General features: G+C 39.5%; 2 protein-coding genes across 7 annotated transcripts; one reads left to right on the plus strand and one right to left on the minus strand.

The window, feature by feature from the left end:
- Positions 1–127,771: 127,771 nt before the first annotated feature.
- Positions 127,772–190,395, minus strand: ELAVL4 (ELAV like RNA binding protein 4). Of its 2 annotated transcripts, none has more exons than XM_062580988.1 (7): positions 190,336–190,395; positions 170,457–170,697; positions 146,663–146,766; positions 134,586–134,739; positions 133,934–134,159; positions 132,526–132,564; positions 127,772–128,099 (listed from the first exon to the last, which is right to left on the minus strand). In XM_062580988.1, exons 1-7 carry the CDS (start codon positions 190,342–190,344, stop codon positions 127,772–127,774), a joined length of 1,101 nt encoding a protein of 366 aa, XP_062436972.1. In that variant the 5' UTR covers positions 190,345–190,395. The 2 variants fall into 2 exon arrangements, with proteins under 2 accessions (XP_062436972.1, XP_062436971.1); XM_062580987.1 differs by lacking the exon at positions 190,336–190,395 and adding an exon at positions 189,482–189,525.
- Positions 190,396–233,451: 43,056 nt separating this feature from the next.
- Positions 233,452–825,805, plus strand: BEND5 (BEN domain containing 5). 5 transcript variants are annotated; one of them, XM_062581158.1, is made up of 11 exons: positions 233,452–233,523; positions 252,429–252,551; positions 281,986–282,110; positions 470,758–470,852; positions 606,915–607,131; positions 730,278–730,317; positions 808,334–808,467; positions 810,125–810,500; positions 816,862–817,010; positions 821,453–821,666; positions 825,607–825,805. In XM_062581158.1, the coding sequence occupies exons 1-11, from the start codon at positions 233,481–233,483 to the stop codon at positions 825,765–825,767; spliced, it is 1,677 nt and encodes a 558-aa protein (XP_062437142.1). In that variant the 5' UTR covers positions 233,452–233,480; the 3' UTR covers positions 825,768–825,805. The 5 variants fall into 5 exon arrangements, with proteins under 5 accessions (XP_062437142.1, XP_062437143.1, XP_062437144.1 ...); XM_062581159.1 differs by having other exon boundaries at positions 810,125–810,494; XM_062581160.1 differs by lacking the exons at positions 233,452–233,523; positions 252,429–252,551; positions 281,986–282,110; ... (1 more) ...; positions 606,915–607,131; positions 730,278–730,317 and adding an exon at positions 793,437–793,725.
- Positions 825,806–1,153,433: the final 327,628 nt, after the last annotated feature.

The raw sequence follows: 1,153,433 nt of genomic DNA on the forward strand, positions 1-1,153,433 counted from the left end.
TCTATTTTCTTTTTTTTTTTGTCAAAAGTGAAATTGCCTTTTATGAAATATAACAAATATAAATTGACAACAAGCAGGAAATTAAACAAGTTATCTCTCAGTAGTGTGTATAACATATTCTAAAATAAAGGAAGCAAACAAACTAAATCACAGCATGACATCGAACCTTCTGAACCTACAGAAGATATTATTTTAAATAAACCTAACATGAGACAGTTTTTGTCTATGATAAATCAAGTCACAGTCTTCATTAATTTAGTTGCCTGTAGATCAAGGACTAAAAGGTCCAAATTTATACTTTCCCATTGTCATGTTTGCTGTATGAAACACTAAAATCCTCTACGTTTTCTGTTTTTACATAATGAACTGAATGCCTTTTGTACTTGTAGAAAGTTTTATAAATATTATCAAGACATCAATGATAATTAATGCATGTTATCTCTGGAAATTAGGTATAATATATATAGGCTTACTACACATGGCTGACATGAATCTGTAAATGTGAAGTGGACAAGGACGACTCAGTGTTAAGGACAAAGTCACATAACTTGTACAGGCAGTGACAGAACTAGGAATAGAACAAGTAGAATGGCATTCTCAGTCCTTTACTTTAACACTTGGAACAAACTGTTCTACTTAAAGGTGTGGGGGGGATGTTTGCCACTTAAGTGGCTTATTAGCTGTATTACAGGTGATGCTTAACACAATTCTGATAACAACAAAAAATCAGTATTTTATTTTATGTGTGAAGGGGTTTTATTTAGGTAGACTTTTCTGTGATTTCATCTATGTATCACTCCAGTGATGGAAAGTAAAGGTGGGAATGATACGTCTGATAGCTGCCATGGAATAAAATTCATTTATTTAGGGGACCAGGTACCTAGTGAAAGCTCTGTTAAGTACAGAAATAGAGAAAATACATTTCCATCAAATTTCAGGGATGTCAGTTGATATTTATTAATGACTTTAAAAAATTGCTTCCTCTTCTTTGTGTGATTTAAAATGTTTACACATTTGAAGTTTTAAAATGTATTTTAAATCTTCTGTAAATTATGGCTCCATCAGCAAATTTGTTTTCAATTTGACCTGTAATGTCAGATATCATTGCACTGAGTCATGTCCTGCATCCAAGCAAGAAGGCAAATTTTGGCTTCTTATTTTTCACTGACATTGTTTAAATGTAATAGTTTTCAACAGCCCAGTGCTGCTGTTTGTAATAGTGAATGATACTTGAAAGATAATTCAGCTTGCTATCTCACATCCTGTTAGATCCCAAATGAATTAAACAGTTTCACACTGTAGTCAAAAGAAATATAAAACTAACATGCTGTACTGTACAAAAATCCAAGAGAAAACACCAGCTTCAGTCCTGTGGTGAAAATGCTAATGTGAAGGAGTAGATGCAGATAGCCGTGTTTTACAGAGTGATAAACCAAGGCACACTGCAATTATTTGTCAATGATCACAGTAAGTCTGAGTCCAAGGTCAGAAAAGAACCTGCATCTCCTAAAGCTCCCTCAGCACACTGATACCTGTAGCTCTTTCTAATGCTTTGGATAAGCAAATGACCATCTATGATCTAGTCATGGATTAAGCATCAACCTTGGACAGGAATTCAGCCTGATTTGTTCACAGAAAAAAGCAAATGGAAAAGGTTCATTCACATTAAAATGTGTATCACCAAAATGATATGGTAGCCTACTTGAAGAAGGAAGCATATTATTAGTACTGCTCATGGAGGATGTTATGTATGTGTATATGATTATTACAATGTTATGGAAACCTTGGATTTCATATGATCAACATATGATCTGCTATTGAAATGAAAATGAGACTAAGATAGAAAAAAATACTGATTTCCTGGAATTCAAAATGCAAGAAAACTGAGCCAATGGCAAGAGCTGCAAAACCTGTTGCATAATATCAGTTACATCATATAATATTGAAGAGATTAGAGAACAGAGAAAAATGGTTCATTGCTGAAGGGTAAATAGACTTTTGATCTGCCAAGAGAGTGCTTGAGCAGCTTTTCAGCCTTAGGAAGTGACCCTTAATAGGTAAAATAATTTTTTTAAAATCCATTCCCACATGACGGACTGTGCCCTGTATATGATCTATTGTATTAGTGATTAAGCTGATCAGCCTGCTCACATAAGTGGTAGAAGTAAGTGAGTAAGGCCTGTGCTAAGTGAGGCCACGAATGCTGAGGTCCGTTCAATAGCATGCCTAGATCCACACGATAAGGGTCAGGGTGCTATTCGTAAGAACCTAGCTGCTCTGGGACAGGCAGCGACTTCCTTGTGTGAAAGAAAAGACATGTGCACGAGTTAGTTAACTCAGAGAAAGTGCATCCCACTGTCTCCATTGATTTGAATACAGTTCATTAGCTTGTTAGCACAGAGATCTACTCTTGGTCTTTTAAAGGTGCTGCATAAGTTAAGTGAAATGCTCTTTGTATAGTTCTTTGAGAAACTGAAAATTATATTCACTCATACGCAGGAACCAATTTGTTGCATCAAAGAGGTAAATCGTAGTGATACTTTATCTGAGTAGTTTCTGGAGTGAGGAGAAACAGAGTTTCTCGGCTTTCTAGAGGAACCTGCCTTTTTCATTGTGTTGTTGTGCTTTTTAGACTAAAGAGGACCCTGAGTCCTCTAATGGAAGTTTTGCTAGAGTAAGTTGTTCAGAATCAGAAAACAGGCTACCGGTGGACTTATTTGCTTTCCTTGGTGAGCATAAACAGACATGAACCCTTGGCAGTAATTTGAAAGCAATAGTTAATGTCTCTGATAGTGGTGTGAGGCAGAACCTAACCAGTGCTGTAACTGTGTGACTCTGACTTATTTCCGGATTATTTTCTAAACATTGTTAAAGAATAAGTGGAGTGTTGTACTGTGCCTACGTTCTACTGGGAGCCTCTGCAATATGCTTTCTTGCTGAAAACTTGAATTTCTTTAGGTATTTTGTTATTGTCCAGAACACTGGTTGTCTACATGTGGGACATGCACAAATGTAAAAGTAGTGTCTCAGAAAAGAAAAGGTGCCTAGGTGAGAGCAGCAATTCTTACCAAGCAGAATGTGGAATAGCCAAAAGGAGAGGTGGAAAAGGAATGGCAGGCAAGCTGGTCAAATATGAGATGACCTGAACAGAAAGGTCTCAGTCTGAGCTTTGAAGATGGTCAAAGAGGGGCTCTACTGAACACAGGAAGTTTCGTAGACAGGGACCTGAACTGAAAAGACCCTGCTCTCAGCTTTAACTTAACCAATCTTAATTTCCTTTGAGATAGCTGACAAGATAGAAATATACCTGAAGAGATGACAGCAGTGACCTGTGTCTGGTATTTGGTGCCAGAGTCCCAGTGCTATCAAGGTCAGCGTCTGCATAAGTTTTCAGTCCCATAAGTTCAGACTTCCTGAAGGAACTGTAGCTTGCACGTCGGCCATGCATACATACATGTATGTGTGTGTATATATGTACATATATATACATGTGTGTATATAGGTATGTGAGTATATATGTATATTCATTCACCAAAATACACACACCCATATGAACACATACACATTTATTTTTAATGTTTTTTTTCTGAACAATGTAGATGCGTCCTTTCTCTCTTTTCTTCCCTTTTCTTTTTTCTTTTCCTTTTTTTTCTTTTTTTCCTTTTCCTCACCACCTTATTTTGTACCATCTTACAGTTTGGGGTCCTTCAGCAAGCTCCTCTGTGTGGTGAAGAACTTCTCATATTTGTTGTTTCTTGTGCTTGGGTTGAAGTCCACTAGGCAAAGTTCTACTTGACTTGGAGACAATCTTCCAAGAGGCCTACTCTGTTACCAGTGACACATTGTCACTTTAGTTTACCAGGTTTGTGGTAGAATGTACCGGTTGGGGGCAAAATGGGGAAAGTGGTTGATATGCAGTTTATTCCAAAATTGACTCCCCCTTTGTTTAAAATTGCTTTTGCTGTGGTTGATGGTAGTGTTTTAAAAGCAGTAGTTTGTGGCTAAATTGAAGAAAAGCAACAGTGAATTAGAGAAGATTTAGAGAGATAAAAATGGTAATTTATAGGTGAGAAAGCAGAGTTTAGTCTGATTGGAAATGTTGCTACTCTTTACTTAATGAAATGACCTATCTCGTCAAATTGGATAATTCCTGTAGTCAGACATTTTTTCTTTATTGTCAGTTTAGCCGAATCTCTCTCTCTTTCCTTAGTGAAAATGGAATGGCAATTTTAGCATTCTTAATTGGTTTGGTTCTTTTCCACAGAAGCAAGTGAACTGAAAAAATAGTGTTTATGAACAGGTTATGAACTTTAAGTCTAAAAACCGTGCACTGTCTGCATCAAATAAAAAAGTGGCTAATGAAACAGTCTCCAGTTTCTAATTTCACACAGAACTGATGTTGCTTTAAGGTGTAGTTCCCACATGGAATGCATGCAGTGAATGAATATTAGTAATGAGAAGCAGAGATAATTTGTAGTTGAATGGTGTCTCTGTACTCAGAGTGATAGAATGCATACCCAAAAATGTATATTATACCAAATTCCACTTGAAAGCAATAGTACTACTATAGGAAAATCTTAAAATGATTTCTTTTAGGTATTTGTATAATTTGTTCCCAGATAAATCTGTAGGCTAATTGTAGGCAATGCATAGCACATTTGCAGTGATTCATGAGGAAGTTATACACTCTAGAAGAATAGAAAGTATTAACAGTAAATTTTTATGACAGTGACTTAACTGATGGGAAGACAGGTGAATTAAGTAAATTAAGCTGTAGATACTCAAGTGGATATTACTTAAGAAAAATTAAGTTTGTCTAAAATGAAAAACAAAGATTTTTGTAGTCCAGCTGTTCTTCCTGGTGACATGTACAGGTGACTAAGGCTAGACTTCTACAAATTTCTTTCTGGCCATCTTGGTACATAACTCATTTCTCTTTGCTGTATTCAAAAATTCATGGCAGAAATGTTCTCCTCTATATTTGAGAATACTTCGCTCCTGATGGGCCCATCCTCTTTGCACATGATACTCAAGTTAAAAGCACTTATCTTCTCCTGTCACCCTGATAGCTCTGCCTCTACCTGTTATGTAACTTTTTATCTGCAAAAAGGTCCCCAGAGCTTTATGTTAGAATATCTCTCCCTGTTACATCCCCACACCTCTTTTATCAAATCCCTTTCAGTGAAATTCCCATCTCATCCAAAAATATGATTTTTCTAGTAATTAAGTCGTCCTTATAGTTTTATTTCCTGGAGTCTAAAAATGTAAGCAAGTGATTAAAAACTGTACTGAGAGTGACTCTGGGAACCCTGGAGGATGGCTATCTAGTTGATGCCTATATAGCAGACAATGCTCTTTGGAGACCATCAATTTTACTTTTTTTTTTTTTCCTTGGAAACTGTGTGTTTGAGTGTGGGATGCTTTGATTGCATAATGTCTCTCCTTTCAATGGTTAGTCCTCAAACTGTGCACTTTACTGTAGTTGGACAGTTCTCTGTTAGCTCAGGTTGTATGAAGGTATGTTGTGGATTTTGAAAAATGGATTCAATTTCTGTCAATAGCGAGCATAAATATGTATCTATGCAGCTAGTCATGGATTACTGCATTGTCCTAAGCCGTTATGGGAATGAGGATATGGTAAACTGAGAGAGCGGGCTGTCACCATGAGGTGGAGAAGATCAGATTCAGACCGGGAGTAGGTAGTCAGATACTCATCTGTTGTCTGCAGTGCTCTGACAGGCTGGCACATCTTGTTTGTGGAAGAAAACTACACTTTCCTATCCTTCACCACGCTTATCTAACCTCAAAATGCTGGAAGGCCGACTAAGAAGGTAGATTGTTTCCTCCCTAGCTGTAGTGTCAGCTGCATATTTCTGTCCTGATTCTCCCAGTCCCTGACAATAAGACTCAACGTCATTGTTTTTATCACTCTTTGTTTTGATATAAGAAGATTAGGTGGATAATGCTACTTATTCTGAAATGTGCCACTTGCAGTTTTAAAGGGTGTTAATTCAACCTTCTTGTTGCCTAAAATGTCAATATAAACATGAGAAGTGAAAAGAAAGTATTATTTGTATCAACTCTGTCTTTGTGTAAATAGATTTGGTTTTTGCTCTGGTTTGGCAGAAAGGTGTTGTCAAGATGGGTTTTAGTAACCTAGGGAAGACACATCACTTTCCTAATTTAGCTAATTGAGTAAAAGTTCTGTCTGCGCAAGAGTGTTTTTGGGCATGAATTCCAGGTAGCACAGCAGCTTTTCTAGACTGGCTGATAAACTATTCTGTATGGAGTGGTAATGACAGAGAGAAAGAAAGGAAATGCATGCATCCTTTAAAATATAGTTGTTCTTACTTTCATTCTGAGTCTCTTTTGGCTATACATACAAGGCCCAGCTGCTTTCCTGGAAAGCTGATTTACCTGATCTATATAAAAATAACCCCTTTGGATGATACTGGTACTATAATTCCTACCTACCATCCTTTTTTTTTTTTTTTTTTTTTTTTTTTTAATATCAGAAATCAAATTAAAATTGATGAAAATAGAGGGTGAAAGTGTCTCTCTATATTATGGGATGCTCCAGTGCTACATCAGCCCCCACATCAGATATATAATTAAGAGTTGTGCTTGTACTGCTGCAAATTACACAAGCCAAAACAGACTTGGGGCACACAGTATTTTCTGCTTCTGTGTGCTCAATATATTTCCTGACCTCAGTTATCACTGCGGATCTTAGTAAATAATAATTTTTTTTGTATTGCAGAACTTCCCAGAAATATAACAGTATTTGAAATATTTGAAAAGATACCTGCATGTTTTGTCATATCTGAGAACTGAGTTTTACAAGCCTCAAGGAAATCTTTGCAAACCAGCTTAATGAGAACAAAAGTCCATCTGTCTCAGGGCCAAACTGAAACCCACAGAATAAATGATTTTCCTAGAGTCATGTTTTGACAAACATGTAGGGTTTTTGGAAATCCTTGAGTACTACTCAGTTGTTTCTTGTGGGTATCCCTCTCCCCTAAATATAATAATAAATAATAATTCAAATAGTGTTAAATGTAACAAGAAGAACTGACACTTAGTATTTGTCTGCTGTTATTTTATTCACATCAGTGCACAATGCTCTGGCAAGCCTTCTCTTCCCTATTTTTTTCTTATGTTTTTAGATTACCTGTTCTTTTGAGATATGCTGTTTCCACCTCTGTTTGAACAGCAGCTAGCAAAATGGAGTGAGAGCCCTGAATGAGGCGTTTGTGGACTACTGTAACACATAAGCTGATACGACTGATAACAAATATAGAGAGATTCATCCTATGACAACCGGTGTATGTTCTCTCAGATTTCCTTCTAACTATGATTTATAGCGCTAGACTATCACCTCCTGCCTACAGTTCGGATGGGATTGGGGATACACTGATAAGACAAGATCGGCAGCAGTAGCGCTGCTCTCCCCGTGCAGTACCTGCTATGAACAGAGGACTTGAGGGCTGTCAGTTGGCACCATTTGCCTGCGCTAAATTTGCTGCTGAAAGAATGAACTCACTATTGATCCATATAGATCTGTGCTGCAGCTAGAGAGCTATACATTCAACATATGAACTTTTCTCACAGTTTCCTCACTTTGGTAATGATTAGTGATGAGGGGCAAAAAAAGAACAGTGTGAAGGATGCCTGTGTCTCAAAAGAATCTAACTGAATCAACATTAGTTTTCCTCCTGTTGTCTCACCTGACCTGTAGGCCTGTTATACTAGTGACTGATGCCGATGAACTTGAATTTTTAGCTAAGTCATGGAGTCTGTTAAGTGTGAGGGATTAAATCATGGCCCTACAAGGTAGAATGGGCTCAGTAGTTTACAGTGCTTTTCTGACCCTGTAGGTGTGGTGCAGTAATGTGCGTTGTTAGGCATCTTAATCAAGCATGGTCCACTTCAGACGCATTAAATTAGCCTTAGAGTATTTCTGTTCTGAATAATAAGTAAAATGGTTTGTTTCTTACAATAGTTTGCGAACAAAAACCCTCAGCAACCTGCAACAATTGGGCAAGAAAATCAATGACTAAGACTTCATGGGGAGAAAACAAGTCAAGACCTCACCTTGTTGCTTTTGACATTCCTGTTGAAAATAGAGAGAATCAGTGAGCAGTGTGCAGGACTAGACAAATTACAATTATCTTGAGTTAAATAAGCATGGATGCTACTGTGGTAAGGTTTGAAGTCTTTTGAAGTTTTTTTTTTATTTGCTGCCTTACACTTTAATAATTTTTTTTGGCTTGGGTGGGAAGAGGGTTGCTATGAATATTTATAACAAATCACTTCTACCAGAGGACACATTAAGTCTTGCAGCATAACAAAACTGAATTACCATGAAATAAACTTTCTTAATTAAACCAATTAAATTTCTTCCCAGTATGTAATTTAAAAACTCTGATAAGCCCTTGTTGAAAAGGTTTGTTCTAGCCTTAAGCTGGCCTAAGAAAGAGTGAACATCTGGCCTGTATATGAAAGGCCGATTTAGGCCTTAGGCAGTGTGCAAAATATTAACTGCTGTCCATGGTATTGAATACTTTGTGTGGCCCCAGGGCTTTGCTAAAGGACAGTGCTATCATTAGGGCACAATCATGTTTATGGAATATGCTGTAACTAAGATAAGTGAGTTCTCAGACTTCTACCACAGTGCTTATAGCTGAATGAGAAATGTTTTACTTCTTCACGTTTTAGTTGTAATTCTACCAAAACTTTTTTTTTTTTTTTTTAATTTATTTAACACTTTCTAAATGCTGATATTGGCAAGGGTAGTAAGGTTTTATGAAGTAGTTTTTCACATTATATTTTCTTTTCAGGTTTCAATGTTTTCCCAGGTACCAGCATCTTTAGGGAACATTCCTAGCAATCCTAAGAGACAATTTTTAAGGCTAACATAGAAACGATCCTTACACCCCACTTTGTGACTGCTGTTTCAGGATCTATCTAAAATAATAATGATAATCAATAAAAGGAAATTAATCAAGGAAAAATAATGGAAAATATAATGTAGTAAAACTATGAAAACTACATGCCAAAATATTTTGATAATCCAAGGTCAAGGCTCTAACTTCAGAGAGTTTGCAAGTTTGCCCAAGTTTTAGTCTTGTAGCAAGACACATAGGCCCTGCAGGTGCCATCTGTACTGCTATGTTTCTCATGAGTCCATTCTCCAAATGGTAGGGCTTGGAAAATGATGTTGAGGAGGCAGCCCTTTCCTCTTCTGGTGTTTCAACAAGTGTGGGTTGATGTCTGCAGCACTGGTACCATATTTTATATTTATAACTATATCAGTACTTCAGAAACATAGTGCTCAGGTAACTGACATCTCTGATGGCCCACGCAAAGCCAGAGGCAGTGGAATTAAGAGTATATAGGTACTGAGTCAGCGAGAGGCTCTAAGGGGAGCTTCCACTTATATTCTAAGTGCATAACTTACATGGGTACTGAATTATAAGAGTTGTTTTGTTTTAGCAACAAATAACATCCTGTTAGGCATGTGAAAGTGTTAACAACTTCTTGTTTACATCTGGATATACAGTCATAATTTTTGGCCATGCCTATGTCTAAGGGCTTTATTGTTGCCTCTCATCTTCTGCCTGCTGCAACAGTGAAGATCAAACAGGCAGTCAGTAAAGTGAAGCCATCAAGAGACAAGAGTAGGACGTTGTTATTCGAGGACTTCTGCTCTGAAGGCATGTCCTTGGTCTCTTTGCCAGAGTCCTAAATCCGTCTTATTTAAGAACATGATGAGAAGCGTGTTCTATTCAGTTTGTCCCCTATCCCTTTTCGTTTGAGCTTTCTATATTTAAACGTAAGTAAAACCTGCAAGGTTAGGACACTGTTTCTCTATTTAAATAAACAGAGCAGCATGAAGGAAACCAAGCAGGGAGAAGGAGCCCAGTCAATAAAGATGTGCAGGAGAACACATATTGGGGGGCTTTTTGAGGTGTGTGTGTGGGGGGGATGGGGGGGGGAGTAAGAGAGAAAAAGAGATCTGATACGGGCTTTTGAAAGAACAGTAGGCTATCATCCCTTAGCTGACATTTTCATGCTTGTTTAGGAACAACTTTGTCAAGAGAGAGGAAACTTTAAGGCAAATTCAGGGACACTTGAAAAATATGCTGTCAGCTAAGATTGAAACATAATGTGACAACCAGTAGCCTGCTGCCTTAGGAAGTATCTGGATGCTTCCACTGAGAAGATGCAGGGCCTCAAAGATGAAGTACTTATTCATGGAAAATGCAGTATGCACAATTTACTCTTGGAAGAGTCACATACATGTGCCCAAAACCTTGCCTGCTAAGTGAGAGAAACAGCTCTTACAGCAGTCTCAATTCGTGCTCATTAGGATGCTGGAAAAGAGTCTGTCAGCATGCCAGAAACATTTCAGAGGAGAATTGCACAATGGTCTGGTCTTTGCTAATCAGGAGATGGAAGGGATGAATATCCTTCTCTCAGTAAATCTGTCATACATTTGATGAGGAATTAGTCTAGTTTCTACAAACTCACCTTCTGCTGGTCTTATAACCATGTAGGTATTGAAATGCATAATGCCTGGACTCGCCAAGGCAGTCAAATGATTTACATGTATCTTTCATTAATTTCTGCCTCCTATCTTGCCTTGAAAAAATCCTGGCTTTTTTACTGTTTCTCAGCAAACGAAAATCATCTTATTGCTCACAAACAAACAAACAAACAAACAAACAAAAAAACCAACAACAACAAAAAAAAAAAAAACCCCAAAACAAAACACTAAAACCATGTTTTGAACAAAATCATAAACCTTAACAACTCTACTGTTGTCTCTTCCAGACTGTCGAGCTAAGACAGAATACAGTTACATAGTCCAAAACTATGCTTGATGTAACTTGACATGTCTTAATATAAAAAGAATTTGTATTTCACCGATCTCTCTTTTCCTCACCGAAATCTTGTCAATGATTTCCTTCAGCAAAAAAAGGTTCAGTTTTTTGTTTGTTTGTTTTAAGAAAGGCTACTCCTAGTTTGAGGCAAGCTGAAGTAAATATGTCATGAACCATTCTGTGGTTTATGCTTTGGTTTATGCTTTGTGTTTGAAAGTCTTGTATTCATATATTACTGTTGTGCTATAATCCTGTTTAAACAGTATGAAAGAATTGCTTTCTCATGGAAAGAAATCCTCTAACATGCACTTTGTTTCTCTGACCAAATTATTATAGGCAATCTCATGGATCATAAAATAATTGGGTATGCATTAGTATAAGTATGCATTATTGGTTATGACAGCTTTTGATTATCATTTCTGATCTTTTGCCTCAGATTTTGCTGTGAAACACCTTTCATAGATGAGTTAAGGAAGATGGCATGCAGACCTTTTCAGATAGAGGCAGGTATCTGAAATGATAGTAACAATAATTTTGATGGAGCATATCTTGAAGTGCACAGAAAATGTTTAAGAAAAACTCCAAAAAACAAAGGGAGGAGGAAGGAGGAAAGGGATAAGGGATGCACAGATAATCCAAAAAGACTTATGATAACCTGACTTGTTCAGGCCAGTAACACTCCTTATCTATGCTGGATGTTTCTAACAATTCTCTCTATCGTCTTCTCACCCATTACCTCTTGCCTATCTTTCTTTCTCCCCTCTTCCTGATCTCTATTTCTTGCTAACCATTCTATTTTCTTTAAGAAGTTTAACAGATCTGATTTCTTGATACAGCTCCATTACTTACTGCCTCTTGTTGCCGTTCATTCAGAACTACCACATAGGAAAGAACTACTGTTTCAATCTTGTAATTTGGGAGTTCGGACAGAGAATACTGAATCCTCAGACTTAGTAACCTAATTCCTATCAAAGTATCTTTTGAGAAGTATGAGCTACTTCCATACTTCCAATATAGTAGAGTCAGGTACTCTTGTTCTGAGTTTCTCTTCTGTAGTTACTTCCTGACTCAGAACGGAGTTCGGATGGACTTCTACCAAGGCTTCAGGCAACCACTGCTTGTCCAGACTTTCATATCCAGCCATCTTAATCTTTCTGCTGGGCTCTTAACAACTTTCTCCTTAATGTCTCAGTTTCCCTTGGCTCTTAATGTTGATTTCTCCGGATCTAGCAATCTCTTTTCTTTAGTGCTCTTCTTCCCATATTTCTTTTTGAATTATTTTACCACTTTTTAAAAATTTTGTCTACATTCTTTCTGGACGATCTTGTCCAGTCATATAATTTCACCTGCTGTCTTCACAGAAGTGAGACACATCTCTTTCTCCACTATGGACTGGTCTCCATCCAGTCCCATGTTCTTGTTTCTCTCTCCCTGACAATTGCTTCTGGGTCTCTTGCCATTAGCTTAAATTTAATTCTATGTCTGTCTTTCCCACTCTTCTCCTCACCTGTCACTGCCAACAACGACTCCATCATGGTAGCCTGCAACCTCATGCAGGGTTTTTTAGGATTCTCCTTTCTTCTATGCTCCAACAGGCAAGCCCTATATGGAAACAATTACAGTTAATGAGTGAAAACAGAAGACTATAGGAAACTATATGGTGACATAATGTGAGAGAAAACAGTGCTGTCATACCATTTAAATTTCAGGACATTATGCCTGTGGCAACCGTGGTCATAGAGAATATTGAAAATGTGTTAAGTTTGAGGACTTCAGCCACATTCATTATTTAATTTAAGACTCTGGGAGGGCTAAGTCAAGTGGTTTGATATTGCACACAGTGTTGTTCTAAATTAAGCAACATGTAATAGTGAAAGATCAGGTATAAATTTGATTCCAGTAGTTCTTGTCCTTGCTAATTGATTCTGAGCATGACATTAGAAGTGTTGGAGAGCTGTTTTCTTTTCTTTTCAATCCTATCTTCATTTTATGAACACGATCTATTTTCAGATTATTTGTCTTCTAAACCAAACTGTACTCTGGAATATACCACTTCAGCCTCTCTAAGCTGGAGTGTGTGTGGAAAACAAGAATTGAATTTGTCTTGACATCTTGTTTCTAATCAAATATTAACATTAGCACTGCCACATGTCTCTGTTATTTCCTCTATCTTTTCACTTAGTCCCACAAGTCTGCTCTAGATAAGAATAACACTAATGCATTACTTAAGAGTTCTTTTTATTCTTTTACTGGAAGGCCTAAATAATATAGAGCAAAGCATGAGTAGCAGTTATGGATTCCTGTGGAAAAAGCACATTTAAAATTCTCCCAAAAGAGACAGACCCGGTGGAGACTGACTTCATCCTCTGGCTTGCGTATTTCTGTGTCAGTAATGATACAGGAAGGACTCAACAGTGACAAATAACTTTAACAGATATGGCTAAATCACTGTTTTATTGGGATTATGTGACAAAATTGAAAGTAAAACAGAATGTTTGATGTTGTTATAAATCTTTAATGAATGCTCCATGTTTCTGTGATATGTCAGTTAGTCAAATGCAGGCCTTCTTTCCTTAAACTAATAGGGAAGCAGAGGTAAATCTTGCATTTTTATTGTGGGCAAAGAGGACAAAAATAGTGGTTAAATGGTACTATGAATTTGCCTTTCATGCATAAAAACAGAGCTTGACATGGTGAAAATACAGATGGAGGGGGGTGAGGGTAGGGAGTCCGTGGAGCTAACGAGGAGCCTCTCGCCGGAGCGCGTGCCCGAAGCGCGTGTGGGGCAGCCGGGGCGGGTGGGGAAGCCGCGTGCCCCCACCGCCGCCCTGGCCTCCTCCGGGGAGCGCTGTGTGCGAGGCTGAGTTAACAGTTTTGCCTGTTCTTAGATTCTCCCTTCTTCCTTACCTGAATCAACGTATTATACTGCGTTATTTACTGTTTGAATGCCTGCTTTTGAAGCGCACAGCTCTGAGTCTGCCTTTGTATAAGAGACTCTGCTGATCTACGCTGGATCCCGTTTTCTCTCTTCTGAAGCAGCAGTGGTCAGAACAGTCCGTTGCATCTTGTCGGTTTAACAGGTTCGCTGATAAATCTAACCCGATGCTAATGGATGTGCTCTCATACAAAGTGGAACAGACGCTAGGACCCTGTGGCCTGTCGTGGACCATGTAATTTATGACTGAAGTGTCTCAGATATTTATGCTGACAAGAGAAATACTTGGCACTTCCTGCTTGTGTGCTGGCCCGCTCCTTCGGTCTACTGATTCTAGATGCATTTTTGGCCTGTTTTTTCCCATCTCTCCCCCTCTACCTTCCTGCCACCCACCCTGTCACTCAGAGCTGCCTGAGCTGTTCTTCTGCTTCTGCTGCCCCATTTATTTTAACGGTGAGAGTAACTGAATGACTGCAAGAATTTGCCTGGGAATAAAATAGATTCTCTAATCATTTAAAGCTCACGTTAGTATCCTTCTAAAAGTGATGATATAGTCCAGTCTCACATGACTGGACATGATTTACAAATTACTGAGTGAAATTCTGTGGCCTACATTATGTGGAAACTGGACTGGAGAATTAATGTAGTCCCCCAAATCTATGAAAACGTGTCATTCTCTTCTTCAGACGTGATCACTTTTGCTCTCTCCTGCATGTGGTTTTAGAACCTGCATATTCCTTTCTCCCCAGTCTTGCATTTTTCCAATTTACATTAATCTTTAGCAACCTCTGTAAAAATATTTATTTGCAATTTCTTTTCAGTATAGACTGTAAGTACTAACCTTTCTTTTTCATTTATGATTGTTCAAAAGGGGCCCTTTTGTATTTTTCTATCAACATATAGATGGAAAGGCTTGAATTGATGAAGAGGCAGTTTTCACTGGATTTTTATTTTATTCTTCTAAACAATGCCTAATAACATGTCACTTTTTCAAGATGAAAATATTATATGATTTTAAGCTTTGTAATGCACTGTTCTAAGAATGAAAGAAACCAGGATATGTCACAATATGTAAAGGAAAACAGTTAAGCGATATACAAATGTTTGACAGTGTTTTCTTAGAGCAAATTCTGCTTTTCTTTTAAATGAACAGAAGGATGACAGCATGTGAGGGTTGGTTGTGCAGACATCTTTATTTCCTTTTCTTTTAAGGTGTGTGCTATTAGTATCACCCAAAGTTCTGCTATTTTTTTTTGTTTGTATTCATCAATGCTTTAATGATTTCATAAATTACAAATTTTCACTGCAGTTTAACCGTCAGGCATATGTACAATAATCCTGAAAGAAAAAGAAGAAATTTTAGGCCTTTAATTTTACCTCACATGGATGCTAAAATAGAAGAAATTGAATATTTAAAAGCAGAATAAGACAACAGAATTCAAAATTGCATCAGCCTCCATTTGTTTAAATGAGCATGAAAGGGAAGAAGAGGAGACAGTTGTCCTATGGGACTGTAAATGGCACCTCCTGCTGTGGTATTAAATTTACCATTTGCAACCTCCTGTGCTCCTCTGAGCGTAGAGGGTGGCGCCTGACTTCTTGGCGCCAGAGAGTCAGCAAAGGTGTCTAATAGCTGCAGACACGGAGATGGGGACTGCTTACTTAACCTTGCTATACGCACAGCCCCACTGGGGACAGGGACAGCCAGCTGATCCCCCCGAGCTGACCCAGGAGAGTGAGGGAGCCTCCAGAAGCAGCTTATAGCTTTAATAATTTACATACCCTCTGTTAATCTCCCTTACAAGCAGCCAATTAGTAGGGGAATATTCATAGTGCCTTGATATATATTTTTTATACACTGATCAATTAGTGGGAAAGTAATGAGGTCATAGAAAAGCGAGTGTGATTACTAATCTTTGTCCTTCTCAGAAAAAATGAATGTGTAAATATTTCTCAATAAAGAGAAATACAGAACAGAAAATGTTTTTTGGTATTTTCTGATGCTGTTCTGCACTTACTTACAAAGACTTTTAGCCAAATATCTGATGCTGAGTTTGGTCATCGACAATATGACCCTACAAGCTTGTGTTTAAGAGGCTTGAAACAGGATTGCTCATGTGAGTAAACTTATTCATATACATAAATCTTTGTGGGATTGGGGTCCTTAATGATTCAGGACAAAGCACCACTGGAAAAAAATGTTTATTCTGTTGCACCTGCATGATGCAGCAGATATTATGAGAGCACCATTAGCTACTTAACGTACCAGCTAGTGACTGGCAGACTTAAAGGAATGTAGTGGAATAGCGGGCAGCCTGGTCCATGAGGGTTAATGATACCAAATGGCTTAAACAGTCTGTGGGAATAGTGAGGACAGCTTTGCACTTGGGCAGAGGTTAGGTAGCACCATGTCATAATCTCATAGGCGTAGGAATGACATGAAGAGAATTCTTGACTTGCTTTTGAATTGATATCAATATGAAGGAAGAAAAAAATCTAGCATGTGAAGTTTCTTCTTTCTTCTTTAAGCACGTGGCCACAGTGAATCTGCATGTGTTCTGGGGGTTAATAGTGATATATTTCTACTGTCCATCTAACCCTCCTTTGCATAATTATATTCCCTCTCCCAAATGAGGAGAGAAAACCTATGAAATCTATCACTATGTCACCTACTAGTATGTAAGAGAATCTAGATAAGAGTGGCTGGAAGAAACTGCAGCTGTGGCAAATTTTTCTTTTGGGTGTAGCCATACTAAAACAGAGTGAGAGAAGAAAAGCAAAGGAAGAGAAAGCAAAACTGATCCTGGAATATATCAAAGAGGGAGCAGAAAAATACACAACAGGAAAAAAAACACTTAAAAATTAAGATCAAATGCCAAGTCTAGTTTTTACCACAGAGCACCAAGCTGATTTTTCATAAAATAAAAGAAGTCCCTGAATTGAGAAATATGTGTCTCTCTCAGATTGGATTGTGCAGTGAACAGTATCAAGAACTAAGCAATAATAAATCATCAGGCTGTATGTCAGAGTGAGCGCTACAAGATAAACCCCTGTTGGAATTGTCATGAAGGTGACCTTATGAGCAACTACAGAAATACTAAAAAATAAAATAATAAAAAAAATCAATGTTCTCTTTAAAACTCTGAAGCAAATCTATTCATGCTTTATTTGCTATTTTAATTTGCTGTTTATTAAATGAAATATTGCTCTATCTGAGGAACACTGCATGATAAAATTATTGAAGATGCTGCTGGTGCAAAGCTATTTGTAGCAAATGAAATCCTGCTGTGTGCAATTCAGAGCATCATATTGAACAGTCCGGATAGGAGCATCTGTGGATAGCTCTTAAGACTTTAGACTTGCCTTAGTTAGCTTGTTTGTTTTTATCCTATGTTATTGATCTGGGTTTCATCATATGTTTGTGTGGGGAATGGCTTTTCAGATGCTGGGAACATATTTAGAGGCAGGTCAAGTGAATTGAACAGAGGCATAAAATCTGCTGATTCCTAGAAGATGTCAACAGATGACAGAAAGAGCCTACAGAGTGGGAGACCTCTTAAACTGATATTGACATTGCCCAGAAATTTGCAGCATAAAAGGGGGAAGAGTGTTCTGTCTCATAAACAAAGCTTGCACTATCAGCAATGCCTTTGCGAGCTTTGACAAATAACATGCTACCCTTGCATGTGCTCTGAAAGGTGCAGTCAGTGTTAGTTTTTGAACACTGCAGTTAAGGCTAGAGGATAAATAATGCTACAAATACAGAATGTTTTACTCATTGCATATGTCAAAGCTATATATAAAAAAAAAATTCCCTATGCTGCTAGGATAAAACATCATTCAAATTGATTCAATACCCTCTGGACTATGTTGAAAAGGAAATGTAAGAAAGGACTATTTGGGCTATTTAGGGAAAAAAAAAAAGGAACACTGAGCAATACCCTATTCTCTGCTACAGGCGTCTTGTGTGACCTTGGGCAAATCATTTTTCTCCCTACACCTCAGTCACTCACCTATGATAAAATAGAAGTAGTAGTCATTTTCCTCTAATAGGAGTTCGAATGTCTAGGATAAATGGACAAATGTGGATAGTACATTTACCATGGGACATACTGAAAAGGGTGTTTCAGATGCTAAAGTGGCTCCCATCCACTTAGCAGAGCCTGTTCTTGGCTCTGTGCAGAGCAAATTTGGGTATTTCTGCACTTGTGCCATGCCTTATCTATAAACTGGCTAAACTACGTATGGCTTAATTGATCACTGACTGCAGTATTTTAGCATCTCCAGGGTGGCCCAAAGGCTTCATTAATATTTAAAAAGCTCTTTGAGATCCTGAGAGGGAAGCTTTTATTGAAGTAGAAAGAAGAACTTATTGCTACCACTGCTCGAAGGTATTGTTTTCAAGGTTTGTTTTGATATAGTCTGCAACTAGAATGTCTCATCAGAAGTCTTGCATTATTGTAGGGTAGACTATTGTCTAAAATCTTTTAACTATGATTTTTTTTCCATCCTTGTGTTCAGTAATAAATGGTTACATCTCAAAAATCTCCTAATCAGGACAAAATAAACTTTGCGGTTTTACTGTAGAAGCTACTGGAGTGAGTTGCTCTGGCACAAACAGGTGTGTAGTTTATCCAGGCAGGATCTTGAGGGAAGTCCATGTTATTGCAGTCTGTAGCGCACCACATCTGCGGTAACATTACATTGTCAAGGACTGTTGATTTGACAATTTCTATGGATTCCTTTGCTCACCTATCCGAAATACCTTATTGACTGATATCACAAAATGAGTGTGCAGCTTTTCCACTAGGCCAAAAAATGAGTCATTTGCTTGAAAGGAAGTGAGGAATTCTAACTATTTGTCACATCCTGTGCATTTCTTTTAAGAATGAAGTGTTCTCAAAGCATTTGAATACATGTCTTAAACGGTGGATTCCTCGGTCTAAATCAGTGCAACTGAGATTTTGCAGGCTTTACAAGTATAGTCAATACATTATGAGATTTTCTATTTGAACAGTAAATGACTGACAATTTTTGAAAATGAAGTGCTTTTTACTTCGTTCCAGCTGTAGCAGTATAGACAGTGTTTCTGCAGGACTTCTCCCCCAGTAGCACTATTGGTCTCATTGCTAATAGTGTCAGAGTGTTTTCTTTCTAGCTCTGCCCCAGACCACAAGGCAGATGCTGGTATGTTCCAGCTCACTGAAATAAGACCTCCTCAGGACCAATTCATTTCACACTGGCACCACAGAAAATGCCTTTACTAGAGCAGGACAGTTGTTCATTGAGCTAGTTGTCATTCCTTCCTTCTGTTCTGTTCTTTTTCTTTCTTTTTTTTCCCCTTTTTTGCTCTCTGCAGTGGCAACCAACTGGAATAAAACTACTAAGGTTGATTTAGATTCACTGTAGATAATTGATGAGAACTTGGGCATAGAGACCATCTGAGTGATGGATTAAGTAGCTTACTTGAACATAGTGGTGCATCACCAAATCGATTCCAGAGTCTTCTACAAAAACACCATAGCCTGACCTAGAGAGAGCCCCGATTTTGAAAAGTCGGGTATTACTTGTTATGTATTGACTATCTCTCTATTTAGCTTGTGCCTAGGACAGGATCTAGTTTCTCCCTAGCCTGTATGCCTGGATTCCTTTCCAGTGGAGAGCATGACACTTACAGGGTGAGGAAACATCTCCCACTTGGTTTGTTTTCTGTTCTGGAGCCAGGAGGTGAATGAAACATTGAGTCAGACTGAAGAGTTAGGAAGTGATCCTGAGTCCTGCAGTTGAGGCATAGCCATGTATCTACAAGCAGTAACCCTACCCATTTTTGTCCTTATCTCATTGATATTTTATCTTGTATTATTCCCTAGTTCAGAAATTCCATTGTAAAAGCACATTCAGGAAGGAGAAGGTCAATGCAAGGCAGGGAAAGACCATAAATATACTTAATAGAAAGGATCTACACAGTTGTCATCTTTTTGCTAGGTGGTGAATTCTTACAGAACTCTACAGAATCTGAGAAGAGCTTCAACTCACCCCACAGCCCCATTACACCATTCTTGGCAGAGCTGTGTTTAGGCACAGACCTCTCTGGTGATGGAAACTCATAGCTTGCACTGAGCAACCTATTCCAGTGCAGCATTGTCCTTTCTATTAGAGTATTCTTCCTAGGTCCAACTTGGCTGTATTTTGCTCCAAAAGCTCAGTGTGCTTTGTTCTGTTCTCTAGAACGTGGGACAAGAATTGTTTCTTTTCTATTTACATGGGTTTTTTCATACATGTCTTTTGACTATTTGCATCCCTCCTTAGACATCTCTTCTTTTGCCTTAACAACCATAATTCTTTCCATCTTTTCTAATGGCTCACAATGTTAAGTTTGCTTTTTGACATTATGACCCAGTGGGAACTCCTATGGATTCTCCATTTTGTTTGCATCTTCCTGAAGCGTAGTGCCCACAAATGGAGACAACATATCAGCTGAGAAAACGGCAGGACTGTGTGATGTGCTTTACAGGCCTGACTTTGTACAGTCCTATATGATGACAGCATTTTCTGCAGCAAAATGATATTGCTAATTCCTCTTCAGCTCAGAAATGATTTTAAACCCCCACTATTTTTTTGAACTGGGACTTAGTTTTTCTTCTAACCAGCAGTTTTATATTACATGCTTCTGCAGCAGATTGTTCCTAAGTGTAGTATCTTGCACTATTCATCCCACTTCTCTGATCAGTTCTGCAGTTTGTCATGATCATTTTGAATTCTGTTTCTCTTTTCCAATAAACTGGAAGCCCCTCCAAGTTTCTGGTCATCTGTGGGTGAAAGCTACACAGCTGTCCTGTCCTGTATTCTGTTACCATTAAAGAAAGTACTGAGCAGAGCAACATTCATAACAGATCTTTTGCAAAGCCTGTTCAGTGATTCACCTAAGTGTGGAAATTATATTGATAATTTCTGTTGAAGTGTGGTGATCCAAACAGTTGTATGCCCAACCTACAGCAGTTTCATCCATGCTGTGTTTTCCTAGCCCTTTATTAGACTATCATATGAGATAATTTTACAAAACTTATTAGATTCAAGATATGATCTTAATTGTTCTTCCTTTATCCAGAATACCTGTTACCCGATTAACAAATTATGTGTTCTTGGCAGGAATACTTCCTGGCAAAATCTTATTGGGTGTAACCCATTCCTTATTATCTTGCAGGCACTTAAAATAAGTTTGATTATTTAATTCCAGAATTTTTCTACGAAATGAAGTTGACTAATCAAGAATTTCCCAACTCCGTTTCAAAAATGGAAAATCTAATAAAAATATAATACTTTCTTCTACTGTAAGCCTTCTACTTTGCTTCAGCCTGTGGGAATGAAAGAAGGTGACCCAAGGGTAGAATTTTTTAACCTCCTTCCTAAATGAGCTCAGGGGCCTTCTCGTGTCAGGGGTTCCTTCTCCCCACCACAGACTTGCAGGCACTGAGGTGGACACTGATTTTTCTGGAAAATACCTCCCAGTGGCACTGCTGGCTTCAGACTCTGAGTGCTAGGAACTGAACTGGTTCAGCTGGTTTGATACCATAACTCATGCCCGAGTTTACTGATAGCAAACATTCCCTTCTTCACAACTTACTTTTCACTTCTAACTTTTCCAATGAATTTTATCTTCAGAAAAACAATGCAGGGGTCTGTCTTGGACTGAATACTATTAACAGTACTTTCTCTGAATTTTAATAACTTTCATCCGCTATCTCTCTGCCAGTAACTGAGCATCTCCTGATCTGTTTCTATTCACCGTGGTATAAACATAGTAATGATGCCCATGCATCTTCTTAGTCAAGAGCTTTATATACCTTTTACATACATAGAAAACAAATTTTCCAGAAAGGCAGTGATAAGGGTCGTTTTGTGCTGTATGCTATTTAATCTTCCCAGTGTCAGCTCTGACCCTTGCTGAGGAATTGAAAAGATGTAAAACAGCAAAAAGTAATTTACCTTCCATTGTTTAGTCCATTCAGCTTTCAGAATCAGATCTAAATGGTTTGCATTAATTACTGTGAAACCTCATGAGATTTAGAGATCTATCTTTACGAGGTTGGAAAAGATAGAGGCTGTCTCAGCAGAATAAGGTTTGAATTTTTTTTGTCTTTTGGCTACAAACCTTTTCTGTTAAAAGTATCTTTTTCCTCATCAATAAAAAAAATGTGTTAACATACCCTGGAAAAAATTAGAAATATATTTGAGATTTTAGTGAACTTGGAGAGTGTTAGTAGTTAAAAATACAGAATTTCTGTGTGTGTAGCTGAATAAGCCAGTCTTTTTGCCAGAGCAGAAGTCATAGACAGAATATTGATTTCTGTTTCTAAGCAATACTCAATATTTTTGTGTATAGCTTTGTATTTTGGGAAAGTTTTCTGGTGAATAAAGAAACTGGTTGGCGTTTCAACATGGGCAAAAGTAGCTACATTTTAAATGAAATGGGCTTTCAATGACATACTACTCAAAGTTAGTGGAGACAACTGGCAAATTGAGGGTGGGAGAGGATCAATACACAGAATCTACAGGACTTTGCTTCTGCTATCCGAATTATTGACTGAGTAGAGAATTAAAGCAGAGATGCAGAGAGTTTAATTCTGCTGTGTGACAGGTGGAAAATGGGTACATTAATTAGGGAGCCCCAGCAGGAACGTTCCCAGCAGGACTCGTGGCTGCTCCAGGGAATCCTTTAGTAATTCTGCCTGGTTTTGTGCTGTGTCTGCTGATGTCATTCCCAAGTCTTGTTTTTCTGTGCACTGTACTTTTTAATCTTTAAACACTCTGTTTTGCAGGGCCAGACAATAATTGTGCGTCGTGAACATAAGCAGAGAATGCAGACAGAACATTTCTGGATGTTTTAGGATGACTCTTGTCAGACTTCATTGTTCAAAACCCGTGTATTTTGATAAAAGCAAACTGTTACTATTTGCTGCACTTTAACAAGCAACAGGCAATCTCCTCTGTCAGCCCTTTGCGCTGCATTTCAGAGTTCTCTGGCTACTCTTCTTACATGGTCCTTGAGCGCTCACTTACAAAACCTTACTCTCTTGATTGATTGTTTTCTTAATCTGAGATAAATGTAACCTGACTTAAAATAGCCTGTTGCTTTTGGGGGTAAGGCAAAACATAGCAGTTTGCGTGACCAGCTATAGAACGCAAGACGTGCGCCCCCCGACGAGCAGTAGCTCGCAGATCCGTACACGGTGTCTGTGACCGGGCTCTCCTCTGGTACGTATTCCCTAGAGATTCTGACATGAAACGTGCCATCTGGATCTCTGTCAAGTGCTGTGCTCGAAGCTGTGTCTTTTCATGAAATAGAGAGAAACATCCTGTCCAGCACCAATTGCCGATGGTTTCCAACAGATCTGAGGCAAGCTGCCAATAAGGCTCTGGCTTAGGGAGAGTCTGGTCCTAACTGTGACAAGTTTTTTTGCAAACAAAAATGAAAATTAACACCCAAAACTGTCATATAATACAAAACTGTCAGAACCAATTCTAAACCCATCAGACTCTACATTCACTTGGACTATTTTGAGCACTTTGCAGATATTTTTCCCTTGACTACATTCCTGGTTTCAGTCAGTAAGATTGGTGTCCCAGTTAGGAGACAGGGAGAGGTAAACATAGAGACCTTTGAAGTAAATTACTTCCCTGATTTATTTCTGTCTCACCTCTACAGGAGGTAACGTTGCTGCTATTTTTCATCATGATGTTTGAAACATTAAAGTCTTAAAGTAGGCATTTAGTACTCTGTTTTCAAAATATTTACTCACAGAGGACTGGAAATTCATGTGTGCTGCCTGAACAAACCAGGCCTCTTTCACTAGGTTCAAAAAGCGAGGAGGAGAAAATTCCCCAGCGTACTCAGTACAACTCTCAAGGTGAAGTGTCCCAACAGCCATGCCTACTGCAAACACTTTATTTTTGATATATAAATAGTGGGCTGCCTAGGTCCCCAGATGCTTTCATGATCCGTAGCTCCAGGCCTGATATCTATACCAGGAATTCCAGACTTGCTGTGCTGAAGTTGTGAAAGTCTTGGCAGCTGCAGCTCAAACCAACCCTCTTGAGGATTTTGGACTCCCTTGTGCAGAGCAGGGATTCAAAGCCTACAGGTCTGTGCTATAAGTCTTGAGTTCTCCTAGAGCCGGGTACTCTGGAAAAATTATACCTTTTGGGGTTGACCTCAGCAGCTCTCACAGCAGTGGCGTTGCTACAAGGCTAGAGATCCCAGCTCCTGCAGGGTCTGTGGCTCTTGAGCAGCCAGCAGCACGGCTTCTAGGCTCCCTCCTGCAGCCTGGGCAATATGCATGTCCTGGAGCCCTCTGCTTACCTCAGACCCCACAGCACAGAATTTGAAAGCCCTGATTAAGAAGGCAAGGTAGTGCAGACATGAGCTGCAACTTGGGGCCTTTGAGATGCTTCCAGAGGCTGCAGCTGCAAGGCTGCTTTTTCACATAGGTCATTTCACTTTGGATTTTGGATTTCTGGGCTAAGCAAAGAATGTGGACAGCACAGAGCCCTGGAAGCCCAGACAAACTGTGCCAAAGCAATGACTGACACTGAATATGGCCTTCCATACAGCACCTGTGGGATCCTGGGGGTGTTTCCTGGTTCATATGGGAAGTATTGGTTTTCAGTCCTCTCAGAATGCGATTATTTTTGAATGTCTGATGTCTTCGTTTCAGTCCAGCTTGGGACAAAACCTTAAAAATGTATTTTTGCCAATTGTACTTCCTTTACTTTGGCCAGGTCTATTAATTGTGTCAAATGATCCATAGCACTGCAGTATATCCAGGTAGCTACCATATGCTGTCTAAATGGAAACCACCCTGGTGTGTCTGTTATTTTAAGTACATAAACAACGTATTCCTACAGACTTATAAAATGCAGGTGATCTTTAACAAAAGCTTTGTGAAGTATGGTTATAAATATAAAATGCTGAGTAGAGGAAATAACTGTTTTTCAGAATGCAACACAAACCTTTGAGAGACAGTCACAAACAAACTTTGTATCAGCAACATCTCTAAACAAAAAATACGGAGTAGTGTTCCTGCAAGAAAGGAGAGGAGCCCATAATGAAAAATATTAGTCCCATTCGTTCCGCATAGTATATTCATATCAATGCCTGCTGCTTTGTACAATATAGATTGACATTTATTCCATTACAATGGTGAAGATACTTTAACTGATCACAAATGAGTCTGAGTGATCATGTGAGTTCATACATGGCAAAGTTATGTAGCTGATGGGCAAAGTACAGCAGAAGTCAACCAGAAAGTCAGAGGTACTATAAGTTTCAAAGATTTTCTTAAACGTCTGCTAAGGAAGGCCAGCTACATGCTTTCAAAGACATCTGAGTAGAAGCAATTAACTGCTTTAGAAAAACAGTTAACAGTGCCTCCAGTATTGCCCCCACAGCGGTATGATTTGGTCATGATTAAATGCTATAATCTAGTCCTACAAAATTTCAAATTTTTACATCCAATTAGGTAATATGGCGTTATGTTATGATTAGTTACCCTATCCATTTGGTTTAAGTGGTTTTGTTGAAAAGTTATTTTCCCTTTGAAACAGGGTGTGTTCCTCCATGTGTTATATTTTTGTGTGAGATAGTTTCATATATGAATCACACTAAGCAGAGTCAAGCTGAATTACATTATGTGTGACCCAAGTACAAAGGTTCAGATCAGATTTTTCTTAAATATCCTACTTGTGATTATGTTCATGATTATACAGTCTTTTAATAAAAGGAAATGACTGAGATATGACATATTCAAAGCAGAGGTCAGATAATTAATTCACATATCAAACTGTTTTCTCTTGCAGCTTTCTAAAATTCCTCTGAATTTGGTCTCTCTTTAATTCAGTGAAATCTGTACATTCGTGAAATGGTATTTATTATGTCTGAAATCTTGCATCCTGACACAGAGATTATTTTTCAGGCTGTATGCACTATACAGTACATATTTTAGCCACGGTTGGTTACCTTAGTAGCATATGGACTGATGTTTCTTTACGGTATGCATAGTTCAGGGGGTGAACCTCCAGACTTGTGAAAGCTGTTAAAACTTTGCATAGAAATTATCCAGAGTCTTTATTCAAGTTCCGATTACGGAGTCATCTGAAGAAACTTATCCTGGGGATCAGGAAAGAATGAGCAAAAAACTGACGTGATTAAAAATTTGAAAAGTCTGTAGCTGATAAATGAAGATACAGAGTTGAAGCAAATGGATCCAACAGTTAGCTCTCTACTGCAATATCATATCTATTTGCAGCCCCTTATTTAAACATGAGGGCAATTTAATCTTTAAGTAATCAACAAACAACAGCAACAAATCCAAGTCCAAACAGAAGTGTGCTTCTCTGATTAGGGCCATCATGAACAGGGCCCCAAAGCATTATGGTATTATGCATGATACAGACTTAATAATTTTATCCAGCTAGAGCTATTAGGTAAGATTTTATTAGGAAAAAGAAAGACTTCATTTAAGCGATGTTGATTGTAAGAGGTAGAAAGATCATATGTTTTTAGTGATCTGTTCTGCTCTGAATATTTTCAATATAGAGGAATAATTTTATAAAAGTCTATGGGTCAGTATAGCATTGAGGACTATTCTTAAAAATGGTCCTCTGTGTAAATCAGTCCTCATTACAGCTCAAATAGGAAAAAGAGTAAAAAAAAGAACTAAAATATGCAAAGAATTCACCGACTTTTGACCTTCCCAATTCTGTAGATTAATACTCTCAATTGTCATTTGAAAAACCTTCAGTGTAGTCTGTCGTGTGATTAGGAACACAGTGTATTCTCTGGGAACTGGCATTTTCCACTATCTAAGTAAGGGCTTATATCAACAGAGCAATGAAGTGCACATTCACATGTTATTCCGATGGTATTTTTATTTCCTGTGTGGTAGGTAGTATATCGGTCTCTTCTCTCTTACTCTTAGTAATAGCCTTCTGGTCTCTATATTTCTGCAACTACCTATCCATGCTTACTTTCTTTATAATGGTTAAAATCCTTGCAAAGGCCTATTCATAACCTACTTGAGCCATTCTTGATAGGTGCATCAAGGTCTTCTGTTCTTACACTGCGTTTTTGCTTTAATGTTACCTTTGATGATGTGCATATAAAAATTTCCATGACATTTCTTTGTCCTATGTTAAAACTCAATGAAATCATTCCCTCTGGTCCATGAACCAAGTTACTATGAGTAGACTCAATGCCAGCAATGAAAATTGAAACCTTTATCTCTAATGCTTCAATGTTAAACTTTTTCTATCTGGAAGTGTTTTGTGTTCCTTTCAGCTAACTATTCACCAGCTATTACTTTTTCTAATACATTAGACATGGTTTTGAGAAGGCTTAGACTATCTCCTTCTCTTGTTCTGTTGCAGCACATTCATTTGGTAATTTTCTCTGCAGAAATCGTGACATAAATGGACTTCACTTAAAACCTGGCTTACTTGTAGCCTCCTGTGTATCAGTAGAATTGTTTTCTGATAGCCATAACTGTGTCTTCTCCTCCTTCCTTTCCTCCACCCATTTATTTCTTTGACTTTGTTGCCTTTCTACTGTGTGTAATTTTCAGGAAAAGACTTTTATAAATAAGTGCAAAAATAACACTTCCAGTATTTTATGGGAGCTGAGGATGAAAAGAAACTTCCTCATAAGACATAATCTTTTTTTTTTTTTTTTTTTTTTTTATTATTGCCTGGTTTGTTCTGAAATTTCAGAGCGTGAGATGAAGTAAACTTATAAGCAATAACATTTGGGAAAACACAGGGGTATGATGCCAAACCCTTCTTAGCTTGCAGCCACTTAAATACAACTCAAAGGAAGACATTTTGGTTCAGGAGTTCCTGTTTTAAGCTAACTTGTGTTTAAATATATATATGTTTTCTATGGTACTTGATTGGTGTAACATTTGCATTGTTATTAGAATAATGTCCTGTTTGGTTTTATGAGACATGAAATAATGATTTTATCATCCAAACAAAAATCAAAGATTCAATCATCATCTTATACATTAGTTTGCTTTAAGACTCCCTTGCCTCTAAAATGAAGAGTACAAGAGAAATACAGCTTGATATGTCTGTCTGTCTTGCTAGTGCATTTGAGTTGCTTGTCTTTGGCATCCAGGTTCTCAGAGGAACGTTTAGGTAATTGCTAACAAAAATCAAGTAAACAGGACATCAAGTTGGTACAGAGTGAGTAGAGGCAATGTAGGAATTTCTGCCATTTCAAGCAACAAGCATGAGATGGGGTCATGTTTTACAGCAGAGATGACTACAATTAGGAAGCCAATAGGCATCTTCTCGACAGAGAGCAGTGAGTTCCGTCGGTAAAATACACCGGGATTATCACACGGTTAAATGACTGCAAAGTGCCTGATGGCCATACAGTTTACCGTTACAGTTATTTATGGCCACGTTTATTTTAGGTGGAATTGTACCTATTTAAATGAGGTTAAAGTGATTTTATTTTTGACTTGGAGAACTCCATGAAATTGAACCTGCCTGCCTGGTAATATGATTCAGAGAATCTGATCTGATGGAGCGCTTTCTAAGATAATTGCTAATGACTGTTCTCTGCCTACCACAGATGCCCTCCCCAGGCTGTATTTTATAAGGTCTAAACTAAAGCAAAAAGGTTTCCTGGGGTAGCTATAGCACTAGGCCCTCCTGGTGGATACGCTGCCCATAATACATTCAGCAAAATCATAGTTTTGTCAGTAGAAGCTAATCTATGTTAGGTCTTTAACTTTCTCAAAAATGTGAAAAAAAAAAAAGGAGAAAAAAAGAAAAGAAAGAGTCATGGACTTGACTGGTAAAGGTTTCTAGCCCAGACCTGGCCTGAGGGAAGATGCAGGCTTCATTGCTGGCCCTGGGTAAATTGCAGTGGAAACAGAAATTCCTCTTTGTGTTTCTCAAAGAATTAACCTAGACATTCTCTGTCTTCTCTCATCGCGTCCCTACCAGGCCAGCTCTTCCTTCCTTCTGCTTCACACTTTTTGGCTCCTTTGTTTTTACCCAAATGTATGCAGAGTAAAGTGCTCTTCTAGGGCAGTAGAGGCAGTAAAATTTGGTCTGAGAAACTCCCAAAGGCATGTTGTGATTTCACTTTCCTCAGTTGCACAGCTGTAAATTCTAAGTATCTTTGCTGATGCTGAGGAAGAACAGAATTTGACCCTACTTAATACTTTCCTTATCAGCATTTCCCTCCTTTATTGGCCACTGTTAGTTTCTTCACTTCTTTGTTATGGACACCCTTTCTGAAATGTCCCAGCTTCCCAGCTTCCTTCCTAAGCTTTAGGAGGCAGCTGCAGTTAGGTTTTCCAGGGATCAGGACAGTAATTTAGAGACCCGTCCTCATTCTGAACCCTGTTCTGCTGCAAGCTCTGTAATCATGGACAAAAAATTTGGACACTCTGTGCCATTTCTTATCTCCAAGGGGTACAGATGTGCTAAAGATGCTCTGAGACTGTAGGATGGCAAAACTATAAGGTGCAGCGAAGATATGAGGTTCAAGGGGTATTACAAAAAAGGAAATTATCAAAGCTCTGAAATGCATCTGTGGTCAACAAGCAGTAGTTAATACATTTGCTGAAAGCTAACATGATGAACTTTAAACTTTTGTCTTTGGACAACGACATATCTAGCTTTTTTCCTTTCCCTGCCATTTTAATTCTGTGGTACAGCCTGGGTGAAAATCAAGAAATTGCAGAATTTATGAGGAAAAGTAAACAATGCTTGGTAATTACTTGGATTAATTTTTCTCTTACAGGCATGACTTCTCTTGTGTACAGGATTTTTAAAAAAAGCAAAAGTCACAACATATACTGATCATCCATGCAATTAAAGAGTATTCTACACCATGAGATAGACTTTCCTTTGTGATATTTTTATATAGCTGAAGTTAATGCTGAATATAATCTACATCCAATCAATGGTATTGTGCATCATCAGATGAAAAACATATTCAACATAACTGCTGTTAGTTCCTGTTTAAAGCCCTAATCAGAGTCTATGCCAACATGTAATCACATTGCAGAATAAATTGTTATAATATAAAGTATGTGGAATAGATACTAAGACATGCTAGAAGATTGCTTTCCATCTCCAGAAATAATTGCTGAGAGGTTTCCTTGGAAATGCCTCTAACCACATGACCAAGCAACTCTAACAGATACCACAGTAAAGAGAGCAGGGTAAGAATCCGTCCAGCATAGGAGACTGTAAATACAGGGAGGGAGAAGGTGCCCAGGAGGTCAGTATCATGTAATTCCCCTCTGTGCATAGGTCACAATAAGACCCAGGTAACACTGATATCACTATAAATTTAAGAAAGACTAAGTGATGCAGAGATTTCCAGCTAGGTTCTCTACATGGAGATGAATGGCATCATTTTAAGAGCCTTTTCACTGATGTTAATGGTTGTTTGTGCTTTTAAGCACATCCGTGAGCATGAATGGTTTGTTCCAGGAAACCTTTCTGGTCAGAGACCTCTTTGATGCACAGTCCACTCCTTCCTTCCCTCTTGTTCTGCATAGACATTTGCTGGTGATGTTGCTATCCTTCTTGGCTCAGCATGGTGCTCCAAATCTCTTCCATCCCCCTCATAGGCAGGAGGTAAGCAGCAGAGCAGCCCGTTTACAGCATTTTGTTCCTCCTGTGCTTGCTTGTCCAACTTCTGGATAGCCCAGGCAGGTTTATAAGAAATTTGCCTGTGTTCACATGTGCTCTTTTGGTTGAAGGTATGCCATTCTGGAAAGTTTCTTTTTTACCCTACTACCTAGTTTGGTTTAACTGGGTAAACAATACCTCTTTGCTAGCCTGGTCCTTTTGGGTTGAAACAGCGCTGAGTGTTACCAAGCTGACAAGCTAGAGGAGGAAATCTCTGGCAGGGGTCAGTGTGGAGAGGCTATGAGCTCAGCCTGTTAGAAGAGGTGTACAGCCCAACTTGGGCTATTCATGTGGGCAAGGAGATCAGATGGTGGTTAGGTCCTACAGCACTAAAGTGGAAACAGTGGAGTTTTGTTCTTGTGCACAGGTTTGTGAAGTGCAGTGATAGCTGCTGGACAAGGAGGTGATTTACAAAAGGCCTGAGTTACTGTTATGTGTTCCTAAGGTGTTCCCTTTCTCTTGTGCCTCTCCTAAATCTCTTTTGCTTCAAAAGCTCATTCTGGCCAGACCTTTGTTAAAGCCCAGAAGGCATAAAACCTTGTGAGGAGCAAGAGACAGTATGTGCTACATACTGTTTCCTAAGACCTGACAGTCTGTAAGTCATACATGCAAACATCTGCATCCAGCATTTGAGGTGTCTGTGAATGATATTGCTAAGTAGAACTATTGATGTGGTAGTTCCTTGGTGATTTTCCTTGTCGCTTGCTGGCACATGATTGCCAGGGGCTCAGTACCCACGGAGGATCTCTGCTGGGTAGCCCTATATCAGACCTGTGTCCCTGCTCTGCTCAGAGCCTGGTGACAGTAGAAGGCCTATGATTCCTCTCTGAATGCCCAGAGCCTTAAGGCCAGCATGCTGGTGTCCTGGTAAGGCATAGAATGTCTTAGGACAGATATCACCCAGCTCACAGACTGCAGAGGGTCTTTTACTCCCCTCCTTCTAGTCCTTTCCTATCATGTTCTGGTTGGCTTAGCTCTCCAAAACTGGAGATGTATGGATCTGCCTTGCTTTTCCCAGAAAGCCTCTGCACTACTTTAGAGAGAGCTATCAAGCATGTCCAGGGACTGTCACTCTCCCTCATCTGCTGGTGCCTCTAGACCCATCTAATTAAGATGCTGTGCTTTCCTCTTGGTGTGTGTGCAGAGGCACAGAGGATTCAACACAAAAAAATCTGTCTCCTCTGCACTGCTTCTCTCCTGTTTGGACAAAATGGAAATCAAATGCTGCATTATAAACATGAGAGTTAGAAAAGTGTTTCTAGTTTCTTTGAATGTTGTTACTATGGAATATATAGGTCACTAGCAGAATTGTGATTTAAGCATTCTCCCCACCATGAATCTGCTATTGCACAGTTTTTAATGAAATAATTTGCAGCCGCTCCCAATCAGTTGTGTCAGCAGATTTAGTTCATCTTTGAGGCCCAGCAGGGATGACAGTCTATTTGTTATTACAGTAATAAATAAACAAGGAACATGTCAGAGGCAAAACTGGTATGTGTGCCTTTGTAAGATAAATGCTGTCTTTGAATAGACAAATATTTACGGTCGTACAGACCAAAATTGTCATACTAGCTAAAGGCCTTGTATTGTGAAATTAAAGAAAAAAATCCTGAGATTTCTGGATCTTCCTAGTAAGGGCAGAGATAGTACTACCTACTGAAACTGTATCAACAGATTTCGTGATAACAAACGACCATTTTAGAAAAGCTATAGCCCTATAAACCTATATCATTCTACAGAGAAATTTATGTTGAGCCTTAATGTCAGCATGTCTTTGGTATAGCAAATATTTAAAAATTTTAACATCATCTCCAGTTTTATGTCCCTAAGTGTGCACTACATATGGTCTCTAAAGCTTGTGGCAGGGAGTTTTCTGAAATACTTTAGAGGAATTAAGAGAAAGGGTTTACTGAAAAATCGATGTGATTCCTCATTCTAGTCCTGGAGAGCCCTTGAAAATCTTCAGAGGAGAATGCAGGTGGTTGATTTGTTTGTTCCAGTCTAGCCAATATGAAGTTCTACATTTTGGAAATAACTGTATTCTATATAGAATTGGAAGAAATGCTAAATTTTGAAGGTGTTTATTATTTGGCAAGAGATCTCTTACATGGCAGTTATTCTGTTGTGGCAAGCTAGTCACTGCATCAACAGATAGAGAGAAGTATAGACTTGAAGGGACAAAAGATTGACAAGATGCTTAAGAATGGAAAGATGCTAAACTGTGAAGGCAGAAGGATGCTGGCTGCTATTAACTTTTAGGAGTTAGATTTCTTTCATTACATTAAAAAATGAGGAGAAAAAAAAGATTGATTGAAGTAAAAATTCTCCTTTCCCTGAAGAACTCCCAGAAATTCTCAGCAGCTCCCAAAAGGAATTAACAGCTCTCAGCCGATGCAGCGTTGCTCACTTATTAGGAACAGAATGCTCCTTACGTCGTTGACCCACCAAATCAATGTGTTTATTTACTTGAGTAAAATGCAACAATTATGGACAAATGGCGGTACGTGTAGCAGTTTGTGCAGTTCCAATATGAAGTGTAGCAACAGCTTCCAATTCATTGGTACAAATGGTGGATTTAATGGGAAGCAGGACTCTAAAGGATAAATGGCATCACCAGTCATAAATGCTCTTACTTTCTGGCATGAAGTGTATTACAGAGGAGATGTTGAGGGATGAAGGGAGCTTGGTCATCATACCACTACTACCTCTCTTCGTAATTTGCTATGAAGAAGCTGTAACTCTAGATAGCAAACTTCAGAAAATTCTAGTATAATTCATGCCACCTTTATGATCCTCATGTTGTAATTATATATTTTAAAAGAAATATTCAGAGGAAAATCACAGCTGGGGGTTGGCTTTAAGTTACTTTGCAAGCTGAATCAAATCTCATTTAGTAGCAGGTAAGACTTATTGGGGGCTATCTTGGAGTTTCTCTTCAGGCAAACCTTTGATTTGTGTCCTGTGTTTTGATGGTGTGATGACAGCGTACGTGTAAGGCTAGTCCTGATCTCACTTGCCTTAATTTGTTAGTCTTCTGTGACTATTGAATTTACCTGGTTTATACCTATGTAAGGGAAATGAGAATCATTCCTTTTGCATTTCACAGGAAACACAATACAGAACTTGCTGCTATTACATTGGTAGTATTTTTATAAGCTGGATCCATCTTTTGGTGCTGTCGTTATAACAGAGTTTATTATGATCTGGAAGCTAAATAGTCTAAGCAGCAATAAGAAGCAAATTAAAAACCCCAGAGCAGTATGATTTCATTCTTCTTCGCTGTGGTCTGACTGTAATGTAAACCTTGTTCTTTTTTTTTCAAGGGGAAATAAAATTTGCTCTTCCGTCACCTCATTTCTCTTTTAAGAAACTACCTCGTTGCCCAATTCACCAAACATAATTTCCTAAGCCCATTTCTCATGCTGTATCCTGATGTACACACAATTTGCTGAGATCATTTTTTCTGACTGTCATCCAGCAAACCACACTACAACTGTGCTTGTGCCCCACATGGGACTCAGAGAAGCAAGATTAACCACCATCTAATTTCTACTTTTGTCATAAATGTTGCCCATAACACATGGCAGACAAAGTGTGCTCTCTGAGGAGTTTGACACAGCCACTGTCTGGCAGTCTGGGTGGTAGAGAATATATTATTTATCATACTTGATGGGATGAGGCGGGCACTGAAGCTACTTATTGGAGCAGCTGTGAACCCCCAATCTTAATTTTCAAACCAGGTAATTAACTGGAAAGTCATTTATAATAACTAGTGACATCTCCAGGAATCACAGAATGGATTGTTAACTTTGCAGCTTTATTGTACTGATATTTTTGTTGACAGTTCAGTACTGAAATCTGTCAGGAAATTGTATATTCTTTGTATTGAAGAAGAAATATATTTTAACATCTCTGACGTCAATATTAGCTTCGGACAACAAAAGAAACGCTAGGAAGCTGGGTGTTTTGGAGGACAGAGCAGTAGAACATTATTGGTTTGTGTTTGTTTTTAACCATTGTGTCAAAGGGAGCAATCCAGAGTCTAAACTGCTAACATTTCATATAGAAAGAGTTTTGCCACTTAGGGTATTTTGGATGCTGAATTGGATCCTAAAGTAGGAACGTACATCTACTTAAAGGCTGATACATTGGAGATGGCAGTGTATTGAAGTCTTTGTGGACATGAGACTTGCAAACAAAAATCTGCTCTGTTTTCACTCTCAGCTTAAGGAAAGGGCCAAGGTTCAGGTAACTACGAAGAATGAGTTGGTTCTAAGAGGGCTGTCATCCAAGATAAGCAGTCAGATATTTAAAGTGGTAATGTGGAAAATCATATTATGAGTCCATGTATCAAAACTGACTAGTAAATGGAGTCACTTGTGGCATCTAGGTGCAGTGATAAGAGTCTGGCAAATGCATTAGACAGATTAAATGCATCAGATAGGTGTCCTTACTTTGTACTCTCCTTGCCTACTATAAAACCTTCCATCTTCAAATGACTGTGAGGGAATCATAGGCTGAATTTTCTGCTCATTTCAAGAAGGTTGTTTAGGGTGAAAGACAGCTGATTTAAGCACGTTTCTATGGAACATTTCTGACCTGTGGAGTGTCTTTATTATACAAGTTGCTTGTGAACAGAAAGCTAGGTCCAATTCAGCAGAAGCTTGTTCTTTGGTAAGTGAATATCATTTGTCAGAATATGCTTGATACTAATAAATGAACCCCTGAATATTTGGTAATAAGCAGCATCACAGAATTGTTTTTCTTTAATACTTGGTAATATTATAGTGGAGTCTGGATTTACCTCAGAAGATTACTGTCTATGTTTCTTGGACAATGTCAGAAGTTCTTTGTACCCTTACAAACCACAGACCTCCGACCCTTGTAGTAAGAGCAGTTGCTTGGTAAGAGAGGCAATAGAAAGTACTGGGCAGGATCTTCAAAATCACTCAGCAATCATTAATTCTGTATCCACTGAAAGACGGGATCGTTTACCGTAGTGGGAAGAGAATTAGGCCAAGGAGGAATGCTTTGAAAATCCATCCCATTGCATAAGACATAGATATGAAGCATGCGTATTGAGATATTGTCTTTTGAGCAGTATTCTCCAAATGCTAGTTTTTGTCTTAATTTTAAAACTTTCAAGGTTGAAAAAAAAGGAAGAAATAGTGAGTCAGGGAGAAAGAAATACAAATCTATCTGAAAACTTGAATCTTTGAAACAGATTCTCCTGTTGACTGCCCCCGTTCTTCATACTCATCGAAGCTCATACCAGCTCATGGTTCTCCTGCTCATTTTGTGAGGGTTATGAATACAGAATGGACATCAGAATTCAGCTCTGAGATTTTATTTACTAAATTAAATTTTGTTTCTGTGTTTTTACGTTTGCCTAATTTAATTGGATTTTGTCTATTGTAGTGGGAAGCACATCTTCCTTCTTTGCTGAACATAAAATTAGCTTTCATTGGTGATTTGGGTTTGTTTGGATCTATATAAGCTTTTCCTCTAAATGAGTTTGTTCTTTCTAAAGCAAATATCACTCTCATATTTTGGAGGTGCAGAAAATTTGTAATCTTGTTTCTTCGTTTTCCTTATTATGTTGTGTTAATTTATGTATGCATTAACATGTATTTGCATGATTTATTCATTTAAAGCTGTACATGTTTATTTGAAAAGAAGCTCAAAGAGCTTTATCACAAAAATGCTAAATTCAACACCATTGACAGAGAATGTGTTTTTGGATGTTAGCCACAATAGTAAAAAACGGGTGTATAGTTTCGTTATTTGATTAAAAAAACTTTCTGAAGAAAGTATTTCTGCTATTTTAGTAATAGAGGATGAAATTCTGCATGCCGTATGTGGATTAGAGAGAGAGTCTTTAGCCCAAAGCCTCTGCTGCATAAGACATCGTCTAGAGTATTTTCGTCTGGTTCTTGTGTAAGTCAGTGCAGAGGAGGCAACGGTAGGTCAGGGTGGAGCTAATGATTGTAAAGTATCAGCAGCCACTAACTGTCATGGAGAAGAATATACAAAATTCATCTACAGCAAAGTGGGAAGATATATTTTTCCTTTAAAAAGTTCATAAAAATGAAGATGTCTTCATTTTCATCTGCAAAACGAAAACCCAGTATTTGTTCATGTTCAAAAAAACAGAAATTCCTTTCTATTAAACGTAACAATGAAATGTTTTATTGAAAAAACAAATTGTAAACAACATTGATAGAAAATTTTCAGTGGGTTTGATTTCTGTTCTTCCTCAGCCATTAGTAAGTTGGACCAGAGCTAAGTCAAAGCAAGGCATTAACGCTTTCTGAAATCACTGCCTTGATCCTTCACTGCACATCAGAGCTCTGACCCTGGGCTTGCAACCAAGCAATCTTTAAGGCCTGGCATTTACTACCATCAGGAAGTAGTGCTGGGGGGGTCTCAGATTTGCCACCTTCTTACAGATAGAGAGCTATGTATGAGGCTTGTATTTTGTAGCATAAAAAAGGCATATATGCACTTCTGTATAATACAACATTGTCTTGGATTTTCAGTTAAGAGTATTGACCTTCCTTAAGTTAAAATCAAAACTAGCAAGACAATGATGCATCCTTCTTATTCTCTTTGTGATATAGTCCCTGTTGCTGTGATAGTTGGATATTTTCCTTTTTTTTTTTTTTTTTTTGCCAGAAATGATAAATTCACCACTAGGATCTCTTGTTTCAAATAGTTACAGAAATCAACTAAAAAATAAAAATTATATGGAGAAGCTAAGTGGAAAATTGAAAAATCTGTAGCAGTGTGTGGTGCTGCGTAAAATATTTGGCATTAATTGCTGTTTGGAGCAGGAAATAAGTGATTTTCAGTTGATGTTAAGTAGAAAATCACTTAACGACAATTGCTATTAAATGGGTACAATTGTACAAAAGTAGTTAATGAGAAGTATGGGGCACAAAAAATTTTTCTATTAAGGAAAATTTTCATTAAATGCCTTAGTATTCAGCAGTATGGACCATTTATCCACAGTCATCTCACATTTTCTGATAGGTCTGCTCAATCTTATTAAAGAGCACTATTAGGAAATCCCTGGACTTCAGAATTATACTAACATGCCTTCACCTTGGAAGAATCCCTCAGGCTGTAGTCCATGCTCTTAGTTAATTGTAGTACATGCCATGAGTTTCGAAACTCACCCAGTATCCACGCTGTAAATCCTCAAGCTTGCACTCAAGAGGCTGCCTTAGCTCCAGCTCCAGAACTCACTGGAGGAAAGATGGGGAAGAGCTTGACCTTGTTCGCTCTCATAGCATATGACTAAATTCTTATTCACGTCACCAGAGCAGAGGGCCTCAGAGAAAGCTGACCTTGAGGGCTGGACTGAAACATCCAGTCCTCCTGCATATGTTTTCCAGCTCTTCTTCCACACAGTAGTAGCTTCTAGCTTGGCCTATTGCCATCAGGGTGGCAAGCAAAGGTTGAGGGCTTGCTTTCCCACTTTGGCTGGTGGGCTTTCCAAGCTGTGCTTCACCTGTCAATGGAGATTCTTTCTTGTAACAGTGTACTTTGAGATACCACATTTATCATTCACTGTGAAGCTAATATAGTCCTTTGCTGGGAAGAAAGAGCATTTAAAATCTTTATAGCTTTTGTTTTCAAACCACAGTGGTTCTCTGACCACCCATTATTCCAAGGAAGCATTAGATGAGAAGCTTCAAATCCCAGGGCTTGTAGAAGCCACCAGGGCTAGCCTGGATCAGCTGCATGGGGCTGTCTTCTTTGGAGATGTTTTCCTGATAGATGCTTGCAATGCTTCCTGCAGAGTTGTGTTCCAGTACAGTCCTCACCACATGTGGTGAAATAGAGGGTGGACAAGAAATTCAGCAAGTCAGTATCTGGCTAACTATGGATAATGCAGGTACAGTGGCCACTCGAACAGCTATAGGACTGCAGTGCAGAATGATGTTTCTAGTGCCCTTAAAGTTGAGAAGGGAGAATCTGTTCCTATAACCAGCTGAAGATCCCCTCCTCTTCAAATCCAGTTTTCTCTGCTTTACCTTGAGGTCAGGATTCAGTCCTGAATAATTTCAAACAGGAAAGAGTGTTTTTTTTTGCTCAAGCAATCCAATTTTAAGCTGCTCAGTCTGCAGTTCTTTTCACACATACCCACTCTTCACATGCTCTTGATGATCTGCAAATAAACAAACAAAAAAATCAACAGCCACCAGTTGTGAGTTGGCCAGCCCACTCTGTTGGATTGCACTGGAATTGTGTAGGCACAGGGATATTAAAAGAACTGTGCTGAAAAGGTTTTGTGTATGAGGCTGAACCTAGTACAGAAAACGTATGTGATTGTTATTGCACAGAACTGGATTACACAATTAGCTTAGATAGGAATAACAGAGCCTTTTAAAAATTTACTTTACTCTCATTTACTTTATTCTATGAATCAGAGAGATCCAAGGCCAAATAATCAAAATGGGAAGGAAGTACCCTGGTCCTGTGATGCACACCAGGCAGGCAGAATTGTTGCCCTCACACAAAACACCTTAAAGGCTCATAGACAAAATATACACCTGTAATCTGGAGATTTAAAATATGAGGCAAAAATTATAGGGCAGATCTCAATTCCGTATGTAATCTTGATTTACATGCCATGTCTTTGGAAATCTTGGTTGCTACTTACAGTGTTGTAGCATGAGGCTTCAGTAAGGGCTGCAGCACAGACGTTGATGCACTGAGGTGAATTCAGATTATATTTGGACTGAGATCAAAATTCAAACTTCTTGAAGCTGAGGTATAGAAGGATCCATAACTGCTTTACCCTTCTTTACTCATGAAGCTAATATTGTTGGAACACAACTTGTCTGCATAAGTATCTAAATCTACATGTAGACATTAGTGATCTATAAAATATGAAAGATAGGTTTTCTAAATTGTTCAAAAGTCATATTGTGAAAGGCATTAATATGTCAGTAGCTGCCTACCTAGAATTTCAGAAGTGGCTACCTACCTTCTTCTGACTGAGTTCCACTGATATTTTTGAGTGTCACTAGGTGATAACTTTCTTGTTTAAGTTCCTAAAGAACTTTAAAAACCTGGCTCTGCATGACTTGTGTGTGCAAGGTTCACCCATCTGCACTGGGGCTGAATTTATAAGTCAGATATTTTTGAAAATCCGATATGTGGAATTCCTTGAGACATATATCTGCACAGCATTTGTAGAAACACTTGAGCTGGCCTTGACGCAGTCTAGGGTAAAATGGAAAACAGTACGGTTCAGTGCACGGGTCTCTCCTGGCTGGGTCACATATTGGCTTGGGTCAAGGCTAGCCTTGGGATCTCAGATACAAATTCGATGATGAGTAGTGTGTGTGTATACATATCTCTTTGGGAGCGTGATGATTAAGAACCTGACAGAATGTTGCTCAAGAAGGCTCTTGCTCCCTATGTTTTGAGCAGGGCAGAAATTCTGAGAAATAAGTCTTGCAACATTTCTGTTTTCCAGCTGCTCCTTTCAAGGCCAGGTAGACTATGATTTTATTGGAGGCCATTCACCTAGGAGTTGTTGCCTATTAATTTGAATGTAGTTTGGATAACGAACTGACTAAAAACTATGCTTTCTTTTCTATTTAATTTTCTCTGTATTTTCTTGTGGTGCAGTATCACTATAATTCACATGTGAGTGTTGGTTTGAATGGTGTTATTGTTACAAAAAAGTTTAATAGGAGCCTTAGGGTGAATAATATTATTGAAATGAAAGTTTTTTTGAAACTCGTATTTCAGAGCTCATTAACTTACACAGTTCTGTGGGGGGTAAGGATCAGTAAATGAACAGCAATTATCTATAATCTGCTGTACATGTGTTTGGGTCTTCCTTAGCCTCGTATCTAGGTCTATATCTAAATAGATACCCATATCTATACTTATACATGTGATACAGGCAGGGAATTTATCTTTTGAACCAATGATTTAACACTATACAAAAACACAAGGTCAAAAGGTTACTGCAAGCTTTGACTTGAACTCAAAGTCAAGTCAGAGTCAGAACAAGGAATCTCAACGTTCAAGAGCTGGGCTACACAGGAGCCCTTAACTCTGCCCCACCGGAGGCTACCCGTGCGGGAACAGCTAACACCATGTCTGCACTGGCACTGCTGAGCTTCAGCCAGAAGTTTGTTCAAACCTGCAAGCATGTTTAACAGTGGCAGCGCAGACCGTAGCATCACTTGTGAAACCTGTCCAAGGAGTCAGGCAGCTTGTCAGGCCTGTGCTGCACCATGTGTTGCTGAGGTTTCACTGTCAGCAATATTCACGTCAACTAATTTAGAGCTATTTCAGGACTGTGACATATGTCACTCTTTGGCTGCTATCCTAAGTTAGCCAGCTGTGGTAAAATGGATTCTGCCTTAGCAGCTAGTTTTAAAGAGTTACTACATAGTTAGAGAGAATATGCTTTATATAGGTTTATAACTTTATAATCTAGGCTTATAATTTGGTGAAATTGAAACCAGTGTTGGCATGAATACTTGAAGATACCTTTCCTTAGCAAAGTCAATTTTCAGTTCAGATTTCATCTGTCTTTTGTGATCAATTTGTTTCTGCATCTGTTTAAATATACTAAAGGCTGGGTTTGTTTTCCCCATAAAGACTCATATATACATTTCTCTCTGCTTTTTCTTGGTAGAATTTTAATTGTTTTTACTGAAGCTTCCAAAAACAATAACCTTTAACTAGAGACAAGCTTTAGAAAGCAGCAGCTCAGAACAGGAAATTTTGGAGGAAAACAGAGGGTGAATTAGGAATCTTTACTGCTCTGACCCAGGAGTAGCTGCAGCTTGTCAGTTTAGATCTGACTCGTGATGGCCCAGATACTAGTGATGAGTGCAAGAACTTGGTGAAGATTACATATAGAAGATTACAGATATAATAGACCGTGGCTGTCAACCCCAAGAATGAACCTCAAGGACTTTGTGATGGTATGGCAGCTCTGAGATATGGCCAGGCTTGTCTTAGAGACTTTTCCTGGTTGTAAACTTCATTTTATAACTTAGCAGATATAACCTTCCCTCAGATTCACTGCCTTTATATTTGTCTCCTCCTGGCCCTTTTACTGCAATTCTATTTCTAAGATTGCAAGAGCTATCTACACATTTGTCCCTATGGCTCTGCCACTCTGCGATTTTCCTCTGCTGTGCCCTACCTCTCTTGCTATGCTATTTTCCCACAAGACTTCCCCTTCTGCAGCAGTTCTGCTTCCTTAATCCAGAATCTCTTCCTCTGATGTTTTGCCCTTCTTGCTTCCTTGGAATTTATCGTCGTCTTGTCCTACAAGACCTCTGCTCCCGTTGTTTTACCCCAGAGGTTTCCTTGCCCCTACTCCAACTCCTGGAAGGATTAGGAAGCGCTGTCTGTAAGAATGCCTTCCATCTGCAAATTTCAGCAGTATATGCCAAAGGCAGCTTAGAGGGGATGGTTTTTTATTTTAAAACACTATTTGGGAGTAATAAAAATTCCCGATTAAGTTTTTCAAATAAAAAGTAAGAGTTGTTAAAGGGATAACTCTGGGGTTTCATTATTTCTCTTTTCTTAATGTATAGTATTTTGCAGCTGTTTTACTCATTTGAACTTCACATCCCCACACAGCCACTCCCAGAACAGGTAATTCCATCCCCTCCTGCAGGCATCTGCGGCACACAGCACAGATCACTCCACCCACGGTGCTTTCTAAGAGCCACTGGGCAGGGCGGGAACGAAAAGAGCAAGCCTGATCCTGGTATCAGGCGGGAATTTCCTCCTTCAGCTGAGATCCCACTTGCAGTGTTGATAGAGGGTGTCTTTGTGGTTTTCCCATGGTATTGGAATTGGGACAGTTTGTATACCTGGAGGGTATAAGGCCTGCCAGAATTTGAGTGTACTGATGTTAAAAGGATTACTGTATATCCAAGTGGCATTCAAAGTGCTGGTAATTATGCATGTCCTCTAACAACAACAAATTGAACCAGTCCCTATTTTTTTCTTTTTGACACGTTGCCCCCTTTTTTTCTTTTCTTTTTTTTTTTGCGTTTTCTTCCCACCACTGTCAGAAATTTAACAAGAAAATTTCCTTTCTCCAGACTTGTAGCCAACTGTAGCTCTTTCAATTGCTTTTACTCAGGGCTATGACAGCTCTTCACTTTGAATTTTTATTAAAAAAGCTTAAAGCAGGATGAGGAGTTTATACTCCTGATCTAACTTTAAACAGAACTGTTGCAGTTCAAAGCCAGGACAGCTACTGGTAACTGCCTTTCAGAGTGCTAGCTGTCAGTCTGATTTGTAAAATGACTGATTCCCTCTTCCCCACCCACTGTAATAACTTCCACATTCAACACTGAACCTCAAAGCTGTGATGTCACCCGAGGGCTGTATGTACAGCAGGTGCCGACTTAAACATTACGAGGCTTTTGAAACCAAATAATTGAAAAATCAGTTCCTTCTTACTTTCCTGTCAGTAAGACAGAAACCCCAGTGCTGAAAAAGATCTGCCTGTTGTCAAATCAGTGCCAGCGATGTGAAATCAGGGCCTTCTGTTTCTTTTGCTATAGTTTTTTGTCTGCTTAAAACAGTGTAATAAATTCAGATCCAATCTGAGTCAAGTGTTAGAGCTGGTGCCAGCTCATCAACTGCTGTAGGAAGGATACTGAGCTCTGGCACCAGGCAGAAGCAACTTTTCTAGCCTTTGTGTAGGTATGTATGCACTATTTGCATACTTACACCAAATAGATCAGGTGCTCAAAGCTGCCAAATGTTATAAATTCCAGGTTTTCTTTCTTACTTATGAGCTTAACTGTTTTTTGAAGTAGTTTGAATAAACTGCTTTGTATATAGCTTATTCAGTAGATTTGGACTGGAATACCAGCCTCAGATCAATCTCAAACTTCCCCAGAAATGGAGGCATGAGGGAGGCAATGATTAAAGATGATACAGGATGCTTGCTGTGAAATTTTGGTCCGCAGTAATTTGTAATGCTCATGATCTTGGGATGTGGCAACTGAACTGGATAAAGTATCGTTCCAGCAAGCTTCCACCCTCGCAGAGTCAAGTCTTGCTTGTAGGCAATTCTGTTATTCTACTCGTACATGCAGCAATGAACAAACAATAGTTGAGTATTATTTAAACAAGTTTCTCACCCCAAATACTGGAAGAAAGAAGGGAGTTTTCTTCCTCTGAGATAGTGAAAGGGTTAAGATTGTTTCATGAGTTCCTGCTGTAGCTGCTGTAGCAATTACAAAAACCAAGTAGTCTCCTTTTGGAGAATTATTAGCATTGGCAACGACATCAAGCACCAATTTATCATGAGCCACAGTGTCAACTTCAGTTTGGTAGTGCAAAACAAACAGAAGCCTGAGATGCTGTTCTGGGGAGAGGACAGAACTGCTCTGGGGAAGGCATCACATTATGGGCACCTTTTTCTTTTAACAATAACATTTAATAGCCTTTTAAAGAGCATTTTCCCCATTCCCCCAAGTAATTTCTTGGCAGGCAGTTAAGAGAAAGGAAGTTTTTTTTTTCTTTTTTTTAAGAGCTTTTATACGATACTAAATAAATCTAGCAGCTTTCTGAACAACAAACCCCGCCCCTGCCTGCGCCTGTTGTGCTGCCCAGAGTGTCTGATACCAGCAGCCCTGGAGTGGCCTGATGGTGTCTGATTGGTGAGTGCACGCCTGATAGCATCACCGAACCACGCTGAGGGCTGAGCTCTGCAGCGCCTGCCAGATGGAACCAGCATCCAGTTATTATTATTATTTATTAATTGTGCACCTGACTAATGCGCAGAGCAATTTACAGCTGTTAAAATGCACATTGCAAACAGAAAAGAAGAGGCCTCTACTTAAAGAACGTAGCTGTTCTTCAGAGGTAGACACCTCCTTCTAAACAGAGAAGTTTTGCCTAAGTAACAACAGAATTGATTGGACTCTTAGTCACCTCACCAGTCTTGTCTCTCCTGGCCTCCTCTTTTCACAGTAGCATAAAAACCCTGGCCTTCAATGATGCCACATGGTAGAGGGTGGGAGGACTGCTGAATTTGCCCTGCTCTTTTACAAATCATGTCCTGCATATACAAGAGGAACCATGTTGCCCTTTTTTCTGGATTCCCTTTGGGCCTGCAGAGGAGCAGGCAGAATTCATCCCTAAATAAGGAATCAGGCTCTACAGGTAAAAGAAGGTAGTAGATCCTAGAGCGGCAGACTGCCATCATCCACACGAGCCTGTAAGAGTGTGTCCCTCCAGAAAGGGAAGAAACGTGAGCAGCAGTTCATGGAGTGACCAGGAGGTGATGGAGAAAGAGAAAAGGCCTATTCCTGCAACCAGAGGTAGCACTAAACTTGTGGGAGTCGTGGGCTAAGATGAGGATCATTACCTCTTCCCACTACCATGTGGCTTGCGTGGCAAGTATTTGCCCTTAGAGTCAGCTCTCCCAGCAAGCTTGGAGTACTCATGTGAGCAAGGAATTAAGAGTGGTTATGGGGAAAGTTGGGATGGGGGACAAGATATGCTGGGAGTAAGAAGAAATAAGACTGGAAAAATGAGGAAGGCAAAAAATGTGGAAACTCTCCTCCTCCTCCATAACATTTTTTCCTGACAATACCTGTTCTGTTTTTTTTCCTCCCTGAGCCTATATGTGGGCAGGAATGCAATTGCTGAGGGATTTGAAAGGATCTGAGGTGTCCTGTAGATAGCTGAAAAAGTGCAGAGGTTTGGGAAGCTGCTAGCAGAAGCACATGTTGAGTGGACAGAAGGTGGTGGTGACCTTGTGGGGTAAGCTGGGAAGAAGTTTACTGTAATGGAGGAAAGACAAAAGCACAGTTAGTGGTTGAGGGGAGGGAACACATTACAATGAATCTGGGAAAATGTCAGCTTTTGGGAAACGTGGGTAAGAGGTCAGAAAGGAGGAGGTGAATCTCCTTGTCTGCTGAATGTCAGTGTTGGTGGTGAGACAGATGGCGTTATACTAGAGCCCAGATTCCTTGGCCCAGCCTGGACTGACTCAGGTTTGGCTCCTGAAGTCATGGGCATTTCTCAGTATTTTGACCTTAACTGCTAACTTGCCTAGGGGACATTTGTGATATTGAATGAAGAAAAATAAAGAACAGTACCTAGTACTATATCCAGCCTACGAACTGGGCTGAATATTGTGCTGACGATCCAGTTCTTGACATTTGCATGCTATGGAGCTATATAGCGCAATGTGATATACATTATTCATGCCTTCATGTACCTCATTTTCACTCTGTGTGACAGCACTTCCAGGATCAAGGTTCAGCACACTTCAGTGGATCTGGAGGCTTTATGGTTCTGATGCCTGGAAGCAAAACAGAAGAGAAGCAGTAGGGATGTGAAGGGTCTTTTGCCCACTGGATTTACTCTGGATCATGCTGGCTTACCAGTAACTTTGGTCAACACACAAATAGACAATATCCTTGGCTCAAACATGCACCTTAATTAAGGAGATTCAATTAATGCAGATTAATTTAACATTTAATTTAAAAACAGCTTAGTTAAAGCAATGCAGATAGCTGTGTAGACAATTTTTTTTAAACTGGACTTTTTTAGCCGAGTTTAAGACATTTAGGCCAAACTGAAACAAGGTGCTATTCAATTAGTAACAGGGGCTTAGCTCAGCCTAGATAAACTGCTTTAAGTAAATCAGAGTAAGCTTGTGGGCAGATAAGGACTAAATAGGTCACAGACAACTGGTGTTGACTTAATAGATTTGCATTTCCCTCTGAGTTGGTTTAGAGCTGATGCCCTCACGCTGTAGGGTGCATTTGCTGATAGTGCTGTTTTTCAAGGAAACTATAAAGCTGAGTTCCTGACCAGCTATAAAATCACACACGATACTTTTCCTTCTTTATGTTTATGTTTTGTTGTTCTGGCCTGTTTCCATTATGAATAAAATTTGTGTTCTGGATGTCTAAATTTTAAATCAATAGAGTGAATCTGCCTTGTGTTTGTGGATCAACAAGTGCACATCACAAATCAAGAGGGTGTTGCAAGAAGATCTGTGGTTTTGAGCCACTTCTGTGGTGCTGTGGCCCAGGCTCGGATAGTAGCGTGTTGACTCCCTGCATAACCTACATCCAGACTGCTCTCAATTACACAGGCTACCAAAAGCCCTTTGCAGCTGGGGACCGTGAGCCTCATCCACTCGTCCTTTTTAGCAAGCTGAGTCCGCTTTGGGAGAGGACAGTGTGTAATGGTGCTGGGCTCACGCCGTGCCCGGTCAGCCCTTCTCCGGTGGACGACTCCTTCCTGGGCTGGCTGCGGGGCTGCCCGAACCGCGGCTCGCTGAAGCCCGTGCCCAGCAAAGTCCTGTACGGCTGGCTGGTCGCAGTGAGTATCACCTGGGTGTGACACACTGACAGCAGCAAGCTGGGAGTACTTTGGTGGGGTGAATGGGCACTGGGGAACAGAGAATCAGCCCCCATGATTTTCCCTTTCTTCTTTTGTCTATAAAGTATTGCTATTCTCTGCTAAGCAGACTCCAGAATGGCTGTGTTGGTGATGGTGATAAATATGCGCTCAGCAGTTATTTAGCACCTTGTTTTTTAAAAGTGCGTGTCAAAGAAACTAAGTGGATGCAACCTCCCCTCCTGCCCCGGACACTCTCTTAAAGAAACAGACCACGGTGTCACACTGCTGCCTGGATATCAACTAATCATTGATAAGGCTCCTGAAATGCTACTGTATATCATTATTCTCATTATATACATGAGAAAATTGAGCCAGAGGGAAGCTAGGTCATTTGCCTAAGTCTGTACATTAAGCAAGTGTCAGACAGGGTGAACTCAGAGCTGCTGGAGTAGGAACCTCTGACCTGTCTGTTAGACCATTTTCCTTCTGTTGAAAAGGTTACTTGAAGCCCACATACAGTTTGAAAAATGCTTTGGTTCTTGATGGATTAAAAGCAATATGTAAAATAACAAGTTGAAATGTAAACAAGAGAAATCAACCCCCTAAGCCGCAGGCCAGCGTAGACCGATCTGGGTGGACAAAATCACGCACTGTGAGCAACGGAAACAAACTCTTGGCTTTTGGAAGCATGGACTTTTTATGATGCTGACAGAGCAAAGAGCATGAGGCTCTCTGAATTTCTGTCTCTGGGAGGCTAGATACTTAGTGAGATTTGGGTTTATTCCTCTTTTTCTTTTCTCTTTTCTAATCACCCAGAAATGGAACTGACCATCCTGTGGTTCTTTGTAGGCTGCTGTGATGATGGAAAGCTACACCCAGTGATCTCTTTTAATTAAGAATAGTTGCTATTATTTAGCATAATGATATGGACAGTGTATTAGAGGAATTTCTAACTTTGAAAGATGGACAGAACTGGTGACAGAAGTCTTTCTAGAAAGCTAATTGTTTCAAGCATATCCAAACTTGTGCTTGCTTTGTCTAGGCTGTCAATCAGAGAACAGCAGCTGGTGAAGGGAGAAACACTGGGGGCAGTGGGCTGAGATTTGGGGGCAGGGGCTTTAGCCTTCCTTTTTTTTTTTGTTCTTTGTTTTTGTTTCCAAATTGGGGGAAAATTGAAATATAGCACAAGATTTCTCTCTGTTCAGGAGCAGCTATCATTAATATCCCCGAGATGAGGAATTAGGGTCCTGAGACGAGGATCTGCCAGATCCCCTTCCTTTTTTGCCCAGACTTCTCTGAGCATCCACAACATCGTGGATGTGCCATTTGGCATTTCAGTGAGGGACGCTCCACTCAGCACCTGGGTAAAAGGGGCTGTCTCGTGCAGAAGACGGCAAACTGCAGGTCGCTTCATACTAACGGTGATTCAGTGTCTTTGGGGGGGAAGCACCATTGGGTGTTTTGGCATCTTTAAGGTCATTTATCATTGCTAGGAGTTCAGTTCCAGAGAGGCATGAGGTGTGGTTTATCGCTGCCTGTCCCAGCTCCTGGTGAACCATTTGGCTTTCAGAGTGAGACATGGCACTGTGCTGTGTAATTGTGCTCTTACGGCTGCATTTGCCATGACTATTCCTGGTTCTGCAGCCTTGCTGCATGTCAGGTTGAGGGCTCAGTGCTCCCTAATCCGCTTTGCAGGCTGTGGATGCTCCACTGAAGTGCCCAGGATAGTTTTGTGACCATAAGTAGTCTTGCTGCATCCTCTGTGACTGTGTGACTAAAATTATCCTCAGATGTTACCATTCGCAAGTAAAAATTCAGCTACCATTTCCATACTGAATCTTGTCACCTACTCCAGACCTTGTCCCTTTCCATCTACCCGTCCCTTTAAAATGTCCCAACATACTGACATCTCCTTCTGACATCAAAATTTCCAGCAACAAGGCTGCTACCATGCTGGGACTTTTAGTCTCATGAGCCAACACCTCTCCATCTTCTTTTATCTATTGCAGTATTTTCTTATATATAAGTTTTGAGTTCTCTGTAACAATTCTGCATTTCTACCATGCTTAGGAATAAGGGATTCAGATTTATGAATAGGACTTATAAGTTGTAAAATAATAATAGTAAAAAACAAGGCTTGTAAGAATCTGGGCCATGCTGAGAACTGTGTCGTGGGATGCAACTGAAGTTCTCTTTTTTTCATTGGCATGAGTAATACTGGAGTATTTCTAGGAATAATATATATGAAAAAAAGCATATCGATGAGGGGGTTAAACATATTGACTTTTGGTACTTATAATAGGAAGACTTTTCTTAGTTCTGCAGGCAGGCTTGTATCAACTTTGAATTCAATTTAGGGATTGAATTTAACATGCGTAACCCACTGGGTTTGAAACTATAAAGGGACTTAAAAATGTACAACAGATAGGACCTTGGAAGTCTAAAGGATCCTTCACAAGATGAAAAGTATTTTATGTTGTTTGAGATACCGCAGTCTCTGAATTACACTTCAAAAAGCTTAACACATCCTTAAAATACATTTACACGGGAAGATAATAATGTACAGTTTTAAATTTAGGCAGTGCATGTTCACCAATAAGGTTTCATCATCTTGAATAATTTAAGCTAGCATGGATATTATCACTGAACTTAGAGAGAAAGCTGAAAAATGTGGAGACCCCTGCGTGGTGCTGATGACTGTGTGATACTGTGGATGCTTCTAAGTTCTTTGGGGAATCCACTGATGCATTCTTCTTGTGTATTTATAAGGAAACTGTGTATTAAAGTTTCATTTTCTTCTGTCTTAAACCTAAGCAAAACCAGGAGTCTAAAAGCCATCAAGGAATGCAGAAGTATTACTAATGTTTCAGAAAATGGAATTATTAACCATAACACAATAACGCTCAGGGCCTGCTAGACGTTGCCTACTGATCCGCCCGCCTTGAAATTATGTTTATTTGCTTAAGTGAGTTTTTGTTTTATATTCTGCGAGAACATTTTTTTTTGTCTTTCCTTCTGCGCTCGAGCCCCAAATTGCTTAGTCTGTGTCCTTCCCACTCGGCTGCGGTGCCGTAGCAGCAGCAGCAGCAGCAGCAGCAGCAGCACACGCAGTCTCTAGCTAGGTAGCTTATTATTATGGTCACACTCCAGCACACAGCATACTTGTTGGAAGTTTCCAGAAATATTGCACTGCAGTCATTTTCCTTGCCGTTATGCTAATGGAATCAGGAAAATCAATTGTCCTTAAGGAACAGGGGAATGAGATGTGCTGTAAATGCCACAGGATGAGTGATTGGTTGATTGCAGGGATGGTGATTCAAACGCGCCTCATCTCTACATTATCCTGATGAATTTTTATGGCCCTGCCTTTTTTTCTTCTATAGCTGTGGAGGAAGGTTTATGGCTTGCAGCTTTTTAGTTGATTGAATGCAGCTGGCATTGTTGCAGTGCAGAACAAATAGGTACTTTTTCTTTACAGCCCTAAAAGTAGATTGAAGAAATTGCACACCAACATTTTTGCAACAAAAGCATTCTTAAAAATGCAGATATTTTATGAAATTACTTTGCTCTCCTTCTCTTCTGTCAGTAATCTTTCTATCAGAATAAAGGACAAAAATTGCTTGAGATTCTAGAGGAACATAGCTCCAATTTTTTATTCTTATCACAAAGAAAGCTAACTAAGGAGTTTCATTAGTATTCATTTTAGCCCAATGTAATTTTCTCCTTCCTAGTAACAAAAAAGGAAAAAAAAAAAACCCTGCGCCTGTAACACTACTGAACCAAAGAAGGTCATCCTAAGTATATCAGCATTTTCTGTGACTCTGTCAGATTGTATTCACAAGGTAGTAAAGATAACTGCTTCAGCTCAAATTATAATAGTTCTAGTTACAGAATATAGAACACTATATAATATAAAGGCTCTTATTTGATTGAATAAAACAACGCTGATGATCAGCCCTGAGTGCTGAGTTTGCTGACAGCTAAAACCAAACACGTAAGAGCGTTCTATTTATGTCCAATTAATTTGCTGATAATTTATTCTTCCACTAAACAGTTTACACATTATAGACAGCATTCATGTCACACAGGGAATCTTTTTATGAAGTGTGTTTTTCAGAGTTGAAAACTCAGGCTATTTTTCTCCTTGAATTATCAACCTTTAAGATTAATTTTTTAAGATTAATTCTTTAAGATTAAAACTTGGGGTTATACTATTTCCTTACCGAGTTATATAGTTACACTGTCATGACTCAGGACTTTTTGAATATTTTTCCATTACATTTTGCATATTTTTAAGATTTTTCAAAATGAGAGATTAATAATAGCTATGCACTGTGACATTTTCCTGAAACAGCCATGTCTGTGCATTTCTATCCTGATTTCTATTCTGATTTATAACAACTTCGTTATTCTTGGATTCCTCCTAAACAGTGCCTTCCAGCCACATGATTACTTGCTAATAGTTACAGGAATCCATGAGAATTTAACATGAGCTCAACACATTATTTCCATTTATGCCTAAATCTGGTGATGGTATCTGCAGGTGAAGGAGTGTGCTATTTTTTTTAAATACAGAAGGCTTGATTCAGCACTGTACTTAATCTCATAATAAATTGCATCTGTGCCAAGCGGACCACCACTGATGTGATTGGGGAATTCTGATCTGATAGCATTTTACACTCAGTTTGCACAGGTGTTAATATCAGCATGAGTGTAAGGAAAGGGGGAACGCATCCTAAAATTAAAAGAAAACCTGCTATAGAAAATTAAACTCAAATTTATGATGTTTGTAAGGAGTCACTTTTATGCATACATCGCTGAAATCATAACGTACCTCTAAGATCTGGAGAAAAAACAGGTTTAACAGAAAAGCCTATGTTCTAAAGAATCGTTTATGGGTAACATTATAGTACGCACCCTGGGTAAATGTAGGCTTAAGTAGAACATAAGTAACACACAGTCCTTGAATTTCACCCACTGACAACACTCTAACGAGAAACAGAGGTGCCAGATCTTAGGGCTTACCTTAACGGAGAAAATGAGATACGAGTGTTTCAGCATTGTGACGACTCTTTCCACAGATGTCATGGATATTGATGACACTGTGTTTTCGTTTTTGCCATCAGGTTACTGGAAGAAATTTTATTTTTATTATCTTCATCCTTTTACCCTCTGTTATCAACACTTTCCTACAAAACCTTCACTTATGTTTTCTTGCTGTTTCAGATACATTCCCAGATAAAATTATTGTGAATTGCAAATGCCTGCTATTGGAAATACATACTTCTTGAGCTTATTGTCTGTCAGATAGATTTTCTTGAATTTAATTCTCTATACGTAATGTTGTTCTTTCCAGTGTCCTGGTTTCACAATGAAGCTATTTTCTCAAAACAATTTATGGGTAATTCATTAATGTGAAGTGGTAATGACCTTCTTAGCTTATTTGTTAGTGATGATTCTTTTTTAATCTGAAGCACATACCCATAGTTTCATTAACACATTTTATAGTTGAAATTGCAAGTTTTGTGTGTTCTGTTCTGACCGATCGGACGTGGTCTGTATTAGCCACAAAGAAGCAGAAGCGCAGTAGCTGCGTCACGAGGGTTTACCGGAACAGAATCATGTCTTCCGAAGAGCGCGTGCGTTCCCGGACGACTAACACGGACAACGCTCTGAGAATGTCTTATTATCGTCGTTATACAGGCAGCGAGCCAGAGTCAGCCTTCTCTGACGGATGGTCTTTCTTGTTTATGTTTCGGTCAACCATCTAAAGGGGATGCAAAGAAGTACCCCTCCCCATTTTGAATATTAATGAATGAGAGAAAATCACTACTCATCAGATCACAAAGCCCACGCTTGTGCTGGTGAGTGGTAACAGTAAGGTGTTCGTATGTCTTCTTAGTCAGTAGGTAGATACTCACAGCCCTATCATCTGTGGATGCTCACAGGCTCAGTGCATTTGTTTACATTAGGGTTGTTTGTGCTGTATTATGCCTGATTGAACCAAAGTCTCTTGGAGAGCAAAGCGCTTTTATTTTGACATTTTCACGTGGAAGTCAGCCATCACCTCTATAAGGAGAGTAAGCAAGATTTATGATGGGAATATTGATTTCCTTTATATTCTATTATAAGATACATCTAAGCACAGAAGATAAGCTGGACCTCTTTGTTTGCTCCTTCTTGCCATCTAATGTCAGGACTTGCTGGAAATGCTTTGGTATTCTAAATCATAATACAGTGTGGAAGACAATTTGGGTTTGTCTGTATGTCCTTATACGTATTTTTAAAAACCTTCCCGGGTGAGAGCGGCAGGAAGACTGAACGGAGCCGATGGCCTATGGGCAGGGGCAGCCGCCCCGCAGAGCTGTGCGTTCGCTGAGAGCCTTTGGGGACTGCCCTAGCCGCTCCTCCACACCAGTGCCTTAGCCTGCCTTGAACACCTGGTCAAGGCCAGGGCCTGCAGAGGGGTCTCAAGAGAAGAGGAGTGCAGCTGTGCTGCTCAACCCACCGCTGGGAGACTTCCCCGGCTGGGGCTGGGGCTTTCGGGACACTTTTATGCCTCGCTACTTCTGCATCAGGCGGAAGAAAGCTGGAGCAAGGGGGAAGCTCTCAGCTGTTGTTACCAGCCCTGAACTCCAGCAAGCGGCAGCTGCTCTGAGCTCCTAACTGGGCCTGGTCTCGCAAGAGATGGGGTTCGTGTGAAGCGTTAGGAGAGGTCTCACTGAACGTGCGAGCCGTAGCCGGCTCCTGTTAATAGCACTGACAAATATCTCTTTGCAGTGAGAACAGGATCAGCCCAACAGCCAAAGGTGAGTATGGGTTTAAAGCTTTTCAGGATGTGAGTCCTGGTAACTGTGTTTGCTCACCTTTTGCTTCATTTACTGTGGGTCTGATCTTTTCCAGAAGAAGTCCTTTGAGGTAGGAGCCACATGGACACTAAGTCAAATAATGATGTTAACGGTACTGTGACTTTTTGCCATTTTCCAATATGCAAAAACTTACTGAACACATCTAGGATAGTTAGGATTAATAACGTGCAAAACCCGCATTTTCTCCTCCTCGGTTTGGAGCCCTCCTTATTACACGTATGGCTTGACCTTAAAGGAAAGAATGAATAATTTTTTCTTGGAATGGAAAATCCTTATACTCTGAATTTAAACTGAAAATAGGACCTAGCTCAAAAATCAGGACCTCAAATTCATGATTGTTTCAAATATGTACATATCAAAAAATGCTACATGCCTTAATATTCACTATTAGAAACCATCATCGAAAGAGAGAAATGCCAATTAACCTTAAGGAAATTTAATCTGGGGACTTCATGATCTTTTGTGACTCTCCATATTTAACAGGTGTACTATGAATAGAAAAATAACAAAATAGGGAGAATCTGATTACTATGAAGTAATCCCACTAGGGGGTGCAACAGAGTAAATTATTTCTTGCATGAAAATATGTTAAACTTGCTGAGAATCAGAATTATTCTTTGTAACTCAGCCAGCTCCAGGAGTGACTGAAGCTCAAAATGTGAAGTATTGTCTGCCTGCTACTCCTTGGTCAGCAAGGCTAAACTACACGCTACCTGAAGTACAGTTTTATTCTGAATTGTTCACTTAAAGTCATTCTAGAGCAGTCTGTTTTGTGCGACAGGAGAAAAATGGAATTATCCATGTTTGCTTTGGAAATTAGATATGTGTATAATTTTAATATGGAAACGCCTGATACATATTCTTTTCTGGAACAGACACAGCTCTTTTAGTCTATTTTAAATTTGAAGGTGCTGTAAGTGGCAGAGACATATCGAGTAAGAGGTATTTGATGTTTCAGTTTCTTCTGTTCTGTTTTTATCATGCTTAATTTCCATGCTATGCTTTGATGCTGTGCACCCATTTTTTAGCTGTAAATGCAGATTGCACATATTATGTGTAGTCCAACAGAGAAAGAATGATTTACTGGTATCTTATAAAAAAAACAGAAAAAAGAAAGAAATGCAAATATAATTACGCAGTGGCATTCTATTTTAATGAAAGTTACAGATGGATACAGCTTCTGCTATCCAATAACAGCTGATGTGCAGCCAAGGTGTATACTGTACAAACATGTTAACAGTGCTGAACCATTTATGTAAAAATTAGCTTTTTTTCCTGCAGTAGTTATCTGTAAAATAAGCCTTTATATTATTTCTTCTGTTATTATTTTGTGCTTAGACAAAGTCAGTCTCATAACTACATCAGGAGTCATATACTATTCAGCCAATATTTTCTGTATGTTTGTTGAACAGAGCTATTTGGAAAATAGTGCATTAAGAATGCGCGCACACACACACACACACAAATAAAAAAAAAATCATTTGTGAGCAAAGTGACCTCGAATTACTTGCTGGATTTACAGAATTATTGACTCCTCCTAATGGTGCAGCGTCAGCCCAGTCCAGGTGTTTTGGCCGTGTGTTTGCTGCTTGGATTCTCTGCACAAGGGCTGCGAAGGGATGCTGCATGAGGAGCAGCCATTCTGTCTGTCTTCCTGAAAACAAATGTTTAATGAGAGACCATGCAGATAATCTTATAATGCAGTAATTGACTGATGTCTGTATGTGCATATGCAAGTTTATGTGTTTGCATATGAATAAGTTTCTGAACATCTAGCTGTGTATGTGGTCAGAGAAAAGATAAGTTAACCTAAGGGTCTGGCGTAAACTGAAGAAATGTGGGAAATTCATTTAAAGGCTGAAATGCCATCTTCAAATCACCGCTGCTGTACTTAGTTATTGCAGTACACTTGGTACATAAGGTCACCCCCTGTTCAGAGTCTCGTCTGAGAAAAGGCACTATTATCTGTGATGTGCAGGTACAAGAGGATAAGTGAAAGATGATGTTTCGGCTGAACTTCGGAGTTTTCCTGACTTCAGTCATTTTAAATGAGCCCTTTAATGGTCCTTTGACACGTCTGTCCTATAAGTGTCTCCATTCTGAAGTGTTTTTTTAACATTAGTTTGCAAAGTTTGCGTTTCATTTGTTTATTATATCTGTGTATTTATTTTTTGAGTCTGGGTTATCAGGGTCATTCTGATGAGCAGCTGTGAGTGCTAGAGAGGTGCTTTCCCTGAAGCACCTTAGTGAAGATTTGGAAGGATTATGGACTAGGGTTAAACATGCAGCTGGGACTGCATTGTCATTTGAGCAAGTATTTATCAAGTTTTCAGAAGGATTCTTTTAACACGCCGGGCTCGATCCATACGTTATTAGTTTCCCTGGGGTTTGGTCTGTGAAAGCTCCTTGGAGTCAGCTCTGTTCAGCAGCTGCAAAGCCAAGTGTTAGCATAGGCCGGAGGGAGATTTGCTGTCACATACAACTGCATAATGTCTGGTCAGGCCAAGACCCTCTGACAAGGTTCTTAGAATGGAGTTGCCAGAATCAGTTAACATACTTGAGAATCCCTGTTCCAGCCCCTATTTTAACATTGGGATATACAAATTCCTTCCTTATTTTATTGGAGAAGACTTTAAAGAACCGTTGTCCTACCAGTCTGGAGGATCTGTGAGATGGGCGTTGTGCGTTAAAGGCCAGATGAAGGTGGCTGACCTTGTTTCCCTGAATTGATGAGAAGGGAAAGGCCACTGGCTGAGATAAATGTCTTGCTCTTGCTTATAGCAGTAATGATCTGAGAAGCCAGGAGCAGCAGTAGAGAGCCCAGCATAAGCACATCCGACATGCATGCAGAACATCTGTCCTCAACATTAAGACTGTTAAATAGAGTCTGGTTTATCATTTATCAATTTCACAAGTGATAATTAGTTTATCTTTTTATTTTTGTTTTAAGAAAGCCTTGACTCCCACATTCCTGGCTGCTTGTGTTCATTCATGCTCTTCCCTGCCCTCTTGCCCGTTACTGTCCTTCGGTTAGAGCAAGGTCATGGCGGCATATTTGATGTGCCACGTAGCTGGGCAGATAGACGAGTATAAGAGCAGGAGTGGAATGAAAATGTCCTAAAATAGATCTGCTGCCAATGAAACACAGACTTTCTCCATTGTAACATTCACTTTGGGGCGTCTTGCTCCCTCTGAGTTTTTTAACTCCTTAAGCTTTGTTAGTTTAACTGCACGTGAAAGGTGCCGAACAGGGAAAGAAGCAAAGCAAACCCAAACAAATTTATAATTGCCATTTTTCCATTCCTGGTCACAGGTTATGCTAACAACACAAAATTAACACATCTGCTCTGTGTTATAAATAGTGATCTGCTAGGCCTGTCATTTTTGCATGTTGTGATCAAGCCAAGGAGTGATTTCAGGGGAAGTCATAGAAAAGTATGATCTTGAACTACCTGGCATTCTTGATTTTCAGGCAACTAGAACTTCAGGTGGCATGTTTTATATACAGCTATCATGGTCTGAGCTAAAAAAATCAGCTTGGAAGCTTTTCCAGCTTTTGGCACCTAAATACTTTGGCAAGTGTATTCATTTAGAATAAATTGACAGTCGGATCAGCAGACCCAATATGTGCTTCATTAAATGTTTTAACAAAGATATGTTAGGCACTAATCGGTGTATAAGGCTACTGATATTTTCCTAGTAGTGATACAGTGTGATACACGATATGGTGTTATTGGGCGTCTCAAAAGGTTAATATCCATGACCAGAACTGCTATACAGCGTTTCCTGTGGTATGGGCTGGAGAGGCAACTGCATTATCTCGGATGCTGCTGCGCAGTAACCAAAGGCATAAGCTTAGTAGAGATCACTGAAACAGAATGGTATGGCATGGAGTCAGCATGTTTGGTTTTCACAGGGCTGTGTTACCGCTATGGTGGTACTCTGGGGTTATGTAGAAGGTTAACACTAAAGCATAGTGGATCATATCTCGAGTTGCTTTACTTGGCCGTAACTGAATTTTTCCTTAGCACATCCCTGTTGAGGTCACAGGGAGCTTGTGTGCATTTGGCCTGGTTACATACTCTGAGGATTTGAGTTTTTTACCTAGGTTACCATTGAAATATAGGCATTTCTAGAGGAGAGAGGCCAACAACCTGCTCTGAAATTTCTCATTTCACAGTGGAAATGCAGGAGGATTCAGAACATCTTTCAGTGCATAGGCAAATCCCACCCTAACTAGAGGCAGAAAGGGATTAGTGGTCTATACTCCCTTGCCAGGAGCTCAGAATAGCCATATTTGGAAAATAATGTCTGGACAAGTGTTTATTCAATAATTTTTATTGAAATAAAAAGATGGGAGGGGATTGAGTTTTGACTGTATGTGAGCTGTATGGGCTATATCATACGTCTGCTGCAACGTTGTCCAGCTCTGACCTCAGCTTTGGGGGACTTGACTGTAACTCTCCCAGGTAGTTTGCTCACCTAATAAGGAAGACAGTCTGAACTGAGTGTTTAGTAAGGTATTCTGTAAGCACTTTAAATACATGAAAATAAAGCGGGTACGTTGATAGGCCACTGTCTAGATATATTCCTGATTTTTCCATTTCTGTACTGAAGCTGCACACTATCACTGAAAGACAAGGAAGGGCTATTTATTAGATATGTAGCATCTAAATAAGAAAACATTGCAGTTCTGAAATTCAGTGCATCACACTGCCTATGATTTGTAGGACAAAGCCAAGGCACAGATGGAGGATAGACTTGTAGAAAAATTTTCAAGATGGAGAAGCCAGCTTTGTCTTGAATAAACTCTGTGGAATGCTGTTTCCTCTGAGATAATATCTGGGGTTGAACTGCTACTTTGCACCTATGAGAACTCCTAATTTACTTACATTGCAAAATTCTGATATTTATTATTATTATTATTATTATTTTTAAATAAAGAATTCTAGAAGATTTTTTGTAGGTAAAGAACTCAGCTGTAGTAATTGGCAGTGGAAGCTCTTCATTAATTAGCAGATTTTTTTTTTTTAAATTCTTGTGTTCCTAAGTATAGCATCAATTTTCAGGGAACACATGGCAATCACTTTTATGTTGACATTTCCTAGAAAAATTGGTTGAATACAGTGTAAAAGGAACATTCTCTAATATACAGAAAATTATTTATGATTCTCTAAATTTTTAGCTTACTCTCCTACTGCCCAATGCTTTTTCCCATCTTTTTTTTTTTTCTTTTTTTTTTCTTTATAAAACACTATTTAAACTACTTTTATGGTACAGGGTTTATAGAGACCATGACAGTGTGCGATACAAATTTGACCATTGCATCCATTTTTATAGGGATTTATATTTTTATATTCTGGGAGAATCACAGATGATTTGTTATCTTCACGATGCAAAGGACATTTGGCTGAGGTTCCTGAGACATTTGTAACAAGTGAAGAGAACCTTATGGCACACCTGTGTGCAAACAGTTGTGTGAAGAGCTGTTCAATAGTATCTAAATATCAACTTGGTTTGCCAGAAGTGCAGCATGAATTGGCAGGTTGAGATAAGTAGGGAATGATTGCGTATCTGGATAGGAACACACTGATTGACTTAGTAAAGCTGACTTAGTTCAGGGAAATAATTGGTAGATGTTTTGCCCTTGAGAGACTATGGGATACCTATAAAAAAAATGTACATCACCGACTGCATGACTAGCACTCAATTCAAAGGTAAACAAGTAAATGGCTTAGCTTGAGGACCCTGTGCGAGTTAAAGGGATGTTAAGGAGGAAAAGTAGTTTGTGATGGGAGGGAGAAACTGAAGAAGGAGGAGCAAGGCTGTGCTTGCGTATCCAAAGATGAAATCAGGTCTGCCACACGTGAACATTTGCAGGGTGACTGAAGGAAGTCCCATTCAGTCAGTAGAGGCAAGCAGGCTTTATTCAGTGCCAAATTCACTTGTTGAAAACTTATGCTGTGTGAAAATGAATATGAAGAAGAGATGAAGAGACATTTTGGCCTTGTGATGACCATATGCACATTTCAGCTGTTTGGCAAATCACATGTAAATGAAGAGAGGTGAAAGGCATATAGGCTCAGTTTCAAAAATGATCAGCCTCTTCAAATTAGGCCTTTACATCAAGAACTAAGCACCCAAAAATAGAAATCTAAGGCAGAGCCCATCAAAGCCAGAACAGAGGCTGTCAGCCCCTTCGTTCCAGTCGGAACATACTTGAAAATTGGAAAATTATGGTAGGGTAGCAGTAAAGAGCTCAGTTATCTGCTGCCTTTCACTTTGTGTTGTTGCCTACAATGATGCAGAATGCCAACTCAGAGTTCTGCTGTTTTTGTAGTGATAGCTTGCGTGGGTATGCCCGTGGCTTCCTTTTGCTAAGGAGTGTAGGGGACAGAGCAGAAGTAGGCCCAAGACCGCTTTTGGGGTGTGCTGTACACAGAGAGCGGCGCATAGCCAACGGGGACGGTGGGATGCCAGGGACGGGTCATGTCTGGTGTTCTGTAAAAGGAGACAGTGTAGCAAAGAAGACCTCGTCAAATCAAGGATTTTGTTAAGCAAGAATGTTACGTGAGCCAAAAGCTACAAGAACGTTGCTGTGGGCCCCATCTGGGAAAATGCCACAGATGAGATATTGTGGGAGTATGTAAGAGGATAAATGGTAGGAAAAATGATATCTCAACATATATAAATCCTCAAAAATACATGAGGGTATAAAGTCTTAATATTAATTTCAGTGATATTCAGGGAATTTTTTTAAAGTGGTACCTCTAGGGACTGAAGTAAATAGTCCCTCTTAGTATAAATGTTTGATTGAATTCCCTGTACACCAAAGTCACTGAGTATCACTAGTAGTCTGGAGTTACATGAACTGAAGTAATGTTTGGTGTAATCCAATCCAGTCCAGTGCTTCAAGGCAGAAGCTGATCGTCTGTCAAGATTAGGAAGAAAAACTTCCATCCCTGCACAGAATTGCTTGGTGGGTGAGGTACATCATGAAAACTGTTTTGTTTTGCTTTTAAGTTCTTTCATAGATCACTCAGTGGTGACTACCAATTCATGGACCCGCCTGTTGGGAGGAGTCATTACAAATAATCCTCAGGAGATCTTACTAACAGTAGAGAAAGAAGGTGAGAAAGATCTCACCTTTGTTGGTGTCCTAAAAACTAAGGCTCTGTTGTAACTCAGCCTATTATATAGTCAAAGGAATATCAGTGTGCTTGCATCTCTCTTACACCTCTGCGTGAAATCTTTGTACACCATCATATGGGTGTAATGTGAGTTGTTTAGAGCAATATGTTTACCCTCCTTGGAGGACTAGAGAGCATCCTGGCTGAAATCTCTTCCAAATTTGTACTGTTCTACCATACACAGGGACTTAACATTGATATAGGCCAGCAATAAACATTCAAGGGAAAAGACAGAAGGAGCTATGGCTCTCTGTTTTGGCAGCTTTTAAATAATAATAAAGACCTTTTTGGTCAGGGAAGCAAAAGTGCAGTGAGTTTGTGGTGCACCACTCACACTATAGTGTGACTTTTTACTGCTCTGTGCAACTTCTTGCACTAGGACTAGCCATGGGAGGAAGATAGTAGGATGTGGCTAGTTAGTGTACGTTCACATTGAGCTTCTCTTTCTACTGATTTTCTTAGAGGCAAAACCTTGGAAACTAGTCTTGAAAATACTCTAGACAGCTCAAGATGCTGACCCAACATGAGTGGTATTTCCTCAGGGTATTATAAAGAAAAAAATAAAACCCACTCTGAAAGCCTTGGCAAAGAGCAGGAGAAAGATCTGAGAGAAATGTATTTCAAATAAGCCCCTAATTTTAACACTGGAGTGTCATGTGCATAATCCAGAAGGACATTTCTTCTACCCAAAAGGGCTTCACATTACTTCTTTTTTTTAAGTCACATTCTTAAGTGGGTTATTTACATCATTTGCCTCTAGGAATGACATTATTGATAAACTCCATAGCCACTTCCATGAAGGAAATACATAAGTCAAGAGAAACATTTCCCATTGAGCCATGAAGCCCTTAAATATCAAGCCTACTTTCTGCCTTTTTTTTTTCCTAAACAGAAATACAGAGTCCATCAGGTCTTCACTGGCAATTGTCCAGCCTGATCCTCATTATATGGACCATTACTGCATTACTGTAAAATCTTCTACTGATTTCGACTGTTGTGATGTGCCAGGAAGAATACCCTATTCAAGGTTTTAATCACATCTTTAACCTCCCAGTGTACCAGAAAGGGACACGGAGCCAATGAAGGGCACAGATCATTCACCTAAAATGATCTTATTAGTTCACTGTAGTAGGAGGGTGGACAGCTCTGCTTTCACCTTAGAAGGCTTTTGAGGCAGGAGGGAGAGGGGGTTATAACGCATGTTCCTGAGGCAGCTAGTGATTGGAGATTCAGGAGAACTGCAGTTTGCTAACACAAGAGGATTGCTGTTCTGGCTATTCTTAAATGAGTGTCAGGAAGTGTGTTAGTACGGTGGATACATTTTAAGAAATGACTTGCACTCTTTCCTCAGCCTGTAATGAGGGCAATCAGGAAAGTGAGATGACTCGTCAGAAAACATGAACTGCTAGATACTGAAGGAACAAATCTAAGCCTTACATTTAATAATATCAGTTACATGAGATAGACTAATGAATTAAATGTATTTTTAACGTTGTTGCCAGTTAAGTTTTTCACTGAGTCTGAAGATGTTTGGGAATTTTCCAAACACCCTCCAAATCTCCTTTGCTTAAATGTACGTTTAAACCAAAAAGGACATTTTAGAGCATATGAAGTGATGGACTGGGGACAGATCTGTCTTTGTGTATCGTTTCTCAATACGCAATTGTTGAAGAGTTCCTCAGCCATGAAATGTATTGGATGGATGGTAGCCGTGAGCACCCTCGCCGTGGAACATGCAGAGCGCAGGGCAGAGATGGTGCATCCAACCAATTATCGACCGAGGTAGCTCTTGGCAAGTGCTTTCCTCAAGCAGTTTTGGCACCTCGTTCACAGACTGCACACGGATGCAACACACACCACAAAGCCGTGTACTGTGGATGTAGCTGTCTCTGAACTTGAAGCACAGGAGAAGTGCAAAGATAAACTCGGTCCTCCTCCCATGATGAAAAGGATGGCTTTCTAAATGCATGCTAGACAGATCTCAGGCATGCAAGCCACAGGTACAACTCCTCAGTTGCTCGGCAGTGCACAGCCCCTGGTGAAAGGTGTGCTGCCTTGGCCTCTGCACTGGCTCATCTGGAAAATCTTGGAGTCATATTGCAGCCCTTTCCCCAATCTGTTTTGACTGCAAAGATGATAAGCTGTGAAGAAGTGGGGCTTTAATAAGTGGGTAGAGGAATGGACGTTGTTCCCCTGTCTCTGTTTTTCAAACAATGTGAAAATAAAATTTAAGACACTTCTGATGTATTTAGGGCACCCGGCATGTGTGAATGATTCCAGAAGCCAAGACCAACCTGCAATCAGCCTTCTACTAATGCAGCCTGCTAATGCAGACTTAGCTTGAGTGCTCTGTGATTGAAAGTACCAGCCTGAGCAGATCTGGGAGCAAAGGTGTGAAGAGCACTAATATATCTGCAGAAAACAGCACTTAATTAGCTGACTGTGGTTTTTGCAATTTCTGGTTATTCTTAACCTGTAGCAGCCTTATGAGCCTTTCTCTTATTAAGGAGTGACAAGGCCATTGCCCTCACAGGTATTTAGATGCCTTGATTTCTGTAGGAGTTAGGTGGCTAAACACTTCTGAGGGTCTGAGTCATAGCACCTTCAGCTAATGGATTTTAGCTGCAAAACTTCTAGTCAGTTGTGAATCAGATGGTTATGTTGATATTGGTTATAAATGAAACACCTCATGCTGGTCATAAACTGTGTTTTTTCTTGATACACAGTATCTTTAAAATCTATCCATAGCTTGTTCCAGTCCTCTTTAAGTTACTTCTTCTCTACTGCAGGGCCTATTACATAGGGAGACATCCCTGTCTATATTAGTCATAATGAGAAGTAATTCAGATTGTAGCACAGACTGACACCATTTTTGTGTGATTTTCTTCTACGTCTGGGAAAATGGTGAAATATTTTCTCCATTTTAGGCTCAGAACAGGGATGAGAAATTTGGTATACTCTCAGATTAAACGCCAGATGAGATGTCAACTTTAACAATGCACTTACAGACCTAAAATGACAGTAACATTACTGTGATTGTTGGTTTTTGTTTAAATCTCTGTGGAATCACTCAACTGCCAAAAGATTCCCATATAGTAAAGGACATGTCAAACATCATTCTGGTTTGTGAAAATCTGAAAGGGGTATTGACTAGAACCTATATAGGATAACAACGGTGAACCTGTCTAATCAGCTCCTTTTCAAGCCAAAAGAAAAACAAAAAGAAGATGGCTAATAGCTTTGTATTTTATTTTTAACATTAGAATGTTGTTCAGAACTGATTTGATAATAGAAATACATATATCACTTTAAACTGGAAATCCTTTACTTTTCTGTGGTAGATTCACCATTTGTAGTTGAGATTATTTTTCTTCTTTGCTTGTATGGCAAAAATATGATGAAATGTGAGTCCATGATTGAGACTGTTAGTTATTATGATAATACAAATAACAACATCCACCTATTCCTCATAGAGGAAAGTATATACAATACAGTGGATATTGCTACATGCTCTGTCATGTTAATAAAAGTAGAAAAAACAACTTTTCATTCCCAAATCTTAGTGAAGCTATCTTTAAAGCAGAAGCAAACACAGATGTGAGATTTTCCTTATAATCACAGGGTTTATTTAAATGCCAGGAAACTTGATGTTTAATACTTGTTCAAAGCCTTCAGTAGTAATTTCTACCAGCTAAAGCAACAAAATTGACAAAGAGCAAAACTGAACTCAGCCAACGGGCTATTTTTGACTCCGTTCTGTGTTCCTGCTCTCCAAGGATAGCTGCAAACGTCAGCACGGATACAATCGGGAAACCGTCACTTGACACCAGAAAGAAAGGCGACCTGCCCCGTAATCAAAACACTCTTCTTGCTGGTGAGAAGTGGTTCAAGGAGTTGCTGGACTTCATCTTGGCATTTCATAAACCGTTTGCTCAAACTACGCCAGAGTGGAGGGCCCAGTTGCCCTAAGTAACTACATACCGCCCTGCCTAAAATGTTTGAAGAGGGTGGTATGGTTTGTTCTTTGGGTAAGGAAGAGTAAAAACTCCTATGGCATCGGAGGAGATGAGGCTGAAAGTTGTATGAGCAGCTTACCAGCTCGCAAGGCAGGATCAAAATGAAGTGACTTTGGGAGGTCAAGTGCACACACTGCTCTCCTAAAGTGACGCTCTTTGCCACCATTAGCTCATCCTGCGTGCCGGAGCTATTGGGCCCGAAGCAAGAAGTATGTTCATAGAAGAGTGTAAATTGGATCTCTCAGTATATGCAAGTATTTATCTCACAGCCTGTGCTGGTCAAAGGCCTAGGCTTGGGCAAAGACTGCTGGGGCTGCTGCTTGAAAACACTTTTGTATAAGAACACCATAGTAAGGGAGTGCTTTTGCTGAGAACTTGGGTCTTGGCTGCATCTGCTGTTTGCAGGGCACTAGGCATGGTGAACATCACCATGGCCTTGAGCAATGTCCCAGGGGGGCTGAGGACCCAGGGCTGGGGGCAGGTTTTAAGAGAGCTGGAGAGCATTATTTGTGAGCAGAAGTGAACTCCTGCTTTAGGGAGCTGTAAGGAGTTCAAGGAAGGGTTAATGTCGGCATACACAAAGCTAGAGACAAGAAAACATACTTCTTGAAGGACTCGCTTGATCAGCAGAGCTTTCCTCTCATATTCCTTTGTTTGTCTTTTCAGTGAACAGAACAAAATACTTTATAAATATTTGCTTAATATTCCTTAAAACATTTTTAACTTGGTCTTTTTTAATATTTAAACTTAAAATAAGTGCACTAAATTATCATTTGGTTATAAACTTGACTGTATCACTTCTCAACTATGAGAAAATACTCCTTACACATGAATACCAATTAGTCCACTGTTGTTTATAAAGTGCATGATGGCTGGAGTATGTTAATACATTTAACAAATAAATGAAGCACAAGACAACCTGGCAAATATGGGATAAAGAAAATGTGATAGTCTAAATTCTTTTATATAGGCATAAACCCAACTCCCTCCAAGATAATCATAAATAATAAACTTCTCATTTTAATAAAAATGTGTTTTTGCCGAGATAAGAAAATATATGAATTTATGTTAATGCTGCTTGTAGCAGACATCACTATGAATATTAAGAAAGTGCAGCCTATATTTTAATCACAGTTGTAATTTATATTCACAACATATTTTGTTCCCTATGGTCAATTAGAAGGGTGAAGATTTTACTTTAATTTTTCTAAATAAATAACAGAAATCAAATGTGTTTGTAAATTGCTCTGTTGTTGATCTTCCTCTAGGAAGTATTACGGTTTTCAGGTAATTTGCAGAGTCTTGTCTGGAATAATTATTTAGACACTGACGTTTTTCTTGTGCCTGGCCCTGCCTTAATCTCAGGGAATATTTCAGATTATGACTCTCTGGGTGCTCTGCTGCAAGGCGGCACCTCTCACTCCAATCCTTACTTCTCACAGAACATTGCTTGCTTCATGAAGGGAGGAGGGGAGATGGGGAAAACCTTGTAAAACCTAATATCTGAATCTTTGCTGTATCCACATAGAAATTTTTTTTGGCAGGCAGTTTCTTGGCATTGACTGGCTGTCAGCAGGAGCATCGTATCTCGTAAGAACGTGAGAGTCCGGGTCCTCACACTGAGTGGAGGAAACTGTACTCTTTGCGTGCCATTTTACCCAAATAGCTATGGATTCATTTTATACCTGTTTATAGGCAAAAAGGCCAAGTCTTGTAAGGGGAGAAGCAGAGTTCCAGTCCAGCTAAGGATGGAGCAGTGCACTAGGTCCATTAAGTACTTGTTAATCAAATATTTTTTTGTGCATGCAGCTAAATCCTAATGAAATTGATAACTGGTCCTCCTCGCAGAAGATGAGAGCCTATACTCTGTTTAGCTTCCTGCTTATGATTCCAGAATCTTATTTTGATTTTTTCTTAAAAAAAAATCTTTCCAATCTACTGTATACATTCTCATATTCTTTTTTGAAGTCCACTTCATCTTTTCCTGCAATATTTCTGACCCATGGAAACAAACTAAAAATAACATGCCAAGAGTTACAAAACTTTTAACTGCAAACAAGAAGAAAGTAGGCACTCCACATTTTGACTGTAAAGTCTGCATAATTTAAGCATGTACTTAGGCACCTTGCTGAATTGTATCTTATTTATTGTTCTAAATATATACTTTAATGACTATACTGTAGGCCTAGGCTGAACAATATGTTATTATTTTATGTTATGATGGATTAAGATTTTCCCTTGTTCTTTCTAAATATCCCATAGGTTGAATAGGCTATTAAGAGAAGGGAGATATGTTTTTTGTTTAACTGCTGTTCTAAGGAAACAATAGGTCCTCTGCCCGGATATTTTATGAAAGTAGCTTGAATTTACGAGTCTATTCTGAGAATTCCCTCTACAGGCCTGGGTCCCCAGGCAGTTTAGGCAGAGACCTGCTTCTTTGGGAGTAGTGGTGTGTCTTGGAAAGGACATAGGTGGTTCTCAGGTTGTCCAGAAACAGATTTAGGGGTCGAGGAAAATAACTGCCCAAACGTGTGAGCTAGGTCCCAAAGGGGTCTAGAGTTCTTGATGCTTAGTATTGCACTGCCTAAAATTAGGTTCTTAGTTCTGAGAATGCAGTTTACAAGCCAAAGATGGATGCTTGAGTTTTCTGTACATTGATTAAAAAGCGTTAAAACAACAAACATAGTAATGGGAGGAAACTTATCTAGATAATACATAATGCTAGTGGGAATGTCCAGAAACCCATCTCTTTTCTGTATTAAATGGATTTTTGAGGCCTGCAGTCAGTATTCACTATGAAACAAGGTACCAAAGATCAAAATCCTTTCAGTACTGAAGATGTAGAAGGGACAAGGGAGGGAAGAGGACAAAGCCACACAGAAGACTAGTGATGAGAATGTTCTCAGAAAGAAGGGATTTAGGTTAAAGTTTCCTCCAGCTGAGGAGATTCAAACATCCGTCTCCAACATTTAGTGAGAATATTCTTCCTATCAGCAAATTGGCTATTTTACAATGGTGGCAAGGGATACCTTTGACATCTCCAGTTGAAAATGGGCCAATGTGCAGCCAATTATGCAAGAGTCATAGGGGCAGAGAGAGAACAAGCGAGAGGAAGTCTATAACCTAATAGTTAGAACAGAAAAAGCAGGGGTGTAAGAACACCCTGTTAGTGTTTGAAGAAATGTTAGAACAAATGTTAGTGTTTGAAGGGGGGACCACAGACATATACCTCCTTCACAGACATATACCTCATTCACCACATGACACACAGATGTCTAATGCTTTGCATTGCATAGTCAAATAAAATTGAAAGTGTATCAGGATGTGAGGATGCAATAAATGAAGTCATCCAGGCATAGTAAAGTTATATTATTATAGTGATTATTTTTCTGGACATCAAAAGAAACAACAGTGAAGCATAACCAAGGGGACTTTATTAATACAGATCTGCAAACATCTCCGTAGGAGGGCTATGCTCCAGAGTTCTCAACTACCCTAAATATGTATCAGGTAAGTCAAACCGATGCTTTCTGTGTGCCAGGGGAAGTCCAAAAGTTCCTGACCTCATTGCTGAAGCAAGAACAAATAGGCACTGATTAGGCTCAAGTTAAGGATATTTCACCTGAGGGCTCATTAACTATAAGAGAAAGGGAATTGGGATGCCTTTTGAATGTAATAAAACACAGTGCTTGTACTATAAAAAAATACTGCCTTAGTGGCAAAAATGTATATGAGCTTTGTGCTAAAATTACAAAGATGCCATTTAAGAAACCATTTTCCAACAAATAATAAATAACAACTATAAGAGTTAATATTAAGAAACTTTGCAGTTACAAATATGGCTACCGAAAGATATAGTAGAAAGCAAAAATATAGCATATTTCAAATGTATGCTTTAAAGTTACACTATAATTTTATATGTAATCGTAAGACAGCTGATTAGCAAATGTGGAGCTGTAAAAAACCCCATCAGGATAGGGGGAAGATACTACTAGGTGAAGAAAATGCTTATTCTGAGCATGTATGTAGAAAAAGAGTAAAAAAAGGAAAAAAAAAGGGCACACCAAAGTTGAACTGTGGAGCAAAAGCAAGCTAACAAAAGATTGCCTTTATTTAAAAATTAAAAAAAGGAACCTGGGGGCAGTGATTCATCATGAAACTCATCTGAAGTAAAAAATTTAATGATTACAAAAGGCCATTGGGAACTCTCTATAAGGAGTGTTCAGCTCCCAATAAAAAGTATGTGTTTATTAACACCTAAACAAGTAGTACAAAACTGCAAAAGGATTAAAACCAATCCAGAAGGAAGATGACTTTGTCCGAGATGTTTAACAATATAAAACTTTTACAGAAATGAAGAGGATCTCATCATTTTTAGTGTTTGGGTAGTCCCTGCAATGGCCTCAAATTCACAAACGATAGCCGGCACCTCAGCCCAATACAGTATACATGAACAAGTAACCAGAAGCTTCACAGGAAAAGCTTAAATGTTGGAATCAGTTTATAAAATGCAGAGGTGATGGACATTTGGAGATTCATACATTTTAAGGAAAGATACTTCATTTATTTCTGTGAATCTCTCAAAACACATACTCCAGCTGATTTAATTTTGATATCAGTAAGTCTATTACATGAAATCCTTAATGTTAGAATTAGAACATTATCTCTGACTGTGCACCTGTCTTCATAAAAATAAGGTCCATGTTAGAAGAAAAGGTAGTAGTGCTGAAAGAGAGACTTTGTGAATAAAGCGGAAAATCACATAGTAATTATATGAAGGGCAATCCCTTACAAAATGTATCCCCATAAACCTAAGATCAAGGCCTTTAAGCAATTATGAAGGGATATATTTTGACTCATATGATGGTTATAGGAAAAAATGATGTAGGCATAACCATGTTGACTCAGAGCAACAAGTTTTCGCTGTGCAGAAGCAATAATGAGATAGACTTGCATGAGAGAATAAAAGTGGAAGGTCCATTCTCAGATAGTACCATTACTAGCAAAAGCAAAACCCAAACCCCAAAAGATCTTCCAAAAAGGTAGTCTTTGCGGCTTCTTTTGCCAATGGGGAAGAAATTAGGCACATTAGCAGTCAGACTAATTTTTAATAGGTGATCCAAGATAGTCGTATGAACAGGAAAGGAGTGCTCAAAAAGAAAGCCAAGAGATTCATAAAATGCAGCTGGCATATCTCTGAGAAATGCATATTAACAAATATATAAACCTAGAAGATTTGCTGATACGTTGCAGGGTTTCAAAATGTCTGGCTGTGAAAAGGGGTACTTAGTCCAGTGACACAGGAATAGAAATCACAGTTTTAGCATTAAAATTAAGAGAAGAGCATCCTGTGGCTGCTTCTGTGAACTCTCTGAAATCTTTGGGACCTAAGTATCTTCCTTCTGCAGGAGTGCTGTTCTGTGGTGGGAAACCGTGGTATAAGAAGTATAAGAAAACTCCTCTGTGAGGTTCAGCACATCACAAGGTCTAAAAAAAGAGGCTTATTCCCAACATATAGGTGCAATAAAAGTATTTCTCTTGGTAGAATCCCTATGTTTATTTGGGATATTAGAGAAATAAGGAAAATCCTGTCAGAATTGAGTAAGAAAGTGAAACATCTTTCCTCATGCACCCAGTGCAGGGTTCCACTGTTTGAAAAACAACAAGACAAGGCTGTTCATTATAGTTTGTTTAATTATCGAACCATTAGTGCCAAAGATTAGGGACACTGAAAAAGTTTATTATGTAAATGTACTCTCAGTAGACATTATATGCTGATTACTTCATGTTGGCTTTACAAAATACCGATTTATGTAATGGGAACCATTTCATTTAGGAACCAGTTTAGAGACAATGACTAAGTTTAAAAAGATAACTGCCTACTGAAAGCAGTGGCAAAAGGGTTGGAGGTGTAGGTAGAAATACCTTCTCTGAAATAGAAGATTGATATAAACTAGCTTATAAAGTTTATGTTATAAAAATTATCTGCAATAACATAAATAGATGGATGTTACCATAGATATAATTCATGCATTCTGCCTGAAGGCCTGTTTCCTTTTTCAGTGATTACTTTCACAGTCCTCCAAATTTTACCTGCCAAGGTAATCAAGGCATCAATACATACTTTTTTTCCTGTGGTCAGCATGAAAAACAGAAGGCACGAGAGAATGGCATAGCTCATTCATTTGTGAAGTGAATTATCGGTCTGGAGCAATCGTGCATCTTTACTACAGAGAATCTATTATGGATTAAAGCAGACCAGAGATGGGTGTATATCTCGTGACAGAATTGTGTGTCAGGCTGTATTCCAAAATTACAGTCCCAAGAAAGTGCATTTATTAATTAGACCTTTGTGAAGTTTAAAGAAAAAAAAATTCTTGGGCCGAATAAAGAGCACTTAGACTACCAAAGCAAAGAGAAAGATCTCTTCAGGGGTGAATAATGCTGAAAATAAGGTATAGTATATTAAAGTTTTACCCCAAAAGTTAATACAGATGACCCACTTTATTGAAACACTTCTGGAATATAAGAAAACAGGAAAAGTGACTGCGTAAAAGTATTTTTAAAAAAGGATAGAGTTTTGATAATTAAGATTATGTCTACAATATCTAGATATGATTGGCCTTTCAGAGGCAAGCCACATTAAGATGTGTAGTTACAAAGTGCAGGTTGTAAATATGGAACAACAGGAAAAGAATAAAATAGTAAGAATGAAATAAGCAGAGGGAGGTGATGAATATTGACCTCGATATTAATCAGGTAGTCTTAAGTTCAATACTGCTTGGCTCACAGAATATTTTCCTCTCTATATGATAAAGTATATTGTGTTGAGTTGGGTACCTGTTTAAAATGCCTAACAGTATTTCTGAAAAATCATATGCCACTGTTGCATTTCAATGTGTATTAGAAATCTGACAGAAATTAAAAAAAAAACCTAAGACAGGGAACTCAGCTGGATCTTAGAGGTATGAAGTGGGAATTGGTGTGCTAACAAGATTTCAGTTGCCCTTTTTATGTAAGCTCTTTTAAGCCTGAACCTGTGCCCTCTGTCAATAGTTTTTACAAACCACTTAGAAAAATTAGTAAGAGAGACTCCCTTTAGTTTTTGTATTAAAAAGAAGCGTAAAAGTAGTATTAGGTCTTGCCCAGGAAAACAAGACATCAACAAAACAGGAAATCATGAAGATATGATAGTCCTGTATTTAGAAGAAAAATAGTAGTAACAATTGTACTTGTAAAAGAAGATAATTTGAATGTCTTTTTAATTGTCCATATTTATCCTGTCCCAAAAGCCCTGCTCCCTGCCTTGCTGAAAGGTTTTCTTTGAAATTTGAATACCATGTTAAAAGTGAAAGATTAACTGTACAATTAAGCTATATTTTTAATTTATTAAAAAAATTAGTGGTCTTCTGTGGATGTATCTGATCCATTTTTTTTTTCTCCAGGCTACATCATAGTTCACTGAAGTGTCAGCATGAGAGACTCTTTATCTAAATCTGCCAACCTAGGCAAAGGATCAGCATCAAGAGCAAAGGGAAAACAAAAGTTTCACGCAAGCAAGTATTAATTCAGACCATATGTATACTAATTCTGTGTAGGTCAAAATTTGATTCCTGCCTACCTTCGCAGTATCTTTTTAATATCCAGCTGCAAGTGTCTTCTCAGCACTAAAATTATTCTTAATGTAATGTTTCCTGCCCTGGATGAAAATAGTTTTTATAATCTAAAATGGGACTTGAGCCCAGTATCCCAATATATAAAACCATTACATTAACCAGCTGAGATGCTCCATCATAAAAAGATAACTACCCTTACATAAATAACTCCTGACAATGCGAGCAGGGCTTGCCTTTGAAGGTGAGAGAGAACATTGTAGTTTATTGTATTATGTGAATGATAAAAATGATATTTATAGATCAGATTACAATGACCCTAGTGATGAGCACTGAGAGATTTACACTTTAAGAGGAAAAAAACTTTTTAAGAACTGACATCATCATCAAACAATTTGTGTTTCTCGGTGAATCCATGAGCTGAGCCTGGTGTTTTAATGACTAGAAATCATGAATATTAAACTGGAGAAAAGTTGACAGTATTTAAATGAGCATCATTAAGAGACACATAAATTAACAGGATTTTTAGTTCTTGTGGAACCGCCGTTTCAATGTTAATTAAACAACTGGAGTGCTCTTGTGCATTCCCAACAAACTGTCCCTAATGTGTTCTGCTGAATATCATTATGGGTGGCTGCCTTGCTGTTTAATTATTTTCAAGCTGATTTTTTTTTCTATTGCTGCAGTGGTTTTATGCTTGTCTTGCATTCAGAAGGTGATGGGGCTTAATCCCAAAGGAGTCTGTCAGTTTGATCTACATGTGGTGCTTATACTGAAATACCCATTTTTGTAACTAATAAAACATGCACATATAGTGTTGCTGCCTAACCCTGCTGAAAAAGCACCACTATTGACTGCATTATCTTTGTACGTAACAGCCATTTGATGACTTACTGCGATTTTAGCGGTAGTTCTCTATCACAGTGGTAATCATTATTTATTCCATTCCACACACGCAGGTGGTAAAGAATATGAATTTAGATATAGAGAAGGGAAGCAAAATAAGCATGAGATCTAGTGATTTTATAAATGTGAAGAGAAATGCTACATAGAACAGTGTGAGCTGTATCTGTTTAGCAAATTTGCTGTTCAGCTGTTCCTTTACTTGCATCTGCATTATATATGTGTAAATCGGGAATTAAACTGGTTTTTCTTTTCAATCATAGACATTCACCTAGCTCTTTCAGCATCAGGTCTGTAGGGAGAACAGACTTTGTTTGATGCTCCTTTAATAGGCCTTGCTTGGCCATATACATGGATCCGCATCCTTCTCTTCACATGGCAGCAGGTGCTCCACCTGCCTCATAGAAGTCCCCCATGCTATGTTTGAAGGAGCTGCTCCCATAGACTGTCCTTCACGTTTATCCAGACTCTGCGTTAGGCTGCTTCTCCACATAGGAGGCCAGCCCAGGGCTGTGGACTCTTGGGATCCAAGACCATCTCTGCATCTTAGGTGCTTGCCCATCTTACCTCTGTTCTTGGTAGATATTGACCCCAGTCTGTAGCGAAAGCCCTTCTCCATGCAGAGGATGGTGATCACTCACATTGTCTGTCCTCTCCAAGCCAGGCAGATTTCTAGATGTAGCCTGTAGATACAGGTAAATGTCTTGAATGTCCCAGCTAAGCTTGTCAGAGATCTTACAGTGCTGCAGTCTGAAAGTACTGCTAATGCAATGTCAAGCATCTACATAGGCTTCACATTAAACGGCCACTTGTGGATTGCTACAACTCTAGTTTACACAGCGAAGAGGACGTGGCCTTTTATGTGCTACCTAGGTAGAACAGAGCAAAGGCTCTAAATATTGAATAGATATCTATTAAATTATATGCTGCTGCTGTGCTACACTCCCTGCTACACTGTACTCCTTTCTTGCTACCCTCTGGCATCATTAGGACCAGACGATATTGCCCTCAAGTTATGGCTACCTATTATTGAAACCTGTCAAACTGAAATGTTTCCTTTGGGGCTGTAACTACATTCCTAAATCATTTAACCTCAATTGACTGACAGCCTGGCCTGCAGAGTAAAAGCTTGAATGGCAAAATAACAAATTGCCGGCTGGCCCGCCTGAGAAACCGAAAAGATCTTTTTAAGTTTGTGACTTAAGGGAATAAAGAATCATGGGTTTTTGTCTTGGAGAAGTCATACTCAGTAGTTAGCAATACTATTATCTTACTCTGTTTTACTACTCTGTAACTAAGTGAGGCCAAGGCATGCAGATGTTAGAAAAGCTCAGTGATTGCACACAGTTGTAATGTCTGTAATTGTGGGTCTGCTGGCCCCTGTGCACATACACACCTCTTACTGGTAGCAACAGTGGCTTTCTGAATGAAGTGTGGCAATCCGTAGTGATGATGTACTTCCTGTCACTGTGCTGAAGCTATGAGAAATAAAATAGATGGAAATTAAAAACCTGATATGATCCTCAGTTCTGGGATTATCTTTCACTCTGGAAAAAAAAAACTTTTTAGCCAATTGTCTGGGAAATGTGACTGAGCATTTGTTAATGGGGGAAAAGTATTTTGCATTCAGACTTCAATTTAATTAACTAAAAGTTGTTTCTGAATGTTTTTCCTTCCTACCTACTCACAGTTGCCTGTATTAATAGAAACAGTTGATAGATGTCTTCAGGGGAACTTCCTATCTAATTAGTAGATTTTTCGTACTGCATCTTGCCAATAAAAACAAAATTAAAATAACCAAACAAAGCTAATTATGTGATAGTTTGAAATACCTATCATATAGTTGAATATACATTTCTTCCTCCTCACATTGTACATAAGTTAATAGGTATTTATACATAATGTATTCCACTGTTTGTGGAATGCTGTTGTGACGTGCTTGTTCATAAGGCAATATCCAGTTCCTGTAAGAGCCATTCCTGACTGGAGCAACAAGAAATGTGGCAGTGCTCGTTCACAGAGTAAGCAATCAGGTTATCCAAACAAGTTCCTAGTTTTATACATTTAGACTCATATCCTTGGAGATCCTTTCTGAAAGAAAACCTCAAATCTCCAGCTACACAGTGAGCAGAGATGTCAGTACTGACTTGGATCTGAAATATCCTAGAATTCTGGGTGTCTGGATGCAAGGTTGTAACTTGAGTTAGATTTGGTGCATGATTTAGCCTCACTTTGGTTTGAGACAGTGAGAAATGGTGCTGCTCACATGCTGTCTCTTAGAGGGTGGTATGAGACTTCAGTGCAAACTTAATAAAACCTATTCCCTATATTCTCTTCAGATTTATTCCAGATTTAATCAGAATTTAATACAACATTATATTGTCTGAGTTTTGCTCAAGTTAATAATGGAGTTTATTTGGTAGTAGACCAGCTAACTTCTATGAGTCACCTGCTTGATGAACTTTTTACTAACTTTGGCAATTCACCCAGGATTCCTTTACATCAGGGAGCTTGTCATGGGCAAAAGTATGTGCAGATAGATTCTGTTTTGCATAGGGTAATGTCCAGCTCTTTGAATGTATCCTGGACATAGCTGCCATAGTTGGTGATTATATTTAAGTAGTTGTCCTGGTTTCAGATTATATACTACAAAAAGCTGGCAGAGTTGCAACACCACTGTGGTTTATTTTTTTAAAAGGTCTGTTCAAGGACATGTGTGTCAATTCCTATGGATGTTTAGACCAGTAGGAAGTTGTAAATACCATCAGAAAATATAGTTATATGATGTTACTAGCACAAAGGAAAATGAACCGTATCAAATCAAATTCTGGGCTACAGGTTGCAGGAAGGAGAATTGCAAACCTAACCCAGAAACAAAGATGCTCAACAGGTTAGCCATTCAGCAACACCCACAATGATTTAATAATCAAAGTAGGAGGCAGGTTTTCCTTTTACACTGAAATTTGTAGGAGCAACAATTTAAAGTTCTTAAGCTGAGAACAGTGCCTCAAGGGTCATGCCAAATCAGTATTCCTAGCACTGTTGAAGTCTGCAACTTACACCGTATCTTAAAAGTGCAACGCTCATCCTCACTTACATATTTTACATATTCACTTACTGGTATGATTCTGATTCTTTAAACGAACTTCTTAACCTTTGCCTCATTTGAAATTTTTGAATTTCTTGAATTCCGGAAACGTCCGGTACAGTCTACAGATTCCAGCCTTTCCTTTGAATGAAAGAAGAAATGAGAACCTCCAAAAATTCATTTTCGTAATGAAGACAACTGTGTTATTACTTACTCCTCCTCACTAACTCCCTTGTGTTTAACTTCCCTGCTAAGAGCCCCAGAGCACAAACTGTTAGTCCTGAACACAAGGCAGTCTACAAAACAGGTACTTAATTTTGCTGGGCCTGTAGCCTAGATCAAACACTGATGGTTAGGTGATAAGTGAGATTTTTGGTGTTTTTCTGTGTCGTTTAAGCACTGCAGATTGCAACCAGCGTCTTGTCAATACGGCATGATATAGGTGAATGGCTTTGTGGAAGTCATGACGGTAATGAAAGCGTTTGCATGCTTGTGTTTCCCTGTTTTGGATTTTCTTCTTTGCTATCTTTGAAGCTTTAATTTACCACCTGCACCTGAAGATTGTTCTGAAGATGCCTGCAGGTTTTCCAGTAGAATCCTGTATTCTAATTCATGCATCTTCAAAGCTAAGCCCACGTGTGCTTTTATTCTTTCTGTTCAGTCAATGATATCCCTGCCATCTGTAATCTCTCTGAGATAAAAAGTATGGATAGATTATGGATGGATTTTTAATATAATTTCACTATAGATATTTCAAAAAATAGCTCATAAACTTTCTAGTTAAGATACCACAGATCTGCTTCTCAACTTGTGTTTATGGCTCTATAATTAAAGTAGGGCTGTAATGAATCCTCTGTTCATGGATTCATTAGGCCTTTGGAAGTATAAAGTCTTGTTGCATGCAGTGGTGTGGGGATACGTTCAGCACACGAATCCTTCTCTGTATGGCTCTTAAGACCAGTCTGCTTGAACCAGCTGCTGATGTAAGTGTTGTTTACCGACCAGGGAAAATCTGGACCAGATTCTGTCAGCCCTGCAGAGTACACGTTTATTTATATCTATACAAATTCTGATTCTGTGTTGTATTTTAGCCTCTTCATACAGTCATGTAACATGATGTTAGGAACCTGGCCCATACTCACAATCACTGTGTTTTGTGTGTTCCCAAGCAGACTTTTACAAGTTAATGACATTGGATTTTGGTGTCATTGCTGCTTACGGTTCCTAAAGGATCTGCAGTAGTGTACTCCAGGTGAACTGGTCGTGGCATATCACCCGTTGCTGCTCTGTGCAGTTTATGATGCAAAGGTACAAGGCAGAAATACCAGCACTACCTCTGGAGTACTTGGCAAGCCAGATCAATTTGCTAAATGTGTAGAAGGAAAGGAGAAGGTTGCATTTCCATTATTTGGAAAGTTGTTGCAAGCCTCTTGGGCATGGAAGGCATGGAGGGCATGAAAGAGAAAAGCTGGCAAGCAATAAAGGTGCTTGAAGATGGCCTAATGAATAGGAAATAGCCTAAGGACCGGAAAACAGAGACACAGGCTTCCTTCAGTGCCTGATTTTGCGGACTGTGCCTCTGGACGCCCAGATGCTGTAACTAAATGCAAATTGCTAGCACACTCAAATCAAACCAGTCTGAGGACTTTTCCTTTGATATCTCACCTCTGAACTTCTAGCACTGACATGCTAATGACCTTACTCAGGAGATGGTGCTACCCAGGTGCACTTCTGCATGGAATTAGCCAGCGGAGCCTGCAGTCCCCAGGGGCAGCCGGGCTTTGGGGGCAGTGTCAGATGCCCAGCCACACTGCGTATTGCAGAGCCAGTGGAGCTCTGGTTATTTCCAGGAGGTTTGTAATTGCAGTGTTTGAGACAAAAGGCTCCTGAGCAGCAGTGTTCAGCCGTTCTCTATCAATTGAAATTCAGGATTTCAACCAGCAGTAATCTGATACTCTCTGCTACTGCAATTCTGAGCTGCTCCAGCATGCACATCAGAGCTGTACACACAAAAATCAGATAGAAAACAGCTTTTAAAAAATCTTTCTTTGTTCAGAGCTTTTTATGTTTATTTTTCCTGCACATAATGACGATTCTAGTTAAAATAACATTGCATCATTTGGCTCAGGTTACTGGATAATTGGGGAGTCTTTAAAGCGGATTTTCAAGTTGAGAGTAATGGAGACAATTTATAGTAGAACAGATGGTTGGCCTTCATTTGCCTGTTGACAGGTAGCGTGTTGTCAGCACTTCAGGTTGTTATCATACAGAGAACAGCAGTTCAGAATCTTAATTGGGACCCAAAAGGATATACTATACAGCTTTTTCTGGGCATTTACAGGCACAGGAAGATGTACAAAAGAAAATTAGGGGGAGGAAAGTAAGCTGATACCTAAATATGATTGAAATGTAAAAGTGTTGAGCTCATTCATGATGATTTCAGTATACCAATCTTTTGATATGAGGAATATAAAAATTGAGAGGATTAAAGAACAGGTCAAAAGAATGCCTCTTTCAATGCATGAGACATAGCCGGGGTGTCTGTGTCCTCACATGAGAGGTTCCCGTTGTAGCAAGAGCAAACAGTTTGTTGCAGCAGGCAAAATAAACTGTGTGAGCAGCTATGCAGGGGGCCTAGAGGAAATTTAGGAAAATTGTGAGATTTCTGATTGAAATTTTTCCAGTGTGGTTTGGATATCCACTGTATCAAACAGGAGGCTGCCAAAATCATGTTCTCTAAGGCACCATCATCGTTACTACTTATAAGGCAGCGTCATGGACTGCACTTGTCCTGTCAGGAAGAATGCGTAATAAAAATGTGTAACACTCCGCAAAAAGCCGTAACATTTTCTAAATAGCAAGGTTTGCAGAAAGTATTACAAATCAATCTCTAGCTTTGTTAGCCTCATAGTTTTTGTAATTATATTTAATTATTTTATTTGATTTGGGATTTTAAACTCCTTCTGGGAAGTTGTGTTATAGAAAAGTGAATGTTCCAAAGAGTTTGAAGAGAAATGCTTCTCTGTGTAACTGGTGGGAACCTAATGTACGTAGTGGCAGCAAGAAAGCTGTCGGTGTGGTCTGTGGGAGACAAATTCCTCTCTCGCGTGAGCCACTTAGAGAGATGTCCCTGAAATAATATCCCCTAAAATTTTTACCAATCTTTGCCCTTCAAAGTATTCTGTGCCTCACACATCTAGTTATGAGCTCCTTTCACAACTCGTTTTTATCGTATGTAAAAAACCAGTGTGCTTGGCCTGCTCAGTAACAGGCAATTCCTGCCTAAAGGGGTGAGAACCTATGGTGGACTGCTCTCTCCCAGAAAGCAGAGTCTCGAAGTGGCTCACATCCTAGTTGTGAGGTTTTCCCAAGGAAAGCAGTGCATAGCGTATAGCCAAAGAGAGATCTCTACCTGAGAGGCACGTGATGCTGTATTATTTAGGAATGGAGTGTGCTAAAAAGATGAAATCAATCTCTAGCAAGCTGCTTTTTTAAATCTTGAGAAAAAAGAAAAAAGGAAAGATAGAAAACACCTCTAGCACATCTTTATTTTAAGACATCAGAATAGACACTGTTCTAAAACTATTTGAGATTACGTAGAGCAATACAACAAACACCTATTGCCATAGAAATTTCAGGAACATGTGGGACATGCACAAAAGCTGGATTAGAAACAGAATGTCCTCTAGCAAGCTTCATTTTTTTGTAGCAAGCTGCAAATGCTGCTTTCATCCTCAAAAAAAAAAAAAAAAAAAAAAGGGAGAGCAGACTTTACATTGGCTGACAAGTGTGAGAAATTCACACCGCTATACCTTGCTTTGGGGATAAATAGCTGACTTCTGCTTTCACCACACTCTGCTTCCCTGGCTGGTCAAAACGACTGGACTCTTTTACATACTCATTCTGCAGCAAGGTTTTAACACTCACTATTTTACCCTTGCAGAAGGTTGTTTCGGCCAAATTACGAGTGAAAGGAGACTTTTAAACTGGCGTCTACAGACAAAATGTCAGAGGATTTGTTTCTGTGTGAGTCAAAGATACAGCGCTCTGTTCATTTCTGGAGCACTTCTGAATCCCTATGGTCTTCAAATGCAGTGTTACTGTGTTTACCATTTTGTGCAAAATTAAGTGAATGCTAAATATTGGACTGAGAGCCATAGTACCCCATGAATGAGATCAATGATACACACTTAGCTTTAGGCAGATGAGATGTACCATGAAATTAAGAGGCTTCCTCATGCTTACAGCTGTGCATGCTTTAGTATTTTGCAAGATTGGAACCAACACTGCCTTTCGATGCACAGTACAGGTGCACACCAACTGGTGCTGGTCTGCACCTCCACACTGCTGCATCCTTGTGAACACCTGAAAGATCACTAATAGGACAAAGCACATTTATTCACTCTGCTTGCTCACTCAAATCTTGGAAACTGCTGAACCTGAGCTGAAACTCAGGTGATACAAACACCTACTCATCAGGGAGCAAATGGAGGCCTTCTGGCCACGTCTGTCTGAAATTGGGCGGTGATGAATTTCAAAAGTGCTGTTGGCTTTAGGGGCTTTATTGGCCTTCATGCCACTACCCTTCTTATTGGTGCGTCTGATACTTACTTCCTACATAGTCTTCCTCCCAGCCTGACAGAAAACTGTGTACCTTGCAACATTTGCCAAAAACTTGTATTATCATAGGCACCTCTAACAACTGTACGCATGATATGATGAGGTGAACAGCTATAGAAGTGAGATATAAATGGGGGAAAAAAACCTATTTTCCTCTTTATGGCCAATAATGGGATTAAGAATCCATGCTAATGCTAAGTATAGCTATACTAAGCCTCTGCCTGCTCTGGCTACTCTTAACCATTTCTTCTCTTTCTGGTGTTTTCTCCTCTGCCTCAGCTGCAGAGATATGGGCAGATGCTTGAAGACTATCTTGCCGAGAGTGATAAAAACTCAGTAATGGTGAGATTTGATGGATTTATCACATTTAGTGGGGCAAGACGGTGCCATATTCCTTTGCTGCTGATCCTCAGAGAGAAGACAGAGCTCACAAGCATACAAGCTGTGCCCAGCCAGTGCACAAGGGTCAGTGGCTCCCAGGTTGTTTGTGGAGCAACGTATGGGATTTGCCAGGGATTTGTGAGATCGGAGAGCCATGAGGAGTGCTTTTTATGCCCTAGGTTCTCATCCTGTGCTCCAAGCAAGCCAGGCACATTCTGCCCCTAATTATTCTCAATTAATAATTAAGAAGTTCTGTTTGTTTCTTTTTTCTTTTTTTTTTAAAAAAAGGTTTCTCTTTCCCTTCCATTTTCTTTCCTTACTGTAGCATTTTCTTTTAATACTGGAAAGCATTTCTTCATTGTTTGGACTAATTTCTAAACAGATTAAAAACTGTTGTAGCAGTCAAGCTTCAGTTCCTTCGTTTATTAGATTCAGAAGACAGCAAATTCCTTAAAACACAGATATAAACAATTATGGTAATGCATTCTGATTTTATAATTAGTTTTCATCACATGAAACATATAAGTTTGGGCTTCAGATTTTTTTATATCATTCTCTTCTCCCAGTTCTGATTTTGGAGTTCACATATTTCCATTCCTGGCATTGCTCACAGTCCCTGGTGGGCCATGTGGTGAGAGAGAGACACCTACCTCTCAGAGACACTGAAATATGAGAGAAAAGGTCACAAATGCTGAAATGGGAACATTTTACTGTAAAATAAATGTGGCATCTCTAGCCATTGTTTTCATTAAGAAAAAGAAAGGAAAATTGCATGAGCTTTAGCTACATTCTGAAAATTTCCATTCCCATTTCACAGTGAGATCAGAATAGGAATGAAATAACTCTCACAAGCATTCAAAGTCCAGGTAAAATAACTCACAAATGATGCTAATATCTGGAATAGGAGAGTTACTCTTTTCACACCAAGTGCTAGAGGGGAAGATTCTGCCTACAGATATAAATATGAAACTACTTCATGATGAACCTGACCTTGCCCTTCTAGAGTCAGTAAGATCTCTACTAGTGACTTTTTTGGACACAGAATCAAGCTGTTGGAGCTTTGCTGAAAGCTGAATTTAGACTCTTGTTGTTGTTATATACAGCAAGAGCTTCTTAATTTTTGTTATAATTACTTCTGTCTTGCATGTCCAGAAGGATAGGAAATGAGTTTTATTAATATATTGAGAATGTAATGATCATTAAAGAATAAAGAAGGGATTACAGTAGTTGTCTGGTGCAGTCCTCCCACATGGAACCCCAAAACCTAATTGTAGCACTTGAGGGTTTGAGCATTGCCCTGCTTAATGATAATTTGTGTGACTGCTCCAGAAAGGAAGCGACTGTTAGGGCAGAAAACAAGCACTAATGAACAATAGGAGAGATGAAATTAGCAGGAAAACAGGAAGAAGCCCCAGATGTGATCATAGGATCCATTAAGAGAGGTATTTCTAGTAGAAAGAGGGAAATATTAATGCTATTGTACAACACACTGATGAGTTTTGAACCGTCTCATCTGTGTAATTCTCATCACTTACCTTCAAGGAAAACTAATTCAAGCTGAAACAGGTGCTAGAAAGGACAGCAGGGTGACCAAGGGGACTGGAGAGCATGCCTAACAAGTGGAGATGTATCTATTCTGTGTAATGAAGTACAGCAAAGAAAGCCTTGAGCTAGCACCTGCCCAAGCTAATACATCCAGATGGGGCACTTAAATGTGGAAACAGCAGCATCAGTGTAGCCTTGAACCTCAACTGAAGTACCCTGCAATGCAGCAGTGCTTATTTGCTTAGGTGAAATGCTATGCTGAAGCACATTTACAGCTTCCTACAACTGGAGGTGGCTCATGGTGAGGCCAGCTTGCACAGTTCTTCTCCTTGGGTTGTAACATATGTTAAAAGAGCTTGCTGAACCTACTCAAGTAGATACTATTTCACTCTCACAATATATGTATATTGAACTGCACGCACACACACAGCCCTGGGAAGGGCTGGAGGAAAAGGGAGAGAGAGAAGGAGCTAGTTAAATCTAGGGCAAGAATAAACGTATTTAAAGTGGTCATGAAAACAGATTGAGCTCCACTGGCAGAAGAGCAAAGCTTTGCAGTGGCTTTCCATTAAGAGCATTGAAGCTAGTTCTAAGTTGATGCTTGTTACCTACATTAGCAGGTTAAAGGATGCTGTGACCTATGACTAAAGGTGCATGGACTCAGCAACCTTTGAGTTCTGCATCCTGTATACTGACGTTTGCTGAACAAAGCATTTATGACTTAGAGGCATTATATAAAAGTTATCACATTTCCTGGGTAAGCTGAGTTCCAGGGTGCTCAGTGAATTCCTTGGGGCCACGAATTTATAGAGTTCTAAGGGCTGGATACTGGGGTCTAACTTAAAGCTGCTAGCTGAGGTGGCTGTGGTTGCAGAGCAGGATGGGAACAAAGCTGGAAGTGGAATCCAAGTTTCCCACACTTCAGCTATGAGGGGCCAACTGAAGCCAGAAGGTGATTTACATCAACTGATGCTTGAGAGGGTAAATAAAGGCCTCACATTTCAGTGCCTTTTAAATGTGTTTCTACATGCATAGAAGATGACTTTACCCACTACAGCTGGGCAGCTACATCTGGGTCAGAACTCTGAGGTGGCAGCTGCTTTACAGCACATGGTGACTTCTTGCAAAGGTTGAATATTGAAGGAAAGATTTGCCTAGAACTACAGGGTGGTTTGTCGACCAAGTTCCAATCACACAGATTTTGGTTTGTCTGTGATAGAAAGATTGCTTTACACAATCAAAGTTTCTGGCAAAAAAGTACAGTGTGAAATTTCAAAAGCTTGGTTGAACTTATCTACTACGTGATGTCACCTCTGGCTGATGTCCACTGACACTCCCAAGATCTGTGCTAGAGCACTGCTTCAGTAGGAGTTAAATATCTCCTGTAAGAGTATGAACTGAACTTGCATCTTCCAAATTCTTACTGGTCCTACAACTGACCTTGATTCATTTGTGATGGATCTGACTGAAAGTATGGAATATGATAACTCCTCAGCTATGGTAGTAGATAATTTTGCACAAAAGGCTGTTCGTATAACACTGAAAAGAACTAAAGCTCAGCTTAAACAAGGACCTTTCTATGTGTGTGTAGGGCATGACTTACAAGGTGAGTCACTGTGGTGCTGATGTGCACGGAGCAATGATCAGTCCTGGAGTGCAAGACCCATCTGAGATCAGCACAAGGGTATGCTGACGATATACTGTGTATGCTTAAACACTCCGCCGAAGTCAGTATAGACCCATTTGTCTATACTCTTCAAGGCAATTTGTACAGACTAGAAGAGACAGAGACAGTGGAGGTTAAATATTCAGGGTGGGGATTTAGCTGTATGAATCCTATTAAGGTTAATGGAAGTTGCACCACTAAGTCCCTTTGCATCAGTCAGCGTATAGTCAGTCACCCTTGTACTGTGTGCCTTGACAAGAGTTTAGTCATAAACAGAAACAGCACCAGAAATAAAATTCATTTGACGAGCTAAATTAACTGATTATTTTAAAGACAGCAAGTTCTGTTGTGGTTGCTGTTGTAGTCAGACACTGAGATATACCAAGAGTTAAGGAAGAGATTAAGATTTTGTAGGAAGTAAAGATATTTACCTATCTGAGATCCTTTTATAAGCCTTATGATGCATCAGTTTTGAGTATTACCCCCATGAAGATGTCATCAAAATCTCATGCTGTCATGTTCCAAATATCCCCTGAGAAAGTTAACCTGCTTTATCTGCGCAGAGAGCAAAGCCTGCTGACTTGGCAAAAACTGAGCTGTAGTCAAAGGGCAATCAAGGTACTTAAACTCAGTCAATGAGATGCTGTTTCCATAAGACCTGAATGCAAAGTATTCTGTCATAACATGAGTAGCTTTATACAGTGTGTGTATATGTATGTATATACGTATACACACTTCCTTCTGGTATATTACAATAGAAAACAGGATGGCAGGGGAAAGATGCTTTTTATGCAATAAATTGTATCTCACTAAGGTGCAATGAAGTTGCAGTGGTTCTTGATTGGGCAAATTTGAATCCTCCAACAGCAGAGCACTGGTAATTCACCCTTTCCCAGCAACTCTGTTCACCTGTGACAAGATAAGTGTTAAAAAGCCTTTCTACCTCTAGGAGAAAACAGTAGATTATCAGCCTTATTCTCCTCAGGAAGCATCCAGGATTCAGGTCAGCTGAACCTTTATGTGAGTTCAGGACTCATTTTCTCTAATGTAATCATATGTTTGGTGATAGATTAAAAGAAAATTGCCCAGTACTTGCAGAGTTAAATCACTAATAATGATATTAGTAGTGATCTGGCTGGTGAAGTATAATTCCCCTGAGATCGCTTTCTCCCAGAAACACAGCAGTTTGCTGTGGTGCTTTTTGTGATGAAGGAATTATCACAGAATCAGTAAGGTTGGAAGGGACCTCTGGAGGTCATCTAGTCCAACCTCCCAAAGATTTCTTGGTGCTAGTTCCGCTGGGGCTTGAGCCCAGGACCTTCAGCATGTAAAGCAGATGTGATAACCACTACTCTGTCCAGATCCCCCCAAATTATACCCTGGTTCCGTGTGTATTAGGTGATCGCTTTCACATCTAACCCTTTTTTGCCACTTAAAGTTCATATGGACTATCAGTGATGTGATCAGAGGGTGACATTCACTGTTTTCTGGCAATCTTTGTCTTTATTTGTCTTCATTACCAGTTTTGGGTAACCTTGGAGAAACAAGTTACAGGAACTATCAGCCTAGAGGACAAATTTGCAAGCAGGCTAGAGTGAGAGCAGAAGAATCTGATCCGCAGTGAGTGCCTGTTCCCATTGAGTAATGCACCTTCATAGACTTCACTCTTCAGGATGATTTGGTGTAGCAAAAAGGTGTGAAACAGGGAAATCCAGACCCAGGTAATTCAGCTCACGTTTAAGAGGAGGTTTTGCTTGTTGATTAGGTAATCCTTCTCTAGGAAATGCACGGCACCAACTGCTTTTCATGCTAGATTAGTGCTCCTGTGGTCAATTTGCTTTTACTAATGTCAGGGCCCCACGGAGCAGGTTCATCTGTCGCATAGCAACTGCTTCAGCAGCAGTGGAGGTAGCCATGCATAAAAGATTACACATGATGGCAGGGCACAAGTGTGAAGATTTTCAAAATTAGATACAATCTCAGCATGAATATGAACTGCAGAATTGACATGGAAGGATTTTTTCAAGTCATCAAGTTTCCATATTTATCAGAAAAACTGGTTTAACTGCAGTGCATGTAAACCCAAGAAAATGCAGAGGGCAGTAATTTAGAAAAAGCAGCAAACAAGCCAGTGTCTGTATACAAATAAATGTAAACAGAAAACCCCACACATTTTCTGCCAACTGTGAGGCCACCTTTAGTCTCGTGCTACAGATGCCCTCAGGAGCTGAGAAGGGTTGCAATAGCTTATGACCATTTCAAAAGGTCACACTCTAAAATGTCCTGCAATCACTAGTAAGAGATAACTTACCTGACTTCATTTACAGTGGGCTTCTGAGCATCCTATAAAGCACCTTTCTGCACACTGCTCTGCTGATACTGAGACTCTGTATTGCTTGCTGCTTTGTTCAGGGGAGTAATGACGTTTCCAGCTATTTGCTTTAGGTCTGGCTTCTGCTTTGTCACACAGTCAAGCTTTCTTGGACTTTTCTTTTCAAACTATGTACAATCTTTTCTCTGAAAAGATGGAAAGAGGGAGAGCTAGATTGATCGATTAGTTATTTTAAAAGCAGTATGTCAGGGACTCTGTTTTGTTGCTAAAAGCAGGGTTTTTTTGTCTGTCTCTAGAGTGAAAGTGAGAATTTGAAGATCTTTGTATTTGAAGTGCTTGGCTACTTTGACAGGCTAATTTTGCAGGGAGGATTTGTTTCTATTTTGTACTGGTCTGTTTTCCCTCTTATTGGGAGGACAAAAGACTCGGCTAACACTGCAGATTGCTGTGGCTGATCCTTTTGTATGCAAGACTAGCAGACTTGCCTGAAAAAGGAACCTGGGAGGTAAATCAGGCTAATGAAACAGCTCAGGTAGGCAATGTGCATTATTTTGTATCCCACAATGATTTCAAAGTCAACACACATACAGTACCAAGTATTTTGAAGCCTTAGATATCTGTAGGAGATCCAAGAGAAAGCTGTTCATCCAGTCTCCTTGATGCTTCTGTTTAACTGATAGCAATTAACTCTCTTTTCATAGTGAGGAGTGTAGGAACCATTTCACTCTCTGGATAAATTTCATCTAGGCAAGAAATTATATTATGACAGTTGCTATCCGTGATACTAAAATGCTTTTATTAGGACAATTACAGCTCTTTTTACTCTAGGCTGAAAGAGAAAGCGAAGCGATAGCTTTGCTGGAAAGAAAGCAGTTTGTTAGGAATGGCCTTTTGCTGCAAAGAGATCAGGGTCTTCTGGATTAATCTTTGGATTATATAGATTTTCCAGGGATAAGACAGCTAAGTCATCTTCCGTCTCTAAGGAAGACAGCGCTATAGATGCTTTGGTTAATCTAAGACAACAGCTTTTCCCTTGGAGGGTGTCAGTAATCCGAAAGATTGGTAGATAAAATAATTGAAGTTCTCAGGGGTTAAGTTTAGCGACTGCAGCCATTTTTGCAAGAGTAGCGGCTTATTAAACTGACAAAGCCACACTTCAGTGCCCACCGGCCCTCCTCCGGCTGCCATTGCAGTGTGATTTCCCCTGCACGTGTTTGGGGCATTCTGAAGGGGAAGGCAATGCAGGAGGAAAAGATTCAAGGCATTGTAACAACAAAAATTCTTCCTTTCCGTGTGTGAGGTTGGTAAGATTGTGCAGTTCAGCTGGACTTAGCAGTTTACGAGATCAACACACACTGTACATTGTAATGATGAGGGTCATCCTGCTTTACACAATTTCTGTTATACCTGTTTGTAAGTGGGAGACTGAGGCACGAACTGCTTAGCTGACGTACTTTCTGTCACGCTATGCTTTAGCAGCATAGGATGAAGGAGAATCCTAGAACCTCATGTTCCATTTTGTACTTTAACCAGCCATGGCATGTTCTCTTGGACCCAGCACAGGACCTCCAAGCCATGTCGCTGCTATCATGTCATAGGCAAGAACACTGTAATAGAGATGAATAAAAGGAGTTGGTTGTGCCTGAGGCCTGATCCACAAGATAAAGCATGCTGAGCCCATGGACCCAAGGGCCCTCCATGTGGTGGCTGAGAAGCCTTTGCCCTGCATTTGTTGTGGATGAACATGCACAGCCTTGTAAGCAACAGCAGCTTTTCACATGATGTCTCCATTCTTGACCATGACCACTTTTCAAAAAGGGCATGGTGCAGTTTGACTAGGGAATATAAAACTATTATTAAATCAAGACTTTATTCAGGTTTGGCCCTGTGAGAGAGAGAGACCCACCTCCCAGAGGCCATCCAACCAGGAGAACTTTTGTGTTTGAAGGGCCCCATCATTACGCTCTGTCGTTTGCAGACCTCTAACCCACACTCAGATAGATAATATCTCTCATAAAGCACATAGAATAATTTTCAGCCTCTCCTTAAATGATATTGCCAAGGCCTGTTTTCCTCTTGCACTTGGATGCCCAACCTTAGAAGACCAGCCCTGACTTTACTAGGGTTGTATGTTTGGCAACCCATATTTTTTCAAATGTGCGCAGAAATGTACTGCTATTTTCCTGGAGTTATTAATAGGAGATAAGGTCATCTTCCTTCTCTGACAGGAAGGCCTATACAAGGATAGAAGTCATGGCTTTCTGTCTAGATATATTGAAGTTCACAATAAATATGTTTCCAAAAGGAAAAAAAAAAAGCAAGTGTTTCTGAAATGTATATACATTCTACAAATATACACACATGCATACAAATTTTAGTAATTAGGCTGTGCGTGGGTTATTTCATTCTTCTTTAAATTATACCATCCTTTATTCCCTTTAAAAAACAAACATGGCAGAAAAATGGGAACTGTCCACTTTGGCAGGGATTCATGTTGTCCAGTCCTGCCTCATAAAGCAATCAGTGCCAGCTACTGTGGCTGAAGCTGCAGATATCCTAGAGCTCTGGGATAAGAGAAGCCAGGCATCTTTCCTACAAAATCCTGGTGGGTAAAGGTTGGTGCAGGCTCTGAAGGAAGGCACTTCAAAACTGTTTTTTTCTTTTTTTTCTTTTTTTTTTTTGGTATATATTTACTGCTATCACTCTGCTTATGCTGTCTATCTATTGCAGTGCATTTTAAGAGTCTTGGTTAGCTAGCAGTACCAATGAAAGCAAAATTATTAAAGTAATGCTTTTGATTTTGCAAGTGTTCAGTTCTGTTGTGTTTCCTTTGTACTTGCATGGCATGGAAGGACAAACATATTCCCAAAGAACTGAGTACGAATGTTAAGCTGCTTTTTCAACTTTTATCATAACCTCTCTATCTCATCTTTTTAAAATGTAAATAGTCCCAATAACTGCAGTCTCTCTTCCAATCAATGTATGTTTCCACGCAGTAAAAAATCAAACTATTTTATGTTACCTTAAAAACCCCAAAAGATTAGGTATGACATAGAGACCAGCATTAATTTTCTTCAAGTATAAATTGCATTTGGGGCTATTTCTGCATATCTGTCATTTTATGCTTCAGCAAAACTGTATTCAGCTTCCAAAGTCTTCAGCTGAAATCTGATGGGCTCTGATGGAATTAATTTTGATTTTATCATCTTTATCTGTTCTTAAATATTTACTAGTACAGCACGATCTCTTTTCTGTGAAATACTGTATTCTAGATGCATTTTTAAACTCATTCTACATTCTCTAAATGTCTGACAGTAGTAAGAGCAATACATGATGCTACTGCCTTTTCCTTACAAATATTTCAGATCTAATGATATGATCTCTGAATTCTAATTATGCAGCAAGTTGTGTTTTATTGATCAGCCTCAGGTTCATTTTTTTTTAAAACAAAGTCAAGGGGAGAATTATGATCTTGTTGATGCTATCACACAACTGATACAGAAAACCACTGTGTTCTGAAGGAGAATGAGTTCATCAGGAAGTACTTTATTCACTATTAAAATTATTTCAGCATTAATTGGAAAAAATAAAAGTGTAAAACATGATCATTCTGTCTGATACATTTTTTATTATCTACATATGCATTGGCATATTTATCTTCTTGTTCTGTTCTGCACATCTAATTCTATAAATCTTTCTTTCTCATTTTCCTGTCCCTTTTCCTTTTTCTATTTTCTCTCATCTTGCTTAGGTCACTGCTGTGGAATCCATCCCTTTTCTGAAGATTTTTTTTGCTTTACTGCCTTACTGAATTTAATCAAATCTATATTATTTTGGAAAATTAATATTGTTCATTTTTAGGCCTCTCAATGCAAAAAAATATAATTCAAGCAGTCTTATACTGTATAAAAATTGTATCAGTACAGAGAAAAACAGGCTCCACTTTATTTTTTTTATTGATAATAACATTTTCTTGCTTGAAGGAACAATCAGCCTTTCCATTTTCTCTCGCTTTGTTTTCCTCATTATACCTTTTCAGATTAATAGTATTTTGCTATCACCTGCTTTCACCTGAGATTTGATTCTTCCATTCCACTGTATATCCAGTCCTACAATTAGCATTTGCTAATTAAAAACATCATATTTCACTGTTAATAGCCACTGTATCCTCTTCCTTTCTTTGTTCAGGCACAGTTTATTTTTCTTAGTCTGCATGGTTTAAGCACCACGTCAGGACTGTCTCGATGCAGATTCACAGCTTTCATCCATCAGTGACAAACTGAACTGTTACTTCATCAAAAAATTTTGCTTAACTCGAGATTCCCGAATGACTGTAAGTGAGCTTGAACTCTTTACCTTTTCTCATCATCTCGCTCACTTTACCCTGGGGACTGAAATCTTGTCTTCAATATCATCTACCTATTCAAAAATCTGGCCCCAGTTTGTGTTCTCCCTGCGTGCTCACGGAGTCTGGCATTCATTTCACAACGGAGAGGCCCTGTGGCTGTGGTTGCCAAAGAGGTCCCTAGCGCTGGGATTCATGCCTAGTTAGGAGCCAGGCTGCCAGCAGAGACGATGGAAAGAGAAAGGTTCCTCCAGAGAGCAATTATTTTCACCTGTCTTTGGCACTCTCCTTCGGATGGGCATGAACCGCGTTTAGGCAGTGTCTTTCCTCTCCCCGTGACTGCGGTGGGGGCTGAAGTGACTAGCTTAAAGGTGGTGCCTTCCCTTTAGAAGGCTAAAGCTAGGTGAGATGAAGCCCACCCTCAGATTCAGAGCAAAACATCCAGAGAGGATGCTGAACATGTTACTTCATCATTCAGTCCCACTGGCCCAGGATGAGCCTCTCCGTTTGGGAGCTGGGCATTTGTCCATTAGGTAGATATGAAGCGATGAGCTCCGTTTCCGAGCGGAGCTGATGGGGGTGAGCAAAGAGGCCACTCTGCTCAGAAGAGTTTTGCGGTGTGGGAGTTTGCTGCTGGTGCTGTAGGTGAATGAGCCTTTAACTCCTACCAGTTATGTCAGGTTATTCAAAGGCGCTGCGTACCTACAGGTTGGAGCACAAGCCGTACTGCCATTTCCAAATGCAGCCGCTTCCTGCAGCTGACTTGTGTACCACGGTGACTTGTGAGAATAGTGTATTTAATCCTGCATATCTTATTTCTGGTCTGTCAAGAAACTTCAGATTGATCTTCAAGCTTAATTGTATACTAACCCATAGGTAGTTTAAATATTTCAGTCAGTTCACCTCCTAATCACCTTTCCTTGAGGCTAAATAATTCCCATTTCATCATTCTCTCTGCTACTGTGTTAGCCTTCTCCAGTACATTAATCATTCTGGTTGCCCTCTCCTGTACTTTCTCCATTTTATCTATGTCTGTCTTCCACTCTCACGACCAAAATTGGATGTTATATTCCTAATTTGGTCTGCCCACCACAGGGCCTTACAAAGTAAAAATGTAATTTGATTGACTTTGTTACAAATATGCCTCCTTCTTAATACATACTAGCATCCTGCTAACTTTCTTCACTGCTGCTGCCTGTTGAACTGAGAGTGCACAAACTGGATTAGTCAATACACTCAGGGCTTTTTCCTCTCCCATGTTAACTACTTCATTACCAACTCACTGACTTTTACAGCATCTTTTTATTCTAATCAGGATTATTTACCATGTGTATGCTAGTATTTTGCAAATAGGAGAGAAGAGGAGGAACTCGCAGTGTGAACTGATAAGTCTTAAAAGGGACAGTCCGAGGATAACACAGTAGTGATACAGTGAATGTTAAAAATCCTGACCAAGTTGCTGTTCTGGTTTTCTCAGAGACAAAAACTCATCTTTTTCCTGAAAAACAAAACAAAAAGACTTCCCCAAACAAACAAACCCAAGCCACCAGTCCATGACTAATCTGACAGGAAATTATGTTCAGGAAAAATTTGTATGATCTTATTTTCTGGACAAAGCTTTTACCCTCTTTTATTTTTCTCAAATATTTGTCATATAATCTTCCTAGGACTTCATGGAACCTCGTATTTAGACAGATTTAGAATTATGAACCTTATCAAAATCAAGAGAAAGCCTCTCTTGGATCAGTATCTGTGCATTTTTATTAACAGAGGGAAAACAACAGAATCAAATATTATCCTAGATAAATATAAGGAAGGATGGGTATAGCATATAATTTTCTTCTAAATTTCTCATTATTTTAGTGACAGATGGTTCCAGTAGTTAGGATATCAAGTTGGGACTTAGGAAAATTGAGTTCAATTCCTTCCTCCACTACACTCTCCTCATACAGCCTTGGGCAAGTCACTTAATTTATCTTTGCCTCGGTTTCTCATCGGTCAATCAAGTGCTATGGAAATGCTGAATGTACTGCGTACTATGGGTCAAAGACACCATATAACAAAATAAAGGTCTCAGATGACATGCATATCTTAATCCCATTTTACCAGAAGGAAAAGCAGTGTCTTTATGAACTAACTAGCCTTAGAGAAAAATCTAATGGTTTAGGCATTGGACCTGGCTGATTTCTGATTGACTTTTAGTACGCTGAGGTTCCCTTCAGCGACAGAGGTGATTTTCAGAGCAGCAGCACATTGCTAAACTAGTTTGACTTCAGCAGTTAGAAGTAAGAAAAACGTGGCATCCAGATCTTGCCGGTGACCTTTCAAACCAGTGCAACCAGAGCGCTACAAAGAGAAGTGACAAGGACTAAAAATGTGGGTCAGAAATCCCAAAGGTGTTATACTGCAACCAGAACCTGTCTGCTGAAAGAAAATCCCCCCCCCCATCCCCTGAGAACACAACTACTACTAAGATTTTCAGGAAAAAAATATGCCTTCCATCTTGAAATATTCTAAATTGTTTGGACAATTTGGCCACTTACTTATAAGAAGTTGGAAAGATTCAGGAGGGAAAAAAAAAGATGATCCTAGAACAAGTAAAGTTTTGTACTGTTTGTCTCAGGTCCTCTGTTGTTCTGTTATGCTGCTCAGACTGCGTGCGGCTCTCATTTCAAACAGAGAATCACCCTGGTGTCACTGAGACCTGTATTTACGCATGACATTTAATAGTTATTTGTCCAGTTCGTGCAATTATGCTCAGTTTAGAAAATACCGGAGAATTTCTGAAATTTAGTCTCCCAAAATATTAGCCAATGTCTCAATGGATGTAAACTAAAAAATGGATGAAACACTATGTCTCAGAGAAAGTAATACTCATTTACCACAGATCAGGCCTTGGCTCCAGTGTTACATTGATGGTATTTATTTTTTGCCCATTAGGAAATCAGAGGTAGGATTTTCCAAGCGAAATTTTACTGGCATAATCCATTTAGCCAGGATTTAAGGATTAAAAAAAGAGTAAGAGAATAACTTGAATGTCCATGATCTAAATAAGATTAGATAATGAATCATTTTCTAATGCTTTGAGAAAATAAGATTTTATTGTTCTTTGTCATGTGAACAGTTTTAACTGATAAGCAAATCTATGTCTCTGAAAATAATGCTTTTTTCCCCTCGTCCCTAACGTAGTATCCAGAATATGACCTTAGAGATAATTATTTAGATGTCAAGTGTGAATATTTCAGTTCTATGTGATTTCGGGATGTAAGATGGCAGAGACATCGTGGTCCACAGTTTACCTCAATTTCTGCCATTCAAGTTTTGTTATCAAAGTTAATTTATGAAGGTTAGAAGCAAGCTGAGACCCCAGAAAATATTGGATCTCTGTCACCAGTTTCAATGCAGCCAGAATTTACTCAGGAGATTTCATATAGTGTCTGTCCACCATATAAAGAGCTCAACTTGAACTATTTGTTATGTGATAATAAATAATAGTCGTGGAAAACGGCATTGATGCTAGCCATCCGCTAAACCGGGAGAGCAAGAGAAGAAATGCTTTATTCATTGAGCCTCCATCTTTTATCCTTTCTCAGGGTTCAGCTGTCATTAAACCTTTTTTACCAAAGTAGTTCTAAATTACCACATTAATTTCAAAATCAAGCTAAGTTCCTCAGTAAGTGAACCATTTTCATCAGAATCTGAAAGAATTCATTATAAAGTTGATTCAGTAAGAGCTCTCAACTTACTACATCAAAAGAATGGCACAATTTTCACAACTGAATGTGTTCGTAGGGTGGATGTTCAAAATATTTATTGAGCTGCATTTTGGGATCCATGTAAAACATTATAAAAGTATTTCAGAAATTTTTGTAGTAATTTTTCTTGCCAAATGTACATATGGGGCAAATATGTCATAGGAGACATAGATCCAGCTGTTGTAAATCAGTATAGCTCTATTGACCTCCTCCAAGGTACTCTAATTCATAGAGATTTGACCTATTAAAAATCTTTATTTCTACTTCTGCATGTTTCTATCCTAGTCAATCTTCAGTGATGGGAGAGGTTGAGGTGAAGGAATAGATCAATATGACACCAATTGTTAAAATTTCACAATTATTCCTACACCACTGTGTTCATTGCTTGAAATAATGTGGCATTACTGCATGGTTTGTATAACACACAACTCAGTGGGATCTGTTTATGAGATAAGCTGTTATGTACTAACACAACACAAGTAAAACACTTGCTTTTCCCACCTGGCAGGGAGTAAAGGTGAAAGAAAAACTGCCCAGGAAAGATGGGAAACCAAAAGAGCTTGGACGGTTGTTTGCCTGAATCCCTGAAGGCTGGCGTGATGTCTTTGCATCAGCCCTTTTTGTTGATTACTTTGTATTATTCTTATTTGTAAGGAAGTTTTGGATGTAGTTTGAATGAACTGTATTTGGCAAAAACAAAAAGTGTATTCTACTGCATAAACAGGGGGAAAATCCCTATATAGTCTTGTTGGATAAATGAAATGAAGCAATTGCCTTCAAGGCGGTTGGTGCTTTCTGCTGCTTTATCATCAAGCCTTTTTATTTTTACTGAAAGATAGCAAATTAGGCTTAGATCTAGTGAGCAGTTTTCAGGAAAAATTGACTTTCTCTGACATGGCAAAATGTCTTCACCAAAACTATAAAAACCGTGCTACTGTCTGTCTCACCCATAGTCTAATAAATCTTTGCTATTAGAGAACAAGTGGGAGATACAGGGTCCCAGAGACAGCCCAGCGCTCTAGAGATTTTGGTTTAGACCTCTTTTTCCTGTCTTTTGTAGGAGGAGCTGTTGCTTGTTCCAGTCTTTATTAGCAACATGTTCCATATGAATCATATCTTTGCCTCTGAAAAATGTGGCTTGAGGGAAGATTGTCAGAGAAAATTTTTTGGAGTTTTTCATTCCTGCAGAATTTTTTTTTCTGGCCATTTTCGTGGAAAGAGATGTTTGGATTCAACAACTCCAAAAATAGATCAGTACAAAAACAGTAAAAGACCACAGCAAAAAGAACAGCGAATACAATTCCAGAGTGTTTTGCCCCTGCTGGGAGGGTGGACAGCGACAGAAATCTTGGTGAGGAGCAGTGGGTCAGAGCAGCGCTCAACAGCCACAAAGCTCAAAGGACCAGAGAAAAGGGTGCAAGGGATGGCAAGCAAGGGGCCTGATTGGCAAAGAGAGGCCAGGTCTAGAGCTGTAAACACCTTGCCAAGGTGTTAAAACAAGAGTTAGTGACTCACAGAAATAGTATGCTTCCTTCTGGATAACTGTCGCTCGTGTTCTCTGGAGCAGCATTTGATACTGGCAAAGGGAAGGCTGCGAAGGCAGGTGCTCATGGAGAGGGTAGATGTTACTTCACCAAGCCAGTCTCTCCGGATCACCACCATAACTAAGAATGTATTTTATCTTCCAGAAAAAGAAATGTCCAAGCTCTGGCAATGCTGTAGAACAAGAACTCTTAGGTCATATCTAATCCTCCCTGACATCAGTGGTGTACAGGAGTCGGAATGTTGAAATCTTTTTCAGTAATGTAATAATGCGCTTTTGGATAGGGTATCTATATGCAAGCACTGTATCAATGTGTTAATATTCTGTGGAAGAGGACACTTCTGGGAATTTGTTTAACTACTTTGGTGCCTTTGGGTGCATCACATATCATTTGGGTGCATTGCATATTGTGGCAGTGGGATATAAACTTATAAAAACTTAGAGCTACGAGAGCAACCTTTGCTACTTTGCCTCAGTGAAGAGCTGAAAGAAAACTTGCTAAAGATGCCATGAGCCGTGGTGTCGGAGCCTGCTTTAAAGAAGTTTAAAGTTACAGAGGTGAGTTCTGTCATAGCGTTTTCTCTGGGGACGTCGCATTGTGCAGCAGGTACATGGCTATCGTTATGATATATTTTTGTGATTATCCAGAGTTAAGTTACTATGGCCAATGTAGGGATTCATCAAAATGAGCTTGTACCTTCCATAAAGGTTAACTTTGACTTGTACAAAATGAATTAAAGATGAACAGTCTTCAGTATTATGCTCTTCAGGATTTTACAGTGAATGAGCTACATGTCATTGATTATTTACGGAGCACTCCACACCATAGTAATTCCAAAGTAATATCAAGATATATGTATCCTGAAGCTTGTTGGAATGGAAAAAATGTTACCAGTGATATTTTGTAAAAGAAGTACAGTATAAAGGTCATTGCGAGGAGGTGTAAAATTACAGGATATCTTGGCCATGAAATTCAGTTGAAATAAGTTCAGAAATTATTAATCTGTCCTTAGAGTGAAATGATGCATTGGCAAATCTGCAGTGAACTGAATTTCACTTAGGTTTTTGTTTTAAGTGGAAAACTGAAGGGAAGAGAAACCCCAGCTGCACAAAGATTTTCAATTTCACCATGTTCCCACAGTAGAACTGCAGTTTTGACAGGGCTTCAGCTTCAACTGGCAGCATGTCCCATAAGAGATTTTTTCCTCTCCTTTCTTATACAAAGACAGTGTTTAGTATTGTATTTCTGTGTGTTTGCCTGGAGCAGTCTGAGGTACTATGGCTTTTCTAATGGCAATTCACATTTGATTTTCATATTATGGCTGCTCAAGGTTTCCAGTAATGTTTTAGTTTTAATATGACAGATATTAATAAGTATAAGAAGAAAGATATCATAAATCAGCACTGTACAGAGGTATTGTCACACTTCCTAATTTGTTAGACAATAAGAATAATCTACCACTTCCAATTTAGACTCAGTAAAATAAACACATGTATATTAATGATTTTAAAATATTTCTGTTCAGTCGAGCATGTCTCCTTTATGCAGAATAGCATCAGATCAATAATTAGTTGCCGTGCATTTTAATAGCAAGAGTTTTTGCTTAAGATTGTTTTTCATAATTTTGCATTTATGTTTGACAAGTTCAGGAACTTGTCTTATTTGAAAGAGAAAATATTAATTCAGAAATTACTTCTCATTGTATTATTGCTTGCCAAATCTAATATGTAAATACCCAGTAGAACTCATGCTTATGTTAATGGAGAGAGGATCATAGAAATCTTGTAGACAGAGTCTATTTGTCCCACTTTGTTCCACACATTAGTATTCTCTATGGTACTTAATTATTCAATGTTTTAATTTTAAATTAAAAATAAATACTGTACATGAATGATAATTTGAATGAAATGATAGGAAAACATTGTCACAATGAAATACAAGATAAGTTCTCTTATGGTGTTCTTTTGGTCAAAAAGAATATCGTGAAGAAATACTCCTTACATTTCTTAAATTTAACTCCCTCCCATCATTATAGATCTGAAGAGTACACATTAGTGATTGGTTGTAATGTGGGAACGAAAGGCAGCTGAAACTATGGTATAGCCAAAGGAATACTGAACTGGATTTATTACTTCTGTGCACATTTTGCAGAGTGTTAAGACTGTCACTTCTAGTTACAAAATTTATATATGGATTTTTTGTCCTGGTGGCTTCTCTCAAAACAATTTAATAAACATGAGCTTATAGCTGACTATTTTACCAAGAAGACTGCTCCGACTGTAGCTGTTGGGCATTTTGGATGGACTATTTTAGCTCTCTGAAACGAGAAAAGCCTGAATGGCTCCTTTAGTTTATTACCAGGGTGGAAAAGAAGTCTGAGCACAGGGGTACGGAGTCAGAGCACAGGGGTACGGAGTCAGGAACATCTGGTTTCCAATGCGCTTTTGCCTCTCTGGCTGCTCCCTGGTGGGAACTGGTGCTGATCATTGCCATGAGGTACTTACACCAGTACAACTCTCCTAATTATGCTACTACTGCAATTACAACTGGGGCTCAATCACTCCTTTTCCATACCTGGACAGTGAGAGAGGAGGTGCCTTTTCACCCTCTCTCATGAGGCTGTTTCGAACGCAGGCATTTGTGTCTGCTATGTCACACTGACAGGAAGATCCGTTTGGATCACCTTTTGCTTAGAAATTGTATTTTAAAAAAATGATCACAAATTATTTGATATAGAAGTATGTAGGTATATATAAAAGTATGATAGGCAGGGATGTAGGTGATTGTAAACCAGAAGTTTAATTCTACTGAGATATTTTTAATGACTTGCAAGCAGTTTAGCAGAATCTGGGCATAGAATAGATGAAGAGCTAGAAGGGTCTGTACAGGTCACTGTCAGGTTTTCAAATAATTCAGCTGTTAATTTAGTAACTAAAACCAGGTGCTGATTCCTTTTCAGAGTTGCTACACGTTTATCCTATAAAGCCACACTGGTGTTCAGGTGATGGTAGTTAACCAAGATATGTGCATACCACACAGAGCTGCAAATCAAGATCTGTACGTTGCGTTAAACAGTGTCTTCCCTCGGACTCCGTTGGGCTGCAAACTTGCATTCATTTGTAAGGACTAGAGGCAGAGCATATCTCAACTCCTTTTATCTATCTCCCTCTCTGACCCCTGATGTCCATTGCAGGCTCAACCTGCAGATAGCTGTTCATTGACCAAACACCTCCCTGCTTCTTAGCACCCTTCTGCAATGCTTGCAGGAGAAGGCTTCCCACATTCCTTCTCTGTTAGGTCCAAAGATACTTTTCTTTGCTCTCTTTAAGTTAGGAGCCACCTCTTCTCCTTCCATGAGAACATTTTGATTCCCTGTGGTTGCTCTCCCTTGCTTTCCCAGGGTAGCTTGGACCTGCTGCAGACTAGCCTGGTTTGAACTGTGGTTCAGCCTCTTTCCAGCTCCTTCCTCTTAACACATTCCACTTTAACCACATTTTAAAACTCATCAGCTTGTTAGCGCCTTTTCTGCTCGTTGCATTTACTTGGGGAGTTTGGAAGAGGCTCTCAGCTAAAGCGATACATAATCCACATAAAATTACACATCGTTATTGATAATATAGTTCAAGTAAAAGTCTGATTGTTGCATTGTTAATTCACAATAAAAACACGCAGGAAGTCCAATCCCCTAGTGTTCCTGGTTCTCAATCATGCAATCCTGTACATTTATATTAAGCTCCATCTTGTAAGCGATTGGACTGAAAGGCAGTCCTAGAACATCTCTGCTCTGATGATTTGAAACCTGTTTTCTAGCCTAAGTTTATCTCATTTATGCTTTTTGTGTTAATGCCAAAGTTGACCTCTTTTTGTGTCTCTGTGGTTTTTCGCAGGTTCAGCTGCTCACAGATAGCCGTGATTTCCCCTCGCTGTCTTCCTCCCCTCTGATTATCTTAGTTGTCTTTCTTTGCACCTGGCTGAGGTTTTTCTTTCTTGAATCTGAGAAGCAGAATTATTCAGGCTATTCTGGAGGAGGTGAGATGATTTCCTTGTTCCCTGGTGTTAGTTCTTTGCATCCCTATTTGGAAATACCTTCCTGGACACATCCTAAAGTTGCAGTTGTCCTTGTGACAAGTGCATTACACTGATGCCTCACTGTATACTCAGTCATGGGGGAGCATGGACTGGTAAATTCAGCAGCTACTCTGAGTAACCTGAGCAGGTGTTGGGTACATGGGAAGGCTTAGGGATGTGAATATTTTTTTGTAATAAATCAACACTTCACTCTTCATTTTGAAAAAGTATCTGCCAGTTCTAGTTGGTACATTTTGATAGTTTGCAGGCTGTTGTTTAATAATGAGGGTCTGGGAATTTTAAATAAAAGAGAAAACAAGAATCAAAGAAAAAAAGAAAAAAAAAGTGTTATTGCCAAAAGTTGCATTTCCAAGCATTATTATATAGCTGAATAAATATTATTCATTTATTATATGAGACATTGTGATGAATAAATGTTCAACTTTCTGAGTCCATAAACAAGAAGAACAGGTTTAGCTGAAATGTTGAAAAAGGAAATACTGTATTATTTTATGCCATTTCATTAATAGAAACAAGATATTTCTCAGTACAGGACAGCCACATTTCTTAACCTAGTGAACACTTCAGTAAAGAAGGAGATGAAAATAAGTCACTTATATTACTAACATATTCTTGTTAACTGGGGTGGCAAATCAATACTGCAGGACCAGGGAGACAGGACATTGATAATCTTTTTTAGACATTAAGACAAGAATAGGCTTTTCAGTGGTACCGAAGCAGGGATATAACTGCGTATTACTTGTAAGATACCTAAAATTAAGTTTGGAGCTATGTTTGCACAGGGAAACTACAATGTGAATTATCAAGCAGGGTAGCTCTTGGTTAAAGCTTTTAACCAAGTTACTGAAATAAGTCATGTTTAAGTGAGCTGACCATATATATGTGTGAGGCTCAAATGGTATAGAATTCAGCTCTGACTTGGCAGCTATATTTTGATCATGTAATGAAATAAATCATTTATCCTGTAAATTTCAATTCCTGTATTTGAAAACAGAGGATAATGCCCATAAGGGATTACCAGGCCTCATCCACATGTAAGAAATTGAATTGCACAGGTATTCAAGTATACTAGATGCATATGAAAATGCTACAGCAAAATAGTCTAGTTATAGCAATATGACTTTATTCTGATATCAGTACTCATACAAAATCTACAAGGGGAGATAATTTTGAGTAGCTGTTACATAACACTACAGAGCACAACAGCTCTGCTGGTTAGTTTTGCTGTGGAGGCTTGATCTTACTATTTACGTAGCACCTCAGAGGTTTAGACCTTGATTTGTTAAAACATTTAATCATGGGCTTAACATGTGATAGATTTCAGTGGTGGATTTGCATTTAAGCATAGGCTTACATCAAGTGCTTTGCCTCAGTTGAAACCTTGGAATCAGTCCTGCTTTCATTACTCTTATGAGGAATACTGGCATGTGAATACAGTTAATGGGCCCTCTAGGATGGATGCAATATGGATTTTGTTCATATATAAATAGTCCGGAAGAATGAATGGCAAATGATGCATCACCCCAGAGCTTATCTAGCACACCCAGTACTACGAATAGAATAGAATGCATTGATACTACAAATAATATATTGGAAATACATCTGTTTTCCTTTGAAACAAACTCAGTGCTATGATTGGCACCACTTGAATTTTTTTAGTCTAGCCTTTGGGATGATACAAATACATGCTTGGAATTCATGAGCTTGCGACGCAGGTTGAACTGTGGGGCAGGAACAACAGGGTCGTTCTTTGTACAGTGCGGAGTCGTTTCCGCTCCAAAAAGCTGTAAAGCTCCAGAATTTTACACCTTTCGAGGGATGACTGTGTTCAAAGAAATTGCTATGCAGATGTGCAGCCTCATGGCTTAACTTGTATGCTTGACAAGTGTGTATTTTAGAGAACTGTTTTTCCTTCTGTGAACAAAATCCCTATCAAACCCCGCAACAAACTTTTACACTCCAGGCCCTTCAAAATCAGAATCACTATGGAGAAGGGGCAGGATTGCTGTGTCCCTTCTGCAATTTCAATTAAAAGACCTGATCCTCAAATGAACTCAGGGCTTTGCAGTGGGTCCTGAATTGTCATTAATTTGCTAATTATGCAGTCTATGTTACTGGTGATTAAGGAAGAGGAAATAAAGGCCGAGTCTCACTGCAGATCTCAAAGTGAGCTTTCAAAGATGCCAATTAGGTGAACCCTCTTTTGTCTTGCAAACTTGATATAGACTCACAGAAAGATTAAATCTGGAGCCAGTAGTGTTGTTTTGATTGAGGGACACTTCCAGCTGCAGCTACACTTTGCATGGTGCATTTTAGCCCAATCAATTTGCATAGCAGGTGGGCCATACCGAATCCACAACATCAACTGTTTACAGGGTTAGAAGTTTGTTTTCCAGTCAGACAGGCAGCTTAGGTTTCAGTAAATCTGCTGTACTGAATCGCTGAAGCAATGGTTTTCAAATACAAGGCACTATTGTCAATAAAAATAAGTCATGATCTAAGTCAATAATCTTTGTCACTAAGTCAGTAAACATAAAGAAATTGTGTTACACTGCATAATGGATTATAACAATTTTTAGCAATGTTTTAGAGTAAATGTTCTTCTGATATTGTTGCATTGCAGGTATTTTTCCTGAAAGAAAATTCTGAAGTTTCAAAATTATAAAGTCTTCCAGAAGTGGAAATAGATCCATCAACAGGAAGCCTAAGATCCAAAAGGCAAAGGTAAAATGAAGATTGAAGTCAAGTCAGAAGTTGCAAAGGAAGTTAAAACAAATGATATGTTATTTCAGCCATCTAAATTAGATGAGAGCAAGGAAAGAAATAGTGAGGTTAACTTGGGCCGTATGGGTTTAAAGTTAGCATAGATGCTATCCAAAAATTAAATGATTTTGTGCCTGCATTGTCAGTTTGGACAATGACTCTGAACTTGGACAGAAGAAATCAGCTTTTGGGGAGTGAATTTTGAAAGACAAAAATGACGCCTTTGAAGTAGAAATAAAAATCAGTTTGTGCTGTTGCAGGGGATCTACGTTGCAGTAGACTGAAGGAGTTGGCATTTGAAACTGCATTTCTACCTGCAAGGAATATAGGAGTATGTTGAAGTGGGAGTACTATAAGAAATTTCAGATATGATTCCTGTATTTAAGATAGGAAAAAAGCTGTGATCTAGTTAAGTGTAGGCATATTAGCATGACATCAGTAGGCATTACAGTACACTTGGAAAAAAAGAGTAATAGATGATATAGTAAATGGAAGAATGAGATAAAATGCAGAATGGGTTTACCAAAAGCAGATTTACTAGATTAACCTGATAATCTTTCTTAGATTATCCTGATCTTTTTAGACAAGGAAAATAGCAATAGATGTAATGCATATAAATTATGAGAAAAGCATTTGATACAGAGCTACGTTGAGAACTGTTTGACTGGAGAAAATGAGGATTAGCACCAAAATCTTAAAATGGGTAGGAACTAACTAAAGGAGATAATAATGAATGATGCTGAAAGAGGAAATACTAGGTTAGAGGGAGCTAAAAGTGAAGTTTCTGAAGGCACAATCTGGGGACCAATATCACTTAACATTTTCATTAATCGAATAGGCACAAAAGAGTAGGACCTGCTAGAGAAATGTGCTGGTGGCTGAAGGTTAGGAGGGACTGTCAATGGCAAGGAGGCCAAGAGCACACAGACAAAACGGAATATCCTCAGGGATTGCTGAGGTACAAATGGGATTACATTCAATAGTTCAGGTTTGGGTAGCTGGGGACTAATGGCAATTTCTAATATAAGTTAAAGCTTGTCAGTTGGAATGATACAGGGGAACTGGGCATATGTTTTAGCACTACATCAGAGGAAGTATTTCTAGTTGAAATAGGAAAGAATTAATGCCCTGTATAGGGCTCTGGCAAGACTTTTTCAGGAAAGTGGTGAACAATTGTGGCCACCTCTGACTGAAAGAGAGAAGAAATTCAGCCTGAAGCAAAAGCAGAGAAAGGTGAATAGTTTGGTGGGGGAGTAGGGATTGTGCTGTAACATACAGAGGGCTGCAACGAATCAGCCAAAAACACGCTGGGAATGAAGAGAAAACCTTTAAAGCTTGGACAGTGTTGTTACATAAACAAGTAAGTGTAAACCGTTCATGAATAATTTAGCCTATGTTTTAGAAGAAGTTTTATAGTGAAAGATACGAGTTTTTTGAAATGTTTTCAGTAACAGTGGTGCGGGAATGCAGTGACGGGGTTGTATACATTCCTGTTGGCATTCAGCAATACGTTTGCACACTGTAGCAGCAGACTGGGCTCTGTGACCCAGGAAGTTCCCCACGTCCTATCATCCAATTCTCCTTTCTTCTGTCCCCACCTTCATAAAAGCACATTTCAGCTTTTAGCCCTGAGGTCCCCTCAGGTGACCCCACAGCACCACTGAGCAGGATTATGACACTTGGCCAGCCTGGGCAGATAAGGCTGGCAAGGAGTTCCTCCACCCTTAGGAAACTTTGGGTAAGGGGAATAGTCTGCCTATAGCCACTCCCTTGATGATGAGAAGTGGGGTGGAAGCACTCGGCTGAGCTCACAGAGCTGAATTGGAGCTGCTCAGAAACAGAGGTGGGTTTCCCCAGGTATTCTTTTAACTAATCAAACCATCATTGCTTTCATCCAAAACGTTCAGTTGAAATTATCAGCTTCTCAATGACAAAATGAATATCTTCCCCTCCTCCAACCATCAGGCTTTTCTGAGTTCCTGCTGATATTTTTTCCATTTTTCATATTAAATATTTGTAGCAGAGTGAAATAAAAACATTCTAACTTTTTCAAAGAAATTGCGTACTTCCCATGAAAGTTTGGATGGAAGAATTTCAGGCAGCCCTGAGGCTCAGGAGCTGATTGCATCAGGGTGTGTTCAGCCAAAGCTGCTGGCTGAATCAGTAGGGGCAATGCTTTAGCGTTTCTCAGACCCTCTGGACTTCCTGGTGATTTTCTTCTAAGAGGGAAGCATCTTTATAGCAAGCCACGTGCGCTGGGTGTGCACAGACTTTGCACTTGCAGCAATTCTGGCTGACCTTGATGCGAGCGGTGCAGAACGCAGAAATGCTGCTGCCTCCATCCTCCCTCCTCCCCGTTGTGCTGCAGAGATGCATGAGAACTGACCATAGTGTAGTCCTAAATGTTTTATTTTTAACTTTTGCCAGACAACACGTGTATCTAAGGCCAAAGAAAAAGAGCCAGAGAATCGGGTATAAGTGCTTGTCAATGTCAGACCCAATTACTGTCAAATAGGGGCTGGATTCTGCAGCTACGCTGCATGCAGAACTCCTGTTTACTTCAGCGGTGCGCTGAAGCCACGGCGATAAATGCCTAGAGAGATGGATAAAGGCAGACAGACATAGATACAGACTGACAGAATCAACCCCCAGATGGAGGTTGCTTGAATTTACCAGAAATTAAGATGCTGTATTGCTTAAGAAAGAGTTCCATGATCTCATTAAGTCTCTTTTATGTCTCCCTCTTCATTTTGTCCTCCACCCTCCTACAAAAAATAGTTTGTGTCATTTGCAGATTGAATTAAAAGAAAATTGTCTGCAGACTAAATAAAATGTTTGGATTCTTTTCTACTAGCAAAATCCTTCAGTGAAGGCTTGTGTTTTTTAAGGGAGAAGAAAATGCAGGAGGACATAATAATGTCATATATTCTTGTTCTTGCAAATCAGAACTTCATAATATTTTCCTTTCAATAAAAATACCACTTATCATTATCAAATGAAGTGTTAATGGAATCAGCTCACAAACTTATATATGTGTATATTTTTATATATAAATATAATATACACATAAAAAATCCTTACTGCACAGAATGATCAAGCACCTTGTCAGCAATCCATATTATATCCGTTAATTTGATTCCTGCCAAAAAATCACTTAAGTGAGACCTTCTGATTTCTTTCTTTAACGCTTGAGGCTCCTTTCATCTAAGCAGTGTTTATTAACCTATTTCTAGAAATCAGCATAAGCACAAGCTGTATTTAATCTGTTCTTTTCATGTGCTTTAGGATTTTTTTGTTTTTAGTTCCAGTATAAGAAATATAAATTGACCATTGGTCAGTATTAAAAATAATTAAATTCAAATAGTGACAGCTGAAATACTGAACACCAAGGTTTGCTACATTCTTTGGGGAAGTTTATATTCTTTGGGGAGATTCTGATCCTCATTTAATTCCAGGACTAATGCTAATGATAGCAAGAAAAGTATACTCACTGGAGGAATAATAATGCGATCTAGCAGACTGAGCTTTGGGGTACAACTTCAGAACTCTAGAGGCTGCTGCCAATTTTCCTGGTACCCCGCTCCATGAACTTGAATAACAGTCTTTTGCCTGAATGTCTCTGTGTCCTCATCTATAAAGTGGATGTAAAAATAGTGAACTCCTTTGCTAATTTGAAATCTGCGCATTAAAATGTTAAATGAGTAGATATTCTTATTAATCCTTTCACATCAAAAGTTGACTTAAAACTCCAGTAACCAACAGACACTGTGTATCCCAGAAACCAGATCCACTTTGAAGATGAACAATGAGCATAATTTCTGTGGTGAGAGGAGATATCTCTACAGTCATGTAGAAGAAATTCTGGTCCCATTTATATGAATGGGAGATTGCCCCAGAGATGAACTTCACCAGGATTTCATTCATGCTCATATTAGGCCTAGAAAAAGGCATGCTCTAACAAGGGAAATTTGGTATTGTGTTCAGCACAAGGAATTTGCTGTGCTTCAATTTCAGCAAGGTTCTGCGTGGACACAGGAACCTGCCTTGAGCTGACCAGACAGTGGACTAGAACTTAAATCAGTAAGTCCCCATATATGCTCTGTCCTCTAGGATATCCATTTTTTCTCCTCTAAGTTTGTGTCTTGCTGCAGTGGCCATGCCATACATACAAAAACTTAACCTGGAGTTTTAGGATGACTTATTGACAAACATCTATATGCAGAATAACCTGGCTTTATAATAACTAAGCCCACAAAGCTGTGTAATGGATGTTCTACCAGGAGTGGAAACTCAGACAATACCTAGCTCTTCCAAAACAACTGAAGGTTTATCTTGCTGTTAGCAAGGGAAGCAGGAGTCCTTTAACATAAGAATAAAAGTGGTGAAAGAGGTGTCCAGCTTCTCAAGGGGACTTGGCAGCCCACACTTAGAGCTAGTGCTGCAGTGACACCCCTCTTAGCTAATTTAAGGTTAGCTCAGGAACACCTATATGAATACTTTCATTGCACTGTGGACACAGAATAAATACGGTTTGCTCCAGCCACTCAATTGAAACACATTCCTGAAAGATGTCATGCCTCACGAGTGCCATTTGGATTTGTATATACTGGGAAATAGAGCAGGTAATAAATCTTCATACTATTTATTGCTCTGCCAATATGTATCATGGCAATATTAAAATATATGCATGCATGCTTATGAATTTTATTTCTCTTCAAAGGAGTCAGCCCCCTGTACTAACAACCACAGCTTTGACTTGATAAACTCCTTTTTACCTGTTATGCCTATAGAAATCTCTTGAGAATTAGAATTCTCATTAAGTTTACTGGAAAGAATTTAATCAAATGTATGCCAAAGCTCACTGTTAAAAATATGCAACTATAAATTGCATTTCTGTAGAAGTTGTTGCAATCCTACAGTGACCACTGAAGTCTTTTTTATTTATTGTACTATGAATACAGAATAGATAAAATTAAATCCTCCATTATCAATGGTTCCAATTTACATGCATTACATGTCAAAGAGACTTTCTTTGGTCCCCACAAAATGCTATATAACGTGACATCTTGCAAGTCTTCAGGAACATCCTGAGATGAAACTGAAAGCTAAATATTGCAGTTATGAGTCTTTCTGTCATGACTCAAATAATTTTAAAATTGCTGAGATGTATTCCTCTAACAACGTTAAAATTGTTCTAATGCAGGATAAAATGGTAGTTTTAGTCTCTGTAATTTTTATAGCAGCTTGTAATTTCCATGCACTCGTTACAGCTCTTGGATCTGGAAAGATTACAGGAGAAAATGCTTTCACTAGAAAATCTGACTCTGCTGCTCGTCTTTACTGTGAAGAATATATCTAATGTTTAGAATCTGGGAAGGCTTTTATGAGCTGTTTGATGCTGTAAGTGTCAAAGTTGAACCATTTGATTTGGATTAGCGTCATTTTTGGATTCCGTTAAAGGGGTAAATACAAGCCCACCTCCTGGTTTCTCCCCAAAACACACAGATGAGTGCGTCAGTCTTGGTAAGAGCGTCTAGTCTGTTTGGGGCCACTCACCAGCAAGCTGGGTGATTTTTGAGAAACATGAAATGTTACAGTACAAAATTTGTGTCCTCTGGTTCTGCCTTAAATTGGTTTTAAGACCCCAAATTAGAAGAGCTATGATTACCACAGAAGGGATTTTAGAAGAAATTTTGAACAGTAAAAACCTTCAAAATGCAGGTATCTTAAGTATAGCAAGATCTGACAGAGTGCTCTCGATGCGTATCACTGTCATTAAATACGCACTGCGCTGAATCGGGGCTTATTTGGTGTTAGGCCACCTTAGTGATCCTTTCAGGCTGTGTTTGGATTATGGTACTGTTGTGACTGTAGCTGTGGTGATACAGCAGAAAGGAAGAGCAGGCATTTGCTAGACAAGTTGATGAAGGCGGAGAAAGAGGACGGGCTTTTGGGCTCATGCCCAGGCTGGAAGAGGAGAAGAACAACATAGTGTACAGATACCTCTGTGAAGTTGGTGCAACAAGTCGGGTAGGCAGTGAGGGGGTAGTTGTGCTGCATGTCAGTGTTTGATAAGGAGTTGCCCGCACCCTTTCCTATCTTATAAATCCCCAGAGTATTCAGGAAAGTAACCGGGCAGAGAGGACAAGGGAATTAGCCAGCAAGCCAAAATAGCATATTCTCCTGCACCCTTCAGGCTTGATTTAAGGGGAGGTATGTCCTTGAGTGACAGTATCACTGCCTGTACCTGTCTGGAGGGATCCGAAATGGGAGAAGGAGGATGCTCTTCAGATCAGCAAGAGGATGAATAATTAACACTAATTACTTATGGTTGGCATTGAGAGATGTTTTGCAGCTGCGAAGCAGATTTTGAGCGGGTTTTTTTTTTTTTTTTTTTTTTTTTTTTTGAGAGAGAGAGGTTTTTCTCCTCTTTTAGTTCAGTAAGTGTCCTGTGTGCCAAGCACTGGTCCAGGTGCTGAGCGAGCTTGGCGGGTCGTAGTGTTAAGACCAGACTCTCCGTGCAGTCACTAGCATTTTTTCATTCTGTAGCTGCCAGGGCTGGCTCTGAGACACAGGCCCTAAATCACAAAGCTAGAGAGGAAAAATCTGGCTTAAAGCTGCCTGTGCCTTTATATCCTCGACCCTGTTTGAGGCAGAGCCCAAACACCTTCATTTTTCAAAGGCAAATTGCTGGCGCTCAAGCACTATAGTACCCCAGAGGCCAGCTGGACTGAGTGCTCAGAGCGAAAATCGGCCTCTCTGTATGAGATCACGTCTTTTTAACTCATCCTCCCTATTCTTAATTTCTGAAATTCTATTGTTCAAAATTAAGACAAGTGGATAACATAGACTTTTGATCTAGAAACTGAGAGATAAGCCTCCCTCCTCCCTTTAAAATTGCAATATATATTTTGTTCTCATAAAGAGCTGTTGGATACAGTATCACCTCAATTATAATGAAACAGCAAAGAAATTCCACATTGGGAAAGGTTTTCTAAGGGTATATTCTCAGTTACTGCTGAAGATTAAAAATAACCTTCTCAAGCAATAAATTGGTTGAGACAGTAACAGGACCAAAATCATAGTGAAATCTAGTAATGAAATATTAATGCAACCATGTTCAGCTGGGAAAATCATAAAAATTCATTTTGCAGAGCTGTGTAGATCATATTACTGGTGTCCTGAGCTAGCTAGATTTTAATGTGCAGTGCTTTCTACTTGTGTCCTGCTCCTATATCCAATTCCTATTAGCAGAAAAGATGACCAAGCTCTTAAGTCATGTAACTGCTTCAGGAAAGCAAAGCAACTCTGTTGGAATACATGGCAGTCGCTCTCCCGAACGAGAACGCATGTTGAGCGTGACACAAAGAGAGCTGTCAAGTGCCTAGTGCTTTGCTTTACTGCTCCACTAAATGGCCATTGTAGAGCTGCGGCAGACATGTGGGGAAATTTTATTTCTAGGGCAACATTATTTTGCGTGAAACTGAAATTAGATAAAAACTAGGCGTAAGGGTATGTTTGAATTTCAGCTAGTGCTTGATCTTTGTATGCCAAAAGGGACCTCCCTTGGATACTCAGTCTAGCTGCAGGCTTTCTTTCAGGTCTTGGTACCTGCAGCTTTCAGAAGTCAGGCCAATTTAAATTGTGTAAATTTTGCTGCTTTACATAACCTATTTGAATTCTGTATGTTTAAAAACCTGCAAGGTAAATAGCTACATTTTGCATACTCCTGTGCTGCTGGCTTAGGCTGTGACTTTAATGTTACACAATTAAACTAAGTGGAGAGAGGAAGTCTTGCAAGATGTAGCCACTTACCATTAGCCATGCGGCAGTGCTTTCTAGAAAAAGGAAGGCTGGTTCGCTGTCCAGCTGAGGTAACCCTGCGATGTCGCTCGCAGTCACCCTATAGCTCAGCTCAGCTCCAGCCTGTTTCTGAAATACCGCATTAGCAGCCGCCGTTCCTCAGCGAGAGGTGGCTGCCTTAAGCTCGTAGGTGTAAGAAGCCCTGTATACGCTGTAGTTCACGCGGCAGTTTGGAGGAGGGTTGTTATCCTTGTAGTCCGACTGGCTTCCTGTGCCCAAGAAATATCGCTCCCGGACTCCCACTTGCATTTAGACACTGAGCAGAAGAGCACAGGGAGCTTCCCTGGGGAAGAGATGGGCCCCCCAGGGGTGCCTGCAGCAGGCTCAGCGTCTGCGTAAAAGCAGCGAGAGGAGGTCAGGCGCAGAGTCCGCAGCCTCGTGCGTGGCGGTGGAGAGGCAGAGAGCATGGCGCCTCCGGAAGGTCGAGACCTGAAACCGGAGGCTGAGATGGAGACTTCAGAGGGGCAACCAAACCTCCAGTGACTGACCGTGTGCCCAGGGCAGACATGAAGGCCTGCAACCAAGCGGCTTTTAGAGGGGGAAGGCATGTAAGTACAAACTGCTTGTTCCATGTGGCCTGCAGAAATCCTGCTCCTCTCTCCAGGCCGAGGTCATTCCTGGTGCCTGGCAGCGGCTGAATTTCTAGACTGAATTACCTCTGGGCATTGCTGCAGTGCAGTTTCTTTCTCCAGGGGTGAAGCCACAGGGACTGAATACTGTCAGGTTTGCTCCCCTTAAAGTCTCAGAGGAAGGCTCAGGCAAATGTAGCTGCAAGAGCCACGTTGCTGCCTCTGGGCCAGGGGTGAGAAAGCTAAAAACCTACAACAGCGTTCTGATACATCCTGCCTCTAAGCATCACCTTATCAGCTGAGGCCCTCGGCTGCAGCCAACTGGATTCAGGCTGGCCTGAATTTTGCTTGGCCCTTTGCGGTAGGTGCCAGCCTTGCAGACGCGCTGAGCAGACACGGCCGAGTAGCTGCCCAGCACTGGGCAGACTGGGTGTGTGTGGGGGCCTGGGCAGCCCAATCCTGTAATATGAGTACTGAAAGGGAGCAGAGAGCATAATCTGTTTTAATGGGTCCTTCTGCTGCTGCTGAATAACCCCTGGTTTGGATTACTTTTGCTGCAGGCACGATTAGTCAGCAATTGATAGGGCAGGGGGTCTCGGTGGGGAGTCCATCGCTTGCTAAGAATATGAGCGAAACAAACATTATTTTCTGGCTTATTGGGAGAAAAACCTGCCGAGAGCGGAAAGCTTCTCCCTTGCTGTTTTCCTGGGTGGGGATGCAGTCTCTAAGCCAATGAGACAGAAGCTTCAGGACGGCTGATCAGCCCTGAGTACAGAATAAACACAGAAATGATCCTGGATCCCAAGGCGTGGAAAAAAGGGCCGTGTTAAAGATAGTTCTACCTCAGACACATTTCAGAAGGAAAGCTTCCTGAAACCACGTGAAATCACTACAACAAGCATCAGAAAGGACACACAGACGGTTCTCACCTCCTTTCATCTGAAGGAGCTGGCCATGTTCACGAAATGCTTGTTCAGTGTTTGTCTTTGAATAATGAAACAAAATCTAAAGGTCAGTAAAGTTAAGCCATTACAAATAAATCAGTTTTGTTTCCATCAGAAAGGAGCCTAGATTACCTTATAGCACTGAAGCCATCTGTGGTTCCCACATCGATTTTCTTCTCCACGGCACCAAACATACAAAATCAGCAGGCATCTTTGAGTGCTTTCTCAGCCACGTGGAGAAAATAGATAAAAGCCCCCTGGGCTTCCTGTATGTCTATGTGCAACCTCACCTGTGTGACACCTGCCTGTGCCCGGCACAGAAATAAGCACAAGCAAGCTAGGAAGCCTGCTGAATTGGCATATTTGCCATGGAGGAGAAAATATTGCCAGGAAGCAGTGACCTGCCTCTTTTCTGCTACGCACTGTTGTGCAGCGTCTCAACAGGAGCAGCCTTGTTTTTAGCCAAACACCTTTGAGACAGAGGAGACTGTTCCCGATTTGGTGGAAATGAAAAAAAAGGGCAACTTCCTCTTTTTGTTATTTGCTGTTCTAGTGGAAACTCTGCTTGCTCTGATCTGCTACAAAATGCTGCTTTAGCTTTTCAGGCAGCTACGATTTTGACCTTTTCTGGAGAAAATACCTGTTTAAGTGCCTTTGAAGGCATGTCAGCTCCTTCACTGTGCCTGATGTTTTGCTGCATCTGACCTTGCGTTGACCAAGCAAAAACAACCGTTTTGGTTACATCAGAGACGTGGTCGATGGCACTTCCAGCTGCCGGAAAACACCTCTGACTCCATTTTCTCAATCAAGACAAGTGGCTCAGCAGCACATGGCAGTTGCTGTATCCCTCCTTAATTAGACACTCTAAGAAGTGAGAATAGCATCAAATAAGGTGAGACCTCACTATTAATAACTAGCGAGTGACTATATATTTAGATACTTAAAAAAATCCAAATAAACTGTGAGCTTAAGATCAGAGACAAAAGGAGCCTTTTATGTTTCTGAGCTCATCTGAACTCTCAGGTCATGGAATAAGTCCACTTCAGAAGAGCTTGGGGTCATGACAGAGCTCTCTCGAGCCTTTGCGTTCATCACTCTGAGATGGGTTCACAGCATAAACGGCAGAGACCGTGACTGTTGTGAGCGGCCCACCCCACAGTGCCACGATGTGCCCTAGAAAAGGCTTTTGTAAGCTGTACAGGACCAGGCGCTTGTCGGCAAAGCGGTCTGCGGAAAACCGGGTGCCTCCTTCTCTCCCAGTGTGTTCGCCACTTTGAATAGCGGAGGAAGAAAGCCAACGTTGCTGCTGCCTCTGACCCCCTGGGACTGCCAACCCGAGCTGCAGACCCCAGTGGCATGCGGAAAGCCACTGATGCCAGTGGAAGAAATACGAATTCGAAGGTTAGCCTGTTTTTTTCGCCTAAGCTCTAAAGGAGGGAATCACCATTCTCTGAGATGGATACTATCATTAATCAGCCACTGAGAGTTCAGTCCCCAATAATCTGGACTTTCGTCTTCCTGGCCCAGCATGGATGATAAATCCAGGCCTGCTAATTCTTGGGAGGTGGAGGTGGGGAAGAAATGATTGGGGGGGGGATTTTTGAAGCATAAACAAAATTTCAGCAGAAGGTTGTTCCTGCCATGGAATGATTATAAATGAGATGATCAACCACAGAGAACTTTTTGGGGGGCTTTAGCAAAACGATGCTTCTGTGCTAGTGTTAGAAGTAACAAATTAAAAGGGAGAGGGAGGGGGATCCTTTAAAAATTCCAGATATTTTAATTAATACCAATGATATTAAAATACTACGGCTTCAAGATGCTTATGAAAAGTCTCTTTTATTCATTAAATTTCCCAGACCCGACATAATTAGAATTCTTAACATTCATGATCTCTCCAGCATTGGTTTCCAAAATTAATGGTCTGAGTAATTTCTTACAGCAGATGAACTCAGTTTCAAAATAAATGTATTGCAGTAGTAAACATCAGCTTTTTGTAAAGGCAGGATGAGCCATTTGAAGATAACTTTCAAGAAGGAAAACACCCTCCACTTTCTGTCTCCCAGCTTTCCATATTCAAGGTGCACAATTAAGGGTTGTAAATTCCCATACTTAATTTTAAGGAAATCCTTGAACGAAAGTTGCCTGAGAAATCACTTACTTATACATACACATAATATTGAGATCTTTAAACAGTTTCACCTGTTGTTTTTCTTGCAGGACTCCTGCCACACTCGGTACATGGGAGAGGCTGGCATGGAGGATGAATTCGGTCTGGTTAATAGGGGATGCTGTTCTCTGCAAGTCCCTGCTTCGTTTGCCATGGAAGTGGTGGCGTAGGTGATGAATGCTGTTGTGAACGGGACGGTGTTGCAGCTAGACAACTGAGCGGTGCCCTGCAGCACATGAGGTCTGCCAAAAGCCTTCTCTGCAAGCCTGGGAAGGTTGTTTAACGCAGACGTTTCACGTGGGGTTGCTAAATGTATGTTGTTCATTTTGGTGCCTGATTTCAAGGATGCAGAGCACTTCCAGCTGCAACTCGTGCTGGTAGGACGGGAACGTAGGAAAAGCCATGCGGTACTAGGAGCTGTAAACCCTGCCATTTCCAACTGGGCATGGCGGGATCATGCAGAGCCTTTTGACAGCCCCCCAGAGGGTGGGATTCAGGATTCTGGATCCTGTTCCTGCTTCTGGAAAGCCAGCAGCTCTGATGGATGCAAATTGCTTTGCCCGTTCCCCTTATCCTGTTCTTGCTCTGGGTCTGTCTCTTCTCACCCTATCTCTTTGCTGGGCTAGTCCCAATCCTCGTTCGTGTTCATTTTCCTCCACTCAGCCTCCTTCCCTGTTCAGCACCAGCCTTCCCCACATTTGTGCTGTTGCTCAGTTTTCACCCAACCCATCAGCCTTGTCAAACTGCCCCTACCAGTTCTTTCAGCTGCGATTCCACCCAGATCCTGGCCCAAATTTGCTCTCTCCTCACTTCCATGCCAGTCTGGCTTAATTCTTTCCCCTCATGGTCTGGATACCAGAATACAAGTCATCCAACACCAGGGCTCTTTGCACCCATAGCATAGCAATGAAGATCTGTGACCGTAGGGAGTATCTTGCTTTGATCCTTTAGCCTGGAGTTAACACCCAGTAACTCCTGGCGGACACTGTGTGAGCAGTCTGCTCTGCAGTGAGCACTGCACAGGGGATTAGATGCTCAGTGCTTTGTCGGGGACGGAGCTACCCCATTCTGGGGCTGGGAGCAGGACAAGATGAGCCGAACTGGGACAGGATCCTCAGAGTTTTTAGCTATTCCCATTCAAGAAAGTCTCTGCTGAGGAGGTTCGATTGGATTTTTTTTCAGATATGTTCACTTGGCCACACTTGCTTGGATTTTCATAGCAGTAATGAAAGGGACATCCCTAATGCAAAGGTCAGCAGTCTACTAAATTTCTACTCCCCTATCGAAAGCGTGAGGAGCCGCGATGCATCTTAAAGAAGAGGATGTCAGTTCTTTTTCTTTTTTACCATTACAAAACAGTGCATTGTTCCCTGGCCTTGCCCTTGGGAATAGCTATATTGTTTTGGCTGAAGCTTTCCAAAAAAATTCAGCCTGAGGCAGATGCCCAGGATGGAAAATGACAAGTTACTGGTCAAAATATGACAGTTATAAGCAGCTGAAAGTAGAGTCTTGTAATTGGAAATGTCAGACGGTCTTGACAATAGGCAGTGCTACCAGCCCACCAACCTCGGGAAGTCTGCTCAGGCTTTTACGTGTAGGTAGAGGCATTGCGTGTGCCTCCTGGTAGTCTCGGAAGTTTTATACGTGGCACAAAAAGGAGTAGCAAAATTTTCTGGGTGTTAAAGTGTGGCAAGAACTGCACTTCTGCTCCCTGCAATTACATCATCTATTTGGACACAAGCTAGAGAGCTGCTGTGCAGGCTTAGCACAGCTCCTGTGGTACCTCTGCCTCAGAGCCCCGAGGGACTGGGGCAATGACTCTGAATGTCCATTCACACCTGAGCTTCCCTGCAATAATTACATTTTAAGCTAGTTGGATTGACTGGCACTTGATAAATCAAGGACTTCTGGAGCAGTTTTGCAGAGAAAGATGGCAGATGTATGCCCCATAGCCTCTGTGAGCATTGCTCACACTCTCAGCATCTCTCCTGTGTGGGGTGTGTTGGAAGGGGGCTCCATTTATATTCATTTCTTGGGTCTGATACATGTATAGTGACTGGGTTTGCTCTACAACTTTCTACAAACTTTTTGTTACCCAGCCACTTAACTTTTTATTTCAGGAAAACTTCATGCGCTCCAGTCACTGCTTGCGCTTGAGTCAACTGGTCACTACTTGCCTTTTAGATTCCCCCCCTAGGAGAGAAATTCACCTCTCCCTGGTGCAGGGGTAACCATCCAGCTGTGTAGTCAGTCACTGCAGTTTCATTAAGTTTTATATTTAACTTTCCCTCAGCACCTGGGACCAGAAGTAGTATGTTAGTGTCTCGGAGCTGGAACACTACATGGAATTACCTTGTTGGTTTATCTGGTCATAATAGCAAGAGAGATCCCAGTGCTATAGTTAAGAGTCTGTCAGCATTTCCATTATAAACCTCTTATTCTCAAGAGCTTTTAACTTAGCTGTAAAAATCTGTTCCACTGCACAAACTTAGTTCATAACATGGTATAGAACTATATTTTATCTTTTAATACTGAAAATACGCATACAGTCAGTTCACTGAAGTGTATGCGTGTGTATCCAGAGATGTACTGGTTTTAGGCAGTGAACAACCTATTTGGCATCTCTTCAGTTTAGCTGAGAAGATACTACTACTTTGGGTATTTTAATAGATAAACTGTGGTTTGACAATCTCTTTGTTACTAGCACATGAACTCCTCTAATATATGATAATATGATCATTCACAAGTGCAGCACAGTCACCTTGTGGAGGAAACACAAGAGGTTTGGCACAAAAGCTGCTTGCTCTCCTTTTCCCGTTATTCTAGACAATATGATTCAAGGACACTTCACTCACCCTCTGAAAAAGCGAAAGGAAATCTTTGACCAGCTGACTTAGCAGGGAGAATTTGGCAGATCTGTCATCACGGTTTTCTCTGCTATGGTCTGTCAGGCAAAGACGCACTGAGCAAGCTCCCACAGGCTACCGAGGCAGTCTGGACTCTGCGTTTTGAGCCATTTCCTCAGCGCTTCGCAGAAACACCCCACCCCTGCTTGCCCCAGCTTTGCCGTGCAGGCGCCCGTGTCCGTACCCAGCCTAGCGCGGCAGTGCTGCCGGTATGGCTGCCGCACGTGGCAGTGACTCCCCTGGTGTGGCAGCAAAGGGCCGATGGGGTGAGGGGAGGAGAACAGACATTGCCGGGTTTGGTAGACAGGACAGTGAGCTGGCTGTCCTGCAAACTAGGACTCGGCTCTTTTGCAGGACAGGAGGACGCCACCGATGAGAAGACCAGCTTCCTCCAGGGACGATTTTCCTGACTGAACCAATCTTCTAAGACCTTTCCTCCTTCCTGCTCTCTTTGCTCTGCCCGACAGTCCAGGCTAGGAGTAAAAAGGTGCTGGAGAAGACAGCACCTATGAGTGCTGCGTCTTCAGCTCTTAGCAGGGCTCCATTGGCTGTATGTTTGGTTTCTTTAACCAAACTTCTCTTTGTTTCCTAACAGAAAGCAACTGCTGGGTGAGTATCCTTCAAAGGAGCAGTGGCAGTTTATGTCAGCTAAAGAACCAGCCGAGGGATTAGATATTTGCGTGGATGTTTGTGGGTGTTGAACTTGGTGACAAAAAGCACCGGTCCCATCTGGCACGCATGGCCAGATAGCAGAGTTATGGGGAGGATCACTGCCCAATGTCTTGAATTAACTTGGAGGTTTTTTTCTCCAGACACAGGCTGGCCACAGGAAGCAAGAGCCTTCTCCCAGTGCCTCCCAGACCTCCTGTGAAGAGGTGCCAGTTGCAAGACCGATGGACAGGATGTTGCGTGCAGTGAGCTGCCCTCAGTGAGTGTCAAATTAAAAAAAAAAAAAAAAAAAGTTCTTTTTTTTTCCTCAACAAATTGCACATTATGTGTTCAGGAAGAGCTTTTTGCTTCCTTCCCCTCTGGCTTTTGAAAACTTACAGCAAGCTAGTTCATGTCCTGGCGACGCAGAAGTGCTCCTGTTTTCCTCTTGTGGCTGCGCTGGTGCTAAAGCAACTTTGAGAATACACCTTTCTGCTAGATAGACTGCCTGGCTTCTTTTGCTTGCCATCCCCGGCCATATCGGATGTGTTCCTGCTCTTTCCTCAGTGCTAATGTTGAATTTTGGACATGAATTGCTGAAGCTGAGAGCTATCTAACTTCAGCTGCTGCTCAGTGTGGCCAGGCAGCTTGGTGCTTCCAGCTGGAGTTAGGGCATTTTTGCTCACAGCTTTCCTGGTTTGTCTAAGAACCACTGCCCTTGTGACACTTATGTTTGGCCTCCTTTCATATATGCACACTTCCACCCCCTCTGACAAGGCTCATTTTTCAGGACAGAGATAATATTCCTCATAAAAATGCTGGCAATGGCTATATGTGTATGGTTTTCTGATTAGCTGGTGGTATCAAGTAGTCTTTAGTGGCATTCATTCAGCGGATAGGCTTCTTTCTGCAAATTTACATGCAAGTTGTACCTCTGATGCTGCATTTCTTAATTACTGATACACTTTATCTGGGTTAAACATGTAACAGGCCCCTCAGCATAAATTAGACTCTATATGTGTAAACTGAGAATACTTCCCAGGTGTGTGAGGGGATAAATGTATGTTAAAAAGAACATGCATCTCAGAAAGGATTTAGCAAATATAAAGAAAGAGTCTGAAATGTCTTACTTTCAAAAAAAACCAAAAAAACCAAAAAAACCAAAAACTGCTAAAACCTAGAGGAACACCAACCTAGAGCATTTTTGGCTGGGGCAAGGAGCTACTGTCATGCAAGTATCTTACATGTCATAGATAATCTCATGGTGTGGAGATGTGTATGTAGACATCCAGATCCTATTGACCTTTATAGCATCATACGTGTGTTTTGAGGCAGAGTATTTATAGGTCTTTTGTATGGCTAAAATGAAGCAATAGCCACAGAAAAAAACGGCATGTTTTGCTATTTAAAAATAAAATGGGAAGGATTTCTGTACTTCAGGGTCCATTGGTATAGCTTCCATCATCATACAGCTGCCAAAAGTGACTCTTTTGAGGTACACACCTGGTGAGCATTTATAAGGAGCGGATGCTGGGCTCATCCAAAGCCTGGTGCTTCTGGCTGGCCCGTAGTGGTCTCTTGCAGTTTGACATTAAGCACTCTGAAAAGGTAGCGGCTCAAATTGTACAAAGATATCTGCTTTCAGTCTGCTCTAGCCTCCCCATACATACCCTTGCATTTCACTGGGCCATATTAGACCAAGGGAAAAAGGGCTTTCTTGGCAATGCATGAAGGAACATTCTTTGTGTTGTATCAAGATAAGTAGTGTTAGTGCAGGAGATGAGGGTACAGAGTGTCGTGTGCTACTGCTAGGTGTAAAATTATGAGCTCATTTTAAATGAATGTCTTAAAAAAGATGAGGAGGCAAGATTAGAAAAAAGAAAGCTTGGCTTCACTAAAGTCAAAAAAAAATACAGATATTTGTGTTTGTTAGAGTGAGTTCTTTCATGGCAGCAGTAGTTGTTGATGTTTATTTTTCCTCATTGCAGTAGAACAGTGTTGGTTAACAATTCTAATAACACAACATCCAAAACAATTGCCATATTTGCCAATTTTTCAAAATTGTGGCTAAATCCAACATTAAAAGAGTGGAATTTCTGTCATTTTTTTTCCCTCCAAGACTTAGAACACCTGGTCTAGAGTAGTGGAGCCTGCTCAGAGCGCCTGCCTGAATGCTGTCTTGTTCTGTTCATAAGAAGAGCTGAAATATGTGTTATATGGAATGTGCATTGTAAGCTGCAACAATTATTGCAAATATACCAATATTAAAAACAAAACAATCCACCCCCCCACCCTGCTAGAACTGACTCGCAGATGGACAAATTTGTTATTGTTTTCATGATCTTTTGCAATGTGTTTGCAGGTTTCCACAGCCTTGTTTAAATTCAAGCAAGGACCTTTTTGCACCAACTTTGCAGGATTTCATTTGTGAGTTGTACATTTAATTCTCCACAGCAGATGGTGATGTGTGGGTGTACTGCTGTATATTTGCAACAGATTCCATATCCTACAAAATTAATTAAGTGTCTCATGTGCTGATTTAAAAATCAGAATTGTATTGTTTGTAAAAAGCTAATTCTTGCATATCGTTTTGATAGATCCCCCCCCCCCATGCAATTCAAACAAAATGCAAGTGAAGAAAAGTCTAAATACTTCTTTAAAGCAAATGGATAGTGGCAGCTCTAGTCAGTCGTGATGCTCAGACTGAAGAGCTAATGATCGTGTGCGTTTAAAATTCTCTTAAATAAAAATAAGTATTTTGGGCCTCAGTGTCAGTTTCCCCAGATGTTGCTATGAAAAAGGTTGCTAAGGCAGTTAATCAGTGCGCATTTATACCCGGTACAGAAGAGGCCTCGGATTTAAGCCCCTTTTCCTTTGGTGGGTTCCTTTCCTTATCAAGGAGTTATTTTTAAATGATTGCGCTTTCATTGGCATTGCTTGCATTCGTTTGCAAAGGTTTTTTTTTTTTTTGGGGGGGGGAATTTCATTTCATTTTCTTTTTCTTTTTTCTTTTTTTTTTTTTTTTGCTTCCTGCTAATTTGATAAAAGGCTTCAAGAGCCGTGCAACTGCGCCGCGGCCCATCCCGCGCGCCTGGCCCGCGGGGCCGGCGGCTCAGGACTGCTCCCGCGAGGGTGCAGGCGGCCGCGGCGCGTGCCGGGAGGGGACAGAGCGTCCGCGGGGCTTTGCTGAGCGCTGGTGTTGTGGCTACAGTAACTCTGCAACACGGGGAGCCCGGGTCGGCGGCCTGTCTCGAGGGGTGAGGGGGCCTCAAGAGCGGTGCCCAGTGGGGACCCCTCGGCAACGTCCTCAGACCGCCTGAGCGGTGGCCGGGTCCAACGGGCCATCGGGGCGCCGAACTGGGGCTGCAGGCGCTGGTCTGGCTGCAGCTCTTGCCCGAGGAAGGGCTCCTGTGCAGGGCCGGGGCAAGCAGACGCGAAGTGGCGGGCGTTTGGCTCCGTCCGGGCAGACCTCCCTGCCCAGCGCAAGGCTCCCGCCGCGCTGGCAGCTGGGCGCCCGGGGACGAGGCACTCGCCTTGGGGTCAGCTGCGCTGAGGCTGAGCCCCACGTGTGGCACCACGCTGCTGGCTGCGGGCCTTGCACACAGAGCGTGTTGGCTCTAGGGTGGTTTGCCCGTCGCAGTAGTAGTAACCTGGGCAAAAAAAGTTAGTTTTTTTTGTTGTTACTATACAAGAAATAAATAACTTGCAGCCCTATAACATCTGAAAGTTGAATGAAATTAAAAAGCTTGAACTATTTCGTATTCAAAAATATGCTGGACCAGTGTTTAAAATATCAGTGATATCTTAGGTATGTGTGATAAACAACATTTCAAGCCTTGTCTGAGACGTGGCTCTGGGAGCCAGAGCGGTCTTCCCAGCTATTTCTACTGACAGATTATTTCAGGAGCTTGCTAATCTGATAGTCAGGGAACAAGCAACCATCTGATTTTGTGCCGTAAATTGTGGGCAAGTGAAATTAATTTGCCTTTGTGTGAACTGTCCTTTTTTTTTTTTTTTTTTTTTTTTTTTGGTTGCTTTTCTTCTGGCTTCCCTTTCTAGTGCGTGTCCCTGATACAGTTACAGAGAATAGGCTTTTGGAAATGCAGTTTTGGCATTGTGGGAACAACGCAATGGGAGCGCAGCGGCGCTTTCTGCACAGGCTGGTTCCTGTCACTTGAGCGCCCGGTCGTCTCACTGCGCTGCAGCCTGGTTGCAGGCTTTTCTCAAGCAGGCCTCGGACGTGCCGGTCGCACTGCACTGCAGGCGTTGAAAATACCACTGTGCTACACCAGGGATGAAGGGACTTTGTTTAGCTTTTTTTTTTTTTTTTTTTTTTTTTTTTTTTTTTTTTTTTGGAGTGTGAGAACTGCACTACACCAGCGTCCAAGATGCCTGATGTGACCATGCACCACCTCGGGGTGCTGCTTTTAGGGCCATCTTCCAGCTGAAGTCAGGTCTGTTCCCGAGACTGACGTTCAGCTGGACGGGACCCGTTACGGCTCCTGGGTTTAGCAAGTCTGTTGGAGTTAAAGGGCGATACCCGACTAGCCGGCGATGTCAACGCTTCTGGGAGGTTTTGCTGGCTCTGCTCTGTCATTTAGCGCTGGCTGTACCATGCCCGGCTTTGGTCCAGCCAGGCTGTGAGCGCTTCAGGGCGGGGAGCAGGTTTTATGTATACGACCCCCATGTTGATCTGAGTTTTACATCATTGGCCTGCGGTCACTTAACGGAGCAGTGCAAGGCGGCAGCTTCTCCTGGCTGCTTCACAGCACCCTCTGTGGGTGCCTCTCCCACCCAGGCCTCCATGGGCTGAGAGCCCCGAGCAGGAGCCCAGCGTCCAGGCCACCCGCACGGGCGAACGGGGCTGCTGGCCTGCGCTCGGCCGGCACGAGTCCAGCGGCACGAGGTAAGCTGACTTCCCCCAGCGAAAATTTAAAGGTAGCTCCCTGCTGGCTTGGATGTGCCAAATGTAATTTTCAACACAACCGGGTCCTTGCATCGCGGGGCCCTCCCCTCACTGCGACTGAGGCGCCCCGAAGCGCAATCGAAAGCGGGCGCGCTGGGACCTCCCTCCCCGGCGGATTTTCCATTTGTGCACCAGGCTTCTTATGGGGGGGACCAAACAAAACAGCGACTACCCTCTCGCAAAAGATATATAAAACATGATTATTTGGCCTCAGCGTTAGCAAAATTTGCTCCTTGTCACAGCTGTGCAGGCCATGCGTTTTGGTCAGAAGTTTTAGACCCGCAGCTGGGCTCGGCCTAGCGGGCAGGGGACCCGCTCGCCCGCGACGGCTTTTCCCGAGCCTGAGCGCGCCCGCAAGCCGCCCTCCCCACCCGCCGCGCGCGAGCTCTCACCCGGCTCGCGTAATCCCGCCTCGGTGACCTGGTCCTCCTTCCCCTACAGCGCTCGCACGTCCTGGGGACGGTGGAGGCAAGTAACTAAGCTTTGATTAAGTGGAAGTGGGTTGGGGGGGGGTCGTGGTGGAAATAATCTGAAGCAAATTTCTGTCCTGTCTGAAGGCAGCAGCAAAACTCCGCTGCGTTCGGTGCCGCCACGTTCCTGCCTTTAAAGCAGCCGGGCTGCCCGGGGATTTTCAGCTCGTTACTCTTCCGACAGGGTAAGGTGCACGTGCACGTGTGTGCATACTCGTGTAAGAAAGAAGTACACACATATACGCGCACACACATACGCCTTCTGACGATAGATGGATGGAAGGTATTTAGCAGGGCCCAGTCTTTGGACAAAGCAAAATTAACTTTCATGTTTTGCTACTGAATGGTCAAGTTGATTTAAGGATGAATTAAGCAAGCTGAGATTTAAGAACAAACTCATTCTGTGGCCTGAAATTAATTATTATAACCAACATGGGAACTTAATCTCACAAAAACACGAGTTTATTAATAGGTGAAGGAGCTGAAGAACCGCACAGTCCATCCAGTCCTCTGATATATTTTTCCTAGTCTCAATTATGAAATTCAATGTCGCAGTTTTACAAGGTACATATTTTCAATTAGTGAATGTTACAGAACATAAACATGAAGTGAATATTTGTATTAATGGGATTCAAACAAATCAACTGAAAGAGATACCAACGCTACTTATAATACATGGTGAAAAGAATCAAATTTGGAAGGTGATCATATATAGTGTTGTACAGCAGATAATATGTAAACTGTTTCATATTGCATGACATTCATAGCATATTCATAGAAAAGTCAATCAAACTAAATGATGGCTTAAAAACTGTATAATGCCAGAGTTTGCTACTTTTGTTTAATCTCCATATTGACCGAGTCAATATTTTCACTGCGTAGAAATACTGTATATAATAGAAATCCCTCAGCATCTTCCACATTAAAATAAGTAAGTCGTTTGGTTACAGTTTGGTATTTGGCGTTCAACATCTTAAATGTCCGATTCTTTCTGACCTTCAAAAGGAAAAATAAATAATGAATATGCTTAAATCTGGTTTGACTAATACCTTCATCTCTCTTTAAGACCTTGCTTCTGAAACCAGACTATAACATCTACCACATTTGAGGTGTGGCTGGGATTACTAAAACATCTGAACACGGTTAAAAAGGTGGAAAGTCCATAGCCATTCTACACACTTTCATTTATTGTCTGGACAATTAAAGTACAAATAATTCAAACACAACAAGGTTATGAAAAAAACATTTACAATACTTTCCCTCAGAAATGATCTAAACTAGCAAGGTTAACATGAAGTCATTCATTATAACTAAAGTATACAACTGCCTGGTCCTAAGAAAGATTTTTTTAAATTATTATTATTATTCAGATAGTAAAACACATCGTAGAGAAAAGATTCTGACATGCCTTCCCCACTAATGCTTAGCAAATGCATCAAAACTTTCCCAGCAAACTGCGCTCATTCATAGCAGATGATGTATAAAGGTTTCCCTGAACATTGAATGAGTGTTCCTTTAAACTAAAATCTAACATTGTTAAAGTAAAAAACTGATAAAATTATGATGCAGCCTTTGCTTTAGTTATTTGTCTACTACAAAAGTTTGCCTCTTCAGTGTGAAAAAACAATACTTAGTCTACATGCAGTTAGTGGGTATAGCATGGAAAAAATGCACAAAATAAGCACAAGTTATAAATAACCATAACGTTTTATTACCATTAAGACTAAACTTGTATTGAAAAGATTTTATATAACAAGACAAGAAAAGCAATAGCAAATTTAACTATCAACTAGATTATGCATAGCGAGTAACTGTTTCTAGTACTCAGGGAAGAGCATGACCCTTTTTTGTTTTAAATATATAACCGTACAAAGCACAAACATACTAAAATGATCAGTGCACTGGACATGGGAGAGCACCCCCTCAGTCATTTTGTTCCCTTAGCTCTGTTTTCCCCAATCTGAATTACATTAAAATAAAGACCCAGTTGTTTTCTTTTCTACTGTGCAGTAAGAAAAAATATTCACAACAAACATGACAATATATCAAACAATATTTCTACACAAGTTACCTTGATACCTCTGTCACTTAAGTATCATAAGAAAACATTTTAAGACATATACAAACAAAACTAGCAAAGTGTTACAACTTATAATAAATTAACCAAAAGAAAAAATAACTTTATATATATATATATTTATATTATATATACACATACACACACAACAAAATGACACAATAATATGCTTCTTCCCATAGTTTAAGTAAACAAATAAGTAGACTAGCCAAACTAGCTATATTTGATTTTGGCCATATGCATCACATCGGCAATTAAATAAATAAGTGTTTCAAGCAACATAAACAGTGTTCCAAATGTGCCAACACAGCCCAATTATATTAGCATGGGCTATAAAGTGAATTTGAAAATTCTTAACAAATTTAAAGCAAATGTATTTTTTCTAAACACATTACATTTAACTATGATACTAAGATATGTAAATAATTTTGTAGCACCTACTGCTCAAACCAAGGAAGTTTTTGATCAAAAAATTAATTTTTTAACTTTTGTTCTGCTGATATCCCATACTGATGACTTAAAGAAAAACCGTCTTGCAACTCATCTCCTTGCTTTTGGGTTTTGACTGTGGGTAACTGCGTGCCTGGGAAGAACACTCTCCCGTACTGTATTTAATATTTTTATTACATGCTATGAAAAGATACGAAGATCATCTGTTTGTAGCCCATCCTTCAAAAAACAATCTACTAATCCAGTTTAAAACACACATCTTGATCTCTAAAAAGTTACCAGTGCAGTATGAACATGACAAAGTTGTCAATTTCCCCTAAATTAGCCAGTCAAAATATTTTTTTCTCAAATCCAGATTCTCTTGTAAAAATTCTTTATATTTTATAAAAATAGATTTTTCTTGAAACCCATTTTCAGCAAAGAGACCACCTCTTTGGCAACATTGTTAATGTTATTTAAATTGTTATGTCATCAGGTATCCCCCTTTACCCCATTCCCTAACAGAAGACTGTTTAGTTCACATGATATAAAAGAAAAAAGGAAAAATAAAAAAAGTTGCAAAATTATGTTCTTCTTTTTGCAATTTTTATTGTTCCTCTTTAATTTATGTGGGGGGTTTACCAATCTGATTGGATCAATGTTTTGAAAAGAACAAAAGAAAAGAAAAATCTTTTTTCTTGCTTTTAATCCCATTAGTTTGTAAAAATTGTTTTTGTTTTATTTTTTTTTCAAATGAGTGAATGGTCATCTTAAAAAGACCCACCTTCAAGGAAGGTAGTAAAACTAGCTGGCCGGGTAAAAATCCCTGCACATTGTTATCTATGTATATTATATTCAACAACGACAGCTATGAAAGAACATTCAATGCATCAAAGGTTTTTTTTTTTCTTTTTTTTTCTAAGCATTATAAAATCCTTTCCTGTTCATCACAGGATATCCAATGTTTTAATACTTAGGCAACACTGGCTTATAAAGTCCATGGTTGAATATAAGCCTTGAAGAGTTTTTTTTTTTTGTTTTGTTTTGTTCGTATATATATTTATATATATATATATTTTAGTAAGTAAGGATATGAAATTCAGGATTTGTGGGTTTTATTGGTTTTAAAGGAAACTTGCAATACTCTGTCTCCTAAACGGTATCCATTAAGGCTGGCAATCGCCATGGCAGCTTCATCGTAGTTGGTCATGGTGACAAAGCCAAATCCCTTGCACTTGTTGGTGTTGAAATCGCGGATCACCTTGACGTTATTGACCGCTCCAAAGGGACCGAACAACTGCCACAGCACGCTTTCATCCGAGTCGGGAGACAAGTTGTAGACGAAGATACACCATCCAGTCCCAGTGTGACCAGGGATATTCATTCCCACCAGGCTCGTCATACCATCGATTGTGATCGGAGAGAACCTACCAAGTAAAAAGAGGGGTCTATTCTAAATATATCTCTTGGCACAAAGTACACGGAACCAAGACTTTAAAATAAACAGTCAATCCAACGTTAATTAAGGTTCGTGATCCAGTCCCTGGAAGATCACTTCATAGCCACCTTTGGTCTCTAACTCCTACGTAAGTGGAGGAGAGCTGTACTAAATATAAAGACCAAATCTGGGCATTAAGGCCTTTCCCTCAAGCGCAAACCTAGACGTATACGCTGATCTAATAAAAGAAATGCTTAAGCACAATCTAGGTCAAAAAGGGCCTGCTCATGCTGTCATAAATATGAGTTCATGTAAAAAGGCCTCTAGCAATTTACCACATATTTCCATTACTAAAATAATGTAGTTTCAGGGCCATAGAGATCTAATGCTTTACTTTTTACTAGTTTGTGGTGAAAAAACAGACCCCTTTAAGATTTATTTTAAAGATTATTATAGCTGAATCTTGACAGCGGTGTTTCATAATAGTAGCCTCTTTGGCTAAAAATACCACTAGGTTTAGTGAGAGCTCTGTACGTGGTAAATTCTGATTCTCTTCCTGACATAATTCTTAACAGACACACACTGCACTGCTCACAAAGAAGTCCCAAAGCCGGCCACATATATTAAAGATTTATGCAGCAATCGGAGGGTGAAAGACCGCATAACTGATCAGTGAACGTTTGCCAACTAATACCTTCACACCGGGAGCCTTCCTCGTCCACGGCAGGATCCTAGGCTCTTCGAATAGCCAGCGGAGACAGATATGCTCCTGGAACATCTATTTTAGCGTTCTAACTTCCTCATTGCCTTTTGGGGCCTAGTTTCCGAATTCAAGCACTGGATTGGGTACCCCAGGCCGGGCAGTGCGGTTATAACGGCAGAGGCACCACGGGAGGAGGCGGAGGTCGTCTGACCAGCCTCCGGCTCAGAGCAAGGCCAGCTCTTGAGAGGCAGCGCCGGAGTCGGAGCGGGCTGCTCAGGCGCCTTGGCCAGGCAGGCTTTGAGAATCTCCACAGGCGGGACCACGCGACCCCTCCAAGCCCCCGCTCTGGGATCGCGCTCGCTGAGAACGGTTTTCCCTCGTCTCCAGCTGAATTTCCCCCGCTGCAGCCCCGGCTGCTTGCAGCGCGCCTCTGAGAAGAGCTCGGCTCCATCTTCCAGCGCTTCCTCTAGGTGGCTGAAAACAGCAGCCAGGTGCCCAACGCCAGATTCGCTTTTCCCCAGCTCCAGGAGGCTCCTGCGAGCCCGTTCCTCCTCCGGCCGGGCCGGGCCGGGCAGCAGCCCTGGCCTGCGGCACGCCGACTGCCCCTGCCCGGGCCGCGCGCCCGCAGCGAGCGCGCCGCGGCCCGTCAGCCCCGCTCCCGGCGCGGCCCGGGCAGCAGCAGTCCGCAGGTCCAGCAGAATTTTCCTCTCACCGCTTTGATTAAAAGGAGACGCTTTCTGAAGCTACAGTTTGTGATACGTTTTAAAATAACAACTAAATAACGGAAAAGCCTTAATAAAAATTCAGTTTCACCTCTAACTTAGAGGTGATGAATTTTAATATCCAAAATGAGTAATAATTCAGGGCTTTTTGAGCGAGGACTGAGGAAATGGCGGGGGGGGGGGGAACCCCTCACAACACAGCTGAGGTAGGAAGTTGGCTCTCATGTTCTCCAAAATTCCTGCTTTGGCATTTCTAATATTTTCACATGCTTTTAGCAAGCTGTATTACATACTGTCTATTAAGTAACTATAAAAGAAGCTACACACTTTGATGACTGCTCCCTATTCTGTTGACTCCTGACGGCGCTTTATATGTATATTTGAGGAAACGAGACACTTTGGAATATATATCTTAAGCTGAGGAACACCACTTGGGTGTACCTATGCTGTAAATGAGCAGTTCGCAAACGCTCACAGCACTGGGCCCTCAGACACACACAGGGGTTTGCAAAAACCATTTGTAAGAAAATAAATGGCAATTTTCCTACTGAACATCTCTTCACGCAACATCCTTTAATTTCTCTCTTGGATACTGAAACTAGCAATATTATCGCAACGGTTCAGCACGGCTCTACTATCCTGCCGTACTTCCTCAGCCGCTGAAAACCAAGCAAGCTCGAAAAGGCAAATTTATACTAATTCTCTTCACCATAAGACAAGGTGAAATTTTAAAGGCGGCCAGGACTGAGAGCATGTAAATGATCTGCAAGCCAACAGCTTAAATTTCCTTTGAAATTTGGAGATGGGACTTTAAGCCCAATGCTGACAAGTGGAAACTCTGCTAGTAATACATGTAAAGCCAGCAAAACCTTGTTTCCTGCAATGTCTAAATTTAACATGAAGCACAATGCTAACGTATATACCAGTAAGTGATGTTATTGTAAAATCTGTACAACGCACAAAGCCGTGCGTGTCACACTATGCTATGTTTTAAGGTTTTGCATTTTTAAGGTATGTTTCACTGATATAAAGGATTAAAGTTTCATATAGTCCACTGGTGAGGCCATGCAGCTTTCAACTATTTCTGGACCCTGAGCATAGAAGCTGCTGTAACTCCCAAACAAATATACATGAAACTACTACGGGTTTATTGACACAAATATAAGATAGGCTGTTGCTAACAGCAAAGCCATCAGCTATGCAGGTGATCTGAATTTAGTGTCAATAAAACCTTTTGCCACATCAGCACATCTCATATGCTATCAGTACTACATGGTTTACACGCCAAAACACAAAACCAGAAAAACTACACTGAAGATGTTTTAGAGGCAGTCTCAGATTTTTTTTTTTTTTTTTTTTTTTTTTTTTAACTGCTACTGTATTTTTGCAGCCCTTGCCTGTAAACACAGGGTTTGCCAGGGCAGTGAGTACAACTGTTCAGGATTTGCTGGGAAGGGAAAATAACTAATTTAAAGTCACCTAAGAACCACTGCTGAAAAAAGCTAATGTGATTTTTAAGACTAACACGGCAGGAGCTGTCAGTAAACTCTGAACATTAAGAAAGTAGACACCCAGTTTCAAAAAGGCAGGTGACTATTTTTTTTCCCCCACTGTCTGTACATCCCGTGAAATCAGAAATCAAATTCTCACTTGTTAGGACTAAGTAGCATCTGCCCCGCACCAAAGGCCAGTGAAATTCTGCAGTCGTTACCTATTCAGGTAAAAAATCCCTGAACAAAACCATCTTTCCGACAGGTACTTGAGCCCAAGAGCTCTAGAAGGTTTCTGGCAACATATCAAGGAAAAAATGAGAGGAGAGAACTCATGGCAAGCAGCGTGTGGTAAAATCAGGTGGTAATTTCTGACTCACCGTATCACTACCACCACTAACTATATAGTTAATAAAACATACGTACTAGTAAATTCATGAGATAGAGCTTCTGGAAAGATACTGAGGCTCTGTTTTCAGCATTATTTTCACTTTCAGAAGCAGTCTTAAGATTTGCGATTTATCTGCATGATAGCTACTGCAGCAGTAGTTAAAATGTGTCCACACTACTAACTACATTAAAGATATACTTACCATACCATTTACAGGATGAGCTTTAAAAACAAAGCTCAAATAATTTTCATATGTAGCGAGTAGACCATTTCAGAATGTTTTCTCATCTTAATTGTGGGGGGATGGCTGGACATCTTTGGGTAACATCAGGAATAAGACTACGCCTTTATTTTGCTGTGAGGTTGGCTTGCGTTGATGTGTGCCATTAGAAAAAACACTAACAGTATGTCAACTCATTTCAGCTATCAGGTCAAACATGGAACATATTCACGAAACAGCACAGATGTTTACAGATCCGCTGAACTTTAACACACGCGTGACACACACACACATATACACAGTCCTATTTTAAACAAATGGGGGAAAAAAAAAAACTCAAGCACCAAGAAATATTTGCAACAAATTATCAAACCTGTAACAAAAGAAACTTAGGGCTGATTAAGGTGCACACAGCTATAGATTAGAGTCAACTTGTGACGAAGGTAGATTTAGGAGAATGAAGATCTTACTGTGAGATTTAGATAACAGCAGTATAATTCCATTTTCAGCTGGTAGGCTTTACATTATCAGATCGGAGATTAGTTAAAGACTCAAGTTTATAGCTCTGATTCTGGACAAAGTGCCATTTAGCTGGACGACTGGAGTTAGAAAGCTTGTAGCTGTTGCACCTAAACCATTTCAGAAGCCCACCTGTAAATAATAAAAAAAAAGGCTAGAACCCCCACCTCCCCCCCACCCCCCGAATTTGTGTGTGGCCTTTAAAGTAACAAAACCAACTGAAGTCCAAACTTAAAAAGAATTTGACATGCTGGTGGAAGAAAAGAAGGAATTAAAAGAAAAAAAATAAAGTTAGTGAATTAAAAAAAATAAATTGTAGCACCAATCTGTGCCAACATGGACATCTGGCAATCTGTGGAATTCTAATTACCTCTTTACGCCATAGGCCATATTAAGCAAATTGTCCAGCCTGAAAAGAGAAGGAGGGTCTTTGGGTTAATGTCTCACAGATGGCAAGATCGCTCAATGGAACTATTATTAATAGCGTTCCATTTTCAAAGAAGAAACGTTCAACAAGTTTCCCACACATCTACGGAGTTTAACAACTAGTGACCTGCTCTGTTAAGTTGCAGGTTGTGTTCGAGTTTCCAGCACAGCATACACGGTAATTTTTAACTTGTCCACATTCTGAATGAGAAATTTTAATTTTCAAGATTTTATTTGGTTAAAAAACACTTTTGATTTGTCTTTTCTTAGACTATATTAGTATAAAATTTTTGCAAATAATTCATGGTTAACTGGAACTGGAAAATATCTTCTTTTAACTGCTTTAACATAAAACTTTCTTCCCTTTAGGATAGATTGACATATCCTGAGGGATTATTAAATGTAAGTGACCACCAAGTTTCACAGATTGAGTATAAGCGTTTGCTTTACAGTGGCATGCACCACAGTAAGTCCTTTATCCAATGAAGGACTCAGTGATAACCTTAATGGACACAGTTAGCATGCCAAAGATGTATTAAATTTTTATTTGGTTTTATATCAGTTGGTTAATGATTGACTTTTTCTATACTCTTTAATTCATTAGCACTTTTCTACACTGAAAAATTCACATTGCTTTTCTATCATTTTCTATAGCCAATATGCAAACCAGTTATGTCAATATGTCCAAATATCTCTTTTCCTACCTTTTTTTTATTAAAAACTTTTTATTTAAATGCTAAGTTGCCTGAAACTAATTCTAAAGCACAAAAGGAGCAACAAGAGAATGTGTTACTAATACTGGCTTATGTATCAGATGGAAACAGTATATTCAGAATGAAAAGCATAAAACATCCCTGAAAATATCTGAGGAATTATACTGAAGACTAATACAAGGTCTCTTTATTCTAAGAGCAGGTATCTCAGGCTAATAAATTTAATGACACCACTACTGAGTGGAAGAGACTCAGCTTTCTTCCTGCTACCAATCCACTGTCATTAACATCAAAGTGTAAGCTGCATCAAAACTGTAATAATACAGCAGAAAATAAAAGCATTACCAAAAAAATCAAAAAGAACAGGATAGTAACTGTTCATTTGATTATCAGTGTAACTCTATTCTGTCCTCCCTTTTTCTATGAGACTTCATGAGATTGTACAGTACTTCAGCAGTTTTAGTAAATACAACATGACTACTGCTGTCAGCAGATTTTCCTCCTCATTCTCCAGGAAAGAATATTTAATTTTACAAAGAAAATCAGGTCAGCCTATGCAACTAAAGCAAATTTTCCTGCACAGCACCTGCCCCACACCTTCAGCCCTGGTAGAACTTCAGCTCTTTTCCAGGTAATTACCTGAACCTCTGAGCCTGGTGGTGAAGTGGTCCAGGGTAGCGTCTGTTGGGAGACTGATACAGCTGTGAAAGGAGTGCCTGGCTTGTTTTCTGGCTGGGGTTATTGGCAAACTTCACAGTAATTGGTTCTGTAGCACCGCTAGGCTTCTGGCCATTTAGTCCCTTTATGGCTTCTTCCGCCTCTATTCTCTTATCAAAACGGATAAATCCCACACCTCGAGAAACACCTGGGAAGTAAAGACAAGGGAACAAATAAATCTATACAGAACAGCCTCATCTACGTAACGAAACATAAAACTGAATGTTAATTTTAACTTAAGAACAGAATACATGGCTTGCAAATTAAAGGAAAAAAAATATAAAGAAAAATGGCATTCCTCAGCTATGTTCTTCTCCATCAGGCCCTACCATATTTAATATAATGATTTTACACAAACAATATTCTGCATTTTGAGACTCCTCTCCCCTCCCCCCGAATAAAGAAAAGCAAGATAGGCCTCCAGTTACATTTACAGACAGGTAGATATGGCATTTTACATGTTCAGTGTGTTCACACACGTTCAATCATTTTGCCTTAAAATGCAACAGTCAGTAGGCATTTGGTCTTTGCCATTTTCAGAAAAATATGAGTGTATCAAGAAAATATTCTTAACCTGTGACTTGATCAACCAGAATCCGTGAGGTGATGATGCGCCCATATTGTGAGAATAACTGCTCTAATTCTTTCTGGGTCATTGTTTTTGGAAGGCCGCTGACATACAAGTTCGCATCTCTGATTGATGCTGAACTTGGACGGGCATATGACACCTAGGGATTTAAGAAAAGGAAAGGTACATTAGTTAGCTCACTCTACCCTTCACATTTTAAATGGCTGGATTATTTTCTACCCTTTGACAAGCTTTAATGTTAGCTTGAATAACCCTACAGTCCGGAGGCTACCTGTTCTGCCAAACCAACAAACCCAGGAAACATTGGAAGAACAAAGGAAAAGCTTGAGATAGCTTAAAAACAAATGTAAGGGTTCCTTAAGTGCAGGCACAAAATAACTATTGTTCAGAGGTAGATTAATGTGCAACTTCCTACGCACAGCTTCGTAAATTTACCCCTCTGGGCTGTGGGTGTACAGATGATTTACTGTATCCAACATATAACAACCTCAGGCTATACGTAGCATTCCCAAGTTCCAGGATAAAAAAAAAAAAAAAAGGAAAAGAAAAAAGAAAAAAAGGTGTTAGATCAGGTTATTTGCAGAGTGATCTTTTGTGCTCTCGGTGCTTTCATCCTGCGCTGGTAAGATCTGTTTCGGATGAACTATGAAGCTATCAAGTGCTGGTGAAATTAGACTAAATGAACCGCTGCTTGGGGAACTGTATGCTGACACTCATTGTCATATCGGCAATTTATCAGAAGTTCCCTTGCACTATAAGCCCAAAATCAGACCATAATATTAGGGACAAATAGACAACAAAATCTAGCTGAGACACTGCACATATATTGTTGGAAAATTATTAAATGAACCCTTTCCGAATTGCTGTTCTATTTATGGAAATAGAAAACCAGAGTTATGAAAAAAATAAGATTTATAACTACAATATGTGCATAAAAACGCTTCTGCACTTTTAAAATGATATATACACTTAGAATAATACATACATTTAAAGTAGTAAAAGTACTTTCTGGATAAAGCCTAATGGCAAAGAGTCAGCATGGATCACGAAGAATTACTTTGCAGCACATCTGAAATCATGTTGGATCTAACACTGAATATTCTGCACTTCATTTTGATTTATTTAAATATGAACAGATCAGTACTTTTCTGCATTATGTCTTAAAACATGTCTTGGGAGGAAACGGGGGGCTCCTGTCATGCATACAAAGCCTTCAGCAATCGTCTTCCCCTCTTCTCCAGCCTTAGCCCAAACACAAGCGATGTCAAATGGATGTCTGTGTTTTGTGTGTCAAAGAGTTGTCTTTATCTGCTCCACACCTAAAAATAGATGTTGACTCAACACAGAAAATGATGTGAATGACTAATATTCGCTTCTACAATCCTCTGTACATAACAGGAGACAAACTCTGAAGATTTTACATTTTAAGGTTTTTGGCAACTTCTTTATAACTTGCATGTTTGCATATAACCTTTTAAAACATTTAGAGAGAAGGCTAAAGAGAGGAGGTGGGAAATTCAGGGAAAGAAACGTGAAAAGGAGGTTAGATAAAACATCTACATCAACTGAGGCAAGCTCAGGCGGCAACGCATAACGGCACACATAGAAGTAACAAGCTGAGAAGTGTCCAGAAACAGAGATTAGTGTTTAAAAGAAAAGAAAATTTGGGGTTGAAACTGTTGTGTGCCCTAGTGACTTAGGGCCTTGTGGCCCATGAACTCTCCCTGAGGCAGGTGCATTTGAGCCGTGTAGTCACAGTTCCCAAACTTCCTGCGACGCACCAAGACCAACAGTTTTTAGGAAACTAAAGACCATGCTGGATGTTTGGGGCAGAGGGAAGCAGGGAAAACTAGGCTGTGCTTTCACCTGGATACCACGCATAAAAAATACTGTTTGAGGCTGGTGGTTTGGTGGTGTCTTATTTTGGCGTCTTCTCATTTTATTCCCCAAGCATGTGCCGCTGCAAAACTATGATATGATTTGGAGCAGGCTCTGAGAAGACCAGCAAGTTCTGTTCAGAAGCGGTCCAAGATTAGAGCAACCTGCCCGCAGCGTGAGGGCTGGGGTACAAAACCTGCACCCAGTCTGGGAGATTCAAGGTATGTTGTCCAACATACGCCAGGCCCAAACCAGTACGATTAACCCTCAAGTCCTCAAGAGCACTGCCACCCTGGAGCTAAGGCCCCTGCGAGTCCTCAAGAGCACTGCCACCCTGGAGCTAAAGCCCCCCGCGAGTCCTCAAGAGCACTGCCACCCTGGAGCTAAGGCCCCCGCGAGTCCTCAAGAGCACTGCCACCCTGGAGCTAAGGCCCCCCGCGAGTCCTCAAGAGCACTGCCACCCTGGAGCTAAGGCCCCCCCCCCGAGTCCTCAAGAGCACTGCCACCCTGGAGCTAAGGCCCCCCCGAGTCCTCAAGAGCACTGCCACCCTGGAGCTAAGGCCCCCCCCCGAGTCCTCAAGAGCACTGCCACCCTGGAGCTAAGGCCCCCGCGAGTCCTCAAGAGCACTGCCACCCTGGAGCTAAGGCCCCCGCGAGTCCTCAAGAGCACTGCCACCCTGGAGCTAAGGCCCCCCGCGAGTCCTCAAGAGCACTGCCACCCTGGAGCTAAGGCCCCCGCGAGTCCTCAAGAGCACTGCCACCCTGGAGCTAAGGCCCCCGCGAGTCCTCAAGAGCACTGCCATCCTGGAGCTAAGGCCCCCCCCCCGAGTCCTCAAGAGCACTGCCACCCTGGAGCTAAAGCCCTCCGCGAGTCCTCAAGAGCACTGCCACCCTGGAGCTAAGGTCCTCCCGAGTCCTCAAGAGCACTGCCACCCTGGAGCTAAGGCCCTCCCGAGTCCTCAAGAGCACTGCCACCCTGGAGCTAAGGTCCCCCCCGAGTCCTCAAGAGCACTGCCACCCTGGAGCTAAAGCCCCCCGCGAGTCCTCAAGAGCACTGCCACCCTGGAGCTAAGGCCCCCGCGAGTCCTCAAGAGCACTGCCACCCTGGAGCTAAGGCCCCTCTCTTTGGCCCTTCCTCTTCAGAGGAAGTTCTGCCGTTGACTTCACTGCGGCCAAGACGGCACCGGAGCATTCAGAGAAGCTGTACATGTCTCTGCAAAAATATACTCTGCAAACATCTTACCTTGAGAAGGGCACTGTCAGGTTTCAGACACCTAGAGTTTAACCTGCTCGAGGGATAATAGTTTAAAAAACACTTAAGAGACTTGGGTGGGGGCTAGAGATTTTACCTACTCCTCAAAACCGAGAGCTGCAAAATTAGTAAAGTTCCTGGGAAAAGAGCCAGGGGGTTCCTTTGGGTTTTCTCACACTGGCACGTTTATTAACCAAATGCCACATCACTGGGAACATGAAAAGTACGGGGATATGCAAAACCACTCATTCCAGAGCACTAAGCACCTGACCTGACATGTATACACACATATACACACGCATATCTATCTATCTATAAACACACACACGCATATATGCATACATATACGCATCCCTATATCAAAAATATTCTATCCCGTTCTTGCGAATGTCATTCAGACACACTGGACAGATATGCTGTGTACTTTCTCACCAATTCATCTACTCAGAGCACATATAAACACGTATCACTGCTCAGATCTATTTTAATTCCTCCTGCAATCAATCATTCAGGTTGCAGGGGAGCCTGGGCCACAAGCTGCCAAAAGCAGATCAGCTGTCTTTAATATCAAGGAGGAAAGGTTGCGAGCTGAATGGATGCAAGGCTAGCAATGTCAATTATTTATCAGCTTTTGAATCTTTTTCATCTTCCCTTGCGGGTCAGCCAATGACAATCGATTGGTTAGACCATGTCATCCTGCTTTCAAGCTATCGCTCAGTTATCACTGTGGACTAGGTGCATTCTGGATATATTAACTATCAAAGGAAGAACATACCCACCCTGGCCCTCCACCACAGCAGAAGTTCCCTGTGATGTAAAGTTATTATGGACATGAGCCAAAACATTTTGTCACTGAAGCTTGTGAAGCATTCAGTAAGGATGATGCACTCCTTACATTCACACTTTTCTCCCATTAAAGAATTGTTTTTTGCTCACAGCAGTGTTAGGGCCCTATAACGAAATACTGTGTTAAAAAAGGAAAGAATATGGAAATCTGAACCACCACAAGAAATCCAAATAAATGAGCTGGGTTATACCTAGCTACTGTTTGGCTAAGGCCTTTCTCAGCATGGAAGTATTTGTCTGCTCATACGGCGGTTGCAGGTCTAATGATGGTGTTATATTTCACTGCATAAGATCATTCTGGAGTTCTTAGGTCAAATTTGCAAGGAAGATAATAAAATATTATCTAATTCATTTTATGGCTCACTAGCCTCCAATGTTCATTTCTATAAATATACACATAGTAACAGTGGGAAAAAAAACACATTTGCAAGGATATTTCTCATCTGACATTGAACACCAGTTAGCTTGTGTAAGTACTTCTCTTCAGTAGTTCTCTCTTAAGAGACTGTGCTGCTCTCTCTAAACGCTATTGGAGACAGGTAGGGGCCAGCATTTCGTAACTTCCATGAAAATGCACAATTATTCAGTTTGTGAGCATGGAAAAAATCTGCAAGTTAGGGCAGTTATTTTCCCCATTGATTCCTACCCATTTTCCTGACTAGAAAACTTCTTGAAAAATTTCTAACCTCCAGACTCTTAAGAACATGAGTTGATGCAGCCTGGCCTTTGCGAGCCAGCAAAAGCACCTAGAGGCATGAAAACATCCCACACGTCTTGAAGAGGAAAGGCTCGACACTTATTGACAGCCATTTAAACGCTGACACTCAACCATTTCACTACTGCTCATCTTAAAAGATGCCTTCAGCTCCTATACTAATCCTGCGCTTCTCAAACCCGAAGTTCATCTTCAAGACTCCTCCCAAAAGTAGGTCTAAATAGAGCAAGTTGGAAAGACCTCAGAGCCTTCCGCCTACTCCAAAGCGGAGCAGCACCAGCACCACCTTCCACTGACGTGATGTGCTCTGCTGGCAGAGGTGCCCTGCCTCGGTCACAGCACCTGCTGACAAGCAACCTCGCAGCTCCTGTCCTTTAAAAACAGGACTTTTCTTCTTCGAGAAGAAATCTGCATCCCACTCTGCACCTAGTGTTGCTAATCTGGGGAATGCGAGACCAGGCAGGAGCCTTTAATCAGAGCGTGCTGCATGGCAGCGCAGGTGTCCCCAGGCCACCAAACCAACCAGCTGGCAGCACTTCTAATCCCCGAGATGCATCTCCAGCCTCTCGCAGGTAAGGTGCAGCCGCTGTTAAATGACTCCCTGGGCACCTTTCACAACTCACTTGTATAACCTGCTCCAGCGTCAAAGGAAACAAACAACTTCATAACGACCGTAATAGTTCTGAAAGGCTCCACTTTGTCTCTTGGCATGACAAGCCCACTGATGTAGGATTTCTTGCATGATCTTGCATGAGTCACTTAATTTTTTTTTTGCCCAAGGTCCAAATATGTAAGATGGGGAGCTGCAGCCTCTCCTCTTGCTTGTTCCACCGTAAAACCCTGGAAGCACTTAACGATGGGCCAAAGAGCTCCACACAGGTAGGCAAGTACAATCCTACTCGTGTCACCTACACATAAAACCAGGGAACACAAAATAAATTTTGCCTAAAGCCAGAAAATATAGTAAGGACAGAGAAGAAACAGATTGCTTACAGCCACTTCAGGGCCCTTGTCCATGCCCCTTCTGTGCAAAAATTCAGGTTTGAGAAACCCTCCTTTAAAAGCTACGCACTTCGTCCAAACACACAGAGAAAAGCCTCTGGTCCAGATGCCGAAGACCAAAATCTAGTGTATCTTCATGCCTGCAAAATGCACTACTTTCTCCTTCCTCTTCTCCAAGTCCCTGGGATGGGGGATGGCAGGGAGGTGACAATGCACTTTACTGTTGAGTGATTCAATGCCATTTTACTAGGATTAATTATGATTGCAGGTAAGATACAATGGTCTATCCCACCATTTCAGGAAAGACATCCATAGATAATAACCCAGAAGCACTCTGGCTGTATCGAGAGCAAGGCTAAGAGAAATAATTGCTCTGCTCTGTGGAATGAAAAGGACTCATTGGCAAAACTGAAGCAGTTAAATAGAAATCTCGATTAAGAACAGAAGCACAAGACTAATAAGCACAGGCGCTCTGGTGCATGCTGAAAGCAGTCAAGCCAAATTGGAATTTGCACAAAACGTAGCAGTGAAAAGTCCCGTACATTAGAGCGGCCAAATCAGTACGGACACTAGGGTGAAGAAGAATTTGTTAACAAGCACTACAAAGTCCAAAAGGTTACACAGACAGAGCCTCCTCCTCCTAAAGAGCAAAAATATGGCAAACTTAGTTGAGTCTTTCCAGATCTGTAGCATCTTTAAAGCGTCCTGTCCAAGGCTTTATTCTGGGGATCTGCAGTCTTAACAGACAACCCCTCTTTTATGGTTAATGGGCTACCACACAACAGACCAAAATGATTATCTTAATTTTAAAAGGAACTAAGAGGAAGGAATACATCCCAATCTACAGCTTGCAGATGGCTGTAATCTAAGTTTTCAGGGAAGGAAAGGTGTGCATGCTCTTTTACACCTCTACCCATTACAAGACTTTACTGGAGCTTAAGAAAACCAAATGCAGCTGAGAGATCAGCAGTAAGAGCATGCTGGGTGCTGCACCTGCCCAACTGGAAACGTGATGCTGCACCGCTGTACCCGAGGGTGCCCAACGCAGCCATTTCGCTCTCGTCTTCACCACAACACAGTATGCCCAGCTCCTCCCAGCATCTCCCACTGTAAACACGGCCAACCTCCCAGACCCTGCACATCCGCTTAGCCATAACGGCTCAACCTCCCTAAATCTCCGTATCTCCATATGCCCTCCCCACGCTGCCCGGCCTTTCACAATATCCCACTTCATTATCAGGAGGAGAAGCTGCATACGGTGGCCGGCCACGCGACCAGCGAGCCCCTGGGCAGCACGTGGTGCTGGAGGCTCTCGCGGGCCAGGGCAGCAGCAGCATCCGCAGCCTCATCTGCCTGATGGACCAGGCAGGTGGTCCATTGGGCATCTGACGCTCTCACGCTATGTGCCCCCGCGCTCGTCCACGTGCCCATCAGCCGCGCGTGGCACCACGTGCGAGGGTGGAAACCAGAGCACACTGCCGAAAAACGCAGGGGGGCAGCTCTTCAGCAGAGCACCACGCTGCTGGCATGCGACACGGGAGCTTCGCGTTGGGCTCTCCCAGCCTGCCAATAGCTTTCTGGCCAGAATTCAAATAGTTGGTTTTAACTTTTCAAGCCCTAAGCGGTGTGGGGCTGGACGAGGAAGGCGCAGCATCCCTCTCCGCCACGCGCTGCTGCGGCGAGGGCTAGCGGCCTGGCTCCTGGTTCGAGCAGCGGAGGGTGGCGGGGCCGTAACAGCTTCGGCCTCCTTCCCGGCCTCGTACTGCCAGCGTCTGATGCAACCGCTGATCGTGATTCGAAGGCGATCTTTTCTCTTGGGTATGACTTTGCAAGACAGATGCAATCTGAGATGGCTATTATTTGGTTATCCTGCAGCAACTGTCTGTAATTCTGCAAATAACTACAAGAATTAACATGGGCAGATTTAGAGACTGAATTTTATAATATTTGACTATTGGTCAGTGAGAATAATGCCCGAGAAATAAAAATAAATAGCAAAAGCTGGGAGCAATAATGTTACTAATTTCTATTTCCAAAAAAAAATCCAAGAATATTTCCCCCTAGTCTTACTCACTACATTTTAAACTAGCACCATCTTGCACTATTGATCCAAACAAATGACAGTAAGGCAAAAGTAAACATTTTGAACTAACAATAGGAAATGTTAAATACCAGTAGTTACATTCCACATTAATTATTCATTTAACCGGAAATGTATAATAATTTGAGATGCAGAGAAAACCTCTGGCCATAGTGGAACGATCATATTTGTTTGGTATTTAATCATCTAACAGATCTAATAAATTTAAAAATTGGAAGAAATCAAGGGCTTATTAGACCAAATTGGACTCTTTCTCTTCTCACTGCAGACGCTTCTTTCTGGTCTGACAGTTTTCACAGCATGCTGCCCACTTCTGCTAGAGAAAAAACAAACCAACCTATTTCTCCAGCGACAGAGAAAAGGAAGGAGAAGGGGGATCCAACACTGCACGTTAGGTGGTCATTCGCTCTCTTTTTAATTTCAAGCCTCCTTTCAAAATCCTATTCTGTCCTTGCTCTAACGTCCTCCAACATGAAGTCAGATCACCTGAATCACCACGTAAACGGTAAAATGCTTCCTTCGCATCCTTTCAGATGCTGCTGTTTTTCCAGTGCAAAGCAGCACAGTTTAAAGTCTGTACCCCATGCATCACACATCTTGTTTTCTTTCTGATATTTGATGCAACTGAATTGCTAGGCAATCTTCAACAGCAGCAGTGACCTTTCATGTGCTTTTATGGCTGGGCAAATTTAATTTCTAAAAATAGATTCAATTTCTGGAATATGCATTTACTTCAACGCATGCTGTATCTTCTCTCGTTTTAAACTATTTTGTAGAATTATGTAAAGCTTTAGCTGTAAAAATAAAGTGAGGTTCTCTTCCCTCACAAAACAATGATGATGATGCCACGAAATGGCGTGAATAAAATATGCACTATGATCAGCTGAGGGGGAACATAGCATGTATAACCTATTACCACCAAGCGCATAACACTCCCTTCAATGCTTTCCCCAAACAGATATTCTGTAAATAGTCACCTCTCGACTTTGACTTGAAAGGGCATCATTGACTTAAATAAAATGCACATAAATATTTTAGCTGCTACAGTGAAAAGGGATTATTTATTGTAACACAATAATAAAAGAACATTTCTTCAGTTATTTTAGTCTGCACATCTGAGTGCAGACTGTGCCTAGCTGTTTTGCTGATCCTGCTATAAAACCAGTTCCTCCTGTGAATGCACGGCTATTTTGCAAGGCATCAGGAAAGAGAGAGCACATTAAGCTGCCACAAAAATGTTACAGAAAGTAAAAGGACGGGATTTGGAGGCACATGCTGAACTTGGAGCTTTTTAAAATCTTGCTCCTTTTGAACTGGAATTAAACCTTATAGGGTCAAAAAACGAGTGCCAATATGCCCCCAGAGCTACCTCCCGTTCAGCCTAGGCGCCAGGAGAGCAGAGCGCAGGCAGGGCCCGTGTGAGCAAGCAGAGCCAGCAGCCGGGCCAAGGGGACCGCGGCAGCGGAGGTCCCCTGCCCCTGCCAAACGGCTTCCACAGATTACCGCTTCCGCACCCTTCCAGTGAAAACAGCTTCCCAGCAGAAGGCAACCAAAGAAACTCTACTTGCAGAGGCACCGCTACGCAGCGTGCGGCACATGGTCAGAGGCCAAGGGCTCAACCTAGCCATCGGCATCACACTGCAGATTCATTCTTGGGCTTACAAGCAAAAAGAATGCATTCAAGAAGCCAACAGAATAACGTACTCGGTGCTTTTTCAGCTCAGCGTTATTCCAGCACTTAATCAAACGTTTTCCAGCCTAAAAAAATGACTAGGTACTACCAAATCAATTTCTATATGCTCTTTATGAGAAGCTTTTTTTTTTTTTTTCATGCTTAGAAACTGCACTTTTTAATAAAGTGTAAAGGGCACCTAGCTCAAAAAAAAGCAATGGGCTCTGATAATTTAATATAGTAAATCCATGAATTAAAATATTTCAGCCTTACAATGAATCACAGTGAAATGCTGGAAGGGTAGGGGCAACAGACAAGCTAGCAGAATTTAGCAGCGCTGGGTATGATTTCTTAGTCCTTTGCAAGACTTTTGAATTTAAGTGTAGTCTCCTCCAACGACCCAGGTGCTGCTGGGAATGTTGAAAATGTGATTCATAACTTCGTTAACGTGAACATTGGGAGACCTCCATGCACACCACACAGTACCCAGGGAAGCAGACCTAATTCTAATTCTAAAAGCAATATTATGATTAAAACAATGGAAAAAAAACATTAGGATAAGGTGAGGTAGCAAGATGCTGTTCTGCAATTTGTGTTTGTGTTGGAAACTGCTGATTAAACATCCACGTGCACAAAGCCCGGCTATTTAAAGCAAAAAGTGCTTTGGGTTAGTTTTAGACGACCTTGTAAATACTTGTTTAAATAAGCTGTTTTACATACTATGCATTTCTTCCCAATCACTGAAGAAATTATGCAACTCCTGTGTACGTAAAGTCAGATCAATCTCTCGCTTGTTAAATTTTAATAGCTTTCAAGAGCCCAACAAAATTTCATGTACTCTATAAAAGTCTACTAGTTATTAATAAGCATAAAATAAACCCAAACCTAATAAACTACCTGCCATATTATATAAAGTGAATTAAAAAAGTCACAGAAAAAACATTCTTCAAGGATGTTTTAGCATGCCAAGTTCCTAACGAATACAAAACTTTCACTGTAAAAGATAAAGCTATGCTGAAAGGTGTAATAGCTTATTTTGTTTTATTCAATGTGCACAAGAGAAATCTAAAATAATGATTTTTGGCTTTGGATTTAGTTTGGTTTGGTTTTTATGTTTGTTTGTTTTTTGTAGCTTACATGTCTCCTGTAGCCTTGGAGTATCACAAATACAACAGCACTGTTTTCGCTCACAAAGCAAAAAAAACTGAGATGTGAAAACACAGATATTTTAAACAACTTTCTTGCTGCTCAGCTTTCCACTGCAAGTGGAAACTGCAGAGGCTAGGCATTACATTTCCACCTGCAGCAGCTGATAAGACGGTAGACATTGCTGCTTTACCTTATGTATTCTTAAATTTTTTCTGTGTATTAAACTGCATAAAATCCTGCTGTGAGCATTTTGATATATGGCACACACACACATGCACATATATATACGGCATGGACCTGTTCAGATATTTGAAAACACCGTTCGCTATATAATCCATACAATTAGTTTATCTTCATTACATTCAGCTCAACTGTCACTCAATTTTTGACTAATCAACCAATTCAATCAGGAAAAATTTGCCTGAAACAATCCTTAGAGGTGCACAAGAATTCAACAAATATTTTTGCCTTAGGAAACAACACTTGGCCCAAACCACAACTTTTAGTGAGAAAGGGCAAGTACAACTAAATTATCAGCCATACAGTATCTTTTACAAGATATAAAACTACCAACATTATTGCACAGATATTTTCAGAAGTAAAAATTCTATTTATATCCAACTTTTTTGGCTTTGAAATAGAAATTAAATACAGAAAAAAAATTAAGAAAATAGCACAAATCAAAAGCCAGCATTCTAAAACAACTGAAGCTATTTCAGTTAATCTAAATCAGATTTGCTATTTGTTCCTTTAAAGCCTGAATATTTGTCAGAGTTTGGGATGGGGAAATTTTCTGTAAGCTATTTTAAAAAAGCTTCATCAGCCATGCAGCAAAAAATGTGACAGTGTAGAAATTTGCTTTTCTTGTGAGACCACTAAAGAAGGTCATTGAATAACTAATGGTCTATTACGACAATGAAGTGAGAGACTTCAGTGGGATCACTAATCCCTCTTGCTTTTAAAAGAATAAATCAAACTAAGCATGGGAAAATTGAAAAAAAATACTGTTTTTTGAAAATGGTACACTTTAACTCAAGAGAAACAGGCTTTCAATACCTGACAATAAAATGAGTGTCACTGAAGAAGAATTTATGTCAAACTATTTGTCATTAAAACCACCCCAAGAAAATGTGTAATTGTTATTTATGAACAATCGCGTATGTCACCTCTGTTTATGTAACAGTATCACTATTGTGTTTTATTCTACATTTAAATCCCACTGCAACATGTCAAAGATCTCCCTGTTACTTTTTGCCCCCTAACAAATACTAGCAATTAGGAAGAAGAGAAGTGTTATCTTCTGCTCATCCTTCCATTGCTCTCAGGATGAGCTGTTAGCTGTGCCCCTTGCAATGGGAGATTAAAATAGTCATGACACTGCCAGAAACTGTTTCAACTGTTTTCTCCTCTTTGTGAATTTAGCAAAAGGCTCTTTGTATTGTCTTACCTTTATGGTTTTGGTCTGGAGTCTGAGTCCATTTAAAGTGTTAATGGCTTTCTCTGCATCCTTTGGATCAATATAGTTAACAAATCCATACCCTAAACTCTGCCCTGTTGAAACACAAGAAACAAAAAGAAAAAAAAAAGGACTTAGTATCTTTTTAGTGTATGAACAATTTCCAAAAGTGGGATCAAAATTGTTTTCCATTGTTCATTTTCAGCTGCTTTCACCTATACTCTCTATGCCATTCTTAACCATTTCATTACCTTCTTAATACAGCAGAAGCCAATATACAAATTTTAAAGTTGCTCTGTAGTTCTACTTCAAAACCCCTCTGCTCCCTACTCAACCCACTCTTCTCCAATAGTTTACTGAAAAGTGTGTAACCCAAGGGTTGACATCAGCAGAATTATATAGAGTTTGGTGCTGAGTTCATAATAAACATAACTGGTTGACCGGCTAGAACAAAGAATGAGGCTATCACTAAAAAAGGGTAAGAAGAACGCATATAATTTTGCTACTGTTTATAAATAACATTATCAGTTTAAAAAAAATGCGAAAATTAAGAAATAGTGCTATAACATTAGCCTTAAAGCAGCTGATTAAGACATTCACAAAACCAGTTACCTACTATCATTTTATTGTTTGGCACGCAGTCAGTAAATAAGAGGAGAAAGGACAGATCACATTGCACTAGGATAAGAAATTGTGTTAAATCTTTCCTCAGTGTATTGGTGATGATGGCAAAACCGAAACAGTACAACAACTGCTGCTGCACACGGGGTGGCAGGAGCCCACTTTAACCGCCCAAATCATTTCAACAGCTCTTGTTATACTAGCATGATTTGTGTTTATGTCTGTAGTAGAAAGAGAAGACCTAGTTAATAACTCGGGCAAGCATCATGGAACTGGCGAGGCAGCGCTGTTAACACCGGAGATGAGCATTCCCACCAGGTAGGGACAAAGCCGCGTGCTTGTATGGGACAAGGAAAACCTGTACCAAAACGATGATTTTCTCCAATTCCCAAGCACCAATTTTGCAAGATCAACAGCTTCCAGATTCCCTCCTCTTACGCATCCTACTGAGGACATTTGGAAAAGACAGTAATTCTTGTGTTTTTTCTTCACGTACGTATGCTTAAGAGCATATAAACACAGATAATCAGATTTCAAAAACAAGCCAAGTCCAAGCAGGCAGGGAATCGTTTGTGTTTCAGCTACCCCATTCCCCATATACTTCTACAGTGTGTCTGGAGACTACCCGGGCAAAACACAACCTGCCTCTGGGCTCTGCTGTACGCAGGGATCGAAGTGATTCTGCTCACAAGCAATGGAAAAAGAGAGCACGTGAAAAACCCTCCCAAGAAGAACAGAAGCGCTTGTGAAAGTGGCTTGACAGAACATTTCTGTCTATCTGCGGCAGTGCTGAGTGGCAACCCAGCACCTTCTTGCATGGAGAAAGCGGAGGTTGTGAAAGCAGCTGCCTACGAAGTGCCTGGATGAACCTGGGAGGCCCAGACTCTGCCACCGAAGCACAGAGCTTTGGTACTTTCTCTCCTGGACTACAAGGAAGCCTCTGATCTTCTCAAAAATCAGACGCCACCAGAAGTACAGCATTTGCTGAAACACAAATACTGGAGGTGCTTCTGTCTTACAAAATGAGATCAACACACTAAAAGCTCCTAACCGTGTTATGGAATACCTTAAAAATCCACAGAAACAGTGTAGCTCATTCCTAAAATGCCCACATGCAGAATGACGGAAAAGAAATGACTGTTTTAAACTACTCCAAGGCACAATTTCCTCCAATCAATTTAACTTGAGGAAAAGCAGTATAGTATACCCATTCTTCCTGGAGAGCTCAATCACAACAAAAATATTTTTACCCAAGTTACATGACATGACCAAGAAAAGATTAAAGTCTGAGCACGAAGCCAGCAGCAGAAATACTGTAAAGATACTTTTCATACTGTGCCTTCCTCATGTTCTTGCTTAACTAAGACAATTCACATACTCTGGTTATAGTGCATCTGAACACCTCAAATCCTTAATATATTTAATCCTCAGCATTCTCAGGAATAAGGAAACCATTCTATAGGGAATGAATCTCATTTTATGGAAGAGTAAGGGAGGTGAAGACATCAGGGCTTGGATAACTGGAGTTTACATGCCTACCTTTCCCATTAATTGCCCATCAGCCTTCGGAGATGTGCAGCTAATACAAGGAGCTAACTCAAGGCCCCGGGACTTGCATCAGTCTGCCTGAACATGAGCTTAAATGTCCTGATCACTGTTACCACTGAGGCACACGGCATGACCAGCTTCTAAACTACATAAAATGATTTTTAATAATCTCTCAGAGGAACATCCCCACTTCTGTAAATAATACTGCAAGAAAGAGCCTATAGATTAAAAAAAGAAAACATTTATAGATAACAAACTACAGGGAAGGGAAATAATGACTATACAATAAAAGAATGATACAAAAATTTCACAGATCATTCGCTCCCTTCCTTGGAGTTCTCTAGTAACATTACCGAAGTTATTTAGATATCAGCATCTCCAATCTTCATTACAAACTGGAAATATAAATATTTTCTCCAAGGTGGAGCATAAAGGGTACTAAAATGAACAGTCATTTGTATGCATGGCTGCAGAACTTGGCTTAAAGAAAACAATTACATTGTCATAAAGTTTTGCTTAGAATAACAGATATACAGAAATATGATTTCCTCTCACTAGCATATACTCTTGAATATCATGAAATATACAAAACTTAACAGAATTTAAAGTTTGCTATTCATATGTTATTGGTTGTGATTTTTGTATCAAGTACAGTAACTACTATATTATCTGCATTATATTCTCACACTGTAATTTATCACTTCAAAAAGTTAGCAATGGTCTACTCAGCGTTCTGAAAGCTGAATTTAATTCAAAAAAAGCTCTAACATTAATCATAAAAAAAAAAAAATCCACCTTTGCAGCCCACTGAAATGTTGGTGCAGTTGTTTCAATTAGCAAATTCCTATTGGCTGTACTCTGCCGTATGCTTCATTGCATATTAGTGATACCGGAAGGAGAAATTTCTTCCAGCTAATAGCATGCCATTTCAGAAATATCTTTTTTTTGATTTTGTATTTTGAAGTGGTCACCTATGAACAGCCTCTCCCCAAAACACTACCATGAAATGCACAAAGAATCCTCCCTCTCTAATAGCTCAAAAATCGAAAAGAAATTTCCCAAAAAGACATTTTATGAAAAGCTTTATGACTGCTGGCAGACATCATAAAGTTTTAGTGTACTAAACATTTACAGCTAAGAAACAAACAAGAAAGATATATCCAGCTAAAAATACTACTTTCAAATTATCCTCAAGAGCAATACACCTTATGTCAGACAAAAGGCAGACTATAGATATGAAAGAACTAAAAATTGTTACTGGGAGAGAAACAAGAGAAAGATTTGTTCCAGAACATGGTGAAGCAACACGAATTTTCATATTTTTTTAAATTATGTACTTTCATTGCATGCACTCAAGAAGAGCAACATTTCTTAGGACGCAATCTGGCAATATGAAGCAAGCAGCTGGACCTCTCAGTAGGATGCCACACAGACACTGAAGTTCATTCCCATGCTACACTTCCCAGGAGCAGGACCGTAAATAGTAAATATTTTCTGTGACTTGGAATCCACCACTTCATTGCACGCTGTGATTCAGTAGGGCAAGCACAAGTATTTCTACATGATCCTAAAACAATACCTTTTTATATCACCCTTACTGCAGCTCTTACAGAATCTTTTACTCGACCTGGGGAAAGTCAGTAGAAGACCTCCTATGATCTGGTAAAGAATTGGTCTAAAGTTAGCAATAACACGGGTAAAAATGATCATGACTTGACATATTTAAAAACATGCATGCAAAACAAACTGCAAGCTAATGTTCGTACTTCATTCTTTAGAAGGCTCCATTTTACAGACCTGAAAACCACTGAGATTAAAACGAACTGAGAGAAGGTCTCGTTTAATAACATCCAACCGTACACCCAAAAAGCTATAAATATAAAAAAGGCCATGCCAGTTAAAAACCTTAGATCCTCTATAAGCCAGTCTGCTTAAGCCAATTCCACAGATAAATTACAAGAGATTAAAGGAGAAACAGAGAGAAGCCAATATAAGCTAGAAGAGAAAATCATAGGAAGTTGATGAGAGAAATGAAAACCAGAAAAATCTCTGGCTAGTAAAGGTCAGGATAACAAAGAATTTTTTTGGACTATGGAAAAGATGTCTTAAAATTCATGCCGATTCATTAGTGGGTGATAATATCAGCAACAATGCAGAGAAAACAGATGTGTTATATATACACCTAAAGCAGCTAGATGCAGTATTAACTAGTAACTTAGGGGGATGTTAAACAGCAGCTCCTAAAATTGTACACATTTGAGTTAAAAGACATGGGTTACTTGCACAGAACAGCTTTCAAAACGATGGGCAAATGGCTCTTTTGTGATTTTCAATAGTTCTTAAAACACTGAACAAAATTCCAAGAGCCTAGATGAAAGACAATTTTGTAGTGAAATGTGAACAGGGAGGACTGGGCGACCCAAGTAATCACAGGTCCATCAGTCTAATGCTGAGCAAGGCAAAACTACAGAATACTCGATAACTGGACTCTAATAATAAAGAATTAGAGAAAGGTAATAAAATCAATGTCAATCAAATTAGGTCTAAGGAAAATAGATTCTGTCGAACTGAACTGACATCCTTCTTGATGAGATTACAAGTTTGACTTACAAATTTTAAGAGTATCAGTGTAATAGCACTGATATACTTAGTCTTCTACAAAGCACTTCACTTGGTACTGCTTATTACTAGATCAAAACAAAATTAACATGGCACACATTAAATGGATTAAAAATTGGCTGACAGATCTCTAACTGGAAATGTGAACAGGAAGTCATCAGAAAGACGTTTTCCTACTTGTCTCTTTTAGGAAACAGCTCTTGGCCCTAACTTAAGCTGTTCAACATTTTCCATCAATGGGTGGAAAAAACAAACTCCTCAGTCATGAAGACTGCAGACAGCACAAAGACTGGAGGAAAGAAAATCAGCAAAGAGGACAGAGCAAGGATACAAAACAATCTAAAATCCTCAGTAAACTGCTTCACAAATGCAAGATTATTTCCCTACAAACCAAGAATCCTGGTATATTTTTCAAATGGGGATCCTACATAGGAAAACAGAAATAGAGGGTGGCAGATAATCAACCACATCTTGGTTCTGCAGTGCTACCAAAAGGGTTAGAACAATCCCTCCTGGCATGAAACCCACACACTTAAAAAGGGGCAGAAAATCTTTGCTTCTGGTTTTGGCAGCATGCTTAGCTACTGAAGCATCATACCTAGTTCTGGTGTATGTATTTCAGGAAAAATCCTGATGCCTTCAAGACAGTGAAGAGAAGAGCCACGAGAATGCCTAAGGGGTTGAAAAACATGCCTTCGATTGCAAGATGATGAAGATCAAACTGTTCACCTGAACAGAAAGGGCTAAAGGTACCTCCACAGTACTACATTAACACTCACCAAAAGTACAATTTTTCCCAGTAGAATAAATGTACAGTTACGTATCCATACAGTTACGTAAATGATGTTTTCGTGGGGAAGGTATTTGTCCCATTTTTGATCCTGGAGGTAACGGATTAAGTTAACAATCTACGAAGCACTCTGTCAGCTCTTTCACCACTAGAAATTCTGAAACCAAAGTTCAGGTTGTCTCTGAAAGCTACACTGTAGTTCAAGCAAGAATGAATTCAGGGAAGTTTTTGGTTAACTGTGTTAATTGCACAACAGTATCTTCTATTTTGAAGCTTGGTGAATAAGCTGTTCCTGCCGGTTGTTCTCCATACAGCTAATGCAATCGTTCCCGCAAGGAAAATAAAAACAAACCCAATCTTCTCAGACAAGTCTAAAGCCTTCCTATTGCTGGATACTCTTCTATAAGCAACATATAAAAGAGTTAGACTTTCTTCTGATTTGCTTACCTGTGAGCAGATGAATACTAAGATAAAAAACAGTTTTTATATTTGTTCTTAAAATAAATCACACCGGCAGTCATGTTAAAAGACTGCGGTCATCACTACAAACAGTTATTTATGAAAACAAGTACAGAATGGGACAGCAGCAATGCTAGCTTCCTTAAATCATGTTTTTTTTATCTCTTGCCCAAATGTAAAAACTGATTAAAAGTTGTCCATCTGACAACCATTACATGAATGCCACAGAGCACTGATGCTTTTCCTTGCGACACAGTATCTGCCTTTCAGAACTAGGCCAAGTCTGACACCTCATCTTGTATTAGCCATGCAAAAGCCGTCAGATTGTAACAGCCTTCAGTCACGTTGGGTTTGGAAACAAAAGATAAAATAATGCTTACCATGATTTCCCTGCATCTCTCAGCTCAGACTTTTGCCTGTTCCAAATCTTAGCGGACATCCAGGGAAGGATCTACCAGATTGAACTTCTTTCTCTATCAAACAGTTGAGCTCAAATTCCACTATGTACCTGAGACTTCGAAGTAGAAACACAACACATGCACACACTCTTGAGCTTTCCCCAAAAGTAATTCTCAAGAATTGGGCATGTTCCTAATGAATACTATTTAAGGAAATCTGCCAAGAAAACAAGAAAGCAAAAAAGACTTGAGCACTAGGAAAGAGTCATCATTCTCTCTATCCTCTAAATAACAGTAATGTAAGAGACTTGACTACATTTGGGTTAAGTCCTACCACAGTTGGCAATCCTGTTTCAGAACACTACCATGTAAGACGCCAAACCATTTCAAAAGTGTTTAAAAAACCCCCACGCATTCCTGAAAGGACAAAGAATGTCTACAACTCATACGAAAAGCCGTATGGAGTATGGGCTTTCGGAGAAGGTTATATAAACACCACTGAGAAGATGCATTCAAAATGTACAAAGAGGGTCAAGTGAATTGCCTACTTCACTTTTTTTCTTGTTGTTGTTTCTATGACAGTAACCAACCAATAAAGCTGTCTACCTTAAAAAGGAGGTATATCATGGAGAGAAAATTCAGACCACAGAAAAATGAGACCGAGTCATAGATGGCTCAGTCCAGCTCAAACTCTGCTCCCTATCTGATGCTTTTTGTAACATTAACGTAAGTCTCATTCATTTTCCACCCCTTTGTCAAGGGGAAGAACCCGCTGCCACTGCAGCGATACACAATGCAATTACAAGAGAAATAAAACAAGAGGCAAGTGGGTTTGGTACACAGTACTCATTCAACCAAAGGATTAAACTAAGGCTCTCGGTGTCAAAGCCCCCTATAACCCGAGCACGAACGTAACTTCTGTGCTTAGTGCAGCTCTTTATCGCAGCATCCATCTAGTCTACAGTTTACTTAATATAAGTACAAACACTTTATAGTCCTACAGACTAGAATTTATTCTAGAAATTTTGTCCATGAGCAGTGAGTAAGGAAACATCTTTTTCCTATCACAATACACCTGTCACTTTTGCAAGAATCTAGGGGAAAAAATATGCAGTCTTTTTCAAAGCAAAAAAAAAAAAAAAAAAAAAAAGACAGAGGGGCGAGGAGTAAAATGGTGTGGGTTTTTTGACTAAAATTAGGTAATTTTTGACTGGCTGACATCCCAATCCCAGCGCCCCTCTATGGTCCAAAATGTGCTTTGATGTTGGAATACACCTACAGTTAAGGAGCAATACTTAATTTCTGGTTAAAAACTAGATACCGTTCAAGCATTGGATCCTTTTTCTAACGATGCTACTGGAGAGGAATGCTAGGTTCCAGATTCAAACGGGGACACCTTTCAACAGAATCCCCCCAAGCCCCTGCTGGTAGTTTATGTACTTAACAAGTCAGCAAAATGAAATCTAAATACATATCCCTCCGTGCACGGCACAGATGAAGCCTAGATTGAGCTCAAGCATCTGTAAAAATGCATATGCTGATGTAAAACCTGCCCAGACTGGACAAGATCCCTCAAGCAAATTTTTTCCCCAGAAGACATAGACACCTCGACTCCCAGATAGCAAAGGTGAGACTCTCCCCATAAGAAATCTTGCAGGGAGATGATGCCTATCACTGCCTTCATCCTGCCAATGCCAGAAAGACCCTGATAAAAGCTGGTCTGCGCTGGTGACGGGCCTTTATAAGGAGGCAGTGAGGAGTTGCCCAACAAACTCCTACCGGAGCTACACACTGTCTCAGGACCTAACACCTTCACAGCCAAGGGGGGCTGCTTTCCACCAGGCCTTCTCGAACAGATGCACTGATACAAGATGAAAATGCCCCAAAGGAAACCCTTGCAAACAGAGTACTACATCCCGCACAAAACTCTCCCTGAGAGAGAGGATAAAGGAGGTAAAACGAACCAGACATACAGCCAGCTACTCACGCAGTTTTAATATCTGAATGGAAATTGCTGAGGTACCACGACAACAAGCCTAGAGTATAAAGGGGGAAAAAAAAGGTTTTACCTAAAACATGAAACAGATTCTTATAAATGTACATAAGACAATCAAATCTTTAGTACTAGCGCGATAACTGTGATGTCCAAATCTCAATCTTTATTTGGAAGAGAATCACCAGGCCCTGGATACGGTGATCTCAAAAACAAAATTAAAAAAAAAAATCTCTGATCCCAAACTTCCCTCAACAAAAAAGCAAGGTCATTCAAGAACTACTTTTCCAAATTAGAAAGCCTTTTCTACAGCCTATACCAGAGAAGGTTAAAACAGCATCAGTTTTGTTGTTCTCAGCATTTTTGACAAATCTCTTAACGCAAGATACAGTAACTTAATGGTCTGATTCTCAGAGATGTTGAAACACTATCAGCTCTCAGGGAAAATAAATACCAATTGACATTACCTGCTATCCCTCAAAATTAGACACAGTAATGTTTTTTATTCTGAAGTAGCCCCACACATCAATCTGGAAAGCAAATTAACAAAACGGAGCACACCTCGACCGAGCCCGCCACTGTCCAAAAGCACAACAGCACCTCTGAAAATCCCACTCCCACTGATTATTCTTCCTCTTGAAACACATTCAGTCCAAGGAATTTCATTATGGGGGGGGGGGGGGGGGGGGGAGAGGGGAAGAAATCTAAACATTGGCTATAACACCCTGAGCTTGAAGCATCTGACACATTTCAAGAGGAGTTTCCAAAACATGCAGTTACTCCATTTTAAACTTGACCATGACAGTGGCATTAAACATGCATACTCTTGCAAATGTCCAAGACTCTTGCCTCAGAGACTTTTAAAGGCTTCCAGTGTTTGAAATGTACTGTTTCTCATCTGAAATAAGACTTTTGTCTTAACTGCACACTATACAGACTTCTAACAAAGTCAGCTGTGTAATTACTGTACTTTACCACTTGGACTAATCTGCATGCAAAGCCTAGGCACCAGTTTGAGACAGATGCTGCCGACTTGGCTGGAGTCTTCTGTAGTCCCCATTACCAAAGCATAGAAGCATTTTATCTCTTTAATGCACCTTTCCTCACAAACACCACTTTGAGGAAAGCACTTTTATTCCTATTTTGAAGGACAGAAACTGAAATGCATTGAGATTTCTAGGCTGAACTTAGACAGAGTAACACAATTACCAGACCAGGAAACTAAAACTGCATCTCCCCCACCTTATGCTAGCTACCTTATTATTGGACCACAGTGCTTGTGAGAGTTGTGCTGGACTGGAGATATCTTGCGAACAACAAGCACGTTTCATGCTGCAGAATATATTATCCTTGTTTTTCTTTTTTGTTGTTCTTGCTTCCTTTTCAAGTTTCTTTAAATGTAAAACTGGATTTTAAGCATGGGTGCATTCATACTACTGCAAGCAACTGATTAAGTATGTTTTTAGAAGCTATTGCTCTTGACATATATAAGACAACTGGAGTTCAGTTTCTGAGCAAATATTTGGATTTTTTTTCCCCAGTTGACATCTCCTGCTTTAGTTCTTTTCATCTTCTCCTCCCCCTCCCTTTAAGAGGCATGCAGCCTCTGAATTAGCAGCTGTTCTGAGAAGAACAAGGCTGCACTCCTCCCCTCTTTGTCCCAGAACAGAACAGGAACTGTACTATAAAAATCCAGTGTTCTGCAGACAGGCATGAATGGAAAAGAAATAGCCATGACTTATCATCTATCCAGACCAGCAAATCCAAAGCAGAAGAGGAGAAAAATGAAACAAAGGAAGACATAGATTAGACAGATACAGGCTAAGAAATTGTGAAAACAAACCCATCCAGGAAAAATGACAAACATACCAACACAAAAAAACCCTGTAAGCAGCAGTGTAGGAAAATAAATAAATAAAATCTACAACACGAATTAAAAAGACATCAATGCATCAGATAGAATTGTGCAATGTGTGGTAGAAAGCCTTTCACATCTAAAATAGGTTGTATTACATCTAAAATAGGCTGCATCACCTCGTGGAAAGAGGACACAACACTGCTGGACCAGTAGCACATAAGAAAGCCATACCCTGCTACAGTAAAAAATATATAAGAAAGCAAGCAACAAAACTGGAGACAAATTTAAAATAACAGATATAATCAAAAATGACTTGAGGCTTGAGAATGACTTGAGAATGTCCAGTATTAAAATATGCCATCCCTTGGTTAAGCAGTGATTAAAAGGAGACGCAAAAGCCTAAATATTTCAAATGTGTGAGCATTATGACTGGAGAGGAAATACTGAAACAGGCTACTTAAATGCTACACATAAAAGAGAGGATAAAATTAAGAAAGGATAAAGAAATTATATATTCTGAAACCAAGGAGAAAAAGCACTCAACAGTGAAAACCAGCAGGTTATGGAAGAGGTACCTGCTTCATTACAGCAGACCTGTCCTCCTCTCCTGCATCACATTCCCAAAGCTGGCATTCTCAAACAAATTTAAATCACCAAAGTGAAAAGCAAATGAAAAACACAGTATTACACAACAGAGCAGAAACTATAAAGTAGCACAGAAAAAGCAAGCTTGATTCTCATTTTGCATTGATCAGGCTGTAATCAAGTGGACAATAAGTGTACAATATAGAGATCAAATACTGTATTGTGCATGGAATTTGGTCAAATGCACCGTATTTTTCCACTAAAAAGTGACTTTGGGCATCCAGAGGCAAAGTCTCTAAAAAGCCCACTACCCTAAAAGACTAAGGCAGCATATGGAGGGACAAGGGGCAGACGAAAGGCAGAAGGAGAGAACAGTAACAGAGCCCACGCACTGATCTAGGTTCCGGCTTTCATGATGGATTCGAGAATCAAACTAGCAGATTGCAAAAGAAATCCTGCCTTAACAAAAAGTAACTTGGTTTACAGGAGAGGTATTTTTGTCAGAAGGCCAAGAACGTGCTCTCTCATTCAGAGGAACCTGTAAGCAGAGGGATCAGTAAAGGAGAGCACAGCTCAAAGATGAAAGCCTGATGAATCCTCAAATCTTGAAGCATCTTATGCAAAAACAGTGGCAGTAACACACTCAGCCTAAAGGAAATAGCAAAAGCACATAGAACTGGCAGAAAATAAGAATACGTTTTACAAAACAAAAATATTATGTTGAACATAATATGCTGCAGGAAGAATATCTGAAACCTGGCCGACTGCAAATCTAAAAAGCCTTGGTAATTTTGTCATTAAATGATTTATTTCAGGCACATTTAGGGTCTTGTACCTAAACAGACTTTGTCAAACAACAGAAAACAAAAAGCCACCAAAACACTAAGAAATGTCACAGTAATTCTGAACAATGACTCAGAATACCTATTCTGTCTCACAAACAGCCTACTAATTAAACTCTCTTTGAGCTCTACTAACCAGTTTTTCCAATGCACAGAGGAAAGTCATTTATTACAGACCGGAATACAAAATTTAATATTAACAACACAACCTGTGTCTGCAGCATTTTTAATCTGATCAGTGAAAACATAAATAAAAGCTGCAACCTGACATCTAAGAAGGTTAATCTGTAATAGTTAGATTTATGTATATTACTTTACACAGCATCTGGAAAGATACTGAAAAAAAAAACAATGCCACTTTATCGTGTTCCAAAAAGCATTACCTATAAAATTTTGCTATCCAGACAGACTGTCATGAGCCTATATAAAAATTTGCTTCAACTTTAAAGTAGAAATGTTTTCAACCTTCAAGAATTTTTAAGCAAGAACAGGAATTTTGAAGATGCTTCAAATGTTTGCAGTATTCCTGTTAGGTAAGGTAAGGAAAAGGAAAACTGCTTAGAGTAAAATATGCTATGTCTTTGGTTGGTGCATGTACTAACCAGTTCTATCACTTAAATTTATTGGTAATTTCACTAGAAAGACAAGTAGCTCTCAGAAATTTCTTTTTTGTCTGAAACATAGGTTTAGACATTATATTCTCTGAAGAATATTAGAATGAATATTCTCTTGATTTAAAAAGAACAAATTTGTTTTTCAGTCTGGAGGAAAATTCAATGTTGCACATTCCATCTGTATTAGCAATAACTTTTCTTATGATGATACCCACACACATCACCAGATCTACCATGTCTTGATGTCATGACTATCAGCTATTCGTGGTGGCTGACCACCACAGAAACAGCGAAGATTCGGCACTTGATTTTGGTTAAAATACACTCCTTTTCACAATATTAAACATGTAGATGGGAAACAAAGGGGAGGAAAATACATACATTTCTTTCCTTCTTTTGTTTCTGGTTTGTCAAAGCACCTGAACATACCTAACTTTGAGTAAGTATGTATTACAATCCTACCAACAGGAAAAATCAAGGTAACAAAGCAGTTATTTCGACGTACTAGAAAGGATAATGACAAAGAAGGTATCAGACAAGCATTATACAATGAAATTCCCAAGCTGCTCAGGTTTGGGATTGTGTGTTTTTTTTTTTTTTTTTTTCCTGATTAAAGACAGAAAGGCTACCAGAGCAGGAAAAATGTTAAAGAACAAGTAGAGAAACGGAAGAAAGAAATGCACTGGTAAACAGAAATGACACAGATACAGCATATAGGAGAACAGAGGAGTCTAAAAGAGGAATTGCTAGGGAATACTTCCTCCTTGTTACACGTCCTACCTACCATCCTCACAACAGGGCAAGTCAAAACACTCCCTACATCTAACCGACAACATCCTAAGGAAAAGCAGGATGGCCTCATTTTGAGGATCCTAGAATCCTGTAGTGCTAGGAAACCTGTTGGTATTAAATTTATCATGTTTTAAAATACATGTGAGGATAGACTTTTTCTGTACAGGGCAGCAGACACATCAGACCTTTCCTCCCAGAAAAGCAGCCCCTCTAGTACAGCAACAATTAATTATACTGGGGATGTTGCCATTTGTTTGCTTGTAGGTGAGCATGATGTAGCTTTTTGTCCATCTGTTTTTGCAACAGCCCTTAAAAAAAATCAAATAATTGAAAAAAAAAATCTTGGCTCTTGTGAGAAAAATAATGAAAAGAGCTCTTTTTTTCCCCTCTCGCTGTTATTCCACTGACTAAATGGACGCTGTGAGAGCATAAGAACAACAGTGCTGGGTCAGACTAGAGGTCTGCTTAGACCAATATCCTGTCTTTAGCAGTGCCTGTAAGTCAGTAACTTGTACTAAAATTCCTAGTGGACAACTGAGACACCTAGAAACATTTGTGAAATCAGGGATGGATCTTCCTCAAGATTGGAGGATGGCATTCATGTTCAACAGACCAAACCAGTGAGTGAGCTATGGCAGAGATGGTCAGCAGAGTCAAAGAGACAGACCCAATGGCATAATGCTTGAGTTCTCTCTTTTTGTGCTTCTTTTAGAATCAAAATCTCACAAAAAGAAAAGGCCCCCAAAATTTTGGCATCTATAATCACAGAAACAGGAAACATGGAATCTGGGCAAAATCTGAAACAAAGTTCAATGGAGTATAAAAGTCTGTATTTTCCAGCCAAGTAGAGAAAATACAGATGCAGAAAATTCTAAACTAAACTCAGGCTGTACCATAAACAGTTAAAAAGTCAGATACTGAAATACTCTGTCAATGTCCATTCCAGGAAAGAAGTAGAGGATCTAAATTAGGATGTTACTGCAACCCAAAGGTATATGGTTGTCTGTCAGCAATGGCTGAGCCTCCCAAGAACCAATAGATTACCAAGAAAGTTATTAGTGCTGACTATAGAATTGCCAGTGAACCACTTACAAGTTGATATCAAGTTTGGTGGATACCCAATTCAGCTAGCAAAATCAACTGTCCTTCAAAAGGAAGAAAATAATAGATTGTGACAGTTGTAAAGGATGTGTAGGTGTAGAAAATGGTGGTAAATCCCCCACTCTACATATGCTGGCGTAAAATGACATAACCTAACCAGAAATTAACCCCTCTCAACTATGAGTCAAATTACATTCTAAGCTTCAAAGTACTGGGTTTGAACCTCTGAAGTCTTCTGGAGGCAAAGGAGAAGGAGAAAGATTTAAGGCCTGAAAGACCTCCATGCAGTAGATAACCCAACAGGAACTCTGCCCGGTCTAGATGATCTCTTAGTTGAGAAGCAGATGGAAAACAGGGTGGCTTGATCATATGAATGGGTCCTTGCTCAAGTCAGACACAGTTAGAATAACCCCAAAGATAAATTTGGGGAGTGAGGTGTGAGCAGACTGAACCTGCAGAAGCATTTTTTTTCCCCCATTAGTGTAAAAGCTGCCTATAAACTGAGCTAGCAGAAGACCTTGAGAGGATAAAGATGGAGTGCACTCCCAAGGGCAACAGACTCCATTACTGACCTGAAAGTCTTAGCTTGACTGTTCTCAGAGGTCCAGGTGAAGGACATCTTGTAGGGCAGTTCTAGCTGTGGGGAAAAGTGCCTGCACTCTACAAAGCTGAGCAAAGATGGAACAGCTGTGGAATAAAGTGGTAAGACCTTCCTAGCTCACAAAATATGAGATATAGTTAGTGCAGATGGATCAAATAATCCTGTTCACAAACTAAAATCTATCTTAAAGCTAACATAGTGTTGGCAGAAAGCACAGTCTTGTGAGAAGGGAGAGCAGGAAATGAACCAATTTCAAACCATTAAGACTGGTTTTGCATAGGTTACTTTTGTTCTTGGACAAGTTGTCTACAAAGAGTGCTGGAGAGATGGCAAGGATGACAGCTGCAGTGTGCCTGTGCTGCTTGTTGGTACAGCTGAAGGGTGGAAAGTCACAAGTCAAACAAGAAGTTCTCTTGCACTTAGAAAGAAACAGATGAATGGTGGGGAAGGCATCCTTGGAGCCCTGAAAGATGAGATCTCTCTTGGTGTGCTGTCTACTGCTGCCCCAAAAGGCCCTGTCTCAGATGGAAGCTAGTGCATCACTGCTGCCAAATCTCCCAATGCTTTTCTGGAACTCTTTCTTGTTCCTTTCCTCCCCTTTGTCCTTGTCCTCCTTGGGCTAAAGAAAAAAAAAAGGGGGTTAGGGACAGAAGAAGCTGGGCGTGAGGGCTGAAGAATAAGCTTGTGCTTTTAGAGAAAAAGGGACAATGGGGAGAGAGGCAGGGAAAAAGGCACACAAGTCAGTGCAGGTAAGGATGGACTGCCATGAAATATAGGGCTCTACCAACAGAGCCGTTTTGTCTAGTCGTTTCCTGGTAGATGGCATATCTTCCTGCAGACAACATGAAGTGTGGAGAGAAAGTCACAGACTAAGGTCAACACACACTGAAAAACATCAGAAAAAGCCTTATGCCTAGAAGGGACGATTTCAAAGGTATAGGTTAAGGAGAACTGTATTTCTAATCCTTCCTCATTAAGGTTTATAGGAAGGTGATGTTTACACAAAACAGGCAGTTAAACATGAAGAATAAACTATATATGAATTATAGGCATTTAATACACTTCAGAACAGTCTCAGGATTGAGACTGCTGAAGTTAATTAGAAAGATTTTTCACTGCACAAAGGTCATGCCTTCTTGCTTTCTGCCTATTTGCCCTAATGCTCATTTCGATGGCTTTTTTCCAATAATCAAGAAATCAAAATTCTTTTGTTCGCCTGTGCAAAATATGCACCAGATGACTGTAGAGACGGATGCAAATCTGACTGTTTTCCTCGGCATTTAGAAGAGACATCAAATCATACCAAATACACTTCAGAATTCCAACAGTAGGATACTCATTACTATTTCTACATTCCCTCTCCCACAGTGCTAATGAATTTAGTTCAGATACTTAATGTAAATACTTATTTAGATAATCAATACTAGGGGATTTTCTTGAATCTGCAGCTCTGAGAACAGGATATGCAACACTGAAATTAGATTTATCTCTGCTAAAGAACAGAATACATTTCAGGAAATAAGAAGCTATAAAAATAAAATAACTAATGCCACCAAATTAAGATCAACCTATCAAAGGTCTTTAATGACATTCAGAAGCATGTATTTAGTCTTTAAAAAATAATTATAGATTTTAGGCTTAACAGACCCTGAAATACGTCCATTTTTAATGTCTCGTAAGATTTTAGTCCCTGCATTCTATTGAGGGTACTGCAACATTATTTCCAGAGAAAGAGATAATCACCAAAAATTAAAGCATGCTCTGCATTTCATCTAATTTACAGAAATAATTTTCCTTTTTCAGACCTCAAATATAGTATTTTAGACTTCTGCACTTCCTCTTGAGCTTCTGCATACTTGATCATTGTTTCCTCACTGTATTTTGACCACTAACTAAAACAGAGAAACAGTTCCCAACCTCCCCTTAACAACCTCCATGGACATTTCCTACATTTATTGAAATAATCATGACTAGTCCAGTCTACAAGTCAACATATGAAGAAACTGAGAAAATTCATTGAATTTTTGATTACTTTCCAGATAAATGGTCTTCAGCAGAGTACTCGATCCTTGTTGAAACAAGGAAAAATAATACATGCAGCAGGCTAAATCTCACAACTTCAAGGAAGATCCATGCACAAAAATTAAATGTTACCTCTTAAGAGAGTAACTATAATGCAAATTCCAGAATCAAATTCACTTTAAAATGGTGACCACCGCAGTATATAAATTTCTTCTAGTTTAAAGGATTCTGGTCTACCACTGGTGCAAAGTAGACTAGTCTAATAAGGTCAGTACAAAGTAACTGACCAGGGATCAGTAACCAATTCTGCTTCACAAAGAATTTATTTTATATATATACATACATATTTATCTCCAGATATGTATGCATACATATATATATAGATGTATACATAAAAAAACATCTAAGTCAACAATAGAATCAACTACTTCTACAAGGCATTTTTCTCCTAAACCATGTTATTAGGTGGGCTTACGCCATGAGGCATGAGTGTTTACATACTTTCTAAACAGTTCACAAATCTTATCTAACATAATCCCTACATTCTATAATCCTGTTTAATGTATTTTACGTGGGCAAAACTGCTGGAACCACTAATATCTCAAAACTCACAATCAGTGAATAGGACATCAAATCGCAAAAGTAGTTTATGTCCAGATTAGCATTTCAATCACTTAGGATCAGGTAATTTAATGCTGGGTTTCACCGAGCTATATTTATCTGCATATAGGTCATATCTTTCTCCTCCAGTAGGAAACACTTAGAGTATATTCTTTCTCAAGGGATTTTGTAAAAACGTATATAAAGTGCTGATAGCCTTTGTATGTGAAATTTTCTGTGAATTCACATTCAGTCTGCAGTTTCTAAACATAAATAACTATGATCTATTTCCTTTCAATGAAAATAAATATTTTTTCCCATGACAAAGAAGCACAATTTTACTAATATCTCAGCAGTTTCCAGCCTAGGTCTTTCAAATGCAGACTTAACCATGCAACTCCTTCTATTGTCATGAACTGTATTACCAAAAGGCCTCTTCCATACAGTTAAACTTAACCATTAATCCTGGTTTTGCTTTGTATCTTTGCAGTATGATTTTGATTTTGTTTTCTGAGCTTTCAGATTCTCCTCTTGATCCCAAGATGGTCCATGTGTCCATCTATTCTATCGAGTGCCAAAACCTCCCAATTAAAATAATCAAAGCTTCGCTGTTGCAGGTAGCAGACAATGGGGCAATATGAGAAGATGTCGGTTTACTAGAAAAAGTTTAAACAGTGTTTTCTTGCTACCGTGCACTTGCTAAAAGATTCAAACGCTTCTTTCCTGAAGAAGCCTTATTGTAAGGCAACATCATTATACCTATATCTGGCTTCCTCCCTTCCATCTTTCTGCAGGTTTGCTGTCACAGTTCAGAATACCGATAAACGGCTTCCGATCCCGAGGATACAGACCTGCTCCAGCTGCGGCTCTCAGAAACAGTTATTGATTCTAAATGCTGAAATTCAGACTCCTTAAATGTGCCCCAAATTTTAGGAAGCTCCAAGTATCTAATCTCTGTACTGAATATCTCATCACCAGTTCAGTGCTAAGAATAGAAACAGAAAACAAAGCCACCCCGTTCTCCCCCCTAAACCCATTATTCACTATCTACTCTTGGTTAAGTAAAGTCTTGGTCATTGCATTTTACAGCAATACCTTTTTGGTATTTGCTGGTAAGCCACTAGTTATACAGGGTGCTAGGGAGAAATATTTTTTTATACAGAGGGGCAGACAGTCCTACCTTAACCCAAGCATGGAAATACTTTTGGTTCAGAACTGATTCACATCTGCATCCCCCATTGCAGGCAAGGAATTTAATGGTGTGAAGAGGAAAAAGTGAGCATGTGAAATACTGCTCACAAAGATTTTTCTTGCTCTCTGTCATAATGCTGTGCTATTTCTGATTCTGTCATTTTGTTACTTTTGGTTCTTGGATCAAATGGTTAAAGATACAAAGAGTAAGGACTTGATAATCCATAACTTATGGGCAGAACTACGGATAATACAGCCAATATTTTTTTCTCTCCTAGCATGTGACAACACACAGATGTTAATGCTTCGAGTCAGTGGTTCATCCATACCTCATTTTCACTGGAATCATCTATGTTTATATTACACTTATAATGCCATCTTCAGTTCTGAACTGCAATCTTAATCTAAGTCTGTACCGGTCCCATTACAATTACCTGAAATAATAAATTACAGATGTAAATCTTTGTACATTAATCTTAAAGGAATTGCAAATTCAAAAGGAACAATTTAAAATAGGGTTGTTTTTTGGGCAGAGGAGCATTGAAGTTCCTGATTATGCACGTAAAGAACCTCAGATTGCACCACACGGCAGGAATATGCAAACGCTGTCATATGTTAAGTGATGCACAGAAATCCTGTATCAATAAATGTTCTCCTTCACAATGTGCCTGAATCATTAGAAGATATGAAAGATTATCTGAGATCCAAAGAGTTGAGATACTGATCATCTGAAGATTAAGAGACACAAATTCCTGTGTAGATTACAGACACACATAAATATAATTCTTAAGAGCTCAGCTCAGGCCACCAAGTCAGTTAAAAAAAAAAATAAAATCAAACACCTCTGTTCCACCCCCAAATTAAGTCAACAACGACAACTCACTTGGCCAGCAGCAATTACAATGTCTCTCACAGACACAGTGCTGACTGGACCTTTTGTTTTCAAAACATGGGGCAAAATAAATTCAGTGTTTCTTCTCTTAAAATTCTCTGATGAATTTAAATCCTTCCCTTCTCCTGGTTAAGTCAATAGGAGATTTATCACTAGCTCTTTGGGGACAGAACAAATAACAGCTTGCATCTGCAATGCTACATAGTCACTTACATGCACGGGGCCTTGCATCCATCTAAAGCTGTAGTCTTCCTCCGTATAGTCATCTCCTGTCATCTTACACTTACAAAATGTTTACGCCATTTAGTTTTTTTAACTCAAGTTCCTTCTTCTCATTTTTTGAGAGCAGCTGATTAAACCTGAGCAACTGGGTTGTTGGACGAAATATGCTGTAGCTATGAAATAGTACAGCAGGGACCAGTTTCACTGTTAATTTAAAATGCTAGAATTAATTAGGTAGTGTAAATGAAGAATTTAATAAGCACACTTTACAACCACAAGTTCTGCTTTTATTAAACACCCCTGCCAAATGAAGGCAAGTATTTTCAGTCACTCTGTTTTTCCTTGTCTCATTCCCTTAAAATTTCTGCAGTGCAAAAAACATTTTTGCTATTTCAACCCCTCCCCCACAATTAAAATGTATGCCTGAGTTGTAGCTTCTCTTTCAAGTCATTAGCATCTTTTAAAAATGCTACTGTATATCCTGCCTGTTCTGAGAAGCTACCAAACAAAACCGAAGTTTACAATTTTGGTTTTGAATACCAAATTAAAGGCTGTCTTAGAAACTGTCACTCCTATTCAACTCAGTACGGTGTGCTAACCAAATTAGCATTTTTTTTTTTTTTTTTTTTTTTAAGTAAAGGAGTATGCTTGTTTAAACATGTGTCTTTCCAAAGCGAGGGGTAACATCACGAAACAATTTTATTAAAAAAAAAAAAAAAAAAAACACCACTGTTCTAAAAGACCTGCAAAAACACTTGGAGCAAGTATTATTGTTGATAAATTAACTATTTAATTCATTTAAAAAATAATGATAAAACAGTCCAGATCATAAATTCTCTCATAGGGATCTTGCATGTTTAACAGACTTTTAGCTCGAAACTCCTTGGAAAAAGTATTTTTGGAACCTAAACATTATTTCACAAGATCTGTGCACTTCCTAGGAGGACAGGGGAAACAATCTTTTACATCAACCAACTAAATCCCATCTAGCCTTGGAAATGCATTTGAGATTTTTTAATACGGTTTTGCCAGGCTAACTATTTTATATGCTCATTTGACATATAACCTTTTCTATTTTTTTTGAAGCAACTTCTCTTTGCAGTTAACTTTCTAATTTGGTTTCCTTGTTTTATCTAATGTTTTATCTTATCAAGAGAAAGGAGAAACCAACTTACTGTCTATGAAGAGTCACGTTTTTAATGGAAAGTGCTGTAGTGTTTATTTAAATAGATACTACAGCAGTGTACACTCAGCCGAGATTTAATAAAACTGCACGGAAATTTTGAACCAAAACAATGAAAAATCCAAAAGAAACCAAATTGTTTCAGACATCTCCATCAGTTCAGGAAGAATATCTTGAGAATTTACTATTTATTCTGCAATACAGCTTCACTGTCCAAAAAAAAAAAAAAAAAAAAAAAAGAAAGAAACAAACCCCATACACCATACATTGGATCTTAAAAATAAAAAAGCCCATCGCTGAAAAGATAGTTGTTCCTACAAGAGCTTACTAGTTTAAAAAAACAAAGAAACCAAAGGAACCAAAACCCAAAAAACAACAACAAAACTCACCCCCAAAATCCCCACAACGTAAAACCACATACACAAAATGATCCTGCAAGATGATTAGGTATGACCTCAGTACATTTCTATTTGCTAAGAATGTGCTAAGAACCTTCAAAAAGCATTCACTTGTTCTGGCTGAGGACAACATTTAATTCACATAACTCTGAATTCAATGTGAGGCATGAAAATGTACCCTAGAAGTTAGCAGTGATGCAGAATACCTTGATAATGCTCCTGAAGCGTTAGAAGATTAAATTCTGTTTTCAAAAATGGAACAGAGACTTTCGACAGCAATTCAATTTTACCGAGAACTTGCTGCTTATGTACCTGTATCTCTTAAAGAAACAACATGTAGGTTCCTAAGTCATTTGGGGCTGATGTTCTCAAAGCATCTGTGTAATTTTTTCTTAAAAGAGTGGTTGCTATGAAGCATTTTATTGATCATAAAGATTTAGGCATTTTATACAGGAAAAGAAAGAAAATACACAGAGGCAGAAAACTACCCAAGAACACGTCAAAGGCCACATAGCCAATTTCTCGATTCCTCAAATAGAGACAAAAGCCTTGAGACAGAATGAAACAAAGAGAATACTGTTTATAACAGATGAAGTAACAGTTTTCCTTCCAAAGGCTGCCAGCTCTCTATAAAAACAACAGATACAATAACCAAAATTTTAAGATTATATTGCAAGGAAACCACCACAAATTTGAGGCGTATAGGAAGCCAAAAACACCATTTCTAAAACATGGAACCTATCATGACCAAAATTCAAGCTAGGTACTCTAGACTCCTGAATACCCTGATTTAAAAGCTATCTTAGTTACTCAGTTCTGTTTAAAATAACTGAAGTAACCTGTAATTTAATTTCTCAAGATTATTTTCAACTGAAAAGAAAAACAGCAATCTGGAGCTGACTATTTGGTAGCAGATATCAAGGGAGGTATGTCATACTGGGATACTGGGCCAGTCACGCTTGCAAAAGCAGAGGACTCAAGTTCTTTGGATGGAGATTTCTGGGGTTAGAGGAGGGCATGAGTGATTTTTTCTTTTAAGGTAAAAATAAATAAATAGATAAATAAAAATCAAACTTTCAATCTTTTTTATTTCATACCTCTGAAATCCAAATTGGAAGATATGCTGAAATAGACACATCGTAGTCAATGTGCAAAAGGAAATTCAGCTGAACTACATTTCTGAGGACTTGAACTGCCCTGGGACTTCTGTCATTTGTTATGTGCCTCATGCTAAACTTGAGCATTGCTGTTTGTAAATAAAAAAAAGAAAGATTGAATGTTTAAAAGCACTATATAGATCTTCCTAATGCTGCCCATACAATGGCTGTCAAACTGTTACAGAACTAGGTACAATGATTTATGTTTTAAATTCCTCATTTTTACATAGTGTCTCTTTTCACAGAATGCACACCCAACTTGCCAAGAGTGCATTTGACAGAAAAGACAGCTCCTGTTTTGGAACCCTTTCCTTCCCGAGGCTGCTGCACTGTGCTAAACATAACATTGGTGATGCACAAAACAGCAGTGAAATTTCAGCTGTTCCCCACCTACAGTGTGAGTAGACACACAACCTATAAAACTAACCTATAAAACAAGCAATAAAAACTGATTGTTCATCCCATTGTCTTTTTTTCATTCTGTGCATCAGTGAATTCCTGGCTACAGCAGCAAGGATACAGAGCAGGTAGGTATATCTGTATCTGTCCACACCTCCTTTAGCAATGGTGCAGACACGCATCTCTCCTTTCTGAGGTATCATCTCTAATAGTTTTTTTTTATTTATTTATTTTGAAGGCACAGTTCTATCAGCAAGTGCTGTGAGGAAAAGGATAATGGCAATGTAAAGAGTTTTCTGGGAGCAAAGCTAAAGTCTTCAGCCAAGAAGCACAAATCTCTAAATAAAATTCAGATCAGTGGCTCCTGACTACAGATCATTGCTGCTCCAGAAAGACATGGTAAATAAACTGTGATGGTCACGCAGAGCTACTTTGATTTTGAAGTATTGTTTATAGTCAAAAATTGATGAAGGTATGGTAGGGTGTGAAAGAAATGGTCTGAACCAAGAGTGGTCAGTTATCTCAAGAAATTTAGGCGATCCTCCTACAAATAAGTCAATGTTAAATACCATAAAAAGGAATGATCAGGAAAAGAATGTCATCATCTGAGCTCTATTATAAGAAGTTGCATACCAAATGTGTTACACACACATGCAGACTGGTAACGTTCGTTCTTCCCCTTAGATCTGTACGTAGGCTGAAAGACAAGCGGCTCCTCCTACAGCTGTTCTAGATCCAACGTGTATCGCTAAAAGCTAAAGATTTACCATCAGAAGTTTATCACTGTAATCGTGGTATCCCCCATGCTAAGTACCTACAATATGAGCATAAAGGTTTATCTGTTCCTAAATGTAAAGTAACCCTGATGTATGTAAGAGTTAACAATACGCAAGAGCTTACCTGTAATTTTGTCTCTCACGAGTTTGCAGGATTCTATTTCACCAATGCTCCCAAAGAGACTCCTGAACTCCTCCTGTGTCATATTCTGGGGTAAGTAGTTGACTATGAGGTTGGTTTTGCTGTCATCTGTAGCAGCCCCTGTCTGCATAGGGGAAGGGCAGTTTCTACTGTTGCTGGAGGGTCCATTGGTTGTATTGGAAGTAGGGCCATTCGACACCTGAGGCTCCATGGTGCTAATTATCTAAATAAAAAATAAGAGGAGGGAAAAAAAACCCTTAAGTTTCATAGATACAACTGCTATTTTTAAAGATACTTACAAACGAATGAGTAGGTAGCATTCACGGCCAATTTAGATACTTCAACAAAAAAACCCAGCTTGATTCCTCTGTTATTGTTGCAAAGTAGGTCATGCTAGTCTTTAGCTGTGAGCATATACGAAGATGCAGTTAAAAAAAAAACACCTCCTTTTTTTGTTAATGCAAAGCTGATTTCTGCTTTCATCACACAACCATTTTCACAAATGTATATTTAAAGCACATAAATTTAATTATAATTTAAGGTAATAATCATAATTAAAATTACAGTTCCATTAAAACAGATGAAATAAGTGTATGGCTCTATATGAAAAGGTAAAATATTTTACCTATTTAATAACTGTATCACAGAGTGCAATGACAACAACATTAACCAGACACAGTCAATCTGCAAAGTGTTGTCATTTGAATTCCCTTAAATTAATAAACTCCTGGTGTCCCAAGACATACCATTTACTGGTTCCGGTGATGATGACCTATATTCTCCAGTTATATTTTTCACTAATGCACTGACATCTCTTTAAATAATAAAGCCCTGGATTTGCAAACTTCAGAGATACAAAGATCTTTAGGTATTTACCAGAATCAAGAAGGTTTAATTAAAGAATGGCATATCAGGCAAAGGTGCAGATTGGAATTTTAAGCAGTGGACCTATCTTGAAATGTGAAACTCTTAATTGTCACAGAACAGATTCAAACAGACTTTTTAAAAATGTCAAATCCAGTTTAACAAGGTACATGCATGACAGTCTCCCCACTGCTGCCAGCACAACTAATCACGCGAGTAAACCTGTCTGCATGTTTATCGATAAGGATTGAAAAATGCAAGTTTTCATTTGAAAATTGCACAAATTTAGACAAAGAAAGCATAAAAACCTGGGTATTTCAGACCTTTCCTATAAAGGTATTTGCCTCAACTACTGCTTCCAGTTTCACTGTCACTAGTGCTGACAAGGGAAGGGCAATCGGGATAAACCCAAGCAAACGGCAGCTTCTGTAGTCCACTGCACGGCTTGTGATGGTGCAGCTACACCGACACCCGTTCTCCAAGAACATCCCCAGGATGGGCAGAGTCTTCCTCGATGGAAGACCGCAACAGAGTCAGGGATACAAAACGCTGTCAGGGACAAGAGAATCTTACTGTGTACGATGAGGAAATACAAATCCGGAGGAGAATTAAAGGACTAAGATACCATACAGCCTGAACCTTGTGTTCATCTGATCTTGTAATTATTATAATTACTCAAGACTTAATTTGCTTTCTTTTTTAAAGCCAGGGAGGTACATATTGTGACAAACTAAGCTTGTTTTTTTTGTGTGCTTTCCCCCCACCATGAAATTACAACCCCTTTCCCCCCCAACAAGAAAGTTTATTTTAAATTAAATACATCAGAGTGCTGAAGTCTTTAAATGGCTTTTATTTTAGTCGATTCTTTTTTTTTTTTTTTTTTTTTTAATTGAAGTCTTTCACTGTTGGCTTTGATACTTCACATATGAATTAAACCTCCTTTTTCATCAATGGAAATAAGAGTTCTGGGTTATTACTATTTTTTTGATTATCAAGCCTAGTAATAGCTACCTGGTTTAACATTTTTCATATAAAAAGAAACCTTGCTACCCTGTGTTTAACAGGGAGACCTTTCGAATATAAAGCATAATTCTCTTGAAAATAAATTTCACAAAGACAGTAACCACTTGAAAAAAAAAAAAAACAGCAGATCCAAATCAGAATCCTATTGCCAATTTTATCTATCACGTGACATCAAATACTGCCGCTGTATTAAGTGAAGTCTTATCAACCACCTTCCTTGCTCAGGACATTCACTGTATCCAGTGTTAACCATATTTCCTCTTTTAAACTACTGATTTCCTATATATCTTTACTCATACATTTTATTGCGTGCTTCAGATGCTACTAAATCTGTTTAATTCAAAAGCCCTGCTGGAAAATAACCTTTTGATCTCTGCAGCTCTGTAACCTTACAGCAAATACTTACTCCAGTTCTAAGTATTGCTATTAACCTACTGCAGGTAAAGGTATCTCTCACCCTAAGGATAACGTGCATTCTGCGAGGCATGGTTCAACTGATCATACGAACTGTATCTGCACAACTGCACCAACCTGAATAAAAATAGAAAAAAAAAAATCCAATTCAGGTTTTCACTAAGCACAGTGCTTATGCTGATAAAGCCTTAAATCTCCCCTGAAACCAAGGAAAATAATGGAGGCCACTAACACGTAAGGCCAGAGCTGCACTAGAACTTAAATTTGCCTTGCCATGTTGAACAATATTAACAAACAGTCGTCATCTTTCGGTTAAAGGTGATCGTTTCATATACTGCTAGTGAACCATTCCTCCATTTTTCTATACTAACTTGCCCACTTCTCACTCCAGTAGTGACAATATTAACACTCTTGCATATTTTCATTTAAGATCATATGACTCAAAAACCATTCTTTTAGCCAGCAAATAACTAACCATTAACATGATACAGTGCAAAGATGAGAGTAATGCAGCTGACAGTTAACTGTAACCTTCTGTGGGAATTTAACCACATAACCATAGCCTTTCTAATATAAAGAGCCACAAGGCAAACTGCTATTTTAGGGACTGATCCTGGCCTTCCAAAATAAACAGGAATACCACCATCCATTCTGGTTCCTGCAGTAGCAGGACTTCGGCTCAATGCACCGAGAAAGGCACATCAGCTATTATTAGCAACAGAAACAACAGCTATGTATAGTTTCCATAACAAACAATAACCCTGGATCTTTAAAAATCTATAAAAGATGACAAAATTCAAAACTGGCTGCTGCCCTACTTAGGTGTTGTGCAAACTCCTTTTAGTCGCATTTTCAGCGTGCCTGCCTTCCACGCCAAGCAAATAAATATAATTCAACTACGATAGTTAGCAAATCCAAAATACAAGAATAAGCTGCTGTATAACAATCTGTTCCTGAGCAAATAGATTTCCTCATATAAAATTTCTCATCAAAATATCTTGGCATAAACTACTGTTGCACCAGGTGCCAGGTTTTTTCCTAGTTACTCACTCCAAATTAAGCTTCCCATATTTTTCCATAGTGGAAAAGGAAATCGAGACACTTATTTGCCCTTTAAATTATTACAAAGTTATAGGTTATTAATTGCTTTGCTCTGTAAGGAATGAGATGATGGATATAGCAAAATGCTGAGAATCTAAGGAATTACCAGAAACACTTATCATAAAACACTTGATAAACTGTGATTTTTTTTCACTGCATAATTTTAAGTTTCTGTGCACAGAGTGCTTTCTGTGTAAAAGAGTTAAAGTACCAGAGCGGGCATTCAAGTCCTTATGGACACAAAGGAGTAATGCTTATTTTAGACAAACACACTGATTCACATAATTAGTAAAGATTTAAGCTATTAATGCTAACAAAAAGGTATGTTCCCAGTTCTCCTTTTCAGACATTTTTTCTCTCCCCCTAACACATCTAAAACTCAAATACACTGTTAAGAATTTAATATGAATGTAGTAAGACATTTACTGTTGATGATTGTTTTAATATCAAGAAGTTGATCCTGCATAAGTCAGCACATTGTGTAACAACTACATTATTTATTCAAAGAACATACTTCAACATGCAACTCACCATATCTTCTATTCAGAACACTAAGATTTAAATCTCCAATTCAATACCTACACCAAAATATGACTGTTTTTAAAAAGGCTGCTATAGTTTCCTGGGTACACAGTTTCATTATGTTTTAATTACCAGTAATAATATTTTTATTATTTTACAAAAGAGCACCTTTGTTATTAAGTAGAATACTTAATAAGATTCAATTCATTTCCATGAAAGCATTAAAGGCAGCTATAATCTCTCTAACTTGTTTAGGGCTTGTTTGGATGTAAGCAAAATAAACGTGGAAAAATCCAACAGTCACTTAACCCGAACAGTAGATTTTTTTTTAACATAAAATATACTACAGTTCCTTAAAACATTACTGTTATACTTCCATACATGCAACTTAAAATTTGCATCTTCATGCTTTTGTAGACTTTCTCTAATCTAACTTAGGCAGCTATGCCCATTTCAGGCAGCCCCTGAAATATTACGTTGCAAAAGCCATGTGCCATGACATTTATATGTTACTGGTATACAGAGATATAGAAGGGGGTTTTGTTTTGGAACAATTTTCCTGACTTCCAATACTGCAATATTATCTGCATATAAATTAATGGTATCTTTAAAGAAAACATAAATTGTAGTAACTATTTATAGATGTCAGTAATTTAGGCACCCATACTTAATTTGAATAGTCCATCTTTAAACTGTTCAAACTTCCCTCCCCACTATCTGTGGCTTAAAACAGAATTTGAAGATTGCAATTTTGTAAATTAAAAAAAAGCAACCCGTATGACAAATTCCGTATGTATTTCATCAGACAGCTGCTTTTAAAAATTGCTTCTTTGTGCACTACCTTTCTTTGTATGGTAATGTATAAGCAAAGTGCAAGGTATTTTAGCTTGACAGATTTCATAAGGAAATGGTTTGCTGTTTTGGAAGACAGCATAAGCTCTGCCAGTGCTTTACAAAACACAGCTAATCAAAATGCTTGGTAGAACCCCTCCTACAAAACATCGGCACCAAATATCTATTATAGACACTCCTCCATTCCAAATAATGTTTCAGAAGTATTTCTCTATCAAATTTACATATAAATTTTTCAAATTAATTTAATTAATTTCAATTTATTCCTGCTGAAATAGTAGCTTCAGCAATAATACAAAGAATACCTGTATGTATAAACAGAACTATTACAATGCTTAAACAACAGTAACTGACATTAATCTTCAGTTGTTATTACAGTAAATGTTACATCCATCTACCATTACAAAGCACAGTTAATGAATCATTTAGAAAACTACCCACAGACTGATTAAGATGGTCTTATCTGCCTATTGCATGCATAAAGAATAGCCAGTGGCTCAATAAATGTAAATATACGTGTTTTATATTTACAAAATTTGTTCTTAGCAGTCTGAAGGGCTGCATGCTGAATTGAAATGCTGTCACATACATACACTGAAAACCAGTATATATTCAGCAAATAGTTTCTTTAATTCTTGTTATCTAAGTTTTAATTACTCTGCTATTTTCCACTGATAAAGATAAATGAATCTGAGATACATGACAGAAAACATAGTTACGATTACGAATCTCAAAAATACGTATTATTTATAGGTGATGAAGAGAATCGTTTTAAAAGTACCACAAGCATTCCTAAGAACCCAAAATTTGAATTAAATTCTAACAACTAGGGAGCATTCATGTGGGCAGCTCATTTTGAGGACTCAGAAGTCAGAAGTGTTGTCTATGCAGGATAAACTCTTCGCAGCACCTAAATGCTAGGAAAAATGATCATGGTAAATTATGCCTTATGAAGAATTCATGAGGTCTAATTTTATATTATTTCTAAATTGTTCATTAATGAACAAACTCAGAACATTCTCCCATAAAAAAGAATTTAGATAAATAATGCAAAGATCATACTTTATCTAAAAAAGCTCTTTAATTAGCATTGCAAGATGTTTGCTTTTACGCGTGAAAACAAATGGTGCCATGGCAGAGGTCCCATAGCCATCTTCTGAATAATGATGACAAAAGGAAAAACAAACAAAACCTCTCAAACAAAATAAATGTGGATTCACAAAGGTTTTCTTTCTGTAACAGGAAACAGGTTTTAACTCCTAAGATATCTGTTCTTCTGAATGCAAAGAAGTCAGCATGGCTTAAGTTAGCGTCCCACAAGGACTTTTCTACAGATAAAAAAAAATAAATAAAATCTATCCATAGGCCTCTCATCTGCTAATACGTATGTGAATAGCCACATCAAAGCCAAAAGACAGAGCCATAAGTAGAACACAAATATATCTTCAAGATCAGGTCTCTCAGCCCTGAACCAGCAAGCGTACCTCCCCCGCGCCCCCTCCACTTTAATACACAGTCAGGAGCAGAGACGTTCACTTCAGTGGGATTAAGCATATCTCTACCTTTTTTTGTAGGATAAGGTAAAGGATTGTAAAGTGTTCAGGACAGATCGTGTCTTCTTCCCCCAGGAGAGTGTTAATAAAGAGAAATTATAAGCATTTGGTGATTCAAAGACATAATTCTAGCAAGAGTTAGAAATAGGTGCTCCTGAACCTTGCATACGCATCACGTTCACTTCTTGCAAAATTGACCTTAGTAACAGAGGCAAATGATGCTGTGTGCAGCTCCAACACATATTTCCTTCTCTATAACACCACTGTCAAATGTCACTGTCAATTATATTTTTATTAAAGCTTATGAACTGCACAACTAGACTTTGCTATTATTTACCTAATAAATACATCATGAACATGAAATAAAGGAGGGAAACGAAGCTTTTGAGCAAATCTGCCTGGAGGCAAATCCAATATCCCAGAAATGAATCATTATCTAACACTCCGTATTTTGACATACTCCCCACTCACATACAGTTTCACACGTTTTTTCCCCCTCCCTTCCAGTAAAAGTCGTATTTAATATTTTAAATATAGATAGAGCTGGAAGTCTCAACTCAGAGAGCCCACTAAACTAGCAGTCACTGTGACATACACCGGCTCTAGTGGCATGGCTATAGTCTTCCCATTAAAGCTTGGTTTTAGAATTCACTATAATCGTGCTGAAACAATGTTCAAATGTTTTCAGTAATTTCACATTTATTGGGCACCGCAATAATTGTACAGAGCATACAAATGATTCAAGTGGAGAAGACAACAAATTTCTTCATTTTAAGAGGGAAGCTTTGGCCCTAAAAAGAAGGAAATCATCTTCTTAAATAGCCAAACTTACTAGTCCATTATATACTTTTGCCTGAATGTACTAGAACAAAATTTTTTTTGTCTGCAATCTGCAATGCAAGAAATGTAAAGATCACCGGCAACATTACTTGTGATCGCAGCAATGCCTAAAGGATCTACTGATACCAAGTTGTGCTAGACACTGTGCAAACAGATAGTAAGAGCAGCAACTGCCTCTGAACCAACACAAGAAAAACAAAGGCAAGAACTGTTACTTTTATTCCAAGTTTTGCAGAAGGGAAAGATCAAAGTGAAGGAAAGTATCTAAGGCAATTTGCTTCAGTCATATGGTAAGTTGTGACAGTTCTAGAAATGGAGCACAATATCCCTAGACCTGGCCTAGTCACCTTTCCTCACTTTTTTTTCCCCCCCTCAAAACACAGAAAATATTTCCCTTCCCCATGGGGCACGGGCTCTAAAGCTTTGTGTTTGATTTTGCAGGCAGAAAGGAATGGAAGGAGAAAAAAAAAAAAACACCTAAAAAGAGACCAATGACAGTCACACAATCATTTTAACGTCAATAACCAGTAAGGCATCTGTAGAAGCAGCCATACCCAAGACTACATGGCCAACAGCCACATAAAAGCTCCTAGCAAATGCATCACACCACACACTTCATATGGTCTCACTCTCACTGCAGGTACTCTGGGGATGAGAAGTGAGAGGGGGAAGGACTATACTTAGCGTACGTAGAGCTCAGCACTCCCCAAAGCCTAGAGGAAACGGGTGCGAACGGAGAGTAGATGCATGGTCAAGAACTACATGTGCAGTAATTTCTGAAAGAAACACAGTAAAATGCTGCATTGCACATCAGCGAGGACAAAAACATTGTATTTCTCCAGAAGCAGAATACAGTTACAGCTCTAACATATCTGTTACTTCAATTCACTGTATTTATTTTATTGCTCTTTATAAACTTCTTCCATACTTCATTTCAGCAGCTGTTACCATCCTTTTCACTTCTTGAGATGACTGGAAAGAAACTATGCATCTCTGAAACCTCAAAGCTGCTGGGTTCAATTTTTCAGTATTCTCCAAACACGTACAACAGATGTGCTCAAGAGCTCTATGGAAAGAGTCTGTGAAAAATCAAGTATAACAGGTGACAGTCACAAAAGTCACCTACCATCCTTGCCTCAGGTCACACCTCCCTCACCGAGGCAAGCTGACTTCTGACTGACTGACTTCTGGAAAGTCAGCCTCTGACACCTTCTTCGTTTACTGTGGTTTCACTGGAATTTGCTTGTAATCATTTCTGTCATTAATTTACATATGAAGATATGGGAGAATACAGCCTTGATTTTACAGTATTCAAAATGAGCTCTGGAACACAGCTTTGGAAAAAGCAAGCATAGAAAACACCCAAAAAGGAAAATGGATGTATTCCCAGTCTATTGTAAGGGTTACACAATTAGCTGCGGTGAAAAGCTCGCACGGTTCCTCGTGTCCGACCCCTGTGGACGGGGACAAAGGCCGGTGGCAGGGAACTGTCCCACTTCCGTGCCCGACACCTCCAACAACAGCTCCTGCCTACCTGCTTCGCCCAGCGGGCCGTGTGCCGCAGCCGCTCCGAGGTCTGTACGTTTGCTAAGCCAGAACAAAGGCGACGTGGTCAGGCTCTGCCTTCTGAAGGAACATCTATTTCCTTTTCACCCTTCTATTTTTGCCAAATCTGTATCAGACAACTCAGTACTTCTGTATTGCTCCTTACTTCCTGCTGGCTTTTTATTTGGATCTACTACCTGTTCTTCCAAGATGCACATGAAGGCAAAAGGAGTTTGAAAAACAATCTCAGTACCGAGATGAGATGTTTCTTTGGTGCTCTAAAACAAAATTGGATGAAAATATCCTCTGTTCCCCTATGGATTCCATTTGATTAGGCAGTAGATACCATGAAGGCAACAGGGGTCTCCCAGGGACTGCCATGTCTATCTTGGGGATGGAGGGGGGGAGGGAAGAAGGTGACACTAAAAAAAAAAAAGGGTATTTAAATTCCATGCTAACAGGGTGCTTAAAAAAAAAAAAAAAACAAACCACAATGACTGTATGAGGCAAACCTTGAAAGATTGAAGAGGGTTTCCCAAATATCTGGATACTAGGTAACAATAGCAATAAAAGAGCATGCTAGAGACAAAGATCTAAGATAGTTCCTTAGTCTAACCTAAAAAAATACGCTGAAATAAAAGGAAAGGAAATTAAGAAAATCTTTGCATGTTTTTGGTTAGTTTCTGAGCTTTGTTCTTAGTTCAGAATTTTATTTCCTAATCACAACCTATTTGTTTAGTTTACTGCTGAATTATATTACCAACTTGGGAAGATGTATGTTGCATTGTGTATTCAGGCACAGATTCCCATGGGGATGTACATGTTAGTGTAAGAAGCAGACAGCTGCAAGTCTTCAGCTACCACAGACCTGTCACAATTCCACTTTATGTTTTTTCCTTTAAGAAAATAATCTAGAACTATTTGCAACCCAAAAGTTTAGACAGCGGAAGCTGTATCACATGCCATCTTGTAAAACCATGCTATTGATCAAGATGTAAAAACCTGCAAACTGTCTACTAACCAGAAGCTAAAGCCAAAGTACGGATAGAGCAGGCGACCCAGGCACCCTTGGACCATCTAAACACTTCACTGCTGTTAGTGCTATCAAAGTTCTGGAAATAACAGCTACAATTTTCAAAAGACTGCGAGTGATTTAATTTTCATTAATGTACACTGCAAGAGGGTTTCAGTTCCTAAGTCATATGCTGCTCTTTGAAAATGTTACCCATATATTTTTCATGCAAATAGAGGCTTACATTATGCAGAAATTAATGGCTTTGCAAAATGCGCACCACAACCACGGTATTTTAGGTGTTGTCCTCAACAGGACCTTAATGAAGGCACACTGGTAGACGCAATTAGGAAGCACTAATCAACATGTGTACATCTTGACTGCTTGCAATATCATCTCTCTGGATACTGCTGCTTGCTGGTCTAGGAGATACAGACCCCAAACCAGGATTTAGTCAAACATTAGAATCTGCATCTCCTTCATTAGAAATGTCAGCTTACTGCAAATTAAGAGTATATTTCCTTGTCCAATCTTAAACTCAACTGGATTAGTAATAAAGAAGAAATTCACAGCTCTGCTATGATTTGCCTGTAAGTCAGAAAGCCTTGTTCCAAACTAATACCGCTTATGAAAATATTTTCACGGAAAAAAATTATTTGTGTGGATTCTCACTTCCACACAAAGTTGCAACAAATTACTTCAAAGTAATATGGCCATTGCCATCTTGAGGGTCATGAAGGGAAAACAAAAGTTGAGGATTTGATAAATTTCTGGTGGAAAAATACTCATGTGACCTTTAAGTGTGCAGGAGTAGCTATTTACTCTGATAGTATCTCAAAAGTGGTATCTATATGATGGCATAAACAAGAGTAAGTTTTAATATACTTCACAGGATAAACATCTCAATATTTATTTATTTATTTAGATTGGAAAGATCTCATGCATGGAAGCAGCTATGTTGAGATCAAAGGCCATTACCACAGATTAATAACACCTTAATCATCATTATAGGGCAAAATAGAAAGCACATACACATTTATCTGCCACAGGACAGGCTAAAAGATTCCAATGGCTTATCCTGGATATAAACTATTAATCCCTGTACTAAGAGAAGGAATCATGCCAGAGGCCAGATCAAACACCCTCCTTACTGCAATTCCTACAGAAAATTTCTTCGTCAAATTTCTGAACAAATTCCTATTAAAATTCACAAAATTCTTACTCAAATAACCAAGTATAACTTGAATTCCAATAAATTCAAAATCTTCCAAAATTTCTCTAGAAAAAAATAATGCTATCCTCACGGAAAACATACTCCTAGTTAACATGCAGCTCCACTAACGCATCCTAGGAGCGGCCCTGCCGAACTCGGCTCGGCCCCCGCTCAGATGCAGAGCGGGTCCCACGTTTGATTAGGACGTTTCTGCCTGTTAATCTCTGACAGCCTAGCCACATCAGAAGAGCTTACTGGATTACTAAAAAAGAAGTCAAAATAATCAAACTAGTGCCCCCTCTTTTGGTTAGTTTTCCTTTATAATACTCATCACTAAGATAAGACTTTTTAGACTTGTTTAGAGCTGGATCCAGCCCATCAGCGTGTTTCACCTCAAAGAAATCCTGGCAATGTCACAGGAAGTGACACTGTGTCATTATTAAAGATATCATCACCGAAGCACTTCCAAATTCAGTCTAGGCACCATAGCCTAATCTGGTATCAAATCACTGCAGAAGACCACTGGCTCTTCCAATGGCTACATACTACTGTAAAACTTCCCGATAATCACAAAGAACATCACATAAATAATGTTTGTTTTTGTATACAGCAAAGATAAATGATGGGAATTAAACTCAACAGTTTCTATCCCACTGAGCATCTACATTTATCAACGCTTCTTTCAGTAGCTGGGTAATGACAAGCACAGGAAAAATAAAGGAAAAAAATGGATTCTAAAAATATACTACTCTTTTTCCTGGATTAGCATGTCTACAGTTAAATATAAACTGTGCTCTATAAATTATCAAACACAATGTCAAATTCTGAAGTGCACTCTGCAATCTCTCTCAGAGTACACGAAACACAGAAAATGATAATTTTGTCCTGGCCCAGTTAGTCAAAAGAACAATATGCTACTGTGCTAGACTACGGAGTTAGTTCCCATCAATGGTCACATCAAAAATGGCCACAACCACTACAGTAGTTGCGCACTGAAATTTTCAGGACCCTGCATCAAGCAAAGAGATAATTCCCTGAACAGCTGCTCTTACAGGAAGAGAATTAACAGCAATATTGCCACATTATAGCTGGCACACGCATATTAGGAAGAATTTCCAGCGTTCACGCTTTGTGCTAAAAATCAACTTCCCCCTACTCATCTACTGCCAGTAACTTCATTTGGAACAAAGATATACAGTACAATACAGGAACAGTATTAGAACTATTTTTATTTAAGTAGTATTTGTTTACATGCATTATTTCTTCTATGGTGTCATGAACGTGCTTTCTCCTCTACAGAAATAAAAAGACGAATCTTTGCCCACCAATTCTCAGTCTCTTTTGCATACAGCAAAAAGACACTGACCACCATTTGAAAAGCAGATTGCCACCAGGAAAGGACGAATACTAGTTGCATTTAGGAACATTTAGATCACAAAAATCCCCTTACCCCCAAACACCTCTGGTTTCAAATGCAGAAGGTGTTAATGCTTCACTACAATGTAATTACCTTAAACAGGGGTTGTTTAATGCTGTTGAATTGGGAATTTTATATAACCTAATACCAAATCGCTGAAGATAACAGGGGGCTACAAGCCAGTTTAAGAGGACCTAGAAAAGCTAGGGTCTTCTCTCCACAATTAACATTTGAATCAGTACGGAAGTTCACCAGTATTTTGCCTGTGTGATTTACTATGATTCTTTCAAACCACAACTACTATGAAAAGGATCATTTCCACATACCATAAGCGTATGACGGACATAAGAATTCAAATCAAACCATATATTGAAAAAAAAAATAATAAAGTGAAGTCTTCCAAGAAAGTTTAGTCAAACAATAATTCTCACAGTCATAAATATCACTTTTGCTTTTAAGAGCAATGTGAAAATGTGGACTTTGGGCAACTGTACTGCAATAGATAATATAATAGAGTCAGTTCCTAGAATTCTACCTTCTCGCTGGGCGACTATAACGGAATACTACAAGATGAGTCAGACCCATTTTAAATTATAAATTGTAAGTATTGTTGTCTTTGCTAGTTTTTAAGTTTGCAACAACGAAAGACTCTAAGGAAAAAGAACGACAAAACCTCCTTTATCCCTGCAAAGGCTTCTAGAAGCTCTCAGCCTAGGACCCAATACCTCAAAGCACACAGAGAAAACCCGGATGGCGACTCCAAACCAGGATGCACGCAATCACATGCTAACCCACGGGGCCCGAGCACAGTGCAGTTACCTGCTCCAGTAGCAGTTTCTGGTCTCTACATGGAGGGTCAGATGGGACAAAGTTCTCATCAAACATCCCCGAGTGAGCTGAAGGCAGAGGGAGCTGTTTGGGTCTCCTCCCACACCTCAGCCAATGCACTCAGATACGCAGTGGAAGGACTGGATTTGAAGGACATACGCTACTGGAAAGCCTCCAGTGGTATCACTGACCTCCGCCAACACAGCCCCTCACTTAAGCGAACAGAAGAGCATTCTGCGGGGAACTTTCTTGAAGCATTACAAATTACAGAACAACTTCCGATATTTGTTTGCATCTGTTTTAAAGCAAACATTTATTATAGTATTTCCTTTACCTCCAAGACTTCAAAAGCGGTCAAATATACTACCACCCTGCTTCTGAAAAAATACCAGTGCACAACTCCAGATTGGGAAAAATACCAGCCGTAATGTATGGAAGGTTGTCTAGTAATAAAAAGGAGTTTAATGTTAAAAAAAGATAAAGTAAGTGAACCTAACAAAAAGTATATTTTAGATTTCAAGGACATATAATTTCCCATCACAACAGCATCTCTGACGCAATTGCGTGTGCCTTAGCAACAAAGGCGTACTACAGAATTTTATATACATCACGACTAAATATTGTCAAAGGCAGGCTTATATTTTATTGTGCGACTACACCGTTTCCAGAAAGCCTGCACAACGTTTTAGATATCCTATTTTTTTAAAAAAATACTGTCTTTTCATCCCATTTAATTAAGGATTCCTTGCTGGTTCGCAGCATTTCCTGACTCTTACAGATCATTTTCTTCACTAGGGAGAGAAGTCTCCACGTAAGACACAATCAAGGGTAGAACAATGGGTAAGAATGACTCTCAGCTTGTTCTCTACTTTATAAGGCCCTAAAGAAAAGATAATGTATTAAGAGCTCCAAAACGGTTAGGGAAAACATGGATTATCATTACAGAAAAATAAAAATAACCCTAACATTGGTGCTACTGAGCTAATTCTTAATGAATACGCGCAAATGCTGTAAAAAGACAATGTCAGATAGTTAGGAAAATTAATTGTATTCTTATTATAATCTCATCTGAAAGTATTTGATTTCTAACACTGATGTTCCAATGCTACTGCAAACTCTGCCTGCATATTTAAATAAGTAAACAACAAACAAAAGGTCTCATCTTCAGGGCCCCAAGCTATCATCCAAAACTGGCTATAATTAAAGGTGTGAACAACAAAGTAACAAACCTGCAAAGTCAAGGTTCTGAGAAATTAATGGGCATCACACTACTGCACCAGTTCAAATTTATCACTCATTATCTCCCCGACTAGCACAGTGCAGTTTCACATATTTGTGCCCTCACTCTCCTTCCTCCAAGCCTTTCCTTCCTTTTCTAGATGGCTAATTTTAGACAATTACTGCCTCTGACATGTTGAGACCTTTTCTCCCTCCTTTCTTCTTCTTGCTGTAAAGCTAGTGACCTACAAAAGCCCCCTGTATCTAAAATATTCCGGGATTTTAGAAAGTAAAGATGGATCATTTGAAGTAAGAGGAAAAAAGCAAGCAAGCAAACAGTATCTGAACAACCCTTTCTTCAACATCTTCACTTTGCATTATCTCAAATGGTTAAACGTACTCAAATGCAAAGGCTAAGTCTAAGTACGTGTCCACATTAAAACTGATTTTATTAGGACGAAATTTATTGTACTTGTTGAATAGAAATGTTACCCTCATCTTTGCAAAATTCTTTAGCAAATGAAAAACGCATCTGCCTTTTAAAGTTCCTTGGAAGTCCTACGCTTTTGGTAACTGGACATTTATAGGAACGATTGAAAAGTGTTATATTACGTGAATGCCCTTTCTGTTCTCATAGAAACCCCAACAATTTCTTTAACAACCATACAAATGAAAGGGGAAGATAAACATTCATGAACACATGCATAAAAATACATGCATACGCATCTCCTCCTCCATCCTACTCGAAAGAAAAAGAGAAAGAGAAAGACGGAGGGAGAAAGGAGGGGGGGAAGAGAGAGAGAGAGAGAGAGAGAGAGAGAGAGAGAGAGAGAGAGAGGAGTGTAATGGGGGAGGGGTGACTTTCCATCACAGATTAGCAAATTTTGCAAAATCTGGCCCATCATCTACAGAGGTACCATGCTTTTTAACACGGTCTCACTTGCAAAAAGACTGTTTGCGCCCACTTCTCCCCCAAAACCCCAATGACATTGAAAAAAAATACTGCATTGCAGTATTTGCCAGTGCATCAGAGTGTATCCAGTCAGCTGTCCCACAGACAAACAAATGTACATTTTATTGTGTCCAGGCATGTAAATTAGTTGTCTAGTGGACACAGATTGCTCAAACAGACAAGCGGATTTGTCAAGTTATGTGCATCTCTCTCTCTCTCTCTCACTACAATATTCTCTACTACTGCCCATTTCTTGCCTGGGGTGTTTGCTGAAATATTTCGAAAGTGCAAGTTACCAAAGAAAACAAATTCCCCTGATAGAACATGGGATGCAATAATACTTTATTTCTCTTAAAAAAAAACCCAAAACAAAAAAAACCCTTGACGTGGAGAACGGCTCTAGGTCATGTACCAAGAGTATGACAATTACATGCAGAAAATAACCTGCATTTAACTAACACACTCACAGCATACCAAGCAGTAAGGTTGAGGGAAAATTTCACTGTAACCTAGAAGATATTATTTTTTTAAAAATTAATACATTAAATATATGCAAGATTAACGCAACTGGATTTTCTTCAATAGAGTCAAAATATTTAACAGGACCAAATAAAGATGATGAAGACTATTCCAAACCCATTCAAATGGGATTTTTAAATATACCCCTTCTAATTCATTGTAACCATCCTTTGTCACAACAGCTCGGGCTCACTTTGAGAGAGCTCAAAAAGGTAAAATTAATAAAGGGAGAGAAAGCAAAGGAGGCTACCAAGCCAGTCAACAGTGGAGGAGCATCTCTGCATCTAACATGGGAACTTGATTAGCAAAGTACACGGGAAGAGAATTTTAAACTGATGGCTGCTATTGATGTTGCATCAATAGCTAAACGTAAAATTTCAGTCTTTCTGACTAGTTGGTCATAAAGACATTTTTTTTTCAAAAAAATACCACATCTAAAGACAAATACATTTTCTCCGCCTTTTTGTCTGAACAGAAAGAGGCTTTATCTTTTAATCTTTCTTTAGCAAAAATGGCAATCTCTTAATTAAATTTCACTACCTTAACTATTTTTCTTTATGAGGATCTACAATGCAATCTTTTATATGCAAAAAAGAATGTCACTATGTACGTGCAGGCTGTGTTCATTAATATAATCTTAAAACAAAGAAAAGAGGAAGATCGGGGCAGGAACACGTGCACCACAAACCAAGAAATACATTATTCGGAAATCTTGGTAGAAATACCAAATTGAATGCAAAATAAAAATGTAACTACTAGCTGATGACTCTTAAAACAAACAATGCAGCTGTGTACAATAAAAGCCCCCCTTATTTATTCTCGTGACTGAGTTAACAGATTTAGAACACAGTATCTCTGTTTTGGGTAGAAGAACAATTTTTTTTTTTTTTTTTAACTCTCATGTACAGCTATATAATACATGTCAGAATACAGCTGTGCGCACATGCACAAACTGTAAGAAACACAATTTTACACACGCGCACACACCCTCCAGATTTTTTTTCCCCCTTTGCAGGGTAAAGCAGTGTAGTTTTCAGAGGGCCATTCAATTACTTCTCTACAGAAAGCATTGCAGCAGAGGCAATTCTTAAAACAAAGCAAATTAAAAGGGGGATTTGATTTCTTTTTGTTCATTCTTGAACTTAGCCCAAGCATTCCCATTTGCATTTGCATTCAAAGCAATCCTGCCTGAGAGAAAGAAAGAAAGTAAAAATATCTGAAATTCTGGAGAGAGAAAGAAAGGCGTGTTCCCCCAGCCTTGCTGTGCTTCTCTTGTGCCTCCTGATGTGTGATAGATGAGCATTTTCTGGGCAACCACATTTTTATATCTTTTACGCTACTGTCTATCACTTACTAGTCTACTACGCTTTTCAACACTTCTAGCACCAATAGCCTTGTTTAAAGATGCACTCCTGCTATTTCTCATTATTGCTAGCCACCATAATAAGAGACCATCACAATTAGCAAAATATTCAGCTGCAGTTTTGGAAAGTAAAGTTGCCACAAGAAGCCTGAGACTGAAAGTGGATATTGCGGGCTAAAGGTGGGGCTGGAGACGAAGAGAATAATCTCATTATTTTCGTTAATTCTGCTCAGTGCATAAACTGTAGGATATGATGAACTCCCCTGAACTGATTATTCTGCCATATAACCATCTGATTTTGTAAAAATACCAATATCACTTAACACAAAATCACTGCTTAGGGTAAATTCATTCTACCTGCTGTTCTCATAGGGACATTTGCTGGAAAATTCTAAGAAATGATTTGCAGAAGCTATCAGCTGTGGGAGTTCACTATTATACCTCTGTCAACTTCATTCAATATAATTTACATTTTTTTTTATACTGCCTCACAGGATTCCTTGCAATTTTTTGCACGTACAATTTCACAGCAGGAGGGAAAAAAAAAAAGGGAGGAGAAAAAAAAAAAAGAGAGAGATAACCCTTTCTTGCAGAGGAGAAAGAACAGATGCTTAAAAACAGATTTCTAGAAATCACTGCAAGCCTGAGCCAGAAATGTAATTAACACCTATTTATAAAGAATAATTAAAGTTGTGACTGCCACAAAGAACAGCAAAGATAATCGAGGTAGCCCCTGTATTTTTTTTTTTTTACACTGTTTGCAGTATTCCCACATGATTGCCACCTGCTCCCCCACTCAGCTTCCCCTATGCTCGTTTCCCCGGCAACCTTTCATTGGCTTTTCCTCCCAGCTATCGCTTTCAGTTCGGCTGCTCAGTCTAATCTTATTTGTTTTACACCCATCAAAACAAGCAGCTAGACAAAGACAATCCTGTAAGAATGGGAAAAGACCGTCGCTTTGTTTCCCAGTTATAATAAATATCCACGGCAAAAAGTCTGCAAAACGTGAAATTAAGAGGAGAAAAAGCAGCAGCCCCCTTTGCAGGAGCGCGGCGTATTGTGAAGGGCTCCGCGCCCCCGCCCCCACCCCCCGATTGCACTGCTCTGTAAAATCCAAAGTCGCCAATAGTTGTATTTGATCATGCCATTTTGCACAATCTGTAAGGAAAGCATAAAAGAGAAACGAGACGAGCCCATTCGGATTTCTCTGCCAGGAGAATATTCTAAAAATAGAAATACTATTTTCACATAAATGGCTTTGACTTCTCCCAGTATTAAAAAAAAAAAAAAAAAAAAAAAAAAACCCACAAAACAACCCCCCCCCAACAGACACACACCCCAACACAAAAAAAACACACCCTTCTATTCACCATAGCACCGGCTCCACAGGAATCGCAATACCTAAATTTTAGAGGTGATTATTAGATTCGTATTTAACACTCGTGTAATACAAACGAAGATTAAAAGGCATCATCTGCTGCCTGATCCGGTAGGCATATGCAGTACAATGACATTGTGCCTGTCAGCAGAGACCATCCTTGCTTCACTGAAATGTAACGTTCAATGCAAACAGCGTGAAGTGCCATCGCAGCTAGATATGTTAAATATATATATATATATATTATATATATATATATATATATCCCGTAAAAATAAACAAGGATCTGCAATTTTATTTATGACTCGCAATCTGCTATCCGAAACAAAAGAAATTCATGAGGCACACAGAAGCTATACAAAACCTGCAAGCAGCCTCTCGGCATTCACTTACCATTTTCAAGCCATTCCACTCCATCTGTGATCACAAAGATGGACCCTTACAGCCCCTCACAGAGTCAAAAGCAAAAAGAACGTTATGTAAAAGCTGACATTCCTTCTTACAGTACTGCTGCCCAACGATGCAACAAAATCGACATATACTAGGCGCTGCAACACATACAAGCCTCCTCCTCTTTTTATGAGGTCATGACAGGAAACTCTTTGAAATACAATATGCAGCATTTACTGAAGCTCATATAAATCACTCGCTTTAAAATTACCATACCTATTGCGCAGTCCACCAAAAGAAAATTACCAATCTCGAGGCTTTTTTTCCCAAGGATTTTGCTCTGCATTTGTATCTCCAAAATGTCAATGTGGAAATTAACTCCCCCCCTCCCCGCCACTTAGAGAGAGAGAGAGAGAGAGAGAGAGAGAGAGAGGGAGAGACAGGGAGAGAGAGAGGGAGAGAAAGAGAGAGAGGGAGAGAGAGGGAGGAAAAAAAGCCTCTTCTTCCTTCTGCATTTCAGTTAGCCACATACCAGCCTTGCATTAGAAATGAGCTATTTCTTTATTCTGCGAGAAATCACAATTACCTTAAAATGACAAAGTACGTCCTTTATTAAAGGATATGCACACATTAAATATGAAAGAGAGAGACAGAGAAAGACAGAGAAAGCAGGCGAGAGAGAAAGGGAGAGGAAAAAAGGGAGAGATAATGTACAAACAAATCAGTAGCAGAAAACTAAATTCATGTGAAAACACAGACTGAGAATGATGCAGATTTGGGGAAATCTATATGTTAGATTCTATATCTATCTATATATAAAATTGCTATAAGCAGATTTTAAATCTACTAATACCTACCATAACCATTCTTAATGGCAAATATTGGGTCTTGAAAGGCTTCAACTCTTCTAAAGATTTGCTAAGGTTTCAGGGAATTATTTTTATTATTATTTTTTAAAGATCCACAAAGCACAGTGCAGATGTTTGTGCAGCAAAAGAATTAAAAAAAAAAAAAAAAAAAAAGAAAAAAAAGAAAAAAAAGCAGCGCACTGTGCTGAAGCCCCCCGATTCTAGGATGTAGATAAGAACAACTGAACAGAGCCTTGCTGAAATTGGCTTGCAGCGTCTCCTTTTTACATCCATTTATGGGACCATCTGTCAGCAGAAGGCGGGCGCCGATTGGCCGGGCAGGCGAAGGGAGGCGTTGCAACATCAGGTGCTATTGAAATTAGCTACCGCCAGATTGACAATGTTAATGATTTGGTGACCTCTACAACAACAGAGACCAGATTTCTGAACTGCTGCTTGTGTCTAGTAATTAAGGCCCAGTTGAAGAAACAACACACATACATGTATTTTTACCTCTTCCCACCCCACAAGTACAGTAACAGTTGCAGGCCACATCCACAGTTTTTAAGCCTCCGCTGTGGCGATGTCATACCTCAGCCATGCTCCAGTGACTACATCTTCTTACCTCTTGCACGCATGGCTTGGAGGTCCAGAGTATTTTAACCACCTTATCTTTTTCGACAGTTGCTTTCCGGAGAAATGCATATTTAATGATCTGCCTCTAGGCTTAAAGATACGACAAAAGCACTTCAATGTGCATTTAAGCTGCATTTATTTTCAGGTACTATCGATTTTATTAATCAACTACTCTCTCTTTTCTTTAGCTGTAAGAGTTTTTAAAATTATATATATTTTTGGAACCAGATTTGGTACTACTGTCATTTGACTTTGTCTAAAGCATAGCAGATACCTATTTATCAGAACATTCTCGCAGAATGAAAGTAGTATTTTAGAATTATTTTGCTACCTCACTTCATTATCCTTCAGCCTTACAGGAAATAAAATGATGACTAACTCTGGGCATTTAAAAGATTTTTTTTCCCAGCTTTAGAGAGGAACGTGCTTAACTTAACAATGAACACTCATTAATCCTCCACTTGCTTCCACCGACAAACTAACAAAACTTCCATTTCAAACAGTAATATTTTACCATCTCCCAGCCACAGCAAGTTTATTAAAAATTCGTTTAATTACGACGCATTCATTTCTTTCTCTGACTTCAGGAACTATTTTTCTAATAGCGTGTATTGGCCAAACTAACAAGGCATGGCATCCTATAATTGCAACTAACCTTGAATTAACGCTCATCTAAACTAAAGCGACCGCGTATTAATCCATAAACATATATAGAAATCATTTAATTTTATCATTCAAGTCAACAGCTAAATATGGTTTTTAAAGATTCAATATCACTGCAAGCGTTTTTAAACGTAAGAGCTAGAAACGGAGAAAGCTAGGATGGGCCACGATATAAGCTCACTTAGCTCTTCTGGAGAAACAAAATCTGGCTACAAAACACCAAAAACCTTTCTGATAATATTTAATCAGATCATCATTGTTCTAGAAGTTTTTCTTTTTTCTTTTTTAAAGGATAAATATGCTCTCAGAACTGTTAAGCTCAAAACTGACATCCTGTACGTTTTAAATTTCTTTAAACCATAAACATGCTCAAAATCACACACAAACACACCAGTAAAATATATGAAATACAGTAAGCTAGTAAAATCTAGTACAAACAGACCAAGCAAGAAAAATAAATCACATTTAAAAGCATCATGCAACCTATTTGTGGAATGAGCACTGAATTCAATTTAAATATGCACAATTTAAAAGGCTACAGAGGATTTTTCTTACCGTGCATCTTTTTGAGCACATTTGTAGCTTAGTAAAAACCAGAAAAGATTAAACTAGTTCATAAGACAAATTTCCTAACTCAAATACTAAGTGACCTATTAGAGTGAATACACTGGCAGCAAAATGCTACAGAGCTAGTATATTACCATATATTCTCGTGCAAATATACATTGAATATTAAAGTTAAATTTGTAATGCAAATTTTTACTTAAGGTCTCTTCAGGGGTTAACAACATTGCAGAAGGAATCGAGAAATTATTATTTTTTTTTTTTTAAGTCTTTTCAACTTCAACCTACTTTGTTGCTATAAATTTCTTATACATATCAAAAGAATCAGCCATTTTTCTCAAACAATAATTGCACCCTCTGCTTCTAAACAATTAGCTATTTTAACAGTCTATAAATCCAGGTACTTTGCACACTGACCACTTTTTCAAAAAACACCCCACACATTCAGTCTTTCCGAGGAACACTAAAACAAACGCTCAAACGTCCTCAGAGGCCTCTCTCTGTAAAGACAAAGGCAGAATCCTATTGTTGAAAAAGTCAATCTTATTCTCCTGTTTCCAATACTACCATTTATCTTTCAGGGTAAAGTGAGTGACCACTGCATCGCAGTTGTGACACATTTGTAAAGCAGCAAATTCTCAATATAGCCTCTCCAGAATCAGCCAGTAAGCCCCTGAGCAAAGCATATTTTTAATGCAATCTTCCATCCCCACAAAAAGAAACTTGTCTTAAACAGCTAATCCAGTATCAAAATGAAATCACAGGGTTGTTTTCCCAACCCCCCCTCCCTCTCCTTACCATAAATGAGCAGTTTCTTGACTCATTAATGACAGTTTCCCTTAAAAGAAGTGATCTCATATCACTGAGCCCCTCTCCACCACGCATACATCCCAAAGGTTGCGGGTATCTTAGCATCAGTAGCCGCTAGCAAGCTCTCTCATACAGAGCCCAGATGGACTATACCAGAAGCCAATTCAGCGTTAATAACTACCTACTCTGTGCAGTTTAGAAGCCTTACGTGGCATAATGTCCTAGGCAACAGCAGCCGATTGAAACCGCAAATAAAAGCCAACCCAATTCTCCAAAAGCATCAAAAGGAAAAAAAAATAATAAATTGAAGAATGATTTTTTTAATCTCTTACTTTCATAAGATTAAACTGAATCCTTCATAAACATATGAAAAAGGAGAAAAACAGATGCTGCCCAGAAAAAGTGACAAAATATTACCTCATTATTTAACAAAGCAGCATTAAGCGTCCTGCTGATTTCAAACATCTTGCCACAGATTTTGGTTAAGAGAAACAGAAAGAATCCTTTGCAAGCCCTCTGTCTGCAAAGGGTTCTTCAATTTTCTTGCGCACAACAGAATAGTCAATATGTTATTTCCCTAGAGTTCGCACATTAAAACATCTAGTCAGTGAGCTGAATTTTCCCCTTATCTCACAGTAGACTCCTGTTATATGTACTGCTCTCTTTGCAAGATTAGCCTGCCCCAAACATGGCTGTTGTTTAAACTATTCTTTAAAGTAACAGTTCACTCCATAACCACCAGGTGGGCAGTGTACACAGATTCAAGTAACCATCTTAAAGATTTTTCTTGGAATAGCTGTTGGTTGTGATATACAGCACAATTCCCACCCCTCACCCCCCCCACTCATCAAGCAGATTTTTTTTTCCCCCTCGCTGCTTTGTGCCCTTTCCTTCCCCAAAGTGAGGCCAAACAAAAATCCTAAATCACTGAACTTTTACTGGTGATTTTTTTTTTAAAGGGACCTTAAAATTTACACAGGAGCATTTCATTCAGCAAAAATGAACTAAATGATAAAAGCCAATCAATTCCGAGAATAAAATGTAATTAAAAGGGAAAGTACACCCATAGAAAAATGCTCTCTATTGCAGAAGAAATATCATTAAATTCAGCATGACAATATTGTTTCAAAAAACGCAAAATTCAGCATGTAAACAATTCACATGTGAGTAGACTTTGTTAGAAAATATGAACTATATCTTCAAGCAAAATTGAAGACAACTTAATAAGATATTGCTATTGATGTATTTTGGTTTAAATTCATTTATGAAATCACTGTTACAAGCATTAGAGCACAAGAGTAAAATACATAAAAAGGATACAGTTTTCAAGAGCCCCTAAGTCTTCTAAGTTATCAAACTCTTTTCATCACATGTCTGCAAGCTATTCGGAAATGGGTTTTGCCTTATTTAAGGTCAAACCTATCAATGAATACTTCTATTACTACCCCCCCCACCCACCCACACTTAACGCTCCACAGCAACACCCAGAGGCTCGAATTAGATCAGGATACTTTGTGTTAGGTGCTGTACAAACACAGCAGAAAAAGGCCACCTTGCATAGGAGAATTTAAAAACATTTACCAGAAAAAAGCACAAAACAGAGGTGGGAGGAGAAACAATGAACAAAGAGGATCACAAAAGACTGTCTTCACTGGCTGGGATGAATCGCGGTGAGAATTAAGGGACCTTTTTCAAATACCTGTACTAAGGCAGAACCCAAGAGGTTTTTTAGTGAGGTTAAGGAATAAAAGCATTATATGAATAGGGGTTTCTTAAAGTTTATCACCTACAAAGTACCATCACCCACTTCTTTCATATATAGCAATCCTTGCTGAATAAGTATATGCACAATAGTGATTTTCTTTGTTGGCCTTTAACTAATATTAAAGTGATGCAGTAATGACTTAACCTTCTTGAATATGTATTGAGTTTCAAGTCATCCTTTTTTATATGAGGAGAAGGTTATTTGCATCGATTTCTGTTTGCATGAAATAAGCTTATTTCCTCAATCACCATATGCCTTGAACACTAATTAAAAGTGTCACTTTCTTCTAATGTAAAAACGTAATCATTTAGTAAATAAGTATCCTTGGCTTTCTGGTCTTTGTGATAATCTATTTAAGGACTTCTTATTTCCAGGTAACTTCAGTGCTTTGATTACCATACATTCCACTGATTTAAAAGAGAAATATTTTATAAATATATATTTTTTTTTCAAAAAAGGAAAAAAGGCTGGAAGTACATCTTTAAGGACCCACACTCCTCTTACCCCGAGGCAAATCCATCCAATCAATATGAAACCATTCACATGCCACCATCTGCCAAGCTGTAGAGCAATGTGGCTAGAACAGACCTCTTATAAAGCAGCAGTAGTCTCATTTTCAGTCTATTAGGAAAGCACCAGAGCTCTCATGCGCAAGGACACAAAACTCCAACTCAGACTCTTTCACACCAGTTTCTCTAAGCACTGCTGCAGAACTCCCGTAATTTTTGCTGCTTGAGTTTTCACACTAATCATAACAGCAAGAGGGAGGAGAAAATGATCAGTAACAGTCCTGCTTCACTGCAGTACAAAATAAAGAATTCAGTTTAATTCTATCCTAATATGATTACAGCAAACCATTTAAATGCTGCTGCCCATGAACTACAACCTGGCATTTTCCATCACTTCATTTTCACTCTTCCAGCGGATTAAACATTTATGCTTAAAACTATGTTTACTCTTTTTACTCTAAGACATTTCTATCATAAAGTTAGCATTTAATTCTGAGCAAAGACTATTTTGTTGTTGGCAAAGGGGAAGGTGCAGGCGGATGAGGAACAAAGGAGACAGGCGCGACAAAGAGATGGATTTGAACTATAAAATGATTTAAAAGAACACAATGGGCTAGGAAAGGACATTACACAATGCAAGCACTAGGGTTTGCCCTATGCAGTAATTCAAGAACCTCTGTAGAAACAGTCTCCAGTTCGAGATATCACATCTACGCTATCTTTAATAATGCTGAGCTCACGTATAGCATTTTCATCAGCAGATCTCATAGTAATTTAAAATGTCATCATCCACCACTTACACCACTGCCAAACCTACTGCATGAATTTAGCTAAAAAAGAGTACTAGAAGACAGAGTGAATATAATAGGATGGAAACTCTTTATGAATGTACACAGAGAGAACTGACTCTTTCAAAGTCATCCATGAAAACACAAGAAAATTTGAAAAGCTTAATGCACAATTTAGTGATGCTGGAAGTTCTCAATTTCATTAAAAAAAAAAAGAAACAAAACAAAATCAAACCAAAAACCACTAGGGTCAAATTGTCCATGGTGCCTAACCAAAAGTGAGGCTTCAGGAAAGATTAAAAACTGAAAAATCAGCCCTATTAAACAAACTGCATATGTATGCATAGGAGATGAGATGGTCCAGCCGGGTAGGGGGTGGGGAAAGGACACCAGCAATGATTATACCCATACAGTAAGATTTTACCTGCTAGTTGAACAGCTTACTGTATACTGCCTATAAATAGTAACAGTTTATTTCACTACTGAACGTTTAAAGAAAAAAAAAAAATCCTACCAACTGGCCTGTGTCAACGAAGCAGGAGTAGGTGACTGAGACTATAACACTGCATGACACTGAAAATGTTCTTCAGGCAACTGCTCTTTGAGATTAGAGGATTCATGTATTTGAGGAGAAGAGCAGGTTAAAATTTTTAAGGTTGGTCTATTTTTGACTACATTATACATAAAATAGTAGCAATAATAAATGCTTAAAAAAAGGTTTAGAAAGATCCACAAACATAGGAAAAACTATGATTTTTGAGCGAATGGTAGGTGAAAGAAAAGATGACTGATGTGGTTTGGAGCTTTTATTTATTTGTTTCTATTTTTTGATGATTCTCTCAGGAATGTAGGAACCCACTCCTGCCTCTTGTTCTGTCCCTGCTGTGGACCCCACTGCCCGGCTGTACAAGCTCTGCTGCTGATGTAACGCACTATCTTGTACACTGAGGTTCCTCTTGCTGCTGGGCAAGCTGAATGTGCCATGAATGCACCTGAAAATCCTGTCACGTTTTTGATCTGTGCCCCAGAAGAAAAATTCAAGACTAGTCAGAGAGCTAGCTAAGGAGGTCTGGAATGAAAGGACACTTGATGCAAAACCAGACCAACCTGTTCCCCCTATATGTACATATAATCCTTGAATCAGATACATGAAACGTGAATTTTGAATTTAGATACATGAAACTTAGGGATGTTGTTACAGCTCCCACAGAAATCACAATTCAGCTGCCTTTATACATACATGCTATTTAATGTTGTTTGCTTAATTTTCGTTCCATGCCTTATGAGGTGTGCAGTTTGGATGCTGCATAGTTGCTGTATCACACCGATTTTCCAAAGACGTGGGTATCTTCAGATCCCACTGTGGATACTTATGTGTGAACGCTGGGAAATTGGCACAAAATTCTCTAGGGTGCAACAGAGCACAGAGGTAACAAAACAAATAGATGTAAATAGCTCTGATTGTGAGAGAAGTCTCAGTGATATGAACCACGAGCTCATCTTCAAAACTATAAACTGGGCTTCCAAAGCACATTCAAGCATGCATGTATGTCAGCGAAACAGGCATGCGCCCATCTAGGAAGCCAGTGAAAACCTGGAAAAACTCTATTCTGTAATTGTGTGGGCACAAGAAAGCACAAGACCTTCAACAACCATCCCCCCTACCACATACATTTTGCAAAATGCATAAAATTGAGCAAGAGAAAACGAACGGAGCTCAGAGAATGAAGCAGAGCAGGTAATGTTGAGGAAGGAGACAACACACAAGCTGAGAAGGAGGTGGAAATTTTGCAATAACATTAGGCCTACCTATTAGAAGGAGAATATAGAGGAGGAAAACAGAACTTTATTCTTCACATAAGAGTACCGTCTGCCATCTCAGCAAGGGTTTCCTGTGAATGTCAGAGTACAGACCAATCAAGGAGGGGGGCCAACATCTCTATTACAATGCTAGAAAGGTTTGGAGAGCATGATTCAGCACCGGTACTTCTGAAGGCCAGTGCCGTCCTTGGAACCTCGGCTCCACGCTCGCCTCCCAGCTCCCAACTAATGCTTTGCAGAGCACAGCATCCACTCAGTCACACGGTATGTACTGTCTGGCCAGTTTTCAATACATTTTAAAGAACCCACATTAAGTATTGCCAAGCTAAAAAGAAAAATGCAGAAAAATGCAGCATATATTTTAATGTTAATAAAACAAGATACGAGTAATTCTTTTCTCCGCTTTCTGTTTATTTTACTTTTGCTTCAGAATATATATTTTAATGCTTTACATCCCCTGACTTTGTTTTCTTCCTTTTAAATTTAGAGCTATTAAAACTTGGATTCAACATCGGACATCATAAATCCCCCAGCCTGCTTTTCTATAAGTAGGATCCAAACCTGCCTACAGAGAGTTAAAACATTTCTACATTGATGCAGTTTCATATAATACTGTTAGCAAAGTTTCAGCTGAGCACAAATGAAGAAGTTTTCAAAGATTTATGACTGCATTTTTAAAATGTATTTACTTGTAAATAATGAAAGGACCTAGACACTGAAGAAGTCTAGACATACCAGCAAGATTTACATGAGTTCAGCCATTTTTAATGTACCTATGCGTCAGCACAGAAACCCTCATAAAAAAAATGTGAACATGGTCCTTCAACCAATATTGCCTAATTTTAGAAAAGTTGATGGATTTGGTTTAAACTGATCTCTGTTCTGAGAACACGTATGAGAATTTCTATCTTCTGTGGTAACGTACTGTAATACAGTGCACTATATTGCCTTACACTCAGGCCAAATAATAGGAATAACAACAACAAAGAAAAAACCCAAAAGGGGGATTAATGTGATGCTTACAAGCTTTGAGACGATGATCAGAAACAGAATCTTAGGAAAAATATCAGGTGGTTGGTAGGAGAACACATCAGAAAAGAGGTACAACAGAAATCCAAGGAGACTGACAAGCAGCGTGCAAACGGATTACACTGCCAGTAACTCTCAATTACACAGGAAGCATACAGAATTAGGAAAGATGCAAAAGAAAGTAAAATGTCTCAGGAGTTAATTGTCCCAATTACTTCTGATCAGAACAGTTGGCACTTACATACTGTATTTTAGTAACAGCAGGCAGAATGTAAATAAGTCTTACAATTTCATATACAAAAAAACCCTCACAATCACATCTGGGTCAACCCTATCATGCAGCTAGTAGAAATCATCATACGGTCCAAACCCAAGCTGCTCAAAAGGTGAAAAGAAAGCTAAAATGGCCTAGATAAATAGATCAAGCTTGCCTCATGCCCCTAAAGCTTACACTTGTACATACAAGTCCCTCTACATGAAGCTTCTCAAATGCCTTTCCCCTCCACCCTCCTCACTCCTTTCCATTTTACAGATGGAGAAGTAAAAATTGAATAAGCTGCTGAAGGATACCCCCAAAACCACAACTGAAAACCAGGTCCCTCCTGAACGTGACTCATAGACCTCTTGTTATTTTATAATTTAGTTTACAAAACTATAATTTTATAGTAATGAAGACAAAAAAAGAAGGTACAACACAGGAAAGGAAAAGGGTGGAGAAAAGAATGCAGACACAAAATTTAAGAAAGGATCAATGTTATTTCTGAACTCTCCATACTAACTATCTTATCACAGATGTAGGAAGGGGTTAGAGAATGGCAATTAAAAGTAAAAAAAATGTCTGGGGCTCCTTTTCTTGCTCTCTGCACAGTTTGTGAAGCCTAGTGTCTTAGGATCTGGACACATCTGACTGATTGGAAAGCCCTAAGCTTTTCTTACCAATTCTCACAGATTTTCAAGTGCCTTTATGGTTTTCCTTGAACTACTGTCTGCAATGTCAGCCATATCTTAAGGAATCATTTTTAGCTTCCTTTAAAGTAGGGCAGATAAAGAACAGTGCATATTTTATTACACTTTTTTTAAAAAAACAAAAACTATTTAAAATAGCTACAACAACTTGTTTGAAGGCTAAACTTCACAGTAAAATTACTTGTTAAATTACTAAGCAGTATGTAGCTGGTGCTTGGTTTAAAAAGTTCTGTTCAGCTGAGTGGAAGAAGCTAGGAGGTTAGCACCTAGGAGCTAATTTACTTACACCCTAAACAGCCGCTTCTGTGGCTGCAGAAGCATGTTTTTTGCGCTACTTCAGGCTGACTTTGAATTCAATAGCCAGTTTAAAGAAAGATGTAGTAGTAGCTAGGCTTCTTCCACCCTTTCAGTCTATGCATTAAAAAAAAAAAAAAAAAAAAAAAAAAAAACCCAAAACATATCTGTGAGGACAAGTTCTACCTATTCTGGGGCAACGTGGAAGGATTTACCTCACCTAACATACATCAACAGCTGAACTAGTCTCTCAAAACTTCTTTGTACACACAATTATGAAAAATGAATGATTTTAAGGCACAATTCATTTGACCTGTCCTAAACACGCCTTCTAGAAAAATCATGCCCTTGAATTCACTCACAATTTATTAACTTGTTAACTATCAAATTATTAAGCAGATCTCCAGTGGCTATAAAACAAGCCTAGCTCAGATAAAAAGGTCCGTCTTTGGTCAGATCAATCCTACCACTGGTTGCCCACCTGACTGAAGCAGATGGTTTCCAGTAGTCAGTCATCCTGATAGCACATTGCCTGAACTTTGGCCTCCTATGCAGCCCTTAACATTACAGTGAAATCTTTGGTCTAATGCAGTACAGTTCTTAATGACAAGCAATGATTCAAGCAAGGCAAGTCCCAGATATATTTAGTGAGATTTTGTGATCAGTAGACTGAAGCTTAAGTGTCCAAAATTCTACCATGTTGACTAACTTGATCAGATTTAGACATTTAATCCCTAATGCTGTTCTTCCCTGCTCTCTTATAACTGATGTTTACTGATGAGAGTAAAAATATCTTTTACTGCCTCATAAACCAAGAGTTTGCAAGAGAACGAAGAACTCTTTCAGAAACAGTCATTCACTACCTAGCTGTGCAGATCTGGTGGATCATTTTCAGTATCTGATGGAAGAAGTATCCTTTGAAGTCACCGAAGTGGAAATGGTAAGGACTTAATTTGAATAGGGATTTATCAAATCAAAGTATGCCCTAAGAGTTCCTGACAGATAGGATTTGGTTCGCAGCATTTGCCACAGAGTTGCTAATTTAGATACACCTACGGGGATACTTGAGGGAGATATTCTTAAAGAGAAAATAGTGAATTATATTGGACCAAAACTTTCCAGACCAGGGATGCATATAATAGGAAAGAACAAGCTATAAACTTAGCACTTAACTCTTATTCTCTGTGCATTGGTTTCCAACTTTTTCAATACCCTCTTGGGACTTCACCAGTACTGATTTCTAAATAGCACATATTTTCGCAGTCACTTTTCACAGGCCACTTCAGATAGTCCAGATCACAGGTTAAGAAACAATGCCTACATTAACAATGCCCATTGCAACTAAATAAAATAAGTGTTGTAAGATTGTGTGTGTACTTGATTGTAAGTGTATGTACTTGAAAAAGTGTAACTTCTTTGGAAGGATGTAAGCTACAGAACCCATCTTATAATGGGGGAAAAGAATTATGTTCTGTTATGATTCTTTACTAAGGTTTATTTCACAAGCTGTAAGCTAGAAACCTACTTTTCTTTCAAAAAGAGAAGCTTAGATTCTGGACCATAATTCTGAAAAAAATTGCAAAGCTCCAAATAGCAGAAGTCTCAAAAAAAAATAAAATAAAAAAAAAAGGTTCCAGTACATCCCATTTATGACTGTTGGGAAAAGCAACAATCATATCAGAACAGCTACTTAGAAAACCTATCCAGCTACAGGCCATCACTCTGCAGTTTAAGAGTATTTCACTCCATTGCTTGAACACATTTATATTCTTCCCGGCAGTTTTCCTGATGTTTTATAAGGATTCCCCAATGCAACAACAAACAATCTTTCTTTTAATAGTATCACTAGATGCGTTGTAACCTGTGTCTAGGGACGCCCTGCTCTGCTCAGATAAAACTTAATTGTTCTTCTGACATCGAAAAATGAAGAAACTTTAAACTCACCTAATAAACTAAACAGGCCTCTGTTTTTAACATTTTCCAAAACCCCAAAGCTAACAGAACCACTTATCAAGTAAAATTCATTTAAAGAAAAAAAGAAGAAGTGTTCTATGAGAGTATGGCCAACCAACTTAAACCTAGTGAGCAAAGAATATGCCTACTTTTTAAAACTGTGTCAATTAATAGATTAGATTTTATCCCGCCGTGGTAGGTACCATGCTCCTGTAGGCAAAGGAAAGGCTTACAGAGACAGAGATAAGGTGATGCTGTGGAACATTTTTCAAAGAAATATTTTCAACTGTTGAATCTTGGCAAAATTCCTATGCTATGTATTTTCTCTTTCCCCAGATTCTTTCCTTCAATTTCAACTGCCTAGATTATTTTTTGCTTTCTGTCAAAGTGTCAGATAGTATGAATGAACACCATAAAATGGTGTGGCTAGGTAGCTGAGCAAGTGAAAATTTCAGCTTGTGACCTTTTAGGTTAACAGCACTATTTAAATGTGAGATGCAATGAAACTATGAACTAATAACTCTCACTGACATCAGCGGTAACTGAATGGTGCTCAATGTTGAAAATGAGGCCAATTATTTAGGTGCTATCATGTGCTCAGGAAGCTATCCTCTTCAGCTGGCTAACAGACTCTATCCTAGGCTGGTGGATGAAGACGTATCTTTATTTATTCCTGCCTTTGCCAGTTCTCAGCTGCCATACGCTAGAGCACGAAGACTTCAATACTTAGGCAACTCCTCCTACTACTGAAACCTGCAGCGTCTCTTCAGCAATCCATATTACTCTAAGCACATCAAACCTTTTCCTTTATTCTTTCCATTGGTATTAATCAGAGCTTAAGCTCAAATTCATGATCTCAACCTTCACTTCATATGCACAGCCCATGCCCACAATAGGACAGACTATGAAAACTTCCCTCCTACAGTACTCCTACAATACTCCTGCACACATTGCTGACAGATGTAAAATCTCCTAAAGTAACCAACTCCCTGAATCTCATTGCTTGCTGTTCCATGTTGAAAGCAGGGCCAACCCTTCCTTCTGTATCATAACAGCAATTCATTTTAAAAGTCTGTCAAAACTAGACCTTATTAAACATATTTCGTAAGTTTCTGAGTAGTGAATGAAGAAAAAGATCTCAGATAAGTCACATCAACTATGCTAACCAAAATAAGACTAGATACTAAAAATGAATGTTGGGGAGGAGGGAAGGCAGCAAGAAACAATGTACAAGTGGAAACAGTACTATCTAGCAGCAAATGCTTCCACAAGACTCTGACACACACACACTATCTTTAAAACATTTCAGTGAAGCTTAATGAACGCTTTATTCTACTCAGCTATTTAAGAACCGATAAAAACTTCATAGTTTCTACACAACAGACTGCTTGTAAGGCTGAGATTAAGACAGACAGGCCAGATCCTCCACTATATCTACTTTGCCCATCACCACCGAGCTGTCTTGTCCATAAACTCAACTTAACCACTCTGTTAAACTGTGACTGCTGAGCTTCAAGACTGATGGGTTAACAGAAAGAAAAAGAAAAGCATTTCAGCTGATAACAGTCCCGTACCATACGAGGATCCCAAATACAGCATTCAACGCTACATAACCAACTTAAACTGCCAAAATTTCAAACAGGTTTCCAGAAGAACAATCTGCAGAGAGTAGCATTAGATTCAGGGAGTCAAGTAAGAATGCAACCTAACTTCGAGCAGTGCCACTGTCAGGGCCTCACCTTGCCTGAGACTGCTGATGGCACCTATCACCAGTGCTACTCGCATCCTGCAGGACACTAGTTGGTGAAGGCACTACCTGAGACCACCTTTGGCTTCTGGCTTGTCCCTCCCATGATCCTGTTTTGGGTGAGGATTCTTTCCAATATTTTATATTTCTTTCTAGTGTCTATGATGATTGCCAATTTGTCCTTATTAAAAGGCATTAAAAGAAGAAAATTTGAGAATTATTTAACAGATAAAACTTACGTAGTAAAGAAACACTGACCACAGAATCATCCGTCACATGCATGCAGGGCGTTATACCCATGTTTTAAAGAGAACATTTGAAATTTCTCTCCATCTCAATGGTAAAGATGGAAGAGGAATATGGAAAACAAGGTGCAAATAATAATAATAATAAAAAAAGTAAAGACTTAAGTAAGGCATAAAGGAAAAACAACTTTTCACTTTATAAAAAGACCACCCTATCCTAGACAAAGCAGATGGAAAGACAACAGCCTGCGTACCTCCACCTGTAACCTCTGACAATACACCTACCATGGACATAGAGTTGGCATTTTTGATAATTTGTCTTGTAAACTGCTGTAAGAAAAGATCACTTAGAGGCACTGATATACACACAAACCCAAAACCTAAGTGTGGGTGCTATGTGTAGGCTGTATTATAGATGATTTTTAACTATGTCACTTCCTAAAGGGTGATTAGTTATGGGTGTTAATAACCCCAATTCAAAACTCTATTCAGCAATGTCCTCTCATTAGCAAGACCATCTGTGTAAAGGGAACAACCTACGCCGTCACAGCACGCAGAGCCTGGGGCTGACCGTAACATCTTCCCCCACACATCAGCAGAGGACAAGAGGAGAGAGAAAAGTCTGGCATCAGCTTCTTCCCTTTGTGCTGCCAGAGGAAGATATCTGGGATAGAAAACAAGTTTCTCACCCCTTCAGTCACACTGCCAGCTGTGGGAAACACAGAGCAGCCAGTTCTCTTCCTCTAAGGTGCCACGAGTGAAGTGGGAAATTTGGCTGTCCTGTTAATGTTGAAGAGATGAAAAACGCTTCACAAACTACGTAAAAGAATAAACCTCCTAACACTATCCGCAGCCAGTGTAAATTACTTGATTGACTAGAAACTGCCCAGTATGGTATGGAATTGCATTACAAATATACAGTACTTACTGCTTTTGACTTTCTTGCTCCTTCTGTGTCACTTATTTATCTGGTAAGACAAGTTACTGCATGATGGACTTCCTTGTAAGTTCTTACTACCTTCATGGAAGTCCTGCTCAGGACTGAGATCCCTTAGCTCACTACAGGAATGATCTACAGTGCAGATCTATGCAGATCAGAAGGACTACAGGACAGTAAGACTGCATCTTAGTACTGAGTAAAGCATGCAAACATGTCCCAGGACTTCTTTCTGTGAGTTAAGTCCTCCTTTATTTTTTGTCTTATTTTACTTTTCTGGTCAACAAATACCATACCTTTTGAGAATGGAAAAGGCAAAACAAACCGCCTAAAAATCAATCTGCTTAATTTCCCCACTGAATTCAAAAAATGTTTAGAGAAGAATTACATCTTTTTTTTTTTTTGATTCCTCTGCCACTTTCATCTATTGCACTTATTAAATTCATCTAGTTGCCAGCACGTCAAACTACAGATACAGTCTTTGTGCTGCCATGAGCTCTCAGCTTACATAAAAACCTGAGAAGGGCTCCCTGAGAAGGGCTCCAATGAGCCAAATACAAAATGTAGTGTGGCACACAAAGCAAAGGAAAAAAAAAAAGATCACAGGGAGAGGGATTTGAAATTTAATTAAAAAGGTGACATTTTCCTTAAAGCTGTTAACTTTATGTGCACTAACCAGCACATTAAATAGAAGGACTATTATTCAAAAAAAACAAACAAACAAACAAGAACACCCACAAACTACAGACAAAAGACATCTCAGTTTAACTGAAAAGTAAATTGCCTGGATTACAGAAAACTATCTATGCACTTTCTTTTAGCAAACAGATACAAAGTACTCTCATCTCTTTACAATACAGAAATACTCTCATTCATATTAGCGCTACTAGTTACAACGTTGTCCAGGTGAAACACCAGTTCTTTAAGATTTCCATGCTCAGTTTTGCTACTGTGTAAATTCTCTTATGTCTAAAAGGATGAGCTCAAATTGAGGCTTCTCTCAGATGTCTGGTTTCACATTGCCTGTAGAAGTTCAGCATCTTTGAAACTCCCACCTTCCTGTCATTCATTCAAGAGTGGCCAATAAGCCAGAGAGCAGTTAAGTGGGGAATAAATGACTGATAGACAAACACGATAGGATAAGTGCTTAGAAAACTAGGAACAAAAACAAACAAAAGCTATCAAAACCACAGTTATTTGAATGAGGAGTCATGATTAAAAAATCAACAATAATAACAACTATTGGCAAATGACAGAACTGGAAACAGAAAACAGGTCCCCGAGTGTCAAAACAGCTTTAGATCAAAACTTCTGTGAGTGAAGCTTAGTAATCTCAGATCTAGAAACAGTAATAACCTCGCTAGCAAAGCCACAGGTGCTTAATATAGCTCTACAGTACAACTTGATCTGGAGCAACCAAACCCTATGAGCAACGTTCCCCTCAGCAGCACAGAAGCAAATGTTCTGCAGACAGACAGGAAATTGCAAGCAACCAGCCACTGAGTAACTCATGATATCCTTTAACAAGCTGAAGCAGATTAGCTGGTAGTATTATCACTTCTATAAAATAGCACACATGAGGAGGTGAGAAAATCTTCTGTAATCTACAGCTAGGCCTAGAGCAGAGGGTAGGCCTCAGGATCCTGCAGCTGGTAAAAGAATCCTTCCAGGAAGATGAGATTTGTAATCCAGGCAGGCAAGCCACAATGGAGATGAGAAAGTCCTCTTTGCCCTAAAGATGCCAGGCCTTCTCTTTTGACCTAGAAAGCTCATCCAATAATAAATAAATAAATAAAACCCACCACTTCTACTAAATGATAACTGCTTTCATCTACCTTAGAAGATTAGGGGTTCTGCATAAGCAATGAGCAACAGCTTAGCCAAATGGAGCTTGGCAAGGGTTACTGCCACTAAAGAAACAAGCACAGATATCAAAATGCGTGAATTAGGATGTAGAAACACTGACTTGAAGAAATTTGGAATTATGCAGGTTTAAGAGAAAGAAAACATAAAAAGGATGCAGTAAATATACTTGTTGGGAAGGTTAAAAAATCCACTATTTATATGCCACCTAGAAAAAAGCATCAGCAGGCAGAAGATTTTTTCTTTTACAGGAAGCAACCAAAAAAAGGCCTAAAAAAATACAGGCAGGCAAAAACTTGAATAGTAACAAGCCACAATGCCTCTTTAGCTATACATTGCATGGAAGTATGGAGGACAGTGGTTCAAAGTCAACTGTGCTGGAAATAGTGCATGAAATTGCAGAAGTGACAAAACTAGTAGTCAGTGAAGATAATGAAAGGAACCAAGTGGAAGAAATCAATCAAGAAGAAAAAGCAAGTTTTTCTTTCTTTCTTAAAAAAAAAAAAAAAAAAAAAAAAAAAAGCATGGAAGGGGCCAGATGACATAGATGGACATATATGAAAAAAAGGGGGGGGGGGCAGAAAAGCAGCATCTCGCATCTAAAGTATAGCGAGCGACAAATCTGATAATAACACAGGAAGGGAAGGAGATATTTCCTCCAAACGAAGGAATGACAGCAAGTGGTGAGGAGTGCAAACAAGTTTACTTGCGCTGCAGGGAAAAAAAATGCAAATAGATAAGCTGAATAACAAAGCTCGCAAGACTGTTGCGAAAGCCCAGTGAATGGAGAGAACCCGAGGGAGACACTAAGAGCTTGTAGACCAAATCAGGGAGCAGCTGACTGCATTCAGAAGGAAGTGGCTACAGAAGTACTTAAAATATGAAAACAAGAAAAGGACCTATGCTCTGTAAAGCATCAGTAAACACGCTGAAGTAGTTGGGAACAGAAGGCATCTATTCAGTGTCTTCTTAAATTGGAGAAATATCAGGACAGTTCTACAAAAAACACCATTTATTATCACTGCCTTTGATAATCAGAAGAGGAAGGTACAAGAACAGCTATTTTTACCAAAGACTTATAAAAATCACATAATATGTATTTTTTTTTCCAGGATCAAAACTAACTGTTGAAAGCTGGGGAAAAACTCTCTAAACAAATCTGTGGAAACCCCAAATCATTTTTTTTAAACCTATACACTAACTTCAAATCATTATGGAACAAAATTCTGCATATTTTCTTTCTTCCAAGGAAATAAAAGTACTCTAATTTTTAAAAGAAGTTTACTCTGTCAACGAAATTGCAGATGCTTCTGTGCACTTTAGGGACTTCAAACACTGCATCAATTATCTGAATAAGTAATGATGAAAAGACATTATGAATAAAATGGTTTGCCAAGCCTAGTTCACGAGTCAATTGTTTTTTGAATCAAACAACACACTGTGATATTTCACATAGTATTTGTTTTTGCAAGAGGTTAAGAGTTTTCTATGTTTTTATGCTACACCTGCTACAAACAGTTTGGGGAGAAAAAAAACCAAACTGACAAATATAAAAAGCTACAAGAAATATAACAAATGTTTAGATCTTCCACTATAATCCTCTTTTCACAGCAAGGAAAAACCAAAAGAAAATGCTGAAGCCCAAACAAAGGGAAATCTGAGAATCTTGCTAGCATTTCAGGCTAGTTTTTGGCACTCAATGCTTTAAAATTCAGTCTTTGACAAACTGTATTAGGTCACGGTAAAACACAAAATATCTGTTTGTTGAGCTATCATTTCCAAAGTCTCTCTCTTACTGGCACCTGGAAACAGACCTAGCATAAGGCTGATTATCATTTCCCTAACCCCAAAGGAAAACTACCGTGCAAGATGTTTGAGTAAGAGCAATGCTGTTCAAAGGCAGCATTCATAAACAGAACAAAGACAAAACAAAAGGCTGAACAAGTATATCATAATTAACAACTACAACCAAACTTTTAATTAAGATATGTAAGAAAATCAGTGAGAGTCTATTCAAAAAAAAGAAAAAAACTACAAGCACATATACTTTCTTAAAAAAATGTGAATTGGATTGGTCCTGTGAAATAAACAGGCTAATTGTAAGTGACCACAATTATTTTGTCACTCTGACAGAGTTTTATCATGACCGTTCTGCTTGCAGTTTAACCCTAGATTTTCCTTGTACTCCTTTACTCTTTTAATGTAGAAGTTCCTCCTCCTGAAAATTCTTCAAAAAACTTAGCAAAACTGAAGCAGAAAACACAAAAATTTAACTTTGCGTGATAGCCATACATTGTCATTAGTGTTGAGACATACTTTCCTTTCTGCCTAGGACAGAATTATTCTTATAAGGCTCAGAATTATGATACATTTCCCCCAGTCATCCTGAACAAATCCACAGTTACTACAAATTGATCCTGATACACTGCTCTATCAATGATGCTACACTTTGCTTGTTTTTCTTTTATCCAGGCAGTTCAACCTGTACAAAAATATCATATAATTTCACACAGATTTCACCGTTAGGTATGAACTTCCCTTAAGGCCAAAAAGCAGTTACAGATAATAGGAATCTAACTGGCAATATTAAGGTTTCGCTTCTTTCCTCTTATCCTTCCATGAAGATACATCTACTCTGATTACTTCTGCTATTCTTCAAAACTGTTACCAGGCTGATTCAAATAGTAACAGTTGGTTAATACTGACGGAAACAAGCAAAGAAAAACACTGAAACAACGTAAGAGTTATTTTAAAACTTACTTGCTACACATCTATTTCTAGAAAATTTATAACAAATTGCCATTTCCCGGCCCTAATAATCCCAAGTATATAGCCAGGCAAAATATCAATAGATATAAATATACTGATCAGGAAAAAAAAAAAGAGGTTAAAAAAGGAAGCCCTCAATCCCAGAACCCAAACATCAAAAACATTAGCAATGAAATTAACAATTTCCATCTCTCCTCCAAACACTGTTGACATGAAACCCAATGCCTTACTGAGATAAACATCAACTGTTTCTGTCTAGCAAAATAGCAACTATCTTTTGGAAAGTTTTTCTGCAGCTATGTGGATCCAAAATGTTTTCTTTTCTTTTTCCCTCCAAATATGCTCTTACATTTAATAGAAATTGACAGGCTTTTAAGCAAAGTTCTGTTTGGTATATCACAACATATTAGCCCAATGTAACCCTTAAACTATCCAGGAAGAGTTAGCAGCCCCAAGCTGCTGCTGTTCTTCCCATGACTTATTTCAAAAGTTACAGAGACTGCAGGGCCTCCACTGCATTGCTGACCCGCCCAGAGCTTTCAGATCATTATGAATGAAGGACATGGTATTTCTTCTTCTGTGAATACAGGGAATCTTGGATCTGGATCTTCATAAAGCAGTCTGTCTTGACAAATGCTATATAGCACATATTCTACTGTTACATTTATTCAGTTTTTAACCTCTACATTAGACATATTTCTCTCCTAGTACTGGGACAGAAATACATAAATGTCCTTTCTACATCTGATTAAAGAAGAACCCCCCCCCCCACCTTATTAACAATCATGTTTGAAAATCCCTTTAAAACCTGGATAAAAAAGCTTCCCTCTCTGTGCTATGTATCTTACTACTGATGCCAAAGTAGAATGGTTGAGGAATCTCTGCCTCTCCTCATAGGCCATCCTGAGGCTTCTCTACTCCACAACCTAGACAGGCATTTTCTCTCTAGTCTGGGTTTTTCCTCTCCAATATGTGGAGTAAAGTAAAAGGCTTATTTCTGTGCAAAGAGTTCTTCCTCTGCATAGCAATAAACCTCACACTGTAATTGATTTTTTTAATGTCATTTAAATTATTTTGGTATGATTTATCTTTCCTTACCTTTTCCTGAAACATCTCAGAATATTAACAATAAAATAAATGTAATAATACCCTAACATCTTCAAACATTACCTAATTTAAAAATCTAATTTACTTTTCATCATTTAGGCCTCCTTACCATTTTGTATGTCACTCAGTGAGGATAGTAAAATTAGACTATCAGTTTCATTTTTGCTTTGAATATGTTGCAGGTTCTGTTTCTCAACCCTAGAATAGTGTTCTTGTTTAAGGTTTCCAATATTGTTCAAGAGCTTTTAAATTTTAAAAAAAGACACTTTAATTTTATTAAAAAAATTCCTCAGCTGCTCTCCCTGGCCCTTTTTAAAACAAAAGGCCAAGTGTTGGCACAAAACTAAACCTCCAATGTACCTGTTAAATAGTATTATGTGGCCTTCTACTAATTCAAAGAGACAATAGAAACTATAAACGGTGTTAAGGGTGCAATTCTCTACAATGACCTTCCAATGAAGTCAGTGGGAGAGCTGCTTAAGAACCGATAAACAAATTGAACACGTAATGTAATACGAATTATGCTATTTGTGCTTTGGCGGAATTTAAAACGTGATTTATCACCATACACAGCTCTCCTTTCAAGTCCCTTAGACAGCAGACAAACAGTACAAGTCTAAACCTCATATTCAACATGTACTGTCACATTTAAAAAACGCTCAGAGGAAGTATTTATAGAAATACATATACATTCCTGCAACACACACGTTCGTAGGTAACATTTGTTTCAGTGATATCATTTTATATTACATGGAATAAAAAGCAAACATAAGTTTCATTATATTCAAATTTTACCCTTTTCATAGTTTGGAATACTTAATATTTCAGTCCACTGCAGGAAAAATTACTACTTGCACAAAATCAGTGCTACTAACTTCCACAGTAAGTATTATGCAATTAAAAACATACTATCATGGGTAAAAATTTTGATTAAAAACATACCTTAATTGTGCTAATCATGGTAAACTAGACTGAGACAGAAGTACTCTTAAAATTGCTTTTTGCCATCACTTACATGCATACCAAAATAAAAACAATTTGGACAGTATCATTAAGCTAGTAAATTCAGCCAGTTCTTCGTGGTTCTTCGAAGTCATTAATTAAACGTAGCTAAATGCAGAAGCGGCTTGCACCTTTTCGCCGCCCTCTGTTCGCCTCCCTGTACTCGCTCTACGGCGACTCTCCCCGTCTGCTAAAGATCAAACCTGGCCCCCAAAGCAGGGCAAAGACGGGGGGGGGGGGGGGGGAATCCAAAAAGCTGTACTGTCTTACAAACTGGGAGCATTTTGAAAAATAAAGCAAACAATGGGCGCTACTGAAGTCAGAATATATCAGAGCAGAAATCAAGAGCAAAAGATAACACCCTCCCCCCGGCAACCTTTTACTTAGGAATAGTTTGGGAAATCCCATATAGAAGTATTAGTGCTTAAAAAAAATAAGTTATTAAAAAAAAGTTATTAAAAAATAAGTTATTTAAAAATGGAAGAAATCCACCCGACACACCGTGGCTCTGCCGTGCCGTAAGGCCACGGCGCCGTTTCAATCCCACCTCCATCTCGGCGCAAGGGCAGGCAACGACTCCACGTCCAAGCTAAACCCGCGCTAAACTTCCCACGGAGCCAAGAGGAAAGCGCCGCCCCAGCCCAGGCCGAGTAACAGCGACATAAATCACCGCCTCTGAGCGCCCGTCCTGCAAACACTTACGGGCGGGCTCCACTCTGAGCCCTCGGGCTCAGAGGATTTACTCGGCTGCGCAGTGTTTGCGGGATGAGGGGCAACGTTAATGACCACGACGAGCTTCCGACGGACGGAGAGGGGAGAGGCGCCCCGCCCGCTCCCTCCGCGCAGGCCTCTGCCTCACGCAGGGCCGCGCCGCGCCGGGCCGCGCTTCCCGCCCCGTCCGGCGACCCGCGGGGCCTCGCGGGCCCGAGGCGCCGGAGCCTCGCCCGCCCGCGCTGCGGGGCCGGGGCAGAGCCGGGCGGCCCCAGCCCGACCGCGGGGGAGGGGGAAGGCGGCGGCCGGGCCTCACCGCGGCTCGGACGCGCATCTTCCCCGGCGGCGCGGCGCGACCGCGCGGCGCTCGACGGCGGCACGTGGCGCTGGCGGCGCCCGCGCGCTCTCCCGCGCCGGCAGGGCGGGGCGCCGCCATCTTGGCAGAGGCAGCGGCGCTGCGGGGGCGGTGCGGCAGTATCGGGGCGCGGGGGAGGGGCTCCTCCCCTCCCCCCGCCATTTTCTAACCGTCGCGTAACGCGGGCGGCCGTGGGGCTGACAGCGGCGGTCTGTTGGGCGTCTGGGGGCGGAAAAGAGGGGCCGTGGGGCTCAGTGAGTGCCCGAGTGGGGTAGCTGGGAGCGCCGCTCCCTCCCAGAGCCCTGATTTGCGCAGGTGCCTCACAGTGGGGAAACGAAAATTGCTAAAATACAACACACAAGATGGGATCTGCTCTAACCCCTTGTTTTTATTTGTTTCTTCCCCCTCCTTGTTTTTGGCCAGATCTGTGATCCTTTCCAATAAAGATGCACTAAGAAGAATTTGAGCCAGTTAAAAAGCCTCTTTTTCAATCAATGCTCAAGGGAAAGATAAGGATGATGCGACACCAATGTATGATCGTGTGCCACAAATAGAACATTGTGGGAAGCTTTCCCTTAAACATAAGCTTTGTCCTATATTTTTTCAAACAGTTTATTTCCTTGCTGTGTAGGTCATTCTTAACATTAGGCTAAATTTAGCTGAAGATACACCAGCAGTGAAGACAGAATATCTCAAAAAAGCTGAATTAGGCCCACAGTCTTGACTACACGGCCTGGGCAGGAGGCTGGATGCAAAACTATTTACCCTTTTTTTGACTTTTTCTCGGCTTGATTAAAGCTAATAAAAGACATTTAAAATATTCTGTGTGTAGAAAATTAGAAGTTTATAGTGCGGTTTGCCTGGTATACTCTCATGCTTCAAGCCATGTGCACAATGTGCATTAATTTCAAGGGTATTTCTAACACAAAGTGAGGAAACTCTGTAGTCCTAACATCTCAGGCCTTTTGAAGATCTGTACCTGAAACTTCAAAACAGTGGCCTAATCTCTGCTTTCGGTAAGGATAGCAGAATTTGTACTTGTTTATGCACTTTGATTTTCATTTTTTGTGTGTATAAATTTAGCTGTGGGTGGAGTATCTTGAGCCAGATTTTTCACTATATGCAGAAAAGATTTTTCCCTATATGCATACAGAACGGCAGAAAGACATACATGATTCTATGTTAGATTGGCAATGAATTACATTCACTACCAAATAGTGGATCAAATCCATCTGTTTCAGAAATTAACATAAAAGCAATTTGTTTGTTTGGCTTCATCTATCTCTTAGTTTGGTCAAAATCCTCTGTTTTAGAGATACTTTGTCACATACAGAGAAAACCTGTGATATACTCTGTGCAGGCATCCCCTAAGATACATAAATTATTCTTAGAAGCAGAGATACAAAGTGTGATTGTCAGAAATTCAGAAAAAGATAAGTCAAGTTTGTTTTTTTCCTTCTCCTCTCTGGAAACAAGTTTAACTTCTTCAGTGCACTATAGCGATTTTATTATTTCAAAAATCTTACACCTTTAAAACGTACTGATTTTAAAATTCTTCTCTGAGCCAAAGTTGTGTTGCTGTACTTGTAGGTGCATTGAATCCTTTCTTTCTGTTTATTTTAACAGCTAGAATTACGGAAATCCATCCTGATTTACAACCTCTATAACTTTCTTTTGAGGAGGTATTGATATTCTTAAAAATTGAGAAGTCTAGCTCAAAACAGCGGTCAAAATAGGGCATCAGTCCATTAAATGCTAAGGTGTCACACCGTTAGGCAACAGCTTTTCTAAGATCAGTTCAATCTGAAGTCATGTATATCTATGGAAAAAAACTCCCACAGAGTTTTTTATTTGCAGTGTAGTGAGTCTGCACTATTCAAAATTGTACTTACTTGCCTAGATTTATAAGGTCTCTGAAAAAAAAGATTTAAAAAATGTACTTAATACTGCAGAAGCTTGAATCTGCCATTTTGCAGTTCCTGCTAAATCTGTTTGCAATACAAATATCTCTCCACAAGCACAGCAAAAGGTCTGCGTTGTTGTACAACTAATGATCATTCTGTGGTGTTCGGTTGATGATACCAGTTTAGATACATATGATATTCCTAACTGCCTTTTAAAAATATACTAAAACATAGTCATAGAAAAGTCTTCTGTATTCTTGACAAAGGTACAGCCTAACATTGTTATTCTGAAAAGAGAATTCTAGGTAGATCTGTTCAGCTATGAAGAAATGTGAATTGTAATCCGTATATTTCTTACAACAGAATACTGCTAATGAATGATTTAGATATGTACTGTGCAGGGTAAAAGATTCAGCTCATTTTCATGTTACTTCATATCTTAGTTGTATGACAAAACCACCAACAAAACAGCTTCTAAAATAAGAAACGAAGTGAGAACTTACGTTTCTCCTTCAGAAAAATAAATCCTATATTGTAGGCAATGATAATGATGTGAAGTCTCAACTCAAAGGGTGTGGGTGCTCATTCTACACATGAATTAGAAAAGCACCTGTGTTGCTTTGTCTACGTGCATCTGTCTACCTGAGCATCTAATTCATATTACTCCTCCCACAACCCGCCCCATTTCTTTGTCTAATCTGAGCAACCGAACAATACGATCTGTAAAAGTTCAGAAACCTGGACTGAACAGAGTGGATGTGATTTGCTAGTGGGAAATAGCTCACCCAGTCCACTGTACTCTGTAACACCAAACGTAGAATTTTGCTTATATTACTTTATGATGAAACAGCAAGACTAGATAAAGTCAGATGGTGACTAAGTCTAAGGGTTTCACAGTGCTATTAGAGCACAGTGATGAAATAACCGATTCAAAACGTAACATTCTAAATCAATACATTGTCAATGCATTTAAAACAAATAGCAAATGCAATCTGAAGTAACTATTTATGTATTTTAAGCAGTGGAAAGAAAGTACAAGTGATTTTTCAAGGTAAATGTAGAAACCTATTACAAAGCTTATCTTTGTGAATGACATATAAGAACTATGAACAAAGGCCTTGAGGACATCAGATATGAACCTTAATGCTTTCTACAGTCAAAACTCCCATGAAGTCACTGTCCCAAGATCACAACTCTGAGTATGATCTGTAATACTAATGGAACTCAGACTTACATGACCATTCATTTTCATTTAATTAATGTTACGATTTATTGCATAGTGTTTTTTCTTTTAAAGCAGATAATGTAATGCTCTGCAGTTTTTTAGAAAAGGATTTCTTGTGTATTTGTTATTACAGGGTAAAATATTTGTAAAAAATATAGCTGAAATATATCTTTCTGCATCAGGGCGGTAGCTTATTGTTTATAGCTGGCAGGTTAAGAGGTTATACTAGTGTCACAAGTACGGAGGGCTGAAATTTCTTCCAGGTAAGGAGCTAGACTTAAAACTTCATAGCAATCTCACATTTTAGTGGAAAACATTTTTCCTCATCTTGTCCATCTCTAACCATAAGAATGGTTACAATCATAATTATTTTAGTTAATGTCTTTTTATTTTGTACAATATTATGCAAAGAATTAATATGTCATCCAATATCATATGCTAGCAAATACAGAGGGGATGAAAATGCCAGTGGATCTCATTGAATGATTTAGCCTTAAGGCTTCTGCTAGTTTTGTTCCTATTCAGAGTAGTACGAATGGGGAGGAAGAGAGAAATGAAACATTTGTTTCGGAAAGTAGGTGACTTTGTCAGAGCACAGATTTAAACCATGAAGATTCAGTCCTTAGCAGTCCCTAGCTGATACAGAAAATATTGTTAAGTAGGGAGGCTGCTTAAGAACACTCAACACCGGTCCCCTGAGTAGTGCTTATCAGTAAATTTCTGCTTTTTGAAAAAATATTGTATCTTTTCTGAAGTTCTGTACATATTTTAGTCAGTGACTCCTACTGATTTAATCACAGTCACTCAAACATGTTTTTACATCATTCATTGAATATTTCAGTAAAAACCTAATCTCATTTGGATTTATTACGATTTATCTTGGATTAAGCATTTATCTGCCAAGGATTATGACCTATACCATGAGGTACTGATCAGCCATAGGAGTTCAGGAACTTCTAAGCACATTAGAATGAATTGGCTATCAGACCTCAGATCAGATCAGATCAGACCTCAGAGCATCATGACTTTGTATTTACTCTGCCTTCAGTAGCTGGTATAACATTGTTCTCGAATTTCTTATACCACTTTCCTTCTTTATGAAATATATTTTGGTGAGTTTTCCACTGCTGCTGCAACTTCTGACTTTCTCTGATTTGCACAGACAGAAGTGGAAAAATAAAAATGATAAATAATTGTTTATTTATTTCCCTTCTGGATTTTTAAGATGTTTTCATGTTCAAGCAAGTTAGAACTGCTTTCCCCATTGATATATGTGCTACTGCATCTCAGCTAGGGTGTTAGATTTCTCATGTGGTTAAAAGAAGATGGTCTTTGGCTATAATTTGTGTAAAAGCCACCAACATAGACAGTAGTTGCTCAAAATGTGGTCAAAATGTGCTCCAAGCTACTCTGATGCTTAATAACTTCGCATATTTATCGTTCTTCAGAAATTCTATTTTATGCCATATTAATTGCACAAAAATTAGAGAATTCCAGTGGCCACTTTAATTCTGCATGCTTGTGAATTTGCATTACGGTTTGGGTTTTTACTTCATGATCGTATGACATACACAATGTTTAAATGCTTTCATAGTACTGGAAATAAGACCTTGGGCATAAAATTGCATAACTGAACATGTTTACACACTCTTACTAAAGGAATTAGGATGAAAATACATGCTTCATTTCCAGTATACTTTTTTACTGTTTGCTGAATACTGTCACATTTAGAATGTGCATTCATGTAACAAATAACTATACTATATTATTGTTGTTCATTTTGAGGACTGCCTGCAATGTCTTACTAGCTTACAAGGGAGTTTACAATATAAATGTAAGCATAAAGAGATGAAACCTAAGGCTGTAAGAGGATGCTAGTTCTAGTATGTCTGACTTCGGTGTAATTGAATTTTATATTTGCAGATCATTTCAAAATTCACATTTCCTCATGGTGCTGGGTTATAACATGTTTTGTTACCAATTTGCATCACAGTTTCTTATCCAATAAGTATGCAAGAACTGTGGACTTACGGACACAATGTGCATGAAATCATAACTCACATTTCAGTTATGCAAGGAAAAGATGCCACTAATGAAAGATTAGACAAAACAGAAGACTGAGAAATGGATAAGCATAAAAGAGAATTCATCCACCATTCCTAGAAATATTGATGAATAAGCTGTAAAGAGAAATAATGAAAGATAGCATTTTTTCAGTAGCCTTTCTGTAAATTTTCAAATAGAAAAGTATCTGGATTCTTAGAAAAGAAAAGTTCCATGATACAAAGAACTTCTTTCTTACTTTTGTATGGAAGAAATATTGTTAAAAGTTATCTGGATGTGCTTTTCAGATTAAATTAGCACTTGGTTACTTATGTTGCAATAGTGAGATACCACATACTGTTAGCTATTGGTGTCTAGTTTGTAGTAAATCAAAATTAGCATCTTTGTATTCCACAGCTGCAGAATGTGTTGAAGAATTCCCCTTTACTGCAGCGCTTTTCTCCAGAAAGTAGTTCTAATCTCCCCCCCCCCCCAAAAAAACATAACTAAAAATGTTCTTTACCTTTGAAGTGTAAAAGAAGACAAAATGAGCAAGAGAGCCTGGTAGAGCCTGCAAGAAAGTTTAAAACCACAGCCATGAGAAGTCCGATATCCCTCCTTAATTACAGTTTGGGTAGATTTTGCAGCCGTGGAACTTGTTTTTTTCTGCAGGTACTATAGAATGTTGCCTTTTGCCTTCAGCGAGGTGCTTTACATTTCCCTGTCTTACCTGGGTGCTTTCTTCTTGCTTCCCGTAAGTGGAATACAACATGTCGCTTCTCGTAGTGCTTCTTTGAATCCAGACTGCTACGTTACCAGTTGCCAGAAGTAAACTTCAACCAACGAGGTGGGGGATGAAAGCAATCACAGGATAAACTACATGCAGAATTTTTGGCTACCAGAGTGCTTGTTGCCAGGAGGATTGATTGCTGAGACCACCAATGAACACACCCCTGGATAGCTGGATAGAAAGCCAGAGACAAAGTTATCTGTAGAGAATACTGGATAAAGATCACATCGAATTATTGTTAAGTTGCAAGTACATGTGCAAGGAAGGAAAAAAATGTGGATTAAAAGTTCTGATAATGGGGTATATTAAAGTTGCTGTGAAATTCAGGATCACCATGTACAGGGCATTGATCTTAAAGCTGCTGCTGAGATACATGAATCAGAAGGTCATGCTAATTTACTTTTTTATGGCATCAGCCCAGAACGGGACACGTAGAGTGACAACTCTAAGGATGGGATGGATGGCAAAGTCTAAATTTGCAAAGACTGTATTATGTGTACTCAGAATCACAGAATCCTTCAGCTGGAAGGGACCTGGTGGCTCATCTAGTCCAAAATCTTGTTCAAATCAGGGTGTCAAATCAGGAACTCAACACTGAATTCACATCAGATTGTTCAGGACTTTATCCAGTTAGCTTTTGAAAGCCTCCAAATGGAGATGCTACAAGCCTCTGGGCAACCTGTTTCAATGCTTAAATATGCTTATATTTAAAAATCTTTTTCTTATAAGTGCTGGAACCTCCCCTATTTCAATTTATAACCATTGCCACTGGTTCTCCTGCAGTGCTCCTTAGAAATAAGCCTGGCTCCATCTTTTTGGTAACCTCTTCCCAGGTACTGGCAGATTGCTTTTAGGTACCCCCCCCCAAAGCCATCTCTTCTCCAGGCTAAACAAGCCCTTTTCTCTCAGTCCCTGCTCATAGAGCAAGTGCTCCAATCTCCTAACCATCTTGGTGACTGTCTGCTGAACTTGCTGAAGTTTATCAACACATTTCTTGTATGAGGGGCCTCCAAACTGGACACACTATTCTAGATGCAGTCTAAAGCATTCTGAGTAAAGGGGAATATTTTATTTCCCTGGATCTTTTGTCTGTGCTCCTGTTGACACACTCCAATATGCGATTAGCCTTCATTGCTGCGAGGGTGCTCTGCCAGCTCATGTTTAGCCTATATGGACCACCCTAGCACCCCCATGTCTTTTTCTGCACAGTTGTTACCCAGCCAGTCAGTCCCATCCCACACCATTGCAGCAGGCTAGTCTGTCCCAGGTGCAAGTCTTTGCATATTCCTTGTTGAATTTCATGAGATTCCTGTCGGCCTATTTCTGCAGCCCATCAAGATCCCTCTAAATGGCAGCCCTTGCTCTTGAGTGTGCTGATGGCATCCTCTAATTTGTTGTGTTCTCCAGACCTGATGAATTTCATTTCTGTCTTCTCCTCTAAGCTGTTGATAAAGATATTAAAGGGGATAGGTCTGAGGGTAGACTCGTAAGACTACTTGTAACCAGCTGTCAGGTAGAGTATGCACCATTAACAACTACCCTTGGAGCCAAAGAATCCAGTCAGATTTTCACCTATCTAGCTGTCTGCCCATCGGCACTGTAATGTTCACACTTGGATACAAGTGTGCCGGGGGAGACTTTATTGCTAAAGTCAAGGTAGGTGATATCTACTGCTTTCCCCATGTCCACAGATCCTGCCACTTCAGCATAGAAAGCAATTTGAGTAGTCAAATATGGTAAACTGGGGTAATTCCATGCTGGCTACTATTTCTGATAATCTTTTCCTTTTTCTCCAGAAATGGCTTCTGAGGACTTGTACCACTATTTTCCCAGAAAACAAAGAGATGCTGACTGGCCTGTACTTCTCTGGATTATCTTTCTCGACCTTCTTTAGCTTTATAAGTTTGTGAGATTTAAGTATGAAATCAGGATTTCACTTCATGGATAAGAGATTTGACATAGTCCATAGTAATATGCTTCCAATAAACTAGGACTTGACGTAGTCCATAATAGTATGCTCCCAATAAACTGGGACTGAAAAATCTATAAACAGTTATTGATCTCCACATGCTACTGGGAAAATTTTCCAAGATCAGTGACAGCTTGGAAATCACTGGCATTTTAAAATTATAGATTGCTGCTCCACTTTTTTGGCATTTACAATGTTGCATTATGGCAATGAACACTTTAGAGGTATATTAAAAAACAAAATGCTTTTAGCATTTTAGTATTTTTTGTTTAAGCAATAATGAAGATGGAAATTTCCTGATACAATTCAAAATAATGGTTTTGTTTATTAAAGATACATACCCATTAAGATGAAGTTAGGATGAGAAAAATGCTTGTTTGTGTGAAAATAATATCTGCTTTCTCAACAACAGCATCTCCTGAGGTTTCTTTGATTCATACCTGATTACTTTAATGACTAAACCAAGTTTTTACTCCTTGTAAAACTGCAGAATGCATATTGTTATAGAAGAATAAAAGGTATCTTACTCTCCCAAGGCATTGTCAACACAAGTCTCAGTTATTTTTTTTATGCTGGAAATATTTACAATGAAGATGGTTGGTATCAAGTCATTGTCCTGTGTAGAGATTGTCAAAGCCTCACTTAGTCAGCTACTTAATTTTAATTATATGTCAGGGGGGTCTGGTTCCTTACCTCCAACAGGACACATGTACGTGACAGGAAAAGGTGTATTTATAAGGTGTTAGTTAATACATGCTAAAATCACCCGTTTGCTGGTGAAGACAAAGCATTTGGAAATCTCAGGCTTATCTTTTTGCTGCCTGGGGCATGAAGGACTTCATGTTGTGAACATAGTGATTCCTCCAGCTGATTAAGACCCTACTCTGATGCATTCTGAAGGATGTTACACATGCCTTCGTGTTTTCTGTATATATTGACTGAGGATAGAAAAGAAAGGCAAATGGTAGAAGTGGTGACCTGAATGAACCTTAGAGAAAAAAAAATGTTAATATGAATTGAAGATGAGCTACTTATACTTTACAAGTGTAAAACTAAATTAGAAATCACAGAGTTCATAATTTACTATCAGATTTGTTCATCACAAAAATACACATTTAAAAAAAGCAACAAAATTTACTAATAAGTTTAGCTGGCTAATGTTTTAATGCAAAAAGCATGCCATAGAAAAATTGTTGAACCCAAATCTGAAAAAAAGTATAACGAACAGTAGGCTGATTTGAAGTAAGAACTTTGAACACAGACATAAATTGTTTAACATACAACAGGATTTACTTTACTTCTCTGAAAGCATCAATTCATCCACAGTCTCATGACATGAGATACATAAAGGTGTCTTTATTTTGCCTCCTCAGCTTCTTTTAGGGAATAGTTTGTGATGACTTATCTAGAATTAGGAGTACAGAGACTATTTCAAATGTCTCTTAAAATATGTGTTATTGCAAACAACGGACATAAAATGAAATTCACACACATAGCTTTGCTGGTGGCCAAGAGCTGCATTGCAATATGCCGGAAATCCAAACATCCTCCTACTCCCAGAGCCTTGCTGACAGATCTACAACAACTTCTTTCTCTTGAAAAAGCTAAATACAAAAATCAGAACAAGAAACAGAGAATCCTGCTTATTGTGAGAAACCAAATAATTTATAAAATGGAAGGTTAAATATTCCTCATCCCTATTAAAAATACATTTCTTTCTGAAAACGTTAGTTTCAGGCAGTACCTAGAGCATCTAAAATCTCCCCCAATACAGTAAGAGAAAATCTTGCCATTCTTGAAAAAGCAACAGCTATCAACCCTTAAGATTAGTTTCATTGTTTTCTGATATAGCTATTTAGACCTACAAATTGTTGGGCTTTGTGTAAGTATAGGGGTGTGCATTAATGGAACTTGATATAAAATAGAACCTTAGTTCAGCAGATCCTCCTTTGTTGAAAAAAGAGTTAAAAAAAAAGGAACACAAGGGAATAGAAAAACAAGTAACTTTTATAGGAATGTATTTTTTAAACAAAGTACTCATTGCAAGAAGCGCTCTATTAGATGCTAAATATTTTAATTAGCTGTTTAGAAAATCAGGCTGACAGTGTCCTTTAATTAGTAGACATTGACTTGTTCCACATGTATTATGGCAGAGTGAATCTTATTAAGATAAATGTTTCTCTCTGAAGATATGAAAAAAAAATCCACTATCATTTGTTTGCCTACCAAACTGCCCACCATCAATACAGCTGCTTTTTAAAATGATGAATTTTAGTCACATATTTAATTAGCTAATAGCTGATCTCACTGTAAGGTCTTGATCCTTTTTACATGTATTCTTTCATCCTGAAATAGTCTTTGGTTGTATCTTGTATTTGAAGTTTTCTTTTGAAATTGTCCTTGTACTTTGGAACCTAAGATGCAGTAAATCAAATTATTAAAAGTTAAAATTATTGTGGAATCATTTAAGGTTTTGAGTATAGTTCTACTATTCATTATAAAATATTCCTAAAGGTTACAGATTTAATAAACATTAACATTTTTTTAAAGTTAGTTTTTCTGCTTGGATTTGTGCAGATATTTGGTCAGTGAAAAAATTATGTACCGTTTAAAAGGCTATTATCTAGTTTAGGATTTGTGTACCACTGCTCAGTATGCAGCCTGCTCACAGAATTGTAGTTGTTTGATGGCCATAGTTGGAGAGTACAGCAAAAGCACTTTAGCATACACTGTATCAGGATAATTATTTAAAAAATTGATATCTTAGTAGCTTTCACACTAAAGACAATAAAGCTCTCACCAACATCACTGGTTTGTGAGAGGAGTTTTTGGGAGATATGCCATTATTAGTTGTTCATGGTATAGGGCAAATGATACTTCTCAATCCCAGTGCTTAGATTGACAGTCTAGGGAAAATACCTCCTTTCTTAATAGAACACAGAGAATATGCTTGGCCTTGAAATATCTTCTCCTTTTCCCTATAATTTGCAGAGGCATATCATTCCCCACCAAGAAGATAAGCAAAACAGAAAGTTAATAAAGCAGAAACTTCTTTGTTATGGGGAGTGCATTTGAATGGATTCTTAGTGGCAGGTATGGTGCTGCCAAGAAGTTTATCCAGGAGGTAGAGCCAGAGATGCTGAAGAAATCTGAGGCTTTCCCATGAGTAGTCCTGTAGCCCTGGCTAACTTGAGAGACAGTATGTGGGGTACTTTGTAGCTACATGGATGAGTATGCACCTGTCATTTAATTTGCATTAGTTCAACAAAATACATCTAGAAATGTCGATGCTGCTTGTAAATGAACTTTATTTAAAGGGAAACGTTGAAATAAAATAAGGCCAATAATATGAGTTCCCTGAAAACTTCTATAGACCAGATGGTTCAAAATTAGAGAATTTGCTCAGTGAAAGTAAAGGGCATGAGGGTGCCTAGAGCTTCACAGTGATGTACTAATAATGTACAGCAGAATAGGGTTGAATATCCATCAAGCTGGTTTTGCTGCTTTCAGCTTCCTCATAAACACTGAACAGTAATCAAGCTTCAATCTCTATAGAAAAGTAGCTGTATTACTTAAATAAAAAGTATTCTCTGACCTCTAGAGCATGTTATTACGAAAAGTAGGGTATAATTGACTTTTGGGATAGATGATTATTTGTTCTTGCTGTTGTTGTCCCATAACAGCATGGATTATAAACCTTATATCTCAGTCATGCAGGCAAAACTCTGTTACCTTAGCCCTGCTGTTTAATTAGCTTTTACAATTGGACATTGTTTATATCCCAATAAATGTTGCCTGAGTAAAGACTTCCCCTTAACCAATTATACCAGATGTTTTTCTGTGAAGGTCCTAATTAAATAGCATCTATTCTTGTGTTTGTTCTAAATCCTGCCTATTGTGTAAATCTCTGTAAGAGTGTAATGCTACACTGGGATATTTTATGGACATTTCTGTCACTTGCTGGTTCACTGGCTGGTTGTAGCTTCTCCCTTTAAAAGTTGTTGCTCACTTATAGCAGGAAGGTCCTAGTGGTTAGGGTAAGCTTGAGACTTGGAAAGCCAAGTCCGTTCTTTGTACAAAGGATGTCTCAAATGATGCTAAGTCATGTACGATCCCTGTCAGGACAGTATAACTTAGGGCTGATGAGGTTGCTACTCTGTCCAATCCTGCATTTTACAGTGTGGAATTTTAAGGCAAAGGTGAAGTTTAGTTGAAAATACTCCTCTGTGTCACTTTGTGATATAGAGGCACTTTGTCACTACATCATAGAGTGACAGCCTATGTCACTTTGCAGAGACTGGGTCTGATTCATAAGCAACTCTGCCATCAATACTAGTTTTGGAACAGTTTCAGGGATGGTCATTGTGAGCAGTCCTAAGCAGTGCTGTCTCCACTTCTTAATCAGACCCTCAGAGTATTTGAACTTCAGTTCTACTGTATAATGGAATATTATTTTCTAGCAGGCAAGATTTTAAGAGATTTTACATTCCAGGTGCTATTTCTAAGAGCTAGTTTCTAAGGACCATCATTTTTAAGGCCTAAATTATGCGTTTTTAAAATATGAAAGAGAAATCAGCTTTCTTTCTCTGATATAGCTGTGAGCGTTAGGCAAACTTCATCCTAGGTAAGTCAAGGGGTTCCCAAAAGTAATATTTCAATACCATATAAAAAAGTAAAGTAGAAGCTTATTAACGGGCACACTGTCTCACTGCCAATTCTTATCGGTTAGAGGATTAGAAAAATACAATAGCCCATCTGTGCTTCACCAAATATCTCCATTTAGAAGTTACACATCATCTGAAACTGCACTTTCACTGAGTTCTTCTACCATTCAAACTTCAACAAAGTCATTTTAATTTCATATTAATGTCCTCATTTTGAAATTATCCTTGATTTCAAGATGTATCAGGTAAGAATTAAATAATTTCTGCAACTTCTGATCAGAAAAATATGCATAGTAGTTTCTTTAAGATCTTAATTTTAGGATTTTTTTTCTTTACTAGGGCCACTGACTCTTGCAGGGAAAGCTTGCATGCTGTGAAAGTCTCTGAAGCTCTCGACTGTAGAAGATATCATTAATATACATATGTATTTTTTTCTGTAGACTCTATATTCAAGATTGGGGACAGATAATTGGGTGTGATTATGCCTTACCAAATATCCACTTTCAACGTGGCTTGTTATAATGGGGGAAACAACTTTGATAATCAGAGTGTCCAGGGATGCCTATAATTTGACATTACCTTGACAAAAGATAGAGAAATTAACCCTGTGTGTTTTATGTCTGGAAACATACAAAATTGTGATTTTAAAGTGATATTACAAATTTTGTCTTGGTGTAACAAATCTCTAAAGATACTAAAGACAGATCTCTGCCTATAGCAAAATGGTCAGGCTGCAATTTACATGAGGGCACTAATCTTTGACCATCTGGCTAGCCACCATCAGCTAGCATGCTCTTCTGAGAGGCACAACGGCCAAGCATTCAACAACTGCCTCACAAGAACTGAGACCCTGGTTCAGACATATGTGAGGACTGGTGTTATCTGGGGAGATGTTGTCTCAGGCAGCAATACAGTCCACGGTGCAGGGTGCTACTTCAGCATCTCTGATATTCCTCCAAGTTGGAAGAGGATGCCGTCCCCATGCAGGACAAAAAGACCTAAAGGTGTCATGCAGTTGCCCAAGAGCCCATGCTTCCAAGAAGTGGCTAGGGTAGCTCGCCAATGTAGCCTTGTCTGGGTGAACCAAGCCTGAACATATAAATGCAGGTCAAGAGCCTTTAAAGTTCTGAAAACTATCAGTGAAAGCTGCTAATGGTCTTGGCAACACCCTTGATGCTCACTCTGCCAGGACAAAAGTTGTGCCAAATGGTGTTTTTTCCTCCTTTTGAATTGGTTTTGATAGTGAATGCGAATGGAGCAATAGAAGCTTTGGAGGCAGACCCTACAGGAAGATGGCACTGAGGTAAATGAGGCTCAGGACATGCAATATTTTGCAGCCAGTATTGGTTGTCTGAGATTAGAAGGTGAAATTGTCCTGCCAGTAGATGCTGATAATTCTGTACAATCATAATTGCACAGAGGATGGAGACAGAGCCTATCTGCGGCCACAGCTCTGTGCCATCGTATGATCACAGGCAATCTTCTGCCTTGGGAACTTTCTCTACCAAAAGTTAAATTCAAAGAATTCAAGTTTTATTCAAATGCCTGTTTAGCATGGAGGAGGAGGATGACCACGAGTTATCTGGGCTTTTTGTGTGTTTCAATGGCAGCTGCTGCAGGCTGTATGCTTATGCAGCAGCTTGAGTGGGGGTGCTGGGGCCCTGAAACAGGCTGTGTTGGAGGCTCACTGAATGTACATATAAAACAGTCAGATAAAGTGTGCCCTGGAAGGCCTTCTCTTGGTGGTACTGCATTGTTTAAGGAATAACTGGTAAGCCAAGTTTGTTTCTGCAAAAGTGCACTGTGGAAATAACAGGCACAAGTCATAGGTGAACGAGGTCTTCAATGGCTGACATGGTATCCAACCACTTAGTGCACTGAGTTCAAGCCCACATGTGAACTCATCTACCAAAGACAGTCATCTACATGGGCCCTTTGAATTCATTCTTTGGTTTCTTTTAAATGAAAAAAAAAGATCATTCTGTCCACGTAGCTTACATTGGCATGGATCTATTTCATTCAGATCTGAGCACTCATAGCCCTTGTATACGACAGGAGAAAAAAATACTTCCTTGCCACTTAGCATGTGAAAAAAATCCTAGGGAAGACAAGTGCATATTAGGGTGAGCCAACTGTTTACCATGATCTGCTAACAAATGTGAAAAAATAAAAATGGCCTTTCTGCACTAGGATTTTATTATGTATTAGTTACCATGTGTTAGCTAACATAAGCTTATTGCAATCTAAAGTAAATCCTGCAATTTCAGTTTACCTCCTCTCTCCCAGCTGCTACATGCAGTGATTGTCTCACAGTGATTTACTGCTCCTTTTTCCATGCCACTGGAACCTTGAGAAATGCTAACTGAAAACAAAAATATGAACTTGTTTAAAAAAGGATGCAACTTAGCATGATTCTTAAATACATTATGAACTGTTCTTATATCTAAATAATTAAATTTCAGTTGGGGGCCCAGTAATCACTGTTTCAGAGCAACAAACAATTGTTCAGTTCACCCCAAATTAGGGCCTGATTTTACCTCTGTCATCCTTTCAGACATTCACTCATTACATTAAAAAAAAATTTACCAACAAAGTAGATGCTAAAAAGAATTAAAAGATAAGAGAGGGCTAGAGTTCATGGATTTTTTTAAATACAATGCATAAAATAATATATCCGCACATATAGATATAAGACATAAGGTCTGGCAAATGTTCACAAAGATACAGAAAGATTCATGATAAACTAATATTTTGATATTAAATATCTTACAATAAACATATGGAAAGATCACACAGGCATATATTTTATAATTTCTAAACATTGGTGTATTAATCGCTGCCAGCAGGACTGTATCAGGATCATGAAAAGCCTTTGGAAACATCTGAGTAAAAGTTCTGGGGCCATCCACAAGGTAACAGAGAATATTTAGTAGCTACATGATTAGAAACTATTTGAAAGTGCTTTCACTACTGAAGCATTTCAGTGAATTGCAGGTTTCCAGTGCAGAAGGGATCTTTTGGCCCCTTACAGCAGCCTCTGAATGGTACAGAATACTTTTTCCTAGCTTAGCATTAAGTTTCAGGTTTGGTGTTCCTAAACTGTCTTGACCCATATGTTCAAATCCCAGGAAAACTGACTCAGCCCTTCATCTTTCCTAGGTAGAAAAAACTCAGCTTTACTGTGATGTTTATCCCTCTCTTTAACAGGAACTTTAAAAATGAAGGTTATTTCCTGCAAATAATAATAATAATAAAAAAATCTCTGTTTGCTCCTTTCCTTGGGTAACACTCCTGTTTTCCATTCTGCACCTAGTTGGCTAACACTGACCTTTCCCTTGGAGGTTTGTCCTTTTCTAGTTAAATGCAGTACCTAAGTGCAGGTTGACAACCAAACCCTTGTCAAAGCTCTGCACTGCTTGGAGGAATACTAAAAGACTAGAAGAGTGTGCTTAACAAAGTGATACATGTTGGTGATCTGGTTTTACAAGCTCAGAAGTGTTTGTGGAAGAGTAGAAGAGGAAGGTAGTGCTCAGAGTCCTGGAGTCACAAACTGCTCATCTTCCATATTCAGTATGGCTGTAATTTATAGATTGGGTTCCTTCAGGCTAACAGGTTCTCTGTGCAATTACACAATATTGATGCAAATCCCCAAGGTCAATCCTCATTAATAGCAAATAATTCAAAATATTCACAAAATGTAAAATTAAGAAATATTTTCAGGATTGAAATGAGACGGTGTATTGCCTGCATGGGTACAAATTGATCCAGATTTTGTGATCACAGTCTCTCAGGTTTCATATCAGTTATCTCAGCATAACTTTTTGATTATTTCTGAAGTCATGCACAGAACGAGCATAGACAGTCTGACCTTTCCAGACTTCCTGCAGTTTAATTTTTCCTATGCTTAGAAATCACAGAGAAAAACCCAAGAGGTAACATTATTTCTGTATAGAACATCTAAAGATATACTAGGCATGTTCAGAATACATTAAAGATACTGTCCTGACACAAAAAAAATTACAATCTACTTTTAGATATTACATAACTAATGAGAGCAATAAATGCTAGAGGAACAGAAAGAATGTATTGAATTTACAGTAATAAGATTATATCATTCCTCCCGTATGTATGCATGTTTTAAAATTCACTTCAATTTTCCTACCTCAGTCTAGGCTTTGATTTTTCATTTTGACTCTCTTTTTCTCTTTATCAGATTAAATTTCCTCTCTGAAGCCACAAGACCATAACATCCCAGCATCCAGGCCAGCCTGTTTTTTGGACTCCACCTCCTCTGCTCTGCTTGCACAGCCAACACGGATGGCCTATTTCTAGTAGAAGCATCATTTTCAAGACCTTTTTTTTCTGACAGTACTCAAAGCTGAGGTACTGATACGACATATACTTGAATGCACGCACTCCCTTATTCTACACAGGCAAAATGATACAAAAAGAACTCATAGTATTTCTGCATAATCACACTTGGATTTTTAAATTCCCATTTTGAAGAACATTTACCATACCTTATCTGTGGTGTGCAAAATTCCTGTTTTCTATCTTCCTCTCACCTAGCCTTAACGGTCACTTACAAACAATTTGTGAAAAATCAATAATGCACCTTACTGGCTTTTTTATAATGTATAGAATTTTTTTCCCCATTTTTTTAAAACACTCTGAAAATATCAGGATTGTGAAATTGGATTTTCATTGATTTTCCTGGAAGATCTTTGGGATCTTGATAGATATGTATTGACAGCAGCCACTCTATTGAATTCAAAGTATTGAATCTGTAATGCAAATCATTCTACTTTAACATATTTGAGTTATATTCAACATAAAAAAAAATTGAAAATGTAATCAGAATTTTTTTTTTTCATTCAGTCTTTCCTCTTGTGGTATTATGCTCACTCATGTTCTTTAGTTTCTGTTTAGTCTTGCAGGCTGTAGACAAAAGATAAACAAAATGGAATATCTAATGTTTAAAATGTAAGCAGGGATAAAAAAAGTAAAATGTCTTCAGAGACTCTTATAGATTATAAATAAATAGGAAGATGGCACAAATCCACACTCAGAAAAATAATTTCTTCCTCAATATTTGTAATGAAGGGAGTTGTCAGTCACATTAATTTTTATGTAAATTTGCCTAAGCTGATGAATCATAACTGAATAATTGCCTAATCTTCCTGGTTTTGGCCAACATTTCCATTTGTTTTTCCATTACCTCAATTTATTTTTATTTGTTCATATAATAGTTTTTAAGGGTCCACTCTGGAACCCATTACCCACACAGTGGAAAGAGGGGACTTATCCTGAATGATTTTCAGTCTAAGACATTAAGTGGATGCAAGAGACAGACAGGGATCAGAATAGGACAACACTAGTCACCATGGTAGACAGCAATCTTGGCACACAGCTGACTATTCATTATCATTCCTTTAGTAGACATCACAGCATAGGAGACTTTTTAGGGAGGGATTTGAAGGAGGAAAATTATGTGAGTAGGAGTGAGAAGCAGCAGTGAGGGAAAGCATGAAGGTGCTGGTTTGAAAATGTAACAAGTAGAGAGTTATTACTGAATGAAATGTGTAGGGGGAAGACTTTGATTCCTCTATAGGATATTAAAAGATGATAGGGTGGGAATAAGCTGTAAAGAGCCTTAAAAGTGAAGTATTTTTTGCTTGCTAAGATGTTCAAGGAAGAGGGATAAACTGAAATAAGGAATATGGCTGAAATAACAAATGTGGAAGATAGCCAGTACAGCAGTGTTTTGTAATGGTGTTAAGAGTACCCTAACGTATTTTCAGGTGCTCTAAAAATGCATAAATAAAAATATGCAACTGCTTCTCCTGATTACTATTTCTCCTCGTTCTTCAGTCCTTATTCGGCAGTTACACCATTCAGATACCTTTCCCTTTTCAAAAGAACTTTCTATAAGAAGTTTCCATTTTTTTCCCTTAGTCAGATTAGCTTATTGTTATCAGAAAGACTACATTTCATCTATATTTAATACCATTTCAGCTTGGTGAGGTGACTATACCATAGCACTAAATTCAGATTAAAAAAAAAAAAAGTGTTGCATTTCTATTTTTTTCAGCTGCGTTAATTCAGGAGTTAATTTCACAGAATCACAGAATTTGACTGAAAAAAGTAAAAGTGCTTTCCTCCAGATGTCTTTGATTTCAATACACCTTCTTGCAGGTATCTGAGTTAACAGAACGGCAGATTGATGCAAAAGGCCTTTGGATCAGTATTTGTGATCACCATAGAGTGACTTTCTCAGAGAAACGTGTGAATAAAGAGAAGGTCACCTCAAGAACTGATATGGAAGGTTTCTCCACAGGCACTTAATTCTTAGAAATTTACAGTTGAAAAATGCAATACGAATATTAATAGATAGGAATGAAATATGGATGAAGGGACACTAAAGCTGGAATAGTAAGTAGAACAAAGAGAATGAGGGGACTTGGGGACATGATAAGAAACCAGACTGGAGCTGCAAACTTGGGCAGAATTGTGTAAGATCTAGAGAAAAAGGGAAGTTTAGATAAAGGAATGAAGAGGTGAGTAATACTAGACATTAAGGAGAAATGGAGTGTGGGATCAGGGAACTGAAGAGAAGGGTTGCAGCAGACATTTTAAAAGACTGTCTTAACTACTGATACGGATATGGTCATGTTTTTGTAGAGAAAGAGAAAGCAAGACCTGATAACAGGCTAGACAAGTCAAGAAGAGACAAAGCAATCCGGTAAGGTCCGAGTTTTTCGTGACAGACAGGTTGGAGGTGTTGTAATGAACATACACAGTCTCTAGGAGAGAACACAAAGATGTTTTTGTCTTGATTAAGCTTGCATTGCTCCTGATGATGTTTCTCAGTGGATATACAGGAACATTTACTACAAACAATCAGACCTCAGGTCTAGATGGATAGCGGAAAAATATCAGAGTGCACGCAGTGTGTTCTGAAGAGACGTCTCCCAGGATCTTCTGCACAGCAACAGCAAGGACGAACACAGGTCCAGGGCCATTTGCTGGCTTGGAGAAACAATCTAAGGGACAAGATACGGAAGTACTTACTGTAGCTCACTGTCAGCAGTGAGACAAATCAGGGAAAAGACTAGAAAATATTTTTCAGAGCTGGAATCTAGATGGCTCTTGGTGACTTCAAGTTCTGGTACAACGCAAAGCACAGCATCCATGCACGGGTGTTTCTGCCCAGAGGTAAATGTTCTAACCCCATCACCAGGTGCCCTTGATACACCACCTCAGACAGGTATTTCATCAATTTATTGGCCCAGGAATGTGACTACGTTTGAAAACCGGTGACTGTGGCTATAGTAAAGTAAAGAAAGGGAACAGCTGAGGAAGAGGGTCTATGAAAACAGATGCTGCAAAAATAACCCAAGAACTACAAACGGAAGAGCGGGCAAGGCCGCAAAAGCCAGGGAGAAAGATAAATGAAAAGTAAATAAATCAGTAAGTACGTAAACAAACGTCCTCCGGCCTGTTTGCGCTGCCCGGCGCCGCACACGCACTTCCAGGCCTGCGCGACGGCGGATCCCTGCCGCCCCGCCTGGGACGCGTTCAGCCCCGCACACCGCGGCCCGCCAGAGCGGGCGGCGGCGGCGGCGGCGGCGGCAGTTCCCTCCCCTCTCCCCGCCGCCGCCGCCGCCGCTTCCTTCCCCTCACAGGCGGCCGCCGCCCGCCCCTCACGCAGCGCCGCGCCGCGCCGCGCCCGCCCCTCACGCAGCGCGGCTCCGTGCTCCGCGCACACGGCGGGCTCCTGCGCTGCGCTGCGCTGCGCTGCGGCCGGGCGCCCCGGGGCTGGGGCGGGCGCGGAGCCCGCGCCCCCCGCGCCCCGGCTCGGCGGCGGGGAGGGGGGGAGGGAGGGAGCGAGCGGGGCGGGGGGCGCGGCGGGGCGCTGCGGGGGCGGCGCCGCGGCGGGAGCTTGGGATCCCCTGGCGGTGACGTGTGTTGCTATGGCGACGCCCCGGCAGCGTCTCCCTCCGTTGGGGGGGCGGCGGGGGGGGGATGACAACAAATATGGCGGAGAGGAGCCGGACGGCAGAGACGGGTCAGTGCCAGCCGCAGCGGCCCGGGGCGGGGGGCGGCGGGCGGGGGGCGAGACCCCCTTCTCCCGCGGGGGGCGGCTGGCAGCGGAGGGATTTAGTACCCCCCGTGCGGGGCCGGGGCCCTGCGCCCCGCGGGGGGCTGGCGGCGCCGAGGCGGGTGCCGGTGCCGAGGTGGGGCGCTGCCCCGGCGCCGCCGCGGGGGTCGCCGCCGCGGGGGTCGCCGCTGCGGCCCCGGCCCTGGGGAGACAGGGAGCATCTTCCTTGGGGGGGGGGAGAGGAGGCAAGGAGCCGGGGGGGAGCTAGGGGAGAGGGGGGAGAGTGCCCAGGCGCGTGGGGCCTGGCGGAAGGGGCGGGTGGGCCCGTGGCGGGGAGGCAGGAGGGAGCGGGAGCCCCTCTGCGCACCGGGGCGGGTGGCGAGAAGCCAGGCAAAACCGTGGCGGGCAGGAATCCCCCTCGCGCAAGAGCCCGGGATCAGCTGGTGGCTGGAGGGTTGACCCGCAGGTGTTCCCCGGCCCCGTGCCCAGCGCCTGGATGCGCCGGAGAGGCCTTGTGCTCCCCTCACGAGCGTTGCTCTGTGAGGGTCTCCTTAGTGCGGATCCCGCATGCTGCTCCCCCTGTCCACGAGGCGCTGACCACGACTCTGACTGTGCACCATGAAGAAAAGTTGGCGGGCGAAACTGAAATTCAGTATTTCCTCATGAATGACGAGCTACGGGCGTCTTTCCTGTTGTAATAAAACAAAATCGAGGTCTTTTCCACCCCACATGGAAACAAGAGCCCCTCAACAAATTTATGAAAATTAGAGACACTAACATCTTGAGGAAGAAGCTAAGATAATGACGGTCTTTGGGAAGATTTAGTATCTCGTAGCACCACACACAAACTATCCGAGTCCTTGACCAAAAGTTCCTTTCTCTAGCCCACTGGGTTGGCTGCTGTGCCTGTGCTGTCCTCTGCCTCAGAAGTGGCTGCATGTATAATCAAGATGCATTTTGTATAGAGCTGATTTTGTTTTTTTGCACCATTGAAGTTTAAAAAATGGTGATAAATACGTAAAATGCAGTTGTGCTCTGGAAATCAATACCGCAGGCTATATCTAAATGGATCAGCCATGAGGCTCTTGACTTCCCTGTTTTGATGTGTGCTGTGTATGAAGCCCTGAAATCACACTATGTAGCTTATTATATACTTGCCCATGAAATAGACGGTGTTTTCATCTGTTCTTTGGTGCAACACTATGCTAAACACATCAGCTAAAAATATCAGCTCTGACTGTCCCATGAAGCAGGAAATGAACTCTGGTGGCCATTTGACTTTGTCAGCTTTCCTACCTACTTCATCCACCTATTCCTATGTCTTTGTCAAAACTTTCTTCAACACAAACCTTTCTACGATTTCTGGTTTAGAGAAAAACTTATCTAGACTTAGTTTAAAAATATTTTTATACTGTATTTCCTGCCATATTGTTTAAACCTGTAGTGTTACAGTGTTGACATTTTATTTTTAACCTTGTCCTGAACTTTTTCACATTTACTTGTTACAGCTAGCAGTTCTGGTGATTTCTTCGTAAATGTGTTGGTTCCTTGAGCTTGTGGTGAAGTCACGTTTTGTTGCATGTTCCTGATACACTTCTATTTAAATGTTGCAATGCCTGTCTGGCCATTTTGCAACTTTAATTTGTGGGTCCTTTTACTCTGGAGAAACCAAATGAGAAACAAAAAATGCAAAGAGCCAAAATGATAGGGAAAAGACACAAACATTTCAGAGATCAGTAAGGCTTGTGAAAACTGGGGGAAGCAAACCTGGAATTTTGGTCCACTTTTAGGAAAGGGGTTGGAAAGTTGACTCTTGAAAAAAGATTTTTTTTCCCCTAAAATTTGGTTTCTGACACTGTTTTACATGCACATAGTGAGATTAGGGAATGTTCTTGTTCATGGTGTATTCTGGCTACTTATTATGTCTTTACAATATATCAGTCTTGGATCTGTCTTCAGGACATCCAGTAATCTGTTGCTGGAACCCATATGTCACACAAGTTAAATCTTTTATGTATGGATGCAGGGAGAATAAATACTTTACAGTGGGACTGAACATTATCAAACTATATAAATTGATTTAGCCAATATGACTATATTATGACTTACTGTTTTTATTCCTAGATCAGAGCACACAAATAATGTCTAAATCTTATGTTCCCATCTTGAAATATTGATTTTTATCTCTAATTTTCAAATGAGAAAACTGAGGTACAGGGATTAAAAGTCACTTATCCAAGTTTCATGGCAACACTGAGATTATCATTATAGACCATTCTTTACTGGTTTAATTCAGTATCCTGTCTTTGAGAGGGTCAGTGTCAGGGAAAGATGTCAGAAAAACTGTAATATGCAGGTATAAAAAGATGATTCTAAGAGCGTTTCTTCCTAAGTTTCTTCCTAAATCTTGTTTGATACTGAATAATATTTTTTTTCAACAAATTTAAGTGCCATTCTTCTCCGTGTTTACATATATACATCTCAGTTGTTTTCAGTCCTTCTAAATTCTTAGAATTTGTATTAGCTTGTTGTACTCAGCATTATTTTCTATATCATGGTTTAAGCCAATCTATGTTTTGCAATGAGATTGAGGCTTAGTGTGGAAGGTGGATTATCTCACATCTGTCTACTGCAGAGTTCATTTTCTGCTACTATCTGCTCTGGCCTAGGCAGACATCTGGGCTGACAAATTAAGCCAGTTTATATGTTCTAATGTTTGGTAAGAGTCTGCAAAGTCAACTTGCTTTGCCCTGGATTAATGAATTTCCCATTACAGTTGGCTCCTTAGTCTTCCTGGTTTCTCTAAATTATTAGGACCAGCTTTCTGTGATACGCAGTAGCTTTGAATACTTCCTTTTTTGGGTTCCCAGACTGAGAGCTATATTTCTCAAACTGGGCATCCAGGTTAAAGGCATCCTAATCTTCACAAATGGAGTTTACAGGAGAATGAAAGTGATTAAGATTTTTTAGTTACTTTTAGGAGCTTCTTAGCTTGAATTCTTGCTGATCTGCTCATCTGATCTTGATGTCTGACACTTCTACAAGATATAGTAAGATGTCTGATTTAGTAAAAGTTTCTTCAGAACTGATTCAACTTGCTTCTAAAGGCCTGACAGATCAAAAGGTGCAGGTTATCCCCTGAGTTCTGTAATAGTTTTCTGTCTGGGGTAGCTGTATATCAGTCTGGATTGACAATTCTAATAGGTATTATTCCACAATTGCCAGTCATTTTGTGCATATTAATATTTCTTTTGTTTCACTGACTGAAATGCTAGTGAAAGCAAAAAGCGCATTTCCTCCCAGTACTGAGTGGTATATAAATAAATATCTTTAAGCCAAAGATCCTTGGTATCGAGATGAAGTGTTCTCAGCTGAATAAGTATTTTTTTCATATTTGTTTGCATGTCATGATAGGTACAATGCATTGCCATGTTAAGTCACATTTCTTTTCATATAAAATGGTTAGAATTTTGAAAAGTTTAGAGTTTTCAAAAGAGTTGATTTAGAGTTGATCTAACTTGGCTTTAGTGAGCACAGCTTTAAACCACTGCTGAATGCTGAAATCTCACTCCAAAATTTAGTAGTAATTAAAACTGTAAAATACTTATGGATCCAGATCATTCTTTCAGATATCTGCATGTGGACGACTGAATGATTAATTATGTAAATTCTGCAATGTTTTCTAATTGATTTTAATGTGATAGTGCTGAACTTAAACTATTTTGAAAAGGTAATTTCTGATTATTCTTTCTAAAACAATCATTATTCTTTTAAAAATATTTAATTACATGTAGCATGAACACATTCTAATGTCAAGAATATGCTGCTTTCTTTCCTGTGGCGTATTAAAAGCCTGACTAAGTAAGACAATCGGTTCTGTAGTCACCAACTGATTTTTCTTTAAGCCTTTTTGAAAACTGGAATTTCTCATTCACTTGCTTTTATCATGAGGAAATATAACATTGGAGAAACCAGCTAATTACAGTAAAATATTATTTAATCTTGTCTTCTTTAAAATAATATTTAACATCATTGATATTTCTGATCCTCTAGGCAAATTTAATTTCTTCAAATGAATTGTTTTTTCTTGAATTCTTTTTGGATTTCAAATGTATAAAAACAATATTGTTTTCCTAAACTACACAAATATGTAGCCTTGCCATTTGCTGTCCTATAAGCATGGTGGACTTCCAGTGTCTGGGAAAAGGGGCTGCAGTATTTGTGATGAATGGGATCTGCCTACTACATCCTCCTACCACCTTACAGAGATTAAAAAAGTCAGTGGAAAACTCTGAGGGTACTGAACCTGGGCTTGTAGATGTTCATGCATCATGAAGAGCTACTTACTTGTTTATAAAATGCTGCAAGATGTATTTTTAAATTTAAAAGGTTTTGTTCAACAAATGTATTTGCCAGAACTGACTGACAGCATGGATACATTTTAAACTTAAGTAATTCAAATAAAAGTCCGTGGGGTACTAGGGAAAAATTTGTTAGTAAATTTGAAGTACTCTGTAACACTGTTAACTACTTCAGTTTTTACTGCTTAAGTTGAAGTATTCATTGAAATGATTTACAGAAGGAAGTTAACTGCAGTTGCTGCAGAAAAATAATCATTATACTCTGTTACCATTAGACTGATATTCAACTTATTTCCAACTTTTTCAATTATGTAATGGAAACAATCTCCACTAGAAGAATTCACTGAAGAAGAGCTACTAGTATATTTTTGGTGCTTGTAGCTTTGATCGCATTTCTGTTACATAATTTGCCATATAAGGAGACCTGAGAAATACTAATGAAGGCTTTATTCAGCCAGAAGATATAATTTCAGAAAAAGAAAAAGAAACAGGAATGTATTGGAAATTCCGGTTGCCACTTCTTAATGGTTTACCATTTCCTAGCTGTATTTCAAAGAGTTCTTTCCTTGACAAATAATCAAAGCTTTTGAAAGCTACTTACCGCAAGCCTCCCAACATTTTTTCTTTCACTGAAGTTCAAAGCACCCTATTAATTATTATCACTTATGAGAGGAGGTTTTTGAATTTGTAAAAAGTAAAATGAGACATAGTGAGAACTGTAATAGGTTTTGTACTGAAATTTATAAAACAGAAGTTTCTGCAAGTTTATTTAAGTGGTACTATCACTGTACTTAGTTGGCAGAAGTCTCATGCAAAAATCCAAACCAACCTCAGGATGCACTCAAATGGCTTAAGTAGCATTTTTAGCTACTTTACTCATTTAGCAAATGAGATTCCAACAGTTGTTATCTTTTACAGCAGAAATGGACAACTTGTCTACGCAATATACTGAAATGAACCTATGGTCAAATTTCCATTTGAAAAATAAAGAGCTAGGATACCCTGATAATAGAAAACACCAAACCACTGATAAATGAGGTGCTATAGGATATAGAGAGGAATTTGGTACAGAAATTTACTCCTGATGTCACTTAGGTCTAGCACTGCTTCATCTACTCAGCAGTGATGCTGCTGGATGCAGACTATCTCCAGCAGATCCATGTAGGTGTTTGCATCACGATACATCACTTTTGTTTCTGGCGAATTAATTGTGCTGCCCATTTCTAGAACTGTGTGGCTCTTTAGAAACCAGCTTAGATTCCTCAAGTAATCCCTCGAATCAGTTGGCATGAAGAGCCTTGATACAGAATTGCCATGTTTAGATTGCATTGCCCCTCAGCTAGTAAGTCCTTCCAGACTCTAACTGTCTTTACACTTAATCTACAATAGAGGTAACCCAAATCAAACCTAACTGATAGCTGGTTGTCAGTACACATCTTTTGTGTTCCATGCCCTAACTTCTGTGGCACATTGTTCCCACAACTCATCATTTTCTTGTCATTGCCACAGAAGATAAATTTGCCACTTTATAACTCTGGAGTGCTATATTTTTAAATCTTAACTTTTTAAGTATATTTTTTGAAGTGATTTTACTATTCATATTTTGGAATGGTTTGAAAAACTCTGCCCTACCAAAATAATAATCATAATTCCATTTTCATTTTGCCATAGGCTGTGCAAATTCAGAGATGTGGACTTTAATATTAAATCTAGGGTCCTGAAGCTGCAAATGCCAATGAGTATGAAATTGCATTGAATTTGATGTGACTACTTACATAAGTAAAGCTATTCAGGTGTCTATGTGTGTAGTAAAGTGATTTCATGATTGGCTCTGATTTAAGACGAGTAGTGTACGAAGATTAGAGAATAAAAGTTATATAGTCTGGTACATATGTTTTCAAATATACCTATATGCCCCTGGTCTCACAGTATGGTTAACTGACTAATTTTGTGGAGATGTTTGGCAAAAATCAGTCCTGCAAAAGGGAGTGGGAGGAGAAAATTGTTGTCTTAAAGAATTATTATTAAACAAATAAGCTATATAGATAGTTATCTTGATGTATTTCATTAGCTTCCTAATTCATAAAGCTATTTACTCAGCAGTGAATCTCCCAACCACTAGTGAAAACTGGCAGGATTTTGCTCTTACATATTGTGTCATAATCAGCTTGAAAAATTTGTTGAATCTGAACATGCACCAAAGCAAGTGCAGCATAAATTCCTATGAAACCCCTGATCAGAACAGCAGGAATCAGTCTTCAAAATCCATTCAAAGAAAGCCTAACTGGATTCATTACCGTTCTAGTGATATGTCTTTATTTGGAATAATCAGTAATGTTACTGTGTGATTATAGTAAACTTCAGAGCTAGGTAACACCTATCATGTGACCATCATATTTTCATGCATATAAACTGTGTATCAGATAACATGCATTTGATTAATGAAATACTCTAAAATAGCCTATACAAATCCAGAGCCAGTGGGGTTATTTCAGAGGAACTGTCTGTGTAAGATAGGATTGTGAGGTTGGCTTCCCGCTGCACTACTTACCTGCACCCACAATCTGCAGTACTGCTCAATCACAGATGTTTTGTAACTACACAAAATATGGCTATATCTGCTGCTTATTTTATTTCTAAGCAGTAGAAGTAATCAGTAGTTTGATCTCAGAGCTTTCTCTCTATAGGTCTTATAGACAGAATTTTGACTTGTGTTCTGAAAACTAGAAATACTTCATATACCTTTCACATTCCTTCAAATAAATTACCAACTGAACACTTCCTTAGTTAAAAAAATGCTGTATACGGTATAGTAGTTAGTAGTGTTTTCTGTAGCTAAATTCCCATTACTACAATTCTGATGCAAGAGTGTTAATAGATTGTTTGCTTTGCTGGCATTTTTACTTTAGAAAATAGGGTCTGAAACAACTCTGTTGTTCTATAGTACTCATACTTTGTGAGTAAAATGAACTGTCCCAGTGCTCTAATGATTTGATACAAAATACTAGATTCTGTTGAAATGTTTCTTAAATACAGGGCAAATTTAGCTATTTGAGAAGGTAATACTTGGTAGAAGAAATTATCAATGTCTTAAAGTACTACTTTTTGGAATGGACTGTTTCGGAGAGTAGAGGGAAAGACACTTCTCAGCTAAGTTACAGGAGTTGTTTCAATAAGTAATTAAAATTATGCCAATAATTAAGAGTGTAATTAATTTCAACAACCTCAGGGAACAAATTATTTCCAAAACTAGTACTAAAATCCCCAAATTATTTTAAATGTACATTAGTCAAAAAAGATTCACTCCAAAGTGAAGAAATTAACTTCTTTCATGCTGTGTCTGAGGGTACTGTTCATTGACTTAATTTGACTGACAGAAGACATGCATACCTCTAAACTAAAAGTAAATAGCAAGCAAGGAAAAAAAAGTTTAAAATGTATGTATTCAAGAGCAAATGAAAAATAAATATTCAATCTAAAGAAGGATACATGAAATATGGTGCACAATACACAAGAATGACTATCAAGTGAACTTATATTGCCTAATTTTCACTTATCTGGCTTCCTCTTCACATTCATCAATGATAACAGTAGCAGTTGCAGCACCGTATCACTCTCTTTCTTCAATTTTCTGATTAATCATTTCTGAAATTTGGGGTCTTGAAGAGAAAAGTGCCATGGCGCTGTGCAAAGTCACTGACATGCTTCCCCACAGACTTCACTACTCCATGGAGCCCTCATGGAAGACCCTCTCTTCCATGGCACTAGGACTCATTACTGCCATGAAGATGACAGTGGCTGAGTGAGGAATTGAAATCAAGTCTCCTGAATGCTAGACTTAATGATAACCAAATATATTTTTTATTTGGACAGATACATCCACAGCAAACAGTACAGTACCAGCAACCAGTATAGCATCCACTCTTCAGAGAGCAAAAAATCAAAATACCTCTGAATAATGGGTTTGCTGGGTACCATGTCTATGCTGCGTCCAGTGTCACCAGGCTGATTGCTTCTGGGAAATATGTGAGAATGAGAACAAAGCCAGACCAAAACAGAATCCACAGCTGTATTATGTCAATGTTGAACCTGAATATGCATAATATAGCTTATTTTCACAGGCACAGCATCACAGCTATAGCTGTTTTCCTTCAGCCTTGTTTGGATCATAGCAGATAAGCTCTTGTCTTGCAAAATATGGTATACACATCTGGAAAGCTCTGCTCAGTGAGCAAACATATTAAGAAATTAGAGGTGTTTCATACAGAGAAAAAACACTCTTTACATGTTTCTTACCTGACCTCTCCAGTACTCTTGAAAGACTTCTGTAGTACTTTAGTACTTACTGTGGGATAGCTTTTGTGAGCAAGTGGTTTGAAAATGATGATCAGGACTGAGAGGTGTGAAACCTAGGACAACTAAAATAGATTAAGCCTTGGCCTTTTGGGAAAGCTGAAATAAACCTACTCCTCTGTTATATCAGGATCATCTGTTGAATCTTTTAGTTTCCCAGGATCGGTTGGTTGTCTTAAGAGAAACTTGACTTGTAGAGATTTCAACTTTATTAGTCACTAAGGCTATATAGTCATGGGTCAGGGTTACTACAGTTGTTGCTATATATCAGGTGCTTTTGTTACATTTAACTTGCCTCAGTATGAGTTATTCAAAGATTCATTTTGTTATGGCTTCTTTCGGTTATTCTATCATTAAAACAATTCTAATTATGCTGTTCTTGAAGGACAAAGACCACCTGCTTGGTATGGTGCGCACTCCTGGTTAGGCTATCATGATCTGACTGTTGTCATATATATGACGTATCTTTCTTGTGCTCTTAAATTGGAAAAAATATTTGTTCTAGAATATATAGTGTAGATAAAATATCCATGAAGGAAGTAATGCTCTTGTATTAAAAAATAGAATTTACAGTAAAATGTGATTTTACTGCATAGGAAGGAATGGTCAGAATGGTACCTAGGCCAGATCTACTGTTGTTTCATCACTGTAGATATGGGTTAAGTTCATCTGTATAACATCTTCTATATGAAACCTGAGGTACTATGCATTGAAATTAAAGTTTGAGCTACATCAGCTAGAACTATTTGAATTGGTATCCTTTGGCTTGCTGTTTCTGGAGGTTCAGAAATACCTTTCGGTAAGCATTTTGCATGAAATCATCGTGTGTTAAAAAACCTTGCTAAGGAAAGATTTCTGAAAATATCTGGTATAGACAAGTGTCTGATTGTACTGTCATATACTTGTATATGTATAAGTATACTTGACAGTTTCAGCGATATGTCCTGCTTTTGTTAAGTCAATGCTCCATACTTATGGCAACCACTGCAGCTATAGTGTGTAATGATGGGTCTTTCCATTCTTTTCCACCCACTTTCTACTGCTACAAAAAACAGGTGTATAAAGCTGTTTTGGTTCAGGATTATGCAGCATAAGAAATACTTACAGCATTTTAGGATGCTACCAATGAATATTAGTGTGTGACTCAGCCACTAACCTCTTTTCTCAAATTTTCAGGTGAGTTTTTCCCCTCATCTGACATCTACCAACTACACTTCCAAACCCCACAACTGTCTGCCTGTTTGACTCAGTCTTTTTAGCAGATCACATGCAGTGCTAATCTTTGGGAAGTTAGTTACTTAAAGAATTCACTCACACACAAGCCTAAGAAAAAAGTTTTGCCCACTGATGTTTGGTAGTACTACAGAAGGGATTGAGTTTAACTCTTCAGTTCCTCTTTTGCCTCAGAATCCCGAGACCTAGAATTTTCTCTTGCTCAGTAAGAAACATCCCCCAAATCTGACCTAGAACTTGAATTCTTAGGCACTCCTGGACTTATTTTCAACATCTTCTATTCTTCTTATGCAGATCTCCTTCTCTGAGCTGTATCTTATCTCCTAGATAGGTTATATTGGTGATACAATTACCTTTTTTTCAGATGCAGCTATGAGGAATAGCTGAGCTCCCTATCTATTTTTTACTCCTTTCTCTGCTATTGGGGATGTATATGATGCATCACATCTATGTTTACTATTTATATGTTTTATGTCTTTGTTTTATCTGATTTTTGTTTAAAGAAGTATTGCTACTATAGCAACTATTGCATCATGTGATATCTTTGATATTATCAAGATACCAAATACTTGTTAAAGAATAAATCTGTATATTAGATGGAATTCACTGCTTCTTACAATGATTTTAAATAAACGTTTTCAATTAACTTATTTGGCACTATCAACATTTCAGTAATTTTTCCTCTCTGATGATGAGTGTTTTAGTGGAGAGATCAGAGATTATGGAGTACAGTAGAAAGAGTAATGGATATTCTTTTTTCTTGCTTACTGGCTTTGAAGAACCCTTTGTTACTTTTTCCTTTTATGAGAAAAAAGTGTTCACACTTTCTGGGACATTTTGGGGTTCACTACAGTGATATAAAAATTCTACTGCCAGATACCTCTGACAAGAAGGCATTGCCTTTTGAGAGACTATTTCCAGAGGCATCAAGTGGCAACAAAGCCCTCTTGACATTATTTTGAAAGTTGATATTGTCATTGATAACTGTCTAGATCAAGTTTTTTTGAATGGGCTGCATAGTGGAGATTTTTCATCATCTTTTCATACTTAATCAGCTGGTCAGCTAATGATTTTGTCTTGGACTAAGCACCTTACATACTTTTTTGCTCCTACTCATCCCTGGACTGCCTGCTATCTGCTTGCTATGAGCTTTTAAGCAAAATGTTCTCTGCAGTACTACCAAGCCTTATGTAGGGACCTCGTATGATATCTTCTAGATAAAGGTGATGGATTTGGTTATTGGTTACTTGCTTTTCTTTGACATGTTTGCATAGAAGAACAAGATTTTTTTCACTCTCAGCTTTGATTGGACACTATGCCATACCTTCTGCTTGAGCAAATCAGTTTGGACATGTATATTTGAAGATATGAGGTACTTAGGTGTGATTATGTCTGCTAACCTGAAAGAAAAAGTTAATGGTGCATTACCCAAGAAATTGCATTAAGATAAAAAGATTTGTTGTCTGGTAACCTCTGTAGAAACAGTAACCTATGTAGTAAAATTAAAAAAAAAAAAAAAAAAAAAAAAAAAAAGAAATGACAGTGTTTCCTTCTTCTTTATATAACCTGCCATAAGCTTTTTAAAATCCATAGCAGTGAGCTTTCAGTTTATTTTTCCTGAGTAGTTTCAGAACCTTTGTGAAGCTCAGAATTTACCTGCTCATCTTGGCTAAAATTCTTCTTGCCTTTTATTCTGCCTGTTTTCTTGGCATTGGGTATCTTCTTACAGTTTTGAGGCAGATGTTTGGCAACCAGTCTGTTGGTCAAGCTGTGGGAGGCAAATAAATGAAGAGACAAATACTGCAAAGATGCTATATCTCAAATTGGGTTTTAAATAATAATACAATATGCTATGAATTTGTAAAGTTAGATTAGGCAGTGTGAGAATGCTGTTTTGCTGTTCATGAAGAAGTTTCCTGGTTCTGCTCGACCTCTGAAAGAGGCGATAGTGACAATATGGGCATAGTAAGGGAATGTGAAGCAGCAAGTGTGTTTGGTACCATGTTGGATATTCTTCCAAGACCTAACAAGTCCTAGTCCAAGTCTTAATGTAATTTTTTCCATTTCTTTTCAGATCACAGAGACTGTAATTTCAGACTGACATTACTCTCTGCTGTGTGTTTAGATTCTCAGGATCATGCCAAAAACTTGCTGTAGAATAAATGGTTGTGAAATTACAAGTGATAGTTATTTTTTCTTCTTTTCCTTAGCTTTTTTGAAGCCTGTGGAATTGGAATTCCAAGTTCCTGACTGCTGCTTACTGCAGGATTTTTAAATTGTCTGTAGAGCATTCAGAACAGATGCCATGCATAACAAGTCTTCCTGATTATCTGCATTGCTGCAGCCCTGGTTCTTGATATAACAAATTAAATTATTAAAAAAATAAAGAACAGCAGAACATAACCAGCTATTAGGAGCGTAGAGATTTCTTGGAGTTTTCTCTACAAATGCAGGTATCTAAGAATTTTGCTAAAATTACATAGACGTATAGATAAGGGCTTTGCAGTTTTCTTGTTGGTGGAAGATACCATTATTGGCATATCGCCCATCCAAAAGATGAGCTGACGAATGTTCATACACAGACTTGTGATATATAGGAGCTAATAGAGTTCCCAGTCTGACTGTATCCCTATCTGAATTTACCCTGATTGTGTTTCTGTTTGTTGCAAACTACGGTGAGAGTTCAGATTCACTGCTGTATGTGGGTTTATAATAACTGTACTACTCCAGGTGGATAAGTCTCTTTGCTAGAGTATTTGAGAACTCCTCTTTGCCCCTGGATGATAATAAGATGGATATTAGATCCTTAAACAATGGAAATTTTCTGTCTTAGTTGGCCAACATATGTCAAGGAAAATTAAAGCTGCTGGCATGGTTGTATTTTAAAATCTGTAACACTTTTATTGCATTGAGGCTGGTTTAACCTTAAGGAAAATACACTCCTTTCCAAAGCATTTTGTAGATCCAATGACTTGATCGTGATGTACTTGTCTGAGTTCATTTCCTGTTCTGAACAGTTTGACCCAAAGTAGAATATTCAGGTTGATCAAAACCAATCAGAAGCGCCATCCTCTACCAGATTCATGATCAAAGCTGGAGCAAAGTTGCTTGTTTTCTGTGAAGTATTCTTCTGAGTACTGCAGAAGTACTTGTCTGACCATACAGAAGAGGTGACATTAAAATTACCAAAATTGAGGAACTGTATTTCCTGTTTGTTCATCCTGATGCAATAAATGGTAACTTGTTAACAGCAGTAGGAGTTCTCTTTTGCTAATGATAGAAAAATCAGTAGTAAAAATATGTATCCTAATTTTGTTCTTAAATTAGGATCTAATAAGAGTAAGTTGAGAGGCTTCTTGCAGACATTTGTAATCTTTAGAGAAGACTTCTTCAAAGTTGAGTTGCAGTTATCCTGTCTTCCTCCCTTTCTACTCGGCTTGCTTCGTTAGGCAGAAAGTCCGATTATAAGAATGATGTGGGGTTTCCAGGAAATTCAGTCTGTATTTTTCTATGTCTGTTTTAATGAGTCTGTGCTTTCCTTCCAGCATATGCATGAGCGTAGCTGCCGGCTGGTATCTCCATGGATTTGGAAGTTTGTCACAACTGGAAGTGGGCTTTTTTACCCAAGTCAGAGAATAACCACTACTTGCTAAAGAGACAGATTCCTCTAGAAACTCTGCAGCTTTTAGAAAATATACTCCTACCTAAATTTGCATATTTAATGTCTGTAGGAAATACTATGCTTTCATCTTTTCCTAAATGGAAAAAAAAGTTGGCTTTATTCTTTCAATTTTGGAGAGAAGTAAGAAGTTCTGGAACTTTCCAAAGTCTTCCTCCCAAGAATCCTCGTTCCTTAGATTTGACTTTGTTCATTTTCACTACGCTGATGTGAAATAGAGCCAAGATGATAACACAGTGATGAATACAGATACCAGAAAACTCTGTCCAGGTCTTATTTTAAAACCTCATATAGTTCCTTATGTAGATTTCAGACAACTGCAGATTTTATACTTGATAGAAAGTTGCCGTTAACTTTTAATACTGTCCTAAAAGTAAATCCAAGGGATTTGCTGGGTACTCCAGGAGTTTAAGCTATGAAGAATTAGAATAAAATAGCCGTGTGATTTACAACCTCTAAAAAAAAATGGACAAAATGAGAAGTACAGTCTGAGGAAATTTCTTTGCTAAGTTATTTTTGCTTTTACTTGTCTTATCTAGCCCTTTCTCAAAGAAGAATCCGATCTCCTTAAGCAGCATGTGCTGCCGTGGATTCTCTTCCTGCCCGTTAATTTTGTTTCTGATTGAAGTGCTGTTTCCCTTCCCCACAAGGTTCTGTGGGGCCTTCAGTCAAGAAAGTCTACGTAGGGCTCCCCGGTTGTGAGGACAACCTCTCTCCATTAGCCCGAGCGCTGAGCCGGAGCCGTAAGGCAACGTGCTCACTTCTGTCCGCGTGGAGACGGCCGTGCGTTCCCAGCGACGCTCGCCGCCCCTGCGGGACAGACGAGCCCGAAGCCCCGTCCGATAAGCTGCGTGCTTGTCACGCAGGGCGGCACAGGCTGCGCTTAGGCCAGTCGCCTGGCCTGGCCTTCGTGCCCCCGGCAGAGCTTGCCAGAGGACCGCTGGGGACGTAACGCTCTTGTGCTATATAATAACATGAAGCTCAAAGACGACTCTGTAGTTTCACATCTTTAGAGATTAATTAAAGTTAATATGCTACAAAATACTACAATATGTTCTGAATAGTCAAAGTACTGTGTAATAAAGAACATATGAGGGGAGATGAATGTTATTAAATGACTTTGAATTAATGGCCATTTGATGATTTTATTCTCACTCCTGAATATAAGACTGGCTGCATGAGGCCAGGGAGGAGCAGGTGGAAACACTTTGCTGAGACAGTTACTTGACAGCTTCCTTCTGCATCACATAAAAACTCCAGGGGCAGTCAGTCAGATGGACAGGGAGATGTGGAGAGACTCTTCTGCCCACTGTCTGGTGGTGGCAGCATTATGAATATTGCCTTTCTTCAGCTTTATCTAAAAAGTGTTTCCCAGCTAACTTTTAGGAATTACAAGAAGCCTACCGTTTTCAGCTGGCCCTTAGAAGTGAGTATTTAGCAGCAGGAGGAGGTTGGTCGTCTCACTCCTCTGCCCTCAGTCAGCTCCCCTGTCTCCCACGCTTTCACTGTGGCCCCTGGCAAGTCATCTGTTCTTGGGGCAGATCTGCAGCTTCTCCCTAACTTCTCTCTGTACCCTTGAGTCTGCATATTGAGTTTGAAATGGTTAATGTGACTAGCTGCAGTCAGAGTATGGGTCCCGCGAAAAGCGGCCCTGAACAGAAACTGAGGAAAGCGTTTTCTGTGGCTGCTGTTCTGACTGAAGGGTTGCACGGAGCAGAGAGATGCATCGTATCAAGTGACATGACTGTGGTCATACAGAGATTCCCTATTCAGGCCTAATTTTGCCTGCAGTGTCACTGAACTTAAAGAAATTGTATCAGCAGCCCTGCCAAACTCTGTAGGGTAGAAACAGCTGAAAATATCATGAGTAAGTAGCAATTTTACATTTGAAGAAAACAGTTTCAACGACTTAGGTAGCTACCTATGGGTAATTATTCAATCTAAAACAAGCATCTTGAAATTGCAAATAATAATTTTGTTAAGAAACTAATGGCACACAATTTATAATTTCTTTTTGGATGGTGAAAAAGAAGTGGTATAAATTCTCTCTGTTACATTACTCCTCGAAGAGAATAAAGTTTCAAATTTCTTCCCTGACTGGGAATTTATATGCCAAGTGTTAACCTGGCTATACATATTTTTAATTCAGGATTTATATATCTCTGGAAATATGGGTATATAATAGAAAGTCTGACAGACCCTTTAGCTGTGGTGTCAGTAATACATTGATATAATTTGTTACCTCAGCTAAGGTGTTTTGCCTCAAGAGGTGGAATACATTTATGTATAGAAAGGTCAGTTTTAATTAATAAGCTGTTTTCATCATTCAGGGCCAATATGAATTGCTTGTAACATTTGTGTGAAATAGTTTTCAATATAAAAATAAAACAAATTGAGCTTTATGTCACATTCATCATCCCCTGTAACCCATTTAAATGTCAAAAAATCAGTACTGACCAAAAGTCTATTTCTAAGGGCCTCAGTAGCCCTATTTATCAGAGTGAAATAAGATATTATCACCCCATTATTCCATCATATGCCTTCTACACATTCCTTTTCATTTTCTCTAACACCAAAGATAGTTTTTCTATTGTTAAATATTTGTTTTCCAAAGAGTACACAGTGAAGAAAGTGTTGAACCAATGTCAGAAGAATGAATAGCTAGTTATGTTTATACAGTTATTCCATTATTTCATATTCATGTATAATATGTAAATGCTAACTTGTTTTCTTTTTTCCCCCCATATTTAAAGCCCCATATTACTGTGTTTTTCCATCCCTATTTGGAAACAAATGTTTTGGATACTGCAATTTGTTAGTGTAATTTGACAGAGAGGACACAGTTTTCAATATGCATACTACAGACATATTTTGGCAGATATCATGAAGTAGTATAGAAAATTTCTGTTTTTATATATTTTTATTATGAAATAAAAAAACCACATTTTTTTGTGTTTCTTTATTACTGTATATTTTTTCCTGAGTTTCATTTTCTAAGGAGGCAAGGCTCAGGTAATCACTCCATTGCATACCGCTACGAATGTACGTCTCTCTCTTGTAATAACTTTTGATTTCCAAATATGAGGGGGAGTTACAGTCTAAAAAGTTCTAAATTTGTTTAAGGTTCATGAAAACAGGCAGCTAGATAGAACAGAAAAATCCAATTAGTGCCCATCCTGAGGAATAGGCTACAATAGGGATCCAGCTCTTGAAATACTAGAAAATCTGTGTAGAATATATATAGTAGAGTGCTCCTGTGAAAGAAGTAAATCCAACTGAAGATCACACTTGATTACATATACTTGTATGCAGCAACTTTTTTTTTTTTTTTTTTTTTTTAAGAAAAGAGCAAAAGAAAATTGCAAAGATATTCAAAAGTATCAGTAAAACTTCAAAATTACAGAAGTTAAAACATTTAATTTCAGGAGGCAAGAAGCTGACAAATTGCATCATGCTGACTGTTCAATGAGCACCTGAAACAATTAATGAGGAACAGTAGCATACACTGTATTTCCAATAACTTAAAAATCAGGCCTTTGTGCTTTTACATCTATATTTTCTGGTTAGCATGAAATCTAGTGCTCTTTTACCATGCATATGTGATACAGACACAGTATGTAGTGGGGACTCAACATCCTTTTTATATTTTGCTGTCTGTCTCATTAGATACAATTTGATTTCATCTTATATTTTTAAAGAAAAAACTATCTGTGTGTGTGTGTGTATGTATATATATATATATATATAGATATAGATATAGATATATATGTGTATGAAATACCAGATTTAAGAAGGATATGATTTAGTTCTACTTGAAAAAAATCATTTAGTATTGTCTAGTATAATATCAACTTGAATTCATGTGATTTCCTGCAAAGAAAATTTTAAAATTTTGTTTTCACTAGATTTATTGGCATCTTTATTGCAGTTTGGAATATTGCACTGATACAGATTCAGTTATGCCAACCCCAAACATTAGAACACAGAGAGTCAAGTCTCAAAAAGTCATTTGAGACTGATGTAAAAATCTTTGTAATTTTGAAAATAATTATGGTTTCTGAGGTCTTAGAGCTCATCTGCATAACACTGTATTTTTTTTTTTTTACAACTGGGCAGGTTGGAAACTTTTTGTTAAAAAAAAGAAAGCAGATCCTCACAAGGTCATAGACATCAAAGGGTTGGAGCTTTAAGAAAAAGAGTGGCTGCTGTAGAATATATAATCAAGTTATTATTGTTAGCAACTACATTACAGAATAGGTTAAAATATTTCAATTTTGTTGTATATATTTTCATGAATGTGCAGGTTCCTTGCTGGGTATTTTATGGATGGCCAATAAAACCTCTGCCCAGTAACCTCTGCTGGAGGACTTCATAATTTCTCCAGCAGCAGCAGGAAAGATATTACTACAAGTCAGAAGAGAACAGGTTCATGAAAGACTCTGGAGACTGTGTTAGAGCATCAGTCCTGGGCATTGGCTTGGAAAGAAGTGAAAGAGTGTTTGCTGTGTGCAGGATCCTCAACTTTACTGAGGTGCAATCCAAAAGACAGACTTGTGCTTGGTGGCTCTGAAGACTTCCCTGAGATGTGTTAAGGAAAGAGCAGCTTGGGCTTGAGTGGGAATCCTTGGCACTAGGGAGTCCTGTTTTCAGACCTCTATACGAGGCTACTCCGGAATCTGTTTTACATGATCTCATTCATATCGCTTTTTGTGTTGTATTCAAACCACCTCATGTTGCTTCAATAAAGGATTCCTATTTTCTTTTTGAATAGAGATAGAGCTGATGAGAACACACTGAAAACTAGAGTGAGGGTTCTGGTGTGTGGAGACTTTGTCTCTGCTTGATATATCACTCACTTCTCCAAAGAGATCAGTATACCTCAGCACTCGGCAACATGGTGGTGGGGGACTGGCTACAGAATGCTTTCCAAACTTCTCCTTTTTGGAGAAGTTCTCTGGATAGTATCACTTACCTTACTAAAAGAAGAACTTAAGTGGAATATTTGTGTGGTTTGCTACTTATAGAAGATTTAATGCATGATACCATTAATATACAGAAATTGGTGAGTAAATGTTAAAAACAAAGTGCATTTGGCTGTGTCTGTGTTAAATGGTGCAAATTCCATGTTATGTGGAAAAGCATGGGGGGAATATCTGTTCAGTGTTTTTTAGAGTTTTTTTTTGTTTCATACTCATGATTATCTACCTATTTATTTTCTGTTTGTTTGTTTGCTTTTATTGTAACAGGTAGTGACATAGGAAGTGAAGATATTATAGCAGGGAATGTGAGCAAGTACACTGTTCTCCCAGCTGGTTACTGTGGACAGCCTAAAAAAGGACATCTTACATTTGATGCCTGTTTTGAAAGTGGTAAGTATTTTCAGCATTTTACATTTTATTTTGGAAGTATATTGGGGAGGTTAACCTGATAATGTGCCAAGTCCATCCTTGAACAGTTAGAAGATTTTACAAATATATACTTACTGTCTTTAAACATATGCCTTATTTGCATTTCTGGTGGCCTCTTTCTGTGCTGCTGAGGTTATTGGAAGTTCTGCCTCTGATGTCAATGGGAGCAGAATTAGATTTTGGGAAGCTACTGCAAACTGAAAGAAACTGTTTTTGCAAAAGTTATAGTTAGTATATTAATCTAAAGAATATTTTGAATCATGTATGTTTATATCTTGTATGAGTATGTAAGTAAATATATATATGCATATGTAGCACAATCAAAATTTTTGTATTACATATATGTGTGTCTCCAGATTTTAGCTTAAATCTATTATTATTGGCTTACAGACCTACCAAGCACTGTTAAACACCATATGTACAAAAGGAATTTGGCAGGATAAACTATAGTTTCCAGCCTGGTTTATGTGAAAGGTGCTGGTAATGCCAAAACTACAGTGCCTTGTAAAATGAGCTTTTTATGAAGAAATACATCCCTCAGGGTGGAATACTAGCTGCCAGTTCCTGGATACATATTAAATTGAGTTATTTAAATCCTTTGATTACATTATGTAAAGGTGTAAATGATGCAGTGAGTAATAAATAGTATCTTAATTTTAGGCTGTTTCTGAAAGATCAGGCAGTCCTTATGTATTTCTAAAAAATATTTGGGATGCTATTTTACAATAGTTATGATTTTATGATTTTTTTTATCAGAAAATAGCTTATAAAATTAATCAGTTGGCCAAGCTGAGAAATTTATTTTATTGTGTTAAGCTGGTATGCCATGAAGAAGATCAGTAGTACCCATCTGATTATTCATGAAGTAATATGCATCACTGCAGGATGGTTTAATACCAATTTTGAACAATAGAATTAATTCTGTTTTAAAAAATCTAAGGTAAATTTCATACCGTATGTATTTTGACAATAATATATCTGTGTTTGTTTACATTGTAGCATGATGAGGCTCTGATGTTGCTTTGTGTATTCAGACATCTCCAAAATACAAATATGGATAAAATTAATAACTGCATTTTCTTTCCCATTCTAATAATATATTGGCAAGAATGGTAATAATATTGTGTACTCTTCATTTGTAAATTCACTCTCTTTTGCTATGTGTCAGCCAAGTGATTGTTTAGAGCACCTTAACTGGTCAAAGCAATTTGACTAATTATTAGATATATTATCAAATTATTATTACTGCTGAAATCTACCCCTTTGTGTCAGCCAAAAGTAGTATACAGCGTATATACAATAGTATATTGCTATACTTTTGAGTACCACCTTACAATTTATATTAGATCTACATAGTATATCCTAGTGAACTTTCCTTTCTCAAAGAACAGACTATAAAACAAATCTTGTTAACTTTATAATAATTCCGAAATTTTTGTCATCTTGTTGACTTAAATGGGGAACCGGGATATTTCCTTTTTTTTTTTTTTTTTTTTTTTTTTTAGCTAAGTCATGTTTCCTCTGTTATGATAATGTTATTGCTAAGCGAAAGTGTGTCATTCAAATCTAAGACCCCTGCTACTTCAGAGGTACTACAAGTCCTTAATAGTTATGATTTTGTAAGGATTTACAAACCTTTAAAAGTAAACACTATGTAATTTTAAAAAGTGCAACAGTTATACTACTTAGTCATTATAGCCTCAGTGTAACATCAATAGAACTTCTGACATTGATTTAAATAGTATTTTCATTGCATGTAATCATTGTTATGATGAAACTAATGTAGGATAGATGCAAAACTGACTGAACAATTATATTTGTTAATAGTTGCCTTTCAAAATAATATAGTGTTGAATGTGATTCCACAAGTGTTGTTCCTGTCCCTGACCATGTTCTATATTTTCATGAAAGACCTGGCAAGTGAAACTGAAAGTTTCCTTCCAGCCTTATTTTTCAGAGGGTCTGTGGTTTTATATTACACAAATGGAAGTAAAAATCTCTCAGAAAAGAGAAAAAGTATTAAACTTGTAGATAAAAGAAAACAGGCTAACATGTATAGAAGACATGCTATTTAATTTGTTTTCATTTTTGTAATGGCTATCATTATTGTGTTAAATAATATTTACAAGCTTGAATTTTTTTGAGATAGAGAGCTGTGTTCTGAAAACTGTTCTGAAAAAACTATGTTGAGTTTTCTGTTGTGTATTGCATTGTGTTTTTGTGAAATTATTAAAAAGTGGAGCTGAAATGGACATTGAGATGTCTTTTTAGTTCACTCGTCTGTTGAAAAGCAAAATAGACTATACCTTAGTCATTCCTGAGAGATGTTTATCTATCCTGCTATTGCAGATTTTCAGTGAGAAATATTTCAATGAGGAAACAGCAGTCTATTCTAATTTTTTTACTTTACTTACTGTAAGAAACTTTTCCCTTCTGTGTAGAAATATTCTTAACAAAAAGGTGTTACTTCTTTTTCAGTCCTCTGGCACAGAAAGCAGACTATTTCTTTCTTCTTTTACTTAATGGAAAACTGTTATTGTATCTTCCGTTGGCGTTTCCCTCCCTAGGTTAAAGAACTACTATTTTTTTTTTCAGTAGTTCCTTGCTGGTCATATTTTCCAAATTTCCATTCATTCTTCTCACTTTCTTCTAGCCTCTCTCCAACTGCTGCATGCTTTGTTTGACGTACAGTGATCCTAGCTGAACATGGTACTCAGGTGTTCTGGTGACAATACGTTGTAGAGTTTATTACATAACATGCTTTACAATCTATTTACTCCTACTGTGGACACTGTAATCACAATATTTTGTGTTTCACAACATAGCATGGCATTGTTCACTTCTGTTCAGTTTATGACCCCTTATACACTCTAGATCCTTTTTAGAAGAACTGCTACCTAACCAGTGTGTAACTTGCACCTAGCTTTCCCTTAATGAATTTAATACTAGTGAAAGAATCTTTGCTGTAAAATTATTGAAAATTAAGAATGCTCGTTGAACCCTTTATCCCACAAAAGTGATCTTATCCTATATAGCAGAAGAAAGAGCAAAGAAGAGAGAATATAATTAGCTTGCAAGTATCTCAGGAAATTCATGTCTCCCATAATCCAAGCTAATGTTCTAACAACTGGAACCTTCTTTGTTATCTGTATTAATATTTAAGAATATTTAAGAATTTCTAATATTTAAGAATATGTAAGGACAATAGAAACTTTTTATGTCTGGTAGCTATTAGCATAAAAGAAACAGATGAAAATTCAGATTTCTTGCATATGACAACATGATTTTGGATAATGTCATTTTTCCTAGGAAACCATGAGATAGTTTCAGGGGAAAGTGGAGCACTGTTATCTGTGCATAGAATCAGTTAGAAGGAAATAAATGTCATATTTGAAATACATAAATTTGGGTCAGTTATAATTCCTTTTTCCTATTATTCATTAATGCATTAAATTATCAATTCAGAGTGAGCTTAGCAGCAATGCAGTGCTCTACAAATATTCATCTCTCATTCTATCCGGCCTGGCCTGGGAGTTTTGCAAAGGATAGTGATCCTGGGAAATGGATGTATTTACTCCTGCTGTACAAACAAGCCCTTCCTGATTGTGTCAGGTCCAGACTTGGATGTATTGATGTTCTTTAGGGAATCTGGTGTCTTTACACACTCAAGGCGAATTGGTATTTCAAGCATTTTATTTTGTGTGGGTCTAAATGACTTTAAAGTTCAGTCTGGGCAGTTACCCCTGCTTTCTTTTGCTGGCTTAGTACATGATATTTCTAATGGCCTCAGTTTAATCAGCAGGCTCTTCTGTGTTGTGTCTAAGGTTTCTTTTTACTTGCTTAACCACTTATTTTTTCTGCACCAGCATCTTTTTTAGATGATTCCCATTGAAAAACATTTTTTTCTGTGAGTTTGTATAACTGAAGTAGCTTACATTCTGTGTGAGGAAATAATTATTTAATTTATTAATTTCCATTGAAGCCTTCATGCCTGTTTTGCAAGGTGGAAGAAGAAACTGTAAAGCAGAAGATGTCTCAATCCTTAAAAAGAAAACCATATGTTTATGGTGCCTCTGCTGGTACAACCTCTTGCGCAGAGTGCCATTCCAATCTCTGAGCTCTGCAAAGGGAGGATGAATTTTGGCAATAACCCCAAAGTGTGGCAACTAAGTATTTGTCTACAGGATATGCAAGCTGCAACGATGTCCTTTATGTTAGAACTCAGAAAAGGAAGGACCTACAGCTGACTGTGATATCACTACTTTGTTTCCAAGCCCAATATGCTACTGAATAACGTGGGGAGCAATAAGTTCTGAGTGACCAGCTCTGAAACTCACCACAAACCATGAAAAGGTCATGGATATTTTTCTTTGTTTTCATGGAAAGATTGGGGTCTACATATTTGAGTTTATACTGTCCTGTGACAGAGCTGCTGCTGGTGGTTGACTAGATTTTCTAAGAGTTCAAACAGTTTGACTTCAGATTTCCTGCCTATGTCTCTGGTATGTGTCAGGAGAAACCTTGAGCATGCTGTATTCTCAGAGAACTCTACAAGGTCCCAGAGACAACATGGATGACTTGTTCTTTGAAATATCTTGTTTTGGACTTTCTAGGGTCTGCCAACACCTGTTCTAGCTAGAGACAAGGCATGGCTCACACTGTCATGAATTCAGGCTATGTCTTTACAACTGCTAGAGGAGTACACCTTGAGATATCCGTAAGAGGTGCCATGCACTCAACAGCCTGTTCTTCACAGGGACGCTCTGACAGAGCTGTAAGTTCTTCCCAGCTGACAGTACGCGACACCTACAGAGGCATCCAAACCTTTTTTCTCATTGTGCAAGAACTATGTTTGCAGGAGTGTAGCCACAGCTTGCCTTATTGTTTCTATCGAGCTGGACTCAAAAATAGCAATAGCATTTGCCTTCTAGTGGCTCTTGTTGTAGAGAACCCGCATATCAAGAACCTCTGTTGACACTACTAGCTGTGGCTTCCCCGAAGAAAAAGCAGAGGGAATTCAAATATTGTTACCTTTCTTTGTAGCACTTAGTTTTCCAGTCCCCATGGGTGTATCGGCTGGTCTGTCTGGTCTGTATATACTTCTGGATTAACCACACCACCTTCAGTCTTGTCAGATAGGATGCCACAGGGAACATGGGAGTTAGGCTGTGATATTGATATGTGGAATTATGATAATGATTATGGTGACAGAATGAAGAACAGAAAACAAAAGCCTCAAAACCCAAGCTTGATGGTTTCTGCTGCTTGTGGCTCAAATTGCTTGTTTTGTTATGTTTTCTGAGGTTTGAGGAAACAGGGTTCACTCACAGAATGAAAAATCTCAGCATTCATAAGTTAAATACAGGGGCTTTTTATAAGGTCTTGAAAATGTATATTTTGGCTTGTTAGTCAAATATAATGCTGTTTAAATGTTAAAAAATACTGTTTCTTGAAATTAAAAATGAAGCTGCCGTCTGCTTTTATTCTCATTTCAACCAAGAAGTGGAACTCTGCCAAGAGTCATTAAATCTTCTATCCTTTGGATGAATTCTTATTTTTTATGAAAAAAATGTTATGATTGTGTAATTTGTGTGTTGTGGATTATGTTCAAGAGGTTGTAATTAAAGTTTTGTAAAATTTTAAATTCAACCTCAATTACTGTAAACCTGATATTATTGTCGTGACTGGTGTACCACCACCTTAAAGTGAAAATGACTGACAAACATTAGTGAGTCTCTTCCTACAGCAAGTTTATCAAATAGGACATTTCATATTAGAAACCTGATAAAAAATTCCATGCTGATAGAGTGCAAATGATATTAATCAGTTGGACTAAGTTATGATCTACATTGTATTAAGAGATCTCATGTGACTAATATGTACCCTCATATCATTTTTGTTAAACTTTGAAATATCTTTCTGTATTTCAAAAATAGGATAATGCACTTACAGAACACTTTATACAACACTCAGACTTGCAGTAAGTAATTGTAATTCCACTGATCTCGTTGTAAGCTCTTACAGGCGTGAAATAGGCCATCGAGCTTTACCATGAAAGATACCTTTCGAACAAAAGTGAAGATAGTATAGGATGAGTTGCCCTTTGGGGATACCTAAGTCCCGGTTGCTAAGATGAGACTAGCTTTAGACAACTAAAAGTAGGTAAGATTAATCTTACTTGTGATTACTAAAATATTGTAAATTTTGAATTACAGAAATTTCTGAAATGGACACATCATGATGCAAAATTTAAGAATGGAAGTTAAGATAACACTGAAAGCAATATTGTTAGCAGTATGCTCAAAGAAATACTGAAACTCACTCTAGAAAATGGTTGCATTTTGGCATATAATTGATACACTATTGCAATATGCTTCCAAAATTTTTAAATAATATGATTCTGACTGTGTTTCCATTTAGGTGAATAGAAATACCCTTCTTCACCTTGATTTCAGTAGTACTGCTATAATATCCTAGAATAGGAATAAAACAATACAAGCAGAGATAGTAATGGCAGAGTAATAGAAATAGCAAACATCCGGTGTTTAAAGTTATTTTCTGTCAATTGTATTTAAACCCTTTTCAGTAGTATACTAAACTGCTCCTTGAAGTCAAATGTAATTTTTGTTCTAGATTTCCTATAATAGGTGATTTTTAGCTAGAATCACTAAGTCAAGTAGACTGTTTTGGCCTTCACTTGTTTAAGAATACTTATATACAATGTAGAAACAAAATAAATGAAAGTTCTTGAAATATTTCTGTAGTGATGTCTGTTTTCACCCTACTTTTGTGGCAGCAATGTGTGTCTGATTAATGAAACACTTTATTTTAGTTATTTTCTTATTGCTGGAAGTAATTTATACCATATTTCGCATAAAGATGTTAAGCGGTTATTGCTACCACTAGGGATAATTTAACAAATGTTTCCCTTTTCTGAAAATGTCTATTCCCTGTTCAGATCAGTGTTATTCTGTGCAAAAGTATCTATACCTTTGGACTACTGCAGGTTAGAAATCACAAAAAAATTAAGAAGTAAAGATTGATTTTTTTTTTAATGATGACCCCAGGCATAGATTAATGGATGTAGCATGCACAAAGTGATATCAGTTAACATATGTGACATTACTCAGATGTCTCAAACTCCGGAAAAAGCATGTGAATGATTTATGGAATTGATATTAATCTCTTTCCAGTAAATGCATTACTAAAGTTACATGGGAAATTGATGTTACTGCTGTAATGCCAAATTAATTTTTTTCTTGCTAGGTCAGCATTGCAAATGGAACTAAATATTAACCTTTTAAATATCTAAACAGAATACAGTATGGTAGACATTTTTACAAATGGAGGAGTGCTTAGTGTTGATGTGATATCAACTAACAAATACAGCATTAGTCAAGTATCTTAACTTGTGGGAAATGGATATTAATGACTTATAGAGCTAACAACAATGTGAAAGGAATTAATATAATAGCATCAGTCCAGAATTAGAGTGTTAACTGTACCCTGTACCCCCAGGTAGTGTGCAAACTACTGCACAAAAATTGATTTGCCATTTGACTGACCTGAAGAGGAACAGGAATAAGCAACTGGAAATCGAAGCAGAAGTTTCTTAGTTTGGATAATTGTACTTTCAGAGCAGAGTTTTAACAGTCTTGTGTGAGGAACAACCAAACAGAGTAGGACTCCTCATCCTGGAAAAGAGACAGCTGAGGGATAATATATTAGAGGTCTATAAAACCATGATTCACATTCAAAATGCTAATGAATAGGGAACAGTTGTTCACTGTCTCTTCCTATGCAAAAACTAACACCCATCAAGTGAAACTAACTGTTAACATGTTCAAAGCAAACAAAAAGGGAATAGTTCCTCTCAAATCATTTAATTAAGTTGTAGAGCTTCTTCCTGCAGGATGCTGTGGATGCTAGAAGTTTATATGTGCTGTGCTTTCAAAAGAAAAAACAGCTGACAAACTTAGAGAAGAAAAATCAGTTGAGAGCTACCAGACACACATGCCATCTCTGTTTCAGAAAGTTCATAAATTGTACATTGTAAATTGGGGGCTTATTCTGGGAAGGTATCTCTACATGCTTTCTTTGTTCCTGTGCTCTTCTCTAGGGATCCATTTCTGGCACAGTTACTGGGCTAGACTTTGATTTCACCTGATAAATCTTGTTTTATGTTATCCTTTGGTTAAATGATTAATCATTTTTAGTTGATATGATAATATTTTTTATTCTACTATTTTCTAAAAATAGGTTACAGGTTATCCTTTCAAGTCAAAATTAACATCATGCAAAGCTATAATTTGATCAGATAATAGGACAGAAAATTCTACATTAATGTTCCCATTCAAAGTAGTTTTCGTGTGAAGCTAGTGGGTGAAGATACTCTGCTGACATTAGGAGCAGTTGTCCAGAAACACACCCCATGCAGATCCATTCTTAAGATTTAGCACTAAACATTCTTCATAGTTACTTACAACTGTGTCAGACTTTCAGCTTTTGGTGTGATTTTATCTAGTTTGCTCTTTGATAGACAATGAATTAATACAGCAACAACAAAAAAGATACTTTATACAAAGATGATTAAGTCATTTTTGAGAATAATCCGAATGATGTATGCAAGGTCCTGTGATAAATTTTCCAGTTCCCATTTTTCTGTCTCTGCTCAAATTTTTCCATCTCGAAAAAGGAAGGGAGGGAAGTATAAGAAAGAATAGCAATGTCCCTGCCAATAAGAAGGAACATTACATTACATTGAACAAATATCCTTATCTGAATGTACAATCACTGAAATAAATGCAGCTGTGTTTATTTCAGCATAATCAGATATATTTGAATATAAAATCATTGACATAAATGCAGCTGTGTTTATTCCAAACTGCACATGTTAATATGAACATGAATATGACATCAGTTAATCAGTCAGGAATGTACAGAGGTGAGTATATATAGCGGCACAATAAACACCTGTGACAGTTAAAAGTAGGAAGAAGACAGTCTAACTGAGTTTGTGGTTCACCCAAAAACTTTTATAATAGCATTGGAAATCACTCGTGAGAAGATTCAAAATTCTTGTCATATAAAATCTTTGGACTTGAATAAATCTATAGCTTCTCTATAGAGAAAAAAAAACGACCTATTCTGCAGTTACTGACCAAAGAAATAATTGCTTTGAATATTTACTTCTTAAAATCATGTTAGTTTTCAGTGATTGGTTGGTCCAGGTCAGTCTCTTCTGATGCAATTAGTAGCATTGCAGACCTAACTTTATCTTAGGTTTCTGTCTGTCTGTGAGCCTTGAAACGAGCTGCCAGCTACCCTTCCAGAATTTCATCCTCCTGGTTACTCAGATCCACTCTAGTGGTGACAATGGAGAAATTTTAACATCATTCATTCTGTTAGGGATACCTCTCCTTGCTCTTGCTCCACGGTAGTTCTCTGGCTTCCCTATCTTGTTTATATTCTTAAACTCTGTCTGCTTTGAATTAGAGTTATCCAAAACTAGAGGAAATTATATTCTTTACTCTACTTGTTCAAATGATGCTATGTAGCTCAGAAGGAATGGCTGGGCTCAAATATTTTGGAGCTAAGAGGTATTGGAAAGGCTTTATTTTCACCTAGGAGAAAGCTGAAATTTTCTGCTAGACTAAATGGTGGTATTTTGTTTGGTTAGTTCAACTATGCTTATAATAACCTATATTATTATCCTTATTTTGTAGAAGACAGCAGCACAAAAGACAGAGTTCTTGACTGCAGAGCACCTTTTGTAGTAAATTTCAGCAGGGTGAAATGAGTGCAGAATGGCTGAGAAATGTTTAGTGTGCCTGGCATCGATTTCAAATGAATCAAACCATGTATGAAATTTAGAAGATTTTGACTCTTGTGTTGTGTCTACTAAGATTTGATCAGCTAGGGATGATGTAGGGGATAAGAGAACGGGAGGGAAGAGGCTGAAGCAGTAAAAATGCAGGATGAGTTGAAACATTTGCATCAGGTCCTGCTCATCGCACTCAAAGCAGGATGCCACCGCGGTGTGTGCTGCCATTTCTGTTAACGTGTGACATGCAACATGTGGTGCTGCTGGTTTGGTCAGTACATGGCTCGAGCAGTCAAATATAGTGCTGAGAGAGAGAACAATTGCTCTTCTATTTGCTTCTCAGCTCCAGATAAATATCTTTGCTTGATCCTGTACATTTTTTAATGAGACAAAAGCACTGGAACAAGTTGCTCAGAGGGCAAGTGGAGTCTCTGTCCTTGGAGATACTCAAAACCTGACTGGACACAGCACTGAGTAACCTGCTTTAGCTGACCCTGGCCTGAGCCGAGGGCTTGAACTAGAGAATCTCCAGGGCTCTGTTAGAACTTCCTTAGAAGTTACCATTTTTTTTCCTAAAATTAAAATATGCTTCAAATAGATTCACTTCGTTTTTTCTCTAAAAATTCTTAACTACCTACAGTTCCAAAATTAACAAGCCAAATGAAGATCTTTGCTTGCTTGTGCTGCCACTGTACTGCAGGGCAGGGAGAGACAAGATGCTCTGAAATACATAATGGCCTGTACTTTTGAAAGAATCCTAGTTGAAAAACAGACTTTGAAAGATACATTTCTGCATACACTATCAACATTTTTATTTTCAGAGTGATATTATCTGATTTTTAGGAGAAGATATTGTAGAAACACCTTTCCTGTTCAGCTTAAAAGTAATTTGGATACCAATTATTTTCATGGAAACATACATTATTTGGGTTACACGTATAGCTTTGTTTTGCATTTGTTGATTCTGCTTAGTAACCTAATTGCCTTCTAGGTTCAGCCTTTAGCATGCTAATTTTGATTTAGTGTTTGTATTTCTAAAAACAAACTGGGAATAGACTATATATTATCACTATATGTTCTTTAGAAAGCTACTGGAATTCCAGAATCTACTACAATAGCATAACGTGAAAGTAAATTACCATAATATATTAAGTGGATATTATTACATTCTAACAGTTTCTGGTAGAATCATACCTCTGTTTCTCTCATCTGAAGCTATAAGTTAACTTCTTGTTTGTAAGATTTGCTCTGTTTTTTAAAAAATATTTTTGAATATTTATTGTTACTCTAGTGCATTATGAATAATTCATTTTTAGTAGCCTTTTCTAAGATTGTAAATGAATGTCAGATTTCTGATGTAAAAAATACTTAAGCCTTTTCCATGAATACAATTTAAAAATATGCAGAGCCACAGAATAATTCATCTAGATTTTTTTTTCTTTCAGCATTTTGATGGTCAGCTTAAGAATTTGTGTTCACAGAATTTGTGTTTTGAAATGATTGGCTAATAATATTGTGGACATTTGTTTCCCTTTTTTTGTCTTTTTTCGTATTTTTTTACTTAATTATATTTATTTATACTTTTTTATACTTAACTATATTCTTTTTTTTTCATAATGCTTTACATATACTTTTACTGTTCCCACCATATGATGAAGCATTTCCCATGCTTTAAAAATCATGTAATCCCACATGTGCCTGCACTGAGTTGACTGCTACTTGTGTAGACACGCTCAAATTAGATTGCGTAGCAATGGTAGCATAGCCCTAAATGTCTTGAGACTCTGGATAAATAGTCAAGTGGTTAGTTTATGCTGAACTTCACACTGTGACAGGTACATTGCTGCCAGTACACCTGAGCTAGCTGATCTGAGTCTGGGATGAGTAAGGTGAAATATAATGCAATCATATGTCTAAAAAGCGTTGTAGACACCCTTCTTACTAAGCAGTGAGGGGAAGATGAGGAACAGAAAAGTATTGTTATAATTAGTTTGTGCTTTCATCTGAAAAATAAAAGATGCTAGCAAGTTGAAAACTCAATTTTTGATTATTACCATACGTATTTCCTATGTTTTTTCTGTTTCAGTAGCTTTAGGATTTACTCTCACTTATCCAAACCCTTGTCATTCTTTTACCTGATTATCACAACCTTATTCAATCTCTTATTTCTCTTTCCTCTATACATTTTTCTAAATCTGTTGCAGAAGTATCTCCTTTTCTATGTCGAGAGAATATAGAGCTCCACTTCCTGAATCTGTACATTGAATACTATATAATATTAGAGCTTGTTATCCTCATCTCCAGGACTCTATGTTATCTTCCTTCCATTAGCATCTGTTTTGTTTTTTGTTATTCCCATCTGTGTGCTCTTCTTTATCCTTCGGATTTAGTGATCCATTTATTTCCTTCCCTCATATTTGCATTTGCATTTTCATCAGTAAATATTATTGTCCCTTTTATTTCAGTCATGGTTCCCCATATTCACATGGTTTCCTCTGCAAAGATCCTTACTATAGCTCTTTGAAAGGCTTGCTTAAACCCAGCTTTGCAAAATTCTCTTTAAATATTCCTTAACTTTTGTTGTTTTGAATTAACTAGGATCTGGAACTGTTGTCCTTAATTTTGGTGGTTATTTGTTCTTAATCTGACTGCATATCCTTTTGGACTGGAAACATTTCTTACCCAAGACTTCAGCTGTGCACTGTAAATCTTTTCTCAAGTACAGGGATCTATGGTAGCAGCCGTGATGCCTAATCTCCAGGGCCTGATCCAGGTCATAAATCAATGGAAAAAATTCAGCAAAACTACATTCCTGTTAGTTTTGGTTCAGAGATCCAAAACTAACGTGAAACTTTCTCTGAATTAACAGTCATGTGACAATCGGGAAAATGTTATGTTGTTCATTGAGTCAGACATCAATAAGAACAAGTCCTAGAAGAATGATAACTGATTAGATGACGTGAGAACATGAACATTTGGTGTGATCACAGTCAAGTTCAATTACAAGCGTCTGTCTGATCTGTCTGTAGCGTAACGATCATTATGACATCTAGATACTTCTTAGGATGTGAATATAACTTTTCCAAGACCTCTAATTTAATTTTCTCTTTAGACTATTACCTTGTTAATAATAATGCCTTATACTTGCAATCTCTTATGTCAGGAGATCGCCATGCACTTTTCATGGCACCTTCATTTTCATTTTGTAGTTTGGAAAACTGAGGCTCAGTGTTAAACAGTAGAATCACCAATTGAAGCATTTTGACATTATCTTCTTTGAAGTACACTAATTGGATTTAAGCCCACACACCTCTGATTACTCTTTAAAATTGAACTAAGTATGTGTCATTCTGAATCACAAGGATAAGATGGACTTCCCTTTGTAGGCTTGCTAATTTAGTCTTCCATGCTTCAACAGATATTATTACGAATAATAGATATTATTTCAGATATAACAGATAAAAATAACAAATATTATTTCAGCAGTACATGAATACCTCCATCCTGTTGGAGAAATTGTGTTAGATTATTTCCATTGACTCAGGCTAATGAAGAATGAACCAGCTCAGTAAAGAAAGAGTAGGGAGAATAAGCATTATGTTCTAAAACCTGTTCACTTTTGACTGATTTAAACTAGATGAGGCGATAAGCAATGTTGTGGTGTTTTGGGATGACTGTAATAAGCTTTGTTAAGTGATAATCATAACTGGAAGACCTATGCTGAATCACTGATTCATATGAAAAAGGAAGAATAATGAAGACAAAAAGTTATATTACTATAATTTGTTAATTGTAATTTAATCTTTATTCTCTATGTGGCTTCATAGGTAACTAGCAAATATAGGGTAACATATTTTTGCAGAATAATAGACTGTATTTAGATAATGTAGAGAAAATTGAAGAATAGGTTGATTAATACAACATAAAGTGATTTTAGTCTGGATGATATAACTGAAGTGCACAATTTTGTGAACTATTTCTAAACTTGTAGAAAGATTTCAGGAAAGAGAAAATCCATCCAATTGAAATAAACTTATTTATAAATATCAATATTCTTAAATGACATTTTTTACTTGTATAAAAATAATCTTGGCTCACATTAATAGAGTCTAGAAAAATTATTAGCCAGTTGCTAGCCCATTATTAGCATTACTTGCCAGATGATAACAGAAAAAAGTCCTAACATGATTTGGCTATCATTGAGGCAAGTGCTTTACATAGGAATGGGGAGACTCAATTCATTATCTAGCCAGTGTAGTTGTCCTGTTGTAGGAACGAAGACACAGAGATGGAGCCTGCTGCCTTGAACTGCACATGAATTTGTTCAGGCTGAGATCTGTTTATCTGGAGTCTGTTTCAGGTTGGGTTCCAGGCCTTATTGGTGGTAAGATACAAAAAGCAAGTGCAAAAATAATAAGAGAAAAAGGGGAAAAAAAGAAAAATACTGTTATCCATATGGCTGAATAAGCATGTATTGAATTGTTTTTTAGGAATGAAGCTATGCTCATATTTCAACAAATTTGCTGATTACATAAAATTAGTTTCATTTTTTAAATTAAAATATGTCTGATAATCCTTCAGGTTTCATGAATATTTTTATTGAAAAAATTATATTTATAAATTAGTATTTATAGCACTCCATCCATGCCAGTGAACTACGGCAAGACACCCTCTTGTTCCGAATTATGCCTTTTTAACATTAATTACAATTTCTATATTATAACTATTTCCATCCTTAGAGTGACAGTGAGTCTACCATTTTTCTTGTGAGTCTGAGGTATTCAAAGACAACAGTCCTGCTGCCTAGGACTTCTTTGCACATCTCCTGCAGTATGGCAGAAAGGTTATCTCTAAGTTACAGAGTTAGTGTTTTGATGTCAGTATAGTAAGAACATGAAAATGACAGAAAAGACTTTGTAAGTTCCTGTTTTTGAAAATTAGCCTCTGAAAACAATGTATTTTTTTCCTTTTCTATTTGGTTAAAGCTAGAGCCATATGTTAATATATTTTTCATTTTTTCACTATTGACAGTATCGCTTAAAAAACGTAGTATTAATACATTGCAAATTAATACAAATTTTTATTTTTGAGTAAATAAACAAAAGAAGTACAGATTTAAAGAATTAAAGAGTAGACTATTATTAAAATTAGGAACTAGGAATAATTAATTAATTACTTCCTGAGGTGATAATTGTTTTGTTAGGCAACTGCTTGCACAATGTTTCTTAATGTAATAAATGCTTCTAATACATTTAATGGAGAAAGATATTTTTGTATATCACAATGAATATGTTGTAAAGTGCTTGCATACAGATTCAAACTCAAAATTGAAATTAACCTTGGATTTATTTAAACAAGTAATTTTAATTAACCCTTTTATCTTGTGGTTAATACGCTTTATGTGCCAAAGGACTTATATTAATGCCCCAGCAGCTTCTTTTATGAGAACAAAGAATTATTTTAAGATTAAATTTTACTATAGAATGACCTTGTTATGGATTCACTGAGAGGGTGGACTATCAGAAGTACAATACAGTATATAACAGAAGTTGCAGGATTTTTTAATTTTTTTTTAATTTAAAAGGTTTGATTCTTAGATAAATAGAGGTAAACTGGCACCTCTCTTTAGAAATGAAGAAAGACGAGTTTTGAATAGAAATATTGCTGCTAAATGTGTGTAGGTCACTGCTTTTGAAGACTGAAAAGCAACATCTGAGCTGTAATTGACAAAGGTCACTTTATTTCCATGAGAAATAACAATACAACCCAACAATCACTGTATGGTGATTTTCTTCTGTTAAAAATATTTATTTAATTTCAGTTGTACTCAGGTGTCTTGTAAGAAAATTTGTCCGTTTTGAAAATCCACATCTTTCATTTTTTATTTTGCTGCTTTTCAGAATACTCTATTCCTAGCAAACACAAACCAAAAAAGAACAGATTAGGAGATATGATCCACTAGAAGAAAAATGCATTTGAATAAAAAGTTTTTGGATATATCCACTTGATTCTAATTAAGAATCCTAAACCTAGCTCAACCGATAACCTGATAGTCTGGAAACCTCTGGATATCAAAGAATTACCAGAAGAGCAGAAAAATTCAATATCTGATGTGATTGACTTTGTTTATGAATATAGGAGCATCCCTGCAGACCATGCCCTTGTATAGCTCAAACCTCCCCCTTAGCTCTCCATCCAAGGTTTCTCAAATAGTTTATCGACTCAGATATGCCTCTGACTGTACCCTGCACTTCAGGCTACACACAGACATGGGTAGTATGAGAATGATTTCTCTATCCATGTCTTTCTTACTACTTCTTTCTTACTACAGAATAAAAATTTCAAGGATCAAGGCATCATCTCAGCTGAAGACTTACTGAAGAGTTAAGCGTACGTGCCTCCTTATGAGGATAAAACTGACAGGTGTGAGACCAGGTACTATCTGTATTTCGTAGTGGTGATGACTGGACCTACATGGTGATGTAAAGACTCAGAAAGAGAAGCTGAGAACATGCCTATGAATAGTGACGCCACTTTCTCTTCTAGAAGCTGTGGGTTTCCTATTAACCTGGCTAGAAGGAGAAGGAGTTGATTTGCCGCTATTTCACTAATATAATTCTCTTGTCTCTGCATCGTGTTCCTTTCTGCCCACCTCTGGGGCTCTAGCTCCCATTAGTTGCCTGCAATTCCACTTTATAGCTGTAATATAAAGAGATGTTTCTTCAGGATGTTTCAGTGGTAGTAATTCTTTGTTTTGACAGTCAGAAAGGCACTAGTTGTTTTGAGATTCAGGTAGCAGAGATACATATTTTTTTTTTCACTGTAGTGGCAGTATTTGGTTAAGGATTTGGTTAGGAAGGAATAGGACTGTATAGTCACAGTAATTGAATAGGACTTTTCAAGTCATAATTTCCTGTGGCTTTTATATAGTGCAGATAAAGGTTAAAAGGAATAGCAAAAACAAAAAGAAAGATCTGAAACTTTGTGGGCATCGCTCTACCTCTGGGAATAGGAAAGACCTGGAATCCTTGATAACAAAGGCTCTCCTTTGGCACCCTCACTCCCTATAATGAGCAGGTTTGAAGCAGCTGGATGCTAAAGGCGGGCTGCGATGATACCTGGCCCTATGAGTTCTTTGCTGACTGTCACAATTGCATTGTACCCCTATGTATGCACAGTATGCGAATCAGGAGGTGTTCAGGACAATCGGGGAGGAAGTTTGAGGGTGTCTTTTACAATGTTGAATTGATGAAATTTATGGTTTAAATACATTTAAATGGACAGTAGTTATTTCACTTGTGAATTTTAGGTTCCTTCAAAAGGGGAATGACAGAGCAAGATGGAACCGTCTGGAGGGAGGGGAGCTGAGAGCAGCTGAGCCTCCTCGGTGGTGAGCACAGCACAGAGGGGTTGCAGAGTGCAGAGGAGGGTGCAGCAAGCAGGGATGTTGGAGCACTTGGAGACTGGGAAGCTGTTGAGAAGCCCAACAGTAAACTGTTGTCTGCTAAGAGGACAGAGAGCACCTTCCTAGAGATCCAGAGGAGACTACCTGGAATTTGTTGTAATTCCTGAGTCCACTGTGTAGGAACTCAAAGCCAGTTGTGGGAACTGAATCTGCCTGCAAGGTCACAGTGGGCAGAGGAGATTTCTTTATAAACCTGTTTTGGTTTTTATTCTTTCTTAGTTTTGAGTTTTCTCTATTTAAAAGCCAAGTAATCTAGTTATTATAAGTAAAAAAACCCCTTGCTGTTTGTTTAAAATCTTTATTGTCTTTTTGGAGTACTTACTTATAGGAAAGTATTAGGCAGTGTAATTTCAAAAATACGTCTGGATTCTCATCCCATCCATCTTAAATCCATTTTCTTTCTTTAATCACCTGCATGCCCTGGTCACAGTTTCCAGGCCTGGTTTGGTTGTACAGTAGTTTTCAATTTTCACTTCTTAGATATCTGTATGTCTGATAGTCAAGGCAGATTTTTTTCTGAGCTCAGGTGGCTGTATCCAAGAGGACTCTCACTTGTAGAACTGCTTTTTATCTAACTTGGGAAGTTTCCTGCCACTTTCCTGAAATGTGACACTCTATAACAATGGAGAAAATGTGTTGCTGTTCTTCTTCTTCTTCTTCTTCTTCTTTTTTTTTTTTTTTTAATTTTTTTTCTCCACACTGTTGCTGCTTCAATCCAGTGCTCAGCAGACCAATCCTCTTATGTCTCGTAAATATGTGGAATCCAATTGCTTATACCTATTAATGTAAGCTGAAATTTTGGGAACATAGGACATAAATGTAACCCCTCCAAACCCAGCCTTTACTTTAATAGTAATTTGATGTCTACATGCCCAGAGACATGACTTTAATGGCTTGTTTCTTCAGAGAAAATATTATTAGAAAACAGAAAGTTATAAAGGGAAGTGTCACATTTTTAACGTATTTGACTACCTATTTGAAGATATAGCTATATATATGTATGTTTTGGCTATAAATATCTATATTCAGGAAAACTCTTGTTTGTATGGAGGTAGCTATTTTACAAACAAATCTCAGCTGATTAATATTCAAAATCAGCCTTTAACTTTAACATAACACCTTGGTTGTAAAAGCACAGCTTTTCTAGAACGCATATTTTTGTTGCTAGCTCCCTTTCCCTAAGTCTTCCCCTCCACGTCCTACCTTATCCCTTCCTTTCCTTCCAATCTCCCCAAGCTTTTAACATTGTTGCTGATAAAATCCTTGCTTTGGAGAGTAAAATACTATGCTGATATTTGGATTCCTGTTGGTACTCTGATATCCTGAGTACAGGAAGTGGTGTGTCACCACTCTCACCATAACAGTCCAAGGTTGAAAATTGTATTACATCTTTCAAAAATATCTTTTTCCTTTCATCTGAAGATGAAAACAAGTTGAATAAAATGCAGTTTATATTTGAGCTGGGCTCAAATATAAGTACACACTTATGGATATAGAACTAAACTTAGTTTCCTACAGAATTTTATCTGTTAATACTTTTTTGTTCCTACTTTATGACAATTATCATATATATATATATTTTACTGCCACAGTTTGAAGTGAGAGCATTAAGTTAAATTAATTTGACTTTGGTTGGCAAATGGTAATAGTACTACTTTAACAGCTGTTTGCTTTCCTGAATTGTCCTTGGTGCTGAAATTGCTTTTGTGTCTAAACAGCAAAATGTGTTTATAGGGCTTCAGAATATGGAGATAAATTTAGCCTGTCAAATAGTAGACATTATTGGGGCTTTTTTTTTTTTTTTTTTTTTTTTTTGTGCTGTATTTCTGGGAGTGGATCCTGACTACAGTGCTTCAATTCTAAGCTGTGTGTGCCTTTGGACATCTTACAGAACTGTTCGTGGAGCCTTTCTGTTTGATTTATGACCTTGCGTGTATGGACTTCTGATCAGATTTTATTCTCATTTAGTGCAAGAGGGGCTAATTATGAAAGTGACAAAGACTCTTTCATTGTGCTAAAGCTTTTTGAATGACAAAAAGAGGGCTTTAAATTAAAATGAACTTTAACAAGGCATTTTCACATTGAAGTGATACACACTCTACCACTGATAGAGTAATTCATTTTCAACCCTTTCTGATTCTATAAACACATTGTCTCACAAGATCAGTAATTTTTTACCTCTCAGGCTAATGAAGAGTGGATAGTAGACCAATGAATTCTCTTTTTGCAGAGCTGTTTTGACATTCTTAATTTTTTCTTAAATATCAAAGAAAGGACAAAGAGCTGTGATTTTATTGCATTAATATTAATAATCATTTATCTGCCAGAAAAACATTTAAATATCACTTGACATTTGCAGAGAAAGATTAATGTTTAATTTACTACAAACATAGAAATACTTTGAAATAAAAGGAAAATGCTTCTGGATTTGGCAAAGTGAAAAAACCAAAAAATTAAGACAGACATCAAATATAATGCAATATTCTAACCATAACAGAAGACAAAAAATATGTTGGTGCCATCTAAAATGTCAATATTTAAATTATCACTTCTGATTGAAAATTAGCTTCAAGTAGATAGGTTTTAAGGCCTAATTTAAGCTGTAAATAAAAAAAGATAAATGGGGGTAACAGTTGTTTTCTGTATACATTCATGTGGATACAGTTAAAAAGGCCTGCTGTAAATTTGGTCAGTAGTATAAAAACATACCAACATAATGCAGTTCCTTCGTCCTACATAACTATATTTAGTGCATTGCAATAAAACTAGGATATAAACAGTATTGACATTTCATAAGTAGTGGTAAGATCGGAAATCAGGGGGGCTTCTAGAACAGGTTAATGGCTGGAGGAAAGGAGAGTAGCAAGGCACAGGAGTCTGAAAATTATACAACACTGAAAATACAGGAACAAGTTCCACTGCCTATGGAAGGATCAAAATATGGTATAATAAAAAGAAAAGTACAGAAGTCACCTTGTTTTACAAAGGCACTTCAGCCTGCAAACTACAGCAGAGGAGTAGGTGATCTGTGAAGTTCTGTATCAGTCTAATCTGATGAAATGGCTAAAAATATAAATGAAAGTCTATCTCTAAATTTTATCGTAAAGATTCCAGCAGAAGATTTCACTTCATGGGAACGGAATAATGGGACTAATTCATTGGATGAGTTTAACTTTTATATTCCCTGAAGTGTTTTTGTGGATTGCTGGATAATGGCATAGAGAAGCAAATTCAGATATATAATAAACTAAAATAAGATCGTTTCTTCTGCAAAGCTATATACAGGATTTCCTGAAATTATTCAGATCCATTATTTGTAATGAAAATCCATCCTTATATTGGGCTGTTGGATAAGGAATTTTTTTGTTTATGATACAGAAGGAAAGTTTTAGTTATAAAATCAATGACCTCTTAGTTAAAGAAAGTTTATCTGGGATCAATCTCAAAATGCAAGATTCTTACATATGAGAGAATACCTTGGCCCTTTCTATTAATATATATTTTTTAAAGTACATTTATTTACAGCTATGGAGACTTTGGAGAGGTCCTTGAGAATATAATTTAAATATAGGTCTCTAGACTGATTGAGGTTTCTATCAATTAATTTTCCTCAAGTGGCAGTTTGTAATTATACTATGGAAGGATTCCCCTGGAAAAATGGTGATTCTATGTGTCAAGCACCAAACTAGGCCAAATACAGAATTACATTATTACCGCCTCGTAGTAAATCAGCTGAAATATCCTCACATGTAGGATGAAAGAACTGTGTTGCACTGTAGAAATTCCTAAGGTCTTTGCAAGATGATGACTATATTGAATAGTAAGGATTAAGTGGGGCTACTATGGTGTACTTAAGTACACTATACAATTTTTGCGTACAGTGTACAATTTTTGTCTTTTTTTTTTACCATTTGTAATATGTTGCTTGCATGCCTGTGATGTTGGGGCTGCAAATAAATATAAGAATGTTTTATGTTAGAGATAGTAGGTAGCAACAGCCTACAATGAGGTGTGTTGAGTATCAGACCCTAGAAAAGTAAGTGTTTTGCAGTATGACTCACACTGATAGATGGTACGTTCCCATTGTGGTACAGTAGCTCATATTCTCTGATTTGCCATGGTGGTTGCTTTCTTGGTAAAGACAGCAGACATCACTGTTATAATTTATTTATTAACTTATTAATTTTTTATTTTGGATAGCACCCATTATATGCTAATTGATTTCCAAACAGAAATTTCCCCAAATGTCTTTCCTTGAAGAGCTTTCCTTTGAAAGCTGTGTACATAATGAGGTACCAGTTTTGGGTGCATAAACTAGGTTAAAGAAAGCTGAGTTCTGTGACACTAATACAAAACCTCTTTGTATTCTGATTTTCCATTAACAAAGGTTCAGTGCTATGGATAAATAACTGCCCATCTGTCATCGGAGGCCTTTGGGGGATTGATAAGGAGAGAATAGAGTAGCACACTCTTTTCCTGGGAACCTGGTATTTTTGACGTCCTGAATATGGAATGGCCATCTTAGGACACTGGCCTGTGATTTTTAAGCATTCTTGATGATCTCTAGTAAGTTGATGCATTGCTTCACTAGTGCTGCCAGTTTCTGTATTTACATTTTTTTGTGACATTTTTTGAGTGTTTATGCAGCAGTCCTGGGTTCTACTGATATTTTTGTAGTTCTTAAGAACCTCACAGATGGTGGAGAAGGAGTCAGGAGACTGATCATGCTCCTTTTTTTTATAATTTCTCTATACAGAGAGCATTGGCACTTTGCAACTCCAGATTTTAAGTCCTTTGTCTGAAAGCATCAGTATTTATTGGTAAGGGCAATTTTGAAATAAGATTTTTTGGCTGCAAATGATTAAATATAAGTCTGATTTGATCAAAATATAAAATTCTATTTCAGTAATGTTTAATTATATAATTTCTTTGTACATATATAAGCCTGCTGTTTACAAAACAATGTTTGTAGTTTATTGGAATATCTATTGCTAACAGCATTTCTATTTTGCTGTTTCCCTAATGATGGTTTTTGAGTCATGATAATCAGTAAATATTTAGGACTGCTTGTTGCCATTTTTCATCATGCTCTAAACTGGCATTAAGACTGATCCTCTTAAAGAATATAAAAAGACAGAAAATATTCTAATATTTAACCTCATTTGAGATTTCCTGAAAAAAACATATGGTAAAAACATAGACCGTTTGTGTTTTACACCTTTATAAAAGAGATATACTCATTATAGATCTTTTCTGTATTTACTTCCTGCCTATATATTATTCTAATTGGCTTTCACTAAATTCATATGAAACACTCCTGCTTGTCTTATCTTTCTAAATACTATAGTTTACACTGCTGGATTATCTATAAAGCAAAGTTGCAAGAAATGTAATCAGGTAGCCTATTAACACATTTCATAATTTTAAAATTATTTGTATTGTAATCTGTAATGGTATTCCCATTGCAATAGGAGCCTTACTGCACAATAAACCTCAACACCTATCTCTTGCGGCCACCCCCAACCCCTGACATTGCTGAAATACTAGTGACCAAGATAATATACATTTTTTCTGGAAGGAAGAACTCATCCTAAAACCACCAACTGTTGACACTACTCAGATTGCTAGTGTATGAGAATCTTTTTGTAACTGTTTTTAGTATTAAAAAATCCAACCAAACAATCCTCCATATAGATTTCATATCTGATGGAATACCACTCTCGTCTTCTGTGTTAGCCTAATAAAGTAAATTTAAGTTTGTTTGTACCTCTTTACTTTTTCAATTCGTTCTTTTCTCTTTAAAGCCTTCCAGTTCCCTAAATTTTCCTGGGGCTAAGACAGTTCTTTGGCATGCTTGAAAATGGCCTTGTACCTTTTTCACTTCATTCAGAGGCTAGTCGCACAGTCTTCTAATCTAATGATTCATATTCGCTGCTACTGGTGATAAATGCTGAATCCTACTTCAACTCAGAGAAAGGTTTTAATTTATAAAACTTCCATGAACATGAACTTTAAGCCAAACTGTTCATTAATAAATGGAAAGGAGATGAACATTGGTAAGCTCTGGCTGCCCCACTCTTTCTCCCTGTTGTTCCTGAATCATTTAGTGATGAAACAAGCAGGAAGCAAACATAATTATTGTCTGCTCAAAAGACCAGTTAGTTTAAAAGCTGGAATTTTTATGTCTCTTCAGTTACAACTGATTTTATCACATTTTCTGAATGCTATCAAAGCCCAACCAGGATGTTTTTAACTTCTGTAAGTTACAAATTAATGTGTACCCCTTGATTTACACTTTGCAGTGATGGGAGCCGGCCTTTTACCAAAGGATTGTCCCTATTCCTATACAGTCTGAATTCCTGTACAAGTCTGAAACATCCAGCTTCTCAAACCATATGCTTTTAAGATGATTTTTCTCTTTGATAAGGTATTTTTGATAACATATTTCTAAGGCAGTATGGATTTTGATTGAAAGCTGAGTCATGAGCATTACTACTCCCTTATGTGAAACATCAGGTTTTTCAGAGTACTACACAGTTGAAGAGTATTGTGTTCTTTTACAGCATTGATTTAACTGCAGTAATATAGATACTACTTTGTACTGCAGAGCTTAATATATGCAACTCTAACAATTTAAAGTAAACTTAAGCTTGCAAGGTGTTGGATCTGTGTTTTTATTTTTTTATTCAAATCATATGTTTTGCAGTTTCAGGAATCTTGATTTGACATATGCTTTGGGCAGCAGTCCAGGAAATGATGCAAAAACAATCATGCATTTTCAGAAATCATCACTTTTTTTTGTTTTTTTCCTGTTTACAAATCAAATGCTATTTAGAAGTTGTTTAGAACGTCTCACCACCATGATTTTTTGTGAATTGTTTTCACAGGCAAACATTATAAAACCAATGGGAATTTGCAAACTGATGTTTTTAGATGTACTCCTTTCAGAAGATAGCTACTCTTTCACTCAAGTAAAGTTTTTACAGATCATGGTCCCTGAAGTTACTCTTCCTTTTAGAATGTATCAATAAAATTTCTTTATGTTATCTTCTCAATGTGTTTTGTACTCTTTTAAAGATGAATTTCACTGAGGATATTCTATATTCTACATTTCACATTATGTTGTAAAGCACAGAGCTGCATGAAAATATAGATTAATACTATTTGGTTATCTTGGACCTGATTCCAGGTCCAACTGGTGAAAACGATGTATACGCCAATCTATTCTTTGGTTGCTTTTGTTTAAGGAATTTGTATAGATTGAAATGCAGCTGCAAGTGTATTAGTGATTTTCTATTGCTTACTTGTCAAGATTTTTATTGTGTGGATGAAAAATAGTATTTCAAAACCTGGCAGCATATTGACAAAAACAGAAGAGCACTTTGTGTAATTCTCTTTTGAAAAACTACCTCTTTTAGAGACAGAGATTGCCTCAGCTACTTCCATTCATGTGTATCTTGATCAATAGATTTATTGATAGCTTTTAGCCAAGGTTTAATTCTTTTTTTTCCCCTCAGTTCACTGTGGTGCTCACTTTTCTGAATTAAGAAACTGGAATTAGGCTCCTATAAGCAAAGCATACAATATGCAAGTACTCTAGGTGTAAAAGGAGGCATTTGACCTTTTGTTGCTAATCTGTGACAGGTGCAGGCTATTTTCTTCCAAATGGTGCTAATTTTCATGTGCAAATCCATCCCCTGAAACCTGCCTTCTATATATCCACCACAGGGGAATTGGTGGTCATCATGAGTACTGTAATGGACAGCTGAGAGGGATAATCACTGATATTTCAGCACATTGGTGCTTGCAACTCAGTTGTTTTTAGTGCACTTCTGTTTTCACTGCTTATTAGGGAGGCTGAAGTTAGTTATTCATTGCTGGCCAAAAAAAAAGTGTCTGAGAAAGTTCATGTGCAGGGAACAGCACGTTGTTACAAATTAGTTTCCTTTACCATTTCTGGCAAACTCATTACAAAGTAATCGCGCCCTGCACTGAAGTGCACTTCCTCTGGGACCAATAACTGTAAATAAGCAGGGCTGCAAGCTGGCTGATAAGTTGTTGTTCTGAAGATAACGGTCCTTTTTAGCAGAGTGTTTGACCTTTTTCTTTATATTGCCTCAGGCTTGTCTAAGACCCTCAAGGTCTATTTTTCATCTTAAAATTCTCGGTAGGAAAGCACAATGTGTGGTTTAAGAAGATTTTGGGATTGCTTAACATATCTATATTTTATTTTCTTGCATTTTTACGATAATTGTTAGGATGCTTAGTAACTTTAGCTAGCATTTTCTTCAGCAGGTTTTCTTTCTTCATGTAAAGTACACTTTATATTGATGTAGGAAGCAATATACGTAAATATTTTATGAGGAGTAAGTGTGTGTTGAATGATTAATAAAATAGTAATGTTTTTTTTGCCGACTTTTAAAGAAACTTGAAACATACTATTGACTCCTTCTACTATGTGCATTTTGAAAGTATTGCACTATACATTACCATGTAAAACAATTTAATCAAATATAATTAATTTCAGGTTGAATGATTGAAGAAAAGCATGTCTCCTCTTTTCTCAGTATGCTAAGAGTATTCAGTAGAACTGTGACTGAAAACTGAGCATGTCTTAAAAATAAACCCCAAGGCTAAGGGAAAGTCAGTTTATAGACATTTGAGAATCTGATTTGTTCACATCTTCCCATTAGTTTAAAAAGATCTATGCCAGTATTTCTGTAGAGTAAAATAATAATAGGGAAAAAGAATTCAGAGTGCATATGAAAACAAATCCATAATGTTGTGTAAAGTGCTGTCTACCCTACAAAATTGTTTATTTTACTTTCAAGAAATACTCAGAAAGCCATTTTACAACTAGGAGTGTACCCAAACTGTAAATAAATAAATAAATAGATAGAAAAATAAAACCAAGAAATGTCTTAGAATGCTTGGAAGTTTAGATGCTGCTGCTTGTCATGTTGTTGGTCTTTTTCCCTTGAAGATCTCATTACTTGATCAATTCATTAATTTTACATGTATTTTAAATAACATTATTAATATCTTATGTTTTGCAGTGTTAAATGAAAAAGATAAGCAAATCACAAATTATGGAGTGAAGATACTTAAAATAAATATTCTATCATTATAACACAGATCTCTTGCATTTGTTGAATTGAGTGGTGATGCTGTCCTACAGGTGTGAACCCTAAATAAAGTAATTGCTGCTGTTTTGGTAATGTGAGAGCTTTTTAATTTGATTTTAAAAGGAAGCAGTTAAACAAAACGGTTATGAACAGACTCTCCTGCTCTCTTTATAACCGTTTTGGTTAACAAACTATTAGACTAACAGTGTAAATAGAATGAAAACTATGAATGCGAATTCTTTGTGTAGTTGTATTGAAACTAAAATGTGTTGATAAAGCACACAGAAGTGATCTTATCTAGCTGTCTCTTAAATCCACCATCATTCCAGTACAGAAACTGTCCACCTCAGTTTACCGTAAAGCAGAGTGTATATATTCTAACCATTAGTTTTCTGTTTTGCTATACTTCTAACAAAAAAGGAGAAGGCAAATTTTAGGAAACCTTTTTCAAATATGTAAAAAGTAAAAGCAGTTCAGAAGTTGCTTTTACCTAAGAAAAAACTTTATTTTCAATGATAAAATATTGAAATGTGAGATGGATAAGTAGAACAGTGTAATCAACATTTAACACCTGTTTAATAGTTTCTAATGCATTTCACTGTGCTACCTGTAGTATTGGAATATGTCTCACACATTAGAATAAAACTATCTCCTGTGATTGCAGCAGTGTGAAGGCACCACTCTAAAACTGTTAACTTTTATTATGAGATTAAAATTGTGAGGTTGATTATTTCTCCTTTACACTAAAAAATGTTCTTTAGTGGCATTATCTGATTTCTATAAAGTAGCTCTTAAGGTGAGGAAGTGTTTTCTTCTTACAGTTTTAGGCTTTTTTGAACCAAAAACTGTTGTCTTGTTTAATGACATTGCTAAGTGGGTTGAAATTAGGTTGACAGATTGTGAGCAAAGGCTGTGATATTACAAACAATAGTCTATTGAGTGTGAGGAACTTGTTGAATGGTTACCAAAGGCATTAGCATTAGGTGCAGCCTATTTAGCATCTGGAAGAAAGAGAAGAAATAGTGCATTAATGAAATGTCCAAATGATACTAAGCAGAAAATGGTTGCAGGTGACTATGGCAGCTGAGACATGCTATAAAGGAGCCTAGCTGGAAGCAGTTCCATAGGCAAAAAGTAATAAAATTCAATTCACACTTGAAATACAATTCACAAGAGGAAAAACAAATGCATCTAGAAGAAGGGAAGTATTCAAATCAGCTATTACAGATGAAGAGAGAAAAACTCTTGTGACTCCTAGGGAATCCTGCATCCCATGATTAAATTGCTAAAGGTTCTGCTGGGTTTGCAATAGGTATATAGCTTTTGTAGAGCAGACTGACTTGCAGTGGTTTCAGTGTCCCAGCTCTTCACCAGCACTGAATTCACCATCAGTAGACTCCTCAAGTGCTAATTTAAGGATCTTATGGACTTTCTGAGGTAATTCTGAACAGACCTTCTGTCCCCCTTACTGCTTTTGTTTATGTTAAGTAGCAATCTGTAAGAAGTAATAGTTTGCATGAAGATTCTAGTTCTCTCATTGTGAGTAACAATGATAGAACTGACCCATATGGCAGAAAGTGTACTTTGATGAGTACACTTTGATAACATTTGATAACCAAAGTGTACTTTGATAACCTAGACTTAGGCAGATTACATTATTCATTTTTGGCAAAGGTATTCTAGCTGTAAATATTTCAAATTTTTCAAATGTTTTGTATTCCAAATGTGTCTTTTAGGCAGGTGTTTAGGAACAGATTGTTAGCATGAAATGGTTTTCTGCAGAGGGAATCGGTTAAGAGAATTTTGTTCCGAAAAGAAGAATGTCAGTAGGAAAATAAAGAGGATAACATTAAAAAAAGGAAAGACTAAAAATGTTCACTGTGCAATTAGTAAAGCCAGACACATTTTACAATAAGCAAGAAATCTGAAAACCTTGATGAATAGAGCTGGAAATTTTTTTTTCCTGCCTCTTTTCCATCCTAAGCAGCCAATCAGCCAGATTTTGCTAGTGTTGCTCACACAGAGCAGCCAATGAAGAATCCTGCTGACTTGAAGGGGACTTGCTGAAGAGGGAGTTTAGCTCAAGTACAATTATAAAAAACTATTTGGACCCAAATATATATTCAACCCAAAATATATACTGAATTAAAAATATATATCTCAATCCATAAAAAACAGTCACTGTGCAGTGATAATCTTGTTTATAAGTATAGTTTAGCATTTAGGATAAAGCACAGATCAGTCTTTGTATTATAATATCTAATTAGATGGTTTTGTGTTGGATCAGGAAAATGTAAAGTCCTATTTTTGTAGGATATAAATAAAATTGATAGTCTAACCCTTATCTTTAAAAATCTTGGGCTACTTCAAAGGAAACATGCCAATTTAAAAGCACTTAGCAAGTTTTCCCAGTGTTGAACTTCATTTATATAACCAGCGTGGTTGCTTGTTTAGAAATGCCATCGAGGACAATGTACTGTGTTTAAAAATATTATTCCAATCCAGCAGAGAAAAATTAAGCTTAATCTTAGAGCATCATATGTTACTGTGGAAAGAGATGATAGTGGCACCAAATGATAAAGAGAAAATATTAAGACGGCTCTTGAATCACAAAGGAGACCTGGCCCATCTGTAGGGTGAGGGGTGCTGTCAGCACCAGCAAGAGGGGCAGAACTCTGGGACTCGGGCACTTACGGAAGGAGATGGACTAGACAAGTCAAACAGTTGGATAATAGATACCTCTGTTGTCTTATTGGGTGTATTCATATGTACATGGCTTACTGGTGTGTACTTGGTGGTAATGATTGAGTCATTTAAAAGTGATTCTGAACTGTTGAAAAACTAACGATATGCATGTCATATGTTTTAACCATTTTTTTCACTAGAAGTAAAAAAAAATATATTTTTTTCTCTGGGTAGTTACTGTTAGAGAGTTTACCAGCGTTTCATTAAAAGGCATTCCTTTTCCTATGTTTTTGGTAGGTAACCTTGGACGGGTGGACCACATCACAGAGTTTGAGTATGACCTGTTCATTAGACCAGACACCTGTAACCCACGCTTTCGAGTTTGGTTCAACTTCACTGTTGAAAATGTAAAAGAATCTCAGGTAAGTTCATATTAAATTAAACAATATGATGACTTTAAAAATTGCTTACTCCAGCATATAAGGTGTTTTCCTTCATAAAGAAAAAGTAAGCCATACAGAGTTTGTAGCTAACAGTTTGCTATAAAACATGATTTTGTCCTTTGAATTTTATTAAATAAAAATTTATTAAATAAAAACAGGTATCACTATGACTAAACGTCATCGTGTTCTTCAGCTACCCAAGATGAAAATATTTACGAAGAATATAACAGTTGCCACTTAGCATGATTTGGATTAGTACCAACTGATATGTATATTTGTGTTTATATATATATATATATATATACAACCCAAATATATGTATTAATATATAACCACTCAAATGTTATGACTCAAATTTTCATTTAGTATACCTGAAACAGAGAGGTGGTGTCAGCAGACATTATTCTAGTACCTTGCAGTAGAAGAGAAGTATCTTACCAGTCTGACCCTTGTGAAAGATGAGTTTTATCTTTAAATATGAAGCAACTTGATAAGCAACTGCTTCACCCACTTTTAAGTATCGTTTCTTTGATTTAAAAACACTTTTCTCTCCATTTCTTAACTTAAACTAAAAAAAAATTCTGTGTATCAACTTGCACATTGAAAGATCAACAAAGATTTAATTCCATTTCTCACATGTACTTTGTGTATTATTTTGCCATTCTGTGTTAATTTATCCTAATCAGATTGTCATTTTTGCTTAATGGAAAAATGTATTTAGTAAGAGAAAAAAAAATGCAGAAGCTTGATATTTGTATTCCTGTGAGACTAATATCTTTATATCCACCAGTATACCATTCCTGTTACAACTAGAAATCATGAAATTGTTTATCTATTTTCCTGGCGCCTGATGCTTTATCAGACAGAGTCTTCCCCCGCTGTGCTTTAGTCAACTGTGATCAAATTATATAGTCATGAGATGAATGAGAATCTGTCTCAAGGAGGCAAATAGATCTGGTAGAAAGATACAATATATATCTAATGTTTACAGGATATTTGTTTTCATGGTTGTCTACATGAAAGAGAATGGTTTCACTATTAAGTTTGACTTGTGAGGTCTGTTTTTATAACATGTCTTCCTATAATCTTTTTTTCATCTCTCCAATTTCCTTTAAAGTGAGACCTGCGTGAATGTAATCTAGTCTGGAACCTTATTTAGGTCTTTGTACTAGCGGACATGGGCAGTATTAGTCATTGCAGCTCAGCTATATTAAATGAATGTTAAAAATTGCTACATCAAACACACTGTATAACCTAGTTTGTGCATTTTGATTGTTTTCTTTTATGTTTTACCAAGAAAATAATAAAATCAAAAACCATACTGTTCAGTATAGCATAAGAATGTTACCCTGATGCACAAGTATTTTTTACCGGTTTGTGAAAGTACATATCTAACTAACTCTATATAAAGGTAATTATCTGTATAATATGATATTTATTTTTGATGTAGCTTATAGAAGATGTGGAAGGAAAGCAAGTCTATCCATTTATACATTCTGGGTCCAGTTTCAGCCATTTAGGTGAGGAATCAACAGGAGTAGTTACAATTAGTATTTTTATATATTATATATATTACATTTCCTTCTTATTGGTCCTCTTTAAACTTCAAATTCTTAAATAATTTACATAGATGTGAAAAGGTATTGAAGATTTATTCTTATTATTAGAATCTCTCTAGTCGTGCTTGATATTTCACACTAAAGCCTCTACTCACAAAGAAATTAACTTTAAAGTACTACGAGAAAACAAGAAACATTCTTTATCCGACTCATACTTACAAATCATCAATTCTTTCTTCCTTCCCTTGCATCAGACCAATTGTTGACACACAACAGTAGATAAATGGATAAAAATGTGAAAAAGTAAGACATAATGTTTGAATGCTTGTTGTCTTTATATTAGAAACTTAATTTACTGTATATACTTTTGATTTACATTTTCAGATCTATTACCAAGTAGTAGTGCAGTTTTGACAATGTTATTTAGTGTGCTATTCTGTACTATGAATCAAAGGGTGAGAAATGAGAAGAGACCTATTAGATTTTCCTGTCAATCTCACTATTGATGCATTCCAGTCCAATTTTAATTGTCTCAAGCAATAGGGCTTCCACAATTTACATCCAGAAACTCTTCCGTAGACTCTGATCTCGCTGATGGTGTTGCTTGATATTTAGCCTAAAGCCTTCCTATATTTAATTCCATTATTCCTAGTTATAATTCTGCTTAACAGTAACTCCTTTTGATATAAATAAATCCTCTTCATCCCTGGTTAACATTTATATTTCTGTGGATCATCACATTCCTCATCATTTGTCTCTCAAACTAGCTATCATGTTTAGTTCCTTTAGTCCTCTATCCAGTAAAGCACTTTAGCTTTAAGTGTTTAAGTATTTTTCTGCTTTGGGGCCTTTGGACTTTCATCATAAGTGAATCTTTCAAGGCCTTTGATAATTAGCCAAGTTTCCTAGGGAAACAAGGTTTATATGATCACAGTGTCTATGTTATACTTGTCTGCCTAGATTTATGTGTGGCTGCCAATCTATTCCCTTTCCTTTATTCCTCAATAACTCTTGGGCAGTTTCAACCCCAGCGGGCAGAAATTCCTGTAACTTTCAGGAAAGCTGGCTGCCAGATGGGCAGGAGACCCCATTAGTGCTCCCACTGGCAGAAAGGCTGTAGTATGAGATCATTTCTTATTAAACATCAGAGAATCCACAAAGGAGATGCACAAGAAAAAGTACTGCTTGGAATCTGCATTTTTAAAATAGTGAAGAATCCAGCCATGAAATCCAAATCCATAGGACTTAATAGTTTTGCATCTTGCAGAACTTGTTTTTATTCCTCTTCCAGTTCCTTCAATATTTTCTTCAAAATGTGTAACCAAAATTTAATGATGAATTCTGACTATGCTAACATCCTAACTTAAGGAAAAGGAACTCTAGCCTCTTTACTCCACTACTGTCTCATTACAGACAACTGAATATTGCAGCAGCTTTTTGTTGCTTTATTGCTATGGAAACTCATGCCTAATTTGTTGTTCACTGTGATACATAAGTCTTTTTCAGAAGGAATACTTCCTTCCTTCTGTTGTGTATGTGTTGGGTTACTGTTGTGCTACAGTAAGAAGGTCATGGAGTAGAACTCCTTTCTGTTGAATAGCAGAGAGAGCTCTAATATTTTTAGAATCATTTTAACAATTTTGTGATGAATGTGTTTTATTTGGTATGCACCTTTCCCCCCTACATTCCAGTAGAACTTTTATTCTTTTTCCATGGCAGCTAGTAAATAAACTTCTGCTTCCTTGCAATCTGAACTTCGTGCAACATTCATTTTATGTTGTCATTTTAATTTTGCACTTTCTTAGCCAGGAGATATTGAAAGAAATAGCTAATAGTTTATATTTCTGGGAAGAAAGAGCCAGCATATAGAATGCCTGTATCATGTAGAATTTTGCCTTTTGGTCTCCTTATATGGTCTGAGACTTGCAAGTCAGTTGGCTTGATAAGATCTGAGCTGTGGATTTCTTTAGTCATTTGTTCAGTGAATTCAATTAACACCAATATTGGAAAGAACAAAAAGAAACTGATATGTTATACGTAAGGGCTATAATCACGCAATGATTACTCTTACAATAACCATGAAAGAGAGAATGACGGAAATAGGATTTGCTGTGGAACACATGGTCTCATGGGCAAAGCCTCCAATTTCTCTAATTATATACATGTCACAGGCTGCTGTCTATTTCTAGATAATGCTCTTTATTGGGCAGGGTTTGTTTCCTATTAACTTCAACTATGGCGCTTACAACACCCTCTACAATTTTGCTAAATTCCATCTCTGTAGAACCGGAAATTGGATGGTCAAGTGTCACATCCAGATTGCATTTCAAGTATTTTAAATAGACAGTGCTTCAGGTGCCCAATTACTTCTGGGCTAAAATGTCCTTAATGGTGTTAGCAGCAGCAGTAATCCATTTGAGAATTGGGGGATGAGGGAGAGAAAAGAAATGTGTATATGTATAATAAATTATAAAAATTTGCTAATATAGCAGAATTGAGGGATTTTACAATTGAAAGTAATTGTTATTTCATATCTCTTGGAGACCCCATCCAGAAATTCTGCTTAAGTAGCAGGTGCTCATGGTGTCTGCTGTAGACACACTAGAAAAAGATTATATTGGATCTGGAAAATTTACTCTTGAGGAATTTGAGAAAAGATATCAGTTGTACACAACAAACTGATGACAGTATTAGAAATATCTCTAGGAGGATTGTAATTACATGAAAACCAGCAACCATGCTATATCAGTAGGTAGTGCACATCTAGGCTGCACAAAATATTCTGTATGTATATATATTCTGAACAGCTCTGCTGTCTGATGAATGATGTTCAGAAATAGTATTTTCACTGAAATTAAAAAAAGATTTTTCAAGAGAAGGGGTTTCCTAATACTGAAAAATTGGATTCTGTGAGTGTTGATAAACACATTTGGAATTTGTCATCTCAAAGGAACAAAATATATCAAGCAGGATAGAGAGGAAGAATGGATATTTGGCAACTAGGATTTGATCTTTACTTACAGTTACTGTTATCAGTTCAGGTCAAGGTTAATATCAAGGAACCAAATATTATTTACTTCAAAGGGATTCTTTCAACAGCTTCAGCTGCAGTTGGGTTGAGACTACAATTTTGATTTAAGAATAGTTTTAGGTGGTTGTATTATGTATATGTATAGGTCAGGAAAATGGATAGCATATTCTTTAGAAAATTAGAAAGGATCCAAAGGTAAGAGGTAATATTTTATGTGAACATTACTATGAATGCACAGGGCTATCATTGATAGAGTTTTACAAAACAGTAGATGATAAAAAAGAGAAAATAAAAAGGTTGCACAATCTCTGGAGTCTTTGTCTGATTGTATTTTGAGGAAATAATGATTACAGGAATTGGATTTTGCAGTGTACTCAGGCCTCTTATTAATGTCCTCACACAACCAAGAGAGCCTTAGCAGAGAGCTAACCAAGCCAACCAAGAGAGCTCCCCTTTTCTTTTTGAGAAATAGTAATGATATCATTGCAACTGTGACTGTTTAAAGACACTGAAATGATAAGGTGTATAGGGAGAGATAATGGCTTTTACTAGACCAACAGATACATTTTGAGCTGGGGAAAAAAGAAAGAAAAACAGGCAAGATTTGAGAGGCATAAGTACTTTCTTGGTCTCTTTAAGAACTCAGCTGGCATAGTAATTCCTGTAGAAACTGCCTCTGACAGTAAGGTGGAATAAGGATCACATCAAAAGGGGTCTAAAGTTGGAAACAAGGCACGTTTATATCTTCTTTTTCCCAGGCAGAGATTTTTCACCTTACTGTCATTTGTTGATTCAGGTTTCTAGTTTCAAGGCGCATTATAATATTTATATTCTTTCCAGCCTCTCATTTTAGATAAATATTTTCTTTATTGTGTTTTTTAAAAGCCATATTGCGTTTACCTAGCTTTATGAGATGTGCAATGAATTTTTCTATGAAGGAGTACAGTTCTGAAATTTTGAGACTTTTGAGACAATTTTTGATGTATTTCAGATTGGTTAGGAAATATTGCACATTTTTTTTTTTTTTTTTTTTGGTGTGTGTTCCATCCCACATACCTTCTTACTAAATTACATGCAATTCATTCATTGTAGAATGGTTTGCATTAATATTCTATTAATCCTGCTCTGGTTAGCTCCTATAATCTCTCTAAATATCTCTTTATAATAATTTTTGAGGAGAATCTCTGGATTGTTTTAATTCCGCTTGTTTAGGAACCTCCCAGATGCTACCCATAGCAGTCTTGCTATGCTAATCTTGACTATGCTGTTAAGATATCTCCACCCATTCATGTGTTAGGTATTTTAATCATTTGCATGGATTGATATGCACTAATCTTTTTCATGGTCTCATTTTGTTCCGTTATATTAATTTATTTTGATTCATCTCCTCTAACACTTTTCTTGAAAATCACCTAATTTTAACAGGCTAAAGATGGATAAACCTGTCTGCTATCCAAGCACATTTTACAAGTTAAAATTTAAAAATTTGAAATGTGGAAATTTATCACAAATTATCACATAGGCCTAATAAAGACTATGAACAAAGCCAGTATCTTAGATGTTTTCACTGACGTGTTTGAATGTATTAAGAATAGGAACTTGATTCCTGGGACTGTTTATGTTGAACTGATTTTTATACTACATAAAACCATTCTAGAGTAACAAAGCAGAATTTTAATGGAACTCAGATTAAGAGATAGGGCATGCAGTGAGAAATGCAAAATGAGATATTTGCTTCCAGAGCAGAATCTGTAAGCAAAACACAAGATCTCTGTTGTTTAAAAGGTATTTTAAATTTATATTGCTTTTATAAAGTCAACTTTAAAAAAAGTTTTTGGGTAGCTTTTAAAATGTGCTTAGTATCTTGGATACTATGTTGTGTATTTTACAAAAAAAGATAAATTCGCTCTTTACATTTGCTCTTTATAGAAAATGCATATATCTACCTAATCCTTTTCCTCTCCCTTTTCTATGCTCTTGTTAAGTAGCAAACAATTAAAATGAAATCCAATTTTGTATGAAAACTTTGTAATACAAATTTTTTATCTATTACTGTTATTGCCAGTAATGTAAAACATAGATAAAAGAAACATAAAAGAAAAACTTCATGCAAATAAACTTTGGGTAATAGAAATGTAACAACATATCAGGATGGGTGAGTTTTAAAGCTGTCTGTGCTGCTTGGTTGATCTACTACCAAAGAAAATTAAATACTGATATTCAAATTTCATGCAAGATTTTATGGGTAGTTTTGAGCTTTCTCTGTCAGGAATAAAAATCACCAATGCTAAAAAGGAAATGGGTCTGAAACAAGATTAGAAATCTTTATATTTGAGCATCTGAGTTCTTGAAGCTTCTTTCTAAGAGACTAGAATTACTGTTTTTATCCTGTCAAAAGACAAGAACAGTTGCAAAACAAACATCAGGTGCCTACTGACACAGGCAAAATTGTCAGTGATTCCTCCTTGTTTTACCATATTCTCCAGAATTAGTACTTATAAGCAACCTGAGAAGAATTATTTTTATTTTCCTAGCACAGATGAAATGGAAAGACCAAGAAATTCCTGTGGGGCCTAAAAGACAGTGATTTGGGGAATTATTTTCTGAATCACGCCATGTATCTGACCAATGTAATACTGAATCTGTTTTTTCTTCCCTCTTCCTCCCTAGATTTTCTGCTTCCCTAAATAAAAATTATGAATTCATATTTATCAATGCATAAAAATAAGTATCTTTTTATCTATGTTTGTTTAGGTGCCTGTTTAAGTAGCGTGTTTCTCAGTGATATTGTAAAGTGTCCGATATCTCTGAGAAACATTATGGATATTCTTCTGTTTTACCTCTGTTGACTTAATGTACAGCAACTGGAATGGAGATATTGAATGTCAATTTTCCAAGAAATCTGATCTCGTTCTGCTGATGCCAAAGTCTAACGTAACTATCTAATCATCTTAGCTTAAATGATCAGGGTCTGCCTTTATGCTGTTATCCATCTATTTGATTGAGTAGAATGAATTAATTAGCATTTGTTTCTTAACTCTGAGTCATGAAACATCTCAATTTTTGTTTCTTCAAGTACATGTCTGTGTGTATTCTTTGCTAGCTTGTGTTTGAAATTGGTATCGTTCAGTCAATAGTGACTTTTTAGTTTGCACCTATGTCTTGAGAACAACTTGGCCATTCCCACAAAGCCATAAGGCATTAAGTTGTTCTTGTCATCTCATATTTCCAGCTCATATTGCCATCTTTGAATTTGAGATGAAACTGTGAGTAGCTTTTGTTCTTCACTTACTGTAATTTTAGTATTGATTTATTTAGATCAGTGTCAACTTTTTATGCAATTCCCGTTAGAGTGATGTTTTTCTTTTGTTTTTTAGTTACTCAATAGTGGGCTCCAGTTCTTATTGGATGAACTTAATCAGGATTTAAATTCTGACATTCATCTAAGACAGCTATGTTCCTGTCATTATCATCCAGTGTTTTATTTTGCCTTGGAGAAGGGCATATACTGCAAAAGTGTTGAAGTTACATTTCTTTCTCTAAGGAATATTAAAAAGGAAGGGAAGCTCTCTTGAAACATTTTCTTGTGGACAAATTGGTTTCCTGTCCAGGGAAATAAAGTTAATCTGGATCAGAGAAGGCTTTCACTGGAAATTCCCTTGTATTTTCTAGCTAGCAAAACTGACAACAGGTGATGCCAATTGAGGGAATTATATGCGTGCATCCTTTGGATGTGTATTTCACAATCTAGAAGCGGCAAAAATCTGGACTTTCTGTTAGGTTTTTGGTTAGTTTCTGTCCAGAAAACATGAGATTGGACAACGTATTTCAAGTAACTGCAGTTACCAGAACGTAAGTAGATTATTTTTTATATAGCACAAGCCATTCTAAGCCTACTTATAAACCCCAAATGTATCATTGATTTACCTCTGAAAGCAACCTCCTCAGGGTTTGAGTGCAGTGGTTGTTTAGGGGAACATAGTATGTATCATTTAAAGACTGACACTGAGAATACTATGCCCAACAGAAACTGCTGAGAAGATTTAGGTAGACAAAATGTGGAAAGTGGCAGTGGATTGAACTACCCTCTAATATACTTAGTGGCCGTGGTATATGAATGCATGCGATTAAAACTGATCTTTTTTTTCTCAACTGTAAGATGGCATCTCTCTCTGTTCATTGTTCCTAAATGTCAGAAATAGGTAAATTTTCAGCAGCTGAGAATGAAGGAGAAGGATTCTGCCTACTAAATCAAAACACTCTGGTGCCACTTACTTGAGATTTGTTCAGTAAGGTCCTACGTTCCATATGCTGGATATGCTAATGACCCCGCAGCCTCACTAACTTCTACACAGGCTTTATATCTGCTGAACAGAAGCTGTGAAAAATAAACCCATAAGTCTGATAAGTTACATTATTTTCTTAGTGCTAACAACTAAGATTGAAAATAAAAAGGAGTGGCATGACCCTCAGGTTGGCCACAGCTGGCCTAATAATGCCATAGTACTTCATACTATCAAACTAAATTGGTGAATCCAAAAGATTCAGTATGGATAATTACTTGATAAAAACATATGTAATGCCTAGAACGTGGAATACTTGAAAGAAATTGGAAGAAAGAATCTTTGAGCCAGACTCATGACTGCACGATTTGTAAGATCTTATGAGATCCTAGCATGTGGTAACACAGATCCTTTGCTTTTGGTAAGGGAAGGGCTTGCATTATCTGATATGCATATTAAAAAATGTAACGGACTACTTCAAAGGAGCTTTTGAACTTAAATAGCTTGGCTGATCTCTATGTTGAAAAGTGATATAATTTTGTTGTAAGTTAAAAGTGCATAGGGTTATAAGATATGTATAGTGACTGAACTAATTATTTATTTACTGAAGAAGCCATATGAAATGTTAATTAAATAAGAAACAAAGTGATGACATTTAAAATAGATTGCATGTTTGTCTCAACATTTTAAAAAAAGAAAAATCAATTGAACGTGCTGCAGTTTTGAAGAAAAATAATGTTGCCATTTTGGAAACGTGTGCCTATATTGGTCATGTATAAAATTAGATTTATAAATGATGATTTTTCTGAGTCGGAAGCATTTCAAGTACATATAATTTTATTTTGGATCAATAATTTTGTCGTGCTTGGAATAGATTGAAGGTACACGTGAACCTGTGGTAAGTGCGATGTAGTGTGCATCTCCATGAAATTATCCAAAGCTGTCATGACATGTATCTTCCTTTAAAAAGTAATGAATACAGATAGGTTAGTAGATATAGACAATATTCAGTGTTAGTAAAGCAACTGTTGTCCTAATCAAATCGTCTTGGCAAGACAGTGTTAAATTCATAAACTTTTTATTCCAGGTGTCCCCAAGAACATTTTAAATGCCAGTATTTTGTAATTACTGCAAGCATACTGTAAGCTTCAGGCTTAACATTGGTTTTTGCTTATAGGAATGTAATGACCAGGTGTGTTTAATTTCCTATTATGGTGGCATCTGTCACTCAGACTGTCAAAAATACATTATAAATGCCATAAACAAAATCAGCACTGCCTGTGATGATGTTGATGTCAGTGATGTGACATGCTTTTCTTTCAGTTTAAGAACTTTTTAATTTATGATTAAACACCTCTCTCCCCCTTACTCTCCTTAGTGCCAGTGTTGTCTTCTACTAAAATTTGGAGTCATTCTGCTTTTATTATTGAAAAGTATTTACACTGGAATGTGGAAGCATAGACCAAAAGTAAAAGAAAAAACTGTTTATATTACAGGAATGAACATGACACCTTTTAACGTTTCCTACATCATTTAGATTTTTTTCTATATATATTTTGCGTGCAGAATATCCTATATTTGAACTGTGGCAGGCTGAAATACTGTGCAGAGATTGGTGAAGAAGCCTGAAGAGTAAAACAACCCAAAATATGCATAAATTAATTTGTGTTATTGGGGAGGGGATATCATTTGCTCTTTAAATCACAAGAGAGAAAAAAGAAGCTATTGTGGAATAGAAAATTGTCTTTTTCTTCCTGCTGAGGAAGTCTGAGAATTGAAGTGGTAGTGGTATTCCACAGCAGCTAATTAGTTTGTACTTTTTCCTCTTTGGAAAGAGCAGTGAAGAATCCAGTATTTTGGCTGCTGATTGTGGTTGTCTGTATTAAGCCTCTAATATTTTTTGTCTCCTGTTCTGCTCTTCACAGTTGGGGGTGGAACTATAGATATTGTAGCACATTTGCTTCATCATTCTTTTTGTATGCAATCTCTGAGTTAAATATTTTGAGTTCACTGTGCACAAAGTTTCTTTACATTTCTCATAACTTAAAATTAGTGAATGAAAAGGGGAAGAAACTTGGATTCTGATGGTGAAAAAGTTAATACAGACAGGATAAAGATAAATTCCTGAAAGTTGGTGTTGTGCTATATTATAAGCAACGAGAACCTTCCACTTCGACTCTATGGCAGCTATTAGATGGAGTCAAGGAGCTGTGTGAAAAGTGATAAAACTTTAATTGATCTTGATGTCAGATTCTGGAGGTTTTACGTACTCAAGTGCCACAAAGAACTAGCATTATTTTACTTTTTTGAAAAGACTGTGCATATTTGAGGAAACTTTTTCAGACAATGAGGATTAATTCTTGTGCACACCAGCTAGCAACTCTTTTTTTAATCCCAGGGTCCAGCACATTGTCTATCAAGTTTCTTTCACACCCAAAAGTGACTCAGGGTTTCTGAATCGAACCAATATTTCTCTTGGGTCACATGAGAGAACCACGAGTAACAGCTTCTGCCCTTTACTGAACTAGCCTGCTTCACTGAAAGATGGGAGCTTCCTTCTTCAAAGTGTATGGTATCAACACTGTTTATTCCAGGAGAGCTAGCCAGAGGCTCTAGACGTGGAGCTGGAATGGTCCTGTGACACCACGGGTACTCGTCTAATAAAGAAAAGATGAGGAAAAAGCAATCCACTGTCATTCTTGCCGTGACTTGCCTGCCTCTCTGATTCTCTTCCTGTCCTCCTAGCAGCCACTAGAACTGAATCCTATCTTCTCATTTATATCACTTGCTTGTCTTTGACTTTCCTGCAAAAATAAAAAAAATGGCATAACAGCTCACCCTAAGGATTTGTCTAATTTGGTGTCCTGTTCTGGACAGTGACCAGCAGGCGTTGCTTAAAAAAGATAGTATTTAAAACCCAGGAAAATATAGAATAAACCATTCTTTCATCTCCTGGTATTAGCAATATAAGAAAAACCGATGCATGTGGGCTTCACAAATCACAGGACAATCCTGGTGCCTTGCAGGCTGGTCTGACACTTTCTTCTCACACCAGGCACACTGGCACACCATTCACACGGCTCCTACCTCTCAAAATTACGTACAGGCTGTTAGAAGTCACTGGATTCACTGGAGCAGCTGCCTCCAGTTTGACACATTTAACAGGCATAGGTGGACCCTATGTATTGTCTCACCCTTTTCTAATCTGATTATACTTTTTGCTCTCTCATAGCAATGAATGCTGCAGCTTACTTATGCAGTTTGTGTAAAAATAATTTCCTTTGTTCTGTTTTAAATATGCTGGTTAATATTTAATATCATTTTTTGTATTATAAAAAAGAGTAGATTTTTTTATCTGCTCAGTTTCTGAATGCATTTGTAATTTTATAAACTCCTATCATTTTTCTGCTTACTCATCCAGTTCATCCAAGTTGGAGAATGTTAGTCTATTTATTCTTCTCATCTATTTTTACCAGTAATTTTGAGGGCAGATGAAAAGAACATTATATAGAACAAAAAACAGATATAAAATGGCCCATCAAATTTAACTCTGTATAAAAAGTTTTTTAACTTTTATTTTTGTCATTAGGATTTCAAATTAGCTCTTGTCTCTTCTATGATAGAGTGACATAGTAAATCTCCCACTTATTTGGGAGCCAAATTCATATATTGTTAAATGCTCCTGAAAATCAAACACATCTTATTTTGTCACTATTTTGTCCTGTTGCTATACTAATAAATATATGTGTAAAATGTTGGAGGAACCGAGCTTTAAATTATGAAGGAAGGAAAGAAAAATTCAGCCATGGTTTATAGCTATTTTTCTTTTTAAACCAATAATGGAAAATGGAAGATTTTTCTGCACTGTATAGGTGACCTGAGGTACAACAATAGGTATAGTTAAATGATTCTTTCCTGCAGCCAAAATCCTTTAACCTTCCAATTGAAAAGGCTATGAAACCCTATGTAAAGCAAGAGAATGAGCAATTTTTCACATTAGAAGTTAAGAAAAATAACACTGGGTTTCTATATTAATGCTCAAAATAGAGCTACTGGGTTTTTAATACACAATACCATATCATTAGCTGATTATAATTTAGCAGTGCTTAACTGAGTGCCATTTGCCTTTTATACCAGTTTAGTCTCTGGCGTCTAAGCCCTAGAAAGTGCCCGGTGCTACACCACTGCTCGTGATGGTTCTGATAGTTTTTTTGCAAATTGAGAAGCTCAATGGAAGCTCCTAATTTTCATAGTAGCACTACCATGATGAACTGCAGCTCATTACTGTAAACTGATGGCAGCTGTTAATACTGTTACAGGCAGAGACTTTTTATTTAAGGGAAACATTAGCCAGTAACTGGTAGATTTCTGACACAGTATTACATAAAGCTTCCTGTTAGCAAGGAGAGCAAAGAGAAATGGATTTGAACCCATTAGTATCAGAATTAAGTGTCAAATAGCTAGAGCAGAGTTCAATTTATTTCTGCAATAAAGTGTAAGCTAGAGATTGACTTGACAATTATTTTACCTTACATTGCTCTGGTTGTTCTGAGATGACTATTCCAACATCAAATCATCTTGTTTAGACATCTTTTACTAAATAACATGCTAGTCTAAGTATGTATTATGTTATGTAGGAGCTAAAACTTGAAGGTTTCTCAAATAGAAATGAGTTTTTTATTACTATTTTTACTAAAGGATGTATATACAGTGAAACCTATTCAGTGTAGGTTTAAAACAATTGCATACATTTCTGCTAGAGCTAGTGTATGGTGTTGAATATAGTTTATGTTGCCATTGAAGGGATAATCTTTCTGAAGCTTTTAGTAGCTTTGAATAAGCAATATAAATAATCTGCCCCAAAATATTTGTCTTTTCTAAGCCAATAACCAAGCAGTGTTCTTGTTTCGGTCTCCATTTTTCTAATAAATTTCCAAACTAAGTGACAAAAAATTATATAACTATTTTCTTATGGTTTTAAACTGCTTTTAAATGCTTTTATCAACATTTTTGTGCATTTTATGTATTTTACCTCCAACTGAACACTGATGCTCATAAGTTCAGATCCTTAACCTTGAGAATTGTACTTTGGAATGGCAAATCTGACTGCACGTTTCCTTTCTTAAAATGGTGACCTTCTAGAGCATACCTATTGCACTTTCCAGTTTGTGTAGCATAATATTTTTGGAAGACGGTTGCATCCACTGTTCTCATATACACTGAATTCTTGCATGAAATATTCTACAAAAAACTTTTATTTATTACAGCTTTTTTCAAAAATAATATATATGCTGGGATGCAGATTCTCATAGCAGATTGACTTCCATACACTTCTGCACGCTTGACTGCGAGATTGTTAGCTCTGGAAGAGATTGCCCAGAGAGGTTGTGGAGTCTCCTTCTCTGGAGATACTCAAAGCCTGCCTGGATGCAACCCTGTCTAACATACTCTAGGTGACCCTGCTTGAGCAGGGGGGTTGGATTAGATGATCTCCAGAGGTCCCTTCCAACCTTACTGATTCTGTGACTCTGTGATTCTGTGATTGTTTCGCAGGAATATTGCAAGCAGCTGAATGCTATTTGTGTTGCCTTTTTTTTTTTTTTTTTTGGCATGTCCATATTCCAATCTTCTGTGAACCCTGTGGGCAGAACTAGTCCAAACTTAAGAGGACTACACAGTATCATGAGATTCATGGTAGTTCATGGTAGGACATGCTTGCCCCAGAAAGCTTAAGTCCTGCCCCAGAATGAAGATACTGCTGCTGAGTACCTCCACTGTTAGATTTAGAATTGCCTTAATAGCTGGATTAAACAGAATATCCTTCCTGGAAGGCTCATGGAATGGCTGTTCCATGGGGTTGGAATAGCCTGGATCCAACAAAAATAGCCGTTTGCTGTGGACCTTCTCTTCCCTTTCGCTACAGAGGGGCCAAACAAACTTGGGTGAATCAGAGGTTAATACAGTTACCTGTCAAAGTAGATGATAATTTTACATGAATTCCACTTTTTTTACTAACTAATTTGAGTAATATATAATTTATTTCACTCACTTAAAGCCTGCTCATTATAAAAATCAGCCTATATAAAAAGAGATTGTATGCATGCAAGAAGAGAATTTATTTTTGTGAGGAATTTCTCATGCATAAATACAAATGAATATTCTAAATGTAAATGTTTGGTTAGATTATTCTTCAGAGACGCATATTGATTTCCGTTGTCACTCTTCAGTGAAATTTAGTGCAGATTACTAGGAAATCCTTTCCAAGTGCCGACTAAAAAAAAAAAGTAAAATATGGTTTCCTTGACAGTCAGTGAAAAGAGACAGAGTGAACGTTAAAAAAGTTAATTGTATTTGCTCTATCTTCACCAATATACGAGTCAAATTTTAGCTTTTAGAAAATAACTCTTTTCATGCATATGGTATACAGGTCCATCTTGAGCTTGATGTAGAAAGTATGTTTTCAAATTCATAGCGGAGCGTAGGACAAAGCTTTGCACTTCCTGATTTTCTTTTGTTGTTTTAAATGTAGAGTTGTGGCTCTTTCACTGTGTCAAGTACTGTGTAATTTTGCAGCTCATACTATTCTAACACGCTAGTAATATGAGAGTTGTGGTATGCTGTATGTAATGGCAAAGTCTGATCCTAAAATATATTCCACCTAGCTTTCTAGTAGAACTGAAATGCATGAATTCTTGAATATTATAGTGAGTTTGATAATTGTACATTATATTAATTTTAAACTGTAGCTGTTAAACAAATACTTTGTTCTAGAAATATAATACTATTTCCATAAAGGTGGTTTCTCTTCCTTGTTATTTAGAGGGGATAAAATGTATTTTGATAATTCAGTCAGAATTATCAAGATTTAAATACATATGTATACAATTTTACAGCTAACTAGGAAAACGTTAAGATTGTTAGGCCTTAGCCAATATATTTTGGGGGGTTTACTAGAAGATTATACAATAAAAGAACAGTTATAAATTAATTTGAAATTAAAAACCCTTTAAAAGATTTTCCAAAAGGCTTTGGAAACCTTGAATATCTGATAAAGCAGATTTTTTTCCTAAATATTCATTAGAAGTTTTAGATAAGTTTATTTTAATTAAAAACAAAGAAAATGAAGTCACTTGTAAATAATTTGATTATTGATTATTTGATTATTATCTCTGTTTTGCTAGTTACAGTCACCTGTGTATAGAGTTTTATATAAGAAATTGAATAAATAAAATGCAATCATTCCTATGCAAAAGTAAGATTAAAAAATATGTGACACAACCAGCTCAAGGCACAAAATCATACATCGTGAAATAAAGGAAGAAAACAGCTATAATATCCTGGAAAGAATGCTGGTCTTTTGTATGTTAATTATATTTTTAACTGGTACTGATTGTATGAGTAGTCATTAAAAAAGTTATTTTAAAACTTACATAATTATTTTATGTCTTGCATGTGTTAAGTATCAAACTACTTGGTACTGGTGAATGATAATAAATATCAAGATTATCTAAGAATTCATAACAAATTGCATTTGACAGCTACAAAATCTGAACAGTTTTAAAAATCTTGACAATGGTGTTGTTAACCTGCTTTAATTTGTTTTGTAAATGGTTTAAAAACTATTAACGTCATGTCACTTAAAGTACTGCCAATAACTATCTGATTTAACAAATATATTTTAATATATAGGAGATGACACTGCAACATTACTCTGCATTACTGTAGCAACATTACTCTGCATTACGGTATTGTAATCACACTTAAATCACAATTTCTATCTATTGCTCTGCTTCTTCTGTAGAAAATAATAAGCATACAGATTTGTAAGCAAAACTCTTTGCTTCTGAACTTTCAAGGGAACAATGATGCTTGTGCTTGTTTATGGTTAGTAGTAGAATTACAAATATTAAAATTATACATCTATGTATTTATATTTTCTCGGAATGCTTGGGAGCATTTGGAGTTTGGCTTTTTTATGATCTCTCTCTGATGTACTTCAGGGAAACACTACAGAAAAACTTTTGGGGAAAAAATATCAATCTTTGTGGTAAAACTAGCTTTATAAAAAGCCAAACAAGCACAGACATTTTAATGTAATTTTCTCCTGTCTTAAACAATCTTAATTTTATCACTTTGCCAAACTGTATTCCTTTGCATGAAGTATGTGCGGGAATTCAGAATTTGCATTTTCATTAGGTTTAGCATTCAGCACCTAATGCCATAAATTTGTTTTTGAAACTCTTTAATTCCCCTGAGTGTTCCAACATATTGAATGCTATTTGCTTTGTATTATGTTGGCAGCAAATCTGCAGTGAAAATGCTGTCAATATATATTCATAGCTAACATTGTTAACTAAAAGCAATATTGTTTTTCTATTGTAAGCTGTCACAAATGTTTGGCACCCTGTTGTGTAAGCCAAAAAAATGTCAAGGAAAGGAATGAACATTTTTGAAGAAAACTACAGTGATAGTGTCAAGTTTTCTACATTAAAATGTAGTCCTGTTTGAGCAGATCTTTACAATTTACAAAAATTGTGTTTTTGTAGTAATGTAAAGTTAGAGCATTGTGAGAACTTGCATGCTGCTACACATATTATATTAAATGATAGAGCATGGTAAATGATACAGCCATTTTGCTTTCCAATAAAATGAAATGCTTATCTAGCTGTAGAATGTTTCCTACTATAACCAAGGATTATTTTACTAAAAGATGTACTATATATGGGGAAAATGAAGTATTTTGTATTTTACTTTTTTTTACAGATGAAGTATATAATTAACAAGAACAACTGCAAAGATTTTAGCATTTTCCCTCGGACTATGCTTATATTTGTGTATACACTGATTTTGTTTATTTAAGTTGGTGTTTCCTTTTTCCAGTTATTCTTTTTTACAGAAATTATTATACATTTTTTGCATGTACGTTGTAAGAATGGGTCAGAATAAAATACTTCAGAGAACTTCTGTGGGGAGAAATGAATGTAAGAATAATACTAAAAAAAGTCTACCACAAGAATAGCCATGTTGGTGCTAATGAATAATAAATGCCCATAAGTTAAAACAAGACATATGGAAATTTTTTGTGCTACTTTTGCAAATATGTTAAGCCAGAGAGCTTGTGACCTGAGCAATTTAAATAGAAACTTCTAGCTGAGGCAGTCAAATGGGCACAGTGTGATGTTCCATTGCCACAAGCTAACCCACGCTGGTATCAATACCAAATTTAGCTGATATCTATAGAGAGCAGTGCAAAAATGAACTCCAGCCCTGTGCATGGCTCAGACTGAAGTATTGCAGCCGTACAAAGATGCAGGTTTTCTAGTACTCTCGTCTGTCCAAAGGTAACATTTTTCTGTAATCGCTTAGAAAAGATTAATCCAAAATCAGGATAGTGAATTATTGGAAAACTCACAAATGTTCTCATTCATGACGGCTCATGTCAGTCCTTAGAAAACTACATCCTGTTTTCTGAACTTACTGAATCATAACGTGTTAAATTTAGAAAACTTTGAGGAAAGCCTTAGTGCAGAGTATTCAGTGTAAGGTCCAAAAAGAAACCTGAATAATGTAATCCATCGTACGAATACAATCACTGGTAGGACTGGATGACCACTTTATTTCCTCCAGCAATATACTAGTGATAGGTGATAATACATACTATCTTCTATGATATTGGCACATATCTCAAATACATACCAGCTGATCGCACTACATAATACTTAAGCTATTCCTTGCAGCTGATTTCTCCCCTTTGATTTATGATAATCTTCTCTGTTTTCTGTACTGATGTCTACTACTGATAGTCTGTTAGGGGAATTCAGGTTCCACTATTGATTTCACATGGTCCCTCTTATGGACTTGGCCTTTTTGAGCGTTTTCTGAGAAGTGCAAAACAACCCCTGTTTCCACTGACTTAAGTGAGATTTCAGTACAATTAGCACCTTGGAAAATTACCCCTTGTATTCACTTGCACCAGTTTCTCTATATGTTTGCTAATGTACTACTAAATGAGATTGCATAAACCTTCAGAGCTCCCTGCAGTGATAATGGAACAATATATGGCAGCAGCATAATTGAAGTCTATGCTGCAAATATCTGACCATCATAAGGCATTTCAAAGTAACTTTAACATTATTATTCTTTTTATCTCCAGTAAAGAAAGTAGGAGAGAGTTTATGTTCCTGTTTAGAGCCCTGCTCCCTGGGATTGTGTTCTTATATCCATTCTGAAACGACATAAGGGAGATACCATCCATAAATGCAGTACTTTTCTTCTGTGATCCTCCCAAGAGAGGAGCAACTGTCAATAATTACTTTTCTCTCAGCAACTGTAAATATGATGGATGCCTTAAAACAAGTAATCCGAGGCACAATGAACAGAAATATCAAAGCATAAAGGCTCATACTGATGGTTCCCTTATCACTGATGTTCACTTTTTCCTACAAACTGTTTTGAATTTGTGCTAAATACTTAAAATGCTTTTCTAATGGAGAAGATGGTATTCACTTTATATGGAAAATCATAAGATCCTTATGTTGGAAAGACACACTTGAACCTGACTATATCCGTTTTCCACAAATGTAATCTTTCGTATTATGGAATACTTAATTCCTGCACAGTTTTGACATGGCAGTGCCTTCTCCCGGCTCATCCTGTGGGAAAGCTTCTGCTTTCTCAGCACGGTTGAGGAATGCACCTTTGAGAATTTTCAGAGGCATTTGTGAAGCTTCTTTTAGAAAGCCTTGTGCTATATTATCTGGTTGTTGGATTTCTATCATTTTCTGCTATTGTTAAAGTTACTTTTTATTATTGCCTTTTATATGTATTGTGCCGATCCTCCTCCTTCACCTCTTCACTTTTTCACTCTTGATCTGTTAGATATGAATGTGATGCTGAAGCAAGAATGAAACATGTAAGCAGAGTTATTAATCATGGACAGATCTTTGTTTCTTTGGCTTTTCCACTTGTTTTCCTTCCTTATGCCACATCGTTACGTAGAATAAAACTGTGTCTTTCTTTTTATGCTTGACAATTTAGAACTTTAAATCAGATAACTTTTTTTCTGGTACCTAAAATTATGCTTACCCCTGTTGAGGAATTTATACTTGGGAAAGGTTTAAAGACCTCCATGATGAGGTTTTTCTACTGGAAGAAATGACTCAGAGTTCTCGTGCTGGTGGCTACTGCAACAGTGGACCAGGAAGACTGAGAAATTAATAAAGTAAATAAGAACAACAGTAAATACAGACCAAAACATCCTCATTTACTGTAGGAAATAAGAGAGGAACAGTATTAAGGCACACAGATGAAACAAACCAGCACTTATCCACGGTGAAATCTATAAAATGTCTTCGATTGCTCAAGGGATCTTTAGATATAGCATTATTTTCTCTATCTTATGGATGACTTGACCACCTCTGCTATGAATTTTTCATGATTTTCCTGACCCAGCAGCTCTTGCCTGTGGAGAGAGTAATACAGTATTGATTTGGGCGTTAGGTTTCTGCCTTTTTTGCCACAACAGGATTTTTGTAGCCTAGAAACCTCAATCCCTGATTACTCATTAGAGACTTGAACAACTTTTCTTAGATCTGGAATGTAAAAGGAGAATCACTTGGTTACTTTTGTCATAGGTAGCCTTTGTAGCGGAATTTCGGCTCATCTCGATAATGAGCATCGGAGTTATTAAACTTTCCTAATTGAATGGGCACTGCGAGGCCTTCGGATTGTAAAGATACAGTCGTCTGTTTAAGAATTGCTGTGTTTGCCGCAGAATTACGTTGGTGAATGTGCTTATTTAGGAGGAAACCACAGAACGGTAGAATAACGAGGGGCCTGTCCTCCTGCTTTCATCCTGGCACCGATGTCTTAGTGACTTATTTGCTGTGCCTCTCAGGCACATTAGAAAATTGAAAAGAGGCCATGATGTTGCTATTTCTCATTTAAACTGTTGGGTTTTTTTTAAATAAAAAATCCATATCTTACATCCTCTGAAAACTTATTCTCAGCATCGCCATGGAAACAAGATTTTAAAAAGGGACTTAACTGAAATTTAGAAGCAGTTTTTATTTCTTTGTGATTCATACTTCATAAAAATGCAAATGTCACACTAATACATGTTTTACCTTAATATTTTATACTACCGTTTAGTCTTAATTGGTCTAATGTTTTTCTTAATTAAATTTTGAGCTTCTTTGAATGACTTTAAAATTGTACTGTGGACCTCTCAAGCTTTAAATTTTGACTGTGTGACACACAATTTAAGATACTGTCATAGAGGAAAATCAATCATTTCAACTTGTAATCACAAGCACAACAAAAGATTTAAAAGATTTTAAAAGCCTTTTGTCCTGACTGAAAATTTCTTGGCCTCTATAATCTTCATTTATGGTGAAGTATCACAGCAAAGAGCATTTTATCATTTCTATTTCTTTGTTTTTCGCTTTATTCCATCCAACTATGTAAAGTTGTTTAGGGGATAAATTATTCTGTTCTGCTAAACACAGCTTTCCTTCACTGATCTTTTAAGAGGGATATTTTGCTTCTCCAAAGCCATAGTGTGTGTTTTGATGTATACATATACTTACCTCAACATGTGTAAATAAACTACATCAATTAAACCTTATACGTGGGTATAAATGTGCAGCTGTTGTTAATATGAGTTTGCAAATGAAAAGATAATTGGCGTTCTCCTCTGAGTACCTATTTACTCAGACCCCACATAACAAATGGCATTTTGCTGTTTTAGAATGAAGATTAAAACCGTTGGAATAGAGATCTCATTGATCGAGCTGAAAAGCAATGGCAATGCAGAAAGGCAAGCCTACATGGCTTTTGCTCGCAGTGTGCTTGGCTGAAGGGACGCTAAGGTACAGCCTGAATATACCTTTATGCTTGTTGAACTTTGACTGGTTTAAAAAGGTAATTTAGCTAAACCAGTATGCAGCTTTGATTTAAAAACCTGAATTTCATTAATTTAATTTAACTTATATCAGGCATTCATTCAATTAAAAATTTCTACATCTGTTTTAGTATTTTTTAAATTGTTTTGTAGCCATGCTTTTATATAAGCCACTGCAGTCTTCAGTAAAAACAAGGCCCATCTTTGTGGAAATCATGTAATTCTGCCAAGACAATCTGAGCCTTTGATACAATGTTCTTGTGTTTTAGGAGCTGAACCAAAACACTTGAACTACCTTGCATGTTTTTTTGCATCAGTCTAAACATGTTGGAAAAAAGGTAGATGTTTATTTAGAATTCATTGTTGTATTAAGTTGATTTCTTTCTTTCTTTCTTTCTTTCTTTCTTTTTTTTTATTTTTATTTTTTTATTACCAAGAATAAATGGAAAAATATTTGGTATGAATACTGTTTGGAGTAAAGAGTGTAATCAAAAAGTACATGCTGTCAGAATGGTGATTTCCCTTTGATTATTTCACATTCATTTTCATTTTTTCATGATTAACCTAATCATAATCCTTAGTTTTGCAAACAAATTCTTCCTTCTGCAAAGAAGAAAATGTATTGTATTAGAAGATGGTCAAAGCTGTATCAGCTGTTCTTAAAGAAATATACTGTTCCTTTTGAGGAAATTTGTATAATCCTTAAAAATAGTGCCACAAAGATGTTTTGAATTTAATCTTTATATTGAAAGTATAGTTATCACAAGTTTTACCACACAATTTCTTTTTTAATTGAATAGAGTTTTGGACCAGTGGTTAATGATTCTGCCTGACATTTCTCTGCCAACATCTTATTTGAGAAAAGTTAGGAAGCCAACTATTTTCTATACTCTATACTGATTTTTAAAGAAAAAATGAATTCTGTATTAGAGCCTTATACAATGAACACAGTCCTTTAATTTTTTTTAAACATCAATTTATTTATTTATTATTATTTATTTATTATTCATTTATGTTATCTATTTATTACATACTTATAATATAATATATAAAATATATAAATATATTTATACTGTTTATTTATATTATTTATTTATATTATTTATTTATTATTACGGAAGGTGAAAATCAATGCCTATATTTTTTTATTCTATATTATCTTCTATTGTTCACACAAACTTCTGCTGCATTGGAGCTATCCTGATTCTATACTGGTGTAATCAGAATCAGTCCGCAACTCTGTGTTTTTATGAAGTGCTAAATGAGTATCAGTAGCAAAATATATTGTTATTGACACTCACTTTCAATGCTTATCTCTACATTTGTTCTTTTAGGCAATGAAACATTAGAAAGATACCCAGTTAAAGCCAGTGCCATTTTTACGGTTGTACTCTCACTGGAAATTGTGTCAGTGACATTAGAAAGAAAATATGCCGTATACACTGACGGCCTCACTTCAGAAATGAGCGCTTACTTCTCCAGGGGTACTTACAGGGGAAAAGTCCCTCAGCTGAGCTCTACATGAACTGCGTTTCCCTTTTTTATTACATTTTTTAATGCACATTTTGAATCTGTAAGCCAAACAGAAGGAGAATCATATAAAATTATGCTTTTCTTTACTGTAGAAAAAAAAAAAGTAGCTTTGTAGAAAATGCGGGAATACAGGAAGGCTTCCACTATGATGACTTTTTTTTAAATTAAGAAAATACCAAATATTTTTGCACCTTTTATCTTACTTAGATTTGCCCTATACATGCTCCAGACTTACAGACACATTTATTTTCCACTTCCTGCATACACCTAATTCTGATTCTGAAGGTAATAGACATATATTGAATGATAAAAAGACTCTCAAACTATATCTGAAACTAAACTTTATGCAAATTTTCATTGAGATTAAACAGCATTAAATATTTAATAATAAAGTTCTGAATGAGAGGTTATTTTTCACATCAGACAATGATTGCATGAATTTGGCTACTCCATGGAAAAGTGTTTTAGATGTATTTGTAATGCTTAGTACAAATGAAAAATAAATACGTTTATTGCTGAAATTTTCAATCATTTAAATATATGAACCTATTAAATAAATGTATCATCATTGTCTATACTACAAATGCATTTAAAAGCTTAGAAACATGTTGGTCAGGTTCCCAGGGCTGCCCACTCAGATTTAGATGAGTGTATATAAAAGCTTTCTTTTGTAAACATAGCAAGGCCTGCAGTTTGAGCAGTGTGTTTGCCCATTTTTGCATGCTCAGCTTATGTGCATCTTTCTGAACATTAATGCTTGACATTCTGGTTACGTTGTACTTAACAAGAGGGAAAGAAAAATTTTTCAAAATATTGTAACATTCAGTAGCATGCACACATTTCAGGACTTACAAAAATATATTTGAAATTTAATTGAATCTGATTTTTTCACCAAAACAAAGGAATAAATAGCATTATTCAACAATGTCTGTATCTGCAGATGCTGTTGCTAGTGATAGAATAATCCCAACTAACCGACAGTATCCCTATGTATGTTATCTCTATTGGTGCTACTTGCAATGTTAGCTTTCTCCTTTTAGCAATAAGTCATTGTTATTTCAGGCTTTCTGTAAAAATGCGGAATATTTTATTTTTTCCAAGATAATATGATTCTTATTTCACTTAAATAAGATATATATTTGACATCTAACTATTGTTTTAAGATGAAATTAATATGGAGACGTTTAACACTTGAGTTATATATAACTCATCCTCTTTCTCTTTCTCATCCTCTCTGGCTGAGTGAATTAATTAAAAAAAAAGTGTTTGCCCAAATAAAGAGCGTATGATCAGATTCTGTGCTTGAAGTTGCAAAGAAAAGCATAAATGAACATGAATTATGTTTCATCTTCCTATTTACTCATTTGTGTAGGCATAGGGATTCAGTTGGTTGTATGCAATGTAATGTCTTAAAAGGTTTCATTTACACTTTGCCTTTTAAGAAAAGAGAAAAGGTAAAAGAAAAGTTAATGATTAGATAACGATCTTGAACTGGAAGGCTGAGCATCAATTCTAGTATTCAATTTGCAGAACATCAGGGTAGAAAACACATTTCTAATAGTTTTTTTGTAACTGTACTTTTTTCAGAAATAAAATTTTCAACACAGAGAAGCAGAGATCATTTCATCTGTAGATGCTGGAGTGTTATTCCCACATATATTTATTGTATAATATAACTGCTGTAAGCATAATGATATACAAAGTTTTTTCAAAATATACAAAATTTTTCTATAGGTGTTGTGGAATATACTTTAAAAACAGTGAAGACTGATGATTGCTATCATTTTATTTACAATAATCCTTAATAAGCCAAAATATCATGCTTAGTGTCCTGAAACTTATGTAACCAACACAATGTTTTGTTTCTATTTTGACTGCTAACTATATGGAAAACTAAATGCACTTCAAATGCAAAACAAACATCAATCCTTTGTTTTTGTTGTTGTTTAGCTAGACAACCAACATATTACTTGTTTAGATAGACAGCCAACACATTACTTGTCATAATTTTGTTTTTTGCAAGATTGTTTTTCTTTTCCCTTGAGAAACTCAACATTATATTCATGGTTTGGATAGGTTTAGTGAACCATCAGCATTTGCTTTGTCTCAATGAGAGATTCTACCACTCAACAGCAAAGTCAGATAGGAGAATAATTCTGTATTTCTATGCAGGAACCTTGTACCACTACTGAATCAAAAAAAAAAATCGATATGATTATAGACAGTAAATATCAAAGAAAAAGAGAGTTAACTGTAGAAAAGGGAAAGTAGAGGAAGTAGGCCATAATGAGAACTTTCTTGGTTGTTAGCAGCTGAACATCTCTCTGCTATCCAGCCCTCCATGCCAAATATATGGAAGTAATAAAATGCCAGATTAGAAGAGAGCTTCTATCTCATAGAGTTGAATTTGTTGCTATCACCAATGACTATTCCAAAATTGAGTTAGTTAATCATTAAAATAAAAATATCATTTTGCTCTGCAGTGCTCCTTTAAGAAGGCTGTTCCACATGTTAGTCAACTGAAAATTAGAGTCTTCTCAAATTTCTTAGCTAAATGTATTTGTAAACACTTAATATCTATTTCTTCTTTTGTCAATTCTTAGGATTTCTTCCTAGGATTAACTGACTTTTAAGATTCCCTAGTGTTTCCCTCTCTTATGTATTTATGGACAAAAGTCATGGCCTTTTCCAGATTTCCTTCTTCCCTGCAAGTCAGAATCTTGGATCTCCTCCAGAAATAGATGCTCTCTTCTTACCTGGGCATGACAGTTGTTCATCATTTCTTGTTCCTATTTGAATTCCCCTTCTTGAGCCTGTAAGATCAGAAATGAAAGAATTATTTCTTCTATTTGATCTAAGTCTCTCGCAATTTTTTCTGCTTGCTTCAGTTTCTGGTATTGTTTATTCTACACCTAAGTAATAGATATTACAAGTCTTTTCTGCATTTAAATTTCTAAGGTCTTCAGGAAAGCTGATTTTCCATAATTTCTCAAAATATACCCCTTTGAAATAAAGATGATGGTAGCTAATCTGTTTTCACATCTTTTTGTTTACTTCAAATAGAATCAATTTATGATTACTTTCTTAAGCTATTTTTATGACCAGCTCTTCTGTAATACGTCCCCATCATTTACAAGGTGCATTTTATTAACTATATAGATTACCTGCTTCTGCTTGCTTCAGAGCTGTTATTCATACTTCTGCTACACATTCAGTGCTTATTTTATCCATGTTTACATAGTTTTCCTATGCATTTGAATTGCAATATTCTATCCTTCACTTTAAACGATAGCTCTTTTAATCAGATATTCGATCTCAAAAAGTTACTACTTCTAGAGCTCAGGTAGTGTCATTACCACTGAGAATACCCTGTTTATGAGTACCTCACAGTAACTGAAAATCTCTAGTCTTTCCTCAAAACACCAGTCTTTGAATCCTCTTTAATATTTTGTCACCCTTCTTTTGGTGGCCAACATAATTCCATTGAGGATCACTTTTGGATCTACTTCCTCAACTGTTTTTCTTATCTGGTGGATTTTTCAGTAATGTGTTCTTGCGTGAAGGAAGCAATGGTGTTTGCCCTTTGCCCTGACGTGAAGAATAATCAGTAGAATTTTCCCTGCAATCATCAGGGTTTTCTTCACACTTGAGTATATGACATGCCATCGCTGCTCCTGGCACACAGACAACCTTTCACATAATCACAACCATTCACAGAATTATTTTTGCCCTCTTGCTCCACTTTGAGGGCAGAACTGTTCATTCTTTCCAATATAAATGCCTATTTCCATAGTATTTCCTCATTCCAGGAAATTCTTGTCATTCTCAAGATCTGACCTGTCTGCTTTTAGGTCTTTATTTTACACCTAGTTTATTAATGAAAGCTGTGAATAAACTTATTATGACTATTACTTTTAAAAGTTGTAGGAATTAAAGGAAGTCTCAGAATACTGAAAACAAGAAATATTACATCAGAAAAGACTATATTTGAAAGTGAGTAGAACTATTTCAAGGGTATCCATATAGTCACACAACTCTGCTGGTTCAGGTTTGTGTGTATGTATATACTGTCTCACATAAAATAGCAGGTGCAAATTTTCAACTTCTTAAATGAGGTTAAAGCACTAGGATGCTATTTTAAGGATGAAGCACAATATCAGGGCTGTAACAAAGAACCGTCTATGCCAAAGCTTTACTTTAATTCCATCAAGACGTTAATTCATTACTTCCATTAATATGAACTACGATCTCAATGTCATAAGATATAAATAAAAAATAAATGTACATGAATTATGACCTCAAAATTTCCTTGGATATCCCTTGAACATTGGAGGAGTGAAAGCTGTAGGGCTGTAAGGGTGACTGCTGCAACGTATTACGTCAGGACGGTACTTAGCAGGAATTTTATCAAATAAGAGAAATCTGTGGAATATATTTCTTCCTCCTAATACTAAATTTCAATTGACATTTTGTATATGAGCCAACACAGACGAATTTAAGAAAATTTTAATTGTTAACAATTTGTCTTTTATTAAAATTCCTGAAATTCTCTTTCTTTTTACACAGTAGTGCAATACAGAATGGCGATTTGAATAACTCTTAAAAGAGTGAACATGATAAATGTTATAACAAAACTGCCAGCATTTTCCATCTAGTCATTGACAACTAGTCAAGGATTGATATGCAGCATATAGTCAAAAGTGAATACCGTATTAGGTGCATGATAGAACATATAAATAGATAGAGGAGTGCTTGTTTAGCTGCCTGATACGACCAATGAAAAGTTATTTCTTAATGACATAAGCTAATGAAAAAGTGAGAAACACTGTTTAAGAGGCTAAGAAAATATATGATACAAAAAAGAAACTCATTAAATTTTAAATCACTGTAATTTAGGGTAAGTTTTATATCCATTATTGTTGCTCTTTTAAACAGCATAATAATCATTCCAAACTGATATTTAGGGAAAAAAAAACAGCCCAAACTTTGAAAGTGTAAAAATGCTACACTGATTCAAATGGTGTTTTGCATTTGTTTATCTGCCACAAAAAATTTATTCTAAACAACAAGGAAAGCGAGTTATAAATTAATCAGGTGCAACATAATTGCTCAACATTTTTTTTTAATTTCTGATTTTCAACTTTTTCCTCTAAAATAAAATGAATATTTATATTACAAACACTTCAATAGTCCACATGCTTTTTGCTTTCTTATATGTATCTGGCATTGTATTGGTATGAATTTTAAACTCATTAAGTATTTGGCTGAAAACAGACTTTGATTTGCAATAAGCAAATTCTGCCTACTCTACCTGATATTTCTGCCTGCCCTGCAATCTTGAAGTCTCTATGACTCAAGATTTTCAATCCTAAAGATTATTTAAAGAGAGTTAGAACACAGATACACTGTGAATGTGTGTACTGTTGCCTGAGGATAAAATACAATACTTAACGTGTCTGCTATGCGGTCAAGAAAGGGCGTGAAAAAAGGCACCAAAGGGAAAACTTGGCAGCCCAAAAGAATTGGTTAAGTTTCACTGGTGTTCTTTTAGTAGAGTAGAAATAAAAATGTTGGTATAAATGTGGCTATTATTTACATGATGACCTTTAAGATTTCTTACAATAGTAATGACCAAAGGTACAAAAGATGTATTAGGTGATTTTGTCAGTACTCCCAGAGCAAATGGAAATTATCACCTCTACGCTGAGCTAAGCACATGTATAACATAGTAGAATCAAAAAAAGAAAGAAAACTCCAAGTTGTGCAGTAGCAACTCTAAATTTCATAGTAACATGTAGTTTATTATACCACTCTGAAATACTATATATTACTGGTCTCACCCATCCTTTTTCCACCAAGACTGAAACTCAGTTTCAGCGATATATTGATGGCTATTTTACCAGGTTTGTTTTTACAGTGGTTATTTGGCTTTTAGGCTAATGGTCTGAAATTGTACAATTCTGCCCTGCTAAGGAAGATATTTGTAATTTGAGCTATAACTTTTGTGACAAAAAATAAATGTTCTGCAATAACCAATTGTACTGAGACAACCTGAAATTTTCATTTTTCTTCATTTGAAATAATGAATTCCTTCAATATTATATTTATTTTAAGTCACGTTTAATGATGTAAATGTAAAATACATATCTTCTATAAGAGCAGAAGCAAATATTGCATCATACGACTTTTATAACTTTAACACACAGCATCTCCGCTTGTGCGTGGCAGATCTAGTTTTGCCTTGTGAACAGAGTGGAAGACCCTCTGTAAGGGTTATAGACTTTAGCAAAAAGGAATTGTTCAGGAAAACTCAAGCAGATTTACTGCAGCTTATTATTTCTTCAGGAAAATCATGTTATTTCTGGATAAGCAGATTTCCAGCGCAAAAGACAATCAAAATCCAGACCAGTGAAATTCAGTGTCATAGCTGAATGTATAGATAAGAATCTGATATTCGTAATAAAAGAAAGCTAAAGCCAGTGCTTACGCAAGCACGTTTTTGGAGCAATTGCCAGGGGTCACACGCGAGAGGTGCTCCCCGCGGGAGCGTGCCGAGGCAGGCGGCGCCGCAGACCCCGCCGCCGAGGGCCGCGGTCCTGCCCGGCGAGCGGGACGGGTCCGGCGGCAGCCGGGTCCCGCCGAGGATCTGCACCGCACGAGGGGAAGTCGAGGCTGCGGGCAAAAGTCCGGGTCGGCGAGGTGCCTGGCCGGGATGGGCAGCGTGCAACGCAGCTCCGGCAAAAAACGCGAGTGGAGCCGGAGCCGGACCGCAGCGCAGCTCCCCGCGTCTCGCAGCCCTTACCCGAGCCGTCCCGAGCAGCCCCGCAACGCGCGGGGCTCCGGCTCGGGCGGCAAAGCCCCCGCAGGAGCAAGGGAGTGCGCGTAGGACCCCGGCAGTAACGTGGGAAAAATGTGGGAAGAATGTCGGGGGGATACACCACGCTGGGGGAACGTGGGAAAAACGCCACAAAAGTTAGAAAGTCAGATTAGCAGCAGTACATTTTTTTTCTACGTCTTTTCCCGGCTTTGAAAAGAGTATTCAGAATCTTAATGTTTGGGACTGAATAGTCCAGATTAATCATTATTCGTAAGAGTTAACTGTCTTTGTAGCATCAGAGCTTGTAATTCTTATTTTCTCTGATGCAGGAAGATTTTTAGTCTCATGTATTAAGAGGCCTTTATAATTATATCATTAGAAAAAAAACAACCCTATTATTGAGGAAATAAGGAAATGAAATACATTTCCTTAAAATGGCTGACTTTTTTCTTTCTGTTCTCGACCAGCTGAAAGTACAAAAAGAGCATGTGCAAACGAGAAGTAATGAAGACGTGTTTGTGGTAAAACAGTGCAGAGTCTTTGGAAAGATGTATTTCAGTCCAGAAGTGTATATTAACTGCATGGCGTGGTTTTAATGGCAATTACTAAATATAGTCATGAAAATTGGATCATTTCTTTTTCTAAATGAAAGAAGAAAAGTCAGGAAAGTACCAGAAAATATGAAAAAGCAAACTCAGTAAACAAAATAACAGAATGAGGGTAAGAGAATAACCTTGGCAAGTGTTCTGGAAAGCCTTATAAAATAACGGAACTAAGATAACAGAGACAGTACAGGTAACAGGAAGGAAACATGGAGCAGTAAGCAACAGTGATTTATATGCAGCTTAGTGAACAAGTATAACAACCATTTAGTTCTAGTTGTAATAATTGGCAGATAAAAGGGACAGTAATAATAACAGAACATCTAAGAAAATATTTAAATAGAGAATTTTCGTAAGTGCTTTCCTAACATTAATTATTGCTATAATTTTTAATGTAAATATAAAACAATGTATACAATGTAGTAGATAGAAATTCCGAAATGAAAACAGAGAACATTCAAGATTTCCAATGGTTAGAATGTAAAAAGTGAAAATACTTTGGAGGCCAGACATAGAATGAAAAATTACTGAACATACACAAACAAAAAATAATTACAACCAAGATGAAACTGTTCATTAAAGCGCTGCCAGGTTTGGTGATAAGTCTAATTTTATTTGGCAATTTTATAAATGATGTGGAGGTGCAATAGTCCTTGAATTACATTCTTATATTGTACTAAATTGGAAAGTGCTGTATATTAATGAGGACAATAATACTTCAAAAGTGCTGAAAGATTTTAGAAATGTGAGTATAAGGTAATAACATTATTTCAGTTTGGATAGACTATGAGAGCATGAAAACAAGAATCACCTAAAAGAAAATTAAACCATAAACAAAATGTTGACCATATATTTTAAAAATGAAAAAAATGTAGATTTGAGAACAAAAAACAAATCGTATGTTATTACTGGAATTATGCTATTAGATTAGGAAAATAAATTCATGTAAAGAGGCCTTGAAAAAGAGCGGTATGTTATTTTTCAAAATTGCATTCCTTTTGGAATTCTTCATCCATTTTAACAATATTTCCTGCAACATAAAACATATTTGCTTAGATAGCTGTCATTGTGTTTTATGGTGCAAATTTCCATAGCAGAAAAGACAGTACAGAGAGAATTTTTCCCCAAATTCGAAGGGCTGTTTATATCTGCAAAAATGTAATCCCAAAGTGTGTTGCTATTCTAGCCTTGATTCTATAGAGATTTATACCTTGATTAATTTAAAAATCAGTAAGTCCACTTTAAGGAAATAGTAAAAGGTGAGAAAGTATATATGTCTTTGTAGGATTGGCTTTGCAGACTAATGTATTAAAAATATATATGCACTTAATACCTGCGGATATATTAATGCACTAAGTTTTGTGGAGTACAGGCTGACTTTGCAGAATTTTAAATAATAATCTTCATGCATGAACATATCCAATTTTTCTTTTAGAAAGTCTTGAAAGAATAGGCAGATTATAGGATGGCATTGTATAATCTTGTAAGATTCTTGTAATGAGCAATAAGGTGACTAGCTTTTAATATGAAATGAATTGATTTATGAAGCTTGAATTTCAGTCCAAAATTAACTAAGTAAATATGTAAAGAATATTTATTAATTAAAAGATTTTTTAAAATATTAGCTGCAAGATGAAATAATAGCAAATTATATATTGTAGGGCTGTAAAAGAAATTAAAATATCACATTTTAATTTATTTAATTAAAATATACTATCACATTCTGCTTTCAATAAATGAACGTGTATGTTGTTCATTTACTCCTCTTTACTGTTCTATACCTTTACTTCTCTAATTATCTTACCAAAAGAGAATTTTTTCATACTTCTGTTTCTCATTTTCTTGTATTTTATTGCTTTTGCTTGGCATAGTTGTCACTGGCAAACAGTGGCATATTTTAAAATTCAACATTCTACATTGCGGTTGATTGTAAAATTATATGAATTTTATCCAATGACCCTGATACTGCAACAAACTCCTAATATATGTGCATGACTCAGGTATGAGAGATTCTTATTTAACAGTATATCTAGTGTACCAGGTTGCCTTAATCGAGATCCAAAGAGTCAATTTTGAAATCCCAGCCTTTACTGTCTACCTTTCAGTAGACTATTTGCTTCCTTTCCTCACCTCACTTGTGTGGAGCCATCTCAGTATGTGTTTTTCTGTCTGTCTCACTTAAACGCAGGTGCAGGTACCCTTTTTTATGAAGGAATGGTGAGGAGAAGTGCCCTGTCAATGCACAGTGACAGAACAACAGAGAACTCTATTTCTTGTTCAGTGAAAAAAAAATTTCAAGCATGGGCAACCATTCAAGAAGATGTGTGATTCACATCCCAGGTCTTCCTCTATTCCTCTGAATACAAATGTTGTGGTATTACTGTCTTCTCATGCTTGTTTGGGGGTATTTTAGGGTTCCTTTTAACAGAGGTAGGAAGAATTTCAGACCAATAATTCAGCTGTTTCCTCAGTGAAACACAGTCCTTGTTTGGTTCTGGTCTATTTTGGTATCTTCATTAGTAGCTTTGTCGCAATTGCATTGCACCAGTGAAAATTCGGCGATAATACAAAGTTAGGAAGCATTGTCATTCAGGAGGAGAATCTGAGCAGATACAGATAGAGGACCTTGTGGGACTTAAGCAATATAATTTAAATAAGGTATAATGGTGTGGACTGCAGGTTCATGCATTTAGGGGCTAATAACATGAAATTTTGTCATAAAATGAAAGTTCTTAATTGCAAAAGAGAAAGGAGGAGAGATGACTGAATATATTAGCTGATTGTGTATTGTGACTGTAAGGCATCAATATGATGTGTTCATAAACATGTTCTTGTATATATTAGGTGAAGTAGTATTAATGTAATTTTAAGAGACATCAGTAAGACCTAACTGTCTCCAGTTCTGGTTACCAGCGTTAAAAGAGAAGTTCAGGCAGGAAGCAGTGCAGAGCTGCTTGCAAGGGTAAGAGGAGGTGTGACTGCATTAATCATTTTAATTCCTTTATCAACTCTTTTAGTTGCTGTTTGATTAGTACAGGAAGATGGAAAACTTGGTACCGATATTGTTCAAAAGAATTGCAGTTCATACAAAAGAATTATGGCTGTATAGGTATGCTTCTGACTTTTGAAAATAGAAATAATTGTTCCTTTTCATATAGCTGGGCATCTTTACTGACCTGTTAATCTCTCTGAAGGATAGCATACTGCGTTCTTATAACATTATAAAAAATTCTCATTTCCTCAAAGTTTTGGACAATGTTTATATTACATGACCTAAAATTTAAGGAAACATCTTAAAACATAATTATAATGCCATTTGCATATTACAGATATCTATATTGTGTTTTCCACCAAATGGTACTAAAGTTATCATGGCTTAGTGAACTGGGATTTTAGAATTGCAAGGCTATTTATTCCAAAGCAGTTTTGTGTGAATTCTTTTATATTCCAGCTCATGTTGGTAAATCAGTAGATGATTCTTTAATTAGGAATGCCAGAAGGACTGCAGATGGAGATATTATTGTCTGAAGGTGCAGAGGAAGTTAGCATTCTGATCACTGGTGAACATTAAAGCTTCTGGGACTCTTTTCAAAGATAAAAGTATTGACTAAATATATTGACTAGATTGTGTTTTGGTCTGCGTTTCTCATCTTATAATTTCCTACTGTTGCAGTTAGATAAGGTAGGCTGTATTTGGTCTGTTAAACACGTATATTAGTGATGGAGTACAACTACAGTTTTAATGGTAAGCTCACAATGTATGTCAATAAAGCACATTTTTTTATAAAAACAAGTGTAGCTTGATTTTGTGAGGCCTAATTAGGCTCCTGTATTTCCTGTGTTTCACAGTGTTGTAAGTACAGCATTTTAGCCAGAAGAAAGCTTTGACCAGGACTGTGGAAGATGAAAAACCCGTCCAACCACATCTTTGCAATACTCTCCTACTTGCCTGTCTGTCTAGCCTCAATATTCTCCTACAATACTATCGCTCACATCAGCTTCACAGGACAGTGGCTTTCTGTTTGAGAGTCCCTGTGTTTCTACCCTCTTCTATTATGTAAACCTTATATATATAGAATGTAAAATTGCAGAAGTTTGGTTCTAAGTGAAAAAAGAAGAATAAGTTTGAATTCGCAAAAGCACAGGATTCTCATTTTGTACTATGTAATGGAATTCAGAGTATATACATGCTTATAAATATTTAGGAGTTGAGAACTACACCTTTATCAATAATCAATGTATATAACAAATAATGAAAGAGTAGAAAATTCTCTCTTGAAAGAGGTTTTATTTCATGACTTTAACTTCCTTGACAGCAACTTCTTATTAAATCCTGTATATTTGCTGGTGATTGCTACAGAACTTTGTCACTCCCTAACAAAATTTGTAGAAAATCTCCCATATAAGGGTAATATTTCCAAAATGGCGAGTTCCTTGCCACCACCAGAGATTGGTCTGATATCCAAGAATGTGCTGAAAATACTGAGGAAATGATCATTAAAGAGCTGTGGACTGAGATACTTGATGAAAAGCTTATTGGCAGAATAAGTGCTATTTCTATTTGTTTATACATAGCAGTCATAAAAATGTCAACTGTAAAAAGGCAGCTGCTTAGAATATGTAACCAATCTACGTATTGTAGGCAGTTGACATAATTACTACCTCAATTATAAATAGACGTACTTAGGGATCTAGGAATAGAATCTGCTTTCTTAACTCCATTAAATGTGTTCAACACTGGAGCTGAAAACAATTCCTTTAATTAGCAGAAGTAGCAGGTCACATATCCTCTTCTCTGTAGGCCAGTGCCTGATAGAAGAAACCAAATAATATTCAGTCATAGACATAAAGCCAATGCTAGGCTTTCCATCATTCACAGGATAGAAAATTCCATAATTCAGATATATTTTTTTCTCTCTAGATTTTATTGTTTCTGTTCTCCTGTCCTGTTTCTGTGGGTATCTAGTTCTGAAGATAACTTGAAACAAATGCCAAAAAAGAGAGTGGACAAAGTACTTATATTGCATGTCTCTGTCTTTCCTCTGCCTGCTAGGAAGTCTGATGGCCATGTGAATTAACATCCTCTCTGTATGGTGATCAGGCTTGATCAGCCTTAGATGATAGAAAATTTATAATACCTGGAATCTCCATCCTTCTGTATATACCAACTAAAGTATGCTGGAAATATTCACAAACCTCAGCTTCTCAAAAAAAAAAAAAAAAAAAAAAAAAAAAAAAAAAAAGAGAGAGAGAGAGAGAGAAAACTTAAGAACTTAAATAATTATACCTGTGGCACACAAAATTAATCATTATAGCCATTACAAGACAAGCTTTCTGCGCTGCAGGGTCAGCATAGGATACCATATACAGTTCAGTAAAACTGGCCAAAACAGTGGGTTGATTTTGAGGATGCTGGTTTATTCATAACCTGAATTCTAAAAAAACTGTTTTTTTCCCAACCTGGATATTCTGGTTTCATCAACCTGAGTAATGCAGAAGTTACTGAATAGAAATTCTGAATCAAGGACAAGCCATGCCATCCTTAAGCATGCTGGAAAAAATTAAGGAGATCAAAAGTGATCAAAAAAAAAGATAGTTTTTTTTGCTTGGCTTGAAACACTGGAAGAAGACTTAAAAATTTCTTTAAATAGTGTTTTACTGACAATATATACAAAAGAATGAAGGTTGCATATATTGGCCATGGTAATCTCTTAAAGGAAAGGAAAAAAGATTTCTCCCAGCTGACAATTTGTAAGATTCCTTAGCAATGACATATCTTTAACTTTAGATATGGAGGAAGTCATAAGACTTGTCATGCAAGAGCTAGCATATATTACTTCTTTATACTACGGAATTCATCATGTTTGGGGTGGGGGGTGTTTTCAGGACATACTTTTGAAAAATAAGCTTTTGCAAAGATTTGTGCATGTACTTTACATACTGTGAACAGTCCCATTGAAGTCAATATAATGAGACTCTGTATCATGTGCAGTTAATCAAACATATAAAACAGTGAAATACTCATATGAGCACTAAATACACAAAAGAAAAGAGATCAGCATGCAACAGATAGTTGTATAGTTTTAGTTGCTTAGTTTTTAATGTTACTCCTCTTGTTCCTATCTCAAATTCTTTTATTCTTTTTTCTTTTTCTTTTTAAATAATCCTTTCCTGTTTGCTCTTTTCTGTTTACAGTTTAATTCATTTCTTTCTCACTTTTTTTCCCCTCAAGCACTTTTGAGCTCTCTTCTACTTTTTCCCTCTTTGACCCAGTGTAACAACCATGGCCCAGGCTACTTCCCAAATAAACAAGGCTCAAAGGTATTTGAATTCAATTTGGACCCACCTCCACTCCAACAGCAATGTGCTAAATTAATGTCATTATACCTCACTAAGATACTGTGTAAGGCAACAGAACATGGCTAATAAATGTTATTTCTTTTCCGGGCAAATTAACGGGTGCATTGTTGTGATGGATGCTCAAGGAAAGGACTGGGTCATACTGCAAATTCCAATACAGTGGCATATGTTGCAGGACCCTCATCTGACTGCTCTTTTTCAAAAAGTGATTCCCTCAAAGGGCAGAAGTTTATTTATTTATTTATTTATTTATTTATTATGATTCATTTAAACTTGACATGTCTTAGTGAATGCTGAAGCATTGGGGATAATATCTTTTCCCCGTGTAAACTCTTAGCAGACCTCTGTTTGTCTCTTAAGAGGAAAGATTCCCCTCAGTAAACTGTAAAAGTGATATGATTCTTTTTGTCTACCAAGAGCAACAAAAAGTCAATGTCAGAGTACATTTTAAGTTTTTCTTATAGTTAGGAAGTAGACAGGTTCAGTTTACTTTTTATATAAAACAGTCCTAAAGTGAAACAACTGTGTGAAATCCAATAGAAGCTCAGGTACAAATTCAATAGGAAAGTCTGTACAGTTTAAAAAATAATATTTTAAGTCTTACGGATGAAGCATTTCTTATGGAGAAGAAATAGTGGCTGCAATATAATCTTGATTTAGCAGGACTTTGTCCCCATTACTAATAACAGTGTCATTAACAAATTGTGGAAATAAGGTCTAGGTGAAAATATTATAGTATATATAATACAGCATTGCTTGGAAAGCTATTCAGACAGCAGTTAATGGTTCACTAAAGAGACTGAATACTGAAGAAAGCACTGGATGAGACTCTGCGGGGTTCTGTTCCTTGTATGAGAGCTCCTCATTACATTTAGATGATAGAATTACATCTGTAGGTGATGACACCATTCGGGGAAAGATTATCAGTATATTGAAAGTCAAATGTGGGATTCAAAATGATTTTGGCAATCAGGAAGTGTCTTTTTTTTAAAAAAAAGGTGATGGTGTTTAATAAATAAAAATGCAAGGAACTGCACTGATAAAGAAATAAACAGGGAGACAAACACAGCGTAGGAAGTTTGTAGATAAGGATTTAGAAGTTATTGTTTATCACATGAAATATAAATCAGTAGCGTTACAGTAAGTGTGCTGGGATGTGTATACAGAATTATAGCCGCAAAGACATGTGGAGTACTTTTTTAGCTCTTCACAGCATGGGTAAGGCCAAATTGTCCTGTTTTGCTTCACTTCAGAGAAGCTGTGGTCTGCCTGGAGAAAACTGAGAGAAGAGCAAAGAGAATGATCAGAAATCTAGCAGGTGATCTGCAAGGAAACAGGGAAGAAATCAAGTTCTTTAGCCTGCAGGAGAGAATGCTGAGATAAAACACAACAGTTTTCAGGTACGTGTTGTCACTAGTGTACTCAAGCTGTTGCAGCAAGGAAGATTGAGGATAAATGGGTAAACCAGGTAAACTCTCTAATGGTAAAGCCGGTGAATTACTAAACGGTCTGCCTGGGGAAGTTCCACAGTCTCCATGATCAGATAGCTTTAAAATTGGCTTGCATGTAGAACAATGTAAATTCACAATGAAATATGTAAAAGCTGTATAGCACAACCATACTTGCATTCGGATCAGCACCATTTCACACACTCGTGGTTATGTATGGTAATCATAGGGATTATTTTATAATACTTAATTCACATATAGAAACCTGATTTACTCAAGTGGCTGAGTATTACTACTTGCTCATAGAGTAACTACTAACTTCCAGATTTAGGACATATTTGGGATCAGTCCTGCAAAACTGTGTAAGTTAGGGCCTACTCAGTAGTGAACTTAAGCATAGCCTTAACTAAGTGACCCTGGCAGCCGTGAAAACCTGCTTGTGTAAAACGAGGAGCATGCTTTGCCGGATGAAGGCCTGGGTATGCATCATCCTGGTTGCCTTGGTCATATTTAATCAAAATCTTCCTGTGTTATTTTCTAAATTTGAAAGTCATCATGTGTGAGATGATCTGAGATAATCAAAGCATGTCAGTACCTTGAAAAAACATACTATGGCATGTGAGCCCAAACATTTTCCTGTAGAGAGAAGCAAGTCAGGAATAAGAAAATTCTGTGCTCAGATCAGGGTTATTCACATCTCTACCTCAGTTTCACTGAGGGTATGAAGATGACAAGAATACATAGTGTATTCTGGAAATACTGTATACATGCGTGTAAAATACTACATGAATCATAGAGATTGCTATTAATATGCTAACTCATAACTTGTTGCTATTTATTGACCATTATTCCTTTCACACAAATAAACACTTCCAGTTTAGAACAGTTAGTGCTTCTTCTCCTTCCTGATTGGATTTGAGATAAAAACTAAAACAAACCTGTAATGTACCTAGATTCTAGTTGTTTCTTTTTTTGGTTGAAATATGATAGTAACCTAAGAAAGGTCAATTGAAGAAATATTTACATTTGTTGAATAGAACCTAAAAGGAAAAAAATTTATAAAACTCAGGACTGTGGGCATCTAAATTAAACCTGTTGGCAGAAAGATAAAGTTTGCGTACATACATGTATATCTATTGATTTAAATGGGTCGTACTGCCAAGGCATTACAAATGAGACTGTCACTGTAGTAGCAGAGCACATCAGCAATATCAGGCAGACCAAGGAGACTGGGACAGAATTATTAATGGACAAATCTTATTTAAGAGCTAATGTAACTCAGTTTTCTTTCTCTGTTAAATATGGAAAACGTACAAGCTCAGATTGTGAGGCAAACATAGGATAATATATTTTAACTGTCATTAAAAATGGATCAGATTTTGGAAATACAGTTTCTTGAGTAGAAATGTTTCTATCTCATAGGCTTTTTAAAAAATGTATTTGGGGGGTCCTCTTTACCAAATAAATATTTTCTACTTCACTTAAAATGAATCAGAAATGTGCTTGTCCAACTTAAGAGTAAAATCTATCCATTTGCACTTTTTTTTTTTCGATGCCCATCTATTTCTTTCTCTCTGCTTTCAGGACTCATCTTTCCTCAAACAATCCCTCTAGATTTTGTCTTTCCCACCTTCCCCTTTATCCCTCTCTTTCTCTTTGCTTTTAGATCTTTCTGGTTTTCTCTTTTTCTTTTCCTCCACTGCTACAAGGTTATATAGCTTTTTAAACAGCAATGGCATGAAATCTAATTGCTTTCTATTTAAAAATAAAATGAGAAAAGAGAAAATCCTAAAAAAAATCCACTAGCATTGGAATATTTTTATTTTGGGGGAAAACACAAACTGTTATGTTTTTAGCCATATAGCAATAGGCATACTTTCATTATGGATGATGCTAAATTCTCAGGGCTGTACTTGAACCATTTTTGTGAACCATGTTTTGTCTTTAGATTTTTTTTTCCTTTAAAAATGGGATTTTGTTCTCAGCTCATGAGATTGGAAGTATTATACTACACTTGTCCTTGATTCAGTTTGCTGCTTCTTCATGGTCCAAATTGCCCTTCATGCAGAGCTGAGCTTGTAATATGTACTCTAGATGCTGAGTAAATGCTTTCACTGGCTGTCCCTGGCTTACTTACTCAGCCAGTCTTGAGTCACCTTCAAAACATCAAGATTATGTGTATATACACTGTAATAAATAACCACATGTGCTGGGCTAATGCAAATTGAATTTGTTGAAATATAGCCTATTATATTAAAATTTATGTTTCTATTATAATTTTTATTGTATGAAACAAATTTGTCCTGTACAAAATTACTGAGAAATAAGATCTGTATCCATATATAGGGAAGCTTATCTTTCTTCTTGTGAAATATTTAACAATAGATTCTCACCATGCACATATCTTCTAAGCATCTATTTTTTTTCTGCACCCTCTTAAAAATTCATAGCTGGATTTTGTCATTCTTAAAACAGGTCAAATACCTTAATCATAAATGCACTCATGTTCATTTCCTAAATATAGACAAAGAGTAAATATCTTTTCGTACTTGAACTAGTTATTTTCTAAATAACATCAACAAATTAGAAATAGACCTAAAGCATATTTGTTAAAAGGATTTCAAGACAAAATTCAGCTGTAGGAGTATTTTAATTCTGAGTCCGTATGACTAACAAAGATGTGATGGGAATAGGGGCCTTTGTACTACAGAGTTCTGAAGCTTCCTCACCTCTAGTCCTTTTACTGGACTGAAAAAAAGAAACTTAGCAAACTGTATAACAAAGAGTTATTTTACTGAATGAAAGAAACAAACATTAAAGAAGAAAATCTGAAATCAATTGGTAAATGTGCAGGCACTAAATTAGCCTTATTTCATGCTAATTCAACTTTATTGAATTCATATCACCATCTATAAAACCTGTCTCTGCTGCTCAAAGTAATATCTAGTATATCTCAATTAGCAATGTGTTAACCTTTCATCCAAGTTGGATAGCAAGTGAAGCTAAACAGATTTAACTATTGAAAAAGGGAAATAAAAATCTAAGAACAAAAAAGAGAAGTTAAAAATATTGTTATTTCTGATAGTCATTCAAAAATGTCCGTAAAATAGAAAAAATAGCATTAAACCATGAGCATTCCTAAACCTGATCATATATATATATGTATATATACACACTATACATATGTACACACACACAAGCATATATATGTATATATACGTGTGTGTGTGTGTGTATATATACATGTATACACACATATATATTTGTTTTCAGATGTTGGAACCAGCTTAAAAAATTATTGTTACAATTTAAAATACATTTGCAGTAACAGTAGGCCAGACCTAATCTTACCTAGTCTAATACAGTTAGGCTTAGCAGAGAAACCATGTATGTGCGGAGGATCAAATTCTGTTCCAGCAAACAAAGGGCAATTTTGACAGATTTTATTCTGGCCAGAATTTCAACCTGAGTTACATAACGCATCAGTGAATTGCAGTGATGGGTCATATGGTCTGTCATTTTTTTTAATTAATAGAAAATAGCTGTTTATTAATTTTGCATGTCATACCATATTGGTACTGTGTTAATTTTATATTCCGCAGTAGTTACCTGAAGAGGATAGAAAATATCCTCCCCTCTATGATTCATAAATTGCCTTCTGCCTTGTTGTTTTCCCTCTCCTGTTGTCTTCCCTCTTCCCTCTTTCCCTCTCAGCTAGGCTCGGGATGTTGGCAGGGTTGCTGTGATGTATTGAAACCCTTTGATTTTTGGGCAGGGGGCAGGAAGTAGTTTCTCCTCGGGTTATACTGGCAAGGATGAGTGTTTTTTGAGGTTTTAACTTCTGTCTAGTTAATATGTGCACTTGCTAACATCATTTGGGCATTTTCACCTAACAAATCCCATGCTATTAGACAGAGCCCTAAAATGCCACCTTTAAGCTCTTGTTCTCTGTTCCCGCGGCTGGCTGCAGCACGTGGCCTTGGGGCTTTCAGACTGCAGGCCCTGAGATTTCTACGGGGTGTGGAGAAGTGGTTTGAGACCCGTGTGATGTGCTAAATGCTTGTTTTGAGGGCTGTTTGGCATTAAATGTCAATGGTTGCTGCAAGGAGTTAGAATCTATGGTTTGAACCTTTATTTCTGTGATTGTAGCAACATCTTTTTTATTTAATTAAAAACAAGTCAAAATCGTCTGTTTATAAAATGCATCCTTCTGCTAACATAGTTCATAAAATCTAGAGCTAAAGATAACTATCACTAATATTTTCAGACTTTTAATTGTTATTTTTAATGTTTTTGGGTGGGGATGGGACAACAGTCTGTGGATTTGAACTCTTTATTCCTTTTCTCTGACTTATGAGTTAACCAGTTTAGTTCTGTGGATTTTTTGTGTTAAGGTATCTTGGCTAGATTTAAATCTAAGGTACTGTGTGGCATTATTTTGTTAGCAAATGTAATAGCACAAGTAAGGAAAGACAATTTTTAAGCTACCAACAGCATATCCAACAGATGCATATTATAGTATATTCACACCTGAATTTATTTTTCAATACAACTTAATAGCTGTATTAAAATTTTAGTACTCTATGTACTAAAATGTACTATAAATCATACAAGATGGGTGATGTTCTTGAGTGAGTGTCACTATTGACACCTTTACTCTTGAATCCCAGATTTCGTTTCAGGCTGTTCTGGTGCAATCTTAATATGACATCATTAACATTTTCTTCTCCTTTACTCACTAATAGAAATTGTCGCTGTCCTGAATGGGGAGACCATATGCTGCTTTGAAAAAGCAGCGGGGGTCACGGAGGCAGTTTATAAATGATCTGAGTAAGAAATGAACAGACACCAATTAAGCTAGTTGGGAGGCAGAAGGTTTTGGACAGTGAGGATACTTCAAGAATAAAGGTAGAATTAAAAAAAAATTTAAAAAGCTTTCTATCTTTTCCCCTAATAATTCTTTCTTCAGTTAAAACAGCCAAGTAAAGTACGGTTTGTTTTTAATTTTTTAATGTGGAACGAGGTTTTCGACACTGGAAGTTGTTGGACGTCAGTGAAATTGCCAGGAAGGGACCAGTGGCCGATCACAATATGGCTTTTGTCACCGAGGAAAGTCTGTGCACTAAATAATGCATGTGCAATTACTGCACTAATCAGGCTGGTCAAAACAGGTGATCCGGTGAATATCTTTGTGCCCACTGTCATTTAATGCTATTCACCCATGTGTCTGTTATAACTATTCATTTAACACCACAGGTGTGCTAAGTGCTTTGCAGATAATGCGAAGATGAAGGTTCCTTTCTTGGACAACTTAAATTCAGAATATTCAGAATAAAGATGTAAGATATTAACATGCATAATACAGTTACAAAATGCAGGAAAATCTGAATGATTTTTTTTTACCATACTTCTGTTAATTTCATGGTCCTTGTTTAGCTTTTGAAAGCTATTTTGGGAATATTTTAGGCTTTTTCAGGTCCCTGAAAAGTATCCAATTAGTGAGAGAAGAGGATGTAACCAGGAAAGGTTTCCAGATGTAAAAGGCAAAATGAAAAAGTACCACAGAAGAGAGGGAAGGGACAATTTAAATACGAAAAACAGGCAGATGAAGACACAAATGGCTAATTATAGTTACTATTATTTCTTTTGTAAGTGTGCCCCCCAAAAAGGTAATTCAGTACTAGGAAAGAATGGGGAAGACCTAGCACTCACTAAAACGCAAAAGGAAATATCATATTTACAGTCAGGAGGAAAGTTATTTTAAAATAAAGTGATTCCAGGAAAAAAAAAAAAATCAGTTTCCACCAGGGAATGTTAGATTTCTCTTAAAGAACCTCAGAGGTTTAAACATGGCAAATGGCTTTAAAATTAGAGGGAAATCGTGATTCCACAGGTAAGTACCTCACGCTTCTTAGCGCAGCGTGTGGATGCCGGTTGCGTTGACTGACTGTCGGGTGGTACCGCTCGCAGAGCGCACCCGTTACTCTCTTTTCTCTCCCTTTCCCGTAGAACTGTTCCCCCACCGCTGCGGGGGTTATCGAACACCGTGACAAGGCCTCGAGCGCGGCTGTGCGGGGCCCGCACCGCCGCTCCGGCCGACCGGTGCTGTCCCGTTGTTTCCCTGTGCTTCCCCACGTGTCTGCGTCTATCTGCTGCCTCGCCGCTCGTCCTCAGTGCTGAAAGCTCCTTTGACAGGGAGATTTTTTTTCCCCTCCTGTTTGTGGGCAGCACCCAGGAAAAAAAAAAAAAAAAAGAGATGCTGATCAATGTCTGGGTCTCCGAGACGTTAGGTTAATAGCAGTGATACACAGCAGCAGTAAAATAATGTGAAGAATGTAGATTTCTGCTTTGCTCAGATAAATGAAACAACAGAACATGGTGTATCTGAAGTGTTTTGCATATCTAAGTATCTCAAAACACTTCACAGATTATTGTGATTCATTGTAATTGCATCATGATATTGCTATTGTATTGCAGTCATGTTATCGTTTCCGTAATAAACATTTATCTTAGGGTGTTTGTGTACACCACATAATTAGCTCTAGAATAAAGCGTATTAAACAGGAGGTGTGATTCATTAGAAGAATGATAAAATTTGATTTTTAAATTCTAACTATTTATTTTAACTACTACTTCTTAAAAGTGAAAATAAATAAGCAGTGAAGTTCTGTTAATTGCAAAACATATTTATAGAAAACAAGCTTAAGTAGTGATTGAAAGCTGGTATATGCTTAGATATTAGCACAATTAGTTATTGTTGAGTTTTTCATTTCCTGTCACTGTAAAATCTAATTAGTAGGTCTAGATTTTCCGTATTCATGGTATAAAGTAGGCCTATTTTGGTCTAAAGTCTTAAATAAAAAAGCCCTTTATTTAGCAAAAAATAGACCAAATGAACAACTTAAGGCAATATCCTTTTTACTGTATATGACCTTTAGTATCACTCCAAAAGTAATTTTGTTTTAAAGTATTTATAAAATTATAAAGCTTAATTCAATTATCAAAATGCCAACCATAAAAAGTGAAGCTGAAAAACTCCGTAACAAATTACATAGGTTAAATGCAAAATGTACAGTCTTGTAAGCTAATCACTTAAATATTCTACTCTGCACAACTTTTACCTTTTGAGGTTTGTCTGCGTAAGCCAGTTAACTAACATTAACTTAATTAGCCTGGTTACTAGAAGAAATACAGTCATACTAGCTCAAAAGCTATAGGTGCCCTAAGTAGTACCTTGGAAGAGGTGTACCTCAGGCACCTCCTTTCTGGCTGCGTGTTTTATTTAGCAGGTATCATATGAAGAACTGTTGACATTATGCATAGCTTAATGCGTAGCTATAGTTTAAAGATAAGGCAGATCTAACAAAAACCTGATCCTCTCTCTGTCTGCTGTGAGGAAGTTACTGGGTCGGGCTACTTAGAGGTCTTAGGTACTGCTCCACCCGGTTTCTGATCCCAGGTTGCTTGGAAATGGGCTGGTTGACCCAAAGCTCTGGCAAAGCCGTCCTGGGAATCTGTATGCTGGAAATGTACAGCTGCCTAAAGAACTTTTCAGTAAGAAAGTAGGGTTTAGCAACCTTAAGGGTTTCTCTGAACTGAATTTTGGATCAAAATTTTGATTTAGTCACCAAATTTTGCCTAAGCTCATTTTACATGTTTCTGGGACCTAAATGCTACTCTTATAAACTAGCTTAAATAAGCATGTATGTTTTCACAAAAATGCATTGTTGATGATTCCCTGAATAATTGAAAAATTATTAAGATAACACAGCACCTCCAGATTTTATTTCTGAGGCTCGACCATTTTTATACAGACCCAAATTACTTCTTCACAGACATATACCTATGGCAAGATCCACCATCAGGATTAGCTCCACAATACTCATAATGCCATCCCCTAAAGTAAGAGTTGTAAAACACCTAGAACTTTTGAATGTTTTGGACCAGCTATATGTAATATATGTCCTACATATTATTACTATTATCTTTTCATCTATATATTATTATTATCTATACTAACACAATAGAACCAGTTATTCTTAACTCATCACATAAATTTCTTCTTTGGGAAGATGGAATTGTTAAAAGCGACATTTTTGTAACATCTAGTAGTTTTTGAGATCAGTGCAGTTGACTATATACTGAACAAATTAATTTTCATGCTTTTTTTCACTGCTGCTTTTGAGAGTCTACTTCTGAGCAGTGTGAAAGTTGCAATGTACTTAGTATCATAACCTGTGCAATGTCCTATCATCTGGTGCATTACTGCTGAGCTGCCTGAAATTATCAATTTCGTGGCAGTTGCAAATTTAGGTGTAATTACATCATGTTTTCCATCAATGAGAATCTTTTAAAACAACAGGAAAAAATAGAAAATGTAAGTACACATACTATATTATATGATATCACATCTTATATATTTGTGAAATTATCTGTATATTTTTTCATTACGTGAATTTTTTCTGATGATGATTGGACAGAAAAAAGCATACTACTTGCAGGTTTTAAAGTTATGCAGACAAAAATATTTAATTTTTAAGATATTTTGATATGGAAATAAATTTTAAGGTTAAATTCTGAGTTCAAGGTTATTTTGAAGGAGATTTACTCTCATTATCAATGTTTTTTTTGTGACTGAAATGTGTACAAATGATGAATTCCCAAGAGAGTTAATTAGAAAGAGGCTTGGCTCAATACAACTGCAGTATCTGGACTGATAGATTCTGAGAAATGTTTAAATATATGAGATCACAGATATACATTAAAAATGATTCCTGCAATCATAAATTAGTATATGCATATTCATATATATTTATGTATTTATATGTATATGTATAAAATACTTAGATTTGTTTGCTCTAGGGAGATAATTTTTATAGATAGTGAATCACAACCAAGTTTCATTCTACTTTTGTTGGGTCAAAATATAGCATTCATAATGAGTCCATTTCCAGATCTCAGTATGCATAGCAAAAATGGTTGCTTTTGCTTACAAAGACTTTTAAGGACAGAGAGGATCTGCAGGGAATGTAAGAAAATGACCCAGTTCTTTTCAACACCTACAAAAGGCACCAAATAATCGCCAGCTTCTTGCAAGGAAAGTTCTTATCAAAATTATCACCAATCATCAGTTATGTTTCAGTATTGTGCTTTTAGTCATTATAATATTTGTCTGCAGGTTTTAAAATTGCTAGTCAGTTTGAATACTCTGTGCATTTATAGGAAAAATAATTACCAACTTTTTAACCAAAGTTATTATAGGTTTGTTACCAGGAGACTTAATAGAATTGAATAATCATTAGAAATCTGATCAGCAAGTAACCTATCATCCAAATCATTTTGTCTGAATCCAAGATTATCCTGTGTTTAAGTTAAAACTCTATCCACTTTTTGGAGAGGATCAGATCATATATTCTTCAAAGTGATACATAATTGTTTACTATAGGTAATAGGTTTTATTTCTTAGCATAGTCTCTTAGCATGAAATGACATGTGGTCAAATGTCAGCTACCTTACTTCTTCATAATTTTGCAATTTTATGTTCTCTTAGGTAAATGACTAAACTATTAGAAACCCAAACTACTGTTACTAGTTCTTTAGTTTTTATCTTTATGTTTTTCAAAAGTTTCCTACACTTAAGCCAAAATTCTCCGTAGTGTTTAGGTGCTTAAGTACCACAGAAATCTTGGTTTTAGTTTAATCTTATCTTAAGCTAGTTCCAGGAGTAGCAGTTTGCAATGTGTTGCAGTGCACTGAGTTGAGGTGCTGGTCTTTGTATGACAATGTTTGCTATAGCCTGTGACTGTTATCATTTATACTCTCTGGAATTAACTTAAAAATTCTTTTGCTATTAGTTCAAATAATCCCTTTAGTCATGATCTTCTGTCCTTGACAGAGGAGAATATTCTTACAACTGTCTGCACTTGGTTTAGTGTGATTCCTGTACATTTAAAATGGAAGGACAGACTGTGTGCAAGAGAAGTTTTATCTTGTTTCCTGTGGTTCATATAAATTGCATTTCCTATATAATTGTTATGTCCTTAATGCAGTATCTGCTTTAAGGTATGCAGGAGAAAATAAGGAGCAAGGATATGAAAACTCTATATTACATGAGCCAAAATAAACAGATTTGGTTAAAAGGACTGAGAATGCCACAACACCTTCAAGATGATCTCCTATTTTACTTGAATTAAGTCCAGAGAATGGAAACAATGTGAAAAAAGGTATCTGAATCATCAAGCTGACATGATATAAGAAATAATAGTGAATGTCCACAACGTATTTCTCAAAATCTATCCAGAAAGCCCAGGGTCAGAATTGTATCTTAAGCTTACCAAATTTCAGGCTAAAAAGAAAATAAAATCAAAATAATTTTATGTGTTTAGACTTTATATCAGACTGGCAAATATTTTGGTTTGTTTGAAAAATAATATTAATATAATCTCAATAAAGCTACTGTTATTATTACATATTGTATCATAGAACTCACACAGGTGATCAAATAACACTTGGAAGGTTTGGAATAAAAAGTAGTATTGCTCAGTTTGAATTTTATTTCATAAAAAGAAAAAATCTTCCATCTCTTTTGGAATTGGCCTCTGAATTAGAACATATTTTTATCTGAGGAAATTTTCTTGAGATGTGAGTTACTCATTCAAAGGAATACTCAAAGCTTTGGATATAAACTGTGCATCAGGTCTTTTTAAAAATATCCTATAACTTTATGTCTGCATGACCACACCAAGGAACAGCTTCCTCCAGTGGTAGGTAGTTTTTGAGTACTTAGATCCATAGTGTTTAGCACTGTTTTCATGATCTGAAAGAAAACATAAAACACTCCCTGATAAAGATCACAGTGACAAATAACTGGGCAAGCGATAAATAGTAAAAAAGATAGGCATGCCTGTGCAACTTGGATGGGGAAGCTTTGTTGTAGGAAGAAAGACCTTGAAAAAAACCCAGAAATCAGGGTGAATTATGAGTTGAATATGAAGTCAAGAAGGGTCTGGATAAATTGCAAAGTCTTTATGGAAGAGCCACAAGAAGGAGTAAAAGATTAGAAAACAAAGCTTTGATAATGAGCTCCTGCTCAATAAATGAAAGTATAAAGAGAATGACTGGTATTTGAAGTTCAGGTTAATTCAGTCTGGAAATTATTTATAACCATCAGGTTAATTACCATTGGAATGATTTACCATAGATAGTAGCTCTTTCTTCATCACTAGCAATCGATGGATGTTTTCCCCTAAAATATATACTTTAATTCAAAAAAGAATAAGTACGTGCCTGTATTCTACAGAGGGTTAGATTAGATGATCACAATGATCCCCTCAGGCTTTTAATCTATGAATTTATGAAATTCTCCAGCTGCTTAGGTTGTTCCATTGCGCTAGGCCCCTGCTGTTGGTCACTGCATCTAAATGTACTGCAGTCTGTCTCAGCTGTGTGTAGCTGCCAAGAATGTGAATCTATTGAAATATATGTCTAGAGCTTGTCTCTATTACAAACACTTATTTAAATTGTTTTTCTGCTAGGAAAATAAACAAAATTCATCTTCCAGGAAAGAAACCCATAACTACATACACATCAAGAGTTTTCTAGATAAATCTGCAGCATTCTGAGAAGTTTTCACGGAATCCAGGCTGGCATGATAATTAGAAAAGGGACCATCCTGAGATAAAATATATGAGTGAATAGAAAGCCTATCTCAGCCAAATGCCAAAAATCAAAATTTATTTTCATATGACTAGAATGGAAGTGAATTTTGCAGGACCATAAGCTCCCAAATTTGTGAATAAACTAATATTTAATTGGTGGCAAATTCTTGTATTAGGTTCTGCATCCAGAGTTTTGCATACCTTTGGAGCAGCTTGCATGAGCCCCTGCTTGGAGGTGTTGTGCTAGATGGACTGAAAAAGGAATTAATTTTCCTAAAGTGAAGTGTCAGGTTGCCAGGTTGCCAAGTATCATCTTTGTTTAATACTGTAGCAATAGCCCCACTGCTGTGGGTATAAGATACTATATTTGTCATAGAGCTATTAGTAAGACCTTGACTACGTGCTTGTGTTTTTCTTTGAAGTCAGGTCTATCTCATTAATATCAAGCTATATCTTGATGGGCAGTGCAAATAGGCAGTTTCCACAGAGTAACCAATGTGACTGAGGTAACTTGGCCTGTACAATTAAGTGATCTTTAAAATTCTTGTGAGCAGATCAACCTCCCACCAGACTGACTCAGCTCTTCCGGAGTTCACAAGGAGAAGGTTCATGCATCTAATTTTCCAAGACTCCTGTCAGTCTTGAAAATTTTGTTGATGCATCCATTAATGGCAAACTGGAATTGGAAAGTGCCTCTCCTATTCAGCAAAGACACTGACCAGAATACTTTGGTGATATTTTTTTTCTAATGAAGAGCCTGAACTTATAATTTGAGTGTTATCAAAGTGCTTGGACAGACAAAAAGAAACTAAACAATTTCCTTCTCATAGACCCAGCTGAAAAAGATGATTTGTATAACAAATTGGATGAGAGATATCACTAGTTTCTTAACACAAAACTGACAGCAAATTTATACCATTGTGACTAAAAATGAAGTTAGGATCTCCTGGATTTTTTCATCAACTCTCTCAGCTTTTGAAATGGCTGTTTAATGGCCAGTCCTCTAGGTCTTTTCAACCTTCTTTATACACTGTGGTACTAAAAGCATTTTCCTCTAATTTCTTACCACCATGTTTTCTTTCAAGACAACTGAGGTATTAACTTAAAGGTTTGCATAAACTTTTCAAAATGCACTAACTTTAGTCAGACAGCTGATATTTAGACACAATATTTAAAGTTTGCTAGAGCTGTAAGCAGCTCCAAGGTTGACTGAAGAAGGAGAACCAGAACTCAGTAATCGACAGCATTGCATGCTCCACCAGTATATGTGCACACTTCTAGAAATTTTTTATTCTCCAGTTGAGAAGATTGCTGAAATTATTCAGAAGAAAAAGATTTTCTTTTTAGCTAACTAAGAGCAACTCAAGTGAGATTCTGCTTACCTTGCAATGGTGATTGATTATTGTTAACAGTTGCTTTCAGAAACAGCATACATTTCCTTAAATTTAGGAGTTCTTTGCAAGAGCAGTCCTACTGTATGGACTCTTCAGTCCTTATTTGTTGCCAGGAATTTGTTCAGCCAAGGAATAAGTTAGCTCCAATAGCAGTGGAACTCTTCTTTCAGAGGTTTGTTCAACTCCTTTACCCGAATTGTGCTTTGAAAGGTTATTCAGCAGAGACTGTAGTATTTAAAAGTATCTTTCCAGGAATGGAAGTGAAGTCCAGCCATGCTACATGGATCTTTTTGGTTAAATTGTTGCATATAGATCTTATGACACACAGGCATTTTTATTATACCAACAAGCACTTGGAAGACTTGCTTCCTATTACATAATAGGGTGTAAGGATCATATGTTTCAGCATGCAGATGAAGAAATGCAGGCAGTTGTTTTTGACTTCTTTTCTGTCCTGACTTGTAATGTAATTTGAACCTGCATTGTAAACTTTATATGCAGATGTACCAGTTGAGGCATAAATTCATGCATCAGCATTTTACCATAATGATTTATGATAATGGACAAGACTAATGATAATTTACTTGCCCGTCAAAAGAATTTCTCATCCCTGGCAAGCGGGCAATTAGAACTTTGCAAGGCTGACTTAAGGTTGGTTAATTGTGAAGTGCTTCTCTTTTTAATATTCTAGGAGCTTTTGCAAGCAAAATGCTTGTCTTCTGATTTCTAAACAACCTATGTTTGCAACAATTGCTGTACTTGAAAATTGCTTTTCTGTGTAGTTATTTTTACCATTTGAATGAGATCTATTGATTTCTGTATTAATGCTCTGCTGCATATACCTTAAAAATATTTTGCAAGACTCTAAAAACTGCTAGCAAAAATATTCATAGAAAATGGGCGTTCTTTTTCTTTTCAACATCCCCTGTTGTGAGCATCATATTTAGGAAAAATTCTGTTTTGCAGGTAGTCATTTTATACAACAAATAATGGCACTAAAACATGGAGAACCTGTAGAACCTGTTATCTGGTATATCTGATCTATTGGTAATGAATACAATAAAATAATTATCACTAGCAAGCTGTCATTAGTATAAGTGTTACATTAGCATTTCTTCTACTAAGATGTCACTTTCACAAATTTATATCATAACCAATGGTGTTCTTAAATATGGATAAAATATTTAAAACTACCAACACTAGCCAAAGTTTTTTGGTTCTTTCCAAGATATGTCCTTGTTGATCCTGAGGTTCATCTCACTTAACCGGTGCAGTCTGAAGTTTAGGTTTCCTGTCTAGATTAGCTGACCAACCTCCCTGTAAGCCACACATAAAAAGCAACGTCCTTCTGAAAACCTATTCACCCTATTTCAGAACAGTTTCTAAAAGGGGGTGATCAACTGCTCTAAGGACTTGCCTGTCTCACTCCATTCTCCGGACTTGTGCTTTTGATTACACCTTTGACTTCGACTCTTTGTTCAGAATATGTTCAAATCTTGACAGTTCTTCATCTGTCACAGCTGTGGGTCCCTCTCTCTGTATGCTCCTAAAACTCTTCTTCCACACTCTTGGCGACTGAACTGCTGTGGTTCTAGTGTACGGGAGAAAAGGGTTAAATTCAAGAACCCACACTGTTGGGTACCCACTTCATATGGCTTTATAAGGCCAAGCGTCACGCTGAACAGAATCCTGGTGGTTCTCCTGTGGAGCCTCATCTTCCCCAGAAGGGACCGCGACTGTGTTCTGCTTTGTCTTCTGTCACTTGTTTGTATGTAGCCACAGCGAGGACTTAAACTCCTCTTCCCTTACCTGAGCTTGCAAGTATCCGGCCGCCTCTTAGCCAATAAGAGCACATTTTTATTTATATGCCTGATGTCAGAGTCTGCATGCCTTGAAAGGACTAAAATACCTCCTCAAGCCCTGAGATACAAATCTAGCATTCATACTTTGGGGAATTTTTATTGTTGCAAGGGAAAGGAAGTTAGTCATTTTGCTATTAAGTGCTATATGTTAAGGACAGAAGATTGACTTTCCAGAAGGACTAACATCTTCTTGACAGATACAATTGCCCGATTTTGTCTACTCCCTACCTTAATGGATGACACCTGTAAAAAAAGTAAATCTATTTTTAATGGGATAGTCTGCCTAAATGACCCAATTTCAGGAAGAGTGCACTTTCATGAATATTTATTTAATATAAAAACACTAAAGTAAACTAGAAACCACATTCTATAAATAAAAACAGCCCAGAGGGTCAAATGATGATAGACTGTATGATATGAAAGCTAATTTAGTACAGCTTTATGCTCTAGGTTAGCAAAACAGATCCCAGCACATAGCTGTTCCTCAGAACCGTGGTCAGTAATTCTTTCATTGCCTTCGCACAGGCAGGAGGCAGCTTGTGCGTACTTAGGTACTGAGAGCCTAAACCAATGAGTGCTTGAAAGAGGTAGCGTGTTTTAAGCATGTCTTCTCATAGCTTGCTATAAAAACAAAAAGAAACAATTTTCTTTTATCCATCTGTGCAATTCCTAACATTCATTATTAGCCTATGTTGACATTCCAGTTTAAAATATGTTTAGACAGGAGGTGCTTTTTGAGAGGACATATTGAGAGACGTCTACAGTTATCTCCTATATTCTTTTTAGTTGGTTTAATTTCATCAAGATGTTCCTATTTAGTACAGACGGGTACCTCATTTTTTTTTGTAGCAAAACTACAACCAATGTTATGGGGTGTCCTTATAAGGTGAAATTAATACTGTTAGACAGCATTTGGGGACGTGCAATTATTATGTACTACACACCTAAAATTGTATTCACAAGATAACTGGCATACTGACTCTAGTCTTCTTCCACTCCCTGCACAGTTAAATGAAAATATATAGGCCTACCATATATTTTCTTAGACTGGTTAGTTTTGCACGTAGTTTATTTAGTTTTCAAATATATGATAGCAGTAGAATTTGAATGTGAAACAAATCTAGGCCTGAGCTGTGTAAAATGGTCATAATATGCTTTAGAACTACATACTCTTGTGTCAGTTTTACTTAAACAGGAAAGGAAGTGATCTAGATAATGAGGAGAGATGTATTAGAGCAGAGCAAAGACTCCTACTCAGATATTTGTCTCTCTTTCAATCTAAAGTACATAATCATTTTAAATATTTATTTTAATTATTTTATCATAAAGTTACATTGTAGCCAGAAAAACAGTATATCTAATACTATTGATCTTTGTTCAAAATATAAGCAATTCTATTTATACCAAAGTGATTCCTATAAAATGCTGTTATTTTTTAATGTAACTTTAGCTCTTTATGTATAGGTGCTAACAAACATCACATATGACCAATGTTGAATTTGATGCTTTATCCATGCAATCGCACATAATTAATATTAAGATATATCTCAGTTGGCTTTCAATACAGTAGTATACCTTCATTTTATTTATGGAATACTCAGCACTTTAAGCTCCACAACATATGATAAGACCTCTTTTTTATTTAAGAAACCTGAAATCATCACTTTTTTGGATTAAAAAAGTATCAATTTGAGTAACAACAGTTATAGGAACTGAGTGAAAACTGATTTCCCACATAGAGACAAGCTTCAGCCAAACCGTCTGGTTCCAGTGAGGCAACAACTTCCGATCCCACTAAGTTCTTGCAGGTCTGTGCATCGGGCTGGCCTGGGAGCCAGCAAGTTTTTCCTTGCAAAAAAACCAAGATATTGTCCATTAGGTTGTCATCGATAACTTACTCTATGCAGAATAAACTTCTCCATAGCATCTGTGGGAGCTCAAGCCACTGCTCCGTGAGAAACTGCTGACTGGTGGTCAGGTACCAGTTCCCAGCTCACATTACACTAGCATCACCTAAAGTAGCGAATTTCTACATTTTTTTCTCTTGCTGTGAGCATGGAGAATACAGTATACACTGTTCTCCACATGTAAAAAATTGTAGGAGGTACAGAAAGAAGCCACAAACATTTCAAGAGCCGGAGAAAATGCTTTATAGTGGGAGATTTAAATAGCTCAATCTGTTTATCTTATCAAAAGAGGATTGATAGGTAACATGATTACAGTGTGCAAGTAAATTCATGGGAAGAAAATACTGGGTATTAAAGAGCTTTTTCATTCAAGCACAGAAGCACAGTAGAAATTAATGCTGGAATCTTAAATGAGATAAATCAACTTGGAGCTGATCAACAAATTCTACCTAGTGAGGATCATTACCCACTGGAACAAACTCTTAAATTGGGATTCTCTGCCTTGTGATATCTTTGCAATTAGACTGTATATGCACTACTGAAAAACACGTCACTGTACTAAATATGAAGGAGAGTGGCTAGTGTAATGACCTGTGAGCTGCAGGAAGCTAGCCTAAAAATCTTATGAATACTTCTGGCCTTATAACTTTATGAAATCTATGAAATGCCAAAATTCTCCTCTGTTGGAGACATATTGAGTCCACATGCTGAGTCTATAAAAACACTTGTGCACCTTAGTGGGTTCCAAGATACTTTAAATCCAAGAATATGAATTTATTATTTACCAGGACTTTTTAATATCATTTTGCGTGACATTTTACAGCAAAGTTTCTCATGCTGATGCTCACTGACAGTCTGCTCACCTCTTGCAGGTGGTCATTTGCAGGTAAGTCTTGTTTCTTTGTTTCCTCTTAACAAAATGTATTAAAAGAAAGCATAAAATACTGTTTGACTCTGCTGAAGTTAAAGGCAAAACTCCAACAAGCTGTAGTAGGACCAAGTTTTCACCCTAATATTTAAGTAATATTTTTATTTTGATATACACAACTAATGTACTTATCACAAAGATTTTTATAAGTTTACAAATGGAAGCCAGTGGATTGCAAAGCTGTGAAAGAAAGGAGGGATAGATCTTTGTGAATACAAGATGAATAACTAGGAAAAGTATCATGGGGTTTTATTTTATAGTATGTGAGATCCTTTACTTATTGCTGTATTTTGTTATTATAAGGTCATGATGCACATTAGAATGTAGAACTGCGTTAGAATAAACTGTAAGTAGAACGTCTGTATGCGCAATACATATTTTTACTTTTAAAAATCAGTAAGAGAATGACTCTTTCTTATTTTACCAGTGTACAACTTTTTCCTAGATTGCTGCCAGTTTTTCATTTTCAAATCCCTATTCTGCATCCTTTCTGTCGTACATCCTAATCTCCCTTTTTATAACACTGTCTCAGAGTGATTCATTTGTGACAGTCACAGAAGCATGCACTCCAACACCCACACGCAGGTAAATCTGCTGCGGTGATATATTTTAATTACAGATTTAGTCAGAAGTAATTAAGGTTTTATGTCACAAGGATAGTGGAGAGTTTTAAAAATTCATGCGGTTTCAGTCTTTGTGAGCGCGCAGTTTGTGACACAATGGCTTGCAAAACAAGAACGACCCCTTAGTGCTGTTAGATTAATTAATAGAAAGAGAATAAACTTAATGGAGCTAGAAAAGTGCAAAAAATTGTGTTTTTTCCACTGTATATCACACAGATGGAATGGTCGTCCTGGGATTGCGGCGGGGGACAGTAATTGCATTTTAATTACAGTGCTGATGGCTTCTGCTTCCTACCAGATGGAAGGCCCTTTTAAAATAGAGGCACAATAGCAAGCCTCTGCTTATTTTCTCTTCTGATGCTGGCTAACATAAAGTGACACAAGACAAAAGCTATTAGGGTACGGTTTGATCAGAAAGACTTTATTCAGTGCTCTAATACTTTTTAGTATGAAGAAAATCCATTCTCTGCCAATATTAAAAAGGCACTTCTTCAGTCTAGGAACTGAAACGAAAATATGCGGGGAACTACCTACTACTTTTATTAGTAACAATCACAGTTAATCACGTTGTTGCTAGGCTGATAATATTTATAGAAGGAAAGATTGATAACTGAGTCTTCCTTTGTTTGGAATGCTTAGCAAAGATGGTTCTCAGGATGGCACTATACCGAACAAGGTATGGCTGAGATTAAAGTTAACAGATGTGAAATCTACTGCATGTCCTTTATTCTACAAATATTATTGTAAGTTAGCAAACACAAAAGTGCTGATTACTGGGAAACTGATGCAGTAGAGAGGGGTCAGATCTGTAAATAATGTGAAAATTACATTCAAAGCTATTAAATTGCATTAAGAAGCATACCTTTGTGGACACGCATACAGTATTCATAAGGGAGTAAATGAATTATATTTAATACTATTTCACCTTTTTGTCATACTTTAAGTGCTTTATACTTTAGTTTTCTTCAGCAAGATGCCCTTCTATTGTCATTGTATCTTCTAGACTATCGCCTTTGCTATGTTCTAGTGTATATGTAGGAAAATCTTTTATCTTGCTTTGAGTCTTAAAAAAGTGCAGGTAACAATAAATAAATTTGCTTCACAGTTAATATACAACTGTCTTATTAAGCTACTTCTCTGTGCCAAGGGTCACTTTCTTCAATTTGTATATAAGAAGTGCAGTGGATACCCAGCAATAATAGTAGTAATATTTAGTACTTGTGATAATTAATAAAAATTAGTGCATTGTGGCTCAGGAAAATAAGACTTTTAGCGCTATGTTGCCAACAACTCAGCTGTCTCCCAGGCAGTTTCCAATTAACCCGCTGAAGTCATCGCTGTGTTGTCTAGGATTTATGCTCAGAAAAGAGTCACTGAGCAGGTTGCCCAAGGTGCCTGCTTTAGACAAGGCGAAGATGAAGTGAATTGGGGGAAGACTGGAAAGGTCCAGCCAAAGAAGGAGTTCATGTTGCTTCTTCTCTAGCTCTGTGAAATTTGAATACTGGCAATGGTGGAACATTGCTAGTCTGATTATTTTTGGAAAAAAAAAAGTATTTACATAAGCATTTATACAACTACTATTTTTACAGCCCAGCAATACATTCACTGTTTTCTTCCATAACAAATTTGTGTCTCACTTTTTACTACTACAGCCCAAACTTCACTTCAAGTACTACGGTATGTGTTCAAAAATGAATTAAAAAAAGGCAGGTGAAATATTCAGTGCTTTCCTCTCTTTGATCTGTACCATGTTGCTTTTGTAATACAGTTAATTTTAAGAAGGGTTTGCTGGCCAAGTAGGAAAAGGATCGGTTGAAGACAGGCAAAATTCCTGTCCTTAGAAAGGCAAATGGAGAAGAAATGGGGAATACTAGTGAAATCAGCCTAACTGGCATCTGCAGAGAAACTAGGACAAACTATTAAAGTTTCAATTTACATGCTGTTGTGAAAATAATACATTATACAGCCAAGGTAATTTTCTCAAGAACAAACAAATCATCTTGCTTTCTTTCTTTTAGATGACAAAAGATCTATTTATATCACTAAGACCTGCAGGTGGGATATGTCTTGATTTTTGATGGGTTTTGACATTGTTCCACAGAACATGCTCATAACTAGCTAGTGACATATGGTCAAGAGAAAAATCATCATTCTGTGTGCAATTCATTGTAAGACCTTATTCAGAGAATATTATTTCACTGCTGACCTGGGAGGATGCTTGGTGTGGAGCTTTTCTGAGCTGGATTCCATGCAATGTTCCTGAGCTGATGGAGATGCTGTGACAGAGCGTGGCCTCCTAAAATCCGTGGAGGAAGTGGAAGGGCTTGCAAGCACATTGGAAGAAAGTGTCAGGATTGTGAATGGTCTTGACAAAACTGCAGGAATAATTCAGGGAAGGCAAGACCAAAGCATTACGTTCAGGAGGGAGAAGTAAAAGTCTTGAGTACAAAATGTAAAGTCACTGGCTAGGGAGCTGTCCTATCTGAAGAGAGAGACAGAGAATTAAAAATTGAATTTGATTTACTATAATTCAATGGCAAAAAAGCAGATATTCTGTTTAGACAGATGAGATAACTATTTCAATTTACCCAAGGCTGCTGATATTAATATGGTTAAAGTGTCTTGCTTTAGAGTTTACTTCAGGAAAGATACAGGTAACTTGATGAAATTGTAGAGGAAGGTAGCAAGTGTTTTAAGAGTTTTAGAAAACGTGACAGTACAAGACACTGAATGAATTGAGGCTTTTATTTATAAAAGTCTGAGGGGTGGAGAATACCAGTTTTCCGTATGTATAAGGTTGTTCTAAAGAGACAGTTAGTAATCAATGGTTCTTCGTGCCTTCATGCCATAGGACTTAACTCACAGCAAAGAATTTAAATTAGTATAGGAGTTTTCTAACTACAGATTATCTAGGTTGTGAAGCCTCTTTCATCGGACACTTCAAGGATATTTTCATAATCATACTGGGGATGTGTGGTAAAGACGAAATCACAGTTATACGAGTGTACTGGATAAGTATCTGTGAATTTTGATAATTTTGGTCCAGGTCTGTGTATGGTGTGTGAGTATGAGCTGATGAACCAAATCATCTCTTACAGTTCCTTACACCTCTCCATTACTTGCGGTTTTTGCTCATTTGGACTTCTGTTCTAACTCCAGTTAACTCCCTTTTCTTATTTGTGTAAAAATGTAAAACAACATTAGCCAAAGCCTGCTTCATATGAAATACAAATTTTTCTATTATTGAGAACAGTGTTTCCATTGGGAATTGTGAAAGTGGAATAGAAATATGAGTTTCATTTTGGAGCTGCTTAGAATGTGGCCGCAAATGTTTTACTCTTCACACTCAATACCAGAAAAAAACACTGGTATTTTGAAGAAGTCAAGAGAAAAACTACAAAGTCATAACAAAATGGCAAATAATTATTTGCTTCAACAGACTGCAAGATTTACAGTCACGGTCTAGAAAAAGCGAACATATGCTTAGAGGTATAAATTGTCACACAGACATCAGGGTTAGTTCATACTTTGGTTAAATGCTCTCCTGGATCAGAAATGATCATATAATATCTAAATCTGGAAAAAGTACATGAAAATCCCCTGTAAACATTTAAAAGTAAAAAAAGCACACAAAGGTAGAGAATTTTGAAGGATAATAATATCAGATAATAATCCCAGTATAAGGGACTATTAAAAGCTAATGGAGTGAAAGAAAATACTGTTTTGTGCAATATTAAGAAGTTAAAAACATTCAATTATGTTGGAGGAAGTAGTTTTATTATGATATCAATAGACTATAGAATAGTTGTCCAAGAGTAGTAATAGTACATAAGAACATAAATGTGGCGGTACTGGGTCAGAAGAAATGTCTGTCTGTAACTATTTCTTGCCTAAGTGGCCAACAGCAGAATACAAAAATTGGACAAGCTACATTACTCAACGTTTAAAAATCAGAAATAAACATTATAAAAAATTGTAAAAATAATGCTGCACTAATTGTTGGAATAGTGTACATGACCAATTTTTTTCTTTCATTCTTCAATTTAAATCATAGGAAATGTGATCGCATTATAAAATTAATTGAGTGAAAAAATTTTTCTAGACTTTAAGATTTTTTTTTTTTTGTAGTTGTCATGTTAGTATTGGGTCATGCTCTGTTGCAGTAGAACACAAAGGTTATTCGCTACTGTTCCAGTATCTACACATTTTCTTGTTTTTTGCTAATAAATACAGGTACTAGAAAGGAGACATGCTGACTCTCGCTTTTCTGGGAAAACTAGGAAAAAGTATTTGTTAAGCAGAAATTAGGTTTGGACATTTTTCCAAAGAACAAACAACAGCAACTAGTAGCATGAGATGAAACTTAGAGTAACCCCATAAAGAAATAATTCAGTAAAAGACATAGTGGTTATAATATTGTTTCATTGTGAAATTGAAGTTTATAACATAATTTGCAAAGGTCTGGAACTGCTAAGACCTTCCTAGTATCAAGTTCCTTATTTAAAGATATTTATATAGGTACAATATTTCTAGCATTAAAATTATCACATTTTCTCATACATTATGTACAGAGTAGAGGATGAAGATAGCTTTATAGTTGTAAGTATTAATATGCAGTTCTTTATGTGAAAATTTTAACTAATCCTCACAACACTTAGAAGAATTCATATGATGTCTTATAAATGTCTTATGTTTTGTCTGTATTTCAAAATTTCAAAATATAAAATCAAATTTGCTTTCATGTGAAGATACATTGCAATTACACAAAAAAGATTTAGATCCCAAAGAACTATGAAAACATTGGCAGAGATGATGGAAATTTCTATTAAATATATATTTAAACTGTTTACATTATGCTTCTAATAATAAATAATAGAAGATCCATCTAGATACCATGGTAATAGGTGCTATAGAGTTTGGTAAAAAGAAACAAATATTTGACATGTGTATATCCATATTTAGGCAAATTGATGATTTCTGGCACTGTTATAAATTTCTACATTGTAGAGAAAGTTTGCCAGCAAGGAACAGAAGGAGTATTGACTTTTTACTATAATGACATTTCTATCAAATTAATTATAAACTCAGAAAATATTAATCTAATTGAAATAATACTGCTAAAAGAAAAATACAGTTAGATTTTTTATTCTGACAGTTTAATGGCTGACAAAAAGTAAAGGACTTGAAACATCAGTGAGAATTAGAGAAAATAATCTTTAATGTTATAATAATGCACCGAAATATTATTGAAAGCTATTGAAAATAATCCATTTACCTTCTCACAACTGTGGAAGTAGTTTATTTCTTATTAGTAACAATTAAAATAGTATAAATAAATAATAAAGAACAACCTATAAAGTTTTTATTAATCGATTATCAAGATATGCACCCATCAACAATCTATCACATTGGCACTACACTACAAAAATGTCAATAACCAAATTAAAATGAGATTCACCTTCCTGTCACATTTGTATTTGCTAAATTAAAGAAAGAACATTCTAAACTAGATTACACTGCTTAAATTACAAAAATAAGATATCGTAAGTTTGTAATGACGTGTCTCTGAATGACGGAAAGTGACTATTTGCCAGGTCTGTAGGAGCCTTGGGCTGATGTCTAAGGCTAGGCTTGGTGCTCAGCTAGGTGCTGCCGAATCCAGGGTGATGGCCAGAGCCTGCGAGAAGGTGCACATTCACAGCTCTGGGAGCTGAGGGCTGAGGGGATGCCCAGCGTCTGCTAGGCACGGGATTTAGACACAGACTGGTTTAACTGAGGGCTTCCATTAAAACCCGGTGCACAAATACAGATCTGGAACATCAGCTTGTGCAAGGCAAACGTTGACAAAAAGGCAGCGGCACGCACGTTGTGCGCGTCTTCAGATGTGTACAGCCGGGGAAAGAACACCTTTGAGACTTTAAGCTTGGTATGTGGATGATTCTCAGATCAGGTAGATTACTTGGGGGTGCACCACTTAGATCTTTAAAGGCGTTGCCGTGTAACTCTGAAGACATTGGATGACCGACATATTTCTGCTCAGCATAACCTAATGTGAAGACTGGTGCACTGAAGAGCTCTTGGGGAATGAAGTGGGAGTTTTCTTTCTCTGCACCATGAGAAAATCAAGGAGCTCCTTACTGGTTCTCACTGCATATTCATTGCTGTACTAGCCATACATATGTTAAATAGCGTTTTTGTGAGACATTTGTCTTCTGTGCTGCAGCACTCATACAGGTCCAGTCCCAGCACTGCTCTCCATGAAGCTTATTTTTCTTCCTGGACACTTGCGAAAAAAAGGGAAGAGTGTAAGAAGGATATCTCCGTGCAGCACCGTTCCCTAAGGTCCGCACAACAGACCTCCAAACTCTGATACTTCTCCTGCGTCAGGGTACCTTTGAATTCATGAGAGGGGACAAAAATTTTATTTTAAACAGCCACTGAAGGTGGTAAGCAGGAACAGTTCATACTTTTTTTTTTTTTGGATAAATGATCCAGAAATCGGTGGAAGTGTAATGCCTCAAAAGTGTCTAAACAATACGAAACAATTTTGACTTTTGCTCAGGGCTGCTTGAATAAACTGAGAAACTAATTATCTGATTCTTGAATATCAGGATGGGCTTTCCATGCTGTAGCTGTATTATTTGAGGTATCTAGAACTTGATTAATCTCTCTGCAGCTTCTGGTTCTGACTGTGAAAAAAATAACACCACCAGCAAAAACAGCATGAAGCTTGTTTTTTTGTTAGATTTAGAAAGAGTAAACTAATTGGTGTTGTTTTGTTATTAAAACTTTCTCTTGAAGCACAGGCAGTATTCAGTCAAAAATTGCTTTTTGTGTTTATGTAGATGGGTAAAACTGAGGAAATTTGGTTTTGGTTGGTAACTATAAAATAAAATGAACGCCACTCTAAATTCTTTGCCATACTCCAAAGACGGTTCTTTGAAACAGAGCTCTTCTGGGCTTTTGGCATGCTGTGGTAAGGTCTGCACATGCCATTTCCCAGGAGCCTTGTCTTTTATCTGGGTTTTCTAAAAATATACACACACTTGATTATCTATCCCTGTGCAGGAGTTAGCTTTCTGCAGGTTTTTCTAAACACCAGTTCTTATGTTGTGCTCTGTAAGAATTTTGTCTGTGTAAGGATGGAAAATTGTTAGAAGAATATTTTTTAAAGCAAATTATAGTCCTATAAAGATATGTTGCAGAGAACTGTATTACACCTGTGACGGCAGTGTTAACTCCTCCCTTACCTCAACCCTCATGCATATGGTGCGCAAGTATTCCATTTCGTTTGTCCATTGTTTTTGTAAAATCTATTGTATGATTAAATATACTCAGGCTAAATGTTCTTTGTTTTTTTGATCTTTATCACATGGTAAAGATAGTGTGAGATTTGCATTGAAATGTATCTCTTTTCCAGAAATGTCTATTTATTTAGAGTCCTCTGCAAACTCTGTGTATGTTGATCTGTCATGGAAGCAGGCAACCCTTGTCTAAAGGAGCCCACATACTTAATACTGCAGAAGTACAGCAGACATCTATCAGAGAGTAGCTGAATGAACCCTGCATAATGAGAGAATGATAAACTCTTTCCTATTAATTACTGGAAGCAGTGATTCTATTTGACAGAGCACTGAATGGAGACTCAAAAGATCATACTCACTGGCTAGAGCAAATTTACTTATCTTTATGCCTCAGTTTCTACATCTATAAAGTGGGGAAAATGCTATTTACTTCCTTTGTAAAATACTTTTGTGATTTAATGTTGAATAATGCCGTGTTTGAGGTAAGTATTTATAATCTACTGAACATGGAAATACAAGCCCAAAGTGAGACTTTTTGTCTAACAGCTTTCCAGAGTCAGGGATTTGTGAGTCTTTTGGAAAGCACAAGTTCCAGATTTGTGGCCTTTCTAAAAAAAACACTGATAGAAGTTTAGACAAGTTAAATTGGGGAATCTTTGGTAACGGGAACCAACACAACTATGACGTTGATGATGGGACAAAGGGAGAAGACTGAAGCTATCCAGATTGCAGCCCAAACTTTATCAGTGCGATGAATTGCTTCCAATTTATTCTTAAATCTGTACATCGACTACATATTAATTTGACTTATTTATGGAATGAATTAATGTATGCATGTCTGTATTGTAAGCACAGTAGTTGCATTACCCTATTGAGAAATAAAGCAGTTTGTACTGTAGGTAAAAACAACTTCAGAAAATATCCATTGTTCTTCCTTTGTCATTTAGTCTTGGCATGCGTATCCATCACTACATCAAACAGGATAGGTAGGATTGTGTACGAATCCTCTTACAAGTGTTCTTCACCAGCATGATGGGCACAATATATCATTCTCTTTTCCAACAAATTCTACATAGATTTAGTTCTAAAAATAGATATTCCCCAGACAGAAAATCAGTTCCACACTACTCATTCCCATGTCTTAGCCCAGTCAGTCAGAATGGTTATTTAGAACATCTTCCACAGCAGATCTCACAAACTCGATGAGCTTGACAAGCACAGACAAAATAGAAATTATGACATATGAAAAGCCATGGAAGGTTACGTTGCTGCTCACAACAGCTTCCCTATGTTTTACTGTTTTCCGTTTGATTTCTGTCTTTCCTTAGTTTCCAGTGTTGCTAGGCAGGCCAATCTATCATCAATAGTTTTCTGCCTTGATTGCCTAAAAATAGGTTCATGTAGGTCAGCCTCCATTCTTACATATATCAAAATCTTATCATTAAGTAATATATATTACCTTGAATGCTTAGAGAGGACCTATTCAACTGCGGTATGTATCTAATGGAAGAGTAGAAAAAAAATCACTGTAGTTATAGTGATCCACATTCAACAATTCTTTGCTAAATATCCACAACAAAATGTGTAGGAAGAGATGGTAATTGTTTCCTAAAGGAGTGGTCTACAAACTTTGCCTTGATTAGACTACTGTGTTTATAACGATGCTACAGTAAGACCTTCATTTAGCATTTGTACAGAAATATATTTGCTTATCAGTTAAGTTGTAGTTAATGGCATTGAGATGGAAGAAGAATGTGCATCAGAGAGTGGTGCTTAGTATGAAATATAGCTGGTAAGGTTATATTTCATTTCTCCCTCTAATTTTTGGAGTAATACATTATTTGAAGCCAAATATTTTGGTTAAAATCAGAAATATGTAAAATTTCCCTGGCTTTTGATATAGTTCTAGAATCAAAGACTGAACTTCTGTATGCAAGCATTTATTAGGGATTACTGTTTAGGTGTGGTGAATTTTATCTGGTTGGATAGAATGTTGAATATCTGTGTCAATATGCATACCAGCTAGATTATTCATATGTGCTAGTTTATATGCAGAATGATAATGTCACATTCATTTCTTGGCTTCACTGCATTAAAATTCTCAACCACAGTGTTTCATTAATGAGTTTATTGCCCTAATAGATTTCAGTGAACCCCAGTAAAAGGATGTTAACTGCCATAAGTAGATTTTTAAAGTTTAGCCATAATAATGCCTGTTTAAAATAATTAATTATTTTAATATTGTGTGCCTTCTAGAACCTGTAAGGGACATGGGGGGAATGAATTTAAGGTAGTGACATATAAATCAAGACTAGTATTCTCTTCTTGGAGATTCGGTCAAAATGATACATCCATTACTATTAGAAATGGATTAGAGTCAACTTTCCAGAGAAACCTAGCTTGTCAAGGGCTGAGAGAAAAAATTCCTTCATATCTCATCTCTGAATAAAATTAACTCTTCCATCTTCATTTCTCCCACCGCTGTCAAAGCGAAGTCCAGTAAAAAGAGGACAACATGATGCAACCTCCTGAGAGGAGGGAACAAAGTAAGAAAAGTAGGATCACAACCTAGACCATAGGAGAGCAGACTTTCTTCTGTTCGGAGACCTGCCTGGAATAATTGCATGGGATATAGCCCTTGGGAGAAGTGGAGTCCAGGAAAACTGGTTGATTTTCAAGGATCACTCCTCCAAGCTCAAGAATAGCCCATCCTGACCAGCAGGAAATCAAGCAGAGGCAGCAGGAAGCCTGCATGGATGAACAAGGAGCTCCTGACAAAACTCAAACATAAAAAAGGAAGCATGATAGAGATGGAAATAGGGACAAGTGATCTGGGAGAACTACAGAGACATTGTCCAAGCATGCAGGGATGGGTTTAGGAAAGCCAGAGCTCACCCAGATTTGAATCTGGCAAGGAATACAAAGGACGACAAGAAAGGCTTCTACAAGTACATCAGCAGCAAAAGGAATGCTAGATAAAATGAGGGCCTACTGCAGAACGTGGCATGGGATCTGATAACAAAGGACATGGAGAAGGCCGAGGAGCTCAATGTCTTCTCAGTTGTTACTGGTAAGACTCATATTCAGGAATCCCTGGTGCCTGAAACCAGTGGGAAACTCTGGAGCAGGGAAGACTTACCCTTGGAGGAGAATCAGGTTAGGGATCATTTAAACAAACTGGATATGCACAAGTCCATGGGACCCGATAGATGCAACCATATGTGCTGAGGGAGCTGGTGGATGTCATTGGAAGGCCACTCTTGATTATATTTGAAAGTCATGGTGATTGGGACAATTTCCTGAGCACTAGAAGAAAGAAAAGGTCACTCCTGTCTTCAAGAAGCACAAGAAGACAGATCTGGGGAACTACAAGCCAATCAGCTAGCCTCACCTCAATCACTGGGAAGATGATGGAGCAAATCCTCCTGGAAATCATTTCCAGACACATGAAGGACATTATGGTGATTGGGAGTAGTCAGCATTGAATTATGAGGGGGAAATCTTGCTTAACAAACCTGATAATCTTCTACAAGGAGATGACTGGCTTTGTGGCTAAGGGAAGAGCTTAGTAAGGTTTTTGAGACAGTCTCTCATGACATCTTCATAGACAAAGTGATGAAGTATAGGTGGTAAAAGTAAAGAAATTGCATTCCATTGCATAATGGAAAAGTCTTCACAAAATTTAGTTCAGAAAGAATATATCAGTTGATGAAAACCATGCAGAAAAACCCACTGCAGAGTCATATTAGAAATGATAGAATTCTGGGTCTTGTGCTCAAAATAATAGGTCATATTGCCTCATTTAACTTATGAAGGTACTAGGATTAATTAAAATCAATTACTTTGCATCTCAGTCTAAAGGCTGAAAATGAGGATGTCTAGACTGCCTCTGGACTCTATCAATGAATGCCATAAATTTGTTCAGTTTGAGCTTTTTGAGGCCTAATAAGTTAATGCTTCCAGTCTCTTGAAAAAATGTAAACAATAATGTGCTAATATTTTAGTCTCTAAATACCATGTATAGGAGGTATGTGTGTTTGTTTGAATTAGTATATACAGACTGGATATGCCAGGAGTGGTGAGCAGAGCAGTACAAAAATTTAAAATCTCAGGACAGCTATCCACGACGACGTTTGGAGTCGTGAGATATCCTCTCCGTTTAGCATGCACCAGCTTGCAATCAGCTGCGGGGACGACGACGCTTAGTTATTCATGGTGCATCCTCCCTGTGCATCAGGGCAGTTATAGGGAGGGCAGGTGGAGCTCTAGAGCCGTATATACATCAGTGACCTCTTCAGTTTTCAGGGATTCTTTGGGAATGTCTCTCTGCAACAGGCCAAAGGGCTGTTGAAGGAACAGATCTAAAGGTCTTCAAAAGGTTTTGAAGTCTAGTCCTCAAAATCCCACAATGTTTATGGTCTCTCTAGAGCATGAGAGGCATGTAATGACCTTCCTCCTGCCTCCCAGTAGATTATTATATAGATTACTGTTGGTACCACAAGGAAAGGAAGCCAAGTACTTAGTGCACATGATTTATTCATGTGTATCTTAAGTATTAATTGTTAAAGAGGCAAGAGGAATGAGCTAATAGACAGCAGTCAATATGAAGCCATTTCCTTGATTTTAGAAAACAGATAACTTGGGTGGTTTATGCCACCAAATGTGTATCACAGTGGGGCCTTTGCAACCTTGTTAATGTGGCACCGATGTGCAGAAATATTACCTATAAAATTGTGGATTTCTCTATTATTAACAAAAATTATTTTATTTCCTCCTTGATAGCACTACCGAGTCTCTACATATATGGGAAAGTCAACTAGACTGTATTTCTGCATGGTGCATTATCAACAAAAACATTTAGTAAATTCAACTGCAAAAATTTTTTGGCTGGTTAACGTGCACGAGCCAGAAAAAGCCCAGCTTGTCTTTCAGATACCAGGTTGTGTTTATGTGGCTGGCAGTTAGAATAATTATCTCTCCAGTTGTAATTTAAGCAGTTAGATATGGACATTGAAAGATAATAAATGTGGAAATCTACAACATTATATTTGCTTTTCACTATGTGGCTTTACTGTCAAAGCCACCAGAAAACTGTTTGTGACAATCAAGAGCTACTCTTCATATTGCTAAACATCAGAGGAAAGTTTTAAAGCAAAGTTTCTTTCTTGAAACAAAAAGGGAACGAAAAGAAAGAAACTTTGTGCTGCTTCTTTGAGATGCTGCCAAAATATACCATCTTTTTTATATTTTACATCCACCAAACTTACTGAGAAAAGAACATCACTAAAGTTGCAATGTCTCACATTCCAAAGTTAGGTTTGCCTGCAGTTTTGATTTAACCTTGTGATGGGATAGACTCGTATGTTCCACCAGAGACGAAAGGGTCAAACAGTCATTTTTGAGAACCATGTTTCTGAGCATCTTAATGAGACTCATGTAGTAGAGGCGGTATAAAGTGGTGTGTGTGGGAGAAGACTGAGGACTGGGTATGTAGGTTATTTTACTTTTTCTGTCCTTAAGAGTAAAGGGTTAGCTATGTTTTTGAGACTATGAGGGCTTCACAACAGTGGGAGCTCTTGTAAACGTATGAGAATTTTCTCTCCTGTTAATTGTAAATCAGTTTAGGTTTATGCTAAAGGCCCATAATTCATAAAAGGAAAAAGATAAGCAAAACTGAGGTAGGACAAATGTGGCTAGGATCTGCACCTCTGAAAAATGTGAGACTAATTGTGAAATGGTGTGCAGCTGGAGTCTTTGCTGTGCTGTGGGTTGCCCATGTCAGAGTCCTTGTACAATCTTTAAACACATAATCTCATATTGTTTTCAAGTACAAGATAATAATTTAATGAGTAGTGATCCAGTATTTTGTTTTATCACGTTCAATGTGTGGTCCCATGCCGCACTATGCACTATTTTCTATACACTATTTAAACGCTGTGCTGAAGGCAGAATAATCAAGTTTCTCATGGGCTTTGCTGTAGTGTTTATTGCTGTAGGATTGGAGTGCCTTACAGTGTGAAATAAATTGCCCCCTTAATGCACATATATTGAGGAGAGAGTGTCTCTGTTCTCAAGCATACAAAAATGTCTGGCACATTGTGTATGGCCAGTCTGAAATATCTGAGACTGGATTTCTTTTAAATACTTACCAGTATGCAGTCCTTTCTGTTTGATATTTAGCTCTCATTTTCTTCAGCTGCAGCTGAGAGTACTCAGCTGTCCTGCTAATCTCAAACCTGAAAGACGATATAAACAGGTTCACCTGTGAGAATCCACCGCTTAGGTTGCTTCCACCCTGACCGAGCTTTATAACAGAGAAAAGGATTATGTGTGGCAGTAATTATATAAACTGGATTTTGCATGCTCTTGCTGTCATGTTTAGGCTTTGATTTACAATGCTCTGAGAAGGTGAATGTTTGGAATTATGTATGATCTTTGCCCAGTTGATGCAGGTGGGTAAAATTATAGAAGAAAATACTTTCCAAACTTCTTGATGTGGGAGCTCAACTCTCTCTTCCAAAGGCTTATAAGTTGTCTATGGACCTAGGTGTTTCTAGAAAATTACTTTTTTTTTTTTTATTCTGCAGTAAAAATGATGAAATATTATCTATATCAGTGTTGAAGGATGAAAATTCTAATTTGAAAGTTATCTGCATGTAATTTCTAACAATACTTCAGAATTTAGTTGAAAGCTATTAAAGAAACATAGCTGAATTAAACAAATGCAATATATCTGTCCTGTGTTCAATGTATAATGATACTTAATTTTTTTGTCTATTATATAGCAAAACTGAATCCTAGAGAAAGTGAATAATTTTAGAGGCAACATCTCATTAACTTTACTGCTGCTAACATTGCCAGAAAGTTTCAGTTTTATATTTTTATTTGAAACACTAAAGTGAATCAGATTGTCTGAGAGAGAAAAATGTTTATTGGACTTGGAACAATAACTTTCTAACTTGTAAGTGAATGTCTCATAACCATTCCAGAATACTTTAAAAATCTATATTAAATGTATTGCAGACAAAGATATACCTGTTGAACTACCTTATACTACAGGCTGCCATGAGTATAACAACACAGCAGAGTTTAAAACTGATTATTTGTAAGTTGCTGCATGTAATTCAGTATATTAACGTAGGTTACTGCTGATATTAAAAAAAAAAAAAAAAAAAAAACCCATAAACTGCTTCTCAAGACTGCATAGTAAAGGCTGAAATGGCACAGGCAATATCACTCTTGAAATCCAAGAATGCTTTCATAATTAGTAACTAATTCATATGATGTAGAAAGTAAAAAATGTGCTTGATTTTTTTTTTTTAATTCTCTCTTTCTATTCCAGATTTCATGTGCTTCTCATTGCTTTTAAATACTTTATTTGTTGTAAGGTTCCTCTGAGGTATTTGTGAGGAATGCTAATACAGAGTAAAAGCATAATGTTATCCCATGAGACTAAAGAAACTATATTTGCATAATGCTCAGTTTAAACTAGCTTTTTGACCCTGAACCCACCTGAGATCTCTGAACTCAGTCTTTGTGTCTTCCAGAGCTTGTGGCATTGATAGGACTACCTTTGTTTTCAGTCTGTTTAAAGTTTCGAAATACAATCAGTAAATCAAATGCACGATGTACTTGCTACTAAAGCTTTTCAGGAAATTCTTTCTTCTTTTGACTAAAAATGTCCCCCAAAATACTTAGTAAAGCAACAGAGCTTAATTCATCTAGTTTGCCACCTTACATGTCTCCAATGCTCTATTTTCTCTATTAATGGTAAGTTGTCTCTTTGGGACATACTTTTTTTTTTTTTTTTTTTTTTTTTTTTTTTTTTTTTTTTTTGGTTAAATACATTTGATTTTGAAGATATCAGTTTTCAGAATTCAGATATCAGAATTCAGATGAGAGAATTAAATTTGGTGATTTCTTCCAACTTTTGGTTGTTAAATTCAAAATGAATGTCCAAATTCTTTAATAAGTCTGGCTTCATTTTCCAGATACTTCTTTTTTTTTTTTTTTTTTTTTTTCTACCAATCCTTTAGAACAAAATATTTTCTTTTGGGGAAAGATTTTTACATGTGGTATTTAAGTCACTTCTCTGCCTTTGGCTACCCTGGCACGGGTGTGTGTGATGAGCTCGAGTGTGAGTTTATAATAAAGGCAGCAACAGCACTAACTCCCTGTAAGAATCATGCTCTAAGCTGAGGTACCTTGTGTGGGTTCTACAGCTACTCTGGATAAAGGCCAGGGTATTATATGAGACTGTGTTTAAAGTTAATGCACTATAATTCGTGCTCTGTTAAATCACACTTTAACTTCTTGGGGTAGGCTAGGCATTAGTTTCATGGGTTTTCTGTGTGTTTTTTTTTTTTGATTAAACTAGAAGTACTGAGCTTGAGGAGCCTTGCATTAAGGTGACTCCAGCTTTCAAATCAATTTGAGAACTCAGCTTTACCCCCTGTTTTCAACAGCCACTTTAAAATGGGAACACTCCAATTGTATGCACAGTCCAAACATTAGGATTTCTGATGTCTTACGTAAAATTCACGTGGGCTTTCTCCTATTCGTTGCATCGTTGTTTATGCATTCAAGGGTCAAACTGGCCCCTTTGTTGCAGTACTGTATGGAGATTCAGTGTTAAACTGCTTCTCTCACAGGAACCCTCGGTGTCTCCTAGGTCTCTGATTTAAGACGTGTGATTCCTACTGTAGAACTTGTCTGTGTCTTACAATTTTTGCCTGTGTAAAAGTTTATATTGCTTAATATGTGCACTACAGCTAGAAGAGGTGATTCAGTTCACCTCTGTAGCTGTCCTGTCCTCTGCATTATTTACTTGTGTTATCTGCAAATTTTATTACATCTGAATGTGGGAGTTCAGTTTGCTATGGGGAATATGCTCATCATCAGGCTCTATGTCAGTCTTTGCAGAACTGTCAGAAACTGTTGATGGGTTTCACAGTAGTTATCAACAGGGAATCACCATTGAGTTAGCTGGTTCTAGACCATCTAATATATGCTTTGTTGGTATTCTGTAAAGCTAATTTTTAAGTTTTATGCAATATGAATTGAAATGGATTATGGAAGTGCAGATATTAAATCTGTGAGAGTAACATTATCAACCACACTTTTAGACTAAGAGAATAATCATTTTTGACAAGTCTCATTTTCCATAAAATCATTTTGACTGGCATTATTTATGTTCCCTCTCTTAATTCTTTATCAATTGAATCCCTCATCAGCTTCTTCCTTTAACCTACTTAGGACTGATAGTTACCTGGGTCTTCCTCCTTGCCCTTTATGAATATTTGATTTTTTTTTTTTTTTTTAAAAAGGGCTTACTAAAATCAACACCCATTGGCAGACGACTCCAACTTACCCTTAAGGCTGCACTCCATAAGCTGTGAAGAGTTATTGACTGAAAATGTTTATTCCTAGTAATTATAGTTTAACATTCTGAAGCACAGGAGGTAAAACATTCAGTTAGACATAGGCACAACTATACAAAACTCAAGAATGACTTCTGGTGGTGGCTGTTGCTTTTGACCATTGTGGGTTATACTGTGCTTTTCTCAGCTGTATATTCTGCAACATTCAGGACTGATTCCAACCCTGAAATTCCTTATGGTTCTATTTACTACAAGAAAGTAGAGTGCTTCCCAGCAACTCCATCTAAGATAACAATTGCCTGTCATGTGTTCTCCTATCTGTAAATTTGCATTTACAAGATTTATAACAGGCATTTTTAATTTTGTTTGCTGCAGCCATCTCTGAAAAGAAGTGAGGAAGAAGGGAAATAAATCCACTCTTTGTTGCAGAGTGGAAAAAAGTGCAGGAAAGTACACACCTAATAATCTTTCATCACTGAGTTTGCTGTGCTCTGACCTTAGCATCATTCATTTCTGTCCTGACAGTGAGCAACTCTTCTCGTAGGGTGAGGTTAGATTCATCGCATCTTTTAACATTTCCTTGCAGCATACTAATTCCCAATTAGGGAATTGGTATAGAAATACAGTATAGTGCTAATTATACATGCAATAGTTATCTTCATATATTGCGTGACCATCTTGACTCTGAGTTAAATGAAATGATTTTGTCGTTTATTAGGGAAAGGATTTTGCCTTAAATCTTATTTCATTGTTAGGCTCTTTAGGTACCAAGAAAGAAATGAAGACAGCCCTTAATAAAAATGAACTGACGTTTTTCTTCAGCACCAGTCTGTAATTGCCACTGTCCACTCTTGAAAATATTTGTTTTTCTAGGCTGTTCAAAGTGCTACTAGGAAGAAGGGGTTACTGCAGCACTCAATACAAGGAATGTTATGTCTCCATAGGTGTGGGTTAGGGGGCCCAACCTGTGAAGGAAGCAGGAGTAAGAACTCCAGCCCTAACTATTGTCTTTCCCTTCTGTGCCTTCTTCTTTTGTGCTTAATTCCCAAGTCCTGACTGAACGCTGTGGCCATCTGTTAGCCTATAGCAGTAGGCTGCTTTCATTCAAAAGCACAACACACAATAAAAAAAAGTGTCAGAGCTTTGATAGCTTGTAGTATAGTAAAGCATAAATATCCATAGGTCACAATTGAGATATTCTCCTTGGAATGAAATTAAACTTATTAATTTGCTTTAGGTATTGTCACTGAATTTTCATTACTGCATGGCATATTGCTCTCACGGGGATGAAACTTAGTCCTTCATCTTTCCCTGAAAAGACTATTTTGAGGGGAGGGGAAAAAAGAAAAGGCATGTGAAATACAGCATTAAGTGCTGGAGATATAGTACACTTATATTTGGATAGATCTGAATTTTCTTTTGAAAAAGAAAGGCACTATTTAAGATTTTTAAAAAATAGAGCTTTTTAATGAGTTAAGTATTGGAGTTAGATACTGCACAAGCTATCTGAGTCACTTGTGTGCTCTTGACAAGAGCTTAGGCAAGATGTTGATTATCAGATTTATTGCATCGCAAAAAAGATGTTTTTCAGTGCTAAGAAACAATTTTAATCTTTATTTCTTTTAAAAAATGTTGAAATGTCTTTAAACACACCTGAGGAGTCACCTTTGGAAGGTATAATCCAAACTGCACTGTGGCCAACTCTGGATTTGCTTATATGAGGTGCATATGTCCTTTTTCTCAGGGCTTTTTTTCCCCCTCACTATGCATGTTTCTGTTTTATTTTGGCATTGATTCTGCAGTACTACTCAGACATGCTCATATGAGCCCACACAATGTGAGGTAGGTGCAGCAAATTGTACCATCAGGTCTATTAAATAGAATTGCACTTCCATAACAAAATATGACAGCTGTCACTTAAAATGGAGAATTCCTTTTTCCCCCAAAGCATACTGTATTTTGAGAGAACATCAAAGGAGATCTTTTCCTTTCAAAAAAGCTGGAAAAATAGAGACTATAATGGAGGTTATTTTAATCTAGTTTAAGCATCTGAACATGAAATATCTTAGACAAGAATTTGTTTGTATGCTTGGTGTCACAAATGGGGGGGGGAAATTCCAGCAACTGACCGATACTTCTGTGGCAGTAAAATTGAAAAGTAAAATGGGCTTGAGAATTTTAATTATTCCATCTGGTTCTTACAGAAACTCTTCTAGACCAGAAACTCTAAGCAGCAGAGGCTTAAAGTTCTACATAACTATTTGTGCTATGTTTGGATTATTGGGACATATTCCAGCATGGAGTGTGTGCCTGAGTATCTGCCAGAAAAATCTGAGATAATCATAGGTGGAACACAGAAAGCAAATTTTTTTCCTGCATTTTGGCCTTTTCATACAGTCAATAAATAGAAAGCTTCAGCTTTACAGAAAGTCCTCTTGTAAGTTTTGCTGTAAAGCAATGCTTTTATTCCTTCCTGTGTCTTTGAATGCCTATCATGAAGTGCAGATTATACTGATATTCTACTTGCAGAATATCTCCATGGAACAGAAAGGCTGTGTTTGGCCCCAGGCCTTTCTCTTTGTATGTACACATGCTCTTGATTGAGGGCAAGAGCCCCAAATTTGGCCAGCAAGATAAAATTTCTAGTAGTTAGATGCTTTGTCTTCTGTCTTTTACCACATTCAAATTTTAATTATATATGTATATGAGTTTCTTTTGCATCTTTGCATTTTATATAACTGATTGGAATGATAGTACAGCTGGCCAAAAGGATATTTGGGAGCAACTTGTTAAAGTGTAAAAAAATTTAAAAGTAGAACAACTTCAAACATATCAGAAGCAGAAAACTCGTCAGACAGTCTGTAGGACTGACAAATATTTGATGAATAAAGGGATAAAACTGTAACAGAAGCCCCCAAAAATGCGTTTTCATTTTGGAGACGGTTAGGGAGGTTATTACACCGCAATCCGTGGCACTCTCAAGCTGAAGTATATATAAGCTAAGCTATAAAGATCCATATGTTGCCAAGAGAAGATAGAAAGGGATGTGTTAGATGTCGATTAAATTGTGAGTGGTGTCAATAATTTTCCTGGATACTGCCAGTTCTTATGTTACCAGGCAGTAGGTTTCCCAGGGCAAATAAACATTGCTACAACATGTTTTGAAAGTAGGTTCTGGAAGCGATCAGACAAATGAATGGAGGAAGATGCTACCAAGGCTATTAAATAAGGTCATCTAGATTCAACTGCTTGCTCATGAAGTTAAGATGCTGACTACTGAAAAGATATGGAGAGAAATACTATTCTGTAATTGCCCTGAAATACCACTTCCCTAATAGCTGCTGGCAGAGACAGGATGACGAGCTAGATGGGCATCCAGTCTGAATCACTCCTGCTTCTGTTATATGTACAAAGGAGATTTAATACATACATGCATGCAAAGGAGAAAAGGTGAGTTTGGGAGACTGTAAATGCTGAGTAATGAGCTACTGAGTTTGGTGAGATTTCTGATGGGCTATTACTAGTGTTACTGAGAGTTAAGATACTTGATGAGACTATGTGTAAAGATCTGAAAGGAGGAGGAAATCTAAAGCAAATAAAACATGCTGATGATAATAAATTATGAGAAACTGAAATTGCCAATGAGGACAACAGCTTATTCCAAGGACTTTGAGATATATTCTGAATTTCTTACGTCTTCAGGCAAAGCTCTCACTGGATTAATTTTTTTAAAAAGGTATTCTACAAATAAATGACAATATTCCTTTAGCTCTTCAAAACTTGTATTAACTTCAGTGGGAGATTTGCCTGCGTGAGGACTGTGCTGCACAAAGGTTGCCTCTCTTAATAGAACACAATTATTTATGCCTATGGACACTTTCAGAATCATAATGAACTGGAATGTCTGTTTTCATCTGCCTGCATGACATATAAAATACATGTGTCGCCACTACAACTTAACCCATCTAAGAGCTCTGTTTTTTACTGGGACTGAAGTAATTTTTCCCTGAATGTATGGAGAAGAAAAAGCTTGTAGGCTGTACATACATAGGACTGGGTCATAATAGCAGAGACCATACCCTTGGAGGCCAGCTCCTCATATTAAAAATTGGAATATGAATTGACAAGTAGTTGGAGAACAATATTCAAGTTACAGGATATATAGACCCTTTAGCCTTGGTAAATATTATATATATTTAATAATCAAATACTGACTGCCTGAGATTAGGAAGAACCATTTTGATGTAGCTTACCTTTTAAGATATATATTTCACTTCATATAGCTGTGTATTTTCCTGTCACTCCTTAATATTAAATTTCATGTCTCTAAATGATGCAAGTTGGCTTTATTCAGTCAGAGCCTTAAATATTTATGTTATTGATTCATGCTAAAAAAGGGAAATGATGAAAGGCTTCTTCAGAATACTTGAAATCTGATCAATTTTCTTCTTTTTAAATCGGAAATACAATATACCTAGTACTCTAGGATATGTGTCTCTAAGTGCAAGTGGTTGGTGCATACATAATAATTTCCTGTTTTATTTGAAGGTACAGGCTCTGCATCTATATTTTATAAATACTGATGCTGTAAGTTAAGTAGGTTAACATGGCAGTTCTGAAGTAGTAAATTATATTGCCAGTAAGACATTATTAAAATTAAATAAGTATTTCACAACTAACTTTTATCATGTACATATTTCAAATGCTTACTATGATACTCGTATGCAGTTCTGGCAGCAATACCTGACAGGAGCTTTTAGAGTATGTTCTGAATTCTTATCACTTTCCTTCCAATATTAATTTTATCCTTGCGCATAGGATCATATCATAGCTATTGGATGAGTGAAAATACACCAGGGAGAAGGTAAACAAAATGGGTTTCTTCAGTCACTGTCTTAGGACTGTTAGAGCATGTTTCTACCTTTGCTTTAATTCAGCTCTAACCATGAGGGGAAAGAACATTTAACAAAAAAATCTTTATTCTGTGTCACATAACATAATCAGGTAGGTAGAAGTATGTAGTCAATACAGAAATATTCAACTCTATTTCTGCTTTCAGTCATAATCTTATAAGCACTCCTGCAAGGTGAAACGAGCTATGCTTATTTTCATTCTAAAGTGAATAGTTGTATAAAAAAGCTTACAGTGAAACATAAATCAATGTTTCTATGGTTTAAAAAGATACTTAGGCTTCAGTTTTTTCTTAAGTAAAATCTTGATCATCTAATAACTTAAAATATTTTTGGTTTGGAAGCTTGTTCTGATTATTGCCATTGTACATACAACTCTAATCACTATAGATGTGCAAAATTCTGTACATAAATCAGAGTATTTTAGTGATCCTCGCTAAAAGTTCTCTTCTAATTGCTTTGTCCTCTGGTTTAATTCTGTACTGGCTATATGGGGACTTTTGCTTGTCCCATGGTTCCTAATAAGGGTCCTGAAGCAGCAGTGAGCTTTGAAAGGTCTGAGAAGCGTGCTAGCTGCGGGAGGCGCACAGGCTCAGACGCCCTGTCTCTGAAGGGCATTGGCGTATTTCAAGCTATTCCCTTCTGTATGTTGTTTTCCTCTTCTATTTCCTCCTTGTTCCTGAGCACGCCTTCATAATTCTGAAAATGCTGGGGAGGGTGGTTTCCTCTGCCCTGTGACGGACTGGAAGTACAGGTGGAGCTAGCAGTCCCTGATGGCAACAGGGAAGGGGAAAAATGAGGTGTATCCAAGTGTCAAAATGTGTAGTCTCCCTCTAAGTTCCTGTATTACTATGATCCTTTTTGAACTCGAATGCAGGCCCTGGGACTTTACTGCTTGGCAAATATTATTGCATAACAGTAAATCTCCACTGTTTTCATTTTTGGGGACTCTTACATAAGAGAGATTATTTCATGCTTTGGCTTTCCTTCCGATAGTCTACGTCTTGGTTCTCAGCATACAATGATTTATAGATTGCTACTGCAGGCATATTTCATTCTAAAAAATTCATAGTTTGTCGTATAATGTAAACAAATAACATGTCCCTTTCATTGTATAACATGGATAGAATACACTTCACTGCATATTTCCACATACTCGATAAATTCCTGACAGTTTTTTAGTGGCTTCCTTTATCATTTCCACTCAGTTTCACTCCTCCTTTCATTCTGCTCTCTGTGCTTGTTTCTTACTCCTGCTCTCCCTGTTAACTCCCTTCTGTAACAGCTTTTGTAGCGTTCCTCCCAGCGAAGATGAGCCCTGCACGTGCAGGCCTCCGCTGAGGCCCGGCACTGCTCGAGCAATCCGGACACCCGTGCTGGCTTTGTTATTAAAAGCCTTGTACGTTTGCATAATGGCTTTACTGATACAGAGGAATTCTAGTTTTTTTCTTTAATTATTTATGGTTGTCATATTTTAAAGGTCAAGTCAAGAAATTATAAGTAGTTTTAGACAAATTTGTCATCAGGCAAGACACAGTATTAAGACCTAAAAAGAAGTGTAAAGAATACAGCATCCTGCTCGGTTTCAGGGTCTAATAAAGTGGTGTCATCCAGCTATTGCAAGATGAACAGACTTGAATGACTAAAATTCAATTTGCCTTAAAGCGCTTCTCTTATTAAAAGTTTAATAAGAGCATTAGTAATTTGCACTAATGACTTCTATTTGTATTGGAGATGACCAAACTGTGTAAATTAGGAAGTAAATGAGTAAATGCAATAAATAACTCAGATGCTGCGTTCTGCCACGTACTTTATTCCTTAATTTAAAAGGGTATTTTAGTTTAATTAATGATGATGATAGCGTACCAGAAAGTGTTTTGGAATACACCTTGTAAAAGAAAGGAAATCCAAGCAACGGGAGAGCACCCTTGCTTCAACACAACTATCTTTCCTGGAAAGGGGCAGAGATTCTTTTTGATCTTTGCACCTTTGGATATAAATTATGAAATCTTAAAAATGATTCTCTTAACTGAAGTTTTGTTCTGCTCTTCTGCAGTTCACATCTTACTTGTCTTCTGTCAAATCTACTAAAAATCTTCTCTCCGATTTACTGTGCCTTTGTTTCTATTATCAATACTTTGGCAATGATTTGGTTGGAATAACTACTGGCTTCAGCAGTGCAGGCTTCTGCTAAGGTGTTTGTATGCCCAAGTGTAATTTAATGAAGGCTTATCCTAACAGTATTTGTTTTTATGCTACTGCTTGTTGAATTTATCATTCTTAAAGCTTTATTTTTGCATCTGAGGGTTTATAACATTTGTCAGCAACCTCAGAGTGTTTTGGCACTGCTGCGTGGAGCTCATTGTGTCCCAGAGAGAGGAAGCTATGAGTACCCAGGAAGTATAACTGCAAAAAGATGCAGAATCTGTCAATGCAAAAATTCTGTTCGCAAGCCATTTTTATATGTAAGCAAGAGTTCTGGTAAATGAAGCATTTGTTGTCTTCTACTTTCACACTTTGCACAATTTCTTTTTTCTTCCACTGTTTTTTTTTTTTTGTTGTTGTTTGTTTTCACCAGAGGAGAGACAAACTCTAATGGAATTACAGCTGATAGCTGTGTGTACATTGGCAAGGATAGTAAAGTCAGGATAAACTTTACACTTTCCAAACTTTCCTTCCTAGAGAAATAATGTGTCTAAATCCCACAATACAATTTCATCTTCTTACCATGTGACTGATGCAATGAGTTTTATCTAAGAATAAGAAAAGCTGTAAGAAACACTGGAGGGTTTTCTTTGTTTTGTTTTTGTATTTTGAATAATAGGTAGCAGGACATGTTTGACATGAGACCACAGAACAATTAGATTAAGGATTTGGAGTGCAGCTGCACTGATGATATTTGGCAGCCTTATTGACACAGCATATTGCCGTGGGCCAATGGTTCTTTGTAGTTTTTCACTCATTTCTTGAAGTCTGTTTAGGGAGAAAGTGCTTAATTATATCTACTTTTGTGCTGGGTTTGTCTGCAGCCTCTGTATTTCTTAACTTGTGGTGGCAATAGTAGCAAACCAAAGCAAGTGACTGGGTAGTTGACTAATCTGTTTCTGGCAGCTAGGAAGGATATCTTACAGAGCAAAGAGCCCTTTATTAGGTACCCAAGACTACATAGAAGAATTTTTTTTTCTTATTGGTTGATCACTAGCTGCTTTTTTCCCCCCTCATTTGGTTCTAGTCATTCAAGAATATGCTCTACTTGTGGTGTTACACCAACAGCTATTTCTTATGTCCAAGAATGCAGAGTTGTGAAATATTGGCATATCCTACAGTACCAAATTCTAAAGATAGTTACTTTCTTCCCCCTCTTAGCTAGTGAGTTTCTTCCCCCTCTTCTGTGGCTTCAGTCATACTTCAGCTAAGCTAAGGTGATTTCTTTATTGCTTTGCTTTTCTAAACTGTGATAAACTGCCTCTTCTCCCATATACTGAAAAAGTAATTCAGGCAACTACTATCTCAGAAAGGCAACTATCTCAGGCAACTACTATACAAGATCTCACACTGGGCCTCTCTTTACCACTTTCTGTTACGACAAGTCACCATCATGTCAAATATCCCCTTTCTAACAGATAGTCAGATCTTCATTTCAGTGACGGAATCTCCTTCACAATCATTCTCCAGATCCCATGCGGACTCCAGTGAAGTGAAGAAAAAACACATCTGAGGTGTACTAACAGCACTGTTCTGCCCAGACACATTCAGGTGACTGTCTCAAAGTGTCTGTAGAATTTGCAGAGCAGTCCAGTGTGGTCCATTAAAGATATCTTTTACCGAGGACAGTTTCAGGAAGCTGCATGCCCTGCCTCCATCCTGCTCCTCCCTGTTGGTACGACCTAACACAGCACATGCATGGTTCTCCGTCCCGTTTGGGTCATCTGGACCCTACCCCATGAACAAGAAGTGATATTCATAGGAGTAATTGCTGCTGGATAAATTGTTAATTGAGTCAATTACTTTCTCCAGTTTAAATTTCTGGCTGTCTGATGTGTGGTGTCCATGTGAATTTTATATCCTTTTTACCTGAGATTCTTATGGAGCAGGAACGAAGCTCCCAGCTGGATTCATGACACCTGTGGCTGGGCCAGGTATGAGGCCACTACTGAACTGCAGTGAGTCCTCTTAAAAGTGCCTCAGGTCCTTAGGCCGTGAGCCATGTGACGTGGACAGTAGAAATCACAACTTGAAAAACTATTATTGCTAGGAGGTAGGGAACAGTTCCTGAGGTAAATTTGTATCATTAGATATGTAATTTATATTAAATATCTCATCACTGCTGTTCTGTAAAATGGTTTTTGCTCAGTGATTGCTAATAAAAGTGTCAGCCTTGTAGGAGTCTGAATCTTTTTCACACGCTTTGCACCGCTTCAACTTAACGTCTGGTCTGATGTCCTGACTTTATGAGCAGTTTTGAGGCTATTTGGTCTAATCTGAATTTTAGAGAGGCAGCTGTGCACTGTTGTGTGACAGTTGTCACTGAGCTTTTCTGTCTTCTTGAAATGTTTGTGGTCTTCAATGTCTATAACGGTGCAGTCATCTGCGACTGAATCTTCACTTGTCCCTCTTCAACGACATGCGGGTTATCCTTTAGCTTGTGAATAATTACACTGGGGGTGACTTTGGTTTTCTGCATGTAGCCTTAAGTATTTGAATATTCTCTTACAGAATTTTTGGAAGCTCTGACTTTTGAAATGAGGTGAATTCAAACAAACTTGTTTTGATTAAAACAAAACACTTCCTGTAGTGTAGTCAAAGTATTAAATTATCTTTCAAAAACCTTTCAAAACCACAAAATCAGGGTTCAAGATGTGAATTAATCTGTAAAGTAACTACAGGAAAATTGCAGGAACAAGAATCTTTGTTTTTTCTAACAACTATTATTTCTCTTAAATGGCTTCTAGAGAGGATTGAAAATAGTAATATTTTTATACATCAGCTTTTACTATATTGAAACAAAAATCTTGATTGTTGTGAAGCACTGAAAGACACCTGTATATCACTAAATTACGTGGATCTTTTTGTGATTGAAGAGAAGTTAAGACATGGCAAGCGGTGACTCTACTGTGTACTAGCAATGTTGGCTTTTGAGACTCTTGGAAGTTTAAAACCTGGTGTGGCTTCCAGTTTGAAATAAATTAAGATGGAACAGTAAACCAGCAACTCTGTGTATAGCAACTACGTTGTGGTTAGTTTGCCTATTTATAGCAAAAAAATAGCAGTATGACAACAGACACTACCCACTGCTCAGCTCTCAGAAAACAACTACAGCCAAAACCTTTTTCCTCCTTGTGACTGTTGTTTGGAGGAGCAAGAGGGCTGAAGGGCGCCCTTGAGGGTTAAGGCCCTAGAGGGAAGGGGGGGGGTCCAGGAGAGCTGGCTAGTGTTCAAACATCACTTCCTCCAAGCTCAAGAGCAGTGCATCCGTATGAGTAAGAAGTGCAGCAAAAGGGGCAGGAGACCTGCATGGGTGAGCCAGGAGCTCCTGGCCAAATTCAGACAGAAGAAGAAAGTACACAGAATGTGGAAGAGGGGGGCAGGCTACTTGGGAGGATTACAGGAATGCAGTCAGAGCATGTAGAGATGCTGTGAGGAAGGCTAAGGCCCTGCTGGAATTGGGCCTTGCAAGGGATGTCAAGGACAACAGGAAGGGCTTCTTCAAATACATCAGCAGCAAGAGGAGGAGTAGGAAAATGTGGGCCCGCTACTGAATGGGGTGGGGGCCCTGGTCACAAGGGATACAGAGAAGGCAGAATTACTGGATGCCTTCTTTGCTTCAGTCTTCACTGCTGAGGGCAGCCCTCATGAACCCCGTAGCCTGGATGTGAGGGAGAGAGTCTGGAGAAGGGAAGACTTTCCTTTGGTTGAGGAGGATGGGATTAGGGACCTTCTGGGCAGGCCAGACATCCACAAATCCATGGGCCCGGATGGGATGCACCCACGGGTACTGAGGGAGCTGGCGGATGTTGTTGCCAGGCTGCTCTCCATCATCTTTGAAAGGTCCTGGAGAACCGGAGAGGTGCCTGAGGACTGGAAGAAAGCCAGTGTCACTCCAGTCTTCAAGAAGGGCAAGAAAGAGGACCCAGGCAACTACAGGCCAGTCCGCCTCACCTCCATCCCTGAAAAGGTGGTGGAACAGGTCCTTCTGGATGTCATCTCCAGGCGTATGGAGGAAAAGGTGATCAGGAGCAGCCAGCGTGGATTCACCAAGGGGAAATCCTGCTTAACCAATCTGATAGCCTTCTATGATGGAATGACTGGCTGGGGAGATAAGGGGAGAAATTGAAGCACAGGAAGTTCTGCCTGAACGTGAGGGGGAATTTCTTCTCTGAGAGAGTGACGGAGCACTGGTGCAGGTTGCCCAGAGAGGTTGTGGAGTCTCCTTCTCTGGAGATCCTCAAGGCCTGCATGGATGCAACCCTGTCTTAACACGCTCTGGGTGACCCTGCTGAGCAGGGAGGTTGGACTAGATGATCTCCAGAGGTCCCTGCCAACCTTACTGATTCTATGGTCCTGCTTCCTCCTTTATAGTCATGAGAGAATGAATCAGAGGGTGGTGCACAGAAATAGTAATTAGAGATAATTATTGAGGCTTATAGCTTTATAGAGAAATAGAGGTGATGAGCTTTGTCTTTAGATGAAGTCATTTCACTCTACTCTTGTTTATGGAGTAGGCCTTTGGTACCACCAGAAGACTTGGAAATTAAAAAAAAAAAAAGCCACAAAGAAAGTGCAAGCATACCCTGCACTGATATCCTGATATCTGTGGAAGCCGGCAACTTCTTTGTTTTGTTTCACTGTAAAGCTTGTCTGCTGGCTTGGAAGGTGATCAAAATGATTAGTGCACCTTGCAAGTGGAGACTTGGCTGAAGAGTCAGACTGACCAAGAAGTAAAATAATTTTCTTTACAAGAGAGTGCATTTATGACCTTTGTGCAATCCTCCAAACTTTCAATTACTAAGGATGAAATGTGGAGGAAACATATAGGAAAAGCATAGGAAACAAGGTACAAGGAAATATGTTGGTGTTTCAGAGCTGGAGGTGTATTGTGTAGGGTTTGCAAGAACATATACAAAAATTACTTGTAACAGTACTTGGATTAAATAGCCTCTCAGGATCCTGGTTAAATATTATTGTATTAAACTTTCTTTTTTTTAAAATGACAAATATCTTTATAGAGGCCAATCCTGTGAAAAACTTAGGTTTCTGAAGCCTTTTTATTAGTTTATTTAGACATCAGAGACTTACGTTATCTACAGGTATAGGAATCTAGGCAACGATAGACTGATTGAAAATCTGGTCACACCATGCACACTTTGAAGTCATCTTGTGTGTTTTTTTTTCCTAATGAAAGAACCTGTTCGCTCATCAATAAATGCTACCAAGAGCCATGCATAAGCCAGACCTCATAATATTCTTCATGTAAAGTGTCTGTTACAGCAACAGTATTACAGTTCATTCATTTATAAAGAATCTAAAAGTGTAGATATGTCACACGCACCAAAAAACATGCATGTAACTGAGTATTACACCTACCTTTGAAAGAGCAGCCTGCATCTTTTGTTTTCAATCTTCATTTGCTTGTTCAGAAGTATCTGACAACATGCATTACAAATTCTGAAATGTCAAATATTTAAAGAATTGCTACCTGGTTCTAGATATGGCTGTTAATTGCTGCTAAATAGCATAAGATCAGTTTTGCAAATTCGATGTTTGTTCGTTTCTGCAGCAAAGCTTGATCTTAATAAATGAGATTGGTATCTAAATAATGAGAAATACTCTTCCATTGCAGTGTTTTCTTCACTGTAATCAGTCAGCAAAGAAAATGTAGTGAAACAAATAAAGGTGAGACTTTGTTGTTATTTGATATCAGCCAAAATTACCTTGGCTGAAGCCACGGCTGGATTTACTTTGATGTGCTTTTACTGATGTCAGGGGGCAGTCTGTTTGTTAGTAGTGATGTTATCCGAGGTTTGAAACATGTTTTAAGTTTACTTGCACAAAAATTATATTGGACAGAAGCCTAAACTTAACTTTCATGACAACTTTTTAAAGATATCTCACTGTTTTCATACTTTAATTGAAAGGTTTTGGTGGTTCCAGTATCTTCTGGATTTTTTTTTTTTTTTTTTTTTGGCATTGTAACCTAGTCCACAGTTAACTATTTAAGACTTGGAAGTTCTTATCTCCAAAGCATCCCCTACTGTGTGTTATGTTAACTTCTATATAGCTAATTTTAGCACGCAAAGAAAGTTTAATTGTGACCTTTTCCCAAGATATATCTCTCAGATTGCAAATAAACAGCACATACTATAAGTATCTCCTACATAGAAACATATAGGAGGAGAAAAGAAGAGAGAGAAAAAAAAAGCTAAAATAGTGTAAATAAATGCACACTAAAACCCCATTTCCTAATCACAGAAATCAGCTTTTTGGTCAAACAGCATGTATTGTCGTATGCTATATTAAAAGATTAAAAACCCTGCTTTATGTTCTTCCTTATCTGAATGAAGACTAAGTTAGTAGTAGTACCCTTGCTGTGAATGCTATTTTATTCTGCTTTGAGGAATTAGAGTTAAGATTACTTAGACTTAAGATTAAGAAACCACCTAGTACAGGACTCTCCCAGACCAGAAGCCTGCCATGTTATAAAACAAACTCAGCCACATGCAGCTTATTAAGTAGAATAAAGATAATCTCAGTACACTTTAGAATAAATTTCTTTTAGGATTGGAAGAAATGAGAATTATTCAGTCTTAAAATCATGAGATGTTATAACTCAATTGAAAAGATTTTCTTATGTAATAGAATCACGTAGGGACTGAAATGTAATTGCTATTTTTTTATTTCTAATACTCCTTATCTTTATTTAACATCTGTGACCTTTAACATCAAGTGACATGTCCTTGGTGTGTGTGATTTTTTTTATTACAAAATGAAATCTTATGCCATGATATTTTCTGTAGCTATAGCGTGTCATTTATTGAGTTTGTACTTAAGGTTTGAGGAAATTTTCACCAAATGGATAGCTTCAAATAAGCAGCTAACCACTAAATCCCACTAAGCAGAATGAAAAGAATATCCTTGCAATGCAACACAAATGATTAATCAATTCCAAAGTAATGATCGGAACAAAGCATATGACGTTGAGCAAACTGAGAAGATTATATGTACAAATTTTTTTCCCCCTCCTTGTTTAAAGAATGAAGAATAGTGCCAAAACAGCTGTTTGACCTGCATGGCAATTATATGTTGAAACTAAAGCTGTAATGAGGTTCAAAACCACATCTCTAGTTATGTTTGGCTATAAAGAAAAAGCTGGTATGAACTCTAGTGTACTCTGGCAGTAGTGCTGGCTTCAAAACTATGCTGATGGAACACCTCGCGGATGAGCACTTTCCGCGGCAGAGTCTAATGTTGCTGGAGTTTTGACCGGTTAATTTTTCTTGCATCTATCTTTGTATAAATAAGCATTTCAGATGTTTGGTTAAGATAAATACCCTTAATTTAAAATCCACAGTGCTATGATCATTCGGAGGACTGTATGCGATATGTCTCATAATTACTTTCCTGCACTTACACAGTGAAATTGTTGGTAATTTCTGGTTTCGTATTTCTTTAATGGGACAAAGCAGAATGTTACGAACCTGCTTTTTAAGAGATTAAGGATTTTACTTGGTAATGTCCATATCCTAGTGAGGCCTCAGTAGCTGAGAAAGAAAAAAAGGCAGAGTGTGAGAAACATGTTTGCTATGTGAAGATGCATAATTATTGTGTGACTAATGGGAAGAACAGGGCTCTGCAGTACTCGCTTCACCAGAACGAGACTATTGTACAGTTTATTTACTCAAACTGAGTCAACTTTCCCTGATTTAATGTTTACCTGAAAAAAAGCTATCATTCTTCCCCTCGGTTTGTGCACTATGGCTGATGCAATGCCTGCCTTACACATTTCTGGTGGAAGCGAACAACATTAAAGTTTTGCAGAAAGGTTTTTTTTTTTTTTTTTCCCCTATATTGCCTCCAGCGCCCTGCCCGCGGGACTGCAGGACGGCCGCTGATGGCGATCTCTTTGGAAGGCCATTAAGAGGATTTCAAGGATTAAAGTCACTCTTTTTGTCCGCGTGGAGATTAGGAGGGGCGCCCGCACCGGCGGGCGTTTGGCGCAAGGAGGGCGGACGGAGGCGACCGCTTTGTGCGGCGGAGGCAGCCGGACAAAAGGGAGCTTAATGCCCGGCCGGCACGGCGGCCCTGCGCTGATCGCTCCTGGGGGCAAAAAGGGGGCTCGAGGGTGAAAGTGTAAGGTCAAGCAGGAGACAAAAGAAGTCGTTGTTCTAGGTGCATATAGAAGCTGAAGCTCGTAAGACAGATGAACGCATCTAGGGATTAAAAATAAGAGTGATTTAGTTGGTTTTTTCTCACGTGCTATTGCTCATTTATAGCTTTTCCAGGTTTAATGTCAACAGGACAGTACATCTTGCAAATGCATGAACAGCACAAAAGAAACTACTGTGGTGTTTTGTGTTTGTTTTTTTTTTCTTTTTTTTTCTTTTAATTCTGGTTTCTCAAGTCTTCTTAAAGAAAAAGTGGAGATCTTGAGGGATGTACTAGAAACCTATGGAAGTGTCTCCTAAAACAGAATTCTCTGGAAATAAAAATGTCAATTAAGGTAGCAAAGGTGATGGCTGATCATGGTTGTAGCCAATCTCCAGCGGCAGCGGGTAAACAGGGAAGTGGGACTCTTTAGGACGCCGCACGTGGTCAGGTGCTCCCGGAGACAAGTGTCACAGGTGGGCTCACCCTTCTGGTGTGTCTCTGGCTGTTAGTGAACTTGCCTACAGGAGAGAAAAGGGAGAAGACCTCTTCCTTCCAGGACAGTCTTTCAAGGGAGAGGTTTTATTCAAATTTTACGCCAAATTTTAATGCTTGTGCACCAGTTTTTGCCCCCCCCCGATGTACCTGTCTTATCACTTGCACAGTGACATAACTGTCTGTGTATGCTGATTCATTTGTTGATATATTTTGTGTGCATGTTGCTGCTGAAATTTTAGATAAAGCTTATACCGGTCCATAAAAGGACAAAACTTTTAAATGGAGCTTGAGTTCTTGTTTCTCTTTAAGCTGGACGACGGAAATTAGAGCACTGACCGTTTAGCTGATGGTTACGTTGCAGAGCATGAACTGCACAAGACTGTAGGCCCTGATCTAAATATTGCAAGTATTAGACGATATAGTTTATCAGCCTGTTTTTTAGGCTATCCAGAAAAAGCTATCCTAGTTGGTGGTCTTTGGACATGGAGAGATAACTTTATAGAAATCCACATGTGATTTGCTAGGCTTTGTTACCGTGAAGGAATTCTTAAATACATTTCACCTGGAGATAGTTTTAAAAACATGTTGTAAAAACCTTCTGCAAATTCTTTTCTGAAAATACTGAAAATATAATTGACACTGATAATACTTAACACTATTACAAATCTAACTATTCCTTTTTTTTCCCCTAGTTATACACTTACAGTTCATATTGCAACAATCAAAGTTACCTTGAGAGGCTATCAAAGGTGGTGGATCTAGTCACATGCTTGTCTAATTGAAATCAATATAATCTTTTTGTATGCTATATTGGTGGTGATCACTGAAAAATATCCTTGGTCTTACGTTGGACAAGTAAATAACCAAAAGATTTTCAAACATTCCTACTTCAGAGTATGAAATTTTCTTTGCTTGCTTAATACTGAAATCTGTCTGCTGAATAATCCTTGCAAGAAAGTACTGTGTATTTGTTCTGTTTTTATATACTGTTTCCCTACAAAGTTTGTCCTAGAAACGTATGTTTCTTTATGTATAAGAAAGGGTATTGCTATCAAACTCATAATTTACAAAACTGTTGAGAATTTAAAAATTCTCATGGGACAGAAAAAGGCTTCTATAGGAGAAATAACATTATATTTTGGAATTTGGCATCCAAATTCACTACCACCATATCCCTGTTTTATGCTTTTAAGTAAAAGTGGATTTGATATAAAATGTGAAATCTGTTAATTGGTATTTTCACAGTAAGGATTTACCGTTTATGATATAGTGAACTTTTTGATCTTCTTTCTCTTCAACTCTAATTTAAAACGGGTGAAGACATTAAACTGTGAACAGTTTCTTCTTCACATATCACAAACTATTTTTCTAAAGGAATATGTAGCAATAGGTTATTGAAAAAGCTTTTTATGAAGCATAGGAACATTGAACATAAAAGTGTGAAGGACCTATTGATTCATCTATACTTGTATTATTGTAGGTAGCTTTATCTTATAACAGCAGTAAGTTTTTAAACTTCATTGTAAAACTGGTTTGATTTTTTTTTTTTTTTGCCCCAATACTTCTACTGGGAGACTGTTCTAAAACTTGACTTTTTTGAAAATTAGAACTTTTGAACTTTATGAGCAGTTTAGAGTTATATATTCTTAAGTAGTTCTTGATGATGACTTCTGTGATGTCAGACTCATAAGTTGAATTGTAGAAAAATTAAGGTGCCTCTGGAGGTCAGGTAGTCCAGCTCCTGCTCAGAGGAGGCCTAACTTCAAAGTTGGGTCAGGTTGTTCAGGGCCTTCTCCCAGAGAGCTCTGCAGATCTCCAGAGATGGGGACTCCCCAAGTGTAACCTGTGCTGGTGCTTAGCTGCTCTCATTGTTGCAGAGGTTTTTTTTTTTTCCTTCTACCCAGTTGGAGTTTCCTTTGGTGCAACTTGTGACTGCTGTCTTTTGTCACTTCGCTGTATCTCTAAAAAGAGCCTGGCTCTTCCTTCTCTATGCTTTCCCCTTTAGATGTTGGAAGACTGCAATTACATCGCTCTTTAGCCTTCTTTTCTCCAGCATGCTAACTGCTTCCCTTCAACTCTTCTGTGTCAAGTGCTCCAGCCCCCAACCACCTTAATGGCTCTCTGTGAAGTTCTCTGCACTTTTTAGTCTCCTTGTAATGAACGGCTCCGAATGGGATACGTTATTTCAAATGAGCGCCAAGTGGAGGAGAATATTCACCTCCCTTTAGTCCATCCAGTCCGTAGATGCACACTATATGTGTCCAGTTTAGATAACCAGGAAAGATGGTTGTTTGTTATGACTACTTTACTTGGATTTTTAGTAACCTCTCGAAGATAAATGCTTTCCATCACTGCATGGGATTGTGTATAACGTTTCAAAGAGGATCTTAGCAGATTTATTATTTTTTTTTTCCTTAGAATTACTTCCCCTAATATATCTCAGCATCATGTTCCCTTGAAGATATTGTAGCTATGAATGATGCTCATTTTCTGGTTAACTAATGCAAACAAATCTCTTCCTTTTCTTTGTGATTTTTTTCAATTGATCATTTCCCTATTTTATAAGAGAGATTGCTAGTATCACAGTATGTGATTTTCCACATTATCCTACATTAGTTCTCAAGATATATCATACAACAAGAATTTTATTCCAATGCTCCTCTTTGCTGATACTGCAGACCCGGAAGGCATTGTCAATAAACGTCTCTGTTCCTCCTCTTTCATGCTAAAGTCTGATATGAAAAGAATATATTAGATCAGACCTTACTCTGATAATTCCCTTTTCAACATAAGTTGTTACATCTCTTTCAGCCAGTTCCTCATCCACTATTCACTAGAAAATGGGGAACAATATATCAGGGAGCAGCACGGGCCAGCTGCTCCTCAAGGGTCTGATACCGGTGCCGTTGATACAGTGGTATTGCCAAGGGCGATACCACGGCCGGGGCCCATCCCACTGTCCTGAGTGAGGGAGCGGGTCGGGGGCAGCCCTGAGTCGCATCCCCCAGGGCCCTGACACAACACGTAGAGTGAATAGTTTCCTTTTTGACATCTTATTGCGTATTTATTGATGCCTATGGGGATGACTTCTACATTTCGCTTGTCTAAAAGTAATGGTTAGTAGAGCTAAAGTAGGTTCAGGGTTAGTTTGGTCTAGGCATAACTATCTTTCTGAGGATTTGATATCTACATATCTAAATAATCTATCTAAAATAGATAGATTTAGTCATATTTAATGGTGACAATGTATTTATATAGTCTAACCCACCTATTCAAAAGTGGTATTTTAAGACTATCCAGAAGTTCTATACCTTCAATATTCCCAGCATAAAAATAGCAAGCTAGATAAACCTTCAAAAGCTGTCTCTTATTTTGTGCTACTGGAAGACAAAATGCCCTACCCACCCATTTCCAAAAAAAAGTTCACTGTATCTTTCTTTACAGTGAAGAGCAATCACTTTTCTCACAACTGAAAGCTGAAATCTGAAAAGAATCAGTATATCATAATTTTAATTGAGAATTCTCCTTATGCAATCTCTTTCATGAATCCTCTTGAGTCTTGATACTTGCAGGATGTGATACCAAACTCTGTTATATACTGATCAGCCAGGTTTTTAAGGAACATTGCCTCTGCATTATGACTCTTTCTGTATAGTTCTACAGGAAGGCAATTACTTTTTTTGTGTGATTGGCTGATTAAAATGCTTTAAGTTTTTCTTTGTTTCAATTAGTAAAGAAGTAGAATCACCTTAAGCATTTAGGAAGGCAGTTTGACTTTCAACTATCTCACAAATTTAGAAAATAAATATTTTAACACAAACTATGCAGAAGTATGCTGAACTAACTTTTTTTTCTGTTACATCTGTAAACTGGATAAGAATTTCAGACAGAATTGATGTTCTAAAATAGCAGTGATGCTTTCACATGCACCCTAGAAAACCTAATGGATTATAAATAACTGCAGTCTAGTGACATTGATTTTTTATTATTATTTTTAAGGTCGTGTAATTTACATATTGAATGGAAATAAAGTAGTCTTGAAATTAATTTTAATTTTTTCTTTTCCCAAGTAATAGGTAAAAATAATGTAAAGCAAAATAAATATTAGGGAAACGGAAGTCTTTCAGGAAGTAGGATTACACCGAATTGCCTGCTAGAAAAATGAAAGGGTCGCAGACATAATTAAAAAATAAAAATGAAAGACACTTTCTGTAGTATAGTTAGGAAATAACGTTCATGACTTCGGAGTGTACGAAGCAATAAACGGCTTTCACGGGTGATTAAATGCTGAAACGAAGCTAAGATGTTTGATCACCGTGCAAGTAATTTATTTCAACGCTATGAAACATGATTCCTATTATAAGACAAGATAAAAGAAGATACAACAATATTTTTCTTCCCTTGTGAAGGTCGGTCGGAACAATTAATAACGGGGACTCCACATGGCTCAAGGGACAGGCAGTGGGCTCTAGACTGCTCCTTTAAATATGGAACGTATCGATAGTAAATAACCATTAGTTTCCTCTGTTTTTCTGCCGTGTGCAAAGTCAGTCAGTTCTATCAGTCCGTTTCTCATGGAAAGTGTTTGCAGAAACAAAGGTCGCCATCGTACTTGGCACATTTGATCCTGCCTCAGCAAAAAGACTAAAGAATACATTGACAGTGTCAACTGGGAGCGAAGTAAACGAATTTATAAACTCAGATTTGTGGAATTAGGTGTGCACAGTTGCCCACATACATTTGCAGACTAACAGACCATGTGTAAACACAGATGTATTCCAGGCTTCGGTTCATCTCACTTAAAAATTTTGGCTCATATCCTGTTCTCTTTTGGGGATTTAACTGGCTGAAAACACTCTTTCATACAGTTGAGTATCCAGCTATCTCAGTAGTGAAATAGAACAATTTCATGAAACTTTAGCACCATAAACTCCACAGCTTACGATTAATGGAAAGATATATAGCTTTATAAAGAAACCTGTCAGGGGGTTTGTAAATCACACAGTAAAAAGGTTAAACTTAAAATTCCCAAGCCTTTAGTCGTTATAAACTCTGACAATCGTTTAAGAAATATTTTAATATTGCCTATTTTACACAGGTTTTTATTACTAAAGAACTCTTATGTTGAACTTTCCAAATTGCAAGAATCTCTCCCATGTAAGTAATTGGGGCTGTGCACAGAATCTTAATGGGCATTTTTGTACACATTCACGTTACTGCTCTCTACTGCTAATTGTTCTACCATAGCTGCATGCACTAATCTCGCCAGCCGGGATAGAGTCTGCTACAGGAAACGGTACTAGTGTGGCTAACAGGTTTTCTCCTCTTAGTACTTACCTGGGACAAAGAAGCAGTTTTCCTTGCTTTTTTGTGTGGGTTGTTGCCTTATAGTTTGCATATATTTTAATCACGAAATTTCTTTATGCCTCCTCTCCTTGTTTGGTAGCGACCGGCATCCCAAGGTTATTTGTGTGGTGTGTTACATTTATTGCTGTGACTTGACTTCCTAGCTGAAGAGGGACTAGAACTGTGTACAGCAAATCTTTTTATATATATTTTTTTATATACAAATTCCTTAGCCCAGAGATCCTTTTGCTCTATAGATGAGGTCTCCTGTATTACAATGGAAAAGACTTTTTTTTCCTCCCCCCCCCCCCCCCCCCACCAATGTGCAAGTCTGTATTTGGAGCAATTTCTGCTGTGTGCACCTACCTTAACCTTACAGGAATTAGAGCTGAAACTTTTGGAAACAATTTCTTAGTTATCATCTACTTCATTACTTCAAGAGTTGCTAAAACTTCACCAAGCAGATAATAAAGCAGATAATAAAGTTACAGATGAGTCCTTTAGTAAGGACCTATGAGATGGAAGAGACTGCTGCCATGAACAGCATATAACCTCTCCTCAAGTAGAAGAGGACTAAACATGATAAAGTCAATAAAAGCAGAAATAACTTTTTTTTTTTTTTTTTTAAAAAAAACAACTCAGTAAAGTTTTCCTCTCATCATCTAATCACTTCTGTAAAATTCTAAATATAAACAAATATGTGGTTCAATCTTAATGTCAGCAGGCTGAAGAGATTTATTTTGCACCTCTTTTAGGTATGCTTAGTGCTTTTAGTTGTGTTATATTAATTTTGTGTTACTTCTAGCTTTGACAACTTATCTGTACATTTTGTTGCACTAGCACATTCTTTTGTTAGGTGACTACTGGATTTTGCACCTCTTTTAGGTATGCTTAGTGCTTTTAGTTGTGTTCTTATATTAATTTTGTGTTACTTCTAGCCTTGACAACTTATCTGTACATTTTGTTGCACTAGCACATTCTTTTGTTAGGTGACTACTGGATTTTAGTTTCTCAGTGATTTTATTTTTTTTTCCCTAGATTAAATGACATTAAATGGATAATGGCAGAATAAAGCATAAGAATAATTTTATGCTTACCTACACATCATATGGCAATATTAATAAATTCTAGGAGTGTGCTTCTACCATCATTTTTTAATTGTGAAACTCCAGCATGTGCTGCTATAAAATTTACAGAATATTGAATAAACTTAAGTGGATGATTTTATTCAAAGTACTTGCAATAATTTTAATGAAAGCTTTGAGACCATCTTTAATCCAGCTCTGTCTTCTCCTGAAGACTGAGATCAAAAAGCAGAAGGGGCAGTTTGGGGGATTTTGTTCACATGGCAACATTATTTATAAGCACTTGTTTCTGAACAGACACAATTATATTTGGGGTAAAAAAATTGTATTTTATTGTTGTGTGCTCACTTTGAAAAATCTGTTTGCTGCTGAATAGTCAGTAGCATAATTTTCTTGGATAAAAATAGGAAAAAAAGCAGTGTCAAAGAATGCATTGTGGTGAATAATCTTACAGCCAATGTAGTATTACCTGAAGGGCAACCTGGATAATAGAATGGACGTTTCCTTGCCACCACTTTTGATGAGATGTACTTGGTCATCTAAGATGTCTGTAACAACTTGCCAGACTGGAAGACAAGTTTATATGCAGGCAATTTGTTTTTGGTTTGATTGTGAAGGTACACTTGCATCCTGTCCAGAGAGATGTGCACTGTGCACAAAAGCCTTAGGAAGAGCAGTGCTGCTCTTCGACCCTGGTGCTAGTTGTTTCAAGTTCACACTCTTACAAGGTTCAGCAGAGAAGGTATTTTAACCTATGAGAATCCTCATAGGCAAAATTTGCTGGTAAAACGCAAAAGCTTAAGCTGTATGTAGTATTTGGCGGTTTCACTATGTTGAATTTGCAACTGCTTGATACCCTTTCCTACTAGGAATTGCAGCATTGCCACACTCAGCGCATGGCTTTCGGTGAGGCCGTGAGTCTTGTGACACTGTTTTGCAGCAATTCTGATTTGGGCAGATTTGGGTCTAGTGCCGTGATCAGGATCCTACTGTACATTAGTATCTCGGCCAGTTTTAGTGCTCAGGGACATCTTGGCTTTTGATTCTTCCCTCTAGCCTCCAAACAAAGATGACATTCATACTTGGGGAGTTCTGACATTCAGATTTATTATGAAATTATAACTGGAAAGGACTATTCTTTACAAAAAAGTAAAATTCACAAAAGTAATAAGAAAAGAGATAATACTGCAGTACTGCAGTGGTTTAATTAATGTGTTAGGCTAACCTTAGGATGTTGCAAATGTCATTTTCTGTTGGCTGTGTTTGGGCTGAGCTGGGGTTTTAGCCCACAGACACGTGCAGCTGGTGGGTGGGCAGAGCACTAAGGCTGTCCTGCCCGAGGTTCCTATTGCAGTACTTTAGAGCCCCTTCTTTTCCCAACACCCCATGGCTCAACAGACATTTTATTTTCCTCCTTTTCTAAACCCACCATTCCTATTTCCCAGTAATTGCCTATGGCTAATGCAGAGGCTGACAGATAGGCATGCCAACAAGTTTGACTGCCTGATATAAGTAGGTATTTTGACTAAAATATCTGGGTTAGCTGGGCTTTTTTGGTCCTACAGAGATCTTTGCATGCATTCAATACCTAATAATAATAGTACTTAGCACTGTTACAGCAGTTAAAATTTTAACAACGCTGTACAAACATTGTCTAATTTATCCTATCTGTCTCCTACAATACACGCTCTAGAAGAGTTGACGTGGCAGTAGGTATGAAAGCTTGGGTCCTCAGGGCCTTCCCTAATGCTTTGCCACTTGCCTCAGAGACCTACATTTACCACACTCCCACACAAACCTCGTATTTCTTCCCTCTGAAAAATGCTGAGACAGAAAACTGAGATAATACAAATCTTATTTTCCCACCCTTATCCCCTTGTTTTAAATGCCCTGCAACAGTCTTTCTCTTCAGTCTTCATGTGCTTTCCTACATGAAACCCGCGCCTGGATCTGTAGCCTTGCTAGTCAGTCCTGCAGCTGTCAGAGCAGTCCTAACCCAGGTGAGCCTGTAATGAAAAGATCAAAATTTGAGCCAGTGCAGGAACCAGCACAACGCTTCCCCTGGTGTAGCACTGCTAGTAAGAAAAGAGGAGGATGACAAAGCACTCTTCTCTGGATGAAGGCAAGCTGCCATAAGGATCCCTGTGGATCAATAAAACATGGTTTATGTAAATCATAACAGCTGTCTCCCTTAAATTAAACAAACTTAAGCTCAGTACTTTGGTGCCCCTTCTGCTTTTAAGGTCTACAGAAAGTTTCTCTAGGAGCATCTGGGAACTATACTCATTGTGCTTCACCTTGGGATGCTGGCAGGTTAAGAAATGCATTCGTGTGTGTGTATGTGTTTTTTTTTATTATTATTATTATTATTATCTGTGGCTTAGATGGGAGAAACCTCTACTGCAAGTCACTTTGATTAATTCATTCACATTTTCCAGGGCTGTTTTGTCATCTTATCCGTAAAATCAGAACTCCAAATTACAGTAAAAGTAGATACAACATGCATGTCACTTCAATCTCATTGCTCTTAGGGATGATACTAGACAATCACATTGTATGAGCAGCTCTCATGTGTTCAGCTTGAAATTTCCAATTTGATTTAAAAATAATCTTCAATTCCACTCTCTCAATGGTGTCCATTGATAAGAAGCAACAGATGCAAGCTGAAACACAGGAAATTTCACCTGAACACGAGAAAGGATGACTTTACTGTGAGAGTGGTTGAACATTGGCATGAGGTTGCAGAATCTCAAAACCCAACTGGACATGGTGCTGAGCAACCGGCTGTAGGTGACTGCCTGAGCAGGGAGGTTTGGACTGCTGGTCTCCAGAGGACCCTTCCAAACCCAGCTATTCTGTGATTCTCTAATCTTTCCTCAGTAAAATTGTTTTTATATTCTTCCTGGAATAGGATTTATTGGAATGGCACTACAAATGTCCCAGCTACAAAACAGTAAATCTTTGTGTTATCCAGTAGTTTTATTGTAAATAAGAGGCCAGGTTAAATTTATGTAGCCTTTCTTGAAAGTTGTAGTAGTTTTCTGATTATTTCCTACTGAATTACCAACGTATGTGAGAATAAGAATTTTTCATGAAATAGCATAAGTAATGCTGAAACTTTACAAATTTTTAAGATCCTGATCTCCTTGTTTTACTTTGCCTGTTCTTGGATAAGTAAATGGAATGCAAAGATTTCTTTTTTTTTCCCCAACCTGAAGAAAAACAGGTTAAATCACTACTGAGATGAAAACTCAATAAAAAATAGAAGGCACAGAATAAGATGATTGTTCTTCGTTCTGATTTGGTTAACAATTTTCGATATACTTTTTAATATGTAATTGCTAAATATGAATTCAAAAATAAATCAAAGTTTTCTTCTGCAGATGTTGAGCTGATGCTACTTGGAATTGTCAAATTTATCTTCTCTTTTATGAATATCATTAGGAACAAAAGCTATTGTAGATGTTTTTCACTAATTAAATAACTCATGTATGTTTTATTTTTAGTTAACATATTATACAAGATCTTTGTTTTCTGTAGTCTGGCACTGGGAGATAGTATGGTTTAGTGGATCCTAGTATTGACTCATAAGTTTGATTCAACCTCTGGACTGTAGTATTGTCCTGGAAAGTTGTGCTCTTTCAGAGGCAATTTTTCTGCTTCCCCCTTGTGAAGTGCCCTACCTTCTGTTGATGAAAGGCATGGAATTAGGCTGAGGTATATAAATCATGACCACCAAAGAAAAGTTGTCTAGATAACTCAGTTTTCCAAAGCAGCCTAGGATGGAACACAGTAATTACCTTAAAGGGTTGGCAAAACCAATACCAGCATTTTTGTTTTCTCTGCTTAAGTATGGAGTGCTTATGTCATCTGACAGGGCTGCAAAATAAAATTAATAGGTAATTGGCTCTACTGAGGTTTGACCCCAAAACTTATGGGCTTCTCTTTGGATTTTTCTGATGCCTTGCTTCTGTATCAGATTGCACATAGCTCAGGGGTTCAGGTTTAGCTCAGTTGGTTGGAGTATGGTGCTAATAATGCTGAGGTTGCAGGTTTGATCCCTGTATGGGCTACTCACTTGAGGGTTGGACTAGATCTCCAGAGGTCCCTTCCAACCTTACCAGTGTTATGCTATGAACAGCATTTAGTTTACTATATCTTACACAAGAAGTTATTTTTGGTCTCTTTGGACTGCTGCGCACTCAGTAATGTTAATTTCTGGCAAAAGAAGGTATTAAGAATATATGTAAAAGCATACCTAAGGCTGACCTTGTGGCCTTTCTGAGCTGGCACTCCTCAACTACACATCTTGCTCTGTGTAACCGTCTCCTAGTAACAGCTTGTTCTGAACTCAGGTTTGCTGAATTCAGGATCTGAGATCAATCCTTTCTCCTAGCCTCCTCTTTTCTGTCATGTATATAAAACTTTGCTGTCTGCTATGAGTCTTGAGCCTTGGAAGTCTGCCAGTCCTGGTTTCTTGTCCTTTGCACTCTGCTTTCTAGTTCTGTTGCCCATAATTAGAAATGCACAGAGAAGCAGACATGAGTTTTCCTCTCCTCCCTGAGGCAGACCACTTCTAGGAAGCAATGTGGATATCTTTCTGTAGATATCAATAAAGACACAGATAAGGAGGGATGACTTGTTTCTAAGCTTGAGTGAGGGTGACCTTCAAGTCAGCCTTAAATGACACTGCAGACATATATTAAAATAACTCAAATGAATATGTTAGAGAGCATGAAAAGCCTAATATGTCTTGAAAACAACCTTCAGAAAATCTAAGAATATATGACAAAGGACAGACAGGGAATGGCGTAAGTCAGAATCTAGGTCCCTGCTATTGCAGAAAACAATTCTTTCATTGTAAATTCAAAGTAAACTAGGATTTTTGAAATAATTGCTATGGGTATGTTTTCCTGTTTTTCAGCATTTGTATTTGATATAAAAATATATAGCCAGTAAACAAAGACACTGATTAGTCTTGCACAATCTTAAATAGTTACTAAAGTACCGAACCTTTTAATAAAGAACTAGATATTTTTAGAGCTAATGCAAAGTAACAAAACAGCTTTAACAAATTATCCTTAGGAGATTGTTAGAGTTTTAATCGGTTTCTTGTACTTAAACTCATTTTCCCAGCATGATGTACACTATCTGTGGGAGCTTTTCATAAGAAATTCACACTATGATTACAGCACCAGCTATTTCAAGTAAAAACATTGTGAAATGTTACTATTGTTTGGGCAGTTGCAACTGAAATGATTGAGTGAAGGATGATAGTTATGCTGCAGGCTAATTATATGGCTAATGTCTTCACTTTACATATCAATAGATGCTTCTAGAGATGAGCAATAACTGAGACTCCATTATCAGTCCAATACAATGCACTTAAATTAGGCACCATTTATGAATACTGTTAAAATAAGAGCTGGCTAGTGCTTAGTGATGTTGCACTTGACATGTTTTTTGTTGTTGTCAGTCTGTAGATACCGCATATGGGATACGAAAGAGTTTTGACGTAGTTGGAGAAGATGTTTTAAAAATATTTTGCTATTAGGTACATATTGATTAAAATCATAGAATTTTTCAATAATGTGTGAGATCAAAAAAGGCCAGCAGAACCATAGAAAAAAGGCATTCTAGCTGAATAACTAATGTGACCTTTGGTACTGCAGTAACCACGTGCTATATCAGTGAGAAGCTTCATAGTAAGCCACATGCTGAAGTTGACTGAAGCAATGCTAATTGGTGATCCGTTTCAATTTTTGACTTGGAGGTGCTTGGGTTGCCCAAATTTTTATTTTAAATGTAAAAGATCCTCCGATATCTGAAACTGCTTGCCATAGATCTTCATAGAATTTTAAGGAGCAATTTGACACCTTCCATCATATAGTTAAGGTAAACATTGACTTGAGTGAATGGCTTAACACAGATTTTATGTTAAGCAAGATACTTTCTCTTTGGCATTGCTGCTGATTTCACTGTGTGGGGGGGGGGGGAAATGCGTGTGTATTTCATAAAGGCAGCACATGGATTTGAAAGAATTAGGAGTTACTGACAATATGCCTTTTCTAAGCAGCAGCATAACTATTTAACAGAAAAGATTAAAAAGGTGGCATTAATTAGTAATCTCTATTAATCACAGAGTTCTCATTAGACTGTTGTCTCTTCCCCCTCCCCTCTGCCCCCACTTTACTCCACTTGGACAGCAGTGCTCGTTGTATGGGATACTTCACATATTTTGACAGTAATATTGAACAAATGATAATATCCAGAAGTCATTAATGTCTGATGACAGCAAGCTTTTTTTCACCTACTTTCAAAACATCTGGTCTCTGAGAACGTGAAATTTATAGACCAAAGTCAATATAAGTATAATTTCCTTCTGCTGAGCTATATAGCTATGTAAGCTATATAGAAAACATGAAGTGTTTCTGTCATCTTTAAAATCACTGGGGATTTTTTGCTCACAAAATCAGAGTGAGAGTATGACCTGCAGAGTCCCCTGTATTTGGAAGTTGCTAGCACTAGTTAAATGTGCTTATTGCTTGTCTTCCTCTATGAATCTACGGATATTAAACCCAGTGCTTCAGCAGCTCCTTCGTAAGACAGAGGTGTCCTATGGTTTGTTCAGCTGCATGTTGAACTATTTCCAGAAAGTATCTATTAAGTGTCTATTTTTCCTTTGAGCAAGATTTGCATTTTGGATTTGCCTCTTCATTTCCCTGGGGAATCAGGGAAGTGCTTATTCTGAAAATCTTGGTTTTTAGGTTTGGCTTGGAAATTTTTTTTTGTATCTTGACTGCTAGGTGACTGGCTTAAATGATCCAGTTCTTTGCAAGGAGCTGTGTAATGCTGCAGTGGAGGGTAAAACTAAACATGTGCCAAAGACCTCACCAGTCCTCAGAAAAATCCTCTGCAAGGAGAACAGAAACTTGCTGTATAATGTATGGGAAGAAAAGGAGGGGAATTTAATGCAGCTTTCTTGATAGTCAGCTGAGACCTTGAGGCCTATAGTTTGATTGTATTATTTTAATATGTAGGTAAATAAATGTTACTGTAGCTATTATACAATATAAAAGACCTTTTTAAAAGTCTGCTCATAATATTTAATTATTTGACAGGTGGATGCAGTCCAGTTTATGGCTTGCTCATTACAGACAGGTATTTCATATTGTTTACATTATGGGACACTCAATTCACCTAACTAGTTGCTTCACAGTCTGTTGTTTACGTTCAGGTCTTTTAAAACAATTTTCCTAGTAAAAGTAAATAATTTTATTCCCAGAATCCCTCCTTAGGTGCAAATACTTACAATTTTTACTTCTTCTTTGGTACACTAGTGTATTAGTGTATTATACTGAAATATGTAAAAAAAAGTTTCAAAGTATTTCAAAGCCAGTTGCCAGCACAGAGTCAGGACAATTGAGCAAAAATATATCTGTGTGGTTATCTAATGCAACTCAATATATTATCATTTCCCCCCTCCACCCCACCCTGTGCCTCTTTACATTTGCAAATGCAATTCTATCTATTCCTTCTTACACCTAGAAGATAATCACTCTCCACATCTTATACAGCTATGAGGTAAATTCCTGGCATGGATAAGTGTTTTGGATTATTTGAAATATTTTGAAAAGTAATGAATTTAATATGAGGCTTGAATTTGTCTGAATTGATTTTTCTGACAACATAACCTATTGGTAATGTATTGTATATATTATACATTATTATTTTTTATTGTCCTTTCCATGTGAGCCATATCTGGAGAGTGCTATTATTGCTGCTCTGTTAGGCAGTAGTTGGTGCATTTTCCTTCTCTAAAGAGAGTGATACTTTAAATTCCAGAACAGATGAAATTTTGTGCATAAAAATATTTGTATGCCATATTTAAGTCTTCAGGTATTTCAATCAAATCTATCAAGAACAAATAGCCTCACTGACAGTGATATCTATTTTTCCTTGTTCTACACACACAGCAAAAATCTTTAGATTCATGGAGGAAAAAGTGATGTTGTTCCAAAAGAGAAGTGACTGGAGCAAGCAGTTGACCTCTGCCTTGTCTGGTAGACAGTTTGGTGGTTTTATGAAGAGCTGCTCCAATATTAGATTTTTTTTTTTTAATACTTCGTCTACCAGCTTTGAGGATCACTTCTATTCTTTTCCAGCTCAACTGTCACTGAACAAGGGATACTAGAAAAAATACAACATTACCTTAACCAGTCACACAGAATATCAATCCCTTCTGTGAAACACTTTCATCATCCCATTTCAAGGGATTTTCTCTGAACAGTTTATTGCAATAAGAAATTCAATCTCTGTGTTTCAGGGCAATAGAGAAAGCTTCTGGCCAGTTTCTGGTTAAAGTATCCATTTAATGACTGACAAGAATATAGGAGTATTTTGCATGACTAAGCAAGGAAGTGTCAGATCAACCCCTTAATGCAAAGGGGTGATTTGTCTAGAGAAATAGTGTATTTTCTCAATAGAATAAAAATATCAGTGATTTATGTCCTGTACTTTAAAAATACATTGGCAAACCACACTGGCAAACACTTCTCACAAAGTCAAAAATGGACAATTGAGGGTTTGATCTTTGTCTGCATTTGATCAATGGAATTGGCTGTTTAAATGCCATAAAGACCTTTCTGGCATTTCTTAAATTGTGTACTGCTCCAGAGCAAAGCAAAGTATAGGTCTTTAGGAACATACTTTTTCTGCTTCACATATAGCCTTAAATTTCTCTGATTTGGGTAGAGTTGAGATCCAATAAGGGATGGCTCTTGTCAATCTGTTAGCTGCAGCTTTGATGAGACAGTGTTGGTGCTCATTGCTCTGAGCCCTCTATGCCTTTGACCTTTCTTCATATGTTAAGTTCTCCAGCCAGTTTTTCACCCATGCTGTAGTTTGTGCACCCAATCCATCTCTTACCAACACATAAACAAAAATGTTGTGGGGAACTCTGGTCAAATGCCTTGCTAAATTCAAGGTAGAGGAGGTCCACAGCTCTCCTCTCATCCACTGATCAAGTTGTTTTATCGTAGAAGGCAACCACCTTGGTCAAGCGTAATTTACACTTGGTAAATCTTCTGGCTTTTTCAGTCACCTACTTGTCCTTCTTGTGCTTGGAAATAGCTTCCATGAGGATCTGTCCCTTAATTTTCCTCAAGGACTGATGTGACTGCTCTGTAGTTTTCTGGGTCTTTTTTACTCCTCTGGAAGATGGGCATAAAGCTCTTGTCCATGATATTTCAGAGATGAGGCAGTGACTCTGCAATGATGTGAATCAACGTGCTTAGTCCTCAGATATCTCCAATCTTTAGTGTCTGTGTTTTCATCCAGTTCATACAGATGGTCCCTAATTTGAGTCTCCTCTACTTTTAGTGGTTTGCCATTTGCTCTGTTGTTGCTTCTTGGCATAGAAACCTTTGGGCTAACCTTGCCTATGAAGATTGATTTACTACTTGTGTTTCACTTAGAGGCTCATAATCCATGTAGCTGCCAAGCTTTCGTATTTAGGTGAAAGTAATGCAGCTGTGTAAAGCTCCTTGATATCTGTAGCTGCTATCTTCATCTTTCTGTGGTAAGTGCAAAAGGATTTAAAGCATATGTGGGAATGCTGATCGCTTGACGCGGCTGGTACTGCTGTTTCTCTTATCAAGGTGTGTTTGTACGCCAGAAATGGAACTCCCACTGCCAACTCATTTCTAAGATTTCTGATTGTAAACAGACTAGTGAGTTATGTCTAATTTCTCAAATAATTACACACTATTAATAATATGTTTGGTTGCTAAAACTGTATATTCTATCTAGCTCTGTTAGCTAGACTTCTCATGTTAATATGGAAGAAACAAGATACATTATAGGAATGTACATACATTATAAGAAACATCCTGCAGGTGGGTCTGGGAAGAATCTAGGTATTGGGTCCATCTAGGGATGCACACAGAGAGATTGTTAAACTATATGAAAAATCCACTAGTCTTCTGAACTTTGTAAACAGAATTACTTTAAACTCTGACACATATTCACTAGAGAATAGCCTGAAATGACAAGTTGATCCTTTCTTCTTGTGCAAGTTACTATATGAGTTCATACCACATAATTTCTACTTTATTTTGTCCCTGTACTTATAAACTCAATATTTTAAAAATTTTAACATACTAAGTATCATCTTTCTGAAAACATCTTATTCTAATATCTAAGAAATCATTTTTGATGATTTAACTAAGTTTGCCTCTAGTCTGCCTGTGTCTTTAGGATGTATACAGTCTCTTCTATAAACTGCATTGATTCAAGATTAAATTTTCTTTTTTTTTTTCTATTTTATTACATTATAAAAGTAAGTATCCATTCACAGTACTTCATATGATTGACTGTAAAACTTTACTTTGAGTCATCAGTGTCAGTTTGGTGAATTACTTCACTTAAAATAGAAACAGGTCACATGGATTATAATAAGATTCTAAATGCTTTAGAGACAAGTACTGAATGGAGCTTCACCCTACAGAAATATACTTGTCTACCAAGAAATAATTAGTTTCTGATTGACCAGAATTCAGCCTGCTTGACTTCAGTGCCATGCAGCATGTGGAAATGAGTGTGGAACATGCAGAAAACCTCGGGCAGAACTCGACAGTACACTTAATTCACTGTCACTTATTTTCATGGATTACTGTAAGTCCCATCCTATTGCTCCTGATAAACATATAAACATCAAAAACAGTGTTGGTGAGTTTTTTGCTCTGCCCTGCCTCTCCATATTGTGTTAGTCCCAGTGAAACATAAATGATTTATACTGGTAATTTGGAGGAGTGGATGTGATTTACAATCCTCCTTCAGAAGTCCATCCCAAGGTCTTCACTTTGTGGGTTTTGGCCCCTCTCCAGGCTCTGATGGACAGGAGGCATAAAATTTCCACTCGGCTCCATCTTTAATTTGAGCCATCTTTTCGGATGTACGCTTAATAGTAGTCATGGTCATTTCTGAGGGGTTCTTGTTCTTGCCGAAGTGGTTTAATTGAAACGCAGGGCTGAGAGACGATGACCGTTTTACACAGAGCTCCAAATGACTGTGTGCTCGAGCACCGTGAACAAAATTGCTAAGCAACTTAGCTTAAGGAGAGAAGAATAAGAACAGAAAATTACTATTGGTGGTGATCAGGTGTGAAAAAATACTTCATTTAGTGAAAAATATTCTCATTAAATATAAATGTGTCAGAGTCAATAAGATATGTATAACATCCCAGAAATGAAGTCAGCTTGCAATGGCTGAACCAAATACATATACATTAGTATGCTTTTCCTATTAATTTAATTTAATGCAAACTAAGTAGGCATAAATGTGATTTTTTTTTTTCCATCTCCATTGTTAAGGAATGTTTTATCTGAACAGGAAGGTTACTTTCAAAATACATCATTATTTGAGGCATTTCAAATTTATTAGAACTGATTCCTAGAGGAAACTTTTTGTTTCATTGTTCTCTGTTCTCTCTCTCTATAAAATAATCATCTTTTTCAGAGCATAAAGAATAATACAATTTGTCAATAGCATTTCATGTGCCTGTACTTTGCCTAGTTTCAAGGCGGAGGCTGTGGGGAAAAGACTGACTGGGCCAGAAGATTGCTATCGTAAGGTCTTTTAAACATTCACCTATCTTTACAGGAGATGAAACTGCTGTCATTTTAAATAGCACACAGTAAAAATGGGTCTGCTATAATCTTTTGCCACAGAAGATGGAAGGGGAGTATTAATTTTTTTTTTTTAAGAAAATACTTAGGGTATGATATGGGACGTGCTGCATTATCGTGTTGTAGGGTACTGTTTAAAGTCTGGATGGAGAATCCATCTTCTAAGCAGGTTAGGGATTGTAAGAAGAAATTTATTCAATTTTTTCAACAGATGAACTGGTATGGTTGGCATAGGCAGGAATAAATGAATTAAGCATGAGAAGCTTTGGGAATTCAAATGCTTGTCTTTGTTCCTCCATATATCCCATTTGACTTAGTAAAAGCCATCATCTCTTTCTTCAGAGGGTCTTGATTTCTTAGACCATCACAGCCACAGCAGTCCTAGGACTAGATTTCCTTTGTGCTCTCTCCCTTAGTTTGAATTATGGAATCTTGGTAAGACATTAACTTAATTTAGTTGTGTAAAATACAGGATTCATGTGATAGACCCTGTCAACACTTCTCTGTTGTGGGAAACATCCTTGATCAACTATTTGGCTTTTAAGGGAAGTGATCTTCCATCTCACAGAAGTATTGCCTTCATTCTGAGATCTTTCTCTGCTGTCTCTCAAGGCCACACTTTTTACACCCTCCGTGCTTTCTGTGCCCTTCAGAGCTGCAGCAGAACTTTATTAACCTATTTGCAGTGTAATATTAAAAGAACTATAATGCTTCAGGAGGCAAGAGGCTTTCCCCAATGTGGAAGAGACTCTCATGGTATCTGTTACGCTCTGCCTTGGTACCTTCAGTGCTGGCTTAGGGTAGAGGCTGCAATAGCCATCTCCTGTTGAAATGGCATGTGGTAACTGGTATTTTAATGATGTTCTCCAAAATCTCCAGTTTCTTTAAAAATATTTAAAAATACGCTGAGCACAAGCATCACATGTGTCCAGCAGCAACTATTCTTGGGAATCTATTATAATAATTATATTCAATAATGACTCTCTTGAATCATGCCCACAAGCTCGGGTCCTGTGTATGATACTGCAGCTTTCTAGACCCTAGAAAGCAAACTGCCCTCGCTTATTCAAGGAAATAATTGGATTCAAGGAAAGTCCTAGTCCCCTGACTTACTAGCTCTTTGGCTGCCAGAGGCAGCCCTGAAGCCTGCCCTACCTCCCCAAACAGATTGCGCTCACCTGTAGTCTGGGGCTTTAGCCTGAATGTCAGGCTTGGTGATCTCGGGACATTGGTAGAGTTTCAAGTGCAGGGGCTTCCTCTGAAGAAATGATGTTAAATAGATGAAAGGAGAGCTATGGAGACAGGTTTTGCGTAGGCAGGTTGTAAAATGACTGTATCATTGACAGAATGTGCCAAAGGTGGTATTTTCCTCATTAGAAAAAAAAAATCAGACCAATACTGTCTTCAAAAAGAAGTATGGAGATTAAAGGGAAAAGAATAAGGCTTTTCATTTTGCCATTACAGAGATATATGCAACAAACTTTTGTCAGAAAACCTATATTGTATTTCTGTGTTAGGTTACATGTCTGTACTTTATAAACAGAAGATAGTTGTGTGTGGCTTTTCCATACTCAAAACAGGGATAAAATTATCAGTCTGTAGTCGTATTTCTACACTCTAAAGGTGTCTGAAAAATCTCACGGATGTTTTTAGACCAGATGAAATTGTAATATAATTATTGATTGGTCTATTTACAGCTATTTATATCACATTTTCTTTTAACTTGAAAAGCTAACCTGAGTTTCAGGGAGTTTAGGTCTTCAGGGATGTCAGCTGGGGCAGAAGAATGAGGTTTAAGGAGAGATTTGTGTTTAATTATTGCCAGGCCTTAGTATATGAGTACTGCAGGACTGGACACTAACTGGAGACCTAGCTATTTCTTTGAATAAATAAAAAAGGCGAAGCATTTTGATGTTTTTTGAGCTTTTTGACCAAATAGGATAGGAAAGGTGAAGTTTGGAATAAAGCAATGCATAAAAGACTAAGCCGAAGGAAAAGGGAAGGATGTCATACTGGCACAGTACTTGGTAACAGTGTTCAAAGTTATTTCCTTAGCAAACAGCATGCTCCATAATTACTTAAATTGTATCTCATTTTTTTTCCCCTAGGACTAGCAATATTTTGTACTAAGAATGTTTTTCATCCAGTATTTCAAGGTGCTTTACAAAAGTAGGTAACTTGTTCCCTTCTCACAGATGGTGTATTCAAAGCAAAGGGCTCAGTTTACTCAAGGTTATGCAGATAATGAGTAGTAAATTATGAAGCGAAGTCATATCCCTTGATTCCCACTTACCTATTCTTTTTATTGGATGAAGATGCCTTCTTAAATCTATGTGTTCAGTAACATGCAATGACCTACTTTTAAGGTATACTGTAACTTCAAAGCCCATACAAAATGATGAGAGCACTTAAAAGGCATTTCTTTAATTCTGTTTTTGGCTGATCTTTACCAATGTTTCTAGGAAGGGGAAGTAGATTTCTCTATCTTGTCTTTTGTAACATTATGACATAAGGCCAAAAAGATTTTCCTGATAAAAATACTTTTTCTGATTGTTGCAATAAATACTGAAATATGCTATGTTCAGAGCAAATATATTCAATTATAGAGTACATTTATTGCTTTTCTGCAGTCTTCATGCACGTATGCAGCAGTATATATAGACTGGTTGCATTTATGGTACTTTCTGTGGCACAAAGGGATTATATAAGAGGAAAGATAATTTTGTAATGAAAAGCATAACTCCTGAACACTTGAAACCTTCCCATGTTTAATGTTGGAACTGAAGTGCATGTGTAAAATTAATAATTGCCTGAATTTTGAACAATGAAAATACAGAGAAAATTACAACATAACAATGGAAAACTATGCAAGTGAAAGTATCAGCTGGAAGAATAATAGCTTTATTTGACAGTGTTTTGACATCGTTGATGTATTGTTGTCACTGGAGACCTTCCTTTCTGTGTTTGTGATATACTATTTCAATCCATATTATCCCAATAGAATCACAAACACTGAGAAGATCTGATGTGTGATAGTCTCTTACTAATGTGCGAGTTGACATGTTGATTGTTCTTTCATATCTGGGATTTGTGAGAATCCTGTCTGAACGGCGTTCTCCAATACTAATAAAGGAGGCACGCTTGACAGAGGGCATACAGGTGGTCTAGAAGTGATTAGCATATAAAGAAACAAAGTGGTATTTCTACTCTACTTTTGTAGAAAGTGAAGAAATAGAACTGCAGGATAAAATATACCTGGTTGTTCTTGTGCTCAACCAACGAGAAGCTTTTCCTCCTCATCCCTTACTAGACTAATAATAAAATAACTGTATCCAAGAAACTTTTTACAAACAAAATTTTTAAGGTTATATTTTGAGAAATGCGTATAATGGTTATAATTGTTTCTAACTTTATTATAGAGTTATATCAATTGATTTCCCCCCCCCCCAAAAAAAAAAAAAAAAAAAAGATAAAATCTCATCTGGACATGCAGGTCTGGGGAAAAGAGACAGGAAAGCAGGGGAAAAATATTCCTTGGGGAGAAGGTAAAAGATTTATGGTCACTACCACTGTCAGCTAAATGGGCCTGGGAAATCTATCTTCGGGCAAGCCTAGAGCTCCAAGAAGTCAGTGGTATTTGGTGATATGCAGTTCATGAGTGATAATACTTAGGAAAAGGAAACTTCTCTTTGCTGTGTTCCTGTGCTGCCCTTGTTTTGCTTCGAGCCATACAGAGCATATTTTTTGTAGTCATGCTTAAGCAGATTGAGGCAAGATTTAACAGTTACATCAGGCTTTAAACTGCTTATTCAGATTTTTCATGTCATCAAATTAGTGTCTTTAGATGCTTAGGCCTGGGAACACTGCAGTGCAGTAAAGCCATCGGTTACCTAGGCTGAGCAGCATGGAAACTGCCAAGAATAGGTCAGTTCTCACTCAGGTGCCACTTAAGAAAGCAGTGAGTAGCAGGAGATATTGGTGAAACAATTCACTGTAGAGTAGCCCCAAAGAGAGACTGTTAGTCTTTTGCTGATCTCTTCTACTGTCACCTGTAATGTCATCACAGGAGCCCAAAGGTGCTGTGACGTGGGAAAACAGGAAAGACAAAGTGCTCCTGTTTTCCCACAAAGCCTAACGAGTAAGGTCTCTTTGAGTTTATTATGCATCACTTGGCTGAATGTGACAGAACAAGGTTTTGAGTTTGAGAACAACACATTGATTGAAATTTCCATATGCACCAATAAAATTTGCAGGAAATTCTTTCTTTCAATAAATGTATATCTCTAGTTCATAAATAGTCGTTGCCTTAAAGCTACTATATCTTTATTTTAGAGATTTTTTTTTCTTCATACCTGCCAAATGTTTACTGTTTAGCTTACCAATATGGACTGAAGGTAGCAGTATATCTGAAGAAGAACAAGAGTCTTTGATTTCCCATCTACATATTGTCTCTGGAAAATGGGCTCCATTTCTTCATTTAGTTCACTAGTTGTTATGTTTCTGGTAAATATTTCAATCTGGGGATAAAGCAGCAGATGGGAATAAAAATTGTGGGCGCCAGGATGTGTGGGAGAAGAGGAAAGGACTGAAATTATGAACGAGAATACAGAACTGGAAGAGAAGAGTCTTTGTGGGGAGACATGGGTAGACTGGACAAAGCTAAGGACATGAGTTAGGGTGCGTAATGTGAGGAAAGAAAGAGAAAAGAGGGAAGAAAGAGGAAACAGCAGAATCCAAAAATAAAGTTCTCCATAACACACTGGAGAAAAGAGAAAACCAAAGCAGAGACGAAAAAACTAGCAGTGGGTGGAGAGCTGTGCTAATGCTCCTAATCTGCTTCTCGTGTCCCCGTTTGTTCTCAGCTAGCTTGTATCTTTGGCACGGCACCATGGAGACATAGGGGTGTGTGTGTGTGTATATACATATATATATTTACTTTTTTTCAGAGACTGAGCCCATAGTGTTTTCTTTTTGTGTGTTTTTTTATGGTTTAAGTTATTAATCTAGCCATAGCAAGACATGTTTCTACAACTTCACTTCTCAGATGGTTAGAAATAGTCATCTAATTCTCAGTCTAAATTTATTCATGCTTGTTTTCTCCCTATTGTGCTGAGATTTTTCATAGTAGAAACATGCCTGGAGGCTTAAATCCCCTGATATATCTATATATGCAGACTTTAACTCTTCTGAACCTTCAATTTCCTGGATGAAGTAAGCCCCACCGAACCCCATGTGAGGGTAGTCAGGTGTCTCTTTGGCCCGAGTTCCAGTGCTGCAATGACCCCACATTTCCTGGTAGTTCTTCATCATGCTGCCTTCACATGGCCTGTCCCTTGGTAAAGCTCTTGCTCTTGACAGTTCCTGACATCCTATATATAATAGAAATAAAACACCAGCTGACAGTTTGCAACATTATAAATAAATACCCCATGCTGTGAGTGATACACAAATGTTGTATTTCTTTAAATTGTAGAAGATGAGGCTTTCAGAGTATGTTACCACTGGCACTTTTTCTGTAACAAGAGGCTTGGACTGTGGTCTAGAGAATGTTAAATAATTTTCTCAAGCTTTAATGGCATCTATATATATATTTTTTTTAAGCAATGTTGAATTGGAGCTGGTGACCTTGTCATTGCAGACGTTGCAAAATTGATTTTACAGTTTCCGCTACCAACATTAGTACAGAGTATGCTGTGAGGACAGGCAGAAAAATGTGACCATCAACACGTTAATTTAAATGTATATATTTTTATATCCTGTCTAATGAAGATAACTCCAGCACTCAAGAACAATTTAAATGATGATAAACAAAACAGTATCTCATAATACCCTTTTCTAGTCATTGACATAAGTAAAGTTCAAGCAAAAAACAAAAAAAAAAACCACACAATTACCTATACAGAATAATTTTAGATTGTAATCCCCAAATTTTCCTCTCTTTTTAATGACAATCTTTATTCTTCTCAGAATAATTCTGCAAGCTGCTTTAAGCACCCTATCATTAATGCTGAGATATGTATATATCTTGCTGTATTGTTAGTCAGATGAATGTGCTGAAGCTCTTATGATCACCTGAAGAAAATTACAACTTTGAGAGAAATATTTACATTGTAAATTTGCAAAATATAATGAGATCAAGTACAAATACGTAACTGCCTCCCATTATACATAAAAAGATAAGATATGTAAAAGTACTTCAGGGAACTTGGGAAAAAAAGGTGTCTAGATTTGGATTTACGTATGTAGATGATGTATGAATTACATACGTGACTTGCTCTGTCCTCCACGTGGTAGCTCACATGTTGGCTCCTCAGGGCTTGCGAGCTGTCGTCTCACGCCACCAAAACCCCTTGGTGGTTCTGCGCTTTGGGGGTCTTCTGAATTTCGGGGAAATGCAGTGCCCAGCTTTTTTAGGTGTTCTCCAGGATCCCAGGCGTTATAACAGAAGTTCCCAGAGAGTGGTGGTTTTCTGTTTCCAGATAACATGCATATAGCTAAATGAAACATCTTTTGTTTTTTCTCTTGCTAAATTGAATTAGAAAAGACCCCTAAAATTGTGTTCAGTCCTCTCCAGAGAGAGTTTTTCCACATAGGCAGGTGCTAAAATTGTTCTGTGAGTATCTTGTAAGCCATTCTTCTACATCTCTCTTGCAAATGATAAAAAAAAAAACCCTGTACTAGAATATTATCCTCTTTCTTAAAAAAAAAAAAAAAAAAAAAAAGAAAATCCAAAATGCATAACCATGATTTAAGCAAATAAATACTCTGACACTTATTCTGCTATATATTTCAGTATTACAAAAGGTAGTGATGCTATTTTTAGTAATTCAGCAAAGAACACTAGTAATTTGGTAGGAAAAAAAAGAAGATGTATTAGAGTTTTTAGCTTTTCTCTGCGATGTAATAGATCTGTTCAACTCTAGGAGGCTTTATACTTCTTGTTGAGACAAATCCTAAAATCCTTAATTCTTTTCTTCCTCAGGACAATCTCCTTTCAACTTTAATGAGATAATAAGGCTTACACAGCTTTGTAAAGCACTTTGAGATCTATTGTGAAAAAGATTTAAATATTATTGGAAGGAAAACTTGATTGAGTTCAAATTAAATCAGGAACATTAGGACCCAGTTTACAGAGATGGCTAGTTTTTATCACGTGCTTCTTTACACACACAAACTCTTCATACTTTTGTTTTAGAGCGTGGTGAAGTGCTCTGCCTTCATGTAAAAGAGCATAAGAGGGAGTTGTATCTGGCCCTGCAACAGGGGCCATCCCTCTGCTCTTGCACAGAGTCTGGCACTTAATGGATGCATTTGCTTGCAGAATTGCTTGCTTAAATAATTTACTTTGACATGTGGCTGCAGCATTGCAAGTAAAATAGGATTTCTTTATTTCATCTTAAGTTAAAAGCTGCTTTGGATAGTAGTTCGTTCTATTAGCTAAGGCCAGCTAGGACAGAACCTTAATGGAGAAGCCCAATAAAGTAGATTACAAGTCATTTTCAGTATATAAACCTGGTCAAACTCATGAAGTATGAATAATGTTGCTTATACAAATGTAATAGTTTCATAGAGGATACAGACATGTATTTTGAGAGAAAATGGTAGAAGAAATGGAAATAAAGATGGAAAACATGATCATATCAGTATCCTGTTGATTTTTATTGAATTAGTCATATCCACCACTTAAGCATTTTGTAATCTACTAAAAATGCTTTTATAGTATAGAAATTTCATTTTAGGAGGCTGATATAATGCAATCAAAACATTTAGGCTAAAGCCTTCATATTAGGAAATTTCATCCATGTATTATTTTATAATTGTTTTTCATTAAAAGTAATACTTATAATGTAGCCATCTAGTTACGTATAAGTATCTGGTCAGAAATTATCAAAATTATGTAATAACAGAGTATTTATTTTTTTACTGGTGTTCTGAGCACTAGAAAATAAGCAGGAGAAAGAATATATTAAATTTAAGTAGGCATTGGAATATATGTTGACACAAAGAGGACCCGTCCTTTGAAGCACATAGAAATCTTATTGACTTTGAGTAAAATCAGATCAGCCTCGAAATAACTGAAATGCGTTATTCAAGATTATCTTTAGATAAAAACATTTTAAGTCTAAAGTAGGTAATTAGAGTATTAGGGCCACAATTAGGAGACAAGAGGATGCATTAGATTACATAAACCAAGGTGGAAGACAACTGAGAAAGCTATTTGCATCCACCTACCTGTTGGTAGAAATCTCCCTTTTCTTCACAGCCCCTTTAGGGAGTGAGGATATCAAGACCTATAATTTTTAGTAGAATAATTCTTGAAAATGTGCATTTGAAAATTTCCGGACACATAATGTGTTTGACATTTCAAACTGTACATTTGCAATATTTGTGGAGACTGCAATTCAAGCTATATTGGATTCCTGTATCCGTATTTGCAAGAATTTGATTAAGGTTTGCTGGAAAGTCTAATTTGCAGGCCAGTAAATTATATAAGGCACTTTATTTCTATCTGTTACTGTAGCTCTCAGGGATATGGCTGAGTGGGTCAGAATTCCTACTCTAGGTGTAGGCAGAGGCGTTTGCTTCTCTGACTACAGCAGATCTGTGTACTGACCATTAAAGATTATTCTCTCCTGGTTGTGACTTTCATGTTGGAAAACACTTCAGGTTTCCTAATACGTTGTGGACACTGCTGCTGTGTAATGGCTCTTGGGAGGTTAGACATAAGTATCAGATTTTTTCTTCTTTTTTCTTTCTTGTATATCTGCTTTGGATAAAACAAAAGGTGCAAGATGTCAGAATTTAAAGAGAAATAAAAAAACTGTATAAGTTCTTAACCATTTGTAAGAGGACAAATAAGGAAACAGCTTCACAGGGCTAAACTACGTTTATACATTGGTGGATCTTTGTGACAGTGGGAATTTTGCATGGAGATACTTAACGTTTGCATGGCAGGAATTTTGATTCTGTAAAGCTCTATGCGTGACTCTAGTTGCTTGGGAGCAATATAGGAAAGACATCATTTGACATACTTATTAGAATGATCCTAAAGCTCATCTTTTTGTGAGGAGGAATGGAGACAAAGATCTTCTTCCAGAACTAAGACTAAATTTCCCAAGGGGTGTTTCACACTGTGTTCAAAAGTAATGCTTTTCCTTCCTTTAACTAATATCTATTTAGATACTATATTTAAATATTTATTTAAACAAATTTAAATATTTAAGATATTTAAATAATTTTAAATTTAAATGTTTAAGATAGCTAGATGCTATCTTCATTTCCTCAAACCAGCTTTTCATCTCAATTTTTAGGGAGGCTATCTAGTTGTTAACGGACAAATTCCCTCTTTCTTAAAGTCTTCTGTCTGAAATGATTGTAAATAGAAAGTCAGCCTGAACTGAGAGAAGGTTTACTATTATTCATGTATCCAGAGCAGTAAGAACTTTATGCTCAAATAGAATATTTGCATCAACAAAGCAGGTAACTGAGTGTGCAGATTAGCACTTTGACAGGCATCTAACCAGTTGATGCGTCTAACTCCTAGACCTTGAGATTTTAATAGGTCAGCAGACACAAACTAAATACAACTTTAAAAATTCATTTTAGTGTTTCAGCTGACAGCTGTAGGGCTGGGGTACAATACTGGTTCTGCATGTAAGGCCACTTTAACTTTATTTTAGGACTTTAAATCAGGGCGAATCTTTCCATTGACTTGAATGGACTTTGGATTGAGCTCAGAATGGGAATTTTTGTTTAAATAAACATGAAACATATGGTACACAGCAGATTTTCTCTCTGTTGTTTGCTCAGTTAACAGCTTCTTTAGAATCACTACAGTTGTTGTTGGAGTATATAGATTAGGAGTCAAATTAAATAGTCTTCAGATTCCCCATCCAAATCTGTTGGACTGTTGGAAGCAGACTAAATTAATCCTCAAGATTGATGACCAAGATATCTTCATTCACAATGTTTATTTTTCCATATCAGGGCTCCCTTCCAGACTGGGGCATTTTTTTCTTTAGTAAACTCAGCTACTGAATCATTAGAGACATTTAAAAAGAACTATTGAAAATTCAAAAATCTAAGTACGTATGATGTGTTATTCAGCAAATATTTATTTAGCTCCTACCAGCACAATTCCTTCTTCCTGCAGTTTGCTGCAGGTGTAACATATCTCTTTTTCTTAAGAAAGAAAAAAACCCATTAAAGACTTTTTCTTTCTGAATAGTGCTTATTTCTTACTCTTTTCTTGCCCGTGGCTCGTATTACAATATGGCATTGGTCGCTGATTGTCGTCATCTAAAATATATTCTCGTTTGCTCACGTATTTCCGTGCCAACCAGAACGTTTAATCGCCCCGCGTGTCTCCAGTGACAGTGGCCGCAGGCGAGGGCGTACCGCGGCGTGACCGAATGTTGCGCGACGTAGGTGTCCTCCTACTTTCGGAAGGCGGCAGCTGTTATCTCCCTTCGACCTGGTACAGCTTATTAATGATGCTGGTAGTAAACTGGAGCCCACTCGTAACCATTTTTATTCCCTATTTGTTCCCCATTTTATGTTTATGCTGCTGGGGAAATTTTTGTTTTGCTTTTACAACCGTTTGCGTATCTCAGTCAGCTTTGCTTTCTTTTTATTGGTGTTCCTGTCTGTTAATGTTGTTCATCGTTTCGTTCTCCATTTCTTTGCTGCTGTCGCTGCAGCCTGAGATGACGTGAGGGGCCTAGACTGACGGAAGAAAACATAAATGCATCTAAAGTGAGTTTATGGTTCTCAGTTTGTTTGTGGATGTGTTACTGGTGGAATTTAGCACATGCGTCGAGCAGAAATGAAGACGCCTGCACGTAGATTCTTCCCTACAGCCACGGACTGCACTCGTGTCTGCAAAGTGTACATCCCCAGCTCGGACCAGTAATCCGATATTTTTTCCCCTTTGCTGAATCTCAGAGTTGAAATGCGCGTGCTAATCTAAATACTTGCGCCCTTCCGTTCGCCTGGTACCTGACCGTAAATTGTACCCACTTAGAGAGGCGCTGGGCTTTGTTGGGAACCTGCTCTATCAGGCAGTGTAAACAAACTTCTTCAAATATATATTCCTTTTCTAAAGGGTGCAGAAGCTTTGTCTTTCATTAACAAGTGCAAATTAACAGATTTACGGGAATGCATTACACTGAAGAGATGTGGGGGCTTTATTTCTCTCCCCCTCCCATATGTGGTAGCTGAGTGGTTTTTCTTTGATAAAACCCTTGAATATCCCTATTTATTATAGGAGGTTACACAGAGGCAAAGCGCTCGTAGCTCGGCAGGAGTCAAAGCAAAACCGGCCAGAAAAATGGGGCAGCTCCCGGCGCTCGCCAGCGAGCGGAGCCCCCGGGCAGCCCGCGAGGCAGGCGCTGCCCGGCGGGGGATGCCTCTGCCCGGCTCCCGCGGGGCGCCCGGGCTGCGCGCCCCGCTTTGGTGGGAGAGCGGGTAGGAAAAGAAACTTTGCAGCTGTTTCTGTACGAATGCGTAAAGCGCTCGGACAGTTTAACTTTATAACGCTCTATGGCGAGAGGATCTCCGTTTTGGCTATGCACAGTGTCAAAGAGACCATAAAAGTCAGTCTCCAGCAGTTCTGTGCATGCTGGGTTGGGACTCAGAAATTTAGTAAATTAAAAAAGCCTGATGAGCGGGCACATACTACAGCAAAGTAAACCTTGATGCTCATACCACCATCAACTTTCACCTTTCTTTCTTTTCTACCAGACTGCTTTGGGTCTGAATTTCAAACTGTTTGTTAAAAACATTAGTATGAGTATAATAAATCTTGGGCTCATACGAATTAATGCACCTGTATACATTGTATCATTTTCTAGCATGTTTGTAAAGATTTAAGTGTGCATTTAAATGAGATTATGGGAGTTTATCAGCAAGCGGAACTTCTGCAAGAGAAGGTAGTGGTTGCTCTGCAGGAGCTTATTACGAGCTTTTTCTGAGAGGAAAGAGCTGAAAAGGACAGTCCAGGTTTGAATGTCAATATAAAAGGTAAATCACCGCTGCGGCTTAGGAGAGTTATATCTCCTTAAAACTTTTTGTGTGGTGTGTATAGAGATTTTGACAACAGCGTTTTCGTGTGCTCAGACTACTGCCTACCACAGTGATCACAATCATGTTGTCACCTTCTATACTTCTCCATCTGTCTTTATTCCTCTGTTGTCTTGCACATGGTAAGCTGTCTAGGGCAGGAGCTCTGTTCTGCACTTGTATAGTGTCTAGTAGCTAGGACTTGGCACAGTGGAGTCCTGCTTGGTGACAGAGTTATCAGGTTTTATGATGCTAAAACAAGCACTGCTGTAAGCTTCACTTCTGTTAGAAAGTTTAGTTATGTAAATAACTATTTCCCCATGAGTTTTATCAAAGATTTTATGTTGTTAAATTATTTACGCTAAACACATTGTCTGTCTTACTGCTCAGCATAAATTTAGAAGATAATTTTAGCAAGGCAAGAAAATATTTATGAGGAAAATCAGAGGTAGAAATAAGTAGAGAACAAAAGTAGAGGTAGAAATAATAGAGAATATCCTCGCAATACCCGCAGTCCAGATGATAATTCTTATCTCTAATCTGAGCTCGTTTTAGGTTGTTGGAAGATTTGCTTCTGTGTTGTTGTGTGCTAGTTTTGCCTGTCTTTGTGAGCCATGATATAGCTAGGGAATAGTGGAGGATAAGAGCGTTCTGCAAAGACTTTGAGCAAAAATTACCTTGGAAGTACAACAGCCAGGGAGGAGCAAGAACATAGCAGTGCTGCTGGGAGGTGCGAGTACAGTTTGAAATTGCACTGGGGGCTGTAAGAGCAAGCGGGTAGAAAATAGGGGCATTTGGGATGGGATAACGATGAATAACCTTTAAAGAATTGCTAGGAGATCCAGGTGGCATTTTTGGCTGCGGAGAGCTGTAACTGTGCCTCAGGGAGAGGTCCCTCTTGAGACAGGAGAAGATTGTAGCAAGTTCTTTCTATACTGTAAATATCATATGTCAGCTCCACACTGGGTCTATCTTTTGCTAGTTTACATAGACTAAAATGTCAACAGCACACTTCCACTCAGTTTTATGTCACTTTACAAAAGCAACTATTTATGATAGCTAGATTGGTAAGAAACTGAATTATAAGTGTTTGGCTAGAAATGATCCAGAAGATTTTGATGTCATAGCCCTGGAATCAGTTATTAATGCAAATATTTTATTCAGACATTATGGAAAATACAAGGAGCTTCTGTACTTTACAAAAGAGATATATGACAAATTGTGTCTCTACTTTTATGTTATAGTGTATTGGGACTTAGTATTTCTTCCTACAGAGCTGGAGAGAAGGAAACTGGTATTGGCCAGGTAGAAAATGTAGGGAACACAGGAAATGTGTTTAATTATCAGGAACTGTCAGTAAGTAGAGTTACTTTGGAAATACTGTCAGCATGGACACATAGGTAAGCTTTGCTGTTCCATTTTGTATAACCTCCGAATCCTGCATCTTTGTGGTCTATTGGAAGTGGTCTTGCTTTAATATGACTGTCTCAGACTTTTGCATGGATCTTTGGCTTGTTTTAGCTTAACAGTAATTATAATAAAATGATAAGAGAAGGCAGCATTGATTACGGCCTTCTCTGCCTTTGGTTCAGAAGGATGTTGTCCAAAAGGCAGGATCATCTTTCGTCTTTGTATCTGTACCCAGCACCTTTCTTGTAGTAACAACAGCTGTTCCAGACAGTGTTGCTCCTGGGAAATGCAAGACTTCAGAGAACTGATGGCCTCATGACATCATTCTCACGTGATTTGCAAATCTAGCTACATCCAGTTGATCTGGCATCCTAAGTATTTATTTTTGAGTGTGCTTTTTGTTCTGCCATTTCTGCTTTGATCCTTTACACACTGTGGCAAACATCTACAGACAAAACGCATTCAAAAACATTCAGTGACTATATACTTACAGTAGCAGACACCAAGAAGAAATTGGATAGTGTACTTGGGATCGCTATATTTCAGTTAGGAAAACAATTTAAAGATGGCAAATAGGTGTAAAAGTCTTAGGGGTGGTGTAGAAGGCCCTTGCAGAGTTCTAAGGCTTTTGCCAAATGCAGGCATCAAGGCTATGCTGAAGGAAAGTGATGATTCCATCAAATTCTGCACAGTATATATAGCGCACATTGCACAAGATTTGAAAAAAGAATTGGCAAACCCCAAATCTGCTTACCACAGAGATAAACATAAAGCAGAAGCAAATGTTCATATTATAGCAGATAACTGGTCAAAAAAGTTGGAAAAACTTCAACATGCTTCTGCTCGGAAAAATTCCGAAAGCTTCTAAGACAACTTGAGAACAGTCTCTGGCTGTAAAATTAGTGGTGTTATGCCATTCTGTAGTGAAGACGGTCAAATGCTGTCAAACTGAATGAAAGGAAAATCCTCCGTCACTGGCACAAACATATCAACCGTTTAATAAACTGTCTGCCTGAAGCTCCAGATGAATGAAGTTCTGCTGTTCCCCACATAGGAGCAGCACTAACTTCTACAGCAGGTTTTTGAAGTTATCGTGTAGTTTCTGCTTGTCAGGGCATCAGGCCTCAGCAATATCTTCCTGAAACATTCAAATGTAGAGGACAGTGCCTTGTTTAAAAAAAAAAAAAAAAAAAAAAAAAGAAGAGGGATAAGGAGAAAATTCCTAAAAGAGTACAAAGACACAGAGAAAGCATTTGCCTCTGCAAACAAATAAAAAAGATCACCTGCACTATGTTAATCATAAATAGCTTTTTCTTTCTTTTTAAGCTGCTGGACAAAATCCTTTCTTGATCGATGCCAAGCATACTAGTGAGTTTGCTGAATTTCCAGAAAGTCAAATTGTCTTTTGATCTAGGTGAGGCACAGTCCAGATGATTTTTTGTAATCAAATATACATCAAAATAAGTGCAATGAACATACTACAGCTTTGCATAAAATGTTTTGGGAAGTTTCTGCACAAATTCAACTATCGAGATAAGTGTGTAAATACAGTTTTCTTCTTACATGCTTATTTCACAGTGGAATGGCAGCAAAGGTTTTTACGCAAGGTGGAATGACAGGAATTTTCACTGTCAAAACCAGCGAGCACTGCTGTGTCTTGGCATGACTCTTGCCTAACAACTTCCACGCTGCAGTGGCTGCTTGATGCACTTAGAGACAGCAGAAAGCAGCAGCTGGTGGGATTTTTCCCTTGCAGAGCCGTGTATCGAAGGCAGTGCGTTTGCCAGCCCGCGTCCTGCTCGCCGCAGTGACCGCGCACAGGGTGTTGGTTGCATAAACGCTGGAGAATGTGCTGTGTGTTACTGACTGCTTCAGTTATCTTAGGCTGTGTTGCAGTCAGTGTCACTGCCAGTGTCGTGACAACATTTCCAGGTTGAGTAAGCTCTGGTAAACAAGCTTCAGACCTTGTGGTTCTAGCTGTTCATCCAACAAAATCCTTGCCTGACCTGCTAGGTTTACTATCTTGATGAACTTCTGAATTCAGCTGCCCTCATCCTCAGTCTGAATACTGGCTGGATGGAGATATAGAGACACCATGTTCCTCTGAGGTTCAAAATATTGTCTCTCAAAGTAAAAAGAGTCCTCTAAACAGAGCTGTGGTGATAGTGAACTAGATTCTAGGCTGTGAAGTATCCACTGCAACCATCTAACTCCAGGTTCCTGATGATTTCTTCCCCTGAAAAGCTCCAGAGTACCCTTTCTATATTTGTTAAAACATATTTAATATCCATGTTGCATATTCTCTTCCTGGCAGAAGGGAAAACACTTTGTTTTATTTTGTTTAAATTCTTGTAAGGACCTGAATCATGCTTTTTCACTAGAAAAGGAATTCCACTCTGCAAAACCTCAGTCTAGTTTTACCAGCATAAGTAGGCATAAACTCTAATTAAAGGAACATTCAACTACATAGTCCAGGAGTGAGTTGCACTTATCAGCTTATTTACAGAGGATCATATTCTAGATTTTCCCTTACGCTGTTTTATTGAGACGTCAGGTAATGCAATCCAGAGAGTAACTGGATGGACTTTGGTTGTGATAAGTCGGCTAAGCCTGGTCGGCACTGTTGAACCTGTGTGCCGATAGGCAGACCAACAGAGTTGTACAAACGTCTCGTGTAGATGTGGCAACGGCCAAATAATGTTTTGCTACATCTCTCAATGACAAGAGCTTAGCTGTGTCTACTGCAGTAGCTTTTCCAGCACAGTGATATCAACTGGAATGAAATTTCGAGAACTGAAATGATTTTCATACCTAAGCTAAGAAAACTCTGCAAGTAAAACTCTGCAGTTCAGTTGTGGCCCTTGTCTAGCCTAATGGCTTAGATCAGGGCTTACTACATGCTAATGCTAAAGCAGCTTGGGTCTCTTCCTTGCAAAGCGGTTAGTTCAGTTAAAGCTAGTTCTTGATAAATTCTCCTGCTAGCACTGTACTCTATCTAGGTAGACTAATTTAGTCACCAGCTAAATTCACAGTCAATTGCTGGCTGTGAACCACAAGAAGGAGTTATGTATGCAACAGCCCTCAAAGTGGAAAAGAAAAATTTTTATTTCTAAAGCCATTTATGGATTTGTTGTGGATATGAAGGGCAAAAAATATCTCAACTCAGAAACTGAAGAACTCCTTTTACTGTATAGTTGGTAACTAATCTCTCCCAAAACACATGAAAGTGACTCCAGAGAAGATGCCGTGTGGATCTCTTGAGTATATTTATTCTCTCACTCTCCTCCCTCCCTGCCTCAGATCAAAACTCAACATAGAAGTTACCAAATGAAAGCTGTATCCTGCTCACGTGGCATGAAGTCAGCACCTCAGGAAATCAGAAAAATACATGTTACTTTCAAGTTATTAGTCCCCGGTGATTTCTTCCGTGTGCAAACTCTGCATACAACACAAAATAACTTGTCAACTTTTGAAAAGTAAAAGGAGAAATCCCTGATCGCGTGCGAGTGCGCTCGGAGAGGCAGCCCCTGTACCACGCTGCTGCTTGTTTTTCCTGAAGCTCACCGGCACTTGGACTTCACCTTCAAAACGGGGTAGCAGGGTCTTTCCGAAAGTGATGGGGTGATTAAATTTCAAAAATATTTTTTCTATCCCTAGCAAGCGCTAATGAGAAACAGCTATTAATGAGAAACATGACTCCAGACTGGGACCACAGATGACTACTCTCTCTTGCTTGCATTACATTGCTAGCTAAAGTAAATGCTTAGAGTATTTAAGAAGTTATTTAATTGGTTCCTAAGCACCTAATTTTTATGAGTAGGGCTTAAGTGCTGAAATAGAGGAAAGCAGAAATTTCCCTATGCTTGCCAGCAGCACAGTACTATATAAATGTAGTTTAGAGAAAATCTTAGGAAACTTTCTAAATTCTTCCTCCTTTAGAAAAATAGAAGAAATTATTCTGTAGTCTTTATCAATGAACAAAATTTTGAGGGGAAAAAAACCCAGCACCTAACTGCTGTTATTTCTAGTGGGTGTTTCATGCAAATTTGAAGGAACAAAATGTGATTCTTTTTGTTTTTGGTAAGGCTTTGAGAATAATGCTTTATATCTGAGGGGATAAAAGCATCACAGTGTATTAAGACCACAGCACTCCTAACAGAGGAGTGGGACAAACTGAACTGACATTGTATCACTGTCACTGCTTCTAATCTTTAGATACATAATATTGATTGACTAACTATACTAAAAGATGAAATGCCTCTGTAAGGTAAGAGCAGAGCAGTGTTTCCCATTTTCTAAACACTCTTAAAAAAACAGAAACAAGAATGTTAAATAATAACACCATATATTTATTATTCAGGCCAGTTCTATAATCTTTACAAGTTTATTCTGATGAGTCCTTTTTTCCCTCTGCATTAAATGTTGAAATAATATTTTCATACCAGCTTATTTTCTTTAAGAAGCAACATAATATAAACTAAGTCACTGATTGCTTTCTCTTAAAATGCAATATACTTGTATGAAGTCTTCATACTCGTCCGCCTTGTTTGTATCTTATTTTCCTAAAAAGAATAGCCTGCAAAATAGTCACAACGACATTAAAGCAAAGGGACTTTATTAAAGCTCAGTATTACTAAGAGCCAAATTGCACCAGATTGATGTGGATAAAGTTTACCAAACACCACATATCAGTTTAATGAGCAAAGTGTCATTACAGTTTTTATTTCTTAGAAAGAAAAAAAAGGAATTTGGAGTATCTAGATACAGAATTATATTAGTTTTTGTTTTTATTTATTATAGATATTCTCAAAAAATCTCTATCCATATAGATGTAATTTACTGATTATAAAGGTTTAACACAATATGCTGAACACCTTTTTTTTCTCAAAAGGGCAGAGCTTATTAGAGGAAAGAAACATTCTGTTATTTTAACACTGGTAACTATTATGAACTTTGGAGAATGTAGAATTGAAGATGGTTTTATAACATAGTACCCAGTACCAAGAGATGAGAGCTCTCTTCCTGGCAGCTGCCTTCCTGGGGGGAATCTCTTGGGTATTTAACTTGACTTCCTCTCTCTGTGTAACATCCTAGCCTAGAAGTAATCCTTTCTCTTTCATAATTATTCTCTGAGTTTATTTAGGAAAAAATTAACTTATAGAGTCAGAGAGCCAACCATCTACTTAAGGCTTGGCCAGCTTGGGCAGCAGTGGCCGTACTTGTCCTTTGCTTTCCCCAGTGCTCTGGAAACCTAGTGGGGCTACCCACAGCGTGGACCAGTACCCCTACTATGGGATACCTCGAAGCGCCTTTCAACCTTCGCGTCTTTGTATGGTTGGTGCTGGTAGTGTTGCTGACTGAGATGGTCTAAGGACATAAAGGGAGCAAGGTTTAGAGGGAGTGGTGATAAGGAACAACAATATAACTGAAGAAAAGCAGACAAGTTTTCTGACATACAACTGTCTTGCTTTTAAAATTAAATATAAAAATAACTGATTTTACATAATAGAGTTAAGATGGAGAAGCTGCCAAAAGCCAGGAAATTCAAAGTGAAGGCTGACATTCTATCATTAACTCATCCGCGTTTCAGCTTCCTTTTCACCACTGTGTAAGCGAAGTATTAAGTGTCATCCTCCAATTTTAATTTTTTGGCTTTTGTCAGATTCTGTCATAACTCTACCATATCAGGTGTTCTTGTTGCGGGAACACAGGCACAAAAAATGGTAGATGATCTGTATATTAATCCCCAAACACACCTGTATGAATAGTACGATGACACTTACGCTTGACAAAGGGAGTAAAGAGATTAGGCTGTAGCATAGAGCTAGATAAATCAAAATTATTCTGTCTAAGCACTTCCTCCTTTGTGAAGATCTTGAGGAATTTTAAGTCGGAAGAAAGAGAACTGATTCCTATAGGGAGGATATGGGGTCTTACATTCTTTAAGAAATTGTAATCATCATTTTATTATGAACTGGCCTATCATGATAGGCCATAGGTCCTAACCCATGGTTTGGGCTTGGTGGTATCACATCAGCACAGACATTTCTAGTAACAATAACCAAATTTGCACAAGGCGCTACTGTATGAAAAAACTCCTCCTCAGAAAGAAGGTGGAATAAATGATAAAAATAGAACATCTAACACAGGAAAAATAAGGGATTTGAACCACCCACCCACCCAAACAAACAAACGAAAAGAGCAGAAATAGGAATTGTGAAGCCAGTGAGACTTTGGCCTTTGTTACCTAGATTTTGTACCAATGCGGTTTTACTGACTTCAGGATAGCTTTTTGTGCTTGTGTGATTCTGAGAATATAAAAGAAGCCTTGACCTTTGCTTTCCAAGGGTTTCAGTTTAGGATTTGTATTTTGTAATATAGCGGACATAATCTGATTTTCACATGTGGCTTTGTTAATGACAAAGCCTTTAAAATGCTAGAAGCTTGCATTTAAAGTGCCAAGTAGTTTTGTCCAATGGGAGATGTTTCCATCTACCACTGATGGAAGATGAGATATAGATGTCACCATTCATAACATGAAATAAAAAAGATACTATGGTTTATAATAAAAGCTTATGCTGTCAGATGAACTTCAGTACTCTGAGGTGCTAAATCTACTTGCCAAAGAAGATGGCATAAAACTCCTCTGCTTCAACTGAAATGAAAAAACAACTGAAAATTAACGATGATATTCTAAATGCAGTTTATCTCCATGCACATCACATAAAAATCACAGCACAGATCAGTTGGATATTGTATCTTTTAAATGCCTGTGTGTTTATGGCACAATTTTCTTTCCAAAGAGTACAAAAACTCCACAGCCTTTTGCAAGCTCTTTTAGCTCTTGATTCTCTGTCATCCATACCTAGCTTAATCTGTCTCAAAGGTCTTGTTCATCTAAGTATATACTGGGAATTATTCTCTTCCCATGGCCTATATGCATACCATGTTTGGCCCACCCGATGAAAGACAAAAAGGTTTCTTGAAGCACCAATATTTTCTTCCAAATGGTAGTTTTCGTATTTTATACTCTAACAGGCCATAATCCCTTCTTATTAACAAAGTAAAACATGTTATTTTAAAATAAAAGGGAAAATAAAGTAGAAACTGTGAGTGCCACCTGATAGGATGAAGGAGCTGCAGGCAACCACACTGATAACACTTGATGCTGATATAACAGGCTGTGTTTTCAGCACTGTAGACATCAAGTGATGAACTCTCAGAGCATTTCTAGGCTCTAGGTAAATGTTGTTAATCTTTTTATGGAACCTGCTTGGTCTTGCTGAGAATGATCCCTGGATGCCTGCAAGCCTTGGAACCCATAAAATCTGCTTAACCCTGCATCTCCTTAAGTTTGCTCTTTTTCCTGCCCTTTTCACCAGTTCAGACTTGTGACACCCACAGTCAAAAAAAGTCAAGTTGGCATTTAGTTTTTTGGAGAGATCTAGGTGAGAACATGGAAATAATGAGCACCCATTGAGGTATGAGGGGAGGCAGTTGTCCTTACAGCTGCTTAGCTGTTGCCCCATAGAAATAGTAAATACGGTTCTGTGCAGTTTGTTATTGCAGTAAATATGCACACGTATTGCCAAGCTGCAATTCCTGCACGTTGCTAAGTTCTTATTAGCCAAAAGATACAGCCAGCAGAAAGCGTAATGTATTGTTATAGTTAATGTTCTAGGCTGTAACCATGTTTAATTAATTATTTGTATCACACCAGCACTATGTTTAGTGCATAATGAATTAGCCTGGAAGCAGAAGAGTGAAGAAGAATAACTTGAAAACTGATGGTGAGAGGTTTCTGGTGTGTAATAGTTAGGCTGGTTCATTCCATCTTACTTAAGTTGTGGAAGCTATTACAGTACTTTTGATGAAAAAAAAAAAACCCAAACAAAAAAGCAGCAAAACCCTATATGTTTGCTAAAGAAATTCAGTGCATCTTCTGCTGTGTGGGACATTAGCCCAAGTTAGTGTAAGACATGTAATACAAGTGCATGAATTTTTGTGATGTCTGTGTTACCTCTTAGGCAGGAAAAACATCAGCTTCTCTTCAGGGTCTGTCAGTGCTCCAAGTGGATGTGTTACATTTTTCTCACTTCCCAACGTGACAGACACTGGAACTGCGGCTGTATCTTGGTCTTTCTCGTTCTGGCAGCTGAACGCTGCTGCTTGCTTGGGGCTCTCTCCGACGAATCTGCTCTCTAGTAGGGACGCGGGGGTCTTCTTCTGCCGCTGCGCAGGGATGCGCTGCAGGGGCAGCTCTGCCCCGCGCCCCGGGGTGCTGCGGAGCGGGCACCAAGGAAGGCAGGCCATGCCCCTGGGTCGCTCCCTTGGGTCCCCTGGAAGTCGCTGGAAAGAGGGGAGCAGCTACACCTCTGCAGGGGTGTAGGACAGCGCATGGGTGGTAGAAACACCTGCGCAGAAAACGGGCGCACCGCTGCGTTGGGGTTTCCTCCCGGCAATACCAAACGGGCACCGCGCCGCCCCGAAGGCTTGGACCTGTCACCTGGTGCATGTGCTGAGGCGCTGTGAGCACAAGCGTGGGAAACCAGACCCTTGTGGAAAGGTATGTAGCACCCTTAGGTTGGGACTGGAAAAAAAGGACTGCATCATCCCCTGCTCAGTGCAGACCACTTGGACTGCCGGAGTCAAAGAACATCACTTTATGACATGCAATTAAAGTTTTTGCTCTATTAACAAGAGCATTCAGATAAGTTAAGTGCTCATTTTGCTTACCCCGTTGTTTTTACCTGTACTTATATAGTAAATCGGTATCACAACTGAGTGAGCGAGTCTGTGGTGATGACAAATAGCTGCACACACGCAGCCACATAACGACAACATGGTCCGTAAGATTCCTGAGGGCAAATGCTGCGCGGTTCTGCAGCATGCTCGACGCCTCTGAAATCAGAGCAATAGCATTAACTATTCAAGTCAGGCATAGTTTTCCTCTCTCTGAGTAGAGATCCTACAATGCTTATGGTCCCTAAATATGGATAGTTAGAGACTGGCATAATTCTCATCTCCCTTGACCTAAAAGCAGTCATGAGTAAAGCTACTGAAGGAATTAGTTACTGTAGAAGGAATTAGTTACTGTAGCATAAAAATTAACATGAGAAAAAGTGTGTTGGGCCTACATTGAAATTCTTATCTTGAATATGCTTGCATATATTTATATATTTGGGTGGTAGCATCTTCACATTAGTTTATTTTTATTATTTATTTATTTATTTATTTATTTAAAGTTAAATAGTATAAGCTGTGACAGATCTCATTTGGAGATGAACAACAGTAGGTCAGGGGAATAGTTCTAACAGTGGTAATGCCTAAAGAGTAGGCAGAAGTGGGACAGAAATGTCAAATTTTATGTTTTTTTTTTCTTTTTTTATTGTTTGGGGAATAAAAGAATCTATGCGATCTGCTTTGCTTATAATTCACTAAAATGGGTCAACGCTTGAGCTAGCAGTTCCTCTGAAATTACAGTGACTGACTGTAATTAAGAACTAATTTGTAGTCATAAAAAAGCCAGATAAGGGGCTAGCCACTTCATGAAAGATGAATATAATCAGGATAACTGGCACAGCTGGTGGCTGTAGTCTGTCTTCAGTGAGCGCATACAACTACCATAATTCCTAGGAGGAGTTATGTATCTGCCTCAAAAGGTGAATACTTAAGAAAATTTCCATTAGATCAATGATTTGAAGTTGTAAGGCTTATTACAGTGATGGGACTTCGGCTTGGGGAACATAATGCAGCCATTTATTACGGATACGTTATTAGCATTCTGATGGATGCTGTGTAAATGAGTCAGTAGATGTGTTCTGGTTTGCTAGTCAAGTCTGTTTCAGAGGAAAATATCAGTGCTGAAAGTGCCGGTGCATAAATGCGAGAAGGAGTTGACTTCAACTCAAGCCATTCTCTTGCTGTATTTAAATCTCTGGACTTATTTTCCTTGATACCACAGACAGACCTACCAGCAACACCCAGTAACCTTTTCACCTGTGATATTCAACTACCTTCTGTATGAAAACAGTCAGGTCTAATTCTACTGCAGAAAATATATCTATAAAACCCTGTTAACTGTTTTCCTTATGCAAAACAGCAATTATGACCTCTTTGACTTAGCACTTACTCTACAGAAATAAGCAATTGCCATTTGGCTCTATTCATTTTGTACTTTGTTTCACACTTTCTTAAGATGTATCAGCAGACTTTTAATTATCCTGCAAATGATTCTATTAAGCATTCTCCTTGCATATTAAATGCAGAAGACATTGTTTTGAGCTTCCTTTGCCTCCTGTGAATAGAATGTGGGTAGACATAGAAAAATCAAATTATTTTACTAAATGAAAACAACCTGAGCAGAAGAAATCATTTTGAATAATGACAGCTTGGGTGAGAGTGTCACCATTTTCTATCAGTTTGCTCTGCATCACATAGGAGCTCACTTGATGGAATGTTAAAAAAAAAAATGTGTCTAGTAAAAATAAGCTGTGACAGTCTCTAAGTAAATGTAATAAATCAGGAGGATTTTCAAAGGGAATAAAAAGTGTCATTTATGATGGTTACAGCTTATACGCCCACTGTGATTCCTGTACTGGTACAGTTTATACTCTCCCATGGTAGATAAAATTATTACTTGATCTGTCAAAATGGAGTGACAAAATTTTTGTGGGTAGACAGCTTATTTAAGAATTATAAAATTCTATTGTGTGTTTGCTATCCTAGCTCAAAGTACTGAAGAAAACAAGAAATGAGGGAAAGCAATCATTGTTCAAAAAGTTGATATAAAATTGGGGAAAAAAAGGTTAATAGCAAAAATCATACTGTTTTACCCATAGGATTCTAAAGGAATAGCAAACACATATTTTCATCTGAAAAGTTATTATTTCAGTATCCCGTGAGACCTAAATTCTTGTAATTTTCCTGATGAATTTGTTAATTCTCAGAGAAAATTTTTCACTCAGCAGTAAATGGGGTGGATTAATCTCTCAGATCCAGGTGTTCACAACTGGATTAAATCCAAGAACTGACTGTGAATTCATAGTGCTAGATGAGATTACTGCTTAGGTTTGCCAGACACCTGTGTTTGACCTGGACTTTCTGGGCTGGGGAATATTTATGCAACCTCAAGCACTAAATTACGGGCAGGTCCACTTTATCGCAAAGGCAGTTTAACTTGTATAAAGGCAGAAAACTCTGCTCTGAAACCTGGAAGAGCATACTGGTTCCCAGAGCACATATAGACACTGCACTGGTGGGAGACGGCTTGCCGGACACCGAGGAGACGTATCTCAGGAGCAGGCTGGCAGAAGCTCCTTGTGTGTCTTTTTCAATGGTGAGTGTGAGCATAAAATGGGCTTCACACCATTTCTTTAAAGACCGATGCTTGATTTTCTTCTAAGTGTATTTAGAGAGGTAATATATTAGATTTACAAATTACTGACAGTAATAGAAGAAGTTCTGTTTCTCTGCTTTTTGAACGTATGATTAAGGAGCAACCAAGTCCTCTATAATTACGCAGGTAAAGGCATCTGATACCAGCAGGCTTTTAAAACTAGTTAGAAAGATCCCATGGCTAGAATTAAAGTCAGCAAAGTATCAGCAGTAAATGAAGTGCAAATGTTGTGACAACAGGAATACTTTGGGCTGGGTTATGAAGGAATGTAATGAATTTTCCATGATTTGGAGCCTTTAAATTTTGATTAGAAGTCCTTCTCACTGCTTAAGCCCACCGCAGGCTACGGCTGAAACCTGACCGAAGGCTGGACGTAGTCTTCTGCACCCTCTTTGCTGCGTTGCACGTTTCAAAAGCAATGTTGAGGAGTTACACTTCCTGTGCTAAATATGGAGTTGCCACTCTGCACGGCTAGGAAAGGCATCTAGAAGATGAATACATTTGCATATTTTCTGAGGAAATCATCACAGTGTAAAGGAAAGGAAGATTCCAACATGAGGAATAAGTCGCAGACTTCGGACTTGTTACTAGTTCCCAATTACCAGTCCCCACTAGTTCCCAGTGGTCAGTTTAAACCACAAGTGCTCTGGAAGAAACATTTTTGTAATGAATGATTTATGCTGACTAGATGTATCACTTGCAAAACAGCTCATTTCATTCTCCTTCCTATCCACTTTCTGATATGGCTATTTATTACTAGTGTCTATTTGCACAGCTCTGAAAAGGAAAGAGGGGAGTCAAGAAAGATAAAATAATCCAAATTCTGAAACACTTTGCTTCTTTTCAGAAGAAAATAAAGCTATATAGTTGGTATTTGAATCTTCTAAAACGCCCACTGAGATGTTGCTCTGGGTCTATCTATAGCAGAGAGAAACCGGTTTTTATGGACTTCAGCTTGGTTCTTTCTCTTGTTTAGCTGTAAGAATATTTGTTACAGTGCTTATTGCAAGTATAGTCGAATTGGACTTCTCTCTATGAAAAAAAGAGCATTCTACAAAAAAGAAAATGTTCCTTTGTACCAACAGAAAAGTCAGCATAATGTGGTTTCACTAGGCGAACAGCAAAATTCATGACAAAAGTAAGCAGAGGACATCAAACACACCATAGATTTTTTTTTCCAACAGCAGAGTCTTCTAAATATAGATTATAGCAATTTACTTTCAAACAACTCATTTTCAGCATCTGACATGTTCATTAACCCCAGGTAGAAAAATTATTGTGGTGCATTAATTTTTCACCAATGAAGACATTAGTCATATTTGCAAGTATCATTAGTGTCTGCCACCGAGGTGGAAAAGTCTTACAGTCTCTCTCCGAATGGAGGATGCATTAGAATGTTAACTAGGGTCTGCTGAGTTCTCTGGGTTATCAACCCTTGCACACTTCTACGCGTTGAATTTTAATTAGACTTTTCTAAAAGTACATCATTAAAAGACATGTTTTATAAGCGAGTAGAACAGACATGTAATCCTTTAGTAAAATAAGGTAAAATGTACAAGAGTTTAGTGTAAGTATTCTGATAGTTCTTCTGACAATATGAAGGGTACAAGTTCATATATTAAAATGTATGTGTGCTCAGCAATTATGAAAAGGAAATGAGATCAGAGGCATTGTAGTCCACTGAGAAGGGGAGGGAAGAGGATTTCAAACGATGCTAACAGCAGTGGATATTTAACTGTAAGTTAGAGAGATCTGGGTATTTCTCTTCCTGTAGAGTTGGGAGAAATCACTTAAAAAAATACTTTAATGTTCCTAATGTAAAGATTAAGTCTTGGAAAATATCTTGAAACATTTATTGAAGATGGGCTCCTATGCTTCTTAGATGCTTTTTTTGCTTCTGCATGTTCCCTCTATTGGAAGCCAATGAAATTTTGTTTCTTTTATTTTATCAAATTTTTATTTCAATGGTTTTGTTTCTTATTTGTCTATGATCAATATTTTAATTCTTGTTGGAATAAAAAATGTCCGTCTTATAGCTTCTGTTAAAAGCATGACGAAAAGAGAGCAAGTAGCAGCAATAATGCTCCTATGTTTCTCCAGTTATGTTTTTTCACATTAAAAAACGCTTAGATTTGATTTGTTGGAGTATAAAACCATACACCAGTGTGACAGGTTGGTCTTTCAGAAGTTATTCTGTAGGTAGAATGGAAAAGCTTGTCATACTGTTAAATTGGACTAACTCTTAATCAGGAAGCAAGGGCTACTGACATTAGCTTTGATAACGCTTGCAGAACTTTGAATCGATTATTCCCCGTTTTCCTAGTTCCCTCCATTTTTATTGGCTCTGTCCAATTTCCGCTCTAATAAAAGAAGTGTGAAGAAGCTGTGTGCAGAACAGCGCTGCGGACAGGCAGCAGGTTCTCCAGCTGGAGTCAACATAGTGTGATGGAAACCATGGCCCAATCCTTTCTCTCCTCAGACTGCTCCAGTTTGGTTTTGCAGCTCTCCTGACAATTTCTCAGCACGCGGCTGGGAAATGAGGCCAGGAATGGCCTTTGGGTTTCATATATCAGAATAAGAATAATCCTTTTAGGGCTCCATTGCTTTACTCTGGGGCTTGCATTGATTGTAAAAACTCACTTTAATTGATATTTAATTCAGTCTTTCCATATTCAGTTTTTTGATAATAGTAATAAATCTTACTATTGATTATTCTTAAAAAATTGAGACTTTGGCCCAAGCGTGTTTGGCCCAAACACCCACTCTTTTTTGTAGACATGGATGATTATTCGATCACATAATTACATGATGCTCATATATAACGAACATAGTTTCAGAAGTTGCATGTGCAATTTCAGCGATACAATTTGGCTGTTCTGTTATTAAGTCCATATATGAAGCTTATTGTATAACCAGTTTTCAAAATGTTTTGTCCTATGAAGAAAAGTTTGTAGAAACTAGAAAGCTAGCTGAATGCTTAACTATCATATTATTTAGTTACACATAATGTTCTTTTCCTGGCTTTTACACAACATAAAAGCTATGTATTTCATTTTCATTTGTTTGTCTTTGAGCTCAGCCATAGAAAGTTATTCTCATCTCTAGATAGTTGTATTATTTAAGCACTTTTTGTTTTGATGGAAATTACTTTTGTAGGAAGAAATTTACCGCTTTGACTGCGATCAGGGCCACAGCTCAGTCCGTAACATTCACTGCTGACATGCCTATTTCCTACCTGTCAGAATGAAATACTAATGGTAGGTCCTATCAATTCTGACATTGCTTTCTTATTTTTTATAAGCAAGGTCACTTTGCTTCAAGTTTACATTTGCCATGCAAATAGAAATGAAACTATAAAAAGGATTAGTATTTTTTGCAGGAAATTTGTGCTGGTCGTGTCTTAGTTTTTCATTTCAAGGAATAAAATGTTTGGAAGATTTAAGGTGCTGGATAAGACATTTACCGGTTGGAAAACAACAACAAAGTGCTTTTTCATAATTATTAAATACCCATGCTATATCAGACTGGCTAATCAGCTGCTTCTTTTCTCAGTGTCTATCTTATTGCATTCATGTTTAAATGAAACATTTGAAAGGTGTTTAAGGACTATTGTCTAGCCCTTACAAAATGCCTGTTCACAAAGAGTCCAAGGGAAGCTTTAGTCTCTGTAGGAAAGGGAAGTCCTGGTCTTTTTAGGGTAAAAGACATTGCATTTTTCTTGAACACACCAAGAGAGGCTTGCGTTTCAATTCCCAAGACCTATTTTTCCTTGAGTCTCTGTTCTTTAATCATAATTTTCATTATCGTCTGCTGAGTATCATATCCTCTTTTATATACTCAGAAGTGAGAAGCCTTGTTTACGCTTCTGAAGACTGGAGGAACAGCACCGCAGGAAAGCAGTGTCCTTGTTTGATCTGCATGCTCTGGTGTAGCGCGGGGAAAGCTTCTAACGTTGCACTGCCAATGGCCTCTATCGTGTTTTCAGTGGGCTCTCCCTCTGGGTAGCTTGAGAGAAGTAATTTAGTGTGCCTAAAGCTGATATTTTGGGGGAGAACTTTGTCTCTTTCATGATTCCAACTGCAGTTCTCATGATCTTGTGCAAAGATTAATCTGATTTAAAGGATTTTGTGTGTGCTTTATTTTTAATTTTGTTTTTATTTTTTTATTTTGTTTTGTTTTGTTTCTAAAACAAATTAAAATCCTGAATCTTTAGCTGACTGCAATAAGGCTATTGTAGCACTGCCCTGACAAAAGCAGTCTTTTCATAAATTCAGACAAAAATGTTTTTATAGCAAACTGGTTATGCATTGCAAAACTATGAAACATTGCTATATGTCTTTTGTTGAGAAATGCCAATAAAAGTAGTAGTTATGGTATTAAACAATGCACTCTTGGGATGGAAACTCAAGACCGCAGCATGTGGAATCTGAGTTTCTGGGACACCAGACTAGACCTTAATTAGTCGACTCTCCTCTGCAGTTTTTGCAAGGGAAGGGAATGCTTCTCTAGACCTCTCAATGTGGATCTGTTCTAGTTTTGAGATAGTAAATTGGTAGCATGCCATATTAATCTGTTGGGATACTTGGAAAGAAATATTAGATTTTGTAAAATGGTTGTCTTTCATATTGGATAGGACCATACCTAAGTGTACCTGACTTATGTTCTTTGCAAAGCCAGCCCAATCCTTATCATCTTTTCATAGAAAGTAGAGATATTTTAAAACTTTTTAAAAGATACATAGCAAGTTTGGCCTGCCGGTCACCTCTCTTTTCATTGTTCTTCTATTTCTCTTTCATCATGCTGCTAATTCAGGCACTATTTAATACTGATAATATTTCCTATTGCATTAATTTAATTTAAATTTGTTATATTTGCTGGCCTCCTTCCTCTTTGCTACTAGATAAAGTATATTTCAAAGTAGGACTATGTTTCAGAGGGGGTTAAAAATCATTTGCATTCTGCCAGTAAGTATATAACCCATCAGCATAGGCAAAACTGTTCAGTTCAACCCTTGCTTGAGTAAAATGTGAAGGAAGTTGCAGATTTTTCAGTAGCACTGAACTCTTTTAGGCCTGTATCATCCCTGACTTTGCCTATTTCATGGACAAAAATAGAACCCCCATTTTTTTGGCTATATTTGTTATTGTCAAGATGATCATCTAATGTGGCATCATTTCCACAACTTCATCCTTAATTGTGAACTTCCTTTATTAAATTTTGCCTTGTTGTGCTTTATTTATTTATTTATTTATTTATTTTACCATCAAATAAAATTTCATGGGCTGGAGAAGGCAGAACAAGAAGGACCTGTTATTCTCATCACTTTTCCTTTGGCAGCCAGTGGGACTTTGTACGGCTCCTTGTAAGAAGCTGTGCAATGCTGTAACAGTCTGGATACTGAAGTAGACAGGCTGTTTTGGCAGACATTTGGGTCTAGAAAAAGGCAGGATTTTCTCTGGTATGTTGGGGTTTCACTTATCTCAGGAGTAGGAGAAAGCAAGTGCTTACAGTGAAAGATCAGAATGGTAGAAGGGCTCCAAATCTGAGACCTGCGCCTGGCGTTGCACCCAATATTTCAGCAGACTTGAGCAAGGTGTTAGTGCATCTCTCCTTCAGTTCCCCAGGTCAGAAAGGTGTAGGTATCTTTCATAACGTTGGAAGACATTGAAGCCCTATGATAGGGGATACCAAAAAATATCTAGCTTCTAGGAAAGACTAATAGAGCCCATGGTGTTTTCTATGTTATTTCTTTATGCAATAGCAATTTTTTCTTATTGTTTACATTTCTATTTACCTTGCTTTAATTCCTGTATCCAGCTAAAACAAAAAATAAGCAAGTATATAAAGATAAAATGAAAATAAAATTTCTGGTCAGTGTTTATCTTTGTTATGGAGCCAGAAGTGTATTGATTAGATTTGTTTTCGTGTCTTCTGTATGATGTGTTTAAGTCTAGCTATTGTAGGTCTATAATCTTAAAATGCCGTCTCGCCTAAAGGAAAGGAGTGTCTTTTCTATTTTCTTTCTCTTTTTTGGGATAGGTGCTCAGTGTTATTCAATGGCAGGAGCCTTGCAGGGTTAGAAAATCCATGGAGGGGCACATAAAGGACCATTTTCCACTTTGTTGCCAAAGAAAAAGTCTCAAATTACTCCTGTCTCAAGCAGGAAGCCAAAAGCTTCTATAGTAATGCATGTACTGAGCATTGTATCATTTCCCTTTCAGACGGAGAGGAATAGACTTATTTATCTAATCTGTCAATCTAACCTATGCATTTCTGATGCGCACATTTACCAGAGGTCTGAGCACTGTTTGCGTTGCTCTGATTTATAGAGTTCTAGCTGATATATGGCCTTGATGTTCCTCCTCTTCTGCATTTTAGCTGTCAGTGGCTTTTGACTGTTATTTGTTAAGTCTTGTTACTACGAGGCTCTAATTATAGCATCCATTATTTTTAAGAAAATGATGAAATATAAGCTCAAAAGGGGCTTTAGAAGTACACAAATGAGAATTAGAGATGTGATAAGCACACATCAGTAGGCAACGGGAGCTTTTCACTTACCATCGTTCAAATAATAATTAGAATATTTAGATACTAAGTACAGACCTGAGAGAGAAAATCAAATGGAAACTTTTTTTTCTTTCTTTTCTTTCTTTCTTTTTTTTTTTTTTAATAAATAGAAGATAATAAAGATCTTTACTGGTATGAGTTCACACACAGTGCTGAGTTATGAATATTTTATCTTTGTTTTGTAGAGTTGCTCTTTACTAGGAAGTATTGTGTGCTTTTTCTAGTAAATGAAACTGCTAAATATAGAATATATAGGAGCTGAATTGGTAAACGACCATCAGGATGACTGTATATTTAAATAAAGAAATGAAACGTTATGGTAGGAACCATCTAAATCCTTATTTCAGTCTGATTTTGACCACAGATTGCTGTCAGAGCAAAATTTTAGAAACAAACAGCTTAAAAGAAAGGAAATTTGGTAATGAAAATAGAACAGAGCATAGTGGTAAATAAACAGTAAGCAGAATGGTAAATAAACATTACCTGGAAATGTCTTGCCAAGTCACCATAATGCACATCATCCTGGTGGTGTGAAAGCACTGCCATGTGCCCGTGTTTCAAGATCAGGGAGGTAGCAGGAAATTAAAAGTTAGCTGTGATTGCAAAAATTCTAGCTTTGCAAGGATAAGTCTAATTCCCTTGCCATTTCTGCACAAACATTGGTAAGCAGCAGACAGGTCACAGCTGCACTGATAGTAAGACCAGCAGTTCACTATAATGTCTTAAATTCCCATCTTATGAAGCATTTAATTTTTATAACTGAAACCTTGCTCTCTCTTGACTATTGACTCTTCAAGAGGCTAATTTTGCAGTAAATATTTTTTCCTTTACCAATGTAAACTTTTCTAATTTCTTATGCATCTCACCCCCCTCTCTCTACTCTTTGTGGTCTTCTCTATAGACCCCTTCTGTCTGGATAACTGTGTGCATCAGATGGCAAATAGTTGGCTGCTGGTTTGCATGTTGCAGGGATCAATCCTTCACTGATGGGGCAATGGACTGGATGACCTAAGATATGTCTTTCATCTTTATTTTATCACAGCAAAATGCAAGTGGGCGTGCAAATCCTAGCTCTTTGCCAAAGCCATCTGCTCAGAAATATTATACAAACAGATGAGGAAGGCTTAAACTAATTACAACTTTTGGCTGTTTATGAAAATTATTCTTTGCTAGTGCAACCATATATCTGGGCTTCCCCTAGCTGTGTTGTCATTTAAATTAAAAAATCTTATCTGGACACCATCTGAAGTCTTTAGCTATTTTCAGTGATTTGTGGATGTCCCAGAGTCCAGCAGGAGCCACAGCAGAATCCCTGATGGCCAACCACTTCAGCACGCTCGTTGCACCAAGACGGAGCTTACATTTTTGCTTAGAAGAGCATAGATAGCGATGTGGAAGCCCTGCACTTGGCTTTAAATTATATTATTGCCCTTGCCTGGATTTTGCTGAATTTTGCCTGTGACCGAAGACCTCTTCACTCCACATGGGTGAAGAAACTGGACTCAGCGTTACCCCGCTTCCAGAGGCTGCCAAGACATGGGAGCAGAATGGTCCTTCTGAACTTCGGTGCTCTGCTCTTGCTTGCAGTGCTTTCTCCTTCCTGAGCGCTGCCGGATCTCCTGGCCTGAACCACAGCCGCTGAGGGGCCAAGCGGGCAGTTCCCCTTGCCGGGGCAAGCTGGCCCCTTCCTGGGCTTGCTGGGCTGTGCTGGGCAGGCGCTCTCGAGCCCCGGCTTCGCCACGGGCGGCCACCGAGCCCCCAGCCCAGGAGGTCGCTGAGCTCTGGCGGTGGGTTGTACACTGTTGCTGGTGTTCCCCGTGCTTTCAGCTTTCTGCCGCAGCCAGTAACGGTTGTATGTGCTGTTTAGGTGTTCATGTGGTTGAAAAAGTTTTATTTGTATGTTTTTGTGGTGTGGAAGAAAAAGAAAGCTGTTTAAATTGTACATTTTGTTGAGAGTATAGTTTCCGCTTTGTTTTTTTTTTCCACAAGCTTTTGACTAATTCCTTGTGGCTTTCATGTGTGCACGTGGTGGTTACGAAAATATTTTTAGCCTTGTATTATTTTAGAGGTTCCAGCTCAAGTAAAACTGTCCCCGTATCCGTAAAAGGTGATTTGTTTGCTAACTGTATTATATATGCAGAGAATTTGATCACGCTTTTAACATTCTCTAAAGTAATTACATTAGTTTTCTGTTCCACCACTATGAAAGAGCAGGCAGAAAGCTTTTGCTTTCAGAAATTTTATAGAATGGTTAAAATGTGTATTCTGATTATTTAAAAGTATGATGGCATTTACTTAGTCCTTAATCTCATAGTAGCAAAACCGCAGATCAGCGTGAAAAGCTTAGTTTAGTCCAGGATGTTGTTTAGAATTTGTGAGGTTAGTTCATTAAAAAGACAAAAACAAAAACCAACCACCATGTTCAACTAATTTTTGGAAGCTTTTTAGCGTTGTAATAGTAAATAATTAACAATTTTACAATTGACTTAATAAACAAATAACAATTAAACTTCCACATATGGCTTACTTTACAAAGTTACCCTGCCATGCATAACTAACAGGTTTGCTACCACATGCTAGGAATAATACTATTACAAGTTTAATGAATCTCATGGTTTGTCTGTGGCAAGAATAACATAAAATTCACAATAAATATCAAATACAGTATTGGCTCCAGATTGTCCTGTACCGTGCTCCGTGCGGCGAGGGCGGTCGCGCTGTCCTGGGACGAAAGGCGTTTGCAACTCCTGCCTCGCTCTCCGAACCTGCGGCGCGGGCCGGGGCTCGGTGCCGCGCGGGGGGAAGCCGGGGCAGGGAAGCCCCCGAGCCGGCCGGGAGCAGCCGCCGCGAGGAAACGCCGCCCTAAGGACCCCGAAATCACGGAGTTTCTGGGTCTTTTTTTTCCCTTTTTTTAATTGTAACTAAATAAAATCAGAAGCCCTTGCAGAAATTTGCGCTGGCTAATGCACGATGTGAACTTGTATATATTCAAAATGCGTTTTGATGGCTGTTTCCTAAATAAGCTGATGATAATCGCTTTCTTATCTGACGGCAGTTTTTTCTCCCCCTTGCTGTTCTTAAAAAAAGGTTGAATTATTTTGAAAAGGGAAACTTGTCATAAGGGGAGATTTTCAACCCAAATTGTCTATATTGTTTCATGTGAAAACTTCAGCTTTACCTTTTCAACTTCCCTGTGCTGTTTTATGCCTTATGACATTTGTGTCAGATCTATTTTTGTTTCACAATGCAGGCTATACTCTTGTACACTTCAAACTGTATGTCATCTTTCTACTGCTAAGAGAACCAGGCAGAGGTTAGGATGCTATCTTTTTCAGGCTAATTAAGTTCTAGCATAATCATTATACAGAGCTTATATTTGCTTATTAAATACAAAACTTGCTTTCAGCAGGAGTTTGAGTGAGATAACCTCCCAGGGTTCCTACTGACCTGAATTAGTCTATGATTCTATGAAAACAAAAGTCTAAGGTACGTGTTTGATGTCGAACGAAACATTTCATTGCCTAAAATTCTGTACCTGAGAAGTCAGAGTTCACTGTAGGACATTTTGACTCATGGTAATAGTGCAACAGAAATGGAAAAAAAAATGAGATTTCCTACAAGAAAACCAGAGCGCTAACATGAGCACAACATGCTTAAAATTCCCATCCTCCAGCCTTTAGGACCTCCGTCCTGCAGAAAATACCTGCTCTCTTTAAGGCCATAGAGTCCACAGAAGGCAAAGTTGTTTTTCTCTAAGCAGTCATATTCTTTTTAAAAAAGATTTAATTGAAGTGGAAGACTATAACTTAAAAATAAAAGTCCTCGTAGTCGCAGGTTGTGCAGAACTCATGCTGTATAAATTTTTTAGGACACAAATATTTCAGTGGCTGAGTTGATGGATGAACTTGGCAGCCTGTCCTCAAATGATCTGGGATTTTTAGAAAAACAAAAAACAACACTCTTAATGCCAGACTCTAAACTGTATTTAATAAAAAATAGAGCTGTGTGCAATGTGCTTATTTTGCTTTTTTGCTACGAGGCCTGTTGCTGCATCCAGCCATTAGCTTCTCCCTCATTCTGTCAGTAGCCAGCGCAGGAGAGCCAGGAAGCTGTCCGGGCTGCCTCCACGGGGGCTCGCGCCGAGGAGAGGAAAACACGGCTACAACTTAGCCATGACTGCGTGGTTATTCTCTGGTATGAGCTTGAGACCCTTTGGATACACCTCTGACAGGCTAAATCAGTGCATAAACTAAAGCCACGTTGAGGAACTAAAAAAAAAAAGAAAAAGAATAAACCGAACTCGATGAGGACTCCCCTGCAGGACAAGACGGCAGTTCCTGTGAACTCTGTATTCCTGTCCGGCCACGAGGAAAGAAGTGTGAGCTTGTGCTTGATGTGGATGAAAGATCTGCTGTCTTTCATGGTTAACACTCTCTGCAAGGAATCAAAATAGACCAGCCGGCCTGAGCTGGCGAGAAGGCAAGTCCACGGGACTGGGTCGAGAAGAGCTCAAAGGCTCCATGCTACTTCGAATCATTTCAGGGCAGTTTTCTAAAGCCTCCCCAGTCTCCCTAGGAGCGTAGGTCATCCAGCATCTACATATGACAGATCTATAGAGCATCTGCCTCCGCGTCCAAGTCCCTGGTTGATAACGAGATTTATTGCTTTCTGTGCATGAGATTTCACAGAACCTCCTATATGCAAATTTTTAAAGATCTGTCTAAAAACATATAATGCAATTTAGGATAAAATTGTAACTATTGAACTTCAGAGTTTCTACCCCTGCAGTTTCTATTGCCTTTAAGATTGTGAGCTAGAAGAGAAAAGTGCACGAAGCAATACTTTAGTAAATATGCAGGAAATTTAAAGCCAGGAGACTAGTCTTTGATTGTGTATCCAACTGTGCAATAGTTTACTCACTTGGTTTCTTCCTTTCTTAAATTGGTCTGTGTCACAGGCAGTTTCAGTACAAAAATACACACAGCTGGCAATAAATCCACACGCTTTCTTCACTGCACCAGTTATAATATGTCAGATTTTGTGCAGTCAATCAAATAATGTAAGTTACTTAGCTTTATTTACCGGAGAGTACTACGAACTAGTGCTCCATGTCATTACTTCAAATAATTAGAAAATATAGTTTGGCAGGGGGTTGGGATTGGAAGAAAGCAATTTAATTTCTGTACAGCTTAGGGTTCATGCTCAGTTAATTATAGAAGCATGGAATCACAGAATAATTCAGGTTGGAAGGACCTTGGGAGGTCTCTAGTCCAACCTCCTCCTTGAAGCAGAGCCAGCTGTGAGATCAGATCAGGTTGCTCAGGGTTTTATGCATCGCTTCTTGATGGTCCTATGGGGAAGAGGCTTTTCCTTATATCCCGGTCATTTCCTCTCCTTTCAATTTATGGCAGCTGTCGCTCATCCTCCCTCCATGCACCACTGTGAAGAGTCTGGCTTTTCTGGATAACCCCTTCGTCGGTACTGGGGGGCTGCTCTTGGGTCCCCCAAACCTTGCTGTCTGCCCAGGCTCCAGGGCCTTTCCAGCAGAAAGGTCCTCCGCAGCTGGTGTCACTGCAAGGGCTCAGTCCTTCCCAGTTACAGGGCTTTGCATTTCTTGCTGAGTTTCAGAAGGCTCCTGTCTGCCTGAAAGGCAACCCTGCCCTTGAGTATACGGACTGCCTCCCTCTCCCCCTTCGGCATCACCAGCAAAATATTGCTACGTATTGCTAATATAGCAGTATCTGCTGTATTTATTACAGTACGAATAAAGTAAATACAGTTCAAACCTAGCGTTTTGACTGTATAAATTTTTGTTTATATTGTAGCTGTAAAGATATGGAGCAGAAAGCCTAAAAAGCTCAACTTAATCATGTTCACATTTAAAATACGTTAAAATACCTTTGCGGGTCAAATACCAATTTTCTTTGGGTCATATTTTAACCCTTACATCATACCGTCCTCATTCAATAACATTAGGACCTTCTGTGCCAGATATCCTATTTATTGAAAAAAATGAAGATATGTTACTATCTGTTTCCTGAATCAGTTACTAAATCAGTACATAGGGTGTAAAATGTATGATGATGTTCATTTTACAAATGAGTATGGAAACCCCAAAAAATAATGGCTTGGTGCAGTGTCCCGTGGGGCTGGAAAGTGAAACCAAATTGCAAGTCTCATTCCACTGCCCAGGCGTTAGATTAATCTTCTTTCTGGCAGCTATTTAATTTAGAATAGATTTAGATCAGAACTTTTGTTTGAACACAGTGGCCATTTAATCATGCCAAAATGTTTCCACTGTTCCTACTTTTTCTTTCATTACATTGTGTGCTAAAGAAATTATAATCAGCAAAGCACTAGAACTATCACCTGGCTATTCTGAATCATAATGAAGGACTACGTGGCATTTTACTATTCTAATTCCTGATTTGTGTTTAAATTTGCTATGCAGCATACTGAATTCGCATTATTGTGCGAATATTCTCATTATAAGCTATAATTTGCTTTTGATCTGCAAAGGTCATAAACATGCTCTCAGTTATTTCGTAGTAGTATATAACACTTCATTATTTTTACTTCACTTAGCATGGGAGGTATCTGCAGTAACTGTGTGGTAATGGCAAATGTTGACTTTTATCAATGGCTTATGTTCGCTTCATGCCTTCCACTCCTGCATTTTACAGCAGTGATTGTTGTTTCTGTTTTATTCTATGGTGGTTTAGTATTATGCTAGGTATGCTACTTTGCATAATGCTATCAAATTCCTACTATTAGCCTTGGAAAATATTCAGCTCAGATTCCAAACTATTCTGAAATAATAATAAGTTTAAATCTAACTTGCAGTCATTCAAGGTCTATAAATGATTGTCAACCATCACATTCTTACATCTTTTATTCTCTTCTGAAAAACAGATATTTAAATTTATCCCTTTCCTGTCTTGCCCCGCAGTCTATTTTGCACTCGTTCTTGGTTTGCTGTTCCTCTCTGGTCCTCTCTCTCTGAAACTGTGTCCCAGAAGCTTTTATGGGAAAGCTCTTTTGCGTCTTATGAGGCTGAGAGGAGGAATCTGTACTCCTACTGAAGCAGGAAGTGAAAGAAGTAACAAGTAACAATACTCCTTTCTCAGGTAATAGCTTGCTGGCAGGGAAGGTGCAGAGATGGCAAGGACAGAAAATAACATCTTTGCTATTTTAGTTGCAATTCTTTCAAATTGTAGGTAGTTAATGCTTGGAATTGTCCCAAATTCAAATGAGTTATTTATAATAAAGTGGAGATGCAGAACAGGTTAACTGTTTAATATGCGGGATCTCTAGGGGCTTGGCAGAAACACGGATCCTTTATATTGACTATATAATTCAGTTTAGCCCCCGACAGGGGAGGTCTACCCTGAATCTTGTGAGATTAAGAAAACTTTGCCACTAGCATTGCCAAAACCAACCTACAGTTCAGTGGTTTGCAATACAGCAAGCAGCACGTATCTCACCATTTCTGGCTGGCACAGAGGAGGTACTTTTATTTTGGGTTCTTCCTCTGAACCATGACGAAAATTGAAATGCCAAGCAGTGTAGAGCAGAAGCCTACACTTGAGCTCTCAGCAGAGAGCAGGGAAGAGGTAAGCAGTGACACTTCCCACCAGCGAGCTATAATGTGGATCCCCACATGGTGGAGAGAGGAGTACATGTTCATTTACTGGATTATGAGAGAGTGCACTGAGAGTGATACCTCTGAGTCAAACTTGTAATTGAAGCCGTATAACTTGTTGATTCATGGCTTTTTTAGAAGTGTCTCTTTGGGCTGTGTGTTAGCTGACAACCTTTTCATTTCAGTGCTGTTGCTAGTACTTTATGGGAACAATTTACAGGAACAAGTGCACTATACAATCCAGGATTAAGAGGCTTGCCAATTAACTTCCAATTTTATTTTGTGCCTTTGCTGTCCTACTGGTGAAGTACATCCTCTGTATTTAAGGGATATCTCTGAAGACCATCATATAACACAGCCTTTGTTATTTGCATTATAGAAAGATTAATAGACCCAAACTATAGAGGAGGAATGGCCACACTGCTCTCTGAAACTGATGTCTCAAATCCAGTTGAGTAGTCACATTGGTTGAATATATTGGCTCTATCTTACAAATCTGCTGCTCAGACAGAAGAGTTGTCATATGCTCCTCAAAACACATAGCAAGCTGATGAGCAAAGCTTTTGGTGTTATCTGACCTCTTTCATATACAGCAGCGATCAGTGATACTCATTTTCTGCCTGTATACCTAGAGAGGAACAACACTCAACTTTGCTTTCGAAGGGTATGTTGAAAAATAGTTTCTGTGGCTGAAGACAGTGGCTTTTATGCAAGTTGCTTCGGAATATTGATGGAATCTGAAGAGGTGTGTTGTGGATTTAGTCCTACAGATACTGAATTTACTCTGGCTAAAATGTGTTTTAAAATGAAAAGTAGATATATAGCTAGGTTACAAGTACTACAAGTAGTACTACTTGTGGGCAGTAAAGTAGCTGAGATTCCTAATCTGTTCACTGTGTGCTGTCCAGGATTCTAACAGTATTGGAGATCAAGCAGAGAAAGCCCAATTTTTTTTGGCAGACTACTCTTGGCATCAGCCTGTCTGGACAATCTTCATATGGCTCATAAAAATCCATTTATTTCCACTGGTGACTCATGAGATAGAAGAGCTCATATCCTCATGAACATCCTCATCCTCAAATATTCCTTACAGCTCTAGATTAGGAAATTTCTTAACTGCTTGTGGTTGTTGCTTGTGATTTCTACCCAGAAGACAGCAAAGAGCATTTGTTTTTATACTTACTTTTCTTCAGAAGAAGAAAGAAATTATCTCCCTCATTTACATTTATATTTAATTGGTGAGAGATCTTTTCTCTGTTCTTAGGACCAGGGAACTGATTTGTGTCCAGATAGATAGTTTACTGGTATCTTCCTTTGAAGGCCTATTAATTAAAATGTGTGTATATGACTTCCTGGGTCTGTTTAAATACGTTTTAAATATGTCTTAATCTGAGGAGTTAAATTTTTGCTTTTAGGCCAACAGCGTACAAGAATGATGAAAAAGGTCGTTTGTAAGACTATTTTTGTAGAAAAGGATATTATTTTGTATAATTAACAAAGAATGTAGAAACCATCAATTTTAAAAACTTTTGCCTGTGAATGTTTCCTAGTAATTGCATAATACCCAAGAGAAGTATATTAGTAAAATGTACTGCTATTGGTTTTGCTATTTATTGTTAGTGATGGATCTGTATGCAGCCATCCTTTATATGCCAGACTTTTTCCAAAACAAGTATTTGCTTTCGCTGAAAAAGCACGTTGATACCAACAGCTGAGAAGCAGGATAACAGTAAAATATCTAAAAGCCAGCATGAAATTTCTTTCTGGTTAGAGGGGTCTGTACAAATCTCAACATTTCAATAGTGCCTTATGTAATTCAGGACCCAAAGGGGGTAAAATAGTGCCCAGGACTACCCATAGGGTTTGCCAAGTCCAAGGAGAAGGAAAAAAAACAATAAAAAGAGGTTTTGTTTCAGCATAAAATGGAAGTCGAGAATAAGTTCCCAAATACACAGGATCAAAGAAGACGGTAAATTTTTTTAAAAGAATTATCTTTTTTATGCTTAAGCACTCTGGTTAAAATTCTAGCCTCACTGAAATCAGGAACAAGCTCCCACTGACATCAGTGGAGCGGGGATTTCACACGCTGGCGGAGGGAAGCAGTATATCTTCTTTATTTCTGTCTTTCTTTAGAACTCTGACTCCAAGGAGCTATTTGCTTTGCATTTGACTTTGCCCACGGGAGATCTGCTTTTCACTTCAATAGGTGTAGATCAGTCTCTCCCTGCCACAGATTGGCATCAAGCAAGGCGGTTTCTCCTGGGTGCGTGTGTGGAGGTGCACACGATGAATGGCAATTTTCCCTTCTATTCTTTAAGATTATGTCAAGGGGAGATGTTTATAAAGGTGTTATTTTTATTTGTGGTTTTGTTAAGGATGTGGTGTTCTGAATCAATATGCCTATTTTAATATTAGTTGCTATACTACAGATAATACTGCCAAGTGACTAGAGACAACAGCCCAACCCATCAGAAACCATAGGTCTTGAGAGTCCGTGGCTGCTGATCTTTGTGCTCAAGAGCTGCAGAAAAAGATAGTATGGGAACATAATGCTTTAAATTTTGGTCAATTGATTATATTAAGAATTTTTTTTTTCATGTTTGTTCTTGGAGGGTACTCCTTGAAAATATTAAAAGAACTGTCTGTCTTTCAGGGCAATTTTCACCCTAGCAATGGATTATTTTAAAAATCCTCTGAGTTTTTCAAAGTTTCCTTCTCCTGACTTTTCTCTTCAGCTTCCCTCCTACTCTTCGCCTTTCCTCATCTACCTGTTTTTTTCTATTTCCTCAATTAACATTTTGTTTTCACATGATGTCGTCTTTCTTTTTAGGAAATACCAAACAGTCAATATTCCACAGCTGCAAAGTTACTGCTGTCTTGAGGCTGACACAGAAACCGACACAGAGCTATAGTCTGTTTAAATGGAGATTAAAATTTTATGTAGCAATTAATGGTTAACTGGGGGTAAATGATCCAAAATTACCCAGCAGGGTCTTTGTTGAGCAGAAACACTGCTTAATGTCCCTTGTTTACTAACAATTGGATGATGAGTGAGAAGACATTTGTTCTTGCAAACTGTCAGGTCCACATAGAAGTTAGGATGTGCTATGTTGGTATAATGGCAAGAAGACGAGGGGTGTTGTAAGCTACCCTGGACATAGATATGCTCTCCTTAAAATACCGTGTTACAGTTCAGGATCTACGACCACCCAGTGCTTATGGTGCTCCACGGGAAAGTGCTTTGACTACCAGTTTAACAGGGACCTAGTAAAAGTATGGTATTTATAACAGCGGAGCCTGCACGAAGGTGGCTCCCCAGCTCCTTGACGCTACGTGGAGGATGTAACAGCCCAAGCAGTTGTTTGCCTGTTTGATCGTTCAGGAAAACTACTTTCCAGTCCAAGACTTGATGTTCACCCACATTCTGCACATCACAAGCAACCCAGGTACTGGTTTAATGCTGGGAGGTTGGGAAAGAAGTCCTTATTTGGGGAGAAAAGCTCCCTTTTCCCCTCCCTCCATGGCTTCAGAGTGACTAGAATAAGTGCAGAAGTGAGGGGCTGGCACTGCATGGGACCCCTTTGGGCATGCAGCTGTGGGAAGGAAAGGAGAGGTTGGGAGAGGCTTGGGAAGGAGGGGCAGCAGAGTGCTGCTCGTAACTTTAGGCTATTGTAGGTACGTAACCATGCTACAATTCGGACACCTTTCGGGGGAACTTTTCCCCACATAGCCAATGGAGGTAGGTATTGGTACTGTAAATACTGGGAAGCATTTCCAGAAGGTGGTCTAGTGCATCTAAGTCCAATGATTAAAATTAGAGATGGTGTGACCTGATTGTCATTTACTATTTCCTTTAAAGGAGAGTGTTTTTCTCCCCTCTTAGGATTAAATACAATCTTGAGACCAGAGTGCAGAGTATGAAACAATGAGTATTTTGTCCTCCTTTCCACAGGGTTGCTGTGGAAAATTAAGACTCAAGTAAACAAGAGTAGCAGTTAAATCATTTGCTATGCATTAAATGTACAAACACCGAAAATTAAAATCCTGCTTACAGTTTGCATCCCAAAGGTTTAAGGATTTTTCTATAGTGAAGAGTGGGAAGGCAAGTGTCTGCCAATGCATTTTGTATATGCTACCTGTGACAAATGTTTCACAGACTTGAGGAATAGAAGGAAAAAGAATCCAGGGGAGTGAAAGAAAGTGCTGCTTGATTTTTAATACTTATGGATCAATTTAAAAATTAAAATGGAAGATATCTGATAAGTGCTTTGTTTTATGTGATAACAATTATGAGAAATTTTCTGCAAAATTAGATTCATAATGTACACAAGTATCCTGAATAAAAAATTACAAATAGCCACTGATACAAAATTCAAGCGTGGGCAGATTACATTTCAAAGCGACAAGCCATTTTGCATTTGCTGGCAGGAGCTGGCATCTGTTTTTAGATGTAACATCCTCAGTGTAGCTGAAGAGCCTCTCAGAAAGAACGTTGCTGGGAAGAGCTCCAAGCGAAGACAAAGCCAGGTTTGCAAGATGTGGAAGTGAGCTAGCATTAGACTTCCACCATTCAGCAAGACCTACGCTGTGCATAGTGAGCTCAGTGACGTATAGAACTGGTTCGTATTTGGCAGAAACGATAGTCACTTGAGCTTGAGATTGTCATTATCTTTTCTAAATAGCTCATTACATTTGCAGCTTCCAGGTGGGCTGGATGATGCTCTTTGGTCTTTATTACTGCTTCTCAGATGACTGGGATTTTCCCGTGATGTTCCCCAGCTTGACTGTGTGTGACAGTTCTGGCATTGTCTTGGTGAAATCAAGAACTGGCAGAGAAGTACTCGAGCTAAGGAATCAGAATTCATGCTACACGGTGTCTTTACTGGCACCACACTGTTAAACTGCTCAGAGAGACAAGATAACACTTTCTCTTTCTTGGCCTTGTTGCCTTGATCCAGCACTCGCATGCTGAGGTGGGACTGTCAGAGCCCTGACAGCTGGTATGATGACACACATACAAGCATCTCTTGAGCTTATTTTTCAAGCTAACTCCTCAAAGGGGTTGAGAATGTGAATGACAGTGTCTGCCAGGCTACACTGTACCTGAATCAGCACCAGCTGTCTCCAGCCAGAAAACTATCAAAGACTGTTTGTTCTTCACCAGGCTTTTCAACATGCAATATGTGGCATTCCACCTTGTGGCAATGCCTTGGGAGAGCTAGTTCATGAAGAGATGTAGTGTGGAAATAAAAGTGTGAGTGTATTTATAGTTGCCAAGTATCCAACTGATCATAAACCTGTCTCGGTCCTTTAGAGATACTGCAGTTAGAAGACTCTGGAATGGTTTTGTTTAAATAATGTATCACTCATGCAAATGCAAAGGATATGTAGAAGGCATCTGTCTAATCATCTTATAGTTAGCAGCCAGTTACAGTAACAGCATGATATAGATGCTGTCCTCTCCGACAACTGTGTACAATTATCTCACCTGGCAAATTTCTGTTATTTGAGCATGTTTAGAAAAGCATGTCCCAACCATGTATCAGCTGCTAAAAATCATAGAATCATAGAATTGGTAAGGTTGGAAGGGACCTCTGAAGATCATCTAGTCCAACCTACTCCAGCAAGGTCACCTAGAGCATGTTAGACAGGGTTGCAGCAACAAGGACCCGCCTCCTCCCCCCTTGCTGAAGCCTGGGCTTGAACCAGGAACCTTTAGATTGTCCGTCTAATGCTCTTCTAGCTACATTGTGCACAGCCAAGGACATGAAACCTTTAATGAGTGAGTGGAAAGTGAGACTGAGCTGTGATATTCAGAGACTTCGTTGTTTTCTGTTTTTAACATGACTACTGCTCACAGGCAACCTTGTCAATGTGCCTAGGATCATAGTATTTAAAAGCAGAAGATGCTGGGGGAGTATTTACTGTTAAATTCTAGCAATCACATTATTTACCAGAAGTTCAGATACTCTGTTGCAGGTATTCATTGTTTCTCAGCTGCTGTTATTTCTTTTTGGAGAGGAGCTTTGTGATAATCCCTGTTGTATCTAACATTCATAGTCCTCATACTCCTGCAGAGCTCTCAACGTGCCTGGTGTGAAATTCTGCGTGTGCCCTGACCTTTTATTTGGTGCATCTATAAGCTTCTATATTTGCAGTTTCAGCATGCTTTTTTGGCTCATATACAGTAACAAAATACAACAATCCCTTAAGGGATGTTGACTTTCTGTTTTCTTACAGTCATTTCTAACTCACTAAGAAGTCCCCTTATTGTATATCTTTTTTTCTTCTTGGGCTTGACCTATCAAGGTCCAAAGGGAGGCTGTCTCACACATAACTAAGACTTCTGTCATTACGGTAATTAATAGGGAGAGTATGATTAAAGAAAACATTTATCATTTGTTTCATCTAAATGATAGACAGGTGGCTATCTGAGACTCCTACACTCCGCAGCTTCAGTGTCCAAACAATGAAAATATGCTTCAGAATGACAGGCTTTACAGACAAACCAAATTTAGGTCAAGTTTTTTTCACATCCTTGTGAAGCATTGGTATCTGTTCTTATAAAAATAACTTGTTGAAAATAATTTCTCATTTATATCCTATAGTGTGTGAGGAAGGCAATTTGTTAGTTGTTGTACAGTGGGACTCTACTTAAATAAATCCACTATATCATGTATCCCAATTACTTTCACTCTAAATCCATTTCCAAGGAGCACTTTTAAAAGAAAGTCATTTAAAAGCATGCGAGTGATCAATGTTTCTTTTATTCCAACTGCCAGATAGTGAGTTAGGTAGTTATTTTTATCTAAAAGTTTTCAATCTGCCCATACAACCTAGAAAAATGGTGTTTGTGATCAGAGAGTTTCACCTTGGAAAATAAAAAGGAGTCTACAATAATACTGGAAACACATTTGCTGAGTTGTAAGAATTTTTTCCTGGCTATAGACTGTCCATAAAGAAAGTATCTAATTGTACTAGACACACTTTGGAAACTTTCCCAGAGGAATAATAGATAAGTTAACGGAGCACTTTTTAATTTTGCAAAGTGCACTCTTCCTTATAATTTACTTAATATAGAAATTTAATGTACTGCAGTTTACTGAACAAATTACATTTAAAGTATTTTAGAGTTAGCTTGAAAGCTCTGCTTTGGTAGCCAGTTGGACTTTATTATTTGATTATCCAGATAAGGACAAGCAGTAACAAAGTTCTGTGTCTTAAGTGGTTCTAGGGATTATCTCTCAACCATTACCACTGTTAAATGCAGAATTTAAATTCCTTGAAAAAAATATAGTAATACAGTAGTGCTTTCCCATGTTTGCAGTAGTTAATACTTAGTTTTCATTTGACCCAAGTCTGAGACAATTTCTGGTTTGTTCCTTAACAGCTTTCATAAATGAACTGTACCTTAATATAATATTAAATAAATATATAGGAAAACATAAGAATGCTAGAAATTAGTGTGGTCAGAACTAAATGTCCTATCTGCATGTGCTGTAGTTCAAGTAACTATGTGTTAGGCTCTTTTTCCATTTAGTTGAACAAAACTTCACAAAAAGCACAATTCTGAATTAGAAATAGCAGCAATATAACCTATTGTTTTCATTAAAGCATTGTCATAGACACGAGATTCATCATCAGTGATGCACACCTCTGTCCTGTAGGGAAATCATGATTTTTTTTAAAAAAATATAAATTTGTTTTTAAAACTGCATTATGGTTTCGTTACCAGACAAAAGGTCAAATGAGAAAGTATCATAGCCTCCAAATTATCATAGCCTCCAAAATTAGCTCGTTTAAAAGTTCTATCCCTTTTATAAAGGATCTTCACGCTTTACCCTTCTTCTGCCTCAGAAGTAGACTGTTGGCAAAAATCCTTATTATGGAGGTTTTGGCTGTCTTTTGGATACCCTGAGATGAGTGCACAGAGCCCTTGGAGGACCACAACGTATTGAAACTTATGAGAAACCAATGTAGGAACCAGAGTTTTGGTGTGTTCTTGGAAATCTGTGTTGCTAGGAAGTCATGGCTGCATTCTGCACAGCTGGAAGTTTCCTATGAATGGTGTCTCCGTCAGGAGGAACCACAGAAAAGACACAGCATCAAAGAAAGGGAAGTATGCCTGAACCTAGTGTCTCCTACTGTTGCCTTCTTCAGGTGAGAGGCTGAAGTTGTGCAGTGGTAACAGCAGATGGGAAGGATCTCATGGGATGTGGGAGAGGAAGGCAGTAGAGGGAAGCAGCATGGTGAGACCACAGTAGTAGGTCATCAAATTAAGGATGGCATAGTCTTCTAGTCAAAATTGCAGGTAGATGGCAGATTCTGTGGTGAAGTGTCTTGCGAGTCTGTGAATCATCAGACTGAAGACTGGCTCGGACAGTTGCAGATGGGTACTTCCAGCTAAAAAAGACTGCACTGCAATAGCAATTTCTCAAAGTATCATCTGCTCTCAGTGGGTCTGACCACTATTGTTCCTGAATTTAATTTCAACAGCCCACTGATTGTTCTTCAAATGGTCTTGGCTAAACACTGAGCCAATTTTGATGACAGGAATTTTTTTGTAGCTGAAGTCTGGAGGAGGTTGTGTAGTCCGCGTTGCTGCATATGTCCTTCCGGGATAGACTTGCATTCTCTTAAAGCATTTCGATAGACTTTCCTTCTGGTGTGGGTCAGAAGAGTCTGGTGATCAAATATTTTCAAAGCTGCTGTGGTCCATGAATGTAAGAGTAAACAAGTGCCTCCAGTCATCAAGGATCGAAGACTGTCTGGCAACGATACTAGAGCTTTCTCTAGTCCCAGTCTCTGTTGTAATCCAGACTGTGCTAATTTAAGATGTTAAACTCAGACAGCTGAATTTCTGTGTGGCCGCTGATGAACTTCTCTGTGAATCTATTCAGAAAACAAAGTTTAATACTGAAAGTTGTTTGACTCTCAGTATTATCATGAAAGAAGAAGAAGGCGAAGGATTCAGTATTAGGCAATCTACTGTATTTTTGAAGAAGAAAGGCAATTTTGCTGAATTTGAACATGGAGGGGTTTGTTACTCCTACAGCTCTTTTACTAACTAGAAGTGTGGAGATGAACTAAAGAAAAACTCAACTAATACTATTTCCATGCTTAATATTTTCTGTGATGTAAAGGTGCTGAATCTTAGAGGGAAAGCAAGCTGTTTGCTGGCAGATAGAAGGGCATTGCTAGTGTACTAGCAAATGTAAATGATCACTGAAGTAGGTAGATGGGGTTTTTTAGCGCTCAGAGCTGGGCAGTGCTGTTGCCGGCAGATAAATTGATGATATGCTCCACAGCTCGAATAGCTCTTTTGTGTGAGACTTGATGGCTGGAGATGAAGAATTAAGTTTTCTTCATTTGGAATATAGCCTCAAGATAATCTCAGAAAAGTATTTTATGCTTCTGCATCTTTGAAACACATATATATATTGTTTGCTTTTAACAGAAACATATAAATGGATAAATTAGTAAATGGCCTCATGAGATTAACTTTCAATTAATGGATAATTTGCTCTATACAAAGATTTTTATTACCATTATGATTACTGAGAGTAATTAGTCATAGAAGTCTATACTATCATCAACTTGAAGTACATGACTGTATCTAATTAAAGTTAATAAGAGGAATTGAGTATTGCATTTTGACTAGGATGGCAATGCAAAATCCCATGCTCTTGTGAAGTATGAGCTTCAGTGACATCATGTGGTCAGGACACAGTTTGTTTTATCTGAAAGAAGGCATTTTGAAAACCTGAGAATTAAGACACACTACTTTCTGAAAACCATACATCTGAAGCATGAGCATATAACCTTAGGCTTTATCATACCATTTGCATACATCAAGGATCACACTAATGACATGGTCCTCCTGGTAACGTTATGATGAAAAAATGGAGAGAGCTTGAAGAAAATCAAATTTTCTCAATCTCATAATGTAGTTTATCAGTTCTAGGCAGAACCAAAACTATTCTTCCAGAGTTGAGGATGGCCAACTAGAGAAAAGCAGCAAGCCATTTTCACATAGTTGCTCTGAAGTGTAATTTTATCATTGGAATACTGGAAGTCATTTCTGCCTATGACTGTGGAATGAATTAAAACCATAGTTTAGATATAGGAAGTTGTTATTATTCACAGTCACGAAGAGGATATTTAAGGTAAAGACATGATCATTAATTTTCCTCTAATGACTAGTGCTTCTCTATTCTCAGGCCTACCCTTTCTTTGATGAAGTACATGCAATGCTTTGGCTCACTCATGGTTTTCTGCTGTCTTGATGAAGCTATATTTCTTGTACTTCTCTCAGGGAAATAGTTCTTGATAATGTTGATATGATAAAAATGAAGTTCTTTTGTGTATCTTTATTTTTTATTACATAAAATGAGGTGACATGCGCAGGTACTTAAAATAGTTAAGATAAAGTTGTCCGTAGTCATTGTCCATAGCTTAAATTAGACTTGTTCTTGGAGGTTTGAAAGGCTTAGGTCAATGTTTTACTTTTGTACCTCCATTTTCACTCTTCAATTAGAACCAAAAGACAGCAAAATGACAGACAGTTTTCAACTTGTCCAGAAGTAACAAGTAAAATTCACAGAGGAAAATCTCACAAATAATCTAGTACGAAGTTTAACTGGGCAGACTGACTTCCTGTTTAGCGGCTTGTATTCCAGGCTGGGATTTTATTCCCATTATGCCCACTCATTTTCTTTGTAAGGATTACAATGGAGATTGGATGGGGAAGATTAAAAGCCCCCAAATAATTCAGTAATTTTTCATAGATAATCACATATACATACACATCCAAAGAAGGCTGACTTTTGCCTTTAACTTATGCATTAACATTTTGTCTGTAATATTTGTGGTGTTAGGACTAGTAATTTGAATGTAGCTTGGTATCATTTTTGTGTAGGATGCTACTGCTGCTGGGTATTAGCAAGTGCATCGCTAATATACACTTGGAAATTTTTAGAAATTGTTTTTTTAAAACATTTTGTCTCTTTTCTGAACAACAATTGTTGCCATCAGCTATATTTCCCCCATACTTTTCTCACAAATCTCCAGAGGAAAATTAACATTTTTCAACTTGTGTGTATCAAGACAGAAAGGTTTGAAAGAAAGACTTGGATGTCTAGAAACACCACTCATCTCATGAGTATTTGGTATTAAAATCTACGTGAAAGTGGTGGAGTGAAGGATGAACATATTTGAAAGCTCACAACCCAAATTCTAAAAATCTGCTCTTTCTTTGTTTAGATAGAAATTTCAGAGACTTGATAGCACATCAACTGCAAGAAAAGCTGGAGGTGTGAAACAGCTCAGTCTCTCTCTCTCTCTTCCCCCCCCCTTTTTTTTTGAACTCCTCCTTATTTTATTCAGGTGCATTTGCAGTCAGAAGCCTCTTATCAAATGTGTGCTTATAGTTGCAAATGACACACCTGCCCAGTATCTATGGTAACAAAGGCTCTCTTCAATCTCACACTTCTTAGTGCTCTTTTCTGCCTTTTTATCCCCTGAAAGAATAGATAATAACAAGTATTTTTAACAGTTTGTTTTAATTTCTGTTGCCGTTCCAGTCATCATCAGAGCATCTTGCCACTGTAAGCTCTCCTCCACTGATTGGAGTGGATTGGTGTTTTGCGATGATGCGGGACTTATTTTTTCACTTGCAAATATAAGCTAAACATGCAAGATAGAAATGGTAAAATAAACACGTATTTTTGGAAAAGATGAACTCCAGCCCAGTGAGAGTTACGTATAATACCTATAACTGCATCAAAGACTGCCTGCTTCTATGCAGTCTGATATAGGAAACAGCAGATGTATGGGGAAATTGTCTCTAATCAAAATGATAAATAATCTCTAGTCATTCTTTTATTATGAAGAACTGATCTTCTCTTCCAAAAAGCTACTGAGCTCTTCCCTCCTGTAGAAATTGATGAAAAGGGAGAGCTTAGTATCTCACAGTATCAGTTAGCCTGGCTGACTCCGCAGTGAGCCAACACACTGTGGAAAATAATCAGAATAATAACTTACTGTTTGTTCATAAACCCTGACGATTAAAAAATAAAGGAAGGCCTGTTTTTCCTCTTAAAACCGTTCTCACTCGTTTCAGAGTTGTAGGTACAGTCAGTATCAGCTAAAGAAAAGGGCTTCGTTACCATCTGTTTTGCCTGGTTTTGAGTTTCTTTCAGGGAAATCAGAAGAGAGCCTGGGCATATTTTGAGTTTAAGTGGTATTGTGTGTATGTTCTTTTAAATCAAGGTGAAGAGACAAGTCCCCCTGTGGAGTTCAAGAATCACTTAGCAAACCAGATCCTTGTCAGAAAACATAACAATATTCTTTCTTTATAGTGCACTCTATTCAAGGCTTCTTTTCATAAGGCTACCCATGACATAAGACTGCTTGCTATTCTTCAGTTCCTCCTTTTCTCCTATTTCTCATTTGACAAGCACCTTCCAACAAGTGCAAAATCCTTCACTTCTAAGAACAGTCTTTTTACTTAAAATGTGATATATTCCTAGCCTATGTCCTACTTACAAAACCTCATAGACCTAATCTACTTCTCAAAGGTCTATGGGTCAGATTTTGTCCCCAGGGACAGCCATATAAATCTCAGTAAGTTCACTGAAGTTACTATAGATTTATCTTCATCTAGCAGAGCAGTGGCTTGCTCTGTTCATTAAATAATTCTTTAATCACTGCAACTTTATTATTTTGTTCTCATTATTGCTCATCACATTTTGATATACAATACACTAGGATTTATTTTATGCTTTAGGGAGTGAAGAATTTCTGAAACAAAACTACTTAAATACATGGTTTAGCTTCAGCCTATAGTGGGTTCTGTAGTGTGAAGGTGAATAACTTGAATGCAAAAATGAAAAGAAAACCTATAAAGGGTTTCAAAGAGTAATGTGGTCCAAGTAGCTGGCTATCAGAGAACAAACATTGTAGCAGTTTCTTGAATATCTATGAGCTGAGCAAGACTGCATAAGGGATGTTGTGACATTAGAAATGGAAAAATACTGCTGAGTAGATTTACCTCCATGGCTTAGATACTCAAGTGAGGTGGAAGGAAAATTTGGAATCTGTTCTTTCTCTGATTTCAGTGCAGTAGGGACATCTCAATGGGATATCTCCCATGGAGGTTTTCCTGAAATTTCCTGACTTTTAGGGCCATGATCTAATAGACTTTAATTAGTTGTTTCTTCAGGCTAAATAAAACGACTTTAAAAACGGGCTTCCATGTTCTTTCCCAATCCTAACTCACTTTTTGTTCAGCTGTCAGATTGGGAAATCAATTATTTGCACATCTCTGCTGCACATATTGCATGCTTATATTGCTGTTTCATTTGCTGAATCCAGGCCCTCTCCTCTGCACTGCAGTGGTGATGGGGAAAAGGATAGGGCTGGCCAGCGCTGCAAAGGAGTCGGGCATGCTTGCACACCGCTCAGCTGGACCTCCCTGGGGCAAATCTGTAGCTGACAGGGAAAAAATGTGACTTCATGGGGTCAAGATTGGTGAAGGCTGTACCACTGTCTTAGATAATGTTGCTTCTCTCTTCCTGGTGAGCAGTTTGGCTATTGCAGGCAGAACAGGTCAGGCATGAGCCATGAGCACAGGGACGCTGTTACTGGCTATTTTGCTTGGCCTCCTGTGAAGGAACCTCTCTGTTCTTCAATCCAGCCTGTTCCTTTTCGGACTTCAACAAGTTTAATTACAGCCTGATGCTGAAATTCTGGAATTTGCTGGCCTTTGAATGGTTGAACGAGTTTGAAGACTGATCTTCACAACTGCATGCTAGAGGTAGTTTATGCATGTGTGTGTAGGGGAACATGCATGCGTACACATGTAGAAATACATGTATATTAAGCATCTCTATGTATTTGTGTAAATATATTTATATACATATTACATACATATATATAATATGTAAATATATATTTTTATATATGCACTTTATCGCTCTCATTTAGTATCTACTTCTGTACTATGAACTCTGTGAAGGTTAGTGTGAACAGGGAGCAGAGGTCAAAATATTAATAGGATTGTTTAGTGTTATAAAAGAATTATGTTTTTCAAGGTTATTCTAATATCCTAGTCAATAGAAATACCATCACAGTGTCTTCATGTAATCAGATTATGCTTAATAAAATATAGTGCTGAATACTTAAAATGAAGATAGAACGGGAGAAGAAGATTGCGATAAAGAAAATAAAGCTGTCATCATCTTCATTTTATCAAATAAGTTCTACTGAACAATAGTGAGGCTCCGCACAGGCTCAGTTGCCTTGTGCACAGAGGTCATTCAGAGATAACTCATCCCTTTCCATCACCTTTTAAGTTATCTGGATGTTTTTAATTTTCTCACAGAGCTGGCATCAGTTTTGGAAGCCCTGGAGCTTATTGTCTGGAGAAAGGCAAATTCTCTTCATTCAAAATATGATATTAAACATGAGGAGCTGACCAGCTTTCCCCAGATCTGGAGAGTGGGTGTAAACACTCTTTCTTTCTTGAAAAAGCTGCTTGGAATAAACTCCTCCTCTCTCACTTAGCTACTTTCTATAGCCAAACAAGGCTGTAAATCCTCAAGGAAATTTGTAAAGAAGACAAAAATGAGTGGGGATGAAGTTTAAGGCTGTGAGAACAAAGGAAATGATATTTCTAAGGGGAAGAGAATGTGATCATTCAGGAAATAATTAGACTTGTTACTTAATAAATAGCGTTTCTTCTATGTATTATGCAGTTGGAGCTTGTTTAGTGTCTATGAAGAAATAATTGATTTGACTTTTAACAGACACTTAATGAGTTACAGAATAGCTTAGAAATCTACTTCACACTTTGAATGGAATTGTTTTCACAGCTGATTTGTGAAATTTGTGGAGACAAGCCCAGAGTTCAAAACCGAAAGTGAACTCCTCCTACGTGGAAGGTTTATTTGGATCATCCTTCATGCGCAGCCCACTTGTAGCAATTGGATTAAGCCTTCAAGACGAAATCTTTCTTCCCAAGCTTAAGGGTGTTCGAGCCTGAGGTGCTGTTGTGAGGTGGCTTTGAATTTTGTTTAACAAGTAGTTTCATGCTGACTGACAATATTATATCCCGTCGCAGGGAAGAAAACAAGGGCAGGCTAACTGCGTTTTGGTGCACAGTAAATTTCTGATGGATGTTCTCAGAACCATCAATTTAAGCTTCACTATATGCTTTTATCTCGTATTCTTAACATGTTAATAGCACACAGAGATTCTTTTATTGCACAGGGATTACAACATGTAGTGAGTTATCTCTCTTGCTGCATTTCTATTCTGCTTTTAGCCTTTTTACTTTCAATGGAAGGGTGATATATCTCCTTTACAAGCCTGAGAGTCTGAAATCCAGTAGGGAAAAATGTGACTATGGTCAATAAGCAGACAGTGAGCAAATGCTGATTCATTTCAAAATGAAACAAAAAAATCATGTACTACTAACTCCAATTACAAAGGAAAAAAATGGACACACAGTCTTTAAAGTAAAGGCAGGTATCTGTATTCCTCTCCCCTTTTCCTCGAGGCTGATTTGTGAGTGGTAGGATGTACATTTTGGGAAATATCTATGAAGACTGAGGCTGCTTTTGCAGCATTTGAGAAGAGCCTCTGTGGTGAATAGATACATGAGAAAAAATCTTTCTACTGTTATCCAACGTTAATATGTTGCACATGATTTGGTAGATGTTACAAATCTCTGCAGGTAACTATATATTTGTAAACATGAGATCGGATTTTGCCAACAAAAGGAAATCACTTTCTAAAGGAACTTACGGATTGAAATGGGCTTTTCTGCTGCCTCCGATTTAAAGGAGAGCAAACATAATGCAAGCAAGGGGTACAGAAGAGAGCTGAAGAGACTGACCGGAGGAACCAGCACTTTCAGCACACCTAAGGCAACCATAGGTAATATAAATGCCGTTTTTAGTCACTTACTGCGGTCTATTACTTGTGTTGCTGCAGTATCCAAGGGCTCCAAGGCCGTCGCACCAAGCACTGCTCAGACTCGCTACGCGTGCTTACACAGGCCGGGGGGCAGCCAGTCTTCGGCCTTTAGCGACCAAAAGCGTAAGACCAAAAGCTTTTGTTGCCAGTAAATGGGAACAAATCCAGACTGTAGACACGAAGCGTACATTTTCAGCGGTGAGACACATTTAACATTTGGAGCAGCTGACTGAAGAGCCTAATGGACTTCTCCATCTTCTGGAGCCTGTAAACAACCAGATATCATTCTTGAAGATATGTTGTTCAACCGAAACTTTCAGATTTGATCAGAAATTATGGGGTGGCGGTATGTGCACTACAGAAGGCTAAGTAATATTTTTTGTGGAAAAACAAGGCACACAACTTCTATCGTGTTTACAGTCTGAATATGTCATCTAGTCAACTTTTGTAGCTGCTTGTTTCTTTAGAATAATCATATTTTTCTTTTAGGTAAGATGAGAGCCAGAAGTGAATGTAGTTGTCCAGCTAGTGGGTTACACATAACACAATCATGAAAATTAAAGTTTTACTTCAGGTAATTTGGAAGTTTACTTATTCCATCATTAATTGTGCAGCTATTTAATTTAAGTATAATCTGATTCAAAGTGTTAAAGTTTACTCCTAGCTGAATGCTACTGTTTTCCCTGCAGTCTGCAGCATTTTGTCAGGAAAATATAAAATCTGGAAATAAAAGGAAAACACTATTTTTTGTTTGCAAAATTATATGTTATGCCTATCTGTAATTTTTTTTTAATAAAAGGAACTTGAAGTAATGCAATTATTTCTACAGGGAAAACCCCTCAGGAGCAAGTTGTACACAGTAATTATGATTTTAGACTGAGCTGACATCCTTACTAAGTTCTGCGTTATCTTACCCTATATTAAATATGTTCAGTTTTTGAAGTGGGTGTTTCAAATGTCTTCTCTTAATTATCACTGTGTAACTGAAGAAAAGTACAAACTCACAGCCCCATAAATGTGAAGACTATTTTGATTTGGTTTGTTTTGATATTTTTTTTTCACATATAAATCATGTAGACACATCTGCGACTGGAACAGGGATGAGCCTCCCGGTGTTATCTTATTTCTTAATTGTAGGCTCTCATTTTCCGAGGCGTGTGTTGACTTGGTCCTTTCCTTATCGTGCCCTCCTCTCCTGTTTACTTGCTTATTTACTGGAAAATCTGCTTATATTTTAAACCTATCTAGGCAGAGCAAGCTTTCAAAATACACGTCAGATTTGTTTTAATTCTGACACCATTTTCTTTAGCAGCACGAGTAGGCTTGCTCAATTCCCCCCCCCCCTTTTTCACACTAGAGCCATAGAAATGCCTCCTCCGGATAACAGGAGGAGGCAGGTGTTACTGAGAATAGTCTTTGTAAAAAGTGGAACCGTTATTAAAAATACTTTCAGATAAATGTCAGTCTTTGTACTGGCTGAACTGCTTCTGCTGTTATGCTGCTAGTCCTGCAGTGGCGACTGAGAATGCCTTGCAGAATTTTGGACCTAAGCAACATCTTTTTCACCTGGCTGTAGTATTACTAGGAGCTAGATCGGGTTGCACTGTGTTCAGCGGGATGCTGTTTCACCTTAGCAGCACCTGGTAGTTCTTCAGTGCCTTCCACTTGATCTCTGCGTATATTTTCTGTCACTTCATTTGCAAATATACTTCCAGCTTAAGGAGCAGATCTTTTTTTTTTTTTTTTTTTTTTTTTTGAAAAACCAGAAGAACAAACTGGGGAAAGCAGGACTGTAGGACTAATGAGAGCCATGGCAGAAAGCTGATGCATTGGCAATGAAGCTGGTCTTCCCTCTCTTTGGACTTCCCTGTTTATCCACTATCAGTGATATAATAATAATTGCATTTATAAATAATGTTTCATTTGATAATCCTATTACTTTACAAATATTAATTAGTTAAGATGCATAACAACCTGGGGAGCCTGGTTGGTACTACTGTTCCTGTTTTGCAGACGAAAAATGAGGTTCACAGAGGTCATATGATTTTCAACAAGGTTATGAAATGTATCAGTGCCAGAGCCAAGGCTGAAATATGATAGAAAACTGGTTTTTTAATAGTGCCCCATGACAAACGAGCCTCAGCTCTGTGTCAAAAATTTGAGAAAACATTTTTCCTGCCACAATATCTTGATTAATTGACTCTTGCTTGGCAGTACATGTGGTAGCACAGTCTCAGACTCCCAGTATCCTGTTTTGTGAACCTTTTAAAGGTCTTCTTCTCCATTTTGCACAGCTGTCATATCCTGTCACAGTTATTTCATGACTAAGTAGAAAACCTATTTTGAATCTAGTTTAAGTGTGCCAAATAAAACAGGAAAATGTGAAATACAGCTGGATGAAAAAGTGAAGGTTGCATCTTATAGTCAATCCTGAAGAGAATTTTGCAGAGGTGACAAATCCATGTCCTTAAATACTTTATGTTACAGCTAGCTATGCATCCAGGGGGAGGAAAAATAAGAGAACCTGCAAGATGAAGAAAACAAACAGCTGATAAAAAGTATTCTGAAACATAGACACTGTTTTCCATCGCAATAGGATTATTAAATGATTTAAGCCTGGTAAGAAAAAATATGCTGAGCATAGAAAGAAAATTCAGAAGATGCTTGACCTAAAGAAGCAAGGATCCACAGAGGTTTAAAAAGAGCCGCCCTCTCCAAACAGTTCTGAATACATTTCTAGATAAACATATGATAACAAATTTTGCATTTTGCTGAATTTTATCTAAGTTGATACACAGGAGGAGAGGAAGACCCAAGAAAAAACAATATGGTCTGTGAGTTTCTGAATAACCTAAAAACATCCTGTTAAAGAATAAATGGAAATTTTAGAAATCAAATTTTTAAAGCATGTTTCTGAAATTGGCACTGAATTTGGAGATCTATTCTGCCTGATTTCAGTGACAGTTAGAAGCATTATGTTGTGTGCTGTTTGCTCTTACTATGTGTCTCCTAGACCACCTATAGCAAATAAGTAATGAAGAGTTTTGAGGCATGTTGAATACTGTGAATTTTCACATTGGGCAAAGTCAGAATCATTTAGGGCATATTTTTCTGTATTTTTGATACACCTGGAAACCCCACTTTATTTAGAATGACTTGTATTTGTGTTTTTCTCCAGTTTTGATTTTTGAATGGTTTAAGAAACAAGAGGACTGGACAATGTGCAATGAACATCCTAGTCTACTGACTAGTTGAAGAGAAATGAGATAATTTTTTTCCCCCCCTAATCATTTCCTCTTCCATGTAGCTACTTATTTTTTGACATTTGTCTTTTTAATTAATGTAGATAAAAATGAGAAGCAACATTTCCCTTATGGATAGAAATGATAGGCTCACATACTCAATTTTGTACACTGTAGTGCATTTAGATACATTCCTTTCACAGAATCTCCTCTGGAGACTGCAAGTAATATTGTGGACACTCCGTGTGATTTACATTCTGAGGACTGCACTTTAAAAATGATCTAATATAATCCCATTTCAATGGCATATATTTTCAGTAATTGGTATTTTTAATGTGCTCTCAAGAAAGCCAGTTTACTTTGAAATTTTAGTGCTATTTTGAATTTTGTACAAAAAGGCAAAACTGTTCCATTGGCAACTGGGTGGCTAACCTCAGAATTGACAAGAAGAATGGTCTGATAGCCCACGAATGCTTGTTGCTTTGATGCTGTATGCAGCATTTGTAGGCAGAAATCTCTATGGACAGTTGGGTTTCACAGTTTCTCCTCTTGGTCTTCAGAAATGCTCCACTTTTCTTGTCCACACAGAATTTTAGCCTGGCTTTATTCAAAGAGCTTTTCCTCAGGCCTCCTGATACTTATAGCAATGATACTCCCGCGCCTGCAGCCATACAGAGTCTGTAATAAAAAGAATGAGACACTAGGTATGGCCCTGGGAGTTTTCCACACTATAAACCAATACATACAGATAGGTGTAAACCCTTGAGAAAACACTTGCAGAACCTTCTGAAATGAGTCCTAGAGGCTTTGTGCTGCTCCACTTAAAATGCCTTACAGCTGGGAATACCACTGACTGGAAGTCACCATTTAAAGCATCATTGTACTACATTTGCTTAGCGGCACCTTGAGCTGTTTATATTTTGTTGAATTTAATGGTCTGTTTTCATGCTGCTGCAGATTTGCCAAGCAGTTCATTAAATTAGTATTAGAAAAAGTTGCCAGATTTTGCCAGATGGGTTGTAGAAACTGGATTCCTTATGACTTGAAAGATGTTAGGTGTTTTTTTTTTTGACTGTAAGGTTAACAAATTTGCTGGATGTTTATGCTAACATTATCCACAGTGAAATAGTTAATAATAGTAATATCAGTGAGATAAAAAAGTGCAATTCACACAGCTTAGAGTTATCACCTCTACCTGTTTGCAGACCTGGGAGGATATAATGGTGTGCTGAATTATATTCTGTTCATGTGGTCAAGTTGTTAAAAGTCGTAAAGGAGGAATACTTTACAATGATCATGTTGATTTTGTAGCAGAGGGGAGGACACCAAGGTTAAGGCAAGAACAGCAGACTGAATTAACTAGAGCAAAAAAAGAGACTGGAATGCAGGGACATCTATAATTACAGCAGGTCCCTTTCAGATGTTTCCCTCCTCTCTGCTTCTGGGTGGTTAAAGGAGACTGTATTGAAGAAGATGATTTAAGAATATGCCCAATTCCTGATTTTTTGGAATAAAAGTTCTGCAATGTTTCGTACTATTGCTGGACCGTTCACTGTGGGACTCCTATTTACAACTTTACACTGTTTTACAGCTAAGAGTAAACCTATTTTTTTCATTAATTCGCTTGCAATCTTTTTGTGGTGGGCACCAACTTGTCATGTCCTTGTACAATGCTTAGTCCAAGGGGATCATTGCTTATTATCTGTGTCAGAGCCAGCTTAATTCTTCTCAGCAGTGTAGGCAAAATTGAATTTTATTGCCCCTGAGAGAGCTGGCAGGGTCAGCAAGGTTTCCAAGGGGGTATGGAGTAGGGAACTTGAAGGGTTTTCAGTTTGGGTGTGCCAGTATATTTTAAACGACTGTGAGATATTTGGGGATACAGCAGAATAAGGCTGGATTATTTTACCTAACTAATTCCACACCTCCCTTGGGCTTGCCTGCTCTTGCAGGGAAGCGGGGGCCTCACCTGATGGATGTCACCTTACAGGGGCAATTCCAGCCCAGAGCCAGTGATGCTGAATGCTGGACAGCCTCGTTCTGCCAAGTAATTGAGATGAAGACACCTTGTGTGGGATGTGAAAGGCACAAAGCTGATGCTCACCAAACACAGTAATGTATGCAAGGCAAAGAAATACGTTGCACACATGGTGGTACACAAACATTAAAAACCTATACAAAAGTCAGCATAGGTATTGTTACCACCCCTTTTCTGGATGAATTTGTCTGGGCATCTTTAGCTTTGCACAAAAAGTCTTTGCAAGTAGAGTGTGCACAGCATAAAGTATAGAGCAACTGTCCTTGTCCAACACGCACAAAAGAGAACTTGGGTTTAATGAGCTACTAACCTGAGTGTTAGTGTGCTCCCCACCTAGAAAGGCCTTTGCTGGCTGTCAGCCAGGAGGAGAACATCTGGCCTCTGTGGCTGTGAGAGCCTGTCCTCAGTGTTGCTGAGTCTCCTTCTTCCACCTAACCTACTGACATTGACACCAAAACATGGAGGATATGGCCAATGTCACCAGATTATGACTCTCAGCTGAATCCAAAGACCTGAGGATTCCTAATTAAATTCATTGTTTTTTTTTCCTGAGCATTTTATACCTTTCCATGTTGGTGTCTTTCTCTGTAATTTTACCTCTCTACAGACTTTCTCATGGCTCTTTCTCGTGATTGTAGCAATTTCCTAGAAATCTGAGCCGCAGTTACACAGCTGGGCTGTGTCAGAGCCTGGCCAGGGATCCTTGGAGCATGAGCAGCCGAGCCCTGGGGAGAAGCGGCGCGTAGGGAGGTCATGGCACAGGTGTTACCCGAGCTCTGCTGGTCTCCAGCGCGTGCTGCATCACAGTGTCATGTTGCATTGAGGAAGGGTACAAATGAGGGCTGGTGTCATGTGGGCTAGTGGATTGTGCCATGAAACAAAGATGAAGAAGGAAAAGGAGAAGGAGAAGGACCATGATGAGTTTGGGTTGCTCTGTTCTGCAGACTTGTGGAAACGCCAGCGAGTTTGGCATCTGCTCCTTGTTGCTTAAGCCATAGTCGCGCTACTTGATAGTATTATGGCAAGCAGTGACTGTCAGACTGAAGACAAAATATAAACAGAGCAGATCTTAAATATAATTCTAGCTGAGCTTCCAAAACCAGACTACTTAAAACTTTTTTTGTTGCTAAGAAGTGTGAAAGGCTGACAAATGATAAGGTGACTGCAGCAAACTGTGTTATCTGCAGTCATTCAGATAAGCTACTTGATTGTGAAAGAAAATAGTGTTGTCTTTCAAGATTTAACCTAGCTAAAATAATGCGTCTTGTAGGAAACATTTATTGCCAAAAATATGCTAGTTTCTTTTTCCATTTGGGCAAAAAATAAAGGCTTGGTTCAAAATTGTACTCTTCACTATGGCTACTGATATTTCAAGGAAACCACTATCAAAATATTTAAAATACGTGTTCATCCCTCCATAGTTGAAAGAGTAATAATCTATTTTGAAATTACTTTCAAGATAGGAATGAAAGTGTCTTGGAGATATTCAGAAATGTAAAAGGTAGAGTGTGACCATATGGTTTGAACTTTGATGGTGTGTTATCCTTTGCAGGTGGTAATGCTAGCATTAACTTAGGCACCAGTCTGCCTGCAGTTTAACAGAAAATAGGAATAAATATTTGCTTTCAGTTATTATCCTTTTTGTAATAGTCTGCATAAGATAGAAAAGTAATCATTTTTTATAGACGTGTGACAGAAGTCCTAATCACTTTTTCTTCCTTGAAAAGATTGCAGTGTTAGTGATACCTCATCTGGTCAGTCTTGAATGCATGGAAATCGTGAGGCATATCTCTGGAAAAATTATCTTTATATCTTGTAGTGGAAAGGATCTTAAAAAACATTGCAACTACAAGTGGTTGTAGTCAAGTGATGATCGCCCAATTTATTGTTTAATTCTTTAAGGATAACAAAAAAGGGGCACGATTCAGAGTTGGTTGAATGCAACTTAAGTCACTTTAAGGCATTTGTATTCAGAAAGCAACCTTTTCCCGATGCTGTCTACAGTCTCATCCTTGCTGAGCTGTGATATAATGCCTTAATTAAAGGATAGGTTACAACAAAATATTTGTGACGTTCTTCTGTCAAAAATCTAACTCATCTGAAAATAAATCTTGATAGAGCAGAAAGGAAGAAAAAGGATTGTAGTCTGTAACATGTATTTGATTTCAGAAAAGATTACCATAGCCTGTAGAATTTCCATGCATATTTTTAGAATCTTCAGCTAGGAAAAGTTCCATCTTTAAATCCTTTTTTCTCAATTTCTTGAAATTTGTGGAATTTATATCTGTTTTTACCTTCAAATACATTGCAAATGGTTTTATGGATTTATAAAAAACAAATGATGGATTGGGAATTTTTAAAAATTATAATATATCTACTTTAAATAACACATTTAAGCTTCAGGTAGCTGATTTAATACATGACAGAGAAGAAATGCAGACTTTAGAGAAAAACATGACATGACAAGTAAACTGCCATTTCCCTGAATTATTACATATAAAATAAAGATGATTATGTACAAAATAAAACTGTTATAAAGTGCTCTTCTTGTGGCTCCTCCAGAGAGCTGCCCAACAGGGTAACCTGTTTGCCCAAAATAGGGACCTCCCTTTCTACTAATATGGCATTGCTCTTCATATAGTAATATTCTAGCTGTCCTCATTATTTTAGCTGTCACTCCATATTTGCTTGTTTTTATGACCGTGTGTTAAAAAGGCCCAAGCAACGTGCTTTTGAAAATAGGTGCCAAATGATGAGAATTGAAACATTTTAGAGCACTGTAACAGAACAACACAGCCTCCGAGACATTATAATTAACTTTGACATGCTGATACTTATTTTACATTGAAAATGTTCTCTTTTTGTTATCAAAAATAATCTGGGGGAGGGCTGGAGCATGACACAGAAAAGATGACCTTTTCTAAAGGCGGCTACTCTCATCCTTTGTCAACTCTAAACCACAGTAAGTTGCAAATGTTTCCTGCTTGCGAGGAAGAAGCATTAATTTCTACCTCACATATGAGCTACGTATATTAGATACTGTATGATCAAGAAAATTTTGGTGAAATGTAAGCTTTTTGTCTGACTGGAGTATACTAGTATGTGAGAGGGAAAATGTTTATGTTGTCCTTAAGATTTTGGGGAAATTGCGGTTACTGTGGCTTTGTCTGTGTTTCACTTGGCTTCCTTGGAAGACTCATTTGGAGGCATTTTGTGCATGTATGTCTTGTGAAGTGGCAGGGGTTTTCATTTTGTTTTTGGTAATACCTTGTACAGTCTTGTTGCAGATTCAAATTTTCAGTATTTAATGGTATCCATTACATTCATGAAGGAGACTATATTTTCATTTGTTTTTTCTCTCTCCCTCCCTCCCATTTTTTATACAATAAGCAGATATGCAAACGCAAGATCTTTCTTTTTTTCAAAAATGGGCATTTTTAGGATAGCACAGTTACGAATTCTACATTACTACAAGTTGTAAGATTATAGTACCTAATATCATATTATATAGTGATATAAAGGTTTTCTGCAAGGTTTATTTATACACATATCTGGTTATTACTACTGGTATAACAAAATTGAATGAAGACATTGGAAGTAAAGGAATATTTAATTAAATAGTGTTCTAAGTTCTCTGGTAAGAGGTAACTTTCTTGATAATGGGATTTAAACACTTATCTCTGCTCTATGATGGGACAATGCCTTCTAGTTGGCAAAAAATGGGAAATTTCAGAGTAAAAAGCTACAAGCAGGCAAATACTGTAGACGAGCTCAGCTGCTGCAACAGTTCTTCTGCGTGAAAGCTTCTGCGATATGATTGAAGTTGAAACCTAAATGGACATAAAACAAATAGGACTAAGCTAAGTCTGAAAGGTAAAGCAGAAGGGGTTTATTTATTTTTAGGTAATGAGATTACTGTTTAAATTACATTTCGTCTCATTATGGGACTGTTAGGTCTGTTACCTCTCGTTCTGACATTAAGTTACTATATACTGCAGATTCCAGCTAATGACTTTTTGAGGGAGACATTTAGGACATTTCCTAGGAGAGGCTATATTCATTTTTCTACTGCAGGAAAAGATGGAAATTCTTTTTGAACATACCAGTGAGTGAATTTATCTGATTAAGGATTAATTATGATGATATGGTTCCAATGATTAGCTACCTTAAATGTAAAATTTGACTTGATATATTACAGATCTCTAGATTAAACAGCTTGATAGTCTTTGACCTGGTTTGAAATGTAAATTTTTTGACTAAGCTGGTGGTAATTTTATTTAGGACCAAGTTCTGCAACCCCTATTCATGCTGAGATGTACTTTTTCAGTCAATTATTTCTACAGAGTGAATACAACTGTTAATGTGCAAAGATATCATTCACCATTAAAGCAGCCAAGTCCCTGCATGCAAATGTTGTGTTAAAGAGCACGTTTTGCCCACAGATGCATTTTTTTTCTCTAAGAGAGATAATCTTTTATATTCAGAAGTTCATAAAAATCAAACTGACCTTCTTGTCTTTTTTGTGGTAGTGAACTGTGAAGCTTAAACACTTATTAAGCCCTCTGTAAGCAATATGACTGTCACAACAGTTCAAAGCATGAAAGTAAATTAATGTTTATACCAGCTGAAACTGTCCCTAGTTTCCTGATGAGCACGTCACTACATCAAACAGCTTACTTTTTATATAAATAAAAATACATATCAAATGATAGCACCTTCACAATAGTCGGAGACATCCGCTGGTTGTGGCAGAATGTCATGTGAAGGCACCGAGTGGAATTTTGACATTATAGCTCAGATTTTTCTTTTTCTACAAAGCAGAGGCTTCTAATTTTTCTGTACTTTATTTCTTTTCCTTTCAATTTTCTTGTAATCATCCCATAATCAAATGATTATCCATTAGAAAAGCTGAGGAAGCAGTTGACGGTGAGAATGCTGAGACAACTGCAAATTAGTTAACAGCCTCAGAAAATGCATATTAGGAGTCTAGTGAGTTAAACTCTTTCTATTTAAATCAAATACAATGTGACTCTAAAAGTGCATTTAAAGAAAAAAAAAAGGTTGAGGAGGATGTTAATATAACCTTATTCAAACACATCCACTCTCATCTTTTGTAAATTCTATCTCGCAGCAAGTTGCAAATGTTTCCTGCTTCGTAATGGGAACTTATGAGGGAGCTCTAACAAGATCGAGAAAAATTCCTGGTAAATGTGAGCCTTTCGTCTGGCTGGAGCACGTTAATGGATTAGAAGGAAAATGTTTAGGCTGTATTTAAGGTTTTGAAGCAAGTGCAGTTGTTCTGGTTTTATTTGAGTTTTTGGTTAATGGCAGTGGTGATGATATCTGATAGTGATTTTTTGGGAAGTATTGTATCTGGATTTTTCAATCTAGATTCCTAGATTTCTCAAGATGTCTGAGATGGAATAGACTTTTGTTTAACCGTGTATATGTAACCGTGTGTACTGAGCTGAGCAGATATGATATCTAATTGAAAAGAACAGCTATGTGGCTGAGAGTAATGAAGATTAATTAATGTACTGGTACTGCTAGAGAAGTGTTTGCGAAAAATTTTGCAGTTATTTTGTATACAATGGGAAGATGAGAGACTGGATTATAATTGGCATGGGCTTGAAGAATGTCCCAGTTTATGCTCGCTCACTATAGCATTTTTCCTCCCTAAATTGCTTTTTTTCCCAGACCAGATGTTTTTTCCTGTACTTAGTTTTAGTAAACGGTTTATATACTTGACATCAAATTCTGTCATTGTGTAAAGAGGTTTAATGCCTTCAGTAAAATTTTTCCTATATATAGCACGGCTGCATTTGGCTGGACAAACAGGATTTGTTCGAGTAAGGATTTTGACCTGGAACAATAATGCAGCTTTTGCATCTTTAGCAAAATCCTATTTAATATCCTTAACTTATTCTCTTACGTCAGTTTTGATTATGTTAAAAGTACTATACAGTGTGAAACGCTGACATAATAATAATATGCTGTGTTCATAACGTATTAAAATTTTTTTTGTAATTAGTTCAATTTGTAATTTTGAAATAGCAAGAGATAGACAAACAGTGGGTTTTTTTTGAGAAAATTGCGTGTAAAGGATGACTGGAGCAATATTAGTAAAAGGCAGGAAGCTATATCATTGCTAATCAATCTAGAGAGCTCTGTCTCTTACAGATGTCAATACAAAGTTAAGTGCTAAAATAATTGTGGTGTAGGCTTTCTCATAATTACTGTTGTTCATTTGGTATGTTGTGCAAAAAAGAAAAGGGGAATTTGCTTTGCAGTCAGCAGCCGCAAATCTCTAAGGAGAAGGAAAGAAGATAGCAGAAGGCTGATAGTCATCCATCATTCCTGACAATTTCACAGCCTAGAATAACTTGACAGAGACCCAGAACAAAATGTTGTCGAGAATTGAATGCTGCTAAGCTGAGTGAATTGACTTTCTGATGTCAAAGCAGGACCTGCTTGAAGTGGCTGATGATTTGCCTTTTCTGATTTCAGAAACACTGATGTTTAAATTGCCTTGTGGTATAAATACTCCGGGAAGATTTGGAAATTGGGGAACTGTTTAAAAACTCTGTCTCTTAGATCTTTTTTTGAGGACGTAGTAAAATAATATGATCCTGGGCAGGAAGCGTGAGGGTTTGCACGTCGCATCCTCTTGCTCCAGACGGTCAGACGCAGGCAGGAGGAATCAGGGTTGCTCCTGACGGGCGCCAAAACAAGACGTTTTCCGGGGCGAGGGCTGAGCCAGCCCCACCTGCGCGCCAGGCTGTGCTGTCTGCTCCGGCCCAGGCCCGGCAGAGGCGGGCGCTTTGCGGTCAGCGCCTCGCTACCCACCAGCTCCGACCCTCCACGCGACGTGGCAGCGACTCGGCTGCCTTTGAGCCGTTTTCAGGACGGAGGCAAAACCTTTGCATTAGAATGATGCAAACTGTTACACAGTTTTAATTTAAGTAGCCTTTGGTATACAAAGGAGATCATTTTCCAGCTATTTATTTAGGAAAAAAAAACATGAGATTGGAAATGTTCCTAAATTATGATAATTAGACATTTATTTGCCAATAAATATTGCCAGTTTTATCTACTTTTCAAAGACTAACCTTCTAAATTGCTAAAAACCATTAAAACGTATAAAGGCCACACACTGCAGGATTTAAATGGAAAGAGCTCTTGTTTTGTAAAAGACGTTTTATTTCTTAGGAGTGTAAAAGAAATGGAATATAGATAGGACATGTGGGCGAAGTATGCTGCCATTGATCAATAATGTAAAAGGTTTAGCAGGTTTATTTGTAAACCTAACTGTATAGATTTAGGCAGAATGGGGCCTCGTACTGTGCACACAGGTATTTAAAGGTTAGGAACGAGGAATTTCGTTAGTCCTGCAAATCTTCTGCTGTCATTCTTGAATCTCTTTGAATTGTTTCCAAGTGTATTCTCACATTTCTGCTGTGCATTTTTTTGATTAATGGATGTATTACTAGCGCGGTGCTTCACCGCTAATTTAACTGCACTATAAATTGGCACAAGGAATAGACATTTTCAAAGTGCTTTGATTCTCAGTAATGATATTGTGGCAACTATCTGTATGTTAATGTAGTTATAGCCAGTGTGAAAAGGTTATGTTATCAAGCCTGCTAGTCTACAGTATTTTATCTCTGTTTTCAGTTTGTTTAAAAAAGTAGCATATGATTCCTAATAGACTGAGGCATAGAGCTAGGATTTTATGGCATCCATTGCAACCTTAAAGCAGCCATGAGAGATATAAAACTGAAAATTGGCAAGCCAGTTTTATTGTATCTTGGTGCTAAAATAAAATAATACAAAAAACGTTAGGTACCATGGTGTCATCCTTTCCTTCTCCTTTACTCTTCTTTCTCTTCCCTTCATCTTAAGAAATAAAAAAGCTAAGCTTTCAGAAGTTGAAAATAACTCTAAGAGTTTCAGGAGTCAAATAATAGCTTCATAACAAAGAAAAAAGCTAAACTTCTTCACATTTGAAATTTTGGACAATTGTATTCTGCATTTGTCTAGAGGTCTTACCTAATCAGTATAGTCTCTCCAAGAAGAGGATTCGAAGGGTAAAGTAACTGTCATTGTCATATACTCATCAAAAGTCATTTTTTCAAATGATATCAAGTATTTTGTGTATCTCTATTATTTATTCTATTCTTTTCCAATAAAATGGATATGAGAGCTTCATTGCAAACAAATCTCTATGTAGCTAGGTAGTTACATGCATTTCTGTGATGCAGGAGCATGTAGGAATTCTTTTTAAGGGACTGAACATTTAAGGAATGGATATACTTGAGTATTTTTATGAATATCTAAAAAAGAATACTTGAAGTTTTAATAATTCATTATTTTCATTTACATTTTCAGTTTTATCTTGTAAACCAAAATTTTGTTTACAGATTGCACAGCTTCTACAAATGCCTTTCAAGTGATCTGAAGTTGTCATTCATCTGACAAAGATATTTTGTTTGAGATATTCATCATTTTGTGACGCTTGTGTTTTGTTTACACTGCTTCAGTAATTCACTTCTGGGACTAAAAGTTGCTTTTGAGGTTTAGGCACACTGCAGGATGCCAAAAAAGCATCAGATTCGTCTGTATTTGAAAGCTTTTGAGCCATCAAGAGATCAAAAGCTGCCAGAATCAAACCTGAGATCTGCCATTATAAATAAGGCACTGACAATTCTTATTGTGAAAGGTTGTCCCGGGGGTGAAAGAAGCAAAGAAAACCGGATTGCCCTGGCATTTTCATAAGAAAAATGTGTATATGCCTTGGTATATTTCTTATATATAATACAACGAAGTCTGCCATAACAGGCTCTGGTGCTGAAGTAACTATTTTGGCTCACTTAAACAGCTATCAGGATAAAAACATCTTAAAACCCCGTTGTGATCAACAATGGCAGTTTCTTGGGACAACAGCTGGCCTCGTTTTGAACTACAAGTTACTCAGCTAATTAGGCATTTATATATGGAAATTTTTTAAATGTCAAGAAAATATTTGTCTAAACATTGGAACCGCTCTTTTAACTTTACCACATCATTTTAAGACTGTTTCTCAGACTTATATATCATGAAGATATAATTAAAAAAAAATTCCAATAAGTAACACAAGTCTTCTCAACAAAAGTGCACTAACTGACTATAGTTACCTACTGGTTCTGTTTGTAATAAGAAACTCTTTCTTTCCTCAGCTGTATTTTAGCTGAGTTTTTAAAGTGAGAAACATGTTGTTAATATGATTAAAACCCTTGAAGCTATTTACGGAACTCTTTGGAGATATTTATATCTAAATTCTTTGATTTTTTTTGCTTATTTGCTGTTGAAAGGGCAATAATGCAAAACTACGATATTTATCATGTTAAAACTTAGCAATAAGATCATCCAAGCAAATATCTACAAGCCTGTTGTTTCAAAACAATCTATAAGAACTGTTCAATAAGAACGTTCCTTGTATATATAATTCAGCTTTATCTCTATTGATTTGTTCATATTTTCAATAGGCTTTATAATTGTCAGTGTTCTAGTAAAATACCATGTAATCTGGTTTATGGTTAGGGTAATAGAGTTACAAACGTTGACAAAATTTCAATCTGTCTTGTAAGTTATTTTTTCCTACTGGCGTGCTATTTTTCGGTCAATTATTTAAGAAAAAGAATCGTGTGAAAACTTTAGCTGTGACGAGCGGTGTGAGAGAAGAAACCTTTCTCTCCCAAAGAGGGTACCTGACCATCACCCATTTTTGGAAGACAAACAACTTTGAGTAGGGAACAAACTTTATGGCCCTCTTTTTATGTCAGTATTTCATAAAAATTGCCATGACACAGACAAATAAACCTAAGCATAAAAAAATAAACCCAACACCTCCTTTTAAACTACCTCTTATGCAAAGAAAGCGCAAAGGCTACGTGGCGCGGCTGCATTATTTACGCGCAGGTGCTGGTCTGCCTTTGCGGTGTGCGCGGGCAGAGCGTCTTTGGCGGCCGAGCTGGCTGTCGGCGGGGAGCGAGCGACTCGCGTGTCCCACTCGAGGCACGGCTGCAGCTGGGCAGGCAGCGTGCTCGTGAGACTGCTTTGATTTCTGCAAAGGAAATCCGTAATAATTCTGGACTGGGGCAGTGCTAAGCCACATATTTTACCCCTCTGTCCTATTTCTTACCATTACAGTTACAGCTTGAGTCTTCATTTCTGGCTCACCTAAAATGCTTGTTGACTTTGGTGTGTAAGGAGCACAGTGGAGACATTTTTCCCATGTAATGGCTATTTGTGTTTTGATAGACTACTGGGACAGTTTTCTGGAAACTCCTAGGTAGTTCTGGAGTCTTCTGCTCAGGCCACTGTATACACTTCTTTTTATCCATATTTTTCTGCCTCCCTTGTTATAAGTGGATCCCTGGCACACTTGACCACCAAAGTAATTTTGCAGATTTTTGGTTTTGTGATACATGGTTATAGGCTGCCTTTTGAGACGTGATAACTCTGGATTTAAGTAAGATCAAAGGAAGATTTGTCATATATATTGTATTAAGAAAAAGAGGAGTAAATTGTGTTAGTGTTTTGGGAAGGTGCTCTTAGAATTCAAATGATACCCTGGAAAAATAAATAAAGGTAATCAGCTGCGATTACTTCATAGGCAACTGAGAAATGTCTCAGATCTTTGCTCAAAAAAATTCTGTTGCTGCAATGCTCGAAGTCCCTATCTTCTGCTGTTCGGACCATATACTTCTTGGAAACTTCCAAGGAATGCTACTTAAATATCATTTCCAAAAAACCTCATCCGAGTCTTTTTTAACAAGAGAATCCTGAACAACATAAAGTGTGGTAGATCTTTTGCAGCATTATGGATAATATTGAGGTGTTCTGTTTAAATACTGTATTATGAAGCAATAGTACCAATTTTCACATCTCTCCAAAAGAGATTTCAGCAACTTTGAGTATTCCATCAAACAGGCATATTAACGAATGCAGATTTCACCTGTTAAAATGCATGGAGCATTTGTGTTAGCTGATAGCTATATTCTGCCGTTATTGCTGCTTTGCAGAAGAATAAATAATCATTTAGAAATGCTGCTTTCTCTACCAAGAGGGCACTTTGAAACAAATTTCTACACTAGCTTTTGGAAGTGAGCTCAAGTAAAATCAAATCTGTAAGATATTGAAAGTGGCTGTGGTCATATATGATATGATTTCTTTAGATAACATGTACAGCCCTGTACCATGTTTATCTTTTTTTGGAGACTCGTTTCTGGTGGAAAATTACCAGAATTTTTGCTGAGACTTGCTCAGTATATAAGCAATGTTTATGATAACTTAATATAATAAAATAGTTTAAGCAAAGTACTGTATACTGAGTACTTCAAAGCCAATAAAGATGAGCAATCCATTCTCAAATTATTTTTATTCACATAGCATTTCAGATTGATTTACATAAACTAACAAAACAATATTACATTTAAAGTTGATCTGTAACAGTAATAAAAATGTTCCTGCATCCCAAAGCTGCAGAAATGTCACTTCCAATCTACAGTGATAGCTGCTAAGTACAAATTGTGCCTATGGGATTATGGCATTTTTCTCCATATTGCTACACTGTCTGAGATCTTGGATCAGAAATCTACCCTTATTCAGGAAGGAAGTGAGAGTATTTGCTTAACTTGAAGTCTTGAGGGACACTTAAAAGTGGCTCAATGTATATACATTTGAGGGCTTTTCTGAATCCAAATGTTCTTTTATCCATGTTTAAATTCTGATCAGGAAAGGACTTAAGTTTTACCTATGACATTAAAAAAAAAGAAAAAGTCTTATCTGTCTGGACTGCAGCTATACTGCATGCCCCAGCAATATTGCATGGTTAGGAAATTTTTTTTCTTCCAGTGGGAGTTAGAGCCAGGGAGGAATGACACTAGTAATGCAGAAATGCAGCCCAATGCACATTGCTTTAATATACTTAACTCTCCTGTTCAACTGCTACTAGTTCTTTTGTTTAGCTGTTCTGCTGTTCATGACATTGCCAGAATGCATCTATTAACAAATTGCGAATCACCTTTGAAAACAGACGGAGATCATTGTTTGAGTCTAACATTCCCCATTTCAGCTTCAGAATGGGGTTTTCCAAGCTCTGAGGACAGTTCAGCTTCCAGGTACTATTCTAGTTAGTTAAGGTGGTTCCGAGATCTTATTTTAAAAGCCAAATAGACAGGTACACGAAAATAGCGGGATCTAGATCGGATTTCCTTCTACTCACCCTGGGTTTTCTTTTGAAGGACAAAGCAGTCTTTTGAATAATCTGTCATTACAAGATTTGGACACTTAGAGTGGAATGTAAGGTAATGAAAGTTGAAAGTGTAAAAATAACGTCGATGTACTTTAGAAATCATAAGCAGCTTTTTCAAATCAATACGCAGGCTACTTGTCAATGTTAAGATTCCGATATAGACTAACATATTGATTATATTTCCGTGTAGAAGTAGGTGAATTGTGTAAATGTTGCAGCATTGAAAATGGATTCAGCTAGAAAGTGTGGTAAAATATTTTAACTTTAGGGTAAAAAATAAAAAGCAGAGGTGATTAGTTTGACAAGAGAAGACAAGGGGGTACATGCTGTAGCATTATCCCCTAGTTTTAACAAATTTGATAACATACAGTCTGTATTTTTTCAAAAAAAAACCCTTTTTGGTGGTATTTCAGTGAAGCTGCCGTTACCCCAGTGAGGATTCAATTTCAGTTCTGTCTAAATACTTGGGAACCCACAATCTGAGAAGACTTTTATTCCTTTCCCGTTCAGAACTGCGCGTGTCCGAACATAGACAGTTCAAGGGTTTCATTGTAACAGCAATCAAAACATTTGCAGAAAAAAATGAGTGAAAACCAAGGAATAACATGGACACAAAGCCCATCTGTGCCTACTTACTGGACAAGCAAATAGAGAGCTTTGATACGGTTGCAAGGCTGTGATTGCAATAACCTAACTGAGACCGCTGGTAGCAATAAGTACTGGTTGTACACATCAAAGATTCTTTGTTTTTGCAGCCCATCAGAGAATACTGAGGTAAATATATTAACTATCGGTGCTGTTTTTGAGCTCTCCCATATACTCTGTCTTTCATGTTTCTTTGTGTTACAATGTCTTCTTTTCCCCCATAGGTTTTTCCTAGGCAAACGATAGCTTTTAACTGTGAAAAATGCCAGCTGCAAAACTCCTAAATAAACAAGTGCTGGAAAAGCTTCGTCTAAATCTGTCTTTTAACAGGGCTTTCTTTATCTCCCTTCTGCTTCTTGCAAGGACCCACACATGAAAAGACTTTTTCATTTCCATTTTCCAGCCTGGGTGTCAGATGGATTGCTGCCCTTGCGCTTGCATCCTATTTAAATTGTGATTATTGCTTTCTGTGTTTTTCAAGGGTTCAGCAAAATCATGATCCATACAAATATCACTGCCACTCTCTCGTTAGTGCCATTCTCACCTACTGTCTTTCATTACTTCTCTGAGAGTGTCAGTTGTCAGCACTCGGCTTGCATGCGTTAAGCTTGAGTAATTATGGCTACATATCAGATTGGGTATCTGTCATAAATGGCTAATTTGTTGATAAGTGTATCTCTTCCTGGTAAGACAGGCTTTGATTCTGGATCATAGGCCAAGTGCTGCACTTTATGAAGGCCCCAGAAAATAGACTTTATAGAGAAGAAAGGATGAGTGAAGAGAAAGCTCACCATCATCCACACGAATTACTCAGTCCTTGCTACTTTACTCTCCAGCCGGCAGCAGCACACCTCATGCCTGTGCTCCTAATTACGGGATCCTTTTTACAGTGGTTCTCTATAACCATGATAAAGGGGCTATTCTTGCGCCTTTTCCCTTTTTCCAGATTTGTCTCACTGATTTGAGGCCTGCTGTGGCCCCTATATGATGAACGGGATTTGGGCCAGAAAACATTTCATTGATAGCATCACCTTTTTTGCATTACTAAGAATATGCAGTATTTTTTAAATTGTGCTAAACTTCACAGCATTTCTTCTCACTATGGAATAATAATTTCTATTAGGAAAAGGAAAACTGGAGTCTTTTCAGCTGCTTCCTCTTGAGACGTGCAAGATACCAGCAAATTTTGCAAACATGTTCTAAACCAGCCAGCTGTTACTATCCACCTGCAGCCATAATATTGTTTGAAAAGAATATAGAACCTAAACTTGGATAGTTTCTGTAATTATGTAGAAAGAGTTTAATACTTGACTGTGCTTCAAATGTCACATTGCAATGGCTGTTATATGACATGAAATACATTAGAAAACAATTTAGCGAGTTTAGAAAGTCTTCGTAAAATCATGCAAAAAAATCAGGCACTGTTTCCTTATTTTATATTTCAGCTGATTCCTGAAAACATTACTCATGTATACTGAGAAAGTCAATGACAAGACCAGACATCCAGTCAAATATCAGATCAAAAGTTGCTCACACCTTCCTGTAGGTCTGCAATTTGTTAGCAATGTAACTAGAGGCAGTTCTTTTTTTGTCAAAGATTGAGCGTATATGAAAGGCTAGGAAACGGAAAATAAGATAGAATTACATTTTTTTCAGGCACAGTTTAGAAAAAGATGTTCTTTTCTGTATATATTTTAACCTTTTTCTAAAATGAAAATATTTTGGCAAAAAGTTTTCAGCTTCAAAACTTTTTTAAGTACCTCAGTAGCCTGGTTATAAGCCTGTTTATAAGCCCTGTCAGGGCCTTTCGTATTTTATTTTTGATGAGTCAACACAGTAGAACATCTACCTTGCCTCAGAGTTGTCCTTCCATCGGAGACTTTAGCCAAAGGGAGCAAGGAACATGAGCCAGTCCAGTTACACCACTGCTGGATTTCTAAATGGACATTTCTGAGCTTTCAGCTGAAAGTTTCGGATTTTGAGGTTCAGATGACAAGCAGAAATTTTTGCGAAAGTTAACTTCTGCGGGCATGCGAGGGGTTCACTAATAAATTTGCCATTTTCTCAGGGAAAGTTTGGTGGGAAAACTCTGAGTGATTCATGACTTTTCTGAGTGTTTAGGTCTGATACGTCATGCAGAGAAGTCAGATTGGCAGTCAGTTCAGGGCATGACACCAAACATGGAATAGTGATTCCTCCTGCGATCCTCTAGGAAGCTTTCTGCTAGGACCTTTGAGCTGGCATGCTCAAAAAATGGTTTTCTCTGTAGTATCCCCCTTCCCTAGGCCTTATGTGAGATAAGACTGATGGTGACAATGAGATCCTAGGCGAAAATGCCCAGTGTACACAAGTGTTGCATTTCCAGTGGGCTGTATTTAAGTGTAGTAGTATGGAGACAATGAAAGGACAGATAAGCAGGATTCATGCTTAAATGGGTAATTATTTAAAAGAATGTTTTTTGTCATTAGAATAAAGTTATGCTCCGTTAAGTGAAAGACACAGATAAAGCTTATAGGTGGCGAGCTATCATGAACACCAAGAACAACTGAAATATTCAGATACAATGATAAATGATATGCTCACTTTGTACTTGGTATAGTAGTACATCAGATATCTCACTATATTACATTACTTTGAGTCTTATTTTAATACTGCTCCTTGTAACATGCTAGACTTTAGCATGTCTCTCTTTCAAGTAACTAAATGAGGAACTCTGCCAAGGGGGAAAAAAAATCCTATAATTCACAATCTGTAAACCATTTTCTGCATCACTTTGGTAAGACTTCAGCACCTTGGAAGGACTTGACAATTTCCAGTTAACAAGACACAGGTGCATCTGATTAGCAGCTCTGGTGGGGCTCTGGATGGTTCCTACCATCCTCCCTCACTAGGTGAGTGTTTAGTTTCCCCTTCTCACACACAGCAGCTTTTGAATGCTCCTTAAACTGAAGAAGGAAAAAGGCTAAATGTCATCAATGTTTAAAACCTTTTCTGTTTTGAGGTATGTGTTTCCTATAAGGGGAGAAAGTAAGTATGGGTTATTTTAAATGTTAACAGTAATGAATGAATTAAATTTTAAAAGGTCAGAAAAATAACCTTTACAAATCATCTTTGGGGATTTTGCACAAACCTGATTGTTGTATTATTTGTTTTCTTTATCATTAATGGCAATTTCAGGGAATGCTTTTTTCTTTTTTTTTTTTTTTGGTATGAAGTTCCTACAATGTAATTAATATAACTTATAATTTTATAGTTTTGTGTAAGGTGTTTCTCACAAAAAATTCCAAAGACCTTCAGGTACAAACATAGGCATATAACAGGTTTTTGGTGGGACGGAAGCAATTCCAGGTTTTCTGTTTTTCATGTTCAGATCTGATGACTCTCAAATCATGAGGTAAGTTCAAGAAACATGACCAAAAAAGAAGTTTCGTTTGCTTTATTTTTTTTTATGGTCGTAATTCCAAAGTGGGCCTGCCTTTAAAGGGGATGAAAGCTTAGATTTATAAAGGAAAAGAAAGATGAACAGTAAGGGGGGGAAAGAGGGGTAGAAAGCAAAGGATAACCGAGGCAAGACCCCAGCTCACAAAGGCAGGTTTAAGGAATTCGCAAAACACTATAAAATCTAAAGAACTGGCAGGAGAGGAACTAAATTCCCCACAGTAGCCGGGACTTTTGGATCTTTAATGTTCGCTCAAAGAACAAGAGCTCAGCCTCAAAACCGCGGCGGAAAGGCGTCCGTTTTACGGCGCGGAGCCCGAGCCCGGCTCGCTCGCCGCGGCTGGCTGGCCGGAGGAGCGGTGCCCGCCAGGTGCCTTGCTCCTGGCTTCCGGCTGAGGCTGCGTCACGCCTGTGCAGCGTTGTCCGCTGAACTGGCATCGTTATGTTGTCAATAATAAATACATCATCCATAATACTGAGTTTGTAGGCGTTATATAAATATTAAGAATGCCCAAGACTTTCTATTACAAACCCTGTTTTCAGTCACTTATAACTTTTCATACTTCTAATGATTTGAAAGACGTTTTCTGTGCCAGGTGTCTGCCTCAGGCTGCATTTTGTGTTTTTTGGTTTGTTTGTTTTCTTCTTTTAATGTCAGCCAAAGCAGCTCAGCTATTCTGGAGAGGTAGGCTGGGGAAAACCAAGCAAAATGAACCTAGCAATCTTTTTGAAGGGACTTAGCACCTCTCTGCCAGAAGAAGGCACTTAACCTTTTGCAAAGGGCTGACTTTTCCGTTAGAAACCCACCTCAGTTGGTAGGTTCAGATGGAAAACCTGCCAGAATGTTGGGTGACTTAAAACGAACCTTAAAAAAAAAAAAAAAAAAAAAAAATCCTTCTAGGAGGAATAGAGGAATATAAGGTCTGATATGCCCATGCTCAATTCCTTCAGCTCCAGTCCAAAGACATACTCATATGGGGGGCTTGAATGGCCCCCCCCAAAACTAGCAGCTCCTTCCAGGCCCAGACTGGAAACTGTTAGTGCAGCTCCGGTAATGGGGTAAAATGTGCGGCGCATTTAGCCCATCTTCTTGCCTTGTATTCCACATTCATTTTAATATTACTCACTCCGAAACCATTAGGCCACCCTTAACAGCAATTTATCTTTTTAATTCCTGGAATAAGTCTGCAAAGGACATTTAGGAAAAGCAAATTCAATTGAACAGTAAATTTTAGGGCTGAAGGCAGGGCTGAGCCTCTCCCCACTTTCCTGTCTTACTGAGTTCAGCAACAAGGTACCCATAAATGTGTACTTAGGACACGCTGGATGGAGAGAGGAGCTTTTTCATGTCATTTCACTACCTGCATTGTCTCATGCTGTCCAACATCTCACTCAGACCTGTTGGTCTCGCATACAGAGGCTGGGCCTTGTCTTTTCTCGCTGTTGTGCAGCCTGATGTATCCACCAAGATGCCAGAGTTGGACCTGGCGTCCTGTAATGTCCTGTAACGTGCCTGTTCCACCTACCCATAAATCACGGATCGCTTTCTCAGGAAGATGCAAAGTAGCTGACTGAAAAAAAATCATAATTGAAAGTGACAGAAATCACATAATTATAATTTTTGATATGGCATCAGTCAGAATATTGCTTCTTGTAGTGTTATTAATGCCCCCAAAATGAATACAAATGGAAATATTTTTTATTAAGAATTCTGTTGCTTTTTCTCTGGATTGATACTCTGGAGACCAGAGTGGTCTCTAGGGAATTTACAAGTGTATTTCGTCAAGTTTTATTTTCTTAGTTTCATGGTTTTTTTTTTTTTTAACCATTGCTAATAAATTTTTTCATTTTTGAGTATGTAAATTATATTACTTACAAAATACGACCTATTTTAAGTCTCTATAATTCATAAAAAATATGCAGAATAGTGATAAGACAGTGTTTAATGTGTGTACTGTATATCTAGTCTTGTAGCTCTCTATAGTTTAGAATTGGTGTATAGAAGAATGTCAATATAGACAAAAGCTATATCAATAGCCAGTTCTCTTGTTCAGCAAATTTTTGCTTGCTGTATCACACACTTTTATAATAGCATTTTGTTCAAAGATGTTTGCATACCTATTGAGTAAGTTGCATGTTTTTCTGGTTAAGGGGGGTATTTTATAGTTATTACGTTTTCATACCCTTCACTGACTGAGCTGTGTGGACTACCTTAACTACCACCAAGAATACGTGACTGAGTTCAGCTGCTTGAGTGCTTCAGTTTGTGTATTTTATTACTTTAGCAGTGCTCTTTGATAAAGTTCTGCTCTGCATTGATAAATTTTTGGTGCTGCCAATCATGTCGTATATCATGCTGGGAGAACTGCGTGCATTGCTAACCGCTCACCCTGCGGTGAGCACGAGTGGTTGAAATGTTATAATCTGCAGTGTTTTGTTAAATGAGCTGCATATTTTTGTTTTTATATACATTGCTTACCCAGTTGTGTACATTTGCCCAACTCATTATACAAAATAAGCTTGATTGGAATAAGAACATTCTCTACCAGCTGTCTGCTCTGAGTCAGTGTGCAACCAAATTAGCAACTTTTTCTTTCCAACAGTGGCGTGATTGCATCCAAAGTTTAAGGCAATTGGTTTGGAGATCTTGTTTGTTTCATTCACTCTGTGCAAACATCAAGATTAACAAACCAATTTGTCGCAACTTAATTTGTTTTCACAAATATGAACAGAGTTAAGTAACAGAGAAAAACTCGGCATCCTAATACAGGAAAAATGCTTCCATGCGTAGTATGAAATGTATTCACTTATATATAGAACTAAGTGTCATTATTCAACTTAGAGCCGTACACTGTAAGCATGAAAGGATGAAAAATAACTAGAGACCTCCCAAGAGGGATAGTGCTTCAAATAAGCAACACCCTAAATGTTTAAAAAGACAAGTATAAGGTGTGGTAAATTGTGTGCCTTCATCAGGAGGTTATGAAAATAAGCTCATATCATGACCTTTAGAAAAACTCAAAACACTGTAATAGACAAAATATGTGGAAAACTCATGTACATAGATATGTAGTTTGCTCATTATCATTGGTATAAAATTAACAGCTTTAAAAAAGTGTTATTCTCAACTTGCTATTTTTTTGAATCACTTCCAGTAAAAACCTACAGGCTATTCTTAGACGTTGTTTGACTAATTTTCAGAGTTTCCATACATAGCAGCTTGTGCTTCCATTTACAAAATCTTCAGCACTACTCTGCCTCAAAAAAAAAAAAAAAAATCTTTCTTGATTATAGAGGTGCTTAATTAGGGCTATCTGGTTTACCTGGATTCCTGTCTGCCCCGTTTACCCATACAAGTGTGCCTGGCAGATGTTGGCTATGTCCCACTGCTCATTGCTTTTGCTTTAATGTTATAATTCATTGCTGTTAGAACAGGCTGCCTGGAAGGTAATTTTTTGCTTTTGTGAAATTTCGTGAAAATTGTGAAATTTTACATATGAAAGCATAATGAGTCTTCCTGATTTAGTCAAAAATGTTTGATTTCAAGCACTGGCCATTTAATACTCGCGCTTTTCATTAGCTATTGTTTAGGAGCATAAGCTTTGGAATGGTTTGTTCTAAAAATAAATACATCACAGGGACAAATCACATTTTCAGCAGCACCTCTTCGCTGATATCAAGAGAAAAGAAATTTAGAGAGAAAAATACAAATGGAGTTCTATTAATATATCCTGAAACATTATATCAAAATGAATACCATGTAAATTGGATTTGATATCTGAGAAGTAAATATAATGCATTGCATGAACTAGGTCTAACCTAGACTTTCTTAACAAGTAATTTTGCATAAAGTATGATTTACAGCAGACAGAGGGTAAGGAAGAAGGTTTTGTCTTTGAGGTTTCTTGTTTTGGCTTTTCACCCCAGAAGGAATTTACTTTCAGAATCAGTCCGTTACCAGTCAGGATCTAGAATTTGTGCTGCCTTTGAACTATTTAATATCAGCTGCAGCTTACTCAAAGTTACTGATGTATAATAGGATCAGAGTTAGACTCTTATTCTTCTTCCCTATCATGTTCAAACAAGTGATGGTTATGTGCAGTTTCTGCTGTATTAATACAGCTACACTGTGCAGTTTTTGCAGAGGAAAATTCTCCCTTTAGCCAAGGGGACTGAAGAGAAATATTCCTTCCTTTGATGAAAGGAAATTGGAAGCCTTTATTCCTTCCTATTCCTCCATCAGGCCTAAGCAGGTAGAAAGAAGCAACTAGAAAGCTTTAAGAAATGAAGGTTTTCTCAAGGCCTGCTTTTCCATCCCTTAGCTTTCCACCACCCTCTCTGACACTGACTGCAGCAAACCAGACATGCTTTTCTGGTTTGAGATCCAAGTAGACTATTTCATAACTTATGCCTGAGCTCTTCTCTTTACTGTTTTTCAGAGGGTGATTTTCAATGTTGTCAACTTCAGTAAAACAAAAAGTCTCTATCGGGATGGGATGGCTCCAATGGTGAAATCCACAAGCAGACCGAAATGGTAAGTTATCCTTCCAAAGACGGGCTTGAAAGGAGAAAAAAAGTGTGTTTCATCTGGTGTGTTTTTTGTAGCCAAGACGTAGTTCAGGTGCTGCTTCTGTTAACAGTGGACTAATACTTCCATGCCAGAGTTCTGTGGTGAGGATAGATTCTCTTTGGGACAGGAGGTGGACAAGATGAATTCTGGAGGTCCTTTCCAGCCTTCTTGTGCCAGTGTGTTGTAGTGCCTTGTTTCAAGCAGTGTGACCAAAGTGATGTCCATGTAGCTGAGCAGTCGGAGCGTGGGCCAAAGCGCTGTGTGGTGACCTTCCCTGTCTGAGTGTTGTGCAGGCAACCAGTGGCCCAGGTTTGCCCTGTGTCAGCTGGCTGATGACTGGAAGTGACACGGATGATAGAGCGGGACAGGGCCTATTTCCACAAGGGTATTTGAGTTTGGTCCCTCTGTTTTGGTGAGGTCAGAGTCTGGTGGTGGTGAAGTGAGCTGTGCCGTGAGAGCTGACCTTGTGTGATGAGCAGTCTCGGGTCTATTTGATCCACTAGTACAGATGGAGCCTGAGAGGCCAGAAGGCCAAATGACGGTTGTAGGCAGCACAGTATAGACGACACACGCGTATGAAACACACGTGAATGTCCATATAGATGGTATATTTCTCAAAGAAAATGCAATGAAATGTCTACTGTGAATAATAATATGTAAATCTAATGAGTCCTAATTCATGCAAGATGCCCAAGAATTATATGACTTGCCTTTAGCTAGGAGATTTGTTTGAATATAGATCATGAGGTTAGGCCATAAGTGTACAGTAATGTATTCTTGTAAGCCTTTGCAGCCACTAGTCTTTATTAGTTAATTACACATTTGATCAATCTGCACATTATCTGAATCTTGAAAATTTATCATTCTTAAATATTTCAACTGTCACAAAATTTCCACCCACATTTTAAATTTTGGCGGTGATAAGATTATAATATCTGTATTTCTTCCTCTTTATGTGACCAACCAATATGGCTATTAGTTTTTTTTAACTAGATGGTAAGGTCATATGGACCGAAGAGTTGTCTTAAAATCCAGTTAGTGGATGGAATCAATCCCAGCTCAATAAGAGCATGTAATAACATTGAAAATTAATTAAAAAATCCATTCTGTAGTGTTTTTGTAGCAAAAGTCATGTTAATTGTGCTTACTGTTTAACTTCAGAAAAATCTTTTGAGGGCAATTCAGGGCCATGTTTCTTGGGCCTGCTTTCACCATCTTTCAAATGCTTTTCTTTCTCTCACAGTGGTCTGGTACTTGCAGCTAAGTAAATTGTGTGTTAAGTTTATGTATAAATCAGATATTGCTTTCATACAAATTTTATACCTTACTTTGGTTTCAAATTAAAGTATAAATCTTATAAAGCAATGCAAAATTGGCTTTTTTTTTCTGGTGCATATAGGTTCCTTCGCTATTTTTTGAAAACAAGTTTCTGTTCCACTTCTCAGGAGATCTATTTATTTTTGTGTTTTATATTTTTTGGGGGTGTATTGTGCTCCCATGAAAGTGAGGAATGAATAGCACTGCCTGGAGCCAGGCATAGTGTAGGCAGCAGGTGCTGAGCAGCTTCCTCATGCAGAGCTACTGTTATACCTTAACCGTGTTTAAGAAATCCTAGTTGTAATGACATTTTCTTTAAAACATATCATTATTTTATTAATTTTTACATTTGTACATAGACTATGATGAATCTTGAGACTGTACTTTGAACATTCATGTTAATTCATAGTGTTACCAGGGACTTTAGTGATACTGGGGTCTATACAGTATAACTTTCTGTCTTAATGTTAATAGGAGTTATATGCATGTTTCAAGTGGGAAAACACATACGTTATTTTTGGATATATACTTTCTATTAGAGCAGTCTTCCTTTTCGATTATGCCTTTTGCGATTACCTCTGTATCTGTTTCCATGGCATTGTAGTGAAACCTGTAAACAAAATTATTCTCTGCTTTCCTGTTTGGTAAAACAGGATTTACTAGTACTTGCAGTTGCTAATGCAGCATTCAGCTAGTTGTGGTCCTTGAATACGAATAGGGCACCATCCAGTCGTAAGAATTTGATCCTGCTTGATGCTTTGTGTAAGTACCGTTAGTCTAGGAAGCAATACTGAGTCATTCTGCTGCAAAAATGCTGAGATTTACACAAGTGTACTCAAGATTCAGAATCGTGGATGGAACCTGACACTTGGAACTCTCCACGTTATATTTAAATCAGCATAGCAGTTTAGCAGACATAATGTAATTAAATTAGAAAATGCTATATTAATTATAAAATGGTGAAGCAACACAAAAGCATTTAAAATCAAGTTAAAAGAAGTAAGACTACCAGAAACCAAGCTCTGCAAATATTTTGTAAAGGGCTCGATCCTTCATCTCTGAATTGCTCTGTGCCAAATATTGTTATTGTGCCCACCTGCAGGAGGTGCGTAATACACGCAGAAATTCTCCCAACTTTCCCCGGCTGCACTGATTAAAAGTGGTGCTGTGTCACACACAATTATTCCACTTCCTTTTTTTGTATAGACAGGCTTGAGTTTTAGGATAATAAAGTGTCTCTTTTCCTTTTTGCATCTGAGAAATGTAGGTATATTACTTCTCTTCATAGAGGTTCAGGCCTGAGTTATGTCCTTCTGGTTTAAATGTGAAACTTCCCATTTTATGCAAGATAGAATTTGACCATATACATTGCAAAATCCTGCATATCAAAAGTAGATTGGCCTCCAGAGACTGTGAATTTTAATATTTGTTTTGAATGCAGTTATGCGAACATGGCTCCAAGCTTTGCAACATTTTGTGAGTTTGATTCTTGACTCTGGAACAAATCACTGCCAAGTGCTCTTGAAGTATGGAGTGTGTCAAACACAAATCAACATTTTTGACCTGTATTCTCTTGCCCTGTGGGGTAAGATCTTTAAATGTAGTCAGCATCAAGGTTCAGTTCAGTGTTACTGATGTAAATGGAGTATATCACTGTCATCAAAGCACTCTGTGTGGACACAGATGTTCTGGTGTTGACATATTCTTCTCTTTTGAAGTAAGGCCAAACACTTCCAGTAATGAGCTACTTAAAAAGAGGAAGCAGTGTGTTGAAGGATGAGGGGAAAAAAACAGATTTCATGGTAAAGAAAGATTATATTTTATAAAGAAAAACCAGAAAAAGAAATTCTGATTAAAATCTGTTTCTCTAAACACAGTGAATAATTTACTGAATGTTGATATTTTTCATTCCTGGAGGGATAGAGGGTACCCCCTCCCCACCCCCCCCAAAAAAAAAAAAAGAAAAGAAATAAAAATGAAAACTAAGTAGGTTAAGTCCAGAGTCCCTCTTTCTGTTATTCTGTGGTTTTGGGGATGTGCTATGTTGATGCTCAGTACTGTGGGGTTGTGTTAGTTGCATCAGTCAAATCTCACTGCAGTGAACTGCAGCTTATGTGCAGCAACATAGCTTTGTCACATCGTGTTAAGTCATCGTGTAAGTTGGCAGATTGGACAAGATCAAACTCAGGATTTTATTTCAAGCCAGTAGAATGTGCTGCGACTAGTCATACAGCATTTTTGCTTAAAATTACCTGGTCATTCAGAAATATTTCACTACTATTTTAGTGAATGAGTGTTTTCTTGATAATCAGTACTACAAATAGAAAAAAAAAAAAAAAAGTGACCGCTTTTGGGTCTTTTTGCTTTGTTTTGTGGAGAGGAAAAGTTTGAGAGAAGATGATTTTGAGGAATTTAAGTTTCTGTTATGCTAGTACAGCCCTACTGTAATCTTATCTTTTCTTTGCTGGTTTTGTTTGACTGCAGCCTAATGCTGCTACAGTTTGTTAATCATGACTTCACACTAAAATCTCTGTCCTTGCGAGCTATTGGCAAAGTTTGCCGTGTGGGCATAGCAGTGGAAGATCATTTCAGCGCGTATACTGTACCATTATATTGATTCCACAAAGTTTTACAACTTTCTCAAAGTGAAATAGAAGAGTGACTTGTTTGAGAGGCAGCAGATTTTCCAAATGATGAAGTGAGCAAATATTCCCTTTGGGCAGAGAACAGCTATAACTCTTGATTATTCAGTGTGAGCATTGCTTCATTGGGGACATTAGTTTTTCAAATTGCGCTAATCTTTTAAAAGTAACAACTGGCCACTCATCACCTTAGGTATTTCAACAAGATCATGTGCAAAACTCCTAATTAGTATTTATAGAACAGCAGCTCCTCCCTGCAGAATAGTAGCGGTAGCTGGCAAATATCTGGTTGACACCTGTTAAGTCTTCAGACGTCCGTTGTGTTTTATTCTGCATTTCAGATGAGCAGAGAGCAGTAGGTGAAGCCCTCATAATTAAGGGATAAAGGATAATAAATAACGTGGTTCTTGAGTGGATGAACACAAGGTTAAAGGCAATTCTCCACTTGTGATGCAGTATTTCAGGAAATGGTTTTGTAAGTAATAATGCTAGGTAAAATATTATGAAGCCTTCAGCATAAAGAGAAGGTTTATGTCTAGATTTACATGTGTTTTGTTTATAATGTCAGATTTCAAACTACTACTTGGCAAAGCCTTCAATTTCTTTCCTCTCTTATTTCACTCAGCACTGATGGCTTTTATCTGGATAGCTGCCTTCCCAGACAAGTACTCCACTACCTCTGTTGCTATAACATCGCCCTTTAAATACTAACAACACATTGCTTCTGAAGCGTTTTTTTTTCCCAGTAAACCTGGAAGTACAGAAGTACTTCTAGGTAATTAATTCAAATTTGAATCTATATCTATCTTGGTAAATATTGTCATGATGAGGAATTTTGGTAGACATCTAGAAAAGCAATGCAAGTTTTATGAACAATACTTCCATATGTTCCATTCATCAGAAGGACAAGACTGAGAAAATCTGAATTTTGAGTAGCTAAAATGTGTTGATTCTTGCCAAGTTTCTTTAACATTTGTGTCTACAATGCAGTGTTACAATCACTACCATGTCTACCAGGCTGCTTTATACATTCGGAGACTTTCAGCAACATTTTTAGTATGTATTTATATATCTTTAGCCATAAGATAAGCTGTTTGTGAAGTGAGCTGTCATTTGTGGTGAAACAGTTTGAGAATAAAGCACTGAATATATATGTGTGTGTATATATACATTTTTATATATATATATATATATATAGAGAGAGAGAGAGAGAGAGAGAGTTTGCTGATCTATGACTAGTGGTGCTTACTGTAAAATGTATAGTCGGGTAGGGTTAGTGATAACATCACCTGAATATGGGTAAGGATGAACAAGCTGTCGTCATTACCTGATTCTTCCTTGGGCCCTCTGCCAATTTTATAATTTAAAGCATGTTTGCTCCTGTTTTTCTGAGGGATCTGGTACTAATGCCTTTGGAGCACCAGTAATATTTCTCCCAAGGCGGGTGTTGGCTGATGCAGTTTCTCCCGGGACAGAGCTGGCTTCTCAGGGCTGCTCCCTCTGCCGTGCTAGCGTGACTCTTTGTAGGGTCACACCGGGACTGGGTCAGGAACCGACCCCGGTTAGAAGTAAACTTGCAAAGAAAAGAAAGGGGGGATTTCATTTTCATCTGGTTTGTCTCACAGATCTCAAACCAGCTGTAGCTGCAGCTGAAGGAGCAGTGAGGGAGAAGGGAACAAGTGGCTGGGGTGGGAATGAGGGTAGCAGTCACTTTAAAAATGCCTAGAGAAATTTGTGTGGAATGACAGTTTCCCTTTCAATAACTTGTAGCGTTTTATTTGAAGAAAATAGGGGAAAAAAATTGCGTTATTGACCTTTTAGAATCCCACATTGATGAGCAGAAGGAGTTTTGTCTTGGTTTCACAGTAGCTCTTTGGAATGAAAACAAGACATTTTTAAATATTTTTGAAGTTGGTGTGTATATGAGAGCAAAATAATCATAACTGCAGTACATCCCTGACTAAATTTTATGTTCATAGGAATTTTGTGAAAAACAAAACAGACCCGAAAAATCCAGTAACCCCATTAAAAAAAAAAAAAAAAAAATGCACTCCCTTCACCTCTACCAATCCAGCAAAGGTGGTTGTTCCTGGGAATATAAAGGAGGTTACGTATCAATTTTATCAGTCCCAGCTTTCATGGAAATACATGAGAGGTTATATTCTGCTGACACAACGTACAAATTGGATCCCCAAATTAATGTGTTTTTTGTGCAAATAGAATGAGAATGGTTTGTGATAAGAAAGAAGGTTGAATTTTATTGACTGGACACTTCATTAGAAATTTAAGATTCATGGAATTATATTGGAGAAAAATTAGTAAGAGGGAAATTAGACTAATATAAAAGAAGGCAAATGAATTCTAGCACTCAAAGAGAAAATAATAGATATGTATTCTGAAGTGCTGAATGACTACTAAGCCATCATCTAAAATCCCTGGCTATTTTATGTGTGTGTGTGTGTGTTTCCTCATTATTTATCTGAGTGATCTCCTATAAATCAATTTATTTAGATTACAGCAGAGTCCAAAGGCCCCAGTCAGGATCAAGACTCATAGTGCTTAGTGCTGTGGAAACACATAAACAGACAAAGCACTCTTCCAAAGTTGTGAAAATTTTATGATTGATTTCAGTAAGAGCACAGTTAGGCCAATACTGAGCACTTCGGAAAATTCCATCCTTAAAGATTTATTCCGAGCAGTAACTGTTTAAAAAATGACATACTGCTTACATAAGAGTCTAAATATTTGATGGTTATAGTATTTACATCTAAAACACCAGAGGCTATGTGCTTTAATACCTCAATCTGTTTCCCATATATTCTGTCAACACGAGTCCCATGCATTGATTGAGGGCACTCTGTGATCCCCAAGGTTGTATTCACGAAAGGTTACCCTTGGCACTACTTTATTCATGCAAGGTTTGAAGCACATAGGAAACTGGTCCAGTCCTGCTCAGTGCATTTTTGTCGTCTATAAACACATAATTACTGTGATACTGATGAGAAATCCAAAATCTTAAAAAGGTGCAGTTACCTGACAAGGTCTCCCCTAATGTTACCCCAAATCACAGAGATATTTGCTGTGGGAAGTTTGGTGACATTTTTAAAATAACTCGGTGGTAGGCTTATCTGACCGCAGTCAGTGGCATTGAGTTTAATGTCTGCAAAAAATGGCCAGAGCTGTGCATTGCATCCCATCCTGAAACAGGTCATTCTCCTTCCCCAGGTGATGGGCGTTTGGTGAAACTGGCTGCTTGAAAGGTGTGCCCAGAACTGGGTCCCTAACCTTGGCAGGCTTAAAAAGATGTATAAAATCAAGGCTTCCCCCTCCTCCTCGAAATGAGTCTGTAAGTTAGACAAATGTGGGCAGTAGGGAACTCAAAGCAGAGTCAAACCACCAAGGGGACGTTGCACCTTTTCGTTGCAATTTTGTACTTTGAACTAATGGAGTGAAGCAGAATGAAAATCACCTCAGTTAAGAATGGCATTTATCAGCTGTAAGTACTTACTACTAAGAGCCCTACACAGACAAAGCTGAGTGTCACCAAGCAATGTACTTGAAAATCAAACTGTTAACACAAGACTACACAAATAAGAGCCAAAAACTGTAATCAGAAAATGCAGCATCTCTCTAAGAATGTTTTAATGGTCTGAAGAGTACCAGACGAGCTGAATTTAATGAAATATAATAACCTATGACATAATATAATTAAACATATATTGAGACTGAACCAGGACACAGCATAGTTAGGTAAAATTTTGCCTTTCCTTGACTTTTTAATCACTTAGCGTTGCAAGTTTAAGGAACTTTAAACAGTATTATGTATTTTTAAAAATTCTATGTTAAAACTTACATGTGACACAAAAGCATAGGATGCACAATGTGTCAGTATACAGTTTTAGGAAAAGTTAAGATTTGAGTTAAGATTTTAAAATATTTATTTGAAACAGTAATATCAACTTTTTGGAATTGTTTTCTGTGAAGAAACAATATCATTTGGTGCACGGGAAAAGTTAATAGAAACTATCCATTCAGAATTTTGATAAAGGCAAGATGTTTGTCAGGTGGATTTATATTGGAAGTGCCATGGTAAAAGCCAAAACAAGCAGTCTTATTTTACATTATATTAAAAGAGAAATCAAAGACAAACATTCTGCTGTACTATGGAAATTGAGAAACGTAGGGAGAAAAAGCAGTAAATTACTATGTTAGGTGATAATGCAAGAACAGAACACTAAAATAATAGGTGCAGTATCTTGAACTTTGTCTCATCGGGTTTGGCAGTTATGTCTGTAAAACCAAAATATAAAAAACTAATTTTTATGCAGTGATTATTAGGGTTAGTATATGAATTAAATTTTGTATGATAGCTTACTGGTTTAAGAGAATTAAAATTTAATGATAGTAGACTAGAGGTATTTCTTGCATCTTTAGATGTTCAGATGCAATGGTAAAAGTTTTTTTTTTGAACTGCTTCAAGTGAAGCTTTGTCATCCTGTTTTATTATATTAAGAATTTCTGAGGTTGAAAGCCTACCCAGAGTTCTTCTAGTGTGATTAAAAAGTATCCAATACTTGTTGGCAGCAGATACTAATTCCAATCTTTCTCTCTTGTACCGCTTAGGCAGCTGTACAAGGCTAACTGGCTGTCAGATGCTTTGGCTAACGGAAAGGTGAGGCTTCAGGCTCTCCGTGGAAAGCTGGCTTCATTGCTGACGGTTCCCGTCTCTAGAAAATGAGTCATGCTGGGGAGAGGAAGGGGTTGTACCAGGCAAGGGAGCGGGTCGGTGCTCGTTCTTGGCTGGAGTGCGATCCCTTTGGAAACTGAACTGTTCGCGTGAAGTTTGAAGAGAAAGCAGCCCCCTTCATAGGGTTTTTGTATGTTCAGGTTTCTCTTCCACTTGGAAGAGCTGCTCATTTGGAGACTTATTTATTAGTCCAGGATCTCAGGACATACGGCAGCCAGGCTGGACAATCTATAGGTGCCTCTAATGGAGTAGTGTCCCAGATCTGGGACTTACCCAGTGTATGCAGATTGGCTGCAGGTGACCTATACAGCTGAAGTGCATGTGTGCATCTTCATAATATTTTATTTGCTATAGGTGTGCAGACTGTTGAAACACTAGCCTTTCTAGCCTTTCTGCCTATGTGCTGTGCAGGGCACCCATCTTCTAAGCATGAAGCCACGGCTTTGATAGCAAAGCTGATTCCTCATCTCTTCCCCTCTCCTGCCCTGTTCCTTAGTTATAGGGGCAAGTCTAGTCCATTGATTTGACTAGACACATTTGTTATAAAACTCTCCCTTCTCTCAAGCTCAAATTAGTGCAGATTGTATTGAATTTGTATGCGAAAGTAATTTAAAGCTTGCAAACCTTCATCCCTTCCTCTAATGCCATGGTGCCAATCATTCACACTTCTGGATGCCGTGCAGTTCCCTGATGCTGGATGAGGTTGCAGCACTGTGCAGCAGGCAGGAGTTGGGGTGCAGAGTGCGTCGCACGGTGCACTGCATGCAAGCACGCGTGAAGAGCAGCTCCCATAGCCTCATGCGAAAGGGAGGCATCCTCCAGTCACAGGGCCTGATATGTGAGAATAATTTTATATTTAAGTATTTCATAAGACGCTAAGTCATGCTGGCGCGTTTAATTTGGGAGATCTGTTTCTGCATATTCTGATGGACACTGCGGGATGTATATGTATGTTTCTGGCAAACTGCAAGTGCCAGTTTCTATGCAAATCTCGGGTGTCGTCTTTGCATTTTTACTTTTGATTACAAACAACACTCCTGCAGTTGGTGATTCAACATTGCTAAGAAAAAGCACTTTCAAACCTGACATTTTAATCCAGTGGGAAAACTCTAAGACAAGAAGAGGGTCCAATCAGGAAAATTGACCTCCCAAGTAATTTAACAGACAACAGATTACTTGGTCACCTGCTAAGGCTGGAAACTGTGACTCCAGAGCTGCTGTAACCATCCCTTTTGGACAGAACAGGTCTGGATGCAGTGTCATGCAAGCAGGAGTACAAGGGTCCTGGGTTTCTTAAAGAGACTGTTAAATGACATCAAAAGTGTCCACAAGTCTTTGCCGTAATAAAACAGTCACGCACAAAGATGCTTGCATCTTTGACCCTCTCCTTGAGCTGCAGAGAGGAGATGTTTGCACAGGAAATAAGTTTTGCACAGACTGCTAGGTACCCTAAGGGCGTTTTTTCCCCCAATTCCTTTCCCTCAGTAATAACTCCTGGACTATTTAAATGATAACATCTTTCAGTAATGAGGTATGCACAGCAGTTATTAAAACCAACAACAACCTAAAAAGCTCTAAAACAGTTTTGGCTAGTATGCTTATGCTGGAACGATTCACCGCGGTTTTTTTCCGGCACAGAGACGGTCTGGCTGGGATGGCTTGAGCGGCGCCCGCGGCTGGTGGGGCCTGGGGAGGCTGGACACCTTCAAAATAGCTAAAATTTATTATGGAATTACTCGCTAGCTGGACTTTCAGTGGAGTGATTTCAAACAGTGAAATTAGCAGCGTCCAAAGTTAAGTGGAAATTGCTATCGAGATTGAGGGAGAAAATGGTGTTTATATTAGTTTTTATTGGAAGGCTTCACTGTTATTCAGGCTTCTCAGGTGCTGTTGTAAAAATGACTACTTGTGGTATGAAGAATTTTGCACAATAGTTTGTTGGAGATGTGTGATACCCTTTAGCAAATTTATAGGAAAGGCCATTTTAGCTCGAGATAAAAAAGATTCAACTTGAAAGGATAGATTTGCAATAAAAAGAAATTGAGGAATATTCAAGTTAAAATAATTTACCACACGTTTTAATATTTGATAAAAAACCTTTGCTAATATTTTTTCTCAACATAGTTAAAAAGCACTGGCACCTCATGGCTTAGAGACCAGCAGTGATATAATTTAGCTTTGATAAGGAAAAGATAATTTTTTTCCCTTCCATCTGCTGCTCTACTGGATAGTTTAATGCTCTTATGGTTGTCTTTTAAATGTCATTCTGTCAGTGAAGCACAGACCATATGTATGTTCGTATGCAGTTCTTTTATTAAGGCACAAATGTAACTCTGTGGGCCTGTGGTAGGGGCTGTGGTAGGTCCAAAGGGTGCTGGCGTGAGGGGTCTGTGCGGGGCGAATCCTTCTCCAAAACGTTGGCTCGTTTGGGCTTTGCTGGCTCGAGGAGTGACTCTCCAAGGGGAGCAGGAGAGCACCTCGAGGTGCCCGCGCGAGGGCTTTACCTTAAGGATAAAAACAACTTAAAAGCAAATCAACTCAAGATGAGCAGGGAAGGAAATATGTTCAGATGCGCTGGGTGTTCACCCCTGTGGGCAGAATCTGGTTCTTGTTTTAAAAGGAGCAGTGGGTGAAGGAAAATATTCTTTGCGTGCATGGTAAAACGAACATCTCTTCGCTTGGGTGAGAGTCATGGAAATGAACAGGCAGGTGATTCTTCAGCAATATAGGTTTTCATTAAATAAGGTCTTGCCATGCTACTTAAATGCCTTGCTCCTTAAACATACACGGTTGTGTTAACCATTGCACTTATGTTTGCGAAGCGGACAGATTTGATTCCAGTAAAACATGCAGTGTTGGCTCAAATCACGTTGTACCGAGAACAGTCACCGAAAGCAGTGGAGAAGGCTGTGTCTGTGGCCTCTGCTCCTGTGCAATCGCAGACTCGATGTCTTCTGCAGAGCATGGAGACCAAGGAGGGTGCAAACCTGAGGCATCACTTATGCGGAAGAAAGCAAGAGTAGCTTTCCTTTTTAAATAGGCGTGTTCAGCAGATCGAACTGTGCTCCGCTGCTGCAGTCAGCAGGCATGGGTCTGGAGGATATCTGCATTATTTAGGAAGATCGCTGAGCTGTAGATCTGCCAACAGAGAAGCCAGATCCAAAGGGCAGCGGGCATGTCAGTATTCAAAAGATGCCTTAAGGCAGCGTGTAGCAGTCACGGTCATCATATTTTTCTATTTTTGTGACTGGAGGGGATCTACCAAGAATTCTTTCAGAATTATTCTGCAGTATTAACATACCTGTTTAGTTCTTTTTCTCCACCTCTGTTCAATTTGAGGTGTCCATGCAACAGAAGTAGGTATCTGTGACCTGTGTAGCTGGTGGTATTTAACAGCCGTCTCCCAGTGTAGTGAAAATAAGCCAAACATTCTGTATTTGTAATATTTTATACCCATCATTTGTATCTGTGTACAATGGAAGTATAGAACCTAGTAACCGAGCTGAATCATAAATATGATGTGTGTGTGTGTGCTTGCGCGTGGGGGACGCTTCCGTTTGTTTTCCTTTCATTTTGGCAAAGAATTCCAGGTTTACGCTAAGAGGCTGTTCAAAAACATACCTGAACAGAAGTGAAAGAGGATACAAATGGAGAGCAAATAGCAGCCCGGAGTGAAACGTGTGACTAACTCTGTGTCTGAGGCCTTCTTGATGCTAAAATTACAGAAGGGAATAAATTACATGTTGACTGCATGTTTTTCTTCCACTCGTAGAGCAATAGAAACCAGGATATCTTCTATATAAAGCAACAGTGAACTTAACTGTGACCAAACACGGGAAGCTGTATTTTAGTTCTCAAAAGACTCTTATCTTGCTGCACAATAGAGCACAGCATTTATATTCACAGCACTGCCACTGTGTGGTTTCCCCCGAAATTCTGAGGCGAAGGAAAACCGTTCTCGACCGAACCAGCAAGACGTTCAAAGCAGTTTGTGCGTCGGGGAGGGAGAGGTGGCAGTAAAAACTGCATGATTGCATTTCAAAAGATTTTTTGTTTTTTTTATTTTGATTTTGTTTACCTGAGGGAGGGGGAAATTATGCTAGTAAAATTTATGCCCTACAAATACGTATGTTGTCAACATAAACTAACATTTCCATACCTTAATATTCACACTTGAAAGTCAGGCTTGTTATGTTTCAAAAGTTGCTACACAATTTTAGGTGGAAGTTACTGATGTAGTTTCTCTTCAATATTTTATTTCTTTAAAATTACAGTGCAATGAGATAAAAAGATATATCCAGTGACAGAATCTTCTAACATAAAGAAGGCTGTTTATAGCTCAAATTTAACACATAATTAATAAAAGCAATTTCTCTTCAAGCCACAGAAAACGAGGATTAAGGCTTAGAAAACCTTCTGGTAAGTGAAGCTGGGATGCGTGATGGCAGATGCACAAGCGGTGTGTATGCCCACAGACAGCATTTACAAGTATCACTGATACATTCTGCCTGGCAGCATGAGCCACATGCATGAGAACTTAATAATGTTCACTGATGTCTCAAAAGCTGCTTTTTGTTTTTAAGATTCACCTTTAATACTGATATTTCGAGTTCTACTTTCAAACTGCAGTTCCAGGCTCACTTTTTATGTTAGTATCCGAAAGTTTTGTTTTTTTTAAGTAATTTTATAATTTATAAATAGGACACTTAGTTACACAATACACTTGTGAGACTGAAGTCAAGCATAAAAAGCTGTTTAAAAAAAAGCTTAATCAAGGTTAATAAAAATATAGTATCATTTTACTCTATTATGGGTGGTAAATGTGACTCCAGCCTCAGGATGTATTGAACAGCATTTCTGCAAGGCTGTCCTGGATATCTTCCAAATTGGTTTCAAACTTAATAGCTGGATTTTCAAAATGATAGTCCATTAGTCCTTTTTTTTGCAAAATATGAAACTGAAAAATTGTGAAACATACAGGCAGGCTACTTCTACATTTTTATGGAAGATTTAAATATGCATAGGTAGGTTAGAGCTAGAACACCTAGATTCTAGTAAGAACTGTTGCAGCTTTGGCATTTTGACCTCTATTCCTCTCCTGTCTCATACTGTATTTTCTTAAATGCAACATATAAGCATCAGAAAATGATGCTTTGAAAACAATTATAGTATATTGCAGACATGAAGTTTTAGCTGTATTCAGAAACTGAAGTTGCATATTCTGTCACACAGCAATGATAAGCCAACTGTGATGTTCACAATTGTGAAGGAGGAAACTATTTTTTTCAGTGAAGAAACTTCTATAAGAAAAGAATGAAAAAAAATGCTTCAAATGGTGATACTACTCCTAGATTGTGCAACAGTGCTGAAGGAATGCCTCAAAGTGTTATCCAGTCAAATAGCTAACTGCAGCCTTGGATGTGTATATGGATGGAAACCACTGCCTGGGCAGAGTGAAATGGAAGTCAGCTGAGGCAGAATGGGGGCTTTATAAAACAAGGAACCGGAGGGCTTTTGAACAGCAGGGTATCTGTGTGTGTGTGTGTGTGTGTGTATATATATATATATATATTTTTTTTTTTTTTTTTTGGGGGGGGGGGGGGGGTGGGACGTGGAGTACAAGAAGGCTGATTTTAGGATTTTGGCCAGCCCAAGCAAGGCAGGTATAAAAGTTTATTGTCTTTGGCTCTTGGTGTCATCCTGGTGGACAGCATAAAAATACAGTGCTTAACCCATATATATGTATATAGAACCCAGGTATAGAAATATAATACTTTCTGGTGTCTCTTACTGCATTTTACAGGAGGAGGGATAAAGGCAAAGGACAACAGATTTCTTGAAGGTCATTGTAAGAATCAGCTTAGGAACAAACTCAGATTTTTTTTTTTTTGTTTGCTGCTCAGTTCACTGATCTGAAAGCAACAGAAATTTACTATGAAATTGAGTACATTACTACATTATTACCTTAAAATTTCATTGAATGGATATATTACAGCCTAGTTGTAAGCAGCTCCAACTTGATTTTGGATATTTACTTATTTTGATTTTTTCAGAGATTTAATTTTTTTAAACTGTTAGAAAAAGATGAAAATTTCCAGGCCTTCAGAGAACTGTTTGCTGTTTTTGAGAAGCAAATTACTGCCCCTATTATGATTTAGCACATCTTTCCAGTTATAAATGAATATTTATATTCTATTAATTTGAGAGCTGGAATTTGCCTCCCATAGTATTTGCATAGATGTTATCTACCAGTAGATTACTGTAAAAAAAATCACCCCCTACCACCTGAAAATACTTGTGAGAGTTTTAAAAATTATTTTTAAGATGTCTAAAAATATGACCAAACACTCCAAACAAAGCAAGAAAAAGGTTTCCCAGAAGCTCCAGCTAAGCTCAGGACTTGCTTCTAAAACAGCCACGTGTTGGGTCAGCAGAGCTCACGAGGGACGAGCCTCTTTAGACCCTCCGTTTGCAAGGCCTGCTGCTTCTGCGCAGGTTTAGCAGCCTGTCGCTGCTGTCGCTGCCTAGAAAATCTGCACGTCATGTTGGATTCAGCTTTCAGAAGTTTTCCAACTAAGTTTGAACCAGTGAAATGAAGGTTTATAATAAAACGGTTGTCATACCCTTTGCTGAAATGGTGCCACTATAATGTAGCATATTAAATATTTAACATAGTTTGCAGCAGATAAAAAGCAATTTTGTTTAATTTTTCCTAAATATTAATGCTATCATGCACCTTAATCCTTTCATTATAATAAAAATTTGTTCAAGCTCATTCTTATTAAACATTTTCTAATTTATAAGGATAGGGATGTTATAAGGATATGGATGTTTTGCTTCTGATCCTAGTAAGTAATAAGGCCAAAATGCCATTGTAAAGAGAAAGGGTGAGAGGTGGGAGGGAGTCTTCACTGGTATATAGGAAATAATTACAGGCTACAAAATACCCTTTTATTTTTTTTTTTTTGTTAATCCAAGGACACCAAAGATGATACCTATTTTCCAAAGTACCAGGCTCACAAAGTTTTGGGTCAGTTGTCAAGGAGTGAAATGAAATAGCTGCAAAACATTCGGTGAAATGAGCTAGAAAGTAATTTATAAAGAGGTTGCCACTCATTTCTGCGTGAGGAGTATTCTTCCATCTGTATCTCTGAACTGCAGAAATTTTGGAAAAATATTCTTTTATTGAAATTAGTTTCAACTCAACTTTTATGCAAGCCCTAGAACAAAAATGTGTGCAGCAATTATAAATAATACTAATTAAAAAGACCTGTTCCTCCAAACACTTGCAGTTAATAGGGTTACTGAAGGCAGCGAATGCTTGACACAATACTGAATGTTTTCCATAACCCATCCATCTGCATACAAAGACAGTAGCAAGGTGTGTTGTACATATGAATATTAACAATCAAAAAGACTTTAAGGCATTATTGTTTAGAATTTGAAGTAATTTGGGTAATATTATACTCAGTCCAAGTATATTGATATTGCTCCATTGACTGCTGTGAAAATACTCGGAGCTGGCGCCAGGGGAGGGTCTGGTTCATTTGTTGTGCTGTGTCTTATGTCTCAGGTTTGTTTTAAAAATCTTTTGTTTACTTATTTTCTTCTCTTATCCAATTCTAATTAAAACACAAAAACAGATATGGAAATGCATATGCTTTTTTTTTTAAAACCAGATTCTTCTCAGTATGCAGCTTTTCTTTCCTTATAGAATGACTGTATTTAATTTCCAATATCCACAGCCCTTCAGTTGCACAGAAAAAATATTGCTAATTTGCTTGTATACAGACCCTTATTGCACGTGGTAGATTCACTTTTTTTAAATGAAATTGAGTTTCTCTTAAATATTAAGCTGATTAAAACAGTCTTTGCATAATTTTTAGGCCTGCTGAATCCCATGTTACTTGATTTTGTGAGCCAATAAAAGTCATGCACAGAATAATTATACAGATATTTCTGTTGAGAAAGCAAAGAGTGAGCTAGCAATATAAAAAACTGAGTATAGTAGCTGCGGGGATTGTGAATACAACAGGTCAGTGCTTGTTCTCACATCAGTGTAAATCTGGAGAAACCTTTGAATTTAGCTGGAGTTATTTTAGATTTACATCACTGTTAGACAGGCTACTTACCTCTACTCTGTTATATTATAGGATATTGCAGTCTCAATCCAGTGAAGCGCTTGCTTAATCTTGAAAATGTGAGCAGTTTACTGGAGTCAAAGTTAAGCACACATTTAAGTGCCTTGCTGGATATAGGCTTCTCCTTTCAGATACTGGCAATGCACAGATTGTAATCAGCTGTGGATCCTACTTCCTTCTAATCCAGGTAGCTCTGTTTACCAGATATCCCCTGCCAGATGAGACTGGCATCCATGTGAAGAGCAGCCCGCTGAGGCCAAACTCAAGGAGGATAGAGACGGGATTGTAGGTAAAATCGATGGCAAAGCAGTTTCATTTTGGTGAGCATTTCTAGATGCTGTTTTGCTTCTGGAAACATGATAGCACGTAAGAAGCCCCCTCAGAACGCTGCTAGTACGCTTGCAGCAGTCTACCTCTTCGGCCGCGCCAGCTGCTGAAGGCTAGCTCCTTACTGCTCCTATCCTCGCGTCCGCTCGGGAAATGCAAGGATTTGCATTTTCTCAAATTCTAAATAGGTTTAATCTCACGGGCCAAATAAAAACCACTGATACTAGTCGTAAAGGTTGCCCTGTGTCTTGGCCTAAGATACTGATCCCATCTTTTGCAATTGTCCAGGTAGCAGTTCTGTTCTCAGCTCTTGTTGCCGTATGTAGCAAAGCTCAAGCTCATGGGAGACACGGTTTCTCAGCAGGGTTTGTGGTTGTGTTCTCCTCCACTGCACCACATTAGGAGAGTGAAGAATCCCACTGTCCTCATCATGATGTGGAGAACTTCTGCCAGCAGCTGTGACCAAACCCAGCAAAAACAGATAGAGCAGGAAGAAAGGAGGAAGGGGGAGGCTTATAATAGTAGGAGAAGCTTTAGGAGAAAGAAGAAAATATACTAACAGAACTATCAGTTCTAACAGAAGCAAGATGCAAAATAAGGCTCCTACCTTTATGGGATTCACGCCTGAGTCTTATGATGATGGATAGTCATATTCACTCCCTCAAATCAAGAGGGAGATTGTCTTTTTACTGGTTTCTGAGTAAAGGAAAATTCCTTCATTTAAATGGGAAAATGCAAAGAGCAACTTGCAGTACCTATAGATTAGGTTTATAGAGGTAATTAAATAGTGATTTAATTACACTTTGTGATTTAGTCACAAAGATGTGAGGGCCTTCCTCAGGTACCTACCTCATTTAATGGAAGGACTTCAAATAAGAAATTAGTAGGAAGCATATACAGGGGCAAATATTTTAACAAAATTGTTTTGGGTAATATTTTAGTAATGAAGATGTGAACAGAATTAATTTGAGGTTCTTACTATGCAAAATTTGTGTTGACTTAAAGGAGTTTGATCTATAAGCATAAAATAAACATTTAAAATAAACTCAGTAGGAACCTACCTGCTACTGAGGTAGACTGTTTTCTTTTTAGTAAAAGGGTGGTGCAGGAAAAGGTGCTCTGCTGTTGTAGAGTCATTACTTGTAGTACTTACTATGGTACCATGGCAACATCAGAATTAGACACAGAAAATGGAGCAAGCAGCCTAGTACAACGTAATAAAGAGTACACATACAGAGAGTTACAAGGATTTTGCAGAAGAAATTACTAACAAGCAAATATAGGAGGGTACTAGGGAGGAATTGGGAAAAATGTAGAACTGCTAAGGAAATATCTTCAGTATGTGGTTTATTACCAGGAAATGCAGAAACAGTTGAGGAAAGAGTATTTTATCTTAGTGGTAAGAGAAGTGGGAACATGAAATTCTGTGCTAGTAGAGGTGTAAGTGACAGTGCCAGGATGGGAAGAATTAGAGGCCAGTTAGCTTTTGGAACCCCTGAAGGCTGCAATTTATTTTAAGTATAGAGAAACAGTAATTTACTGTTGTTCTTTATGCTCAGGCAACAGTGTCCTAATTAAGTCCTTCCCGTGGTTCTTATGCAACTGTTTTAAAGAAGAATGTGTTATAAGAGTTGCTTAGGATAATCTACTGTCCAGATTTACTCTGCAGTCTTAATAGAAGGCAGTTATTCACGAGCATTGTTTGCACTGGAGAAAGGCACAGATATCTCAGTTTTGACAGACTGCCATTATGAAAAATAAAAGTACAGAAATACAATGAGTATATGATTCCAAGTCCAAAATAAATGATGATCATGGTGTAGCATGGTGTTGTTGTATGAGAATTCAGCAGGCACAGATTATAAACCCATTATGGGAAATGAGATTAGTGCAAAATCATAGACATGGTTGCATATTGGAAAAATTAAATTGCCATACAACATTGCGGACTGTGTTTTAGTTTGAGTCCTTCCGCTTCTCACATGAAGCGTTGATGTGCCTTACTTCAAAGTAGCTTGTGTACATACTGCAGATTTACCACAACAGTGTCATAGGTCCTTGCTCCCCAAGTGCTGTGGTTAGCGTAGGTGTCCTTGCACTGCTAGTGCAGCCAGAGGTTCTCACATCGGCCCACAGCAGATTACAGCTTTGGATACTCTCAAATCAACCTTACGGAATGATGCTTAACGAACCTTATTGCATTCTGTGATAAAATGTCTGGATTTGTGGATTATAGGGAAGTGGTGGACATCATTTACCTCAAATTTAACAAGGTTTTTAACCCTGTCTTTCACAATATTCTTGGAAATTTAGATCCTGAGGTCTGAGTGGGTAGTCAATTAGACTTCAGACATTAACACAGGTCTCAGTTTGGAACAAAGACTTCTGAAATAGCTGAGGGAATTCAGTTAACAGTCTTCAGAGAATGACTCAAAATTGCCCAGAATGTGCTCAAGTGATAGAGCAAGCTAGTCTCTGCAAGGTTACGACCTAAACATAAAGAGTATCTGATTTTTTTACTAGAAAAAAAGGCTATACAATTTCATTTTTACAAATAATGTTCAACCAAAGATAAGAGTATGCATTAAAACTACAGTAACTGTATTTAATATTGTAATGTTATAATTCCTACTTATTTCTCATATAATAATTACTATTGGTGTTCATTTGTGGTAGTAACTACTATATGCTAGTAGATCATTGAAAGCAAGCATTGAAAATGACGGTTTCTTCTGTCCACAAAGAAATTCGGAGCGACAGCTGAGACTCTGCTATGCTCTGTTACGTCACTCCTAACATCATATTTCTCAGTCTGCTAATATTATAAACATAAGTATGTATTAAAATGCTATGCAATATATTAAGATACTAAAGATTGAATGAAACTTCTAGATTCTTAACCTGTGCTGTGGTTGTGACCTTTTGTCCTTATTTTGTAGCCATTAATGCCTTCCCGGGGTTTCTTCCCCAGTCTCTTTGAGGGGAAGGCCCTGAAAGCCAGAAAACTGTTTTATTTGCAGCTGTGAGACTATGGCTAAACTGTAGCAAAGAATTGAAAATGAGACTTTTAAAAAATTGTTTTGCTTTTAATCGGCTTTATCGATAAGTGATTGGGTCACAAGCTGGGAGGTCTGCAGGACTCGACGGAGGAATCCGTCCTGAGAGTTGGAGGCTGTCCTCTGCTCCCGCTGAAGAAGTGGGCAGTGGCGTCCTGGGAAGGCGCAAGGAGCTTCTGTTCTTTCCCGACTTCCTCTCTCCCTGTGCAATGCTCATTGAATACGCTTGTGGAAATAACTTTCTACACAGGCTTTCATTCGTATCAGTCCGCTGCAGACTGTTGCTTCTGAGAAACTTCATAGCATGTGGATGAAGATCAAATCAGTCAAGGACCAAAACAACTTTTCTCACCTTTTCCTGGATTTTATGGATGCAGTGCATCCTTAAATGGTAGCTGTGCAGTTAGCAACTCTTTCTCTTCTCTAAAGCGGAGATACTAGCATGTGTGCAGTAACAGTCTAGCAGAAGATAGAGCTTTCGAACGGGTTTAGAAACAACACAGTCTTAATGGCTTTGGTTTCAGCTCTGGGAATTTGAGGATTTGTTTACTTTTTCTTTCAGGATTTCCTCTTACTTATCAGAGCACTGCTGATCATGAGGAGCATTTTGCAATGATTTTACTCCTGCATTTTGCCTTGCAAGTGGTTGCACTTCAGTAACAGGGGATGCAATAGTAAACAGTGCTCATGGGGGGGGGGGGGAAGACCTGGTTTAAGATTTTAAGTTTCTGGAGTGTTACACTGAGAGCAGATTCATATAAATGATGACATGTGGATCTAGTTAGAAAATAATTGTTTGGTAACTGATTACAAATACTAGATGAATGCAAAATTCCTGATTGCTGGGATTGGAAAAAAATGAAATGGTGAAAATTGTACTCTCTCGCCTCAAAAGACAAAGGCAGAGGAATAAAACTATGAGAAGAGCAGGCAGTGGTTTAAATGATTTTAAAGTCTGGCAAGGATTACACTGGAACTATACAGGAAAAAAAGTGTATGTGTGCTGAGTCACTGGCTGAGCATTTGATTTATAGCGATTCACACCCTCTTCTGGGGTTGCTTCAGCCACGTTTAGAGCTGCCCCAGCTCTGGGAGCGTCGGTGGGTTGAGCCGCTGAGCCCCCACACTGCTCACTACTCGTGTGGTTCCCAGCTGCTTAGAGCAGCCCGAAGAATCGGTACCCGAGTGCAAACGCTCGTGCTCAGAGGGTAGGGCCTGGGCTTGTTACGGGAGATTGTATCCTCGCTATGTAAATATTTCTCTTTTTGCACACACCAAATATTTTGAGATTTCTGACTATTTGTTTCTGGCTGTATGCATTGCTACAGCCTAGTGTCTACGGCCTGTGTACAAGTTTGCGGGTATTTTGAGATGTTTTAGCGTGAAGGAATCTGCACAAATGTAAAACATTGTTTGAGCAGTCTTTCATGAGAAATATTAATATTATAATTGAATTGTTGAAATAGACTAAGAGAAAAGGTATGATACAGGCAAAGCATGTGGCATGAACGAAAATGTAATTCCTATCTCTGCGTTTGTATGTGAGCTGTTACAGTTTGATTTTTTTTCTTTTTCCTTTTCCTTTTTTAAATTGCATTAGTAATTCCGGATAGACAGAGTCTCCAAAAGAAAGGCCCTTGACATTAAGTGTACTGAAAGGGCATTGAACAGCCATAGCTTTCTCAACTTTTAAGTGCGTTTATCCAGGAAAACTCAGCACTGATGCAACATCTGCTTTTCGAAAGGCCTTGGTCTTCTAGCTGAGCTGACTGAGGTTTGCGGAGATCAGTTGAAATGCCTGAGGTCACCCGGAGTATCAGAGAGTAAGGGGTGGGTATCCTGAAAACCTGCGGAAGAGGGGACATGCTTTTCTCCAAAAACTTTAAAAGATTCTCTTTAAACTTTTAGGTAAACACCAATGTCACCAATACCATTAAAAAGACAGAAATCTTGCAGATCGCAACTCCTGCTGTGTTGATTGCTATTGATACTGTGAATTATTTGTAGAGGCTTCTAAAAAATTCTTGGTCAGAAAAAAGTGAGTTAATATTGCAAAAGCAGCAAATACTGTTAAGGCAGAAGATAGTTCACTGCATTGTTCCTACACACCACTTTCTCAAATTTGTTTGTATATTAATTCTTTTTCAGAGATTGACTTCAGCTAAATTACACTAGCTAAGGAGCCCTCTTATAAAATCATAGCTATTTTAGGAATAAAAGATCCTTTACCTCGTCATTCAGCAGTGAAGTTGTATGCAGTGACGACAATGATTAGCAGGATACATGCATTCTCACAAGGTAAAAATGTTACACTGAGAATGAAGTACAATTTTAGATTTTGAAAGCTGTGCAAAAATGTTTGTAAAATTGTGGCAATATTTTCCACTTTTTGCCGTGTTTTGAACCCCTATCCCCACTGTAAAATTCTGTAAGGGTTCACCTAATTCAACAAATACTACTGTGAAGGAGATGAAGAAAATACAAATGATTATTGTTTTAGATGATGCATGTTTTGCAGAAGCAGGTTCTGCTGAGGAAGTACATACACTGTGTAGTACGTTTGTGGCAAAGAACTTGAAAGAAAAATTGCTGCAGATTAAAAATAATCAATGCATTTAATTCTGCATTCTGCGCATACCTCAATCTCCCATTGACTTCCATTGACATAGAAATTTGAGATGTGCAGGCAACACAAGTTATAAAATTTGCAGTGTCAGAAATGAATGAAGTTGACAGTAAGTTATAAGATGCCATTTTAATGATTAGCAAATCAGGATTGCCAAAGGTAAAAGCAAGGAACTATGTTGCGAAGAGTGGAGGCACATGTCCCTCTTTCACCTTCATTGCTGACAAAAGAGAGCAGGACTGTACTCTGATAGCAAAATCAGAATGTATAGAAGATATCTTTGTAAGGTCATAGGGAGGGAGAAAGCGTGAGGAAGAGAAATACATGGGAAGTACTGGTATGCTTCTCTCATTACAGCATACCAAAGAATGATCAAAAGAAATGTGACCTTTTCTGAAGGTGACTGATATATTCATTGCTGGTTTTAGCTTATTCTGCCAATATTCCGATGTTTCATTTGCCATCCACTCCCCGAAAGACTTAATTTGTCACAGAAAATAGAACAGGCATTAGAATTCCTGTGACTTTTCCTGTGAAACTTATTTTAGCATACAACCTTCGGTACTAGCGAAGAAAAACGTTATTTCTCAGAAACAGTCTCATGTTATTTAGTGGGATATTTTACAATCTTGTTAAACATCACGATTCACTGTCTGCACTTTATTGCCTCTGCACTGTCCAATAAATGGCCTGGCTCAAACGTTTTCCTTCTACTTTTAAACTGCATATATGTGTTTGAAAAATGATTTTTGCTGAAGTAAAATACGAGCTGATCAATCGTGCAAACAAGACAAAACTCCCACAGAGCACATGGGGGAAAAGAACAAAGATTATTTTTGTCTGTCTAGTTAGAATTTTGCATATGCTTGAATATATCTGACAGGTTGTTTGTGCCTTTTAGAAGATGAAAAAAATGATGTATAAAGAGAGAGAAAGAGAAAGAAAAAGATAGGTGCTGATAAAGAGCACAATAGCACTGTTGATTTTCATACACTTGGGGTGCTGGCACAATTCACAAGTGGCAAAGCAAAGCAGACTGATGAGTAAGTTGTGTTATGTCATTGCCTGCAAATGAAGATGAATGCCTTGTTCTTTATCACTCTGGGTTATATTCCTGAGAGGAGGATTTTAAAAACAGATTTTTAACTTTATAGTCCTTTTTTATTTATACATACTTTTTTTAATAAAATATATTGCAGCTGGAATCTGTAATACTCAGGAATGTGTGGGTTCCAGGTATATAAAACTCTGAAATTCTGTGACTATCCCGGATAAGACAAAAAAAAAAAAAAAAAAAAAAAAAAAAAAAAAAAAAAAAAAAAAAGTGCTATTCACTGTACAGAAGTACAGCTCCAGGGAATGTAAAGCTTCTGTAGAATGGGAACATAACATGTTTATAGGAACAAAAACTCAGACCATGAAATGATCTGTCTTGCTTTGCTGAAGTTAAGAGCTGTTGAGAAGATAGAAAGTTTCATCGCCTGATTTACAGTACAGAAATATACTGCTGATGATTCCAGAAAAGCCAAAAGAAAATATGTCTTTAACATGGTTTAAGTAGCATTGAACCATTTCTGTTATATTTGGTTCTTATGTTCTTTAAAAGCCTTTATATGACATGGTTACATCTTTGAACAGTTCATCCAGTTAAAATCAAAGACATCTCCAGATTTCAAAAAAAAAAAAAAAAAAAAAAAGTTTGAGTGAGTGGACTTGCTAGGAAAAACTAAAATACTATGAATTTTCTGGAATAGTTATGAAAACCCCTCCTGAGTCCTTACCCAAAGCTTGAGGCCACTCATTAAAAGTACTTAGACAAGGGTCTACATCTTTGAACCTTCTACCTCTGTCTGGATCCATGAAATAGCATTTCACACTATAGCCTAAACCTCAAAGTAAATAAAGTTTAAAGAAGAAAGGAATTCTGATGCAAAGTGGAAATTGAGGGAATTCGATGCTCCTTATCAAGATGTGTTCAGCGAGCAAACTGAATGAGTTGGAATTTACTATGGGGACATATCCAGAGACCAGAAAAATTAAGGGACTGACTAGGTGGTCTCTGGAAAAGGAGATCAGATCCACTTAGTCTGGCTCCACAGAGCAGATCTGAAATGGGAAGGAGGAGATGGCTGGCCCTACTGTCAGGGGTGGAAGGATGAAGGGAAAGACAGTGGTATGGACTGAGAAACATCAGTATGTTTTACGGTGTTAGAGCTTTAGGAGACTCGTGTCAGTGTTTGAACTCCTGGGTTCAAACCTTTTGATATATGCCTAATGAAATGAGTTTTGTGGTCAAAACATGTTTTTTCAGTCTTGATACTATTTAGTGGTAGAAATCCTTCTTTGTCAAAATTCATGCGACCTACTTCATATACTTTTGGGGAATATATGTTGTAATACCAAGAAATTGCACGTGGTTCTACTCATTAGCATGTGCGCTGAATTCGTGCAGCTTGGGAGAATGTTTTTGCCTCTCTCCAGTATAAAACTCTTGGGATACAGCCTTTATACCTTTCTGCTTCGCTGAGACTTGTGTAGATCCTCAACATTCAACAAGGTCAGTAAGCATCCCTGTGGCCCCGTTGTAGCTGTGGAAGTTCTGCCTCTCCTGGCCTCTCTCTCCAAGCCCCTGGGGAGACTCACAGCATCAGACACTTCCCAGCTGGTATATGTCTCCAGGGTGCTCTTCAAAGAGAATTTGCCAGTGCAGATGAAAAACAAATACTACTTGTGGTAGTTTTCATTGTCCTCTGGCTTTAGGAGGGAACATTTGGCAGCATACCTGCCCTGTGCCCAGGGCCAAACTCCTCCCAATTGCAGATCTTCAGACCTGCAGAGAACCTTCTGCACAGTCCAGATGCCTGAGCTACGGGCAGCTATCTCTGTATCTCTGCATAGGAAGGAGATCTGGGTGCAGGGAGTCCTTGTCTTGTACGGATCAGTATGGTTTAAAACTAGCACATCTGTGGAAAGAAGTTACTGTATATGCAGTAATCTTTGGTTTTGCAGAACTGGCTAAAACACAATCAACTGATCTGAAAATCTAAATTAAGAAATAGTAGTCCAAAGTAGTCGTCATTATATTTTCTTCGACTTCAGTGAGGTTATTGCATGGGTGAGTTTTACTGAAATTCTTGTCCTTAATGCAGAAAGTATGTGTAAAGCTAGAAGTTTGGAAGTCAAAGCTGTATTTCACCTGGGAGTATTGTCTAGGATTTTCACAGAATCCTAAAAGAGTCGAATGTAAAGTGTCTACTGTATTTCTGTTGCATTTGAGTGCCTATCCTCCTTGAACTTATTTAAATATCCTATCTAGTCAAGTCAGCCAGTCACTCAGCTTTTGAGAAGAGGGAGTTCCCAGAGTGCTGGGTCATCTGCTGAGGAAGCTCTTGTCTTGCATTAGTGTTTTGCTCAACACAAGTAGTCTGTGTTCTCAGTCAGAAAAAGATGGAGGAAGCTGCTTTGTGTGGCTGTTTCTATTCCTGCATCTTATATTTAAGTGAGGCTGGAGATTTAATACCTTACACTGAGAAGGCAGGGTCCTCCTTTTCAGGCTAATTGGCTTGCCTGTCCTTTCATTTTCCATCTAATTGAATTTGTTTATTGGGTTCTAGAATCATATTTTGCAAGTGCCCCACAAAGAGCATTAAACTCTGCAGACACTAGACTTGCAGTATGGCCACTAGCCACATGAATGCTTCTACTCTGCTGTGAGTCTGACGGGCACGTTGGCTTCTCAGACGTCTGGTTTAATTGAGGGGAGCCCATCCAGGGCACTGAACAGATATATCCCTGCCGTAGCCTTAACAAAAAATAAGACTCCCATAATGACATGTAAAGGGATGGATAGGACAGACTAGATGTTTTTCAGATGGCACAGTCAGATTTAGCAAATTTATTTAGGGCTTAGATCCAGTTAGGTTTAGAAACCTGAATGCCACTGAAATCCTTGGAAATTTGGGGTTTAACGGTTTCTGGTGATCTGGACTCAAGTGATCTGTGGAAGGTCACAAATGGAATTGAAACAGGAACTGAACAGAGAATTCTCAAATCCCAGTCCAGTATCTTTACCATTAATCCTTGACTAATCTAGTATCTTGTGATCTAGGTTTCACTTCAGCCAGCTGCTTTCATCAAGTTGTTAATGTCATCCTAGACTGGTCCAGCTGGCCAGAATTTAATGTATAAGTGAGTGTCATCTGCATGCTTCTCTTATACCCATGGCATTATGTGATACCCACTAGCAGCACAACATAAATATTGAATAGAAAGTGGGGAAGAACAGGTCTGTGGACCTCAGGGCAGGGGAGAGGGGGCTGGAGAGAGAGAGGGAAGAGAAGAAGAAAGCTTCTGATTAAAGGTCTCAGTCTGAAAGACAGAATTAAATTGTTAGAATTAAGTCCCACTTGAGTAATAGCAAAGGTAGGAGCAAGGGGGTTTCATCTCATACAAAACATCTGCATTTCAGTATCATGAATGTGATGGAGAGATCTAGCAGATGGAATAAAGATATATGTAAGGACCATCGCTATCATATTGACCTGTGTGATTTCTGTCCCATTCCTCAGTTTTCTTTGCTTGGCTATGGAAAGCTCAAGATGATTTGCAAGGAAATGATTTTAAAGTGATGTTATGAATAATGAGATGTAAACAAATCAGAACTATCAGAGTTTTTTATGATTAAAAGACAGAAAAAAACAACACTGATATTTGAAAAGAAAATGCTGAGCAATAACGGCAATGAATTTCTATGCCACGTATTGCAGAGGAAATTTGCACGCACAACCTTTTATTTGTTTAATGGATTTTCTGTGAACATCTTGCTTTAAATGTTTGTAAAACTTCAGCTCAAGAAATTTTGCTGTGGAAGGGAAAGCATTTATATTCATTAGATGAGGGCAGACTTTTTGCTCATGATTTGGGTGGAATTTAAAGTGATTAATGCAGCTTAGAGTAGTTAGGTGATAGGCATTTTCTAAAACATCTTATCTGAATCTAATAAGTCCTCTTGGGGATACAACAGCTTTTGATACATATAGGGAAATTTTAAGCCTGTTTATTAAAAACACCTTTCCACTTACTTTAATTGTGTTCTTCCACTGTTTCTTAAGGCTGCTAAGTATTTTACCACCTACTACAGCTGGTTTGCAGAGATTAGAACCATACGAACCCTTATTCTGAAAGGCCTCTCCCTTTCGTTGTAGAGACTGGAGTTGGCAGTTGGTAAGGGATGAAATGAATTCAAGCATAGATTGCAGCCAAAGTACAGGAAGTCTTTCGCAGAAACTTAAAGTCATAAAATTGATCTGTCCAATCAGGAGCACTTTTTCTTAAGAAATATTCTAGAAAATTTGGAATGAACATTGAAAACAAAAATGTTTCAGATAAAATGTAGCCTCAATTAAGTATTTTATGTGGTTTGGTGGGAGGGTAACTATAAGAATGCTAAAGCGAGCTGTTTAGTCAAATTTTATATAAAAGAGAAATTCAGAGAGCTCAGAATTGCCTAAAATTAAATCAAGGATTTTTCCAAGTTTACCTTCTACTTTATAGTAGTAGAACTATCAGTGTAGATGACTATAATAAATCCTTTACTGTGTTTATAGTGGAAATTAAAGTGGTGCACTCGCTTCTTTAGATCATTGGTAAATCAGCCTTTGCAAAATTGCTATCGCAGCATTCAAAGCCAAACTAACTCGTAGATGGAAAAATAGTACAGTAGTGTCTCAATTACCCAGGGAGAGATTGTCCAGGTGATGAATGGGAAATAGGCTGCAGGTACGGAGACGCTCTGAACTGACTCTTCTGAATGAGTCAGTTTAGCACTGCAGTGTCGGATGATAATACCGGCTCGTACGCTAGTTCAGGCAGGTCTGCACTTCAGCATCACCACTGACCTCTCTTCTCACCATTTTACTCCTCCTGTGTCCTTTTGCAGCCTAATTTACAAGAGAAAATTGACTACAGGCAGTAAGGTGGCAAGTTAAGCTTTCATTAATCCAAACTATTTTGTTGCACATCCTTGTGTCATGTCTGCTGTATATTTCTGACCCACCGGGTACGATTTTCATTGAAGAATAAATTTTATTGAGTTAAAGAGAAGCCAGAATTTAAAATTAGAAGACAGAAAGCATAAATAACCATGAAAATCATGAATAACTATTCCACAGAAGTTATACAATAAATCAGTCTGCAGTTCAGTGTAGCGTGCTGGCTGTGTGTACAGTAGAAACTCTTTCCCAGGATAACATGACAACTGAGTTGCTGCACTTTATAGTGGTCTGTAAAATTTAGATTGCAAATATACTAGGTAACTCTTCCCAGCACGCTTATTTTTGTCAGGGATTGAAAGAGTTCGCACCCACGACCGCCGCAGCTGTGCCGGCAGAAATCCGTAGCCTTGACACAGCCTTAAACTGTGTTCACCTCCGTTCTTCTTCCACGCAATCTCCTTCGCCTCACAAGGACTCGCTTTAATGTGCCTATAAATTTTCCGAAGGAACATTCTGCACCAAATACCACAGAAAATAAACCGCTGTGATATAATCCAGCGATGCTTTGTTTCCCAAACAATATGCTTTAGATCAAAAGCTGGAATAACTTGCTCTTTCTTAATATTTGCTCCCCGGTCAAGGCAGGAAAGAGGGGGGAAAAAATGGAATTTTGAGATTTAAATGGAAGCGACTGCCAGTCGCTTGAGAAAAGAAGAGGAAGGAATTGGCGGAGTGGGCCCACCGTAACCAGGGTGGGCGTTTTGAGATCGAATGCGCAGGGGATTTATACTGCTCTTTTGGGGGGCGGAGGAGGGCTCGATATCTACTCAGGGAAGTGCTCCTGCGCTTAGCTGCAAGGCAAAAATGACAGTTTTCAGGTAAATTTTTAGCTGTGTTTTGTATGGTTTTGAGTGGCCTGGTTTAGGTATAGTATTTGTTTAACAGCTAATCACATGCGGAGGAGAAATCTTCTACAACTTAAAATCAAGGGTTTCTTGTTTGTTTACTTTTAAGATTTACTAAAATGCCACCCAGTCTTTAGGTGGAGAGATTTCTACCCACTTTTCTGCTGTCAAACTGTGATTCTAAATGCCTCCTTGAAATACACGCTCAGTATTTCTTCATAGGTGCGGATGCTTTTAAAAATTTGTCTTAAAATAAATGCAGAATGAAAAATTGTCTGCCACCGGATGAGTGAGAGTTGGCTGGGCTTCTCTCTTCCTTTCATCTACATATGCACACCTCTACGCTGATGTAAAAATATCATTTGTATAGACTGCAAGTACCTATTGCCCCTTGTAAAAATACTTTGCTCTTGTGGGGCTGCTTGTGGCACTTCATAGCCACGCAGGATACGCTCTGCTTGGAGCTGCTTCTGGCGGAGCTAACTACGCAGAGGGGCTGAAGGGTAGAGGCCAAGCCAAAAATAATCTCCTGTCACGCTAGACAAAAAACCCAAATGTTGCAAAAACTATTGACTAGGAGGCAGAAGAAAAGGTCTGTTTGTTCTTGGATGTTTGAGGAAATGAACTGTATTCGGGAACTGGCAAAGCCTGCCCTTAGGTAAGGGTTGGTAATTTAAAGCAATTGTATAGCACAATAACAAATTACAGAAAAAAAATCCGGAAAAGGTTTAGTTGATGATTCTTGATCCTTGCCATATGAACTTAGAGGCTTGGCTTGAAGAACAGTGATGAATCCATAGAAGCAGAAACAATATGCGCCACAACCAGATCCATATTCACAACAACTCCAAATGCTCCTTTTCTTAGCTTTCCAGGATCCCAGATGGCTCATCCACTTAGTTTAAAATTTTCTGCATACTTCTGAACTGGTTTATATATACATATATATATATATGTATATTTGTCTTTCACCATCCCTACCCACTTAGACCCCTTCATTTAATGAGTATCCAGAAGGCTGCAGTGGAGAATGAGCCCACGGGATGAATGACAGTGTTTTATGTACAGGGTGAGATGCAACTCCAGTTTCAACCTCGTTGGCACAGAGTCCATAGCATCTCTAACAAATACTCATTCAATAAAAACTCTCCAGGCTTTTCAATTATTATTTTATTTTCTTTGCTCTGTTTATTGCAACAGGGGATGTTGCTCTCAGATTATCCTTATTGTAGCATATTTAATAGTACAAAACAATGCCTTATATTTGCATTCTGTAGAACAGTTAAATAGCCAGAGGGGGGAAAAAAAAATGCCTGTTGTGGACTTTGGCTAAGAGAAGTCCTAGTCATCTTGAGTCAAAAAAAAAAAAAGCATGGGTCAGTTCAACTGTTTTTCCCAGATAGCACGTTTAAGCTGCTACAGATTATTATAGAGTTCATCGAATCTAATCAGAAGACTTTTATTTTAACTGAGCAAGGATTTAGCTTTTTCCTACAGACATAAGCATAACTATAGCAATTTACTTTCAGGTGTACTTGACACTAGGGTCTTTGGTGTCTCACATGGTTTCTTGGAAAGTCAGCAATGTGTACAACTTTTTAACTTTAATAACTCAAGATTCATTTCTCACAAGTAAGAGTTATTTAGTCCTTGTTCTCTGGCCATGTTCCAAGCCAGATAATTATATTCTTCCAAAAATTCCCCTCAAAGTTCTCGTTAATTATCTTCTTCATTTCCTCTTCTGAGGCAGTGTCATGTCATGTTGTTTCTATGAAATGCTTGATACTGTCTTGTATCTGAAGTGGTTGTGTTTCAATTATGAATGAAGTGCTGCTGTAGATAAAGGTTGTATCCACCACTAGCATGTGACAGTGTGATACAGTGATTATAGGGAAAGTATATCTAAATACAGTAATAGTGAAGCTGAGTCTAAATATTAATGTTTAGAAATTGCATAAAATGCACTGCGAGTTGTCTCCTGCTTTCAACAGGTTATTATACATACTTACCTGCACATTGAGAGTTGTGTTTTGATACCGTACTCATTGTGACTAGTCTCTTCAATAACAGTTTAAAAAAAAAAAAGAAAAACAAAACAGGGAAAATCCCTTTCTTATAAGGTAATTGCTACCAGCGCATTTATTGCTTACACAGTTAAAAATGGATTTTTGATAGAACACTAAAACACTGCATATCTGTTAAGTCAGACAATCTCATGTTGCTGGGATTTTTATTCTTCTTGGCTACTGTTGAATTACAGCTGGTATAAACTTTTAAAAGTATGGTAGTAAGAGAAGTGTGTTCTTTTCTCTGTCCAGGAAAATGGTTAAAACCCTTCTGATGAAAATTGTTCAGAAGTTTGATATATGTAACTATTTAAACATCCTTCAAAATAGGACTTCGAAGGAAATATCAGGAGGCTCTTAAGTAATAGCACTAGAATTTGCAGATTACAATAATTTCCTGGATATTTGGTCTATGCTCATAGCTGTTTTCAAAGGAGTACAGAATATGGGTGATTGAGATCATCAAAATACTTGGATGCTGGAAACTGTATGGTATGTAGCATTGGAAAATTATTTCACAGAATCAATATTATACTGCTTTGAAAATGGACTGGCAGGGGTGTGAGTCACCTTCTTTTAAATATTTTAAATATAAGAAAATTTTAAATACAAGAAAATAAATGATAAAAGCCGAATATAGTGTAGAGGTATGTTTTTTCTGCATGCCAGAGCTCAAGAAGTGTAACAACATGAGGTGCATATCATTCCAAGGTGCTGATATATTAAACAGGTATCGCTTCTTATTGTATCTGACTTACATTAGTGCAATCCTGAGCAATACTTTGTGACACTAGTCTACATTTAGTTGAAAGAATGAGTGGAAAAGAGAGGTTGTTGATGGGAGAGACTCTTTTCACTGTCTTTCACCTGCATATTGGTAAGCTGGCTTTGAGGTATCTTTCTTGTTTGTTTGCAATTGCAAATTCTTACTAAATTGTTAAATTGCAGAAGAACATCTTGTCTGCATTTTATAGATTCACAGCCACTCTACTTAAATACAGTTCTCACCCACACAGAGTTTCATTTGCACAAAAGTCATAGCAGCAGAATATCAGCAGTTCCCACGGAAATGACAGCCCAAGCCTTTAGTTCATAATATTGAAAAAATTCCCTAACTTGCAACGTTTCCTGAGGGAATGTCAGAGTTGGCATACATTTCTGCTGCATTTTCTCTAATTTTTAACCTCTTATTACAAATGAAAGCTTGTAGGGCTTTTTAACAGGTGGTTTTTGCCTGGGAGTACATGACAGAGGTAGAAAGATAGAGAACTGTGATAAAAATTAAACTCAGCAAATCTAACCATTCCTAGTGAGAATGCAGCAGGGAATAACAAATCCTCCGTGAAAAGAGCTAAGGATTACTTAATTAAACAGGGTTATAGAATTAGATTTAACTTCAAACTTCAAATTTAAGTGAATTTCTTTGATGAGGAAACTATGATGACTTCTTGAATGTCATCATAAATTTTTTTCTCTTCTCAGAGCTGGCATGAAATGTAATTACATTTTGTCTTAAACCAAAGAAATAGTTGCTTTTTTGTTTTAGCACAGTGTGTTTTTTTTTTTTTTTTCACTTCAGAAGACACAATATTTTTCTTAATATTTCTGGCTAGAAAGATGTAACCAATTTAATCCAACTTGAGTTCTTCTGGAAGGGAAGATGAGCTCCTCAAGGATGAAAAATGAAACCTGTAGTGTTCCTGAGTTTGTTGTTTTTCTCCTTTTTTTTTTTTTTTTTTTTGGTTTTTAAATCAAAACTTTTTCTGATGGCAAATGTCGTTGCAAATATCTTCTTAGTACCTCTTTTCTTCCTCATTTTCAAGAAACTGCTTTTAACTATGTTTTCTGAGATGATGTGGAATACTCTGAAACCTAGCCTTTGTACAGATTAGGAATGTAACACTAAGGGTTAAATACTACTAAACAGTGTAGAAGAATAGTGTATTTATCTCTTATGGAATAGCTTGACTTGCAGTGTTCTTACTGGCATATGAAATACACCCCAGGGATGTGTGTCACCGTTATCAGAAGCGTTTGTGACTGTTATGGAGGAAAACTGTAATTTGCTATTAAGGAAAAGTTTAAAATTCAAACAACTGCAGCTGAAAAATATTAAAATAGTTTCGATCTGCAGGTAGCGATTGTGTCAAATTAATTCAGAAGATTTCAAAATCTTGGGGATGTACTTTTATATAGTTTCAAAATAAGGGGGTAAAAAAGAAACTACTGATTGGTGATTATATGCTCTAGACTGTGATCCAGGATAAAAACACATGACAGACGAGGAACTACCATCTTTGTGGGCTGTGAGCGCTCCGTTGCTGTGCTGATTTGAGCTGGCAATATTTTATGTAATCGGTTTTCCAAAGGTGGTGTGGTAGCAAATTTCACAGCAGATCTTGAAGAGTATTACCCTTCAAACAAAGGAAGAAGTATTAGGTGAGCAGATTACGAGATAGGTACTGATTTTGAAGAAAGATTAGAAGCAAATATCTGAGAATGTCTGTTGCTTCTTGTCCAAAGTTTTCCTTTAGCATTCCTTGTTCCCTTTGCAATTTGGGAACTACGGTTTCCCTTTACAAATTGTAATCCTCCCAGTTTCTTTTTAACCTACCTAGGTTAAACCTAAGCTACATAGGAAGGTTTTGATACGGATCAAATTGAGTTAATTCAATTCTCATGAATAACCCAATGGTTTTATGATGGATGTTCAGAACATATGCTGTGAGCAGGATTAAGTCAAATGTATGTCAGCATTTAATATCTTGTCCCCATCCACTGGACATGCTTGATAACTGTCACCTATGCAAATTTTTGCAAACTTAAATCTCTGTTTACCTTGTGTCAAAGACGGTGACAAAAAGTTTTAAGGCATTGGACTTCATGGGTTTGGAGGTCCTTGGAGCAGATCCTCCAGCAAAGGGCCCTGAGGCACTTTATCTGAAAACGCAAAAGTGATGCTGACTGGGGACATAGCAAGGCCAAGATGCCTTAGGGAAATGATGGTTCAGTGCTTCTGCAGGACAGCTTCCCTTGGATGACGCCAATTAAGCTGTAGCTGTCATTTAAAGTTGCTGTCTTCTAGAATGCATCTCCTGTGCACAAGTAGGAATCAATCAGTCTTTTGTTCTGCGTTATAAATAAAAACGAAGGTCCTGCAAATGTACGTGAAAACACACACAGACAAGTGTTGTTCACTTCCAACCATGGCAATTATTTCTTGGACTATTTTGCGAAATGTTTGTCTGTCATCTCAGAGAAATTTCATATATAGATGAATTAAACTAAATTTACTACTTTAAAACCTTTAAAAGGTTGTGAATTATTTTTAAATGAAGGCAATATCGTATCAATAAACAAGCACATAAAAAGCTATAGTGTAATGAGTTTTATTGTTTCATAATAGGTTTATACAAATTATGAGTATGAGTGCTTTATTAATGGGACTTTTAATTATCTACTATAGTGAAGAGTGATGTAAAATATCTAACAGCTCTGCTAATTAATATGGGGATTCAATGGTTGTTAATTAAGGGCAAATGGGACAGGGCTCACACAATCCACTTTTGACTATGATGAATAAAAAGTCAAACCAATAGCTTATTTCCAAATTAACATGATTGATAAAAAGTCAACTCAGAGCACAAGTCATTCTTCCTGAGGGAATAGAAATTTTCATGTTTAGACAATAGAAAACAAAGAACATGTCTATAGGCCTTGACATAAAAATAAAGGCTGCAAAAAACCTCTGTGGACTAAAATACAGATCTGTAAAACTTGCTTTTAAATATATAACTGTGTGCACAGCAAGTCTTTTCAGATCACTTTCATTTCTTGCAGATTTAAATAATGCTGATATATGAATGAATTACAATCTCTAGTATATTCCATGGAAACATATCCATTATTTGACTTTCTCTGTTTATCGGATATTCTGAACAGCAATTTACATACGGGACAAAAACAAGCAGCAGAGTGGGGAGAAGCGACTTGCCGGCAAGGTGTTTATTGGTCTCCGTCTCTGCAAAAATCGGAGTCTATCCTCTTTCCATCTGATCGGCGCCTGCTCGTTCCTTGCTCTCCTGCATGTGGCTAAATGTTTGAAAATTACATTTAAAATCATCGGAAAGTTAAATCCGGCTATATTCATCCAAGCTGGAATCCAGGCCGTGTGTGGTGAGGTGCTTACGCGCCGCAGAGGGCACACGAGGAGGAGGCTCGGGCAATCCGGAGCAGGGAGCGAAGGAGCCTGTTCGGGGAGCGCCGGGGGCGGAAATCCCGAGGCTGGCTCTGGGGCTTGCAGCTCGCTCTCCCCGGCCACCTTGCCGGGCGTGCGAGGAGCCGTTCCCAGCCGCGCGGTTACGCAGCCCGGAGCTGTCTCCGCGTGTCTTATGCCCTCCTTTGAGCTCACACCTTCGAAGAAATCTGTTTTTCTTCTATGTATATTGACTTAGTTATATTCACGAGAGATCTATCAAGGGTTTTCATGTGCTAGATAAGGTCTCAAGTTCAATCCCTCCCCCCCCTTTTTTTTTAAGTGAGGGTGAACACTTCAAACTCCTTTTTTCCGTGAGGAATACCTTACGACCAGAGTAAAAGCCTCTCTGTTTTGGGACTCTCTGGGACTGTTCCTAGCTGTGCTGTTGCAGCCGTGGCACGGAACAGGAGCAGCGAGTACCTCGTACAGCTGACAGCTGGCTGTCAAAACGTGGTTTCAGAAGCAAAGATTTAAGCCTATGAGTCTGCAAATTTGGCCCTATTGGGGGAAAAATACAAAAGCATTCAATATTGTAATTGAACCACGCAGAAAAACAAAGAAACTACAGGAAAAAGTAGTTGTAGGAAAAAACGTTCTGTATTGATGAGAAGGAGAGAGGGATGTGTGAGTATGCTGTTTGACACAGAGTGAGCATAATTTGCATAGCTGAATATGAATTTAGGAATTTGGGATTGGAAGGAATCTCCTGAAACATATTGCCTGGTCCCCTTCTATCACAGGCAGCTATTTTGCATAACCTTTTCACAAATCTACTGCACTCCAGATTAAAGGAAGGCAGGTTTTTGCAACCATGAGTATTCTTGGGGTACTGTTCCTGTGCTTTGATCCTCTGACGTTTAGAAATCTTTGAATTTCCAGGCTAAACTTACTTATTCGTGGCCAATTTTTTTTGGTTTTGATGATGGCCTTTTGTTTCTGTTCCAACGCTTTTAGCTTTTTTTTCCTCCCTTGATTTATATTTATCAGTAAAGAACCAACATTTCTATTTTCAACCTTTTTTTTTCCATTTTTTAAGCAAGCCATTTCTTACAGCTTCCTTTTATTTGATAGGATCTCCTTTCCTAATTATTTTAATGTACTTCCCTGCATCTGTTCCAATTCATTTTTGTACACAGGAATCTGGATAGGACTTACCAGTGCTTTTTACAATCCTGAACCTCTCCTAAACCTCTGCTGGAAATATACTAATAGATGCATCCTATTTGTGATCATATTTGCCATTTTTGGAGCTCATCAATGTCTTTTTTCTTCCTCACCCTTTTCAGTTCATCATGTTTCTGACTTAGTAAAATTTACTATTGGTCTCCAGCCACATCACTTTGTATTGAATTTCATCCTACCTCTACTTGCTCCTCAAGATTTTCTGGTTCTTTATATGGAGCATCCTAATCTTCCTATGTGTTGGCAATGTCTCCTTTTAGTTCTCTAGGACATTCTGCTGTATTCCTGCTTTTTTGTACTGAATGTCATTATGAAAGGGTTGATCACTTTAGTAATTTTCATTTTGGCAAAAGCTCAACAGACTTTTTTGTATTTATCATTTGGTAATAAATATGTAACTGAGGGGGGGGGCGCCATCCACCATGCTTTGTATTTCAACAGAATCATAATTAGTGTACATTTCTTAAGTTAATATTTGCTGAGGTACCATGAAAAGATATTGTTCGTGATAGAGGCCAGAAAGTATGTCACGAGCACTTTAGTTTCAGAAATGTTTAACTTTTACTATTGCCAGTACATAACAGTACATATATGAAAAACTGTATTAGCAATAACATTCTCTTTAATTAATTTTTCCACGAATGGATTCCTATTAGAAATTCATTCTTACAACATTGTATTATGTTGTGATGCACTTTGGTGAAATTAACTCGAAGAGCTGCTCTTTGCAATTTTAATATTCCACTGGGTTTTCCATTCTAGAAAACTCATTATTATACATGTACAAAGCTGAAAAGAAACAAGAGAGAGGCATATTGTGTGAATAACAGTCAGGGAAAAGAGACAGCTGGCATGATAATTTTCTAATAAAGCTTAGAAAAGGCTGCTGTGTCTTGAAAAAATGAAAGAGTTTTAATTTGAGTATTCCTTTTGTTTGGATTTGCTTTGTACTAAAAAGTTCTGAATCTTATTCACACCTTTTATGAATATTAACTGAAAAACAAATATATCTTGTCAAGTCCTTCTACTTGGTAGGTGCAAAAGAATCAGTGGTGTGTATCCAGAGGGGGATGGTATTTCTTGTTCTTCTTATCCACTTTTGTTCTCCTCCAACCAGACTGTACAGTTTGGATCTTGATAAATAGAGATCTTCTGAATTGCAGACATCTTATTAACACATTGAGCCTTTAACCGTGTAAGTGCCAGACTCGAGCCTCCTATAGGTGTCTGTATAATTCTTTATTTCTACCGCATCTAAGATCGTGAACTCTGTAGCGTGTGCCTAAAAGCCCTCAGTCAGGAGGCTTTGTTCAAAGGGGCTATTCTACAGCAGTCATCAGAATTAAACGTTTCACCTGTGACCTTCAAAGTCAGGCAAATCTTGTTACTTGTAAGTAAAACTAATTTCATGTTTTGGAGATGTATGACATACCTTTAAGACTAGATGTTGCCCTCTTACAGTCTGTGAAACAAAGTATTTACATCTAATCGCAAAATTCAAACACATTCCCAGTTTAGAGTGGCAATTTAAGGTGAAATTTTAAATTAATATGGAGGGAGAAAAGTTAATACATTAAAGTGAAATTTGGAGCACTAAATTCTGCACACACTGCTGCCTTTCAGCAGTGGATTGCCAAGACGTTAGGTAGTATTCACTAAACTACACATTTCTGGCTCGTCTAGCATTTTGTAAGGCTTTTAGGAAGGTAATGAATATAGTTTTGAACATTTCACTTTAATAACAGTATTTTAAAATATATTTATCCAATAAAATATCTTTTCCATTATTCCTTGCCTTGATAAATTGTTGTACTATGTTGCTCTAATATTAGACAGTCCAAACTCCTCTGTTTTCATCCATTCATCCTTTTTACACAATGTAATGCTATTGACATTAATGAAGTTACTGCTAATTTATGCCACAGTGAGAGAGAAAGGAATCAGGCTCATTATATCTGGTATCACAGTTCATATGAGAATCAGTTAATTGCATTCCATTAGTAATTAACATAAAGGAATATGAAATACTAATATGTTTTGTAAACTGCACATTAAATAGCCCTCATGCTCAATAATTATTGGGCTGTTGGTGACGTAGAAAAACAGAGGTCTCCACCTATGGGTGGAATTTTTTGCTATTATTGAAAGAAAAATATACTGATAGAATTTTGAAAACCAGTGTAGTTAATTGTGAAATATATGGCATTGATACCAAACTCCAGATATTTATCTGACATTCAGTTTAATGATTAAAACTGAATTATTAATTGTCCTATTTTTCTGTTGCATTAAAACATTAGTTGGAGTTGGCTATTTTAATTTTTTTTATTTTAATCAGTTTTTTGCAGTACTTGAACTGCTTTTCAACTCATTTTTCTGTTCAGCCTCACCAGACGAACTGCGTGTATCGCAGCGGGTTGTGGTCGCTGGGTTGAGGTTCTCAGGACCCCAGGTGGACCTAGGGTTGCTCCAGCTGATTCTGTGCTACAGGTGACTGTATATAGCAAGGGCCTGAATTATAACTACTAGCCTACTCTACTGGAGGTAGAGATTGAGTGACCCAGCAGGAAGAAATCCCAGTGATGAAGTCAACAGAGTTCAGGTTGAGAAGTCTTTCAATTTAAACCAAACAGTGTGTGCTTTGCTCTGTTAGCGGTGGGTTGAAAGCTCCACGGTGAGAGGTGGCGCATGGGAAACACGGGCACGTAAGGTAAACGAGCAGCGGTACTCTATTTCCTCCTCTTGGTCTACGGGACTAGCACACGTGGCTTCCCCAAGTAAAGAAAGAACTTCTCCTTACATTAAAAAAATGCCATTCACGTACCTATTACGTTCGTCTAGTCATGCATATTCCCATATTTAATACTCTCTGCTGGCACAGACAGTTTAATAGGGCTGTTACACTCCTGAATTTTATGGTGCTGTGGAAGACTTGGGGTTCGTCGGGGAGGAGAACGTGCAGTTCAAACACGAGTTTGCTAATGCGGCTGCTTTGCTCTTTAGAAAGCCGTGTCTCAGGGGCCTGCTTTGGCTCTGAGAAAGTCTTTTTTGTTTTGCGTGCTGAGTGATGAATTCCCAATAAATTTCATCTGAGAATATGGCTGCTTTTGAACAGGCATGTGTGTCCTGTTCATTTGATGCTGTGATGTATTCATCAAGTCTACAACCATTCCCATATCCATAGGTTTCTTAGCCTAAGTAGTTTACTTCTTTCCGCACGAGAGAGAAAACTAGACATTTAATGTACATTGAAGTCATTCTCCCCTCAATAGGTGATTGAGTTTAAAAATACACTGTATAATCTGTAAAATGAAAATTGTTTTATGAAATTAGTGAGCATTTTAATTTCAGCTATTTCTTAATTGTGACTCTATACAGGTCTTTTGAGTCTCAGAGAATGTATTAAAAAAAGCAGCAGCCCGTAGAAGGAACCAGGCCGCTCAATCAAGAGAAAATAAATTAACCCGTTAGTCCTAGTTTGATTTCCTGGAGAGTGTATTTGAGTAAAATACAGTGGACCTCACATTACCTCTATGTCATCTCCCAGTGATTAGTCTAATGAACTGTCTTACGCAGGACAGTAGAAAACACAGTGGGTATCAAACCGTCTGCCACAATATCTAGTTTTGGGGTCATTTGGTTATTACAACTGGTTTTATGAGCTTGCAGAGGTGATGGATCATGGCTTTGACATGTTTGAAACACGAGGGACCCTTAGCTTGGAGAATTCTAAATTGGGAAATGTTTTTTAGCTTATGCTAAGTGTAAGGCCATCTCCAGTGTCCCACTTCAATGGCAACGTGTGGGGCTGGGCCAGAAAAGAAAAACGATGGCTAAATATTGAATTGAGCTTCACGCTTCCCAAAAAACACTTGTAGCTGAAGCGAGAGCGCGCCCAATATATGTCCTTCCGACTTCATGGCTTCGCTTTTTACTTATACCCTGCAGTCAAGCATGAGGCATGTATTTAAACAGTTCTGATTTTTTTCCCAACTAATTTTAATCTCTGATTTTGAATGACAGTTTATTTGTAAATTAAGAATAACTGTGAGGAAGAAGGAGCGGATAGCCCAGGTGATAGGTAACAGATCCTTAGTCTTTCGTTTGTAGCTTGCCAGTTCAAATTTGGCTCGAGTCTGTATTGACAGAAATTCATTATCGTCTGATGGCTGTTTGGGAGTCTGTGTGAAAGGAACTGATGGTATTCACATTCAAAGAAAAAACAACAACAAAAAACAAAACCTGTCGCAGTTGCATTCTTCTTGGCAGCCTCAGTGAGCATGAGGACCAACTTCCCCCTGACATCTTAAAGCAGTCGTTCCAGATTAGGCCTGAGGCGGATTGGCAGGGCGACGTGGAAATTTGCAGGCGCTCTCCAAGTTTTATCCATCCTTTGGCTAATCAAAGGACTTTAAGCACGTAAACGATGAGGAGCAGAAGCAGCTTCTGCACGGCCTCCACCTCTTCCTGTTCCAGGCGCCCCGTGCGCAGCAGCTGCCCCCGGCTGCCGGCGAACGCCAAGCGCCCGCAGCCGATGTCGTGGGTGAGCTGCTCTGGCTTTAAAAACGTTCATCCGAGCGACTTGCCCTCGGGCGCCCGCAAGTCTGCCAGGCAGGACTGGCGTGGAGTCATTTTTTGTCCCTTAGCCTTGTCAGCCGTTTGGTAAAATGAACTGCCAAACGCCGACAAACTGCCAAAATCCTGCAGCAAAGGTACAGACCAAAGCTCTCAAACTTCTCAGCAAAGCACTTTCTGAGTGTGGTGATATTTAACTTGATTGGGAAAATGCAGTATGTCAATACGAACTTTTTCCGCCCCCTATTCTTTCTCTGAGGCGGTTGTACCGTTTCCTTTTAGCAACATAGAAACCTTCAACCACTAAAGGATGTGCCAGCCAAAAACCATCACTGCCAACAATTATATGCTAGATGTGTGTGGGCAATAACATATGCACTTAAAAGGACGGAAGAAGAAGGTATATGTGGTTCTTAGCGTTTTATCTTGTCTTTAGTTGCAGTGTCTCCCTAAAATTAGAATTAATTTCAAACAGCAAAAAATTCCCTGGGAACAGAACACGTACGAGCCCTCTGATGAGATTTTTAGACAACAGTTTCATCCTGTTACAAGGGAATGCATAAGCAGAACTGTCTTCATTGCTCCTTTAAATAATTAATGCTTCCAGTATAGTTCAGACATTGATTAGTTGACCAGTTGTTAATGGACAAGGCTAGAGTGCCTTATGGTGTTTTTCTTTCATTTGTGCTTGAAATCTCTAATAACCTGACCATATGTTGATACACATAGGTGCAAGAAGTAGGATTTTGGTGTCAACTGGAGCATATACATGACTCATCTCCAATGTGTAAGAAACAGAAAAGCTGTATTATAAAAGAAGACTTAATGCAAGAAAAACTTAAGAAACAGTGGACAGGATGCTTTTGTGCTTCTGTAAGAACAGAAGAGATTCAAAGGGTTTTTTGTTTTTGATGTTTCGAGGCATTGAATGCTTTCCATCTTCAGCACTGTAGGTCCCAAGGGGCTGATATGTAGAGTGCCGGAGGAGCTATCGAGCATTTATTTATTATGGAGAGCTAGGTGTAGACGTGGCCATTAAGGTGTCTCCCTCTGCTCTCCTGGGTAATCAAATAAATAGTGGGATATTTTTATAGAACAGATACTTAGTTGGTTTTAGCTCTGGTTTTAATGCTAAAGTCATTTTTAGTCGTGTGTATAGGAAAGGATTCAAAGTAATAATCAATTAATAGTCAGCATGTAATTATCTATAATGTTCAGAGATTTAGGATGTGCTGTAGATGTTTTTACATTTTAAATGTGAATGTTTTTTCATGTGAAATATCTCTGCTTCCTCAAATTTTTTGATATTGCTGCTATGTACAGAGTAGATTTTGTATCTTATATTTGTTTTTGTTTTTATTCTACAACTGTGCCAGATGTTTGCAGAAGTAAAATCTACCTTTCTTTCAACTGATAAAATTTATTTCTCTCTATTATACTTCTATATGTGGCTTGCTATTACATCTATAAACTAAAAGCAAAATATATTCAGATTGCATCTATGTATTACTGTTGTTTGAAGGAATCACAATTTTTACAGATTAAGCAATTTGCTCTATTACCAGTAACGCTACAGCTACATTCCTTGAGCATTAGACTTTGCAAATAGTGAACTAAGTTTTGTTCTTGTCATTCATGAGTAACACTGAGCATCAGTCACATCACTGAAAGTTATTGATAAAAATCTAAAGCTAGGAATAGAGCACAACCGCTATTCTACTCTGCTGGGTTTGATCGGAGGCACAGCATCTCTCCAATATATTACGGACGTGATTTTACACTACCAGAGCAGTTGCTTCAGTCACTTGTAGGCTCACTAGTGTTCCTTTGGGGCAAGCAAACAAGAAATGTTTGAAAGTAGCTCTGGTGAAACAGCAAAGCTGTATCAATTTCATCTTGGTATTCCTCAGGAAACCCACGTTTACATGTCTCTCATTTTATGCTGAAGTCACTTTTGATGGTGGAGTGCAATCAGTTGGGTGTATTAGATCTTTGTTTTCAAACCCTGCAAGCGCTACGGATAGCATGGAAATGTCCCAGCATTTCCCCCCCCACCTCCAGGAGCGTGGTGCTCTGTGCACTAAGAGGAGCAGAGTGGGAGTGTTAGTTTGCTGGTGAGGCCTTTCGGGGGTTTGCTGCCCCTTGGGGACCTTGGCGGGAGGAACATCCCCGGCTGCAGCTGGAGCCCCTGGGCCTCCGCTCGGGTCAGGGCGCCTGGGTGCCAGCGTGCGTCGTCGCTTGCTGTCGGAGGTAGGCGACCGGTTGGACTCCAGGGCAGAAGATGGCTGTGAAGAGTCACGTTGGCTTGCCATGGTTCGTGTATTCTTAATTATGTATTCTAGTCTGATAAAATCCTGTCATTCTTGTAGTCGAATATAGATAGCTAAAAGCGGTGAATTCATTTTGTCCTGGTTTATTCTGACCACAGGGTCACGGACAGTTAGGTGTTAGCAAAGCTGATTCTTCCCAGTCACAGCCAAATATTACACAATTTTGTAGTTAAAGAAATCTGAGTACAGAGAAAGGGGCGCTCATTGCAATACTTCCATTCCACAGGGAACCTTTAGTCCTTTGTCCTGCTGATTTCTATTTTGAAAATAAATTGGAAAAATCTGTTAGAGGAAAGACTTTAGAATATGAAGCCTTTGGGACTCTCCAGTTTGAGAGAGAAGCATGGTTTTATTTGCCTTTAAATAATAAAGTTTATTTTTTTCTGTTTAAGTATTTATGACAAGTGAGACTGGGGTTTACAGGATGTAGCAGAATTCCATTTTCTAGTAGGTCCTATTACTTTTTAATTACTTTATACTTTTAGAGAATGATAATATAGAATGCTTAATCATTCAAATTAATGAAACAATATTTGTAGAACAGGCAACCACTTTCTTCGAGAGGTTGATTTAATGTGTTAAGTATCTAACTAAAAGCTGTGCATTTCATAGCTATCCCTTTATCTTGCAAATTGAGGAGGAAGATAAGAATTAGAGTTACTAAATAAGGAAATATACTATCCTTCTTCCTCTGAATTTTCACAATGCAGCTTTTTTCCTTGTCTGTTAATTTTTTTGAACTTTTCAGTTTAAAATACATTTTTTTTCACTGACTGTATTTTTTGTCTTAATCTGGCAGTCTCAAAGCACTTTAGTAACTTTAATTAAATTTTTATATTACCTTAAAAAGTGACTTTTGAAAAATGGTATTTGGGGAATACTGTAACCAAGAGGTCATTTCACAAGATTATTACCACTTTGAAGTGCTTCTGAGATTTGGCTTTAAGTTTGTCTACCCTTGGTTGAAATGCAAGAGAGGAAATGTGATTTGAAATGTCAGAAATCAAAATAAGTTACTAGGACTAGCAAAGTTCAAAAATACAATAATATATTTGCAATCTCACTGTATATTGTAATGAGTCACTTTTTAAAGCAGTATTTATACTCTAAGGCCAAAGCACTTGAATTAGGTTTTTTTCAGTGTCAGTACAAGAGTGTGCTTTGCTGCTACACTTGTGTAAAACCTGCCAATTGTTGATTTAAAAACAAACAAAAAACCCCCAAACCTTAAGACCCAAATCCTGGGGAAAATAGATGAATCCAATTAGCATAGCTTCTGATGGTATTTACTTTTTCTGGGGAGAGCGGCTGTGTGGGAGGAACCAGGAGTCTCGGTGCAGAGTGCTCTATTAACTTCTTCTTCTTCTTCTTCTTCTTCCTTTTTTTTTTTTTTTTTTTTTTTTTTTTCTCACTAGTCCCTTATTCCAGCTTGAACTCAATCTTTTTCCTGATCTGTATATCATTTCTCAAGTAGTGAACCGGCAGTCACAGTTACGATTTCTCCACAAAGCCAATGTCTGTGCAGTGAGCACTAACTTTGGATAATCAGATAATTCACTTGTGCCTCATCAGTATTTTAATGCAATGGTGATTATTGATGAAATGCTCTTAGCACTCTCGGCTAGTCGTTTCATTGAGCCATAGTGGTTATGTGCAGATTCATCATCCTGACCGTGCCCACAAAATATATTTGTATTTCTATTGGCATCTTGAACCAAATTCTGATCTTATATTGTGCTGATGCTGTGTGAGAGGGTTAATTTTAAAATAGGTTTTGCATGATTAATGATACAATGGAAACCAAAACAGTGTCTGGTTGACTTAATGCACTGCATTACCTGATCCTGCTCCTCAGAGTCCAGGTTTATCACCATTATTTTTTGAGCTAAGAAATAATAAAGGGATACTTTTGTTGTAGTTTTAACTGAGGGCTTCATCCTTTCGGAGGCGGAGTGCCCAGCTGCGTTTCCCTTCCCCAGATGAGAAGTGAGGTGGTGAATTGTGCTGGGAGGCACTCAGCTTGATGTTGCCCATCAGCCTAGTGGCTGGTGTCCTACCTTTGTGGGAGTCGCAGGGTGGGAGCTGTTACCGCTCGTAGAGGCTCCCTGCCCTGCTGACGCTCCGGATCTGCCCGTGCACTGCCGTGCAGGACGCAGGTGGCTTGCCCCGGATTTAAAACCCAGTACAGCTTGCGTTTGCCCGGTGTGGTTCAGCCAAAACGCCTCGAAGATTTCTAGACCTTATCCCAAGGTCACAAAAGAAACGCTTTTCTGAAAGTCTAATCCTAATTTTGCCGATGTTTGTCCTTTATCAAAAAATACCACCTTCATTATCATTCGGCTCAAAAGGGACCTGGGACTTGAAAGTAATGTGAACAGTGTGATTCAGGCGGCACACTGCGAATGCTGCGTGTGGAGGCTTTCGCAGCGCCTGCCTGCAGTCGGGAGAAGAGCCTCGCTGCAGAGAGAACAGATGCATTTCAGAGTCGCCCGCCAAAGGGAGTATATTATGCTCCCTTTTTAAACTTTCCCAAACACACACCATCTGTTTCACACTAGATACTTACAGGGTTTGATCAAATTAGAAGTCATGCTGAAAGGGAAAACTAAGGTTAGCATGGACAGCTTTCTTAAAGCTGCAGAAGTCACGGCTGTTGCATTAAGCCTTGAGTATTATCCTCACTAAACTGAATGAAACATTGCAGCCTAGTGAGGCTGCTGATTGCATGTGTTCACCAATAGTCTCAATCCGAGTAATATTTCTAAAAGCAAAATTGAACTATATTCTATAAAATGACAGCAGGAGAAAACCAGAGTGGTGGACAACATAAATGGCTGATATAAATGAGACAAAAATAGCGAAGCAGATGCTGACTGGTTTAGAATAGCTACCATTAGATACGCCTGACTGCAGAAACAACCCCTGAAAACACTGCACTTCTAAATTTTCCTTCTGGCGTGGGATGCAAGCGCCTATTCCCAAAATCGGAGCTAAGGAAGTCACCTAGCAATGATGTGACATTGCACGCATGAAGCTGAGACAAGCAGGAGGACTTCGGATTGATGCAGCTGAAAAATTGTCACAGTCAGAAAGGAAGGGCGGGAGAAGGGAAGAACGCTTACTCGGAGCTTCCGAGTTTCAGCCAGGCAGCCGTCTTGCGCCCGTGTAAGTCCTGAGGCCCTGGTTTGGAAAGGTGGTTGGTCCCTGCTTTGTTCAGCACTGCAAAGTGTGATCTGCGCGGCAAGTCCCCTCGCAGCGGGACTCCGGGAAGAATCTGTCGCTTCTGAATACATGGGGAGTGAGTTGCCTTGAAAATCAAGGCCTGAACTGTCAGTAGCCTAAAGGATACGGTACTCCGTGAGCTCCTCCTTAAAAGTCATCTCCTTTTCCAGGCGCGCTCTATACAGTGGAAAACCTGAAATATAACCAAAGAAAGCATTATCAAAAACTTTGTTTTTATCTGTTAAGGTTGTTTTAGTTAAATCTCAGGCATAATCACAAAGAACATATGTCACAAATTATCTTGTTTTGAAGTGTTGTTTGGTTTATTTGAGACAATTCTAAAATAGAACTATAGATATAAAACACTTCTAAAATAATGCCAAAACACCGTGGAAAAGGCTGTTTAAGATATGTTCAAGCAATCTAACAGCAAGAAGTAGAAGAATTCCTTCTTTTTTTGAGCATCCGCCATCCAGTTATCTCAAAAAGCATTTATCTTGCATCAAGATAGTCTTGTCTTGTATACTGGTCCTATAGTGGAGTAAATGTAGGTATTTATTTAAACTAAACCTGAAAACACTGTAAAGCTTATCCATTACTATTCATAATATCCATTCATTTAATGCTTATTCCAGTAAAGAAAAAATAATAAAAAAATGTTAAAATATACTTTTAAATCATGACTGTTATAGTGATCACTTGGACACAAGTGTGACACCGTTGGTAGGACAAATTTGGAATAGTATTTTGATTTTTGATACTGTATTGGATTTTTCCTGCTTCTTTCTTTTCCCCCCAAAATGGACAGACACAAGACACTGCATTTTTTTTTCTTTTATAATTACCTATATATATGATCTTTTAATATAAAAAAGGGAGGAACTCTGATGCAAAGAAAGTTGTTCCTCTATCCACTGCACTTTTTACATCAGGAGATACCATAATTTTCCATGCAACATCTTGATTACGTTCCTTCAGAAGATAACATTTTTCTAAAAATCAATTTGCTTTTTAAAGATCATTTCACAAGCCTACACTGACATTCCACATAAATGGAACATGATATTGTGAAACTAGATAATCTGTATCATGAATCTCCAGAATATCTGCTCAGAGGATTTTCAAAGTGGAGCTGCTGCAGTTATTCGTGGCCTATGGGATGTGGGGATTCAGACTAGCAATGTTGCCAGCATATTTTTTGCTGATTAGAAATTAATTTCAGATCCTCACTCCCATGATAAATTTTGTACAGTTTCACATAGGTATGATCTAGAACATATAAATGCTATTGTGACATGATGGAAAAAGGAATTGGTGAAAGAACTGCACACATCTGTCAAATTTTTATCTTTACCTTGAATTATTTTTGTATTAACCTTTCTTTTAATCTACAAGCTTCTTGCTTGAGGCAAAACAGTCTTTACTTTACAAAACCATCTGCCTGGTTTCAAGACTTTCATATCAATGGACAGACCTAGAATAAGGCACCATATAGCGATAGGCAGTTTGACAGGAGTTTTGACAAATTAAAGATAAATTACATGAACATAAAGAACATACCATTGAGTCCTGAGTGATATACTAATAATATTTTTATGCTTTATAAGTAAGAGACAGAGCTGGGAAAGATGACAAAAAGTCACCAGTTAGTCACAGAAGTTGGGAGATGCATTGAGGACATTTCATCCTCCATCATGCATTCTGGAAGTTTATGAACTTTAAAGCTCATAAAAAAGACAAGAAATGAGTTTACTAAGCTAAAACACTGCCTTTACCTTTTGTATACCCTTTAGACGAAGCAAATGTATGGAGTGTAAAGTAGGTTCTCTAATATGCAGTAGTACCTGCATAATAAATCAAGTCTAGTCCCATTTTTGTTACCATCGGTCATCCTTTATTTATTTTTTTACTCTAATAAAAGCAAAATCAACTAGCTTGTGCATAATAGCAATTTGACCTTCAATCAAATGCAGAATACTGCAGTTCTCCTAACTTTCTTGTAGTATCTTAGACATAAATGTGTGCGCTACTCTCCATTTCTGAAAGGTTGAGAAGAAAATATTCATGGTATTTGCAATGTGCATGGGTTGTCACTTGACCTCAACAAGAGATAAAAATAAATAAATAAATAAATAAATAAATAAAAGGCTCATTCCCTAGAACAGGCCCAGCTTTAGTGGCATCACACACACACACAGCGGGGCGATGTGGGCCCTTCTGGCACCTCCAGTGAATTCCATGAGACATTAGGAATAGCTGATACCAGACAAGAAGTGTCTGAACTGAGAAATGTTAAAATAAAGATGACAAATGTGGACGCAGCTTGTCTACAAAATTCAGCTTATCTGTCCTTTGTCACTGGGAAAGTCTTTTGCTGTGTTCGTACAGCACCTAGCACAGAGGGGCCCTCGTCTATGCTAGGAGTTTCTAGGTACACGTAAATACAGTAAGTATTTCTATTCCTAGTTGAGCAAATTTAATAAAAATGCTTTCTTTGGAAATGCAATATTGAATGAACAAACCATGAAATCTGTCACTGGGCTTTTCTTTTAATCTATCAGCTTTTATGTGCTGTTACTATAGTACTGGGCTTAGTTGTAATGTCTCACAGGGGCGCTTTTCAAAGATACACCCTGTTTTTATGTGCAATTAGAGCTGTGGTAACTCTCCTTAAATAATATATTTCATAATTTAAAACAGACATAGAAAACTAGGCAGTCATGAACTTATATGTATCTCTACAACACTCCTGCTTGGCAGTTTAAAAATAATATTGACATTATTTTCATCTCTAAGTCACTGTACCAAATGTAGTAATCAAATTTTAGACATAGTTACCAAAATACTTTTTACTGAAAATTGGCTAGTGTTCGATGCTATGGGTTTGTGGTTATCCTATCAAACAGCAAAATATTAGAAATATGCTTATTTTTACAATGCCTTCCCAGTATAACTTTTTATTAGATCAGTGAATTTGGCAAGCCATTTCCATTAATTTAGGAGAAAAGTCAGTGATGGAGTGGAACGGAAAGAGGACAAGGACTTGTAAGTATATCTGCACTCAAAATGGTATATAGGTCTTATCCAAAGATTGTTAGAGACATGAAGAAAACTTCCACTGTTTTCATGGAGATTTGGATTTTGTCTACTGAGACATATTAAAAGTTTTTGCTTCATAAATGGTGCAAAGTCCTGCAAAGGATAAACGGAAGCAAGCCTAAGTTGGGATCCTGTCAGAGTGTCCTGGGCACAACGAGGACTTTTAACAAAAAGCCAGGTTACAATGCCAAAGGTTTTCGAGAAAGTTCAGCTCTGGATGTAAACATTCAAGTGCTGCTTACCTGTATTGGTGGTAATTTCTCAGGTATAAGTTTCTCTTTGAGGAAATGGAATAAAACCAGCAGCATTATTAAAATATAAATAAAATATCAAGAGGCTAGAATCTTTTGATCTGATTAAGAATCTCATTTTTGGAAAAAAAATGTTTAAGTATATATTTTATTATACAGAGAATCAGGTCTAATTCTGTAATGCTTACCTGAATGTCATTTCTGCACTCAGTGTTTAATGATGTTAAACAGTTATTTTTGCTCGAAAAAGTATTCAACATTTGGCATGAAACTTGCTTTTTGAGGTTTTATGAAATATATTGAACGGATGAGGGTTCCCTTAAGATTACATTCCAAGTATTGTTTTGAAAAGCACTCATAACAGCAGGCAGACTGCACACAGTCTGCATAATTTGCTAGTTTCCTTCCTTATTAATTGCCTCTTGGATCTTACAGCTTCAGGCAGTGTAAACTCCACTCTAAGACCTTCTAGCAGAGGTCAGCATCAGTGTTTTCCGTAGACCTTAGCTGGAGTTGGGTTAGGCTGCATTTATCTGTTTTGCAAACAAGTTACACACTGCTCAGTGTATACGTATCTGGTATGCAATCCACTTACATAAATGGATCAGCTGATAGAGTAGAAACTCCCAGAATTCCTGTTCCTCAAGAAAATGTATCCTCACTTGCTGAAACATATTCTCACCTTTTCACCAACCAAAGCAGTTTAATGAGTCAAGTGAGCCTAAGTGCATTCAAGAGTAAGAAGAAAATTTTTCTTTCTGAGAGCCTGAGCCAGCATTTGAGCAAACTTAATACTGAAGTCATAAAGAACTTGACTCGAATAAGGGCTAAGTAACAGGGATCTGGGTAAGGACCTTGGAATTCAGTTCTGTAAGTGATAGGAAAGTGTGTGTTTAATTATCATGCGTGCATTGCTGACAAACCCAGATTGTGTTATATGGGACAAATAAACATCTGTCTGGTAGTCCAGCTTTTTTAATGTCCTTTCATTCTTTTTAAACCAATATGATCACAGTATTTTTATCTGTTCTAGCAATAGCATTCCCAGGTAGACCTGCAGTTTGCTCTTGTGGATTGTACTCAGGTATCAGCCTATTTCCATTGCCCTTCATTCTGTCACAGTGTTGCTAACTGCTGTGGCCACTCATTAGGCAAACCTGGCATCTGCAGATCCCAGATGCCGATCTCTGGGAAGAATTTTTCTTCTGATAACATATGGACTTTAGCATTCCTGTCTGGTTTCTTTCCTCCCTCTTGTGTCTGTCTGTATTGCTCACAGCATTCTGATACAGTATTGGCTTTATTTTCCCAGTGATATCACAGAATCACAGAATCTGTAAGGTTGGAAGGGACCTCTGGAGATCATCTAGCCCAACCTCCCTGCTCAAGGAGGATCACCTAGAGCATGTTAGACAGGGTTGCATCCAGGCAGGCCTTGAAGATCTCAAGAGAAGGAGACTCCACAACCTCTCTGGGCAACCTGTTCCAGTGCTCTGCCACCCTCACAGTTGAGTTCTTCCTCATATTCAGGTGGAACTTCCTGTATTTCAGTTTGTGCTGTTGCCTGCTTTCCTGTCGCATGGTACTGCTGAAAAGACCACACATAGTGCAGCGTGTCACTCCTCTCCTGGCATTCTAGGATATCTAATGTGACATAACAGTGCTCTTCCTTTACTTTCCTTTGCTGTGACTCTATATCAATTCATGCTGTATGTTATCTAAAAGTAAAAGCAACCTAAAGAAAGCAGACACCAGTGGCTTCTGAAAATAGCTAGGTAGTCTTATAGGTAATGTATAACAACAAAAGCAGATGCAAAAGTTGTCCCACTGATCTGAGTATTGAAGAATAATGGTGCAATTAAAGTGCCACTATGTTAGTGGGGTTGTAATAGAAGAATACAGAATGTGTGTGTGAAAGATATCGCTCCAATTTATGCTCAAAGATGTTAGAGTAATTTTTCTGGAATAGTTTGTTTTATGAAAAGTTTTTGCTGGTATTCACACTAACTCCTTTGTAACTGCCATCATTACCACTACGGTGCTGTATTTTAACAACTCTCGGTTTTGTTAAGGCTGTGAACCTTTCATAGTTTCTTTGTCCTTAGGATGTCAGACAGGAAAGCGGGACAGTGTCATGCTGTTCGTGAATTCTAGGTGCCTTGATCCTTGATCACTTTGTTAAATCATTAGAGGGAGGTCCCTCTGGGAATTATCAAAAATCTCTGGAGAGTCATTTATGAAAATGAATGTACCTCTCCCATAACATACATCACTTCCAATCCCATCTAGAGTCAGGCTTCTCTCTGAAATGTTTCTGAACATTAATCAGTAATCAGAGCACAGATTGGCACATGCTGCTGGGCTTTGAAGCTATTGCTATTGTATGATTTGTCACATCCTTAGTAACACTTTGCATGATTTTCATACATACCCTATTAAGCTTTCTTGCTTAAAGACTTTAGATTTCAGCAAAATACTTGACAGCATCCAACTGTTGGACATTCTTGAGAGTTTCACATCAGCAAAGTACAAGGTGCCACTTGACAGCACCAATTGACTAGAGAATTGAGAAGTAGGTTATACTACTTGTCTCTGTTGCAGTGGCACTGTCGGGTAGCTTTTGCAAATGTCGACATATATTTGTATTTCCCAACCTGGAGGCTTGTTAGATCGTACCCCGGCTATTCTTTTCATTAGTTTGACAGGCAAGATCCCGATACCTTGTCCTATGCCGTGTATTATTAGAGAGGGGCTGCCCTGGAGTGGGCAGCTAGTTTCATTATGGCATGGTAAATTTGCTTCTCTGAAAGACATAATGATGTAAATCATGAGAATGGTGTATTATTAGAACTAGATGCTGTTTCTTGATTAAGTGTTTTTTCTTGCAAAAGAGTAGGCATTTTTTATTGAATGTATTTCCGCCTTTTTCTTCACCATCTTTTTCAAGAAAAAGATATGAAATTTTAGATGAAATTTGAATTGAGAGTCTTGTAAAATTGGTTGTCTGGAAAAATAAATTTATAATACTTTCATTTCTGAGTTCATTTTGTAGAGAATGATGAGTATATTTAAAAGTGCTTAAGGAAAACCTTTAAAATACATTTCACCAGATCTAGATATAGTCATTCATTATGGATAGATTCTATACAGTTTTGTTGCTCTCATCTCTAATTTAGAAAAAAATCTTAATAAGTTACAAATTAGTCTGATGGCAAGTCCAGTGCTTCTATAGGATTAGTTTTGGAATGAACCTCATTTCTCATCCTCATCCCTGAGGATGATAAAAGAATACAGTGAGCAGAGAATCTAGTATCTAACTATTGGGCAGAATCTTTACTCTTTCGACTGGGTATAGTGAATGAAGAGGGGAACCTCTCTGAAAACTATAATTAAAGAACTAGTTTGTTAAACATGATACAGGAAGCAGAATGGATGAGCAAATATAAAATGACCATAAAATGACTCTATATTAATATCCTTCTGCCCCCCCCCCCCCAATTAACAGAGAGAGGAGGGATCATTTGTTTTGGATTCTTAAACTCACAAATAGAAATGCAACTAAGAAAGGTGAAGTGAAAAGTAACACAGCATGAGTATAAAAAGTTGGTGGGGGTAGATAGGCATAGATCCTCTTCCAGAACCAATTTTGGTATATGTTAACAGTAAAAAAAACAGTAGAATGGGATGCAGATTAACAGTGTACCATTTATTTTAGAAATTGGTTCTGACTCAAGTATAATTAAACTTACTTTCAGATTTTCCAGTCATACTGGTTTTATGTTGGCGAATAAAGTTTTACAGATATCTATTTTGAAATTTAAACTTCCAATAAAATTTCCAACACTTTTGTTTTGGACTTTTCTACCCATCTTTAATAACATACCACTGAAGAAACAGATGAGACTACCAGCTGTAAATTAGTGTGTTTGTGACGGTTCTAATAGAACTGAGAAATCAAATTAGACTTTTTAGCAAAGTCTGAATTTTAACAGTTTGTCACTGCATTTACAGCAATTACTCTTACTTCCTGTTTGTATATATGTATGGTGTTTCATGATATTTTTAGCAACAGAAATAGGAATTTTTATTATTAATTCACCTGATTGCCTGAAGTGTATTACAAATACACTTACCAGTTGCTAGTAAAAATATTAAGTGTTAAATAAATAGGGTTTGTAGAGTTAGGATAAAATAAAAAAGAAGCCATAAATAATTTTATTTGAATGAAAATGCCTGAATCTTATGGAAAAATTATTTAGAACGAATAATTGGATCTGCTCTAACATCTATAATCTATCACAGGTTTATACCCACTGTCAAAGCATCTGAAGAATTTCTTAAAATATTCTAAAATTATTCATAACTAGATCTGAGTTTACTGGTCACTAAACTGATCTGTACAGGATAGACTACATTATTCTGCTTCTGTTTCCCCCTTGATAGGAATAGCCTTTTTATAGGTTCCTCTCTGGTTAACCCCCTGCAGGAATGGGAAAGAATACTATCGAAAGAGAAATTATAGCAGCATCTGCAGTGGGGTTAGCTGAGCTCCTATCGAGGAGCAAAGTCGCTTCATTTTTGTGCCAGGATAGCCATAAGCTGGAAAGGGAACGTGTGCTACCATTTCCTATCACACTCAGATAAGGCGATTGCCTTCCACAGTTGGGTAAGAGGCATTTACTGAAGAAATTATTCTGTAAGGAAATAACTAATGGGAAACAGATCTGCAGTGGACATAAGAAATATCTAAAGATGCTCTTGGGAAGAACTTTCATCTATGCAACGCTAGCAGATACAATTATAGAGGACTGTGAAACCACATCTGCCAACTGAAATAACTGACAGTGAACAAAAGATGATGCGTGAAAGAAAATAACCGTTGGCATGGTTGTTAAATGCATTATCTAGTCATTTCCATCATCTGTAACAGCAAGAGCATTCCTGTTTTATCTGTGGAAATACATGTGAGGTTCAAATCTGGTGGTACAGCAGTGAATGAATTTTAAAGTTACAGTATTTTCCTTTACCAATTTGAGTGACAGCTCCTAACTGTGAGGAGATCTTAGTGGATTTTGAGTGTGTTGGTTGCTATCTGAAATCACAACTGAAGATGATTTGCACACTCTGGAACACAGTTTTTTTTTTTTCCTCTTTCCTTTCCTGGAGTATATTAAAGGATGATGACTGGTGCATAATTCTATGTCACTGGTTTAATCTGACCAGACCTTTTAAAACTATCGGGGTCACTTTCTTTGTTTAAAGCACCAGCTCCGTCATGGTAGTAATAACTTCCAGTAAGACCTTACCTGTGAGCACACTAGTTTTCTTTCCATCTTAAATGATAGTTACTATAGCCTGAGATGAGCAAGACACTAGTAGTATAACGCATTTTAGAAATGTGCATGGATAGGTAGACCAGCGAGAAATATGAAAGATGAGGAAAACAACCTAAATTGCTCACAAGCATGGTGACCTCCACAAGACTGGGAAAGGCCAAATCAATTCATTCATAGAGCAGCTGGTATCTGTGAGTATCTCCAAGTATCCTACCTGCAAGTGAGTCTGTCTTATGTGAGTCTAGCTACTTGCCACAGGGAAGCCAGGTAAGCTGGAATTTTAATGTGATTTACAACATCGGAAGTGGATATGTGCTGGAAAAACAGGTTCCCTTCCAGGCTAGAGCTTTAATCTGATGAGTGTGTCTGTCTTTCACAGAGACATGAAAAACACAAGCAAGCTTTCTTAAATTACAGACCAATCTACTTTCCAGTGACTCTAAAATTTATTACTGAAAGTACAAATAGCTGTCAGCTCTGAACTAATTAAAATGTTAGGATTAATCTTAGATGTACTGTTGCTCAAGCTTTCAGCAAGTGAGAAAGGCACAGAAGGCATAAAATGGACATTTGACTGGTACTGGCCTAGAATGGTATTTTCAGTTGATGCAAAATCCCTGAAGACTGTATGTGACACATTTAACTTCTGAAAGCTTCCAACTATTGTATAAGAAGGCCATTCCTTCACTAGAGGTAAGTGTAACGTGCCACGTAACCTGAAGTAATGACGTACTTAGCAGGTAGAGCAGGAATCTGGCACTTCGGATTTATAAAAGTAAGTGTATTTTATATTATAGCATTTTCCACTAGCTGTGATAGGTGAGGATTGCTTCACCCCTACCTGATAGATATGGGGTAGGTATTTAATAGCTTATGTGTTTATGTAAAAATATAACTACACATCAATCTATACAAAGAGAGCATGATTACTATATGTTTTGCTATAGCAAAATCACTTCAGTGCAAATGGTGAGGGTTAAGTATGCTTGGGCAAACTTGATTTTGATACTTTTGTGTGTATATATATATATATATGTAAGTATGTATATATATATATAAATATATATAAAGCTGGACCATGGTCAGTCAGTGGCTCTTGATCTGTACATGCCTCATGAACAGATCAGAGGCACTTTCCTCTGACTAGCAGCATAGCATTTCTGAGTCAGGGCTTATTGGGTAGTCTGAATGCCCACCTATGAGACAAAGGTATGCAGAGGCTGAAATTGCTTGAAATCCTGGTATCTAGCTACGTGTCCAACTTGGCTGCTTCTCACAGGGGAGTGGAAGGGCCCTCAGAGACAATTTCCTCTCTTTAAACTACTACTTGGCCAGTTGCCGTCGTTCCCCTTTTCTTTCTCTCCTTGAATTGCTTAGGTCTCAATCTTGTCTTCAGAAGGGTTCCTCCTCCAATTTGTTTGATCAGAAAGAGGGAAGTCAACAGCATGGGAGGAAAAGCTTCTAGCTTATTTTCGAGGTCATCTCTGCCACCGATAAGAACATGAGTCTTTGGGGAGCTACACTAAGCAGTTTTGCCGAACTTATACTGAGATATGCAAACTGATTTTGCGAGTTTGAAACTTGTCCAGAATTTATATGGGCAGTCAAAGGATCATCTCAGAGTCAGAGCATCCATTGCGGGAAAGTTTGGCTTAAATTGTTAAACTTCATCATAATTTGAACAACTGAAAACTGCCCTTAGTAGCTGAAGATTCAAGAAGCTTGAAAAGAAAGGTGCTGTCAACCCCAGCTATAACTCAGCTAGCTTTGCAGGCAGGAACAAACTGGCATAGTTCTTTTAAAATCAATTATTTTGTCATTTGATGGTCTGGTCCATTACTTGTTCAGTATATTTACCCCTGCAATAAGTAGCTATAACAGTTTGCCTATATTAAAGCAAAATGTTTGTACAGAAATCTTGAGAAGTTGAAATATTTCTATTCTTTATTTCTTCCTTTAAGCCATCATGCTTCGTTGATAATGTAATTCATTTCTATGGAGAGTAACAAGCAAAACATAATGTTATCAAATGAAGACAAAAGCACAGGAACATTTGAAATTCCTAAAAGTGAAGAGCTTACAAAAAAAAAAAAAAAAAAAATCTTATGCAAGCAAATTCCAACATCTAGATTGTATAAACACAATCACTCTAACTAAAATGTTTCCCAAACTTTCCCATTAAGGGTAAGTGAGTCTTTAAATTCAGTGTGCTATCTGATATGCCTGGATGCATATGGCACATTAGTAATTGGCTAATAACTTATTAGAATCTGCAATGCATTTGGGAAAACTGGCAGTCATTTATTGTTGGTCTGAGGGGCATTGTAAAGCAAAGTGAAAATTCTACATTATTTCTAGAAAGATGGGCAATTGAACTTCACTTTAAACTATTGTATTATTACCACAATGGAACTATCAGTCAGCTGGACAGACATATTAACCAAGCAAGCCGTAAATTCCACAAGATCTAGCAATTGTACTTTTCATTTTTTTTTTAACTTGTAGCTTTCTTGAAAGTTATTGCTCTTTCACTGGCATCTTCCCATGTTTATAAAGGTTCTGTCAGTTTTGACCTTCAAAGTGGACTTTTTCCAGGTGCTTTCCATCACTTTCTGAAGTTGCTGTGCTTATCATATGCGCAGAGCAGCCACCATCAATCAAAGACGTGTCACTAAGAATTCTTCTCATCTGCTGCCCAGCATTATCCTGGCACTGAAAGTTTCAAAATATGCACATTTGACTTCCAGCAATTTGTGTTTCAAATCTGTATTTAGAAAAAGCCCTGGTTTGTGTTAGCCACTATGATAGCTAGAATTTCCATAGTATGAAATTTTTGTCATCACTAGCCACTCTCTCTGCTGTGTTGGGAGCGGTGAGCCTGTCTATCAGATAGACCACATAGCATATTAGGAAGACAACCTCTGCACACCCCTTCATCATCTAACAATTCAAACACCTGCTACCACTGTATGGGTGGGCTCTATTACATGACTAGTAAAAGGGATCGCTGAAGGCCTTTAGAATATACCAAACAAGTGATCTCCTGTAACATGTTATGTGACTACCACCTCCAAAAAGCTTCCTGTAAGAAGGAAATAGGATAGATTAATGCTAATCTAGCAATACTGTTGTTGCCGGTTCTGGTGTACACAAATTCAGTCAGCTCATCAAAAATCACAATGACTGAAAAATCATGATATTTAAATCCTAATAAATCTGAGATGAGAAAGGCCCTGTGCTAATGGGAAAGTAGGGATAAGCATAGCTTCCAGAAAGAGAGATTGCACCGTGGGGTATCATTACAGCTGTGTCTTCCCACCAGCTCCCAGCAACCAAGGTTCTTCCTTGATCCTGGGTTTCTCTTCAAAGTCTCATAAGCTCCCGTTCTTAATTCCTTACTCTCTGAAAGGTGAGAGGTGAGAGGGGAGTAGCAGCACATCAGAAAGTCGCCACAAGACTGTGGGCTCAGTCACTCCTGTGTTATATCTCTTTGTCCCACGTCAGCTGAGAAGTATTTAGCCAGCTCTGTACTGAGAACTGGCAGAAGAGGTGTCTTGCCTTGCCACAACCATGCTAATGGGCAGGAGGTCCTTGCAGCAGGGGCTTCTTGCAGTGGCTTACAGGGGTAGGGAGGCAACAGAGAGATTGTTTCCAAGAGTGTTACAGTTCACAGTGCAGCAGTGACTTGACTGACTTTTGGGGGAGATCTTTGGGAAGGCGGATGAAGGCCTGGGAGAGTTACTTTTTGAAAACGACATCCTGGGGTTTTTGTAAGAAGTTGTGAATGAAATACTGACTCAGAAATTTAAATACAGTCACTGAAAATATTAAGTGTGAGATAGCAGTAAATTTGCAAGGAGATTTGAATGCCAGATAGAGCACCAGTCTTCTAGGTGGTTGGTCCCCACAGGACAGAGTTAGGTCTTTTAGCTCTGTAGAAGGGAAGTATGGGATGATTGCCCTCTAAACATAGAAAGTTATGACCCTGAAAGTGAGATCTGCAACAGCCAGCTGTCCTGAGCAGGTATCTGCCTAGAGTAACTGTTAGAAAATGCACACAGTCAGTAACTTAAATCCAGATAATGCTAACTGCTTAGCTAGCACCTAACTCAGTGCTTCTGGAGTGCATATGCCTCCACTATAACCTCAAATACTTGAAACCACAATGAGTTTGTGCACTAAATACCTTTTTTTCCACTCACAAAACTGCTGAGCTGCTGTTGTGTTTCCTCCCCCACTACTGCTATACAGTAGCTTAGTGTTTAGAGCACTTGCTATAAATTTGAGAGACTTGGCTTTAGTTCCCATCGTTTTTTAAAAGGAGTCAAGATCTCATTCCTGGATGAAGTCTCTAATCTATTGGCTATTTTGGAAGAAAGGTGAGAATAACCATCTTTCTACCTCTTAGATCTTCTCACTTAACATAAAAAGTGCTGTGCAGTGAGAGTGCATGTATTCCCAAGTGTGTAGCTTTGTGGTTCATGTTGCTACTGGGCTGTAGGATGACTGGGTTCAAGTGATTTTGTCTTACCTTGTTTAGTGATAGTTCGGTGTAAAATGCAATACAGTTCTTGGGAGCATATAGCGGATCATGGATCACCATCCGAGTTCAGTGCTGTCCTGAGGACTAGCACTGAGAAACACTGTCTTTCTCTTCCCTTCTCCCTTCTTTCTGCTAAATCCATTGCAATAGAACAAATCGAGTCTCTTTGACTTACATGCTACCCTATAACAAAAATGGCTAATGTAGTTTGTGATGTGTGGGTTGCAGTCTTCTCAGAGAGGTAGGACTAGGGGGCGAGTCTTATACATCCTGAGTGAATACTCTAGCTGCAATGTTTTTCCTTCTGATTAATTTAGTGAGAAAGAGCTTGTTTGGGGCTCACAGGAGAGCTGACCAGCGAAGAACATTCCCAGCGAAGGAGGCTGGGAATATTCGTGGTGACTTTGGGCCTGTAGGGGCTTTGGGTCTGACCCCTTGGCTTGGGCCTTTGCCACCCCTCTGCGTTCAGCATTGGCAGTGAGGTGGTTTCACCCAGTGTGCTGGCTGTTGGCGATGCTGTTCTTGGGCACCTCAAGCCTGAGATATGGCTGAGGCTTCCCATAGGTTTTGCTGCAGGTCTATGACACCTACTGCTTATTTTTTTTTCCTCTGGACCCATCCTTATAACAGATTTTGCTGCCAAAGGAAAAGTCTTCTGCAGCTGTGCTTTGTTAACCAGGCACTCATTTGAGCCTTTCGGTAGCAGAGGGTAAATTTGTAACACACATGCATAAGCAATAATGAATTAGTAATTGCTTAATAACTTATTAGAGTCTAGCTTCTGTTGAGACACTAGGGAAAAGCTACAGCCAATTAGTTGTAAGAGGGCGGTGGAACAAAGTTAAAGTTTAAATTATTGCTGGAAAGGTGAGCTGATAAACTTTAGACTAAACTAGTGTATTAGCACTACAATGGAACTATCAGCTCTGTATAAAACATTAGTATGACAAATTAGTGCTTTGATCATGCTAGATATAACCATATTCATTTGTTTAATTAAACAATCTAGGCTTCTCTTGGTGTGGGTCATTTTAAAAAATGTTAAAAATAAAATTAAACACATAATTAGGCTGACAAGAGATAAAGACCCTTGTGCAGCAAGTTGAAGGCAGTTAATTTATAAGGAGCGTGGTCCCTGAAGGCTGTGTAGTTTATTAAAGTTACTGAGGCAGAGATGTGATAAAATATTTTATGTAGTTCTTTAAAGGCTAAATTGCTCTGACACTTTTAAAGTCCATGGGATACAGTCAATTAGGATATCTTGTTATCATGTTTTTTCCTCATGCAGTAATCTAAACAAAATCCATGGTTATACTGATAATTTCTTACACAGTTTGCAGAGTAATCCTTTTCAAACATTTTACTGTGATGCACGTAATGGCACTCGTTGGATGCTCTGGTGGTGAGAAAGATTATCTGTCCTGAAAAGCAAAAGTAAAGAAGGCTGGCTGACAACAGGAGGGTGATAACTTAGAAAACTAGTGAACCTTTGAAAGCCACTTGGTCCTGCAGATTTCCAGGTTTAAGTCTACAGAGATCTCATGAAGGCAAAGGGCCTTTAAAGGAGGTCCTTCACGTGTGAGGGGAGAATATCAGTCTTCCCTTGGATGGCTGGAGCTGGAAGAATCTTGGCTGAGGCATTTTCCAAGTCTTTTTGTTCAAGAAAAAAAAAAAAGCCTGTTAACATGCCTATGAGGCAGTTTAACGTGTATTAAATGTGGAATGTGCATTAGGTAATTTAGATTCTTCTCACAGGCTGATGAGTCTACTCACCAATTTACAATCTGCTTTCTTGTAGGATTAGGAATATGTTTTAAAAGGTAGTTGCAGAATGGATATTGTTGCTTTTTATATTTGAGAGTAGGCAAATGTGTCAGTTTTAGCTCTGATATTTCTGAGAATTGAAGGGGTTATTTTTCCTTTCTAACGGGATACTTCCAATTTCTGTTCCTATTGCCTTTGAGCAGTTTTGCTAGACTTCAGAGACTTTTTCTTATAACCTTCAGCTTCTAAAACAAACAGGAAGAGTAAAAAGGATAACAAGCTGTATACAGGAGAAAGGTAAGGGCAAACATAATAATAGAACTAACGGAAAGGTATTTAAACCAAAGCAGTTCCCGATAAAATTGTCTGATTTTATATAGTCAAAGATTTCCGGAATATGTGCTACTTCATGTAAGAGAAGTCATGTGAAATAAATCCCCAGCTTTCCCACTCCAGGTCATCTCACCTCTGCAAAACATTTCTTTTTCATCTGCAAAAGTTGCTCTGAATTCCAAATCCCGTATTTGTCATGCAGTGTAGTGTGACGGAGGTGGGTTGGATGGTGTCCTCTCTTATAATTTACTGAAGCATGGGGCATGCTTCAGTGCCCCGTGCTTTTATATGCACATGAATAGCTAAAACCATCCTTAATATAAACAATTGTATGCATCTTTATAGAAAACTCTTGAATAAATGGAAATTTTTGCTCTGGATTTTGCAACAGAAAACAGTCACTGTGTGTGTTCTGAAAGCATCATTTAGATCAAAGTTATAAATTCCTGGAGGTTTAACCACTCATCTGTAGCAGTAAGTTTTGGAACTGTCAAAGCCATGTTGAAGAACTGCAGCCAAATGCTCCGTTATAAAATATCCCTATACAGAGGGACAGAGATTGAGGGAAGTCGACTACTCAGAGGTAGCGTCCTGTTTGTTCTGTAACCAATGAACCAAAGCAATATATAACTTCATATATATATATTTTAAACTTTAATGACAGATCAACTGTGACTCAAATTCGCTATTGCATGGCGGCTCAAGACTTGCTTCTTTCAGGTGTTTTAAAGCATGCCTCTCCAAGACTGAGGAGAGAAGGGGATACGCAGATTTTGTGCTAGTCTTATGGGAAAGAATTGACACTATTAATACAGAGTTCTTGCCTGGCCTTACAGCTTGTCTTACTCCAGATTCTGGAGATCTGCATTGCAGATCTGAGGGCCAGCCCTAGATCATAGAAAAAGAACTAGCGATAAGTGATTCCCAAATGAATTTTTGCTGTGTCTGCACATTCTTCAGCTTTCTAAACTTCTATTACTTTTGACTGTAGGTCAGTTTTGATTTATCATTTCTACCATAGTTTCTATATGAATATGAAAAATTCTTCTGTGTTGTTTCATCCTATAATGAAAAAACTCTTTTTGACCTAACATTTCTTACTAGTTCTTACTATATTCAAATGTTCTATGATGTTGTATCCACTAACCCATAAACACAATATTTATGAGAAAGATTATTATACCATACTGCATAAAGATGTATGCAGGACAAACAAATTGTTATAAGATGAGTAAATTTTCCTTTTGTTTAGCATATGAATTTTGAGAGCATTGAAAGTTCATGCTTGAATGCTTCTGCTTTTTCATAAAAATTACTATTGCAGATGAAGCTAAATATTCAGTATTTGAAAGTAAAGGGAGAGATTTGGTTCACTGTGGGATAATGAAAACTGAAAAACAATTATGCTGCTGCAATCAGAATCTCAGCTACAAATAACTAATTTCACTCCTCTTCCACTGCTCCAAAATGTACTGCTTATTTTTCTTAAAATATTTATATGTCTTTGAATTATTTACTGAGAAGGATGCTTGCACTCTTTTAACATAGAAGGAGATGAAAGATTATTTTGTGTCAACATAACAGAAGACAATAATAAATCCATAATGTAAATAATATGCCTCAGAAAAGAGCCATGTATTATTAGTACGTGACTAGATTGCAACTGGGCTCTACTTCTAGAAATGTTTTTTTCTAGCAGTAGGGAGATACTTTGAGTGAGCAAAATAATCGGAAAATCCTTTCCTCAGCTTCTTTCATAGAGATACTTGAGATAGTCACTTTGTAACTAGTTCTGGATTTGATGACAGAAAAGATTTGAGAATATGAAACAGCAAGCAATGAATTATTTTCAATTTTCCTTTTCTGCGATGTTGGATGTACAGTATTAATGGGAATTACGTGGATTCTCTTTTTCCTTTGAGTCATTGCTCTAGCTTTGTCCTGGCCTATGGTACACGTTTCCAGAATGGAAGGAGTTCAGCATGCAGGGAGCCCCAGGCTCATCTACGTAGAACAATTTTTAGTATCAGGATGTTGAGACTGAAAGTTTTGTCTTGTTTGCTTGCTGCAATGTGCCTGAAGGTTGTTAAACACTGTGCTGCATGCGCCTTGAAAATTCCTGCAGAATTTTGGAGGCCATTTGGAATCAACTTTTTGAGAATGGGGGAATTAGTAAATTTAGTAAATTAGTAAAGCCAAAGACAGCTGGCACCACTCACCTACAACTTGGCCCTGATTTTGCGAACCCTTAAGTTGCAGCTGTAAGGCAGCTGTAAAGCCTAAATCTCTGATTTAATTTCAGGGCAAGTTTGGATGGCCATGCCATCTTCAGATATACTTGCTTGCAAGGCTGGAGATGCGCAGGACTATTTTTGTGATGGAATAACCCAGAATGCTGCAACAGACTTGAGTTTAGCAGGTGGGGAATATGACTTGGACGTATGAATTTGCCTTCCAACACTTCCTTCCATGAAAATCTAACCCAGTTAATCTAACATGTTGCCTCTTCAGACTCCTGTATAAAAATTAGCTCTATTTTTAATGTTGAAGCTAAAGATAATTCAGTACATCCTTCCAAAAATGAACAATATCCAACATAGAAACTGACATTGTGGAACAGAGCAGAAGTTTAATCTCTGAGAGCTAGCAGTTTAAAATTATTCACAGGCATCTATGGAATACATTTCCTGCATGGCAGTTTCTTTCTAGCCCCAGCAATGATGACTGACTATTTTAAAAATTTGAAATATGAGGCAAAACAAAAAGAAAAGATAATGTTCATAGAGAGAGAATAATGGTCACATATTTTCCTCATGTTTCCTCCAGAAAGAGCCATGAACGCAGCCTCAGACTATATCCTGCTGTCATTGAAACCAATTAGATTTTTTGCATTAACTTCAGTAAGAGCAAATGCAGGCCCCTGGAGATGAAGATTTCTGTCAATATAGTATAAAAACTGTTTCATTTCAGGTCATAATGGAGACAGAGATATGATTCTGTCTTCTAATCTGGTGTAAGATTTATATAATGGAAGCAGAAAGACACTTTAATCTGTGGGTTACAATGATTATATTTTGTCTTCTGAAAAATCACACGGGAATTGTTCTATTATAAAAACTATTGAGAGTTTTTCCTTTACTAAAAGAACAATCATATGATCTTTGCTATTACTGATTTGTGTAGTCAGAGTAGCTGAAGCATATTCCTCCTTTTCTATTTTAAGGAGAACAGATACTTTAATGATGCTGCCAAAATTTTTTTGGCAATTTTTTGGATTTGAAATTTGAAATGCAGTAGGCCTGTACTGCAGCCCTTCATCATTCAGGTTGCCCTTTTAAATCAGTGGGAGTAAAGATCATCTGCATGAATTAGAGTAGCAAGATAGGGAAGAACTATGAGAAAAGATCTATATGGGAATTGTAGGAAACTTAAATGGTCTGGGATTTTTTCTTGTGTTTCTTGCCCATAAAATTATATACTTTTGAATTTTTTAAAAATACTAACAAAATATTCACAGGCTGCACTGAAAACAGGCATTCCGGAACTTCAGTATTGCTGAAGTTCTTCGGGCAATCAATATATGCAAGGCAGTTTTAAATTTAAATATGCCCTAGGATTGTTTGAATTTACGATATTCTTATAGGAGTCTAAACTATGTTTGCATTGTAGATTTAATTTTTTTTATGGGAGGCCATCAAGCAGTTGATTATTCAAATACAAAATTCTTCAATGGCAATGAAAGAATTCATTAGGGAATTTAAAGCACTATACAGATACTCATATTTTCCTTATGAAGAAATAGTTATCAATGGGAACATATAAATAAGTTTTGCACTGCTGAAATAAATCTGAAGTCTTTATTCTGTCCATTGACAATTTAACGGATGTGGTTTTAGATATCCTCCTAATCATGTGATTTATTAAACAGTGTACAGGTCTATAAAATTAATAACTATGAAATTGAAGAAAAATATCAACTATATACAGATAACAAGAAGTAAAACAAAAGTGTTTCCTTGCTTTTAGTGCACAGCCTTGGCTGTGGGTAGAGTTCACATAGAAAGCTAATTTTAGTTCTGCAAAAGTTTTGAGTCTTTCTTGCTTATTTTTCATCTCAAATTGAACCCAAAATTTAAAACAAAAATCAAATATTTATGTTCAATAAAAATCCTACATTGTTTTGCATTTCCAAACCAATCACTCCTGTTTCAGAAATGAAAAACGTACTCTGCAGCAAAGCCTATGCCCTTGGGAATTCCCGTAACTGAAGGCTGAAGGTAGCACACTTCTTGACAGTTGTGGTTGCCCACTATTAAATATTATCAGAACAACTGGCTAGCCTGGTAAAACCATTCCTTAAAATAAGAAACTGCAAATAGTTTCCTCGGCACAGCAGCCGAAGGGGCTGTGGAGGCCTCGAGACCTTGGGCTGCGAGTGGCTGCCAGGAAGCCCCAGGGAACACCGGAGCGCTGCTGGCCTGGCACGGACCGGCCCTGGGGCAAAAAAGTGGCAAAAAAAAGCGAGACTGGTCTTTAGAGCTGGTGGACAGGCAAGAGTCCATCCGAATTCCACCTGAATGTTGTAGAAAGTTTTGAAATCAAGCTGTTTCTGCAGAATGTGTTTATTTCAATATTCACCGAAAAAAATCGGTGAAAAAAAATGGCACCAGGTTTTCTGGCCGGGCTGTATTTGTGCGTTCCAAAGTGGGCATGTAGTGCAGTGCAGCCTCCATGAATAGTGTTACTTTTATGAAGTGAGCTGTGATAGATCCCTTATGGAACCCCTGTGGACGGATGGTGCAAACACCTTCACCTTGACACGTCCAGGAGTAGAGTCTGTCATCCGATGTTGATGGGATAAACTGAATCCATTTTGAATAATGTGTCTGTCAGAGGATGCTGATATCATGTCCTGATCATCTGCCTTATTTTGCTTACTAAATGAAAAACAGATACAGCGAGTAACCGTGAAATAAAATAGCAGATGAAATTCAATACAGATAAATGATGCACACGAGGAAAAAGAAAAAACCTAACCTGATACATAAATAATGATGGTTTCTGACCTTAACCTGAACAATTTGGGAGCAAGCTATTCCAGTTACAATAGGTAAGTCCATGAGGGTGTTGGTGGTGGTCAGAAGGCATATGAGATGTTAGAAATCATTAGAAAATGAACACATACCAAAATTGAGACTATCATTATACTACTATATAAATCCATGATCTGCCTGCATCTTGATTACTTTGAGCAGTTATTTCCGCCCTCCTCCCCCCAAGAGGGTATAGTAGAATTAAAAAAGGGTCCATAGAAGGTCCAAAAAATAAGCAAAGATGTGGAACGGTATCTGTATTAGGAAAGACCAAATAAAATAGGATTTTTCAGTCTGGAAAAGAAAGGACGGCTAGAAGCTATGATAGTCTATAAAATCATAGAGAGTAAAAATAAGACTCGGTTGCTCACATTCTCCTCACACTGTCTTGTCCAAGAGCCAAGGGAAATCAAATGAAGCTAGTAGGAGACAGATTCAAAACAAATAAAAATCTGTAGTGGGTAGTTGATCCTGCCAAAAGGGTGATGGATGCTAAAATTCTGTATTGGTCTGAGGGGAGACAGGGCAAGTTCATGGAGGGGAAATTCCCTAAAGGTTATCTTAAACATGAAGACACCATATCTAGCTCAAGAAGATCCTAAGCTGAAAGTAAGTGGAGCCTGGGTGAATGTTAGGGGGAAATAACACTTACACTTGTCCTGTTCTTATACTTTTCCTTAGTTACCTGCTTATGAACATTGTTGGAGACATAATACTGCACTAGAAGTATCTTTGATCTTATTCAGTATGGTTGTTTTTATGTTCTTAATTGCTTTTTAAATTTACCTGAATTTTAGGAATCACATACTCTGTATCTTGAAAAATACTATTAGTCACTTCAGACATGAAATGCTAAGTTTAAATCCAAAATGCAATTTCTGACCTTGACGTGAACCTGTTAAAATGTGGATGGAAACAGAAATTCCCCAGTGTTATAGATATTGTTACTGAATAAAAACCAGGCCTGAAGGATCAGGAAATAAGAATATAACCCCAAAACAATTCAACCCTGATTTCCATCTGCAAGTTCTCCCAAGCTTGTATGCAATCCATCTTCAAGAAGATTTTAATATATAACTGTAGTAATTTACTGAAACTGGTAACTATAGACAGAACAAATTAAAGGGATGTTTTTGGTTTGTGTCAGGAAGTTCCAGAAAGGAATGGGAGGTTAATAAGCATTCCGTCTGCAATTTTATCCCAACTATGTGTTGAACCAGGTGTACATCAAAAGGCACGTATGGGCAGACATATACTTCCCTATATCCTGTGGGCCAGGTACCTACAGAATAACTTTACTGAACCCTTTGAATGGAGTATTGTTTCCATTAGCTTTATTGCTTTCTTCCAAGGCATGTTTGTTTATATTTTTAGATCGAAAATCTTTAGCAAATGGACACAAAATGCTTACAAAAGTAAACAGGGATCTTTGAATTATTCTTATGGATTTGACTCGGGCAAAATGTGGATCCTGGGAAAGGGGAAATGTGGGTAATAATCTTTGTGGCATGTTTTATGAATTGTTTATGTTTGTTTTGTAATTGCATTATACAAAGTTTTGAAATGACTTTTACAACTATTTGAGAACTGAGAATTATTCACAGTGAAGGATGTCTGAATGCTAAACAGCATTTGTAAGCGTAAACAAGGAAAGACAAATCCCAAATAAAATTGAAGGACAAAAGAAAGCCTTCCCAAAGCTGTTTTATTCTCAGAACTAAATAACTGAGGAGCAGCATATTGATCTTTGACTCCTTTAGTGCGCACCGTGCTGGTGGTATCCCGGATGTAGCCCCTGTGTGAACGCAGAGCTGGTCGGGCAGCCGAGCTCTGTCCTGAGCTGGCCCCGCCGGAGGTTCTCCTTGCGTCCAGTCCTCCAGCCTGCATGTGACTTGCTAGTGATCTGGAGAGGAGGGTCGTGGTCCCTCCCATCTGCGTCTGTCTTCTGCCCACTAAATCCTCTTAAGAACACCGTTTTAGAACCAAGTACTTGTATGGCGTTGTTTTCCTTTGAAAGGAAACACTGGATGTTCCAAAGGAATGATGGGGACTGTGGAGAGGAGAAAGGGAAAATCTTGGTGATCATTGATGGGACGGGCTGCGGATGAGACAACCCCTATTAACCCGGTGACGTTTCTCTCTTAAGGCATCAAGCTCCAACTCATAAAACAAGCGCCGCCACTTTGCGGTGCGTCCTGGGCAGACACCACACAGCCTGTCTGCTCGTGCGTGGAAAGTCAGGTGAGACCAGGCTCTCTGTTAAGACAGACCCGTGTGGTAGCCATCAGACTAGATTTGTGGGAGCATTACATGCAGGAAGGGGTGACACAGTCTATTGCTCATGTTGTAGATCCATGTAGAAAGTGCTACGGGAGGAAATGCTACAAATATTTTGCATGTCTTTAATTGTTAGCATGCGACTGATTTTCCTATCATCCCATGAAGCTGGATGATCATAAGGTAAATAACAACAATGTTACCCTATTATGTATGCAGCTGCTTTCAATATTCACTGTTTTAGATGATTGTGTAATTAGTTTTCATTCATTTCTACCACTTAAATAATTATGGAATCCTTTTCTTCTGATGTCTCTGAAGCATTGCATCCCATAGGTAGGATGGCATATCTTGTGCTAAGAATGATTTCCTCCTGTTAAGCTTTTGAAGCTTTATAGAATCTCATATTTTCTAATCAGCACTCTGGTTTCTCGTGGGCTAAAATTAGGCTTCCTGTCTCTGGCATGCGAGGCGTCAGTATGTGTGACCTTCAAGCTGCCATCCGGCCTTGAAGTGCAATTTTTGCATCGGGAAATCTCAAGGCAGCAGCTTTACCCTTTTTGCAGCAGCAGCAAGATCATCAGAAACAGTCAACTGAGCAGCAACCGCAGGCGTATCACTCACAGGAAGCCATGTTAGCGTGGTGCACGGAAAGCTCTCCCGCGCTGAAGTGCCTCCGTGAAACAGGGCTGATTCTCCTCTACGCCGGCGTTTTTACAAGGTGACCAGCCCAGAGTGTTTGCATGAATATTAATGGCTAAACTATGGGATGATGAAGAATCAATACTTTAATCTGCATAAGGACAATATGCATTCCTTGTGCGTTGTAAACCTGCTGCTCTGCAGTGTGTCTGAATTTCACTTACACGCTAAACTCATCTACAAGCTTTCTCCTTTTGAATTATGCATATATTACACAGCCTGTTGCCTACAACCGATTTATGACAATCTCATTGCACCTATGCAAATCTTCTTGAGTTTTAAGAATCAAGCATTTAATGTCTTTTCTCTATTGAGGGAGAAAAATCATTGTGCAGAAGTGGATACAAAAAGGTTTTATTACTCACGGTTATATGCTGCTTTTACTAACTTTTCATATTAGTTCCGCATAGTATCTGGTCAGTTAAATGGCCGTATTTGTGATGCTCTCAGCACTTTATGTCCACTGCAGCTACAGAAAAATATTCTTTGTCCTCTCCTCCTTTCACATACCAAGTGCAGCAGCTGCAAATAACAGAACTGAAGTTACAGCTTGGTAATCAGCATTTTAGGTGATTTTAATTATGATGGATGAAGAAGAAAAATGGCAAAAACATGCTTTCAGTAGTACCAAGCAAATATGACATGGAACTGATACACAGAGCCTATATTACAGATCTGTCAAATTACCCAAGGATAATTTGGGTAGCTGGCAGATTCCCAGCTCATCAGTTCAGTAGCACAGACAACACATGCCAGTTAGTTTTACTTGGGCTTGACATCGAAATGTCTGACCGTCACCAGAGCAGCTTAATTGATAATGGACATATGATTTGGAAATAGGTGTGTTCCCCTTCGAACGGCCGGTGTCACGTCGCATCGCGTCACGTCGCATATGTCGCGTCATGTTCCATTAGATCACATTACGCGCCGGCGTGACGCACGATAGCACGACGAGGGGCTAATGCGACGTGGCAGCTAATACCTGCTGACGGTTCGAGAGGGGGCATCGGGCCCGAGCCGAGCGCGGGGGGACGGAGCCGTCGCCCCAGGACAGAGGGTTTCTTCCAAGGGTGACTTCGGCAGCTGCCCACCTCCGCGCCCGGCGGCGGTGCGCGGTATGGAGTGACTTATGGCACCTTAAGGGGCGTGCTAAGGGGGAAGATTAAGGGCTGTCAGAAACATGCACGAGTGTGACACATATGGCTTTAGTTATCAGCTCCTGGCTCGTTTTAGGTGCCGAAGCATTTTGGTAGTTTGCCTAATATGAAAACTTAATTTGTAAATCGGTTGAAGCCTTAGTTGAACTTTTCCGCTTTAAACGACCTGCTGGAAAATTTTCGGTAGTCTGCAAAACACGCTATACCGTTTTAATGATGGGGTTAAGTTTTCACACAACATTTATACAGCACCCTCTGGGATCTCCACAGGTTAAAGTACAGAATACGCAAGGGTGAGTTACGACCTGGGCAAAGGCAGCGGGGAAAGCGCAGCACGCGCAGCCTCCGTTCCTCACTGCTCGCGCAGCATTCGCTGTGGTGTCAGTAACGTAGACCTTGGGGAATCAGGGTCGTCGTTACATCCCAAGGGAAATTTCTCGCCTCGCTCTTCCCAAATATTGATCGTTAGTGATCTTTGAGACCTGCTACGCAAAGAATTTTTTTTTTTCCTTGTAAGCTGCAGGGATGCAGAGGTTTCCAAGTTAAACATAATGCAAGATAAAAAAGTCTCCTAATTGGTGAAGATTTGCCTTATGCTTACTGTTGTCGCTTTCTGCTCTAAGTCTCGTTAGAGCTCTGAATAACTCCTGTGTCTTGTATCATCTCTTAAAGAACTGATCAGGTTGTGTTTTTTTGTCCCTAGTCTATTATTTTTGGGCCTTAATTTAATGGGAAAAAGACCAGTCATTTTCTGGAATTGCCATGACACTATCATTCACAGTATAATTTGAAAACCTGGAAAAGTCCGCATCAATCAAGCGTGTTCAGTAATTGCTGTGATAATTGTTTCTGGGTACTTAATTATTATGAAACATTAGGACTGTATGTCCTTTTTGTAACCGTGCTGATAGCCTTTCAGCGTGCGCCGTGTCTATGTTGTAGCCTCCATTTCATGGGGCATATCAGTCTCTGAGTAGGTGAGCACTTTTGAATGCTCTTAAATTCCGGCTACCTTGGTACTTTAGGATCCGTTAGAGTGGTCATTATACAGAGAATGACCATTTTTTCAAGTAATTAAATTGATTCTGATAACACTCAAAATGTCGGGACTTCAGCTCTCCGGAATCGCTTGTGGGAGGCACTAAATTGACGGTGATCATTAAGTATAGATTTTCACCCCTTGCTGGAGTTTATTGTGATGGGATCTATTTAGGGTTATCTTTGGAGAGCGACTTGGAGGCTGCAGCTCGTGCAGAGTCCAGCAAGCCCTGCTGGATGCCATAGGTTAGGCTGAACATATGCTTCAGTCTCGAGCAGCCTGCCAGCAACCTCTGTGTCAAATCTGAGAGACGTTGCCCGTACGCTCCTTTCCATCCTGGCTATGTAAGATCAGCTTCTCGAGTTACTGTTACATAGCTCAGGAATTGCACTGATTTTCAGAGCTGCTGATCTCACATCGCCTCTCTCAAAATCAACGCAACTCGACGGAGGAGCATGAGGAGGGGATTTGTGCTTTCCAGGTGCTTGCCTTTTGGGCAAGAGGATGATTCTGTGAAAGTGGCAGTTTTAGGAAGAAGCCAAGTCTTTCCTCCTGTACCATCGCATGAGGGAAATCAATTGAGGTGCTTATCTTGATAGTTGCTCTATAAGTTCCACTTACGTCTCCAGGCGTTGTGTTTGCAGTTGACTTGGTGGCTTTGGAAGCCTAGATGTGGTGAAGAGGGAACCCCGTGTGCTGTGATGGAGATGGGGTTTGGGCTACCTGTGGGTGGCACCACATGAAGGTGCCTGAGATGGCCAAGCGTTTTTGGTGAAGCCTGGAGACTCTCACCAAAGTCTGCATAGTGCAGAGTACATCATTTTGGTTGGACACGTTTCCTGTGGTGCATTACTTCAATGTCTTCCCTCTATTGAGTGTGGCTGGTATAGTTTGTTAATTTAATCACATTTTTTTTTTATTTTCACTTTTAATTTGTTGTGTTCCGAGACACTACGGTTTGTGGATGCATCACATAACTGAAAATATGTTATCACAGCTGCTGTGTTACAGTGTAAACAAAGAATGAGGGAACAGTAGCTTGCTGCTTTAAATATATAACAATTTTTAAATATATTGGATTTTATATATTCAATTAACAAATACTAATAAATCCTTTTCAGACTGTAATGCAGACATGCAGGGTGAATAATATTTGAGTTTACCAGTGGAAATAATAGCATAGTGTTCTGGTTCATATCATCAGCTATGTATTATCTGTCCAGGCTCCAGTATATAATTTTTCTGAGTCTCTACAACTCCAGAAAACTTGCTATTCCCCATCTCCACTCTTATCTACTGCTGTATGACTAGATCCTGATCCTTGCTGTGTATCGGATTGGTCTGTCCCATCATCCTCTTTCTTCAGGTCCTCTGAAAAAAACTGTGTTTATGATTTTTACTTCAGTTCTGGCTTTTATTCATTCCGTATTTGGATGGACCTCTTTTTCTCGATCTATGCATTCTAATTCTGTCCCTTAAAATAGGGGGATCTCATCCGAGTATCTTATTTTCTTTCAAACCCTATGAGGCCCTCCACAATTCCTAGTTTCTCTTTCTCCACAAACCAGTGCACGTTGTGTACAGACAGTGACACAAAATGTGCAGTAATATATGCGACTCTGTACTGAACGAATAATCTGCAGGGAGCTTTTTCTATGGTATGGTATTTTAAAAACATGGAAAGTGATGTACCAAGCTAAATTTTACTGCCGGTGGCACTCTTGAAATGCAAAATAATTCCCTTAACTTCCGTGGAGTTGCAGTACCCTCTGGATAGGGAGGGCTGGAGCTGCCCCACCGCATCATGTTTTACGTAATTCTTTTTGGAGGCGGTTTCTTCTACCGCAGAGTCAGCTGCGGCGAGGCCCCTCTGCGCGGGTGCCGATTCGGCGTGGCGCCTGCCTCGCGCGGGCCGCGCTCCCGCAGCGGGCCGAGCCGCGGTTCGGAAAGGCGCCTGCTTCGTCAGCGCGCGTGCCGGGAGGAGCGTTCGGGAAGCGAGTCCGCTCGGCCAAGTGGCCTTCTCCTGCTCTGATGCTGTTCCACGGTCTTCTCCCTCGGTTCCCTGGGCGCCTATGGGGACAGCTGTGTGCAGCAGCAGTGGGATATCGATGGACGGGAACCGCTGCCTATATTAAACGCCCTAGGTGACAGGGCTCTGCGCGGCGTGCAGGTGTTTCTAGATGGTGACGCTTACGTCCGCGGTTACTAGCACGCCGAAGCTTTGCTGTGACTAGTTGTGACCCAAAAAATCAGTAGCAAACAAATGCAATATCTAAGCTACATTCTAATTTTTGTACTTGAGGCTTAACATATGAAATTATTAGTGTCAATGTTTTCTTTCCACTACAGTTTGCAATTATCATTCTTCTTATTTTTCTGTGCGAGACGTAGGGGGCCGTGAAGTTGTTGTTCCAACTTGAAGGGGCAGATGTGGTGGAGGTCCCGCAACATCAGTTGGAGGGGGTGGAAACGTGACGGCAGGATTTTTCATGAGCTGTGTCACTTCGTCATAAGCAATCTCACTGCGGGGGGCAATACGGCTTTCGCTGTGGATTTCTCCTAACACTGCAAAAGTGCAGGAAAGAAGAAAAACCCACATCAAATTACAACATAGTTAAATGAAAGTGGAGTCATGCAATATATTCCATTTTATATCATCTCAGTAATGTTGCTGCTTTTAGCTGTGGAGAGCATCAGCCAAAATGTTATTTTTTCCTTAAAAATGAGGCTTTTTGTTAGGGCCATGTTAGCAAACGTAAGTGATCTGTGATAGTCCTAGTACTTTATTTTTCTGGCCTAAAGCCTTAAAATTCACCAGCGGGGGCATGACGATTTGCCTTTTGTCATCCTCATGGGAGCTAGCCTAGGCTTTATCTATTTATCCATTTTTTAAAACTGTAGTTGTTACATTCTCTAGGTGCCCAAACCGAGCGCTCCTGCCTCGCACCTCTTCCTGCCCTTGCTGTGGATGGACGCGGGCCACCTCCGCTCTCAGCCCAGGGAGGGTCCCCGTCCCTCCTGGGGGAACAGCTGCCGGGGCGAGGGGGGGTCCCTGCCCGGCAGTGCCGGCGAGGAACCCCTGCTCGGCTTCCTCATCGTCCCTTCCGCGCTGCAGGCGACGGAGAAGTCAGGGCGCCAAGCATTAAGCAGTAAGGAGAAGGCGAAGTGTAGAGTAGCTGATCATGCAGTCCCCTGTCCTGCCTTTTTTTTTTTTTTCTTTTTTTTCCCCTCAAAGGTGCTAGAATCCCCCGGAGAAAACAAACAGATGCCAGTAGTTTGCACGTGCAGAAAGATGACATTTAACGTTCAAGTATTTCATTTTGGCATGCCCTGTACGCTTTGGCATGCCCTGTATTTTTCTCCGCACTGTGCTGATCTGTGATTTCCCACGGGCTGTGCACGGTGCATGTGCTGTCCAGTATGTTGCCGGGCATGTGCACGAACAAACCTGCAAAGACATGAGCACAGCTGCCGGAGTTTGGCCAGCTTCTGTTCATGGTCACAGGCAGGGAACGGCAGTAGCAGACAAAGCACCTGACCTAATCTTTCATCGATTCATACGTTTGTGTGTTAAATGCTTCTCTTCAAACGCTAACTTTTTGTTGACTGCAACAAACGTGCTCCTAGAATTATGTATCAGTAGTCAAAAGATCTGTAAAGATCTGTAAAATATGCATTTTGTGATTTATTTTTGTACTCCTTTTATGTTTCAGCTATAACGCTGGCTGCGATGCTAATGCTTGTACACATGCTGTGGTACAACATGAAATTGCTCTAAGATATTCTGTCAGTTTAAGTTGTTTAAATTAGCTAGTGATAGTGATTGGGTAATGAACTGATCCCAGAAAAACTGAAAGCGTATGCACGGTTAAATTAAAAACCCTTTCTTACATTGCATACTCAGTGACGCAGACACAGCATATATATGAGCATGCATTCACACACACGCAAAACTTTTGATAGAAAGTGATTAAGCACCTTAGTCCACAATGAGACTTGAGATTTGTTCCTTCACTAGGAATGTCAAGAAAATGGTATCTGCTATTAAAATGAAGCAAATAAAACATATGTGTATGGAGGATTACTTGACAATTACGCTGCCACCTTTTGATTGTATCCTGCATTTACAAGTAATAGTTGCAAGTTATTTAATCCAAATTATCAATATTGAAAAAGGTACATATATCTCTGTATGGGGAATAATTATTTAATGTATTGATGCTAGAATTTTAACTGAGCTGTAGCTATTGCAGGCACTGTACTTGATAAAGTTTTATGAAGCAGTTTTATTCAAACTGTGTAATAACTTATACATTTAAAATGAGAGGACTGGTAAAAATGATGAATAAGTAATGAATTGCAGCTAAGTTCTGTTCATTTTCTGAACTTATCAGGTCTTTATAATAATGTATTTTTATTAAATGTAGCTTAAATCAGGGTTGCCTATGTACTCTATTATAAACAGAGCCTGCTTTCCTAGAGGTCTTTGGGAGCTAAACGCAACTCCTTCCTCAAGTGGCTGCAAGGCCTCTGTCAGGACTGAAATACCTGCCCAGCATCCCATATTACATGTGGATGAGGACATCCACATGTGTGCCATGATGGCATGTGCTGGTGATGGGGCTCCTTCTGGGATGGACACACATCGCAGGTGGCAGAAACACCTCGGTTTTAATCAGGTAGCATATGCATGTCCAGGCACGTGGTGGTGTGTAGCCCTCATGTGCCATGGTAAAGTGGCCCATCTGGATCAGAAATTTGAGCACTCAGTGGCTTCACCAGTTTATAAGGGCATGTGATGAGGTTGGGTGTAGCACTCACTGAAGTATTATTTTAGGGCTTCTGAATAACAGGTTCCGAACCTGAACTCAGAAAGCAGGCATACATTTTAGATCTGGCCCTTACTTCTTGGTTGACTGTCAGCGTTTTTTGAAATTGCAGATCCAGAGTGCTCTGTGCTAGAAAGGTGAATTTAGTCTTCAGTGTATAAATAGCGTAACACTGCAGTGACAGAGGCCATAGAAATAACCAGCTGTATTAGAAAATATTATTTTAAAAATGTCCCATCTAGGAATGACTTGAATGTTTGAATCTCTTGTCAATCAGAAGGTATTAAACTATTATGCTCTAAAGATCATTTTGTAATGAACGAACGATCTTCTTCACAGTGAGAGTCCTTGATGTAAGAATATGGATACGTGCTTCACCGACTCATTGCCGAAGTCAGCACTGCCACCGAGGACAATGCTCTCCTGGCAGTATAGATGCTTGAACTTGCCAGAGAGCTAGCGTGTCTTTTTCAAGTTGAAACTTGCATGGGATTGAGCCAAAGAAAGGGTTAACTTTGAGCTTTATCATCTCCTTGGGCCTAGATTGGTGTTTAGACTAGAGGGTTGCGAGGAGCCGCAGCTGATGCAGAGTGGTAGGGTTGCAGGAGATGTTGGGGGGGCTGCCAGCAAGGGGGGCTGTGGCAGGAACAGCAAATTGAAACGAATGTTAGTTTGTTAACGGGCAGAAATGTGCATTTTCCAGTTGCCAAGAAGGGGAAATAATCTGGGAGCGGTGGAAGTTGCTTGCCAGGCGCGATTAAGAAGAGCCGTGACTTTGCAGGGAGGTGGTTTGAGAGGGCAGCGGTGGCCCCCTTGCAGACAGGCCCTGTGTGGACCACCGCCACAGCAGCCGGGATGCGTCGCGGGCTGAGCGTTACGGGAAAGCAGCGTCGGTACTAACGGTTGTAAAACTCTCGTCAAAACTAAGCATTGCCAGCAGGGGGGAAACACAGGGAGGGAGCTCTGGGAAAAACGGAGTCGTCTGAGGAGCAGAGGCAGACTCTCGTTCGTACGGCCCTGTGCTTCCAAGGTGTATTTTCTGCACAATACGTGAGGGATTGGTTTTGTGATTCCTGATAACGGGTGGTGCATCTCATTTCTGACAGTCGATGCTAAAGCATAATGCACAGCAGTGCTCAATTATTCCGTAAGACTTCCTCAAGAACAGATTTTGCTCTTTTGCAGTTGAGTTCTTTGTGTTTCTGTTTATCTAAGATACCCGATACACTTGCATTTACACTGTGACAGTATTTGGCTGTATCTGATTCTCACCAACTCAAGGCAATTAAAAGTGCTTGCCCAGTGTCACTTGTCTCAAAACATGCTGAAGCATGGGATGATTACTACATCCTTGCTCTTAAGACTGAAATGTGTATTTAATGGCTTCAGCTACGGTGTGGAACAGGCTGATTATAAAAGGACTAGAGAAGTGCTGTTGTTGAGAATAAGATGAAAAATTAACTGGGGTGTTATCATCTTTACAATGATACCTGCACAGAGACTTCCTGAGCAGAAATAATCTTAAACACTTCGTGGTAAATTGTTGACCCAAGCGATGAGCACGCAGCCAGTTCCAGCATCCCATCTTCACCCCCCCCCCCCCCCCCAGTATTTGTCCAAACTCTTTAAAAGGCAGCAAGGTAAGCGACTAAAATTCACCACTGCCAGGCACCAGGCTGAAAATGCACAGCAATCCGCTGTTTGTCAGAAAGGGAAGAGGAGCTGGAATTTAAATAACGAAGCAGAGACACAAATGCACAGAACCTGACTTTTTTATTTTTGTTGAAAATTATTGTGTCTCGGAGTGAGAAGTGAACGATTCAGCGCAAAAAAAAATTTGACTGCTACAAGATGAAGAAAGCCAGCTGAGAGAAACGTGGATCGTGAGCAAGTCTGTCAGCTCTGGGGAGGCACCTTTCCCCATCTCCTGTTTCTGTACTCCTTCTTATGTTTTTGCTTATGCCACAATACTCTTTATTATTATTATTATTATTATTATTATTTTATTTGTCAACCCACTGCTTATGCATTACTTTGCTCCTTGTGGCAAACTTGAATGGCAAGCTCAAACCCGTTTTTGCCATGCCACCGCTGGGGAAGGTTGCAGCATGTCTTGATGCACTTGAATGATGTGTAGTGTCCAGAGGGCAAAGACCTAGAGAGATCTTTTTCTAAAAAAAACCCCCAAAAATAACAACAAAAAACCCCATATGTTTTTACTGCTTAGATGTTTATCTTTTTCATCTACCTCAAAATAACGACTGATTGTTCAAAAAAATGCATCGTTTTTATTGAGTGTGGTAGTGATGAACCTTTTTGACGTCTAGCGCCAAATTTGTTGATAAAGTTATTTCTAACTGACTGTTGCTGGTGCTGGTCCAAACTTGACTCCTGCACCAATGGCTTTGCTATCAATTACAGAAGTAAAAGTTGATGACCTGCTATAGCAAAAGTGAGAGGATGTAAGATAATTGTGGATGTCTAATTTTACAGGCACAAATATGAATAAATTGGACTGCCCAGAATCTTTCCTTGAAGTTCTTCTTCAGCAAAACTTGCAACAGCATGGTTAACTTTATAAGCATGCATTTAAATACTGGTATGATTTAAAAATATTTGTGTTCTACTCTGCAGAGTTGGATTTAAGCATGCGCTGAAAAGTGACTATGTCTTTTGTTGGGCAGGCTTAATTTAGCAGTACACTGAAACAGGCCAGAGAGCAATGCTTGCATTTCTCTAATAGCAGCCCCAAAAGAATGATTTTTGGCTTTCCAAATTTCAGGCATTTGATCCAAACCTTAGATATCAGTGGTACTAGATTGCATGGACTTACAAGATTAGGTGGATTCTAATTGCTATTTTTAATGGAACAACCTGAGTTCTTTCACTTAGGGCAGACAAATGTTTTCTACTTCTATCTAACAAAGAATGAAAATGTCCATTAAAGTATCTCAGTCATGATGTTGTTTAGTTGCAACCCTCAATTCTTTCAGTGTCCTGCCTTGTAAAGGTGACCTGGACAGGGGTAAAAGCCCTGCCTGAACCAACTTTCTTACTAAAATCTTTGATGTTTTCTTGTCCATTCTATCTGTATATTTAATACTGTCATTTATTTCTTATTATTTAATGTTATTACATATGACTTGTTTTTCCTATAGCCAATTTTTGCCTTACCTGTCTTTATGGGCTGACATTGGGAATGCCTCTCCCACATGTTTGTTAATGAAAGCTCTCACAACACTCACATTCAAATGATTTAGTTCAGTAGACAATGACTCAAATGTATAAACCACTTGTTTCCTTTCTTGCAATTACCCAGCTGCCAGGCCATAATAGGATCATTCCCTTGGATGTTTCATCTTAGCTTATACTGGACATTGGCAAAATAGCCATATCACTTACACTGTACTTCATTTCTGAGAATGCAGCAAGTAGGTGAGTCATTATAAACCGAAAATCTTGCTTTAGGACATCTATAATTGTTGCCTTTTTGGGGGTATGAGTGTGTGTGTATGCAAGACAGTGAGCCAGTCTGTCAGCTGCTTCAGATGATGCAACTATTCAAGGTTAAATCTGAGCTCTTGATTCATTTTTTCAATATGGAATTTTATTATTATTATGGAGTATTAGAAAAAGCTCACAGTAGAAACCTATTCTGACTGCGCTGTAGTTGAGGGTAGGGCAGCCCAGCCTCACCACATCAGATGTTCCTGATCGTGTATGTCACTGTCATACTCCACAAACTCCTCCACAAACTCCTGGTGCTAAGCAGTAACAAGCTTTTAGGAACAGAGGCATCTTGCTCAACTTGGGAAAAAGTTGAGAGGTGCGTCTGCCTGCTCTGTGTCACGCCTTTCAAGAGGCTTCTCCCACTCAGTCCTACTCAGTCTCTCTGCTCCAATACCAAGAAAGCAGGCAGTCCCAGCTGAATTTTGGAAATTGCAGGCTTGTTCCCAAGGGCCTGATCTCCTGCTACATAGCCTCGCTGTAAAGTGTCGGAGACTAAAGCAGGTGTTCTGTGAGAGAGGCAGCTACATCCCAAAGCCTGGTGCCTCATTAAGTGATGGCAGAAATATGTGTAGGTAGCTGCCTCTCTAATATCGCCATATAGTGTAATATAATTCTGCTGAAGCTTTGACTTGTCACTTTTTCGAGATGAGATCTGATAGATTTGTTGGACGAGTTGCGATCAAAATATTTTGTTTCTCTTACTCTTGTAATCTAATTGTCCAAATGCACCATGACCCCCTTTTCTGGAGCATAACATCCAAATTGGCATAATTTGCCTGCACAGGAGCTATCAGCTGTTTCGCATAAAGAACAAAGAACTTATAACTCCAATTGTATTGACTAACTGTATTGAGAAATCTCTCCTTTAATATGTCCTTGGAAGTTTTCTTTGTTTAAATTATATGTTTAGCTAACTAGTGCTTTACTGCTACTGTTTTAAACCACTCATTAACCCAGAGAAAAGTGTGGAGGTACTTAGTCTGTGTACTACTTCTCAAGCGTCCCTCTGAATTTTCATGTTAAAAAAGGTCAGAGATTCTTAAATTACAAATCTATACGATTTGCCTGGTGTTTTCTTAATGAAAAACATGATAAATGACAATCTCCTGGATTCTTTAATTTTGTGTTTTAGATTACATGAAGAATATATTTAAATGTAGAAATATGAGAGAAAGGATGAATGATTTTAATAGCTTTAAAGTGAGTACAGTGGCAGTAGTTGTGCACAATGTCTATTTAATCAGATATGGCAAAGGCCATGTATAATGTATAACCTGTTGGGAATTTTCTTGTACAGATGACTAGTTCTCAAAAGTGATCTAGTTTCTTTATTTTTCTTGCATCAAACCTGTTGGCATCTGTCCTCTGGCTTGGCAGGCTTCTGTTCTCATTTGTTCGTCCCCGTCGTGCCATCCCTGCTCTTCTTGGAGTGGAGCATGTAGAGCACTGCAGAAGTATTTGCTGGGTTTTCGCTGTTTCTCTTTCATTTGGGCACACCGTCAAGGTTAAAACTATTACTTCAGTAGGGCCAGAATAGTGTTTTTACGATGTATGGTTTAGCACGGTGGACATGATCTCTAGACAGGTGTACGTTAAACTAACAGCAGTTACTGTGGTTTTGTGTCCCTTTACCCTAGCTAGTTCAGGAACTAGTTATTAGACTGGCTGGAGAGGGAGAGAGCATAGCACAGGCCGCTTCTCCGGCAGATCTCACTGTGTCTGCTGTGTAAGTAAACACTAATCGTGGCTTTACGTGTGTAATCATGTCAGTAAAGGCTACAGCATGATGAGTGGATATAAAGGAGCTAAAGAGATTTCTTTACTTTTCAGTGTTTAACTTTCCAAGCTGAGGATGCTTTCTGGAGGGGGTTGGAGGCACGCAATATGTAATTGGCAGATATGAAGCCTGGTCCTACTTCTGCTTGCAGTACACTGATTTGAGGTACGAAGGTATGAAAATATGATTTTGTGTCTTTACATCAGAGAGATTGCGATGCCAATAGTAGCTTGTAGATGCCAACAGAGAGCTCACTGAAGCTAACGGCTATATTATCCACGTGCCTTTCGGGCCCCACGAGCAGGAATAAAGTGTTCCCTCGTTTAGCTATAGCAGAACGAGCAGCAGCGGTATTCCGCTGCAGGGAACAGCCTGCGGAGGCCGAATCTTTCAGGTTTGAGTCAATACAGTACAGCGGGTTTTTGCGGGGGACTGGTGGAAGCCAGGGCTCACTGTTAGAGCTGTGCGTGCAGGGAACTAGAAACAAATAGCTACTTGGAGAAGGGAGAACATCATGCTGCGGACTCGGAGTGAACTGTAGTGGCTCCAGCTTGTCTGCCTGCAAAGGGGACCTAAATTCTGCTGAATGTGAAGAAGTAGCACTGACTTTAGATGCAGGAGGTGGCATCGGTCATGGAAACAGGTAGCTGGGATCTGGCTTCTCCTGGTCCGTTATGCACAGTTTTGGTATTAACAAATAAATTATCCATGCTATGTTGATGGAAGTCTATGAGCAGTCAGCATCACTATTTAGCGGCATGTTCAGAGCATAAATACATGCCAGAAATAAAAGGTGGCTTCCAGAGAGTAGGACATCCAGATTGGGTTGGGCACCAGTGACACCCTTGCATTCACAGTTTGTTTACAGCAAGCAGTAGAAGAAATCAGAACTGACCATATATCAGCAAAAGGTAAAATGCTGACCAGCTGTGTCTTTGTTAGTAGGGGTGAATTCTGATTAAGGAATGAGTAGTAAAATCAGTAGTTAGTTGGGCTGGACGTACAAGTAAAAGAACTGTGGGAAAGCACTGGAGAACTACGTTTGTATGGGCAGTGCAGGTGCAAGAACACGTACTTTGGTTTTTACTATTCGTTCAAGGTGCACCATATGCTTTCCCGGCATCCTTAGCCAAGTATGCTGGCACGGCTTTCAAAAGTGCATGACTATGTGGATAGGGGTTCATGCTTTAGGTTGTGGAGGGGACTGGAGACAGTGACACTGGTGACATCGTGCTGCTAGCGTGCACGTCAAACATCTGAAGAGTCACTGACATGAAGACGGCCACCCGCTTAAGAAGTGGTGGATGCCTCTGGGCAGGAAACTGTTTTGACCTCAACCTTGCTGCTTGTTGACCAGCTCTAACACGTGGGATTTAAAGCAGTGTGGATCTGCTCCTGCCTGCTCCTTGCATCTCTGGTGGATTTCCCCTTGCCTACGTGTCTAGTCATTTTATGTTCTCATAATACAGCAGCATCTGCCCTTTTGGATGCAATACAAATATGGTAAAGTAGGAAGTGTGCTGTGAAAGAAAAGAAACTCTTCCTCATAGCAGCAGCACTAACGGGCATTGCTGTAATTAAGAAAATGAGATAGAAAGTATTGTACAATAATAATCTCCTGCTGCTGCATAAGTGTTGAAGAATTTATTTTCCAAGCAGGAGACATTGATTCTGTGGCAATGTTCTGTTGCCATAAATTTGTTTACATCGTAAAGGAGAAATGATAGATGTAATCATTTAATTTATGGCACTAAGAAGTGTCAATTGCTCACTCTAGTGGTATTGATTGAAGGCAGTCTGATTGGCTTATGCATCAGAGCTGTGTTAAAGTTTCAGATAACTGGAGACCAAATTAAAAGTAGAGTTTGGTAAGCATGATGCTTCCCAAATACAATTGTTTCATTAGTTACACTTTAAAAAAAAAAAGTATGACCAATGAAGTTAGACGTTTTCAGCAGACATCACATTGTGTAGTAAATCAGCTTTAAAAAGAAATATTAATGATAACATTGTGCTGTTTGATCCCAATTCTGCCCAAGACTTTCTTTAAATTAGGTGTACTTGCATTCTGTTCAGGTGCAAATGTTCACCTGGGAAGATTCATTTTCAGAAATAGGATCTTGAGTTCGCTTATTTTCATTTTAGTTTACACATGTATATATTTATATATAAACAAGAGTTTCTCTGAGGATACATGAATATTTCTGATCCATCAAGAAGGGAAAATAATTAACACTAAAAGAATATGCACTCTTACAATGAGCAAGAGTTATAAAGCATGAAAAAAGAAAGCGTAAACCTTTTCAAGGATTTCAAAGCTTAGTATTCATAAATTTAAATTAGTAGGATCTAAAATTAGTGAAAACACTGTTTAGATAAAGTTTGCTTAAATGCAGCAGTGTGGGAGCATTACCCTTCACTAAGTTTTAAATTTGAAAAGAAAACCCACCCAAACTAATTATACACCATTTTACTTCCCACCAGCTTCATTGAAGAATGAAGAAATAGCCCTCTTTAGGTCCTTTTCTACAGTTTATTCCCTTAAAAATAGATCTTTCTCCTGCACAACAGGAAACACTGAAAGCCTGTTTTAAATTTTCAGGAAACTCCCTTTATTTTCAATCCTTTGAAATTATAATGGTAATACATTTTCAATTAAATATGAACAACTCTCTGTGCATCTCAGCATGAAATACAAAGGGATTTTGGGACCCTTCCAATTACTAAAGGTTGATGATTTTTCTTAATTATTTAACTTTTACAATATTTCTATTTATTTAAAGTAAAAATTGAACTGTGATGCTCCTTCTAACATGGAGATGAACATGACAGTATTCTTTTTGCCTTTCTGTAATTTATCAGTGTGGACTGAATTTTTAGACATATCTTTTTTACTATAACGTTCTTTTGCTATTGCTTTTAGTGTCCAAGATAAAAGCTTTCTGTCTGTTCCGGAGCAAAGGATGAGGGCTGAATCAAAACTATAATAAATGTATGTTCATTTATTTCATCTGTACATAAATATGTTTGTTTGATTTCCACAAAATGACACTGACATTTCGCCAGCAATTTGGGTAGTCAGGATCCTTTGTACAGTACCCTGTCCAGACCCGACTCTGCACTACAAAGTGCTGATGAGTGAGAAAAAGGTATTTTATGTGCTGCACCGTGTAAATGTGACTTTGGGTGACAACAGTTCAGAGAGAACCTCCGAATGACAGACGCCGGCTGTGCGCGCCCCAGCTGTGAACAGCAGAGCACGGGGAGAGCAGCTAACACCTAAGCGCAGGTGACAGCGTCAGTGACACATCATTACATCTGACTGATGCTATTTAGCAGTTATTGCTTCCCATCAGTCATACGGAAGCTAATAACATCCAGCATGGAAGTTTTTACTTTGTGGTCTTAAAATGCTGTTTCATTAGGTAGCTGGCACCTGCACAGCTGAGTAAAGCCAAAAGTTCAGGGTGCTGCTCCCACCTCACTGCCCGCACAGCAGCCAGCGGTGGGTGGATTGGACATGTTTCTTCCTCCATCTTTCGAATTACTTTCCTAGAAACTGGAAAACAAAATGCTTTTTTTTTTTTTTTCACCTTGTTTTCTTCCCTCCTCTTAACAAACATATTCTGCCGTGCTACAGAGATTATCAGAATCCAGGTCTGTTCATAATGGTGATGTGCGTGTCAATATCTCTGAAAATTGAACTGGTTGCTGCAGCCTCCATGCAAGAAAGAATACAAATCAGTTTTGGTGTCCCATACCAAAGTGTCTGAGAGGTTTTATTTGTCTTTTATTCGTCAGTTGATTAGAAAAAAATGTTGACATTTGAAAAATAACACATAGGCATACATCAGTGGTATCGAATGTTGTAACTGATAGTATTCACGCCCACGTTGTTTTTATAATGTTATACCCAAGGCGGTGATGGGAATAGTGTTATGTCCACGGTGGAGGTGGGACTGTGCCATTTTGTTAACCACCGTATTGTTGGGAATATAGGGTATTGTTTCCAAACTTGTATTTCTAAACTGTTGCTTTAGGGCTACATCTGTGGCCAGTAGCAAGAAGTTTGAATTTTGGTCAGAAAGCCTCATTGCTTACAGCAGATTTAGTATTCAAAATCTTTGGGTGTTTATAATGGATTTATGTTTCTGACCTTAGACAACTAGATGTGAAAATCATGATAGCAGTGTTGGAGCTTTGACATTTTTCAAACTATATTTACATTGCTGGCATCTGTTGTTTTAGGGAGTCTCAATATGGAAGTCAACATTTATCACATTCAGTAGTAAACTTTATCACTGTGTATATCCCATTCTCTATTCAGAGCACTGCAAATATTGTAGATATTTTCCCAAAGACAAATTGTACTAGTATTTTAATATAGCTATATTTTTTTCCGCTCAATGGAATATATGTGGAGCTGATGACCTACGCAAAGTGGAATTCAGAGCATTTTTTTCCTGATTCAGGAGCATCTTTCACAATATCTTATTAACTTTCAAGTAAATAAAAATTAGAGTTTCTGAATTATGGGTTGGCAGCTTCTGGAGTATGTGGATTTTGTGGTCAGATATTCTGTCCTGTCCAGGTTTGTAAACTGCTCCTGTTATCAAGCATTTAAGGTTTTTGCCAAGTATGAAAGCTTGTTAAGTGAGTTATATAGTCAAAGTAATATTTATATCATGCCTATTTGCTTACTCTGTTTCAGCTTGTGGGAATAAAAATCTAGTTTTCTTCCTTCTTTTACAAAGCTGTGTTACGTTAAACAGGATTGAATAACTTTGTTCTTGCACGGGAAAGATACTCAGTCTTGTGTTCCTTCCTAGCCGTGTGGCAAACAGCTGAGCCATGCCGCCGCAGCGGCGAGAAAGCGGCGGTGCCCGTGCGTGCGGTGCGGGGTTCGTTCCGTGCGCCTCACCGCTCTGCGGGAACGCAGCTCTCGGAGGCGGAGAGCAGAGAGGGGCAGTGGTTCCTCGGTGGAGCCCACCAAGGGCTGTGGGAATAAACAGCCCTATTTAATATTTTATAACGGGCTTGTGGAGCAAGCACCATGAAGATAAGATGCGCTTATGTTGAACTGTGCTACTGGGGAAACGCAACAGGTGCAGTCTGCATCATTACGCTTTTTATGGTGCTTTCAAAGAAGAGTTTATTCTGCTTTCCAGTAGCCCAGTCTTCAAGCAATGATTTTGTGGGCATGACTCAAGTCACGTAGTTTCTGGAAAAGATGCATCTTATAGCCAGAAGTGGGCTGTAAATATATTGCTGCTGTTTTGGCCTGATAGGTCTGTGAGGAGTCTGGAAGGACATAGAGCCCCAGTCTTGAAAACTCTTACATATGCGTCATTTGAATGGGCTTGTGGGAATGGGAGCACGCACGTTAAGAAAAGTAATCTGATGTATATATTTACATAGATGTAAATGCAGTGAAGCTAATGGTATGGAAATATGATTTGTGGTATTTGTGTTTCATATTATGTTCGACTTGGCAACAGTTTATGTTCTGAAAATTTTTGTTTCACACACTTTTATTTCTTTGCCTGTGAAGCAGTACTCTGATTGCTGTAGTTAAACTTCAGATAAACTGTTCTAAAAACATTTTAGAGACCAAAACAGACAAAAATAAATATGGAATAAAAATATCCTGTGAAGATTGGGATCTTTAATCAAACATTTTGCCTTAAATGGTGTCTTTTAAAGATTGGCTACTGTACTTTTATAGATCACATGTGCCGAATATCCTTGAGTTACTTTGAGAGCTTTCATTGATGACAGTTTGGTTTAATTTAGCTACTTCTACAAAGAGATTAGGTTGTCAGAAAGATACCATTGGAGGCTTAGGGATTGCTGAAATCCTTCTGAAATGAAATGTAATATACACTGTAACTTTCTTTGATAGGTCTTTCATGAAGAAACTGGGTGAAAATCAACCACAAGGGAACTTTTTTCTTTTTTTCTGGACAAAAGAGAGAGAAAAATTCTCATGTTTAGCTGTTAATAAAAATTAGAAAAAAAAAAAAAGAGGAAAGCTACCGCTACTAATTTTTTAATGGCAAAAGCTAAAACTTCTGGTACGATAAGTAGACTGATAGTTTTGCATATCTTGCTATTTAAATACCATTTTGCTTATTTCTGTCTACACAGATGTGACCACTCAGGTCTTTGTTCAGTTAATTTGTGCTAACTGTTGTTTAGTACCTGATGCAGCTAGAGTCATTATTATAAAGTCAAGTCTAAACGATAAGTATATTGCTTAAGAAATAATATAATTATATTGTACTTTTCTGTCCTGTTTCAAGAATTCTACATTTTGCCAAAGATGAGAAAATACGAAGCTTATACAAATATTTTTGCACGTTTGCTTTGTCAGCACATCCGTAAACTAAATCTCGTCAATAGTCAGTTTACCAGGCTCAGGCGAAATCTGCCTCTTTGCTGTCTTTGAAAATGCTGCTGGTTTGATTCCTTATTTAAATGTAATGTAAGTTCAGATGAGGAATAGGTAGATTGAGAAATGCTGTTTTAAGTAGAAATGCAAGTGCTTTCCAAAGTGTCCTGTCAGGTTGTATTTCTTCTCTGGTGGGGAAAGACCCTTCCCAGAAGTTAGAGTTTGTCCTTCAAGACCGTTCAGTGCAGAGATGTGCAGAAAGCCGTCCACGTTGCCACCGACTAATGTTTGAGATTTAGATTTTTGTTTCCCAATTTGACTTAAACAAGGAACCCACACTAAAATGCTCAATATGATTTATTTTTCTAGCTCTTCTTTTAATAAACATAGTTCCTGGGATAGATCAATACATGTAACTGTTTGAGAGTGCTATAATGTGTACAGTCACTCCACTTTATTTGAGCGTTCTGAATTTCTAATGGAAATATGCTAGGAAAACTGTGAAACTTAAAAAAAAAATATTGTTTTTAGACAGATCCTGTCACTGGTATAGTTCTGTGTTATGTAGCCATTATATTAAATTTTTTTTTTAAAGTTGATGTCATGTTTTCAAGCCAAAAGTTTTTATTTTGATTAGCATTAGGTGCAATTAAATCATAAGATAGATACAGCTGGAGTTCTCCTTTTGGGTTTGATTTTGCTGCTTGTATTTGTCTGAAGAAATCTGACTTGTTTTCCCAGTGCTAAGATAAACTTAATCGTTTGCCTCCCGCAAGGAGACTTGGATTCAAAGTCATCTGCTGTACTTTGTTTGAGAATAACTAATCCTCCACAAAACAGTTCACTCTCTTTTTCCACTTCAGACCACACGTTACTGTGCTGTGTATGAGTTCAGAGCAGCTAGTTTCCCAGTGTAGACACCGTAATAAGATGCAGGCGTAATTAATTTGACCTCTCAGATTGACCTTGTGCTGTGCTCAAACCAACAGTCCTTCAAAGTCACACACATGAAAACTGAGCTCCTTGCCCGCAAAAATGGAATGATTTTTAAAATGCAATAGTAGAAGGATATTGGCCAGCGGATGGGAAGGTTACTGAAACTATGAACTCCCAGCTTCTGACAAATTTTTTATAATCTCTAGCAGTTTTATCTGTCTTGAGCAGCATTTCAGACACAGCTTCATAGAAAATTGTTTGTTCCACTTTGTATTTTTTTCCTAATAGCTGTGAATCTTTACTTATATGAACAAGCCATCATGTGCAGGGAACTGCATTACCTTGTAAACATTTTGGTTTATCCTGTGAGTTTCAGCAGACTGGTACCAAACAGCCATAATTCGGTAGGCATCGTTTCAAGCCAGCTGAATCAGAAATGGCCGTGGAGAGTTTTCCCCTTACGTAGGAAGGAGTGGAATTTGCCCACATAATCCCTGCTAACCTAGTAGCCTCCTGCCGTAGTCATTTCTGCTCCTCCATTTCAAATGGCGTTTATATGCTGGGAAGAGCACCAAAAAAGGACAGTCTTCCTCATAATTGTTCCTGGTGATATAAAAATGCCAATGTTTTAGCCATCTAAAGAGGGGAAGCCCAGCTGTACACTTGCACTTGACAGTTCTCTTCTTAGGACTAATCCTGAGCATTTTTTATTTTGGTCCTGTTCAGAAACCAGCTTGGATGGGAACCTCTTGCCTGGGCATGGTAAAAAGAGCCAAATGAATACTGGTTTGTTCCTAATATTCCTCGCAGTGAGGAAGGGCATTTCATATTTCTTTGCCGATCAGAGAGAAGCATGAGAATGCGGATTTGCCTAGAGGCATCGGTAGACAGCGCAGGGCTTGGAGGAGTAAGCGTGACCCATCGCAGAGCTGCCTTCCCGGCGTCCTGGCTGACCCTACCTCGTCGCAGAACGGAGCAGGCTGTCGGTTCGCGTAACCTTTGAAACGGCACGGGGAGGTTTGCGAGCCTGCGATTTCCAGCACAATTCTTGATTTTGATCTATTGAGCCTGCGCAGCGGACTTTGAAGTCTTTGCTGGCTGCAGTTTATATTAAAATGTACGGGGGATTGGAGGAAACATTGCAGGGTTCAGCGGTCGGTGCGCTAGCTGTCTCTGATTTAAACCCCTGAACAGCGCAGGAGATGCTTGAGAAATTCTTTATTGTCACTGGAACACAAAATGAGCTTTCTTCCTACATAAGGCAAATCCCAAATCTCCCTGGAACTGTAATTGACTCGGAATGTGATTAATGTAACTTAATTGTCTTGACTGTACATACATCAGGCACATCACCGCCATCTGAGGCCAGGGTGCATTGAATTGCTGTCTAATTTCCAAAGGCACTTTAAAGGATGTCATCCTCTTTGTCTAGACACTGACACCTTTTAAGATGAGGAATACCACGCTCGGCAGGAAGACTGAAGCCCGTGTTGCACCTTGTTTATACCGGAGATCTGATCGCTGCCTACAACGCACGCGGCACATCAGAATGGCATTTTCATTCATCGGCTCCTATCTAAACTGTCACTTGCAGAGAAACTGAAGAGACTGACAAAACCTTCTCCCTTTTTAACCCGAAATGAAAAAAAAACACGTTAAAAATATTGTCCATTAATAGACAGCAGCATGTGGTAATAAATTGCAAAGCTGCTGTCTGATATAATCTTAAAGAATGAAGCAAAAGTGCAATTGATTCAATTAAAATTTCTCTCTGTGTAAGTTTAGCCATAAAGTTTGAAAGTGAAATTCATTCTTCCATTACTAGTGCTCTAGCTCCAGGTTCCCTCCCACCCCCTTTCAGTCCATTTAGTAGGTGATGATGTATTTTTATTTTTTGTTTTTAATATGTTGGGTAATAAGAATGTAATACATTTCACTCTTTATCAGCTTCCCACTGAAATGGAGTATTAACTACATTGCACCATGAGGTACAGTCTGTTATGAGGTTCAGCTAAGTGCAAAAGCAGCATAAAAATGCATACATATATACATGTATGCATTTAAAAAGATATTTGATTTTTGACAGAAAACATTAAAGACATGCAGTTCATAGTTACAAGTGAAAAGTACCATATGTCCTGCAGCACTTAGACACAAAGAGCACATTAACAGAGTAATTAAAGGGCACCCTGTTGTGACTAGGTGGTGGAGGACATATGGTGTAGCATGACTAACCATGAATTTTGAGGTTCATATTGTTTGCAGTCATAACCTTGTCCTTTGTTTTTAATATTATGTAATTTCCTTGTGTTAGTATATGTTGCAGTTACTACAGTGATTTGTTGCATGTTTTAATTTTAGCATATAGGTCCCTTGAAATTATCGGTCTGACAAATTCATATTATTTGATCATCTCCTTTATTAATCTAAAATGATGTGAAACATTAGGGCTGCAGAACACTGGTAATGGGGCAATACATGTGTTTGTGGCTCTCCTCCTTTGTGAATTTATAATTCCTTATTCGTAGTGCGGAGTACAACCTGAGACACAATGTGGGCAATGGAGATACTTGGAAATTGCCAGTTGTTGCGAACAGATTCTGCAGATTCTACCTGCTGTTGAAAATCAAATAACTCTGTTTTTTTTCTCACCTTGTCCTCTCTCTTTTTTCACTAATAGCAAAAATTATGCAGTCAAAATTCAGCTGAGAATTTTGCTGATGATATACAAAGCAAAATAGGATCTACTTTACACAACTTCAGGTGAAAGTTATCCAGCTGGAGCATTACAAAAGCATTGATTTATCTGTAAACATGTGTTATTCAGAGAGCCAGACAGAGTGGTTTAAGGCACTATTTACATAGTTGGATTTCTAAACATAGCCATCCCTTGTAAATGCAAATATCTGTTAGAGACAGAAAATCTGTGTATAGATGAGCCTTTTGTCTTTAAGCAAACAGAACAACTCTGAAAGTTTTTTTCTAAGACATCAAATTCAAGTAGCTGTGTCAGCATAAACTAAACTAGAAGTTGAATCCAGGCATTGCCAGTCTTTTCCTTCTGGATGTAGCTAGTCTAGGCGAACCCTGAGGCTGACCTGGGTAAGCTACAATGAGGTCTAAAGTAGCTGGGTAGATTTAGGTCTACTAAGACTTAGGTCTTAGGGACCTACCTGCAACTGAGATCCTTGAAACTCCTTGGTAACCATGTAGGAGCTGATCTACATCAAGATCCCTAAATCCCATGTTTCTGTTGCTGACACTGAACCACTCGGTGCCAATTGGACAACAAATTCCTATTGGGAGTTAATTTGGCAGATGTTCTCAAACCACTTCTAATTAAAGCTGTTACTTATGACACAGGGAATTGAAATTCATTTTTTTTTCCTCAGGGGTCTTTGAACTCCTTAATAAAATGCCCAACTGAACTCTGGTGATACTGTCACCTCCTATTTTAAAAACAATTCCACTTTGTATCAAATACTTAAACATTTAAAGTAAAGTCAGGCGCATCAGCTGATCCACAGTATTTCTTTTTATCCAATGAACATCTTTAGTTATGTGGTGCCAAATAGGTTACAGGTGCCAAAAGCAGAGTTCTGATTTCCTGCAGGGCCAGAAACTACAAAGTAGGAATCATAATTTTGACACTGTGTCTGCATTAGGATGTAAAATTCCAGATGGATGTTTCTGGGTAAACACACCTCTCTCAAAGAGAAAATAAGAGATACCAGTGTTGCTAAGTTCCGATTCAGTTTTTCAAACGAACTATTTCAGTGTTACATTAGCTGTTCAGAAACAAAAACAAGATAGAAAAAAGTCCTGTATTTCCCCCTTTTTAAAAATTATTTTTAATTCTCTGTGCTAAGTACTCCAGGCTTTGGTAGTACTGTCTGTTTTGTGCTATGTGTCATGGTGGGAATTGAACTAGCAGAAGCTTTCAAGGTGTTATGTTACAATTCATCCAGTTACCTTTTCTGTTTTCTCCTTTGGTTTGAGTGGGTGTTGAGCCCAGTATCTTAAATAGAAAAATGTTTAATTTAGCTGTGGGATGTATTTTGCAGAAATGAAGCATTTGCCTGGGCCTAGAACAATTATAGGCTGTAATATTGGGATAATGCAACATAGCCAACTGTAACCTTTAATTAGATTTGCCTTCAGAACATTGCCAAGTGAGAAGCTGAATTCGAACAAGTGTCCAGATCTCCTTCTTGGCATGTTTTTTAATATCTGTGAGAGCTTATTTTCAGCTTGTTGTGTTGTTAGCCTACATGCTCCGTTACTGTTGGTGGAAGTTGTACAGGAAGAATTTTATTTTTGAAGGCTTGTTTTACAAACTAACTTTGCTGGAATCCAAATTTCCTCAGTGGCAAAGTTCTGTTGATTTCATCTTAAAGGGCAATAAAAAGAAGTGTGCCTATAAGAAAGAGTTGTAATTAGTTAGCCTCCCAAATGAGGGGAGACGTCTCACTTTTCTGAGCCTTTCTTCATGATGTCTCGTTCTTCTTGGACTTTCATATGCAGCACTTAGATTGTAACCTCTTCTGGAGGTTCTTCATAAGTAAGTGCAAATTTTTGTTTTCTTACTGCCTGTTGTTATATTGCATTGAGCATTTATGGAGGGAAGGAATACATCTTCCTTCATAACCCACGCTTTTCTGATTCAGGAGCTGACTAGGAGGTAATCTCTGTTGCGTACCTCCCATCTAGGCTATACCTCAACATAAACAGTCTGGCATCAGTGCTACTTTCTTTTCCTTTGTATTCCTTCCCTTCCTCCTCCTCCCCATCCCTCCCCAATTATTTGCACGAACTTTTGGGAAAGATTTATGCTGATTTTTGTTTTTCTGTAGAAAATTAGGAGTAAAATGTAGCTTTCTTCAGCAAACCGGGAGTGGTATACTTGTAAATTATTTGTCTAGTTAATATTCTAAATACACATAAATATGGAAAAACTGACACAGATAACTTCAGGGAAAACGCTATGTAAAAAACTCCCTGTTGAATGTGCAAGGCAGTGGTCAAGGTTATGCAATTTGCATATTTTGCTGATCCTAGAGTCTACCCAAGGAGAAATAAAATATAAGGATATATTCGGATGTCCCTTTGGCTTAGCAAAGAAATATGCTGATGCTCCATAATAAGTTTCTTCTTTGGGATTTAATCAAGGACATAAAATCTGAAAAACAAATAATTTTTTGTTCAGGGAAGCATACTTTAGAAGCTACCTGTTTGGTTTGAAAGGTCCCAGTGTTTTTTTTCCTTCTACTTTCCTCCCTCCACCATGGAGGTAAATGCAAAATCTTATGGGTAAAAAGGGAACGTACTAAGAACTGTGTCATCAGATTAATATTGTCATTTTGGCAAACAGGTCACGGTGGAATTATGATATGGAGTCTACTTCTGTCCATCTGCTAGCAATGGCTAACAGGAAGTATGGAAAATTTTATCATTAATGAGTTCTGATGCTGACTTTGCTGTTTCACTAATGTCTATTTAAGAACGTATAAAGGAGTATTTTCATTTAATAATGAGATGTGATTGAAAAAAAATAACTTTGTTAGATTATCTCTGGAAGATGGTTACCACAAAATTAATGAAAGTGCTCAAAACTTTTATTATTTTCTATGCACTAATTCAGTTGCAGTGTTCAACCTATTTGCAAATGCAAGGAAATGTATGTCAGAAGACTCAAACCTTTCACATACAAGTTCATGTTCTTCCAGTGCTGTTCCATTTAAATCAATGCCTGAAAGTTACTTTTAAGTCCTTTGTATCCTTTGGAGTATTTGTGTAGGCTGTCAAGGAACCACCAACATTAAAGTGAAATAATACCGCTTTGAACAGAATCCTAAAAATCCAACAGAAACTTTACAATTGCTGTTAAGTATTCAAATACAATTGTTTAATGAAGATGTTAGCAAGTTTTTTTTTTTTATTTTTTTTTTTTTTTGAAGCAGCATGTCACTTCAATGTCACTGTCCTCAAGGCAGCTATTTTTATAGAAAACAACAACAACAAAAAACAAAAAAGGCACTGTAAACCTAAGAATATTTGGCAACTTTCAGGTCAGTAGGAATTGAGGACATAGAGATATAAATTTTGTAATTTGGATGCCTGGGCTCTTCTTTAGGGATGTGGTCTGATAAAAGAAAGGATCCAAGTGCAAACATGACCCTGCAGCTGCATCAAGAGTGTCTTGAAAGGAACTTAGCAAAATACAGGGTAATTTACCCAAACCTGGCTGTGCATGTGTTCTCATTCACTGTTTGGTGGTCAGACACCTTGTGCACTGATATCCAGCTTCTCCCCACCCTAGGATTTGCCAAATCACCTGCTTTTAGAAGTGGGGCTGTGCAGTGAGGACCATGTGCACAACCACGCTGCACTGGCTGAGGCTGATGGTTACTCACCTCATTTTTTCCTATCCTGACATCCCCAGCTTAGTCTAAACCTGCATTTTTGTAACTCCCATGTCTGTCCCAGGTATCTTACTACAGCAATCAAAGCTAGAACTCGGAGTATGTTATCAGTAGGACTTTGATAGGTTACTTGTGCAGCTGATCAGAGAAAGGATTTGGAAATGGTTTGTATTGACCACCTGGAGACGTACGCTGTATTTAAGAACGCTTTGACTAGTTCCCGCCAGCTTAATTGCAAGTTAACATTAAATATTTTTCTCATTCAAGTCAGCTCTGAATATTAACTTTATTGCATGTATTTAGGAAGCAAGTCAGATACCATAAGTGAGCAATGATAGTAAAATATTTTGGAATAACATTGATATACTATTTTTTTGTAAGTCTATTTATACTACGTTTTCTTCTCTAAGGATTGAGTGGATGGAAGCTGACTTTTTTTTTTCTTTCGATGAGTGTTAGTGACGCATATTTGCTAACACAGTTTGACATACAATATATTTCAGTGTTTATGGTACCTTATGGTATGGTACTCCTGGTACAGTACCTTATGGCATTTTATTTAATGCTTGTAGAGTTTTCTGATTGCTTCCCAGATAATTTATTTTTACTGGCAGCTAGCTTTATTCACTTACTTGGAAATGAAGCTGAAGCAGGATGATTCTCTACATTTGTAGAATTTCCAAAGTGTTTAAAAATTATATGTTGTTCCACTGCTCTTTGATTAAAAAAAAAAAGAGAGAAAAGCTTTTAATCTGTTACAAAGTGAGAAATTCTTATCTAGAATAGTTTACCTATTATTAAATAGATAAAAACCAGTAAGGTACCATAGAAATTTCTTAGCTAGAAATTTTAAGAGCCTAATGTTTCTGTAGTCATCTTCAGTCCATCTGCCCAGGTCCAAAATAACTTATTTTCTATTACACTAGGGTGAACCCTGCACTAAGGATAAAAGTTTTTTCTTACTGTCCATTGTATACATATTATCCTTCTCTAATGTGCTTTTGCCTGGGTTCTCACTCTTCTCTTTCTGCACTTCTAGTAAAATTGCAAGTCCTATAACCATCAGCAGCTCTGGCTTCGCAGAACCTCATTTAGATCACAGTAAAAATCGAATTGGAAGCAACAGTGGTATTTTGTTCTTATGGTATTACTTTTGCTTGATGATAAAAAGAGTCCTTTTAAGCATATAAAACACACCACAGTTTTCCCTTTTTTAATTTAGAAAATACTTACAGCTTAATAAGTCAGATTATTAGGACAGAAATTCCTCTAACCCAAAACATCCTACGAAGGTGGAAAGCGTAACACAGGCTTTTTCTTCAGCAGATGTTTTACTCTTCTATCACTCATGTTAATTAAGAAGCATGTGCTTAGCTGTTGTATTTTATATGGTCCAGTCACGTATAAGGTCACTTTTCAAACTCCTTTGCCCCTGAGGAGCGGAGAGTTTGAAAAGCCAGCTTTTGGGAGAAAAACTCCACCATCTCTCTGCTTCCTTGCTCCATGCGCCCTGCTCTGCTCTGCTCTGCTCTGCCCAGTCCGCTTGTCGTTTGCCCAGTGAAGTCCTTCCTGTCGCTTGGCTTGGGAAACCATGCTGGAAACCATATTGAGCTAGTTTGCAGAAGCAACAAAATGTTTCCCCCTCCCCGCCCAGGATTGCTTTGTACTTCTTAATATCACTCATTATATTCCCAGTTATTGCTAAGATACACAGTGAGTTGCAAGAGAGATGGAAGAAGGGAAATAACAGACATGAAGGAGACAGGAAAGGCAAAAATGAAAGGGGAACAGCAACCAGAGGTCCCAGAAATAACAAAATGGGGCTCTTGGAGAGTGTGGGCTCAAATGCTGGAACAAAAAGAGGTATTGTATATGCTTTCTTTATCCCAAATATACTTTAAATGCCAAAATAATCTCCTCCTTATACCATTGATGGTTTGATAGTAAAAGATTGTGATTAAATGGCTCAAAGAAACCATAATCTTCTACCAGGCAGTTTGCTACAGTACCTTTTTATTAAGTATATTCAGCCTACAAGGACTGTCAGGAATGTTAAAATTCTGAAGGATAGTTTGCCGACATCTATCACTGGATTAGAAACAGCTCTGCAAAACCTTCAGCAAAGTAGATAATATTCCATCATAAAATCAATAAAACTAAGCATTGTCAGCATAGTGCTGACAGTTCCAGCTAAAACAATTTATAATTTTTAAAGAAGATGTATCGTAAATAGTAGATAAGAGGCTATCTTGGTCCATGTTGAAAGATACAGCCAGTAAACAGAACCCAGATGTAAATATTTTGCTACTGGTTTGAGTTCGTCTTTGGTCTCTGCTGGCTTTTTCCAGCTGAAGTTTTATAGCTAGAAATTCTGCCATCTTGTAAGCCTGGTAATATAACTCCTGCCTTCCCTTTTGATAAGCTTAATAGATGGAGCTTTTGCACGTGGCTCTGACAGCAGCTCCTGCGGGCCAGGTAAGACGTACCTGTGTGCTGGCTGGTACAAGCTAGCCTGGGTGATACCAGCACCTTGGCAGCCAGGGCAGGTGGTGAGAGCTGCTGGGCCCAGCCACAAAGCTGGGGGCTGCTTGGGTGCTTACCGCTGCCTGAGCGCGACCACCCTATTTACCAGCATGCAGTTACGGCCGGTTTGCGTATACCATAGTTCTCTTTCATCCTGTTCAGTGTCTCTCTGTTCCAGAATAAATTATTTTCTACATGATTGATTGTTTCTTCTTAGGTCTAGGATCTAGCATTTCACATTGAAAAGCACAATTCTGTTCTGCAGAACTGGTATTTGCTGAATCCAGAGACAGAAAATTGAGCTAGATGATCCACCGATCCTACCCAGTGTGGCATATCTTATGTTCAAATATGCGTATCACTGATTTTTCCACAATTTTTTTGTGAAGATTGATGCCATCTGCAAATGTTACCAGATATATTACCACTTTTCTGTGTACTTCATTGGTAAATCTGTGAACTAAGAGTAAATTTCATTGGGCTCTACACTAGAAATATTTCACAGAATGATTCTTCATGTACAGTATCTTCTCAGGCTCCATCAACGTAGCTGGTTTAGTTAAAGAACATGGAGATTCATGATATTTGTATAGGACTGTTTTCATCTAAATATTATGCAAATACTTTGTGAAAGCTAAAGAACTTTATGTTGGTAGAGTATGTGTCTTTATCTTGTGAGGGATAGATCCTCATATCAGCACATGCACCAGAACTGAATATAGATGCTTCCATGGGGTGCTGTGCCTAAGCTTTTTTAGTCTTTCTGAGAATTAGGGTTTATTCTTTTTGAACTCAGTATTTTACTAAGGCACTTACACTGCTTGCAGAGCCCAAGTTAGGATCTCCATAGCCTCAGAGTTACTTCAGGGATCTCTGAGATGGTATTGCTTTTTTTGTGTAGATCACTGTTATCATTATCAACCAAACTGTAATCTCATTTCTTGGAAATGACCCATCTTCTGCTTATCGTATTGCTCACTGGTAATCGTGGCATGATCTTCTTCCTTCCTGATTTTTTTTTCCATCTCCTGTATGTTTATTTGGGGATTGTATGTGAGAAGTAAAGGTCAGTCTTGAATCTTTTTGCACTTTGTCACTTACCATAATGCAGGAATTGATATTGTTATGTATAGACCTGATTCCTGTTCAGTATTAGTGACTGGGTACCAAGTTAGATGAACCCTTGATCTGACCCAATGCCAAAGCTGTCACAAACGCATACCTGCACAGTATCATATATTCTGTAACTCATGCTGTCGGGTATTTGGCCCAGCTAACAGGGTAAATCTATTGTACCTGTAAGACTCATCCAGATTCTAGAAAGTAGAGTGATGAGGCATGCAGAAATCCATGCTTTTATTTGGATTTTGACTGTACTGTGTGCAGTTGTTGAAATAATTTTCTTCTGAAACTTAAGGGCTTATTTTTCATAGCATCTTTTGAACAAACAGTTGGGAGCAATGATTTGCCAAACTGTAATTAAAAGGAAATAGACTCATTCTGAGAAGTGTAAACAATGTTCTAAAGATAATAAAAATAGGGTTCTTAAACTGATCAGTCTTGAACTCAGAATAAGACTTGAGTTTGTGAAGAACTGAATTTCTGAGGTGAGACTCAGCACCTCACAGGACTGTGCATTTAGTATCCTGCAATAACGCGTGCAGTTCCTATGGGTTTGCCAACAAATTCATGGAATTTTTGTCCTCAGCTGTATCAGCTCCCCGTTGCTCGTTAGCATACTTTGCCAGCAAATTCACAGCATTTTTAAGCCTTCAGCTGTGTATTAATCAACTCCCTGTTGCTTGTTAACATACCTTTATTTTCTTTTCTCTGATCACATTTTTTTTTTTGTTGCATGAATAAAATTTGAAAGTAAAATCTTGGCCCCCTGAAATTAATATCAAAATTTCTTTTTTTCTTATGACAAAACAATAATGGAAGCCCATGACTAATAATGCCATGGATACTGTATAACAGTGTCCTTGGAAAAACTTTGTAGAAACTGTTGTTATCCAGAAACTGTTGTTATCATGAACATGAGAACTGTGGGTCCATATTTTCTTACCAGCAAATACCAAAAATCATCTCATGATTTTTAGTTATATCCTCTGGTCTTAAATTATTTGTTCACATAACCGAGAGGAGTATAAAGACACTTTGAAATGTTGTGGTGATCAAGTAAAGTTCCTGAGTACTGGAAGAGAGCAAATGTCAGTCCTATCTCCAAGAAGGAAGATGCGGAGAACTTCAGGCCAGTCAGCTTCACCTTGATTGTTGGGAAGCTGGTGGAGCAAATCCTCCTAGAAACCATTCCCAGATACATGAAGGGCATTAAGGTGATTGGTATTAGTCAGCATAGAATTATGAAGGGGAAATCATGCTTGACCAGCCTAATGGCTTTCTCTGATGACATGACTATCTCTGTGGAGGAGGGCAGAGAAGGGGATGTTGTTTATCTTTTCAAGCCTTAGCAAGGCTTTTGAAAATAGTTTCCCATAACATCCTCATAGACAAAATTATGAATTGCAGGCTAGATAAGTGAACAGTGAGGTGATTTGAAACCTAGCAGAACTACCAGGCTCAAAGAGTTGTGATCAGCAGCAGAAAGTCCATCTGGAGGCTGTTGCTAGTGGTTTATCCCAAGGCTTGATACTGAGTCCAATACCGTTTAATGTCTTCATAAATGTCCTGGATGATGGGACAGAGTGCATCCTCAATAAGTTAGCAGATGATTCCAAAATGGGGTGAGCTGTTGATAGACCAGATGGTTTTGCAGCCATTTAGAGAGACCTCAACAGGCTGGAAAAATGAGCAGAGAAGGATTCCTCTCATGCAATTCAGCAAAGAGAAGTGCAAAGTCCAGTACATGGAGAGGAATAGCCCCATGCCCAGTATAGGTTGGGGTCCAACCAACTAGAAAGCAGTTTTTCAGAAACGGACTTGGGGGTCCTGGTGGACACCAAGTTGACCATGAACCAACGGTATGCCTCTGTGGCAAAGAAGGCCAACAGCATCCTGGGCTGCGTTAGGAAGAGTATTGCCCGCAGGTTGAGGGAGGTGATCCTTCCCGTCTGCTCAGCACTGGTGAGGCACCTCTAGAGTGCTGTGTCCAGTGCTGAGCTCCCCAGGAAAAGGAGGACAAGGATATACTAGAGCGAGTCCAGTAAAAGGCCATAAAGATGACTAAGGGATTAGAGCATCTTTTGTAGGGGTGGCTGAGAGTGCTGGGGTTTAGCCTGGAGAGGAGAAGGCTTGGGGGGATCTTATTAATGTGTGTAAATACCCGATGGGATGTGACAGGACAAGAGGTAACGGGCACAAATTGTAATACAAGAAATTCCATTTAACCATAAGAAAAAGCCTTTTTATGGTGAAGGTGGTCAAACGCTGGAAGGGGTTGCCTGGAGAGGTTGTGATGTCTGCATCTTTGGAGATATTTAGATCTGACTGCACACGGTCCTGAGCAATGTGCTGTAGCTGGCCATGCTTAGAGCAGGAGTTTGCACTAGACGGTCTCCAGAGGGCCCCTCTAACCCCAATTATTCTGTGAAATCCTTGAAGAAAATGAATTATAAGTGGCAGGTTTTCTTGGTTAAACTAACAGCTTGCTGTTTAACTTAAAATATGTACAGTCATTTTTCTCTGAATCACTTTTATAATTATTTTGATATATTTTGTCACGTATTATCAGTTTGAAATATTGTTGTATTTCAGAGACAACTTTTTGTTTAAAAAATGTGTCTTTTTGTTGTATTTCCAAGATGTGTAATGAAAACATGAGAGAGAAAATTTGCCTATGCAGTTTCTAAGTATCTTTTATATTTCCTTCCACTATGAAAGAAATCTAATTCTTTTACAGAGAAATTTCTATCAGTAAACTATTTTCGGAGTAAAATTGTCATGAAGTGTTTTTCATAACATGTCATCTACAGTATTCTATATTTAATTTTTATTTTATTTTATGCCTTTGTTCAAAATGAATGTTGATTTTGTAGGATTTTTTCATTCTAATTTTCTAATGCCAGGTATATCAGAAATAGAAACATTTTTCCAAGTAGACTTTCAGCATAAAGTTTATAGGATTGTATAAAAGGGGAAAAGTTCCTCCAGTTAGTTTAGAAAAGTATAACCTTTGGACTGGAAATGTAATTATTGTTGTCTATTGCTGTATAGACCCAGGAGGTTTCATGTTAGGTTTCTCTGTAGGCAAAACCTGTTTGAGAGGTTTTTCTAGCCATTCCCCCACATCCCTGCCAATTGTTTTCTCCTGTCTCTGTTTCTGCAACTGTTTTTGAGATCAGGTTCCAAACTATTTTTTTGAAGACTTTAAATTTTTTTTCTAAAATTGTTTTGATCTCTAATTACTTCATTGATTAGCTTTGAGCCCAGCCCACAGAGAGATTGAGGAGGAATGTGGTTGGAACCCCTTAAATTAGCCTTACTGCCTGAAAATTTATACATCACACTTTTATACTAGCATGTTTCTGTATACCCCATAAATGTGTGCATGTATTCTTTTTGCTTTAGTGAGAATCTTCTTTTTTTTTATGCTGCCCAGAAAACCTGTAATGAAAAACACACTCTCTCTTTTGTATCTATTCAAAATAATTTTTTCTACAACCTCCCACTTTAATAGAGAGTACCACAATTTTTCCCTTTGACATTTCTGATTTAGAATTTGTTTTTTTTCTTCATATTTTACCATATTTTTATTTTTCAATTTTATTTCTTTCAAAATAAGAACAGAAACCTGTCAAGATATTGACCTTGTTGGTTCATAAATATTTTCTATAGAGTTATTACTGACTGATTGTACAACTAGAGCAGTGTCAAAAGCCAGCAAGAAACAACAGAAAATTCTGTAACAGGAGACCGTGATTAGGCTGTTGAAGAAACAGTCACAAAGGTAATTCATCAGATCGAGTTTTGGGGAGGAGAAAGAGCTGGTAGAAATACTTTTGGTTCCCAGCTGCTATCTAGAAAGCATCAGACTATACTAGCGGGGTCTTGGGCCGTTGGGTGTAAGTTAGCACCATCATTGTAGTTCATCTGAATTTTACCAATAACTTCCGTGAGATAAGTATTTTACCCTTTCTGTTTTTTCAGTAATTAATCTAAGTTGAGTTGGCAGTGAGTTGTGGTGCATATTCTTAATGGCAGTTTCCAGTTCAGCTGTGGGATAGGACAGAAATGAGAGAAGGATTTGCAGAGGGAAACACCTGTATCTCCTTGGCCAACCATCTGCCTCCTGAAAAGTGGCTGTTCTGGGCGATCCTTCTCTTTTTGCAGTTTATTTCTGTATTTATAAATTTTAAATGTTGTTGCTTGGAGGCTAATTTTCAGATTTGGCTTATAAACCTTGAAACTTTGAAATTCTCATTACTGTGGTAGGGGACAAGTGTTTGACAAGATTGATGAAAACTGTTTGATAGCAACATCACAGGTTTCCAAATTCTTTTGCTTATCTTGCAGCAATTGCTTACCTTGCTACGAAACACTGTGGTGCTATTTGTCTCTGTGTTTTATGAGACTGTACCATGAAAGGAATCCTTGGAGAGGAAGCTATATAAGCAGCAGGAGAACTTGCTTTCTCTCTTAGACTGTGTTAGGTAATGTTTCATTATGGGAATGAGTTGCTTTTTGTGATCTTGGTGCGAAGATAAGATTTCTGAAAGTATTCTCCTATAGTCCGTTTCTTATTTCAGGCCTCCAGAAATGTGTAAAAATAAGAGAGTACGTCCCGCACGTACACGTATCCTAACCCTGTAGAACCACCTTCTCCAAGTTGAATAAAGCTGTAAGGCCCACCGTATCTGTCTCCGGGAAGGTGCTGGTAAAAAGAATGAGCAGCAACATCTGCCATTATTCCTGATTATTGTTATTCACACCTGCAAGTCTTCCGGGGTTGTGAAGGTGACCTAGGCGGGACGGTAGTAATTTTTGGAGCATGTTAATGTGCCGTATTGCTATCTGTATTCTTTTTCCAGGTCACTGTCTAAGCCATTCCAAACACCTTCTGAATGTCTGGATTTGCGTACTAATTAGCCTGAATCAAGTATTCATCACATCTGTGTTGATGGTATTGGTTGAAGATTTGATTAACCTTTAAGTGACTCAATCATTAAACACAGACTCTTGTCTCACTGATGGGATAATTTCCCTGCTATATATTTTTCTTGCTCCTCAAATCTAGAATTATTTCAATAAGATGCCCAATTCCTATCTGAGCCTTGTCTGACCTTAGTTTTGTACAGTATAAAAATCTAAAATACTAAAAAATATGTATTTTTTTTAGATAGAAGAGCCTTATTATTAAACAAAAGGAAGACTTGTGTGCTTGTAGGGGGAAAGATGACACTGCTAAAGTGCTGAAGGGTTTTTTGATGTCATAGTTTTATAAATCTATTACTATAGTTCACTAACATTCATCTATGAAGGTTATGGTGATGTTATAGTAGCAAGAAAGACACATGGAGATAAAAATGAATTTCTACGTGGACGGGAGGGAAAAGCATATCACCTGCATAAAGCATACTGAGACCTGTAAACATAATTTCCTAGAATTTATATCCACTGTAAGGCTCCTTTTATGCAGCTCAGATACAAAGGGATTATTTTCTGTGTAGCTTTTACTTTGAGTCTCAGCACACTTGGTGTAGCAGAGAATGAGAGCATATAATTCCAGTTGGTGCATATAACAGAATCTGTATTCTTTGAATTTATTTCCTGCTAATCTTAGTATGCAGTGACTATTGCCCATACTAGGTGTGAGTATGAGTGGTATTTTACCATGATGTTGTCTTTCTCGTTGCCAGGACATATGAACACCTTCATATGGCCGTATTATTTCTGCCTACTCCTAGAGACCCACAGAGGAAGGTTTCCACAACTTAGTCTTTCTCATAAGAGCTCTTTACCACGTAGCCTACCAAAGATTGAGTCTACATCAGCATGCAAGTGTGCTTTGGAGGTGAATTTCTTGGTCACCCTCACTTACTTGCCTTGTTTTGCATTGCAGAATGATCCTGGAGCATGAAAGCGGGATTCAGTTTCAATGAAACGGTCTGACCTTGCACCCAGTGCACTCTAACCTCTAACGGAGGTTAGGGCATGCACTTAGACTAGCCCTTGTCTGAAGAAAAGCTCCCCAGATGCCTCCTCTGTCAGTCTTAGGTCTTTGGTACCAATGTCTTCTCCCAACAGATTTGCTCCTATTGGGCATATTTTATGATGTGGATATTGCCGATGTAACATGGAACTTCCTGGGTTTTCACTTGTCGTCGATACCGAAGGGACAGTCGCTGCACTACAGCTGGACCTTTCGGTCAGATCTGTGGTTAAGGTTATTGGAGTGCACTATTCAAATATTCAAAATTGGCAAAATGAGTAAAGGTGAGCATAAGTTCTCATGTATATTCCTAAGCAGACAAATACGAGTCCTATAATGCTTAAAAAGAACTAAGCGGCGATGCAAAATTTGTTCAATGAAATCATTAAAAATATTGTAGCAGTATAGCATTAACATGCACTTATCAAGAAAATGTACCTAAAACAATAAGCTTCTTTCAATAAACGAGTCTTTAATATCTCTAAGCATTAGAATATTTAATTTCAATTTTGGTGTTGTGATGGGGAGAGTAAATTAACTTGTGAAATTAATCATTTTATTTTTAATGAAAAAATATAAATACAGAAGCAATTCTCTATCTATAATATGACTTGAGGGGATGATGATTTATATTAAAAATATCGTTCTGCTGGAATTTGTGCTACTATTTGAGATAATTTAATTTGTGTCATTTGCATATGAAAATATGCAGTGAACTAGCAGCAAAATAACCTTTGCACAAATCTATAATAGCATAAAATACAGTACATTACACTTTCAGTTATTAAGAATAAACATGCTCATCTAATTTCACAAAGAAAATACTTTATATATTTCAAAAATTTGAAGTCAAAATACCCGAGAAGAACTTGTATCAGATCTTCGCAATTTGTTTTACTTTGTTATCAGTCAGAGATCTGGATTAAAGGTATTTTCAGGTATTTTATTCTGTAGCATTTTTTTCTTTTTTTAGTCAGTTTTCCTGGTACGTAGATGCATTCCGAACTCTGCGTGGTTTCCAGGAAGGTTGTCTCACAATCACAATAGCACAGATAGACTCCTAGAGATGGACAAGATAGGCTGACTTGAACCTATGTGTTAATGGCTGTTACACATGGTCATGCTCCTCTGGAATAGACATTTTCTCTACCAACAGTTCTTCATGGCCATGGGAATATCATTGCTAATAAATCAACATGCTTTATTAACGCTTGCTTTGTTACTGCTGATGTTGGGGACTCTCGTTGGTAGCTGATTAGTGCCATTAGATGCAGAAAGAGTGGGCTCTGTTCCTTTTTCATCTTTATTTTGTATCTGCCAGGGAGACAAAATCCTGTGTGATAACAGGTGAATGTGGAGTGTAAGATTTCCACCGGATTATCCCAAGATAAGGAGGTTATTTTCAGCAATCTAGTTTTGGTGGTAAGGAGTGGCCTTTGCTGTCTGATCTTAATATGATTTGGGCATGTTTTGTAGACCTCTGAATGAAGGTTAGTTGTTCTAAAGCTTCTCCAGAATTTATCCCTAATTAAATGTATTACATTATCTAGTTAGGTATTTTTTTTTAAATGTAGTTCGGTCTACCTACTGCCTCCAATGGGTTAAGGGAATGATCCCAGGCCTGGTTCAGGTTCAGCGTGAACCTGAAGTGCACACTGGTATCCTAACCACAGAGCCGTTTTTCTTCTTAATTTTAAAAATGTTTCTGAAAAAATAGTTTCTGCTTTTTGTTAGCCAAATTCTCTGATCATTCTAAAATTATATTTCTCATTTTCTCTAGCATCTACCCTGGTAAGAGAACTCAGACCTACTGTAGTGACTCATGCCATATGCTGGGTCCATCTCACCTTCTCTTCCGAAAGTCACATAGTTTTCTGACTCCTCACAGCAGCCTGTTACACAGTTCTCCCCCATCGTGTTTATTAAAAACAGTATCTTTCAAAAAAGTTGGCACTCTCCTTCTGTGTTTACAGAGAATTTCCCTAAGCATTTGGCCTACATTTTAATTGGCTTCTGGAAGTTTGCTTTTTTTATATAGCTTTCTGAGGTAGTATAGCAGCATCTCTTCCCTAGTGACAGCAGTGAAATTTTGGTGAAAGCCAAGAAGAAGCAGTGTGAGATGAGGAATTACTTCCTCCTCCTCTAGCTCTTTGTGTGTGACTCTTCCTCTAGACATGTAGCCCAAAACAACAGAGGAAAGCTGCTTCTTTAGCTGATCCTGCTGTCTTCTGTCCTCTGGAGCTGGCACACAGCCCAGTTTGTGGAGAGAGAATCAGCTAAACCCATGGAGTGAGAATCAGCTGCCATCACCGACTTCCTGAAAGGGCCCCCTTCCCTCCCTTTGGCAGTAATGTATTTTATTCTATTAAAAATCAAAGGGAATAACGATCCTTTCCTTACACATTTCTCTTTTCCCCCTCTGCACATTTTATAGTCTTAAAGTGGCTCCATCTCTCCTTTTGAAATTGCTCCAGTTCTCTTGCAATATGCAGCATATGCAATTTCCTTCTCCAAAAAAGACAAGTGTTTATGGTCTTCTCAAAGGGCCAGCTACTCTTTATTTTCTCCTAGGGCTGCCCGTCACCATGTTTGTAAGTATAGCTCTTGCAATAATTATTCTCGTTGTGCTTACTTCTTAGATATTTTCTCTTTAGAGACTTAGGAAAAACGTAAGAGGAGATAGGCTAGTCCTATTCCGATGTTGATTCTTCATCTTCTCATTTTATCCTACAAGAGGATTTCATTCTAATCATGACACAAGTAGTTTACCTCTGCGAAGGGAAATGGATCAAGAAACCTTCTCATTTCTCATCTTTTGACAAATAAGAAATCAAATCAGAAGATGAATTGCCTTAATTTTCCAGTACTTTCTCAGAATAGACACGCACAACAAAAATGCATTATCTGTTCAAAAAATGATGAAATATGTTAGTCTTTTAAAAATAACCTTAAAATGCCATTTTCTGTACTTAATTTGTAGAAGGTACTGGAATTTTAAGTGTACGAGTAGTGCATGTCTGTGTGTATTTACCATACATTATCTGCCATAAAGAAGGAAGCCCGTGTTACAAAATATATATATTTTACAGCAAGAGAATGTTTTAATTGGTCAGTAAACCCAGAGATGGAAATATCTGTAAAACACTCCCCCTCAACTGTAATTTTTATCATTTTTAAAGATTAATCTGGAGTGAAATAGGGGAAAGAGATTTTCCTTGAAGGGGACTAGAGGAGACAAAACTCTGACTGGTATTTTCTGGTATATCTCTAATGAAGCCCAAACTAGCCTCAAGAGTTCAGATTAGAAATCTGAAGAGTCTTCTGGGAAGAACTGAATACTTTTGCTGTCAGTCGCAAAGTTACCACCTCTTGAGAAAGCTCACAGGACCCAGCTGCTCCTTGCAGTAGCACCTTGTCGTTTTAGTGAGGTCCTAGATAGACTTCTCATGCACTCTAGGCAGGTGGTCTTCAGGGTGCGTGTACTGTCCTCAGGTTTCCTCTCTAGAGAGATTGATAAACAGATCGCTGTTTTTTCTCTGAGATGTCCCCACCTCCACGTTCATTGCCTTAGAGGCCAGTACTGTATTTTCATGAATTTCATGGTCAAAGTGTGTAAGATGGGGTGTGTGTGTGTGTATGTGTGATTGCCACATCCAGTCCCATTTCTTATAACGAAAACTAATCCATTCCTCCTTCACCTCTCAGGTGTAACATTTCCTTCTCTTCTCATTCTTACAGAATTCTATAAAAAAATGTATGTTTTGCTTTCATACATGTTATGACTATTTCTTTTGTGAACTAATCTTTATATCCTTATGTATATGGTTTAGAATTATTATGACAGATTTCTTGAAGGGGGAAAAGGCGAGATCCAGGTTTAGGCACCAGGTCCTGGCCTCCAAAGTGTAACTAGAGACAAATCTTTTATCTGAACTGAAAACAGGTCCCTGAAATCTCACTGAAGAACAGGCCAGCTTTTTGTAAGATCATGCACGATCACATGAGAAAAAGTGGGTCCTTTTTTGGAAAATACGCAGAATGGTAAGATATGACTTCTTTAGAGGGAACATCAGCAGATGAATGCATTTTGTTATCCTTGTTTCCTTCAAGAATGGCATTAAGCAGAGCCATTCTATAAGGTTGCCAATAGCTCTGGAATAATTTCCATCTGTGGCACTTCTTTAGTGGCCTGATGCTTGTAACCGAAGCAATGTGGTTGTGAACACTGAACGTTCGCTGTGTTTTTAGTGACAGTGGAGCTCTTTGAGCAGAGATGACAAAACATGACTGCTGTAGACTGAAAGACTTGCATCAGACAGATACTTTCAGTGTCACATATCTGGCATTTACTGCAATCCCTGTCCTAATGGATGTCACTCACCATCAAGCGCATGTGTCACTGTGGGACTCTGCGCCAGTTCTGTGCCAAAGAGCTGCTGCTCGTTGCTCAATTCTGGGTACTCGTAGGAAACAGAATATTTTAATGCTGCTAAAAAGGACCTACAATTATTTGTTTTGCTGTAGGATGGTGTATACATATATATATATACACGTTACCTAGGGACTTCTTGCCCCTTGCAGAATGTGGCACAAGGCTACACTTCACTTTCTCCATGGCACTGGAAGGAGGAGCAGGCCAGATGAAGGTACTCTGTTGGCTCAGTTCAGCAGTTAGCTCAACTCATATTCATGGACCAGAAACCGAGAGCGTGGCTGTCCTTCCTGATGGATGTACAACACAATATTTCATGTACTGTCTGTAGCACTTAAGGCATACTACACATAGGTGCTGGCAAGCCCAGATTACAAGATAAAAGCAGCTTTCCACTCCCCGGGGTGTGTGTGGGGGAGTGATGGTGACCATGTTCCTGCTTTGAAGCTGTTGAGGAGAGTCACTAAATGAGCAGGTCAGGCCCTGCCATCCTCCTGCCCGGTGATGCCGTCTTTCTGCAGCCTCCGTCTGTCGAGCAGAATAAGTCAATCTGGCCATCTGCATTTTTGCCCATTCTCCCTCCCTGGTTCCCAGAAAGCTCTTATATTGCTTATACATACAGTACTTTAATTATATGGAAATTCACCAGTCACAACTTTAATGAACAACTTTTCTTGTATTCAAATGAATAAGATGCTGATGGCTGTTTCTTTGTACACAGCAAATGCTACTTATATAAAAGGCACAGTAAATCAAGACCATAAGCTGATTGAATTACTAATTTATTGCAATGGATATTTCCATACCTATCGTAATATTGTGTATTTAATTATCTTTTACCCTAACGTAGGTATGTTTTGGGGTTATATCTCTAAATAGGAAAAGTGGTTTTGAATTTTTCTGTTTGTTTTTTGTTGTTTCTGTTGTTTGGGGGTTTTCTTTATTCTTTTCTTTTTCCTTTGCAGCTGGTAAAACTAGCAGCAACTAGCATGTGTCTAGTGATTAAGACTTTTTCTCTTTGTAATTGTCAGATTGATTGGGACAATTGAATGATAATGAAAAACAGCTTGTTCCCTCATTTCCAGAGGTGACACTTTCTGCATAATACTGCAAAATATAACAAAAGGGTTTTCTTGGACGCTGCTTAAAGTTAATTGACAGCATCTGTTGTTTGGAACAACGGAGAGAAATAGCATTCCCTCGGCTCTTGGGCGCGTTACTCAGGATTAGCCACTGTCACGCCAGCTGATATCTGAATACACTGTATCTATCCACAGGGTCTTAGCTGGCCTTTCTCTTAGGTTAGGGTTCCCCTTTACACATACATGAGTTGAAAATATTGCATCCGTAATACTTACAGTTCAGTAAATTAATGATGTAAGCACTGAAAAATACAGAGTTTTCATAAAAAGTGGGATAGGGCAAACTGCGATATACAATGTGATAAATATGAAAATAATGTAATGGTTATTAACTGTCTTTTTAGAAGCACCTTTTAGTTCCAAAGTTTTAACAACAGACTTCCACTACTATTATATAACTACTTAAGATCTGTCTGTTTACAGCAGTATGATTGTTGTGTGCGCAGCGTTTATTTGTTCTGGCAAATAAAATTCTAAATAGGCTTGAAAGCATGTGAAAAATTTTCATTTTGAGTTTTTTGTGAAGCAGGAAGATAAAGGCTTAATTTTGCTCTTATGCTGGCTGTACGTGTTCTGAGAGCCTGAAAATCATTAAATATGTAGGCCCTTTTATCTTTTGGCTAACTTTTACTTTCATTGCAGCTCTTTAATCAGATGTGCATTTTTCTTTATGGAATTTAATATTTCTCTTTTAAAACATTGATCAGTGTCCAAAGTCACTTAAGACCAGCGGAAAAATCAATGGAGAACGGCGATTGGCTGACTGGGTGGCTGCTCCTGCAGCTGATCACCCAGAAAGCAATGATTTGATTTGATTTTGCATTTTCAAGGCATTCCCTTTCTGTGTACTCTGCTGGTATACTTTGAAAATGCCAATTTGAAAATAAATGAGCGCCTGGTCCTGTTTGAATCTGTTTCTTTTACTTCTTTTGGTAATTAACACAAAATGGCATACACAAATATTAGCATTGTTATTGCTTAGATGGCTGCAGGTGCGTGGCGAACTCCAAGCCGAACGCAAGGTCAGATATTTTATGATGTGAACTCGTGAAGTCAAGGTTTGTGTTTACATAGAGGTGTCATCAATCAGTGTATATTAATGAGGCATTTTTTTCCTGTAATTCTGGCAAGTAATTTGACATTTTGCTGAATTACTCCTATGTTGAGCTCAGCACCTTTGACAGATATTAAACTGGTTGTAATCAGTACCAGGAGCAGGTTGTATGCTGTAACATACAATGTACTGTAATGTAAGCTGTGTTCTTTTGGGTAAAATATAACATTGTACCTTTTTAGTTAATCTGGTACCGTTAGATGTCAGTACAATAACTGAACTGAAATAGAAATAGCTTTTCACTGGGTTTTGTTCTTCTGGTGTATTTAGGTTTGACTACGCATTGTATTTTATGTGTATGCGTGTGTGTGTGCAATGCTTTGGAGAGGAAAAGAACTAACAGTTCTAAACATTACAATAAAATATGGACTTGTGATGTACTGTGGTTAATTATTTGACTTTATGCCTATGCCTTTGAAATATGCCTGCTTTTATGTATTTATATGTGTACACATGTGGCTGTTACTCCATAGCATATATAATAACCTCTCTATTTATGCTTATTGGATATCTGTGATTAGGAGTAGCTATACCAAAATCGTGCTGTGTTCCGTTTCATAATTAAGCCAAACTACACATGCAAGGATTGTTTTCTTTTTGACAACAACTGAATTTTTTAGCACTTGTTGTAATATAGATGATGCGATGTGCACATCCCTGTATTCACACCTCAGCAATAGATCCAAGTGATATTTTAAAGAGTAACTATAAAGATTTTAAATATTCATACGACGTTAGCTATGCTATTACAATATTGAGAAACACAGATTTAAAATTATGTGATTTGAAAGTCCTTAACGCAATTGAAGACTATCTTAACGCTATAAATACTAATACGAAAGTTCAGGAAATGCATTCCTCCCCTAACACTTTCTCTTCCCGTTTGGACTGGTGAGGGCTGATCTCAGCAGTGTCAGTAATTATTATTCTGATGACTTGCCCCTGAAAGGCATTCGCGTGTACCTGTGGGGACACAGAATCCATTTGCCTGGCGCCGGGGAGTCGGAGGCACAGGCTGGCGCCAGTGAAGAGAAGGGAAAGATGATTAATATGTCTTATAGATTCACTGCCTCTTCACTTGTCCTAGACCTGCCAGTAATTCCACTCCCCTGTGGTTCCACCTTGATCACAGATAATGGAGGCAGATTGAAAGTTTGAAGACACAAGCCTTTCTCTCCTCCTGAACTGACATTACTCACCCAGGCTAAATGAGCTGTACAGCCACCGGCACCTGCCTATGGGAAGGCATCTCAGTGCACTTAGCGGTAATGCTGCAATAAAGCAGCAACTGTACTCTAATTAACCAGGCTTCTCTTCTTCCCTTTTTTTCTTTCTTTTTTTCTTTCCTTTCCCCCCCCCCCCCCTCTGCGCAGCAGACTGCCATTAGCGAAGCTATGATATTGCAATGGAAACAGTAACCTAAGTGTTCCTTCACCTTTGCAATTTATTATAACGTACCTTTTTCATTTTTTTCCCGATACAGAAATACTATAATACAAGGTTATTTTGCAGCACTGTGCTAGCTGTAGCATACTAAGAAGCCAATTGCTGAATGTCAATGAAAACACAACCCTGTAAGAAATTCTGATTAAAATATTCTTACATAGGTATGTCTTTTTAAAGATAAGCTCCTTTGTATTTATTTCATTTTTTTAAACTAAGCTGGACTTTGTAAACCAAATGTCAAAGTAAAATAATCTCAGGAGACCATCTTTGTAAAACAGCTTCTAACAGAAGGGTTTATATAAATATATATTAGTAAGAAAATGAGTATTAATTTAGTGACAATTCAGCCACCACAGCAAACAGGGCGGTTACTTGTTAGTTTTGTTAGGTGATGTAACAGTATAGTGTAAACTAACACATATACCTGTGTATATGTTCCCTTTGCATCTCTTAGATAAAGGCCTTATTCTGGGTTGCAGTATTAAAAATAAAATGGCCTTTTTTCTTCCTGGAACTAGATTGAACAGAACATATAAAAGCTTTTGCAGTAGGAAAAGACATTGTCTTATACAGTCTCCAGAGAGAGAAGTCATGATGAGAACCTCTGAACATAAGCTTTTTTATTTTTGTGTCCGTGAAGTATTTTGCTCTGAACTTCTGTATGCATTTGAGGGATGGAGTATTTTACAAAAGATACTGGGTATTTTAAAAGGTCTTTGATGTTTTGGGAGAAAGTCTGACAATCCTTAATGAAGTAGTAATTTTTATGTATACCTTTGGCTTGGTTTGGTTTTGAAGGTTTGTAACAGCAAATCTGTATTGAGTAATGCTTAACTGTTTAAGTCAAGTTAAGCAGTATGTTATATGTAACTGTACTACCACCACGGACACTTTAGGAATATATAGTATTTAGTATATAGTGAAAAATGTCCTGTTAAAATAACAGATTCAGATCTTCTAAATCATAAAGAAGACCAGAAGGTCAAGTTAGAGATCTAAATTCAAGCAATTGGCAGAAAGCCCACTTTCATATATGAAAAGTGATACCATTTCTAAGTATCTAGGGTATTATTATGAGGAAGGAAGAGGAGAGGAATATATAAAGTAGTCCAATGTATTTTTAAATGCAGTACCACCAGCAATATAAATCTTAAAAAACAAGTTTTCTAGCAGAATGTCTACCAGATACTGTATAAAATAGGAAGTATTTACCTGCTACAAGGTCATAAAGAGTAATTTTATCAGCAGCAGAGAAGACTAAATGTGTAAAATTTACTTTTTTTTTTTTTTAATGTCATTGCTCATCCCATGTTGTCACTGGGGAGATGTTGGTTTGGGGGTGACCTTTGAACCTCTGGTCCCCGGTCCTGCTAGCTGGCTTCTGAAAAGGATTAACTATTGTGGCAGCAGGGGCAACCATATTAACAAGGAGAGAGAATTGGGATTATTGTGAGAAAAAACATGGCCCATTCATATGGAAATTCTGGGCTCACAAGTTGTAAAGGTCACCAAGTTGGTTATGGGTAAAGGTTGATTTATCATAATGGATAATGGGGAAAAATCGTATTTTCAGTTAGAAATGCCTTTCTTTGGCAACCTGTATTAGAATTTTGTTTTTAGTTCATGTCATACTAAGAACTTCACAGTCATTATCTGTCTGACTAATTGTCAGACAGATCTAATACAGCTTTCACTAATCTCCTGAGGTTAATATCTCTGTGTCCTAAAGATCCACTTAAGAGCCTTCAGTAAATTACAGGACCTTAAAAAAAGAATGCAGTTATCTTTTAGAAAACATCATCGCCCCTTTTAAAATCAGGAGGTTTTTCTTACAGAAATAGTGTCTATGACAAACTTGCTGTTTTAAAGACTATAGATGAGATAATATATCTGCTTAAGGTATTTTAAAAGATGGGGACGTTATCCTTACTTAAAAAGGGGAAATGAAGGCAGGGGAAGACGAAATTTCTTTCAAAAGGTCATGAAACAGCACATTAGGAGAAACCAAGACAAAACGCAGCTCTCCTAAATCCCAGTCTTCCACAGGGGCGCCAGAACTGTGTTCCCTTCTTGGTGAGGTTTCCTGGGTTTGAGGCATGCCCAGGGAGGGTCAACCTGCAGCTACCTGAGTGAGGGCTGCTGAGAAATGACACGTGCTTTGCTTGTTGTGTTAGGTATCGATTCTTGTGAGGAGATTTTTTTTCCTTCTGGTGTGAATTCCATCTGGATGGGGTGGGAGATAGGTTAATCAGCTATTTGGATTGCAGGGAGACCCTTCCTTGGCTACATGCTTTAGCTGCCCCCAAAAGCAAAGATTCATCTCTGTTTTAGAACAATGGACAAGTGTCATTTCTCTGTTTAGGCAAACATATAGATTCTTGGACTGAAAAGAGAATGAAATAATATACATACTTGAGTATGAATTTTTTCATAATTTTATTATTTCCTAACTTTTCTTGATAATAAAGTATTATTTCGGTGTTTTTAGCTGATCCTTTATTGCTGAGAAAAAGGAATGGCTGATGGTCATGTTTGCAACTGGAAGGACTGACCTAGAGGGGGATGGTAAGGCCTGGAAAGCATGTAGGAGAGCAGGCTTCATAACTGCATACTAATTAATAATCACTTACAGTAGTCAAAAAAATAATCTGCAGCATGGAACGATATGCTATTCACCACATCAGTACATCTAATTTATTTCTTACAGAGCTGGAGGGAACAGACATCCATTTCCTCATTGGATCTATATACAGCATACATGTAAAAAGGGAAAATGCCAAATACTTTTTCAGAATCTACATAAATTTTTCGCAGTATAGCTTGGCATTTTATTACCGATACAGTTAGAAAACCCTAGTATGTAATTTTTTGTGCTGGCATCTATAAACTCTTACTTCCAGGCATAATGCTTACTGCCATGAGCAGTCTCTCTGATTTAGTATGGCAAGCAGTTCTCTTAGATCAGTGCTGCTAATGATTGCAAGCATTACACTTGGTGGTAAACATTTTCAGATTTGGGGTTTTTAATAATACTGGGTATTGGAAGACTAGACGTTAAGTTTAGATGTATAATTTTGTACACAGTGCCACCTGGAGAATTTGGGAATAAGGTTTTGAATATTGGATCATTTTTGCTTCTTTTTTGTCTCATATTTATTTAAGCTTTTCAGGACAGTCAATGAGCCTGCTCCAAGTCCACTGTGTTTTAGTACTGGGAAGACCATTGGGTACGTTAGGCATTATTTTGTCAATCGTCTGATCTAGAAGCTGGATCTTCACAGTGACCTGGGTGCATATGCCCTGCCTGAGCCCTGTTCCTGAAACCCAAGTATGGAAGTGAAATTCTCAAAATCCTTTCTTAGCTGCTGTCTAGCCTTGGAAGCATTTCTCTTTCCTATTGCCGTGTGTGTTGACTGTGGTGGATCCCATCTGGAGGTGCCTAACTCCTGTAATTTTTTTTTTTAAGCTTTATGAATTTCTTTAAAATGATCCAGCATCCAAGCCTGTTGTGTAGACTTAGCCCTAAACAACCAGCTCAGTGCTCTGAGCTCAAGTCTCTCTCATATAAAACCTCTTTGATCTTATAGCTGTACAAAGCATCGTGGAAGAAATTCAAAATAACTAAGCTTTCCTGCCTCATTACAACTGAGCAGATTTATGGAAAGCTTCAGGTAAATATGTCCCTTCCTTGAGCATACCCAGGGCTAAATTTTGGGGGAAGACTTCTTCATTTTATGGCTTACATCAAGGCGAAGATAAACGTTTGTGCTATGCATGCTTTCAGCATGAATCGTTACAGTTTTGAATGAACGTTGTTTTGAGAGTTTGACTTTAGTTGTACTTATGCAGGTTCTTCGTAGTAGTGAGATTCAAAGGTTAAAACATCTAATTTTGGAGGGATGTTATGGTAAACATCAAAACCACAATAAACAAATACAAAACATCATGAAAAATTAATGCTTTTGATATTTTTCAATTTTTTTTGCTAATTCAAAAGAGTTTTGAAAGGTTCTGGGAAAGATGATCTTGCATGCAGCAAACAATATACTCAGAGAATACTCATGTTTTTAGCAGTTATCATCTCAATATTCTTACGCTTAGTCTAAAGCTCTTGTTATTTTTCAAGAATGCTCTGTAACTGAGTAACGTTGGATACACACAATCTTTTGAGCCTGGGAAAAATCTGGCTTATTCGTTGTGGAAGACTATGGCGCTCAGTTCTTCATGGGTATCTTCTACCTGTGAGTACTATGCAGCCCTTTCTCTACATCCAGTTCTCTGCAAATACTAGGACTGCACTATTTTGAGAGTTATAATCCGACTTTTGGTACAGTTAGCAAGCTAAAGTTGAGAGCCCAGCATAACAGGATTCTGTGGAGTTGGGGTCACAGGAAAAAAGAGAGAATGGAAGAAACTTGTTCATAGTAAGCATACGGTGACTAAGCTAACCCTCTTGTAAAGTCGGACATCTACCAAAACTATCATGAACTGGTATGCACATATTGAAGTTATCTCCTCTTTTTAGTGTTTAATATCCTGAGAAAAGAAGTTTTCATGTATTTATGCACACGGTTTCCAAACTATGGAAAGAGCCATCTCTTACACCGAGAGACGTGGCAGGATATTCTCCAGCCCTACTGTGCCTATCTGGCTGTCTTACAGAATAACGACTGGAGAGCGTGCTGCTTGGGTAGCTGGGCTGGGCTACTACCCGAGAAGTGAGCTTCCTTCACCGTCTGGTGTTGGTCAGCATAATGTTCCTGGAAACAATATCCTTTCTGATGTCTGTAGAATCCTCTAAATAAGTGCTTTTCTGGGCATAATACTGTCTCTTGATTTCTCTAATATAGGGCAAGGAGGAAGAAGGCAGAGAAGAGAAAGCAGAAAAATTCTGGTTTTCCATATAAATTAATGCTCCCTTTTCCTCATCATACAATTGGATTATAGGGGCAAGGTAGAATTTACTTTAACTGCAGCTGTAATAGCTGTATAGTTCTAAGACTCATTTGTTTCTGTCCATGAATTTTTTATGCAGAAGGGGAACATATGGTCCTAACTCCCTCACTTATTTGGAGAGGAATGGTAAAGCAGAAAATCTAAACTGCTTCAAGTAAAACCCTTTCGTAATTTAAAGCTTTTATATTCTACTTCTCTTCTGACTGGCACAGCATTTTTCCTTCTATATGTTGTTTTGGTGTGTTTAGTGGCTACATGTGAGAACAGTGACATTTATATGAAGTGAATCTATTAAATTCTTTATAATGAATAGCATGTAACTGTAAAGCATATACAGTTTTCTCATTTTGCCCTCCTCTGGGAGACTACGACAACATTTTGGCAAGTAGGAGTAAACAGCTTTGTGTTGGCATGCAGTAAATTAAACTGAGTAATTAAAATCAATAGCAAAACACTAGCTACGCAGAAAGGTCATATAACACAACAGAAAACTGTTGGGTAGCATATTGCAGGAAATCAAAATAAATTTCTGAACTTTTCATTATTCTTTACATGCCTGAAACTGGTCTGAAAAGGCTTGTGAGATCCAGCAAGGTATTGATAAAAGACAGGATCGTTTTCGGAGATGGAGCAAAAATATTTAAATTCTAATGTACAAGTATTTCCAGTGAACAAGGCTGTCAGGCATAGTGAAAAATATAAAAGATTTAGTCTGGCTTATATATTACTTAGTAATACCTGCAAGAACTGAAGTCACATATGCCAGTCACTGTTGTAGCAGTACAGGTGTCAATTATAAGTTTTATGTTCCTGTTCAGGTGGCTGTCCAGTAATGTTCTGCCTTAAAAGGAGAACTGCACTAAAGATTTTCTGAGATATTTCAAGTACTTCTTTTGCAGCTTAGGAGAGGAAAGAGAGAGAAGAAATCTTTAGAAGATCAAAAAGGAGTAATAAGCCTGAAGGGAATGATGGCTGAGAATATGACCTAACAGTTTAGGAGACAGGTCAGATTTTAAGGGTACACATAAGGTCTCTTCTCTGAATATGAGGTTCCTGTAAATAGAAAACACTTCTGTTCATGAGATGCTGTTCTAAATCACAACATTTTTCTTATGGTCATGGCTTCCAGAAGGAAGTCTGTTGTAGGGCTTTACATCCTTAATCTTGCCGAAGAAAGGCGGTAGCGAAGAGAGATGCTGCATTTTTGGAACCTGGTGGAAGCGAGAGAAGATCATGAGACACAACTGTGGGGAAAAAAGGAGCTGTAAGACAAGTCATTTGGTAGTGCTCTCTTGGGAGAGACTGAGCGGGAATCAAAGCTAACCTGTAATGTGTCTGCCCAGTTACGAAGTTACCGCAGCAGTATTGTTGCAACTATGATGATGAAAGGATATAGGAAAGTGGATATGAGTTGAAGGTAATATATTTTATATGACCAACTGATAGATCTGGGAAAAGCAGAAAAGCTTTAAGGCACTTGAGCTGTTCAGGCTCAACTTGTTTGCTTTCTCTCAGTTCTTTGCTCTAATAAATGAGGTTACTCCACCTCTCTTACCTCTCTTAAGTTTCTCAACTCCGCTAGATCTACCTCAGGCAGTTGTCAGAGAGAAGAGATCTTGCTGAGTCGAGGCTTTCTTTGTTTTTTTTTGCTGTCGGGTTTGCAGCATTTCTCTTATGTACCTTTGAGAGCTTGCCCTCTTATACAAATCCTGTATAGCTATAACAACTCCCAGGTGATCGGTGTTTATTTTAGGGTAAATGCTGAGTTACAGTGCATTCATCTGACAAACTAGAGCCTTTGGCCAGTCATTAGACAATTGCGAAACAAAAGCGCTGGGTTATTGTTGGCGCGCACTATTTCCACCTTTTCCTGAGATCATTTAATTTCCCTTCCAGTGCTTGTAATTTCAGTTTAAAACAATATTTTTGTTCTTCTGCATCCGTTCATATTGCCTGTTTTGAATTTAATCCTAGTAATTGTAAAATAATAATGGTAACAGGCGGTTCCGTATTGGCTGTCCCGTCCCTTAAAAGCCGTGCTGGATCCTGATAAACCCGTGCCGGAGACCGGCTGAGAGCAGCAGTGGTGCCACTGACCTGCCGTTTAGATCTGCGTTCAGAGCGGGTTTGCCTGAGTTACGGAGGTGGCTCGGCCTTTCCGCCTGCTCGCTGGAGAGCCTGCGCCGGGCTCCTGCGGGGGGCCCGGGGCTGGACCCGCTCGCTGCTCCCGCGGAGGCGCCCGGCGCTCGGGCGGCAGCGATGCGGCAGCTTCCCGCCGCGCTCGCAGCGCTGCGTGTGGAGCGTGGGTTGCGTCCGCCCGCTACGGTTTAACTAGCCAGGCCCTCGTGCTTAGTGAGCGCCAAGTTCAATGCTTCTTCTCCGAGACAGAGAATCAAAAAGGAATATGACCATGATCAGATCTGGTTGAAAATGCTATAAGATCTAACATTTATCATATAATTTTTTTCCAGTTCTAATTCAGGTAAATATATTTAAAGAGCTTTTGTTTTCTTTAGATTTTCATTTTTAGAGGAATGCGATTTTATGTGAATATAATGTATGGATATACTTTAATATGGAAATAATATTTGCTCTTTTGTTTCCAAGTTATTTTGTGTTTTAAAATAGTATGTAGGTTTCCTTTTCAAAAAATTGACTGTTAACTTTTAAGACCATTCGGTATATTTTTTTCCTGTCCTTGAATTTTTATGGTGGAATGGTGGAATAGCAAATGACATCCACCTTCCTGTCGGTTAATACTTAACCTTAATTAAAGAATGCTATTTAAAATTGAGGCTCACATTCAGTTGGACTGTACATCTGCTTAAAGCTAGGCTAATGCGCAACCATATGCAAAAGGAGATTGATGCAAATAGTCGGTCTTCTACAAACATTTCAAGTTATTGTTTTACGGTACACTAAACATTAGCTTGATGCCATTTTTTTAATTCAGTATGTGGGCATCCAGTTTTCCCTATTATCACAGTGAAAATATCCTATTTTTAATCTTACTTTAGATTAAAGCATTGCTGGATTACTGAAGTGCCAAACATAATAGGTAGCAAACACTTATGTATGTGTGTATCTGTGTGTATTCATACATATATACATATATATGCATAGACATAAACTCTCAATGCTTTTCTGTCACATGTAAAGACCAGACGGACAGTCTTTTACACGATGTAGCCTGAAAAAGCAACAGATATAAAATTGTGACTCCTACTGAAAGCTTTTAAATATTTAAAGTTACTACAACCTACATTTTCACCATTTGTGTGTTTAACTTGATAGCTGTATAAATTACATGTCAAGTATCCTTACAAACATTTGCTTTAAGTGTACTGACAAATGTCCTGCCATCCTGCGGGAAAAACATAGTACATGCAGCATTTTGTAGACTATTTGCTTATAAAACTTTTTGTATCACATATATTGCTTTCTCTTATTTGCATCTGCCTTTTTATTTATCTAAACATAAATATTACATAAGAATCTTTTATGAGGTGCTTCTTGATACTGTTAGGAAGGATAGTTCAAAAACTGAGCCTCATTGCAATATAATTTATTATTTTTAACAGAAGTGCCAGTGCTACAAAACCTTACTTGCTTAAACTGGTGTTAATATTTGGGCCAAACCTTTAGAAATATAGAGCAGATAAATTCCTGAGACAAATCTAAAATGGAGTTTGGAAACCTCACCCCAAATAAATGCTGTGAGAGTCCTATTGGCTTTTTCTATACATGGTTATTTTCTATGCAAAGTGGGCTAACACGCTGATAGTAGTAGTAGTAGCGGTGGTAGTGGAAAATCCTAAATTAAACTGAGCAATATTCCTGCTACTTTTCGGCAAAACAGAAACACAAAGCTGATTGAATCAATGGTATTTTGGGCTAAAGAGTTTTCACTGAAGTCTGGAATGTGTGGCTTGATATTAGAATTATATTTTGAAGTTCCTAGTGCTTATTGGTACCAGAAACATTGATAAGCATAGAAGACTGTCCTAATGTCTCAGATCTTTTCTCTATTTCCTTCTCTTAATTTTCTAGTTGGAGACTGTGACATAAGAATTGCCTCTAGGATGTTATCTGCCCACTTTTTCTCATCTGAAATCTTCTGTCCTCTTCATGGCATCACACTTCTCCCAGCAAGCCACCACAGCGTTAGGAATAGGTGATTATAGGCCTGGGTTAGCCACTTTCGAAGCATCAGCTTAGATCATCTCATTGATTAGGCTTTGGAAATGCAAACATTTGAACAGTGATTTTATAAGTAACCTCTCTGGAGCTTTACAGTGTGTGCCTAGAAATCACTGAAGGCATAGTTTTTGCAGGTGCATATATATCACTTGGAGCTCAAACTAGCTGCTCTAAATCACCATAGCACTACTGACTCCCACCAGCTTGCTGAGGATTTGCCTCCAAGAATCACTGGGGGGTGATGGGGAGTGAGGGAGGGAGTCTCCTCTGGCTTCAACTGATTACGCTTCCTTCAGGAATGGAGAGCACAAAAAAAAAAAAAAAACAAAAAACAAAAAACAAAAAAATTTTGAAGCATGGCAAAATTTTATTAAGTAAGGTTCCGCATTGGACTGGTGATTGCCGACTTGTATATTGTGAGTCACTTCATACCGTTGCCCCACGGTACTTCCACCTCGCAGCCTCCTTACCCACCTGCGAGCAGCGTTTACCTTCTCTCTCTCTGTTTCTAACAATGTAAAGTGGAAGAGAAGTGCCTGGAGCTTTGTCATTTATTATCTGTTAAGAGTCTTTCAAGGCTAAATAAAACTTTGTGTAGTTTTACAGAATATGGCCTACATTTCCTTTCTCCTCACCGTTATGTTTGGTTATACTGCAGAAGAGGGTGAGGGACATAACACTTTCCTATAGTGAACAGACTCATCACGGTGAAATGGGACGGTACCTTTAAAATATGCATTAGGATTGCAGTTGCTCCATTTTGTGACACTGTTCAGGTAGGAAAAAAAAAAAAGAATTTTCCTGAAATGAATGTATGTTTAAACAACATATCAAGAAAAATGATGCTGGAACTGTTTTTGTGAAAGATTGGAGTGACCTGGTTGGTATCACGCACACAATTTGGAAAAACAAGATTTGTGCTACACATACCATTTTTCATTTTCTCCTGTCTTCAATAGCATCAGCCATTGCAACATCTCATTTTTTAGCTTTGTGTTGAGGATGAGAAATCCCAAGAGTGTACAATTGCTTCTGGCCACCTCATTTCTATGCTTCTAACTTTCCCGCTGCTTGCATGTTTCTGTGTGTACTGTAAATAAGAAGTGACCGAGAGGGCAGGATACTTAGTCTCTTCTTAGATCAATACTACTCTGTTGGTCAGCAACTAGGAATGCTTGAAAAGAGAGGAGGAGGGAACTGAGCTTTATTTCCCCTGTAGAGCGAGGCCAACACCTCTGCAGTGGGTTCATCTTTATCACCTAGGGAAGAAAGCCTGCTGAGGTTTTGTCTGGCAAAAAGAGCACCGTAAAAGAGCTTGCAAAGAATTTAATAAGAAAATTTTACTTTTGTTTTTCCTTATTGAAATGAGATTTGGTGACCAAAATGTCTGGCTGGCCATTTTTGAGTTTTCTTCTTGGAGCCATGCTCAGTGAGGGAAAGGAATTGAGATCAGGATGTGTTGGAGATGGTGGGGGCCTGGATGTCTGCAAAGCAGTAGCTCTTGGTCTGAGAGTCAGTGTGTTGATGTGCTATCGCAAGACATGTGTGTCCACTTTTGTCTTTGAAGAGAAGGGCTTGCCGTGTTTGCTGCCCTCTATGTCTTTTCAGCTAAGAATAAATGAGACACTTCATTTAAGCTTTTTCTTTTTTTCCCCACCTCTGTGTTTAATATGATAGCTGTGAATGCTGTATCTAAGTGGGAGAAACGAAGGATAGAAAAGGTAGGTCTGCCCAGCACAGTGCTAGTGTAGTCTGTCAACCCAGTATTGCCATTGCTAATAACAGGCCACGTGCTGGTGCAGGGAAGAAATGGGAGATATGCAGACTCTCTGTAGCAGAAGCGGAAACGTAAGCATGCTTGGGGATAGTTACTGTGTGACAGCCTCAAGAATGGAGATGTCGTAAAATAGTTCTTTAACAGAAGAAATGGAAGGAGGGAATATAAAGGAGCTCATGGAGGAGAATGGAGAATAAAATTTGCGTATGTGCAAGATGTGTAGCCTGGGGAAAAAACGAAGTTTGGAATGCTGAATTTAAATTGTTTGCCCTCACGTTGTCACGTTTTGTACATGTTTTAAAATGATGAGGGTTTGCGCAAAGAAATCAGGTGGTTCTACATCATAAATCCATCGTTATAGCGAGTAAGGTTTTGGAGGTACCTGCCGTAGACCTGTTCTTTTCTGGGAATAAAGGTGAGACACTATCAGAGATTGAGAGGATGGGGCAAACTGATTAATTAAGAAGCGGTAAATCATCAGCCCCACATGATTTATGTATAAAAGAATTTTGAAGAATCTTAGGAAGGAATTAGCTGAACTGCTAACAAAGGTATGCAGTCTCATTAAAAGTGAGTTCTGTTCCAGAGGGCTGGTGAGTATCTGGGGTGTATCCTATATTTAGACCGGTAAGCATTACATCTGCACATTGCAAATGGTCGAAACAGTAATTTAAAAGAGAATAATAAAACACCTGGAAGATCATGCTATGAGAGACTTTAATGAGCACGGCTTCAGGAAAGAAAAATCGCGTCCCACTACATCACTTAGAACTCGGTGAATGTGCCCGTGAAAAGAAACGCGAGTGGCCATACTGGATCAGACCAAAAGTCCATCCAGCCCAGTGTCCTTCCTCTGACAATAACCAGTCCTAGCTGCGCGGGAAAGAGAGGAGAGTAAAAAGGGTGAGATAACCTTTTTCTCCGGACCTGATAGACAGCAGCAAGAGCCAGGTTTAAAATTAAGGGATGAGGGTGTCATTTCAAATACACTGACATCAATCATCCCATGCCCAGAAAACTGAGAAAGCAGTACTGAGCTTACTGGTGGTCAAAGAGAGATTTTTTTTCCGCCTCACAGACAAGAATTAGATGACTTACTAAAGAATACTTTTATAAAACGGAGGAAAGAGAAGTCTGACAAAGTAGATGTGGACTAGCAATAACTAATTCCTGAAGTATAATTGTAACAATAATCTGTCCATCTAGCAAGGCAATGCAAGGCCAGCTGGTTGCGTTCACCTGCCTTCATTCAACATTTGGGATTAGCAGGTACTGCTGGGTAGGAAAGCTAAACTGAGGATGCATTAAGCTGTGATGGGTTTTTATTAGCTGCTCTTCACTCCTGTAGCCATACCTTTCCTGCTAGCCGTGTGCAGTGCTGCCAGGCCCTCCTGCTGGCCGTGACTCCTGTTGAAACAAGAAAACCTCTGCAGGTTTTCTTGTTTCAACCCTTGGAAGAGCCTGAGAGCAAGCCTAGCGTTGAGAACCAGATGCAAGCTCTCAGCTTATAGGAGGGACTTAAGTAGCTTCTTCTACCCTGTACATCTTGCAAAAGGCTAACTCAATTCTCTTTTTCTTCTTTTTTATACTATAACCTTTGTACACTGATGTTGAATGCTTTTACCTGAGTTCACGTGCTTGGACAGGTAGTTGACCTAGACTTGTGTGTACTATTAGCAATATGAAATTTCCCACGTAATAAAGCAACACCCTGTATAACAGCAGACTTTTAAAAATTATAATTGTAGCACTTGCAAAATAAATGTGTTTCTGGCTTGCTCATCAATCTTTTCTATTTATCTCCCTTTCACTCCATGAGATACCAAGATTCCCTTTGCCCTTGGGAATTCTTGGGAAGATTTGCCTCACCTTTAGGTCTCAGCCCAGGCTTATGAAAAGAGCTGCCTGACATAATGTATTTTGACTTTTTAAAAGCTTACGACAAAGTCTGTCACAAGACACTGCTAAAAAGGCTAAGTAGTCACATATGGTGACAGGGCAAGTATCATCATAGATCAAAAACCGACAAGGAAACAAAAAGACAGAGGGCGAAAGTGGTCAGTTTTCATCACAGTAAAAGGCTAGCAGCTGCGTTCTTTAAAGTTACCTATCAGGTCATGTGCTTAATATATTTATTGATGATCTAGGGAGGAGAGGTGAAGAATTAGGTGGTAGCACTTACAAATGATGTAATTACTTAAGTAATTTAAGCCTGTAGTTGACTGTGAGAAACTTCTGAGTGATCTAAACAGGCTGCTCAGATGAATAAACAAGTTTAGTCCTGATAAATGAAAAGTTAATATAAGGAGGAAACCACCCAAAAATCTTCTCCTTTAACTGAAAGGGGAAAAATCTGAGCATCACTGTTGACAGAACAGAAGCCGTTTGAAACGATGATGTGGTGGAAAAAGTGAACAAGATGCTAGAACGCGTAGGAAATGGGATTTTAAAAATAGATGACCAAATTCAGATTTCGTTGTGTGGAGACTGAAGTTGGGGTAAAGTACAGTATTAAAGAGAAGTTTGCTCACCTAATCAGGTCCGACCTGTCATGACAGTTTCTGTTTTCTTTTCTCTTTATCCTGTTCATCAATTTTCTACTATCAGAGATGCTCTGATACTTATGAGGAATAAAACTGAAAAGGCTCAGGCTTCCAGAGGGTTTCAGAACTTCCTAAGAGCAGCTCAGGATCAACCAAAGTGCAGCTGGCAAAAAGTATCTCATACCTATTCTCCTTCTTTCTTTAGCAGTTAGTTAAATTTCACATCCAAGTGACATGGTAAGTTAAAAACCTCGGCTTTGTATGTAGAGTGTGTGAAATCATCAACGTTTTTTACATGGATTTTAGAATTCAGACATTACTGAAATACTTCCTCAAGTTGGAGCTCTTATGAGACTTATAAATTATTCTTGCATACAAGGGAAGTCACCTGAGAATAACCTAAATGAAGTTAACATAGATTTTTAAAATTACTCTTGCAGAAGAACAGGGAGTGGTGGGAATAGATGAACAGATGGGAAAGGGAGAAGAGGAAAGTGAAGAAAAGGCTAATTAGGTAATTGAGGCTAAGAGGCTATTAGGGATGACCCAGTGGTCTACTGGTAGCGCAGTTCAGGGACTTGAATTTGGGATTGAGGTGGTCCCTCGTTCCCAGGCCAACATGTACTCCAGACTTTGTAAAGACTTGATTTTATAGTCTGTATGATACTGTAAGTGTGTTTTCCAGTCAACATAATCTGGAAGGATTAAATATCAGACTGTAGTGGAGTCAGGAAAGAATAATGGGCTGAGATGCTGCATTTGGATACGAAGGGAGTAAAATTCTACACCAGTGGGTAAAATGTTTAGTGAAACTCTTTGGAACATCTTTGACTTCGTTATCTGAGTAAAATCTAATTGACACTTTTTTTTTTTTTGAAGGGGTTGTGAATAGGAAATAACTATCCTTTATCAAACAACCTTTTCTAAAATTTGTCCAGTACATGCGATGCTCTCAAGCACCTGTCTTGCATGGATGGTATATAAAGGTCATTTATTCAAAGTTATTCCATTACCTGGTTTCTGGCCAGCTTGAAGCTGATATGCTTGATGTTCCGGTCTTGTTTCTTCCTTCAGTCTTCTGACCTGACTTCCTTTCTAGTCTACTTAGTGACATACTTTCCTCTGTTGGAAGCTTACTGTCTTGTGAAGTTCTTGGTAAGCTTTTTCTTTTATGGCCAGAGAGTCTGGTGTAGGTCAAAGCTAGGACAGCCATTGCCATGTGGTTTTCAGATTTATGTGCTGAGGTGGATTATTTCTTGTCCTCACCTTTACTGATGCATCACTCTTCATGCTGAATTAATTCTTTTTCTCCACTTTAACAATTTTCATGACTACTCTTTCTGAATTGCTTCCAGAAAAACTTGTTTATCCCTTCTACATGTTCTAAGCTTAGACCTGTAGTGATGCCTCATTCAAATACATTGTTTTCTCCCTCTTTCCAGTGCTTCTTACCACAAATTTTTAACATTTTCCATCTTAAATCTTTTTTTTTTTCTTTTTTTCCTATTTCAGTAGCTGCATTTCAGGAGAGGAATGGCTCCATATCTTCCATTCGTGACCTCTTAAAAGGATAACAGTCCCTGTAGGGTACGCTCTACTGTGTCATTCTCTTCTCGTTCTGGTACTTTTGTGGAAAGTCAGCTTTTCTCACTTTCTTTCTTCTTTCCTTTATAAGTGTTGCATAGAAATATTGCTTATAGAAGCAATATATGGCTAGAGCATTTGTGGTCAGTAGGCAAATCAGATTTCTACAGCAGAAAAAATCAGCACTGTTCATTATCCCTGCAGTTTAACCAGAGTTTCTGTAGAATAATTGCAGTGTTGGAGCAGCTGTTTCAGAGGGAAGTCACTGCAGTATGAGCTTCAGCAACCGGACGGGATAAACATAAGACGGAGGAGAGAGCACAGCTTTGATTGTAATCGTAGGCGGAGGGGAGCAAAGAGGAGAAACCTGCTGCTTGTCCGCTAGAGAGGCCACTTGTATGTGCTGCTGGCAAAAGATTTTGGAAGTCTCTGCCGGCTGACAGCTCCCCTAAGACATACGCTGAATTGTTTTGCCGAAAGAGGGCACTGCGCCAAACGTGGACCTCGCTGAGCGTGCCTCGTGCTTCAGGGAGATGGGCAGCACTGAAAAAAACTCCTTCCACAAGACCCTGCTGAGGTTTGGAAAACCTAAAACGCTTCCGATCACTTTATCGGGGCATGCAGAGTGGCCCCGTTCGAAAATCGAGGGATGTTTTCGTTTCTGCAGAATCCAGTAACAAGTTTTTAATGCTGTTTTATGTCCCGTAGTCGCGACCTGCGGGCCGGTTGCTCCCTGACCCTTGCACGCTGCTTCGTCTTGCGTCTCCCCCAGGATGCGCTTTCCTTGGCGTTTCCGGCTGCCGTAGGGAATAACGCCTGCTACCGGTTCCCTCTGCTTTCGCGGAGAGGGGGTTCGTTACGCTTTGGTGGTCGGCGTTATCGCAGGGCGCAGAAGTCTGGCCCGCGGGCGGGGACCGTGTGTCTTTGAGGTATTCTGCAACCACAGAACAGAGGAAGTTTCTCATTGCTGTTTGCTATTTATTGTTTCTCCTTACTACTGAATTTTCCTTGTCACAACATTGTGCTACGTCGAAGATCGGGTTTTGTTAAAAACCTTTCTTAACAAGTTCCCACAGAATGTGTCCTCGCGTGTGTGAAGTGTGGGGAATTATTCTCACAACATTTGTTCATGCAATTATATGGTGGTGTTAGAAGAATCTGTTTCTAGGTTTTGGCTTTCAGGCTGTGCAGCAGTGGAAGGAATGTGCTTTTAGGATATTTCCCCTACATTGATATCAGTTTATGAGACTGAATTCTTCCCATGTGCATGGAGCAGAATCAGGTCCCATAAAAAACATGCCAGGTTAGATTATCTCTTAGTGTTGATGGAGCTTTCCCATATTTATTACAAACATTTAAAATGTAGAGTTTGTCAAAATAATGAAATGCACCTTTTCATTACTTATTTAGATTTAAATATGTTTTAAGAAAAAGTAGTAAAGAACTCAATGTTTTTCTCTTGGAGTTGTAAAGAATGCACAGAGCTTAGAAGCAGTCTTTGTACAGTTCATTTAATTATTTGAATTAGCAAGCAATCTTTGTGGAGTTCACTTAATTATTTCAATTAACATTAACCATTGAAAGCTGTATGCTTTGTAATATACTCCTGATTTTAAGAAAACTATCGATTTAAAGAAAACTTTGATTTTTGTACTCAGTAAGAGGAAACCAGAAAGTTTGTACAGATGGAAAATCTTGAGTTGCATAGTGGGCTATTAAAAATGAGAAAGATATTCAGAGAACGTTTTAATAAATATTAACAAGAATAGAAGGAGGCCTTATTCTGCAGTATCTGAAATTGAGTTGGCTGTGCCAAAACCCATTCTGTTGTCTGCAAAAAATATTTAACACCACCTGACATACTCATTGTCACTCCATGCTCTGTGAATCAAATATAAAATTCTGTGCAAAAAAAAAAAAAAAAAAAAAAAAAAAAAAAAAAAAAAAAAGCCTACAAAGTTATTTTGTCACTTGTAAGCTTGGGATTTTGAAGATGGTCAGCTCCACTTGTCAACAAGAATAAGCAAGAAAAAAAGTAATGGCTTAGACTAACAGAGAAAAGTCAGTAAGGCCTTCAGTTTGAAAGGGTTGCCTCCCAGTAGAGCGAGAGTTTGCAATGCATGATTAACTTGCTTATATTTTCTGCAGACTTTGTTGGATTTCTTGCAGGTAATAAGTAGGGACATCTAGCTCTAAGAATAAAATCTGAACACTCAGAAGGAACAGTTAGATCTCGTATTTTGGGTGCAGTCAATGAATACCCCCACTCTGAATCACCTAAGCAAGCTTGGAAATTTGTACGATTGTTAAAGGGTCTCTCGACATCCACAAATTGAGGGAAATTGAAAATGATCACCACAGTGTGCCCCCACAGCTAGCGCTACATTGCAATCAGATCCACTTGAGCATTTCTCTATGAGTCAGATCACTTAATTTTTCTTTTGGCCACTGATCTTCTACAGCACCTGCAGCTTTTTGTTTTTCCTCCAAAGATCATCATTTTACTTTGAAGTCTACTGACTGTGGTATGTAAAACCCAGTCCTGTAGAGGCAAGGAACTGAATAATTACTTTGTGAGTGCCATATTAAATGCAGTCCAAGGACTGTTTAGGCTGCTCGTTAAAGTCATTGGGAATTTGGCTGGGCAAAAGTTCCCTGCTTTGGTCATGCATTAGGGGAGAGAAAGCCCTCTAAAAATTGTGATTTTCTAATTATTTACGTTGTGGTACCACCTGAGGGCCCTAGTCTTTGATCAGCACTAGATGTTTAAAGCCTAAAGAAGAACAAACTCTCCTACCCCCATGCCGCCTTCTGGTTCTTGTTTCCCCAAGCCTTGATTAACTCAGTTTTCAGAGGGAAACAAAGCAGCAAAGGAATAAAACACAATAAGTTTGTCTTTGAGCTCAAAATTATGGTTAAGAAAGAGCTCACTATAATTACAATTGTATTAAAAACAGAAGTATGGTTGGGATAAAATTTTCAAAGCTCAGTTACGAGGAACACCACTCACTGCCTCTTGTAGTAGCAAAAAGTAAAATCCTGGGGCCACTGAAGTTGATCAGAGTTTTGACATTGACTGAGGAGTCAAATTTTTTGGTAAACTGACGGATTTGTCCTTATTACACAGAACCAAAGCAGGGTATAGGGCCAGACTCCAGAGAGCAATGTAGCAAATACACAGGCACCTACAAGCAAATGTACCTTCACGCTTAGTGGAACAAATCTGGTGGGTTAGGAGCCCTCCCACATGAGGTGGGAGGAGAAGATGCTCCAGCCCTGTGGCTTGGGATACCCCTGTCTGACTGGCACTGCACTGTAAAACGAATCAAAAATGGAGGGGAAATCTTCCTTTCAATGCTTCCTTCTCCTTTTGAAAGAAAAAAAAATAGTATTTATCTTTAAGAACGGACAATCTGAATTTATTTCAAAACCATGTAAAATGTTAAGCTTCATTTCCTTAATATATTTTTCAAACAGATTGGAAATTAGTTGCTTGCGTCTTGTACTCTGTGGCTGTGCTTAGAATCGGTGTGGTGGTTCTTTAAATAACCGTTCAGAAGTGATGAAATTCAGGCAGTGGTGTATCAATTAGTAGGGTGCATTTCTTAGTGTTAGCTGCCTGGAAATGCAAAATGGCAAGTCTGAGGCTGAAGGGTTCTCCCGTAATTTTGCTTTCCTACTCCTAACTACAAATCAGCTTCATTCTGGCTTACAGTATAGAAAGTTGATGCATTTCTGCAGATCTGTGATAAGATATTTGTCTCTACTCAGAAATGCAGTTAAAGTCGGGGGCTGAATCTGTCCCTGCCAGGCCCTTGATGCATTAGTATTCCACTGGCAGCTGCCTGTAGGTAGGAATATTGTTTTTGTCCATAACCAGAGGGAACAATCAGACTAAGCCGTTCCCCGGCTATAAACCAGCCAAAGTAATTGGGTTTAATTTTAATTTTTGTAATAGCTTTAAATTAATAGGAGCAGCTGCTGCCACAGTGTGTGGGTGTCCTTTTCCAGAAGGCATAGAACAAAAAAGGGAAAGAGTAAACAATAATGCGTCTAGGACACAAAGGTTAATTCAAGAACTGAGCAATGTCTTTTCGTTATCAAAAACTCAGTTGGTGATAGCTAGCGCTGTGTCGCTCTTCTTTCTTTTTCTTTCCTTTTTTTTTCTTTTTTCTTTAATTCTCTGATAAGATCTGAATCTGATTAGGCTCCTGTGTGTAAAGATGTGTTGTTGGTATCTAAACACTAACTCTCTTTCTCTATATGACTCACAAATAGATTAGCAGTGACAAAGTGCTAGGAGAGATAAAAATAGATTAGCAGTGACAGGAGTACTATTATAATTATTTTTGGAAGATATGGTTTGAATTAAGAGTTTGGGCACTTTCTGCCCTAAGAGGGTGAATTTCAGCTTAGGAACTGAGGATGGTTTCTGCTGTTGTGTCAGACACCAGATAGTGAAATGTCAATACCAGATGTCCTAGACATCAAGATTAGCCATAATAGCCAAATGCAGCCATAAAGTGATGTGTCAAAGTGGATAATAAAACAGATGCTTAGCTTCTATAATGAAGGGGAAAGGGAACAAAATATCAAAAGTGCCTTTAATATATTAACAAAAGTTGTCTTCAACTTGCTTAAAAGTACAAAGTTATTGAACCAAGGAGAACTATGTGTCGTTTAAACATTAACTATCAGCAAATGAATTTCAATTACCATTACCCTTTCTAATAACTTGAATTTCTTCCTACTGGCCTCATTTTACATGAAATTTTTGTTGCAGAAAGTAAGGCTTGTCCTTTGTTATTTCTCCCATGCTAATTTGGAAACAAATAAAGTACAACAACTCAGCAACATACTGTTTAAACTTGCATTACGGTTTGAGGACTGGGAGCTAGAATACATTTACCCACTGCCATATCATCTGCTTGATTTGAGATTAAATGAGGGGTGTCCTATAGCGCTCCAGAGTGAGGGTGAGTGATAGAAATACGTTAAGAAACTGGAGAAACCTATTAGGTTAGAATACTGCATGCAACCGGCAGGCGGCCCTCCCCGCCCCCGCTGATACTTTTGAAAATTTCAGAAGTACTTTTTTTTCCCCTATTCTTCACATTAGTGGCTTAAAAATCAGCTTTAGATCTTTGTGATGAGCAAGTGTTGTGTTTACCCCCGAAATGCTGAAATAAATTCTTGAAGCCCTGAGTGCTCAATAACCAGGGCAAGAAGAAAAAGGGTAAATTATTCTTATTTGAAATTTAATTAATTGCATTGCTGGCTTTTTGTTGTACTCTTTCAAGAACATCTCAGTTCCTTTCTGTTTCTCTTTGTAGCTCGTGAGTCTTGCTGATCAGACTCATCAACTGCTGCTAATTGGCAAACATGTCCTTCTGCATAATTGGAGGGTTTTGTCCTCTATTTCATGTTAGCACTGCAAGGCCAAAACACCGAAAGCTCTGCAGTCGGCCAACTTCTCGGAACCGTTACGGAGAGGCACATTACTACTGCCATGGCTGTAAATCTTATTATGTTTTCCCTCACCATGATCCTAGTTTAGCTGAGATCTGCTCCAATCATTAGATGAGACCTGTTTATAATGTTGCGTAATTGAGTTAGAGTCTGCAGGACCATAGTGTTTTGTTGCCAAATGACTGGTAACTTAGTTACATCAAATTACAAGTACATGGCATGACTAGAGAATCTCATATCTACCTAAAGGTAGAAAATCCATGTACAAAATGCAGAAGAGGCACAAACAAAAATGTCGAACATCTATAGAACAAAGGTTTGATCTCTCTCACTTCTGTTGAGAAATAAAAGAATAATTGAAGTTGGATGAAAGACGTCAGGCAGACATTTGTTATTCCTTAAATAGATACCATCTTACTAACAATGATATTAATATCTCTACTATAATTATTTACTATCAAGTATCTTCATTTTTGTGATGTCAGCAGAAAAAGCCAGAAATCTTGAGAAGGGCAGCAGTCCATTTTGGAAGAGGACCAAACACCTGTTTCTCCCTCGCTTTCTAATTTAGCAGTAGGTTATTTACCATAGCTGAAGGTTTGGGGTTTCGTCTTTCCCCCTCCTCAATAATTTATCTTCTTCCTCTGTTCTTGGGCTACGTGTTGATACAACTCCAGACCATTAAGGGCAATATGAAGGACCAGTCTATTGGTGTAGCCTCATACCGACCTGCCTTCGTTAACGATGCCTTACGTTGGGGCTCGAGAACCAGGGCCGTGTCAAAGGCAGACTGACGCTCATGGGTCATGCTTGCTGGAGGAGATGGCAGATTTATATGTACATTTATATGTTTTTCAATGTATGTATATTGTTTTTTGTTTTTCAGGCAAAGAATACCCCCTAAAAACGTGTATTACTACCGCTGTCCGGACCACAGGAAGAACTATGTCATGTCATTTGCTTTTTGCTTTGACCGTGAGGATGACGTTTACCAATTTGCCTACTGCTACCCCTACACCTATACTCGCCTTCAGCACTATCTTGACAACCTGCAAAGGAGAAATATGGACTACTTTTGCAGAGAATTGCTCGGACTTAGTGTGGTAAGTAGTAGGCATGTTTGCCAACTAGCATACTTCTGTAGGAATGCCTACTCTTAAATGCTTATAGTGTATAATTGGTCATCGCTGCTAAAATACACACACATACTTGTTTTACTGCGATCAGTGATACAAGAGGTAGCTTACTTGTGTAGTGAATTATAGACAAATGCTAATTTAATTTCACTTAAAATAATTCCTTTGTGATTTGCAAAGCAATGCTATAATTCCTATTTAGGATCGGTTCACCTCTAAAGATCCTAAAGGAAGAAACTGAAATACCTTTATTGATTTTTAGAGTACGTTGTCTATCTGTCTTTCTGAAAGAGCTTTCCTTTTCCAGAGGAAATAAGCATCTTTGGAATCAAACTGTAACTTTTCCAGATAAAATAAGGCAAAACATTTAATCTACCTTTTTATTTTATTCTTAAAAATGGCTGCTTTGGTGGTTTGAATAATAGAGGTTTAGTGATCTCAATTTAGATGCTAGTGGCCACAGCAAAATGAAATATGATAGTTCTTCCTGGTGCTGGAAGTAGGCATAATAAGTGAGGTTGAACTTCTGCTCCCTTTGCCACAACCTTTCTCTGAAGTGTTGCCTGTCCTGAGGACTCTGAAAACATGGCTCGACCACTCCCATATCATCTTAGAAATCATCAGACTGAAAATAATTGCCCAACTCTTGGTTTTTTGCCTTTTGCTTTCTTAGACTTTGTAGTGCACTTGTTTCACATTTTTAATCTTTTCTCTGAACTTATATTTGGCCTGTGCTTGTAGTGTGTGTGTGTGTGTGTGGTGGTGGGGAATAGAAGAAGAAATGGCTTCAGCACCTGAGGCTTTAAAAACAATCCTGTACTATATCATGAAAATCAGAATAAAATTATATGAATAATCAGCATTGGAATAAAGAGCTTGCACTATTGGAGTACTCTATTGAGTTCCCTATACTGGTATTAAATCTGGAGAAAATACCAACTCTATTAGAAGAGTAAGCAAAGAATGAACAAAAGAAAGCACGATGTTAACCCTTTTGTCAGTTAAATACAGTTCCTGGTTGACCGTGACATATTCCTGACTTATTAATTATTAATCACACCAATTAGGGGGCCAGACAGTTATAAGGGAAAGGAAAGGATTAAAAAAAAAAAAAAAAAAAAAGAGGTAAAATCTTCAGAGGGTGGGAGTAAGAAGCACTGTCATTTTAATATTTGTAGAGTTTTAATTATTAATCTTAGAGGACAGAACTGTCATTAATTCTATGGAACTGAATTTGTTTCCTTTCACTCTGAAAATAGTGTATAAACAGTCACATTTGCATATTCATCAGAACCATGATCTGCCTGATTAAAATACAGAGATAGACGGATTTGTCTTTTATCTGCATTTTGACAGACAGAGCTATACTCTTAAATCCTGTTAACATTGTGTTACCCGTTGCTAAATATTATTTTTCATATTTCAGCAAACTAAACAAACAGATGCCATTCAAAATATGGCAGGAAATGTGCTGGGTATAAGTCCTGATTTTATATCTATATGTACACACACAGTATGTTTTGCAGAAATTGATGTGGTAACATTTTGCAGCTCACCATGCTGATCTGTATAAAAAGCTTCTGAATCAGGCTCACAGTCTAATCTTTCTAAGTAACATTACAATCTGGGAGCATTTTTGGCTTTTCTCCACACACAACTGTCCTAGAACAGCTTGGTAATTTAATGTCTTTGCTGAGCTTGAATAGACAATTTCCATAAGTTCTCTGTGAGTTAAATATTTTAACATAGAGCTTTGTTGCTATCATACATCTTTAAATGGTGAAAAACAGGATCCGTCAGTCCTCGCTGCACAGTGCTTCATCAAAGCAGGAGCTGGCTGCACTTTAGAGGATTGCGTGCCGTATCGGGTAGATATAGAGCTACGAACCAGAGCTCCGTCCCTGCTCTGGCCCCCCTAAAAGCTCTATTCCTGGCCAAGGGATGATGCCCCCGGTAGACATGGTGAAGGGACACGTAACGGTGCCTTCTGAGGACACGCACTGGAGTCCTCGTGCAGGGAGGGGGCTGGAGTGGGGCAGCGTGTTGGGGGGGCTGCTGTGTAGCCGCTATTTTCCTCTTTTGTGCCAGGAGGATTTTACGGCTCCCCGCAGCAGTTTAAGATTGTGAGGATGGAGAATGGTTTGATGCAATTTCAGTTTTCCTGAATTATAAAGTTTTGCCCCATGCCTCTTGGAGACAACAGAATCTCACCACACATCTTTGGGTTTTTTTTTTCTCTGTAGCGGAACTGTAAAATGCAAGTCACAAGAAACCATGCTTAGATGATTGCTCCTGAAGGCTTTCTGAGCGCACATTTTGCTGCATGTAATGTTTTCAAGGCAATCTAATTTCTAATCTAATTTCATATTTTCTCTAAAGAAAGTACTATGCCTCCATTAACTCCTTAAATGCTTTCACTAATTCTATGAAAATTGAAAGTGAAATATCAGTGTGGGACATGTAATTGCCATTACGATGCAGACTGGAAAAGTGGTTCAGAGCCAAATGGCAAAGATCCCCATTGCCAGTGCGAATGGATAACTTAGCTGTCTATTTCTGACCTTTTAATGTTTATATTCTTTTCTTCAGAGAGCTATCCCACATTCTAGATGTGCCAAATGATCTTGAAAATAGTCTCTCCTGCAAGCTAGCTATCATGGCCGCGTAGGTATCATTTATGCTGCCATTTTCATTCTGCCGTTGTTGGCCTTGGAGAACTTCAGGCCTCGTACAGCCTGTCCCAACAGATCTTAAGTTCAAAATCTGTGGGCATGTTTTTAAATTGTACCATTAGTTTTTTGCATATTATGTATGTATCTGTCATCTTGGCGTGTACTATACAATATCGAACACCATAATGTAATGAAAAATAGTTTCTATGTTTCTGTGAAAGTAGAAGCATTGGCTCAATTTATATTTACAGCACCTATTTTATGATGTTTGTACGGTCTTACATATAGTAACAGTCATGTGTAACACTTAAAAATATTTCAGAGTTGGCAAAATTTTTGTGTGTGTAACCATTCGAAATTGGTAGTCTACATTAGACGTACGTACTAGAAGTGTGTGGACAATTGATGAGACCCGTACAGCTCTACCAGTATTGCACTATCACGTATACTATATTAAATGACTTTTGGAGAGCCTGGCACAGCTTCTCCAGTCCACTTTACAAATCGCCTCTGCCTTGGCAATATTTTCAGCGTTCACTCGAAAGAGAACCAAGATTAATTGGAGATAGACACTTCCTTTCACTCCATTAGGCAATGGTGCTTCCAAACTACACTTGAGGAGTATTGAGACTGCACGTACAAACCACAAGCCTCCAAGGGACTTGCACAGTACGCGGAGATGGGAATATGGAATTCTGTTAAATTAAATATTAAACATACATATTTTAAAACAAGAAGGCAATATGTCTAATGCAGAGCTCTGTAAGTGAGCCAATATCTTAAGTCAGACATGAGATACTGAGTGAAACAGATTGGAACCCAAGGTGCTTCATTCCGATCCCATACCAGTTTGGGGTACGCTTTTTAATTTTTTAACTTACTCATGATTTATACTGATCTCAGAGAGATCAGAACCAGGACCTATGACTGAAATGGCACACCAGATATCGCATTGCTGGTTCATTGATCAAATAGCCCTGATTTGCTGTCTAAATGACTGGATACCCTGGTAAAAAGAACTAATCAGTTCTATTGACGTCTACTGGTCCATTTTCAGCTGCTCAGTTATGACTGTTTTAAAGCATGAAGCGAAGAAAATAGACTATTTTTCTAAGGTTAAATTTCCCATTTCTATGTTCATTGTTAGGTTATGTAATAACAGTTCTGTAAAAGAAAAGTATACTCTTCTTTGAAAAAATAGAAGTTACAGGCTTCAGTGTGATGTATGATACCTTTGAAATCTTATTGGCATCAGATTTTGTACTTTGCAATGGATGTAACTGCAGCTAGGTTGAAATGTCATCTAAATGCAATTTGTGGCAATTTGCTTGGTCTGAAAAAGGCCATAGAAATAATGCTTTTTTTTTTTTTTTTTTTTTTAAAAAAAAAAAAAAAGCTTCTCTTTTCTCTAGGATGTAAAAGTGCATCTACATATACGGTCATGTCATGTTCTCGTTATTCAATGGGGCATTGGGGTATCTATTTACTCATACAGTACTGCTGTTCCTGTACCATTCCTAGTAGATGGCATTCCAAAACTATCTACTAGATTTTAAATGCTTCTACAGATATTTTCTTAGTTGGGTTAGATATCAGAAGAAGCGGAGTTGGACTTAAAAATAATGTATACTAGAAATCATTTTCTTTCCGAAAGAACTGTTAGTGTAAATAGCACATTATGTGTTCATGCGTGCGTATATATGAGAGGGGGATATCCTGGGAAAAAACAGCAGGGATCTATTTTATGCTATCAGTTTTAAGGAAATTTTCTCCATTAGAATTAAAATTCTGAGAGATAAACTGATACGTAAAAATCATAGAGAACCTAAGATATGTGAAACTATGTTACTATTGCAAGTTGCTGTCTGTCTTTAGGGTACATGCAACTGTTGATAATAAAAACAAGAATACTTTGGTTTAAGATGGCACAATATTTAGTTTTAGAAAAAAACAAACTTCATAAAATCACCCAGTTAATATTGTGCAAGGACACAGGATATTTCAAGTTTTGGTATAAGCTGGATATTTCTTAAGTACCAGAAAGAACACTATTCCATACAGTAAAATTGTTACTAGGAGGGTTTGCAGGAATTGTTTATCTAACTATGAGAGTAACAAATCATAAACAAGGACGAAGGGACTCAAATCTTCAGTCAACTTAGTAGCATACATTTTATAGCTACCCTTGTCCATTTTAGAACTTTTTTAAAAAAATATATAGAACATCACAAGAAAGAAGCTTTGAGCATAATGGCTCTGTTGGAGTAAGAAATCAACTGCAGCAAAACTGTTATGATCCACTTTATAACATGAAAACCGCCTGAGAAGAATGACAGTAAGTGAATTATGTGTGTTATTATTAGTCTTACAAGCTGTTTTCATCCAGAGGCCTCAAGTGGTATCTCTTCATCCTATAGCAATAAGGAGAAACCTTTGGAAAGTCAATGACCTTTCTACAGCTTTCACTGGGCTTTCCTGTAGCTGTGCTGGTTGGCCTCTGGCTTCATGGCCCTTCTGCTTCCACCTTAGGCTCTTCTCCTCACCTCAACTCCACACTTGTGCTTCTTCTGATTTGTTCTTTCGCTGTCTCCATTCCTCGCTTCCTGCACAGTCATTCCCCATCCCAATGCCACATGGTGCAACTTCATGTCCTATCCTATGACCTGTTTCATTTATTCTTATGTCTCTTGTGCTCCTTACGTGCTCCATCCTCTAATACCTACCTCCACATTTCTGGAAAAGCGGGTGCAATGTGCAGTTCTTTTGGCCTGTGATTAGAAAAATTACAGGGCTTCAGTGTCAGAGGAAACATGTTGGCTGCCTGAATAGCTAGACACGTTGCTAGTGCACCTTCCCTCTCATTGCCTTTCTTCCTATGGGACAAGTAGATTGGTTAGGGTATTTATGTTATGCAACTGTGTTGTGAACTTTTCCAGAAAAAAGGTAAAATTGCCTCTACGGTTATTTTTATCTTATGGACATAAAGGTAATCTCATGCACTTTGCTTCTGCCTAAGGTTATTTGTTTATAGAAACTTCCCTGAAGAACTAGTTTCATTTATGTGCCCTAAGCATATGTAGGACATGTTGACAACATTGAGTTCTGCTCAAGATTTTCTCAGAAGAGTGCTTAAGAGAAGTGATGATCTAGTCGGTCATCTTGACATACCTGAACTAACAACCAAGTGCAGAAAGGCGTTTCATGATGATGCCAAATTTCAGCTGAGAAACAGAATATCATACCCATTCCTGTCCTCCGCACTTTCTATTCTCGGCTGGGTGCCGCATTACTCAGTGGCTGTTTTGATCCTGTTGGGAACCAAACTGTGTTTGTCCACACAGTCGGCTCCACCTGCAGAGCTGGACAGCTATCTTGAATTATTGCACTTCAAGCTTTTCAAACCAGTGACCATTTATTTCACTTTACTCCTATTTTGGTTGGTGCTCTGGAAGTAGCAAAATAAATCCAATTAATATCATTCCATCAAAATAGGAAGTCAGAGGTCACATATATACGTGAATGTAAGGCATTTTATGGTTTTAATATTTACTTAATTGTCCTCAGGACATGCACATATTTTGAACATACCTACAACTCTAGAAATCATTGCAACCCCTAGATTACATTTGTTCTTCCTCCACTTTCGTTTGCATAAATTTGTTTCCCCTCTTTTGTAGCACAGCATTAAGTAATAATTACTGTGTTGATAGCGATGCCGAATGTACTTGCATGTAGGGGAAATAGCGCTATGTGGAGCTATTAGCTACGTTTACCCAATAGCACTTTACTGCATTGACTCTGTTGGGATTTTGACAGTGTTTGAGTTGGTTTCTATTTAGATCTCTTGAGTGGTGGCTGTGTGATACATTTGCAAGGCTGAAGTTGTATTTTAGTCTTTAATCTTTGATTGTAAGCCCAGAAGATGGTTAGCCTGGCCATGTTACCTGTGGGGCTGAGCCCTTTGGATTGAAGGCTTATCGAAAAATGTTAGTCTGCTCAAGCCAAAAGATTTGGATTTATGCCTTTTAATTTAACCAAAGAAAGGGCTATTTATTGACTTAGCTTTATACTAACCATATAATGTAACGGTTATTATATCCATGAGTACCTTAGGCAAAATCTTGTTCATATAATTTGTGTAAACTGAACATTGCTACTCTGATCCAGAAAAACACTTAAGCGCAGGTTTAAACATAAGCGTGCTCAATAGTGCTATTGAAGTCACTGGCACAGTTCATGGGATTGAAATTAAATGTATAAAGCAGTACCTCTAGATTCAAGGTCAGAACGATCAACACCTTGCAGGATCAAGGCCATGTGCCCTAATATTTTGCCATTATCCTATGATAACACTATAACAATATGTGTAAAGCAAAAAATGTAGATCCTAGATTTTAAGTTCAGATTCTTGGTATCTCTGGCCAAACATATTTCTTACAAAACAAGGAGGAATGATGGGGGGATTCAGTGGGATCTGCAGGTAGATGGATTTGTTTGTCACTTGATTATAATTCCTTTTAATTTTTTTTTCCTATAAACTCTTGGGGTCTTGCTTATCTAGTATTTCGCCTTTACCTGCTGTATGCTGACATCACTGAGGCTAAGAACTGAATTAGAGCTTTGGTGGTATCCAGAGAGAATACACTTGCCAGTCACTAATAGCAAATGGTTTGGCCAGCGACTTCATTCACCCCTTGTAGTAAGAACAAAGCACATTTGCAATCTTGCAGATGTGGTTTCAGGTAACTTTCCGTCATTACAAAATGCCTAGTGGGCAGGTATTTTTAAGACTTGTGTGTAACACTATGAGCCATTTACTTCTCCCTTAAAAATAATGGAAAGCTACTAAAGAAAAACATGTCTGTGAAATTCAGTCAGGATTTGAACCTTTCCACCAGGCTGCTTCTACCTTCCCCTCGGCTTTCCTCTTGTCACAGTTTAAGCACAGGTACTGTAATGGTAGAATGGATAATACCTAACTAAATGAAGAATTAGCTAGTTCTCAAATTTGATTTAAGGAAGCATTCATTTGTCTAAACACCTAGTTTAGGGATGTAGTTTCATACTTCATGTTTTGTGAGTTTCTCTATCCGAAGAAGCTGGTTCTGGTAATGTATTCCACAACTCTTTCTACAGTTCCCTATAAATACGCTAAATGCCCATGTGTAAAATGAATCCCACCATTGCTCACCGGTCCTTTTTGTAGTGTGCTTGGAAGCTGTGCACTTGAAACCTTGCGTGCAAGAGTTTTGTCAGTGCTAATCCTGAGTTCTGAACTTTTCTGAATTGTTATGAAAGTATTTTTGCATCAAAGAATAGAGCAATGAAGAAGAACATCAAACTTGCACACAAGGGAGGCTAATGTTCTTTTTATTTTAAGACATCAGTTTATATTCAAATGTATTTTATTTTAGAATAATCATATTTCAGGAAAAAAGAGCACGTTTCTAGAAAATGCTTGGTGCTGTTGAAATGCTGCTACCATCCACAAATACTTAAAGCAATATTTGCCTTTATTTTGAAGACAAAATAATGTACAAATAGTATAGCGACACAGACACTTTTTAAGCTAAAGCTGTATGTATGTAATTGAAAAGTGCTTTTAACTTCCTAAAAAATACAATATGCAGTTTAAAACCTTTTAACAATCTTTAAAAGAGGTCTTACCTGGCAACCAGTCATATTGGTACATGAAAAGGACTGAATTCTTTAATAAAGATCCTCTTTTTCATGTTTTCAAACAGCGGCTGAGCACCATACTGTGGCAGCAAAGAACAATCTGAGAAAAACGAACGTAGATTGAAAAGGTCTCAGTTACATGACATTTTCAATGGAAAAAAGTCAGCCCTAGGCCAACAGTCAAAAGTTTTCACTCAGAATTCCTTAGAATTATGGACATAGCTTTCTAGAGAAAGTGCTTTTTTGTTCTGAACTATTTTATTGGATAGTCTAAGAAATGTGTAACTTGAAGGAAGATAGGGGAGGGAAGTAGTCCATTTAAGGAATTTTCATAAGTACGTACCAAAGCAAAATTGGTTTCAGAAAAGAGATTTTTCTCATTTCTTACAAAATTACTTTGAATTCCATATTAATTACATCTAATTTTCACAGTCTTAATTACTTAAATTGTAGGTGGACTGTTAGCTTCTAAAAATTAGCTATAAAGATTTTTTTGTGTGTTTGTTATACGTTTTTTTTCATTTAGTATTTCTGCAATGTGGATTATAGTTATATATTAATACCCATCATGGTATTTTTTAATCAGCTTCTTAGTTCATTAGTAACAGATGTGCATCGTTAAAGATTTTTTAAGTTGCTCAGAATTAAAGTATTAACTAGTCTTCTCCATATTTATGAAAGCTGCAGAGTTCTGCAGCATGGAAGGAGGGAAAGTCTTCTACCTACCATCAAAGAAGAACTTTCGCTCTGAGAACCTCTAAAATGCAGTGTAAATGTCACTGATTTAAAGTTTGTAACGTTCTTCTGAGGATAGTGTCATTGCACCTACTTTATAGAGCAGGTTTGTTGCACCCGTGTAGATCCGATCAGACAGCAGCAGTCTGTGATAAGACTTTGGGATTCGTCCTCTGAGTGCATCCATGGCAAACGGAGGGAGTTTGCCCAGGGTTTTGCTGTGGAGTGGACTCCCGAAGCCCGGCAGTGCTGCCAGGACCACGGACAGTGCACCGGGGCCTCCCCGGGCGGCCGGCTCACGCCTTGTCCCACTCAGCTCTCAGGAGCAAAAAACACCAGCTTGCTCTTTCGGAAGTCTTGTTCTGCAAAACTGAGCTGAACTTTTGGTAGTTAAACACCTAAAAGAAGTTTAATGTTTTGGAAGCCAGGCCTCATTTGTGACTGCTGAGCTCTTCGAAGTGTTGTTCATAGTGTTTGAGGAAATAATTGGGAATGGAATCTGCCATTTTACACTGTTTGTGTGATTTAAGACTTCAGGTCTGTCTTTCTGATTTGCCTTCCTGAGAATGAAAAACGACCAGCAGGGACTTATGTCTGATGGAAAATTTATAGGAATGTCAGAGATGACTGATTAAAAGCACTTTACAGGTTAACAGATGAAGACTAAAACAGAGGTTGATAGTACAGTGTTGGTAAAATAGAAGACATTTTGGCACTGACTCATCAAGATTTTTACTAGACCTAGACATTGATTCTAATCCAAGCTATGAATATTTCAAAATCTCGAAGGTAGCGAGTAAAACAAGAATGGTGCTTCTACTCCCATCAGGGTGCTCAAAGTCATTGCATCCACAATGAACGGAAATGCATCATGTCCTTATTGCCACATAACCTGTTCTCTCTAAAGCTCAAAGAAACAGTGGAGATGTTTAACATGGCTCCGACAATCCGTTTACCAACATGAAGTGCTTTGGTATCTTCATGAAGTGCTTTGGTATCTTCTGCTTGAGGACTCTCTCTTCTTTCTTATAGTAATAATATTATGGGGTCCCAGGCAACTTGTAGAAGGTTCACTAATTGGGATGGCCTCATTAGGAAGAGTCCAGATAGTGTATGTCTTCACTCTCAAGAGAAAAAACTGCTCCGCATGTGAACTCCAGGAAGAAGAACATGTATTTCAGAAGAGTGCTATTCTGCTGTTGTCATCATCCTCACAAGATAATGTGGCAACACTGGATATGCCTTCAGCTCCAACTGATTTGGAAACCCTTCAGAGCTTAAGGAATAAAAATGCACATATCCTCTGGATTATATTATATAAATAAATAAGATTTTATAACAATAAATGACACTGCGGTGCTGAACGGAATTGTTCTCTTGTAAATGAGTTTTGGATGCAACAAGACCAAGTAACATGGCAGACTCATATTACACAGGATTGTAGAAAGGCAAAGAAAAAGATATTACATTCCTCACGATCAACAAAATTCCTATATGTCCATCTTGGCCCAAATTTCCATTAGCCATGGCAACCAGTGAGAGAAATACACTGCAACAGATAACATCTAATTTGATGCTGACAAAGAGGTGGGATGCATTGATCTTTCTGGCAGAAAACTTTATTCTTTTTCATTGCTATAATTCAGATTTTCTCATTACTGGACACAGATGGCAAAATATAATTTTATTAACTATAACCATTTGTGTTGCAGTTCATCATTTAAATTCCAAAGAGTATAGAGACTAGTTTATGCTGGTCATTAACGAAAACAAGTTAGCAGCTAGAGCTATACTACAAATGGCTGTAGATGCTGCATACGGTGCTCGCAGATCATTTGTTTCTGTGACAGTAATGAAATAGAATAACCACAGACTCTGAAATCTCAGATTTCTCATGTTTCCAGAGAGTTGCAGGTATTTAGCTGCAATACAAAAAGTCTTTTGTTAGAAAGTTGGATTTCATTTCCTCAAAACCACAGTGAATCTATATATATGTTACAAAATAAGCTACTCTCTGCTCATTGGCAAGTTGCATCAGAAAAAAAGGAAAATGAGTAGACAGCAAAACTCCTGGATAAAAACCACCTTTCCTGTTATTTACTGTCATCATCAATACAAACCTTCATGTAAGTACCAAAGAAAGTAAACTGATGGTTCCTGCGTACCTAGCATCTCTGAAATCTCCAGTGTCAGCCAAGTACTCTCTTATAGAAGTGAATGAGGACTGCGTGTTAGTATCCTTTCCTGATCTGATGTATCCTTTTCATTCCTTTACCCAAGGATAAATGTGCCTGCATTGATTTTTGAACATCTGGGGGAACAAATTGAATTCTGGAAACTATTTTGAGCCTATTTTTACGTGCTTCCAAATATGGCACAACTTTCCTGACCTTTTCCAGTTATGTTCCCACTGCCAGCTTACTCTGAAAGGAAAGGAATTTTCTCCTGAAACTGGTGACCACAGAGTAGTTTTTCCATAATCCCTTTTCCTAAACAGAAAAAATGTTTCTTAGCTTTTGACCTAGGGAATGTTTATTTTGTATACTTATATATTCAGCAAATGCAGATAAGCTCTTTTCTTCAGACTGGCATAAATGTCTAACAGTACCTGCGGATATCCTGCGTTACCGCAAGAGATTTACAAAGATCATGGAGTGGCGGTGGCTAGTATGCAGGGGAATAGTCCTTTCTGTAAACTGCTAGCTCACAAAAGATATCTTCTTTGACTAGTTTCAAAGGTTGCTGCAAATAATTTGAAATCTAGTCCAAGTGCTAGGATTTAGGATAGTCCATATTCTAACACCAGTCTCCACTATATAAGCTATTGAAAAACATCAATGACAGACATATTTTTAACGGAATAGGGAGCCCACATGCAGGAACAGACAATTCAGTACATTTGGATTCTCCAGGCGTTGTTACTACACAACAATTTACTAGAAATAACAAAGGTGTTTGGAATTTGAACATTTTTCTTTGATTCAAAAATGCTCTGTAATGATTATAAGATAATGATGTCTACTTTGTGAACAGCCTAGGTCTTCTCAGTTATGTATTATGATATTAAACCTCTGGAATTGATCATATGTCATCAGATTTCCCTGACCACACTTAACTTACTAATATACCAGGATAATCTTCTAATGGCCTTACATATTTTTACAGTCATCATAGATAGAATTCCTCAGAGCAGATTCATACTATATTCTTTATGCTGGGGGCTATCCATCTGTACCCCTATTTACAGCCAACATGAATACGAAATTTTACAGCTTTTTTTCCAGGGGCAGTCTGAGTCAAATCTCTCTAGGAGACACCTTCACCGTGTCACAGTTGAGTAAGCTGATAGTATGTTGTTTACTGCCAGTGATCATGAATGCCAAAAGAATAAAACAATTCTCACATTAATAGATAAGATATAGCCAACATTTTCCTTCTCTGATGCCTGTTGTATATTTACTATAATTCTAACACAGAAGGAAATTGTTTCATGCCAATTTTACTCTTTTGCATCTTAGAGCATTACATATGGATGTACTGTGAATTTGGAAGGTCAAACTCCTTTCAAGTTTAAACATACTGTCTAACAATAGACAAGAACCTAATGGAAAGATGCTAACATCTATAACAAAAAAGAAACCTTGCGATAATTTTTACATTTTTCTCTCTGCCAGTAAATACTATTGGGACTATTTATTGTTGCTAATTTTGGAAAACCTTTCCCTCACTTTTCTTGCATTTTTTAAAAAAACATATAGCATCTGAAAGTGTATCTCACACCCAAGCTAATCTTTCTTGATGTTATTGCCTTCAATTTCTATAAAATTTACAAACGCTTTAGAAGAGTTTTGCGTTATTGTCAAAACTACTTCCACTGTTTCTTTCATTTCTCTTCACACCCTACACTGAAGCATTGGGTACATTCTCATTACTCTTTCTCTGTCAAAGTTGCCTGCCTTCTGAATGTAATGTTTGTTACAGAGGCAGTAGTGCAGGGAGATCTGATATTTGACCTCTCCTGTGCTGTGTTTCATTAGAAAAAAGGTTATCCTGGATTGCATCCAAAAAGTTTTCTCAAAGTTGTTTCAGAATTGACCAAATTGTTAGATTATCTATGTCCTTCTCAAAGCTTCCTGCTAGTTTTGAGAACATCATTTGCTTCTCCAGATTCCAGAAAGGCTACTTCTGCTTACACAGACCTGAATTCTTCAGGTGCTGCCTTGATTTATCATCTCCTTATGTGGTTTCTCCACAAGTCTCTGCTCATAAAAATGTCGAAGAATTTCAGAAAGCAAAACCCAAACTCCTTCAGTGGCCCCCTGTAGAATATCCTTATTATCTGTAGGGATCTGTAGGGAAGATCAGTGTTGGAGTGTTTTACAGGCCTTATGTGTTTAGTATTGGTTTCTGTTCTGGATGTCTTCTTTCTGCTTGGGAGTCTCCCACAATGGCATGCATACAGAGGCAACCACGCACAAGAAATTTTAAGGTTATGTACATAGAAACGTCTATTCTCTGTACATTCACCGTGCACTTTCTTGTGCCTCAATTGCCTTACATTAATGTTCATGTTTTCATAGCACCAGAGCTATGGCCAGGAGTAAAAGTATAGAAGAACTGGATATAAGTCTCTGGGAAGAATAGATGAAGTCATCTAGTTACTATAAGACACATTCAGAACTTTTGAGTGGCTGTTTGTCTTTCAGTGATCCTGATGAGTCCATGATGACATACAGCCTTTGCACTTGCTTGACATTCAGAAGATGCTTGTGGCAAATAGGGTAATGTGATGACAGTTACCTGACTTGAAAATGCACAGTGCTGCTAACACTATTTCAGAGGTCAGTTTTAGCCTCTGTGAACTTCAAATTAGGGTCCAGTCATCTTCGGTTCCACTGTGAGTTTTGGACAAATGTCCATGGTGAATGAAGAGTATGCAGACCTGAGTTTCTTACATATATTGGTACTGCTGGGGTTAAGGCTATTCCCTTTCTTTATAGATCCTGAATGACTGTGAAATACAGGAACCTTAGATGGACCATGCGTTTCAAATAACTGCAACATGAGGACCACATTTGTGTAAAAGAGGATTGAAATAAGCAGTGCTCTGCTCAATAAGCCCTTGATTGTGAAGCTTGATATTTAGACAGGTCAACGATATTTCATGACCAATAGCTTCAAAGGCAATTTATAATGTTTTTTTTTACCCTGTCCATGACCACTAGCAGCTAAGTGGAGCAGTGTGCTCAAGAGTGCCTTCATTGTGCTTGGAGCCATTTGCAGAAGCTAGGGCTCGTGTGTTCCTACTACACTTAGTGAACTGTCACAAGAAAGGGGATGCTTGAAAACTTGCAGAATTTTTAAATAGTACTGCATTCTCAGAATGCATTTCCAGGCCCTAACAATTTGTAGTTTATGAGTTCCTGAGAAAGCTATTTTAATAAGCTTCCAAACAGAATTATTTCTTTCATCCTGATCTTTATCAAAGACTTCTGAATACAGAGGAATGAGCATGTCCCTTGGAAGATGTGAAGAGAACAATGAGTGACTGTTGGAAGGCAAGGATGCTAGAAAGGAAAAATGTCTTATAGTAGTATGAAAAATCCAAATATATAAGAAAACCTTACTTAAATATAGTCGCTGCTGATAAATTTCTGTGCTCCTTACAAGTGTCTAGTCTGTTCTGGAGGAAGTAGTGTGTGTATTTGGTCTTGTCCGTCAGAGAGCTCAAAAACAGAATAATGTTCAATCGTGATGTTAATCACAGCAAAACATTTTCTACTGAAATGACTCTATAGAGGATTTATTCCCCAATCTATGCAGGTGCATAAAGAACTCTCTTAATGGGTGGTACATATATTGCAGTAAGAGAATAAACCCTTTTGTATTAAAATTACATGTCTGAGACTTTAACATAAAACTGAAAATCCCATAGTGCAAAACTGACTTAAACTCAATTTCCCGTTCCCCCTTTTACAATGTCAAGATTCCTGAGTGCTCAAGTGACTGAATAAGTACTAAATATTTAATGCATGGAGGTTACATTAACTGAGTCTTTGATCTGAAAGTTCTTAAAAACATCTTAAAAGCTCTTCAAAAATGGGTTAGTATTTCATTACAGTCACTTAAAATAGATTTATTTTATCAAAACATCCTGTCAGAAACCCCAAAGATGTGTTTAATAACCTACAGCATTTTGACTAAAGCATCTCCTAATACTAGTTTCTCAATGTATCAACAGATTTCCCATTGCGGGAAAGAAGTAGCTGGCCCTGTCACCTCTGCCTGGCACTTGCGCATACGCAGAGTTTCTCCACTATGAGTTTGAGCAAGGGCATACATTAAAAGCCACTGTCTAATTCTGCCTATGTGGCAGTGCTCAAATAAAACTTCTTTTATTTAATTTTAAGATTAAATTAACTTTTTTTTCCCTTCAGCATGGAAGTATGTTAGTAGAACAGTTTTCTATAGGTGTTTTTGTATAGTAATATTTGCAAGTGTTTGAACAACATGGACAATGAGATAGATCATTAATTAAGATCATCTGGGAAAAGTCTGTTTTTCTTTAATCTGTAGAGAGTAATTTGAGAGTAACTCTGGCTCTGTCTCCTAGACTTTCTTTTAACATTCAAGGGCAATATTCCATAGTATGATACACTGTGAGGTTCTGCCAGACCTCTAGATGAGGTAAGCATACACAGAGCCAGGTTTCGGTCTGATGAATTTCCATAGCATCCAGCAGACCTACGTCATGAGAGAACTTGGCCCACCCAAAGCCACCCTTCCTCCTTGCTACAGATTTGTTTCTCGTTAGCATGGCTGTGTGCACCTGCAGATCCCACTCTGAAATTCCCACTGTTGTTTTCCTCCTCACTGGATTTTCCTCCTGGTCCTGGATTTTGAAATATAGTCTGAATTTTTCACCTCATGCCCATCTTTTCTATTTCTTAACTCATACCAGCTTAACCTGCGGGAAAGAAGCTGAAAAGATCAGTTTAGGAAATCCTGGGCTCCTTTTCTTTCCTTAAGAATTAGTAGATTAAAGCAAAATATTGAAGGTATTCTAGGCTAATAAAGGAAACTAAGCACTAAATTCTAGGCTAACGGTCGAATCGTGTCTGGTGATAGGTGGGTGCTTTCTCAAGGCAAAGGTTGGGATTTCTTCTCAAGTCTCCTGCAGTACGAGGGAAAGGCACACGGCTAAACCCTCATGAATCGCTTTGAAAATATATCCCTTCTTTCTTAAGGGAAATGCACCTTTGTCAGTGTATAGCTTTTGTCAAAGATGTTTTGCATATAAAAACCGTGTGTAGATTGAATCCTGTTATATAAAGCAAGGCTGATTTTCTGTGGAGTTCTTTTGTAGTACCAACATTAAAAGGGTTGTTATAAATAAAAGTGGAATATAATTATAAATGCCCTTCTGAGGGAAAAAAAATCCTTGATTACCTTTGAATTCTTTTGCCCTTTAAAAAGGTTATATTTAACTGGTTCAGTTTCTTGATGTTTCAGTTCCCAAGGGAAATCAACCTCCAGTACGAACTGTTTCAATTGGGTTACATGACTTTACTTTGTGTCTTGCATTTGTTAACAGACAGGTTATATAACACTGCAGGCTAAATATACATTGCTCTGTTTTTAGTTACTATTGTTACTCTGTGTTTGGAGGGATGACCAGAGAGTGAAGGAAACGGTTTTCAAAAAATTCAGAAATTAACCCTTCTCATTAAGAGCATAAGCTACTTGAAAGCGGAGACCAGGAATAGTGTGTGGCTATAAACCTTGAACTATAAAATACATTTAATATTTTGACCGGCCTATCATCATCACGGGGATGTAAATGACCATCGGGATCGTTTACAACCCAAGGAAGTGGGCCAAATTCTGCCCTTATTCCCAATGGCTTAAAATCTGTGATACTGCTACTGGCTGGAGCAGAATTTCCTCGAGTTCCCGGAGTTATAGCTGAAAAGCGATCGGCACGTGCGAGCCACCCCGCTGAAACGCAGGAGGCCGAGTTCCGGGGGGGTATTTTCCATTCCTAGCTAGTTTGGAGTTGAATGCTTTTAGATTCATTATTCTTATATTACTATAATGTAATATAATTTCTTGGTAGTGGAGAAGATGAAAGGACCTTTTAAAAAAAAATATCAATAACGAAGGAGAAAAGAGAGAAAAAGGGGTTTTCATCCAGGTTGCTTTTTTTTTTTTTAGTCACTGATCAATAGCCCCACGGGAGTGCCGTATTTAGAGAAGAAAGGCAAGCAAGCAAGCAAGCATTTTAACTAACTATCAGGAAGTCCCTTGTAACATGCTAGTGTTCAGACAACTGATAAGAGAGGAGGAAACATTTATACTGAGAAACAAGCAAAAACTTACCACGCCGGCTATTTCACTTCACAAGTCCAGCGTAGAGCACCGCAGCTCTGGGGGCAAATTTAGACTCGTTTTCTAAATTGCCTGGCGTAAAATGTGGGCTGGGATGGAAAATGAGATACGTCGAATGATAATTTCATTCAGAGTGCGATAACATTTGTATTAGAGAAGCCACGTTGACGGTAGAAATTAGAGTAAATTAGAGGCAGGAGTCGCCGTGTCCCTCGTGCAGGAAGGCAGCACCCGAAGTTGTTCCGGCGGCTGGTTCCGTGCAGAGGGCAAAGACGTGTGTGAGACCGTCACTTTTACCTGTATAAATTCAGAGAGCTCAACTGACATGTGTGAGCGAGAAAGGACTTGGCTAAGACCATGTGCCTGTGCTTCCAAGCTGGAGAAACTTTAGAGCTTTGTTTCTGTGTTGAAATTACTTTTTTTAACTATTTAAAAAGAATGCAAATTCCATCTAGAATGTTTCCTTCCTAGAGTTTTTTGGAGCACTGCTAAATTAAGCTAAGCTGCCCCTACCTTCTTTTATAGTCCACTAGCCAGGCCCCCTTATTTTCGTATGTATTTGCTGATTGTATTTTTTAAATACAATTTATATGTTTTTTTAGAGTGTGATATTTTTTAGAAAAGGGCATTAAAAACAACCACAAAAGGATTACTTCAAATTTTCAATAGCTTTGAAAGTTGGTTTTTCCTCATGCTTTTTTGCATTTGACTATCTACCATACAGTAAATTGAATTTCCTGTGTGCTATTCCCATCTTCTAAAGATTTCACGTATCTGTAGAGTCGATCCTACTCTTTCTCCTAAAAGAGCAGTATTTTTTCAAAAAAACCCCTCTAGAACACTTTTTTTCTGTTTTTTTCTTCTTTTTTTCTTTTGCCAGCTTTCTCCTTTTATTCAGTTTAAGCATGTCTTTTCTTGTCTTCAGGCTGCATAATCTGCTGTACCACATCTCCTGTGTGAAACCCACACAGTGACAGATTTATTTGTTACATGAACTTTCAAAGTCTTTTTTAATTACTAGTGTAAGTTGTTTGCATTAAAAGTTTGCAGGCCTTTTTCTGTAACTTAAGTTTACTTACTTTTTCTTTAAATTCCTGTTTCCACTATTCTCAAGGCAGAAATAAATCCAACTTTATCTCCTCCAGTCTGGTTTACATCTACGTTTGGGGAAAAAGCATTATGTAATGATTAGACATCTGCGAATCAAGAATTTTGAATTTTATTTGCAGTTTTGGACTTGCTTCATGGTTTTCCACACAACACTGGCATACTTTGCAGCATCATTTTGGTGTTCTGTTAGTATTTGCAAGAGAAGTTTAAGTTCTTGACATTGTAGAATTATGAAAAACTCACTCTGACGCATAATGGTGCTATCATCTCCTTCAAAGCTTTGAAAGTTGGTTTTTCCTCATGCTTTTTGGCATTTGACTATCTACCATACAGTAAATTGAATTTCCTGTGTGCTATTCCCATCTTCTAAAGAATTCATGTATCTGTAGAGTTGATCCTACTCTTTCTTACTTTTACTGTGTCTATTTTTTTTTTTTTGTCACAAGTAACTTCAGGTATAATGCATTTTTTAATTGCTTGCTGAATGTTACATTTTAAAAGGATGGCTCAAAATGTTCTTTCCGGGTAAGCTACTGATTTTTTTTTTTTCTTTTGGGAAATTATTTTAGTTTTTTAGGTTCTGAGCCATTTTTCATCCAGCAAACTATTATATCAACTCTCTCTGTCCAAGGAACTGTTCTACATTTCTAAGATAATCCAGTAATCTTTCATGTGGAAACAGTTTATCAAAATACAGTATAATTCAGACATATAAAACAATCACAACAGGCAGGGTAGTCTCACTTTGAGTGGGAGGGTGAACTAGATGACCTCCAGAAGTCCCTTTCAGTCCACATATCTTTGCAGGAAACTGGCTTTCATTTGATTTGCGCAGCACAATGTCCATCTAAATAGAAGGCAGGATCATTGTCTTTCATCTATATTTTTACCTGTTAACTTTTAAATTCATGTATTGGTGGTTACTGACTCAATTACTCTTTTAGCCGTGTTTTTTTTTTTTTGTGAAAAATAATTTCTGGTAATTTGGCTATATCTAGATGATAGTACTGTTTTGTGTCATTTGGTTCCTTAAGCATGTTAACTGTACTAGCGAATTTCTGATAGTAGCTAATAAAACAGAAATACTTTCCACAGTTGGATGTGTATGCTATCTAATTGCTCAAATATTACTGTTTTTAATGCAAGTATTAAAGATGACTGATAGCTAACTTTCTTGTAGAAATCTCCATTAACATTTACCATTTGCAAACAGGAAAAAGCTCTATAGCAGTAATATTTCTTCTTACTCTGCAGAGAGAAGTCTTTAATTGCATATTTCTCTTTCTTCTCTAATGTTTTAAGTACTATAATACAATTTCGAGAGGTCAGAGTTTTTCTGAGTCCTGCAGTAAGTAAGCATGAGTGAGCAAAGGCATTTCTGGAGTCCGACCTGCTCACTGGAGACCATGTACCCACATGGCGATGGGCAGAGCAGAGGACTTGGCAGCTGCCCCGGTGTACCTGGGACCCCTATGGCGCAGCACCCGTATGAGCGAGACTGAGCCACTTTTTCCTCGTGGGCACTGCCCGTCTCTCCCCTCGGCATCCCTCCAGTGTGCTCTGAATGCTACTATGAAATCTTAGCTGAAAATTAGCTGCAGTCTGTCTGAATTTATTGTAAGTGGCATCTTGGTGTGGCTTATGTGCTGGATTGCTTTTGACTGTGCAGCTTGTTCGGCTAACTAGGGAAGAATGGAAACCTGCCTCGAGAAAAATGTCCCGCTGCCAAGCTTTGTCATAGGTATTGTTTTAATCAATATCTGAGTAGTAAAGATCCCGGACGATCAAAGTCCCGGCTTCCTCACAAGCTCCTCCGCTCTGTGAAGACACTTTCTGGTCTGCTTTCAGTAAGTGCCCTGAAGGTCTGCAGCAGCATCCAGGCTCTTCCTTGCCTTTAACTTCTCGCTGAGCTCTTTCTGCTCTCACAGCCAAAGTGTTTACAATTTACCCCTTCTGCTACTCAGCATCACCCAAAATTGATCTCACCCACCTTTTCCCTACTTTGACCTGCTGTCTTACCAGTAAATTATGTATCCTGATATGCAACCTGCTAGATGATTTTCTCCAAAAGTTTGATATTTTAGGCAAATTTCTGTAATCTTATTGCAGAATTAAGTAATATGATTAGTTTTTGCTCTACTTTGCTTAAATTTATGACTGTGCTAGTCGTGGTAGTGTCTTGCGTACAGAAACTCTTAACCATTCTGATTCTTCACCATCTTTGTTACTATTGCTCAAGTATTCAACCTGTAACTGGAATAGCAGCATAGAGACTGTGGTTTTAATGCTCTTTGCAGCAATGTTAACTGTGTGTGTGTGTGAAAATTCCCTAAACCTCTTACTGCAAAATAATTTTATTTGCAGATATGAGGGAGCTAAACTTTCTTTCCTTTACAGTTTTCATTAGAGAAAGGCTTACTTGTACCATGTCAGAATGCTCAAATAAGCATTTTAATGTTGGATAAAGGTCAACGCACCGGAATTTGAAACCATTAATCCTTTTGCTCTTAAAGCAGCCAGAACTTTAACAGACTAAATAACACATTAAATAATAGATTCTTAAAATTCAGAAGAAGAAAAACATACTCTCAAATTCTCAATTAAGATTTCTTAGAACTTTAAACTTCTACTGATTTAAGAAACTTTTCTTCTTCTTCTTCTTCTTCTTCTTTTTTTTTCTTTTCTTTTTTTTCTTTCTTTTTTTTTTTTTTTTCCTGTAGTTGTGATGGGATAGGATGATTCTGAGTTCATGGAGCTCTGGAAGATGCATCCCCTATGTATGAAAAGACCATCTGCAAGGGAGATATTACTACTGCTTTCAGGCCACAATAATTGTATCAGTCTGTGGATGTTGAGGTCCTTCTGTTCACAGGAAAAGAAATTCACGCTCATTCTAAATTAATTTCTGGACTTTGAGCTGTTCTGACAGCTGTCTAGAACATCGTAAATGGTTAAATTAAACCTCTTGTTGCCTTGTGTTGAACTTTTAACCTATGTAAGACTGAAGCCTGTCTTTTGGGAAGGCATTCAGTCTTGATTTCAAGGCATCAGGAAACAGAGTATCTACTGCTTCCTGTGGTAATTTGTTCCAGTGGCTGATTACTCTCACTGTTAGAAATGTAAATCTAATTTTTGGGTTGAATTAGTCCTGAATTATTTATTTATTTGTTTTCCTTTGAGAACCGTTTTTTTTACTTCCAAGTTACCAAATCATTTCCGGTGTTGGGGAGGTTTTAGAGGGTACAGGTGGTAGGAGAGTGTTTGATGATAACAACAAATTCAGGTAGTTGGCTCTCATTCCAAGGCGTTTTCTCCAGTCCTCTCATAATTTCTATGGCTTTTTGCTGCATCCGCTTGAATTTCTCAACATCTTTTTAGAAATACAGGTTCAAGGCTTTCGTTGTTTTCTTCAGCTTCACAAATGCCATATTTGGAAAAATCATCTTTTTAATCCTTTTCACTGCACCTGGACAGTACATACAAGGATCTCCTTGCTGTGCCATTTCAATGGGACTTACGGAGTCATAGGATGGGGAAGGACTTTTGAGTAGTTTTGCTCACCCTTTTAACACGGCAAGATTTGCAGTTATTGTTATTCCTGACAGATTTCTGTGTTATTTATCTAATGTATTCCTGAAATTTTCCAGGAGTATTCCAGAACTTCCCTAAGTGATCTGACTTCTCTATACTTCATTGTTTCTTAATTTTTGAGATTTTTCTTGGTAAAATCTAACCTGAATTTTCCTGGTTGCTCTTTAAGTCCCTTGTGTCTTGCCTTATCTAACATCAACATAAAGACCAAATTACTTTTTCTTTGCAGGAACCCTTTATTTATTTAGCGTTTCTTTTACTATGTCCATGTATCCTTTTCTTCTTTAGCAATGCCAATTCATTCATTTCTTACTTATAGTAATGCTTTCTAGGCTTAGATTATTCTCCCTGATTTCTTCTGGACCCTTTCCAGCTGATCCTCATGTTTTGGAGGTGCAGTCTCTCAGGCCATATGAAATAATGCAACTGTAGCTTTATCAGTGATGAGCTGAGCAGAAGGATTATTCTGTGACTTGCAAATTATATTTGATTTATGCATTGCAGTAGGATATTTGTCTTTTTTGGAACAGCATGATATTGTTGATTGATTATTCAGCCTGTGATCCACAGCAACTTCTTGTTTTCTGTGGAATGGCCACCAAGCCAGTTGTTCCTCGTCCGGAGCAGTTAATTATTCTTGGCTAAATACAGTACTTTGCATTTATCTCTACTGAACAAGCCTTGTGGTTCCAAATCATATCTTTAAATTCACCAAGAATATTCTGGATTCTTGTCTGTTGCCCAAGGTATTTATAATGCCTTGAAGGAGAATGTTTTCTTAACAAGTATATACTTTAATGCTATTTTCTAGGTCATTAATTAAAATGCTAAATACTACCAGACCTGAGAGAAACTCATACAGATCCTCACTTTGAGATATCAGACAACAGTGATCCACTGATAACCGCTCCCTGAGTATGTTTTTTTTAATCAGCGTTGCACCCACTTTGTGCTATTTTCATCTGTACCATACTTCCCAGATTTGCTTAAGAGAATATTAGGTGGAAGAGGGTCAAACATGCACAAATGCTCCTAAACACATTTGACATTGTTGCTTTTTCTCTGTCTGTCCACAAGGCCTGTTACTCTATCAGGGAAGAAAATTAGATTGCTTTGACATAATTGTACTTGACAAATGCATGTGGGATGTTATACATGTCCTCTTTATCTTCCAGGTTCTTACAAACAGTTTGGCTATTTGTTTCAGTATTTTTCCATAAATTTAAGTTAGCTGATTGAGCTACAATTTTAAGGCTTTGTTTTTTATTCCTCGTTTTTAGAGACAGACATTACATTTGCCCCTTTCCAGTCTTTCAGCACCTCCATTTTAAGTTCTCAGCTCTAATAGCTTTCAGATTCTTAGCTAGCTGTTTAAGCACCCTTGGATGAAGTTCATCAGATTTATCCAGTTTAAAAACATTTGCCTTAGCTAAGTACACCAAAAATTGTACCCTCACTGTTTGAAGCTTAAATCTGGCCCTGTGTCAGCAACATTAACTGTGATAGCTACATGACTGCAGTGGCCCTTTAATATAAGACTGAGGTGAAAAAAGATATTCATTATACTAGTCTTTTTGGCATCATCTGTCATGTTCCAATCCTCTCTTAAGGAGTGTCCCAACCTTTTCCTTGATCTTCCTCTTACTAATGTATCTATAGAGTGATTTTATTACCGCTCACGTTTCTTGCTGTTTGCATCTGACCTTATATGTACTCACTTGATTTTTTTTCTTTTTTCCCTGCTACAATGGGTAGTTTCTTCTCTGCTTCTGTGAGTCCTTGCTTTGTACGCACAGACTGCATTTTTATTTCTAAGTTAAGCATTTCCTATTTACTTGCATCTAAATCATACAGAGTTTGAACTGGCTCAATTATCACGAGGTCTCAGTTTGTATGATTAACCTGCCCTCATCACCATTTAACACATCAGCTCTCTGTCTCACCAGATAAGACAGCTTTATGTCCACCTTTTCTTCTAGATCCTCAGCTAAAAGATTGGACAGTGTTAAGGTAATGCCTATTTTTGTAGATCTCCACTGAAAACATCAGATTTACATGATAACTGTTTAATTACTAGTTCTGAGGAATTTCCTTTAATTAGTTCTTCATCCATTCAACATATGCTTTATCAAAATTAAGGAAATCACCACATTTTAAATCCTAGTGACATTTTGGAGTAAGTCAAAAGCTTCGTGATGTCATTTCAGCAGAAATCAGTTGAATTTGTTGACCAAACAGAGTTTTTAATTTCATAGGAAAAAAAAATCAGCTTTCCAGAAGCAGAAAAAAGAAGGTAGGGCTGAGAGTCTGGATTAGGATGAGTAGATGACTAAAGCTATAGTGCTATACAAAGCCTATAGTGATATACGTTCTTTCATCTAGAACAGAGCATTGGACTTTATTTGTGACATGGGGAATGGGGTAGGGGAAGAGAGGACCCCCCTACACACATACAAGTGCAGCTTTCTTTCAGATTTAGGTTTTCTTAAGATCTCTTCTGGCTTTCTCGTTCTTTTCAGCTTCTCTGATACACTCTGATGCATAGAAAACTCCACCAAATTAATATCCTCACTCTCACATTCACAGCTTGTCCCAGGAAAGCCCTGAGCCCTCCAAGCTCCACTTACTCCTGGCCTTTGAATCTGCTCAGTGCTTTGGATGGTGACTTCCATTGTTTCAGTCTATAAAGCGATACTATTGCTTTTGACTTTTATATCGAACGAAGGGTGGCTTTGGTGAGGTCTGTGATTGTCCATAGATCAAAGACAGATTTGCTAGCAGTCACCGGCCCTTTCCAATATAATGATATGCACTGACAATTATGATGTTAAGTGTATTGTGATTGTATGTAGATCATTTCTTGATTTAACCAATTGAGGTGGCTGTAATATTACTGGCTGTACAACAAATATAAAGAGGGAATAAAACACTTGATTATTATTGTGGACTAATGAGATAGGCCATTTGTTTACAAGGAAATTTGAAGGTTAATCATTCATGCTTTAACAAAAAATCAGACTTGGTGAGATCATATTACAGTTAATTGAAGAATGCAGATTCTAAGTATGAGAGTCATCCATTACTTATGTGTAGTTGTGTTTATTACATGACTAGATCTGACTTGCTATGTAGAAATGTATTTCTTTCCATATTTGGTGGATGACAGTGAATGTGGCTCTGTCACATTTCATTACTTTAGACTTTACTCTGTTTCATTTCTCTCTGCACTAGGAGTGCTTCTGAAATGGGATTATTGACCCCTACCATTGATCATGCTGCCCCTGTGTTTGTGTGTGTGTGCGCTTGTGTGCGTGTGTGCAGTTAATGCTGTGATCAAAATGTGAGCGTCTGAAGGCAAAAATAATACATGATCTGCAGTGTAAATAGTATCTGTGGATCTTTCCTTTTTTCTTTTCTTTTCTTTTTCTTTTTTTTTTTACCCCCTCCCCCTTTTTTTTTCCGAGGCTGACTTAGTCCGTCAGTAGGATGAAAGGAAAAATTGCTACACTTGTGCTAAATTTCCCCTGGGAAAGTAAATTATGGACAAGCCTCCAAGGACAACCCAGAAAGAAAGGGATAAGATATTGATGCTCACTGTACCTCTCAGTCTTTCTTCCTTGTCCCACAATTGAGCACTCCTTCAATGAAAAGTTACGAGTTCCTTGTTAAATTGAATTTCTCTCCTCTGTGTCTCACTATTTATTGTGATGCTGAAAATTTTATAACTTGGTAAAAACTGGCAGCAGCCTCATTTGTCCCCACAAAAGGCTCTCCAGGTTTGAATAGGTTTTGAAACAGTTATGAATGCCCACACTTAAAGACAGATAGTTGTGTCACCTCCCAGTTTATAGGAACTTTTTTAGTTACTGTATTTTTTCATCCGTTTTAACTATAATGTGCTTTTGAGGGTGGAAGGAAGATTGGTGGGCAGGAAGAAAATTCTAACAGATGAGCATTGCACCAGGTCTCTCTAAATACTGCCTACTGTTTTGTTTGAAGAGCTACCAATAAACCTTCCCTCTTAAATTTCATGCAGCAACATTTTGGTGAACACCAGAACCTCCTGGGACAATTTCAAAGAGAGCTCTTGTGGATCTAATTTTAAATGTGTTCATGAATGCTTTGGTTGCTGGTTCCCATGCTGGTAAAGGTCCTTTTTCCTTTTTTTTTTTTTTTTTTTTTTTTTTTTTTTTTTTTTGGCTAATGGCATCTCAAGTAAGAGGTGTTAGATTTTAATCTTTTTGGATTTGATATTGGTCTCTTTCTGATTGCATTAATGTGAGAAGGAAGAGGAGATAAACAGTCAAAGAAATAAACTGGAGTCACTAAACGTGAAATGCTGGAATTGTTCCACTTCAAAAGATAGTGAGAGAAGGGAAGGAGGGACCTGGTTTCTATCCGCAGATACTGTGATCTGCCAATATTTGACTCCTTGATGTCCTGCAGCTCCCATAACCTCCCTTGTATCATGGCTCTTGCTCTCCCAAGGGCTGCTGAAGTTGATATTGCTTTCAGATTTCTATATGGTTCACAGATTTTTGTTGGGGTTTACAGGTGAGCTAATGCGAACTCTCTCTGTGTTAGCTGCCCACTACATTTTCTATCTGTCTTTAAAAGATTTGCTTGTGATCCTGATGTGTTGCAGCTTTTGTGGTCCTCTGATGGTATGGTAGGCTCTATCTGCATTTTGGAAGATGGTACCAAGTCTCTGTCTGTTGGCTGCTCTCTTCATTATGCAAGAAGAGGAACAGGAAGAGATTTCCTCATGCTGATGAGACTTGATACCATGAGTAACCAGGAAACATCATTAGTAGACTAATTGCTCATTAGAAACAATTTCTGGTCTCTCAGAATGGACAGATCTTTTGAGATTGACATCTGATAGCCCTTCATGTGGTTCCTACTGTGTTGCCATCCAAGTCACAGTAGAGGTTTGAGTGGTAAAAGATCTGATATAACAAATATAATACTTGTTAATATGCACAGTGAATGCCACCTGTTGTGTCAAATCTAAATATTGTAAAGAAATTGCATTATAAAGGATATGTTTTCCACAGAAATACAAGCTTTAACTCTAAAGCCACTCTTTTTTCTTCCTTTCTTTCTTTTTCTTGTTTTCTCTGGTGGTTCCCTCTCCTGTCACGCAGGTTGGTTAATTCCAGTGAAAGGAAAAGCAGAAAGATTGACATGCCACATGACATTCCAGTTACGAAAGAAGAAAGATGTGGCAGATTGACAGGCCAATAAAAATACACAGAAGGTTTTTCTCCATTCCAAGGATATGTGTGTGGGAATGTGGGAGAGGGAAAGTCTAGGGAGGGTGAAATATATTTTTGATTGCATACATACATACATACATATATATATATAAAAAAGTATATATTTTTTATATATATATATAAATGTACACATGTATAGGTATATATCTGTGTGCACAAACATTAATTCAGCAGGTTAAATGTATGTTCAGAAAGGTCATTTTTGTTAGTGTTAGCGAAGATGGCGAGTTTTTCACTGTTCATCGTCAAGCCTTAAGCTGGGCCTGGCATCGATGTGACAAGGGGAGCAGAATTTCTTGTACGTGAGTTGCTGTGAAGAAGAGAAGTCGAAGCTGCATGAGCAGGAATGGTTTCCTTCCTGGTGTTCCACTAACTCAGAAATACAACTGACACTGCTTCTGCTCAGCTGCGGCTGTAGGTTGGTAAAGGCTGGGAATGGGAGGAAACACGAGTTGTAAATTATGCAGAGAGTAAAGCTCTCTAAATGTTTAAGGTAGAGCTTTGTGTATTAATGGAAAGGATTGTATAGCATGGCAGAAGTCATCTTGACTTTGACAATTAGATGATAGGATATCTTATATTGTATTTTGGATTTGCTGTGTTGGTTTGAAGGAAGTTTACTCTTTACATGAGAAAGGCAATGGTCATGTGGACTACTTGACCCTCCTTAGGATGCTTCCTAGTCTGAGGTTGCAGAGATTTAAGTCTCCAGTTAAGCTGTGGTTTCCTTTCATGAGACAAGAGATTGAGGAGTTCATCCATTTTTTTGCCATGGAGATAGTGCTACCATTTTTAAGGCCCTTGAGGAGCATTTGATGTTTCTACAAGACCACATTATAGCCTGGCCTGTAAGGAACTGTGTGCAAATAAGCACGTTCAAATCAGGTATTTCTGATGGCCTCTTTTTTCGGTAAAGTTGTTTTTCTGATTTTCCATGTTGTTGGACGTTAAGCAAATATTTATGACAGTCAGGATGAAGCACCCTGATCAGGATGCAGGTGCTGTGGTGGTGTTCTCTGTTGCTTACAGAGCCTTGTCACGCTCCTCAGTCTCCCTACCGTCTTCTTATCCTTATTACTACCAAACTTGCTCTCCCTTTCCCTCTCTGCATCCTCAGGGCTTCTTGGTTGCTGTAGCGCTGGTCTCTTTTGCTGCCTCTACCTGGCTTATTTTCCACTGTTGTTCTCATGGTGAAGCCAAGGCAGGGCTGAAAGAGGTGGCAGCTTTGCCAGTGGTACATAGCATCGACAGAGAATTTTGAGAATCAATGCCTTAAAATATTATAAGTAACTCTTCTAGCTGGGTCTTCTCTAGCACAACTTTCAAAATTGCTGAATACCTTGTCCAAACACTCCTTCCAAATATACATGGAAATGGTGGACTACCAATAACATAGTAAACAGTCTATTTTCTATTTCTATAATAAATAGTCCTAATAGACTATATGCCTTACAATTGCTTCTTCCAGTTAAAGAGTATGTTCATTTACATTAACAAGATGACAGGTTCACCTATTACAATATAAAACTATATATATATTAAGTATTTGGTATATTAGAAATTACATTGTAACTTCTATGTTTATAAAGGTATACTATGGCTAAAGAGAAAAAAATACTTAGCTTCTACTACCAGCTGTTTAATTTTTTTAAAAGATGTGATATTGGGAATACTTTTCAAACGATGCATTACATTACTAATAAATAAAGATATCTCTGTATGTTTTCTGTCTCCTGTGAGGAAGAAAGGAGATGTCAAAGAACAGGCATCTGCCTTGGGATTGTATGGCTATAATATATACATAAATGGCTTATGCCCTCTGTATGTCAAAGCTTCTCTTGCCCATCAGTTAAGTCATCTGTATTTTTCTCCTAAAAAGGAAAGCACTTGCACTTTCTGTTTTCCACTGTTCTTCTCTATTATTGGTTAGCCAGAGAGTCTTTATATGCAACAAGAATTACTTATTACTAGTTTTGAGATAAAATGTGTGTGAGAAAAACAATACCTCACGCATGGCCATGAATAAAGTTTTGTTTATTAGCTAAGCTTGTTTTTAAATACTTTGAAATATTTCATGCTTTTCTTACAAGCATTTTGTTGAGGGCATCAAGCAGCTCTGTGAAGATGGTGTGTTACCCGTCCGTCCGTACAGTCACGCGTTGTGCATATTTGTACGTGTGCAGCCAAGCACAGGAGGCTGGAGAGTCCCCGGGCCTGGCGGAGAGCTGGTCGCCAGAGCCTGCCCACTTCTCAGCTCCTTGCCTGGGCCTGGGAGAACCTTTAATTACTCTCCCCACTTTGCTGCTTCCAGGAGAGCAACGCGTTCAGTCTTTACTCAGCTTAGGTCAGCCGTACCACGTGCCAAGGAATGACATTTAGCAGATGGTGCAGTGTGAGTGTGCATACATGAAAAAGCTTGAAGGAGAAAGAAACACAACAGTTCCTGCTCAAAACGTATTGTCCATCCCTACCGTCCAAGCCCTTTCTCCTAGTCCTTCTCCCTCAGAATCCCTGAGGATTTTCCAGGGAGGTGGATGTTGAGAGGAAATGTAAGATGTGCTCTTTTTCTTTACGGTAATACGAATTGGTTATGTCAAGGTAAAACAAGGTAAACTTGTATGGCCTGTGGCTATTACTGAGGTCAAAGATTAGCTGCTTTCCAGTGCTTGAGCATATGCACACTTGTAGAATCATGTTTATGTGAATGCTACACCTCAGTGAAGAGCAGTTAAGATAAACAACCCTTCTTCTTTCAACTTTCTTGCACCATTGAAAGGAATAAAATTTTGTCATTGACTTCTGAAGGAGAAAGATAGGATGGTAGGTAGGAATTTCAAGGCTTGTGCATGGATGTTGATGATGTAATTTATTTTTCTTTGTTTGCTTTTTGGTTTGTCTACAGAATTTAGAGTCAAACAAGTGATAGCACCCTGTGAAAAAGGTATAGTGGGGCAGCAGATGTCAGTTGTCCCAATTTTATTCAGTTGACACCCAGTCCGAACTCCTGTGATATAGCTGGCTAGACTGACAGGCATTCTCGACTCTCTTGGATTGTCACGAGAACTGCAGATATTTAACATCATCACAATGGCGTCTGACCAGCTCCTGAAAAGGGAGAAAATAGTGGCAAAGTTTGAATTCTTTGAGACTGACAGTTTTGTGTTTACTTTTTAATTCATATCCTAATTTGTTATATCTGAAAAGAAATATGTACATGCAAACACTTCTTTAGATTTCTTGCATTGCATCAGTGTGTTGCAGGAAGTGGAGAGATATATCACAGTACAGGTATCATGTCATCCTGGACTGCTTTAGTGTAGCCGCCACTGTCTGGTACCATTGTGCGCATGGAAAAGCCAAAATCTTTAATGCAACAGTCAAGCCATTTTGTACCTCTACTGATTAATAGAATTAATCTACCTCAGCAAATCAAAAAATGTGTTTTATTCTCCCCAAACTATTTTCTTTGTCATCACCAAGCCTCCTTTTGCCTGATTGGGTTAAGAGCCAAGCTGCTCAGCTTTGTCAAAACTGAGGCAATTCCATGTGGGTGCCAAAGCAGCACTTGCTAGTCTGCAGTCAGCTTTGCAGCCACAAAACGCAGAACAAGCAGGATACAAGTGCAGCTGAGGTTCACAAAGCAGGATCGCAGCTCTGAGCTTATGTACCAAAATTCCTCCTGATTTCAATTTTATGCATTTAAATCCTTTTTTAGTCCCAAGCAACGTAGCAGGCAGTGCTGTTAGGATATAAGTTATATGGAGGCAAGATTGTTTCTTTCCATACTTCAAACGGCATGTCCATACATGACCGCATGGTCCGAACAGATTATTTCTGTGAGGGCATACTTGGGGTCCTGTATGATCATTCTGTTTTTCATCAATGTAATTATATGAATATTTGTTCTCAAAGTCTGTCTGTGCTGTGCAACATGCTGTGCAACATGTATCTGAGCAAGTTCTGAGGCAGGTTGTATACAACATGCATCATGGTTGTTGTACTGCAGTTAAATCTAGTATCCAACTGAGCATGAGTTTGGGCATCTCTGTGCTTTGCTGTCCTGTGGCACATATGCCCTGCCAAGCCTTTTGGTTGGGCTGCAGTCTCTCTCCAGCTTGCACAATCTGGTAAACTGGAAATACCTAATACAAGGGAATATCTCAGTGGTTTAACTGGCTTGCGCCTCCACATTCCCTGCTGCTGTGTGGAGTTGAGGAAAAGGGAGCCTGATGAAAGCCTGATTTACACACTAAATATTTCCAGTGCTTACAGTGGCTTGCGCTCTAATATATGCCCAAAGTTGAGCCAGACCCATGGCATACCCCAGGGTTATGGTTGTAAGACCTAAGGAGAAACCAGGAGAAAGAATTATCGTTTTCCTTCTATTGTCAGGTGAATCGTTCATGGCACTACCAGCATCTCGAAAACAGTCCGTTCAAATCCTGGTTGCCAAGTCAAGTGGGTGTCACCGTAATCAGCTCCTAAACAGCGTGTGTCCCTATTAGCGCCTTTTCAGCCCCCTCAGACATGCTGATGTTGATTGAATAACCACGAGCGATAATCTCCGTCAGCAGCAGGACACGGCGTGCACGCACGGCCCGACCTCGGCGTTACCGTCCACAGCACTGGGGGGATTTCGCCCGCCCTTGGTTTTGGCCTCGGTGTAAACACCGCCGCGTCGTGCTCGCCCACCGCGTCCGCACCTCCGCGAGCGCTGTGCGTGGCCCGACCGGCTCCAGCGTGCAACACGCGTGTGTCTGTCCTGCGCGTGTCTGTCGTCCGTTTCGCAGAAGTCTCCCACAGGAATTTGTAAAACGCTGGCGAAGGGAGCAGCCGCCTCAGCCGCGCTGCGCTGCCGAGGACGGGGCGGGCGCTATACGCGGCGTCCACACGCAACCGCAGAGGAAGGGGTTGAGGTAGGCAGAAAGTAGGAACCTGGCCAGGACGTTTTCCTGGCCCCAAAGCAGACGGGGCATCTTTCATTACTGGAATTAGGAATGGTCACGACCATGATTCTTGCGTTGCGGATGAAAGGTGTCTTGTATTTTCTAACACCATTTCAGAAACTCAGTTCTGACTCATAAAAGCGATTGGAAAACTGTGACCCGCTGAGTCATAAGTGTCTTAAAAGAAACATTTATTTACTTCTATTTTCAATTCCATGAGGTTTGTATTACAGTATCAATAAGCAGCATGCAAATGAATAAGAGGATTTCAGATTTAGTCAAAAGATGTTAGAAGCTAAGGGAAAGGCTCAAATAAAACACCTGCATATTTATTTTACTTAAAATGTCTTTTTTGCTGGAATGGCACACAAACTACACACGCTTGAAAATCTGAACTATATTAGAGCATGTGAGCTATGTTCACTTCTTTCCTACATAGGAAGCATTCCTATGCACATATGACCAACTGTATAATAAAAGCAGAAAGACACTGCAAACACGATCTGTTTTCTTTGACTGTAGTGTTTACTATCTGCCTGCCTTTCATGGTTTCTTTATGCAAGTAAAAATATTTTGTGAAGCATGAAGCCCTGTGGCAAATGCTAATCTAACCAACAATCAGGAGAATAATTGTTTTGCAGGGAATATTCTCATTCTGTAATAGAGAAGAAAAGCATTGCAATTAAGACAACAGAACATTAATAACACACATTTATCATTCTATATGAGCTTATTATTTCCAGTCTTTTGCAAATAGTTCTAATTTATATACCATTCCTTACAAAGCTGTATGTTAATGTGATGTGCATTGCTGTGTTAGTATCTAGAAATATTTTCGGCATTTTGCTCTGGAAACTTTTCTTTTTTTGATTCTTTGAAGGGCAGAACATAACCTTGAAGTCCGTGCAGCATACTCCTAAATTAGTCTTTGTAGCTTGGTACTCTGTATCATCCTCTTCCTTGAGTCTACGCAGCGGACTCCGGCTGCCTTTCAAAACAAATCAAATCCTTCCGTCCATGCCTAGCCCCATGCTCCTGTGGGGGAATCTGCCCCTTTTCCCACACTGCCCTATATACCTGCATTGTGTTTTTCTTCTTGGTCAATGCGGCTGAGTTTCCTCGCTTGGTTCTCGCGCCCAGTGCTGCTTTCCCCTCTGCTCCCCGAGCCAGCCAAAGCTACCACGGACGGAGCTGCGGCTTCATCCTGCTGTCTCACGGCTAAAGAGCCACTGGCTGAATTCAGAAGGGAGAACAAATTGCATACGTTAAAATGCTGTTACTACTAGTTTGCAGATGTGGGTACTTAATGCAGAATTCTTACCAAAAAAACGGTGTATTTTTCCATTTTAGCTACACTCAGTAATCGGTACTTGAGTATAAATGCTTGTGCAGTTGTTGCAGCTCCCCGATACGTAGTCTCTGCATAGAGAGCTGAAAGGCAGTGGAACGGTTCAAATGCTGAGAGATTATTCTCCTTACTAACCTCTTTAGCAGTATATCATTTTTGTTTTGTAAATATTGAGAGTTTGGGTGTCAAGGGAGTATTTGAAAATATTGTAAATCAAATATATTAATGTGGCTAGCTTGTTACTAATTTTTGTCTCACTTTGGCTCTTGCAGTCTGATGCAACTTTTTGGCTGAGATTAAGGGAATGAGCCTGTGAATAAATTACTGATATTTAAACAGAGGTGTTAATTTGCAATGCATGAGCTGCTCCATAGCAGCTACCCACGTGCTTGCTCTGACCTCATGATAAATGGAAGATATTGACGGTTAGTTTACCTCAGTTAAAGTTTGCACGTCCAAAGAGAACAGCAGTTCTTTGGAATGACTTGTTTTTTCCCCTTAGAGAGTGTTTGCATTGAACTACCTGTGTTGTAATACTGTTAGGAAAAATACAAAAGTAATCACAGAGAAAAAAAATGGAATTAGAAGTTCGAGAAAAATATTTGCTTATTGGATACAGAATTATAATCTTTATAAACTGAATGAGATAACTTGCCTAAAGTGGTTATATTTTCAGAGCAAAAAGAGTGCAGCATCTCTGAGCTCAAGCCCTTCTACTGGATCTTCTTCCACTTGGGTAACTCCAGGCTGATGAGGTTGTTTGAGATAAGACTCAATCGCCCCCAAGTGTTCTCTATTGCTACTTTGGATACCCTTGAGCACCTGAGGCATTCACACACTGGGTTAGGAGATTCACACTCTTCCCAAACAGCAAGGGGAGGCACTCGCAGTAATACCAAATTCCAGTGTCAGGGCATTTAAATTCATCCTGGCCAGAAAAGAGGATAATTTCCTCCTTATCTCCCTTAATCTTTTAAGTTCAGTGAGAAACATAGACAGTTCTGCAGCTTTGACATCTGTTGTTCTTTCATACCAAAACAGAAAAAAAAAAAAAAAAAAAAAAAAAGGAAAGAGTTGATTTGAAATAGATGAACTTGTCAGAAAATTGGGAAAGTTTGCTCCACTTTTACTCAATCTATTTATCAGTGAATCCGAAAAATTTACTTCTCCTTTTAACCAGTATGTGTCAGCTCTGTACAGACATAGTGTTGATAAAGGTAACAACCTTTAAGAAACAGTCACTGATGTGAAAAGGATCTTTTAGCAATCACTAATAACCACTTTTTGAAGATTTAGTGTTCTAACAGATTTGCAGACCAGTTTTATCTAATTTTAGTCTCTATGGAAACCCCTTTATCTTTGCCTGGGGGCAGGGTGAATTATAGGTGGGTCACCAGCCCTTCCTTCACAATTAGTATTATTTATCCAGGTGTCCTGCCCTGGTTTTTATCACTCATCACCAAATGTGCACGTATTCATTATTTCACACGTTCTTGTGGTAAAAGAATGGGCAGGTTAGATACGGTCCCACAACAGAAATTGTAAAGAATGAAGATTTGCAAGAGAAAGTCAAGGGCTTCAGAACATGGTATGAAATTTTTATCAGCATGGCCACTAGCAGGAAAAAATCTAACTCAAAGAATAACGGGCAGTGCCGCTAGCGACACAAGTGCTACAGCAACATGGAAAATGAAGGAGTAGGAAAGGAGAGAAGGGTGTATATAGTTTTGTTTCATTTAGTTTTGTTTTTGCACCTTGGAAGCCCACGTTCAAATTTGGATTTGACAGTGGGATAAATATAGCAAACACATTTTCCACTCTTCTTTTCCTGAACCAAACCAAATGTTTTGCTTCAGGGTATGCTTGTATGTACAATAAATTAGTTATAAAAAGAAAAAAAAACTTAAACACTACAGAAGTGTTCTTAAACATCTCTTGCTGTTGTATAATGGTATTCTAACGTGGGCACATGATGCGGAAGGAAAACAGGGCACTTAGAGAAAGTAGCTTCAGAGATAAATTTGACATATTTATTTTTGTGGGAAGAGAGAGGGTCTAAAGAGATGGCTTTGCTGATTTAAGTCATGATATCAAATATGAAACTGCTATTTTTTGTGCCTCTGTGAGGTGCACAGTGAAATTTGTGTGCAGCCAGATCCTTCTTCCACTGAAGCAATGGGATTTTTGCCATTAATTTTTTATTAGAGCTGCTTCGAGGGGCTTACTAGACAACTGTATGTCATTGCATTCAATCCAAGGCCAGTCGAACCAAAATGCATGACAGAAGTCACTTTGGACTGTGTGTTTATCCATTCATCTTTCATCTGAGCGGTTGGAGATTTGATGATATTGCAGGCACATCCCTAATTAGGTCTATTTTCATCACTACCACATTTCTGGCTAAGGAAAACAGAATAGGCTTCTGTAGGAGCTCACCATACTGGTGGGATCTGGAATCACTGCAAATTAAATGGCGCGATATAAGTTTGCCCTTCAGAAATTTGCTTTGGGAATTTCTAAATCCGAATAAAAGAGTGTTTTGTTGCCAGTTAATGGAAGAGTTGCCACCAAATGATAGAAAGTACATGCTGTTAGGTATTAGTGCACAGGCTCCGCAGTGTTACTGGGGGCTCAGAAAGCTGGATTAGCTATCTTTGGGGAATTAATTTGTTTATATCACTAAATACGTGGTCAACCATACAGCCGTGCGATTAGCTGCCATGGATTTCTGTTGGCACAGTATTGCTTTTAGTCTGTTATGTAATTATTGTATTTTAGACAGGTTAGCAAAGAAAAAAGAATTCTTAGCCTGTAGTTGCTTATTCTCTGCTATCTTTTAGAAAAATAATACCTCTCAACACTTTATATAATCTCCTATTACTGCAAGTGTTCTCTATCTCAGAAAATACATAAAGACCAGATTTTGCCCTCTGGACACCTGCAACTTAGTGGTCAATCTGTAAAGCTTCAGTTAAGTAACAGAGTGACTTCTCAGTATTTCTTTGTCCTTCATCTCTGTTCCATTTTAAGGAGCATAAATATCTGAGTAGAAGCAAAATGAACTACAAAATGAGCCATTGCTGATACTTTTGTTCTCTGAAGTCTGCATTAATATAACTTTGTTTGGTTTTCTCACATATTACGGGCAATTTATCAAGTAGATAACATTAGTGGAATTGTAGTTTTAAAACACTTCTGATCGCAATCTATTTGGCTGCAGTAGGAATATGAAAAAAATGTAAATTGGTTATTACCCTGAGTGCAATTTCAATGTAAAAAATTCCTTTTAAAGTGAGACAGAAAGATGAGAACTTAAATCAATGAGAAGGTGTGTGCTGACTGTACAAACATGAGGTCTCATTCGTTTCTGTGATATTTTCTGTGGAGGGTATAAAGGATCATAGCCCATTGTCTTGCAAAATAATTTGCTCCAAATTACAGGAATTGCTCTGTCCCAGCATATGCACTTTCTGCAGTTGACTGAGGCTTGTTTCTTGGGGTAGGAGGAGGGAAAGAAAGGGCAAAATGCCTTTTTTTTTTTTTTTTTTCCTGTTCTGGGAGTGGCCAAACTCCGATCCCTAATGGTGCAGCGTCAGGAAGACAACGGTGGAGGCTCGAGATTTATATATATCTCTTTTGACCTTGCCACCTGTTTTGCCCAGAGCAACGTCCTCCTGAGGGGGGATCGTAGCCCTCTTTACAAGAACAAGGCGGCATTACGCTTCCAGCCTTTTGCTAACCTCGTTGGAGGCGGAGGCGTAGCCAGGACCGGTGGTGTCCAGGAGCGCGGGAGTGCGGAGCATGTTGTGCGTACAGCGCTGTGCACAGCCCGGCAAACGGCAGTGAGTTCAGCAGCACTTCTGCAGCAGCAGTGCCGTGCAGCCACCTGTGATTTCGCACCTGCAGAAGCCCGTGTCAGCTGCTGAGGTTCAGCAGCCCCGGCTTTGCGCGAACCTGTCGCCAAATAACTGCCCGGTTACTAGCCGTGGAATTCAGGAAACGCTTTCAGTGAGCTCAGAGGCCTCAGGTAGTGTCCAACTCTAAGTGCTCCGGAGAGAATACCTCTCAACCAGGATGCCTTTCTCATTAAATGCTGTTTGTATACTGCGGCGCTCTCACAGAGTAAATACGAGGCTGATGTAAAAGCAGGAGCACTGCTAGGAGAGGCTGGGACACTCGGCAGCGCTCCGACGGGCACGGGGCCCTTGCCTGTTAGGCATGATCCGAATGCGCACCGGGAAACAGGCTTTCCTCCAAAACGTAGGACAGGTAAAGAGAGCCCCAGGCTGAACCGCAGCGCTGCAGGGAATCCAGGAGTAAAAACCCTCCCTTGAGTTTCCCACCAGCGCCTTAAACACCGTTTTGTACCATCTATGCTGAAAATGAACAGGAATGACTTGCTTTCTCTTGCTTCAGACTCCACTAGCAGGCACTGCAATTGAATGATTTCATATAACTAACCTCAGAATAAACACAAACTTTGTTTATTCTGCTAACAAGAGAAGTAATTCTATTAAATAGGAACAGATCTCAGCTGTTCCTTGCCAGAATGTGTGCTGAGCTTGGTGTTTCTCACATGACCACTCTGATTCATCACAGATGTCCTTGCATTGTTTTCTATATCCTTTCACAAGAGTTTTTTTTTTGCTTTTCAGTTAAGTCCTACTGGACAGGCAAAACATGCTTATAAGGAAATGAAAAGGGCTGTGGGATGCTGTAACATGGTCTAGCAATCATTCAGTCTCTACAGTGTAAATGCTTGGTATCATAAAGCTGCTCTCTGTAGACAGACACGTATTTTTTATTTTCCAATAAAGACTATGACCATATTGATCACTCATTAAGTTCTAGCTCACAAGTCAAGTGCTTTATATTTTAAGTTGATCAAAGAAGCAAAAATGTTTTGAAGACCTTGCTAACGTTTTCAGTCTTCAAAACTCTTGCAAAGTGTAAGAAAAATTATCTAAGAAATAAGAGGTAATTTTAAACCAAAATTTTCCATATTGTCGCAAGCTGTCTCAACATGTTAATAAAGTCACATCAGATACAATCCAAAGCGTTTTTTTTTTCACCATTTGTTTTTCTTTTCAGTGGGACAATTAGAAAAGTTCAAAGATAGTTATTTTTTTTTGTGTAGTGAATGAATCAAAAAACATTAGTTCAAAAATTGATCTAGTGTAATCGCAGCTTCTACACAATGAGGACATGACAAATGTGATAGTTTTGCTCAGCTTACTGACATCAGATAAGTGATGGCTTTTCCTTATTCTTATGATGACGTGATATAAAGAAGCAGCATACAGTGCCAAGAACAAACAGAATGAATGATTTCCTTTTATTCGTACAGACTGGGGGAAATCTATTTATTTAATAATAATTTGGTTTAAAAAATGGTAATGGTTTAAATGATGGTAGTAGCAGGCTTCGAAGCAGTGCTCTTTCAGAGCTGGAGATGACCTCCAGCCTTTGGAGGGGCAACCAATGTGAAAAGGAAGAGAGGTGGAGAAAGCCACTTCTCGTGCTGTCAAAATCCAAGCAGGTTTCTGAAGGATGTTAATTATAAAGAATTCACACTAACTTACTTAAATCTCTGCCTGTTCCTTTAGCCCTGGTTGAGTTCTTTGTAGTGCAAGATATTAGATGTAGAGCTACAAAATATAAGAAGAACTTATATTATTTTTCACTGACAAAAAGTGAATAACCTCTTAATCTTTAGAGTAGGGACAATTAGTCCTTATTTTTGTGTGCTGAATTATCGGTGCAATTGTATAAAGTAGACATACAGACTCACTGGGTTTGAGGCTTAATTAGTAGTTAACCAAAGTGATGAGAAAAACTACTAGCTCTGAAGAATTAGATTCTAATGATGGCTTGTTTCTAGTACCGTAATTCATAACAGAAACATTTTTGTATATTTATTAGACAGCTCCTTCCCTGGCTTCTATAAACTCATTCAAACCAAAGATCCTAATGGATGTAATGAATATTTATAGCTTAAACAATAACAGTCCATAACCTCTAAGATCAATGTAATTAGGGAAAATCAATGACAACTGCAAAATCCCAATATGTCAGCGTTCAGATGGAAGGGCCAGTGTCTACCACACGTAATGTCTTTAAGCTCAAATAGATTTTTATTTTTTATGCTTATGGTATGTGTGCCACTTACTGACAAGTGCTTACAGGATAAAATGAAAATCATACTATGGTATTGTGAATGTATTTTTTGGCAAGAATAACATTATGACTTTAGATACTGTCTTGATCCAGGATGTCTTATGCTGAATTTAGCTTATTAAAACTGTGTGCAAGAGCATAAGAAGGGCAATACTGAGTGAGGGAAGCCAAAAATCTTTCTAACCCCAATTAAGTTACCGCAGTTTCTTTCTAAGGAAGGCTGCAACAAGATGGTATTCAACACTTGCGCATTCTTGGTGTTTGCTACTCGTTGTTGTTCCACATGTGATAATGCAGCAGGGTTTTCTTAATCTTTTTTTTTTTTACTGTTAGGGAAGTTAGAGAATGCTTTTTTAAAGCTTTCTGGACTTGCCTTGCTGTATCTTACTTGGTGCCTTTGCTTTTTTGCTTGTTTGTTTTCCTCCCCCATGCCACGCTTTAATAATTGCCTTTTGTAATCTGATGCACTTTCCATGTTCCATATCGTTTCTTACTGTGCTTCAAGTCATTGAAGAGCTTGTTATTTAGCCAAGTTTGTCTCTTACTAAAATGAATATATATCTTTCATGCTGGGAAAAATTGTGCTTGTGTCCTTAATGTTTTTTCAGCTCCCTTGAATGTCTTTTCTCTTTACACTTTTTTCCTGTGGTATCTAGTCTTGATGTCCACTGACTTTATTGGCCTGCAGGTTAGGTCTTTGTCTTTATTTTACTGTTCTCTACCTTTCCTTTCTTAAAACCGGCTAAGGGATTGCTGCCTCCTTTCCTTGCCCTCTTCCTTCTTGTTGGTCATAACAGGATCCCGGGCAGCCTTTCCATGAGTAACTTCTCCAAGTCTCCCTGCTTGGCAGGAGGCAGTTTGGTGATGTTTGGACTTTCCCGGTGACAAAAGCTCTCCCAGTCTTTCCTTTTGCCCTTAGCTGGCTAGGGTTCCTGGTTCCTCCTCCTCGTTTCCTGCACCTCTTGTACCAGTACACAGATTTCTAAGGTGCTACTTAGACTGCCCTGTGGTTTTCTGTTCTGGCCGTGATTTGCTTATGTGATTATAGGGAAGAATATTGCCCGAGTGCCCGGCGCCTCTCTGCTGGCTCCGAGAGCTTGGCATCACTCGGCACTGTTACACCATTTCCATAGACTAGGAAAAAGGGTAGATTTGAAGGGGGGGGGTGTTTTTCGTCATGATTGCACGCAATAATTGGAACAAACTTAGTGAAATGGATAAAAAAAAGAGAATGCTTGTTATTTTTTTTAGTGGCAGGAAAAGCTTAGTCTCTGCCACCAGTCAAAGCATTATAATCCTGGGGTAACTCTGTTCTAGGTGACAATTTCATCCCTTCTTCCTCTTGCATCTCCTGCAGTCGCTTTTGTGTAACAACAAACAGGGTCAAGTTGAATCAATTATCACCCATTTTTTGTCACTTCCTTAAATACTACTTAGTGACTTGCTCTGCAAAGGAAGTCAAGAGGCAAATAGCTGAATTTATTCCTAGATGCCATGTAACGGTTGAAGGGTAAATCCTTTGCTCATATTTTAAGCTTTCCTCAGTCCCTCACCACAAGATAGCATTATGGTTATTCTCTGAGTCATAGTTATTTTAGATGAATAGTGCTCAAATAGGATATAAAAATAACACTCTAGTAGATAATGAGGTAATCGGAAAAAGTTAATGTAATGCAGTTGAAACAAGTGATCCACAAAATTTCAACAGAATTGCTTTTTGACATGAGTTGCGTAACTCATCAAACTGCTTAATATCTAGGTTTCCTTTAAAACATTTTTAGTATTTACTAAAACAAAATTATTGTACATTTAACCAATACATGTGCATCATTACCTAATATGAATCCGGCAAAATATATTCTGCTGACCAGTTGGAGGGTAGAAACATAAAGTAGCTTGTATTTGTTGCTTCTACAGTTTTTTAGCATATCTACTACATACTGTTGTCTCAAGTTTTCAACAAGAAGATTTGATTAGAAGAGGCTGAGAGATATGCTCTAGAAAAATGCTTTCTTCTGTAGCACTGTCAATGTGCACTCCCAATGAACACCAAAATAAATAGTTTTATGAAACCTTTCAATTTTTTAATAAGTCAAAATACACTTTTCTGACAGCATAATTGCTTTTCATAGTGGGCCTTAAATCTGCACCACTATAAAAGAATAATGCTACAGTAGATCATTTGTGAAAACTTAATGAAAACTGAGTTAGTGAACCTCGGAGTCAGTAGACCTTGAAATTCACTTTCAAAAACTAATTTGCAGTAAATGTATGAGAAACATATTTAGACATGATAAACTTTCAGTCCTCTGTTAGCTAGGTGCAGAAGTTTATCTTGATTAACTATTTTTTTGTTTAATTAATCATTCATGTAGGTAGTCAAGATGTTGCGAGTTACACTTCCATTAGTGCCATTCATCCAACAAGAGCAAAATTATTTATTTTTTCATTGCTTACACAAATAATGTAATATGCCAGATTATAGTATTTCTTTTTGTAGCCTTCACTTTGTGTGTCTTATCTATCACTGAAGATCCATTGACTACTCTGAATATAATTAGGGCAAGCAAAAAAAAATGCAGATTGTGTTGGCAAACAATAACTTCTTTTAGAAGCACTGAACATTAATTTTATGTGAACATAAATGCCTCACATAACTATCATTTAGTGTATATATGAAATTGTAACACAGTAAAGAGATTTCTGCTAGTCTCGCTTCACCCTCCTGCTTCCTGGGTGTAACTCATGCGGATACACGCTTGCAGCCGCAGCACTGGTCGGAAAGGAGGAGCGAGTTGCTCCCGTCACAGTGAGAGAGCCGTGATGAAGAAGAGCATACGACTTGAAGGGATCTATTTTCTATTAAATAGAAAACGCTCAGAAACGTTTGGGCTCGTGAATTCTGCAACCTCTTAAATGAGCTTTCTACCTCAGAAAGTGAAAGACATTTTATTTGAAGGCCCCGTAAAATTTACAGTTTTGGTTCTTTGATCTCAGCTTTCCAGAGCACAGGCTGAAATGCTCTAGTCTTGAGGTACTTAGCCCTCTGATTAGTTGGCAACTGGGCACTAGTCTTCTGTGTTTTCTTCTAACTGCTAATTCTGCATTTTTTTCCCCAGGACTTGCATCAGTTGCCCTTGCAAATTGCAAAGGATTGAAGGAAGAGTTTGCTGTTGTCAGTGTGATTTAGCTCGAGTTCACTGTGAATGAGTTTCAGATGGGTTATATGGGTTTTAACACCATAAAGTCTCTGTTCTTGAAATGAGGATGATGTGTAAAATGTACCAGGTTGGTTGGCTATTTATTTCAGCGTTCAAAATCTCTTTTGCAATACATGTGAGAGATTTAAGCTCATGGTATGCTGGAAATTCACGTTTACAGTCCAGTAGATTGCCCTGGCAAACTTTCTATGCATGCTTTTTCTCAACAGCTTTTTTAAATGTAGGTGGGTACAATTATTGGATTACCCAAGAGAGGAAGGGAGGGAAGGTACAGATATGCTAGTTCTGTTACAAGAAAATCAAGTTCAGTTTAGCTTGGCTCAGTGATAAAAAGAAATGATTAGATTTTGTTTTATTATCTGATCCATTGCAAAGCTTTCACTTCAGATAATAATAAATAATGGTGAACAGTTACATAGCCATTGTCATCAATAACTCTGAGCTCTGCTCAAAGATGAGTAATATATTTAGCCTGATTTTAAAGATGGAGTAAATAAGATGAATGCCTTTACCATGGTCACAAAGGAAGATAGTATAAAGACTAGGTTGTTTCTCAAACCTATCCTTCATCCACAAAGTCTTCATGGATTTCCTGGAAAAAATTGAAATAGGTTCTATGGTGCTCTGGTATATCCAGACACAACAGACAGTTTTCTGTTCTGCTTTCATTCCCTGTATTTGGACCAGTTCAGCTGACAAGACCCAAACTTTTGAGAACCGTCTTTCACTTAATTTTGTCTCTTAAATATCCATTGAGAAATTTATTCTTGAGAACATCTGGGATGGCATTCCTCTTGGACGGTGGGTTGTAGGCTCAGTCCTATTCCCCCTGAATTTGCTGACAAAATTCCCTGGTAGCGACGGGCAGCAAGACTAGACTGCTGGGTCCAGGCCTGCAGAGCATATGCAAGTGCTTATCTTTAAGGAAGTGGACAGCAGCTAGTTTCCTGAAAGGAGATTGAGCCATCACCGAGTCCTTTAATATTTACGCAGGTAAAGTGTTGCACGTGCAGTTTGTAATAATAAAGAAAAACCACATACACATTACGGGCTGAATTATTCAAGAGTGGAATGTCCTTTTCTCTTTCTTGTGAATTTGATGGATAATGCTCTAATCTGTTTGGTATTGTCTCACTTCTCTCTATCTGTCCCTTAAAAATACGGAAATAAGGTTATCGCAGAACTGCAGATTTGCCCAGCTTTGTAGCCCCACTGTAAATCATTTAATGAGAGCGCTTTTCTAGTCATTGTGCTTTAATTGGCTCAAGTGGAAATAAATGACGCATGTCAGTGGCAGTCATTGTAAAACTTTCCAGCGTAAGGTATGACAGAGTGATAAAACACTTATTATTGAGCCAGATATGTTTTAAATATTAGGTTGCTGTAGAAGACTACAGATGGCATCCCTTCGATACTCTTCGCGGGCTGCCATGCAACTCTCCTAACAGCCTTCGCCCACTGTTGCTTACTATTACCAGGATGAACCAAAAATACTTTTCCTGTGGACTTCTTTTGAGGAATATTAAAGCTTTTTAATTTTCTTAAGAACTCTAGTAAATTAAAAGAAAACTGGTAAAGTTTTTTTTCTTATGAGTAAGCTAATCTTAGAAAAAGAGTGGCTTAATAACCATTCTCAAAACTGGAGGTAACAGAAAGAAATCCTCTTCCCTTTCGATGGAATGAGAAAAGCAAAGAAAGTTTATTATGGAGTACTGATCTAACTAGAAGCACTTTTCAGTAATGCTTCAATATTACAAGTAATTCTCAATATCTGCATAAGAATATAGAAAAGGAGGTTAGCACAGTCTATCACTAGCTTCCTGGATCGACTTACATGAGACAACCGTGACTATACGTATCAATCACTGAAACATCTAGAATGCTTCAAGTTTTGCAGAGCCGAAGCCATGCCAGCGGGCTTGTACGGCCCATCCCTCGCGCGTAGCGGGGGTTGCCGCTGCATTCAGCGGGAGCTGCCGGGGGAACCCCGGGAGGGCACCGGCCCTCGACACTGGCAGCCTCTGCCCCTAGAAGTGCTTGGGAGGAAACGCCTGCCCAGCATGCACACGATAAAATAAATTCCAACAACAACAGATGAAAAACATGTATCTTAGCAATTTTTATCTGTTCAAGCATAGATTCAAAATAAAAGATAAAATTTAAAGTAGTTCAATTATTTGGTCACCAGTACGTCACAGCAGAGAAGTGGGATTGTGTGCTTAATTGTAGTGCTGTTTGCTGACATGGGCAGGGTAAGTTGCAGAACGTGAGGTGAAGAAGGAATTTCTTCCTGTGAGGCATATTGGCTGGCACCTTTCTTGATGGAATAGGGGAGGCAGAATACAACATATATTGATTTTTAATCTTTCTATTAAAAGAGCAAAAATTCTGGGATTTATACAGAACCATTAATCGCAGTTGCAGAACTTACGAAACAGTTGAATATCCAAAGCATCCTTTTGCTGCCACCTGCTTCTCCTGCTGTCCCAGGTTTTTGAGTGGTTGCACGGACTCCTGCAGCACAGGGCATTTTTCTTGGGTTCTTTGACACATGTAATACTGACACATCCTTAAATTCCTTCCCGACTGCGTCAGTCACAAAATGCAAAGCTGGCCTTTAGCTGGTTTCTCTTGCTATTTGACTTGGGATTTGAAGCCTTTACAAGTGGTGTGTATTAGATCTAGAGTGAGAGAACAAGGTAGCACTCAGCGGGACTGGCAGCAGGGAGCAAAGCAGAGGTAACCGAGAACCAGCACGCGCACTGGGATCCAAATTATGCCACTGTGCTTCTGGATTAAAAAAAAAAAAAAAAAAAAAAAAAAAAAAAAAACTTTCAGGCCTAACTTAAGCTGTCTGATTCATCCGTCTAGATCCAGGAGCCTAGTTTGCAGGTGTGGAAATTAAGAAGCTTCGGTCTTAAAATAGGATGTGTGAATACGGCCTAAGTGCCTTAAAGGCAACTCATTTTTGTTCATCACTGCTAATTGCTAAGTGAATTTTAAGGTTCTTCATTGTGTTAATTACAGGATACTAAGAAATCCCAGAACGAACCTCCGTGAATTCAGAGAGCATTGCTATCAGTGTGTGCCTCAGTCTCTAATTACCATAAAATTACAATGGGATTGCCTAATTTTAAAACTGTAATTTTTAAAGGGGGGAAAAAGTAGAGCCAGCTCCCACCCCTTACGCAGCACTGAAGAAAGCTGTTGCTGTAGGCCAGCATTACTGCAGCCTGACTCATCCTTCAGATGATCAGCTTCGTTACAGATGAGGACAGATGAACGCAGTGCGGAGGCGGTGTTTGGCTCATGCAATATTCCCACACCTCTGTAAATCTTCCTCTTTCCGTGGCCTAGATCCACTGGTGTGCACAAATAGATGGCTAGCTCTTATTTTAGGATGAGTTTCATTGAAGTTGAGGAACACAAAAGTCCTCAGCTTTCTCTGCTGTAAGAACGAGACGCTGCAGAAGAGAGCTTTGCAAGAGGGTCTGCTCTGCCCCAGGGCAGAGGGTAGCAGGCATTTTGGTTGCTGTGTGGCACTGTCATTTCCAGGAATTCACAGAAATGGTCTGTGGCCATCAGTTCTTACAGGAACATGTACAAATAGAATTAATTAGGGCAAATAAAATGGTGACTAGCCGTATTACTGACCTTGCAAATTTTCTTCCAAGTAGTGCAGGGACCTTTCATATACAGAAGTTCCCGGCTATATTTCTCAGTAAGTCTGTAGCCCTGTGGGTCAATTAAAATCATGTCATTAAGTTAATGTGGCAAAGATAAAGGATCACTGCAAAATATAGCAGATTCTAGCATATTCCGTGATAATAATGAGGCCTGATCTTTCTTCCCTGTTTTGAACAGCTGAGTAATAAACCTTGTTGAAACTTCGCTTGATTGATAGATGGCTTCTATCCAGTGACTCCAGATAAGGCAGTAGGGAAAAAGCAGCACAAAAGCGAAAGAGAAAAAAAAAATAAAACTGATCTCAGGCTGTTATGGTCTGATGGCTCAACGTGCTGCTCTGTGTCTGCCAGCATATTGATTCTTTGCATTTGATAGCATGAAGCTGGCACTTCTACCAACTGGAAGGATAGGATCAGGAATGACAGAGCAGAGGGAGTCAGTGCCTAGTGTCTGTAGCTTCAAGGCAGACAAATAGCATACCAGTGATTTACTTTTAATAGAGAGAGAAAAAAAAAAAGAACTTGTGAAGTTGACCATTGGCTACTAACCTCAAGTTTTACAGGAAAATCTTTGAATGATTTTCTGCTTATTGCTATTCAGCGCCGCAGAGGCACTGTAATGAGGAATGAGCTCACAGATCTCTGTGTGAGTATTATGAACAAGTTTACCAAAGGCGTGGTGTGAGGGCAGGCGAAAGTGCTGTGAATTAATACTTTTGTGTAAAAATAAAATGCAATTAACAATATATTCTGTGCAAATTAGTGACTATGTTTGAAAGGACAAAGACTAGGATACAAATGCTTAATGATATACTGAGTTAAGCTCACATAATTTACAGGCAGAGTTTTGTTCCAAGTTCTGCGTGATTAATTTGGGTTCAGCCTCCCAATGTGTACAAACTCCTCGTCATACCTCTAGGTGTCCTATGCATAGACAGAGAACAGAATATTTCTGAAAGCATCTGCCATGCAAATGGCAGAGTGTTTTATGTTCACGAGCTATAGTAGAAATGAGTAACGTAGGTCAGTTTGTTTTGATTTGTGTTGTGTTTTGTGTGGTTTTTTTGGACTGGATGAGTGTTGCCTGGAAAATTTGCTAGGATGACTTATATTACAAACAAAGCTATATAATTTGCAAGGGGTCACTCCCATTTTTTTAATCTGGATTTGATAAGATGTCTTTATCCTTCAATTACATATAAGGATCAACGTTCACTATACAGATCTTTGAATTTTTCCCAGCTTTTGCCATAAATAGCTTAGTTTGGTGTTTAGAAATGCATTATGCTGTTGGACGTACAGCTGTGGAAGATGCAGTCAGAGCAGAGGTGCGTGTATGTGTCTGAAAATCACCATTCAGACAACGTTCCTCAGATGTTGCATAGTCAGATTTTACTATAAATGAACAATACCTAGCAATGTGCAGGGAGTAATGTGGGAACATTACAGAAGGCTGTATTTCCTATGTGGGGGTTAGTTAAAGATTTAATCCTTTATGTAAGATGAAAGGCACTGTAGGTTTCTGAAAGGGTGTATGTGTTCACTGAGCCAGGGAATAATTATAGCACAGTGAGTTATAAAATTGATGTTTCTATGTTCGGTTTCATTGTCTTGTTGTAGCCTGTGTCTTAATGGATTAATTAGCCCTCCATTAGTGTGTTTACTCTGGGAGGTTGAGTAGTACCTGCTTTCATTTTTCTGACTTTTTTTTTTTTTTTAACTATTTTATGAAACTGAATGCAATCATTTGATTGCAGAACTCATTCCTAAATAGAGAAAAAGGTGAGGGGAGAGGGAACAAGTGTGTCATGGTATTTTAAATTAGGTTTTGTATCCCGTCTGCATCAGATCCAGTGAGAAGTCAGATTTTTGTAGAAGTGCGGATGCAGATATTTAGAGATTAGCTTGTATTTTATCACAAAGAATCAATATATGTAGATTGGTTTATATTTTTGTTACAAATACTACTTTGGTTACTCTTTATCTTGCAACATTCATTCCCTTACTGACTCCAAAGTCACCTTGTGTTGATCAAGTGAAAAGACTACCCACTGCCGGCTGCCGTGGCATTGATCTCAGCACGTCGGTGTCTGTTGTTTCGGGCGCTTCTTCCACAGAAACCTTTGAGGACTTTGGACTTTGTTGAGATGCTTGTTTTTTCCCCTTCGTCAGTCCTGCCAGGAGAAATGCCAGCAGAGTAAAATTGTCAAAACAGCTGCCTGAGTATTGATTCAACGAACATAACCAAGGCTTCAAATGAGCTGTAAAGAGCAGGAGAGCTAAAAGGCCTGAGCGTCAGTCTGCTTATCCGGCACCATCCACGCTCCTTTCACTCTGTAGATAAGCTTGGTAAAGAGATTCAAAGAGTTATAATTCTATTCCAGTTTCTTCCCGCTGTTTTCCTCCGTTTCTTTGTACCCGCTCTTTCTGTTCCATATTTCTGGTAGTTGATTATATTTAGCATTGATGCCAAAGCCAGTGTGTGAATCATACAGCAGCTAAACCTCTCTTCCTTCCCTGCACAGGATGAAAATAGGACTTGCAATGAGCTCTCACTGAAAGTTACTCTGAACGAACTCTAGGTTTTCCAACATGCTGAGCTGACAACTTCAATAATATTGGCATTAATTTTATAGATTTTGAATGCATGCTGAAATGGGAGTCTTCCTGTGAGGCCGGATCCTGAAAGGGCTGATTACAGAAGGGGGAGCACTGATTGCTCTCACGAGCAGTAAGAAGTCTCCTGTACTTGCAATATATCAACGGCAGCAGGACCTGTCTTGTGGGTCAGCTACGGCCACAACGTGGCTTTACCACACGACTGGCAGAGGTATGGGTGAGGCCTCTCGCACTTTTCAGAGCACTCCTTGGAGCTAACTCCAGAGTTAGTTGGACTTCTTCCTGGGACTGCAGCGTCTCTCCTCTGCTTCTTTGCACCATTTTGCAGACATAGCTAGCGCACAGGGTGAAATGGGTAGTAATACTGCATTCGTTTTAATCATATATCAATATTCCTCCTTTAAAACAGGTAGGCTGTTGATAAAGAAAGACGCATACATTCCATTATTTCTTTAAATAACAAGAATGAACTCTTCAGCGCAAGCGAAAGCAGACCATATGCCTTCCCGTTGGGTATCCCTTGGCACTGAGGTTCTGGCATCACACTCCTCCGTGTAGAAGCCAGCAAAAGATGTTTAATGGCTTTCAGACTCTGAAATGAGTTCTGCGGCCATGTGTGTCCCTCTCCAGTTGTCTGAGGAGATGAGCTTGAATTACAGCTCAGCCACTGCTGCCAAGCACTCTCCATTATTCCAGCAGACCAGGTTGCCAAGCAGGATTTATGGTCCTTTTAACTCAATATCGGGCGACGGAGTAGCATTGTGTGATACAGACTGTATACCAGAGATCCTTATCAATGGAACAGGACTCTCTAAAATCGGGGAGATAATCAAGTCTGCAGCTATCACATTGGTAATTGGCACCACTCAGAACATAGTTAAACATAAAAATGTAACTAGGAATGCAGAAGAAATGACTTTGTTTTCAGTGTCGATTAATGCACCTTGCGGATCATACAAATTGCTTGCACATTAAGATTTTTTAACCTCCTTCCCAGCCCTCTGTCCATGAGGTTTTAAATATGCCTGCAATACAGTAGCTCTGGTGATTGCGTACAATCTTGATAATTACAATTGAATATTATTTTTAATCAGTTGCTATCTGAGGCAAAGCAGGCTTGTCTGTTGCTAATAGCAATGAAGCTCTGAATATATTAAGCTTTATTTTTCATTCCTATGAACAAAGAGGTAGTTATGTTATAGAAGTAAACATTGTCATTCCGATATAAAAGAACAATTGGTTTGCTTTGTGGCATTCATAGTTTAAAACTCAGTTTTAATGTGAACCAGAAGTGTATGTTTCCAATTATTTATAGCCAGGAAATTAAGGCAAATCATTGTAGAGTAGTATAAATACATATATTTGCAAGAAAGATAAGATACATAACTGCCTTTGCTGTTGTATCGCTACTAATTTGGATATAATGAGCACACTCTCACCTTGGAAAGATTGGGTCCTGGGGGTTAACATATTAGCTCTTTATCTACAGTGCTGTAAAAATGTCATTGCTATTCAGCTAATTATATTACATAGCTACACATATAAAATACAAGGAAATAGTTGTTTAATAGGCAGGCAAAAATAAATGGCATAGCTATAATCTTTGTGATTCTGTTTTTCAAAAATATTACCAATTTTTAAGATGCTTTTGAACGCCCTTGCCAGTGAACTAGTATCGTTGACCTTCAGTGTAAGAACAAAAACAACGGTTGTAAAATACAGGTAAATTAGAACATGGCTTATGTCAGTACAATTACAGTATATTTGTACAACCTAATAAAAATAAAAAAAACAATAAAGCACAGAATAACATTTGTTCTTTACTAGTCACCATAAAGTACTCAAGTATTAAAGCAAATTATTCTTCTGTGATAAATAACTGCGGTGGATTTTCCTGGGTGTTTGACTGCGCTTCAGAAACCAGTTTATCCAGTGATTCCTTTAAAAATGGGCTGCTTTTCCTGTGACTTTGCTAGTCCCAAGTACTGGATACCTTTAATGCTGCACATAAATATGCGCACATTTTTGGTAAAACTTCCCTTCAGCTCCATTTCTAGTCCTGGCTATCAGGAATACATGTGGTTTTTTTCCTCTTCTTCTATTTCATTTTGCTGCTTGAGAACAAAGGCATTGCATTTAAGTTACGAGGCAATCTAACTAATGGCTAAATTAGTGGTATTCCAAGGATACCAACTAAAGCTAAATTTGTATTGATGTTTACAGTTTCCATTAGATTTCTGGATGACTAAAGAAACCAATTATTAAGCTGAAATAATGAGTCCTGATATTCTCATGACATTCTACCAGCCAAGACTGTGCTGAGAGAAGCACTATAAAAGTCATCTCAGATTATTAAAATCAAACAGCAAAAAGAATAATGCTTCAAGCCTATATACCTCCGTATATATGGGGGTAAAATAAACGCCCAACTGTACTAACGTCTTAGATAATTAAAACATGACTTGAGCAAACCTATGTTTGAAGCTCAACTGCTCTCTCACAGTGGTGTCAGTCAGTGTTCATAGGGTGTTCATAATTTGCTAGTAACTCCATTATTAAATCAGTTTCTTTGGTTAGTTTTAGTTGGCTTTATCCTTAAACCCTAAAAGAACCTGAAAGGAAAAACATGTTTTCTTCAATTTGTTAGAAAGGGTCTCAAAGTTGCTCCTTTCTCTCAGCGTCATTCTCAGAGTCACTGATTAGTTAGCATCTGTTAGGCTCAATTAGGTCTCTCCCACTGTGTCTGTAGGGAGTAGGGGACTTGGACATTTTCATTGAAGAGTCTTTGTCCTTCCTAAATTGGATCCATTTGAATTATTTGTTGGTATTTTTATTTGAAGGAATGTAAAAAATGAGGCTCTAGCAGCGTATTCTTTGGCTCAAAATGAATGCTTCCCCCCAGGAAGTCTTTTTGAAATTTTCCTCTTGCAAGGAAGCAGGATTTGTGCCAGTACAGACATTATAAGTGACATATGCATTACACATTGTAGGTAAACAGGCTGAGATTATGTCACCTGTCCACAGATTTTGGAAAGGGGATGCACGAATTCCCATCAGGTGGTTTTCCTTCTGCTCCTCATCCCACCCTCCAGCATGCGGAGCGTGAAGTGGAGGGCGGGTGTCCCGCGTGGGCAACCACGGCAGAGGGGAGCGGTGATCCAGCGGGAGATCTCGCGTCCATTCCCTGGCGGAGAGCCTCGCCGGGGAGGATTCCCAACCCTGCCACGGGCCCGTCTCTGGGAACAATTAGGCCTGCGAAATCTCCGGCTTTGTGCACACTATTCATTGTGCTCTTTTGACTTAACGGCTGCTTTGGTTTGTGTAATTTTACAAGCTACTGAACCAGGACCTATTGATATTTAAAAAATAATTAAAACAGTCAGAGTATTGAGTATTAAAATGCTGCCTTTATGCAGTATCTACTTTTCATATTACAGTGTAAGATTTTCACTCTACTTTTGCTATTATGAATCCATTACGTGTAAATGAATGAATACTATTGTTAATAACCATTTACAGCATACAGTGTAACAGCTCCAAAGGAGCTATTAGAGTTTACTGTATGCTGTGAATATATATGAAGAACAATACACAGACCTCAGCTAAACTGTAATGAGTGCATTGACATAACGTCAGCTCCGAACGGAGCTCAGGCTCCATAGCATGTGAATGGCAGAACAAAGAAATTCCAAGTCCAGGCTCTTCTCCTTTAAATCACCCAGCTACCGCGTTGTGTGATGGGCATCATTACTGTTAACAGTTCTGCAGTGTTGCTTGTAATGGAGCAGGCAACGATTACCTCCCTACTGCAGAGGAGGACGGCGTTTAGCATACAGGGTCACCTACCGTAGTGCTGGGATGGCCCGAGCGTTTGGGTTATCTTGTGTATGTGGTTCCCCTGCAGAAAAAGGAAAAAAAATGGTTATGGACAGAATTATAACTTTACACATTCGATTTAATGTACATTAGGTAGGCCAGAGCCTAGGCTTTGTATAAGTAGGTGCATTTCTGCCAGAATGGTATTAGGTGAAAATGTTTGCTATGTATGTGTGCCTGTCAATACCTTAATGTTAGCAACACCCTCAACACTGATGTAGTTCTGAATAAATGTAAAGATGCAGTAGGTTTAATCCAAGCCACTGTGGTGTAAATTTCTGTTTGCTCCTAATATGCACCCAGAGATAATTTCTTCAGAGGTAAGATACATTTTGTCTCCTTGCTAATTTGATTCTAACACTCCTGTGACAAACTTCATGGTCTACTGCTTAGTCATCAGTGTGGCAGCGGACTGTTCAGAAGGAACTCAACAAGTGCTCAGAAATTGCTTCACTTGCTACATCCATTAGGCTGACCGAGAACTTACAGTTCCTACTCTTTCAATTATATTTTGTGTTTTAGTTTATTGCCTTTGGTTGTAGCCTTAATCTGTTCTGGAAGAGATGTACTGAAATTCTTCATATTCATTAACTACACTTAGGAATTAGTGGAAATTGAAAATGAAACGGCTGTCCAAACTGGGTGCTGGCCTTTTATTTTCATTTTTAGGGCACTTATTCCTGGCGATGATCCCAAACACAACCTCTATTATTGCTAGTTGCCACAAAGCTGCCTGAGCAAGGTCACCAAGTATGTCCTCCCCCCTTAAGTTTTCTCGGAGCCAGCTGTAGCTCCTGAAGCATTGCTGGCTCCGAGGTGCGCTCCCTAGCAAGCAGCCCTTGCGGTGCTTGCTTTCTTGAAATGCAGGCAGAAAGCAAGGTTTTGATCTTGGAGATAAGACATACTTCTCAAAAATGGAGTCATCTCCAGAGGGATAATGCTTCCCAGAGTTTTCATACTATCTGGAGCTGTATATGCTCCAGAAGACAGTCCTCAGCTGGCAACTCATTGAATTGCTCGGCAAAATAACATTTAGAATTTTATGTAGAGATAGAAAGGGTAAAATTGTCATGAAATCACAACATGAATTAAACTGCTTAAGTCAAAGAAAAGAATATACAAAGCAAATATGAAGTTTATCTTATGAGAAAGTGTCAGAAGTTAGACTGAACTGCCTCCTGTTGCGATTTACATTCCTGCCTCCTGGCATTAAATAACCAGGCATTGAATGGAGGATTGGTGAAGGCACTAAAAAGAGGAGATCCTTTTCTGCTTTTGAGCTAGTGTGAGGAACAGCGCTACTTCTTTTGAAGGTGGCCTGCGTTTCCTTCCTTCCTGCCCCCGTTGCCCTCTCCCCGAGGGATGCCCTTCTGCAGCACACAGGCGAGTGCACAAACCGTGCTAGACCCTGTATAGCACAGGACTGTTATCTTTTTGATATGTTATCTCTAATGATAAGCAAAGTTGCATATGTAAGAAGAACTGGTATATAAATTAATATTAGTGAAGAACCCCAAATTAATGGGGAATTGGTAGCCAAAACATGTTACTGCTGTTTCCTCAGTTGTTCTGTTTCAAAAGTTGGGCATGAACTAGACAGATGTCTTTGGTCCTCAAGCTGGTATCTCAAAGAATAAATTTACCTGTTCATCCAAACAATGCTGGCTTCAAACAGTGAACAGCCCTGTAGACTCTTATTTTCTCCTGTTGCAAGGCAGCTTCACACCTGCATATTTTTGCTGAAGATGTGCCTCTGGTGCCAGGGATTAACATCTCCAGGCCAGAGTGCGAGAGAAGTGGAACAGCCGTGTGCCCAAGGTCCTTAGACACCAATATGAAAAACAAACAAAACATACCTTTTGAAATGGGTGTTGGTGGAATATGAAAGATAATAAATGTGCAAACATAAACTTGTCATTTTGAGCTTTGATTTTTCTATTCCCGAGAGGTACCAAGAAAAGATCTAAATAGTTAAATTCTCAGTAAATCTGTGTCTTTTGCTCAGATTTGTTGAAGGTGATAAATTAAAGGTTCTTGTCTTTTTAGCAGGTATTTCTGGTGGGAAGGTGTGAGCTCATACCTTCATGCAGTGTTTGTAAAGTTTACTTTTTGACATATGCTTAAGGCTCATCAAATAAGCATACTGTTGAAGACCAAAGGCTAAACACCCAGCTTTTCGAGACGGCAGTATTGTCCTTGTGGCCCCTTAACCAGTGCTAGTGTTTTACTGTGCTGGCATCAAGCGAGTTTTAACGAAGTGGGCTATCTGGCAGCATGAGGCAATCAACATCCTAAAACTTACGCTTTGCCTTCAGTATTTTTCATCTCTAATCCAAAACGAGTGAATTGTCATTTTAATATCTATTTTCTAAGCACGTCTCCTTTAATTAAGTCCTGTATACTTCTTAGATTTGTTTTTTTGCCAATATTAAACTGTTTTCTGTATAGCAAGCAGATTCCAAGGCAGATGTCCAATCCTTTTGAATTTTGCTTACTGATTGTAACAAATTTATTACTTCTTTCATGTAAACATAGAGCTAAATTCTTTTGTTGAGCCACAGACCTATGCTAAGTATCTGTAAAACCACATTAGCACAGCAGGAGCTCAGAAGAAGCATTAGTTGTTATAATTTCCTCTGTATGGTATTTCCATGCATTTTACTTCAGGCTTCTAATTCTTGATCTCTTGCATTCCTTTGGCCCAGAATCTGGATCAAGCATAAACTTCACTCTTTTTTATATGCATCTCATTCAGGAGGAAAATTGGTCTGGAGGCTTCTCATATGAACCAAACACCCAAGCCACTCACAGTTTAGACTGTAAGTTAAATATATATCAACAGAGAATTAGAACTAGTAAAAGGGAGAGGTAGTGTATGGGAGTACTGGATTTCCTTAGAGAGGAATCTTTCAATAAATTTACCATTAGATACGGGAAAAATATAAATACTTAAATATATTCGGATCTGGGATAAACTTCTGGCCTAGAGGCTGATGTAAAGAATTATATCAGATACTTGTACTAGCCAGTCCCAGCTGTTGTCTGCTGTGGCTCTCAAACATCTTAATTACGCTTAGTAGATGAGTGGAACGAGCGTAGGCAGGTAGAATAGGACTCTTGATTATTATTCTGCTGTCTCTAAGTAAGAACTTGAAAAAGCAATATCCTGAGAATGAGTTTCCAATTCTTTTTGAAGCTGGAGTAATCTGAAGAGATGAGTTCCTGAGGTCCAGGTCTTACTTCCACAGTTTGAAAAAGTCTCCAAAGACCCATCAGCCAATGCTGTAATTGTCATCTGTCTGTATTATATTAGGTTTTCCATATTATAATGTCAAATTCCACGTCCTTTATAAAAGGCATATGAGAGACCCTTTTTGAACTATTTTTGGAGCAGGCTGCTACTTTTCTAAATTCCTAGGACCACTGTGAAAATTGCCTGCAGTTTATCCATGGCATATCTAATAGTTCTATAGTGACTGTGTCAGACTAACTGCATATGCAAAGAGTATTTTACAATATATGTGCAGGTTTTGACCGAATTTGTTCAGAGCTGGAGAGACCCCCCATGCACAGCCATTCCTAGGGCCTCCCAACTCCTGGAGGCCACCCATGCTTGAAGCACTCAGTGTCCACTTACACACACATGAATTCAAGGAACCCGCTTGAGTGTTTAAAGTTACACATAGGGTGAGTGTTCGCTATGTTAGGACCATACCGGGCCCAGCCAGGTTGTGTTGCTGTCAGACACTTAAATCTTCAAAAGAAAAGAAGAAGAAGAAGAAGAAGAAGAAGAAGAAGAAGAAGAAAAAAAGCAATGTGCCATATAGGCCATTCTGTGTGTTGTGGGACAAAGCACGTGCTCTTTACAATTATCAGGAAGCGTATTTGTTTATTTTCTCAACTGTTCCTATTAAGACTTTCTCAACATGCCGGAGCTGAGAACCTTTAAATTATCACACTCCTGTGCTTGGGGCTTTATTGCGCTCATTGCGTAAGCTAATGCGGGTGCCTTCCTTTGCAGCTGAGTGTGCTCTTACTGATGGCTGGAGCTTACGTTTTTGAGCTCTACTCTTATTTCTTGGACCTGTAAATTGTTGCTTTAGTTTATTTCATTTGCATTTATTAGTTCTGTATCATTTTATTGCTGCTTCTCTGCTGGGGCTCTAAAGGAAGAAAGATGTTTTATTCCTTTTGCCCAGCGAGCTTTAAAGCTGATTGTCAGCATTACAGTTGTTCTTTGTTTCTTTATAACGCGACATCATCTGTTGTTTACAGTCTGTTTATGAGCAGCAGAGACTTGATGCCTTTCAGCATGAAACGCCTTCACTCTTTCCAAAACTCTGCTTATGTATCTATGAAACACTCAGTTCTGAACACTGGTGATGTCCAGAAAGAGGAACGTGATTACGACAGCACAACGGAGAAGAAGAAAACCGTCAATCTGAAAATGGTTCCTCTTACTCAGCAAATCCTCTCCATATCCTGAATCTGATGGTAGTGGCACAGGAAGCTTATAGTAATCTTTATTATATCTGTTAGTACTGCAGAGTCAATACAACTCTGAGAGTATAAGCTAGATTTTACTTTGACTCCGACATTTTGATATTTAGAGCTTAAATCTGGAAAAAACTTAGGCATGAAGAGTGGAATTTTAAGTATCAACTGAGTGATTTAGGGCCTATGTTCTATTTTCAGGCGAGACTTAGATACGTTAGGAACCACTGTTTCTTGGCTTTTTAAATCTGTAGGACTTTACAGAACTTTTCCTTTGAAGACAGTTGTCATAAAGCAGTATGGTGAATGTACGCTGTTTAACACCTGCAGTGTTGGGGCCAGGAGTTGGGACCTCACAGAGTTTGTGTGGTGGACATTAGCAGGAATATGGTGTAGATTCATGTTAAATTGTATTGAATAAAGTAATACCGAATTCCAGCCATTCTCATACAAATACATGGAGGAGAAAATTAAAATTTTACTGCAAACAGTATGCTAATATGGAAATTAAAGTCATAAAAGGAAAGGGAGTATGAAGAAACAAAACAATCAACTTGATATTAATTTTTTTAATACTAAAAGTTACAGCTTGAAGACTCAAAGGGCCTTTCAGAGCTGGAATGTGAGCTGCTTGCATTTTCATGAGGCCAACTTTAAAATAATGTCCTTCCTGATTAGCACAGTGAGCATCATTGCATTTAATTGGGTAATGACCTCTGCTTAGTGAATGTTACAAACTAGAGTGAAATTTGAAAAGAAGTACAAAAGCAAGCTGCAGTAATCATGTTTCTATTGGTATTGCCAATTGAAGATCATGAATGATAAACATTAAACCACAACATGTAAACAGTTTTTTCCCTGCAGAATTTAGGCTCAGACTGATCACTTGTCTCTGTTAATATGATTTGTCCTGGCTATTGAAAACAAGGACTCCTCCCTCCCCCGATATCTCTTCTAATGTAATTAGCATCTAGTCAATAATGTTCAGCATTTCATTTTACCGCTTTAATTAACAAATCCAATTTGTTCAAACCGCTGTGAAAACAAATTAAAAGCCAAGTGAATAAAAACCTCTAGCGCCAGAGATATGTCTAAGGTGTTCACCAACTCTTCCACTATTAAAAGATCTTCCTTTGTAATTTCTTCCCCCCTTGAAAATGTCTGAGATTTTCCAAACTCACTCTGATTTTTGCTACACTGCAGGAAGCCTGGATTAGATATTGTAGGGTTTGTCTAAATTTGCAATGTTTGAAGAGATGGTTACACAGCTGAAACCCAAGTCCTGTGAGCAAAGCCAGGTGTTCCTCTCGTGCTGCACAAGCTCTCAATGTTGAACAGGGGGTTTTAAGCCTTCCCAAAGTTCTTCATTTCTCTTCAGATTTCTGTGCCTCTCACAGTCTGCACCAGCAAGTTGCATCAGGGTTTTGGTGTAAACACCACAGAGTCTGTACCGCCGTGGCCACCTCCAGACTCCTCTGAGCGATGAGCAGCCGGGATGGAGCAACCACCCTCGGCTCCGGCTCTGAGTGGGCAAAGGCTTGGTGGGCTGCAGCCCTCTGAACGCCGGGCTGCTGGTGTTTCACGAGAGAGGCGCTCCGGGAGGTGTAGGGGCTGCCTGCGTGGGGCCACGTGCCTGGGGCCTCTCTCCCACGCGTCTCCTGCCGGTGGCTAGGTGTACACCTCCTGCGCCTCCAACACTGTCACTCTGAGGTTTTTATTTTTTTCCTCCTTTTCTTTTGTAGATGAGAGCATTTACTGTACAAACATTGGCAGAGCTCTGGAAAGGTTGAAACAATACAGATCGGGTTTAATAACTACTGTAAATGTCCTGCAAACTCAGTCAACAGAGCAGAGTTTATTTATATGCACGATAAACACAAACACGCGCGACCCCCCGTATGGCTGTTTGGAGGTCGGCCTTCGCTTCCTGGAGAAGGTCGCTGGCAACTGTGGGCTTTCTGCCAACCTGCAGCATTTAGCTTTGCAATATTCATGTGATGGGTTTTTAATATTTACAGCTTTAGATTTGACACAGCTCTCCTTACGTATTCTGATTGCTTTGGCTTTTTCTGAGACCTTCCTGAGGTGGCTGCTGGAGGAACACATTTAAGAGAGTAAATGTTAGCTACTGAGCAGACCCGGGGTTGGCAGTCGAGGCTGCTGGGGCTACCTTCATGCCCCCACCAGCAAGGGGACCTCCAGCAAGGTAGCTGGTTCGGACTGGTGTGCAAATAGTTGTGTAAGATGCACACCGGTTCCCTGTGGCGTTGCTTGGTTTGGAAGCTGCGGTGTCTGCCAACACCGTCAAGTTCACGCTGAGAGTTTGCCCTCAGCCGGGAACTAGGCTGAATCTCTCTCCTTTCCTGTATAACCTGTATAACTAATATCAGGGAGATTTCTTCAACAAATTTGATTAAAATTGACTGGTGGTTGCAGTGGTATGGAGATTGACAGACTGGAAAGGGTTTTTACACTAATCACCTTCCTGGGCCGCCAGGCTAACAGGGGCCTCTAATCTGGGGGCTTCCACTTGCAGTGCCCAGTAGGAGACTTGCTGTGACCAGGTCGGTGAATATGTCGAGCATTTGCTTCTCCACTGAGTTCACTTTCATTGTTAGATGTTCTGAAATTCATGAAACGACATTTGAGCATCTCATTCGGAAAATCTGTGATATGATCACTTACAGGACTGTTTGCTAGAACTTCACCTCTTTCTTCACTGCACGAGACAAATAGTAACATTTACTTCAAGCAGAAGTGCTGGAGAAGCTAAAGTCACTGAAAACTAAAATCCTATGATGAAAGAGAATATGAGATGAAAAGCACGATCGTGTATTAATGTAAACAAATGGCTGCAAGAGCTTTCTGAGCTCCTCAAATGGAGGTGTTTATAAAATGAGTGCTCTCATTGTCCACTTTAATTTTTCTGCAGAGGAATCACCAATCCCTATCTTTCATCTAAAATTACCATTATAATGTTTAGTGACACATACTGGTGGCGTTGCCTGAGCAAATCTGTGTCTAAAATCGTTGCAGCGCTACTCAGATATGTATAGCTCATGTCTGTCTGTCTCTCTTGGTTTCTTTTCTTTTTTTCTCCCCCCCCCAAAATGTAACCACATGCCAAATGGTATAAATTATCCAACCATCTGTCCCCCTTCTTCAAAACCCTGAGGGAAAATAGATCTGAAGTGTAGCTCATTTTCACCAAAAATGCCAGTTGTAATAGATCCCCGCTTTTGCATCCACTAAGCTTGTAACTGGTGGGAAATCCCATAGCCTTAAAATCCTGGGATATCTACTCAGAGCCTTTAATTAGCAGTGGCCAGTTTTACCTCTGTTCAGTGATGGTAGCAGCTCTTGGACCTTCTGACAATTTTTTTCTCACCTCTGACCAGTAGTGGAGCTCCCCCTGGCTGTTACCTCTGCACCACTTTTGAAAAGCGACAATTACTCACATTTTCCTGATTTTTTTTGAGATGCAAATAATTTTATCAAATTATATGCCCCCCAATTTTATGTCCGATAAAATAATAATAAGGAAATTTATTTTGTTGCATAAGTCAATCTGCAGATCAAACAATCTTTATGTTATTTCACTGTCGGTTGAGTATCTGAGTATCACTGCCTTGTGTCCATGTGTCCCCCACTCTGTCTTTCTGACTTGTCAGCTGAAGCTGAAATGCTGATTGAAATCGAATCACCTTGTCAGCATGTTGCCACTGTGCTGCTCTCCCTCTGGTGTACTTGGCTGGTGCGATCGCTAGCTGGGAGTTAGGAGCCTTTACATTGAGGGATCAAAAGTGCAGGTGAGATACTCTCCCTTCTTACTACTGTTATCAGATTACACAAGGAGCAAAACTTGTTGTACCTTGTGCTCCTATATAGACTTGTGCTGGAGGCATTCTCCACAGTCATGTCTATAAATCAGTCTTCTGCTTTACTGCTTCCAAATGTGAAGGATCAGCATGAATGAAGCCACCTGACTCTCAAACAGTACTGAAATCCTGGAAATTTTATCTTTTTAGCTCTTGTTATTCTTAAACGGGGAACTCATCGGCTATACTTCCAGATTGCTCTCCAAAATATTGCATGCTCTTCAGATTTGAAGAGATCAGTAGAATCAGATTGGAGATAGAAGAACTTCAAATGCAAAGATTCTTCAAAGATGTCTAGCCCTGGTGGCATGGTCGTATATATATTGTATCCCTAGAGCTTTACAGCTGAGGTGAAATGAATTAGGTCTTATACCTTATATAAATGTTATCTTTTAAAGGAATCCACAGGACTCTCACAATAGTCTTTAAAATCTACAGAAAGTTGAAAACTTTAAGTGTTATATTTGGGAATCTCATTATACTTCTTGTCTCCCTTCAGTAAGAAGGTCTTTCTTCATTGTTGTGTTAATTTTTTGTGGCATTACATGAATAATATACCTATAACAGTACACTCTGAGAATTTGCTCTGGTCAGTAAGATCTACTCTGGCTGGATACAGGAGTCTTAATGAACCACATAATTCTGTCTTGCCCAGGACCTGAATCCAGCTGGATTCTTCATCCATATGAAGCTCACCTACTCACATTCCTGCATGGCTACATTTATACTTATAGTCATTGAGTGTGAGTGAAGTATTATTGTAGTGGTGCACAGGCATGTATACTTAGATTTTTAAATTTCATTTCAGCTAAACTAGCACAGTGATAGGATCCCGGTCATTAAAAAGACAAGTATATAAGTAGGTGTAGAGAAATTCTTATGCATCTGGGTATGTCAACCTCTGGTTTTCTTTGAAAAATATTTCCATTGGCTCTGTAGAAAGTAGGTTAGCTGGCACTGTTTACCTTGCTACAGAAAGAATTTCTAGACAGTATTTTCTAGTAAAATTGTGGTCTTCTAGCTTATCTCAGTGTGACAGCTTTTCCAGTTCAGACAGATTAAGATCTTTCCAAAGTACACTGGATTGGTGACTATCCAAACACATATCATTAGGGAGAAATGAAGGACAGATGTTGAAAGATTTATTTTGACACTCAGATTTTTGGTATTTTTTTCTAGGGGACTGATCCTGAAATAAATTTTAGCTATTAACTAAGCGTACATAATTATTCTATGACTAGATCTTTTTACCTCTGATATCTTGTAGATCTATGTTTGATGTCCACTAATCCCACCAGGATAACCCTGATTCTGTCCCCTCTTCCCCAGACAAGCTCCATGAGATCCACAGGGCAGAAGAAAACAAATGATGGCTTGTCCTGAGCCCTGTGCAGTAACATGATGGTTATTCAGGCATCGTCACCAAGCAGAAAATATGGAAGATGTAAAATTTGTTGTCGGAGGAATACTGAGTTAGATCTTTGCCTTCTATAGCCTCCAGTTTTCAATAGGAAAGTAATAGTTCTTGAGACATTTTTCCTTCAAATGTCATTGACCATCAGTTTTAAAAGTTATTTGGTGGGCTGTAGCTGACACTGACAGAGGAATGGGTCGTCCATGCCTTGCTTTCTCAGAAGGATGGCATTTGCTGCAAAGACAGTATTTGAAGCTTTTTTCCTAGTGTTAGTCTGGCAAGAAATGTACAGTCTGTTTGCCTTAGGTCTGCTATCTGTAAAACAAAGATAATAGTACACCTCCAAGGTGTATTGTCAGGCTTAATCCATTAATTTTTATAAAGTTACTTTGAGCTCCCAAGATAGAAGGCACTAAAACAATGCAAAGTATTATTCATACTATTATTATTTTATGAGTCATGCCAAGACTTTCCTTCCTCTTCATAAGAATTCCAATAAGATCTCATTTCTCTGTCGCACAGAGATGTTTTAAGTTTTCATATTTCCTCAGGAGCATGCTACAGTTGTTGGCGTGGCCAGTTCATTTTTCAGAGACTGATTCAATGTCCAATTTCATTTTATTCTTCACCGTGTTGATATATAACTCTCTAATTTGACAGATGCACAAAAGATTGATACCTTCCAATTACCTGCGGTTTATAATGTTAACTTGGTAATTTTGCATTTCTACAAGCACAGGTTAATAACCGCTGTGCTGAAGCTGAATAATTTATGAATTTTTGGGGTTTCCAAATTTGGAGAGAACCTTAATAATACATTTTTAAAAAAGGAGAACTGATTACTTGTAATTGCTGTTTTATGGATGTATCCGTTCCAATAACTTCAATCTGGGTAGGAAACAAGACACAACAGGTGTGTTAAATAGATAAACAGCGATGGATGTGGAGTTGTACAGGCAAGATGATAATTCTAAAACAAATGCGTTAGCATAAAAGTAGAAATCTTAGCTTGCCACTTGCCTAACCAGTGCCAGATTGGAGTGACTTGTAGCTATCACTCAGAGGCAGAGGAAGGTGTTAAGAACATGTTTAAATGAGAAGACGGTGGCAGCTCTACAAATTTTGACAGTCGGTTTATCCTAGGCACAAGTTTCTTGCTCTTTGTTCTTCACCAGCTCCCTAAGGGCTCGATTTTCAGAAGTGCTGAGCACTTTCAGCTTCTATTGACTTCATGTGGGGTTTTAAGTGTTCTGCACTTGTGAAAATCATGCCCAACTGCATTAGCACAAAGAGGTTTTTCTTTCAACATCTGCCAGAAATCTCTTTATTCCTACCTGTCTTTTTTTTCAGCAAAACATAGTTACAGTTTCCCAACACAGGCAAAATTGTGCTCTTCTATTAAGTATTTCACTTCCTTGGTGTCTTAGTCAGTGACTGTGGGTTGGACTTTATTATGTACATCTACCGTTTCTCATACAGTCAGTGAAATGAGAGAAAGAAAATACCTGCTAGGTCATCTTGTCCATCTCTCTGGTAGTACAGCATTTTTCCTTTCAATAAGTTGTATTTTGTCCCTCCTGGATACTGGACACGTTCTCTTTTGAGGTTGTGGTGACAAAGGCTGCATGATAGTTTATTTTTATTTCAAAAAGAATGCACATATTTGGAAAAAAAAGAGAGTAGTAAGAATATTTTTAATCCTCCCTCCAAATTGAAAAAAGTATACTTTTTGCTCTACAAATGGTACTTCTTCCTTTCCTAGCATCATCAGAGGTCCTGGAGGCAGCAGCTGCCAGTAGAAATAGGGGTGTAAAGGCACAGTTCTTTGCAGAATATATTTTGATCTGAAAAATAGAAAGGCATGATAAGGTGATCTTTTTCTTTCTTTCTGTTTTTTTTTGCTGTTTCATGGCCTCTCTTTCTCGTGATTTCTGGACAATTCTGCAGTTTGGCATGTGACCAGGGATGCGAAATACCCTAAAGAATACGTCCAACAATGTGTTTTAGTTCCACATCCAAATATAGCTTTGGCCACCGTGTTCCGGAGAAGTCATTGCAATAAACATAATGGGCCATAATTCTGCCATTAAATCTAGGCTGATGATAGGAAGAAGTGTAGTCATTCCAGTAATAAAACTGACTGCCCAGTACAATACAGGCTTTCTCCTTCCCCCAACTGTATTAAATATAATTATTGGAAGAATGATCTCTGGATATATTTCAATAAAATACTTTCCCATAGTACCAGCTTTTGGGGCAAAATAATTTGTTGTCTGTTCAAAAGCCCTTATAGCAACAGCTGTCCTTTGAAATCTGTATTACTTACATGATGAATCTCTCTAAAATTTTCTCATAGAAAATTAATATTCATTTTCTTAAAATTTTCATTGTTACATCTATTAAAGATGTAGTACCTGATGATTTTTGCTTTTATTATTATTAAAATGACTGACTAAAAACTGGAGGAGGAAGATAACCTTTAATTTATAATCTCCTGCTCAAGAAGAGGTCTTTTTATAGTTACATTCAGGTCATTCTTTTTTTTTCGTGTGGATCATCTATACTATTAAGTGGGTTTTTATTCCAATTTAGGAGACACTTCGTCTTTAAACCTGTACTTACATTAACTTTTGTACATGGTTGCCCAGGCAACAATGTAATTGCATGAAACAATGGCATTCTCCTATGTACCATTTATGGCAAGTTTGCATTTGAAAAAACTTCTTGTCTTATCATCAAAGCAGAATTTGTAACCTTCTGACAGCTAAAGGAATGTTCAGGGGCCTTGATTCATATTCATTTTCCCTTGTAATTTTAATGGGTACCGTCACCTTTCATTTTCAGGGTATTTATTTTTTTCCCCCATGATAGTTACTGTTTTACATGAAAATTCTAGAGCAGGGAGAAGAAACTGATTAAAAAATAGCTCCAAGGAAGGGCTGCGAGCACCATTCTTTTCGCTCGCAGCCTGTGAAATTGCCACTGTTTAATTGATCTTCTATAAGCTTATCTTTCCGGCGAGATGTACCATTATTGTACATTAATCAGTGCCTCCAGACATTATCACTGAGGTAACCAAGAGCTAATCAAGCAAGAAGGGAGCTGGCAGACACCAAGATGTCACGGACGCCGTGCTGGGTACGAAGTCTGTCGGCGCTTCGGCTTCGCCGGGAACCCGTTTGCGCGGGGCCAGCGCCCTGCGTGCCGAGCGGGCGGGCGTCCTCGCGGCCCCCGGATGGCATGCAGCAAGTGGCACCGCAATGACAGTAATAAATGACGCTGCTTAAGAAGAAACAAAATGTTGACATGTTGATTAGTTTTCGCTAAACAGCGGTTTCCAAGGGAAGAGAATCCAGCAAGGCAAATGTGCACGGGAAAATATTCAAAATATATTAATCAGTCATTGCAGAGTGCCACTAGAAATTGCATTTCCCCTTTCTAATTGATTTTACACACACACACAGACATATATATACACATACACAAAAAAAAAAAAAAAAACAAAAAAAAAAACCCAAAAAACTCACCTCTGAATTTTCCTCAAGGTTATTTCTAGCAGCTAGATACCATCTCAGGAAAGAAAAAAAGGACTAGAAAAACAGTAAAGAAGTGTATGCAATTCATTTAATCATTTAAGTAAAACCACACTTGCTCTTGGAAGGAAAAAACCTACGTGACACTTTACTGTCAATTGACAGAATCTGTAATTCGGGACAGAACGGAGCCTAAATTGTGAAAGGAAGCAGCTGAGGCTTTGTGCAGTAGGTCTGCCATGTGAGACTAGTTTCGACTGCTGGCATGTCTGGTCTGCTTCTTGCTCGTTGGCATGTCGATGCCTCAGTGGCATTCTTTAAATATTTCCTCCTACCACCTTGCTGGTGTAGCAGAGAAGCAGCTCAGCGCTGGCACCAGCGAGGTGAAGCTGTACCAGGGCAGGCCCTTGGCCAGCCCGCCAGCGCCGCGCGCGCGCGCGGGTGGCCCCAAAGACCCCAGAGACCTCGGGACCTGCACGCGGACCTTCAATGTGCCCTTTCTTAAACCCACACTGTGCAGTGGATCGAGAACTAGAATGTGCCCCTTAAGCAGGGGGTCAAAAAGCAGCTGGAGGTTGGGACCACAGCTCAGGTCAGCCAGCGGCACGAGGTCCAACGTTCCTGAGCTCACTCGCGCGCCTTCTTTGCTACTCGCAGGACCCGCCGTGCCGTGCGCTCTCCCCACTCGCCTGGAAGTCACTGATTTCCATCTAAGTTCCAGGTGCACTTGAAGGAGAGCGTTACTTCTGGCAGACATAGCAGGCAAATTCACTGACACAGAGTTTGACTTCAGAGGCTTTTTTCTTCGGACTTTTGTTCCCGTTTACCAAGAAGTTATAAATTGAAAAAATAAACTGCGAAAGCATTCATAAGCAGATTCTGCTCATAGTTTTCACTTCGTACTCCGCTGGCTTCTGTCAACCTGTTTCAGGTATAAGCAGGTAACAGGTCAGAATTTGCCTGCTGAATATATGTACAGTGAGTGTAAAACACAGAATGAAATTGCCTACTGGCTTACGTCCATGAACGGAAAGGTGTTTTGCCAGAAGGTAATTTGACTCATTACAGCTAGTAATTTAATTACTAATAAGTGGAAAAATATTAGTAATCATTGCTAAGCTTTATTGATCACATTCTCAAAACTCTGTTACTTCCATCTCGTGGATTTTGTCATACTCTTTTAAAACACTCTTTTTTGATTTCAGTGAGGATTGTACATTCACGATGGTTTGCGAGACCAAAGGCATGAATGAAGGTGTTTTTTGTTTCGGTGGGAGGGAAGGTTTGGTTTTATTTATTAAAAACAACCCCATGAAACAGAAATACTGCAGCGGGATAAATGTTTCCCTTTCTGAATATAAACATCTTGGCATCACCTCACTGTTTATTTTCAAAAACTGCCTAAGTTTTGCTTCTATATTTATGTAACAGCAGGGGATCGTTATCCTGTGACAAAGTTCTACTCCACTGACACTATCTCTTAATTGGGATTCATCCTTTCCTAGCTTCGCATGGGCAGCCCCTGGTTCCCCCGTGTCCCGCGAAACATCGTCCTGGTCTGGAGGGAAGGGAAACAGGGAAGGCTTCTCAGGCTATTAAGAGCGTTTTGATAAGGTGCCTGGTGTGGAAAAGGCTGTTTTTATTCTAAATAGGCATATCTTGCAGACTTGCTAATGAAGGCCAGCCTCTGCCTTCTTCTGTGTCATGCCAATGGACTTGAAGTGATGTGCCAGGCCAGGAGGAAGGACAGGGAGGGGAGGAAATAAATTAGTTGTCTTCCTTAGGAGGTGAAGAAAGGAGCCAGCTTTTGGCTATGTAGGTAGTGGGGCAGGCAGAGGTAAGGAGCCACCAGGGAAGATGCTCTGCTGTGCGCAGCAAACGTCTCTGGGAACATACTCCTGCCAGGCACCGTTTCTGTTGCTGCAGTTGGTCATTATTTTTCCACAATTCTGACTTTAGAGATGAAGGCACTTCACAGCTGCTGATACGTATTTCCCTTCTCTCGGGAACCGTGAGTAGCAATTGTTTGAGTCCTCTCACAGCTGCAGATAAGCGGCCTGACCTGGGAAGAGTTTTGTATGTTTTGGGGTATGTTAAACAAAAAATAGTTTACATCAGTAAAGTTAAGGCCAGTCCTCTGGACCTGCGTCATGACTTTTGGTGATCTATTGAGAGTTATAGGGTCATATTGAGAGTCATATATTTGAATGTCTGAGCAGCCAGTTCTAAGTGCAAATATTGATGTAGGAATCTCAGATTGATAGTAGTAGCTCCATTTCCACGTGCTGTGTTTTGGTGGGTAGAAAGGTGAGTAGTCCTTCCTGTTGGTGCGGAGACCTGTATCCTGAGACCCGTATCCTGAGAACTTTTTGGCATCCCTTACCCACACTCTGCCAGCACTAATAAGTTCTTGGCCAGGGCAGTGCCATGTGCAGCAGCTGCTATAAAGCGTCTTATCCTTTACTTAGTTCATTACAGCAAACATCACAGCAAATAATCAGCCATGGTATGGCAAGAATACTCCCTGCTGCTTTAGCAGAGACTAGTGCACAAATAGAGAATCCCCCATGAAACTCCTAGCCACCAGGTGTGACTGAGTACAAAAATACAGAAGCATTTCCTGTATGATTGAATCCTTGTGTGAGTATCAAGAACACCTAGATAGTCTAACAAGTGTCAGATAACATTAAACCATATGCTTCAGCATTAAAATATTTCATTTTAGGAATTAGAAAGAGCCAATGGGGAGGAACGTTACCTGAACAGTTGTCTAAAGTAAGGCTTTGGGGCTTTTCTGCATTTTCTTCCAAAATACATGCTCTTAGACATTGTTAAGGAAAGAACAATGGAAGAGATTGGTCCATGGGATTCATTTACTGTGGCAATTCCTATGCTAGCATGGTTTTTTGAAATGGTTTCCTGATAATGTTTTGCTATGAAGTTCCACAAGAGGATAAAAGAAAATTCCTTTACAAGCCCCTAGTCTGCAAATTAGCCCATATATAATTTCACTTACTGTTTTAAAGTGATGTTCCCAGGGCTGCTTTTCACACTCTTATCATCTCCACTTATACCCTGTGAATTTGCACATGTGTTCGAACCCTTCCTCTGTCCAGAGATGCAAAGAAGAAAAACCACAAAAGGTACAAAAGCAAACTATTAGCAAGTTTATTAAATCCAGAAAGTGGTGTTTAATTGAAAAGTTTGCCAAATTTATTTAATGATGTGGTGCTACTGAGCGCTGTTACAACTTTATTGTATTGAATTATGCAATATCATATGCCATTGTAGAATGTTTCCCTGGTTCTCATTAACAAGATGATTCATGCTAATATTATGTCATTTAGACAGGTTCCTCAAGCAGTGTTTTATTATTATTTGTTAATTTATGAAGCGCAGTTGCAGTGTATTGTGGTACTTTGCAATATTAAGGAAAGATAGAATATTAAACAAGCAAACGCATACAGATACTCAGGGATAAGCCAGCTTCTGGGGGATGGTGTGCATAAGGAGACAAAGAAGATAAATTACATGCCCCTCAGGAACATTTGACAGTTTTTCTAAATGGTGTCTTCCCTTTTACAGTTTTAGCTTACATTTCAGTGGCAACTGTTGAATTTTAGCTCCTTTCTTTAACAAAACTATGTTAAACAGGCATTTTGGCTAAACTTATGTTGTTCAAACGATTCTTCTGAGCTCTGAGCTTTTGATGTCCCAACCTTGAAATTTCCAAATTTCCTTTTCTATTATTTCTGCATTCAATATATTTATTTTTTAATTGCCTGCTATTACAAGCCATTCTTGGAACCCACATGTTTTACTACATGGATATGACCATATATTTACAGTGAAAGTTCAACTCAAACGTTTTGACGCCTTGGCTAGGTGTAAGCCTGCACACAATTGTCCACGTGTATCCAGTTTGGCATTTGGGACTTGCACACAGTATTCATTTCACAGACTGAATGCAGAAACGTTCTGTTGGCCTCTCCTTTATCTGCTTCCCGTTCCCTGCCTCTGTTTCGCTGCTGCTGCAGCTTTCTTCCTTCTGCTTCTCACGCGGTGTGTCCAAAGCAGTGCACTGGTTTCCATTCTTCTCTCTGTTCATCTGATCTTGATGTACAAAGAGAGACCAAAAACCACCTGCAGCATGTAAATACTATTAATACAGTTAATATCCACATCCTGAAAATACTGTTAATACAATTAATATCCAAATTCTGGCATAACTGTCATCAGAGTCATTCTCCTTTTGTTCCCTCTGATTGCTGTCTTTGTGACTACAGAAGGCATTTCTATACTGATTTTTTTCCAGAAGGCCTTGGTGTTGCTGGTGCTTGATATTTAAAGTGCGGAGTTTTGTTTCCGTTATGATATTTCACCACAGCCTGCTGACAGTGTGTGAGATGCTGGCTCCTCCACTGGAAGACTACGAGGCTGCTCTCCGAGGAGGGGAATCCTGCGATCCTGCTGACTTTGAGGAATCTTTCAGATAGCCCGGGTCTTCGCGTTGCTTCACACCACCAAATAAATTTACTGAGCCATCAACTGCTGTGACTCCATGCTGGACCATTCAAATTTATCCAGCTCTGGATCTGGCCTTTTGCATTTATTTGCAGAAAGAGCACCTAGGAGTGCAAGGGCAGGCCTGGGCCCAGCATGACAGAGAGAGAAGGTTGGATGCCGAGACACGTGAAGCAGCTGGGCTCCATGACAGAGGAACATGCTTCTCCTCTTCTGGTGCTACTGAAATGGTGGGAAAGAGCAAGGCCCTCCTGGTCCCTGCTAGAGATGCCCATGGCAACCCTGAAATTCCTCAGCCAATTGTTCATTATTTCTACTGTTCTATGGTTGAGAAGGCACCTGGGAGTGCAAAGCTATGCAGATAAATTATGCTTTGGTGCATTTTCAGTGGTATTTGAAGAAAGATACGAATTTCCAGATTTCAAACCCATGGGAAGTTATTTGCTCACTTCTTCACATCTTTCTCTACTTTCTTACTGAATATAAATCAAGATGTATTTTTGAAGAAGCATAATTACAGAACAACATATAACTTGTTCAGGTTTTGGGAAGAAAATAAAATCTGATGAGTACGTTGATTTGCAACCCAACCACCTCAGTGTCCTAGAACTCTTGCTATTAGGTTCATAAATTCAAAATATTTATTAAAATAATAAATGTGCTAGTGTAGCAGAGAAATGATTTTCACATAGAGAAACTTAATGCATCTTCCAAGAGAAGCCCTGTACTAACTTTGTTCTTGTATGGTGCATTTTGCTTTCGTCTAAGGAGGGGAAAGCGAAGCAGGTATCTGAGATCTTTGTGTATTCATCACATAATGCCAAACAGTAAAGTGCTTACACAAAGTATTGCACTGAACATAGCAATGTTTGTATCCTTTCAAACACTAGCTGTTCCTAAATTCTTCCAATTCCATTTGCTATGAAAGAGAAGTATTAAAAGCACAGATTTTTTTTTCCTCTTTTCAAGTTCCCCATTAGTGGTCATTATTTTTCTGCTTTTGTCCTTTTTTTTTTCCCCTTGCAATTTTGCTGTGAGTGATTCTCTCTGTCATCTTGCCGTAAATTGATTAATACTGCCCACTGATGCAGTGCACCACATGGCTAATATATCAGTTAAATGGAAACAGCAAACACCACCTGCTCCTTCAGGCAAATGGCACTTTGGAAAATGGAATGTGTAATCAATAGAATTAAACCTTAAGCAAAGCACTGCAAACAAATCCAGGGGCAAGGTCTTTTTAACTCAGTGATAGGAAAGATTTTTCCTTTTTTTTTTTTTTTTTAATTATTTTATTTTAAATGATCTATTTGGTTTTCTTTCAGTATATCAATTATTTTGCTTGTGATATACTGTATTCTCGCTATAACAGTTCACAGTACAAGCCTGAACTGCTTTGATCAAAACTCTGTTTTTTACTTGAAAAGTTTTAGTTGGGTCTGATTCCCTTTATATCCTGGAGATTTATAGGACCAATTCCTGTCAATAGCAACGATAGGTAATAGGATAAATCCTTCCCATTGATGTGGAGATAAGTGCTGCTTGAATTTAACTTCCAAATCTGCTAGAGAATAGTTAGCATTGAGACATTTGCCTTGTTCATGAGTGCTTTTAAAGATTAAGGCTTTGGAGAGCAGATGCAAAAGCCACACAGAACTTTTCAGCTGGCGTCAGAAGGATCTTCCGCCAGTAAATATTTTTTAGAAATAACAAAGCTGGCCAGCTTTATAGTTCCCCAGTGAAAGAGTGAAATTCTAAAACAGGTTTTTATGGGGAAGGACATCAAATGCAAAACAGCAGAGAACTCCTCTTGGAACTTGCATATAAGAAGAGAAAAAGAATATCTCTGTCAAAGATCATTTGAAAGTAACGTTGAGATCGGGCAGAAAGGCAAGTCATCGCTGGGGAGGCTCCGGCCGCCTAGCACAGAATGTCTCCTAACTATTTTGGTTCAGCAAGTAGTTAAGGAATATGAGCTCTGTGCCTATAAGCAGGCTCCTGGGCGTTAGAGAAGGCTCTCGGAAACCTTCCACAGTGAAACAGCGCTGAGGGCTCCGGACACCTCGGAAACCTGGAGATGAAAGCTCAGGCAAAGCTCTTCCTTCTTACACCACGTTCCAAACTTGGAAGCTATTAAGAAGCACTGCTCTCTTTGACACATCGGTGAGTTTGTTTAGGCATATATTTTGTCTCAGACAAAGCTTGTAAAAAAAAAAATAAAAAGAAGAAGAAGAAGAAGACGAATCATTAGTACATACCAACTGACAAACAAGTAGTCAGCTACAGTTACATGAAAATAGCCGAGGTCTATCTCGCTGCTGCTTCTAACAACTCACAGCAGACTCCAGTCTCTGTTTGTGGTGTGCTAGTAATTACGTTCTCGCTGGCAGGATTTAGAGTTTGGTTGCCAGGGCCCGAGCGCCGTGTAGCAAGTGTTTTGGTAATGAATAAAGACGGCAATCAGCAGCAACCTGAGAGCTAGCTGAATGAGACAATCTGGCGGGCACGGAGGGGGTCCTGCTGGCTGGCTCAGATGGGCAGCAGGCAGGGATGAGATAATTGATAGGAAAGGGTAATGAAAGGAAAGGAAGTGTGTGTGTGGGGGGGGGGGACGGGAGAACAGATTTAGAAAATAGACAAAGATTTTGACCTTAAAGCTAATAGGCTACTTAGGATATTATTTTATAAAGACCAGCAGAAAACGAGCTGGCAGCTGAACGGCAGTATAAAACAACCCTGTGTGTGTGTGTGTGTGTGCGTGTGTGCGTGTGGCTGGGTGTGTGCGCACGCACGCTCGTGCAGTGGGCTGCGCAGGGAGGGAATCCCCGTGCACAGAGCTTAGGTGATTTCTAGGAAATGACACAAAAGACAAAAATGGTTATTTGTAGGTTCTGTAGAGTAGCAATTTTCCCATACTTGCAGAGCTTTCTAAAACACATCAACCAAGACTGGAAGGCTGGTACTTAGGGAGGAGAAATTCAAAGACGTGGCAAAGGTATGACCTAGACAAACTATGGTAGATATAGAGGAGTTTTGTGTTCTGGAAAACTGAATCCTGATGTGAGACTTACGGAATTCAGTAAACCCACTGACTTTTAAATTATGCTAAATTGACTATTCAGACTTTGAAAAACTAAGCTGATATTTGTTTTACCGTCACCAAAATTAGGAAAATCCCTATTAAAACAGTGAATTTTCCTTTGTATGACCTGAAAAGGGGGAGATTTTAAGGATTTCAAGCGAAACTGTGTATACTTTTCTTTGCAGATGCATCATTTTCTTAGCCTGAACTCTTGCAACATAAATACTCCTTTAGCCTTCAGGCATGGCAAACAAGGGGATGAAATGCTTAGTCACAGAGCGCAAACTCCTCCCCAGACACAAGAGTTGGATTTAGTGGAAGGGAGCACTTTCCCTATAGCTTTGCATCCTGCTAACACCAGGTGTGCTTTCTCACATGCTTTCCTTGAGGTCAAAGGAAAGGATTAATGTTGCTTTGCTGTTTCATTCGCTATATTTTTTTTTTTTAAGAAAGACCACAGGGGTCAAGGCACATATATAGGAAGGTGGCAATATGAACCAAGTGGAGATATTTTATGGTTAGTGACAGGGCTTTGTTTAGATCCTCGTGCATATTTTTAAGATACATTTTTGATTAACATTTATTAGCCCTTAGAGCTAAGTCCATAAAGATTTCTCTTTTGCAGTCCATCTATTTCCTTGTCTATTGTTTTATATTTTAAAGCACATTATCCCTTTTACTACCAGTCATCTTCCTCAGAATTTCAGGTATCAGGAAGATTTCAAGAGACTCTTTGATAGATTACTAACTTTTTGGTAAGAGAAGTAGGAGGGTGTGGAGTTTGCTATGCCAACAGGGCTGGGATCTTCTCAGGTTTCATAAGCAAAATAATCTTGATCTGAGATAGTACTTGCATAGGAAACCTCAATACAGCACATGGATTTTGGGGAGCGTACCCCTAGTGATTATATAATTAATACTCTGCTTCTGAGCTAATATGAATTAAGTTGTTATAAAGTTGCGCAGTAGTGCTAGAAGTTCTTGGGTTTGGGCTGAGGCAAATCAGAACTACTGAATATTTGCTATTGAAAATGTACTGTGCTATCTTAGCCACAAACACAGTTTTTCTGCCCAAATTTCAATGAGAAAAAGTATTCTTTGCTTTCTGAGATTTTGACAAAAATTCATGCCGTGCTACTGTGTAGAGTTCATTAGTGCAGTGCTTTCCCAGAAATACAGAAACGCATTAGTGATAAAAGAAAAAATCCATGTAGGGTTTACAAAGAGCCTTAGAATCCTTTGAAATAAAAGATGCTATACAAGACATTATGATTGGCAGTAATTATTAATTAATTAATATTGTGACATTCTCAATCACTTTCATTTTGCTTGGAGCTGTCTCAGGAAACTCTCTTTCACCCAATTTACCATAATGCTAATGTGACCCATATCATACCATCCTTCTTTCCAAGACCTTTGATACATACTATAGATGCTCTCCAAGCCCTTTTTCCTAAAAGCTTTTTAATTTAAATGTGGTCACGCGGGTTGTGTATTTAAGATCATTTTTTACTTTGATGGCTTTCAAACACAAGTTGAAAGTGTGTTACAAATAGGGAGGAGATAACCGGTCTGATTTTGACATGGGCCTCTTCGAGAAGCAGCAGAAAGTGCTCCATCTAGTGCTTTTCTAGATGTGTCTGGATGCTGGATGCTCTAAACATGTTCCAGTTTCATCTCCATCTTTCAGTATTACAAAATAAATACTGGGGTGGTAATGACTTCCTACAAGTGTTATTGCCCAAATTATACGCAGAGAAGGGATGACTTGTTAACATAAAATATTACCTTAGCTTCTGCAATGCGCTTGGGTGGCATGCTACACTCTGCTCTCGGGAGCATAGCAGGGGCTGTGGCTTGAATTATTACTTGGATCATTACTTTTTTTGGGAGGGGACTGTTGCCTTGTCTGCGCTTGTACAGTGCTTAGCGCCACGGAGTCCTATATTCTTGTTAGTGCAGTACAGTACTATGAATTATTATTATTAAAAATAGTAATATTTGTGGCTTGGTAAAATGATTTCTACAACTTAATTAAAACTATTTTCCAAATGTTTTTATCTCATTCACTGGATGCCTGTGTAGAGAATTTGTGGCTTTTGACTTCCAGAAATACTTACGTTAAAAGCTCATAAGCTGTAAGATAGTTCAAATATATTTTCTTGGGAATGTGGTTCCAGATATATTAGTCAGGACTCCAAACTGTATAATTCAGATTCAGACATGAGGAGAGAAAGATACATACTTAATAGTGACTTCTTCTCAGAATAAATGTTCAAGCTATTTCCTTTTGCATATATCTCAGAGGACTGTAAAATTCAGCTCAGTAAGTAGGAGAGTTGCAAAACCGATCATCCCCTCTCTACTGATTTGTAAGTAAAAGCTTGTAACATAGTAAATTACAATATTTAAGACAGTATAAAAGCTTCTTAATGACAAAAATCCAAACCACTGAACTTGGAAGAGAAAGTTATTTATTATGCTAGGGCAAAATGCTGTATTGCAGTCCAGAAGTGGATTTATTCATGCTACAGCTTTCTGTTGTATATTCTTTGCAGAGGGTTTCCACCAATTTCATCTTTTGACCTTCCGCATGTGAAGCACAGGATATGCAGCAAAGTTCAGCCACTGCAGATAAAAAGTCTGCAATGTTGATTAGACAAGAGAATTATTCATTGGGCCAGATTCTCTATGGTGTAATTTGACTTAGCTGTATCGAGTTCATTGACAGGTCTTTATTGACCTTATTTCTTTGACTTCATCAGCGTATTCTGATTTACATCAGCTGAGGATCTGGCTCTCAGTATTTAATTTGCACAATAAATGATAGAAAGTCTTTAGAAATGGTATCTGCAGTGTAATTAATGAGAACTGATGCTTAACATTGGATCCTTTCCCAATAGCCTATTATGCGGCACTAAACATTATGGGCCAAGTACTGATTTCACATTTTTACGCCAAACTCCTATTGACCTCAACAGGAGTTTCATGTGAGGACTAATGGCAGGATATATGCTATTATTTCTTGGAAAGGTCACTGTTCAGATAAAAGTGGATGAAGCTGTCTTTTTCATAGCTGTCAAGCAACTTGGCTTAATATAGTAATGAAATCTCTCCATGATAATAGAAATCTGGCATGCTTGCCTTGGTATCCACATTGTAGCTAACCATGAGTCCTTATCCTTGCTTATATAATGGCTGAAATTCAGACTTTCTGAATTGGATATTAGCAACTGAAAATGCAAGTAGCTCCAGTTGGACTAAAGTGTATGCATCTCTCACCAACACATACTAAAGGTTTGCATTAATTTGGTGCTGAGTTCTTACTCCTGTATTTCATGTTCTGTGCATGAAGAAATGGGGAAATCCTTTAGCAGATTTTTGGCTCTCAGATAGCAGCAGAGGAACAACTACAATCCTAATGCTGAACAACATTGGCTCGCAGAGAAAAATTGTTCTGTTGGTCACTCAATATAACTTCCACCTCTAGCAAAGCCTAATCAAGATATTCTCTGAATTTGTTGCAGCTGATATTTAGAATTACTCTAGCTCTGTGGCACCTCCATCCTCTCTATTTTTGTCTGCCTCTTGATCTCCCAAGCTCTTTTGATATATACTCACTTAAAGCTTCTTTGGTTGTTTTCCGGAGTCCAGCAAGAAGGAGAACGCTTGTCCCTGTAATCCACCAGAGAAGGATAGAAGACTATAACATCAGAGCCACAGAAAGATATTTTGGGGCCCTTATGCACCTTCAGAGTAGTTAGATGCGCCTGGACTCAAGCCAAAAGAGCACTAGCCCTTCCTACCCCAGCCCTATAGATACCTCTGTGAGGAATAGCCTGCCTGGATAGTGGGAACTAGTTGTACGCAGTCATATATTCAGGGGTCCACAGATGAGATTTAATGGTCAGGTAAAGGTAAAGGACCTGGATACATTGGTCCCTGTTTGGCATACTCTTGGCCCAGACCTTGCAGTGACTCTAGATAAAAGCCCAAACATGGACTGATGGATGATACGTCGTGTGTTCCTTTCCAAGCTTGGTCTTGCTTGCGGCTGAAGTCAGTTTGTCCTTTGCTCCTTTCTTCTGCACCTTAAAAAGGAGAGAGATTTTTCACTGACTTCATAACATTCCCAGCAGCTTCCCAAATCCTGTTTTAGGGAGAAGCTTTGGGTACTGCAGTCCTGACAGCTCCTGGTCTCCTTTAGTCTGTATCTCGGCTTCAAAGCTTCTGTGTCAAAAAAACCTCTCCACATGAGATCTTGGGAGAATCATACAGATATGGGGAAAAGACTGCAGGATACCCTCTTATCTATGGCATTTAGAATCCTTGTCTTTCCTAGGCAAAATTCAAAAAACAAAAAAGAAAAAAGAAAAATGTTTGTTTCACCATTTGACATTATGCAGAAAGACTGGAAAGATCAGATACCTACTAATTTTGAAGGCATGCCTGTTGGTTAGTTTTTGTTGTTTGTTTATTTGTTTAAAAGTGCATTGTGAGATGCAACAGATCACTTTGGGGGGGGGGGGCGGAAAAAAGACAACTAATTTGTCTGAGCCTTGTCAGTATTCATAGCCATTAATGCTCACATGCGTCTCTGAGAATTAGAGAAGGTGATGACCAATTTTATGTTTTGTCTTACTGAATAGACACTATGCCTTTTTGTCAGATGTTTGGCAGCAGATGTACTCTACAGGCACAGACAGGGAAGGTCACTGTTTTCCCAGCTTAAATTCTTGGTTGATGAGGAAACCCATCGCAGGTTCGTTTAGCTCACATCACCACCAGAATACTGGGGTCACCAACTTGCATAACACACGTCCCAAAACATCACAGTTTACCGTTCAGAGATGAACAAATGTGTATGGAAGCGGCTAAATTGGAATCTTTCCTGTATTATTTTCATTTGGGAAGGGAAGAAGGGAGATGAGTTTAGGTCTTTTTTGTCTTATGTTGTCACGGAGGGTCTTAAGTGCTTTGCACAGTTTGACTTTCTTTAGAGAACTGGCATTGGTGGAAAATGGGAGTACATGGGATTAGTGATCTGTGATATCTGCTAGCTTTCTGGTTTGGATTACGGCATCGGTCTGCCTCTGTAAATGTCTACTACCCTAACTTGGAGCTTGGTAAAGGGCTTTCTTAATGATCAGGGAAGGAGAAGGCATTTCTAGAATGAATCTGGCCCTATATTGGCTCAAACGCTTTCTGGAGGTGTCTGTCTCTTCTCATTAACTGAACAGAGAGCTTACGGTGACTAAACTCCTAAATAAGATGCATCAGTTAAGTGTCCTACGTTAAGTAAGCTGAATGTGGGCTTGAAAAACTAAAATTTGCCTACCTCAGCTACAAAAGACTGTGTCCTCCTTAGCCTTATCTTGGGATGAGTGGATCTAAAGCAGCTTAAGAGACAGAGAACTGTTGGCCAGATGTCATCTGGAAAGGAACCCTGACTTCTGTCATCTGAAGTAGCCTGGCACTTATTTATTTATTATTTATCTTCCTTTAAGGGATGTCGCATAAGGCTGTATATATCCCCAGGCTTTCTTAGGAAGTCTGGAAAAATGAGGGATAGAATATGTGTTTGAGGAGTGATATTGTTTGGGTTAGTCTCAAATTCTGGCAAGCCACTGCACTTAAGAAGTTTGTATATCTTTACTATTATAAAAATAGCTTGTTGCAGTGAATAGCACAGAGGCTTCCATATGGACATCCTTTCTGGGAAACAATGATGCCATCAAACTGCCAGTATGACTCACGTTAGCATGTTTGAATCATTTTTATTACTCTGCTGATGATGGCTTGGAAAAGCCAAGTTTTGGTCATCAGTTTATTCTGCATCTTTTATATTGACTGACTCTTGTATATCAGAAACATGGCCAGTTAGGCATTTTTATGAGTCCAAGGAAAGATATTCTGTGTAAATAACATCTAGTCAAGAACAAAAAGCAAAATATGCGCATATAACCTGATAACGTATAAGTGTGATGGCTTTAAAGCTGTATTTGTTTTGTAGTATACTGAATCAAAGAACAGGACAAAGACTTTTCTCAGCTGACAGAAATACATCTTAAGAAGCAAAAACTGAAAAATTTTGTTTTTATACAAAGCTAGAGCTAGCTAGGTCCTGAAGCACAACTGAGAACTAACTTTTTCAGGCAAAAAAAAAAAAAAAAAAAAAAAAAAAGGAAACAAACTTGCCACACCCCTTTTCTGTATTTTTTCTTTTGTGAGTTTGTTTTACAAACATTTCCTTTTGGTTATACAAAAGCTTAGAAAAGAAAAAATATTCAATTAGATTATTTAAAAGTAAGTTATTAATAGCCTGGCAGTGGTTATATGCACAATGCATTGATAGAACAGTTTTCCAGGGATAATTTTTTACTTTTATAGTTCATTCTTTGCCTGATATTGCAAATATTTCACACATCTCTCTGAAAGTCTACTTTCTGGGCTCTCTGAGACAGAACTTTTTTTACTAGTCTTCAGTTACGCCTTACAGCGTAGACCATTTCTTGAAGCCTCAACTCGGAAGGTTCAAGAATATTAAGCAAATATAGGTTGCGAAGCAGAGAAAGAACTGTGATTTTTTCCCTCAATACTTTGTTTTGCAGCCTCTGGTGTGAGCCAGGTGCAGGTCAGAGAGGCCTTGGCGTGGGCTGAGCCCTTCTTCATGGGTGCTAGCACTAAACAAAAGGAGGGACTAAAGACTGATTAAAGTGATTTCACGTACACCCCATCATGATCATCATTCTGATTTACAAATAATCCTGTTAAAAAGCATAAAGTGGCAAAATCTGTGGGTTTAGACCTAAAAGTCCACAGGCTTCTTTTGCCAAACTATCCTAAAATATATTATGTTCAAACATTTAAAGTACTGATATATAAATACTAACTTCTCAATAGCTAGAAGCAGTTGGGCCTTTTAATCCTTGCATAAGCTAAATATCATATTGCCTGCACTTTCCAATGAAGAAGTTTTTTTTTTTTTTTTTTTTTTTTTTTACTCTAGCTGTAATTTAACCACTACATTAAACTGTGTTTGAAAAAATTAAATAATATGCCTCTTGAAAAGCTCAAAGAAAATAGTAGAATCTGAATATATTTATCTTCTTTCATATTAGCTAAAGGGAACACTTGTATGTAGCCCTGTTATAAGCAGTGGGACTACTCCCATTAGTATGGCAAGCAGAATTTGGCCCTTTGTTAGTGATTACATGTTCTCTGCCTGGTCTGCTAGAATGAAGGGTATAATAAAATTAAACTATTGGATTAGAATGGTAATTTCCAAACACAAATCAGCAAGGGAACATGATTATATTTGCTGTTGGGGGATAAAGAAAAACATTCCTATTTCTCTCTTGGCATATCTAGGCTGCTTAAGGGGGGGGGAAAGGTGTGTATCTGGACAAAAATCTCAAAGAATGCAGAAATATGGACAGAACAAATGTATTCTTAAAAAGAAGGGAAACCCCTCTCTTAGATTTCTCTGATTCTTTCTGACATTTAGATTCATAACCATGTTTAAGCTACCAAAATCCATTAAGGCCTCCTCATGAACAGATTTTCTACAGAACTAGCCATAGTTATTCAGCTATGAATAGCTGTTTTTATCCTCCTTCCCCCCAAAGCAAACCTTTTTTTTTCTTTTTTGATGAACCAAGGTTTTTATTTTGGCAAAGTGTGCTCTGGAAGGTAAAATGACTTCCAGTTCAAATTAGGCTAAAGCTGTAGGAATTTAAAAGTTCATTCAACCCTCTATACTTTCAAGTGATGATGAGACCGTGGTTTACAGAACAAATGCTATTATTAAGTGTATCACTACTAAAGTCAGCATTCAATAATAAGAGCTAGCTTTAGAGGGCGTGAAGCAAACTTGTAGAAATTATTGAAAACTATCATACTGAGTTATGCACATTTTGGATCCATCTTACAGCAATTTGCATTTCAGCTTCTCAAAGATCCTTTTAAACATAACAAATTAAGCTTCTGTGTTTTCTGCCAGGGTAAATAGCATAAACCTCATTTAACAGACAAGCAGAACTGAGGCAACAAATGATTCATTCACGTCCATCTGCAGTTGGGTATCTACCACCCTTTCAGACCTTTGAAAACCGTTTCCCCACAGTATTTCAGTTTCTATTTTTCTTACTGCTGTTCTCTGACATTGAAAGGCCTTTTGCACCAAAATAGACTTCAGTATATTGTTTTGTAACCCCTAGAAACATGTCATATGACATTTCTTGCTCAACTTTTTCTTCTTCATTTTTTTTAAATACCATGTAAAGGTCCGTTTTGCACATCTTTCAGAGCATACTCATATTCAAATGCTCTTTTCCAGAGCCTTGTAAGAACATCAGAAATGCCCTATGGAGTCAGGCTGCGGTCTGCCCAGCCTAGCAGACTGTCCCCACCAGTGCCAGAGGAGATGCTGTTTAGCAGCAGCGGATGAACCTGGCCGTTATCTGCAGTCCATTCCCCTCACAACCCCTTGGCATCCACACATGCTGGGTTAGTGATGCTAAAGGATACATTCCTGCCTGTTCCCTATTGAATCTGTTTATGGACCTCTTGTTCATGAATTTCTCTAATCTCTTTTCTGAGCCTACCTTGCCTCCACAAGCTCCTGTGGCAACCAATGCTGGAAGTTCAAGACCTGCTATTTAAAAAAGATACTTTTGTCTGGTTTAAGCTTGTATCCCACCAGTTTCAATAAGAACAATGGCTCCTAGTTTAATATTGTGCAAGTTGGTGAGTAACAGTTCTGTTATTCAGAATTTGGACTAAGAATTCATCTTACATATTGCCTTCAGGGTTTTGTAAGCCTCAAGCACATCCTCCTGCAGCCACCTCCTCTCCAAATGGAAAGGTCCTAGCATTTTCAAGATCTCCTCATCAGGCAGCTTATCCATCATCTTAATCGTTGCAAAGCCTCCTCTATGCCTTTTCTAATTCTGCTGTGTCCCTCTTGGGACGCAGGGACCAAACTTAGTACTCGACATGCATGTTCACACGGGTGTGCATAGCAGCAAAATCAGTTTGCCTTGATTGCAATGGCTTTTCTCATGGTTCCCAACATCCTGTTGGGGTTTTTTTAGCTGCCATTGTCACCAGTACAAGAGGGGAGTGAATGTTTTAACAGTTTTTCTTAACACGGATGGGGAGGAGTGGGGAGAAGGAGTTGACTTAAGCTGTAAATTTTTCAAGATGGAGTCATTAAATAATCATTTGAACACAAGCTGCAAACTGAGCTGACATTTTTCTTATTTTTTACAGGTCAGAGATTTTCTCTGTTCACAGTTTAAGCAAGCAACAGAAGTGTAGTGCCAGGGGTGATTAGGATGGTTTATGCTTAATGCCGGTGGTTTATGGTTAGGAATGAACAATAGGGTAGATTATCCTAAAGAAGTCTGCTTAAAGTAACTTCTATGTGGGATGTTTGTTGTTGTCTGTTTTGCAAATTAATTGCTCCTGAAACTGGACCAAGATTTAGGAAAGGGAATATAGAGCAGACAAAATGTATACTCAGTTAAAACGCTACCCAAGCCTGTTAATCACTCCCTCTTTCTAGCTGCCTGTGGCGGGCATGTCAAACTCTGGAAGATGGAAGCAAGTTGCATGGCTCTTTGGGATTAGGTGCAGTACAGACCCGCAAACACAGACTGAAAAGACAGTCCCTGCTTCTCAGTAGTGTACAGTGTGTGTTAAATGGGATGACAGTATTTTTCAACCTCTAAAATGACTGTGAAACAAGAATTATTGCCTGGGGACTCAGATACTATTTTAACAGAGCTGTGTATGTACGGAAAAGGATGGATAACTAGGTAGAAATGACTGTTCTAACCTCCATTCAAAAATGAGTGAGCTAACTTTTATGGACATGAAGAATACAAAAAGTAGGCTTTAATAATCTAATACGTTACTAAGAAAACAAGGGAGGACTATTCAGAAATAGATTTATTTTCATGGCATTCCTTTTTAGATCATCAAGTGTCTTTTGGTGAAGCTGTATAATAAAGGCATACAATTTTCTCCTGTACTTGTTAATGACTCTCAGTGATATTCATCCTTCAATTTCTTTGTCATTAAAAGAAGTAGGTAGCTAGTAATTAAATACTTCTTTTTTAAAAAAGGAAAGAAAAAACAGGCAAATATTAATTAAGGATTAGATGAAGCTTGTTTAAACGAACACTTGAGTAATACTGTGGGAAGGAAGTAGGGCACATTTCCTGTACTTGCTGTGCAGGAAAGCACTTACAGTGTTTGCTGTGCAAAGACCCAACCTAATACAAGAGACGGGAAAGAAGTTAACTGATATGCTATATCTAACAAGAACATGACTGAGAGCCTACAGAAATCAGCAGATTTCAGTGGGTTTCGTTTCTGTTAGGTCTTTGGAGTTTGCATCCTTTCAAACACAGACTGGTGACACACACTTGTCCATATTTCCATATTTCCATATGCTCTGTTATGTAATTACACGCAGGAAATGGAAGAGATGGCTTGAATGTCTTTTAAAAATAGATCAGGATGATATTTTGGTGTGGTATGTATCAGCAATTTAAGTAAAGGCAACTGCTTCAGACAGGATACAGACGAATCCTCTTTGCTTGCTGAAACCCACAGCATGCCTTAGGTTCTTCTGGGAAGGGAACCGCCGGTACTGCAGGAAACCTTTACTATTATTATTATTTTTTTAATAAAAAGGGGCATTTGGTATAGAAAAGAACTGAAATCTCACCAAACAAAGCTTGTCTGCAACGTTTGCAAATGGCATGGCAATAAAGTTTGAAGGAAGGGAAGTACCCGCTGTTTGCCATGTACAGGTGTGTAATAGCACGATGGAGCATTTTATTACGCTTGTCCACAGAAAAAGAGTATTTGCACTGCTCTACCTAACAAGCAGGTGTAGAAATGACAAGTACGTGGTCTTTCAGTTCAGCAAGGCACCAGTGGAGTTAATGTGTTTCAGCTGCAGCAATAAAGTGCATATATATATATATATTTATATATATAAAAAAACATGGTATGTGTAGAAAGGCCACTGAATCTTTAAAGGGAAACATGCAGAGCTAATATGTTTCTTTGAATATAAACATCAGTATATATTTTTGTGACTCAACTCAGCATATTCTATACGGGTTGTAATTTTAAAATTAGTGGTTGGAGGGAGAGATAAGCACCATCAATAAATTAAACTATAACCCAGCGGTTTAGTCATGAAAGGTTAAAATAAACTTGCTTGATTGATTATGAATTTTAAACAGTTTTTCTTCAATGTAATCAGTGCTCTACCAATGTCATTGCTCATTAAAGAAAAGATTTTCATTCCAACATTTGATTGAGGATGTTTTTTCTCATTTGCATTTTGCTTTCTACCGAGTAAGCATCTTGCCTTCAGAATTATTAGATTTTTTCCCCCCCTCCTCTGTCCATAAAAGCCGTAAAGTGGGATGGAGCAGTGATTTAGAGGGATACTACATAAAGATTGAATGAAGATATTGACTGCCAGGCCCTAATGCAAACAGGACGGTCTGATGGACTGCCTTTGACAGGATGATGGAAGGGGGCCTTGTGGCCTACTTAGCTGCCCTTCTAATTGGCCTTTATGAATATTTAATGAAATCAAGATGAAATTCAATCAGAGCTTTTACCTGCTGAATCTTAGGGAAAAAAGCAGGATATTATTAGATTTTCCAAGCGCTTGTATACAATAAAACTGTACTGAAATGTCTGCATGTTAGTCAAGTGGCTGAGATGTGCTTTTTTACCCAGGGACTTGGTTTCTTCCAAAGGAATTAACCTTTTTACCACAAAAAGCAGCACGATTTTCCATTTGCATGCATCACTGGTATTTTATTACTGGCATAGTATAATGTTTAAGCCATAAACAAGCAACAGCTATTCCCTTTGAAAACATACCCTTAGCAAATTCTTAGTATATGCCAATTTGAAGCCTTTTAGGGAACTTTAAGGTCATATAATAGTTTCAGAACTACATAATGTTGTAGCCTAATATTTTGTGCCACATTGGTTGATGTATGAGAGAGAATTTGCACAATCTCATTTCTCAAACATAATCTAGGTTGCATCAATAACATTACATTATAGCAATGAGGTATAAAACAGTCTGACAGGCTCCTGCTGTAGTACACTCTTACATTCATTTAAATGTAGATTTTGTTTTTCTGAGTGGAATGCCAGAAAAGCTTTTCACGGAAGCACAATGGACAGATTAATCTATAAATGGTAAATTCAGCAGTGAAGAAGGTTTTCCCCATTTTTAGTATTGTGAATTTTATCTTTCTCCCCCAAGATAAGCTGTTTATTCACAGTATGTTGCTTTTATGCATTTTCAATATCATTTTTTGGACAGAAAGGAGTTTGGTACTCAGAGATAAATGCAGCATGCTAATACTAAGCAATGCATGAGTGAAAGCCCTTACAGTTGTGACTAAATAAGAAGAGTTCAATATCATTATTTAAAGACTTGATTTCTTTAAAAAAATTACTTACATGGGCATCGGTAATTCTCCCGGGGGTCTCTAACACTGATGTTGCAGTATGTATAATACTTGATTAACAGACAGGTGCTTGCCATTACTTAGATGGGGCTTGGATGAGTACCTGCTTTACCTCAGTTTTTAGATATCTGCAAATACTCCTTCCTTAACACAAATATTAAATGTACTGTTATTAAAATTATTTATACAGTGCCATGTGTGAACACTGTAATAAGCTCCCTGATTCTGTAAGAAGCCATTAGCCTGGTATTCTTACTTCTACGTCTCTGGGCAAATATCAGCAGTCAAATAATGTAGAAAGGTCCATTCTGGGTGAAACCACAGGTCTGGTTGTCCCAGTGTTTCGTGGCAGCAGTGCCCAGGAGCAAATACTCAGGGGAAAGGTTATCTTTCACCTGGTGCAGCACTGCCTCGGCGAGTCTGCGTGCCATCACCGGCCCAGCTGGTGGTACCTGTGAACGGACGGCTGTAGCTCCTCGGGGAGGGCTCCCTAGCTGCAGATAGGTCCGTGCCAGTGGTCTCTTTGTACATTTTTTAAGAGCAGGATTGGTGACGTAGCTGTCTGTCTGTCATTTCCTTACCACCTGTGGGCAAATACATCATCACACCAGCGCTGGGAGTCGTGCAGAGAAAGGGATGTGAATAGAAGAGAAGAAAGGCTGCCCCGGATCTAGGATGTGCCAGGGGCTAGCTGGGTGCCCACTTTGTGGGCAAGTCACCTGGGCAAGTTGTTCCTGTCCCCAGCACTGCACACAGCCTTTGCAGGGCCTCCATGGGTTACTGGAGTATCTAGAAATGGCCAGAACGTAAAAGAAAAAAAAGCAAGTAAATGCACAAAACGTGATGAATGTTATGGTAAAGCTGGAAGAACTGGCAGTGCTGAGGCTGGTGCTGGTATTTCACTGAGCTGTGCCTACGGGCACTGATGAGTGGCTCTCGTTATGCTGTGAAAGCCCAGGACGACTTAACGCCAAATGTGCTCAGGCACAAAGAGCCACAGGGCAGTGAGGAAGTTAAAGCACAAATTTAGAAGAAGTTGCCTGCATTTTCTTGTTTGGCTGCATGCTCGATTTTCTAATTGTATTTTTTCTTCTCAGCTCCTTTTGTCATGTGCCATTTGGGAGTTGGGATTTCAAAGACTGCTTTTGCCCAGGAAAAGCAGTTCTCCCAAAAGCTCCATTCCTTTAGGTACCTCTCTACCCAAGGGACAGTCATGTAATGTAAATAGCAGCCTATTCCCTGTTCACTGAAACCATTTTAGAAGCAAACTAAATGGGGTTATTTCAGCATATTTTAATTCTTTATCTTCTCCATGTATATGCAAAATGGAAGGACGGGTAAGAGAGCGAAGGGGTGTGCATGTATGTGCATGCATAAGCACTGAACTAAGAAAATTAAACATCTGGCAGTCTTTTAGAGGTTAAAGACTTTACACAAAGTTAGGTGCAAAACTGGCAGGGAAAGCATAAAGCTGACAATGTTGACCTTAATCTGGGCTTGCATCAAGTATATATATGGATGAGATATTTCAGCTTCTCTACCCACTGGTAGCAGTAGTGTGTTCTCTGGATATTGTTACCCAAAGTCCTTTCATAGTCTGTCCACATGGAAAGCACAAGTAACACATTTCTTTTTATATATCTCAGAAAATAATATGCAGTAGACATCTTCTGAAACTCGGAAGTACCTGCTGCAGCATTTCTCGCTAAGATACTGATGGTATTTTATGAAACTTTGTTTAAATGGATAGTGAATATTAACATCACAGATCTGAGCAGATTGCATGAATGCATCAGTATGTCTTCAGATCAAATAGATGTCCAGTGGACTGCCACGTACAGATTGGTGTGCTTGTTTAAATACAAGCTTCAGAGATGATAACTGAAAAAAAAATTCTGAGTTTTCCATAAATGTGGTCAAAACAAAGTAAATATTGATGCATATACCAGACAATTCTTAGAAGTGTATCTGTGATGACTTAGAATCTACATAAAAGATACTAGTAGGATTTGTACAATGAAAGCTATATAATAGTGAATAATGTATTTTTTGAATGTTTAATAACTCATTTTGTTCACCAGTCTGTTAACTATCAAAATTTATTTGACATTCCATTTTGGTGTCTTTTCTGGTCTGTACTGATGTCGTGGAATTTAATCCAACTTTCAGTCTTACCTGAACCCCTAACACTGACCTCGGTAGTACTAAGGCGGAATAATTTACCAAGTGAATGATGTGGTAAGAGAGAATATAAGGCTGATAATGAAGCTTAACTTCAAGCCAGACTCAGCTATTTATGGGGTTTGCATTCCTTTCTGATGCTGATCAGAAGTGAAAGCACACGCTTTAGAGTCGGAGGGTATCGCTAACAGTGCTAGAGGTGATGTGAAGGTGGTAAAATATGCTAGTGACTCTTTTAATACTCTGAAATGTTTGAGATGAGGGGAACGTGTCCTAATTCAGTCTTAACCTGTTTCAGATGGGCAATCTATTTGTTGTGTACCTGTACGTATTTATTCTCTGGTTACTTGTTGGTGGAAAATTCTGTAACTTGAGAATGAGAAGCCCAATGATTTTAAATAGGTATGTTCTATTCAAAATGATATAAGCGTTTGCTTTAAATATAGAAGATACTGTTTAGCTTCTTATGTCAGTGAATGAAGACATTTCTCTAAGACATTGATCCACCTTGGATCTAACAGCCAGTTATATTTTAGTAAGAAGTCTTACTTTTTAGTAGGAATATGTAAATGCTTTATTGGGGAATAGGAAGTCAGCGGTAACTAGAAATCGTGGACTTGATCCGAATCTCTGTTCATCCTGGGCAGAAGATCAAGTGGCAGATCATTTCATGGCCAGTTACCAGTGTGTGAACAGGGAATAGAAGTCAGAAGAGGTATTAGCTCATATTCTAGAAATTGTTGAGAGTATTGAGGAGCAGCTCAGTAGAGCAGTAGAAGCACACAATAGGAACATGCATATCTTGATAACAATACTTCTAAATTTATGTCATTTAAAAAGAAACTAGTATTATTTTCTTCTTCATTTATAGATTTATAGACTGAATGGTGCCAGGGAATTACTTTATAGGCCTTGGCAAGGCTGGGAGTGAGGCTTGGGGGAAGAAGCTGTTGCGACTTTCCTCCTTCTCTCCTTTCATCACGGGGTTGGGAGAAGATGTTTTAGGTTCCAGAAAAGAAGAATGGAGTAGATGGAGCTGCGAGATAAACAAGGGCATTTATTTCCTAGGACACAAAGTAGCAACAGAAGGTGCAGAGGTTGCAGAATGGCTTTTAACAGCTTGTTTTACTGAACCAGCCTGAGCCACTTGCAGCACAGCTTTGTCTGCAAAGCAGTTACCATAACTAACTTGTTTCAACCTATACTGCAGTATCCTGTCATTTTAGGTAAATCACTCTTACCTCATTCTACCCGTTTGTAAACAGTAACCACACTAAACCAGATCAGTTATTAACGTAGTCCAATATCCTGTAACTAGTAATGAGCTGCAACAGATACTTCAGTGGGAACAGTTATGGAATAGCATATCTGTAGCGAGATTTCTTCTTAGCATCAGAGAATAGTTAAAGGCTTACTTGAAGCACAAGAGCTGCTTCTTCCTTTCTGTTCAAAAGTAAATGTGAATTTTTTCAATAGATGTATAAAAATAAAATCATCCTTAAAACATACTAAGCTTGTGCCAGTGAGTTCTGGAGATTAGCTATGCATGTTATAAAAATTATTTATGTATCTTTTAAATGTTGAGCCCTTCCATTCTAGAGAAATGCCTTTTTCTTTAACAATTTAATAAAGGTAAATGGCAATTAACTTCATTCCTTTACACCATTACTTATTTTCTATATCCTTCTCTCCCTCTAAATTAGGAGGCCCCAGTCTTTGACACGTGCTCTGCAGATACACAGCTTCCTTTATGTCCACAGTACTTCTTTCATGTTTCATCCAAATGAACGCTTGGAGATACCATGACCAGAACTGAATACAGCATTCCCCGTGAAGAAATGCTTGTTATGTCTTCAGTATTATTCCTGTCTGCTAATCAGCTCCTATCCTTATGCTTTACAGAGCTGCTATGAAGTTCACTGTATGTAATACATTTTCAGATCATCAGAGGATAAATATTACCTAGAAGCAAAGTACTGTGACAGTATTATCCTGTGCTTCATATGCCTAAGAAGTGAATTCCATTTCCTGGATAAGACAGAAATGAAACCAATATCTGAGCCTGTGTATTATCTATATATAAATCCCTAATACTCTGATCTCTCACTCCCAGAACATTGCAAATGGGCTGTCTTCAACTGATGTGGTATTAGGTTGATTTGAGCTACCTTATCTAAGCATCTCTCTGGACTCTGTAGCTTGGCCTTCTAGCTTCTAGCAAATTTGATTTAGTTAATTCCGTTGCTTTAGTGGAACTTCACCAGAGGTTCTGTTCTTCTTCCCCTTCTAGAAACCAGAGCTGTAAGAAGACATGAAACAAAAGTTAGTGGTTCAGTCCCAAATCCAAATTAATTTGATTCCAGTCAGAATTGTATTTGACAACGACTTACAAACATTTCTTAAAACAAAACGGTAAGTGGCAAATATGCCATGATCCAAATAAAGAATATGCTTGTACTGTGCATCAGATCATATATATATATAATTAATTATATATATAAAATTAATTTTATATATATATAAAATTAAGCTTCCCAGATAAACTATATATTTACCTACCTTAGCAAATACCTATCTGCACAAATGGAAGTGATGAAGTTAACAAATTATCTCAAGAGCCTGCTAGCTGAAGTTAAATACAGTTAGAAAAGAGAGATGAGAGCTTCAGCTGGTATATATCAGCTACTTTTATAACACCTGAAGAGCTGGCCCAATATCCTCGGAGTGGAATAGGACAAAAAAAATTTTGCGGGATTTCCAGCAAACTGGATTCTTTCACAGTAGTTATCATTATGTAGAGAAAAAGACAATTAAAGGGGTGGAGTGGCATGTTAATATTAATAATGTAATAATATAATATGAAACAACCAATATAAATTAATCCCAGAATATAGGGTGTACATTTTTCATTGTCATTGATCTAAGAAGCAGGATGCATTTCAGCTACAATGCATAGGAAAAACAATTATACAGATGCATGTACATTATTGCGTTGCAGAGAAATAAATGAAAACCTTAAATTATTACTAAATAGCTACAATTCTTTCCCCCTTTCTTCTGTTTTGTCAGGAATAATTGCTATGTTTATGTGCCAAAGGAAGGCAAATATGTATTAGTCAAACTGCTGGTTCAAGACTGAAGCCTATGACAGTATCTTTAATAATATACAGTCTATTTAATATCCGTTTTTTTGTGTCCTGCAGAACTTATAATTATTGCCAGCAGGCAAAAAAAGGAACAGTAGGGGAAAAGAATACAGTGCAAAAATCTTTCCCGATCGCTAACAAATGTTATGAAAAAGATAGAGCATATTAGAGACAGTATTTGGATTCAAGTGAGTGGAATGAATTGTACATGTACTGTGAGACAGTTAAACCTTGAAAAGATCTTACAAAACCTCTATTACATCACATGAGATGGAGCATTTATAAGATCTAAAAACTTAAAGAAAAACCAGCTTCAGCCTGCAGGGCCCCTTTGGAGTCTGGACTGTGCAATTACAGGTGCTGCAGATGGTGGAAAGCTGAAGGCTCTATTTATTTTTTGGTGGCAGACCAAAAGTATTCACAGAGATTTTTTAAAAAAATGCTTCTTATTTGCTTTACTCTCTGTGTGCCCTCAGCAGTGCATTCTGTGGTTGCTTGGAAATGGACAGGTTTTTAGAAGACTCCAAGTTCAAGGGCCAAATTTTCTGCTGGCACTACTCCATCAACATGAGTGGTGTTAAGCCAGCAGAAAATGTGGATCCAAATGCTGTCAGATTGGATAGTCTGTCCACAGATTCCAAGAAGTCCAGAGATGGTCAGTACCATTTAGCTCAGAGCAGTTAGTGTCTGAGCAGGGGCTCTGCTTTGCGTAGTCAAATCAGAAACGGAGATGCTCTGGAGTATGGAGCAGAAATGCAACTTTCATCTGTGATACTGACCTGTCACTTTTGGAGAAGCTGACTCAGATTTGTAGGAGGTATGGAGTTAGGGGTTTGAAAGCCAAGTTTTCTTCCTGCTCCTTCAATGCAGACCTCAGGAAATCACCATACCACTCGACACACAGACTCACAATTCCACTATCGCTATCTTCTCAGCTGACATCCTCAGCTGGACAAAAACAAGGTATATTGATTGTGCTGGAGTGGGGAGGGCAATCTGTCCATTCCTGATTATATACCCAGACCTATTTTTTTCAGAAAGGTAACTCCTCTCTGCTCTGGGATTTTTGGTCTGTGAATAAGAACTATGTATGTTGGCTTTCCATACAGTTAGATGCTTCGACAGCAGATGTTCATAATTTTTGTGTGCATTTTGTTTCCTTTTTGAATGCCAGATGTTTGTAGGAATTAAGACTAATGTTTCTAAAATGCCCAACTGAGTTAAGGAACTGAAATCTGACTTAATAAAGGTCCAAGTCTTTATAAAGACTTGGGCCTCTGTGCCAGGTCAATATTATTTTTAAAGTTTGTTAGACTTCTTTTTAATTTGATGGCCTTAAAATGTGATTCTTGCAGACCTAAAAAAAAAATTGACGAAGAGATTCAAATATAACCGTTTGCACATTTATGTACAGTAGCTAGAACCAGTCTCACTGGCTGTCATTGCCTATTTTAGTTTGCAGCATGCAAGTGGATGTGAATCTCTTTAATGCAGAGCTAATGTGTCCTCTAATACAACTGACACTGGATATTTACTTAATGTCAAGAGAGACATTTTGATTCCAAAATTAATCTCTACAAATACAGTTGCATCTACATGACTGAAGCCGGGAATCACAACCAGTAAAGTGCGTGCTGTCATGGCTAGCAGTACCACATTAAAGAATGTCGCCCAACCTAGACTGATAGTCTAGGACCAGAACATTTAGTGAAACCCTGTTTCTTTCCCTTGTCTTTGTGTTGTACAGCTTTTCAGTTCTGTGAACTACTTGTATGAAATCACTGAAAAATAGCGAGTTTTTGTTACTGCTCTTTGTCTCTTCACTGCTAGAGCAGCAGGCCCAAAAAACAATTGACAGAAACATGGTAACCCTCTCTCCAAACCAAAACAGTCCCCACTTCTCTGTCCGTGCTCATTACCGATGCGGATGTAAGCTCCAAAGGCCTCCTTAGCGAAAGGACTGAAGTGAGAAAAGAGAACTCAGTGGTTTGCAGAAACAAGCCAGGACTCACTGACGTGCTTCCAGCAGATGCTTTCACTGGCACTGATGCCCCGCACGCACCAAGTTCATTTTCTGATACCAGGCTACTTATGTTTCTCAAGTGGGGCATGACCAGCATTCATCTTTCCCACAGGACAAGCAAACAGGCCAAGACCGGTCTAACACTGAGCATGCTTTTACCATTACTCAGTACTACATTTATTGGCATCATATCTTTTAGAGTACCAGGAGGTAGCTCAAAGCCATACGCTATAACAGCTGTTTAATAAGACTTCTCTTCTTACTTTCATATTTTAATAACGAATCAATTAGATTAGGGAGAAAGAGGAGAAGGAGCACTACAGGGAACAGAAGATTGCATAGACAGCAACGATGTGTAGAGCTGATTTAATACCTTTCAGTTATAGCCAATGTTATTGACCCTCTGTCTAGCGCTATAGGGTTCCAATTCTCCCTACCCTTCGCCAGCCAAGTCTGCTCTTCATTTTTCAAACATACCGTGACTCAAGGAGAACAAGCTATTCTGTTGTCTTACTGGGAAGAATTCTTCTCATCTAACTTTATTATTTAGAAGTTAGGCATCTAATCCAAGCTTATTGTCTAGATCTCCTGAGTAATAGATGGAGGGAGAAAAGCGCATCTGCAGGACAATTTATTCCATCCTGACGTAGGTGTCTAGGATAGATAAGATTAATTGTCCTCTGGAGGTGCTTGTTTCTCTTCTTTTAAAAGAAGCCTAGTGGACCAGCTTAGCTTTGATGCCTGCCCTTTAAAGTTAAGTGAGATGAATCCCTTCTACTGTTACTTGAAAGACATTTTCAAAACATGTCTACAAAGAGAAAGTTCTCCTACAAACTTACTGTTGGAGAGACTGCAGATGGCCCAGTAATGCTGGAATCCTAGGGACTTCATCAGAGCACAAACTGTCAATTTATATGATTTTCCGTAATGTATTTATCTACCTATACTGCTATCTACATAAATTGTAGTTAGTTTTGTTCTACTATTTCTATTTTATAATATCTAATATTTCTTAATGTACATTCTTAGTATTTCCTCTTCACCTAATTTGATAGAAGTTAATACCAATTCTTACCTAAAACTGCATGATGCAGCTACACAACTTTTCGCTGAAAATGAAGGAATGCTTTTTCAAGCAATTATTTGAAGATCAGACTCTTGTTCAGAATAACATAGTTACTTCAACCCTTCCATTTCTTGCAGGAGCTTCATTATCAAAGGGTCTTTCCCCATCCCAACAATTAATGGGTATAATTAACATTGTCACTGGTATTTGTCATATTAGCTACTTCCATGTAGATGGGCTTTTCATGCGTATATGCAAGTCTAACCTGAGGCACAGCTGATTCTATTACAGTCTAGTAACATTTTTGCTTTTACTTGTCTCTAGAAACTTTATATATATATATATATACACATATACTTACCCATACATATATATGTGGTGTAGTTGTCTATGAAGGGTCAGTTATGTCTGGTTGAGTATGATGTAGCTATTTACTTTCACTCTCTATGTACCTGTTCCTTTGAAATCAGAACAGATATAATAACAAGCTGGGCATGCATGCACCTGATGACTAGTTTATAGCTCGTTCTCTTAGAGCTTACTTCTCTCTTTCTTGTCCTCCAGCTTGGCTGTGTGTTTTAACTCCAGAGCTGCAAAAGTGTCATGAAAAATTTGCCTGCATTCATCTTTGTCAGAAGTTTTCTCAATTACTGTCCTGACAAACTTTTGGGAAGGATGTTCTTGAAACAGCTACATTCAAATACAGCTGGGTTTTGTTTCCTCTTGTTTTGGATACTTTTATCTTGGCTGTTCAAGACTTGTTCATGCAGCTCATCCTTTCTGCTTGACTACACAACCAGTCCATTGCAACCCTCAGTGATGAGCAGATTGCTACAAGATAGAAACTCAGCAATTTTTAGATGGCCCTGCTAATGAATACAGGTATTTGGCACAAACAGCAGTGATGGTTTTCAAGCTGCTGGAGGTGATGACTTTAGAGACTCAAACTTGGGCACAGAGGAAAGATCAGAAGTTACAAACGAAAAAAAAAAATCTATTCCAGGCTTTTGGGCAGGAATCTATTTCTTTCAAGCCTAATTCAAAGAATTTGCCCTATTGGATGTGTGGCAGGGGGAAAAAAAAAAAAAAAAAGTTCTTCCTGTTCCCTCTTGAGTCTAGATCACTTACATTTCCTCAGATGTGTTCTTCAGGCTTTGTCTTCTCAAATAGCTAAAGTTAATTGGATTTCAGAGAATAAACAGAATGAAATGTGCTCAACCCTTAACCTCCTTTCCCTTTGCTATCTCTCATATAGGTTATGCCCATTATTGCTAACCGGCTTTCAGAGAAGCATCCTCCTAGAAATGGTATTACTTACCAGGTTGTATTCAGTGTCACTTGAAATTCAACTGTCTTGTTTTGCTTGTTATTTATGCTTATGTAATGTGATTTAAGTATTTCAAAACTCCTTTCCCCATTTTTATATTTTTCTTACTCTATAACATCTCAGAAAGACTTAAATTCAAAATAAAAGTTTCTGCCCCCCTCTCTTTATTCTCTATTCTCTCCTTGTTTTTTCCTAGCAAGTTTAAGCTTAAAATACCTAAGCCAGAAAGAAACATTACCCACCAGAGACCTCAGCCGTGATGGCAAGTACCTCCTTCCACTGTTCACAGATTTTAGGGTCTTTTCACCTGGTGCTAAGCCAAAGTCAAGGCCCTGTTGAAGCTGGTTCTCTCATTTTGGTTCTCCTTTTAATGCAGAGTGCAAGGCAGCTCTGGAAGATGATTCATTCCCTTCCAAAACATTTATTTGAGAGAAGTCAAGTGATTTACTCCATGGAATTAAGTGCTTTTCTCCTTCCATTGATAATAAAGAGAGCTGAGATGTCTAGCTTAACACCGGATGACTAGCTTTTAAATATCCAAAGCTGTGAAATCAGTTGCAGTCTTATATTACATGGAATATATACTTACAGCCTTACAAACTTACATTCACCCTCCTCCAAACTGCTGCGCTAAATGATTTCTGAGCAAGATATATTGCTAAACTCGATCTGGGCTGCATCAATAATACTTTAAATTGTCAGCAGCTCTGGTACGGCAGCAGCTGTTTGAGTGAAAAGTCCAAGTGATACCCTCATCCCAAGCTTAGGAGTTTTAGCCCCTAAAGAACATTTATCACTTGTTCAACATAACCTTCCAGATATATTGTAATGTGCTCACTATAAGGATTCAGAAAAATAAAGTTTTTGTTCCTGAACCAAGCTCGAACACGTGGGCTGTTTTCGTTGTCAGACCGAGGCATGTAAGCGAAGGGGCTGATCTCCGGAGGATTACTGAGTCGTGCAGGGAGAGGGAGAGAGGGTTGTCCACAGCAGGAGCCTCACGTGTGTGTCTGAATTGCCCTCTGGATCAGTCTCGCTCTACACTACTAAAAACGGAGACTAGCTAGCTAATAAAAGCCCCTAAATTGAGTGCCTAAATTTAGATATTGTCAATACAGCAGCACAGCTGAACTTATGTTTCAACGGTGAATGGATTCATCAATTTGTATTTCCTTTCCGAAATTGCTTCTGATTTATGATCTGGGGATACAAACATTGTGATTATGTGGGCCTTGCTTCTGATCCCTGCTTGCCTGAAGATGCTGATCTAGAACCATTTACGTCAAGCGAGAATTTTGCCTGCAGTCTTTAAAGAAGCATAAAAACTATTTATGAAAGATTTATTTAAAATAGTCTTTTCTTTTCCATTTTATGCCTAAGAAAATTCTTACTGTTCAAGCACTTTGAGTGAGTATTTTAAAATAGCCTGGTGGTAATATATTCCATGTGTACTTGGGATCAAATGCAATTTCTTCTCAGAGATTTAGAAGCAATTATTTTATCCAGGCTCTTTCCCCCTTTAGCCGTCTTAACAATGCCCAAGGTTACTTTAGACCAACACTGATAAAATTCATTCTATGATTAAAAAATAAAATCTGATATCAAAACTCTATGTACACTGTAGACTTCCATTGTTATAGAGTCCTTATTGTCTTGGGTTCATAGGCTGGGGTCTCTGCAATATTAAATTACACTACAGCTCGGTATACTCTTCCTCTCTGCATTTTAAAAAGTGTTCGTATATGATCATTTTAGGGATGCCATTTGAATACCAACACATTTCCAGTTTCTGTAAGAGAAGTGGATGGCAGGTATACAATTATTGATCAAAGATTTCTTTTAAAGATTTTGGCTGTTAGGAAAGACAGACAGTAATTGTTGTGGAATCATCACTACTTTAAAATATCTAGAAATACGCCACAATCAGTTGTTGTCATTATATTTATAAAGGAAACTATATAATGTCTAGGAGCAGCTAGACGTTTTGTAGAGAGAGAGACGCATACACACACAGCACAGCAGCCTCAGTGTAAAGCTGATTTTTACAGGTGGGAAACAAAGACTGCACTTTGCTGAAGATTATACAGGAAGTTTATGGCAAAACTGGTAACAGAGCTCTGATATTTTAGACATGCTATCGTCTACTTCTGACATAACAGGCCGGCCTAAAGTATACTGCAGCAAATACATGTAATTCTTGTGCACCGCAGGTAAGGTTCTTTTTACTGGTATTTCATGTGTGAGTGCACCAAAGTCTGAATACACGAAAGAGTAATTTCTGGCCCAAAGAAAAGGACCAGACAAAAATTAACAAATAGCTGTTGGGTGGATCACACAAGGTTCCCTTTCTCAGACAGCGCTGCTACTCAGGGAATTGAAAACTTGCAGCAAAGTGTTTTCCAGCTGCTGGACAGGCTCGGGGAGGAGGAATTAGGGGCCGAATTCGGGGAGGAAGGGTCTGACGTCGGCCGCCAGGGTGCCCTGCTGCCCGCCGGGCCAGCGCAGCTTGTCTGGTTGTAGGCAGGGCCCTGCGCAGAGCCCGGGGACCGACGCGGTCCTTAGGGCACGGGGACGTGCGCGGGGTGAGGCGGATGCTGGAGAAACACGAGAAGCAGTTTTCGCCACGCGGAAGAGCAGAGGGAAGCAAGCAACCATCGTCAGAGAAAGGAGCAGCGACAGCAGGAGCCTGAGAAGCACTAATCACTGCTAAATCACTGGAAGCTCTCCCCACCAAGCAGAATTGCCACCCCTGCTAACCAGCAGCCATTGACATTAAATATTGTAGAGCTGAGCTCGGTTCTCTCGGAGGCGTGCTGATTAAAAACGCCCTGATGAAATGGCGCGTTCTGCAAGACGTCGTACTTGGTATTTTGTCTTCATAATGCTCTAAATTGCACTGTATACCCACAAGGTATATTGCCATTCTGCATTAAAAACAGGCAGCTGACTTTCAGAAGTGCAGAGCAGCTGCAATACTCGACTGGCTTCAGTTTGCATTTGTGAATGTGTAGAAATTCAGAAAAGAGGCCCTGAGTTTTCATTGCTCGCTGGGTAATAACAAATTGTTTTTCCTTACTCTACCTGTTTTTGAACCCTGTCAGCATCACTAAGTCACACTTAATACTTCTTGCCCAACAAACATTAAAATTACATGATAGGCTGGAAGCTGTTCCTCTCTCATCAGTGTGGGATATTATGGTTCATTTTTTTTACCATTCTGATTTATGATTTCATAGCAGTAGCTCCATTAAAGTCTGGAATGGGATTCAACATCATAAAAGCACAGTGTTTACAATTCCTTTTACTTTAGGACAGTTTTATAAAGTAGTTAAAAAATATTCTGGACTGAAAATGTGTTCTGCAGTCAAGGAAAAATACCTGGTCAAATATTGGAAGGCAGTGAAAAAATTGCATCAAAAGAACTCATTGGTAATCTTAGAAAGATGTTTCTGAAGATGGGAGAAGAGTAGAAGAGTTTTCCTTTTTCTTCTCTACTGCCAAAAATGATCATGGTATGCCCTATGCTAACATTGTTGTCATGAAAAGTTGGAAGATATTTTAGGGGAAAGGGAAAAATATATATAAATGACTCTCTCTCTATTGCTGTGTAAAGTCATATTCTGATTTTTTTCACAAGAATTCAGTAGAATCTTACCCAGCCAAGTGAGACTTACTACAGTTACAGAAAAAATAAATCTTATTCTTTATATCATGTGTCAAAATTAGCTAAACAAATCCCTAGCCACATACAGATATCTGCAGGACAAGGTATCAGATACGCCATGCTGTTTTGATCTATTCAGGCAGTACTGGTACAGCATCCATTATCCAGTCATTAAATACTTACAGCTACGAGAATAATCCCCCAAACTAGAAAAGAAATTCTCAGATAACTGGCTTTTCTTCTAGACTTGCTTATACTGGTTAGGTTGAAGGGTTGTCCTCAATGCTCCCTGCAAACATTGCTTAGTCAGGGTGGTCGAGGAGCCTTTTGTAGCAGATAAGGAAGGTCCCAGGAAGGTGACAGGGAGGAACACATGGACTTAGGGATAGTCAGGTGGATAATATTCTTGATGAAGAAGTTTCAACGTTCAGTGCATTATCCTCTATCTAGGGCAGTGGTGGAACACAGGTTTCCCCATGGAGAAGGGACTCTAGCATGAACAGAGGAGATCCTCTCTGCTTGTGGTGTCCTCTGCTGCTCATGTGGAGTGACTATATCTTCCTGTATGTCCTCTCCACTGGGAAGACACTAATAGTAGCTATACAGGTGGCTGATGCTTCACCCTTCTGAGTTTTTATCCTGTCTTATCCCAGCCTTTATTTTAAGCTGCAGCTCTTTGGAATAGAAATATGTGTTTGTCTTGTGCAGCCTCAGAGATGTTCTCCTTTCTTACCAATTCAGATGAGGTTTAAATAGTGTACTGTCAGCAAAACGAATGAGACACACCAGCCGCTCTTGCTCTTGAGGAATTCCTAGAGATGAGAGGAATTTCGCCCTGCTCTCACCTTGCTATCTTCTCTGATGTGTAGGAGGGAAAAGATAAGTGGGTGAAAGGAAGAAAAATTTATGAGGGGGTTAGGCAGCATTTACCCATGGAACAGGCTATGAAATCACTGACAGGGACATTTGGGCTGTTAATGCTACTCAGATGGCACAAAATTCTTCTCTTAAATAGGCAAGAGAAACCTCACAAACCCAGAGCCATATTAGTAGTCCTAAGAAAGAGCTTTCTCCAAAGCCGTGTGTTTTGTTCCTCTTGCATCCGTAGAGATTCCTCTGAGGCTACAAAAAAGAGACGGCACTGGCACGGTAGTGGAAAATATCCTGCATCCTCTCCGTCACTTGCTGCTGCTTGACTAAATCACAGAGAAAGAAGGCTACTGCAAGAAGAGGAGTGCTGGAAATCAATATTTGATCAGATCTATTTGTGTTTATTGACATAAAAGAATATTTCATAGAATCATTGAGATTGGAACAGACCTTGGGAGATCATCTAATGGAAGCTTAATGTCAGTAAGTGTTTTCTAATCCGATTGGCCCTTTTTCATATACAGAGATGGTCAAAAGGTACTTCTGCCTCCAGGCGATGATGCCAGCTACAGAGGAACTCATGAAAGCTGCTTTTAGTGGCGGCTGACTAAGAAGCTCCCTGGTGCAACTAAACCCTGCTGGCTGACTGACTGGCATACAGTATCCAGACTGATTTTAGAGCTCCACTTCTGGGATGTTACATGATATTCCTATATGGTGCATAGCAAAATTCTCCTGCCTTAATTCTGGGGTTTGTCCTAATGGTGGAATAATTGCTTGTCCAATGAATCAAAATAAAATTAGAGATTTTATTGGTGATACTGATAAAATAGGCACTAATTTTAGGGTGGTTGTTATTGCATTAATTTAGTAAGACTTTTCTTCTTCTATACAGTCAATGTTCACAGGTTACAAACACTCGGTTCAGTTCCTGGGTGTTTGATAAACATATTCTACTCTTGCAAGGAATGATTTTCATTATTTATTTATCCTTGTCAGCTGGAGATCCTGCTCCACAAGAGAGATACGCACATGCCCCCCCCTCCCACCATGCTTTTGCTATTTTGAGGATTTATTGATATGCAGAGTTTGCAGGTGGCTAAGAAGGTGACTCATGTGAAATATTTCTTGTATCTTAAGCAAACACTAGTGGCTCCTAAACTGTCTTTGATTGTGTCCTATCATATGGCTGCTAGTCCCCGTTGTTGTTGCATTGTGACCTTGAATACTAGCATGACCACTGGAATTTCTGTTGGTCTTGCAAACCCATTCATAACTACTGAGCTCCTGGTTGCAGTGATGATCTCTATTTTGAGATGTGATACTCGAGATCGGACATTTGAAAAAAATATCATTAGATAATTTGTTCTTTTTAGGGATGCATAGTGTTTCTCATCACTGTGATACGTATTTGCTTATAAGTAAAAGAAAATAATAGTAGACAGTAAGAGATAGTCCTTCTGTAATATCTAGTTATATTCTAGATATATTTCTCTGTAAATATATTATACATTATTCTCTGAATATATCTTTTCTGCAGTCAAAGCGGCACTGCCAAATTGGATAAAATATCCAATCTAGTTTTAAATTTTTTGGAGTACCTAGTAACAGGAGATTAGGTGCGACACAGCGGATCTCAGAGTGGGCTGGAAAACTTGCTTATGCCATTTCCTCCTGCATGTTATGAATTATACTGTTCTTACGCTGTTGAAAAAGGGGAAGAATGCCTCTGTGCTTGCCAGCACTGTGTATTTGTTGTCAAGTATTGCTATGGTTAGGTAATTTACATAACCCCACTCAGACCCTATGGAGCTGAAAACTCGTTTATCCTTGCGTCCGTAATGGCTGCGTGAATGCTGCGGGAGAGGGGGAAATGGGACAGTGCTGAAAACAAAGGGAAAGACAGCAAATAGTTTAAGTTTTGAATGGTAAAACGCCAAATGATAACAGAATATTGTGTGTTTTGTTAACAGTGCTTTTATATCGGTTATTTAATTTTGGGGACTGTAATAGATAAGCATATGTGACAGAGCAGAGATGAGAAATAAAAAAGTGGGAAGAGAAAAAGAGCAGGTAAGAGCAGGTCTGAGGAAGCAGAAGGTTGAGAACTGGCTGTATGACATAGAGCCACGCTTTAAAACATCTCCACGGTTACTGGAATCTGCGCTGTAGAGAGGATCCTTTAAGAGAGGATTTCTGCGTGCCCAGAGCTTCGTGACCGTTTTCTTTCTCATTTCTGTGCCGTTGCTCTGAGCAGGCTGCTGGGTGTGCGGGTGCTCAGACGTGGCTGCTGTGCGTGCACAGTGAATCCAAAATGTCTGACAGGCATCGCTCTTCCTGCACAGGGATAACTGTACGGCACAGGCTGCTTTGGAGGAGGGGGTTGCATTTTTTTTTTTTTTTTTTTTTTCCAATTCATGGAACAAATTTGTTAAAGAACCAGAATGTGACGCTTTTGTGTTTCACCTAAACTGCAGGGAGGGAAACCGTATTTTTTCCCTTTCATGTCATCAGCACGTTTTCTTTATTCGTGTAACAGTAGGTGTCATTTTTCTTTAATTATGCCCAGCTATCATATGTTGCTTTTATTTGTTGAGGATGTGAGTTTCAGGGAAAATAATTTAGACAGTTCCATTTTTCAGGCAACAATACACTAAATCCTGTGCTTACAAATTGCAATTAGATAAGAATTCTTCTTTCCACAATCAAATGTGGCAGTTTCTTACTGGAAAGTAATGATGAATCAAACTTATAGTGTAAAATGGGAAGATCAACACATTCAAAGAAAATGTAATGAAGAAAATACACTTTTATGGCTTGGCATTTTAAACATCCTCAGTTATATATCACTGAGGCAGCATACAAGAGTGTAAGTCTTTCTTTGGGGATGAATACAGATTAATGCAGCCTCATTTCTGTGTCAGAATTTACTTCTTACTGTGTGGATATTTCTTCCCACACCCCCTACATATCCCTGTCTTCTCACCCCCAGAACTTAAAAGTACTTTAAACATGTTTAGCCTGTCAACAAGCTTTTGCTAAAGAGTTTTGTAGCCTTTAGTAATGACTTCTAATTTACGTGACTAATTATCCCGGGATAAATAGAGATGAGGTGCTTTAGGATAAGGCTAATCTACATGTCTGCTGGAAGCTTGAACGATGCATTTTATAAAGATACAAAACTCAGCAATTCAATGAAATTACGGTTGTGACAAAAGGCAGGCACATTCGAAATGAAGGCAAAGACTTCTCTTCCTAAGCTGCTGCAGTTGGACGCGAGAAAGACGCTGATGGCACAGCATGGAAAGAAGTATCAGCCCCAACTCTGGAGTGTGTTTGGATCTATATTGAAGCTTGAATAGATTTCATCCGTTTCATTTGCATAGGTATATTTAAATATAGAATTGCACAATGATTTGCCCATCTTCATCATCCATCTTTTCCCAGTTGTGTTGTCCTGTTTGTTAGAACATAGCAGTTACCCATCTCTCACCACCTTACCCCTTTCCAGGCTACGGGATAAATGAACAGTAATGTATGTAATTATATATATATACCTACAGCAAAGGATGGTCTCAACACAGCGGACTTGCAGTCTGAGGTCTCAACTCAGCAACACATTACCCTGCATGGAATAAACTTAAACCTCTGACACAGAGAAAGAATGAAAGAAAGGAAGGGAAATGCCCATTTTGCAGAGCTGAGGGGGTCAGTTTTCAGAAGAGCTCTTCACTTAGAGCTTGATCTCTACAACTCTTTGCAGAGGAATAGATAGGTAATTTAGGAAGTTTAGCCTCATATTCAAAAGTGATTTAAGGCGTCATACTTAAGGAGGTTTCTTTTGTGAAGTTTTTTTGTAAAGTCAGTTGCAGATAGGTCTATTGTTGCTCTAAGCCAGAAAGACTCTTTTCAGCTCTTCTCTGTAAATTTTGTGGCTCTGCTAGTAATTACATCCCACACTAACTTTTTTGAATGATCTTACAACCACAGTTGGGTCTCACCTGCCAGCTCAGAGGTGGGCAACGCTAGCTTGTCTGCACTGCATCTGGTCATGTGGACATGCTTTTAATTCTTCCTGATGTGGCCGCTAAAGTCAGCGTCTTCAAAAGTGATCAGCTCTCTTAAGCGTCTCATTTCTCAGTCTGAGGTGCTCAGAAAGGCTAGACTTTCAGGATCTGCAAAATGGAAAATTAGACTTGTGTTTAGATATGTACCCAAAACACTGTGTTGCTTGCATGAATTGCTTTTGAAAATATGATGTCTAACTCTTTTAGGAGCCTACAGTGCAATGTTTAAGACATCCAGAGCTAACTTGCCCAGAGCAGGGAGAATGACAGATTACTCAATTCCCATTTCAATTACTTAACCACAGGATCATCATTCTACTTCAGTCAAATTGTGGTATATTGATTTCTGTTATGACTCAAAAGATTTTAATTTTTAATAAAAAGTTAGCGTGATATTCTCTTTATGTATATAAATCCAGAATAAGCTGCCTTTTGTAGACAGGGTGGTTAAATTGAAGGACTCCATAACACCTATAATGTTTATAAAGAGCGCTCCCTGAGTTCATGTACCTCCTTGCTTAACTTCCCCACAGGACAGCAGTAATGCAAAAGCCTTTGAGGCATAGATGAGAGAATTGTAACGTAATGAACTTTTAAATTTCAATAACCGTCAACAAAAACTGCTAAAAAGCTCCCACGGTACAGAGTCAGAGCTTCTGAATATCAGCTGGTGTAAATTAATTGTAAGGAAGTAAAGGGAACAAGTAAACTAAAGCCTTTTGCTCTTTCCTATCCCAGCAGATTAACATTAATAGTTTTTTATACTGATAAGTACTAAGGACCTTGCCTTAAATAGCTTGTAGGGTCAGCTAATTGGCCCCAAACTTCATTTTTCTGAGATACCCAGCAACAACAACGAGGTAAAAAAAGTTGCCCTTGCAAATCCCAGCTCTGGCATCAGCGGAGATGCCCCGTGTAGTGAGTTTGCTCATGCAATCAGTGCTCGGGGCAGCGCTGCTTGCCAGGTGATCAGCATCTCTTAGAATCCCTGGGTCCAGGCACAAAATTTTACACCAGCAACCCCAACAGTGAAACAATTTTCTCGGTGCTTTTCTGTCCCATGGCTTAACTCTAATCCTGAGCTTCCATTAAGAGCTACAAAATCTAACCTGGTCTTTGTATTAAAGGGAAATTTCTTGGGGACCCTCTGTACTTTCTGATATGCTTCCTAAGGGACTGACAGTGAAAAAAACCCACTCTCCATGTTTGTACTTTGGCCAGTCCTCTGTCACCTATTTTCTTAACTAATCCTGTGGTTTTTGTTCCAGCCCATTACAAGTTGCCTCTATTTCTGGCTGCTCTTAGCCAGTCTTGTAACTCTCAGCCCACAGCAAGCTCTTGGGGAACTTTGGAGATCTGAGTTGTTCCTCTTGCTCCAAGATCCCCGCAGAAGCAAAAAATAGTGTAAGTAGCACCAAAATGCAAGAGCAGCAGCCTGCTGTATATCAGTAAATTAAGACTTTTGTGCAAACAGATTCTTCCTTAAAATAAAATAAAATAAGACCAGTCTGCGTTACTAATGTCGCGGTTTGCAGTCATGAAAGCAAAGAACCCTTACGACAAGCTTTACGATGGTGATCTGTGATGCTTATTTTTGTTGCCAAAAGAGGGAGCCCTCACAGAATTATAGATGCTCTTAGCTGCATTATTGCTTCTGTCATCTGCTCTTAAAAAAAATTGGAATTTAGGAGAGTGTGCTTTTCTTACAAACTTTAGGGCCTCTTTGGTTTAGCAAAAAAGAAGTTTTTGGCCCAAACAATGTGACCTGTGAGATTTTCAATACATTGCCCTCCTTGGGGTAATGATGATCTCAGATAACAGGGAAATAGAGTAAGCTTTTCATTTTCGGAGTTATAAACCTGGCTGATAGTACTGAGCACATGATGTAGTTTCATTAAAAAGCATATTTTAGCCTTTAGTTCTAGAAATAACAATCCTGACAAATTGGACACTGGTTGGGTACTGAACTCATTTTAAAAAACACACGATTTTGTCCATTATATTTATTATCTAATTTGGGTTCCTTGCTGCCTTCTGTTTATGTAAGCAGTAAGTAGCAAAACCTTGTATATTTGTAGTATCCAGTTCAACTCTTAGCCATCCCAGAGCTGTTTTTTCAGAAAGACAATGTTTGAGAAGGGTGAGTAGGATCGCCAGCTGGTCTGGCACTGTGAAGGAAGATTAGTGCTGATCTGATCTGTGATCACTTGTATGGAGTCCTTCAATGAATGTTATGGGGACCTGGAAAATTACGCAGCTTTTGACTGATTTTTTAGTACCACTGGATTAGGTTCAAAGCAGTGAGAAAATGGAGCCACTTCTATTCCTGCTTATCTCTAGGGGAAAGCCTTTGAAATGGTTCTTTTCCAGAAGAAACTGCCACAAATAATAAGTTTACTGAAGAGGCTTGGTAAGTGTTGATTCATCGTTTACCCTTACTCCTTTCTGGGCTTGAACTGGCTAAAGAAAATTCTGGCCAAGAGAAATTGCAGCTATTTTAGCTGATCCCTGCCATCTTTTCTGAACTTGTACAGTTTCCTAGACTTGTAGTTACCTTCTGATGTATTTCAGCCTAATGGTCTCTATTACTCTATGGCTTAAATACTCTATTTCGTATTTTCTTTGTTTTGCGCTGTAGCTCTCTTTTCCATTGGGAAGTTGTGTGAGTGGCTATGACAGTCTGGCATTTCTTATCTCCCCCAAATCAAAGCCAAACTTACAAAATAGCTTAACTTCATGGGAGTTCAAAGCCAGTAATTGGGCAGGGGGATTTAAAAAACTTCTTCTATTTGATCATTTGAAATCTTTCTTTTGCCTTAATATTTTAGATGTAAATTCAGAAGCTCTGGCATGACTTGCTGTGGAAGGACCTCGGTGCCTTGGACCAGATCCTCAAAAATACGTTAGCACTTAACAGGCAGCTGGGTGCCTAATTCACTCCTGGGTCGGCTGTTCTTGAGAATGTCACTTCATATTCATAGCTCTTGGCAAGACTGAAGCTTTATATAGCAGAATTGTTATATCAGAGTGAAATCCAGCTTAGAAGCACACATTGATGATTCGCTGTTAATAGGTGTTGTGTGAAGATTGCTGTGTGATTATTGTATCATCATAGCATAGCAATAGTGAAATTCAGAATATATGCAAGGAGTAGACTGGCTAAGACAGGAAAGATCACATTTAGATGATAAATTTTTTCTCTCTTTTCCATTATGTTCTTGTTGTCTTTTTGAGTGCTATTAGTATTCTTAGTGCTCTGCAGAAACATAAGGGAGACTTAGGGCAAGAGCTAAGTCAGCTGCAATCAAAGTGAGAGATAAAAAAGAAAAAATCAACCCTAAAACAATTCTCTTCATTTTATTTAAAAGAAGAAAATTCAGAGTTAAGACTGAAATGGCCAAAATGGGTGTTTCTGACATTTTATAGATATGCTGCATAGGTAGTGTGCCTCCAAATACTGGATGCTCCTATATACCATATGTGCTGCAATTCCTAAGCAATACAGCAGATGTTTTAGGTGATCAATTCAGAACTCACTGGCTTTGTTTAGTTCTCTCTATTCCCAATTTTATATGATGTGAATGTGCTTGTCATCATAAGTAGAGGAATAGTTCCATATTTAAAAATCTGTGCATAATTCAGAGTTGACACAGTAGCAATTCTAAAACACTCCTCAATCTAGAAAATATAATGCTCCTCAGAGCTCAAAATGCTTAATTAGAGAAAGTCATGGCCAGTAAAAATTAGCTTTGTGTGGCGTGAATCAAAACCTGCCCATTTTTGGGAGCCTAGGTTTGTTGTAGAAGGTGGATGAAAGCTGACAGTTCTGATTTCTTTGGTGAACAGAGGGCCAGGCAAGCTGGAGTTTTTTATTTATTTGTTTTTAAGAAAAGTTTCATCGAATTTCTGTGCAATCTCCTCCAAATTTAACTTCCTAATAGCACCTTTTTATCATCAGTTCTTCTCTTAACACGTTCTTCTTTGATACCTCTTATGCAGAAAATGCTTTCCCAGCTCCTGGTATGCAGAGGGCCTTTTCTGCCCCCAAGATCATCTTTAAACCACCTTTTTTCCCCCCCCCAAGGAACCTTTTAAGAGTAATCCTCAATGATTTTACTTAGTCTTGTGGGTCACCTGGGCTGGAGAACTTAACAAGCTCCTTTTGGAAACACTAGTTGTATTATAGTGCATGAACTGGATTATCTATTTATTTCAGGGATATAAAATGGCTTAAGCTCTCATTCTTTTTACATTTGTGACATAGCATGAGTAGGTGTCTGATGCCATGACTAAGGCCATAGAGAGACCTATCTTCTAGAGCAACCCCTGAAGCATAACCTGGCCATCTCCTGATGCCCGGTGGCCTGTGCAGAGGCTGCTGGGACTCACGAGGGCAGCGGTGGCTGTGCTGGCCCATGGCTCAGCTCCGAGTTCGCAAAGCACAGGGCTGCAGCTGAGCTACATTTCAAAAGAAAAAACCTTGTCTGCCTTCGGTGCTCGAAAGAAAAATTTAAAGTCACCGGGAACAGGAGTGAATCTGACATCTAATTTTACCACTATAAATTGGAACATTTACATTTGTGTTGGTCTTAAAAAAAAAATCCTGAAATATAGCTGTCTGACATAAGAGAGTTCAGGGAAAGAACAAGGATAAATTTTCCTCATATACTCACCTATGGAAACTTTGTTGACTTTTCCTGCAACTGTGAAAGTGCTTTGAAATGATGGACTGGTAGTTCCTCATGAGTTACTCTTGATACACCAGAGCTGTTTTGCTAACTACGAAATATGCACTCTTGGGGGAAACAAAATACTTTTCCAAACATCAATCCGTACACTTTGTTGCTGTTAATGTCTAGCAAATTAAATTTTTAAGGCTAATATTCAGTGAATGTTGGGACTGCATTGAATTGGATGTCTGGAATTCTTTTAGTAAGTAAAGATTGTAAATAACAGCGGTGGAAACAGTTTGAATATGGAATTGTATTTTTCTGAAAAGCTGAGGTTTAAGAGTGACTCACAAATCATAAGTAAGCAGCGCATTTGAAGTTATCCAGATAAACGTATTTTCTGTTTAACTCAAAGAAAAACTGCTTAGCAGTAGATTCATGGCACATATATTTACTACTTTCTCAGTGTTAGTGTTTGTTACATGTACATGAATAAATCTCAACTTTTGTCTTTCAAAGCTGTGATTCTGCGAGACATTGCGTGCTTTCAATAACTGCCTCGGCAAGAAGCGTTGAGCTGGGCTGAACCCTGAAGCAACAGCACACTGAGAAGCAAAATCCGCAAAGTTTCAGTATAAAAACTGATTAATGTGGCATTTGGGTCCCTCCTCTGCTCCTCAGAAGGTGCTGAGCAGCGCTTCTGGTCGCGTTGAAGAGGGTCTACCGGCTCGCTGGCAGAAATGACCCATCTTGAAAAACTAAAATAATGGGGTGCTTTGTGTGCTTTCCAAAACAGACTTAATTACTAGTCATGATGCAGATTTTTTTTCATAAGCTTTTGTTCTGTGTTTTTTAACCTTTAGATATATCAGATAGATAGGACGTCCCTGATGAATTGCTTACAGAGCAACTGTAAAAAGTGATAATTGGAAACAGTTAGCAATGAGAAGACGATTTTAGACCTCTTATCTCTGTTCACTGTACAAGACAAATGTTACTCCCTATTTTATTAGTCAGAATAACCTGACACCTGATTAAAGAGAGGAGCAAAACAGTAATACATATGAGCAGCCTCATTCTCTTAAGCAGCTCTCCATTCAAGTCTGCTCTTGGCTAAACTAACTCAGTAATTTTGATGAACCAAAGTTTTATTTTCCCCTTGAATGTAATATTAATATGACAACAGCTATCTTCAACAGTAAAACAATAAAAATGCCTCTGGAATAGTTTTTCTAGTTTAAAGCATCCAGAAGACAGGTTTGGGCTAACATGCCAAATTTCAAAAGTGAGACCAAAATGTTCAAATCTGAATGTATAAAGCTGGACGATGCCTGGGCACCAACACCCTCAATTTTTTTGTTTTTACTAACGATCCTAGGGTGACAACCGTGGGATTAAAACGGACTGATGCGAGGTAGTGTACCGGGGCAGCATGACCCTGTAAGGGCTGTCGGGAGAGTCTCAGCACTGCATGGGGAATGTCTTTGGGAATTCTCGTAGAGGTGGCACCTGAGTGGACCCTGCTCCAGATAGTGTGGTTCAATATGTTTGGATACAGGGATTTAGCAATAATCTGAGTGTATGCAGTAGAAAACTGTGAACAAGTTGCTTTTGAAATTGTGAGTGAGAAACTGTTGGGTCTGTTTGGAAAGTGAGATTGTTCTTTTACCCCTAGGATAGCTCATCCTCACTGCCTCCATTTCACTTCTCCAGACAGTGCTTTCAATGTCAGCAATTAAATATGCAGTTTTTATAAGAATGGCAACTGGAATCTCCTAAACCATTTGTTAGTTAAATTTGACAAGCCTGTTTTGAAAAAAAAAAAATAGCGCTAGGAAAACTAACTCACTGTTGTAGATTGTGAAAGGAATGAGACCCAAACTGAAATTAGATGAAAAGCTTGAAATTCGATGAGACCATGGTAGTGGGACATATAAATGTATATATTTGTTCACGCATAATAGATTCTAATTTAACTTTTCGCTGTTATTTTGGTCATGTTATCTTGACTTACATACAATAAACTAGGAACTTTACACAGTACGCAGGGAAAGGTTATCAAAGTAATCTTCCGAAACTACAATGTGGAAACACACAGTTTTCTCTGCCCTTCCTCCTGCCAGTCCCCCGTTGCGGTGTGAGTCTCCGTCTGTAACGCTGCCTTGACAGCAGCAGCAGGACTTGGAGGGATGGAGTTAGCTGCCCCCTTGCTGCAAAGGGAAAAATACTGATTTTGTCCATCAGTTGTGCACATTTTTGGAACTGGATGTTTTCAATCTATTGACTTGCATTGCAATAATATTAGTAGCTTGAAAATGTGGATGAAAATGAGCTACAGCCCTTCAGCTGAATGGATGAAATGAGGGAAGAAGGAAGGATGGAGGGAAAGGGAGTGTGACTGGAGTGGAGGGCCTGTGAATTTATTGCTGAAGATTAGAAAGTGAAATCCTCCTGCAAGGGGTATTGGAAATCGGTTGCATTGACTCCCCTCGTGCTGATTTCCTTTGGTTCCTCAAAGCGGTGCTTCCTTAACTAGGAAACATGTATTCTGCCATGTTTCTATTAGTGACACAATGGTGGCTTGGTCCAGGGGGGCAATATTTCCACGGGCTACGATGGGTGTGACAGCTCAGAGCATTTCCCAGGTTTTTCTTCAATATCTACATCACATAGCTTATATTGATTCCTCAGCTATAAGTGTAACGTGTATGCGGTTTTCTAAATATTTACTTTGCTCTGTACAACACAGGAGTGTATAGACACACCTAGGGACGTACATGCCTGCACATATGCAGATGAGTGTTTGCATGTGTCGATCTGTGATTGTTTGTGTGTATGTATTTAAAAATTTAGTTGTTGTAACTGCAAAAATAACTTTCAAAAAAAAAAAAAAAAGAATAAGTTCTTTCTTTTCCTTTCGAATCCTTGTAGCTTGGAGCTGCAGGTGTGTGATTACTATTTGTTTTGGGGTGTAATGGTGATGGCTCACTTGGAAGAAATCACTGAAGAAGGATCAGTTCTTGAAGATGATACAGACAGTAGATCTCATGTACAACATTTTCCATATATACAGTTCTCTCAATATTTACTCTACTTTGTGTTATACAGAAAGCCTGACTATTCAGGGCTTATAGGCAAAAGTTTGGATTACTTTTAGAGCCAAAGGATGCTCTGCTGAATGTTAACTTTCTGAGATATTTGAATGGGAGATACCAGAAATACAACGTACTGTTGAGGCTTTCTTCTAAATAAAACAGCATGCACTGCCACTGAATACAAGTCACTTAGTTGCCTTTTAACATTGTCATCTTTGAGTAGAAAGAAAATATATTTTGAGTGTTTGCAGAATACCATCAACCACTAAAGCTGTGATCTGGAAATTCCTGTGCTGTGTTCTCCCACATCTCGCCTGCGTCTCTGGCAGACTCCAATACGTTAGCAGAAAATAAGTCCTAAGGTAACAAACACAATCAAATAATTCACACAAAATCAGAAGCTGAGGCAGGGAGCTCTTGGAGGGGAAGGAAAGAGGGAGAGAGGCTCTGGGGAATCAGAGAAAACAGCAGCTGAGAGAAGTTGTCTTCTCTCATGTTTATTTCCATGCTGCTGCTGGATCAGAGGGCCTTTTTAACACATAATTCATAGGTTTTATGCATGAAAATGCAATCATTTGGAGAAATTTTATATTCAGAAGCAATGCTACTCTTGCACTGCATCTTTTATATATTTTTTTCTTCCTTCCATTTGTATTGCCCTGCTTATGGTGTGAAACCACAGGAGTCCTGTTCCTTAAAAGTTTATCAAAGATGCGTTTCCTTTGACTGGACCCAGGTGTATTAGGAAGCGGATCCTGTCAGTGCTGTAATTCAGAGCTTTGTTTTCAACTTAAGCTGCGATCCTGATCAGAATGCTAATGCAGGAGAGCCAAACCGAGCGCCAACGAGAGCTGCTCCCCAGTCAGAGAGTATTAAACTTCTTCAGAAGAGCGAATCTTCTAGAGAAAATATCTCATGTTGTGGAAAACTCGTCCCCCTACTGTCCTTCCCAGTGACTCCCTCAGAGTTCTCTTTTTTTTCTCTTTTCATAGGATTTTTTTTAAATGATTGGTAATTTTTTTGAACCTGTCGGTGGTCTTACCAACTATGCTGGCTATTTGAGAACTGTGCCATTTTGTATAGTTAAGTATCAATTTTATGGAGAGAGCAGGACAAATGCTACAAGCTGACGGTTGGGCTACTCATGTAGGATATGGGAGTTGGAGCTTAAGTCCCAGCTTCAGTAAATATTTAGTTATTTATACATAGCAAAAGAAGGAACAGCAGAAATGATCCGTTCCTCAGAGCACTCAGCTGGGATGAAAGCAGCTGAAGTTGAAGCTCCGGGACCAGACTACTTGAGCATGGACTTGAACCTCTTGATTTTTGCCTCCTTCAGTATGTGATCACAGTCTGCCTGCAACTACAAGTTTGGTTTTAAAATTGTATATGTTGGAGTTAATCTGTCTTGTCTGTTATCTAAAACAACCTATAAACAGTGGCTAGTTAGTCGATATCCTATTACTGGTATAGGTAGATATGCTTTGTTTCTAATTAAACATTCATTGAACACTGTTCCTTACCTCCCCAACAAATGGTGGACTCTCAAAGTTCATAATTACTTTCACTAAGCTGTCCCTTTTTTCTGCCCAAATGCCTCTCCTTTCCTTAATAATACTTAAAGTAAGACAGAAATTCACAGCTAAAGAATAGCTGTGCAATCACTTTTGAGCTGTGCTCAGAAGCAATCTGCATCTGGTATAGATTTTTGTTGTTAATGGCACTGTGTGGGGTCTGTATAGTTTTTCCTGCCCTTGTTTACTCTTTTTTTTTCAAAATAAATAAAATGTAAAGAGACGAGTTTATTAGCTCCTGCTGCTTACTGTGTACTTTAAGACATAATCCTCTGTTTGTGGCATTACAGTAATCTGTATAGGCACTAAGTAATTGATGTCACAAGCACAGGATTATAACCAGAGCTGTACAATTTACATAATAATACGCCCAGCTATGAAAAACCTGCATGGTGTTTTGTTACCAAAACAAACCCTTTAAAACGCTGAGCGCCAATGTGGAATGACTGGATCATGAACCCTTGCAGTATTTATGCGTGCAGCCACCTTTAGGTTAGCGGAGCTGCAAAGAGGCTTGATTGAAACCTGGACGTAGGATCAGGCTGCCCCCTGACCACAGAGAAATTGGCCTTATCCTCTTCTTTTGCTTCCTGTAGGCCCAACACTCCTGCAGAGAGCGTATTAGGCTATGGCTGTTTTACTCCTTTTTTTCTGAGCCTTTATTGAGGCAGAAATAGGCGTCTGCATGCTCATGTACTCTGGCTTCAGGGTGACTTTAGAGTATTAATTTGTCTCAGCATTTCACAGAATCACAGAATAGCTGAAGTTGGAAGGGACCTCTGGAGATCATCTAGTCCAACCCCCCTGCTCATGCAGGGTGCCCTAAAGCACGTTGCACAGGATTGTGCCCAGATGGATTTTGAATATCTCCAGAGAAGGAGACTCCACAACCTCTCTGGGCAACCTGTTCCAGGTCTGAAATAACTGGGAAGATACGAGCCTATGAAATTGGGAGCTCTGAGTCAAGTTGGTCAAGTTATGGTACGATGAAGTGATGGGGTTTCCTTGCCATATGTTGACAGGTGAAAAACAGAGAGCATTATTAGCTACTCAAGCACGCCCACTTAGGCACATCCCTCATAGTATGCACTGTATACGCGTGGTATGTTATAGTAGAATATCATTAAAGCATGCTGTTACTCTGAAGCTATCTTTATGTCTTCCCTGAACCAGACAAGGACGCTTACTATTTTACAGATGGAGAACCAGAAGTGCAAAAAACCTAAGAGGCTTTCTGTCCTCCTAACTCTCACTGGTGAAGTTAAGGATCACTTCATTCCAAAGCTCTTCATTTCTCCTCTCCTTCCTTCCAGACACAAGGGAGTCTAAGGACTTCTTGTTATGATTGCAAATATTTATAGAGAATGTGAAATGGTGGATTTTTTGGCGTGTTTCGGAGTGGTTCAGTGAGAATTTGGCTACCATCTTTATAAATGCTGTATATGTAAACAAGGCAACTTATAGATAAAGCACCAGCAGATGTCACTCAAGAGTATGTGGAACAGATTGTGAGCTTGTGTGACCAGGCTGGTCCAAGCGCTTGGCCTCCCATGGCTGTTGCTTTGGGCAGAGATCTACTGCTTTCGGGAGTCGTCTGCTCACCAGCTGCTCTATGCACCTACCACAGGTATTAGAGAGTATGTGTTTATGGTGGCCCAAAGATGCCTTGCATGGTTTTTCAGTTTTTCCATAGCTTTCATTGTGGTAATGATCTTTCTAAATAGACTTTTCAGCACAATGAGACTTTAAGAATTAGGAAGGAGCTTTGTAGAAAATAATATATTATGCACGAGTGTTGCGCTCTTGAGACAGATATTTAAAGGGGAGAAGAAATGTTTTAACTACTCATTTGGTAGCATTTCTGAAGAAAAAGAAGGTAGCAACTGTTCTTTGTACCTAGGTTTTGTGAAGCAAACACAGGTGTCAGATACGAAGTAGCAGAATACGTGAACTGGAAGGATGAGTAATGCAGCTTAATGGATCCACACTGTCTTTTATCATTTGGATGCAGTTTTGATTCTAAACCAGAATCGAATTACCAAATATTGCAAAGATCAAATGTCTGTAGAGGTCACTGTTAAAATGGTTTAAAATGTTCATTATGGCTCTTAGTGTGAGTGATAACATATCCCAAACCACTTTATAAATGTTCCCCCACACCTATATTATCAATAATTGATTCCACAGCATAGGCTACAGCAGATGCAATTTACTGAGATCCTAGTCAAGTGTCAACAAGCTGAGGGCTTCGTTTTATCATGATACCATGAAACAGCAGCAGCTAATAACAGAGGAAGTGGAAAATGTGAGATTTTGCTTCATTATACAAACAAAAGCCTGTGATTTCAGGATGGAAAGAAAAGGTTATTGCTTGGCATCATAACATGATTAAAAAAAAAAAAACAAACTTAAATCATCGGATTATCCATTTTAACTGGATTTGACTTATTGGCTTATTGAGGTCATCACTAAAATCGAGATTCACTCTTTGGAGATGAGTGATGCTGTCTGAATGTAGGGAGCATACAAGCAGAGAAACCTGCATTTCAGAAAATAAACAGATATGAAATGTGCACCTAATTATATCTACTCTTTTCTAATACTCTTCCTTTACCTAGAGGTAGAAAATTTATTAGCTTATTGATTAATCATAAAATATTTCTTAAATTAAACTGTCCAACAATCTTTGCGAGTACAAACCACCAAAAGGAATCACAAAACAATTTGTAAATCCCAAGACTGAGCCCATTTTAAATTCTGCAAAACAAAAATCATGGGCTTAGCTGACTCCCTTCACCTCTGCATTTCTCACGCATCCTATTGACCTTTTCTCCCTGTGCAGGAAGGTGGCAGCTTCCTCCCTCACCTTGTCCATGGTAGGGAGATTGGGGCTAAATTCTCCGTTTGATGCTGCCAGGGCACAGAGCATCAGCACCCCAGCCTGCCTCTGATGCTCAAATATTTTGCATCCCAGCATCTTGTGAAACAAAACTAGGGCTGGAAAAGATCCAAGGACTCTCAGCATTCATCTTCATTCCGCACCACGTCAAGTAAAATGTGTTGGATATTTACATCTTCATCTTCCTGACATGTCATTGTGCTGAAGTTTTGTGGTGTTTAAACCCCTGTATTACAAGATATTATGTTGGAAGTGCAAGTAGTAGCGTTTCTTGGCTTTTATTAAGTGTCGCTTAGTCCATCCTCCCCTTCAAAGGGTCCTTTACCACTTGTCAGCTCAATTTTGAAGGCTTTCCATTAGTGCAAGAAGCAATATCATTATGATTTGCTACATGTGAAAATTACATTTCTCTTCTACTAGAGATAATTATGCGTATGAGGCAATATTTAGCTGAGGAAGATTTTCTTTAAATATAAATTAAAAAGAGTTTACGCTCCTCTCTCCCAGAAGTCTTTTGCACACGAGCAGAGCGCACCGAGGTGCACAGCTTGTTCACCTATCATGTAGCAAAGCGAATGGGTGGGATGGAAGCTTTTTTATCCTCTCCCTCCCTGCACCTTCGTCCTCATCCCTCCCTTCTTCTGTAAATCCCTCCCTGTGCAAAACAGAGGAGTCTCACGGTGCTGCTTGTGAGCAGCAGCGTTGTGCCATCCACGCTGCACCAAGTCTCGGAGTTGGGATCAGTTTGATCCTTTGTCTGAACTTTTGGGTTCTGCTGTGATATAGTGTCAGATGATAGCTTGCAAAGGTATTGGTACTACTGTGCGTGGGACTAATGAAGGCTGTAGAAATGTGGAATTCAGCTTGGCAGACGCTTTGGTATGTACCCAGCTTTGTTTTGTGAGTAGATGCGTGGGTTTCAATTACTCTCGTGTCAACTCAAACAGTTGGTTTATAGAAGAGGAATGCTGCTTTAGAAGAAGTTAAAAGGAAGGGGCAAAATTAGCAACAAGTTGTTACAAAGCTCCCAGGACAGGGGGAAAAATCATGCACTTGATTTTGATTTTAAACTCTCTGCATTGCACAGCAGATTGAAGGTGATAGGGAGAGGCGCCTAGTCCAACCACATGCAAACCAGAGGAGAGGGATCAGTAGGAGAGACTGGGTGGGACAAAATGCAGTAGGGAGAGTCCCAGGCTGCTGGCGAGGCGGTCCTCGCGGTCGGCTGCCACCGCTGGCTCTGCCCCACGTCTCTGCACAACACTGGGGCTTGTAGACACAGTGCTGGAGGGAAGGACACCTTTTGGATCCTGCCTGGAGGAGGAGTGTAGGAGGAAGAAGATGACTTTATAATTGCTTTTTTTTATCACTCTTTTTGGCTATATTGACTTTATACTTGACACAGCTTTGGCTGGCAAGTGAGGCCCAGATACATTCAGAATTAGATATGACTAGGCTCATTCTTACATGAGAAGAAAATCATCGGTTGCTACAGAAACAGCTCCATATCAGTCTCGTGGGGCATCTTAGCATCTGGCTTTCTTTCCTTCTCTTTTGCTAATCTGTAGATAAGAGTCAAAGCAAGTGCAGCACATCCCACATCTATATAAAAGGTTGGAGGAACTCTGCAGAGAGCAAAGTGTGAAAGAACATCTTGTAGATAAGCTAAACTTAAATGAATGAGTTAATTTACACCACCCCAACATTTTTTCTAGTTTTGTATCTCTCCCTAAATTACTTGAGGAGATGAAAATTAAATGACACCAATCAGTAATTATTTTGAAGGTCATCAATATCAAGGAAGAGAAGGAGATTGCTTGAAAAGAGAGTTACTAGGAGAAATTTAGGAAACAACCTGAAATGAGGTGAGTTTGAATCTGTGTCAAAAAAATTGCATACCACAATTGAATAATCTTCCAGACTTGGTTTTAGGCAAGTTGTTTATCTTGATAAATTAAGGAACAATTTAAAAATAAGTAAGTGTGTATTATGGGTGAACAGGGACCATTCTGCACACTTAGACTTTAGCTGGGCTTTTTAACTGGTTTTCTGAAAGTAATGAATTCTTGATGCTTAATAGATTAATATTTATTAAATGAATCAATGCTTAATTTATTAAAAATTTGCCTTCCTTATATTTTAATATGATTTATTACTCATCAGTGCTTATTGCATTAATTAAAGATCATGTTAATTCTGTGGAAGTGAACACAATCCACTGCAGGTTTGCTGCTGAGCCCTAATGCCCTGTAGGGACTGTGCCTCTGGATAGCACCAGCGATGATAGAAAAATGCACGCAGTAGGAAGCTGGTATGAATCACTGACGGTCTGTGTTTGCCTTTGGGCCTTTGCATAGCCAGCAAAGTGAAAATAAGGCTACTGCCCCTTATGGGTAGGATGAGATTATAGCGATGGAGATACTGTGATGATGCAGGGAATCTTGGTTTGCTGCTTATAAGTTATGGTTGATGCTGTGGAAATCATTTTAATGTTTAGCATGGCATGCCTTTTTGCCAATGTAGCTGAAATCCAGTGTTACTGATACGGGAAACTGTCACCTCTCCCCAGACCAGGGGTGATAGTCATCACATTTCAATGATCAGGTGGGAATTCTTGGGACAGTAGCTTGCCTGAAGACTGAGACAGTCCCAAGCATTTCTGCAGGGGCAGGTGTTTGAGGAGTGGAAAATTACTAAAGGCAGAACAGAAAAGCCAGACATCTTGTGGAGCTGAGTCTTTCAAGAAATCTGTCAAAACAGGGAGAGGGTGATCGTGCTGGAGGGGGGGGGCAACAGCTGCAATTTGCATCTTTCAGCACTGAAGGGAGAAGAGAATATACAAAGCCCCACAGCCATGATATTTCTGACGCAATTATTTTATTAATCTTTGTGACACTTGTAATGTCTCTCTTTTCAAATTCAAATTCTGTTTTTATAACTACTCATAAGTGTGCCTGTATGTTAAAAAAAAAAAAAATCTCTGCAGTTACTAGGCTGCTTGCATCCAGCTGTGCCCTGGAAACTGCAGAGAGCTGGCCTCTGAGATCTGAGAGCAGGGCTGAACTTCTGGAGATTCAGAATGCATAATTAGTGCATTTCTGCATGCTTCATTGCATGATTCTCGATTGCACTTTAGTGTGTCCTCCTCCCTGGATTCGAGTGAGTATTCACACACGTCCCTTGCAGAGCTAAATTACAAGAACCTCCTCAAGGTCTGTTGAAGGTGAAAGCAGAAGAAGCTTAGCTCTGTCACTGCCCCCGTCGGGTAGTGACCGTCCTCTTCCAGCTGGGTGAATTTGAGTGGAGCCAGTGCCAAGGACGCGGTAGCATTTCAAATCTCTTGCAGCAGTTAGGTGTTAGATGCCAAAGACGCTGATCAGGTGGATCAGTGCTGATCCACCTGAAGTCAGAGAAATAACTTGTGCTTGAAGTTTAACATATGCACAGAGATTTCCAGGATCTGGAATTAGTTTGTTTTTTCAGGGCCAATTTGAAGACAGTAGGCAAATGTGGAAAAAATTATAAACTGTACATCTCATCTGGCCTATAATAAATTCATTCTGTTTCCTATTTTTCATACTATGTGCTTTTCTTCCCCTATCAAATTCGGCTATTTGTGTTTTTATTTTATGTTTATTCTAGCACCAGTTAATAAACTAAGTCAGCACTGGGGCCCAGTTGAGCTATATGCCTTTCTTTCTATTCCTGCACTCTACAGTTTGTCACCTTCTTTGATATAGGATGTTTATATTCCACCTTTTTCCCCAACAGAGTAGCTTTCCGGCAGCATAGATTTTGGACGTATACTTTTTAAAATTTAGCTGTTTTGTTGATACACAGCCTTTGGGGTTCCAGTTGTGCTGAGAAATACAAGCAAAGCTCTTGGCCCAGTGGGTGCTAAGCCTTGGCATTTTGTAGCTTTGTACGCATGGATTAGGACTAAGGCACAGTATCTGTTCAAAACTTAACTCATTAGGAGCAGTTTCTTCGTATGGCTTCTGCTGGGGAGGAGAGTGCTTTGTTCCTGCTATTTTGCTTTCTCTCTCCCTGGGAAAGGAGTCTGAGGTGGGCGACCCTATGAGGGTAGGGACAGCATTTATGTCTGGCTCTTGTGGAGGTGGCACTTCTGCTCCCTTTTACCATTAATATGGCACACCTGGCCAGAGGCTAGGTGTATGCTGTAATACGACAGTATTTTATAATAAAGTAAACATGATCTACTACACTGCTAATGTCATACTCAAAATGACTTGTCAGAGGCTCAAGAACAAGGAATAACCATGAAATCAGACTGGAATGAGGTTTCTCAGAAGTATTATTTGCATTGTACATGAGTTAAGGTACTGAAGACCAGAAAGTTTCAGAAAAGGTGTTTTTCGTCCTGACAACCCTGACAACAGCAGGCCACATTCTCTGTTGGGTATACAGCTCAGGTAAATTCAGTGGATGATGAACTGTGTCCATGGACTTCAGCCAGGGTTACTTTACTTATAGAGAAATAATGGATTTGGAAAGGAGTTTCATCAGTCATAATTTCTAAGGAAGAGTGTTCACTGTGGGGAATACCAAGTCAATGTTTCCTCCTCAAGGACTTTCAGCTGTCACCCAGGGAATACAGTGAATGCAATGATGAGAATTAGATTAGAAAAAGATCAATAGGGCTGACAATAAATGAAAGTAACACAGACGTTATTGAGCAGATTAGGAGAGAGAAATTAAAGTGGACAGTATAATCTGCAATGCCAGCTAGACATTTTAACGTTGGGCAAAGATAGTTTTAGGGAGAACAAAGTAGTTAGAAAGTGCTTGGAGGAGTAGGCAGTATCAATATGTCTGCAAGATGGAGAAAGCCCTATTGGTGGTGGCATGCTCTCATGGCCTACAGAAAAGTTGAAAAGGATGATAATGGTCAAGGAACACATGGATTTCCGTGACAAACCACTGAAGGGTAAAGGTGGGGCAAGTCTACTAGGTTAGGAACATGTATTACAGGGGAAACTGAACCTCACCTACAGCCCTCCTCCACCAAGCTGTTGGTGGGATAACTTGCTTCCAGGCAAAAAATTGTCCTAACCTCCCTCTAACTACAGGTTGGCTTACCTTGCGAAGGTTTATGGCCCTTCCAGAAGCCACTCTTGTGCTTCAACTTAATATCTGCTGTTATAACTCTCTGTATTTTGCTGTCTGTAAAAATACTCAGCATTGATCAAGTCTGGTGAGCTTTTGGTGCGGGAGGTATCTGGTGGCAGAGTGTCATGGGCTGACTGTGCTTGGCATGAAAAGAAATTTCCTTTCATCAGTTTTGACTTTGTCTAGATCCCCTTACATGGCTTTGAAAGGTTCACCCCAAGGCAATATAATTGTGTTTGATCACATGCAGACTATGAGTCAGTGATTGACATGAATAAAAAACTTGGAGTTTCTTGTCTTGGTTCCTTGTCCTCTTCCCTATGGAATCAAAAATTACTTTTATAAATATCCCCATCCATCCATGCTTCTAGCTATCTATTTCAAGTATATGTACCAATAAAAAAGTAGAAACACTTTATAAGTGCAAATAAAAACACATTAAAGGGACTGAGCTAATTTTTTTTCTCCCTCATAAAGTACATGTGGATCCCATCCAAAAGAATTACTGAGAGCCATGTAACTGGTAATTAATTCTGCTATAAATGTCAGAACACTTACTTTGCAGGTCTAAGCTGACCCACTAAAATCAGTCCCCTTTTAACAATTCCTTTTATAATTTGTTTTTCAGCAGAAACGGCAGCTTGACCTCCTGACAATAACCAGCCCCGGTAAGTGAGCTCCGCCGCGCAGCTCTCTTCTCTTTTCTTAAAGAGATGGTTGTCTAAATGTGTTTTTTCCTGTCTCTGACATGCAAAATGAAAAACACTGTTCCCCAGAAAATCTTTCACATAATAACAAGTGACAGCTATATTGTGCTTGGCAAAGCCCCGGGCAGTTATCCGTTCACAGAGCTGCCTCTTCAGACCTTTACTCTATGAATTTGAGTGCTGATATTTCTTTAAGCCTCCTGGGGTTACAGTTAGCGGTATGTCTGCAGGGCAGATGCCCTAGAATTCACAGTGTGTGTTCAAGTATCACAGAAATCTAAGTTTGACTCTCTTCAGTGGCAAACTGCAACAGTTAGGGGAGCAAGGGAAGGGTGGCAGTCAGCCTGCATGGTGGGAGTCAGGATGTACGGGCTAAGTTCTGGAGAACCTCAAAGAGAGTCAGAAAGAATTTAAGTGAAAGTAAAATGCTTTAAGCAGACTTCTCCATATCGGCTTTTGTTATTTGTCTGTGGAGGAAATAAACCAAAATGTGCCATACTGAGTTTCTGGTCACTGGTTGTGAAAATGTTGGTCTTTCTGGCATAGCGAGTTGCGAAGGTCTCAGTACTGTGACTGAAGCGCAGATCGTTTGAATGATGCTTCTCTTTGATCTCCTTTCTGAAGGCTGGGTGGCTTTTTATTATTGCTGTTTGGGTTCTGACTCGGTTTCTTTTTATTTTTTTTTCATTCATTTCATATATTTCTTTTCACTTCTTTTCACTGTTGCAGAAATTGGTTGTTCACCAGCTTTAGACATTCACTGTGCCTGATGGTGCTACCTTTTGGTTAACTTTTTCAGTTTTTCGGCTGTATATACTTATTAAGCTTTCAGTTTGGCTTTAACTGGGACTAATGAGTTCTGGCTTTAAGTGAGAATAATGTGTTAGAGAAATGAACAGGTGTTATGGGAAGTGAACAAAATATGACACATATTTGCTTAGATAACAATTTTGCATCAATAATTGTTCTGACACTCTAAATGTAGATATCATCTGTGACATGGTTTCTCCTTCACTAACCTTGTTAGAATAATAAGAATTAAAATAAGGAGGAGGAACACTTTGTTGGGACAGATGTTTGAGGCTATTGGCAATTGCATCACATTTCTGCATGTTCACTTTTCATGCAGTTTGCAATTATGTTAATGTATGCTCAGGGCACTTGCTGATAAAAGCAACAATACAGTATGATACAACCATTGTCACTATTCTGACTATAACTTCAAGGGCAAACATGGCACATTTTTCATTTTTTTGTATCTTAAACTTTCTCTATTACAGAGGAAAAAAGAAAAGGAAAATATCTTTGAAGGTCTTCATCATAATAAACACTTAGATCTTGGATAAGGATACCAACGTCCACAGACTTTTTACAGTTTTTAAATAAGAGAAAAGGATGGTTGGGCAACAGAATAACTAAATATGAGACATTTCTGTAAAATGATTTTGAAATTGTAAAATGAAATTGTAAAATGAATGGAGCTACTGGAGAGAGTCCAGCGTAGGACTACAAAGATGATCAGAGGGCTGGAGCACCTGCCCTATGGGGAACAGCTGTGAGAGCTGGGCCTCTTCAGCCTGGGGAACAGAAGACTGAGGGGGGATCATACCAATGTGTACAAGTACCTGAAGGGAGGGTGTCAAGGGGATGGGAACAAACTCTTTTCAGTTGTCCTGTGTGACAGGCCAAGAGGCAACAGGCAGAAATTGAAGCACAGGAAGTTCCGCCTGACCGTGAGGGGGAATTTCTTCCCTGTGAGAGTGACAGAGCACTGGAACAGGTTGCCCAGAGAGGTTGTGGAGTCTCCTTCTCTGGAGATCTTCAAGGCCCGCCTGGATGCAACCCTGTCTAACGTGCTCTAGATGACCCTGCTGAGCAGGCAGGTTGGACTAGATGATCTCCAGAGGTCCCTGCCAACCTTACTGATTATATGATTCTATGAATTTATGATGCTCCCCTCATTGTAATTTCTGATGTGGTCAGTATTCACTGGAGCAATGAAAGGGTTGACTAAGTTGAATCTGTGTGTAGATGTGATCACAGTAAGTAGCTATCTCTTCAGATCTTTTAGTACAGCAATCTACGAAATGAATACAGCAGTTAGTTGGAGGGATCAAAACAGCCAAATACTAACAGAGCTTCCAATGACTAGGTACACATACTGCATTAAAAGGGGGAAAAAATGCTTTCCATATCTTACCTTTTTTCTGAAATATATTTTCACTCTGACATTTAGCCAGAAATCTACAATAATTGCTTATGTAGGAAAATATGTATACTTTTGCCAAGATGATACAATTGCGTGCCTACAGTTTTGTTCTCAGTAAAAGTGTTTTCCAAAGAAGCCTGATGCTGAATGAGGTCAAACTTGCTTAAGAGCCTAAAGCTGAGATTTTTGAAAGAGGCTAACAGAGTTAGGCACATAATTCCTAGTAGGATTGGAAAATTTCAGCCTGTGGATTAAAAAGTCTAGTTTTGGTTATACAAATGCAAAAAAACATAGCCTTGAGCCCTTTATATGTCTTCAGAGATTGCCACTTTTTAATATTTCATTGTTTGAGTTCTATCTCTAAGATCTAATGTCAACAGGCTGCTTTTACAAAGCTGTGATATCGTTTTTGACTGCTGAGGTTAGCCATAATCACAGTGGTCCCTCATTTCCGTGACTCAGATTAGGAGCTGGGCTACGTGTTTGCAGCTGTGGATCCTTAGGGACTTGCTTGTGTGCTCCCCCTCGCCGCAGGCAGGTAACCCGTGTTTCTGATGAGGGTCAGTCAGTTTTACAGGATGAGAGTCCTCTGTGTCTGACAAGCAGTCTCAGTCACCAAAGCCTTATTTTTTAATTGTGAGAATAGACAGAATGACTTCAAAAGTGAAGGTGACTCTTGTGAAATGCACATCTGTCATGGGAGAGCATCATCTTTCTTTTGCAAAATTCCCAAACCAAGAATTGTTTAGCCAAAAATTGAGTGGTGATCCCTTACAGGTCTTACAACAGTTCTTCTCCAGATGCTGCTAATGGGTAATTTTCCAAAAGCTGATCAGCCAATTAATGAGATTTATTGCAAGGTAAAATAATGCCATTAATGTCGGTAAAAGGGGCAGTGAGACATGAGTGACTAAACATAGAAATAAGAGTTTGTAAGCCCTTGACCACACAGGATGGTGGTGGGGATGGCAAGGAGCTCTTGTCCTGGACATGGGGAAAAGCTGTGTGTATCAGCTTCAGGTGATCTGACTTAAAAGCATATTTGTATGGTAAACTGAACAGGTATAGATCATTAACTTCTAACCTGGACTGAGCTGAAGGCACTCTGGGGAAGGAGGGTGAGATGCAATGTGCCCAACTGATCTGTTTCAGCGCTCCCGAGAAAGCTGCTACGGAAGGTTCCCCGGAGTGTCGGAAACTGGAGGAAGCCTTTCCTTTGCTGCGGGTCTCCAGAAACTGCCAGACACAAATGATGCATAAGCTGGGAGCAAGCCAGACTCCCTCATGCTCAAATATATTCCTTTGAAGTAGCTGACACCCATGTAAAATGGGGAAGGGAGTTCACTGTTCTGCCGCGCTGCCAAGTAGCTGGAGGAACGTTAAGTTAAATTTATCAATGCTCTTGCCATACTCCTTTCTTCTTGCCCCTTGACACGTGAGTTACAATTAGACTCGAATGCGCTGCACGGTTCAGGGTGCCAGAGTCAGAGCTGATGTGTGCAGTGGGGTGGGGGAAAAGATGTTAAAAATTCATTAGTAGCTGGCAGGGACATGCTGGCAGGGAGTGGGACATAATGAGGTTTAAGTTTTGGTATTTTGAATTTTCTTTAAACTTAGTTTTACCTCTGAATTTGATCCAAAACATTTCTGCCACACTTCTTTTTGTGGTCTTGAGTTTTAGGGCCAAATCTTCAGGTGGTTTAGTTTGGCTTTGCAGCACAAAACAGCTGAGCATCTGTCCTTAATTTCCACATGATCATGTTCTAGTAACTCTTTGTACATGCACATGCAGTTGCCTCCCATTTTGTGGTAACCACTCAATAGTTGGAAATAAGGTATTCCTGTTTCCATAGCTTTTCCACAGAGACAAAGCATTTTGCATCTCCTGTATTAATGATAATAATATAGCTTTCCAGTTTCTCTTCTCTGTAAGGTAAGTTCATCTCCCACTGAAGTATTTTTTAATTATTGATACCATAAATGGAAGTGTGTTGGAAACTATTGGCTTTGAAAATAGCTAACATGTGATATTATCCAAGAACCATCAGGAAAATTCTTTAGAAATTCTCTTTGATTCAGCCGTCCTCAGGGCTTTATCCTTCCCTACCAGTCTCTCTACTGCCAATTTAAAACAACATTCTCTTGAAATCAGTGCAATGTCAGGAGAAATTCATCAGCACCGTAGGTGCATGTTTCCCAGATGTATATAAACCCACTACATTTGGCAGCAGCAAATTGATTGCATTTAAAAAACCTGGGGTAGTTGAATATTCTGTTGTGCCCAGCTTGGCTACAGCGTGGAATATAAAGTATATGAAGTTTCTCTCCATTCCATCTTAGGAGAAATAAAGTAAGAGCTGACTCCATAATTCCTTCCTCTTGATTTGCTCGGATTTTGCTCTGACCACATTAAAGGCTTACATGCAATGAGGGAGTAAGGTATTCCAAATCTCTATGGAGTGGCTTTGAGATTTGATCAGAAATGTTAATGTCTGTGTGTGTGTTTCCCCCCTCCTATTCGAATTCTTATGCTTTCAAACAGAGAAGAAAGCTTGATTTTAAAAGTATTTACCAGACTGATCTATGCGGTGAAATATTTCCCCCCTTTAATATCTTCAGAGCTGCATGCTCTAAAAATGTCTCCATTTCATTAATTTGTGATACACTGCTACACTGAATTCTTTAAAGGTGGCTTTAGTTTCTGCCATACATATTTTACTGCTTTAAATTATAGATATAGGACTGTTGCCTAGTTAATTTCCTCTGGTTAGGAAAATATATTTCTACTCTCCTGCCACTGCATGAAGTGATATGTGGGATTTGCTGTATTTTTTAGCTGATTAAGTTTTGCATTTCTACATATTACTTCTTAGAAGACCTCAAGTAAAACTAGGCAAAGGAAGGAGAAAAAGTTTCACAGTGTATCGGAAAGTTTCATTTAAGTATAATTTCCACCACTAAGCCCCCCTACAAGACTTTTCCATTACCTTCCTGGATAGTCTGGCTATCTACCTCTTTCTAATTGAAGCATGAAAATAATATGAACTCAAAGTCATGAAGCTATGAGACACGTATTAGTAAAAATGATACAGGGTAATAAAATGTGACAGAAAGTTGTTTGCTGTTAAAACTCGGTTACTATTTTTGATAGTCCTTATTAATTAATACTATATTGATTTGGGTCTAAGTATGTGCCAGGGGATACTCTCTGAGTTTTTAAACAGCCTAACGTAATTACTGTTAGTGAAGCTTCACACACTTTTTTTTTTTTTTTTTGAAAGAAGGTCAAGAAAAGAAATTGCTTATCTTTCCAGTAACAGTTTGAGTCTTTTAATACTCAGTGACAGATAGCAGTGAAACTACTTCTCATATCCCTAAGATGCTAGATATTAATTCACCCTTCTGCCCGCAATAGTGTAAAATAATTTGAGAAGCAGTAACTCACTGCTCAGCAAGGCAATGGACCCCAAATGTTGTGTTTGAATCCACAGCACCAGAATTTGTCTTGCAAATAAAATGTAAATGCTGAAGCCTAAGCCCGAAAAAAGGGACAGTGTTGTTGACCTGTCTGCCTCCAGCTGAACCCTAGAGCTGTAGGAAGAAGTTTGTTCTCATCTTGAAACTTTAGCAAGATAATGTACTAACAGCGAGTACAGAGAAAACGGATCTTTTTTCGGCATCATTAAGTCCAAGGCTGTCCTGAGGTTAATTGGGAAGCTTGATGGTATCCAATTCCTTATCTTCACTGTATCAGTACAGCTGTACGAACTGCCATTTGCTGTGATAAGGAGAAGTAATACTGTTCTCTATAATTACGTATTCATGCACATCAGTACCTGCCCATTTCTTGCGTTTGCCTCTCCCTTTGCTAAAGTGATGGTTGCACAGATGCTGCATATTCACTGCACAGTGTTGCTGTTCCTGCCGTCTCCTCCCTGCACAGGCAGACCTCCCTCACCGCTTGTCTGAGTGGAGTAGGTCCGTCCAGATCCTCAGATCTCCATCTGCCTCCCAAAATACCATCTATATCCATCTCAAATACAGCAGGTTTGAAGTCTATTGAAATGACACTTTTTTTTGGATCCAGTAATGAAACCGGAGGTTTTTACATTTAGTTGCTAAACATTTACCTTCAGTAAGACTGTTTTATCTCCCCTTTTGCATTTTTTTAAATGACCTTTTTTGGATACTTGTAGAATAAGTGATATTTGCTAAGTCAAAATAAGACTGCAGAGAGGGTATTCTAAAGGCTAATCCATTACTTTTGAAGAAAAATACCAAGCTTTTCCACAATACCTTATTATTATTCTGGGTCACCATGATGTTTCCATGCACCTTGGCATGTCCCTTTAATTGGACCCGTACATAGGAAGGTCCGGCATGGTTGCATTGAAAGCTGACATTTCTAACCAACTGACCTTTTCAGGCCCAGTGATACTCCTATAATGATTATCCCCTAGCATTGTTTGGACACAATACCACATACTTCACAGCACATAAAGGATATGTTCTTTGAGAACTATTCAAAACGCCCAATCTCAAGTTAGCAAAATGAGAAAATTGGGTGCAAACATTCATCAGAGTGTTATTGTGCAGGTATCGATTTGAATGCCCTTTCATTTCTCTGGGAAAAAGTGTTGTATTATAGAGCTCTAAATTAACTTCTGTTCTGTTTTTTTCTCCCAGTAAGTATAAAAAGGTCAAATTCATTCATAAGGCTGAATAGATTTGCAGGATATAAGCAATAAGATAGCAATCAACCTTCAAATAACCTTTAAAGAGACAGTATCTTTTCTTATGAACAATAATTGATCTGCTCATTAAGCCACTGCATGCTCTTTGGGGCTCACCTAGGCAAAAATGTGTAAGACCCATGACAAAAGGATGTCAGCTAGAGCAATATGGGAATAAATCCTCATGTAGAAATGTAAATATTTTGCATGGTTGGGGCATGTGCACTTGATGAAAGGCTTGATGCGGTGATGTGAATTTCTTGACTTAACGGTCATAAAGATCATAGAATCATAGAATCAGCAAGGTTGAAAGGGACCTCTGGAGATCATCTAGTCCAACCCCCCTACTCAGCATGTTAGACAGGGTTGCATCCAGGAGGGCCTTGAGTATCTCCAGAGAAGGAGACTCCACAACCTCTCTGGGCAACCTGGTCCAGGGCTCTGTCACTCTCACAGGGAAGAAATTCCCCCTCACGGTCAGGTGGAACTTCCTGTGCTTCAATTTCTGCCCGTTGCCTCTTGTCCTGTCACACGGGACAACTGAAAAGAGTTTGTCCCCATCCCCATACCCTCCCTTCAGGTACTTATGCACATTGATAGGATCCCCCCTCAGTCTTCTCTTCCCCAGGCTGAAGAGGCCCAGCTCTCGCAGCCGTTCCTCATGGGGCAGATGCTCCCACCCTCTGATCATCCTCATAGCCCTACGCTGGACTCTCTCCAGTAGCTCCACGTCTTTCTTGTACTGGGAGCCCAGAACAGGACGCAGTACTTGAGATGACGCCTCCCCAGGGCTGAGTACAGGGGCAGGATCACCTCCCTTGACCTGCAGGCAACACTCTTCCTAATGCACCCCAGGGGACCATTGGCCTTCTTGGCCACAGGGGCACATTGCTGGCTCATGGTCAATTTGTCATCCACCAGCACTCCCAGTTCCTTCTCCACAAAGCTGCTCTCCAGAGGGTCAGCCCCCAGCTTGTACTGGTGCCTAGGGTTATTTCTGCCTAGGTGCAGGACTCTGCACTTGCCCTTGTTGAACCTCAGGAGGTTCCTCTCCACCCAGCTCTCCAGCCTGTCCAGGTCTCTCTGAATGGCAGCACAGCCCTCAGGTGTGTCAGCCACTCCTCACAGCTTGGTATCATCGGCAGACTTGCTGAGGAGGCACTCTGTCCCCTCATCCAGGTCATTGATGAAGAAGTTGAACAGGATGGGACCCAGTACTGAGCCCTGGGGGATGCCACTAACCACAGGCTCCAACTAGACTCCACCCCACCGATGACGACCCTCTGAGCTCTGCCTTTCAGCCAGTTCTCAATCCACCTCACTGTCCACTCATCTAACCTACACTTCCTGAGCTTATCTAGGAGGGTGTTATGGGAGACAGTGTCAAAAGCCTTGCCGAAGTCAAGGTGCACAACGTCCGCTGCTCTCCCCTCATCTACCCAGCCAGTCATTCCATGATAGAAGGCTATCAGATTGGTTAAGCAGGGTTTCCCCTTGGTGAATCCACGCTGGCTACTCCTGATCACCTTCTTTTCCTCCATATATCTGGAGATGACAGATGGGTGAACAAGACACAGACAAAAGCAGGAAGTGTAAATTTGGCATTAGTGAGGACAGTGGTGCTGATGACATGTTCATACATGCCAGGAATCTGAACACCTCCTTAACTTCTGTTCTGAATTTAGTGACCAAGGTAGGGTAATGATCTTGCAGGTCACCTCTTGCTGGTGTACGTACAGGGGACCTTCCACAAACGAGCCTGTTACGCATCCTTTCTGACTTGACAAAATGTATTTTAGTTTCACTTTGGAAAAAAGTCAGCCTGTTGAGTGATGGCTTGCTTTGCATCTTGAGTGTTTTTTGGCTGTATAGTGAGGTTAATCATCTCTGCCTACGCAGAAAGAAAACCTGCGTCCAGCTCATTGTACTGCTGATTCCCCGGCTGCAGTCTGCTTTAACCTTCACGCTGTCCTGGGCTCTGCAGGTTAGCACGTCCTAGCTCCGCTTGGGGAAGTGAGAGCGGTTAAAGGGGCCCTGGAAATGGTTTCAAGGAAGCAATATTTAGCCAGAGATTCCCTCAAAGAACTGGGATTGTCTATTTAAGATACCAATCGGAAGATTAGCGTTCTGTCCATGTCCATATTTCATTTCTGCATGTAAATCCATGTTATGTTTTTAGTATTATTTTTATGAATTGTACATACACTGTGGACTATCTGTGCATAATTGATTACAAGGAGTTGTCTTGGTATTTATCTTTGATCAGAATTTTCAGAAGCAGCAAGTATCCCAGGTGACAAGGCTTTTTATGCTGGAAATGTTTGCATATAATGCTTTCTATTCTACTAACAATGTGCAGATGAGCTGATGGTTCATTTTGAGAGAGTGAAAATGAGCAATCTTGTGCACAGGTGTATTGTGCTCCTTCTCTTCTTGGGTAGGCTTGAGGAAAACTTAAAATATTTCCTCCACACAGGAAAAAAAAAACCCTCAAGCATTAGATGTTTTTAGAGAGCATGAAAAGCTTCCCTTTTAAAGAAATTTTAATTAGTAAGGGCATTTGTATGGATGCAGTCTCTTCATGTAGGAATTTTTTTGTTTGTTTAATTACCTACTGAGTGACCTGAACAAGATTTAGTGAAAAAAGTGTATTCTAAATATCTGGAAGACAGCATGGGCTATATTGATGCTACAAAATGGAGAGCAGTGTAGAAATGCACGAGCTAGCAGCAACCTGAGTAGTTGGGCTGCACAGCTTGCGGCAGAGGTGCTGCCTTGGGTCCTCCTGCCAGCCAGGCAGGTTACCTGCAGGCACTGCTGGGGATAAATGAGCCCTGACTTCTTGCTGGATTTTGCTAGCTCTGGTGTCCTGTCATTCCAGTGCTGCTAAATGGCAACCAGACCCGAGATTTTGCTGTTTTTTTTTTTTTTTTTTTTTTTTTTTTTAACTTGTCAGGGCACTGACAGTCGGTTATGTTACATTTCTGTGCTAACAGCACCTCTGTGTCCTGGTCCACAAGTATGTTGTCGTGCTAGGTGCTGCTTAAAGATGTGCTAGGTCATGGAGCTGCTCCCGAAGAGCTAATAACTTAAACGGACAACGCAAGGGATAGTAATCAGGAAACGTGGAAAGAAAATAACAAAAGTAAAAGCCAATTTTAACAGAACTGTGTTTTATTTTGGAGAAGCCACCCATGACTGTCTTCATCCTGTTCTAGACTCCTGGGCCTTCTTGCTACACCTTCCCCCCAGTTCCTAGAATAACAGAAAATGGCAAAGCAGTGATGATTTTACAGCTGAAGGGTGCTGGAACTATTACTTAGCTCTTTCATTTTGAAGAGGTGCCAGTGGGTTCATTTTTTAATATGCACAACATTTTCTGTTAAAGCAGCCAGCGAAGGTTGCTGGGAAACCCACAAGAAAGGATAACCTAGAGCCTTTATGATTATTTTGAGCTTGTAACTTGAAGGCGCAAAGTATTTTTTTACGGTTGGTATCAATGGGAAAGGTGTGATGGGTTTGTGAATACAGACGGAAAGTGCAGGATAACTTGTAGTGGAAGAGTGGCTTCTTTGTCACCAGGCTCAGTGCAGTACTGTGGAGAGTTATCTGAGATGCCGCTAAATGGCAGATAGCCTGGGTACTGTTAGGCAGTAGTATAGCAGTGTCCTTAAAGAGCAGGTCAAAGGAAAGTGAGATACTGTTTTTACACCATGGTGTGCTTCTGATTTCACAGCCAGCTGGGGTGGCTGTGCAGGGTGCTGTGCCGGACCGTGTAGGTGCTCTGGGCGCCAGGACCAAGGATGCTGGCAGAACAGCAAGTCGTGGGAGGGGAAAGGACACAGGGAGTGGGGGATAAAGGGTGCATGGGGGGACACCTGGAAGAGGGCACATAGTCATGTTTGCTAGCCCATATGACATTTATCCGCCCAGTTGCTCAGCTGCGTCCATGGTCCTTATCCCCTGGGGACTGCCAGAAGAAAGATTCATCTGAGATGGTCCTGATCTTGTTCATCCTCAGGGCAGCTCGTGGTGCTGCTCAGTTCTGCCTGGCTACCGATGCCTCCTGCGATAAACCCGCTTGCTCACGATTCCTGCCCAGGACAGGGAGCAAGCCTGCCCGATGGACTGGGGCAAAAGGCACCCTCAACTGGTCGCTTAAAGCACCTGCAAACCTGCTTTGGGATCTGAGCCAGAGCACTTAATTGGACCAAACCTCTAACCGTTGTCAAAGACATAACAAACCTGCCACCATGAACGTGGGCACGCGCCACGCTTGCGTATGACCCTGGGCTCAACCCCCCTGAAATTTTTAATATTCTAGTACAAAAGCGTTCCTAAATAATCTGAGTTTGAGCACCAGACGGATGCATCTGCCTTTGGCTCTGTGCTAGGCCCTTGGCAGGAACAGGAAGAAGCAAGACCTTCCTTCTACGTCCCCACCAGTGCCACGTCCCCGGGAGCGCCGCGGCGCTGGGATGCGGCTCTGCCTCCCGCCGTGGCTGGCCCCGACGTCGGGCCCCGCGGCAGCCCGCGGTGGCCCCTTGGCCGCCGCTTGCAGCAGCTCAGCCAGCGCCTCCCGAAGCAGGAGACGTGGCGTGCTCGAGCACAAATAGAGGTGCTATACAACAGCGCTGCTGCTAATAAATATAAACCGTATAGGTGTCAGGTCGCCCTGCGAATGTATTCTCCCCGCAAACCGAGCGGCTATACTGCGGTGTTCGGGAATTAACTGCAGGAGTATTACTCTCTTAAGGCTTTGTGTTATAGTTCTGTTTTCTTCACCTTTAACCCAACAATGGATTATGACCATACTTTCTCTTATAACTAAATGCTCTTCTGTCCTTTGACAAAACAGATTTGTGTCTTTTCATAGCTTTCTGTAGAGGGCTAATAATACATGGGAAAGCTTTACTGCCCACAGGAGACTTTGCCTGGCTGTAATAATAAGAAATGCTGTTGAAAAGTCATGATCAATGTTAATTCAGTTATTTTTCATTTTCTTTTTTTTATAATGAAATCTTACACTTTGTACGTTTTAGCCAGTGCTACCTTATGAATTGCTTGTTGGAGAGATGGGTCATCGGTTATAAAAAACGAATTCTTGTTGTTTGTCCTGATACAAAAATAACTGCAATATTTTGAAATGATGAATTTATGGGAGGAAAAAAAGTGGAATCTGGGATGTACAAAAGATGTAAATGTTGTTTTCCAGGTTTTATGGTTCCCAGATGCCTCCTCTAATTGCATAGCTAACCCTGAGTTTATTAAGTTATTTTCCAGAGTCAAGCTCATTTATATACATGTCAGAATAAAAACTGAATTTAAAGAAACAAAACCTTTGGATTAGAATTCCAGGGTGATAAACAAACTAATTTTGAAAGTATTTGCATGTAATTTACATGTGCCAAAATGGGATTGCATGTGGTTTGTAAACACAGGTCTTGAATCTATTTAACATTATGGAATAGCACAGAAGAAATTAATTGTAGCTTAAAAAAAAGGCTAAAATAATAAAAAAGATGACTTAAAATGGCCCGTGTTTGAATGTGATTCAATGCACAGAAACTGGTGAGGAGAGATAAGCGTGCAGAGAAAGCTGTAAATTCTAGCAGCAACATCTGTAGTAGTTAGAATACTATGTTTTATAGCAACCCCTTACCTCCCCCCATGGACATTGCTATGGCATGCAGTATATTTATTATTCACGTTCTGCAAGAGATGTTTTACTAGCACAGCCTTAAAAATAAGGTCTGTTTACTTTCTTTAATGTATGAACTTGTTCAAAGATGTCATCAGCTTCCATTTGCAATATCTTGGCCAGGCTGGCTTACATGCTTTGGCACAAGGTAACAATTTATAATTTTCCTGTTTATACAGTGGTACCAAAGGGCCAAACAGCTAGTAAATACTCCAATCTGCTAAGTGTGATCTTCATCTGGAGAAGACAAGTCATTGCTATCTGTATGGACTTCCAACCAGAATACACAAGACAACTTTAAAGGGGGAGGAGGAAGTCATACAACCTAATGAGCAGTGGTGGGAATTGTAGAGTGAAGCCAAGATGAGGCGATAATGAGGGAAGAAGAGGCTTGGAGCAATGGCCCAGTCCACAGAGCTGGTAAAGTCTTGTCAAGAGTGTCATGGGTCCTCAGGCTGCAAGAAGATTCGTGTGCTGATTGCTGTTGCCGTTCCTCCTGCCAGCAGGAAGCCCTAACTGAATCCTCTGCTTTTTCTCCCCCAAATACTATACGTCTAGAGGAAGGTGCCATCTGTTGCTTGAGAAATGCAGGAGAGAAAGAAACATCTTTAGAGAGCTGAGGTAGGAGGAGAGACATCAGCCTCAGTGGGTAACAGTTCTTGGTTTGGTCCTCAGCTGCTGCTCCTGTTGTCAAAGATAAACATGTATTCTGTGCCGAGGGATTAAAGGACCCGTAGTTTTGAGGGAAGAGGTAACACCCTTTGGAAACAAAGGGATTGAGTGAACCCAAATGTAAGGACTGAACTTAGTACTATGGAAGCGCATTGATGGAGTTACAGGAAAGGATGTTTTATTTGTTTTAAAAAAGATTGCAATGCACATTTTCAAGTTTGCCTTCAAATATCAAGGAATATCCATGTCTATTTTCATGGCCTAGCAGCTCAGAGAAACAAGGCTAAAAATGGCAGTGATGTGCCCCTGCAAAACCTGACGTAACAGGACCCATAGAGCTCCTCTGTGTTGAACCTTGCTTATCTTGTGCTTTGCCAAGCATACGTAAAGATATAAGGGTTTCCCTGCTGGAATTTGCCATTGGTTCTAAGCTGGTTTCACTGTATATGTTTTCTTTACTTTTCAGACATGGAGGAAAAAAAAAGAAAAGATAGGCTACTTGGAGGCAAAAAAGATGGAGAGTAAAAAGCAAAAACTTCTTGGAGTAGAGGACAGTTCTGTTGTGTACTTGCTGTGTATCATTTCACCTGAATTCTATGGCAGGAAATTTATCATCGAGGAGGAGCAGATGCCAGGAACCTTTTTCTAATTTTCTCAGGTCAAAATACTTCTATTTGAATGTGTGGGTAAATGTCTCTAAATATTTTCTTGTACTTCTTGTCGTTTCATCTCTAGAAATTTTATTTCCTATTTGGATATGAGCCATTTTATATATCTGGTTTAAATGTCAATTATTAATTAGGATATAATCTATTTAAGCTTCTTCAACTCTTTGTTCTGCCTAAGAAGGCAGCGGGATGAAACAAGGAAGATGCATCATTATGTAGATGATAGATTAGCCTGTTACCCCATGAGAAGATGATTTCTCAACACCAAGGTTGAGACTTTCCAGTGGCTGGAATAAGAGAGGAAGCTGCTGACTATCTGTCCACTTGGTGTTTGATACACAATGTGATTCTACTCAAATGGCTTTTATAATTAAATCATTGGTAGTAGTGGAAAAGGAGGATCATTCCTGTAACTTCCATTCTATCAGAGTTACGGTTGCTGGTGAATGGATTTAGTGAGTGAAAGGCTGGACGTATAGTAATTTATGTTGCATTTGAAAGTAAGGTGTTTGAAAGCTAGTTAGTAAAAACAATAGCAGGTCATACCAAAAAAAAAAAAAAAAAAAAAAGGAAAGAATAGGAAGCTATTGCACATATCCCAAGTGAAGCAAATCCCTCATATCTGTGAAGCGGCAGCACTAGTATGCCTTGCAAATCTGTTGGCTAAATTTGCTGTTTTCTTTTTATGTATCCTCATACAACTGAATGGCTTCTTGACAACAAATATGTCATGGCTGCCTCTAAGAACAGAGTCCTGAAGATGAAATGCTAATGGCAATTAGTACCAATGACCAACTATGAAAACAGGAGTTTCTCTCATTTACTTTAATTATATTTTTGTTCAAATATTTGCATATTTTATCTCTTATTCATTGGAAACTTTATTATCATTTTCAATAGCAAAAGGGACACTTAGGATTTAAATTTTTTTCAGAGTGTATTTAGTTCTTTTCTTATTTGCCATTTTAAATGCAAAAACCATCCCTTCTTTATATGAACAGTGTATGTATGGACTTATCTATATGAACTTGTCTGTATTAGAAAGCTGAACATTAGATTGCAAAGTTCATCAAATTAGCCTCAGACCTTATCCAGCAAACAGTAGAATGATTTTGGAAATCTGTAGTGTGTTCCCAAAACCTTAAATGATACCATTATTTTGCATTATGCACTTCAGTGGTCCAGAGACCAATGGCTGGTGAAGCTAGACGATTTTCTATCATATGTTAGCTGTACCCATCGCTCTTAGATGATCAGTTCCAGAAAGAAACACTACGTCTGTGCTAATACCGTCCACCAAATATTCACTCCCTGGAGGACAGGAACCCATGTGAATGCAGTAAAATTCAATTGCAGTTGTATTTGCAATATTGGCCAATAACTTGGCCTGATTTCTTTTACTATAGCTGAAACTTTATCCTGTGCTGTTGTGGCCCATTAGATACGTACGATGGCTGCTTAGGACAGTAAGCCAAAACCCTGTTTTTGAAAGAGAAGCATCTTTGAGATACCGCTAAGAAACATCAAGTACACAAAGACAACTGAAGCTCTGTTCTTCTCCAGCGCTTGGCCAAGTAACCTGAGGAGACGTTTCTTGGGATCTCAAGCCAGAATACTTAACTATTAGTAATAAGCTGCTGGGACTAGCTGGCTCTTGAGGACAACAGATGGGAGATGGCCAAACTAACTGTGGTGTGTAATCTAGTGCCTGAGTCTCTCACGCTTGCTTGTGTGATGCCTGATCTCAGAAACCCGCTCTAAAAAGACCCCACGGAAACACAGACTTATGAATTTGACTCCCATATCTAACCAACTGGTAAGAATTATAGTAAGAAATAATTATTTGAGACATGGCCTGACAGAGTGAGGAGGAGTCAGTAAGGCATTTTGAGTGTATAGGTCAGCCCCATAAATCTCTCAGAGGTCCTTACAGAGTCAGTGAGCTGTGGTTGGTATATGGTCCCTAGCCTTCCAAATGCTCCTGCAAGGTCAATCGCCCTGGGCTCTCAAAAAGCTACGCTGTCGTGGAGTAAGAGTGCAGATCTCATGGCTTATTAACTGGTTAAAACAAGTGAGATAACGGAGAAGAATAGTTTTCCCGTGGAGGAGAGTTACCCAGGAATTATACTGGCACCTCTGCACTTCATCATAGCTGTGAATGATCTGGAAAATGGTATGAACAGCAAGGTGACAGTTTGCTGATTATACAAAATTATCTAGAATGGAGGAAAGTAAAAACAGCTGCAAAGTGCTGCAGAAGGAATTCATGGTGCTGACTGACTCAACAATGAATTCACTGATGAAATTCAGTATCAATAAATGCAAAGTAATAATAAATGCAATATCAATAAATACAAAGTATACAGGGAAAAACATCTTTATACCGTACTTTTAACCTAGCTTTTACCACTCAGGAGTGATAGCCAGAGCTAGTGCAGCATGGTAGCAGTCAAAAAGGCAAACAGAATATTTGGGAATATTAGGAAAACTAAAGATCAAATCAGAACATTATACAGCTCTCAAAATAGGCAGTAGAGCTAATGAAAGCACGATGGAGGTCAACAAGGAAGATCAATAAAATGGCTTCCACTTGAAGAGAAATCAAATACAAATGTGATTTTTTTTTTTTCTGTAGGATCTGCTACTAGCGTAAATGGAGCTTGAACTGAGTTTCTAAACTTCATGAGTTTTTTAATAGTTAGAGAGCTGCAACTAGTGCTATATATAACTGAATTTATCCATAGTGATGGGTAAATACTACAGTAATTACAAGTTAGTCCTGGCCTGGAAGTTGGTGTTTGTCTCACGAACACAGATCGTAGCAGGTTTTTATTTGTTATGGATAAAGAGAAGACAATTGCAACCTGTAATATAGTTTGCATGAGAAGGACTAAATTCCCAATAGCTGTAGAGAATTCTTATCAAATATTTGAATAGAAAGCATGCATGTTTTTTATTTTTAGAAAATGTATTGATTGTACACCCCTAAAATCTCATCTCTGGGCATGAAAGAAAACAGCTTTGGCTAAGAATCCTAGAAAGTAAAAATCTCCAAAAGTGAAAAAAGAAAAGTAAAACTCAAATACATATCTCTAATAGAAATAAGGGGCATAAATAGCTATCAAGAGTAAACAGTAAATGAAAGACATGAAGGAAATAATCTGTGTGGGCAGAGCTAAAAGCAATAGTTTTAGCATGTTTGCTAGGATCAACTTTATTCCAACCCCTCTCTCGCTCTCTCTCTCTATATATATGTAAACTCTACAGGTGTTAGTTGATAATAATGATGTGGAAGAGGCTGATACGTTCAGTACAAATTTCTGTGCTTAGAAGGTGGAATGCTGTTTCTGTCACCTCAGGATGAAATGCTTTCAAGTGCAATAGAAACTAAAAAGGATGTTGTTTTAATCTCTGTTGGGGATAAACTCTGAAAATCAGCAGGCTGAGATATTTTAAAGGAGCCGTGATCACCACAGACCTAATGCCATTAGTAATGAATAAATGTTGGAACATAGGGAGATGTCATTTTATTGTGCAAATACTCAAAAATGGCAATGAAAGTGACTCAAGTTAGCATAGACTGGTATTTTGACAACAACCCTTAGGAAATTAGAAAGAAGACTGATGGAGGTTTAGTTAGGAAAAGTTAAACACTAATGAAAGGCAGTCAGCATTGTTTTATGAGAAAAGGGATTTGTCAAACAATCTGTCTCAGCCTTTGAGGATGTTATAAATGTAGTTGCTAAACTTAACTGCATAATCTTTTTAAAGTGTTTGATTTTTTTTCCTTACAACTTAAAAAAAATGGAATGCATTAAATAGGTTAAAGATCAGTCAACTGGCACGTCTCACAAATCACTCATCATGGGGGAATCTCACTTGAACAGGGCTCTTCTTAATGGGTTTCCTTTCACGGTAGTGGGCCCAGTGCTATTTCTAACGATGATTTGTCGATGATTAAAACATCACTGTTGAGTGGTAAGGGAAGATGTAGAGAAGTTAGCCATACGGCACAACCTTGATCTCTTGATGGGTTGGATCCATCCGCATAATATGCATTTCAGTGCAGCCAAATGCAGGTTCTGCTTCCCAACGCAAGGAATGCAGGCTAAACCCTGTTAATGCAGTAGTAATGACTGAAGAGAATTTGGGATTATGACTATCAAGTAATTTAACTAGCTGTTCCCTGGACAGTTACATGGCAAAACCAATAAAAACTAATGCTTAAATATATAAATATCTGTATATATATATATATAAACAGGGAAGTGTAATGGATGAAAATATCAACATGCTGTCTCAAAACATTTCATACTTTTATGTTTACTATTTGCTGTTGTGGTGTCCACCCTGGAAGAAAATGCACTGAAGTATTGGAGAGAGAGAAAGTCAGAGAAATAATATGAGAGATGGGAAAATATTTAGAAATATGAGACTTTAAACTCTGTTTAGCTCATCAAAAGTGAGACTGTGAGGTGATGTGATAACCTGCATTGGTACCTTCCTGCAGGTCCTTTAGGTCATGCAGGCTTTTAAATCCAACAGAGGGTAAAAGGGGGATTAAGGGCAGAGAAATGAGAAGTAAGCACTGAAATGAACTATGAAAGGTAGGAGTGGATTCTTCAAGCCCTCTTGATTTCTCAGGCTCAAGACAAAGAGACAAAGCATCATTTTTAAGATATGCTTTAAGCAAACCCAAATTACTGGGTTACTCATGGGGCAAATGAGTGGCACAGTAGCTGCCTGTTACCTGCAGGAAGTTACTCTGCAGGAGCATCACCACCTCTAACAAAAGTTAAAGCTCAAACCAGAGGAAAGGGAGCTCATGAGTCTAAACTAATAATGTGGAAGAGAAATTAGCCTACATGAAGTTAAATGTTACTTGGCTACTTTTCAGGACCTTTTTATTTGGGTGGTTTGAAGTTTGTGTTTCCCCTCAACAAGGCAAAAGAAATTAATGGTTTTATGTTGTTTGGAGCTGAGCGACTGCCTGTAGGCTTGCTTGATGAGAAAAGGGACATCCTGAGGAAGCGTACAACAAATTACAAGCAAACCCTGTATTAGTAGTGGCAGTTACCTCCTGCAGTATGATTGGCATCCCTCTAAGGACAGCACTCTCCTCATGCCACAAACTCAACGAACAACAGCGTTTCTTAGGAGTTCATATCCAAGTTTAGGTGGTGGTAATAGAATAAAACTTTGAGATTCCAAACAATTGAAGTGAGGTGCTGAATGCCTCTGTGTTGGCTTGACAGATTCATTTTAAAAATTACAGCTACACACCTCTTCTTTTGGCTTGTTACTTCTGAGATGCCTTACAGGCAAAGTCAGTTGTCGATGTCTGGATAGATGTGAGGGACCAAGTGCAGCCAGGAATTCATTCAGTGCTTTTTGAGTCCAGCAGGCTAGGCAAACGGACCTGCTGTCAGCAAGGGGGAAGGCGGCGAGCTTCCATCCGCGTTCGGGGCCATGATTCCTGGGTTTGGCCCTCTCGGTGTAGAGCATCCTTACGCTTTGTTTTCCCTTGGTCATAGGGATCCTGCAGTCAGAGTTTGAGCATGGCCGAACGCAATGTGCACCTGCTCTGCTCGTGGTAACTCCCACAGGGAAACTGTATAAATGCTTCTTAAAGCAAATGTCAGTGCTTGTTAAAGCTTATAAATGCGACTGTGCCAGAGACAATATTGAAAAGAGATTGTAGAGCCTCAACATGCAGCAGTGCAAGCTCCACCACACCTCTCCATCAGCGCCTCAGCCTCGGAGACAGGGATGTGGTTCCCAGGTGCCCCTTAGCTCCTCCGCAAGTCATGGTACGCATGGGGCAGTGATGCTCGTAGTGTGGTGATGCTCATAGGGCAGTGATGCTTGTAGGGTGGCATGTTTAAGGTCATGTCTCCACCCCACCTTACATTCATTTGGCTGAAAGGATGTTCTAAATTTAAATTAAGTCATCATAAGTGGATCTGTGCTCAGTCTCTGTGACTTAAACATTTTTATTTTAATTTTACTTGGTTTTTAAAAAATACAAAAAGTGTGAAATGAATGTTTAGATAAGGTCTGAATCAATACTAAGTTTTTTTTGGAGGGGTGAAGGGGAAGAAAAATCTTGCAGATATTTCCAGCATTCACTTTTCCAATACTGTTATTCAGAGCCATTAAATCCTCTGTGGATCAGAACAGGGAAGCAATTAAGAAAAGGCATCTCACACATTTTTCTCTCATGTGAAAAAAGTATAGTTTATTTAGGACAAAATGTGTCTTGTAAGAGCATCACAACCTCTTAGATGGATTCAAACCTCTCTTAAGAGTTTCCAGCTCTTTGCAGGAGTATGTGTATACAGGTATGTAAAGGACTTGTGCTAAGGATACTGTTAGGCATGTGGATGTAAATGTCAGAAGAAGCTGTCGCTTCTGGTCATCCTTTCAGTAATCATAAAAGCAACCAAAGTTCCAAGATGTGAGAAACTCCCGAGGAAAGACAGCATTAACTGTGTTGATCCATGCCTAGTCTCAGCCCAGAAACCCCAAAGATCATTTTGATTTGTCCTCTGGCCATTCAAAAGCAGCGTGTGCAAAGAAAAGCTGGAGGTGGAGGTACACGATCGAGAGTGCTTTATCGGGGCAGCCAGCAGGACCACGCGATACGGTGAGGGGACAGAGGTGCAGTCTGGACCATTTGACAAGAGCAGTGTGAAGCAGCAGCCATGCTATTTTAGAAACTTTTTTCTAAAAAGGAAAATTTTGCTCATATGTAAGGAATGTTATAACAGCCTTAATAGGAATCAATCTTTTTTTTTCGGATGGTCTTTGGACTGATGGGAGTGGATTTTTAAAGCACAACAATTGGTGCAGAAGACCTCATGCTTCTGCTACATATTTCTGAGATTTTTATTTAGGACTGGCTGTAGTTTGGTCTTATGACTTGAATGTCTGTTGGTGGTTGGAGCATATCTTCTGATTTCATTTCATTTGAAGGGAATCCATTTTGTGTGCTCCAGGATTGCTCTGTGCTGTGAACCAAAGCATGGCAAGTGCAGCTAATCAGGAGACTATCTTCAAGACTTAAATGCTCAGGATGTTATATGGAGCAAGTAAATGTCTTGCCAACTTCTAGTGGTCCAACATGTTTCTCTCAAATTCCTATTTAACGCAGGGCGTCACCAAAATGCCCTCAAATTAAATTGGTTTTAATATTGTTTAATTTAGTAAGAGAAAGATCACTGTTAAAATAACAGCTGTAATTTAATGTTTCATGCAGAAAGGCAAGTATTTAAATGTTTGCTATTTCAAATGTTTTGAACAATATATAATAGCTATTATCTGTATTGGTAGGAAGTTAACTTCTGTATTTGATAAACAAAGGTCTTCAGATGTTCAACTCTTCTGAAACATTATTAGCGCATCTGTTAATTAAATACGTTCTTATGTCCTGGTTCTTTCTTTTTACTTTAAAGTATATTGTATTAGCAGTTCTTTAAAGGCCCATTAATTACCAGAAAGGCCCAATGCTGTCAGAGCTGTGAGCTACTAGCCTTCTAAGGAGTCCCCCACTGCTACCCTGCAGCTCAGCTGCAAGCCTGGAAAGCTGCAGGCAACAGTTCAGTCTTCAGCTGCTGCGGGGGGTGTGATGCACAGAAGTCAGTATTCTGCAGTATCTGCTTGCATTGCAGCTCGTGTACAAGAATAGCCTGTGACAGCAGCTGCATCCTTGGGTATCTAGAAGCACCCTCAGCTCTCACCGCCGTTAAAACAAGATTTTAAGTTTTAAATCCTGTTTTTAATGTGTTCTGATTTGAATAAATATTGCACTTGCATGCAGTATTTTCTACAGCCTAGGAGAAAAAATATGATATATTTTCACATTTTCATGCTTTCAGGGCTTGGTACACAGGGTATCCCAGCACGCTATAGTACTCTGTGGCCAAATGCTTTTTTTTTTTTTTTTTTTTTTTCAAAAGATTGACATTGATTGTTGCTGGAAACCAGAGAGTAGGTTAGCTGGACGCCGGCCTGTTCCACTAATGATAGTGCTTTGTTTTTGAGCAAGTCGTAGTAATCAATTGATCTCACTTCAACAGCTTTTGATAAGTATCATTGATACTATCTTATAGGAATGTTTTGGTTTTTTTCTACATGAATTATTTTTAGAAGCTCCTAAACTTTTTTTTTTCTTCTCCCCTTGAACTTCTAGGACTTCTTGCTGAACCATATAAGGGAGATTTTTAATTCATCTCTGATAGGAGAGACGGTAGAAAAATTTAATCGGGAAACGGATTGGATAGAATGAAAAGTTCTCTTATGCTTTGTTGTTGTTTCGTATGTTTAGTTTTCATCCCTTAAATGGTCTGTAAAGAGAGAAGCTGCTTGACTGCAGTCTGAAGTAAAGCCAAATGAGAGACTGATTTCCTCCAAAAACACTACTCTGTTTAGCAGACCTGTTTGCACAGTTTCTCACTTGGTAGCAGTCATTTGCTAGCTAGTATAAACATGGTCTGCTGTCCAGGTTTACTCTTAGTTTGTATAAAGCTTCTACTCTTTTACATACCAGATATCAGCTTTAAGAGTGTGAAGACCTTATTCAAAGACACACGGCAGTCATTACCTTCTGAGAAGAGCTGGTGCATTTAAAATGCCTGAGAATATTTCTTCAGTTTCATCACAGCATTGGTCTTTTCTTCCCAGTGCCAGACTTGAAAAATTTGACAGGGTAACCTAACACTTCCCGAACAGTGTTGGAAGGAAGCTGCTCTTGTGCATAAGAAGTAGAAATGATATTATATAGATCATCCTTCCTACCCACTAGGGTTTGTAGATTTGGGGTTCTTTTTTGAATTTTAGTGGAGAGTATGCTGCGTGCTGTCAAGCAATTACTTCTAGCTTTGCAATGTCTTTTTTAGGCTGTATTTGTAACTTGTGCCTTCTGTGTCTTTACTGATATGTGAATGAATTTTCAGTGGTCCAGGCAGCCTGGGAATCTCCAGCTGTGGAGGTGCGTGTGCGTGTGTGTGTGCGTGTGTGTGCACGTGCAGAGCAGCCGCAGCAGAGGCTCCGGCAGGACCCGCTGGAACACGGGATCTCTCAGCTCTTCCCCCAAAGGCAACAAGTCGCAGGAGTAAGAGGGCAATTCGGTCTTTATGCCCGCTCAGCCCTCGGCCTCTTCCCCCAGGGCTGTCACCGAGGGTGTTAGCTAGTGTCCACAGTGACAGCTAGGAATGGGGCTGATGCCATGAAGGCATTTGTGCCTCTGGTGCGTCCATGGGCGGATGCGGCTTCCATTTGCTGCCAACCTGGGCTGTGATTTATTGGCAGACCTAAAGTCCCCAAGTTACTGCTGTTCCTGTTGGACTCTGCACTCCTCCCTTACTCCTGTGTTTTCAGATAAATCTGGGAAGCGTCCCGTTGAAACATTTCCTTTTCATATTTTAGTTCTTTCCCTCCCTGTGGCAGACTGCTCTGCAAGCACCTCGATCCTCAACCTCAGTAGATGAGGGTATTTTCTCAAAGGACCCTGACGCTTTTGTTTTATAAAGGATGGAAGGAAGAAATAATCTGGATTTTGCAAACAGATACATGACAATATTGGCGCTGCCTCTTTGGTGAACTGCACAGTTAATGTGTTCTGCCTTCTCCAGAGGCTTCTCTAATACTAATGTGCTTTACTCCTTAAAAAATACATGACCAAAATTTAAATATGGTTTTAATATTTAGCTGTTCAGAGTTATAAGGTTTTCTGGCCTGTACTGGATGTTCATATTCTGCTGTAGCTTCACTCATGTCTATTTTTTCTTTTCACTGTTTTCTGCAATCTCTGGCATTTCAATCCATTGATTCTTTGGCTCTGGGATCACCAGATACTATGGTCTCATTTGTACTCCTCTCCACCTGTTTGAATGGCAATCAGAGACCCCAGCTGCCAAGCTCTGCAATATTTTCTTCAGTTGAGGATTGTGGTTGGCTTCAGTGCAGATTTCATTTAGCTATGCTGGCAGCTTTCACACTATGTCTGGGCTTGCTATAGGTGCAGACACAAGTGTTTTGGTCAGTTAGTCTTTTTTCCATAGTCTAAAAACGCATTAAAAAATGTGCCCGGGCAAGTTGGTCCTTCATCCAGATTTACTTTATTAAACAGGCATGCCATTTCCAAGGTGGCGGCATGCAATTGTGCTCCTCACTTGGCAGCGTGTTGTCGAGCTGGCGGAGGTGTTTGTGCTGCCCTTGGCATTCCTCCTCTATGTTTTTCTCTATCACTCTTGGGGTGGCTTTGGCAGCTGCACTGGCCAGATGCAAAGCTCTCTCCTCTTTTCCAGCAGAGGCATGTGAGGTCTGTGTAAAAAGCTTTCTGGCAGAAACTGCGCATATTGCCTGGCTCTGCTTTTCTTCTCCAAGATTTGCTCCTCGTGCTGTAGAGGTACTGTCTTCTCACCCACAAACAAGCATGAGGAATTCAATTGCACGAAGTGGGTGTTTGGAGAGAAAGTGGCTTACCTAATGTGCACAAAAAGCCCTATTAGTGCCTGTCTCCGATGCATTTCTGTTGTATAAACACTTACTCTGACATCTGATGAATTTGTCATCTTGTATCTTGTAAGCACAGCAATTCCATGCACCCTTTTAGAATAAGCAGTTCTGTTAGCAGCAAGATTAATAATGCCTGCTTGCAAGTACGGGTTTTCTGATGTTTAATAAGTAGTGAGCTCATACAACAAAATTTCCCCTGATGAAGACATTTTAATAGTCTCTCTCTTTCCTTGAATGCTCTGCCTGTTTTCATGAAAAGTGAAGGAACTTAATATTTTGCAGGCTGCTAGCCTTTGTCTAATAGGTTGAAATTATTCAACGAGTCCAAGAGGTATTGGAAGCATGCATACCCCAGACATAACACGGAGATAGCATTTTCCTTAACTGTGGAAACAGTGCTGGGCAAATTCAGGTAGGAATGTTATTACTGGCCTCTGCCAAGCAGGCTGACTTCGCCTGCACAGCCGCTGCAGAACAGCAAGCAATACGCTTTGGTAGCTTCTCTCCACAGTTAAGTCATTGTAGTTGTTCCTTTTGTTAACAAATAATCAAGATCCACCTTTGGAAGACTTTGACCAAGTTAGTGGATTTGGAAGCCAAACTCTTTACTTTGGGGAATTTTAGTTAAATAACCAGGAAACAAACTGGTTTCTGTCGCTGTCCGTATAGGCAGAGTAGTCAAATCCTGTGCTGCAACTAGGATTCGGGGCTTAAAACATTTACTTGTACAGCCCTGCGATAGTGGCAAAGGAAACATAACACGTGCCCTAGCCTCTCCAAGGGAGAGAGCCCTGGAAAGTGGGAAATACTTTGGGAGTCTGCTGGTTATTTCTCTTCTGAGCACCAGACAGACTTGCTGGTGCTCTCTTCAGTCTGGGAAACGACCTGCTGTTTTGACACGTGGGTTGTTGAAATCTTTTCCTGTTAAAGTTGGTTATTCTTGAAGGCTAGTGGTGGTAATATTAGCCATCTACTTTGTCACTGTTTATAATGTCGGTCTGTGTATAAGAATCAGGGGGGTTTTCGTCTCTGATGATTAACCGAAGCGGAGACGCAGGACTTGGGCAGTGCGACTCGGCGTCGGAGCCAGGAACGGGCGGTGGGAGCCGTGGCCCCCCTCCTGGCCTCTCACCCCACAGCCGGTGCCAAGGGAGCGCCTGCTCTTTCTGGTCCAATTTTTCTAGCTGTTGCTGCTCCATCTCAACCACCGCGCTTCTGCGGTTGCAGACGTTTGTTGGGTGCCCGTCGCAGAAGCACCCAAGTGGCCTTTACGCTAAACTAACAGCGTATTACCTGCAAAACTGTCGCTTGTGCCGACGTTTTGATGAAAAAAACGTTTAATTTTTTTCTAAAGAGGGCTCCTGAGGGAGTCACTCCTGCTGTCACAGAAAAGCTCCGAGATGCCCCCCGTAAGGAAACCCGCAGGGAGGCGGGTTCGCCTCCTCGCAGCTGCTGGGCGAAGCACCGCGTGCAGACACCGCCGGCCCCGGCACCACGAAACCGGGCTGCCACCGCGGAGCAGGACCGGGCGCTGGGGCTGTTGGCCAGTGACGATTTTAGCTGGGTCAACAGCTTTGCCCTATCTAAGGCGCTGGTGATTACTCGGCAGTGCTCCGGCACGCACCTGAACCGAGCCGGCAGCGAGCCCGGACCGAAGAGCCGGTGCCGCGAGCTGCGGTCCCGCTGTGCCTCCTCCATGGCACGCAGCCACCTCCTGCACCAGCTGAAGCTGCCAGATGTCCTTCAGGTCAGTCCCACGTCGCACGCATTGCGGTAGTCAAGAGTTGTGCTTGCTGCTGCTGACTGTTCCCACCAGCGTTGCTACATCAGCCCGTTAGTCTGAATCTTTCCCAGTTTAATTCTGCGTGGCAAGGCCTGGGGAGGACTTGTTTTGAGGTGGAAGTCTCTGACCGCACGTCACATTTTCAGTTTTCTCTATCTGAAGAAATTAGCTATCATAGGCATCTTTTCAGATTGCTCATCCCATATTTTGTCAGTAGGAGCAATAAATTTTCCTTTATCAAGAAGTTCCCTTAAGTCTCTATAAAATGATCCATTACATTCTGTAATTATTAGCTTCTTATCTTCTTTTTTTTAAAAAACATCAGATTCAGCAGTGCTCCCTTTAAAGCTGACTTGGCAGAACCTGTTGTACGATGTACTGATGTGATTCAGTTCAGGTTTTTTCTTTAATGGCAGCAGTGTGCTAAAGTAACATTTCAGCCCCAGCTGACTGTAAGCGTTAAGTTATAATTTTCCGAGACTTCTGTTTGTGGTGTTTGCCTGCTTCATGAGACAGTGAGGAACATCAAACATGTCTTCAAAACTGTCATAAATCTTTATTTACAATTCTAATTTATATACATGTTTAAAGGTTTTGTGGGTAGCAAACAGTAATTCATCACTGGCTGGCATTTTTAAGAAAAACTCCTACTGCAAAACCAAATTATTCACTCTCCTTAGGCTGAGGAAGTTGGAATAGTATTTGTTTATGAGAAAGAAAGGAAAGACTGAAGATTGTCGGATGAGCATTTTCTTTGAGTTTTTTTTTTTGTTTTTGTTTTTTTTTTTTTGTCACTGCGATCTTGCATATCCTGATTTCTAATGACGTGCTTTTTCTGTTTTACCAACATGGCAGAGTTAAGGTTGCTTGGCCTGCTTTACCATGTGCCTGTTTATTTCACTTTAAATCACATCCCTAACTTTGGTTTTCCTGTGCTTTTACTGCTTGTTGGCTGTTTTCTTAAATTATATGCAAATTCTTGCAGGGTTTATTTGTTTGCCCTTAATTGGCTGATCTGTACTCTTAAACTTTACATTTTTTTTTCTCTGTGAGAATTTGAATTAATTTTTGCTCTGATGGCAACAAAAGCTCTTTTTCCATAGTCTCAGGTTTAAAGTGTAACAAGCTTGTATATATTTGTTCGTACTTTAATAATATGCACATCCCCTATGTGCCTATGCTGCTGTTTCACTGCTGGTAACCTAGAGTGCTGTGAATCCTCAGTCACCAATCTTTCTCTTCTCTTAAATGTCATAGCTGTCAGAAAAGGAGTGATGTAGAAAATATTAGAACAGCATTTTCTAGATTTTTCTGTGATCTGTTGCTACTTTCTCTCGTGCAGCAAGTGATGGGAATCATTCAGCAGGGACAGCTTAGAAAATGATAGCAGCTGAGTAAATCTGACTCATAGAATTAAATATCATGGATCAAATGGGCAGGTGCCAAACTTTCCCACTGGATTTAATGTAAGACTCTGACCCTCACGATATTACAAAAGTGGGTCAAATTTTCTGTGCTTGTACAGTAGGTCTTTTGACATTTTGCCCAACACCAGTGTGCACTATCAAAGGTTTTATCATCGGCTGCCAAAGAGATAACTACAACTTTTGAATTTCAATAAAGAGTGTAATTGAATGGACTGTGTCTCAAGAAAATAATAGGGGGGAATGGATAACGGCTGGCATTATGTCTGCGTTGCCATGTGGAAATTTGGCACGGAGATTCAGCTGGAGTCTAGATGGCTGAGATGACAGCATCTGAAAGGAGACATTTTTATTTCTGCAAATTGGAAGATGTTTCAATCCCTCCCACCAAACCACCAGTTTCAAGGCCATTTTATTGTGTCTAGTGTGTGCAGGTGGGCCACACTGGAAGGATGGCATGTGGCTCACATGGGAGCTTTTTCCCCATTTTTCTCCCCTTAAGTACTACTGGCCTAGTCCTGATCTTGGCTGATCCCTTTTCCTCTGACTCTCCTAATTTTAATAGGATTCATTAAGTTTCTTTCCTTTTTACTAGGTGCTTTCCGTCCTTAGCCCTAAAGATCTGTGTCCATTTTTCTCTAAGTGATAATTGTGCTCTTCTCCACAACTCCCCCGTGGGAGGTCAAGCCTAATGAAATCAGTCTTGAGTGGCTGCAGCCTGCAACTTGTCTGCCTGCAAGCCCGTAGCTTGGCACCTCTCTCCAGAAATCCCACCCCACTTTTTCCTAGGCCTGCCAACAGTTGAAGTTTTGTGAAATTGGACTTTGCAGCACAACCATTTTATCCCCTTGCAGTATTAGTGGCACCACAGCTTGTTACCACAGAAGTATTTATAGTGTTGCTAACTGCTACAAGGCCTCACATGAGGTGTAGCAGAGCTAAGGACAAGATGGTGGTAGATGTCCATCAACCACAGCACCTCTCAATTCATCCAAGGCAATGGTGAAGCAATACCGGAGATACAAGACAGCCTAATGGCCTGATGGTCAATGTGATGACTGTCCTAGCTTGACTGTTGGCTGAAGTGAAACAAAACTTGACGATGTGAATCCTCCTTGTGTTACCAGTGGGATACTGGAGGTTATCTTTTATTTGGGAGCAAACTGTGTCCTCAGACTACTTCCAGGAGAGATCCAGACTCCCTTGCAGTTCTTGCAAGTCTTAATTCTGGCAACACAGAAGTTAATAGTTTAGGAAAATTTTGCCTTTTTTATAATTAAGTCTGTAGAAGGTAGAAATCAACAGTACAGTGCGTTTTCCCAGCAGAGACTGTAAATTAATTAGGAGCAATTTGCTGTCAGAAACAATTTCCATAATTTTAAGTAAAAAAGCAGAAAACCAGTTTTTAGTCTGAAGTGATTTAAGTCCTGTGAAGATGAATTATGTGGATTTTGATTTACCTGCTCCTGGTTCCCGGGACACAGGCAGAGCATGGTTGGTGGTTCAGGTGGTGGTGGTGACGGCAGGGGCAGAATTTCTGAGAGTGATGCCCTCTCCCCCAGCTCCCCCCCGCGCTTCAGATCTTGACCTTTTCATAACAGAATTGTCTTTGACACTTGCAAATTCCTGTCAGGAGATAATGAACAAATTGCAGTGCTAATCGAACACAGGCCTTTGCTAGGCTTTTGCCTGATAGTCACGCAGCAAAGGTCACAGTCTAACTAATGAGGGCTTTGGGCGATACCTACACAATATGTGGGCTTTTCTGAAAGGCCAGAATTTATGGGTGCCACCTGGGGACAATTCAGCTATCACAAGCATCTTAGAAGTACAGGAAGGGATGATCCATCCATCACTAAAGCCCTATTATTGGACTTAAACACTCAGCCTTATATGCATAATTGCCAGACCTTGGGCTCCTCAGAAGGCCTCAGTGTCATTATGATAGATCCTCCTCCCTGTTTACCAGGACGAATGAACATTAGATGGTCCATTGTGGCATTTAGTATTTCAGCCCATCAGGATTTTAGGGTGATTTGCAGATATCAAGTCACTGAGATGCTGATTTAAATGAAGGGAACATTTGCAGAATCATAAATTTGTCCTATGAAGTCTATTATGTGGATACCTTTCTGCAGCTGATAAGCATTAAAAAATTTACTGCTCCAGACTTGCATTTTCGCCTTTTTTTTTGTGGCCTTTTCAGATGCGAATATATTTATTAGCCCTTTCTTTCTTTGCTGATGTACAATTAAAGCAGTCTGACCTCTAGCTGCCGAAGGTTTCACCAAAGTACATTTTCAAAACTGACTTCCAGAGGATAAAATCTGCTGTATCATTAGTTTTTGCTTTAAAGCGACATGTACACTTTATTAAAACTGTTTCAAATATGTAGGAATTGTAGGCTAGAGATGAAAAGGTACTGCAAGATAAATTAGGGAACTGTCCTCAAAATCTGCAAGTTAGCTGCAGAATATTAAACTGGACTGGAGAGCTGTAGTGTGGTCACGGTGCTCTGCTCGGCTCTCCGTGTGCTAGTACTGGATTGCAGTCTAAGGAAGTACATTCTGGTTGATCTCAATCAGTTCCCATCGCATAAAGTCTGATGCTGCTTCCAGTCATAAAAAGGTCTGTATCGTTGCCATGCGCGGTTCAACAGCTGCTCCGTGGCAGTGGTGGGTGAAGTGATCCCTTCGTACCATAGATGTATCAGTTTGGCTAGCACTCCACGATCCTGTGGGATGTAAGGTGCAACATAAATGGATGTTATATAAATATTTTTCAGTTTCTAGAAATATAGGCTACAGCAAATGCTGGAATTAGAGTTGACAGTGTAATCAGAAGCTACATTTCACACTGTAGGGATAGCACCTTGTGCAATGCAGTCTGTTAAGTACCACACAGCATCACTGTACACTTCCAGATCTTCAGAGGAATTATGAGATATGAGTGTTGTCAGAGTCTGTGTACTCTTTTTCTTTCATATTTACTTACCTAAAAATAGCTCTACTTTCCCCCCCCCTTTCAAATGATTATCTTGAAGCTTCCTATTTATTTTGTGACAGCATCAAAACCACAACCAGCTGAGGAACCCTGTTTCAGCAATGCAATGCTTGCTAAACGTCTGGATACCTTTTAGCTCATAGTACTGCTTAAAGACAATTAAGACACCCTCTCCTGGTCATTCACTGAATGGACTAATTTATTTTAAAATGAGGTTTCAAGTCTTATTTTGTTTGTGAGGTGGTTCGTTTTTTTTTGTTTAAGCATATGGTTGGAAATTAGTGCTCATTTGAACTAAGAGTCTGATATAGTGAAGTGTGAAAGATCTCTTTTCAGCTGCCATCGCTATGTGCATCAAATGCCAGGTTTAGATAAGTGGTGTGAGATATAATAAATTTGGGCACATCAATCCATGCAGTGAAAAAAAAGTGCCTTATGAAACAGGGTTTGACCATTGCCGTCAACCCCAAAAGCTGAACGACTCCAGGGTTTCTCTGTCCTTGATGATTTTATTTGGGGTTATGTTTCTGGCACTTAGAGTAAGGTGCCTTAAGTCAGCAAATTTTGTTTTGAGTCACTCTGCAGTCTCCTCTCCAAGTGAATGATATGGCCACTGCTCTTCCGGTGCATGGTGACCACTTAAAAGGTCAAACGCAACATTCATTGAATGACGGGCATGTCTGGGTTGTAGCAGTATGTCGGAGAGAACAGGAGCATTTTTCAACTTTGCTTCACTAGTATCTTCTGCTCTGCGAAACTATGCACTTTTGAGGGATATTACCCACTATGCAGGCTTTTCAAAATACATAGTCACCCCGTTCTGATATAAAATCTAGAATAAACCCTCAGAATTATCTTCCTTGTTTGTGTGTAACTTGCCCTGATTCAGGCAGAATCAGCTGCTATTGTGGCAAGATATGCACTGATCATGCCACAGTCTTATTTAGAAATACATAAAAGCAACAGGAAAGCATGATAAATCTGTGTGTAAAGCATGTATGTTAGCTGTGACAAAAGCTCCCCAAGAATATATACACTTTTCCAAAACGTATATATTCCTAGTGTTTGGTACATAACACATTGAAAACTATGTTGTGGACCACTTAGGCTTTGCTTCGATTAGCTCTTCAAAACCTTCAGCTAGTCTGCCTTCTTACAAGATCCTTTGCCTCATATAAGACCCTTTGCTCTTGCAACAGTCATGGAAAAAACAGTTTATTATAATAGGAAAATCTTCCTCATCCTCATCCAAATTCCACTTCAAGCTTTCTCTTTCAGCCTTCTCCTGTACTTCCAAGTACATACACCATTCCAGAGCTGCTCTCAGATTAACAAGCATTCTTTTTATCCAAATTTCCAGTGAAAGGTTCTTGCAAGCAGGATAGATTGAAGTACAAAACACTGAAACAGCAGGGGACCTAGGACAAAAAATGCTCTTTCCTTTTTGTGATAATTAGGTGAGAACTATAAAGTTCCTTGGATTGCAGAGCTGTCCATGCCATGCAAACTCAAACTTCTGGACCTTCTGCAGTGATCATCCAGGCTTTGTAGTGACCCTCTGATGATGATAATCCCTTGGTAACCAGCTTTGTTTTCGCAAGCTTTGAGAGTCAGGCACAGTACGTGGCTTGATGGCAGTGCCTGTGTTTGTAACGACAACCCAACAGCTGGTTTATCAACACCAGACTGACAGCAGGCAGTCACCCACAGGATTAGCAGTTTTCCAGTTCTTAGAGTGGTTCTTCTCACACTGGGAATGTTTTAGCATAGATGCTCTGGCACTATGGACATCGTAGCCACTTTCTGGTTTGGAGGTCCTGTCATACTATGTGTTCTGGTACTTGAAGCTTATACCTTGAAGAAGACTTTTGAAAGAATAGCCTTTTCTAATCTGTTATTATGCTAGTCAGTAGCTGTATTAGAAGGAAGGTGTGAATTAACAATGATTAGAGCTATCACACAGAGGAGCTGCTTGCACATGGACTTTTCATCAACAGAACCTCAGTTTGTCCCTAAGACTCAAAAAAAAAACCACTGCTGGTGGTTTTCCACCAAGCCCCCTGCAGCTTTCCTCATTGTTTAGTTAACAGCAGGCCCAAGAGCAGATATATTCCTTGCCCTGGATATGAGGAAACTTGCAGCCTCCGTGGTTCAGTGGGCTGCTTGCGACTTTCTGCTTTAAGTTGAATGCAGCACCTTTGAACTGGAAACTTGCTAGTAATCCCAGAGGCCTATCTTCTCTGTAAGTCCAGTCTCCTATTTACTCCATATGAACAGTTATGCCTGTGTGTGTTATGTCTTGATGTATCCTACTCTGGAGATAATCTTGACGTAACGTTCCTGCAACCTTTAGTCATCTTCTGCTAAACTGCCTTAGAGAAAACCTTAAGGAGGTTTGTCAGAGCAGAGTCCTGAGCGTATTGATGAACAGCTCTGGTGAATCAGTGCTAAAACTTTTCATTGACAAGGAATTCAGTGACCAAGATGGTCAGAAAATTTCAACTCTATGCTATTGTTATGTCCCTTTCTTGATTTTTTCTTTTTTTTTGTTCCTGCTGCAGAAGTCTTGCTTACTATTAAGCAATGGAAAATGTTTTTACCATGGGATAGGAGAAAGCTTCACACCTCAGGCAGCCAAGAACATAGTGATCTCTTGGTGCAGATGTATGGGAGGAAATGTGTGAACTCTCGCAACGCAAAGGTGTTAAACTTTATCAAATGGACTCTCCTGCAACCTCTTAGAGACCTGCTGCTATCCATTATAACAGAAATAATTTCCATCTGATTTTTAAGAGCACCAAAGAGATTGTTAATGTTGCCTGCTGATCGCAGGTCACCTCTTCTTGAGCCCTTGTTTGACTGTGTTGAAGAATTAATCCAAAAGAACTAAACTTGGTGAAGGGGAAGAGACTTTTAGGAAACTAGGCAGTTTCAGGACATTTCAGCAGGGATGGGAAAAGACATTTTGAATAAAATAGAAAGCTAATGTGGCCTGGAAGGGGATCCAAAACACACTTCATTTACTTTAGGAAAAATGTCCCAAAAGGAGTTTGACTTGCCTCTTATTTGAGTACTCAGTCTTGTACAACTTGATTACCATAATTCTGTCCAGAAGCAGAAATGCCATTCTGAAATAGCAGCCATCAAAAGGACTGTGGACCTGGTAAGTCTGATGTGCCTAGAAACAAGGAGCAATGGAAACGTCCTAACAAAGTTTGCCCCGTTGAACAGAGTTCTGACTCCCAGTAGGTTTGGATGAGCTTTTAGGTAAGAACCTGATCCTATAACCCTTTTTCTCTAAGGAGTGAAGGTAGATCACAGTGTAAGGCATATTAAACAGCAGTTTAAAATACATTGCCCATCAGCCTTCCTAGGGGTCTATTAACCTTCAAGGACGTGGCCATTGCTGGTAGGCTTTAAGCCCTCTGATGCTTCCACCTGTATTTGCTTTGAAACCCAGAGTGGCTTCTTCTATCGGCTGTAGTTTCTTGTGCAATAATCAATGTTAATCAGTTAAACAGTTCCTGAAATGGGAAGATCATTGCAACTGAGAACATATGTGGCTGGTAAGGAGATTCAGTGAAGGAAAATCATGAACTTAGCAGTGTCCTATATATTAAGCATTTGGTAAGAGATCAGAACTAAGGGAACAAACAAGTCAAGCAAATGAGTAAAATTCCTTGTGTGGTTTGGGGGGAGGAGATACTGTTTGGCTTGAATCCAAGAAAGTGCTTAAAAGTGTGCTAAACTTTAATGAGGTGAATAATCTCATCTCTGTTGTACAGAACGTTTAGGCTTAATTTTAGGCACATGCTTAACTTCTTTGCCAAATTGAGGTCTAAAAAAGAGTTATGCTTTTGCATTTGAGAAGCAGGAATGATATCACATGACTTCTATATTTAATCACAACTACCGAAGGCAGCTGGGATTTTGAATACAGAATACTTAAAGCAAACTGTTCTTGATCAATCCATAGAGAAATACTCAGGGGGAGAAAAAATATATACAGTAAATTTGAATAATGAACAATTTTGAGGAAATTGCAATCTGCTTGCAGACATTTGGAGAGCAGAAAGGAAGCTAAATTTGTTGAGTAAGTTGGTTGCTGTGATCTATTCTCTTGGCTCTAATTAGAGGGAAGTGAGCAGTAAGGGAACCCAGAAAATGAGGCTGCTGTGGACTGAAGTGTCCAAAGAGAAGACTCTTAAGTTGGAAGCTTTTTTAAGTTGATTATTTTTCCCCAAGTAGTTTTTAAATAGAAAATGGTGCTTTGAAATGTTCATTTGAAAGAAACAGTAACCATATAAACAAACAGAATTGATGCTTGACAAATTTGACAGGAAACATCTATATTTTCTGTGGAATTTAAATGTAACTATTTGCAGCTGATAACTTTTTTTTTTAATGTCAAGGTTTATTATTATATTACCTAGGTATTTTTATTGGCTACTTCAGCTCAGACTTACACATTAGTTGCGTTCAGTTCACAATTCAGCAAATCTCTTTTCCCTCTTGGAACACATTACCCAGCTGGAGGCTACTGTGTTAAATACTTAAATGCAACAAATATCACTTCTCTTTCTTCTAAAGAAAGCTTCCTGCCATCAAAGTGCAGGGTCATACCTGGAAACTGTTAAATTCAGACTTTTCTCTATCAGGCCATTCCTCAAAAGATAAGAGGTCCTCAGTGATGCACTCTCAGCACAGCAAAACTCTTCAAATAACAGGAAATTTTGTTTGTGAAGGACAGACCTTTCTCAGACCAATTCAAAACTGCTGAAAAAATTTCTGTAGGAATGCAGAATTATCGCATATCCTTCCACTCCAAGCTCAAGGCATATTTCATTAACCTCATCTTCTTCAACAAAATATACAGAGTGAATGTTTATGAAAAACACAACCAGCTAGTGAAAGCAGTAAATGGACCCTCTTGCCTCTTAGGACCAGTGTTAGCAACACTGCACAACTCACTGCAAGAAAACTCTTAGACAAGCTATTTTCTATATTTTTTTAAGATAAATAATTTTTTAATTTTTCCTATACACTTGAAAGTATATGTGGTGAACAAGGTGATCACCTTTTAACTGTTTCTAGGTCTCTTTTAAAACTGAACTTCTATTCCAAACTTCCTTAGCTTGTAATACTTATTTCTGTGGTCATTGCATCATCACTTTGAGTTCTCATACTGACGCTGTTCTTTTACACAGTTAGTTAGACGTGATTGTAATACTTGTGTCTTAACACCACAACTGGGCAAAACCCCAGTGGAAATCATTTCTCCTCCGTGCATGTACAGATCAAAAATAATTTGTCTAAAGTTACTATGGGTACTTCAGATTTTCACAAGCAAAACTGATAGACTTTAGTCCGATAGTTTCTGTGCCATTAGTCAACATCTAATAGAGGAAGTGCTGCCTGTTGTAGCTTGAAGAGCCTTACGCAGTGAATGTCAAGACCTCATTCCTTCCTACTTCCTCTCTCTACCCCGATGTTCTTGCCACTCAGATCCATGTTTTTTTCCTCTTGATTTCGTTCATTGTGTTGTAGCCTTCCAGGATTGTTCTCAGGGTGGAACAGCTTGTTGAAAGGTGTTTATAATAACAATTACACCTACTCCAATCACTAAAGCGTAATCTTTATCTTAATCAAAAAAAAAATCAAAAAAAAAAAAAAAAGAGAGAACTCAGAAGAAAAAATATACATCACAAACTACTCCAAAGTTCTGCTTGAGTTATTTTTCAATTACAGCAGGTGAAGCAGAACGAAATTGTTACAGCCATTTATTGATTGTGTTACTATCCATTAAGGTACAACAGAAGAAGTCCATCATATTGTGTAACAACTTAACTATTTAAAATAACAAAGGCTTCCTATTGTTTCCCTTTTTGCCATTATCCTGACAAATACATTCTACTTCTGTGCTGGAAATCAAATTCAGGAATCATAATGAAGAAATTTTGTATTCAATCTGACATTATTTCTTCCCCTAGCTATTGAAATTCTCCGGCTTTTTCGCTGAAAAGTAACTGAAGCAGAACAAAGGTAATGAAATATATTAATTACATTAATGATGTTTGAGTAAAACTGGCTGCTTCCTAAGGAAAGCGCACATGTAACTGTAAGAAGAGATTCCATCAGTGGGGAGATGATTAACAGGCAACGCTGTCACAGCAGCAATTTCAGCTGCGATGAACTTCTCAGCCACCTCACTGAGGAACCCTTTCACGTTTTATGACGAGAGCCAGGTTCACCGCGTCCTCCGAGGCGGGAGGACGCTCCGTGCCAGCAAGGCAGCCGGCGGGGCGGCGCGGCGCGGCGCGGCGCGGCAAGCAGCGGGTTTCGCGGCTGCGCTCCCGCCGGTGGGACGGCGTGGTGACGGCGCGCGAGGGCAGCGCTCCGCGTCCCACGGCACAGAGGTTAACAACCGAACAGGGCGTTAAACTGGAGCTTGCAGGTGTTGCTCCTGACGGCGGGATCCCCGAAAGCACTGGATGATGATGTTTCATTGCGACTGCAGCGTGGCGGCAGCTGTCTGACATCCGCTGAAGGACCACGGGGGCTTCGGCCACCTGCTGCGACTCCCCTGCCGCCCGGACGCCTCCATCGATCCTCGCAGCCCCCAGCGCGCGGGCCTGGGCGCCGACGGCTGCGCCCCAGAGGGGCGCTTCCCCCCGGCGAGGACAGGGTCCGCCGCCCGCGTGGGGAGAGGTGCTGGAGAGCAGCGATGTGGGGCGCGTTACTTCCTCTCCTTGGCTCAGGTTTTGCCGCGGAGGCTCAAACCGCAGTACGTCAGACCTGCGTGGTCTTCGGTTGGTTTCGTGTTTATTTTCACGGGTTCTTATTTTCACCCACATACCAACTTCAACTTCCTACACATGTGAAAAAATGTTTAAGAAAATAAAGATAACAAAGTTAAAGAAGATCCCTATTCTACTTCCACTAATCCTGCTGAGGAAATTATCAGGACAGGAGCCAGAGTCCTTTTCTGTGCAGCATTGACCATGTCTTAACCTCGTGGCCACCTCTCCTGCCGTTTGCAGATGTCAGAGCCTCCTTCCCTAGCACTGATAATCCCGTAGGCTCGTGACAACTGCTAACATAAAATACCCATTGCCTGCTGCTGTGGCCACAGCTTCTCCGTTTGAATCTCTTCACTACATATCAGCTTCAAGTTTCCCGTCCCTACCTTCAGGTAAATTAGACTTGCCATTTTACATGTCTGTTTAAAGACATAGCAAGTGTGGCATTCAGACTACGACTTGAGTTTGTTGCACAGTTATTTTTATCCTAAAATCCCTAATGATCATTTTTCTTTTTGTAAGCATTGTAAAGTTTTGTTGCCCATCGCTGCAGTCTGTCCTGCTGTCAAGGTGCATTTGCACTCTTGCAGCACTCTGATACCTTTTCTTTGGCTTGTACACTAAATACCTGTCAAAACTCCTCAGCTTGCTTCATCCAAAAAAAAAACCTTGACCCCCATAACGGATGCTGATATGAATAGCGGTTTTGTGTGCCTGTGCTCCTTAGGATTGGCTTGAGAAAACATCCTGTAGGGGAATGCCTCTTGCACCCGCGCCGCTTGGCCAAGCAGATGCTGCGGAAAATGAACTGCAAAACGGGACTGGCTACACAGATTGCCTGGCCACTGCGCTTTCAGGACCTCTGGGCTGTTCCTTCTGAGCGTATACTATAAAGCACCTTAAAACATTATTGTCCACATATACGTTGTTTCTTGTTACGCATGTGTAGGCGTTACGCAAAACGGCATGTAGATGAGAGTCTTGGAGCCCAGTTTGGGTCTTGCGTTTCAGGGACTTCAGGACAAGTGTTGCTGATTTACTTAGTGATAAGCAAGAGGCCACAGATGACTTTGTTTAACCGAACTACCGGCTACCACGTGAGTGTGTTGTGTGGTTGCCTGCCAGGGGTTAATTTTGTTCTTAAAGTGTGTTTGGGACTGTGTTCAGGCAGCCTACAAAGTGAAGGCTGAGAATCAGGGAAAGCAGACTAGCTCTTCCCACAGATCGTGCAGCAAAATTTAGGAGCTGAACGATGCAACATGTGCATAAAAGCTTGATAATGTTTTTAAAACATATCACTTGAAATATGTTAACGCATATGTTCCTCCGTTTAGAACTCTTTCCAAATACATAATTTGGCCCTTTAGCTTTATACCCAACTCATTACAGCTCATATGCATAGAGAAACCTTCTAGAAATTTTCTCCTGGTCTCTTTGCTCAGCATCGGACTGACCTTTCCTTCCCTCCTAAGCCCTGTACAGTCCCTTCGCTCTGTGCCTGCCCCTCCAGCTGCTGCAGCGCTGTTTCTAGCCCGGTGGTGTTTCTCCCACTGGTCTTGCATGGGTGGCAGCGAGCCGTGGTCTGCCTGAGGCCGGATTCAGCTCACTCTCATCTCAAAAGTTTAAAGGTTTCCTAGGGTTCAGACTTGCCTGGTTGGCTCTATGTGAGTAATGGCTCTTTTTAAGCAGCCAGTGATTTTTTTTTTTTATTTGCATCAAGATCAAATAAACAGGATAATAAAACCTCTGTTGTTGCAGACATTTTTTGGTCAGATAAGCAAATCAAAGTTCCATGTTAGTTTTGCAGAAAGGCATTAAATCCTTTAAATTTAGGTAGGAGTGTGCGCACACATAAACACACGTTGTGCTTGAAGCATCGTCTAATGTCTCTGTGCCACTAAGATCTAGCTAATAACGGGCTGGGAAGCCGAATGGTGTTTTCATTTGAATACTGGAGACACAGCAGATAAATCATTGCAGGGAAGTCCCTTGGATAATGCAAGGTAACTCTTTGCCTGCCATGTTTTCAGTTAAATAAAATATGACCTTTACCCAGCGCTGTAAATTGGCCTTGAGCGCACTTCTAGGTGGAATTACTTTTGCCATCCAAGTACCGCATGCTGCAAGCTCGCACGGAGCTGACTGTGCATGCATACATATTACAAGGCTCATTTTGTAAGGTCCCCAGTTACTTAGATGTACAGCTTGATCAAATCAGGCTCTTTCTTGATTTCTGAATTGTATATAATTTTGTTCTTGATAGTTCCCTTTGAAGGTCACAAGCAACCTCTGTGACTTCTGTAAGGAACATTCCAGTTGCAGAAATTTGTGATGTTATTAGAGTTTGTGGCTTTTACTAGACATTAGTTTGCCTCACCAGCTGCTGGGTGACCGGATGATATTGAATCTTACCCACAGGGAGCACTGTTCATGATCTGTCTCATTTAGTGTAAAGTGGGATAGAAACTTCTGTTTCCATTATCATTTTCAGATGACTTCCCTATGTTCTAGGGGATGCAACCTGAGTCATGAGATTTCAAAATACTAAGTGCTGACCGGCTGAGAGAAACTAAGACGCTGGCTTCCTCTCGTGAACGTCTGGGAGCTCCTAGCGATGTGGCCTGGTACGGAAATGTGAGAATTCCAGGAAGAAAGAGAGAGCGGAAATGCTATAATTCTTCCCTAACGTCTAGCACTGGAAAGTTGAAAATTGGGATGAAACTGGAAAGGAGCTTCCACATGCAATCTTTTTTCTCATTGCCGCTTGGTTTTCAGAGTTTGAGCCTCGCAGGTTTAGCCTTTTTTTCTTTTCTTTTGGTTTCCAAATCAACACTGCTGACTTTTTTTAATTACAATCTTTCCCCCCCTTCCTTCCTTGCTCCCCCCCTTGCTTGCTGTACATCCTAACAATAGGTGAATGGCCAAAAAGTACAAATAAATATTTCAGTGTGAACTGCAGCTCCATTTCTAATGCCTCGTAAATTTATCATTCTTTAGGAGTAAAATTTTTATGCTTAAGTAGTTCATAAAAATCTGCCTAAATGTACTTTCTGTATGCTGCTTAAATTAACATACAGAAAATACCTCAGTTCTTGAAGAACTGATGTTTAAATTTTGATAAGCAGGTAAGCACCACAGGTTATTCTTCTTTTCCCTGTAAGACATGGGACTTTCTGTTTATTGTCTTTCGCTAATTTTCGGTACTTGCCTTTGCTTTTTTGACAGAAAAGGCACACATTTCCCTCTGTGGTTTGTATTTCTTCTGGAAAACAGTAGGTGAATGTGAGTAATTTCCTCTTGCAAGGACGTGTTTTGTTTGAGACTTTCGCTGAATTATATTGTGCTGATTAGCGAACCAAGCGCTGCGTTCCATCTGCTAGAGAGCAGGAACGGGATATTTATAACGTGATGGATGTTACTGTTGGGTGGGTCTGCGGCGCTTCTCCAAGACTAAGCATTTCACCGGGGTGGTAGCTGCTTTGTTTGGTTTCTTTTAAAGCAGACGTGCTGGCTTGGGAATAGGAGGTATTATTGCAGAATCTTAGGCTTGTGCAAGAACTAGAATTAAGGCATTTAGCAAGAGGACCAAAATGAAGGCATACTAGCTTTAAAAAAATTGAGAAAACGCATGCGGAGAAATAGGGATTGATACACATGGAATTTGATTTCTCAGTGTTAAAGCATGTATTTCCAATGCTAGAGCTTTTCTCCCCTCAGAGCAATGAGAAGGTGAAGATGTCAGCTCAGTGAAATGTCTTCTGCACTTTTGCATTATCAGACAATGCTTCTGTTGTCTTAGTTTGCTCATAATTATCCACCTACAGTTTTAGAAGTCTGTCAAGATTCACGTATATACCTACCCCAAGAACTGATATTGCAGTGCTGCAAAAATGCTTTGTAGCATTGCTGTGGAGGCTCTAATGAATGTATTCATTTGTTTTGATACGTGGAATAATCACTCAAAAATCGCACTGTTCATTTTTTTAGCATACTTCTCTTTACCATCTGAACAGAGTGACTATTTTCAGCTTATAGAGATGACACAGTCATAATAAACAGAGAAGTCTCAGAAGGACCCCCAAACCTCCAAAACTAATTCCAGCAGAAGTGTGCAAGGATGTCACAGTACCGAAATGTTAAACTCTTCTGTTCTTTGGAAGTCAAAGGGACATATTATGCTTGTAATCTAGGCAATTGTTTCTCCTGAAGTCATACAAAACAAAGCAGATTATTTGAACAAATGTCAGAGTAATACGTCTGTGATGAAATATAGTATTTACTTGCTTTCGACATTTGAACTGTGACAAATCTAAAAAGGAAGTTACTGCTCTTGTTAAATAGTCCTTTTAATATTACAAGTAAGTTTACAGTACTGGACCCATGTGTATGTTAATGATCCCTGGAAGTGCTATGACTTGGCCCAAAGGAAAGCACAGATTTAATACTCTATTTTGTGTGAATTAAATACTGCCAGAGGAAGCGAAGGCAAATTAAAAAGAACTGGGTGAAATGAAAACACTACTGCAAATCATTTATTAAATGTTTAAACAGTGGATGAAGAATGTGCAGGAAATGACGAAGTGCTGATCTTTTGCAGAAGTGGTGGCTCTTTTATCTTAATGTTGCTTACTGCACATTGGGGTTGGTGAGTGCAACCTGCTCTTCTTCGCCTTGCATATCCTTATTGAGGTGTCTGAAAAGTTCTACCCCCACTGAACCAATCACCCAAAAAGGGGTTATATAAAATAAGCAAATCTGAAAACATGATGCCACTCACCAAAGCATGGAATGATTCTCCATTTTGGTGAAACAAGCTGCCCATTGAAAATGTAACAGGTAACAGAAGAAGCTGTGCCAGTTTAGCTGATGCTAAACGAACATTTTGTCTCTTCTCTATGGAAATGAAGATCTTAAAACTGCCCCAGCTAACTTACTTACAACAGCAGTGCCTCTAAGGAAGAGAGAAGGAAAAACAAAGGGGAGAGAGGAAAATAACAGTGTCTGGGGGCAACTGTATAAAAAAGTAGCAAATGGATAGGGAAGAGGAATTGTAGTTGAAGTTGAGATAAAACAAGAAATTATGTTAGTTTCCAAATTATTTTTGGATAATATAAAAAGAAAATGCTTCCATTTTTGAAAACAAAATATTGTAGCATTATCCCTGAGACACCTCAGCAACTTTGATTTTTTTGTTTGTTTGTTTGTGCTGACTTAGAAATAAAATACTAGTGATGCCAACATTTCAAATGCTGTGGGAATCCTGGATGGTATCCAGTTTTTGCTGCTGTTATTGCACTGTAGGTCCCACAGAGGAACTATATTGCTCTTCCAACAAATTACAACTTTCTTTTTTTTTTTTTCTTTTATCTTTTCTTGAACAAAATTTCCCTCTCTTGGCTTTGACAGTGAGTCAGGATTTTTACCCAGACTAGCTGAGTATGCTGTATATACCCAGAAGGACTCTGCTTCTGAGAAAGGTGAGCAATGTAAAGAGGGCTAATATGAGCGGTACCAATCCTGGAGAGTGGGCTGGCTGCTCACAGTGAAACCTATACTGGAAAATATCATTGAATGTGCTAGTTTTAAATATTCAGGTTCATTTTTCTGCTCTTACTTATGCCTTCATATCTCTTATTTTCAGGTCATTTAAATAAGAGACATGTGGTGGGACTCTATCATTTAAGCAAAATTGGTATTCTACCATCCATGAAATTGCATGGACACCTTCAACTTATCCCAAAGTGCAAATTACATGTATTTCTCTCCTTTAAAAAGTCAATGCGAATAAATGCTTAAAAATATGGGTCATAAAAAGCATTAAAAATGGCCCCTTTTCCCCCTCCATGGTTTATTTTGTTATTTCCACCCTTCCTCTCCTTCCTCCAGAACAAACATATTCAGAGTTGGATTGTTGTTGACTAACAGGAGTATTTGACACAGCTGCCATTAGCTTTTTGTTTCAGTCCAGATCCTTATGTTCCCCCTACCTACTCCAGGCGGGGCAGCATCTTTTACATACTCTACATCCACTCTCTAGGTGGAGAGCAAGCCCAGGAAGGCGGCTTGATATGTTCCCAGACCATGGCTATGTGACCACAGTGCTACATGTTTCTAGCTCTACCATTTGTAGACCCTAGTGATATCCAGAGGAGCCGATCTGACTTCTCCATCTGACAGTTATGTGACAGTATCATGCTGCTGGATGTGCGTAACCATGCACAGACTATCTACATGGCACATAGGGAAGTATTTGGGCTTGCTTCAGGCATAGCGCAAGATGAAATGTCTCACTGTCGTGCTTCAGATCTCTCCCCAAATGCCAGGTGCCTGGGTTCAAACATGCTTAAGAATATATAGTGTGATTCTTGGCTTTGCAGGACCAGAAAATTGAGAACATTTACTGTGAACGTTTTCCCCTTTGCAGCTTCGTATGTTAGCAGCTAGCTGGGGATCATTCCACAAAATCATGGAAAATTGTCCCAGGAGGTTTCTGGTGTCATCTCCTAGTCTGGTACCCATACTGAGCCAGGGAAAGCTGTGCCTTTCCTGAAGGATGTTTGTCTAACCCTGAGGGACAGAGATTCCTCCTTGTAGAAAGCAGCCCTTGTCTCGTAGCCCTTAGCTCAGAATGGTCTACCGGTGTCTAAACTAAATTGTCCATGCTGAAATACAAAGTCCATCGCTTCTGCCCTCTGCACTACAGAGAATAAATGGAACAGTTTTATGCAGCTGAAGTTTGTGTTTCTTGAGACTAAACAACCTCAGTCCTCCCTGCCATCTGCTGCATGCCACCTTTTCAAACTTCTTTCTTTGCTCTCTACTGGAATCTCTCCAGAATAGTTTCTTCCCTGCTAAGGCTTTATAAATGCTGAATGGAGTGGATTGATGAAATTCTGAGTTTGATATTTGTATTATTTGTAAATTTGATGTTGTTGACTTGTGTTGAATTTCTGATTTAGAATATGCCACAGTTTTTCTTACAAAATAGCTATCTTATAAGTTGTTTTCCAGCCTGTGTTTGCTCAGTTGGTTATTCCTTATGTATAACCTTGTTCTTATTGATCTGTCATCATTTTTTCATCAGATTCTTTCTCAAATTTGTCATGCTCATTCTGAATTTCAATCCTGTCCTACAATATTTTTGTGGTCTTTTCAGCTTGATACCAATGACAGAGTCCTGGAAAATGATAAAAGGGGAGGAGCAGGATACTGAGCCCCGATAACTTATTTCCTAATTCTGTCATTTATTATGAATTGTTTGGTCTCTACGAGATGCTGGTAGTAAGCTGATGCCCACAGCATCAGCAAGATGTATGTGTAGCTATTATTTCTTTAGGAATATTGTTTATGAAATATCAAAATATTATGAAAAAGTAGGAAATATTGAAGCTGAACATGAGCAGCAATGGCAAAATATCAGTATAGATAGATATTTGGGATTCAGTAATCTGAGCAGAGTAAGTGCAAGTGTTTGCATGCCTGGTGAGCAGAGAGAGTAGTTAAAGCCTACAAAGGCTAGGAAGGCTAGTCTGCACCTTCAAATTTGGATAACTATTTCAAAGATGGTGAGCATTTGCAATTTAACCTGGAGTAATAGCAGCTTGGGATCTCAGGATATGAAGATAGTGATTCAATTAGTTCTTGTGTGGGCCTACATTTAGAAATGCTGGCCTAGCTTTTAGTGGTGACATAGCCACCTTCCTCCCCTTCTCCGTGTAAGGTGACTCGCAGACTTGTTTCTGCCTGTGGGGTTGGGATGTATAACGGGATCTTTTAGTAATCCCAAATGGCAGGACCTGCCTGCTCTGCGCTGTCAAGGAAAGCTTGATTTGCTCTTCTGGGTCTGCTCTAGGTCTTGAAGACGGTGCAAGTATGGATTAGATTTTAACAAGGTGGAATAAGATGAATACATAAGTCCTGATCCCACCCTTACGTCATTTGAATGTGCTGTAGTTGTTCCGAGTTTGCTGTAGACTGCTATCTCAGTACTTGATCTGCTTTTCAAACTTCTGCTCACATATTGTTGGCTGAAAATGAACAAGGAAAAATACATTTCCTTACCGGTTGTGACCGAATTTATGACTATTGAGCCTCCAACTTTCAGTTATGATTCTGTCCCATATATGTAATAACACATTTTCTGCAGGTGATGAGGTTTCAGTAACTTGCAATGAACTGCAGGTAGCAGTTTGGTTTATTTTGTAATGCTTCTTTTTGTGTACCTGAAAATGGGTCATTTTTCTCCTGCAAGAATCACAACAGGTATCTCCACAGGGGGAGAGTCGGCAGTTGGACTGCGTAGGGAGGAAGAGATGCGGCAGTTAGTTTCCCTCCGACTAAACCATCATTGTAGTTGGAACAAACCTACCTAGATGCAGGCTTTAAGCTTGCCAGGTGAAAATTGTTCACTGGAACAAATAAAAAAGACAACAATGATGATGACATCTTTAACACTTATAGTGAGGGAAAATCAGTCAGTTCAGGTTTCTGGTTTTGGAACCTCAGCGATTGCTTCCTTCTGTGACCTTTATAACAAGAAGTGTCAGGCTTCATCCTGTATGTATCAGACTAGCTTGGAATCGGATATTAATCCTGATGGAAAAGGATTATGCGATTTTCACAGGAACAGAGATAGATTATCCTTTTTGGCCTGGTTTGAAGGTAACGAGGGTGTCTCTCTGCAGCTGCTAGTGGGGAGCAGCACGTTCCCAAGAGAGCAGTGCCCAAACAACCACGCGTGGACAGCCGCTCTCACCTGAACTTTCTTTTCACTTCCCATTTGTTTCCATTGGCCGAACATGCTGCCTTTGAGGCCTTGCTGCTTCGAGTGGAGGTGATGTGGCTTGTGTCAGTCGGGGCCCTGAGCCATCTGCCTGCTAACAAGCTGCTCAAAACTCTGAGCAAGAATACCTGAAGGAACTTCTGAGATTGCCCTGTTCCTGGCTGCCCATTCTATTATTGTAAATAAATTTTTTTACCCAATGTCTTGATAAATATGTTTTGTCCTTAGGTGTGGACATATGGCCAGTATCTCTGGTGTTTGGCAATATCTCATTAAGCCGTGGCTCGTTCAAGGGGCTTGGGGCTGGTGCTGCCCCGTGCTTGCCTGCCATACCAAGGGGTACCGCAGTGATGCAGGGGGCAAGTCTGCAGAGGGATGACCTGGGGTAGCTTCAGCCACTTCAAGGGGTCTCAGTTTATTAAGACAACTGACTTGTTGTAAATATAAGCATGGGATTCTTAGATTACAGTAAAAGCTTTAATTGTACCACAACTTCTGCTGGGGAGCTAATTAAACTTGCAGGATTGTGCTGGGGCACTGCAGCCTGGGCTCCTTTGCTGAGGTCCATGTCATTAACATCATTCTTTGGTGTTGGTAGGCTCATGCATTGGAGAAATACGTGAGAAAGCATGGATTTTTTTTTTTAAAGAAAAATTATTTTAAGCTCTTCTATATTTGCTTTCTGACTTCTAAGAATTTTCCTACAAAGAATATTTTCTCAGACTTTCCAGAGAGCACTTCTCTCCTAAAGTAGGTAACATCAGTTGCTCCCTAGGAATGCATGTCTTCTCCTGCTGCTGTGGAAGGCACCACATGGGCTGGACACCTATCTTTTAGACAGCTAAAGTAAAGAAAAATGAGAGGAAAAAAACCTCTCTCCCTAATGGGAGTGCAGAAATCTTTGCAAGCTATAGCAGTAGCTTCTGCTTATTAGACCTGCAAACTGCCCAGTGAAAAATGATCTGAAAATAAATGCACAGTGATTCATCTTTTTCCCTCCCTGAGTTATACCTTTAATTAATCTGAATCAGTTTACAAAATCCATTTTTACTGAGATTTAGAAACACTTTGACTAGTAAATCTAGCAGTGTGTGCACAGTACTGTTTGTGATTGTTGCTACTTCAGACCTGCCAGCAGCTCAAATGTATGATTACTAATTGTCAAGGTTTGACTGAATGAATCAAAATGCTGTAGTTTTATGGTAAGGAGGAGGTCCAGAAATGAAGCCCTTTAATTACTGTACTAGCTTTAAGCTGATTCAGTGCATAGAGGCATGTTAGTTTTAGCTGTAATAATTTAAAAGGTGAAGGTTGTATATATAGGCTTAACTTAAAAAAAAAAAAAGTTGGTTTGGGTTTTTTGTTTGCTTTGTTTTGTTTTTCCTTATATCCCTAAATCCCTTATGGATGTAAGGGAGTAGTAGCTAAGCACCAGGTGTAGGTCATTAGAAAAATTAGTCTATTGATTTCAGTGAAACCCAGACTCAGCTCAGGATATTGCATGCAAATTACAGAAAACAATGGTATAAATGTGAAGCAGAATTAATGTATTTTATTACAAGAAGTGTAGCCATTGCATTTCCCTTGTCTTTGCAGGAGTGCTTTGTATTTCCTGATACAAGCTTGCTGTTAGCACTCCACGCTTGTTGCCTAGTTGCATTTTGATTTACTGCCGTTCCCAGTTTTGAACCCATCTTCTCCATTTATGTGCAAGTTTGTGCTGCTGCAAAGAAAGAGACAGTAAAAATCCTTTAGCCTGAACTATGGTAACTATCTTGAACTCATTTAAGACCACATTTAATTCCTTCCTCTTTAATCTAGTTATTCCTTAAAAAATTGATGAACACAAGTGCACGTTTCTTCTCGTTGGGGATCTCTGTGACTTCAAGCAGTATTTTGCAGGGGTATTCTAAAAATATTTTTCTCTTCTTTGTTCTTACTTCCTTGCTAACCACGTATCTGTCTGGTGTTTAATCTAACAGTTGTTCTGCACAGACTTGTTACCTCGAAGATCCATATCTTTCAGTAATGTAATAATAACTTTAAAATATGAAATCATTCACTTTGGGAAATTAAGGGCCTTTTTAGAATAATGTAGACACTGTTTACAGAATGTATTGTTAAAAGTATTTCTTTAATGTTCAGCGGGCAGCAAGTATGCCGAGAGACTAAGGTAAAGGCAGCCCAACCTGGTCTGAGTCATTTTGTGCTGCTGGGACAGTTCATGCCTAGTTCACATGGGCATACCAAGAGCCTTAACACAAGCCTTAGAATAGTTAGTGCCTTTCTCAGTTACACCGTGCTGTAAAAATAATCACCCAAGTGAGTAACCAGATAGCTGACCTTAAACTCCTCTAAACTAAAGTTAATTATTTTTATAATAATCTTGCACCAGGATCTATATATTATATCGGTGACTTTTTAGGACTACTTTTTTGGGGAAGAATCTGAGTCTGATAATGCTCAGAGACTATAGCAAGAACTTTCCTTAAACTCAGGCCTTTATTAATACAAGGGCGTAGGTGGAAAGAGGATTACTTTGGTTTTGGTGGGGATGAAGAGAGATGTATTTTAACATTACGGATGTTAAAATTGATGCAAATTATTTGTTCATATATCTTAGAATTCACATCCATGAGAATAGCCATAATGTAAATAAAAGGCAATAAATATTCAGGCCACACTATTGCAGAACAACAGTTGCATTTTTCAGTGAAGTTTATGTATCCATCACTGATACCCTGCAAACATTCGTGTGTCTTCTGAAACTGAGAGATACTCTTAAGTAACATTGGATTAATGAAATAATGCATCGCAGGCAAAATACCTGCAGTATGTGACACTCATCTCTCCAAAAGACTAAAATCAGTCTCTAAAATGAGACAAATGAAAGGCAGTGACACGTTGAGCTGAGGAATAGCGTACTCCTTGCCGTGCAAGGGTATTCTGTCCCAGGGCGCTTACTACTTAAGTTACCTCAAACAGATTCTTGTGGAATTGCTTCACAGCATTACTGACACCGCATGCTCGCTTGACAAAACAGGCACAGTGCTCAGAGTCTGGTCTAGCACACCGTCCGTTCTGCAATCAGTGAGGTTTCTGAGACTTTTTCATAGACATCAGCTTCTCTATCCAGGCTTGGGACCAGAAGCTGCTACAGAAGTGCAACGGCGTGGCTAAGAACTGCTCCTCCTGCTGCTGCCAGCTAAACTTCTTGCTGTTTGAATCTTTCTTCTGCTTTGCTTTCCCTGCTGTGTTACAACTGAGCCTTTGTCCCTGCTGTCCAAGTTCTGCGTGATCCCAGTCTTGTCTTTGGTGTGCCACTGTTATACTCTCCTATATTGTTATTGCTGCAGATACTTTTTCCTCTCTTGATTACATCATCATCACTATGCAACTACCCCACGTCTTCCTGCTACATTTTTCCAAATTTGTGGGGTTTTTTTTTTTTTTGTTTGTTTTTTTTTTTGTTTTTTTTACTTTAAACTTATTGCTGAAGAGAACTGTTACCTGTTCTTGCATTTCTTACCTGCTTTGTCTCAAGGACAACCTGTCACAGATACGAATCAGAGCTTGCTGTCCCAGCCATGTGGGTTGCTGGGAGCTTCATCGGGCTTACTAATCATAGCAAACACTACATTGAGGAGCAGGTACTTGCAGAATCATGCTTTAGCATGGTAGTCCCTTCTAGATAGGGAATGCATCAGCATTTTATAAATGGATGCAAAGATGTGTGTGGCCTACACAGTCTTCATAATGAATGTTACTCCATCAGATGATTGCAGGAATTTTATATTGCACTATCATGACACACCACTCTGTGTGAATTGTGAGTTTAGCATTCGTGAAGAACAAGTAGGATGAAGAGACATGGGGAGAACTGTGCCAAATGGTGCTTGATTTGGTAGCTCTTTTTATGGAAAAATTCCCAGCTCTTTAGAAATATTTTTTGAGAACAAAAAGATGTTCCTACAGTTTCTTTCCTAAATTCTAATTGTTACTTGTGTCTTTGACACTCTCCCCCAGACTGTATATATGTTAATAGGGTTTATAAAAATGAAGTACCTTTGCCTTTAAATTCCACTAAATGTTTTCTCTGTGAATTTTGTACGAGCATCAAATTGTTGAACTGTTTGACAGACTGAAAAAAAAAATCAGAATGAAGCTCAAAGGACAATAATTCTCCTTCATACAATCTAGAAAACAATACTATAAAGTATTACATCAGCTGTTGGCAGCTGTAGGTTTGCCTGCCAGTTAATTTACTATCACAAGTGTTCCAGAATCCTTTGTAATCCAGCCATTGCTATTTATATTCCAAGTGATTTATTTAAGGACTCAGTATACGTCAGTGAAAAGTCACCAAAAAAAAGCAAAATGAAGATTAGTTGGCTGAAAGTGCATAAAATAGAGAACAAAACTCCCACAATGGAGCTGAGATAAAATTTATACACGATAAATAACTAAAAGGAGAGAATAGCTTTCTTTTTCAACCCATTGTATAGGAGCTAAGGACTCTGATTTTGGCACTAGGCAGTTCCCATCAAAGGCTATTAAGAGCAGGGAAACAGGTGTCTAGTGGCCAGTGAAGGAAATGAGAAGTCGTGACACCTGAATTGAGAGCACAGCCCTGTCCCTAACATTGCGCCTGGAGAAAAAGTATTAACTATTTAATGCCTTAGTTCATCTTCTGACTGTAGTGGTACCCAACTCTCAGCTGCTAAAATGATTGCTTATTTATAAGATGTTTTTTTCTGCAGAGAACTGTAATCATGCAAGGCAACTTTATTATGGTCTTTGGAAAATGCTAAGTTAAGAAAAAACTATGAAGGATTGTGTAGCGGAGCACAACATTTTTAGCGCTGAGTCGTTAGGTCATTCTGAAGCAGGGATTTGAATGGTGTCTCTTAGGACTTGCTGTTATACAAGCTAAAATGATCAATCAAGGATAAAAAATGGACTGTTCTCATCTCATAGATCATTTCACAGTGAAACAGTTAAACTCTTGGCTGCTTTCTGAAAAACAGAGATCTGCATTAATAAGGTGACCTTATCAGAGCCACCCCTGGGGGGAAGGGAGGGAGAAAAAAGGTTGGGGAAAGAAAGTGAATCCTATTGTTAATCCTTTTTTCAGGGAGACTTGGATTCCTGAATGCAAATTACTTTATATTTAAATTGTGTGCAATCACAAAAGATTCGCATCTACAATTGACAGTTATTTCATTAGCTGACTCATGGAGCCTTGCAAATGGTTTCCAGTGTTAACTTTCCTTAGATTTGTTTTCTTTGTTCTTAGCAGCTCTTGCAACAGCGATCATTTTGATTAATGTATTCAATGCTCTGTTTGATTCATGTTTTTTGCAGCAGTCAGCGTTCTGGTCTGGGTAAGGTGAGGCTGCAAGGTGGCTTTAGCGCTTCTCTAGTGCTGCTCTGATGGGCTGGCGTCTAGCTGCAGATGAGAGAAGCATGTAGTCTGCTGCAATGTATTTTGCATGGTGGCGGCCCCAAACATAAGTTTAAACAGCCTTTAACTTAACAGGGACAGGCCCAGCTACATCCCTGTAGGACAGCAGGAGGGCCCTGCGGTTCAGAGTGGCACACCACATCCCAAAACTAGAGCTGGTGAGCTCATCTGTTGAAATTGCTCCAATATTAATTTCTGTATCAGTTCTCGGGAGGAAGGAGAACGCCTAGGCTAAAATTCAGCATATCTAGCTCCAGGCACATGAAAACTAGGTATCCAGTTTGAGTCAGACATTGAGAAACCAACAATGGAGGTGGTGGCCCTCCATTGACCTAAAAGATTAGCTTAAACCAGCTGCTGAAGTTTTATTAAGCTGAAGTTAAGGCTGATCCTGCCTACCCCACCTGGACTGCATGGCATAATGAAACTATAAGCATCAATCTAAAAAACAGATATGAAAATTCCTTGATTAAATGCCCCAGATACAAATCCATCATGCAAGAAGTTACCTGAGGCCTGCAAGCTCTTTGTACCGATTTCTTCCTTTCTTTTTTATTTGTTACTCACCCTTTCATTTTTGTTCCTTTCAGAACTTGCTGACGTTGTTGTTGCAATCTATCTGCCGTTCCCTGCCGAAGCCTCTTCTTTCCTTGTTTTTTCAAAATCTTTCATCAGTGCCTCCAGCATTACATTGTTCTTCTATCTGCATCGAGCTCCTAGTCCTAAAATACAAAGACCTCGGTGGCCTGGGCCTTAGTTAATTCACAAGTCACTTGTCTCTGTTACCCTCCCCGAGAGTTCAGGAACCTTATCAGAGAGAGATCCCAGGACGAAATGTTGGAGACACAAAGGCAGAGCCTCGGCGATAAAATCAGAAGGCCTCAGGTCTAACCACCTCTGTTCCGTATTGTAAAATACTGCTTTGAAACTACCGTTCACATGCAACTGGTGTGAACTCATCAAAAGACTTTTTACTTCCTCATGAATATTTTAAATCAATTTTCTGTTTTTATAGGAAATCTAACGTAGCGGGTTTTTTACGAGATGTTTATTTTGTTTGTGAAAATAGAAACCTTTCACTTTTCTTCAGGATCAAATCTCTTTATTTTTTATCCTGCTTTTACATGGACAACTACAAAAATAAAGGGGGGGGAAACAGTTTGGGAGTGACTATGGAGGAGGTTCTGAGAGAAAGTAGCAGAAATGGACATTATTTTCTGCTTCACTAGTCAGAGTACTTTTCCCTGTTGTCATTCTTTTGATTCAAAATAGTAAATATAAAAGAATTTTCTTAGCCTTTTTCTCAGACTTATTTACTTCTTAGCAGTAGATATTTAAATTTTAAAGTAAGAGAGGAAAGTAGGGATTGAGGGGATTGAGCACTGGAGAAGGATGATAATTAATGGACACTTGAAAGTCAAGGAGAAGGGAATAAGAGAATGACTCAAAGCGTATGAACTGAAATCTGTTAGTGTTGTTCATTTTTATTTCACCAGCAAATAGATGTATGGATCTTTGCACAAACATTTGTAGCTAAAATTCTATCAAACTACTTTTTCACACAAAACATTGATAAAGCATAAGTTTTGGACAACATAACTGGGCAGGAGAAGCTTGACCCACTTTTCTAGTTGATATGAAAAAAAATATCCTGAGCTCTTTGTCCTAGATAATAATATTAAATGCATACAAATGCTCAACATGCAAAATAATAGAGAGAAAAAGTACTTTTTTCTGCTTAGTTTTGGTTTTAAATATTTTTATGCCAAAATGGTAGACTTTCTGAATGCTGTGATAGAGAGCTGCTACTTGTGAACAACAACTTCAATGTTGCTGGTTGAGTTCTAGCTTAATGTATGAATCCCACGTCCTTCCTGTCACGAAATCTCCATTTTACCACTTTTTCAGTATTGCTGGCATATGTCTCCAGCTGTCTGTTGCTGACATAGGCTTGCATGTGATTATCTGATGCTGAGCTGTTCTGCTCTGTTTTTGTGTTTTTAATCTCTCCAGCAATACCTGAGCATGCTGTGCAGATTGTGATTATTGGGGAAGAATACAATCGTCTTTGAAATTTCCTGTCCCTCACAGAACACTGGAAATTCTTACGATCTTTAAATCTAGACTGAATGTGAACTAGATTTCTTTCTGATTTCACAATTTAACACTGCAGACTGTTGTCTTATTGACTGTAATGTTAGCATTTTCCAGATTGGCAGACAAATTGCCTTGTAGGAGTGTCTATGTGTGTATTTATATATCATCCAAAGGTTAAACTATAGAATATATTTTAATTGCCTAGAGATAACTTAGTAACTTAAATAACTAGAACCAAAACTTCTAAATTTAAAAGATGAAAGTTAGGTACTGAAATCCAAGTTACTTTCCAAGTAAATATCTCACCCCCACCTCAAATACTGATTACTGGCAGCCTTCCACTGTTGTTCATTAAACGAGTATCCCAAAGACATAGCTGCCATTTTAGAAGAGCTTTTAAGACAGAAGAATATTATGAGAATTTCTTCTAAGGCTTACTAAGCATGGATTTTATATTGATCTTGCTAGTTCAGAGAGGAATGTAAGTTAAAAACAAAACATAATGTATTTAAAGTGGGGCATTTGTATGTAAATGAATTTTTTTCACTGTCAACTGACTTCAAATCTGAAGATATAAAAACCCAAACCCCCAAACAAACCAAATATATGAGACACATTAGGAGAATGGTATGTATGCTCACTGAGAGTGTTTTGTCAGAGAAGACAGGACCTTGGAGGTAGTTGAGGCATTTAAGAATATTAAGAGAATGTAATTGTTACTTACATTTCTTACTTCTCATTTCAGCTACATTTTTTTCTTAGAATATAACCGCCCCAAAATTACGGTGGAGTAACCAGTTTCCTGCAAATCAGCTGATTTAGAGTAACTGCCTATGTATGTGCTCTAACTATTGGTAAACATGAGTTAATTCAAAGTATTTTAGCTGTCAGTGGAAGAAATATGTTACCCTGCAGTAGCTTGGTCACCTGCTATGCTTTTAGCTTTGCAGGCAATCCATAGGAAGTCAACTGGAGTTTAATTCATAGCGCCTGAGGTCTGGGGACACATGCATTCCTTTCCTGGAGATTTGGCTTGGGAGAATTACATATGTCTAGCTGAAGAATAGGATTTTTTGAGCTGGAGTTGCAGAGTGCGGCAATACTGGACATCTCGCTTCCTGGGTACAAGGTTAGGAGGTTAAAGATAAAAAATGGGAGAAAATTGTGATCCCCTCCTGGCCTTGCTGGCCAGTATTTATAGGAATTTCCTCTGATCAGTCTGCTGAATGTGTTTGCAGATACCTACCTTCAGGTAAGACTTCCAGTCTGTGACAGTAGGAGGAGTGAGGTATCCTCTTGCCGTCCGTGCTCCAGAGACGGGTGGGAGCTGAGACATGCTGTGCTCCATGGTATCTACTGCCCGGGTTCGGGGCGCCTCCACGCACAGCTCACACGTCGTGTGAGGTCTCTGGAGATACGTCCAGCATTAGGCAATAACTGCATGGGATTTCCTGGGCTGTGATTTTGCCCGAAGGTGTTTCAGTTGCACCCCAGTCCTTCCTGGTGTCCAACCATTCCTTAAGTCCATTGTGCAATGTGGAATATCAGTGGGAATGTTTGCTGGGCTTGTTCTTTTTTTTAATACTATGATAGTGGTTAGGAGTGATTTCAGCAAGTCTGTGAGAGGCCACATAGAATCAAAATGTGTGTGTCATGCCCGGTCTGTAAAATCAGTAAAATGCACCTGTGGATGGTGGCTGATCACTAAGGTAAATACAGAAGGCTCAGTGTAACAACACTGCTCTCTCCTCTCCGTTAAATTATAATTGGTGTCCTGTAATTGGGATTAAACACTGACTCGCCCTTGGAGACCGTCTACACCATTGACTGTGGAGAAAGTCCCTCCAAGTCAAAGGCAAAGTAGATAATCTGTGTACTCAACTGTCCTAAGTTGTTAAGAGATGTGACAATTCATCACTTTTCATGAGTTAAAATTTGTTTAAAATACTATTAGCTCACTTTCCGACCAGTTAACTTTTTTAATCAATATCTTAAGCTACTGCACTGCTCTGCTGCTGCCTCCAAAGAAAATTCAGGTTTCCTTAGTTCTGTTGTCTTTTCTTGTATCTCTTGTGGTTTTGGATAAAAACTGTAGGTATGCAATATATTTATGTTCACTAAATACTGCAATATATTCTCAGTAATAGCATCTTTTACTTATGATCTGATCTGTGCTGTCTGCCCACCTGTCTTATCTTTTCTATTTTATTACCTCTTATATGTACTGGTAAATAAAAAACAGGGAATTTGGAGAAATAAGCCATTGGGAGGAAATTCTGTGTATCATATCAGAGCATTTGAAGGAATATGAAAATATATACAGCTCCTCAATCTATACACCAGGATTGAATTTAGGGATGGACACAAACCCTGCTTACTCTGGCTGTTCTGGAAAGACTGCTTTTGCAATATTTTCTGCCTTCAGAATAGTAAAAACAGTTATGATGAATTTAACAAAGTCTATGTATGGCAATGCCCTAGACAGTTGCTTATTTTCATTGACATCTTTTCATCGGTTTGGACTGTGGAGTATCTGCAGATGGTGTATGTTCAAAATACTGGATTACTGTGTTTTCAAGTACAAACCTTATAAAGGAAAAGAAATACAAGACTATGTGTTCAAGCATCAAAATTTGATTATATGCAGGATCTAATCTTAATATCGCACCATCCTCACTGAAAAGTATTGCAGAAATATTCCAATTCATATTCTGAATGGTGTGTTCCTCTGAAATCATCTTGCAGAATACTTATTCCTACCAGGAAAAGATCAGTAGATTGAACTGAATAAAAATGTATATATTAAATTGCTTATTTAAATGTCCAGCTTTCATGTTTGTAGAGAATTTAAGCAGGAGGCAATATAACCTGAGCTTTGTTTTATTGATAAGAGAAGCTAATGTGAGTTACAAAATAGGAAAGAATGAAAAGGTGTATGATATGCTGAAATGTGGAAAAAAAATCAGATTTCAGTTATTAGTTTTCACAGCTGTATTTGCATAGAAAATATATTAATGGTTGTATGACGTTTCATGCAGGAGCTTGATAGAGCTTCCTTAAACATAATCATGTTAGAAGAGTACTTAAAGGGAACTTCAAACTTGAAAATTCCCGTTTCAGTGGGGGAAAAAAAAAAGAAAAGAAAAAAGAACTACAGTTTCTCTAGGGCATTTTAGTACAGATATTTTTTATGAAACAAAGCTTTCTTTGTTATGAGGAAGGATAGTGACAGCCTATGAAAGGCCCTCCTTTCTGATCACACCTAAAAAAAATCCTGATTCCCCTGAATGTTAAATATTATTGCACAATAAATGTTGCTTAGGCTTTTGCGGAAAATAATAGCAAAGCATAAAGTCCCTTGGAGATTCAGAAATCTCGTGGGCTGTCAGCTTCCTATGCCATTTTCTATTCTGAGGGCAACACCTTTTGTGTAAGTGAAGTGAAGACGAATGCCAGCGTTTCTTTGCTGTGTGAGATTACTGTGTAGTTCCTGCTCCCTGAAGAAGGAGAATTCCTGTTGGCTTCTGTTGGGGACTCTTATAGATGACCCACATGAATTTGTGGGTGTTAGGTGACAGCTACTCCTCACAGTTTTTTTTTTTTTTTTTTTTTTTTAATTCATCTACCAGCTCAGACCAAGTGCAAGTTTATTTAGATAATCTGTAAATGATACAGACGTCTGGTCTCTGCATGAGTGGAGAGCTTCACAAAGTGCAGTAAAGGTTGTCATACCAATAAGCACTTGTACATTCAGTTTCTAGATTAGTTTGGCACTTATAACAGTAAAGAATTATGTGCTTTCAATTTAAATGTGATTATTAATAAGACAGAGCTGAAGAAGACACCTTTCTGAAATATTCCAATCATTATTCCTGTTCTATGTTATTCCCAACTCACCTTCCACAAAGGGCATTTTACACGCTTGTATTAGCCGAGATTCTCCAGAAGGGCTGTTGGTCCATTTCAGATTATAACTTTCCTTAGAAGGAAAAAAAATCTCTTCTGAAGTGCTGAGATGTGAGTGCTAATTACCGGAAATAATTGCTAAAAACTCACTTTATATTGATATATAACAAGCCTTGAAGAAACTTAGAAAGAGTAGGACAAGAGTATGAATTAAATGGCACTGATACATGAGAATATACCTCTTTTAGCAGTTTTGAGTTTGACTCTGTCCTCATGTATGCAATGTTCTTCCTGATGATGCTGATTGTCAAGAACCTTCCAAAAAAATAAGACTCATCTCTAGAGTCTGTCATCTCCAGCCAAAATCAACTGCCTGAAGAAACACAGAGGTGTGAGGAACGTGAGATTTCACTCTGGTAAAACTGCAGTCAGCAGTAGTTGACCTCTTTTTTTTTCTTCTGTGCATATCCCAGATCACTGTGTGATCATTTTGAGATATAAATGTCAGTGCAAGACAGAACTGCACTGTGCAGATGTGAGAATAAAAAACTAAAACAGAAAGATTACAAAAGTAGGCCATTAGTAGCCTCTTAGGCTCTGATTAAAGCATAATAGGACTTGGTACATAATTGTGGGCAGCATCTACTATGATACTTTTCACTAAAGCCTGAAGGTTACAAAAAGACTTTAGTCCTTGACAAATGAAAGTCACTTTGTCATCTGAGATACAGAAGGGATTGAATTCCTGCAGTGGTGCAAAATCTATGTCTATAAAAGCTACACAGACTGATCTCATATTAGTGAAATGACTATCAAAAGCCAGGGAAAAATCTGTTTAAAAAGGTAATAAAAAAAAGGAAAATCTCAAATCAAATGTCCAAATTTCCAGATAGAGTGGAAATATATAGGGTGATGCTCCCAGTGGGTGGCAGTGGATCTGAGATCAGTAGAGATCATCTGGGCTACAGCAGCAATGATGTCTTCAAAGCAGTTGAAGATAGTTGCAGTGATACCAAAAGGACAGGTTGCAAAGGTGAATCCATGCACAAGCCAGCTCAAGGGAAACATCGTCTTTCCTAGTTTTTGTTCAAGCAAGAAGTTTAAGGAATGGAAAACAGCATACTGCCTGAGTACAAAAGATGTCATTTAGCAAGATTTTGAATGGTGCACAGCAGGGTGGGAGCTGGGAGTCGTGGCAATTTGAGAGTCATTTGCAGCTCCCAGACAACCTAGCTCCCGGCTTCCGCTGAGCCAGGAATGCGGCGAGAGCAGGGAACTGCTACCTCACACAGAGGCAAGACAGCACCCACTGGCAGCGTCTCCTCTTCCTGTTGACTTTCTGTGGGCACATTTAACCTGTAATTTGGAAAAGGAAAATGCAGTCTGGCACACAGTCTTGAAAGGTTGCCAATCCCAGATCTATCCATTGTGGAGCCCGCCAGAATGGGAAAGATAAGTATCTTACAGACCAATATCCACGGCAACAGGCAGCAGAATTTTATCTTTTCAATACATATAAAAGCACAAAGAAAATAATTATCTATTTACTTCCAGTTTTGTAACAGTAAAATGACCTTTAGGTCAGGAATTTTGGACAGTTAATGACTGCCTGGCTTCTTCTTTCGTCCTTGGTTTCTCCAGCCAGTCATTAACAGTGAGGAAAGTGCCTTCTCCAGTGGTCACTTTTGCTTAATCATTACCTTTTCATGTTACAGAATATACCAGCTACCTCTGGGAAATAAATGCCTCCTATGTGAATGGATCCATAATGTGCTTTTTTAGGTTTCATTTATTTGAAAGAATATTCTGTTAGGATGTGAGAGTTTAATGTAAAAGATGATTGAGTATTATCTTCAGCCCCACGAAAGGCTAGATCACTCTCAGGAATTGGGACTAAATAGCCTTGCAGTGCTGCCTTTCCTCTTCCGGGGATGGTTTTAGGCCGTAGATTTCAAAAGAGTAATCTTAAGAATTTATCTGTGTAATCTAGGTTCTATCACTATTCTCTTGGTAGTGGAGTACTTCAGAAATTAAATATTTGTGGACACAAATATTTTCTCCTCCATCTTCTAGAATCATATAGGGATGGACATTGGGTTTTTTGGCTTGAATTTTATGTGTAATCCTTGTGATGCTGATGGCGAAGTATTGAAGATTATTTAAAAAGCTAAAGTGGGAACAATTCTCAGGAATCCCTGCCCCACCTGGTTTGTCTAGCTGAAGATTGCCTTCTGCCACAAATCCTCTCCATTTCAAAACACCTAGAAGCTCCATGTGACTTTCTGACTTTTTTAGAGGAAGATTCATTTATACCTGGAAATGACTTTATCTTGTACTTTATTAATAAAACTGAGGCACTGTGGAATGGATCAATTTGAGGTATTTTCTGACCAGAGACAATTTATTGATCATATTCTTCGTAAAAATTAAATAGATTATGAGTGGATTGTATCATGCACACACATAAACCTTTGAGTGGTGCTCAGTACTTGTGCATTATTTGAGTTATTCTTGAAACTTTCTGTCTTTAAATGCTACTGTTAAAATACAACGAGTTAACTAACGTGCCTTTGGTCACTTCTCATTGCTATCTAGAAAATTGTGGATGTATCTTTCCTTGAGAGTGTATTTGAGCTTTGAAAGAATTGTTTAAGAAATGTAATGCTTGGAGGATAAATTCACAAGGAAGCAATAAAGTTTTCTAAGCAGTGTATTTAAAGTGTAGGGATTCCCTATAGTATTCCAGTGTGTGGCTGTTGTTGAGTCGTCAGGCAGCAGCAAAGCCTCTTCACTTGGATGGTGAAAGGAAATGGGAATTTATCCATCAGTGGATTAAAAATCAATACAGTGTCCCTTGATAGCATCATATTAAATATTGAAGCAACATGACTGATGAGCCTAATTTTAATGTTTTGCTGTGAAAGTGAGTTCGCATCTGGGTAGCTGTTGTTGGTACTATCAGCTTTTCATTTTGAATCTTTAAGTGAAAACACAGAGTGCAAGTCAAAACAAGCGTCATCTTTTGCTTCAACACTTTCTTTTTCAGGAAAAATAACAACAGAAAAATATAGTTAGTGTTCCAGGAAATAGCCACTGAGAAGTCCAGGATAGGTTGTGACTGTACATTGTGGTTTCCTGAGTCCTGGAGTGACACTTTTACTTTTTAAACTGTGTCTTTATTTATATTTTGAAAATACGACAGGCTGCTTTTCTGCAGGGTTATGTTTGTTGCTGGACTTGCTAGAGGATTTAAATCTGGTGAGGATTCAGTAATTCTGTTATCAAAGAGTTTGAAACCTACACCTCTGAAGGAACTCTACATCTTTAAGCCTCGAGCTAATGTTGTGTTCCCTGGATAGCCATTGTTAAACAGGCTAGCAGAAATGCTGAAGGTCCAAATGAACAGAGAGCTGATACCTGTGCATTTGGATTCTGAGCTTAAATGGATCTTTTCCTCAGCTTCACCCTAACCAATATGGATTATGTATAGATATTAAAGCCAGAAATTAACACCGTTCCTGGTAGGCAGGACAGAAATGTATGGGATTGATATTTCTTCCTCAGCATTTTAATGCCTTCTTGGTTCAGTGTGTGCACTAGGGACCAAGTGTAAACATGCACTCTCTCATCCCGACCGTTAATCTGTTTCCAGAAATGCTGGTCAATGGGGAATTGTGAAATAGCCTAAGGGATTTGAGATCCATTTTTACTGCTGATAAAAAGATCTCTTTGGAGCAACCTTTGTATAACTGAACCTTGAAATGCACAGTGTTGCAAGTAACAGTTTAGAGTGTTCCTCTTCTAAGTCAAGAACAAAAGATGCTAGTTGCCTTTACATAAATATTTGTAGTTTTCTTTCATTGGGGCATATTACCCAGTGTTTTTGGCACTTGAAGAGATCATTCCTCTTTTAAGTTTATCCTAATTGTTGTGTCCTTAGTTTCTTTTCATTTCTCCTGTTATTTCCAGTTTCTTCATTTTTTCTGTGTTCCTTTCCCTTGACAGCAACCCTAGATGTTGCTAATAGATCTTAGCTGCCAAGGAAATACAATCTCAGTAAGGTTCAGTGTTCCAAATCATTCACTAGCCACTGAACTTAGCGGTGCAAAATTGTCCTTTGTGTAATTCTGACAGAGTCCATGGAGTAACTCTAGCTATTGGTCTGTTCTGTTGTCTTTCTGCAACTTCTTATACCTCTACTGTAACATGAGGTAGAGGAGATATGATCGCTACAGCAGCTGTTGTTGTCTGATCAGCAACACAGTCTTTGCTGGAATTTCATTTCCCTTACAGCCTCGCTGCTAGAATACATTTGTCATCCATACCTTGTAGCAGAATTACATTTGCCTGTAATTACATACCAGTCTGGCAATACTTTATTGTTAGAATAAAATATAGGCATTGAAATATCTTTAAAGTTTAAGATTTAAAAATCTTAAACTGCAGATTTGTGAAACTCTGTAATTGCCAAAATAATAAAGCTCCCATTATTGTATGGGAAGTTTAGAGCTTGTTACTGAAATACTTTTATCAGCTTGCAAACTAAAGTAAACTGTGTTACTTATGTTTTCATTTTTTAAGAGGCAGATTTCTAAGGTGGGTGTAACAATAGATTTCTGAAACTTCAGTTGTTTTCAGCTTGTGGTCCATCTGGCAGAGCCCAACTACCACCCCTCTCACCCCCCTATCTCGGGCCCAGCTAACCACAAAAAGCTGACAGCGCCCAGTGCTGACTGGGAGGAACCAGGAGATAGGGGTTGCAACTGCTGAGGCCAGAAATGGGCACGACATCAGCAGAAACACCGTATTTTCCCCAACAGGGCATGAGATCAGCAAAGAACAAGGGTGTCTCCACACCCCAACCCGTATGAGCACGCGCCGAAGTCGCCGGCCTGCCCGGACCCTTCTCTCCGCGCCCGGCGTGCCCCTGCGCCGGCCCGGCGAGAGGAGCTTCGAGGAGCTTCGCAGCCCGCTCCCGCCTAGCGGGGCCCTTCCCGCCTGCCACCGCCCCAGCCGCCTCCAGGCCGCCATCTTGCCGGCCGAGGCACGGCGGTGCCGCCGCGGGGCCCCGGCCTGGGCCGCACGGGCGGATGCTGTGGGCAAAGCCCCCTCCGGCCCGAGGTGCGGGGGGCGACGCGGAGGCCCGCGGGGCCAGGGCTGGGGCTGCCCGGCGGAGGCGAGCGCGGCGGGGCCGCAGCCCGCCCCTCGCCGCGCTCCGGCCCGGCTCGCGTCGCTCCGCGCTGGATTGCTCGGGTCTGCCGGGAGCCGGCTCCTGCCGGCTCGCCGCGCGGCCAGGCGAGCTCAGCCGAGCGCCGAGGCGGGTTTTCAGGAACAATAACAGTGCGAGGGCGCGCGGGACCCGGCGCGCTGCCCCCGCCCGCCCCCGCGCACCATGTACGCCTTTGTGCGGTTCCTGGAGGACAACGTCTGCTATGCGCTGCCCGTCTCCTGCGTGCAGGACTTCAGCCCCAAGTCCCAGCTCGACTTCGACAACCAGAAGGTCTACACGGTGTACCGCAACCCGGAGGAGGCGGAGGAGGAGGACGAGAGCCCCGCCGAGTGGGGCGACCGCCTGCTGCTGCACAAGGCCCAGATCCTGGCGCTGGCAGGTGAGCGCGCGCGCGCGGCGCCGGGCGGCCGTTGGCGGCCGTTGGCGGCGGGGGGTGGGGGGAGGCCGGGCCGGTTACCAACCCCCCCCCCAACGCCTGCCTGTTCCCCGCCGGGAGGGAAGGTGTGAGAGAGCGGGAGGGGACGGCGGCGTCGCGCCTACACATGCTCAGAGCCCGGGCGGCACATGGCGGCTGGGGCCGGGGGGGGCGCGGGGGGCCGTTACTGAGGCGGGAGGACGCCGCTCCCCTCCCCCCACCGTCCCCACACACGCATGAGGGAGGGGGCGAGACCTGCCCCCCCCCCCACCTTTGGTTCCCTCCCCAAACCGGGCAGCGCTGCGGCCCCAAACCCTCGCATCGCCTTCCTGCTTGGGGAGAGTTTCCTGCTTGGGGAGAGTTGCTCAGATAATCATAAATCTGAGCACTAACCCTCAGTGCCACGGCAAGGGTGAAATTAGAAACTCCCCCCTGCCCCCCAAGAAAAAAAAAGTTTAGTTTTTTTCATACAGAATATATTTATAGCATGTGGAGTCACTTATACCTTTGCGCTAGGGTAGTGCTTTGACAAATTAGAGTGGTGCTGGTTTATATCCGCTTTGTTAGTTTAAGTGACTTCACAAATTTGGAAGGCGATGGTGGAATCGGACCTTTATGCACTGTGCTTGTTAAGCCTGATTTTGCTGCCTTGAGTTTGTTTCATGTTTAACTTGTGTATGTTTCTCTAGCCAAAGGAGCTGGTTCAGCTGCCTGTTAAGAAATAAACACCTATTCTGGCCATTTAAAATAATTCAGTCTTTGTGAGATAGTGTTTGTGTTATATGTGTCCCCAAATCATGACTTGCTGGCAGCACGCTGCCTTGAAGACTTCTTGGAAAGTCTTGAAAGAAAGAAAGCAAATGAAAGTCTTGAAAGAAAGTAAATAGTGCTATAGTCAGAGTTGACCTAGAAAGGAAGTTTGATGTTGTTTGTAGCAAACTACTGGTTAGAATAGGCCAATGAAAGATGGCAACAACCATTTGAAATGTCCGTCTGGGTAGCAAGAAGGACTTTAGGTTTTGATTCTGGCCTTTCCACTTGGGGAGAAATGTTACTATCTCTGTTTCCCTATATATAGTATAGGATAGGCCCAATAATATTGGCTCTCTTAATGCTTTATATTGAATTTTGAGAAGGCAACGCCTAGCTCTCATATCTAAAGAGAGCATGTTAGTGTTAAAATTAGGTAAACTGGGATTTTTTTTTTTATGTAAGAAACGATAACTAGCTAACTAGGTAGCATGATGGTCTATTTTGTACGTGACTTGGACAGTGACCTATAGCAGTATCCTATTTCTAGTAGTGACCAGGAGCAGATGCCTGGGAAGAATAAGAAACAGGCAAGCATGTATATTGTTTCAATGTAAGGCTTTTCTAATTTCAGACTTTTTGCAACTCAAGAAAATCGTAAGAACTAGTGTGATAGCCTAACAGAGGCATGGATCCTTCCCCTAAGTTTATGTTGTCTTGTGCCAACATGTGTTTTACGTCTCCCATCTGTAGCAGAGGAGTACCGGTATATGAAGCATTTATTGCAAGCTACCTGTCATTTATCTGGAAGATGGTGGTGCCAGTGTTTGGGGTTTACTCTACCTCTGCCCAAATCATCCACCTTCCTGTTACTCACAGAGATCTGCAGCAGCATTGCCCTTTACATTCATCATGTTCACTTCAATATAACCAGTGTTTCAGTGGCATTCTTGACAGTAGCGGATTTGTCCACATGTTGGGCCTACAGAGTTGCCTCAGTTTTCCACACAGTAGATCTAGCATAAAGTACACCTAACTTTGTCAGGTTTCATTCTTCACAATGAGTCTGTAAGATAAGTGTTCTTTCACACAGTTTTCCATTGTTTCTCTCTTGTACTGGAACGAACCAATATATGCTGTTTTCTCTAGAGAGCAAGACTTGTTACCTGTATTAGTGATTTGCATTAATTGTTCCCCAGAGTTTTTAATTTCTCCGAGAAATTCTCCTGTGGAGCCATGAGCACAACAAAACATATAGCAACCTTTATTAATTCTGTCACATCTCTATATATCTGAATACACTGATTTAGCAGGGCTGTGCAAGTAAGCAAATGTGTTCCTACTCATATGTTTTTATGGTCAAACATCTGTACAATGGGAATTAAGGATAGTCTGAGAAACAGATATGCTTACTTTTTCCTTTTTAGCAACCTAAAAAATGAGGGACTAGAGGAAAAATAGAGATACCATGCTCATGTTACCATTGAGTGGCATAACGATTTTTTGTTTGAAATGTTTTTTCTGTGTTTAAAGAAAAAAAAGTTTTTCCATAATACACAGGTTTTTTGGACCATTGACTGTGTAAACAGTTAATGAAACAATTGTCCTCATTTAAAATAGGCTGGAAACAATTCATTCATCTTCTGTGGCAAGGTTGGATATTTGGAAACCTGTACACCTATGAGAACCATTAGCATTGCTACAGAGCAATGTTTATACCTATTGCTATAAATGTGTCACATTAAAAAAAGAAAAAAGGGGGGAGGAAGAAAGTGTTTTATCATGCTCAGAAAATTAGCTAATTCTGATAGACTTTTTATGTTGAGGAGATGAATACCATCTTCCTTGTAATATTTCAATAATAAGTATAATATACTTATTTATAAATAATGGTAGTAGTATAGCACCATGATAGAGCAGCTGTACACCTTTTCTTTTACCTGTGTGTGCATTGTTAAGAGCTGTTGATACTGGTGGCATGTAACTGTTAGTTAAGGAATCTTGGACTTTTGGTAAAAGTTTAGCTAAAGAGTAAGGCTAAACCCAGAAAAATTAGAACATGGAAGGCATGTTAAAATGATTATTCTACACCATAACAGTTCAGCGTTTGGTTAGTAGGCAACTGATGTTATATAGTAATAATGAAATCATTTTATTTACCTCTTGAATGGAAAGTGTAGCTCAGCAGACTAGGGCTGTACTGTGCAGCAGTTTTTTTTGAGGTACCATGTTAGTGATTTGTCTCATGGAGAATACAAAAATAGTGAACAGCTTATCAGAGGGAGTTTGAGCCTGTCTTTCTGATCATCCATACCCTTTCTTTTTTCTTCTTTGTGTCCTTTGATCAAAATCCTGAAAATCTGTTTCTCTTATCCGTCTTGTTGAAATATATGTGATGCTTGCAAGTTTTTCACACTTGTCCATCATGTTCAGTCGCAGAATTTTTCTGTAAATATGTGCTCCTTACAGGAGACAGCATTCATGATCCTGAGATAACCCTGTTGGAGATCTTACTTGCTTTGTAAATTGATAAATATTAGGTAGAATATACTGAGATTCAGAGACACTTAAAGTTCACTACTTCTGGCTAGAGTTGTTAGCAAGTTAGTAGTGAGTGCCTTGTAATCAAAGGCATTATTTCCTGACTACAGTAAATAACTAGTCTCTTTAGCTACTGCCGTCAACATTTTGCACCCACATGATCATAACACGTCGCCATCAGATTCTGACTGCAATTCCCTAGCTGCTGCGACAGCAGGCATGTTAATACCTGTGTGCACCCATGTTCCTCCTTGCTCCTTTAAAAGATAGTATGCTCCACTTCTTGTTAAAGTAGTTTAGATGGTTTTTTAATTTTTTTAAAAAGCCTGTACAACTCATGATAAAGTAATTTACTGTATAACTTGGAAGGATGTAAAATCTCAGTTCTCAGGATTATTTTAAATTAAATGATTCTAGGAGGTCTCAGTGCTGAGTTTTGAGGAGGGTTGGGAGTGGATACTGTGGTGGAGCTCGATTACCCCTCCTGACCTCAGGCCCAGCTGACCACAGGTAGCTGACAGTGCCCAGTGCTGACTAGAAGGAACTAACCAGTTAATACTATTTGCAACTGGTGAGGGTAGAAACAGGCATGAGATCAGAAAAAAAGGGTATATTTTCCCCAACAGGGCATGAGGTCAACAAGAAAGGTATATCTCCACACCAAATATCGTATGACCATGAGTCAAACTGTGTGTCCATAAATAGTGCTGCATCTGAGAGCCCATTGAGCTCTCTTGCATGGCAGCAAACTGCATGGCGCTGAATCTCCCCTTGAGCTGGGAGACGCCTCTCAAGGTTGCTCTCCGGAAGTTAAGAGAACCTCTAACAAGAAACTGTTGGAGATATAAGAAGCCAAGACTGGGGTAATAGCAAATGTGCAGTAAGATTTGCTTGCAGTGATTACACTGTATCACCATTGTTGGCAATAAACCCAGAATTAATAACAACCCGCCCCCCAACAATTTTGTGTAGTCAGCGGGATGTTGGCTAATGACCACATAGCAGCATACTTACAGAGGCATGGAGTGGAGGAATCCTGCAAGTTCTCGCTCAGATGGGTTAACAATCATTGGTATGATCACAGGGACTTGGAAGGGCAACTTTCTAGACTTAGCTAGGGGTAGGAGTAAGGACAGCCGAAATAAAAACGTAGTTATAAAAATGCAGCGGGCTTGTTTGGAGGCAGCTCACGCTTACAGGGAACAGTGAGATAAAGAACTAGTTACCCTCCAAAATGAACTGCAGGCCTCAAAACAGCAATGCCTGTTATTGCAGATAGGAAACGATCACACCAAAAAAACAATTGAAGGTTGAGCAAGATAAAAGGAGGGCAGTAGAAGAGAAGTTTGAGGTGATGCTGGCAAGGCAATCTTAAAACTTTTGACCCTGTCAGAATATGCTGAGTGTTCACCAACCCAGACGCTTGGGATGGGAACATCTAGTTTGATCCACATAATGATCAACTCTCACTATCCTGCCCCTCCAGTGGAGAATGGAGAAGGAAACAGAGAAGATGATCTGTTGATTTAAAAAAAGGATAGCCCCCACAGTAAAACATGAAATCACTGTTGGCCCCAAGGAGGCAACTGACGGGAGGCAACCGGTGCAGCTAGCGAGTCTCCAGGAAGAATTATGTCAGAAACCTGGAGAAACAGAGACAGAGGGCTTGGGAATGAGGACAGCTAGGCCACTTGCCTATATTGTACCGAATGGACCCTGTGTACTTAAAGCCATTGGTAAGAGGATCGCCACATACCATCGAGGCATACTTAATTTGACAGTGGGAGGTGATAGAGCGTAACGGACAATGAAATAGGGCAATCCACAACCCTCAGCAACAGCCCTGCAGCAGCAGTAGCCCCTCCCCATCCCCAAGTTGACTGACCTCTTACAGCAAGTGGTCATCTGTAGACTACAAATGGGATGGGATAAGCCCGTGCCACCATTCCAGCCCTCGCCCCTGGAGGGCCCTGACACTCGCCAAGATAAGGAAAGTGGTCAGAACCACAGCCAAGGGGGAAGGGAAGTCCACTGCACAGGCAGAAGGGGAAAGAAGAAATCAACTGTGGCACACAGCAATGCAGTTAGGTCTACCTAGGGCTGTTTTACATGGGCAGACAACAGGGCCAATTACTAATTAATAGACGCCTTTCACCTTTCGGCAGGTATCCCCTGCAGGGCAGGAAACAAGATTAGATAAAGGTGAAAGGAAACTGGAGGGCACTGCTCCCACTGCGCATCTTTGAGGGACTAAAGGCCAAAGGCCGTAGAAGCAACAGGTCTTTGGCCTCCATCCAGAGAAGGAACTACCAGGAGGAGACTATGTGAATCCTTCTAATAGTAGCAGTGGCTCCTCACAGACCTTTTTTTTTTTTTTTTTTTTTTTTTTGCCCCCTGATTTTTTCCTAGAATGGATACGGAGTACCTGTGGACTAGATTGTGTGTGTTGCTGCCCTTGAGCAATAAGCCCAATTCTTCCTGTGCTTTCTGATGTGTCTGCGCTATGTGCACATCAGGCTTTGCCATACAAATGGCGCTCTTCAATTGCAGAATCAAAGAACAGTTGAGGTTTGAAGGGACTTTTAGAGGTTATCTAATCCAACCCCCTGCACAAGCAGGGTCACTGGAGCGGGTTGCCCTGGACCCTATGGCTTTTGAGTATCTCCAAGGAAGGAGACTCCACAGCCTCTCGGCAGCCTCTTCCAGTGCTGAGTCACACTCACAGTGAAAAAAAAAAAAAAAAAAAAAGAAAGAAAAGAAAAAAGAAATTTTTTTTTCCTTATGTTCAAACAAAGCTTCCTGTGTTTCAATTTGTACCTGATGCATCTCGTCCTATCTGTGGGCATTACTGAAAAGAGTTTGGTGCTGTCTTCTTTCACCTTCCCTTCAGGTATTTAAACTCATTGATGAGATCCCTCCCCTCAGTCGTCTCTTTTCCAGGCTAAACAGTCCCAGCTCTCTGTCTTTCCTCGTATGAGAGATGCTCTTGTCCCTTAATCTTTTTAGTAGCCCTTCACTGGACTTGCTCCAGTAGTTCCATGTCTGTTATAGTAGGGAGTCCAGAACTGGACACAGTATTCCAGGTAAACTCCAGGCATTAAGAGAAACTAAGCAAGCCTGCCTTGCAGTTTGGGCGCTACTGAAGTAACCTTCTTCCAAATAAGATCTGTTTTCTGTTTTTGGTTTATTCACTTTACTTTTTCTGCTGTGATATTTGAGGCGTGTGGCATACTTTGTCAGATTCTTAACTAGCATGCTACTGTTACTTTTTCACCAGGTGAAAGATCTTCTGGCTGTATGCACGGGTTCACCAAATCATTTTGCGTGTATGTCACAGAGTAACCTCATCACACTCTCAGATATAATCCTGAAAGTAAGTGTAGTAGTATTCACAAAAAATATTTAAAGCTACATTTCACTCCTCATTCAGTGTTTGATCTGTTTGAAGTTTATTAAAACTATTTAAAGATGAAGAGGGTTTTTTTTTCCTTATAAATTCTAATGTAGCAAAAAAAATATTTGAGATACGAGGGACGCATACAAAGGCACTGTTTTTCTTCGTCATTTCTGTTTGCTCAGCATTTCAGCCTTAATTTGGCACTTTAGCACAAAGCTTAAATGGCAGCATCAAAAGTTTTTGGAACTTTTACAAGTGTAGCTGGTAAGAAGTGGCTTGGAGTAACCCTTATGATAGTGCTGATTGCTATATTTCATCAGTGGGATAAAGTGCTAATAAAAAGAAATTTAAAAGCTGGGATTTATCTGTGTGAGAAGATTCTATTCTTACATTTAGTGTTCTCTTGTATTGTGTCAGTGCACTTACTCTGGAATGATTTTTTTTTTTCCCCCGTCTTAAATCTATCTCAAGTCACCTACTTGTTCCTCTGTCTTTTGGCTCATACTGATGGTCAGGCATGCACTTATTTATTCTTATGTATAAGACATATAGGTCACCTGCACGGTCAGTGTTACTTCTTCTGCTCTTACATATATATTACACCACATATGTAATATTTACAAGCATAAATTTTGTTACCTTTGAAATCCTTATTTTTTTTGTATTATAGTTAATATAGTATTTACTAACTAAAATACTCTGACATTTGCAGGGCAGTGAAAAGAGGCACAAATGTAGGTTAATGTTTTTGTTTTCTTAGTATGACTGTAAAACATTTTTTCCAGTGGCTTGTCTAAGTGCCAGTCAATCAAAAAAATTTTTAAGGAAAATTTAAAACTAGTAACAGGATGAACTGCATTGTAAATTTGGTGTGCGAACTCCAAAAATACATGAATCTACCTGCTGTTTCCATAGCAAATTCATTAATTTGGCAGAGACTATTTTGGAGGCTTCCTGGAGAGTTCCCTGTGGGATGGTGCTCTGTGATCTGCCTTGCCTGAATAACTGTTATGCAGGATCTCCATTGCTTTTTGGCGTTTTTTGATCAGGAAATCCTAATCAGAGTTTGCTCCTCACGTAGTTTTGTTTGTATGGTTGAGACTGACCAGCCAGAGCAGCCAGATTGTCAAATTGTACCTGTTTGTCATTGAGAAAACGATCTCTTTTAAATGTACTTTTAAAGAAAGAAATAGCTTTTATAGTAAACAGCTTTTATGAAATATTTAGCATGTTTAAACATTTGAAAAATAATTCCCATCATTGAGTTTCATAGGTAGATACAGAAGAGAGATTTAAAAGATAAGACTTTAATATCCTACTTGTTTTCAAGGTTTTGGATTTTTTTATTTTAATGATAATATTGTATTTCATTTCAGTACGGATTAAGAGAGTTGCTCCATAATGGTTATAATCCGTTGTGTTCAACATGTTCGGAGTATTGTACAAATATTAACTAATCTGCACTACTGCGAGGTAGATGGGGACACTGAGACAGAGAGGTTGAGTTATTCAAGGTCAATGTTTCAGTAAATATTGGATCCAGGATTAAAGCTATCCTCAGTCTAGTGAAGAGCATGATTTCCTGTTTCTCCCTCTGATGTCTTTTCTTTCCTTGATCTTACAGCTTCATCAATTTTTGCTGCAGACAAGCACACTATTCTAGTACAGCTATACAATTAAGTGGAAAGAATAGTTTTGCTGGTAAAGAATAAAAGATGATTCATACCTCTGTAATAATGATTTCTAGCAGAAGTTTGGTTTTGAGCCATGTTACTTTTGGTTAATTATTGTTGAAGAGACTTTATGTTAACTTTTAAACAACAAATTCATTTTGTATTGCTGAAGGAAAGCAAGAAAGAAGATGTATTTCAGTTTTTATTGCAGCACAAGTATGAATTACACCTGGACTAGTACTTGGATTTTAGATCTGAACTGTGCTGATAAATAAGGTCATCTGAAAGGAGAAAGTTACGTAATACTTGAATGTTGTCATGTTTTCCAGAAAGTTGACTTAAAATAAGGATGTACATTGATAAATTGACAATCTTAGCAGTAATAAGCTGAGTATCTTTGTTCCTCTATTAGAGGAAAAGGTGTGCATTTGGACCTGAAAATTTGTTCCTTCAGTAACTGACATCTGAATTTTGGTAGGGTGGATTTGGTGAGACTGAGTGTAGAAGCAGGTCTGTGCTCTGTGAATATATTATTATTAGTGTATTAAATATTAAGGATAGCCAGTCTTGATGTAGGATATCAGCCAGAACTTGAACATAGAAATTGTTTGTTATCTGCCCTCTAATAAGAGTTTTGCTTGTGAATCTCTCTCTTTGTCTTTTAGCACCTTTGTACAAAACAAGTGTGCTGTGCTCTCCATCCTCCATAAGCAGTCTTGAGTCAGACTTCCAACACATTATCTCCAGACCTGTCAAGCAGTAACTTAAGATGATTTTTGTCTTGCCTTTTCACAATTTCATTAAGAATTATTTTCAATCTGGCTTTTATTCTTTCCACTTAATTGAAATTTACCTTATCACAGGATGTAACATACTTTTTACCTGTTCTTCAGGTCTTCATCTCTACCTGGTTTTGGCTACTTGTTGACCATGTTTATCACACTGCTGTTGCTTTATATGCTGTTCTTTGACTTTCAGAACACTCTTCCTTTTGTTCTGTTAGAAATGTTAGAATGTTTTGTTAGACACATTCTCTAGTCTAGTCACTAATTGGGTATCATCCTTTTCTCCTCTTTCTGGCGAGGTGTGACAGAGTGGTTCTTAAATGTCTTGGAGTTGCCCGCTCGGAGGATGCCAACTCTCAATTTTGCCTTTCTATTCCTAACTTTTCTCTCTTACTCAGATTTATTTTTCAGCTTCCCTCTCTGGCATCCTTGTGCAGAAATCTTTTTCTGCTTTACCTTAGGATGACCTAAAATACTTTCCTAACATTTCTGTCCTTTTCTCTCATATTCAGAAAGGAGAAAAAAACTGCTATCATCTTTTTTTTGTCTTTCCTCACGCAGACTCTGGATATCTATTGTATTTCCCCATCTGATTTGCTTCTTACTTACAGCTTTACCTTTCTGTAAGTCATTACCATTCTGTTTTTCTTCTGCTTTGGTGGGGATCTTAATCTCAGTGTGCTACTCGCTTGAAGAAGCTTTTTGCAACAAGTGTTTTTTCTCTCTCGAACACCTTCTGAGTCTGCAGGATCGTTACCTTTTTATTAAATCTCTTTTGTTCTTCTTGTCAAAGTCTGTCCTTTCTGATGTCTGCAATAAATTAGCTAAAAAAAACAATTTATGTTTTTTTTTCCCTCCATTTTTATATAAACTAGCTGGCCTTTTTATTTTATCATGCTGTTTGCTTTCTTGGTCATAACGTTATTGATTATTTTTTATTTGTTTTTAAGTGACAGTTATGAATCCATGCCCTGTTGTGCTTCTTTTGAGTATTTCTGTTTTGAAGGGCCAAGTATACCTTTGGCTCTGTTTTTTTTGTTTTTCAGCGTCTTTCATCTTAAATGTAGATTCTAAGTAGTACAGAAGTAAGTGTTCTCTGCTCTATAGAAGCCACCTGTCTAAATTAGTAGTGAAGCAGCTTAATACATTGGGAGGGGGGAAGTTTTGTATTAGTGTTGCCTGTATGTGTTGGTTATATACCTAAAAATAGGAAGGATTGATGTTAAATTTTTCAAAATGTCAGTATCTCATTTTCCCAAGGGATAGATTTTTTTTTTGAGGGCTTAGGGGAAGGACAAATTTTGCTCAAGGCTCTCTTGTTTTATTATTATAAGATTTATAGCATTGCCAAGCCCCTGATCTGCACAGGTTCCAGATCTGCCATTTCTTGCTCGATCAGAGTGCAGAGCTGCCTTTCTCTAGTTTTCCGGCTTTTACTCCAAACATGGGAAAAACAGCTTTTGAACTATTTTTTGAAAGGATTAGTTTATTCAGTTGTTACTTTGAAATTACAAAGTAAGGAATGTTTTAAGGAGACATGGATGTTTGCATATATTTACCTGCCAGGATATGGTTTTCAGTTTTAGAGCACTAGCATATTTTATCTGAACGTAACCAGCTGACTTCCTGTCCCATCAAATTCTCTTTGTTTGCCTCAGTTCCCCGCCACAGTAGATTTAGCACTATTACCTTTTGGCCCAGATCCACCCATTCTGACACTAAAACGAAGTCTTGACTGAATAAAACATTTCAGGAACAGTTTATCCTTTGCTAGTTAATATAGACTCCCTAGTGCCATTCTTTTTTAGTGCTGCTGAGTCCAAATGTGTTTCCGGCTGCTCTGAGCTGCATTGAAAACTCTCTGCAGCTCTTTTTATTACTGGAAGAGCTTTGGTAGATGGCCACATGGGAGTGACTGATACCCATCCTCTGTGCGGTCTCTTGAGCCCCATACTCCAGTACCTGGTGTGGTTGATGCTTGTACCGTGGTTTTGCCCTGTTTATTTTGTTAGAGGTACTGAATTAGGTGTGTTATGTACTAGTTCAGAGCAGCCATATCACTGAATCGCTGTTTCCATATATAGAGAAAAGAATAGACACAATTTCATGACAATTTGATCATGACCACCTAAGAGGAGGTATAACTTTTAACTTAGAGATGAAATGACTGGGGACAAAGTCTAGGCAAATGACTCATGTTGTCATTACAAAACAAGGCTCTGAGCTACAGCATTTTTAGGACTGTGGTTACAAGTCCTAGTATGTTTTGTAGCTTCAGGGCAGTGAATTTCCGTTTGTCCAGCCATTTAGTTCATACCCTAGTTTTCTTCTGGCTGAAAATTGTGCATGTTTTGCTTCTTGTCGGATTCCTGTTTTGCACATGTCCCTTGTAGCTCAGCACAACAGAAACAAAGTCCTAATAGAACTGCTCTAAATACGTGTTCATATTTCTCCTGCCCTGGTCTTCCCCTCTCTGCTGTGCCTCCCCTCCTCAACTCAGTTAATATTTACTGAACAAGAGCCAGTATTCCAACATTATCCTCAAATTCAGAATGAGATTTTTCTAGCTGTATTTGCTATTAGTGTTGAAGACAACAGAGTTTAGAAAGGCACTTCAAAAAAGAAAAACAAAAAGCCTTTTCATATCCAACACACTGCATCAATTGTATTAAGTATAAATAGGCCTAGAAAGAACAGAACATATGTAAGAAAATATTTTATAAACTGTTGTTGGAAGGCAGACAAATGTAAAATTGTTGATTAGTTGAATAAATTAAAATTTCCTGAACTTTAACTAATTTTTAACATTGTTTCTTCAAATTTTATGTGGAAAAAATGAATTCTTTTCTTCAACTTCCAAGTTCATTTACAGGAAAAGCAGTAAAATGAAAATAAATACACAAATTAAAAGATTTGCAAAATGTGACAGAGAACCATGTTGACAGTTAGACGCTAGTAATTTACAAATTAAGTGTTGGTTAGGAAATGTATAAACTTTTACCTTCAGTCTCCCAGTAAAGTTTTGCCAATTCAGATTTCTTGGGCAGACTGAGAAATTGGGAGGGGAGAGGCGGCAATAAAGAATTTGGATACATTTGCATTGTTTTATTAAACCCTGAAGTAAATAGTTTCTTCTTGTTGTTGTTCAGGGTATTGAACCTATTTGTAACCTTTATAAATTGACTTAAAAGCTAAAAAGCCCAAATGAAGAGAAGAATATTTCTGTTCTTGCAAATTTTATTTATTTATTTATTTATTTATTCTCAGAAATATTTGCTGACTTCTGCTGTATTCTGAATGTACTTTTACCCTCTCTGAGCCCTTTCCAGGCATATTTTGAGTCTTGAAAGCTGACTAGTGTCAGTTTCCAGTTTGCATGGGGTTTTGGCTAGTTTTGACCATAAGGTATTTGCCAGCAGACAGTTTTGATAACTATGTGAGGTGGATGGATTGTATCCATCTCATTAAGAAGCCAAGGGTTGTTTTGGACCATAGAAACTGATCTTTGTTCTTTAACTGTAGAAGTGCTTCTTCCACAGGTTTTGTGGAAGATGATTTGGCAAAGCAATCTAGAGAAACTGGCTCTGTGGTGTGCATATACTTTTCTTCCTCTTAAGAAAATAAGAGAACACATTTTAGCAAAGAAGCCATGAACCTATCAGATGCCCCCAAATATATAGTCACAGAAAAATATTTTAATTGTTTTTCATTCAGTATGCATTTATTTATTCCATCAATCTCTCCTTCATAGTATTTCTGACTCTTAATTCAGGCCTCTAATTTTCTTCTCTACTCTCTGACAGTAGAAATGGGCTATTTCACTTTTCTGATGCCCCTACACTTTTCAGATAAATGAAAAGGTACTTTTTCAAATTTAAACAATTGAATTACGTTTTTGTTTTAACTGGGAGAAGCATCACTGGTGCTCTGGGGAATGGAGAATGATCTAAAATCAGCCTAGTTGTTTTTTGTTGTTTTATCTGTTTCTTTTTGCATCTGTCTTAGTATTTATTGCTACCATCTGCATTTCATTTCAGGTTGTCTAATGTCGTATTCTGTATGTTTTGTGCCTATTGTCTTTACACAGCCTTGGGTTGTAATATCACCATTTGCCTACAAGAGATCCATTTCTATCTGTAACAAAATGAATTGCATTCATCTGTGTAATTCATTTCTAATGAATGCCTTGCTCCTCATTAAACAGTGATTTACCTTTGTTTCCTTTTTCTACGCTGTCAACACTAACCATTTTGAGGTCCTGTGGAGAGATGCTAATTTGAGAAAATAAAAGTCAGTGCAACTAAGCACTCACAAATGGCATCCTCACTGGCACTTTCAAAAATATTCATGGGACATTTTCTGGATTACAGTTTGCAGGTGGATAAGAGGACTCAAAATGTTTTCTTATTCATAAGCTTTCAATGTACAAATACAACACTTCAGAATATAGATGCATTTCTCCTTGAGTGTCTTGAACTTGTAGCTAAGCTTGTGAATCTATTAAGACATTTTCTGTTTTGCTAGAGTTTTCAAGATCAAATGCACATTTGGGGAGACTAAACTCTTGATTCTCCTTCCTCTGTATCTTTTCAGGAATATTTAGAATCTGTCAAACATTATTCCAGAATATTTCATTTGAAATTCTTACTATTGATAAGTATTTTTGACATATTCTTTCAGACTGGAAAGACATTTTATTTGATTTTTTTTCCTCGCTCCACCCTGTGATTCAGAGATCAGTATGACCAATTATTGGTTTTGTATATCTGATGGTCGAGGATTAGGACCATTGACTAATGAAATAGGGATAGCATAGTAGTTCTGGTACAGATCCAGTCTGTATGGAGCTTTTCTGTAATGCCTCTTCAGTGTGTCCTGCACCATCCCCTTTTCCAGCCCTTCTCTTTGCAGAGCACCAGAATCTGCCATGTGTGCAAATAGATCTGTACTGCTGACAGATGATGGAGCATAGCATGAATTACAAAATTCACCTCCACTTTAAACCTAAGCAGAATTTGAACTGCAGCAACAGATTGTGAATATGAAATATTGTCAGTAAACATAATTTAAAGTAATACAGGTGTTTTTAGGAAGTTGTCTGATTTACAGCATCTCTAACTCTTATTTTAGTGATAGTAGTAGCTACTCATTGACACATTTGATCATTCTCACATAAATTTACCTTGGCATTTTAGAATATTTACTCTTGTTTATGGACAGATTGATCCCCAATTGAAACTCTAGAATTATCAGTGGATATCAGTTGAGTTACACCACGGATTAATTTGATCCATAGTATTATGAGTGGATTGAAGCATGGAAGTTTTTTTTATTTTTTTTTAACTGGTCTTGCCTAAATCATGTAGCATTCGGAAGTAAGAACACTGATTAATGTAACAAAATTTTATTTTTAATATACGTTTTAGAAGACAAAACTGACCTTGAGAACAGTGTGATGCAGAAGAAAATTAAAATCCCCAAACTCTCTCTCAATCACGTAGAAGAAGCTGGGGAGGTTACAGATTATGGGGAAGAAGATGTGGAGCTTAGACACAGTAAGGTACTGAAGTCTTTCCTTTTTTTTTTTTTTTTTTCTTTATTTTTTATTTTTTGAAGTGCTTGGGGCATATACAGATGTCCTAGCTTAAGAATTTCAGGCCTGCTTTTGATCCCCTAAAACATTGTTTGGTGTAATTGGGTCAAGCTATGGGGGGATGGGGAAAGAGTGAGAGTTTACAGATGAGCTTTTCAAAAACCTGATTCATGCGCAAACGAACATTTTTCTGTTTATATCATCTGCACGCTTTAATTGCCGTTTGAGATTTTTGGAACAATGCTGTTTCACTTTGGCCCAGAATGATTTAAAAGTCACCAGTTACATGAATGTTGAGCAGCTGTTCTCAGTGGCACTGGTGACATGTTGTGCTCTGCCTGTTTGAAATTGGAAGGGGTGCTGTGAGATTTCCCTAATAAAACAGTGGATGAGAAGACAAGCTGACAAGACTGCATCCCTTCATTATAACTGCCGGTTGCCTTTTTGGGTCTAGATGCCAAAAACCCACTATGTATTTATTTTTTGATATCAGATGATTTCTTCAAAAGTCTGCCAACTTTCAAAATAAAATACTGCTCTGTGGCCTCATGTGTTTCGCAGCTGCAGGAATGATACCAGTATATCTCTTTATGGTGGGCCAGCATTTTTTTTAGAGCATGCGTGGAGCAGGCGTAACATCAAATAATCTCATTTTCTGCCACATTACTCATGGATATTGTGGTATGGGAATTGATAGTGTCAGCTTCTTGCGTCTAACCTATGAGCTACACTTGCTTTCTTGCAGTTGCTTGGAAGTTCAGATGCTTTTTCCATATTTGGCTAATAAAATCTAGAGACTTTTACCCATACTGTTACATTTTAATATCACAATCTGGGCCTCTTTAAAGAGGTATGCTTTTATTTGTATAGGGTTTGGATTTTGTGCAGAAGACCAAAGGTAAATTTCTGCTGAAAGTTCACAGGAGATGAAACCTCTGCAATGCAGTACTAATATAGAAGGAATCAGTTGATCAGGGAGATGAGACTAGATGATAAATTCTGTCTTCAACTTTTATATTTTCAATTTCTTCTTTTGCAGATAGTGTTAACTCAGCCACTTGCATCAGGCATTTGGGTGAATATACTAGAGGAATAGTCAGAAAAGGTTTTGTCTCCCCAAAAGAGGGAACGACAAGCCCTTTGTTCTTAAAACAGTCTTGTATTGTATGCTTATTTCATCTCTAGTGTGATTACAGGTGACAAATGTAACATACAATTGATTCTTTCTTTCACTTACCAGAAAATCCCAGTGTTCTAGGAAATCTGAATATTAGGACTAAACTTCAGAGGAGTGGATCCAGATCCACACTATTTTTTGAAGAAATAAGTTATCTTTGTACATAGAATCAAGACCTATAATACACACTGCTTGCAGGTGTTGCAGAAATACAGAAAGAAAGGCCACTAACTACTTCAGAAGTTTGTATGTGCAGTTAGCTAAATTATACATGTGTAATATTTATAATGTATGTGTCCATAAGAATCTATTAGGCAAAACATTTTTGCAGGCAGACTTGTCTTACTTTTTCAGAAGAATAAATCTTAACCATCCACAAGTCTATAGAATTTTACTTTGCATTGCGTGTCATTCTTCTAATTTGTTTTTTCTTATTGTAACGTGCAGAGACAAGATGGGAGGAAACAAAGTGAAGGTACACACAAAAGTATTGAAGCAGTTGTTGCTCGCCTTGAAAAACAAAATGGGATAAGTCTCAGTAGTACTTCCAGCCCTGAGGAAGCTTTTATGGAGACTTCGGAAGGCATGAACAACATGGACGATGCTGTAGTTCCTCGGGTTCTGTATGAAGAGTTACTGAGGAGTTACCAACAACAGCAAGAAGAAATGAGGCACATTCAACAGGAGCTTGAGAGAACGCGGAGACAGCTTGTGCAACAAGCAAAGAAGCTAAAGGAGTACGGAGCGCTTGTGTCAGAAATGAAAGAGCTCAGAGACTTGAACAGGAGACTACAGGATGTACTGCTTCTAAGACTAGGTAGTGGTAAGTGCTGGACTTAAATGGGACTAGTTTTAATGAATTTTGGAAGTGTGGTCAGTAGTAATGGAAACATTTTTGAAGAATAGCAGTGGTTGTTCAGCTGGACATAGAATGTTGAAAGGGTTTTCTGCTACGGCTGTACAGTATATGTTGAATTTGTATAATGTGTACTTCTGGGTTTTTTTTTTAATGATAGTAAGAGGTCTTTGTGCCGGTATGGTTGAATCAGAGCTCCATTTTAAACAGCTGTATTTTAAAGGGCCTCTGAACTTCTAGTATATGTTGAAAAAGATAATAAAGTTTTGTCTGCAAAATACACCAATATGTTCCAGTTTAAAAAATAAAAATAAAAGGTAATGCACTGAGTATTTGGGGTAAAACTTTTATTCCTTTCAGTAAGGGTTTTCTTTATGTTGTTATATAACTGACAGTGTGTTACGTTATGTTTTCTGCCCCCTCTCCTTTTCAGTAGCTCGTTAAAATGTGGTGTAGTTCAGAACTTTTTGTCTTTGGCTTTAAACAGCCACATTATTAGAGAAAAAAAATCGATTGTTAAAGCATAATGAAAAAGCTTTTTATGATTAGTGTCCCTTTTTAAATACTTGTTACAAAATGCTGGTTTATGTAATTTGGATTTAAATTTTAAATATATTGAGTCAACACTTTTGGTTTATAACATTTATTTAACTACTATGTTGGAATAAATGGGAAAAAAAGACAATAAAAAACTCATCCTTGTCACTGAAGATGATACCCTTGGAATACCTTCAGATATTTTACTAATTTATATTTATTTGCCCTTAGAATGTGGTACTGGTGTGTTGAAGGAGATTTGCTTGGTGATTGAAACTTGGTTAAAATTTGTGCATCCAGACTTTAGCATGCTGTTTCTTATGTCTGCCTTTGTGTATCTAAAAATTTAATTTTTGCATGTAAATTGGGTGTTAGCCCTTCATCTTGACTTGGATGAATGCTTGCAATTTGCATGTGGATTGGAGTTCCATTCACATACAGACCTGAATCTGAGGAAGCATGTGTCTGTGCTGTAGCATGCATTAAGGTGTGCCTGCAAGTTTGGGGCCAGATTTTCAAAGTAGCCTCTGAAAGATTTAAACTGAATGTTTGACTCTGAATGCTCATCATTGTTACACTGTGCATAATTAAAATGTCATTACTTATTATAAGCATTATAGTTAGCTTTTTAATAAAAATAAATAGGCAAGGTTTCCACGATCTGAAAATCATGATGTGGTTGGCAGTACATTCCACTGAGCTTTCTAAAATTTTCCTTGGATGGAAGGATATTTCTTCATCTGCAAGTAGTTAGCTGGGATTTATGTGAATGGAGTACCAGCCAGATGTTTGTAGGCAGTGAGGCTGAGCAACATAAAATACCATGTTAGTTGGTAGACTTGACAGCAGTTGCAGTGGTGAGACCAGGAATGAAATGAAGATAGCCTCTGAATTCTCTATCCTTTCTTTTGCTTTAAGGAGTGATACATTTTTTGCTTGAGCTGAGACAGAAGAGCTTAGGAGAAAAAAAAAAACTGCACCCTCGAAAAAATGCTGCATCTTTTCTCTAAATATGGGACTTGAGTGTCCATTGTATTAATTTGACACCTGTTTTTTCAACAGATAATAAATCTTGATTACATTGAGACAAGATTTTTCTTTTAATTTAACCACATACCTGGACAAATACCAACTATAAGGAACTGCCCCAGATATCCCTTATTATTATTGCGCCTAACATTAAAACAATATGGAGATAGGTTTTCTGCTGGGTACCTTTAGAATTTGATGCACCTATTCCTGGATGACAAAGGTCAAATTTGGCCCTATGGGTTGTGTGTGTCTATCATGACTTGGAAGTGTTAACCACTGATTATTCTATGGTCTTTCCTTGTAGCCTCATTCTTAATAGTACAGAAACAACCAGCTTCTAGAAGGAGCAATATAAAATTTATGAATGACTAGACAGGGGAGACAACTTCAGCAAATTATGAATTAGAGATTCTCATGACTGTGTGAAATAAGTGCTCCTTCTAATCAAGAAATAGATATGTAAAGACTTCTTTGGTTCTTCCTTCCCTTTCTAGTTTTAGAAATGAGGTATATTTGGGTATGTGAACAGTATGTGCAAATTGTTCAGAAAATAGATTATACCCTGAATCTGTCTTCAGTTGTTGTGATGATCTCTTAAGCTTAAAGTTTCAAATTACATGTAACTTATGTTAGACTGTACTCACAGCAGGCTGGACTTAATGCAAACTAATTGCACTTCTGTTTCACCTTAGACTTCTGATTTCTTTGCATGAGAGGACAGCTGTTTTGTGCTGATGAATTGCAGCTATGGGAAATGTGTGCCTGTTGCTGTTTCAAACTTGCAGATCAAATACAAAGCACCCTCTTGAGCTAACATTCAGTCAACTGAATTCAGCCTCCTAATTTCCCATCAATATGTTGATTTCAGTGAAAAGTTAGGAGTCAGTGTATCCTACCTTAGACCTGAGTCTTCACCGCTGTTACTAAAACTTAAGTCTCTCCTGTGGAAATAATGAGGTATTCAGCCTTTCACAGGGTGACAGTGAATTGCAGTTTGTTTTTAAAAAGCATTGAAAGCAGAAGTAGCAAACGAAACGTAGTGAAGTCAGTACTGATTCATTGTGAAATAGTCAGGCTTTTCTAACAATTTTGATATGCAGTTGCCCAACAGATCGCTGTTTGGAGGCTGCTTCCCAGAGTTCTAGGGAGCAGAGCAGAGGGGAGAAAAATCACCCTCTTGGCGGAGGTTACTGCATCCCTCACTAGAGCTCCCTGAAGCATGTGCACAGCCCCAAGGCCTCTTTCCCCTTGCCTACTTGGGAATCAGGAGGCCCCAATATCATAGGCCTTTGCAGTTTGTCTGGTGCCCTGATGCACCAGACAAGGCACTTTTTGCTCTTGTTTTGTTTATGGCAAGTGATCTAGAAGCTTAATCACTTCTAAGCCAAGATTTAAATATGCCTTGGATTACAAAATAGAAGAATTTGAATATTTTTTTTAAAAAGAATTTGTCTCCAGAATAAGGTCTGTACACTTTAGTACAATTGTGCATAGCCAGAAGTAGTAAAGCTGTATCAGTGGTAATGTTTGGCTGTAGTTCTGTTTGTCTCTGATACATAAAGCATTTTTATGTTATATTATTAAGAATTAGCATTCTCTAAGCTCAGAGTATATTCACCTTCATTCACTGCTTTGTTTAGGGAGTTTTTGCTTTCTCCAGCGTGCTCTAGCCACCTGCTCTTGAACTTGCCTCCCTCCACAGCCAAGAGGTTATTTTTAACCCCAGTCTTTTCTGTGATCCAGTTTGCAGTGTCTTGGGACCAACAACACTCAGTTGGGAAGATGAAATAGGGTTTAAATGTCTTACCGCATACTTAAGGAATTATTCAGTGTTATTAAGTGTTTTTTTTTTTTTTTCTTTTTTAGCTTTCTGGTGAAAAATGTCTAAGGATTCTATCAGCAAATGAGCGTGGGAAATACCACATAATCCTTCTCAGATTACTATTGTTTCCATGCAAATTCTAGTAGATAATGTGGAAAATCAACTTGCTGCTTACAGAGATACACCGATTCATTTATTTACTTTTTTTAAAAAAATTATTTACTAATTTTTAAGTAGAGAGTAGCCTATGATATATTTTGGAGAGAAAGAGATGATAAAGGGAAGCCTTCTACTTCTTTATTCTGCATTTGACATTGCTGGCCTCTCAGGTATTAGGGAAACATTACTAAACAGAAGGAAAAAGGTTTTTAAATAAAACTTTGCTTTCCTTTTGTGTTCTTAAGAATTGTCTTTTTCTTTCTTTTTTCTGTTTTTTTTTTTTTTTTTTTTTTTTTTTTTGGTGTGTGATTCTTCTGTAATAAATACTATCATTATTAAGCCTTTAGACAGTGGCTTACATTTGTATGGCCCTGCCCTGCCCATTCATCATTAAAATACAGAGAGCATGAGAGTTGCGGAGAAAGAACTTTTAAAGTATGGTGCACGGTAAATTAGGCGCACAATTCCCATTAGTAGCAAAGCAATAATGCAAGTTGCATGTCTGATTCACAGGTTGTGTTGCAAATGCAGTCATTAATAGGTAGTGAAAGTAGATGTGAAAACTAGCTAGATAGAGGCAGCTTTCTGGTCAGAAAGAAAAAATCAGTAGATTTTTAGAATATAAAAAAGACACTCTAAAGGCTAAATGTTGGTGGCTTCTCAGAAGTAAAACATGAATTAAAATAGAGATCTTTCTTTTCTCTTAGAGCTATGGTTATTGTGGACTTTAATCAGCTATTTTTCTTTCGGGAACTCTGGAATCTAAATCCCAGCTGTATCAATATATTACTATAAACGGACTGTAAAAGACTTTTAAGTAGAGAGTAGTAAAAATGTTTAAACTGAAATACACTTTTCCTTCTAGGAAGAAATAATTGTACTTAGAGATCTTCCTCAAATTGTCTCTCAGGATGCAAGATTATTTCATTTGAAGAAAACTCAGAGTAGCACATTGCTTAAGAATGTATTCTTAAAGTAACAGCTAAAAGTTCATTTCTCCATCCTAAGTTCACATTGGCAATTACATAACTGTATCTCCTTGTTCAGGTGTGCCAACTCTGAGATGTGTGCAAAGATTTTGAATGGTTTAATTAATCAAGATTTTTACCTCCATCTGCATCAGTATAGCAGTCTCAAGTAAAGAAAGTTTAGTCTGTTTTGGTCTTACCGTTGTATATACATTGACGGTGCAGGTACTTGTGAAGATTACTATGATACTGTAATGCAAATGCTGTTTTCTGTGATTTCTCTATTTGTGCCATATTTACTCTTAAGGAATTGCTTGTGGCACTGCGGGATAGGGTTGTCTTTGTTCAGAGAGCTTCTAGTCCTTGTTGAGTGTGTTAAGCGATAGTTAGCTAAGAACACCTAGCTAGCTACATAGGTGCAAAATAAGCTATAATGCTAACAATGGAAGAAATGTTGATATTATTGTATCTGTAAACGAAACTGCACAACGCAGGAGGAAGGGACGCTTTGGTTGTTCCATGTACAAGAAATATTTCAGGTATATAACTGAAGACATGAGTTCTGATGCCACAGGTTGATTTGTTGAGTTAGATCAATTCAGGGCTTGGTCTTTGTGTACAAACACTGAGGTGGGATGCTGATGCGTGGCGGTGATGCTATTATTGAATTGCCTTGTCATTTATAGAAGATGTCAAGGTTGGACTATAGAGTACTGCAGCACTCTCAGCACCAACCTGGTACACTATAGTTCTTACAAGTAGGTGAGTTACCCTTGCAGCTCCTGGAACTGGGTGATTACTGTTGTGTCCAGGACTTAAGCTTGCAACTTTTGCTCTATTAACAAACTGCCATCCCTGCATGGAGCTTCAGAAACTGTTGGAGCTTATCATGAGCTTAGAGATCTGTTTAGCGAGAGATAATTAGAGGCTTGGGTGCCTTAGACTCTTCCTAGACTTGTAGTCTAACCATTGCAATTAATGGAATAATGAAATGCAGTTTACAAATTACTTTCTGTTACTCTTCTGCATATTTAGGAACACTTTATAAATTTGATCTGGAAAAGAAAAACTGATGATTGACAAAATAATCATCTTCCTTTGAAGCCCGAAACATATGCTTAATAGTATTTTATTGTTTAAGCTATGCTTAATTTTTCCTGATTACATTAAAATAAAAATCAGTATGGTGGATGGATTGGACAATCAAAATTCTAATTTGTTGTGTTTTTTTTTTTTTTTTTTTTTTTTTTTTTTTTTACCTCAGATACGCTTTCCATGCATGATACTTTAGCATAAGTAGCTTGTGCTTTTTTTTTCTTTATAGCATTTGTGCACATCCTTAACATTTTTAATGTCTCTGTTATATTTAAAGACATTTTAAAGATATTTTTATCTAATTAAATATGTAATTTTTATAATTACCTCAGTAAATTATGTAGTGTTATATAGTAATTCTTATTTGAAGAATTGCTATTGTTACTTCTAGTTTATAAAGTCAGTGTGGCTATAGCATAATTTCCTTAGTGTGCATTGAAGCAATCTTACCCATATCTGTAATTGACCGTGTGAATTAAGAATAAAATTAAACATTTAAATTAAATTAAAATGAAGCATGTTAAAATGTTTATAAAACCAAATTACTGATCCAGCTTTTATTTATTGATGTTCAGAGGTTGGATTTTGGAATGAACCCTTTCTGACTTTAAAATGAACATGACTAATGTGATATTTTATGCTAACCACGGGTGATGAAGTGATTTATTTCATGTTCTCTGGGATAGCAGACAGCTCTTTTTTCTTAACTGTCTAGGACCTGCCATTGAGCTTGAAAAAGTAAAACCAGAATCAATTGAGCCCGAACCTGAGGTACAGAAGACCTTCAGTGAGGAAGCAAATACATCAACGTATTATCCTGCCCCTGTTCCAGTAATGGACAAGTATATTCTCGAGAATGGAAAGGTATTTTATATTAAATATAGCATGAGTAGTTTGTAAATGTCCTTCAGGTGATTTTCTTACAGAATTTTCATGATCTTAGGGTTACTGCAAAGTTAGTAGCCCTGTAGCAGGCTCCTCAGCTTTCATGAAGTTACGTTCTTATATTGAGGAAAATGATGGAAGTGCACAAATATGAACAGCATTGTAAATTATTCTTAGTGAGGAGAATATTGAATGCTGTGCCAGAAAATGAATACAGTTAGTAAATATGCACATGCTAACACATTTGTAGAGTCTTAAACTGGTGACATACATAAATCCACTGAATATATACCAAAGCCAGTAAAGTTACATCAGTCTATTTGACAGAAATACATCTTAATTAAAGGGCTTCAATATTTTTAGTGTACTCCACTCCTGCTGCAGAGAAGCCTTTGTGCTTTGGTTGAATCTGAGTCTAGTAGATAAATCTGAACCCTGGAATGAAAATGGGCTCCCTTGAATTTGATGGGAGTGTTACCTTTGAGTTGAGCTGAAGTAGTGTTACTTTCTGGATGCTTTTACGAACTTGTTGAAATACCATCTAGCTGTAGTTTATCAACACCTGACTGATAATTTTTGAGACTCCTGCATGTTTTAACATACGGTCTGCTCATCCACCCAGGCCTGCTTTTATAGCTATTGCTGTTAACATTAAATTAATGTTGTATTTCTTCTACAAAGCCGTATGTATTTCAGAATTGCCTGTGCAGATCCTGACTCTCAAGACATATATGCATTCAGTACCACAATCAGAGAACGTTTTAGGAGGAAATTTGCATTTCAGCCCTGACATACCACAGAATTAGTGATGGAGTAGCATGAAATATTACATTTTCATATCTGTGTTACAATATTGAGTACACAAATGTCTGTTTATTGAAGATGAATTTGACATAATTGTTGTGCAGATAAATTTTATGTGACAAATGGTATAATTTGGACAGTCTGACAGGTATTTGGTTCAGGTAGCTTTTCTTGCTTAGTACGTTTAACGTACTTCATTTACTTCGCTTTTTTATACATTATTGCCGATGAAAACGTGCTACGTATTGCTATGAGAGTTGGTTTATCTCCTTTTTTCCTGCTTGCAGTAGGTAGAATAGGGCACATCTTTTGTATTTTTATGTAGGTTTTTCCACACCTTTATTTCTTCTGCCATTGCTGTCAGCTTCTTTGCATTTGTATTGGGGAAGTTTTCTCTGTCTTGACAAGTATCAAAATCACTTTAACTTTCTTTTTGTAATGTGGGTTTGTTTTTACATTTACCTATTTTGGGGGGGTTCAGCTATCTCAAGGTATATCTCATCTACCTTCATTTTCATTAATCCTTTATCGATGTGGATTGCTACATAGTAGTTGATATACACTTTTAGAAACATTGCACTTTATGGTATTGGATTTGATCTTAGTAGGATTCTCTCCAAGCATATAAATCTCTCTTCTCTAGAGATAAAACAGAATTACTGAAAAGGAGCGTGGCATTCATTTCAAAAAATAAAAAAGTTCATCTTCTAAGCTATTTTTAAATGTATTGCATGTGTTAGTACAGTTACAGTGGCGAGCATTGCTTTGAATTTGTTCTTGTTTTTGTTGCATTGTGCTCAAAGGTTAATCCTGCAACTGCTGAAATCAGGGGTAAAGTTCCCATTGATTTCATCAAGCCAAGGATCTGTCCCATCCAACAAGAAAGAAATTACTTCTGAATCTGGAGTACAGTAGACTTCCAATAGCCTTGACAGTAACAGGGAACAGTACCAAGCCTGTTTTACAGCGAGGTAAACTGAGACATGGAACGATTAAGTTGCTTGTCCTAGGAGTGCTAGAAATAGAAAAGAAATGTAAGATGGCTGTGGTTGTCTGTCATGGAGCTGCTGTTACCATAGGTGTTTCGTACCAACAATGACTTGATTTTAATAAATGAAGCATGTTCACAGATGAGACGATCTATTTGAAACATGCACTTTTATTACTGTAACTTGTTCTTTTAAAATGACTTCAAATGAAACTCACTAGTTTAAGAGACTAAATGATCTTAAGCAAAGACAAACTCTAATCTTGACAGAAAGGAATCAGATTTTTGATTAAATGGAGCAATCTCTAGTGTTAATTTAATACAGAAATCCAAAATGTAGCATGTCACAAAGGTTCTAATTTTGGTTACTTTCTGCATAACTGTTGTGTTCATTTTTAGAGATGACTTTTCTAAGATCAGAACAGAAATAACTGAGTTACATCAGTAAGGTGATTGCTTTCTGAGCACAGTGCTCACTCTGAAAGAAATTGTCTTACAAAATATGTGGAGAGCACCAGAAGAGTGTCAGTTTTTAAAGCAGTTATGAAGAGGCTCAACAACAGAGACAGAAGAAAAAAGGCTGTTTGTGTTGTGCTTATTGCTAGTTCAGTTTGTCTGTTATGAAATCTAAATACCATGTGGACTTGTGAAAAGCCTCTTAGAATCCTCTTAGTGTAGAAATTTCTGCAGGAGAGACAGCTTGCTTTGTTTTTATACTTTGAGGAAGTTGATTTTCATTTGTTTTTATGAAGTAGCTGATAGCCAGGCTATTCATACTTTTGCTTTTAAGGTTTTGAACAACTACTTGCTTTTGAAGGAAGTTGTCATAACAAAAAAATTTCTTCAGGCTATGGCCCTCAAGAATAATTAAGTCAACCTTCCATTTAAAGGAAAATGGAGGTTTGGTTAAATAAAGGCAATAAAACTATAGGTTTATAAAAATTTTACAGTAGCTTTCTCCAATTTTCTGTGAATTTAATGGAACTTATGTGGTACTGCTTAGATCCTTATGGGTAGTAGATAGTTTTACATATTTCTACACAGAAGGAGTGAAAAACTGAAACACTAACAGCCAAAAAGTTAAGCCAAGCAAATTCTCCAGTATACCTTTGCCATAGAATTTTGTTCACGGGATTTTTTTTTTTCAATTATGAGAAAGCAGTAACATTTTACTGAAGTGCTAGTTGCACAGAAGAAAACCTCAGTTTGATCAGATTTCATGAAACCTGAATTTTGGATATAAGAATCCAGCTTATACATTTGTTTGTTTGTTTGATATTTTGTACTTTCAAAGAATTATCCCAAAATAATTTCCATCTTGTCTTTTTCCAATGCACTGAACTCTTATCAGTGGTTAGAATAGCTAGATCATGCATTATCTTGCTATGGACACTGAGTCAGCATGAGTCCAACAGAGTGAAGTTTATCAGCATGTTTACAAAGCTTTCCGTATGCGCATGCAGTTCGGATGTCCACACTGTGCCCCAGGAATTAAGCGCATTGAAACGTGTGGTACAAAGCATATTCTATGATTCTGCACTGGGCCAGTATTTGGTTCCAGTTGGATTTGCTGGTTTCAATTTTGTCAGACCCGTGTTGATGATGGTGATTGGTGGCATCGTTTTCCCTGATGTCACTTGACAGTGTCCTGGTTTTCAAGAGGCTTACATGCTAACTAATAACGTCTTGCCAACCTAAAGATTCTCATCCTGCGTCTATCTTAATAAGCCCGGTGTGGTGGGAAGCTTGGTATAAAGATCCTGGGCAGCTCTATGGGAGTCAGCGCAGCATAGCCAACACTAAGCAAAGATAATAAACACAACTATGCTCGAGCCGTTTACTTTTGGAGACTCTAATGGCTTTACGCTGCATTTCCCAGTGCCTATTTTACCCTACTTTACTACCTTAGTGAAATATCTCTGCCCACCATTGTCTGGATAATTGAAAGTTTGTAACGTTGCAGCAGTGTTGTTACCTTACCACTAACCAGGATTCACCTGAGTAGACTGTTTATGATAGGCAAACTTCACAATAGAATTTGAGTTTTACAAGACTTCCAAACTCTTTTGGTTTATGCTGATATTGGAGCCCTCAAAATCCCTTCTGGTTACTATAAAGAATCTGAATTTTGCTAAGGGGTACAGGCTTTGACTTGGGAAGAGTTTCTCTCACCATTGCCTTCTGAGTATACTTTGGGTAGAATCTGTTTCAGCCAAAGGGAGGCCTTCATATTAAAGAGAGAGTATTTTTCTCTTGCTCTTAAATTAGGTCAGTGCAACTGCTTGGTTTGTATACTGTGTGTAGCTCTACAATACTTCATGTGTTTACTGTTTCTTTGTTTTCTCTCTCTCTTCCTGACCATAGTCTTTCTGGAGATATGCTGGGGGCGGGGGGAGGCTGGGGGGAGGAAGTAAAGAGTAAGAAGAATTGAGAACAAAAAGGAAGAGGAACTATGTAATATGAGGTTGACTTAACCCCGACCCACAGAGTTGGAGAAGTTTCAAAATTAGGCAAAATGAATTTGTTCAGCCCTAATTACTGTTATTATAGTACCTAATGTTCCTACAGCACTTGGATACTGTTATGTGCTACATACCATAGATAAGTTGTTATTATTACTACCTTCTAGGTCCATCTTGGCAGTGGAATTTGGGTAGATGAGGAGAAATGGCACCAGCTGCAAGTAACACAAGGAGATTCAAAGTATACAAAAAATCTAGCGGTTATGATTTGGGGAACAGATGTTCTCAAGAACAGAAGTGTCACAGGAGTTGCAACCAAAAAAAAGAAAGATGCCGTTCCTAAGCCACCTCTCTCACCTCACAAATTAAGCATTGTCAGAGGTAGGTTATTTGAAAACTTTTGCTTCCTGCTTTGAATTTAACCATTAATCTTTGAGTTGAAAGATGCTTCTTTTCAGCTCATAAAAAATTAACTGATTAAAAGCTGTAATTAAAGTTACTATTGCATTTTAAAGTGCATACATATCCAGGAAAAAAAAGAAAAAAAAAAGACACATTGCAATAGCTGGACACAATGCAAGCCTTCACAGGTGGAGAGTTGTACCTTGACTTCAGTAAGGTTCAAGAAGATCATCATTTCAAACCATTTGCAGGATAGGACTCTGAGCTTGGAGAACAGCACATTGTCCTGGAATTCTTTTTCTAAAATATGGTTCAACTGCATATACTACTTTTAACAAGCCTGAGAGTAGTCTTACCACATTCTTCTATCCAGAATGTAACCAGTTCTGGTGTGAGGCAGAGAAACCATTACAACAGTGACTATAAAAGTGTGCATACTGTGAATAGTAGAAATTAATTGTTGGCCTTCAATTGTAATTTGAACGGGAAATGTAAATTGTTGCCCTGTCTGGCAGAAAGTTTGCAACAACACTTTCGGTTACATGGACTCAGGCTTGCACTATCTAGTACTTTGAAAGAGCGAGCAGGTCCTATCCTTTCCTTAAAATGAATAGTAATTTCAACCCAGTTGTATCATCATGTTTGTGTTTTACATTCAGTTCTGTTTTTTTTTTTTTTTTTGGGGGGGGGGGGGTATTTCAGGCTTCTTTTTAAGTCAAAACTGAGTCAGTTCCTCATGGAATACATATTGGAATTGGATTTTTAGGTTTTGTGTTCAGCCTAAATTCCAGTTTGGCTGAAAGAAGTCTCCTCCTTAAAGTTTCTTCTGCAATTTGAGTGAGCTTCATTATTCTGTATTTCCTGTTCTTAGTTGCTATGTGCTTTGGACTATGAACTCTTGTAATCTGCCTTGAAAATACTTTGTTTTGGAAGCAGGAAATATGACTCCTTCTTATGTGTGCGTGTGTATATTGGAGAGGAGTTGGAAAATGATCTTCTTACTGCTCTTACTCATTTCTTAGAGTAAGAAAGGTAGAAGACATGATTTCTTGTACTAGTCTGCTTCAAAAACTAATGTGGACGCACATGCCGTTCCATACAGATTTTCTAGTTCTGTCTGGGACCTTTTGGCACAATTCTAACACAAGCAGTAAAGTAATGACATACCTTGTAAGGAATCTAGTCTGTGGCTGTGACTACCTCTTCAGCTCCTAATGGGGGAGAGAGTTAGTTACCCAGAATACGGGTAACTAACACACACTTAAAAGCATGCAGTACAAACAGGTTCACTGGCCCGTTATCTTCCTAGCATCCCTGTTGGAGGCGTTTGCTCCTCAGCACTGCTGGTGGAGTTGCTTATGTGATAGTTTCCTCTTCTACTTCAGTGAGATCCAGCCTGCATTGCTTATCATAGAAAATCATTTAGATGTTAGCTTTCCTCTACTTCGTCTTATTTTGATTAGAATGATTTTGGAAGTGATCTTTATCAGATATATGATGAGAAGCGGATAGGGCCTTTCCCTTTTTTCTCTTCCTTGATTTACATTTCCCAACATTTCAGTTCTTCCCTGTTTCTTCTGTTTTCTGTGTTTTTCTGTCGTGCATTTGCTTTCTGCCTCTACTCTCATTTGATTTTTTTTTCTGCTCTACTCCTACTTTTCCATGCCTCTCTTTCAAGTGTTTCTTTTACGCTGCCTTTGACTCCCTTTTGTTAGGCTCAAGGCTAGAGTCTCCTCTTCAACCATGTTAAACTGTACGCTCATTGGTGTTAGGTAGAAGCAAGAGGGCATCAGACAGCCTTCCTAGATCAGCAGCACTGCGTGGTACATAACCTTGATTTCACATGTCCTTGTGTCATTTTGCACTGCACTTCATTGCATTGCACTGTGGCGCTTGCTTCAATGTTAGCAGGTCTTGCTGAGCAGGGAGGTTGGACTAGATGATCTCCGGAGGTCCCTTCCAGCCTTACCGATTCTATGATTCTATGCCATCAGTGTTTTCTGAAACTTTGAAAGTGATCATACAAGAAATCATTCTATCACAGAGAAGTTTACTTGGCCAAGAAACTGGATCAGGCATCGCAGAAAAATAAAGCTCCCTTTTATTTTTACAGTCTACTTGAATCTTTGATCCCATCAAAAATAAGAATATCTGTATGCTTCTCAAAAAACAAAGAGGTAACCCCCTCCCCCAAATCATTCTTCTGAGCCTGTGAGCTCACACCCTGTGTGACTTACTGAGTTGCTACATCTGTAGCCCCTCATTGAAATGGAAGAAAAGAGAAAGAAGTTTAATAATCATGTATCTGTCTGGATCATGTTGACTTTTTGGAGCCACAGCTGGTGTTTAAGTTCTGTAAAGTGATTCCTTCTTTGGGATAAAGTAGTAACACAGCCTGCATTTTACTAGAAGTTGAACTCACTAGGTTTATCTGACACAAGTCTTTTGGAATATTCCTGAGATTGCTGTAGTAAAAATTTATGCCCTAAAAACACTCGGTCTCTTCAGGTTCTCAATGACATGTATCTTCCTAGGGATCATATTTCAAATCATAGTTTGCTACTGATTTGCATTCCAGCTATCAGGCTGCACGCTGATTGATTTTTGTTTATTTTATATTTGGTACATCTTGCAATTTAAAATTCACATTTTTCGGGATGTTCTCATCTTTCTGTGGACACAGACAAACTAACTTTAAATAAATTTTTGAATGATAGCGTTAGCTCTTAATGTGTCCGATATCTCTAGCTTCTTAAAAATCCCTAATGTTTAGTATATTATGAAGAAGTTATAAAAAGTATGATTCATGAGCACTATTATAAACCTGAATGTAAAATAACCTTTTATAAAACTTCAGTGAGGCTGCAAAATGAACTACAAAGCATGCATAGTACTTAACTTTCATAACTTTTTAATACAATGCATTATAAATGTTATAAACCATGTTAATTAAGCGATAATCTCTATGGCTTTCTGTATATAAAGCAATAAACAGCTACTGGAATAGATTACTAGGCAAAGCAGAACAGAATTTGTTTAATCAATCTTGAAAGCCATTTATTACTGATAGCCTACAGAACAACAACGCTTTTTCCTGATCATGAAAACAGAAAACCCAAACCTATCTGTGTCTAAGGAGTTGGATGTGTTGCACCACCTCTGTTTTCAATAACATATTGAAATGTATTTGGATGCTACAAGAAGCAGAATGACCAACTGTGTGGAGCAGAGTTTTCCTAACTTATTGTGCTCATTGCTTTGCAGATTCTAGTTACTTGCTTTTCATATTCCAGTTAATTCCACAAAGCACATTGTGCAAACACAAAAGAAGATGGCTCTTGCCCAAAGTACTCTAATAATGCAAGCAAAATGCAAAGACCAGGGACCAGGCATGTGATAAAGATGCAGGCATTATAATGTACATTATACAGAACAAAACAAAAAAAATCAGTTAATGTCTTCTCTTATTGGTTATTGCTTCTCTTTGTAACCTTTATCATTTATTGAATATCTTGAAGGTATGGTGATAGGAGTAACTCATAGGGAGTGGTAGATAACAACAGTTCTAGTGAGACCATTTGTCTGGAGGATGATTCTAAATCTGCTGTGGAGATATGGACAAATAGAGTTAGGTAGGCAAGACTGACACTGTTAAAAAGCTGGATTTAGTCTTGTTTCTGTACAGAAAGCCTGTTTATGCAGTTACAGCTTAACTGAGAGTTTGTCATGTCAAAAATTCAAACCCAGTGAAAAATCTTGCTTGTAACAAAGATAGCAAGTGAATCAATAAAAGCTTCTATTGTATTGCAACAAATATACGCAGTGCTTATTGCTGGCTATTGAGTAGTTAGCCCAACAGAGGGCTACATTCTTTTCTAAAAATAACCTAATGGCTCTTTCCTCTTTTTTTTCTCCCCAGAATGTTTGTATGATAGAATAGCACAAGAAACTGTGGATGAAACTGAAATTGCACAGAGACTCTCCAAAGTCAACAAGTACATCTGTGAAAAAATCATGGATATCAATAAATCATGTAAAAACGAAGAAAGGAGGGAAAGTGCAAAGTACAATTTGCAATAAATTTTTGATTTTTAATAAAGTCTTAGTGTTTTACTTAAGCGTTGCTTTTTGATTTGCGTGGCATTTTTGTTGATGGGAGAAGCTGACTTCAAGGGTGACTCTCCTCCGGTTCTTTGAGCAGTTCTGTGAAAAGCCTTTCTATAGTATAACCTGCTTTTAAAATGATGTAAGATAGATTGTAAGTCCGCTCACAATGAAACAGAGTGAATTTTTCAAGTTTTTCCAGTGAGTTGCAGTGTGTTACCTGCACTTTTGTATATAGGCTGTAATTCTGCATACACCGAACCTTTTTTGCCTACATGTTGTTATATTAGAGCTAGTGGAACTAGGCTGTAGTAAACATCTGCTTAGAAAGATCTGTACAAAATCTACTCTGCTATTGAAAAGGGTTTTATTGTATTTTACAAAGTGTTTTTTTTGAACTGAAATTTTAATCATTTGTTTTTATAAATCTGTTTTGAGCTCTTGCAATATATTTGGTCAAAAACACACAAACAGCACTTTTTCACTTATTATCGTAGTTAGAAACAAACAAACAGAAAAAACCCTACAAGCCTGAAGCTGTAAGTTGTAAGATCATGATAATTAAAAAAAAAGTTATTTTGGGGCACAGAGGCACCTTTCAGATTTCCATTTCTGCTACAAAGCTGCTTGGTATGTCTGTGTTGTAGTTCTTGAAGCACTACATTCTTACTGTATTTTTGTTTTCAGAAGACTTAAAGATTGCCATTGTATGCAAGATTATGTGTAATAGAAAACTTGGTACAAATTCCTTTGAGTCTACAGTTTAAAAATGGGCATTTTTTAGTACAATTTAACTTTAAAAATCATTCTCTATATTGAATTTAGACTTGTGCAGAAACATATGGAATAATTTGTTGTGGGTCTGAGTTATACCTTACTTTCTCTAACGGAAAGAAAATAACCTTACATTTTGTTTTGTGAAGAATTTTGAGAATAAGGTTTGCAGAGAGAACCTATAAATTAAAAAGAAAAAAAATCATCTGATCAATCTTGAAGATTTGTTATATGGGTGATCTCGGTTAACTTTCCATTTATTTTACATACATGAGTGTGGTTACCCGCATTTCAGATTATCTTTAGAGTATCAGTATTTATTCCCTTTCTACCACTGAAATCCTGCTTCCTGTAGTTTGAGAGACTTACTATTTCTTATCATCTTCCTTTAGCACTGGTATACCTGAATGTTAAGCCTATTAATGTCCTGTGTGTGTAGATAATTTGAAAGGAGCAATGCAAGGATTTTTTTTACTGCAGTGCAAGAGAGAGACGTGCTGTAACTTTAGTACCTGTTTCAGGATAGATGGGGAAAAACAAAGGAGCATATTTTTTCTTCCTATAATGCCATATGTTCTTAAATGATGTCCTAATTCAGAACATTAGTATTTGTTTTATCCTTTTCAAGGTGCAATTTTATGACTGACTTAAGCCAGTTTAAGTACTTAGTGCTGCCAAGAGAGTTTGTCCCACTTTCTCTGCCCGTGGCCCTGTGTTCCCTGTTCCTGCCCTTAACCTGGCACCTTGGATTATGCAGATGTGTCAGATCTCACTGGTTTCCAAAGTTCATTTCGTAAAAGTTGGTGCCTGCAGAAGGGAGGCAGTGAGAATTCAATAGCCAGGAGCGGGAAAAGGAGCGTCTTTAGTGGCTTATGCTTATTCTGAAACAGTCCAGCTTACCCCTTTTAATTTCAAAGTGTTCTTAGATATTGGTTTGTGAAGCACATAAATGTTTATGCTTCCTAATTTGGGATGCCAAACAGTAAATTAATGTTTTTAATGTCAGTGTATATATGCCTTTATTAATTAAGAACAAAGTAGAGATAACATTGAAGAAATACTTAAACATCAAGTCCCTTTTTTCAGGCAAAGACTTGTGAATGTATAATGTTTTTTAAACCAAAATTAGGAAAAATGTCCATATTTTCTCAGTCTTTCATGGCTTTAGTATTAATGTATTTTCATTGTAACAGATTCTTTAATGAGAAAATAATACTGCACTTCTAATAAGTAAGCCTATTTGAGATAGCACTTTATGAAACCCCCCCAAAATAAATTAGAATTTAATTAGTTAGAACTCTAGCTTGTGCCTCCCCCCCAAAAAAAAATAAAAATAAAAAGGGAGATTCTACATTTTTCTGCAAAACCAGCAGGATCTTTCTAGATTTTTTTTTTTTTACAGACATGTCCTATCAAATGTAAGTGCTGCATGTTGAAGAAGAATTTTATTTTTTTATGGGGACAAAATATCTCTCAAGTCTTTATTCATATTTTCTTATAGTTGCTGTCATCCCAGGGACAGTAGACGTGTGTGTTTGTTTGTTTTATTTTGAAGCAGAGTTTCAGTCGAGTATTTGGGTAGCACACAAGGGTTCACTTCCATACAGTGTGTGTTACTTTAGGGGCTAATAATTAGTGCATCCTATGCTGGACTGGACAGCTGACATTTAATACTAGCATCACCTGAAGCTTTGATAAGTTACAATAAAGGAATAGCACATGTTAAAAGCAAAATTCCTCTTTGTTGTATTATAACCAGCACTAAATGTTTGGATTTCTGGAAATAAGCTTTTAATAATGAGTTGGTTTTGCGCATACTGTAGTTGTAATAGAAGGAGTCTTGGGCTCTGTAGTATATAGCAGTGCTGTACGAATAACGTTTTTGTATTTAAATTTGGTCATGACTCTTCCTTGGCTTTTCCTTCTCTGTGAACCTGTGTAAAGACTCTGCAAATCTTTCCCAGCCTTTTTGTTTCAAATAGGCCACAGTTGTCATGTGGTCCAGCATTATCCAAGGAAAAATATACACTTTAATGTGCTTTTCTGAATTGAAATATTGATTGGCAAATTTACTGAGAATTTCATTTCACTATTTTATATTGCATTTACGGTTAATGCTGTTCTTGCTGGTTCATTAATTCTTCTGTAATTATGCCTGCCCATATATAGTTTTGGTTTGCTCATAATGCTTCAGCCATGAATCTACCTGAGGAAACTTTATGCAAAAATAGTGCCTACTAACTTTCTCCTGTTGTAGCTTAACTTTATCAGATCTGTACGTGTGAAACGGTACCGAATTTTGACATAAAATGAAGTCGATTGTATTACACCCTATAGCAAGTTCATCATTCTAAGGTTTGTGCTGTGGTATTATTTCATTCTGTAAACCTGCATTTAGAAATATCAGAAAAAAGAGATTTAAGAGGATCTGTTTTTGTTTTGTCTGGAGAAATCAATGAATATTGTTTACCCTTTTTCCTTGAGAAAGGGAGAAGGTATTACTGTAATATGAATGATCCGAGTCCTTTGTTGCCACATGTTGCTGCTGTAATTTGTAATATTCATGACCTGATCCATATTAAAGTGCCTCTGGCACACTTGCAAGGAAGCAAGATTAGAGTTAACAAAGAGGTCTTTATTTTCCATTAATGATTTTATAGGGGAAATGAGCTATTATATTAAAGAAAAAATTTGAACAGAGATTTTAATATCTCAGTCAAGATGCACAGCCACTCAATTAAAAGGAAAGCTCGTATTTCCTTTTTCTTAGGAGAGAAAAAAAATTGTCAGATTGAGCTGTTAAAGAACAGGTCTGGATTTAGTGATGCTTTACAGAGATGGAAGTTGTTGGGTTTTTTTTTTCTCCCCCCCCCCCTTTTTTTTTAATACAGCCAGACTAAAATTCTGATTTATTTAGTCACTTCAAAGTTGAACTATCAGCTGAAGGAATTTATGAGGTTGCATTTGCGTAGCTATTGAGCATGACTGTCAAAAGAAGGTACAGTCTCCCTGCAGGAGGTGACTTCTTTGCACTGTACCTTTGATGATGTATCTGATGGATTACTGCACTGCTGCTTTGTTGTCTTAAGTGTAGGTTTGTCTTATCAGAGGTTTTGAGTAGCAATAAATTTAACTTTTTTTCAGATTTAGTGAAATTGAAAGGTAATTCAGGTTTGCTCTTCCAGAATTTGTAGGCTTTTAAAAAGTAAAGCTAAGTGCAGCTTATTGTTGAAATAATACTATCTTGGCATAAAACCTCAAAAGAGTGAGAGTGTTTTGAACTAATACAGCCCTATTAGCTGTGGTCTTATAGTGTATTAGCTGCATTCATAACTCTTGAGGAAAAAAAAGACCAATTTCTGAAAGGGACAACAGGGTTCTTACGAAAAATATTAAGGAATGTTTCAGTATTCCATCTTCTGATGCGAGAATGGCCACTTTCCAGAAATGTGTAAAAGTGAAATTTGTGCTTCTTCAGAATGAGATAGTGATTTTCTCAGGCGTATTCTTGAAAATATTTGTCATTCTGTACATGCCTTTAGTCTGGGATTGATGAAGTCATAACATCAATCGTTTAGGCTTTATTGGTGTCATTTTTTTTCATCATAATACTGTGGAATTGTGAAGTGATTCATACAACATTGAGGCAATAAAAATGTTATGAAGTGCAATTATTGCATGTTTCATGCTCAGTAGCTGATTTTTAATTTCACCATCTTGGACACTTTTTCATCCCCCCAGGCTTCCTCAATAGGAAAGAGAATCGTTTGGACTTGAAAAACAGGAACAGTGATTCAAACAGGAATTAATTTACTTGGTGTTTATTTGCTTTACTTTTGCAATTATTTGCAATTATTTCTGCTGTTCGTATTTGAACAATAATTTTCCTTCGATGCATCAGATTTCTGCTTGTTGAGTCTGTAGTGAAGTCAGTCCAGTGACTGTGACAGCAGCTGGTTATTGTAAAGAGGGAAACACCACACCTGTGGCATCAGATAATGTTTTGCTATGGCTAGGTCAAAGCAGAGGTGAAAGCAAGTCTGAGAGGAGGAGGAGAAGCTGCTGAGCATGAGGGATATTTTTCTTTGCTGCCTTATGATTAGAAAACTTTCTACTAGAGAAATGGCTTCTTCCACATGTTGCAAAACAATAACATCATGTTCCATGTTGTTGCCAGCGTTTTATTGAAAGTTTAACAGATCTAAACTCTTACTAGCATGTATTTTAATGAATTAGGCTGTCTACTTTCATGTTAAGTTTTAGTCTTCAGTGATTTGAAATTACTGAGTCAATGAAAAATTACTGAACACCCAAGGGTGGCTGGACAGGCGGGCTTAGCTTTCATTGTATAACAGTTGCTGGAAGTCTTACGAAGCCATAAGAAATTATGCCTGTTGGTGTTTGTGCATCTTTTACACTGAGCATGAGCTTTCACTCTTTTAGAGAATCGTGAGATAGGCTGATTAGCAGGAGAGTTGTCTGTGAACACCTTTTGGTAACAACCCTAATGAATATGAAGAGTGTACTGGGATAGCAGTAGGGTTTATGTCTTGATAGTGCCATATCACATTGGTACTACCCCCTTCCAAATGAGATTCAGATGAATGGAAAAGCTTACAAGGAAGATTTTCATATTGTTTCTTTGGTAGTCACATATATCTTTTAAAGTCTTCCCAAACGTTTTTGGAGCTCTTACTGAATTATAGTTTATCTAAAAGGAATTGTATTCCTTTCATGTGTTTTTCATTTTTTCTGGTGTTAACAGAATAGGTGTTTATTGGGAGATAGCTTTCTAAATGATATTTAAATTGAGATACCAACTGATTGATATTAAAAAAAAAAAGTCCATTCAGAAGTTTTGAGTATGTAAGTCAGATAAACTGCATTCTTTTCTCTCTGTACAGATTCTTCTGCAGGGTTTATAGGGAGTGCCTTGTAAAGAAAACTCAAAATGAGCATAGCTGGAGCTGTATGGGGCAAAGAACCTGTCTCCAAGTTACTTTCGTCTTTCCAAGACCAGTGTATCCCCTGCAAGGAACCATCTTTGGTAGGATATTACTTAGTGGGATGGCTTTTCTTCAGATACATTCCCCTAAAGGCAACTCAACCAGTAAAGATTTGTTTCTTGCCACTTTGATAACTTATATGTAATATATTCTTGATGGCATTTCTAAACTTAAAAGGAAACTGGGATCACTCAGTAGCAGCCAAATGAGGAGTGGGGTTGTATATCTGATGGTACAAGATGTCTGGGAGCAGCTTGCAAAGGAGTCATGTAGGCTGTTTCATCTTCCCACAGAGAACTAATTTATGCAATTTAGATTAAGTCAGTAGCCAAATAGTGAAATCTCAAGCACAAAATCTCAAGCAGATTGACTGGCATTTAAGGTTTCAGTGAGAAGTTTTATTAATTAAAAAAGTCCAATCACTCTTACGTGCCAAGAATTTAACCTTTAACAAGCAGAATAATCAGTGTTTTCTTCTGTAGTCAGAGACCTCTATCTAGTGCAGTTACACAGCAGTATGTTTTCCAATATAATTTACTGTTATTCTGACAGTCCATATAATTCTGTTTGTGTCATGTATATCCATAAATTGATGATTTTTCTGTATGTTAGCAAGCTCCTGTTTTCCTGGTCTTCCTTTTTCATTTCTATTCCTCCTGCCAGTAGAAGAGAGCCTCCTGTGCTTGCCATAAAGGTAAGGAGACAGAAACTTTTTGCAGTTCATGCCTGGCAATTTGGCAGCAGTGTTCCAAAGTAAATTCCTGCTTGTTTCTCTTGGAGACAAGTGACATAGAGCTAGAGCATTGCTGTGGAAGATCTGGTTGCGCTGCAGTCACCATAAGGCACTCTTTGCAGTTCAGGAACTTCACTTAGCCGTGTTTTCTTTCTTGCATCACCAAAGCATAGATTGTAGTGAAGAAAATTTGCATGGAGATCTCCAAGTGCCAGGACAATTTCCTCTAAATAGATACTCGGCAGTATCTCTTAAACTTTCAGTCCTCAAAACAGAGGATTCTGTGCTATTTCACAAAACTTAATGGCCTAGGAATTTCCCCTCTAATTGTGATTCCTAAGTTTGGACTGTCATTTCTGTAAGATTTCTGTATGAGCAATGGAGAGCTGTAGTCACTTTGACAGATTAAACTGATGTATTACTTAAATTGCCTTCTGGGACTTCTGTTTACTGTAGGAAAAACAGCTACCTCTTGAGCTTAGAAAGAGCAAAATATTTTAACATTGTTACCTAAATACAGTTTTTGGGAAGTATGTTCCTAGCCATGTGAGTTACATGCCTAAAGTCAGGTGGAGAGACTGTGGGCTGTGGTGTTTCTGCTAGTAGGTCATCAGATGAGATGGTCGGTCCTCACAGAACCTGTTGGAGAACCTCAGTCGCTCCTTTGAAGAGAAGCATTTCCTGGAGTACAACATGCTTAGTCGAAGGGCCAGCAGTGTTGTTTAAAAAGGTATCACAAACGTTAAGTCCGTCATTTCCTTCAGTAGTTTATACCGGTGGATAATTACTGTTTAACTTGTGTCATTTTCTAATGTGATTTTTCAGAATTCCAGTTTCTGATACATCATTTTTTTTTTTTTTTCTTCTTCTCTCAATGTTACTTCAACTGAGTCATTGCAAGATCTTCTCTTCAATAGACTGGTTTCTTCAGTCTCCCACTGCTACATATTTTCTAGGTATCAACTCATTTTTGTAACACTTTTCCTTTACATCTATGCAAATTCATTTGAGTTATGGAAATACTTCCTATAAATGAGTTCTTGATATTCTCTTAAATACTGTATTTGGTTTAATTAACATGATACGATCTCATGTTTTAGGATGCATGTCACTTTGTATTAGGATGTCATATATGATAGTTGTAATTTCATTTTGTGGTGCAAACTTAATTTGCCTTTGTAGAACAAACTGATATTTAATTGTTTCTTACCCAACTGATGTTACAGTATAATTCCCATTTTAGTGTATAATTAAGTATAGCTCTGTCATGGAAATGTTGGTCTTGGAATGGGTGTTTATATCTAATGCGCTTTTCTCTTTGACTAAGTACTGTACATGTGCCAGCAATGAGACGGAGCATGTTCTTCCTCTTTGCCTTAGTATTTGTTCCTATATTTGTAGCAGCATGTTTCGTTAAGCCAGCCAAGTGGGTGACGGTATGGAACCAGGCTAAAAGAGCAACAGATGAACAGAGTTTTTATAGAAAAGAGGACACCAAGATAAAAAATTAAAATGAAGGGATGCTGTAGTCATCTTACTGTTACTAAATTTTATGCCCTCTTCAAGACAAAGTTGCAGAGTTTTCTTGGTGGAGGATACCTGTGAATTGCCAAAGAAAGGTGAAAAGCCATTATTATCATGCTGTTTCATAAGAAAGAGAATATCCTTATGGAGAGAGACAGTCATTTATTGGAATTATTTAGATCTGGAATATGAAACCCCATAAAGGATTGTGCCAGGAAAAGATATTACTCTCTCCATCTGCCCTTGCTTTATCTGCTTTGATAAATTAGAGGTTGCTTTAGATAAGACTACACATATTTTGTTTGGTTTTGCCTGCTAAATAGCTTATATTCTAAGTTAACTGCAGAAGCTTCTAGTGAATATTCAGTCATCGTAGTAGATGCTTTTTCAGGCAGTTCTGCAACTAGAATAGTTGTTAGCAGAGGAATAGCTTGTTGGCCAGTGTTGTTGCTAATCTGCATATAAAGACTACCTATTTGTACTGTCAGGGACCTCAAAGGAATTTCTGTGAGAATCTGATTTAGTAAGAACTATGATAAAAGGAACTCATGTTTGTTATTCCAGGTTTTTCTCTTTATTAGCAAAATTTCAGTAACCAGTGACCTCTTTTGAGAGGTTTTCTAGTGCCTGATTACATTTTACAAGCTGTATAACCAAAGTCATCCCAGCTTGTGGGAGACTGGAGCTTCTCATCTCTGTTGAAGTCCCTTCTGCCTGCCTGTGGTGATGCTCAGCTGCATCACCAATTTAACTGCCTCCAGGTTCCTGCAGGACTTTCTGTGTCACCTCTGCCATGACCCACATCCTTGCAAAACCATGAATCCCTTGGCACTGGTTAGCGGAGTCTGAGCTGAGGACAGAAAGTCCTGCTGTTGCTAATCCCTAGCTGTCTCTTTTGCTCCGAGCTATGTGCCAATCTCTTCTTCCATCCTTAAATTTGTCTGGAGTTATTTTGTCTGTAGGAAGTTCCAAATTAATTTTCTGTATTAAAGATGATAGAAAATGTAAGCACCATGTCAATGAGTATTATGGATACTGGGGGTGTTCATTACACTGAAATACAGAGAGTGATGTATTTGTTTTTAAAGCCTGGGTAGCTTATCAAGTCAGAAATCTATATATCATAGTATTTTTTTTTTCCTTAGGAGAGGGAATAAACAGTGACAGAAAGATTCCAGCAGTAGCCTGGATCGCATTGCTGCAAGTCAAATCAAAGACAGGTGTGTTACTGTAACAGATACTTCAGTTTAATGTGGAAGGCTTAGGCTCCTGTAGGAATAATATCGCGGCATTTAGGGTGCGTTAGTGTAAACATTTCAGTCTATTATGGAAAGGGAACTATATTTATAAAGTAGGAGATCAGCTTGTTCATTTCGGCACTGGGAAGTGTAATGCTCTTTTCCGAGAGCATCTGTTCCATCGTGACTTCCTGCAGTGAAATTGTTTGACTGCACTAAAATAGGTTATCTCAAAACCTAGGAAGTTGTTAAATGCCAAGCTTTTATTGTTAAATTTGGAGCGAACAGTTCTATAGCACTGCAGGTATGTGGACCTGCTGTTAGACTTTGTCACACAGGATTAGAACCAACCAGACCCACAATGTCAAAGACACTGTTACGTAGGTAACATCAGTTCCTATTCTGCCCTTTCTACACCTATTGAAAGGTAATTCTAGAACATTGTTCCTCAGACAGGACTTGATTTTTTTTGTCTGTTTTCCCATTTGAATTTATTCATGACGAGTATATGCAAATGTTGCTGCCTAGTTTTAGAAAATGTTCTCTGTTTTTTAAGAGATTAGGAGAGATCATATCCTTTGCTACCTTGGGTAGGCTGAACTGTTTTTTAAATTCTCTTGTAAAATAGGCTCAATTATTTGCTTATCCTACACAACAACTTAACATTTGTCTACTCGTTCTTGATGCTTTGAACTGAATTCTATCTGGGCTGGTAACATTACCTTATACAGTGACATTATCTCTCTAGAAATAGCTTACTTAGTGTATCTTCTGCTCTCTTTTTGGCTTTGTTATGCTGGGGACTTGTAATTTAGCAGTAATCAGTGAACCCACAGAGATTGTTATCTTCCTTTGAGTTCCTACTTTGTGAGAACTTGTATTTCAAACTGTCATACGTTATCCCACTTCCATTATTCCATCCTTGAAAGTCATTTTGAGAGATCTTTTCTTCCCATCTGATGTTCCTTTGCTGCTTCACAGTGCTGGATGATACTGGTAGTAGATGTTTCTAGAATAGTCCCTCTTCTTTCTACTAGAGGTGTGCACCAGGGCTTATGTAAAACTACCATTGTTTATATATGTGTGTGTGTATATATATATATATATATATATATATATATATATATATATATGAATTTGCATCTCACAATTCTAAAACTGTAATCATTTAATGAAGCCTCAGATTGTCCCAGTGGAGTGGGTTGTTTTCCTACCTGTAAATGACTGATAATGCTCAAAAAAAAAGGACCTTGTTCAGTGTCATGTGTTAAGACAGTAATGATCGCTGAAGAGACAATCTTGAGCCTCCTACTCTAAAAGTCAAACAAAACTTTATACTTTCTTTTTTTTTTTTTTTTTTTTTTTTTTCCCCCAGCAGATTATCCAAAGGTATTTAGAACATGTGGTATGTGTTAATGCAAACTTAAGGCCAAGATCTGGAAAGCCATCTGGAAGATTAATAGGAACTGAGTTTTCTAAGCTCTTGGGCAGCTCTGAAAACTGAAGCCTAGATATTTAGCCACCAATGTTTTGATGGATCTGCTTTCTTGGGGTACCATACGTGTGATTTTCCTGGATACTGTTCTAATACCAGGCTGAGCTTTACCGTTGTTCTTTATTTATCTATCTCAGATTAGTAGCTCACATGAACTGCTAGTATGTATTACCATACTCATCTGTTTTTGCTATTTGAGTAGTACTGATTTTGAGGATTTCTGGCAAGATTCATTTGGAACTTTCCAACTCTCCAACTGCATGTGTAATATCTCTGAAAAAACAAATATCCGTGTTTTTCCCTGGTGCCCCCTGTTCTATTTTGTCGTTGTGTTTATTGTGCAGATTAATCTTCAAGCATGGAGTGATCGTGAGCTTAAGTAATAATGCAAAGTGAAATCTCCTAAGTAACTAAGTTACAGAGTGCATTCATGAGAAAAATGAGTACCAAGCTTAGCATCTGGCTGTGTAACGTAGCACTTCCCTTGTAGTTTGGATTAGTGTATTTTACTGTGTTGCCTCTTCACTGCCTTGACTTCCTTTCTTTCTCTAGAATTCAAAACATAACTTGTTCCCTTGAAAGCTGCCACTTCAATATGTACACGCAGCTTTACCTGCCTGTTCTCTAAAGCCAAGCTCCTGGCACTGAACCAGGTCTGCTGGAGGAGAAAGCAGTCCAGTTGTAAATTTCTAACTTAAATATATATATATATATATATTTATATATATATATATATATATACACATACACACACACACACACATATACATATATGTATATGTGTGTGTGTGTGTGTGTATTAGCAACACTAGTTAGTGCCAATTCATTCTTTTGTTTTCGATATATGGTATCCCCAACAGTGTAGAAAGGCTGAGAGCAATGTTTATCCCTAGACAGGATAATCTTTGAAGGCTCAGGTTTCCAATTAAGTTGCTGCAGCTTAACAAATTACTGCTTTGTATAACTGCTTGTCTATGAGAACTTTTGGTTTACAGTAAGTGCAAGCTTAAACCTGTTCACTGCAAGCCAAGGTAAGTCAAATTCCGTTGTGGTTTTGCTTTGAGAGTAGATACCTGGAAGGTGACTGGCTCCTGACACCAGGTAGGAAGAGGTATCTGAGCGGAACTGTTAAGCGAAGGAGATGCCTAAGGTTAGGGTGAGATGTGCTGTTGGAATTTCAGGGAAGAAAGGAGCAGAAGTCTCTGTGAAGGACTTTAGTTCCCACAATTCCACCTGAGGCCAGAATGACTCTTAGTTTTATTTGTGTAAAGTTCCCATTTTACCCCATCAGCATGGTGTTTCACAAGGATGTAATAATTTGCAAGTGAAAGGGCTGGTTGTTCGCGGGTTTTTTTGTTTGTTTTTAAGTCTAAGGACCCATGTCCCCACTGATTTTGTCTCCAGCTGTTTCCTTCAGTGAGCAGTGACTGCGCTCTCTCTATGGCATGAGCTGCCCTTTCACTTGAGGATTACAGGCAGCTATTTCTGTTGGACTGCTGCGAGGAGAGCAGAAGTCTGTCCCGTTCTAGTGAGCCTTTTCTTCTAGGTGCTTGTCCATAGGTCCTAAGGTAACACAAACCTAAAAGTCCTTTTTTTTTTTTTTTTTTTTTAAACTATCTACATCAAATTCCAAACACATAACATACTCCTAAAGCCCCTAGTCTCAAGATACTGTTGCATTCCCTGACCCTCTTCATGTTCTGTGCAATTCAGCCACAGCCCTGAAGTTGGCCATAAACATGGGATTTAGTGCAGAGCTGAACTGCATGCCTATTAAAGTCAATGGGAATCTTTCCAATGGGTTACAAACTAAGTGTGCAGGGAAGGAATCTGCCATCCTAAGGGATACACAGTAGCAAATATATTGCTAAAGCTCCAGAGCAGATAGGGCAGTGGCCTTGAGAGGAAGCTGCTTCTGTGAGATTTCCTAGTATGGTGTGTTCACACTGTTGTGTATTGGAAAGAGGATTTCTTATGAGCAGCTTTTAATCTCCTATGTAGAATGCAAACACTGTTTTGACATCAGTCATGCTAACAACACATTTGTACACAGAATAACAGTCACCTCTTAAATAACCATGGGAATCACAAATACACATTGACAGAAAAATATACTTAAGCAGTTTCAAGCTTGTGCTGTAACAAGTAAACCAGCCATTTTATTCCACTGAGCTATGTGCTTTAAATGCCTTAAAGAGAAAACAAACCCTAAAGTGAATCACAGTAATAGGGAAGAAATCGTTTACATATCTGAAAATATTCTGTACAATAATCATTCCATCATTTTTAGTTTAATTTCAGCAAAAATTTGAATTCAAATGATGTTTGAAACATAAGCTTTCATGGTAAGGTACAATTCAGCATGTAATCTTTTGCAGGTGGTTGTTATTCATTATTATTTGTATTTCCATATTGCTTAGCAACCCCAGTCCTGGACCAGGACCTCACTGATGTAAGTGCTCTGCTAACATGATGAAAAGGATGGTCCCTGCCTCAGAGAGTGCCTTATTTTGTACTGAAGCCAAAAGTAAACTAATGATTTCTCATTGTTTCCTCTCTGAATGAGAATAAATGAAGGCAGACTGATATGTAGTTATATGAAGATTATCCGTGTATCTCTTGCAATAACTGAATCAATGCAAATATCCGGGTGCCTCTTAAGCATGCAGGCTCAAATGTATGTAGTTTTTCAGATTTCATTTCCTGATGACAGGGATGGGGAATGCAAACTCAGAGTGGAGTGCAATCCAGGTTGCTGCCTCTCTGAATTACCATTTACTGACACAGTTGCTCATGCAAGCAAATAACTGCTCATGCTTTGCGTGACCTTGCAATTAAACACCAACAGCCTACCCTGCATTGCCAAGTACTTACTAATAACCTCTGTGCAAGTGGCACAGAACCTGTATCCTTCAGAGAACTGATACATGCTACATACATTTGAGATGTTATGTAAGTCAGCATTTTCAAGTTGGTATCCAAGTCCTCATTTAACCTCTTAAGTAAAATGTCCTGATTTTTCAAGGGAAGCAGAGTTTGTGGAAATTGATAATACCTTCATTTGATAGCTCAGAAGTTGGAAAAAAGTAGGCAAATATTTGGTTTCAAAGCCCTTTCATCCACAAAATCCAAGCTAACCACAGCTTAGACCCCCATGGCACTTGAGCACTTGAGAGCAGTGGCTAGTTAGCTGCCGTGGGGCAAAGAGGAGTGACTTAACATTGGCAGCCTCTGCTCGTGAGTCACTGCTGAGCTCTAAGTGGTCAGATTCGTACCCTGGTGCCTCTGCTTCAAACCCTCCCCCTTGTTCCCCTTGAAGCAGCAACACCAGCTTCAGGCAGCTCATTTCCATTGCCTTGGTCTAGGTACAGACCTCTGGGATGCAGAAGTCTTTTTGTTTGCTCTGTGGTGAGAGCTGGTTTTAGGAATTGCTGCAATACCACTAGCCAGGATAGGAGGCAAAAAATACCTGCAGCTCCTGGTGGAGTTTGAAAGTCTTTAGATAGGTAAGATGTAATTGTCTTTAAACTGCAAGAGGGCTTGGACACTTAAAATGCACTGAGGAGGCTCCAGAACATCAGTGTTTTCAACTCTATAATATATATTTGAATCAGAAATACTGAGAAGAATTAGCTGGTCGGTGCACACCACACAGGACCAGGCCACGGCCAAGTGTCACTGGACAACTATCTCGGGATGATTGTGGTTTGCATATGGTAGCTTATTTTAATAGCAGACTTTTAGCAGAGAGGTCATCCAATAGAACCGTGTAAAATGTCATTGTAGCAAGAGGTCAAAACTACTTATGTTAAGTCTGGATTATAGCCAGAGTTACAGCTGTTTTGCTAAGGCTGGGAGCTGACAGTTGAAAAAAAGATACAGTTAAAAGGTCACTCTGCAGAGAGAAATGACCGTCAATGAACCTCAAGTGAAGCAGGTTTGGCTGAAGCACATGACTTGGAAGAGGGTGGCCCATAGACTGTGGGTATGTGTTCAAGTTACATCTGAAAGACTTGGGAGATGAGAAAAACCTTCCTGCAATGTAACTGTAGGTTTTAACTTCTTGTCTTCTCAGAGCTATGCTGTTCCGTTGTACCGTTGCCTAAGACAACGGCGATGTTCAGCTACTACACATACGTAACTGGCAACAATTGGTTTGGGCTGCCCATTATAACAGAAGGAAGAAAAATTAGAGAAAAAATAGGACTGCTGGTGGCTTTATCAGTGAGTCAAGGACCATGGCCTTGATCCAGGTGAAGCTCTCTTACACTCTAATAAGTAGTACCTGAAAAATCTCCCCGTTGAGATGACTAATTCTCTTCTTTGAGCAAACACACATTGAGGACTGACTCGTTCAAACTACTGTTTCTCACTAAAAGGCTGACTTTTGAGTTTTCATAGAGTTCATGGTAATGAAGGGCACTCTAAGATTTTGTTATTAGAGCTATTTGGCTGCAGTGTCCTTAAATGAAGGTAACATTGCTGAATAAGGATGACAACTGATGTAGAATTTACCTCTGTTCAGGGGTATGGGAGACACACAAGATTAAAAAAAAAAAAAAAAAAAAAAAAACTCCAAAATCATAAGCTTCTATATTTCATTTCACAAGCTGTGATTACTTGATTACTGATTCATTAATCTGCAACTACCATTTTGTACAGACAACCATTTTTAATTTCTAAGTAGCGCCCTATTCACAGATCTAATATTGAGCTGTAAGTGTCAAGTATTTTGGCTCTGAATGCACTGGTGCATGCTTCTAGTTCCAGTTTTCTCTGACTTTAACTTCCCTTCCTTTTTTCTGCCAACATAAATCATAGTGTCTGTGTGGGAGCACGTTTCATTGTGTACTTCCTCTTCCAGCATTTGTACAAGCTGAGCCAAATCCCTCTGCTCTTCTCATTTACATAGAAATCCATCTGAATGCTTTGAACCTTCCCAGCTGAAATATGGAACACAATGAATTATCCTGTTTGGATCAATCTAGTCTCCTTCACCAATAAGATGCTCTGTTGAGAACTTTTTCCCCAGTTGCATTTGTAGTTGTTTTCACAGTAGCCATGGCATACACAAACCTCAGTGCTGTGTTAATAAAGTGACATCTTTTTAACCTTAAAGTCATTGCTAGTGGACCTGTTGCACGCTAGTTAAAAATCCCAAGCTCTATTTTCTTGGATTTTCTGGATCCATCTGACTTTGTTCTGTCTGATATGACACTAGATAGCATAGCGTTTGGCTGGAATACAAATGAAATAGTCATAGATGCGAGCTGGTCCAAAGGTCTAAGGGAGAAAAGTGAAATGATGTTTATTTTTCTTTCTCTAAACTGATATTACATTTACTGTCTTTCTAGGCCCACAAATCATCACTGATACTGATTTTTAAACAGCAGGTATCAATCTTTCTCATACCAAAAAAGAAACCTAGATTGTCAAAACTAATTCAGCTCTTAAAGTGTAAAAACACAAGTTCTTTAAATAGGGGTAGAGCTGAACAAAAGGTTGGAAGTATATTTTGTGGGTGCCTTGATGAACTGACTATTTGCAGCCTTATCACGTTTTCTTTGAGAAAAGCAGGCTAACTTCAAGCTCCACATCCAGTTCAGCTGTGAATTTAGGCAAACAAGTATTGCATGCCTTTTTCCAAAAACGGAAGTGAAAATATTCTTGCTATAACCTTCCTGTAAAGTAATCTAAAGCTTGTTGCTTTTTTTTGTACTTCTGTGCTCATAGTTCACAAAACCCTTTTGGAGAAGAAGACCTTGTTTTCCCCACATCAGGGCCTTGGAAATGGAGAATTTGTGTGGCAGAGGTTTCTTAAACTCATCGACTTAGTCATTTCAAGACTACCTTCCTCATGATATAGTTTACTGTCTGTTGGAAAACACTCTATCCCCAATGCCAGGATCTGACCCATTATGAACACAATCTGTGCTGGTACCTTCTTCTCTCAAAACATTCATTCATCTTAAAAAATGCTTGCCCTCACTTGCCATCTCTGGTACTATCCCATCCCCCTTATGCTCTTTAACTCAAAACTCACCAAATGAGTCATTTTCATTTGGAGGTCCTTCTGTCTGATTGCATCCTAGATCTTCTTTAGTGTGTTTTCTATCCTTGCTGTGTCACTGAAAATTCTTCTGTGCTTGGTTTCTTCTATTTTTCCTTCTACCTCTTCCTTTGTGGCTTTGGGTTGTTCCCTGAAGGATTTGTCATCTTCCTTTGCAAGAATTTTGTAAACGGATCCAGAGGTCTCTTCCTCTTATTTTCTTCTCTTAATTCTTTGTCTTTAGGTAAATTAGAGTGCTATCTTCATTAGTTCAAGCTTCTGCTTGCCTATGGCAGACCTGTCACTTTCTGTCCAAAATAAACTGCAAGTTGTCCATCCTAACTTAATTGATTAGCTGACTGTCGAGCACAAGGTTGACCAGGTTGACAAGGTTGACTAGGAGGTGAAAGAGGGAACAGAAGGTCTTACAGGGCAAGGCTAGTGAATGTGACTGGGACATAGGCATACTGCAGGGAGGACTTAAGAGATACAGGGAAAGGATATGTTGTATTGACCTGAGATGGGGGAGTGCAAGAGGGAGCTGAAGATGGTGGGGTGAGGAGGAACCCTATGGAGGGCATACGACGTATTGAGTGCCTAAAGTCGGAACCTGGGTTGTTATAGAAGGGCTTGTGAAAAGATTTATGTTGGGGGGCATGTAGGAGGTGTAAGGCCTGAATCATTTGAAACTGTCTGCAGATATGAGACATGATCGTAATCTTACAAAGGCAGCTCAGGGCTGGTGAGGAAAGGAAGGCAGGGAGATTTGTGGAAGTGTTTGTCATTTGGTTGAGGTCTGTATATGTTGGGGTTCACTGATGGAGAGTGATGGGAAATCTATGGGTAGCACTGCTCTGGGAAGCTGGGGGCAGAGAGAGGCGTAACAGAGAGGGTCTGTTCAGAGAGGGCCCAGATCTGCCCTGGCCAAGGGAGGGGCAGGGAAACCTGCTGAAATATCAAAGTGCAGCTGAGTGAGTATCTGGGAGCTCGAGTAGAGCACTTACAAAATCAGAAAATTAAAGTGATGCCTTTTTCCTTGTCAACAGTGAAACTTCTGTATCTGCACAAGTGGAGGTAAAAAATCGTCCTCAGGGATCTGGCCTTTCTCACCCAGCGAGACACGAACAACTTCATGTTTTTGCCAACAGCTCTTTCCTTTTTGAACAGACTCTATAACTGTGTTCAAGAGGGTGTTAATGCACACTACACGCTGCATTGGAAGCAGGGGGAGGTTTCTGCTAAGTAGTGATGTCTTAGGCAGAGAGGTTCTAAAGCTTAAAATGCTTCCAAAGGTGCATGAACTAAAGGAGAGCCTGACTCTGCTGCTTTATTTGCAGTAGGTTAAAAAAAAGAGTTCAAGTGGGCACCTGCTAATTTAATTCTAATCGTTAGGACCGTTCGTATGGTTTTGAGGGCTGGAAGGAATCATTAGGATTAGTCTTTCTTCGTACCCCCCCCCCCGGCTCCGATTTCCACGTCGTGCCCAGAGCTCTGAGCCGTGGCACCCCTCTTTAGGCAGAGCCCTCGCGCTGGTGCCTGCGCGCCCTGGGGCAGCAGCCTTCCCTCGCACGGCTGAGTCACTGCGAGCTCAACCTGACCTCCAGATTCTTCTCTTTTCCACTTCCTATATCCTTACGCTTTGCCTTACGTCGCAAGCAGCGCGTACGTAGCTGCTACGTGAAGACCTCTGCATTTGGAAAACTAGGGACTTGAACCAGCTGTTGGTTTAAACCTCGGGTGGAGAGGCAATAATACACTTCATATTGGTCCTGTCTAAAACACGAAGTTAAAGTAAATCTCTAGGGGGAGGAGTTTATTAGAAATTAAAGCACTAGCCCCAGATTTAGTTTTTTTTTTTTCCCAACAAACATTCATTCTGCCCAAAGCTTTCTGCTATTATGTTGTAATATTAATAAACCCCCTGGAAGCTTCAATTTTGGCAGCTTGGGGAAGATTCTGTTCTCCTGCAGTTCTAGAAATGCAAAAGTCAGACATTTCTGTCTTTTTATGCGTTGAAGCCGATGACTGGAGTCAGAAACAGATCAGTCTAATGCCATCCGACAATGGGCGCGTGTGATTTTTCTAGCCCTGAAATCAGTGAACTATTCAAGGTTGCTGCCCCAGCCTGCGTGTTTCTCTCTCAAATTAGAGGCTACGAGCGTCAGAAGAAACGCGTGGAAGTTGGGAAATGCCTCCCAGAGAGGTGAGGGACCGCGAAGCAGCCGCTCTCCGCTTTGGGGAGAGGGAGGAGGAGGGAGCTGATGCTTTTTGCCCGCCTGTGGCTCCTGGCTCCTGCCGTCCCCTTCTCTCGGGGTATTTTCTCTTGCGCCGGGGCTGGAGGTTGCTGCGCGTTAGTCTGGTGTGGGGCTGAGGGGCTCCCGTGCAATCGGCCGTGTGGCTGGGGTTGACTCGTGTTGGCACTATGCTACCCCTTGTGTTATTTTTCCCAGGCATATATTTGAGATAATACTTCTGCTATCTTGCGTGGTATTGTGAGAATGTCTACCTGTTGTCTATCAGCTGGGAAACATGAGGCTCAGTAAAAATAATAAACTGTTTTATTTTTAATGCTCTCTCTCTCAATAGCCTAAGGTGTTATTTCTCTTATAAGCAAGGGATTTTTCAATATGACTTTATCTCAGCATTGTCCCTTTAAACAAGGCCTTTTAAATTCTGCGATAACTCAGATGGGTGTTCATGTAATAAATATCCTATAGATGGAAGGACAATAGCTACACTGGGTTTGCTCTGGTTTGCTCAAAATATAAACAGTGAAAAACTTTTGCCTTTCATTCTCTAGGTAGCCTTTTGATATTAGTAGCTGACAGATTTCCACTTCTTAGCATTTGTTATCTGCTCTGTATATGCCATTTGTTATCTCCTTTGTATATGACAACAGTGTAAGGCTTTTGTTGTACATATTTTTAATAAAAAAAGCCAAAATGTTTGAAAGCTAAAACGGATATTACTTTTCTCATGGAGCACACAGACGTCTTTTGATAGCCTAAACCTTCGATGGTGTGTGTTCTGTGCTAGGCATTGCATTTAGAAAACATCTGAATGGTTGGGGGTATGAGTGTTTTCTGCACAATAGCCTGGTAGTTTGGTCTTGGAGACGGAGCAATAAACGGTTGTAGGTAGCTCTGGGATACAGCGTTCAGCCCTCAGTTCAAATCCGGGCTCTTTCAAAGATCACATAGCTTGGATTTAGTGTTTTGCTTCAGTCTGCCAGAGGGATCGAGGGGACAAAGCATGAACTTAGGGCTTTGGGAGTGCATATATTAGAATAGGAGGGGTTTAAAGCCTTTTACCCTTACAGCTGCACAGTGTGCGTTCAGTGGATGCCATAAATTGGAGTCAAATGTGTTCTGCGCAGTAGTATTATTTTTCTCACTCATTTCTATACCCAAGGTTTCCCAGCCAAGCCTGTTTCCACCCTTGCCTGCTGCACCACGCAGCAGCGTGGTCTGTACAGTCACGCCAGCTGGGCTGGATTTCCCCCTTGGGTGCTCCCCCGGCAGCTCATCGCGGCCCCATCAACTCTCCTGGCTTCGCTGCTTGTATGAGGACTGCTTGGCTTGTGTGAGCTAAGCCAGCAAGTTTGTACCCTTTGCTCCTCTTAAGGTGATGGACTGGAGAAGATTAGCAGAGGTCTCCAAGCCCCAAGCTATCCTCATCTCACCCTTGTTTGGGTTCTGCAGCATCCGATTCTGGTGAAGGGGGAATCAGTGAACAGCATGCATCTGTTTCCCTTTATACCTTTGTATAAACTTGGTTACTGGTTTATATTACAGATTTTTTTTTTTTTTTTTTTTTTTTTATGCACTAGTTTGGGTTGTGTTTGAGCCTTTCATCCATGTGTTACAAGAAGATCTTCTTTTCAGGATGGGTTAATGATTTCTTAATACTTAAATATCAGGCTGATAATGGGCTTTTGTTTACTGCTCAGCTGGAAGATTACTCTGCCTAGTCACATCAGCTTATCAAGTCAGCTGACATGGGGCAGTCAATAATTGCATGGGATAATGTACTGTCTTGAATGAGTACAGAGTTTTTGAATTACAAGAAGTTTGGGGAGGTAATTTTTGAATAAAACCCTAGAAAGAAAAATGAGGAGGTGTGAATATGTCTGTCTCCAGAAGTAGAGTCTTGTTAAGCAATATACATGATGAAAGTCTTGTTTAAAATTGGATGCTGTCTGTGGAAACGCCTTGAGAAATGTTTAGGATGACGCCTAAAAAAACAGGCAAAAGAGAGAACCACTGGAATCTATTTAGGATTATAGTAGTTACAAATTTGGATCTTCATTTTTTCTAAAAAATCTTGTACAGCCGTATTGATTTATTTTACTGATCTTTGAGTAGTAGTGAAATTTTTACTTCTTTTGCCAATTGCTTTTTTCTTTTTGGAAGTGACTTTTTAGATAAGGTAGTAGCCTGCCGACATCCTATTAGGCCATATTATGGATGAAATAGAGAACACTGATAAAATCCTTCAGGGCTCAGTGCTAGAGTCAAGGCTACACAGAAATGAGTGGGGGGTCTCCTTCGTGGAGGTGAATGGGATAGCTCGGGAGCCCTTCGCTGACATTGCTGATTTGGGAACATAGCTTCCTGGGACGGGCATCAGCCAGACTTCCACTAGCATGTAACAGGGTGGTGGCAGGTTACAGTTCCACCAGGCGGAGGTGCAAATTTTGACTGTGCGGTCAAAGGGGAGTAGTTGCGGGTAGCTACTCTTCACGGTGTAGCTGCAGTCAGGAGAGAGACCTCTTCATTGTCCTGGATCCTGGTACAGTAGATGCTGGGAAAATATATGGCAGAAGAGCTGCGGTTGCTTCAAAGAGCTGTCAACCGACTTGTGAGAGGTGGTACAACAGACAGCAGAAGGCAGCTTCCTCCACAGGAAGCGGTGAGACGGTGTTTCTCATGATCAAAGAGCTCAGCAATGATTTCAGCACTCCAGCAGCCAAACCACTGTCAACATTTTGGGCGGTCTCTTGAGAGTTTCAAGATGCTTTGACAGCAAAGGCGAGACCCTAATGTTTGATGCTGTGGAAAAAGGCAAACCATGAGCTGCATATCATACATTGAACTCCTGAGGAATCTTCAGTCTCACTCCGTTGTTTGTCCTCTAGGCCCTGGGCTAGATGAGCTCTGTGGAGTTTCACCTCTTGGCCCAAAGCCCCTCTCAGTGCCATGGAAGTGCTGCACAACCTTGCAGAACCATATCTTGTTATGAATGACCAGAGAAGTTGTCATTGTGTGTCTTCTGCCAGAGCATCCCCTCCAACTCCTATGTCTAAAAAAAGGCAGTGCATGAATTTTTAGAGTCTCGGGTACTATGGCTCTATCCTGGGCTGCACATGAACGCACTTACTGTCTGAAAATGTTTCTAGTTTGGCTTCTTGCATGTAGAGGTTCACACTTTCCCCTGCATTGTCCCCTTTTGAAGTCCATGTTGCTTAAAAAAAAGAAAAAAAAAAGTACACATCCACAGCTGTGGCATATACCATCCCATAAATCCCTGTGTCTTTAGAGTTTTCACTTTGGCCAGTTCTTGCATGTCTTTACTATCTTGCCTTTCCATGGGATATGCCCTGTGCTAATATCTCCTGTCCATAGCAGTTATGGTGAGTCTAATGAACGTCTGTCTTAGTGAAACTCTTTCTGTTTCATAGCTAACACTGTACAGATTGTGCATGAAAGTTCCCTTGTATTACAAGAAAAAAAAAATGATCAGAAAGAAAATGAACTTAGAAGTGATGAAGCTCCTATTAATGAAAGCTTTCCTGGCAGTATAGTGTAGTTTGAACCACAGCTACAGCAACAAACTGTTAGTAGGAGACCTAGAAAGTGCTCTTCCTTTGTAAATAAACCATAGGAAACTCCTCTCTGCAATAGGTTTATTCTCTCAACGAGAGAATGGCATGAGTTCGTGTAGCCCCTGGCACTAATTGGAAGATCTGAATCTGCTGATCAGTCCTGTTCTCACTGTGCTTCTCTGTCTTCTCTGCTTTTGGCTCATCTTTTCACCTCTGCTGTCTAGCTTGGGATAGTTTGAAGGGAGAGATGAGGTGAAGCTTGGTGCAGTGTTGGATGCTTGCTTTGCTGAATGCTAACACGACCAGGCATTTCACTCGCGTTTGCTGTTGGAGCCGTATTTCCAGGGCCGCCTGGAACCTCTTCCTGGACCTGCTCCCTTGCGAGAGCCACAGCTTGCTCTGTGCTGCAGCAGCCGTGGACGCAGGCTTGTCCTGACCCAGTTGGGTCAGACGGTGCTCAGATGTCATGTCAGGACAGACTGTACAGTTGGTTCAGTGTTATAGTTAAGACTGGCTTCTGCTTTGTGCTGGTTTCTCTATCTCACCAGGACCTCTTAAACCTTTCCTCCTAAACACTGTTGTATGCACCTTTTTCTACAAGGTGACCATTTTCTTTTATGTCTTGTAAGCTTCTAGTTTGGAATCATCAACATTGAACAACACCCCCCCCCCCACACACACACATATACTGAATGTCTTAGAGCATAGTATGTAATCCAAGTGCTGCCCTGCGAGTTATGAGTTAGCTGATTAGCGCCTATCCTTGGCATTGACTTCTTGTTAGTGAGGAAATCTCATAACCTTTCCACCTGGAACTGCCCTTTAAAACAGGGATACTAATCTTTATGGACCTGATGGGTGTGCTATGCCAATTCAGTAGTTAATATTTTCAAAGCACTTTGAAGATGAGAAATGCTGAGTATTCTTGGCTTTTTATCTAAAAAGACATTTTAAAACATGAAGCTAGGGAAAGATCTGCATAAATTAATGTATGTGTTGATTATGCTCTATCTTTCCTTTTTATCTGGATGTATTAAGCAGCAAAAGAACTGTGAGAATTTGTATCTTTCCTTCTCATCTGAATTTATTAAACAGCAAAAGGACTCTGTGAATTAGTAATCTAATTTGAACATCAAACCAAAGGCAAAATTCTTCCTAATCCATCTTGCAGATCTCTCATCATCAGTAAAGATTTCTTGCATATCTCAGGTTGAAGATTGGTATTTCAGGCTCAGGTTTTGATACTTCCTGGATTGAAGAAGCTTCAGTAAAGGTTTATTTTTCCAGATCAACATGGAATATAAGTAATAAGTCTTTACCGTTTAGTCAAAAACACCAGAAGTATCAATCAAAACTAAATTGCTAGCACAAGTTAGCAATGCTGAACCAAATAGTTTTCACTGATTTTGAGAGAGAGTTCTGCTTCTAAACTCTGGATAATCTGGCTCTTTTACAGAGTAACATTATTTCAGTCATTTAGACTTTTCTTCAGGAAATGTGCATGGTAATGGTAACTTCTCTTTTCACTTTATGAGATTTAATTCACGCTTGTAAAGTCTTTTAAATTCTGAAGTTTAAGATATCATCACAGTGTGATTTATTAATTCTTTGCTTCCTAAATGTGCATTTTTTGGAGAGAGAGAAGTTGCTAGTTGTGCTAGAGAGAGGATATAGCAAAAAATAGTGAATAATTCTGTCTTGGCTTCATGATTTGAGATGTGTTGCAACTGAAAAACTGTTTCTTGCTTCTGCCTCCAGTTACAAATCTCGAGGGGCAAAGTTACAGCTGTTTGGTGAAAATCTTTGAGGAGTTTCAAAACTTTTTAGGGAGTGAATATAGTGAGATGTGGTGAATGAAGACAGGTTCTTGATGGTTTGGCAAAGCAGAGGTGAATCTCGGTTGCTTTGGGAAATTTCCGTAGAGGTTATGAACTTTTCAGCCTAATTTGGATTTCAAAACAAGTATATATTTGTATGTGGCTAGCAAAGAAAATGAGGAAAATGACAAAGTTACAGTTATTTGGTTTCCTGCTGCTGTTTGGAATTATTGCAGAACTGGTTACAATTTGAAATAAAAGCGAATTTTCATTTACCAACAAATGTTTCAGTGGACATCATTGCCACCAGTTTCCCCAGTGCTAGGAGGAACGACTGCTGAAACGGTCCGTGGGATGGTCGCTCAGTCTAAGGCCTGCAGCGAGCTGCCAGGACGTCGCTGCAGACTCTTCTCCCTCAGCTGCCCATGCCTGAGCCCTGAAGGTGACCGTACGACCTCATATATTGTTAGCAACAAGATTTTTCGGTGAGAGTGAGCCTTGGCGTGGGTATACGTACATTTGCTGAGCAGCAAAGTTCCTCTTTGCATTATGGTGATATGGTACTGGATGAAAAGTGCCTCCATACTGCAGAAGGAAAACTAAACCACATGTTTTTCACAGAAATAAAAGAAGTCCTTGGTAGCCACTTGCGAAGCTCTGAGGCTCGTCTACTAGTCAGTTTGGTGCTCAAGCAATTAAAGAGGTCAAGCACAAAAATACCACGTACCTGGAGCTTTGCCAGTCTCTTTTTCCCCCTCTCTTATCATGCCTGTCCATTTGGGATTCTCCACCAGCTTTGTTATATTCCTCGTGTAGATTAACGGTCTGTAACTATTAACAACAAACTTTGATGCTACAGAGTGGGAATTGCTTGAATAAACAATCTCACCAGTAAATGGATTCACAGCTCTGAACTAAGAGAGCTCCAAACTTGTTTTAATTTACAGAGGTCAAAAAGTAAATGGGATTGTTGCTTGGGGAGGTAACTTGAGGAGAACGTGCAGCATTCACTTACAACAAATGGATGGAGGGCGAAAAATTTGATTGCCTTCTTCTAGAGTTTGATTTGAATTGGCTTGATTCCTGCCATTGCTAGCACAGCGGACAACCTCTGCTAGCAGAGGAGAGGTGCTGGTGGGAAAAGGTACATTTTTTTTTGCCTTATGTTATCTATTCAGAGCAATTCAGCTACAAATCCTCCATCAGGGCTAAACAGGGAAGAGGTGAGAGTTTGCCCCTGAAAATGGGGCGAAACAGCAGGAAAGCCTGAGACAAGTGAGGCTGGGGCACTCATTTCTCTTTGGGTTTCCTGAGCATCTCTTTTACAGATGCCCCATAGCTGCTTCAAAGAAGGTAATTTTTCGTTTTATTTTATTATTGGGTTATTCACTCAGAGGAGTGGAGCACCATTTCCAGCCTTTTTTAATTGAAGAAAACTGTCACTTCCAGTGAATATGCAGTAGGTTTTACTGAGTATTTCCTGAGAGATTTAACAAGATATTAGGAGATCAGATAAGTATCTGTAAAACATCTGACCTAGCGCTATTCACTTTGGATTTATTCACAGTAGCGCTTGGTTGCCTAAGGAAACGGGGCTATTTCTGTCTCTTTGTCAGTCCCCTTCCACCCTCCTCCGATCACCCATCGGTTGCTGGTCCGGAGGAGCAGCCAGCCTGCATCGCCACTAGCTCCGCTAGCGAGGGTCTGACGTGGCCAGGAGATGGGGGGGCTGAGGAGGGCTAAGGGACGTGCAGAAAGCTCGCAGGGTGTTTCGGGGAAGGGATCATGGGGCACAGCAAGGAGATCTAGATTATTGGGGGGGGGGGCACGTACAGAGAGCAGAGACATGCAGGAAACCAGGCTTTGACCTCACGCAGCTGGTGGTGAAGTCATTTACCCACAGCCATATCTTCTGCTCAGAGATCTTAGGGATAACGGGAAAGTCTCTCCTTCCCTTTTCTCCCAACCCATCCAGATTGCCACCGCTTTGATTCATCCAGCTACAGTAAATTGAATCAACGTTCAGAAACTTTACTCTTGTTGGATGCTGGGTAGCAGCGCCTGCGTGCAACTGCCCTTCCTCCGTTCTCCGCATCCACTAGCAATGCGAGATGTCCTGGGAGACCTTCCCTCCGTATCCTGACGTGCAGCCTCCTCTTATTTTGTTCTTTCTTTTTCTCCTTTACACCCTAGGTACATACTAATAGTGCTGTTTTCCGTACCTGAGAATAAACCGACGCCTCATCTACTGCGTTGGTCGGGAAGCCCGGGCTGGGTGCGGGTTTCCCGGCACGAGGCTCTGCTTTGCGGCGTCGGGCGCGAGGCCGTGCCGTGCCGTGCCGTGCCGGGCAGTGCCGCCCGCCGCCCTGCGCAGCGCGGGCCCCCTTCGCCGAGGCCCGCAAAGGGATCCCCGGCTGCATGCGCTGCCCTGATCGCAGCTTAATGTTTCCTGAATGAGTCGTGAAATATTGTACGTACTCTGCCTATTGATAATTAAAAGCGACGCAGATGGCGGTGCCTGGAATGTTTTCCTTAAAACACAGCATGCAATGGAAAATGAAGTGATAGTTTTAGGTGGTGGCACATTTAGCTTCAGGTGTTTGTCTAATATTCAGCGTTCGTGTTCTGCTGGGACATGTTTTCAAGTGTTGCTCAGCGGCTGTGCATCGCTGCACTTTTCCTTTTTCTTTTCTTTCTTTCTTTTTTTTTCTTTTTCTTTTCAGGACCTGACAGATGGTGATGTTTAGATTAAAAGTAATTTCTTTATTAAACCAACGCCCACATCGTCATTGATCTTAATGGGAGTTTAGTTCCTTATAACAGGACTTCGGTGTAGTTAAAGCGCCTGAAGTGGACAGAGGGCTTTAGAAACGCACCTCGGTGAAGCCCGGAGCGCTGAAGAGGGGCAGCACCACGCTGGAGCTGGGAAAGCCGGCTTCTGTGTGCCGTGAGTGCTACCTCTGGGGCACGGTGAAGGTTTTTAGAGAGATCTCTGGTTTTTTGGGGCAGGGACAGGGATGCAGCAATACCCCAGTGGCTATTCTGGACAGACTAAAGGCAGTCTGTTTTCATGTACTGTTTCATCCCGAGCGTTTCACGGTGCTGACTGGAGAGATTCAGGTGCGTGACGTGAAATCGGTACATGCTACGTGCAGCTGATTGCACTGGGTCGGGGCCAGGCAATTTAAGTGTGCAGATTCAGTCTCAGATATGGACTAATTGGTGGCATGTGGAGGTCCTGTGGAAGGACTGTGACCGAATCGTGGGAGCTTTGCCCAGGCAAACAGAGACGCTCGACGGGGAGCTGGCAGGCAGGAGGTGGAGACTCAGAGGTGGTAAGCCAGGATGACCGGCTGTCGCAGCGCAACGCGGCGCTGGGGAGCAGAGGACAGCCCCTCGCGAGGTGTGCGTGCGGTCCTCAGGGTCTGCTCTGCCACAAAATCAGCTCCCTTTAGCCCTGTCTTTGGAGGTGACCGTTGTCTGGCTGGTTCCTCCAAGCTTTCCTTTGGAAAAGGGATGCTGTCTCCAAAGGCTGCATGCTTCACCCACAACAGTCTTCTCCCTACAACAGCCCGGGCTAACGGCGGAGGTGTCTGCTCTGGGCTGGTGCTGGTTTTCCCGATGAGGGAGAGAGCTATTAGGAGGCTCTGCAGCCTTCCAAGCACATTTGTGTCAAACCCATTTTATGGATTGCAAATATAATGCCTAATTAGTTAGCTTTAAGTGTAGGTTTTCCACAGAGCACCATGTTGTAACATGTTCTGCTTGGGAATAAAAACGTCAGTCAAAGGCAAACAAATTTTAATTCTGCCAATGGAAGCTACACTTTTTTTTCTTTTAAGTTCCTATGGGAAGGCAGATAAACCTTAACAAATGAAAATATGGTCTAACTTAAATTATTCTGCTTTTGGGGTCACGTTTTAATCAAAACCATATCTGCCTTCAGGAAACAAAAAGAAGTAAAACTGATTGAATTTAATAACTAAAAGAACATAAACCCTCTGCTTTGAAATGTAAAATCTCACATGACATTTATTTCATAATGTGATCAAATCATATATGTTGTTATGGGGACAGTCTTTATTAAAAATGCCATTTATTTTAACAAGAGCGATAAAAAGAAACACATACTTTTTTTACTACGGCAGAGAAAAAACTGCCATTAAGCTGCTTTCAGCTAAATGAAAACATCTTTCAAGATTTGTTCTAAAATATTTAAATAAAGTGCTATGGAATTTATTCATTTGCTGCATTCCAGCATGAATAGAAACCCATTAAATTATCTTAAATACAATAAATGATATGGAAGAATTTGTTTTGGTTAGGAATATCCTTTGCTGATAAAGAATAAGATCATTTAAATATAACATTTTAATATAGGCCTGTAATTATGTCATTCAGATCCTGGTTTCAAGTACAGCACAGTATAGAAATGGCTCTCCAGCTGCAGCCAGAGCTTTCAAACGGCACCTACGGGGAACTGCCAGTCCGCGCACCCGTTTAAAAGGGAATGACTGGGAGACCATGAAGCACACGTGGTTTTGGAGAGGCAACATGCTCGGTCAGTTAAAGTGCAGTGGAGTTCTTGTGTGGGAGGGATTGCTTTCTTCCAACCTGGGACCGTGATGGGGAGGAGGAAGAGGATGATTCCTTGCCCTTCCTTCTTGAGTTTGCGTAGCAGATGGCTCCACCGACAGCAGCACGTCGTGCTGTGAGCCAGACGTGTCCGAAGGATGATGCCGCTGCGTTACGCGAGCGTCCCGCCAGGCTTCTGTGGAGCAGAGCGTTTCAGACGTGGTCGCCACGCGCCACAGTTTGGCCTGCAGTTCTTTAAATTGCCTGATTTCCTGTTCCTGGTGAATCGACATTAGCAAAGAGACATGCTCTAGCTTCTTGCGGTTGGGGTGCCTCCAGCCCTCGCCGTACCCAGCAAACACCCTTGGTCTCTGCCCTGGCGGCTGGCTGCTCTCTCCTCCTACCGCAGTCCAAGCGAGACCAGCCCTGCAGCAGTGCATGCAACGACTGCGTTCTTACAGCCACCACACTTGCAGGTTTGGTTGAGATAGTCCTCTGTTATTTGAAATCCCAGAATCCAGACTAAATGGGGGGAAAAAAAATCTAGGTTCGTTTTGGAAATAATTCTCACATGAAAAGGTTTTAAGCTATTCCCCTTCCCTACCCTACTGGATGTCCTAAAGGAGCAGGGCTGCACCATAGTGGAGTTAGGCTTTAACACTACCTAAGAAGTAAGACTTAGGGGCATAACATATTTATCAATGATTAGCCTAATATCATAAGAAGCACCAAGAATCCAAAATATGCACAGCACATCAACAGGGTAAAGGGCCTTTGTTACAAGCTAGACTAGATAGTGTAATTGTTTTTTCTGATTTTAAATTCTACAAATAAAAACTTTATTAGTCATTATTTCTGCAGCTTTCTATGCTTTTTCTTTGAGAAATGAGGAAACACCTGGAAGAAGGCAGCTTGTCAGCTTATTTTCAAAGAAAACTTGCTTTATGGTGTATGGAAAGCAGAGGAGATTCTGTGAAAGTGAATAATGTTGATTTATCTGTGCTGTTTTCTTGAAGAAGTATTTGAAGTTTCTAGCTATGTAACTTGTGGCTATATAGCTCGTATCTATAGCTGTTAAAGAAAGGAACAGCTGTGCATTTGGGTCAGACACTGTTTCAGTTATGTCTGGAAAGCCAGAAACTTCTTTGCTCTGGGGGAGGTCATGATGCCAAGTTAAATAAAAAGCCGGATGCGGGAAAAGTGCCTAATTTCTTTAAGTCCAAACCTCCCTGTGCTGGTTCTTGGTGGGGAGGTGAGTGGCAGACAGGGGCTGCATCCAATTTTGTCGGGTTCTTTAGGGAGTGTTAGGATGGGGCAGTGGGGAGCAGGGAGCCGTGGGCGCGTGGCGCCTCGCTCCGGGCTGCTATGTGCAGGGAAACCTCTGCAGCAGAGACTCCAGCTCCACGTCTCTCGTAGAGGGACGGTGTGTAGTGCAGGCGCTGTCTGTGGGCGCTGGCCCGGGGGAGGCACCACACGCACAGAGCCCTTTACACCTTCCTGTGGGTCTCCTCACCTCGAGCACCATGGCTTGGCCACTCATCCTGCAGCACCAGCTTTCCACCCCCTCCCCCCCCCCCCCCCCCAGTGCTTCCCTGGAAGCATCTGCTCGTGAGGGTTGGTTTTTTGTGAGGCTTCTTTAGGTGCTGAAGTCATTATACCGACCCAGATGTAAGAGCCCCATTTGGCTTTCCATGAACTTCCCTGGCAGGGAGCATCTCTAGCTACGTCTTGTGAGGTTTACACTGATGGTCCCTCCATCAGGAGCACAGAGGGACATGGGCTGCATTGATTCTTGGCAGGAAATTTTGCTATAAAAGCCATTAGGGACTTCAGGGTGAGAAGCCACTGCCACTCTCTTTCTGAAGTAGCTAAGAAAATGCTGAACTGTAATTTGTGTCTGAAAGTCAACGAACAGTAGATGCAAATCCATGACAGCAAAAGATGATATCAGCAGTGTTCAACCTGACAAGAAAGGTGCTCTCTCACTCAAAAATCTACAGGGTTAAGGATCAGGCTTAGCTAAATATTGTGCCAATGATATTTACTTAATACCCGTCTAGCACTCAGACCAGAACCTTGCAGATTTCTGTTACAGACCCAGAACTAGGCATGCTAAATTAATTTTTGTTTGCATTCATAGAGTGTTATTCCTGTTTCTCAGGCAAAAGAATAAAGATTTGGGGGCATCAAAGGTGATGTACTTGCCATATTTTGTATGTACAAATCAGTTTCAAAAAAGCAAGCAACCAGCATAGTAGAAATAATCTTTGAAAGTGTAAAGGTGTCCGTGAGGCAGAGTAACACTCTCAAGTGGAAGTGTTTTAGAGTGAATCATGGTTGCGCAACTAGTTTACCTAAACTCATTTTAAATCAGAAGACTGACAGGCCCAGACCGCTAAGTGATGGAGGACTGCTCCGTGATGTTGTTCGAGGCATCAGGTTGGACTGTGTGCAATCATTTCCTTCTAAATTGGTAGTAGTTCCCTTTCAAATTGTCAGAGTAGTTTCCTTCTGCTTCGTTGCACTTGAGAAACAAGTGGACGGTGAGCTGCTCAGCCTCGTTTGATCCACATGCTGCTGCTCAATGGATAGAGCAAATCAAACCAGAAAGCCTTTCTGATACAGCTGTAACGCTGGCCTGGTCAGTGGTTAGATTAACGATGGAAAGCTGACTGGAATTCAGACAAGGGGAGAGCTCTAATCTTGTCTTTCTTGTGGCATGTTAAACAACAGAAGAGTAAATTTAGCTCCTTGGTGCCAAGAGTGGCAAGTATCAGTGTCACACTTGAATGCAAAATATGAAATGTCAGGCCTTCGCTGCACGAAGCATCGATTTATGGGCTCTGGAACAGAGTGGTCTGGTGGCTTAAAATACGTGAGATTTCATTTGATCTATTTTTGACTTTACCCCCAGATCACTTTGGAGATTTACATAGGCCTCCTATCACATCTCTCCCTGAGGTCCCCTAGCTGGAAAAAAAGAGGGAAAACAGTAACTTCACGGTGTTGTGGGACACAGATCACTGAGGTCTGCAAAGTGTTTTGAGTTCCTTGTGTGCTGGCGGTATGAGGGAGAGGCACAGCTTTTGTCAATATGTTCTTACGCTTTTTTGCTACACTATGCAATCAAATATAAGATGCCAATGTGCTCTACACTTTTGTTCCCTATAGAGATTCCCTTACAAGTATGAGGGCTTGCTTATTTGAAAATTCACCTGAGGTTTAGGCCATAGTTGTGAAACAAAATGAGAATGGAAAGAGAACATTTCTTGTCAAATGAATTTGTGTTCTCTCATAATGAGAAATCAGCATCCTACAAAATGAATTTGCGGAGGAATTCCTTGGAGCCGTTCCCTGTCCTGATCCTAGCAAGAGCTTAGCCTGATTCAAGGTGAGAGCACCCAGGCAGTGGTGTGGTCTCTGTAATTCTGCTTTTATTTCTGAGTCTTACAGGGTGCCTCAAAGTAATGACATGAGCTGTATGAAGCGTGCAGACACATCCATGGTGATCTTGCAGACTGGACTATTATCTCTGAAGCTTCTTGAATAATGTTGTCACGTTGACAGTCTCAATGGACAGTAAACTATCTGCCTTTGAAGGAAGCTGGTAGAAACTGTGGCTCCTGAAGCAGTCAGAGGCCAGGGAAAATGTGCACGTCGGTGGTGGTCTTTTTAATCCCCTCCTTCCCTAGAACGGCTCGGCACAAAATGTTTCTTAGGCATCTCGATGCTTCACAGGAACAGCAGGCTGGGTTCGCGTGTGTGCAGACTTGCATGATACTCAACTTATTTCTAGCTAGGCCACGTACTTTGGTATTTCCCTTGTGACTGCCTGCCTGACATAGATTTTTCTTGCGCGTGGTTCGCCTGAGCAAGGCGTGCTCAGTTAAGGAAGGCATAGCTAGCGCAGGGAGCCTGCTGGGTTTATGTACTCTCCAGCCTCGGTACAAACTGCGTAATCATCTTCTAGTTTTGAATGTACTTTCTTTAACGGAGTGGTGTGCTGGGAGGCGGATGTGTGCGCTGGAGGGCTGGGATTCGACGTCTGGAGGAGCAGCGAGGTCAGCTACAGCAGCATGAGCTGACACAGTGACAGAGGAGGAAGAAACGACACAGCAGCGAGGGGAGGAAACGTCGGTCAGGGGACTCGCAGAGCACCTGCTCCGCTGCAGGAGGACGCTGGAAAAGATCAGGTGTTTGGAGATACTGATACCTGCGGGAGAGAGCAGAGCGCCCGTGGCGGGGAAGGAGCTTAGCGGGGAGCCGCTGCTGACAGCGGATGTGCCCCGGGCGCGGAGGCGGGCAGCGGGGAGCACCGTCCGGGCAAGGAAAGGAGATGGGCTTGAACCGTCCTCGCCCACCATCAGCCCGGCGGCAGCGAGCTGCCGTCGTCCCTTTCCAGTGACGGCAAGGTGAAAGCCTCAGCTGGGAAATCGCCACGGAAACTTGCTGGCTTGCAAAAAGAGGCTCCAAATTTAGTTAATATGGATCAAGTTAGTGCCAGGTTATAAAACCTCTCACTGTGCAGTGCTTGGAGTGTCCTGGTGGTGGCCTTTCCCAAAGAGACTTTCTTTCTCCATCTCTATACAAATATAAATGTAGGGAAGAAACAAAGTGAACCTAATTCTTGACTCAGGATAGAATACGGCTGAATTTTCATTTAAAACCCTCTACCCACAGATCCTGTGAATTGCAATGGCACAAAATTGTTAAATTGCTTTACATTTGGGAAACCTCAGTTCATAAAAAATTGCTAACAATTTATTTTTGTACTACATGGTTGACATCACTCTCTCTCTTTCTGCTGGTTATATACTGTTTTTTTTCACTGCGTGTCTGCTGAGATTCCAAGAAAAAACCCAAGTGTTTCATACAACATTGCTTTCTGATTTGCAAGTTAAATAGTTTACATAGGCAAAAATGTGGAGTAATTGGAATATTCCCTACCCAAACACTTAGGGACTCAAACTGCACGTTTTAGCCTGGCAGGCCTCCACTGATATTTTTAGCTAGAAAAAAACATTTTGAAGTAACAAGAAAAGACAGATCAGATCAGATCAAAAAAAAAAAAAAAAAAAAAAGAGAGAGAGAGAGAAAAGTTGTTAAAGCACTGTGGGCATTTGGATGAATTTTCTACCTTTGGTACTAGTATGTATCTTTTCTATGCATACGGGAGTGCACCACGCTTACACTCTGAAAGTCTGGGTCCTTCTGCAATGAATGTTATGAAGATGAGGTTAGCCTTCTTGCTGATTGATTTAGTCTTTTGGAAACAGGCAAACCATCAGGAGCTTTCTGCTCAGGAAGATTAGCATTCATAGCCTGCTGTTTTTTAATTAAAAAAGCCATTTAAATACAAGGGTTGGGGTATCCGCCAGCAACCATTAAAAATACCTGTTTTGTAATTATTCCCCAACCCTTTTTTCTATTTAATTCTTTTATTTTTTTTCTCATTGTTTCTCTTAAATTCTTGACAGAGTCTGGCCGTCTCATCTACCTGCTCTCGTGGCGTTGTACCTCCTGCTAAGGTTAGCAGCTGGCTGTAAATCTCATGCCAGCCCTGCTGCAAGCAGCTGGCAGGAGGTGTGGGAAGGATGTGTTCAGCAGGCGTTTTCCAGTGACCGAGCCTATCCTCTGCCTCCCGCTAGGACAACTCGGGGCCCAGGCTGAGCTCTGCAGTGGATGCGGAGATGAGTCAGGGATGTGGAGACCTCAGGGCCTCCTTCCGCCCGGAGTCCCCTCGGTGTCAGTGTGTCACGGTTTGCACGTGCAGAAAGGGTGCATGCAGTGGGTTGGACGTGCTCTCGGTGGAAACTTGTACGGATATTAGCTTGTTAGTATACTAGGTGGTGAACACGTATGAGCTGTGCTCTGCAGATCTCTGCTTGTCTCTCTCGTGGAAAATCACATGTCGACAGCTGTACAGGAAAGCTTCCTACGGCAGATCCCCACTCACGTAAGGCTTCACTGAATTTGCCTGTTTTACATGCTTCTAAAATCACCCTGGATGCCTCTATGCATTATGCCTGTGGTATATTTGTAGCTGTAGATATATCATTAGGCAAGACTGTTTAATGAGCATACATCTATGCTCATTAAAACAGCAGTGACCACAGGCTTTAGCCTGAGTGCTGGTTGCTTTCTAACTTTCTTTCAGAGGAATTCCTACCTATTAATTTTTCTCCTTTTAATTCTTGGACTTTGGCCGGCGGGGTGTGCAGAAACCCTGACTCACAACAGGAACGTCTTCAGAGAGCAGCCTCTTCTGCACAGAGCTGCTCAGACTTTTACGGCTCTGCAGCAGTGTGGGGGGTAATGTATATCAAGGAATGAGGAGAAAAATCCCTGTTTTGGTACCTGAGAAGTGACTGGCAAGCTATCCGCTCATCTTCATTCACAGCAAGAGTCACATTTGCCATGCTGCAGCCTGCCCTGATCCTGTTTTGTCCCTTCTGCTTCCGCAGTCCATTAATGTCTTGGGTTCAGCTCCATTGCCTTCCTCTGCCTCTGCGGCTCTCTTAATTCAGCTTAGTTTTCTGCCTCTGTCTTTCTCTCACTAAGGAATCCCATGGCTGAAATCTCAGCTTGATGGTGATTGTTTCCTCTCCCTATATATTTCCAAAGGCAGCTTCCAGGTTAAAATGGGGAGTGTGAATCTATTTGAAGATTGAGCAGAGGAGGCAGCTGCTCTCTGCGGAGTGAAGGCGAGTCAGGGAGGCTGCGGGTGGCAGCTGCTCTGTGGGTCTCTCTATCTGCATAGTGGGTGTCGTGACTCCCTGTCTGCTAGGGAGGCTCTGAGCAGTCGGGGCCAGCGCTCATCCCTCAACCCAGCCCTGCCTAATGTTCACCTCGGAGATGACCCCTGCCTTGGAGGTGCCGCGTGTCCCTGATTACGCTGGGCTCTGCACTGAAGATACCCTGCTGTTGCCAAAGTGTCAGCAAACCTCCTTAGCGGGTGTTTTATTACTGATATCTCACTGCAGCATGCTTCAAGCCTGTCAAATCATGAAGACAAGATTATTAGTGACTGTCTTGTACACAAAAGTCTGTACACGAAAGAGGTAGAGAAATTTCAGGTTTGGTCACGACCAGTATAAAGAAAGGCCACCTTCTTTTCTCACCAGCTTTGTTTTGCCTTGCTCCTCCAAGCTCTCTTTGGGGCCTTTTCCTTCTTCCTCTTCTATAAGCCTTCTATGATGTTTAACATTACTAGTTTGAAAAGTCAATGTGATGATAATGCTTAGGACAAAGTGCTCTGTACTGGTTAGGAGTAAGTCCTTTAGGCAGGCTGTTGATGTTAGGTTGAAGGCCTATGCTGCCCTGGCAGATATTTAACACAGGAATGATCTGAATTTTATCTGGCTGAAAATTTCCCACTCTAGTCCTCAAATTGCACGAAACTTTTTCCCTGGTAAATTCAAAAAAAAAGTTGTATTCTGCACAAATTGATAGCTAAATGAAGGGTCAGATGCCAGCCCCTTACTTGTTTCTAAAAGCATACATTTGCTGGACGTCTTTTTAATGCTCTGACGCTAGCTTTCGATTGTATTCTGCCAATGAAAATGATCCAAGTGCAGTTTTACCAATACACAAACTCAGTTCTCATCTAATTTGTTGACTGTTCAGAAGCTTAATAAAAAGTGTGGGAGAAATACAAAGGCTCATAAGTGTCTATATTCAAATCAGTGACTAAAATTAGCTTTAATTTGTAGTGGAAAGGTGGTAAGACTAGAGCAGAACATTTCTGAAATCCCACTTAGAGTGATTATATAAGTTATGAGATACCATCCAGCACAAAGCCAACAAAGATCTAATTAATACTAGGAGGTTTCCTTTGGAGTCAGCATTTCCCCTGCCAAGGTGCAGCAGAAGTATCAACCATCAGGTTGCGCTTGTGGCATAAATGCGAAAATACCTAACAAGTTAAAAAACAAATAAACATTAATTTCCTTGTTTATATTTACATATTCTCTTGCCAGACCGTAATCAGACACGGACAAACTCTCAGCATTAGTGATGTAGAGCCATCAGCAAGGGGGGACAGGCAAAGGCGAGTGGCTGGCTGTGTCCCTGCACTATGCCGAACTCGCGGAGAGCACTCGAGAGCGATGCGAGCGGGCAGCCTTGCCGGTGCTACCTGTGCACGACGGTCGCAGGGCAAGCTCGCCACAAGTGCTGAAGGGCTCTCTTTAATCTCTCATCAAAACTGTTTTTTTAAAAGGCTTCCTTCTTCCTGAGCGTGCCTGGAAGCTCGTTACGTGCAGATGTCAAATCTGCTGTTCCTCTTATTAACTCGTGACCCTCTAGGTCCTCTGAATTTGTCCCTGGAAAGGTATCTTGTTTACACGCTGCCGTGCTATTCTGTTCCTTCATAAAGCCAGGGATTGCAACGACCTGCTTCTCTGAAGCCTTCCTCCTGGAATTTACTTCTGCTGATAGAAATAGTGGCTCTATTGAGTGGCTCTGGCAGAGCAGCTGGAAGCAGGGCAGGTTTCCACGTCTGCCTGCTGCCCACCTCATCCAGCAATACCCTAGAGCTGTTGGTGGGCTAGTGGGTGGCATCCGAGCCGCCTAGTTGTGCTAATAGCATAAAAGGACTCCAGCAGTGTCCAGGGCTCTGCTTCCAGGTCCAGCGAGTGGACATTCATGTGTTAACCTGAAAGGCCAGGTGCAGGTGGTGGAACCTCAAAATATGATGTGGACACATCCAGTGCTTTTTTCGTAATGGCCAGTAAGCAGATGTTAGAGGTGATTGCCTTCCCTTACCAGAGCAGGTTTTCTTGTGCTGGATGATGAGGCAGGTAGCAAAGGCTGCCTGCTACCCCACTAAACTTTGGTTTTAGTCTTGCCCTTGCAGTTAATTGCAACAAGAGGTAAGGTCTGCTTCCTGGTGACAAACAGTATGACTAACCTAGCTGTGAAGTGGGGATTTTGACTTATGATTCTGAGTTTACGGCAGGAGCTGTGCCTGGTGTAACTTCCCCTTACAAAGTGGCTGGAATGGGTCTTAAGGCTTTTTATTCTTAGTATTAGTCTGCTGTCAGGAAACAGCCATGAAAGCCACCAGCAAAGTATATGTCTGATCTCATCTCCGTTCAGAGCTGATTCTCAGATAGGATGAAGGCTTTTTACTACTTTTGGTTGCTAGATAAGCTCACACACTGAGAGCTCTGGGTGGATCTGAAGGATCAAACCCTGTTTATAATTCATCTATGCTCTAGGTGAGGCTATGTGATGGAATTTCCATTTTTATAAGTTTGCTTAAAAAAAAAAAAAAAAGCAACGGCAATACACCAAAGAGCTATGTTCAAAGAGTCCCACCTTAGGAAATGGCAGAATGAAGTTGGTTTTAGTCTGTTTTCTGAATTCTTGCAGGATTCTGCTAATAACCTTCTCTTAATGTAGATTTTGGGGGTGCAATATATGCAGAGAGGGATGTGTATTAAACTGTATGTCTGTAAAAGAGCTTACAGGGTGTAAAAAGTCAGACTTACGTGGACTTGAGAACAGCAGAAATCTTCTTCTTTCTTTGTGTCATTTCTCTTTTTCTGTCAGGGTTTCTCTGTGTTTTATTATGTTTCTTCAAGTGTTTGCAGAAGTGCTTTATTAATTTTGTCATTAAGGCAAAATGCAAAGTTAGTTCTTATATAAAAGGTGCCGTTTGAAGGTAACCTCTTTGGTTGGACCCAGAAAAGAAGCAATTCTGAAATCATTGTTAACATTATGTCACTTTGTTTGGGGTGCCCTAGACACGTATACATCGCAGGGTTGCCATCTAGATCTGGAGAAAGCCCAGATGGCCCATAAGGAGTGAGAGATGTGAACCATCGTGTTTTATTATGCAGAACAGAAGATACTCATGAAAAATAATGCACTTGTGTCAGATCTTAGCACCTTGGGGAAGATCCTGTCACCATCCAAGCGACTTTCCTGTGCAAAAGTCTGGGGAAAGTTGCCAAAGGCTGTTATATTGAATAGCGTAAAATATGCACTCTTTTTTTCTCACTGCAAACATTTTTGTGTGATTCAAGATGCAAATCTGTCTCAAAGCTATTGATAGGTTCTATGCTTATTTCCTCACAGGAAAAAAGGGAAAAGAAAGAATGAAATGAAGCAGTATTTTAAATGATGTCGTTATATAATATCTTTGTTTAAAAACATAAAAATGTAACTGCCTTAACACTCTACCAAATAATTCCACAGGACATGTGAAACACAGCATACTACAGCACTTCGTCTGTGAAGGATTCCCTTGTCACTGTCAAAATTGTTTTAGAAGTCTAAATTAATGCATAGCACTGCATTTATTAAAATGTGAAATAATCATAAATTTTTCATTCTTTGTACACTTAAGCTAATTTTCACATAAATGAAGCACTTGGCAGTTGAAATTCCACATATGGTTGACAGTGATGTTTGATGTCAGAACAATGCCCTGAGCTCCATGCAAATTAAGCATATTTTAATTATTCTGGATATCCATTCTTCCTTTACAGTGTGTCTAAGTAGAATATTAAAAAGAATTTTAAGTGCAGTGTATTGTCAGCAACTGGCTCCAATGGCCCGGGTGAATCTTCTCGCCTCTTTTGATGCTGAAAGGGAGATGACCCCAAAGTAAAAATTATACAGGGCACAAGAGAAAGCAAAACTTTTTGGAAGCCAACCCGACTCAACGGGAACATACGGAAATTCTCACCACAGCGGTGAACTTTGTGGCTGTAGGAGGGAGCCAGGGAGGCTCTTGCAGGTCCAAGCCAGGCTGCACGTGCTGCATTGGGAACCTGAATTTGGCCACTTGCTCTTCATTCCTGTGCATCAAGTTTCACTTCCTTATAACAAAGACGGTAGGTTTCCATTATGGTGGTGAGTCTGCAATTTTCTTGGACAATTCCATAGATAGTAGTAGCAGCAGTTGCAAATATGCTCTTGGGATATTGTGCATGAATCTAGAATTACTGATTTTTCTACCTGTTTTGCAGCAATTTTTAAGAGCTCAGGAGCTGGTCACCCCTGAATTTTCATTTCTTCTTTGATACTGCCTTGTTGTATGATTCAGTGTGTTATTAGCAGCCAGGTTTTTATATAAATTTAGGCAATTAAAGGAAGGTAACTACACCCAAATCCTTGGGAGTGTTTAGGTGCCTTTTGCTTCCTTCAGAAATTCAAAGAAATTGAAGGACTTGAAAATACCTCTGTAAGTCTTTTAAAAAATGTTTGAATAGTAGTGGAAAAATTTGTCTAGGTTGTTTTGAAGGGTGTCCTAGCCCTTCTGTCCCTCTGAAACTAATGGAAGTTAGATTAAGGCCCAAGACAAATGACTGATTTCTAAATAATAAAGGTGCTTAAAAAAAAAAAAAAAAAAAAAAAAAAAAAAAAAAAAAACAGCACAAACTCTTGTTTTAGGGAAACGTTAAACTTAAGAACTTTGACTATGTTTTTGATACTGATCTTGACAATGCTAAAGTACTGTCTGGAATGAGCAGACTTTCTAAAACTGGTGTCATGCACATCACCAATAGAATGAAAATAATATTCTACCTGTCTTGGAAGAGGTACAGGTGATACGGGTCAGAGTCACGTAGTGGTCTGAAGTCCCAAAGTAGTATGAGCAATATTAATTCTTTACCACATCTGTTGTTGTAGAATTGCTTATGAACATTGAACACTGCTTATGAACATTGCTTTTTTTGTAATTTAGTAATTTCTTTCTTTTTTTTTTCTTTTTTTTTTTTTTTTTTAGGAATAGGTACGCTGATCTTTTGATTGCTAACTGATTCTTCCAAAAGAAAAGTTTTAGTACAAAGAGAAATAAAGTAGATGATTAAGAGATGTTCTAAAATGCTGAGGGAATTTTGATGAATTTCACAGGAAATCTGTTTCTGCCTTAATCATTTTTAATAGTATATGGCTTAAAAAACTCAAAGGACACCTAGCTTCCATTGGATTTCCTTTCTTTGATCGTAAAGCAGAAGTCTGATCCTGTTGCTAACAAGGAAGCTTTACCAAACTTTTCTACCAAGTTCGGATGCTTTTTTTCCTGAAGGTGGAAGGATCCTACGGTTGAGTTGGAGGCATTGGACTTGGCCCTTGTTCCTGAAACGGGGACAATGGTGGTGCAGCCTTGAACCTTGGTTATTGTTTCTGGTTCTTTAGCATCTTGTGCTGGCTGGGTAAATTTAAATCTCTGACCCCCTCTAGCTGCTGGATAGAAGAGCTCATTCCCTCCTTTCCTTCCTCCTCTCCTTGCTGCAGCAGTGGAAGAGGACGAAGTTCTGCAGAGGTCTAGACCTGGTGACAGCTGCGTCTCGGAGATTCTCCCAGCTCTTCGCCCACACAACCAGCAGAACGAGTCACGTCCTGGCTTCTCTAGCTATTCATCAGTGTCCCAGTGGCAAAACAGGAGCAGGACTCCTCATAGTTCAGTGCAGCCTAGAAAAGTTTCAAAATAATTGTAGTACATTTGCCCAAGTGTGTTTATCTCTGCTAACTTTAGTCTGCTCAGTTTTGTTACATTTTGCTTTACATTTCTAGAGCTATAAACTGCTATTTAAACAGCGAGTGGCTGGAGGCAGACTAAGGAAGACTTGCTTCCCTGAGGAAAGAGTTAGGTGACAAGTTTGAAAGTGCAAGACAGATAAACCTTAATGTCTCAAGAGTCAAAAAGTAGCTAAAAAGCTTCTAGTGTATGGAGGTGAAATTCTTGTCATTTTTCAATCAGTCTCTTATTTTCTGTAGAGAGCGAGAGAGTTTTTGAAATGTGGATGCAAGCAATACAATAAGTTCTAGCTCCCTAAACCTTGTTCCTTTGGATTTCATGCGGAGGAGCAGCTATTAAAAATGTACAGAGGCACTGTCAAAGATGAGAAGTAAAAATTCTGACACTATAAAAGTTTTTTTTTCTCCTCTTAACTTTTCCTGTTTCAGCTTGAAGAATGAAAGCTTCAGTGCACTTATTAACTTCCTCGCTAATGAGATCTTGAAACAGGGACTCATGCTTTGCTTTCCTCTGGCTCATCACACCGCCTTCTCTTTGGAGAGTGGCCACAGAGTCAAGATGAGGAAAGAAAAGAGCAAGACTTATTTATGTACTTGAGGGTTGTTGTGAGCAGATAGATATGAAACTGGCTTTTTTTCAGCTCAGCCTTTCCCTGGTGTGTGTGTGTGTTTCAAGCTTGATTTTTTGGCACCTTCAAGCATAGCAAATATCGGTGGGTAGTGTGCTGTTTATGGGCAAAATATGTGCTTGCAAACTTTTGCCAGGTTCCTCAAAATGTAGATAAAAAAATTCTTGGAGCTTGTTTCTGTTCTCTCTCTCATTTCAAGTACCTCTGCCATCCTCTTTGCTTGCATTGCTCCTATAAGGCATAGAGCTAGGAAATGATTTGGAGAATTAGATCAAGTTCCAGCCAGAAGTTTGCAAATAATGAGGCAAATGTCATATCTGGGACATAACATGAAAACTACATACGACTAAAGCAAAACATTCATTTCATGTAGTTCCCTATGGAAAGTTTCCTGAGGTGATGAGAACTGAAATAGAAGATGTAGGAACAAAAGGTGTCTGTTTTGGGGGAAGAAGTGGAAGTTTAAAAAGTTGAAAGAGTCAGCCAGAGTAAGTTTTCTCGCTTAAACTGGCAGACGATGGAAATATTCCAGAATACCCAGGGACTGGATTGGGCTACAAAAATATCGAGTAGCCCTGTCTCTGTTCAACAGGTTTAATATTGAGTTGCTCATCTCTTCCCATATACAGAGTGAACAATGCTGCCAGTAGCTATCAATGCCCTAGAATAAGACACATGTTAGGATGGTTTGTGTGTGTGTGCGTGTGCGTGTGTGTGTGTGTGTGTGTGTGTGTGTGTGCACATCATTATTCTTTTTCAAGCTGCAGAGTGTGAATCCAACTTTAGAGAAAAGTCAATCTGAGTTAACATGCGAACAATGGGGATAGCTTTATAAAGGAGGTGGTAGAAGGATGACCAAAGGGACTCTGCATTTGTCTGACTTGAAGGAGAAATTAAATCAATGCCCTGACTTTGGATGAAGAATGAACTCTAAGTCCATGCAGATGCAATACTTTGAAAGGAGACAATAATGTTTAGGGTTGGGTGATTTAATGGATAAAAGGGAGAACTGAATCAAAACAGAACATCTGCACAGAGCAGCAGAACCCAAAGCAAGCAGAAACTCCTCCATCCCTCACCTCTGAACAAAGCCAAAATGACCCTGGCACTTCCTTGTGTCAGGAGATGAAGTTCACTTCAAGTGCACTCTTAAGACTGATGAGCTTTGCCCTGCCAATAGCCTGGGAACAGGCATGCCAGCATAGCAGAAGGATGTTCATCCCTTTTTCATGTATCCTACCACACGCCTATCACTTCAGTCCGAAGCAGATGTTTAAGCAAATAAACAACACTTCTTCTGTGCTTAAAGGTTAATAAGGTTAATTCTGGGAAACAATGAAGCCTGAGAAAAATGGTTCTGTATTGACTTGCTACCTTGTAAGTATTTAACATGCTGCTTTGTAAAGGCAGTGGGGGAACAGGCTGGTGGCTATTACTTAATAGATTACATCAGTCTAATGAATTGGTGGTCACAGCAGATATTGTTGAGGATTTGGAATTTAAAGATGGATGGGATTGCATCGGTGGGTTTTCCTTGCTTCAGCTGCAGTCCTCCTCTTCCTGCTCCTGCTACATATTACTAATTGTTCCATTAAGGTATAAGAACAGTGTCTTGAAATGCAGGAAGGGACCGTAGATGTGGCAGGATATAACATACTCTCCCTTGGCTCCTCACATACAATAAGAACTATTCAAGTGGTCTGGAGAAGCCTGTGGAATAGATTTCAAATGTTGAAGGGGGGTTTATCTCCTGTTGTTTTTGTTACTTCTAGGGGGGATGAGGTGGAAGAGCAGAAAGGGCAGCGTATGTAGGAATAGCAGCAATGAGTTTGCATAGTGTATTTGAATTAGCTGAGATATCAGCAATTGTACTGGCTTGTTGAAAAGCCATATGAAGATGCTAAAAAAAATGAAACTACATAGAGGCTAGGCTAGCAGAGTGGTTGTACTCATGCGATGAAAAAGGACATTATGTGTCAATGACATTCATATATGATGCTATTTTTGGAAGTGCGGAGTGGCCAGATGACACTGCTAGTAGATCCTTTGCACTTATATAATTCTTGCAAATCCCCTTGTGCACTCTTGCACAAGTAGGAAGGGAGCTTTTTGTGAGATGGCCTCTGCTCACCTGGGAGAAAAAAAAGGCAGAGGGGAATTCATGGGTGCATCAGACAGCAGCACTGGCAGCATTTTAAAAATTTATTTTCAGGTTCACTGTTACACCAAAACAAACAAAGCACTTTTTGTTGCCTTATTAGGGGAACAGATCAGGTCCTGGATGATGCATTCTTGGTGGGGCTGGGGCACGGATAGAGACTGCTACCATCACAGTGGCACTGCTACCTTCAGAAACAGGCAAACGACATCCTGACTTTTGGTTTTGTCAAACCCACTGCTCTCTGGCTGTTTTGCTAAAAGGAATGAAATTCCTCCCTTGGTGGCCTCCTGACTTCTACTCAATAAGATTAAATTAGAACTGGGATTCTTCTAAGAAAAGATCTGGAATCAATTGCAGTATTGACACTATTCCAGAAAAGAGAGAGTCAGCATGTATTCAATAAGCATCTTTGGACTCAAGTACTGGCCGAAGCCTTTAACTGTCCAGTGCGTTACTGCTTGCTCAGGTGGAAGGATCTTGCATTTTCAATGAGTGAGTGAAATAATAGCCTGCGTACAAGGTGACTCCTTCAGCTGCTGCAGGATGTGGAATCTGTCTCACTAAAGGAAGCTGGTCTTGCCCCCCTCCTCCTTTTTTTTAAGCCTCAGTGTAATTGTGGTATTGGCATTTTTGAGGTTTATTTTAGGAAGTTGAGGAAGTTGTGAAGCAAAGAGATTTTCATCTCAATCAGAAAAGGAAATTAAATTATTCATCCAATCAAAGTGACTGAAGGAAAGAGAATAGTTCATGGACTTTAGTGTGCTACCACTTAGTCACAAAACCAACATTTAGACACAGGTCTTTTAGTCATTTTGGGGGTAAACTGTGGAAGATAAAACTGCATATGATTATTGTTTAATGAGATCTATGAGGAGTAAAATTATTCTAGGTTCTAAATGTTAAAGCAAAACATTTAAAATTTTCATTTTTTTCTTGTCTAAGTTTTTAATTTATCTTTTTTCTCATAGACTTCTGTCATTTCCATAATATTTAAATGCTTTGTATGAACAAAGTGTATATCCTTCTCAGCTTAGTTGGTGTGAATGTTTGGATTTGCATATGCAGAGGATGCTTGTGCTTGGATATAGGGGAACTGAAGGCTCTGAATCAAACTGGCCCAGGTAAAGCAAATTAACTATGTAAAAATGCCAGTGAGTGCTTTGTGAAACTTTCAAAGCCTTACTATAGCTCGATCAGTTAGTAGGAATTAGATGCACTAGAAAATATTCTTGGGTCCCTATCTGTATTTTTAGATCTCTGAGAAGCATTTAATGTCTGAAGAGCTGAGCCAAAAGGTCTACGGAAGTCTACAGCAAGTACTCATTAATCTCAGTGTGTTGGATCCGACTTTAAAGACCTGGAGGAGGAGCTGGGGGATGCACAAGTGTCTGGGCAAGGACCTGCTGTAGGCTGTCTACATGGATCATCCAATTCAATGAATATTGAACCAGAATATGGTTCAAGACCAGAATATGAATATCTTCCTTTTTGGTGTACAATTTTAGGATGAACTGATAGAGACCTCTTTTTACCCTTGCAGGTTAGGTGACAGACATCTGTATTTAGAGGGGGTGGGGGGACATTTCTTTTGCAAAGGGTTTGCACTCTTTCTTGAGCCTAATGGAGGTGTTTAGGGAACTTTCTGTTGGGATTTTGAATCACATTCCACCACATCTTCACCTGTATATATACATACATATATATGCTTATATAGTATATAAAAGCTTGCTGGAAAATAGGTAAGCTTCTGTACCTCGACTGTGTACCTGGGCTGGGTACAACGACTGCCTTGCTTTGAGATGTCTTCCACCTGTATCAGCACTAGGACTCCTTGGCAGTGCTATGTTTCTTTACTGTCGTTAATGTTGATGCAGGACAATTTACAGTGCCTTTCAGGATGGCAATTAAAGAAGCCAACAACCACACAGTCAATTAGTGGGGAAAAAAACAATCAATAGAACATACAATGAGCCCTAACTAGCAGGAAGACAATTAAGACAGTGGAGATAAAACAGTGACCAGTGACAAATGCTAAATCTCTTTCTAGAGAGTAGGTGAGAAGAAAAACCTTGGGTTGTGATGATAACCATGTTCTTCCCTCAGACTTAGTACCGGCTCCTCCCATTGTCATATTTATTAACTCCTAAATTATATGTGCCATAGTACTAGTCTCCTTCAGGAGCTAAGGTGGGACTTCATAAGCACAAGCTGGCTGCTAAAATACCAACATGAATTTGGGCCTTCATGTTTGTTGCAGATTCCATTTGGATTTTGTGGATGCTAAGCTATAACATATTGGTGCAAGAGGTTATTCTAGCCAACCTTCCAGGAAATCCAAGCTCCCGTTTTGAAAATGAGCTTTAAAAAAATGTGGAAGTGATTTTTCCAGGGTGTGAGAGTTTTTGGATTGTCTGCTTTGGCCCAGCAAATCGATTTGTCTATTAAGGGTTGCATTGCAGTGTGCTTAAGGACTCCTGTTGCTCAGCCCTCCATTGAGCTTGCAAACAGTGAGAGGGGTTGCTTCTGCACCGGCACTGGGCCGCTGTGGCTGCAAACCCCAGAGGGACAAATGTTGCACGCTGAGTCTGACAATGCGCATAGGTACTTGGTGAAACAGGAGTGGTACAACAGGTTATGCAAGTGTTGCCGAGATAAAAAGATGTAATGTGCTCTGTATCTGTCAAAAGCATCTAAGACCCCATGAGGGTAATAATGCACCGAGGGCCGATCTTTTAACAGTGGTATCCATGTCTGCTTGACTGATCTGCTACAGTCTTGAAGAACAACGTATAGGTTTAATGTGCAACAACTCTAGAAGTGTGTTTCGCTTCTCTTTGGTGCATTAGCAGTGTCATTTGCAAGTGTTCCATTGCTACCCTGCCATACCACAGGAGTGAAAAGTGCAGAAGTTCATGAATAAGTTATAACCTGTACCCTAATAATAGTCCCACTGATGATATGTTGTGGCAACCATTTAGCTTTCCTCCCCTACTTCCCCTCCCTGGCTTAACTCTTACTCTCCCTGTGAGGAATTGCACTGTAATCTACCTTCACTGACATTGCTGCAAAAGTTGATTGCCCTTCTAGTTGATGTTGGGGAGGTGCAACCTTGATATGTATGATAACTATTTTCTTTCTTCTTTAAAAAAAAAATATCTCTAGATGTTGTCATAGTAACTAGTCTTGATTTGAGGTGGTGAATGTTGGCTTTTCCAGCCCAGAACCACCATTTTTTGTTTCTGCTCTTGCTGGCAGACAGCTGGTGCTGTGATTCCTCACTCTCAGCCAGGATGGTAAAGGTGTTTGCTAAGGCTAATGTTTAAAGCTGTTACGTTAATCAGGAAGGTGTTAGAAGCTGTTGGTGGAGTAAGACTGAGATAACCTTACTCAACAGACAGAATATGTCACACAGACCCATTAAGCTTCTGACTTCAAAACACTTGCCATTAACAGCAAGATGATAGGTTAGAATAATGTTACCAGGCTTCGCAGAGTAGCTTTGCCCAAGATCATTGGGAGCCTTCCGTGGTGTGATAGTTAATGCTAGAGTGACATGTACAAGCTACTGCTTGCTGCTGACTTGAGCTTCTGAGCTGACCAAGTCTTTCTACCTTTTTCAGACTATCACAAACACCTCCGCCCCTGTTCAAGGAAAAATAGTTTCCTATTCCTCCTTCCCTCTGGAGGAGTGTGTTTTCTTCCTCCTTCCCTCCTCCAACTGCATCACCTTTTTCCTCCTTTCCATCTGCGAGACCAAACCCTTCCAGATGAATTTAGAATAAGGCTTTGTAAATGATTGCACACTGTATCTTATGTTTATCCACATCAGGAAAATTGCATTAAGCTAGAGTGTAAATTTGGGGGATGCTATTTACTCCATTCTCATTGATTCATGCAATGAAGGCTTTAGGCTCACAGGTATGGCCTTGCAAGTAGGCTCACATTTGAGCTGTCCAATCAGCAAAATACTCAAATACTTGTGACAGTGGTTTCAACCTTCAAGAAACTTTGTGACATTTGTAGGGAAAATATTTGTGAAAGCCACTTTCAAAGATGGAAACTTTTTCCAAAGTTTTCCATACAGTGTATGCACAAGTGCAACCCGGAAAATTTTGGCAGTTCTAAAATGGTCCTTAGGTTTATTACAGAAAAGAGCACCTGTGTTACAGTGTGCCTTTGGCATTTGGGAACCTCATCAGAGTGATTGTTAGTTGTGAAAGCAAATGACCTTTGGGGGAGTTGTGGTAAACTGATATGAAATGGGCAGAGTTCACAGAAGAGTTCCCATGAAAGTGTGGTGGGATAAACTACCAAAAACTTCTAAAACTCAGCTTCAAAGCGAATTCTTTATGCAGCCTCAGACTTCCTAATTGCACGTGAGCATGGTCAAAATTAGACTTTGTTTCTTCCTTGTTAATATACAAAAGGATTAATTCTAATCTTACAGGAGAACAAGAGATTGTTCAGTACTGATACAGGTGGCATTAAGACTCTATTGAGACTTACGGAAGGGAAAGTGGAGAATTTATCCAGTGTTTAAAAATATATGCCCCACAGATTTTCCAGCACTGTGGAGAAAAGCTTTATAAGCTAGCCCGGATAGATGGAAGACTCTGATAGGTCTTCAGCTGAAGGCATTGCTGAGATATTACAGTGATAGTCATGTTAGAAAAGATGATAGATTAGAGGCAGCCCCACTGGAGGGGGCATGTGTGCACAGACTACTGAATGCTCTCCGCACATAGAAATACAGCTCTGGAGCCATCACTTAGCAGCCCTGAAATGTCTGTACATTTTTTTATGCTGTAATTTTGTATTGTTCATAAATATTCATAGGTTCTGCTGCTTTTCTTGGTCTGATTTTAGCGAAGCAGCACAGTCTGTTGGTTAGAAAAGGGAATGTGGAGTCAGTTAGAACTCCAAACTTCCACCTAAATGCCTCTGGATTCCTGGGTGGCTGTAAACTAGGCACTTAACCTCGTTGTGCTATGATTTTCTTATCTGAAGATTAGCTATCACGTTATTAAGTGTCTTCCTTGCAGAGCAGTGGAAGGGATTAATTAATATTTGCAGAATGACTCAAGCCCCTCTGTTGAAAAGTACTCCAGAAGTGCAAATGGATTATTGTCGTTACTGCACTTTTCCATACTGAGTCATATCTAAGTGCAATGCTCTATCTCTACTAACTATCCGGGGGCTGGATCAATATAGTCGGTGAAACATCTCTACATTTGGGAACTGGTTTCCCCATTCCCTTCATTTTGGAGAGTTTCCACCTTGTTAAACTCAGCAGAGGTGAAGATCACAGCATCAGCTGGTTAAAGTAAAGGGGGGGGGGGAAGGGCAGGAAGAGTGGAAGTCCCATGCTTTTGAGGAAAATCGGCATTGAAGTCCTGGGGACATTATGTTAATGGCATTACTCAATTTCTGGAAGCAATGCTGATTAAATATTCATTGACTTTGATTATACTGAAATTAGGACTAAAGCGTGAACTCAAATTGAGTGGAATAATGGCAGTGTAAATAATGCATACTTTCTAAATTGAAAACACCAGCTTGTGCTCTGCTCCCCCTCTCCCCGCCCCCTCGGTTTGTCATTGTGCCATTTGTTTAGGAGATGATTATACTGATGTGTGCATATCTAGCTATCGCTTTTACCAGCTGGGGGAAAATGTGAAATTAAAGGTTTTCTACATTGTTTTCTCTTCCTTAATATTGGAAAACAGAAGTAAATACAGTACAACAAAGACTAAGCTAGTTTCATGAGAAGGGGTTAGAAGATGCTGCGTCAGCCTTCCACTGGAGACCTATCAGAGTCTTCTTCTATAACTTTCCTAGAGGATGAGAAATATTCTTGGCAATCAGGTCTTCAGAGGGGCACCAGGACACAATCAGTCTGCAAAATCACAACACACACAAACTAGAAAAGGGTCGGTGTAGTTGCAAAGGTACTTACTGGGCATTGGGTCAGTTCTCTGGTCCACTGCAGGCTCCAGGGGGATAACATCTGTCCCGTGTTGGATATATGCTTGCAGCTGAGGTATGATCTTTCATGGATGTCAGGCTTTGAGGGGATCTTGAGCAACATGGGCAGTGAGGAGAGACCTCTCTTCCATCCAGGTAGTGCCTAAATCTGGGACTTTCCTCACATGCCACTTCCTCTGGCACTTTCCACAGGTCATGGTTCCTACCAACTTCTGCTTACAGGAATATGATTCATTGCATCTGATATCACTTGGCCACTTTCCTGCCACCAGTTCTGTGGCATCTCCCTCAGTTCCCTTCCATGCAGTCCTTTCTCTGCAGAGGGGTAACAGCAGAGGTTGGGCCCCAGTGCTTCCACTGTACTAGTGTTGATGGGCCCTCTACTCCCACTCTGAGCCCCACTGATTTCAGATGGGCTTGTCTGGCTCTGGGGCTGCATATGTGCAGATGAGCTTGGGGCCTTACTGACCTGTTAGACTTTTGCTACTTATATTTCTATTTCTAAAAATGCATCTTTTTAGCTTTTAGAAAAGCGACGTGTCAATTAGATCTTTTTTTAAACTCTTAAAAATCAGAAGGATATTATTTTTAATACAATACATAATGTAGAAATTGCATGGAAGCTCTTGATGGCAGAGTTGCCAATCAGGCGGCTCATGCTTTGGGAGCGGGGAGCTGCGTGGGTTCGTTGGGCCCAGAGCTACATACTCCAGAAACCAAACCAGTGGTTTTTCAAAGTTCACATGCTGATTGCAGAGAAAAAGCCCATTAAGGAGCAAATCGTTTAAGGCACAGCCTTCCTTCAAGCCCCGGGGAACTGGCTTTCTGTGACAGCATGATGGAAGGGTTTCTTATTCATACTTGACTTTTCCCTACACAGCAGGCTTCACTGCTACCTGAGATTTACGCTATTGTGAAGTTCTCGCTAGAAAATTGGGGGAAGGGGGAATACTCACTAGGTCTGCCTTTTCTTCTCACAAGTGAAGGGATGTGCACTCGTACCCCTTCCTGCTCGGGGAGGACATTTTGGAGTGGAGGGAGGAAGGGTGGCTTGGAGTCTGCCCTGGGTACTGCGTTAGGAAGCTGAGGCTGCCGGGCTCTCACCACAGCAGCACGACTGCAGAGATGCCTACGTGCATCCAAGAGTGTGTCTGCTTTTTTACTACTTTGGTGAGTAGGAGCAGTGTCCTCTTCCCAGCCACTCAATGCCATGAAGCCACTGGGACTGTTATTTGCAGTTCCCAGCTACGTGAACCTGACCCTTTCTCACTCCTTTCCCAGAGCGGCTCAGTTCTCCCCGGGTTTTGGAAAAGCAGGGATTCATTTGCAGCCCAGTGTCTCTGCAGGCTTTGGTGTGCGGTAAGGCTCTTTCTGCAGCTGTGATATCGCTCCGGCGGCTGTTTGGGCACAAGGCTAAGCCATGGCCTTCCTGAGCTGTGTGATGAATACATATTCCCGTTCATAAACTTCTCCCTTTGCTGGGGGTGTGTTTGCGTACAGACGTAGGCTGTTCCCCATTCGATTCCTCCCTGGGCACTGCAGTGGTGGCTCATTTGTGTTCCAGTGCAAGGTCTCTTGGGTCACTTTGTCCTCCAGCCCCGTGGAGGCTGTCACAGAGGGTCACGCAGAAATCCTTCCCTCAGATGGTCACAGCGTGATCCGGCAGGGTCGCCGATCAGCCTGTGCAGCCCCATTGCCTAATAATCCTCGTGGGGGAGGATGCCTCACTTCCATCTACTGTGGTAAATTTATGTTAGAAGTGATTTACATAATCCATATGTGATGCCATGAAAGCAGCCCCGTGAGAAGGGACTGTATCCCTTGCTAAGTTTCATAGATTTCTGCTTCTCCCACCCCAAACTTGTGAAGGGATTTTAGAGTCCCTCCAATTAGATTTTTGTTTTTTGAGTTCCTTTTTTTTCCCAGGAATTGCCTTTTTGTTCTTTCCTCTGGCCTCTCTCTCATCTTTGCTCCAGCTGAGGTGGGTGGTGGTGGTGGTTCTACTTCTTTTTGTTTTTTAATGACTTGAAACTCCCAGCTATAGGAGGAGGCTTTGGGGGATTTTGCACTAGACGTTCTTCTGTTCTGTGAAATATCTTTTATTAAAACTGTTATTCACAAATCAAAGCAAAGTTGCCCCTTGATTAAAACTTGATAGGATTAATTTCTTTCCAGGCTGAATGAATTTAATGACATAAAGAAAAAAAAATCGTCTTTTTTCTTCTTAGGAATTTCCTCTTAATTTCACCACTGCAGTGAAAGAGGGTAACAGCAGCATTTTCTATAAACAGCTGAACTTGTAGGAAGTGAACAAACTGATTTTTGGTATGCAGAATGATTAACAAATGCAGAGGAACTTGCACCAATGTAGAACAGAGATTTATGTTTTGGTGGCTGAATAGTTGTGGCTAGAGTTTTCTAATTTCTAAAATCTCTCAGAAATTTTATCCACAGCCTTAAAAACATTCTAGATGCATTTGGACTTTTTAAATTAAATATTCTAAATGAGATTATCTCACCTGAATAGCTGGCCAGGCTCGATGTTGCCATGTTAGCAATAAGTATCTGACTTGCTGTTGTACATCCAGTAAAACATACTGGGCAAATCTCCAAGAACTACTTGATCTTAGGAAAAGATGATACATTTTAAATAAAAGTTATTCTTTTTTTTTTCAATAAAAAAGGAGAAAATGCATGCTTCCCACATAATGTGAAGAACTCACAGCCATGTTTTGAAATGGGTTGGTATTTGACAATGTTGCTCTGAAATCTTTGCCATTCCTAAGTTTTATACTGCTTCCAGCTAAGGCCACAGGGGACATGTTGTGTGGAGAACAGGTGAACAGTCGTTGCAGAGTTGCCTGCATTTTATGATGATTCCCAGCTGTTGTGCGCTCCTGTGTGGCATTTTGTTAGGCTTACGGATAAACACAGCTTTCCTTGATTGATGTGTTAACGTTAGAGTTTCCTTTCTGTGCTACAGCTTGCTACCAAACTAGGAAGTTCGAACATTATCCATAATGTCCTGCATCCAGTCTGTGCTCTGCGAACATGTACCAATAGCCCTGGTGTGAAGTGCTGACTCACGGGCTCTGGAAACACTCAGATGCTTGTTTTCAAAGGGTTCAGAGTCTGTTTCTTTCCTTCTCTTTTTAAAAATCTCTTTGCAGTCTGACACGACGCACACGTACTTAATAATCTAGGCTTGTCTCTGTGTAAATAATTAATCAGAAAGGGAAAATAATATAAATCCTAGCTATCATATTGCTATTAAAATTGCAGAAGCATTAGTGCATCCAATAAGTATTGTTTTTGTAATTAGATAACCTTTCTGGGTTGTATCAGCACTTAGAATAAAGAACATATGACCATCTGCAAGGAGACACCCGTGGCAGGGAGAAAGGAGATTTGTTTCAATCTGAGAGGTGGGTTTCCTTGCAGAGGCAAAGGATGAGAGCATGAGCATGAGAGAGGAGGCACTTTACGTCTCTCCTGCAGGGGCTGGGGAAGTCCTTGGCTCAAGTCCTCTCTGTCAAGAGAGAGGACCTATGTCCTCTCTCCATAGAAAGAAATATGTAAGGCAGTACATTGAGATCGTGAGATTCCAGCCTGTGACTTAAACCCACACTCTGTCAAGGAAAGATGGACAAACACTCGCTACTCCCCCAGCTGTGTCACCTGCATCACTTCCTTCAGACTGCCTCATGCTTATTAGCAGCATCTCAGCATTGAAAGGACATAAAATCATAACCATGATTTATTTCTTGCATAAATGATACATCGTTTTTGCTAAAACATTGATAAAATCACACCAAGACACTGCTGAATTTCTGTAAAAATGGCATTCTAAGTAATACCAAATAATTCAGTTTTTCACTTGCAATCTGAAGTCTTAGTACTCATGGCAGACAACTAGGCTTTTGTATCTCGGTACAATACTGTAAAATAATTATGCAGATAATTCATCCTGTGGAAGGTGAGAGCTTTACAATGTGTAAGCGCTTTCCACAGTGACATAAACAGGCTCTACCTGACTATTTCCCATGGAGAGACCTGGCTTTAAATTCTGTTTTACTCTAGATTATTCATGGAAGGGAATTTGATAAGATCTCATCACCAGTCTCATTACCGTATATTTTTTTCTCCATGTGGCAGAACTAACATATAGTTAGTGGAAATCGGAGAGTTTCTATTGCAGAAGTCCAGGACCAAACTTGAATGGATGGTGTTGTCCAAGACTGAGACATATGGACAGATGCCTCAGGAGCAGCTTATTTAGCATTCATCAGCTTTATACATGATAGTAGTCACTTCTGCTAAGACCTAACTCTCGTGAGTTTGAAGCTTCTGCATACATTAATTTAAACTGGATTTTTTCAGGGGAACCTAAATAGATTAGGTATCAATCCCATCAGATTTTAATGGGAACTGGGCACTTTTCCTTATTAAGTTCCTTTGGATATCTATCACTTAAGGATCAATCAGCTGAATAATTGGAATTAGACTTTATCGTAGTTACAAACAATTAGCAGAGCTTTGGGTCCTTTTCCAAGTATCTAAATCATTTTTGAATGATTTGGCATTTAGGGTTTGAACTTGGCTCGGAAAATTTAACTCATAGTCATGGATGTCTGTAGATCAACCTGGTCAAGTTGAGCTCCGTTTAGATGGGAAACTCCTGAGAAAACCAGGTATGGTAAAAACCAGCTCCGATGACTGCGTAGACAGTGCTTTCTCAACCATGCTAGCCTGGCATGGTCACTCAGCAGGTCTTGTCTGTGCTGCCACTCATGTGAAATTGAACTTTACAGCTTAACAAGGTGAAACATTCTCTGATCGTTCTTTAAAAGACAGGTGCTCTTGCTCTTGGCAGTGAGCGTCAGCGGTGTACCTACCACCTGCAGTATGCTGCTGCGGGGGCTGTCCTGTGCGTGATGCACCACTGTGGTGTGTTCCACAGCCTCTACTCTCATCCAGGCATAACTACTAGAGAGCATTACATCTAAAATAAATGAACCCCCCCCCCGGAAAAAAAAAGAACATTATTTCCCTTTTTCTTTCCTTTGTGGCAATGATTGTGAAATTCTGGTTTTGACAGAAATTTTCAAACCAGCCAAACTACCCAGGCTTTCCCTACAACTTCCATCTTTATCAACTGTTAAAAGCCTTTTTGAGTGTTACAGTTTTGATAGCCTAGCTTTCACTGATGGATAGGATTGGCCATATCTCTTCTGTTTCTCCACAAATGTGTAAAGATACTGAGACCCTTGCTCTGTAGAGCTGCATGGTAGCTGTCTTTTGGATCAACATCCAGCTCTTTTGAAGGTTTCTAAGTTGGCTAGATCTTCTTTTTTTTCTGTCTCTGACCTTTCCTTAGCAAACACCCATGTTTGAATCCATTTTTGCTGTTACAAAGAAGACTGAAGTCTTCTGTCTGCAGCTGAGCAAGAGAGAAAAGATTCCCTTTATAGTAACACTTACTTTTTGTCTTTATGTTTCTTTGAAGCATCTGACAGATAAAACTAGTCAGTCATCCATAAGCTAGTTAAAGTTGTTATATGGGAAGAGGACTCCAAATTATCAACAAATTATCCTGCAGCTGCTTCTGAGCTCTCCAGCAGGTCCTATCACAGGGATGCTCTACACTGATGTTTCTATGGGCAATGCATGTTGCTCTGGTAGCTCCTCATTAGCTCTCTACATTGCAAGCTCAGAGCTTCTGTCAGGCTAGTTAATGCTGAGCTTTTCTACAGGGGTGATGCATGGGGTTGGATGTTCCACGCGTGTGCAGGTTTTTCCCTTGTAAATCCCTTCAGCTCTGCCACATTAGCCACAGCTACAAGAGCATTATAAAGCAATATGTGCTGGAAAGGAGCTGTTGGAAGAATTTAGTCCCTGTTTACACTAGCTGCTGAGCTGATTTTCAGCATGGAAATCCATACATATGTATTTTTTGATTTGCTGTTAGTAAATGTTTTCTATATATTGAAATGTAAAATAGAATTAATGACACTATTGACTGAAGGTGACATGATTGAATTATTCCTGCTACAATAAGAAATGAACTATAGTGTGTAATTTGTTGAAGTTAAAATAGACTAGCTTTTGTTAATTTTAAATTACTATCAAATTTTTAATTGTGTTGCACCTTTCCAAATTGCTGTTTTGATTCATCCTGGATCCTGAAAATTTTCCCTTTTGATGTCTTGACTTAGTGTCTTGACTTCTACTTCCTGAGGAGCTAGTTCTATACTTTTTTGTTTTTTCCCTCCTCCAAATCCAAGACTGACTTTTCTTCAGCTGGTAATAAAAGCTAATTCTAAAACACACATTTATTTTTTTTTTTAATATAGTTAATATGTCACAAAGGTAAAGGAAACCTTAAACAAAAAATATGCAGTAAATAAGGTGTTAGTGGCCACACCTGTGACTCGTTGGCAACATGTGTTGTTGATTTGGGTTTTGCTCTGGCAATTTACTGAGTGACTTCAATGGAGATTACAGGGCTGAAGTAGAGTGGAAGTAGAAAAAGAGGGTTATCAAGAAGTAGGGATAGGTGGTATATGAGTGATATGTTTGTAGCTGAAATACACTGTATTATCTGTGTAGTCTAGCTATTAAGTTGTACGTGCTTTTTTTAGGGGAAGATTTAAATATTTGTTGGTTAGGACTTCCAGTAGAGGCTCTGTTTCTGCAGCATGAGGTGTCTCCATGCTCTGTCCCCTGCAAGGGTTTCTCCTGGTCTTGGAGTTGTTCTGCGTGGGATCTGTGGTTTCTGCAGGAGCTTCTGTTTGCAAGGCTGGTGTTTTGGCTGTGCTTTGGCTCTACAGGTATGTGCGAGTGTGCTTTATAAGAACTGGGAAGGGGAAGGGTGGTGTAAGACCCTTGCTAAATAATGTTCTTGTGTATTTTCTAAAGTAGCCTCTTGTTCCTCTGCAATGTGTACAGTAACAGGAGTCATCCTCTAGCATGTGTGGAGGAAGAAGACTTTGGGTACAAACATCCTGATTCTCTCTGCAGAAGTGCTCCATTCTTTTAGGTAGCTAAAGATACCAAGAGGAGACTTCTAGGAGGGCAGCACTAGCATGAAATTCCTTGTGCTAGGAGGAGCAGTTAAGCCTGAACTGGATGACTCTGTGAAGTCTTGCTGCATGGGGGAGTGCTTTGGGAGCAGGGGCACTGTGAGACACTTGATGCCTTGGGCAGTCCTGCCCTGAGTTCGCTGGAGATGCCTGTGTGTATGTGTAATATAAAAACATGCATGTATATATATGTATGTGCCTGCTTTGATTACATGAGAGTATGCCTTAGGGACAGCATGGCCCATGCAAGTCTGGGATAAGCAGCTACTGGATATGTTACAAGGACTAGGTACTCTGCAGAGCTGGCCCTGGATACATCCTCAGGATATTTATCTGTTGGGTCTCCATCTGCTCTTACTCAAAGAGGGCGTCTTTTTGAATGAAACAGGGGAAATGTCTGTGTGCTAACACTGGATCTGTGATTGTATGTGGACACCAGATGGTATTAATGCCTCAGGGTAAGTTGGCAGGTAGAAATTGCTTGAGGCATTGCTTAGTGTCTGAGAGTAGGGGTGTGTAGAGGAGGGTCTGTGAGTAGAAGTAGCCAGCTGTTATGGATGCACCAATTAACAGAGTGTCTGTATGTAGCACAGAGCCTTTTCTGCCCATTTGTGGTAGTGCATGACCATGTGGGCTGGGATTGGAAAGGTGCACACAGTCTGGAGTGGAGTTACGTGTATAACGTGATGGACTACTGGGCGTAAAAGTGGACTGAGAAGCCTGGCGTATGGCAGAGGGGTGGGTGTCTGATGTTGGAGCAGGTGGAATAACTGAATTCCCCTTCTGAGCGTGTCCTAATGCATGGAACATGCCTGAGTTTTCCTTGCCAAACCTGCCAGCTGGATTGAGGGGAGAGGAAAGACATCTTAAATGACACTTCTAGAGGCAAGTCATGTGGACAGACAGCGAGTCTGGTCATAAACCCAGTTGCTCCCATGCAGCAATGGACTTGGCCAGAGAATAACACATTTTGATATGTGGAAGCCTGAATTAAATCAGTATATATGTGTTTGTGTTGTTTAGTGGCTGTTAATGTATTTAGGTCAAAATGTGCATCATAAACATGTATAGGGGGTTGTGGTATTGTGAAGTTTTGCTACCGCTGTGCTGATGTATGAACAGGAGCTGGGGTTTTGTTGGTGAACAAACCTGCGTTTTCCTAACTTGAAACCCCTGATGAGTCTATTAGCCTTGAATCTCTTTCTTCCCCCTCCCCCCTTTCCATTACACAGTGCAGCTAGTCCTCTACTGTGGTACAGAGAATTATTTTCTTGTTTTAAATCTCAGTTTGAAAATGTCAAAGTTCAGATTTTGAAGAAAGAGAAGTCTGGGTGCTAAAAGCAAGGATGTTCTTCTTAATTAGAGTTATGCCCTCAAGCAGTGAGAAACCATTATGTTTTTATTCTTCCTCTGTACTTGTTCCAAAACCTTTTACATGATCAGACTAAAAGGTAAGTGCAAATGAGTAAGCAGCTAAAGGAGTAAAGCATTTATTTATTTATTTTAAAAGCAAGGAGAACTGCAAATCCGGCTATTTTGTATTTGTGAAATAACTGACATTTAAACTATGCTACTCTTGCTAGAGACAAGATATTTGAAAGGGACTGTTTCCCTACTGGAACATAGCACTTTGGCTTGTGCATGTGAAGCTAAGCACCGAAAACGGATGTCACACAAACAGTGCTTTTAGTAACATGATACGATAGGTGACACGATGCTCAGGGAGGCTGAAAGGAGATGCTGAGATACATGGCTTGTGTGTGCACTAGCCTGATGCAGCTCTCTCCTGGGGCATCTACTGCTTGCATCCCAGTTGGACCTAGACTTTGGGGTGCTACAAACACTGAGCTCAGTAATAAGAGTTGCGGGAAGTGTGAGCCAGAGTAAAATCCTGAGAGGCTTTCAAATGAGCTCAAGTTATGTTGCCTGTAAGAAAACCTGATTCCTAGGCTTGTATCACTAGCACAGCACTTCCAAAGCAGTCTGCAGCGATCGTGGACAGACATGCCAGGGGTAAGGAGGAGACTGGGAATTTCTTCCTTCACCACCTTCATGCTGTTAGTGCAACAGCTGCAGGGGTCTCGCGTGTCTGCTGCTACATGGCTCAGCTGGGAGAGGGCCCCATGTGCATGCTGTGGTGAGCAGAAAACGTGTGTTGAAGGTTGTGAGAAAGCCTTGTTGTTTAAGGAGCAGAAGGGGCTGCTTAGCATGTGGAAACGGCTTTGGTCTCGTAGCATCTGGGATGTGGTTGTTCTCAGTCTATTTGCTGTGGTGCATAACCCCATATTCCTGTGGGGCTTCTTTCTCTACCCCAGTGCTAATCCCAGTTTCTTTATTTTCTGTGTCTTCCCATTTGCTTCTGTAGCATGAAGTAGTCATTTATTAATTATTTTGGCTTACTGCTGAGTAAGCTGAATACCTTAGTGATCACAATGAATTTTGAGAATGAAAGACAGATTTCTAGTATAATTTAAGCTATTGGCATATAAAATAGAGACTTTCTCTGGTGAGGAAAGGTAGGGGAGACGAGCTGTTGCCATGGGTCTTCCACCCTTTTGGTACTAAATGGTGCACGTGAGGGACCTGGAGGCATCGGGGTGATGTTCAGCAGGCATCTTGTGTGAGCCTGGCATGCCAAAACCCAGCTCGTACCATGCTGTTGGGCAATCCTTTCCCCACATTCATGCTCTCTGCCGGAGCCCTGCAGCCCCAGCTCTGGAGAAATTCCCTGAGGAAATGAAGCGCTAACTGAGCTTTCCCCTATATTTATCAAGTCTACCTATTCACGCAGTCACTGTGTGAGCTGTATGCCCCCACGAGTGCCTCTGTGTGTGCACGAGACAGAGTACTCTAACATGCACACTTGCAGATACATTTCTGCATAAGTTATGTTTATGTATTACATGAAGGAACACATCAGCCAAAGTGTGAAACCCTGACAGGCAGGAAACTCTGAGATAACGTACGTGTGTGTGGGGGGGGGAATCTCACCTTCTTTGGCTTATGTTTTTCCTGATAAATACTCTCACTGTGACTGTTATAAAGGAGAATGTTACTTGATGGAAGATACCAAAGCGAGCCAGCGTTATTGTGGAGAGGAGGGCACTTCATTTGCCCTGTTCCATCTTTGTCACAAGGTCGTTCCCTATCTAGGAGAGTGAGGGGAAAGGCCTTCCACTTTCAAATGCATCTAGGGCTTTATTTTTAAAGCTTATACTTTGATGTAGGCCAGTACATGGCTCCATCTTTGGCTGCCTTGTGGGGCTAGTAACCTGCATATTAGGAGTGATGCTCCCTGCTAAATTGCTCTGAGTATTTTAACCCTTTCCAAAATGGAGGAGGAGATGAAGACTGTAGTAGTGTATTTACCTTTTAATGCATTGGGTGGTGAGAATTTAGCTTTGGGGTAGACAAATTGACTAGAGTGCACAAGTGTACTCTAGCCAAAAATTGAGCAATATCAGCTTTAGGAATATCCCCTCAGTATTAAAAGGACTTGCAGACAGGTATCCAGGGAGCAGAGGGTGGGTGCATTTACACCGACCTTTGGGCTTCTCCTTCAGCTGGTGGTATGTACCCAGCCCTCAAAGTGCTTCTGGCTCCTGTAGGTGCATTTGGTTTAGACTTAGGGCCCTTCCCCCTTTTCCCCCCTCCCCCCACCCCCCCCGATCTCCCAGGGGTTACTACAACTAACAGCTGAGATGCCTCTTCTGGGTTACGGTAGCTGCTATTCCAGCAGGCACTAAACGTAATCTTCTCTTTAGAGCGATGTCCAAAAGAGATGCAATGTGGCTGTAGCTATCCTTCGGGCTTGTGGTTTGAACAACAGATGCGCCTCGTATCCAGAAGCCTGCATGTATCTGCAATCAAATTTTACTTTGTACTGAGGATGCAAGAGGATGAAAGGGACCACAAGGAGGGTGATTTAATGGAGGACTGAAAGTCTAACTAAAGAAAACAGACTTCAGCATTTTTCCCCCTCTTGCTTTTGCTGGTTCATTAAAACTTGGTTTATTTACTTTAAGGGTTTTGTATTTATTCCCACCACAAGAGATGGAGTGAGGGAGGGCAGAGAAATAGAGAAGAAACTGATAGCAGTTGCTGACTGTCTAGATGTCAGCCTTCTTCAGGGAAAATCTGAACTGGCATGCTTGCTTGTTGAGTCTTGAATAATAATAATGAGGTGCAAGGTGGACAGATGGGTGATGGATGATTTTTGCAAGGCTTAAAGAGAAGAACGTCCTCTTCTTTTACAGGCTTTTATTTGAATCCAGCTTTAAAAAAAATAAACAAGAAAAACAAGAGCCATGTTCTCAGCTGGAAAAATCCGCATTCATTGAAATAGTCTCTTTTCAACCAGCTTGAAGAAAACAGTTGGGCTTATTTACAGTAATTGCGACTCTAGGCATTTCCATCCCGCACGAGTGGGCCTGGTTCATGTTATCCCACAGGCAGTACAACATGGAGCAGGGGGTGTTCACACGGGGTGCTCTCCCCTAATGACATTGTTTTCATTTTCTTTGTTCTCATTAATAATGAACCATTTGAGTTTAGAAATATGTTTTGGGCTGTGTGTGGCTGTGCAATAATAAGTGGAAACGTGCATCTGTGTTTGGATGGAGACTATCTCTTGTGAAGGTGTTTGTTGTTTTTCTTTTATTTCACTTTTTTCCAGTGTGCTGGCAGCTCTTTTACGTAGTGTAGATGTCAGGATTTTATGGGTTAGATTCTTGGATTCCTTGAGCAAACTTGAAGTGATTGGAAATAATTTCTAGGTAAATCACCCAGGGAAAGGCTAGGTCTCTTCTGCATCATTAAAATTGCAACGAAGTCTTCCCCACCCTGTACCTGTGCTGGGCTGAATGCATGTCCTTCCATCTGTCTCTCACCTGAGTTTCTCAGCCACTCCCTGCCAGCGCAAGTGGAAGCAGTGACATGTTAGGAGCAGCAGAGCCCTGGAGAGGTGCTGCCAAATGCACCTCCTCCATTTGGGTTGTTTTGCTGGGATATGATAAGACCTCTTCTCACTGGGCAGAGGTGCTGGAGTGCTCCCTGCTTCGTTGCAGGGCTGCCTGAGTTGAACACAGGTTAAATTGATGAAATTGTGGCATAAATAGGAGCTCAAACTGCATGATCAAAGCCTCTAAGGTTGCCACCACCTTCCTCTGCCTACTTGATACTGAACCATCAATCCCCTTCCCCAGCCTGTAACTTTGGTTCCCACCAGAACAGGCAGTTGGCTGCAAGAGGTCTTGCTTGAAGTGCTGAGGCACACCTAATCATAATTGGGGAGCTTCACTGAACTTTTTTCCACCCCTCCACCCCACCCCTGAAGCACGCATTGACCTGATGGTGGGAGAGCCAGGCTTGTTCCTGTCTTGTGCTAACGACCCCTGCCAGTTTCAGCTCTGGGACTGTCAGATCTCAAAAAATACCAGAGCTCTAGGTGACTCTTCTGAACTGCCATGTTTCATGCAAACTGTGTCAGAACTTCTGGTCTTTCAATAAAAAGCCATCTATAGAAGAGGCTGTCTCATCTGCCCTGCCTTGATAAGGAGGGAAAGCATTACAACTCACTGTCAAGTCAGAGCTCCTTCTCATGCACGCGGGTCTGCTGTGCCAAAAGGAGACAAATGCAGAAAGAAAACCTCCCATCAGTTTCATCTCTTTATTGAAAATATCTTGTCTGACAGTGAGTTTTCTTGAAGACAGATGCTTCCAACCTGTGGAACTCACCTAGGCCTGGCAATATCCCATTGCTGTTGCCTGAGGTCTTTCCTGTGCTTGCTCATGGAGTCTTACAGGCTGAAATTCCCTCTCTGCTCCTGCTTATTGAAATATGAAAAATAAAAAAACAGACCTTAAGTGTACAGGCCTGTATGCTTAATCCCAAACACATCAGCGTTTAGGCATCAAAAGCTTAATCATCCACTATCTGTACCACTGCTGGGAAAACATGATGTTTAAGTTGATGGTAACAGAAGAATTCCTACAAGTGTTTCTGCACTTGTAAACACTTAGGATGAAGAGAAGTTAACTGCCTTAGGTTAAAATAAAGAAACTTGACTTGGACTCCTGGGTTACTCATCAGGAATTTCTATTACTTAAGCAGTGTTTCTAATCAACTGAAACAGCAAGTGTCAGAGGATTATTTTAGGAAATGAGTATTATGCTTGACTATAATACTTTTTGCACTTATTAAATCCTAGCCAAACAAGATGTCCAAGAATGACTCCTACCCTGAAGTGTTTTGCTGTAGGCAGCGCTTGTGCTTACTAAGCCTTCTCTTGAGCAGGTGCTTATCCTTTAAGGAAGAGTTTACTGGATGAAGTGAAGGCACCAATATGCTTTGCTGGGAAGAAGGAAGTGCAGACATTTAAACAGCTTTTCTTCGCTTCTCAGGGGTACTTGGGTGCTGTGTATGTGCATGCATGTTTCTGTACATACATCTAACAGGGGAAGGGCCAGGCTATTTACAGGCATGGGTCACATCAATTTCCATGGCTTGGGGCTTTGGAAAACTTCCATAACTGTTTTCTAAAAGAGCTTTTTGCTTTCATAAAGGGGAAGGAGTAAAGGCCTGACTTGACAAAGATATTAGTATTCCTCAAACACAAGAGGAGTCTCTTGATGTGTTTGAGCCTGGGCCTGAGCCAGGCCACGGTGTGTAGGCGCTCAACAGTCTTTGTGGTGGATGGTAGCGCTCCTGTGGCACAGGGGAAGGAATTGCCTGCATGTGCAGGAAGGATGGTGACATTTACAACGCAGTGTTGTGATGAGGGTGAATCAGTGCTCCTAGGGGAAGCAAACAGCTGGTGGAGAATGTGATGAATAGCACAAGTTAAATAAGCATCCAGGCACTCAGCTTCTTGGATGCTCTTTGTAGAAACAGGGTGGTTACTGCTGAGATTGATTTAACAATTAGACTGTTGTGAATCTCCTTTCTGACTCCACACTGAATGTCACTCAATGGCTCCTAATTCCCTGCACCATCAAATGGATCATGACCTTTGCTTGGGCTAAGGTGCTTCTGCTGCAAAGAGACCCAATCTTGCATACTAAGTAAACCTTTGAATTGGCTTTTATTCTGTAAATGGCAGTATCTATGTGAATGCTTGCTCTATGCAGTAGGAAGATAGCTCTGCATTTTGACAGATATGTCTATAGGCTCAGTCAGAGTATAAAGTTATTCTGATACCCCACCAGATGATCATGATAATGCCACTGGCAATTACAGCACTGGGCAGAGTTCAGCCTGGTGGAGATGGATGCTGATGAGTGTGATTAGGTTACCACATATCAGCCAAACCTCAATAGCAGCCCAGACGTGTGCTCTTTGCCCATGGCCAGTGGTAGTTAACCCTCCTTCATCGCTAGATACAGATTCATGTTAAGAGATGATGATCTGTCTGCTCCATGTGGCTATTCCTAGCCTGCTTTCTAGGCCTAGTTGGCTCACAGCAACTGGTGAGATTCTGTCCATAAAGTGCTACTTGGTGGAGAGGAATCAGTTCCTTAAAGGTTATGTGCTGAAGAAAGAGGATACCGGAAACCCAGAGTGGGGTGCTGTCATTCTGTGTTAGTGCTAAGACAAACTATGGACACTAATTTATTATGCCAATTAAGTGCTTAGAGAAGGTGAAGCGTTATGCAAGTGCCAGGTGTAGTGGGAAGCCTGTGTTACTGAAATGCTGAAGGTGCCATCTGATGGAGGGGAGATTAAATAGAGGTCTTGAGTACAACAGCTCATTAATGGCTCTGTAGCAGTTTTCATGAAAGAAGTCTTCCCTGGGAATTGAAGGTGAACTCCTGATCAAGATCTGAGCACTTTTTTTTTGTTTTATTTTGTTTCCGGTCAGTGGAAATTGGATGCAGTGCTGAAAACTAATCTATGAGCTATGAAAAACACTAACCTGAAGCTAACAGATGGTAAAACAATAACAATGGATCCAGTTAACAATAATTTCCTGTCCTATAATTTCTTCTGGCTGTGGCATTCTGCTGCAAGCTGAAAGGTTGAGCTAATTTCCGGACTGTACCACAGTCTTTCTGTACGGTGTGGGATCAGATCACATAGGTCCTTGCTCTTCAGTTTTGGATGTAGGGTTTGATTCCTCTAAGGAAGATCTTGAGCTGCTTGTTCTTCCAAACACTTGTACTGACCCTGGCTGGACTGGCTGTGGGTGCTTGGGGTGGGACTCGTGGCTCCATTGCCAGCCAGCAGCTTGGGGTGCTGAGCAGCGCCCAAGTGATCTGGAGAGCTGAGCCTCTGCGATTTGGCCGTCATCAGGCAGAACATGGTCTGACGTGAGCTCGTGGGCTTGTAGGCTAGTCTTTAGAGCTCCAGACTTGCAGTTAGACCAGTCCTGAGGCCCCACAAGTGAGGGCATCCAAAGTTAGTGTTCTTGCTAGATAGAAGGGAAATAAGCATGTCTTTTCTGCAGCAGGATGATGTGGCTGAGTCTGCCATGATGAGCTGTACTATCGAAATGTCTGCAAGTTAGCAAACCATCTACAGATGGCCGCTTGACAGGCTCTGCTCCCAGACCATAACGCCTGACCCCGCGGGCAGAAGCTGGCTTCCTCAAGTGGTGGTGCGGCACGGGGCCGGTTTGTGCCGAGGAGACGTGCCGCCGTCGTCGGCGAGGAGGAGCTGCTTTTTGGCTTCTCCAGGTCTATGCGCTTCCCAAGGTATTATCGTTTCCCCGGTTTGCTGTTTGGGGAAAAGCAGGCGGTGGTGCCTGTCATCCTTTGTGCGTGTGTTGTCTGCGTGCCAGCTCTCATCCCGAGGAACTGCAAAGTGGCACCCGCGCTCGCTGTCTCACAGCAGGCATGTTTTGCATTTACTGACACATGGGGAGTGACTGACTAATACTAACATGAAAACAATTCTGACAGAACAAGGGCTTGATGCAGGGTGGGGGAAAAAATCCAGGAAAACAGAGCGTGTTCAGCATATGCTATTGCTTTCACCAGTTCAATAAATATTTATTGTATTTCTTATAATTGAGTTTCTCCAGTGTAAACCTAAGTGGAAGAGAGTGTAAGGAGAAGTTTAGGCAGATGGCCTTTCTTAAAAAAAAATAAAAATAAAATAAAAAAAAGCAAATGAATAAAAAATAAAATAAGATCTCCCACCCAAACACACCAGCAGAGGTTTCTCACTATATAAATGAGAAAATATTCTGAAAGAGATTTCTCCCAGCAGTGCTGATAAGGAAAAACCAACAATGAAGAAAGCAGAGGAAATGCAGCCCACACAAATTTCTCTTCCCCATTGATCTGGGGCTTGGGGTTGGGGGTGGGAAGATCCTTCATCCAGCAAATCTTGATATTAGATGATACATTTCATCAGCTGAAGTTTTAGGCTTTTTTTTTTTTTTTTTTTTTTTTTTTTTTAATCTGTGGTTAGGAAAAGGCAATTACTGAGGCTGTAGTAACAGTCTGAAACCATTAAAGACAAGATGATAGAAAAGATACCAGTTACAGTGGGGAAAACATCTAAAAATCCATAGGTCTCCTGTTGGTGGGGTATTCTGCTGGACAGCTTTTCCCTGGTCATCCATCCTTCATTTCCATAGCTGACTGTCAGATCTGATGTGTTCTCATCCCTCCCCACCCGCTTCCTACCTACTGTTTGCCTTGGTTGAGCTGTTAAAACAATGACTCCTTGATTTTAACTGGAGTCTTCAGGCTGTTTGGAACTTGTCATTTTTAATGCTGTTTTTTGACAGAAGCATCCATGTTCTGTGACATTTCTCTTTAATTTAGAGCCACTTTGGAACATCTGTAAATGACCATGAGATAGAAATTTAATTAAAACAATTAAAATTCCTATATTTCCCAACCCTCTGCTTCCAATGGAACTTTTTACATTGCATCAGAGAATTTTCTTCCCTCAATACATTTTTCAGATACTGACATCTGGAGACATTCATCAAAGGGTAACTTCTACTGGAAACCAAAAATCCATTAATGAAGCTGGAACTATTTGCATAGTAAAAATTATGCCTAATAACCTTTTAGGGGAAAACTCGTGTGATTGATGTAGAATACAATTACAGTTAATGGCCAGGGTGCAGGGGTGCTAAGCCTGTTGTTTTTCAGAACCACAGTTCAATTACTGACACGCAGCGGCCAGCGCTGCTTTGCAGGGCATGGCAACTGGAGGACAGGACTGTTCAGATAGCCCTGCCGAGGGGCGTAACCTGGGGTGCACGTTGTATGTGCAACCAATCTAGTGGAGAGGCACCTAAAATGCGGCAGAGAGAGCGAGGTTGATTCATTGTGGCCGTCTTTCAGCAAGACGCACAGAAGTGCAGTAGTATCCCTTAGGTTCTGATGGGGGAGGAAAAAAATCTTGTGTAAGCTTCCTTGTTAGGAAAAGGGATAAAAATGAGGTTTGCTTCAGAGCAGAGTCTTGCGTGTGGATGCTCTGGCCTCTCTGTAGGGCACAGGGAGACTCTAGGAGGAACAAGGTACCGTAGGGGTTGTGGAGCTGACAGGCTCTATTCGGAAAACTCAGGTGTCTTACGAGTGGTTCAGCCCCATAAAGATGGGTTAATGGAGCAAGTTGGCATGCCACCGAGTAGGTCTCGGGAAACAGGGAGCGTGCAAAGCTGCCCCCAGTGCTGATCGTGCACCCTGCAGGGGGAAGTCAGGGCTAACTGTTAAATGATTGTGCACTAGTGTGGAGGAGATAGCTAGGAACTATAGACCCTGTGTGTTGTTCTCCTGATGCTGCGATTCGGCGTGGGGTTTGGCTCATTCTCCTGCGGCTGCTTTCCTGTTTTGGTCCCAACAGGATGCATGTGAGGAGGTTAGGCTAACCCATTTCAGCTTTCAGCTGGGGAAGGGTAAGACCTAGCACACAGCCAAGCAACCAGCGGATAACTTGGTAAGTCTCTGTAACTAGATTGCGTCTGTGTACGTGTGTAATCAAGTGAGCAGGTAACACTAGATGTATACCGGGATTTGATCTTTTGTGCTGAAGCAGGTGATATTTCTGCAATTTGGAGCTTCTTATATCCAGAGCCTAGTGTTAGCTCTGTGATGTGAGTATCCACGAAGGACTGGGACCACAGAGATCTTTCAGGTAGCCCTCAAGAACTATCTTAGGACAGCTAATTACTTTCTGAAGTAATTACATTGCCACAGAGCTACCTATTTCTCATCCTATTTCATCTTTCATAGTATGTGCTTTTTGTTCCTAGGCATTGCTCGTTGCATTTTCATTCTCCAACTCTTGAATTCTGGCCTTAGGCATAAAAAAAGGAATAAGAATAAAGTATTCTAATTCAGTGTAAAGGTATAGTAACCCTCCTGTATTCTGGGAAGGGCTGAGCTCTGGGGAAGGAAGATGGATATTTCAGAATCTGAACATATTAGGAGCAAAACAGTGAGGGGAGGGGTCAGGTTCCTTCTCAGACTGCTCTGTTTAGAGCACCTTCTCTTTGGTAGAGCTGAAGACTCAGTCCTCTCCATTCCTGGCAGAAATACCAATCCAAAACTCTCCTCCCTTTAAGTCTGGAAAGAAGAGTCAGCTGTGAAGAACACTACGCTCCCTGGGCTGGGCTAAAGAGCAAAGTGCCCTAAGAGCACAGAGGTCCATTGGCACAAGATGACACTCCAGCGTCTCAGCACCTTTCCCACCGGGGCCCTGGGGTGCTCAGGGTAAGCCACAGGCCTGCAAAGGAAGGACATGGGGGGCCTGATGCATTTCGACCTGCAGTCTGTGTTGCACTGGAGGTGGTGTGTAGCAGGACACTAAAGTTCTGTTTTCCTCTAAGGATTTCTGGATTACGGGTCTCTTTTTCTGCTTTTAAAAGGATCAAAGTTTATAAGCTGATTTTCGTTCAGATGCCTAACTGATAGTAGTAGTGACAGCGGAGGAAATCAAAGGAGGGAATTATTGTCTGTGCATCTTGGTTAGTCATTCTTGCGACTGCCTTTATCTGCAAGAACATTTCTGTTCCTTAAAGCCACACTTAACATAAACATAAAACCTTCTTGGCAGGTGGGCTCTGTGCTGGTACTTTTAGATTTTTTTTTTTTTTGAATTTCTCTATGACAGATGGAATTCTTGTCCCTTTTAAATCTGGGGCTTTGCACTGGCATTCTGTTTTCAACTGCCTTTTCATTTATTACTCATCAAAGGGAAGCAACATAAAGGAAGTAGGAAAAAGAGTATTTATTTTCCAAGCAAAAAAAAAGACTCTTAATTTAAAGACTTTCCACCTGTACTTCATGAGCTTGGGGTCATCATACATGTCTCTTGCAAGCTTGATTTCCTTTAACTGGAACATGATTTGCTATCGCATGCAGGCTTGCAATCCAGAGATGCATTTTTTTTTATATATATATACACATACCAAAGAATTTGCCCTGAGAAATTACCATTGTTCACATTAGAGCACTCTGACTTTACATCTGTGTTGACGGCGATCCTCATATTAAACTCAAGATGACAGGTAGTGCTCTCTTCTATCCTTTCTACCCATAGTATAATCCGGTAAAATATCCTTATACCGACTAGCCTGAGTTCATCAAACAAGTGTTTCAAAGAGAAAGGGTCCTTACCGCACAGCCTGTTTTGACACTGTATGCTCTTTAGTTATGCCTATAATTGGACTGTGAACATGCTTGTGGCTGGACTTGTCCACCTTAGATTAATGTGTGGCCCAGAGGGACCACTTGACATCCAGCCTCTTCATAACTCTGGAATTTCAGACGTGACGTTCAGGGCAGGGCCCGGCCTTTGGTGGAGGCAGCTGCAGGAGGCAGGCTATGCCCGTAGCTCTGGTTGAATCAAAAGGTGCTAGGAAGGCAGGGCACCGTTCCTCCGCCGGCTCTGGCCCCCGCTCTGCGGCAGCCCCGGCTGTTTTCCCGTCGTATCTGCACCTGGCGCCTCCCTGATGTGAGCGGGAGTTCAGCGAGCGAGCTGCAGAGCAGCGTTGTCCGGGGGGCAGAGCGCCTAGCGTGCCTCTCGCAGACCCCCTGTACAACCCCTCTTTCCCTGTGCCCCCCCTCCACGTTGTTTTTGTTGGAAACCCATTAAAAAAAAAAAAAGTGCCTGGCCAGTTCAGCCAGGAGTGCAGATCTCAGAGCAAATCAGTACACCTGCTGGAAGCCACACGATAGAAGATGAGATACAAGATGCCTAAATCAGGATCCCATTCAAAACTCCGTCTCTGCATGATTATTCTCTTTGTCTTACGGCTCCTTGAGGATGTTTAGAGGACGTTAACGACTTGTCTTTCGCTCAGAAAGATCCCAGAACAAATCACAGGTTGTACGCAGTATGATAAATCTATTCTGCAGTCAAAGGCAGGTCTGGACCAGTCCGAGGCATTTTTCATTTGTATTTTAGTGTCATTGTGTTGCATTAAAATAATAATTTATCAAGCTTTTACTTTGCACTTTTTTTAAATGGAGTCCAAATTTGAGCTTTGTCAGTCTCTGGTGCAGGCAGATGGCTTAGCCCATGAGGTCTAAAGGCATCACAGGTGGAGACAGTGAGAGGAACAAGTGGATCGAATACTATGGTTTCCACAAAACAAATCTCACACCCACAGATAATTAAATAGATCTCTGTGTTTCTTCCAGTTTTATGAGCTCCAGAGACGCACTTTAAAGCGCTTCATTTTACCCCCAATTAACTTTAATTCACCTTGTCTTGAGCTCTTGAGAATGGGAACCCTGTCAGCAGAGTCGTTGTCTGTAGTCTGTGGTGTTTTGCCTTTTTTATTTTAAGTGAGGTTCACAGTGATTGTACTAAATTTTCTAAAATAAGAGCATTTGAATGAACTATTAAATTTTCACCTCTATGGAAATAAGGCTCTGTGTGCAAAGTGGAGAGCCTGACAAGTGATGATTACTTTCTGTGCAATGTAATAGCCTTGAAGTACCATAGGAAAAAAAAAAAGATCACTTTAGCTCATTCACTTGGTAGGGTCTAATGAGTCATACTAAATGCTCCTACCATAAAATCAACATTGTGGGGACAAGTCACTGTCATCCCATCTTACAGTAAGACCAGGACACATTAGATATCTAGTTAGTCATATTTTTTTTTGATATCATGTCAAAGCAAGCTTCATGTGGCTGAGAGTGGAAGGAAACAGCAATATCTGTGGGTCTGAATGTGGTATAAGTAATGCTGGTGTGTAGGGAGAGACCCCATTCTGCGCAGACAGGGTAGGTCACACACCGCATACTCTCTTTACTTCTTCCTCCCACAGCAATACACAGAGCTGCTCGTCAGACCTTTGACTACTGCAGTGGGATACTGCAGAGAAGGAAGACTGAAACAGTGTAAAATAAAGGCATGAATAATGTTGGGGGAAAAACGAGAAGAAAAGCTTTACAGATGCAGAACTTCTGGGAAAGGAGCTATAAAGTAGATGGAAACCAATTTTTCTGGGATTCTTCTTAGGCACAGACATTTATACATAGTATTCAGGGTGGTATTGTAACTTGGAAGTACAAACATGTTAAAATGGGTGGCTGAGCATAAGCAAGGTGGAAGCTGAAGAACCACTGAGCTAGCTACAGGAGTCCCCCTTGTCTTTGACTGAAAGCCTTGCCAGCAAGGTCATGAGCAAGAAGTTATTCTTACTGCTTTGTTACTCTATTTAATCTGGCGATAAAGTATCCCATATAACTAGAGCACTTATTATTACTGCCTGACCACCTAAAATCACAGTGCAACAAGAGAACATCTAATAGCCAATGTATTATCCCCATGGAAGGAAATGATCCATTAGCAAAATGCTATAAACTGGCAGGCAGGAGGGCAGCTAAGCATTTTGACCCCATTAGCCTGGAGATAGGAAACCTGGTAATCCCAAATGTGATTGCCTCAGAGATAAGTTTAATTACTGAAAATGCTAGAACTGTGGAAAGTCTGCAAAAGTCTCCCTTCCTTTGAAAGGGGAAAGGAAGCAGTGTGGTAGTCTAGTGGCTAGAAAAGGGGTCAAAGAGCCCCACAACTAGCCTAGTTCGCCCCTGTGTGATATTAACGTGTAAACTCTATGATCAGTCTCCAAGGGGTTATGCGATGCCCTGTTGAATACGTATTTCTGCTGCATTCTTTTTCCCCTTTTAGTGCTTTTATCTAGCATCTAGATGATGCCCACCTTTCTGAAGCTCTATATTTGTGGAGGCATTTATAGAGGTATGTTGCATCTCATCCTTCCAGTCAGAAGGCTCCAGATGTGGTCAGGTAATTGGGATCTGCATAACATGCCTGGAGAAGTTAATTTCATGGGTATAACAACTCCATACTATCCTTTTATATAGCTGCCCAAGGAAATCATGGAAGTTATGTTGTGTGAGGTGGGAAACCTCTTTGGAAGGTTTTTGGTTTAGGAGGTTTTTCCTATAGGAAGTTTTAATACAGGCAGTATTAATGCTGCAACTATGAATTCAACCAAGCATCCAAATGAGGAAGTGAAATGCTAATAACAGGTTTTTCGTGGCATGAATTTTTGAAGGAGTATTCATGGCATTCCTTTGACAGTTAATACTTCTGTGAATGAAGATCTAAGATGCTGACTTAGCTTGCTGCAGCTGGGATATGGATACTACAGTCTCAAGTAACAAAGTTATGTCATCTAAGTCCTGTTCCCTTCAATCTGTTCAGTGCTTCAGGGGCAGTGGAGGATATCTCAAACACATGACTATACAAATTGGAAATACCTATGCCCATATCCTGTTCTTGATTATGGTTGTTTGGTTTGGCTCTATTGTTGGTTACCTGGATATTTTCCATAGCATTATCTAACTCTCCTCTGCTTATCTGTTGAAAGCAGATGTAGCAGTATGCCAGGTTATCAATCATTTAGGTCCTTGCTGATGGTAGTTGATCAGTAGCTGTTGGCAACTTATTTAAAAAGGTATTTACATCATTGAAGGTGTTTATAACAAATTCTGTCATCAACCTTTCAGGAACAAAAGCAGAGGCACATCCTGTGCACCTTTGCATGATTACCTACCTAGAGCCCGACAATCAGCCAGCTGGAGTTCCCAATCTGCTTATCCCCCTGTGTCAACAGCTCTGAGCAACTTCCCGCTGTTCTAAGGGATGGGTTGTTTGTGCAAGCACAGAGCACAAATGAAGTATGGCCTGAACTGGACTTCAGGACTGGAAGTCCTGAATGTGCAGAGTGCCATGTCAAGACTTGCATGAACTGGTCTGCTAAAGTAAATAGTGATTTTTTTTAATCTATTTTCACACTATAGTAGTTTGTCTGTGCCTGTGGAATATTTGAAACTATGTTAGTAAAATCTTAGTAACCTCTGTCATGCCATGTCAATAAGAGTATGGCTGGCATGGCTATGGGTTAGAGGGTTAGAAAGAAATGTTTTGTTTCTGGTGGAGGTGATGGTTCCTGCCTTATTTCTAGGCTATCTGAGGAATTAGATTAGGAAGTAAAATCCAGTCAGAGGTCAGCTGCATCAAATAATATCCTATTAAATGTTGACTGTACTGTGGCATGTTTGGGGAGATAAAATCATTTCTTTTCTCAAAGGGTTTGACCCATTTGATATGGGTCCCATGTGTTCACTCGCTAGCCTGAAAAGAGGCGGTTATTAGATTTCTGAGACCACCTGTTGTGTGAAACAGAGCCCTCAGTGGAGATTTCTGTGTTTACTATGATATCTGAGTGCAGACACAGAGAAGTGACTCAGCAGAAGGTCCACAGATGTGTCCTCAGAGCCGTGTTCACTCAATGCCTATAACTGTTGCAGTGAACCTACATGAAACAAAGCAATGACCATGTTCATGGGTTGAGGGGAGAAGGGAGGGACTTGTGCAACCCACGCCAGAGAAAGGCAATCTGCTCTTACCAGAGGAAGTAGAAAACTGGGAATAAAACACTGGGATCCTGGAAGTCTCATCTACAGTCCCAGAAGCTGAAAGTAAAATAATTCCTGTATTTGGTGAAAACTGGTGAGGATCTTCAAATTGTTCCAACACGATCAAGTGGGCATGAAAAGTGAAACTTTCAAGTTACTGTTGGGCAGGTTATCCTACAAAAATAGTTTACAGAACAGTCATTAAGACTGAGGAGAAATTGTGCTCCTTAAGATCTCAATAGCTGAGTATATTGATTGTGGGGGAGGTTTAGAAAACAAAAACCCCAAACTGCTAATTGAAACAGTGGTTGATTAGCAGCAGGTGCAGCATCCACTGCTGTGGCTGGGAAATGAGTTGAGGAGTCCCTTGGAAAGAACTGGCATAGCTGAGCTTCAGGAAGGCCATGCCCTTATGTTGCTGCTGGAGATGGACGGATGAACTGAGATGAAGAGAGGAGGCAAGTGACCCTGTCGAGAATGGTAACGCAGCAGGCTTCAGCAGACAGCTTGTTTTGTCGTTCCCCCGCTTTGGCATGCCGTTGAGCTGGGCTACTTCAAAAAGCCTCCGGTAAGTCTGAAACTTCAGAAGACCAGATGTGAGAATTTCATTTTCATGCACTGACACTAAGCCCAGGGTCATTGATAATATCTTGAAGAAGTAACAAGTGATTGTGTAAATATGTGTCCCCCAGCCGTCTGCTTCTGTTAGACAGTGCTGGGTATTTTATCACAAATTAATCATGCATTCTGACAGTAGCTGGAGTGGCATTTTCTGCTAAACTTATCCCTTTAATTAAATGTAGATGCTCCATCTTCAGACTGACAGTCTCTGGACACCTGCTTAATTTTTTAATTGGGGCCAATGGTTTGCCTGTTCATCACGCTTTTCCTTTTTACATCTTTTCATCCCCACACGTGTCCGCATAATGTTGCAGGCAGAGCTGTGGATATTGAGCAGGACAGGCTGGGCTGACAGTGAAGGTCACTGCAGCAGAGAACTCGAGCGCTCGTGTGCTTGAACTGAGAAGGCTGCTGCGTCTGTTAAATGCAGATTGACAGAAGCGTCCGGGGGACAGACGTCCTTTTCTATAGGAAGCATTTAATTACTGCTTTGCATTCAGTGGAAATGCTCACAAGTTTCTGTACTTAGATCTGCCTAAATCATTATATATTCCCCCCCCTTCCATCAGACTTGCTTGACATGTATTTTAGAGAGATTTCTGTGGGGGATTTGGAGCATTAAAATGGCTCTTTTGATCCTCTTAGAATCCCAAAACAATAAGTAGGTGAGCTGTTCTTTTCTTACAAGAATTTAGATACATCTGCCCTTGCTGTGTATAACTTCAAAAGGCTGATTTGGAAAAAAAAAAATACTGTCTTGTTTAGTGACTCTATTCTGAACAGATAATTTGTTTTTGGTTTTTTTGCATCCACAGTGCTTTCCTGAGGTCAAGAAAGTCCCCTCCCCCTTTTTTTAATAATAAATAACACATTGCTTTTTAAGCTAAAGATCTTTGAGGACCTCACAAATCATAATTAAGCTATATATCAGTTGATCAAGTTTTCTACAGGGTTGTTTTGCTCACCACATGAGATAGCTGCTAGAAGCATCCTGTTGTAGAGGGACTGAAGGGTCTTCACAGATTTCCAGCTATCTATAAAGACACAGTTCTTCATGTAGCATATCTTCTTGGGGTGCTTCAATTCAGTAAAGAAAATAAAAGCTCTCTCTGTTCACTTTGCAAGGTAACAGCTGTCAGATGGATTCTTCTGGAAATGAGGCCTGGAATAATATCCCATTTATTCAATTGACTTAGGTCAGGGTGTACCAGGGCTTTTACTATAGTTCATTCACATTACTGTGCCTCGCACCCTGTTGAGGTTACTGATAACTTACGCTGCAGCAAGAAGTTGTTTCTTGAACAAAGTAGCTTCACTTCTTTGGTGTTTGTATGAGATAAGATTTGTGCAGAATTATTCTTAATTACCCCATTTGTGGAAGTCTTCCAGCTACAGTCCCCCACTATATTGCATTGCATCTGAATCAACTTCCCTTGTGCCAGGGTGCCCAAGATTGCCCCAGAATCACCTTAATATGATGACACTTTTCTGTTCTGGTGGTGGCGCAAAGCTAGAGTTGTCTCTCTGTGCTAACTGGTTGTGAATTTACAGAACTGCAGGAATACCTGTTTGTTCTGGTCTTTTATGTGGACCTCAGTGTCCTCTCTGAAGTCATGTTTGACTTGCATGGAGAGGACTTGCTGGTACTGCAGATGCCTGCCTTGAGGTTTGCCTGACTCAAAGGCTCACAACTGAGCCTAAAGCCATGCACAGAAGATGCTTTTCAGGCACACGCAGGCCATATGCTAATTCAAGCTGGAGTCATGGTAAATCTTGCAAGGACACGCCAGGGGAGGCCTTGTCTTAGAGGAAGCCTTTGAAAGAGTAGCTGGATGGGATTTTTGCTAGAAGGAACTTAAAAAATGAGGGAGGGATCTGACTGGGAGTTACTCTGAACTTTGGGAAAAGATTCTGCTGTTCAAAAACAACATGGTGTCTTTCCCACCTTGCCGCTCTCTCCTTCCCGCAGTCTTTGAGTGGCACCTCATGAGCAATGCAGCTCTGTGGCTGTCGGCACAGCCAGCATCACACCCACAGTTGGCTTTCACAGCCGTGCTTAGGCTTGGTGCTCTTTCTTTCTCTCCCCGCCCCTCTAAATGTCCTGCCTTCCAGATAAAGGTTCAACAAAAAATAGAATGAAGCTTTGAAAATTGGCTTCTTTCAAGGGAACACATATTTAAAAATATTGTTTTTTAGTATAACAACCCTCCTTTTGGTGGCTTTCTGCATTGCATTTTTTTTAAGCTGGTGGCACAGAGCAAGCGCTATGGGGGCTGGAGAGGAAGCAGTTAGAAAGAAGCAATCAGTGTTTCCTGCTTGACTGAGCAAGGCTGAGAGCGCTACGCTCAGCGACAGTATCTGCACGTCAGGAGCTGAGAACTGCAGTGAAATGCTGAAGATGAAATGCAACCCAAATATGACACGTTTTGGTGTGATACCAAACCTGACACATGCCAATACTTGTTGGGAGTGGTGATGACCATGTGCGGACTCTGTTCTGACTGTCGATCCCTTGCAGCCCGTCAGAGCAAACAAAACTTCAGTGCCTCTGACTTGTGTTCTTCCTTATGCCCGGTCATCTGGATGTTGCTTATTCACCTTTCCGCAAGCCTGCTGCGGGCTTTGCACTGGCGTGGGTCCAACACAACGTTCAGCAATCCGAAAGGTTCTCGTATCGGCTCTTGACTTTTCTGCCCTGATATAGACCACTGAACTAGTGAAGAAAAATGTGTGAACAATGTACCGAGCCATTCCCAAGGCTTGTAATTGTGGAAGGCTTTGATATGGGGGATCAAACTAAAAACCTACTGCTTAAGAAATATTTTCATTTTCACCCTCTTTTCTGGGATTTGCCCAGAAATGGCTGTTATCGGATAGCATTTTTGAATGAGTTGGTCACAGTCCAACCCTTAATAGCCATCTGTATTTCTCTGCGTCAGACTATAATCTAGCTCAGTTGGCCTGATTAGTGCAGCCCTGGAGAGAGGCCACTGGTTAAATATCACAGTGAGAAAACCTTAGCCTCCAGCTCTGGGCTGGGCGTGCCAAGCAGAGATGCTAAATGGATGCTTTTTTAGCCACTGATGATGCTGTATTTGGTCAGAGATGCTCTTTCCTGTCTTGCCTGTGTTGGGCTAAGTTCTGATTCTCTTAACTCTGCCTGGATAGTAACTTAATTTGCTAATAGCCCTAATAGTGAAAATAATTATGGAGTAAATGATTATTTGGTGTGAAGAAAGGGAGAAGAACTGGGCCCTTGATTAAAGCACTAAAAATAACTAGAGTGTCAAAGAAGATGTAATTACTTCTTTTATCTGCCCAGCTCTTATCATTTGTGAAAGTTACTGGATATTTCTGGGTATGTTTTCAGACCTGTGACTTGATTGCATATTGCAGAGTCTTTTATGTAGCTCCTGAACATTACAGCAATCTCTGCTTAAACAAAGGTAACAATTGCAGTCAGGTACCTACTGCATTCGCTATTTTTGTCCTGTCAACTCGTCCTTTCAAAAGATACAATCTGAAATCAGTTTCTTCCATACTTATTCTCCATCAGTGAACTTCCAGATCAGATTTGCTCAGTTTTAAAGTCAAAACAAGATTTCTGTACCTGCCAGTGCTGCATGCTCAGCCTAGTATCTAAAATTCAGGCTGCGTTCTTCTTGCCTCGTGCATTATTTTATCAACAGCCACGACTCTGGAGCCAGACCTTAGCTGGCAATTTTGTTGGTGATGCAGAAGGTGGAAAGAATTTTGCTCACTGGTCTATGCAAATTATTATTATTTTTTTTCCCAGAGAACTAAACACACATGAAGCCAAGTCCCTTTCTCTCTTGCACCAGGATAGGTTTGCTGACTTTTTCGGAGCCGCTTCAAGCTTGCGCTCGGGTTGTCGTGGGTAGAGTGAGCCTGTAAATGTGGAACAGGCTCTGAAGGCAGCTGTAGGTGGTACCGCAGTGTCTTTTTAAGTGATGTTGTCCTTCTGCTGAAAAGCAAATGAAGAATACCTCCTTCAGTTTATAGGCTTTATTGTTTCCTGATGTAGCCCATTAAAGAGAGACAAATGGGTTTACAGTAGCCTGCAGTACTGTCCAATGTGCTGTGGTTGATATATAAGTGACAGCCTGACAACTGCCTGTGCATTTTCGCAGCAAGGCTGCTCTTAATTGTTGAAAGGTTTTCTCTCCCCCTTCCATTAATGTGATGTCATTATACTGCAGCTCATGGGATTTTACACTAAATATTTCATGTAGAGAAGCAGAAACTGTACTTTTTTCATGTTGTGGTTTTGATTAGGAATTCCACTGATCCCTGTCCAGAAGAGCCCTTACTAAAACCCTGCTAGGGAATTAATAAGTAAAAAGTACATAAAAACTTTTTGTTGAAGTTAGGACAATAAGCATTCCTACAGCTTCTTAGGCTGTTTCTCTCTCTCTCTCTCTCTCTCTCTCTCTCTCTCTCTAATAACCCTCTTAGTCTCAACAGACAAACAAATTAATATTCTAGTAAGAAAGATATTTTCCCTTTCTTGCCGATCCAGTTTTGGCTTGAATGCCCTGCTGTGTGCGTGAGGGGTTGCTAGGAATATTAGGAATATTGCTAGAATCAATTTTGCTTTGGATGTTCAGGAATTTTCTAGGATCTCCATTTCTTATAGCATCTTCCTCCATCACCAGCACCCCTTAAGTGACAGTATTTTTGTTTTGGACCCGGTCTGAAAACCTCTGGCAGAGATAGTGACCGAAAAAAATGAAAAAAAAAACTTAGTCCAAACATAAGTGAAGTTCCCATGTGTTCCCATTTGGCTAACAGGGTAATCTGTATTGTTTGAGTTTTATTCAAGCAGTACCTGTGTATACCAAAAGAATTTTCTCCCCTGATTCCTTCCTCTGTTCCTCTGGGGGCTAGACTTGAAGTATGCAATCTTAGGGAGACCAGCTGCCAGTGCTAAGAACATGAGCAGAAAGGCCTTTCCTTTAATAAATGAGTTTATTTGCTGCTAATGTTGTTGATTAGTTTGAAGACAAAATGTTGCAGTGCAAAACAGAACTGCTTTGTCTTCCATGCAGGAGCTGCTTATCAGCTTTGACGTTACAAGCTACTCCATCGTACCTTTTCAGAAGATTGAAATTTCTTAGAGCAAGTGGCAAAAGGTGATTTCTTTTTTTTTTTTTCCTCTCAAGTCTATGCATGCCAAAATCTTGACAAGGTGAAGCCCCATATAGTGTATTTGTTGGCACACTTCCTTGCCCTTCTGAAAATCTGTTTTGATTTTGTTGGTTTTCTGCTTGGTACCTTCAAGCAACAATTCAACTTTAACAATGAATGCGAAAACTCTGCAAAGAGTTACTTCTGTGTGATGGCTGGCTCAGAAACAACTTACATCCTTACTTTCAGCTGCCAACTGAGACACATACTGCTTGCTCCACTGGATAGCGGTTATACAAATTGTACTTGTTTAGGCAGCACCTGTCAAGTTCTCAACCTAAGTACTCAACTTGGAGTCTTTAAGACTTTGTCCCCATGATTTCTTTTTATGCTTCTCTTCTGTGGGTGTGTCGTCATAACTTCAAGGAAGCACTGATTGTTATCAGGTAACCAAATTTGACAGAAGGGTAGCAGTCTCAGAGATTAATTTCTAAAATCTTTGTGGAAAATAGTCTATGGGACACTTATGACATTCTCTTCTACCCAAATTGAAAATGGCAACATAGACTCAACTATTCGTGCCCACGTGGTTCTTCTGTAGACTACGAACTCTTCTGAATGCTCAGCAGGAGAGGTTTTGACGGAATCTTCTTGGTGTGGCATCAGTCAGTGACCAGACACATCTGCTGGAAAGGAAGCTTCATCTTCTGCTCACAGAAGTGCCTTAAGATCTGTGGTGCCAAGTGCTATGTGGTATGGCTGAACAGCACAAAGACTTTGCTTTGCAGATTTAAGTTTAGCCATTGAGGCCATTTTGGCAGCGGATTGCATTCTTTTTCTTATTCAATCTTTCATGGGGGTTCAACTTTTCTCCTCATCAAATAGCTCAGTCAAAATTTCCTGTGCAGGCCCTGTTAGAGGCAGCAGACAAAGGCTGATGGATTTGGAGAGTTGATTCAGCTGCCACTCCAAAGTAGAAGCCTGCGCTAAGCATTTACATCTGCAGAATCGGGCTGAGAGCTGTGGGGTTGACAGGCTCTCTAGGGTATGAGTTCCCCTGTTCTTGTGCCTCAGATCCAGATGTTTGTGTCATCAGGACACGTGGCTTGGAGCAAGGACTTTGAAGTGAAGCGTTGACTGTTGAGATCAGATCTGCTGGAACACACACAGTCGTGTTAGAATTATTGAAAAATCTTGTTTAGGGAAACAGTGCTGTTTTGCCTTTGGAATTGCAATTGAACTCTGTGGTAATTCTCAGCTATAATGCGTGAATGACCATTATGGGAATTCTGGATAACGCTGTAGTTTGATCGCAGGATGAGTGATGGTTGTCACGTTCTCTCAAGGAGTTGAGAATTGCTTCCTACATCGTGCCTCCTGATCAGGAAAGCTGTTACTGTTTTCCTCTGAAAATAAGCTTTATCTCCTTTTCCCTATCATCCCACATTCCATCTTACCTGTGCTGAACTCTGCCCAGTTCTGGAACAGCATCAGTGTCCTCCAAGCCTGTTGGTTTTACAGGTGCTACAAAATTTGTAGCCAGCGTACTATTTGAGTATAATAAAAGAGACCTCCTGCAATGGCTCACCTGCTTGTAGCTAATATCATAGCTCAGGTTTTCTTGCTATCTATTTTAGCATCCTCCCATACACTACTGGATTCTCTGAGATTAAATCTAGTTTCACTTCATAAAGTGACTCTGAAACATGGACAGAAACCAAAGCCTAAGCAGATGCGGAGAGGTTAGTGCACTATGTATATTTTTGCTACTGTGAGTGGATGAATTTGTAGTTTTCCTAATGATATTTGGCTGTTGTCTGTGGGGCCAAGATGGCCGATTGCCCAAACTGCTGCGACTGATCCAGGATGAGCTGAGAGCCCCCATGTCCTGAGGGGGAGAGAGACTTAGGCACCGTGTCCCACCTTCTAATGTCCTTGACTTCAGGAACTCTTTATTCCTTTAGCAGATTAGCCCAGTCAGGCCCAGCGTGTCATAAAACAAATCTGCTACAGATGAAAATGGCATGCTTGTTTCTTAGCAGATCCCATTTAAATGGCAGCATGAGTCTAGATATCATCTGCTGCGCGTACTCTTTGTTCTGAGCTTGTACAGACGGATGATTTGCATGACCATCACTTCCAGAAGTGTTGTCTGCCTCATACCAGATGTTCATCCTTTGTCCGCTGAGACGCTGCTCTTTTCTTCTTGTTCCTTGCTCTTGAAACAAGTTTCCTGCAGACAATATTATCGGAGCTGCAACTGCACAGTCTCCCTTTAGGTGATACGCATCTAGCTAATATCAGAGCAATTAACTGTGCTGAACTCTCCCAATGATGACTGCTGCCATTCTCTCTGCCAGTCCTTCCCAGCATCTGTTTTCTCATGCCTAGTTAAAAAATCGAGCTAACCTTCTCCCTCCCTCCCATGAAAAGAAAAGGTAGAGGAGAATCTAATGCAAGCTCAGTATGAATGTTGGCGTCTTGCAGAAAGGACACTTTTCCACTTCCAAATTAGCATGGAAAATTGCAAAGATCAACTATTACTTGACTAGAAGGGCTGAGGATTACAGCCGCCCCATTAAGGCTGGTTGGTGTCATGTTATGTGATCAAAGGCACACACATTAGCATGACTGCCTGGTTGTGGGTTTTGAGAATTAGACTAGGATTAGGCCTATTTTATATTATGTCACACTAAGAAGTTTTTGGTTATTTGATATGTTGTGAAAGTCCTTCTTGTCTGTGCAGGTAATGTAAAAATATCTCTGTTCTATGTGTTGTTGCTTAGGTTACTTTTCCTATATTTAATTCTGCCTCTGGAGTTCCTAACTCTTTCTGCAATAAGTGAAACTAACAGTTATCCACTGGGAAAAGACTTCAAGATCTTGAATTGCAAAAACATGTACAATATGTTACAGGGGAAAAGCAAAGTTTTTGTTGGTTGGTTGGTTTGTTTTTGTCTTTGCTCTTTCCCCTCTTCTACTTCCTTGCTGTGCCTAGCCAGCGTTTGTATAATGTAAAGAAAACTTTGCCCAGAAACTGCTTTTTTTTACATTGCCTTCCCCTTACTGAGTAGGGCATATAATTCCTAAATTACTTAAGGTTATGATGATATTTGAAGATACGTTGTTCTTTAAGCATTTCTTGGATGCTGCTTTTGAGTTTGATCAGTTTTTGCAGGTAGTAAGAATTCCATGCGTATCTTTTGAGACTCCTTTTCTGCAATATGGGTCAAATAATGCAACTAATTACAGGAAAATGAAACATTTCTCAGTGTTTATTAGGCTCTGACAAAACAGGAAATCACAGTCCTTGCTTCAGTGCTCTCATGAACTGAATAGAGCGGTAGGTATTGTGTCCAAGCAAGCAGTAGATATTGTGTCCAAGCAAGCAATGTCTGGGATGAATCGCATCACCAAGGTTTGATCTGAGTGACACACAACCATTTTGGTTACAGTTTGTTGGAGAATTATTTTGAAAGAAAGGTCTCACTTCAGTGAGACATCTCTGAAAAGCTGTGACTGGAAGAAGTGTGGTTAGGCACATAGGAAACGGCAGTCCCACGTGCATAGGGGGTTGCATGGAAGGTGAGACTTTGACAAGAGCGAGCAAAAGATAGAAGCTGGTTGGGAGGCTTAACGAGAGCACAGGGAGCAAGGGAGGAGGAGGAGATGATGAGAGCCAAGATGTCAGGGGGATTAGGCTTCTGCGAGTGGGGAGAGAAGCTCGGATTTAGTGTGGTAGGTGAAATGAAGCCAGTGGAGGGATTCAAAGATGGGATTAGTGCAGCCTGATGCAGGAAAAGAACAGGATGTTAGAGGAAGTGTATTGGGCAGATAGAAAAAAAGTAAGAGGCAGAAAGCACCAAGGTCAGCCCTAGGACAGGCAGTGAATACAAATTAGGTTGGACCTAGATCTCTGAAAGCAGAATGCAAGACTAGAGTGTGCAAATAAGAAGTGAGCGAAAGCAGATGGCAGGTTGGTTTGAGCCTCTGCAAAGCTAAATGGGAGAGTTTGGTGCTTAGCAACTTCAGTATTCCCCAGAAAGCATTAAATAACTACCTTTCAAACTTTTTTTGAGCATAGAGTAGCCCTGGGCTCATCCTGGGGTGGGTGAAGGCGCGTGGGATGGTCAGCGCAGTTTCACATGCTGGGCAGTATTCACTGTGCTGTCTGGCATTAACAGTGTGAGTTGAGCACTGGAGTCCTATTAGCTCCCCTTTCCTTAGTCCACAGGTATCTGCCTTTAATGTTGAATAAATAAAACAGAAGTAGAGCTCAATGGAGAGCCTGTGCAAAGATAGCAACCCATTTTGCAGGCATTTGCCTGCAAAGTTCTGAAACTTTGGCGTGGGGATTGCAGCTGGACCTGGGCACAACAGAGCGGTGCCTGCTGAGGTTAGTCTCTTCTGTTCGCACTTTCTTGGGGGTTGATTTATGTAATGCAATGCAGTAACGGGACGCTGACATGTGGCTTAGCTGAATTAAACTCTGGAATGGCTTATTTGCATTAGTGCCAATCAGTTGGTGCTGGCAACTGGCTTTTTTATTTAGAAAGGGAATATCTGAGGTCTCCTTGCTAAACCTGCCAGCTAATGAGGAGGAGGTGGGACATCAGAGTCTCTGTCTCATCTTGCAGTGTCTCTGGGCTATAACTCAGCAATGATAATTGCAACTCAGTTGGAATACTTCACTGATCTGCTTTTTGACATGTTTTTCAAGTGTTTTCAGTATTGGTGAAATAAGCTGATACACGTGCCAAATTCATATCAAAGTTGCTCTTCCTTCCTTCCTAACCTAAGTTTCCAGGCAGCATCCAATGTTTTGTGCCATATCTAGTGATGCCCTCTTCAAACACATAGTTCTGCAGTGCTCCTACAGCTCTGTCTTTGAGACAATTTCATGAGTTTCCCACACGCCTGGTAGATGATGCAGAGAGTACTAAAGTTCCCACGCCTTTCTGTCCATTTCACAGCACGGCCCTCCTAGCCCCTCAAGGGAGCATATTTAAGGGGTGCTTTTGTATATAGGTATGCACAGAATCAATGGCAATGAGCAGCATGTTCAACTGTAGCTACAAAACCTGAAGGCAGGTCCCCTGCCAAGCCTGTCAGAGTGTAGGAGCTAGGTTTGCATGGCTAAGAGTGGCAGGTGAGCAATGAATGAATGGGTAAAAAGCCCTTGGGAAAGTTCACAGTCATGTATGTTTTTATGAAGTCAATAACTGAACCATCTCCGGTCTGTTTAGCTGAACACATTTTGTGTTCCTTTGATTCTCCTTTAAGCTTTTTCCCCGTATAGTGTGATTTTTCTTTTCTTTTCTTTTTCTTCTTTGTTCTACTCCTTCATTCCCCAGCACTGTAACCATACCTCTGTGTTTTTCTTGTGAACCATATGCTAAATAAAAAGGATGAGTTTTATAGCTGCTGAGATTAAATTAGAACTTCTGGAGTATTTCAAGAGGGACCAGGCCTCTTAAGCAGACTGGAAGAGACCCAGGCTTGCATATGGGTAGCAGGCTCTGTGAGTTATGAGACTGCTCCTGCTGTGAGGGGTGAGCAATCCCTCCATGTATCAGATGTCTGCAAGTGGTTATAAAACAATCCACCACAGATTGGGGAAAGGTTACAAACATATGGAATCATTCTTTTGGCTATCTTTGATCTAGAAAACAAAATAAATCTGTGCAGTTTACCCAAAATATCTGTAGGGTACAATGTCTTTTTTTTTTTTTTTTTTTTTTCCTTCTTTTTCTTCTTGAGCCCTAATTTAGAGGTGCTAAGGAAGGGAGGATGTGTGCTGGGAACCTTTTCAGTACAGAGAGAAGATGCTTGCAGATGAAGTTCCAGCTAGTTCCTGCACTCACGAGGTGACTGCAAAATTTTGCTAAAAATTTGCTAAAAATGCTAAATTTTCTGCTTAAAAATCAAATAGATATAAATCTTTTGCTCTGCAGAGGGAGGACAGCAAAGAAGTAGTGGGTGCTTATGGGTTTTGTGTCAGAGAACAGTCACACTTCAAAATTATTTGCTAGCAAAGTACTGTCTTGAGTCCCGGCTGCATCGGGTTGGGGTTCTTGGTGGGTCTGGTAAATTTGTTGGGTTTGCATCCCTAAGAAGAGGGACTGTCACAGTGTGTGTGTCTCTGGAGACAGCTCTCCTTCCTCTTGGTCTGCATTGCCCAGGTTCAAGATCATGGCTGAAGGCCTTCTCCTAATGAGCAGGGCCAGTTGTTCATGGTGCCGTTCTTCTTAATCACAAATAACATGTGTCACGCTGTTCTACTGAATGGAGCAAAACTAAGTGTTGCTTGCTGTCAGTTTTTGAGCTGCCTCTCCTGACAGCTGTCTCTCTGCTCCCTGCCTGTTCCACTCTTCAGGTCTCCTCTGTTTGTTGGCTTTCTGCTCTTGCCCAGCCAGCAATGGATGTTAGCAGGACTGGGCAGTGCCCCAGGCCACTGAACTTGCTGCTTCTTCAGAAGACAAACATGTTACCTTCCTGCTTTTTCTATCTATTGTTATGTGAATGGACAATACTTGACCCTTCCACATGACCTAAATGGTGGTGGTGAGCAGTATACTGATTAGCTTTAAGCTATGCTGGCATGGTACTGTAGGGTTGGAGGACACACATCTCCTTTAACAGTAATTCTGTGTGTCTAAGATGTAAAAATGAGACTAGATGCTTAAGTGCATGCTGTTTTCTCAAGGGTAATGTCAACCTTGATGCCTTCTTCCATTAGGCTCTGTGCATCAAGTGTGCAGTGGGTGGCAGTGCAGCTTATATGTGCTCTCTAGTAGTTCTTTGGTGATGGGTGCTGATCGACTCCTGCCAGGTCTGTTTCAGGGTGAAATGGATTTTGAGAAGCTGGCATTAAGAGCGGAGAAGAAAGGGGGAAAGGAGACGTCAGCTAGAGGCCTGTCTGATCCTAGCTTTTCTTAAATGATTGTCTGGGGTGGAATAGCAAGGAACTGATCCAAGCAGTCCCTTCCAGTTTTCTGCTAGTGCTTGGTGATAGAAACATAGGCCTTATGATTGCCCCTCTAAACAAACATTTACATAAATAGAGGTGAACTGGACCAAAAAGATTCTGAAAGATATGGCACTGTGTTGGAAACTGTGTCTAGTAGCACTGTCTGCAAAGCAGAACAAGATGTGCAGTGTAAAACCTATGAACTTGATTTGCTATATTTATACTTTGTGTATTCAAGAGCAGCATGTTGCTATGGACCATCGTGTATTCCAGATTTCTTTGGAATACACGATGGTCCGTAGCATTTCAGAACTTTAAAGCTTTCCAGAAGTTTCACAGCACTGTCTTGCCTCCAGAGGTCACCTGGCTGCACTGTAGATTTTCACATATGATTTTGATCTAAGGTCTCCCCCAGCAATATGTAAATCACAGTAGCAAAATTGTCTGGCGATGCCAGTGACTTTGAAAAATGCTTCTGGGACTGAGATGTTAGTAGACCTTTCCTAAGGGGATTTCATTTATGTTTCACTGGGGCTGAATTCTTCCCTTGGATCTGCTCTGTGGTATTGCCAATGTAAAGGCTCTACTATCAGTGCACGAGGAGAACAGACTTCTGCAATGACTTTTAATTCTACAGTCATCCACTGGACATTGGACAACAAATCCCTGGTTTCCTTAGTGCACCATCTGTCATGCATGGAGGCAGGCAGTAAATAATCAATTATGTGGAAGCAGGTGTCTACTATATCTGAGCAGAACACTCCACAGGAGAAACTTTTTCAGTGCTAGAAGCAAGGTGGTGATAACAGCATCCAGAAGTGAGGCAGAGGGCAGGACACAGCTGCTTTTCGGATAAAATTGGATTTGCAGGATGGCTAACAGAAAAGTGTTGCTGTTCTCTTTTTAGCTGGTAGGTGGAGTTAGCAATTTCTCCAGCGGCTGGGCTGCCATGGCTAGCTGCGTTGTTACTGCAGGGGCTGCCCCAGCTAGGAGAATAGTTTTGTGTTCAATTAGTCATGGATGAAACATAAAAACACTATTATTTTGCTAGTATTGGCTCAGGTATAGTGGACCAGGGACTAACACGGAAATTCAGCAGAATTTGGCATAACTACAGAGTTTGTCGGTAACCTTATAATTTATTACTGTAGGGCTCTTGAAGCTTTCAGTAAGGAGCTATTTCAAGATACTTAATACCTAAGACTGGTTTCTGATGAAAGATTTTATCTTTTTCATTTTTATAAGAAAACTGGTGTACTTGTGTTGCCTGATGTCAGCAGTGGGTAGAACAAATTCATTTATTCTTATCTAAGTGGGCTTTAGAAAATGCTGTACAAAAATGTAGCAGGTGGATGATATAGTGCTGTTCCATCTTCCCTTTAACGTAGGAAAGTGGAACATAATTGCATCAAGTAGAGGTTTTGAAATATCAGATGTCCATTAGTGCATAATTAGCAAGTTAATGATGTGTTGCCAAACATGTGATGACCTCTTTTTCTCCGCCAAACTTCTAGACGCTGCTACTTATTGCATTAGCTTCTTGGAATTACACAGGGAAAATGTGTACTAGTGGCAGTCCACTTAGCAGCCTGTTTTGTTTGAAAGGATTTGTTTGTCTCAAGCCTATATATATGAAATTTCAGAAGTCTCAGAAGCTGATCAGTTATCTTTCTGATGCTGAACGTGCAAGAAAATGTTACCCTTAATTTTTGCTGATGTCCTGCATATAGGTGGGTCCAGCATACATAGGCTTGTTTAGAATGTGCAGAGTAAAAGATAACCAGAAGACCATCAATAAAACAAAAGGTTTAAGGGGTCCAAAGATAAAGTGAGTCAAATTCTTACAAAGTTTACCCTAGTAGGATGTAAGGACGTAACTGAGGGAAGGAGTTAGCTCCTGGTCCTCTTAAATGCTTTTCTGTGGTACATACATGGCACATAATTGTCTAAAGAAATAATTAATTACATTTTACTTTGATCTTTTATTCACATAAGTATGGCTAGTTTAGGAGAGCCAGGTTATTAGCCAGTGCAAGTCTCTTGCAATAAGTTGGAATCCAAATGTGGGCATTTTAATTAAAAATGGTCGCTGATTAGAAAGGAATGCTCTTTTGTTCATTTTTGATACAGTATATTATGTTAGGTCAAGTTCCTTTTGGCTCGTATTAATGAGGCAACTGTGGTGATGATTAGAAAATAATTATTAAAAAATTGCTCTCTAGCTACAAAATCTCTGTATTTGGACAGTGAGTGTTGTCTGGGGCAAGCAATTGCACATTCCATCAGAACTGATTTTGGCATTTGGTTATGGCTCTGACAAATCTCTTTGTGCATATTATAATGTTATTCCAAGAATGATACTGGCTTTTGAAGTCCATCATGCAAAATGGAAGATTCAGTGCAGTCTGAAGTAAAATTTGCTTAAACATTTCCTTATCGTTTGGCAGCTACAATTTAGAGACTTGCCTCTTTTTAGGACAGACAGGTGGAGTGTTGAATGTGAGATTTTTTTATTGTTTTATTGTTTTATTTGATCAAGTTGGGATCCTTTTCTTTACAATTAAAGGTTCTGGCACGTCTTCCTCTCCCCTGAGGTTTTTTTTTTTTTTTTTTTTTTTTTTTTTTTTTTTTTTTTTTTTTTTTTTGGTGATGTTCAAGTGTTCTGCTTGTAACATCTCGCCTCGTTTCAATCACTAGCCCTCATCTTCATGTTTTCTTCCATGGTAGCTTTCATGTAGATCAGTGTCTGTCTACAGAAATATGAAATGATCTATCTATCTCCTTTCTTGTTCTTTTGAATGTAGGTAGTTTTCTTGCAAGAAAAATGACTCTTGTCTCCTAACAAAGAGGAGCTGTGTTATATACTGCTCTGAAAAGTGTTGTGATGTTGCTTTTAAAACGTTATATTTGCTGCTGCTACTTTAAGGTTTAGAGCTAGACAGAATATATCTTTTAGTTTGTCTCAATCTGCTTTTTTTTTAATAGTGCTACGCAGCTTTCTGTTCATGTTAAGAAATAAATACGTACCAGGACAAATTCTTGGATTATGTAACTTGGCATATGTAACACCATTCATTTAGAGTCATTTGGACTATGTTTCTGTTTGTTTATTTTTTATTACCTGCAAAATCAAACTTCTGTGTTTAATTCATTCAGAATTCTTCAGAATTTGCTGAGGAAGGCAGGCTTATAGCCAGTTACACCACCTCTGAAACTAACTCTCTACTCAGCACAATATAATCATAGATAAATAGAACAGAAAACTTTGTCAGTTCTTCTCTCACACCTGAGATTTGGGTTGGGAGTGAGGAAGAATTTTATATATCTAAAAAATTATTATTATATAATATCATAGAACAAAATGATGTGATGCATCATTTCCCCAAGAGGATCACAGAGGTACTTAAGTGCAAATGGGAACTAGCAAGTCTTTTTTTTTTTCTTTTTTCTTTTTTAATAAATGCCTGGTAAATATACGGGGGAAGAGAGGAGTCCTCCTTATACCTTAAGAAAATCTTACTTGAGTCCAATTTCAATTAGAGGAGTTTTTCCCTGAGAAAATGGTGGTTTGTTTGAGTGGAAAAAATGACTGCTGCAAAGTTGTCAAGGTTACTGTGACCTGTCGAGACTTGCTGATAGAAGTGCAAGTCACGCAACTTCTTTCTGCCTGGGGAACAGCTGCAACATGCGCAATTGCCCTGAGATGCTGGAGAACAGAATGTGTTTGGTACCTGCCCACTTGAGCTCCCACCTGTGTGTCTCCATTAGCTGGGGTTTTATTTATTTCAAGACTTGGAAGTCTTGGACATGAAACTCCACTACAGTTTAGCATGGCCTTGGTAATGCCTTTCCATTGGAATGCCAAAAGGCTTCATTTCTGGCTTTGGATTGCTTAATTTCCATCTCCAGTCAAACTCACCTGCAGAGCTTGCCAGAATAGATCCCAAATACTACCAAAGGCATTCTCTTCTGAATCAGATGGGCAGCTCTGCTCTGGAGGCAGAATAAAACTTGCTAAGCTATCCTGTGCAGCACACCAAATGCTATTTATCAGCGCTATTGTGGCTGCTTTTGAGGTCCAAAATGCAAATACACTTCCTGCTACTCAAACATGAAAGAAAGTTAAGTAGGGTTCCTCATTAAAGGACTGATGTTTCAGACCTGCTTTATTTAAATCAGAGCTCTCTAGTAAAAAGTATTTCTAGACCATGTGTGGGGAGATGAAAGGGTTTTCTCTTCTGTGAGGTTCTTATTTGCAGGAAAAGCAAAGGTGAATGTCCAGCTCTGTAGGAGATTCTAGAATAGAAAGGTCTGTTCTGATTAACTGAATTCACTGTACAAATTGGAGTAAAGGTCCTGCTCTTGCAAAGATGCCTCAAAACAGAGTTCAGTTGCATCTTACTAGGGACTATTACTTGCAGCAGGAGAAGCTCTGAGCTTTATATCAAGCTACACGTGTGCATGGGAGGAGGCTATTTGTATTGCAATTACAAATTCTATTGAAGTAGCTTGTGCACCTTGCACAGAAGACAGGACTGCTTGCCTGTCTGTACTGTCTTCATAACGAATGGCCTCTATCTGGTACAGTAGTTGTATTGCTCTGCAAAATTGATGTACTGATGTACCCTGTACAGCTTTAAATAAGGTCCTACCAAAGAAGAACACTGAATCCTGAGTTCTCACAAATGTAAATGACAGCAGTCTCCAAACGCCATGTTGATGTGTTGGTTGAAAAAGAAAGGAAAATGTTGCAGAAAGTTGTTTTTGCAGTATATAATGTTTCTTTATAAGCTTGATCACTTATCAAACCTTAAAATTCACAGAAAGACTTTTAGGTTTAAAATTACATGGAGATCAAGTACGGAGAGCCATGGGAATAAGACTTAACTAGATCTAACTTTGAAGTCAGCCCCCCCTTTTTTTTTAAAAAAAGAAAAAAAGTAGTGGGTTGAACCAGAGATCTCTAGGGGTCCTCTTCTACCTGAATTCTTCTGCGGTTCCTCCACCAACTTCTGCAGGAGATACAAGGTTTCCTTCAATATTGTTAGCTGAAGTGATTTTTGCTCTCTGTGGAAAAATATCTTTAGTATGAGGGGTGGATTTCCATACATTCTCCTTTCCATTTGATACTTATTTGGGGTGGAGGAGAAAGAAAGAATTCCAGGAAATGATGGGTTTAGAAAAAGCTCAAAAGAGTAATCATTAAAATGAGTCAGGAAGTGGTTTTACTATCTGATGACAATTTAAGAGCTTAGAAATTTTACCCATTTTGAATTGAATGAAGCTCTGAAATGTCAAACCATCAGGCTTTTGTTTCAAGTGAGCTAGGGGAGGGAGGATTTGCTGTATCTCTATTTTGAGAGTAGGTCAATAAAAACATGATACTTTTATTTCCAAAACCTGTTCCGTCCCCACTTTAACTGTAAATCTACTGAAAAACATGAAGTGACCTCGAAAATGCAGACATAATCTACATATACATTTGGGAAACTTAAGGAAGTGTATCTTAACTTTGAAATTCTAATTGTGTTCAAACTAATCCTTTCCAGCAAAACATTTTTGTTTGAATTAATTGGTGATTTTTGTTTTTTATTTTCCCAGATAATACCATTTGTTTTAAGCTTCTCATTTGTTGAAAGGCCTCATCTTTGATCAATAGCTAAGATATTCTGTAAGCAAGCAGACTTTTTCTGAGGTGAAATACATATCTAGAAAGTGTAATAAAGAAAATCAAGGAATCATACCTTACCTGCTCTTTAAAAGACTATTTTTAATCTTGACATCCTAAATAACTGTTTAAATCATCTACAAGAAGAAATACACCAATACCATGATCTTATATTTAAAAAAAAAAAAAAAACTCACCAGATGTGACTGGCAGAGTATGTTTATTTATAGCTTCTCTATTGCTTCTGTAATCTACATTTATTTTGCTGTGACTTCAGAGTTGTACAAGCAAGACTGCATCTCTTAAAAGCATTTAAATGATTACTTGTTCACATCAGTGTGTGTAGTGAAGCAAAGAAAAATTCTTTTCCTCTCCTTAACTAATACACCTTGTAAGTAAATACTGTTAAAAATGATCACCTACTTCCTTCATCTATGTGATGCATGTTAATTCTGATGAAAATCTATGATCTTCTATGGCCTTGGATGAACTGTGTGTCTCCCCTTTTTTTTTTCTTCCCCCTTAGCTGTCACTTTAGAAATGGGAAATGGTCTTTTAAGTTTTCTTTAGCAAAATATGCTGTCAAATATTGTAAGCAGTTCAATTAGAGTACACTTATTTTAGAAGGTTGCTTAAATGAGACTTAACAGTAGGGAAAATTGGTGTGAACTCTGCTTTTTTGAGAAGAGCAGTGCACCTGGGTTCTGCTACATTATACTCATGTGAAGAGCACAGGACTGGGTCTTTCTGGAGCGCTCATTTAGCTGCCGGCAAGTGATTAAGTGGTACTTAAATGGGTTCTGCAATATGTGGAAAAATCTGATATCTGGCTTCTTAAACTAGAAACTGCCAAGTAGTATTGAAGCAAAGAAACAAATACATGGAATGTAGTGAATAATATTTTATTTTTGCATGTTTTTCAATCTTTTTATTTCAGACTGAAAACAAACTGCTTCTTTAGTGAACTGGGATGATCAGGTACCTAGAGATATTCCCATTAAAGCTTTCTACTGCAATATGTTTTTAGAAACTTTTTTTTGGTTTTTCTTTAGAATGAAAATGTGCTGACAGCCACGGAGAATAAATCCATTTCCCACTGTATTTTCCCAGAGGATTATTTTTATTTCCAGTATACATGAATTACAGTAGGATGCAGTAGTCAAATCAAGCATTAATACAACCCTTCCTTTCAACCTAACATTTCAACCCTACAATTATTCTAAACCTACCCAGCCATCTAAAAGCAAGTGAGAGGAAGTGGGAAATGAAGGCAGAACAAAGGGGAAGAGGAGATCTAGCTTGGAAGAATGATTTATATAGCTTTCTAGGATTGTATTGTGCCATGTGAGCACTGAAATACAGACCCTGTTATGCTGGATGCTGTAGAAATGCAAAACAAAAAATTTCTTCCTGTTCCGAAAAGCCTTTTCTGCCAGCTGAACAAGGTCTCTGTGTGGTACGCTAAGGTGTGCTTGTAACCTGTTTGCTCTTCATTTGCTTTTCGGTGGCACATGTATTAGCTGTTACACAGGAAGCCTGGACACTCCCTTCTGGAAGGGCAAGAAGTCTTTAGGGACACATGCCAAAGTCCGTCTGTAGAGACGTGACTGCCCAGAGTGGGAAAGATGAGGTGCCAGCGTCAACAAAATTGGAGTTCTCTGCTGATCTTATTCATTGACGTGACTGCATCTTCACTCCTCTCTCCTCTTTCCTCTTCTCCTTCCTGCCCATGCCTTTAAAAACCGGCTAGAAAACTATGTTCTGGGTTATGGTGTCTTGGAGAGCTGTTACAGTCCAGGGCTTGGGAATGCTGAGACTGGACTCCTGCTGCTGAGCTCTTTCTATTCTTGGCTTCCTCTGCTGTGGTGGGATGGCAAGAACACTGTCGCTTCCCTCCCCTGTACAGATGTGTGGTGCCCAGAGCAATAGCAGTCCCGTTCTCACTGGGGGCCTCGGATCAAACAAACTCCTACCATGCTTTAAAAAAGTAATTAAAAAAAAAAAATTAAGGACAATATTAATCACACAGTGCTTGTCCTGAATTTCTTTTTAGGTGGCACATCTCTGTGACATTTGACTGCAGTGACTCATCACATGAGGCTAAATCAGCCATGTAACGTAATGCAGCGTGACTGATTCAGCCAGCTCTGGTGCAGCATGATGAGAGTAACTTGGATCAGGAAATTTCAACTCCTTACTCCTCCTCTCCAACACCAAGTACAAAGGGAAAGGTAAACATCTTTATAGTGGTTAAGTGTTTAGCTTAGGTGAAAAGCTTTTTGTTTGTTGATTTCTGTCAACGAAGAAGCCTGTGTTTCAGAAATGGGCACTAAGATCTTGAACCAGAACTGCTTGAGGATCTGTAGGTAGAGCTTGCTAAAAACATCCAAGTGCTAAGGAGTCTTTAGTGCCTTCATCACCTCAATTACTCAGCCAAACATACCGTGAGGATTTTTGAGGATAATACCTTAAAATGTTGCCCCGCCCATTGCAATACATAGTTCATATACACATGCTTTATACAGATGCTCGCATGTATGTATATGCTTCTCCAGCTTCTGTGTTTAAGAGACGTGACCAAGTTACGTCTGGCTACCGCGCATCGGTTGGGCCACAGTGGCTGCCTTACGCCGTTTTCACCAGGGCAGTAACATGGTTCTGCTGATACTCCTTTTAGAGAGATTTGAGCGAAGATAAGTCTCTTAACAACATTAGCGTTTTGAACTGCAGTACCAGTTTCTCAGCTGATGCATAGTAACTTCTCAGGCTTCAATGATTTGCTCGCGTGTCTTAGCTCTTATTTTTGGGTGCTTCATGTATTTCTGAAGGCGCTAAGGAAGCTGTCCGTGTACACCTGCCGCTGAAAATCAGATCAGACCGTGTGGTAGAAAGCCAGGCAAATGGTGGTGTTTTGAGAAGAATTGGAAGAGGAGTAGATCCAGAGACAAAGCGTAAGGCTGTCGGTGTTATTTACAGGAAAACCAAGGTGATAACGTTATTAGAAAACAAGAGTGGCCCTGCTTTGCAAAGGGGAAGAGTGAGTAACCAAATAATTCCATTCTGGGTCAGAAAATATGGTTGGATTGTTTATGAGACAAATAGGACTTTTTCCAAACGGATCCTGAAACGGAAGAGCAGAAACTGGAGAACTATGAAGGAGATTTTCTACGCATCTGTGTTTTTGCAGATGCTTGGTTAAACCATGTCAGAGAACTTAATCTAAGTGTGAGTGGCTTTTACTGTCCTTTCCAAATTTAAATCGTAGGTTAACGATGAGGAACTGCTGTCTACACAGTCCTTTCTCCCTTGAATATGCTCCCTCTACTCTTTTCTTACTGAACATCATTGATTGATTTAGGAGTCTTGCAGCACAGACTTTATTTGTGCAAGCGCTCTTTTGATGAGTTTGAAGTGCTACCCATATTGTGTATGTATAATATATAAAATATATATTCCTTTCCTTGTAAGACAAGAGAGGTAGTGAAGAAAATGGATTTGTCTTGACAATTGCCTTAAAGTCTAGCAGGGATCAGCTTCTGAAGCCAGAAAAATCAATTGTCAACCACTAGCCCAATGGAAAATTGAGAGACAGAGACTACATCTGATTTTAAGTTTTCTAATATTGCTGGGAGTTATGATTTGAAGCAGGATGTTTCAACTTTAGAGAATTCAGTAAATGCTACATTTCACACAAAAATAAGCTTTCCCACCTTCAAGTCAAAAAAAAAAATTTTGCTATAATGCGTACAGATTTTTTTTTTTTTTTTTTGCCCTATTGTTGATCTGTGAAGGGTAAATCAGAGTGTTGACATCTATTTCTGCACAACAAGTGCTGGCTTAAATCCCTCTCTTGTGCTGTTACCCCATATTGGTTTCCAAACACTTATTAATTGCATCTTTTCTCAAGATTTGTTACACAATATCACTAAAGTTTTTCAGATATTGAGATCATAATGACTGTGATCCACAAATCACTAGACATCCTGAAGAATGTCAATACTGAGGATAACCAGAATTCTGTTCTCCTGTGTAGAAATGGCACACTTTTAGGAAGCTGTTCAGTTGAACTGAACTTGTTAGACGAGATGGTCAACCAGCACTGCTAGTTTAGTGTCTTGTGGGGCAGCCAAAATTTAATCATCACCATTCTGATAATTCAGTATAAGCCCCATGATGTTTATTTAATAGAGTAACTAGAAAGAACTAAGTGTTGGGAATCCTAATTTTTGTTCGTGTTACATTGATCAAAGGGTGAAGCATGTGTAAAACAAAACTGCGTAGTGAACGATGAGGAACACGGGCGTATTTTATATATATATATACTTGGAGTTGCCGTCTTTCAATCCTGCTGACCAACTTTGTGCTCAAGAGTCAATGCAGAATCTGAAAGAAACATCTGAAATGGGTTCCTTGTGTTGAAGGACAGGGTCCAATAGCTATGTTTAGTAGTGAATGCTTTCATGCTCAGGCTGCAAAGTTAAGGCAAGAAAATAAGACGAAATCAATGCATTGAAAATAGGACAAAACCAATACATTGATGGTGAGTGCGGGATGAGTGAGAAATTGGAGTGTGATTGGGTTTCTGGTCACAACAGTGTTTTGAATATAGGATGAGAGAGCTGCTAGGTATAGTAGGGCAGATGCTCAGGAAAACCATAATACAGAAATGAAAGACTTGGGAAACTTATTTATTGAATAAAACAGCAGTCAAATAAGCTGCATAGGTTTTGCTATTGCTTTAATAATTTGCATATTTTCTTGAGCTTGCATTTTTGCACATTCTCAAAATAGTACTTTTTATATAGCTTCTTTAAAATCTGTTTTTGTCAGATTTTTATGTATTATACTCTTGTATAATTTTGGAGTTTAGCAGCACTTTATTAAATGTAATTGAGTTGTCTTCATCACCTTCTATGAGAATATTAAATATTTTTACATATTTATGTAGGACTTCTGCCAATATCTGCCTGGTACTTTCCAAACAGATCTAGTTCATGCAAAGTAATTTAAATATTAAGCACAGATTTAAGAAAATGGTTGCTGTGTACAAGTTAAATGACAGTTCTGTGTTTCTTCGAGCCTTAAGCCTAACTGCTCCAAATCGGCGACGTGGATTTTTGTGGGCTCCAGTACATGAAACACCGCATCTGCCTTTTCTGTCCCCCCACCCAGGTGGTGATGCTCTGCGTGGTGTTTTCCACCACTGTCTTCGTCAGTGGAAAAGTGGACGGGGGTCTCGGCTCAGCGGCCCCAACCCAGCTGGTCGGGGCCCTGAGCCTGCGTTTTGGGGGCCGTGGGCTCCGTTGAGTGGAACAAGCGATGTTACTGAAATGCAATTCCGTGTTTTTGCCCTAATTATGAGGTTTGAGGGAGCAGGTCCCACGTAATCACCCCTTCTCCCCTCTCTTCCTTTTCTCTCGCTTCCGCCTAGAGCTGCAGCTCCAGCTGGGACATAGTTGTGTCCAGCCAGGGGCAACGCATCGTGCAGGGTAACGTTGGCTGGACGGGTCCCGTGGAGGCCACCTGGGACGAGGGAGGCTGCTGGCTCGGCCGCCTGCGATCCCGGCGCCCTTGGATAAGGCCACGGAGCGCCCTGCAATCCCCCCCCCCCCCTTCACCTAACGCTGCTGATCTGGCAGGTGGGGATTTATCAGAGTTCAAAAAGTATCTGTGATGAAAGCCACTGTGTAAGAAGAAAACATGCGACCGCACAGTATCTCCTGTGAGATTATGATCGCCGGCATTTCCCCTTCTGAGCTTAAGGGAAAATAGTGGGAGAGGTTTTAAGGCCAGGGGAAACATGGCTTCTCTTTATGGTATTTATTTATAACACAAAGCAATCACCCTAAAACCATGTGTGTGTTTATCTCGCGTGTGCTGTTATATGGTTTTAGTTATCTCTGTGACAAAATACCTACTTTTGCACCAGAAACCTATTGAAGTGATTATGACCTAAGTTAGTTCACAACAACCATCCTTTACAATGCTTAATCAATAAACCCTGAAAGCAAACTAATCTCCATTTACTTTTGGAGGCAACTGCAGGAAAATGAGAATCATCAGATAAAGCTGGGGATCAGCATTCCTGCCTCAAGACCAGGGGTCAGATATTAGTGCCCAGAGAGATTGCAAATATAGTTGGGTCTAACATGCTAAAATAAGGACAGGATATAGTGGAAAATAATACCTCCAGGGGACAGCATTTTAATGCATGCAATAACCGATAAGATAAGCTGCTTTGTTACCAAAAGAATGAATTTAAAAACCGTATATAATTTGTCCTCATGCTCAGGGGAGTGAGGGAGGAGAGGGGACTATTAGGTGGAGATAAATGGATCACTGGAATATTGTATTAATATTGCACTGTTTCCTAAGGATGTTTTATATGTCAAAGGAGAAATGAGAGATGGAGGTACCCCAGGTAAAACACAAAACAGATGGATGTTTAGCACGGATTGTTTCTTTTATGGGAAGTTTGCTTCATACAATCTTGATTCCAAGTATGAAGTTGTTATCAATTAAATGTGAAAGGAGGGGAAAATACTACAGAATGAGATACCTAGCTTGAGGTAAATGGGCAAAGCTCTGTAGATGGCCCTGTCTGCTCAGCACTGCTGGAGAAGCTGTCCCATCGCTTTGGAAGTGCTGTCGTCTGAAGTACGCTCTGTCTCCATATGCTCAAGCAGACTTATCAGGCTAAGTGATCTACCTTTGAAACACAAACAAGATGTGTACATATGTGTGTTTATGATAAACAGAGGGTTAATGATAGTGCTAGTGTTTTATGTGGTGAGTGGTCCTACCACCACTGTACTTCACTCTTTCTTGCCCCTCAGCTTATTTTTTTTCAACTTCACCATTCTTCTCCCTTCTTTTAAATTGGGAAGCATTTGAACGAGGAAAGGATAGTTTAATTTTATTTGTTCTTATATGTAGCTGGCCTCTAGAACAGTAAATATCAAGTTCCCTTTAAAAAGTAAGCAAACGCTTCTTTTAGCCGTTTTTCCTCCATTGTTATTAATTTCTTGTTTTCTAAATAAGTGAAAGCAATGGTGCATATACGTTACTCTCAGTGCTGGCAGAGAGATGATATTGGTCATTTGACAAGAAAGTGGAAATTATAATGCAGATTTTCTGTGTATCTTTCCAAGAGCAGTATTAGAATTTCCTGGTTATGCTTAGCTTGTGTGTGTACGTTGAAGAAAACAACAAAACCTCAAACTATTGTGCCTGGATACTAAAGGTCCTCGGTGATCTTGATGGCAAAAACTTCTGATTTTTCCTGAAACTGCGGCATGTGGTCTTGTATTGGACAAATTACTATTGAATATTGAGAATAACTTCCGTATTAATGTGAGAAAGCTTGACCTAGTAAAATTGATGACTCAGTTGTAACTTAATACTGTCTATATGCATTTTGAATGTGCTGCCTGCAAACATCCCGTTTGTGCACCACCTTGTCTGGCTGTGGCATCACTTTGTTACAATTCACCATCAGGAAAATCATGAGAAAGAGGGCCTTCGTGTAGAATTTCACTGCGTGAATAACTGAATTCCTAAAGGACCTGATCTGAAGGCCACAACTATCTTGTAGAGTCTATATAAAGTAGTATAAATCACTGTAGGAGATGACACAATACCTTTGAACGCACTTGGCGGAAAAAAAAAAAAAAAGAAATTGCGGTGTAGTCAACTCTGACTATTCACTAGCAAATTATTCACTTTATTTAGGAATCATCTTGATCTTAATATTCTTGAAAAGCCTTTTTTTTGTGTGTCTATGACCTCATTCTACATCTTAACTTTATCTTTCTAAAGTATATATCCTAAAAACAGTGAATACTTTGTCCAATTTACATATCTTTCACCTTATCAACATCTTTTTTGCTGTGCCAACTTTATTTTCTCGTTCCTTCCCAATGCTTGCATAATAGACAATTGACTACAAGCTTAAACAGAGGAGATGGTGATAATATTGTGTTTGAGTAGATCGCTCCAATTCAGAAGTACTAGCTACGGGTAGAAGATAATGGTACAGTTCATGTCCAACAGAATATATAGTGTAAGGGATGACCAAAAGGTTACACAGAAAAGCAGAGATATCATATAAATTATTCACAACTGCTTCTGTGTATCTCCAACAGCGTTACCCAACCAGGTACAACTTTTCACTTGCTGATCTACAGCAATTTACCACCATAACCTTATCTTGTCAGTCCTTCCTTTTCCCTCTCCTCTACTGTGAGCTTGTTGGTCTAATGTCAGAGTAGATGATCTTGGAGTTTATTTGTGTTTCTTCTAAAAATCTTATTGCAAATATGAAAGGACTCTGCAAGAAGAGAAGGTCAGACAAAGAAAGGTTTAAACACTAAAACGCTGAGATGTGTATGTATTTGAAAAAGTTATTCCTAGAAGTCTTTGATTCTGAAAGCTTTTTTGTCCTCATCTTTATCAGTTACCTAGAGGGGGCAAATTGCTTAGATTTGTGGGGTTAGATTATTTTACTGGTTTAGAACTTTATTTTACTGACCCTTAAAGTCCTAAAGAGAAATATGAAACCTAGGAGCTCGTGAGAACAGTTAGGGCTCTTTGACAATATGGCTGTTGCAATGCTGCAGGTAAGAGAGTGAAAAAGTAGTAGTGAGCTGGCGTATATAGCTAAATGCCCTCTACTACTTCAACTCCTGTGGACAATAAAAAGGTGTCTTTTATCTCATTTCCCTGCATACAAACCAAGAGTAAACAAAAGTAGTTTTATGGTGGTGAGTGGTGATGTGAGAAGCCTTTGGATGCCAGTGCAAATCATTATGAATGATGAGTGGTTTTGTGGTTTGTTTTTTTTGCTTTTTTTTCTTTTTCTTTCCTTTTTCCTTTCTTTCTTTCTTTTTTTTTTTTTTTTTTTTGGACCTATTATCATGGTTACTGCATGTAGGTTAAGCTCTTGGAGCTGCTCTTCTTGCCTTGAAACTCTTGTGAGGGTAGAACAACCCTTCCATCCTGAAGCTCCCCTGGGAACAAGGATTTTTTTGTGGCCAGCTTGAGAAAATTATTATCCAGGTTCTACCACTGGCGAATAAACCTTGGGAAGAGCTTACTAAGTTATAATTAGGTTTGTCTGTTGAGCTTCAAACTGTACAGCTTCTATGGATGTATATGCAGTGCATTTTGCCTAGTTTCAAACTCTTGCCAAGTTCTTACCTCCAATTTAAGATATCTGGAGGTAGAAAGAGACAGCAGAGCATTTTAACTTAGACAGGGGAAAGCTTATTGTAGGAGAAATATTTCTACTGTCAAAAACTCAGCCACCAGTCATCTGTAAGCAGATTCCCCTTGGTCACTACTCAATAAGGTCATCACCCCTTAGTAATGGGGGATAAGCATGGAGGTATTTTTCAGTTAGTCTGTCTTATTCTTTATGGTATTTTTCTCATAATTTTAGCCTCTGAGTAAGATAAAATGACCAAGGAAAGTGTTCAAGGGGGTTCAGTGGATACTGCAGAAGGAGATATACTGCTATTCAGGTGGTTGCAATGATAGATGCTGTACCAGTACTGTAGAAGCTGTTGGTCAGGAGTGAGGTGAAATGTCAGAGCGAGTTTATTTTAGGAAAAGCCCCTTCCTGGGGAGGGCTGGTTTACACTGAATCGTTAACAAAGCGTTCTACAGAGAGAATAACAGAAACCTATTTTCTGTTCTTATTTCAGCCTGATGACCAATACCCCAAATTCTCTGAAAACAAAGAGAAAATAAAAGAATAGTGGGAGAGGTCTGGATGATGTTTTCCTTACCTTTCCATCTCTTACAGCTGTGTAGGTTCATGTCCTGTGTGAAGTAACTGCGGAGTTCAGGCATTTGCAAGTTTCAGATCCAGTTCCTGACTTCAATGTTTTGGTTTAGTTTAGTGGCCCCAAGAAATTCTCTTGAGCTAAGATGGTTTGAGCCTTTCCTTTGGACTTGTAGATGGAGAAGTCTCTCCTCTGGTAGAGGTCTTCTGAAGAATGGCACCTGGCAGGTCCTGTAGACTTAAGGATTTGATTGTAGTTCAGGAAGGAAATGGGATTCCTCGCTGGAGCTACAAGGAGGATTCATCCAGGTTTATCTACAAAAGACGTAGGGGAAGACTCTTCTGTTTTGATAATTCATCACTAAACATATATCCACACCTTCTCTCAACCTGACTTTCCTTGACAAACCCTTGTGGCAGCATCAGGAGATGTGTGGGCCTAATGTATGACTCTGAATATTAGAGTATGTATACTACACTAGCTTCTTTCTAGCTAGGCTAATCCATCTAGAATTGTTCCTCTGGATAATCTGCCTGAAGGACAGGCCTGCCAAAGTGGTGGGGTGGCTGTGATTGTTAGAATACCAGTACACATGAATGCTCCTCATGCCAGGATCTTGTCACCTCATTTTCATGAATCCAGAGTTAATTTCAACAGCAGGCAATCTCGTGTGCTTACCGTGGTAGTGCCTGCCCTGTTGAAAGTGCCAAGTGTTTAAGTGTTCAGTAAATCAGTGAAATTTTCTAAACAGTGAGAAGATTTGATATCATTAACAAAAGCTGCAAATTAATTTAAAATATATATAGAAGAATGTTCTTTTCTTTTTCTCTCCCTCTCCAGCCTTCTGCTGCACACTTCGTCTATTGGACTGACTCTGTCGGTCTACAGCAGCAACGGCCAGAGCTGCAAATTGTCCACAGCACTGAGGAACTGCATACTCCAATTTCCCAAACATTGACTTAGCCTCTATATCTTAAACTGACTGTGCTCCCAGAATATCATGGGTTGGAGTGTTGCCTGCCTTACGATTCTTTTCAGGGTCAGTTTTCCTGCCACGCTTACCTGGAGAAGTATATGAACACCTTTTAGCCAGGGTGACCACATGTCCGCCTCTGGTCAGGGCACTGTCCTGCCAAATGGGCTTTATTTGTGCTGAGGCTACCACCCAAAAATAGGCAAATGGGATCAGGGGAAGGCAGGGCAAACAGCGTTAAATGTGTAATGATACTAATTAACGAGTACTTGCCTCATGTTTTGGAATATAGAAAACTGTTTCACAAACCTGCTAGAGCTGAATTTAAACAATAAATGCCTGCTCTCTTTTAAAGAGCAACAATCTTATTTCATTTCAGTTTTGCTGCTTCTAGCAGTGTCAGCTTCTTTAATTATTGCTATTTAATTACGCCTTAGCATTTGAACTCTCCTCATTAACCTTCATCAGATTGAGCCACCTAGGATAAAGCAATGGCAAAGCCAACATCTTGTGTAACTTTTTTTCCTCCCTCCACCCCCTTCCCAAATCTCCAGAATTCGTTAATTGAACGTTAGAGCTTCTGGGCCCTTAAGTATTCGAATCATGCAGCAATACGGGTAGTGTTAGCCTGCTATGGCTCAATAAACCTCTCATTCTCTTGTTCACGGTTCATTTGAATTTTGCAGAAAACTCTGGGGGGAAAAAATGAGGCATTCAAATAAAAATGGTGCAGATAATGGTAGGAGGAGATGAAGAACTCAGACAAATGTTTACTCTAAGTACCATGTATATGTGGCACCGTCATCCCCCTAATTGAAAAAGGGAATGGGCTTTAGAGCAGAAGCCCACAAGCCAGAGTACCCAAGCTGTATTCCTGCATGACCTTCAGCTGTCACTACAGCTGTCCTCTCTATCTGGAAACAGAGTTTTTATTTTATGCTGGTAAAGTAGCAGAGCCTAATTTCTTATTTGACAAGTGCTGTAAGATCCAGGGAGGAAAGGTACAATAAAAGTGCAAAATAAAACTATATGTGGCAGTATTAGTCCTGATTCTAATGGATTTTAGAAGAATATTTAATCCTTTTATCTACCATGAATAGATGTATTCTCTATAAAAGAAACTTTAAAATGTTTCACTCCACTTTGGTAATATGTTGGTAATGCAAATATGCTTTTGAAGTGTCTCATGATAGTTGGAAATGAAAGGACAGGAACAAAGGGTAGTGACTGTAAGGGGTTCTTTGGTGCGGTTGCTGGACATAGGCAGGACTTCTGTTGTTTCCCTTCAGCTTTTTGCCCCTCACACCACATAAACCTGGCTTGTGCTTCCTGTTGTCCCACCACAGTGGTTCTCATGGCCTACTTTGGATTAGGCAATTGTGGAATAAAACATAGACTGTAACACCTAGCAGTACTTCAACTGTACATTGATCTGAGATTTTACTGAGGACCCTCAGCTATAAAACTCCTGTGCAAAGCAGAAGCGGGATGATGCTTGCACGTTGAGAGCTGTTCGCCATGAGTGTGGATGTTCTAGCAATAGGAAGGGGCTGATGCTCCTTTCATGGAGGAAGAAAGGGGAGAGACTAAACCAAAGATTCATCTCGGGTAATACCAACATTCTTCTGAGCTGTCTGGGTAAGAGACTCCAGGCTCACTCTGTAGCCAATGAAAGGAGACTGGAAGCTACAGAGGGTGCCTGATGTCACCTAAGACCTTCATTGTGCTCTGGAGGTACATGACTCATTACTTTTAAATACTTAAAGCCAAGTGGGATGAATCCTAGTTGAAAGCCGGGATATAAGAAGGCAGTGAGATGCCCATCTCCTTTATCACCTGAGGCACCTGAATCACCTAAATGCCAAAAAAGACAGGTTTTCTTGAGTATCTCCTTGGACTTGTTCCTCCCTAGTCTCTCTCCCGTAGCCTAAGGGCTTCCTTTGTCAGACTCCTCTGCTGCACTTTTTCACCCAGGAACCAGAGGAACTCTCCACTCCTCTGCCTGAGGCTACGAGAGACATTTTTCTGTGAAAGGTTTGTTGGTAGTGCTGGCAGAGTAGCTCTGACATGCGCATGGCTCCATGTTGTTTGGCTGCTGGAGTTGAGGTACAAATGTGGCCACTGTCAGCACAATAAAGCTACCCAAATTTTCTATGTGTAAAAGTCAAGTTACATGGGAGGGGTATGGTTCTCCTGTGAGTTTGTGGTTTGAGGTGCTGAGGTGTCCTGGATACGGTTGTGGGTTGCTCCGTCATGCAATGAAACTTCTTTGCTTTTCTTCTTCGTGAAGTAAGAGTTATGTTGTGTTTTTCCATGGTGACACGGTATGCTGGCACTCCTGCAGCGTGTACCTGCTGCAAGAGGGAGTAACAGCCCTGCTGAGGATGTCACTGCTTCACTTTGACTGCTGGTTATTCTCACTAAACTTGGTGATGCTTTGGATTTTCCAAGGGCACTTTTTTTTTCTCTCTCCCTCAGCCTTTGATAACTAGAAAGCTGGATTAGGTGCGTATTTTGTTTTGCTTCTTTACTGTTTACATTCTGCTTTTTTTTTCTAGAAAAAAGCTTCCTTTAGACTTTCCCTGAGTGAACCCTCCCCTCCAGAAACCTTTGACTTTGTCTCTGTGAGGAGCTACTGCCTTATCTTGAACAAGTCTGTTAGAGGACAAGTTATTTTATTGCTTTTCATTTATTAAGAAACTTGAGTTTTTCTTCCTAATGTAGAAATAAGTAGTCTTTTTGCTTCCCCCCCACCCTTGTCCCAAGTTTCAAACTGAAAGTGGAAAATAGGAAAGGAAAAGCTATAAGCACTGCAAAGAAAATAAGACTGCTCTGTGTCACTAACTCTGCAGAACAGGTCACTAGTCAGAGACATTAGCTGCTTATTGCCTATGCTCAGTATTTCATATTTTTTTTATTTGTCTTTTATTTATCTGATGTAAGACTTTTTTCATATTTTTTATTTGTCTTTACTCTTATTTATCCGATGTAGAGACATTTTCTTTTGACGATCACCAGCCAATAATTTCACATTTGTCGAAGAGAAAATGAGATAATCATCGTGTGGCCTGGTGTTACTGGAAGGGCAGATTAGATTTGCTCAAAAACGGTGGCATTTTATGGTTACTTTTATACCCAGTAAATAGGGGAAGAGAGATTGAAGAGATTACTTTACAAAAAATTCCATTTCAAGCCACTGGGGAAGCAAGTAACCTTCAGATCTGAGCTTTGCATAAGAATGCAGTGGAAGAGAAGGGGTTTCTATTAACACTGCCAACTTCTTTCAAAAAACGTACTGTCTGCTGCTCTACGTAACCTTCCTCCCTGCCTGTTTTCTTCCTTCCGCCCACTTCGTCCCCTGGCAGTACCATTAGAGATGAGCCAGTGACTCGGGGCAGTTTTTCAGCTGAGGCAAGTAGTCATAGTTCCACCGGCTTCAATGGAGCGATAACAATTTATGCTGGCTGAAGGATGGTCCCTCGTGGTTTGAGCCTGACCCTGTGTTTTTCTACAGTACTGGGATTTCTATTTGGTTCACCACAGTGACAGAGATCAGTTGTAAAGTTTTCACCTGTATCCAAAGTTTGAGGCTGTTCATGACTGGGGTGTTTAATTAAAGTATTTTCTTTTCAGAGTGGTGCTGAATCAGAAGTTGGGTAAACTGGTTTGGATGAACAGTAACTCTGGCCTCTGACTGAAAATCTATAGATGTTTTAAAACAGAGCAAAAAGTCTCCCTGCCAGAATCTGTGAGGGAATGGCAGGAGAAGGATCTCTGTGTGTGTACCACGTGCTTATCCAATTTCCTTAGGTATTCACTAGTGGCCAACACTAGAGACAAGGTAGAAGGCTGGATGGACTTTTGTCTTATGCAGTTAAGTCATTGAATCAGATTTTTATATTTCTATTTGTGCTTACATTGTGAAAAAGTAGAAATATTCTGCCAGTTGTGTGACAGCATTCAAGGAATGATTATGTTTTTTGTGTAGCACGTAACCCAGTGCATGTCTTATTTCTTTAGTGAGAAGCTAGGACCAATACTGCACAAGTACTCAATAATAATATTGATTGCTTTCCTGCACAAAAATGCAGGAAACTTGTTATGTTATGATTGTTTGCTAATTTGGGATGAGAGCTGAGTAAAAATAAGGACTTTTGGATGCTTGTTAATCCAAACATCAAAACTATAGCTCTTGTGCACCTGAGATGTCTACATTCAGGACCTTATTTTAAGGGCAATAAATGGAACTAAATCATGATCTACCATGCTTGCTCATGTCCACTGCAGAAAATACAGCTAGACATGCAAAAGTAAACTGAAAAATCACAGGTTGTCATTTGGGCTGTGATGAAGCTCTGGGACAGAAAGGCTGTTGAAATCAACACCAGCTTTGTCAGTCTGTTCTGGGGAACTAGAACTTCACCACAGTCCTTCTGACTCTCTCTCTGTTGATATGGTAGGTAACTTTCTACATGATTTGAATTGCTATCGCTCAATAATTTGGTTGGTTTTTAAATTTAAACTTTTTTAGTTTTTCCTGATTTAAAAAAAAAAAAACAAACTTTGAATAAACTGTGAACACAAATAGAGCAACTGCTGTAACTTATGTCTAATGTGAAGCTTGTCAGCTCTGGCAGTGTCCTGTTGAGAGGCCTCCTGGTGTCAAGTGCACTCTTTCTCAATGTGAAGAGCAATTTGTATTTGTAATGAATATTCATATGTTACAGACATGAGCAATCCACGAAAGAAAGGGTTTTGTCCTCACGAGAGCCATACTGGGAGAACTGATGTGAAGGGAATCCCATACGGCCCATTTCATCGGAGGAGCCAGTGGGTGCAATTCTGCCCAAATTGATGGAGTGGCTTTCATTTACCCCAGCAGTGAATTTGTTTCTTACCTAGCCAGACCTAATACTTTTTGACGTGAATGGATGGGACGATCAGTCCATTAATGCAGAAGATTTAGTAGCTATTTGCTGAGTTTTTGCCACCTTTGACATTTCAGAACGGAGCTTAATGATGCAGCAGTTTAGCATAAACAACCTGACTTCGTGGGGACATGTCTTTTCCTCTTTCTCCTACCAGGAGAAATTTCCAGGTTTGGCATTCCCAGTGTATATGTGACTTGGGACAGTAGGGTCCTTTTTAAGTGCACCTATGGGCTCTGCCACAGCTGTTAAGCATTCTTTGTGAAGCGGGAGTTCTGCAAGGGCACAGGTTAGTTAGTTTTTTGGAGCTTAAAATAATCCTGTTTCCCTGGTTCCTCAGATGATGTTGTGTTAAAAAAAAAAAATAAAAAAAATTACACACTTTAATAGAAATACTTTTCCTTCATTAAATTAAATCTCTAAAGCCCAATAGCATTTTCAGTGCTTATATGAAAATGCCAGTGGGGATTTGAGATTAAAAGCGGTATTTTTGTACAAGTCAATGAAGATCTCAATAGGAAAGAACACTCTTCAAATATAAATTCCTCCAGTATCGAGGAAGACAGATTTTCTACTTAGGTCCTTGATAATACTTCTCCCAGTCTTGTTATGAAATTCTGTTTTCACATATCTGATATAAGGCTGTTACACATTAGCTCTCCATTTAATGAAATCTTATTAACGGTGCCTTTTTTATTATAGAGATATGCCAAGCTACTCAGATTTAATTCATGTTTAACAGTAAACAGGAGGTGTTGTGACCCATTTGTATGCAGCTCAGGTTCTGTATTTCTATCCACACACACACACACACACAAAAAAAAGAGTAAGTGGCATATTAAAAATAAAAGCAAAATATATCCACCATTGACTTATATTGACATCCTCTGGACATACATTGGCATGAAAGGTCACTAATATGTGTGACCCACAGCCGGATGAGTAGGAGAGGAATAGATTAAAAAATAAAATGTTCAAGAAAGCCATATTTTTTTTCTCCTTCCTCTGATGCCTCCTATCCATTCAAGCAAAAAAAAAGACTTGAAGTCTGCATTTTTGTAGATAAAATACTGAGTGATCAAGGTACAGATTTTTTGGAAAGTGTTTTCCAAATTGTTTCTCAGTGAAGAGAACAAAAACACATGATTTTTTTTCTACTAATACATGCATGCAGCTGTAAACTTCCTTTTTATTCATGGATCTCAAAGCAACGTACAGAACCAGGTAATCATTATTGCCGTTTTTGAAATAGTGGTGGGGGGAGTAAGTCTAGAGTTGTGAAAGCAGAGATTCAGAAAAGTGGCTACTTACACCCCCTGTGCCAGTTGTGAAGGTATCTGAGTGGCTGCTTGCAGGAACGGGCAGCCCTCGTGTGTGGTCATCCGTCCTCCCAGGACAGGCTGGGGTGAAATCCAAGACAGCAGTCAACTTGAGGCACCCACTTAGCACAAACAGAAACAGGCTTAAACTCTACCTGTATCTAGGACTTTCTGCTTTGTGTACACTAAGAGGTGTCTCTCTTGCTCAGGGTTCTCCACAGGCAAAATATTTCCCCCCAAAGAATGCCTAGGAAAGAGGAATGACACTTTTGACACAGCCCCTGTAATTTAAGTTTTCCAAATTGAGTGTGTTCTAAATCTGAGCCTCTAGAGAGGACACTACTCCTCAGTCTGTGGGGATATGAAGAAACTCTTATTTCTTTGTACTGAAGCTACTTTTCTTTCTGTCATCTGAATCAATAAGCACTGAGCGAGGTGTAGAGGAAGAGCAATCATGAGCGTGTAAATCTGGTGTTTATGGCATCGATGTGAAAAGAGGGAAGGCAGGATTCTAGCTTGTATGCTTTTAAATACTAACTGTTTCTTAGAGGAAAATGCTCTTTTTCACCATTTCTGCAATGGCCCAGTGCATTTAGTGCAATGTGGAGCCCTTCCAACCAGGAGTAATTAGTCATCTCTCTTTCCCTCTTTGCAGGATTTTTTTTAAAACTATTTCTCAGTCTGATGCGTTTGGGGTAGTCTTGGAAGTGAGAGTAATTTCAGATGCCTTCAGACAGAGAAGGGGCTTCACTTTTCACATACTAGGCAAATCTACTGTGTCTGGAAGTACAGAATAAAACAAGAGTTGTTGCTACTGCTTTTTTACCCCTGCATTTTTTTGTGCTGCACTTCCATTAGGTGCAATCTGGAAATACCTGCTAAAACTTGCTGGGAGGCAGAAGCATGCTTATTTCTGGGGGACTTGAAGAAGGGGTGAACTCTGGTTGCCTATGGATACTGACGTCTCCTGAATTAGGCGACAGCTGAGTGCAGTTTTTGAAGATCTGAACTTTGGACGTAAACGGGATTTAGGCTACTTTAGTTGCTAAATCTCTTTGTGGATTTATTCCTGAGTGTCTTTTGAAAGGTTACTCATCAGTTCAGTGGAAGAGCAGCAAAAGGAACACAGGATTTCTGGCTTCAATCCCCATATTCAGACAACACTGAATCACATGTTTGATAGAGGACAGTAGCTGGTACAGTAGCAGATGACCTTCAAAAAGTTTTGCACCATTTCAGGAGCTTTCCCAAAATTAGGACAGTGGTTTGGGCTGAACCTTAAAGTTCTGAAAAATCTCTCTGGGGTTCAGTCCCAAATGTCATCAGTACCTGGTTTGAGAGTTTGAATTCTGCAATGATGAGAAAAATCTTCTTGAACTTAGTAGCACAGAAGCTTTATTTCCTTCTCTGCCTTGGAAATGTGCAGGACTGCACTACAGCAACGCACTGGAAACGAACCTTGTTACGTCTACTCTGACCTTTGTATGCTGCCTGTACAGTATCACTTGTAGAAGCTATCTTCCCTTAGCCATGATTGTAATAATCAATTGATCAGGAATGTAAAGGATAAAGCAAATTAAGAAAAATCTGTTCTGTGGTTCTCCTAAATCAGATCCTAAACTCAAAGACGGTCATCACAAGAGCTGACCCAGCTATTCATTCAAATTAAGCTTCTGTGTGATTTACTGGTAATTTCTATTGAAAAAAAAGCTAGCAGGGTTACGTTTATCAGTTGCTGTTGTTATTTTTCCACTTTCCTGAAGTATCTGTACTCTCTTGGTTCTTTTTTTTTTTTTTTTTTGTCTGAAGGAGCTCTGAATCTCTCAGATGGTTTTGATGGTGGAGGAGTGCAGCTCGGTAGAGCAGCTTCCTTCAGAGGGGTGATCAGACAGTGCAGAGGCTGGTTTTGGCCCAATGGGTGCATTGGGCATGCAGAGATGGGGTGTGGATCATCTGCTTGCGGTTATGCTGAGGATTTAGCAGACTATGTTGAGTGAACTGCTTAACCCATCTATGCCTCAAGTATTCATCACTGAGATGGGCTTGGAATTACTTTTCTCTTAGTGACAAAGTGCTGCTTGAAAAATACATGTGCTGTAGCATTAAAGATGCTTGGGATGGATTATCTGGCCCTGTGCAGTTGGGGGTCACTTAGCACAAACAGGGATGTAAGCGGTCACGTTGTGTTCACAGATTTTATTTTTAACTTTACAAGGAACCCCAAGTTTGGCTGTTCTCTCTCAATACTCTCAATAAAATGAAGTTGTCTTGGATTCCAGCTCAGCTGAAAGTCATTAGCATTCTCCTGCTGTATTACATGCAGATTTTCCTGGCACACAAGAATAGCATTACATGGAGTATGCATCCTATATCAGCAAAAGAAATGCATGCGTGCAGAGCTATAGTCAGGGTTTATACGACTTATTAGAAGATGGATAAACAGTTCCCTGATCTGCCTTCCCTGTCCTTATTTCCCACTGACATTCCCCCCGGTTGTGTTTTCCCTTCCTCACCCTTTCAACAGATTGGGGTGAGAAGGGTTGTTTTTACTTCAAATAACCTAAAATCAACAGCATGTTCTTTGATCTACCATCACTCTATTGGCTGACCCTTGGGCGCACTGACGGAGCGTGGGGTAACTGTAAGCTCAGTCCTATAATCTTGACTCAAGAATTCAAGTGTCAGATGATGAAGCTGCCTGGGCAGAAGGGACGTAGTTACAGCCCATATCCAAACGGGAGGAGCTGAGCAGTCAAAATTGTATCCTATGATATAGGAGTGCATGTTTAAAATTCCCTGATTTTAAACATGGTCCAGGAAATCCTGTACCATGAAGCATATGTAAACTGAGGCCTTGGTGGCTCCAGTGTAATTTGACTGTGGCACTGTAGGACAAAGGCTTTGTCTGGGTGGTAGGAGAACGGTGCAGGCAGGAGCTGATCTTCTCTAGCCCCCTATAATTATAGTCTTTCTGTTTAAATAGAAAGGAAGGAATTGCTTCTACAGATGCAGTGAGATGTTTGCACTGAAAAGCCATTTGCTTAAGAACAGACAAGTCCTTTTTAATCATAGGCCACTGAATGTGATCACCCATGTGCAGCCTTGCTAGAACCCATGATTGGCTGATTGCCGACAGCTTGTACTAACTGTGATGCCCTCCTCACATACGTGTGGTGAGGAGCTTGCTAAGCTGTGTGCAGGGCAAGGAAGCCTCTGTGCCTCTGGCTCCATTTTCACTGCAATCATTGCCACTTTATTCTGAAGAGCTGTGGCTCACTGACTTCAAGACCTTTGATGGTGTGTTTCAGAGGTTCCAAATTAGGTTGTCTCAAGTGAAGCAGTGTAACGAAGTTAACGCAGGAGCCCAGGGTTAGAAAGTGTGCGTAATGCGTTAACTGTATATTAAGCCCTCCTCAGGAAAATAGTAAGGCAACTGAGAGAGTAATTTATGAATGGGGCCTTCCTTCTCCAAGAATCTTCATTTCTGTTGATTAATGTTCAACCTGTGTTGGAAAAAAAAATCTTTAGAAGACAAAGATAAGGCTTTGAGTTGGAGCTTGTAAGCTGAGGAGCTGGAAGGGACATAGGAAGGTTGTAGTGAAGGAAAGTGAGGTGCACAGATGCCAACCACGATGGCAAAGACCAGAGTGAGGTAGAAAACTACAGCTGGATGTGATTTTTCTTGAACCTTCTTCCATTTCTATAAGTCTTGTGGAGCTTGTAAAGCATATGCAGCTGTCACTTTTGATGGTGCTGGATGAATAAACATACCATAAATGAATTGCAAGTAGCAATGTCTAAGCTTGTGCTTCTTTTGGTATTGAGTAACTCCTTGAGTTCAAGCCACTTTAATTAAAGACCAATGAATGATGTATCAATGCTGATGGAAGCAATGACACTATCTCAGACTGTGGCTTCCCTCTGTGATGTCAACTGCTGTCTGAATTCCTTTTTTTTTAATATTTTTGGTAAATATCCCCATTGTGCACACCGACTCACACTTTGTATTAATGAGAAATGAAAGGCTTTAAAAAAACAATTGCACTGTAGCCTCATTACTATGAAAAATCCATTACTTGGAAGTCATTTGTCAAAGCCAACTGTTTAGTTGCTGTAATTTACATATTTATCAAGTTTGATTGGATTGTAATGACTTTGACTTTCTTCATTTTTTTAACCTTTCTAACCCTCTCTCCCTGAAGGGGGCAATTTCTTTCTTTCTTTTTTTTTTTTTCTTTATTTGCTATTTATTTATTTATATCTGAAAGGGCAAAGCATAATTCAATTTACGTTCACTAATAAATGTGTTAAGGCTTCAAATCATTTCAGTACTCTTCATGTTGGAAATGAGTTGCATTTCCATGTTCTTGCATGGGAATTGATGTGGGATCGTATCAATCCATGAAGTTTTTGTCTCTGCCAAGGAATGTGACTGACGAAGAATAGACAGCACAACGCTTTAAATGAGATAATGAGTTTCAAGATATGCAGTTAATATTGGATCTCCATAATTCTTGTAGTTGAAGGATCAGACACGCATGGGTTTCCAGCATAATCGCATGATTTATTACAGATGATTACTTTCATTTGCATCCTGTGCTGAGAGGGTTGTGACAGAGCACCAGCTAGAAGCATTATATCCCTTTGAATACAGGGTTGGAGACCTAGGAAGCTGCTGAGGACACTGCTTCACGCCAGCATCTTATGCCCCAGTGAGCTGTTTTAAGACAGGTAGACGGAGGTGATGAGAGCTTGCTGCGGCTGATACTGGGAGTTGTGAAAGTTAAGTAATGTGGCACTCCTTGTTTGCAGCTGGCCTCAAGTGAAGAAATCTCTTCTCCTTGCTATGGAAAAGGCTGGAAAGTAAGACACGGTGGCTGCCGGTATGACAGGTGAAGAGAAGAATGCCAGCTCTCATCTGAGTATTGAAACGTTTTCTGTAAAAAGAATGTAGGGACGTGAGAATTGAGCAGCTCCGTGGTGTGTGTGTGTGTGTGTATGGGTTCATCTAAAGGGGTCAGTTAACTCCTCTGGAACATTTTACAGCTTGAGCAAAAGCTCAAACAATGCATGCAATCCTGGGACATTTTAAAAAATATAAACACCAGGGGAAGAGGCAAGTGAGAAACAGATTGTAATTCAGCAGAAGTTGTTGCTGGCTGAATACCAAGAAAAATATCCTCAGAGTGAGACAATGGAATAGTTTTCCACTAAAATTGAGTGCTGGCCAGAGAAGGATGGTCTAGATGAGCTGAAAGGTCCTTGCCAGATCAAATGTGAAAGGAAATACAGATACTCTGGTGGCTAACTTTGAGAGGCAGTGAATATCAAGCAGCAGGTGCCAGGCACAAATATAACCTATGTGACAAAAAATGATCTGCTACAGAAGCTATGGCATCCAGTTTGTCAGCCTCTCTTCTGTCCTCTGCTGCTTCACAGCATCTCCCACTTGACATTCCTATCTTTGACGTGTCCCATCCTTTAAATAAATGATGACTGAGAGTGATCCCCTTGAGCTTCAACTTGGAGCGTGCTTTTATTAATTTATTTCTTGCTGCGCTAGATTTCTCCCCCTCCACTTTTAAAGGCTCCTTTGACTTTAATTAAAATTCTCCATAGGCTTTTTGCCTTGAGAGAAGAGAGTGAGTGAGCGTGTGTGTGTGAGTAAACTGGTTTTAACAGTTTGCTGACTAGATACATCTTACAAAGCTCTTACGGCCTTCCAGTTTGTGTGTGTGTGTATGCAGAAAACAAAATGTGTTTTCACATACACTCTATGCTATGCTGACTGACTGCACCTCTGAAATTTATTGCTGACTAATAATGGACATTTAATTAGATGGACAGTTAATTAGAACTTGTGGACACTTGCATGCATGTGAAGTTAACATGCTGCTTACGGTGATCCTAGAGAAGAACCACATCTATGTGAGGAACTGCTCTTGGCTTGTTGTAAGGCAAAAAAACAGAAGTGGCAGGTTGCCTAGAGTAGAAGGCTTTATGTGTCTGGGTGGAATTTAAACATTTGTGTGAGAAGTCTTTTTTGTAACAGAGGAGAAGTCATAGATGGTATCCAAATCAGGAAGTCAACTTACTTAATTCTAGGCCCTTAATGAAGAATGAAAGCGCCCCATCTCTGAGCAGGCATTTCACCTTTTCCCTCTGAAGGAGAGGACAAGGGTGTGACAGGACTTTCTCCTGCCAGACTGCAGTATACACGATGCAGGTCAAATATTCTTAGTGTACTCCTCCTGTCTAAGGTTGTCTCTGTGATACTTGCTGTCACTGAAGTCATAGTCAAAAGTGAGTGGAATATACACACGTAAGCCAAACTGGTTTAGGACTGCTGAGACTCCTCTCTAACTGTGCCTGAAAGCTGCAGACTCCCTGACAGCACATCCTTGTGATAAAAACTGGGAAGAATCAATAGATAAATTTGGGGCTTGGCATTGCATCCAGGAGAGATAACTGTCAACTCCTTTTGTGGAAAGGGGAGATTTTTTGAACTTTCTTTGATGCCCTAATTACATTATAAAGAAGCTATTTCTTCTCCTAATTTAAAAAACAACAAAAAAACACAACATCAAACATTATAGTAACGAAAGATCTATTTCTGGGCTGGGTTATGGATACGTGTGAGTGTTTCAGTCCTGTAGTGGGCTGAGGGCAGTCTGCCTCCTTCAACTTGCTGAGGTATTTTGAGATCTGAATTTGGTATGTAGGACCCTCTACTAAACGTCTTAATTTTTGCTGCTATACGTTCATCTCTGAGTTTTCATTTCAGACAAGCTGTAAAAATGAAGAATGAAGAGAGAGACTAGTCACTGATGTCATCTTCTCTTCTTGTGGGCTGAAGCCTTTCTCCAAAAGCATTGCTGGAGCTTCCCGGAGAGGTCAGCTTTGGGTTCTGAGGAGCACTTCTGTTCAGGAATCTAATTTCAGTAGGTTGCTTTTTTTACTGACCACTAGCTCAGCTATCAAAGAATACACAGTCATAGTTCAGTAAAGGCCAAAACCTTTCACAGAGCACCTTGAACATCCTCCCTGGGATCACTGATTTCAAACCAGGTCTTGCACATGCGAGGCTTTATTCCACTTAACCCTGCCAGTCCATCTCCTTCCTCACAAGGAAGAGTGTACAGCACAGGGCAGGGGGAAGAAAATCATGTCTTGTGTAACCGAGCATGGGATGTCACCACTCCTTCGTAATCAGTGTTTTGGGAAGACGATGATAGAGGTTCAAGTTGTTTGTGTCAGTGTCAAGAAGCAAGATAGAGGAGCCAGAGACGTAACAGCATTAGTTGCATTGTGGAGTATTTTGTGCTTCACAGCTCTCTGGGTTTGAGCCTTGGTGCAGGTGGCTAAGGTAGAAAACTTTAATTGCTTTTCAATTCTTTACTTTCTGGAATGATTCCTGGCCCTAGTTAGCACAGCCCAAGTAGGTATCCAAGCAGGCTTGTCCACCATTCCACACTTTTTTTTTTTTTCCTGCTCCTCTTGTGCTTTTCTTGATTTGTTTCTTGGGAGAGAGGTGTAGCTCTGATGGGAGTTTCTCAATCACAGCTCCCCAGAAACATCTTTCCTAGTTCCTAGATGTTGTTTTGCAGCTTGTTCCTTCTCCATTATTTTATCAGTTGGCCTTGAGAGGTCAGAAACACTGGATTAGGGGGTTTGGAGCTGCAATCTCCTGGTAACTGTAGATGTTCTTTTCACCACTACCATGTTTGGAAGGATGCATGAGTGCAAAGATATGGCTCTGCATCTTAGAGAAACAGAAGAGCTTTTAGTACAGCTATATGTGGACTCACGGTTCTCCTCTGAAGTACACGTCGTTATACTCAATTTTATGTAGAAAAAACTAAGCACTAGAGTTATTATAGGCAAAATCCATAGCAAAAGTGGGAAGAACAGAACAAGGTGTCTTGACTTTTCCTGTAACCACAGGACTACTCTGAAAGTTATTGGTAATTTCCTCTTTGTTATTTTGACTGAAATGTTTCTGGCATAAATTACTCTCTTATCTTCAGCCCATGAATACGTATAGTAAACAAATATACCCTTAAGCCCTCTTCAGTGGAGAGAGCTGATAGAAAATTGCTTTATAACAGGCACTTCCACTCTCTTTTGAATCCCTGGATTTTGAAGACACACATGTAACTACAGTATTGCAGTCGGGAGGTCTTGCATCTGAATTTCTGTCGCCTTTTATAAAGGAAAGGCTACTGTGATGGCATTTCTAGAAGGATGATAGGGGAACAAGTTAAATATGCATTAATGTGGAGTCCTTACCTAGTGCTTAGGCCCACTTTCTTTGTGGCTGCAGGCAGGTCCTTAATGTTTCCACCTTTTGTGCGCAGACGAGGGTCTATGGGTCTCAGTTTAGAGAAGTCTGTGGAATGGCTCGGGATCTTCATACTGTCACTGGTGGTAGCTGGAGAAATGTTGCATACTAAGCTACCACATTTCTACTCAGTGTAAAAATTCTAGAAAAGGGAAATAAATAGGATACGGTTTGGTTCAATTTGCAATTTAATGTCGACTGTAGGACAGAACTGAGATGCGTACGGTAGATCAGAGTCCATGTACTCAAATACAGAGGATGAGTTTTGACTATAAAGAGTTTTAAGAAATAGCATTGAGTGTTTAGGAAACATCCAGATAAAAAGAAGACTTCACGAAGCATGCCCAGAATGTTTTTTTCTGCAGGTAAACTTTACTTTCTTGTTCTATATCAGCTGAAGGACACATGCATTTTCTGGGATTTTGGGAATGATTTCTGGGGTTCTGGGATTAGGCATCAAATTTAACAAGATGATATATGGCTTTGAGGAGACACATTTGATATACCACTTAGCCTTCCCATAATTTACTGCTTGCCTCTGGTCTCTGGAGGGCAAGGGGGTTTATCTACGCTCCAACTTGACTTTATAAATAGCAAAGCAGGAGAGGGAAAAATAAAGCAGACTGGGGACCTGACTGCTAAACTGTTATGATATGATGCCGCTGCAGGTAGGTGACATTAAATGCTACTATCTGCATCCTTAATTGTGAGTTGTCATCACCTTGGCCATTTGAGGACGATAATGTGCTGTTCATATTTCAGATTACTTTTCTTATTCATAGAATTGTATATTCTAAAGTTCAAATGTGTATGTATAATTTAAAAACAAAACCTTGAGTTTGAGGGGAGTTTATTAGAGAGGAGGAGGGAAGGAGGGAGGGAAGATGCGAGTGTATCCTGACTGGTTTTGCATTAGGTTGATTTTCATTCCTCAGAAATGTAGCAAGCTGGGTGTCAGGAAGCTCATATAAAATAGTTGCTTCTAAGGCTTCATGAAGATTTTTGAAAAAGGGGGACGGGGGACCTGAGAGGTGAGGGAGATCTTGCTGTACAGTCCATTGCCATTTCTTATTTTGCAAATAGCTCCACAGTGTTGTTTGATCTGTGCTTCAGCATAATTTTACCAGGAGATATTTCTGGCCTTTTACATTTCAGTCAGATTCCTTTGCAGGACTATAAAGTTGAAAATGCAGTCAAGTATTAACACTGAACCTGTTTACATAACCTCCCGTGGCATGGATCCCCTCCAAAATAACCTGCTATTGAGGAAGGGAAGGGGAAAGAGGGGATGAGAAGGAAGAGCTGGAGGGAAATAGTGCCTCCTCTGTGATCTAAATAGGTCAAGTCATTTTAGTAAATAGAAGTTGGACTGTTGATATAGACCCATCTAGTTAAACTCTCATCAAAGTTCACATAGCTGCCTTCCAATGGAGATTGTTGGCCATCAGAAGGACCGTGAAAGGTGGTGTTACGAAATACTTATGGAGGAGGAAGGAGGAACAAAGAAACAGCTAGGCAAGGAGAATATGAGAGCATTACACGTTCAGATCCCTGGTGGCACTAAAATGTGTTGATAATTGTTTTAGCATCTACCTTCTGAACACTTTCTGAGTCCTCCTATCCTGCCCTACCTCGTCTTTGTCCCTCTAGGATTATTATATATAGTATATGTCTAAATGTTCCTTTCTTCTTTTTTCAGCTAGAATGTATTTAATTTGCTTTGAAAGAGCAAACCCAAATCCCAGGGCCTCTGAATGAGGGGATGTTATGGAGGGGGAACACAATGAATGTGTTAATCCTGTGTCACCCTGTCTTTGAGACACTGTGCTACATTAAATTGATTTTGCAAATGAAAGCTAAAAGCTAAGCAAAAGCCACCAATCTATTTTACCTAAAAATGATTTTAGCACTCTTTATGTTCCCTTAAATGACAAACCAATTTGTTACCTGCCTACATAAACATTTGCCTATATTAGCACCAGAAATGTTTTATTTTTATTAGCCCAAACTTTATCTTTTTATGAAGACACAGAGGCCCAATAAAATTAGTGCGCAAATATAATACCCAATTTGCATTTTGCCGTGGTCAGCAGAAAAGCTGAGCAAAATCAATTTGATATTAGGTCAGCATATACATCAATAAAGCATACGCACTCACAGGACTGTTGTAATGGTCCCTGTAATTTCTATGCTGCCAGAGTAAAGAGATTAAATAATATTAAATGCTCCAAAATAGCTTTGCTTTTAAGAGGAATGTAAAAAGAGAGAGAGAGATTTTGGCATAAAATGGCCAATAAAGGATAATGGTTACACAATCTCTAACTTTAAAACATTGTGACAATGATCTCAGAGGCAGACTTCCTGCTAAAAGGTCCCAATTCAGCAAACATTTTGTGCCAACACTTATTTTTAAACCCAGTAGAAGTATATCTAACTAAATCACATATTTAAGCACCTGATACAGTCAGGGCTGTAGCTGGAACGAAAATCCAGGACATTGCTGCGCAGAAGGTCCGGGCACAGCAAATCACGCGTTGTGAAACAAAACCAGTCTGAGCTGCAGATGGGAGTATCTTAACACGGTGGTAGACGTGGTGAATCGGTGAACGTCGAGCACAGCCTGCAGCAGCGCTGTGCCCGCACGGATCCAGTCTCCTGCGGATCCCACTCCGGAGCCGTGGTGCTGCCCCTTCTCCTCCCAGCTCTGGGCTGTTGGGCCCCAGCTAGGGACAGGAGACATGGAAGTTGTCAGAAAGCAACGAACGAGCCTTTGTAAAGGTCTACAGGGCAGCAGGGTGGACGTAAAAGGGCTGCTTTCCCATTTCTTGGAAGGGGATATACTTTTTTTTTTTTTTTTTTTTTTTTTCCTTGCTGCATCTAACCATCAGGAATGATAGCTTGTGTTTAAAAGATGAACGCTCTACTGGAGCAGATATCTTATATGCCAGCTCAGTGGGTCAAAATAGGAACCTATTTCTTCCAGGGAAGAAAAAGTATATAAGAATACGTGCCTGACTTTCAGAAACAGGAGTCTAGCCTTTGCTCATCTCTCTGTGGTACAAATAGCATCATTTTTGCCTTCTGTGCCGCTTAGTTTCTTTGCGCTGCTCTCATGAGGTTTAGGAAAGAGGATGATGGGAAGTGACCCGCAAACCAACTGTAAGCAGGCAAGAAAAACTTGTGTTTCTTTGACCCCCACCAAGTCCCCTGGGATTTGATAGTGACCAAAACGGCGTTCTCTTGCAGAGCGTGTTGCTGAGATGTGCAGTCTTACACGAAATGACATTTGTGACCAGGAGTAACAAAAATAAATGGAATTAGGTGCTAATCTGGTGTCTCAGGAAAAAAAAAACAGTACGGTAAATGCTGTTTGGATTTGATTTGCTAAAGCAGTTTAATGTGGTAGAGACCTGGTAGTCAGGACAGCAACAGCATCAGTTTTAGAACTGCAACATCTGTGTCAAAAGCTGTTGGACACACGCAAGCAAGACAGCACAGCAAAGTGTAATGCAATAGAGATCTTGTTATTTCCTCTGGAGTCTTTAACTCACAGGCTTTTGAATACAAAATGCTGTCAGCAGCCCACCTTGTACTTCAAAATACCTGAGGAAGAAAGATAGTAGGGAGCTTTTTTGTTTTGCCAATGAATATGCGTATTTCACGAAGATAATGTGTGAATGTTTAACTCAAATGATATTCTGGGTGGCAAGGATGGTTTTTAGGGTGCAGGGTTTCTATTTCTTCTGATTAGGGCCTTATAGTTTTCTGTGGATGGGGTGAAACGTGGGTGGGAAGAAAGGCAAGTTTCTCCCAGCGCCCTGCCCAGACTTTGCAGTCGTCCTGGTGAAAGAGTGGAATTTGCTTTTGTGTTCTCCTGCATGGGCAGCAGTTGAAGACTTTGAGATAGACTTCTGGGGTCATATTTATTCCTTCTTTGTACTCCAACAGTCTTAGTGCTAATTTGTAAACTTGCATCATTGCCATATCAAGGCTGCAAAATTGAAAGAAATCACAAATCTACAATATCTCTGCAGATGTCTTAAGATGTCTGTTTCTAGTTTGACATGGTAGCAGGAAAAATCCATGATGCTGAGCAAAATTTTACCTTGGTTCTGTTAGTATTTTGCTTTGGTAATGCAGTTGTGATCCTATATATTTAATATTTCTGCATAAAATTCTAGATGCTTACTCTAATGATACTGCATACAAATAAAGTAGTTTCTGTGACTTTTATAGTAGCATAAAAGGCAAAATAGAATGAAAAGGGCTATGTGGATTTGCTGCATTCCCATGAAGGTTTACATTTTGATCTGGCTGTGTTTTTTTTTTCTTTTTTCTTTTTTTTTTTTTAGTAGAAAATGTTTTCTGAGGGGGCTGTCTTAGCAGCACTAGTGTAATGAGTAACCAGGAATGGCAATTGCTGAGCCTGGAGCGTGTTGCCTGCGAGACGACTGTAAGCCTGTACCTGCTTAGAGCATTAGAGGAGAAGGAGCGTGCACTGCGGACCAAGGAGTGCAAGGCGCTGAAGTTATCACTGTTGTGGTGACTCTAGAGCCAGAATAGACACTGGGGTTGTGGTGTTTATTTTGACTAGCACCTCTAGACGGCCCAACACAGGTCTGGCCAAGGGGGCTGTTCTCCGCAGCGGAGCGATGGGATGGTGGTGGCTGAGCAGCGGGCTATGAGGGCGCAACATGTGGTGGAAGATGGCTTCGACCACAGCTGATTTGTTAAACTGAGACCTTCAGAGGGGAAAGAAAATGTTCAGTTCAGTCATCAGGATACTTGCTGGAAGAGAGGAGGAGGAAAAATAATAATAATCTTGGAAATGTAAAGATATCTTCCTTTCTAAAACTCAGCAAATATTCTTTTTTTTTTTTTTTTTTTTTTTTTTTTTTAATACTTTTAAGATGGAGTGCTTTGGCAGTTGGAAGAGCAGACAGTACCAAAACAGACTATAGTTCTCTGTTTACAGAACTGGAGAACTTGTGGCTAAATGCAATGTGCTTTTTTTCTAGTTTTTCTCACGTGCTTTTGGCATATACTGAGCAAAGCCATGCACTTCTAATCTTTTTAATTTAAATTTTGATTGATCTTCTCAATCCCAAAGTAGAAAATAAGATGCTTTTGTAATCTAAGATTTAAGTTAAAATGCAAGATGATGATTTGTTGTTGTTGCTGTATCCAGTATCAGTAAAGAGAAGAGAGTATGAAGAATCATTTGTTTTGCCCTGAATATTGTAGCCTGATGGTAGTTATCCTTTTCTGTCTATATTTGTTTTTTAGGCTGTACATAATTACTGCAAGCAAGATGACAATACCGTTGCTGTTTGGACTAAGGAGAATATTTAGAAGTGTGTGCATGTGTATATTAGCCGTTCTTTTTATTACAGAATATTCTGGAGAATACACAGATATACAAGGCTGAATATATGATTTTCAGAAATACTAGTGGCATGTCTGAGTAGATTGGTGATAATGTGACGGTGTTGGGTACGGGATTGGACTTGGAACCTAATCTGTAAATAAAGTAAGCCCTGTACAAGCCAGATACAAACTTTCCACCTCAAATTCTTAGGTATATGATATTAAATATTAATTAAACTGTGCTCCAGTTGCTACTCTTTGCTCCCTGGCAGCTTGGATTGCAGGAAGCAATTGGTGTGCTTTGTCCCATGGTGGGCATCCGTCCCATGCGTCCCCTTAGCAGTGCTTCTAGAATACCTGGATTAGGATAGAAACGGACCAGTGGACGTTGGCTGCTCGGCTGCCAGTTTAGTTTCTTCCCATGTGCTTGTAGGGGCTTGTGTATGAAGCTGAACCTTGATGGATCTAGGAAGCATTTAGGCAGGAACTTTTACTTCCCAAAGCACCTTTTACCAGATTTACTAACATTTAAGACATGGCTGAGTCTTCTAGGCTTTCCAGATTCCATTAAAGGTATACGTTTTCTTCAAAATGTTAACAGCAACACTTACAAAAATGTTTTTCTTTGTAGATGTATATATTCTGATATCTGAACGCTGAAATAAGTATAAAAAAAAATTCACAGAACTCACTATTTCACCTAGCCCAAATACCAGAAAGCAATACAAATGAGCAGAGGCATACACGTGGTGTGTTCTCTTGTGTTTCTGAATGAATAATGCAAGATACTACTTAAAGAAAACAAATTATACTCTGTAACTTGACAAACTCGGATAAAATGTGTCTGCTACATGAAGATGGGCAACCATCTATACCTATGCTTATTTTGAGCACGTACATCTAGGATCCTGCATACTCTGGAGCTATCTGTTCAATACACAGTCACATACCGATACTCTGCAGCAAGTGTATTGGGGTGGAAAGTGACACTTCTGGGACTGTAGGCCAAGGCGGAGTGAAGCTGTTTGGTGTTGTGCACAGGGAGGTAATGTGGTGCTCATCAGTGCCCCGAGGAAGCTGCCAGGGATGATCCCAGTTTGCACTCACTTTTGCATCTTCCAGGGATTTGGAGCAGCTTTGCACTGGGCCCTAAATAGGAAAAGCTCTTTCCAGCTCCAGAGGATGAGCTACTAATGATTTTAATAGTTATGATGTATAAAGCATAAGTGACAAAAATGTCATAATTAAAAAAAAGCTTATCCTCCTTCTGGAAGATTTCCAAACCCATTCCAGTTCCAAACGGTGGCAGTCATATTGCTGAGCATCATTTTTGTGCTGAGCCCCTGTCCCTTTAATGGTAATGCTCTGTTTTTCCAGCGTTCTCCTGTTGCAGAAGTGATCTCAAGCTTCTCCTTTTGCTCATTAAACCTGTTTTGCTGATTTATCTTCCTCCTCCCACATTACTCGATGTTAATGCAAATGATGGGGGGGGGGCATCATGTCTAGCTGACGGTGTTGTGTTCCTTTCTGCTGCCTCCCACTTTTCTTCTGCAGACAGAATTGACCCCACCAACTGCTAGGTTTATCAGAGACATTCTTTCTTGTATTTCTTTGCCTTTGGGGCTCAAAAAACACCAGAGAGGACTTCGGGTAGCCAGTGAAAGAGCAAATGAATGACTGAGTTACAGGGTGAGAAGCTGTAGGACATTTAGAGAGGCTAAGGAAATATATAATAATAATAATAATAATAAAACAAAAAAGGGAGACCTGCTGAGATCTTTTGTCCAGTTGCCTCCTGAGAAGAATAAAAAATGTATTGTTTATTCCTGTTAGGTGTGATTTGCCATTGGGGGAAAAAAAAATGTGCTCAGGGACCTCAAATATCTTTGAAAATAAAAATCTTTTTTGAGCATGTATGTAATGCATGCATCTATTTAAAAAAAAAACAGCTTAGATTTAGTTTTCAGCCTCCTTTCAGTATAAAAACTTTCAATTTCACAGCAAAGACTTAAACTCTTTCTGGCAATTGGGTCCTGCTGTGTTTAGTATTACTCCTGCCGTGTGTGTTCAGATCTAGTTAAGAGGTCTAACTGAGGTCCTGACCTCATATGGTCTTTAAAATTTCCAGGACCCATGTTGAAAGGGCGTAATTTTTATTTGCTGTTTGTTAAATACTGTCATTGCACAAACATGCAGTTTATAGCAATTTACAGCTAAGGCAAGAGGCCAAAGTAGTGTGGTTTGAATGTGGGAGGATTAACCCAAATTAAATTCAGTGTAGCATTAGGATCCGAGTCTCCGTTCCACCTATCTGTAATTTGAAGTGAATCTGGCATGTTTTCACCCCTCAAGAAAAAGTTGCCTGGTGCCCCGTTAGCCAGCTTCCTTGCTCCACCACTGAGGTCTTTGCTTTTTGATGTAGCAGAGCAAGTCACTTCCTTAGCATGGTTCATGTGCATATATACGTATACATACATACATACACATATATATATATATATATAAAAAATGTACCTATATATATATACACACACACATGTGTGTATATATATGCACGCACATTTTTAAACCTCTCTTCATATTTAATCCTGATCCATTTTCCCTACTTTTTGGGTTTTGGCTATCTCTCTGAGCCGGGGCAGATGAAGTCCCAAATTGCAAGGAGAGAAAAAAGAACCCCCTGAAGCCCCCCGAGCAAAGCCTGCACTAATAGTGTCATTTGTTAGCGATTTACCTTGGCACTGCTAAGGCTTGTATCAAGTGTAATGCAGGGTGCAATTGGCTTTACGACGTGAGCGGAGCCCCACTGTTCTTCCCGTCGCCCCAGGGGGACATTTATCACAGGCGAGAGAGCAATTACGGTGCAGTTAAACGCACTGTAGTAAATCTCGTTTTTTAAAGAGAGAGCTAACTTTGCCGTCGCGGGTTTGGCTGCGTGTCGTTGGCTTTGCCACCCCTGTGCAGTCTGCCGTATGGCCTGGTACGGAGACCCAGTGACGCTGCCTTCGTTAATTATAGATTGTGCTTGTTCATAATGTATGACCAATTTTAATAAAAGGATATGCTTTAATATTAATGGCCCTTTGTGTCCTACATATGGGACTCAGTTTAAGGATCTTTGTCTCTCTTTTTCCCTCTGTCCCCTGCCACCCCCCTTCCGCTGCAGCGAACCTGCGTCCGGGTGCCGAACAGAAAGTGGTGTTCATCACTGCGCGAGTCCATCCTGGGGAAACTCCATCCTCCTTCGTGTGCCAGGGTGAGTGCCTCAACCTAGCGGTTTTGTAATGAAACGGAAGTGGAGAGCGAATGTGGTGAAATCTTGGCTTCCTATGGATCTGCTTGTTGGGTTTGCGTAACTTTGTGGGTCTGGCAGGAGGCTGAGTTCGCACGACAGATTTTTCCACAGTGAGGATATTAGCAGAATTTATCCCCTTTACCCACTGCATGCCTTCACGAAGGCAGTTGGAATATATTATCTCTGAGCCTTCTGAATATTTGTTAAAATGGGTCAAAATTGGATAATGAGGTTGGACAATTGGTCTGAAGTTGTTGAGGAAGAACCGATGATCTACCATGCACACGTGCAATTTGATCACATAAGGCTCCTTTTCTTAGGAAAACAGACTGAAAAAGCTCCGGAAGCGGTGCTCTTAGTACACTGCACGTAAAATAAGTACTTATCTTCAGCATCTTTTTCACTGCGAAGCGGTGGCCCTGTTTCTCCAGTTCAGTTCTCTATTTCTCTGAAGCTGCTGTTCTGAGGAACACAGATCCCAGTGTCTGACAGCTGTTCTCCGCACAAAGCGTTCCTTCTAAAAATAGAAACTAAATTGCCCAGCTCGTATTTATAAAGAGTTGTAAATCTCTGGCTCATGGGTGCAAATAAATAAATAATCCTGCCATGTGTTCATATAACTTCATTGTATAGGTCTGAAATATTGTACTTACACTATGTGGCTTTCTGTGGTGGTAAATTGTTGATGGTGTAAATCAACATAACTTCCCTGGAGCCAAGGGAATGTGCTAATTTACTACACCAGCTTGGATCTGGCCCTGCCTAGCCAATGAGTTGCATCAATCACAGCTTATGCAAGGCTTATTACGCTGGCTGCTTGTAATGCCGCAGATTGATTTGTGACTGGCCCTGCTGGTACCTAAAGGCCTTGGTGGGGAAGGGCTGGCAGAGCTTCACGGCCTCCTCCACGCATCTTCTCCTGGCATCTCCCTGAAGCAAAGGTCAGCAGCTGTCACTGCGGCCATCGAAGCCCCGGGGGCTCACGGGCCACGAGCCTCCTCTTGCTGGCCTGTGGAGTAGGGAAGGTAAAAACCCATCCTTTAATAAAACAACATCTCGGACTGTGAGCGGGAAAACTCAGTGAGTTTCCTGTCTCCTAGGGTGGCTTAGTCAATGCAGGGCATTATAGTACACATGGTGTCTGCTAATGAATATGGATTTTTAATTGGATGCTTTGATCCTGTTAGCGGCTGCTGGCATAGCCCCGTGAAATGAGGGTTAAGGCGTGCTGCTGAGGTGGTACTTTGTAAATGTTTTTTTTTTTTTTTTTTTTTTTTGGATACTGGAGAGTTTATTCAAAAGAGGAGGGGAAAAAAAGGAAATGTGGAAAAAGTGAGTGGCACGTTTAGCCTGACGAAAGGACTGGATGGAAGTCATGCTCTGATTGTCTCAGAGAAACTTTGTGTTTTGTAAAAAAAAGAATGAAAACAAAAAGGAGAAAAGGCAGAAAAAAAAAGGGAAAGAGAGAGCTCAGTGTTGGAGATGCACACCAGAAACTTGCTGTGACTGCAGTTATAACGCACACTTGACTCGCTTGGAAATGCGCAGATCCAAAGGCACAGAGCTTTACCACGCATTGGGCCGCTCTGCCCGGTGCAGATGAAGCTGCCTTATGTGCATAATTAGTGTCAAGACATGTAGGAATGGCACGCATTTCAAGACTATTGCTGTGTCTATTCTAGCATCGCCAAATGTGAAATTGGGTGCTTGCTTCATCTTTGGAAACTTTAGTGAGGGAGGGTCAAAAGGAGGAATCAAAAGGATTGCTTTGGCAATAAAGTGAGAGCACAATAAGATGTTTTATTTTGTGAGCCTTGGGATGCATTTTGGCAGAGTTAAATGTTGCAGATTTAAAATCCAAATGCGAGCCCAGTGAGTACAAAACACGTCAGGATTTTGTGTGTGTGGTCAAGCAATTTCTTTTGGATTGTTTGAAGTGATTATGCTCACCACCTGAAGTCTTAAGATATGAAAGCTAATCCCAAAGATTCCCCAGGTGCAAGCAGCATCCCTCATATGGAAGAGCAGAACTGTGACTTCCCTGTCTGGGAGAACTGGCCAATCGAGGAATCAGTCATGAGTTATGAGCTTTCCTTTTTGTTCTTCTGTTTTTCAGTGAATTTTGGATTTCATTCAGTTCAGAGTCTGTCTTCCATTTTAAGTCCTTAAGCTCTTGCCTAAGTCCTTGCTCCTCCTCTTACCTGTCTTTGGGCTAGCCAAGCCTCCTCCTGTGCTCTTTGGCCTGCTTTCGGCTAAGAATTTATAGCTACATATAGCACTAGCACCAACTTCTGATGGCCTGACACAGGCCCTCTATTGTGTCTTCCATTTTGACTAGGCAAGATACTCTGAGAAGAAAGTTAGCTAGCCTTCATCCACCAGTATATACTCGGTCCTGACCATTCATTCTCTATCTTACCACAGGTGAGATCTAATCAAGGTTTTTTATTGTTTCTGTCTCATCTTTGTTCATACTCCGCTACAGAGAACCCACTTTAAACTGAGTTTTGGGTATTAATACTTCTTGCAGATGTGCGAGTACTGTAGATTTGGATGCACAACTGTCTCTTTAGAGCTGTGAACTGCTAGCAACAGTAGCCAGACCTCACTAGACTCATTAGGTATCTCATTCAGCAGTTAAAAACAAGTGCTATAATATTTCACGCTTGGTGCAGCTGCTGAGCTGTAGCTGCCCGCCTTAAAAGGCAGACAAAACCCCAAAGGGCCTCTTCAGAGAAAGATGGATGAAGAACCTTTTGTTTCTGCATTGGACTTTTAAGTGTTATTACAATGCTTCAGGTTAGCCATTTTACGAAGTTTTTTTTGCTAGTTCTTAACTGCTTGTGAAGTTCAGGGTCGGAGCTGGAGAGACAGTCACCAGGGAAGGTGTCACCATCTGCACAAGGAAGCGTATTTGCATGAGTACCCTTTAAATCCAAAGGTAGGATGGTGCTCTATTTCTTGGGCTGTGATGGTCCTCATTAACATTGATGCTTGCGTCATGTGCAGAGATGAGTAAGTAAGAGTGAGGTCTAGGATGAGGGTGACTATCATTTTTGGTTTGCTCTTACAGAGCGTTTTCTAGCAATGACTGGAGTCACTGCTGCTCCTGGAGGGCTTTTTCAGTGCAACACAAAACAGTGAGAGTTCATCTTAGAACTCAAATTCATTTCTCATGGAATATTTAAACAAGAATTACACATTTCTAAATGCTTTTTCTAAAGTTGCAGTTTTGATTTTTCCCCCTTTTAGACATTCTTTTCTCACTTAAAAAGAGCATACATTATTTTAAATAAAAATATTTTCGTCCACATTGTATCATTAAGACAAATAACTTATTAACTCTTACATATAGGGTCAGATGTCAGGTAATGCGCTTATATACACATATGTGTATGTATGTAACTGTGTGCATGTGAATGTGTAAAATAAAATCCACTTACAAGTTCTTACCTTCTAAAAGTTGATGTTTAGTCAGCTTTCCTAAGACTTGGATTTCATCTTATTGCTAATTCTGGCAATAAGAGTAAGCTTTCAATAAAAATAAATATTTTCCAATATTTTTAGTCTTATTTGCCAGCCTTTGGCTACTAGTGCTGGTTTTGTTGTTGTATTGGTGGTGCTGTTTTTTGGGGAAGGGAATTGTTTTTTGGTTATGCTTGAGGTTATTTTGCTTTGTGGGAGATGGTAAATGCCCCTCATTAATCATGCACATGAAGAGTTGTAGAAGACATCTGGTGACCAGCATGTTTAACTTTCTCCTCAATGCTTTGGCTTTTTCCAGCAGTCAGTAATTGCAAATTATAGCATGTCTAGACGTACTTCTGCATGTAGTTTCCTCATAGAGTTGGGATGTTGTGTTATTAGGCTGTCACTTGTTGTCTTTTCTGTAGCACATTTGCCACTCTGACATCTACCACACCACCTAAATCCAAAAATAAAAATTTGAACCCTAAGCATTTTGCCAGGCTGGGAATCCAGAATGGAAGACCCAGTGCAATGCGGAGGGAGAAAGATCCCACAGCTGTGTTTGCAGATGCTGAACATCTTGTGCTAAGTGCAATTTGACCTGAAGCTGACCTTAAAGCTTATGGGCTGAATAGGGAACAGCCATTAAGAAGAAAATATAAGGAAAACAGACACTTGGGACTCTTATCCATAAGAATTGGAGCAAAAATGATTTTTCAATCAATCTCTTTTCATTATAGCTGTTTAAATGAATGCCTCCTCTTGCTTCACCTTAAATCAAATCACATGAAATGAAAAACCAAGCTACATGGGGCAATATATTTTGGTTTTCTGTTAACATTCTTGGTCTATGTTGACCCCCATCTTTTTGCCAACAGAGGGAAGAAAAGATAGGTAAAAGTTTAGGTACAAATTTTCATGACAAATTTAAAGAATGAGGGAGAAGTGTCCCAGGCTCTACTGCACAAAGACAGGTGTCCTGCCAGCTGTCTCATGAGCACTGTTGTTGCCCAGTCACTCACTGGGTGGGTGGATAGTTGAACTTGCTCTTCACATGACTTAAGTGCTCTCTTTCTCCCTTCAAGTGCTGTGAAGGATTTTACTCCTGGAGAGATTCTGAGGTGGCCTCTTGAAAGTGATGGCAGTTCTCTGGTTTGCTTCTTAGAGACAGTGCCTTCAAATCGGTCCTGTAGGATCCCTGAAGGAATTAGTGAAGGATTCCCCCTTCTACTCCCACGATTAAGATATGTGTATGTGCGTGGGTAGTCATTTTCAGACTTGTTGCTCCTCCTTGGAATTGCAGACCTTATTATGAAGAAAAAGCACAAATAAACACTGTCTAGGTTAAAAGCTGGTTTCCTGCTTCCTTTGTTAAACATAAATCTTTGAGCATTAGGACAAGAAGAAATGCAGGTGCTGAAGCCTTTACATGTGAAAAAGACCTTTCTGAAATAGCAGAGGTGATGATCTTACTTAGCTGTTTCCAGAGGATAAATTTTCCGTAAAGAAATGAAATAAAGTTCTGCAGGCATTATTGTAGGATGCTTCTGTAACAAACGCTGTACTGGAGAAAACACTGAGCCTAGCAGTTGCCTGTTGTCATGATGGGGGACCCTCAGAACCTCCCCCGCGCTCTCTGTTGGACTTCACATCAGACAGAATTTGCATTTGAATAAATGTAAGAAATGCAAGGGTTCAGCTGTTGTGTTCTTCCTTCTAGGAAGCCAAATTTTTATTGCACAGCTGTATTTTTCTATCACAGGAGGAAACAAAATAGGATTCCACATAGTGTGAGTTTTATATGCGTAAGTTTGTTTTATATATACTACTATAAGATCTTAGTTCTGTCTTTCCTACCAAATGGAAGAGAGTGGAAGCCATCCCTTATATTTTGCTGGCTGCTTTCAGACTGGAAGAAGGGAACACTTCCATGTATACCAAGGCTTAGCTTTTGATTTGGCTTTGGATGCAGGAGGATGCTCTGTCTTGGCCAGGCAGCAGGTCTGTGTGCACTCCCTGGTGTAGAAATGCCCTTTGGGGTGGAGGGTGGGGAGGGCATTGCCAGTGTGTGTTTGAGGGGCCTTAGCTCTACTGAAGAGAACTGAGCTGGACCGAAGCTCTGCTTTCAGGGAACTTTATACTCCCTTGGCACCTCAAAGGTACAAAAATGCCTAATTTCCATTCCCTTTCAATATTTACTGTACCTTTTGCAAATCTCCCCTTGCAACTGCAGCCTGTAGGAAAAGACATCTGCCCTTATGCAGTCTGTGTGTTCCACCCAGCGGTGACTGCTCTTGCTCAAAAGGAGGAGCTAAATCTTTATGTAAAAGAAATGGTGTTCTGCATGCACAAGATAAAATCCTATGGGGCAGGAGAAGATGGGAACGCTCTCTTTCTGTTCATTTAGACACAACTTAGCACTTGCAGGCAGAGCAGGAACATGGTAAACAGAAGCTGCAGTTTATGGTCTCTTTTATAGGGGTTCAGGAAACCAAATGATGAGAAGCAGATAAAGACAACAGAATTCAACAGCCCAACCATAAAATGAGCTTCAGGGCTTTCTTAAAGGTTTTAGACTGCATTCATCCTTCTTGCTACAAATTTTCTTTCTTTAAGTGCACAGCTCCTAAGCTTTAATACAAAGGGAAACACACTCTCCTTGATTTCTGAAGGAGAATGAAAAAATGCTATTGCCTGTCCCTTGTAAATCTCTTGGATGGGATTTCAATGTGAAGTATCCCATGAGAGAGAGGTTGTTCTGAGAATATAAAACATCTATACTGGAGTAATGGAAATAAAAGCTCCTCTTAAAATTGTGTTGATGTAAATAAACCATCAGAAGAATTTCTGCTACCCAGTGACATGAGCTGTTGCAAGACATCACACACTTTCCATCATATCACTCTGGTGTCAAGCCGGTATGAGAAGGTACAGAAGTGGTTTCCTGCAGCAGTCCAGCTGGTCAAGAGCAGGTTTCTCCAAGGAACTGGACTTCATGTGTATGGGTCAAACACTGCTTGAGCACTTGCTACTAGGGGGAGAATCTCAGACAGAAGTCTTGAAGTCCTTCCCCTGTTGGAGTTGGACAAGGGCATGACTATACAAAAACAAGTCCAGGGCTGTAAAGGTCACAGGAAGCTGGAGGTTGACTTTAGACCTCATTTGCATGGCTCTGTTGTTAATGAAAAAGGAATGACCCCTCCTAAGTGACCATCATTAATTCTGAGGAATTCAAGGAACAAGCTGAAGCCCTTTTTGCAAGTGCCACAGAGTGCAAGATTCATACTGATAAAGCTGCAGGTGCTGTAGTGATGTGTCAGGTTTCACAATTAGGACCCTCTTCTAGTTTTTATGCTTTTCTTTAAGCCTTTTCCATTCTCCTTCAATAGTGTCCCAGCTCTTCCTCACAACTGATATTAATCTTGCTGGTCTATTGTTTACAGCTTTGTCTTCTGACCCTTTGTTCTTTCCCTGCCCTGGCTCAGTTCAGCCGAATTGATTTTTTTTTTTTTTATTTTCATTTTGTTTTCCGTTCTTTTGTCTCTGAGGTGCCCTGCACTTGCCTTTCTGCTCCTATTGCCTTGCTATAGCTGCTCTCAGGAGCCAGCATTCAGGTGTGACTAGGACTTGGCTGCTGGAAACTTTTCTTTGACACAAGGGCACCTGGGTGAAATTCCTCCTCTGCCCCTGCACAGATTGCTCGCGCGCGCTGCATCCGTCTGATGCAAGGTATTGTGTCCAAGTTTATAGAAGGCATCGCTCCTTGACTTCTGCATCTGATGGAGGGAAGGGGCTAAAATCATTTGGAGGACAAGAAGAAGGGCCTTGTGATGAAAGTAAACTTCAGTCTTGAAGTATGGCCCTCTAAGGTTTTCTTTGCTCTTTCAATATAGTCCTGCCTCTTTTGACTTAAGAGGACTGAGAGGAGGGGTAATAGGGCACATGCCACTGCCAAAAGGGGACATAAATGCTTTACCAGTCCTGCTTAATTTTAACTAGCAAGAAATGTAGGCACAAATTTCTTTGCTTTGACCCTAATGCTTGAGAAAACTTTTTAATAAATGCCTTGTGGACAGAAAGTATAGCACGTATCTGGGACAGCGTTAAACAGTGGCGTTGGCTCCCTTAGAAAGTCACCCTCCCCAGGAAGATTTATTTTGTAGAGTGGCAAATGGGGCCCTTAAGTGACATTTTCAAGACATGCCCTGGAGTGCCTAGTTCAAGGGTCAGGTAACTTAGTACTTCTCTAGCAAATGATGATGTATTGCTGGTATCCATGCTCTGATTTGGTGGTTACAGTTTTAGTCGCTGCTGCTGCTGTGAGTGTAGAAGATAAGTAGAGCTGGTTAAAAAATAGTTTTGTAATTTTTTAAAATGCTAGTTTTTCAAAGAGAATGTTTAATTTACTTGAAATATTTTACAAATCCACTTTTATTCTTTGCTCATTTTCCCTTCCTCTTTTTTCCTTTCCCCTTCTCTTCCTCCCCACCTTTCTGTCACTACCACTGAGGGATGAAAGATGAGGGGGTGAAAAAAGGAGAAAACAATCAAAGAGAAAATCTATCTCAGTGCTCGGAGTTAAAAAGGGAGGGGAGAAAAAGTTTGTGGGACTTTTTATGACAAAAAGCTTCCACTTCAAAAAATTTCCGGTCAGTGGTACAGCCTGTAGCAAATTATTACAAAGCTGGACCCTGACTTTGGTCTTTGGCTGATTGCAGACTTTATGCAGTACAAGCAACAACAGCAGGACAAATTCTCATTTTCCATGGCTTCCACCTACCTAAAAGAAGCTATCTTTAACATCAATGAAAAACGTGAGTCCTCATGATTATTACACCTGTACTGGTGTGATGGCTTTTTAGGGCGCTAATCTCTGTTGTGCCAATCCCCTTACAAACACCAGTACCTGGTGTCACGACATCAGCACTGGGTTTAAACTCTTCCGTTGTGCATATCGGTCTGGGATCTCAGGACCCAGTGCGTCCATTAACATGCTTTCCTTTGCCCTCCGTTCTGCGGTCTGTATCTTTTATGCAGCAAAAGAATCTGTTTATTAAAGTTAGATATCTTCTTGAGGTAAAGATGTTAAAATTCAATCTGACTGTTCAAGCTAGAAGTTAGACAATCTTGGCTCGTGGTTATATGCAAACTCTGATTTTTCCTCCTTGTGGCAACATTCCCAATGGCTAAGGATATGAGGGAAATAACACCTAGATATTAGCTTCTGTGGTCCCAGTGCTGCCAGCGTCTAAACCCATTGCTGCAAAGTGCTTGTGGAGAGCTCCTCTCTGAAGGCTTGCCTGTGCTAGAGAGTTCATTTGTATTTGAGGCAGGTTGCAAATGTAGAATGCAGTAGATTATATCTTGAGCAATTCTTATTCTGGAACAAGAGCACCTTGTTCCTACTTAGCTTAATATGCTTCGGAGTAGATCCTGCAATAAGGCCGTCTCCAGACAGAATTTCTTTTTTTTTTTTTTCTCCTTCTCTTCAAAAACAGTAACAACTCCCCTGCACGCTTAGAGGAACCTTGAAAGTTATATCCTGCTAACTTGCTCTTTAAATGGAAGCATGTACTTTATACCCTCCTGGAGAATTTTGCCTCTTTACAAGCAGAGATGTCGGTTGCTTGTGGCTGCCCTACTTGTGAGAGAACTGTTTGCTCACTCAATATTCCCTCTTCGGTGCTAATTACCATCACCTTTAGCATCTCCAGTGCAGCTCCATTTTCACAGCAAGATTTTCTCTGGAGGGGAGGTGGGGGCTTACAAGATATTCTGCTGCTTAGTAGCCTGGAGCATATCTTTACTGATGGGGGGTGGCCCTAATTTATTTCTGTAGAGCTTATTCTTGCTGGGATGCATACATTGTAAATAAAAAAACAAGTCCATCTCCACTTGTGAGAGGCAGAGATGAACAGTTGCTTTTTTTTTTTTTTTTTTTCTTGTTCATGTAGAAACATGGCCTTTTTTCTTTTTAGGTGCTTTTTTTTTGTTTGTTTTTTGTTTTTTGAAAAAAGAAAAAAGCTTTCCTCTGCTGGAACCCAGCAGAAGTAGCTACCCAACAATTCCCCTCCAGCAGCACTGGAAGCAACTTCCAGATACACAACTTTCATCTCAAATTCAAGGGAAGAAAATACAGATGCAGCCAGCATTTTCTTGGCTATTGAATCTTCCCAGAGGATTAGGCTTTTGTTTAATGAATCATTCCTCCCCTTTCTTATCCTGTCTGGTCAGCTCATGAGTCACCCAGAAATAGTCCAGGTGTTGCATATAGTCTGTGCTTTCATTATCTTCCAAGACTGAAGTCTCTCACTTTGCTGTGCAAATGAACTTCTACGTTTCATTTCAGTTTTGACTATTCTTTGAGGAAGATCAGAGCCCTCAGCTTCCACCATCAACTTGTATCCAGGGGAAGTGGATGTAGAGCTGCTTTTCTCTCAAATGCTGTTGGTTTTGCTCATGTGGTGCTTTTGGATGTCTTTTGAGGTACAAACCCAGAGAAGGCAGAGAGCTCACACTAGCTTCAGGCAGAAGGTGGCCTTGTCTGGGGTAGAACAGGAGAGCTGAGATCACCTTTCTCATGACTAGGAGGCAGTTGCAGAGAAGAGTAAAGTAGCTCTTTATTGAATTAACAGACTCATTTTCTCAGGTTTTGGCCTATGATGGTCTGTTTTTGAAGCGCCACTTTAACAGGTGACACCTGAATTGCATGCTGCATACAGGCTTTGCTGTGCCCCGCTTTACTTCAGGAAGCTTATAAGTGACTTTGAGTGGGAGCAGGTGGGCTGGCCTGCCTTATACCTGTTTAGTTGATTTGAATGGAAGGATAGAAAAATCCTATAAAAGTGAAGCGGTATAAACTGCAAACCTAGTAAAGTGGAAATCAATGAAGCAGTCAAAAGGTGCTATTATAGCTGCCTCAGTGTAAGTTTTCACATATCAACAGTAACAGGAAGCGACTACTTTGCTTGTCCCCATAGGGGGAATGAGGGCAAATAATTGTACAGGTTCCTTATAGGAGCAGGCTGTCAGCTGCAATTGTGAGGAGCTGGGGAAGATAGGCACACAGCATCTACGTGCATGAGGGCAAAGTACCAGCTCTAGTAGAGGATAGCACCTGAGGTTCACTTCTGAGGGGTGCGTGACCTTGTATATGCTCTAGCTCCTCTTATCAGTTGAGCAGGCTAAACTTCTGAGCTAGAGCACGTAAATATGTAATGTGGGCTCTTCCATGGGTTCTGGTCGGTTCAGATTCCCAGGTTGTTCTGAATCCCACATGTGTGTCTTCTTAAGAGGGGCCCAGAGTGCTTGGGTACCAAAGGGCAAACGAGGGCACCTTCTTCCCTGTATGCTCTTTGCTTTCCATGTGTGCTTGCAACTCTGGATCCCCAAAGAGCATGTGAAACAGCACATACAAGTTTAGGCATGGTGTATTGGACCAGGAGTTTGTCTTGCCACTTGTGACGGTGGCCAAGTGACTGTTATCAAATATCAAGGCAAGGAAATGGAGATGCTCCCTAATATACCCTTGCAGCATGCTATGGCTGAAGAAAACTGGAAATCGTTTTGAATAGCTGACCTTCTGCAGTGCACCTCAGGTCTCTATATCACGTGGCTTTGTGTGCCTGCTTGGTTCATACTGTTGCTCCTGGGTCTCTGCTTGACTGAGCAATGCATTTGCAGATGTTGAAGACCATTTTTAGAATGTGTTTAAAAATACATATTTTTCATTTCTTTCCTGGCATTATTTATGCAATACCTTTTTTTTTCTTTTTTCAGTGTATATTGGATTTTCATATGTGAATACATTCTCTGTCTCCTTCTGGAGAAATCTAGCTTTTGCCTTCTTGGTTTATAGCATATATCTTGCTTTGACTGATTCACCCATCTTAAGACTTTCAGTAGCTCTTACTGCCACTAAAATGAATGCTGTAAGATACAAGGAGCATAGTCTGGCTGCTCATTTGTGCTTACTGAATATGCAAAATTGCACTATATGACAAGCCTTGGAGGGATGCATTAGGTAAAACTAGTCCATCCTTCCATTTCTGCTGCCCACCTTTGTTAAACAAAGCACACCGAGATCCCAAATATTCTTGCTCACCACTGCTGAGCATTGAAAAGATAACTTCGGATGTTGAGAGCGCTCAGAGATGATTCAGCAAAAAGCCTGAAAGAAGAAGCGTCGTTGTCTTTGGCTTTCCTTGCAGTCCAGCAACTTTTAGTGGTTTCCCAAATAAAAAAAAGCCTGCCCAGTGCCCCCTGGGTCTGGGGCCCGCCCCACAGAGGTTTCCCCATCCAAAGAGAGGGTTTCTGCCTTCCCCACCCCATACACCATTTCTAAAGCTCTACTGAGAATCTTTTCTCTGGTGCAGGCATTTCCTTTGCACCTTGGGTGCAGTCTCCTTGCTGGTCCTGGAAGTATCTCTGACCCCAATATGTCTGATTGCATGGTGAGGAAAAGAACAGTCATCTGCCACCCCTTGGTGAGCTCAGCAATATGGAGGAGTAGCAATATGATAGTAACCTAGATTCTTTCTTCTTCCAAGATCCTCAGCTTTGAATAGGAAACTGAGGAGTAATTTGTTGTTGTTGCTGCTGCTGCTGCTTTCTTCCTTTTTGCTAATACTGTGCAAGCTGTTGGTGTAGAGTTGAAACTCCCATCCAAGGCCACAATCAAAAGACTGATGTTTTGTTAGCTGATAAATGTAGTAGGAAACAACACAAGAATGCCCAAGTTAATTCTGCCAAAGAACATGCCTACTCAATTCTGATTCATGTACTCAGAATCTTTCTACTTGTAAGTGTGTGTGTGTATGGAGGGATTTATTTCCCTTGCCATCAAGCCATGTTTGTGAGTTGTGACCCTCTTGTCTTACCCATCAAGGAAGGCAGGCTCTAAGGCTTAAATTTTAACTATATTTAACATTAGTTAATTCTCTAAAAATTGAAGGCCATAATCCAGCAATTTTTTTCTTTTTAATGCTTCTGGAGGACTCAGACTCATGGGAGAGTTTGAATAATAATAATTACCAAACACGTCATCTTCTGAAGCAATATCTTCAGAATGATTCTGAGAAATCCCAAGTAATTCATTAATAAAGGGAGACCATCTGATCCATGCAGTGTTTCCCCAGGAGCCCTTTTGTTTTTTCCCAGGAGGAAAAGAGAGACATCATCCAGGGGGAGTTGGTAGAATCATTCTAGTGCAAGGAGAACGCCAAGCTCCTTACTGCATATTAGGAAAACTAAAGAAAACAAAGGCAACCAGCAAAGCCACCCACTCCGTCCGTGCTGTGTACTGAATTTATGAACCCTTCGGGCAATCCTGCAGCAGCTGTATACTCCTGCCGATACGATACGTCCTTTCTTTGACAGCCTGACACGTTCTCTCAAGTCAATTCCACAGCTCTTTGCTGTTGCGCCAGTTCTACTGGAGAATTTTATGACTACCCTCAGGGTGTAGGGGAGATTAGCTTGTAGTTAAGCAAGCCACATCAGCCATCAGGGTAATTAAGTGGCTGAGGTATGAGCTCATCCCTGCAGAGGTCAGGAAGCAATCTGCTCCCCTACGTTCAACCCTGCACTTGGTACTAGACAATGCAGCCTTGGTCTCACTCTACTCCCCCGCCCAGCTCTAATTTTTTGAAGTTAGTGGGGATCCCATTGCTATAAGGAAAAGGAGAGTTACATACCATGAAATAATGGGAGAGATTAACTTGATGTACCACCTGTACTCACAGTGAGGACTGAGGGCTGCTGGAGACTCCTGTGTGCCCAGGGCTGGAGTGGGATGAGGTGAATGGTGACACTGATATCCTGCCATGTGTCTAATCAAGTGTGCCAGCAGCCTGCTGCTGCTATGAACCCCCAAGTTTGTAGTTATTGTTGTGAGTGTGGCTTTTTCCTGATTCAGTGTCTTTTCTAAAGCCTGAAAAGACCCATAACGCAAAATAAATTGCATTAAAATGAGTCCTGAGGCCATAATTTGGTGGTTTGAACAAATGAGTTAAAAAAAGAAAAAGAAAGAAAAAAACTGCCAAAGCATCAGAAAGCAAATCTTGAAGGATAATAGAAGACTATTTTATCAGAAAAACATTACATAACTATGACTTGGAGGATGGCAGTGTTTTGTAATGAGACAATTCTTCTGGTCTTGTCTCATCATCTCCTAAGTTCTGTTTACTGATTTTATTTTCCAGGCAGGACCAGGTGGTGGTAAGAGTAAAGTATTTGGAGAGCTTTCAAACTAGGAACTAAACTCGTTCTACCCAAATGTTTAATTGGCTCTTTTGTGGTTGAAAACTTCAACAGATAAAATTTAAATGCTACCTTTTACACTTCCGGGGTGATCCTGTGAGGTGCTGAGTACCACCTACAGTTTGTGGGACATGTTTAGTGCTGCTTGATTTTCTTTTTTCTTGAGAAAAGAAAAGAGACAGTAGAGTTGAGAGTACTCAAGCCCGCAGCTCTGAAGTGGGCAGCAATTCTGGCTGTCTCCATTACCTCAAGATTTTCTAACTTGCCCTCTGCAAACTTGGTTTTTATAAAGTCCTTGGGATAGGGAGGAAGGGAAAAAGGACTGTCAGTGGCATAGATATCCTCTAGTGGCAACTGGGTAAAATTAGAAAAGTTTTAGTTTTCTCAATACCTAGCAAACCTTTCTTTCTTGCTACTTGCCACATTTCCAAGTGCAGCCAGCACCAGTGGGCTTGAAGAGTTTGTTTGAAAAATCCATCTGGTGGTTTTGGCCCCAACGATGCTAGCTTTGCTGCCCTGCAAATCTGGCTGTTGCTATCTCAAGTTGAGCATGCTAAAATAGCAGACTCTCATAGCAACCTGCCAGAAACCAGCAGAGCTGGAGACCAAGATCAGGCATTCTGGCTCAGGATCCCACATCCTGGACACTGGAAATGCCAGCTTTAATTATGTTTTACTGGCAATGTATATATATATATGTATCTTCTCAGTACTGAATCAGGATATTGTACTCCAGCCCAAGACCAGCAGTCAGTCACATATCTTCCAAAGCAGATGTGAATTTGCTTATGAGGAAGAGCCACAGCTCATAAAAATACATAGGAAATCCCAAACACTCATCACTTACCAACTTTTTGCACTGAACTGGTTCTACTTTGCTATTGCCAATTTGCAGCTGACTCAGTTCCCCCCATATCCGTTTCTCTGCATGGTCTTGCTGCTTGAAATGCATCCAGAGCACCAAGGTTTGGGATGTGGCTGGAAATTTGGGAGTTTTATATGATGTTTGCATGGCCTGAATGTAGACACCCGGCAAAAAGAGTGGGATAGTCAACGCACACTGAAGTTAGGTTGTATGAGGGTTTGCTACCTTTGTGTGAAAACAAACCATATCAATGTGCATCTCTTTCCCATCCTGGTCTGTCGCATCCATTTTTAATCAAGGGACTCTATTGAAATGGGCAAGAAAGTCTGACTAGGAGCATCATATGGTTCATTGTATTAACCAGCAGTCCCAGAATGTTTGGCAAGATGTCCCCAAATCCACCTTGTACTTGCAATTGTTCTTGCAATCATGATGTCATATGGTGCTGTAATAGTAAATATGTCTTCCGTGTCCATAAAATGGTGTGAGAAGATTTTTTTGCTGCTGCTGTTCTGTCTTCTCTCTCTCTCCCTTTTTTTTTTTTTTTAAAAAAAACCTTATTGAGTGTTCTGGAAAGCAGCTAAAATATTTGGGTCCTAGCATATGACTCTTGTTTAATTGTAGAGCTGTGAAATAGTAACGTAATTGCTACTTGCTGTCTTCACTATGATCTGCTGATCTGCAGACGCGCATACCACTCGTCTGTGATCTTCCAGTAGAGATCTCTCTTTCTATGCAGTTAGAGTACTACAAGCAAAGGGCTTCAAGGGGTTGCGGAGCTGCAGTAGGGGTGGCAGAGCACTGGCAGAGCAGTGTTTCTCTCTTTTGCCAACAAAACCCATGCTAACCCATGTAGGATACCATGCTAAGTGAGGGACAAAGGGACGGGAGCGGTCAGGAACAATAATTTTTTTTAATGTTCTTTAAATCAATTACTGACTGTGCTTACCAAGCACATTAAAACTCAAGTTAAAATCCATAGTGCCTTGCTCTGCCATTTTAAGCATTTGTAGCTAGTCATTACCAATTCTTTAGCATGCAGCCCGTACAGCAGAAGCATAGTTTACTCTGGAGCTGACATTAGCACTGTTTCACTGGGCTGGCAAAATGCAGTGAGCTAGTGCGTTCCCAGGGAGACTGACTGTTTTCCATTTATTTCACTGCTCAGGAAACAGGCCTAGCTGTAATGGCCTGGCGTATCTTAAAACAGGGAAATTACTAATTCAAGTCAGTGAGCATATTTTCATTTTAAAAGAGTAACAAATTAAATAAACTCCCTGCATTTTGCATTTGAGACCTCAGTGTTTCATCTGCTGTAATCTAATTCACCCATTCATTTCCTGCACATTCATTTTATCCCATTATTTGAGATTTCCTTTGCTTTTAATCCTGTGTGTTGAAGAGACATAGAGTTACAGCAGAGAGTAGCTGAGAGAGAAATGGTAAATAAAAGAAAATATATGCCATAATATAGTTTGATGTTCTCCTGATCAATCTGTTTATTACAGCTGGATCCTTGAAGTCAGGCAAGCAACTCTTTTGTCTCTTGTTGATTAAAACTTCTTCAAAAATATGTGAGATGGGGCCAAATGTACAAGTCTAACCAGGGACTTAACTGTTGTTATGGGCTTTACAATCATGGTAATGGTTGATGATAAAAAGCGGCTTATGGGATGACCCCAGTCGCTTAAAGACTTCTTGGGGTGCTTTTAACCAACTGCACATAAGCAACGTGATCTCATTTAAAACAGAAGTGTTTACTTGTCTAGTTGAGGGCAAACTGCTTTCAATCAAAAAAAGCTCTGTCATTCTAGGAGGAGCGAGGAACCATTCTCTTTATCTATGAGTTGGATGAATCTTAATCAGGAATGCATCTGGTTTACTTATCAAGCACTTCCTAACACCTGTCTCACTTGCCCACGCTGGCTCCTGTCTTGCCAAATTTTCAGCAGATTGTTTTCCCTGAGAGCTTCATGACCATTGGAACTATTGCAAAACGTTGGTAACTTCTCTGTATTTTCTAAGAACTTAAATCTTTTTTTCAGCATATAACACACTCAGGTCTGTGCAGGCCCCCCTGAGCCTGTCTTGGGGGAAGGTTAAATGATGAAATTTTGAGCATCAGCCTGGAGGAAACATGAGGCCCAGGGCCCGCACTAAAAGGTAGATTCTGATGAATGCTTACTAATGCCTTTGTGCATCGTATTGCATCTCCTTCTCTGCGTAAGAATTTCTCTTGCACTTCTGTGTGTACTGAGAATGGCTCTAGAGGGAGTTAATGAAAAATAGCTTGTGTGCTGGATCTTCCCATCCTTGTTTAAGTGTAATAACTACTCAGAGGGATATACATGCAGATATCTATCAGGATTGGCAACCGGAAACTTAAAACTGATAACTGAGGTACTTCAGGCAATGAATTCTCCTTCCCATAACACTGTAACAAGTGTGTCTGTCTGTCCCTGTTGCAAGTGCATTGGTTGAAATTACCCTAAGAATGAGTTTGACCTCTTCTCACTTAGGAATTGGAAAAGTGTTTTCTCTACCTGTTTAGCAATGTAAGAGAAGAGATAACATAAAGAATTGAGGTTTTCCTTCAGTTTGTATTTGCAACACCATGTAGATGTTTTTGTTTGTTTTGGAAAAATAAATAACTAATTTTGCAGCACTTCTGTTAATCCATATTAACTTTCTATCTCTGATGAAATAAACTTTATTTTCACATGGATCCAAGAGAAAAACACCTTTGGAAAGACCAGGAAACCAATTAAGAAACCATTACCTTCCATAGCTGTAAGATTCCTTCCGTACTAATGTTAGGATAAGTCCCCCAAAAGACCACCACATTTCTAAAAAAATGTAAATTGAGTTTGGCATTTTGCTTTCAGGCATTAAGAGGAGGAGCAGCGCTATTAGAAGGAGCAGAGTTGGCCTCTGCAACGATCCTGTGCTTATGGATCACTCCATGTGATGATCCTTTGTAGGGATAATTTCAGTGACAGCAGGAAGCTAGATCATGTCAATAGCCCTGCTGTGAGTCAGCTCCGCTCATTTATCACCGTTTGCTTTTTTTTTTCCGTTGCTGCTGTTGAATATTGGAAATGCTTCAGAATAAGACATTATTAGATCGTTTCTGTCTATTGGCCTCTACTGGAGGCCATGCTGAAACCACAGATATGCAGTTTGTGGAGACCACGCTCCTATGGTACTGCTGTGACCGATGGTGAGGTGTGGTCAGGCTGGAGCACCATTCAGCAAGGGCTGAATTTCTATTCAGAAATAGAGGGTCTCTTTGCCCAAAGAGAGCCGCTTTCCTTTGTAACCGTTTGGTATGTAACCGTACAACAGTATGCTGTTGTTCCTGCTGTATTTGTGCTGTGGAGATAAGGCCAAGCAGCTAAAATTTTCTATTATTTGGTATGTTTTCACCATAATATTAAAAAAAAAAAAACTCTCCAAAGACGTCCAACCCTACAAATTTTTGCTTTCCCGCTTTCAGCAAACCTGTAAGTATAGCGTCTTTCTTATTGAAATCAACGTACTTTAACAGAGCATTTCAGTAGTTTTTGTACTGGCACGAGTATTCAAGACCCGCTTTGTATTTCTTTCCAAAGATGATCCAGAGATAACCACCTCTTTGTGGTTAACACTTAATTGTTACATTCTTTAACCTGCAGGCCATGGTGAGCTTAGTGAAGGAGACCAGCAGCTATTCGGTGTTAGGAAATGGCTCTGAAGATATAAATCACTTCTTCTTTCTTGGCATATACTAGACACAGTCCAGGATATGTTTGCATTAGTGGTTGCCATATTGCATTAGGATCTCTGGTGATTAGATTTTCAGTAATAGGAACAGGGAAAATGTATTATATTGTTATATAATTAAACATATTGTCAGAGTGAAACGATGTGGTGAGGGAGAAACAGAGAATAAGACAGGCTTTGCTTTGAAAGGATCAAAGGTGGAGAAAGGTCATTTTAGAGGTGGCAGGAAGTTTAAACAGAGTTTAAAGGTGTTAATTCAAGAATGAGCCAGAGTAGTGGAAATCATGTGAGCAGAGAAGTTTGGACATGTTATGGAAGATGGAATGATCAGCTTGCTCAAGAGGTACCAGCAGATACTTTGAGCTGGGTAAGGGCAGAGAGGTGCCGTGGGAGCTGGCGTTGGCACAGCTATGAGGCTCTGAGTTGCTGAGCTGCAGAAGACGAGAGAAGTTAGAGGACGAATAACGACAGAGAAGTGACTCTGAGAAGAGGAGATTTGGTCCTGATTTAGCATAGTTTCAGTGAAGCTCTATTTACCAAGGAGGACTCGTGAAAGAGCCACTGCTAAATTTTTGGACCCATTATACTGTGTATCTAGCTGCCTGCTGTTGTCAGCATTGTTTTTCCATTTCTGTATTTTCAGTTCTTTCTTTCCTTTCCCTGACAACAATTATGAAAAGCTCCTTGAAGCTAATGTAAAGACTCCAGTTGATTTTCAGTGGACTAGGGATAAGCCTCTTCTTATGTCATGGCTGAATGCTGATTTCCTAGCTGTTCCAGTTCCAAGCAGCATCTATAATGGCATGTTATTATTTGAAAAAAAATGATTTTAATTACTTTCCAGAAAGGGTGATACCCCAAATAATGTATATGGTTTTACTTTTAATTGGGAAGCTTTTCCACACTGTAATGTGTCTGAGTAGGCCAATTTATTTCGTTGTGTTCTCCATTTTATTTTAAAGCTACTTGAAGAGCCAGTACCTGCTCTATGAACTATCTTCCTTGTCCTTTAGCCATACGGATTTGTTTTTAAATAGTACTTGCCTTTTTTCATAGCTGATGTGACTGATTCAGATTGGATTATTTCATTTGACCCAAACTGGGGCTGCGGTTCGAAGATCCAACTAATCTGTGGGCAGCCCTTTTTTTCTTTAATAGCAGACTAATTGGCAGACCAATTAATCTGCTCATCTGTGAAGAGAAAATTTATAGCAATAAGTAGTTCTATTTCCAGAAGTCATTCTCTAAAGTAACATTACAGTGGCCTTGTTTACTTCATGCCCTGCAACACGATCCAGTGCTTCAACAGTAGCACAGGTCAATTAGTGGACAAATTAAGCAATTATTAGCCACTAACAAGGGTGACTGGCATCATTACCCTTCCTGTTTACCAGCAAACTGTTATTTTAATGCAAAGATCAACAAATAAATTAGGGCATCTGTTGTATTGCCATGTCTGCCTTGAAGTAAATGATATTAAATGGGCTTTGGTTGCTGCCAAATTCTTAACCCTGGCCTAATGAGATACGCTGATATGTCTCTTGCTGATTATAGAAGCTGTAAAATTTAGTTTGTATTGATTTATTAACAGGAGGACCAAGTTCCCTGGGATGGTATTTTTTAATAGTCTGATATCCATCTTTTTATTTTAAATGTTATTGATCCAAAGACCATTGAGTTCTTCTGAAAGACAAAGCTATATACTAATTTTATTGATTATTTTGATGTTTACAATAATTTTATGGTGAGGGTTGTGTGCGTAGATGTACATTTTCATCTGATGTTTCTCTTGTGCTCTTTGGAACTGCTTTTACTTCTAGATTAGACTCAGTTATTTTAACTCTTGCCTCATATATTTATCATACCAAACAGAGTGTGGTAAGACCCACTGCATTTTAAGTAACTATCTCCTAATTAAGAAAATAAAGTAAATCTCTTAGAACTGGGTGAACTTGACTGCAGTAACTTCTAATAGATCATGGTACATCAGGAGATGCCGGGTCTAGTTTGCCATTGGCCTAATGGGTGCTCAAGGTCAGGCCCTTCATTTCAGTCTAGTTTAACAGTGAGTTGTGCAGGGCAGGGACTTACCCATTACATGTTTACGCTGCTCCTTTCACATTATGGCAGGTTCTTGTTTGAAGAATAATAATTTCCTGTGTAAAACTGGAAACTGTAGTTTCTAGCTGGTAAGATGCCTTTGCTAAGTTCTGTGAACAAGGACGTGTGGATAACAGGAGCAAAATGAGCAGGACCTTTACAAGCCTCTTCTCCAGCACTGTCACTAAGAACAAAACTCTGAGACATCGGGCTCGCAGGTTACCTCCTGAACAAAAAGCAGTCAGGTTACCCCGGAGGTGCTGGTGGCCCTCCCTGCTGCACGTACCTGCTCTGGGCACCACCAGGCCTCCTGGCAAGCCTCTTCCATCAGTGTCTGTGGTGAAGCTATGATCGTACTTTTTCCAAATTGTCAGAGCACACAATACAGTGTTTTATGCTAGTTGCATTGTGGATGGATTGTGCCTGGTCTGGGATAAAGTTTGTGCTGGACGAAGTTAACTCTTTCACATCTTCTAGGAAACTTGAATTGCTGTCATGTTTTATGTCCTGTCACAAGTTCCTTAAAACCAAAAGCAGCGTTACTGCCTCGGGGACCTATGGCCTTGGTGCAGCATCGTATCGCTTTAAGTAGTTGTGAGCCCTCCAGGTGTGCTTGCTGTGGATTATGGTTTAGGTACTACCAGAAAGCAGTCGGAGCAGCAGTTTAACATAGCTAAGCCTTTCGTGTTTGCATACAGTTAGTAAACCTGGCTATTCGGGATCCAACTGTGTCCGTGTCGCTGCTTCTTGTTCTTGCTGTTGTATAATGAACAAAAGACACACCACCAGCCAAAAAGCAGATCGATGTTCAGCTTCTTTCCTTACGAGCAGGTAATTGCAGAAACATTTCCTGAGCGATATAATTATGTATATGCTAATTTGCCTCTGAAATGCAGGTTTAGTATCTTTTAAGGGGAAGACCTGGTTATAGGAAGGGACTTCTCCTTCAGGATTAGTCACTAATAGATGAAAAAAATTGCTGATGTTTAGAGTCAATTATACCTTGATCATCTGAGAAATTTTAGAAGCCTTATTTTTCCACGTGTGCTTTAGTAAATTAGAATTCACTTCAACAGCAGCATAGGTTCAAATTTTGAAATACAAAATCGGGCCTTAGGAAATAGGCCAAATTCAAGAGCTGTACCGAACGTGAGATTTTTGGGCCCATCTTTAATGTATCTTTCAGCCAAGTTAAAACCAAGTATGTTTAACCTGGCATGTGCTTGGGTTTTAATTTTTTAGTTTATTTTTAAGGATTTTGATTGCATTGTGGAAAAAAAAGTCAGCTCTTTAGCCTGTTCTATCTTTTCTGTGCAGAGTTATTTATTGCTTGTTATATATATTCCCTAGGGCTTTGCCATGTCCAGCGTTAAATGTTTCTGATGACGGGGTTCCACTCTTCCCCTGGAGAGACAATTCCACAGTCTAATAGAGCTCGCCATTAGTGAAATTTTACCGATGATCAGCCTTAATTTTTCTCTGCTTAATTTCATCCTGTTACTGGAGCGTAGTGATTGATTTATTCTGGGGAAATTCAGTAAATGGTTCCTGTTTCACAGGATGGACCTTACAATAAATAGCAAATTGTCATGACCTATCTGTGGGTGTCCTGAGATTACACAGGAACTCAATTTATCTCGACATTCATTCCCTGGAAGCTATTTTTGTCGGTATCAACTCAGTGGAGGAATAAGCGATGACTCTAACTGCCAGCCTGCCTGCCTCCTGCCCTGGCAGCAGCCTTGGAGCTAGGAGATGTTCAGGAGCTCCCCGAGCACAGGGCCCAGAGGCACGAGCCCCTCGGGGCTCCGGTGCTGGCAGTGACCTGAGGAAAGGCACTTAGGATCCTCCCTGTCTCTTGCCTTGTTTTCCACTAAGGGAGATGCACTGCTTGAAGTGGAGTTAATCTCTGGTTTTATGGGTATACAGCAGCCGAAGAATCTGACCTTATCCATTCTAGACTGTCAGTCCCACCGTTTTCCTGTGCTTGGTGCAGAGTTGGTGTAACTCTCCCAGTTAGTGGGACTGTTTATACCTGTTTACATATGTGGATGATCTGATCTCTTTGCTCACATGTTGAGGGGAGATCTAGATACATGCTCAAACGCATTTCAGAAGCCTCAGCTTGACAAATCGCCGCTCAGGAGCTGGACTGCAGTATGTGCCCATGTGTGCATGCCCGATATGTAAGGTGCAAGGTTTAAATTAATACTTTTTACTTCATCATTGGGCCAGTTAAGAGGAAACATGGTTTGTTATTGTGGTTCAGCTGATGAGCAGTAACTTGTCCCTCTTTGGTAACTTCACTATGTTTGATAATGTGGCAATACTTCACTTGTATTATCAGGGTTGACTAAGGTTATTTATCCTTAAGGTTATCGTTTGCAGAGTTTTCAGAAGGTGACTAGTGCTATGTGACTGGAAATCATTGGTTTTGTTGGAAGCAGGAGCAGGAACCAGGAGGAATGGTCATTTAATCTTTCATGTGTGAAACTTCAAAGGTACCTGGTGATAGTTGGCGCTGTAAACCTCTCTCTTCAAATTATTTTTTATTTCTTTCAGGTATAATAGATTTCCTTGTGAGCCAGCATCCTATTGCGAAAGTACTGAGAGATCACTTGGTCTTCAAAATTGCACCCATGCTCAATCCTGATGGAGTATACCTAGGAAATTACAGGTATGATGTGTAATGCTGAATCTGCATATTATTATAGCTACATTATGTGCCTTGCATTGTTTTGCACCAAACCTTATATGGTTTGTTTTGATTAATCCTCCTAAGTTGGAGGCTCCTATGTGGCTGTAAACTTCCTGAAATTCCCATTGATCAGGTGGGCTCAATGGCAAATTTACTTGCTTCAGAAGGTAGAGAGCAATTCTCCCTCCAGTATATGAGGATATCTGCTGTGCAGGCCTCCTTAGGCGTGGGAGCCAAAGCCAGCCTAAGTTAGACCTTAGCTGTGTTTTATAAATACATTCATTATGCTGCTCATCAGCCTCTATGTAAATGTGTCAGTCAATCACAATTCCCTTCAACTACCTAGATCATCTATTAAAGTCAAAGAATTCAGTCTATTATTGTACCGTAATAGATAGTGATACGTGGAATGGAATAATCATGCTACCCTATGCTAATTTTGCTTCATTTTAGTATTTGAATTACTGCTTTACCTCCTCCTCTGTTGAGAATGCATTCAGATAATCTTTTGTTTTCCCAAAATTGTTTGCTCTTAATGCATTTATTTACAAAATAGATGTGCTGCTGGAGGTGATAATGAAAAGCAGTTGATTAGTTGATGATTTGTTTGTGGGGGCAATTACATCTATCACATAGTTGTGTGGAGAAGCCCCTGAGAAATGTAATATACTGTATGTGATTTTGCTTGCAGTGCAGGACTAAATAACACAGTACACTCTGTAGCCAGACTGCTTTGAGCTTTGATCTAATTAGGCATTGCATTGCTAAGCAGAATAAGACCAAGCTATTGTGTGGCTGGGGAGCCAGCTGAGGAAGAAGCTAGAAGTCGCAGAAAATGGTGCTGCTGGCTCTGTTTTTCATTTTAATGTGTGCTTCTTAGCCCTCCCGTGTTATGCTGCTTGCTAAACTCAAATAGTAGGAAGTGGTCTGGGTGATTTCACCGTGCTTATATACGTGTTTTGTATGTGAAATTCCAAGGACACATGGTCTCTCTCCAGCTACGCTGATACTCCCTCAACTAACTTTTGGCTGATCTGAAGATGCAGAGTGATACCGCAATAGCGGCATCTGACATTGCTAGGAATGTACCATAATGGTTATGCCATCTTCCAGGAACAGAGCCCTAAAAATGGTTCTAGTGACTGGATATTATATTTTTTTGCTCTATTCCAGGGTCACTGCATTTAGGGAACTCTAGATGTAATTAAGTAGCTTTCTTTTCCTTGCATAAATTCACCTGCCCTGCAGGTTTTCTCCCTGGAACTATTATTTATACCCCTTGAGGTGCATACAGCTTTACAGACATGTATACGGGTCATAATTTGAAAAGTCTTTTGGGAACCGAGGTATTATGAAAGGGCACGTGAATTCCATTTGGAATTGCTGAGCTTGATAGTATATTATTGTTTTACCTTTTCACAATATCCAGAATTTTCAACTCTCTTGAACTAGAAGGACTTTTAATGAGGTAGCTGGAAAAGCATTTGGTTTGCTTGCAGTTCTTCACTTTATTTACAAAAGGCCTAATGTAACTAATAACTTAAAAATGAGGGTAATAAGCAAAATGCTACCTATTATCTTGAGAAGAATATTAAAAAGCCTAGTAATGTGCCAGCATTGTAGTTAACTAGTGCTGAGTGAATAATTTACAGCAAACACTTTATTTTCTGCTCATGGAAAATCCACAAGCACATCACAATTTATTTGTTTGAATTTACTGGATGAATTTAAAGAAAAATCTCCAAGGATCAATTGCTAGTATTTGAAATTTTAGCTCTGATAATTCCCTGTGATTGGCTAGCTGAGTCTATCTCATCTCTTTGGTTATTTATTCAAATCAGCACATCAAGAGGACTTTTCAGGAGAAGTCTTCCACGCGTTGTGGTACAATGCAGGTCTAATGGCTGGGGACACTCCTCCTGCTATTGCAAACAAGGTCTGTGGTGCCATATGCAGCAAAAGCAGTTTCAGGCGTTTGAACTTCTACTTCCTGTTATCTCCTCCTTTCTCAAAGTAGCAGCTACTGACTATTTCTTTGGTTCATTGAAGGTTCACATTCAGAGCTATGCAAGCTAAGATAATGAAATGGGTAATTAAGCCTCATGCTTCAGTTTGTAAATTGATCTCCTGCCAGGGCGAGAGAGACTTTTTTGACTTTTTTTTTTTTTCTTTTTGCCCCTCCAGTACACAGCTTTGTACAACTGGCAAAGTATGCTACGGGCTGCACTTTGCTGTCCTCAGAAATCCGCAGCACAGTGGTCACCGTTAAAAGCCGGAGTATGTCAGCAGTTTCCCTAGAGTGAATGGGATACACCAGTTCTTTTATGTTTAAAACGGGAACTCAGCACTCGTTTATATGGGACAGTATGGTAACAGTTGGCTGATGGGATTTTCCTCATCATTGCTTTGGGGAATTTGAGACTCTCAGGGAGGGTGCAGGTCCTGCGCTCTGCTCTGAAACCTTCGTTCCGGCGCTCTCGGTACTTATGCACTGCAGTTTAGGAGTTTAAGCCAAAACTGCAACAGTAATGCCAGGAATTGCCTGTTGTCTATAAACTGCTGCTCGTTCTCAAGAGAACAGACTTGAACGGGTTGTGACTCTACAGGGACTTTCTCATGGTGAGTGTTCATAACCAGCAACAAGTGAGTTTAATATCAGAGCTATAAAGCACGGGTGCTTGTGGCACAGAAACACCTGTGGGCAGGGTGGTTTACATGTTGCATACATTCGGGCTGCTCAGAAACAAACGGTCATGGAAACGAATGTCGATGCCCGGTGAATCACGATGCTAAACTTAACCGATGCTTTCGAGTATATGGAAGAATTTGAGAGGAGTATTTGTGGACCCGTACAGTTGAGGATAAAAACACAGTATATCTTATGTGACTTGAGGTGTTTAAGCGTTTGCTCTAATGCAGAATGTTTGAGAGGCCTATATACATTTTTAAAAGTTTTTTTTCTTTTTACTTTCCATTAGAAGACTTATGCACTAAAATTACAAGCAAATCATTACCTCTATCAATTTGGTAAACTAACATGCTTCAATCTCTTATTACCTATGGCATAAGCTGACAGAGTTGGTGAAATTACCTTTACTAGACTCCATTTACACTGAGGTTTTGACTGACTATTGAGAAATCAGAACGTTTAATTTTTGCTTTACCAGTTTTCCTGAAAAGAGACAATAAATGAAAATTCAGGAGCCAAATATACTGCAGAGTTGGTTGTTTAATACAAACCAAATTTCTGAATGGCTAATTGGGATGGCTCCCACTTGCTGCATTGGTTGTTTGCCAGTTTGCAAGCATTAGACTCTTCTGTAAATGTAATTTCTGCATTACATTATTTATTCTTTTATTTATTTATTTTTTATTGTTGTTTTAAATAAAAGCCTTTGGTCCTGTTCTTGCCATATGACTGTATCCAGCTCTTTCCAGCACGCAGGATAATGGCAGGGACCTGCTGTTTGCTGCGTTCAGGGATGTAGGATCTCTCCCAAGATATGAATACAGAATTAGCTGCTTTCTCCAATTCTTTAAAGCTTGATATCACTGTACGTGTAACTCTTTTTACAGTTACGGTGTGCAGCAAACGTTACCCTACGTGAGCTGGTGAATTAAATTGCACAGAATGATGCCCTGCGCAGAGCTGGTTGCCTGAGCTGGAGTGGTGGCTCTTTAGCCTGATCCGCCTCCTGTTCTGGCTGGTTACCCATCCTCAGCTGGATCAAAAGACTACATTTTTTTTCTGGGAATTGGGCATGATTTCCCCCCCTCCCTTCATGACATAAAATGGCAGGAGTGAACATATTTGTGAATTCTTCCATAACACTAGTATCAATTTCTTTGATAGATTAAACTGGTAAAGTTTTAGGAAATAAATGAAAAATAGTACTGGGAATACAGATTTCTTGACTTTCTCTCTCTCTCTCTCTCTCTCTCTCTCTTTCTGTTTGTGGTATATTATTATCATCTTCTGAATCTATTACCATCCTCAGGGAGGTGGGGTTAGACCAAGGGGGAAAAAAAAGTGTTCTTGATTTAAAAGTCGTACATCCTCAGGCTTGGCCTGAACTTTTCTTTATCGAGAGCTTGTTCTTAAGCTGGCATTCTGCAAGCTGAACGCTGAAATGTGTCCCTGCAGGCGAGATGAGTGTACCAAACCATCATAGATTAGTTCCATTTTGTCAGCCTCACCTTCTGGAGATGAAACCCCATACTGACACCAAAAAGAACGTGTTTCTCAGCCTGGGCAGCTCTTCAGTGAGGTACCTCAGAAATGCCACGACAAGGCAGTCAAATATATCCAGACTGTTCTCTAAAGGCTTTGCTGCATGACCCACTAAGGCTCCTTGTACCTTGGCATTTCTGCGTTGCCTTCAGTTGGTTAGCTGCAGCAGTGCCTGGTGAAAAATGGGAACTGGGAAGACTTGAAAAACATTGAAAACTATTAATTCAACCAGTAATTTTAGCATTTGATAAAGGAAGATACCTATACCTGGATACATATCCATATGTATACGCACAGTGACTGGATGTGCTGTGTGGTTCTTACTATCAGTTGTGGTGCTGTGAGACAAGGCTACTCACAGGCATAATGTCATTTGCATAGTATCTAGATAATTTTTCACCTAGTTTTCTGGTTGGGAAGTTTATTTCTTAGCTTCATTTCATGCATGTGAAATTCCTACACTGCACTGAATTGAAAAACAGAGTATCCATCTCAGATGACAAGATGAAGCTCTCGATGGAGTTTATTTTTCCTAATGAAGTGTTTGTCATTGTGTATTCTATATAACAACATATAAGTAAACAATCATAGACCTTTTGAATAAATTTATTGGTTTTATTTATGTTACTGGGCATAAAAAATCTATAATTACCAGGTACAGCCGCAATATAACTGGTATTTAATGACAATTACTTTTTGTTACCATAGAAATGAGTCCAAAGTAGTTACCGATAATTTCTCATTCCCAAACCTCACACATGTTGTATTGCAGTATTACCATAGTAATTGCCTATTAGTCATCATAAAGTAAGCAGTTACCCAGAAGATATCAGGATAGTGTGAAATTTCTCATCTCCTTCAAAACTTGCAGCACATGCCACTTCTCGTCTTCCTTCATTGAGATTTTTGCCTGTGTAATGAAAATATCGGTGGTACATTAACCCAGGGGAAGAGGGATATGATTGAAAGAGAATTATACTCTAAAACTACACCAAATCACGGAAAGTATGTTCCATCCTCTGAAAATATAGAATTGTATCTTATTATTGAAAAATAGGAATTTTTCAATCCCATGGAATGGAGATATGTTCCTTGCCATGACTTTCCTATTTTATTTATCTTTTCTTTTCCAATATTATTGTTGCCTGAGCAGGGGCTCAGTGTCTCAGAGGGACTGTGTGAGCAGCCATTCTGTGTCAGGTCTGGATCCTATAATCCAGTAGTTGATGATGCCAAGGGAAGGGTAAGGACAGGAGATGCTTATACACTTATACATGCTTCCCCACAAGTAGTCTCCTAGCTTTCAGTTATTTCCCTTTTGGACATTTCCTGAGCTGATGTGGTTTCTCTCTACTTAGTAACATGCAGTGGATTTGTCTTCCTAGTGCTTTTTGTTTGCTCTTTGGACGGTAAGGCTTCGCATCCTCTCTCCCCTCCAGCATGGGGTTGTATGGGGTGGGAAGCTCCAGCTACTTCATTTGCTGTGAGCCTGACTCTCTGCTAGCTTTGTGCCCTGCTCCTCAGTGGCTCCTCTTGCACCTTGTTTATTCTGTCGATTTGGATGGCAGGTTACTGGGGACAGTCAATCTCTCACTACCCGTCTAGATGATAGTTATGATCAGCTGGGGCATGGTGGCTCGTTTAGAGGCACATGATGATTGGCCTCATGGCTAGGACTGTTGAGAAGGAGATGGCAGATGGTGACTGTGTGATGGGGGCTCCCGGAGCTACTCCCTTCTCCTCCCTGCCCCTTTCCTGTTTCCCCAGTAGCCAAGGTGGCTTTCCAAGGCTCTTTTGGTGACTGACTTGGTTTAAAACATGGCTGTGACCAAGAGAACACACTGATAACACGGGAGAAAACAACCATGAGGAAAGCTGCAATAATGAGGGAGCTGGTGATTTCCTTGTACCCCTATCTCTTATATCGTGGTGAGGGGAGAGGATGGTGCGTGCTCAGGGCTCTCTCCTCCCCCAACTCTTGCTTGGCATTCAGGACAGTTCAGGAGTTTTTTGTGCTGTCTTCCTCCCGCATCCTGCATGTTTTTCTTGCAAATCTTGCAGCCCATGAGGTGGGCAGGATTGGGGACCTTGAAAGCCAAGTCCAGGATGGATTCGTATTTGCAACACAGATGCACTCTGGGCAGCAGCAATGGAAAGGAGCAGGGAGGCAAGAGCAGCAGTGGTTTTCTCTGTCTCTGACTTCTATCTGGTTTGTGGCATAGCTGTTCTTTTCCTACTTGAAAGTGTCCTTTCCACTGCTGCTTTTATTGCCCATTGAATACTGTGATCTTAAGACATTTATGGTGGTTGCTGTTTTGCTCACCATTACTTAAAAAAAAAAAAAAAAAAAAAAAAAAAAAAAAAAAAAAAAGCTTTCTTTTTTTTTTTTTTTTTTTTTTTTTTTTTAAAAAAAAAGTTGTCATCCTTTATCTTAAAACAAATACTAGGCTTGCAAAAGGGTTCCTATCTACTGCCATTGAAAACGCTCTTTGTATTGATGTGGTAACTGCTCATTTAAACCATATTACAGCTCCTGAGTATTTTTCAGTTGCTATTGATGTGACAAATTCTCTAGCACAGAGGACTGCACCAATCAATAGAGTCAGTATATGTGCTTTAACAACAAAGCCACATGCCTTGGGGTTCCAGTTGAATCTGAACCTTTTAGCAGCATTAAATAAAGCTACATTTATTTTGCTTTTGGTGCAAGAAAAAAAGATTCCAGGCCCAACCTAATTTAATACAACTTGTTGGAAGGGTTTGAAGGCGGCATTATGGGGCCATTTTCACATGTGATGAATACGTAACTAGTGTCAGAGCTGCTATTTTGTTGTTGTAAGTGAGCCCTTCTCTTTTAGTTAGATTGATCTGGAACTACAGAGTGGCTTTTTATTTTTAGAAGAGGAGAGAGAGAAGCTATAATGAGAAATATTGAAATCATAGCTTTTTTTATATCTGCTATTACTCCACCAAGAAGGAGACATGATGTTCTTAAAGAGACAGAGCTATTTATTTTCCACTTAAATAGCACCATTTGTGATTATTACCTTTGAGATGTTATACAGCCAATAAGCACCCAACTCATGAATCCCAGCCAAGTGAATCGAAGATATGTACTTAAGGGCCATTTATATCTGTGTGTTGCTGTAGGAGCCTATTCTTGACCTTCACTGACTTAGTTTTGCGTGGGTTTTATGTCTTCTAGAGTGTGTTTGTAATTAACAGGGTCTTAATGATGGCATGGTTGAAATGTTTGCTTTCTTTCCTCCCCTCTTTAATGCTTGTTCTTAGGTCTGAATAATCCCATTTGGATTTCTTAGCTTTACTTTCAGTAAAGTAACTAAATATATCAGACTTGCTTTCTTTCTCTATTTTTAAGTCGCACTTGTATTTGTGAATGGTGATTTGAGCTTTTGTTCACAGCAACAAAGGAGCAAAGTCTCCAGTGTTGTTGTTTTTTCCTTAATTCTGCAAATGACTTGCAGTTAACTTGAGCCAAATTTGCTGTAGATGTTTATGTTTTGGTTTCCCCATCTGCAATTTAGGAATAATTAGGTCTCATGTATCTAAAATTAGATGTGGAGCTATACTTTTTGGTGTGTGTAAAGCATGTTGCATTCCTTGGCTTCGAGGCATTATGTAGGTACCAAGCTGTACTATTGTTGAGCAAAATGAACTCTTTTAATACACCCGTGCAATCAAAGCAGTGTTTTATTGTTAGTTACGCAAGTGATAGAAGGGAGAAACATGCTGAGTTGATCTCTGCGTAATGTCAGAACGAGCCGAGCGCCACCGCTCTAACTGTGGTTGCCAGGCCGCGGTCCACGGCATTTAAGAGCTGATAGAAAAGGCTGGAGGGCAGCTCCACAAAGGCTATTTGCCAGACTCAGGAAGTTATTGCTGTGACACAGCCTAAGAAGTATGCTGTGTATTTGCAAGTGCCATCTGCTGGTATGGTTTACTGAGCTATTACCAGAGGCAGGTGCAAGGCGTGCCTGTAACTGGCTTTTTAGTGGTTATCTGCAGACATGCATTGCACCTCTCTGCAAATGCACCAAAGCAATCCTCATGCCCCAGCTCTTGCCGTAAGGATGCTATGCAAAAACACCTGCAAACAGAGCCAATTTCAGCGCAACAGCAATGGGCCTGCGAGGCAGCTTGAGGCCGTTTCCCTGACAAGAGGTGGGCCATGGTGTGGAAAGTGTTTGTGGAGCTGTTAGCAATGGCCAGATGATCTGGTTGTTTAACGCCCAAGCTTTCACACATCCTTTGCCCCAAGTGAAGTCCATGCTGCAGCTGCTCTACTGCAGGTCTAGTTTGGGGAAACGCTCGAAAGTGTCTTTTGCAATGAGAGCTTCGACTCAGGAGTGTCTGTGACTGTCCCCATGGGCGGCTTCCACTCCTTGGAGTAGGTTTCCCTCCTTGTTGCAAGTATTGGCTCAAGCAAAAGGGATGCTTCCTGGGAGAAATAAGGAGCCAGAGGCAAAGCCCTGTGTAAACTGTGCTGTCTGGTTCTGTGTTATAGGGCCTGCAAGCTCCTGAGTTGTGCACCCACGTGGGAAAGTGAAGTACTGGGGAGGCTGAACCCAGCTCCAGCCCTTCCTGCGAGGTCCTGTCCCAGGCCAAAAGGGCTGTGTGCTGCCCTGCGGGCGCCCAGAGAGCTAGGACTGGATTAGGGGTTCAAACTACCCTTGAGCTCTTGAGCTGGGCTGCTCCCCATCTTGCCTCCTTCGACCGGTTTGAGCTCAAATTCTGCGTTAAGGAGAATGATGATTGTTTCTTCTGAGGGAACATCTTTAAAAGGCGAGGAGTGAGGAGGGTGTCCTCCTTGCCTGCTGTTTGGGAGCTCAGGAAGGCTTGGTGTGTGCTAGGTCTCTGTCCCTGTTTTGGATTGTTCTGCCCCAAGTAGCATCTCATGATCTTTTTCAATGTAACTGCTTTTCTTTATTTTTTTTCCCCCACATTTAAGCAACCTCTGCTCACCTGGACCTACAGACTCACAATTAGATTCACAAGCTGAGGGACTTATTTGTTATGGGAAGTTTTGTGGACAGACATCTTGGGATTTTCTGAAGGTGCACCCATTTGTACAAGACAGTGAGCAACCAGTGGTCACTCCCACGGTCTCTGCAAGAGTACCATTGCCTGCAGTCAGATTTCATCATGCTAAACAGATGAAAGACTCAACAGTCACCTGCAGTCCATCGGGGACTGGAAAAGTCCAGCCTTCTTTCTCAACCACTGCTCTGTGTGTGGAGAGAAGGAAATCCCATCCAACTTATTAGGAAAACAACAGCAACCTAAGGGATGTTTTTTTAAGTTGCTTTTTTGTTGTTTTCTTTTTCTGTGTGACAGCTGTTCTTTTCTTTTTTTTTTAAACTGCAGCACTTAAAATGATGGCAGCTTGCTGTATAATTTATAATATTAGTCCTAAGGGCAGCGTCATGTAACATGAAAACAATCCTGAGACAAATCTAAATAATAAACATCCATTATCTAAAACAATATTGTATTAATAAACCAACATTAAATAGTCAGAGGACGTTTATCACTTCCGGGAAGTGGTAAGGCCGTTGCTTGCCCAAGATTTCCACTCACACGTCACCATCAGCCTGTTGGCTCCCTGACACCCTCTTCTTTGTGGCACAACAGATCCGTATTTGCACCCTTCCCAGGAACAGATCTCTAAGTTGTTTAGAGTTATTGTAATTTCTCCTCTGTTGTGTCTGCAGATACCTTTTTGCCTGAGTAATTCCCATGGATAAATTCTCCTAAAACAAACAAGGTGAAGTGCTGAGTCTCAGAAGGAGCTTGCAAGGTATTGAGCTCTTGGAATCAAGTATTGGTGCTGATCTGAAAATCTAGGTGGTGGCTGCAAAGGGAATTTTTTGTTTAGCTGCTACTGTACAAGTCCTTTTTTCTGAAGCAGAGGGAGGTTGGAGAGCACAGTTTCACAGTTGCTGTAAATTTAGCAAACTGTGTGCTGGCACCCAAAGGTACACTTCAGTCCTCTGACTCTCTCTTGACTGTGTATTTCTGCCTCTCCTCAGAGCCAGTATGAGTGCTTGAGGGGACATGCAGCAAGCCAGGTAAGAGACTGATCCTGCAGAAAATTAGCCTGACCAAAAGCCAAAAGAAAAAAAAAAAAAAAAAAAAAAGAAAAAGAAAGAGGGAGAGAAAGGCTCACCTGGCTCCTTGTGCAGAGGAAACACTCTGAAGTGTCTGCTGAAGTGAAGAGCCAGACACTCTTTTACTGGTAGCTTCTGTGAGATGGGCTTAAAGCAATTTTGAAGCTACAGCCTGAGATCTAGGTAGCTGCTTTACAGTTATTCCAGGAGAAGTGGAAAAGAAATATCTGCTGATGGTGTGACCGCTGATTTCCTGGATGGTCATTACATTTAAACGCAGCCTTGCCTATACAATTTCTTTCCCAAGACTGTTGTTTGTTAACAGCAGCAAGTGATTATTTTGGTAGATGTCAAGTTGAGTAGGCCAACGTGCACGTTCAGGGAAACAGCCGCTTTACGGCGTCAGAGGCTGGAGAAGAGCTGTTTCCTCGCAGCCTTCTGTGTCTGTTTACACACAAGTGAGAAAAGCAAAGGACAGACTCTCTCCACTAGATCCCTTTCTCTCTCCACCCCCTTTAGACACAGAAGCCAACATAGCCGTGCTGGCACAGCAAAGGGAGCAATTAATCTGGCAGCAGATTACTTCCTCTCTGCTGCCCCTGGCCGTGGGCTGAGGGGGGACGCCAGGGCAGCCTGGGAGGAGGTAGATCTGACAGCTGACTGATAGCTGACAGCTCTGCCTGGCTCGTGCCTGGGAGCAGGAGGAAGAACGCTCCACCAAAATGGAGGGGTTAGGGTCGGGAAAGAGACACGGCATTTTTGGACATGCAGTATAGAGCCGCAAAGGCATTAGCCCTCTCTGCCAGTGTGAGCGGGACAACTGTTCTGCCTCTTCTTCCGCTCGCAGGCTGGAAAGGATGTATATTAATGGAAGTGTGTGCGACTTAACGTGCAGCTACTCGGTGTTAACGCAGGTCCCCAGGGAGGAGGAGTGCTTATTTCAGGTTGCACAGATCATAAACCTGCTGTCTTGTGTGACGCGTGTGCTCTGAATACCAATGTTCCCTTTCCCTTTTCTTTACTGACACAGCCGTTGGGCTGATGAATTGTATAGATTATACAGCGATAATGGATGGGGAAGGGGAATTTCATCTGTCTCTTTAACCAAAATATGAACAGTAAATCCTGCCGGTTTGCAGAGAACAGCTGGATTTCTAATAGCACTGGAACACAGTTGAGGCAGTGCAAGGGTGGGCTTAGCTGCCCCCTCCCTTTCAGCGCTGCCATTCAGATGTCCAAATGCTTCCAAGGGGATGGTAGCTTTCCAGCCTCCTGAGGCCAGCAGAGCAGTTATCCCGGCAGCCTGCCAGCAGTGCTTGAACCAGGAAAAACCTGACCCCTCCGTAGTGCATCTCCATGATACCCTTGGGAAGAAGGGAGACTGAGCCTGCTGCACTTGGCTCTCCAAGTAAGAGCTGGATGAGGGAATGGATTTTCCTTGTAAACAAAGAACAGTCCCTAAATATGGTGTGGGCTGACCTGTGGTCTGATCCTGTGCATGGAAGTGATGAGCTGCATCATGAAGGGGTTACAACAAGGTCGTGTGCATCCTCTCGAATGTCAGCAGCTGCAGGAAGGCCAAGCCTTCTAGGCTGTTTTGTATTACTAACTATTGTATGTTATTGTAATGTATTATTATTACTAATTTATTGTGTATTAATTTGAATTGCAGTAGGCTGGCAAGAGAGCCCAAACGTTAACACTGTGGCGTTGACCACAAGCCACAGTCCTATTCTGGTAGATGCTGTGCCAGTGCATTGTAAATGATCCTCTCTTTCCCAAAACACTTTCATAGCTAAGAGAATGTGGCACAGCAGGTGGACAAGGTAATCAAGCAAGCTGTTACAGCAGGGAAAGATAGAGTACTAAGTACGATAAGGTGAACAGTCGGGTTTTGGTTCTTTTTTGGGATGGGGATATTTTTTGACACTTGGTAACAGGAAACACAGTAGCTAACTATACAATCAGCCTGAATAACCTTCATATATCAACTGATACTAGGACTTCTCTAAATTTAGGAACCTGAGGAAAGAGCTTTCAGTGACAAAATATTTGCAAAGGGAGATTGACTCACAAGGTGTTTGTCTTCAGAGTGGATTACTTTCAGATTTTCTCCTATTCTCCTTCTCTTCACTGCTGAGGCACAACAGTGGAGCTCTACTCAGTTCTCAGTGAAAGTATCAGTTCAGTTCTAGCTATAAAATTTTAGTTATTCTGTTACATTTGAGCAGTATTATTGTTCTGCCCATTGTTTTGCATCTGGATTGAATTGTTATTTTGTGCAGCTGGAGATAGGATTGTTCAGTAAGTTTAGGAAATCCACAGATGTTCAAGGCCCAGTCAGTCTTTTGACAATGCCCACTAGTGGGTAAGCAACACAGTGAGACTATCCATTCCACACAAGCAATCTGAGCAAGTTTTGTACCCCAGCAGTTGTCCTTGGATGAGTCTTCCATGTGCTCTTGGAAGACAGAAAAAGAGTCAATTGACAAACTGCCAATCTATCTCATTCACTTCCTACTATGTCTTTGTTAATCTTCTCTACATTTTCAGCTGCTAAAATGTTTCATCTTCTGTTATTCATTCTTTCAGTAGGGTTTACTTCTGCTCCTACTGTTGACATGCAAAGGGCAACTGATGCTGGAGTAGGTTTGCTCTTGACATCTCCATCTTGTTGATGCTGCGCTAAGTAGCGTAGAAGGTAGACAGGCCGTATCTAGGAGACATGCTGTTATTGGTGTAGGTGAGAGTCAAGCGTAGTCCTGGAAAACTGTTCTTGTTGCTTACATTGGTCACCCTTTCAATTACAGATCTGATCTGCTAAAGTCTCGTCATTCTCATTCCGGTTTCTGTTAATGAAATGCATTTAGCTGTCAGCTCTTGTTAACAGTAACAATACAGCTGAGAATTCATAAATTCCCATGGAAGTCAAATGACTGCTACCTTAGAAGAACTCAGTCAAGTTCTTTGTCATGTTGAAACTGGAGAAGGAGACAAACACGCAGCTTTCTTGATACACCCAATCAGAATACTTTAAGGAATGAATCTACCTCAGACTTCTTTATCTGGTTCCTGTCTCTGAAAAAGCCCAGATGAGTATTCTGTTTCTGAGAACCCTGTGTTTTTGGATCTATGTCATCACCCAGGTGTGCTTTTTGTATCTTGGCTGCATCTCAACTTATTGCTTGTTGCAGTAAATATTCAGAAATCCAGTTTTTCTAAAGGTAGGCAGGCAAGTACAGTCCATGAGTATGTAAATAGTTATGTTTGGCATACTTTTGACCTATTCTGAAAAAACACAAAAAAGAACGGAATTAGAAAACTTATCTTTTGGCAAGAGTCCTGGAGCTTAGTGTGATTGGATTAACAGTCAAGAGAATGACATGATCCGTATATGGGGACTCATCCATCCACGATTTGAGCAGGGAAGGTAGGGAATATACTAACATGAAATTTGCTTTTCAGTATAATGAGAAAGGGCTTCAGAGAACAGAACCAAGAAGCTGGAGGCTGATGTTCAAGAAATGAAGACTAAAGTCCTTGAGGAGGTGGCTAAAGATTGCAGCGTATTTTCTCTCATGGTCTTTAAAGTTCAAATGGGAATTGTTTCAAGGGAGATCTTTATGTATGTGTAGTATATTGGAAACCAGGAGAGATGGTCACAGTAGCAACTTCCTGGCTTTCAAATGTACAGTTTTTTTCAAAGTAGTGTTCACTGCAGATGGCTTTGGGGTTTTGTTTTAGAATGTGGGATTTTATTTATTTATTTATTTTCAAGAAGTCCATATAGCTGATGATCTCTTGGTTTTTCTTGCTATTTATAGATGTGTCTGACTGGAAAAATCAGACACACTGAGTGTATACTTAAATCATTTCATCTAATTGAAGTATTCTATAAGTTCTGGGGACAATTCTTAGCTTTCAAATGACTAATTCAATTAGAGTCAATGAGAGCTAGAGGCTTTTTCTTTCTACTGTCCAATGGAGAGGGCTCTAAAGTTTTCTATCCTGTGAGCTTAACAGCGTACAGAAAAAAACAGCACAAAGGAAAACCTCATAATTTCTCAAAAAATCCAGCTAACTTTTGCTGATGTCTCCCTGAACACTTATTTTAAACAGAAGCTGTTGGGTTGAAGGTGTTTATGCGTTTTCCTCTGTAGTTGCTGCAGAAGCAGGAGGAAAGTTGGCCTTGACCATTTGATCGTTGTTGGCGTGATTGGAAATGGTTTGAACCTGCATATTCCTTAATTTCGGTTCAGTTCATTACAGACATGGAGCTTTGTTTTAATAGTCAAACGGGGAAAAAATTGCCTTTTTATTGAAAAGATACAATCTCTAACCTATAAACATAAAAAGCCAGAATGTGGAACTGAGAACAACTAATTAACCTGGAAGCAGGCCAGGACTACGTGCTGGCATGAACAAGGAAAATATTGTGGGCATATTCTTTATAAATGGATCTCTTAGATATTCCACATCTCTCTTACTTCAGTTCTGGAAATAAATACTGTATTTCTGTGTATCTAGGGTAGAAAATATATTAAATTGTGAACTCTTAAATGGTCTTAAAGTGAATTTGGTTGGCCAAAGTGAAAACCAGTATTTAGTTCTGTCAAGAACGGAATATTTTGTCTTTGGATATTCATGTTAATTAAAATGATCGCCTAAATTTCTCCTTGTGTATATATTCATGTTGCCATTTAATTACCTGAAGAAGTTCTTTTGCAAATTAAATTACTGCTGACAATAAATTGATAAAATGCAATAGAAATGCCAAATGGTTATTTCCATAATTGGAAATACTTTCATATAACTTTTGATATCAAGCACTCTGTTTATGTATTTGTTTATGTATTAAGGAATATCCCATATTCCTTAATCAGTACTTCAAGAAAACTGCAAGGGAGATGGAGCCTGGACAGCAGTCTTGCGCTCTTCACATGGCGCTGAGCCTTTCCCACTATGTCTTGTGGGAGCAGCATGGTTAGCGGGTGTCCAGCTGGGTAGTCCTTTCCCATTGGTGAGAAAGGCTGAGGTCTGCTCTAGAGCTCCAGCTCACGTTTCTCTAAGCTCAGGCTTGAGCTCAGGTTTCCCTAAGCAGCTAAAGTGGTTCCTGGCTGCTGCTGTTTCAAATGCTGACACTGAGACATGTCAGAGGGTCCTGGAGTCCAAATAGGGAATGTTTTTTTTTTTTTTTTTTTTTTTTTTTTTTTTTTTTTTTAATAGAGCCTTCTGTAGCATGCTTCAAAACCTGAGTAGTCGATTTTTAAATTTTTGGCTTTGGAGATTAAACATCATAAATCTTCAGCTCCTCATTCATCCCAGGGAAAGGCTGCAATTTTTTGATTTAAACAGATTAGAGGAGGAACTGGACTTTCAGATGTATGGAGCATTCTCCTTTGGTTCCTGTGTTATTGCTCATTCCCATTTAGACGCATGTATATTGGTGGATTATTAGATGTTTGTTGTCTGCCTCAGGCCAGACACTCGGTTCTGACCCACGAGTGGTGGTAACCACTTGACTTCCTAATGCAGCTTCTGCCACCGGCTGCAGTTCCTTTGTACGAATGAGTCCAAAAGTTCTAACCCAACTGCAGGTAAACTTTCCTAGGGGGCTGCCTGCAGGCATGTTTCGGGGGCAGGATGGGGCATCTCAGGACATCGAGACATGCAGCGTATGAGGAAAAGAATTTGTGGGACAGTGCTCAACTGCAGGACAGAATTGTGCTATGCTCTCTCTCTCTCTCTCTTTTTTTTTCTTTTCTCTCTCCTCTTCAGCCCGTTCAACTTCTGCTGAGGACAGCCTGGAATCCTGAGCTTCTATATCTGTTTGTTTAAAAAATGCAGAAATCGTTGGAAAATATCTTTTGAGATATTTCCCTTTGTTTAAAATTTTACTTAATGAATAAAGCTTTTTGCAGAGCTTCTGAGCTATCTTAAAAAACTAACCAGAAAAGAGAGCTGTCTGTTAAAGGGCAGATTTCTATAACTAGCTCTGTAGTTTTTGTTACAATTTTGATGTACATAAGTGGATGTAATTTTACACAAGGATATATTTGTATCTTTGCATAGGTAGGATCTTGATTGCATCTACAAGAAATGATTAGATCTGTAAATAATGAAAATTATTTTTTTCACCTGCCTGTTTTAAGGTGCAGCTGAATACTTTTTGCAGTTGTACTACAAGTGCAACAAGCTTTGTGTTGTTTTCAGAATTCTTTCTTACCTCAAATTTTTAAATAACCAAATTCCTTTAAGGTGGGTACCACTGCATGGGTATTTACCTATGTAGCATGCTTCTACCACTATGGCATGTTGCAATCTCAGTCTTTTAATCCCTTGAAAAGCCTGGAGAACAGGCCTGTAGTCAACAGAAGGGAAAGTGCATTCATCTGTGTTTTTCTTTTTAAGTATCAAATTTGCAGTCCAGAGGCGACGAGGCCTAGCTTCAGCGTTGTACCTAACTGAATTAGAAGCTCAAGTGTAGTCCTAAGAGATGGCTTCGTGCAAACCCTCAAACTGATTTTGGCACTTAAATTAACTTTCAACCAATGATACTTTCTTTGTTTTGAGTGTCTGGATGGTAACAACTCTGGGGTATATTTTTAAAGGCAATCTGTTCCTAATTCCCATCAATTCCAGTAACATGTCATGCAACAGAACCTAGTAACAAGAAATTAAGAATTATCTACCTTGTAGCAGTCAGCCTGTTGCAGACAACAACAGGACCTGATATCTACTGCCCAGAAGATGTATTTAATGCCGGTGCCAGTAGCCAATGTAGACGATTGCCATTAGTGGGAATTTTTGTGGCAGTCTGAGACTTGAGTGGAGACAAAATTCAGGAGAGTTTGGGGGAATGACTCTGGGGAGTAAAATGATAGTAACATTTGCATGCTCTGTTTTATGCCTGGACAATAAGCAGAGCCACAGCGTAAGCGCTAAAATCTGCTCTGAGCATTGCTGATCATTCCCTAGGCAGAGGAAAGGCCTCCTCTCTCCCTGCTTACTTGCCTGGTGCTTATGTGGTTTCCTTACTCGTTTTAATATCAGGCTGACATCGCATTGAAACGTGTCTGCCACCATTAGATGTGGAAGTACTGAGCAGAATAACTGTTAGATACCTTTTATTAGTCTAGGCACGTGTGACACCCTCCTGCGAGTGCCGGGAGGGGTGTATGAATATGGGCCAGTAACCACTAGACAGCTATGGTGGGTTGCTCAGCTAACGTTACGCTCTTCTCTAGCTAATATGCCTTTGTTGCACTGGCTCTGCTTGGGGACATTTTAAAATGGAGCTGTGGAAATAGAAGCAAAGATTTATCTGAGGTTTGGAAAAACATATCTTGTAGTGAGAGACAAAGGAGTATATTCTGATTAATGTGGAGAGAGGTGTTCAGCTGATGCAACTGTCATGCACACATTCAGAAGGGCAAGACAGGCACTGAAAACTTCAGGAGAGGAGGATATGAGAGTAGTCAGTCTTTGGAAAGTGAAACTTTCAAATAAGAAAGTAGATGTTTCAACTAGTGAAACAAGCTCCCAAGGGAAGTAGTGGGTTGTTCATCGCATGATGCCTGCAGGTGAAAAACAAAATTTGTCCTCCTGCTAAACACCGGTTGTATGGCTAAATCTGTAGAAACTTGGTGTTTCTGAGTGGTCTGGAGTTTAGGAAAGTCAAGCCAGGTGAATTAAGCGTCTCCTCTGGCCTTTCAGAGTATCATCAGAGATGATGTCTCCTTGTACTATATCACCTTCATTTTGGAGTTACCTTTTCTAAAAATTCCTCGCAGTTGTCAGGGCTCCTCAAAGTTTGTTTTTCTGTTCCAGTTCTGTGTGGCTTTCCAAGCATCTCATACAAGACTGTGCTCTGCTCCCTAAAAGATCGACAGCGTTTTGCAGTGCTCAGTGCCCTGCTGACCAGGACTTCCTTTTGTAAATAACACATTCAATAGAAACAGAAAACTTATGGTAGAGAATCATATGGAATTGCAAATGCAATGATTATACTCACTCATGTCAGAGCTCTTTTATAATAAGAAATAATAATGAAACAACATTTACTTTATCCTTTTTTAGAGGCCAATAAAGGATAATGTGACCATATTAAAAAAGAATCTTCCTTTAATGCTCCATATTGCCTTCCTTAACATTTTCTCATTTCTTATTTTATAACCCATTTAATTGAGGTGGGGGGAGCATATGAGGAACACATTTTGGAGGAACAACAACTAAGAAAGAGAAGTTTCCTCTTAAGTATTATTGGTTCCACTACAATATCAAGAATACTATTGGTCTGTATTGTAGCTCTTTGGATTAGAAATTTCATTAAAGTCTTTTTTTTTTTTTTTTTTTTTTTTTTTTTTTGTGGAAAGCCTTTTTTTTTTCTTTCTTAAGTCTCATTTCATCCACTTAACTTTTCTACATCTTTGAAGATGCCAACCAAGATTGGTAAGACAGCGACTGCTTTGTCCTGGGAAGCCACAGATAGCAATACAAAAGTCACACAGGGTAATAAGGCACATCTTATTGCTACAGAAGAGGCAGAGAGAATTTGAGGGCCCTTCAGCTGTGGAGAGCTTTTGCCATTCTTGAGATTCATTGATAAGAACATTGACAGTAAGGGACTAGCAATTTGGGTATTTTTTCAGTGGTCTTTTCCTGTGCGCATGAATTTAGTTGCCAGAACTTCAGAACCATTAATGTTCTTTTAAACATATTCACTATGCGGTTGTGCTGTGTTTGTGTTTTTAAGAGGGGTGAAAGTGTCCTTATACACAAATTCCTTGCTACAGAGCAGCAGCCAATAGAAAACAGAACTGAAACAAGAGAAGACAAGATAGTGGGCCCAAGCTCTCCCCGTCTCCCCCAAAGGCTAGGCTCCCAAGAGCTGACCTAATTAAGGAGGGCACTCAGGCCATGCGGTTAACAGCTGTTCTGGAGGCTACAGAGAGTCCTTTAGGATCTGAGGTTAGACTCTGGGAGCAGCTCCTTGTGGGAGTATGCAGGGAAATTGCTACGCACGTGGGTATGTGTGTGTGCAGAATTCAGAACGAAGGGTTTAGATGCAGCAGCGCAGACGAGGATGGAAATAGGTCAGTCAGTCGTTTAAGTGCTCTCTACGTGTTCCTTCCCTGTGACAGCTCTGAGTAGCACTTGGAAGACAGCCTGGGATTGCATTTAGAAGCGTAAACTAAAAGAAAAAGGAGGGGGTCATTTTGCTTGTTTTGATGCCCACGTGTCCCATTTTCAATTATCCCTCTCATCCACTCTCACTGGGATACAGTGAGATGCCTACAAATGAGCCATGAGAGAATTTCAAAAGGTTTGGTTGCTCCGTTCGGAAAACTCTGTGAAAAACATGTGCGTCTCTTTGGGTTGTGAAACTTGTCTTGAAACTGCTTGAAGACAAAATTTTCCTTGGGGTTTTTAGTATTAAAAAAAAAAAAAAATGAAAGACTGTGTAGCCAATTAATGAATTACCGTCTTCAAGTTTTCAGATGTTATTCTAAAGATTCTGGAGTTTACATAGTAGGTGTAACACCTTCATTTTAAACATCCTTTTGAATGATAAAAGATTTGTGCTTTCTTTCTGTTGTTAGCAGCTAGATCACAAAATGCAGGCTAAAATTGAGACCCAAGAGTTGGATTAATATTGTTTAGCTCTTAGCCATCTAAAAGTGAGTCATCTACTCCAGACTGGTGGCTTAGCGCTGTCCATGATCCGTGGGGCACTCCCAGAAAATTTTGTCTTATGCTATAATAAATGAACTAATCTGCCATCTGGAGAGATTTCTCTATTTCTTTTACTGTTGGGGGTTGGAGTGGAATGGGGGGGGGGGTTGGGGGGAGACTTGTCTTGTCTTTCTGAGGCTGTTTAGCGTGAGTCAGGAGAACTTTCCTGCAGCTTGTCTAAATTTAACTAGCACCACAGAAATTCATATATAGTTATTGACAGAGTTGTATTAACTTACACTGAGCACAGATCTCTCTTTTTTTTTCTTTTTTTTTTTTTTTTTTTATTATATAATTGTACCCAGATGTTGCTATCACCAGCCTCCAGTTCTGGCTCAGTTACCATACATGGATGGTCAGTCTGATTCCTTATTAGCACTGAAGTGTTTCTAAGAACATGAGAATTGCTACAGAAGAATAAACCAGTAGTCGATTTAGTTAAGTATCTTGTTTGTGATGAGAGCTACTGCCATATGCTGACATTGATTTACCAGTCTCAGCAATGCATAAGTATTTTGCTTCTATTTTCTTTCTCTGTAGCTCCCTTTTCTTTCTTGTTTGCTTTTAATTCTGAGATATTTCCAAACACAATTTTCTATCTTCGCAAGCTTTCTAGAGCACTTGGAAATTTCTCCAGGAGATATGTTGAACTTATAAATATAACTTCTCTTGTGCAAAAAGGTAATCAGTGAGCTCACTTGGAAAAATAAAGAAAGAAGGAAAAAAGAAAATATAGGACCATACGGAAAATCTCTTCTTCAGTAACTAATGTCTAGAGGAAAAATTGCCACTTGCTCTCCTAAATGCACTAAGGCTATGATAGCACTAGGGAATTTTAGGGTAAGTGCATCTTGGACCAATGTCTGCTACCCAAGTTGCACTCAACTACATGATTGGCAAAACTTGAGGTGGTTCTGCAAAGTATCTCAATGATTTGAAAAACCACAAACAAAAAAAAAAAGTAGTTCATGTTGTGTTTATTTCTAAGCTGTAAAACCGTAAGTTTTGTGAAAAGGTATAGGAATGTAGAAGAGAAACATTAGTATCTCTGCTGTAAGTGTAAGGCTGCAATATGCACATGATATTCCTTCAGACATTAGGAAACCTACACAGGACCTGAAACCCAAGACTCATATCTTTTGGAAGCAAGATTTCTCGGATTCTGTTACTGACAAAATGGCTTGTTCTATGCGTATTTTCTCAAGAGATATTAGCTACATCTTCCTGATGATCTTTGATATTCAGTGGTGCTTATTCTCTTTAAATCAGCCCTGAAGGGCTTTCTGTTCTTTTCCTATTGCATTTACAATGCAAGCAAATATTGGATTGCCCTTAGACCCACTCAACTTCTGGCCTGCCATGAGAACCCATCTCTGGAACGTGGAGCGTAAGTCGGCCACCTCTGCCCACGACTGGCTCTGTCTTGTCATCAGGCCGCATCTCACTTCTAAACAGCACAAGAACATGAATTCATAAGCCGCTCTTGTTCCTGCAAGGCAGAAACATGTGCCTAGAAGAGGAAGCAGGCTGAAGATCTGCCCAGAAAAGGAAGAGATTAAAGCAAACGCTAAATGCTTTACTGCATCAGAGCCTAAGAGCAGAAGCTGAATCAGGTTGACAGCTCTGCATACCTCTGCCTTTTCCATTTTTGCCTGGCAATCCTGTCTGTGTTATAATGGAAACAAATACATTTGTAGGCTGAGTTGGATCATGCCCTAGAAATAGACCTAGAAGCCAAATAGTGATTGCTCCCATTCTCCATGTGGGATAAGCAGTCTCATCAGAACCTTTTGGCCTTCCTGAATACATTCTCTCTTCTGGCTGGACACTCTCTGCTTTTTGTGATGAGGTGTGTACTCATCCGTTCCTTCCTTCCCATGTTCCTAAGCTTTGCTGAGACCCCCTTTCATCTTCATCCCTTTTATTCCCACCCTACTTTTTCTCACTTCCTATTCCCTTAATATACCCTCAGCTCGTAATTTATTATCCGGGTCTACAGCTTTATACCTCTTTCCTCCCCCTGCAAATTATGGATCTGAAATATTTGCTGCCATTTGTCCTAGTTCTTTCAAATTATCTCTCTTCCCCTCACCTTTTCCCATGACTGCCTAGTCTTATTTAATTGGTAAATTCCATTTTGTCCAGGACTCTTTACTACCCTGAATAATACTCCCTTCAATCTCTTCTGCTCCAAAGTTTCTCTTCTTTTTGAAAGTTCTTGTCATCTGCTCCAAGTACTATAAAGCAAGAAGTATGGGATGGGTGGAGAAAGAGAAAAATAGGGCTAAGGAGATTTTGTGACATCAGGCTTTGCCATAAAATGTCCCCTTCTGGCAAGAAAGGGTTAATAAAAGCCAAATACCATTTGTTTGTGATAGAAGTATGGCTATTAAATTGTTAGAAATGCTTTTTTAATTTGGGCAAACCATGAGCCAGATTCACCATCCTAATTTGCTGAGCACTGACTATAGCCAGGTGACTGCAGCAGCCAAACTCTGCAGTGATGACAGACTTCGTTTTACAAATTCGTTATGTTCTGTGACTACCAGAGCACGCTTGGTGGCTGCGCTGAGAGTGCTGGTGTTCTCAGATTGAAGGCCTGACTTGCAATTCCAGGGGTGGGGGAGATCAGAAGAATGATGAACATGAAATTTGGAGATAGATGTTTTTGCTTTCTTTGAAAATTGTCCCCATTACTGTGTTGATTGCCTCAGGTAAACCACCTTTCAGTTTTCAATGATATGCTTGTGTATTGTTTGTTACTGGGAAGCAGTTTCAAATACTTCTGAAGGAGAAAAAAGTTAGTAATTGGCCTTTTTCTGCTTTACATCTATCTCTGAACCTCCATCTGATAGTCATCTTGTCAAAGCTGTCAAGAGAAGTAAAAAGCAAGCAGCCTTTTTAGCCCAAATAATATACTATATGCTTTCCAGCCAGACTTGAATATTGCATTCCTGGGAGTGGGGATTTATCTGTAGTGGTTTGGTTGAGTAAGGCTCTTTGGATTTCTGTTTTTTCTCCCCCTGGTTAAGCTGTTCTGCTACACTGGTGAGAGAAACATCAACACTAATTTGTTTCTAGCTTAGCTACAAGTGTCTGACCCAGTCTCGGGCAAGTGGCTTTTTCATGTCTGGAGATAATTTTGGAGAATCTGCAGATAACTTAGCTATCCAGTTGTCCACTTGGTGAATGTCACTTAATGTTTCTTCCTGCCTTGATAATTAGCCATGAGCAAACATGAGTAAATTTGGACTTGGGGTTCTCTTCAGATAAGTAGAGCTTATTGAGATATCTCAAAACTTTATACTGTTATCTTGGACCATAAACATTCGAATGGCATTCCTGTGAGGATACGTGGTTTTGACAGATTTGTTACTTATGGCTTAAGGTCTGCCTGGACTTTCCTTGGGAATGACCTTGCTGAGAACAACGGTATTTCCTTTCTTGGCTGTAACCGAGAAGTATGGAAGGATACATGCAGTTAAAATTAACCAGTATGTTGCTGCTGCTTCCACTGGGGATGGAGGAGGAGGTGATTTATTTACTTTTTGCAGAGTGCTCGTTTCTGACTCTGGCAAATAAGTTCAACGTGATCTTGGACAATACACTCAATCTCTGTTTCTCTTTTTTTTCCGTTGTAAAATGAGACTAATACTACGATATGAGATACTGTGTGTTTGTCTCATTGAAGCATTGTAGGACATTTTATCAATGCTTTTGGTATGCTCCAACAGCTGCAACGAAAAGTAAACTATAGATGTCTGAGGTTTTAAGAGGCTTTGATTAAGCTCTTAAAATACAAAATCTTTGGTTCTGGAAACTGAGAAAACTGTAGAATTATGGCACCTAAATGCAAAATCTCCTTTCTTCCTTACAGATTATGTGGAATTGCTGATAGTTTGAGCTGAGCTTCACTCTATTAACGCTGAGTACCAAGAACTGAATCAAATAGCCATGTCACGCAGTGAAACACTCTTATCTGTTTTGATAAGATTATTGCATTTTTGTGACCTAAGGGGAACACAACACATCCGTAAACCTGTAAATAAAGTGGGGATCTTTATGATGGCAGGGGAAAAGGAGAGAGTAAGCTGCTGGGCATGATTGCAATGGCCAGCATGGTGAGGATGTCATGCATTTATGTTCCCTGTCTGACTGGGATGTGATCTAGTATGAATTCCTCTTAAGATGAGCTTTTCTTGTTGCATTTAAATTCTTTTTCTTCCCCTCCTACAGAAAAATGTTTCTTCAGGTTATTATTGTGTGTACTTTGTTAGAAAGGGCTATTTTTGTCTCTGACAGTGCCATATGGATTTTCTATTTGTGTGATGAGCAATATAGCAGTTTACTTTGGAATTTTTGTTCCACCTGTTGCTCAAGATCCCCAGCTTTAAATCCCCACTCCTTAGTTGGAATTGTTTTTAGGCCTCTACTGTGACACTTGATGATGTTACAAAAATGTAAAAATTCAGTGTGGGAGCTGCATAATTTCAAGTGGCTGTCCAGGTATCAGATCTTTCTTCTCTGTGGATTTTTCTATCACCTTGCATTGTGCTAAACAATAATACTAATCCATTCAATCACCTTGAATATTTTGCTAATCTGTACTTATCCTCTGAAGCTATCTTCAGTATTTAGATAGGAAATGCAAGCTGAGACCAGGGAAATACAAAGTGATTGTGATATTCTTTTTCTTTGGAAGGAAGCATTTTGTATCATCTCTCTCTTAAATGCACATGCTCTCCAATTTGGTCTTACGTTATTGATAATCACAGACTATTTCTGTGCCATGCTTTTGTTTAGGAGCCAATAGAAAGGAAGCCCATGAATCTTGCTTTCTTTGCTGTGTGGCAATGACATTAGCATGTTAGTTTTTTATATTTTACCTGCTTTGTTCAATGTTTTGCTCAGAATGTTCTGTGGCGTTTTATCCTATTGCTTTATGGATTTTACTATGGTGTGATTTATCTCATTTTGTGCGTCTTTTATTCTATTATTAGAGTATGTTCAATGAGCATTTGAAAGCAGATGGAGTAAATGGAAGAAGATACCTGAGTCTTTCATTGGAGCCAAACACAGGCTTGTGTAGCAAGTTAGTCAGAGATCGTGCAGAAACTTGGCCTAATTTTGAAAGTACATTTTGAAAAAAATTGTGTTACCTTCCTCCACTTGGATTTTCATCTTCCGTCTCATCATTTCTAATCCTGTTGCCAAAACTGCTTTTCCAACTTTAAAATTGTTCTGGAATTAAGTGGTTTCTGGATCTTGACAACACAACATTTTGATGCATGTGTTTGTCACATCCTGATTAGATTGGTATAACTCCTGCTCTCTCAGGTCTCCCTCAAAACTCAATTCATAAACCAGAGTTTCATACAGGATGCTACCACTAGGGTGATGAAACAGAGAAATTCAATCATACCACGCATAGGTTATCCATTTTCCAGAGGCTGATGGGAGAGATTGGATTTTCAGAGCCCTTCTGGGTTGTTTTGTTTTGTTTCTTCTTTGCCTCTTTTCTTGTCTTCCGGGCTTCAATACATTTTCTTTCAAAGTGGAGAAAGTCATTTTCCTCTCCTCTTCTCCTGTCAGTGAAACTCTTTTCTCCTTGTGTTTCCATTAGAGTGAGCCACTTAGTTTTGTAAGCCCCAAATTTTTTTACCTTCATTTTCTTTCAAGCATGTGCATGGTCAGAGTGACCTACTTCACTACTGTCAAAATTTGGTTTATTTGATTAATTCTGCTCTGTGAGTTCAAAAGTGAGTTTCAGTTAGGGCTACCGTAGTGTCCTTGACAGGCAGACAGGTCGAGCCGGTATAGAAGAATGTTTTGAATCTGAAGGAAGCAAATTGCTCTTTTCTCTACATACCTCCAGTAATCACATTTTTGGGGGCCTTAACAGTTTTCTTGAAAATTTTTGGCAGGAGGCAGGAACAAGAATCCGTTTCCAAAATATCTGAAAGGAGCACTAAGTAGCATAACAAAAGAACTACCTCAGTCAGCAGTGGAAGCCAAGACACTTGGATCAGTGAACTAACAAGGCATCAAGCACTACTGAAGTGTTCTCCACTTCACTTGCCAAACATTCATGTACTTCTCAGGGTGGAGTGTCGCTGAACTCCATCAGGAAGGTGACATTGTGGGATGGATCAGGAACACAAGGACTTACACTTTGCCTCTTCAAAACAGAAGCGATGGGATCAAGAGTACAGTCTGAACTAGCATTATTCTTTCCTTTTTGTCAATGATGCTTCGAAACAAATTTTCCATGGGAGGCACTACTGATGCTGAAGCTTTAAGCAGGTATCTACATGGTGCATCATTGCTTTTGGTATGGTGGGAAAGGCAAGCTAATGAGCAAATCAACTGGAGAGCCAGACTTAGACCGTCCATTTACAGCTTAATGAGTATCTGTAGGAATCTGAACCAGAGGAAAACCATCTTCCTAATCACTTGGTGATCACTACAAGGTTATTGTATTGTCTGTTGCGTAAAAGGTGTGGGAGAGCATAAATGAGACATTACCTCAGTTTCAGTCGCATGCCAGCTTAGATATGGGCAGAGGAGGAATTTGTGAAAAAATAATGGAGGGGAAAATCTGAAATTCAAATAGACTTTGCAGATTCATAAAGAGACTTAGTGCAGTGAAGTTCTCTAGAAGCTATTTTTGCTTCCATCTCTAGAAAGTTATTAGACTACTCTTATTTTTTGAAAAATCTGTTCGCTCATTCTGAATTTTAACTCCGATTTTAAAATGCTGTTGCAAGGAAAAAGCAACATTTTATAGGGCTGGCTTATTTTTAGCAGGCTGAGGGGTAGCAGTGTATAAGGAGTTGCTGTTACCTTCCCCATGAATGAATCGGGCAAGCTGCATCTTTGCTTCTAACTTTCTTAAGGCTTTAAGCGCTTTTTTGAAGTGTTCTCTTTGCTCCGGGCTTTCTAGTTCTCAGTCTCCTGATGTGTCTAGAGGACACTGTCAATATTCTCCTCCTACCTCTGTGTTCTAAGGATGAATTGTTTCCTGTTTGTTTATGCTAAGCCATGAAAGCTTGAAATTGAAATCTGTTTGCTGCTCCACTTCCCACTCGTGTATGTTCTCATTCCTTGTACATTTTTGCTATAGGTTTGTATTTCAAGGGTGTAGAACTGCATCAGACTGCAAATATGCATAAAGAAAAATAAGTAATTCCATGAACCTGTGAAGTCTGCTGTCCCACAGGTGGGTTCTCTGGTGTCTACCAAGATATGAACAGTAGTTGAGGCTTTCATAAAAATCATAGGAAAAAGATTAATATGGACCTCTGGAGGTCTTCATGACCAACCCCCTCCTCAAAGTGTTAAATGCTTTTTCCAGTCAAGTTTTGAAAATCTCCACGGATGTAAATTTTTAATGGCTTCTTCACACGTGGATTCTCTGTTGCCTAAAAAGATTGACTTCATGATATAATTTTTTCTTTAGTAGATGTTCAGAGGATCTCCCTTTTTTCTTCTACTTAGCTGCTTGTTTTTGTAAAACTTACAAGAACTGAAAATCTGTGACATTATGGTTGGCTTAAATGGGTGCAGCATTCTCCTGTGCAGAGACTGCATCCCGGGGCAGGATGAAGTGATTTCTGTATGTGCCTAGTGCCAGTAATATCTGCTGGATTCTATTTCAGGCAAAAAGCCAAAAACTTCTCTCCAATCTTCAGTTTCTCTGGCATCTGTACATGGCTCATTGTCTGTGGGGACTGCTTCTCTTGGCACTAGCATAGCACTGGGGTTCATCTCTAGTCCCTTTATAGGTGCACAGAGAGTCAAATGAAAATCAGAGTTCTAACCTGGCTGGACTTACAGAAGAGCTTTCATGCACCTGACCTTTTCACACACATGTACACGCACACATGCACTTACCCTATATATATGTAAATTTCCTTACCATTACGTTCTTTCTGTGAAATTGAGTTAAAGTTGGCCAGTGGGTTTAAAAGCTAAATGGGGAAGGGCGAAGAAGGAGAGAGGCGCACGCATATTTGTGCCTGCGCAATATGGTTGTGCAAAACTCATTTTCTCAAGAAGACAGACTGAAAAGTAGCTCTTCTTTTGCTGTGGTGTAGATGTGATGGGAAAGGGAGCTCTGAAAACAATCTGCCTGGAAAGATGGTAGTTGTCAGGTAGTGCAGCATGTGGGAGCACGTGAGCATTTGTACTTCATAACCATGAGACGATCTTGCATTGAATTTCCTCCCACTACTGTGACATCTTTCATTTCACATGTAATATGCTTAAGAGAACCGGTGTAACATTCACCATCTCAATAGAAGATGACACGGGCTGTCTCTTGCATCGTGGTGCTGACAGCAATAAGCATCAGAATTTTTTGGAGATGCTACTGGAGTGAATGTAAGTTTCCCTATAAAACTTGGATAAAGTAATACTAGGCTTATGCTCTATCTATTCATTTTACTTTTTGAGTGGCAGTGGACAAGGCTGTCAGTGAACCAACATGCAGTTGAGCTCTTTATTTCATTTTGCTAGCATAGTTTTAATGTATCTGTGTATTTTAATGCTTTAATATTTATCAGTTGGCTGATTGAAAGCAGAACTCACTAGAAAAATAATACAGATCACAGTGCCAGAGATATACAGTTAGACTGAAGGGTGCACCCTTGTCTTTGACAATTATGGAATCCTCTACCTTCTGCAGTCATGTATAAAAGTGAAGTACCTAGGGATGACAAGAGGTGTATGAAGCCCAGTCGAGTGACGTGTCATAATTTCACATCTGATGATCTCTTAGCAGATTACATAAGAAAATAAGATCAGTTCTGCATGGCAGGTTTAATTCAAGGAACTGGACTGACAAGAAATCTTTCATTCATGAATATTTAGGTAAGACAGCTGCTTTCTTGATTAAACAGGTCTAATGTACAGGGAGAGATAACAAGTATGCCAACATCACTTTCTACCTGGAATCATTCCTGGTCTGTCTGTGTAAAGGTTACATGCAGATTTAGGTTGGTGCTACTTTTCATCCTCACCTCTTCAACTGTTATACGTCTTCAGTAATTGTTGTATTGCTCCATATATCGCAGAAAAGGGTATACTGATAAAATTTTCTATTAACTAGTAGACAAAAATTGCTTTTCTCACCATTTTTCCCCAAATGCTCGTTTTTGATCGATAATAACAGAAAAAGCAAATGCTCCCAATCGATGAAGGTTTAAATTTTCTGATTTAACATTCTTGTCAGGATTCTCAAAATAACCTTTCATTTTACCATTATTCAATGCAATGAGATGTTTCAGTGCTCTGGAATCAAAATGTGAAGTTTCAGCTTGGCTTGGTATCAAATCACATTCTGCTGATGTGTTGCAGTGATTGATAGAAGTTACAGTTTGAGTGCTTTACATTCCCATTCTTCTGCACCAGCCAAGCATCCATATTGGACAACTGACCCATATCTCATGTGATGGCACCAAATCCCTCCATACATTGCTTTCAGTTAGTAAGAGGAGATGTCATGGAGTATTATGAGAAATGTAACTTTGCCAGGTAGCTTGTATTCCAAGCCATTTAGTGAGCTTAACTGATGGGATTGGTGGAAAATACAAGGCCTACGTGATTTGTGTGGTAGAAATTGGTAACGGAACAGACACCACTGTGCTGTCAAATATCTTCTTCTTCTCCGTGTTGTTTGGGCTGAGGTACTACCACACACTGAAGCTCAGACAGTGAAACTCTGCCTTTTAAATTAAGGAACTATTGGAAAGGATCAGAGCCTGATTTAACTCCCTTTGAAAGCATCTGGGCTTTTTGTTGATTCAATCAGAGATGGATCAGGGCTTCATAGCCTTGCCTGCCTTCTTCTGAAATGTTATATGACAAACAAGACATTGGTAATATTTCTGTCATGAAATATTTATTATTTTATCGTAGCGGCAATAATGGGGAGAACATTTGCATCATGTTCCGAGCTTCTGGTGGACTTCCCAAAGATGAATGCTGGCTGTTTTTTAACTGACTTGGCCACATTGTCCCTTTGCTAATGCACAGTAGTCAGCTGGCAGGTACTAAAACAATCTTGATAGAATAAGGTTAATCTGCTTCCTTTAATTAGACAGCAATATGTGATGCACCCAGTGGGCCATGTGACCTTGAAAATTAAAGTGAGAACAGAGACGCATTTGAGAGGAAAAAATCTTTAGTTACAGGGAGCTGGGGTAAGAACTAGTAAGAGGAAATGTTCACTGATTATAAAAAGAAAAAGAACAAAAATCAGAACATTTCTCTGATGAAAAAGACTAGGTTATTTTATTGCTCTTACAGACATTTCAGAAGTGTGTGTTAAGTGTGAAATAGTAGGATATTGGTGGAAATGAACCTTGTCAAAATTCAGCTTCTATCAGAGAACTTTCCTGCCATTCCATGAACCACTTAATCTCTATCCATGGAGCCTAATACATCCACATCACTGTAGCACCAAAGTACTTCATAATCCTTCACTTATTTCCTCTCAAAACACCATAGAGGTTTGGTAGTATAATTACTTTTACAAGAGATCAACTGAGGGATTGCAATTTTTCCCTAGGTTGCATAAGAAGTCTCCACAGTCTCATGTTATCATCCTAAGAGAGCTACTGGGTCATTTCCCCAGCTCCCACTCTAATATTATGAAACCTGGGGTTTTGTTCAGGACTTTCCATATGACTGTAAATTTTTCATTTAATAGTGGTAAAGGGACTTTGTGTTTGAGTGTCTGGCTAATGGATGTAGCCCTGACTCCAACTATTGATGAAAATTATACATGCTAACTAGCGGAGCAGGGGGTAGGCTGCTTGCGGGGTTGAGTAACGCTGTGCAGTGACAATCAAGGGGACTTCTCTCCAACTGACCCAAAACGGATGGATATTTGCGTATCCAATTCAAAAAATCATTTGCAAGCCAAACTATTTACAGATATTACAAGACTGTGCAGGAATGCAATCAAGACTGGCTGTGTATGGGACTAAGAAACACGTAAATGATTTAAAGCCTGTTAGCAAGCATCGTTAAAAAAGGAAGCCAGGGATAGTGCTCTCTGGTGCTGGGCAGTGAAGTCTTGCCTGTTAGTGTTCAGCCAGCAATTTGCCAGTCCTGTGCATCTTTTTCATTTGCAATCTCACCTGAATAAAGCACACCTTCTTGACAGCGTTAGTAGTAAGTCAAACTCATGCTTACGGATACGAGAGAGGAAAAGGACTTTATGATGCTGAAGATGGATTTCTTCTAGCTGAGTTTTGGCATATTGAGAGCGTGCGTGTGTAGCCTGACTGCCTTAGCGTGAGTGATAGCTCTGGATGCAAAATCTGGCAGCTTGTAATGTAACAGAATAATCGGTTAATTCTGCTCAGGAGAGTAAGGGATGGTGCTAACCTTAAACACCGCATATGAAGGCACGTCTTGGACACAGGGTTAACTGAGGCAGCGTTGGATTCCAAAGTAAGCAAAATGGTTGAATTAAGGTGAAACTGGAAAACATCCCAAAATGCATTTATGATCTCATAATAAATTACCATTTTGTAGGAACCTTCACTTTCAAGTCTCCTAACTCCCTGGACTTGGATTTCCTTTCCTTTCTCCTTTCCTTTCTCCTTTCCTTTCTCCTTTCCTTTCTCCTTTCCTTTCTCCTTTCCTTTCCTAATAATCTATCCACTCACACTGTAACTTTGGGATCAGATTTAGAGAAGCCTTGAATACAGCCCTCAGCTCAAATCCGAGTGAGTTAGCTGCTGAGCATGTAACAAGCTGTATGAAGTTAAGTGCTCTTAAACAAAAATCCTGAATTAGGCCTTTCAGCTACAGTGGCCCAAATTTGTGAGAGTCTCTTACGTGAGTTCCTTTGTACTCTAATTACTCCTCTATAAACTGGGGACAGTGTGGTCCCCATCTGCAGCAGTACTGCTGGGAAAAGTTCATCAATGTTTATGTAGCAGACGTCTCCCACAGTGATAAGCACTTTAGAAAAGCCCATGAAGAACTGAGTAACTCTGTCTTCAGAGCAGGCTTTGAGTAGCATGCAGTAAGCAGGAGCCTGGGGCTGCATATTGAACAATATAAAAAAGCCAAAATATTGAATAATCCAATCATTAATGAGCAGCGTTGATCCTGTGTGCGGAATAAAGAAAGAGCCCTGTGGAAAAATACACTGTGCTGCTGTAGTTAAAGACTGTGTCACGACAATGACGTATAGAGGGCTGAATGAAGGCGTTGGGTGTCTCTGCAGCTGGAGCCTGTCTGAACTTTTGAGAGCTCGACTTTGTGACATTAAGGCTGCCTGTTTAATTGCAGCTTTCTATGTGTAACAGATCTGATAGTAAGAGTTAAACCATCTTTTTTTTTTTTTTTTTTTTTTTTTTTTTTTTTTTTTTTTTTGAGGGTGTAGGTTTCATGTGATACTTGTCTATGGTAAACATGCAGCTCCTTTCCACTTGCCTGAAGGTGACTGGGTTAAGCTAGACTGGTTACTTCTGCTGCTGTGGACTACATGAAATCTATATTGGAACAGAATGGGGACGTCAGTGTAGTGCGTCTGGGGTATTCTGCAATAATTGAGAGGTGTATTGTGTATCAGATTAATTGAACAGTCCGAGGAGGGGGAAGAAGCAGGAATGAAAACATGGCTCGAGATAAGTTGTGTCTCAGGAAATGCTTACGTGTGTCCTAGTCGTTTTCTGTGAACCACTGTGACAACTTTTACCTTATCTCCACCCAACCTGCCAAAGGAGACTAAAGCCAGGAGTGCAGAACAACAAAGAAACACCAGGAGTTTCGAAAGGGTCTGCCTGCCTGAAAAGCAAGGTTTGTAAGGAGACAGGATCAGTGTGTTGTGTTGAAAAGCTGAATTATTTGGGTGGACTGGGCAAGAGAGCCTAGAGGAACTAGACCTGCTGAGGGGTAGGAGTCCAGTAAATTAAGTGCATATGGAACTATAATTTTATTTCTCAGTGGTTTGCAGCTTGTAATTTGTGAGTTCAGGTGGCTCATGGGCTAGCGCAGAAATGTAGATTTGGATAATATTGCCTTCCATATTATGCAGGGGAAATTTCCCATGAGTCAGTATCTGTAGTGGAAAATTTTTAGGGATCCACAAGTTGGAAAAAATCCGACTGGGTGTGCAACTGCTTACTCTAAGTGAATGATACATTTGGTTTTGAAAAGGCCGACCTATGAATCAGGCTTCAAAATGGAAGAACTGTGGGAGTTCTTGTTAACTTAGTAAGAGCATCTGGGTGCACAAGATTGATGAGCAGGTGTGAGTCAGCATGCATTCAGAGAGCAGGAGCCCTGTGGTCCTTTCTGGAAGTAGATACCTGCTCCTGGAGGCTGCACATTGGGAGAGTCTGTGTACGGGACCCAGCAGCAGCAACACGCGCTCCTAGGGCCAGCTTTGGGATCTGTGACTCACCTCCTTGGGGACTTGCTGGACACCTTTTCCCTTGAAAAACTGAAAACTAGGCAGGACACTACTGGAAAATATGTAGCAGGGAAACAGTCCTGTGCTAGCCCCCAAGGATGAGCTGTGCTAATTATCAGATCTATCTTGTCTTGCATCTGAGGTGCGTTCGTAGGGCAGAGTGCTCTGGTCTGCATGCTGGGTTTTGTTTCTGGTGTTGTGCTTTGTGCCCAGGAATCCTTCTGACATTATTGAGAAGTCAGGGTATGTAGGGAGAGTTAAATAGTGGAATTGAGATGTATCCTGCAGATCGGAGAAGGGAGTTCTACTGATGCTAGGTGGGGCTGTGTGCTCTCCTTGGTGCGTGTGTCTGTAGCGCCTATTACCAGCTCTGAGAAATGCACGTATTCATCAGAAGGAGAAAATATCCCTTTGTGTTTATTCTTATTTAACACTGTTTACACAGAAAATGGAGAAACACATCTTTAACCGTCATGTACTATTTAAAATTATGTCAGTACACCATGCAGTACTCATTCTGTAAACATCTACTCCACCGTGTGGCCTCTGCAAGCTAATGCTGTTCTGCTCTGTGCGGCCGCTTGTGCTTTGCCTGGAGCACACTGCAGTGGTTATGTTAAATAGCCTTTGTGAAGGTTTCCAGAGCTCTAAACTAAAAAATGCAGAAAACTGGGGAGGGGGAGAGAGAGCTGGGAGGGGGAAGTTTCCGTGGCTGGAGCTGGAGCATTAGGCTGCCTTGGTACCTAATTGCCTTAGAACATGTGGGTTTGGATGAATCCTCTTTAATGAATAACAGGCAAATGCATAAATCTCAAACCCAAATGGGAAATGCACACTAATGAAGACTCCGACTTCCCTGATGACTGCAGGTGTAGAGTTGATTTGTAAAATGTTGTGACTATAACAGGTTTAAAATGATATATTTATTAAAAGAAGCAGGTCTTCCATGTGCTCGCCTTGTATTCGCACTCTCCTGCTGCACAGCTACCCTTTCTGCGTGATGTTGCAGGCTGCGGTCTCACAGCAGTTCCTTGCTGTAACTCTTGCCTCGAAGAAGTGCAACAATAGAGACCAATTACCCTCTGTCTCTGCTCCCATTGCAATATGCCTGGGGGGAAAAAAAAAAAAAAAAAAAAAAGAGCACAGCCCCCTCCCCCACAACACCTTTTCAATTTCCAACCCTAACCCTGTCAGCAGTGCCGTTTGTGGATTTGAATCCCCTGGCTTTGTGTGCGGTATTATCTGGAGATTCACCTGGTACTGATCCAATGAACCAACGCAACCTTACAAAGCTGAAGGGAAGAGTGTAGAGTTCTCTTTGTAATAAATCATATGCCATGAAAAAGGATTTCTTTAACTCCTTTCCTCCATTATTCTCCATATCTCTCCTTGTGGAAATGGGTCTGTTAGCGAGAGACTTGGACTCACATAGTAGGAAAAAGGAATAGGGGGGAGAGAATGAAGTGAAAGGAGGAAGGCGCAGAGGTCCTGCAGATCTCTGTAACTTGGAGGCTCCAGGAAGAAAAAACACAGCTTGAAAGAGGAGCAAGCAGCCTTAAAAATAAAGCTAGTACAGGCCTTGGTACTAAACCTTCCTCAGTTCTAGCAAGGGACAAGGATGTTTTCATTAAAACAGCTGCGTAAGGCATACTTAAAGCAGTGCTGAGTTAAACCGCCGGGTTGAGGCGGTTCTGCACGGGTAGTCGCCCAGCAAGCTCAGTGCTGGTCTGAACGTCTGAGGTTTTACTGAGTTGAGCTGGTAACCTCTTGAGATCTGGCTGTCTCCCAAGTAGGGAGGGATGAATACTGCAAAATGTTTCAGTTTCCATTTCAATTTTGAAACTCATTTGCTTTGACTGAATTTGCACTGTGTTTATGTATGTAGATTTGTAAACACTGTAATAAGTTTATTTACTGGTAGAAAACAGAAATTTCAGATGAAGGCTGGAAAACGTTTGTGGAACGCAGATTCTAATTCACAAGTAAAATCACAGAAACAGATTTAAATGCACATTTGGTGGTTGAACAGAAACGTATTTGTTGATCTGTATATCTAGCAGGCCCTAACCAGCATCATCCAAAATTCAGACGGTTGCTAATGGCTTAAATACTTTGAATGACATACTCGCCAGTTTCTGTGGAAGCTATGGTGATGTAACACAAAACTCAGAATTTCATAATATAAATGATGACCGTGGTCTGGTAATAGCTGCATTATGTTACTTTTCTTATTGTACAAAGCTCACCTACTCCTGATTACATCTTGCTGTCATCTGTGACAGACTGTACCAGCACATCATTCTTGTCTAGCTCAATGTCAGTATTACCTGTTACATTTATAAGAGCATTTATGGGTATGCTCCATTAAACCTCATGGGTTTTCTCCAATGTCTTCACTCCGGAGGCATTCACCCGTTCCACCTCTTCCTGCCTTCAAAGGTGCTTCTCTCTCCCCTTACCACTCTGGGAGTCTCCGTGTCTTCCTGTGTTTCTCTCCTCCACATCCCCATTCAAAGGTCATCCTAAAACAGTCCTTTGATATAATTTAGGGGGTTCTTTTTTCCCCTTGTAAATTTTGTACTGAACACACTAGTTTGTTTACTGCATCCTATAAACAAACCTGATCTGAACAGAACAGATTTGAATGTCCTTTCTCGAACTGGGAAACAGTTATAGTCACACAAAGAACTGCACTGAAGCCAATGAGAACACGTGCAGTCCGAGTGAGAGAGAGAACTGATCTTAAATGTTTGAAAGACACTGTATGGCGGGAGAATGTAGGTGTTTCCTGCTATAGAGCTGCTGTTTCCAGAGGATGCCTATATTTCTGTTGTGTTTACTCGATATTTGAAGCGGGAGATAAACAGTTAAACAATGAGAAGTAACAAGCAATATGTAGTAGAAATGAACTGGCTTCAGTTTGGTAGAGGGAATTAAAAATGACTGCAAGATGCAATGTTGAAGATGTCTTGTTCAGGTTCTTGCATTGGAGGTATTAGCCACAAGAGAGATCGCATCATCTGGGAGTAAGAGAATATAACGAATGCAGGATCCGTAATAGGCATGTGGGAGACTCCTGGAGTATGGTTTGGTCGTGTCCTGATATATATGAGCTCTGGGAGACAGTTCTACATGTAATAGAGTCAATAATCAAATCTGAAGTACCAAGGAACACAACTTGATGTTTCCTTAGAGAGACCACAAGTTTGCAACAGATGAATAAAGAGAGAGTGTGGTAGATACAAATTTGTCTTTAGGCAAAAGGGAAAGAAAAAAGACTTTAAAAGGTAAAACAAAACAAACAAACAAACAAAAAAAACCCAACAACAACAAAAAAACCCTTTACACTGTTCCTATACTGAAAAGAGACACTAATGCGTTCATCAGAAATTGAATTAATTGTTACATTGATAGAGATGTGATATACTACATCAAAGACTAGCTAAATGATATTTGGAAATTAATTTGGGATCCTATTAAATAGAGCGGAGAGGAGCTTCCCAAATGAATAACTTGTTTGTCAAACATTGCTTCTTTCTCTGTTTATGAAGTCTTCTCAAGTAGAGACAACTATTTTCAACTGTTCTTGCAGCTTGAAATAAACTATGAGAGTCATCACTAAGCAGAGATTCATAGCAAATTCAAATATTGCAAATTGCAGTGCCTTGATATCTTACAGAAATTAGATATTGCTTACTTCTGTTCCCTATGTGGATGACTTATTTTATAAAGTTATCTAAAAAGCCCCAAGCCCCAAATATAATATTGACAATCCATATTTGAAATTAAAATTTGCTTTTGGTGCTCTGTAGCTTGGCCACTGCAATGTGCTTTGGAGATGAATATAATGGAATCAAAATATACTTGTTTTCTATAGTGTTAATACTTTCAAATATGCTTTAAAACAAATGTAAATGGGACACTTTAACTGTATAAGGGGATATGAGTTCATGTTCTGATCTCTTAAGAATGATGTCCTGTAGAGTGAGCATGCTGTTTTCTTGGGAACTATGCCAAAATACAGTGAAACATGATGATCATCATAGTTCCTGTATTTATTAAATGAAAAGTTTATTCTTATGATTCTGCTGTTATATGAGTTTTATCCCAGTGTAATTCCACCTATGGCTCTGGAAATACTTTTATATCAACTTCTGTGAGTTCAAAAGCAGAAGAAGAAATGATTAGTAGAACTGAGCAGAGATGAGTTTGCATTAGGAAAAAAAAAAAAAAGAGAGAACTCTTATATAAAAGTGTTTTGCTTTATAGGGGGATGGAGACAGCTCTGAGTTGTCTGTGGAGTTTTAACTGTCAGGGTGTCCAGAGAAGAAATCTGTCCATTCCCTAGGCAAGCAGGCTGGTGACCACCCTAAAAAGCAGGTAGTGTTCTCAGCCGTGGTGAGCCATCAGGCTTGTCTTTACAGCAGGCCAGTGGCAAAAGAGCCGGAGAGCTGGCAGCTGGTGCTGGAGCTCCCAGACAGCCTCATGGATGGGTTGTTTAAAGCCAAAAAGTCAGGCAATTGCTGCCTGCTGGGCTTCCAGTTAGAACTTTGATACAAGACCATCCCACTGAGTTTCTACTTTTCAGCAGATCCCAGTTCCTAGGAAAATAATTCATTCATCCTTTTTGGAAGTGAGCTTAGTTCTCTGGTTTCATTCCCTCACTTCTCTTACCACTTTGCCTGTCTAATGTAGTTTTATTTGGATTTGGTGGATGCAGTCATTTATTTCAGCTGTTAGAGAAGTGGTGCATTTTCCTTTCTTTTTGCCAATCAAATTTATGTTCCTCAGTCGTCAGATTGCTTTCGAAGAATAGTGCTACTGGAGTAAATCTCTATTGTTTACATAGGTGTGTTTAGAAGATTAAGGCAGAACGGACATTCTCATAATAGACCAGGGATCAATGAAAGCTTTTCTTTTCTCGCGAGGCTTTAAGGCTTAGCAATTAGAGTTTTTTTTTAATTATTATTTTTTTATATATAGAGAGAAAAAGTTGTGTTTCTGCCTGTGGAGAAATGGTGGGCTCTATGTACTCTTTTGGAGAATTGCTGAGCAAGATCTGCCTGAGATGCAAGGATCCAGCGGTCCCAAGCACAGCTTGAGACAGCAGAAGGGACTTCTCTCTCTGTTCGTATCAGTGGCCATAGACACTTAGATCGATACCCCTCCTTTCTGTGCCACCTCCAGCCTTTTAATTTCTTGTGTGTTCACCCTACTGACAGCCCATTTGATTTCAATGGGAATTTGCTCAGAATGGGATATTACTCAGCAGGACTAGGAGCAGCATAATAAAACTCAGACAATATACAAAGAAGGACACAAGTCAGGGCAGGAAGGAGAAGCCAAGGTGACATATATGCTTCCACACCCACAGGATTTGATGGCCAGCAAGCGTTTTAGCAGAGTGGGTGGCTTGATGTGCTAGGTTCTGCCCAGACAATTGCGGGAGAGGAAGGGACCGAGCCCTTGGGTTACTACAACAATTACATTCGTGCTTTAAATCCCTTGAGCGTGCGCTTAATGACCATTGATTTCAATGCTCTTAACTGCTCTGCTGAGTCAAGGTCTAACTGAAGGCAAAGTGAAGTCCTGGTGATGCAGTTTATGAATCATCCTCACAGATACAGACCACAGCCGTAGCGTTCAGGTGATAGGAACCGGGGGGCCTGCTGGGCCCTTCCGGTGTCAGTGCAGCAAGCTGGCAAAAAGCAAACGGTGAGCGGGAGCGTCTGTGCTCTGGAGGGCAAGGAGGCTGAAGGACCAAAGACGTTTCTGTAGATACCCCGTTGCTTGCGTTATTTCTAACTGTGGCCACAGCTGCAGGCTTTCCTCGTCCTCAGGGGGGAATTTGTGTTTGCTTTTCTATGAGAATAACTTGCTTGAACTCTACGGCTGTGGGATATAACGCCGGCGCGGAGCTGAAGTCGGGAGAGGCTGCAGCCCGTATTGATTCCTTAGGTCCTCTCTGTGTTTTCTCGTGTGCAGGTGCTCCCTGATGGGGTTTGATTTAAACCGGCACTGGGCGAACCCATCTCCGTGGGCTCACCCCACGCTGCACGGAGTGAAACAGCTCATCATTCAGATGTACAACGACCCGGTGAGTGGGGAAGGCTGGCGCTGGAACGGCAACTTGCCGACTCTCTCCCTGCGGGGTACCGCAAGCTGCCAGCAACTCTGACGCGGCTTAATCCAGCGGCAAGCCAAAATAAGAGAGAAGTAAGCAAACAACGCCCCTGCTGCATGGGGTCAGGGGACGTTTGGGGAGTCTTTTGTCGCTGGAAGCACCAGAGTGGAGAGAGCAAGTGAAATGAAGCTCTGCTCAGATTAAGCACGGAATAATGCTGAAAACAGGGCCTAAATTCAATCGAGCTGCTCTCGTGATGTCCTGAGCTGGGTTCGAAACAGCAGGCCCCCCAAACTGAATTACTGAATGGCATTGATGTTTAATCCAGAGCTCCGGCAGGGGCTGCTCTGTAGCCTGCAGAGCAGGAGCGGGATAATATTTGCAAATATTATATAAACACATACACACACACTCGGTCTCACTCAGAGAAGCAGAGGTGTTCTTGAAGGTGAAATCTTAGCTAATCAGAGGAGATAGATTGCAGGGAATGTGGAGAAGAGGAGTGGGAGGGAGGCAGACAGTTATTAAATGTTTGACATCAAAGTACAGAAGGATTATTGAACGTGGCACCCAAGAAAAACTGCTGAACAAAGATGGAGATGGGTAGAAAAAAATCACTCCCAAAAATATAAGAGGAGACTTCACAGATGATTATTTTTTTCTGTATAGAATTCCTGATATTTGTCCTTTGTGCTTCCCATTGTGGGAATGGCATTTGGATCTTTAATGCCCTGAAGTTTTTATTATTTTTTTTCTTTCTAGTAATGTAAAAAAAAGACCTAGTTTGCTTGCTAATAAATGTAGAGGATTATTACCCCTGGCTAGATTAGGTATAGGATGAGAGTTTCTTTACTTTAACTCCTGATTCTGCCAGTACATCCCAGTTAGACCTTTTATCTCCCAACTAATAGTGTTAACTGTACAGAAATGGGTTTAGTTACAAGGAAGATAAGTGAATACATAAGACCCTGAATTCGGGACGGATTGAAAATCCATTGCATTGAAAAAAATTGGGCTGCTAACTGGTACAGTTCTGTTTATACAGCACCCCCAGTCGGACCCGTAACGAAGGCTCCTAAGCCCTGTTGTATTAGGCCGATGGTAGAGAATAAAGAAAGGAGCTTCTCAGCTGGCTTGGTCTTTTCTCTTGCCCACCCTAAAGAACTGGACAATTTTTCCTTTCAGATGATGGAGAGAGCTTGCAGGCTGTTTTGTCTGAGGAGAAAGTTCTTTCCAGAGACAAAGAGGTCCGTAAATATTACAAGAAGACTGGGTTTAGGGAAAAACCCTAGCTAATAAAGCAACAAATCCTGGCACTATTAAAAGTCAGCGTCAATAAAATAAAGCTATTGGGAAAAGATTTCTTTTTGGTTTGGTCCCTTTCCTGGGAAGCTTTGAAAACTCTGGGAGTTTCCAGCTGCCCTGTGTGTGAAGAATGGATTTATTTGCTGTGGTGGCTGAAATGAAAAATCAAAAGAAATGTTTGCTCAGAGTTGGTCTGAAGCGGAAATCTTTTTATTTTTTTTTCCTCCATCTCTGTTACCTACCCCTCCCTGATGATCAACCTGAGATGAACTAGTTCCAGTTCATTTCCTTCAGAGGGAAAGAAAAAGAACCCTTTCAAACACGAACATACAGTTTCATTTTGGGGGTTATTTATTTTTTTTAAATACAAGTTAGGATTTTTTTCTCAGATTAAACTACTAGCCAAGTTATGACGGCTCTTCACAGAGGTTCATTTCTCAGTGAATTAGCTACTCACCAAAAAAGCCGCTCATGTCTAGCTTTATTGCCCCCTAGTCAATATTAGCCTTTCTGACAGTTTTAGAGACCTTAAGCAGTACAAGGCAGTCTAAGATTATTGTTTTTCTTCGGGCGATACTGGATTCTTAGTCTCTCTGATCCTGATAACATTGGCATGATCAGACCGTATCCAAAGTCCTGGGACAAGGGAGGAAGACATGCCAGCTGCCTCGGAGCGAGGGAGGGCACGGGGCTGTACACGTGCCAGCCTGCCTCAGCAGTGACGGGTTTTATTAAGTGTTCTGGAGAAAATCCTCCCCCCAGGTAGAGCGCCGGGGGAACAACCTGCTTTGAATCACTGCAGGCTGCTAAAGAGTTTTAACTGCAGCCCAGGTGTAGACAGTAACTTTTGGCTAAGTAGCGCGTGATGGATGGATGGCTGTGTGTGGAGGGGAGTGCATATGGGCTGTTGTGAAGCTGTGACTACTCAGGGGGATGCACATTTGAGCCTGTCCTGCCACCCTCTCCTCACCCAATGGCTCCCTGCACTGGGGAATAAGAAATGAAATCAATTGCAATGTAAAGATCCCTGCAAAATATTGTAATAAAAAAAATAACCTCCATCCTTCCCACTCTCGACAAGATCTGTCATGAGGAGCTGCCCACAAGAGATTGGATTGTCTAAAGCAGAGGAAGTTCAGCTTCATGTTGCTATTCTGGAATGGTTCGGTGCAGACTCTTTAGATGTATTCATTCCCTTAAATCATTTAAGGAAAATTAGCTGCCATAAGAGCATAAAACCACATTTTAAATATTGCTATATAGGAGGATTTTTCTTCTGCTGCTGCAGTATGGAAGATAAGCTGTTTCCTTTGAAAAAAAGTTGACTGTGTCGCAGGGGGGTTGGGGGAAATAAGTGAAGCAGCAATTCTAGCATTAAGTGGTCCAAGGCTAAGTGTTTACTGTAGTTACTGTATAAAAATAAACCAAGGCATCTGTGGTTCTCTGTTACTCTTCTGGGTTTTACAGTGCGCTTATTTTATTTTAAAAGTGTTTCAAATTCCAAAGTATGCGCATCAGCGTTAGGGGGGAAAGAAGTGAGAGAAAGATAGGAAGCTCCATGTCACTGATTTGAAACGATCGCTGTGATGGTAAGTCATTATCATTGTTTTGGGGAGTGAGGTGATACTCTAGCTCCGTTTCTAGTGGTGTCAGTCCTACCGACGTGACAGATCTCCTTTTCTGGATCTTGTGCTGTTGGCTGAAGACATCTCTAATGTCAGGTACCTTTCCTTGTCCATTGACATCACTGCCTCTCCATCGCTCCACCAGAATGATTTGTGCAGATGCTTCTCTTACCCGTTTTGGACCAGGCCAGCTGAATTAGCTCAGAGCATAAATATATTGCTTATGCCAGCTCAGTTGATTTTTTGTTTGAAGCACATCAGAGGATGCTCCTGTGAACCATTCCAGCAACCAAAGTGCAGGCCAGGTTGGGGGTAATAATCCCCTCCATGTAGAGGGTTGTTTGCAGAATGGATGTCTATATCTTTTGTAAGGAATCTGACAAAACAAATAAGCACAGCTGACTCTAAAAATATGAATAGTCTGGTTGACTTCAGCAGTGCACCTTGTGTGCTTACACTTAAGCAGGTGCTTAAAGGTTTTGAATTAGGGATCAAGTGCTCAGCACTGGCAAGCTCAAGACACGTATGGTCTATGGAGATCAAACAGTCCTTATCTCTAGGATAACAAACTGTGAAGCCTCAGAGGCTGAAAGAGCAGTGGAACTGCTTTATTGGCTGGATGGGTTTTATGTGGCCATCCAGCATTTTTCCTGAGGAGCAAATGAACTCTTCAAAATGGATTTAATGAGTGAACTTAGGTAGCTTGTTCAGTGTCAGTTCAGTCCCCTTGAGCATGTGCATTGTGATATGGTCTTTAATCACGGGGACTCATGTTATTCCGTCCGTCGGACCCCTGCCTCACTGAGTTCTCCAAATGGAAAACTTTCATGTAATGAACAGCTATTCAGGGTTTTGTTTTAGCTTCAGTGTTCATTGTGCGGCCTTGTATTTACTGTGTGCTATTCAGACCCTGTGCTGAGCAAAGAATTATTAATCTTCTTGTGGGCTTTTCATTTCTGCTTATTGCTATAGCCTAGGAGCATTTTAGAAGCGTTAATTAATTATTTTTCTTAGCACCCCTGTGAGAAGCAAACACATTATCTGTGTGTGGAGGGGGAGCAGAGGCAGAGATAGTTACGATCAGAAGTACCGTATCTGTTTGAAATAGATGATTTAAGATGCCTGGAACCAGATTTGTTTTGTATTGCTCACCAAGTCTTAATATGTTTGGTATCTGGTTCCTACCACCTTCCTTCTCTGGGGAACATGTCTTTCTACTCCTGTCATTTGGCATTCTCAGCACATAGAAGGCAAGGAATAAGCAACTACTGGCTGCTTGAGAAGAGTCTGTTATTAATGATTTGCCCCCATCATATGAAAATGCTGAGGCAGAGATGAAATACAGTGCTCCGGGGCAGTCTCCTTACAACTCTCTATTTTGTCTTAGCGTGTCCCTCTTTCTTCTATTCTACCCATTTTCCATCTTCCACAGTCATTGAAGCTGAAGTCCTATGTGCAAATGATTCCTATATCAGATGCTCTTCACTTTGTGCTCTGAGCTGGAGGCTTGTCTGAAAAAAAAAATGAAAAAAAAACCCCAACCACCTGGCATATGTTCATTAATTATCATCTCCTTTGTCATGCATATATATACTACATGTATACTATAGTTGTAACTTCCCCTTTTCCCTGTCATTCCTGATTTTGGAGTGGTAGATGTTGCAGTTTTTGCACAATTCTAATACCGTTTTGAGAGAAAGTTTTATTTGACTTGGAATGAAACACACAGCTTCAGTGAAGCCCCAACATGCTGAAATCTGAGTCATCAGCTAGGCTGGAACCCTTAGATTCCCCACACAGACATCTGCCACAAGAGCTAACTCATTGAGATGGTGACCTACTATTGCTATGGATTGCTGTGAGGGAGGGAAAACGGGGCTTTTCCTGTTGGTTTGTGGGTATCTGTTGACAATAAAAATAGTTATAGGTGAGAATAAGTAAATATAATATTCCAGACATAATAGGGCACATTTAAGGCTAAATGATGCCTTTTATAGCTTTAAGAAGCCTTTATTTTTTTTTTAACATCCCATGTACATAGGTTTAGACTTGAATGAAAAAGTGATGTTTTTCCAATCTTACCCCCTCTGAGGAGACCTTGATTCTGCCCCACATAATCTTGGGTGTGAACCTGGTAGTACAAGAAGTAAGACTACAGATGAATTAACATTTGTCAATATTACTCTGAGTTCTTCAGCCGCTGTCTGCATTCCTCTCGAAGAAAAGCTGTCTTCCTTCAAAGGTACTGAACATGAACTCGTTGCTGATTCTGTGCTATCAGCCATCTCTAGACCCTCCTTTAGAGGCAGATGGATATTTTTCACTGCGGTCAGTTCCCTCAGTACATCATGTACCTTTACCACTGCAGAAAGAGTAGAAGCAGCTTGATCTGGAGAGTTGATCTTTGTGTTCCAGCTTGTTCTTTCTTTGCCGATAGTCCCAGATACCAGAAAGCAGGTGAGCTGGGCTGCTGAGAGGTGTCTGAATTAGGTTAGCATAGCTGGTTGAGGGGAAGCGTGTTCCCTCACTGCCAATTCCAAACTCATTAAAATTGACTGTATTGCGCAGCCAGCTAAGTGGTCTTTCTAGCTTTTCCCATCTGTGTAGCCAAAGAGTTTGAGCCCTGACCTCCCCTGTGTTTACACAGACTGACTTTTCACCTTCTGTTTCTCTGTTGTCTTTAGAGCCTTTGGGCCTTCCTTCTTCCTCACTCCTGTGCTTCTCCCATTCTGGTACCCAGCGCTGTTCACTGCTGTCGGGAGATTATTCACATTCCTACCCCAAACCTCTTTCCCCAACTTCTTTCTCATCAGATGATGCTGTTTAGACTGGCAGCAGTCACCGCTGTCATTCAACCTGCTCTTTCCTAGGATTTCAATTGCAGCAGCCGGAGTGTACTGTCAAGGGCAATAATTTTGAGCATGCAGGAGCTATGTTCAAAGTGTGGCTATGCTGGGGAAATGCTACGTATTCTGCAGATCCAAATCCCAACCTTCTTTGTTATCCTGAACTTTTTGTAGATTTGGAAATCAAGATTTTTGTTTTTCTAGTGTCCCCAGTGATAAAGGCAGTGCAACCATCCCTAATAGCAGCATTACTTTAGTGACCTCCCCTCCTCTCTGCCTCTGGCAGTGCTACCAGATAACTCCACATTAAGAAAAGCATACCCTCCGTGATGTATTTACTTTGCTAGTGTGACATAAGTTTTCTTTTTTTCAGTCCTGCAAATTGTGTCAGTCTTAGAGGCTCTGCCTCCACTCATTTCATGAAATGATGTTATTAGTATTATCATCAATGTGATACTGGGTGGTTGACAAATAAAGTATAATAGATTTTGCAAGGGTTTTGTATCAAAATTGCACACTTAGGCTTCTTACACTATAAGCCCTCAAGTAATATTATCTAATCTAACATTTGAATGACTGGAAGCAATTGTTTTCTGCTCAGACGTCGTCTTTTCCCTCATCATCTCCCCTATTTCTCATATAAATTGGAGCAACAAACTTGGAATATATTTTGTTGCAAAATTATAAGCTGCTTCTTATTCCGGCTGAAATCAGTTTGAACGTTAATAAACGTTTGGAAAGGTTGTGGGCTGAGGTTTGATATTACTCAGAAATCACTCTGAGGCAAACGAATCAGTCCACATCATCTGGTATATGGAGTCATAACAGATTAACATGGAGTTAATCAGATCTTTAGCATTTTGCTGTTATCAGAGGCCTCAGACTTCCTTCCCCAGCTAAACAACACAACAGTAATGAGTAATCATTGTTAACACGATATGGAATTTTAACAGCCTACTAAGAAGGGTCAGATAGTCCCTGACATAATTTGGGTTGTGATTTGCACTTGCGGTTTTCACTCAGGCACCAAACGGCTCTCATCAGGCACCAACTGCCATCAGTAATTCTCGCCCCAGTATAGCGCAGGCTAATCCGAGTTCTTCTCAAGCAAAATGACCAGCAAGCCACCCCTTAGTTACCCCCTCCTGAAACTAGAAGAGACATCCTTCTGTGCAGTGTGCATTCAACTACGATAGCTCTGTGGCTGCTTTCCGTGATAATGCTGGTATTTGTGCCAGTTTATTGCCATTGTAGAAATGCCCTTTACCATTTCCACCTTGCAATTCCCTACTGACTGAAGTGTAACTTTTTAGTATTGCAAATAAAAATTCTTATTTCAGTTCTCTGTTGAGCAAAATGCCAGTAGGGCAACCTTTGCTTCGCTGGTGCTAGGCTCTAATTTAACAATGCGATGTACAGATCAGCGTCTGATTCTGCAGCTTTTGCTAGAAGGTGCTTTGGATTTTGACTCTATTTTCCACCATCCTGTTGGACTGGCTTAGGAGGAGTTACTAATGCTCTAGCTAACATTGTATGTCACTGCAAACTGTTTAAAAGTTTTCACAGTAAACTTTGCCTGTTGTTAAATATTTTGGGTATCTGCTGACCAAAATGCATGTGATGTGCATGATCAGTTTGTCAGCTGTGGCAGTTTCTGAGAAGGGATCTCACGGGAGTGGGAGTAACAGCTGAGAAAAATTCCTCAGTTTCTTCCACTCAACTTTAATAATAATTCCTACTGTGTTCTGGGCTAAACATTTTTTTCTTGTGTCACTAATGTGACCTGTATTTCTGCTAGGTAAAGCAGCTTCTGATCTCAGCAGCTTCCTGCATGGTCCTTTAAGACAATAGAAAATACATGCAATATTAGGAGAAACTTGCTACAGCAGAAATAATTAGGATTATCTACACAAGATGCTGAATCTCTACCACTGGAGAGTTTTATGACAATTATTTATTGGGAAAAGTTTAGATAGAGTTAATTCTCTTTTGAGGCAGTAGAACAGACTCAATAATCTCTACGAATTCCCTTCTCATCTCCAATTAATTTATGATCTTAGATTTGTTTTCAATATATAAACTGCCTCCATGCATACCTGTATATAAAAACATATACATAAAAGTGAATGTATAATTTCTTTGGTAACATCTTAGGAATCACTGACACTGTTAAATGAAGTCTGATCTGGAATTATGAACTCCTCCTTAACTGATAATAGTGGAGGGTATGTGCTCTTCAGGTCACCCTCTGCTAATAATGTTATTTTTTTGCAGTAGCTCTGGGAATTACAAGCCACATTTCATCTAGACTAGACAGGCTTTTTGGCTGTTTTTTTATTTTGTTTTTATCACACTGACATGTTCATAATCTAGCTCTGGACACTGCTCCGCTGTACTTTTGTCAAATACTCTAGACTCTCTAGGGAATGTGTCACAGCTACCAAATTTCTCTGTGTTTGTGCTCAATGTGCTAATCGTGTCAGTGTGGTGGTAGTCTCGGAAATAGAGAATAGGAGTGTGGGTTTTTTGCTGTCCCTTTTTGGTAATGCTTTTATTTGGAATAGGAACAGTTTCAGCTAGCCTTCATCTCCCATTATAAAAAATGGAACATTTTAATGCTGGAGACCCGGGCTGAAATCTCCTCCTCTGTTTCAACACAGTCGCTGTCAGTTTTTGCGTGTACCTAAAGTTTTTAAGCCGCTCTTTTCCATTCCGCCCAAACGGTTGTTAGAAACGTCCGTAGACAATTTGGCGTGTGGCTCACTGTCATATCTCTAGCTTTGTACCCCTTTCGTTAACCCCTTCAGTTCCTCAGCAGCTTCAGTAAGATTTGTGCACTATGGCTTGGAGCATCCGCGTACAGCAGCACTTGCAGGTTGCTGCTCTGAACGTCTGAAAATCGAGCGCAATTTTTTCCCTATAGTTCACCGTTCTGAGAAGTCTTTGCACTGCTGTCTTTTTGTTTGGGGCAGATGTGTTAGCTGTGACCTCCACTTTTCAGTGCTGTACCGCGTACCTTATTATCTTTTCTTCTAGGTATTTTATTGCTATTACATGGAACTTGCATTGCTGCTTTCTTAGCTTTACCTCTGCAACTCTGTCTCTTTCTACGGCTCTTTAGGGCCTTTAGTCAAACTCTTCTTCTCTTTTACCTTGGATCAAAATATTATCCATCAAAGCTTTAGTACCCTCTCTACCATCAAAACATGGTTGTATTTTCCTGGGACATGCCTAGGGGCCTGAACACAACTCAAACATCCCTCTGAGGAAATAGTGTCTCCTAAAATAGTTTTTGAAGATGTACAGCCATGTTCTCTATTTTTCTAGGGGCATCCGCCAGCACCCTGCTGATGAATCAGAGCCATCTCTTCAAAGAGTTTGCCCCTTGTCAGTGCAGGAAAATATTCTCTTTATATATTATGTACACATTTTTTTCTCAGTCTGTGTGTACAAGGAAGGTTCGCTGTGGATTTTTTTCCCCTTCTCCCTGGCATCTTCTTATGCTTCTATTTTCTGTGTGATTCTTACAGTGGTGATGTTATCACATTCCTCTGTGAGTGTCTGTGTTAGGGAGAGCAGCTGAGTTTTTTAGTAGCATTAGTCAGGGAGTGGCTGCTACGCTTGGTACTGTGTCAGAGCTTCCCTGAGTCTGGAAGACATACTCAAGCTCCTCCTCAGTAATTTTGGTTTCATGTTTCTCCTCCCCTTCTCCGTTACTCAGTGAGATACAGGGTTTAAAGTTTTTTTTTTTTTTGTTGTTGTTGTTTTTTGTTTTTTTGATTTCTCTTTTTACTTAGTTATGAAAAATTCCCCCTTTGCCCCTGCTCTCCCCCAAGTGCTTCTATAAACTGGGTCAGAGTCAAGGTCGCTGACGAGATGCTTCATTCGATGTCTGCATTTGAACTGACGGGCACAGGTTGGAATGAGCTCCCGCACAATGTAGCAGTCAGTTCCAGCTGGCTTTCTGCAGAGCTTCACAGAGATGGGGCTTCTCGCAGGATACGAGTGGAAATGCCTGGAATGAGCTGAGCCATTTTATTTTTCCTGCTTCAGACAGCATTGGGAATATGCCCTTTGTTCATGTAGCTCAATTTTCCGCCTGGGATTGCATTTGCCTTTTAAGACACAGGGGCAACATATCCAGCAAAGTCACTGCCAGGGCTTTTTTATTTAATACAAAAGAGCTCTTAGTATTCAAAGATGGTTTACAGACAGCTGGCCAAGTGTTTGACCTAACTATGTCTGTTCGTGCTATTCTACTGATGCAAGATAGCTGTAATAGAGGCTTACACAGCTAGTGGACAATTAGCCCAATGTATGCAATGAAGATGTGTAAAGTGGAATGCTGATTTTAAATGAGGATATTGACATAATAGCATCTCAATCAGTGAGCTCCGGAATAGCAGTGTAAAATTACTCACGAATAGCAGAGAGAAAACCAAGCCAATGGAGGAGTGAGGTTATAGCAAAAAGAAAGCTCATGGTGAAAGTATGGTGAAAAAGAGGGGGGGGGGGGATTGTATCAACAAGTACCATGCCGTCTCTAGGCATTAAAATTTCATACCAAAGTGGGAAAAATACAGTATTAGAGCTATATAGTCAAGATGGCAACAGAAAGTGTCCTCGTAACAGTGTGCTAAGAGAGGTCAGAGCAGCTGTGAGGGCTCAGAGAACACAGTGATGGGGGCTGGGTAAATGTCATGATCAAATGTGATGTAGAAATTGCATTTATAGACTTTATAAATGATGTTTTCCTGGAGTAAGAAATCAGAGAGCCCAAAAGAAAAGTCAGGTTTTTTTTTAACTCTAAGCAGGGAATAAGTCTTGATTGAAGATGTAACTGTTAAAGAATCGTTCTGTAATAATCAATGTAAACATGATTAAATTCATTGCTCCTGATGAAGTATAAAAGTCAAAAGTACTGTAGAATGATACACACTTCAAAAAGGGGAACAACATCAAAATGGAAAAGAAAGCTGAAGGAGCAGCTAAAAGTATAAAACAAAACAAAACACTTTCAGATAATGTGGAAGCTCTATAAAAACACCATCTTGGGAAAACATTTTTGTATCATTATCATCAGAGAGTAAACATATTACACCTATTTAAAAAGACCTCAACAAATTTAAAAACATCTCATAAAAAGTTTGTGTAGTTGAGTATTAGACTGAGAAAGGCCATTAGCAATAAAAGGACACCCTCTAAAGTCTTGTCCAAATGAGGAAAAGTAAGAGGAGAAAAAAACCCAGTATACCCCAACAAGTTCAATGTAAAACCATAATAATACAGGACAAAAACAATTTTGAAGAATAACTTGCTAAAGGCGTAAAAACTAATAATGAAAACTTTTTCAAATACATCAGAGGCGAGAAGCCTGCCCGAAGGTCTATAAGGTTGATAGATGATCAAGATGTAAAAGAAGTGCTCAAGGAAAATAAGGTCATCGCAGAAAAGCCGAATGAATTATTTGCTTTGGTGTTCACTGTGGGGAGCCTAGAGGGATTTCCCAAATTAGAGCTGCTCTTTATAAGGGAGAAGTCAGATACATGGATAACTGGTATAATGCTACGTGTAATTTCAGAAGGAGCATTTGTACCTCACAAATCTGTTAGAGTTTTCTGAAGGAACTGACAAGCCTGGATAAAGCCAATTCAATACCTGTTGTATATTTGAATTTCTGAAAAGCTTTGGCAAAGTTGCTAACCAAATGACTTCAAAGACTTTAAGAACATGAGCTGTTATTGGGTGAGATAGACAGCCTTCCTTTGCACTGATGGCAAATGAAAACAAAGGTGAGTCTTCACAGTGGGTGAATGTGGCATGTGCAGATTGCATGGGATTATTCAAAATATTCATAAGTTATTCAGAAAAAAAAATGAATAAAGTTTTCTGATGGAATACAATTATTCAATGCAGTTAAAGTTGCACCATGAAAAGATCTTATGATACTGAGCGACAGGATGACAGATGGAGTCCAGTGTCAATAAATGCAAAGACACTTGTGTGTCTTTGGGATGAAGAGGAGGGGAAGGAATTCAAGTCAAAGAACTAGGCAATAAAAAGTCTAATGTCAATTAGTAATACCACTTGGGAAAGAGTGGCCTTTCAAAATAGCCTGTCAATGATCAGCAGTGCTCACAAAGGCAAAGACAATTTTAGAATCATCAATATGGTCCTTAATGTGTTTATCCATGTCTTGGGTAAGGTCTACAACTCTGACAACCTTATTTTGAGAAGAAATGGTCAAGGAAATTCTAGAAAAGGGTGAAGAAAAGAGAAGACCGAAAGCTTAAAATGATTTCTGTGTGAGGAAACATTAAATAGTATTGGCTGCTCAGCTTGAAAGAGATATTTTGAAGAAGAATAAATGATTTCAAAATAAAAAAAAAAAAAAAAGAAAAATACATGGAAGTTATCAAAAGCCAAAAAGTAAGAATAATCTGTCAAAGGCTACTAATACTGGGTCCAGAGTTGGGAGATTGCTACTGAAGAAGCTGCCAAAAATAGGGACGCTGTTACTTAGGGAAGCTTTTTTTTTTTTCTTAAAAAAAAACCCTTTTATTGTTTTTGTAAACATCAGATGCTAGCCACAGCCCATGATCTCTATACAGCCACTCTCGTATGAGTTCTGGCATTGCAAGCCATGCTACTTCTGCTACTGCCCTCTGACAGTCTCTTGTACCATTCCCAGAAAAAAGGAGAAAGGGATGGCAGTATGATGGCGGTGTTGGGACAATTGATTTTATGGGCAAATGATAGGAATTGTTCTGTTTAAAAGAAAGCTCTGTTCTTCCTTTCTAATTATCCTGTCCATCTGTAGTCCTGTAATTACGGTGTCTGAGGCTACCTGAACCTTGAGGCAGGAAGTGTGCAGAGCCATACAATATCACTAAACTGCCAAAGGTCATGTGAAACTATATTCTGAATGGGAGCAGCAGAACCTACAAACTGTGTGATTTCCCTAGTTTTAAAATGAGAATTATTCTCAGACAATTAATGTTGTTACCTTGTCTGTGTGACACTACATAAAGGTATGGACTAGGGTTTAGGTCCCTTGATTTCTTGGCTTATCTCATTCCACAGCAGAAAACCCCCTAAATCCTGTAGATCAGATACTCCCCTACTTCCAACTTGTGCCTGTTTTACTGTGTCATCCAGAGTTTGGGCATAAGAACAGGAATCCTAGAAGAAGAACAGAGCAGCTGCTTAACAGCTTAAAGAAAGGTATAGTAACTAATGAATCCAGTGGGGATATCTTAGGTTGATAGGGTTTAGTTACAGAGGGGATGACCAGAGTGCTGAACACACAGTACTGTTGCTTGTGTGAAAAGTGTAATAGATATTCTTTATGATTTCAACTTACCAGGATCTTTGCCTTTGGAAAACTCATCCCATGAGCATTTTAATGAAGCAGAGCTGCTTCTGAGTTATTATTTTGCTGAAACCTGAAGATCTACGCTTTTAGACTAGCAGGCACCAAAAATAGCATAATGCCTGTAGCATTATTAACAGGATTTTGCGGGCAGCAGCCCTGCAGTTTTGCATATGTTTTCTTGATCTAGAGCCCAGTTTAAGCTGTTGAATGGGGTCTGTGTCTATAATGTTCCCTAAGTACTATTATGCAAAGAGATTGCTTATTTGAATCATTCATCAGTCTCTGGATGGCTGCAAGTCCTTATATTTCATGGCTGGTTTCCATGATATATGTGACCTATTCATAGTGTTTCTCAAGCTGCAGAGGAAAAGACTTAATTTCTCTTCTTGTTAAAGCTTTTCTGCTGACTACCTTTGCTAGTATATGCTTAGAAACAATACCAAATCTAGAGGCCTCCTATATGCAGAACTTTACTGCAAAGGTCCCTCAGACAAGGAAACTCTATCAGTTGCTTGACTCTTTCAAGCCAGAGTGAATGATAGATTTTTGTTTCCCATATGGATGTGTGTAGTCATCTTTTCAGATTACTACATCTGGTTAGTAATCAGATATAGTTCAGATTACTAGTCAGATCCAGCAATCTGAAAAGTTATTAATCTGATTATTGTATGCCTGTAAAAAGTCCTATTAAAATTAATATACTAATTAGCAGAAGTTTAATTTTTTTCTTGTCAGGAGGTACATCGTAACGTTGCAATTTTGCAACATCAAAGTTAGTGATAGTTCCATCTTGTAAGTATTTTGAAAGCTTCTACTTGTTGTCTTCCCTAGTGTTGACACCTGCAAATCAATAGGTTTTAAAACTAGACAAGAGTCACTGTGATAATCTGGTCTGACTTAGAGTACTAAACGTCATTGATCACGGTTTTCCTAAATGGCCATCAAACTCTGAGCTTCACATCTCGAATAGCAATATCTTCCTGTAGATATGTTCAAAACCTGCTTTCCCATAATGGTCAAGTCCTTAAGATCTTTAAAGAAAAACTGCTCTTTTCTTTTTCTCTTCAGTATATTTACTGGTTATTCAACATAATCTCTTTGGGGAACTGATTCATAGCAAACTGCAGTGTAGACTGGGATTCCTTAGCTAGGTCAACTCAGCTGCAGGCTGCTCTTTCTGAATCTGAACAGGCTTCATGAAGATAAGTTCTCCTGAGCATACAGAAGGCCAGCGGTACTCTGACGTGTGGATTGCCACTTTCATTTCTGTTGGGCTTACTCATGTGACCGGGGTGACTTCTTTAGAAACAGTGCTGTCAATTATTTCACTATTTATCAAGACATGGCAAGAAGAGATCATGTTATGAGGACTGAGCACCCTCAATTCGTATCTTCTGTGTGTAGAAGAAACACAGGGTTTACCTGGCCATGAGTCTGAATGAAGACGAACACATGAAATGGAGCGTTCATCAGGGGTAGGACAAGGGAACAACGGGCTTACCTTTGCTGAAAGAGGAGCGCTGCAAAAAAGATTGCCTGAGAACCTTGTCAAGAGAGTACAGCTTTGCTGCCTCTCTCATCAGGATATTTTGGTCTAGTTTACACTTTTTATGATTTGATGCATAGAATTTGGTGCTTTTCTGGTGTTTTTGATGCTTTTGCTCCATAATAACATTGCAGAGAATGTAATGCTGCTAATGTTGTGTTCAATAGGCAGTTGCTTTAGGTGTTTTTATTTGTGGACTGTCTCCTGTGTGATCATTTTTTTAACTGTGAGAATATTTTTCATTTAGATTTGGATTTTCAAGAGTACTTTCCAAAATAGGATCCTGTCCTCTCTTCTTATAGCCTTAATCCAAAGCATGGCAAAGTTCAGATGCAAGTTAGGTATGAGATTATGCTCTGCTGAAGTATAGCCATCTCTCAAAAGGACCACATCAGTGAAGCATTATTTGAAGGCTTAGATGTACATCGAGAAAAATCTTTTTCTGTTCTGAGTTCAGCCAATCTGTTGCTTTGTGTTTTTGAAAACAAACTGCCTTCACCATAGTACTGGTCTTCTGCTAGGAATTTGTAGTGTTTTATGACTTCCCCAAGCAGAGTACTCACTGTAGAATTAAAGCTCAGCAGGAACAGATTTAATCCTCTCTGATGACTTGTAGCCTATAGAAACATTATTGCTTGTGCTTAGCTGGGGAGCCTGCCCTTCAGGAGTCGGATGTTCTCCTCTTCCCGGAGTTAACTCATGCAACAGAGACAGCTTTTTATTCTGTTTATGTCCCTTGATAATGGCTGTATTGATCTGGCCTGATGTAAGCAGAGGTTTGCAGTTTGCCAAATGCTGCTGAGGGTACCAGACGATTCCTGCGCCCAGCAGACGCACTCCATCATCCCTGAGCCTCGGCCCAGCGAGGTGAAAGCCAGAGCAGCAGGATTCTACATGTGGGTGACTCACAAAGTGGCATGTGTTGGTATCTGGCATATGTCAGCCTTGGAGGCATCTAAAATTAGAAAGAGTGTATTTTCTGTCATGTTTATTTTGTCTGCCAAGTAGTGCAGGAACATTTAAAGGTTAGCCTAATTTTCAGTTGTTCAGAAATGAAAAATGCTATGGCGGCAATGCTGCGTGTGAGAACTTCTGGATTTTGTTTTCAAATATGCTAAGTGTGCCTTTCCTCAAAATATACCAAAGCTGCAAAAGCTGACCTGAGCGGGAACAGGAACCAGGAGGAAGCTGGGCTGTTGTCCAGCCTGACAGCTCTAGGCAAATCACTTAATTATCTCCTTTCCTGCTCAGTTGAACAAAAATTTTCAATACAAGACAAAAGCTAACAGAAAAGGTTTGGGGCCTAAATTCATACACGTAGCAAGTCAAAGTAAAGCTGCAGAAGTGAGAAGTGCTGGATCTACTAATACTGCTTGAGGGCCCTTTGTTTAGAAAACAGTGTAAATCTGTTTACCTGATTTTCACAGTACAAAATCCCAGTTTTCCTTTGAAATGAGAATTATTCCCGCTCTACAGTGATGAGTATGTCCCACCATGACAAATCAGACAGCGTTTGTAAAAACGAGGGGCCTGTGTGCAAAAGAGAGCAGGACTAGCTATTAGGTTATGAGGTTGCTTTCTCTCCCGGAGTCCAAGGTGGCGGAGATACTGCCTGATGTAAAGGGCAAACTGCTTTTGTTGTCGTCGTCGTTCTCCTTGAGAGCTGGAACATGCTGATTGCTTGATCTCATCGTGTCCCAGTTCTAGTCTGTTAATTCCAAAGATCCTTCTCCACGCGGCATGGCTATTTTGTAATGAGATTAGAGGGAACAGGAGGAAGGCAGCGAACTGCGCAGGTGCGCGCCAGGGACCTGGGAAAGTGTGATTTGGAGCGGGCTGGCCAGCAAGGAACGCAGAGAGGCCCGTCCGATCTCTGCGTATTATTGCAAGGATTTTATATCTGTCACCGTAGTGGATTACTGTTTGCAAAAGCAAATGTTTAGCAATTATTGGCTGTGTTAGTAAAATTGATATATACCGCTGCTGTATAATAAGGTGGTGTTCTGTACAGGGTGTTTGCAAATGACTTTGTTGATTTCTGCAGTATTATAATAGCAAAGGGCGATGAAAATTTATATCATAACAGGCATTGTGATTTTATGTTATTAGTGAAAATACCTTCAAATGCAGTTTGCTAGGTCTGAAACACAGAAATTCATCCAAGTGAAATATTAGTTTAGCTTTCGGTTTAGATCTGAGAGTGCCAGTGTCTTCTATTGAAGTCAGCAGAAGCTGTAAATGATGATTGTGGCTGCTTTTGGCCGTTTGGATTGATTTATCATAGGAACCCATTAATATCTGTGCACTGTGAGCAGTAGGAAAAGTGTATGTGTATGTGCCTATACATATATTACACCTATAGTTTGCTTTATGCATTGCTTTTCCTGTTGGTTATGTATTTTGAAAGGGTGTTTATCTGTGTCTCTTCCCTGTGGAGTTCAGAAGTATGATTGAATCGAGTTATGCTGCAGTTCAGGGAGAGACCAGAGCATTTGGAATGAAGCTTGGGAGCCATTTACAAGGCCATTACAAAAACTGTGGTCTCCACCGGGTACCCAGGCCCAAAATGCCAAAGAGAAGATGCCATCTGGCTTAGCAGGCTGGCCAGCATCAAAGGGGTCCGTGCTAATTGGAGCAGAGCCCCTCAGTGAGCTGCAGGGAGCCATCCTGCAGGAACTCGGGCTGGCGGGATGACCTGATAGGAATTTTCCTTCCCTAACTTGTGCGAGGGAGAGTTGGCTGGAGCGCACTGCCAGCTGCCACTCTCTTTCAGGACACTGTAGAGAAAATAAAGCTGAACTTTAGCTGACTAGATCTGTACTCTGGGTAACTCCGTTAATAACGAAATTGATGCCCTCTCTAGCCATGCTGGGACCCGGTGGGGTGTTTTAGCTTTTTTAGCCTTTGGATTGGCATTTATAGAACAGACTGAGGGCAGGACAAATTGAGTTAGCCCTCCTAAGTGTACTTTCTACTTGTCCATTGCTTCCTTGTGTATGGTTATAGTAATGCATTGATGAAGCTAAAAAAGTTTGCTCAAGGATTTTTTACATTCTACAAAGAATTGGCAAAGCAACAATGATTTACCTCAGAGTGTGTCTACACAGATGTTTAGACTCACCCCCAAATCAGTACTTACTCCCTGTCTACGCTGAAAGCCCTTCTGTTGATTGCTTTACATCTCTCGAGGCTGAATGTAGAAGTTCTGCTCAACATCAGGTCTTAAGTTTAATCAGGTGCCTCTCCAACTCTCTGCCCAGGGTATTCTTTCACCTTACCTGGAGCTTGCCCAGTTTCCATCAGTCTTTATGCCCAGGGAGCTGTCTGTCCCATCAGTTCCTAGTTCTGATTCAGGATGCTTCAGCCCTTTGGTCCCCTGTAAGGTAAATATGCACATGGGATCTTCCAACATGCAAGTTTACCTGTTCCTGGAAGTGGCGTTCTCGTGCTTTCTGCCTCCAGATTCCTGGTCATGATGCCTACAAGTTGGAAGAAATTCATGAGGAGAGAACAGATGAATTCCTAGGGGAACTCTGCTTGAGGAACAGGGTGCTTTTTGGGTGGCTTTTGGTGTGGCCTGACTGATGAGATGATGTGGAATGGCAACCTGTGATTTGGAGTCAGGAAAAAATGACTTTCAAGGCCAACCCTAAATATGGACTTGCATATACATACCTGTGGGTCAAAATTCTCTAATCTGGCTGTCTCCACACCCGTGGAGAAGCTTTGAAAGACAAGCAATGTGATTTCAATCAATTCTGGGCATAGGAAAGTACGCTTGGTCTCTGCACATCTGAAAATTAGGCAGCTTTGGCTGTCACTTTCATAAACAAAACAGCTAGTTCTGGTATGCAAGCATTTGGATCCCATTTCAGCTTTCTCTGAGCTTTATCATTTCAGTTTCAGTACATTCCATTTATTTTAAGTTTCTCCTATTTATATGAACCAATTCATGTATCTGATATGCTATGTAGTCCTCACTTTAATCATGGTGCTATTCAATCCCTGGGCATTGAAATTAAAGAGGGAGAGAGTAAAACAGAACATTTTTGAGGATAAAATGACTCATGTTTAAAAACTAAGAACATAGAAAAGGCCGATTTGGCTATAACAATTTGACATCAGAAATGTTATTTGTAAAAGAATCCTCCTGTTATGGTATCTTTAAATATGTAGTTGGTAATGGCTTGAGGACTGTAGCTTTCAGAGACAATTCTAAGACAGGATTTGTATGAAAAGCCTTAGTGAAATTTTGCTGAAAGTGCAAAAGGACAAATAGTCAGCCAGACAAACAGAGACAGAAGGGCAGAGAATGGATGTGAGCTTTTCCCTGAACCTCTTGTAGTTGTAGGCATTTTAAAGTAATTTTGAATAACCTCATGGTATATGAATAAAACAGTTTTACTGTACATTGGGCAATACCTGAGCAGGCTTGGCATATTTTGCAAGGTGAAACCCTTGGAACAGTAGATGTAATAAAGTGGATGGATTGAATTTAATAGCAAAATAAATAACACACAGGTTATTAAAGTGCCCATGTTATTCATGGCCATATTGCATTCAGTAAAACCTTCCTTTCTTAAATCTGTTGCAAGCTACCATGGAAAATCCAATCTGTCCCAGGGGAGCAATGGAGGAATCCAGGGAGCACCACAGCAGGCACAGGGCCAGTTTCATATGGAGCACACAGAGCCACAATGAGGCATTAAGATGATGTGTTAAGAAGAGACAGCCTTCTGGGAAACAGTTCATTAGGCTTCCCAGGGAAATTACTGACTAGTTTTTGTGGTATTATAGCAGGGGGTAACCAACCTGTGTCCTCTGAGGACCTGTTCTCCTGTCCAATGCCCAGGAAAATGAGGAATCTTGAGACTAAAAACTCTACCTGGCTATCTTCAAAGGTGTATCAGAAAGGAAAATTAGCTACAGATTTTGCCTGAGGGGCTGTCTATTGCCAAGTGGCCTTCAGGTATCCAGTCGCCTGGCAGTGACACTTCACTGCTTGAAGGAATCTTAGAGCTATGTGTGAAGGACAGATAAGAGTGCTTAGGAAGAAATGGCATTTGTTCTGAATAAAGATGCATCTGCAGCCTCCCTACTGGAATATAATCCTTGCAGTTCTGGGGTTATTTCAATCAACCTTAAAAGACCCCATCTTAAATCTGGCTATCATTCAAATGGATTTGCCCACTGCAGAAGTACCGCACCACAGCCAGATGTGGAGCATGCTGATATCCCCGCCACAACAACATGAGGAGCTGATTTCTGTGCTAAGCTGCATTTAAGAAGCCAAAGGAGAGTAGAAAAGGAAGGTGAGCTTAATTTGAGGGGGAAAGGGAGGGAAGTGATCAGGAATCAAATAGAGCATGTACCTCTGCTCAAAGTTATTGTGCTTGTAAGTGTGTTGTGGTCCTTCTCTATTGACTGAATTCACGGAAGGAAAGCTAATTACCATTGTTAGCAAAGCTGCCTATTTTTTGATGATTACAGCCTCCCTCTCTTTCCTTTCTAAGCGATTGTCCTTTTGAAAGTCAGGTCCTGCATTTCATGCTGAACTTTCACTGAATCAGGCCATCCTATCCAATTCACCCACCCAGTGAATTCAGTTCAGTTATCAGTTTGTAAGCCCTGGCAGCACAAAAAGGAAGGTGGAGGTGCTCTAGTCTTCCTCTCTGTGAAGAGCATCATTTGGTAGAGGAAGGAGCTGATCCCTTTTGCTGTAGGTGGTTCACAGCTTTGAAAATGACTTTTCAGTCACGCCAAGAACTGGCATCCCCCTTTGGACATTGAATGAGCAGATGCCTAATTAGCCTATTATTTACTATGATTGAGATAGCTAAATTTTGATGAAAGAGACTTTACTTTAATCATTAATTCATGACACAGATGCTCATACCATGTATTAGGCTGTTTAACTTTCCACAAATCTAGTTGCCCCATGCACCCTTTCATAAATATCCTGGCAAGTGCCCTATCTTCCCTCATTCTCTGTGAGGGGGAAGATTGGGACACGCCAAGCTGGTCCTTAGTGCTGGTAATGTGTGAATCAAATGCGAGTAGAAGACACTGATTGGCACAAGGACACTCTGTGCAGCACGTGGGAATGAGGTGCTCTGCTAAGGCTTAGTGGAAGGATTGGATCCCTGTGCTGGGGCAGAGAGGGCTGGCTCCAAATCCTGCCATGTATTGCCTCGATCTGGAGAGCTGAGCTGGGACATCCTGTGCAAACGGGTTTCTCAGGAAACTGTTGTCCTTTTGGGGTAGGAGTGCAGCTGCAAATCTGGGAGCACAGAGGTGGGATTGTTCCAGGCTTCCCTTCCATTTCTCCCAGCATGGTTGTGTTAAGCAGACCTTATTGCTCTCAACTTTTAATTTTCTTCTCTGGAATGTGTACTGGATACTCGTGGGAGCAAGGGCAGTGGTAGCTCGATCACTGCGGCTTTGAGGAAGTTGAATCTCCTGAGGCACTAGCTCTTCCCCATATTGTCTTTCTTCTGGCCTTCACTCCTGGGCCCCTCATGCTTTGCTATAGAAATGCCAAGAAGAAAATGCAGCTGGTGTCCGAGGAAAGTTCAGCCATGGTGATGAGCTGGGCTGTGTGCTGATGGGCTGCTCTGCACAGCCTGAGAGAGACCATGCCACAGTGGGTTCACAGCTGAAGGGGTCCTTGCACACTAGCCAAATGTGTTTTAAGCTGGTGCCAGGTTTCTGTAGAAGGAACAGCAGAATAAATACTTGATGCTCCCTACAGGCCTGAAGCTTTCTTTCACAGACCCCTCTTCCTCAATAATGAAAAGTTTCCCTTGATCTGCTACTGAATTCAGGAGAGAATGGTCACAAATATTGTTTGAATGGGCCAGGTGTCAGCAGGAAAGCAGACCCTTTTTAAAAGATTTTCAACAGCCTTTTCAAATGCAGTTTGCATCTCCCCTGTCACAACCATCTACCCAAAACACATCAGTCCTCATGTGCTCCCTGCTGCACTGGTCGTTTACTGTATATCCACTCGCTGGCAAAGGGAGAGGCCCAAAGAGGTAGAGCTGTAAAAAGAAGCTGGATAAACATCAACTGTGTTTTAAAATCTGAATAATTGTTGGGCCTTGTACTGGTGGGAAGAGAAAAGGAGCTAAAGATTTGCTCTCTGTTTGGTGTGATAAATGGCACGTTCTGTGTAATATCAATGATGGATGCAACCTGAAAGGTCAGGGGAATTCCCAGCACAGGGTCTGACCTTTATTTTAGTTGCTTCTCCACACTGAGTTTAGAATAAATTCACCAGTTAGACGGAATCTACTGCCAGAGGTTTTCTCTTTGTGTTTTATTTTTGAATTAGTTCTTTCACTTTAAATTCTTTGCAGGGATTCTTTTTCTTTCCTTTTTTTTTTTTTTTTTTTTTTTCAAGTGGGAGGAAGTGAAGAGAGGGAGCATTTAAAAAAAATTTTTTTGGAAGATTTCAGAGACCAAACAAAGAGGAGATGCTTTCTTTTTTGGAGCTTTGAGATTAGTCATGCTGCTGTCTGTTTGGGAAGACTGTTGATATAGTAATAGAAAGCCCAATCTTGTGTTAATATGTATGGATTGATACGGCCTTCTCTATGCTGCAGAAATCCTTCCAACTGTAATAAATTGGAAACCTTTTATTCTGAGAAGAGCAATTATCAGAATCCGGCATATTTCTCCCCTCCCTGTCGCCTAACTTTGTGCTCTCATCTAGCTGTTTGACTTGCATAAGCCCCAAAGAGAAAGGGATTTATTTAGTGTTGACCAAAGTTTTAGTAGTACAGGTTAATAGGAATAAGTTAAGGGGAAAACTTCACTAACTGTGGGATTAGACTGCTAGAGTAGTCTCCCAATTAAAATAAAAAAAAGGGGGACTCCTTTGCTAATGATTGAAAACTGGCACAGAGAAATTCTTTGGATCTTTGCTCTGTCAGGACTGACAATTTAACAGTTCTGCAGAATCACTTTTAAGGTGCTAGCAGTATACGATCCTCAACATGGAGCTGTGCAGTGCTGGAGCACATGGTGCTGGAGCAACTCTGACGCCGCTGAAGGCAGAGCTGGGCCAGCGCACTGCGAGCTGGAGAAGGAATGTCGCATCAGCGCTTCCAGGGAGGAAACCGAGCTGAACACGGACCAGGAGACCACCGTGGGTTCTCTTAAAGGGGATGCCTAGCAGCCCTGAGAGTCACCAGGAGTGCACAGAAAGGTAGCATCAAGCTGAAAATGTTACTTGTCCAGGAAAATGCCTGTAATGGTGTGGGATAAATTCCTCCTCGGGTGATGCAGTGTGGCTTGGAAACCAGCTTTCTTTCATTTGCCCTGTGTGCTCTTGCACAGTGCTGTCTGTGTTCATTTCCTGCGTTTCTTTTTTATGTTTTTGCTGTGATAGCAGGTGTCAGCTGAGCTCCCCTTTAAAGATTGCTAAGGTGTTCGTACGGCTATCAGAAGTCTGGAGGATGAACAAGCCGATGCTGGAATAGGATTGCTGCAGAATGCACGTTTGTCTAATTGCAGTGGTATGTTTTAAAAAGCAGTTTGCGGAGGTACCAAATGACAGTCTGAAATACGCCCCCAAACTACAAATGCTTGAGCAGCAAGACAATCCAAGTTTTCCCTCTCTTTCCAATACGTCTAAGGGATTTCATATATTCAGTGTTCTGAGGTGATTTCACAGTTTCTTTGGACAACACAATCAAGACTTCCAGGAGACGGGAGGGTATTCTTGTGGGATAAGATATAACGTTATTGTGACTGCCATAATTTCAGAATAGAAAGGAAGCAAGGCTTTTAGGAGGAGAAGTAATAATTTTTCTTAGCTCAGCTAGTACTGTTGGACAAGGAGGAGAAGCTGATCAGTGTTTTGTGACACAGATATTCTGCCAGCAAGTTGCATCTTGTGAGTTGCGCCCAGACCCTGGAGAGCGGCACGGGATTTTCCTCTGTGAAACACAGGCTCCTAAAAGCTCTGTTTAAATTATATGTGTGCTAATTTCATTAACAGGTTGTGCTAACAATTTGTTCAGCAATTTTGGGGCCTATTGAGTATAACTTGCATCTTTTACACTGTCTGATGTTTGTGAAATAAGGATGGTGGGGGAACACATTTATTTTCTGGAGAAGTCCACGAAATGCTAGACATTGCCGGCTATCATGCTCAGAATGGACTTGATTCACCTGAGTGAACTATGGTTTCTCTACTCTGGTCTTACTCCAAGGAAGTTACAATCATTATTCAAAGGCTCTAATGTGTTAAACATACCTATAAGAGCAACCCAGCCCTAGCGATAAATCTTCTCTTACCTGTCTTAAACCAGTCAAGCTGAAGATGTTTCTTTTGTGATTTCCAGTTCAGGATTGTGTAGCTGGATGTTAACTTACAGAATTGCTAAACTTAGGAGTGTAAATCTTTCAGGAGAACCCTTGCTTCTATAATCTCATTGAAAAGCAGGTGTCTGAAAACCCAGGACAGTTATGACACATCCCCTTAGCTTTACCTCCAATTAATTTCCTGCTTACATTTTGTAACACTTCAGAAAAACCTTCATTTCAAAGCTGAAATTCAGCTGTACTTGCAGTACAAAAGCTTCTTTGCTTCTTGAATTTGAGCCTAAGTTCAAGAATGTTACAGAAATTGGAGGACGTCATTTTTACTGTTCATTTGACTTGTCTAGCCATTGAAATAGATTCCCATCTGAGCTTTTCTGAAGATGATATCTTCAGTTTATCCCATCTAACGGGTATCATTCACAGAAAACACTTAGTCGGCCTACTTCCAGAAAATCCATATTGAAAACATAATAGAAGAAAAAAGCCTAAAATAATAAAATGATTGCATTTGTACCTTGTTACCTATAGCAGTTCCTGAAAAGAATTAACTTTGACCAGTTAATCAGTACTAACATTTATTACTCAAAATGTTATCCCTTTTGATCTGACAGGCCTGTTGTGGATAATTTCTTAGAGATGACAAAAAGGCTCATATGCCTCTCGTTCATTTTGACCTTTCTTACTATTAGGAAATTAATTTCAGACCTGAAACAAATGTATTAGTGTTGTCATTAAAAAAAAAAAAAAAAAAAAAGATGAATACCTTGCCTTCAAGCTGTTTCTTCATATTAATCCATCACAGTGTAACATGATCGCTTTTTGACACATAACATCTTACCAAGATACCTTCGACATTCACACCAGCTCTTATTAAATACTGCACATAAATTCTAAGTGCTCGAAGTTATTGATAGAAAGGCTGAATAATAAAAAGGATAGATACGGCAAACATGGAGGGGAGAGGGGTTTTTCTTTTTGGAAAAAGGTTTGTCAGGTCTGCACGTGTGGTTTTAAGTTTGTCAAGGGTAAAAGCAAGCAAATACTCTTTTTTTTTTCCACGATAATGTTTTATTTTGTAACTGGCAAAGCAGTATTCAATAAGTACTTCCATTCAGTAGCTTTCTTACCTAGAGTTTTCTATTTTTCTTTCAATTTTGCTTAGTGAAAACAAGTTTTGATCCAGTGAGATTCAAAGCCTGAAACTGCATTTTTCTTCTTGTTGTTGTAGCAACATTTGCTTTCCTCTGTTTCATTTTAATATTTACCACTGTTTACCCAAAATTCCCCCTTCCCCAGATTGCCAGGAGCTCTCAGAAATGTATTGATAGGTGCCTTACTGAGCGACAGTCATGAGCGATCCCTTTCATCCTTTACCGCCGTATATCAGAGCAAACATTTGAGCTATACGACGCATTAAATGATGCGCTACTCCGAGACGTAAAGAACTGCAGACTAGCTATGAGATAGGGACTGCCAGGTGCTGTCGCGGGGTAGCGCTGAGCTGGAGTCATGGCTGTTAATGAGGTGTAAGCCAGGAAGGGTTTGAAATTCAAGTGGAATCTGAATAAACACTCAAAGATTTGGATGCTTCTTCAGAAGCAATTTTATTTACTCTTTGTATTGGTAGGTTTGTAAAACTGGGCTTCACAGCTTTGAAAAGCTTCAGATGGGGTCACGGTGTGGGAAAGAATGAAGAATCGCACTGAGATATTGCGGAGAGGTCTTTTTATGCAGCACACTTAGCACGTAGTGGGCTCCGGCGTTACAGAGTTACATTCACCGGGTAACCGTATGATTGAACCTTAGCAGCCTCTTCTTGATTTGAGGGTTCCGCCTTTCCAAGAAATCCACTTAACACATGGACTTTAAATCCATGGTTCATGGATAGACTGGAGCAGAAAGGTCGTATCAGTTGCGTTTTAAGTACCATGTGGATAAATCAGTCAAGTAGCATCACATCGGAGCAGCAACACCTATTATTTTACAAGGATGAGCTCAGTAAACTGCCTGTTGTTAGGCACTGCAGCCAGTTATGGCTCTGCAGCCACCAGCAGCTGCTGCTCTCCATTTTCACAGCTAAACTGAAGGCGACCCCTAAACTAAGAGAGATTTCTTGTTAACGCTGGTGTTGCTGCTTTCCTGTACCACGAGACCAGGGTAAAGGAAAGGCTGAGAATGATTTTTAGCTGGGCTGGGTATACAACCTGGATAAAGGGATGGGAGCTGTTCAGGGGTGGCACTGTCCCTCCTCGTGCGACCTGGAGCGTCTGTCTGCAGTGGCGCCTGGTGGGACTAGCAGGGCAGAGTGTGTGTGCCAGCCTGGGAAGTTCAGCTCTTTCTGTCCCCTGCCATGTCCCCCTTCTGCCCCTTCCTAATAGCTTGTTGTTGGACTTAAATCATGATGTCTGCAGTCGTGAAGATAACCTTGAATTCCAAATCCAGTGTCCTCAAAAAGGAGTATTGAGATGCACATGGTAAATGAAGACTACTTTAATGTTAATTATGTTACTGTTTGCTGGCTATTTGAAAACATGTACAGTTAAAGCAGTTATGCTAGGATAGTGGGAAGAAAAAAGATGCTGTCCCACCCTTTCCACTCCTTTTTCAGATAGGGAGCAAGAGACAATGACTTTCCTTGAATGGTGTTTGAGGAGCAAGGCTAATTTTTCATAAATGAGAGAGAACTTTGAAAAGAAAAAGTAAAACTAGGGGGTCTAAATAGGAGTTTAGAAAGCTTTGTGCAGGAAAAAAGACATAGGGACTGTTAGGAAGAAAAAAACCTTGAGCTGTAAAGAGCTGACCAGTTACCTTTCCATGAGAATCAGTTGAAAGTATGAGAAGTCTTGGGTTTAAGTAGAGGTTTGCGGCCACGATGTCTATCATATAAACACCTAGCATAATTTTTTGCTATAAGTTGATAAAGGGGGTTTTTTGTTTTGTTTTGTTTTTCTGAGGACTGGGTTACCTGCCAAGTTTGATTTTTGGTACTGAAACTTTTTTGAAGTATGAAAATAAGAGAGGGGGAGAGGAAATACTGAATAAATGTATTAGTGACTGTCAACTGCAATTCTTTTCCTCCCTGTTTTCCTCCCTCTCCCTTTTATATTCTTTGTGTTGTACTAACTCAGAGGAGTTGGAACTATTTTTCTTTGATGTGTTGCTTTATTATTTTGCCTTTAAATATCCTTTTTGGCATGTGAACAAGCATGAGAAAAACACAATCCAAATATATTTCAGGGGAAATTTGCAAACTGCAAGTTTGGATTTACTAGGCTGAAAGCCCCATCCCAGCTGAAAATATAGCCTCACATTCATAATACTAGAATATCTTCTTATTTTTTTTTATTCTGAATATATTTATTAAATTGGCTAAGTGAAATAACTTAGAGATATTCCGTCTCTCTCATCTCACCGCACTGAAATTTTGAGTGATACTTGCTCTCTGTCTAATATTTCAATAGAAAAAGTGAATGGATATATTGCTGTAATATTTGCTAGTAGTTTGGAATGTAATTCTTAAGACCGAACGGATTGAGCTCCTGGTACTTTGCGGAGGACACTATCAATATGAACACCATGCTTTCTGAAACTAGACACCATCTGTGTGTGATCATGTTATCAAAATCAGGGGCCACATTTGTGAAATGCAGATAATTGAGTCCCCTGTACTGGCTTTGTGGTGGATTTATCATTCCTGTAGCATCTTGGAAGACAGAGATGGGAACAATCTGTTAGCTTAGCCCGTCCACCCCCACAACCAGCCAAGTTGCTTCTTACCATACAGTATTTTTTTTTTTTTTTAAAAAAAAAAAGAGCCCACTTCGCTCTGTTCTAACAGATGTTTTCTTTACTATTATGAAGAAACCCACTATCACACTGGAGTTGTGCTTCGTTCACGAAGGGTCACTCATTCGACAAACCTCCAAGAGATGTGTTTTGGAAAACATTTCCCTTACTGTCTGGCCACAGGATAGTACTTTCTGTACAGTTCTTCCCATAAAGGCACTACTGAGAGCAGTGCTAGCAGTCTCCAGTCTCTGGTATATATTTAGAATTAGGGGACATTTCAAATGACAATTGTTCCTTTTCCTCTCCAATATATTGGTAACAATGAAATACAATTCTGTGTAGCGTATAGATCATTTTATGATACATGTATGAAAATGGCAATGTTCAAGCAATATCAAAAGATTTCTGGCCCGAGATATTTTTTGTGCTTTGTAAAGCCTGTGAAATATATGCTTTAGTTTTCATTAAAATGAAATCTCTGTGTGATATTTAGCTTAAACAGTTTTTGCAGGATTTACTGTGGTGGGGCATAAGAGCAAACAAATGCATTTTTTGTGCAAAGCATACAGACAAAAAGATGATGTATTTTTTTTCCCCCGACAAACAATCTGCTTTGTCTCCATCCTTTTTTAGCTGGAAAGGCTCAGGCAGTAACATTTCGGCCAGCTCTACTCTCTTCTCTTGGAGGATACGGGTGGCTGCGCCTCCTCTCTCTCTCTCAGAGGCAGAATTCCAGTTGGTTCCAGTGGCGATGTGATGAATATCTTGTTTCCCGCTAGGCTTTCCATGTGGGTAGACAGAGGCACTTACGTACTGTTGAACATACCGCTAAAATGTCAGCTGGGCACGACATCCCATCCAGCTAGCTGGTGAGCCACCAATTCAGTGAGTCAGAACAACGAATTGATTGAGAGAAATGATTGATTTTGCAATGTGATCTGTGTGCCGTTGAGTTCCATTAAAAGTATGTGACCATTACACTCGGTGGCTCAGTTTTATGGATCACTCTGTACTGCTTCCCGGGATTGTGGTTTTCTCCCATCATCACTGACACACTAAGAGATACTTTATAATTTCTTTTAAGAACAGAAGCCCGGTAAAGCAAGCTGCCCCCTCTCTCAGGCCACAGATCCGTGGTGATAGAGAAGCAGGGGATTGAACTGAAATGAATCTCTTTCTCATCAGACCTTCAAGGGACATTCACAACCTTTGGAGGCTTTTTGGTTAAATAGGTGGAAAAGGATGACAGGTCTCAGGGAACACTGTGTTGGTAGGGAAAGTTAAAGCTGGTAGAAGAGATCTGCAGATCAAGCAAACTGGCCAAGTCCGGTCCAGCTGACTGCCTGTGATGGGATTTCACCAGCAGAATCCTTCCTTTTTCTCTGTTCTCTTCCTCTTGGGAATATGCAGTACTCCGGAATATCCAATACAGCCAGATCCTACCTCTTGGGCCTGTGCTGACCATTGACCATTTACTGACCTGCTGCATCCACAGAGATGAAAGATGTGGGGCTGGAGGCACTGTAATGGAAAGCAGGAAGTAGCTGCTACATTGACAAGGTTCGTGAGGGTATGAAGGGCTCCAACATCTGGTCTCTGCAGCTCTTGTGGGGGAACTGATAAACTTTAACTAACTGATACCTTTTATTATGGGCTTTTCATGCAGCTGCACTTAGGGACATGTGGTCTCCTGGGAAGAGCAGAAAACTGGGAAGATGGGCATACGCATTGCTTCTCAAGGTTTCTTGGATGGGGCCTGTGACTCTCTTCCCACTCACTTCCAAAATCATTTCAGATGATCCTAAAGAGAGAAATTCTCCCTCAAGAGAGCCTAATCGGACCTCGAACATCCTTCCTGCCACCTCCTCGAACACACAAAGCTGGTGGTAGCTGAGGTTGGATTCTAGAGCCAGACTCCTTGTTCAGACCCTCTTCTTGCTCTACAGAAGTGGGATATATTATTAAATTATTTCCCCAGCTATGCACATATCCTTCATGCAGGTGGTTTCCTTACACTGAGGAGGCAGCTGCGATGTTCCCACCCAAGCCACAGAAAATGCTAACTGTGCCTTTAAAACATCTGCATCGTGACTTTCCTTTTCTCTTGATCCTGCTTCTCCCTGCCATCTTCCTAACAAGGGAGTTGTTACCCAAAGACTTGTTATCCCTCTCTCTGCTGATGACTTGCCTGACAGCTCTGTCTGTATGTAAATTAACATTTTTTTTTATTTTATTTTTTATCCAGAGGCATTTCGGTTTTGGCAGTCTCATCAAAAAAGCATATTCTGCTTTAAATTACCCCCAGTTCTCCAAAATGCCTCCCACACCGTGCTTAAAAATCATTCTTTCTTTTTCTGATTGGGAATTTCAGCAACACTTAAGTCTTAAAATAAATGGCTTGTTTGCGGTTGGATACTCCCCCCAAACAGACACCTTTTGTTATAAATATGTGCACATCTGTTTGTTTAATTATTCGATCTCCTACATGAAGCTGTGTATCTGAATTTTTTTAGAAAAAGTTTGAGCTGATCATAGAAAAATCTTCTCATTTGGGGTCACAGTAGCTTTCATTCCTTCGCCTTTCGGGCAGGAGTCCAATGTCAGTCACTTATCATAAATAATCAGCCTCATCGGGTTACCACAGAGATTCAGCCAATTGCAGACATGCAGAGGGTAAATCTGGCCTTAACTCCAGGCTGAAAGTGGCCTTTCAAAACTAATTTGGGGATTTATAAAACGACAGACAGGCTCTCCTTGTGTGCTGAGTTGCCTGCTCCTTGTTGTTGCTGGTTGAGTGTTTTTTTTTAATTGCCTAGTTAATATAATCTGACACACTTCTAATGGCCCGCTGGTGAGTTCAATAGGATAGTCGTTTTCATCAGGTGCTGGTAATAGGGTAAAGGAGCTTGGTTTAAAACCTGTTAAAGATGCAGCAATCTTTTTTAAAAGCTCGCTGTTAGCACCTCTTCTGGAGTCTGTGCTAAAGGATATTAATGTCAGGAGTTGCTTTGCTACCAGAGGCTCAAGCTGAGTTCTGCGTGCTCTTGTGTACATATGGTAAGTAGGAAATTGCAAGCCCCTGTGACAAATCCTGGTGTGGGGCTTCTGGATGCTGCATCCCCAGCTGAGCCTGGGGCAGAATAAGCTGGGAGAAAAACACCACCCAGTGTTGCAAAATCTCCAAAGGGCTTCAGCTGCAAAGTCCAGGTCCAGCCTGAGTGCAGGAAGAGATCAGTTCCTGACTGTACTCTTTGGATAAAGATCTTTCTGGGAAGAAAACCTCCATTTTCAGAGAGCAGAGAAAGAAATGTGAGTAAGCCGTAGGCTGTATGTCTTGAGCTTCTTCTGGAAGATCAGGTGGGAGCTAATCAGGTGTGCTGTGTATCCCTCTGAGCTTGACGTGAGTGCTGTCACATCCAGTGCTATGATCCTCCAAAGTACTGAAATGTACACTATTCCTCTTGATAGAGTGTAATCTGTTTAAATATTTCTGGGAAGAGATGACTGCTCTTCAATTCCCAAAATGCTGCCAGCAGCCACTCCTGGCCCTGTTTCTCATCAGGGAGGAGTTGTAGTGGTGGGATGAGAAGCATAAAGTCTCAGTGAAAAGGCAAGTGTTTCAGGCTACAGTTCCTTACTTAAATTTACTTAATTTACGTTCTCATTTTCTTAAGAAATTTGACCATTTTTTTTAATATTATTTTCCCTGCTTGACTGCCCTTTTGGAGTGAGAATCTGCGATGCTTTTTCCTTACGCCTTGCTGTGAACTTCCCTTTACACGTGCTGAAGGGAGGAGAAAGGGCTAGCTTTCAGCCTTTCTTTGCCGTTACAAATAGGGGTGGATCAAAGCTGTGGGTTAATTTAGCTTTACAATATGTACAGTTTGGATACAGGCTGGTGCCTGAACTTTGAAGTACAAGCTCAGTTCTAATTGGAAACCACTCAGACTTTGTTGAAGTGGTCAGTGTTATTTCATCAGAGCCTTTTGATTTTCATGGTTTCTTGGCACATGTAACGGAACTACTACAATTTGCTCTCTGATCCTTGCTGTTACACAGCCTCTACTTTTCCTGCGTGTGGGTCTTTGATTGGCATCATGAGTGAGGAGGCCCAAACCATGAAGCATGATGTGGAGTTTAGGCCTCTACTTTCCATCCACTACTTATGTTACAGATGGACCCAACATACGGCACATAAAGTTGTTATCCACGTAATAACCTTGCAAAAAAAAAAAAAAAAAAAAAAAAAAAAAAAAAAAAAAAAAAAAAGAACATGATTCTTTTTTTTGCAAACAGTGATGGGAGAAAGGAGATTTGAATTTTGTGTTTTGTGAATCCTCCTGCACTGGTGTGAGCGTTGGCCTGCCACACAATATCACTCCTGTGTAACAGCAGTGAACATACTGCAAAGAACACCAAAGACACTGAAAATGTGTGGGTTTTTTCTTTTTTTCTTTTCTTTTTTTTTTTTTTTTTTTTTCCATTTTGCAAGGGGGACTGTGCCATGGTGAAACCCTGAAGATACTGTCTTGTGCCCCAGGTGAACTGGAAGAATGTCCCATCTGCCCTGGGACAGTCCAGGGAGAGCAATTTGGCTTGGTATCGAGAGCGCCCCGCTTTCCTCCTGTGTTTTGTTTTGTGGCTTAGATGGGAAAGCCTTGTTTGTGCCCTCGTATCATGTTGCTATCCTTCTTATTTTCTTTGTGATCACCGCTGGAAATTTTGTCCGATTAGAAGAAACTTTTACCTCTATTAAGCCCCCGAATCTCCATCAAGCGTCTGATAGACTGGGCCCTAACGGCAGCCGCTTTACTTCTTTTCAGGCACCATCCATCAGGCTGACAGTGACTGCCGATGGGCCAGTCATATTGTCTATATTTCATACACAAACATCAGGCCTGCTGACAGCACTTTGCACACTCGGAAATTGCTTTTGCTGTGAGCTGAATTTCAACTAGAGCTTTTTTGCTGGCTCCATCTCTCAGTGTTTATGACCCTCAGGAGCAGAGGAACTGCTGTGAATAGATAATGCTGAAAGCACTCTTGTAGCACAGAAGGTTTCATGTCTGAAGTATTTAATGTTTACAGCAAATTTGGTGTTTGTTAATTTGCATTTTTATTCATTCCTTAAAGAACTGTCACCTTATTCTTCTGCTTGTCCTCTGTACAGATGCGTGGCGATTTCTGCTGGGGGGACAGTGCCGACGGGGTGGGGGGAAGAGGCGACAAGGTGTTAAGGGGTGGGAGGAAGGCAAGGCAGAGTTACGAAGTGCTCCATGGGCTAGGCAGAAAAACTGAATAATGCTGCTTTGGAGGATCAGAGGAAGTATGGGCTTGTCATCAGTGCAGACTTACCCCTCTGCTCCAGGTCTGAGCAACTATGGCAGATAACTCATCATCTGTTTAAACATCAAATATGCCAGCACACAGGAAAGAGGCTGAACCTGGAGGGATCGTGCCTGCTTGCCCTTTCCTCTTAAAGACCAGACAACTTATTTTCATTACTGGAAGAGAGCTCTCTGCTAATAACGTGCCCCATCCGATGTCTGAATTGCATTTCTCGCTGGTATGGAAATGCTTGTGCTGGATTGTAATTGTTATATTTGTGTACGTACGTGTGTTTGCACTTGGGTAGGTAAGGGACTGTGCGTACGTGGGTCGCCCGTGTCTTTTTTGCAAGACGAGAGGTGTGTTTGTGGTCACCTCTGTATTTGTTTCTTGCCATCCTTGAGAAACTGTGTGCCTGGGTATCACGCAGCAACTGAAGAGTGGAAAGGGAGGAAATAAAGATGGCTGTTTAGAAAGTTGTGCAGCAGTTTCAGCTGAACTATTCAGGTCACATAGATTAACCTATCCCTACCGAATGCTCCCCAGGCAATCAGCATGCTCGGGCCGGCCAAACAGTTTTATAAGGACTGTAAAGAATGTACAGAGACATATCCCTGTAAAACCATCTCTTACCTGAAAGCTCAATGAGCCATGAAATTCAGGAAAAGAACAGCCATTTCTTGGGAAAATGTAATATTAAGTGTCTCAAAATTAAACTCCAAGCTAGTATATTCTTGATGTGCAGCTAGAGTAACCTGTGTTCAAGTAACATTAAAGAGAAATTGTCAGAGTAAAAATCCCATGTTAACGGGGGGGGGACTTTCAGACTTTTTCCTGTTATCAATAGCAGCTTGTTATATAGATGGTTGAAACTGAAAGATTTGAAAAGCTTTATTCTTTGTTATCCTCACAGCTGCCCCCTCCCCTCCCTTTGGACCATTTTCTAGCTTGGAGAGAGCTGGAGACTTGACTAGCCAGTTTGAATATGTGTAGCTGATTTTATTGTCTTCCTCTAGCTTGATGATCTCCTGTTTGGGTTATAAGCCATAAAAGATAGCATTTAATCTCCACATTCTTTTTCACAAGTCCTGAGTGACATTTGTGTTAGTGATTTTTTTTTTTTTTTGGGGGGGGGGGGAGGAGTATTTTCCAATCCTTTTATGCTTTGATTTTTAAATGGAACCTGAATGTTGTGCCTATAAGTGTCGTTCTTTAATCCTGTCAGATACTTCTATTTCACAAATAATTTAACTACATGAAAACTGTGGAGCAAAACTGATTTTCAAGGGACAGTGGTTTATTGATGATCTATTGTGTGACCTTTTGCGTGATTATTGTTGAGATATGGGAACAGGAAGAGTATTCCCTGCATTGATTTAACCTGAGGTACAAAACGTTAAATACAAGTAAGGGTGGTTTCTTAAGTAAACAGCACGTTTTCAAATAACAGGGTACCTGGATGTTCATATTACAATAACTCTTGTGCTTCCCTCCTGCAGCACAGTGAAAGGGAGTTGTGTCTGGGTGTGTGCAATCACGGGTTATTTGTAATGCTGCAGTTCCTGGGAGCTCCTGTTCTGATCAACATCCCATTGAATTTGTGTTACCATACACTATGAGAAAGTGTGTCCTCCGTGAGGAGGTTGTGATTTATGAAGATTAGACAGACAGGCATACTGCAATCCCTATTATAAAAGTGAGAGCTGAGAGGAGCTGAATGACTTGTTGAAGGTCAAATGCAAAGCCCGTGGCAGAACAGAGGAATCAACGCACGTATTATTTCATGATACGGAGGCTTCCTGCCCCTTCCACCTCTGCTGTCTTGGGAACAGCTGAGACAGGGCCTCATGAAGCTAACATTGTGGCAGAAGTATTATGAGACAACAATCTTCGATGTGTGATAAATGAGTCCAGTGACTTGGGAACCAGCTACAGAAATCCTCAAAACAACAGAGCCCTGGGACAACGTGCACCCAGGTAGCTGACACTACGTCCTTACCTCCAGTAAATTGGAGCAGGGCCAACAGTATGAGTTTGTGTTGCAATACTTCATATTTCCACCTCAAAGTGAAGGAAGTGAGTTGGACAGTGCAGAAATGCAGAAAATAGCAAGGCATGTGAAATAGTTTGCCTAAAAAACAGTTTCTTTCTAACTTCTTTTCCTGTATCCATTGGTGGTAGGAGTTGGACTCAACAATGAAGATCTTCTGTTTCCCTCAAAATTACGTCCTTATCCTGAAAAAGTAGGAGTGGGGGGTGGAAAAGAGCGTAGTAGCTTCTTATTTCTCTATGTCTAAGTTCTGCAGTCATAGCCTCTGTCTTGACTGCACTTGAAAGTGAACTTAGACATAAAAAGACCTCAGTTTAGTACATGGAGCCTTTACCTGCTATATCAGCACAAATAAGAGCAGCGGTATAATGGATAGAAGTGGAAAGTGGTGTTTGACTACTTCTGACCTCCTGTGTGACCTTGGGCAAGTTGTTTTACCCGAGTGCTTCAGTGTGCCAAGCTGCAATGTGGCACTGATAAAGTTAATTTGTGAGCTGTTTTAAGATCTGCTAAAGATTAGAAGTGCCATAGGGAGCACAGGCATACTGAAAAGTAGCCACGGTTATCTGTGATGCGTATGGGGAGCTGTCCTAATAGGGACGCTGTGGTGGTGGCTATAGCACGTGGAACGGTAGATGAATAGATTGGGAATCTGTCTTGGGGCCATCTGGTTGATTTCACTACAGAAAATTTGACAGTGTTCCTGAGCTGTGTCTAGCAGCAGTGCGGGTGAAGGGGAAGAATGCACAGCTATTACATGATGTAAGTTATGATGGGCTCTGCTGAGGGGGAGAAAGAATACAACCACTTAACTCTTCCCTTTGATAAATCTGCACGTGGCTGTTAGAACATAAACAGTTGTGAAGCAGTGAAAAAAAGTGCTTGATGATGGTTTTTATCAACTTCCAAGCTCCTCACAGAGCGATAAGTGATTTCTGAGAGTCATGGGAACTTTGACACTCAGAAGTGAATATCTACCATAGCAGGCAGCATGATAGTCAGAGGCAATAAAATATCCTCTAGATGCCTGTGACTTAGAGGATGTGTGGCAGGCTCCACCTTGACACAGCATCTCATTAGGTATTGTTGGAAGGAGGTGACACAGTCAAGAAGCTGCTCCACCACTCTTTTCTCTCTCTGTGTAGTTTTTAATTCTTCTCTTCTCTCTCTTTTCTTTCTCATCATGCTATCCATTAAAAAGAAATTTTCTTCTGTTGTCTTATGATCCTTAGAAATAAGCTGATAATCTGATCCCTGCTCTCTAGATAAGGACATGAGGTTTTGAGGGTCTTTTGTGTGTTTGTTTTCCCGACACTTTCCTAGTACTTGAAAACTATTTTCCCTGGCCCTATTTTGATAGTATTAGATACCCATAGCTAGATGCACATCTGTAATGCATATATGAAATAGCAGGAAGTCCCATAGAAGTGTTGTTCTGTTTAGGAACACTGGGTCATTACTTCTTTTCTTCCTCTCCAGCATATGCACGTGTATGTGTACATATGCTTAATCTATAGTGTGAAAAAATAACATCTAAAATCTCCAGAGAGTATTTCTTGATCCTTTCAGGTCACTCACTGCACTGCTTCAATTTCAGTTTAATAATTTCTAATCATCTGAGATTACTTTAGCAAGTATGTGTGGGAAACCTTTTTTTTTCCTATAGATAAGAGAGAATAATTTATTTCCATGTCAAAGGGTAAGTAAATATTGCCGCTTCATTACTGATCTTTATATTGCTGTTTATTGTAGAATCATCACAAAAATAAGTTTGTCGTGGAAGGGAGACCTGAAAAGATGCATAATTCCTGTGATTTGTTCCTTCAGAGCATTCCTGATTATTGATACATTCTGTCGGTTAAGATTTACATCATTGATTGGTGCGATTTAGAGCGTTATGGCTTCACATTCTTTGAGTCTTTCTAGCAAAGCAAGCAATTTAAAGTCATTGCATGTGATACTAGATTTCAAAGCAGTAACTCAGCTGCAGTGTTATATTTGATCCAGCATTTACTGCCTACCTAATATAACAACTGGCAGTTTATAAACTTTGAGATTAAAATGATGAGAGCTTTTGAAACTCGCATAATAGTAATGAAGAAGTGTGTGAATGCCGACAGCGTTTTCTGCAGCACGTTCAAGTGATTGGCAGACACTGGGGCTATTGACAGATGTGTGTCCAAGCCATGAAGTGCAGATTGCCTGTCGTGCTCTATCCAGCCAGAGAGTTTGGAGTTGAAGGGTCTGTTTTCAAGATAATTTTATGCGATCTGAATATCTGCCCATCTGTAGTACATCTCCGCTCAAAGTGTGAAAATGAACTGTAACTTTACTTCCTTCAAGTTTCATAACTATATGGATTACCAATGGATATTTTATTGTCCAGTCCTTAAAAATGCCACAAGTTACTAGAACAAGATACCAGAGTAGATGGATTTTAGGTCAGACTGCATCAAACAAACTTCAGATTCCTAACTGCATCCATGCTCTTCAGGAACTGGACTGGATCTCTCTATTTGTACCTCTAGAATCACAAATTTTCATAGCCTTGCATTTACAAAGTGGTGGTTGTGCCAAGGTTGGCTTGGCTGGAACTGTGCCTTGACTTATCAGATATTATACTACCTCTGCTCCCAGAGAACTAAAATTTCCCCAGGTCCTTTCATACAGCCTATCTGTAACATACCTGTTGACATGAAAACACAAGTTTAAAAAAATGTAATTCATAGGAAAAGTCTAATTATTTGTGACATTTCATCCATCATGTCCTAAGCTTCTCCAGAGGAAAATAGTAACATTTCATCTCCTTGACAGCAAACACCACACTGACGGACTGAAAAATGTTCTGCTATATTTCAAACTGCAGCATTTATGAGTAAAGAGCAAGTGCAAAATAAATAGCAAGAATAAAGAGCAGGAACCCACATAAGTAAGGGGCAGAAGCTTGGAGAGCTTTCTAAAAGCTTTCTCCTGGCTTAAAAAGCAAAACAATCCTTCAAAAATAACCAGAAGTTCTCAGGGTAACCAGTCCTTTGGACAGAAGCTGTACAGCAATACCACCCAGACCAATCTTCATTGATTTCCCTAACTCCTTGCACTGGGAGATGCCTGGGTAGACATTGCAGCGTGGTGCATTTCATGGAGAGCCACAGGGCCTGATTGAGGGCTTGTTGGAAGCTGGCTCTTGTGATTTCCACTCTCGCTGTATTTCAGGACTGTAAAAGGAGGGTTTATGTGATCTAAAGGGCAGAGAAGCAGGGCAAGGCTCTGAAGCTTGTCCTCCTAAATTATTTCTAAAGATGATGCCTAAGCACCTTAAGCACTGCTGTCAGTTTATACCCAAACTGACTTTTCCAAGTCCCTTGAGCCCCTGATTACTTTCTCTCTGACATGCCAAGCTAGCTAATTCCCCATATTAGCCTCTCTGTCTGTCTGTCTCCTTTGTTACTGTTTGATTTGAAGCTGTTTGACTTCAATCAAATTTTGGTGGCCATCTGGTCATGGGTAACTCATCTCTTTCTACATTGATCTTGTAGTCCTGCCTTCAGAATTAGATGCCTGTGCTCTAGAAACTGCACACTTCAAGAAAAAGAGAATTTCTGTTAGTACAGCTTCCCACAGACATTCAGATATTTAAATCCTATTGTTTTCCGGGGTACTCAAATGGGATAGGGTCTCTTCCATACCTTCAGAATCTGGTGCCTATGAAACCTGCTGTTTCCATCCACTGGTAGAGTTTGAAGGTCCTTTGTGAAGACCTGTACATATAGCTCTTGAGCTGATGTTCAGACTCTTAGTGGTATCCTGTTGACAGATCGTATGTTTGCCAAACTTACCTCATTTCAGAGAATTGCACTTTTGCTTTTCTCCAATATTTGTTTAAATGAGTATCAGCTGAATCTGCCATCTGGGAAGTCTGATTGAGAATAATAAGGAGCTGGAGCATTTTAGAGTTGTTGAGATGTTCTTCCTTTTCTGATGTCTTGTTTTAGAAGAAATCCTTTAAATGCAGAAGCTATAGAAGTATATTTCTCATTTTTTAACTCTGAAAGACTGCCATTGTTCTTTGAGGAAAATACAAGTTTATGTAGCTGTTTCTAATCTTTCATAGAGGGTAAGCTCTTTCATTTTCATTCTTTCTCTTTTCTTTTCTTTTTCCTCCCCTTTTCTGTTATGCACATACACACAAAACTCATGAGTACATCATGAGCCAAGCTGTATTTTCTGTTTATTGCCACCAGGTTAATAACAGTAATGGTGCGAGGAGAAAATGAAGTGTTATGTAAAATCCTGCATTGCAGATTTTGGTGCTGATGCAAAGAGCTCAATAAAGTGTAACACTTTAATCATGGAGATAAAAATCACACAGCAGCCTCACAGTCTTCCAAGATGCAGAGCCTTAAGACAAAATAGAAGTGGGAGAGAAAGAAAAAGACAACGTTACTGAGTCCCAGAAAAGTTAGGAAAGAAAACAACCCACTTTCTTTTCCTGTGGTGCTTCGATTCAGTCTTTGTATTCACAGGATAAACAGCTGAAAATGTGTGTATATGAATTTCCTGGTATTAGAGAGAGCAAAATGCCACAGCATTATACACAACTCGGTGACATTTACAGGAACCTGGGAACCTTTTGAGAAAACAAAACAAACGACCCCTCCCACCACCAATAGAAAAAAATCCTAGCATGGTATAGATTTTTTTTTTTCCCCCAAGCAGCCTAGCATCATGTTAGCTATATTGATCTTGGGTACAAATTCTGCATGATAGTAGAGAAGAAGGCTTAAGTTTAGATGGTGTTTATATTCTGAATTTCTTCTTTTTACCTGAGCTTTGTGTCTCTGTGCTTTCTATCTGCAGTTTAAGATTATAGTCCTGTGAAATGACTGAAGATAAAGTTTCACTGGGTGGGCAGTGGGAGAGCTATGTGAAGATCTCTTTTTCCATAGGGGAATTTCTGCATGTAATGAAATGGAGTGAAATGTTGAGAAGTTGAGATGGTCACATGGAGGCTGTATTTTGGAGCTGGTCAACTTGCAGTGAGGCAACTGATTGTAGCTGTATGCAAAGTTTATTCTTCTTAAACTAATATTTCCCCCCAAAATTCTTTCTCCACACCTTGACTCATGCTGATAGGAAAAAGGATAATATTTATTGGCAAAATGGGACAAAAACACACAAAAAATGCAGGGAAATAACTGGTTTGGGGCCAGAAAGGATACCTAAGGTGATTCAGAAGAGTGTCCTGTTGCTCTGCTCCTAGTACCAGGAGACAGAGTGATTGAGTATATAGGGAGAATCTCTGTCTCAAGCCTCGTGACCATCCGGCCATCCCTGTCAGATGTTTCTCCATACCAGGAAGGTGCAGTGTCAGTGAAATAGCCATTCCAGGGAAGTTAACGTATTTCTGTGTGAAATGTAATTTGGTTTTAGAAGGTGCTTGATCTCTTGTTCATCAGCTGTCATCAGCTGGAGAAGCATGGCAGCCTGCCGAGGTGAGTTGTCCTGTACTCGGATAAGCAGGAAAGAGGAGGCTGTGCCTTAGCCTTGTCACAGGGTCTCAGTGCATCCTGTTGTACCCTGATTCTTACATACTTGCAGCCCCCTAGCAGTGCTTGTTTTGACCTATTGCGTAGTTATTCTGGATGAGGTTCAAGGTTAATTCAAGGGCAAGCTAAACCTTACCCTTGGGGCTTGAAGGGTTAACCCCAGAAGGGTTAATGTTTCCACTAGCTGTGGTAGCTGTGTGTGTCTGGAGATCCCAAAAGTTTGGGACTGCTGACTTAAACAATTCGCACAGAGACACACTGAGGCATATGTATTAGTGGGTTTTGGTAACCGACAAACTCTGTCATCACTGCTTTCCTATAATATGCCTATCATAAAGAGTGCCTGATTACATGGCAAGTTGAATCCATACAGCATCAAAGCTGACATCTTATATTACTTCATATCCTCTTGTCCAGCTGAGTTCACTTACATGGAGTTAACAGATGTCAAGATTGGACGTTGTAGGCACGGCTGCCAAGTAAAGGTGTGTAAATGACCCTCTTTTGTGTAGTAGTGTGAGTTAACTGTATAAGAGGTGGCAAATAGGGTTTCTATAACTCAGCAAATTGTGGGGAGAGCTTGGGAGTGAATCAAGTTAACATGACTTTGGAGTCCAAAGTTTTATCCTAATGGTTTTCCTGAAGTAAAAACCTTCTGTCTGTTTGTTAGAACAGCCTCACTTTCCCAAGGGTGTGCTACAACATTCATTACCCCTTGATGCATCTGTATTAGTGGCGTGGTGATCTCAATATTATCTCTGTGTTAGGCTTCACATTTGGAGTAAAGGACCAGGAAAGATTTAATGAAGCGCATGCCTTGAAAGACAACATATGTGGTGGCCTTGAGCTCATTTATCCAAGTGAAGGGAGGGTGGTTCTGGGAAACCTGCCATGCTGTGTCAGTAGGCCTTGCTTGCTTTTGAAGGTTGCAGGCAACTGGATGGGTTGGAACAACTGCCACCTTGAAGGACAGAAACCAAATAAAAACAAGGCACTTCAGGTGGTAAGAACCAAAGCCCTTGTGCAGGCTAAGCCTCACCGCAGGGCAGACCTGCCCTATGCTGTGCCCCAGAGGCCTGGTGCCCTTGTTGCCCTGGTGGGGCACCTGCCGGCTTTGGTCTGGATCATCTTTTTGCACACCTGGATCTCCTTTCAAAGGAAACCAGGGAACATGGGTGGAAATCACCGCCGTGGCTTCTTGCTCACATGCTAGATGTGGGGACAGACCTACAGTGAGTACCACACAGCACAGCTGGCCCGTGAGGGTAGACACAGTTGTAGAGCACTGAGCCTGGGGAGGAGGTACTGGTCGTCCGTTTCTCAGGCAAATTCCTCCAGCCCAGCTTGAGTCATCAACCCACCTCTCAGAGGTGATGTTCCTGGCTGCTTGAAGAGAAATCTGAGGCTGGTCCTTCATTTGTTGTCATGGCTGTCCTGCTGGCTCGGTATGAACTTTTGTCTTAGAGTAAGGTGTGAGTTCACAAGCAAGTACTTCCGATATTTCTGCTCCTGTCTTTTTCCTGCTGTTTTCCCCCACCCCTCCACGTAGTTGATTTATGCAGGAATTCTGCATGAATCATCTGGCTTATTCTCTTGAGGGGGATGATATATGAACAGATCAAAGAGCTGATTGAGCTGAAAAAGAGTCACCCTTCTCCAAATAATTAGACTTTTTCCCCCAACTGATTACAACAGGGACTCCCAGCAGCCTCTGCCGGCACAGGTCATGGTACTGAGTGGACCTGGAAATGAGTAGCCACCAACGGGTCAAGGAAGTGGGAATGAAGGAGTTCTTGAGACTGGCCTGATTGCTTAAAAAATGCATGTGAAAACACAAGGCTGGTCTGAAATGGGGCTTAAATACTTTCTGAACGAAAGGGCTGGAGCTGAGCGTGAGAACACAGGGATTAATTGACAAAGGTACTGCTTTTAAGCTATGCAGGGCTAGAATGCTAGAATTGTTTTGTGGCAGAAACAATGGACTATTGTGCTGGTTTTGAGGATGTCGCAGAGGGGATCCCTCCTAAGACAGAAGGACCAATGTGATGATGGATGAACATTAGAATATGCTTCGTGATAGTGAGGCAAGCCTTGAGATAGCATCCCAAGAGTTTAGAAACGCTGTCTGCTTGAAACTTTTAAAAAGATTTTCTAGTGCTGGGTACATAGTGAAGAGTGCGCTCACCTCTTGGGCATTTAGGTTTTTGTGTGCATGGCTTTCCTAACCATTTATATACTATTTCCTCTACCTTTAAATAAAGCCAAACTGGGTTTTTATATGGGTTTCCCTCAATATAACACATAAGGGAGCGTTAAAAACAATCAGTGTAAAACCACACAGAGTTGTGGCTGGATCCACAGTTAACCCTTGTTTTAAAAACGGTGAGTTTCCTCTTCACCTGTGTCCTTTTAACACTATGGTTCAGCTTTATGTCAGAAAAAGCCAGAGAGGGGCAATATGGCCCTGAACTGAATGAGCTGCTGTGGACATCATCTGTAACTGCGATGGTTCTCCAGCATGACAAAATGGTTAAAAATGTTACTGCGCCCATCCATGGACCGGGGTGCTGCTCTTGCATTCTCGTGCATTGCTTACAAGGATGTCCGTTTGATTGACACGCTAGTTAGAATCAGTGCCAGGAGGAAAATAAAGGTAACTGGTGATGAGCTCTAAGAGTTGTCACACGTTTGCTTCCATTCCCATTCTTTTACAGAATTTTTAATACTATGCAATTGCAATTACGGACTTGTTTTAAATCTTTTTATTATCTCTTATAAGCAGGCTACCTCATATCTTAAACATCCACAATAGTACCAGCAAGGAAATTAGGGCTGTTGTAGCATTGAAATCCCTAACAGGCTTTTAACTTCTGTCATTTTTCAGTCAGATAGTGACCCACTGTACATCTGGAAAGATAGGTGGTGTTCTCGGGGAGCTGCATTTGGCGTAAGCTGCTCCTCCGGGACAGGGCACAAGGAGATCACAACCTCTGGTCTCAGCTGTTGCGCAGATCCCTGCCAGGCCTGATAGCCAGTGCTCCTTTCCTCTTGATCATCTGGGCCTCAGTCACTGCTGAGTTGAACATTGTTCACTTAATGAATAGTTCCCAGAATGCAAATTCACCTGTTGTCCTTCCACTTAGGAAAATTGAGAGTTTTTAGTCTTTTGTACTTTGCATTCAAGAGATGAGAGGGGGGGGAAAAGCACCTAAATGCCTCCATTTAAATGTAAATTTTGACTTTTCACGTCTGACTAAGTAGGATGTTTGTTTTTATAAACAATATATATAAATAAAAGCCATGGAATTGAAAGAATAAAACCCCTCTCTTGTTGATATTGATATATTTTCCACATAGTAATCTTTGCTCTCATTGTGTTATGTATTTTTCTGTTTCTTTTTACTTTAAAGCTAATTTTGCTGTGAGAACAAGAACAGGAGATCGTTAGGAGGAAATACTCTGGCGCTGGCTTTTGCAGAGAAAACATGCCATCTGCCTAATGTGTTTCATCTAGTGTCAGCCGAAGATATGTTGTTTGGGTTTAACATGCCAGTCACTAGCCTAGAAAGAGTGCAGGCAGCAGCTCTGACATATCCTGGCCAGGAATCCGAATCCTTCCTGCCTTTTAGAGACATTACTCGTGTTGAAATAGGCCGAGAGGTTTTTGGGCAGAAGGTGCTGTCCTGATGACCTGCCGTGTGCTCACACTGGAGCCCAAGAGGCATTTGTCCAAGGTATTTAAGTGGTTTGGGAAATATTTTCAGTCTTTATCATGTTATGCTGTTGGGAAACAATAGCCAAGATGCAGTCTGGAGGTGGGTGTTTCAAATAGCTCCAGGTCGTGGGTCTAAGGGGCTGATGGTTGGGGATGCGATAGTGTCTCCCTGATGGTACCAGACAAGACAAGCTTCACCTTTCTCTGCTGTGCTAGGGAAAAGCAGGAGAAGCCATATGATATAGCACCATGCAGACACGTTAACTTGGGTCCCAAAAGCAGAATAGATTATTGAGATTGCCTAGCTCTGAAGTGGCAGGTCACTACTGCCTGCCTTTCCGGAGGTAGTTCAGTTGGCACAAGCTCAGTATCTGCCCCTGCTCTCTTGTGCAGCATGGCCTTGTGCAAGAAGTGCCCTGTGGACTTGGCTACTGCCAGGGGCAGGGCGCATGTCTGGACTCGGTGCCTTGGTGAGAACTTGTTGATAGCTTGCACTTCAGAAATGGGCTGCTCTTGTTTATTGGATATTTCCTCTTTCAGCCACAGACATTTTCCTGATAAATGGATGCCGTGTGTCTCAGCTGGGTAAATGTAGCTGGTCGCATTTTGTTACACAGTGTGTAATAAAGACTTTAGCTTATTTTTTTATTAAGAAAAGAAGTTGGCAGACAGCTTTAAATGTCTGCCTAAGGACAAAACGAACTGAGTTTTGTAGATAGCTGCTTTTTTTCTTAATAAATAAATAAATGGAAAGATTTTTATGTTGATAATAAAAATAACTAATGCAGAGCTTTTTCTACTAGTGCCTAGAGACATGGACAGATGTGGGATTTTGAAAGGATAAAGAATTGAAATCTGTTGGCAGGTAGTTACTATAAAAATGACTATCCTTCCTGCCTCTTATTACAGACCAATATCCAACAAATGAAGAGTCTATAAGAAAGGTAATGATGACGGGATCATGATCCAAACATCAGAGATTAGCAGAAACCCCCTACCTTCAGAGAAATTTTGAGTTAAAGCGAGATGGTTTATTAGGATATGCTTCTGGACTTTCTCTGACTCAGAAAATACTGTTGTGTATGAAGGGAGAGGAAACTGCTGGGGAAAATAAGGAGAAAGAGATCAAGTTCAGTGAAGGTTTGGTTGGCCCCATGAGTTGTCTGGCAAAGTTTTGTGTGATCACATTCTGCTTCCGCAGAACTTTCACTAAGCTGCTATTCCATACATTTGGTTTGTGTCTTGTGTGATCTACTCAAAATAACAGCATAAATCCTGTGGTATTTCTCTGGTTGCCTTGGTTAGCAGAGCCAGTGATATGTCTTTGGAAAGGCCAGGTCAACATATTAGAATCATTTTCATTTGTTTTCTGCCATGAAGAAGATAGGGCAGATGTGACTCCTCTTTATATCATCATGGGTTTTGGCAAGCCATCAGTTAATATGTTACATTCTATAATTCATCCAATTATGCAGAAATGTCATATTCTGATGACATTTTTGGCATTTCCAACTTTTAAAGGGGAAATACATTGGTATTTCTTTCTTTGTATCTGAATTACTCTGTGTTCCAGGTTTAGGTTAATCCATAGAGGGACCACAAAACAAAGTATACAAAGTTCCAGTGTATGGACTATTGATTTGAAACTTTGCGAGTGGCACAAATACATAAGGTCTGACGTAAATTTTTCTTGATTCAAGCAAAACTGGTAACAAAGGATTCATCTGCTCTAACTTTAGGACTAATTCAAGGAGCTCACACTAGGAATGCAGTTTTGACATCCTCTCTGGTCAATGGACAGGGAGGAAGAGACCTCCAGAGTGATCCAGATCTTAGTGGTTTCATTCATATGTTGAAAGACCTATCTCTCTCCAGGGATTACTGAGCTAATACAGGGTCTAAGACAGAAATTCTTGTGTTACCAGAGGGTGATAGCCGTTTGTTAATGGGGGTTTCACACTTCCAAAGCAAGCTGGACCTGAAAAAGAGGGATTGTAAGACTGAAGTAAGTAGTCATTAGAAAGTCAAGCAATCTGTCTGACTCCAGATCTACAAAAATAACTAGAAGAAGCAGCTAGCTCCTTAGTCCAGGATGAAGGAAAGATCACTTTTGGTCCTAGTATGTCTTGCTGGTGACAGCCAAGTTGATGTACAGCATATTTAGACTTTATCTATTCCGTGAATTGTTATGTCTTTCAAAAGATCTTGACAAACCAGAATTATATTGCTTCACAATGTCATCAGATTGTAGGGCCAATCTGTTGAAGTCGTCAGTAAAGTATACATACTACAGAAATGGCTAGTCACTCTAGTGTTTAATGCAACTCACAACTTGAAAACAGTATGTGAATCATCGGTGCTGATGCAGCATTTAGGAGAGCAGGGATCAAACGTTGACCTGATATACCTACAATTCAGAGCAAATTGCTTTTCTGTCTGTTGTAGACAGCTGTAACACTTGCAGAGGAGAGAAGGATAAAAACTAGTTTAAAATGTTTCTTGGTATTCAAAGACTGATTTTTATGCACACATGCTTATATATGCGTATGTGTACACATATGAAAAGTGAAAAAGTAAACAAACTCCCCCCCGAATCTCTCTGTCAACCACTGCCATTGTAAGTCAGCTGCCACGGTCTGGGGCAGGAGATGTTCTTCAGAGTCCTGCAGTAGATTTGTTTAGTTATGCCCTGCTGAATTCTCTTCAGATTGTCACTCTTCTGGTTGTTTCTTGTACCGTTTTGCTGAATCTTGAGTCCCTGATGCTCTGTGAGATGAGCCTTCTCTTTCTGAAGGAAATAGTGGTCCCCAGTACGTGCTTGCAAGGGATACAATGTCTCTGAGACCTTGTGACTGTACTTATAGCCACAGATAGCTACCCTGCTGTTTGGCTCGACAAGCAGAACGCAAGGTGACATTGCCTACAGCAGTGCTGTTGCCTGTTGGCCAGTGAGGGTTGGGGAATATCTGAGGGGAAAAAGTTTCAGATACATCTGATGCTTGTAAGTGCCTTGCAAAAGGGATAATGTGTTGTGCTTTCAGCCATAAAAGCAGATTTTTCTAACATGACCATTACATTTTAGCTTTTATAGCACTGTACAGATAATAAATACTGCTAGATGTAAAGCACAGAGAAAACATTCTGCAGTGTGACGCAAAATGCTGTGCTGATCTGTGAGGCTAGGCTGTCTCAGAGTCTGTAAAATCCAAGAAAGGCTATTTTCCTAGCTGCAGTTGAGTCTTGGGTCAAAAAGAGAATATTAGATACAACTCGCTCTATTTGTTAGTATGCCTGCCCTCTCACAAGGTGTATAGTTCCCTGTCTCTTCCAGCATCCTTGTGTTACTGTTTATTAGCTTTATACCTTACTTGAGTATGCTTGTTGCCTGAGCTAAGTACAAGGGAAGAATGAGAAAGAGGCAACTTGCAAAGGAACAGAGTATAACTAATGGCTTTGGATCACTTCTGTTTGTGGCAAGGCTGTGCCAGGAAGAATAAGAGCTAGTTTGCTTTTTCAGCTGTCACTCATCAATAAAGCATGTGCACAATGTCCATCTAGAGCCTTCCTGTCTCTTCCCAGTAAGTAGCTGGCCACACAACCTTTGAATGACACATCTCATGAGATGTTTCCTCCCATTTGTCTGGACAGGTTTGCAGTTTGCATCCAGGCATGTTTATCTCTTTCTTACCTCACATGGACCTATGCAGAGTAAGAATGGCTGCTAAGGTGATCTCAGATCCAGCTAGTCTGATTTTCCAGATGTGCTCCTAGTAGCCAGAAGGAGACACTCAGGGACCTGTATAAGAAATTCCACATGTGTAGAGTGGTCTTTACCTTTGATGTCCAATCATTGGTTTAGGGGCTTCTTGAGCTGAAAGCTTTATGCCAAGCAGAACCTACCTTCCAGTAGTCTGTCTAATCTCTTTTTAAAGTAGGCAGTTTAAACTGTAGAAAAGCATGTTTTTCATGACGAAGCAACCGCTTATTTCCAAGAACTACAAATGTCATATTCTGCAATACAAATTAAAGTCTAACCAGAAAATAAAAACAGCCATGCTGCATCACACCCAAGGGCTATTTGACTTATTATCCAAAGGCCTATTGCAGACGCCTAAGGATAGACTGTAAGAACAGGGAAGATAGGCAGTACCATTTCCTTTCTTGCTTCTGGCAATGCGTAGTTTAGGAATTTTCTGACCAAGAAGCTGTGTCCACTTTATGTATAATAACATGAAGGATTTTTTTCTTTCCTGCTAATTTGGCTAACTGATCTTTGAGCTCATTTGGGTTTTGGCCAAAATCTAGTGGCAGTAAGTTCCATAGTGTAAATATAAACTATCTTAAAAGTCACTTCATTTGCCTTAGATCTTCTGCCTAATGACTAAGAGGAGAGAAGGGATGAGACAGAAGAATGACTCTCCTTGTTCGGACCCACCATTAGACTTTTGGCTTGAGGTCAGGCCTAGAATCCAGAAAGAGCATATTTCCTGTTTCCTATTCATCTGGGATAAAAGTTATACAAGAACTTCTATGCAGCTGACCCAAAAGTCTTGTCTAAACTTGATCCGGGTCTTAAAATTGTCTCTTTTGCCCCTCTCTAATTTAATATGCATTTTAACAGAAGTGGCTTCCTGACAGAGCCTTTCACCTCCAGGTCACCCTTTCAAATCCAATTCAGGCCTGTCGTGACCAAATGTTACTACCATCTGACGGCTCTTCTGTGTCCTGTGTGAATTGTTGGCTTCAGTCCAGTAGCTGGTGGACAGGTGCCTGAATTGCAGAAGCTGCCAGAGATGACACTAACTAGAAGCCTCCGTAGACGGGTCAAAGAGTGAATCAGCCTGGCAGATGAATTAATACTCAACTTGTGCACACTGTGATGCTTTATATCTTCAAAGTGCTTTACAAACATCAGCTAATCCTCAGGAGGTGTTGTTATCTGCACTGGCAGGTGAGAGAAGCAAGCAGATCGAGTAAGAACCAGAATCAGAATATACACGTTGCTGACCTCCCACTCCTGTGCCAAAACTATGAGTTTACGTCCTTAATCCTTTCAGGCCTACTGATGGGCATACTGGAGCAGCATTCAAGCCCACTGAAGGGGACTCCATGTTTTTCTTCTGTGGATAAAAGCATCCCTCACTCTTTTAGGCAGGCAAGAAAACAACGCTGTTGGACATGCCATTATTCTGCCATATGAAGCTGTGGAGCCAACACAGTGCTATTATAGCGTCCTCTCCATCCTCTTTGAGGCACTAATGGTTATGATGAGTCAGGTCGGATTATGCCCATCTTTGTTGATTATGCCTATCTTTGCTGTTATTCTGAGTGAGAACTTGCCAAGCAATCAGACGGGTAAATAATGACTTTTGACTAGTAACTAGGTTGGAGCGGTCCATCCCAAAAGATGACAGCTTTCATAACATTATTGAAACAATCTGAAAAAATTCATGAAGTGTGACGAAGAGCTGGCTGATCATGCAGAGTTAGTTGTACATCAGTGTTTGCAAGCTGCTGCTTCAAGAAAGAAGTATTCTCAGATTGTGCAAAGGTCCCTAAAGGAAGAGGGAGAAGCTGACTTTTGTGCTTGGTATCAGTGGTAATAAGCATGGATCTAAACTAACATTTTCACTTTCTTCTCTGGAAGCAAGAAGAGGAAAGGAAGGTTATTAAAAATAGTAAACCACTTTCCTTCCATTAATTTCCCATGTAAATAATTGCTTTTGTTGCCCTGATGTTGCACAAAGGTGACTGGAGAAGGTGGATCATGAGATGATGAATGAAAGGAGGAAATGATTACAAATGGTTTACAAACAGGTAGTGGTGTATCTCTGAAATAACGCCTCAAATAAGATGCAGCTTGCATCATCTGCAAAATTGGAGAGGACACTGTAGTACTGACTTGCCTGTCCTCCAGAGGCTAGAGGAAAATATTTTGGGAAGTGTTTGACTTCCAAAGTGTTTGAGAGAGAGAGTAATGATCCTGTCAAGTTTATGGAGAGAGGGGGGGGGGGGGGAAAAGGTAGATGGTGGGGGGGGGAAGCAATTGGGATACAACTAGAACCAGTCTGAGCCTTCACCTAACCAAATCCAAACCCAGATATTTTGAAAAAAGTTTGAAAATGCAGACCTTGTCCAGAGAGCACAAATTCTGCCTTACTATCCTTAGCACAATCTGTGGGAGACAGCTGTGCGCATCCCTGAGGAGTGATTCAAGGCATTGAGCAGAGTCCTCTGGCGTAGAAAGACCCCAGCCTGGTGCTGTCAAGCTCAGTGTTGGCTCCTGAACGTGTGATTCTGCATGGCCAGTTGTCCTTCATTTTGCATAATAGCACGTGTTTGTAGTTCCTGGTGCCGCCACTGTAGGAGCTACCAAAATAGGTGACAGTGGGCTCCTGTGTGTATTTGAAGAAGGATCCCTGACACCTTTGCAGAATTTTCTTTTGAGAGATCCTAGGTTTGAGGAAGTTTCTAAGAACCAAGCTTCTAGGTAGTTCTGAATCTATTCTGAACCCAAAGGGACACACTGCTTATCTGGTGCAAACTGTTGCAGGTCCATTTGCTTTCAACGGTGGCTGAGCAATAGGACTGGAAAGTCTTGCCTGGAGGCTCTTATGTTCTCTGCCACTAATGTTAACCCATGATTTGTACGTCTTGTATGAAACATTGCAAGGAGTTCAGCCCACCCTGCCATATGAAATAGCAGAGTGAAGAAGGCTTTTGGACTCTTCCTCTAAACCAATTGCTATGCCCAAGAATTAATAAAATTCATATTGAAGTGACAGCTGGTGGACAGAGCTGGCTTTTTCCTGCATCACTTGCCTCTCTAGTGGCCAATGTTCTGGGCTCAATGCACATTTATCCTTTTATTACAGTTTTATCGATTTTTTTTTTTAATCTCTATTTCCTTAAGAACTGTAATTGCACTGTTCAAAATCTAACTTTATTCATACCAGCACTGCCTATTAACATCATTCTTCCCTTTTCCTCTTTAATTACTGACCTTCCAAAGGCATTCAACTAAGAAAATAAAAATGCAGGCAAGTGAGAATATATTTTCTCAAAACCTTCTATATAGCAACATGCACCAGTTTGCCATTTCTGTGGTACTTTGACTATTTCGATCTTGACAATGAATATGAGCTTTTACTCTTTCTCCATAGTTTCTTTCATTTTTTTTCCTCCTTCCTAATTTATATGTATATTTCTCAATCCATCAGAAACTTTAGATGGACCCAGGATAACACTGAAAAGGGTGCATCACAAAGGCAGAGATTCAAATGAACTTTAGAGAAAAAATTTGTTAGCTTATTTATTTGTTCTGTTTTTATGTGGGAAGTGGCAAGAAGAGGCAAAGACCATTCTCTTAAAAGCACAGCAGGTTTCTGCTGTTTTTCAGAAATAGGATTCAAACATTATCTCTATCAGTCCAATGAGTGATTTCTATTTTGACACAGACAGAAAGCAAAGACCAAGTCTACTTTTGTTTTATTTTTTTCCAACTCCATAAGCAGGGTCATCCAGGTAATTATAGCTTTACTTAAAAAAAAGAGTATAAGAGAGAAAATCTCTGCTGTTGCTTGTAAGCTTAAAGACAAGACACTTGAGGGAATGAAATTGCATGATGATTTTTATAAGGCATCTGAATCATTTTGCATTCCACCTCTAAAGCAGAAAATGATGAGTTTAATATCATATTGTAGGATATAACTTGTAAGTCTCTCGGAAGGCAGCTATGGCAGCCAGAGATGTTTGAGCCTGGCTGTTCATTATTTTCCGCTTAAAGGCTGAAACAAATGTGACTCTGAGACTTTGAGCCACATCTAAATTTATTCCCATTCTAATGCAGTAGCATCTACAAGTAAGAAGCCATAATCAGGGTGGAAATCAGGGTGGGTTCTGTTGTACAGATGCTGTCAGAGACCCCATGACTTAACACAGGATTGGCTTATGTTTTAATGTGTTTGTGCACATGTAACATACACACATACATTTATTAACCTAATTTTCCTGTTAAAATTCTCCCTACCTCCAAGAGAAACAATTTCAGAAGGTCATTTTTCTGCTGTTTTTCTGAAATTCTCACCATTTGGTGACATTATATGTTTAATAATGTTAATTCTATGATCCTGCCTGAATTGCAGGAGGCCAATAATTATGTCAAAAGCTTCCGGCGAACCTCAACTGAAACGTGAAACTAATATTGTATCCTTTATTTCAGTGCTCAAATTTGTGGTATGACAGTGGGTGAAACATTTCCTACATGTAAAGTACTCCTGAATATGTATGTCCTGCAGTCTGTCTCCTACACGCACAGAGATAGAAAGAAATGTCCTTATTCTTCAGGAACATGGCTTAATTCTTCTGCAAAACACATCTGCAAACAAGACTGTTACTATTTGGGGCACAAGTAGGCAAACTTTGTGTTTAATGTCCCAATGACTAGGCTGCTATTGTCCATTTTAAGGGCAGAATATCTTTGTGCCTTGTGAATAAAGGGAATTTTTCTATTAGAAGCTCATGTATTATATTAACAATGCTCTAAGTTATTCTGTTCTGTAATGGAGAATGCTCAAGATGTTTCCCTTTGATAAAATAATGAACGTGATCAGAAAAAAAGAAACGCGAAACACTGAAATACTGTTCTGCTCACGCACAGCAGTGTCTGAGGGTAGTGCATCTAACTGGCAATTATTATAGCTATGTTTAACAACTTACTGAATAGGATGGGTAGTTGCAAATTTTGACTGTATTTGGTGGGCAGAAATATATGAAATAGAGATTTGATATGTTCAGCAGGAGGGTGAGGAACAAAGACCAGAAGAACTAGTTGAATAGTTATTGTTGGCTGACTTAAGAGATGGCTTTTGAAGTGTGTTGTAATGAATAATTGAATGAATGCTTTTAATCATTTGTCCCAACGATGAGGTATCTGTTGAATGTCATAGTTTTCAAATAAACAGTCAGGAAGTTTAACCTTCACCTAAAGGTTAAGCTCTGCAAAGAACACTCTTCCTACACAAATATCCATTATAACTAGGCTATCTGCAAATGCTTTTGGTAATCAAAAAGAGCTTCAAAGAAACTGCAGCATCACAAAAGATTTCCTGTAAATTCTCCAGAATACTTTTATCAGCAAATTTTTAGCAAGAATCCTGCAAGAATTTAGAAAACATTCTGTAGTATAGTGATACTATGTTAGGCTGGATGACTTGATCAGTTGAATGGTAAGATGAGGCTCAGGATACGCGTGTTCTAAATGTGAATTTCTTGTTGGATTAACCTTTGGCAAGTTTTTTTATTATCTGTGCCTCTGCCTCTATCCCTGTTGATACTTTTTTTTTTTTTTTTGAAAAACTACTCGAGAGCTATGAATGAAGAATTATTGTATGAAACTTCCGCACAAATCATACTGTTCAAGCCAGCACCTTTAATTGCGTTGTTTAAGATGGAAAATGATACTAGTCCATTTTTATTTCTCCTGCTGTGCTATCAATAACTTTTTATTAGTAAATATATCCCTATAAAGAATTATGTCTAATTGTACTAAAATAAACTAGATTATCTCCTTACATCAGTATCAGGTCACTGTTTTAAGAATCTAAAACGTGCTCTGTTTTATGAGGACATGAGGGCACCCGACCTCATCAAATTCTGTTTCTGATAAGAAAATTATCTTATGAAAAATATTTTCAATATCTTTCAATATTCAATTTTCAATATTCAATCTTGCTTTTAATTTCTATATGCTTGGAGAGGAGAAAATCCTATGCAGTATTTCAGCCTGTTGATGCTAATCCTCCTCCTTAGTGTTGTATCTCCAAATAGCAGCTGTGTGGTTTATTGTGTTGGTCTGTAGCACAGCATAACGTTTTGGCAGTAATAAACAATTTATTGTATTTGAGTGAAATATAATCAAATGTTCCTTTTCCTATGAAGCATGGTCAGATATTGATATTGCATTAGCTTAACATCTTAACATAGAAGAGGCTTAATAAGATGCAATATTACTCTCTCTAGGCTGTTTAATTAAGCTAAACAGTCACTGTGTATTGTATGTTGGTTTTCTGCCAAGGGAAAGTAAATCTGTATCATATTAGTATTGCATACCAAATGATGTTCTCCCCCCAGTAGAGACTGTCTGGAAGAGCTGACACTGCTGTCACATGAACTGCTTCTGTATTACATTGGACTTTCTTGTCCTCAATGTTCTCCAGCTTGACTCTATATCCAGAGCAAATTTAGTATGCAGACTAGATGCAGGGCCTGAGAGTCCCGTGTTGCATTTTAGTGGCCAGAGTCCTTGTCTGCCACTGAAGGCTACCTGGCTCAGTGTCATAACATTTTGATGCAAGTGGAGTCCTCTTCTGTCGTTCCACCCTTGGCATCTCAGCTCTTGGGACAGAGATGTGAGTTTTAACCCTCCAGTCAGAAAGGATGGTTCTTATTGGCCTCACGGGGGCCGGGTAATGGGGGCGGATTTGTCAGTGTCTGGTTACAGACCGCAGTTTGCTCAGTACCAGAAGCCGTAAGTGTTCGGGAAACTGGGTAGTGCAGCGGTATCTGTCCTGGTAGCACGGTTTAGTACTGGGTGTTGCCTTCTCATGGATGTCAGTGGCACTGCACGTAGTGATCAGGGTGAGCACCTCATCTTTGCCATTGATGGCCGTGGAATTAGTATCACTTATAATTCACGCAAAGGAGAAAAAAAGAGTCCCTGAACAGGAGATTTGAGCAGCTTTTTCTCAGAGCTTCCTAGTCATGTTCAATCTTAGTCTTAGTGGCTGGTATTGCAGCCTTTCTTCTGACGCTGAGGGTTTAGATGCAATAACTGGAGGCTATTCGCTTCGTGGGCGTCTCTTGCAATACTAGCTTGTTACCTGAAAATCTGTGGCTTTCAGATGGGGAAAAATAAAATAAAAGGTGCCAGGTGAAGGAGAGAACCTTTTTCCTGTGACACTGGGAGACCTATGTCTGGAGACTAAGGCTTAAATTTGGAGCACTGTGAGGACTTGTTTTTTAAGCAGATGTAGAGGAGGTGATCCTGAAAGGATATATGGAAATTAGAAAGTTTAGTATTGGAAGTTCTGGTGTTTCTCTCTGAAGCAAGAGTGTATACGTAGAATCAAATAGAAAGCTACAAGCAGAGGGATATTGAACGCACTTGCTTTTTGTGTTTTGCTCTGTAATGGAGCATTACAAAGTGGGAGGTGAGTAAGGTGAATTTCCAGATGTAAAGTAAGTTTAGAAAAATGGAGTATTTCTCCTTAAACTGAAATAAATTCTAGTGGAAATGCTGAAGAAAGTCTTTTTTTACGCACAGTTTTGAGCCTGGTTTTGCTGGCAGAAAGGATGCACCTACATATTGCAATGCAGAGCCATGCAGAGATAGCCAAGCTGTGGCTGAACAAGTTAGCTCTGGAACTAGGAGATGTGTATTTTTTTTATCAGTGCAGAGGCACTGAGCCCTGTAGCAAAGCAAAGGGTAATGTCTTGGCTCTATTTTGCACAGTGTCCTGTACTGCATAAATGCGCAAGTTTGCTCAGAACGGGTGGGGGATGTCCAGTGAGGTCCCGTGCTGTATCACGCAGATACCCACAAAGAGGCATGAATGGCTGGATGCACAAAAGTAATATGTTTAGCATGGTTCTCTCATGCTGGCACTGTGGTTAGATTTAAGGATGGCAGTCCTGCATTTACAGGAGGCTTCACATACATCACGCACTTGTGATTTATCTCATGCTGAGTTTTGATGTTGTTGTTTGTTTTTTCCCTCAACAGAAGATTAACTTGGAGTTCTATATTGACATCCATGCCCACTCCACCATGATGAATGGCTTCATGTATGGGAACATCTTTGAAGATGAGGAAAGATTTCAGCGACAGGCTATTTTCCCTAAGCTACTCTGTCAGAATGCTGAAGACTTCTCCTATGTAAGCAATGCTTCTCTTAATTCATCTTTCCCCTCTCATTCATTATTTTAATGATAAATCTCTGGCTTAACTTTATTGTGTGAATTTTATTTTAATATGATGAGAGGACTACATAAATACTTTGTCATGATTAGTCACCATCTCTCCTTTTACCTTTATTTTCTCCCAAAGTAGTAAGCTGTGATCTTATGCACACAGCGGCAGGTGCTTCATCTTTCATGTTAAGATCTTATATTTAGTTGAATATTAGGGCTTTCAATTCCATGAGAAATGCAGGCATTTGAGATTGTCCTGAAATAGAACAAGAAATTGTTTTGCCCTATGGAGATGATGAGTAGGCAGTGGGTATAGAGATGGAGTTGTGCCAAAGTTTTCTAGCCAGATCTGCTCCAGCAAAAGGAAGGAGGAATTGAAACTTCCTTTCTTTCAGTCCCTCTGTTCTAAGGCAGTTTATTTTATACAAGATTGGGGGGGGGGGGGGGGAAGGTTGGATCGTTCTGTGGCTTTTCTGAGGCCAGCTAGAAGATATCCTTTGCTGTGGCTCTCGCTGTACCAGTGCAGGAGTATTTTGCCCAGAGAGGTTGTGGAGTCTCCTTCTCTGGAGATATTCAAGGCCCACCTGAATGCAACCCTGTCTAACGTGCTCCAAGTGACCCTTCTTGAGCAGGGGGGTTGGACTAGATGATCTCTAGACGTCCCTTCCAACCTTACCGATTCTGTGATTCTATGATTCTCTTTTCTAGTCCCAGGAGGGGGACTCTGCTAGGAGAAAACAATACCCTCTTCTGCCTAGGATCTACCAGAAGAGGCAACCGGCCTGGTCATGCCTCATGTGGGTGTATGGCTCTTTTCACCTCTGTTGCCCCATGGTATTGATTGATCAAGGCATGTTTTGGAGCTTCTGGGGACTGTTGAAGTTTAAAGGTCCCTTGGGCCAACTGTTGTGAGGGTTCTGAGAAGAGCAGAATCCAAAACTAAATGAGGTGGAAAAGCAGCAGCATCTGCTGCCAGCTGCTTGGAGCCTGGGGGAGAGGGCTTGAGTTCAAGGAACTGCCTAGAAGATGTCAGTGACTGAGTTTCTTATCTGCACCTGCTTTTTTCAAAAACACATTCTAGCACAGACCCTAAACAAATACCTTGCAATCTTGTGCTCAAGTGTGGAATTTCTCTCTGTTCCTACAGGACATTAAGTCATCTTTTTAGCACAAGCCTTGGTTGATGAAGGGAAAAAATCTTTGAGAAAAGAATATAGTGCCAAAAAAAAAAAAAAAAAAAAGACGATAACTAAATGAGCAGAGCAGTCCCTCCCCTTTGACTCTCTCTCCTTTCTGTAGCGGCTGGCAATCAAACTTAGGTCCAGCTATGCTGCATTGGATATAGGTGTTGCTGGCACCTATAGTAAGCTAATGTGTCATGCAGAGGAGAATGTCCCCGCACTCTGCTCAGCCCAAAAGAAGGGCTTTCAAACTGCATCCCACTGATCTCTTGAGATCAGGAGCTTTCCCCTGCTTTCCATTCAAGGCATTCCTCTCAGGACAGCCAAGGAGTAGAGATGTTGGAAAACGAGAGAGTGACAAATTGTCATACATGTGATAAGTGTGAGGAGTGAATGTTACTGCTGTGTCCAGGTGGGAAAGTCTAATCTCTTGTTTTCAGCTCCAGCTGTGTGGGTTATGTGACTGGTTAGAAATATCAGGCGTGAAGTTTGCTGCTCAAAAGAGAGGAAGGGAATCTAGACCTTTCCACATTTTCAAAAAGAGGGGAAAATGTTGAAGATTAAAAATAGTGTATGTAAATATGCCCTATTGACTGCTCAAAGGGAAGGGGGGAAGTGCATCGTTAACATTACCAGGCTGGTGTTTGAAAGTGTGGGAATGGACCACTGTTGTTACTAATTAATTTTCCAAAGCTTCAGGAGGTCTCATTTACATTGTATGCTGCTGCGGCCATTTGTTGGGATTATAATACTTCAACAGCAGCACTTCAAGTGAAAACTGGCGGCTGCATGAAGTGTTGTCCATAATTGACTAGCTCCATGTCTTCACACAGCACAGAGACAATGTTCCATTATGTTATCCATTGACAGTATCATTGAAAAGATTACTCTCCTTAAAGCATCTGTCAACCTTGATTGATTTACAAGGGACAAAGAACTGAAAAGGTTTGAAGTGCGGGTACAATTTTTGCCACCGTTTAGCATACATAATGGTTCTCCTTTGATGTCAAAAGCTCATCTTCTATTAATAATGCAGAGGGCTTTTGAATGCAGGCTACTTGTATGGAGTTCCACACTAATAACCTACTTGCTGTGAAATGGGATTCACTTTGGAGAAGCAGTCATTTGTCTGGGTTTTACATGTTCGGAATGAATCCCGACTCAAAGGGATTTCTTTCAGTGCTCTGCGTGATTGCAGCTGAGCCCGGCACGAGTTAGGGAAAGCAGGCAAATCCTAGCCCGCTCTTCCAGCCGAGAATCTGGCAGAAATCACGCAGCCAGATGCAGAGAAGCATGAACAACAAGCTTAAGATGATGCGATCAAATGCCTTGTGCCGTTTTGTCTGGCAACCTTCTATTAATATACTTTAGAGTGCATTTCATGCCTGGGCTGCTTTCTTCACCTGTCATTTCCAATAGGCCTTTTTATTTAAATGACAGCATCCAAAGGAGATTGGTGATTAGAGTAGGGGATGGATAGGGAATATGTGCTTGCAATGCCCGTTGTGGGACGAAAGGCAAGTCACCCCTTGCCTTTGTCTCCTATCTGGTGAGCAAAACACTTACCACAGTACTCTGCAGTACTGACTGCTGTTTGCAGGAAAAAGTTGTGTAAGAGACCGGAAATTCCTTACTTGTATACCAGTTTGGAAACAGGAGCCTGCCTTTGCCTTGGCTGTCAGCATGTGAAGAAGAAAAGAAGCGTTAGGAATTTTTTCTTCTAAATACATGAGAGAGAGAGCTGCCATTCTTGGTCAGCCAGCCGGTGGGGGGAGAAAGGACAAATTCTGTAAGGGAAACGTAGTTTGTTTTCAAAGTTTTAAAAGGATATTTTTAAACATTGGGGAGTAAATATAATCTATGTGAAAGCGCTAACAGTGAGAGTTGACAAGCTCTTTCGAAAGGCTGACTCACTGGGTTTTAGGAGCAGCTGTTGACACCATGTCTGAGTGCATTACACATCAGCCATGGCTAGAAGTCGTTGCGCTGTTTGGAGTGGTGTTCTTCATTTGACCTTTCTCATTCTGGAGAGTGGATTAGTCATAATGACCAGGCACAAGCACTTGAAAATTTCAAGAAACTGCTAGTCTTAGGGGTGGCTAATTTTGACCTTCGTGACTGTACGAGAGGAGACCGTCTGTCTCTAGTTCATTTAGAAGAAACAACCACAGCCCTTCTTATGCGGATTTATCATTTCTTAAAGGTTGTTTTTCATTGTGATTAAATGAAAAAGAATGACTACAGTATCTGGATTAATCTTGGAGTTTTTTTTTTGACTCAGAATTGGTAATACTTGAGATACCTTTGAGTTCTCACTTCATTTTTGCGGTTCCCAGAGAAACTGCTTTCTTAAAAACAGTTCCTCATCCTTTGAGTGCCACTGTTTAGCTAGAGACCCTGATAAAGACTCGAGATCCTATTATGTTGGGCACTGATTAACTATGGAGAAAGACAGTCCACAGATCCAAAAGCTGCGGGAAAGAGGCGTAGAGTTGGGTGGGAAGTGACTTGCTCAGGGTAAACAAAGACTAAATCACAGGTCTCCCAAGTACTGTTCCAGTGTCTTTGTCAGCAGTCTCTGCATCCTTTCTCACATCCTTCCTCACATTTGGTAGAGCACTGCTTGCTCAGTAGTGAAGTGACCTAGCTGGTTTCCTTTTGGTAAACCTGCAGTTAAGGCCAGTATCATGATACAGTGTCCTAACACGTCACACTTATCATCTCAGCATAATGAGAAAACTGAGATGCGGAATGAATGGGCTTAGGCGATTTTTAGCTTGGAGGTCTAAAACTGAGCAACCAAGTAAAGAAGCCAAAAGTTACTGCCTGTATTTTCTATTGCTTTCTTTTTATCTGTGTTCTCTACATCTGTTTTCCTCTCGTTTCCACCACATCTCCTTCCTCCAGCCACACTTCTTTAGAGAAGATTTGTCCTTTCCAGCAGACCTCTTTCTATCTACCTATCACAGTCATGCCAGGCTGTTATTACTTGCACTAGCTGGACTCCTCCAGCCTTCACTAGTCCCAGTGCGTTTGAGGCTATTTGAGGGAAGCACTGTCACAAGCACGAGAGAGAGTAATAACTCTCATGAAATTTAAATGAGCAAACCCCAATAATTTGTTCTGAAATAAATAAGAACCAGTTTATGTTGCATGCAGTTGGACAGAGAAGAGGAAGCCACAAGCAGGTTGTTCAGAACAGGAACTCATCCTGAGGTAAAATCCAAACTCATTTCAGCCACTGTCTCCTAAAAGCTTTTTTTTTTTTTTTTTTTTTTTTTTTTTTTTTTTGCCAAAGGAAAAGGCTCTTGTCCCTGAAAGGTTATAGCTATTACATTCAGGGAGCTTTTGTTAACATCATGCAAGATTAACAGATCTCCTCTGAAATCTCTTAAAACCAGAGAACAACAAATGATCCTACCTTCTATTTTGTTGTCTTGTACCAAGGCATTTCTAGGAAGATAAATACGGCTATTATTTGCTTTATCGCCCTTCTGGGATAAGTTTCTGTTTATAGCTTTTTGGTGGGCATGTTGCTCCATAGGCAGGTTCCCTCCCTGCCTTTTCTGAAGGTTGAGGGGGAGAGAGGGAAGTGTTTCTGGTGCCACAGGGGATAGTCTGCTAAGTCTGTGCTTCTGAGCATTAGCATTGGCCTCGCGAGAACTCTGCCCTCTGGAGAGTCATGGCTAAATGAAACTGCTGCGTTATGTGGTGCTGAAGCAGTCCATGCCTCTTTGTACATAGAGAGATGAATTAATCTGTATTGCAAAGAAAAGGAAAAGGTGGGGGGAAGTGTTCAAGTAGATGAATTTTCTTTCACTACCTTCTTGCCATGTTGTCTGTGCACGTGTGAATTGACAATCCCTCCTTCCTCCCCATACAGATAGAAATTCTGACTGTCCATGGAAGAAACAACTTTTTGTAGCAATTTTTATGGCATATTTTTAAAGACCTTCATCAGTCTTACCTAATGTCAACTAGCTAGGAGCAGATGACAGCATCCCAGGGCAGCACAAATGAAAGGAGCTCCGTTACATTCAGATGCAAGCTAGAGAGAGGTCTCTTGCAGAGACCCGCAAATTCCACTTGGCTGGAACAAACTGTGCAGTGGAGGAGGAGTAGAAAAGGAGCTGGAAATTGGACCCCTGCCTCCCTCCCAGGACCTCCTTCTGGGTATTATTGCTTTGACTGGGTGATATATTAATATAGATTGCATTCAAATCTGGGTCAAAGAACTCTGTTCCCGGAGCAGTAAGAGAGCCCAGGAGGAGTTTGAGTAATGGCCCTGCTGGGCTGTTCTGGGAGCAATGTAACTGCATGCTGCCCCTCCTCAGGACCTGTTGTAATTTCCCCATCTAGACCTGGCAGTGAGCAGAACATCTCTTTGCCACAGAGCAAACCACTTTCCTGCAGACTATTCAAAGCAGCTGCGTGTATGATGGTTGTATTTCCCTTTCTGCTTCTCATTGTCCTGAGTCTGTGTCATTTGTTTGTGTCATTTGTGTAAATGAGTATGAAAGCACTCCGAGGAGACCACACACACACGCACGCACACACTCATAAAAAGCATTGTAAAGCGAAGCATTGCAGGCTATTGCTAGAGGCTATTTTATTGTATACTTTGAGGAAACGTCTCATTTTCTACTGACAAATAGGGAAACTGAGAACTCCAGAGACACGAGTTATTTTCTAAACGGTGTGATTATTCTGTAGAGCTTAGACTAGGAAATGCCAGCTTTGGCATCTTTGGGGAAAAATGTGCTCTGAGAAGCAGAGGTTGCTTGGTTGCTTCTAGTGTTGTTTTTTTTTTTCTTTTTTCAAAAAAAAGCAGATCTTTTCTTCAATGTTACCCTAAAACATTTATAGTTCACTTATATTTATATACCGCTGGTCAGAGCTTGACCTGGTTCTTTAAAGGAGGATAGGCTCCAGAACAATTCTCTGGTTTCCCGGCCATGGATTTAGTCATGGGTTAATGGTCGAGTAGGACTTGGCTAAACACACTTTTAGTAGGAGGGGAAAAGTAGGATCTCTAAAGAAGGACTGAGAGCTCCTAAGGAAGAATGCTTTGGGATGAAAGGAGTTTCAAGCAGGGTTTGCTCAAAGCATAGGTGGTGAAATCTGCCTCCTTTTCTTGTCCTTCCTGAGTAGGCTGTGGTGGGCTTGCAGAATTCTGTCTGGGTGCCTTTGATACTGTTAAGATCTCGGGTAAGGTCACTGCCACCCTGCTTAGCTTGGTTGCAGGATGTTGTTTAAGAAGTTTCCTCAGAAGAGCTGCTCATCTGAGTGGCCGAATTCTGACAGGAGTTTTCTGCAGACCTAGGGAGCTGTAAGCCTGAGGGATTTGACACAAGACATTGTGTTACACTCTTGATACATCTTATGAATTGGAGGCCCTTACCCCAGGGTTTCTGCACAGGTCTGAACTGTGAAGTCTAGACACCATCCTGGTGCCACCATACCAGGCTGAACATGGATCCTGGAAACCAGCAACTGCACTGCAGATACAGTGCTTGCAACATTTAGACCCATTGCTGACCTTTGGCTGCAGACATGGAGCTCCGTATTTTTGATTTGGCTTCTGGTTGCATTAGCTTCTATAGCGAAGGCAATGAGCTTATTAAGCATTGTCCGTGCTGTAGCACTCGGGCAGGTGGGTGCTCCGAGCATAACGCATTTCAGTGCATGGCAGGATGAATCTTAGAGAATGGTGAAATGCAGGCCCAATCCCCAGGCTGCTACAGTCTGTGTAACTAGCCCAGGGCGCAGAGATGGGCAGAGGGTGCAGAGACCTCTATCAGCTCTGGAGCTATACGGTGCAGTGCTCCTGCATGATACAGAGCACAGCATGGATATTAATGAGTGGTGAGGAGAAAATTGCTGCTGCCATAGTTCTTGCAGGTGAACAGCTCAAACCCTGAAGCATGAAACACAGTTGCTTTTCTAACCAGAGTTTCTGAAAGCATCGTTTGTTGGGTAGTTTTGTTTTTGAGGCACAAGATGAGAGCTTATAAAGCTCCTTCCTTCAAGCCCTTGCTAATGACCATGTAAATATGTGTTTTTGTCAGCAAACTTAAGCAGGCATGACTGCAAGACACATGGGAGGGATGGGGAGAGGAGACGATCTGGTATTCCTTCACTGCACATTAAAGGGATAATGGAGCCCCTCAGGGAGCAGGTGTGTGTGTGTGTGGTGACAAATACCTTTTAACTGTTATTTCTCTGAGAATTGCACTTTAAAGCCTGACTCTGTGGTGCTAGGCAGGTTCTGTTCATGGTATTCCTGCAATGTGATGCTGTGTTTAAGAAAGTGTGATTGCTGGCTATTTTCCATTAAGCAGTAGCATGTAGGAAAAATGAGCCAGGTAGTAGAATCAATGAAAATGTCTTAGGATTTGAGGATACTTGGCTCTCGGGGTTTTGTTTTGGGGCATTTCGTTCTTCTATTCTTAGCACTGGGCAGACTGGTTCAGATCAAATAGGAGTCTTCTCGACACACCTTCTCAGACTTCTGCAAGCTGAATTCTTTTTTCGTAGTTCAGAAAATGTTCCCTTGTTAAACCTAAGTTTTGTTGCCCACCTCAGCTGCCTCCTACTAAGCGCAGAAGTTCTGAAACAAAATGCAGTCAACTGAGGAGGTGTCAGAGAGAGGAAGAGCCCTTTTCACAGCAGTATCAGCCTAATTTGGCTGTCCTCACAGAACTGGAAAATCTCCAAATAATGGTCTTCCTCTTTGAAATGACCCAGAAGACTTCCTCTTCCCAAGTTTCAGTACTCACAAATGATTTTGAGATGAAATACATTTCCTTCTATGCATCAGAAACACAGCAAAACTGCAAAGGAATCAGCCAGTAATTTTGAGCTGTTCTCAGCTCATCGTGTGTGTCTCAGAATTTTTCATCTCTACCTGCTGCCTCCTTCAGATCAGCTTTCTGCTACCATCTGCCTTTAGGATATTTTATTTTGTTTAACAATCCCATTCACAGTTTAGATGCTGGCTGCAGCTAGTTTATAGAATAAATCAGAAGAAGGTTGCCCAATAAAAGGCTCCTGAATGCCGTGATTTCTATGTTTCCAGACCCAGTTGGCATGGAGTTGATAGTCTATCACAGAGAACACCAACACACATGCTTTCCAGGCTATTAAAACAGTTAATAATGGAGCTGGTGAGAGATGGCTGTGAGGGGAGACTGAAGTTGGCTTTAGAAGTGAGAAGTTTCCTCAGTGCCCCCAGAAAAGTAGGGAGATAAGTTTTGCGTGTGAGGTGGCTTGATGAGCTACCAGCTGCCAGAGTGGCAGGGTCAAAGCAACGACTGCTGGGCATGCAGCAGTAATCACTTTACCTGCATGAGGAAAGTGAGCTGCTGGTTGCACCCCTTTTATAGTATGCTGCCAAGTAGCTAACAGAAGAGTCACAGTATATAATATCACTTTTTACAGTCTTCCAAAGAATTCAAAGCTAGTACATTTTTGTGCTCTCTTTCTAACTTTCCCAGACTTCAATAAAACCTTCTAGAAAATGGGAATGAGTGAGTTACAGCTGAGAGTGTAAAACTCTTCACTGAGATGGATTTGAAATCATCTGGGCTCCAGTCTGTTTCCCGTTGGAACATCTATTCTTCCTTGATGGCAAGTGTGTTGTTCTTTTTTTTTTTTTTTTTTTTTTTCCCTTCCTTAGTGTGCTAACTACTAACTTTTTTGTTATTACTTTTTTGCTACACTTGGGCAGTGAGCTGAAGGCTCATAGAGGTCAGATCTGCTTTAGAAGTAAAGCATCTTTTTCAGCTGTGTGAACAGCATCAGTGGATAACTGTGGTGAGGTTGTAATTGAGTCCTGATTACACTCGGCCATTGCTGGTGCTGATGGGTGAAGAATATGAAGCAATTTGTATGCATAATCCCAGTTTGCCCTAGCAGGTAAAGTGCTTACTGCTCAACTACTGAATAAGCAAAATGTGGGGAGCTTGTGTTCTTTAAGAGTTGTTAACTACTGTTGTGAAATACATCTTATTTTACAAATGGAAATAGCATAAGGTCACCCAGCATATTTTTAATTGTGTTGTAATATCAAATCATTCTTTAATTATGAATCTCTCTATTAGTTGTCCCTCTTTTCCAGTGAGGATTTCTAACAATATTCTCTGCTATTTTTGTGAGCATACAGTTGCACATGCAGTCTTGTGTAAAACTCTTCCTGCACTTACATTGTCTGTCTATATAGGCAAATGGGAGATTTTCTTTACTCTGAGTTTCATGCAGATGTTCTATTTGTAAGGACAAATGATTGTATGTGCACATGCACACTATAGCTCAAGGTTTTGAAGGTATATGCAGTTTATGGGCACATAAGCAATGAATTGTTTTGCAGTAGATGTTAGTAGTTGATAAAATGTAAAAGATATCTGTTCTTTCTAAAATTTATCTGCCGGATTTCAGGAGAACCCTAGACTTTCCTGTATCAGAAGCTCACCTTTCTCAATCTGTCAGAGCCTCTGACCAGACTTCAGGCTGGCTGATGATTCCTCTCCTAATTCTCTTCTGAGTCCCCTGCATCTTGTAGTTTTCTTTCTCTCAGGGTTGGAGAAATGTCTTGGGATTGATCACAAGTGATATGCAGCCTATAGCACAGGAGCCAGGCTAGGAAACTGGTAAGATCTGACTTGCACTGCAGTCATACCTTGATCCCTCCCCTCCACCTGCCCCTGACATGTTGAGCAGTTTCAGGAGGAGACAGAGATCCATTCCCCAGCAGCTCCTGTGTGATGGAGTAACAGCTTTTGTACTCCGTCCCTTTGGCCTGTCTTCAATGAAAGGTAGAACTGAAGCTCCCATCTTCACTGGCTGGACATGGTGCCTAGCTTACACTTCACCCCTCTTGGCATTTTCTCTTCCACTAAACAGTGACTATGTGGACTGTTATTTCAGACTCACTGGGTTTTGGTCCCAGTTTTTTTCCCCTTGTGCCCCCACCCTGGGTTTTCTGATGCTGTAGCAGGACAAATCCCATGTCAAGTCACATATGCATTGGGAAGGATGTCCTGCCCCTAGTACCTCCAACAGCACAGAGCAGCTCCAAGTCCCAAAACCACCAGCAAGCCAAGGACTGGACTAGGCAAATTCAGTCTCAGATAAAGAAATCCATGATTCTCTTTTTCACCTTTTGGAGCTCCTCTTGTGACAGGTTGATACAGATATGCACAGAGTGAACTGCTTGCTCTTCATTTCTGAATGCTGCAGGCATTCATTCTAGAAGTTGCCAGAAGAATGATGTAGAGTAATGAGAAATCAAAAACATCCCGGAGTTTCATGGAAGCTGACTAAGCTGTTGGGCTTGTGAGCCAGCTTCTGGGAGGGTTGATTTCACTGAGGAGAGCTACTGTGTGGTAGAGTGTCCTTACCAGCCAAGAGACAAGACTGCCCAGAAGAAGGGTGTCTAGCATATTGAAATGTCTGTCCCATGACCAAGAATATTTTTGCTACTTTGAGACTCCAGAAAAATTTGCATGCAGATTTTTTCATATTGCCTTCCCATGCACCCTTTGTGTCTGCTGCAATGCCTGTGAGCAAGGTCCAGCTGGTTTACAAATTTCTCCTTGCCGCCTGCCTGCCCATTGGTTTCCCAGTGGGGAAACCAGTCACACAGAAGGCTTTCAACAGAGCATGGGAAAAGAGAGGCACGATCTGGTAGAGAGGCCTGGGGAAACTGCCACTGATGCCCAAGGTGTAGAGAAGAGGGTCAGCACACCTCAAGGCTTCCAAGTGCATGCGAGGCCCAGGTGAAGTTTCCTGGTGAGTTTCTACATGGGGGATTTTTCACTCTTCCTGCTCTGCTGTTTTGACACTGGACTCTTGCTGCTTGTCACCTCCTAACCCTGGAGGTAACTGTTCACGCACTGAAGTTTCTCGCAGGAGCTGGAAGGCAGAGTGATTCCATGAGCTTTAATGTATCTGTGTGTTTTAATAATGAATTACTGTTTATTTTATACAAATATGCCTATTCAAGAACTTCAAAGTCTTTGGTGTTTTCCTTTTTTTCCCCCTAGATTTTGCACTTTTTGCTGCTGCTGTTGTTGACACTCCCATGCAATTCAGCCTTGGAGAAATAAATATTTGTTTAGCTGTTCTCCTGCTGTGCCTTCTCAGTGCACTTGCTTAATGATGACTTCAGTTCAGCTTTGCAAGAGTTTTAGGGCAATAGATTCTCCCAGAGAAATGAGAGCTGTTTATACACAACCTTACCTGCAATTTTCCCCCACACCTCCTTTTATCCCCAGATTGGGATTTGATAAAATAAATGTGCACACAAAAGGCTCTTTGCCATGATCATACACTGCTTTTCATAATCTCTGTTTCAGCATGTCAGTTGCTAAGATCAGTTCTGGTGAGGAATCATTTTTTTTGCCTGTTTATTTCCCTTTCCCACTTATCTTGACTTGAAACAGGGAGGTGAAGGGTGGATTCAGGCATATACCAGCTGCCCTTCCTTGTTATTTGAATTTTCTTCAGTTTTCATGGATCTTGAATTTTCTTCTTTTCATCTAAAATGTCAAATCACATTCTGGCTTGTAACATTTGCTCTAGAGCCAAGCTCAAGCCACCGTTACAAAACCTGCATGAGTTCATACTTGCAAGTTTTGTAGTATCTTTTCTCTACCTCAGTGTCTCTGAGTCAAATTAAAGATCCTACATTTTGTTGAAAACATCAAGTTGGTCTTTGCCATCAGAAGCAAGATTTTTTTTTTTTTTGAAAATGCAGACAAAGCTAACCTTTGAAAATCACATTTATGCACTTAAATGAAAGATTGGCTTCCTTTTTCTGAAAATGCAGCACTATCTGGCAAAGCAATGAACAGATGATTTCATTAAGATTATTGTTTTTTCAAGTAATTTTGCACAGGTGAAACAGGAACTCTTTTTTTAAAAAAAAAAATCACAAAATATTATTTTAAAAAAGCTCTAGAAAGGTCCATATTTTGTTTTCTTTTCCAGCCATTTGTAAAACTTTCTGTGAATTATTTAGACTACTTATGCCTCATGTCTAAAATATGGCAAGTATAATTTTGCCAATAACAAGATTCAACTTCTGATCTCTTTTCTGCCAGAAAGAAAAAATCACCTCAGTAAAGTAATACATCAGACTCTCTTTCTTCATATATTTCCAGCTGATGAGGTTTCAGCTTATAGCAGAAATTGCTTTTTATTAGGCCCTGTGACCATGACCTGATAGTTGTGTAGCTGAGTTTCATTTAACTATTATCGCTCAGGTCCTCAAAGTCATCCTACAGTTTTTTGGGTGTGTTTTATTTTTATTTTTTTCAGTATGATATTCAGAGCCCCTTTCAGAATGATGATTCATCTCGCACTGTGTCATCAGCAAATTTTGTTGGCATAGTCCTCCCTTATCATGCCAAGGACTATGATGAAATTCTTCTGTAAAATTGATCTCAAGAATCATATATGAGGAATTCAACTAGTAACCTTCCTCTGGCCTGATTAAAAATCATGGGAAATAGAGCTGGAAATGATCTCATGTCCGAACGGTACCCTAAAGACAAGATGAACTACAACAGACTTGGCCAAACCGTTAACAATGGTTGATGAGATTCCACTGTGTTTGCAGAGACTCCGTATCAGGATGTGACTGTCCTTCACCACTGGAGCAGTTCTGTCCCTACTGCCTGTCCTGAATCACTTCTCTGATGCTTCCTTGTTTGCTCGGTGTCTAGACCGTGTGTCCCACAAGTGGTGCTTTCATTCACAAACCACAACACTGTGCTCTGAAACCTACATTGTCAGAGGTGGCCCTTGGAGATGGCTTCATGCACCCATGTTCACCAGCTGATGCTTTCGCTCGTTTAATATTCTACCATGGATGTTCGTTTTAACAGGAGGCACTAGCTACTGTTTACTTTCATTATGAAGTGATCCCGAGAATATTATCGTCTTCCTCTCTCTGATTTTAGCTGAAGACAGCTTCTCTTCGGTTTGTCAGGGTGTCAGTCTTTGAAGGCTTCGCTTTCACAAAGTCAGAGAACTTCTCATCCTTCAGACCTTTGCAAGTATTTTATTTCATATAGTGAATTAACAATTAATTTCACCTTTGATCTTTTGAATGGTTTACCTCACTGTCTTGAAGGTATTCAGAATATCCTCTAGGTTTCTGCTGTCTAATATGTAAAAAAAAAAAAAAAAAAAAAAAAAAAAAAAAAAAAATAGATGATATGTATGTAGTAGAATACATTCTGCTCACCTTTTAGCACAAAGCTAAGTATTATGTTATCACAAAGACTACAAGTCCTATTTAGAAACTCCTACATATAATGTTAATAAGAAACCCAATTTCATCTTATTCTAATTAACCTATAAAGCCTTCCTTTTTATAACATGAGAGAATTCAAAACATTCAGAATGCTAATAAACCTCAGATATTCCTACTCTTTATATCTTCTGGTATATATTGTTCATCAAGAATTGTTGTTCATTTCCATGTTAGTGTGATTTTTCTCAGTCTTGAAGTTTAACGTTTTGAACTTTTTAAATAAAATTCTACTTCCTCTATCCTTTTTTATTTTTTTTTTGACAAGAGGTGGACTTGATACATACTAATATTATATTAACAAAAAAACTTACATGTGCTAAAGGTTCAATAGGAGGACCCAAGGCACCTTGAAGAATTCACAGTGGGCACAATGACTGAACTGTAGTCTAGGTTAAAGGTCCTTTATGTTTCTCCAGCAATGTAAAATCTTATAAAGCAGGAGATATTAGGCCTTTTATGCTACAAATCCAAGTTAGTCCTACTAAGCATTTTCTTGTGGTTATTAGCTTATGCAAAGCCTAGACTGACTCAGTCTAATGGTTATTAAGTTTTTGATAGGATCTGATAACCAAAATGAAATCAGAGTCTGTTTTTCAGTCTAGTTAATAGTAACAGGCTCTGAGAATTCACTGGACATGAAGGTGAGCTCCTCTTTAGTCTCCAGATGCCATGTCTTCAAAGGAGACCTACACCTCATTGAAGGAAATATTGAAGTCCTCCCATCCACCCCTGAAATGAATAATCCGAAAGCAGCAGGGTTCTTAAAGCCAGCTCTTCAGTGAGAGCACAAAATATCGCATTTGAAGCTATGCTGCTAATGCCGTAAAATAGTGCACTATATTTTTTCTGCCCATAGAACAACACTCAGTTAACATTTAAGTTAGTGAAGTGGAAATTTGTGTGACCTAATTTAAGAATCAGTCAAATGTCTTAGGTGAGAAAGTTTGACTAAAACTTAAATGCCACTGGATTTCTATTTTGCTTAAAAGAGCCCAGCGTAAGGGAGGGCAATGGTGAAATGGTTATGATACAGAGAAAATCAGTGGTGAGATGAACCCACTTCTATAGTTCAGCTAAACATTTAAAAATGGGGGTTCTGAAGAGTCTCCTTTTACCTTTTGCATAGGGCAGGCTTTCTTTAAATACTGTGCAATAGAAGGGGGAAGAAAATTTCCAGGCCACAACTGAAAAATAGTGCAGTCTCACATAATGTAAATTAAATTTATCAATATGAACTTTGCTATTCTCTATTTTATTAGACTCGTTCCCAACCCTTACATCATCCCACCCATTAATTCTTCATGTCTGTGTCCTTTCTCTTGCAGTCCAGTACATCCTTCAACCGAGATGCAGTGAAGGCAGGGACAGGCCGACGTTTTCTTGGTGGGCTGTTAAATGATACGTCGTACTGCTACACCCTGGAAGTCTCATTCTACAGCTACGTCGTGGGAGGAACTACCTCCGCTGTTCCCTACACAGAGGAAGCATGTATCCTTTTGAAATCCAGCCTCCTGCTGCAGAGCACGTGATCTGGACACTTACGGTAAATACTTCTATCTCAGCAAACTCTTATTGAGGTAGGAACACACAAGTGGATATGTGAGTCTGTTCTTGGTGCTTTAATTTCCCTCATATTGATTCTCCATACTGTGGAAATTCAAGAAGAGGAAGGCATATTAGATCAAATAAGCCATTTCCCTCTCGTAGGAGATTGTCTCACACACTTATTATAGAAACTAGGCCTGGAGAGCCTCTGATCCAACCCCTTCCACAGTCTTCCATTTCTTTTTTCACTTCCCTCCTTATCCTTTCGTTATCCCTGTATTTGTATTATTGTTTTAATAGCAAGCCTAGGGTGCACCTTTGGTACTGAGCTGAAATATCATCTCTGCTTTTGAGCTGCAGCCAAAAGGCTCCAAAGGCTCCATTAGGTTCTGTTGCTGCCTCAGGGCCAGATCTTTACTACTGGTTGTCAAAGAAATAGCAAGCTAGCTCTGCAAACAAAATTGACAAAGTTGTCCACATTTTTCAAGGCTCAAATAGAAGCAATGTCCCATTCCTTAAAAAAAGGTGGGGAGGAAGGAGGGAGAGGGCAAAATATATATCCATCTAGCTAGCTATCTCAACATATCAACAGTTTGTAAAAATTCTTCTGACTGATCTTATGATCTGTTTTTGTATTTTTATTTTTCTTTTTGTCACTATGCTCAATCAAATAACCAATGGCCTAGACTTCAGGCTTTGTGTGTTGTTTCGTTTTGGCATTCGATCTTGGTAGCTTTTTGAAATTTCCACAGCTTTGGAAATATTGCAAAGAGAAAAAGATTAGCTGTTATTACCTATTTATATTTCTGCTGCATTTCCAAAGTTGGGGAAGGTTTACAGCTTTAGGGTAGCGAGAGGGAAATTCTCATGTGATACATAATTATTCACTGTCCATGCATATGTGCACACTGTGTGGGGGGGAAAAGAATGGGAAATGGGGAGCAGGGAAAACAATTCTTACCTGTTGGGTGTTTTTTTTGTTGTTGTTCTTGTTTTTGTTTGGCTTCTCTACTGAAAGGGACGTCAGAGGTGAGGAAGGAGAAGGGGTTGAATATGTCAAAATGGCATAGCAAACTCCAGCATTTTACCCAATAATGTTAACTATTTTTAAGGAATAGCTTCTTGCAGCGAACACGTATGTACAGCATCTTGCCACTGAGGAGAAAATTGTCATGTCATTTGGCTAGTTTTATATATTTGTTTTATTATGCTGGTACTTTGGCCTTTTAAGAACATGCATCTTAGTTTCATCTTAAATTTTCTTCCTCACGTTGTTCTCATTGCTCTGACAACTGCTTATTTATCCTCCTTTTAAAGGTCTCATTTATCAAGAACAGTTTTTGCAATGAAGGGTAGAAAGAGTCTCTATACAAATGAGATCATGTTTCCCTTGAATATGTTTTTCTTGATGACTTGTGTGTCATGCTGGCTCAGTTCCCCCCCCCCCCTTTTTTTTTTTTTTTGTGTGTGTGTGTGTGTGCAGATGGGAAGGGTGCTTCACATTACTGAGGTTTTGGGTGTGGGGTCCAGACTTGCTCTTTGCTGAACTTGTCTTCTACAGCCAGAGCTGCAGCATTCTCCATTCACTCACTGTGGCCATCAGCAGCCAGAGAGCAGGAAACAAGCCCCAAGTTGTGGAGATCTTGGTGGCAGTGTGAGCAAAGCTCAGGCTGTGGCTTGATTTCCCCAATCACTGGTTCACCTAGCTGAATGGAGGGGATGGGTGGGGGAAAGTCTTGTTTTGACCAGCCTGGCTGGCCCTTCGCAGCAGTGCTCTCTGCCCATGTGGCACGCTCTCCTGGCATTTTTCCCTGGTGAACTTTATCATTTCCTTTTCAACACCTAGACTCTATCAAGGAGGCTGCTCAGGGTAGCTCTTCTTCACACGTGCAGTTTCCCACTTAGAAGAGGAGAGGAGCTGCTTGCGGCAGGCTCTGGTCTGGTCTGCTCTGACACTGGAGTGGCTGGGTTTGGGCACATCTTGTCCTGGAGGGGAGGAACTGCTCACAGAAGTGCTTGTGACCAAAAGTAAAACAGCTGCAGAGCATTCCAATTTCGCCCAAGCAGCCCTTCCAAGCTATTTGCAAGTCACTGATTAATTAATGCTCAGAGGTTTTAATGGACCTGAACCAAAGACACAGCCAGCCAGTTCATATTGGGCTCCAAGGACAGGCGTGCTTCTCTTAATTCTCTAGCTACGCACAGGCAGCAAGTCAAGCAAATAGATGAAGCAAATATAGTCAGCCCAAGCGTCGTGAACTGATAGAGAAGGTATTCAGGAAATCTGCCTTCACAGACCTCTCTCTTAGGGCTTTGTTCGTCCCACCCTGATGTCACGGAGTTGTGTGTGTGTGTGTATATGCTCAGCCTAAAATTCAGGGAACCGACAGCCTTGAACAGAGCCTACAAAACAGGCTATACCTTACACTCAGAAACTAATCATTCTGATTCGATGTAGAGACCAAAACAACTGAGAATCCCCAGATTCTACAAAAACATTACTTTAGCCTAATATTGCTCCAAAGTTGTCTTGTAGAAATAAACCTATATGCAAGATTGCAAAACGGGACGAACTGTGAACAGTCTTCCTTGTTTGCACCAGTGGCATATAATTCTACCTGCCAGCTTCTTTCCTTTACTGCATTCACAGCAAACAAGATCACAGTACCCTTATCATGCTATTCAATAACAAGATTAACAGATTTTTTTTTAACGTCTTCATGTTTCTTAGGGCTTAGGGGCTAACACTGTGATCTATACAAACCTCTACCTCAGCCTGTAACACGTATGTTTCTCCATTGGGTAGGATTACGCATTTTGTTCAGACTTCTGTGATTAAACATATTTTGTAATTATTGGGATAAATGGATACGTTACATACGTGAGAATGGGAGGGAACTTTCAGGCTAGTGTCACTTGAATTCTGGCATTGTTAGTAAGGACACTAACTTTTTCAATGAGGAAAAATTAGAAAATAAAAAAAAATAACAAGTAAGGGAAAGTATCATTAAAGGGGGAACTGTTCTAGTTACTGCAGTTAATGTGACTGAATGTGCTCTCCTAAATCAAACTCCTCAAATATTCAGCATTTAGAGAATTATACCTGGTTTACCCTGTACAGACAAAGAGCAGAAGATGCCCCTGCAGCTGCAGTGTCTAAATGAAACCCAGTGCTGATGGGTTTCCCGTCAGTCTGTGCACGGAGCACGCGTTTGGGACGTGCGCGTTGGGGTAACAACACCCCATGCAGTGTTGCGTTTGTGGTCCCCTCTAACAGGGGGTTGACACGGTGGCGTGCATGTCTCAGGCCTCGATTACATCGGTGACCGCTACCGCTGGACCGTCTCTTGTATTTTTATCCTGCAAACAAAGCACTGCATCCGGCATAATTTCCCGAACGTGCTGTTACACAAGCCTTTCAAAGTACTCGTGTGGCTGGTGGGTCTGTGTCTAACTGATAGGTGCGTGGTCTACGAGAAACATTAGGGATATGTTCTGTAAGCCTGGCTCTGCGTCGCATCCGGCGATAACGTGTACTGCAGATAACGTGAACGGACTCTGTTTCGAAAGCATAATAAGAAGATTGTAGGCTTGTGGGTTTGTTGCCTGGAAGTAAGTGGACCTTGTTTAAAACCCTTCTCACACACACGCACATTTGGTGGTAAATGATTAAAAAAGGCAGCAGAGCAACAGTTTGCTCAGCAGCAGGTAAAGAAGCTTTAAAATGAGCTGATACGCCTACATTAAACAAATACCATGTTTTACTAGGCATTTACATGGCTTATGACACAAGGCATGTAAACGGCTCTGAAACATTCACCAGGGGCTCAGCTGCTGAGCTGTCTAGATACACACTAGTGCTGCCTAGCTGGGTGGGAGTGCAGGATTAAAGAAGGGGAAGGAGGAGGAATCCCAAAGCGTTGGGCTTTTGGAGTGCCCGATCTGATAGGACATCCGGCACCGCTTCCCACTACAGCTGGTAAAGGAGTCTCGCATCAACAGTTTTCAAATCTATTGGGTTCGTTTTGCAGAGTGTTTTGTACTGGATCCCTGCTGCAAAGCAGGCAACCCATAAGAGGGCATAAAAGTTTTCATTCCTCCAAAGCTCTGCCACAGGGTGGGAAAATATAACTGATGGAGACTAGGCAGCCTGGTAACAAGTGAGGTGGTCTGGTTGCTGGAGGGAGAATAATCAACAAGACAGGTGAACACTGCAATTATTAGCACGTCCAGTCTTTGTCATGTATTTTAATCTTAATACTAAGCTCCCCTCAGGTGGAGAAGGCCCCCACCCAAAGACAAGCCTTTAGTCATCTAATGTGTACAGCTGTTCTTGTTGAAATTGCTTGAGTGGGCCAGTAGACTGAGACTCTGGACTTAGGGGCCTGGTGAAATTGTTCTGCTTTGCATGGCACTTTGCTTCACCTCGGTGTCTTCAGTATGCAAAATGAATTTAATGATGCTTTTTTTTTTTTTTTCCCTGGAGGAAAGAGTCGCTTGTTTGTATCCAGTTTTCCATTAAAGAGTGCTTGTGGATCTCAGCCTGTCTCCTTTATCACAATATACTTAGTTATTTGGGGCTTTTTTACATTCCCTTTTTGGTAACTGCCTGACCTGATCTTCCTACCTATGCTTGTGATATCCTTAAAATAAGAACCTTGCCAGCCATATTATGGCCCTCGCAGTTTCATTTCCACCAAATAAAGGCAACGTCGCTAGCAAAAGCCAATGAAGTGTGAAAGGCTGTACTGACAAAACTGAAGGAGCTCTGCAGAAGCTATCCAGTGTGGCTTACATATGAACCTGAATTAGAGCTTGCTTCTAAGAAGACTTCAACACAAGTCAGGCATAGGCTCAGGAAAAGACCTCCAGAGGTCCATGCTCCTTCTGCTGAGCTCCTAGAAACAGGCATTTTTCTGTGCATTGCTGCACTGCAAAAAGTGGCATTAAATCCTGCGGAGATTTTCCTCAGAGTGACCTCCTTCCACATCATCTCTCCTGTATTTGGTTCTTTCTCAATACCATGTTTTGGGCTCTGTTTAAGGACAGAAAACAAAACTCTCTTTCAATCCCACAGTCTGTGAAAGAGTGTCAAGGTTTACAGCCACTATTTCCAATGCTCTTAATATTACTGGAAGCATAGAGTTAAATTATAGAGTTGTAAAGTTACTTTATAGTGATAATGCTGTCAAGCATCAATATCTCTGCCCCAGGGCACCATGGAAACTCAGTTAATGATATAAGAAGCTGATATTTTTCAGGGTTGCAGCTGTTGGCTCATACCCAAAAGGAATCTGTGTTTTTGTTCATATTGGTTATATACAGGGGGACCTGCTCAAAGAAAATTAAGAAACAGTGAAAGTCTGTTTAATGAAGTGCACAGGATTGAAAGTCTAGAGCAGTCTGTGGTATTGCAGTATACACAACTCCTTCCTCGACAGAGCTCTGTGCAGTGGCCAGTGCTGTAGAAAAATACTTATTTTGCTGTAAGAGGGTGTTTGTAGTGAGGCAGTGTGTATTTGTATATAGGTTTGTTTATCTAGTTGCCTGTAGCATTGACTCCATCAATCTATGCAGGCACCGTCTGGGAGTATCAGTAAAGAAATGGAAATTAAGGCAAGTGACTATACAGTTAAGTTAGGAATATCTATAATTTTTGTAATGGATTTCTTAGCATCTGCAACCCAAAGTACTTTGATAGCCTCAGATGAAAGGTGCTATAAAAGTGCAAAGTGTTAGTATAAAGACTATTTTAAGGAAGAATTCTATTTTTTTGCTGAAATGTAGAATATCAGTCTTGGAAGGGTATCAAAGTATTTGCTTGGAATTTAACCATGTGATTTCCATTACCTTTTGGTTGGGTGCCAGGTATCAAACATCATACATGTGAGTACAAAAATGGTCTTGTAGTTAACTGATGCAGCCAAGAGTAGTCTTGAATAATTGGTTTATTTGTCTGCCCAAGTGCTTTACATGCCTCTCATTTGGTGAACATTTGCGTGATTTTCTGTGGGGATGCAGGGAGGGAGAGGCTTATTTTAAATCAAAGTAAAGGAAGTTTGCAAGCTGAGGATCTCATCTGAGTGAGGTGAAGTATCTTAGGAGATGTGCTCTGAGGATACATGCCCTATTAAATTTTCAGGTGGTGGACATCATGGTTTGCTGCAGGGTCATGGTGTCCTGTGCAATGTGAAGGAGGACCTCAGGAGGGTGGAGTTGCTTAGTTTCCTCCCTCTTGCATACTCAGGTTTCTTTCCCAAGGATACCAAAGTGGAGGGAAGAAAAGAGACGGTCTAGTCCATCTTGCTTTGTTGTGGAATCTGAATGTAACTAGGGTACATACCTGGACTCCAAAGCTTCGAAATTCTCAAGTCAGTTTTAGACATTAGTGCAGGAACTTGGCTTTTCTGAAGAATGAGAGAAGAACGACTTCAGGTGCTGTGTGTCTAGGTTAGGGAATTTGTCCAGGTTGACTTGAGAGTTGTCAATATCTACAACCTTACTCAGGATCAGGAACCTTGTGGACAGTATAAGCATATTACAGAGGCACACGTGCAAATACCATCCCTGTTTCCTGCGAGGGATGTTCAATTCAGTGCTGATTGAGGCTATGCTCTTTGGCCTACGTGGGGCTTTTTTTTTTTTTTTTTTTTTTTGGTGACATGAGAAGACTGATCCTTATAAGCAGTCCAAAATGAGGAAGACCAAAGGGGACTTTACAACCCATTAAGCCTTTGGGGTTTCTGCTGAGACAGCACACACTAATTGGTGCCAGATTGTCACTGAGATTTTGCTGTCGTCGAGGGACTGATTGAAATCCTCATCAATGGGTTCCAGTCCAGCTATCATTGACTAAATTATTAGTTAATAATAAACAGTTACATTTTTCCATAAGTACTTCTTTTACACCCAGGAGAAAACACTTAGACCAAGCACAAGTGATGCTTTTGGTGAATGACTGTAAGGTGACGCTGAGTACGTGAGCAATTGCAGAGTTGTCGCTAATATAAACAAGTGTAAAAGCTCCCTCCAGGCACTGCTATCCTGCCTGAACTGGCTTTCTAGGTCTCAAACACTTCTCTTACGAACTGACTTTTTTATAAACTTGTATTTTTCCATTGTCTTATAGGCAACTTTAGACAAAACTAAGCATATGGAACTGATAGCAAGGCTCTTGGGTGCTCAGAGCACCATAGAAATGTTATTAGACCTGTAGTTAAAATAATTCTTTGGTAAATGTTAAATTCCTATTAGTAACACTTGCTAAACTTAAGTGCAAAGGAAAGGGCAAGGCTAATCTGAAAGGCAATGGAGAGCTGGGCTTAAAAGATATTAACAATTTGTTGGAAATGTCTGAGGGGAGTGGTTAATATGCCTGAAGAATAACATCTGTAGGTTGAAGATTTAGGTTAGCGAGGGCTTCAGCCAGTGCTGTGCTTTGGAGCTTTCCCAAATGTCAATGGGAATGAGGAAGAAAGAGCCATTCAGAATGAAGTGTTTTTCAAAAAGCAATAAACAGAAAATTTAGAGCGTCTCTTCTGTAGGTCTCTGTCTGCTTTTCTGCCAGCCTGTTACGGTTGGCTGTGCGTCTCCATGCTTGCCCTCCTTTCCCTCTTTTCTATTACAGTTCTGTCTGAGTTTTCTCCCAGGTACATGCCCCTCTTGCGTCTGTACCCTCAGCACCTTGTTTGCAGTTTCAGGCCATATCCCTTACCCCTTGTATTAATGTTGTCCGTGCCTTCTTGCAATCTTAACTGGCTTTTCATGGGTAGTGTTTCATTGCTTAGGCACACCTATTCTCTGCTTTTTGGCCATTTTGTGCTCTCTCCCCCACCAAAGCTTCGAAATTCTCGAGTCAGTTTTAGACATTAGTGCAGGAACTTGGCTTTTCTGAAGAATGAGAGAAGAACGACTTCAGGTGCTGTGTGTCTAGGTTAGGGAATTTGTCCAGGTTGACTTGAGAGTTGTCAATATCTACAACCTTACTCAGGATCAGGAACCTTGTGGACAGTATAAGCGTATTACAGAGGCACACGTGCAAATACCATCCCTGTTTCCTGCGAGGGATGTTCAATTCAGTGCTGATTGAGGCTATGCTCTTCGGCCTACATAGGGCTTTTTTTTTTGGTGACATGAGAAGACTGATCCTTATAAGCAGTCCAAAATGAGGAAGACACCTAAACTGTTCCTCCTCTCCTTTGTATTGGGTAACCTAAAGGCTCAACAGAACTCTTTGGTGATTAAAGGTGAACTTAAGCTATCTCTTATTTTCCTCTTCTTTTTTTAGTCTCAAATACCAAAATCCTGGAAGGAATCTGAGCCATTTTTTAGGAAACCCAGGAAAGAAATGAATGTCTTGTTGTACATGTGTCTGTTTTCTCAGCTGCTTGACCAATTGCAACTGAATTTGACAGTGATAAAGGTCTCAGAGATATTACATTCCTATGAGTTTCATGAAAAATAGCAAGCTGAATGAGGAGAGAGACCAAAACTAATCTCTCTGGTAGGGACAGCTGCAACTCTATTGTTAGAAACCGGAGGAAGACAGTATGCTTGAAAGTCATACGAAACAGTGTCTGTATCTCCTAGCCCCCGGGCTTGTCACTAGTGAGTAGAGACCTCATTTCGCTGTCCTTTTCTCTAAAAAATGTTATGCTCAACATCTCTGCAAATTTTAACAAAGGATATCTCATAGCATCCTGAAAAGCAGATTGTATCTTCTCCATCAAGCCACTGTTGAAAGAGGCTGGAGACATGGCAGGTAGAGTTCACAGGTGAATTGAGAACACCTATTCAAGCAGGGCTGCTACATGCCTAGCCCAAACTAAAAGTTTCTTGTCACTCAGAGCTGATGCTTTGTCAGGGGTTCAGATCAGTAAAGCCTAAAGACGTCGCAGACAGGAAATAAAGATAATCTGTGTCTTTGAGCTAGTGTTCAGAAAGGTCAGCACTGTGTTTCTGTAAAAGCAGGATGGATCTGATTCTCCCATGTCACATCTCTAAACAGAAGAGTCAAACCAGCTCAAATCAAAATCAGTCCACTTGCAGGGTCTTGTCTCTGGCAGAGGCCAAAACAGATGCCCGAAGAAAATATGGAAATAAAACAGGCATACAATGATACTTCCCCTGAATACTCCCAGCTCTGGGCAATTAGTGGCTTGGGAATCCCGGAGTCAGAAATGATGACTGTGTCTGTAATAACAGTCAGTGGATTTCTCTCCTATGATCCTGTATAAATTTTTAGCATCCACAGCATCCTGTGCCAGGGAGTTGCACAGCTTAACCATGCCTTGTACCATCTACAAGCTTCATGTTATACTTCCTAATTGTTATCTTGGTAGAGGCATTGATCCCTATTTGCTCTCCCCATGCCATTCATATCACCCTCCTTTTTTCCAAAATTGAAGTCTCTTAGCCTACTTTGTTATTCTCTGCGCAAATATTGATTCTATAAACCATGAGTGGAAAAATGTTACCAGATCAGAATCATTCATTCATTTCTGGTGTTGGTTTATCATTTTACATTTCTTCCTAGGTATAAACAACTGTGTGAGTTACCAAACAATGAAGAATCAACTTCAGTGATTCTAATTGCGGTTTTGCTGCACATTATGATACGTAGCTTGTCCTCAGGATAAATCCTGCCCTTTCCACAGAAGCAGATATAAGCGCCAAAATGTGGGATTGGGTTGATAAAAGAAGGTTTTCAGTTCCAGCACAAATATGAGGATGTGAGTCTGCTAACAGGCATGGTCATGGACTCAATACCTGCCCTCAAGGGAGGTATTACTGCTGCACAGCTATCCCATTGTGCTGTGATACCTTGTTTAAGTCTTAGTTTCAGTGAGGATTTGAGATCGGGCCCTTCCTGGGCCACGAGGGTTATCTTTGCAGTCTCCCTTCTTCCCCACTTAATGATTCCTCTTTGCACCTCATCCCTCACGTGTCTGCCAAGTAGAATTTGTTGCATTGACTTTCTTTCCAAAGCCAGCCTGGAAGGACAGCTTTCCTTCAACTAAGACACAGAAAGGGCCTGTGTCTCCAGAACCATCAATATTTTTCTTGAGATGATAAATGAACTGCCAATAAACTGAGGCAGCTGCCAAATCCATCTGAGGAACAGACCTCAGATTTATCCGTGCTTGGTTTATTTATGTGTCTGGAAACTTTGGAGATGCAAGCAGAGGACTAACTGCTCTGGGAGAGCCACAGAGAATTAGATGGTATACACAGAGGCAGTGGGAATTTATGGACTGGCTGAGATACTTTAGCTATTACTCTGTGTTAACCTATCTCAAACAAGAAAATGGCTTACTCCAACAGAGATTCAACATAGGGAACATCATATAAAAGAAATAAAACTGTCAAAGCCAGGCCTAACTTCTCATATCTGCTATAGCATTTGGTTTGTCCTTCTCCATCTCTTTTGATCTCTCTTGAGAGAATTCAGGTTTTTGCATAACCTGTGAAATTTGTTTCCTTAGCAAGATTTTTCTAAGGAGATGAGACGTGGCTGATCATGCTGTGCCTGGAGGGATGCAACCAGCCTATGTGCTAGGACAAGTAAGGTTTGTAAGGAAAGTAATTTTTTATTGCACCTGCTGATATAATTGGAAAAAATAGACAATCTTTGTTTTTAGGTCCCCTTTGCTGGGCAGTGGACGTGTGTTTCATGTGCATTCGCCCTAAAACTTTTGGGTCTGTTTTTCAGTTCCAGCCAAATTTTGGGGAGAGAGACAGAGTTCTCAGAGGTATTACATTTGGGTGAGTTTTATGCAAATAGGCAGCTGACCGAAGGAATGTGACTCTATTAATACCTCTGCCAAGGGGGAGAGGCTGGAGCGTGAGTTTAAATGTTATTACACACCCATACAGAAATATGGGACAGATTAGCTCTAAAATGCTCCAGCCCAGGGAGAATTTCAGCTGACACTCGATTTATATTGCACCCTGGAGAAGCCAAGGGACAGGAACCCGGTCTCAGTAGTTGTACTTAGTGTGGGGCAATTATTTTCTCTTTCAAAATAGGTCCATCCTGACACAGCCCGTGTGACCCAGAGAAGCACAAGCTCGGTGTCTTTGCGTACTAGGGGGATCTGGAGCGAGGCTGAGGTAGCAAAACCAGCAAGGAGGAGCACTCTGTGGCAGCTCTCAGGAGGAAATCTGGAAGCCCAGCAGCCTGCTGCCTCTTTCCACTTTTCTATAGTTATTTTCCAGCATAAGCCTGGGTATAAGGAAGAATTTTCCCCTCCCCACCTTGTCTGCCTGGGTCAGCACCAGGCAGCACAGCTCATGCTTGCCTGTAGTTCAAGTGCCCTCTTCTGGCACAAAAGGTTTTATTCCTCAATGGCAGTTGAATGAGGAGAAGTGGATGTTTTTCTTTAGGTTGCTGAAATCCAGAACAAAGCAGGCTTTCCCTTCTTCTGCCTTTCCCCCTGTGTCCTGCGTTGTACGGGCTGGCAATAACAGTCAGTGAAGAAGGCAGCCTCCCTCTTGAACCAGTCTGAATAGGTCAAAGCTTTTCTGCGGGACAGGGCTATGACGTGATCTTGTTTGCATCTGAAGTCATAACAGGAAATAAGACCCCCCCCCCCCCCCAAAAAAAAAAAAAAAGATTTTTTTTCTTCTTTTGTCTTACCCCCCCCCCCCCAACACACACACACCTTCTCTTTATCTGGTGTAAATTTGGTGCTCTCTTGATTTACACCAGCTAAGAATTCGGTATACTTCACCTACTTAATGGTTTTTCCTCTCTGCTTTGTAATCGTCTCATGGCTAATCCTGACCTGTTGGTGTCAATAGTTTTCACAGTGGATGCCAATGGGATCTAGATCTGACCTGTATTGATTAGGAAGGGATGTTTGGTGATGAAATGTGGGCAGAGGAGGATGTGCAGCCACTAGAAGAGAAGTTCCCATTCCAAGTACTCAGTTGGGAAGGGAAAGTTTTGATACGCTTGTTAATGTGAATTCAAGGTTAACAGTACACAGCACAGCAACTGCATCTGTCTGCAGAGGGATTTCAAATCAGCTTTTAATAAGAAAAGGGAGTTTCCTGTGCTGCTTTATCACATCAGTTACCATCGGAGGCCTTTGCATGTGCTTTGGAATTTTCTCTATATTTAAGGAGCATTTGAAGCTGTAATTGATTATAGCTGAGTTTGTCTTACAAAGTAGGGAACAGCAGGTTAGGCCATTTACGCTATGAGATGAGACTCAGCCTGATTCCCATTTAGATCCTTTAGAGCAGAAGGGTTGTGTTTTTTCCCCTGGTAACAAGCAGTGTCTGAGCTATTGAGTACAATGCTGTATTAATAATTCTGTACTTATTGCAGACTCTCTGAATGCAAATCCTTCTTGTACCAGCCGGATTGGCATAAGCCAGTTTGGGAAGCACATGTGCACCTTGTATTGCCCTCCGTCAGGTTTAGGAGGAGTAAAAAAGCTGAAGCCAGGATTGCCAGATTTTGCAGAGTGCCAGGCTAGAAGTGAAAATCCAGCTTCTCGCTTCAAGGTGAAAAAAAACATAGGAGATTCTGATGGTGCTGATCTGCCCAAGGATCTTCCTACACTGGTCCCTGCCCTGTTATGAACATACAGCAGTTTTAAAGTGCCTGTATTGCCTCTTCCTGGTCTCACCACTATTAGTAAAATAAAGTCTCTGGACTGAGGTTCAGAAAATATGGCTTCTAATCATACGATTTTATTTAAATCCCGTGCCTGTGTTTCATCTTGGTTTCCTTATCAAGCCTGTGTGTTTTGATGCTATCTACACAGAGCCAGTCTATGTTGGAGGCTAAGTACAGCACCTAACCCAAAGAAATCCTGCTTGTGATGAGACCCTCTTAGTGTTACCACGCTAAAAGTAGCACTGCCGAGAGAGGTCGTGTGACAAGAATTGAGACGAGACAAAGGAAGAGTTACCAAGCCAATACAGGTTGAATATTCAGGTAGTTAAGGTGAACAGATGTCATTCAAAATAAGAGATATTATATATATATTATATATATAAAATAAGAGAGAATACTCAAACTTGACCGTATGACTTTCAAAGTAATTATCACAAATATGATATAAGGATAAAAATAAACATAGCCTTCCTCTAACATTTCATTTAAAAGTTGCTGCTCTGAGTAAAAAAATACATATGTGTGAATGTGTGTGCATTAGATACACTTATATATCAGAACTTTCCTTTTCCTTTTTTTTTAAGTATTTTCTCAAGATTCATGAGTGAAATGAATTATGACAGAAAGAAACTAGCATGCCCCTTTGTGTGTAGGGGAGCTCCAAACCCCCGCTGCAGGGAACACAAATGCCCCTCCATCAGTCAGCCCGAGAACTGGAGCATCCCCGAGTATTGGTGCTGAGAAGTTGGTATGATAACAAGGCAAAGCAAAGCACAGCATAGACTAACAGGATGACATCGCAAGGCAGCAAAAATAGGTGGCTTTTGTATGACTATAATAGCACCACCTGCTTTCAGAACGTTAGTCATCCCATAAATGTGTCCATTCCAGCGAATATCCTTGAGGTAGCTGACACAAAAATCCATAGAAACGATGTGCTGAAAAGGAACAGAGAAAAGGGAGAAGAGCAGGGACTTACCAGGCTGAAAGCAGCCTGCTGGCAGGGGAAAAAGGAGTAGTTTGGATGTGCATGTGTGCATGTGTGGGTGTGTACGGGGTAGCTGAAGAGAAGTATATATTCCTCTCGGAGGGAAGAATTTGTTTCCTTCTCATCAAACCTCAGCTCCTGCTGCTTTCTTTGATTTTTCTCTAACAAGGCCAATCTAGGCACTCAGTGATGATAAATAATCCAGTATTCCAGGGTGACATACACAGTGACACAATAATATGGAGAGAAAGAGAAGAAGCTAAAGAGACAGAGTTTCTGTGCAATTTATTTATTTCCAAATGTGCAGGCAGCTTTGGAAACTGCATCCCACTGGTTCATGCTACAACACGATGGGGAGTCTCAGGTGAGCCTGGTAAACCTTGAACCTTGCTAATATAAACAGCTTCCGAAAAAGTCTTGTATTTTCCTGGTGAACTGCATTTGCAGCAGCTCTGGTAGGATGCTTCAGTCCTGTTTTGAGAAGGGCAGTTTGGGACCCTGTGTTTGACCTTCTTGTTAAGGGATAGCTCTGGCTGTCAGGATACCTGTGTTCAGCTGTTAGCTCCGTCACTGCCTCCTTGCCTGGCCTCGGGCGAGTCGCACAATCTTACTTCCCACGTTTCCCGATTAGCAGGCTCTCAGCCTTGCGATCATAACATTTTCTTTAGCATTACATTTGTGTGCTATTTCCTGGATTTTGTCGAAGCAAACTGATAGCGAAAGTGTTGTTGTGCTGACATGCACAGTACATCAGCAGGGCCGAACCTTCGGTCTCGCTGCGCAGGCTGCTGCTGCTTGGGCTAACGGAATAGCGGGTTGTCGTTCTCTGTTGGACCAACATAAGGAGGGGAAAAAGGTACATTTTGCCAGAGGGTTTCTCGGCCACTTCCTGACAGCAAGGGACGCTTAGACTTGGTGATTTGAATTCTGTTTGTGGTTCTGTAAAGAGCTCGCAGGCTCAGTGCCTTGATCTGCCTGTCCTTTCCTCTCCCAGCCTTTTCTTGGATGAAAGCACAGGGCAGGAGAAACGGCATTGTCTAGACAATGACACGGGGCGAGGACACAGTCTACGGAGATAGGAGGAAACAGGTACACAGAGCAAAGTGATTTGCCTAAATCTGCACAACCAGATCTCCTGACTCCTTTACTCTCCCTCCTGTGGCTTCTCTTTAGGAGATGAAGTTGATTGATTGAAATTGCCCTTTTTGCTGATTACCATTTTAATAATCTAACCAGTAATGTCAGAAATCTAGTGCGAGGGATGTTTTTTTTTTTTTTTTTTTTTTTGATGCAATCTGTTTGTCACTTGCATTTCTCTCAGGTGGGAACCAAAATTGGACTACTTAAGTTCTCTTTTTATTTGTATATGGGTTTGTGTTCCTGTCATCTAGGCAAAGCATCGTGCTGCTGCAGCTGCATTCTCATGTGGCAGGGGAATAGTCTTATTACAGAGAAGTGAAAATTAAAAACAGAACCAAAAATACCCAACATAAATCAACCTGCAAAAATAAATCCTGGTCTCACAGGTCTTAGGAAAATCTCTTTGTGTATCTCTGCATGCATCATCTCCTTGGTGATTGTCATTTTGTGTAAAATTCCTTTTTTTCTGTGTGGGATGAAAGCTTACTACTGTCTTCTGCTTTGGCATTTCTGTTTCCTTGAAACCCTCTTCACCTGTTTTCACTCACCTCTTACACCATGTCTGATTGCAAGATCTGTAGGGAGGAGATGGCCTGCAGTGCTGCAGGGAGTCTTTTGCCTAGAGTCACCTAAATGACCACCCAATTCTTTCCAGGTTTAAAATTGGTGAATAATTAACCCAACTGCATGCCCTGAGGTTCTGGTTCTTGATGGGTTTTTCTATACGCTGTCAGAGTGCAAATAAATAATACGTGCAAGAACAGGGACTAAAATCATGTCAGCTCCTTTCACTGACAGCCTAACAGGCCAGTGGCTGGAATGCAAGAAGAAAGGATATTCCTATTCCCTGCTCATTTGGCTGACAGTGTAATCACTCAGAGTAATAAATCTTCATTGGAAGCTTAGATTGAAATGGAAGAGGAAAAGAGTGCTTTCAGATGAGAAGCTGGGAAGGGGCTCCTTCCTCTGGGGAGGCCCAGCGCTGGAGGGAGAGCAAAAGAGCAGCTAGGGAATCGCCTTTGCTGCTGAGTTCAAAGTGGCCTTTAGTGGCTGTGGCAGTAGTTATGCATGACAGCTCCCCACCTCCCCTCTGGCCATCCTCCCAGCCCCGGTCTGTGGCCTCCAGGCCCTTGGCCCCAGGGTGACTGGGAGCAGAGGTTGTGCTTCAGCTTTAATATGCACCTGAGCAGCATGTAGGGCCTGAATAGGGGCCGGGAATAAATTGCAGAGATCTAGAGCAGCTTGGCTACCTACTGTGCTAGCTCTTTAACCCTTCAGGAGCTAACGCTTTCCCACAGCCTCATGAGCAAACAAGAACGAAAAAAGCAACCACGGAGCTGAAACATTTTATTTCCCCCACTGGGTCTGCCAATTAACCCTGTCAGGAGCTGGAAAGCCACACTGGGCGCATCAACAGAAAATGAATTGAGGAGGGAAAGTGTTTGAGGAAGGCAGTGCAAAGATCTAATCAGCTCCCCGTCTCTCTGGAAGAGCGGAGCTGTGGCACAGGGACAGCAGGAGAGAGTTTGCAAACACCTCCACGCTTCAGAAACCGCTGCAGGGCAAACAGAGCCACGGAAGACCAGCTCCTTGTGAGAGTTTGTCTCTGAGCTATCCGGCTGTGGTGTGTCTTTCTTGCAAATGCCACTGTTCCTCCCCACCCTTTAGCTGCTGTGTTGTTTAGCTGCGTTGACTTTGCAGCATGTTCAGAGGATTTGAAGAAGCAAACAGCAAAGGCTTCCCATCTCGAAGAGCTGAGACTCCCTGTCCAGGACTCTTCCCTCTCTGTGTCCGCATCCCAGTAGCGTTAGGCAAACTAGTTGTCTTTTCCTTCACTCTAGGTGATGGAAAGCTAGAGCTGAGGTGAAGAGAGGAAGGGTATCTGAAGAAATGGGATAAAGCACAGGTAACACAGAATTGGGGCCGTCAGGATGCATTTTGCGGGTTCCCCTCTGATGGATGCACCAGATGCGGTGTAGAGTGACTGCAGGGTGCAGAAACCAAGGGGGCAGCAAGTAGAGCGGGGTCTTGTGCTTGGTATAACTCCAGATGCATCTCCTGATTGATTCATTGCCAGGATAATGAAGAATTGACCAGCCATGGGGGCAATTTGGTGTCTTAGGTGCAAGTTTCTTGAAGAAACATGGCTAATTCCCTATGGCATGAGCTGTCCTGTGTTTCCGTCAAAATTTTTCAAGTGAACTCGAAAATGGATTTATCCCACAGATATCGCCAAAACTTTTAGAGCAAGCATGGTCCACACATGGAGACAAAGCAGAGCAGCCAGCATGGTATTTAATTAGCTTCACTTTCATTCTGTAGAAAACAAGCCCTCTTTCCACTTGGTACTCTCATATCTTTAGGAATACAGCTCTCGTGGTGGCCCATTGGCTGCAGGCCCTGATGACTGCAGAATGGTCCTCTGTCACCTGGTGAAGCATCCTGCTGTCAGGCTCACTCACTTGCCTGCCCGCTGACTGCCTCTCTAATGTTTCACTGTCTCCTACTCCACTTAGTGCTAATTGCTTTTCTAGTGCCTCTTGTGCACTGAGTGAGGGACCAATGTGCCACTTTCTCACTCTGTGCCTCAGGACACAAAGGAAGGCAGGCACCAGCTCTGAAGAATAGCAAAAGCAGAAAAAAAGAGGGGCAATTTTAGAGCTGAGCTGTACAGAGTTAATATTCTGACTCTCAGGCCATGAAATCAATCTTCCAGGTGAATTTTGTGGTCTCTTAAATACGTTTTGGGCACAACATGCACCTGAAATGGAACTGGCCGCAATTTTTGATGTCAGTGAATGCTTTCTTCCCTTCAAAAGAACACAGCTTGGATTTCATCTTGTTTTTACACCTTCACTTCTCCTTGTAAGGCTCATTGTCACCACCAGGTCTGGTGTCATCCAACTGCGGCAGTGAGACCAACACTCTGTGCTGCAGAAATTCCCAGAGCACAACACTCGACAGCTGCCAAAGCTTTCTGCTGGCACCTGCTCAAGGCAGAGAGAGAGAGAGAGAGAAATATCACTTTGTCCGCCTTCCTTCATTGCTGCCCACCAGGAAGCCAACACAGAAAGCACTTTGCTCCTCTGCTTGAGAGACAGGCAGGTTAGATGAGCAAGGCAGACACCCTGAGCCTTTTTGGCCTTTCCTACAATCGATGTCTCATCTGCCCAACCCCATTTTTTCCCTGTACGATTCCTTCCACCTCCTTTCTGAGAGGCCTGCAGGGAACAGCATTTTGCTGTGCTTTTCTTCTGCTGTTTCCCACCTGCCAAAGTCCTTTCTTTAAATAGCATCCATCTAATTGTTTTGGGCATAAGAGCTGGTGATGCCTGCAGTTGGGCAAACAGAAAAAGGATACTTTCAGCAAGGTGGCCAAGAGGAACATCAGATGTTTCTGATGGTTGTTGGGACAACTTTCCTCTCACCTCCTTCCTCCGCCTGGCTCGATTCCTTTCCAACTCATGTGGTGCTGCTGTCTTTCTGTCTCTCCATTTAAATTGAGGTGGTAATACATTTATTAAATCCCTTTCTTGTGTTTGCCCTGTCTTCCCTTAAACCTGCTGGGTCTGTCTTCTCTTCATCTCTCCATGTTCTTCCCCATGTCCTCAGACTGAGTTATGTGTCTGAGATCTGCATTTGTCATCTCCTCTCTTTTGAATGCTGTCAGGCATCCTTGATACGTTGCAGTGAGCAGTTCCACGAGTCAATAGTGCGTACAGGGGCGCGACTCACTGAGCAAGCCTTCCAGACAAGGTCAAGACTTGACTGCTCTGGCCTCATGCAACTCTGTGCACTTTGGCAAAGCTTCTGCTGCCAATGAATTTTTATTGAGCAGAACTAGGACTGAATAAAACTGGGAGGTGTATGACTAGACCACCTCAAAATGGTGTTAAGATGCCTCGCTGTGATATGAAGAGGTATTTTATTATATTTATATTGATTTGTATTAGGAGAAAAAAATCTTTCCCTCCCAGGAGAGGGTGGAGAGAAGGTAGAGAAATGGGAAATAAACATTCTTTTCTACCACAGAGAATGCAGCCACAACGGGCAGCTGGTGAGCCATAGAAAATTCAGGCAACAAAACTACCCAAACTTGTTTGGATATCCCACTAGGATGAAAAGCACAACAACATAATAAAAGGAATCATGATTTAACAGTTAAAAAAGAATCAGGTAAAACTCTTTCTTCCTAGTGCTATTTGTAGCACAGATCAAAATACATCAAGGTTAATTATATTTCAGAATCACTGTTCTTTAGAGACAGACCAGTTTATTAGGAGAGGCTGGAATTGTTAAAGACAGATTTTCTTTGCATCAAAATAGTTCATATGAGGCTCAGGACTTGACTGGTTTGACCTCAGGCAACGCTTTGCACTTTGATAAAGCTTTTAGTGGCAATAAAGTTTTACTGAACAGTACTAAAACTGAAGCAAACTGGGAGACATAAGGCAGAGGAAATTCTGAAGTATTCACCCAGTTTTTGCAATCAGGACATCAAGGACTTCCTGTTCCAGCGGCTGCATCAGGCCATCATGTTTAATAGCCACTACTCTATTTGTCATTCCCAATTTAATTTCTAAGTATTGGTTATAGCAGTGACTCAAAGATTTGGACTCTAAAAAAACCCGCAAAAATATGAGAGGATACAATCGTTTAAAAGGAGATAATGAAACAACATTTTTTTTCTGAGCTGATATTGTAAGAGAATGGCTAGAAATTAATTTAAAATCAATACGAGAGAAACCATTTTTATTGATCAGTCAAATCTTGACCTTGTATGGTAGGCTTTCTCTGTAAGCTAAATCTCCAGTATTTTGGAGACCAGACCTGCTGTATTTCCTCTGGTGCTGCAGTAGAAAATCAGCTCTGCTCCCCTTCTCCTGGTGCAGAAAGCCAGAGCATGGATGGAGCTGCTCAGACACGCTCATGCGCCAGCACGGGGTGAGTGCCTGCCGTGTCCAACTATAGTTTTCTGTGAGGGCTTTCCAAGTGTTATGTGCCCTGCAGTGGAGGAATGTGCAACCATTTGTCACTAAATGTGTGACACTGAGTCAACAACAAAAACATGAGTGCAAAGTGCAAAAATGTGACTGTTTCTTGAGTTAACATTTGGAAATGCCTGGAATCCACTTCAGACAGAGTAGTGTATGGGAAATAGGGACTCTGTTAGCTTCTGTGTATTATCCTAGGGCTAGTCAAATATGTTAGTATGTTAAAATATGCAATTTATGGCAAAGTATGGCCTGTCATTATCTTTTCTCTTTTTTGAGGTGTAGACCTGCTTGTTGCGTTGTGATGGGTAATGCTTTTGGATGTCTAGTAGGTTGAGAGGCATGCTTGTGTACAAATCCTCGATGCTTTGTAAACTTTGCCTGTTTGGGAAGTAGAAATCTCTGAGGATGGAAGGGGGAGAGTTGTACTGTTCTGTAGGTTAATTGGTCCAGAGTTATTTATCCTAGGCTAAAGAACGTAACACCTTCTTGATTGTTATGATGAGGAGATGTCGTTCATAGAAGAGGTTCAGAACGGAGTTCAGCTACACAGTCATAACACCTTGCCAGCGCCGGAAGCTTTTAACTGCAAGTAGCTAACGGATTATCCTAACTCCTGGTCTATGATTGAAAGAAAACTCCAAAAAGGACAACTAAGGAGTTCTTGCTGTGTAGATTATTTTCTGTGTGTTTTTGGCCTAATGTAACATCTATTGAAGTCAGGAGCAAAATTACCATGAATTGACTATTGAAAGGTCAAACCTTTGTGAAGATTACATCCTTGATCTAGGTGGATTAAATCTACTTTTACTGTTCTAAAGTTATGTAAGCTCAGGGAAGAAGCTGGGAGTAGCTTTGAATTCCTCTTTTTTGTCCATTTTATGATTGCTTGTGCAGAACTGAGAAAAAAATGAAGCCTTTGTCTCCTTGACTACAGCACTTGTGATGTCATTTGTGTTGTATTTTTTTTATTCTGTCCCTTTTAGGTTCCTTTTTGAACTTGTCCTCATCTGCTCTTTCTTTAGAGCCTGTATCAGTCCTATAGGTCTTCCTGCTGCCCATTTCACTATTACAATGTATATCGCTTTGTTGTATCTAGGTCATTTGCTTCTCACACCCTATATAGGCTATTTGTTGAAGCATTGTGCGGTCTGGATTTAATGCCTGAATTGAACAACAGTCTCCCCAAGGGTTGCCCTTTATTGCTTCTTATGGAGATGGAGAACAATCCTGGAAGTTTTGTTTTAAAAACAATTTTTTTAAAAAAAAATAAATTTGTTCTGTTTCCTTTCTAATTTTAGGCTTACGAATAGTATTGGAATCTGCACCTCATATGAAAAAATATTAGGTGTGTGATAGTTCTGCAAAATTATCCCTTTCCTGCCTTGTCTGCAAATAGCTTTCATGACCTGACTGTGTGGAAGAAGCCATCCTTGCACATGTTTGGGTGGAAGGATCAGTCTTGAGATAATGGTCAAGCTTCCCAAAAAATCTCTTCTCTATAAGGCTTGGTTTTCCTTTTTGAGCTTGTCATTTTTTGTACTCTAGGACTGTCACTGTAAAACAGGACTGGAATTTCTTAGCCACTTAAAAAGCAATTCTTACTGAAAGCCCAGAAGTAACCCCATACCCTTTCCATCTAACTCATCCAAAGATTACTGCATTCATCTATATCACGGTCTTGCTTATGCTGAGACTTTACAGAGTATTAACTATGCGGGTTTTTTTTCAGTAGAAGACTGCTGTAAAGATATAAGTAATAGATGCAAGCTCATTCTGTTACCCTTTGTTACTTATCTTTAAGGAACTTGATTGTTGTTCCTTTTTGTTGTTGTTCTTGATTCCCTTCTCTAACTTAAAAATGAATTACATGGCTATGCCACCTAGCCTTCACCAGAGAAGGCTACTGTTTTCCTGCTGTAGCCATTTTAGCCTTCCTTTACTGAAGTCCAAGGCAATTTTTAATTTGTCCTGGGATCTTGCAAACAAATTGTATTGCTTTTGCATTTGTCAAAATTAAGGGTTATTTGTTGTATCTTGTCCAAATTACCTACTAAAACTAAGGACTCTTAGAATTTCTTTGTTTGCTTTTTCCTTTCCCCTCCATGTCCACTTCTCCAATTTTGTGTTGTCAGCAGACTTAACCAGTTTGCAGTCAGCTTCTCTAAGCCATTTATATAAATTAGGCTTAGCAGGGGTTCCATGGATCGTGTGGTGATGAACATTACTTTGCATTTGTTGCCTTTAATTTTCTTTTGCCGTATGTTGACCCAATTCTAGAGTAGATCTAAATTGTTAGATATTTCCTGGCTCCTTCTCTCATATCCATTATATAGCCCCATTGGCAACTGCAGGAATTCTGAAAACAACGTTACTTAGAGTCATTCACACAGCCTAAAACTAGAGCAGGAAGGGACATGTTCACTGACCTAATTCAGAGGGTCCTGTCGTTTCGGTCTTTTAATTAACGATGACTCTGTTTTGCTATAGCCTGATCGCTCTCTGTTCTCATTCACTACACTAACTCCTTGCAGAATTTCTGTTGAATATGCAGCTTTCCGTGGAGTAGTTAGCCAAGCTGCCTAAGTAAGCCACAATAAATTGTATTGTGTAAAACTTTGATTTACTCCTATCTCCTTCCAAGCCAAGGAGTCTTTTAATAGTTTTTGTCATCAATTCAAGCACCTAAATGGAGATCAAAAGCCTGGACTTGTTTCCAAGACACTTATGGTCTGGATAGTAGCAGAGAACACTTTACAGCCCACTCTCTAGGATCCTGTGTGCAGAGCCATATCTCAAGGACAGGCTTTCTATGATGGTAGCCAGCCATGCCACCTGTAACCAGCGTGCTCTCTGGTCCCTCCCAAATCCATCATCACCAAACTTCTTTAGACCAGGAAGAACACAGAATTGCTCCTCTCACCTTGGCTGGTCTCTGAATGGACTCAAGAGCTACAGGGAGTTTGTCAGAATGAACCTGTCCCCTTTGCTCTTCTGCCCCAAAGGAGAAATATGATCATTAAAACAATTTATTTTAGGGCTCATTTACCCTGTTCCTCACCACATATGCTGTGGTGCTTATGACTGCTCCAAGGCTGCATCTAACAGAGATCCCACGAGAGAGAACATCATGGATGTGCCCTCAGGTCTACTGTAAATTTGAGTGAGTTGATCATGTCTCCTTTTCTTTACAGATTGTCCAGAACTCTTAATTCTTTAACTTAATAAGTATGGATGGGTCCCCTGCTCTCAGCTTCAGGGCCTTTACTCGCTAACAGTTTGGAGCAGCTGCATTTACTTGCTTCTGGGCTTAGGAGAGAGAAAATCCCTCTTGGAGCTTTCCCTTGGATTGAATCTTTCCACATGATCTCTGAGAGCACTGTTTGGCCCTGTAATTTTAGGGACAGAAATTAGGCCTGTGTGACTTTTTGAGAGAAGCATATATTACAGGATCCTTCTTTTCTGTGTCCCTGTTCAGTTGTTGAATTGGTGGAGGAGTGGAGCAAGTGGGATTTCTGCCTTTTGAGAAAGACTCCATTTTCTAGCCTCTGGCCGTAAGAGCATTCAGCTATTGTTTGTCATGCTGCCGTATCTCCAGTAAGGATCTGTAATTTGCACGCAACTCAAGTAAAACAAAGTAAGAGAGCTGCAGCACTTGTTTTGCTGCAGTGTTGGAATTGTGGGATTATGACTTTGTCCATTCAGCACCTGAGAGCAAGAATCCTGCACCTCTTCTTGAAGGCAAAATAGTTCACGTAGGTTCATTGCCTTCTCCAAAGCACCCCTGCATAGAAAAGGCAGACTGCCCGCCCTCCTCCCATGCCCCCTGAAACTCGGTTTCTAGTGAGACAATCAGCTTGTTTCATTTCTCCAGGGAAAGGACAGCCAGGGCTGTATTTCAATACATCAGGAGCTGCTTGAAAAGGTGAGGCCCTTTCTGTTAGTGCTGTAATGGAAGAGAAGCCTAAAGAGAAGAAATGTGACCATTTCAGGGGCACAAAGTCATCGCATTTCTGCTGTTACATTCTGGGAACAAAAATAGCAGGGACAGGTCCCAGCTGCCGGCCACAGTGTGTTTGAAAAGGTTATCAAGACATTATAGCATGTAAACAGCAGAGCTATTAGCTCTGAGCTGTGAAAAGTTTCTAACCTTCACCGCGAAAACCTTAAATTATTTTTGAAGTGTTAATGAAAGTCAGCTCTCGAAAGATGGATGTGGAGCATGGAATTGCATTAGACAAATGGCAGTAACATTTTAACAGTTACTGCTTCAGAAGCCCCTCTCCGAGAGGATTCAAGGGGGTTGGAGACCAGGCACTTGCCAGAGTCCTTTCCTGAGTGGGGTAAAGTGTGTGTGCTTTGTATTGGACCATTTACACAAACACACAAACACTGTGGTTTTGTTTCGCATGTGTTTTAAGCCTCATTCTTACCTCCTTGAAACTCTTGGAAGTGTTTATTGGCCTGAGGATGTTTAATGTGTCTGCCTGCCTTTAGGGCTAGCTTTATTCACTCGGGTGAGGTGGAGACCAAGCGAGGCTGCAGCTAGCCCTGCAGATATAGATGTGTTAGTAGAGGCAGCCCTGGAGTGGAGCTGCCACTGAGGTGGGTGCCTCTGGGGGCAGCGACCACAGGCAGGGTCTGGACACCCTCCAAACTGGTCATCAAACTCCAGTGCATTACGCTACAGTCAAAGTTTCTCCCTGTGTCCTTATTTTCAGTGTGTACCACCCCACAAATGTGAGAGGCACCAACTATGCTAATGCTCGGTACTGATGCATTGATATGTGGGGGCATCTTTTGCATCCTATGTATATAACCCAATTACATCTGCCTCTAATGGGCACTCAGAAGAAAGGCTGCACAGGGTGTACACTCCCTCCTCAAATGCTTGTCAGAGATGTCTCCTTTCCACTGCACTGGTGGCCAGACTTTAGCACTACTGCATCACCCCTGCTCTGCCTCAAACAGCACAAAATACTGTGTCCAAATTGCAAGGATTCATCCGGCAACATTTAGACTGGGAGATATGAGCCTCTAAAGACCAAGATGTCTTAACTTGTTACAATTGTTCTCTGCAAACCTCAGTTATATCTTGATGTGTCCATGTATTTTTATGACTGAGATTTATATTAGGGAAGGCGAGTCTTGCTGAGCCTTTTTATCCCTTGAAGAGCTTGTACAAATGCTTCCTTCGTGACACAGAGGTGTAGTGGGTGCATAGTTCTCTGCAGGATCAGAGCCAAGAAGAGTGCAGTTTTGCTGTGTTGTGCCATGGAGCACTCGCTAATGTTTCGTATTTGAAGAAGGGCAAGAAAAGAGGTAAATGTGCAGACTGTGACTGACTTTAAATATTTACCTTCTTTACAAGTAGAGATGCATTGCAACCGATTCCTCCGCACTGAGCAGCCCCAGACCTTGGTGAGGTTCCCATCTAATCCTTTGGGTTCTTTCTCTGAGACCCATTTGGGTCTTATGCTTCCCCTACTCATTTCACAGAATCTACAGATACAGCTGATTTTAAAAAAAGGACTTTCTCTCAGTCTCTCTTTATTTTCAGGTCAGATATTTCCCCTTTCCTCCCCTTTTTGAAACAAAGGGGAAAAATAACCCTTCACCAGCTCCATAACCTTTTCATGCATAATAACATTTTAGGCTTTTATTACTCTGTTGAGACAAAGCAGGCTCTGATGAATTTCAATTCAGCACAGAATCGACCATGCTACAGTGTCTAGTCATACAGAGAAGAAAACCTCTCTCTAATTCTGGAACAGGTTGAAAGACCAGAAACTTTGATTATAATGCTAGAGTCAATAAAGCTTAAAGCTCTATCTGGTTTCCCCACTAAGGAAGGTGAAACAAAATCTCCCTACCCCCTACAAATCAATTTTAAAGCCATTGCATGGTGATGACGTTCATCAGCATTTTCATTGCATACAACGTGGACTCATTTTTGTGTTGAGTGTGTGCAGTTAAAGGGACCGTGGCAGCCCAGGCAGGTTTTGTAAATGAGCTAATTTCTGGCACTGCATTTTCTCCTAGTCCCCACCCCTTTGCCAATTATATTTTCCCCTTTTTTAAAAAAAAATCCCTCCTATTTCCTCATGGAAGGTGTACCCAAGAGAAGCTGAAAGTACAAAGGAATGTGCCACTGAAGCTGGGATGCAGCAGCACTAGGTGTATTTGTGAGTCTTTTAAATAGATTTTCTTTTTCCTATTTTTGAGTCTGCAGACAGTTGCATTATTAAGCCTTTCATTCCAACTGTGAAGCATAAAATCATATTTTTAAATGAATCCTAGGGAAATCTCAAATAATCCTATGGCTTCTGGAGTCTAGACTTTTACAGAAAATACTCTAGACCTCTATTGTTAGCCTGGCTGTGCGTGTTTCAGTAGCTTGGGAGAAAGGGGGAGCTCGCTCTTTCTGTCTTTGATCATATGCTTTCCTTGAGAGTGGCCATATTTCTGAGCCAAATGGGTGAGGTCCCGTCACAGGAGTCTCTTGGTGGACCCTTGCCATGTAGGCCCTGCGTCTCTGGCTGTCAGGTCTCAGGGGTGAGTGTCGTCCCCTCGCCACATCGGCTCAGGCAGCAAGGCAGAAGGATGGGAAGAGACCCTGCTGACTTTAGGCGTCTTATTCGTGACCTCATGACTGCTTAACCGAAAGACATGAGTCTGGTGGTTGGGGTGATGCCTCTAAGCACCTGCCTGTTCGTGAGTGTGGGAAGAGGTACTTTACCAGCAGCAAGGCGTGGTGCTGCTGACCGTGTGGTGCAAGGATAAAGCTGTCAGCTGGGCTGGAAGAAGCTGTCTTGAACTTCAGGTGACTGTTTCTGCAGAGGAGTTCATCCAGCTTTTGGCTGGGTTTGTCCCACCCTTACAGTATGTGGTTTGGTGATGGATGTTTTTGCAACCTTGCTACTCTCTCATGTATTCACTTTGCTCCAGTGCATTTGCCTTTTCCCTGGAAAGCATTGGACCAATTTGCCAGTGTAGCTCTGCTGAGTCACATACTGAACAGGATAGAGAGAGCTTGCTTTGATCAGTCAGGCATCAAACCTGCATCCAGGCTCAGCAAAGCCCTCCTTGCATTACTCTCCTTGCAATCTGAAGTTCGGGTAACATCCTTCTAAATAAAGTGGCATGGAAAACATTTATAAATGTGACTCAGCCAGCCAGCAGCAGGAGCTTCGAATATGAATCGCCTCAAAAGACTCCTACAGCTACTTGGAGCATTGCATAAGCTTCCAAGGAGAAAGATTTTAGGGAAGTTCAGTGGAGGCTTCTCATTTTGGAAATGGCAGCTGAATATAAACTGTTGCTTAAGATGCTTCATATAGTCACTCTGAGCCTTGTTATTGTGAAATAGCACCACGGTTAGCATGGGTTGAATTCTCCTCCTCACTGATGGTTGCATAAAGAATTTTTTGCCCCTTGGCCCTTTATATGAGTTGACTAACATATTTCAGGAAGTGTCACAGTGCTTTTCTAAGGGGGGCGGAGGGTGATGCTTGTTAGTATACTTAAAATAGGTGAACTGAGGTAAGAGATGACGAGGGTTTTCAGAGGCACTTAAAATGTAGAAAAGTGTCTCCTAAGACTTTTTAAAATGCACAGGGTTTGAACCCTGTTCAATTCCATCAATGTGCCTGGGAATTCTGATTGCTTCTTACATGTCTGTGCATGTTTTCGTTCTATTTGTGCATTTGGGCCAAAGTGATCTGTGGCACAATGTGCCGAATTCAGAAAGCCCAAGAGTCCAGGTAACGGACCTATTGCTTTGTAATGTTGTTCGGAAACTGCCTCCTTGTCCTTACTCGTGCCACACTATGCAAAGGAAGACAGTGGGAGAGGAGCATAGCTGATCGTCCATATCTCCTGTTTAGTGGAGGCCTTGGGCTCTGTGGCAGCTGGGAGACTTGAGGCCCTGGAAACCCAAATGCCATGTGTTGCAAGGAAAAGTTGCTTCACACAGAGTAAGGACTTGATTCAGAGCCTTGTCCAGGCATCTTGTCTGTTCAGATTGAGCTTAGACTGTTCCAGCTGATGAGAATTGGGACCTACTTGGTCTTTGTCTGGTGTGTTATTTCATGGTTGCTGTTTGGAGAGGGAAGAGAAAGAGATTTTTAAAAAATAAATTAGAAGAATAATAAAATTACAGAGAAGTCTCCTAACGGGTTTATAAATATCCCCCTTTTGGCAATGTTGCTTCATTTTTTGTCTAATCTGTTCTTTACAAATTTTGTAAGGGGTAAAATCTATTCCTCAGGGTAAATTTTCCACCCCACTTGTATCCAAACCTCTTGACTCTACTGACACTCATGTCTTCAGTTCAAGCCCAAATTACAGTGGCATAAGCCTCCATTTAGTGACGGTGCAGCTAAAAAGGCTTTGGGATTTGGTTTAGCTTAGCTGAAATGTGTGAAGGCTTCATTCAAGCCCTCTCCCAGAATTAGCTCTGGAACTCCTCAAGAGAACATGCTTTCTTAAGAAATGCCTGTGTAATTGTATTCATTTCAGAAATGTCTTAATTTCCCCTGCACGCCCCTCCCCCTTTTTTAGTTTTGTCCTTGCTTTTCTTCCCTTGTTTTCTCACATCAGTAAGGATGTGCAAAGTCACTTTGCTAAATACGAATCACAACTGAATGTTTTTAGGTTTCATGGTTGTTGAGAAAAAAAAATAAAATAGAGGAAGAATGAGAATGAAGGAGCCGTTCTCCCTTTGGCAGAGCCTGGCTCCCCGGCGTTAGGGTAGCTCAAAGCTGCAGCACTCAGGGAGGAGGGAAGATGGATTTGTGGACTGGAACTGGTTTTGTGAGCTCCTCAAATCATTGGTTGCCTTGTTGCTTCTCAGGAATAGTGGGCCGGGCCCCACCTGTGAGCTGGTATTTTGCTGGAGTTTGGACAAGTCCATACTGACCTGTATCAGCCCAAGAAAGCAATGCTACTCATAGGCCTAGGAGGTCTTTCAGCACAAAGTATCATCCCAGATAGGTTCATCAGCATAACTCATCCTGAAGTGGCAAAGAAGCCCAATGGAAGGATGTTCTGAAACACACAGGGAGTTGAAAAATTGCCTGAGGACAAATTTGGCTTGGTGGAGCAACACTGGGATTGTGTTGCAGTACCATTGCTGGCAATAGCACTTGGTCTCAGTCTTGACCTGCTTGCATGCAGTTTGGTGTGGTATTATTCCTGCTCCTTCCCTGCTATTCTTTCCTCTCTGCTTACATCCCCACTTTCCAGAGTCTCCAGCACTTTGGAGGAATGGCCTGTGGTAGACAGCACCCCCTTATGCCTCCTGATCCCTCTTTGCTTTGGACTGCCTGTTAAAAACAGCATGTATCAGAATCACTGAGGTATTAATATTTAACAGTATTAGTTCTGGAAGCAAAAACACCAACAGCGTTTTTTTTTTCCTCCTCTGCGTGCAATAAATCATCATCAACCTCTTTATTTTGTTTGTGTTTCCATAGTGAGGCAGGAGTATCGTGAAAAAAATCAGTGCAGTTACCAAAAAAAAGAAAAGAAAGGCTTTAGTTTGTTTTTATTTCATATTCTAGGGCCTTGCTTGTGAAAGGCAGAGCCCGAATGCAGTGGGGGATCCCCAATGCAATCAGAAAGCCTCACTGAGTCCAGGAGGGGGTGTGCTTACAAGCCACTGTAATCCAGAGAAAGCCTGGAGTGCTCCAGATATTATAGCGGCACTTGATACATCCACATCTGCCTCTCTCCATGGATAGAAACCATAGCAGAGCAGAAATTGCCCTGGAAGGTAATTATTAAATGGTTTTTGCTGATCCATCTGAGCAGTACTGTTTACGCTAAGCAAGTCACACTGGCAAGACTGACTCAGGGACTCCCTATGCCAGTGTTTAGCTCCCTCGTCAAGCGGAGGTGAGAGCCACTGGGAGCGTGGGGTGTCCTTCTCCTTCCCATCCTCTGCACCGCGGCCCTTGGACAGTCTGTCTGGAGACGTCTGTCCATGCAGAGTTGTCCTATTTGCTGCCCAGACAGCTGATGGCCTGGCCTTGCCAATGGCCTTGCACAGCTCCCAAGGCGCAGTGTAAGCACACGTCATCCTTGGACCCAGTTCCCTGCTGTTGCAGACACGCCAGGTAGGTAGAAGGGTCTCGAGACCCTTCTCCAATTTGAGTCACCTCCCCCTGCTCAGAGCAGTGCATTTCCATGCTTGCCATCCATTTGGATAGAATTTCACTTCTTTCCAGGAGAAACGTGCCTTTCATACACAGGGAATGCAAGAAGAATTTCACTGCCTGATGAGTAAGCACATCCCCTGTTTGAAATCTAACACTGTGTCCTGGAGAATAAACAGATAGTGTGTACCTTTCCCCCTGCTTAGCAATGGCAACGGTGATCTTTGTTTTTAATCAGAACTGTTCTTTCTAGCTAGCTAGCAGTACAAAAGTGCTGAGCAGTCTGTCTAGCCATCACTCTGAGCCTGGTTAAATTAATATTAGCTCTGAGAAATAGGTAATTATTTTCCCTGTTTATTTGGTTGCACCTATAATTATTGCTTTACCTGGTGGGAGCCATAAGCTGTTGTAATTATGCTTCGTTAAAATGCTGATTAATAACGGCTTGCTTCTGAAAGGTGTGCTATGGGACTTGCTTTTCCCTGGCTAGGCTTATTAATTGTAATGTAGATCTATGTACCTATCTATTAACTCTCAGCTAATATACATAGAAATGATGCTAAGATGATATTTCAACACCTGCCTGAGACTCACTAACACCAGACCTCAAGATACTTTTTTTTGGTCAAACAAAGAATCTCTCTTGCTATGAATCCGTTACACATTTCTAAACACATCTAGAAAGGACTGGGTGAAAAAAAATGATAGTAAGTATGCTGTGCATAAAGAACAATTCTCTACTTCTATATAATAGCCTTTATGAATTTTAGACTGCTTTAGGAAAGAAGTCTCCATTTCTCTCTCCGTATTCTCTCCATTTTATAGATCATGAACATGAGGTCCGGAAAACAATGTGGGCAGGTTTCACAGGAAGAGCATGGCTACAATTTTGGTCATTGATTCCCTGAGCTAGTTTCTGACCCAGCTGTCTGTAATATATGCAGAGCATATGTGCTTATTTACGAGCACGTGCTTTGACAGAGTACAGATGGCCACGCAATAGGAGGGTCTTACTGCCTGATCTTCAGTAGGACTGGCGCTAGGGAAGGACGAGTTCAGCTAAAATTTAGCTAGACCAGCTACCTGCTGATTCTTGCAGTGTTATTTTGAGATAACTTCTCCTACCTTTTCATGCTCTTTTGTTCATGAGCTGTGTTATCAAGTTGCATATTTTACGTACTGCATGCGATGTACTAGAGAGGATGTCCTGCATTAGTGTTGACTTAGGTGAATTGTATTGAGATTTAGGATATATTCTGAGAGGCAACTTGATGGCTCTGAGACTCAGTACTGTTGATATAAATAATACTGATGTTTTCAGGATATCACCCACTTTTCCAAGGATACCTGCATTTGAGGTTTTATTCCTGCAAGACTGATAAGCTTTCAGACTTGGGTGAACCAGAAATGAATATAGGTTCTAATCCAGGTAATTTGCTGTTGTTTTTATCCCAGTCTGCTGTGAAAATAGTGCAGGCAGACTTTGATTTGAAAATTCCTTAGCCCTGAAAATGTGAATGAAATCACATATAAGGTTCCTATTAGGCCATTTCTAATAACATGCACTAATCAATCATACTCTTGATATATTTTTTCGCTTTGTCTAGGCTTTCAAAAGTCTTCCTTTTTCTACTTTTTCTTGACTAAATGGCAACAGCTTAACCCAACTGGTACAGAGTCCAGTCACCATACTGTGCCCTTTAATAATTATTCATTCTTTAGACTTTTGTATCAAAATCTGCAACAGATGAGGCTCTCTGTATGGGACAAAAGAAGTGGTTAATGTCAGAGAGTGTTAAGGATGATTGAGTGGACAAGAGCAGCCAGAGCTTAATAAAAGTGAGGCAAAGATTCAGTCCATAAGTCCATGAGATTGAGTCTATAGATCTTCATTAGCGCTTTATGTTTTAAAATGTGGTAATGGTTTCAAGACTGAACACTGTATTTGTACATTAACTTTTTCACCTCTGAATACCTGTTAAATACCTTCTTTGCCTGGACCGGAGCTGATACAGGGATCACTTACTGGGCTCATGTAAAGAGCAGTCCCAGCCTTTGTATGTTCCCTGTTCTTGACTTCAGTTAGATTTGGCCATGCATTTGGCTCGTTATGGAGCCTGTTCTGCTCGTGGGTTGTCTTGTTCAATACAATCTTATTAAGTGCAGTTGTATGCCAGCTCCAATATAGGAGTTAGGAATTGGGACTGGGGAGGGCAAAGGTTCCCTTCTGTCATGAAGAATCTCTTTTCCAGCAGCTTGATTTTGTTTTGGTTTGCTTTTGTTGTACGTCATTTTTTTTCAGAATTTTTTTTTCTGGTCATGAGTAAAGGATAAAACAGGTAAGACCAACTATTGCCTTGTAGGGAGCAGTTCATCCCCAGATTGTTGTAAGCACAGACTCAGTCTGGGACTAAACTAAAACCATCCAGAACTATGAGGCCCTTGGTTACCTCTACAGTAGAAATGCTGGTGGCTTGGATGATGGCACACACCCAGCATAGAGCAGAAAGGTACTACTGCCCTGCTTTGGACAGGTAGGACTGAACGTGTGGACATGGGAAGGAGAAATCATTGATAGTAACACAGCTTGATCACTCTGCCTCTTCCAAGTGTGGACCATACTGTTCAGACAGCTCTGTTCTGCATAGATGGTGTTTAAAGTAAATCTATTATTTGCCATCATTATTTGTCTGAGAGTTTCTTATTTGTCATCATTCACTCAACTTGTCATGCTAACAGAGTATAATGGTTTGATTCAATAGTTCAGTACTATTTTTCTTTTTTTTTTTTTTTCAAAATTTTGTACCCACTTTACTGTATCTCTGTGCCTCCCTTTGGAGTGGACTCTGGAAACACTTAGCACTGTTTGACAGTCAGGGAAACTAAGGCACAAGTGACTTGTGAGGTCATGGGATAGGCCAGAGCAAGGGTTAGATTTGAGGCATCCCAGCCTGGTGTGCTCTACCAAACTGGCTACGCTACCAAACTGGTGATGGGGAAGATATAATGTAAAAGCAGAGCCATGTAATCTGAAATAAGGACAAGTTCAGCAGAAGGCCAGAAGACTACAACATTTCCGGGGAGGGCCAGGCAGAAGGCAGCAAACATTTGGTAATTTTGATCAAAAACTAGGGTTGAACTGGACTAGAACTTATATGGAAACACTACAAGTTCAGAGAAAGTTTGTACGTGGATTTGGGCCTTGTTCTTTTTAACATGGACTTTACCTTTAAAATGAAACCAACACAAGAGCAGAACTGTTTGGGTGATGCAGCTGTGCCTGCAAATGTGAATTTGGTGACTTGAGTTCTGTAGCCAAGACAAAAGCAGGATCCCAGCGATGGTGCTGAGCGCTTCTGTATTCATCTAGGGCCTTAGATATGGATAAGCTGCCCTGTTCCTGAGCATATTAAACATTTTGTAAAGTTGAAATATCACCACCTGCTTGTGATTATTATGTTTTCCTCACTAAGCAGAATAGAGTTTTTTTTTTTTTTTTTTTTTTTTTTTTTTTTTAAGGAAGTACTCCTGAATGATTTTCAGTCTCCTTCATATGACCTCCATGCTTATTTTCATTGATCTTTCTTCTTGGAGGTTGGTTATTTTCTTGTTTATTTGTGGCTTTTTTCATTCATTATGTTTAACTCTACCATGTCCAATGCTTCTAAGGTAAAAGCTGTCTCATGCTGCCCTGCTTCTGTACTGTGTCCTGGTAAGGTGAGATGCTCGGTTAAGGCACATTGGTAAAGCTCTCTTGAATTGATTTTTGTCATTTCCCGCTAGGCAGGATTTTGAGCTGAGTTTGGAGCTCTGTGTGCACGTTTTTGAGGCTACAGAAAAGGGGAACAGTGGCAGAGCAAGGGTTCATTTGTCAGAGATCAAGCTTTACTCACACTGCTGAAACCAGCACTCCCAGGGAGACAAAGTCTTTGGCAACCACACTGATGTGACAACCTCCTGCTCTCAACTTGCTGCTTGTTTCTACTGTGACCTAGGTATAGGATTACCTTAAACTGAGAATTTTCTCTCTGAAAACTAGACCTTTGGTCTATCACGTGCTCGTGCTTGCAAACCTGGAATGGTTGAAGCACGCTATCCCAAAGAGCTAGCTAGACTCATCTCTGCTAGGTGCTGCTTTCTGAGAAGGATGGCAGCGCTTAGTTTGCAGGCCGATTTTTTTGCTGTTAATGTAATCCAAATGTTGCTTAAAGCAATGGGTATCTGCAGACCTGTCGATCCTGGATACAGGTTCCACACATTCCTTCTCCAGCCCGTAGTTCTTGGTTTTGCTTCCGTGCCTTTGTACGATTTGTGCTCTGTGTACCTCGAGGGGAGGTGTTGTTAGTCTTTAATGAACAGAAATCGTAAGAGAGAAAAGAAGATTGGCTTAAAAGTCATGAGATTTATGGCAAATAATAATCGTCATGTTTTCTCTGTTGGCTTTCCCCATCTCTACTTTTCAAGCTTTCCTCTGCAGTCAGGAGGGTTAAAAGTGTTCACTGGCTTTCCTTAGCTAATATTCTCTCTTATCATTCCACTGGAAAAACTGAGCTTTTGAAAATTCAAGTGGTGCTGTAAAATATGCAGATATTTCAGGATTGCCAGGAGCACCAGGATCAAATCCCTACACAATATACAGTTGACTATGATGAGGATGTAACAGTGTCTGTTTGATGAGGATCTGGCCATTTTTGTTTCTCCAGCCTACGGTGAAGGGTGGCTTCCCTCCCTCTCTAAGAAAACGTTCATATCAGCCAACATATCTAATCGCAAGCCAGCCGATATCGCTTCTGTGGCTGCCTTTACTGTCCTATTAATCTCTCAAAAGCTAGCAAAAACCCTTCAGCCTGCTGGTTCAGTTTTGGGAAGGACATTGTGTTATTCACAATCATTTCCAACTATGGTATAAATTATTTGGGAAAATGGATACTGCATATTTTAAGGAGCTTGATTTCTCTCTTTTTCCTTTTGCTCCCCCCCCCTTTTTTGTTCTGATTAGACAAATGAATCACGCAAGTGAGTGTTCCCTGCAATGCCACTAATTGATGGGATGCTATACAATTGCATTGCAATAACAAAACACTTTCAGCCTCTGAGAGATTAGTTGCATTGGCCTGGGATTAAGAAAGCTTTGAAATCCTGAATCTAAATTACCATTCTTTTGACTGCTGTTTGTGACGCTAATTAGCTGTGTTAATTGGATGTTTTGATACTTGAAGAGCGGAGCAATCCAAATCTTTTTTTTTTTTTTTTTTTTTTTTTTTTTGGAAAGCCAAAATTATTAATGAGTTTGGCAAGGGAGCTAGAGTTTATTTTAATGCTGTACACTTCCATATTCCCATTTTTGTTTTAAGTTTTTTTTTGTTTTTTAATGTTGCTATTATTATTTTTTAAGCACTTTGAGTGAGTAATCAGCGTAGGAGTGAATGGTAAATGTTTGAATGTGCTTTCCAACAGAGAGCTCTGATGCATCACTGTCTCCAAATTATTGAACTGCTGGAGAGAAAATATGTCCAAGCCAACATCGTTTGTATTGTTGGAGAAGTGGGGAGATAAAGGGAGATATGTGTGAAACAAATGAAGAAAATTAACGTGAAACCATTTAGACAGAGGGGCTTCCTTTAGAATTGCACGGTGGGTGATCTGAAAGGAGCTCAAATTTAGTTTCTTCTGTGTTGTCATGTACTAGCTTGCTATTCTTACATCAGGCAGCATGCCGGTTCCCCAAGCTTTTTACTCTCAAAAATGAGTTGGAGGAAATAGTTGCATGGGTGTTGAGGGAAGGATAGAAGAAATACTTTGCCTTCTAGGATCAAAATTCAGAGTCTTTGTTTGCAGCTACTGTTCTTACCGTGTGGTTTCATAGTCTCAGTTCAGTTCTGCTAGACGGACCTCAGTGAGGGCCTTTCTTTGGTTCTGAGTTGGAAAAAAAAATATGTTAACTTCTGCAGAACCCACATCACATTTTATTTTAAGACCAGGCCATGCTGGAATGGGATTTTGGAACAGACACATACCTGGCCAGTATGTGGTCATGCCTTACAGTTCATGTACAATTGATAACTCCATCCCCGTGCCTCACGTTCTCATCTGACAAGCTCTCCAGAGCCTGTGGACAGGGTGGTATATCACAGGGCTCCCCATTTACGTTCACTGGTCTTCAGCTGTCAGCTCACAGGGAGATCGAGACAGCAGTGGCACCATGGTCAGTGTAATCTGTAGTGGAAGGCAGTGTAAGAGATTTGCACTGTTGCTGCCTACTTCTGTTCTGTAAAATACAGATCTGAAGTTAGGATCTAGAAAAGCACTCAAGTGCCTGAAATAAAGTCTGTAGCAACTTCAGGCACATCTATTTTAAAATGACCTCCCTTTTAAAGGCCACTTTTTTGAGTTCTGCTCGTAAAATGCTTGTTAATACTCTCTTCTTGACTCAAATCTTGTTTAAATGAAAAGACTAATGCTTACGCTCTGGACTTGTGCCTTGGAGCCTCCAAGCCACTAAAATCTGCAGTGGTGCTGTGAAGAGTCCAGTCTGACCCACATGCTCTGAGCAGACATGACAACATAACACTCTCCCCAAAATCGGGTGCAACTGCTTTGTTTTGAAAAGGGAGGTAGGTAGCACCTTTTTCGTGGAATCACCTTTTAGATAAAGACTTACCCCCAAAGCAGGATACCTCGATTAATGTGCTTCCCAATGCAAGGAGTGCACTTGTGGTCTGTCGTCACCCACCAGCTCATGGGGTGATTTGGATGGGAGCATTTTACTCTCAAATCTGTGCTTCCACATAGATGGAAGAGGAAGAGGGCAAGGGAGGCCTTGGGGCTGTAGCTCAGGTGGTAAAGCCCTCTGGCAAAAGGGAGCTTGGAGGCAGGGTCACGCTGTTCAGTCTTGTATATAGGATTTCTGTTAAATAATCCTGACATACAAATGGAAATAAATGCCAGGGCCTATGTGAGTGCAGGAGCCTCTGTGCAGCCTGGATGAGACACTGCAGAAAAGGAGTTCAACGGTTCTCATTCGTTCTTGTTTCCTTCTGGCTCCATCTCCATTGCTTCAGTCACCTCTGGGGCACCAGCCTCTCTCCACATGCTGTGCAAGGGATGGAGGGGCCAGATCCTAACCCTTGGTTTTTAGCCTGGGGCTCCGGCCACTGAGCATATGGTTGGTGTCTGTCTAGTGGGTACATGGGGAGTTTATGGGTCCTGGCTCTTTTATTCCTCCACTGTCTCAGCCGTGTTTCCTTCACAAATACAGAATTCACTCAGCTGTTCTTTCTGTTGTTGTTGGGTTTTTAGTTCAAGTTTGGAAAGTTGTCTGAAGACTTGTATCCAGTTGGGGTACCTTCTGGATGGGACAGGCTGGAGACACTCAGCTGCCTCTTAAAAAAAAAAGAAAAAGAAAGAAAGAAAGAAAAGAAAAGAAAAGAAAAAGAAGAAGAAAGAAAAAAAATTCCAAGTCTGAATGTGTAATTACAGTGTGAAACAACAAAACCCCCGCTAAGCTAGTGTCTTGGCAGCTTTGTGCTTTGGCCCTGGGGAGATCTGTCTTCCAGGGGGACTTAGGGAGTCAGTTCCTAGGCTAGCAAGAGGAGTGAGATGTGGTGGGAAGTTGATGGATTTGATCTCCAGGGTAGGGTTTTTTTCTTTTTTTCTTGACTTTTCAGTTTCCATCTGTCAGCAGATTCGTGTGCTGACATTGACAACTACTTTAGAGGAAGCAGCACCTCCTGGCTTGGTGGCAGCCTGCTAGTGGGAGGGCAGAGGACAGAGCTCTGTGTGTATGTGCGTGTGAGTGTGTCTCTAGGGGAGGCTGGAAACCATACAGAAATGAAATGGAGCCAGGTTCAGATGTCTGCAGCCTAAATGCTTCCAAAGCAGAATGAACAGCACAACATTTCAGCTTTTCATCATGAACAATAATCAGCTTGCTGTTTTCAAACAATTTTCTATCAACAACACAAATGCAGGAAAAGCATGAAAACTGCTCTACAAATGCTGAACTAACGTGAGAAATCCTTTTGCAAAGTGCTTTTCAGAAACAACTTTGTTCCATCTTGCTTAGTGTCAGTTAAAGGCAAGTGACCGAGGCAGCTGGGGACTTGATGAGGGACTAATGGCTTTGAAGGTCATCTTGAGATGTGTCAAGAGTCAGGAAGGCCAGGAGTGAAGGGCCATACTTACTTGGAGAACTTATGATATGTCTGACCTACCTAGCCCCTTTTGATCTTGAAGAAAGTTCTTCTAATAACATTGCTGTGGTTTAGTGAAGTGTCTTTTGCAGACTCTCTAGCTTGCCCATTCCCAAGGTCATACAGACCTACTGTGGTCACCCCTGCCAAAGTCACACAGGAAGTGAGTAGCAGAGCTCTGAACAGCTTTCCAGCTCAATGTGAGTTGTTTAAATGGTGAGTCAGGGGTCTGTGGTGTTCTGAGGGCTCAGCCCTTCTAGACCTTGTTGCCTTTGCTTCTGACACTTGGTACTTTGGAGGGCTGCATCAGCTACAGTTTATAGAGTAAAAAGCAACAGCCTGAGAGCCTGTCCTCCCTTGCCTGTCTGGATTTTGAAAATGGCGTCCTACAGTCCATTCATTTTTAATCAGGCCTTGCTTTGCAAATTGTGCTACATCCAAAATCCATAGAATGTGCTCGATACAAACATTTGCAAACCCTGGCTTTCTCCTGAGAAGAATATGCCTTCCTCCTCATTAAGGCTGGTGTCTACCCAGCTATTCCCGCTGTTGGCTACCAGCAATAATGCCCATTGTAGTGTGAGTGGAAAATATGTAATTTTCAAATCTCATTTATTCCATGTAGTGTTAGGCTCTCTCATGAAGAGGCTGCTTGTTCCCTGTGAACAAACAAGCCAAACTGTTCCAACAGCAGTGTGGATTCTGCCCACACTTATGGATAATATGAGGGGACATTTACCTCAGCATCCCTTTTCCACTAAAAGCTCAACTACCTCTGACTCCCACAGTCGGTTCCTTTTTTCCTAATAGTCTTCCTATCTCCGGTCATCCCTCCACATCTGATTTGGTGGATTATTTGACTGTGTGGGTTATCTGAGGATTTATTTTCCCAGACTGGTACTCTTAAATGGATGTGAATTATCTGATATGGGGATTAAAAACATGAACATAAAGTAAAGGCTGTCATGGGGCATCCCAGCTCCCCCTGAAATGCTGTCTGTATTCATGATGATTATTAGCAACTCATTTCACAGTGGCCCCTTCAAACCATAGTCATTGATTCAAATTAATGATCTAGGAAGGGAGTGTCAGTGGCATCTCCTGGGGCCAGCTGGTGCCAGCAATGGCTGAGGTTTTCATACAAAACCTCTGAACATCGTTTAGCAGATCCATGTCTTTTGTTGTCCCTTGGTGAGAGAATGTGATTATTTGGTGAAAAAGGAGGGCCAGAATACTTGGATTTGAAATTTCAAATAGTTGATCATTATTCTAGATGCCTGGCTAAGTATTGTGCCTAGTTGGTGTTTTGAAACACTGCTAAATTTTCCAAGTCTTTATGTGCTAGAAGGAGTTGGCAGAGGTTCATGTTCAGACAGACTCAAAGGATGAACTGTACTTGTAGCTGATTTGATTGATATGTGGGGCAACAACCTTGTTAAAATATGGGATTCTAATAAAGGAAGATCCTTCACTATGAACACATTCTTTCTGGTGCTTTACAGCACTGCATTGGTTGTGGATTTTCTTACCTTGTTGGGATATTGCTGTTGTCTGGGAAAGCAGATGACAAAAGCTGTGTCATAACCTTAGCTCTGATTAGAAATGGACACACACTTTCAGGAACAGCGACAGAAGCTGTAGACTGGGAATAATCAATAATTGCTCTTTTGGCAAATAGATGACCCTGTGGACTCACAGTAAAGATTTATGGAAGGCAATGTGTTTTTCTTATGAAAAAGAACAATAAGGGATAAAATGTCTGTTCCAGAACTGTCGTCAGTATATAACAGTGGCTGATTTAAACCAAAATTCTGTTCTTTCCTTGTGGTGTGTTCGCATTGAATGTGATGAAAAGGCAGGCTAAAAGTGCTGTGAAAAGAGTACGCATGCACCACATCAAACAATAGGTTCAGTGATGCTGTGACAGCTGCCAGTGTGCCTCATTGTGCAGGATGCGTAGGCACATCAACTGGTTAGTGCTGAAGATTAGCACGGGGAGTGCAAAGGGAGGAATAGATATTAGGGCTAAAGCAGCGGAGAAGCCATCATGATGGCAAACTCGAGTTTTAGACCTTCCTTCAGCCATTGCTGAGATGAACATAGAGGGTAAAAAACACTCTGAAAACACTAAGCAGATGCTTTTGCTGAAACTGGCTATGGTCTGAGGAGGAAGGAAATTTCCAATTTTCATTTGATATTAAATTCAGAAATGAGATTGTCTTAACAGATACAGCTGAGCAGGGGGAATCATCTGGTATTATTCCCCAACTGAAAATATTAGACAACCCATTTGCAGCGAACACTGAAATGTTGTGACTTTTGAACCATGAAATGTGGATCACTTGAACACACACTAAAGTACTGAAGGAGAGTGAAAATGTCCAAAGCAAAGACTTGTAAAATGTGAACAAATATTCATGGGCATTTGTTTGCATTACCCTCCGATCCCTGTGAAGAAGCCCTTTAAATTTCATTTTGAGATGCTCTGGCAGCGTGAATATCTGTGCTTTAATTTAGTTTGCTTTAGCTCCCAGGAAGCTCTATTTCCAATAGTGATTTGAACTCCAAATCCTGGCCTGATTGATCTTGTCTCACCTGACAAGTCACAGTTGCTATTGTTTTAGTGCCTGGCTTGATGCCCCAAAATGTACACATTTGTACAGGGGTATGACTTGCCATTCTACTAAATGAACCAATACAAATAATAATAGCTTTCACTCTGAAAGAGCTTTATAGCCATCTCTGATTTCAGCCTCATGCTGGCTCTGTGCAGTGTGCTGCTAGGATTTATTATTGTTGGGTTCATGTTGAAAGATCTAGATTTTCCTGCGTAAATTGGAGCCCCCTTGTGCTAGGGATGTTGCCGGTGCTCAGGAATGCAGCTTGAGATGCAGCACAGACAAAGGGAGGAAGAAAAGGGTCTAAAACCTTGATTTGCAAGGTTAGGGAACTGAAGACTTTTAAAAAGGGGTTTTGTCCGTGGGATCACGTGCCCTCTCGCAGAACGGGTCCTCTACGTCCAGCTGTGGTGGTTGCTCCTGTCAGAGCAACAGCCAGATCTGGTGTTGCAGAGGACAGGACCAGAGCTCCTGCTCTGCGGTGCTGCCTGCTCCCTGGCACGCTGCCGCCAGGCCAGCTGGTGGGATTGCAAGAGACACCATGGTGAGACTGTGCAAATACCTCAGCTGTAAGCCTGACTGACCCTGATTTAGACTAGGTTTACAGAAAAGCAACTGATTAAACTATATCTTTAGCTCTGTTTCCTCTAGCTCTCTCTCACACACTCACACATGCATACACATACACAATTTAATACCTTGCAGAGCTGACCATTCAATTAGCTGAGCATGCTGTGAGCTGGTGGATGAGTTGAGATGGGCTGACCCGCTGATACCAAGCGCCGGGGGTTTAATGCATCTTTACCATGCGCACAGCCCCCTTTGGGCATCTGGCACTTTGCGACATGCCCAGGGTCACCTGGGAAGCTTGCAACAGTGAGAGGAACAACACCCAACTCACCTGGGTGACCCAGGTTACTCTGCTGTCCCAAGACTAGTTTCTGCTTTAAGGGTGACCTTGCTTCAGAAGATAGAAAAGAAATATGTCCTCATCTATTTATTTATACCAGCATAATCCAAAGCATATTTAGCATGCCGGTAACTTGAAATAGTAACGCTATTCCATGCAGGAGTGTATTGATTTGCAGAGAAGGAGTAGCACTGTCAGAATACGGAGTTTTTATCCCATAGACTTATTTTCTGCAAAATGTCAGACTGTGTAATCCTGCAAAGCTATGAGCCTGGCTGCCATTGGAGGAGGTTGACAGTTTTTCAGCAGTTTTTTAAGCCCTACCATCCCCCATGAGCATTTGTTCTCTCTGTGTGTAGGTGGATTGATTGCTAGGTAGCTCAGTAAATAGGTTGGGAAAATAATACTTAATTGACTTGATATTACAGGTGACTTGAAGGAGTTGGGAAAACAATGTCAATTAAGCAATGCAAACATATATGTGTATGTGTGTGGATAACGTTCCTAAGTGCTTTTGGAAGCAGAAACTCCTATAATTTAAAATGCTGTTCAGCTCTCTAATGTATTTAATTGTTTGTATGTGTGTATAAGTGGTAAAGGGAGCTAAAGCTGTCGTTTAATCAATAGCTTTTCCTTAAATCTCAGCCAAAACAAGGCCCTGCTCAGCAGATGTTGATAGCTGAGTTTCTAAGATATAAGCCTCTTTCTAAGATATCTGCCTCTGTCAGATACTACCTGTGATTCTCGATCTCTTGTGAACTCAGATCTCTGTATGCAACAGCTCACAAATGAATACAGCAAAATGTGTTTTTGGTAATACCAGCAGTGTTTTGAACCACTCCAGGTGATTGAATGTTGCATGAGAGAGCTCCAGAAAATATCCTGGAGACATTAATAGAGTATTTTCTTAGAATTGCCTAGGCTACAGTAAAACTTTGTAATCCAAATAATACGGCAGCCTGACTGTCCATAAACCATCTATCATTTGCTCCTTACTAAATATGTATTTGTGTTAATTTAGCATTCATGACATCTCATAATGGACCAGGATCCCACTGTGCTAAGTGTTGTATGAACACAGAGCAAAGTCTATGCCCTGCAGAGTTTGCAGTCCAAGTTCCCATTATTACTAGCAAAGATGCTTCTACTGGTGACAGCAAACTAAGTGTGCCTATTTGTTTTTAGTGTAGTATGTACTACAATGTTAGCTCCTAATTTTGGTTAATAAATCACTTGCAAATGCATACTCACTTGCTATTTATCAGTATTTGCTGAATGGTCTGGACAAAAAATTACCAACATCCAGCTTGTTAGAGAGCTGCTCACAGTTGATTCTTTGTTGTCTAATGGAGCAAGATAGTCACATGACATGGTATCTGTGCTCCCATCTGCACAGTGTTAGTTCCATTACAGACTTTTTTTTTGCGCAGAATAATCAAGCTTTTTACTCTTCTTAATTGCTTGGATTACAATAGTGCTCAAGACTCCAGAGGAAACCGGAGCCCTGTTGAGTGGTGCCAGATACAAACAGTAAGAGAAGGACCATCCTTGCTGAGATGGCTGTACAATTTAGATGGACAAATGTATTATGGGGGAAGAAAAAGGCATGTGCAAAGTAAGATAGCAAATAAATTGCAGAACTGAGAATGGAACTTATGTTTTCTGCTTGTCAAGTCAGTGCCAGTTCTTCCTAGTCACGGACTGGAATTTGAAATCTCCACTGCAGTATTCATGAAAGCATTGACCCCATACATGATAGAGAAAATAAAATGACCATTCAGATTTGTTAGTATGTGTTTCAGCCAGCTCTACCTGGTTACTCAATTAGTGATAGCAGACTTGAAAAATAAGAACTGCTTTTGTGGTCTTCTCTGTACCAGATACTGCCTGTAATGCACAGAGAACCTGAGTCCCTATGCGATTTTAAAAGATCTGTTTAATTCTGGCCCTGCTGTTTGTTATTTTCACTAGGTTTCTAGGAGGAGATGATGGGCCTGGCATCACAACAGAGATAGCTCTAGACCCATCAGATAGTATTCTTGAATAATTCTCTGGAAGTTCAGATTAAATAGACATCCTTTTGGGATGCTTACCTGATCAACTGTATTATCTGAGTTTCTCTCATCTGGCAGAACATACAACATTCTTTATAAAAGCATCAGCTGTTTTGTGGAGACCAGAATAGCAAGTATTATTTTCACAGCATAGTATATAGTGATGAGTTGCATTAGTCCATTGCTTGTTAAATGGTCAAGCTTCCAGTTGGTCCCAAGTTATTTTACTGGATCCTTGGTATAAATCAACATTGCAATGAATTATTCTCATAACGTTAAAAAAAAAATCCCTGCTTCTGAGGCTTATGTGGAAGGAAATAAGAAAGTGTTGGCTTTGAAATTGCTTGGTTACAATCAGATTGAGTGAAAATCGGAATATAATAAAATACCTGAAATTACATCTTCTTTGCTTTCTTTTATGCATGCTGCTAGCTAGTCAACACACTGTATTTGCCAAGTTCCTCTTCTGTCTCTGTTATTCTAGTGGTACGTTAAAAAGATGCAGACATAGGTTTTTAGCTTCTATGAACTATGATGCTAAAGCTACTGAAATAACACTAGAGGTGTTTCCTCATGTGCCTACAATAAACAGTAGAAACATCGGTCAAAATGGCTCCGTTGACTCTGTATAATGCAAGGATAAACCAAAAGTTTTGTGGAGTCTAAAATATCTCTGAAACCTCTTTTCATTGCTTTTTTATCCTGCATTCTGGTAGAAACCAGAAGTAAGAGTGACCAAATCTAGCTGAGAAAAGTCCACCTGTACCCACCTGGAAGTGGGAGGTTGAAAGGGCTGCCTTTCCAGGAGGTTCTGTGAATCCAAAAGGTTGAGTGAAGTCCATCTTTTCACCTCTCCAAAACCCTCCATTAAGCAGTTTTGAACATACAGAATCAAGTCTGTGTGTTGGACCTACTTGCTGGGGTATCTGGCTGTCTTTCTTCCAATGGCTCAGGGGATACAGAAATAATTCAACACCTCTTTTCCTTTAATCCATCTGCTCTTGTTTTGTATGATATATAATGCTAAAGCCCTGACATTAGTGTTTGACATTCCAGTAGCTATCTCTCTGAGCCAAATTTGTGATGCAGATGTAATGATCTCTTATCTCCCTGAATTTCTTGCACAGACTCATTGTTCTTTGCTTACTCTCTTAGACTTTTCATAATGTTATTGTAAGTTGTTAAGTAGGTGGCTCCATGTTAGGGTCAGTAAAGGTCTAGAAGATTGTGGATCCTTCGGGAAAGGAAATACCAGTACTCTTTTGTAAGATTATTCCAGTTCATAGGGTTTCAGTGGAGGAAAAAGGGGTATAAAATGAACGTAGGTATGGAATTTAGAGCATGCTGTGAAATTGAGAGGCATTACTAATTAAAAGGAAAACATGTCTAAATCTCCATACCAAATCCCATAAAACTCTGTTGTAAAGCTATTGAGAGACTTGCTTTAGGCCCAGAGATAGTGCTGCCTAAATGAAGAAACTTAACTCTCGATGAACACAGAATTTATATCAGTTTAATTGCATTAGATGGTTATTTTTGCTCATTTTTATTTTTATATAGCTGTTTCTCTAATACCACTAATTGGGTGCTGTTCTACCTTTGAGTATCATGTTACCTGTATTAAAAATGTCTTAAAAGGATATGTTACCTCTTTTTACTTGCAAGAGTAAAACATGCTTTTTTAGTTTTAGAAAAGAAAACATATCTTCAGCTAACACTAACCAAGGCATTACATGCCAGGATTGACCAGAACCTGGAGGCCAAGATGAGCACCCTAGTTCTATCCTCAGAGCTCTCCCACTTCCTAGTCCCGTTCTTCTGCCAAGAACCCTTTTACTTAGGAACTAAAATTCAGTGTTACTGTTATCCCTGGATTTCTCACTATGTTTGTCACCTTGGTCTGTGCAGGTATCACCCTTGAGAGAAATCAACCACCTTGTATTGAGTTCTGTTTCCTCATTAATGTCCTTTTATTGGAGGATTGGTGCTGCTCCCACATTGCAAGAGCATGCCAGCCAGGAAACCCTGCTAGTTTGAAATGCACAGTTTGCACAGCGCTGTGTCAGTGCTTAGGATGCTGCTGGTGAGGAAAGAATTAGGTTTGTTTTACCACCTGGACTGAGAGAAGATGAAGTTATGCTGCCATTTCTGTAATGCAGAATGTTTCTTTGACAAAGTCCAAATAGAAATTGCAAGAATCAAAGGCACCATGGAGGGGTCTCACTCACATTTTTGTCAGAGTCATTTTGAAAGTGGTATTAGCTGTTCCTCTTTCCCTCAGCTCACAAAAATAAAAGATTTCACTTAATAGCTGGCAGAGGTGGAGCTGGCAGATCCATTTCTCCTTAGTTTCCCATAAGATGTGTAAAAGCGGTGAAAATTAGTGGAAAAAAGAGGACTTAGTATCAATGAAACTTTGACACAGATACAGTTGAGCTGTGAAGCACAGTGAAGTGGGGTATTATTCAAGTGAATATTTCAATGGATATCTTAATTTTAAAATATGGACTAGATATATCATTATTTTGAGAAGATGGTGTTAAGGGAGATTTTTAGCACACAAATCATGCAGTCAGATGTGGCTTGAAGGACAAGGAAGGCTTGGCCTAGCTGGTCTTCTGAAATGGTGCATGGCAGGCCATCTGCCAAGAAAGATGAGGTGGTTTGCTGAGGGGTATTTGGTGTACGGGGCATGGACAATTACTTTGGTCATGGGTGCCTAAAACTATCCTGATATGTCTTTAACTAAGGCAGGTTGGGGGGACTAGATGAGTGACAGGAGAGTTTTAAACTCACAAGGGTTATACTCCTTGTGGAAGGAGGTTTGAAAAAGGAAGCTGAAGCTTGTTAATTTTTATATTAAAAACATAGCCCTGAAGTGGTTATCCTTAATCCACTCTAAAGTATAGTATCACTGGGTGTCTGTCCATACACGGTGCCAAGGCACAGACATACTAGGCAATATATATCATGGGGAACTGAACATTATCAGAAAGTAGATGATGTCCTTAGAGGGTCTGTAAGTTTATCCTAGTCTGGCAGAAGGTATGTACTCAGGCTCTGCTAATCATTTACCACGTGCATTGGCTCTGAATTTTTTGTTTTTGCATTGTGTGAAAGCTTAAAATGTCTTAAATTTTTCTCTGTTTCATTGCCTGCCTGCTACGAGCACAACACATTGAGCGAGAGGTTCTCTCTTTTGCCTTCACAGTTCTTTCTGCATTACAGATGCAGACAGGCAGAGGCGCGAGTGTGGAGTTTCTGACCATATTTTTCCATTGGACATGCTCTACAGTTGTGCTTTTCTTCCCTGTGATTAGAATTAATTACTGCTGCTTCCACTATGCAGCATGAAAGAGAACAAAGCTGAAGGTATCTGTCAGTGCTGGTGTAAAATAAAATGAGAAAACAGAGAAAGGAGGACAAAACTGCTTTTTTTTTAGCCTAGTGGATGTTGAGTGAATAGTTGTGCTACTCGCTAAAGAACTATTTGTCGATTCTATATTTAACCCCCTGGTTCCCTAAAATCAATAACGTATCAACCTGTCAGCCCCCTGAGATGTACAGTATGCATACAGAATGGAGATAAAAGCAGACGAAGAACTGCAATTTGCATGGAAAGTAAATGTCTATGCGTAGGAAGTATTTGCTATGTTGCTTGTAAATTCAATCCCATTGGCTTTGTTAATTTATTTACTTTCTATTTTTATTTCTAATATATATTGGGGTTTTTTTCCAGATTGCTTCAGCATGCCATGCAATGCAATGGTGCTTTTATCCTAGTGAGCTGCTATTTCTATATAAAAAGTAGAGTATTTACAGTCAAGCATATATTTTTAACATTTGGGAATTTAAACTGTGCTGTGTATTTGTAGAGGCTGCTCAGAGCAAGAGCTTCCACTTGAGAAGATCAAACAAATTGGAGAAATGTTCTGAAAACAAAAAAAGAATAGGAGGGAGGATGCAATTCAGTGAAAACAAAGGCAGGATTCTGCACAAAGGCAGGAAGAATCAGCCGTACAGGTTGAGGCAGGCAACAAAATAGCAAGGAAAAGAATCTGGGAATTATGGATCACCAACACAACATAAATTATGCTGTTGGGGAAAAAGATCAGTCTTCCTTGGAAACAGAAACTAGAACAATCCCTCTGCTTTGCTCAGCATTAGTAAGGTCACAGCTGCAGCACTCTGGCTAGCTCTGGGTGCAGTTTTTCAAGAAAATGTGGGTTAGGAGGAGAAAAGCAGCAGAAACGATTAGAAATCTGAAAAACAGGATTTGGGATTAAAGGTCAAAAGACCTCAGGGCTGTTTAGCACAAAAAAAAGTAGGCAAAAGGGAGAGCCTGTTGACAATCTTTGAATAGCTGCATGCCTGCAAAGAGAATAATCTCTTCTCCATGGCAGTGGTAGTAAGAAGAAGGAGTGGTGGCTTAACCTGCAGCAAGGGGTGGATTTGTCTGAGACATGAAGAAAATATGTAAAGGTATGACAGCAATGTCTGTAGTTTAGCACTGGGCAGGGAAGTTCAGGTATGCCCATCACTGCTTTCAGAGTGAAGGGGGCACCTGGCTCTCCGGAGCTGTCTGAGCCCCCTGCGGCAGAGGGAGACACTGGATAACCTCAAACGGTCCTTTCCTAGAAGTCTCTGAATTTCATTTTAACGGGTCCATTTGATCTCCAGCCCTTCTGCTAGACTGCAGATGTAGGCCCAGCGGCCATACGATCACTGGTGTGACTCAGAGAAGCTCTGTGACAGGCAATTTATTTCCTTGGATCTCCCACCCGTGCCCCGCTGGAGGGTTTGCTATCTGATAAAGGAGCTGTGTGTCGCCGAGTGTCCGTTCCAATCTTGTCATGGGTAACACTGCGCCGTCCGCTTCTATAACCCTTCCTCAAAAGCAGGCTGGTAGAATTACTGAAGATCTTCCACGCTGAAATATGTGAGCCTAAAGCAACATCTGACTGCCCAGTAAGAACCAATGTGGGATATTTAACTGGCTTAACATTGGCAAACAACTGGTAAAAATAACTGCATCCAGATGTTGTCTGGTAGGTAGGTGAAACCAACCTTTCTCCATTCCCCTTATCTAGCCAATTCTTCATTTTTTTTTTCTTTTATCACTACCAGCTTTTTCAGAGTAGGCTATACACAGTTAGCCTGGGAGATCTACAAGCAGCAGATGTACAAGGTGGTGTAAAGGATGCAGAACTGCTTGCTTCTGTTGTTTTGCAAAAAGATTTTGTTATCCAGTGAATAAAAAAAAAGGGGGGGAGGGTAATCTTACCAGGCAATTGCATTTGTAATAAATTCAGAGGAGAAAATATTCCTACAGCAAAAGCCTGTAGATCCCAGAGTCTGTAGTTATTCAATGTCTCCATTCCACTTTCCTTTCAGAAATACAAGGAAGCATCCTTAGCATTAAAATGCAGAGGCAAAAAAAAAAAAAAAAAAAAAAAAAAAGAAAAAAAAAGAAAAGAAAAGAAAAGAAAAGAAAAAAAACTATATTTGCCTCTTCTACAAGTCACCTGTTAGCCCCACAAAGAGAGAACTGCTCAGGATGAAATATTTACTGATGGAAAGATTCAAAGTCTGTAACCTCTTAAATGTGATCTGTAGCCTCTCTCTATTTGCTGGTTTGTTAGGTACTGTGTTATGGTTCCTGAAGACTAGTGTGACTGGTGTGCCAAAAAGCCCCATCTGCTCATCCCCTGTAGCATGATTTCCTTAAATTCCACGCTGGTGCAGAAACCAGCATGCACATTTGTGTCCTTTTTTGGTTTGAGCTGCATTTTGTATATTCACTCATATAATTTCAGCCTTCATTTCTTGTTTTATATTTGGAGGAATCTTGCCTGGATTGTAAGATCATATGTTCCAGTCCCCATGATGCTCCATTTCAGCATCATGATTCCTGCAGAAAGCCCCAGGGGATCATTCAGCACAGGAAAAGAAGGCCTGGGAAATATTTTTGTGAAAAGCATGGTCAGATGCATCTCCGAATGCCATGTTCCTTGAGTAACGGTATCAGTTCAGGACTGACAGAGGTGGGAGAGAGCTGCTTATCAAAACTCCAGTGCTACCTTGTACAACAGCAAACTGGTCCTGGGAGGTTTCCCAAGAAGCTCCTAACCAAGCAAGGCTCTCTTAGTATGTGTGAGCTGATGGATTCACAGCCCAAATTGCTGGCTCTTTTTCTCTCTCTGAGTGTGGTACAAACCCTTGTTATTAAAAATCAAGAACAGAAAATCCAACTGTAGATGTAATATCAGTCCAGGTCCAATTTTTAGTAGGTGAAATAAACTAACTTCAGACACCAGTGGACAGTTGACTGCTGCACAGTAACACAACACAATTTAGTACAATTTTCCACAGTTGACATATGTTGATCAATGTAGGACTCAGGATTTAACAGGCATAGAATTTCAATTAAACTGAATTATAGAAGAGTATAGTTATCATCGTGCTAGGAAAGAGGTGTTTTAGCAAATGAAAGAGACAACCCCACTTTCTGCATGCTGTGCTGCAGCTGGTCTGAGAATTAAAAAGTGGGCTTTAGATTTCAAATTTTCATCAACACTTAATTCTTAACCAAACCGTATCATTAAGGTAAATTGTTTTTCTTTCTTTTCTTTTCTTTCTCACCTTTTCTGTTACTACTGAGGCTTTGGAAAGGGTAAGGACTGATTGTCTCTAAACTGACAGGCACTTTGTTCCAAGACAGGGCACGAAGTAAGATAAGCAAATCCAAGCCCAGGTGAGTCGATTCCATTTTGCTAGCATTGGTTGACAGCCGTGGAGTGCTCAACTAAGCCAATGGGGGCAGAGCCACATGCACAAGGTGTGTTGTTATCCGTACATGTGAAAAGCCTTGCGGACATGCCTTTCAAGCTTTTTGCTTGCCTGGAATGCATAAAAGTGAATGCGCGTACTTCTAGTGCCCTCCTGTTCTCCCCACTTGCTGCAGACGCTGATGATGAGTTCAAAAGACCTCAGTTCAAGGTTCCTCTCTGTCCCGATGTCCATTAACTGCCTGGTGAAACAAGTGCAAACACTGAAGGACAGAACACAACTGTTGTGAAGAATATAAACACCATTAAGTGACAAAAAATAGCAACAAGGAATCAACCTATTTTAGTGTGATAGATGAGTGGATTTTGACTGAGGTTAAGACCAAGGTGTAGAGCAAGACAAACATGAGTAAGGAAATTTTTTGGTCAGGAAATCTGCACCATTAACACAGTCTTCCAGCCATGGCACAAATGTTTGTTACATGCTTTGTCCCAAGTCCAACAGGAATGTAGCATAACACGACAGACAGCCTTTTAACATAGTGCAGCTGGGCTGTTCCAAAAGGAGCTCTCCCAGAGACCAGGAGGCAGATCTAGGTTTCTCTGAAGAAGCAGGTGCTTTCAGCTGCCTCCAACTTGTTTTGCTCTGAAGAGCTGTGGAGTGCAGGCCGTCTCTTTCAGAGCAAAATGCTCTAAAATGCAATCGGCGTGAGACAGTTTCTATGCTTCTGGGCCTTTCCATGAAACATCCATTACCACCCAGGCCACTGGGGTGTAGGGAAAGGCTAGTAATTCTTCATTCAAAGTCTCCATAGGTTTGACAGTGCTGAATTTGAGTGCTCCATGGAGTGACTGTAAGATGCTGTAAGTGGTATGACATATACAAGGAATTGCTTTTACATCTTCTGATGAGAATGTTGTGCTTGTGTGTGAATTTAGTGCTGCATTAATAGCCCTGAAAGACATATCAGCATAAGAGCTTATCCATGCCGATGTGTCCTAGTACTCATCTGGATGGACCAGCTTTAGAGGTGAAAAGTAAAGACCTCTCAAAAGCACACTGAGTGCTTTGCTTCTCTGTGGAAATGAGCAACAAGAGTGCCAACTCTGGCAGCAGGCTTTGTCTTGTGGACACACTTCCACTGGTCATTAGACCTAAAATCCACATTCCCCTCACATGTCATAGCACAGTTAAGAAGCTGTGCTATGTTTCCTTTCTCGCACCCATTCCCAATGGGCTCCTCTATGCATATCTGGGATCTGATTCTTCTAATTTAGAGCATGACTGACAGTTCTGTCATGCCAGAGTTGTAGCTCTTCCTACTAAATGGCATGGACTCGTCAGCTAAGGACACCTTTTATTTACACAAGAGTCCCAACATCCCTAAATCTGCAAACACAGTAATTACATATCTCTTTCTATTCATTCTAGCAGGTTCAGAGCCTAATGAAAACCATGCTGGCTGCAGTAGTTAGTGAAGAGTAGTTCATATAGGTCTCACTTGATCCACAGCACAAAAGCATACAGAAGATGCGCGAATTTCAAGTCACGCTGGCTACTGACATGTTCACGGCTCTTTTTAGGCAGCTTTGTATCTTGTGCGACTCGCTGAAGTAGTAGGATTCTGTGGAATCCTTCTCTGGACTGTAAAACAGATTTTTTTTTTTAATATATATGCAACTATTTTGAGAACAGCAAATGGAAACACTGAAACCTTTTTGGATTTCCCCCATATGCCTCCTGACCTCCAGCCATTTTCAAGTCACATACAGCTTTGGCAAGATATGATTTCTGTCTATTTAGGACACTCCAAAGCAGCACAGAGTAGGTCATAAGTTTAATGTTGACAATACTGAGGTACCATTTAGTAGGTCTGTACAGCAGTAGAGTTATGGCAGTGACTCCACCATGGCCCTACAGATCACTTGGAGAACTGAAGCTTTTAAAGATCTGTAGAGGTTAAAATGTTTGAAAATTTGCACTCTAGTTAAGGAGAGAGAAATATAAGAAAATTATTGATGTACATACATGCATATACTGATTCTCCAGAAGTCTGTTTTCTCACTGTCATATGAGGACGTTCATTAGTGAGACTGGGCATGATCAATGTAAATCTCTTGCGCTTCAGTGGAAGGATCAGTTGCTTTTATATGACATTCAAAAGAGGACCGTTCCAGTATAGATCAAATACCATCTGGGCCAAGTACTGCCTTGCTCATTTTACAAGGCTGCCTTTAAACAAATACTGTTAAGTTTAAAGAAAAAAATCTTTCCGGAATTATTATTATTCCCTGATTTTGCGGTCACTAACACTGCTGTTTGTGTGAAACAAATGCAGACAAAATACAGGCACTTTCTCCAAGGTATTGCTCTTGCTTTTTACAATACCTGTTAATTAAACGGTTTGTTTGTTACATTTCCCCTCTTGTACGAAATGTATTTGTAAAACAAAAATGCCCAACTGCAAAGCCTCAAATCCTGGTTAAGGGAATCAGACTCATGTGGCCCATTTGAGACTGAATCCTTTACATTTCAAATTTGAAGTTTTTCTCTCCTGTGGGAGTGCAAAAGGTTGTACGTTGTACCTGGTACCTGAGTCTGAGACAGCTGACCCCAAAAGTAAGGCTGTAAGGCTTGAACTACTGAACTGAACTGCTGGCAGACCTACACACAAGGGTTAACAGTTCTGTAGGATTCTCTGCCCTATGCTGGCCTCAAAGATTATTACAGCTTTTTTTTTTTTTTTTTTTTTTTTTTTTTTTTTTTTTTGGATAAAAAATATCCAGTTAGGAACTTCATACAGGACTCACCGGACACAGAGGAAAGGTTCCCACTGTGTTGGGATTCAGATCTCTTGGTCTTTTTACTCAGTAGCACATATTAATGGCACGTTCAGGAAAAGGAAGGTTGATCTCCATAGAGCAAATAGAGAAATTGCCAGTTGGTGGCATTAAGACACCTCCAGGAACAGGGCTTTGTAGATCTAGTGATACTTCCTGGGCTTTTCCAGTGACATCCTTTACAGGGCTGTTACGTTAGCTCTAATTGGAAGAGCCTGTTGGAGCTGAGGGGCCTGTGGTTAACTCTTCCTGACAACCATCAACTCCAGAGATGGTATTTGGTAATGGTGGAGATAGTCAAGAAAGCTGTGCAGGTGGTGGCAGGTTGGCACACCAGAAATGACTATTGTTGCTTTTGTCTGAAGACTGACAAAAAATATCAAGTAGGTTTGACTTTTAAAGGGAATGTTAAAACTGGGTTGGACTCTTGCCCTGTGCATATATGCATGTATGTGTTTGACAAAGCCAGAGGTTGTGACCTGAGCTCACTGTAAGCTGATGAGAGGGGAGCTTGCCTCAGGGAGAGCTTCTTCGTTCCTTTAGTTGCACAAGTCCAGGCATGAGGTGAAGGGAAATGATCAAACTTGTTTATGCTCAGATCTGTGAGCCTTGAGCGAAGGTCATATAAACATCTAGGAGTGTAAAACCAGAGAGGAACTTTGCACTTACTGAAATAGAAGAGGAAACAATTTTGTATAGACAAGATAAATAGTTCAAACAAACTATATTGTCCATAAAAATATCATCTACCCTCCTTTAAATGTTATTGCTGGAAAAGTCTTGCCTTGAAATCCTGAAGAGGTGCATCCCCAGGAAGCATTCTTGAGGCATCTGACCCAGCTTTCCGGAACCACAAGCTGCTCATTTCTGCTCTCTAGAATGGGCTAATAGAAGAGAAAGGCCTAGTTTCTGCCTGACACCTTCATCAAACTTGAGGGTTGCCTTGGACATAACTGCTTTTGGAAACGCTTTGATCATAAAAATTAAATGCAAATGTTATTTCCTGCTGTTCCTGCTCTTGCTTATCTCTGACACTATTATTTGATGTATCTAATTAGCTGATTCATGCTGGAAAGGTTAGAAATGAAGGATATTCATGGCTGTTACAGATTAACAAAACATAAAAGTAGCTTTAGCCTTATGAGACTTGAAGACAAATGGCTTAGGCCATGTATGTGCAAACTCACTGTTTGCTAGAGGGATTGAATGGTTACAGCCATGGACAGATAAGGTGGAGTTTCTTTGGGATCAAGCTTTGTTGTATAGATTTTAAAAAGAAACTAAGGCACAGGGTAGATTTTAAATTGAATGGTACCAGATTAGGTTTTGGTTTCTAACCAGGCAAAATCAGGTTATTTCACAGGATTGCTGCCATCTTGCACTGCAGAAATCTTGTATGACTGCAAATATGGAGCTCCTAGCTTTACCCTTAAAGCTAATTTCAGCACTAGGATCTTGCTGGCCGTGGACAGTATGAATATTGGAGAGGCAAGTTCTGACTGGAGATTTGAATCTAGTCCCTTCCTTTTCTTCTCCTCTGGAGCCCCATTTCTACTCATTGCACGGGTAGACCTAGACTCTCAATGACAAGATCTTCCCTAAACTGTGGACTGTGGCTGTTTTCCGATTATTATTGTTTTTCGTAAGTAATATAAAAATATATGTTTGCTCAAGGGTATATTCAGGTAAAATATACATTTTGGATTTACAGAACCTGCCTGTCAGGATTTGGTGGTCAGTGACCATGAGTCATTTGAAAGGTGGCTTCTCCTGAGCTGCCATCTGTCCCCAGCTGGTCTTGCTCAGCCTTCAGCTGAAGATAGATTGCCCCAGCACACTCCAGAAACACTACTTTTTCCTTAGCACGTTACTGCGGTAGAAGTCACCACTCAGAGGATAAGAATAGCTTTTATTTATTAGGAAGGCAAAACCTTAAGATGGTAGATACAAGTAGGACGTAATGATCTGACCAGCAGGCCTGAATGTTCGGCCATACCAGTCTGTCTTACTTATACTTTCCACATTAATTCTCCTCCTCTGTAATTGTATTTCCTTACGAGTTCAGAGCAGTTGTAGTTAGCCTATGTTACACAGGTCTTTTCTTCACAGAAACCCACATTTTTTGTTTTGCACCATTTTTCCCGTGATTGTCCTTTGCTGCCAGTCCCCTCACTCCTGTGACTGAGGTATGTGGTTCATGGGCTATTCAGAAGGGCTGCCTTTGTTTTTTTGTTTTTTTTTTAATCATTTTTCAAATTGATGAATATTGATGAACTTTTTTTCCCTCTACATGAGGTGGATGGGAGAAGAGGCAGGGTTTTACTGGGACCAGATGTACCAGTAAATAATACCTTTTCAAATTGAATGGCACAAGATGGCTGCCACCAGTTCCTGAGAATAAGAGGCAGATTCATGTACCCTATCAAGCTGGCATATTATTATTATGTTGGGGAAACTGAGTCGGGGACATTAATGCCAGTATTTCATTTGAGAAATCTGGCTGTCTTTTTAAGTGCCTTCGTTTGGATTTAGAAGCCAATAGCAGTGTCCATATTTGAACATTTTGGCTTTTCTTTCTTCACTTGATGCTATACTGGGTGATTGAGGCTTAAGAACAAGATGTCTCGATTGCCAGTGCTGTGCTTTGTCAGCTATGGGTGCTTCCTATCTCAAGAGCGTGCTGGATGGGGTTGGCTTTCCCAAGCTGCTGTTGCAAGTCCTGCAGTTATCTGCTGCAGCTGGAAAATGCTGTCTCCTTCTGCAAGTCGCTTTGGTGTAACTCTAGCAATAGTGTTAGATCAAAGTTGGTTATTGGATTGCATGGCAATGATGGCCCTTCTCTGTTGTGCCTCAGTTTCCCTGCCTGTAAAAAGGGGAGCCTGCTTAGCCTGGGGCAATGGTGCAGAAGTGGGGGCTATGACTGAGCCTGGATGGTGGCACAGGGAAAGGTAGAAGTGCCTGTGGCTCCCGGCTGAGCAGAGTGAGTGATCTTTGCGTTCAACAGTGCCATAGGAAACGTCCCTTTGCAAAGCCCTGGAGAGTCTGCCATCAGAGGAGCTGCTCTGTCCCCAGGCAGGATCCTCATCAGTCACCGACCTTTCAGTGCCGTGGAGAGGCAGAAGAGATGATGTTCAGCAGCTGCTTGTTCCTTCCTCTCCCTCGGTCCCTCATGCCGGGTGTCAGCGAGAAAAAAATGGCAGAGAACTGGCCATTAGCAAGGAAAACAGTTTAGGGAAGAGATGAAATAAAAATGCAATCAATTATCTCGCGCCGTGCCCAGGTGTGTGGGTGCAGTCAATTTTCAAAGTCATCGCGAATTTTAGATGAGAAAAGGGAATGCTGTTCACGGCAAATTGCAAACCGTGGGGGAGGGGGGCAGGAGCAGGCTGGAGAAAGCAGAGAGGGGAGAGAAGGAGAGATTAATTTCCCTCTTGAGTGAGAAGTGTGTTGGAGACAGACAGATGGGCTGTAAATACTCCAAAGCAAGGACAGGAGCAGAGATGAGGGAGAGGCTGGTGATTGAAGTGTGACTGTGATGGAGGTGGTGCATTTTCCCGGCCAAGGTGACTGGGTTTTGCTCTGAAAGGGGGCGATTTCTGCGACGTGGCTGTCACGCTTCACGTCAACCCGGAGCAGGACAGCGTATTTAGACTTGATAAGTGATATCCAGGTCCCAGTGGGGTTTTCCTTAAGGGTCAGCTTCGACTGCCTGCCTTGTAAGGGAAGTCGGAAAGGGGGAGAGGGGAGAGGAGGAAGGCACGGAAAAGGTGGGGGGGGAGGAAGGAAGGAAGAGAAAGACGTTCTTTCCTCATTAAAATTATTGAGCTGTCTACAAGTGGTGAGCGAGGGGACCATGTGACCGGCAGTTAATCACATTGCTGTGAAATGTGACTGCTGCTGATAATAGGATCTTTCCTTCAGTAGAATTTCTGTTTCAGAAGTAGTGATTTTCACAAAGAAAAGAGGTTGAGGGAGATATCATTTCAGATCTAACAGAGCCTGCGTACATTTTCTTTAGGGAGAGAAACCTCCTTTTTGCTTTTCTGTTTGGTGTCCCTGTTTGTAGCATTATTATTATTATTATTATTATTATTATTATCTTTTCTTCATTTTCGCAGCCTGGGCTCACTGAGTACAAATGTAACCCAGCTCTGCTCTATCTGCTAGCAGATTAGTTCCCATTTGGTCATAAAGTTAACCAACCTTGTTCCAATCAATTAATCCCTAGAAGCCTTAATTTATTGATGCCCTGGTCTACGCTAGCTGTCAAAAAGATGAACATTCTGCTTCAAAATGAACTGGTCTATCTTTCCTTCAAGATGCAGGAATTATAAGAGGATGGTAGTAAATAAGCATTTAGAAATCCCTTCCGTACAATCAAAGGCAATAGCAGCACAGAGAGGAATAAAAGGGATTTTGGCATGCATGAAAAACAGTGCAATAAATGGATCAGGCTCTCGGGGCAGGAATAGCAGGGTTGAGGAGGCACTGTGGGCTAGGCTGAGTTGGCACTTTTTGTCATAAATTGATCTAATATATGACAGGTTACTACAGGAGTCACAGACGAGTGTGAAGGTGTTGAGCTAGACACCTTCCCGTTTTTACATCTTGTTTGCCAGAATCTCTTAACTCCTTGTTTGGAACCTTGAATTACTTTCACCTTTGTTCTCTAGGTTTTTGACTGGATTTAGTGGTTAATCCAAGATGAAGCTTCCCCAAAGCACGCTGAAATAAGTAGGAGACTCTCTGCTGAGTTCCCTGGCTGGTAGATCAGGTGTTGCCAAAGCAGATGCTTTAGTCAGAACTAATTAGAGCTGATCTGGTTGCATAACAGAGAAAAAGTTGTTGCAACAGAAGCACTGAGGTTGTTTCCACGTTACAACATTGGAAAAGGACCTATTTTTAATTTTTTCTCTATATTTTTAATAGTAGTTGTTATTAACATGTGTTGTTTTCTGAACAGACCAGACTTGGAAAACAAAAAGCATCTATAATTGTTTTGATATGAAAAAAATTAAAAACGATCAGAAAACAAGAAAACTGCAATCAAGTCAACTGTTCCTAAAAAGCAAAGGTGCAGCAGAGGTGCTTGAAAGAACCTAAATAAAGGCCAGGTCTCCTTTCTTGTGCCTTTTCAACTACAGGATATACTTTGGCCCCTCTGAAAAGTTTTCCCTTCTCTGATTCTGCTTGCCAAATGACCTCTAGGCCTCTCAGTTACATTAGCTCAAAATTATTCACCAGGCAATTCTTAGGTGGTTGCTCAGTTGTAAGCAGTTCTTCCTGGGAGTTAAATTTTGACAGATGATGTGCTTTGAATGGACAGTCTGTTCACATGGTGTTGCTTTTTGCTCCTGCATTGGCTGAACATAGCTGAGACTTCATTTTCTGGTCATGAGAGGTGAACCAGCAGCACTCTTAGCTCTTGCAAATTTTGAGAGAGGCAGCGTGCAGGAAGTCAAAATGTTTCTGGAGTAAAGGGATTTTTACATCTCCTGGAAAATCTCTGTGGAAATATTTTTTTAATGCTATTTGCTCCTTGGCCTCGTCACCAGACAATCTATGCAGGTTGCCTCCTCTCATACGAGAATTGTCTTGACCAAGGACAGACATATCGTTATGGTCTAAATCAGAAATTTGTTCTTTTTCTTGTTTCTAATGCTAGATTTCATTTGTGGGTGGGCACATCACCTTTTGCACCTTGGTGGTTTAATTGAGAAAGAGAGGAGCTTACTGGCCTTTGAAAGGTTTCTGATATTGGCAGATGGAAGTGTTACTGCTTTATTCATTGTTGTGAATAAATATGAGGCTCTTTGTGCCTCATATATCCTGTGTTATTTTTTGCATTTGGGACCATTACCTCAAGAATGTGCTAGAGCAGATGTTTATTCTTGGCTCAGTACTTGAAGCTGTAGCAACAGCTTTCTGCATGTGTAGTGTTCCCTTTGGTTCTCAGTAGGCTTTCCTGGCAACTGAGAAGGGAAACTGGTCCTGAAAATGGCAGAGCCATGTTTGTCCAGCAGTGCGTCCAAGCTAATTGGAGCTGTTGACAGAAATGTGCAGCTCCGGCACAGCACCTTGCTGAGGTCGCAATACAGCTTCTAGCCAGGACTGCTCAGATGTTTCTGACGGTGAGGAGGGAGCCGCTCATCACTATCTTCCTTAATCCCTGAACTAGGGCTTACCCACGGGAACGATCAAATACCGGGTTTAAAAACATCAGAGTGAGGGTTTTCCCCCCAGCACACCGTTAAGGTGTGGCACTCTTTGCCACAGTGTGGAGGTCAGCAGTGTTCCTGGGTTCAAAAAGGAGCTAGGACCAGATAGGAGCAACATGGGCTGTTAGACTTCCCAGGTCTCAGTGCATCTGCGGGCTGAGAAAATCCCTAAGGTACTGAGTGCCAGAAATTGGGAGGAATTGCCAGGAAAAGGATCTGTTCACTTCCGGTATATCTTATATTCTTTCTTTGAACACTGGCTGTTGACAGAGTATTGGGGTACACTGGGTTTGGTCTGACCTGGTTTGATATTTCTTGGGGAAGAATCCTTTTTACTCTTGCTCCCTGCATGCCTTTTTCTATTGAGGCCAGAAGTTCTCTGCCCCCTTCTGCTGTCGCTGCTCTCCATCTGCTAGAATAGCTCAGGTATATTTCTCTATTAGCTGCAAATCACTTGCTTTGGTCCCGGTGAAGTCACACACAGAGCAAGAACCAATTTCAGGTACCTTCTTACTATATTGAATGGTTATTCTACCAGAACATAGTCCCATCCACATCAACTCTACTGACCGCTGCCAGGACCTTACAGCGAGGTCCAGCTGCCTTTTCTCCAGGTTTCCAGCACGCTCTAGGTAGGCCTAAGGGGCCTATTTGAATGCAGTTCAAGATACATAGTTCTGCCTCATTTCCAGCCTCACAGCTTCATTCTCTAACCTGTCGTCTCTCGTCTCCTGTTCCTACACCGTACAGCACTGCAGCCCTGCTTGCATATGCTTCTTGCTTCCCCTTGATTGCTTTTTGCACTTCCTCTATTTGCCCATACTGGCTTGCTTTCTCAGGCAGTGTATTTATTGCTAGCTGGCAAACGCAAGCGCTTGGACATACATTCAATTATCTTTGAACAATTTCCATTTACCCTGGTTTTGCTTTTCTCCCTTTCAGTTTCACTGAACACCGCCTGTATTTTCTCACAGCTTGTTCAACTGATATACAGTCTGCTTATGTTTTCCCTCCTTTCCTTTTCTTTTTTCTTTTTTCTTTCCACATTTGCTGTGTTTTCATTAAGCTCCCTCCGTAAATTCTGGCCACCATTTCTCCACTGCTGCCCTCTCTGTACATCTGCACTGAAAAGGGTCCGAGTTTAACCCCAGCGTGTTAAGCGCTCCCTTCACCTGGAAGGAAATCAATGGTACAAGCAGATTGGGGTTTTATCTGCTCCCCCCAACCAAAATGTCTTTCTCTTTGATGTACAGTAATTTCCTTCTTCTTTATGGTTTCACTCTTATCTGTTTTTCCATTAAAACTTGACTTACACTTTACTTTTACACCAATAGAGTGCACTGTGGAGATGATAAGGGTCACTTCTGCTCACTTTTCAGGTGAAGGTGTGTTTTTGATCTTCAGCTGAGTTCTCAAGTACATAATCTTCTCTGAGAGCTTGCCTGTGCTCAGAGCTGCTGCTTTCCACTGCTTGTTCTCCCTTTCCTCTGGCTAGTAAAACATGACTCTAATTGGACCAACTCTCATAACTGTCTCTTACGTTTCTGTAATAGAGACATTTTGATTCAATATCAGCAAAGAGATAGGCTATTGCAAGAAAGGGAAGCAGTTGATCGTCCGTCTCTGAAATCTTCCATAGTCTGTGACTTTCTGGAAGAGCTGCTTTGGTTAAAAACTTCAGAACAGGGAAATAACTGTAGCAAAGGGGTACCTGAGCTATTTTTACACAAGTTGGCTCCGGAATGAGAGAAATAGCATGAGGCAAGCTGTGTAGAAACATATGATAATAGAATTTGAATGTTTCTAATGGTAGTTCCAGTGTCACTGCAGCACACTGCAGTTACATTTGTGACTGTAGTAGAGAGCTACCAGCCTCTCAACCAGAAAGACTCCTCTCCTCAGGTGAGGCTCTGTACTAGTACTGCTTGATGCAGATAAATTCTGGTCATCCAGGTAAAAAACTGTAGAGATGTCTAAAGAATGAGATTCATGAAATTTTTGAAAATTAAGATGACAGAAGGGGGGATAAGAACTACCACTACATGGTAGTCATGAGCATGGACGTGAGTCAATGACCAATTGTCTTCAACTCCATTAGCAACACAGATTACTGATGGCAGGTATCATGATGATACTTTAAATACTCTTCTTCCTCCCATCCATGCTGACAGTTTGCAGATTCATGGTTCCAGGTGAGCATAGCCTTGAGACAGAGGCCTTTAGCCTTTCTCCTGTAAGTGTTTGGGTATTGCTTACTTATTGGGCTTGGAGCTAATTGAGGGGTAGTTAATGCCATCAAGCATTGGGATGTATTTATATTTTTAACTACATGTAAGTGATTATCAACTTTATAAATAATTACAGTCTGCCTCCCAGCCCCTCTGCTCCATTCCACCCTGCTAATTACAATGCTTAGATCTCAATGAGCTCATTATGTTTTGTCGATATTCAGCTCTTTGGCTTGCTCACTTAGTAGGGACCAGGGGACACAAATGGGAGCTAAAGATTGAAAATGCCAAGCTCCTAGGGATTTGAGTTAGCGATCATCACTGCTTCATCTCTATGCACAATTTATTCAGCACTCCACCTTCCCTAATAAATTATAGATCTCTCAAAGGGAAGCTTTGCCAAGGGATGGGCAATAGGCTTTCTTGAAGGGGGGAGACCATTCTGTGCAGTATTGAGCATCTTTGACATCTGATCCTCACAGGATTAGTTCCTGCCTGCCCTTCCCCCTGCCCATCTCTTTCACCCCTTTTGGGAAGCATTAACCTTTTCAATGTGATGTATGCGAAAGGGCGACAGTCAGCAGTGGCAGTTCCTAATGGATTCTGTTTGTTGGGTTGTTTGTTTGTCTGAACTGCCTGCAATGCTGTCCAGACCTCTTGGAAAAGCAAGCCAGAGTGCAACCAATATTTTAATTAGCAGCAAAAGGCAGAGTGGCTTTTAAAAAAGAACAATGATTGAATTCAGAAGTAAGGAGCAGATGAATACAGGGCAGGTGATTTGGAGTTCAGTCCAGCTGAAGGTGGCAGCAGATAGCACCTTTAGAGAAAGGCTGAATTTTGTCTTGCAGGCTGTGTTTGTAGGTGGTCAGACGCTTATGGTAGTCTTGCTGGGTTTGTGGGCTGCAAAGGGGGGGATTCTTGCACGTTCCTTTTCTTCCTGGCAGTGCAGAAGGATCAGAGATCTGTTGTGTATTCCTTGCCAAGAATTGAGAGAGAATCCCAGGGCTCCTACACGACAAGGCCTGAAACCTAGGGAAATAGAGGTAGATGGGGAGCCTTGCTCAGCCCTCTCTCTTGAAGGAGGATCAGAACAACTACTCCATTCCTCATAGCTGTTTTTCTAATTCTGTCTGAAGATGGGGATCCCACGGGCTAACTTCCCCATGAGATACTTTTCCAGTGCTTCATCAATGTTTTGGCTGGAAAGTTTCCCCCAAAATCTAATCTCAATCTATTCTCTTGTAATTCAAGACCATTACTTCTTGTTCCATCACCAGCAGATGCAGAAAAGTTTATCCTATTCTACAGCAGCCTTTACATATTTGAAGACTCTTTTCACTCTTCTGTGGTCCAAAGGCCAGAAATCCTTTCCGTTTTTCCTCATCAGGCATTCTGGGCTTCTGATCATTCTTTCTAAAGCACTGAAAGAACCCAGACAAGTAAGTGGAAATTAAACCAACTTCAGGAGCAGTAGAGTCTAACGCAGCCTGGTGACTTCACAGCCAACACTGCTTGTTGCAAGAGCCTGGGACACAGCTGGGAGTCTGGCCATCCAACTTCACTTTGCTGTGGCTGGGGAGGGCTGCTCAGTGACATGAATCTGTCTTGGTCATGTGGATCAGTGTCTGCAGCTGCAGCAAACAACATTTGGCACCTGCAGGTGAATGTTCTCTCGGTGACTGGATACAACACCAGTGTTGGAAGCAGGTCTGGGATGGAGGAGCTCTCCCAGTGTTGTAGAAGTTGGTGCCACTGTGTCAGGTGAGCTACAGGTCAGTGTGAATTCTCCAGCACAATAGTGAAACTTGTGAATGTAAGCAAATAGGATTCCTGGAGTTATTTCTAGCTGTTAATAATAATAATAACATGGAGATATAGATGAAGAACACAAGCAGTTAGTGAGACCATGCTGACAGGCAAAATAGAAAGCAATCTCAAAATACAAGGGTTCCAAATGCAAAGTCATATGCAAGTGTTGGGTTTTTGTTTTACAAAAATAAGGAACAAGCAAACAGCTTCCTAGTCCTATTACCTTTTTCCTCTGACAGGCCTTTAGCCAGACTGTCATTCAGTCCAAACTCTCCTTTTGTTGCGCAGGAGCTGTGCCAGGGCAAGGATTGGAAGATAGGCCTTACATATAGAAAGAAAATTTGAAGGGAAAGTGATTTTTACAGCCGTGACATTCTGGAAAATGGAGAGATGCAAAGTTACTGCTTAGGTATCTGATAAACTCCAGAGGATGGTGGTTGCATTACGGTCACAGGCATGGCGTTATGAAAGCCCTTTTCATTGACCCCAAAGCTGGCCTAGCACTTAACGCAGAATCCCCTAGTAAGCATTTGCTTTGAAATGCCCCTTTTTTAAATCAAGAGCCTCTCATACAGGGACTCTACAGTGTTGTAATTGCAGCCACTTCAGTGAAGTTAGTTGTGCAAGTGAGCGGAGACAGTGGATCTGAAGTTTTGCAAGGGCTTATTTGCACCCCCTCAGAGAAGGGAGAGGAAGAAACAGACGGTGGAGATGGAGAGAGCTACAGGTCTTTCTGGCATCTTTATAAGGACACTGACCCACTGCTGCCAGCAGTCCTCCCCTGAGGAGCATGATGTACAAAAGCCGGCCAGCTTGAGTGAGTAGTTTTTCTTGAAAGGGCTTTGTGACTGCAGTCAAAGTAATGTTATTTGTAGCAGGGACTATAGATAACTATATGTGTGTGTGTGCGCGCGCATGTGGAGATTAAATATATATATACATAGCTTCTTATCACTACATTCCAGCTTGAATGCAAAACACAAAGGAAAAATCAAAGGTTTTAGAAAAAGCTAAATTTATCTGGGAATGGGAATTATAATAGTAAAAGAGGCAATTAATTGGGGGGATGGAGAATATAGTAATATTTTACTCCTTCCTTACATAGGCAAAATAGAATTTGTTTCTTTACTAGTAACAGCCCTAATTTTCTTTCACCCTTCACAAGCATTACTTTGGAGTGACCATCTACAGATGAGGTATGTCCTGCTGATGTGAAGAGAGCTTTTGGCCCAAGCCACGTTTGTCCCTGCTTTGGGGAGGAGACTTCCTTACAGCAGATAACCTGGCCTCAAGAGCAGTATTAATTCTTAACTCCAGGTTGTCAGTGTGGGCAGAAACAAGATCTTCATATTCATGAGCTAAACCCCCTCTTTCTCATCCAGGTGTGTTTTGCTTCATCTAGCCCTGGTTGTCCACCTGTCCTTTGATGCTATTCAAACCCAAGCAAAGCATCCAGAGACACCTCCATCATCAGCTCATTCTTTGAGTAGGGCCCCTTCCACTGCTTCAGCCCAGCCTGGTCCTTACAGAGAAGATAGACACCCCCTCTCCAAGCTGGCCAGATGTAATTCCCATTGCAAAGCCAATCCTTAGATCTTTTCTGTGCTCTGACAGCCATGAAAATGTGCCACTCCCAGCCAAGCTTTCTGCTGCCTGCAACCTACACCACAGTGCCTTACTTTGAATCAATACTTGCAGAAACTGGAGATTAACTCAGGGAGAGAAATACATTAACATAGCAGAAGAAACAAAGATAATGATATTTTTTTCTTTGTTTCCTTTTTCTTCCCTCTCTTCTTCCACAGAATAATTTTTTTTCCCCCTCCCATCCCCATTTATATGATCTGCACTTAGCAGGGCTTCAGCTGCCTGAATTATTTCCTGCTTGTCAATAAAACCTTAAATCTTTTTTAAAAACTGCTTGTTTTAATTGAAAAATTTCAATCACTCAATTTGCCCCTTCTCTCCCCCCTCTCCTTGCTCTCCTCCCAAAACAGGCCCATTTGCAGTAAATAATCTGTAGCCAGACTTTCTGCTCTAAAGAAATAAATAATTCTGAATTTGCTGAATCCCGCCTGATCTCACCGCTTTAAATCACTGCATTTTGTACTGAGCTCAGCCGAATGTTGAACACACTGAAGCATGACTATTACTTGGAGACTGCAAGTGCTTTTAAAGGTATAGCCTCTGAGACCATGGTCCCTTTTCCTTACAGCATGGGCTGAGAGAGAACCTGAGCCAATTTGCAATGATAAATCAGCTTTTCTTTGCATTTTGCCCACTGTAAATGCCAAAGTTACCTTGGCCTCAAGGGATAGATCACAGACTGACTGAAGTCAAGGGGAATCCACTGGGTCTTCAAGCAGGTGCTTAAGGAGAGGCATTTTGATTGAATCCCTCTGATAGCCATTGTACTGAGTCCTTTTTCAGATGTGTAGCAGAAAGTAGGTTCCAGGAAGTCCTCTGCATCTGCTCAGACACCAGAGAGCCCGCGTTCCTTCGGCAAATATTTGCATGTGAGCACAGGAGAGCCTGGGACTCCCTGCCACGGGAGGAAGGACCCCTAGAATCACCGTGAGTCCTGCAATCACTGTGTGCATGCTGCAGTTCTCTCTATTTTTCCTCTGCCTGAAGCTTTAAAACCAGTCATATGGTTTATATTACAAAGGCACTCAATCCTCACATTTCCTAATTCTTTTCAGGATTGATCTTGTCAAAGCTACTGACTATACCCTGTCTCAGAATGCAACCTGCAGCTGAAGAGGGAAAATGCAGCATGCAATGGGCTACTGATGCCTAGTTACAATTTATACAATTCATGAGCTTCCAACAATTTAGAGATGAAAAACAGTTTATCCACACTTTAATGTGTTGAAACACTCTTTCTACCATTCATCTTGAAACTGATTTCGTTTGCGTGGTGGTGAATGTTTTGTAGAAACTTCTGAGTGTAATGTCTAATGCGAATTGCTAGAAATTGAACGATGTGTGTCATCATGTTTAAGGGGTAATCTGTGATGGACCAAGAAGCTCTTCAAAAAAAATCAGCTCATGATTTTCCACTGTATTTTTTAGGTTCTAATTACAGTTGGAAATTATTGTACTGTTTTTGAATTTCAAGCCAAACTGGAAAAAAAAA

This window comes from Rhea pennata, chromosome 8 (genome assembly GCF_028389875.1).
Source record: "Rhea pennata isolate bPtePen1 chromosome 8, bPtePen1.pri, whole genome shotgun sequence".
Classification (NCBI taxonomy): Eukaryota; Metazoa; Chordata; class Aves; order Rheiformes; family Rheidae; genus Rhea; species Rhea pennata.

What these genes read in the sequence shown, in the direction of transcription:
- BEND5 (XM_062581158.1), top strand. Translation starts at nt 233,481, where the DNA reads ATGACAACAAATATGGCGGAGAGGAGCCGGACGGCAGAGACGG. An exon ending in TCCACAAGCAGACCGAAATG is followed by an intron (nt 470,853 to 606,914) that starts GTAAGTTATCCT and finishes TTTGTTTTTCAG; the next exon opens with GCAAAGAATACCCCCTAAAA. An exon ending in TGGAGCTTAGACACAGTAAG is followed by an intron (nt 808,468 to 810,124) that starts GTACTGAAGTCT and finishes TGTAACGTGCAG; the next exon opens with AGACAAGATGGGAGGAAACA.
- ELAVL4 (XM_062580987.1), bottom strand. Translation starts at nt 189,505, where the DNA reads ATGGAGTGGAATGGCTTGAAAATG. An exon ending in AGTGGAATGGCTTGAAAATG is followed by an intron (nt 170,698 to 189,481) that starts GTAAGTGAATGC and finishes TTTTTTATTTAG; the next exon opens with ATAATTAGCACCATGGAGCC. An exon ending in CGTGAGAGACAAAATTACAG is followed by an intron (nt 146,767 to 170,456) that starts GTAAGCTCTTGC and finishes GTGTTTCAACAG; the next exon opens with GGCAGAGTTTAGGGTATGGA.